The sequence below is a fragment of the Coturnix japonica genome, chromosome 10 (assembly GCF_001577835.2).
Source record: "Coturnix japonica isolate 7356 chromosome 10, Coturnix japonica 2.1, whole genome shotgun sequence".
Taxonomy (NCBI): domain Eukaryota; kingdom Metazoa; phylum Chordata; class Aves; order Galliformes; family Phasianidae; genus Coturnix; species Coturnix japonica.
Window position 1 is genome coordinate 16,048,456 of NC_029525.1, and position 1,144,929 is coordinate 17,193,384.

General features: G+C 44.7%; 33 protein-coding genes, 4 long non-coding RNA genes and 7 other non-coding genes across 93 annotated transcripts in view; 20 read left to right on the forward strand and 24 right to left on the reverse strand.

The window, feature by feature from the left end:
- Positions 1–814: 814 nt before the first annotated feature.
- On the forward strand, positions 815–12,090 carry ANKDD1A (ankyrin repeat and death domain containing 1A). 3 transcript variants are annotated; one of them, XR_001557585.2, is made up of 16 exons: positions 818–961; positions 2,531–2,634; positions 3,035–3,133; positions 3,579–3,677; positions 4,060–4,164; positions 4,765–4,863; positions 5,278–5,376; positions 6,366–6,464; positions 7,030–7,128; positions 7,373–7,471; positions 7,812–7,910; positions 8,928–9,023; positions 10,393–10,594; positions 10,735–10,866; positions 11,173–11,379; positions 11,643–12,090. XR_001557585.2 is itself a non-coding variant. In XM_015873333.2 (15 exons), the coding sequence occupies exons 1-15, from the start codon at positions 928–930 to the stop codon at positions 11,232–11,234; spliced, it is 1,524 nt and encodes a 507-aa protein (XP_015728819.1). In that variant the 5' UTR covers positions 815–927; the 3' UTR covers positions 11,235–12,090. The 3 variants fall into 3 exon arrangements, 2 of the variants coding, with proteins under 2 accessions (XP_015728819.1, XP_015728818.1); XM_015873333.2 differs by having other exon boundaries at positions 815–961; positions 7,033–7,128; positions 11,173–12,090; XM_015873332.2 differs by having other exon boundaries at positions 11,173–12,090.
- Positions 12,091–12,261: 171 nt separating this feature from the next.
- Positions 12,262–19,938, reverse strand: SPG21 (SPG21 abhydrolase domain containing, maspardin). Of its 2 annotated transcripts, none has more exons than XM_015873341.1 (9): positions 19,805–19,938; positions 18,890–18,979; positions 15,867–16,028; positions 15,677–15,757; positions 14,936–15,081; positions 14,323–14,431; positions 13,731–13,838; positions 13,195–13,335; positions 12,262–12,894 (listed from the first exon to the last, which is right to left on the reverse strand). In XM_015873341.1, the coding sequence occupies exons 2-9, from the start codon at positions 18,950–18,952 to the stop codon at positions 12,772–12,774; spliced, it is 933 nt and encodes a 310-aa protein (XP_015728827.1). In that variant the 5' UTR covers positions 18,953–18,979; positions 19,805–19,938; the 3' UTR covers positions 12,262–12,771. The 2 variants fall into 2 exon arrangements, with proteins under 2 accessions (XP_015728827.1, XP_015728828.1); XM_015873342.2 differs by lacking the exon at positions 19,805–19,938 and adding an exon at positions 19,518–19,583 and having other exon boundaries at positions 12,609–12,894.
- A 113-nt stretch (positions 19,939–20,051) lies between these two features.
- On the forward strand, positions 20,052–36,805 carry CLPX (caseinolytic mitochondrial matrix peptidase chaperone subunit X). 2 transcript variants are annotated; one of them, XM_015873330.2, is made up of 14 exons: positions 20,052–20,200; positions 22,972–23,129; positions 24,252–24,369; positions 27,658–27,812; positions 28,535–28,694; positions 29,841–29,882; positions 30,452–30,628; positions 31,330–31,494; positions 31,808–31,896; positions 32,071–32,235; positions 32,945–33,244; positions 33,527–33,619; positions 33,838–33,944; positions 34,969–36,805. In XM_015873330.2, the coding sequence occupies exons 1-14, from the start codon at positions 20,131–20,133 to the stop codon at positions 35,057–35,059; spliced, it is 1,890 nt and encodes a 629-aa protein (XP_015728816.1). In that variant the 5' UTR covers positions 20,052–20,130; the 3' UTR covers positions 35,060–36,805. The 2 variants fall into 2 exon arrangements, with proteins under 2 accessions (XP_015728816.1, XP_015728817.1); XM_015873331.2 differs by lacking the exon at positions 29,841–29,882.
- Positions 36,806–36,983: 178 nt separating this feature from the next.
- On the forward strand, positions 36,984–40,290 carry PDCD7 (programmed cell death 7). Its single transcript, XM_015873337.2, has 5 exons — positions 36,984–37,736; positions 38,428–38,566; positions 38,870–39,106; positions 39,539–39,626; positions 39,876–40,290. The coding sequence occupies exons 1-5, from the start codon at positions 37,020–37,022 to the stop codon at positions 39,991–39,993; spliced, it is 1,299 nt and encodes a 432-aa protein (XP_015728823.1). The 5' UTR covers positions 36,984–37,019; the 3' UTR covers positions 39,994–40,290.
- UBAP1L (ubiquitin associated protein 1 like) lies at positions 39,545–49,736 on the forward strand. Its single transcript, XM_015873339.2, has 6 exons — positions 39,545–39,626; positions 43,224–43,379; positions 44,775–45,494; positions 45,722–45,919; positions 48,050–48,151; positions 48,891–49,736. Exons 2-6 carry the CDS (start codon positions 43,248–43,250, stop codon positions 49,023–49,025), a joined length of 1,287 nt encoding a protein of 428 aa, XP_015728825.1. The 5' UTR covers positions 39,545–39,626; positions 43,224–43,247; the 3' UTR covers positions 49,026–49,736.
- Positions 49,737–51,508: 1,772 nt separating this feature from the next.
- Positions 51,509–54,313, reverse strand: KBTBD13 (kelch repeat and BTB domain containing 13). Its single transcript, XM_015873338.2, has one exon. It carries the CDS (start codon positions 54,182–54,184, stop codon positions 52,802–52,804), a length of 1,383 nt encoding a protein of 460 aa, XP_015728824.1. The 5' UTR covers positions 54,185–54,313; the 3' UTR covers positions 51,509–52,801.
- A 477-nt stretch (positions 54,314–54,790) lies between these two features.
- On the forward strand, positions 54,791–59,366 carry RASL12 (RAS like family 12). 5 transcript variants are annotated; one of them, XM_032446900.1, is made up of 7 exons: positions 54,791–55,148; positions 55,474–55,665; positions 55,745–55,861; positions 56,555–56,611; positions 57,773–57,846; positions 57,914–58,104; positions 58,189–59,366. In XM_032446900.1, exons 3-7 carry the CDS (start codon positions 55,753–55,755, stop codon positions 58,553–58,555), a joined length of 798 nt encoding a protein of 265 aa, XP_032302791.1. In that variant the 5' UTR covers positions 54,791–55,148; positions 55,474–55,665; positions 55,745–55,752; the 3' UTR covers positions 58,556–59,366. The 5 variants fall into 5 exon arrangements, with proteins under 5 accessions (XP_032302791.1, XP_032302790.1, XP_032302793.1 ...); XM_032446899.1 differs by having other exon boundaries at positions 55,474–55,661; XM_032446902.1 differs by lacking the exon at positions 56,555–56,611 and having other exon boundaries at positions 55,474–55,661.
- Positions 59,250–64,933, reverse strand: SLC51B (solute carrier family 51 subunit beta). 3 transcript variants are annotated; one of them, XM_015873343.2, is made up of 7 exons: positions 64,918–64,933; positions 64,704–64,826; positions 62,275–62,375; positions 61,538–61,912; positions 61,129–61,257; positions 60,592–60,682; positions 59,250–59,899 (listed from the first exon to the last, which is right to left on the reverse strand). In XM_015873343.2, exons 3-7 carry the CDS (start codon positions 62,312–62,314, stop codon positions 59,680–59,682), a joined length of 855 nt encoding a protein of 284 aa, XP_015728829.1. In that variant the 5' UTR covers positions 62,315–62,375; positions 64,704–64,826; positions 64,918–64,933; the 3' UTR covers positions 59,250–59,679. The 3 variants fall into 3 exon arrangements, with proteins under 3 accessions (XP_015728829.1, XP_032302788.1, XP_015728830.1); XM_032446897.1 differs by lacking the exon at positions 64,918–64,933 and having other exon boundaries at positions 64,704–64,882; XM_015873344.2 differs by lacking the exons at positions 64,704–64,826; positions 64,918–64,933 and adding an exon at positions 63,156–63,271.
- Positions 64,934–67,950: 3,017 nt separating this feature from the next.
- Positions 67,951–72,685, forward strand: MTFMT (mitochondrial methionyl-tRNA formyltransferase). The gene is made up of 9 exons (XM_015873278.2): positions 67,951–68,139; positions 69,071–69,283; positions 69,655–69,777; positions 70,526–70,628; positions 71,198–71,273; positions 71,415–71,506; positions 71,667–71,748; positions 71,849–71,931; positions 72,223–72,685. The coding sequence occupies exons 1-9, from the start codon at positions 67,991–67,993 to the stop codon at positions 72,421–72,423; spliced, it is 1,122 nt and encodes a 373-aa protein (XP_015728764.1). The 5' UTR covers positions 67,951–67,990; the 3' UTR covers positions 72,424–72,685.
- A 4,279-nt stretch (positions 72,686–76,964) lies between these two features.
- CILP (cartilage intermediate layer protein) lies at positions 76,965–87,134 on the reverse strand. Its single transcript, XM_015873269.2, has 9 exons — positions 86,967–87,134; positions 85,675–85,802; positions 84,963–85,046; positions 84,479–84,532; positions 83,110–83,295; positions 81,938–82,252; positions 81,741–81,849; positions 80,647–80,804; positions 76,965–80,049 (listed from the first exon to the last, which is right to left on the reverse strand). Exons 2-9 carry the CDS (start codon positions 85,742–85,744, stop codon positions 77,708–77,710), a joined length of 3,318 nt encoding a protein of 1,105 aa, XP_015728755.1. The 5' UTR covers positions 85,745–85,802; positions 86,967–87,134; the 3' UTR covers positions 76,965–77,707.
- LOC107318900 (gonadotropin-releasing hormone II receptor-like) lies at positions 83,292–97,356 on the forward strand. The gene is made up of 5 exons (XM_032446896.1): positions 83,292–83,510; positions 90,910–94,060; positions 94,924–95,426; positions 95,857–96,058; positions 96,165–97,356. The coding sequence occupies exons 2-5, from the start codon at positions 94,048–94,050 to the stop codon at positions 96,572–96,574; spliced, it is 1,128 nt and encodes a 375-aa protein (XP_032302787.1). The 5' UTR covers positions 83,292–83,510; positions 90,910–94,047; the 3' UTR covers positions 96,575–97,356.
- A 3,204-nt stretch (positions 97,357–100,560) lies between these two features.
- Positions 100,561–104,427, reverse strand: PARP16 (poly(ADP-ribose) polymerase family member 16). 2 transcript variants are annotated; one of them, XM_015873281.2, is made up of 6 exons: positions 104,221–104,427; positions 103,714–103,851; positions 103,275–103,481; positions 102,062–102,233; positions 101,257–101,398; positions 100,561–101,125 (listed from the first exon to the last, which is right to left on the reverse strand). In XM_015873281.2, exons 1-6 carry the CDS (start codon positions 104,401–104,403, stop codon positions 100,981–100,983), a joined length of 987 nt encoding a protein of 328 aa, XP_015728767.1. In that variant the 5' UTR covers positions 104,404–104,427; the 3' UTR covers positions 100,561–100,980. The 2 variants fall into 2 exon arrangements, with proteins under 2 accessions (XP_015728767.1, XP_015728768.1); XM_015873282.2 differs by lacking the exon at positions 103,275–103,481.
- Positions 104,428–116,764: 12,337 nt separating this feature from the next.
- IGDCC3 (immunoglobulin superfamily DCC subclass member 3) lies at positions 116,765–197,875 on the reverse strand. The gene is made up of 14 exons (XM_015873273.2): positions 197,584–197,875; positions 190,295–190,600; positions 154,852–154,996; positions 152,260–152,390; positions 148,451–148,588; positions 142,513–142,671; positions 136,309–136,474; positions 128,615–128,862; positions 128,128–128,292; positions 123,556–123,744; positions 123,197–123,301; positions 122,238–122,376; positions 121,652–121,853; positions 116,765–121,487 (listed from the first exon to the last, which is right to left on the reverse strand). The coding sequence occupies exons 1-14, from the start codon at positions 197,651–197,653 to the stop codon at positions 121,323–121,325; spliced, it is 2,328 nt and encodes a 775-aa protein (XP_015728759.1). The 5' UTR covers positions 197,654–197,875; the 3' UTR covers positions 116,765–121,322.
- Positions 197,876–200,482: 2,607 nt separating this feature from the next.
- IGDCC4 (immunoglobulin superfamily DCC subclass member 4) lies at positions 200,483–271,613 on the reverse strand. 2 transcript variants are annotated; one of them, XM_015873267.2, is made up of 20 exons: positions 270,404–271,613; positions 246,620–246,949; positions 241,627–241,768; positions 236,911–237,044; positions 224,972–225,106; positions 222,445–222,600; positions 221,507–221,917; positions 220,816–220,980; positions 219,639–219,776; positions 218,804–218,977; positions 218,317–218,550; positions 214,854–214,961; positions 214,290–214,473; positions 213,906–214,033; positions 213,330–213,500; positions 213,065–213,202; positions 212,477–212,582; positions 211,543–211,777; positions 205,951–206,115; positions 200,483–204,264 (listed from the first exon to the last, which is right to left on the reverse strand). In XM_015873267.2, exons 1-20 carry the CDS (start codon positions 270,498–270,500, stop codon positions 203,734–203,736), a joined length of 3,882 nt encoding a protein of 1,293 aa, XP_015728753.1. In that variant the 5' UTR covers positions 270,501–271,613; the 3' UTR covers positions 200,483–203,733. The 2 variants fall into 2 exon arrangements, with proteins under 2 accessions (XP_015728753.1, XP_015728754.1); XM_015873268.2 differs by having other exon boundaries at positions 218,804–218,974; positions 270,404–271,605.
- A 9,866-nt stretch (positions 271,614–281,479) lies between these two features.
- On the reverse strand, positions 281,480–305,246 carry DPP8 (dipeptidyl peptidase 8). Of its 5 annotated transcripts, XM_015873270.2 has the most exons (21): positions 303,507–304,535; positions 303,269–303,362; positions 302,780–303,049; positions 302,120–302,232; positions 301,044–301,217; positions 300,400–300,568; positions 299,060–299,170; positions 298,584–298,712; positions 296,739–296,800; positions 295,649–295,749; positions 294,430–294,607; positions 293,146–293,305; positions 291,664–291,743; positions 291,317–291,469; positions 290,824–290,959; positions 290,002–290,147; positions 289,650–289,796; positions 288,958–289,110; positions 286,877–287,019; positions 286,057–286,168; positions 285,088–285,419 (listed from the first exon to the last, which is right to left on the reverse strand). In XM_015873270.2, exons 3-21 carry the CDS (start codon positions 303,036–303,038, stop codon positions 285,297–285,299), a joined length of 2,649 nt encoding a protein of 882 aa, XP_015728756.1. In that variant the 5' UTR covers positions 303,039–303,049; positions 303,269–303,362; positions 303,507–304,535; the 3' UTR covers positions 285,088–285,296. The 5 variants fall into 5 exon arrangements, 4 of the variants coding, with proteins under 4 accessions (XP_015728756.1, XP_032302786.1, XP_015728758.1 ...); XR_001557578.2 differs by lacking the exons at positions 303,269–303,362; positions 303,507–304,535 and adding an exon at positions 304,670–304,749 and having other exon boundaries at positions 281,480–285,419; positions 288,974–289,110; XM_032446895.1 differs by lacking the exons at positions 303,269–303,362; positions 303,507–304,535 and adding an exon at positions 305,229–305,246.
- Positions 305,247–305,294: 48 nt separating this feature from the next.
- HACD3 (3-hydroxyacyl-CoA dehydratase 3) lies at positions 305,295–314,311 on the forward strand. Its single transcript, XM_015873280.2, has 11 exons — positions 305,295–305,427; positions 305,522–305,564; positions 306,093–306,166; positions 307,422–307,586; positions 308,406–308,457; positions 308,803–308,913; positions 309,289–309,416; positions 309,902–310,014; positions 310,569–310,675; positions 311,324–311,455; positions 312,316–314,311. Exons 1-11 carry the CDS (start codon positions 305,341–305,343, stop codon positions 312,390–312,392), a joined length of 1,089 nt encoding a protein of 362 aa, XP_015728766.1. The 5' UTR covers positions 305,295–305,340; the 3' UTR covers positions 312,393–314,311.
- LOC116653912 lies at positions 309,415–311,401 on the reverse strand. The gene is made up of 3 exons (XR_004308538.1): positions 311,291–311,401; positions 311,005–311,146; positions 309,415–309,580 (listed from the first exon to the last, which is right to left on the reverse strand). It is a non-coding gene; the product is annotated as an uncharacterized LOC116653912 (long non-coding RNA).
- A 163-nt stretch (positions 314,312–314,474) lies between the features above and the next one.
- On the reverse strand, positions 314,475–341,690 carry INTS14 (integrator complex subunit 14). Of its 2 annotated transcripts, XM_015873274.2 has the most exons (14): positions 341,603–341,690; positions 331,232–331,343; positions 330,758–330,903; positions 323,894–324,160; positions 322,894–323,001; positions 320,894–321,049; positions 319,604–319,722; positions 319,358–319,500; positions 318,864–318,956; positions 317,251–317,395; positions 316,891–317,024; positions 316,665–316,783; positions 316,256–316,321; positions 314,475–315,270 (listed from the first exon to the last, which is right to left on the reverse strand). In XM_015873274.2, exons 4-14 carry the CDS (start codon positions 324,113–324,115, stop codon positions 315,019–315,021), a joined length of 1,557 nt encoding a protein of 518 aa, XP_015728760.1. In that variant the 5' UTR covers positions 324,116–324,160; positions 330,758–330,903; positions 331,232–331,343; positions 341,603–341,690; the 3' UTR covers positions 314,475–315,018. The 2 variants fall into 2 exon arrangements, with proteins under 2 accessions (XP_015728760.1, XP_015728761.1); XM_015873275.2 differs by lacking the exons at positions 330,758–330,903; positions 331,232–331,343; positions 341,603–341,690 and adding an exon at positions 324,598–324,701.
- On the forward strand, positions 327,645–341,603 carry SLC24A1 (solute carrier family 24 member 1). Its single transcript, XM_015873284.2, has 9 exons — positions 327,645–328,640; positions 330,383–330,442; positions 331,416–331,524; positions 336,197–336,283; positions 337,530–337,636; positions 338,256–338,456; positions 338,812–338,901; positions 339,751–339,917; positions 340,637–341,603. The coding sequence occupies exons 1-9, from the start codon at positions 327,720–327,722 to the stop codon at positions 340,884–340,886; spliced, it is 1,992 nt and encodes a 663-aa protein (XP_015728770.1). The 5' UTR covers positions 327,645–327,719; the 3' UTR covers positions 340,887–341,603.
- A 451-nt stretch (positions 341,691–342,141) lies between the features above and the next one.
- Positions 342,142–400,876, reverse strand: DENND4A (DENN domain containing 4A). 9 transcript variants are annotated; one of them, XM_015873257.2, is made up of 38 exons: positions 400,767–400,876; positions 396,851–397,752; positions 395,606–395,651; positions 395,292–395,515; positions 390,847–391,059; positions 384,448–384,552; positions 376,890–376,974; positions 372,719–373,048; positions 371,866–372,115; positions 370,419–370,488; positions 369,713–369,882; positions 368,852–369,093; positions 367,921–367,987; positions 365,477–365,535; positions 364,706–364,850; positions 363,966–364,141; positions 363,050–363,147; positions 362,422–362,640; positions 362,059–362,204; positions 358,967–359,100; positions 357,984–358,119; positions 357,189–357,395; positions 356,957–357,085; positions 356,556–356,700; positions 355,706–355,825; positions 355,034–355,174; positions 353,035–354,122; positions 352,281–352,491; positions 351,160–351,254; positions 350,095–350,270; positions 349,830–349,976; positions 349,293–349,503; positions 348,819–349,073; positions 348,177–348,294; positions 347,960–347,986; positions 347,303–347,465; positions 346,127–346,191; positions 342,142–345,900 (listed from the first exon to the last, which is right to left on the reverse strand). In XM_015873257.2, the coding sequence occupies exons 8-38, from the start codon at positions 373,024–373,026 to the stop codon at positions 345,764–345,766; spliced, it is 5,655 nt and encodes a 1,884-aa protein (XP_015728743.1). In that variant the 5' UTR covers positions 373,027–373,048; positions 376,890–376,974; positions 384,448–384,552; positions 390,847–391,059; positions 395,292–395,515; positions 395,606–395,651; positions 396,851–397,752; positions 400,767–400,876; the 3' UTR covers positions 342,142–345,763. The 9 variants fall into 9 exon arrangements, 8 of the variants coding, with proteins under 8 accessions (XP_015728743.1, XP_015728747.1, XP_015728752.1 ...); XR_001557577.2 differs by lacking the exons at positions 395,292–395,515; positions 395,606–395,651; positions 396,851–397,752; positions 400,767–400,876 and having other exon boundaries at positions 342,142–343,387; positions 345,070–345,900; XM_015873261.2 differs by lacking the exons at positions 376,890–376,974; positions 395,292–395,515; positions 395,606–395,651; positions 396,851–397,752; positions 400,767–400,876.
- A 633-nt stretch (positions 400,877–401,509) lies between these two features.
- On the reverse strand, positions 401,510–401,581 carry TRNAQ-CUG. The gene has a single exon. It is a non-coding gene; the product is annotated as a tRNA-Gln (tRNA).
- A 228-nt stretch (positions 401,582–401,809) lies between these two features.
- Positions 401,810–416,208, forward strand: RAB11A (RAB11A, member RAS oncogene family). Its single transcript, XM_015873328.2, has 5 exons — positions 401,810–401,962; positions 407,690–407,885; positions 408,805–408,998; positions 409,455–409,535; positions 414,490–416,208. Exons 1-5 carry the CDS (start codon positions 401,923–401,925, stop codon positions 414,627–414,629), a joined length of 651 nt encoding a protein of 216 aa, XP_015728814.1. The 5' UTR covers positions 401,810–401,922; the 3' UTR covers positions 414,630–416,208.
- Positions 416,209–417,807: 1,599 nt separating this feature from the next.
- On the reverse strand, positions 417,808–673,236 carry MEGF11 (multiple EGF like domains 11). Of its 6 annotated transcripts, none has more exons than XM_015873314.2 (27): positions 672,881–673,233; positions 666,344–666,442; positions 602,197–602,311; positions 598,216–598,339; positions 595,696–595,797; positions 594,434–594,534; positions 578,030–578,122; positions 505,184–505,430; positions 503,786–503,906; positions 499,295–499,431; positions 493,846–494,058; positions 486,920–487,094; positions 467,825–467,945; positions 466,243–466,406; positions 465,720–465,822; positions 452,999–453,145; positions 450,446–450,580; positions 447,140–447,268; positions 444,749–444,877; positions 443,920–444,048; positions 441,736–441,864; positions 441,365–441,598; positions 435,420–435,538; positions 429,988–430,054; positions 425,531–425,587; positions 420,795–421,001; positions 417,808–420,704 (listed from the first exon to the last, which is right to left on the reverse strand). In XM_015873314.2, the coding sequence occupies exons 4-27, from the start codon at positions 598,326–598,328 to the stop codon at positions 420,544–420,546; spliced, it is 3,333 nt and encodes a 1,110-aa protein (XP_015728800.1). In that variant the 5' UTR covers positions 598,329–598,339; positions 602,197–602,311; positions 666,344–666,442; positions 672,881–673,233; the 3' UTR covers positions 417,808–420,543. The 6 variants fall into 6 exon arrangements, with proteins under 6 accessions (XP_015728800.1, XP_015728801.1, XP_015728802.1 ...); XM_015873317.2 differs by lacking the exon at positions 417,808–420,704 and adding an exon at positions 421,892–422,074 and having other exon boundaries at positions 420,897–421,001; positions 672,881–673,236; XM_015873315.2 differs by lacking the exons at positions 666,344–666,442; positions 672,881–673,233 and adding an exon at positions 658,690–658,974.
- On the forward strand, positions 458,098–462,178 carry LOC107318925. Its single transcript, XR_001557583.2, has 5 exons — positions 458,098–458,151; positions 458,242–458,361; positions 459,096–459,181; positions 460,834–460,951; positions 461,655–462,178. It is a non-coding gene; the product is annotated as an uncharacterized LOC107318925 (long non-coding RNA).
- A 121-nt stretch (positions 673,237–673,357) lies between the features above and the next one.
- On the forward strand, positions 673,358–685,844 carry DIS3L (DIS3 like exosome 3'-5' exoribonuclease). The gene is made up of 17 exons (XM_015873321.2): positions 673,358–673,553; positions 675,125–675,278; positions 675,989–676,117; positions 676,718–676,853; positions 677,347–677,523; positions 678,384–678,462; positions 679,056–679,235; positions 679,992–680,161; positions 680,900–681,061; positions 681,680–681,927; positions 682,453–682,545; positions 683,408–683,941; positions 684,034–684,188; positions 684,294–684,469; positions 684,703–684,848; positions 685,114–685,288; positions 685,364–685,844. The coding sequence occupies exons 1-17, from the start codon at positions 673,424–673,426 to the stop codon at positions 685,682–685,684; spliced, it is 3,165 nt and encodes a 1,054-aa protein (XP_015728807.1). The 5' UTR covers positions 673,358–673,423; the 3' UTR covers positions 685,685–685,844.
- Positions 685,845–686,428: 584 nt separating this feature from the next.
- TIPIN (TIMELESS interacting protein) lies at positions 686,429–692,496 on the reverse strand. Of its 4 annotated transcripts, none has more exons than XM_015873324.2 (8): positions 692,381–692,496; positions 690,955–691,115; positions 690,287–690,380; positions 689,632–689,707; positions 688,843–688,965; positions 688,378–688,441; positions 687,418–687,606; positions 686,429–687,073 (listed from the first exon to the last, which is right to left on the reverse strand). In XM_015873324.2, the coding sequence occupies exons 2-8, from the start codon at positions 691,085–691,087 to the stop codon at positions 686,916–686,918; spliced, it is 837 nt and encodes a 278-aa protein (XP_015728810.1). In that variant the 5' UTR covers positions 691,088–691,115; positions 692,381–692,496; the 3' UTR covers positions 686,429–686,915. The 4 variants fall into 4 exon arrangements, with proteins under 4 accessions (XP_015728810.1, XP_015728811.1, XP_015728812.1 ...); XM_015873325.2 differs by lacking the exon at positions 692,381–692,496 and adding an exon at positions 691,821–691,936; XM_015873326.2 differs by lacking the exon at positions 692,381–692,496 and adding an exon at positions 691,784–691,936.
- On the reverse strand, positions 687,841–687,976 carry LOC116653937. The gene has a single exon (XR_004308603.1).
- Positions 692,497–692,778: 282 nt separating the features above from the next.
- Positions 692,779–720,396, forward strand: MAP2K1 (mitogen-activated protein kinase kinase 1). Of its 2 annotated transcripts, none has more exons than XM_015873322.1 (11): positions 692,779–692,858; positions 705,012–705,222; positions 706,953–707,099; positions 709,201–709,278; positions 709,767–709,818; positions 715,188–715,312; positions 716,899–717,106; positions 717,719–717,783; positions 718,066–718,127; positions 718,507–718,552; positions 719,488–720,396. In XM_015873322.1, the coding sequence occupies exons 1-11, from the start codon at positions 692,779–692,781 to the stop codon at positions 719,599–719,601; spliced, it is 1,188 nt and encodes a 395-aa protein (XP_015728808.1). In that variant the 3' UTR covers positions 719,602–720,396. The 2 variants fall into 2 exon arrangements, with proteins under 2 accessions (XP_015728808.1, XP_015728809.1); XM_015873323.2 differs by lacking the exon at positions 692,779–692,858 and adding an exon at positions 702,155–702,321 and having other exon boundaries at positions 719,488–720,086.
- Positions 720,397–720,562: 166 nt separating this feature from the next.
- SNAPC5 (small nuclear RNA activating complex polypeptide 5) lies at positions 720,563–723,061 on the reverse strand. Its single transcript, XM_015873329.2, has 3 exons — positions 722,924–723,061; positions 722,742–722,825; positions 720,563–722,427 (listed from the first exon to the last, which is right to left on the reverse strand). The coding sequence occupies exons 1-3, from the start codon at positions 723,011–723,013 to the stop codon at positions 722,323–722,325; spliced, it is 279 nt and encodes a 92-aa protein (XP_015728815.1). The 5' UTR covers positions 723,014–723,061; the 3' UTR covers positions 720,563–722,322.
- A 336-nt stretch (positions 723,062–723,397) lies between these two features.
- RPL4 (ribosomal protein L4) lies at positions 723,398–728,715 on the reverse strand. The gene is made up of 10 exons (XM_015873455.2): positions 728,604–728,715; positions 727,433–727,604; positions 726,643–726,749; positions 726,077–726,215; positions 725,464–725,588; positions 724,947–725,076; positions 724,375–724,531; positions 724,110–724,193; positions 723,742–723,862; positions 723,398–723,655 (listed from the first exon to the last, which is right to left on the reverse strand). Exons 1-10 carry the CDS (start codon positions 728,604–728,606, stop codon positions 723,476–723,478), a joined length of 1,218 nt encoding a protein of 405 aa, XP_015728941.1. The 5' UTR covers positions 728,607–728,715; the 3' UTR covers positions 723,398–723,475.
- LOC116653938 lies at positions 724,811–724,881 on the reverse strand. The gene has a single exon (XR_004308604.1). It is a non-coding gene; the product is annotated as a small nucleolar RNA SNORD18 (small nucleolar RNA).
- Positions 725,145–725,212, reverse strand: LOC116653940. The gene has a single exon (XR_004308606.1). It is a non-coding gene; the product is annotated as a small nucleolar RNA SNORD18 (small nucleolar RNA).
- On the reverse strand, positions 726,279–726,378 carry LOC116653941. Its single transcript, XR_004308607.1, has one exon. It is a non-coding gene; the product is annotated as a small nucleolar RNA SNORD16 (small nucleolar RNA).
- On the reverse strand, positions 726,831–726,902 carry LOC116653939. Its single transcript, XR_004308605.1, has one exon. It is a non-coding gene; the product is annotated as a small nucleolar RNA SNORD18 (small nucleolar RNA).
- Positions 727,675–727,776, reverse strand: LOC116653935. The gene has a single exon (XR_004308601.1). It is a non-coding gene; the product is annotated as a small nucleolar RNA SNORD16 (small nucleolar RNA).
- A 983-nt stretch (positions 728,716–729,698) lies between the features above and the next one.
- Positions 729,699–737,738, forward strand: ZWILCH (zwilch kinetochore protein). The gene is made up of 18 exons (XM_015873474.2): positions 729,699–729,817; positions 730,028–730,079; positions 730,338–730,433; positions 730,536–730,654; positions 731,084–731,280; positions 731,627–731,706; positions 731,972–732,127; positions 732,361–732,432; positions 732,759–732,852; positions 733,068–733,123; positions 733,549–733,651; positions 734,561–734,640; positions 734,852–735,008; positions 735,687–735,715; positions 736,059–736,195; positions 736,380–736,475; positions 736,574–736,692; positions 737,349–737,738. The coding sequence occupies exons 1-18, from the start codon at positions 729,750–729,752 to the stop codon at positions 737,438–737,440; spliced, it is 1,803 nt and encodes a 600-aa protein (XP_015728960.1). The 5' UTR covers positions 729,699–729,749; the 3' UTR covers positions 737,441–737,738.
- A 4,600-nt stretch (positions 737,739–742,338) lies between these two features.
- Positions 742,339–786,514, forward strand: LOC107319000. Of its 2 annotated transcripts, none has more exons than XR_001557597.2 (6): positions 742,339–742,572; positions 745,779–745,872; positions 783,375–783,519; positions 783,596–783,685; positions 784,643–784,772; positions 785,597–786,514. It is a non-coding gene; the product is annotated as an uncharacterized LOC107319000 (long non-coding RNA). The 2 variants fall into 2 exon arrangements; XR_001557596.2 differs by having other exon boundaries at positions 783,618–783,685; positions 785,597–786,513.
- Positions 786,515–883,268: 96,754 nt separating this feature from the next.
- Positions 883,269–909,730, forward strand: SMAD6 (SMAD family member 6). Its single transcript, XM_015873400.1, has 4 exons — positions 883,269–884,184; positions 885,926–885,982; positions 887,080–887,157; positions 908,807–909,730. Exons 1-4 carry the CDS (start codon positions 883,563–883,565, stop codon positions 909,346–909,348), a joined length of 1,299 nt encoding a protein of 432 aa, XP_015728886.1. The 5' UTR covers positions 883,269–883,562; the 3' UTR covers positions 909,349–909,730.
- Positions 909,731–989,112: 79,382 nt separating this feature from the next.
- Positions 989,113–1,049,996, forward strand: SMAD3 (SMAD family member 3). 2 transcript variants are annotated; one of them, XM_015873309.2, is made up of 9 exons: positions 989,113–989,318; positions 1,032,780–1,032,973; positions 1,033,455–1,033,589; positions 1,034,245–1,034,319; positions 1,035,884–1,035,934; positions 1,039,273–1,039,485; positions 1,040,496–1,040,633; positions 1,042,594–1,042,738; positions 1,045,647–1,049,996. In XM_015873309.2, the coding sequence occupies exons 1-9, from the start codon at positions 989,113–989,115 to the stop codon at positions 1,045,768–1,045,770; spliced, it is 1,281 nt and encodes a 426-aa protein (XP_015728795.1). In that variant the 3' UTR covers positions 1,045,771–1,049,996. The 2 variants fall into 2 exon arrangements, with proteins under 2 accessions (XP_015728795.1, XP_015728796.1); XM_015873310.2 differs by lacking the exon at positions 989,113–989,318 and adding an exon at positions 1,026,405–1,026,536 and having other exon boundaries at positions 1,045,647–1,045,770.
- An 871-nt stretch (positions 1,049,997–1,050,867) lies between these two features.
- On the reverse strand, positions 1,050,868–1,065,498 carry AAGAB (alpha and gamma adaptin binding protein). 3 transcript variants are annotated; one of them, XM_015873311.2, is made up of 11 exons: positions 1,065,391–1,065,498; positions 1,062,280–1,062,470; positions 1,061,317–1,061,413; positions 1,060,707–1,060,796; positions 1,058,627–1,058,710; positions 1,055,070–1,055,152; positions 1,054,424–1,054,517; positions 1,053,534–1,053,638; positions 1,053,023–1,053,072; positions 1,052,400–1,052,491; positions 1,050,868–1,051,142 (listed from the first exon to the last, which is right to left on the reverse strand). In XM_015873311.2, the coding sequence occupies exons 1-10, from the start codon at positions 1,065,461–1,065,463 to the stop codon at positions 1,052,414–1,052,416; spliced, it is 945 nt and encodes a 314-aa protein (XP_015728797.1). In that variant the 5' UTR covers positions 1,065,464–1,065,498; the 3' UTR covers positions 1,050,868–1,051,142; positions 1,052,400–1,052,413. The 3 variants fall into 3 exon arrangements, with proteins under 3 accessions (XP_015728797.1, XP_032302758.1, XP_032302759.1); XM_032446867.1 differs by having other exon boundaries at positions 1,054,424–1,054,561; positions 1,055,063–1,055,152; XM_032446868.1 differs by lacking the exon at positions 1,065,391–1,065,498 and adding an exon at positions 1,065,080–1,065,190 and having other exon boundaries at positions 1,054,424–1,054,561; positions 1,055,063–1,055,152.
- IQCH (IQ motif containing H) lies at positions 1,055,159–1,117,343 on the forward strand. 9 transcript variants are annotated; one of them, XM_015873297.2, is made up of 21 exons: positions 1,055,159–1,057,291; positions 1,064,040–1,064,994; positions 1,066,032–1,066,129; positions 1,066,418–1,066,532; positions 1,070,135–1,070,251; positions 1,075,180–1,075,291; positions 1,075,658–1,075,786; positions 1,076,684–1,076,895; positions 1,078,167–1,078,685; positions 1,079,327–1,079,393; positions 1,083,528–1,083,611; positions 1,085,600–1,085,775; positions 1,089,325–1,089,597; positions 1,091,422–1,091,613; positions 1,102,013–1,102,133; positions 1,103,117–1,103,403; positions 1,111,871–1,112,038; positions 1,113,831–1,113,956; positions 1,114,787–1,114,848; positions 1,116,109–1,116,217; positions 1,117,049–1,117,343. In XM_015873297.2, exons 2-21 carry the CDS (start codon positions 1,064,914–1,064,916, stop codon positions 1,117,148–1,117,150), a joined length of 3,150 nt encoding a protein of 1,049 aa, XP_015728783.1. In that variant the 5' UTR covers positions 1,055,159–1,057,291; positions 1,064,040–1,064,913; the 3' UTR covers positions 1,117,151–1,117,343. The 9 variants fall into 9 exon arrangements, 8 of the variants coding, with proteins under 8 accessions (XP_015728783.1, XP_015728786.1, XP_015728787.1 ...); XM_015873300.2 differs by lacking the exon at positions 1,055,159–1,057,291 and having other exon boundaries at positions 1,062,470–1,064,994; positions 1,075,697–1,075,786; XM_015873301.2 differs by lacking the exon at positions 1,055,159–1,057,291 and having other exon boundaries at positions 1,062,470–1,064,994; positions 1,075,700–1,075,786.
- A 2,788-nt stretch (positions 1,117,344–1,120,131) lies between these two features.
- C10H15orf61 (chromosome 10 C15orf61 homolog) lies at positions 1,120,132–1,123,057 on the forward strand. The gene is made up of 2 exons (XM_015873313.2): positions 1,120,132–1,120,514; positions 1,122,360–1,123,057. Exons 1-2 carry the CDS (start codon positions 1,120,184–1,120,186, stop codon positions 1,122,485–1,122,487), a joined length of 459 nt encoding a protein of 152 aa, XP_015728799.1. The 5' UTR covers positions 1,120,132–1,120,183; the 3' UTR covers positions 1,122,488–1,123,057.
- Positions 1,123,058–1,126,573: 3,516 nt separating this feature from the next.
- Positions 1,126,574–1,130,488, reverse strand: LOC116653907. Its single transcript, XR_004308532.1, has 3 exons — positions 1,130,128–1,130,488; positions 1,128,538–1,128,979; positions 1,126,574–1,128,450 (listed from the first exon to the last, which is right to left on the reverse strand). It is a non-coding gene; the product is annotated as an uncharacterized LOC116653907 (long non-coding RNA).
- MAP2K5 (mitogen-activated protein kinase kinase 5) overlaps positions 1,129,785–1,144,929 on the forward strand; it is a 107,202-nt gene continuing 92,057 nt past the window's right edge. Inside the window, exons 1-4 of one of the 4 annotated variants that reach the window (XM_015873307.2) lie at positions 1,129,785–1,130,060; positions 1,134,129–1,134,177; positions 1,138,756–1,138,823; positions 1,143,014–1,143,083. In XM_015873307.2, the coding sequence (XP_015728793.1) occupies positions 1,129,923–1,130,060; positions 1,134,129–1,134,177; positions 1,138,756–1,138,823; positions 1,143,014–1,143,083 (325 nt within the window). In that variant the 5' untranslated portion in view covers positions 1,129,785–1,129,922. The remainder of the gene's footprint in view (positions 1,130,061–1,134,128; positions 1,134,178–1,138,755; positions 1,138,824–1,143,013; positions 1,143,084–1,144,929) is intronic. The other 3 variants (XM_015873306.2, XM_015873304.2, XM_015873308.1) reach the window with 3 other exon arrangements.

Below are 1,144,929 nucleotides of genomic sequence, written 5' to 3' on the forward strand. Positions count from 1 at the left end.
ACACGAGAAAGCATGGAAAGTGTAAGGAGATGTCAGGTAAAACAAAAGCATGTGTTGAGGGTACTTGACAGCATCTGCTCAGGCTCCTGATGCTTCAGAGCAGGGTAAGTAGGCTGGGCTGGGAGCCAAGCAGGCAGCTTTGTCATTCCTGTGTCCTCACACACTCACTGCTGCTTTGGACCCTGTTTTATCCTGCTTTTCTCAGATGGATTTGATCCTTCCTCTACCCTCAGCTCAGCCACTATCTGGTTCCTTCCTCCTAGAATTATCAGAAGAACGGTCAGAAAATGAAAGACAAAACTAGATCCTGATGCTGAAACAGGAGAATTAACTCAAACCAAGGGTAAAGAACTATCTTAACCCCATTCTGCACCTTGGCCACACGGTGAGGAAATACCAAACCCTGGACCTTATATTCAGGAATAATAAAAAAATAATAAAAAAACAACAACACAGAAACAACACAACAACCCACTACATCCCTCAAATTGATGTGGAAACAGAATTAAACCACCCGTAGCACCCTATTAGTGAGGGCACTGAAGCGGAACACCCTGAGGTGAGGGCAGCAAAGGGCTGTGGAGCATTGGCACAAAGCGCTGACTGAAATGCTGGGGTTTGCCCCCTGAAGCCATTCCACAGCGGCCTATTTTAACAAACAACAACAAAAAATAGCAAAATTAAAGAAAAAAAACCCATGGATTGATGATCCGAGGCCACCTTCCTCTCCCCTTTACGAGGAAGCGAGCTGCATGAGAATCACTAGAGAGCCCCTACAGCCGCTCTGCTTTTCAAACGGTGGCCTGAGGGGGGGGAAACGGCGGCGATATTCTATAGATCTTATTTAAAAACAGCAGCTAAAAGAGGCGTTCTGCGGCGGTGCGGCCCGCCCATGAGGTTGTGCCCGCCCTCCCGTGAGGAGGTGACATGGGGGACGAGCTGGAGGCCGAGGACGACACGCGTGAGTGGGAACATGGAGGGAGAGTTGTGAGGAGGGGGCTTGGGACGGAACGCTGTGAGGAGGGGTCTGGGCGGGAATGGAGGCAGTGCAGGCAGTGCCCCTCTCCTCGCTGTGGTTGTAAGGGCAGTAAGGATCCCTCTGCCTTTATTTAGCCCAGATTCTGCATTTCAGCCTCCAGCCACCCCTGAGTGGTCTCTCAGTGTATTTCTGTGCATGCATTTCTGCTCCTTTAGTGCTTTCTTGTATAATAAGCCACCTGCTCGTTGGTGCAGTGAGTCGCCTGTGCTGTGTGTGTTCATAGAGGGCATTTCTGCCTCAGAAATTAAGGTATTTGCTTAACTAAGGCTGAAAGTCTCCTGTTGTATGGGACAATTCCCATTTTCAGATGCTTCTCTATAGCTTGTGGTTTGTCTCTAGTTGATAGCATTTTCTCAGTAGTAATGAAGTGTCAGGCCTAAATGTTTGCAGCTGCATAGAATTAATGGCAGGTGCTCAAAACTACTTGATTTATGTTAGATAATGCTAAGGAAGAGGCTTATCCACCTCTAGGTCAGCAGTCTAGTGAGGTCTGAAAACCAGAATGGGGCAGCAGCCAAAGTGTGTGACTGAAGAATACTATGTGGACTTACATTTGGGTTAAAACACGAGCAGGTTTGGTGGACACAAGCGTGTATTCTTGAGCAGGATCCCCATCTATCCTCAAACTGCAGCCTGAGAGCTACAGAACAAAACCAGAAGAGAACAGAGCATCTGTGCCAGCTCTCCAGCAGGATGTGACAGGCTGAGGGTCTGACTCGATCACTTCTCTAAAGAAGTCTCTAAAACCATTAGGGCAGAGACTGGATCTGACAAAGGCTGGTAGCAGCTTTGCCAAAAGCCTTGAGAGCCTCCCTGTCAGGCTGCAGCAGGCCCAGTCACATTGCTCTCATTTCTTGGCAGGAGAGTTTGTTCGATTAAGGAGAAGATTGTTGAGGCAGGGCCCAACACGGAGAGTAAACAGCCTTAAATTATGCCTTGCTGTGCAGGACAAATGCTGCCATTTGTGTAAATTAATGTGCAGAACTGCCATTGTCTATTAGGAGATGCAACACTAATTGCAGATGGAGAGTGGTTGTGTGCTGCCTGGCTGGTTCACAGTGCAGGACAGGAGAACCATGTGTAAGGGCATCCTTGTAGAGCAGCAGGTAGTAAGTGGAGTGACAGAAGGAAGAGTTTGTGTCTTCTGCTCGAGTCCTCACATCAGTTCTGGGCTTGGAGGGTACTGGATGTAATGGGCCAGAAGGATTTGGGGCTAGTATAAATCCCTACAAACAGGAGATACTGAATTAGGACTGGAAAAACACTGATGAAGAGCTCAGAGAAGGGGAGATAGCGGGTGAGTGTGAATCCAGCAAACATGCCAGCGTCTGTATAGCTGGGATCCTTGCAGATCTTGCTGGGATCTTTCTGCTGTCTCCCTTCCCTGAAGTCGTGAGGGCTGGTGAGCTGAAGGGGAAGTTTGTTTGGGCACGTTGCTCCGTGCTCCATGCCAGCACTGTGTCAGTACCAGCTCTTCTGTCTCTGCTGCAGTGCTTCATTCAGAGAAGGAGTTCCACGATGCAGCGAAGCGTAACGACACGGCCAGGATGGAGGAGCTCATCAAGAGAGGGGTCAATATCAAAGCCAAAAACAATGTAAGTCCCTGGTTTTCCTGCCTCCAAGCTGCTGGAAGTGCTGAGTGTGTTTGAGAACTACAGCTCTGTTACGCTGCTCTCCTCATTAGCTGCTCAATTGGCCAGAGCTTTAAAGTACACTGCCCAGTGCCAAATAGAACCTGTGGCAACTGGGCAGTTTCACAGCACACTTGAAAGCCACAGAAATGGCGTGCTGGGCAGACTGTAAAGTTGCAAGCACTGACAAAGGGTAGTAATTTATGGTTCTGTTTGGAGCCAGTGAGGTCACTATCTGCAGAGCAAGGAGAGAGAGGCTGCGGCCAAAGAAAACTCTACACAGATTTGGGTCTTGAAGGAGGGTGATAAAAATGCACACATTCTGCATACACCAGCTTTGGTTCTCTCCTTCATTCTCTTCCAGACAGACCGAACTGCCTTGCACTGGGCTGCAGGAGCTGGGAGTGTGGATGCTGTGCGACTGCTCCTGGACCATGATGTGCCACTGGATGATGAAGACAGTGTATGAAGGCAAAAATCCCTTGCTCATCCTGCAAACGTGTGCTGCTGGGGGGTGCTGGGCTGGCAAAGGCTGCACCTTAGTTTTGAGTGGATGGCACAAGGCGCTTTGGTACCTGAGAAGCTGTGGCTTCTCTGCAAAGGTGTAGTGGCTTTTTGGAGATAGCCACATTTTAGGGTGCTTAGCTTCTTGTCATTGTGTTGGTGAGGCTTGTGGAATTGCTGTGACAGCCGTCAAGTTCTCTCTTCCTCATCACAACAGGCTAATAGACACCATTGACTAGGAGGTGGAAGTTAAGAGACACGTCTCTGCTCAGCTGTTGAGACTGTTGGTGGCAGGAATAATAGTAATTGGGCTAAATGGGAGCTTCATGGACAACTTAGCTTTACAGTGGGGGTGGTAGTGGTCTGCAGTTTAGCTGTATGTATTTTTCTTTTCCTCTGCCCAGTTTGGAATGAATGCACTTCTCCTGTCTGCTTGGTTTGGCCACCTCCATGTCCTGCATGTCCTCGTCAATGCTGGGGCGAAGATAAACTGCGTTAATAAGGTGAGTCTGATGGGGTGACCTTAAGTGAAACCATCTTCACTTCCAAGCCTAGATTTATTCCTGAAACAGATGTAATCATTGTAGCTATAGGGATGTATAAGGCTTTCTCAACCCAAGTTTCTGCAGCACTGACGTGGAAGGTGTTACAGAACTGGGAAATGGGTTTAATAAATCAGCAGCCCATGCTTTTTAAAATAACCCTTGGATGGGGAAAGGAGCATGAATATTTTGGTTGTAACTTGCCTGTCTGCAGTACATACTAATACAGCTCTGGAGATGCAGGGAGACTTCAGATGAGTCATTGCTAGCAGGAATAAGTTGTTAAAAGAGACTCCTTCAGTCTTCAGCTTTCTAAACCAACTATTTTTGATCTCCTCTCCAGAATGGCAGAAACCTGCTTCATTGTGCAGCGCAGAGGGGACACATCCGGGTGATGGAATTCATCATGGAAAACCTGGAAGATGTGTGTGTGGATCAGACGGACAAGGTGGGAATTCTCTCCCTCATTTATTTCTCTAGGACTGATCTTAGCCAGAATGTTGCCATTTGTTACAACGAAGGGTGACTCTCTCACTGCATGTTCCAGCAGCGGCTGATCTGTTCCTGAAGACAGAAAGGCACTGGAACAGATTTTTTTCTGCTCCTTGTCACTCGTGGTTCCTAGAATTATCCCCATTCTGGTCCTTGAAGGCTAAGTGAAGCAACATGAGATCTACCTTTCCCCAGAAGAGATTCTGATTTGCTTTATAACTGCTGTCTCAGATGTTATTTCTCTATTTTGTGTTATCCCTGGTTGCTATTAGTAAGCTTTTTATTCTTTATTTTTATGAATGTCTCCAGTGTTTTGTGAGACAGTTGTGAACATTAGTCCTGTAATTCTGTTCAGCTTGTGTTGTTAGTTTAACCCAAAGTACAGCGGAATACAAATCAACAGCAGAATAAAAGAGAACTATTTTAGAAGTGTGACACTTTCTGCCTGCATGGACACTAACTTTGCTGAGAACTGGGTGCTTGCAGTAGAAGATGTGATCTTCTGCCTTCTGAGCCTTGTTGGGCTGTATTATTTTTTTTCTGCTTTCTTTCAAAGATGGACAGGACAGCATTTCACCTGGCTGCAGAGCACGGCCAGCTGGAGGTGGTGGAGTTCCTAATCCGGCAGGGTTGCTCTCACAGTGCTAAAGACAAGGTATGGACATAAAACCACTCACAAGGGAGTGAGGAGTCAGACATGGGATACCAAATAAGGTCAGTGCAGGCAAGTTGTCAGCTTTTCTAACTGTGGTTGTGATATGTCAGGACTTTTCTTGCCTGTCCACCCACAAGCCATTTGCTCCTCAGTCCATGCTGGATTTCTTTCCAGAATTTTGCAGGCAGATACATCACCAAACCTGCTGGGCCATACTGAACTTTAAGATGTCTGGGTTTCTTGACTTCATGCTTCTCTTAATACAAGACTGTTTCAGACTGCTACTACTGGTTGTGGCCTCTTATTCAGTCACTGTAGGGTACACTGCAGAATTATGTTGTATAAGCACTCAGTGTTATGATATACGTATAAGCATATATTTATGTGTGCGTATGAAATGACGTTTACTTTCAGGAAAAGGATACAGCATTGCATTTAGCTGCTAAAAATGGACATCTTTCTGTGCTGCAGAAGATTGTAGACGTTGGAGTGGACCTTGATGAAAGGAACTTAGTAAGTACATTTAATAAAATGAAAATCATGAGTTTTGCTCTTTTTATCTCTAGAAGTACTCTCCTGCCCCAGTCATCAGGCTTGAATGATCACTATTCAGGTTTAGAAGATAACTGATTTTTATCTGAAATGTATGTGTTTAAAAGGAGGTCACGCTTGCAGAGTATCAGTGAAAAGCAACATCCTTCTTGGACCAATATCCAATTCTAAAGCATCTCATTTTCTTTCTGTTGTACCTCCTGACCTACCTTATCACTCTGTTATCTCCCTTTTTCTCTCTGACACTTGTACATTCAAGTGTCTAAATAGTTATTGAATGTGTTTTAAACTCAACTTCAGTGTGCTTTATGGTATTGACTTAGCCACTGAACATATGGCCCTTCTGTTTGAGATCTCTCTTTGATAGACCTGCTTCAGAAAATTCAGTGGTTAGAACACAGTTAATGACTTAGATAGCAAATATTGGCTCAGTTAAGCTAGTATTTATTCCACGGCACACTTCCAATTAAGTTTATCAGCTATTTTTTTTTAAGTCTTATTTGGTTACAGTCCCTCCAAAGTACATTTGATTGTCACTAAGATCTGAAAGAAAAAGGAAACCAGCAATTTTAATAACTGGTAGCATTTGTCACCCCCAGAATAGCTGTCCTATCTGCAAGAGCAATAATAAAACCAGATGAATTCTGCTGCTTTCCTGCAAAGGAATGAGCTGAAGCCCTCGGAAGGAACAGGCAGAAGCAGCGTGGCCCGTGGGCCAGCTGTTTCCCATGGCATAAGGGCAGAGCAGTACTCTGTTAGTGATGGGTAATTGTCTTTGTTATTTTCCTAACAATCACTTGGATGTCTCTGGCCCTCAGAATTGTTCTTTTAACATGCCATGGATTCAGAAGATATGGTTGAGATCTGCTTATTCTACTACTTCATCTTGTCCTTGCTTACAGAAGAACAGTGTGTTTCCTTTTTTGCTTCTCTCATCCTGTTTGTTCCAGGAAGGACTTACATGTTTACACCTGGCTGCAGAGGGAGGTCATAGTGACTGTGTGAAGCTGCTCTTGGAAGCAGGTGCTGATGTTAATGCCCAGACTCAGGTGAGCTCTGTGGAGGTGACTCCTTTTTCAGAAGCTTTCTCTAGTGTGGCCACTGCACCTGCACAGCTTGTGCAACCTTGTTGGTACAGCCAGCAGCTCGTGCAGGGTTCGTTTCAAACTTCTTTGGGGGGAATGGCTATGTGATGTGGTGTGATGTGATGTAGTGTAAGCGTGGAGAAGCCCTTTGTGCAATCATTTAAGTCTCTAGAGAGAGCCTCTTGATCTCAGAAGCTAGTCCTGCTCTGTAGATTCCTTTATACTCCTGTTGCTGCCATAACAGGATACCTGTAGAAAGGTCTTGGGTTCAGGCCTGCCTTATGAAAACTGGAGTTGGCAGAAGTAGAGCAGAGAGTGCAAGTGAAAGCCCATGTGGCTTTGTATGAAGAGATGTGAAGTTGCTCTGGGATCAGGGAGCTATGGAGATGGTCTGTGTGGATTTACTAGTTCTTGGGCATGGGGTTCTTGTAGGAAGGAAGCAGGGAAATCTCTGAGTAATCTGTAACAAATGTAGCTTCTTCAGATGGAAGTGCTGACTAATAACTGTATTTTCTGACGTGCCTCTCAGAAGAAAATGAACTGTCTTCATTATGCAGCGCTGCATGGCTATGAGGAGATAGCCAGGATCCTTGTGGATGCAGGAATCCACGTAGACGCTGTTAATCATGTAAGTTCCACTCATTGCTTTCATTCCATACTAGCAGGCAAAGACAACTGGTGAAGCTGTTCAAGAGCACAAAGCAACTTTGTAAAGACCAGTGCTGCTGTAGAGCCTGTGTGTATGGGGTAGTATCCCAGTACTCCCTAGTCCTAGTTGCCAATTGTCTTATTTTGGACATTGTAGGCACAATGAAGTCATTTTGATGCCTTGGAGGTGAGTGCTTTCTAAGCACAAGTTCTTTTTTGTACAGCAAAATGCATCAGCGACACACATTGCGGTGCTGCAGAACTACCCAGCACTGGTGAAGCTCCTCATTGATGCGGAGTGTGACCTTGACATTCCAGATAATGTAAGTCTGCAACTCTTTTTTTTGTTTGTTTTTTTTTAATTTGAAATGTGAACCCATTTTGTGGAAGATTCGATCACCTTGGGGACAGGGCTACAGCGGAGAGCTTTAAAATGGAGAAAAGCTGGAAGCGTAATTTAGGAAATGTGAAGCCTGTGAATTGAATACTGAGTACTAAAGTGAGGTAATCTCTTAATAGTACTCACTCATTGTGTGGGCTGTGCCATGTCCATGGGACCTGTGTACAGAGATGTGGTATAGACTCTCCCCTTTTTGCATGGAATCATGCATGCCTCATGCTTGTGCCTCTTTGAAATTTATTCCTTTCACCCTTCTTATGCAGAGGCAGCAGACTTCGCTTCACATCGCTGCAGAGCATGGCAGACAGGACATCGCTGAGATGATTCTCATTGCTGGAGTGAATCTGAAACTAATGGACAAGGTAAATGTCTCCATGGGTTGAATAAAACTGTCATTTCTTACTTTTCCTAATTTTCAAGTGCTAGGAATAAAATAGAAATCTGGATGCTTCCAGGGATAAGGACTGGAAATGTTACTGAGTAGGTTGTTTTGATGCCTTTTCCAGTAAAGAAGTGGCTGGTTCTTAGGAATATAGAAAACAGTTCACACAATGAGCAAAATTTCCTCTAAAATCTGCTCCAGTTCGTATTACTTCTGCTTGAGATACTGCGTACATTAATATCAAAGGTAGAATGGAGGAATGATAAAATAATTCAGGGATCACAACGTATGTTTTAACAGGTTTAAAGTATCTGGCACACTTTTCTGTGTGGAACTGGGTTTCTGCTCACATCTGAGACTAGAATCTTTCACGTGCCTGATGGCTGGGCTGGCTCACCTTCCTTGGTGCAACTTTCTAATCTTGTGTATGCTCTCACATGCATATACAACACTCTCCCCACTGCCCAATTGCTGTATCCAAAATTATCTTCATGTAAGGAGTGTAGTTACATTTTCATAGTCCCATCCACCTGTGCTTTTCCCAGGAGTCCATTTTTAATCACACATTATGGATCCAATAAAGTTAATGAGATTGCACAAACCACTTCAGCTCTGTGCATCAACAAACCTGCTATGCAAAAGGCTGTAAAATGCCTTGGATTGTAGAGCTGAGCTAATCTGTTGAAGATAGTGCCCATATTGCATCCTGCAATCCACTGTGATTTACAGGATACATTCCCAGATGTTGCTGCCAAACTTGACAGTTCTCCCATGGCAGCAGAGAAAATGCTGAAGATCTTGGAAAATGACTCCACAAGCCTTGCATGCAATAAGCTGAAGGTAACTCACATCTGATCATAGTTTACAGGTGGAGAATAATGATCCTCCGTCACAGCTAGGTACATTTCTCAATAGGATCAGCTGCCTGCTGTTAATGACTGCCAGGTGAGCACAGCTAGGTCATTTCCAGCTCATTTTTTTCCCCTTCTGATTTCAGCAAGGAAAAACATCTCTGGATGTTGCTGCCCGAGGCAATCACATCAACTTGGCAGACATGATTATCAAGGCTGATCGGTTTTACAAATGGGAAAAGGTGAGCAGCTCATACCACCATGCCTTGTGTTTTACAGGGCAGCTGTAGCTTTATCGTCTCCGCTGAGACTCCACATTACCAACTGTCAAAAGAAAAAGAAATGCAGGACATTCCATGACAGCCTGACCTCAGCTTCCATTTAAAAGAAAACAAAAGCCCTCAGCATGTCAACCACATCTACTTAAGGCTTTTTATTTTTTAAAAAGCCTCTGTTAGAAACTTCAGGCTGTGCTGAAGTGAACAGGGGTTTTCAAAGATTCTTTGGCATCTTTCCCAAAGCCTTATAGAAGAGAGCGGGGTATAATTATTTCTTCTTCCCAGAAGGAGAAACTGAAGCACTGAATAGGTAAATGCTTGGCTTGAGGTCAACATCTGTGACCTTGGGAGTTACAGCAGTTACTCACCTCTTACAAATATCGTTTCCTGCAAGATGAGTGATTGTTTCTTGTTGGAATAACCAAATTCCCTCTCAAACTTCCCCACAGCTGGGGCTGCTCCTTCTGTGTTTCCTAGAGTGGGGCAGCAGTGTCTCCTGTGTGTAGGGTACAGCTGCTCAACCTCAGCCCCCTCCTCCAAGTCCCAGATCTGTGCCCAACACAGTCTGAGCAGAGGGCATGTCACGAGCACAGCTGAACACTGCATTCCTTGCACCTTTGTGGACTCAGTGTATTCTCCACCGCCAGGAAATGCAATACTCTAGAAGGGAAGGAAAAGAAGGCAGAGGAACAGAAGTAATGCTGTGTCAGGCCCTTGCATGGGCTTCCCACATAGCCCTAAGTAAAGTCGTTTATCTGGCTAGCAGTCTGGCAGGCAAAGGAGGTGAGCACGTGCCTGTGTTCCAGGGGCACAAGGAAATCTGATTAATTGATTCTTCGTACAAATTCCTGTTAAAAGGTGCTATAGAAATGCAAACTGTGATTTGCATGGGCTTCCACAGCAAAGTTGCTATTAACTGTATTTGTTAACATGCACCATTAAAAGTAGAGTGAAACAAGAATAAAATAAATGTGCTGCACCAGAATGAGCTCGTAGCAACCTGCAGAGATGAGTATGTGGGAGACAGCAGAATGGCAGCTATGTAAAAAGCTTCAGTGATAGCAGGAGGGCATGTGCAGGTCTTGGCTCAGGGAGCACGATGGGGCTGATGTCAGTAATACCAACACAATAGATCATTAATGTCCCAGCTTCACTGAGGTTGTCAGCTTCATCAAGACAGACCTATTGTAGATTGACATGAGAACAAGATACGGTTTCACACTTCAATGCCAGCAGAAAAGCAGCAGGACTCACCAAATTGCATCTTATCCCACAATAGACTGATAGCAGTTCTGCAATATCCTACACTGAAACTCCTGTTCTGGCTTTGCAGGACAACCTGAACAGTGACTCCAACTCCTGGGTGACAAGGCACTTGACCTTTAAGCAAGATCACAGGGTGGAAACACAGCACATTCGCTCAGTAATGTGGAGGTTAGCTACTAAATACCTCAAACCTGGTGAATGGAAGAAGCTGGCACATTACTGGAAATTCACTGATGCACACATTAGAGCCATTGAGCAACAATGGACAGGTATAAAGCATTGCCCAACTGTTTTCTGTACTTCACTTGGACTGCATTTCCAGGATAAAGGTCTGCAGTACTACTGAAGCATGAGTAGTTTCAGTCAGGGTTATGGACTGCAAAGTGCAATTTCAGTTTCATTTCACCAGGTACTGCAAGCTACAGGGAGCACGGCCACAGGATGTTGCTCATCTGGCTACACGGTGTGATCATGGCAGGAGAAAATCCAGTCAAGGGATTGTATGAAGGTCTTGTGGGCATTGGAAGAAGAGATTTAGCAGGTAACACTTTTGTTTTCCTTCAAATAGTACACACTAAGCACTGGTTGAATTCTGTTGCTAATACAGCATATACAGAGAAAAACGTAAGTGAAACCAAGTCACAGGGGCTGGAAGGTACAGTGCCCTGTCCCACCTCTCGCCACCATTCCATGCGTCATTTCTCTTATTTGATAAATTAATGCATTCTGCCTCGTGCCTGCAGCACGAGGACAACCAGTAAACACAGATCCAAACATCCTTTAGCAAACATACTGTGTTACCAATACCCGCCCAGCCCCTTAACGTTAAGAAAATTCTCTTTTACAGAAAGCATTCGGAAAAAAGCAAACGCAGACCCTGCTTCTCCAAGGAAATGCACAGCAATGTGACACCCAAAGGGAGAAGAATCACTTGCTATGCTACTTATCAGAAAGCAGCTATAACTTCAGGGCTTGTCATGCTGCTACCTTCTTTGTCTGGAACTACAAGGATATCAGCAAATAGTAGCAGTCTAAATGCCTGCTTTATAAAGAGGTGGGATTTTATTGGCTATTCCCTATGTTCCAAATAACGTAATAAGATGTAAGTCACAGTATGGTAAGTGATGCTATCAGGAAATACTGCAGTATTTTACTGTAACTTGCTTGCATCACAATTTTGTATGTAAGTTTTTAGTTGTCAGTTTTATAAATTGGGCAGAATGCCTTTAATTTGAGAAACATTCTTTACATACCTGTTTTGTGTTTGATTCTGGTCTAATGCTTGTGTCTTAGATTTTTTCTCAACTTCCCTCTTAGCATGGGAGTTTGTTCAGAAAAGTTGAGGTGACTACATGGTCTGTGGTCTTTAAGGAGAAGACCATCGAGATTGATCGGTGTAACACATATAATTCAGGTGGGTCACTTCTTTAATCTCTGGGTTGTCACTTGAAAAGCTTAGATGGACATGGAGTTATCTGTGATCTAAGAGACAAAGAGTGAAGTTGTTAAGGTGACCTGAGGGCTGATATGTTCATGCACAGCATTGCTGCATGGATTTTACTGTTTTAACTCCAAGATGTTAGCATTGATTATTTTACACAGTCTCTCCTAAGGACAGTTTTCATAAACACAGATTTGACCCATCAGCTTTTGTATTTTTAGAGTGTTTCAAGTAGAAAAAATGGCTGTATTGCAATGAATCAGAATGTTACTGTTAAATTTGCACACTTTGTCCTAGTCAGCCTTTTCTTAAAAAACAAACAAACAAAAAAAACCACAAAGAAACAAATCCAACAACAAAACAAACCTGCATAAGAGGCAAATTCAAGTAGAAGGTTCGGCTTTTCTTAACGTCTAAAAGGTACCCGTAGAGATAAACCTAGACTACAGAAAGCAACGCTGCTGTTCTCTTGCAATCAGTAGAAGAGGCAATTGCTGAAATTGGAGTTTTATTGAAAACCATTTTTAACAGCTAGCAAGAAAGTTAAAAATTTCAAATGGAAACTAACTTGCAACACAACATACGGAGCAAAGAAGTGATGGCATCATTGGCACTTAAACAACTTTTAAATCAAATATTCAACAAAAATATATGTCAACCTGTAAGTACACAACCTGCATGTGGCAATATATACAGCTGAATGAAAATATAAAAAGAAATACTGTTCTGTTTAAGAACGTGATAGTGAAGACTTTGGTAGCAAAAATGTCTTTGTTTTTAAAACTGTAGTCTTCAAAGATACTTTCTTGAATTCAAAGACTAAAAATTAAACGGATGCCCTGTCACATTGTTGAGTGTTTATTGTCCGCGAGTAGCTCACTGACTTGATCCTGCTGGAATCACACAGTGATAATCGGCTAACACAAGGAGAAAGGCAGAGTAGGAACAGGTGATTGTACGCAGGAGGCCCAAACTGATTCCTCGTTTTCACTGGCAGTCAGAAACCTACTGCTCTTCCTGTTCACTGCTGCTATGAAGACTGATCTTTTGGACTTCCAGTTCTTCTGCGCTGACCATAGAGGGATCAATGGCTGCGTACCGGGTACCATGGAACTGCAGTAAATGAATCTGTTGGATATAGAAAATAACAGTGAAACCGGTGTAGATTAAGACACATTCCTTATGGGTAATGTTTCAGTGAGGATGAAGTTGTTGGCCTGGAATACAAGAGTACAGACAAAGGACTGAGGGAACAGGTAGCAACCAAGCCTCCAAAACCAACCCTTGATAAACCTGCAGCACAGTTCTTCTCTATCAGTGATATGGGAGTAAAAACATCAGGCAGTTAAAGAAAAAAGCAAGCTCAGAAAAAGTTTCCTGTTATTTCAGCAACACATTTGTAGATTAGGTTTGAATGCAGACACTCACTTGAATGTATAAATTGACCTCAGCGCTCCTGCAGAGATAAGGGAAATTGCCTCCTGTTTTGAGATGAGCTCTTCTGGCATTAGGATAAAGTTTATACATTTCTTCTTTCGCTTCGGTTGAGAGCGCACTCTGGTCAAACACCTATGCAACAAGTGACAACAGTTAATTCTAAGTCTAGTCAGATTTTGCTTATTAAATCAAGTTGACAGACCCTGTTTCTAGAAGCAGTTGCCAGCTTGTCTGTGGAGCAGTTTTAATGAAACAGAAAACAAGCAAACAAGTTAAGCATCAGTGACTAGAAAGCTAACACTGATAGATAAACATTTGGGTGTTCTGTGCAGTAACAGCCATTAATTCAACACAGAAGAGCCGCTGTCTTATCCAGTCAGTAGAAAAACTATTTAAATACAAAATTAGATGGTGCAAATATTTATTAAGTTGTGAACACAATATCCAGGCCCTGCTTTCCAAGAGGAGGAAATGATGTTTGGGAGAAAAAAAAAAGTATTTAAAAAATTAAGCTGAAATAAACTTACATCCATAATAGTTACGGGGATGTCTCGGATTTTATGAGGTTCCACATAAGAGTTCTGGCAATTGAGGGTAAGTCTCGAGGCAAGCTCACTCTGGCCCAGACTCTCCAGCTTTCAGTAGAGACAAATTGTGATTAATAACATATTTCACTGCAGGAAGTTAATGCAATAATAACAGCAGAGCCAAAGAGAAGACAGCTCTTTAGTTTTAAAGGGAAACATGACTGCACTTCAGATGAAGATCATAGTTCCATCTTAATATTTCGCTGCATGAGACAAATACTTAGAACGTTTAATTAATTGTTCCTGCCTCTAGAGCATAGCCTACTATCTCAGCACTTATTCCCATTTCCATCTCTTTCTTAGCCACCTCTCTTCCAATATACATAGATAAATGGAACAATAAGGTAGACAAATCACAGCACCAGTTAAATTGCAAGAGCTGTTGCAGCCAACACCTGCTGAGAATCCATCCACTGTTCACTTCTGGGTAAGTAAATGAAGAAAGCAGCAGAAATATCTACAACCTCCCATCTACTAAGTGAATATCTCACAAAGATTGACATTACAGCCATTGGAGCACACAGCCACTTACCCTGTCCACCATGAAATCAATCCCATCGGCCATTTCAGGGTCTACAGGACCAGATGCAAAATTGCCAAGGACAATTTTTTTCAGCATAAAAGCAGGCATTAACCAAAAGCTAAAACAGAAACAAGACGTAACAATCAGAATTAAGATGCTTTCTTTTAAGTCTTCCCTTTTCTTGCACTGACTTTTGTGCAAGAATTTCAAATGAAATCGTGAAGATGCTTCAAGAGCAGAGATGGAAAAACTTGCAGATATGTGACTGAAATGCTCTGGAAAGCTGCTGCATTGCAAGGGTGTATTAAAAACATTGTGAATAACACTTTCCTCACTCTAAAAAGTTTTGCTGGAAATCAAGTAGAATTCTGAAGTCTGACCACGTCCTTAAATGATCACAGGAAATAAATACAGGAGGAGTCTGTCAAATTCCACACTCCCAATTGTGAGAACTTCTGTTTCCTTTATAGTATGGTTTTAAAAGTCACATGTATTCCAGCCCTCACCATTAGGCACGCAGGCTGAAAACAAGTTAAACACATGTTGAACCAGATCAGTGTGGAATTTCATCAGAAAACACATTAATGCCACCAGTCTCATTGCTTGTCTCGGTCTTCCTTACCTGTTTGCTGTCCATGTCTGATTGAAGATGGAAGTGTCGCTAAAGGCATTACATAGAATCAGAGATTGAACTCGGGGAGATTTGTGTGTGTATTCAGCAAATTTCTGAGCCAGGAAGCCTCCTAGAGAAGCTCCAAAAAGGTGAACCTAATTCAAAAAGGAAAACCAAAACAAACAGGTCATGTTACATTTGAGAACTAAGTGACCCTTAAGGGCCACGTTACAAAAAGTCCTTCAAGTTTTACCTTGTCCTTATAGCTCATTTTTAATTGGAAAAACAAAACAAAACAAAACCAGAACAAAAAGGCCTTCAATGTAGGTTCTTTGATTTACAAGAAGAGATAAATACCAAAAAAAGGAAGCGTTTCCTGATCACGCTTCTAATTTCTGTGTGCTCATCGTGCTTAAGTAAAATGTAATCATTTCACTTTATATTCAATGTTTTTTCCAATCCAAGGTACTTTATGGTGATATTCTGTACAATGTGAGTTATGAAGGATAACTTCAGCAGGATCTCAGCAAGAAAGAAAAATGCAGTTAGCAACCCAATGTAATAAGCCTCCAACAGCAGAGAATTCAGTCAGATTTTCAAGGGAATTTCCTTTCAAAAATAAACTAGTTTCAAAAGAACACAGCCTCTTTATAGGCTGGTTTTGCATTGTGAACTTCACATTTGCTCTTAAATGAGGCCTTCAAGCATCAGGTTTTTATGGCAGCTATATATCCATCTCTGGGCACTCACTTTATCCAGCTGAAGGTGGTCTAACAGTTTTCTGAATCCATCACAGAACTCAAGGTGATCCCAGTACACCGGGTACTGCAACTGAAACAATATACAAGACACAAAAAGCCAGTCTCTAATCATCAGACGTCAACCTCCTGCTACAAAGTTACACTGATTCTCACATTCAAGGTTTCTAGATGATACTCACAGCAATAACTCTGTAACCCCATCCAGTCAGTGCCAAAATTTGCTGGAAAAACACATCTGCAGTTCCACTTACAGGAGGAAGAAATATGAGCGGGCACCGAATGCTCCTGGGTCCTGCATCGTACAGCGACCAGACTTTACTGTCATCATCATCTACTATTATCTGGAAGAAGAGGAGAAGAGAAGGGGTGAGAAACACAGGACTGAAATGAGCTTCTTCAAGCATGTTCCAGGATTGCTACTACAAAATATTTGTCATTCAGTAAATATTACGGTATCCAAAACTATTGAATAAGACCAGCTTTTATTTCTCACAACAACTTTCTTCTCTAAGGCTGTTTACTAAGCAATGATGTTTCCAAGGATGGAGCTGGAGACAGAACTACAACCGGGCACTGTCAGACCCATTTATACAGTTCCACATGAGGAGAAATATGCTTGGAGCCACTGTGCCACGGCCCAAAAGAGAACCATGGGGCCAGCTCACAGTACCCAGAACAGCAGCCTTAGGCTGGAAGAGCCTGCATTGCCCCAGGGTCTGATTTTTAACTAACTCCTATTTACTGGACAAAAGATGTTACAGGTCTGGATGTGTGTGAGTCTATTGAATTATGCTGCTAACTGCAAATTATTGATTTAAAGCAGTTACACCTGATTGCTAGGGATGTACTCAACTCCCAGAGCAGCACTGCACAGCTGACCTGGAAAGAAATAAGCACATGTCAGGAGAGCCTGGAGTCCCTACGACACAGCTGGATGAAGCAGATTATCCACCACAAGCTGCTCACAGAGGGCACGTAACATGCCAGAAGCAAGAAGTCACAGCAGAAATAGTATATTCAGAAGTATAGGAATTAGGTAACGATTGTCTGCTCCAGCCTTGCTGAAGCCTGGCTCGCTTTTACAGGGCCTGACCTACCAACAAGCTGTTGTGTGTATTTAGCATGCTGGTTTCAACCCTCATCACCCCAGCAAAAAGCATGCAGCTCATTCCAGATCAACAGTCACAAATCTAAGGAAAGCTGCATCGCACAGCAGGAGTTCATCCACGTGTCAAGATTCTGTAATTTTTTGAATAGCAGCATAGAAGCATAATTCACTTTCCCATCACAGCAATTAAGCTGCTCAGGGAGTTAGAGAACAGTGTATCATTTTTGCTTGATTAACAAATCTGCTTGTAATAAAGCCGGTATTTCAAGCTCTGGGAACATGTGAGGAATCACATGATACTGCTGTTTTGTGAGATCTCCAAGAGAAACAAAGAAAGACAGATTACATAGCAGGGCTTCCCAGACCACTGAAGCCACTAAGAAAACACATACACACAAAAACCCCCCCAGCACCCTGCACAAAAGCCCTCCTAAAGCCTCCCAAAAATCAACCCTTCACATCATCTCCAGAAATTACAGCTCTCAGCTGTTATTCTACAGTAACTTTGGAGACATTCAAGGTAGCTGTCAATGGCTACAGCAGAATCTTAAGGAGTACTTCCAGATGAGGAGCAACACCTGACTTATGAAGGGAACTGAGGCTCAGAGGTAAAGTTTCTTTCCTCAAACTCAATGAATCAGGGGGTTTGAACTGTTCTATTTGATTTCCAGCCACATCCCAGATACTACTACAGCTCAAACCCAATGCTAAGTGCTGTGGGATGGTTAACTGCTGGCTTGGGAGGGCATTAGCTTTTTTCAGGTCCACTGCTGAAGAGCATTTACAGTCAAAAGTCAAAACAGTTAATAGTTACAGTCAAAAGGGCAAAATCTGTACATCACTGAAACAAGAGGCAGAACTTCCCTTGGCTTTAGCAGAACCAGAGTGTCCTCTGCTGATGGTTTTAAAGAAGGACTGATCTAAAACAGCAAGTGGTGTATATTGAGGAGGAGATCCCTATACAGTGGTACAGCGTCTGGTCTGAATCAGCCTTAATTTGTACTCCCTTCTTCCTTCATTTTAGGCCCTAAGAAGCTGCAGTACCCACACCAACAGTACAGCAGCCATGACAAGGACCAGAGTGGCTGCAGTTCCCAGTGGAGAACCAGAATGTTTATCTGAGCTGAAATATCACATCAGGGCCACTCACATTGTGGCACTTGTTGACTTTAGGGGCCACAAATCCAAATGCAGGTTCAGAGGAAGAGCTTAAGACTTTGCCTAAAAATATTATGTTCTGCACTGTACTTCCTGTTTCTGACAAGGGCAGGAAAGGCAACGGAGCTGTGTATTTCCTGCTGCTTTTGAGAGGAGCATCTTAACATGTTTTCAAACAGTGCTGGCTCTGCTTCTTTAGGGTAACAGGCACTGATCAGGAGTAACAGTGATTGGCCATTCCTTCCTCCACAGTGCACAAGTTTTGCTTAAGCCTTTGGGAAGATAATGTAATCATAAGTACGTCCCACACCCGCCAGAAACAAGGACTATTTTACTTCTATCTTCTTCATACCCCATATTCATCGCTGTAGCATCACTTTACTTTGGAGATGGCTGGATCACTCAAGGGGGAAAGGCATTCCCTAGTCTGAAGGTCACCAGAAACCCTGTTAACAACAGCTTTGGCTTACACACGTGTTCTTATTTCTGAAATCCTGATCAGTCAGCAGTAGCTGAAGGCAGAACCATGTCATGAGGTTGATGTCTTAGAGAAAGCCAGGCACACTTAAGCATTGTTCCTTAGGTTTGGGGACACAGTTCCTTTACAGTGGCCCAAATGGAACCAACTTGTTGAAAGAAGTAGTGCTGTTCTTCCCTCTTCTGCCAGCACCATCCTGCAGCCCAAAGAGCTGCCCACATTAAAGAACAAAACCAGCTGGAAGGCAGCAACTGCGAGCATGCTGCTTGCCCAGAAGCATGTGAAAAGTAAAAGTAAGAGTGTGCTTTCATGCACTCCTAAGACATGTAGGGAAACAGTTTGTCTGGATGAACACAGCCACAACTGTTCTGCATTATCCAGAGCCAAACTGCTTGAATTCCTGTGCCATAGAGTACAAGGAGAGATGTAGCATGCAAGCTGAGGACTGCGGTACATACCTTTTTAAGAGGAACTGTGCTTCTGAACCAGTTGTAGTCAGGAGAGACTTTAATCTCTCCCATGATGGTTAGGAAAAAACTCGGGTCAGACTGAAACAAAGAAAAACAATGTTTGAAATCAAGAACACGGGGTTTCCCTTACGCAGCAGGCAAGAGCTGTGCCATGCACACAAAGCACCTGCAGGGAGCTGCTCACAGCAGCACTGCATCTGACCTGCACCATTTCCTCATCTTTTCATCACAAACCACACAACTGTGCTCCCACGAGGCAGTCACCCAACTGCCTTCATGCACTGCTCCAATTAGGAAATGACGATGCTCTTGTAACGGCACAGTCCCGGTAACAGACAACTGTTGCAGGCTAGAAGGGCCTTATAGAGCTAACAGCACTTTGTCAGAGTCTGGCAGCACATCAAACTGCAGTGAAGGTAAGAACAGCTTTTCCAGCAGCCTGCAGAGCTGCACAGACACAAAGACAACAACTTCCAATGAACTAAAGCACTCACTGCAAACAGCCCCTACACTCGCACTGCCATCACCTCCCCTCCTTCAGCCTTAAGCTGATCTGTGTGCTGTCAGCGGGCAGGATAAAGGAGCACGCAGGACACAGGTGAGCTCTGCCCTTTACCTTGGCCAGCACCCAAGTGATCCAGAGTCCAGCACCGGGGTTTCCAAGGACCTGTCACTGCTTATGGAAGGGAACCACAGGCCCAGTGCTGCTCAGTGTGTGCCCTGCCTGCAGGCCCCGCGTCCACTCCGCAACGAGGCCTGTTCCCCACCACGAGACCCCCGCCCACAGGGCCACCCTCACAACACCCACCCCTCGGCCTCAGCCCCGGCCGCCCCCAGCCCACCGGAGCCTCATAGACCCCGCAGCCCCGCTCAGTAACACTCAATAGCGGCGCCCCCACACACCTGGGCGCAGCGCTGGCGGCTCGGCCCTGCCCGGTCAGCGGGGCGCGGTGCCGCCTGCGCCGCTCTCCTCCACCACCAGCCGCTACTTCCGGGTACTACCCCGCGCCGACCACGTGACAGCAGGACGGGCCGCCATCGCTACCGAGGCGGAAGTAGAGACCCCCCCCCCGCGCGGTGCCTGCTGGGAGCGGTAGTCCGATGTGGGGGGAGTGGGGGAGGTGTGCGCGGTGACGTCACTAGGCGGCGCCGTGTGGGGGAGGGGCTGTTTTCACTCCGCCGCCGCCCAAGGCCTCGTCAGGGGGAGCGGGCCGGGCCGCGGCCGCGCCATGTCCGCCTGCCACAGCTGCGCCGCGGCCGCGCGTCTCTTGGGCTCCACGCTGCCCTCTGCGAGGAGAGGTAACGACCCCAAATATCCCAAATACCCCAAATACCCCAAACACCCCGATCCCTCGCTCCCCTCAGCCCCCCCCCCGCCGTGGCTCCTTCGTGTTGCCCCGCCGGGCCGGGCCCTGTCAGCTCCGCAGGTGCTCGGTGCTGAGGGAGCCCTGAGCCCCGCACGGTGTTTCCATCTTGGGCCGCAGTTTGAGGCTGTGGGGCTGTGCTTGGCGTCATTCCGTGCTTGGTTGGCACAGAGCGCGTCCAGCTCACGAGCAGCGCGAGGCCCCTTGGCAGCTCTCCGAGGGACTTCAGCCTTCCTTTGCTCCTGTTGCTGTGTGTCCTGTGCGCTTTGTCAGCTCACAATGCATTGCTGTGGGCAGCCCTCCCTGCTTTTCAATGGGTTTTGGGGCTCATAGGGCAGAGGGGCCGTTCGTGGTTCCCCGGGGCTGAGCTCAGCGCTGCACCCCCCTTTGTGTGGGCCATCAGCCCTCTGAAGGCTGAACGTGGCCTTCCGACCCACCCAGAACCAGGGCAACAAGGATTCTGAAAGCTGTATTTAACTCACAACTGCTGCTTTTCTCTGTGCCTTTCTAAGGAACAAACACAACTTGGGGTTTTTTTTTCCCCCTCAGATCTAAGAATTCTGATGGATTTCTTGTGTACAAGAACAAATAAGAGCAGAATATGTTTGTGGGGTAATATTGCACATCAGCTTACTTGGAACTTATCAAAGTCTTCGCTTGGCACACGGTGGTGGTTGGGGCAGATCACTTTGTGGGGCATCACTGCTGGGTGTGGTGGAGGTTGGTATTAACTCGAGGTTGTTGGGCAGCTCTGGTGGCCTCGTCTCCTGTCAGTCTCCCTGTGACACCTTTGAGTTAAAGACTCTTACAGGATACTTGAGGTTTGGCCCTAAAAGTTGGCGTTTTGTTCCTCACCTCTCAATTAACGCTTAATAAGTTGCAAAGGAGCCTTCTGTTATGTCACAGCCTGCTAAACTTAGGCAGGTTATGGAGAGGTGCTATTGCAGCTGCCACAGCCCTTATGTTTGATACGTGTTCTGATAAGTACAAAGAGTGCCCAAACCTGACTGCTGCTGTGCTGCTACATGTTTGCACCCTTATATTGCCTCCATCCTCCAGCAGGAGATGCCAACACTGGGCTGGAATTGCTATTGAAAAGTTGCCTCTGGGTTTACTTATGCAGGACAGTTGTGTTAACTTTCTTCTTCAGTCTTTATTTTTACATTGAAGTTCTTTCCATAAGAGATAATAGAGCTAAAAGTCACTCAGAGCTCTGGTTTGGCTGAACATGACAAGTTTTGTCCCAGGGCCTGAAGCTGACGTGTGGTGTGGTCAGTTTAATGTTGTACCCTACCAGCTTTTATAAGAGGGAGAAGTGATGAGCAGCACAGACACTGCTGCGGGGTGGACGGCTGCCTGGATGCATTGCCTGCAGCCCAGCAGACTCTGGGTGCAGTCACACAGCTGTGGTGGTGCTGATCGATAGGGCAGGAGCACGGTGCTTATCAGCTCAGGCACTTCTCATGTCGTTTCATAGCCCATAGTGTGGACTTTCAGGGTATTTTCTGTGTCATTCAATTAAAATTGGCCACCTTCAGTCCCTGCGTAGTGCTCAGCAGGAGTAAAGTGTTTGAGTCTCCTTATTAGGACTTTGCTCTCTGTATTTAAAACAATAAATAAAGCCAGAAACGTTCACTTCTTCCAGAGCAAACGAATTGTGCTGGTTTTTCTAGGCAACTTTTTAGGGTTTACATATAAGGAAGGCGGAAGATCAGGGTTGTGGGCTCCTTGTTTGTGCCGAGGTGTTGCAATCGCAGGGATGACATGTGTGGATTCACATCATACCTAGGCATGGAGTGTAACCTTACACGCCGCGTGGTTTCTCAATAGGTTTTTTTTTCCCCTTGTTGGCTGTAAGCCACGTCCACAGCGTTACCATTACGTTTAATAGTCACTGTGCCTCTCTGTAAAGGGTCAGTGTGTGCCAGCTGTGACGCTGCCTTTTCAGTTCCCCCTGGAACAGCTCTTTTTGTGTGTCAGACGTTATATCCAATTCCTGGAAATGACTTCTCAGTGGAGCTGACAGCGAAATCCAAATCCAGACACAAGGCTGGGCCTCTGACTCTCCTCTTTGGTAACTGCTGCATAATAAAGGGGGGGGCGTTTCAATGGTCCCTTTCTTATTTGGATGGTTTCACAAGAGCTGGATGCTGGTTGTTCCAAAGATCGCATCACACAGGGGATGTTCCCAGTCCTACATCACAATGGGTTTCTCAGCCCTCTGACATCACATTTTAGGTCATTTTTGGACTATCTAGCAACTTTTTGATGGAGTAAGCTCTAAGGTGGTGAAATGAATTCATTTGGCATAACTGAAACGTGGCTGCTCGGAGTTTTGCTGTTGGTGGCTTTGAGCTCTGTTGAACATCAATCAGCTTTGGGATTTGGTGACATCAGGGTTAGAACTGGGGTAAGTGAGGTCCAAAATGTAGGTACTTAATCTGTCAGTAAAAAAGCTGCATTTTGAACAGAGTGTGCCTGAGGAAAACACCGGGTTGGTTTAATTTTAATGATTTTCCCTATAGAGTTGGATAAAAGGATAAAACAGCGCATTGCAGCTATGCACATTCAGTAGATATCTGCACAGCCTGCATTGTAGTCAGATGCTAACAAGGCAGTTCTGTTGTCTTGTTGGCAAGGTTTTCAGTACAGTGTAATGGTTGGTGAAATTAACTGCTTTTCTTCTTTGCTTTCATGTGCTGTTAGGTATCACCTGTGGCCGTACACGCATCCCCGTCCTGGGCAAACTTGGGACTTTTGAAACCTGTTCTCTCCGGCGGATTCCTCTAAGAAACTTCTCTGAAACACCGGCGTATTTCGCTTCAAAGGATGGCACAGGCAAGGATGGCTCTGAAGGAAGCAAGGTAATGTCAGTGCACAGTGATCACAGCTGTTCTTCCAAAGCCTGCTGCTGTCGAGTGGGCTTTTACAAGTACAGTTTTCAGTGTTCCTTTTCAGAATTGCTTTGGTAGTTGTGTTTAAGTTATCACCAGGCAACTTTGTGAGGAGATCTGCTTTATTCTTGTTAGTAAATTTCAATCTGTTTTCATCCTGGGCTTTCTCTATAATTATAGTTAATCAACAGCTTCTTCAGATAAATGATTACCTGAGAATAAAATTGCTCTTTAGTCAGCAAATAAGATGTTGAGAGATTGAGTGATAACTTTTGCCTTAGCATGGTGTGAAGTCATCTGAGTGACTGTCCAAATGACACAGGTGTGTTCTGAAGCTTTGGATTAAACTTAATTAAACAACAAAGAAGGAAATCTGAATTTTTTTCTTCTTATTTTATGCTTGAGAAAGATTCTGAGGAGAAGTGGGCAAGTAAGGCTTCAAAAAGTACAGAAATACCTTAGAAGAGGGGGGAGAGAGATCTTTGGTGTTTCCTAAAATTAATGACTACCAGTTAAAATTAAACACCATTGAAAATGTAACAGGGAGGAAGAGCAGCAGGGCTCTGCCTTAGGGGTCAGAAGAGGATTTTTCCACACAGTTTCTGAGATGCTTGTTTTATGGGCATATCTGCCCTACAGCCATCTGCCAGCATAGGGACGTCTGCCAAGGACACGAGAAGAGATGTGGCATCCGGAACCTTTAGAATAAACACAGTTGTGATAATGAAATGACGCTCTGTAAGAATGAGCTGTTTTCTTCTCTGTGGTTGGTATAAACTGTGCTGAAATGTGTTATTAAAACACCCTTAACACAGTGTAGCTTGCTATTATTCTAGTGCCAATCAGGCAGTTCTAATGTAGATCTGGGGTGCTTCCGTGGGTGTCCAAAATTGGTGCAACTGGGAGATGCAGATGCTCAAATTCTTCAGGTTGTTTTTATTGTGCTGCTGAGTTATCAAAACCTTTAAAAAGTCCTGACAGCAGTTATTTCATTATACAGGCATTACAGTATTCACGTGGCTGGATTCCATAAACGTGCTGCCAAATGCCCGGTGTCACTTTGGCATTAATTGTCTGGCTATCTCTTTTCAGAAGTCTGTCAGTGAGGGGGGTGGTAAGAAGTCGAGCTCTGGAAGTTCTGGAAAAGGAGGGAACCAGCTGCGCTGCCCCAAGTGTGGAGACCTGTGCACACATGTGGAGACCTTCGTCTGTAAGTGCTGATGGATAACTTCTGTTAGAAATAGCTGGAGATGTGATTGTGTTAATGATCCAATACAGTCCCGATCGTTAAGTTTTAGTCTATGTAGAACTTCAATTAATTACACAATATGTGTGTGGGGGGGGAAAGTTTAGTTTGCCCACATTGGAGTAAGCATGTACTGTGATGCATTTGTGTAGTTGCCCACGATGTGGAGCAGAATATGATAGTGGAATTCGGTTTGCAATTCTGAATGTGCTCATTTCTAATAGCTTGTCTGTGTTCTATGCAGTCATAGAGATGCCTGTGTAAACAGTACTGCTTTAACTACTAATACATTTTTTCCGTCCATTTATAGATGTAAGTGTTGGTAATGTCTGTCCTTTGCTTACTGAATAATAGGACTAATCCTGCAAGAGCTGAAAGCAGAGTGGTTATCTAGCAGAGGAGTCAGCATGCGACAGATGGCTTACCAGATTGATTTTGCCACAAAACCCAAACTCATCATAAGTTCTAAATAGGAATCAGGAAAGTCCAAACAAAATCAAGTGTATGGGATGCTTGATGTCCAGCAGGAATAGCAGCCTTTTCAAGTACAATTCAGACTAATACCAGTTATGCTGCAGATTGACTTAGCACTAAGGAGACTGGTCTAGAAAGTAGATGTCAGAAAGCAAATACTTCCTGTCACTTGGTGGGGCTCAAGGAGGAAGTATCAAATCACAATCAGACTTCTGCAGTAAGAAGCTTTCAGACAAGGACAACATAAACTCGTTAAACCATCGTTAATGTCATAGTGAAAATGAGCAGGTATGCTTTTATTCACTGCTGCTCGTGTAAAACCTGCTATTTAATTAAATAATTAGTATTAAATGTAAACCTGCTATTTAATTAAAATGATCAGGCAGCATGAATTACAAGAGTGATTAATTTCTACTCAAATTATGGGAGAAGATAGGAGCAAGTCTGGTTGTGGGTAGCGGAGTGTATCTGCCTTTTATATCCCTGGTGTTCTACTCCAAGACTTCAGGATTGTACAGCCTGTAGAAAGTCTGTTAGGAGTTTGAACAGAGCACTGTGATGCCTGATAGTGGACTAGAATGGACTTTCTCCTTCTGAGAGCAGCGGTCTTCAGTTTTCTATTAGTTGTTAGCTGAAATCTTTGTCTTCAATTTTATTTCGTAATTGCTCTCGAGTTTCCTCTGGGTGTGTCTTTTTCTGGCTTAGTCTGTTAATTTGATCACACTGCTTCCAGCCAAACCATAGAATGTGAAGTAGCTGGAAAACCAAGGGGCTAAGTTCTAATTCTTTTAAAAACATTAAAAACAAAGAAAAAGGGGGGGAAAAATGGTCCAAAATGAACGGGTTTCAAGTTTTCTCATACAATGTAACTCTAAGTTTTCTGCTAAACCTTTGATACAGCTTAGCAAAAATGAATTCACCCAATTCTGGTTTGAATTACAGGCTGCTGGCCTTATGTACTGAAAGCCAAAAGGAAAACAAGGAATTAGCAGTCGTTTCATTTCTTTTTTCCAGTAACAAAATATTAGGAGTGAGAGATGTGCATTAGACTTATTTTCTCAGCAGTTCCAGGACTGCTTTCATTTGCCAAACTATGCAAAGAGTTCCATGATCAGCGAAACAAGATGTGAGCCCCAGAGGTGGAGTGAAATCCAATAGCTTTAAAGCTGGTTGGCCTAAGAAGCCGTAACCAGGCACTGCTTCTGCTGCCTTCAGCTGATGCCGTTATCTCTCATCCTCAAAAGCAAGACTTTGCTGCAACGTATCTCACAGGGTGGAAGCTCCCTGATGTCTTTTTACCTTAGTAGTTTGGTACCACTTTGTCTCAGCCCCATGAATGTTTTCAAGATTAACTCTTTTGCTTTGACTTCCTGCACGTATTGTAGTAACCCGGTGTTTCCCTTTATGTGGGCTTTGGAAATCTCTGTACAGACGCAGCCCCTGGCACGCTGTGCTAATATTGCCTGGATCAAAAACAACACTCAACTTGTTGCTGTTTTTTATTACATAATAAGTATTTGCAAACATCTTAATGACAGTGAGATAATTTGACCTGAAAGCTCTTCCCTGTGCTCTTGTGTATTTGCTGACTCACCACATATAAACAAGGGAAGTTACCAAATTAATCTGGGGCCCCCAACACATCAAAGCTGCTCTGTACCTATTGACCTTGTTGGTCCCACTGCAAATAGGAAAGGTCTCTAATTAACCTTCCTATCTGCTGCTTGGGGTAAGTGAGGCAAGTGTACTCTGCGCAATGATTTTTGCTTGTTGTTTAGCTTCTTTTCTTTCCCCACCATGATCTGTAAAGGGGACAAATATTGTTGTGGTTACTGCTTCCTAACCAGGCTGTTACCATTGCAGAAGGAAGGACAGCAGCCTCGTGGCTCTGCAGACATACAGGAGAGCGGGGGTCTTCTGAATGAGCATTGGGAGAGAGTATTTTCATGTGGTGCTGTGGCTCAATAAGAGTTAATACAGATGAACGTATGCGAGTGATTGCGTTCATATCAGGTAGATAAGAGGCAGCGGGAATGTTGCCAGAAGAACTTGTCAGCTGTTTTACAGATTTCCTCTGTGGTATTTATTAACTCCAGCTGTGATGATGACGGTATGACGTGCTGTTTTATTAAATGGTCTGTTGGTCTTTTTTACTCAGCTATAAGGTGCATTTAATATTAAAAACAAATGCTGATGCCAGCTCCGTGGAAGGCAAAAACAAGCTATAACTAAGCAGCCAGTGTATTGCTGGAGGCTGCTAGTAAAATCAGCTGTGCCAGACTGTACAAGCCATTTTCTGAAAGCTTTTTATGAGTTCAGAAGTTCAGCCGTAAAAGATTTTCCTGTGGTTGTCTTGCTGCATTCACCTTGTTTTTAATTTAATAAATTCACTAATATCTTTAGCTTAAACCAGCCTTATTGTGTTTAATAGAACACGGCAGTATTGTTAGACCTATTTCAGGTTATAAAGTTGTTTTTCTCTATTGCCTGTTTTAGGTTATTTCAACTCGGGTTTCTGAAAGAAGTAAAGTAGTTGTGCAAGTTCTACTTTGCAATTCTTGAAGCTGGTCTTTACACATAATGTGGCTCTTTGAGGAAAGAATTCACACAGCTGGTAGTTGGAGGGTTTGGCTTTTGGATGTTGAAAGTAAAAATTGACAGTAAAAATAAATAAGCAAAAGACTTTGCAAAGCATCCGAGCGCCTGTTGCATCCCCAGACTGTCTCTTGTTGGGATGAGAGTAATTTTTCTTACCATTTTGATTCTCTTTTTCCACAGCTTCCACCCGTTTTGTGAAGTGTGAGAAGTGTCACCATTTCTTTGTGGTACTGTCAGAGGCAGACACTAAAAAGAGCATCATTAAGGAGCCCGAGTCAGCAGCAGAAGCTGTGAAATTGGCATTCCAGCAGAAGCCGCCTCCTCCACCGAAAAAGGTACGGTTCTTATTGACACCCTGCTGGTCCTTCGTACTACAGCATGCTGGAATAGTTTACTTCTTCGTCTGCATTGTGTGTAATGATCTGCTGTGACAGAGCAGCGAAGAATAAAGATGATTAGTTCAAGATTAAACCTCTGAGAGCTTTGTGACCTGGCAGAGCACTGATAAAGAAACAGTAGATCCCATAAGAGGAGTTGAGCTTGGTTGCCTCTGGCTTTGTCTCATGACTGAGATGCAGTACCTTAATTTTCTCCATGTGACCCTGAGATAACCTCAACCTTCTACAACCATAGCATCCTTAATTTCCTGCCACGGCCTCATATTCCACACTCTAATACTGTTAGTTTCTTTCTTTAGCTGTGAAACCTTTTGTCTGACTTCTTAACTGAGAACTATGGCAAGTTCATGTGTGGCTGTAATCTGTCTACTGCAGCACTCATGTTATGTCATTTGATTTCCTTGGATAGCGAGGGAGCTCTTAGTGTGTCTCACACTTCTTAGTGGACTGCAGTGCTTTCTGAACCACAGGGTTTGCTTAATTATGAAGATTTCAGAGTGTATGTCAAAATCTTACTGTGCACAAAAAAAAAGTCCTAAAACAACACTCAAGTCTTGAGTATCATGTAAAGGCTGTCTTAACACAATGTACAACAGTACATGCTTTGGATTTCTGCAGTTATTTAGAAATGTTATTAATATTGAGTAATTTCTTTCCAGATTTATAACTACCTCGACAAATACGTTGTTGGTCAGTGTTTTGCCAAGAAGGTGCTTTCAGTTGCTGTGTATAATCATTACAAGAGGATCTACAATAATATCCCAGCTAACCTGAGACAGCAAGCTGAAGTTGAAAAGCAGACTTCTCTAACACCAAGAGGTTTGTGTGATGTTTGGTCGTCTTCTGTTCAAATAAAATTCACCATTTCAGAACACTGCTTCATATTTTCAACCTTCTAATGGTGGTAGTTGAGCTGCAGTCTGTACATGTTTGTACATTTGTTTCCCAGAGAAAGGGAAATGTCAAGGCTTCCCAAGATGACTGATGATAGACAGATCCTTATAAAGCTTACTGAAATTTTCTTCCTAATCACTTTTACTGCTTAATGGCATATCTGCTGCTTAATCAGCAGGCAGCAATGCAGATCACACAGACAATATTTTACACAGTGCATTTGATGAATAGTTACCTTCCTAAACTTGATTGCTGCTGTTGGCAGCACCTGTTGGCCACCGTAGTATTGTTCCATATCTAGCAGGTGGAGTCTGAGCTCCTCTTGGCAGAACTTCTGCTGCTGAGTAAATATGGAGCTGTGTTGATCTAAATTATTTTTAGCAGTAGGATTAAGTGGCTGTCTCTAATTCAAAGCGTACCTTGATTTTTTTTTTCTTAAGGTGTTTTGTTCTGTATTGCAATTAACAGTGTGCTAAGAAAACAAATCTTCTTTGTTTCTTAAATTTACTGTAAAAAAAGAACCAAAAAGACCCCAACAAACACAGCAACAAATCTTGAACATGCAGGAGAGATCCTTAGTAGCACTGTTTTGTACCTGGCATGTGGAAGTTCCTGATCCTCTGCAGGCAGACTGTTGTGTGCACCCAGAGAAACTGTCAGAGGATGATTGTAATTCATGAATGTGCAGCTCATAATACTTTGAAATGCATTTAATTTTCCATTCTGTCCCTCAGATACAAATGTATGAGTTTAAGGAAATCTCTTCCAAGCAGAATTGGAATATGGTGCATGTATATATATTTATATATATATATTCTACAAGTGCTTCTAAAACAAGAATCCATATAGAGCTCTTAGTGTTAATGTTTTACATAACAAATAGCCTACTGCCATTTTAAAAGCATGCAAATTGGGCCTGGGACTAAACTGGATGGTAATAAAAACTAACCTGTGGGGATTTCTTGTTAGAAGTCCTTCATACACCAACGATAAGTATTCAGAAGAGGGCAAGAGGTAGAGAAGCTATAAGATTTTATAAGTTTTCATTACTGTTTTCATCCTCTCTCTTAGAATTAGAAATCAGAAGACGGGAGGATGAGTACAGATTTACAAGTAAGTGATCTCTCTCCTCATGTCCTCCTCTGCAATATTTACCCTTTGATATTTGTGTAGATTAGTATTTAGTGACCACTGGTTAGAAGTGTTGGGTGAAAATTCTGCTCGCTTTTCCCTTCTGTTATTAAATTTAGTTGATTTCATTGAGCATTGATTGGGGGGAGGAGAGGTGTTTAGGATCTGTCTGTTTAATTTCATATGCACAGGTAAATCTAGGTAACCTGTGACAATATGGAAAGCAGCAGAGTGTAAGGAGGAATGTTTCTATATAATACACTGAGCCATTAGAGATTCTCTCCATATATGCACTTAAGCAAAAGTATAACTGAAACTTGTGTTTTTGTAGTAATTGCTTCAAACTTGCTGTGGTTCTGTCTATATTTCTGCACAAACAGATATAACTGTAGATCCATAGAACAAAACAGAAAGCTCTTGTTATGTATTGAAGGTACTGATAGACCCTGCAGTGCTCAAACAGTGTTATTATTGCTAATGGTTGGACTAGATGATCTTCTAGGTCTTTTACAACCTTGATAATCCTGTGATTCTGTGATTATTCTCTTCAGAACTGCTGCAGATTGCTGGGATTAGTCCACACGGTAACGCTTTAGGAGCATCTATGCAGCAACAAATGAACCAGCAGATACCTCAGGAAAAACGGGGAGGTGAAGTACTGGATTCGCCCAACGATGACATAAAACTTGAAAAAAGTAATATTTTGCTGCTTGGACCAACTGGATCAGGTATACAGCTGTATGGCTTTATATGTATCTTAATCCTTGTTCGCTTTCTTTTATTTTAATACCTTTTTTATGTTGACCGATTAAAAAATGTAGCTTTTGCTGCACTGAAACAAAATGCCTCTAAAGTCTGTCTACTTTTTAGGAGGCAAGTTGAGATGCAGTTTAAAGTGATGTTTCACCTCTGGGCACAGATCAGTTCCAGGTGGTTGAATGAAATGGTGTCTGTGTGTCCTTAGCAGCTGGGCTGATATGGTAATATTTTGCAGATTATTTGAGAGAGCGCTCACTAAATAATATGTTAATTCTGTTTCTCTCCAAAGAAGGAGCAGTGGAACTTTACACTGCACTTTGGGTGTCTGCAAAGGACTATTGATTGATTTAATCTGTAGTCTATTCAAGTACGTGGATTTTGTTTTATGTATGGTGTGATACTCTGTTTGTGGTACAGTATGCATTTCAAGCTGCCTCGATACAGAACTGCTCTTATTCAAAAATACAGCTTGCTTGTGAGCACTGACTTGGGATCTTTTTCTTGTATGAGCATATATGAGTATGCTAATAGCATTTTAAATGTCTAATCATAGTAATGACATGATGATAGTAATGATATTACCAATGATAGTAATTATCCTCTGATAGTTGAGTTTGTGTGCTCTAAAGAACTACCTGGCAGTTACAACATGGAGTTCTTATTTCACCAGGTAAAACCTTGCTGGCTCAGACTCTAGCTAAATGCCTGGATGTACCATTTGCTATCTGTGACTGTACTACCTTGACTCAAGCTGGCTATGTCGGTGAAGACATTGAATCTGTCATCGCAAAACTGCTGCAAGATGCCAACTACAACGTAGAAAAAGCTCAGCAAGGTAATGTTCTGTGCTAATCTTACTTAGTTACTTAGGTGCTGTGAACTTACAGATCACCAGCATTTCTGCCAACTGTATTTTTGTGGCATGTAGATGGATTTTTCTACTTCAAATCAGAAATAATAAACAGAGAGAGCTATAAAAAGATCTGCTGGTTCTTGTTTTAGCTTTGTTTATGTATTCTGGTCATACCTTTTGGCACTCTGAAATGCAGAAGTAGAACAGATTCTTAAGTTGCCTTCTTCACAGTGTGTATATTTTTGTGTGTCTGAAGAAGTAGAATCTTCCTTAAGTCCATTTCCTACCTCTGCAGGAATTGTTTTTCTGGATGAAGTGGATAAGATTGGCAGTGTTCCTGGTATCCATCAGTTACGGGATGTCGGAGGAGAAGGTGTTCAACAAGTACGTGCTTGCATGCAGTGGCTTTACGTTATAAGCAAACTGTTCATCAAGTCTGCTGTGTCAAATAGCACAGATCAGTTCCTTTGTTATTAACCCCTTAAAACTCTCACTTCTTGCCTTCTTGTGTGATGCTGCATAGTGGATTTTCTTTATTGCTTGTTCTTTCCTCCCCAGGGCCTGTTAAAATTGCTGGAAGGCACAATAGTAAACGTCCCAGAGAAGAATTCTCGTAAGCTACGTGGAGAAACAGTGCAAGTTGACACAACAAACATCCTCTTTGTAGCTTCTGGTGCTTTTAATGGCCTGGACAGAATTATCAGCAGGAGGAAAAATGAAAAAGTGAGTGCACCAGGCTGTATTGGAACTGACAAGTTATTATCTTGATTGCTGCTCACAGCGCTGGCTTCTGAAGGTCTTGCTATATTTGTAAATCTACTAAGTGTGCATAGAGCAGTGGTTTTCCATCTGTTACCTGAGGTCAAGGAGGCTTAAGAAAGGTAGCAAAGAGCAAACCTATTGTTAGTAGGCTTAAGGAGCTTGCAGTAGTCTCTGTTTCTACAGGGAGTTTTTTAGCATATGCAGTGAGAAAGGGGTTGAACACTGTTGATAGAATACTTGCTGGTACAGTTCTTAATCTGTTGTAGCACCCTGTGTTTCTTGAAGAACAGAATGAGACACACGTTGTTCTAGCAGAGATAACAGGATTTCATTCAGTGGGAGTGTGATGGGGATGAAACTGAGAAAACCTTGGTGTATCAGTAGAGTTTTGTCTTAAGGTGTCTTGAGGTGTCTTTTCTTTTTATAAAAATAACCCTATTCTTATTCCATCAAACATCTTAATACCTTACAGTGGCAATCAGGTGTTATAAGCAGTTGATTACGTGCAAGAAGTTTAATTTAGTAATAGTAATTCATTCAGCTTAAAGTAATGTGTAATGATGTAATTACTCCTTATCTTTATGGAGCTGGAACATGATTTAGTTACATAAAGAAAGTTATAACAGGCTGATAAACACATCAAGTTTTTATTTTTGTTTTTTCTTTGCAGTATTTAGGATTTGGTACACCATCTAACATGGGAAAAGGCAGGAGGGCTGCAGCAGCTGCTGATCTCGCTAATATAAGTGGAGAGTCCAACACGCATGAGGATATTGAAGAAAAGGATCGCTTGCTGCGTCACGTGGAGGCCCGAGATCTCATAGAGTTTGGAATGATTCCTGAGTTTGTGGGACGTTTGCCTGTTGTGGTTCCTCTGCATAGCCTAGATGAGAAAACCCTTGTACGGATCCTTACTGAGCCACGAAACGCTGTGGTTCCCCAGTACCAGGCATTATTCAGCATGGATAAGGTTGGAAAAAAACTCATACTGAAGGTTGAATTTAGTAGTTGTCTGCAATTGCTATTCTTGTCTTCTTGTCCCTTCAGCATTTGTAGCAGCTGTATGTAAAGGGACAGTCAGTACTGGTGACTTCCAGCTGAAACAGAAATGTAGTGGAAGTTTTATGTAGCTTAAACCTTAACTGTTCTGGTCAGTGACAAGTAAAAGACAATTACTTGCACTGTTACGCTTAATGTGCTGTTGAATTATAAAAAAAAATATTAACTGAAATTGCTCACTTTCTGTGTGTAGTGCGAATTGAACGTAACTGAAGATGCATTGAAGGCTATAGCCAGACTGGCCCTGGAGAGGAAGACTGGTGCAAGAGGTCTGCGATCTATAATGGTAAGTAAATTAAGTCTCATCTTGTGTAAATGAACCTACCCATGTTGGTGTCTGTGGCCCTTATCGTGGCAGTTTGCAGTAAATGCCTTGCTTAGAAATGTGTCCATTCAGATTTCTTCCAAGGCCTCTAGCTCTGATCATCACCTACTAACTATGTATACATATTTTTCTGTAGAGGACACTACAATGAAGTATTTGTTCTCTGTGTGTTCTTGTAGGAAAAGCTGTTGCTGGAGCCCATGTTCGAAGTGCCCAATTCTGACATCGTATGCGTGGAAGTTGACAAAGATGTTGTAGAAGGCAAAAAGGAGCCGGGATACATTAGGTAAAGCCATAATGAAGTATCAGATGAGTAACAGGCTAATGGTCTGATGTTTGTCATAGGAACAAGTGCATAAGCACATAACCATGCACACAACCAAAAAGGATCCATTATCTGTATCCTCTACACGGTTGTCTTAGTGCCTATTCTGTCCTAGAAACTTTGGGTTTGTATTGCTTTAGTTTTTAAAAAGAAGCTAAATAATAAACTTATACATGGAGTTACTTTAAATCTCGTTGTGTGTGTGTGTACCTGGAGAAATAAAGTAACTAATCAGCATCGTAAGGTAACAGTAAAAAACATGAGCTTCTAAATGTGTTTTCTAAATGCAGGGAAGATTCTGAAGCAGAATTTTTCCTCCTTGTAACTTCTACCACTCCGAGGTACTTCTAATGCAAGCTATGGGCTGCAGCAAGTTTACTCCTCTAAGGGCAGCAGAGGAGAAGAGGGTGAAAAAGGTGCATCTGTCGATTGGTTGAGCTCTCATTAAAATAACGAGAGTCATAAAGATGATATTGTGGTAGAGCACTGAAAGCACCGGACAAATCTAGGTTTAAAAAGCTGTAGTTTTAATGAGGAAGTGATGGAGTTGAGAGGGGATGGATGAGGTTAAAATAAACAGAGGTTAAAATAAACAGAGGAATGATAGTCAGGAACTTGAGCTTGGTCCACTGTGATGTGTGCTGTGCTTCTGTCTGTATGCACATCATTTCTCAAAGGAAAGGTTACCACAACTTGTTTTGCGGGGCACCAGCACTCGTGTTTGCTGAAGACTTAACATTTACCAATGAAATCAAATGACTTAACTGAACTGAATAGCCTTTTGATTGATGTTCAGTAGTAAGCTTGCTTAGTTTAAATCTGCATAGCACAGTTTTCAGATCAGAAGGTCATTAAACAGATGGAGATCTGAACATCTTTCATCAGGGCACTTTGCAGGTGGCAAATTGGCCACAAGGTATGGAAGCTGTCTCCATCTTTTTCCCCTCCATTTATATAGTGTCTGATCCATTCATTTCAATTATAGGGCTCCCACTAAAGATTCATCGGAGGAAGAATATGACTCTGGAGTTGAGGAGGACGGCTGGCCTCGACAAGCTGATGCTGCACACCATTAAACTCTGTCAGAATGCTCTCCTGCAAAAAGCGCACTTGGTTATTTCCTTAGGATTTGCCTCTGGCTTCACAAGCTGATACTAACAGCACTGGATCTATCTCGGATACGATACGTGATGAGGAACCTTATTAGATAAATCAGATCATGTATTTTACTGTAACATCACATTGATTTATTCGATGGACATTGTGTGGACTTGAATGGCATAATGTTCGACTATAAATTGTATACTACATTTGTTCAATTAAAATATATAGCAGATACAGCAACACCTGGATTGCTTTTTCTAAAAACTAAACAGCAATGCAGGTGCTGCCGATAGGTAGATTTTACAGCAATGCTACTCTACAAATGGGAAAACAAGTTTAATAATGAGTTTAATAACGATCAACTCCTCATACAACTCACATGGGGGAACGCTCGGGTCAGTGTTTGCTTTTCTGCTGGTGTTGGGAGCCAGCAGTGCTGGAGCGATTTGTTACATGGGCTGGGAGGGGAAGCCCTTGCACCAGGACTCTGAAAAGCTTGGGGACAACCCTGCAGACAGCGCTGGGAGATCATGCTAACAATGTACCGCTGGGCTGTTAGTTAAATTGGATACTGAATAATACATCCTGCTGGTCACCTCCCCATTGGGAGAAAGTTACGGTCACCTTAAGTGCTGAGGATGAAGGTGAAGACAATAACGAGCTCACTTTGCCAGAAGGGTAAATGAAATAAGGAGGGGGTGGTCAGAGTTTGGATGCCAAGTTGGCTTAAATTTTTTAAATATTAATGTTCTAATATAGTACGTTTTGTTTAACATATTGGAACGATCATGCATCAATTTTTTGGTGCCAGCTATTTGCCCAACCTATCTTATAATGTTAAGAGACGAAAAGTAAGTGTATCATATTTTTGATGTAATGGGTAGCGAGTGTTCACACGGCACTGCTTAAGTTATATGCTTGAATGCTGTAGTATTGCATCTTGTGCTTTTGTCTTTGGTTTGTAGGCTCACAGCAAAGCAAGGCCTTCTGTCCCACACCCAAATGAATTCAGTCCCTTAGGAAAGTGTTTGTAAAAGCCCCAAATGGACCTGTTACGTTTGCAGTTTGTTTCAGGAATTAAAGTTGTCGCTTACAACTCGGTTTCGTCCTTCAGATGGATTTAGGTTTTACTCAGCCCTTCTCCTAAACAATTTAACTCGTCTGGTTCTTTTCTATCCATCCTGTAGGTGTTTTAGGTAGGGGAGGGTTCTGCGGATGCTCGGCCCTTGTTTTCTGTTCGTTTTCGTCATGTAAATTTGAAGTGATAGTGGTGTAATCCTTGCCTTCTTCCATAGGACCCTGTTAGCCAGATGCATCAGGTACCGCCTTAGGATTCCACCTTCTGTTCACTCACCATCCACGGCTCGAAAGAAGCTGCTTTTAGAGCTGAGGGTGTTTCCAGGAGAAGCTCCATCGCCTCTTAGATGGGAACCTGTGGTGAGCTGTAACCTGTCCTCATTTTCCTCTTTGTAGAGTGAGAAATAGAATCGCTTTTAATTCAAGATTTCTTTAATCCAGATTGGTTTCGTTTTTTTTTTAATGGATTGCAAAAAAGAACCATTTTAGGCAGAACTGTTAACAAACAACAACTTTTAGTTTTGGAAGTTGTTTTGGGATTGTTTGCAATTATTAAGAATCAAGAACTGTTTTTAAGGAAACAAATGCTGTGTAACCTCAGTTTGTACCTTATTGCTGAATAAAACCAATGAGTCCCGGGAGATGGAGCTGTGTCATCCCTGCTGCTCCTGTTCGGCTGGGGATGGGCAGGAAAGAAGGGGGATGGCCTCCAGTTGTGTTAGGGGGGGGTCGGGTCGGATAGTGGGAGGGTCGGGTCGGATAGTGGGAGGGTTAAGGTCGGACAGTGCTGTTCTCCGCCCCCAGCCCCGTTTCCTCCCGGCCGCCAGGTGTCGCTGCTGCAGCCGCTCCTCCAAGATGGCGCAGCCCCCTCCTCCGTTCACCTCCCGCTTTACTCCGCCGCCGTTCCGCTCCTTCCCCCCTCATTCCCCCGCTCCGTTCCCTCCGCCCCCCTCTCCCTTCCCGGTCCCCGCATCCCGCCCTGCTCTCCCTCCTTTCCTCCTCCCTCCTCCATCCGAACCCGGCTCGTTTTTCCGCGGTCCCTCCGTCCCTCCGCTCTTCCCCCCGTGGCCTTCACCCGACCGTCCTCCTCCCCCGCTGCCCCCCGATGGCGATGCGGATCGGCAGCGCGATGAGCGCTGGTTGGCGCAGTTCCTCTCCCGGCGGGTCCCCCCGGTTGTGTCCCCGTTCCCTCCCTGCGGTGCCAGCCCCGAGCTCGGCCGGCAGCTGGCGGTGCGGGCGCTGCGGGCCGTGAGCCGCCTCACCGCGCTGTGCCGGGCACTGAGGAACCGTGAGGCCGAGGGTTGTGAGGAGGGATGGGAACGGGAGCGGGAGGAGGCCGAGGAGCTGCTGGAGGGACTGAGGGACACGGTGAGACCTCTGAGAGAGCCCGGCTACCTGCGGGAAATGGGCAGGAAGGCCGAGAAGGCGAGAAAGAGGAGGGAGAGGATGCAGAGGAGGAAGATGGAGGCCCGCAAAGCCAAGGAGGAGGAGGCGGCCCGAGCTGCGGAGAGGGAGGCCGAGATCGACCGATGGAGGGCAAAGTGTATCCAGGAGGTGGAGGAGAAGAACCGGGTATGGAAGAGCGGCCTCAGCCCTGTGCCTACAGCCGGGGCTCCAATTGGAGCTGTGTCATCGGCAGAGGATGGATTCCCCAGCCGTGTGCTGCATTAGGGCCCTCAATAAGAAGGATATAGGGGCAGGTGTGGAACGCTGTCCCATGAGCAGCAGCTGACTGGTGTGGGTCCATCAAAGAGCTCAGGGGACACCTCCTTGCTCTATGTAACTCATGAGAGGAGGTTGTGCAGAGGTGGGCTCAGCCTCTGCTCCCATTAACAGCGATATAATGAGAGGTGATGGCCTCCAGTTGGGTCAGGGAGGGTCTGGTTGAATATTAGGAGACATTTCTATTCAGAAAGAGCAGTGCAAACTGCTCACCTGGTGGGGATACTGTCCCTGAAGGCCCAGAGGGATACAGGCAGTGGGCAAGGTTCCAAAGCAATAAAATAACAATAAAAACCCACCCAAATTAAGCTCAATGGGAAGTGGTGTTGGCACTGCATTGGTTGCTGGGCCTATTGCTGGGGTGGCAGAGAGCAGCTGATATGCAAAGTGTTGTATCCAGACTGGCACGTTAATGGTCTGGAACTGCACAGCTGTGAAGTCAGAACAGTTTATGTTGGTAGGGGGACTCTGTTTTTGATAGTAGCTTCTCATTCTGGTCTGTGTGGGATAATTCATCCTTTTGCTTCTCTTTCCTTTGCAGGAGCGGGAGCTTAAGGCTGCTGCAGACAGCGTCTTATCTGAAGTAAGGAAGAAGCAGGCAGACACCAAGAGGATGGTGGACATCCTGGGCTCCTTGGAAAAGCTTCGGAAACTGAGGAAAGAAGCTGCTGCCAAGAAAGGTTAATTAGGGGAATTCTTCTAATGGTGCGCACGGGAAATAACGGGATGTGGAAGGTGCATTTTGAAGAAGCTGTTTCTTTATTATTGTCATTATGTTGTTCTGTAAGGATAGCTATGGGATGCAGGACAGCAGATTGGATGCAGCGACTGTTCCTATGCTTCCAAACTCTTTCTTACCAGAAGAAAACTCCTGTTGAGATATTTGTTAGCTTGTGCCTGTCTGAGATTTTGCCAGCTCTGCTTTTAAGTCTCATAACAGCTCCTTGTGAATGTTTTGTGATGTTAATTCTCCTTCTCTTTAGGCGTTTGTCCACCTCCCTCGGCAGATGAAGCCTTTGAAAATCAGGTGGAAAGTCTCAGAGCGTTGCTCCAAAATCGCACAGAGCTGTATGAGGCTGAGGAGAGAGCGCTGAGAGTGATGCTGGAAGGAGAACAGGAGGAAGAAAGGAAGAGAGAAATGGAAAAGAAAGAGAAGAAGGAAAGGGAAAAGCTTCTACAGCAGAAGCGTGACATTGATTCCAAGCTGTTTGGGGATCCAGGTAAATCCTGCCTGCCAGACTTCACCGTGTTTATTGCTTTCAACTCTTAGGCGTTGGGTTTAAAATACAGGCACAAAAGAGGCTGTAGGTTACACTGAGGTGGGAATAAACAGAATAGATTGAAGACTTCCAGCGTGCAGCAGGTGCTTCGTTCTGACAATTTGGTTAGTGCAGTCTGTGTGATATAAAACAATTCAGTGTCCATATGTTCCCATGGTGCAGAGGACAGAGACAGGGAAAAGTTTTGCTGGTCTGAGCTTTGCTCTGACAGCTTTGGGAAGGGCGAGATGTGCATAACATGAAAATAAAAGGTGAGGGTTTCAAGTTAAGCTGGGGATCAGCAAACTAGTCAGCAAATGTGGAACTTCTCAGACAGTGGGATCAAAGGACTCTCTGGTGTATTAAACAATTTCTATGTCTGTGTTTTAACAGATGAATTTCCTCTGGCCCATCTGCTGCAACCTTTCAGGGAATACTACTTACAAGCCGAGCTTTCTGTAGCAGCTCTAATCCAGATCAGGTAAAAGCAAACACAGTCTTTGTTTTGGTGTCTAAGGTGACAAGTATTGTTTGTTGAGTCGCAGTATTATAGTTCATTAACTTCCACGTATGGCGTGTGATGAACTCTTCCAGTTCCTTCTTAAATACAGAGCACGGTTTATAGTCTTGTGTCTTGGTTGGTATTAAGAAACACGTATGTGTGCATGTAATGTTACTGCTGAAGTTCTCTCGTGCTGGATGTCCTCTCAGACACCTTTCTGTGTTGAAGGCACGAATGGGATCAGTACTTGGTGCCCGCTGATCACCCCGAAGGAAGCTGCATCCCTCCTGGCTGGGTTCTTCCACCTCTCCCCACGAATGACACTTGGGCCACTGCTGTCAGATAACTCGGAAATAAATCATTTTTGCACTGGAGGAGTGTTTCATTGGCATTGGTGGTGTCAGTGATGGGGATCTAGCGAGGAGTTGTTCCCTGTGTCCTGATTGTGCTCTGGAAGCCCGTAGCCAGGGTCTGGAATGCCTTGAAAAGAACTGTGAGGGATGGTTTTGCTTTCCAGCCCTGCAAGGAGATACCTGAGTGACTGCAAGGCTGTCGGGCCTCTCATGGCACAGAATTACGGTGCTGCTGTGTGTTTTTATTAACAAATCACTGCCTCAATAAAGTAACGTTGTTGACAAGGTGATCTGTGCCAGGATCCGTGTTCTATTCTTAGTGACTTTATAAGCTGAAATCGAGATGTTGAAATCTCCAGAATTTTGTTGGTGTTTTTTTTTTTTTAAGAGCTCATTAGTCGACGTGTTTTTCTTCTCAAATGAAGCACGTCAAGCATTGCTTTCAAAATAGTTTCGGTGCTTTTTGTGCATAGAAACGAGCTATTACGAGTTCAAACAGATTCTGAAGTACAAACAAGACATCGATTTGGGAGCTCGATTAAAGCAGCTGCTGACATTGTGACTAAAACGGGGACCACAGCATGGAAAAAATTCCCTCTTGTGTGGAAATAGGTCAGCCGGCCTTATGAATAGATAGAAATCTGACTAATAAACCTGCAGGGGAAAAAAGTAATAAAAGCTGAAGTCTAACCTACGGCTATTGGTTCTGCCTTCAAAGCTATTTCTCTGTAGGAAGAGATGGTTTCTGTAGCATTTGGTTCAAGTGCAGCTCTGGTAAGTTGGTTTCTGCACAGAACGAGCAGAGAAAATTGGGTTATTTTTGAAAGGTTTTTGCTCCAACGGAGGGATTTGTTCTTGTGTTTGGCATCAGATGTGACCCGAGCTACTGGGAGAGCTGGCAGCAAGAGGTTTGTGTGCAGGAAACGCTCCCTCCTACAAGGTGACAGAGGCTCATGGCTTCAAATCCTTCTGTGTTCAGGACTATTTGATGGCCCCAGATGGTTCTGGGTTTTTGCTCTTCTACGCAGGTTGCCTTGGCTTCTTTCCAGAGCCGCAGTCATGTTCTCACTTAGCCCTAATGTGTGGGAATAGATGTGATCTTTTCCATTCCTTATCTCTTAGCATCACCATTGTGTAATTCCTGGAGGAGGCAGCACATGATTGCAGCTGATAAAGTCAGCCCTTAACTCTGGGTTTATGTCAGTAGTTCCTCAGCTGAAGGCTCCTGTTGATTTCTGTTAGAGCATATGAAGCAGTAACTTGTGATAGAGATGGAGTTTGGGTGCAGCAGTTTGCAGTTCTTGCTCCAACCCATAGCACCACAAAATATAGTTCACCACAAAGTCACCTAAATATAAAGGGTTCTGATGTGCGTGTCCATACATCCCCCCCTTCCCTGCCATGTCTTTTAGCTTCATGTCAACCCAAGTCTTTGTCTGTTGATCAGATCCTGGGAGTTTTACCTGGTAAAATGAGAGCTGTTTCAAAATGAGCACTTTCCATTCAATAAGATAAATGACCAGGGGATGCTCTGCTTCAGTAGTTAGGCTCCTTATCCCATCAGCGTGTCTGCTGAGACAGACTAACCACTTAAGCTACTATAATCTTGATATTGTCCAAGTCAGATGCTCGTCAGACGCATGGATTTAAAGGTTTAAGCAGTGGATAAGGAGGTGGTATAAAAGCAACTGTTCTCCCTGCCATGTGAGAGGAGCTACTCGACTTCATCTAAAGGTAAGGATAACTTGATGCCATTGGGAAGAATTGTAGCTGCTGGTGCATGGTCTAAGTGTAGGCCTACTTCAATCTCACAAGCTTGCTGTGGTTTATGTGCTCAACAATGGTGAGAAACAATGAAAGCTTTGCTGAAATCTGAAACGATGACATTGACAGGTGTCTCTTGGTCAGCCAGATGGGGAACCTTGTGGTGGAAGGAGATGGAATTGGTTATAAGGGGCCTTTTCCTGGGCTGTGTTTAAGCAGGGCACCCAGGGATGGACATCTCCATGCCAATGCAAGGCAGTAGGACCTCAGCGTGGCCTTGGTAGTGGACCTGTAGGTATCACAGTGTTTTGCAAACAAACCTGGGTCTTTTGGAAACTGTTACAGGTGCCGGACAGCAAAATCTGCCCTGCTTTGTGACTGCAGCTGGCACCGATGGGGGTGAACTACTGCAGGAAGGGGCTGTCCATTGCAGGCAGGGGCTGCGAGGTGATGTTAAAAAGATGGAGTAAACGGGGACAAGGCAGCTCTGCTGACGTTGCAGTGCGTTTTCTTTGTTGGCACTGACGTGGATGGTAAGCACTCTTAGCCGGGCAGCAGATGGCCCATGGCACGTTGCACGGTGTGTGTCAGTGGCCGTACATGTGTGGGGCAAAGCTGGGCCAGGGCTGCAGCACGGATTAAGGGATCCTGGTGTCAGCTCGGGGTGGGTGCTGCTGAGCCCTGCTGCACGTCACTCTTCATTTGCAGGCTAGAGGCGGTTTGTTGCATTCCTTTCCTAAGGTGAGGAGCTGCTTGTCTCAGTTTTTCCCATCATAGACCTTTATTTCATGCTACATTAATAGGTCGTATACATTCTGCTGCTTATTTTTGCTTTGCAGTGTTTATCTATTGCCATAGAAGCCGTTCTTTTCTCAGAGGGGGAAAAAAAAAAGAGGTAAAAGCACTTTTGTGTATACAGATGTCCCATAAACTACATATTACATAGTGAGCGTGGCTGGCGGGCACTGCCGTGGGACAAGCAGGCACCAGCTGCAGATTCCAGAAGTCAGAGGAAGACTTGCCATCAGACTTTGCCAGTCAACAAAGGAAACTGTTCTGCACGTTGTCATCGCTGGGGACTCGGGACTTAATGCAGCAAGTTGTGGCTTATTTTTCACTAAACTGAGTCATTAAGACAGATCTCAAGGCTACGTGATGGCAGTAATATTTTCCATTCTGTTCGTTTGAATTCTTTTCTCTCCCTGCTATTCCTAATCCAAAAAACATGGCTGTGTTTGAAATGAGCTGGTTTTTAAAAGCTCATCTCTCTCAAATGGTTCGTTCAACATCCCTCGAACACCGCGCTGTGCACCACTGTGACCCTCAGCAGTCTCTCCAAAAGATGGCATCAAATAGCTCATTTTTCTCTCCCCCTGCCCAACTTTGCTGCAGTTACTGCATCACTCCTGTGCCATTGTCGGTCTTCCCTGTTACATTTCTGTTTTCAACCCTTCTTTAGGCAGTGAGCAATCAGGCAGGGACAATGAGCTACCTGGATGGAGTGCCCTTCCGAACAGCCATGAGCCTCGAGGGAGACTCTGTGGGAGAAACCACCTTAATTGAAGCACCGACCATAGACCTTCCTGACTGCACCGACATCCTCATGAGCACCATGGTGGGTTGGCCTCTTCCAAGTCTATTTCTGGTAGGATGCTCGAAGGGATGCTCTGCTTGGGGAAGGAGAGGAAAGGAAAATCTCTCCTCCACGTTGGTGTCCTGTCTGTTGGTTGTTTCCAGTAGGAACATGAGTAGGTGAGGCTGTTGTGAGGGTGGATGACAGGAAGGGCTTTGGTTGGGGTTGTGTTTTGTTAAACCTGTCCAAGCTTGAGGATGGGATGGATGGAGGGTTGCAAGATGGTCTTTCTTAGATGGAATGTTTGATTTGTCCTTGGAAAGTGCAAGTTTCCGGCCCTGCTACAGAAAATGGAGCTGCTTGCTTTCTCACCATGCCCTGTTGCTCTGCTGAGCAGACTGCAACAGTCTCACCCATAGATGGGGTCAGTGCACTGTACAGGGAAATTCCCCCTGAGCACGCCCAGGCGTTCCTCTTCCTGTGGCTGGTTGTGCACCATCACTAAAACATGCTCCATTTTGGAGATGTTTATTTGGGATTCCTCAAAGAACACGTTTGTGGGCAGGATTCCATGCAGGTGGAGGTGTCACTGAGCTGGGTCTGTACCCGGTGTCCCACCCCAGGGACTCTGGCTCGCTCTGGATGGGGACACATCCATGCATGGTTCTGGAAGCACACGGTGGTGTTCTCCTTGGGGAGCTTGGTTTGGGTCAGGCACAGCACAGTAACAGCAGCATTCCCGTGCTGTGAATGTGCCTGCCTGCCAGGAGACCTTGTTTGGAGAGCTCTGGGACACGCATGGCTTGTTTGTTCCCAGAAAGCACTCAGATGTGAGTCAAAAACATGTTCTAAGGATTCTGAGGCAGGCAGTGTGTGACCCCTGTGCTACTTGGGCTGCTCCTCCTCTGCAATCTGCTCTTTCCTCTCAGCAGCAGCCAAACTGACACAGAACCCTTCCGTGCCTAAAGCATCTCTCGACAGGATTCCAAATACAACCGAAAGCAGTAATAATGCTGCAAACGGGTGTTTCCAAGTGAAATCCCATAGGGGATAAAGCTGGGACTGTCCAACCCCGCAGCCATGGTGCCCAATGGCAGAGACGTTAGTGATGTAGAATTTTAGGGTCAGAGAATTGGAAAATAACCAGAGCAGGAAGGGACCCACAGGGATCGTTGAGCCCAACCCCTGTCTCCACACAACCACTCACAACCCAAACCCAATGTCTTGAGAGCGATGTCTCAGTGCTCCGTGAGCTCCGTCAGCTGAGGGCTGTGCCACCACGAGGCCTCCCCTCAGCCTCCTCTGGGCTGAACAAACCCAGAACCCTCAGCTGCTTTTCACATATTTTGCCCCCTGGCCCCTTCCCATGTTTGTAGCTCCCCTTCCACAAGGATGTCAATACTGCTGTTCTCACTTGCTCTTACTGCTCTCCCGCAGCACGACTTCTCACTGGAGCGAAAGGTGCAGTACTGGCTGGAGGCTGCCTCTCAGCACCAAACCTCCCGGCACCAGCTCCACACCGACGCCGTCCCCACAGCCCCACCGTGCTGGCTGCTGCTGGTGGACCCCTGCGAGGGCAAGGAGACAGCAGGGAGCAGAGTGAAGGAGGGCACGGTGCGGCGCAGCATCAGCCTCAGTGCCGAGCAGGGCCGGGGAAGAGCCTCTGACTCAGAGAGTGAGGCTGGGTGCTCTGAGGACGATGAGTACTGGGAAGACGATGAGTATTCCTCCACCTCCTGGGAGGAAAATGACAGGGAGGAGAGCATTCTGCGGAGGAGAAACCAGCATGGCTTGCAGCAGATCCGACCAAAGACGTCACCTGGCTTGTTGGAGCCTCCTTCAGAGAATGGCTACAAGGCCGTGAGCCCAGATCCAGGCAAGCAGAGGAGGTCCATGATTTTGTTCAACAACATGAAAAATGAGCTGGAAGCAGCCAGGAGGAAGCTGGCTGCGTTGGTGCATCCTTTAAACAGAGCCACAGCTGAAAGCAAAGGGGCTCCCACACCACCAGCACTCCCCCAGCACTGCAGAAACAACAGGAGCCTCAAGTTCGGGCCAGCAGCAGATGTGTCTCACACGGGAAGCCTGGTGCCTGCTCCCCCTGCAGCACCCAACGCCTCCATGCCGCCCATCCGCAAGCACAAGCCTACAGTCCCGGTGAGCTGCCTTGTGGTGGGGGAGAGGGCAAAGCACCCAGTCCTGGGCTCCATCCAGCAGAGCAGAGCCCAAACTGGGCAATGGTGCTCAATGATAAGTGCCAGGGCGATGCTCTCCAATGCCTGCCATCACCAGTTGCTTTGGGGACTGACCATTGCACCCGGGCACCGCAATGGTGTCTCCATCCATCCCCATTGGCCAACACGAGTTTCTGTCTTGTCTTGCAGTCCCTCAGCCCCTACTCCTGCCTGCCCCCCGCACGGCCGCTGTCGTCCCACAAAGCCAAGCCAGATTCAGCAGCCGACCTGCTGTCAGCTCTGAGCCAGGAGGAGCGTGACCTCATCGAGCCCGTCATCGCCTTGGGCTACCCGGCCCGCAAAGCCATCCTCACTCTTCAGAAGACTGGAAGGCAGAGCCTGGGGCAGGTTGGTGGAGCTGGCACAGCCCAAATGGCGTGGGATGCTTTGGGGGAAGCGTTTTGGTAACAAAACGCGTATTTTTACAGTGATGTGATGTTGAGTGACTCCCTTGTGCTCGTGGTGATCTCCCTTGTTCTGCACTGAGGAAAATGAAGCTATTTTTCTTGCTTTGGTATCAGTGCGGGGTGTTGTGTTGGATCAAATGCCAGCAGTTTTGCTGCAGTGCCATCTCAGTGAGTCGCGCTCAACTTGTCAGTGAGCAGTAACAGGCGGGTGCTGCTATCTTCCCCATCTGTTGTATGGAGCACAATGTCCTGCTAGTGCAAATCTTGCCCCCGTATATGGAAATTTTCTGCACATCGTTTTTTCTCGGCTGTTGGGCTCCTGTGACCATTTTCATGGCTCATTCTGTCAGCGCAGGACTGTAGGAATATCCCAAGGATTTATCTGGTATTGTTAACAGACCTCATTTTTGGGTCACCGAATGCAACCATAGCAAGGGCCCCCATTCTCCCAATGATTAATGTGCCGAAATACAGGGTCTGCCTCATATGCCAAAATACAGGGTCTTCTCCACCAGACGTTCCCATCTTTCCTTTTCATGCCCAAGATGAAATGTAAGGCCTAGCTGTACAACTGCTACAAGCATAGAACTACCAAATTAGGCTAAGACCTTCCAGGAAAATATGTTTCAAGTTAAAAACAAAGCTGTTGATGCTCTTCATTGCTTGCCAGTGTCACATAAGCTTTCTGCATGTGATGATGACAGCTTCAGACGTGAAGACTGATTGTGGCACCAGATAGTAGCCAAAAATCGTTGCATTTCTTTATGGTATCAAATGAAGCTGGCAGAGCCCACCTTGGGGAGACAGCAAACCTTGTAAGCACCCACCTCCCCAACCAACCAGGACACAGTGCTGAGAGCAGGGACATCTGCTGCAGGGTAGCAAGGTTTTGGGTGTGTAGAAACTCGCTGCAGCCCTCCGTGCCTATTGGATGTTTCCCAATGCATTTCTGTGCTGGAAAACCAAGCATTGAGCTCACTGGCCCTTGACCACACTCCTTGTAGGGTGAGCAGGATCACCTCCTCCTCCTTCCGCAGTGAACAGTCAGCCCCGTGCTGAACCCGGGAGGTAAGCAGGTCGAAGTACATAAAAACTGGTTTTGTTTAGTCTTGAGGATAGTTTTGGGGTTTTTTTTAATGATAAAAATCATGTAGCTGACAGCAGCACGGATTTCGTGTGTGGCTTGAACAGCATGTCAGATTGCCAAGACTGGCTGCGTTCTGCCTGGAACATGGGGAGTGACTCCTTGTAGCAAGAAAATACAGCAACGATCTCGGGTTTTAGTTAGAAAGATAATGAGGAAAATCAAGCCAGGTTCTGAATGCCAACAACCAGAGCATAACTCATGTTCATGCTAATAAGCCACTCCGTAGGGCCGACATGTTCAACTCTTTCTCTGCTACAGGAGAGCTAACATTTGAGGGGCTGCTTTTGGCCTTGTGTGTTTTATGGTCTTCGCATCCCCCTCCCTGGCTACAGCAGAGCTGAGGAGGGCGGAGGTCTGAGTGCTGGTGGAGCTGGGAGATATGAGTCAGCTTCTCCCTGGATGGGGCAGGCCCAGCTTTGCAGGGACCCCCGGGCTGCTCACCATTTCTCCAGGTGGCCATTTTCATATCTCCTTTTTTTTTCCACTATGGTATAGCCCATTTATTATGGTCTGTCACATGTGTTTTTTGGACAGTGAATGATTCTCGTGGTATTCCAAAGAGACCGCTGGGAATTGTGCTGTCAGCACTCCAAGAACAATGAAGAAAGCCAAAAATAACTGTTTACTTTTAGTATTGAGAGCACACAGGCCTCCCCTGGGGATGTGGGGAGTTCGCACGGGTCCTGCGGGGGCCTGGGGCTGAGAGCTTCAAAGGGATGTTGGTCTGGATAGGGTTAGAGATCAGCACGCACCTGGCATCTCACCCAGATGGGATCTGCCAAGTGAGAAAACAACTTGTAGATCCTTTCTCTGTATTCAGACAGTTCAGGTGTTGCTCTGCTCCCATCCTCCCTTCCCGTTATTCCCATTCATCCCATCCATTTGGGAGCAGGATGCATTAACCCTCACTGTCCTCTCTTCCAGTTCCTGGGCTACCTCCGTGCCTGTGACCGGTTGCTGAAGCAGGGCTATGAGGAGGGGCAGGTGGAGGAGGCCATGGAAATGTTCCAGTACTCAGAGAAGAAGGTCAGCAGCACAGTGCAGCCTTTTGTGTTTTGTCCATTTCCACCCCCTGCCTCCCAGCGCCGCGACCCGCCAGCTCAGGCCCATCACTGCAAGAAGTGAACCCACACAGACTGCAAAGCAGGCTCAAAGCCCCAGGAGAGCATTGTGTGGCCATAAGGACTTGCAGAGGTCTGACTCGCCCCATGCTGTGTGAGCATAATGCTCTGGTGAGGGAATCCCATCCCCAGGCATGCTTGCTGCCTCCTGGCTTCCTATATCCTCATCCCATAGCAGGACTGTGGTGCTGTCCCATGCTCTGGTCCCCATCAGCAGTCCCACAGTTTGGGCTGGTGTAGGATCCTGCTCGCCCCCTGCACAAGGCTCAGCACTGGGATGTGTGAGCTGTGGTGGTGAGGCTCACCCTGAGCAATGGGAGAAAGAGGAGCAATGAATGTCAGCAATCCCCCAATCTGCTGTGACAGTTCCACAGTGCAAGCACACGAGTGCAAACTCGTATTAAATTTCATGAAGAATAAGGGAAGTTAGAGGCTGACTTTATTAACTAGAGAGAGTCTTAGTGCATAAAGACTGTTAAAAGCTAGCACTTGTCCTGGCAGCGGGATCCACGGTGCCCTTCAGCAGTAATACAACCCCGTGGGATTATCTGGCCCTGCTGTGCAGAGCCTGCTGAAATGCCATGGTGAATGTGTCCTTACAGCCCGGCGGTAACGTCGCTCCTTTCTCTCCCTCCTCCTTCCAGGCAGCTGAATTCCTGCACTTGTTAGCTCAGTTCCATGACATGGGTTTCCAGCAAAATGAAATCAAAGAAGTCCTCCTGCTCTGTGGGAACCAGAGGGACAAGGCGCTGGAAGAGCTCATGATGAAGAGGCAGTGAGTGTGGCTGACACCAAAGGGGCATCTGCACCTCCAGAGCAGGACGCATCCCTTCATGGGCCACGTTTACAAATACAGCCACGTGCGGATTCTCACACCATGATATAAATCATCTGACCTGATAGTTTTTACAGAAGCCGAGTGCTTTTTGCAGGCACGTTGGTTCTTCCTTTCTCGGGAAGATTCACAGCAGACTTTATGACATTTGAATGTTGTGATGGGAAATCTAGATGTTAGCAGCTCCTCGTCAACTAGAAACTTTGAGATAAATGCACAGCTCAATGAAGGGTACAGAGAGAACATGGACTGCAGTTGCTCTAGATAGCTGGTGTGTGATTTTGACCCAGGACAGTGCAGGATGTTTTATGCAAGGCTTTATACTCAGGAAATCTGAACAGAGAGCTGGAGGACTGGCTCACTTCTGCCTTTTATTAAGCAAATTCAAAGGGTGCTTCTCTAAATGGTGAAGACAGCGACTCAAAACCAGGTGTAGCACAAACACTGAGATCAGGAGAACGTGGGTGCCTGGGGGAGTTCCTGTGCACGGCTAAGTATGGACAGCAGGAGATTCGGGTCGCCTTAGGAGATGTTTCTCTTGTTTTGGCAGCAGAGCGATGGATGATGTTCTCATATAGAAGTACATTCTTTCCCTGTCAATTAGTTACAGATGTAATTTATCTGAGTAAAGATGCTTGGAGGGGTTCTTATAAAACCTATTAATGTCTTTTCCTATGAAAATGCCAACTGGCGCAACTTAGCAGAGACAACTCCTAATTAGTCTGACAGTATTACCATTTTCCACAGTGTCCTTCCAAGCCATGTCCTTGCCCAGTGCAGTTCAGCTGAGTTGATGCAGCGTGTTCCTGCTCCACATCTCTCTGGTCAGCTCCCAAACACCGGCACACAGATGCAGTTCTCCATGGCTGCCTTCGTCCTTGCCAAGTGCCAGAGTGGCAATGACAATCTGCATCCAGATTTTGGTATGGAAGTGACCTTTCCATACCAGTATTGTGATTGACATCTACCTTGGATGGCCAAGGGAGATCTGCACAGTGAGCACCCAGGCTCTTCTGGGAGCACCCATCTCTACTTGTCCTGCAGAGCTCTTGCTTCATTATACAAGCTTTTATTTTTGATATGGCCCTTATAAGGCAGCTACACGCAGCTTTTTGTTACATTCAGCCTTGCCAAGATGATATCACCTTCAACAGAAACTTGCAAAATGTTGAGCCATGATTAGATAGACTGCACCAGCTCTAACTGTGATCTTTGGCAGAGCATACGCCATTAGGATTGGAAGGGGCAGATAATGGTGCTGTACTTGTGCCAGCAGTGCATAACACTGAGTGCTATGTACTGGTGCAGCAGATTTGCAGCACTGTGCCCACTCACTGTGCAAAGGCTGAACAGCTTCTCACTCTGGCTCATATTATTTTCCCCCGCTTGCAGAGGCACAAACAGCCTCTTTCTGCTTCCCTTTGTGTTACAGCCTGTACCGCAGACTGGTGACACAGATGCAACCACGTTACTCCTCTTTTGGAACATCCATACCACACTCAACAGCACTTGCCAAGGCTGCCAAGTAGAAGTCAAATCTATTTGCGTTGCTGCTGGGCTACGTCGTCTCCTTCTCCATTCAAAGAGTGGTCAGGTGCTGAAATGGGCTGCCCAGGGAGGTGGTGGAGTCACCACCTGGAGGTGTTTAAGACACATTTGGATGTTGTACTGAGCAGCACGGGTTAGTGGGGAGATATTGATGGTAGGGGGACGGTTGGACTGGATGATCTTGGAGGTCACTTCCAAGCTTAGTGATTGATTCCGTGATTCTAAGACTGGATTTTTCAATGGTTCTGCAGTAAAAATCTATTTTTGGTGGCAAGATCTTTGCCAGCTTGTGAACTGTTGAAAAAACGATATCCAAAGGTAGGGTAGAAGTTGTGCTGCTTGGGGGTTTTGGAGCTGGAAGGAATGAGAGAGGCTGCCAAATCAAATGGCCTTGGGTTAGTTACAGCAGCTCGCCATAAATACTTGAGTAACAGAATTATGTGAACTTTATATTGATGGAGTCCTTAAGCTGGTTGTTCAGCTTAGCATGGTTTGAAACAGAGTTCTGCTTCCAGTTAGAAGACAGCATAAAATGTTAATGGACTTTGTCTGAGAAGGGAGCATGGATTGGACTTGATGGGATTTATGCTCGCAGTGTGCCTGGCGAGTGCTGGCAGCTCCTCTGAATTCCTCTCCGGGTAAGGCATGAGGTTACAGCAGCACCAATGGAGGCGGGTGGAAAACACAGCCCTGTTGGATGGAGCCAGTGTGGGGCTGCTCCTGAGCATCGCTGCAGGCTGGGGTTGGTGCTGAGGCTGTGGTTTCTGCATCCCTGTCCCAAGCAGGGGTTGGAGGGCAAATGGGGACAGGCACATACAATGTTTTAAATAAGGACATGGATGCAGGCTTGGGTTTTCTTGTCTGTTTTGGTTGTTTTGGTTTTTTTTTTTCCTTCTCTAATGCACTGTTTTGAAAATGCTGAGAACTTGGCGAGGGTCAGCAGTGTAAGTATTTCAGGCATCCAGCTGGTATTCCCTTCCCTCCTCATATGAGGAGCACAGCGAGCCTGGTGCATGGGAGCCCAGCCGGGCATTATTTGGGGTCTGATGGGTGCATGGCTGCCGGGTTGGCTCCTCGTCCCCATCTGCCTTGAGGGACAAGCAGCATGAAGCATTTAGGGACACAGTGGGCATGGTGGGGATGGGCTGATGGTTGGACTTGATGATTGTAGGGGTCTTTTCCAACAGTAATGACTGTGTGATTTCACCAGGGGGATGAAAGCAGCCATTCTCCAATCACCCCCTGGGCAGAGCCTGGTGCTGGTGCTGAGGACAACCTTCAGCATCATGGGGCTGAGTCCCAGCAGGACAGCTCATCTGGCTAAAGAGCTCCGTTGCCCAAGGTGACCTGGCAGCCTGGCATCTGCACAGTCTGAGTGCAGCCCTGCTGATGCTCTCTCCTCTCCTTTTATTTTTGCAACTTTGCCATGTCCTAAAAATACCCTCTGGCTCAAATGAGAGCATTTGGGTCTGTTGGGAGCTGGCAGGCAAGGTTGGAGGAGATGGCGGCTGGCTATTGCACTCATGGGCATGATGGATGGTTCCCAGGGAGGCACCTGCTCACTCTGGACCACAGCTTTCTCCTGTGTGGGTTTTTGGAGAGAAACTCCACGTGTTCTCTGCCCTCCACCCCCTCCTGTGTCCCTTTGCCCCCTCATCCCAAGCAGTTCCTCCCTGGGGAGCTCGGGACTGCCTGGGAACTGCATGAGCAGCTCTGAGCACTGCTGCAGCTGAAAACACTCAGCAGGCAGGAACAGGTCTTGATGTGGGTCCTCCATTAGGGAGATATTTTCATTCAGGAGGAGAAAAGAACACAAGAGAAGAGTAATGAAAAACACAGGGCTTTCTACAGCTTTCCTTTTAATTCCAGGATATAAATTACCATCAGAGCAGAGAGCAGGTTTTATGCTGCATGCCTTCAGAGTGCAGTCCAAATAAATACGTCTGCATCTCTCCAAAGCCTGTTCTCTGCAGAAGCCACAAAGCCCTGTGTGCCGTGGGCTCACGTTGTGGTGCTGTGACAGCAGCTCCTGCCGCCCCTTCCCTTATGGCAGGGTGCCGTGTCACCTCTGGGTCCAACCTGGAGTCTCCTTGGCAAGAGGAGGAGAGGCGAGGAGCCCAGGGGAGCTGAGGCCACGTGCAAGGAGAGCAGCCCGAGGTGGGATGGGCACAGCTACGTGGCGATGGCGTGATTGCGCCGGGGCAGCCGCAGCAGGAAAGTCTGCAGGGAGCCGCTGCGTGGGAAACCTGCCCGCTCCTTCTTGACCCTCCAGGCCTCCTCCTCCACCGAGTAGAGCTGCGTCAGCATCTTGTTGACAGTGTACACCGTGTCACCCTTGATGGTGGCAGTGAAGAGAGCTCCTTTGCTGTTCATGAACTGCCCGGGCAGAGCCGTCCACTGCCGTGACCTCAGGTTGAAGCAGTCGATGACACAACGCAAGAAGTCGTCTCCGGGGCCGTTGCGCATGACGTAGAGGTTGTCGCGGTGTGCCACCATGCAGTGCCCGTAGCTCTGGTGCCTCTTGAGCTCGGTGACGGGAACCCACGCGTCCTGCCGGCTCTCATACGCGTAGATGATGGTGGTGTCCAATGGCTTCCACAAGCAGACGAAGATCTGCCCCATGGCCTGGGCGCAGGGTGCGGCCGAGCTGGGCTGCGGCAGATCAGAGACAAATGTCCAAGTGTTGGAGGCCACGTCGTACCTCTCCACAGACTTGAGCGAGATCTTCTCGTACTCCCCGCCGATAGCATAAAGGCAGCCCTCATGGCCCACCAGCCGGACGTCGTAGCACAGCTGGTGCGGGCTGGGGAACTCACTCCAGGCATCGTTGTCAGCATCGTAGCAGAAGCTGCTCTCCACCACCTGCTTGCTGGCCCCGTAGACACCACCCACAATGTAAATCTTGTTGTCCATGGTCGCCATGCCGGCTAGGAACGTGCTGGCGCTCAGCGGCAGGCAGGAGAGCGTCCTCCACGCGTTGCTCTCCTCATCCAGGTAGCAGATGGTCCTGGACAGGTCCTCCAGGAACTCGAAGGTGGGCGTGTGGGCTCCCACCGCCACGAAGGTGCTGGGCAGCAGGGCCTGCACGTAGCCCAGCAGGTCGGCGGGCAGGCAGCCCAGGTGCTCCTCCAGCTCGGCGTAGCTGTCGCGGATGTAGAGCGCGGCGCAATGGAAGAGGTCCAGGAGGCCGAACACGGCGGCGGCGTGGTACAGCAGGAGGCAGTTGTCGGAGTCAATGGAGTGGATGAGGTACTTGGCCAAGGGCTTCACCTGCAGGAAGGCTGCACACTCCACCGCCTGGAAGGTCTCCTCGCCGCCCAGCGCGGGTCGCTCACCTGCCAGCACACGCAGCATGGCCAGGAAGCCGGCAGCGCTCAGCCCACCCAGCCCGATCTCCTCCTGCGTGCTCTCCCTCATACCCGAGCGGAACAGGGCACGGAAATACTCGCTGCTCTCCACCAGCAATGCCTTCTCCACCGAGAAGCACTGCTCCTCCACGCGGATCCTCACCCTTCCTGAGCGCCCTACCCGAGCACCTTCATCCTCCGGGCTCATCCTGCCCAGCTCTGGGGCAGCCCCTTCTTGCCGTGCCCACCCTCGGGTGTCTGCCCTGCGCCCCAGCGGCCGCTCACTTGTAACCTAAATCCCTTCAGCTAAAGATAGCCCGGCTCGTGACCGGCCCTGCGGGCAGTGTGCCCCTTCCACAGGCTGTGTCCCAAAGCACAGCGAGGTTCCCTGGTGGCTGTGGGGCTGTCGGTACCTTGGGGCATCCTCCTTCACAAGGCCATGGGCATTGCAGGGTGGGCTGTACGTGGACACCTTCCCTGCTGGGAAGTGCGCAGGGCTGTGTTATTTTTTCTCTATTTTTTCCTTTAGTTTTATGGCTGTAGGGAGGGGACGGATGTCAGCAAATCTCTGTTCCTTCAGCTCAGCTGTGGGAAAGGGGCAGAATCCATCCATCCCTGCTATATGGTCAGTAACACGGTGCTGACGCAGTGCCAGTGCAGCAGTGGGGCACCGATGGTGGCAGCGCTGTGCTCCCTTAAGGGTCCCTGTGCAGGAGGAGGGTGAAGCTTTGCTGCACCCTGTGCTGGGAAGGAGAGCTTTCCCAGCTCTGTAATGGCTCAGGGAATAAGAAAGATTTCTTTAGCATTGCTTTGGAGCACTCTCCACCTGTATCCAAAGGGGGGGGGGGTGTAGGGCAGGGGCGTGTTGCCACCCCCCAAAACTCAGTCCCCAAATGTTCGTCCTTCCTTCCCACGGGGGGTTGATCCCGTCCCCCCTTGGGGCAGTTTGCCGGGACTTCCACAGTCACAGACTATTCTGGGAGGGTTTATAAATATCCTCCACACGCTCCCGGGCGCTGATACCGCCCGCACCCCGGATGGGGGCCGCGTCCAGCCCCATCTGGGTGCCCCATCCCAGCGGCTGCCATCTCCATAACAACGCTGCCTCCAGCTCCCACCCCCTCCCCGGCTGTGGATCCCGTCGTGCTCATGGCTCGGGGCGGTCGGCAGCGGTGAGTACTGCCCGTGCTCTGCTCTCCCCATGCGTTTTGGGTGGGAAAAGGGTGGTTTTGTTCTTGCTTGTTTATTTTTTCCCCACTAACCCTGCCGGCAGCAGACGTTATCCGTGCTGAAGCGCATCTTGCATTGAAAGAGCAGGGAAGGCACAGGGAGAGATAGAAGCGCGTTGTGCCGGCAGGAGATGCACTGAGCGCACCGTCCTCAGCCGAGCAGCACGGGGGGAGCCGGGGGGGTCCGTGCCCATTGGGGGTTCCCAACAAGGCACACCGGGATCATGGAGGCAATGCCAACCATTATCCCTCTGCAAATGTGCTGCAGGGGCAGTGCAGGCAAAGGGACGGCGGTGGGGTGGCCGGGGACGCGTGTCCAGTCCGGCCCCGCGCGGCTGCTGCCTTACAAGGAGTTTGGCTGCGACCCGAGCGGTGGGAGCAGCACTCGCCTCCTCCTGCCTCATTCATCGGGAGCGGCACCGCCGTGACCCCCTTGTGCCCAGCGTCATCCCGGCGGTAGGTGGGATGCTGCTTTCTCTCTTTCTGGGGTGGGGGTGGAAATGGGATCCCCCCCCCATCGTTGCTTTGCTGTCTCGCAGGACAGAGGATGGCTTCGATGTTTGGCAAACCGAGGGTCAGCACCGAGAAGCCACCGCAGAGCCCCATGGCGGAGTGCAACGTGGCCATCCTGGGGTGCCGGGGGGCTGGAAAGTCAGGTGGGAGCAGCGCGGACTTATGGGCTTATCGGGAACCGCGGCTGCCTGCACCGCTCCTGCTTCCAGCATTGGCCCCACTGCAGCATCCCTGCCCCGGTGCCGGGCAGCATCCCTGTGACAATGGAGTTCTGTGTGTTTAGGAGAGGAAAAAGTTTCCCTGCGATTGTTCCAGAGTCCCCTGGGTCATGTGCACGGCTGTGGCTGCGTCTGCTTGTTTTGCATGCGATTCCCATGGATGTATATTTATACTGATGGCTATTTGTGGACCTTTTGGGTAGCAGCGATGTTTCCGCCTGTGCAATTTGGGGCTGGGTTCTGTGTGAGTCCTGCAGGGAACAACACGGGTCCCCAGAAGTGGGTGCCCAAAGGTGGGTGCCCAAAGGCCATCTCTGTGCCCCACTGATGGGTGAAAGCCTCTAAAAATCATCGAGTCGTAGATGTTTGACCCAGAATGGCTTTGTTTTTAGTGCAAAGAAAACAACATAGCTCTCTAAAAGGCAATCTTGGGAAAGCCATAGGACAAGTGGACAGGATTTGGGGAAGAAAAGGTGTTTTTGGGCTGGGAAAAGGGGTAGAAGGCAGATGGGAGAGGGGTGAACGGCCCCACTGCTGCTTGTGGGTGAGGTGTGGGGTGATGGGGGGAAGCAGTGGCAGCACGCTGCTCCGTGGGGTGACCATGCCATCCTCCCGCAGCGCTCACAGTGAAGTTTCTCACCAAGAGGTTCATCAGCGAGTATGACCCCAACCTGGGTAAGGTGCTTCTCCCCCCGGTTATTGTACCCCAGCTTTCCCTGCACGTCCCCAATATGCTCCTCTTCCCATCTCCCACACTTCCCATCGGCATCTAAAGGGAGGGGGGGAACAACACAACGAGACCACAAAGCAAAGCAAGCAAACAAAACCCACCAAATAAACAACCGAACCCAAAAGACACGAGAAACATCAGAAGGGCTGAATTCGACCCAAAACAGTGGTGAGAACAGGCGTGTCCCACAGGAAGCAGCGACTCCTCGCATCGCCCTGCCAGATGTCACCCCCCATTAGGTGTGACCCCCCCATCCCTCTTTGGGATGCAGGGCAGAGATGGGGAGTGCTGCACTGTGGGTGTCCCTGGGGACCGTGTGGTGCCGTGGGGTGGCTCTGGGCAGTTTCTTTTCCGATCTGTTTAAGTAATTAATAACTATTTTCCTGGGCTCGTCTCCAGTCTGCAGTGAAGAGCTGTAAATGATTTATCGGGGACATTCGGGAGATATGGAGCCCGTCCAGGAAGCGGCTCCAGCCTCTAATCGCTTGTAGGAAAGAAGGAAAAATCCTCTCTTCAGTTTCACAGCAGCTCTGTCATCTTCCCATGGCAAAACCTCCCCAAAACGCACCATCCCAGCCAAGAGGAGGCATCCCCTGATGGAGGAGCCCTCCTGGTTCCTGAGTGATGGGTGGTCAGCCCCGTGCCGAGCCCTTGGCTGGCCATGTCTCACTGGGTCGTGGCACTGAGATAAGGGCTGAGCCAGGGGGTGCCGGCCATGCTGGAGCCCATGGTGGGGGTGGAGAGCAATCAGCCTCCACTTGCAAAAATGCAGCAGATTCTGGGGATGAATCTGAAGGAGATGAGCCCTGTCGGGTTAGGGAGGCTGTGGTTAGGGTGGTGGGCTCGATTTCTTGCCAAATGGTGTCAGGAGGTGGGGAGAACAAACACACAACTCTGCTTTCTGCATGCAGTGGGAGAAAGCAGCTCCCAGCCGGGCCTGTCCCCACTGCATCTGTCCCAGTCAGCGCTGCTGGAAGGAGCACAGTGTGTCCCCCAGTGGAGGATGCTCCTTACAGGAAGCTGAGCTATTTCCATAGCACCCCAACCGGGCTTTGCCTGGCAATGGGGACACACAGCCCATCCTCACAGCCACCCTTGCCTTTCAGAGGACACCTACACCTCAGAGGAGCTGGTGGACCAGCAGCCCGTGCTGCTGAAGGTGATGGACACGGCTGACCAGGTGAGGGCCGGGCAGCGCTGTGCCCCATTGGCACAGTACGGTGCTCACCTGCTCCTCTCACCCCCAGGACGGCCCCATCAACTGCGAGCGCTACCTGCACTGGGCCAACGCCTTCCTCGTTGTGTACAGCATTGACGACAGGAGGAGCTTCGAGGGCTGCAGCCGATACCTGGATGTCCTGGCCCGGCACGCGCGGGGCTGCCAGCGCCAGAGCCCTGTGCTGCTGCTGGGCAACAAGCTGGACATGGAGCAGTACAGGTACCCACCGCCCTTATTTTCCCACTGGGAAATGGGCCAAGTGCACCAAATGAGGTTGTGCCGTTGCCCTTCTGCTCTCCCCAGGCAGGTGACCAAAGCCGAAGGGACGTCCCTGGCCACCAAGTTTGGGTGCCTGTTCTACGAGGTGTCTGCGTGCCAGGACTTCGCGGCGGTGCAGCACGTCTTCCACCAGGCCGTGCGGGAGCTGCGGCGAGAGGCAGAGCGCGGCCCAGCCCTGCGGCCCCTCTTCATCGCCGAGGAGCAGCCCTGCCTGGCCATGGCCACCCGGCACGGCCTGGCCAGCTGCACCATCAACACTCTGTCTACTGTCAACATCAAGGAGATCCCCTCGGTGGCCCAGGCCAAGCTGGTCACAGTCAAGTCATCGCGGGCTCAGAGCAAGAGAAAAGCACCCACGCTCACCTTGCTAAAAGGCTTCAAGATATTTTGAGGTGCGTCCCTCCCCCGTTCTGAAGGGGATGGTAGCACCAGGAATGGGGACCTCATCCCGCTGACCCCTGCACAGCCTGCGTGATGGATCTGTGGGTGTCGGCTCCTCCTGGAACCAAGAAGCATTGCAGGAGGGCTGCGCTGTGCATCCATGTGTGAATGGGACCACGCACCAGCAGGCAGATGGGAGCCCAGGGAGCACGAACCACTCCTTCATCAAACACAGACACGGCTGTGTCCCACGGCTCCCCTCACCAAGCAATAACTAGGAAGGATTCATTGTTTTCCTCCAGATGAGGAAGATGTGGGTAACATCACAGCTGGCCGCAGGTGCCCTAAAACTGATCCCAGTGCGCTGAGTGAGTCACACCAACACAACTGGTTTTCTAACCACCTTTTTACAGGACAATGCTCCTTTCTGAAGGTTTTTGCAAGCAGAAATGCGTCACCGACCAGAATACGTTCTTAAAAGCTTTTCCTCAAAAAAAAACTCCGTTGTCTTTTCCAAATGTCTTAAGTTATTTCACAACCTCCACGTGTGCCCTGTGCGGGCTGTGAAGCGGATCCTACCGCAGAGCGCTGTGTGCCATGAGCGGGCTCTGCCCATGTCAGGGCCACGTGTGCTCGTGTTCCTTGGGGTGAACGTTCTGCTTCTCCCCACTGCTGCAGCCATCCGCAGAGTTAAGACATCCGTGTGCGTATTTGTACATTTATTCATACAGATAAGACTAGAGTGATACACAGAGATTCAATACGGGGTTTTGATCGAGCACTTTGGAGAATATTTTAATAAAGGTAACTTTTGAAAAGAACAGACGCTCCCCTGCTTTGGTGCCAGTGGTTTCCATATCTGGAGGTGAGGCACACACCCTGGATGACTGTGAGCCCCCTCCTCTCCTTCCACCCCAGCAGCTGAGCGAGGGGGGTAAAGATCATCCCAACAGGAGGCACAGCTTTGCCTCTGAGGCCAGAGCCACCTCTGCTGACACAGCTCTGCTGCTTTCTTTGCTTTCTTTTTTCTCGTCCAGGCTAAAATGCATTTTTCAACTTTTTGATCTTTGGTTGCTGTGAATTGAGACATTCTGATGGGCTCCTATCTGCCCTAAGGTGGTTTGACATCAGCTGCTACATGGCATCCTCTGCTGTCTCTTTGTACAGGCTGGTGACGGTCCCATCCTTCCACTGAACCAGCACCTCTCCTGATCTCTCATCCTGTGGCGGCGGCTCTGGCTTCTGCAGGCTTTCTGGGCTGAATTCTGGCACTCTTAGCAGGGCTTGCTTGCTTTCCACCTCCGAATTCTGGGCAGCTTGTGCTGCTTCTTTATACATCTGGATCTTCCTTTTCCTGCAGGGAAGGCATAAAAAGGAACTAAGGAGTGAAGCAGTGAGCCAGACCCACGTTTGGGGTGTGTGCCTACCCAAGGGGACTGCACACTCCATCTCCCTGCACGCTCGACACTGGGAACGCTTCAGCTGCTTACAGGAAGCCCTGCCAGCTGCACTGTGTCATGTAAGTGGTCTCAAGTGTTTGAGTACACGCAGCCACAGTGTTTACAGTTGAAGAACACACAGCACACCACATCACTTAAAGCAAGGCAGTAACACCCAGCAAGCCGCCATTAAAGTGAGAGGATGGCAGGGCAGACCTGCAGCATCTCCGTTGCTCTTATTTCAAGATGAAAGCTCTGACGCAGGTGTAAGTTTTCTCACCCTAGAAGGCAGTGAGTTATCCCTCAGCTGCAGGACTGCTGTGCAGGGGAATGTAGATGGCTGGGAAGTCCTGCTTGTGTCCCTGAGTGCTCCTGTACTTACAGGAGAGCACCTCACATACACACATTTAATGGCATTTTCCTCCTAACACATCTCTTGGGCTGGCCAATGCTTCAACAGATGCTTTACTAAGGAGAAGTGGCTTGTTCTGAGTGACACATGGGGAGAACAAGGAGCCGTGCAAGGTTTTACAATGAACTTCCCATCTCTTTGAGGTTCTTACTGCACCACCACACCTCAAATGACCCCCAGGTTTTCCTGACTTACCTGTTTCGTGAAATGTTAATGGCCAGAAGGACGAAACCCAAAATTGTGATCACAAAGGAAAGCGCCAGGATGGAGTAATTCCATGCTGATGCTGGGGGAGAACATAAACAGGCAGTGTTGGTGTGCGTGGAGCATTGTGGCCTGCAGAGCCCAGCCAAGTTTCCCCAAGAATCCCGACACCCTGGCTGCTCCATCTCAGCTGCAGGCTGAGGGCTGAGGTGTTCAGCACCCAGAGCAGAGCCCCCAGCTCTCATTTTTGGGGATAACCTCAGCCAACCCTCCCTCACTGGGCTGGAGGCTTGCAGAATTGGTTCCTACCTGTCACAGCTCCACAAACCATATCACAGCAAAGCCTCATGCCTTGGCATCAGGCACATCCCACTTCTTTTGAAGCTGAAGCTGAGGGTTTGTATTTCTGGGATAAACATTCCCCCTTAAATAAATCTCTCAGGCACCTCAATGAGGCAGGAGGGTTCACATCCAAGGACTGTACATTTCTATGTCAACTCTCAACCCAAAAACATCGATAGGACTTACAGTCTTCTCTGCGGAAGAACCACAGCAGCTCCTCCAGCTTTTCTGGCTCCATCCCCAGCACAAGGATAGCATTGGTGTGGTCATACACGTTTGTGCTGGTAAGGGCTGCTGGTAAGTAGCTGTACTGTGCTGTTGCGGAGGAAAAGAACAGAAAGCTGTGATGGTCTTTCACTGCAGGCAAAAAGTAGCTTTTCCCAATGCTCCCGGGGTTGTCCATGACATCTCTTCAAGCAAACACAATGAAGCTCTGATGCACAACCTCATTTCATATGCTCAGAAACTCGTGAGCATCTTTGGCCAGTGCATTTCAGCAGGTCCCAACTGGGGCACCCAGGGCTGGAAAGAGCCCAGGATGCTCACTGCCCTCCCCCATTCCCCAGCAGTGCGTGTGCTCATGGGCAGCACTGACCTGCTTTCTCCTTGCACACACTACTCTCTGCAGCACTTTGCCACTGAGCCTTGAGACCTCTCACATCATCGAGTGCGACTCCTTTCTTGCTTGCCACCAGGTAGCTCTGGCTGCTGCCCAGAGGAGAGAGCAGCGAATTGGAGCAGTCCCAGCCCATGAAGCCCACACTATCACAGGGACTTGTCTGCACTCTGTTCTCTTCCACCACAGAGAGACAGCTCTGCGTGCCGTGATTCCTCAAAGAATTTCCTTGCCAAAACCAGTCCTGGAAATCTGATGCTGAATTACAGTCCGACAGCAATAAATCCCCATCCGTTGGGCTGGCTTGTAAACACTGCTTGATTTTAGCATTCTGCAGCAGGAAAGCTTCCGTGTCTGCAAAGAAATCAGAATATAAGTGTGGACACCCACCCGCAATTCGAGTGCATCACCCTCGTGACAGTCAGGTGTCTTCCTTGGTGCAAATGAAGCTGCAATACTGCTGTGAGCAAAGGCCTAGGGTGCAACCTTGCCCATGGCCAAGCCTGGCTGCTCATGGCGTATCGTGATGAAAAGAGGCCATGCAACAATGCTGGAAGCACTTGCACACATGCCTCCAGCTCCTGTGAGCCTGCCCTGCACACAATGTCAGCTGTATCCCCTGCTGAGCCTGCAGTGGGTGAGTCCATAACAAGGCACAGCCCTAGCAAATGCAACCTACTTCACCCACACTGCTGTCCTCTAAGCCAAGGCTCTACCTTGCAGCAGGAAAAATGAGATTATCCAGAGTAATTTCATATTTGTCTGCGCAGCTGGGATGGATCACGACGTTGCCAATGTTTCTTCAGTGTGCAGATGCCTGGGAAAGAGAGAAAAGCAAGAGATGAGGGTTCTGACACCAAGAGCCTTGGAAGTTACATGAGTTATTGTGCACAGGGAGTGCAGACAGTGGGCCATCGTGTTTCTCTTCTGGTGTCTACAGAAGATGAGACAAAAGGACATGTAGAAATGATGATCTTTTAAACAAATCTGTGCTCATAAGGTTATGGAGATGAGGGAGCAGAAGGTTCAGCTTCAAGAGGAATAATAACCTGCTTGCCAGGTATCTCCCATTCATCTGGAAACAGAAAGCTATTCCTTGACCTTTAGTCGCTCATTTGTCAGTGGCATTAGTCCAGGTTTTATAGCTGCTTGTCCAATTCAGTTCTTCATCCTCCCTTAGAAGGCCCTTAATCTGAGCAAAAGCCTTTCAGTCTCCCTGGCCCCATCCCCCCCAGCCTGACTTTGTCACCTCCCAGTCCACGAGGCAGCCAGAACTGTGTGAGCTTGGGCAGTTTTGTCCCATAGAAGCACAGCTTGAGTTCAGCCAGCACTATCACAGAGACAGCCTGGAGACTACTGACTGCCAAGGGAAGGAATGGAGTCGGAGGCAAGGAAAATTGTCCATTGTTAAGTTCTCTTGAGACCAGAAATGTTGAAACTATTCAGCCCACTGCTCGGCTGCAAGGCAGCAAAGATGCTGTCAATGCTCACTGGCTTTATCTGAATCATCATCCACTCATAGGTGAATGACACACTGGCCCCATGGGTGATTAATTATTATATGAAGGCTGGACTTTAGTGGCTGTCTGATACTCACAACTTTTAATTGCATTTGTAGCATAGCCAGGAGCTGTCTGAAGCTGTCCCCTGGAAGTCACTCAGAAGCACGTTCTACAGCACCAGTCATGTCAGCAACGCTCCTGCTGACTCTTTGGGCAAGCATTTGTCCTGTCGGTTATAGACCTAATGATCGCTCCTATTTCCTCCCCCCGGTCTCAATGTCTTCACAATTCAAAGTCCGCAGTTTATAGCCAATCATGCATGCAGGCTTGCTCCTTGCTGCCAGAAAATCTCCTGTTGGCGATGCTTTTAGGACAGGACTCTGAAATGTATCATGTGGTCTGCTTTGATCTTACATTTCAGAATATACAAAGAAAACTGCTTGCAGCAGTTAGGATCACCAATAGCTTCATGGTCCAGGTAAGCTGTAGCTGTTCACATAGCTCACTCCCCTGAAAGGAGGAAATGGTGCCAACGAAACCAGCCTATAAGTCTGCTACACCCTTATAAGAAATGCCACCTGAATGTGTTAAATCTTGCTGTGCAAGGCTTCTGTCTAATCATTTGCTTGAGCAGGAATATTTGACATACTTGTTGCTGATTTTCTCGTTAGGTGTTCCCCAACTCACTTTGGATCTCCTCCAAAGTCATCTCCACCTTCCCCTGAGGAGCTGTTTTGCACTGCTCTCTATGTCCCAGTTTGGATGATGCTGTGTGTGGTTGCTGAACAAGGAGTCACTCACCAACGCCATCCCAAATCCTCTTGCTCAAAACTAGGATTTCTGGAATCTGGTGGCATTTTATGAAAGAAAATGGATCTTGTTGCACATATGCTGCAGAACCACCACGTGCTTTCTATGTTGGTCCTTATCAGACCTAACACTTTGGTTGCTTATCAAGCCAGGTATGGCTTTCACCATACAAATGACAAGTCCTCAGAGGCTCACTGTAGTGATCTAAGATGGAAACAAAAAACATCTGGAAAGACCATCCCGTTCATCTCCCTGCTCAATACTCACTGGTCACATCTCAGACTCTGGAGAACAGTCTCCTCTTGTCATCCAGACCCTTTCTCTGCTGGTTGTCTTAACTGATCATGTTAAGCTGTGTCGGTTATTCCAAATATATTACCTAAGCGGGCTGCCCTGTCTTTGGGATTCATGCAGGATATACAGTGTCACACCACGAAGAAATAAATGGATGAGTTTGTATATACAAAGGTACACTGAGAGCTGGGTTCACATAAAGAACACAAGAAAAATGTTTAGTATTTAAAACATCGAGACAAGAAGGCAGACTGTACTATTTTTCAAGCTTTGAAAAGTCAAAAGGTAAAGAGCAAATCTGAGTTACAGTAGATATTTCCCTTTTAGTGCTTTCAGGGCTGTTTATATGCAGGAGTTATCCCAGCAAACCTCTCCCTTGCCATTCAGTCTCTTCTTAAATGAGACACGAAGCCTTATCTTAAAATGGTGAATCTTAGCTTTCTAAGCAGAATAAATAAACGAACTTTCAAGGAACAAGAGCTGTAAATGAACCCACAGGCGAGAGCACCAGGAATGGCAATTAACCCCAGTGAACTCACCATGTCTTCAAGCCCCACCGTGTGAAGACGTCCCCCTGAGCACCCGTCAGCTCCTTCCTACGGCGACCAGGTCCTGTCCTCTCGGAGTGCTACAGGCTGTGATTCATTCTGCTTCTGAGTCACCTGTGAAGGGAGTCCAACAGATGAGGTTCGCCCCAGCCCCTGAAAAAACACACCTCTTTAGTGGGGCCATGCACAGCACGGGGTGAATGACCTTTCCCCAAAGAATGAGCCGTCAGGAACTTCCAGTTTATTTGCTCAGGCTATTGGCATAATCAGTATTAAAAGAGCACGCAGAGTCAATGACGCTGCAATCAGTTACCCTGGGGTTAAAACAAGTGATACTGCTCGTCCTGCCTGGCTCAGCTCTGATTGCTTAGAGGAAATGTGTCCTGATAAATCAGATATTATGCTTTTTTTTTTTCCCTCCTTTTTTTCTTTTAACCAAATGGTCATTCTGAGGCTCTCAGAGCATCTTCAATACCAACTGGTTTTGCAGACAAAGAGATTGTGCCACCCTTGTTTTACAGGTACTGGCGAGTGAGTTAGCAAAGTCAGCGGGCTGCTAAGAGGCTTTGCAGCCTGGCAAGGCTGATGTGTAGCATTTCCATGCCAGTCACATCTGGGAAGGAGGATTCCTTTTCAACACAGCCTCACTGCACTGAGTGACCTATGGATGGAGCTGCATACGGCACACCAAGCTTTGTGCACACAGCCAGCACTGCTTAGCTAAAGCTTAATGGGCGATGGGCACAGTCTTCATATGCTCATCCTGTCCTGGGTGTTTTCCAGCCTGGAACAAAGCATCTTTGGCACTGCAGCCCTGTTCCAGAGTGATTAATCTTTTGAATCCCACTCCACATCCGACTGAAAGTTTCCTCTGGCTGCCCCTGTGAAACTTCATCCCTCAGACATGCATCCTCCCCAGGGGGAGATGTTCTGCTGTTCAGTGTCAGCCTGGCAGAGCTCGGGTCAGAGCTCTCACTCAGAACCGTGTTCTCTGGGAAACGAGATCTCCCCACCGCAGGGGGAGACAGGTCAGGGCAGGATGTCACACCATGCTGTAAATCATCCTCCTGTTCCTTCCCCATTTCAAGGTGGACTGTTTAAAAAATGCCATCACACTTAGCAGAGTTGTTTCCACAGCATCCCTGTGAGCCTTTCTGTATGCCAGGCACACAGTGACAGGCCAGCAAGTGGTCCCACAAGTGACACAACCAAACTCCCTTGCACACTGCCTTTGAAAAATGTGCAAGGATAGAGGTGCCCGGAAGCTCCTCTTGCACAGGAGGATGCCCTGCTGTACCGCTTCCAAACCTAACAGCCACAGTGGGGTGGGGTGGGACAGTGAAACCTATCAGCGTACCAGGAAAGCTGCTTCTGTTTCAACCCTTGTCCCCCACAAAAAGAGGCAGAATGCAGGCTCATAGCCAAGGTGCCTTTAGGACTTAGCACACTGCACATGGAAATAAAACCAGTTCCCCTATAGTTACAGCAGGCTCTTGTTCCCAGTAATCCTCTGGGGAGGCACTCAGAAGCAATCTCTTCAGCAGTGAGTGTTTTATTTCATGCTTCCCTTGACAACACTGGCACTCTAATGGGAGATATCTATTTACTTCTTGGAGACTCTTTCAGTGTCTTTGGCAAGGAAGCAAAGTGTAGATAGGACGTTGATTTGTGTTCTGCTTCCTCATTGGATTTGTCTTCACTCCTCTTAAGAAGAGCTCCTCTGACCTTGATGTTTTAATTTTGCTTATCTTTTTTGAACCCTTCTGTGTCTTTGACCTGAAGTGCCTGGTTACAGAATAACTCAGTGTTCAGGGCTATTATTGTTTTTTTTTCCATGTAAAAAAAGCAGAGTTCAGAGCAGTGAGAAGGCAAGATTTGCAAGCTGTTCTTTGTGAAGTTTTTTTCACAAAACAACCAGGTTGTTGCTTTCATTCTGCTATCAAAATTCAGTTCAAATTCATGTACACCAAGGCATAAAGTGGACCATTTGAATTACACAGTTGTGTTAGAGCTGAGGACGGATTACTTGGGAGTAAATATACTGCAATGAATTTAAGTCCACTACATAAACGTATTTCAAATGAAACATTAATTATTTCACGAGTACATCTGGCAAAATCTCAGCGTGGACTTGCAGTGTGTCCAGGAGCTTTAACTACTGTGAATATTGTGAGTAATTCTCCAGGCTTTAAGGCTCTTGATGGGCAGATGCTGAAGCTCCAGACACACACCAGATGTACCACTGACACTGTCAGTGCCAACTGTGCTGGGATCCAACAGCAAGAAACTCACACTGGGTTTGAACTGCCAGCTTCTTGGGCCATTTAAATGTGTGCAGTAAGTTCCTGGCCGTCCTGGAGGCCACAAAGAGGTGGTGATAAATACAGGGATGACCCAGGGAGCTGGCAGTCCCCTGCATGACACAGAATGTTGTATTCAGCTTGGTCCATGCAAGAGCTGAACACTGGTGAGGAGAGCAAGCTTTAGGGGTAAGTTGGCACCGCATGGCGGGTCCGTGAGCCTTCCTTCTGTGAGCTGCTCACTCTGCTTCTGGAAACCTCAAATATTCTCAGAATGGGAGATAATTTACACGGTCTGATTACAGACTGTGTGGAACACTGCTTCCTCTCCTGTGGAGCCTGATACCAGTAAGGGCCTGATAGTATTTTTTGTAATCTCAGTTATTGTGCAACAACTCATTGTTCCTTGTTTACCAGCCTCACAGTATTTACGGTCAGATTGCTACACTGCCTCTTTCCTACATGTTTTCCAAGCAGAAATACTCTGCTTGCTTTAATCTCTTCTTGAGCAGGTGCCATTCCTTCATCCTAGTTACCCCCTTGTTTATCTTTGCCACTGTTTTTCACTACTTTCTTTCACCCATCCGGGCTCAGGAGCTGGCTGGAATTGCAGAGAGGCCTAAATATGACCCAGCGTGAAAGACAACACTGGGATCTACCGTGATTGAAAGGTATAAGGGATTTTGGATGCAATATGCATTAAATGGAGTTCTGTTCTCAGCAGAATGATACCGACCCCTCACATTATCTTCGTACTGGGGCCAAGTAGACAATGCAGAGCCAGCAGGGCCGAAGAACCACCTGCCCTGCTGCACACAGACTGACAAATAGCCCCTTTTCCCCCCGCCCCCAAAATGGCGGCTCCACCCCAAATGGCGGCCCTGCCCACAAAATGGCGGCTGTGCCCCTCCTCATCCCCTACAGTGGGGGGGTGCTTCCCGCTTTCTGACGTCATCTCCTTGCGCCGGAAGTGCCGCCATGCGGGGGCGGCTGCTCCGAGCTTGGCGGGAGGGACTGAAGGCGGCGGGCGGCGGAGCGGGGCCTCGGCGGGAGCCGCCATGGCGGGTGTTGTTCTTTGGCACCGACCGCTTCGCTGTTACGACTTTACGCGCCCTGCAGGCCGCCAGGTATTGCTGGGAAGGCTGAATATTGAGTAGTGGAGGTTGGGCCGGTGTTGGAGTGGGTTTTGGAGGCTTCTGGGGGAGGGCAGGGCTCAGGGGTGAGTGTGGGTGTCGGTGTGGGAGGGGAGATGTGCTTGAGTGGGATCGTGAGTGGGTCAGTGGGGAGGGAGTAAGCTACAGAGAGCCGAGGACATTGATAATCCCTTTGGATAGATAAACCCCATCTCTCATACTGTGTCCCCCCATCTGTTGTACTGTGTCCAGGTGTGGAGCCCTCAGTACAAGAAAGACATGGAGGTTTTGGAAAGGGTCCAGAGGAGGGACAGGAAGATGATCAGGGGGCTGGAGCACCTCCCCTATGAGGACAGGCTGAGGGAGTTGGGTTTGTTCAGCCTGGAGAAGAGAAGGTTGTGGGGTGACCTCATTGCAGCCTTTCAATACCTGAAGGGAACTTACTCCCAGGAGGGGAGTAAACTCTTGGAAAGGGCTGACAATAGCAGGACACGGGGAAATGGTTTGAAGTTAAAAGAGGGAAGATTTAGGTTGGATGTCAGGGGGAAGTTCTTCACTAGGAGAGTGGTTAGGCCCTGGAACAGGCTGCCCAGGGAGGTTGTGGATGCCCCGTCCTTGGAGGTGTTCAAGGCCAGGTTGGACGGGGCCCTGGGCAACCTGATCTAGTAAAGGTGTATGTTTGGTGGCCCTGCTATGCAGGGGGGTTGGAACTACATGATCCTTGAGGTCCCTTCCAACCCAGGTCATTCTGTGATAATGGGGTCTGGGATTGAAAAGGGGTTGGGCTGAGAGTTGGAGCCATCTGGAGGACGGGGTGTGGAGAGGAAGGCGATATAGGAAGGATCACAGTGAGGGTGGGGGGTCAGCAGTCTTTGACTCTATTTAGCTCAGCCTGCAAGAGTTCTCCATTGCTTTCCCACCCCAGGGAGCCCAGCGGGGGCTCGCTGGTGTCCAGGCTGGAGGTGGTGACGCTGCCCTCCCGCCTGCCCCTGGAGCTGCCTGTGAAGAGCTGTGCCCGTGAGCTCCAGCTGCCTGTGCATGAGTGGCCGCAGACGGGGCCTGCGGGGCAGTTTGATGTTGGTGTGGTGGCATCATTTGGGCGTCTCCTGAGCGAGGAGCTCATTCTGCAGTTCCCATAGTAAGTGAATTAACATCTGCTGATGCTTTTGTAGCTAACTGGGCTCTGGTTTTGACTGCCATTGCAGTCAAGGCCTGTTACTCGTAGCTGGTGATGTGTACACCTTCCCTGAAGTTATCTGTTTATCTGAGCCCTTCTGTCATTATAAGGCTCTATCATGTTGATAGGGATCTATGCAAACATCCGGCATATCTTGTTCTTTTCTTTCCATGTTTGCTGGAAAGTTGAAGCTCACATAGTGTAATTTTCCTTTAAATGGGAATTTAAATTCAGAGGTTCTGAGCAGGCAATTCCTGAAGTAGTTCCAGTGTACTGTTGCACACACATTAATAGAAATTTCAGTTACTGTTCCTACTCAAACTTCATTTCAGTGGCATGCTGAATGTCCATCCCAGCTGCCTCCCGCGATGGCGTGGTCCTGCACCAATAGTCCACGCTGTACTTCATGGTGACAAAGTGACGGGGGTAACGGTTATGGAAATAAGACCAAAGAGGTGTGTTCCCAAAGCAATTTGCTGCTGCTCTATGTGATCATTAGTTGTTGCTGCTGCTGTTGTTGTTTTAATGCTTGTTTAATATTAGAATTTGAAGCACTTAGAATATGAGACTTGCCATAAATGTAATGTGTGTAATTTATACTCTAGACTATGTGATGATGATTTAGTTTTTTAATGTTTTAAAAACTAGTCTTTAGTGGTGGAATTATTCACTAGTCATGACAGTCAGAATGCTGCATTTTTTTTTGTATTAATTGCTCCTCGGTAGTCTTCTTTAAACATGTGATTAATACTGAAATCATTACATACAATTAAAGAATTGCAGTAATGATCCCAACCCTGTTCTTTAATTTTTAGTCTTATTACAGAGAGCAGACAGATCAAATGGTCATTGCAGATGGATTGATAGGTTTGGTGTGACAGTGCAGAAAAGAACAGGCTTTTAGTCTTCAGAGCTGTTTGCAACCTGCTGTAAGAGAGAGCAAGAAACTGCTTGACTTGAGAAAAGAGGGATAATCTATTTTAGCTTCAACAAAAGTTCTGGCTTGGATGGCTTGTGTGGAGGCACATCATAGCTTGGCCTTTTCTTTGTTAGATGTTTGTCTTGATAGCACAGCTCAAGTATGGAAAAAATTCTGAATATTTCAGGTTGTTTCTTCTGAAGTCTTATATTTCTGAACTGTAAATTGTGTTTGTCAAACCAAGGTTTTTCCTCCCATGAGTTTGTATGTTTTCTGCTTTGTAGGTTCGATGTAGGTCCAATTATAAAGCAAGAAGAGTGTCCCATTCCTCCTCGATGTACAACAAAGGAGTTGGAAGTGATATTAGCAGAGATGGGTGCAAACATGGTAAAGTCATGCCAGCTTGTATCACTTCTGATTAGTACCTTGCTGTCAACATGTGAGCTATTCTTTGTAATCTTGTTCTCAGTTGGCTACAATTGTTAGAGGGAGAATGATTGAAATTTAGTGTTGGTGAGCATTATCTCATGCTGAGAGGAAAACTTAAGTGGTGCATGATGAGCTGTTGGTGTTGGTCCCTGTGTGTTGCTATTCTGTTTGTAACCAGTGAAGAACTCACTTGCTTTGTGTGGAAACAGTGCAACTGTCTCTTTTGTTGAAGGGAATGTTTGCTTGTTGATCTTAAAAAATCAGCTTTCAGCCTGTTGTAGTGTTAACATCGTACTGCAGATCATCCAGAAAATAGTACTTGGTTTTTTTAACTGCAAGAAGTGCCTGTGCTGTGTCTGTGTATACAACACACTTAGAAGGTTTATAGTGATCACAGTTTCTAAACCCTGAGAGAAAGATTGACTGATGAACAATGAAGTGCTGCATTTATGGGTCTTGGATTTAGTCTTCCTTTCAGTAAACGTACTCAGGTTTCTCAATGTTCTTTGCTAACATTTATTTTGCAGCTGCTGTCAGTTTTGAGAAACCTGCCTGAAAGCTTGGAGAATAAAAGAGAGCAACCAAAGGAAGGAGGAACATTTGGTAGGTGCATTTTTTTTTTTTTTTATAATGCGACTTCACTTTTTCTCTTATTGTTTAGGTACCTTTTTCAGTGTTCTCTCTCTGCTTCTGCCTCTGGCTTAAAATCAGATATTAGTAATTTTCTCTTTTTTCCCCTCCTAGCTCCTAAAATATCTGTAGCTAAGAGTTGCATAAATTGGGAAGAACAAACAGCTGCACAGATAATTCAGCTGCATCGTGCCATAGGAAGCATGGTAAGAGTACATTTTCTAACTCTTTTCTGTTCTCCAGCAGGGGATATCTAGAGTAAGGGGAGGGAAAAGGAAAAAAACAAGCAAACCACGACAAGAAACCTAGATAGATGCCTAGAAATCATGAGAATTGTCCCAGTGTCTTGTCTGCTTCTGTTTCCAGTTTCCATTGCAGACACTTTGGAAGGGCAGTACTGTTAAACTTCTGGATTTTGTGGAAGTGGATAGTATCCTTGGTTCTGCTGGTATGTGCTCTTCATTCAGTAATTATATTTCAGTGACAAAAGTGTTTTAAACTTTTTCTAGTTTCGATAAAAATGCAGAGCAATCTTGTTTTGCTTCTAGATCAAGTATTAAGTGACCATGGGGCTGTTCCTGGCTCACTACTCTACCATAAAATGTCCGAAACGCTGATAGCTCGTTGCAAGGTAGGCTTCTGTTTTTGTATTCGTTGCCCTGAAGATGAGGTTTTCAGTATCTGTGTTACTTAACATCTATCTCAATTGTCCATTGTTATTCACTGACCTAGTTTAGATCAGCATCAGTCTTTTTACTTGATATGTCAAAGAACTTCTTATTTCCAGTAACAGACTTTTCACTTGCAACTGGGAATTCTGACTCATAGCATATGCTTGGTGATACAGAACACATTTAGTAGCTCAACCTAATATTTAAAATACGGAAGAAGCTTATTGCCATTCTTTGTTTTTTTTTCCTAGGAGGGCTGGGTTGGAATCAAAACGGTGGTGTTAAAGAAGAAACTTACAGCAGTTGACTTCTACAATGGATATATGCACTCTTGGTTCCAGCAGAACTCGAGAACAGTTCATCAGGAATGCAGGTTTCAAACACTCAAACTTAACACAGTGAAAAAGACTCTGAAAGAGAGGGAAGTATTGTTGCAGGATGTAAAGCGATAGATGTTTTTTTTCCACGTGTTAAAATAAATCTGTAAGTTAATATAAAATACTTCAATGCCAAACAGTAACATTGAACTTGGTTAAGAGTTTTCCTTCCCAGAATGCATGACGTTATTGTCAAGCATTCTGTTCTCATCTTGAATTTCTGATGATGATAATTTCTTTTACCCCATTAAGGAAGAGAATCTCTGCGTACTACACCAAGGGCACTGAATAAATCTGTTTCTAATGTTGGGTAATAAATCTATTTTTATAGAATGTTTTCAATTTTTTTTTCTTGGGCTTTCAGTATAACATCCTCCAAGCTTAAGCTGTGTTCAGTTGCTTCAAGCTAGAAACATTCACTTGCTTCTCTGTGATTCATATGTAGTTTCAGAAAAGCAAGACAGAAGCCTTTAATACTTTAGGGAGAGTAACAAAATAAAGACCAGGCAGGTGGTAGGAGCTGCTGTAGCATTATTTACTCAATATATTCCTTCTTTTATTCTGGGTGCTGTTGCCATAAAAGCAGAGTCACTAAAGCTATTCAGGCCTAGTGAGGCACCGTTCTGTTAGCTCCATATTTATAGCATTTGCACAGAAATTTTGCAAGCTGTAAACAAAAACAGAATAGCAAGCCACATCCTCTTCCACCTGTCCCTTTGGCTCTCCAGGGTTTTCTGACCATTGATGCCTTTTCAAGCAGTTGTGGCAGAATGTTAAAGCTAAAGTTGTGTGTTGAATGCATGATGCTTACGTCAAGGTGACAGGAACAGGACATGCTTGAGCGTGACTCACTGAATGAGAGCAAAATCTAAAAAAAATGTGTTATATAATGTGGATTCAAATAGTTCTGAAGAAGCATCTGTTAAAGCGGATACTGCAGTATTTTTCTTCCACTGCCATTGGTCCAACAATGAATCAGTCTCTGACAGGTTGTCTAGAACGCATGATCCTTCAAGAAATCCATGTCTGTGAATGCAAGGCTAAAGCTGCAAGCAACAGTAAAGTAGAAATTGGGCTTCTGTGGAGAATTCCTTTGTCTCTTCTTGCAGCCTCCACTGTGCAGTTTGTGCTGCAGGCTTTAAAACTGCTGACAGAATTCATTGGGAATTCTTTTAGCTCAGGTTCCTTTGCTTTTCTTGAGCCTATTGTGGCACTGTAGTAGCAAAAAGCTGTGTAGGGATCCCAGAGAAAGATCCTCTCAGATTACCAAAGATGCCATTCTACTCTTCTGCTCTGTTTAAAGTATTAGAGACCAAACCCCTAACTGATGTGAGCAAAACAGTGTTCCTGCTGTGTGGCATTATCACTGATAGCTGAAAGACTGACTTCCAACCAGCAGCGTCTGCATTAAATTTCAGCATCAATGAGACTCCATGAGGCAATTTGCACATCTCCTACCGACAGCTTGAGATTATGCCTTGTGTGAGATCTATTGCTGTTAGTCACTGGTGGTGGTGGTGATTTCAGTTCTGAACATAGGGTAGCAGTTTCCTTGTCTTATGTGAGCTCGAAGAGACATGCACTCAGACACCCAGTAGGTGGTGCTCACTGCATCACTTTTAGGGGAAGAACAAGGTCAGCAGCCAGATCTTGAAAAATCTGGTTCAGGATGTCTTCGGTTATTTTTAATACCAACTAATGTCTAAACTGTGCAGTGGCCAGAGTTCCTAAATCTTTTTTCAAGTTAATCTCAAAATTTCTTACTATACAAGAGCTTATAAAAAAACAGTTTGCTGTAGTTTAGCTGTTGGTTGTCCTAGCTTTGAACATGCACAGCTTTCCCCAGCTGTTTTATGGAGGAATTATGCTTAATTCATTTTTTTTGTGGAGCTATTTTTGATGTGGTGGAGAAGCTTTAAAGGGAATTGGAGTTTCCCCAGGCAGCTCTTAGCCAAAATGTTTCTTTGGAAATTTTTCCTTCACCTGACTGTATAGGGATTTAACCCAGAAGGTAATGAAAATCTGATGATTTTTGCAGATCTGGCGAAACAAAAATGGGGCATTCACTGATGAGGTGTGGAATAGCATGTCAGGATTGACTCTGGAACATAGACCTGGTGATTCAATCCCCAGGACTACTGTTTTGCTCAATCACAGCCACCCTAGCAATTGGAAAGTGATACTAGCAAAATAAAACAGCTGTCCTCTTGGAGAGAGGAAACACAGCAGAGGTATTCATAGACCCAGCATCCGCTAGGGCTCAGTTCAAGATCACTGAAGCCAAATTACTGGTAGAACTGCAGAACCTTTGGATACCAGAAGGGCTTTGGTGTTCAACAGGGATGATTTCATCCTGTATTTCAAGTAAATGTTACAGGGAGTGATATTTTCTAGTATGCTGATGACTAGCAGTTGGTTGCATCTGTTCTATTATCAAACCTTACCAGTCCCTCAGCTTCCTAGGAAAACTCATTATTCCTGTTTTCTACTGAATACAAATAAGTAGTGTAGGTGATTAATCACACAAGTACTTTAGGCTTTTAGAGTAGTTGTTTGGGGAAATGAGTGAATAATACAAAGGTTGAGTTTAGATGAGAATATCTCTACTTGTTTTTATCCTCACTGCTGACAGCCTGATAGCTTCTGGGAGGTACTATGGTTCCTTTCTTAAAAACAAGAGGAGAGATGGGTCGTGGGGGTTGGAAACCAGGTGACCTTAATGGAAGCTTCTTTGCCATTAGCCCCAAACCTACGGATGTTTGGGAGCGAGGCCTCTTGCTTCAGCCTGCTTCTCTAGGTTGGTGGTCTGAAAGCTAATGCAGAGGGAGGAGCTGAGTCACAGCCTTCCTGCATTCCTGGAGCTGAAGTTCTCCTTTGATATGTGGGAGTGTGCTTTAGGTTTCAGGTTGCAGAAGGGATGCTGCAGAACACTGACCATAAACATAGGCACTCAGGAGCTGGAAAAGTCAGCATTAATATTGAACCGTAGCATAAAACCACTGTGAAGGGTGAACTTTAGGACCCGCTTTAATTTTTCTCCTGCATAAACTTTCTTGATTTATTTGACGTGGTGACTTTATCGGTGGTGAAGAAGTGTTAGCTCTGAATGGTGGTTTTTGGCTTCTTTTCTGTTAATAGTACTTCAGTGCCCATGTTTGAAACCTCTCTGTTCTGCATTATATGCAATGTACTCTGTCAGCAGTCTCTTCTCGGGGCTCAAGGACTTAGTGAGTGCAGAGATAAGCTTGTTTCTCCAGGCTGGAGTTAAGCTGCAGTGGGGGACAGTTTGGGGAAACTTGGAGAGCTTTGTGCTGTTTCATGGATAGGCAGAATTTCAGGGCTGTCACCACTTCACTGGGTAGGAAATTCTGTTTAACAGCAAAGTAAGAGCCCTAAGCTCTGCCCTTTGGCTCTGGCAAGCCCCTTAGTAGCACAGGGATGAGATCCTGAGCCCGCTTTCCTCCCTGTAACTCCTGGATTGATCTGGAGAAGTCATTTGTGTTACTTCACTCAAAAGTGATGAAATCAGGGCCAGGATTTGGCTGTCTGTCTGCATAGAGAAGAGACATTTCTCTATAAGTCTGCAGTGCAAGCCAAGAGCTCTGTGGGAAGGTCCAAGCTAATGCTCCCTACTGGCTGCCTTGGCCTCAGCTCGTGCCAAGCCCTTGCAGCAGACTAGACACAAAAGAAAACACGCAGTCTAAATTCATTGGTATGAAGAGGTTGTGCCAGAGTATTCCACAGCTCATCTTTTCATGTTTCTCTTTGTTAATTGTCAATTTGCATGATAACAAAGACTATAAAGTTTTGTGATTGTATTTTTTTTATTATTATTTTTAGTGTAGTTCAGGCTGCATTGGCGTTTAGTTGTGCACAGATCTGCATTTAATACCAAAGATTCTCTGTGGCAGACCTGAGAACCTGTTCCAGATGTTACTAAAGGCTGTTGAAAGATCCTCATGCTCTTCATGAGCTCTAGGTAAGACAAAGACCTGTACCAGGACTGTATTCCTATCTGTAGGAGAAGGAAATGCACAGTGGAGCATGTGTTTCAAGTCAGTTTTCATTGAGGAACCCTTTTCTTGTGATCTCTGTCAATGAAGATTTGAGTGCTGTTGGTTTACCTGCTCCGAAAAAGTTTGTTGTTGCGTATGTTTGGGTGTAAACGTGGGATGTGCTCTGTGCTGGTGAAGGCCCAGATTCCTCTCTACAAGTAGCGATGCAGGAGCTGTGAGGTTTTGTAGGGTAATGTGTTTGTTGGAGTTAGGTTGCACTCTGACCCCTTCTGTGGCCATCTGTGTTTATGTGTTGCCTAGTTTTTCTGTCATCTTTGAAACACTGGTTCCCAGCCCTTTTCCACCCCAATCCTCTCACACTGTAGGAACCCTGCTGCTCCCTTCTAGATATCCCTTGCACTGACCTGCTGTCTGCATCTCCCAACACTTGCTGCCCCTCTACATCTCATGGATGTGGTTCTGCTTGCAAACTGGAGATTGATTCCCTGATGTCAGCATTCTGTGGCAAAGCCTTGGACTCAGGAGCAGCAGCAGCTACCCCCACCAGATCTCTTTCCCATACCCAGCATCAGTCTCACACTGAAAAGAGAAATTCTGTAGGTTGTTCTTTGGTCAGCTCTACACATGGTTTATTTATTTGGGCATGTCAATCACAAATGTAATACAGCATTGCCAGAATTACAAAAGGACTTTTTTTTTTGTTTTCCCATTTACCCTATTGTAGAGCATTATTTGAGAAGAAAAACCACACAAGAAGCAAGAGAAAGCTTTAATTTTATCCGTGTGGAGCCTACAAATCCACATGGCTTCTCTGTGCTGTCAAGCATGTGAGTTCTTAGAAATGCAGCCAATGGTAGTTTAGCTCGAATACAATCATTCTAAAACAAGCTAGAAATAAATAAAATACTTACATTTCAAGTACAAAACCTTGCAGTTGAATTCAGTATGGGGAAATCAGTTTACTCCTTTTTTTGTTACCAACTACTGTACAGGTACTTGGGCTGGCAAAGTCTGCAGATGCAGAATAGAAAAATATCTTATGTACATGACTTAACTGAACTGTGTGTTTAGTTTTCCCTTTAGGTTACCAGGCAAAGTTGTTTTATGTCAGATTTTTTTTGTCATTTTTAGTAAGGCAGGAGCTCACTACAAGTACTGCCTCTCAATTTTTGGCTTGTATCTTTCCTTTGTGGTGCAATTGAAAAATAAAACAAAAGGTGAGGGGGAAGGGAGTATCATGTCTCAAAAGTACTGACAAATACCTGCTTTGAATTAGGCTATTTGCAGGTAGATAATTATTTTTAATCAAATTTGAGTGACTTTACCAAGGCTTCTGCGTAGCTCTAATATGAGGAAGGACGTTGACCTCTAATCTGGATTCTGCTTTGGGTGATCTGACGGCTTCCCACTGGCCTTTGGTATGCAGGGCTCTCCCTTGGTGGTACCCGTATGGACTGCTGGCCTAAGTTCCTCTGGGCCTCAAATAAGCTTTGCTCTGCTGCACTCCTCTCCGAACAGGTGAAAGTCAGCGCAACACCGATATCGCTCTTCATGATTCTGGAGGTGCCATCTGACGTGCCATCAAAACACCTGCCCAAAGCGATTTCCTTGGCGATCCTTGGGTCCTGGTCAGTGACTGTATAGATGCCATAGTTATGCCCTAGTGGATCAAGGGGTGCCAGCATTGTGTATTCGCTGGAATCATTGTTGGTAGCCATGGGGAGGTGGTTTACTAGGTACTCATGGAGCATGCTGTTAACGCTCTCCCGGCGACAGCTGCCTTGTGGGATGACTTTCACAAGTGTGCGGTCCACGCGGTCTTGGTCAAAGAGCATGCCACTACACTTGAACTCTAGGCAGGCTGCTGACACGTCCCGCTGCTCAGGATCCCGAATGCTGCGGACATCCCTGATGCCATAGAGCTTGCCAATGGTGCGTGGATGCGTCCCACCCATGTTGCGAGACCTTATGTTTACTTCCTGGGGTCCATTAATTTTGACTTTAATGTAGCAGGCCCTAAATTCCATGGGCTTGGGCCACCAGGCCAGGTAGTCATCAGTCCAGCTCATGAGGTCATCTTCACTGAAGGGAACAGTATTGTAGTCGTACCGATCTCCTTCTATCCTGTAAAACCTGAAGTGAGCAGCGCTGTATGGAGCTTCTTCACATTCTCTCAGGTTTTCGTAGGCATAAATAGGGCCGTTGTTCTCATCTGCAGAATTTGGACTTGGCTTGGCCATATTGATTCTGAACGCAGTTTTCTTAGTGTTGGGGTCCTCATGGTCTGTTCTCCTGTAGTTGAGCTTGTTGAGATATGGCTGTGGGACCCCAATAGCGTTAGGATTGAGTTTGGGAGCAGAGGGCACAGCTTCAAGTTCTTCACCCCCCAAGCTCGCCAAAATGTAAGCTCCGTAGGCTTCTGGGTTCTGCTCATCACAGAAGGCTGGCACACAAGCACCATTGGGACCAGTGACCACACTGTCAAAACGGCCCCATGCTCTGGGGTTGGAGGAGTACCCTGGTTCTGGCTCCATGTTGATAACAGAAATCACCACCCCCTGGATCTGCTCACTTGGCAGAAATCTCTCACTTCTGTATGCTCGGACTTTGACGTAGCACCGTCTGCTCTCTGGGACGTCCAGGTTAAAAAGCCGCCTTTCCTTGATTTCCATGTTCCCAACCAAAAAAGTTCGCTCCTCTCTTCTGCGCCGTCTGCTTTTCTCCAGGTTGAAGTCCCCTTCTTCCTCCCATAAGCCTGTCTCAGGGTTCAGTGACCAAAGCTTCATTTCTTGTAGGTGCTCTGGCATCCTGACCTGAGCAGTGTCCAAGTGGACCTTCACATCCTCTGCATTAAGAGTCTCAGTGCCCTGTTCATCAGTGAAGTCCAGGGAAAACATCCCATACGTGCGGAGCGGGAACACATCTCCTTCATCATCTACAAAGTTCAGGTCACTTTGTGTCACAGGCGCTGTTGAAAGTTCTCTTGGGTCCAGAAATGTCACGCTGGCTTTCACTTTTCCTCTGTAAGGTTCTCCATTCTTCCTGTAAAACGAATCAGGAGGGATTTCTAATTCAGCAATTGGATCGTCATCTTCCTTTTCTCCCAAAGGAATTACACTGGTTTCAGTGGATTCCAGCGTAACAGGGGCTTTCTTTCGTAGTAACTTAATGTCATGAAACACAGCACCTCCATTTTCCTTGAATGGCAAAACTTTTGTTGTGTTCACAAACTTCTGCAGCCGATCAACAAAGGTTAGAACAAGTCTCTCAGTGTCTGGTGGGACGTGGACAGAGAAGGTTCCCTTGTAGCCGGTCATACTCACTCTCTTGTTCCCCATGTAGATGTGCCCAAACCTCAGTGGCTCACCGTTATCCACTGCTGTAGCTCTGCCCCGAACTGTTATTTTTGTCTCAGTGCATTTCTTGCAGCCACATTCTACGGCGACTTTAGTGGGGAGCGTGTACCCATCACACACAATCTCTCTCACTTCCATCTTGGACACCCCACAGCAGTAGGAGATGTTGTCCTTACAGCGGAGTCCCTTATCCAGCTTCCCAATGCAGGTCTTTGCTGGGCACTTGCCCACGTCGTAGTAGAATGAGTCAGTTGCTTTTTGGAAACAGTCGTGCGGAAGACGAATGAGGTGGCTTTGGGGCTGGGAGCTGCAGGCTGCCTCTTGTTTTCCTGTTGAATAGCATTTCTTAATGAGCAGCGTGAAATAATTGTACAGTCATCTGTATGCGGTCTGAAACCCTCTGAGCTAAACATTGCTTCCAATCACGGGGAGGCTTTTGCAGCAATAAAACAGATGGTTTGCAGAATTTTGGTTAGCTGGGTTCATCTGGCCTTTGTTACACTGCAGCAGGTGCTCAGCTTTAATTTAAGGCACCTGATTAAGAGCAGTGCTGTTTGCAGGAGTGTCCCAGCTCCTGCTTACCAGCTACATGCTCTGCAGCTGCCTGGCTTCTTGGCTACAAACAGACCTAAACGGGTCCCAGGATTTAAAAAAGAAACAGAAATATTCACACGCTGGGCAGTGATTACAGTGAGAAATGACTGCCCAGCGGATTAAGTTTGGCAGGTCATCTGAAATCCAGAGCTCTAGTTTGTAGCTAGTAGTAGCTGGCTGATAACCAGCACACTCAGGCTTATCTGTTAATGGGTGCATAAAATAGCACCCAGATATTTTCCCTGCACCCTTCCTTTCATGCATGTGTTGTAATTTCTGAGCACTTTCTGTGTACCTGCTGCTTGGAGCACATCACACACGTTTTCTCTTACCTATTACAGAAAGCGTGGCAGGTTGGGACTTCGCTGAACCCCCATCACTCACTGCCTTGCAGTAGTACTCTCCTGCCTGCTCTCTGTTCAGGTTCTTCAGAATCAGGTTGTTTTTGTATCTATACATAGAAGGATCCAGCAGGGAGCCATTGTGGTACCTGCCAGGAACAGGCAGATGGTTAATGGGACAGAGACCTGATGGCTTGGGCAGAGCAGTGCCCAGATGCTGGCTGTGAGGATTTTTGCCACACCTCCTGCCTCAGTTACACCACTTATATCATGGAGCAGCCACGTCCCAGGAGCTGCCCTTTCAGAGTTGCGGTCATGCTTAAAAGCATCTCCCCACTGCATTGCATGGGGTGCTAGTCAGGCTGCAAATTCTTGCAGGGGCTTCCCCTAAAACCTATTCCAGACACAGCTGTCAGTCTTGCCTGCCAAGGTTTTTCAAACTCCTATCTGGGTGTTTTTTCCATTAAGTCCCTCTGCAGATTGTATTACTGCACCTGCGAGAAATGCCAGCTCTGCAAACATGCAGGAAATGATCATTTGTAGCACTGGGTTCTCAGTGTATTTCAGCTTAAAAAATAAACAACCCTGCTTTATGATGATGGAAAGGAGGTACAAATCAAGTGTGTTCAACAGAATCTGTAGAATCACTGGAGTTGGAATGGACCCTTAGAGACCATCTAGTCCAACTCCTTTGCAATGAACATGGACACCTACAGCTCCATTGGGTGCTCAGAGCCCATCCAGCATGACCTTGGGTGTCCCAAGGGGTGAGGTACTCACCACCCCTCTGGGCAGCCTGTGCCAGTGCCTCACAGCTGTTACTGTAAACAACTTTTTCCTTATATCCAGTGTAATCCTCCCCTGTTTTAGTTTGAAAGCTTTTCCCCTTGTCCTCTCAAATCAGACCCTGATGAAGTCTATCCCCTACTTTTTATAGCCAGCTTGTATTGATAGCAGCCGTTGCTGCGACCCAGTGCAACACCTTGCCCTTGGCTTTGTTGAGCTTCATGAAGTTCCTCTGGTCCCACTTGCTCCAGCTTTCTGTCCTGCTTCCAGGTGGTGTGGGATCAAAAGAAGCTCCTTACCATAGATAGCGATCTGGGGCTGGAGTCCCCACAGCATTGCAGCAGAGTGATACACTCTGCCCCACTCTCCTCGCCTTGTCATCAGGGCTCTTGAAAACATAGGGTTTGCCTGCAGGAGGAGAAAAGTCCACCTCGTTACTCTTATTTTTGTTAATTGCTCTTAGAGGTGCTGGGTTTCCCCATCTCTCTAATTCTACCTGATCTCTTCAGCTGCACTTGGAGCGCCAGGTTCTTCCTGTTGGTCTCCGGCACGGTGATGGCTGCGGTTATGTATTTGGCTTTCTTTACTTTGAGGGTGTTTTTGCCATCGGGACAGACCCCGGGAATCCTAAATGTGCCCTTATTGTCAGCTGTTGTCAACAGCTTGAGATTGTCGGCTTGCAGGTAGACCCGGGCGTTGTCTGCAGGTGAACCATCCTCCAAGGAGACCTTTCCATGCAGGGTCACGTCCTCGCACATGCACGCATCGCAGTCAGCGTTCACGCGGCCCATGGGGCAGGTGATGTTGCAGCCTGGGGTGAGGCAGGTAGGTCAAAAAGCAGCCTGATGCCCTGCCACGCTCCTGACGCCTGCTTTCCATTTAGATGCAATAAGGCAGATAGTGCATAAGGAATAGATTGTATCCAAAATGTATTTCCAGAGATTATCAGCAGTTTTGTATTAGAAACATGGGGCTGCTGAAGTGCTGAGCCTCGTAATTAGTAGAAAGCAGCCACATGGATGTAATTACAGCTAGTAACTTTTCATTACCATCCCCAAAGGGTTGAATTTCAGAGAAGCTTGAATCCCAATGTACATGCGAGCTGAACCCTGGTAAAATCACAAATCCAAATGCCTTCAGCTTTGTAGATTCCTGTTGCCAAACTATGCCCAAACTCATTGGTTTGTCTTAAAAGCTGCCTCTCTTATTCAGCAGCATCCCGGCTTGTGCAGGACATAGGCTCGGTCCTAATAGCCTACGTGTTGAACAAGCATTATCTGGTGAGTCCAACAGATGGTCTCCCAGAGATTGATTCTGTGACATTTTCTTACCTGTAGCAGTTAATCCTACACATCCCCATTTCTTTCCATTTACAATCACTGAGCCTCCCCCTACAGCAGCCGTGTGATAATCTATTTATTTGCAGCAATAAATAGAAGAAATCAGAGAAAGCCCTATCTGGAGAAAACACAGACCGCTTTCAGAATGATTTGTTTAACAGGGGACTGTAAGAGCAATACAGTTAATTACAAGCTGCTGTAACTTCTTTCTGGGGCTGGTTGCAGCTCTCTAAACTCTGGCAAGAAGAAACGTGGTAACAAGGCTGTGAGGGGAGTAAAAAACCTGCGTGGGGGTGAGATCAGGACAGAACCGAGGTTATGTGAGCACCTGAGCAGACGTGTCCGATGCAGAGCCGCCCTTCCTCCATGACTTCATTACAGTGCACCCCCCAGAGGCGATCTGACAGGCAGGATCGGGTCCGCTTCTGCACACCGGTTTGGCCGCACTTCCCTGAGCACTCGCTCCATTTCGACCACGGAGACAAAAACTTTCTGGGATCTTGCACCACAACAGCTTGAATGACATCATTGGGGTGTCAGTGAGACACACACTCAACGCAGGGCTGCCCCAAAGCAAGCACTTGCTATACAGCTTCTACATGGCTCGGACTATTTGTTTTTGGATATTATGCACCACAGACCCAAAGCACATTGAGGGAGCTGGGAAACAAAGCATATGAAGGTGCCTGAACGCTTTGGACATCACTCCCTGAATTCGGGATGATTAAGGTAAGCCTGAGGAGCAGAGAGCAGCAGCTCATGCTTAGTCTTGAATAACTTTGTCTTAGAGGAATTCAAACTCATGATGTCAATTGAGTGCTGTCTGAAGGGCAGCGCTCGCAGGTGGTTAAATGAGAAAAGCAACAAAGAAGGGTTTTATTGTCAGCATGGTTGTGCTGGATTCCTTTAACCCTACTTCAGCATATCTTCTCTATAAGGGAAGCGTGTATCCTGTTGGGAGCACCAGCTTTTCTGTGTGCAGAAGGCTGAGATGCTACTGAGAATGCTGGGGCCCTGCTGGTGTGTCAAACAGAAAGAGGTTTATTGGGAGCTTGGCATGCGGTTGGATGTTCCAAGGAATTCCTTTAAAAGTTACTGGACGTAATTAATTTAAGCTGTTTGAATGGGTGAGATCCACCCCCAGCCTGTGGTTTGGTTTGTTTTTAAATAATGTTCTAATAACATTTACAAAGATGTGCTGGTGACTACATGCTCTAAAAATGAGATCTCTTGGAAACACACGCAGGCACCACACCATCTCCCACACCTGTACATCCACAAGGCTCACTGTATGCCAGGGCAAGTAATGTCTGCCGAGAGGCAGGCAAGGTTATGGCTGAACTGTTGGAATAGCACATCTTGAAAATGAACCCCTGGCTTCCACAAACAGGTGTTAAAAGGGGATTTTGTGGCTGGAATAGACAACTTAAATGACAGCAACAGTGCCATGTCAGGTTTGGAGTAAGTGCTTGGCTTAGCTGGGTAGGTTCTTAATCTGTTGGTATATTGACTTCTCCAGTTGAGCATCTCCATTGATACATAGACATTATTTAAATTTAAATTTACATAAATTTAAATAAAGGCAGATGGGAGGCCTATGGCTCCAGATAACACCTTGACTGTGGGAAAAGCAGAAAGTGGAGGGTAGGGAGAAGCCCAGGGGTGTGCTGGGGGTGAGGTGGGGATGCAGGACATACTGCGTCTGGTGTTGGTGAAGATCGGATCCAACCGACGGGAGCTGCTCCTTGTACCTGTAGGCAGAAGATGTGTGGTATGACCTTCCATGAGCTGAGCATGCAGTGAGGTCTTCTACACTCACTCCCAGAGGTAAAGACTGAGTTTGTGGCTCGTCACAGTGAAAGGCAGACGTCAAGTTTTCTAATTGCTATGGCCCTAACCTCAATGTTTTGCAGGGTGTAACCCACAGCACCGCCGTCCTCACCCCATGGCCCCAAGGACAAGCTGTGGTCACACAGCTGACCTTCAGCTTTCCAGGACTGGAGCCAGTGGTGTGTGTCAGTGAGAGCTCCAACCCCATCAGAGGGCGCGAGTTCAGTGCCATTTGTTCCATTGTCTCAATGTCCCATCTACTCCAGTGAACTGATTCAGTTTGAAATTAAGACTGCAAAGAATAAAAGATGTCCCAGTGAGGGGAAGCCATCGGGATGGCACAGAACTCACCATCTAGGCTGAGCAGCACTATCGGTCTGAAGGTTTTCTGTCCTATCTGGATCCTGCCAAGGCCTGGTCTCACAAGCCTTTGACCTAGGGGTTCAAGAAATTAGATTAAAATAGATTATTATTAATAATATAATTGGATGTGAGTGGTCAGGCATGGTTTGGCCGTGTTCCACGTCCCTCCTGCTGGGATTTCCCCTGGTCCCGCTGTGGTTTGGGCTTGCTGCCCTCTGTGCTGGAGCAGCTGTGACCAAAACATCTTTTTATATCTGGAGGTAAAAGATGCATCCCCCCCTCTCCCTGCATGGGGAAGGAACAAATCTGATGAGGGAATGAGCTTAGGTTAACCCATGGAGCTGAGCCCCAGGCTGCCCGATGCAGGGCAGGGGTCTGGAACCTCCCCACCAAGTTCTGACCATTCTGTGCTTATCCTCAGGCTTGTCGCCAGAGCCCTTCAGAGCAAAATTCCTCTATAGCTTCAGAAACAAGTCCAAAGAGCCTGCAGGCACCCTGCTCTGCAAAACCCATCTAAGCAAATTGGGCTCTGCTCATACTGGAGATGGGCACTCAGCCCTCACTGTGTCCTCTGATATTATAGAATCATCGAGTTGGAAATGATCTCTGAGATCATTGAGTCCAACCATCAACCTGTCCCCACTGTGCCCACTAAGCCATGTCAGAGATGTATTTGGGAACACTGGTGTTGGACCTTCACCTGAGCTGGCTGTGGCTCCCAGCAGCAGCAGCAGCAGCAGCGCCCATCCTCTTGCTGTGACCAGCATCATGTCCAGAGGTAAATGGGAGCTTCCTCAAGGACCTGGAGCCGTCCCACGTCCCCCAGACCTACGGGGACAAACCCAGCTGTGTCAAATCCTGCATACACAGGATGCTGTTCCCAGTGGGTGCCCAGCCTCCCATCCTGGTTGGTCACCCAACATCACCCCATTCCCATTGCAGAAATCTCACTCAGAGGTCACCCTATTGTGGCAGCTTCTACCCATTTGTCCCCCCAACAAATAGGAGGGGCCGTATCCTGCTGCTCTTTGCAGTGGCATCCCATCCCAGCTCCAAATCTGTTCTGCAGAGGAACGCTTTGTAATGACATCTCCATACCAAGCCCTTCTTAGGATAAGTGTTTCTGCAGAGCCTCGGCCCCCGTCCCTCTGCCCACAGCCTGGGCTCAGAGCCCCTGGGAAGGGGAAGGCTCACAGGCAAAGCTGGGAGCGTAAAACCCCGCACAGAAGCCAAGCTCTTGCTGTGATTGTCCGTGAGCAGCCAGAAATTGTCCTTTTTTTCCATCACACAGCCCTGAGGCTTTGAGCATTGGGGTACCCAATGTTGTGTTGTGCACCACAACAAATTAATCGGGGGGATAATTGGGGTGTTCAGTGATTCCATGTTGCTGTAGCTGCTCAGTGCCTCAGTTTACCCCAAGGCTGCAAGCAACAAAAGCGCTGCTGCTCGTAACTAACGAACCTCCCCAAGAACGGGTGCTATGGGAATAGGAAATACTTTGATTACAGCCCAGCGAATCCCAGTCAAGCACAAATAACGAGCAACACATGAACGGGATTTTGTGGGCTTATGGCAGGGTCACGAACTCACAGCCAGACAATAACCAGGAGAAATGCATGCAGGCGGAAAGCCCCGTTCCCACTCGGGCTATTTTAGGATCCGGCTGCGACTCATCCGGGGTTTCATACGGATGTTGGGACGTGTCCCCCCTCCCCAGGGCTCAGTCCCAAAGCGCTGCAGGACGGAGTGTAGGAACAGGGAACCGTCCCCCCCAAACCCCGCTCTGACCCCGTGCAAAACCCATTTGGTGACGCTGCAATGGGACGGCTGGGGACACCGAGCAGCCCCGCAGCAACAATTCCCATTTCACCCTCAATCACAGCCACTCGTAATTACTCTGCCTTAATTACCCAGAGAAGTTATATAACGCGTGCTGCGGAGAAAGGAAAAACTTAGCGTGTTTCTTTAGTATTATTGATTTTTTTCTCTTACCTACGAAAACCATAAAACCCCCAAGGAAGGATTGTCCCGTCCTGTTGTTGCAGGGAACTCGGGCTGGGAGCAGCCGATGGGATTCGCGGAGCCGGGTCTCGGTGCTGCCTGCGGAGTGAGCGATTCCCGCAGCCCGGAGCGGAGAGCGCTTATATAGCGCGGCGTGAGGCTCCGGGATGGCACCGAGCCACGGGCTGCAGCGGGTCGGGCGGGCGAGGAAAGCGCCGACGGAATAATCTGTCGGCGAAGTGATGGTAAACACGGGGCTGGGCTGCGGGAGTGGGGCTTTGGGACTGGGGTGGTGGCCAAGTCGGGGGCACTGAGCTGTCTGTGCCATCGGGCTGCGCTGTCGGGGATGCTCTGGGTTCCGTCCCCAAATGAATGGCTGTGGCGGTTTGTATGGGGTATCACACAGGTGCTGCAGTGAGGATGCTCTGGGGTTCCCACCTGGCTGAGATGAGGTGGTGCCCCAAGGGTTCTCCACGTTTGGGGTACACGGAGCTGTCCTGAGGACATGGGACATGGCTGGATGCTTGCTCAGACCCCATGGGGCATCAGGAGAAAGTTCTGCCTCAGAACACAGTGAGCATAGCCCTGAATTGCCAGAGTTCAAGCAGCTCAGCTCTGTAACACCTCTCTCAGGAGTAGGGTCTGGAAAGAGCTGTGCTCACTGATACAGGCTGCCCGAGGAGTGGTGGGGTCACCATCCCCAGCAGTGCTCCAGAACCATGGAGGTGTGGTGCTGAGGGATGCAGTCAGTGGGCATGGTGGGGGTCGGCTGGTGTTGGGCATCTCAGCGGTCTCTTTCAACCTTAGTGATTCTTTGGTTTTTGGGTGGTTCTGCGTGGATACAGGAGTTGGACTCAGTGGTCCCAGTGGGTTATTTCCAACTCGGGATATTCTCTGATCCTGTGGAGCAGCACAGAGCTGTAGGGATGCCGTCCTCGCTGGGACCCTCCTTGCAAGTCAGTGCACCCACATCTGCTTGAGCCATTGGGACAACCAGCAAAGCCCCCGGTGAGAGACCCCCATAGAACTGTACAAAAGGAGGTTTGGAGCCATGTGCAAGCATGTACACCTGCAGGGCCGTACCTGCAGCAGCATGGCACAACATGGAGTGTGCATTCAGCTATGGATGGGGACAGGATGGAGACAGGACAGAATAGGACAGGCTGCCCTCTTAGTAATCCCTCCTGGCCCTGCTGCCAGAGGGAGCGGTGCAGGAGGACATTGATCAGTGTCACATAAAAATTAATTGGTGGTGGCCAGTGCTGACACCCGTTTCTGTTTACGAGGGAAAAGAAGAAAACAAGCTGGGATTTGCCAAGAAGTGGTAGAATGTTTATCCAGTGGGCAAGGAGCAGCCGGGTCAGGAGTTGCCTTGGTGTGAATGCTCAGGGGGAGGCAGGATGCTGCTCATGGCCCTGGGGAAGGATGCAGCTCACATGTGTGGATGTGGTACTTAGGGACATAGTTTAGCAGGTAATATTGGTGGTATGTGGACGTTTGGACTGGATGATCTTAGAGGTCTCTTCCAACCTTAACGATTCTATGGTTATTTTATCTGCTTATCCATCATTGGCATTTCCCTACACAAAGCCAAGGGCTGGAGAGGCCACGTTCCCCTCCCACCCCACACCATGATGAGCCCTGGGAGGCTCAGCCGGCTCTTACAGACTTTTTCCATGATTTGCTCACCGATGTGTAATTAGAAAACAATAGTGTATTGATGGGAACGCTGCCATGCTGAATGCTTTCCCCCAGCCCAGTGCCAATATGCAGTAGAGTAAGAGGACCATGATACAGGCAGCGGGACCCCGCTTCCCTCTCCATGTTCCTTCATAGGACAACACTCTTCTCTTGTGCAAACAAGGGAGAAACATGGCCATGGTGATCACCCAGCTGTCTGTTCTTCCCCCGTCCCATACACCACAGGCACAGTGACTGTCACTGAAATCACAGCACTGCACTGGGTGTCAGTGGGGTTTGCACCCTATGAGGTTCACAAGAGACCAGTGGGGCCGCATTCTGCTCCTCTCTGCTCATGGCACCAGAAGGAGCTGACTCTTTTTTTCCCCTGCTCTGAGTCTCTGGGCTTGCTGCTGTTTACGGAGATTGGAGTGAAAATAACTGATTGATGACTTTGTTCCATCCCAAGCACTTTGGGGAAGGCTGTGTGTTCTCGGAGCTGGGAGCTGGGATTTCGCTAAGCGCTTGGCTCCCAGCGGTGCTCCAGTGGTGGCTGATGCAGAGCTGGAGCTGTTGTTTTTAAATCCTGTTTTGACATCCCAGGACTTGGACCAGCCCTGTTTATGGGCTGGATGAAATCTTGGAGGTGTTGTGGGTCCCTGGACTTAGCGCTGAGGTTTGAACCACCACCAGCAAACCTCTCAGCTGCCGCAATATTGTTTCGCTTAAGCCCTCCTCCACCGCTTCATCAGCACAAAAGCAAACTCCAGCTGCCTAAAAGCTCTGGGAAAGAGCCCGAAGAAGGAACTACTGGAGTTTGTTTTTATTGCACGGATGAGGATTTATGGGCTGTGGCTAGGCAAGAAGGAGCAATCTGGTGTTTCCCCCTGGAAGGATTCACTTAGGGGCTGAACCCGTGGTGCAGGCTCCACCTGCAGCATTGATAGAATACAGTCATAGAATTGTTTGTGTTGGAAGGAACCTTTAAAGGTCATCTGGTCTAACTTCTTTTGCAATGACAGGGACATCTTCAGGTCCAGGGGAGGGCCACTAAGATGATCAAAGGGCTGAAGAACCTCTCAAATGAAGAAAGCTTGGGAGCTGGGCTTGTTTAGTTTGGAAGAGAGAAGGCTCAGTGAGGGCAGATCTCATTGTGGCCTTACAGTGCTTGGAAGGAGCTTATAAGAAGGAGGAGGACAAACTTTTTACGTGGTTCGAAAGTGACAGAATAAGGGGGAATGGCTTTAAACTATTAGAGGGGAGATTTAGGTTAGATGTTAGGAAGAGATTCTTTACTCAGAGGCCAGTGAGGCCTTGGCACTGCTGTCCAGAGAAACTGTGGATGCCCCATCTCTGGAGGTGCCCAAGGCCAGGTTGGATGGGTCCTGGGCAGCCTCAGCTGGTGGGGGTACCCAGCCCATGGCAGGGGTTGGGACGTGGTGGGCTTTGGGGTTCCTTCCAAAATAAGATCTATAGCTTGATCGGGTTGCTTGGAGCCCTGAACAGCCTGACCTTGAATGTCTTCAGGCGTGGGGCATCCACCCACATCTGGTCACAGTGGTCTTGGGGTCAACAGGGTTCCCTGGTATGTCTCTCCTGATGTCATGGCCATCACTGGGCTCACTCTTTCCCCATCACACCTCCAAAGGGGCTAGATAGAGGTTGCTCAAAGAGCACCAGAAAGTCTCAATAGCAAATCCCTTTATAATTGCATTGCTGAGCATGACTCATCTCAACACCACAAGACATGGCCACTGTTTCATAGAGTCACAGGGTCATTAAGGCTGGAGAAGATCACCATGTCCAACCATTGACCCATCACCACCATGTCCACTGAACCATGGCCCTTCCAAGCCCTCTGAGTACTGCATGTCCCAGCCAGCACCTTCCTGTCCCACACCTGCAGTACAAGTGGTGCTGGACTGGTGCGATCCAGAGGTCAATGCCAGGCAGGGTGCAATGGGACCACACTTGGATGGCTCTGAATGGGGACATTTAACATGCAATAGAAGGGCAGCAGCAGAGCTCCAACCCGCAGCCCTCTGGGTGTTTGGTTTTGCTGCTTGGTGTACAAAGATCATCCTGTGTTGGCTTGAGCGATTAATTAGTCCTGAAGAAATCTGTAATTTATTGCTCTTATTTACAGGCAATTGCTTCAGGCTCAGATGCACTCAGAGCTGGAGGAAGGTGATGGGGTGGTGGCCTTTGTTTCACTCATAATTTTTCCTGCTCCATTTTTCCCATTTTTGATCAGGTCAAGGCAGGGAGGGCGGCAGCTGATTGACGCTGGCAAAGCACTGTCAGGATTTCACGAACTGGAGCATCGAGCCAAGAGCTGCTATTTGGCAACATCTGGATAACTCTCAGTGCCTTCTGGGAATAGATTTGCAGATGGCAACCCCTGAAAAAGCAGCACCACGTCCTCCCCAGAGGGACAGAGGATGCCATGGTGAGCTCTGTGGCTCAGCTCCATCCCATGGATACAGCTTTTCCCGTAAGAAATGTCAGATTTGGGTCCAAACACCCTGGGGAGCATGAGAGAAAGGAGGGTGTTTGATGTACACGGCCAGCGGGAAGAGGTCGAGAGATGACGAAAACAGAGAGTAAAAATAGGATGGATGAAAGAGGGCACGGAAGGCAAGGACAAGGAGAGCCACCAAAACCCATCCAAAACCAAGAGCAAAATTGTTCGCTTCCGTAGGTTAGTCACAATGAAAACATTTGGATTTCATCACTTCTTCCAGCTCAGGAAAAATACCCATGTCGGGCAGCAAGGTCACTGGGCAGGTCACCAAACCCATGTGCTGATGGACTACACCTCGAGGTTTGTTCTAGGGAGACCAACTCACCCCTCTCATCCATGGGGAAGGGTGGGTGTGAGGGGGGAGCATCCTCCTTGTCAGCTTGCTCACCTTCCTCCCATCCTTCCCAGCTCTCTATGGACATCATTAGGAACGACTGACCATAGCTCAGTGAGCTCAGCAGCACCAGGCTACCAAAATCCAGCCACTGCAATGAGACTAAGCATTGAGAACATGTTTTTCTCAATACTTAGAGGCACAACACACTTGAAGAAGGGTCTGAGTGCTGCAGCACCTCAAGCTGAATCCAGAAACAGGGCATTATTGCACAAAGAAACACCCCAAAGAATTCATAAAGATATCTGGGAACAGCTGTGTGCATCCCATTGGGTACAGCCCTCTTGCTCTATGGTTATGCTGCAGTCACACCCAACATATAAATTGAACCACCCCTTGCAGTGGGGCTCACAGGTGTCCTGCACCCCCCTTGCTGCTTTCTGCTCTGAATATTTCGGCAAACTGAGTGTGATGCACAGCCCCAGTGCTGTTTTTAGCGAGCAGGAGGAGAGCAGGGAGCCACGCACTGTCTGCTATGGGCTTTGGGGAAGAACAGAAGCCATTCCAGGGCTGAGCTCATCTCTAACCCCGGGAAATGACTTCATGGACACTGGTATTTACTCACAAAAACACTGCATGTCAGATGTCCCTGACTAGACTTTCTGTTTCGAGTCCAGTATGAGACAAGAATTTCCTTGGACGAGCAGCTCCGGAGACAATTCAGGGCTTGGAGGAGGAAAAAGAAGAACCAGAAGAAAAATGTCTGCATATGAGAGTCTGAAGGGTGAGGCTCTCTGAGCAAACAGGGATTCATGGGATGTGCAATGCAAAACGTGCTCCAGCTGTATTTCTGCTGCAGGTGACCCCGTGCTCCTGGTGATCCCAGGACAGCATCGCAGCACAGTGGGAGCTGTATGGGAGCAGACCAGCAGTGCTGCTTCCTGGTCCTGCTGCCCAACTATGTGATGGTTAAACCAGCACTCAGCAGGCAGCTGACCTTTAGGGAGAGGAGCAGCAACAGCAACAAAAAGAAAACACGGGATATTTATTTTGAAAAAAAAAAAAAGAAAAGAAAGAAAGAAATGGGGAAAAATAGTCATTTTAACAAGGAACCACACCCTTAATATAAATCTTATTAGTAATGCATGCCCAGGACATGGCTGTATGATGGCATGCTGCAAAAATCCTCTCTGAACAGGGACCAAAGCCTTTGTTGTGGCATGAACGAGGCGGATGGTTCCCAGGAAAAATCCTGTCCCTCTCTGGGTCTGGGAGGACATTTCCAGACAAAGGGCAGCTGGCCAGGAGGGAGGACAAACAGGGAATGCATTCCTGACCCACTATTTAATTGCCTTAGTGCAGGTGCAAAGAGCTAAGTGAAAGGAAAAATCAAGATGTGAGGCTGCATTCCTCTCTCCTTTATCCAGAGGAGAAGGCTGCTGCCAGGAGTGGGCTCCCACCCAGCTTCTGGGTGCTTTAAGTGCTTTTTTATGCCCCAGGAGCAATCTCTCCCCACGGCAATCCATGCCACATAAGGAGTCAGTGGCTTTGGGTGCTTGGTGACAAGCTTCCTCCATCCCAATGGGCTGGCATTTTGAGGGTAGCTTTGCTTTTGTCTTTCCCTTTGGATTCAGAAGTGATGCAGGGTATAGGTGGTCCCATGAAGGCTGTACATGCCCTGGATCTCAGAGCTCTGCCCCATTTTACCTTTACCCAAAGCCCCAGATAACTCTGAAACCACAGAGAGGTGAGATAAACCCCAACCTTGTGGATTTTAAGCACCCACGAGCTCTTTGTCCAATCTGGGACTTTGCGTGGTCATAGAATTGTCATAGAATCATTAAGGTTGGAAAGGACCTCTAATATCTTCTAGTCTGCCTGCCACTAAAATGCTGAAATAAACACAACAAATAATGAGATGGGAATTGGGAAAACAGGGAGTTATGAGGTTATTTATTAAAGCGACAACATTACCAAAGTTCCTCTCTGAGTTTAATCCTTCCTTATGGCATTTCCTGGCCGACACACACCTGAGCTCACCTCTGGGTTCACACAGACCCAGCCGGTGGTGGAGCATCACTGGGTGCGCACATGGCCATGTAGGCTGCAAGCTCCCTGTTGTCTGAGCAACAGGATGCTCATCACCAACCCCGGCGTAATTAACTCATTTCTCTGTATTTATAGAAAACCAGTGTGGTGCTGGCACTGGTCCCGGATGGGGCCACGTTTGGCCACAACGCCACAGACAACATCCTGAGCGCTGGCCACTTCTTGCCCTCCATCAGCTCCACTCCCACTGCTGGCTCATTAGGACTAAAAGCAGATCGCTTGTTAAGCCAGGAGGGCAGGGGTGCCCACCTCCAAGTTTGCTGCAGGGGATGTTTGCGTCGGCGTTTCCTTCTCCAGATGCCAGGGGCTGCATACATCTCTGCTAATAGCAGTGGAGCTGGCGGCGTTGCAGATACACGGATGCTCAGTGCTGGAGCTGTCTGACTTGCTGCAGGGAAGGGCAGCATTTCTCCTCGCTTCAGGGCATGTGTGTGCCAGGTACGTCCCCACCTGCTGGGATAAACCCACATGGACAGCAATGGCTTGGGACTTTGTGCTGCTGTTTCTTTTCGCCGCTTGCTTTTTGGGTGTTGGGGAGGGAAGGGATGGATGCAGTGAAAGGAATGGAGGAGGGCATCGGTGTCTGCATTGCTTGGGCACATTGGGTGGGATGGACAGGTTACCCGGGGGAACAGGTTTGGATCTCTGCAGCTCATTTCAAGGTGGGGAATGCGTTAATTGGGTATTGGCAACCAGAGGGCTCTCAGGATGCTCAGAGACCTCCTGGCAGTGGGGAGCATTAATGCTTGTGTGCATGAGAGTTCAAAGCATTTGTCCTTGAAATGCAAGCTGTCCCCAAGCTGGTGGCACTTGGGAATAAAGGGGCAATTAGATCAAGCCAGCTCATCAGCTGGGCACGGGGGAACCCAGCACCGTGGATGGAGGCAGGCCATTAATCGTTAACTTGCTAATGGGAAGCACTGTGGGGTTTTTTAAAAGGTTGGAATCTACTTGTGAAGGATGTGCCGTCCCATGGCTGCAGCCGCCGCTCCCCAGCTGCTCCACTGCCTTGCAAAGAGCTAAAAATACATCTGGGCAAGCAATTGCTATAGCTACAGGGGGCTGGGCAAGAGCTGGGGAGAGCACATGGGCAGCCAAAATGAGCATCACATGGACGGGCAGTGGAGAGCTAGGGCTGACTGCTGCCAGACTGCGCACCCCACCTTCTCCTGATCTAAGGGTGGATGTTGCACTGAGTGATGTGGTCCAAAGCACTCACAGGCAAGGGCTGATGGTTGGACTGGATGATCGTGCTAGTCTTTTCGACCTTAATAATTCTATGATCTCTCTCTAATTACCAGCTGCTTTAATTGAAGCTGAACCACCCCACCACCCCACCACGGAGGGGGACACCAACACCTCGGCTGCTCGCTGCCCTGAGCACTGGGTCGAGCCCCAGTTCACAAAGGCAGCAAAGGTGCGTGTGGCCATCACAGCAGTCTTCTTCTTGCTGGCAGTGTGCAGCAATACGGCAGTGCTGGGCAGCCTGCTGAGGAAGAGGAGGAAGTGCCACGTGCGGCCACTGATCCTCAGCCTGGTGCTGGCCGACCTGCTGGTGACGGTGGCAGTGATGCCCTTGGATGCAGCATGGAATGTGACAGTGCAGTGGTACGGCGGAGAGCTTTCCTGCAAGCTCCTCAACTTCCTCAAGCTCTTTGCCATGTACGCTGCTGCTCTGGTGCTGGTGGTCATCAGCCTGGACCGGCATGCTGCCATCCTCCAACCCTTTGCCCGTGCCCGACGCCGCAATGGGCTGCTGCTGCGTGCTGCATGGCTGGGCAGTGTGCTGCTAGCATTGCCCCAGGTAGGGCTGGGTGGCTTTCTTATGGGGTTACCGGGCTGGTTGGGTTGGAGAAGGGCTTTAGCAACAAATCCATCCCAATCCATGACTTCACCACAGCCAGCTTGGCTTTGCAACTAGTCCATCCCAGTTCATGGGTTCCACTGTGGCCGGATTGGATTTGCTGTGTTTGGTGGTTGAGATCCCTTGGTTTGTTCATCCCAGAGACAAGGAGGCTGAGGGGAGGCCTTATGGTGTCCTAGAGCCCCCTCATAGCATCCTCCAGCTTCCTCCCAATGGGAATGGAGGGGCAGGCAGTGATCTCCTCTCTCTTGTGACAGTGACGTGATCCAAGAGAACAGCATGGAGCTGCATGCATTGGCCCCAAGCACTGCCTGGATGCAGTGTCCTGCCCCAGAGCTTCTCTGAGTTGTGATTTGGTTCTTGATTTCAGCTCTTTCTCTTCCACCTGCACACGGTCCCAGGAGGGAACTTCACACAGTGCGTTACTCACGGCAGCTTCCGAGCACACTGGGAAGAAACTGTCTACAACATGTTCACCTTCACCACCCTCTATATCACCCCCCTGAGCATCATGATTGTTTGCTACGCCCGAATCATTTGGGAGATCAGTAAGCAGCTAAAGATCAACAAAAGTAAGCAGGTCCTTAGGGTTCAGCAGGATTCTGAGATTCCCACTGGTCGTTACGTTCTCCTTGTTCTCTCACACCTCCTGCTGTCCTTTTGACTCTTCCCTAACAGGTCTGGTAAGAAGTCAACATGACCACATCTCCAAGGCACGCATGAAGACTCTCAAGATGACCATTGTGATTGTTGCCACCTTCATCATCTGCTGGACCCCGTATTACCTCCTGGGCTTGTGGTACTGGTTCCAGCCAGCCATGATCCAGAGGATGCCCGAGTACATCAACCACAGCTTCTTTCTCTTTGGCTTGCTGCACACATGCACTGACCCCATCATTTACGGACTGTACACCCCCTCGTTTCGGGAGGACGTGCAGCTGTGTCTCAGGGGCATTGAAGCAGCCATTACTAGGCATGAGAGACACAAACCCATCTTAGTCTCAGAGAAGACTACCAAGGATGGGGCTGTCAATGGCCAGGTGGCATCAGGTGGCTCCAACGGGACAACCATTAACACGGTGTGCTGAAGAGATATACCCAAAAGGAGACTAGAAGCACAGAGTCAGGGGCTGCTTTGTCTGGGAGGATGATTTTGGAGACAAGTTCACTGATTGACTGTGGTGGGTGTGGGTCTATAGCCAGAAACCATGGGCATTTCTCCTGCCTGTACTCAGAGTGAATCCTCAGGTAGGAGATACACTCCCACCCAACACAAGGAAGATGCAGTAGAGAGGCTGAGCCTCATTCATTAGAGCCTGACAATCCTGAGGTCTTGTCCACTCTTCTCGTTATGGCATCCAAAGCAGTTCTGGGTCATTGCCTGACACCCTTCTCCCCTCAGGCTGCCTCCATAGGGAGGGAGGAGATGCTGTGGGGATGGAAAGGGACAAGAATGAAACAAAGAGCTGCAGTGGGCTGAGATAGGATGGGAAGGGACACAGCAGTGTCTTTTCTCATGCAGGCGTGACATGGATATGACCTTATGTAGCAACAGTGTGGGACAGAGTTAACTAGGAGTGAGTATATGGGGTAACCAAAGGGAGAGAACAAGACCTGCTGTTGATGCCTAGCCCCTCTCAACTGGCAAACCTCACACCTTGCACGTGCTAACAGAACAAAACCCACCTTTCCTCCTCCCTGCTTCCCCCTTTATCACTTGCTCATTTGCTTTGTCCTAACACCCACACCTTACTTCTGCCCCCAATCAGAGTGCATGCAGCCAGGTGCAGCTGATGGCCCTGTGCCTCCTAAGGAGGGCTGTGATGGGAAACACCTGTGAGTGGAGGGCTCATCAGCTGCTGTGGGTGCCAGCTGGGTGCTGATGGCCTTTAAATGCACAGCACAGGGAGGAGAAGCTGCTAGAAGGGTCAGGGTGGAAGAAGGAAGGAAGGAAGGAGCTGGCTGAGTTCTGGTGAGTAAAGTTGTTTATTTTTTATTAATATGCCAGAAGTTTGTGGAGTTGAAGCTCTTTGTCTTTAGGTGTGTGATGAAGATATGAGTTTATTCAGCTCTGTTGTTCTCCTCCATGCAGTTAGGGATGGTTGATTTCTTCTTTGTGATGTGCTTGTTGTTGTTAAGTGATGTTTTGTTTTTGAAGGCAGCTCTGGTTGGAGCTAAGTGGAATTCTTTGGGGTTGCTGGTTGTCTGTTTTTCTGTTGTGTGAAATCCTTGGGCAGATAAGGTGCTCTAGGTTTGTTAGGAGGCAGTTCTCTGAGAGCCTTTGTGCCCACTGTGGCTTTGAATGAGCATCTGGGCTTTGTTAGCATGAATGTATTAATAAGACTCTTGAATTGTTGTGGCTGTGCTTGGGGAAGCTGAGATCCCCCAGAAAAGCAAATACACTTTGGGGAGTCTGGAGTGGTGAGTCCCTGTTGGTCAGAGATGACCTGGACTGGTCTCCCAGTCTCACTGGGTCTTATTGGTCCTGTTATATGGCTGGAGACCCCTACAGGAAAGAAAGTGTGTTGGTTGTTTGAGCTTTGAATTAGTGGCCAAGTACCTTTAATCTCTTAAAGACATTCTTCAGTGAATTTCTGCTGAGTGGGAGAAAATGTATCTGGATTTACTCATATTTAAGGCTGCTTGTCCACTCTTGTATGGTGTTAGGAGAGCTCACAGACCTCTAAGATGTTTTTTCCCTTTTGGGAGGGACTTGTCACCTTTTATGGTCTATAGGTACAGTGAGAGAGCAGAAAGTGTTTTGGCTTTGGGATATGTGTTAAGAATTCTTTCCTATGAGGGTGGTGAGACATTGGGAGAGGGTGTACAGAGAAGCTGTGGCAGCATCCCTGGTAGTGCTCAAGGCCAGGCTGGGTGAGGCTTTGAGCAGCTGGGTCTAGTGGAAACTGTCCCTGCTTAAACTGGGGGGGTTAAACTAGATGATTTGAAAGCTCCGTTTCAACCCAAACCACTTGGTAATTCTATGAACCATGGCACAACAGGGAAATTCTTCTCCTTGGGATGCTGGGGAGGACACATACCTCAGTCCTTGGGACACGGTCCCCAAGATGCTTGTGGGCACTTTGTGCGTGCTGTGTCTTATTCCCTCTTGCTTCCTTCCCTCCCTTCTTTGGTGCTCAGGGCTGACATTTCGGCAAGCCCAGAGTGTGGGCAAGATGCCCAAAGTGACAGCTTTCATGATAGAAGGGAAATGTCACTGGGGGAGTGTGCTGCCAAGCAGTGCCCTGCTCCTCCTTGCCCTGTGTGCTTCTGCTTTCTGCCCTGGTTGCCTGTATGTAGCTTCGGCTGTGGCATTGAGGGATATGGCCCAGGGGCTGTGCTGGGGATGGGCTGATGGTTGGACTTGGTCATTCTAACCCACTGCTTCAGACACGGTGTTTCTGTTCAGGAAGAAGCTCTGATTCGTTTCCCATTAGCATTTTTATAGCACTGTGGGTGTTCAAAGAGCCACGCAGGTGGCTTAAGAGCTTAACGTGAACCTCAGGTTAATTTAGAATATTGTTGGTTACTCAGCACAACACTCGCATTAATTCAGCTGACTGCATCTCACCACGTTGGGAAGCACATGCTGAAATCAGCAGGGAGCCCAGAAAACAAGCATGAGAGTCAGGTATTAAGTATTTGCTGGCCCACTAAAGTAGAATGCATTTATTTTCCCATTGCCTTTGAGATCAGCAGTCCCAGATGGGGCTCTAGAGTTCTAGAGAACCACCAGGACACCAATCCATGGGTCCCTGCCTGCAGCCCATCTCTCCCGTGTGTCTGCTCAAGCCTGGGAGTGGAAAAAGCCACTCTTTGGTACTGCTGGTTTAAAGCCTAATAAAAGCCCAGCCAGACATTGGGAGATGGTGCTGAGTGGCCACTCAGCACTAATTCCTTCTGCTTATCCTTGAGAATTTTCCCTATGCAAAGGAGCCTTCAAACCATGCTGTTTCTTCCCATCTGTTCCTTCTGCCTGGCTGGTGGACTCCCAGGTCTGTGCCTTTCCCTGCAGCAAAGCAACCATCCATCAAATAACTGCTGCTTCACCTCCTCCTTTTCCAAAGGGTCTCAGATATCCCATCTGTTCCCAAAGATGCTTCGTTTGCAGGCACACACTGAGGCTCTTATCAACACAGTACACTCCAGACAGTACTAAATAGCTTTAGGATTTCTGCCTGGCATCCTACCTACCCTAAACCCCATGGCACATTAAAGATTGCATATTGAGATAGACCAGAAGCAAGCAAAAAAAAAATCTCAGAAACACTATACATGCTTCAGACCCCAAGTTCCTGGACTGAAATATCCAGCTATTGTAGTTGAATCTGTTGTGCAATAAATTGTTGGTTTATGTATGTTTTTAATTGCAAATCAGCACTATAATTAGCACGTATGTTTCATGGGCTGTGGCAATGCAATGTGCTGTACCAGTGAGCATTATTAATGGACTGTAAAAGGCAATGGGGAATTGGACTGTAGTGTTCTTGTTTTGCAAGTTGTATGGTGAATAAATAAACTGGTCCTGGCAGTAAAATTAACTGGAATAAACGCTTCCAGCTCCATCCACCAAGGAGAAGGGCTGCTGTAAATGTCCTCAAAACTGAGTTAGGAAACCTGATTGTCCAGCTGTTATTTCTGGCAATTAAGTACCATGTTAGAGAAGGATCTTTGGAATGTCTCATGAGTAGGGTTGGTAATCATGGACTCCTTTGCTATGGGTTGGTGATGAGGTCTTGTTTTGGTTAGCCACAACCCTAAAGAGGCTGCCAGGTGGCTGTGCATGAAACCCTTCACCCTCTTCCTTCCTGCTGTGGAAAAACAGAAGTAGGAAGCAGCCTGACAGCAAAAAGCACATTCAGTGTTGATGCTGAAGTGCCCAAGTCTGTCTAATCTTATGTGCTAACCAAGGCAAGTTGTGGCTGAGAGCACTGATCCCATGTGTGTTCTATGGGGGGAGTAGGGGCAGCAGCACTTCAGTAGAAATCATTTAGTTTCTTCCATTTTTGGTTGCTATTTTATGGGTATTTTTTTTCTTACAATATGAGAATCAATGGTCAAAATCAAAGACTGCTTTAAATGTGATCCCACCTGCATTGGTACATACTAAAACATCACTGCAAACAGTTTCTGAGAACAGGGACCCTGTCTGACATACAGAAAAATTCCCCTTTCTCCCTTGTTCAATCATTGCCAGCTCAGTCTGATAGAAAATAATGACAGCAGACTATTTCCATGCTTTGTTTTCATTAATCTTAAGTAACTTTCTCCATGGACCCTTAACGATTAGTTCATGCTAAGCTGCACCGTTGTGATCCTTTTCAGCTGTAGTGGGAGTCTTCATGAATCACAGAGTATTTCTGCATAGAAATAATAGCTGGAAAGCACCAAGCATCTCTTATTTCCAGAGCTCTGGAACAGACGCCGCATGTTGTGGGTTGGTTGTTTTTAAGGCACGTCGTGAAAGTAGCAGTTTATTATCTTAGAGGGCAATTCATCCCTCTGAGTGAAACATTCTGTGCCAGTAGTAGAGGAAGGCTGGTGAGTTGCTGGCCCCAATCACTATTAGCAGCAGCAGGTACAGCATCATTGTTATGGCAAAACGGTGGGTGGAGAACCAGGAGGACTGACCTGAAGGCCTGAAAAGGGAGAAGTGCATGGATTACATGAGAGATGCAGGTCTCTGTAGCTTGTTCCTGTTGCTCTTTTGCAAACAGGGTGTGTTTATCTGTTTCACCACGCTCATCACTCTATGTGGCTGAGCTCTTACCTCCTGTGCTGCTTCTGTGAATATACCAGCAAGTATTTAACTCTTAAGAGCTGATTGTTTGTGACAACAAAGTATTTCTGTGGCACATCACCCCCTTCGCTGTTCTTCACTCTTGCTCTTTTTCTGTCTATTTCTTCTGAATCTGCACGGGAAGGAGGAAGAAGAGAAACCAAACTTCCAAGTGACTATAAAACAAACAACCCTCACATGTATGTACACCCACAGGAGTGGGAATGAGATAATCAAAGATCTCAGCATTCCCCAGAATCCTTTAGCATCCAAGAATAGACTGAGAAGTTTGCTTGAGGCTATACCACTCCTAGTCATCCCTGGTATGGGTGGTATTCCAGCACACACCAGGGTGAGATGGAGGCGGGTCACACACAGCGCTGGGGAGCTGCTCATGTTAACAGGGAGAGAAAAATAACACTGAAGGACTGAGCCCTGCAAGCAGAAAGGATATGGACAACCTGAGCAGAGGCTTCTTAGTCTAGATATCAAAGGCAGCTCCTTGTTGCTACGTTCTGATGCGCCTGTCCCATGATCACAGGCAGCAGGGAAGATAAGTTTATTGTAAGAGAATAAATGATGCAACCAAATTAGTGCCCATCCTTCAAATGTGCATCTAAAGAGAGAACTGCAAGGCTTCTGTGTGTCTGTTGGGGAGTCAATTGGTAAAGGAGGCTGCTGAAGAATATCCATGTGCCCCATATACTGCACTGTCTGTAAGACCTTGTACGTGCCCAGGGATGAAATGCAAATGGTGCTGAATGAGGGTTTGGAGCTGTTACTGCAACAGACTCACCTTTCTTCTTCACCTGGCACTTGACATCAGGGTGGTCGATGATCTCACAGACAGCAACGCAGCTCAGGATAGAGCCCAATGTGCTTCGCTGCCAACCAAGGCCATGTGGGCTGTAGAGCAGAGCCAGGCTGAGGTCACTGGTGAGATAGGTGCCTTCACCAAACAGTGATGTCTGAAACAGAACAGAAACGTATCCTTACATCCTGCAGGGCAAGCTATTAACAGCATGCAAGTGTTCTTTACCGTCAGTCTGGCTCAGGGTGAATTAGTGTTTTTCTACCCATGTTTTGGCCTGGTACAACATCCTGCCCTCTCCCATCCCTTAGATTAGCTGCCTGGCACAGCCCTTGGTGTGGACAGATTCATGCCTTCCCGGATTTGGACTGAGCTCGCCAGTGTAAGCATTTTATATCAACATGACTGCGCTGCTGTCAGGGGCACCGCACTGATTTATTGAGGCTGCCGTCATTCAAATAATCCAGCCTTCACGTACGGACAAGGCTTCAACTCACATTTAAATCCCTGCTTTATAGGACAAGAGGGGAGTGTGTTTCGCTTGTGAATTCCTTTCGAAAATAACTGTTTCAATATCTTTGAATCAGAGGATTTGCCACGCTGACTGCAGTTATTAAGCCAGTAGATCCGGCATATCAGAGGAGCCTTGTTCACAAAGGGCATCTAGGGGGGGGTAAATGTGGTCCAGGTTGATGGGAAGGATACGCAGCTGTTGTGGCAGAGCTGCTTTACACAGAACAGAGTCCTGACTTATTTTCTGTTGAAATCAGAAGGGTTGCAAATCCTGTGGGATATTTCCCTTAGCTGGGCCACTTAGAGAGGGATCTATCTGCAAATGGCACCTGCAGCTACTTGACCTGACCCTGCAGCTGGGGGGTGAGAATTCCCTGTGTCCTTTGGGCTGCTGTTTTGTTCTATGCACAGGCACGTTCCAGCTGCAGGCTGCTATTTCCAGAGGCGTTACACCTCCTTACAAAGGAGCAAAGGATAGACAGAATTCGTCACGCTGGAGGAAACTATTTCATGCTGCTACCAGTTTTTACCCTTAGGCTGGAGCAGAAGACCAAGTGCAACTGTAGGCCAATGCTTGCATTGAAGTGAAAGCAGAAATAACTTGTCAGCGTGCTTCTCTGCATCCAGTCCAAGTGTTACTGGCTGCAGGTGACCAACAAGAGATGGTGCCCATCGGGATCCTCACCCTGTTCAGATGGCAGTGCAGGCCGTTGTGCAGGATGGAATGGAAGTTCTCCAGCCGGCTGCCGTGGAAGGCGTAGATGAGGTCCTGCTCACCCCTGGTCTCAGCAAACTTGGCATTCATTTGATCACAATATGTGACCTCAAAGAGGAAGTCCGGAGCAGGAACAGCAGCTCCAGACATCCCAGTGAGCTCCTGGATCTTCTCGTACTTGAAAACAGGAACAGGAGTGTCAGTTCAGGGCTTGGCCCATTCACTGGAAATGTTAATGCCTTGTTAATAGCAGCAGCCACTGCCAACCATCAGCTACCAACAGCACTAACTATTCCTTTTGCTCAAAAGGAAAGAAATCCTCTCTACCTACAGGAGCAACGTGGTAACTGTCAAGCAAAGCTGCCTTTAAAAATGAACTCAAACGGGCTGTATTGAGTTCACGCCTCACCTCCTGCTTCTTAACGCTTTGTATCGTGAAGGTCTTAGATGACAGAATCCAGCTGAACAAATCCCAGCTCCTTTTCTCCGCGCTCGGGGCAGCTCTCAGGACCTCCTTCAGGCTGGGCAGCGCCTCGGTATCTGCAAGCTGACAACAAGGGAGCTCAGCCCGAGCCCTCACCGCGATTAAACGGAGCCCTCTAGTGAAAACTACCGAGTATTTCAACCCAACGGGCTGCGAGCCGAGAACGGCCGCTGTTTATCGGCAGCGTGGATAGAAGGGACAGGCGGAAGGGAAGCGATCTGTATGCAGGGCTGCAGTGGGGCAAACACAGCGGGTTGGGGGGCTGGGAGAGCCCACCGTCCCAACGTCGTTTGCATGGTATAGATGTAGCAGCTCTGCATCCCGCCCCGCAGCACCGCGAGCTGTGCCACCCCCCCACCCACCCCCATCCCAATGATGGGACCCTCCCCGCCGCTCAGCTCCGCCCGTCCCGGGGGCAGCGCCGTGTCTCACCAGCGCCTCGAAGTCTTTGGAGGCGGCGTCGCTGCCACCGTATCGGCTGGGGAAGGGCCGAAGAGCCGAGTCCCGTCGGTAGCTCTGCAGCGCGGCGGCGAACAGGCTGCAACGCAGCTCGGCGCCCAGCGGGTCCCTCCGCACCGCATCCCGCACCGCAGCCACGGGACACGGCGGCCGCATCGCTCCGACATAGGGGGAGGGGATGGGACGGGATGGGAGGGCAGAACCACGGTCCTTCCGCCTCGGGGCCGCCGCTCCGCCCCGCGCCGCCTCCCGGCTCCTCCCGCAGCGCAGCACGGAGCTCACCTGATGCGGGGCGATGGGAGACCGGCCGAGCTTTACCTTCTTACCGCACTGGATGTGATTATTGTGTGGGTTTGGGGTGAAGCTTTGAAATCTCTGCCCCCTTCCAGCCACACAAAGTGTGCGATGATGGAGGTTTGTCTGAGTGACCACAACTGGTCATCCAAATGGCTTGAAATGAAGCCCAGATAGAGCTAAAGCATTGCTGGCACCGTGAGGGTTAATGGAGATTCTGAGAGCATTGATCCCAAACCGCTCCCTACCTCTGGGATTTCAAATGGACGGAGCTTCCATTACAGCGAGCTGGGGCCGTGTTGGGCAATGAGAGCTATTGATGAGATAACAAGTTTGCAGTGTTGAAGCCAGCAGAGAGAGCTATCGGCTCACATTCATCCGCCATTGGATGAAACCCTGTTTTACTGTGCTGGAGATGAAGTATGGGAAGCTTTTGGTGATGCTTTTAAGGGAGATGCATCCATGTGTGTCCTATGGCTGCAGGGCTGGTCGGGGCGCTGGCAAGCAGCTGTCCTTCTTCTCTTTCCTTTCTGAGACAAGTGGCCTTCAAACCTATTTACCTTTCCATGTGTTGTTTTTGCCAGCCAGGAAAGCTGCCCTCGGTGCTTTGCTGGTGCAAAGATGGCTTTGTAAGAGGGTCGCTGCCAGCACAGCGGATTGAATGGCAGCGCTGTTCTGCTCCTCGTGAAACCAAAGATCTGATTATTTAAAGTAAGCCGTAATAAAAATAGTTTCTGGTGTTGGCGGATGCATTTCAGCGTAGAAACGGGGCTTAAATGTCTTCATTTAATTCCAGTGTGTTTAAAATTGATCTCACAGACCGGAAAAGAGATTTTTTTTCCCCCCTCCTTAACTAGGGCCTGTGAAGGAAATTAATAGAGGGAAGGGAAAATAGAAATACAATACTACACTCAGTAAAACAAATGCTTATGGCTGAGGGGTTCGTTACTGGCTGGTAAGGCTGGAAAAGCCAGCTGTATGAGGTATGTTTTATGATAGAATTAACCTTGACCCAGGGCTCAAAGAGAAAGGTTAGCTGGAAATAAATCAGTGGTGCGCTCAGGTCACTTCAAAGAGCCTAAAGCTGAGCCTGAAGATTACACGCTGTTTGTGTGTACGCCGTTGGAAGGGAACATATGGCAAAGATAATGGAAGTAAACTATTTATCTCTCTTTTCCTCCCTCTCGTTGGGTTTAACACCTTTTTGTCCTTCAGTCTCTCTTTAGTCCTGCATTGCCAAGCTGCAGCATGGGGTGATGGTGTTTGCTGTGGGCCAGAGTCCCTCATCTGATTACAAGTGTTTGCAGTACAGCAGCACAGTGCTCTTTCAAAGCTCGCCCAGTTTACCCCTCCATGCTGTGCTTGGCAATGTGGCTTGGCCACCAATGCTCCTCCATGACTGCTGCTCCTACAGCCAGGGCAAGGAGATGCGGTGGGGGCTCAAGGAGAACCAAAGGTATTGGATCCTTCCCCACTGGCAGTCAGCCCTTAAATGAGGGCTAAGAGAGATGCAGCCATCCTCCACCCCTCCCTGTCCCACAGCCAAACTGCCTTCAAATTGCCCCCAAGGCTGTCTGGGTCCTTTCCCCAAGGGCTCAGTCAGTGGTTCAGGCTGCAGCTCAGCAGTTCCCAGCCAGGTGGTATGGTTGGGTTGTGGCTGGACTTACTGACCTTGAAGGTCTTTTCCAACCTGTGAATCCCATGGTGATTTCCTTCATGTGTTGCTTTCCAGTGCCCCTGCCCCCAAACCCAAATCTGAGCTGAGAAGGAACATGAGAGAGAAACAGAAATCAAATGGGAGAAGTGAAAAGCTCAGGGACTCTCAGTGCTGGGGAAGCCCTTTGTGTTCTTATGGTTTCAAAAATGGGGATTTTGCTGCACCTCGGCTGTGTTGGATCTGAGAGCTGGTTCTGTTTTCCCTCACATTAGAAGCAACTGCCAAGGTTTATCTTTGTGGGTTTTTGTTGCAGAAAGGGAAACAGGAGTGTGAAAGGTCCGGAAGCCTCATTTAGCTCTGGCCAAAACCACGTTGTCTGCAATAGTGGGTTAGCTGGGCCAAGGCCAAACCTCACTCTGCACCTCTCTCAACACCAGGCTGGAGCAGTGGGGATAGAGCCAAGCCCTTAGAGCCGACCCAGGCTGTCAGATGGGGGACTGCACAGCTGAAAAATGGGTTTCTGTCCCATTTGCTGGAGAGGCTCCATTGGATGCTGAAGTTCTCAACGCAGGCAGCAGCAGACTCTTACAGCACCCTGTCTGATGCCCTGCTTATCTGTGGCCCTAAAGGACACTTTCCTTGCCCCAAGCAGGATCGTGCCCCTGTGCTGGTTCTGTTTGCCGGATGATGGCAGCAATGCATCTAACCTGGAGGCAGCTGCTCTGCCTGCTCAGAACATCCCTTTCCTTCACTGCTTCCCACAAGCTTGTGTGAGATAGCTGATGTGCTGCACTTTATATATATGTATATATAACATCATGGGCCGTATTTAGCAGCTGGGCAAAGACATGGTCAGGTAGGAGCTGTCTCTTTCTCTTGCCTGGGTTTATCCTGGATTTGGGAACCTCAGCACAGCACTGGGCAGCAGCGTGCTGCAAAGCCTCGATGCTCATACAGGTCCTGTCCCACCATACTTATCCTTGCAAAGTTCACAATGGGTTTTTAAAGCATTTTGATGATGTTGCTATTTGGAGCAGGTCCCCTTTGGTGTGGGGTTGAGTCGCTTGTATCTGTGCTGCTGTGAAAGGGCAGGGAGAAAATGGGGCAAGAGGGAAAGAAATGCATGCCCTGTTCTGAGGAAGACACCTTTACATCCCCCTGAACTGCTAAAGGGAAGTGACTGCAGGCCTAAAAGGTACGTGTGCCCTTCTTTGTCACTCAATCCTCCACCAGCTTGAGGAAAACAAAGTAGAAAATCTCATTTTTTCAGGAAAAGAAAGGAATTTTTTTGTGGGTGCTGCATCCATGGGGCACATACACACCCAAGATCATTCCAACCACCAACCATCAGCTGTTTATTTAAAGAGGTAAATCCTCATCTTGTGTTTTAGCCATCAATCCCCATTAGTTTCCCTCCATGGTTGATTGAATAGTCCATCGGCTGTACTAATAAGCACCCATTAGCTGTCCCACGGAGCTTTCGTTTTATTAGAAACAATTCACGTCAGCCTCAGCCAGATGGAATGCTTTTAGCCCAGTTGTTTTGATTGCATTATTTGGAAGGTGCAATCTGAGCGCCTCGAAGGCCACAGAGGGGCAGGAGCTGTGGGGCCACAGGGAGCTGTAGGGCCATGAGACCTTCCCTTATTTCTTCTTTGGACCAAGCAAACTGAGGGACCTCAGCTGCTTCTCACATCTTTTGCCTTCTGGACCCTTTCCCCATCCTTGTAGCCCTCTTTTGGATGCTGTCTGATAGTTTTATGTCCTTGTGTTGAGGTGCTTGAGGCAATGCCTTGCTGTGGAGGGATAAGTTTCCTCCAGGGATTTGCAGCAGTTCCCATTGCCTCCCCTCTGACTTTTGGCTTTGGAAAGCCCACATCTCCGGACTCACTGTCAGTGCTCCTCATCCCATTTTGTCCTTCTTCATTCCTCAGAGCACAAGTGCAGAAATCCCCCCTTTTGCAGTGTTTCAGGTCTGGGTAAGCTGTTCCCAAGCAGTTTGGCTCGCTGCTCCGTAGGGATTGCTGCAAATCACTGCTCAGCTGCTCTTCATCACGCAGGCCTGGCTTCCATCTACCCGACAGTCCCGCTAAAAGGATAATAATGCTTTAAAAATTAAAGTCAGCCAAACAACTACTTCATAAATTCATGGCCTTGCCCTGATCCTTTCCAGAAGTTTTTCTTTCGGATGGAGCCCATATCAGAGCTTGGATTCCTTTCCTTTGGAAATGCTGCTGCTTTTCTCCTTTGAGAGAGTGCTGGGTCACCCAGCTATGCAGAGGGGGGTTACCAATTATCTGTCATTATCTCAACACAAACAAGCCTCACTTCAGAATAATCTTGTGATCTCTCCTTCAGAGAACACAGGATAATCTCTCCGTGATATTGTCTCATTGTGGGATTTTTGTCCTTGATGGATAAACCAGTCCTGAAATCCTATTAAGAGCTATTCTGCATCCCTTGAAAACAGACAAACTGGTGGGAGAGGCAAATCCCGAAGAGGCTCTTAGCTTCACCTACCTGTTTTACAGCAGCTGTTTCTATCTGAAGTGCTTCTGAAAGCAATATAGGTATGAACACAGCCCTGGCTCTGCCATGGGGCTGATGGTCCTCAGCTCTTCAGCTGGTAACCATGGCAGATGAGGCAAGGGCTTGCTCCAGGGTCAGTGGAAGGCAGCACTGAGCAGTAAGGCTGGTCTAATGGGTGATACAGCATCTTCTCCATCAGCAGCAGGTCCCCAGGTACTAAGGCCTTGGAACCCTCTGCAGGGTACATGGCTCAGAGCTGTGGGTTTCAGCCCAGGCTCCTGCCATGCTTTGGTCTTTAATGATAGTAAAAGGCTTTCTTTCTTTTAACCATTGAGGATTACCCTTAGATCCTCGGGTGGGCTCTGATTGAACACAACATGCAATTTGCTGCTGGGTGTGCCAGCAGGGGTCAGGTGCCTGTTGCATCTAAAAGAACTAAAGAATTTATTTTGGAGTAGTGAATCTGAAACAGCCTTGGCTGGATTCCCACAGCAGGTTCATGGCTTCCCATTGGCTCATAGACATAAACGTATAATAATAAATACAGAGGGTAAATTTTTGGCAATCCCTGATTACTCTTAGAATTTGGGTTCTTTATATTGTGGGGAGAATTATGGCGGTGAAAGAAGAACAAATCCATTGGCCACGGGGGGGAATTTGGAAATTAACAACAAAAATAAAACGTAGATTTGATAGGAAATATTGAGCAAAGTGTAGAAGGGAAAATCTCATCTTGTAGAAATCTGACAACTCCAGTCAAGTCAAATTGCTTCTCAAGGGATGGCAGTGGGAGGATGGAACCTACTAAAGGCTGAAATTCATTAAAAAGCAAAAGAAAAGGGGGAAAGAAAACTGTCTACTTTGCCTTAGATCTTCTGTTTTCCTGTGCTGAGTCCTACGCTGCCCACTGGTGCCACCAGCTGCTTCTCATTGGTGCAAAGAATGGGTTTGATTTTTACCTGTGGGTTTTCCAAAGGGTTTAACCATGGCGTTGTGCTTGTCCTATGGGTGCCAGGAGATGGGGCAGTGTCCTGGGCAGCACCTTGCCCAGGGATGGGTGAGCACATGGCTGGTCTTCAGAAATAAATCCATCTCAGGGGCAGAGAGTAGATGGGTATGCTGAAGGTATAAAGGACAAATTATAAAGGCTGGGTTAAAATATGCTCGTAGGGAATGACAGCTTATAAGGGCCCTGTTATCTAATTGCTTCTGTCAGTCAGAGAATTCTGGACAGCAATTAGTTTTAACCAGAGCTTTCCTGCTTCTCAGCACTTCTTAAGGACAAAGTGTGGGGCTCTGCAGGACAAACCTCTGTCTCAAAGGGTTCATTTTTCAATTCTCCACTGTCTGAAGTTGGGGTTGTTTCTTTCTTTTTTCTGGCATGGGATGAAACAGGGCACATCTGCACCCCAAAAAGCAACCAGGTGTTTGGGCTGAGGGTCCACACAACCATACAAGACCAGCTGGACATCCAGCTCCTGCATGACCTCAGATCTTCCATCATGCTGAGAAGCAGCTTCCTAACCAAATTAATTCCTCTAAACCATACAGAGAGATCCTGGGACAACATATTGTCTTACAGAGCACTTCAGTCCGAGCTCTTTGACCCATGCCTGGGGAGCTGCCCCGTTTTCTCAATGTCTTTTGAATATCAGTGGGGACGTTCATCATCCCAGGGCGTGCAGGAAGGTATTGATCACATATGATGAATTGGTGTGTGTGTCGTGCAGGAGGAGTGATTAGTTAATGGATGTACAATGGCAAAACTCGTGCTTTCATCCCTAATGGCTGCTTGTTCCCCTTCCTGAGGAGGAGGAACTTTGGTTTTTGGGGAGAGGGAAATGGTGCTGAGAAGCCAAGAGGACCAAACCCAACAGATAACACAAGGAGTCATGCTGCTCTTGGTGAAATCAACTTTTCTTCCAGCTTCCCACCAGTGCAATGGAGCCCTCCAAAGACCAGCGCTGATTCCTCCCTCTACCCCCTCATTTTTTTCCTCCTATATGAACATTTTGGAAGCAAAGCACATTATTCCAAATGCGATTAGGTCATTGGGAAGAGGATTATGGTGTTTTGGGAATAGCACCCTTTTATTCCTGAATGAGATCGGTCACACAGGGACTTAATCAGGGACTCTGCTAAGCCTGAAGCCCCGCATCAATCCCAACCTTGGCATCATAGGAAGCAGCAGCAGCCACGCACCCATGGCTTGCATCATCCCCCAACATGATTTGGTTTGTTTTTTTTCCCTTTTCATCCTTTGATGTGTATTTATTATTGAAAATTAATGGGTTTCCTAAATTTTGATTTCCAGGCTGGGACCAAACACTGCTTCAGCAGTTAGCAATGCATATTTATTTCCATCTCGAGCAGGAAAAATATAACTTCTTTCCTCGTGTTTCTGTCATTTCTTTTCTGCCCATATGCAAATTGCTGGTTTATTTGTGCGAGATTTATGCAGCTAAATGATGGGGAATTATAAAGGCAATTCAGCACTTAGAAAGGAGAGAGACAATTGCTGCAATTTGCTTGCGCCGTGCACTAATTCCTGCAGAAAATGCTTTTGCTCATTTATTTGCACCAATTTCTGCACCCCTAAGCAAGCTTGGGAAATTTTCTCCAGGGTCAGTGTGCAGCAAATGGTGTATATTTCTTTCTGCCCATGCCATCGCCTCCCCGTAATCCTTTATAGCAATTAGTAACAATAATGAAATATAGCTGTGATTTCTCGGCGTTGGCTGAAGAAACACAGCCCGTGCTGTGAATCAAGCACATTTTCTGGTCAAATTGGCCATGCGAGCTTGCTGCTCAGGAAGCTTTAAATCCTCTTCTGCATTGCTACGAGCTAAGCTCAGTGGGGGGAAAAACAGTGTTAGGAGCAGAATTGTGCCCCGTTCCTAGGCAGGACTTCATCCTTGCCAAAAACACTCCACCATGTGATGCTTGCTTCTGGGACAACGTGGCATCATAGAATCACTGAGGTTGGAAGAGAACACCAAGTCCAACCCAACCCATCCCACCTTGGCCATGGGATGGAGATGGGACATGGGGCAGAGGAACAAGGCTGGAGGTCCTGCAGGAGGACTTGCTGTGTTCAGACATCACTGGGCAGCTGGTGCCCAACTATGGGGGAAAGGGAAGTGATTTAGGTTTGACCATTACCAGAAAAACATGTGTGGAGGACGGGGCAAAGGGAAGAGCAGCCGTTTCCTATTAGGATAAGAGTAGGTCAGGTGTAGTTAAAACTGAGTAAATGGAGCAGGAAATGTGGCCGTATATTACTCACCCAAGATATATTGCACACATTAGCTCTGTTTGATCGGGCTGTGCTGAGGTGCGGGGCTGTGGGGTGGCCAAAGCCCAGCTTTGTGCTCTATTAAAATAAATATATGGCTGGTGTTTAATAACGCTGCTACGTTTGGATGTAATCGAAAGTCTGAGCGGGCTCTTCTGGAAGGCTGTGCCCATAATGAATCCGTGCCTTTTGAAGGCAGAAGGTGTGATATTAATACTGTTTACATAGCAAAATAATTTATGGATATTCACTTAACAATGTTACCGACTTCTAACACACGTCTGCTCCCGGGAGCAGTTGGGGTGTTTCTGGGAGTTGCAGCTGGGCTGGGACGAAGCTCCACTGCCTTTATTTTTGCTAGGAATTAAGAAAACAATGCACTTTTTTTGGTTAAAAAGCCACATATCAGGTGGGTGGCGTCATGGGTGAAAATACACCGAGATTCTGGTGCTTGGAGCTGGGGCGTTGAGTCTTAATGGAGAGCTGTGCTGCTTCTCAGCACAGAGCAGTGGGGCCATTGCTGTACAGGATGGCCGCTGAGGGTAGTGAGGATCCATTTGCAAAAATAATTGAAAAATAATAATAATAATTAAAAAAAAAATCCCAGCATGGACAGAAGGTGCAATAGGTTCGGGGGAAGGACGCTGTCGCCCCAGGGAGATGCCACTGTGTCCTGTGTGCATTAATGAAACACTTTCTTTCCGGTTAGGACTTGAGTGATGCTCATTGAAAATCAGGCTGCCATGGAAACCAGAGGTGTTTGGTCTTTTGGGAACGCTGTCGGACGGAGGTGTGGGGAGGGGGAGGAGGCAGCTCTGCCAAATCCCCCTCTTGCTGTTCCTGGGTCCCTATGGCCGTGGCTGGGGTGGTCAGCCTCGCCATTTTCCTTTCTCTTTGCGCTTCTGTTTCTTTCTCTGGGATTTTACGGCCACCCTTTGGAAGCACTTGGTGGTGGGGTGGGCTGGAAGGTGGCAGTTCTGTTTCTTGATGGCCAGAGCTGGTCTGTGTGCTGCACTGGAATGAATCCCAAACCTCCCAGTGCCTGTGGCTGTCCTCCCAGGGGATTTGCTTCCAAGGTTCCCCCAAACAGTGAACATCATTAGAAAAACCCTGGGAGAAAACAGAGGCTGTAAACCCAGTCTGGTGATACTACTCAGCCCCTCAACTGCAGGGATTTTTCCTCTTTTTTTTTTCTTCCTCCTCTTTTGAATCCTATAGAACCAAACCCAAAGCCCCAGCCTGAAATCACTGCGTGTTCAGAAAGTCTATCCCTAAACCCATGTGTGAGGGCTGTGTGTGCTTCTACCCTGGAGGCTTACATTCCCTTTGGGGAGAGCTGGGCTCTGCGCATCAGGAGTTGGACTTGATGACCCTTAGGGGTCCCTTCCCCCTTGGGATGTTCTGTGACTCCGTGTATCCAGAGCCACACACATCGGTATCTGTGGGCACACGTGTCCCTGCAGCTGGTTGGTCTGCATGTTGTCTGTGATTCCGTGTAGTTGTGCCATAGCAAATACAGAAATAACATGAGGGTTAGGGAAAAAAAGAACTCTGGAGGATGGCATTGTTCGAGCCGGCTAAAATCCTGTGAACAAAGCAGGCAGCGCCATTTCACTTGCAAATTGAGCAGCAAAGCAAAATACCATTTATGAAACTGTAATTTATTCTTGGAAAATCAAGCACTTACAGTGTCTGCTCATCGCAGGTTAAGTTACAGAAAGGGAAAAAATAGATTAATGATGTACGTGACAACATTTCAGGCTCGATCATCACAGCAAAACCCTGCACAGGTTGGGTTTCTCTGGCAGCATTAAGGTAGTGATTGCTTTAGGGTTGGAGGTATTGCTCCCATTCGGAGCTGAGGATGTCACTGGATAACCATTGGGCACCAAAGCCCATCACTGGGGGCAATGCAGGAGGTGCCCCCTGGTTCAATGAAGGTCACTGAGGGTCTCCCAGTGTCACACTATCCCCTCAGCAAGTGGGAGAGCCACAGATGAACTCCCACCCCTTTCATAACTCTCCTGTATGGTGTGGAACATTGCTTTGGCCAGTTAATTCAGCTGTCCTCATCCTGTTCTTCCCAACTCTTTGGGCCATTGGCCGGGAGTAATGGCCTTGGCTCCTTACAGCACTGCTTAGCAGCATCTATAAACATAAATGTGTTATCAACATTGTTCTCCTAGACCCCAAACACAACATCATACCAGGCGCTCTAGTGAAAACAATCCCATTTCAGCCAGAACAAAGACAGTGTCCCATCCCTGGAGGTGCCTCATCCCATGGATGGCGCCCTGGGCAGGCTGAGCAGGTGGGGCAACCAGACCCCAGTAGGAAATGGGGATGGGTGGGCTATGAGGTCCCTCCCACCCCAACCATTCTGATTCTCACTGCAGGTGGTGGCCACGTTCCCGATGCTCAGCCCTGATGCGAATAATGCACTCTCCTTGTACTGTAGGCTGTGACTGATGCTCCGTGTATCCCTGCTGCCTGTGATGACCATTGAGTGCCCTGAGGGCTGACCAGTGGGAGGCTCTGTGTGCAGGAACAGGGCTGGGTTTAGGCTCTGCACCCTGGGGCAGCCAGCTCAGTGCGCTTTGTAGGGTCCCACATCAGGCTCCGATGGAAGGGAGTTCGCGACCCGTGGAGCTGTTGCTGGTGTAATAGTGTGTCATGTATTAAGGGAGCGTGTTTGAAACCACATTATATTATTAAAATTCATAGGAGTGATTTATAGGGGGTTTTAAAAACAGCAGCTTGCCAATATAAATTGGCTTAGAAAAGTCAACTGTAATCCACACAGGTCCAAATAATGACATTTCCTCCAATACATCGAAAAAGCTGAAAAGCAGAAAATAATATCGAGGCTCCAGAGATAAGGCGAGTGCCCAAGGGAGAGAGGACTCTGAAATATTCATGTGGTTGTAGATTGGATGTCGGAAACGGCCGTTCCCAGTGGCTATGTTTAGGGACTGATGAATTTAGTTACTGTACCTTTATATTTATCGCTCAATAAACAAGACAAGCTCCTTTACAACTCGGAGCAAGACTAATTTAGCCGTTTTAGCGCTAAGGAAACGGCTTTCTGGACCACGCTGGGGTTTGCTAAGGAGTGAATTTCATAGGAAATTAGGTGAACTTTAATTCAGCCTGATGGGAGGCTGAGCTCTGGGATGGAGCTGTGCGTAATAGGGTGGAAAACCCCAATTTGAGGATTCTGATGGTTAAAGCAAAAGAGGTGGGAGCCAGGACCCCCCATGCCACATGTGTTGCAGTCAGGGCCCCTGGACCCCGATTTTTGTCCCCTGGGGAGCCCTGTGAGCTCGGGACCAGCCCTGCCAGATGATGCTGATGAAGATGTTCCAGCTCGTGGCTTTTAAAGGTTATTTTTTGAGGCAGAGAACAGAGCTGTAAAGGTTTTACAGCAGCTGCACCGGAATTAAGCGTCGATTCGTAAAAGTGTCACAAATGAAACTGTAATGGCTGAGCTGTATTAGTGCTAAAATGACCTTTCAGATAGAGAGGGTTTATGGGATATTATAAATCCCCAACATGCTGCAGGGTTACACCCCAGTGGCAGCAATGGGATCCGAGGCAGGAAGATGGAGGTTGGTGCCTTTGGCCAAACTGGTGTGGCCATGGGAACATTTGGGCTCCCCAAAACACCCATCCTGAGCATCTTCCTGCAGCAGAGAGCTGGGGACATTTGGGGACCTTTTTGGATAACTTCTTCTTGAGACTGCTAATCATCCCAACAGCCCCAGATCAAAGAGATTTAGAACTATTGCTTGGCTTCTTTTTATTTCTTTAGTTTCTAGGGCATGTAGATTAATATCATCGAGCTTTTTGTTATTGCTCTGAAGGCAGGGGAAGTCCTTTTTTAATGAAAGCTGAGAGCTCTGTGTAATACCCCGACTCCAAAGCCGCTATTTGAAGCCACGTATTGCACAGAACTCAACAAGAAAATCCCCAGAGTTAACCAGCTCTGATCTTTCTTCACCTCTTGTGTTGCCACTGGGAAATAAGATCAGTTTTTATGCCTGCGTTTATTAGGAAGTGTGCGTTCAGACGGCGCGTGGCAGGGCAGCAGCTTTGGGGAGCTGCGTGTGATGCAGCACGTTGCACTCACTGCTTATTGATGGGCTCTTTCCAGGAGTGTTTGGGTGAGTGGCAGGGTTGTGTTCCTGTCTCCATTGGGATCTTCTGAGCCCCAGATAACCAACGTTCAGGCCCATATCCAGGCATTTCCCAGGTGGAAGAAAGCAAAAGGCTCAGCGCGGTGTCTCTGTTGCAGCTCGCAGTGCTCAGCCCTTTCCAATGGGTCTGCAACCCGTCTGCGGTCAACGAAGCACTTTGCTTAATTGCCGAGACTTCATTAGCTGTTCTTAACCCAGTTAAAAATCATCTGCCTAGCCCGACGTGCTCTGCTCACTGCCGGCCCCCTCCCTCCCTCCTTCTCCCCTGGGACGTTTTAAGGCTGAAAATACAATTTTTCAGCAGGTAGAAGAAGGAGCTCAAAGCCTCCTCCATTGGTCATGGGGCCGCCAATGGCTTTTGTGCTTCCCACCCGGCGCCCAGCTCCAACCCTCAGCCCTTACTGACGGCCTTTAGGAAGCCATTCTCTGTCCAGAGGAGCCGACCCGGCAGCCTTCACCGCTGCCATCCCGGCACACCACGCGGTTCCCACGCTGCGGCCATTCATGTGCTGCGGCAGGAACAAAGCACGGCTCAGGCTGAATAGCTCTAGCTCATTTATTCTAGCTTTATTTTCCTTGTACAAGTAGCCACGGGCTAAAATCTAAACAGAGCAAACTACCAAAAAAAAAAATAAAAAAAAATTTTTTTTTCCTTTTTTTTAATACAGAGCTAACAATTGTAGCATCAATGGGATTTCAAATACCAAGACAGTTCAAAGTAAGAGAAGTAGAAAATCAACAGTAGAAAAAAAAAGTGCTTTGCTATTTGGGTTCTTAACATTACTCCTTAACGGTTGATTTCCAAACAGGACTGGGACAAAGGCTGAGCATCGTCTGTTTTATCACTTTCTGACATGCTCAAAGACATCACAAGTTCCGATGACGCAATGATGACCAAAGCAAAATCCCTCTTAGCCCTGTATGACTGTGACCAGAGCCCGATAAAATCCCATCTTTTCCCCTATCTCCAGGCTCTGCCCTGGCCCACCACCCTTGTACAAAATGGGGTGACCAAACACCACTTGGGGGTAACCCTGGATGCGATGCACACTGGCAGCCCATGTAACTGTTGCCAGAGGTGCTTCCCTTCCCCTTCCCCTATTTTTTATTTTTATTTTTAATTTGCCAAGGAAGGAAAATAAATCAGCCGGTGTCAGGTTGCCAGATAGGATCTTTAATCTGCCTTGAACGGCCCAGCACCGGGAGGGATCTGTTTCCAAATCCTGTTTGCACAGATGAGGGGAGTCAGTTGCTCCCCCTGTGCTGCTTGTTTTCATAGGGTTTTCATTTCCTTTTCCCCACCTTCATGGTCAGCTCGGTGAGGATCCCAACGCCTGATGGGTTCGGGGCCATTGCCGTGAGCAGGGGCAGGGATGGAGGAAAATGCTGTGGGTGTGGAGATGGGCCAAGCATGGCCACACTGCCGGCCTATAGGTTTGAGTGGTGGTGGAAGTGACTTTTCAGTAATTCCCTAATTAGCAGTGTGTTTATACATGCTTACATAGAATAAACCCATCGGTGCAATTAGGGTCTGATTTTGGGGTGGTCCCATGTGGAGCCAGGAGATGGACTCAGTGATCCCTATGGGTCCCTTCCAACTCAGGATATTTTATGACTCTATGAAATGTATTATGTTCAGCTCTGCTTTTGCAGGCCTGCACCCACCTCCCTTATGCACACACCATGCAGCTGCCACCCAAGTGACACCAAGATGTCTCAACGGAAACTCTGGCACAGCATCCCTCATCATTTATTACCAACCAAAAACCTACAGTCCCTCATTACAATCTGGGGTGGAATCTTCAAAATTCCCAAACTGGTCCAGCACTTAAAGACTTGAGCATCTTTCCAATACAAGGAAGAAGAAAGGTATGTCAGACAAATAAATACCTGAATCCAACAGCGTGAAAATACCCTGTCACAGCATCAAATTAGTCCCTGTCCAACTAAACACGACGTGGATACTATCCCTGAGGTAGCAGCCATCTCTGGTAGACTTGAGAGCTCCAAGAATAGGTTGTGCCCATTATGGGTTACAAAAAATAAACATAAGAAATAAAAATCAGCTTTTGGATACCTTAATTCCTTGCTGCAATTTCATCTCACCACAGCCAGAAAAGCGAGGGGAGGTTCTGGATGTGCCCTGAAAAGGCAGTGGGGTTGGATTAGCAGAATTACTTTCTTGGGAAAATGCTACAGGACGTGATTCCTATTCCAAAAATGTGTGGTTGCCAGCAGCTGGCTTGGGACCCAGTGCCTGCCCTTACCCACTGCTTTTGCCTTTGGATAAAACATTCTGAGCCAAGAAGAAAAGGGAAACAAAAGGGAATCTAAAAGCCGGCAAGCTTTGGGTTGAACGTTTGGGATGTGGCTGAGCACAGGAGTGGGGCTCATCTGCATCTTCTGGTGACCCAACTCCCGATGGAGAAACAAAGCCCTGGTGACACAGTGCCACCATTTGGAGGGTTTTCTGGCCCAGTCTGGCAGACTCAAGAGGCTCTGATGAGGTGGGGAAGGCTGCAACCTTCTCCTGTCCACACAGCCTCAGCCCTGCAGGGCCACCCCACCATCGGCACAAGAGCGTCAAAGAAACCCCAACAAGAGGAAGAGCTACACACCTAAGAATAGCCTTTAAGATTCACATCCATCTTCAGGTGTCTCAAACCAATCCAGAATCTGCACTGGTTTAAGCCATTACATTTCTGCATAATCATTTAAAAAGAAAAAGAAATCTACTCTCGACATACTATCGTATTCCAACTAGTCGAATGGCACAGCATTTCCCTTTAATAAAAGGAAGTAATGACAAATACTATTACAATATCACAATAATATGATATTAAATTAATAGCATATTCACAGCTCCGGGGGATCCTGAGCTGAAAGCTACTCTAAGTCATGTGTTCACTTTGGCAACAGTACTTCAATGTGAGCTTCGGCGTTCCACACAAAGACAAGGAAACAAGGAGCAGGGCCGGGAGCAGGATGGGAAGAGGTTTGGGTTCCTGGTCATGGCTCAGCACCAGCCCTGCTTTGGTGATGGATGGATGGTGATGTCCCCACGGCACACAGGAGCAGGAATAGGGCTGGTGAGGTGAGAGAGGCTGCTTGAATCTAGTCTGGAAGCACAGGGACCTGCTCACACCTTGCCCACCCCAGGATCCGGCACATGGGACAGGACTTTCCTTACCATCCCATATATTGTATTATTTACACAATTACCAGCAGCATCCCATTGTCAAATATAAAGGTGGTGGGGGATGCTTCTGACATAAGAGACTCTGCCATTGGTACCATTTAAAAAAATACAATCATTATTTCTCTTAAACTCATTTCTTTTCCTGATTCCTTTCACTTTCCTTTGCAAACATGGTGATGTTGGATTTGCCACCACCTCTACAGAGAGTTCAAATCTTCATGCTTGTCTGGTTTTAATAACCACACAGCAGGGGACCTGACGGGCAACATCAGTCACACATCAACCTGTGAGGCCAGGACAACCCCAAACAGGCTGCCCACAGAGCTGTGGGTGCCCACAGTCAGGATGGATGGGGCCCAGCAGGATGGATGGCCGGTCACCTTGGACCAAGATGATCCTGAATGTCCCTTCCAGCCCAACTGTTCTGTGATTCTAGGGCTCTATGAATCCCAAAATGGTGGCAGGTTGATGGAGGTCACAAACTTCTCTTTGGTGTTAGGAGCCCTGCTGCATCGCAGTCAGAGCTCCCACACCTCATCCAGATAGGAGCAATGAGACCTTCCAGGCCATGCATGGGCCATGGTGGTCACTTCAAGACAAGACCCTGCTCTCAGGAAACCCACTCAGGAGCATCTTGACGGGTTCTGGAAGTGCCGAGCTGCAGTTTCCATGAGCTCCTGGCCACAGAGTGCCCTGGCCTTAGCACAGGGACCAGAGCACCCATCCCACATACAGCCAGGATGGGTCAGGGCAGCCATTTGGGACCAATTGGGCTCCATGAGAGCAATGGTGCTGGCGAGCTGCAGGGCATCAACCATCACGTGGGCCACATCCGTGACAGTCCCCAGAGTCTTTAAAGTAAAAAAAACAACAAACCACGACACAAATCTCCACCAGGCGAAATCCCACCGTGCCTAAAATAAAGCTCATTAACACCAGCTGCCTGCGCCAGAGGCAGGAGGAGGGGGTGAGGACACACACACACGAAATTTCTCGCACACTTGAGGTAGAACATTGCTTTCAAGGTTTGGAAGTGCTTTACACAGGAAGGACGACAACAAAAAACGACGACGATGCGGCAGGTACAGAGCGGGGTGGCTGAGGTAGGACCAAGCTTGTACTGACCAAGTGCTATGCTACTTGTATTTGAACACGAAGGAAGACGCAGGCATTTCTGCTTCCCAGAAGACATTCATTCCGGTTGAGGTAGGTTCTGATTTCACTCGGGTTGTTTGTCCAAGTCTTTCAGGCTTCCTCTGACACGCTTTTTTTTTTTTTTCCTTTTTTTTTTTCTTTTTTTTTTTCTTCTTCATATTATATCATCAATCAGCAAAAAAAGTATCCTGAGAAATAGTGAAAGTGTACAAAATCATCCAATCCATGGAGAAATGGCCTTCCCGGGCCTCAAGTTTTGGAGTCAAATTAGAAGAACTGCTCCAAATCCAGTCTTCTCAAAATAAAAAATAGATCCAAAAAGTAATCCTAAAGCTGCTGGTCAGGAAGAAGTCTGTGATGCCAAGAGACCAAGGCACCCCTGGGCCATTGGGGACAGGAGTTTGCCAGGCTCTGCAAGGAGCCTTTTACTTAGCAGCTATGGGAAAACCAATCATGACCAGTCTTGGTAAAGCCATCGTTGAAAGAAACGCACCAAGAGGCCTGAGACAGGTCAGAAAGATAAACTTCACAGAGTTTCAAAAAGGCTGTATACACACACACACACATATATATATATACTCATATATATATATATATATATATATATAAAAATAAAGCAAAAACAAAAAAATAACAATCAGACTGTAGAAATCTTCAATTGACCTGAGATTGACGAATCATTGTAAAGACATCACCAGCTGCGGTTTTGGTTTCTGGTAACTCCTACAAGAGGGTTCAAGTCTTGGCAGTTTATCCTTCATTGGCAGGGCCATGGCGAGGAGCCGGAGCAGCGGGGCTGCCATCGTGAGGGCTGTTTGGAGGGGAGTCTGGCTGCTCCTCGATGATGCCGAACTCGTCCATTGGCAGCGTGGATATCTGCGTGTCGTCGTGGGCGGCAGGCGGGCTGTGAGCAGGCTGCAAAGAAAGAAAGTGCAGTGATGGCGGCAGGTGGCCGATGATCTTAAGCATTTCATAGAATCATAACATCATTAAGGTTGGAAAAGACCGCTGAGATCACCCAGACCATCCAGCAACCCACCCCCATCAGGTGTGCTCCCTCCTTGTGCTGTTGGACTCACCGTTACTCCCTTGTCCTGCTGCTCTGGACATGGTGATGCTGGGAACAACCTCTCCAGCTCATTCATGTCCAACTGCTTTCCGTTCAGGTCCCGCTCGTCCCTGCGGGCAGCCCCGTTCAGAAGGATCCCCGCAGTGCTCCTCTGGCTCCTCGGGATCTGCGGAGTCGACAGCTGCTCCTGCACATTTTTACACATCAGCAGCCTGAAAAACAACGAGGCAATGCCTGAAGGTGAGCAGAGCCAGTGGCTCTCCTTCCTACCTTCCCCCAGGCTTCAATCTGCCTTATTTATTTGCTATTTTCCTTCACTCCTTATATCCCTCCTATAAAGTTACATCTCTTCCACTACCTTTAAAAGGGCTTTTGGTTTACAGGGGGGAGTAGGGCTTGCCAGAGCAGAAATACTGATGTTCCCAGGAAGTAGCACGTTGTTTGGTGGGGACTGGAGCTGGCGGTGTCTCTGAAGTGTGTATTTGGAGATGCCCTTGGGGTCTGTGTGCCGGGGGGAAGGCAGGGACCACAGTACCAACATCACCTGTGTGGCATTCCCAGGGCTGTGCAATGACACTGTAGGATGCCACTCTTACCTTCCTCTGTACCCAAACATGAGGAAGAGGACACAGAATATGATACACGTGACGCCAATGTGGATCCCAATGATGATACCAGTTGCAGAGGTTTTGTTGTTCTGCTCATCCTTCATGCAGTCACACGGGGGGTTCAGCACTGACAGAGGAAAGAGGGGGAGGGGGTCAGCAGTGAAAGTTTCCTTTTTCCTGGCCCTACCTAAGCATCTCCCCTGCCCCTGGTACCCCATGGAGGCTGTATAGAGCCATCCCCATCATGCAGGCTGATGCTATCAGACTTTCCCTGGGTGAGCACAGCACCTGGCAGAAGGCAGGGAGCTGGCAGCTGCCAATGGGATCAGTATTTACTGCAGCACAGAGAGAGAAGTAATAACTCTCTCTTGGAGATATTCCCACTGGAAGGCTTAAAAGGACTATAAGAGCAGCAGGATGTTTTTTACACATAGATGAAAATGAAAGGTGTGAGCAGTTAGAGATTCCCTCTAGAGGTTTCCTCTTCTGCCTCGTCATGTAATGCTCATGCACTGCAGCCCTTCTTCTCAAAGCCACGTGGCCTTCTTTCTCACCACCAATAAAGCTCAAATGTCCGTGGGTGCTGAGCAAAGATGCTCAGTGCCCCATGTCTCACATGAGGACAGCAGTTTTTACCTAATGCTTTGAGGTGTTGGTTTGCTAAACCTAATGAAGGGCAGCTGGCAAGGGAGCCAGTTCTACCAGCACAACATGGTCCCAGCCCCACACAGTCTCATCATTGGTGAGGCTGAAAGTAACTGACTGAAAGCTGTGCTGTCTGGTGGATGTGCTGCCACTTGATTCCAAATGGTCTGATTTTTGAGTGGTCCTTTTGAGCCAGGAGTTGGACTTACTTAACGATCCTTATGGGTCCCTTCCAACTTGGGATAGCCTATGATTCTATAACCAGTTTTCATTAACTACCACTGAGAACAGCCCCATCTTACCTGTCCTCTCCACGGTTTCCCTCAAGGAGACAAAGCGGACAGTTGAGTTTCCATCCCCATGCTGGTTATAGGCAAGGAGTTTGACCTCATACACCATTGATGCATCTGTTTGGAGAAACAAGAAGGGTATTTCGGGTTTAATAACCAGTGCTGTCTCCCCAGCAATGCAGTTATTTAGGAAACACACATCACCCAACACACAGGATGCTGCAATCAGGTCAAAAGACAAACTGCAGCACCTGCAAAGTGCCCATAAACATGGGGCAGAGCTGCAGCACCCCCAGCTTAATGGCTGAGCAACACACGTGAGCCATCCTAGGGTCAGGAGGTGGTGCAGCCGGAGCAGTCAGTGCACTCACCCAGGTGGGTAATGTTGTACGCTGTGACGTTGCTGGCCAGCAGCACCGGGCCTGTGTACTGGGAGAGGTGGACTTTGCGGTAGTAGAGCTTGAAGCCTTCATGCTGGCCCAGTTTGATGGAGGGCTCCCACGTTGCCTGCACGGCCGTGCTGTTGATGACTTTAATAAAGAGGGATGGCATGGCTGGGACTGAAAGACAGAGAGAGAGAGACAGTGGGTTGTGTGCGCTCTGTAGTCTGTACAATGAGAAACTCCCCACCAGCATTTCCCTGCAGCCACTGTGACAAAGAACGTGCTAGATGAGACTGAGAAAATCAAATTAGACCAGGGCCTGGTTTAACAGCCTGGACTCTCTTTAGGGAGCTGTGTGAGCTTCCAGGGACTCCCTATGCTCAGCTCAGCCAGCACAGAGGCTACTCTGACAAGCAGCTGCAATCTGATGCTCAGCCCGGGTCAGGGCAGGAATGCAGCCACTTTGGAAATGCATTCTCAGCTTCCACTTTTCTGCCCTCACCCTGAGGGCAGTGAGGACCTTTCAGAGTGATTAATCCCCATGGGAGGAAGGAACCAGAAAGGATGGAGCCGGAGACATCCGTCTTAAAGCAGAACGTCAGGTCTGTATGCTGCTGCCTGGCTGAGCGCACTCAGTACCTGCAAGGGTTTGCAGGGTGCGCTGGGCTGCTCTCCCTGCTGGCCTTCAGAGGGACATGTGGTTCTGTGCTGGGGGAATGAGGAGGAAATGGAGGCATCTTCAGTGAGAGCCCGACCTCCCTGAGCAGCCTGAGCTCCACACACAGCTGTGGCTGGCACTTAAGTGGCTTTGAGGAGCAGGGGGATTTAGTGGGGAAGATGGCCCTGCTGCTGCACGCTGCCAGCAAGCCTTGATTCAGAGCCCCCCTGGAAGCCTTCTGCTACCATCAGTGGCACTCTGCTCAACAAACCCAAAATCCTGCCCTGGTTTTTGGGGTAACAAACAGCAAAATATCATCACCACTTTGTTCCCAGGTCCCCAAAAGCTGCCCAGCTTCATCCTGCCCCATCAGCTTGGGCTGACAGACCAAGGTTTGCAAACCACAGTCAATTTCTTTGAATCAAATAAATCAGTTTTCCAAAGCTGGTTCTGCACAAAGCTCCGTGCAGAGCAGCAGCACACAGCCCCACGTGCCCCCGAGCATCCTCCTTCCCATCTCCCTCCCTCTCTCGCACACTGAGCACATCAGTACAGAGATGTGTCTCAGCAGGACCTTTCACTGATGATTTTTTCACTTCATTTCCACACGGCTCCCCCAGGCCAGATGCTCCCATCAGCTCCTGAGCCTTTTTCAGAAGGTGGATGGATGGCAGCAGGCGCTGTGGGCTCTGCCTTGCCCACGGGCTCTGCTCCCACAAGGATTTTTTTGGGCAGGGAGCTCAGCAAAACCCAGCACAAAACTCACTAAGCAGAACAACAGCCCTGCTTGTCTGGCAGCCTTTAGCCAAGAGAAGGCCTTGGGGCAGAGCTATTTTCCAGTTCTGAGTGATTATAAGCTCAAAATACCCCTAACGTGGGAGCTGGTGGACTTGCATTGCACTGACGCTGCTTTTTATCTGGTTTTCCCCACAGGTTTCTAAATGACAAGCAGTGAAACCCAGCCCTGACACCGTCCTTTGGCACAGAGTTCAGCACAGCCATTTAGTGAGCGCTGCTGAAAAGCAGATGAAATGTGGCCACGTCAGCCTGAGACTGACAAGAGCTTCGATTTAACAGTAAAGTCAGAACAACACAGCACAACAGCTGGCCTTTTCCCAGGCACTGAGAGCCCAGGTGATCCCAACAAGGACCTTTAGGGGAAGGCAAAGAGATTTCTCCTGGTGAGTATCCCAAAAAGATGCCCTCCTTCTCTGAGCCAATGAGATAACACTCAAAAATAACAATGAGATAACACGTTTAATTACTCCCAGTTCCCATTAGGGCAAAATAAGAAATCAGATCTCCCCTCCGAGAAGCTGAACCCTTCCTCAGAGCATCATTTCCTGAATCATCAGTGAAAACACCATAGAAAGGGAAACTGCATTGGGGAGAAAGAAACACTAGCGTGGCCCATCCCGATTTGTGAAGAGTTGGCTTTATTTTATGGTAGCAGAGCCTTACATTTAATAAAAACCACAAGAATCTCTCTCCTTCGAGGTATGAAATATATAGTATTTATTCAAACTCTGAGTATATATATATATATATATGTATAATATTGATTATATGGACGTACTTGTAGGATGCACGTGCTGATTATAATGTCATTACACAAATAAGTGTATACAGATGGAGTATATCTGTGTGTGCAGCAATATATGTACACACACGAGCGTATATGTGCTTCACAGAAGTATATATAAAACATAATATGACTCTAATGTAAGTAAGGCATCTCCCTCATGCTAAGGGCTGGGATATTCGTTTTCCTCTTCTGTGCTGTTTGGAATTTTCCCCAGGTCATTTCAACTTTCTTCTTGAAGGCGTCTTTAGCCGAAGGTGACTAAAGGAACGGTCTTCATCCTAGAGAAATGTCAAAAAGTCCTGGAGAAAACCCTAAAAAGCATTAAAAGACAAGAACAGGGACTGCATGCTGCTTAATGAAGCGCACAGAGTCTGAGATATAAAATACCTTGGCATAAAGAAGCCCTGAGCTGGGCACAATAGCTCCCAGAAAAGCATTGGGTCACTGAATTGAGGAAGTCAAAGGGTTATCCATGGGGAGTGCTCCCTGTCTATCCAAATGCCAGCACCAGCACAGGATGGGTGCCAGACAGAAGGGCCAGCAGTGCTGGGGGGAGGGAGAATAGCAAGGAAGCAAGGAAGCCAGCAGCTCCAACAAGCTCCTATATAGTTGGGCTATACCCTGTAGCCAAAAGAAGCCCTCAGCTTCTTTCCAGCAGGGCAGGACAACTCTGCTCCTTTCCAAGGCTGTTTGACTGCATGGCTTCACAGCTCCCCAAATACAAAGGGTCGCTGCTCTTTGGTGTAACCTAGGAAGGCACAGTGTGACATGGCTTGGCTGTGCATGAGAAGGGGCTTATCTGCAGCCAAACCTGAATTTGGCAGCCAGAGCTGCTGGATCCTGGCTCCCTGCCCCTCTCTCAGCTCTCTGAGCAATAGTGAAGCACAGCAAAAAACCAAATTCAGAGAGAACCAGCACTGTACCCTGCACCCTGCCTGCTCACAGATCAAGCCAGAACTGGGCTTGTAAATCTCCTTTTATCATCCTGGGAGGCAAGCCCAGGTTGAGTGATCTTAACCAGGCCAGCTTGTCCATCCTGAACACGTAGCTAATTGCTGCAAGTTCATTAACACAGAATAAGACTTTTTAAGGGGGAGTAGAGCAGCACAATGATGCTTTGCAATTTCAGAGAGCCTGGAAATTTATGATCCCATTACCAGACACTTAACTATTCCTGCTGTGATTGAAGGTAATAATGACAAAACGCCCTATCTTGCTTGACCCAAACTTCAGCAGAAGCACCAGACTCTGTGAAGCATGGCTGGCTTTGAGCTGCAGTAGCTGAACTCAGAGCATCGGGTCAAGGAATTTCAAGTTGCAGCTTGGTCAGTTCCTCTGTCTCTAAATTGAAAGGAAAAACAAACTCAAAGGGTGACTGATTCCCTGTGGAGCACCAATAAAGTAAACCTGTGAGGCAAGGACCTAGCGGTGGTGCTGCTTAAATGCTGTAGTTAATGGCTGCAACAGCTGAAGATGGAGGGAGGGCTGGATTCCCCACCTGTAAGTCAGCACACTCGTTCATTTAATCCTACATCGTACCCTCATGCCCACTCTGCTGCATATTTGTAAATACTGAGTGTTCAGGAGAATGGCAGGCTCCTAGGAAATGACTCTCAGTGAGACACGCCAGGATTCAGAGGTGCTGGAGAAGCACATGAGACGATAGGAAAACATTCCCCAAATGCCAGCATCCAGATGGATGATGTCTGCAGATCACACTGAGACTGTGGTTTGTGGCTGGTGTCCATATGCAAGTGCCCTGCTCCAGAGTCCCCACTTTAACTGGGGAAGCAAACTGGTGGCCACATCTGGGGGGCCAAGGCAGGGAAAAGACCTGGAGACCTGCCTAATTTCCCACTGAAACAGAGGGCTGCTCCAGGGGAGGGTCTCAACCCAGCTCAGTGTGGTTTCTCAAAGGCAGAGCAGAACGAAGTTTACATTCAGAAAAGCATGGCACCTACCAGGTAAGAGAACCAGAGCTGCAGAAGAACTTCTCCAAGAGGAAATGTGCATTTAGCAAGCAGTTTAGGACAAGCCCACAGCTGCTGCCAGATGAATGAGAGGACTGACTTGCACTCACACTCTGCTACAGCGTGAGTGGAACGCAACATTTAAGGCGACTGGTTGAACCTCGTGTAACAACAATAAAAGAGATCTTCAAACAATACCATAGAGTGTGAGAAGAGCAGAAATCAGGTGCAACAACAACACAGGCTGCGTGCCAAGGCGCTGGGGAATGGGTATCAGGGTGAGTGGTGCTGCTGCTATGCACAGCAGGCTTCATCATCTGACGGCCCAAGCGCAAAGCGATCCTTACCTTCTCCCAGCGTGCTCACCACTGTGACTTCTGAGGCTTTGCTGGCACCCCGGGAGGTGTAAGCCTTTATATAGAAGCTATAGCTGGTTGAGGGCTCTAAATCAGTCACTAGCTGCTGGAAGGTGCTTTTGCTAACTGCCTCCTGATACTCCATCTCCATGGGATCTGAAGTGGAAAGAATAAACAGAGGTACATTAGACTTTGCAAGAGGTAAAGGGACTAAAGAGACTTTGTAAGCAGTAAGTTTGGTCCCTAATAAAGGGGGTCCCTATACCCTTCTTTTGGGTGCCTCTTTTCCTTATGTTTCTGTGTGCCTTGCCTCTCCCCACCCTTTTGCTACTGATACCACCCCTCACTGCCCAACCTGTCTTTCATGGAGGAGATGGAGTTGATGGTGGCACTGCATTGCAGATCTGGTGTATCTATTAGACCTCACTGCTATCTCTTGTGGATGCTGAGGAAGCTCTGGGCAGTGAGCAGACCATACCTGCAGCTTTCCGGATGTGTAACACGTAGCCGATGATCTCCTTGGTGTTCTGCAGAGGTTCTTCCCAGGACACTTGGATGGTGGTGGCAGACACCGTCTCGGCCCTCACGCTCTGCGGGGGTCCGGGCAGCCCTTCTGCCCACAGGACTGTCAGGCGGGCGCTGGCCTGCGTTGAGCCGGCGCTGTTCTCAGCGATGCATTGGTAGATGGCTTCATCTGCCTGGTTGATCCCATAGATGGAGAGAGTGCTGCGTGGGAACACAAGAAGGCTGAGCATAGACTCATAAAGGTTGGAAATGACCTTAGATTGCCGGGTCCAAGAATCACCACAACAAGGATTACGTGAGTTCCCAAGGATGCTCCCACCCAAATCCATGCTTAGGAGTTAAAGGCAAATCCAAGTAACTCCAGATGGCCACATATAACCCAGCCAAGCAGCATCACAAACAGCCACCAGCAATGATGCTGTTCAGGCACTGCACACGGGTGCTAAGCCAAGCCTGACTGAGTGCAGCCAGAATGCCCCTTGGTGATGCTCTAATTGTATTACAGCACATTAAAGCAGTCTTAGGGTGACAGGAGGATTAGCTGACTTATTCAGCAGGGTTACATTCTCAGCTCCTAGTTCTGTGTTCTTAAACATACAGTCACTGTGAGCCCAAAGCCAAAGCCCCTGAGTGCAGTGCAGGTTTAATGCATCTGCAAAAACCCTCAGTGCATTTTTCATGCAACAAAGACAACCATGGGCTACCCTGCTGGAAAACAACCCTAAAAGAGGGAGAAAGACACTGAAACATCTCTTCCCCAAAAGACAGTGCTCCTGAGCGCTGTGCCCATCCCTGCACCACCTCTGGGATGCTGCTGGTGGGCACACAGACAACTAGCCTGCATGTACACATGGGCACCTGAACTAATCTATTTCAGAGATAAAGTTCCTGCTTGAACCCCCAGTCCAGTTCATTTGAGCTATGGCAGAATGTCTGGGTGACCTCAATGCCTCTGAGTTTCAGCATTACCTCTTTATCTTGTGCCAAAGCTTGCATGAGATTTTTCGCTGTTTTTCTGCAAGAAATGAGCCAAATCTAACCAAATCCACACCTGCTGCTTCTAGGGAGGATGAGACCAGTTTCTTCTCCTGGGGTGAATTCCAGGTGGACTTTGGAGCTCAATGCACACAAGTAAATCATGAGCACCTCTGCTGATGTGAGGGGCACTCCATGGTTTTTGGGGAGTTGTAATCAAAGCTGCCCTTTATGCAAATAAGAGATGGTACATGGGAGCTGGCATTGATAGATAACCTGCCTGGATGACAGAATGAATGCTTCTAATTGCAGAAAAATATTGGTCTACCAGTGTTACAATTTATTATCGCTGTTGATTTAACATTCGTATTTCTGCCTTGCAAATTATCCGGACCATGGTGAGTGAGCAAATGTTTAACAGCCATCTATTTATGCCCCGTGCCTTTGTTTCCTTGGAAACATTGTAAATGGAATATCAAATGTGATGGTTTCAGCTGATATGGTGATTTTAGAGAACCAGCCCTAAGCCCCTCTCATCGCCACAGGCTCAGTCAATCTGATTAAATGGAAGGGGAGCCCCGGCGTGTGGCTCAACTCAACGGCCCGACTCCTGCGAGGACAGATGGCAGGAGGCAGGATTGTGCAGTGCAAGAGCTGCACTCGTAGCTCTGCACAAAGCAGATGTGTGCAGGGAGCAGCGGTGTTTCCTCTTGCCCAGTCAATGTGGGGATTATTTCTGCACGGCTGCCGTGCATCTGGGCACTGGGAGCAGGCAGCCCGGGCTGGCATGCACAGCAAGTGCAGTGTTAAGCACAAAGCCAGCCAGGAACAAGAAGGAGCATTTATCTGCTGCCTCCGAGTGTACTTACTTGTCTGCTTTGCATTTAAAAGACAGAGAGAGGAGGAAGATGCTTGAGATGCATTGGCAGAGCCCCGGCCATCCTCTGCGGAGTGCTAGAGGGTGCCAAGCCAGAAGGAAGAGAAATAAGACAAATTCCCCCAAAGTGGTCATGAATGTAGCTGCAAATGTGCCACAGGCTCTGAAAAGTCCATCTTCATTGTGATTCACAAGGCTGGGTTTGGCTGTACCACGCGTCACCTGGAAGGATGCACAAGCAACAGGGTCAGTACAGCTGCCAGATTTGCAGCTCTACCTACAAACCTGGGGGAGGAGCAGAAACCAAGTGAGCAGGATGCTCAGCATCTAAACACCAGCTCTGTGAAAGCGAGTTTCTCTCCCTGTACATCCCTATAACCTATGGCCAGAGCCCTACAAGGGCTGCTGAGCTGCAATACAAGGAGTTGGCAGTGGGTTATGGGAATCCCAGTGCTGTGCATCCCCCTGCATCTGAACTACTGACACGTTCTGCCTACCCCACACCACACCCCTGGGATGCAGGAGATGCTTTTTTAGTTGTTTCTGTAAGGAAGCTCCAACAAAAGGAAAAGATGCGGCTGTTGCACAAGGAGGCGCAGATCAACCATCTGAAACGCGAGGTGTCCTTTTCTTCCTTCCCAACACTGGGAAGAATCTGTCACTTTGGGGACATCTGCTGCTGGAAAACTTTCCTGTGAGCATCAGGCCGGCAGCGCCGCGAGCACGGCGAGATGCCAGAGGGCTTTGTGCTGCTCAGCAGAGCTGTGCGGGCTGCATCGCATCTCGGCACAAAGCCCTGCTGGGTGTTGATGGAGGTGGGGAGAGGAAAGGCTGCGGGTTCACACTCTGTTGAGCTGGAGTGAGGAGGGGAGTGGGAGGGCCCCGAGCTGCTATTCCCAAGCTGTCTTGCGGCTTGCAGGCAATCAGGATGACTGATCTGGTCGGGGTCAGGGGTCCGGGCCGTTGACCAGAGATCAGCTTTCCAAAGGCTCCTCTGCAAAAGTCTGAGAACTGAAGGAAGGCTCTTCATCGATTCAGCGGCACAAAGGAGGAGAGGGGCCCAGCTGGAAGGAGATCAGCATGCGCGCGCACGCACAAAGCGGGGAGTGTGATGAAATTAATGCAGCTTTGCAGAATAGCCCTGGGTACGGAGCCTGCCTTTAGTGTAGGCTGAGAATAAGGTGCAAAACATAAAGGGTGACACTCATTGGCCCGGGGGACACTATAGATCATCCCCAGCCTTCTGCACACATTCTAACGCCCCTAGGAATTACATGGCCTGCAGCCTTCTTAGGTGGAACTGAGTCTCCTGGGTCGTGCTATGCAGGACAGGAGGATGATCCCTTTCTGTGCAGCCTGCTTGGTGTCTAGAAGACACTGGCTAGGATTGTACCCAGCTCTTTTGTTACAGAGCTCACCCCAGTGCAGTCCCAAATAGGATGCATGGTGCCAGTGGGAGCCACCTCATCCACTCACCTGCAGGACAAAAGGGTCAGCCAATGCTCAGCCCTGCAAAGCTGTCAGACAGAGATGCTGCTCTTTCTTGCAGCCCTGGGAGAGGACAGCTTCCAGCAGGACGGGGACGTGGCTGTAGGATGGTTTTTCTGCTAAAGAGGATGCTGTAAAAGGCACAGAAGCAGGACCACTTCATCCTGAAATGCTCATCCTTCCTTGCTGGCTTCGGGACTCCTGGGTTTGCAATGTCACACAGCACTGAGGACACGGAGGGAAAGAGCTGCTGCCACTTGGCCTGTTTGAAACTACAGATTTAACAGAATCCTGACCCAGGCAGGGAGCAGAGAAGCTTCTACAGCTACAGAAACACAAAGCACAGAACATCTCAGAAGAAGCTCCTAGAAGGGAGGGTGGATGCCTGAGTTGGTAGCAGTAATACAGACAGTTCAGAGAGCTACTGCTGCTCAATAGAAAGCCTCCCACAGGTGTATTTTGTCCCAAGAAACACTGAAGCTCCTGAACTGCATTTCCTGAGCAGAACAGTAGCAACACAACAGCAGCCACATGAGGACAGACTGACACCCATCACCATCACCTGCCATGGGGCTGCAGTGTGACCCTGGCACAGCACTGCTGCCCATGGAAGGGGCTGCCCCATGGAGCACCGTGCTGTGTGCGTCCATGCACAGACTCACCCCCCACAAAGGCACTTAGGAGCCTGCACAGCCTCCCCACGTGTCTTCCAAACAAAGTCAAACCCATAAATTATTCTTAAATCATGAGCAGCTGGTTCGCATCCCGGTCCTCCACGTGCTTATTTGTCATGCTTCTGGGAACTGAAATATGATTTTCAACATGGTACCCTTCTCATAATCACCAAAGGTTTCAAGTTCATTGTGTGCACAACCCGCAGGCTCGCCTGCCCTCCTGCAAGGTATCCAAATCCCTACAAATTCAAGAGCTTGAAGGGATGCACAAATCCCTTCGTACCCCTCTGCACCCAGTCAACATGGATTCTGCAGCCAAATGCCTCCTTGCCAGCAGCAGGCTGTGGTTGCAATGGGTTTGGTACCCAAAAGGCTGTCCTGCCCCAGGCACATGTGGGTATTTCCTTGGACTCCATTCTCCACATCTGCAATAGGATTAAGCAACACAACTAGTCAAGAAAAGCAAAGTTGTCTTTCAATCTAGCTACAGAGGAATATATTCTGATAAGCCCAGAGCATGCACAGCCCTTGAAGTGAGTCATTCCCACAGCACTAAAACAAGGGCAACCAGTGATGAAGAATTTAAGTAGGAGACAGTTCATAAGCAAAGGTCACAAGGACAGCAAACACCACCTGAGCCTGGGTTCTAACGAATCCTTCCTCCCGTGGAACAAATTAAGGCCCTTAATTATCATTTTGTAAATAAAATCGTCTTGGAAAATCAATATTTAGAGCCTGCCTTCTCTGAAGATGTTAGCCTTTGTTCCTTGCTATTATGGCAATATAACCCCCCATTTCTGGGCTGAAAATTATCCCCCTGAACCTGACTGGGTTAGAGGAAGAAAAGCAATAAACCTCTCAGAACAGTAATTCGGGCACTATTTCAAGCTTCCTTGCAGATTTTGAAGTAATAACCTAAAAAGCATGATTTCACACAGGCTCCTGACTAATACATCCAGTAACCAGCCCTTCCTGCTGCAGCAATCCACATGCTTTAGGGCTGTGTTGGTGGTACCAGGTGGGAATGCAGCTGAAAATGCCAATTTCTCTTTCTCTTAGGCCAGAGCACCGGGATCACAATTGATCCAAATCACCCCATCAAAAATAAGGGCAGCGTGGCAGCTCTGAACCAAGGGCAGAGCAGAGCAGAGCATCCCTCTGGTATTTCTCAACCCCCAGCCCAACCTGGGGATCACATGGCAGGATCCCCCCCCATTCTCAGCCCATCCAGTGATTCTTATTCACAGCTTTTAATGGCACACCCCACAATTCCCCACACCTGAGCCTTCATGCATTTTTCATCGACAATTACCCGCTATCCCAGAACTGCTTTTGATTTTTGCTAATCATCGATTGGGTATTTTGTTCCCACGCAGCTGGCATTTGCAAAACATAACAGCCACCTCTGGAGAGGGCACAGCAGAAGGCTGATCTTTAATGCTAACGTGTCAAGAAACCATCAGCACACCAGGCAGTGAGGATTCGCATCAGAAGGACCATGAGGGAAGAGGAATGGATTGGACACAGCCGGAGGATCCATGCCTCAAAGCAGGGGCTGTGCTTGCAGAGCTTTGCCTTGAATACAGCAGGTCTGGACTGCACTCCTAGTTGGGTTCCTTTCCAAGACCAAGGCTGCTCTGAGTGCTACCCTTTGCAATCCATTTATATGTGGTACCATTTGGGATGTTATACTCTATTTTTTTTCTTTTTTTTCCCCTAAAAATCCCTTTGGGGGCACTGAGACCTTTATTGCCATATTAAGCAGAGTTTTAATCCAAATGAATTTTTCTAGGAAACCATGTAATCTAATTAACTGGCTCATGGTGCAGTTTAGTAGCTTCATTACTAGTAGATTTGTGATCCATCTTTACATGGACAAATATTTTCCATGTTCAACAGACTGATAAACCCAAAGTGTAATCACAGACTGATTCTGTCCAGAACTTGGTCGGCTCAGTCATGGCCATGAGGAAGAAACAAAGCACAACATGAAAAGGCTCAGGAACAAACAGTGGTTGATCTCTTCCCCCAATTCATGGAGCATCCAACCACACCACTGGACAAGCAAGAGCATTTTTCAGACCAACAGCTTTGGAACCTGCCAGGCACAGACGTTTTGCTGAAGCTGAGGGTTGGAGGAGAGCAAAAGTAGAGGAGAAGAAGCCAAAAGTTCAGCACTGTCAACTGTGATGGCCCCAGGGCTCTGCTTTACAACTGCACTACTAGAGCTGCAGAAGACACCATGTGTTAGCTGAGCCCAGGAACTGGCTGTGCTCCGCCAGCCTGTGACAGATGCAGTGTAATCTGATCGGTTTGCTTGCAATGGAAAAGGCTGAAGCTAAATTGCATTAAATGATTGCCATAAGAAAATGATTACAGACATGTTCACCGAGTGGCAGTTAACAGGCACGTGGAGCGCAGCTCTGGGCAACAGAACCTGGCTGGGAGTCGTGGCTGTGATTGAAGACCCTACTTTTGCCTTCCTTTAACAGGGAGGAGGAATGATTTCACAGGCAAGGCACCAAGGGAAGACCCTGATCTGGACTCTTTAATTTTTTCATGCATTTTGAAGTCTGTGGTCTCTTGTGACTCTGCCAATACAGGGGGACACCTATTTCCTTTCTCCTGTTTCTGCTCTGATCATATTCTAAGGGCAGACATGCCTCAGAAACCCAAGCAGTGAGCTAATACACCACGAGGATGGAATGAGTGGCATCTGTGTTTTGTGCATCACAAAACTCACTGAAGTTTTCTGAAACCTCCCAGCATGGAAAACCCTCCACTGATCAAGAAGATGTTATTACATTTCACACCTTATCCTTCTTGCAATTCACATCCTTCCATCCTTCACATAACAAACCTCAACAATGCCTCAACCCTGAAAACAAAAAGCTGCATCACAGGGAACCTTACAGAAATAAAACCCCTGTTCCTCCTAAGGAACATGTCCTGGTACCTACCCAGTCTGAACTGAAGGCCCTGACTTTTCATCTAGGTGGACTTGTATTTGTGAGTCACATTTATCAATACAGAGAGCAGCTACACAACCTTACAGAGTGCAAATCTCTACAGTAATTTAGGTTTACAACACAGGTATCTTTCAGCATATTGTTCAAAGCTGTTTCCATAGGAAATAAATCGTCAACTTGCAATTTTCACACTAAGTGCATCCCACCGTATCATTTCACAGTACAAACATCCCCATCCCCTCATATGGAAATGCAGTTATTTAGTACTCAGGGAAAACACTCTTCCCTGGTGAGATAAAAGGCTGCGGCTCAATGACAGCCAGATTCCACGCAAGTATCTCAAACAGGGGCAAATGCATTTGCACACCCAGGCAGATCAGTGTATGGGCTCCTCCAACATGGAGCGAGTGTGGTGTCCCAGCAGGAGGGACAACACTTGGCCCACCCTGAAATACCCAGAAGAGGATCAGGACGGTTGCTGGGTTCCGCTGGTTGAAGCCTGAGTGAGCTAACATGCTCTTTACTCAGTTTGATTCCATGTTTGTAGCTAAATAATGTGAAACAGACCTGCAGTGACAGCTATTTCTGGGCCATCAGGCAGGTGATATCAATCCTTCGTGCATGGCAGCTCCGGGCTGACACTGCCCTTCACCCTGGCACTTACCTGTTGTTATTCTTCAGCTTGATGTGGTCGCTCGTCTCCAGGATCTGCCCGTTCCTCAGCCAAGTGATCTGCGGGGGGGGCTCCCCTTGGGCCACGCACGTGAAGATGGCTGTGGTCCCCACAGGCCTGGAGATGGACTGGGGATGCTGCACGAACTCTGCTGGGGCTGCAAAAAGGAAGGAGAAGTCAGGATGATTTCAGTTTATTCTGGCACAAAAAGCAACCTTGTAGCTTGGTTTGCATCTTCTTGGGTACGTGAGGAAAGAAAGTCCTATCATTGTCAGATCTAGGGACATTTGGCCAAGCCACAGTATAAGCAGCAAATAACACATAAAATTGCATTAGCAAACTACTTGCAAATGGACAGTAAAGTACAGATATGCACATGGCAATCTGGCAGGTCCTTCTGTCCCCAGCAAATATGGGATGTGCTGCACACCCTCCCAATGGCAATAACTTGGGAGCCCTTTTTAGCCCAGATCTGCAGCCTGGGACCCTTCTGGAGCTGCTGAGCCTTGGAGGAGATTGCATAGCCTGTAACTGCTGTAACCTCATAAGCAAACGTTTTTACCTTCAGATTTGTAAACAGAAAGTGATTTCTCCCCCTCCCAGCAGCTCGGAATAGATTTAAAACCATTTATCAGAATAAAACAGCACAGCAGCCTACAGAAAGCGGGGCCTGAAAGGCGCTGCCAAATCGGTGAGTTTATTCAAGCAGTTACGCTTCAAAGGGCAAAGTGATAAATATACTCCACGCTGCTGCTGAGACCTAAAATCAGGTGGAACCAGCAGCAGCCGCAATGAAGACAAACAGATGAGAGGCATGAGCCCGTAATGAATTTACCAACCGGCGCTGCACAGCGGATGGCTGCCGTTCAATTCTTCTGACAAAAGCAAGATCACCCAGGGAGAAACACTCAGTGCCACTCGTGGGATTCTCCAGGCGTGGAGCTGGTGTGAGATGTGGGGATGGGAGGAAGGAGCAGAGAGGTCCAGCAAAATGTGCTGGCTGGGTGCAAGCTGCATGCAGAAACTGCTATGCAAGAGCAAAACCTTGTGGTTCATGGCCAAAAAAAACCCAAAACAAAAGCCGTGGGGTTTAGCTATGACAGCACAGCATGATTAAGCTCTTCCCCAGCTGCACGCATGCAAGGAAATAGCATCATTACCACTGCAGCAAGGCCAAAGAGCACCAAAAGGTGCCTCTGTCTCAGAGCAAAGTCACTGGTTACAAGTCCTGCAAGCAGAAAGACACAGAACCTCTCTGAAGAGCTCGTCTACCTTAAAGGAACTCCTTATTTCAGCTTTAATAACCAAAGGGAAGCGGAGCATGGCAGTCCTGACTTATGTTAGCAGTCAGGGGTGTCGCCCAGCAGAGTTTATTGTCAGGCACTCAGGTCTACTAATGAACCTGAGCTCCGCAACCTAATGGACACATATTTTCAGAACCTCCTGCTAAACTTCACGAGGCGCCGATCGATGCATTGTCCTTCTTTTTCCTTTCCACGTTTTTTCCCCGCTAGGCTTATAAATTAGAATAAAATTCAGGACGGGTCCAATAAAGCTGAGAGCACAGACAAATGAGGATGAAATCTCCCTTCCCTGCAGTGAACGGTTCCCTTTGTGGCATACACTGAGAGCACAGCACGTTAGGGACTTGATTTTCAAGGCTTCCTTAACCTCCTGCAGCCTGTTCGGTGCTGGCAAGGTTTTGCAGGAGTGATTACCCCATACCAACCCCATACCAAGGGGTTGGAAAAGACCTCTAAGGCAACCAAATCCAAACCCAACCCATCCCCATGGACCATGTGCCTCAGTGCCACATCTCCATGGATCCAGCCCATCCAGATGCCTCTGTAGGGCCTTCCTACCCCAGGTAGATCAGCAGTTCCTTCCAGCTTGGTGTCATCTGCAAACCTACTGAGGCTGCACTCAACCCCCTCATTGGCAAGAAAGGAGCAGCAGCACAGCCCTGCCTTATTTTCATTCATAATGAACAGAGCATCTCATCACTCAAAGCTCAGCACATTGAGGCACAGTGGCCTCAAAAGCTCACCTCCCTCCACCCTGCAGCCATAAGGCCACTGCAGGTGGTGAGGAGAAGCATCTCTCAGCCCTCCCAAGAAAATCTTAATGTAGACCTTAAGGAAGATTACTCTTCAGAACAGAGGATTCCATCCCTGCAAGGAGGAGCAGGCAGGCTCCAGCTCTTGCTTCTGTGGGATGAGGAAACCAGAATGTTGATTCTTCAAGACTTAATGGGAAAGAGGGGATCATTTGTAATGAATTTTTAATGAATATTTAAAGGGCGTGACATTGGTATCAAAAAGCAATAACGCTTAATGCCACCTTCAGAATCATTAATGAAGTGCTGCAATCGGTTTTCCTGCACACAACAAACTGTGATAGCACAAAGATGCACTGTAACAACAGGCTGTAATGGGAGAGCTGGGAGCCTCTCTACGCAGCCCCAGCCCCAGCACTGGATTGGGGTTCAGTCTTTACTGCAGTGAAATTCGAGGTGCCAGTGCCCCTTGCACCCAAACACTAAGCAGTCATTAATTCTCAATTAGCTACAGTCATAGGTGAAGGGAGGGAGGCTGGGGTGAGGAGGAGGAAGAATGATCTAGAAACAACAAAACCTCATAAATTAGGCTTCCAGAATGCACAAGAAGGGCATAAAGGAGAAGACGGGTCAGCGGGGAAGTCGGTCAAGCACAGCATCAGATGACAGAAGATAAAGAACTGCCCCTCACTTCGCCTCTTTCCACTGCCTACAGAGGACGCACAGATGCTCCTGTGAGTAACTGCATGAGCTGCAGAGCTGGTGGGACTGCTGGGGCCAAAGACAGAACTGTGGCCATGTCTGCTGGGAAGCAGGTAAAGGCCAACCAGGGAGGTGATGTGAAGCTGCAGCACAGCACGGCCTCGAGCTGCTCAGCAGTGGGAAATGTCTCTATGTCATCTACCTGGCCAAGGGTGGACACACTGGGGGCTCCAGCACCACAGCTCACTACATCATCCTAAGGGATGAGATCCGAGTTTCCTGCTCAGCTGCTTTCCTTGGGAAGACAAAACAAGCAGGCAGACAGGCTGACCCATGCAGCAGGTCACAGTGCTGGTTCTGAAGCATGAATTTCAGCCAGGGCTAAAGTGTAAACCACGTGCCACAGCGCTGAGCCTTAACAACAGCAAGTGCAGCACATCTGCTGGCAATCTCAGCCCTGCAGCAGCACCAGCACAGCACAGAGATGGAGAAAACACCAGGAAGAGCAGCAGCGGCCAGATCTGTTGGACTGAGGAGCGATGCCCTGTTCTGCCAGCAGAAAACAACACGAACAAGGCAACCTTTGTCGGCAGAGCTTCAAAACCACGTCCTTAAGATGGGCACCCATTTATGAGATGGGCTCTCATTTTTTCTGCGTAGCTTTCAGGAGGAAATGAAGCGTGGAGTGGAGAACACTGGTGACCATCTGGCCATTCACAGCCCATCAGTTTGTTATGACACCAAACACATAATAAAGCACAAAAGATTGCACAGGAGGTAGGGAGAAAGCTCTTTGATATGTTTTTCTCCCCTTGCCACTGAAGCCTGCTCTTCCCTTGCACTGCACACACACATGCCCTGCGCTTGGCCGTGCTGTGTTCGACCCTTCCACAGCTCCCCTGGGAGACATCCATTGGCAGCCCCGGCACAAAGCAATATTCAAATGGCTGCACTGGGATCTGAAGAGAAAATGGAAACTTTCTTGTGTGAGAACCTTACAAAAGAGATCAAAGGAGCCTAAATGGCCAGGGGAGGGCAAGCAGGGAGGGAGGGAGCGGGGGATTGAGGCCTTATCCTCTAAAAGGAGGAGGAATTCCCAGGAAGATAATAAGATGATCTAAAGGAGAGCCTGCAATGCGTAAAGCTGGAGGAAAAGCAGAGCCCTGTGACAAGACACCTCTGTGGCTGCTGGGATGGGGATTCTGGCATCCCACAGTGGGGCGGAGGTGGCAGCAGGAGGGCGGATGGGGTTTCAGTCCCTGCCTCCTGCCAGCTCCTCACCTTACAACAGGAAACATCGCTCTTTCTGCCTGTGTTTCCCACCTATAAAACACGCCTCCTTCAAAAGGCACAGGGCGAGTTAATTTGTGCCTGCAGGCACTTCAAGGGCTCTGCATAAAGGCAGCAAGTACCTGGCCTGGTGCTCTGAGGATGCTGGCATTGTCCCAGCCCTGTACTACCTTCCTCTCCAACCAGGCTTTTGATAGCCTGTTCTTGGCTTTTATTCTCTTTATGGATGTAATCTGCATCGCTGACATCTCAACAAAGATAAAATCAGTCTCCCACATCAGTCATTACCGGTGTTTTCTTCCCAGGCAAACCTAATGGCAATCATTTGTACCTCTCAGCTGGAAAATTCAGGCAAAATGAGATTCAGATGGAGAAGTTGCTTGCAGAAGGAGGGTGAGCAAAGCCGGGATGAGTCCAACTGCCTCAACATCGGGCACTTTATGGATGGCAACACAGCTTCGACTCTTGTACAAAGCAGCTCACGTCCATAAGTGCTGCACGAACATATTCCACACCACTGCCCACTTCTCTGCTCATCTCCAGCACAGAAGCAACTTCCTTCTATAGCGAGGCTGGATTCTGGTGGCCATTTTAGAGACAAATTCTCATCTTGGTTTTCCAGGTGAAAATCCACTGTAATCCTGCACCAAACTGCTGCTGCTCGGGGGCTGATGTTCAGCGCCCCAAAGAGACTGCTTTGCAGCACTGAGAAACTGCTACCCTTTCCCTTCCCCTCCAATTGCTAAATGGAACCATCAAGTGTATCTAATAGCCGCGTTTTTACAACATCAGAGATTTTTCAACTAATTTCTTCTGGCTCTGCCTGTCTGCTACCTAGAAATCAGCTTTGTGCTTGGGCTGCACATGCAGCATGTGCAGAGCCATCTTGCAGCAGCTCAAAATCGTTTGTGTCAGTACAGTGAGGTTTTCTCAATGCTTGGGTTGTTCTCAATGCCTGGGCTGTGTTGCTTGAAAAGAGGACTCCCAGGCCAGCTGGCAGTGCTCACTGTTCACTTAGAAATACAACAGCAAAAGAAATGGCAAGTTCTCACCTCCTGCCAGCAGCTGGGACCCAGGAGGATCACTCAGCCCCATACAAGCTCCCTTTCTGCCCTGCTCCCTGCTGCTCCCAAGGCAAAAGGGAGCAGGGATGCCAGCACATGGGGACCGCAGGTGCTGCTGGATCACCACAGCCACTCTCAGGACCTGTCAGGTGAGCATCAGGGCTTGAGCAGGGCACTTTCCCCATCACCAGCATAAAAGGTTCAATTAGCTCATTCCAGCAGGAGGTGTATAATTTCAGATTCAGGATATCATCAGTCAATAGTTAATGAGTGAACTGATGAGAGCACGCACGATGCTTTAAGTGGACTAGCCTGAAGAGGAGGTGAGTGCCTGTAATCAGGGGTGGATTACTGCCATTCAGAGCACACTGCCAGCTGGGTTTGCCTTCTGAAATACTTGCCTGGCTCCCCTCACCATGGAGACTGGTTGCACAGAGCATACGCAGAGGATTTGTTTGGTTTCTTCAGTGAACTCTACTCTGGGCTGAATCAGCCTCTCACAGTGACATTTCAGGACAGTTGCTGTTGGGAAAGGGAGCAGCCTGAGTATGAACCCAAATGGGGTTTTACTCACACTGGAGCAAGAGGCTCAGATGCAATGCTGACTGCTAAAGCAAACAGGCTCGCTGACTTTCTGCAAATGGCTCTAGCTTTATTTGTGCCATATCCACTGGTGGATATCACTGCATGAGTGATGCAATAAGAGAATGGTGCCCACATCCCTGTATCACTAAGACAGTGCAGAGGGCAAGAGACAAATCTGGCTAACCAACCCATCCTGTGCTCTCTGCTGAGATGTACAGGTAACAACAGAAGTCTGCTCAGCCATCTACTTCCAATGAGGTGCTAAGACACTGCAACTTAAAGCTGAGGCCTCAGTTCAAGGATACCAGTTACCCCTCACCTCTGTGAGATACTGAGACTTTCACCTACCTGGAAAACCATGTCTTAAAAAGAAGTGCTTTGTTTGACACCATCAGAGAAGCCCAAACCAACCCATCACGTTGCCCAGGGACACATAGAAGCTGTGCAGAGCACATGGGTACCATCACTCTGCAACTGTGTCAGCCCTGCTGTGCTCACCTTGTACAACCAGCCTGCCCTGAGCAGTCCTTCGCACCCGAGTGCCAGGTTTGTTCGCAGCACACACGTAGATGCCAGAATGCTGCACGCTGAGGTCTGAGATCATGAGATTTCCTGTCCCCAGCACCTGGATTCCCTCCACACCAATTGGGCGGCCGTCTGTAAGAAAGGAGAAAATATAAGGGTTGTACGCCGGGCCTTTGTTTGTAATTCTCCAGGGTACAGTCTTTGTTGAGGTCCAATCTAAGTTCTTGTGGAGCAGTACAATGCACTCATACTGGGATCTGCCAAGTAAAGTCAATGGGTTATAGTTGATGCTCTTAGCATGGACTATAGTCATGGAGAAGAACTGCACTCTCAGTTAAGTGTTGCCCCAAAGCCACACTTTGTGCTGCCTGGAAAACCAAGGTACCATCACAGGAAACGTGGAAGCTTTCAACACTATGTTCAGGTTAAGATGAAGTTCCCAAAATGCTTTTCAATAGTGCAATAAAACCAAATGAAATTGTACCAACTTCCACGAGCCATTGTCCAAGTTCTTACACTGGACTGACCAAGGATCCAATAGAGACATTGTGGAAAGCAAGCAAACACCCTGATGTGCTTCCCCAGCCACCAACAATTAATGACTTGTGGATCTCCTGAGCTAGAAGTGATGCTTTTGTGTCTGCTAACCCTTGGTGGATCTGTCTACTGCTTCTGAACATTGGATTTTTGATTCCTGAACTCCTGAGTACACAGAATTGCCAGGAGCCAAATTGTGAGCTGGATAGTTTGCTCAGCTGCACTGGGTTGGAAGCAACGGGAAGGGCTGCCTGCATCCTGAGTGCTGGGTCTGAAGGAAGATGGCTGGAGAGCAGCAATGGAAAGTTGCTTAACATAAAATAGTTCAGCATCAGAGAAGTCTCCTTTTTTCAACAAAGCCTGTTTTCACTGGAAACTCCCAGCCAGCTCTAATTACAACGTGTTTCATTAGTATCAGGCTATTGCTTTTTATTGTTTCATTGGGTTGTGTTTTAAGACACTGTCTGACAAAGGCAGCTCTAAATCACTCCTAGCACGTGTCAGGGTGTCTGAGCAGAGGAGCAAGGCAGGGGATTCGCCTTATTGCAGCAGCAGTTAAAGAAAGCACACCTTCCTCAGATGGGAACAGGGAATCCAGTTCCGCTCCCACCTTTGCTCATGGAGATGTTTAAGGAGCTTACAGAAAAGAAGAGAGAACCATCCTTGATGATCGCCCCATCCAAAGACCCCATGGGCTCTCCCGATGCGCGTTCTCCCCAGCAGCAGAGTCTGTACCTTGCACCTCAAAGCTATGGTTAGGAAAGGGAAACATCCATCCAAACACATTCCTCCCAGGAGCTCTGCTGGTCTGTACCATAGTCTTACCCACCTCGAGAAATTGTTGCTGGGGTCCATTAGCAACAGAGAACCTCAATCAAGTTACTTTGCAATAGTATGGTTTAGAGCTCATCTTACGCTTTGCATAATAAAGAATATTATGAGGATTGGATCCATCGGATAACTAACAGGCTCTGGAACAGACTGGGAAATCAGAAAGGCAAAACAGCACTCAGAAAGAAGGGCAAATTAACTATCAAGACATACGGATCCACTTGGCAAGGCAAGGATGGGACGGGGAGCTCATCCCTCTGACAGCAGCATTGGAGGGATCCCGTTTCAGACTGGTAGCATCAGGCTACCGGCAAAACATGGTCCAAAAGCTACCGAGCACTTGATAAACATTTCTCCTGTCAGGCTCTTTGCATTGTTTTTCAGGAAATTTTGAAGCTCCGAGGTTTCCTTGCTTCATTAGGCAGGCAATGCTAGATCACTTCATTATTTGTACTGCAAAGAAAAATGCCTGGGTCTTCTAGACAGAGAAAAACAATGTCATTAAATGATTAAATGATCACATAGCTGGCCAAGCCACTGCAGCAATAAATGACTCAGTCATAAAAGGGACAATAAAACATGACCTGTCCCACAGTTAATGAGCAATAAGAAGGAACCATTTCCTTCAAACATCATTTGAACTGAAGTGTAAAGAGGTCTGAATTAAATTCAAATTGAACTTGATTTCATCTTTTAAATTAGACCTTTTGGAAGCCCGTATTTACAATGGGTGTAAAAATCAAATCTCCCTCTTGAGGGAGGGATGGGATGAGAGAAAATGCAAAGCGGCCGTACTTGGATGCTTCACCCCATCACTGCCTTAAGAAACACCACAGAAATGTGACTTGAATGTCAGTAGATTTACTCTATTATTTATCACGTGCTACATAATTTAAGCATGACAGTCCCAGCCTGCAGCAGATACTCCACACTGCACAAATACCTGCATCGATACTTCCACAGTCGTTTCTCCGGCTCCAAGTATTAATTAGAGGTGTGATGCTCTGAAGAAACATCTCCTGTCAACCCAGCATCTTTCATCTCCCTGAGGAACAAAGCCCTTTGAGCCCTGAAGCCCCAAGAGAGCTGCTGTTTGATTCCAAGAGCACAACTGCCTCTAACAGCCATGCAGGATCCCTGTGTTGGATCAGCCTGTATGTCACTTGCTGTTTTCCAAGAAGTCCTGCAAGCTCTTAGCATAACACTTACCCACCTTCTTCTGTCCTCCTTGTTCTACTTGCTTTGAGGGTAAAGAACTAGATCCAACACTCCTGAACTCCAATTGGAGGGCTGGGACACAAGGGAGGGCCATGAAGCACCACACAGCTGTGATGGGTTTGGAGAAATGTATGGAAAGGGCTCCGGAACCCAAACCAGCTCAACCTGAGCCATCCTGAGATCAGTTAGAAGGTTTTCAGCTAATATCAGGTCTAACTTCGTAACACTGACCACATGTACAAATAACATAAAGCATTTACACAAGACACCCTTTGTACCCAGGAAGCTCAGGAGGTTGCAGAAGTGCTGTGCATTGGACTGATGTCTCACACCCACTTTGCAAAGACTGACATCTATTTTAACCTTGTTTTTCTTGCAGGGAGACTTGAACAGGCTTGGATCGAGGAATTAAGACCCTGAAAACCCACCTTCCTGGCACTGCTTCTCATCAACAAGTCACCTCTCCAGGCTTCAAACTGTTGATCATTTACCACGACCCTCCACTTATGAAGTCAAAGCAGAACATTTGAGGGCTGAAAACAAGCCAGATGAGGGGAAATGTCTGCCAGATTATCTTCGTCAATCCTTAACTGAAGACAGATGAAGGATGTGAACCTGACAACTGATGAATAAACTGGAGTGTCCTCCAAGTGGGAGATGCTCCCAGAGAATGCCTGGCTGTGGAGCACTGGAGGCTCCCATGTTCCCTGTTGGAGCAGAGGCTGGATGCACGATGCCTGGGGTTTAGGAGCCGCGTTATTTATTTTTCCAAGGTGCACACGATGCCTCCTGGAGTCCTTTCTCTGCCTGCTAAGAAGTGATTGGCACACTGGTACCAATTACGGGGACCTGTTAAAAGGTGCCAGGCGATATGAATATGCAACAACACCAACGCCTTTCTTTTATAAGTAGCAAGTAGAAAGACAGTAACAACTTTCTAATGTTGATCATTTAGGTCTTTTGTGAATTCTTTGTATCGTGCCATAGTAGCCTTCCACTTCTTAGGCACATGGGTCTCCTGCTCCAGCGGACACCGGGCACATTGGATTAGCATATTTAGAGTACATTGCAACAGTTGACTATTCAGTATGTGAAGTGGTGAAATTTACTCTATTATTTCTAAACACTTACAGGAATGGTGCTCCTGTCAACCAGTCAGCCATCTATTGCAAGCTTCTGTGTCCAATAAGTTACCAATTAATTGGCTCCTACAATTGTTGTATAGTTTACTTCTTGAATGGCTCCCTCTTCAGTAATTTCCTTCCCATTGTGTGACCCTTTCTGACAACTCCCGTATAACGCTATCAGATAATCACTGTCTTTTCTTTCTCACCTCACTTTTCTGTATCTCTCTAAATAGTGTATTATTCTGCCTTGGTACCTTTTATGGAGGCCAGCTCAGTGGCCTGTCAGTTAAAGGGTAAGGATACATTAAAATCGTCACTCATTCAAAAGGCTTTGCACTAAGTGCCCAGGATATTCATTTGTGCACACATACAGGTCCAAGCCTGAAGTGCGTAGCCCTGAAAGGAAAAGCCCTATCTTCCCTGAACAAACTCTTAATGATTTTCCATCTCTCTCAGAGCCTGCTCTCTAATGAATGTTGACATTTCACGCACTGCGACACACAGGAATTCTGTTTGTGGTCAGCAGCTACAACATATTCCCAAGGAAATTAAATTCAAAATTGATGGTGCCACAGTCAAAAACCGGCCCAGAATTTGAATGATTTCCTTCAAGCAAAACACAGCTGCCTTTCCTACTGAAAACCAGGGTGGTGTTAGCAAAGGCAAAGCAGAACGTGCTAATGTTTTTATGACTTGCTTCCCCTTGCAACATGTAGCTGTAAGAGCAAAAGTGCTTCTGAAATCACTGCAAAGAGATGATAGGCCTACAGAGCCATCAGAATGCCTATAAGCCACGTCGCTGTTGAGACTAGTGAAATGCTATGAAGACATCGTCGTCCTTTGGACACGGAACATTCACACTGAAGGGGAGGGAAAGCAATGAGCTCTCCTTCCCATTCTGCAGCTCTAAATCTGCTGCTTTGCCACAAGGGGTGTTTATTTTTGGTGGAAGGCAACGCTGAGCTCACACCATCCAGACAAACCTAGCATGAAGCTATTACATCTTCATTATTGCACTGCTCTATAGAGACAAGTGTTTTGAAGAAGGTAATAAGCACTTATAATTAAGGCAATTATAACGTAGTTTATTATAGTTTAGAGCTAACGTAGAGCTGCTCTGTGTCCAGAAGAACCAGAACAGTGCTAGAGCTTATCTGGGGAATTTTTAAACCAGCATCAATCTGATGGTTATGGCTCTGGGGGAAAAAACAGAAGCAGACAAGTTGATTTTATAATCCACCAAAGGAAGGGAGCAGGCAAGTGTGGAGAAACAGCACTGTTACTGCTGGGTACGCGTCCTTGTGCCCTCACAGATGGCCCTGAAGTGAGACTTCACTCCTCCCACAAGCCTGACTTGACCCAGAACAGACCTGAAGTCCCACATCCAGCACAGCAGCACGGGACAAGATTATCCCTGTTTGTGCTTCAGAGCCACTTGGGGTGACTCGGGGAGATTAGCTTCTAAAAACCGCACGACCTTGCAGACTGGGAGGCCTTGGGAAACACTAACTGAACCCAACCCCATAGCACTCTCAGAGAGTTACCAGCTCTAGAAGACAAATCAAAAGCCATCAGCTCTTTGCTCAGCACAGACATCTGTTGGGCATCAGAAGCATCGCTCTGCTCAAAGTATTTCCTGAGCTAGTATCCCAGTTAGAGCCTAAAATAACCCTTGCTTTCAGACCAAGAAAAACATCACATTTTGCTTGTATGATCCCATCAGACACTGGCCCTGGTTTCCATGCCGATTAAAGAATACCACTGACCTCAGCAGCAAGCATCTGTTTTTACAGAGCTTCAGACATGCTACCTTAAGCTCCCTCTGCTTTTATAGAGCTCTCTGAACAGGCAGCAAGTTTCTTTCAAGTCTGTTTTACATGGAAGTCATGTTTGTGTATGATTTTGTCTCTCTGGGGCCAACAGTGGTGATGTTTTTGATGCAGCTGAAGGAGACGCTGTCACTCGGGGAAAGATAAAATTACCACCTTTCACGATACATCTACAGGTTGAACCAGCCCACTCCTTAACAGCCAAAAACAGCATCTTGGCAGAGGGAAAAAGCAGAGTGTAGACAAGAAGATAAAAAGCACTTCAAGCCTACAATTAATCACTGTAGGAATGGAAAGAGTGAATCACTTGTTGCTGAGATAGCCAGCAGCACTGACAGCGAGGAGGCATCCCATCACCCCAAGGCTTACCCAGGCGGCTCCAGGAGACGATGGGCCGGGGGTTGCCTGTCGCGATGCACTCCAGCACTGCGGTCTGATGCACCGTCAGGGTGAGGTTCTCTGGTCCAACAAGAATCATGGGGTCCTTGTAAACGGTGGAGTGGGAGCCTGCAAGGACAGAAGCGTCATTAGAAGGCATCCGCGTGGTCTTGCAGCATCTGATTCTTTCTTGTTTGATGGAAACACAGAGGGCTCTCTTTATCCTCTACAAATGACATGGCTGGTGCCCCCTCGGTGTATTTGGGAAATACATGAAACAAAAGGGTTGCAATACTTGTGAGGCAGCTGCATTGTCCGAATGAGTTTTAAGACCAATGAGTCCATCTCCTGAATCTATATTAAAAGCTCTGGCGCAAGGACACCGGGACCAGCAGAAGCAAAGGATAAGTGACAAAAATCACACTTCACCAGGCAGGTGAGGAGGCTGGGGACAAAACCATCACCCTGTGTCACAGCTGAACCTCCTGTGAACCCCAGAAAGTGCCTTATTCCTGGGCTGAAACTCCCATCAACCTTCAGTCCCATTTCTTTGGAAGGAAGCGAGAGAGAAATTAAAGGAGGTACTCTCAGTTCTCCATCAGCAAACAAGAACACTGACAGCCACCTCATTAGTCTTCATGCTCCCCATTTCCAACAAAAGCTGTGCTGCACTCCAGAAATGCTGAGGTCAAGCGATGTTTGAGGAATTTAAACCATCTGACAGCTGCTGCTGGCAAAAATGCTCCATGAAAAACACCTGCAGAGAAAAATACATGGGCTGAGCAACCCCAAGCAGGACAGGGCACTGGGAACAGGAGCAGAGGTCTGCCATGGGCAGGGATGCAGTGCAGAGACTGTCCCCCACCAAAGAGAAAGCTTATCTGCAAGAGCTTGTCTCTGAGATTTCCTTTCTTCCTGCATTTTTTAGAGTTACCCTGTCAGGTAAATGCAGGGGCATTTCACAGCGGTCCAAAGGGCCAGCATAGATCAGAGCAGCTCATGTGTTCATCATCCCCACAGGAAAAAAGCTCCGAGCTTGTGTCTAAATGGGCAAAATGCAAGAAAAATCACCGTGTCGGTGTGACTTAAGAGCTGACTTTCTCATTGAATGCATTTCACTGCAAGCCATAAAATGTAGATTTTTTTGATGAGAACCAGAATGCACAATAAATTCATATGACCGGTTGGCTAACCCCAAGAGATGTGAAAAACAATACCTTCCCCCTCAGTATCTCAGAGTGCCTTTAAAAGCCATGTAAAATTTATTGTTCTAAATCACAATAGTAAATGTTCACGCTTAGAATAATACGATATTATCATCGTATTATATACAGACTTCGCTATTTCAAAACACTGAAAAATGAAACTAATTGTCCAAGGTCACCCAAGAATATCAGCAAATGGGAGCTGAGACCAAAGCAGAACTTATAAAATGCTCTATTTTGCCAACAACAACAAAGGAATCACACTCTTTGATTTATACCCTGAGTCCTACACATGCAATCGGGCTTCAAGGCATGGGATCAGCCCCATGAGTTTGGGCAGACTATGACCATATCCAGGATTGATGCTTCCACCACTGCCAGCTCCATTAGGTCCCCAGAGGGGACAGTTGCCCAGCAGGGACATGGCCAAACGCTGGCCATCAGGGAGGAGGCTTCCTCCTCCAACCAAGATGCAGTGTTGAGGTGAAAGGAGTGACACAATGAGCGATTCTCATCCTCGATGTTCCAGGCAATGTGAAGGGGGTTTCTTCTGGAAGGGAAAAAGCCTCTGCTGATGCTCGTGGTCTGCAGGGACTCCGCCAGCAGCAATTGCAGAGGATGGGGAGGTCCCCAGCTCCATTGGAGTGACAGGCACTTCAGCAGTGATGGCACGGGCTGTTAGATCTCTATCAAAAGGACGGCAGCAGAGAGAGATGCAGCTCATGCTGAAAAGGTGTCAGCGCCGAGAGGCAGGCAGCCCCTGGGGAGCAGCGCCGCTAAGCAGGCACTTGAAAATAATCAATCAGCAGGGCTGCAAGGCAGGGCTGCGGGCAAGAGGAAGGGATGAGCTGTGAGCAGGCAGCTTCCTCTCCTGCAGCAGCCATCCTCCTCTTTGCAAACACCCAGAGCACAAACCTGTTTCACTGAGATTTAACCCACTGCAGTGTGTTTTCAGCAGGCTCAGAGCATGCAAAGGTGCTCACGCTGCGCTGCTCATGTGTAGGAACTGAAGCACAGCCCAGGCCCTTCAGCAGACACTTAAATGCTGAGCCTGTATTCATCATCCGAGTGCTTGAAGGAAGAGAAAAACCACAAACATCGCATAGACAGGAAACCTGTAAAATATCCATCTGCAATGAGGAATGGGAAGATGACAACAGCTAACACTTTCTGTCCTATGAGAAACAATAACTCAGACCAGAAAATTGACACAAAGAACTTCAATGCGCTGATAATTTACTGTACTTTTCCCTCTCTGTGCAGCTACCATTCACATAGATCAAGAGAACAGGCAGGTAACAGGCATCAAAAGCTCCTGGGTCTTTCAGAACCAGTTAACCTGCTTTCTTTCCCCACCAGAGCTGACAAACACAGCATCACTCACTCCTCAGCTTCTCCCCATTCTGCATGCACTGTTTTTCTTACAGACTGCAGGGGCTCATCTGACACTCGGAGCAGGTATGAGCCTCCTGCTGCAGCACCAGCGGCCAGGCAGCTGGCTGGGAGGGTGAAGTCAGGCTGTTTGACTTCTAAGATGAGAGACAATAGTGTCATTCACCACTGAGGCTGGGCTGCATAATTTGACTTAATACTTTCCACTTCCTCATGCCACGAGCAGCTACTGAAACATCAACAGAGACTTTTGAATCTAAAAGTGTTTTCAGTTAGGACTGACCGGCAACGAAATTCCTTTAGCAGAAGGAGGCAATCTAAAATCAAGTTTAGAAATTGCTCCACAGGGCTCTAAGAGGTCAGCTCGAGTCCCACATGGATGGCTAATGGAAGACGGGCAATTGGCAGGGCAGTGGAGCGTGACACAGCTATGGAAACATGGTAGTATATTTGCTACCTCCTCCTTCCTGAACTGCACTCAAGCTCATCACTTCCAGGGGACAGTTTGCATAGTCTCATAAGCAGACTGAACTTCTGCACATGCAAAGTGTGGATGTGAGTTGCTTCAGTTTGAATGCACTGTTTTATCGCATCGTATCTCCAGCAGCACACAGAAGAGCAGCTGGCATATGACTTGGGTCCCTTCCCTGTGGAGGGACCATAAGGCACTGTCAGTTCTTCAGCTGGAGCTTTCAGAGGTGAAAAAACCAGTTTTCTGCCAATTGCTTCAGATCTGGATGGAGAACTAAGCCAAAACTCAGACTGAGGTGCTCAGGGCTTTTCCTTTCCATCTTCCAAATGAAAGGTTAGCTCACTCTGGCTGCAGTGTAACACTAACAGCCTACAGAACATAATTCCCCTATTAGATAAATAATTGATCACTGTGTGTGCTGCAATTACTTCCAGGGTGGGCATGTCTCATAAGGAAATGATGAGTCTTCCACATTTCCAAGAGCATGTATTTAATGTAAAGCTGCTATAACTCTTGCTCGCACTGTCCTCCCTCTCTCCAGAAACTGGCACTAATTTGAAAGCTAAGGGACAGATTTACTTGATACCAAATCCAGATACTAATCTAGAACAAGGAAAATGCTTTTGCCTGAGAACTGTCAGCCTGAAGCTCTCTTAAACGGTCCCAGTCTAGATCAGCAACAGGCAGAAAAAGAAGGAAAGGCAGCCAGGATAGCGTGTGCTGGTACTGACCTGACACAGTGAGCCTGGCCTCCCGGCTGAACTTCACATTAGCGATATTGGTGGCAACGCAGTGAAAAATCCCACTGTCTTCTGCTCTCAGTCCCGTAATCTGCAGGACCCCCTTGGGAAGCAGCGTGTATCTGCAGCAGGAGGAAAAGCAGAATCAGAACCTTGCAAGGCAGGACATGACGTCAAAGCAGGACATCACATCACGCAGGGAATGAACCCTTCTTTCATCTTCTGATGCATCCTTGGGAAAGGACGGCTTCTGATGGAAGGTTACAAAGTAGGTGTTTCCTATTTACCCCATGGAAAGCTTTGGAAGTGTGTTCCTATGTGAACACAGCTGCTGTGTGTTACCTCCCATCAGCTGAGCACAGCAACTGTGAGCAAGCACTGGGGGAAGTGTGTGCTCCACACTCCCAAATGCAACCTTAAAACCTCAAAAGCATGAAATGCGTCTTTAAAATAGATGCCATGTGGGTACACATAGAAATGTAACTATTTTGTATATATAAAACAGGTTCATTTAGAGCATGCATGTATATACACACACATATGTGTACGTACATCATAGGTTGCTTGGCAACTGTGTGTTTAAATTGGCTGTAGTATGTCATTACACCATGATGAGTTAATAATCCATTTCCGCCTGGAAGATGAAGAATATCTTCTTCTCCAGCAGCATATGGTTAAGTGCCTATAACCTGCTCCCTGTGCCACCTTCTACATGCGTGGCTCAGTGTCGGTGGCAGCGTGACAGCAATCAGTGCTACACGTCCCCAAGTTGATTGCAGTCTCTCTGGGACTTTAAAATGCCCATTGTTTTGGATGAATTATACCACAAGAAGCCTTCATTTTTGTTAACAATCTGCCCACAGCATTAGAAGATTCAATTCCAAAGCTATTATTCTGCCTTCAAAGCCTCCAAGTGCAAGACTCAGCATACAAATTCATGTACACTTTATACGCAGAAGTGCGCCAAGCGTGATTAATGCAGAAATCCAATTCAGTTAGTGAGACAACCCTCATCACCCAGGACCATTGGTGTCACAGATTAATCTACTGAGCTAACAATAAAAATCTTCCCTATAACTGTACTCCTATTAAAAGCCTGTACAAAATCAGGACACCAAGCATAGGAAACCTGCTCCTAGGCCACGTCCTGGGTAAGCTCCCTGCCCCACAGGAGAAGCAGTGGGTGCAGTTTGCTATGGTCTGCCTCTTCCTCCCCAGACTTGGAGCAAAAGAGTCCTTGTCACACCTGGATTGTGCCACAAGTCTGGCTGTCCTCGCACCAGTGACCTGAGGGGCAATGAGGGACATCACCTATCCTGCAACATCTCATCAGGGTGTACACGAGGTGTCAGGCCCAATTCTTCACCCTTCACTCCTGTTGATGCTGCCTCAGACCAGACGCTCTGCCACATCGTTAGTTCTGCACTTGTATGAGTGAGGAGCCTTCGGAGGAGATTAAATTTAACAAACCAACCATGTATCGGGCTAAAAAAAGCTCAGATGAAAAACACCAAGAAAAACACAACTTGACAGTTGCAGTTTTCCACTGCAGGGTTGAGCCTCTTGGGTCCTTCTACTGTAAGTTCACCGTACCACTGTAAAGGTCAGGTATTGTTCCACTCCTCATGTTTTCTCCTGCCTCCAAAGAACCCAACCACGCGCTGCAGCAGGGCTGACATTTCAAGAATAGAGGCTTTCAGGAAAAATATTTACAGCTTCCTGGTTTCTCCTATTCCCAATGCACGGCCATCAGCTGGCGATGGAGGTGTGCTGAGACCCATTGTGTCCCATTGCCAGCCGTGCAGATCCCAAGCTGCAGCTGGGAACGTTGGTGTGCAGCACGTGCTTCCTGCCACCTGTTGGGATTAGGGATGTTTCCGACATGAAGGGAGCAGCCTGGAAAACACAGGAAGGGAGGACGTGCCGTCCCAGGTCTAGAATGGGGGAAGGGGTTTCTCTGCAGGAAGATTGCAGGGGAAACATCAGCACTGTGGGATGCTCTGCAGAGCTTCCCTGCTGCCACCCACAAAACACTCTGAGGGAGCTCGGTCTGGTGGCTGTGGTATAACTCGGTGCTTGCAGAGGTTCAGGAGACACTTGTAAGATCGGAAATCATGACTCTAGCTTGCAAAGAGTTACACAAAATGGGGCTGTGGAGTGATGAGGGATGTCAGAGTTACTATGAGCTCTGCCAGGACTGCTGGTGGGCTCACCATGCTGGAATGTCAGTCTGGAGGAGGGCTGCCTCCATCAGGAGATTGCAATGTAAGACTATGATGTGGAAACATCAGCTAAAAGAGTTTAACTACTTCTCCTATAACACAGAATCATTTGAGTTGGAAGGGGCCTTTAAGGGTCCTCTAGTCCAACTCCCCTGCAATGAACTTGGACACCTACAGCATGCACTATTTCTGGACAGTCTTTAGCCAGAAGGTGCCCAGATAACTCAAAACATCAACTGAACTTCCCTGTCAGAAATGGCAGATAAGAGCCTCAGCCCACATCAGTCATGCTGTAGTACAACTTTGTCACCTGTTTCCACCTGCAGATAGAACAGCCTTATGTGGCTTGGATATGCCCTACCTTTCATTGTCTGTGTTGACCGGCATGCGGTTCTTCTGCCAGAGGATGACGGGCTCAGGGAGACCATGGATCTGGCACTGGAACCTTGCAACACCCCCTTCCTCCACCACCGCGTTCTGAGGGTGGATGTGGAAGTCAGACATGGCTGAAAGACACAAAGAGAGACAAAAATCAGAGAAACATAGAATGGCTTGGGTTAAAATGGACCTTAAAGACCATCTAGTTCCAATCCCTGCCATAGACTGGTTTCCCCCACCAGACCAGGCTGCCCAATGCCCCATCCAACCTGGTCTTGTGCATCTCTAGGGGCACCCACAGCAACATGTTTCAGGCAGCAGAGAGCAGGCTGCCAGGAGCTCAGCAGCTCCGCTCCCCAACATTGTTGTTGCTGAGACCACCCCACAGTGAATGGCAGAGCCCAGTGTGCCCACACAGGGTGCATGCAGACCTACCCACTGCAGCACAGCCACAGCTGTAACCATTGTGCAGAAAGACGCTGGCATGCTGTTAGAGCTACATCAATAATACAGTAATTATTACTATTAATTAATTGGAAGGTGCTGCCTGTTGACTCCGCAATAAACATATTCGAGGCTAATAAACATCCCAGTGGTTATTTAGACTGTGATTCATTGATAGTGCTGCATCTGCAGGAAGATTGCTCACATTATCATATAAAATAAACTCAGAGAGTCCCTGCTCCACCACACCAGCCAGAAAGCCCCATCCCTGTTACATGTGCTGGGCATAATGAATGTACCTCTGCTAAGGAACAAGCTGCCCATGTGTCAGGGCAGCTTAATCATTCATCTGCAAACTCCAGTTGGGCTTGGGCAGATGGGAGGTGGCCATTAGCAATCATACATTAAATATGTGTTGCATTAACCCACCCTGCTCCCCGACCCACAGCTCGCAGCAGATTTGTTAAGAGGACTGCAACGATGCACAGCAAAACCTCGACCTCGTTGTGGGGCTGAGAGGGGTTTTCAGCCACACAGGGGTGGGTTGGAGCCCCCAGCCCCACGTCAGGCTGCATACATCAGCACAAGGCAAAAGATCAGGCACTGATTATTTCCCTTCCCCAAGATGAAAGCTAATGTAAATAGCCCCTCTGGTATGGGGCAGAGCCCAATGCTCCAATGGTAATTTACCCAGTTCCTACAGGTTCAGCCTGGAAATGAGGCTGTTCATTTCCCAGCACCCCCAGCCATGTGGGAAGGAGTCCAATGGCAGCTGGGGGGTCTTGCACAGCAGCCCCCAACCCAGGCAACCCCTATCCAAAGCAGTATATGGAGGCTCTCAAGGCAGGAGGAGCTCAGGCTGGGGCAAGCATCTCGCAGTTGAAGCCAATAAACCCTTCACTGAGAAATCAACCAAGAATTAAAGAGAATGAAACAAGGCTTGTCAATAATGGAAAAAAAAAGAGCAGGGATTCAGATGCCTGCCAGAAAATTGCTTACAAATGTACAGATGCTCAGCACTGAGGTTTTTCAGTGGCTGACAGGGTTGATGAGAAGAAGGAAGTGTGAATGAGAACAGTCCCAATACAGACATTGCTCTGCTGGCTGTAGAATTCACTGCTGTTCCTTTATTTCAATAATATCACCTCTCCCAGGTAAAACTGCAGCAATAACCTCCGCTCTTAAAGACACTAGTATTAATATTTATCATGAATAAAACATGGCAAGTTATAAATAATTCAGTTATGAGGATGTTAAGTAAAATATTACTTTTCAACGACCCTATAATGTGGCTTTGAAGCACGGTTTTATGTTAAATGCCTAGGAAACACTGTGACCCTTGCCAAGACCAGCTGGTTTGCAGAAGATGCATTAAAAATTCATTCACTGAGCTGCAAAATGCTATTTTTAACACAGGTTTACGAGTTTATTTACAGTTGAAGAGACAAAGGCTTTTGTAGCATCTCCTGTAAAACAGCAACCAAACTTAAATGTGAGTGGTTGCCGCTTTCAGCCTAAAATACCTGGAATCCAGCAGCTCACATCACCCATCGCTCTGTCTCATCCTCTGCCACCTGTGTGCCAATGGAGGAACTGGTGCTGCCCCAGGTCCCTCTGTAGTGTCATCAGGCATCACATTCACCTGCTCTCTTTCACAGTTCCATTCACAATGGTGAGCACAGGGTACCCAGCAAACCATAAAGCCAGACCCAAATCCCACACGCACACTCTGCTCCATTCTGATGCTGCAAGCCATGGTGCCTCAGTGCTTCTGCTGGACTTCAGCCATGGTACACAGAGACTGACACAAAGCAGGGGGATAAAAAACCAAAATGCCACAGAATAAGGCTTGCAGAAGATGGGGAAACAAAATCACAGAATAGAAGCATAGAATCACTAAGACCACAAAGACCACCAAGACAACCCATCACCACCTTGACCACCAAACCACGTCCCTCAGTGCCAATGGTTTTAACAGCCCTTCCATGCCTCTCATGTGGGTGCACCTTCCCACCTGGGATGGATACCAGCTGAAAGTCTAAGGCTTGAGGCAAAGGAGTTACTCTTCCTCTCTTTTCATCTTGGAGGACCTGGTTTAAAATGGGGTTGGATCATGGGTAATGCTCCTCCCTAAAGAGAAGCCCTCATCCCGATGCACATCCTGTGGACATGGCTCCAAAACCACAGCGTTACGCAGGTGAGCAGCAGCTCTCATCCTCATCCATATTCACAGGGGATTTGCTCTGGCAAACAAGCATGCTGGGGCTCCTCTAATCAAAGAGCAAACACTCTCCCAGCCTATCAGCTCCCATGGAAAGGCCAATGGAATAAAACTGAAAATAGGCATCAAATGAAATTTCCTTGACTCCATAAAAAACTAAATTGAAACCATTAGTGGCCAATCCTTTTTTGCTCAGCACAGCATTAGTGCTAAGCCAGAGATTGACCTAGATTTGATATAGAAAAAGAAAACATTAACTTGGTATGTCAAAGTAAATCCCAGGCTTGCTAGAATCATTAAAACGCAAACATTATTATCAGCTGCAGACACAAAGGTAGGAAGAAAACTTACAAGGTTCAGTGCCAAACGCAGAGTTAGGAGAATACTGGGAAGTCCATCTAGATGAGGAGCTGCATTGCCTTTTGCTTCTAAATTACTCATGGGAAGCAAATACCCAGAGCTAAATGAGGATGCTGGGGAGGTGCTGAGCATCCCAAACACCAGAATGAATCCTGAGAGGCACATGGTGAGAACAAGTCACAGGCAGGTGCAGTTTTATCCTGATGCTGGTAAAGCTGCTGATTTTCATACTAATATATCCAACTTCCTAATGAAATTGAATTCCCCTTTGGGCCAGCAGAAGCCAGGGTTGTTTTTAAAACACAACAGCCCACCACGTCATTTTACCACCATTTCAACCCAGTTCTGAACTGGTCTCAGATTGGGCTCACAGCTGCAGCAGAGCCAACCCTCGGTACCTCCTGAGGCTCATTAAATACCCAGCCTGATTGGCACCACAACAAGGCACCTGCCTCAAATCACAGGATGGTTAAGATTGGAAAAGACCTCTCTCAGATCCCCAGGTCCAAGCCCAGCCCACCCCCACCATTCTCACTGACCAACCACCACATCTCCATGGTTCTTGGACACCTCCCATTCAAAAGCAAAGAGAGGAGCTTCTTCCACTGTCTCCCAGCCTAAGTCACCTTCCCACCGCCACGCTGCTTCACCCAACCTTTGAGACAAGATGTTGCGTCTTCTTTCCCTATGCTTTTTTATTTTGTAATAAAAGATGCATTTATGTACTAAAAAAACCCAGCACCACCTCAGTCCGGTGGCTGCTCCAGCTGCAGAGCTGCCCTGCGTGTCTAATGATGCCATTGTGTGAGGCTGGCGCTGCCCAGTGCGGAGCGTGAGCCGCTTTGTGCACAGCGAAGCGTGAATAGCAGCACCGCCCATTTGTCTGTTTAATTCTCCAGGAGGAGCGGCCGCCTTCCAGGCAAGAAAAATTGCCTTTCTCTTGGCTTTGGAAAGGGAAAGAAATCTTAAAGAGCAGCCGTGCTGCTCCCAGCACCAGGAAAATCCCCTCTGCCCCTGCCCGCTCATCAGGGCTGAAATCCACAATCTCTATTGTCTGTGCTGGGACTCAGATCCCAAAAGAAAACAGGCTGCAAGGCTTGGGAGTCAAGGAAGACATTGTGGTGGAGTTTAGCTCATGGAAGAGAGCCCAAAATGCCTGGGGATAGGAAAGAAGGGAAGTCCATCCTGCTCTCCGTGCCGTGCAGATGGAAGGAGGGTCACAGTGTTTGCTCACAGCCTCAGCACCAAACACTCCTCTCTGCCTGTTGCTGCCCGTTCTTCCCCGAGCTGGCCCAGGCACTCTGCCCTGCCTGCATTTTGTGTGCTCCTGTTTGCTGTTGTCACACGCTGTTGGCCTCAAGCAGACCTGAGTGCATCCGAGGTTGTGTGGATGCTCCCATTGGTCACTCTCCTCTGGCTGAGGGACAAAGTTCCCACCTGGCTTTTCTTCCCAGCCTTAAGCCCCTGGGATGGGGATGAAAGGGAGAACACAGAGTTAATGCCTAGCAGCAGCTGCCCACAGGAGGCAACATGCAACAGATACTTTGCAAGAGGGAAAAAATCCTATGTCACTTCATGTGACTCCAGTCCACCAGGAGGCAAGTTGCTGCGGATGCAATTCAATTCAGATGCACTGAGATGGTAAATCTCTGATGAGCACTGAGTGCAAGAAGAGTGAGGTTGTGCAGCTCAGTGCCACCCTTTGGATTGTGCATGGAGCATCCTCAATGCCCAGTGCCCAGGCTGCCATTGCAAAGCTCTTTCTGAAGCCCAACAAGCAGCCAAGGCTCTGTGCATCCTCTAACCTCTCCTACAACCCACCTACCTTGTTATAGAGGAGATGGGCACAAAGTGACACCCACAAGCACAGCCCAAACCTGAGGTCCATCCCTATCACGAGGCAACATTATAAATCACTCCAAAAGACACATCTGGGCAATCTGAGGGACTGAGTTCCTCCCTCCTTCCCCAGCAGTCCCACTGCATGCACCCCACCATGGCCACGTGCCTTCCTGCCCCCTGTCCTTGCGCAGGGGAATCAAGTAATAACCAGTGCCTTCAGCACTCTAAAATTGGTTTCAGGGAGAGAAGTTTCTGGAGGAGAGAGGGAGACTGGGAGAGACCTTTATCGTGCAGTGCTATTGCAGTAATTTTTCAAGACGAAATTGCTCTCTGGCTCGTGACAGCGTTTAGTGTATCCTGAGGCGACCATTTGTGAAGCCAAACCTGTGGTCCCGCTGCCCTGCTGCTGGAGGGAGGGGGGAGTATTAAATGTCATAAACAACTCTTAATTTGCTTGGGCGCGCTGCATATGGGGCCGGCGATTCTGCGGTTCAGGCGGAGGTTATCTGTCAGCATCACAGCATGCCGGCACCAAGGGTGGTGGCGGTGATGAACCACAAAGGGCTCCTGTGTTTCTGTAAGGGGATTTCTCAAGTACAGCAAACCCCAGCACTGCAGGAGGCTCCTGGACCCCAGGTAGATCCAGCATTGCAGGATGCCCCATTGCACCCACAGCTCACCGTGCTCTGGGCTACTGCAACATCTCACCGCCTCCCAGGCTTTCTCCAAAGCAGATGTTTGCTCTCTGCAAAATACCTATGTGTTATCCCCCATAGCATATCCATACCGAGGAGATGGAGGGCACGCTGCCCCACAGCCTGCAGGAGGCTGCAGGAAGCATCTCCCAGCACTGCCAGCAGGCAGCAGCCCTGCCAGCTTCCATCGTGATTTTCCCACTCTGACGCGGACAATTAAGGCCAATTACATGGTTACCATTGTGATTTGTTGCACAATCATGTTTTCCAGCCCACTCCCAAATGTTGATGGGGATGGTATAAGAGGAAGCTCCCGCACAGCTGTTTTTGGCCGCGGAGCACTTTGTTTGCAGCCAAGTGCTCCTGATAGCAAGCACAAACACTCCCACTTGTAGCAGCCCAGAGAGGCTGTGAGCCATCCCAACACTGCTCAGAAAAGCAGAACAGTTAAACAGTGCCAGGCACTCTCCTGCCCCATTGCAACACCTCTGTAGGAGCATCCCCATGTAGGCAGGTCCCCACTCAGAGCTCCTGGCTGAGCTGCACACATAGCACTGCAAACCCTACAGCCGTGCCCATCTTTGTGGGCTTGCAATGAGCTCACACTTCATCTCAGTAGCTCCAGAGGATACGGTGGAAATCAGAAAGGTGAAGGACAGGAAGCACCCCATCGCTGCTGCCCACGGAAATACCACCGGCCCCACTCACAGAATGGGAGCCGGCCTGATTTACAGGCTAATGAATTTTAGATGAGATGCATTTTTTAATGTTTTGTTGCCAGCCCTCATTTTTCTGCTAGCCATCGTTCCGAGAACAGCTTGAATTTTTCAGCATCTGTTTTTACCAGCTCTCCTGTAATTAGTTTACTAATGTATTTCAGCGCGCCTTTGTTATTTTCAGTGAATTGCCTCATTCCCAGCTATCAGAGATAGCGCACTTCAGTCTATAAGGAGTTTGGCCTTTGTTCCCTCCTGGTTATTCACAGGGGGGAAGATGGCTCGGTGAATGACAAGCCTTTCTATCACCGCACATTCTCCATTTAATGTCTTTATACCGGCTCATTAATTACCACAGAAAACTCCTTTCCGAGTGGAACCTGTGATTTATAGGAGACTTGGGCAAGGTGCCATTTTTATCAGGCCGACAGCAGCCAGCTCCGGCGCCGTTAATTCACTCTACATCTCCCTTCCTGCTGCAGGGTCGGAGGGACTTCTCCACAACGTGGGCTGCTCTCAGCTGTGTTGGACCCCCAGACATGCCAGGCTTGCAAACCTCAGGGTCAGACCAAGGAGAAGAGCTGCACAAAGACACGAGGCAAAGCTTCTGCAGAGCTAACCCAGGTTGAGAGCAGATCCCTTCCTTCCAAAGGGAGCGACCTGAACAGCGGTCCCTCTGTCCAAGAAAAATTAGCTGTAAATCCCTCCGTACACTGCTTCTTTCACCACTCCCATGCGCTGTGTTGAGCAGAACAAACGTCCTCTTTTTTTTCCCCAATAAGTAATGAAGTGGAGGCAGGAATGGTGCACATGTCGACTAAAGAAGTGATTCAAGGTGGAAAACTAATCGCCCCAGTTGTATTTCCATGGCTGTATGTGGAGGAGCCACCTCACAGCACTGCGTGGGATTATTCAGCATCCTCTGTGCAGAGGAAGGACCAGGGGGCCAAAGAACCCCAAAAGGCACAGAGTTAGCATCACAAAGCACTGCCCTAACACACCTTTTCCACTCATTTTAACACCCAATTTCTCTCAGGGTACGATTTTCCAATGCGTTCTGCTCCCATCCCTGGTGGCAAGCAATGCAATTGTGTTACGGCGTTACCTGATCCAGACCGAAGGTGATAATGATGAAGCTTTAGGAAGGATTGAGCCGCTGTGATGTCAAGAAAATACAACTTCCTCCATGCTCTGCTTTCCCTCCGAGCAGCGGCGAAGCCGTCAGCTGTCATCTCTTCCCTGTGGCTGCCTTACTTATATAAATTCCTGTTCGCTCCTCGGCAATAGCAACAGCTTCCCATTTTTCTGGCAGCCATCCAGGGAAATTCAAGCTGAATTACAGCCATTCTTCAGAAAATAGGCCAAATCCACGAAAGCGGGACACATGACCGTGTGCGTAGAGCTTGTCCTTTTTATTTCCCCCCCTCTATTTATTCGCAGCGAGGAGCCCCGGCGGCTGAAAATAGCTTATCTCTGGAAGTTCCCTTTTCCGTTCGCGGCTGCCGCTGCTGGCTGTTAGCCAGACCATTACCACCTCAAAGAGAAAGTTCATAGCCGAGGCACGTCGGCCGCGCCGTGCACTGGCTGTGTTTTGATGTTGGCCGTGATTTCTCTCGGTGAGATGGGGATTGTGTTTCTGCACAAGTGCCAATGCCTGTTAGCTCCTTTCTGCTCCTCTGCTGGGATGGCTGCGCTCCACGGGGCTGAACTCATTGCAAAGCAGGGCTTGTAGTACGTCTGTATATATGTGCGGTGTGTCACAGCTCTGGTGACAACGGGCTGGGCTCTGAGGTCCCTCCAGTGAAGTAACGGGATCCCTTCTGACACCCCAGGGTGTCTGAGAGCTGTGGCTCACCTCTGTGGGGTCCACAAGGAGCAATCACTCCATCCCAAAGCAGTTCTGTTTTGTTGTGCTGCTCCTGGCTCTCATTGCCTCCAAAATCATCACCAACACCACAATGTCCCAATATCACATTGAGGCAGGACCACGGCAAAGGTCAGAAATAGGGGATGCACAAATACACTGTGAGTGCTGAGGTCTCCATAGATACTCACACCACAGAACATTGTGCCCATCTCATGGCATAGAACTGCAGGAAGGGAGGGCCACAGCTGGCAGGGCTGCATGGAGGGGCTCTATCGATTTGCTGGGGGAGGAGGAGAGATGGGAAGAGCACATGATAGTTCCTATTGTGGAACTTGCAAATATTTTACCCAAATCTGTTTGGGGAAGCAGAAACACATGAAGAAGAATGAGCATCCCTCCAGAAATAAACCACCACTTGCTAGCTTTACATCTCAACATCTCTTTGGCAGCAAAATTCAGTGTCATGAGCAACAGACAAGAGGAGATGCTCAATGCCCAGCCCAGAGAAGGACTCAACTCCTGCCAAAGGAAAGGCAGCAGGCACAGAGGAAAGGCTGGACATGATGACCTTAGTTGGATTGCATAATCTTAGTGGTCTTTTCCAACCTCAATGTTTCTATGATGCTATGAAAGCAGCCAAGAGATCCCAGTCTGTATAAAGAAATGACATTCAAGCACCCAAGCTTCCTGTCCTCATGAGATTCCATTTTAGTTAAGGTGTGTTAAAGGTTTGGGATGTGCATGTGGGATGCTAAATAACAACACTGACAAAGCAAAATGGGTTTTGGAGAGCAGGCAGAGGTCAAATGCTGTGCCTGGCCAGTGGGGCCGCAGGGGGGTTTACTACTGTGAGCTCTGAGCTGAGCTTTAAGCTTTGGAGCACAGAGGGGAAATCAGAGCCAAAGCCCTCTCAGTTCCCTCCTGTGGGAGCTGAGTGCTCCCCATGCCTGGCAATCAGTCTTCTCCCTCCTGAAATCTGCATCTTCATTGGAAAAAAATGCTCACACCTCAACTTCTGCTATTACCCAGAGAAGGAGAATCAGTAACAGATGTGTGATTGTGGCACAGGCTGCCAGAGTGCTGAAAAACTGCTGGGACACCCGAAAGAAACAGGATGGCGATTAAGTGCATCTTAACAAAACCTCGTGGCACATAATGGCTCCCTGGGAGACTGATGGTGACATCCGAACAACTTGTTTATGTGACCAGATTGTCCAATAAGGGGTTTTGTGTATGCACAGGGCAGCACATCCCGCATGCACATTCAGGTTGGAAATAAAAGATGGGAAGCAGGAGAATCAGTAAGGTGCTGTAAGGGATGAGGCACAGGAATCTACACGGAAAACATCAGCAGCAACTTCACAGCCCTCCCAGCCACGAAATGAAACAAATAAATAGAGAGCTCCAGGAACTAGCTGCGATGGTGACAGCGCTGAAAGAAAATGAAAGCAGAAGGGGGAAAAAATAAATAAATCCAGCCAGGCTGGCTTTTGTGTCACCGCACAATGGGGCACGTCAGCCCCAGAGCCTCCGCAAGCCATCACCCGCCATCTGGCACTGGGTTGGGCTGCTAATGGGGGGCCCCGGCCCCCAGCTGACTCACAGAGCCACGGGGGAAATCAAGCTGACGAGCTACCCGCATTAAGCCATCTAAATGAAGGCAGATGCGCGGCCGCTCGCGAGAAATTTGGCTGGTGAGCTGCTTGGATGGTGTGAGATCGCTGCAGCATGGCCTGGAGCATGCACAGCACCGGGGCTGCAGCCGGGTCAGGGTATGTGCAAGTCATCCCTGCATGTTTGTAAGATGAGCTGTGTGCAAAGGGATCCCTTCTTACCGCTCCCAGCTTGGTGCAGAGATGCATGATGATCTCCACACGCAGATGTTGGGATGCAGCAGTCCAGCTGAGCACTGTCTGTGCGATGCACTGTTCTCCAAAGCAGCTTCCAACTGATGTTCTTCAGACACTTTATTAGAGCAGATCTGCTAAGAGATTGCTGTGCAATGGATGCATGCAGAGAAGGGGATGAAGGTACTGATATCAGCATTCAGTGCCAGGCCAACCCCATCGATTTTGGCAGAGTCATCACCACAGAGGAACACTCATCTCATTTCCCCACGCGCTGTGGTACTGAATAAGGGTGCCAGAGCCTGGCACTGGATCACAAGAAGAAAATCAGTACTGTTCTGGTGAGGCAAAGGGTTGGCCGAGTGCCTCGTGGTCCACACAAAGTTCGGCTCCAGTCCTCTCCCTACCAGCTGCTGCACAAGATGAGAACAAGCCACTGGGGATTAAGGATGCACAGCACTTCCTACACAGGGAAATACAATCTAGACAGCACATCTTCATCCCATGGAGCATGCACTGCTCTGAATGCAGCTTAGAGGCCAGCATTTCAGCATTGCTATGTGCACCAAAGGAACTTCTCAAGGGGCAGCAGCACCTCACAACAAACAGGTATCTGAGATCTATCACAGCTGAGCTCCTGATTACAGCACCGAGGCTAAACCCAGAGCCTTTCTGATGACTTTGGGTTTACCACCCATTCCCACAGATGGAAAATTTGATTCCCAAATGCACACAGATCCACCAGGCAGCAGCACGAGTGATTACAGTCCTGCTCTGCAGAGCTGCTATCAATCTCAGGGAGGCAGGAACACCCATATTTTACCTAATGAGGAGGGGATAGCATATGGTAAGCGTGGGTTACACTTGGCCCCAGGAGCATCGCTGCAGCTCCTTCACAGCTCACACTATCCCCAAACCACATTCCAGGTCTGTAATGTTCCACCAGAAGAGAAGCAGAGTTTTTGCTGGGGTGGGAGAATGGGAGAAAACCTCTCCGTGCAATTAATTTGCCTCCAAATGGAAGGTCGTTGAAATAATCTGTTGGTAAACACAAAACACCGCTGGGATAACAGCTGAGCAGAGGCTCGTATTAAACAAGCATCTCCAGATGAAAATATCGCTCATCTAAAAGGCATCACCATTCATTCATGCTCAATAAAACACAAAATGGTTACAGATAGAACTGACGGAAAATGAGAGCGAGAAATGGAAGTAAAGGTAAACCTGTCAGGCAGAAAACAGTATAGGAAAGGAAAAGCAGAACTGTGAAGGGGCTGACTCAGCATCCTGCTTTAGGAGCATATTCAAAAGCAGCTTTTAGTACCTGACACAACTTTCCTGCTGGCTGATGCTCTTCTCCCCACATCTCAGCATTTCCAGCATTGTCAAGTTGGTGTAGGTATTAGAGCCAAAGCCATTCAAAACGCACAGCAGGTTGTAGCTGTCCTAAGATAGAAGATGATAGTAATTTCTCTAAAAAGCATGTGGTCATCAACAAATAAACCAAATGCGTATCAATAATTTCTACTCTGTGTTTCCAGGAAGGAGACACAGAACATAAAGGGCTGTCAGAAGCTCTGGGTCGATGTCAACTGAGAAAGGAAGGGGTTGGCCATGGCAGATAATTACCGAGAAGCCTTAATTAGAAGGATGAATGGGCAACCAGGAGAAAAAAAACACCCAAGGCAAGATGGCTTAATCACACAGGAGGAGCCTCCATTCCAGTCTGTCCACACATGGATGTCTTTGAAGGCATTTAAATCCAGGAAACTGCTCCTGGCCACAAGCACAGGTCAGAAACAACAGCAAATCCTCAAACCAGGGGGCAGAAAGGAGGAGAGCAGGAAACTTATTTTTTTGTAATCACACAAATCAAAGGAGAAAGAAGACTTTGTGCCACAGAAACCCCAAGCTGAGCTACTCACACAATCACAAAGCCCAGGAAGGAGAGAGCTTTCCTTCCTTTCCGACAGGCACAACTGCTTTCTATTAGCAGCCTGCCTCTCTGATGAAGCTGAGCATCCCAGCAGGACCCATCCCCGCTCCCAGTGGCAGCTCGTGCCCCTGGACCCAAACCCGAGAGCAGCAGGGAAGCAGAGGTTGGTGTCAGGATGGTCAGGCTTCCAAGGGCTCTCCCCACTTCTCAGCAGCCCTGTGCTCCCCAGCAAGCTCCAGGTACAGCTCTGAGCTCCCTCTCCTCCCCACTTCTGACCAGCTTCCACAGATCAACAAGGATACAGCTAACAGAGATCATACCCAGCACTGCTCCTGCTTCAGCACTCCCTGGACATTGCCAAGAGCTCCGCTATTAATGCCCAATTCCAGATCCAAGTAAGCACCCTCCACCTGCCTAAATGTCCACACCATTTCCTTGGATGCTGCTCAGGTTTAGGGACATGGTTTAGTAGGCAACATAGTGATGGGTCAAGAGCTGGATGAAATGACCTTAGTGATCCTTCCTGACCTTAATGATTCCACGTTTCTATGGTTCTTGCTCTTACCCTGGACCACAAATTGCTCAGATCCTAGCTTGGTATGCAGCAAACAGCCAGGAAAAAGCTCCTGTTGGAGACAACATTATCATTCCCCTGCAGTCCTTCAGCCTACCTGATAATAAGAACTATTGGTTTCTTAAACCACAGCCTTGTTTAGAAGAGCACACATCACTTCCCTCTACATTAAAATAGCAACCTGACCTCAATAAAGTATAGAACAATTAACTTACTAATTAGTCAACAAATAACTGTTTCACCCAAGTAGATACTAAGTTGTTAGGAAATCTATTAGCATTTCCACTGTAATTTCATGCTTTGCTGATGATGAATAAAACAAGGTTGAATGGGACCTATTCACAACCTGAGCACAAGGCCCATTAGCTGTAAGGATGCTAGTGGGAAACTGCCTCCACAGCTCCACGTGGAGGGACCTGAACCTGACAGATGGCATCACCAACACCACAGCAGTCCCAAAAGCCAGTCAAACGTGTGTGTAGCCAACAGGAAGAGCGAGGAGCAAGCTCTCCCTGTGCTCCCCATGGAACATGTAGGGCAAGGTCATGCACACAAGTGGATTGGGCCAACACGATCCTATTTAAATGAACTGTTCTCGCTACCCCAGCCAGCCCCAGCAGAGGCAACAGAGATCTTACCAAAAGCAGTTGGCTTTTTGACCACCCTCCTCTTTGATAAGATCACTGTTCCATTCACAAAGCACGGCGACTACTGCACTCACCGCAGGGTCACGATGCTGGGACCATACGCAGCTCTGCCATCCAATAGCCCACCCCACTCAGCAACATACAACCCCAGAACACAGTTCCTGCTTTCCTTTTATCCCAACGTATGCCAGCACGGGAAGAATTTGCATGTTAGAACAATTAGATGTGAAACATTACATGCCTTATCTCGGTGATATTACATAATTGGATTTGCGGCGCATAGAGATAATGAAAGCCAGAGCTTCCAGCAGCCAAAAATATAAATCATACGCTGCATTTTCTGCAGTTCAAGTTTGGAATATTTAAAGAGGCCCCACCAAAGACACTGTTTACATTAAGAAATCAAATCATGTTATTAGGCCCTTCATTCATCCAGTAAAATATTTAAAAAGCTCATAAACTCGTTACTTTATTAGTTAAGACTTATTATATGTATTTGAAGCGATACTCGGAGGTATTGTTAAACTACTGCAGGCAAGGGTTATAGGTCTTATGAATTTTCCTTTTGTTAGGACCAGATGTGTAAGGGTTGGTTTGGAAGCTTTGCTCAGAGTAAACCCAAGCAAACCTCTGTGTGTTCCTGCTCAGTGAGGACCTCCAACATGCTCAGCTCAGCTTTTGGGATAACTGTTCCCCTGCTTGCCCTCCCCCAGAATGAAAGCCCACCTGTCCATGCAAGCCCAGCTGCAAACCTGCTGCTGAGGTGCTGGTGCCTGGATTCCCTGTGCTAATTAACCCAAATGTATTCTTGCTCTGTGTCACCAGAGCACCCAGTGTGTGTAGGATCCCGGTGTGACAGAGAACCATTGACACAGCGATCCATCTCCATCACCCTCTTGGATGCAGAGGTCTTATGCAAATAGATTAGTGTGTTCATTTGCATGTTTGATGAATATGCATTGTCATGCCCATAGAAGTGACAGCAAACATCCTAATTACCAGCTCACTAAGCAGAGTGTTGCCAGGACTATGTCAGTAACACCATCACTGCTTGCAGCTCTGGTAGGGGCAGGGCAAAGAGCTCTGATCCTGCAGCCTCCTGCTACCTCCCACATGTGTGCTTTGATTTCCAGCACTGCATGGGATTCTCCTGGCTGCCCTTCTCAAAGATCTGATGGCTGAGATGGGGGGAAATAAAGCCCAACCTTGCCAGGGGAACCCAGAGCATCCTCAACACCCAGAGTGCAAAGCCACAGATCCCCGGAATGAGGGGGATGTTTTCTGTTGGCAGCCTTGTTATTTTAACCAACTTCTCTGATTTTGGGGGCTTGGATCTGATTCAGAAGAAGGGTTTAGAGCCATCCACAAGCAGGATGCATGATCATAAGGACAGTGAGCCCAGCCTCCGAAGGGGGAACCCCTACAAGCCAAAACCATGCTCCCAAGTCTCCCAGACGTGCAGAACTCTGTTAAATTGCTTTGGGCAGCACTACTCTGATGGAGCTATGCTTTTTCTGCCCTACCTCTACGTCTCAGCCCTGCTACCCCAAAGCTGGCCCCACAGTATCCCTCAGGCTCAGCCCCACATCCCCCCGGGGTCCCCCCCATCCCACAGCAGCTGGGCACCAGGTGAGCAAGGAGCTGCTCAAGGGGCTCACGGTCCCCACGACCCCGCTGCTCCTCTCCCCCTTCCCCGCCACCCGCCTGCCTTTGAAGCTCGCCTAATGACAAAATGACATCCTGCCCCTTCCACCCCCCTGCCCAGCCATGGGGCCCCTCTCCTGACCTTAAGGTGTGACAGCTCATCAGGTTCAAAGCCCGGGGAGGATGCTCAGAGCCGTGGCCATTTTGCAGCCCCAGAGGCGACAGCACTAATGGACGGTGCAAACCACCATGCCTTGCCTTTCCCCGCAGCCCCCAAGCACTCAGGAAAACAGTTTTCCCTTCCTTTTTTTTTCCCCCCTTGCCAGCTGAGATATCAGCAGATTCAAACACAACATTGGGAGTTTGTCCCTGGAAATCAAGTCTTTCCCACAGAGCTCCCCGCACCACCAGAGCCTCAATACTTTATAAGGTCTAATTATCGACTCACGCTGACGGGGCACTGATCGCTGCTAAGAGAGGGATCGGATGAAAGCAGCTCTGTTTGATTTAATATGCCATTACATCAGGCTCCCCTTACCTGCTTCTCAGCTCTGACACTGTTGAGAACAGCCAAGGCTTTATCTCTTCAAGCGTCTCCTATCTCCTCTTTAAAAAACAATAATTAAAACACTTGAACAAAGCCCTCCCAAGGTTTCTGAGCAGACAGGGAAAACACTTTTAATCTCTCCCTCTGCAGTTTAATATCGGCAATCAGTTATCGTGGGCTCAGATTTATTTAATGGGACATACAGCATGAACAAGCACCCGTCTCCTATTAGAAGCTGGGGATGCAAAACTCCATCACTGGCGGCTGCAAGCGTCATAAAGGCCATTAAGGGAGCTAGTCTGCCTAAACGCACATAATCAGCAAATTTATGGCCTGTTCCTTCTGTGCAGTGAGGAATTGGTGGAGGCGACAGAGCTGAGTGATGCTCAGGAACGGCAGCTCTCTGAAACCTGCAACAGTTTGGAGCAGGAACGCACCATGTGTGCACACCGAGCGGCCCACACTGATTTAATGGATTCCCCCAAGGGCTTTGGGATGGGTTTTATAGCGCATAACTAATACTGATAAGCAGGCGTGATAAGGTAGTGTTATTACCCAACTAATGGGTCACTTCATCCACAAATACTTTCTAATTTAATTGAAAACAGCAACGTGAGCTGCCAGCAGCCAAACCTCAGCTACCATCAGCACCAGCATTCCTGGCAATGTTCTGCTTTCCCCTTCCCACCTTCAGTAGCTCCTGAACCACGGCAGATGCCTCCAGAATGTGTTTTGTGGCTACAGATCCACAGCTGAAGACCTCTGGATCCAATTCAGCCATGGAGCGAGGAAGTGCAGCTCCCAGGGACTTCAAAGGGAACTGCATCCATCACTTTCAGCGGGGCTGAATTGCCCTTTGCTTGTACCTACCTCCCTAGGTCTGCCCTGAAAAGGAAATTCCTTGAATAACTTTCATGTGCTCAACCCCTCGGAAATGGTAGGCATTAATAAAGTCCCCCCCCCCCCAGCATCCGCTCGCCCAACAGAGGTTGGAGGCCATCACAGCAGTGATGCTGGCTGGTCATTAGCAGAACAACACACCTCCGTGTTTCCATTCCGCTGGAGAGCAGCGTATTGCTCTCCTCTCCCGAGGACATTCCTGAAGAGCACAGCTCCCATTAAGCAGATTGCTCTAACGAGAGCCTGGCCTCCTTCAATAACAGCCACCAGAGCAGGAGGAGATATCAGATGAACTTCTCAGTTACTGGGTGCCTGGGGAAGACACCACAGCTTCTAATCCACAGAGAAGAAAACATTTTCTCCCTTGTCTCCCTTTCCAGTTGGCCCGGAGCTAACCCTGCTCCTCGGGGGTACTTCAGCCCATTCTACTGATCCTCTGCTCAGTGCACACTCAGAAAGCAGACCAATGTCTATTGCTGGGAATAAGAACGACTGAGGTATCACAAGTTACCTCTCCAATTTGTGCCTACAAACTCTATGAGAAGCGGTGAGCCCCCATCCTGTTTAAAATCAGAAGTTTTCTTGAATGAAACAAGGGGAAAGGCAGACCCGGGTTTCACACCTCACCCACCAGAAAGCACTGAGGTTTGCAAAGCAGCAGCACGTCTAAAGGTCTAAAGGAAAATAAAACGTTTCCCAGCTAGTCCGTGTGTGCATTTCCCTTCATTAGCACTAAGATCAACAATTTAACAGGAGGCAGCTAGGGGACAGCAAGACCAATCCAAACAGTTTTACTTAAATTCCATCTAAATGAACCCGGTTTTCTGGGCTTTTAGCAACGGAGGGATAATGTATGGCTATTAAAGAGCATGTCAAAGCCCCAGTCACACAGTCTGGGCATTCAGTTAAAGCGAAGGTCACAGATCTGTGCCCTGGGGCCAAGAGAAAAGGGCTCAGAGGAAGAGGAGTGGCCATCTGGTCCCCCACTTATGCAGAGGTCACCGCTTTCTGTCACCCCCCCCCTCCCTGTGGCCTCTGACTTCCAGGACTCAAAAAGGGGAAAAAAAAAAAGCCAGGCATGATGAAAGCGGAGCCCTGATGTGCCGAGACAACTTGCTAAAAGAGCTCTAACTAAAACCAGCCCCATGCTCCGTGTGGATAAAGGGACAACTCCCACCCGCCCGGCGCCCGCTGCGGCTTCTGCTGCGTGTTTTTCCACGCATGGAAAAAGCCTGGCACAAAACCCAAAGCGTGGCAGAAACCTGCAGCCCTCCAACAGCTGCAATGGGGCAGCAAGGACCTGGTGAGATGCGCACCAATCCAGCAGCAAGAGGTCAGGCTGGAAAGCAGGGGCAGGACAGAAGCAAAGCTTGTTTGCAAAGGTCTCTGAAGTGCCAGATCCTTGCACATGCCTGAGAGCAAGATTGATGTTATTCATGCCCAGCGTGCTCGCTTCCTGCTCAGCAATGGCATGTGCACTGAATCGAATCCACTAATTGTTCCGTCCGCATCGCCATTTGCAAACTGGATGGCTGAGGAGCCAAGAGAAAATAAATGAGGTGTTTATGAGAGGGAAGGCTGGTTTCATACTCTTTATAAAAGCTGAACAGCTCTGATTCTCTGTGCCCCAGCCCGGCTTTCTGGGTGAGATGTGACTTTGAGCTGCGAGGGGCTTTTATCCCTCCGGAGATACCCATTCAGCATTCAGAGCAGAAGGGCATTATAGCAACTCTGCCATTTATTTTCAGAGTAAACAGGTTTCTTGTTCATTAATTACATGGGTCTTCAGATAACACGCACCATTTCCCATTACCTGGGCTCCGTGCAGTTTGTTCCCCGCATGCCTGAACACTGCAGACGTTTTATCAAGCAATCCCGCTTCATTTTAATCTGTGATTTATCTGAGGGCCCAGCATCGCTGCCTGAAGGGTATTGTTTAAGTAACAATACTGATGTACACATTCCCACATCAAATGTCAAGGGAGAAGAGGGCCGCTCCGAAGGATGCACGGACTCAAAGGAAATCATTAAAAGCCACTGGCCTGAGGAAACCAAATTGGATTCCAAAAGAAAAACTAACAGCAGGCAGGAAGCCGCTGGCAATCAGGCACAGCTTAAGGGGGGAACAGCTCGCTTTCCCCTTACAAACTCTCATCACAACACAGGTTTGCTTTTTAGGCAGTGACAGTCCCATACTTCAATTCCTGGTTGCGTGTATCAGTATCATTTCAGTTTAATTCTTATTTCTCAATGTAACAAAAAGTCCCTCCAAGGGACCAGGACCCCTCATCTCCTCACACCCCAACAGCTTTGCAGCCACTGGAAATTAGTGCAGTCCCATCAGAGGCAACAACTCCAATTAAAAGCTCTTGAGAACCTTTAACACTTTACATCCCTAACACACTCCTGTTACAGCACAGCCCAAATTGAGCACAAATCGACCTCAGGGAACACAGTTCTGTGACAGTAAGAAAGGAGCCACATCGTGTTTGCTGCCTACATCGTGTTTACTTCTAGGATGCACCCTGCTCCGCAGCTGACTTAGGAGCTACTTCTAAATGAAGGAGCAGGCAAAAGGTTAATCAGTGCAGGTTGGAGTGGATGCTCTGAAGGGTAGCAGGGAGAAGAGCTGCTGGCTTTAGTTTTTGAGTAATTGTGTTATTAATGTCTCAATACTATGGAGTATCTGGGCCATACTATGAGCATGGGTGTCATCAGCTTTCCCTCCCTGAAGGCCAGCAGTGGTGGTGGTCTGCAGGAGCACAGGGCACACAGCTACAGCCAAACTCTGCAGCAGCTTCCAAGACAAAATGGCTACAGAAGTGCTCCTTCCTTTGGAAACCACTACAAAACAGAGGAAGAATGGAAGGATGCTCGAAGAACAGTAAAGCCTGCCAAGAACTGAGCTGGGCTGCGAGGTCCTAGGGATAAGCATCGCTTTCTGAGTACTGTGGGATGTGGTGATGCCAGGTCCAAAAGCAACAGCATCGCCAGAAATGCCACTTACTGCTCAATAATCAATAGACATCGTTGTATGCAGCACGGTTGCACTCTGAATTCAAACAGCAGCTCCTAGATAAGCTGGAAATGTAATGGATCTCCTCTGAAAGCAGTACAAAATACCAGTGCCTTTAGGGAAAAAAGCATTTCCAATATACTTCACAATAAGGAAGGGATAGAGGAATTAGATGCTAATTCATCTGCAAATATAATTAAAATCTGCAACACTAAGACTTTCATTGTTAATCTACTTGCATGTCCATGTCATATGTGCAACAAATCAGAAACAGGCCTATTAATTTACAACTTTACATATAATACATGCAGAACGGAGCATAAAATGGCAGGAATACAGGCAGTTCCATCTAAAACTCTGCAGTTGGTAAATTAAATCTATTTGCAGCAAAGTAAATCGAAATACATACTGAACTTATTACCGTGTCTAGTTTAATATCTACAAATGGGCTGGATTTCTCCAGGTGAATGTTAGCCATATGCAGTGGAAGAAATCTGGCTCTTTCCATCCCTGCTCATATTGCTCCCATCCTCAGGGTGCTCCCGAGCCCTGATGCTAATGGGGTTTTGGGGTGGATGGTGGGGGGAGATGCCAGCATGCAGAATTGCCAACATTTCACAGTCTTCCAAATGTTAATAGGAATACGTAATGCCTTTACAAAGCACGGGTGTGTTTTGTTGTGTCAGAGTGGAAAATGGCCAAATCTCAGTGGCTAACATTGGAAGGGGCCTTTGAGATCACCTGGTGCCACACGATAGGCAGAGCAGGGCAATGGGAAAGAGCCTTTGGAGTGACTGAGAACAGCAATGCCAGAAAATAAAACATATTTTGCTGTGGTACTTAAGGGAATAAAAGACAACACAAGATGCAGCAGTGAGGAACAGAGCTGGTTTGGAACTCTCCTGTGGAAACACTGTTTGGAAACTGCCCTGACAGAAAATGTCATGCTTTTAATTATGCAAACGAATCTAGATAAGGGCTACACTCATTAACAACCAACAGCCCCTTCTCTGGCACTGCCCCCAGTCAATCACACACTAATGCAAAGCTGTTATTCTCAACAAGGAGAAGAGTTTCACTGCTGCACCCATGAAGCTCAACTCCAGTTGAGCACCAATGCACGACGCGCTCCCTTCACCCATCCTCCTCCAGCACAGAAAGTAATGGGGAAATAATGAAAATCACAGGCAGCTCCATGATGGATATAAAGGTGTTTTAGTCCTCCACAGAAATATTTAGATGTCTTCATATCCCAGTGACCAGACACTGAGCATCCGAGCAATGCAGCCAGCCGGAGCTGGGCTATGCTCTGCTAACTTCAAGCAAAGAAAATCAGGAGCAGCGGATGAGCCTATACTCAAATTTAATTTTCAGAATAAAACTGCCCTCGTTCCACCCCCACCATCCTGCTCCTGCCTAATGGGCTTTATTTAAACACGGCACACAGCAGCCCTCCCCCCACCCCCCAAATACTTTCAATCCATAATGCCTGAAAGGCTCTTTTCCCTGGACCTTGCACGGTTTATAGGGTTAATTGAATGCACACTGATCTACTAAGTGTCCAGAAGAAGAAGAGCCATTCTTTAAGATGTCATTTGTCCCCCAGGCCCCCTCCCCGGCCCCCCAGACAATGCTGTGGGGCTGTGCCTGGCCAGCCCTGGCCCCAGCGAGGTTATTGTTCCAGGGCTGGGGGGGCCCTTCCGAAACAAAGCAAAACAAAAGAATCCCTGACATGCCTAAAAAGGAGACTTCATGCCAGAGCTAACCTTTGAAGATTTATTCCCCGCTGCCCTTGTGACCCAATTCAACCTCCATTACTCAGGAATTCCCCAGACAAGCCCCAAAAGGCAGGGATGGAATTTCGGACTTTCTAACTCATTTGTTTGTGCAGGACAGGGTGGTCTGGCAACTCTGACCAGAAAGGGGACTTGTGTGCATGAGAGGGGTGAGGTTTGCTTAGATGGACATCTGTATTTACAGGTAGTTTAGGTATTACATGTAATTATCGTGACGATTCCCTTGGCCCTCTGCTTAAAATTGCAAATCCCCACCTTGCACAATGTGACACGATTCTAATGGGCTTTTGTGTGGTTGCCTCCCTCAAGCCTTAGAAGCCGCCCACTTTTAGGGCTGATAACTGGACAGGGAAGCAGAGGGAAAAGCTCATCTACATTATAAAACTGAAGTGTGTTTCTCTTGAGAATATCTCTGGTGGGATGAGAACTTGGGAAATGCTCATTTGAGTCATCTGCTGTGAAAAACACCCCTTGTAACAAAGGCTTGGGAGAGCTGCAGGCAGCACTTAGAGCAGGGCCATGGGAAACGCCTGGAGAGATGAGTCTGTGCCTGGCAAAAAGTCAGACAAACCCTACAGGGGAGATGCGGGAGCCATGAAGTCAGACAGACCCACCCTGCTCCTGTTATCTCCGCATCGCCCTTCGTCTGCAGATGGCTCCAACAGCACCGCTGGGGGCAGTGGGAAGAATCCAATTTAAGCAATGAAAACTTGGAGGAAATAGCTTGGGAAGGAGTCATAAAAATGTCACACACTCCTGGTCTCATTAGTCCAGCAAAGGGATGTGTCCCACCCGTTATGCTGGATGCAAATTGAGCCAGAGCACGAGATCGTCCTGGTAGGATGAATGGTGCAAGGTCCTTGCAGCCCCTGGGGTCTGGGTAGTGCTGTGTGAGGTCTGTGGCACAGCACAGCACTGCCTGCTAAACTGGGCTGGGAATAACAGGGAAGCTGTGCTTGTGCTCTGGCCAGACTAATGCTGCCAGCTGCCTGAGAAGTGCTGTGCTCCCTTCAAACCATTCCTGCAAAGTAATGCAAGCAAGATTTTTAGCCAGTGTTTTGCTCTGGGTTTGCTAATCAGCCTCGGCCTCCCTCAGACCCTTGCTCCGGGATGGCAAGGGGGATTTTGCATGCCTCAGGTGCTGGGAACAATGAGGTCTCGGCTCTCTGGAGGAAGGGGAGAATTCTGTCCCTGTAGGTTAGAAGAAAAGCCTGGATGGAAAATAACTGCTCGCATCCCCAGCTGCCCATTGGCCCTGTGCTGTGTCCATGGCTTGGGTACCCCTCCAGCTCCTTCAGGTCCCCTCTGAAAAATGACAGCAATAGCATTCACCTGCTTTGCTGGCCCTGCAAGCATTCCCTCACTAATCTTGGCACCGTCCTTTGTAGTTGGAGAGCTGTTCTCAGCTTGAACTGTGCTGATATACACCAGCTGGAGATCTGTGCCATTAAAGAGTAGGTGTTACTCAAGTCTATGCTCAATACCTAGGAAACAGGCTCGGCAAATGAGGTTATGCACACAGCATGGTGCTGCACGTGAACTAGTAAAAAGAGCTTTCCTTCTGCCTTGCTGACGCAGCCCTGAGTGACTGGCTGATTACTGCACCTATATACAGTAAGGTTACACTGTAAATATGTCAGCATGGTGTCAAACAAACCTCAGAAGTGGTAAGTACAAGGTGAGAGTCTGGAATGTAGAAACGATCACACTTTTTTGCTGGTATTTGCTAAATACATTGGCTGAATGTCTGAGCTGCTGCAGGAAGGAGCTTCCAAGTCACACAGGGATGGACACAACGCAGCCTGCAGTGCTCACAAACCAGGGAGAAGTCTGCAGAATTCACCATGGGGTTACCTGAACCATTCACAAAGTTACAACAGGTTTACTAAAAGTCTCCTGGGTTTCTTCTGAAGCTTCTCTCCCTAAGGAAGTTCTCCGAGGACGTCAGCATTAAATCCCACGTAGCCACAAGCCCCCGCCCAACTCAAAGCCCCACACCCAAAATGCAGATGTGTCCTCCAACGCACACAGGGCAAGCTGCAACACCCTCACTAAGTAAAACTCAATTAATCTCCTGACCCTTCTCATTAAGATAAATGAGGTCTGACTGTCACTTTACCTTGCCACCCTTTCACTTAAAACTGAGAAGGAAGCAGATTCTTAATTAGCATCCATTACGGGTGTTCACAGGTCTCAGTGTAAGGAGGAAGCAATCTGCTATGGCTTAGCAGCCCTGGGTGACATCCTCCATCCCTGGGGGATGCCTGCCTTGTGCTGCAGTGCTACATCTCACCTCCAGCACACAAGGCAGCCAGGTGCCCACATACAAGATCAGTGTGATCTCTGCATCTCTTCACTGCGGTTAAGGCTTAAGGTTTTCTAGCTCTTGGCCAAGATAACTCATCCAACTCCAGTTAGAGCCAAAAATGCCATTCGCTGTCAGATGTGCACAAGCTCTCATTAGCAGTGGAGAGCTGGATGGTGAATGAGCAGCCCTGGCTGCCTTACAGAGAGCTTCTTTTGTTCATGCTGGAGACCTTCCTGCCACAGACTGCAAAGAGCACAGAACAGTTTCAGGAAGGATTAAAGAAAGCAGGTGGAACAGATTCAGGCTTTTTACATAGCCAGGGTTTAAGAAACTCATTCAGGAGCTGCAGCTACGAGGCCACTCTGACACAAAGCACAGGGCCCAAACAAGATCATGTGTACCCTCATATATCCCAGCTCTTTGCAGCACTGGCTGCCTCTGATCTGCTCATGGTGCCTTCTCCTGAAGCTCAGCTGTAACACTCCCGGAGCACGAATGCAAAGTGCAGTCTGCATCTCCCAGCACTTCTCACCTGCATCTCAGGGAGGAGTGGCTACAAGGAACAGTATTGAGGAATAAGAAATCCCTGGGCTGCTGAGGTTGTCTCAATGCATTGTGCAGCAAGGTTTGACCCAGGCACTCCTGCTCCACCTGATGGGACAATCAGCTCCTGGCTCCAATGAAAACACTGTGATCTCTGAATGAGGAAGAGCAACAGATCTGATCCCATAGGAAGAAAGACAAAATGCTCTGCTGGCTGTTTCAAGAATTCCTGTCTGGAGGAGGATGGGGCTGCGGTTCAGTTTTATCAGCTGCTCAATAGGTGCCTTTAATGAACTTCATCACTGCCCAGCTCTCAGCTCGGATGGGGATTAGCATTAAGCTGAGAGAAAACAAAGCAGTCTGATGGAAAAACACAACTGAGGGTGGGACACACAATGCTACAGGGCCAAACCCACAAAAAAAAAGCCCCAAATATCCCCGCATTATAAAGAAAAATAATAAATCCCCCACAATTCACCTTTCAGCAATCCTCCATTTATTCCCCCATTAAAACCTCCTGCTCGTGCAAATTGGATTCAAATGAACGTATTTACATTTTGCGGGAGGAACCCGACGTCAAGCTGTCAAAATGTCACCCTGTCACTCATGTTTTCATTGCTCCCTGTCACAACACCGAGACGTTCCCCTCCCCGACGGCCTCCTTGGACACAAGGGAATGAGTGGCAGGGGGGATGGCTGCTGGCGGGGTGTCTCGTGGGGATGCCATGGTGCACAAGTGTTGTTTGCCCGCGAATCCCGGCCCACCGGGCCCTTATTGGCATTGGCCGTCAGCCAAGCGCCGCCGGCACACAAAAAAGTCAATTTATGTGGGGATTTTCATTGACTGGCTGCCCCTTCGTTCTTCGTGTTTTTAGGGCGACTTATCACTAAAGCTGGCAGCAGCCATACGCGGAGCTCTCATGTCATGGTTTGACTCCCTTAGCAGCACCCAAGGTGGAGACAGAATTACAGATGGGGTTGTGTTTGGTGTGGAAAATATGTGCTATTAATCTAGGATAATCTACTGTATGGCAGGGAGTGTGCTGCTCCTCTTGGTTTCCTTAAAACCAAGTCTTTAGAGACACATCAGACCCATAAAATCTCTCTGTTCAATGGGAAGCTTCTGAAAGCAGGAAAAATCTCCAGAACAGAAGTAAATCCCAAGTAGGGCCAAGATTTACGTCTTGAGGCTACAGGGGGAATGGGAAGCAGCAGTAACATGGCACATGGGGTGGTTATGGGGCACATGAAACAACCAGGGACACAACCCCAAATCCAGGAGGCAATACAAAATAAAGGTAGAGATCTTTAAGCTCAGATCCCAGTTTTTATACACAGCCGCTCCCAGTGCAGAGCTGGGAGCTTACCCATGTACAAGAACACCCCACGTCTTATCCATCATATTGACTGCACCAACCAGAGCCCCAAACCACCCCCTCAGCTCTGCACTCTGAGACATTGCCTTCAAGCTCATGACCCCAAGCCTACATTGCATTGACTTAAATGCCATCACTCCGCAAACCAGCAGGAAAAGGAGAAAGAAAAAACACAAAATGAGGTTCACAATGCTCTAATGAGGAAAGAAACTTCCAGTCCTGAAGCAATTGTCAGTGTGTCTCATCCTGCTATGCTGCTCCCTTAACACACAGCAGCGATCAGCATTAGGCCTTCCTAATGTGCCTCCGAAACAATAGCAATTACAGAGTCGCCCATTCATATCTAAAGGCTTAGCAGACTCCAGCTTCCCTCAGAAGGCTAAAGACATTTCATCGAAGCAATTATATTTACGTTGCATTAAAGTACTTTCTTTAGAGCCCCACAGTCACCTTTATACATAAGAAGCGGAGCAGTAACGAGGGCCCCACTCAACCCATCCAAACTCCACCAAGCAGATATTTTTGCCTGTTTAAAGACTGCTAAAACACACACATGTCAGGGTTTCTTGCTGCCTTCTTTTTAATGTTATTGCACTCCCTTACCCACGGGATCTGACATGCAGATTGGAGCCTATTTACATGACAAGGAGCCAAAATGGAAGACACTCATCAGTTTATTCTGCTCTCCCAGCTCTTGGAATCTCATCAAGGAGCCTGTGATGTCTGGCAGTGTGGTGGGACCCCAGCTTGCAGTGTTCTGCACCCCCATCAACCTCAGCTCTCAACATGGTGAGATGCTTTCAAGCTTTTTTCTCTCCACAAATCAGGTATGACAGAAACAGGATTTTGGTATAGGAGGACAGCTGTAAGTCAACAGATAAGCAAAAGGAGCTAATAATTTGGCAGGTTTAAATACCAAGAATTCAGAACCAGGGGATAATTTTGGGAGGGGAGAGAGAGCCTGACTCAGAGCTTTTGAACAGCAGAAGCTGTCAATACTGAACCATACTCCTCCTGCAGGAAGCAAAGCATCTCTCTAGAGATATTCCACCTATGTATTTCAGAGCACGCAGCCAACAGTCATGATGTCCCAAAGTCCAGCAGCCAAAAACCCCTCCCCTCCTTTCCAGCACCCCTGGGGTTCCTGGTCCGTGCCAGCAGCACACTGGGCAGCCAGGATCCCGGGCTGAAAAGGCATCTCCTGCAAAGCAAACACTCTGGGGGAGATTTTATCGCTACAGCTCAGGGCACTAAGGAGGGAACAGCTTCCTTGTGTTCAGCCCCTGGCTCAGATCAGGGCTCCCCTCCCAAGCTCTCTGCATTGCAGGGTAAGAGCAACCACAGATCTGCACACTGGTGCTGCCCAGCTCAGAGACCCAAAGGCATTGCCCAGAGGCTGGAAACCAGCAGCCTGACTTCTGTAGCTAGCAGAACAACTTGCAGGCGTGAAACTCATCCCTGCTGCCTTGCTGGACATTGTTGGGAATGCCATGGGCTGGGCTGGCCCCTGGTTGCATTGTCATGTCACATCCAAACTGTCCTGGCCTAGGGATGAACTTGTTGCCATGGCAGGAGTCGAGGCATGTGTCGCGCTGCCGGCACAGCTTTTTGTTGCTTCGTTCCCATCCTCTTGCAGCGCTGGAGCAGCCTGGCAAAAGCCAGCTGAGCGGAAAGCCCGAGGGCTCAGCACTGCATTTCCCTGCTGCACACACTGCCTTCCCCATGGGCTGCCTCCAGCTGGCAGGACACCACAACAGGGGAGAGATGCCAAAGCTTTGAGGTAGGAGCTGTGAGCTCTGCAATGGGCTTTAAGTGACAGGAGGAAGCTCGCTCAACAAGGAGGTTGTCTCCTGCAATATCACCCTGGGCACAGCCGATGTGTTACTGCTGCGGGGATGTTTGTCACAGCTGCAGCATCTTTTAAAACTCCTCTCAGCTTTGATTAGCCTCGGTAAAACTAAGGGTCTCTCTCATTCATACATTAATGAGTAGCTGAGCTTGGTATCCCTCGTTGCTACAGGCTTTAACAAGGAGAAATGCAAAGGTGGACTTAAAATTGAAAGCACCGCTCCTTCCTGAGCAGCGGTTTCAGTGCCTCTGAGATTACAAGGCAGCGCTGCTCTGCGTGTCAGCAAGCCTTGCCAAAATAATGAGCCTGCTTCCGTCCCAAACAGCTCCTGTTGCATTGGAGAAATGAGCAGAAAGGTATTATGGGCTCACACTCACCAGATGGATGTCCTGCTTTGTTCTCCGCTTACAGAAAACCCCTACACATACAGTTTGGATTATCTTCATTGTAATTCTAATCACTGCCTCTCTGCAAGGGAGGGAGGGAAGGAGGGATCCTTGCCTCGGTCAGGAGAGCTAATTAAAAGTTGTGAGCCATCCAGGCTCCTTCGCACACTGGAATCACTCTTTGGAAGAGCAGGTAATCTCTCATTCTTGGGGGAACAGAGTTAGTGGAAGAAAAATTAAGCAGGCTTCCTTTGGGCAGGGCGCTGTGCAAGAACAAACCCTGCTTCTCCTGCAGGAGAACCACAGAGGTGCTTCAAATTATACAGAAAGGTTTGTATGTGGTCCATGGGAACTCATCCCTGGGTGCACAAATGCCTCTGAATGTGTATCCAATGCTTCCTTTTCTAAGTAGCTGCCTAGGAGCTGTAATGGGGTTGGACAGCTCCAAGCAGACACAGACCCAACCCAGACCCAACCTGCTGGGAAGGGACCAGGAAGATCAGAGCTTCCATCCCCAATTCCAGAGAGCAGATGGCTGTCAGGAGAGGTGCCCGAGGTCAATAGGATGCCATCAACAGAGCCATCTCCTTATTTTGGAGAGGGATTTTGAGCTGACCTACCTCTCCTCTCCCTGTGCATCAGGTTCACCTCTGAAAGAGGCCGTCAGGACTTCCCCTGTCACTGCAAAGAGCTCAAGACGAAGCAAAACCCTCAACCAAGGCTCAATGTCCCACAGGAGGAGGGAGGAGGCTTATGGAAAACACACACCACTGGTTCTCAGAGTTGTGTGAAAACCACAATCCCAAAGTGTGCAGGAGCCAAACCATGGGGAACTCTCCTAGCAAATAGATGCCCTGGTTAATGCTCCTACCTTTATGCCCAAAGGAAATCCAAACACAAACAGGATGCATTTCTACTACCAAAAGGATTTGCAAACTAAGTGGCACAGCTTAGACATCAGCAAACAGCTCACCCCCAAATACACATTAATTCTCGCTTTCCCATTCACGTAAACGCTTCAGAGTGACCAAAGAAACACAAGGAAGATCTTTGATGCTGGCCAAAACCATTTCTCTGTGATCCGCAATGACTTGATGTGGCAGGATTGCTGCCCCTGCCCTTCCTGGGCACAGCAGGCAGGAAAACACTTGGTTTTCCCTTGATGAATAAGCACAGAAGTATTGATCAAATGCAGCAGAGCACAGTGCTGCAGCTGAAGTATGCACACACAGTCTTTTCTGCTACGGCAACACCGCCGCTCATTTACAAACCAGCAGCCTAAAACTCTCTCTTTTGTACATCCAAATTGATCCTCACTCTTAATTAGCGCTCTCAGTTGCAGCTAAATTCCATTTGTTTCTTCCAAATGTGGCCTGATCCATTGTCCCTCTCCCGTGACCTGTGAAAATTAGTCATTGAGCTCAGTGACAGTGGTAAGTGCAAAACGCAGCATCAAAGGGACATAATGGGGGCCTCAGGACTGACAAAAAAACACCATTAATCAAGGCGTGCTCAAGAGGTGCCAACTTACAGAGGCGTGTGAGCGGTGCTGGTCCCAGGGAGGAGGGACAGAAGAGGATTCTCCATGGCTGCCAGTGTACAGGGAACATCTCTGCTCCAGGAAACATCCCAAGGGTTTGTCTGCCTGCTTTCTCAGGGATCTCCTTGGTGCAAGGAGTGGGGATGGAACTTGTCTCATGATATCACTGCTCTGCTCCAGATGCAACCTGGCCCCTACTGCTGTCAGGAGTGATGTGCGGGACACCCCATGGGATCAGGGGGGGAACGTCAGCACTTCCTGCTGTGCTTCTAGAGCTGACACAAGTGCCTGCAGGCTCCCAGAGCTGAACATGGCATCATTCAGACAGTAGAGCCCAGCAATGAGCCCTTGTGTCATCCCAGGGCTGAACCAAGGGGACGGCACAGGCAGCACCTGTGAGGCACAACATGGGATGCAGTCATCTCATGGAGCAGAGCCCTGCAATAGGACTGACACTGAAAGGTAAAGGGTCCAACTTTAGCTGGTAGGGGCAGAGGGACTTTAATTATCAGAAATCCAAAGCTAAGAGGAAAATCTCTGCAAAATTCCAACCTCCGTAGCCAAGCGGTGTGCTGAAACCCTGTCCTGCAAATCCACGTCATTAAACAGAATAACTTGGACTCGGCAAATCCAAATGACTCTCACTTTCAAGGTCCTGCATTCAGAAGCCCACAATGGAGAACAATGAGGTAGAGAAAAAAACGAGGATCTTGACGCGGCATTCAGAAGGCCATCTGGTCCAGCCGGCACAGCCAGCGCTGGGAACGGGCAGCATCGTGGGTTGAGATTTAATCTGAGCCACTTATTGAGTGACCTCAGGCGAATCGTTTGACCTCCTTTTGCCTCAGTCAACCCAACTGTAAAATTGGGTTTAAAGCAAGAACCCCTCTGAAAACCATATGCTGTGCCAAGGAGGAGTGGGAGCAGATCCCCTTCCCAGCAACAGGGCTGTGATGGTAGGCCAAGCCAAAAGTGGAGCAGAAAAGACACAATCCAGCGTCCCAACCACTGACCACTCACTGGGTTTGTCCCTCCCAGCTTCACACCGCGCTGGGGAACCACACAGCTCCCCGTGCATGGACTCATGTGAGAGGGGTCAGTGGGGGACTGCCTTTGCCCATCTTGCTTCTGCACCCCATGACCTCAAACATCCCAAATCAGAGTCCTCAAATCCCAATCTCATGGCAGGATCAGGGTGAACTACGCAGCCCTGAGATATCTTTATCTACAGCTTGCTACGTCTCTTTATTTATTAATATTTTTTGCCATTTTCAGTAATTGTGAGTCATAACTATGACCAGAGCTTCAAGGCAAAAGCAGCAGTGCTTTCCTTTAACTTGCAGATACTCGCTGTTACCCACCAGATCAAGAGCATTGATTGCCATGGTCAAACACCCTGGAAAGTCGATTCCTTCTCACAGCCTTGCCAATGAAGGGCAGCAGGAACACAGCCCCCTCTCACCTGAGCACCAGCACTGCATTGGCCTCTTGGCAGGCTTGCAGTGAAGCAAAGACAGAGATGAAACAATTCCACAGCTACCACGGGTCCCCAGCTTGCCCCCCAGGTTCTCATAGGGCTTTGCAATGGCACTGACAGGCACAGGGGTTTGCAAAGAGCAAATCACCCCGTGTTCACAGAAACCGAGGTACAGCTGGTCAGGGGGTTCAGGCTTTGTAGGATATGAGAATGAAAGCCATACCTGTGGCACCGTGCTAATATCCCAAGCAGAGCACTGGGCAGCAGCCCCACACTGCAGAGATGGTAGAATTTCGTCTGCTGTGCTCCAAGAGTTAATTGAGACAAATAACTCAACAGTGCTACCATTAATGAAATTCTTCTGATATATTTCCCCTGAGCTTTCTATAAATGACTAAGTGACACTACTGCCTGCAGTGCAAACCCCCTATATGAGAGATAACATTGCCGGAGCGAAGGTTGGCGCATCCACGTTAGAAGCCTTGCGGAGAAGTGTGAGATGATATTTAAATAACTATCACACTGCTACCAAGTGAGCAGCTGAGAGAAATATGGCCTTATAATGTGCTCGAGTCTCAGGATGAATTCTGGCTCTTAGATGCAGACATTGAAATGCGGCGGGTGGTTAAGTGACAAACTCTTTTAATCCCCCCCAAATTGACGAGAATTGCCAGCCAAATCTCCCTGCTCCCCCCAGCAGCTCCTAAATCTGTATGTTTGCTTTGCAGCACATGCGGGGCCATGGGGTAGATCTGAGAGGCAGCATCGTGTGAGCCAGTGTGCCCTGGAGAGAGCAGGAAGAGCTGATGGAGGGAAATAACCCACTCACCATCATCTCCCTCCCCTGGAAACCCCTCAGGCTTTTTGCTTCACTCCATCTTATTTTCTCCTTTTCTTTATCAACATGAAACCCTTCTGCTCAGACTCAATATCCAGCACTGGAGAAGAAAGAGCATTAAATGCAAGTGGTCACAAACAACAACTGTGTTTGTGAGCATAGGAAACCAGGTACAAAGCACTGGGTGATAAACTCTGATAAACTGCAAGTGAACAGCAACCAGAAGTTGCTGGGAGGAGCACAACCGTATCTGCAGAGCAGCAATGAGACACCAGGACACGTTCTTTCCCAGCAGCACGTGTCTCACACCCCAAAACAGACCACCACAAATGCATCCCATCCCAGCAGCAGGAACAGCCTCGCTCGGTGCAAGCACAAGTGACAGGCAGAGCTCTGCTCACACTGAAGGCACAGAAAATCCCATAGCAAACCCATGTGTTTAAGGTCTGACTTCCCAGACTCAGCCTGCATCCCAACAGCGGCACTGCCCAGGAAATACCTTGGTGACAAATTTGGTGCCACCTTATATAAACCTTAATTTAAAATGCTAACTTTATAATGAGTGGAACAAAACTGTGTAAAAACATTTCCCACTCTAAGCCTGGTTTGATCCCCCCAGTATGGCCTTCTTTTGTAATTACATCCCTTTGTGATCTCGCTCTAATGCCTTGTATTGTGACCCATAAAATAATCAGCCCCCTTTGTCTCTCCCTAATCCTTTTAGACTTCCTTCTTGTCTCTACACTCTTATAAATGCTGCCATTATTTGGGCTCAGCAGCTCTTCCCACCACCCCAGAGCCTGCAAAAGGGGCTGCAGGTTAAACCCTGAATGTATTCCGTGCAGATGAGCTGAACCGATGGGAAGATGTGGGCTGCTTGGAAAACCCCACCACTCCCAACCTCCTCCCCTCAGCAGCAGCTTAGCAGGGAAAACAACTCGTGAACATGCATATTCAGCAGACCTCCCTCTTTATATTTTCTAAATGGCCTCCAGACCTTCAGCCTGGGGGTCTGTGGGGAAGGCAGGCTGACCCCAGGCTGGGCTGAGGATGGCAGAATGGGATTCAGGGCTAGATGAAGAAGGGGTAAGGGAGCCCTATGGGCACAGGGGATACATGGTGCTAAGATGGGTGATGAGTGGTCCCCTATGGCAAGGCAAAGGAGGAGAGTGGCACTGCCCGCCTGGATCTGCCCAGAGCTGCTCTCACACCCAAGCACTCAAACACTGGGCAGGCCCATTTCAAAGAGCTTCAAGAACTGTCTCTGGATCCAAGTTGCACGATTGACTTACTTTCTCTTTTCTAATCTTTTTTTAATAGCACTGGATCAAACAGTGAAAATTGCTACTCTCGGGCTGGATGCGTGCAGAGCCTGAACCAATACCCAGTTAGATGGTGATTTCCAATTAGTGGTAACTGCTTGTTATTGAGTGATATAATCAATGGGTCTTACTCCACTGGCCGGGCTGTGATTTATGATGATGCAGAGCCAGCTCCATCAAATTACAACATTGGCAAAAGGGCTGGAAATGCCACGAGACAACACGAAGGCTGAGCTGAGCAAAGGGAGGCGCTGAGCAGGCGCAGATACAGCAGAGACAGCAGCTCCAAGCAGCGTGCAAGGCAATGGGTGGGAATGCTGAGGGCCCCTGCCTGGCTCAGCCATGCGTGCACTGCTTGCACACTCATTCAAAAGGAGGTGACAGCACAGAAATATGACCAACATGCTTCACACGCAACTTGCCGACCCACAGAACAGACAAGATCCGCTTCCCTCCGCTCAGTATCTTTGCTTCTCAAGGATGAAATACAGAAATTCCCAGAGAGTTCAGGCAATTTCACGAGCCCATTTGTAAGAGGAAGGCTTTAAGTGTTTGCCCTCCCAGTGCCAGCAGAGCTGCACGCGCCGCGGCTGCGAGCCCCATATTCTTCCACTTAAACTTCACTTCATGCCAAGTGTCAGAGCACATTTGAAACATAAAAATATGATATCCAGCCCACATTTCCTGAATGCAAATATGTACATTCCTCCGAGCCAAGATTATATTCCAAGCAATAATACAAAGCCGGGGCCTGTAATGGTGATATGAGACTAACAGCGTGCCTTTGAAGACAGCACAAAGTGCAGCAGAGCTCTCGAGGGGCTCCGCTCTGTCAGATCCCTTTTATTCCTCAGTAGCGCGGCCTTGATCAACTTTCAAGATTTTTGTTTGCAAAAGGTTTCTGTTTCTCCTTTGCTTTTGTGCTCAGATGTCAGGCTCAGAGGGAAGAAGAGCTGAGTGCTGGGATGAGGTTTTACCCACCGGCAGTGTTTACTTTGCTCTGCACAGGTCTGCTCAGCACGTGGTTTTTTCCTTCCAGGCAGCCAGCACCCATGGCTTCAATGCAACGCTCCCCTAAGATGGGGCTGACAACCCTTTGATTTAAATCTGGAGCATGGAAGATCTCTGTTACCTGCATAGAACCACCCTGATACAGAGGCTCAAGGGTGCAGCTGGGGTTTGCTCTCAGTAGGTAGAAGCCAGCCCTGTGCTCCCACCCATCACACCGGGAGCTGATTAGGACAGCGGGTTACACGTGCCCAGTTCCCCCAGTACACCCCTGTTATCAGCAGAATCTGTGGCATCGAGGCCAGGTGCCCTACGTTCTGTGATAGCCTCACCCAGTCATTTCTCAGGGCCTGAAGCCAGAACGGATCTCCTGAGCATCTTCAGTGTGATCCCATTTTTGTTTTGACTCACACGTATACGGCTACAAAAGGAAATGCTATTCGGGGACACACAGCACATCACATACATATTGATGCCGGAGCCGAGATAACAGTGTTTATTGACAATCTGCTATCCCAAAGGTAATTCCTCTGGCTCTCATGTCTCCTGTTTACAGGTCTGAGAAGTCTGACACTGTGCTTGCACGTCAACCAGCTCCCAGCTCATAAATGCCAGAGCCATTCACAAAAGCGCTCCGAGGTTTAGCACCGCGAGACTGACAAGTTTTAGATCCAGCTGCTAATCTGGCATGGACCCAAAGCCCTTGGCTCCTGGACAATGTCATGTCTTACACTACTGAAAAGCTAGGTTTGCAGATGGCCACTTCACGCACTCGGGAATTGTTATACACAAGGGCTGAAGTGTTCCCTTGGTGGGCTGCCAACGGACCCCAGCGCAGTGGGGAGTGGGACACAGCGCTTCAAAGGGCCCCCCAGGCTGGGAGCTGCCACCAGGGGATCCTGGGTCTGGCCCCATACTTTGCCATAGACTTTTCTGCTTTGCACCAGGAAAGCATGGGATAACTTGCGTATACAATGGAAGAGGTAGTAAGGGGATTACACACTAAGAATAGTGGCAGCCACCTTCCAAACAAGTTGGAAGACAATTCAATAAAGCTGAATGTAACAAATCAGCATTTGGTCAGGTCTCAGGACCTTATCATACACCCTGCGACCAGCTTTACAGAAATAACACTCAGCAGCAACTTCTCATTGCAAGCAAAAGGACCAGCAGCATTCTGAGAGCAAAGCCAGACATCCACACAAGGACAGAAGCCACAGTGAACAGCTCCTGAGCTCTGCTTTCAATCTCAGGACAAACCCACAACCAGAGCTGGTAAGGGGGAATCCACCAGCAGACACCCCAAGAGGACCACAGCCACCGCAGCATTTCTGGATGCAAGGGGCTGGATTTGCAGCCAGCCCTGTAATTCTTCCTCCCCCACCTTTAAATTTCATTCCCTTGCTGACATTTTCATCTCTCTCCTCCTCCAGGCTCACCCACCGGACTATCCATCTGGTGTTGTTAGCGTTGCCCCCAAAGGCACTGCCACGCTTGGTAGTAAATAAGACCTCGCTGCCTCCACACTGTCTGTCTTAAATAACAAAATGAGAGAAGCCATGACCTTCTGAAGGTCTTCGCCTCTGGTTTGGGAAGCACTGCCTGCTCACAGTGATTCAAAACCATTCCTCCTTATCCTATCACCGTCAGACGATGCTTCCCAGCAAAGCCAGAGCCCACAGCAGAACTACACCACGAAGCATAGATAGGATAAAGCCTGTACTTACTCGCTGCTTGGATCTTCGCCTTCCGGCTCACCACCAGCCCATAATGGTTCTGTGCCATGCAGTCGTACTCGCCCTCATCCGAGGAGCCGTCCCCTCGGACCCTCTGGAAGCGGGAGACGTACAGTGAGCCGTTGGCCAACATGAAGGCGTTCTCGCTGTCCACGATCATGGCGCCATTCTTTCTCCACGTGATGGTGATGGGCTGGATGCCTTCCACCTGGCAGTAGAGGATCAAGGGCTGCTCCTGCACCGCTATGTCATCGCTGGGCTCCACGACGAACGCCAGCTCAGAGGAGTGACCGAAATCTGAAAAGCAAGGAGAGAGAAGGGCGAATGTCAGCAATGTGTCCACAAGACGAAGCACCAGCCAAGCGCTAAGGCAGATAACACTTCAGAAGAACAAGAAACCTTTGGGCACACTCTGCATCCAAAGGTTTTGCCCTCAGAATCCCAGGGTACACTTCCCAAAGGCACATCCACAGACACAGCTCCCCAAGGCTGAGATAAGTTACTGCAGAATTTGTCCCGACAACAGGCAAACCCTCGCTTCCCATCGTACAGATACACACTCATTTACATCTTTTGCCAACAGAATGCTGTTTAAACACTGTGTTTTTGACCTGCTATGCTTCATTTGGTCCAACACACCTTTTTAGGGTATAATTTGCCATACAATCCTGATTGGACACTATGGAAGATGACAGAAATAGAGCCGTTGTTTAAAGGTTAGCCCAAAATACACGCAGACTTCTAGGAAACAGGTGTTGTATAAATATTTGAAGGGTGTAAACTCAGTGATGGAGGCAATTTTTTTTACATTTCTTTTTTTTTTTTTTAAGGGAAGAGCAATGAAGAAATTCCAGGAGAGCAAGAAAACTGCAATTTCTGAGCACAAGGACAACCATTCTGGCCCTTCTCTTGTGCAGCTCCCACAGCTCTGCCCTGACATCCAGCTTCCCCCCCTTCTCCTGGGCTCCAGGGGCCCAATGCATCCTGCAGAACCGGGATGCACGTGGGCAGCACCACCCAGCAAACAGCAGCCACTAAATGGTCTCTGTGATGCCTCTGGCAGACCCCAGCACAGCCAGGATCCCACCACGCTAAGGTCAGGTTGGGTGGAGAGCAGATCGTTAATGCATGGGAGGAGGACGGGAGATTTATCCTCAAAAAAGGAAGAAAAAAATGCCTGCCTTTTTTTTTTTTTTTTGGCTCTGCAAACCCGGTGAGATTTTTCCTTTCTTTCTGCAAATCCCCATTGCTTTCTACGGCAACTTAAATTGGATTATGGGGGATAAACATTGAGTGCAACCTGAGCCAAGGCAGATGGACGGAGCAGACAAAGAAGGCCGGGGTAGTGCAGGCAGGTCAAAGGTACTGCTGTCAAGGTATGAGTGTGTGCAGGGAATGGACAAACTCTACTTAGTGACAGACACCTAAAGCACACACTTTATTAACCCATTAAGTCTTAAAACGTCAGGCTGGCCCCAGCCATCTCAGTGATCTATCGCTCGCTGTGACTTCTCTCTTTATGAGATAGCCTTAGGGTCCTCCCTGCAAGTTACACTGCAGCCAGCACAAAGCCATCAATTACTTTATGAAAATGAAGGAATTGAGATGAATGCTCCACATTTTTCTGCAAAGCGGACACAGCCTCACCAGCACCCACCATACTGAGCAACCACCCCACGTTATGCAGGACAAGGACCCCCCTCCTGCATCCCCACTGAGCTGCTGGCTCCCTACAGACTGACCAGGAATTCAGGATTTAACCTAAAAGGCAACAAAACAAAAACAAACCCCAAAAACGACACAAACCCTAATGAATTAAACACCGCATCTTCCCCCCCCCAGCTCCCCTGTACTCTCAGATAAAATAGCTTATTATTGTACGTACAATAAAGGAAGAAAGGAAGAATCAACATAATTACATGCCCTTCCCACAATAGCTGTCATTATAATAACCATCATTAAGGCGTGTGATTGGAGATAATCGTGTTTACCTCCATAAACATTCGGTCTGCATCCGAACCGCGGGCTGCTCAAGCAGCACTGAGGGCACTCACTATGAGGACTGGTGCTGCACACCATAAGGAACAAGCATGAGAAACCCATCCACAAACTGCCCAGCCCAAGGCAGCTGCTCTGAAGAAAACCGGGCACAAGACACGGTAGGAACTGGGCACCTTACGCATTTTGCCCCCTTTGAAACATCCCCCTGCATCCACTTGGCTGTAAGCACGGTGGGAATTTCCACTCAGTGGGATTACTCACACAGAACATGGATTTCAAGAACTGGGCTCTGAACAGATGAGGCTGAGCTCTGACCTCCCAAATGGGCGCTGTGGGGACTCAAGGCAGACCCCAGACCTGGGATGAGGGACGAAGGGATGGGAGGTGAAGGCAACAGGAAGGAGGTGCTGTGGACAAGGGGCAGGCAGCTCCATTAGCAGCAATATCCAACCACAGCCAGCAGCGAGGCACAGAAACGATGGAACTGGAAGCAAATGATACTCAGAACATGCGAGGAAACAGTAAAAGTGCGACTAACTGTGAGAGAGAGAGAGGAAATCACCGGGGTCACACGTGTTCCCTGTAGTCTAAAAGACCCAACCACAGGCTGAGTCCCAAACACACCCATCCCACAGAGCATCTCCAGCCCTGCAGCCTTATGCTCTGCAGTGCCCCCGCTCCTCGAAGCAGGCATGGGGCTGGAGGTGAGGAGCCCACCCATCACATCAGAGCCCCCAGCCCTTTGCTGGGCAACCTCCTTCTCTCCTGCAGAAGGACGAAGGGAAGAAGCGTTATCAGCTCTGACATAAAGGCCACGAGAAAATTACTGGAACCCTCATCCTCCAAGTCTCCTTTTGAGCAGCATTTACCATCTCCCTGAGCTATACAATACGATATGCACAAATATTTAACCAAAACTACTGCCCCTATTGATCAAGCGGACAGGCTTACTCAGAGAAACCAATTAGCACTGGCGCTTTTGAACCAAGAGATTTATTTAGTGCTGAGAGAAAGAACTTGGAATTAATGGGAAGCTTAAAAGACACTTTGAAGTATATTTAAAAAAAAAAAAAAAAAAAGAAAAAAAGTTTAATTATTTTTCACTTGACACTGTGATTCATGCTCAGAGCTTCAAAAGGACTCGCTCATATCCAACTGCTGTCCTTTTCCATTTGGGAAACGTGGTGTTGGTTTCCTGTCCTGTTCTTTGGGAAGGTGCAGCAGCCCAGCCCACCAAGAAAGCCAACCCCATCAGAAACACCAACCCCAAAGGCTCAGCTCCCAACATCCTGCCCCATCGCTGCACTGCCCATGGCCACAGATGGGGCCTGGGCAACCCAACATGGTGAGGGCAATCAGCCCAACGCAGTGGGACTGGGTGATCTTTAAGGTCCCTCCCAACACAACCACTCCATGATCCTACAATTCACCCTCATGGGTTTGCCCTCAGCCAACACCCCCAGCCCTGAACCAGCAGCACGTCCTTGTGTGAGCAGAAAGCTCTCATCTGCCCTCCCCTGATTTACTGTGTTTGTTCCCAACGTAGCGCAGCATAAATCAGCAGCGACCCACCAGCAGCCATCACCAAGGTTATGCTCTGGTCCTGCTTCAATACAGCCAAAAGAAAGCAACCCCTCTCGCCAGCAGAGATCTGGGGCTTTTACAGGGGGCTGTAGGTTGGTTTTAGGACAAAGAACATGGGGGCAGGTTGGGATGGCCCAACAAAATACAACCGCTTACTGCTGCTGCTTTGATTTCTAAGCACTCCTGCAAATGCAAAGAGATGGAAGGAGCAGCTCTGCGCAGCTGAAAGGCGTCCTCCTGCAGATTAAAACAGGTTTCAGCTGATGAAATTGGCAACCTAAAAACCCAGCTGGTGCCTCTTAAATCTCCTCCAGGCTGACCCAGACACTAACGAGAAAAGCACTACACTGCAGTAAAGTGCAAATTGGCTCTTTAGGGCATCCAGAAAAAAAATTTACATGCAAAGAAGAGGAGAATAGGCTGCAGCATGCCCCACATCTCACTGCCAGTAAAGTTTACTAGCTCAGACTCTTTTTTATTCCCTTTCCTTTCTGACAGAGGCTACACAAAGTGATTTCTCCATCAGCTGCCCACTTGCTATGGGACTGCAGGAGGCTCTGAGGGGATAACAGCACATCTCAGCCACCTGACCCTGAGTTCAGACACACAACCAGCATCTCTGCGCTGGGTTTCAACAGAAGAAGGCGAACCCTGCACAGAGCGGCACAGAAATGGCCCCAAATAATTTTCAGATGTTTGAGAGCAGATCGGGCCAATCCCAGGAGGCTGCTCGTTAAGCACAGCGTGGAAGCAGGAAGCATTCCCAGCACAAAGGGCCCTTCCAGGACATGCTCCATGAGCCCTAAAGAAAGGGCACAGCCTGGCAGTGGAACTGGAAAGGGCAAAGACCTTTTCCACGCTAACAGCTCTACCCACGTCCCATCACATCACCCTGAACTTTGCATGGTGCTGGTGGGCAGGAGCACACGGTGCATGGGGAGAGGCAAAGTCCTTCTGGAGGCACAGAGCCTTCTGCAAGTGTTTAATGTGTTTAATACTTAAGTCTCCACCACTTCATGTTCTAAGGAAGCGCCCCACACCCTCCTCTCTCCCTTCACTTCCCTCCCCATCTGCCCCATCACCTCCCACCCCACAGCTGTGAAACCTGGGATGGAGGAAAGCACCACCTCAGCCATCTCAATGCACAGCTGAGCACTGCAGCGCTGCTCCCTTGGCTCCAAGAGCAGAGCAAAACCCAGCCACTGTTTTTGTGCTCTCAGGTTCCATCAGCAAAGCTCCTCGCACAGAAGCATTCCCACAGCAGCCACATCCTCCTGCCTTCAAGCTCCACCAACACAAACCCCACGTTCAAAGAGCCAGAAAGGCAGCAAATCCTCCATTCCAGCTTGAAGTTACTGACACAGGAGCACGTTGGCTGATAAGTGAGCAGAGGTACAACGGCACGTGATGCAGAAGCAAAGCAGAGCAGCACGCTGCCAACGTGCCTCCCTCCTCTCTTAAAGTGCGATTATTGACATGTTTGCCTCCTTAAAGCAGCAGTTTTATGTGCTCGCCAATGGCTCCTGAACATGTGTAAACAATTAGCTTTATTTTCTTGCAAAACCCAAACGTTGCATATTTCTTTTGGATACACCAAGCTCGGGTGGCTTTTCATGAGCCCCGCTCCATAATTTATTAGTTTCTAAACTCTGTAAAACTAAAAGCTCCAGTAAAGTTCAAATAAGTTTGTGATTTCAAAGTAATTCTGAGCAGACCGTTCGTGTTCCTGCCCAGCGCTATTCAGCTCATTTCAATGGGAATTCTTCATCTGCAAAGCGGGGGGGGGGGCTCAGCATTGTTCTGTTAGATCAAATAAAAGGACAATATCCGGGGTCAGAAGCCCGGGAGCTCAAAGCACGAGGAAATTACGGTGGGGGGAAGGGGGCAGGGAGGGAAAAGCATCTTCTGCCCTGGATCCGTTGATGGCTCTGGAATGAAACCGCTGGGGCAGTGAGTGGCTGCGGGGCCAGAGCAACACCGACAGCGGCTCTGTGCTGTGAAACGGGGCTTTGCAGGAGCAAGAAATCACGGGGAGAAAAGTTCAGGCAGACGGAAGGGAAGGCAGGAGGCTCCTATGTGCACACACAGGGGGATGCTTCAGCCAAATCTGGGATCGAGATACCAGAAACGACACCAGAAACGACACCAGGTCCCCTCTGACATATACTGAGAAAAAAGACAGGGGTGCTACTCCAATGTAGGAGAAGGAAATCCTTCATTGCATCCAAAACCAAAGCCACAAAGCCACGCGCAGTAGGAATTAGTGAAAGCTTACGGCTTCAATAATTCACAAGTTAAGCCTGCTTAAATATAAATGACGATGCTTAATTCCGAGGCTGTTACTGAGCACAGCCCTGGTATCCTATGCCCGCCGCCGAACGCTGGGCTCAGCAAGAACGAACAACAGCTTCTCACCAAGCAAAACAAAGAGCTCCGGGAAATTCAGCGGGAGGAAAGAAAGAAAAAGCAGCAAATCGCGTCCAAGTGCTGAACGCACCCAACAAGCCCACAGCAGCTCGGTTAGGGTTAGGGACGTTTGGGACGTTTGAGAGCCTCGAGAACCGGAGCCGGGCGAAGCATCGCGGGCAGCAGCGACTCTCGGTGCAGCACCTGAACCCATCGGCCCCATCCGTCCGTTCTGCCCCGGCCGCTGTATGGGACACACGGAACCTTAATGCTGAACACAGAGAGGATGGGAGGAAACCTCAGAGCTGGAAAACTTCTCACGTGCAGCCGAGAGACCGTGTCGGTCCTTTATAACCGTAAAGGGGCTGCACTGCTGGACCGCAGCAAAACGGGGTAACGAGAGGCAGGCAATAAACAGGGCGAGCTCAGCTCAGTAAGGTTTTGTTTGCAACGATTCTCTCCTTTTCTCCCCTCCAATAGAGGCACATATATCTGCATCACCCCACACACTGCTGCACCCCCAGGCACAGCGGCGGCTCCCATCCCATCCCATCCCTTCGCATCCTCCCGCAGGTCACTCCCGTTTCCCAACGCTGAGAACCACGTGGCGAGATCCGCGCTGTGACCAGCCCGCAGCCCATCGCGGTTCGCCCCGCATCAGAGCGGCTGTCCCGCACCCTGTGCCCACCCCGGGCTGTTCCGAGCACTTCTACACTTTGCTTTACGCGACTGCCGAGCACAAGGAAGGCACGAGAGGCGCCGCGCGTCCCGCTGCACGGCAGCACCGCAACGCAGCAGCACAGCGCGAGCACCGCGTTGTGTCAGCGGGGAACAACGCGTCCCATCCCGGGCGGTGTGTGCTGGGCTGCTCACCCGGCCGGGGAAGCTCAGCCCGGCGCTCGTACAGCCGCTAAAGCACCGCTCGGTCCCACTCCTACAGCCGCCGCTTCGGCCGGGCCCCCATCACCCAACGGGCAGCGGGGACCGGGGGGTGTCCCCTACAGCAGCCCCCAAGTCTCACCCCCACGGCCCCGTCCGTCCATCCCACACACGGACGATACCCAACGGGTGCCCGACGGAGCGGGAGCGGTGGCCGCAGATGGGGAAGGGACCGGGGGAGGAGCGGGGTCCCGGAGCGGAGCGTGGAGCTCGGGCTGAGCCCCGCTCACCGAGATGGGGGGGATGAGGAACCGACCGACGGACAGACGGACACACAGCGGCGGCGGTGCCGGCTGCAGGTACCGGCTGCAGGTACCGCGGGTCCCCCCGCCCCGCACGCCCCGACTCACCTCCGCAGCAGCCGAGCAGCAGCAGCAGCCCCAGCAGCCGGGCGGGCAGCGCGGAGCCCCGCGGGGCCATGGCATCCCGGGAGGGCGGCCCAGGACGGAGAAGAGAAGGAGAGAAGCGAGCGGAGAACAGAGAGCGACCGCCAGCAGAGGGAGGGAGAAAAAGGAAAACTAAGAAACAAAATAACAAACAAACGACCGCAAACGGGAGCGGAGGGAGCAAAAAGCGGATCGCAGCGCTGCTCCGCTCCGAGCGAACACGCCGCCGCAACGGGCGGGGGGCGGCGCTGAGCGAGAGGGGCCGGGGGGGCGGGCAGCGCCTTGCGCCATCTTGAGTGTCAGCCCGCAGCGCCGGGTGGGTCTGAGACCCCTCGGGGATGTTCCTCTTTCCTCTCTATCGTCCGCTCACAGGTCTCCATCACAGCTTCTGTGGTGGGTTTCAAACCCAGGTTATTCTGGAGGCCCACACTGTCCTCTGTCTGTCTCTGCAAACACAGCTTCCTTCAACATCATCATCACTAGTAAAGCCCCTCTCCAGTGGGGCTCCAGTGACCTCTCAAAGTGTGTTTGTCTCAGGGGGGGAAGCCAATGGGGAAATAAAACCCCAAAACAACAGCATTAGGTCTTAACTCGCTCCTCTTTGTACAACAACAACACAACAGGTCACTTAGTCCTGCCTTGCCCAGAAACTGGATGAAAACACTTTGTAAAGACAAGCAATGGATAGAGAGCTCCCTGGATGGAGCATCCCGAGCGTGGAGCCGGTTAGAATGGAAAGAAGACGTCACTGCATCTGCTCCACATTAAATGCCCGCTCATTTAGGGTAGAGCTGAGCTGTAAGAGGTTGCTTTCAGTGAGCAGGAATTTGCTCTGGGCTGAACTGGCTCCGTTGGCCTCTCAGGAACATCTGAATTCCTGCTCCGTTCTGACCTTTTGCACAATCTCTGCTCCTGCTCCCCAGCCATCCCCCTGGCTGCCACCATGCAAGTGTTTCTCTATCACTCACAGCCACTGTAGGCTCACAGCAGCTCCATGGATACTCCAGAGGCTGAGCAGCCCCGAGGATGTCTTGTCAATATCAGTAACTCCAAGGGAAAACAATAAAGCAAACCAAACCCATCTCTATGTGTTTTGTAGCGCTTCTTGCCCCCTTTGTCTGCAGTCCCCCCCAAAGGTTGCCCAGGTTATCCTCCATGAGAGCCATCTCAAAGGGCTCCGCTCCCCCCTTGCTCAGTGAGTTCCCATTGGCGCCAGCACTGCTCCTGATTCACACCAAGTAATTGCAGGCTGAGGTCCCTGAGACACCATTAGTAATTTCAGGGGATGAAGCAGGAGATTAACCTGTCTGAATTAACTCCGTTTATTATTCTGTGTGTAATTGTGGTTTCCCTGCCTGCTAACGGTCTGGGAGCTCTTCACTTCCATAAATACGTGTGGGGTTTTTGCATCTGTTTTGTGGTCTGTGTCATAGGAGAGCCAAAATCAGGGCACCCACTGGGAGGTACTGAGCTCTGCCACCCTTGGGAGCTGCTTTTCAGCATGAGAACTCTGCTCAGGGCTGTGATGGGACCAGCCCATGCTGTGTGACAGAGGGGTGATGACATGGTGTTGCTGTATGTCCTTGGTCAGACCTCTTTCCCTTGGGCATGTCTGTAATATACTGCACAGGATACAGGGGTGACAAATGCTAGCAAAGGAACAAAATGCAGACAGATGCCTTGCTCTTACCTTCACTGCTCTGTAATCCCAGCTCCCCTGTAACTGCTCTGGGAATCCCTCTGCTGTTAACTCAGTTGCTGCCTCGTTTCCAGTTGTCCCACTCGGCAGCATCACGCTGAGAAGTGGGACAAGCAGTCAACCCCCCACAAAGGTCCTTCCTCGCTCATTACCTGTCATTAAGAGAAAGACTCGTCGGAGTTACAGTTTGACAGAGTTCCCTTCAACCACCATCAGAGAACACTATGCTAAGTGCAGATTTATTACCTCTATAATGCAGATAAAATGAGATTTTATGGCCCCGTAGTCCTGGAAGCATAAAGCAATAATGGAAACTATCTACTCAAGTAGGGAAGGCATCCTAGGAAGAAAGGGAGATGCATGGGAGGTTAATAGTGTTCCTCAGGCACTGCCAGGCATCTCCTCACCAATCTGGCTGGACACAAGCCACTAAGCGTTTAGTTTAGTGCATCATCTAAGAGGAGTCTCACCACCTGTTTGCTTCTGCTTATTTTCCAAATAAAATTCCTCAACAATGTAATGGATGAAACTGGACTTTTTTTTTTCCTTTTTCTCTTTTTTCAATAGGAATCAGCTCAATAGCTGAGAAATGAGCAGGCAACAAGACAGACCTGCTGACCCCAAACTGTGCCTGAAATCCCAGAAGAGCGATGTCTAAGGAAGAAAGCACTCAGCACCATAACACCCCCAGCCTCCACGGTTACCATCTGAGGCACTGAACTGAGCACGAAGCCCCAGCCCTGCTCCCTCCAGCTGCAATACAACCTGCAGTCAGCAGACCAGACACTGGGCATCTGCCTCCATCAGTGATCTCCATCAGCTCACACGGAACAAGTCCTGCATCAGTCGGGTACTGGCTGCAGAGAGGTGGTGAAACCTACACCACCATCTTCTTGCTGTAACCAGCTGCACTCTGCCATGGAGCCTCAGGGCTGTCAGCTGTAAGGTCTTTGGATCCATCCAGATGTGAGTTCCTCAGGTAAGCATGATGAGATGTGCAAACACACATGCAGTCCCCTCACAGCACAGGGCACAGCTCTGGTCAGGCTGCAGAGATGCATCTCAAGCACTGCAATGGAATCAGCCTTTCACAGCAAGGCTTTCTCAGAGCAAGAGCTGGAACAGATGGACTCACCAGACAAACTCCACTGGTTTCTTGTTGTGTGTGTTTTTGTGAGTAGGTTTTTTTTAAGATTTTATTAATAATCCATTAGTTAAGGAATATAAGGACAATGTTTTCTTACACTTTAGCACTAAAGAGTATTTGTGGAGTAAGAACAGTCTCTGAAGAAAGAAAGTTATCATTAAGTACAGCGTGGAACCAAATACAGACACAATCTTCAAACAAGATCAAGTTCTGGTTACACATCATTATGCACTGCGTAGAAAGTTAAACAGAATTCAGATCTAAAATATTAGCATGGGAACATGAGAACAGAACTCGGTGGTAGATTTCTGCTGGACTAAACGCCTCTTTTCTAACAAGGGCATCGATCAGGAAAGACACAGAGATCCCTTCAAAAGGTCTATTTCTAATGAGATCAAAGACATACACAGCGATCCACTACAATGGGTGTTTGCTTATATGGCTGATCTCTGGGTTCTTAGCTACTACCATAACAAAGTCTCAGAGCCTGGGTTATAAGTGAGCTCGTTTGAACCACTTAAACCAGAACTTACTGTCTGTTAAGTCAGAAATCAAACCAAAAAGTCGAGATATTCAGCTTGGTCGTGTATTTAATCTAATGAGGATCTAAAAGAAGAACAGGAGTAAGAGTTGTGACTCTCACAGCAGCATGGGGAATATACAGTTGTGTAGCCCAACATTAACACTACAAAGTTATGCCAGCTGACATTGTAACGAAGTAAAACAACACACACTGGCAAAAAGGAGAATAGCAACAATCCTTAGAGTTACTGATAGGAAGAAAAAGGGGAAGGGAGCCTGATGATTAGGAACACGTATTAAGTATGATGGGTAGCTAAAGGTATCAACAGTTTGAGTGTCTGTGAGAAATTCACAAGAAAGCTACTTACTTCATGATAAAAAAATATATGCACTGGTTGTTTCAAGCTTTACACAAAACGTGTAGGATCTGCCTTCTTCCTTTCACTTCTAATCCAGTCCCACATGTGCCTAACCAGGATCGGTGGGGTCTGGGGTACAGCTGTACCAAACGAGGGCAGAGATCAGCTTTGCTGCTGCCAATCAGCACCGATCTCTTGTTTCTGAGGGACCCGCTCTGATTTCTGCAGCTGAGGTTGCTGCTTCAGGCCTGCAATCCAGGTGCACAGCACCTGAGCATCCAACACTGCCAGCTTCGTGATTCAGAAGCCTCAATGTGAGGAGGCAAAGTGTTCTGTGGTGTTTAAGGAGAGCAGTCTGCTCTCAGAGTGTGCATGGGCTTCATCCACTTTTGCACACCAAAGTTAGCAGTGCGGCTTGCCCAGGGCAAGGACTCCTCCATGAAATGACCTACCAGCTCAGGTCCAGCTACAGAAATCTGCCCCCACCCTCCTCCACAGCTGGTGCCTGATAGTCCCCAGCTGGAGGGTTTACACTCCTGCAATTGCATCCGCTCCCATATAACTGTGAATTACCCTTATTGCCTGCAATAACACTTCACCGCCTTATGGGTAACCCTACTAAGTTGTTAGTTTCAAAGTCTTGTGGCAGTGAGTTCTTGGAGGTTAATTATGCACTTCCCCTGCCCAGTTATCATAGCTTTCTAGCTTCATGCACTAACTCCTGCCTAGCACTGATTTCCCATCTCTGCTTTTCAGCCATGGTGCTTCAGAGCCCAAAACAGCATTTCTGAGACTCCTCGAGATACTAAACACCAACTGGAGCAGCTGAGCCAACTGCAACAAGTACAGATATGTACCAGAACAGGATGCGTGATGCAGGGAGAAACTGTAGGATGAGAAAAGGTGGAAGCTTCAACAACAGCTTCCCAACAGTGTGCATGGAGGCCAGAGGTTCCTGAACAGCAGTTTGACTGTCTGACAGTGTATTGCAAGGAAAAAGGTTGGTCCAGCTCAGCTCAGTGGCAGGACACACTGAGAGGGTTCTCAGAAGAGATGAGAGATTATCTCCTGTTGGTCCAGATCCTTCAGCAGGGCCTCTGCTTACAGGAGGCTGAGAGCTGCTCTCTGGAACTTGAACATCTGAGTGGTCTCCATTTGAACACAAAAGATGCCCCCAAGGTCACAAGCTCATTTTGTAACTGTTGGTTCTTTTTCCCCCTCTTTGCTATCATTAATTTCTTAAAGCAAAATGGATCAGCATCCTGCCAGCTGAAGCAGCTTCCTTTGGCCAGCTCCTGGTCAACGCGGTCCTACAAAGAAACACAACCCTCTCCAGCTTTGGGAGCAATACTTAGGAACAAAGCGAAACAGACGTCAGCTCTGCGGCACTATTAACAAAAATAGCCAACAGCCAGTGCAAACGTATTCTTTAGAAAAAGGCAGTATAAGAATAAGTTAAAACCTATCATGGACTATAACAAAAGAGTAGATCTACTGCTTTTTTTTTTTTTTCTCCAACAGACATGAGGTAGTTGTGTTGTTAGGGAGGAAAAAAAACAAAGGAAAGAGAGAAGTAGTAAAAATGCTACTCTATACCACACGCTACTCCACTTCATCAAATTAAATAATATAAAGATGCTCCGAGGAAATAAAAATACATGTCGTACATTAAAGGGACAGATGTGTACCTAAAATATTAGGTACAAGAACCTTCATCAAACAAAGCCCAGGTTGGTGAAATGACCCAGACACCAAAGAAGGTTCAATACAATACAAGTTGTTAGAGGCACTCGTAGAGTGTGTAATAAAAGGCCACTACATCAGCCTGCTAGCAATGGTTACTGTGGCAGCGTACAAAGAGAGCCTTATAATCCTTTTAACCACGGGAGGGCAGAAAAGGCTGGTGGTTAAAGCTCTGTTTGTTGTGTTGGTTCCACCCCATTGTGGGACTCTGACAAAGTCCATCCCAACACCACAAGGCAGCGGGTAGTGCCCGAGTCCCTCTGTGGACCAGCAGACAAGCTGGCTCAGCACACCCAGCCTCTTGCCAGTCGTGTAGGGGCCTACAGTGAGGTGACAGCACCAGCCCAATGCAGAAGGCTCTGCTCTAGCTGTGGTTTCATGTCAGTCTTTGGCAGACAGGTCAGCTCTGCTCCCGTGAACGTCAGGTTACTCATTAGCTTCAGCGGAAAGATGGGCCCTTATCGGTCTACCTACTGATTTCTTGAAGGCGATATGTACAGCTGACAGGTCCTAATCCTGTTCTGGTGAGATGCTGCACCTCCTCAGCTCGATCCAGTGAACTGCAGGCACACAGTACCTCAAAGGAACAGGCCCTTAGTGGTGCTTCTAGCTCTCCCATGATCAAAACCAGATTAGTTTACTCTTCAATGATTGTGGACACATGCTGTGTTCTCAGATGCTGAGGATGAACTGGTTAAACCAGAGTTACTATACAGGGGAGCCTCCTCTGGGGCCACAGACAGTGCCTGGCACTTGACTGGCTGCACATCCCCCCTGCCTTCCGGGATGGAGTCTGAATCTCCACTCTCCACTGAATCCAGACTTTCCCCATTCCTGTGGAAGCCATTGGTGAGCCCAGGGATGCAAACGGCCTCTGTTCTGTTAGTCTCCCTGGTGGCAGACAACAGCTCGTCCTGGGTCTGAACCTCCGCATTGCCCGAGCGGTCCATCAACACTTGGCAAGTGTCCTGCTGGGTGCTGGGAGAGCTGGGGAGAGCCAGGTCACCAGAGGAAAACTCTTCAGGCTCCTGTTCCTTGGTTTCTGTCTCTTGACCATCCAGGGTGTGAAGCTGGGAGTCATAGTCTCTGTCAGAGGCTGAAAAATCAGAATGAACGATGACCTCTGCTTCCACTTGGTGGATGCTGGCTGGTGGGTGACTTTTCTTTGCTTCATTCTGTTATCAAAAATGGGGAAAAAATAAAAAGCCATGTAAATTAATTGAGGCTGTGACCTAACCAAGCACTGAAATGTGTGGGGTATTTTAATTCCACAGAGTGCAATGGGATGTACACCCGCTGCTATTAAGCATTATCTTGATATGCTTCTCAGAGCTGAAGCCTTAAGAAGCAACTCAAATCATCTCAGGATCATTATTCCCATTTTACATCTGGGAAAGCAAGTCCCAGGGGAGTGATCTGCACAAGGTTCCTTGGCAGGCTGAAGCGACCACTCCTCCAAGCCTCCGTCAGACAACCATTTTCCAAACTCACCACTCCATTTCCATATGACAACCAGATTTCAAGAGCAGCACTTGAGAAAACTGGCTGCTGAAACAACTTGCGATGAAGAGCCACACCATGGCTCCCTTCTGGTTTAATCTTGGTACGTGCCACCAAAGGTTTGCTCATGACAACCCTTGTCACATCTTGCATGGGTTGGTATAAATTCAAACACTTTAAATCACAGAGATAGCAGTTGTCTTCTGCAGCATTTAAGCAGAATTCAAGTGATTGAATTCTCATTCTGCTACATTATCATTCAGTAACTTAACAGTCAAACTAGTCTGGGAGGTCCCAAAGAGCAATTCAGGCTAATCAGTGCTCAGACTTTGCACTGTGTGATTTAGGAGTAAGAAGACAATTCAAAGGATGGAAGTGAGATATCTCATGTGTAATTTGTGCCTTCTGTTGAAGCCAAGTTTTTGCATCATTTACATATTTTAACAGTTTTCCCCTTTTGTTGACAAAGTCTGATGGATAAGCTGTGCTGTAAACGGTGCCCTGTAATTGGGTTGTAAAACAACATCTCAACTCTATCCACAATGTTAATTACATCCTGTGTATAATTGATTTTCACACTACTATCTAGGAAGAAAACATAGGTGGGTTACTTAGAAGTATTTGTTGGGTGTGAGCTTTTTGAAGCAGTAATTAGATCCACCTTCTGGTATAGAGCCAACCCGAACAGGTATTGGCTTGCTTTGCTGAGATGGTACAGATGTTACGTGGCATCAATGTTAAGATTCTTGCATAAACTCAGACACAAATGGGAGTATTTATTCCAGTGAAACAATACCAGAAATAGCATTTTCTCCAGATCTATACACACACACACAAAGATGGCAAGTGGAAATTGCTCTACCCTATCTGGAGTTTCAGGAGCTAAAATCGACCCTCAACCTTTGACTCCTACTGTAGGTCAAGATGCAATTCCTTCTCCAAGTGAGCACACCAAAGATGTTAGTGATGCTGTGCTGAGCACTGCAGCTCCTAACCTATGGCCACAGAGAAGGCCCAAGGGAACCAGGGCTTCTGCAACCCTCCTGCCAGCTGAGCCGCCCAGGACCTGTGGGCATCACCAAGAGCACAAAGCCCTTTTCAGCTTTTGTTTTTCTTCCATCCCTTTTCAGCATGGGCCCCCTGAAGTCAAGGCAATGAGGGGAGAGCTGAGGCTCTTGGAAATGCACAGATTTTACTCAAATCCCATCAGTGGCACAAGCATACACTCCTATGCCTAGGAAAAAATAAAGCCTGTGATCACCTATTTCTTCCAGTGCTGCAAAAAGGAGAAAGAGAGATGAGGGAACACAAATGGAAAAAACACATCAGAATGCACAGGGCAATAAACCAAAGACACCCACCATCACAGCGTCATAAACCAGAGCCTGTAACAAAAGCTTCTGTCCTGCACTCGAAGGGAGCTTCACTGATCCGTTCACAGCAGGGAGAGGCTCTTTTGTGATACTGTCCCCATATCTGGCTATGCTGTTTGTCCAGGGCTGGTTGGCTGATTTATTCCATGAAGACTGCAGAAAAAAAAAGCAGGAGAGAGAAGAGATCCAATTACCACAGATACAGATTCTTATCCTCTTAAACCCAAAATGAGAAGCAGCTTGAGAAAGGAAAGTGCAAGTTGGGAAAAACCCAGCGGTGTCAGAAGACTGAGTTAAATGCAGGGAACACTTCTAATGGCATCAAAATAGAAATGCTTGTTACGATGGGCTGGTGCAGTCACCACATCACAACAGGGTTACAAGGTCTGATGCAGAGCCAGGGAATAAAAGTTGCCAGATGGCTCATGAGTGGACTCAGACGGCGCTTTCCACTGCTCCCTACATACTGAGGCTAACTACATCACGGCACAAGACCCCACGCTGCAGGGCCCACTGACACCAGCTCCCTGCAAAGCTGCAAACAGCCCAGAGCTGTGCCAGCCTGCTGGAAAACACTGCAAAACTGAGCAGGGACGGCGGAAGTCTGGAGCTGAGCGCTTCCGGTGTTTGCTTTGGCAAAGCAATACTCTGCAGCACGGAGAAGGGCTGTCACCTGTGAGTACTGGCATGTGGGCTCCAGTAGCAGCTGGGGACAACTGCTCTCTCTTTCCTGCTCTGAGCTTGGGCCTGGGTAAACACTCTGCTATTGCTCATCCATAAAGAGGCACAAAATTTGGGGCCTTATTTTATTGATTTATTGCAACAGACCACCAAGCAATTCTTACTTCAGCTTAAATCCCCTGGGCAACCAGTGTTACCTTGTTTGTAGATCTAATTAAATTATATGGGCTGAATGCAATTTGTTCTGGGCTCTCTCAGCTTCCCCTTCCAATAAACTGTTGAATGCACACCTCTGTGTATGGGAAATGTGTACCTTTAAGAGCTGAAGTTATTTAACAGCTCAGACTATTAGTTCACAGGCAGAAAAGTATTTTCTTTCCAGGGTCTGATTTTACTGGGCCGCCCTGAGTGTACCCGAGTTCAGCCTTGCTGCTGACACACACATACACACATACACACACATGCACACACAACACATACACCAAGAGGAGGACACGAGCCAGCCATCGCTGGGCGTGTTCCACAGATGTTACGTGTTGCCTGGATAGAAGGGAAAGAACAATATAAGGCTGAAGCCAAGAGAAAGTGAAGAGGAAATCTGGACCTGACACAACTGTGAGCATGCATGTCTGTGTGTGCATACAGAACCCCAGTGCTGTCGGCATGATGGCACATCTATCCAAACCCACCTCACACCCATTGCTTACTGTCAGGCAGGGGAAACACGGGTTTCTGCTCTGCATATGTGGCCACCACTTACACAGACCTGCTCAATTCCAGCAACAGAGAGCACAGAATGACCCAGCTGAGACAGCAAGGAGATTTCTGACATCAGCCTGACCTTGTGTGAGTCATTTGACCTCCCTGTGCCTCGGTCCATCTGGCTGGAAATTAGGTAGAAATACATGATCGGATGCTGTATGTGAGCCAGGCATTCCTAAGCCAGCTATTTAGCAAGAAGCAAATGCTACCTCATGCTGTCGGTGCTGGCAGAAGGCACAGCTAAGCAGTCACACAGAGCTGAGCACTGCATCCTGACTGCAACAGCCAGTGGCAGGCAGGGCAGTGTTACATCCCAGTGCCAACCCCAAGTCACAGCAGCTCTGCTATTGCCTCAGGATCCAGCCCCAAGAAAACAGCGAGCAAAGGGCCTTGGTTATGTGGCAGCACCCTGCAGAACAGCAACTTCCGAGCCACAGCTGTGGATGTCAGGCAGTCACTCATTTAGGCACGGATGCTGGAGGTGCCATTCCTGTCTCTACAATCCTCAGTGAGGATTACCAAGAGCATTCCCTAATTGCTCCCCTTCTAAGTGGACGATCATTAAACCACACTAACAACAAGAAATCAACCAAAGAATGGTTGCTCACACTAAGGAACATCACTAAACATGAGTTCCCTATGCATTCGATTTGCTTCTCCTGCCATCTGAAAGACTTTGTGCAGCTACAGCACTGACTGATGGGCTTCTGTGCCTTTTCCAAGGAACATACGTTACTGAGCAAATTCTGCCTGGAAACTTCAGCGTTCAACCTACACAAATATGCACACACACAAATGTGTGCGTCCTATTATAGATGCTTACATGCATATTTGCCATCAGAGAGATCTGAGCATCGCACGCATACACATACACAGACCAAACTTGAAAACCTTCTTGCAGGCATCTTGTGAATACCAAAAAACATGGAAAGAAACAGGCAGCTCTACTGCAATCCCCAAAGGACCATCTGTTAGCGGAAATGTCAATCTGCCATGTTTACATAGGTTTTGATGACTCTGGGAACAGCCTGTTCGGCTCTGGCTGAAATTGGCTGCAATGAAGAACAAACTTGTTTTGTACCACTTTGCAACTTTCAACAAACAGAAGAAACCATCAGCCACACAACATGGCCTGTATCCCACATGGTGTTCGTGCACGTTGTGTTTGAGGGGGGAAAAAAAATCAACCTCTCTCAGGGCTTAGTGTGTAAGGCTGGGTAGCTGCACTTAACTCCAGTCTGCTTTCACCACAGACCTGAAGGTCTCGTGTGCCCAAACACTTCTGCTTTTTCAGTTTTTGGCATTAAAAAAATGATACTCCTTGTTTCTACACAAGCAGAGTGAGGAATGGCTGAAGGAAGACAAGGAAATGGTCTCTTGGTTTTTACAGTAGAAGAATGAAAGCAAGGACTGTCAGCCTGATACCATTTGGAAGAGGGAAAAATCCTCTTTTCAGTTCACTGCAAAGGCAAGAATGGAAACTAATAAAAACATCTTCCAATAAGAGGTGTTTCCATTACAGCTAAATCCTTATCAAAGCAAACAAGCCACTTCATTTTAGCCTTTTTATAGAAACCCCAACCAGTAAAAATGTGCCGAGATCATGTTACCTTCGTGGCAACAAGGAATGATTTCATGCAAATGTATGAGCTGAGAATGAACATGTAGGAAATGTTGATATTGAAACCCTCCCTGTTTCACGTGGATAGTTATTCAAGCTAGCTTGAAATCCTGCACAGAACAAGGCTGGGGGTGTCTGAGATGTGCCCAGCATTTAAAGGTGTCATGGAGGAGAGAAGGGATTTGTCCCTGACCAGCAGGAGCCTGCAGGAGTGGGGAACCTCCATGCCATGCAAACATGTGGCACCCCTGCCCATAGCTGTGCCCCAAAGCATGTTGCAATGCAACAGACCTCTCCATTGCACAGAGGGGAATTTCTGTTAGCTGTCAGCAGGAGCACAGCTCTCATGGAAGACTTTTCAGAAAACATCAGGACTTTTCTTCTACAAAGAAGAACGCCAATGTGAAGATGAAAAATAACTCATGTTGCTCCAAGTTCCTGGTGCATTGCAGCTTTTGCTCTCTGAGTCCCAGGGATGCTCCATGGGAAGCACAGTCCCGTGGGCAGGAGGCCCCTAGGGAGACAGTGGGGCTGCAAGCAAGCAAGGCTCCATCCAGCCCGCAAGCAGCACAACAGCTAACATTTCCAAGCCAAAATGCTTGAGTTTGGCTCCATTCAACAAAAAGCTCAAGTTTTCCATGGGAAGCAGATGCTTCCCCCACCCCCAAATCACTTGGCCCACAAGTAGCAGTGACAGGGATGTCTGGAGCAGAGCCATTTTATCATCCTCAGTCCATCTGTCAGGGAGGCAGAGCTGCAGCACCACAGCCTGCATGCTACAGTGCCATTTATAAGGCGGCTACTGGGGGCAGCAGGCTGGGCTCGCTGCAAAGGGGAAGACACTCAAAGAGGAAAGTCACACAAGGACTTGCATACACACCCACAAGTATGACCACTGAGAAATGCACAGAGAGGAAGGACGAGGGCCTGCTCAATGGCTGCGTGCAGCCCTGAGCAACTGCAGCCAACAGCTTGGCCACAGCAGAAGTGTGGGGACTTTCTTTCCTACAGCTCTGCCACGTCCCTTGCCTTCAGTTTTCAGAACCCCAACCACACATGGGACAAGAGCACAAAAGAGATGACAACCAAAGCATGAAAGGTGGCTTTAACCTCAGACTTCTCAGCTTTGAACATACACACGTAAGTATGTTGGGTTCAGGGGGCACCTCCTGCAGGAAGGGGCAGCGGGGGCTGCTGTGTGGGAGCACATCTCCCTCCAGTGCCCACTGCCAGCAACAGCAGCCTGTTGCTCCCGGCTGCCACCCAGCTCTGTCACCTGCCAGGTCATCCTGGGTGACAGCACTGCTCTTCGGGTGGCTGCTCCTCGGTGATCCTTGCTCCTCTGCCCACATCCATCAAAAGCCAGGCCCTCTGTTCTGCTAGCAAATCTCCTTGGCAAATTTAACTCCTAGTTGCCTTTCCCCATCCAATTAGGAAGGCAGAGAAACTGCAGCCAGAATCACCCCCTCCCTGAAGCGCACATCTCTGAACATCACCCGACTGCCACCCACTTCCAGCCTCTGTGACAGCACCCAGGGCCCTGAGCTCACAGTCTAAGCCCTGAGCAGCCGGACCTTGGCACTGCCCTGAGCAGCCTCTGCTCTGCAGGCACAAAAACCTTTCAGCAAAGTTTTGTAGATAGGATTCCTTCTGCAAAAGAGACCTGGATACGCTGCCCCTAAAAAGGCCCCTCAGAGGAGGGGATTTCCCTCCGCTAGACCTGTTCTTGGGGTAAGTCACCATCACTGAAAACATTTGTTCCTTATTTAACCAAAAGATCTGTAGGAAATTCCTCACACACTTCGGCTTGGATCCAGAAAGGGAGCCACATTCCACTGACATCCATGGATGCAGCTTGGCTGCAAACTGTTTCCTTCAGCTGAGCGCTGATCCAACACAACACCCAGGGATGGTTGTAAGCATGGCTTCAGTGCACAGGACTATCAAAAGCAGCTAGAAATCTCTTATTTCCAAAAGGCCAGAGCTGCATCACTGCTAACAGTGAGCACAGGTTCACCAGGTATCCTCCTGTGACATGCAAGCCTATCGGTGCAGGCATGAAATCCCATGTGTTCACAATGCATTTGTTTTACTCAACTTCCTAATTACCTTACATGCTCTCCCCGGGTTACAAAGAGAGACATAAACAGATTAACTAAATTAGGCCAATTAAAGGTTCCCTAATGGAATGAAATGTTTCAGACAAGCTTGAGAGAGGAAATGGGCAGAGAGGAGTGAAAGACAACACAATGTCAGGCAAACCAAGTGTGGCAGGAATAGACTTCCTCAAAATAAAATGTTCACAAAAATAAATGGGTTTTACTTCTTGTACTTCTTTGAGGGTGCACCAGTAAACACAGGGCATGTGGTCAAAGCAGCTCTCACCCTAATTACAGCAGTATCTACCAGCACTTTGCAGAGCTGAGACAGAATCAGATCTGGACTTCCCAGCAGCAGAACACCACGTGGAGGTTCCTGCCTGGGGTAGGATCCATCACACACATACAAGTCGTTACCTTCCGCTTCCCATGGACAATGTCTTCAGGGAGACTTGTGTGGATGAGGCTGTGCACTTCTGTCAGTTCTGTGATGTCTCCTAGAGGTACAGGTGCATCCTCTGGCAGTGGGGACATGAGGGACTCTAGCTCATGTGTGTCTGAAGTGGCACAGGGAGCTGCCACCCCTTGTCTGCCCCGGTGGTAGTAAGTGTGGTTGCCAGTTGCTTGGGAATCCAGGCCTGGCAGAGCCTCCCTGAGGAGAAACAAGCAGGAGCTGACATCTCCAACCACCCTCACGTTCCCCTGCCCCAAATAGCAATGAGATTGCCAGGCACAGCAATCCAGCCCACGCAGCTCAGCCTGTCCCTGCAGAAGCAACTAGGCCTGAGCCCCAGCCCTGACACTCTGAAGAAGTTGCTCACTCCTAGTCCGAGCATCCCTTACCAGCCCAAAGCCCTTCTCAAGCACTCAGCTGCTTTCCTACCAAGGTCTTCCAAAAGTGGGTGGATTCAGACCCCTGGATCGGCAGGAGGCTCTGGGCTGAGTCCAATCCTATTAAACCAACCTGTCTGTCACCGGAAATCTTTCAACATCTTCCCAAGAGAAAACTAACAAATCCTTTCCAAACATCCTTAGAGTTGCCCAGCCTCAAAGCAAAGCAAAACCTGCCCAAGCACACAGGTGGTGAATAGTGCTTTTTCCCTTTTCTCGATTTTTTTTTTTCACTGCAAAAAATCTATTAGTCTAACAACAGAAAACACTGAGAAAATAAATCAGTGAGATGATACTAAATATGCTCCTTAGCTAGCTAGCCCCGTGACTCAGTCTTTACATTAAGTGATGTCACTCAGTGCATCCCAAACAGCCCACCTGAACAGAGGGAAGTTCACAGTACATTTTGTCTCTTTCCACATCAGCCTCCCCTACCACCCCAAAGGTGAGTGACACCTACCTCTGCTTGCTGTTGCGGAAGCTGGCACACATGCAGAAGAGTATGCAGAGCAGCCCCAGGCAGACTCCCACAATGATTCCCGTGACAGAGTGGATATCCAGAACATCTAGCAGGGAAGGACAGATGATGCATCACTTCAGCTGTTAGCAGAAAGAAGGCACAAAGTGTCCTACGTTCAGAGAAGCATCAGCTTTACTAAAACCAATGGGTGATGCTTCTATATACACAAAGAAAAAGAGACGTGGCAGTGATAGTTTAGAACAACTAGAAACAAACTGGCATCTATGCACATTCATTCATTTCATGCTACACAGGCCTAATAAAGGCAGTGAGATGCAGGTGGCATGTGATTTTCCACAGGGCTGAGACAGAGGAAAGAGATCAAGCTCTATTGTTGGATGGGTTCTGCAGCCACATGGGGCCTACAGAGATGCACATCTGGGGACTACCGTGATCCTCTTCACTGGCCTGTCCACAGTCACATCCCACGTTCTACAGAGTGACATTAGGCAATTCACTAGCAAAAAGACCCACGGTTTTCAGCAGAGCAACTCGCATCCTGAGCTGGGACAAAAGGGAAATTTGTACCAGAGAGCTTCTCCCGGAGGGTGTGCACATCCTTCACGTTTGAGTAGGGACCAGATCCCACGACCGTCTTTGCTCCCATCTTGAAGAAGTATCTTGTATCACTTTCCAGGCCATGCACCTCCGTGCTGAAGATATTTCCTGATCAAAAACCAAGCCAAAGGAGGTTCAAAATGTGCAGTTTCAAGCATATTCATATGGCTAGAGCAAAGCAGCAGCAGAATTCTGGTATTGTTTGCCTGTGTGCCAGTACCTCAGGAAGGCTCACCTTCTCGTGTCAGCAAGGTCCACATGTCATCAGGCTGCGTGTTGTTGGCATTGTACAGGATGAGGTACTCCACAATGATGCCATTGGGCTCAGCAGGGGGACACCAGTGCACCTGGACTGCGTAGGGGTTGAGGGGGTGCAGCCGCAGGTCAGATGGAGGAGTTGAGGGACCTGGTAGATGCAAGCAGAGGCCCAGTGTGAACAGCAGAAATGAGAAGCAGAGCATTTGAATGTTCTGTGCCTTCTATGAATCCTTTTTAGTAGTGCCATAGTCATCTTTGTTTGCATAAAACAAGGAGTGAGCCAGGTGACTAGGCCTCTCAACCCAGCAAGCTGTGTAGAGTGCGGAAGGAAGGCTCCTGAGCCCAGCACAGGGCAAGACTTGGGGCCAAACAGCCAAGGGAAATACAACAGTGCCAATACTGCTCAGTTTAAGGTTGTGCAGTGCTGATCATCTCTGAGAGAATGAGCACACACATACTCTCCTTTCTTACATCCCATTCTCCCCACAAAACTCTACTTGTACTTCAACAGAAATCCAGGAGAGGAAAGGATTTGATTTCCATAAATACTCACGGTCAGGAAGGGTGAATCGCTCCACCACGCTGCCAAAGGGCCCGTCGATACCAACACCATTGGACTGCACAGCAAACTCGTATCTGGTGTAGGGCTTCAACCCACTAATGAGAATGTCTTCATCCGAGCTGCCAAAATAGGAGGCACTCATGAGACCATGAATATTAGATGGTACGAAGGGCCATCCCAGTATCTTTACCAAATGAATGGATAAATTCTCACTGTGGAAGTCCCAGAGCCACATTTCAGCAGCTCTGAACATGTCTGTGACCAAAGCAGACATTTCCAGCATCTCAAACACCTAGAATTTTGCTCAGCATTGTGACTTCCCTTATTCCAGATATGAGTAACATATGTCAGAAGAATCCTCAGTATCCCCCTTACCTTGTGTAGTACGTAACAAGAGAGGCGTTTTTCAGGCCCCAAGGGCTGAAGCGCACAGTGTAGTTGACAATCTTGACTGTGGTGAAGTCAGGTTTCTTCCATCTGAGCCATATAGAAGTCGAGCTGTTGGACTCCGCATAGACTTGGACTGGGGGCAGTGGAGGACCCTTCTGCACAGGGGGATCTATGGTGGTGCAAGACGTAAAGAGAAAAGATATGTGGGAACATAAATGTCAGTGAGGTAAGGGACATGGACAGAAAACAGGGAAAAAAATACGCCAAGGTTGTGAAGCCTGCGCAAAGATGCCTCTGGCATAATCATGCTTAACCTGCCTGTGTATGCAGCCCGTCCATGCTTTTCTTTATGTGTGGAAATAGTCCCAGTGAGGATCCACACACACTGCTGGTGCTGTACTACTGTGGTGCACAAGAGGTCGGCCTCAAGGGCACCCACTCAACAGGCCCACAGCTAATGTCCCTCTTGAAGTTATTCTGTAACTCTACCTTTCTTTTGAAGCCACATGCCAAACAGAAGAGAGAGACAACAAACAGGGCATTCCTCACCTACTGCTGTTGCAGGAGCCTTTTCTGTTTTGCCCTTCCAAACTGCTGCATAACCATCTTCATGCTTATTGAACGCCACCAGCTTCACCTCATAGAGCCTCCCAGGAGCTAGAAAAAGAATCAGTCAGGGTTTGACTGGGGTTATGTTTGTCAGCAGCTCTCCTCATTTGGACAAGTTTTCTTAAATCTGACTCAAGAAAGCAGCTCTTGCAGAGCTGAATTCGCTAAAACAGATCAGGACACACTTCCCCTTTCACACTCAAATACTGTCTCACAATTAAAGCATTCATTATCACAGACACTCCTGAGCTCCCTAATCCCTTTTTACAGAAGTGACCAGCAGCAAATTGACTTTCTGCAGCCACTGAGGGGGCTGACCAGTGTCACAGCCTGTAGCACATTGTCCCAGGATCTCATTTTTCTCCCCTTCAAGCTAACAGATCCCCCATGGAAGTGGATGTGTTGTATTGTTTATTCTAGGAGCAAGAACATCCTTTCCTCTTTTCAAAACACACTTCTTGTTTCTACGGTCCCGATTTACTCACTGCTGGGAGGAACTTGCTCTCTGGAAGTCCTTAAGCTGCCCATCACTGAAATCACTTTGCTGTGCTAAGCAACATCCGAGGGCTTTTTTTCATGGAGACGTTCAATTGAGAAAACAGATTGGGACATCCAGAATTGTCAAATGATACTCGGCAGCTCCTCCCTTCAGCCCATCATGGAGCGCAGAAAGAGCACTCTGGACTATCTTTAGCTGGAGCGTGTTAATGAAGTTTGTTAATTTGGGACGTGCCTGTTCGTTCCTTGCCCTGATGGATCACTGCTCCCTTTGCCAGACAACATAGGCAGAACAAACCCCTTCTTATTGATGCCAATTTTATTATCACTGCACTCATTATGCTCCCAGAGGCTAATGGTACCAATTACCAAAGGCTCTCACTGCTCCACAACACATGTTCACGCTCAGAATATAAAAACAGTTCAGCCACATTTTTCTCCCTGAAAGAATCTCAAAGGCAAACAGAGTTTTGTCTGCCTCCAAAGCAATCTGATCTGCATTTCACACTCACAGGAAAACGCTCCAAACCCACACGAGGAGGAAAAGCCAAAAGGGACTTGACTTTTTAACAGTTGGGACCATAGACTTGATGGAACCAAGAACCCACAGCCCATCTCCTGCCAGCGAGAGCATCTGGCTGGGCTTCAGTGGGACACAAGCTCATCACAGATGATGAGATCCAAAATGAAGGGGAAGAGCATGCAGATGTGATGCAGCTGTGGGCAGCTCCTGTCAGGGAGTGAAGCGAAGGGAAGGAGAAGTCCCGTCTCAATCCTTGGGTAGGATCAATACAGCAGACACACACGAATCCAGAGCAGCTCTGCTACATGATCAAGCACTTCATATTCTGCAAAGAGGGGTATTTTGGGTTTCTCAGTCAGAGGTTTGGCTTCAATTTTTATACACAGGCCCCCAGATGTTCAAGCTCTTAGAACTGGCAGACGTAAAGCTCTATCAAGCTGTCAAGAAGCTAGTAGGCAGCATGAAAACAGATGTATTTCACTACATTCCATCATACATTAAATATAAGCAGAATAATCTAATCCAGATCATTTCAAATCACTAATCTGGATGACTGTGTAATATATTCAGCATGCTAAATATGCTGTTTCATTTGATTTTTCAAGGTGTTCATGTAGGCCAGATGCCATAACTTCCCCTGAGTGGGAAAACACCCTGATCTCCTGGGAGTCACTGGCAGAGGAATGCACTCTTCCTTCACAGGAATGTGGAAGACAGGATCAGATGCTTACTGTTTGTTTTTCACATCAGTGATGGCCCTGGTCGTAACACACCATTGGGCAAATCTCCCCCCCACCAGACAACACCATCCCTGATACCAAGAGATATTTCCAGGACACAATCTTGCTTCCTAACACTCCCCCTCACCCTCCACCTTTTTAACTTTTCCTTTTACTCTGAGGGATCTTAGGGGAAGTTTCCATTGCTGTGATTCCCACGTGGACATCCATGTGCTGTGAAGCCCCAGTGGCTGATTCCCATCAGCCACATGCAATAATGTGAACTGTGTCAAGTCTGCCAGTCTGTCCTGAGACCAGTATCTGTTCTTCATGCAGGATCCCCAAAGCAGATATAAATACCTGCCCTGGAGAGCTCCGTGCCTAAATCCTTCCAAATCCCAACCCCTACTCCTCCCTGCTCCATGCCCAGACCCCTGTCTTTCACAGCACAGCCAAACTCTGACCCCTTTCTGTACTGTACACATGCATGAGGGCGTCATTCAGCAGCTCAGGGGGAGAAAATAGAACATCCATGCTGGAAGAAACCCAAGACTTTCTTCCTGATACAATGCTGATACACAACAGCCAAATCATAAGGAAACCATTAGGTCTTGACGGATGCCCAAATTTAAGGAAGTAATTACAGAAGAACAAGCAGCCTTCTCAGCATCGCCATGCCAGAGCATTTGGAACCAATTCAGCCCACTCCCGAGTCCCTCTGCTCACTGATTTGCCAGTGGTTAGAGCAGCACGTGAGGATGTTCGCATGTGGTTTCCTCAGTGCAATAATTACAGACCTAAATTCTTCAGAGAAACTCGTAACTGTTAACACTCTCTCTGTGGCAGGATGACTGCTACATGACTGGAGTGCTGGAAACCTGCTCAGTGATGACACAAGCTGTTCCTCCAGGTGCTGTGGGTTGACCTTAGCACCATGCATCATACATATGCTAGACACTCGCCCCCTGGTTTCAGCAACAAGCACAGATGAAGCATGAAGTGGGCGATGGAAGAACTCTTAAGAAGCGGAACACTGCTTTAAAGATGCATCTGGTGTGATTCTTTTTCACTCTGCATCCTGTATCAATCAGCAAGTCAATTAATTAGCGCAGTGAGATGTTAAAAATGTAACATCTTATGGAAAAAAAAACCAAAGGCAATCAGCCCAGCAGGTAAACCTGACTGCTATGCAGACTTGTTCTCCAGCCACAGGCACTTTCCTGTCTCTTTTCCTTTAGGAGAGGTTGAAGAGAATTATATAGCCAAGAGAATTATATAGCCAAGAGAAGTATGTAGCCAAAGAGAGATCACTGCCCTGACTGGTGATTTTAATCTAAGCACTCTAATATTGACATAGCAATGAACGATCATTGATTCATATCCCTTCATTAGTACACGCTATGTATACTGGTATACTCCTTAGTTAAAAATACCACCTGGTTTCATCAGTTTCTTTTATACTCTGCTTAGAATATGTCCCAAAAATTTGTCCCACAAATTGTTTTGGGTGCTCTTAGAAACAAATTCAGGAAGGGTGCTCAGCTCATATGGTCGGTCATGGACCTATGCACCTGTAGGCAAGGAGAGAATCCTGGGGCTGCTATCAAGTGTGAAAGTCAGACCCCGGGTTTCCACACCTATTACTAGGGTGTAACCAGCTCACCTAGTCGAGTCAGTTCATACTGCTTCACTTTCTTCTTCAGCTTTATGGGTCCTACGTCCCAGCTTTCATCTTCAGCACCATCCAGAGGGCTTTCATCACTGGACTCCTCCTGGCCCACCTCCCGGTAGTAGAGTTTGTAGCCTGATATCTGGGCATGGTTGGCTGGGGGTTGCCATGTAATTAGGAGAGACTCCATCTTCGCTCGGACTTTTAATTCTGTTGGTGCAAATGGAACTAGAAGAACAAGAGAAAAAAAGTTCAGTTATCTCCATTACCAACTGCATATGGAAGGAGGAGAGACCCACCAGCAAGACATGCAGGGGCTGCTCAACAGAAAGTCAAAGGCAGGTGCTCTGCTCTAATCAAAACCAGTAGTTAGAATTCCCTAATGAATGCAAACATTTCTGGTTATGCCTCAAGTTCCCCATCTGAGAAATAACACCCTGAACTCCCCAGCCCCGGCCCCAAGCAATACTCAGCCTCTTACCATGTGTCTGGTTGTCCCTGTCAGGAGTCCGATGCTGGGTCCACTCAGACGGGGCCCCATAGCCCACACTGGTGCTGGCTGCAATGCGAACTTTGTACACTTTGTTGGGATGCAGCGAGTACAGAGTGATCTGCGTCTCATTTCCACCCACTTCAATGGAGTTAACCTGATCTGCTGGAACAAAGGTGATGTCAAGGAAAAAGGGTTTATCCAGTCAATGTGCAGAAACAAACCTAGCAACAATCACATGGTCCACATGCCCATTTGCTACCAGGAAAACCAAGATCTGAAGGCTGGGCAGAGCTGATATCTGGACTGACAACCCCTTTGTCACATTCAGAACTGCAGGGTGCCTTCAGCACCACTGAGCCTGCCTGAAGGCAGCTGTCAGAAACCTTGCTGCTGCTGACACAAGAGCAGAACGTGAGCACAAGCTGATGGGAGCTGATGGCACTCACTGCTGTACTTAAATCGTCACCTTAATTTGAAGAGGAACCATCCAGCAGCCTTCCTTCTGCAAAATTCACAACTTTGCCAAAGCTACACTGAGGTTTGATTGCTCCATTTTCAGCCTACCCAAATTCATAAGGGAGATAACAGGAAATTTAAACTGAGAGAGACCTGGGATTTTAGCTGTTAACAACTAATTGGTCTTGCTAGGATTCATCTTTACTGTTGGTGAATGCACAGGTCTTGCTGTTCAGGACTGTTCTGTTCCTGGCCAAAATGGGTCCCTCTGTTTTCAGTCCTGTACCTCTTCCTCTCAGCAAGCCATGCTGTTGAAGCTGCTGGAGCAAGAGACAACCTTCCTCCCTTCAAACACCGTTCTCCTCACCTTCCTTGATAGTGCAGTAGTCAATCTTGTACTTGGTTATCTTGCCGTTACTCAGCTCCGGAGGAAGAGGCAACCACGTCACACGGATGTCACCAGGAGTCATGCTTGACAGGGACAGCTGAGGAGCAGCACTAGGAACTGCGAAAATGCAAAAGAAAGTCAGCAAAGGCAGTGGTGAGACCTTGACACATCTCAGTTGGCTGGAGGCCACTGCCTGGCACTGCTGCTGGTGACAAGCTGCCATGGGGGCTACCCAACATCCTACAGTTCTCCAACAGCTCAGAGAACCAGAAAGAGTTTTCTGAGGAGGAAGGAAGGTGGGCTGCTCAGAGCCTGCTGACTACACTGCACGGCATTGCCACATCTAAGTGACCCTGTGTTCACTACAAACCAGGCTGGCTAACAGACTGGTTAATCTGCCTAATCAGTACCACAGAGCATCAAAGAGACACTAATGGACACTAAAGACACCAGGCTACAGCTTGGTGATCCCCATCTCCCTGAGAATCACAGCTCTGTGCTGCAGGCAGCTTTCATGCTTTCAACTCAGCTTTTCAAGCTTCAGACACATATGTGTGAGACCATGTATTGCTCTACATCAGGAGCATCAAAGCACACAATGCACCCCACAGCATAGCAGGGGCTTGCACAAGGTCTGCCAAGAACATTGCTTCTGTCTCTGTCCTGAAGTCTGTTGTGAGCTGCACATGCCCTCCTCTGTTGGACAGCAATCCTTCTGGCACTCAGTCTTCACTGCTCAAAAAAAATGCTATGTGATAAGTGGCAAAATCAACACAAACTACAGATTCTTAAGGTATTCAACTTCAGTGCTGCTCTCAGCTCTACAAATTGTGATGGACATCTTTCTTCAGAGCTGAAATCATGTCTGGCCTAGCAGCAAGTTTGGAGCAATACCACATCAGGTCAGTGAAAGTCCAGAGGACCTGACTGCAATGAGTCCCATTGTCAACAAGGTCACTTTCATGCTCAACATCACCCAAAACAATGATCAGACCAGGGCAGGTTTGTTTATTTCTACAAAGGATTTATAACAAAAAGCTATAGGAGCATAGGTGTAGGCTTCCAGGAGTTGATACTATTCTCTACACCATCTTCAATACTCACCATGAAATAGGAAATATCTTTTAAACACTAGTACCCATCTAATTCAACGCACCGTCCTCCAAGGTCTGAACTATTATGGAAGAGGATGTCCGGCTGGCTCCAAGCTGGGAATATGCGACCACATAGAAGACATAGTTGGTGTTGGGTTCCAGGTCCTTGACTTGCAGCTCAGTGGTATCATTATTGACAGCAAACTGGTACTCCACGTTATCTGTTCCTAGAGTCAAGGAAACACCGATCAGCAAGTCAGTGAACTGCCAGGACACTGCAAGGTGCCAGGAGCCGGAAGCAGAGGCTTTCTAGCTTTAATTAGTTCCTACAGAACTAAGTTCCCAGAAAAAGAGCCTAGCTGCCACTGCAACTGCTTCCAGGAAGAGGAGAAAAGGAGATAGTTTGGGTAGTTTCCAAAGCATCTGGATGCACTAAAGCTCTTCCAGAACTGCTGGAAGAGAAATGGGAGTACGGAAGTGGATGGAAGAGGTGTTGCAATCACTGGGCTACAGCAGCTTGAACTATCCAAACTAACACATCCAGTTCTTTGCCTGAAGCACAGTCCTGCTGAGAGTGTTAAGAACAACCCAGGGGAACTCCTGCCATTAAGAGACGCCCAATACTAAGTGCAAGGTGGGTCTCCTGTTGATTTTGGAAGGATGTTCTGTGCCCAGAATGGGGACATAGACCTTCATCCTTTATCACCACATCCTAGCAGCCACTGCCCGGTTGCACAGACAGGTAACACCTACCCACAGCTCTCTGGTAATGTAACGAGAAGCCAATGATCTGCTCGCTGTTGTATTCTGGCCGCTCCCAGGACACTAAGACTGTGGTGCTGGAGAGGGACACAGCTGAGACCTTCTTGGGAGCGCTGGGCAAACCCTCCCGCACAATCACGGAGAGCTTGGCAGTGGCGCACGCCATGCCCAGGCTGTTCTCAGCCACGCACTGGTAGTAGCCAGCATCCTCCAGCCCGATCTGATTGATCACCAAGCTGCCGCTGCTCTGCACCTTCACCCGTCCATTGGAGAGGATGGGCTCACCGTTCTTCAGCCAGTGAATGGTGGGGGCTGGCTCACCCTCTGCCTTGCAGACGAATCGAGCCGTGCTAGCTCGGGTGCGCGAAATGGTTTCAGGAGCCTGGGAGATGCTGGGCGTAGCTGGGAGGAGAGAGGACAAATTAATGCAGTAAGGAGGAGGGAAAGATAGCAGAGAAAATCCCTTCTCCTCCCCCCTCACTGCTATGTTTTATTCAGTAGCAGCTTTGCTTACAAGATAGGATTTGCCAGGCAGACTCTAGAGGCTTAATTTAGATTCTATCCAAAAGGAAAAATAAATTCCGTATCAATCATGCGCTGCATTCCCTGATCCTAGGCTGTTCTCCCTCCTGGATTCCACAATACTGAAAGTTAATTTCTGATACAGATTTCCACAGGGAAACCCTGGAGAACAGGAATAAGGCATAAAATGGTTCAGTAAATACAAGGAACTAAACCCCAAATTAAAAAGGTTACATTCCCACTGAGAGCTATCCCAGCACAGGGCCTTCTGACTCTAACCTGGCTCCCTTCCTCCCCAGCAGGGATCACAAACATAACCTCTTGGAGGGCTCCGGATGCCAGACCAGGTAATCCACAGCTACCCAGCAGCATTTCTCTCTGCAGCAGTTACTCTGCTCTCCACTCACCCAGAACCCGGAGCTCAGCTGCGGCTGTAACAAACTGCCTGGTCTGGGGTTTGTTAGCACGGCAAACGTAGACTCCAGAGTGATGGGGCTGGCTGGAAGGAATGAGGAGGTTTGTCCGACCCAGCACAATCACATCTGTAGAAACAGGCTTTCCGTCTGCAGGAAGAAACAAGCACAAATATGGGAGGAAGTTCTAAACAGAGACCCCAAATCCCAGACCCAGCCCAGAGGAATGTTACTGCTGGGCCGCTCCTCATCACATGGCTGAGCATCAATCAGCCCCAGTCAAAACTGCCTCAAGGTTTAGTTTAGCAATAATCAAAAAAGTCTAATTTCAAATCAAAATAGTCTGTAGTGTGAAGAGTGCACCTGGAATGAGATCCTCTAGGAATAGCACATTTGAGGGAATGCTATGCCATGATATACCCTTTGGAAAAACTGCTGGATCTCCTTGCTGATCCCCATGCAGAAATGCACATCTCCCCTCACATGTTAATGCAAATGTCAGAAAATACTGGACTGCGAATGACGTGGGGATCTTCCATCTTCTGGGTCCTGGAAGTGAACCCAAATTTAGGCAAGACAGCTTGTGGAGAAGAAGGAAATGTCTTGAGGATCCAGCCAGGGGCTGGAATTTGGACAAACACAGCATGGTCAAGGAGAGGCACAGCTGGGCAACTGGGAACCCACCACCAGCTCTGGCAGAAGGTACTGGATTGAGAGAGTCAGATAGTTTGTATCTGCAAACATTACTCTCATCCCTCTCCAGCTGCAGATAAATGTGCGCCTCAAGCAGCAAAACCTACATCATTCCTCTGCCCTCACAGACTCAGCTGAACCAGAGCAGCTGTGCCTGCTTAGCACCATCAGCAGGGAACACAGCTGAGATCAGATTCTCTGCCCCCTCCATTTATTTCATGGAGCTTCAGGTGGCCTCACAGTTCAGTGGCTGCATACTCACAGGAGGAGAGAATCAGCACACCCCACTCGCACAGGAACGGTTTGAAAATCCAACTCCAGATGGTAGCAATTAGCTGACCCCACCAGGGCTGGCAAGAGCCAAACTGACAACTTGGAGATACAACCCTGTGTTACCCACATGGCTAATCCTCCAGCAACCCAACCTGTTCCTTACTGCTGTCTTCTCTGCATAACACAGAATTGCTATTACAATTAACCTATCCCTTCCAACCTGAAGAGTCTGTGCTGGAAAGCAGAGGGGAGCAAGCAAACACTTGAAAATAGTGAAGAAGCACTTGAATGCATGCATGGAACTGCTTCATCAGCCAATTCATAGAATCACAGAATCCTTAGAGTTGGAAGGGACCTTTAAAGGTCATCTACTCCAACTCCACTGCAATGAACAGGGACATGAACAGCTAAATCAGGTTGCCCAGGGCTCAATCCCTTCCCTTTTCTTTCCCTCAATTAAAAAAAATAAATCACAGCAATAATTAGCTCTGATAATATCTACTCTGAGCATCAGCAGTATTCAGTATAGCAACAAGTGGTGCAGCATGGGAAAAACGGTTCTTTCTAATTGTGAAGTGCACAGGATGAAACAGAAACATTGCTGCCAGAACACGTAATCCTCGCTGATTTGATTTCCCAAGTTGTGTCCCGTGAGGCTGTTTTTGCTCCTTTTTTGAAGGGAAGAGGAAATATTTGTGTACACTAAAAATCACTGCCTGTGGACAAGTCTGGGCTGAAGACCAACCACAATGAATGGTTACAGGGGAAAGGAGTCTTAAATCATGAGTCGGATCTGTGAAAATGACTGAGAGCCTTTTCTGGGAGAGAATCAATCCCTGAGCTGCAAATGGCCTCGCTCAGAGCCTCTGAAGCGTCGGACGATGTGACACTGCTGAAGTGACACTCGTGACTCGGGCTGTCAGCCCTGGGTAACGTATGCCAGTCTGGCTCATTTGTACACCTCTAATGAGATCTGAGCATCTTCTCAGTCCTCACATTATGCCGGGGAAAACAAAAGCAGAAAAAAACAAAAGCCACTAATTTGAACACAGTAGGATTTTAGAACAAAACCTTCCCAGCAACACTCCCAGCTCACGGCTACTCCAATGATTAACAGCTCTTACCCTGTTTTATAATCCTGCAAGATAATACAAGTTCTTTCTCCAAGGCAATGGCAGATTCCAGAGTCCCCACTAAGTTGAGTCACTGGAGGAGTGGCAGAGACCCGACCCCATCTCATGACCTTTACTACTGCTCAAACTCCTACAATGAGTATGACCAGTTTAGATCCAAAGGCATCCAGACACCAAAACTTCATGTATTTCACAGGTCAAACAGATAGGAGGTGAACTGTGTGCTTTGTAACCTTCTAGATTTAATCAGTAATCTCAGTTATTGTGGACATCCTACACCATGACACTACCTGCGTCATTAGGCAGCAATGTGAAAGACCCTCATCTTGTCCCACTGACCTGTCTGCCTTCTAATAAGTTCTGAAAACGAGTGCCCCGGTTCCTCCTGCTGACAGAGGCTGCATTCCGTCCCTTGCACTCACCCTGCCGTATCCAGGAGACAAACGGGGTGGGATCAGCAGCTGCCATACACTCCATCACCACACTCTCCCCTGCCACCACCGTGGTGTTCTCCGGAGCAGCAATGATGGTGACATCTCCTCCTGCTGGCTGGGAACCTAATGCCAAAAACAAAAAGAAAAGGCTGTTGTTCCCAATGGAGAAGAGTCTAGAGAAGCAAAGAACATCAGACCCAGCCATGCTCCCCTGCTGTCTCACGTGTGTTGTCTCATGCCTAGATGGAAGAGAAAAACAAGTCTTGTTTTCACATGACAGCACTGTTTTTCCTTAGGAAATGAACACAGAGGTGCCCTAAAGATTTATTCGCATCATATCAACACCAATAGAAGTTAGTATCAGGATTTTCACGCAGATCATAAAAAGAGTTTCAGCCCAGAACTTTTATCAAGTCTTCCTAATTTGTTTGTTAATCAGATGGCACTCAGGGACACGGTTTAGCAGGGATGGTACTGATGGGTTGATGGTTAAACTTCATCATCTTCGAGGTCTTTTCCAACCTCTAATTCTAAGACACTGCTACCCTCGAGCACAGCTACTGCTCAGGACACAGCATATCTTCTGCCAAGGCACTTTAACAGTTCAGAAAGAATCTAACATCCTGGCTAAAGGAATTCTGATGCCCAGACGTGTCGTGAACTGAAACAAAGAGGTCAAGACTCAGTGCCCAGGCCTTCACCTCAGGCACAGAGACTGACTCAGTCACTCCGCATCCGGAGGAGAGCACGCTATTTAGCTGATAGGTGCAAAGACAAATGGCCAACACGTAAAGTCAAGCAACATTTACATGAAGATTTATAGGCTGCATTGCACAATTTCTTGAGAAATGGATGGGGATTTTTTGCTTGAAATGAACCTTCTGTGTCTACCACTACTGAGCAGAGGTTAAGGGAAGGTGAAGGAAATGCCTTTGCAGCAGCCAGATTTCTGTTGTCAGATTAAAACAACCGGAGCATGCTTGAGAAGACCAGACTGTTCATGACCTTTGACAGCAGCAAGGTTCTTTTACCAGCTCTCCCAGAAACATTCAGCTCTGAGGGACACTGTACTTGTCCTCAGGAAGGGAGAAATAACTGCAGAGGAGTCATGTAGCATGAGGAGCTCCTGGGCCTGCTCCAGGTGCTCCCAGGATGGAGCAGAGAAAGCTGTGGAGCAGGTCCAACACAGATACAGCAGCTTTTTGCACAGCCTGCAGTTAAGCTCACTTAGGATGCTGCAGGGTTTTAAACAATAAAGTTCAAGCACACCAGGATGGTTAAACCCAAAACGCTCACTGCAGTCCCCAGCCCAGGATGTCCCTACATCTCCAACTGTCAGACATTGAGGGAGATATCAAAGCACCATGCCTTCCTTGCCCTTTTTCTAATGTACTTCCCTTCTGAGGCTGCTGTGACTGCACACCACAGCACCCAACATGTTGTGCTCAGCACATCTCCAGCCTTGCAGCCATCCACTCAGTGCACAAGTCTTACCAGAGAGAGCTGGTATCGCTGTGATTTTCTTTCAGCCCATACAGACGTGAAAGGAACTTCCATCTGTAGTAGGATGAGTATTAAATGCAGCGAGTACAATCGCCAAGGGAGAGCAGGGAGAGCAGGAGCCTGTGCTTGACCAGCAGATGGAAGCAGAGACCAGCTGGGACCATGGCTGGGCACACCGAGCTGCACACCAACCCTGTACAAACACCAGCAAAAAGAGCTGGCTGCACTGATCAGGGCTTTGCTCTGTTGTATTGCACTTGCTATGCACATCACTCATACCTGCAGATGCTTTCAGCCTAACAGCCATCACATCCAGCTGCAGAAGGACAACATGGGGCAGGACAGGGGCAAGAAGGAGTTACTTCAAACTGTGGAGGGTTCAGGGACCTCATCACCACACAGGTCAGAGCCCCGACCTCCTGCAGCACCAGAACTGGGTTTGGTTTGGTTTGAAGAGTTCCCAAGAACAGTACTCAGTTAACCAGGAAAACCTCTGCTCAGCGCCGTCTGACAAACATCAGAGAGCAAAACCAACTGGAGTATTTGTCTCCATTGCCACTGAAATAATTTCAGGTCAAGAGGGAACATTGTTAGAACCAAAGGAAAAGGGAGCTGCAGTTTCAAGACATCTTTCACTGCCTGAACAAAACAGGTCACTGAACACATCTGCACCATGCAGTCTGTTTCCGAGTACTAAAAGCTTCCGCAGTGCTGCTATTTAAAACTTGGGGTTTGAGATTCCCCTCCGAGCCCCCAGCTTTGTCTGGTCTCTCCAAGCAGTAGGGCTGCTCTAGGCAAAAGCTCTGCACAGCCCAAGGCACAAGCCATGAATTCCCAGAAAAGTTCACCATCACCTCTGCCTTCACAGACTTGTCTCTGAATCAATTTAGCTGAATGAGCAGCGCTCTGGGCACTGGGAAATGCTGAGATGAAGGCTCTATTCCTGTACATTTTGCCACCATGTCCCCGCATTTGTGTCTGCACAGGGAGACACAAAGATGCCAACTCAGCATAAGGAACAAGACTTACTGACAACATGCAGAAATACTCCCAAGTGTCTCCTAAGTTTTCCTGTTCACAAGTGACTCAACACAGCCCATTTCTCAGCATTTATGCATTTTTCCACCTTCCCATCACAACTCAGCACACTCTGGCTGAATTCAGGTGCTCCCCTCCTTCACACCATCACTCACACAACACGGAGCGTGGCATCAGGTGCAGTGCAGAAATCAAATGGATGCAGTGAGGGGAGCACATGAGGCTCTGCACAAGCCGCCCAGTATAAGAAACAGTTCTGTAGAGTCTCAAAGAGAAGGGAAAGTGAGCAGGGATGTGAAGGGAGGCACCACGGGGAGCTGCTCAGGAAAGCACAAAATGTTTATTTGAAGTTTGAGCTGGAGTTGTAACATACAGCAGCGATCTGAAACTCACAGAGCCTACAACCCGGCTCTGCCTCCAGTGCATCCATAATTCATCAGCTCTCTTCTCCCACCTCCCTGCTCTTCTTAGTGCAGAGCATCCGCTAAGAATTCAGGCAGAGCAACAGGAGGAAAGTGGTTTCTGTTCAGCCAATTTGCGACAGTTGTTTGCAGTGACAAGAAGATGGTTCTGGCCGGGAAGTAACACGTCTTCTCCTGCTTCCATAAACACCCTGCCTCGGCAAAACTGCTGCAGGTGAAACATGACTTGAGGGGCGACACATTCAGCTCTCAGCTGTCAGCAGTTCAAGACTTGGAGACACCCAACGATCAAGCAACAATCTTCTGCTCAGAGAACTTTCTCACCCTCTCCAGAGGAGGAGCATGAAACCTTATTCACTCCTGCGAGTCTCCTCCGGGAATAGATCCTAGCACTGAGCAGCTGTTCATTAGGGAAAGTCAATGCTGTCACTGCTGTTATTCTGCAGACAATAAAGGAGCAAATTACCCATTGCAAAGCACACACCTTTGAAAATGCAGGCGCACTGTTTGCTGAGCATCACCTAATCCCAGCTCTCAGCTCACAGACCTCCTGGATCATGCAGGGAGAGTGCTGACAGCAGCAACAGAAGAGAAAAACATCCTCCACACCCATCTTCCTTCTCTGTTCACATTGTCCTGGGAAGTTAACTGTGATTTATTTCTATTTCTGTTCTATACCCAGAGCAGGAGGTTACCGGCATGCAAAATATGTAGGCAGGATGCTTGCCAGGCCGTACACTGACACGCTGATGTACCTGATTTAGGGGCAATATCAGTGACATCAGGTCTCAAAGTTGAGCATGCAAGCAAGAATTTCTTCTTGCGCAGCTGCCCTCACCTGAGCTCAGCAATGCACCACTTCACAGCAAGGAGCCAAGAGAGGACCAACCCCAGCGACATCCAGAACAGCCCCAGTACTGCTCCTCACACACCCCGGCTTCCCCAGTGTGTCATGAGCCAAGTGCTTTTCTCCTGCCCAATAACATAAAGCAGCTTGGTAAATGGGGCATGCATTGTCAAATCACCTCACACCCTCAAAACACTTTGTAAACAGTTACGAATTAGGCAGTGCAAAAATGGAATGGGAAACCTGACACAGAAGAATTTCTCTCTGCCTTTTGAACAGGGATGGAATCTGTCTTCCTCCTCAGCAAGTCAGTGCTGCCGCACACATCTCCTGCCACCTTTAAACATCATACAAAGAAACACATATAAATGATTAAAACACAGAAATCCAATCACTTTTACAGCTATTAAGAGACCTCTACACGCAGCCCTCGTGTCTCCAGCTATCACAAAATCCCCAGCCAAGTCAGCTAACAGCTCCCGAACACACAGTGCAGCCCACCTTCCACAAAACCTGCTGCCCTTACGTATGCATAAGTGAAGTGCAGAGTTTAATTACAAGATTACACTTATTTGACTTAATGTATATACTAACGAGTTTGGGCAGGGAGTGTCCATTTACTCTATTGACACAGTCCTCAGACACCAGACCAGCACATGCCATGGCTTCCACAGAGCTGAGTACAGCAGCAGGAGCTGCTCAAGGAACTGCTTTGTGCTTGGCTTGTGAGAAACAGCTTCAGAAAGGCTTTTCCCAGCTCCTGGTGCCCTGTGTGGAGCCTGGGGGCACACGGTGACAGCCCAGACAGCAGAGGGGCCAACAGGCACTCCACTTTCATTGCCCTCAACTTAATACAACTGAGAGATTTCAGCCCAGAAATTGCTTGTAACCAGATGCTCAGGAGAGGATGAGCAGTGGAAGGTTTCCAGGATCTGCCCAGCACTTTTAGGGGGCTCTCCCCCACCCAAACCACGGAGCATTCAGAGTACAGGACTTCATGCATCCAGCAGACGTTCAGCTCTGCTGCAAAGCAGCCGGAGCGTGCTTTGCCCACCACTCCTCCTCCTGTAAAGCTGTCAACATTGGCTCTCTGTTTGCGTACACGCAGTTGGAACTGCTCTTCATTACGCCAAGAGGGACTGGAGCCAGCCAGACTGCACGAGGAATTCCAGCTCGCTTCCCCAGCTTGGAAGCGCCCACGTTTCGCTGCTCCGAGCAGGAGCCAGGCAAAATAAACAGGAGCTGAGAGCCCCACGGCATGGAGCGGCTGCTGCCGACCAGCACTGGGGTTCTGCTTTCCTGCTGGAGGCCCCAGTTAGCTGAGGGGCTGGGGCCATGCGTCTGCATTCGCAGAAGCATGAAGATATGCTGCATAGAGCTTTGAGAGTCAGAAGGCAACGGCCACAAGTGTTCAAGTGTCACTGATTAGCATTGCAGATAAAAACTATCATTTAATAAGCTTTTCACCAGGCCTGGCACCTTTTCATAGATCTTCATGCAAAACTCCTTGTCAGAAAGTCCCTCAGTACACAGCAGGATTTAACCCCTAGGTCAGACAGAAGAAAGGAAAACAGCAGTGGTGCCTCGGGGTACCTGAAGCCCTTTGCAGAAGGCAGAGCAGTCCCCAACCCAGCTCCCAGCCCTAACCCACCCCACAACCCAGACAGCTTAACCCAAACAGCCCTGGGGCCCCAAGCTTGCCAGCCTCTGGGATTCAGCGGGAACATTCCCACATTTCTTTAACCATCATAACTGATTATACCAGCTCTGTGTGTAATTAAAGTGTGACAGAGGGGCTTCAGAGCAGAGCACAGGACACAAAGGCTGTCCTGTAGCTGCTTTCACCACCTAACAGAGATGCTCACAAGTATGGTTAGTTAGCTGACGACTGCTCCACGCTAGTAAAGCAGCCTGTCTCCATATTTTGGCTCTGCCTTCAGGCTAGTGTGCAGGCAAAAAACTTGCTTGTCTGCACCTGCCTGGCCAGAGCTGCAGGCAACATCACTGCTGGGTGTGAGGGGTCACCCCTGCACTGAGCACAGGGCAGACCTGTCACACACCCTGACACCAAGCAGCCCTTTCCCAGGGGGATTCTCCAGGACAACATATCCAATTTCCAGGATGCTGCAGGAAAAACTTCCCAGAAAAACAAACTGTAAGGTAGGCAAAGATATTCTGCTACCTTTCCTGCAGAAAAGAGATAGAGACACGGTCACACAGAAGGCCTTTCTGGCTCATTCACACATTCACGAGCCCTGAAACGCCTCCTTTCTCAGTCAGCCCAGCTTGTGTCAGCGCCCGGAGCCATTTCACTCCGCTAACTTCCTGCCTGTGCTCAGGGACTGACATTTCACAGGGACTGACACCTATTTCATCAGATCTATTTGCAATTCAGATCTACTTGCAACATTGGATCTATCTGCAATTCATGTAATCTGTAACTCTAGCGACAGCAGAGAGGGAACAGGCTGGAGGCCCCGGGCTGTGCAGAAGGACACAGCCTGCTTTCTTTGTCACCAAGGCTCGTGCTTTGTCCCACTCCTGCTGCCAGCCATGGGCACTCATGTTACCATCGTGCATGGCTTTGAAAAGAGAAATTACCTCGTGGTGCGGTCTCCTGATGCCAGGTACGCAGAAGGCTTCCTACAAGCTATGCTTCCAACACAAAACACACAACACACTGGGATCCTACAATAACACAGTCTGGCAGCAAACGATGACTGCCAACTTGGAAGGAAGAGCTAAAAGCAGATGGATGCATCTGCATTAACTCAGGACAATGCAAATCTGTTTTTCTAGGAAAAGTCTGGAAGGAAAGCTGGCTTTCTACGGTGAAAGATCATTAGTGAGATCCATGTTTTGTGTCAAACGGCTTCAGTTGGACACTTGCTGGAGTGCTGCAGCAATTCCCAATCTGTGTCAGGCAGTGCCTGAAGATACAGTGCTCAGTAACACCACCTGCTCCGATCCCACTGTTCTCTTCTGCTTTTCACTCTCATCCACAGGTCATGCAGCATTGCTCCTCAGCTGCACTGGACACAGAGTTGGGCAAGAGCATCTCTTGCTGATGGGACTTAGGACAGGGCCTTAGGTTTGCCCCACACCTAAAGAAATGGGAACACAAGCTTTGCTGCATCTCTGGGCACTCACAGCATTCTCACTCAAGCTGTTAGGATACCATAAGCGCTGCAGGGCATCACTAACGGCCAAGGCTCTGCAGTAACACAGGCAATTAATAATTAACAAGTGCCATCAGGAACCCAACCACATCCACCTTGCTGTCCCGAAGCCCTTTGCAAGCTGCTGACCTAATTATTATCTCTATTCTTAGCTGCCTCCCAGGCTCAGCAGGCAGGTACAGCTGTTTCACACACCCCGGGAGAGGCCAGGTGCAGTCCTGCAGTGCCACTGTGATGTGCCACAGGGATCCACCAGCACAAAAAGACTCCCAGAGGAGAGCTGGCTGCAGCCTGCAGCTCAAACACTGCTTCAGCCAGAGCCTTACCAAACACCAGCTCTTATTTCAAAAAGCCTCAGAAGTGCAGTACATGTGGATTATTAAGAGCTGCAGGTGGAGAACAAGGACGACTGCAAACCACTCCCAAATCCAGCCAGCTGCGATCTCTGGAGGCAGAGCTGCCTATAACACAACCCCAAAAACTGTGTGGGGGGGAGACCAGTTTGCCCCCAGGACCTGGAAACAGCTCACCTATTCCCCGCCTCACATCTCCTGTTGTGCTCGATTATCCTTGACACCTCTGTTGCCACTCACTTTGGTGCCAACCCTGGGTTTAGCTGTTCTGCTTAATAGGAGGTGAGGGCTCTGAGTTTTCTATCAAACCCTCTGTCACCGCGGGCTGCTGGAGCTGTCAGGAGCACAGCGTATCATAGCCCTGCAGAACTTCACAGACAGCTGATCTGAAATTCCCCCTCGGGCTCCCGGGAACAGGCTGCTGATGCTCGAGCTACAGGAAGTTCTCCCTTGGAGATCTTCATGGTGTGATGTGTGCTGGCCCCAAACTGACCCCAGCCAAGGAAAGAGCTGGGTGTTTGGGTGGGTGTCTGCTAAGTGTCTGCACCAGCTCTTCACAAGTTTCACCAAAAATCTGTGGTCTCTCAGTCCTGCTCCATGTCTGCTTGAAGTCTTCGGCATTGCGAGGCTCAGTAAAAGGGAGGCAGAATGAAAGCCTGCAGTTCATCTTAGGCAGAAGGTCACTTTGAGTTTATGGATTCATTTATTAAGCTAGAAGTGCTGTACATCTCCTCCTTCATCTTGCCATCCTCTGAATTCGCACTTACTACTATGGTTGGCTTAGCATCTTCTACCGCAAAGGAAGAATCAAGGGCGTTTTTCACAATCCAGCAGATCCAATATGTGAACATCTTCAGCTACCTGCAGAAACCTGGGCTGGGAAATGTGTGCAAACATAGTCCTCATGGGTGAGAATTTGGGATGCCAAGTGCAGAGCAATTCCCTGCTTAAGAGCCAGAGGTAGAAAAAACCAGGATGCTACATGAGAACAGAGGCAGAGGACAGTGCTCAATAGAAGAGACAAGGAACCAATAGAAGAGACAAGGAACACGGACACAGCAGTTGCAGGTCAGAGCTGGGATCCCCCCCATCTTCAGAGAAGATTCTCATCACTTGTTGGTTGAATCAACCACTCACAGCAAAGCGTTTGGTCTCCCCACACCCCCCTCACCCCGTGTTGCACGGCACCCGCATCCCAAGCTGCGAGGGGAGCAGAGCATGTCGGCAGGGCTCAGGCTGAGAGCCAACCCAGCATCCCGCTTGTCATTCACACATGCAGGGACTGAAAACCCACTTGTGGTAACAGCACGTCTGTTTCTCCGAGGTGGTGGCCAACTGCGAGTGCTGCTCACTTCATCACCACCTTCCCAGTGAGCCCCAAAGCTGGCCCCATCCTCTAGCTGTGTTCTACAGCCTCGGGGGCAGAAGCCACCCAGGTCCCAGCACCCAGAGCCTGGCTCTCCCTTAACACCCACAAATAAGCCACCGCAATAGGAACACCAAAAGAACACAAAATGCAAAGGTGTTTCACAGCTGCCTCCGAGCTCAGTCCCTGTTATCGTATTTCATACAAATACTTGACTGAAAAATACATTTCCTGGGACACCGCTGCAGCAAGCTGCTACAACTGTCAGCGTAAATGATGTTCTGCCAACGGCAATCTTGTGGTGTCATCTCTAATAACATAGTACTAAATCCCAGCTCAGGGAGGACGTGCTCATCTGTTGGAAGGCTCCTTGGGGGCCTGCGCACTGCAGCCCCCAGCCCTGCTGCATCTACACTGCAGATCTGTACTCCCCATTCCTGTGTTTATCCAAGTGCAGCCATAGGATCACGTGAGACATGGCTGTGAGACCACTGTGGCAACACTGCTGCACTGATGTCTTGTTGCCTGGGCATTTTGATTGTAGCCAGCCTGGTCTGGGACAAAGATTTTCACCCAAGTAAAATCCCTTTGGAGTTATGGGGTAAAGATAGTTTTGTTTCAAGCTCCTGTACTCTTCTCAGCCCATAGCTTTGTTATGATGTGAAGCTGTGAGGATATTTACCTTTCTGCAGGCATGCAGGCCACACTACAATAGATGTGGGGTCAAGAAACAGCACAAGGAGCCAGCACTGTGATTGGCACAGCAGGGAGAAGCGGAGCAACTGGCAAAGCAACCTGCTGAGACCACACATCATGATGATCAAACCTTTCTGCTACCCTTCCTTGAGACAGGAGCACCTGAGGGGAGGAGGGATGGCACTGCCAGATGTGCTTGGTGCTTCATCTGCTGGGAGCAGTGGTGATCCAAAGGGAAAATCCAAGTTATCCCTCTGCTCCTATTCCTACAGCAGGCTCCGTTTCAGGGCTGAATGGCAGAGTCCTGCTCTCCGGCTGCTCACAACACCAACTCCCCAGGGAACGTCTGGAAATTTACACCATGAAGTCTGCACAGCCCAAACATCTGCAGGGCTCGCAGCCCACCATGCTCTGCTCTGCCTCTGCATGGCCACAGACACACAGTGCAGCCTTCAGCATGTGTTGGGGAAGGCACACGATCAAGGGAAATCACACTTTGGGGAGGGTTTAGTGGGGTTTTAGTGTGATAGAAAGGGGTTGTGCTAATTGCTGTCTCTCCTGTGAAAAGGCCTTCAACAAAGGAGACGGAACAACTCCCATCCATCACTCAGCAACGGGGATGGGGACGGACAGAAAGAACAACTGGGCAGAAGATCTATAGGGAAACAGATTCTTCTGCTACATACAGCCGGCTCAGCCCCGCAATGCCTGGCAGAAGTAGAGGCATGAGAAGGAGTTCCCAGGCCTGAAGCCTGCCAGCCCAGTGCTTTACAAGCAGCACAGCCCTGAAGCCCACCTGGAGCACTCACACCCAGTCATCACCGCACGACACTGTTTCATTGTTCCTGCCAGCACACATGGAATAGTTTGGCCTCTGAAATGCCTCAACAAGGAACTCAAGCAACACTAAATAGCTGTACCTTGAGCTTTTCTTATTTTCTTTTCATTCTCTCACATCCCTTCTCCAGTCTCTTCCAACCAAAGGATTTCTGCCTTACAGTTCACTCCAACTACTACCAGCTACTCCTGAACAGGGAGCAAACAACTCCTCAAGCTACGTCAGGCATCCAAAAATGTGCCTCTGATGGGGACATGCTGAAACTCAAAAGGATCAATACCACGCCAGTTATTGCTGCAGGAACGCATGGCCTGCACAGGTCACTACAGTTTCCCATCTGTCTCGGAGATACTTTTCCCCAATTATAAAAATCCCCGGAGATTTAACAGGCATGTTTTTCATCACTATCAGCTCAATCTGGTGAAAAACTCAACCTCGCATATTTGTTTTTGCAGCCAGCGGGTGGTGCAGTGCTGCAGAAGCGAGATTTGGGCGAGAACTCCAGGCAGAAATCTGCTCGGCCGGCTGCTGCTCCAGAAGGAACGTTTCCCATTTAACCTCTTCCCTTGCCTCCATTTGCAAAGCAGATTAAACATTGCACAGTACAAGATGCAATTATGCTGAACAAGTTATGATGCCAAGGACAGCATATTCACCTTTGTAGCTTGATCAATATTACTTATCAATATCAAAACAGACCCAACGGCAGAGCAGTCTCTGGAATGTGGAACTGCCCATAGCAAGCGCCCTCCTTGCCTCTGAGCTTCATTAAACACACAGAGGATCTGGCAGGGGCTGACAATTAGATACAGAGCATTCAGCTGCTCATGAATTCTCTGCAGATTCCACACAGATTACCTCCATGACACAATCCATTGATCAGAGGTGTATTCTCAGGCTCCACAGTTAATTACACTCCCTGCTGATGGATGAACAGCAAAGCCATCTCTGTGAAAATACACTGGTAGCAGAATACCAAGCAAAAAAAAATCTCTAAACAAAGACAAAAGAAGCTGGGAAGCATTTCAGAGCTTTTCAAGGTGAAATCTGGCAAATAAACACACAGGGTTCAGAGCGAGCAGCAGATCAACGTGGCAGAGGGACACCATCCTGAGAGCAGGGACAGCTCAGCCAGACCTCGTCATCTCATCCACTTGCAGAATGGGGATTATACAACACTGGGAAGGATGATGGATCTGGAGACCCCCTGCATGAAGGCTCTCAGCTCTCTTCCCCTGCCCAGACTTGCCCACCACGCTCTTGGTTTACAGAGAAAAATGCTCACAGAGGCTGAGGCCCAGACAGGGAGGCGAAGGACAGCTCACGTGCAAAGCCCTGCTCAGTCTGCGTCACTTGTGGAAATCCCAGATGAGGGTGTTCCCAAATGGCACAGATATCTCTGGAGCCTCCCCACAGCTTGGCCGTGAACCAGCCACATGGACACAGTGCTAGTAGGGTGTCAGTGTGTTGCTCCTCAGGAGATAGACACAGCCCTGCTAATTATTCCATCTCCTGACCGCTTCTTTTGCTAGATTGTGCATCTTCCTTTATACATGTCATCTTCGTCTAGTCTTCCACCTTGCCATCATGTACAACTTCCCAGCATGCACACAGAATCATCACAGAATGACCTGGGTTGGAGGGGACCTTAAAGATCACATGTCCTATCCCCACCAGCTCCTTACCTTTCAGGACACTAAGAACTGCAGTGTTGCTGTAGCGCTTCCGAGCAGCATTGCTGGCCACACATTGGTACACCCCAGCATCACTCTCCTGCACGTCAACAATCTGGAGGACACCATTTGGAAGAGTTATAAACCTGAGTGAACAAAAGGAAGAGCATTAGACAGGATACGCCTTGCCTGAGTTGTTCATCAGCTCAAAGCCCTTTTATCTCTGCCTTTTCTCCTTCAGAGGTATCACTTGCAGGTCCCGGTAACCACAGCAGAGTGGGACTGAGGCATCGCAGTGGCTCAAAGAACGGGTGGTTCTTAAAAGGCAGCAGCTTCAGACCCATTCATGGTGCTGGGGCCTTCACAACCCAGCATCAGCTTCTGGCAGACCAGGGCTTTGCTGACATAAACCAAATGCACAGCAGAAAACAATGTACACACACATTCCTGCCTACAGACTTGTAGACGTCTAAGTGCACAAGTGCCTTTGCACACAGTCTGCTGTGAGCAGCCTCACCACTTACTGTTCACAAAAGGTTGGGAGCCAGAGGAAAGAAACACTGCACAGAATCTTCTTCCTGCTGCACCTCATGTACACAAACAGACCCAACTGACAGACGGACGCACCTTCACAGGCCAAAGCAGCCAGGACAATGTTTCTGCAGGGAGCAGCTGCCTGAAACTGTGCCATTCCTGGGTTGTGCTGATTACTTTTGTTCTCACAAGAGCTCCTGGCTTTCACGAGCTGGCAAACTTACACCCAGGCATTCAGCATCCCTTATTTGCCCATGGGGAGCTACTGGGGAACACCTCCAAGGAGCGCAGTGGCTACATGGCTCACAACATGAACACAATCCTTGCTGCATTATACTGAACAAAGCAGATGATTAGCAATTAGCATAAAACTAGGAGCTGGTTGTCAGCATCTCCATTTTCTGCCTGGATTCCTAGATGGCAGCCTCTTTATTCTTGAATACAAGGCGCAAAGCCTACGTGATCCTTTTTAATTATATATGAGATCCATTTTTAATTGCAAACCTCTATAAACAGAGCTGCCGAGCTTTGACAGGCAGCTCTAGGTTATCAGTCTTCATTATGAAGAGGACACATTCAAAGGCAATTGCTAAGGGGAAAGACAGCAGCTATTCCACAGCAACAGCACAAAGACAAGTTACAGCCATGAATGCCAGCCTTTCTGATATTAGTAAATGTGGTTCTCCAGGTGCTGAGCCCAGCTGGAAGGCCAGGAGCATGAAATCAAAAGGACCTTAGGAGATGATCCACCCTAAGTTTGAGTCACCAAGAGCAGCTCACCCAATCCTGCAGGGCCTTAAACCTCCAGCAATGGAAATGCTATCCCTGCCCTTAGCAGAGATGTTCCAGAGATGAATATCCCCATGCAAGTCTAGTACCCAGCCTGGACCTCAACTGCCACCGTCTGAGCTCTTCACTTCTTCGTCTTCTGCACAACAGACACAGAAGACCTAACAGAGCTCCTCCCATGACCACCCTGTCACTACGTGCACCATCCTGCAGCCTGATTTAAGAATACAGCCTCACTGAAGCTTCCCATATAAGCAAGGGCAACTGCCCCAGATCACTGCCTGCGCTGTTTCCAAGATACTTTTCTCAGGATCAGGCTCCACAGTCCCTAGGAGGAGTCATGGTACCCTGAAAACCCTTATAAGGATGCCTCATTAAGACACAAAAGGAAGAAGACAAATATTTGCATCCTCTCAGCACTGGAGGGAAAGCTTCCCACTGTGATAGTATTTATTTTTGTCGTGCATCTGCTCTTTGAGTCCATAATTAATATCGACATATTTCAAGCACTACGCAAAGCAATTCACAGCCACATGAAAGAGACTCCAATTCTGTATCACAGAATCAAGGAGCCTGGGAGGACCTCTGGAAAACCATCAGCCTTCACACCTACAGCCTTCTTCATCTGCACTAAGGCTCAGCTAGGCCAGGCTGCTCCAGTCCCTCTGTATGGCAGCCCTACAAGTTATCAGCCACTTCTGCCTGGTTTCTATCACCTGGAACTTGCTGATGGTTGGCTCTGTCCCACCATCCAGGTAATTAATGAAAATGTGGAACATAAAATGTCCAGAAGTGCCTTCAAGCTATTCTACGAGTCGATAAAGCTTCTTCAAGCTCTTTGTGATCCCACAGCTGTACTGTGCACATAGCAGAGAATATTCTAGCATTAACAGCCCGCTTCCCTTTCTTCCCTTCTCCCCACTACGCTGCTGCCAAATACTGACTGCAGATCACGCGATCTGAGGTACACGTTTACATTCATGTCCCTAAAGATCTCCATTTTTTAGCAAGTATTCATTTTGGCTTTACAGAAAACAATCAGCAATTTGGATGCCGGTGTGAAACTCAACCAGACGTACAACAGAGACGAGACGATGCCAAAGGCTGCAGCTACATCCCAAAGCAACTGCAGCCCAGCAAAATCCTGCAAGCCACCCCTCAGCAGCTGCTGCAGATAAAAGACTTTTCTTTTTTTAAACGTATTTCAGAGCCAGGATTACAAAATAATTCTGCCTTACTCCTGTGCAGAAACTGGATTCTGTCCTGAACTTCAGCAGGCTGGGAAAGGTGTTGTGAAAACAGCCCTAAACAACCCAAAAAAGCAAGGAAGTGCTCTAAGCTTTTTTTAAGCTCAGCCTTCAGCACATTCAGGTGCCACCATGTTGCATGCAAGACTGACATGAGGGGAAAACAAAAAGAAAGGTTAAAAAAGAGAAAAAAGCTATGATGAGTTTTATCAGTTTACTGTGATTGTTCTGTCATAAAAGAAACCGTGAGCACCGGTGTAAGAGCATTATCTGAAAGGCTGAATCTACAGCCCCAGAGCTGCTGTGTACGTACATCTGATGGCGCTGATTCAGAATACAGAGCCATCTCCCTGATGCCTGCATACCCAAAGGGCTGCACTTGCATGGGCTCACCAGAGGTGTGCACAGGAGGGAGTCCCCAGGCCTGGTCCTTCAGCACGGTGGGGTGAGGATAACAAGGATAACAGAGGTCTGGTCGGCAGCCAGCATTTCCTGGAATTCACTTAATTCCTTCAGAAGCCGGTTATATTAAATCCAGCAACAACAACGAGACAACAAGAAAGCAAATCCTTCTCAAAAAGCGTATTAGCTAAAACATGATTTAAAAAGCAAGATCTGCAGCCAGAGATTACGCTCTGGTTTTTACAAGGAAAACAATTTTCAGGCTGCCTGTGTTGAAAGCAATCTCCGAGCAAGTAATTTCACAACATCCATCCAGCTGTCTCATTAAAAAGCCATTGCCCTATCTACGGCACACTTCCCTCTGCCATCCCTTCTTTTGTTTTGCTTTGCTTTTTTATTAATGAATTTTCATCTCCTTACAAAGCGATAGCTTTGTATGAACCCTAGAACCCTCAGATGCTGCTCTTCAGACTCAAGGATGTAACAGAAACCATTTGTTGTTAAAATATTATTCCTAGATCTTACATCCCCGTCTCCTTCCCATCCTCTCTCCCACTCCTGGCTTAACCTTCTTGGGAAAACAGCTCCATCTCCAGAACAGAAATGAGTTTTTAGAAACTAAAGGACAACGCGGTCACTGATCCCACACAGAGCTGATGTCTACAGTTCACCTATTATCCAGCCTATGATTTATTCCCTTCCCTTGCCTGTAACTGACTCTGATTATTAAAAGCAACTTTTGTGCTGCAGGACTCTTTTACCTTTTCCCTTCAAAACAAAATTTGGGGTCTTTTACTAGATGACCCTCATACATAGGAGCAGAACAAATGGAAAGATTCCCCATGTTACTGAGCACACACAGAGCTCCAGAGGAATCACCACCACCGAGATGAATCTGGGAGGGAGAACAGTGAAGAAAATGACTGGCTCTAAAATCACTACTGAAACTAAAGCAAAATGACATCAGTGTTCTGTCAAGTACATCCAGCCCCTCGCACCAGACCCCACAGCCAGCTGGGGAAACATTCCTCAAGCAGGATCCAATGCCCCTAAAGGTTTCCACCTACTGAGCTTTGCACAAGACTGCCCCCCAGGCTGCCCCTACTGCAGTGCTCTGCTCTACACACACATGGGCTTTTACAGGGTGCACAATCTGTGCTGTAAGAACTGGGATGATCTCGAGTTTCTCCATTCACATTCAGGCTCTTTAGTACGTGTGTCTACTTCCCTTGAACTCTCTGGATGAGGAGTAAGTGGTTGATAAAAATCATGCTGAAATTGTGCATCCTTGCGTGCAGACCTTCCAGACCACCAGAGAATTGAGCTGCAGGTCTCATTTAATTACTTCGCTCATTAGCCAATTTCTACCCAATTTCATTTCAACAAAACTATTAGAGACTGAGCACTTGGTCCGTCTGGCAAAAGCTCCAGAAGAAGAAATAAGTAACAAAAAAAAGGGAATGGTTTTGCTCTTATTGCCACTTTGGGCTGTTTGGTCGGGTTTTTTTTCCAGTTAGTCGGGTGATGTTTGGGGGAAGCCTTACTTTGTTTTTGTGCTTTATCAGCTCATTTGCATGAATCCTTCCAGCAAGTGCTGCTCTTACAGCACTTAGTTTTCAGCTTGAAAACTGATTCATACCATTTCTCTCCTCATTCTACCTTCTTTATGTAAGACTTTCACATCCTAAATGGTCAGGTTTGGGATTTTTTTTTTTCTTTTTTCTTCAAACAAATGGGACAACAATCAGGGCATCACCTGGGTTCTTCTGGAACAGCCACGTGATCCTTCTCCCACGTGATGACAGGGGAAGGCAAGCCATCGATCCGGCACTCAAACCGAGCCATGCCATTTTCTTCCACTGTCTGTGACTCCGGCTGTTGGAAGAAGCGGGCCAAGGCTGGGAAAAGAAGAAAGGAAGGCAAGTTAGGAACTCCAGGTCCTGCTGAGAAATGCAAACCTGCTATGGAGCACAAGTTAAGGGAAGGCTGTATGCTATAAGTGAACCCTGAACTGCAATTCCTCCCTTTCTCATCCCATACGAGCCCCCAGCAGTCCAAGAACAGTAACTGAAACATTTCAATCTGCAAATTTGCTTCTCACCTCATTTTAACCTTGAAGGAAACAGTGTCAGAGAAGACAAGACAACTAGCTGGTCTTGCCAGTTGCTCTTCTATATCACTTCCTTGGTCTGTGCGTTTACTCCATTGAGGAACAACACACAGAATGAGAAACAGAAGAGAGGGAAGCACAGGTTCCCCCTTAGCTTATTACAGCACATGTATAGCCCAGATCAAGAATGGGCAAGAGGAAGAACAAAGCCAGATGTCAACCTTCTTGACCAAAACTCCAGCCACAGCTTGGCAACATACTCGCCCATACTTTATTGTGGTGTTAGCCTGAGGAAGCACGTTATCAAATATACTCTGCAGAGCACCTGAACGCAGAGTAATTTCCAAGAACTGCACAATCTTTTAAGCTCACGTTAATATATTTTGCTGAACCCAAGAGTTTAGAAGAAAATCCATCAAATGCAAGTGCACTTTCAGGTTGGCACCATTGAAACAACCTCCTCCTTGTACGCATAGTGCTTTTTGCTGTTGTACTCTTTTTATCCTATGAGCGTAAACGAGAGCACTTTGTCAGTCTCCAAAGGCTCAACATGCCTGGAAATGGCACAAAGGGATGCAGGGACCCCTCTAAAAAGATGAAATCTGTCAGCATCTCTGTTTCCTTTGCTTCAAGTTTACCTGAGTGCCTTAAGGTCACTCAGTAAAAATGATGGACTGCAGCTGAGGAAGTAGAGGAGCACTACAGTGCCCAGCCCCCAGCAACGTGCCAAAGCACCACACTGCGCCTTTGGGAGTGGATCTCACCACTCCCTTCCCACTCACATGCTCAGCCCAGCTGGAGCCAAGCTGTGTGCCAAGGCTGGGAGCCCAGGGGTGCCAGCAGCACAGGGAACGCTGCGGCCTCCCCATCTCCCAGCGGCACAGGAGGCCCCGAGCTTGGAAGGGCTGCCAGGCAGCAACACTACACCCAAGGCAGAAAATGCAGCCTATGCGAGGAATTCAGCCTTCTGAAATGGGCTCACTGCTCGCTCACACATTGCTTTGCCCCCCCAAGTCTCCAAATGCACATCCCCTGTCTGACTTTTGTAATTATCCCAATGTGCTTTTAAGATGGGGTTGGGGGGGGAGGCAGGGTGTGACTAAAGCCCCCACTGAGATCATATATTGCTGCCCAAACTGCTCTGAACTGCTAAGTGGGACAAGGAGGCAGCAGGGAGACTGCAGGATTTGCTGTGATTGGTGTGATTTGCCACGGTTCCACAGCGTGGAGGAGGCAGAGCCAGAGCTGCGTCTGCAGGGCCAGTTGGCAATGTAGAAGCTGCGCTGCCCAGCTTACCCTTGCAGGGCTCACTCCTACCACTGCAGAGCCACCAGTTCCCTATCCACTCCCAACAGCATCCAAAAGCATCCATCCACAGCCTGTGCATTGATCTGCTGGAAGTTCGCTGCCCTGACTGGTGGGAAGCAGAGAGACCTGGCGATGAACTCGGTGCACAAAATAAATAGCATCAAATCCATAAAGTAAATCCTTAAAAATACAACTAAATCTCTGTCCTTCAGAGACACAGCGTGGCACAGAGAGCTCTCTCTGGGGAGAGGAGCCCATGCACACACGTGCAGCTCTCCCTGCTGCAGCCTGTGCCGCCAGCTGCAGCACCAACCCTCTGCAGCGCTGCCAGCAGCCGCACGGCGCGGGCTCATTCCCTCCAGGCACAGCAAACGTTTTCATCTGACAGCTACAATTACTGTAATTTTCTAGAACCTCCCTCACACAAAATGTTTAGGCTAAATTAACAGCTTTAACAAATCTTCTCCAATGTAGTTATTAACAGGTAGAAAGCTACACCTTCCCACGACGACAATAACACCCCTGGTATTCCCACAGGGGAGCACGCAGGGCTCAGAGAAACCTGCATATCTAATCCAGCAGCCCAGACTGGCACACTTGCACCAAGAGCCATGGGATGCAGATAGTGAATGGTCTCAGGCAGCAGCACATGGGGACAAGCCTCCATCACTCCAGCCCTCAGCAGGGACACATCTGTCTGGCCCCATCAGCCTCTCCGAGTCTCCCAACTCACCTGGCAGACACTTTCCCTTCTCAGCCAGAGAGCCAGCACAGCAACACATTCAGCTTTTGAGGCTATTGGGAAGGCGTATCTAATTGTGCAGAAGCACTGAGAAAAGCAAGAGAAGCAAAATGCGTGCTTGAATGCACTGATGCTGTTAGGAAGGCAGCCTGGCAGGGCTTCTCCCAGTCCCCCCGCAACTGCCTTGGCACCAAGCTCAGCAGATGCTGGAACAACCCACAGCTCCAGTCCCACAGCTTCTTCGTGGTACTCTGCCTATATGGGGCAAGCCAGCAGTGAATGAACAAAGAAACAAGTATGAAGAACCAGAGGAGATGACTTGATGTTACGAATACTAAATGTTCTTGTCATCGCAGTGCTGTGTGGTGCACAGAGCCCTAAAGCCCATCACAGGATCTCCCCCACACCACGTATCAGGAGCACAGGCTGAGGGTAGGGCTGATATATCCTACCTGCTAAACAAGCTTCCTTCTGCCTGGTACTGATCAGCAGTGCCCAGGGCAGTCAGCACAAAGAATAACTCCATCTACACGTAAACAACTTCAGACAGACTGCTGCATTCAACCGGCAGGGAAAAAAGAGCCTGTATGATCCTCATTTGCACCAGCTGAATGCTAATGCAGCAAGCGCCTCTGCCCACCCCACAGAACAAAACACAGCCAGAGATGCATTTCATTAATAATTCCCTCTCTGCTCTCCATTCAGAAATGAATGTTACGTCAGGTGCGTTCATTTGCCACAGCAGCACCTTCCCTGCGCAGCTGGCTGTTAAGGAGGCCTATGAGTCCGTGTCAGGAGTTCACCTGGAATTCCTTGGTTCTGGGAGGAACCCACACATCACTCCTCTGGAAATATCCACAGGGAGGAAAAGGCAATCCACACCCATCTCCCTTTTTCAAGACATTTTCACTATTCTCATTCATGAAATGCAAAACAATTCACCTAAATCTGTAACAGGAGCACAAAGAGACCAGCTGGAAAGGGAATTGATCCCAGTTCAGGGTGACTGGGACCAGGGGAGGAGCTGAATAAACCACTAGGACTCATGATGCTTTTCCACTCCGAGTCTCCCAGACATCTGTATGCAGAATCCTTGATTCCAGTTTGCAAGAACCCTCGTGAGATCCTCAGTGGTCTGTGTAGCACTAGTGGTACAGCATCATCTGCACATTCACCTACCATAGCTCTGTGCAAGTTCAAAAGCATCTCAGCCCTAATTTCCCAAGACTGGGAACGTGTTTCAGGCTTGTATCTCACGGCGTGCTGTCTGGCTGCATTTGTCAACATTTACATAGGCCTGCACTAGAGAGAAGTGCTACTGTGTTTGTATTATTCTCTAACCTCTCTTGTTGGGTAGGTCAAGGAATCATTTATTGGCACTCTCATACTTAAAATAGCTTCAGTAGCTGTTTCTGAATACAAAAGAATTTTATTCTTGAACAAAGATTCAGTGGCTCAGATCTTAGAGTCTTGTTCTGAGACTGAAATGAAAAACAGCCTCAAGAGCCCTCTTTCATCCCTTCCATTATAGAGAGACATTTGCCTCACAATCAGTCCCGACACCGAGTGGAGCAACACTGTTTGACATACAGACAGACGTCTGTCCCAGCCTCAGTGAGCGCTGCCCTTCAGTGTCTGGTGCTGCCCCTGAAGCTCTGAGATCCACACTGTGCTGAGATGGGGTAAATTCTGCCTGTGGGAACACCCCACACAGATAGGGATGATGGCAGAAGGCTGCCTGGGAACACAAGTCCAAAGCCCAGTCTCTGTGGGAAGAAAGGTTCCCATTATGGGCATTTCAGGCCATGGTGATACTCAAAGATGCCCTTATCTGGGAAGCCACAAGCAGACTGTTCTCTCCTGGTGCATAATGCAGTCAGAAAGCAGGGGCTGGACACATACCTCCAAACTGGGATGTGCTCAACATCCAAGCACCATAAAACTGTTTTGGCTTAATTGCCTTCTTGCCACACCTGAAAACTGGCAGTGCTGCCTTAAGAGAGCATGCTTGGAAACTGACATTCAGGGCACCCATCCCATCCAGGACCTGGTACCTCCCTTGGCCCCATCAACCATATGGAGAGCCATGGCACCCCCTGCTTGCTGTGGCCACCAGCCTGGGCTATCAGCAGATAAGTTGAATTGCCAAAGATTAATCACCTGCTTTTCCATCACTCACAGTGCTAAAGCCAGAGCTAAGACTTCACAAAGGCCATTTGAAGAGGAGACATTCAACATCCTGTCTGTCAGAACCCCACAGTGTAGATGAAAGACCCAAAGGCCTCCCTTGGTTCATCAGGTCTTAACTGTGTTCACAGTCTATCATTTTCACAAGGCCATATTCAGACACACTAAAGCCATCAGCATCACCAGACATCACACTAAGGTCTAAGCTAGTGATGGAGAGAGAGCAGGGACAGAGAGGAACTGGGACTCGTGGCACTTACCTGGGAGTGTTGCACATGAGAATGCCACTGGATCAAGAGAGACACCACAGCTTATTTGTGAGTTGTCCCAAATCCCACATACACATCGTTAATAGAATTTCAGTTCATAGACATTAGAAAGGAAGAAACAAGACACACTTACTTGAAAATCTGACTGCAGCTGTTTGACTGGTGACAGCCCCTAGAGAGCTGTGAGACACACAGGAGTAATTACCCTCAGCATCAGCTCTCTCCGAGTATTTGCTGTCCTTTGCCACGGCCGGTGAGGAGATGAAAAGCGATCCATTTGGAAGCACGTGCAGATGTTCCTGCTCCACTAGCGGAAACCCATTCTTCTTCCATGTGATATTGATCACCTGCTCAGCAGGGGCCAGGTTACAATCCAAAACCGCAACTTGGTTTGGCTCCAATATCACCTTTGCAGGACCAGCACTACAGCTCAGCTCCACAGAATCCCCTTCCAACAACTTCCCTGCAAAGAGAAGACAGTATTTCTTCAGGGGTTGCTATGCTTGGTTAATAACATCCCAGTTGTACCCGTGTGTGGTTAGGGATAAGACATGACATTCAGCCCCATAGTACAGCCAGCACCTCCCATGACACCTGTGCATTACTTTCTCCATCATACATCTTTTGGGCTGCAAGCACAGCCTGCACCACCCCTGCTGCTCCACGCCATGCCCAGCAGCAGCTTTTTATCCACACTTACTTTTTCCATCTTGGGTTCAAGCACAGAACAACTGCAAGTAATAGATGATGCAGCACAGGCCCCAACCCCACCTTCACCTGCTGGAACTGCCCATAAGTAGCAAGGATTCCCTCCTCCCTGCCTCCTTGGAAGGATATTCCTATTGCAAGCCAACAGCCCGAGGGGCAGCCCCACATTCTCAAACCCTCTGGCAGCTGTGTGCTGCAGCCACAACACTGAGCGGCCGCTGGCTGAGCTGCACTGAGCTGAGCACGGCCGAGGCTGGCCCATATCCAAACCCCTGTACTCATAGGAGAGCTCCACCTCTGAAACAAGGCTCAGCATTTCCTAAAAGAATATTGCCATTAATAAAATGCATTTGCCGTTAGAGTTCTCCAGAGACACTAAGTCAATGTTAGCTGGCAGCGCTGCTTCCACACACCAGCAATTTCAATCTCTGCTGCACTCAAACCATCACCATCCACTCTTTTTATGGCTCTGCTCCAAATTATTTTGTCACTGCTCCAATCAGAAATGTTTCCTGCCTCTATAACAAGTTTATCAACACTGGATATGAACCACATGGCTCCCTGCCCGTCTCCTATCGCAGAAGGCTACAGATTAATTTTATAGGAATTCAAACACTCTATTAAACCTGCTACTACCTACTGCTGATAAAAGGGCTGCCTTTTAAAAGCGCGTGCGTTAAGCAAGCAATTAGGGGCAATGACACGCAAAATTACACGTGCAGGGAGATGGAAACTCCGGGTGTCCCGTAAGGAAGGGCCTTGCCCTGCCCACACTTGAGGCTCATTTGGTGCCCATCCAAGCACACAGGGACAGGTACTCATTAGGAGGCTCCAGCTTTCTCCATGCTTTGCCCCTTACGTCCTCCTTTGAAGCACCGCAGCCAGCAGCATCACGTCAAGGCATCTTGAGCATCAGGTGGCTCTTGATTCTTGCCAGGCTCTCCTGCTCATCACTCTGCAAGGCAGTCTGCATCTTCGTCCTATTTTCTACTTTCCTCAGGCTGCAATTTTAATGGTATTTTGCTGAAAATACTCCTCCTGACAGCGAGGCGCAGTGTGCGGGGACAGCTGGCAGCTCCAGCAGCCAGGAATAGAGCAGAGCTCTGCGGAGCTGCTTCCTACGCCAGCACAGGTTGGCAAGAAGCAATTATCAGCCTCTCAGGCTTCTGCCTTCTGAAAACCAACCTGCCTGCAGGCCGAGCAGACAGCACCACAGCAGAAGAAGTAAGTGGTGTTCTATTAATATGTGATGGCGCTTCTATACCTCTGAATATTGCCCAGATTTTTTCTCAGTCAAAACCCAGTAGGATCCAAGCTGCCAGCTGAAAAATGAAGCACTTCCACAACTCAGTGCCAGGCTGCAGACCCAGCTCAGGTCCATGTGCTGCATCAAGAGAGCAGAAACAGTCACTGGAGGGAAACGCATCCGAAGCTGAATGCACAGCCCAGGAACATGCTCACCAAAGCTGCCCTTCACCTCAGAAGCACCATAAGTGCTTCCAGACCAAGAAATCAAGTAAAAGCCCCAATGTGCTACAACCCATGACACCAGGCTGCTCTGAGCACAGGTTGCCCTCCGCCACCCCACCTCTTTGGCCCCCAGTACTGCAGGTATTTGGGGACAGGCCCTTGGCACGCACAGGGGTTGGGGCAGCAAGTGCCCAGGACTCAGATGTGGCACTGCAAAAGCTCCAGCTACACTTCTGATGCTCGAAGAACTGTGTAAGCACTCCCTGATTAAACAAAACATACCTTCCAGGCTCTGAAAACGTAGGAGATATGGTTCAAAACACCGCCCTAAATTAACAAGCCTAACAATGAGATAAAAATGCTTTCAAGGAAAAGGATGAGAAGAGAGTAAAAGTGAGATCAAAGATGAATGAAATCAGGAATGTTGAGTGTTTACAGAAGCTGCTGACTCTTTCCAACCTCCATTCTTCATCATTCAGTGACAGAAATAGATACAACCCTGCTTAAACACAGCCCCACACAGCCTGCTGCTCACCTTCGCCTTTTACCTGCTGGAGGTAATGGATGAGTGAATGCAGGGAAGCCACCCCACACAGCCACCAGCTTCATGCAGCAAGCACAGCAACTGCAAGGGAGAGCTGCAGCAGAACAGAGTTGGGCTGCTGAGCCAAAAAGACTTCTCATGTCTCAGCTCAGGGCAGGTGGTTCAGCTGCAGACCTGTGCTGGGGAGCTGGACAGCTTGTTCAAGCATCAAAGCCTGGCAGAAATGCAAGTTTCCAGCTCATGGATCTCCAAATTGAGGCCATGGAACCCTGTACAGCATTCCCCTATGGAGGGCAACGCAGCTTCTAAGTGGTTTGCTCCCATGAAACCACATTCTGTTCTGGCCTCAGGTGTTTTATTCTCTCCCATGTTGCCAACACCAAGGCTACACTACGCATAAAAACAGCTCAAAAGAGAAACAGTCCTTTTCTCCCCAACTATTTCATCACTTCCTCACTCCCACTACCCCCATCCATCCACCACCTCTGCTGCCTGTGCCTAGTGAAAAAAAGACAGTGTCTCCTGTCGAGCAGCAAAAAACAGCCAAAAAAGCCCCACCCACAAAGCAGGGCCTTGCAAACACAGGCTGTAGAATCTTTCTGGCACAGCCCCTGCCAGCAGCAGCCTCCATTCCAGACCCAGCACAGGCAGCTACAAACCACGTTAAAGCAGCCAGCATCTCCTTCCCAAAGCACACATCTCAACACACAGCCAAAAACAGCTCGTGTTCCTCTTTTCCTTTGCACCAAATGGAGGCAGGAGTTGTCTGACTTACTATTGAGGAAAGGGGAAAGAATCAATTCTCCTTCTTTCATGATTACAAAACTGTAAATAACCAGGTGAAGTGTGAGCTAGCTACACAGCGAGGTTTGACAGATCCCTGACATGCAATTACTTGGTCAGAGGCAGGGCCCTCGGAGCAGTGTTTTCACATCAAGAGATGCAGTTCTCCAAGCCCATAAATCTGGTGGGAGCTCGCACTCTGTGTCTGAGTCCAGCACAACACATCACTGGCCTGTGTATGCAGTTATTTCCCTGCCGCAGGGTTAACCACGCAGAGCAAGGAGGAAAGATCTACACAAGCGAGATGCTTGTCCTGGTGAAATTCTGGCTATCAGCAGCGAGCACGTCCTTGAGCTCTGTTATGTGGCACAAGCAAATAAAAGGTTACTGTTCAACAGGAGACCAGTGGCTTTGTTTGGAGATGTCCCAGCTTCAAACGTGGCTCTGCCATTAACTCACTAGACAAACCCATCCCAGCCGGGCAGCACAGCTTTTCTCTGTCTGGTCACAGCAGCTCCTCACCACGGCCACAACCTTATTCCCACCCAGCAGCCCCTCACCACAGCCACAGCCCTGTCCCTGTTGGCTCTGTAACCTACCCCAGACCATTCCTACACATGTGGGCTGGCAACTGCAAGGTTTAGACCTTCATTTCAAGTGCAGGGCGAGCATCTTCAGCAGAGCTAAGACTTAAGGCCAAAGCCATTTAAGCAGAGCTGCTGACAGCCTCCAGCACCTCTAAACAAAACCCTCAGTGCCTCTAACCCAAAACAAATAAAGTTGCACCGAGCCAGACAGGACCCGTTACAGCACAGGCTGTACAGGGAGATTAATACTTCACAGGGAGCAAAGTACAAGGGTTTCGAATCTGACACACTTCCAGAGCTGACATCACTTCTGGCTCTTGGCAGCCGGAGATTTTCCTGGGGAGCCGCTGTGCTGCAGGTCCCATGGCCTGGAGCCCGGCCAGAGCGTTTCCTATTCCACACACATCTGGCACTTTGGAACCCTTGTGCACCTTGCAGAGCTGCAGCCAAAGAAAACCTTCCCAGGAGCAAGGAAAGCAGCTCAGGCAACGTGGGCAGAGCGCTGGGAGCCGTGTGTGTTCTGTGGGATACAGGGCTGCTCCCCGTGCCCTGCATCCTGCAGGAGGTGGCAGGCATTCAAGAGGCAGTTTAAGCCTCTGTGCTGTCACCCCTCTTAATTGATGTATTTATTTTGGATGCTGAACTTGTGGAACTCAACAGCACAATTAATCTCGTTTAAGTGGGAGCGAACAGCACCAAAGGAAAAACGCAGTTATTACTTAACAAAGGGCTTTCCTAACTATCAGCGAGCCAACTACTGAGCTATTATTCTACTGCAACTTCACCTTTTGCTGATGCTCTTCAGACACTCTTAGAGTCACTGAGTGTCTTTAATTTCACATTGTCTAACTCAGAGAGCAACTGTATTTCAGTGCATTTCCCATTAAAGCAACACAAAAGCTTCTTTCTTTCTGAAATTATGCACTGGCAATTAAAAGTCACCAGCTTGCTGTCAGCTCATTTTGGGGGTAACTTCACCTGGCAATGAATAGTCCAGAAAGAAATCTGCATGGAGATCTCAGCCTGAGCACTCAGCATCTCCACACTGACTGCAGGGCCCAGGGAGCAGCGGGTTGGAGCTCCAGTCCTCCAAAGCATTTAGGCACCATGTCTGTGATTCCACCAGCCTCTGAGAGCAGCTGTGCACCTGAACCTCAGGATTCTTCCCAGGAATCTTGTTCCATCCAGCTGTAACCAGGCCTGTGAGACAGAGCAGTCGAGACCTTCCTGGTCCCTTCCCAGCGCTGCCACCAGGTGTTACTGGAACTTTCCAGCTTGCAATGCAATGCGAGCAGGGCTAAAAGTAAGAAAGCAACACCTTAAGGTTGTATTCAGCCATTATGGAACAGAAGGCTCCTAAAACCACCTTCGGGGCTGCTGGAAAGCTCATTTGATTAACACCACCTGATAACTATGTGCAGCAGAGCTATCCCAGCACTGAGCAGTCCATGCCAGCACAAAGCACACTTTCCCCTTTGCTGTATATACAGAGCCTGATGGCTTATTTAACAATGCACCACCTCCCACTGCGGAGGGGACACCCACCCAGGCAGCACTAGGGGCTCTCAGACCATCTCCAGTCACTGATGGCACGGCAGCCTTTCCCAGCAGCCCAGCACTGTGAGCAGCCTGAATGCGGCACCACAGGAGCTACAGCAACATCCCCTTCCTACAGCTCCACTTCCCTTAATTATAGACATCTTCGCATCTAACAGTTCTTTACGAGGCTCGGTGGCTTTGGGACATCGATCCTAAGCCATCCACTTCATAGTGGTCCATTATTATATTTTCACATGTATACAAAGCCCTTCCATTTAAAAGTTAAATTAATCATAATTCATCGATTTGTTGTAGCATGCTCTACATGCAGTTCTCCCTAAAGAACCGTGCTGGGCAAGAGCCCCTTGGCTTTGTTCTGTTCAAATTCCTGCTTAAAAACAAGGAAGCAGAAGGGATGGCATGAAAAAAAACCCAACACTACCTAAAACAAATGCGATGTCACATTGCTGTTTATAGGCTGTATCTGAAAAGCCTGATTTTATCTAAAGCTGTAATTAAGGTAAATAGGTTAATGCCTAGATTCACTTAGATAAAAGCAAAGGCTGCTGAAGCCCCTGGTAAATGAGTATCTTTGTGTATAAACATCACATATCAGGCATCAAAGAAATAAAGCAGCTGAAAAGGTTTCTATCTAAGTGTTTTTAAGGATGCTTCTGATGCTCCTATTGCTGAAGCCAGCTGCAGCTGCTCCTTTCAGCCACCGACCTGCAGCCTATGTCACCCTGCTGACTCTAAGGTGGCCTTAGAGTCCAACTACTGAAGGGCAGAACCAGTTTCTAGGAAGGACTAAATGCTCTCACGCTTCTGTGCAAGCATCAGGTTGGCCAAAGCATCTACAGATCACAACGACCAGCAGGGATTGAACACAAAACCAGCTCTCAGCTGAGCCTGGGTTCATCAAGATGCGTGTTATTCCAATGCATCCCCTGCAAACAGGTAGTTCAGAAAGATTAAGCAAATCGATAGCCCTAATAATTTATTCATTGCGTTGAACTGTCAATAGCAATCATAAAGCTAAAGTGCCCGACTCCTACACGAAGGTGAAGCCTTTCCATTTCCTTCCCTCTGACCCCAGAAAGGCTTTTGAAACAGCGGCTCAAGTCCCGAGCAGGCTCTGCAGAAGCCTCCACCTCCGAGCTGTCATCCTTCTCTTTTCACAAGCCAATGAGGCAGAGCTGAGATGACCTCTGCAGAAGCTGCTGCAAGCGTGGGATGCACAGCGAACCCAGGACAGAGCCTTGGGCTCACATTCATACATTTACAGTGTAGAGGCATATTAAAATTACAACCTTGAACAAACACACTGGAACAATAACACATCAGAGTCCTGTAATTGGGCCCTGAAATATACTTAGAGAAAAATACAGACCAGCTGCAATGTTGGAAATGCTCCTAATGCAATCCAAGGTAATTATTGGTAACAGACCATCAAACAAGTGCATTAATATGCTCTGATCAGAGAGAGAATCAGATGGGCAGTCTGGCACAGCAGCCTGTACCTGCAAATTATGTAAATGATTGGAAAGAGCAAAGCCCCAAAGCCCTAGAAACACTAACTGTAATGAAAGTTATTAAATGCTATTTTTGTTATCCGCTGGTGTTAACATTATAGGGCCCATTTGCCGAGGTAACTGTAATTTTGCTGCTGAGCAGCAGGCCGAGCTGAATAAGCCTGAGATTTGCCATTTTAAAGGGCTCCATCAAGCTAAAATGACTGCCTGGGATTTGCATGATTTCCTGGACAACATTTAAACACTTGCAGCACTTTCTCACCCATGTTCGAAAGGAAATCCACTCACGTTGCTTTTGTTCGAGGCAGAAGTTCCTGTTTTTATTTCACGCACCGTGTACACGTTTGATCTGCAAACATCATAGGAACGTCTGCAAGGATCTCCTGTTACAACGTTATCTATTTCTGCACTTGAACTATTTAAGTCAAGCGTATTTTTGGGACATACTTTCATCTTTCAGTGCTTGAGAAAGCCATAAACATGCAGCACGATACAATCTGCAGTAATGCCTCTTGAAAACAGTCAACTAGAAAGTAGTATTATCAAACAGAGGACACAAAGCTCTTTCACCTATGGGCTACAATTACAGCTCGAGTTGGTTTTGTGCTGTTTTCCTCAGTTAGTGATTTTACACAATCCACAATATAAATAAAAACACACTGAATGGAACAGTGACCAGAGAACGCATCAGCCCTCAGCTCTTCGCCACCCCACAGAGCAGCACTGTGCTCAATTTCAGACCTTGGGTAAAGAAACGAAGGCACAGAGGAGCAACACAACACAACACAGGGATGTGCTGCAATCAATGCAAACAGCCCCAAGAAGCAGGAGGACACCCAGCTCAGCAGCGATACCCACACACAGAGGATGCTGCAGCCCAGAGCACCACCAGCTCCCCTGAGCATTGCCACTATCTGCACCCAGCTCAGAAAATTACAATGATATTTTACGGTTAACAGTTGGAACAGGACCTGTGAAGTCCTTCCCGCAGCCCCATTTACAACACAAACACCAATGACAGAGCAGCAGATGGCCTGAAACACTCCCCCAGAATATTCAGGCGATTCTACTTGAATCCATGCCCAAATCATTTAACCTTAATGGATTCTTTCATTAACAACCAAAGAAAGGGAATCTGGTTGCCAGGACATTAAAATCACTTTTTCAATTATACCGTTATAAAATCGAACAAATTAGCTGTAATTCTTAGCCGAAGCCTAAATGAAAGCACGACTTTATGAAAGAAATGAAAATTGATTTGGATTAGTGGGCATCGAGGGCTTTTTAAAAATTAACAAGATTCTTATGACTTCATAGCATGGATGGATTAGCTGGAGGGTTTGCTGCCCTGTGTTTGGTACCTGCCAAGGCACCGCAGCTGGCCCCGCTGCATTTGTTACAGCGGGTTCTAATTGGACTAAGGGCAGAGGATGCAAAGATTGAAGCTGGAACCCAACGTGTGGAGAAGCTGGATGGTGCCCGCATTCACCTGTCAGACCGGGCCCAGCTGGGTCTTGGCAAAAAGTAGGGAAATCAGAACTCAGCTGTAGTGGGACATGGACTATCTACCAGCTGTATTACTTTGTTTGGGGTGGTCTCACTCCAGGATTAAGGCAAAAATGCATTGGATACATCACAAAGAAAACGAAAATCAAGCCCAAGATACTTGCTGCAAACAGCACACAACATTAATGCAGACTATTCAGAACACCCCCCAAAAAAAAAGAACCCACAACAAAGGCAGGTGAGGATAACCATGGAAGCACCAGAAAGTCATTCAGAATGGAAACAGGAATTATAGCACTGGGCACCAGATACAAGGAGAGTACAACGCAGAGCAATGGGATCACACTATGAAGGAAGAAAGTCAATCTTTGTACTGTATATTGCAATCTTAGTGACACACATTTGCTGATCCAACAAACCCAGGAACACTAAGGGATGATCTAGAGAGCCAGCTCTGTAATACAGCCCATAGGGCTCCACGTGCCTGTTTGCAGTTCTTGTATTTAAGAAAACATAAGAACACATTTTAATACAGAACCTATCCAGCTCCACGTGTCTGAGAAATCTCTAGTGATCTGAAAAACAGATCCAGACCCCATGGCTTTCTGATATAACAAACAGCAGGATTTGGCATAGCAGAGTAGCAACTACATGGCCAAAGACACTGCCTGCAAGCAAGAGTTCATCTTTTGCCTGGGTTTGCTGTTTGAAAAGCCTCAGGGCAGAGCGGTGTAAGAAAGGGCAGCCCTGGATGAGACTATCGCTGACCACTCTGCTAGGCAAAGCAGAATGGCTTCTCCAAACCAATGCTTTAGGCTGAAGGTGACTTAAGCAACGTTGCCTTACTTTTACACCGCTGCAATGGAACAGGAGAGTGCACTCATCAAATTACTGTGCTTCTGCTGAGAGGCAGCAAATGCCAGGGTAGGGAACAGTAATTTCCAGCTAAAAGCATTGGACCTTCCTGACCCAGGCAGCCAGCACAGATGAGAACACTCGACCACACCTGGGGAACCTGCCCTTCCAGGCTCACTGCACTGCACACACACCAGCACCTCTCCGTCCATCAGCTGGGATTTATGAGTGCCTATGGGGCCTCCTGCGCATCCATTGATTGTCTAGGAGAAGCAGCTTATTATTATAATTATTAGTAACAATTATACAACTATTATATATGTTAATATATGTCAACAGAATAAGAATATTAACATATTCTCTACAGGGTATTCCACAGAATTAATGAGATCTAGTAATGAGACTAACCTCTCTGACATCTTGCTGATGCTTATTTCTAAGCAAACAACTGAATTCAGCACGCATCTGCTCAGGGAGAGCACCAGGCTGCAGCTAACTCAGTACCTGGAGGTCAAAAGGACACGAATGCTGATGAACAGAGGTTCTGTCTCGCTTGGAGCAGCGATGGAAATGGCAGACATGCACTTGCTTCTGTTGCCCATGCTATCAAGCCAGTACCTTCTTCCACAGGATCTGGCAGACAGCTCTGAGCAACCACGTCTCAAACCACACCAGCTGTCTGCTGCAGTGAATGCCAATCAGCCCGAGAGCTCTCTGTCTTTGCCATATTAATTCAAGCATTTCACAGGTCCGTCCCTATTTGCAGACCCACTTCTGCTCCAAGACCTTCAAGCTCTGGCCAAGCTGAAGAAGACTCCAGTGCTGTCACCAGGACACAACTGCGTGAGCACTTTTAGCAGGGCCTCCCATCCTCTGACACCTTCTCATCACTGCCTGGAGCCAAGGAAAGAGAAACAAGCTCTCCCTAAAGCACTGAGATCAAGGCAGCCCTAAGTCTAGGGAAATGTTTTTGCAATAACCCCAGGAGTACACAAACAGGGCAACTGCAGCACTGTTTTGCTGCCTGCCCCCTCTGCAAGCTGGGCAGCTCTGGAACAGCAGACAGCTCACATTGTTTCAGCTGCAGACCCTAAAAGCTCCTACTCTGGTGTAGTGAAACCAGCAGCAAAATTCCTCCAGGCTGAGGATGGAGGACTCAGCCCTAGAGAAGTTCAGAACAGAAGCAGCATCTGCATCTCATCCACGAGACACACAGCACACAGTGCTGCCTCCCAGGAAACGATTTCAAAGCCACTCTCCCTGCAGCCCCCACCTCTGGGCAGGCTTTCGCTTGCTTCTGTTCTACCGTGGGTATTTGCATGGATACAAAGAGCCCCATCTCTCAGCTGAGATGATCACACTGAGAACACAGCCAGCCAGGAAAAGCCCCGGTACCCTCAAACACATGGAAGTGGGCAGAGAGTGGTCAGCAAGAGACTCAGCCTCTCCCCAAAAGCACAGTGCTTACAGCAGGTTAAGCAGCTCTCCGAGGCTCTCAGCCCTCAATCTTCCTGTGATTTTTTGGCCATTTTATAAGCACATGTCCTGGCAGGTCGGTTCTGTGGACGTCCAGCCAAAGGCTCTGGGTACCCCTCGGAGCGTGAGCCAGACAGCCCTGTCAAAGGGCAAAGAATACACTCTGCAAACAAAGCCTCTTTGTTCCTCTAATTTTGTTCCAGTTAAGTCAGTTCAGCTGTTCCATATAACCAGTCAAAAACATTCAGCATTTCCCAAAGTATTTTAAGACTTCAAAGTTGTAAGTTTTGTTTTGACACTTTTAAACTGAAAGAGCTTTTTTTTTTCTTTACAGATTTTTTTTTTGGTATTAAAAAACAAAGCTGTTTAATAAATTAAGCTTTAAAACAACCATCGCTACTCTGCTTTTATCATGGCTTCAATTAAAATATTGTTTCTTGAAGACGGCTAATGACTTCTGAAGGTAAAAAAACCACAGTGCTACACTGAGAATGGTGTCAATGATTCCATTTGTTAAACTTACAATTAAAGCCAAAGTCCAAGTGGGACAGGCTCAAAACCAGGGCACTGTAAGTTGGCCCATGTCACTCAGCTGAACTCAGCACCTGAAATAAATATATTCACCTCTTCCCACACAAACTCTCAACCATATCCACTGCTGTGATCCTTGCCACAGAGAACAGCCACCCTCTGGAAAGAGCCGTATCTGCCTTCAGGTGGGTCTGTGACCCCAAGGGAGGTGAGGAATGGCTGCTGGGGGACACACAGGTAACTGTGGGTCTGCACGGAAGGAGATGTTCACAGCTATCGAGGTTCAACAGAAGCACAAGGAGCCAACAGCTCTCCAGCATTCACCCGTGAAGAAAATGCAGGAAAAGCACCGCTGAGATGAGTGCCCGGCAGCTCGACAGACGGGAGCTGATCGGGAGCAGGCTGTTCCAGAACAAACCTTTCTGCATAACCCCAGCAACAGACCTGACCTTTTCATCTACAAAAAGCAGTCAACCACTGCTGAGCTCGTGAACGTGGGAGATGTGTCCTGCAACTTGTTTTGTTAGCAGCGCTGGGGCCAAGGCAGCACTGACAGTGATTGCCTCCTGTCAGCAAAGAGCCCAACAGCTCAGGGACCAGACCTGGGCTGAAAGCAAAGATATCCCAACTCTCCCTGTGTAACGTGAGAGCTGGTGCTGACTCTACACAAAACCAGAATTCGCTTCTTCAAAAGCAAACAAAAGAGTGTTATAAAAACTCATGAGACGCTTGTGCTTATAACAACGCTCTCCTGGAAGGCTGTAAGCATAGAGGGCACTGGGACACAAGCACACCTCTGAGCGCCTCTTACAGACAGCGCTGGGATGGAATGGGCCGGGCCAGCTTCATAGTGCCAGCAACACAGGCATTAATCCCTTCGTTCTGAGGCCAAAGCTCCGCTCACACAGTTCACAGTGCAGCCCACAGCCAGCTGTGTCAGCACAACCCGGACAGCAGGATCAAGCAGCCGTGGGGAGGGAGCTTTTAAGCCCGCGATGCTGCCAAATGCTTCATATCACAGCCCTGCCTATTTGCATTTCTGCCTTGGGCCCCATCTGTAGCTTCCCATCCATGTAAAAGCCGTCCCCAGGGAGAAGGGAGGCCACTGTCCATTTGTTCAGTGTGTCTCAGGCGCATCCAGTTTCAAATGCACTAGGTGGTGAGACTCCTATCGCTAACCTCTGCAATGCAATTCTGAGGCTCTTGTCACCTGGGGGCAGAGAAAAACCCAAACTGCAAAGCCTGGTCCATTGGCTGTGCTCAGACAGTGCCAGCAGTGCATCCCAGCACTCTGGCAAGAAGAAGCTCTGCCCCTTACCACCTCCAACGCAAGCACTCCACTCTTCTCTACTTATTGGGAAACGCTGATTTACTCTTCAGTAAATCTTGAGGTAATCTTGTAAGGTAGGTCTCCAAATGCAGCCCCACCTAAAATCAATTAGCAATAAGTACGTAAGAAATAAAACACCTTCAAAACATGGTTACATCCCACGGCAGAAGCCTTAATGGGCTGTATTTTTAGCCCTGGAACAACCTGAAAGCCAGCACTGACATACTGAAACTACGTCACTGTAAAGCTATTTCATTACAAGCCACAGCTCTCCTTGCACAGACTATTTCTTCCATGAGCCCAATTGAGTTGGTGCAAAGTTTGCCAGCACACACACGTGTACAGCAGTCAGAAATGAGCCCAGAATGCCATTTAAAATTGAGAATTGGGAAAAGGAATCCAAGAAATGCAGGCGACCGGTCCCTTTCAACACACATCTCAGCAGAGGTCACTGCAGTGACTTGGAGCTGGAGAAGGGCCAAGGCACCATGCAGGCGCCTGTCTGAGGTGGCACCCAGGCTCCACACTGGCTGCAAAAGTGGGAACTCAGGCTGAGCCCACACATCCCCCTGGGCCTCGTGGTGCTGCAGCAATAACTGCCCCTCACAAAGCACCACTGAGCTCCGCACCAGCCTTGAGCTGCACCTGAAGTCCTTTCCCCTGTCCCTTAAGGAAATGGCAATGGTCTTTGTGATTTAGTACGACGGTGTGGCTCTGACAGGCTGCAGGCTGGGTGGGAGCAGCTGAACATCTTCCTGTTCCAAAGAACTGTAGATCAAAACCACGAGCACACAGTAAGCAAGGGGTGATGTTGGTTGTGCATGGTTTACAGCAGTTGTAGGTGTGGACAGCCTGTACGCCTGGATCTCCAAAGACTTCAGTGGCTCTCAGCCTGCAGAGATAAACTGTACCGTGCTCTTTGGAAGCTGCTCACCCTGCACAGTCACGGAAGAGCTGGATTGAGAGCACCCACACAGTCCTTATCTCCTTCATTAGGAGGGAAAGAAGTTGCTCAAGGATCTAAAACTTGCTGCTCCTCTGAATGAGCTGCAAAACCACCTCGGGAAAGGTATGTTGTCTGCCAGCAGCCCAAACCACCCCTACCCGCAGGATAATAAAGCCATTAGTACAAGCAATGAGACTGTTACATTGTTGTTTTATGTGGCTATAATTTAACAGTTCCTCACTGTTTACTTTAGGAAATCTACTCTTGAAAGGTCTGTAAAATTACACACCCTTGATACAGCCTGAAAACGTTGGCATATGCAATGCAGGGATTTCTGTTCTTTAATAAATGCCATTCCCAAACTAGTAAACACCAGCTTATAGGAAACATCTTTTGTTTACTGAAACTAAATTGCATGTGGACGTTTTAAACAAAAAGAAGGTGGGAAGCTGAAGGGAACTGACAGATGATGTTTTCCACTTTCATTTTGCCTTGTGTCTAAACAAACAGTTCCTAACAGCTTTGTTTTCCAAACCAACTTTCTCCCAGCTGCTGCCTGGAGCCTCAGAAAAGGAAAGAGATGCTCCAACCCTGCAAGAGTGATTTGACTTTGCACACTCACTTCACTCAGCCCTCAGTGTGTGGATACCCCAACCAAAGGACCAACCTACTGCCTCCCACCCAGCCATGGCATACACCAGCTTGGAAGGGGGCTCTGAACCCATACAGCAACAGAATTAAGGGCAGCACAGAGACACTGACCCAAAGAAGATCCAAGAAACTGTGTTGGGGTTGAGCACATCCAATGTTTCTGTGTTTTTCTTTATCTGAAAGATCAAAGATCTTAATCATCAAAGATCTCTCTCATCCCTCTGCCTTCAGCTGCTGATCAAGGATTACATTCTTGCACTCTTCTCCCTTCTTGCTACACGGTTTAGTGTTATTTAGACTGTATCTATCTCAGGGCTCCTTGCCTACACAAGAGATGTGGCAATGCTGCTAAGGCTTTAGGACAGGAATAGCTGTTGTTTTAATAGAACTTTGACCCTCATTTCATTCAAATACCAGAAAATTCCTCAGATTTGACCATAAATGGAGATGCGTCTCCATCAGAACCCCTGAGTTGCTGTGCAAACACACGGCTCTCACAGCCCTCGTGTGCATATCACTTAAACTTGCCGCATCCAAGCTCCCACCACAGGTTACAGGCTTGTTCTGCATGTCTCAACATACTTCTAATGAGAAAGCGGGGAAATGCCTAAGCCCTCCATGCCTGGACTGCCAGTTATCAGCTTTATGGCTGCAGATGGGGGCTCAGCCCATGTGCTCCTACAAGGAACCCCAAAGCACCCACACAACCACAGAACACCACTCATGCACCAGCCCTTCCCTCCTACCCCAGCACAGCAGTTAACTCTGACAGCTCGCAGATTTCACTGCCACTCAAAGCACAAATAAGGTAATTAGGCTGAAATCTTCCAAGCCCTGCCACTGCTGTTGGTAATGAGATTCTGCATTCACCTGAAAATAAAGCAGGGATATGAAGAATGGGCTTCACCTGCTCTGCCAACAGCCTGAGCTCTGGCTGCAGAGTCATGAGCCAAACAGCCTTGTCTGGCTCTGAGGCCACTCACAGTAACTGAGAAGTCTGCATGCAAATATAAACCTTAGAAAGAAGAGCATTCATACAAAGGAACTAATGGCATGACACACTTGACAGTAAAACATAAGCTACAGGAAGACAAACTCTGATGTTCCAATCAATGGCAGCCCTTTTATCTTGCTGTGTTCCCTGCAGATCACACCTCTACTCTTACCTGAAAAGCCACCTGCCAAGAGAGAGGGCAGAGAACCCTTCTGCTGGGTGATGCTGCTCTGACACACATCCCAAGGCATCATTCCTCAAACTGAGCTTAAAACTTTCTCAGCAAACAAAATCCCCCAGGATGTATTTAGATTTATTAACTGTATGTTTTCGTTGGGGCTTTTTTGTGCATTTTTAAGTTAAGTAAAAAGTCTCTCATTTGCTCACTGTATCTTGATGGGCTGGGGTTCAATCTGGAGTCTGTTCTGGACAGGGTGTGCAGGGCTGTAACATAGTGCACATACAATGCTCCTGTCACAAACAGCTCCAGTCTTGGCTCTAGCAGGTACTGAGAAATGTGCACATTCAGCCCCATTCTCTGCTCACCCCCCCATAGCAAACCTGTCCCACAGCCCCAAGAGTTGCCATCTCAAGGAGCTGCAGCTCTCATGTGCTGCAGTTAGAAAGTCACCTACCCCAAAAAGAGAAGTCAGGCTCCTCAAACTCCTGCCAGCTCTCCTGCGTTTCCCAGGTAATTGCTCAAATCGGGAATTAACGAGAAATAATGAGCCAGCACACAGGGGAAGAGAAGACGATTCAGAACAGCAACAAAGAAAACTAATGGGAAGTGTGCTCTAATAGCTCACTACGGCTTCCAGCCTGTATCACCCCTAGAGAAGCTGCACCTCTGCACGAAGATGCAGGGGCCTCTGCATGTGCACCAGCCACAAAAGAACATGGCAGGTCTCTCGTTCCTTCTGTTGAGCAGGACTGAACCCGCTGCTTGCTCTGCCTGCAGCTCCACCACCATCCCTCTGGGAACTCACAGTCAGTCTGTGCTTCCTAGCCTGGCTGTGGCTGCACTGACACAGGCCCCTTTTCCATGTGCAGACCAAGTCTGACCTTATCTAGCCACACTCCCCTCCTTGTACTTATCACTTAACCCACAAAGGCATGTTATCTGTACAGCTAGTCAACCAACCCTATGTGGACAATAGCAGATAAGAGGGAAGGCTTGAGAAGGAGACATAAATTATATAATGTGAGGTGCTGCACTGTTAAGTCATTGGAATGGCCCCAAAAGGACAACGCCATAACCTTCCCAGGGACGTGATCATCGCAGGACTTGGCATCCCCTTAGCACAGCTTCTCACATAGATCAGCTCTAAAAGACAATCTCCAACTGTGACTTGGAAAGTCAGTTATGACTGAGAACAACATGAGCCTGTTGAGCTCAGGGACCACACCAGGAGGGACAGACAGACAGACAGACAGCCCATACCCACAGCTGCTGGGTGCACCCAGAGAGGCAGCGCAGAGCATCTCCTGAGGACTGTTAGAACCAAGAGTCAGACTGGGGGGAGACATCCCCCCCTGTTCCAAATTTAAACTTCTGTCTTAACAAGAGGAGGAAATCAAATTTCACAGCCTGTTCCCAAACCCCTCACACTTCCTTTGCTATTTACCTCTCCAACATCGACAACACATTTACCCGCTGTCAGCACGAGCTACTTTTCAGAGCATGTAAATCTCCATTTTTTCCAAAGCTGCAGCCAGTTGAAGCCTGACAGTTTGAGGACAAAGCACTGAAGGAACTGGCTCCGTTTGCAAGCACACAAGACACTCTTTCAGCTCCAGGTAGCGCATGGCACAACGCCTGGGGGCTGCCACACCACTCTGGTGTCCCTCCTCATCCACAGCATCCATCCGAGGTGACACTTCTCCCTCTGTCCCTGCACCTGTGCTTATTTCCCTTATCAAAACCAAGACGTACCTTTAGGCAGAGCCCAAATAATCCATTTTTCCCCACAGTGACGAGGTTCTGCCCCGACACCCCATACTGTTGGATAAGCACTATGGATGGAAGTTGCTGTGGACCTAGGAACACAACCTCATTTGCCAGTAAAAACAGATTTATTTCCATTAATCTAGACTAATCACTGCTGTTTCTCTCCTAATGAGGTCCTGTGTGCCTCAGCACATTGCATCAACAGAGGAGAAATCCTCTTCTTTAGAAGCAGGCAACTTTGGGGCACTTTGAATGGCACTTTCTCCTTCCTAATGAAGATAAGGATGAGGATAGTGCCCCTCCAAAGAGTCACTCACGTTCAGGCCACTAAGAGCCACACAAAACCTCTTTGATTTTATCCAACTTTCACTACTGCTGAGCAGGGATTAACATTAATTGCACCCATCCCATATTAGCCAAGGATTATTTGAGAGGCACCAGCCTATAATCACTTGTGTTTTCCAGCAGAGACCTTACGCACATCGCTGGGATAGCGAGTGGGATAATCCCAGTCACATTTCTAATGAAATCAACATTAAAACTGCACATCCACACCCTTGTCTTCCCCTTTCCAAAATACCTAATTAGTTCAGCTTAGAGAACGCCATAAAAATTAATACTGTGAAATTTCCAGTCTAACAAGTTTCTGGTGAGAAAAAATATTCCCTACAAGGGCAACATTTTTTTGTCTTTTTAAACCACAAACCTTAAAATACGCAAGTAAGTAATTAGTCCAGAGGAATTTTAATTTATAGGCCTGCATATACCATGCACACACTGTTGGGTCCAGCTCCTGGCTCCATGCAGGAGCCACACTGAAGTTTGGCACGGAGCAGGGAACCAGCTCCTGCTTCCCAAAGGCAGCAAGGTCTCACCAGAGCCTTCCTGCTTGTGATGCACCACGGCTGCTTCAGACAGACACAGGCTGCAGCAGGAGACTCTGACACCAGAAAGCAGCCGCTGTGATGTGTAGGTGATATGGCCGAGGGAAAAGGTGAAGCTCCCTGTGCTCCACCTGCACCAAAGCACAGATGGAGGATATGGCAGAGTGGTGGAAGCTGCTGCAGGACTGTTTCTCTTTGCTGGTTTAACCAGAGTGACAAACTATGAGCTGCGATCCCAGCAGTGACAGCAGCATTCCTGTTTAGAACATATATGGAAGCTGCACGATGCATCCTGTCTCCAAGTTTCCTGTAAGCAAAATTCTCCTGCAAAACCACGAGTGTGCCTCAGTGACAGGCTGCCTGAGCACCAAAGCGGCTCTTGGAGCTGAGAGTCCCTTCAGCTCTCGCTCAGCACAGCCCCAACCCAGCTGTGTGGCCAAGCTGAGGCAGTAGGTGCCCTCAGGACTTAGCAGGGCAGAATGACAAAGCCAGGCTCTGAAGTGAAGAGGCACAACATAACACTCAGCAAACACCAAGCTGCTGGGAAAAGCCAGGCTGCCCCTTGCACTGCCATCAGCTGTAGGATGGCACACAGGTGAGACCCAAGGACCCAAGTGTGGGTTAACAGGGAACTCAATCAGAGCACACACACAGACAAGCTTGCACACCAGCACATGCCTTTAATCACCGATAAAGCAGCTCGATGCATGCAAGTGCACACTGCTGAACGAGGACACCAAGTAGCTGCAATGGGCAAGCAGCCACTTCTAACAAAACAAAACACAAGTCAGAAGTGTGCTGCTCTTAACGAGATGCTCTTGCTCGAGTACCAGCAACACACCCCGACTCCCGCTGCCTGCAGAGGAACAAGGCAGCCGGACCTCACTAGCCTTAAAGCTACAGACACGTCCCAGGAGGTATTAAAAACAAAGTGCAGACTGATGTGACGGCTGAGCCTCCTGCCCTTGTGCTCAAGTGTTGCTGAAGCCTTTCACCCCGCACTTAACTCCCTCTGCTGCTAAACAGCAAATCCTGGCAGCTGCCACGGGCAGTAAGGAAATGGGAAGCGATTCTCTGGCAGCAGCTGGGAGAAACTTCCTCCTCTCCCTGCTTTGCACGTAAAGAAAAGCCCACAATAGCACTTGAGGTTCTGCTGCCCGCCAGATTTCCAGCAGCTCGCTCTCGAAGAAAGGCTGCAGACAGGGAATCTGCTTCTTCTGAAGGCGCTCTTCAAACAGATGACATTTGACTTGGGGAACTCGTCTCCAGGAAAGGCTCTTTGTTTGCAGCGCGGAGAAGGAGCACAATGGAAAAGAAAGGAAAGTTGTCTTCACTGTGACCCAGGAAAAACTGAGCTCAAGGATTCTGACCAATATTTTGATTTCTCTGTCAAAAGCTGCAATCAGCACCGACACAAACAGCGGGCAGAGAGCGGGGGGGAGTGAAGGCAGGAAGGGTCAGTTGCACCCCAGCTTCCAGACACTTCTCTTTCCATCACATCACCTGCCATTAATGGCAGCAATTTACATGGCTAATAAGCAGCACTATGTTTACAAAAATCATTATTGAGAAGAAGGACTTAAACAATTCTCTCCAAGCCAGCATAGGCGCTGCTGCTGGATCAGACACTGTTTCTTTTTTCCTCCTTTTTCTCTTCTGCACATGTTCTGCCAAGGGGCAGGCTCAGCCCAACAACAGCACCACCGCCCCAACCCTGCAGCACAGGGTACCAACCCAGCAGGAAACGATGGAGCCTGTGTGCCCAGATCCCCCAGCCCACCATTGTCACAGCCACAGGCGAGTGCCTGCATCTCACACACGAGCCTTATCTCCACTCAGCAACAGGTTCCGTCACATCCCAACCTGCTGCACATCGCCCTGAACATCTGCTGATCTCTGCCCTTTTACCCTCACCCCGCAGTGAGCTGCACGTCTCCCGAGGAGCTCGCTCAGTGCTCTGCCCACAGCCAGGCACAGCAGTGGGACGAGCAGGGCACGGACACAGCACAGCAGCCTCAGGTCAGTTTGATAAACAGGAGGGATACGTGACACATCCTGCTAAAGCAGCACCGGTATTTCCAGAAAGGTGAGAGCGTGCCGTGTCACGGGACATCTGCAGGGAGGTAACAGCACCACAGGGCACATGTTTCCCACTAAACTCCATCCTCTATTGACAGCCATTCAGGAACTCCCAAGCATGGCTAGCAAAGCAAAGAAGGGCCCGCTATGCCCCATTGTGTAGCCCTTCCTGCTCCATTCCCAAAGCCTTACACTGAACAAGGTGGGAAGCATCCCAACCCCAAAGAGAACGTGGTTCCAAGGTCTAAGTAAGAGAAAAGAGCAGGGAAGTAAGGCAGAGCAAGGGAGCAATGCAGACCCAGCATCAGTGCAATACCTTCACATAACAGACCTCAATTCTCCCATCAATTTGGAGTAAGAATAGCCCCTCAGGATGCTCACACTTCATTAATACACCTTTAATATTAACAGCTTGTCCTCAATAAACGCACACAACGAGACGTCTCGGGAAAAAGAGAAAAACCCAAACAAAGGAAACACAGAATAGAGCACGTTGTTCAATAGCTCCGTTCCATGTAACAGGGCAGTGCCAGGCAGTTCTATTCACAACTCAGGCGCAGATTTCTAAATAATTTCAGAAGATTCGGTATTAATGTTCCAGCGGAGCACAGTAATTGCTTATCGGAGCAGCCACAGAGCATGTTTATTATCCGCTGACATAATAAACTGCATCGCATTACTCTCTGCTGGACTTCTCGCAGAAAGCAGATCCCTATCACAGCAGCAGGATCCTGAGGATTAAGGGCAGAACGGGATCTGCATCACAGACAGACGCCAAAGGCAGCGGTGCCACCAGCAGAGCCCAACACCGGGGCTGTGCCCGACCTGCAGGTCCTGCTGCTGTTTGGAAGAGGGAATGCAGATGGACAGGCAGACACACAGCATGGCCACGTCAGAATCTTTGATACAAACCCCGCAGACAACAGGTCCAGTTCTGCTCCAGAAAGCAACAAAATTGCACCAGAGTTGATTTTGGCCCAATGTGCACTTGGTAAATACTGATAAGAAGGATTTACCATATCCCTTCCAGTATTACAGCTGAATATAAAGCAAACATTTGCTTCCTACTGATAACAAAATGACTACAATCGCTCTGGGTCTATAAGGTTGGGGTTTCTTCCTACACCTGGTCCTCAGTGTCCCAAGAAAATCCCCTCTGTGAAACATCAGCCTCGCTCCTCTTGCAGGTACACACTCACCTCACACAGTGATACAGCCAGGGATGGGCTCGGGATGGATTCCAACAACAAATTACAATCAGATTAAATATTAATTCCCATCTTAATTATATAACCATGACAAGGCTTAATGGCTGGGCAGTCATTTAAACAAGAGAGAAGCGTGTAAAGTGTGCAAGCAGCATCTCTTGCTCTGCAAATGCCTGAACTCCTGGGATTCTTCCCCAGGAGATGAGGCAGCCTTTGGGAAAGCAGCTGAGGGAGAAGAGTTCCAGCTTCCCAGTGAATGATACAGCACCAGAAGTCAGTTTGAACCACAAACCAGGACCCTGACAATGCAGCATCTTGCCCTCAGGGCACTTACACGCTGATGATTAGACAAGTACTGAACACTCATTGATAGATTTTATCCTCTCAACACCCTGGACACTTAAGAGAGAAGTGTGTAGCACTGTCGGTTGTGCCTAAGGATGGGCCCTGAGGATACCAGAGCAGATGAAGCAGCTGATCTAAGACAACAGTGGGCACTTTAGTACAACATCCCACATGACACCACAGTTTCCCAGTTGCACATGACCCCGGTGCACTGGGCTGCCAGCACACACAGGGACAACCTCCTCCTTTCCTCCTCAGGGAAATGCAGATTGTGAAACTTTTCCTTGTTGAATTATTGCTTACGCCACTTTGAAGCTGCTCGTGCACCATCCGCAATGCGCTCACCCCGCACCGGGCCCCCTGCGGCAGATCAAACTGTGTGCAGCTGTCAGTGGAAAGCCTTGCTGCAGAAAGTGGAAGAAACATCAGAAAACAAGCTGGTTCTGCTTCACTTTAGACTTCAAGGTAGCAAAAGGAGAGGGCATTAAAAAGAGAACAGAAAGAACTGCCTCTCCATACAGAGCGCTTTCAGAGCCTGGCTTGCACTCTGCCACCACATCCACCCAGCAGGGACGGCTCTCCATCCTGCTTCTCTCTATAGCACCCCATACCCAGCCAGCCTTGAACTTCGGATCAAACCACGTGGGCTTTGGGATCAGACGTGTGCTCTCCCCAAAGTGTTACAACCCTCTGCCAAATTCATTTCAGATTGAAACGAGAGAGTGTTTTTCTTGGGGAATCAAAGCCACCTGTTGGGAATCACACCCTCCATCCAGGCTGCGTGGACAGGAGCACAGCCCAACGTCGGACAACAAACACAAACTACATTCTCCAGCTGCCAAATTGCTGGTGGAAAAGCAGAGAAGGCTGAGCTGCAAATGGCCACAAAGCTTTTGAAGTTTGCTTGTTCAAATGGGTTTGGAAACAACGTTCCCCTTCTAACCTTCTCTGCTTGGAATTGCTGTGCTCCACCAGCAGCTCCATGACGTGCTTTGGTGGAGCAGGGGATGGATGGCACCCAGCTGCCCCTCCTCACCTTAACACACAGGGAAGCTCAGAGCTGAGGGACACACACACTGGTAACAAGGGATGCTGCCATGGACCGTTATCTGCTGCCACCAAAACGCTGCACCCTCACCAGGAGCTGCCCTAAACCACGCAACAGAAAACTACGCAATGCTCCAAAAAATAACAATAATAAAGAAACACAAACACCTCCCACCACACTGCCTTACTCCCCAGACCCTGTTGTGGTCTTTGAAACCACGAAGCTTTTACTCAGTTCAGACATTCCGTTGAATCTGAAGGCATTAGAAGAATAAAAAGGGGGAAAAAAAAACATTCAATGCCACAGGGCTGAGCTCCCAGTGCCACTTCGGCTCAGAGGGGATACACACACACACAGATACACACACACACAGCACTGGGGGCTTTAGGAGCAGCTCTGCACCCCCTTAGGGTTGTGTATCCGTTCTCACTGTGTACATGGAGCACTGCCACGCATCCCCGGGCCCCACAACCAACTCTGTCGGCCAACACGCAGCCAGTGCCCGCACCAAAACCACCGCAACGGGGCCGAGACCCGGAGCCCTGTGAGAGCCGGGCAGGCACAGCCCGGGCGATGCTCCGCACCCGGCCTGCCACAGCCAAACCCAAACCCAAACACAAACCCAAACCCCAAACCTAAACCCAACCCACACCGCCTGGCAGCGGCTCCGGAGCTCTGAAAGGGGCTCACCTCAAAAGGTGACCCCAAAATAGGGCCAAGCAAAGAGACGAGTCTCAATGGGAGGGAGGGGGGGACAGGGGAAGGGCTGAGAGCTGCGGGGCTGGAAAGGCGGCGGAGCGAGAGGAGCGGGCTGAGGGGACACTAAGGGGACACTAAAGGGACGGTCTCCCTCCCCATGGCTGAACGCTGTGGGCAGGTGGCAGCGCAGCCCCACTCGTGCCCGCCGCGACCCCTCTTTGCTCCACTCTCCCTCCTCCCTCCTCCTCACCCACCTTGCACGGCCAGCACGGCGAAGCAGACACAAAGCAGATCCTCCAGCGCCATGTAAACCCCGCCGGGCGCCGGGAGCTGGGGCCGCCTCCACCTCATTTACGAGGGGAGCGCGTTCTCCCGCCGCCCCACCGCCATCTTGTGCGAGCGCCCCGGCCCCGCGCTGCCCGCCGGGTCCGCTACCGCCGGCGGGGGGAGGAGAAGGAGGAGAAGGAGGAGGAGGAGGGGGCGGCCGGGCTGTTCTGTGCTGTGCTGTGTTGTGTTGTGCTGCTCCGCCTTTGTCAGCGAGCTGCCGAGCTGAGCCCCACGCCGCCGTTCTCTCCTCCTCCTCCCGCCCAACAGGTTGCTGGCAGCCGGGCGGCAGGTGCGGGGCTGAGGGGGGCTCGGAACCGTTGAGCTGAGCTTTGTGCTGAGCTGAGCTCCGGGTTCGGCCCAATGGATCCAACGCGGAGCTCAGGGGCTGATAGAGCAGGAGCTGCAGCTCTCACTAAACATTAACAACCCTTCTTTCTGTCCGGGTCTTTCCCACCTGTGAGAGGAGGCTTTAAAGGTGCTGTCAGGTGGATGTAATGAGGATAGAGGAATGTCTCCTCATTGTGACTGCTCTCGTTTGTTTGCACACACACCCCTGGCTCTTTTTCCCTTCTATCCTGGACATTTCTCCCTCCCTTTAAGCAAGGAAATCTTTACCTAAATTCCAAGTGCGTCCATCACGATATGAGTAATGAGAACTGCTCCCTGGCAGCCTCCTGTGCATTGGGATTCAGAGCCTGGAGGTGCAGGTCCGGAGTCAGAGAACTTAAAGCAAATTAAAGAGACAGAAGTTATGAGTTCAGGAAGATACAGCTTTAAAGCAGGATAACTACTTTAACAGTTAATCACCATGTGTGTTCTTACTCCAGGCTGAGGTTGCTTTATATTCTCTTAGTTTAACCCCTGCGCACCAAAGAGGACAGTTTCCATTAGGAATATTCACCTGCTTTCCATTCTGTGTGTGCCCTGCAGACCAGAAGCAGCTCCAGCCCAAAGCCCTGTGCTGCCAAACCACAACACCCTGGGCTCAGAGCTCACTGAAGCCTCTGTGGACATGAAAACACCTCCTCCCCCCACCCCAGTTCCAGATAAACCCTTCTGCCCCAGCCATCACACAGGAATCAGTGCTGGAGATGCTGGGAGATGCTCAGGTTGCTGCTCTCACAAGCAGGGCTGAGCAGCTCATTCTCACACAGCCCTGCCCTGGTTGCCACCTGCCTTTGGCTGCAGTCAGGTCTCCAGCACGGGGCTTTGTAATGGATGTGAGGGGTTCCCCTCACTGGAAGAGGGGTTGCTTTTTCCTTTGAGACAGCATTAGTGCTTGAATGAGCCTGGAGGTGGACAGGGGAAGGGATGGAGCTGAAAACTTGACTGGCAACAGCAATAACAACAAAACCAACCCTCTGCTCCAGCTGCTTGTGCAGTCATCCACGAGCTGGTGCCAGTGCAAGGAAAGCAATGAGAGCAAGCAGGCAGAGGCACGGAGAAGCTTTCAACGGCAACACAGATCAACTCAAACTCATTGCAAAGCTGCAGCCTCACTCATCCCAGAGCACGAATCTCTCAGGGACCTTTTCCACCAGGATCACTTCTTTGCCAGACTTTTGGTCTGGCAGCGACTCCTGCACAAGGGAGCGTTGACTTCCAGACGAGAGAAGCAACGGTAGCCTCCTGCTCTGTATGTGCAAGCAATGCCAAACAGGAGCAGCTGGTTGCACATAATAACATGCATTGTGTAAGTGAGCAACACAATAAGCAATTTGCTTGACAACCTGGGGACATCAGGACAGTTCTGTCTAACAGAGAATAAAGAAAAGAGGAAAAAAACATGTGATGACCAAACCCTAAGGGAGCCTCCGTCTAATACACATTCATTTCATTACGCTTGCTCTTATAAATATTTATTACAGCGGCTATCTCATCATTCTTCCTGGAATGGGTGCTGTGTTACTGCTGTGCCCAGGGAGGGCTTTCCCTCTTCCCTGGTTCTGCTGCAGGCAGTTGGTGCTTGTCTAAGATAGACAGGGAGCAGGAGTGTGACATAACAACAGAAAATGCCACTTACACTGGGGATCTGGGGCAGATATTGGCATTGTTAGGAGAGAAACAAATAAAAGATGAAAAGCCAGCAGGGAATGAGATTAGGAAGCCCGTATTTAAAACACGCTCACTGCAAACAAGGGGCTGGTCCTACAGCCAGAACCACGAGTGCAGAAATCTGTGTGCACCCAGGATGGGGGAGGCTGGATTCAGATGAGTGCTGGGCTGTGAAATGGCTCACAGCAAAATCAAGGCTTGTTCTGAGCAGCAGCATCACCTGTCTGCAGGTGGGAACCATCATGTTAAAGCAACCTGCAGACTTAAAACCTGTGGGGGTTCATATCACTGCCTGTTCATCCTGCATGCCCTGCTCCCAGCTGCTCACTGGGACTTGTCACCCAGGTGAGGATTTGAATGATTTGAATGTTCGAGTTAGCCTCCCTCATTTCCAGCCAAGAGTCTTTTTTGTGCCTGAGCATTGGTTAACCACCTTGTTCACTGCCAGTTACAGCCAAACACCACTCCAGCATCACTTTCCTGTAAACACACATCTATGACAAGATATATTTGCTCATAAACAACATCTGTGTGCTTCTCCCTACAGCAGCTGCCAAGTGTCAGTAAAAGGTGTGATCCCTAAATAGACCAAATTCTATCCATTGCCGCACTATCTACTAACCAAGGTTGGTTTTAGGCATAAAGAACACACGTAACATCAAGAACTGCTGCACATAAGGACTGCTGATGGAAACACCCGTCAGGCTCCCTTGTAGTGGGAAACGTGTCCCTGTGCCAAAAAGAAAGCTCTGCTCTGAAGTTTTATTACATCTCCAGCGCCGCTATAAAATGCCACACTCGGAGCAAGCAGCAGCAGCAGGCTGCGTGCTGAGCATCGTCATGCCACCCTCTGCTGGCTGAGCCGTGAAAACGGAGCAGTGAGCATCCAAGGAGACAGAACACCTGCCTGCTGTCAGGGTGTTTTTAATACCCACAGATGTGGCATTTGTGCCACCAGGTGGTTCGGTAGCACTGGGCTGTACCACCTTTCAGCCAGCATCGCTCAGATCTGGCTTCCAAGCTAAGGGGAAAGGCTTGAATGAAAACATACCTGCACTTGGGAGATGTTGGGACCTGGATCTGAGCTGAGGATTTCATTCCAGCCCGACACACTGAAGCTCTGCAGATGTTCATGGTGGGCAGATGTTAGACTGCTATGTCTCTCTCTGCTCAGGAACTGCAGCCATATACCTTCCTCTTAAGATAGCTCTAGCTACAAAGATAATACATCACACAGAGGCACAGAACCTGACAGCTTTACACACTTCTCCCCTGCACCAAGAACCTCTGCTGCCCTCCACCTTCCACCCAGCTCCACAACTGGGCACCAACAACGCTCACACCTCCCTCCAGGTGAAGACTTAACACCATTACTCAGAAATGGCCCATTGGCAGCAGAAGCAGGTGCTGGCTCTCACAGCATCCCCCACACCCTCATTGTATAACACAGGCAATTCCCATCCATCCGACAGTCCAGATGATGTATTTACTTATGGATTACTGACCGCAAGAAAGAGAAGCTTTGCACCATTGTCAACCTTACAGCATTCGGTCTGCTATAAATAATGCATCATTGTTCAGTGTTGGTTTATGGTTTAAGTTCCAGTGAGCAGCACGGAGCAGCAGAGTCAGCAAAGACGAAGGCAGCGTAGGGAGAGAAAGCATTACAAAAGCAAAGCCTCAATGTAACATTATGAGAGTTATTTTAGCATCAAGTCCTGCTTTACCTCTAAGTGAGAATCACACAAATCTGTGATTATCCTGATTTTCACTCTGCTTTCTCCCAGTTGTGAGCTAATTCGATTTCAGATAAGCACTAATTAACACGAGAGGTCACCGCCGTGGCCAGCAGGCACCGATGCAGCATGGTGTTCAAACACTCAGAGATCAAAAGAGCCTCCGACGCTTCCTTTGAACCTCCCAATTAAATCCTGCACAAATAAAGCTATTGTTTTACATCTGCTTCATCCACAGGGGAGAGAGGGCACACAGCTACAAGACTGCTGCCTCTAATTGGGCTGTTTTCCCTCTTTTCTGACAGGTTCCCTCCATGCCATTTTTCTTCCTCCAGACCTGGTGGAGGGAAGCTTGGCCACACTGTTTGCAGGGCAGCTTTTGTGCTGCGAGGCTGCAAGCAAAGCTGTGGGGAATCTGATTTCCTCCTTGTGAGCAAATAGCTTTCCTAGAAAGAAGAGAGCCCTTAAGCAGGACTCATAGAATGTGTCTCTCTCTGGCTATTTAGGCAATTCCCTTCTGCCGATGAAGGAGAATATTAGATTAATCCAACTGCTGTAATAGCATTATCTCCTGCTTTTAAAGAAAACACATTTAATGTCGTACATGCCTCGATGGAAACAACCTGTGGCTGTGCAGGGCCAGGCTGGTGCTGTGCCACTGGATGCACCACGTGCTCAGCGAGCTTCAGAGGGGATCTGTAATGTGTGAATTTCATTGTTGTGCCACCACAGGGAAAGCAAAGGGAGGGAGCACAACGGGAGCTGAGCCCCACTCTTATCCACAGGGAGCTCATTTCCTAAGCTCAGGATCTGCTCAGAGAGTGGTGAGTCACTGGCACTGCTGCCCACTGAAGCTGCGGGTGCTCCATCCGTGGGGGTGCCCCAGAGCAGCCTGAGCTGGTAGGGACAAGCAGCCCACAGCAGGGCTGGGGCTCAGCAGCTTTAAGCTCCAGTTCTCACTGTCTGCCTCTTCTGCAGCTCTGCTGTTGTGCTGCAGTTCAGCAGCCAAGACACCTGGCCCTCCACACAGGAAGATGTGTTACTCTAAAACACTCATCTTCCCCATTACTGTGCTCCTGGATGCTGCAAATAGTGCTTTTCTGGGCCCAGGATTTAATCAGATTAATTAAACTGCACTTGTATTAATTTAAATTACAAGTATCTGAGGGCTCAGCCAAATCAAGTGATTTATGGGCCATATCAATCTAATTAATGCTACCAACTCTTAAAATAAAAACCTAATAAATGAGTTTATTATACAGATGTAGGATCGACTTATTAGTTTTGGGTCTCTAGTGACACAGCCAATTTGAAGGAAGTTTTATACCCTCGCTGGGAAAAGGTCTTCTTTTCTCCCCTTCCTAATTGCTGTATTTAACAAGTACATCCTATGGGTAAGAGAGAAATGAAGCAAGCTCAGTTATCAGACCTGCAGCCAAGCTGAGAGGTCCCCTAAGGCACTGCTGTACACAAATGGCACGGGGTTGATAGCTGTAAGCACTAACAGAACAGAGTTAGGACCCCCAGAACAGCAGAATCAGAGTCATAGAATGGTTTGGGTTGGAAGGGACCTCAAATATCATCCAGTTCCAATCCCCCTGCCCTAAAGACCCTACGTCAGCCAGGGTTGGGAATTAATTCCTTCCAGAAACATTTGCTCATGGGAAGGTTTCCCCATGGGTTGAATACCACCAGCTTACACTGTACAAGAAATGGAAGGAATGTTTATTTCAGCTACAATGGAAGAACCCACACTTTCAGCCTTCTCATGGCTGTTGTACGCAGCAAGACCTCAGTGGTCGTAATTTGTAATAACACAGCAGCATTACTTGCTCTATTTAAAAATGCATGAGCTGGAAGAGAATTTGAGTTGAGAATTTGAGGCACAAATAGATTTTATTAGAAATAATTAAATCCAGGAAGAGCCAGCAGAGGTTTTATCACTGCGGCGTTGCTGCGTGTGGGCAGGGGCACGGTGACAGCTCTGCTGAATGCCAGATATCACCGAGACATTTTCAAATGAAAGCCAGAGCTCATCCAGGAACACCGTTAAAAGGTGTAAAATGGCCGGATGGCTCGGAAATGTTTAAATCTGGCCTTTGCTAAATGTTAATGGAGAAACTCTACATCATACTTCCAGCCTCCCACAGCAAAACCAGCTCTGGGCGGGAGGGGGAGGAGAGATGGAGAAGAGTTTTGTATGAAGATAAAAAATGGCTCTTACTTTGATGCGACTCCGAGCTGAGTTGGAAATAGTTGTGTTTCCTTCTTAGACAATCCATGTGAAATTATGACAGAAATGTGTATTTAGTACAAGCCTGGCAGCAAAGAAAACCAAACCATGGTGCAAGTAAGTGCACTGCAAGTACGTGCACTGCTCTTGCAGTGATGCTGTATGACTTTCAGCCACAAGTGGCGTGTTTTACAGCAGGGCCTGGGGGTTCCTGGCCACCTTGGGTGCGTTTACATGTTTATATGAAGTTGGCCCAACCACAAGGAGACAACCCAAGCTGGAAAGGCCACAGGGTGCCCTCCCAGGCTGCCTGTTGGGATGGGATCACTGGCCACGATGCTGTGCCACAGGAATGGGAATTCTTCCTGAACCAAAGTGAGCACAGCAGGGAAGAACATAATCTTCTTGATTTACAGGCTGCGGCTCTAGTTTGAAATACATTAGGCTCCAACTATTTAATTACTGGGCACTACCAAATCACGGAGACAGAGGAGTCGGTCACGTCTGCTAATGCCAACATTTATCATCCTATTTATCTGCTGCAGCTTCTGAGAGCCATATCGAATCACTTCCCTCTATTAGCTAATAACATGCGAGGTTATTCCTCGTACCTCTGGGCGGCCCTCGATGGATATTACAGCACTGCTGGCAGCACACACCTACCTGGGGATAGATAAACCAGTTTAGAGCATATAAAGAACTGTAATCACCATCCAGAACTGGCACAGCAACCCAAGCCCATTTCCCTGCCACTCTCTGCCCCAGGACGTCAATTCCCACTGGGCAGCAACCAGAGCTTTGGGTCAATGCCTCCAATTGCAGAAGCCCTGCATGGCAACACTAAGAAATCACAGGAGAGCAGCAGTGCTGCAACGAGTACCGCGTTATGGGGGAGTCACCTCTGCCTCCTCACAAAGTCCCCAGGAAGAATTCAGACCCGATGCTGTCTTAATTGATAGCCTGGCCACTTGGGGAAGCAGTATCCATAGAAACTAAGGGGCCTTCACAAGACAACAAACAACGCTGCCAGAGCCCAATAACAGCAGAAATAATGAGGTGTGGCCAGAAAAAATAAAAAAAGACAAATCCAAGCAGGAATCTCACAGGATCGAATGGGTGGGCCCAGCATAATGAAAGCATCACGGGTAGCAGCAGGAGAAGAGCATGACCAGAGGATGGAGGAGAAGAACAACCCCCCAGGAGCACCTCGAGGGCACCACAAAGCAGCTTGGAGCTCTTTCAGCATCACCCCATTGCCTTGGGGACAGCACTTTGGCCAATGGGGCCATTGGGCAGTGGGGACTCGTGTCCCAATGCTGCTCTCAATGCCACGTTCCCACGCGCCGCAACCGAGTGTCTCCCACCCGCACAGCAATGTACGGCACTGGGAGGGAGCCCTGACCTCCTTCTTAATTAGCTTAAAACCGTACAATTAAAGAAAAAGGGAAAAAATAGAAAAAAAACATAAAAAAGAAAAAACCCACCCTCGGTAAAAGCCAGTCGCAAATCAAAAGAGGCAACAGGGAGAGCAAGCAATGTGTCACCACAAGTGTCCGAGTCAATGGAAACCTTGTTAGGTGGGGAACAAGGGTCTCCACTAACAAGCTCTTATCTGTGTTTTTGTTTTCTATTGAAGGTGCATGTCATTAGGAGAAGTGTTAACAAGAGCTCTCAATAGCTTCATATGGCCAATGGCTCTGAATATTCATGAAGGTGCGAACAGAATGTGGGAAAGCCGGGGAAGAAAAGGCAAGAAAAGCAGCAAGAGGGTTCATTGTGCCCCAAAGAAAGGGCCCATTGCTCGGTGGGAAAAGGGCTCCCGAATCACTGGGACAACAGCTATTCCCCGGGCAAAACCTGACCTCCATGCTGCCAATGGGGGCTGACCAAGCCAAAGTTGGGGATTTTTTGAGTGGCACTGGCAGGAAACCAACGTCAGTCACTTCAGGTGTTCAGACGGCGACTGCTGAGATTCTGTAAAGGTGAAGGCACACATCCAGCTGCTCCTCCAGCACCTTGGTGTGAACGGGAGAAAACTGCATTGTGAGAACATACAAACACAGTGCAAAGGAAAGAGGGTCTGTGCTCTGTGCCAGCACCAGAACGTCCCAACCATATGGCCAAGGTCAGCACAAAGCGGGGTCGAGTCAAACAGCGCCGGGTCTGCTTAGACAAGGATGTGCCTGGGAGACAACAGGAGAGTTTCCAGAAGGTCCCAGCCGCCCAGTCCCAACATTTTGGCTTCCCATTTCAAATGGGTTTAAACTTCCCAACTATAACGCTGTCAAACACAAACGTGAAAGGCTTAATTCAATGCGAAAACACTCAGATTTTGCCTCTCCAGAATTTCTCTTGGCAGAACAAACCCTCTGTTTGCTTTTGATCCTTTTCAGAGCAGGAAAAAAACAACACCAAAACTGCAGATTCCCTGCGAAGTGCACAGCCTGGCTGCCGGCCAGAGCGTGGGAGGAGCGCGAGCCCCCATCTCCCAGGGACCCAACAGCAGCTCCGTGCTGCTCCGTCTGTTGGCTCAGCACGAAAAAAAGCCTTTGGGGATGAAGACGCAGCTATTTGCTCCCCTGTGCCATTTGCAGATCTGTTATTTTCTCTTGCAAGGTGTGCGGAGGGTTTATTCGGTGCATTAGTTCTTTCGGGAAAGATAAATATCTTTCATTATCCATTTCACTGCCCCAGACCAGAACTTTGAACTCCAAACATTAAAAACAGAGGACAGTTTGCTGGTGTAGGATGGGCAGGACCAGCACAGGGCAGTGCTGAACACTAGAGGGGCAATAGCCCTTAGAAAGCAGCTCTCATCATCACAAATCCCACAGCAGGACCCTTGGTGCTCTCACACAGCAGGATTCCCCTTCTTGCAGCCAGGATACCAAGGAAAAATTGGGAGGATCGGTCCACATCTGGGACATGCCAGCAGCTATAGGGGTTTGTTGGGTGCATGGAGCTCAGCAGTGTGGATGAAGCAGCGCTCTGCTGGCATGGAGGGCATTTCTGAGCTCCTGCCAGCAACAAGCAGCAGGAAGCACACCCGTACCCACCAGTTTGCCCCATTGCAAATGAAACCCCCTTCTAAACTTGTGCAGGAAAACACGCTTTGCTGCAGCCTGAAAAGGCTGTGAAGTGCCGCAGCGATGCCACGCAGGGGAAGCAATGAGTCTCCATGGGAACCACGGAATCATTCCTCCCCAGCAGCCAGGAGAGCGGACTCAGAGTGGGCTGGAGATGGGAGAAACAGGGTCCCAAAAGCCCAAAGTGTTTGCAGCCTCTATTAATGCCAGTCAATGGAGGTGCACAGGGAAGGGCAGGAGCCTGCAGCCCCCCAGTCTCCAACCTGGCCTGGAAATAAGCACCACTCAAGCTGGGATGCTCAGCATCTGTCTGCCCAGCGGGGCAGGCGCTCAACTGACAGCATGACGTGGAAACACAGGAGCCACTAATCCATCATTCCCTGAGAATCACACCTCTGCCCGCTCTGTTGCCTCGGAGATCAGATCCCAGCACAGAGCTGCAAACACCACAGCAGCTCCCATTTACAACTGCACCAAAACTCAAAGGCTCATGTCCTGCCCAGCCCAGCTCTATGCAGATTCACAGTTCAATGAGCAGGAAGCCAAGGGCAGTGCCAGTGAGCTCAGCTTGCTCTCAGTCACACAGCCAGCCCGCAGCACAGCCCGACACCTCCAGCTTCACTCTCTTCCCCAGTAGCATCCCCTTCCTCCTTGGAACACAACAGTAGAGGCTGCTTTCCAACAGCCCTACTCAGGGCACAGCTCCTGCAACACATTGGCTACGGGCTTTGCTCAATTCAGAACCAAACCCAATGCACAAATGCAGATAAATGTGCTCTCATGTTTGCAAAGCACTGAGCAAAAGCGCAGGCAGCCTCCAGCATGCAGCACACACCACAGCCAGCACAGTGACTCCTGGAAAACCTCACGGTGTCCCATCTGGGATGAGAAGTTCATTCTGCCCTGCAAACTCTTCATCTCAAGGAGCACGTACAGCCTTGCTCAGCTCAAATATCTGCAGAAAGTCTATTTTAAAGAGAAATATTTGCTTCCACTGCATACCCAGAGGTACAGTCAGCCCAAGTGGTAGCAATTAGTTAAGGAAGCAACTTCATAATTTATTCATCGTACAGATGAAAATCACCACCACCCACAAGGTTTGCAGCAGTTCATTCACCAGACACACAGCACTTGCTGTGAGGGGAATCCTTTCCCTCTGCTACCTGGTAAAGGTGAGGACGCCTGCACATCCAGCTCAGGGGCAGCAGCCAGAGACCTAGAATTGGCCCTGGGCTGGCAGGATGCCTGTGGCCCAGCTTGTGCTGTACGAGGGCTCCCAAACACTACAGAGAAAGCTTTGCCATGTTATGGAAGGGTCTACACAAACACCAGAGGAAGATGCAAAGCACCATCACACTGCTGGTCACCAGCTCCCTTCTGAGAGCCATCAGAATGGGGGACCTGGGAAACCTGAGCATGTGGGTGACAACCCTACACACAACCAGGGGTTGGGACCAGCTCTTTCTAAGGTCCATCCCAAGCCAAAGCATGCCAAGAACAGGTGGTCCTGCTCTAAGAGTGAAAAGTCATAAATAAATGAGCAAAACCAAGACACAACTTGTTGAACGTGACCACCCTACACCCTCCACCATCCATTCTGGGTCAGAATGGGCTGCTCCCAGCACTCGGGAAGGAGCAGGAGTGTGGTTATACCAAGCAAGTGCCCAAACTTCCTGTTTATATCAATTAATCACAAGAGATGGGAAAAAAAAAAATCAGGAGCTTTCAGCAAAGGCCCAACAAGTGCAGAGAATGCACATGCACATTTTCCATCACTGCTGCCCTCCGCAGCACAATGCAAGAAGATCTAATTACCCACAAACTCTACTAAATCAAGAAGAGAGACAGTTGAAAATGGGGAGGGGGGTGGGGGGGGGAAACCATTTAATTCAATTTATTTAGCAGCATCTTTATTGCCACAAAGGTTTTGTAATAAAAAGCAGCAAAACAAATGTCTCCACTTTACACGATTAAAAGCTAAGTCGCTAGAAAGGTGGGGGAGGGAGACCATAAACCCACTGGGGTGAGACATGCAGTTCTGTTAATGCAAACAGCAGGCACTTCTTCTAGAATTAAAAACCTGAACTTTGTCTGTGCAGAACATCTACGTACAAACCACACCAGGGCTCTCTGCAAAAGGACTGTCCCAAAGACCCGCGAGGGGGGCACAGAAGTCTTTGCAAGGTTCTGCTACTCAAATAAACAGGCAATTCAAGGCAGTATCCTAATCTGGGCCATTATTTCATTCACTTGTACTCTATTATTGCCACACCAGAAGCCAAATGTCATGCCAGCAGCAAAACAGCCTTGTGTATGGACACAGAAGCACAACCTGGTGCTTCTCCCATGGAAGGTGTTGGGACCCCACGGTCAGAGCTGGGCAAGCTCTGCAGTGTGAGACACATGCTGTGCTCAGGAGGAAGCAGAACCCATCTCTGCTCAAAGTATTTCCCTCTCTTTCCCCCTAACAGCACTAATAACCAGAGAATACATTTTCCATTGTGATACAATGAAGCAAATTGATTTTCAAAGCTTTACACGAGGTTTGAAATCATTATTTCATTAACGAATATTTTGAAGTTAAGAGAGCTTATAAAAACTAAGCAGCTCTGGTTAATTACCAATTATATTTTGTTCTGAATAAAAGACCATTGGAAACAAAGGGACGGGGTAGGGAGTGCAATTCCTGTGTGAAGGGTGAAACCCCATTTGGAAAAAGATCCTGAAAGCTGCTGTATGAAGGGACAAAGAACGTGCTAACACAGAAACGACACCAACAAATCCCAGCCACCACCACTGCTGGCATCACCATCCAACTTCAGCGTCACTGCTCACATCCCCACGTTTCATGTATTCTTCTAAGTATAAGAAATTTAAACATTTATCTCAAAAGATGTCAGTGCAACTGCTGGGAAGAAACCACCATCCACTGGGCAGTGAAGGCTGCATCCTGCTCAGAGCAGGTGCCTGCTGGGCACAGAGCACACTGCTGTATCCAACCCCCAGGCACCCATCTGTGCCCTGGGAGCCCTCGGCACCTCCCTACCTCAATCTCAAAGCTCACACGAGGCATCTCTGACCAGAACTGCAAAGCTGTGCTGATAAATCCTCCCAGCACTTCAGCAGGATGAGAGAGCACGGGGTTGGAAAGTGCTTGACTGCTGTAAAAAGGAAAAACTCCTGTAGGAAAGAAAGAATATGTAATTTATGTTGCAAAATAGAGTCCTTACAGTGCTTTGCACTTTAATTGCTCTCCAATAGATATATTTAAAACAAAGTAAAGATGCATTATTTTAAAGTTTATGTCAGCACTTACAATCCCGTGCTAAATCAAAATCCAGCCTGGTTTACTTGTATAACATTTAGTTCTTCAGTTGCCAAAGAAGCACTGCTTCATGAAGCCTTTTTTTCTTTTTCTTTTTTTCTTTTTTACACAAAAGGATCCATTTTGTCTTAAAAATCGTAAACATTTACATTCAAGGGTACTCACCTCTACAAAAAGAGCAGAAACGCCCCCAAAAGCAAGTTAAATATTGAACAAAATATAAACAACCTTGGAAAAGGTGATGCTATCCACGTGTAATTTTATACATATATGTATATATGAACAGATATAGATATATGTATATATCATACAGCATAAACACATCAGGAACAGAAAAGAACTCCATCGTGACGGCTTTTACCTTTCTATACTCCCTGCCACGCTGCTCTAGACCAAAAGCTTCAGCACAATTACTCATCTCTCAGCACTGACCACAGCAGACAGCTCAGGTTCAGCCACAGTTCATTACTCAAGGAGGAGATGTTAGAAGGAGCCCTTTGCATGCCGTGCCCTTTCCCCCGTCCCAGCAGTAAGGCTCTTACTGACCCACTAAGGGGATTCCAGCTCATCCACTAAAAAACACTGAGATCTGAAAAACAGCCCCCCCTTCCCCCCAACCAAACACTCCTGTGTCAAGGAAACACACACCTACTGCAGACCCATTTGCTTTGGCTATCGTTTGCATAATCCCCAAACCAGATCCTGCCCTCACATACAGACTCAGCACCCATGTAACTGCAGTGGCTCTGACAGCGTCAATGCATCTGCTCAGCAGCCTGACTGTAAAACGATGCGGTGTGATACAATACAATCAGATCGTGTTAAATCCCAGAGTCTCATGGCCAAGCTGAACAGTTCCACAGCGAGGAAATAACAAGGGCACATGTGGAGAACTAAGAGTGTGAATACTGAGAGTGATTCCACGTTTTCAAAAGATGAAAAGAAAAACCACGCTCAGCTTCTCTCTAGCACCAAAAAGGGAAGGAAAGGAAGTTCTTAGGTTTCTAAGAAAACCATTAAAACTTACGAGAGTCTCAGAGGCAGGTTCCCAAGGGGAGAATTCCCTGGATTAAAAAGAATCATTTTGCCATGGATTTCTATCTTGAACAACTTGTTGCAAGTTCAAAGTGACTTCACATAAGACACTTTTTAGCCAAACCTGCTGCTTAGTTAAAACCTCACTAACTAAAATGGGGCTTTCATATCCTTTAGGCTTAGGGGGGTTACCTTAAGCTATGCTGGAAGGGGTTCTCAAACACAGCATCACAGTCATGCTATGCAGCAGTGCTGGAAATGACCCAGGAACAGAGGACTGAGCAGAGCCTGGAAACAGTGCCTTGAATAAAGCAGGAAATCAAATGAAGCAGCTCACATTGCCCGACGTGTAGTGTTTGTAGGGTCTCTCCTCACCAAATCCTCTGCAGACCTTTGAATCAGAGCGTTGAATCTTAAAACTGTAACAGGATGCATTATATCTACATCATGCTAATGTGACAGTAAGAAAACAGTACTGCAAAAACAGCTCCAGAATGAACATCAGGGAAAAATGTTAGCGAGGAACGGGCTGCACTTTTAAGCTTCTTTTAAAATGTACAAAGTTTCTGCAATTTGCCTTAAATTAGTTTGCATCCCAGAATAAAAGATTGTTATGCTCACATCACAGTAAAACATCACCTCAGTTCCCCAGGTGAAATCAAGTACAGGCAGGACAGGTTATCAGTCTGCTGGAAGGAAAAACAGTGTGACTTATCCTGGGAAGGGAAGTAATTACTGAAAAGAACCCGGCATCAGCTGAACCGAACCCAGAACTGAAAACCTTCTCAGGGCAGCTTAAAAGTGTTTCTCCGTAAAAAACAATCAGTAGCTCGACAGGGATGAGTCTAACATGGTACCAGCTTTTCTGGAGTGAGACACGTCCCATTTATAAAGCGTAACAGCTATACAATGACATTCAAAACGTAATGTACACATTGTGACCATCCAGTTAAATTCCTGCAGTGTAGGGAGTAGATTTTCTAGTGTTATGGTACCAAGGAACACACTGTAAAAACACACTGATTAGATCAGAGTCTTTTTAAAACAACAGGATCTGGTGCTGTGGAAGTATGTTATTTTCAGTTGCAGCTCCTCCCCCAAGAGAACACCCGTGGTACTGCATCACACCACAGACACCGGATTTTATTTACACCTTAAGCTTTAAAGTCATTAGGTCACCATCCTTTAGTTCCCTACATGGCACCAAATTTACTTTAAAAAAGTGTCTCTGTGTGGATGCGTGTGTGTACATGAGGCAGGCACCAAAATGCAAAGTTCCATTCTCTTTTCTCTAGTTTCTTATCTCCTCGTGGTACAGCAGCCAGCTGAGCAGAGTTCTGCAGAGGTCACCTACATTGCCTTCAGGGCAGCAATGCGAGAGCCCAGATTCTCTTGCAGGTAATACAGTAGATGGAGTTCATAGTGCTCTCCTGACTCAGGGCCCCTTATACTGTGTCTCTCCTGAGGGTAGATCTAAAATATAAAATAAAGTCATGAATACCCACAAAAGTTTTGGGTGCCAACATTTAAACTGGTTCCAGAGTTCAAAACATGCACGTCATCCCTGTGCACCAGCTCTGCTGGCATTTCAGCATCCCCTCCTCTACTGCCCGAGCCTGGAGACAACATGCACTGCACACCCTCTGATCCAGCTTGTGCTCAGCTGGATGCAACTCCTTGCTGAACAGAGGCAGATCCTACTTGGAGCCATCACATACATCAGCGTGCTTCCAGTTCTGCAGCACAATGCAGAGTACCTGGGCTATATCTGCACAGAACCAGCAGGGTTTCATTAATTACATAAGCCTGCTCTTAGTACTACATTAATTACACAGCCTGCTCAGTACTACAGACACTGTAGAACAGCTTCCGAACTGTAGGTCTCCTTGGGAGCAGCCTTAACTGCTCATTGACCTAAAAGTTGTTTGGTTTACTCATAAAACTTCCTTCAAATTAAAAAAAAAAAAAAAAATCAACCCCAAAAAGCCAGCAGACTCAACTACAAATATTTTACTCAGGAATCCCAAGCTGCCCAGCACAGACACAAGACAAGTTTCAATTTGTACTCCGCAAAGACAACACTATTTTCACATCCTGATTCCGGCCTTACCTGCAGGTCGTATGGCTTCCCAGCTCTCACTAAAAAGCTGAGCAAAATACTAGTGTGTGCAAAGTGAACGTTCTCATCCAAGAACCCATGTAGCAGCAGCAAACGGTTCGGTCTGAAAAAAGCAAGAGACAAATATTTCCAGATAGCATCCAAGAAGCTGCCAGTCACTTCACAGCCCACAAACACTCCTTCCAAAAGAGCAAACAGTAAAAACTGCTCCACTGAAGACAGTAACTTCACTATCGTGAATTGCCCTGGATGGAGCTGCAGCTTGTCATAAACCCACCCATTCCTCCTCTACAAGCTCTTCCTATATATTCACATCATGATAAACCTTTTATCTGCACACTGTCATTATTTTCAGAAGCAATTCCTACCTCAGATAACTCAATGGCTTAACACTCGCTCAGAATCACTGCTGGTTTTCATCTCTTTGGCAAGAAAGCCTGTGGCCTCACCCTGCTCTGCAGAAAACCCTGTGCTGACAGACTGAGAGCCCACAGAACGTATGCTGATAAACTAACTTTTGTTTAGCTTACTGCAACTCCAAACTGCTAATCATGGAACTGGTTTGTCATTTCTTTAGACATAAAAATAGTCTTAATTACAGCTAGGATAAAAAAGATTACTTGGAATGGTCTGTAATTATGCAAATGTTCATTCAAGTCTATTAAGTTCATTAGTGCAGTTTTTGTTTTAATACCAGCATTTATGATTCCAAGGTTTAATTGCCAAGAACTGGGAAATAAATGTCTGTCTGTGGGGCTTTAACCATTCCTGACACAAATGGCAGAAGGAAAGTTTGCAAAACCAAACTTACTCAGAAGGAAACTTCTCAGCTTGCATGGCCACTGATCCCAGGTAGTAGCCCTGCTCGTTGTGCTCCGGGTGGCCCATGTAGCGCTCTGTGTAACCCGTGTCATAAAAGATCCACAGCGTGACGGGTGCTCCAGCGATGGCTACCTGCAGGTTCAACATGGCTCTAAGCATGAGGAAGGGAATGACAACCCTGACACCTTCACCTGGGGATGTCCCTCCCTCCCTTACAGTCCACAGTCTGCGGAACTCCCACAGCTCATGTGCATCTGCAGGCTTCAGCTATAGCCTGTGCCCAGGCAGCTGCCGAAAACCAGAAAGATCCTATGGACAAATGAGAAGCAACATTGAGCTGCATCACCTTCAGGTCCTGCTGGAGGTAAGTGGATTTTGTTCAAAACACATGGGGGTCTCTGTTGGAGTCACAGAACCTTTCATCTGGACATTTAACGGAAACTGGGCTTGAAAGCTCCCCAGCACTCAGCAGTCCCCTCTGCACAGCTACCAACAGCATGCAGAGAGGCCTGTGAAAAAAGACCAGTGAAAAACTAAACAAAACTCTTTTCCAGACAAGTATTTTTAAAAGTAAAAATATAATAACCCTTAAGGACTTGTGAAAAATCATGGTTCAAACCCCCAAGAGTACTGAGGTTGGATTTAGGCAAAGCAAGAAGAGTCGCAAAGAGCAAAGCGTGCTGAGAGCAATATTCAGCTCTCACCACATCTCTGCCTCTGACACTTGCCCAACAACAGTTTCATCATTGACTTCAGTGTTCTGTAACCAAAAGCAACTCCTTCCAGCACCTCTCCCCATGGCCAGGTCGCCCCCCAGCTGTTACAGAACACACTGCTAAAAACTGATAAGGGAATAGATCAATTCTGCAAAGCAACCATTCTCTTAGGACAGAAGGAGAGTAAAGAGGGGAGGAGGAAGAGATGGTGGTGCTGTTTCTCAGCAGGGTAATTTCCCTTGGTTGATTCACAGCACAAAGAGTTAAGCTGGCACAAAACAGGCAACAGCTGAGACTATATAAGGGACCTTCAGCAAAGGTGACCTCAGGCTGGTGAAGTTACAGCAGCACTGTTACATTACTGCATGCTCAGAAGCCAACCAGCTTAAAGCTGTTCTACACAGCTCCACAGAGGCAACACCTTCTGTGCTCAGCTGAATGGGGTGAACAGTTGATCCTCCTCACCTCAGCTCACAAGAACAGACTCTCAGTTGTTTCAAGAAAACCGGCCTACCTGAACTGCCCCACACTCCCCTCACATTACATTTCTTGGATACCCAAAAGCACCCAGCCTGCATCAATGCAAGAAGCCTCAAAGGCAGCACAGCACCTTCACATCAGGTCAGGATTATACTGAGCTCATGTGGAGCTTGAGGAACAAGCACAGTGATGGTGCAGTCAAACCACACTGCCCTGAGGATGATGGCTGCAAACTTGCACGGGGAGGTGGGAAAGAGCAGCACTTAATCTTACAAACGCAATTCAATGTTACGAGACATCTCTATTAGTATTAATTATTGGGGCTGTGCACGTAGCACTGTCTCTGTTTGGAAAGCTGAATCACCTACCTATTCCAGTACAGACTCTGTGAACCCCAGTCCCAGACACCCTTCAGAACCCAACAGTGACATCAGGCTAACAGAGGAAAAACATCTCATCCCCATGCTACAGATGGAAACACAAGTGCAGAGAACTGAATCAAGGTCACAGAGAACTAGTGACTGCTCTTGAAGTGTCCACCAAATGCTGGTATAAAACTGCACAGTGACTTGTTTGAAAGCACCAGCTTTAAAATATGAATAAATTTTAAGATCTATTTTCTGGGAAGCGTCAGAAGGTTGACCAAAGTCTGGAAGCCTAATTAGAAATACAGTAGAAGGAAGGTATTCTAAAAAAAAAAAAACCAAACAACGGTTTTCTTCTGAACTCGCCCAACTAGGAAAACTGTGAAGGAAACGGGCAGAGCACTGTGTCCTCACTTGTCTTTGTGCTGTGAATAGCTCAGGGAGGTTACGTGATTAAGGGAAAAATTCTGTCTGCACCACCAGAATAAGTACTCGATGTACGAACATACCCTGAAGATATCTGACCTCTGCATTAAAGCCATAAGAGAGAGGTAGCCTCCATAGGACCAGCCGTGAATGCCAACACGATCCAAATCAATGAAGTCATACTGGGACGCTAAGTAGTGCAGCCCTTCCACTTGGTCATCAATTTCTATTTGTCCCTGGGAAGAGAGAGAAAACCTAAATTATCAGACCCAGACAAAAGACAATTCTCGTGACTTCTGAAAATAACCTGCATTCATTTGCTGCTTCTGTTTGTACAGCACCCATCCACAAACCAGCACTCCACTGTACTGGGCATGTTACAGAAATTCCTTCTCCTTTCCTTCTTAAGACAATAAACACATGCTGAGCCACCAGATAAAAACTGTATTTCTGGTGAGAGTCAGAGATCCTAGAATAGCTTGAGTTGGAATGGACTTTTATGATCTAGTTCCCCTTACAGGTGACAAGATTGCAAACTCAAATACTGCCATTGTATGGATACACTATGGATACATTGTATGGATCCCACACTGAGGATTTTTCCTCTCTCATACTCACACTGCTCAACTACACACAGTTTCCCTCCCCAGACTAAGTAGCACTGCACAAACTATGCTGGATCTCTATGCCAGACTGGGACTTCAGGTCAGGTAACACCAGGACTCCAACCTGGCTCTGGCCAAAAATAAAGAACCAGACCCAGAGCTGCACTTACCATTTTGTATTTAAAGGCTCCTTCAAACTTCAGCCCTCGGTGGCAGGACCCTCGGTTGTCAATAACAACAACAACGTAGCCTAAAGAGGCCAAGGTGTTCAATCGGAAGTATTTGAGTCCTTTAAATCGATTGTTCACCAGCTGCACCTGGAAGAGAAGAACAATGACACAGTCACCTGTTTACCCCATTTCAGACTGTTTTTATTATCCCTCCTCCCTGCTTTAGGATTCCTTCTCCCTGCTTGTTGTCTGCTGTGAATTAAGCTCTTTCCCCTCAGTAAGAAGTCATTCTGTGTCATGGAAATGAAGGTTCCAAAGGCTCCACCCCACCACTCAGACAGACTGCACTCACCTGAGGGCCTCCATAGATGAAGATCACAGTAGGGTACTTCTTTCCAGGTTGCAGATTGTGAGGTTTGTACATCATCCCATAGAGTGTAAACCCTGTGGAGCTCTCAAAGGAGAACACTTCTGGGGGAATGTAATCAGGAAGAGGACCTGGGAAGGCACAAAGAGCTTGGATTAACAGGGAATGGATGAATACTGCAGCCCTACTCCAGCCCCATTCTGTCACCACTGTTGCTGCATCCCCAACAACACGGCTTTCCCACTCTTGCAGTGGATGTGGCCAGGACCAGGCAGAGGCTGGGAATGCCCCAGACATTTGGGAGCTTTCCTTGTCCTGTCACACACCCATTCCTCTTCTCCACTGAACAGCAGCAACAAGATGAAAAGTAACAGAACTACAACGGAAAAATTAAAGCTTAAAATAAATAAAATTAAAAGAGCTGTCTCACAAAGACACCAGCAGACAGCAACACGGAGCTGCTTAAGAAGTGTGTGGCTTTCCCCAGAGGCCCAGAAGCTCGTTAACAGGCATTTAGCTAAAAAGTAAACAAGCTCACTTAACTCCCCTCTACTGATGGTAAAACATGCTTTCTATTGGCTCTGGCAGTAGAAACTTAGCAATTTCCTCTCTAAATTCCTTCACAGCTGGTTTATCCTCATCTCTCATCAAGCTGAAAATGTCACTCCTCTACTTCCAACAACTTTCCATACAAGCATTTTCACAGAGAAGCCTAATTACTCACAGCAGCAAATGTCAGATTAGATACTGGCAAGTCTCACACGCCCTCCTGATTGTTATCCTGCAGTTTCTTAACAATTCTGTTACCTGCTGAATCTAAAATTGTAGCCCAAAATTCCTTTGTCCTTTGAGCTGCGTCACCTTCATGTCCTGTCAGCCGGTAAAGGGACACACAGTGTGGGTTCTTCTGATTGCTGTACTTGCTGATGAACATGTCACAATCCTAGAGAGGAAAACAATGTTATCTTGAACTCCTCAGTACAGAGGTACAAGCAAAAGGATCTGTTTTTTTTTCCTGTATTCATATCGTTTGGAAGATGTAAAAGCCAGGCTCAGTTTCAAACAATTCAACCTTCCTGAGCTCCTGTTTGAGCTGAGGAGCAACCTGAACTAGGAGGTCAAATCTGGTTTCCAGAGGTGGCTGCACACTCACTGTACAATACGAAGCACACAGCACAGCATAACATCTACTTTTGTTATATTGAAATACTACCTTGTCTGTTGATCGGTGAAGGACACGTTAGACAATAAAACACAACACAGCCAGCCCTGCCTACCCAGACCTCGGGCAGATGGATACCTGGCTGACACAGCAGGCATGGGAGTAACCACGTTCCGTCAGTCGCTTCACTTCTCCAGGATTCTTGTAGTTAACAACATACAAGTGATGCTCTAAAGGAGAGTCTTTCGTGCCTTGAAAATACACCAGTTTTTTGGCTTCATCTACATAGATCTGTCACAAACAAAAACAACACATCCTCAATATCCAGTTCTTGCTGAAACAAAGCCCAGGCCTTCTTTCCCCACCAAGTCTTCCCCCTCCTGCTTCTCTAATTTGGAGTCTGCAAGGAATAAACCAAATGCCAGTTGTCTCCAGCACTCCTGTGTTGCTTGCAAGATATCCATGCAGCAAGAGAAGAGACTTACATTGGACCCATGTCTGCCAAGCACTTCCCATTCCCCACTGGTAATGGCAATCTCCTCTTTGATGGGGCACTTGAAGTCACCTGCAAATACAGAGGTTTTACACTTACACATTTTACAGAACACGGTCACAATGACACTTTCTCTTTCCAAGCTTTTCTGATAGACTCAAGCTCAGATCAGTGTGGCTCTGCAGAGGAATCACCCCTCTGCCAACTCTGCAGACAAACATCAGAGCTGGTACTAAACATTCTGCGAGCTCTGTATGGAAGGATTCACAGATGCTCTCAAATTGACACCTGGATAGCTTTGCTTCTTGCTTTTTTTAATATTGTAAAGGGTGCAAAGGGAATCTCTGGTGTCAAAAATGGGGAATTCTGCTTTGGGCTGGGAAGCAGCTCTGCTTTTATAAAATGGCTTCATTTGCTTTGGAATGAGAGAGATACAGCAAGGAAAAGTAATCGGATACATTCGTAGAAATCTAATGAACCCAATATAATGTTGCTTGGAAAAAAACCCACACCAACAATTGCACAAAACGAGGACCTACAGTAAAATGAGGTGCACTTTTTTTGCATGCAGAGCTCAGCAAGAGCCTTCAGCACAAAACAAGTAAATTAAGTATCACAGCGTGAAACAGTAAATGAAAGAACACATACTGTGGAAAAAACACTCCAGGAGCTTTGTGCACAGCTCCACCATGCAAACCCTGACTGCAGCCTGGAAGCACATTGTCTTTGTGGTCCTTGCATTGAATTTTCTTGGCTTTTTTTTGGCTTGGAATTACTCTTCCTGCGCTTCCACTTGCAACAGCTGTCACTAATTTTCTCCTACTAACGTCTCTGTCTATACAGCAATACCATGACTGTTTTTAAGAGCAGATAGGAATTCTCTGAATAGTTGCCATATCACAGGTCTTGTTGCCAAGCACATGTGTTCATTTTGAAGGGACTAACAAGTGGGCCCCCTGACAGAAAGGCCCTCTGTAGACCTCTTCACAGTGCGTTCAAACTGTGCTTTCTATCAGCCTCTCTGCTACGATCTGCTTGCAAAGGCTGACAGGAATTATGTTGGTTTCACTTCCAAAACCAAGTCTTGAACCAATAAGTATCTATTAGATACACTGGACCCTCACATCAGAGATAGCCACGTGATTGCTATAATGATTAACCCACTGCAGTCAGGAAGTGAACAATCCCATCACTGTCAATTAAGTGCATTTCAAAGTACCACAGGGAAGCCCATCTGGCATCTGATTTTTTAGAAACTTTTACCTCCAGACAGCAAGGAAGAAGCAGGGTTAAAACTAAGGCACGTTGCATACAGAATAACCCCTGTGCAATTTCAAGAGGAAAGACTGTGCAGTGAAGTGCTTTTCAGAGAACAACAGGAGTTTTTAGCAGTTCCTGCCACCTGGAAAGACATTCATCTCCTCACCAGTCAGCAGCAAGCGCCCAATTAAAGCAAGAGAATAAATTCACTTACTTGGAGCAGGGAGTCCTCCGGATGATCGTTTATATTTGCTCTCCTTCAAAATGGAGACAATTTTGTATAGGTGTCTGAATCCTGTTTTACACTCAGAGGCAAAAATGAACTCTATCTCATCTTCATGGGTTTGAGGGAAAACGTAGAAGATATCATGGATCTGTGGGGTCAGAACAGCACGTTGGTGTTATCAGCAGGACTTTGGCACTGAAGTCACACTTAAGTACCTCTAACTGTCCAGCACAGGTTACACCAGCAGGCTGCAGCACAGTGTCCCTTACCGGCAGAACAAATAATGCATAAGAACCAGGAGGTGTCTGCAAACAGCAGCCACATGCTGCACAGCTCCAGGCTTGATAACCTATATCCTGGTCACAGGATGAATTAAGTTGTTTTGCACCTGCCTTTCCAGCTTGTGGGCTCAGCTCTGCAGACAGCATACAAGGGCCAACCGAAATAAGACAGGGTTTGGTGGCCACCTCTGCCCAGCGCTGCCTAGAAGCCCACAGAGGGCTATTCAGAGGAAGATAAACTGACATCATTTTCCCAGTCACAAAGATGCCAGCTCTTGCTTTGAGTGACAATTATTTGAAGCATCAGGAGCACTTGTATATGCACAGTAAGTGCTGCCGGTCAAAAACAACTCCAGACAGAAAGATCATGGAGAAAGGACAACATACTGCACCATCCTGAAACCTTGCACACTACTACTAAGCAGGATGCCACTTTGGAGATACCCATCAGCACAAGCACCAGCAGCACTCCTTTCTGCACTGTCAGCCTAGCACACAAGTGTGTAATCTCACAGAGCTCAGACCCTATAGAATACCTCCACAAATATCACACAGGAATATATCCCACCAGAATAGATGTGGTTAAGGAGAACTTTACTGACTGTTAGCAGATTCCTGAGACACGTTTCCCCACTATGGCTGATGAATACTTTACCTGCTGGGACTGCTGCTGGTGAACTGCACAAAGAAGCTGGAGGAGGACAGTGGGTAACACTGTGGGAATGGAGTTAGCTTGGAACACCAGTGTCATGGGCTCTGTTCCCAGCTCTCTGATCACTAAGTGGCCTCAAGCAAAGCAGCTCTGCTTTTACATCACACATCGTTTTGTCTTCTATGTGTTAAGAGCCTTTTACAGCAGCTCTTTGCCATAAGCACAGAACTTGGACAACAGGAATACTCTCCTAGGCAGCACAGCACAACACAGCCCAAGTGCGACACACAGGGTCTTGAACAACAAACTGTCAGACAAGGCTGAAATTCAAATTCTTACATTTATCCATATGTCTGTTGTTTCCTCATAAATAATTAAAGGTGTAACAGAATCTGGCACAGCGTCGATAAGTTTCTGTCTTTCCATTGCATCATCTTCTACTGGGATGAATAATGCAGGGGGAATCAAGACTATCTGCAGTCGAGTCTGGGAACGATCCAGTAAGATGGACCAGACGCTGTTGAGAAGACAGATATTAGAGAAAATAACATACAACAATGAACATGAGAGGCCTGAAACACCTCAAAAGAAGCACACAAGCATTAGGCATCTCGGGGGAGTCGCAAATGTTCAACTTCAGATGAAGTAAAAAAACCACATGTAAAATCTCACCCACAAAAACAAACCTCTTCCATAACTATTTCTCTTCATTACAATATTGCATAAGCATCGTTAGTTGAAAAGTTTAATTAATTCTATTCCCCCAGATTTGGATTGTGCTTTAAAGGAGAAAGAGAAGAGAAAAATCAAAGGGAATAATGAAGAACTGATGTCTCAGGATACGTGTCAATATTTATGTTTAAATCTGTACCTGGCAGAGAGTAATACTGGCACCTAAATGAACTGGCAGCAGACCCTGCCATATGATGATGACTTTACATGTAGCTCTAATAAAAACCCTGAAAAAAAGCAAGACAATGGAACAAATGTGTCCCTGCGTTTCTTCCACATTTAAAATATATATATATATATATAGGAAAGGAAAAAAGTGAAATCTTTAGAGTCAAGAGCTGGAGAAGTGTAATTATGGAGAAGCTTCTGGTGAGTTAGAAACAGCGCTACATCATCTACAGGGTTAAAAATGACATGCAAATGTAAGTAGCAGGTTTTCTGATCAGTAAGTCTGGTCAGCAAGGGTGGTCCAGTGGTTAGGGCACCAGCCTAGGGGACCTGGGCTCATTTCTGCCCTCGGCCATAGACTTCCTGTGTGACCATGGTAAGTCACTCAGCCTCTCCGGGCGATAACAGCACTGCACTCCCTTCTCACAGGGATGCTGAGAGGACACACACATCAAGGGCTGTGAGTGCCTGTTCCCAAAGCAGTAGGGCCAGGTGTCAGAGGAGAGAAGGACTGTTGGAGTTGCCTTCTTTATACAAATGTTGCAGCAATGAAAAAATGAAAGAAGGCTTAAGCTGGAGGAAGACAAAGACCACTGAATTCTGCTTCTAACTGCATTGCCCCAAACCCTCTAAGCAGAGACAGGATTAACATACGCACTATTTTCCTTCTGGCGTCCACCCAGCTCTAGCAATGTACTCTACTCCTTCAAAGAGGATCTCGAACGGCTGAACTAGCTCTTTATCCACAACATCTGCAATCTGTTGACAAAGGAGTAATTCAGTGACACTGAGATGAACCCACACAATCAGTTTTCATGCACGACGAGAGTCTGCACACAGAAGACTTCTCCTGTGCAGCTTATGCAATTTAGATTGTTCAGTCCTTTCAATACAGGGCATTCACCCCACCTGCAGCCAGACACCAGAACAGTAGCATAGCTATTCATTACCAGCAAGCACAGCAAGGGCTGGGACTTGAGGAATACAGATTCTGCTTGCAAATCCATCACATGTCTTGAATAAGTCACTTGAATGACCAGTTTCCCCATGTAAAATACAAAGGGAAGGTGATTTGTAGCAAGCTGTTTTGTAAAGTGTTTTTGTCGCTGTATGTTGAACACCCTGCACGGCATCCAGTTATCAATATGGTTCTAATTGATACGCAGCTCTGCAGCTTGTCCCTGCTGGGATAAATCACAGTGGTACCCCAAGGATCCTGACAGCTTTCCCTGACTGCTGGTTAACATCAGCATTGCTGTCCCAGCAGGTGAGTGTCGATGAGCTGAAGCAGCTCAGGAGCAGAGAGGATCCCAGCAATGTATGGAGGTTGCTGTATCTTGTCCAAAGACCTGGATTGGCCTATGGAAATTTCTGCATTTGTTCAAAATTCCTGGAGTGAAAGCAAAGCTCATCTTTCCCCATATGTTAATGCTTTTACAAGGAGATATATTCTCTTTGCAATCAATTTTTTCCATTGTCTGCATCCAACCAATCGAGACATCTATCACATAACAAAGACCAACCATTCACATCTAAAATACTCTACAGCTGCATCAAATAGTCCTTGAGAAATACTGCAGAACACACAGACATCAAGTATCTACAAGGAACGAGACAAGAGCGTTGCCTCCAGGTAAGCCATTAAGCTAACACAACAAAGAAAGATCATTTATACTGAAAAGTGATTTTTCACCACAGAGTCACAGAAATCAAATTGATTTGGGAAACAAGAGGAACATGGCACTTACTCTTCCTTCTTCATTGATCACCACTTCAGAAATCTTGAAAGTGACCTTTGGATTTGCTGTACCTATAAAAACAGAGGTTAGCAGTCAGGCACCAACTGTTTGTTTCCAAGAGGGCACGCATGAACTGTGGATCACTGGGCTGTTATACAGAACTGGAACAGGCAAAGAGCAAAATGCTCTTTGATCAAACAGCCTGCTTGCACACATCAGAGAATCAAGCAGGGAAAAAAAAGAGACTACAGACACAAAGCAGAATTGGTGGATGTAAGCCCACAAACAGCTCTGATCAAGAGCCATACTACTGTCAGTCAGTTTTCTCTCCCACAGACAAAGCATGCATGTACTACCTGGAAGTGCGTGCTCAGGAGTGATTAGGACAAAGCAAGCTTTGGCTTACTGTTCAGTTGATATTGTTGAATGAAAAGTGGAACAATACTTTAATGTGTTGGACACTGAGAATCCACCTAACTATACAAAGCCTCAACAACACAGACGTACAGCACCTGCAGTGCTAAGTGCCATGGCCTGCTGCACAGCAGAGGTGAAGTATAAAGAATCAAACTGTTGTGCGATCTAAGAAGCCCCATTTAGCAGCTTCCACATACTTTTAACATTCTCAGTGCTGTTTTCACTTCATCAGCTCATAAAAAACACACACACTGAGGTGAAATGACTTGCTTTAAGCCACAGTCCTGGCCTAGTAAAGTACTCATCTTCTCCCCGGTAACAAACCACCTCAAAGTTTGCCCTTAAAACAACCCCAAAAAAGCTACTGCCTACGTGGTTCTGACTGGAAACTGACTCCAGAGATTAAAACACAGTTGTGTTTTCAAAGGCATTTAGGCTTTGGCTGCCTGATTTTCCTACACTGCTTAGTTTCAGCACTTAATAAAAGTAAAATAAAACACCCTCACAAAATGTAAGTGTACACTAGCACTGGAAAACATGAAGTCACCTCTTGTTTTGCAGGCTAACGTGGCCTTTCCCGCTCCTTAAAAGGGAGTAAATCAGAATCATAAGCAGAAAACTTTTCCCAAAGGATTAGGGAATTTACATGATCTGATAATAAAAAAAAGACAAAATGATTTCAAGAGTAAGAAGAAAAAAATGAACTACTTTCATAATGTGATCAACATGTCCTGCAAAAACAGCGGCAAAATCTCAGAAGAGCAAAGGTCAGCTTGCTTAAACTTGTCCTGTTCACCTGGCACACCACAGTGAACTGCTCAGCAGGTCTGCATGAGTCTTATTTGCCCACTTCCAGAAGCACTTGATATGCTTTGAGTCTGCCCTTGCTCCTTTACTGTTGAAGCCTTCACATCATTCACTGTTTGAAAATGACAGCAGAGGCTCTCCCTCATAGTCTGTATACAAGCACAATTTTCCAAGTCCAAGTGCATTCATGGAGCTCAGAGTCCTTTAGAGCTACCAGGACACTGCCAGCAGTTGGCAGGATCCCTCCCTCCCCCTGAGAAAACCAAAATGTGATCATTCTGCAGCTATTCCCTCAGAGACGACAGGCTGTAACAGGAACCAGCTTCTCTGTGCCAGGACCTGAGACAGCAGCTCCAAAATAGTGACAATCAGGTAGGGTTTCTGCCAACTTCTGAGGGACTCAGACTGAGCTCTTAGTAACCTCATGGCTGGAAAAATCAACACAGGAACCAGTGACTAATCAAACCTCCAGGGCAGAAGTTTTTCCACATACATTTCCACTACCTGAACTCTAATTCAAGGACTACATGTCATGCCTACAACACCCCCCTGCTCTACCACCAGCATAAGGCACGTAGAATAAAATAAGTATCTCCCAGAAACAGAGACGCAAGGTCATCTGGGTCTCACCAGTTTTGGGGTACCGGAAGGAATCTGTTCTTCTTGTCTCCAACATGGGCGACGTGACATGGATGATTTCCACCTCTGACTCATCGTTTTCTTCATAAAGAATTCGAAGAACTTTCCCCCCATTCAGTGCTGTAAAGGAATTAACATTTCCTGATCAGAGCAACTCTTAGAATTGGTTATTGCACTCACCAGTGCTCTCCCAGGAGAACGTGCAGGTTGAAGGATGAAGGAATATCTGCGTGCACCAAGTTCTCATGCAATTCCTATCACTATTGTGAGAAGGAAAGACTCTTCACCCAGTAACCCGGACTAATGAGGGCACCTTAACATGTCCACCATTGCAGACACTTGTTGCTCTTCTTGAACTATAAGGTTCCTACCTTGGGTAAAGACAAGAAGAAATAACTTTCCCTGGACAGCACAGCATGGCAGCCACTATTTGTGCCTGTCAGGCACACTGTGTCCAACACACTTACTTGGCTCTGCCTTTGGACTCCACCAATAGCCAGTGTATCTGTCAAACTCTTCCTGCAGCACAAAAGTAGCCACGCCAGCAGATTTTGGATCTTCCTCAACATTGGCAAGTTCTCAAGAAAGAAAAAAAAAAGGCACAAAAGAATTAGTTCATGAGGCACTGCAGAATCAAATCAGTTCTGCGTTATCCCTAACACAGCCTGTGTTCAGTCTCTGCAGAACAATGACGTGATCGTAAATCTGGCTTCTCAGCAGAACTGATTTCACCCCACCCTGCTGATTTATCTGGGAAGACCTAATCCTCTCTGACACAGCAGCCTCTTCTAGGAAAGGAAAGCCTCATCCTCCTTTCTTACTCCTACCCAATTAGTCTCTCAATTTTCCATGCACTCATCCAAGAAAGTAAATGTTCTCTCTACCTGAGCTCAGCAAATGGGAACCACAAGCTTTAAGGAAATCAAAGCAAAAATATTCAGAGAACTGATACCAAAAGTACCAACAGTCAGAAAAAATGATCAGCATTTCATTCACTGTACAGACTGAAAGTAACAGACTTACATAACATCTCAACCCTACCCATAGGGCTTCAATATTTTTCCTGTTACCCTGGAGGTAACTTAGCAGCGCTCCATAAATAATTACCATCTGAGAAGGAGTCATTGCTACAGTTTATTTTTAATGTACTTACATAATATTTTAATAACTAACTTTTAAGTTAGCTCAAGTATTATTGTAAAGCTTCAAAAATGTCAATTTGGTTACAAGTTAAATGATGCCATTTCAATACAAGAAGCATGCGTCAATTACAAAATGTGCTGGATTTTAAGAAGTGGTTTACCCACAGCTGTCCGTTTTCCTTCCTCCAGGATACGTGTCTAGAGCAGATTTGGAGAGGGTAAGAAGCACAAACCTAAGCGACTGGGCATGAGGGCACCAGCAGAAGCCACAGTGCTATTCAGAAACTGTCTATATTGTCTCTAAAAAGCTGCAGCCTGACTCGGCTGGCAGAAACTTTCCTCCAGCTCTAATCCACCCACAGCTACTCCACACAAAAACGACTGTTCTAAGACATAAAAAATATGTGCTTCAGGAAAAGCCTTTCTGTATCTACTCAACAAATACCTCATTTTGCCTGATTCTGGTTTTCCCAGTGGTACTGGGAAGAGAATTATCCTACAGCATTAGCACTGGATACATACAGAACGTGACAATCAAATCCCAGATGAAATAAACAGTTGCCATCCCCTCAGATTTTAGAAGAAATCCTGGTGCCATTACTTAATTCAGTACAGCAAGAACAAGTGCAGAGGAGGTACAGAGATTTTAATTCAGGATGAATTACCATTGTGCACAAATGTTAGCCTCCTTTCTTCTCTGGTTTCTATATTAGATATCCAGATGTCATTGCTATGGATAAAGGCAATCCAATTTGGATCAGCTGGACAAAGCTTAGGATCCATCCGGATATTTGGACAACTGGTCTCCACCAGAATGGGTCTCAAAGGCTGTTGCTGATTGAAAGAAGGAAAGAAAAAAGAATAGTGAGTAATGAAACAGTCACAGAACTGGATAACCAGAAGGTCTCTACAACCACAGCAGCTTGGGAACAAAAGCTGCCTCTGATACAACTTCTGAGTACATGAAAGAGCAGAGAGCATCACAGGCTTCATGCTCCTTTATATTGATTAAAAAGAAAACAAAGAAATAAAAAATCAGAAGATCCAGTGACTTGCCTCACCACCTCAGATTCTACCATTTCTTTTTCATTCTCCATCCAAATTCCTATAACTATGGCAATGCATCCCTACAGAGGATTTCTCCACATTTCAGGGTTGGTTAAGGCCATTTGCCCCTCTAATGCAGCAATAACTTGCCATGTCAGTACAGCAACAGCAGAACCTCACATTCTGCTTTTACTTTGAAACAAAGGAGCTTCCAGCCAGGGGCAGGAAGTACTGTATAAGACAGAGAGATGAACAGACTCACAGTGAATCCATGAGGGCCTCCATCTTTTACATGATAAATTCCACTCCCAGCCTGAAACAGAAAGGTGCCACTTTCTCGATGGTAGTCATAGGAGGCAATCCCAACAGTGCCAATTCGCTTCCTCTCCCGTAGCAACTCCTCTTCCCGAGAGTACATACCATAGTCCAGGACGGCCTGAATATGGGCAGAGAAGCACAATCAACACCTCTGCTCTGCATTTGTTACAATACTGTCAGAGCATCTCTGCACGCCAAGCTTCCAAGACCAGATGGCTGCACAGACACCCTCCTCCTCCAGAATCCTGCTGACAGCCAGGAGCCCACTCCTGCTTGTGCTTTTGCTATGAGAACTTGTAGGTGCAGCCCTTGACCATATCCTACAGAACTGCAAACCTGGGAGCCTCTTCTCCCTTAGTAAGGCTGGCATTATTTCCAATGTACGATGGTAAGAGAAAGATCAGACAGAAGGTCTATTATTTGTAGAATGAGTATGACAGCCTTCACTAACTTCAGCAAAGATACACAGTGGGAGGAAAGCACAGCACGAATTTTATGTCTGGCTGACAACCTCAGGAAATAACATGGGAAAACAACACACCTAATTCCACAGAGGAAATGTCCTGCCTCCTCCAACCTGCTATGGTGCATGGGGGATGCGTGCAGCTCGCTTTGCACAGAGGTGAGAAGGGGACACACATCCTGGAGTGGAAAGGAGATGTCTTGCTTCAGCATGAGTCACAGAGCCACTGACAGGTCATCAGGGGGACTCATTGCTTTCCCCTGCAAGACAGTGATTATTGGAGACCGCAGGCTCCTTCAGCAATGCCCAGGATCTCATAGCAGAGAACATGATGCAAATTAGCACTTGCAATCTCTGCTGTCAAAGGAGGAACACAGCTTTTATGACGCACACAGGCCGTAGGTCCAGAAACCGAAGAGAAAATTACGCTTGTTTTTGAGCTGGTCACAGAGTTAACCAAATACACACATATGATTCAAGACCACAGTAATGACTTGTAGGTGCAACCTCAAAGCTCCGATGTGTTGCTAAGATGTAATAAAGCAACCTGGACCCACCGGAAAAAGATCCAAGAGAGGCTTCCAGGAAAGCAACAGGACAGCAGCTTTGTTCACGGTTTTTGGAATTTCAGAGTAGAAGAGCGTGTTCTCCCTATTCTCCCCAGACATTGCTGTTGTCAAAAAGGAAAGAAACAACGTATATTAGCCTTCTATTAATAATTCCAACACTCTCCAAAGATGCTGAGAAACAGCTTCACAGGCATTCCTACCAGAGGAACTACTGACAGTCTCCACAATGCAGCCTTGCACTGAGAAGTCCCCGCTTCTCAGAAATGCAACTCACAGAGAAGGCAGAGAACAAAGAACTACAGTCAGGCTCACCACACGCTGCTTGAGGAATAACCTTGTCTTCTTGATGGTCAGAGATCTTTTTAGTTTATAAGCTTTTAAATTCAAAAAGGTCTGTTCTGTTATTTCCCCTGGCTGGAAAACAGCACAGTGCAGCCTATGTTTCAAAGATGATGCACCTTTATGAAGGGCCGAATGCCCCCTTCCTGCTCTTCTCTCTCTGTACTACTCATTTCTGATTGCTCTTGCCAAGGCACATGGAGACCAACCCAGAGGGAATCAGGTGTGCACTGAGAAATAGTCAAATCCAAACAACCATTCACTACAGTGACTGTCTAGTCAAGGCACAGGCTACACCAGCAAACTTACCCAAATAGTAAATCCTATCAGAATGAGGTCCTTCAGGATCATTTTTCTTAACAAACGTGAAGTCATGTGGGGCTTTTGCCATCATATACCCATGATATTTCCGTGTATCCGTGAGCAGTTTCCGAAGCTGGCTCCAGGAATGTCTCTCTACATAGAAAGGTTCAGGTTTTGGCTGCTCCTCTCTCTGCAGCTGCTCCTCACAGCCCGCAGTTTCAAAGACTTCAAGGCCTGGCTGTTCAGTTTCCATGGCTGCTGCCATGTTGCATGTTTCTGGGGAAGAAAGAACACCAGAGGGTCAGCACTTTTCTCCAGCCAAAATTCACATCAGGCTCCCAAAGCACAACACAGTAAAAGGCCTATGAGAAACCCACTAGTTCACGTGGAAAACCTAGCAGGAAAAGGAGACAGATTTCTGCTATGGAAAACAGGCTGTCATTGTTCAGCCTTTCAGAACAAGGCTAATAATTTCATAGATCCACATAGACTTACTGGTGTTTGCCTCTTTATTTTAACACCCCTCAACAGCTCAGTTCATGAAGGGGACAAAACCTTCCCTGTTAAGCTCATACTTCATTCATCCACCCTGTGAAAAGCAAAGTTAGCTTGATACACTGATATCAGAATAAAGACTGATAAGGGCTGTACTGGGACAGCCAACTGCTTAGCAGATACAGGATTCAAAGTTAATTCTGAACCAACTGGCCATACACAACAGGCCATCATTCACCTGGAATTTCTCCTTTCAAAGCTGTGAAGGGTCGAGCAATACCATCACCATGATATCATCTACAAGCACACAATTACCAGCTCCGAATAGATTCTTCCAAAAGGAAGGGGACACAGTGAAACGAGCATTTCCCAAATCGATTGACCTGCAGCATCTCATCCTCCTGAGCAGGTTGTTCAATTAGAAGATATCTCCTCCTGAAGCTGGCCATGCTTTACAAAGCATATCTAAGCTTTACAAACCATATCTAAGCTAGACAAAACAGCCCAGAGATCTGGCAGTAGGAAAAACCATAAACCCAAGATCTGAGTGCAACTCCAAAAGGATCCCAGCTATAAACTCCTACACATAATTCATTAACAAAGACAGCAAGGCGTGACGATTGTCAACCCTCCAAAGCAGTTTGTTTCTTCTATATATAAAATGGAAAGGCTGCACAACTGTTTGACGTGCTGCGATAGAACAGGCTGAGCTGGCTGGTCTGAGCTTGCCAGAGATGCTAATAAGAAACAAACTGAGCACCTGCACTCAGTAAACAGGCACTAAAGGAGCGAAGAATTTCAAGGCATGGGCTCGGCCAGCACAGCCACCTGAGATAAAGCTCCTGATGGACCGGCTTCTCCTGCTGCTCCTCACTGATGAGACAAAGAGATGACTTGGATCCAGCCCATTTTAACACAAAACACTAAAAGCAGAGCAGGGCAGGTCTCAATCAGAAGCACGTTTTCAATTCTGCAAATCCAAACACAACAAGGGGAGGCAATTCTTCTGTCCTGAGACATTTACAACACAAAAACAGACCCAAATTTAAACCTTGTAAAGGCAAATCCCACACAGCGCAGTGCTCTGCTCTGACTGAGCTGAAGACAAGGCACCAGGCTTCACATCTGAACCAAAGCAACTTCCAGCTACTTCACAGGATTCCAACAAAGAAAAACCTCCTTTTTCAACCTGACCTACTTCTCACACAGCCCTCCCAACAAAAGAGACACGAAACGAAGCGCAGCCTTAAGAAACAACCCGGTACGAACAACAAGGCGCCGTGAGTCCGGGGTGAGCGCAGGGATGACCCCCCCCCTCCTGCAGGCCCTGTGCCCTGTGCCCCTCCAGCTCCGCACCGGGCGGCCCCGACCCCGCCGGCTCCGTCCGGCCCCGCTACTCACGTCGCTCCGCGGCGGCGATGCTGCCCAAACGCCCCGCCGGGCGCTTCCGCTTCCGCCAGCTGGGCCGCAGGGCTGAGCGCCCCCTGCCGGCCTGGAGGAAACGATGCAAGCAGCCCGGCAGAGGAGTGAGCGGACACAGCGCCCCCTGCTGGACGGGAGGACTTAGAGCGCACAGAGCGGCATGGAGCAGCTGAGGGCAAGGCCGCCATCATTGACAGCACCTCAGGGCCGGGGCTCAACGCTGAGCACGGCACATTTAGAGCGAGGCAGGGGGTGACACATCGCCTGAGGGCCGGCTGAGAGCTATGAGAAGGATGGACACACAGCAACACGGCTATAACCCCACAGAACACAATACAGCGCCCAGTACAGAGCCCAATACAACCCTATACAGCCCGACACAATCCTACGCAGCCCAATACAGCCCTACTCAGCCCAATACAACCCTATACACCCCAACACAACCCTATACAGCCCAACACAACCCTACACAGCCCAATACAACCCTATACATCCCAATATAACCCTATACATCCCACCTCGCCCCCCACCATCGCACCTCGGAGGTGCGGCGCACCCCGCGCATGCGCACCCACAGCTCCGCCCGTCCCGCTGAGCCCGGCGCACCCTGCGCATGCGCAGCGGAGCCCCCGCCGCCCGGTAGCGGAGCGATGGCGGGGTGCAGCCTACGGCCGCACGTGCATTGGGCGCAGCGGCACCGCGAGCTGTACCTGCGTGTGGAGCTGAGCGACGTGAAGGTACCGGGACCGGGGCCGGTGTTGGGAGTTGGGGATGGGGCTGCGCTGTCGGGATGCTGCGTTACGGTGTTTAACGCGGCTCGTCCCTTTGCAGAACCCGGACATCAGCATCGCCGACAACGTGCTGCGGTTCCGAGGTAGGGCTGCGTTCCGTGGTTTATCTCGTAGGCAAAGCGCTGCGCCCCGTATTTACATGGGGGGGACGTTTCCACAAAGCCCCGTTTGTGCCCGTTATCGCGGCCCCATTTGGAAGGTAAAGCAGCTCCTTCCCTAAAGGCCGCTCTGCCCGGCCCTGCAGCTCGCTGTGTTCTCTCTCATTTCACATTGGCCGCTCCTTCCTTCGGTCCATTTCCCCCCGTCCCGTTCAATGCCGCCTCCTTGGCGAGCCACCAGCAGCACCCGATCTGGCCGCACGTGTCCGCAGTGCGATCAGTTTCCCAGCCGGGATCCATCGGGCACAGCAGTGCAAGGTCCCCCAGCAGCGCCCAGCTGGTTCCTGCAGCTCCACGCCTCGGGGGGTTCATCTTTGAGATCCCTTCCAGCGCCGGATAGTCTGTGATTCCCTCATCTTCCCTCCCAGCGAGGCAGGGAAGGCACTAAAAACAACCCTGAGTACTTTAAAGGTGCGCAGGACTCTGTGCTGATCATCTGCTGTTGTTTTGTAGCTCAGGGTCATGGTGCCAAAGGAGACAACATCTACGAGTTTCAGATTGAATTCCTAGAACCGGTCGAGCCTAAAGTAGGTATTGGTTTTTCTTCTCACTTTTGCAGAGGAAAAAAGATCTTGGGCTTATTTGTTTGCTTTTGAAGCTTGAAAATAGAATGGCTGTGCGTGATGTCCAGTGTGCTGGCAGGTCTAACTGGTCCTGGGTTGCTGTGCTCAGCCACCATCCTGCCTTATTAATGGAGCTCATCTCACTGGCTGAGCCTCAGCAGAAGCATACATTTACCATAGCTGTTATACACTAGTTACAGTTCTTTTAGGGATTTAAAGTAGCAAGATATTGGGATGCTTGCAATGGTTTGTCCGATGCAGCTGTGCCTTGGAGAGGAAGGAGAACACCACGGTACAAAGTGTCAGCGTGGCTGCTCTTACAGCACAGCAAAATAAATTCATGAGAACAGGTGTTTCTGGCTTGTACAAATTCCTTGGCTTGCCAGTACGGACACATTGCAGCTCCTGTTGCAAAACACTCTTTTAATTGCTGGTGTCCAATAGGAGAGAGATCAGCTGGAAGAACAAACTCCTGTAGGCGGCTGTGAAGTCTGGCTTTGTTTCTCAGAACCCTTTGGGGCATGGAAGAACTCCAGGCTCTGCTCCCAGCAGAGGATTTGTGCTGCTTCCTCCTGCAGTCACACCAGGAGAAGCCACGGTTTGGCTCTGCTGCTTTAGCAAGGAGGAAGCCAGAGGGTGGCCATCAGTGGGGGACAGAGCCTGTGCCAGCAGCGGCTGTAAATTACAGCTGCAGCCTTCAGATGTCCTTTGAGCACAGGGCCAGCCTTGACAGAGAGAAGTGCTGGGGGAACATGCAGTTACAAACGCAGGTCATGGCTGTTCCTCTCACCAGAGCAGGTTTCGTGTGGGATTCCCTGTTTTGGAGCTGTACCTGTGACTGACACTAGCATTATTTTTACTGCTGGCTCGAGGAAGTGGGTGGCTCATAGCATGAAACACAAGAATGCCTAAAGCCATGGTCTGTAGGTTTTGTGTGGGATTGCTAGCACCAGGGGCTGTGCTGACTGGTAGCAATAGTGCTGTGCAGTGCAGGCAGGCCTTCCAACTGGTCATCAAATCACAAGTCCCGTAGCCATCTTTGTTGCCATCTTCACCTTGCCCTTGGTTTAGGGCATGTCTTGGGCAGCAGGGAGATATCTGTGCTGCAGCAATCCATGTCACCTCTGCTTTGTTGGTGGGGAAGGCTCAGGTATCAGCTCAGTGTCGGAGCTTGTTTCTTAGTGCTCTTGTTGATGTGTACTCTTGTGTCTGCCCCCAGCCCGTGTGCAGGGTGACTCAAAGGCAGCTCAACATCACTGTGCAGAAAAAGGAGAGTAGCTGGTGGGAGAGACTCACCAAGCAAGAGAAGCGCCCGCTCTTCCTCGCTCCGGACTTTGATCGCTGGTTAGATGAATCAGATGCTGAAATGGAACTGAAGGAGAAGGTCAGTCGTGTGGGCTCAGAGGGTTTGTGCTGCCAGTTACAAAGCAAGGATTGCTGTGTATTAGCTCAGTGCTGCATCAGCCTGCAGCTGAAGGCTTGCACCTCTTGCCCTACACCCTAGCAGTCCTGTGTGCTGATCCATAAGGGTCAGATTAATGTCAGACACCAGTCCTGGGCATCGCTTGTTTAGAAAGCAGGGACTTGTTTCCATGTGTACTGACACAGTACTGTTTCCTGAGCTGCAGGGCTGGCTCTGACTGTGCACTCCCACCATATGTTAAGTTCAAGCAGCTTAATACAGCAGGGAGGTGAAAGCCCGTCTTGGAAAGGACTTTAACAGAACAGACTACATTTCTGCTTAACTGGTTTAAAACAAATGCTGCCCTGTACTCCTCCGAGCCACTGAGGTTAGTGCAGAGGCAAAAGAGCTGCTCCAACAACAGAAGCAGCTGTGAAGGGCAGGAGGAGCCTGGACTGGATGTATTCAGTTCTCATCAGGTCCCTTGTGGGCTGTGAAACATTTTAGGGAACAGTTCTAAGAAACAGTAATAATTGCAAGCACAGAAATCAGCTGGCATCTAACTAACTGTTAGAGCACCACATACAGCGAAGGCTGTATAGCCAGTTAACACCCTCTACATTTACATTACCATTAATCGTGGGTGAGAAACGTGCTCTGTTTTATGCAGGTGAACATTTAAGCCCTCTAGCAATTGGCTGCTTAGCTGAGTTTTAAACCTACAAGCTTTGCAGGAGGGTAGTTAACAAATCAGTTGCTAATTACAGTAACACTCACTAAAACCTTATCCTTCATCTTAAGGAAGAAGAAAAGATTAACAAAATGAAAATAGAATCCAGAGTCCCAAAAGACCGTAAGTAACTGTGCCTTCCTAGCGTGGGAGATGGGGGTTCAAGAAGCTTCTGTCGCTCACATTTGTGATCTCATGGAGTGGCTCAGTGTGTGCTGGAGGATCCCTGCATTACGAGCAATTGAGAAATGTAATAAAAGCTGCCTGCAGTTTCTAAGGAGTTGAAAAGTCTGACTAATAAGGATTCTGTCCTAGTGGATGGTAAAAGCAGGCAGAACTCATAAAGCACACAGCTACTCCTTTTGCCACAATCAATAGTTTCCCTTTTTGTAAGCTGTGTTCTCACAGAAAGCTTGGAGCGTTTACTATTATAGTCTGCTCATCTGATGCATTTCTGATTGATTTCAGCTTTCAAACACCTGAAGAAAGGATACTTAATAATGTATAATCTCGTACAGTTTTTGGGATTCTCGTGGATTTTTGTGAACATGACAGTCCGACTGTTCATCTTAGGAAAAGGCAAGTAATAAGCACTACATCATCACATTTCCTAAATATCAAAGTCTAAAGGAAGACATATCTAGGAAATAAAATAATCCATCACCAAAGTGCACAACAAAAGCTGTCACATTTTCAAGGACAGGAAAATACTCTCCTTGAAATGACGGATGTGTATTCTAACAAATGATGCTTGTACTCCACCAAGATTACGTGTAAAGAAATCAGATGGAAGAAAACTTCTTGCTAACTGCAATATTGGTCTTTTTGAAAATAAGCTGGGCAGAACCTTTTGGTTTTGAAGTGAAAATCATTCATTCTTCTGAGGTATCAAAAGCTGTGCTTCCTGTATACAAAAAGCTGTTTGTCCTTAAAACAGTTTCCTGTGTCTTTCAGATTCTTTCTATGATACATTTCACACTATTGCTGACATGATGTACTTCTGTCAGACCCTGGCGTTAATGGAAATCCTGAACTCACTAATAGGACTAGTCAGATCACCACTGATTCCTGCTGTAATACAGGTAGTATTTTAAGGTTTTTCTTGCTCATCCTGTGTTTGAAGTAAACATGTATTTGACTTCTTCTAAGCGATATAATCTTACTGTCACTGAACGAGAGAATCTGTCAAGAGGCAGATATCCAGGCTTCCCATTCTCTGCTGTGGGAGGGTGTCTTCTTCTGTCAGCTAAGTAAGATAATTTGGAACAAAAGAAAGAATCAGCTGACAAAAAGTAAACGATTTTGATTTGATTCCTCCTTTGTATCTCAGTTGTGGTTGTTGGGCATAAAAGCGACGTTAAATGATTTAAGATGAGGTCCCTTGCACCAGACCTCGAAGAAAAAGGTGTGCTTAAAAATCAGAGGTGACTGCTCAGCTGCATAATTGAACACTGAGTACAGAACTGCATTGGACTAGAAAAGCAGATAATCCACATGGTTTTGAAAGCAAAGATTTGATCTTTTGATGTAGAGTGTGAGTGTTCCATAATTTGTTTTCCTTAAACAGGTATTTGGAAGAAACTTTATATTGTTTGTTGTCCTTGGAAGCTTAGAGGAAATGCAGAGCAAAGCTGTGGTGTTCTTCTTGTTTTATTTCTGGAGCATCATTGAGCTGTTCAGGTCTGTGGGATTTTTCTTTAAATGGGTGCGTGCACAACAGTGGGGCTGTTTCCAAGAACCTTTAACAAAGATTTTGATCTTTGTACCTTCTGAAAGACTGGCACAGAGATTGGCCCCAGAGAGTAAAATCCCCTTTAGACACTGGCTGTCACAGCCAACAGCTGGGACAATATGGGAGTCTAAAAGGTATTACTGCCCTGAAAAAACACATTGCTTCCTGCTGGAAAATGTGGCCCTCTAGTTGAAGTATGCTTAGACTATGATTAAGTGAGCTGCATTGTGCTCTATTTCTCTTTCCATAGAAAATATTTTGTAAAGTCTGTTCACAACAAGTCAGGCAGTCAAATTCATCCAAACGATCACAATAACAGCGTTAATTATGTAAACTGCCAGATAAGGGTGAGTCCATCAAGAGCCACACAAACAGTTTTGGATTATTCCTGTGTCACTTGGGAGTTATGTTGACTATTCTATACTGCAGATATATGCAAACTTCTGGTAGCAGCTTCTATTTTAAACAGTATCTGTTTCTTCTCACACTTAATTGGCTTCAGGTATCCCTATTACATGCTTTCATGCATGGGTATAGAATGGAAACCTCTAACTTGGCTCCGTTACACCAGCTGGATCCCTCTCTACCCTTTAGGCGGCTTGGCAGAAGGTATGCCCAAAAATGTTTAATACATGAAGTTAATTCTGGGCAAATATCTCCATTTTTTGTTTGGCTGCTGGATTAAAGACTAATAGAACAGCGCTGCATTTATCTTGTAAATCTCTAGCACAGAACAGGCAGGTGCCAGTTCTTCCTATAAAAGCATCCTAACCTGTTCTGAGACGAGCACAGTGCTTTCCCAATGGGGTTGTGCTCCCCTTCAGCTTTGAAGCCCAGGGAGAGGGCTTTATAGTGAACTTTTCTGTCTCAACATCTGATTTTTTAAAATGCCTGTCACTGCTCAGCATCTAGATACAAGAAATGTGTTGTAATCCTACCTGTCAGAGCTTGCTTCTGTGAGCCGGGAGTAGGCTGTGCATTGCTTAATTCCTAGTACAGGACAAACCATGCCTCTTTCCTTTCTGGGGGTGTTTCAACATGGTAACCACTGTTGGCACAGGCTCCACAGGCTACATGGCTCTGTACAAGAACAGTGCAAATTTACCATGCTTAGACTTCTGCAACTGAACTGCTCTACTGCCTGATGTAGCTGCTTACCATTATACTATGTTCCTTAAATAGCTTTGATTCAAACGTTAACAAGTAAAATAGTGAGCATTTTACCTGTGTTTGATAACCATGGTTTTCTGCTTTCAGCTGTCTGTCTCATTCAGTCCATTCCCATCTTCAGTGAAACAGGAAAATTTAGTCTGGGACTGCCAAATCCACTTAACGTCACAATCCAGTTTTCATTCTTGCTTCAGATGTATCTTATAGCCTTGTTTTTGGGTAAGATATTTAGCTGTATTTCTCACTGTTGAAAATGAAAGGGCAGCTTCCTCTGATTAAGTATATTTTTCCAAGAAAGATAAATTCCTGCGTCTCAGAGATCTTGACAACACAAACTTGCTCAAGGCCAAGTACCATCCTCATTGCTCACTTACACACTTGTCAGAGAGAAAGGAACACAGCTACAATTGCCCCTGGCTTGCCCCTAAGTCCTTATTAACAAGTTAGCAGCATTATCTACAGTTCATTTGAGTTAAAAGTATAATTTTTACATGTATTTCTAATCTCACTATGCTTAATTTTACCATTTTGCATTGTTTGAGCTTCAGAATGATGTAGTGGAACTCTAAACATAGCACCAAATTTAAGAAAATGTTTAACTAAACTGCATGATAACGTGACGTGTTTTTGCAGGAAACAATTATAGAAGGCTGTTTAAGTAGCATTGTATTTAGAACAATGTTGTTTCACATACTTGGTTTATTTTGTTACGCTTCCTAAACCTAAGATAACTTTGTGGTATATGCAGCCAGTATGTCTGCATATCCAGAAGTCACTGAAGTCAGGGAGGCTGAATCTTATCTATAACATTAAACTGAACTTTCATTAGATTCCCCCTTGCAGACCTTGCTTAAAGAACACTTTTGATTGAGCCTGACTGAAACACCTGTTTGATCCTTTCCCAGCTCAGCACAGACTTTTAAGTGACAAACCCACCTAACCCCACAAGAAAACAGCAGCCTTAGCTTTCAGGGCCATATGTACTATTGAACTATTGTGGGTTTTTTAATGTTTGATTTGGTACAGCCATCTAGCTCTAAAGTGATGCAGAGATGTCCTGTCTAAACATTCTTTTTCAGGGTTATTTGTAAACTTCCGATATCTCTACAAGCAAAGGAAACAGCACCTTGGACCAAAGAAGAGAAAGATGAAGTAAAGGAGGACTTCAGTGCTTTCTTATCTAACTTATCTCAATGACAAGATAAGCCTCTAATTCTTATGGTTTTATCCACTGTAAAGAATTTTGTAAAATTACATGATCATACTAGATTCATGATTTCATGGTGAATTCAGGTAACATTCCCATATGCTGTATTTTCTTCCCTTTCAATCAAATGCATGAATGACATTTACCATTGAACAGCTGCATTTAAACTTGTATCCTACTGACTACTGTATTAGGGAGAAATCCTATTATCTGCATATAATATGCTTATAAACGGTGGAGCAGCACTAAATAGAAATAGTGTTTATATTTTAATTGGATATTTGCTCTTTCAGTATTGCATGCAGATAGGGCTTCTGATGTTGGGACATACCATTAGCTGGCCCATGCTGTTCCTGGGGTGCATCCTGACAGTAAGAGGAGCACAGCCTGATGTCACTGTGTTTGGGTGTTATTAATGGTTGGGGTGAACTTGCTCAGCACCCACACCCCCTTTTCTTAGGCAGCATAATGACATTGCAGAATTAAAACTGTAAGTAGCTGGCATCAAATGAAGTACTACCGTACCAGTTTAATCTGTTTCTAGGTTAGTCTTAACAGAATAGAAGCTTTCTGTGGACCGTCCCAACACCCATGTACCTGTAGCATCAGTAGGGAGAGGAAGCTGCCGCCGTGACCCCTGGTCAGAAATGCTTTCCTGATAGATAATGTCAGCACTGAAACATAAGGAGACAAGGAAATACAGGTACCAGCTTTCTCCTGTGAACCCCAGAACTCCATCGCATTCACGCACAGTAAAAATCTGGAGCTGCCCTTGGAGTCTGAACTCTTCTGATAGTTCCTAGCAGGGCTGTAGCTCCTTTATAGCCTTGAAAAAGCAACCAAGAATGTCCTTCTACTTCATTTTATCAGCTGCACATTTAAATCATATATACGCTTTTCTTGGCTGTTCCCTGATGGGATGGAGTGGTGGGTCAAACAAATAATCTATTATTTTAATGCTGTATATCTCAGTAAGGGAGATCCCACCTAGGGTTTGAAGGGACCCTTTCCTCTGTGTCTGCCATAAACAAGAGCCATTCCCCTCACATCCCAGGTCATGTATTCTCTCACCTGGAAACTTGTTTCAGTTGACTTCATTTCCACGTGCCCTTCCTCACACCTAGTGTCCTGTAGTTGAGTCCAGACTCCTCTGGTCCCTTTAATCCAGTTTAGAAAAATTACAGTTATAAACAAGCTGCTTCACAGCTGCTGCTGTCCCCAGGATACTGCAAGCAATGCCAGCCATCCAAATCAGGCACTAAAGCTGAGATTAGCTGAAGTGTTATCTCACTACTTGTGTTATCTTTTTCTACTGTGAAATGATACAGATCCTCTCAGAAGTTATTTTCTATACTTAAAGTTAACAAACAGCTTACTATTTATGACATGGACCCAGTGATTATTACTGTAAAGAAGGGAAATAGTGTTATAAAGAGACTGTAACAAAGAACTGATACAAGCTCCACACTGCATTTCACAATCGTGTTTTGTCAACAAGAGGCATGATGCAACTTCTCTTCAGAGATACTTGAGGCTCACTTGCAGAGAAGAGTGCAGGTAACTTTCTCAAGAGCTGAGCATTATTTACACACTACTATTTCACCACAGTACGCACTGTATGTATGTTTGAAGTACATTCATGGACTGAATTAGCTGGCTTGGAACAGCAGGGATCCCTGTCACACTTTTAATTCCTTTACTGGGCATTTAAACTTCTGTTATAAAATCTGTATGTACTCATACATGATGTTTCTCAGTGAAATTGTGGTACCTAGTACAAGCTGTAATGGATCTTCAATGACTGAGTTTTAGTCCTTCAGAAAGAATGTGTTTCTATTAATAAAGATTTACAACCAAATTTTGCATCAGTTCACTTGTTTGCTCTGTACCTGAATTCAGAAAGCTGTATAATTTACTACTCAACTCTCATGATAAGCAATGAAGTTGAAACTTCACCACATTGATGTTTTAGGCATGTACGTGCCTGCGTTGCACACAGCAAAGCTGCTATGAGAATGGAACGAAACAAACTTCTGAAGAACTCCTTTTTATTAAAATGACACAAATAAAAAAAATCTGTCTCGGAAGATTAAGTTACCTTCACATGCATTAGCACTGCACTGCCTGTGGTGTTCATTACTGCCACACAGACACCTTGAAATTAACTGTATCTGATCTTGTACAGTGATTCACACACATTTTCCCTGGACTACTCAAATCCATCTGTAAAATACCAGTAGCTGCCTTTTAGGATGCTTTTACCACCAATTTCATTTATCTTTCAACCACATTTGGGGAAGGCTAAAAGCCACAGGAAGATTGAAGCCTGTGATGCCACATTCTGTCTCCTTACATGTAACTTCCACCCATCGTCCAACACAGCAATCACTATGGAACACCTTCTACAGTTGCTAGGTCTGACTGAAGTTACCATGAATTTAAGAGCACTAATGCAAGTAAAGGACCCTGTTATAATAGGAAGTTCCAGTAATTAAAGAAGCCCTAGAAAGTAAACAGGACAAGAAAAATTGAGTGACTCAAGCCTTAGTCTGGAGAAGTTCCCAAATTGGAGACTTTACATTCTTTCAGTGCTGGTAGTGGGAAAGTCTGTCTGCAGTGGAGCAATGTTATGATCATAGGCAGTGTATTCTGATGCCCCAGTACTTGCCACTTTCAGCTGCTGAGCAGCATGTGTGAGCTGAAAGGCTGCATCAGGATGAGCCGTGTCAGGCAGCAGGGTGCACTCCCGCTCCAGCATGTCAGCCACACCTTTCAAGAGGTCCAAAAAGCCAAAGGCCAGAGCTGCCTTTCTTAGACGGTTAAGTTCCTGCAGAGAACAAAAACTCCTTTACACAAAAGCTCACAGTAGCTTTAAAAAGATATACATTTACATTTCTTCTTTTTTTTTTTTTTTTTTTTTTTTAATGCAAGCTGATTCACTTAAAGGAAAATAACCTGTGCTCAGTAGAGCTGCTGCAGGATGCCTAACTTCTCATGACAAGACTACGCTTCAGGGCTGAGGATTATAGTGGCACAGGCAAACATCTAGCTTCCCCTTCATCCCTTCTTAGAAATTCCTCACTTCTTTCTGTGCATACAGCTACTGTGCATGCTTGTTTTGTTTGTGTCCCTGCTGGGAGTGGCGTCCAACTTGGGCCTCGCTGACTGCTGCCTCTAACAACAATACCCAGAAACGCATAATATGTATTTTTCTTCATTGTAAACTACTATGGGTGCCTGTGTGCATTTAGGCAGCGCATTCATTCTTCAGGTCTCTGGAGACTACAATAATAAACTGCTTCAGTACTTTGCTTACAAGAGAAACAACAATTACACCTCTGCCTACAGCCTACATTATGGATTTTTATATGGCCAAAGTGCCTGGAATTTTGTTTCTCTGCTTCTTTAGCAAAAGCAAAAACACCATAGGATATACTTTCAGGTCCAGATTGACACTTACGTTCTTACTCCTCTTTGATCCCTCAGTTTATTTCTGCCTGGACAAAAGCATAAAATCTGCACTGAAGTTCACCATCAAAGTGGCAGGGATCACAAGGGTCACCTGTAATCATGACGTGTCTGTCACTGTGGCAAAAAATATGATGGCAGGAAACCAGACTGCCCTGTCTCACTTTAACTAGTCCATAAAAAGGACCCAAGGAGTCTCTTTACAGAACAATGTGTGCTTCTGCAGAGCTCTTCAAGCACTGCACAGAATGAACACTGCAGACACAGACAGTACATACTCCTTGGTCAGAAGCACTGCTATCAAAATGGATCTAAAATTTAGGCTGGCCCGTAACAAGACTCACTTTATAGAAAGTCTGAGTTTTTTCAGGGAGTTTCCGTGCGTTTCTCAAGATCTTCTGTACGTCGGTCTGCAGAAAAAAAAGAGCTTGTCAACTGCTGGGTAACCTGCAGAAAAATGTCCACAACTACTTATTGATAAACAATCCTGACCACTGACAAGACTGCAGCTCACAACGACTGAAACAAGCAGTAATTATATTAAATCCAATAAACGAAGCCAGATGCAGCTTTCATTAAACAAGCTATGCTTTCTGATTGCATTTTAATCATCGCATTTTACAGAGGCAGTTGTTATAAAAATGAAAGGAAAGCAATAAAGCAATTACATCAAGTGGAGGAAACACAGACTCCATTTTGCTGCTGAGAATACCAGTGCTGATTAGAGTAAAGCATGAAGTCCAAAATCTATACCTGAAGGCCACTTGGTTTAATCCACACAGTAACATTCTGTGCGTAACTACGCTTGTTCTTGGGCTGCAAGGGGAAAGGACTCTTATTGTCATCATCTCCATAAGGATTTTCTTTTGCATCTGGTGGAAAAAAGGAAATAAAAAGACTTGATGAGTAAGATCTGGCAAGGTCATTCATGCAAGAAAATGCTGAATTCCAAAGTCACCCCAATGAATGTGACCAGTACCTGAAATAGGTCCAAGCTGTGCCATCTTCCCTAGCCATGGAAGGGGCTCTGGACCAGGTTCAAAGAGCGACATCATGAGGTTTGATTTCTTCTTGCTATCAGCTTGTGAATAGAGCATCCCATACCATTCTGGCCTATTGAAAAGAGCAAATCCCAAAGTCTGAACACTTTCCAACTGTCTTACAACAGAATTTGCCTTTCTTCCACTGTGTGGAGATTCACTATTTGTAATTAACACTGGCAGATACATGTCTACAGTTAAAAATCCATGGCTTTGCCTAGTGCTGCAAGTTCTGTAGAGGGTGAAGCATAAATGAGCAAAGTAAGAGAGATCTTTCAGGCAGACATCCAGCTCCATACCCCAACTGGACGACAGCCACCATGCCTTCCACTTTCAGGCTCCCATGTAACAAAACACAGAAGTTGGGAATTTTCCCAGCAATTTGATTAGCTGAATTCTCATCTTCGGTGTCATCTGTGATCCCAGGTCCCACCTCATCACCTTCTGAGGAAGGAAAGCAAACAAAGGGACAACATAAATTCAAACACACTACTTCTATTCCCACGACACTACCATCCCGTATCCTCTGCCATGAAGAACCCTCAACTCAAAGCACCATTCTGCAAAAATACTTTTAAAGTGTCTTCCTTTCTTAGGAAAGGCTGCTGTTTCCAAGCTCAAGCTACTATGAGAACTGATGGTATTGTAACATCACACTTTCTGAACACAACCACCAGTGGTTATCGCAGCAGTGGCTGAAGAGACTACCAGCATTTCCTAACCTTCCAGCCACCTGGCTGCAGCTGCCCTCTGATCCACTCACAGAGCTCTTTATACAGTCACTCCACAGCTTGTGTCAGTCGAAATACACTGTGTTAATCAAGATTCATGTTTCTATTTGTTTGGTTATTTAAGTTACCCAACCCATTTCATGAGAGGGCAGTCCCCAGCTGGATGGGACTGAATAAAAACAGCTCTATTCAACAACAAAACCTTCAATAAACACTTTTGTAGAACAAATGGCTATTAACTGTTGGGACAAAGTGACAATTTAATGTTACGTGATTATTCTACTGCACTCTGATTACAAAACTTCACACATTTAACAAATAACTCTGCAAACAAACCTTTGAGGAAACTAGAAGTGAATTGCAAAGGCACCAAGAGTGGCAATTAACAACAAAGCTGCTTCTGAACCAAAGAATCCTAAATTTCAAGTCCACCTCTCCTATGCAATTTGTGGTCATTACAAGAAATCTACTGTGTTTTAGCAATTGGAATACAGATTTGACATAACTGTTAATATCTTTTAAAATGAAAGGCCTAGCAGGATAAGATTGCTAATGCAGAGATGGAAGCACATCTGGTGCTTTCACTGTTCTTTACCAAAAGAAATCTCAGTTTCTTTTAACTCCATTCCAAGACCTTGACAAAAGGACTCGGAAAACCCTTCTTTGCAGACAAGTAGCTGCAAGCCACAAACAAGCCCAATTGTTGTTGAAGCCTACACAACTTGTTTGTAGAGACTCATACATACTAAGACTCAGTGAGCAGCAATTAATGCTGAAGAACAACTGAGCAACCTAGATGTTACTCAGATCACATTTTTCACAGCAAGAAATCATTCCCAGAACCATTTAGAAGCCAGTATTAATTATTCATCTCACACCACATACTTCATGGCCCATAAAGTATTTGTAGCTTTACATTTAATATTCTCTACTAAAAACAATGGCATAATGACACTATTCTCTCTACTAATTCACTGCTTTATATACAAATGATTTTCCCAAAGAATACACTATTCAGAAAAGTAAAGATCAAGGTTTTGTACAAGGTTTTGATCTTAATACAAACATGTAAAAGTGTCCATAGAGACGTGGCATAAAGCATAACATTTCCTTCTCAATAAAACCACCACAGCCTTTAGAGGGGAAGCTTAAAGCAGTGATTGGTAAAAGAATTTGCTTACCTCTGTTAAGTGCAATAGGCAGCACCAAGTGTCTGGATAAGACGGGAGGGCTAGAAATGTCAGCTATATCTACAAAACCAACAATTTCTAGATCTGTGGAGAGACAACAGGTTTAATTCAGCTGAATGTATTCAGAATCAATTCAACATCACTGCTTTTTACACCACTACTTTTCTCAAGTAGTGACTAAAGCAGCACAGCAGAACCCTGACCTTCACTAGGAGAGTAAAAAGACAAGTGTTCATATACATAATGTCATGACATATATCATTTCCAACACAAACACACAATTACCCATGAACCACGTTGCCAGACAAACACAGAATTGTCTGGTGCAACACATACCAAGAAACTACATCATCAGTGATTGATCTTTGCAGAAAGAAAGCAGGTGAAACAACAGCTACACAGGATAAGACATAATAGTGAAAAGGTTGAAATCAAATGTATTTAAATGTATTTAACTAAGAAGCAAAAAAAAAAAAAAAGGTTACCTGTATTAATTGCTTTAGGAATTGGATCTATTTCCTCATCTATAATGAAGGGTTCTGGTCTGGGAAATACTTGCACATCAGACGTTAAGTGGCCACACTTGAGAACAGCATGGAATGGCGTATAAGCCACATCTATTAGCTTTCTAGAACAAGGAAAGAAATGAGATCATCAGGTATCATCCATTCTTTTTACGTTACATCTGTTTTCTATACTGGAAATCTCACAGAGGGACACTGTCTACTAACCCAAACATCGACTGTACATTCTTCAGGCAAAGGGGGCCATCAATGGTAAAAATCTGCCCTTCCCCATTGTTTAAGTCTATGAGGCGTTCCAAGCAGTCCAAGGAATCCGTGCTCTGAAGCTGTACAAACAAAGCAAAATGTTTTGGTTAAGCTTTATTTTCATTTATTTTACTCTGAACCTTTCTTAACCAGAATGTTTTCAGAGAATATAAACAACACAGCAAAACATTGTTACCTTATTCCTTTCTGCATAAACCAACATCCTTTGCCTGCTAGGAAATATACTCATTATGACACATTTACATGCAGATGCAGCATTTGGAGCAGAAACATAAAATACATCACTTTATCTCATGAAGTTCTGCTTTAAAAGCGAGGTTCAAGCAACCAACAATCACAAAAACTCTCAGTCTTCAAGAGCACAGGAATGCCCTAAAATTACCAATAAAATGATGTGTTTTTTAAGTCCCCAGCTCCTTCAGGATAATGTAGTTTATGAGAGGAAAGATAAATCATTTGCTTTGAGTTCTAGAGAATGCTCATGAAAGCACCTCAAGTTCTCAGTAACAGATTTACTTCAAACACTGTACCAAGAACTGATGTGTAAACAATACTTCAACCCATTGCTTAATAGAGAGGATCAATCTCAATAGAGACCCTGAAGATGAAATAACTATTGAATCTCTAAGTAGAAAATCCATCTATATCCATGACAGCGTAGCTGTCAAGATAAAAACAAAGCTATTAATAAAACCTAAGTTAAGAAACTCTAATCTATATAAGCTTACTTTGAAACGTTTGTATTTAACAGAATTCTAACTACTGCAGATTTTTAGGGCTGGTACAGAGATTCACAAAGATATATATTCACTCAAAATGAACAGAAGTTGGCTTGAGCACTCTCTCTTGGAGACTCAGAGTTCTGCTTATTCAAATTACCAAATAATTCTGCTGTTTTCAGTGTTGAGCATCTCTGCAACCTAAGTTATGTATTCAGGAATTTAATTAGAAATTGAGTATAGATAACATAAATAAATAAATAGAAACTACCTTATATTCTCCAGGCAGACACTGATATGATTAATAAAGACAGGGAACTTTGCAAGTGCAAAACTAATCTTCAAAAAAGATACTATGATTAAATTTTACCAAATAACTTTAAATACTGAGCATCAACTAAGCATTAAGCACAAGAATATCAATGCATACTTCATGCCAATCTGATTATTAGATCAGATAAGAACAGTAATTAACCAGCATAACAAAGAAGGTACACGCTAAAGACGTCACCTCTTCGAGGTTTGCCATGCACATGACATACAGCTTGGAAGGGAAAGGGAAAGGCAGTGGAAATCGATTGCTTTCACTTCGCTGGTTGTGAGTAGCTAATGAGTGCCGCAGGGAGCCCCTGCCGATCCCCAGGCAGCCATCAGTGACAAGGACAACCTTGAAAGAGAGAGGCCAGATTAGCATTTTCAGGCAGGGACGTGTTTCTATCTGTAGAGGGCAACTACACACCGATATGTTTCAGCAGCCTTCCTAGCAATACGCACTTCTCTATTGCAAGTCCCTACTTACCGTGCAAATCCTCTGCTAAAGAACTGAGAGTAAACTTCCCAGGTACATGAATGAGAAATAACAGATGTAACCACTGCAATTAAATTACACGCATTATAAACACACATCTCACTGCATTAAGGCTTAAATTGTACTAAAGTTCAAATTCCATAGCTAGAAACACTGTGGTCTGCATGAGCATTGCCATTTTTAAGTGTGAGCTAAAAGCACGGTAATCATGCAGCCAAAAGGGTGCTGCTGGTGGACTCAGGAGCTCCAGGTTTACCTCCAGACAGAAGGCAAAGCCAACCACAACCATTTGCAGAAGCTGGAGGACAGCCCAAGTTCCACTACAGGCTGCATTAGCTGTTCAAAACATAGTATGTATTACTTTAATTCTTTGCCAACAAATACAGATGCTCATGTTTTGTAGCAGAATTTAAAAATGCACATTCTTTCATTTTACAGCTAGTGTACAATTGCTCCTTGTAGAAATCTGCCCTAGCAAGTCATATACACTGTATACATGGTCATATAAAACCATATACACTCAGCTGAGACCCAGCCATTTCCAGAGGAGTAAGCAGCTCCTCTTTCAAAACAGCACAGCAACAGCAGGCATTATTTTTTTGGCTGAGAAGTAAGAAAATTAAATCCAACTGAAGCAAGTGTGTATCTGTTACAGCCAGGTTTTTACTCTTAATGTCCCCACTAACCATCTGATGTGCTGCTCAGCAGCAATGCTTTTTACTGTTACAGAATTCTGCACAGTACATTCCCCAGTGCCTTTCCTCACCCAGTAACCTGGAGTTCCAGTACAATGAACAATGACACAAATAGGAGATGAAATTGCTGGGAACTAATCCACGCTTGGCTTTTACATCGTTCCAGTTCTTTGTGTTGAATGTCTGCTTCTCCAAGGTGCCTTTTATCCTGGTTATATTACAAAGTATTGCCCAGACAATAAACTTCCACCTCTATTTCCTAAAGGACTATTGCTTGAGAGATGTTCCCAGCCTACTGAGCTGCAAAATTACTGAATTAAATCCTGACCCTCAGAGCAACAGGCTTTTACTGCCTCAGAAAACTGAGGGCTAACACTAGATTTTACTATGAGAGATGGCACATTCAGAAAATCAAGGGCTAAAAGCAGAGGCAGCAAATTCAGAATGCTGGGAGCTGCTAAGGCTGGATGGAGCGCGCAAGCAGATGCACACCAAAATGAATCATCAGGGAGAAAAAACAGATCAAAACACACTCAGCAGTGCTCCATGCTTTTGCCTGAGATCTGGAACTGTTTCAAGCCCTAGAAATGACCAGGACAACATTTATTGCATATATAACTGTACTCCTTCCAAATGACCAGGGCTCCTGGGACAGAAGACTGCATCCAGATCAAAAGCCAAGCCTCCTAAAGAGGACTCTGGGGCCAGATTTTATAACATACAGAGAACACCACTGATACCCAGTGCCCCCAGACTCTTCTCTCTCTCTGCTACAACACATTTCCACATAGAACTATCTGAATTTTGCTGCTTAGTGTTATAATAAACACCAGTTTCTGTTAATATACCAGATACAACCAGAACAAAAATTCTTTGCCTTTCTGTGGTACCAGTGGCTGAGTGATGTGAGTACTCCAAGTTATCAAATTGCATTCACTTTTCTTTCTTCAACTTCCAGGGAACACTAAGAACATGCCAGATATTAAGAACAGTGAAAATTAGTCATACCTGGCAAGGAATTGCTGCACCCCATTCCTGCTGGACAATATTACAAACCCCAAGTAGTGCCGACTCTAAACAGGTTTTGTCATAATCGTCCATGTTACTTAGGGCTTCCTATAAAGACAAACACATGATTGATCATTGTTGAGTAAAATATTTCTAACAGGAAACTTAAAAAAGTTATCCCCATTTCTCTGGCAAGTCAGTACTTTTGCTTTGGTTTATAACACAACCACAATGCAAAACAATATAAAGTGCTACATTCTTATACATGACCTGCACAGTTAACAAAGAAACAGTGAACAATATCTTGAGAGAAATACAACAGCTGATTTTGAAGGAATTAACTGTTGTGTACACAGCTCTTAGGGTGAAAATAAAAAGCCTCAAAGATACAGGACAGTTGGAAACTGAAGCAATGCCTAACAAAGTATTTAATCCCAATTCTATTCCAACACATGAGGAACAATAACTGTTTGCATTCTGGAAGAACGTTACAATGAAAAAGCACCAAACACAATGCAAACCACCACCTTACCTCACAAAATGAGCTTTATCTCTTTTCTGCACAAAGGCCTCATTAATGAGACCATGAAGACAAGGCACTTGCATCTTTAAAGCATCTTTACCAAATCACCTGACTCATCATTTCAGATGTTCCTGTCTGCTGCCTCCTATATGGAGAGTTAATCAACAACTACAGAGAAAGACATGAACGTCACAGAACCACTGATTTATATACAAGTTTCTTCAGGCAGCCCTCTCCTCCTGGTTTTCTCCATTCCCACTTTTAACTTATGTAACTACACTTGACAAGTTACCTGCAAAGGTATAACTTGTAAGGTAGCTTTTTATTTTATCTTTATTTTAAGGATAGACGAAAGCAAATAAGGATAAAACACTCAACTTAAGACACTGTGTATAGGATTGTATGAAATCTCATTGTTTCACCGTGATTCTGAAACAACACTGACAACTTATTGCCCTCAGGTTTCACAAACCCTACCTGCAGTGTGTTGTAATCTCTGGTGAAGGGCACCATCAGCTCCCAGAGCGATGAGAACACCACCAGAGCCGTGAATTCCAGCTTGTAGTTGGTGGCCATGTGCTCAAACAACATGGTCAGGCCGTGTACTGCCAGGTGCTTCCGCTGGTACTCCTCAGAGCCCTCCACCGACACCGGCCGTGTCATGGAGAGCGACACGTCCATCACCACCACCGTCGGCATGATGAGCTGCTCCTCTCAGCTACCACAGCACAAAACAGCAATTCACTGAGAGAAGGGAGAAAGAGACCACAAACAGTTACAGGAACACAGCTGCAATAGCACATCATGCCCTGGCCCTGTAAGGATAACTCCATATCTGCCCTATAATCTGAAGAAAGGAAAGCTACAGCTGTTTTACCCCTAGAATGCAGGTTTAGGACAAATTAAACCAGAAGATGAACGGGAAGTGTGGCTGCAGGGCCTGCAACCGGTGTGCGGCCTGGGCTAATCCTGGGGGAACCGGGGGAGAAGGGGGAAGGCAGAGGGGGCACACCGGGTACAACCCCTGGCCCCCAGCAGGCCCTCTCCCCAGCGAGTCCTATTCACAGAGCCCACCCCGCTCCCAACCCTATTCCTCGGGGCTGAGGGGACAACGCGGCCTCCAGCCCGGGAGCAGCGGGAGGTGCCGGCGTTAAAGGGAACGGAGGCAGCGCGGGGCTCACCGCATCCCGCCGGGCCGCCATGGGTCCGCCGCGATAAGCGTCCCCCGGAACGACGGACCGAGGCGAGAAGGGGCCGGGCCGCGGCTGCACGGCCGCTCCGTACGGCTCACAGCCGGATCCTCGCACACATCAAGCGGTGCTGAGGGGAGCACAGACCCGGCCCGCAGCCTTCCCAGGACCAAAGAGTGGTCAGTGGGGTCTAAATCCCGCACATGCTGAGCCTGGTAACTAAGCGAGCCCACAAACACCCTCAGTGTTGATTCCAACAAACCTCGCAGCCCCGTGGTAATTCTGCTGTGTGTTAAAACGTTACCGGCCCCACTCCAGGCATGGCAAACAAAACAAGGCGTTCAATGTCCCAAGTGAGGCCTCAGTGCAACTTGCTCTGAGGAAGAACTGCAGGGTCAGCACCCAAACAGACACAGCGGGTATTGCTGTGCAGAGAGAGCGGGGACTGAACAGAAAGGTGCTTCCAGAGTTCAAACATGGTCAGAAGGAATTAAAACCAGAACGAAGTGCAGAAATCATTGCCGGTATTGAGAACTGTATCCATACATCTCCCACAAGTGCCCAAGGAACAGCCAGCACCTCCTGGTGACTTTACAGTGAACTTCAATGACCATTAGAAAGCCCTGCTGCAGCACGTTACAAGCAGCAAAATGCAGCAAAGATATGACCAAAACCTTAATGCACCCATCCAGAAGCGTTTTTCCCCTACATAAAGCCTTCATCAAATACATTGACTGCAAAAAACAAGCTGCAATAAGGACTTGTAAAGCTCATAACTGTTCTGAAAGGAAGTCAAGAGGAGCATGGAACCAGTCAGAGTGACAACAGATCATCTATAACCACTGCTTTCAGTAATCCTCTCCAAGAAGAATTTCCCAATGAACATGAATAAATAACAGGAGGAGAAGACAACCAAGGGGAAAGAAATAGCCACAGGAATGTGGCCACTGGGAGTCCTGTAAGCAACTCTGTTTCTGACATGCATCTGGTGCCTGACCTACATCAGAAACTTATGACATTTTGCACAATTGGAATGATATTATTTTCATCAGTAAATCAGGAATAAGCAGCCACTGCAGCACACAAAGGAGCAACATGAATTACCCAAGCAGTGGCCTGCTCTTGTCCGTAGCTGATGGTACATACCTTAAGAGTCGATGCTTTTATATTGTAGTTTGTAATGGAAATAAGCACCTGCCCTCAAACTGAGAATAATCTGTAGTAGCAGATGAAGATATTGGCTTCAGATATAGATCCAAATCTATACAATGCTCCTTAATCTTCTTAGAGACTGCAGGTATTAAACCTGCACTAATATGTCCTTCACACTTGACCCCTTCACCATTCTGCTAGCAGAGGCACAGTGAAAATGGGATCATTTTCATCTGCCTCCCTCTGCACCAACATCTCCCAATGTTAAGTGACAAGAAAGCTTCCAGAACTCCGCTCAACTGCTGGCATTCCTCATCTTCTTGGGCAGCATCTCTGGAAGGTAAGCCATGGAGGTCTGTAGGATTGCTTGAGGTCCTTTGACTGAGACAGTCCAACCAGTGAGAAAGGAGCTGACCCATAGGAGACAATATACTTTGAAAACAAAGTGCTTAAACCACAAGACTGATGGTCAGATATTGCTGAAAGGCTGGAGAGCTCTTAACAGTTCATCCTATCTTTTGTTATAGTCTTTGAAGAAGGTTTGAATAGGGGGATGCATTCACAAGTCTTCTGTTCTCTCTGTGTTCTTCTTTTCACTCTTTCATATTGATTATGGAAGGTTATTCTGTATCAGTGCACAATTTGTGGTGAATACTGTATTATGCAACTCTGCAATATGCATGTTAATGTAATTTTACATATCAATAGCAAAGCTTATGTGATCTATTTATCTAGATACTCCCATGACCCTTAATTACTATTGCCTTAGTGATCCTCCCAACTATTTAAAAGAAGATAACAGTGCCTGTCTTGCAAGAAATTTAGGCTGATTACTTCACTGGATGTTATGCAAGAGAGTGAGAACTGATTTGCATGAAAAGCTTTTCTGAGAATGGCTTACAAAACTGTGATTCACATCCAGCTGATGAATAACAACATTGCCACTCTAGGGAAAAATAAAATCCAGGAAGAGTGATATTCTAAGGTAAAAGAAATCCAAGCAGTGCTGAAGGGTAAATTCTGTCCAGCCCTTAGTCACTGTCTCTGTACTATCACAGATCTAGGCTCTGTCACTCTAGCATTTATGATCAGTCTCTTTCAAAATGGTGTTCAAATAATTATGCAAGATATGCTAATTATCCCCAAATAAAAGGTATGATTATAATTCCACTTTGCCAGTTCTGCTTCTACAGAAGGGCTCAAAAAGATGTAGCCATAGAAACAAAATGAATGCACAGCACCCTGAGTATTCCTAGAACCAAACCTTCCTCCTGCTCCCTTCCAACTGGAAGAGGAAAGCTCAACATTTGCTTGGTTTGTATCTGTGGGAGTGCAAGTCTGGAGAGCCAGAGAGCAGCATAACTGGGAACTAGCAAACAGTTTCTATCCTCCTGTTGAGGTTACTTAGGTGAATAACTGGTCTGTTTGGAAGGAAGCTTTACAGCATAGGCTCATCTTCAGAGCTTCTTCATTTCTGGCAATTTAGAGTACAAGTAGGCTCCTTAGCAGAAGACTTATCGTCCCTCCTGCAGAAAGTTCATCCGATTATCAGCATTACAGAATTACTAGTGATTCCACTGAAAACACTCAGAATTCTGCTCAGATTGGACCATCTCATCCAACAGTTATTAAGCTAACCCTATGTTTATTAATCAACATAGCCTTCTGTCATAAGGAAAACACAGAAGCCTGAATTTAGAGTTGAGATTACTTGAATTGAAGCTGATCTCCATTTACTGAAAATGAGAAAATCACTCCGTGAGATAATGATGGGAAGCTGCAGTACTTTCTTTTAATGCTAGATCTTCCTTTACAGGGTTCTACACTTCATATCATGCAGTTTCACTCCTGACGCTTAAGATCAGTTAGAAGCTCCAATGGTGGATATAAGGGCAAGCTGGTGATCAAGAGAAGTCTGCAGTGGCTTCTGGACACGTACCTGATTTTTGAGCCTTTAGGAAATGCATTTACCACGGAGAAGACGGCTACAACGGAACCGAATCTTTTTCTTCCTTGCTATAGTGTCACTCCTCTCTGTCTATCAGCTCCAATTCAACCCCTCTGCTGTTCCAGCACTTCTCACTGCACACCAACATGAGGACCCTGTGAAAGTGACCTCCAGGGAGCCTTCCCGCAACAAGACTTCCAAAACAGGCAATGTCACAGCAGCACCCAAAATAAGGCACTGCGTGTATATTGATCCTGAGCCAACTGTGCCCATCACTGCACCAGAGGATACAACACAGCGAGAAAATGTCAATGAAAGCTACCCAGGTGAAAAGCCGGTGTATGAATCCAAAGGAGAATATCCCGAGGACCTATTCAGTGTGGAAGAACGGAGGCAAGGGTGGGTTGTACTTCACATCTTTGGCATGATGTATGTATTTGTGGCCTTGGCCATAGTGTGTGATGAGTATTTTGTCCCTGCTTTGGGAGTGATCACAGAGAAGTTGCAGATCTCTGAAGACGTGGCTGGAGCCACTTTCATGGCAGCAGGTGGATCCGCACCAGAACTCTTCACCTCCCTCATAGGTGTCTTCATCTCACACAGCAATGTGGGCATCGGTACCATTGTGGGCTCAGCAGTGTTTAATATCCTCTTTGTCATTGGCACCTGTGCCCTCTTCTCAAGGGAGATACTACACCTGACATGGTGGCCTTTATTTAGAGACATCTCATTCTACATTGTAGACTTACTGATGCTCATCCTGTTTTTCCTAGACAGTGTCATTGATTGGTGGGAAAGCCTCCTTTTACTGACTGCCTATGCCACATATGTGTTCACTATGAAACACAACGTGTCTCTAGAACAATGGGTGAAGGAGGAGCTGAGCAAGAAGCTAAGTGCTGTGCAGGCAGCATCAGCAGAGCATTTGCGAAAGGTTGGTGTCATTGTTCAAAAGGAAAGATGGAAATAATTAATCCTATCATAAAATCTATAATCCTATCACCAAAAAAAAAACCAACAACCCCATAAAGACTGCACCTTCTTGACAACGTGCACAGTGAAACAAGACCTCAGGATGTAGGCACTGGTTAATAGCTATGATTATAAAATGAAGGAAATACAATCTAGACAGCAGAGATTCTAAGAAATTAGAGAGAACACTACTAAATACCCAATGAATTATTAATCGTGTGTTGAGATCACTTAGCATCTTTCAGAGACAGGAATGAAATTTTGCTCACTTAGTGGTTGTGAAGGAGTTAAAAAAGACATATATACACTTTCAGGAACAGATTAGTCTGGAAACAAGATTGGACAATACTCTGTTAAACATTAAAAAAAAAGGGCTTCTGTAATGGCCCATCTCCAATCTCCTACAGATGAGGGATGTTGGAAGAAACTCTCTTTTCCCATTTTGTGTTTGGGTGTGTTACATTGATGCTGGTGGTATCACCTGTTAACAGTCTGCAGCACAGAAAGGAATCTGGCAGCCTTCCACAACCATTGCCACTGCTCCTGGTCAGCATTTTGTCAGAAGATCAAAATGCCCAAATCCTGTTTCTATGTATTAACCACAGCTGTGTCAGAAACAATTCTTTATGCTACTAGTGCACAGACAAGAAGCTCTGTGGCTGTAATTACGCTCTCAAAGTTTGAGACCAGGGCCTTTCTTTTGAAGGAAGACATGACTGCCTACAAAAAGACAGCATCTGAAGGCTGTTGCCAGAGCCAGTTACCCTTTTAATCTGGCAGATCCGGCCAGGACATGCACTCCAGAACACTTGGGATCCGAGTCTGCCTGTTCAATTCCTCCCCCTCAGTCATTCCCCCCTGCTCCTTCTGCTACCTCTTAGTTCTCTTGGCCTGTGCTACTGCCAGATGTGGAGCAGACTGTTATATTTCAAGCTGTCCTCTGGCATGCTTTACCATTCAGATGTATCTCACTGGCATTCAAACATGTTTTGTCCCTTCTGGTCTTGGCACCCTCTTCATGTAATTTAAGGAAAGGAAGGAAAAGGGGTAAAGATAGTTGAAGACACACAAAACTGACAAGGTGTCTTTTTTTCCTCCTAGTAGTCTGACTTTTGGACAGGGTTCATGGCTGGGAGTCCTGAGAGCCCACAGCCAGTGCTGCATCACTGTCTATCACCAATCATAAAGAACCAAGCCCATCCCTTTAGACTCAAAGAAAAAAAGTTCTTGCCTTTTAAGATCACAAAGAATTCACAGTAGCATATAATGGCATGACATAGAGCTGCTGGAGTTAACGCTTGGGAAAAATAAAGTACTTTTATGGAAAGTAAAGTTAATCACTGGAAGAAGATGCATCTTTGTGTTCTCACTCTACCTTTGAAAGAAGATATGTCAGAATACAGATGTTTGGGGATGAAATGTGGGGCTGTGTACATCTACAAGGAACAGGAGGTAGAGAACATGTGGGTCTGTTTCTTGATACCTACATCCTCACTGAGTTGCTGCAGGCAGAATCCTGCTTCACTAAGAGGCTGGTTTAGGAAAGCACATGGTTTGGCACTTCCAGTAGTGTTCATACACAGTAATTTCTTTTGATTGTCCCACCCTCACAGGCATTAGCCTGAAGAGCCACCTATAGATCCCATAAAAGCAGATGAAGTGGTAATGGCATTCAAAAGTTTTCATTCTTTTTTTTGTACACAGAAAAGCAGTGTGGCAGTTGCAGAGGATGGAACAAAGCCAGCAGATGGGAAGAGGCTGCAGGTAGGTCTAAGCAACTTAGCCAGGATAAGAAGCCATATTTTGAACCCCTCCCTCTGTCGGGCTTTGTAAAACAGCAATGTCTTCTGTGTCAAGAAAGCTGGATTAAATCCTATTTCATGCAAAGAGCCAGCAGTTCTTGGCACAGTAGTCACAGCTTAATTAAGAGGACACCTGGCTGAGCTGGGTCCTCAAAGGAGTTTTTAAAAAACTAAGAGACAGACTGTCCAAATGGTAATTGAGTAGCAGAGTGCTGTTAGTACCTCACTTTAAACTGCGTGAAACAGACAAGAGAATTCAGATCATAGCTTTTCTTACCTGCTTTCATGGCTGATTTTCCTCCCAGGGCAGAGATAGTGTCTGTTCTTCCCCATAGCAAGTGAGCCAAGTGCTCTGCTCCTGATTGAACTCCTGCCACTTTTTCCTTCCTTGGCTGGCCAGTCACTGCATGCAGAGGCCATTGGCTACACATGTACATAACAAAACAGGTGTTAGCTTCCCCAAAGGGATGCTATTTTTTCCTTTATGCATTTAACCTACCTGTGCTAATTAATGTTCAGTCAAAAGCTCATTAGGACTGTGGTATCGACAGTAAGAACAGAGCTTGAGAGCCTTCAATTTAAGTTAGGCCATTTGAAACCACTGTAGTGCTACCTTGGAGCAGCGTACAAATTTACTGTTATCAATTATTGTTATTAATTATGACTAAAATCACTGCTTACTTTATTACAATAATAACATTGTACTGGTGCTTAGTCAGTGAAAACTCATTGTATCTAAGGACAGACTGACCTGTAGTCTCAGGAGCATGCATCTTGCTATGAGCAGCTGGTACTGACAGCTATCCTGTGAACCTGCATGCAGGGGGTGTCTGAAATCCATGCTGGGTTGGGGAGATCAGCCTCTGTATGAACCAAGAATGAAGATGCTTTGAGGAGGAAATTGCTACTGATTGTTGCATTATACCTTTCCATAGCCGACAACAGTCTTACAACGAGGCAGCAGCTCAGCCTCCCTGCACAACTCTCAAATGCGCAGCACCATCTTCCAACTCATGATCCACACTCTGGACCCCCTAGCAGGAGGTGAGTGAATTCTCCACATGCAGGGGGCTTCATCTTGCAGCCTTTATCACAGAGCAGCTTAATGGAGCCATGTCTTTTGGTGGTGGATGGCAGCATCACTGAACATAGAGCAGTGGAATCAGCTGAAGGCTTTCTATCTGACAGCCGTTTAGGAAAGGGTTGGCTCAACATATCAGCCTCATTTGTAATAGGGAAATTCACATGGTAGGAGTTGTGCAAACATCTCTTGAACGCTGACAGGCACAGGGCATCACCCACCTCTGTACGAAGCCTGTTCCAGTGTTTGGCCAAAGGTAAGTGGAAGGTATCCTTGCCCTCAGAACAGAGAATGGAACTGGATCATCTTTAAGGTCCTTTCCAACCAATTCAAGGCATTCCGTGTTTTTACTCACAGCACTTTGCAGGCAGTAGGCCTAAAGATTGGAGCTCAGGACTAAGAGATGCCTTCTAAACAGCCCAGGTTGCAGGGAAGCCACATCTCCAGACGTACAAGTGTCTTTGAACACAATTTTCTAATATTCTGCCTTGTTTCGTTTTCCAAGAAATGCTAAGAAAGTTATTAAAAATGTTTTTTTAGATTTTCCTTCCTAGCTCAGCACATGCCTTGCCCCTCCACTGCCCTACTTGTTCTAAAGAGATTATCCTTTGTCCATTCAAAGGGAGATTGAAGCTAAGCAGATAAACACCTCTCGTGTCTATCAGTGAGGTTACAAAAAGGACTCTCCAGATCAAAATCCCAGCAGCACGAACTGACTGAGGGAACTAAAAAGGCTTTATAAGGACAACAAGACAAATCAGTGTTCCCTTTGACAAATTGTTAGTAAAGGCACCCATCAAATTACTAAACACAGCCTAAAAAGAGCCAAATCCATCAGGGTTTCCTGTTCCATGCAGAATATTGTACCAACAACACATGGATAAATCCAGAATCTGTGAGAGACATGCCACTTGATTTAGCATCAGGAAGTGCCAGACCTGAAGGACCGCTGCCACTAAGTGAACTTCTGACTCCTCATCCTTCTTGAACCTCTATACACCTTTGTACAGACTGGTGCTCAGTTTGGTGAGACCCTCAACAGGAGTTTTGGGGGCCCAGGCCAAGGAGAGCACGGCAGTGCTGCCCCAGCCAGCTCAGCACAGAGCGCATGATGAGGGCTTTTCAGTGCAGCTGTAGATCACTGGCCTTGTTCAGTTACCGCTGGTGGCATTACCACAGCTTCTGGAGAATGGATAACTGTGACTGAGGAGCAGCTGGGATCTTGTCTCTGAAGGAGAGCTTCCTCTTTGCTTTTATCCAGGCAGACTTTGAGTCCCTGTCTCTGTGTGCCGCAGCCACTAGATGGGAGTGTGACCTTACACACTTAAGTCTAACGGCAACAGTGAGGATGGGTTTTGGTCTCTACAAAAGGTTGCTATTCTTTTGACTGCTATAATGATGACACACAGTTAACCTCTGCCCCGGGTGCATGCCTGTCCTACTCAGCACTGCTGGAGCTCCTTGGAAAAGATAATCATGAAGGAAATTACAACATATTTTGATATTACAACAGCACAGCACTTGAAATCAAAGACCCAGAGTTCCAGGTACTTTGTATTGTGCAGGAGACGCTCCTTGCCCTGGTAGACTCATAACTAAAGAAAAGGAAGCCTGGAGAAAAAGAATCAGTTCTGACTAAACTGAGCCACTGAAGAGCTTTGAGGATCCCTGCCAAAAAGATGAAGAGATTTCCCCAGGATAACTCTGAATAGGATGTGACCCTGCCAAGGCATTTCACAGCTGCAAGCTCAACCTCAGATTTAATATCACTGCTGCCCTTCGGTATCCTCAGGACAACTGGTTCCCACCCATAAAGTCCTTCTTTTTGCAGCACATGCAGCACTATCTGTAATTAGGCGGCACATAAAAACAATCCCAAAGCAATCTGTATCCTCAAGGGTCCTTGTTGCTTATTGCCAAAGCCTGTAGCATCAGCACTTGGAGGCTATGCTAAAGAACACTACAAAAGAAAAAGGTTGCCAACTCTCTCTCAGCAGTTCCTGACTTCACCTACTGCAGGGAGCATCTCTGGGGGGTTTCCTTCCTGATGCTGCAGTTGCCTTGTACTTGAGCCGCACAGAAGCTGCTTCAAGGCAGCCAGAACCCAGAAGTTTGTGTTAGACTGACAGCACCGGGCCTGCCAAAACAACTTACACAGTCAAAGCTCTTAGAAACGAAATCTGAAATACAAACTTTGTTTTGCTGTTCTTGGTTCAGCTTCTCTTGTGAAACAAAATTTCTGATCTTACTCTTATATGATGGCAAAGGATCCAGCAACAAGGTTGTCACAGCTGCCTACCCTCATTATGTCCCAGTTAAAGAGCTATTAATTTTGGAAATTAGACCAGAATAAATCAACAAGCAGCGCTGCAGGACAGAGCTCAGCTCCAAGACAGGATGCAGCAAGTCACATCTCTAACAATCATTTGCATTAAGAGGGAGAAAAGAGCCAAAAAAAAATCACAAGATTGATTGTACTTGCACTTTTACGATAGCAGAACCCTCATGTCCCTCAGGTTTGTGTCATATTTTAAAAAATCCTCCCCATTCCTCATAGTGTAAGTTAGCCCTGGTGGATTAAATACCAGAACCAAAGAATGAGCTAAATACAAGAGCTGTGCCCAAGGCAGAAGGTTACCTGCAACCTCGAGCACAGCCTGGATGCTGTTGCTTCTTGGGGTGGGAACTTGCCTGAGGACCATCTCTGGATGCAGCCATGCCCTGTGCAAGATGCTCTCAGACCAACTGGCAGAGTTTCCAGCAACAAAAAGGCAGCAACAAAAATGACAGCTGAGGATCCACTGGTGCAATAGTGGAGTGGACTTGGAAACACACAGTGCAGACCTCAAGGAACTCAGAAACATCCCTCTGTGCAAGTTGCTGGAAGCTGACAACACCCAGTGTTGAAGTCAGGCCAAGTGACTGCGCTGGCACACACACACACCTCACAGGACCACAGACACAGGCATCACCCTCAAAAACAAGTGCTTGGCCATGAAACAACCCATGGCTGTTACAATAGCACACTGCCCTGCTGGGCTGAGCTAATCCCCAGCACTGGCAGGGGCTGAGCTGACAGCTATCCTTCCTGCCATGCTGACCTGCAGATCTGTCAGCTTACAGCCATCTCTTCCTCCAGTCTCAATACATCCTGCACAGAATGTATGTCAGAGGCATTAACACCTTTTTAAATGAGGCTGATCTGATGAGAACTGGATGGTGCCCTGGGCCTAAGCTGTTTATCCCTAACATGGAGGGTCACAGGCTCTGCTTGGGTCGGTGCTCACAGCCCGTGCCCAGGTGAGGGCAGGAACCAGCAGCTGGGGTTTGTGTAATCAGGCTGGAACTGACCACCCTGACCCTGCTGACAGGAGCCCTAGGGGCAGCTCCTGGGAAAAGATGAATAGAGAAGGAATGCTGGCCAGCGGTTTGAGGAATGTGGGAGCAGAAAGTCACCTCATTGCCTTGTATAGGTGACAGTGCTTGTGCTTGGCAGCAGCAGGGGGAGAACAAAGCCTCACATTCACTCTATAGGCTTCAAGATTGGCAAGTAGAAGGGAGAGCTGGGCTCCTTGGTCCCAGCAGCTTTTCATAGGAGGAGAGCTCATCATTTCCCCTCTCCAGCCACTTCACGTGCTGAAAAATGCTTCCCAGATGATAACAGGAACCACAGCAGACTAGGATTCATCTCCAGAGACCTTACTGTCAGAGCCAGGGACAATTACTGGACACGTGTCTGAATTGCACTGTTTTTCACAAAGTTCAGCTTAGAACTCAACCCGCCTGCATGGCTCAGAGCCCCGGAGCTGCTATTTCAATGAGCTCAGTCTCTTGGTGATGAATAAAGTGACAGAGCCATGCCCTTGAGGCAAGTGACAACAGCACATTCTGGTTGCCCAGTCAACAGTACAGGAGATTAAGTCAGTGCGAAAAAACTTTCAAAGGAAGTTAATTTACAACCCCACGTACAAGTGAGGCAGAACACAGCCAATTTCTGGTGGCCACATCCACACACAAACCCTGTGAGGCTTTTCTCTGAGCTGGTGACTTGCTTTCAACAAGAGTAAGAGTTAAGAAATCTGAGTGCAACATCAAACTAGAGAGAATCACAGAATTGCTGGGGTTGGAAGGAACCTCTAGTGATCATTGAGTCCAACCCCCCCTGCAAAGCAGGCTCCCTACAGCAGGCTGCAATGGTAAACACAGAGACACAGAGTTATCTGTAAAACTACAATAAAGCAGCTCAGCTGAGCACAGCATTGGTTACAGCAGGAAAAGTCCTCATCAGTGCCAAAAATGCAGGGTGGGACACTGCTCTGGTGAAGACAACCAGATCCTTAACCGTAAGCTTAGATTAAGTTTCAGAGCGTCTCACTGGCAGGGAAGACGTTCTATATACTCTGAAATATCATGTAAAAGGTAGAAGGTTTTCCATTTTCCTCACAATCAGGTAACTGGCAGCAGTAAAGTAAAGGCTCTCACAGTGGCACAAGGAAGGTGCCCATTTTTAGTTTGCATGTAATCTGGCATGAACAAAACCAGCAGTGCTTTGGGAACAAAATGATATTGCATCAAATCTGCTCCTGTTCTCCCATAACTGACAGCTGCTGACAAATGCATCTTTCTCATTCACAGCAAAATTTAAAGACAGGCTTGATATCCTGAGCAATATAGCCAAGGTCAAGGCTGACTCTCCGACTGGGCAAGGAACAAAACCAGAAGGTGAGTGCAAGAAAAGTCAATACCATTTGCTTGTTTTGCACTGTAATCCCATGCATTCCCAGCACTCGGCAGTCAGGGGCTGCCAAAGAAACACTACAGTATGACACAGATTTTTCTGTTACTGCTGGTCACAGGTGGCTGCTGTAATAATGCAGCAGAAATCAATCAATATACAATAACAGTGGGCAATAAAAGCCACTGCTACAGAATCACAGAATGGCCTGGGTTGGAAGGGACCTCAAGGATTAAGAATCTCAACCCCCACCCCCACCCCGCAACAGACAGGGCCACCAACCTCCACATTTAATAGCAGACCAAACTGGAGGAAAATATTAAGAAACAAATTCTCAGTGCAGACTATCAACACCACATTGAGTTCATCACACTATGAGCTCCCATTCTTTGACACGTTCCACAAAATTATCTGGTGCATGGAAAGGGCCATGCACTATCAATATGTGCTGCCACTTTGGCTGAAGAGTATTCTGTGTCCACTCTTGTAAGGCCTTGCTCCAGAAATCCCAAACAGCTTTGAAAACACACATTTCTGAAAATCTCTAAACTCGTTCCTAACTGCAACTGAGAGACACACTGGACCAGCTCACCCAGCTCAGCATAAGATACGCTATAACTCCCCAACCAGGTACAATTCTTAGGATAATGTGATTAGCACAGGTTAACACGAGAACAGCATAGAGAACATTGCAGCTTTTTCCCCCCTGTAAGCGTCAGCACTTCTCTATTTGCATTCGAGTATGTATCAGATGACTGGGGATTAATGTCTGGTAGCACACAGCTGTCATTTCTCAGAAGCCTCAAAGTGTACCCATTCCCTGGAGAGTGCTGTGCTCTACTAGAAACAAAAGGGAGTAAAGCTTTATATTCCTTCTGGCTTTAGGGGATGGCTCTAGTAAAGGCTTCAGAATCCAGACTGAAACCAATAATCATCAGGCAGAGATCAGATAATCATCATTTCCCTGTTTTTGTGTATGTGCCTCTTAGAGCAGTTTCAGAACAATACTTTGATGTTCCTATGACTACCTGCACCAGGTGGACCAGCTTCTACCTCCTTTTAAGAACAGTGATTCACAGCAGGCACAGATGACAAACAGGAAGCATCAGCCACTAGCCTAGGTTGAACATGAAATAATATATGTTTTTGGAGCAAACTAAGTCACCTGCAGATAAAGGAGAAGGGGACCAGGCTAACATGACTAAAGCCACTGTTTCTTCTTACCGCTTTTAGCAGAAGAGGAGAAGCAGGCATCACAAAAGACCGTCCAGGTAACTCCTGCCAGTGATTCTGAACCAAGCAAAGACAAACAGAAGGAAAACACACCACAAGATGGGCAGGTATTAAATAAAGGATCATAGGCAATAAGAGCCCAGGGCTCCTGGGGTAAAACCCAACATGTTTCTCATAATTGGTAACTATAAGTAGACTACGTGTGCAGTGATGAGGTAACACAAGGAGTTATTTAGAAATCTAGGCTTATGACCGAGGACAACCTTGGTCTAACACATGATACCAGATATTCCTGTATGGTATTTTCTCCTCAGTTGACTCCTATGAGGTCAGAGGGCAACTCCAGGACAAGGAAAAGTAAGTTAGTCTGTACATTAGCATGGTTTTGTGCTTTGTTTACCTCATCCCTCCTTCCAATTATGTAATGTGATTGTTTTGATGAGGAAAGGTTGTCAAAGATGGCCAATCTTCAACTTGTGTTAAAACTCTATCTTCAAGTTCATTCTAGTTGACTTACACAAAATACTTAACATAATCACAAGACAGGCATCTGCACCAAAATAGGGTAGTCCTGGATTTTGTCCCAGAGTAACAAGATATAAGCTCTGGCTGCCCTCAGCCACTTTACAAGTCTGACCTCCACCATGGCATGGTCGTGGACAATAAATGCTGCACAGCTCCTTGTTAGAGTGAAGCATTTGGATTATTTTTTTTCCTGACCAACAGCCCCCTTCAGACAGTGATAACTCAGAAGACAGCAGCTCTGACAGTGAGGATGACAGTGATGATGACAGCACAGATGATGAAGAAAACGATGAGCCATTATCTCTTGAATGGCCAGAAACCAGGAAAAAACAAGCAATTTACCTCTTCCTCTTTCCCATCGTCTTCCCTCTGTGGAGCACTATACCCGATGTGAGAAACCCAGTAAGAATCCATTTTTCTTCCGTTACCATAGTTGTTAACCAAGTTAGACTTCTTAATAAGAATCCCCCATTCTACTTTTCCACATCAAGAGTCTTATACATTAATCACTGTTAATGCTGCAGAGAGTAGGAAAGAAGCCCCAGCTGTAGCACAGCATAGTTCCAGAGACTTAATTAAATTAATTAACAACTAGCAACAATTGGTCATCTAATGAAGTATAGATAAATACCAACGAAGACCAAGGTCTATTTCAAACAGTTGACTGCGGTGAAGCGCTCCATGTGAATAGCTCTCACTGAGGACTGTTAACCTTCCTGAAACTTCATGTTTTCATTTTCAAACTTGGTTTTAACAGGATTCAAAAAAATTCTTCGTCATCACATTTTTTGGCTCCATCATCTGGATTGCGGTGTTCTCTTACCTCATGGTGTGGTGGGCTCATCAGGTGAGGGATTTATTTTCTGTCTGCAAACAAGATCATTTATGATCACATAGATGTTAAGATAAGGAACAGATTGTCAATGTGGCATTTTATCTGACGAATTGCAGCTGCAGTCATCCATCAGAACAGCAGAAACTTTGTTTTGTCAGAATCCAAAAGGGAATTCTCAGTTTCATTCTTTTTTATTTGACAAAAGGTTCTCTTTGAAGAGCTTCTAAGGGAAGTTGTGCATCAGTGAAAGGAAAAGTGCCATCAAGATTTACCTTAATACTTTTCAATTGATGAATGCATCTGTGTGAAAGAGAATAATACCTTATCTAATTACAGTTCTAGGATAACACAGGTCCTGGAAGCTGTTAAGTGATCTCAACTCCGTCTGCCTTAATATGCACTTGGAGCCCCGGGCAACAGAAATTTGTGCCTTGTAGATTCAGACCCACACTTGATATCAAGTGGCTCATTGCACATTCATAGCATAGTTAATCAAGCCATAGATGCTAAGATTTCTCATACAGAGCTGATTGTTAAACTTGCAAAATGAAAAATGAAATACATCCAGAAGCAGCAAATGTAGAACAGAAGAATGTGTTGGGCTGTAACTGACTTTACCTTGCTTGGTCTTGGCAACACTGCGACCAGATGATCACTGTGATGTGTAGTATAGAACAAATCCGAGGTTAACAAACACTATTAAGTTTAACTTTCCATCCTGTACAACAGAAAAATACTACCACAGTTAAGGGAATGAAAAATATTTCAACTCAAAAATAGAATAAAACCTAGAAGGCAGTGAGACTACATTCTCTGTTCCAAAACAAACAGCCCTAATTTACTTTGTTGCTGTTCTATTAGGTTGGTGAAACAATTGGGATATCAGAGGAAATTATGGGGTTAACCATACTGGCAGCAGGAACATCGATCCCTGACCTTATCACCAGCGTCATTGTTGCACGGAAAGGCTTAGGTGACATGGCTGTCTCCAGTTCTGTAGGCAGCAATATCTTCGATATCACTGTTGGGTGAGTATGAGTTCAATGCTGAAAGATGCAGCTCTTCCAAAACACAAAACACAGTTTTTAAACTAAAGAAATGTCTCAGCTAACTTCATTTCATCTGCACCGAACTGAAGGACGGTCAGACCACCAGCTACACATTTATTTTTAGAAAACTTAACCAAGCCAGGAAAGATAATTTAGCAACCCAGTGCAGAATGAATATTAAGTTGCACATCATTCAGGGCACTGTTCTACAGCTTAAAAGATCATTGCGTAGCATGAAATGGCACTATCATCTTCCCTAAATTGAGTCAACAGGAAACTGATTTTCTAGGACAAAATGCAACTCATCTTAGGCCAACACTGAAGACTTACAGGCAGAACACTCATCCAGTCACTCAGAGGCATTCAGATTGTCTGCAACCAAAGCTCTGTATCTGCTCCGGTATCTTTCATTGATAAAACATCAGAACCTACTCCTTTATGAGAGTGTGCCGAGACACTGAATTCACAGTTATTATTTTGAAAACCCTTTCAGACTCTTGAATTGCATTATGATAGTACAAGCATTATCCAAATGCAATTTTTCCACACCAACAACATCAATGTTAGATTTATGCTGAGTTCTGGTGAATGCAGCTATGCGTTTCTTCCTGTAAGAATTTAGAAAAATTGCTTATTTATAACGCAGAAAATGAACTGCCTTCAAGCATTGATTTCAATTACTTTTCCTTTTCTTGCAGTTTGCCAGTTCCTTGGTTTCTTTATTCAGTCTTCAACGGATTCAGTCCTGTTGCAGTCAGTAGTAACGGTTTGTTTTGTGCAATTGTTCTGCTTTTTCTCATGCTTCTATTTGTTATCATCTCAATTGCTTTATGTAAATGGAAGATGAACAAAATCCTAGGGCTCACTATGTTTGCTCTCTACTTTGTGTTTTTGATCATCAGTGTGATGTTAGAAGACAGGATAATATCCTGCCCAGTATCTGTGTGACATCTGGGCGCTCCAAAGTATGTGAAGGTGTACATCTAAAAATCAAAAGCAGTTCAAGGTAGCTGTTGTTCTGATCAAAGCAATCCGAGTTATATCCAACTTCCTGAGGTTAAAGTATCTTTAACATACTTTAAAAAAATAAAATAATCTCAAGTGGTTTTGTCTGCTTCTACTGTTGCTGTTTTCCCTCAAGAAAAGAAAAAGACCAGGCAATGAAGTGACCAGTACCAAATACTGTGCCCCTTTAGGCATTCCTGTAATGGTACGATACAGACACATTAGGTGCTCAGCGTGGCTGACCTTAAGGTAATGAAACTGATCTTAAGCATAGAAACTTTATACACATGTTAGTAAATACTTTCATGACCACACAGATTTATGCAATTGACTGCTCAAACTCACTGAAACCAATGATCTTTACTTGGTGGGAACAGAATCACACCCCCATGGCTTGCCCTTGCAGAACTGTTCTGCTCCAAAGCTCTGTGTGGTCACATCCTCCATCTCAGAAATGAATTCCCCCAAACTGTATAAAAGCAGTAAGTGCTCCAAAGCACAACAGCTCCTGAGGTTTGTGCTGTAGCTACTTTGTCATTACTTCCTCCTGCAGAGGCCATTTTCATCCTTTCAGTCAAAGCCACTATAAAGCTGTGATAGAACAACTGATACTTTACATGTACATCCAAGAAACTGAACACAAAACATGTAATGCACACCTGAATCGGTCCTTCTTGATGGTCCTCTTAAGACTATTGGAGATGTAACACTGAGCCTTTCAAGGAACAAGCAAGCAGAAAAAGCAATTTCAGCATGCAGATGACAACAGGATTTGAGAGCTGCACATCAATCCTAAAAGAAGTCATACAGACAGCGTTCAAATTGTGGTCTCATGCAATATCAGTAAGCGCTACTAATGCAAGCATGATATTACATGGATTGACAACTAACTGTAAAGAGAATAAGTGGATCTCAGTTAGAATAGTGCCACTTGGAAAAGCTAAACCAGACATGCTACAAGAAGGCAAATAAGAGTTGACCCATCTCTGAAGTTTACACATCTTTCTTTCCAGCACTAACTCTTGCTGTTAGCACTGTCTTTATATAACCATGATGAAAAACACCACTGATGTCAACAATCAACAAACCCAAACGGTTTATCGCTAACAATGCCTCCTGTGAACAAACAATGTAGTTGAGCTGCAGACACTTTTGTCATTCTAATCCAGCTAATAAAACATTAATGAAAATAACCAGAACCATTTTAAGATTTTTATTGACTCACTGTAAAACTCTTTTGGATGAGACAAAAAAAAAAATTTTAACATTGTGAACACCGACTTGCATATTTTAAAGGAACTACAAACCAAAGCAAACATACAACATACTGTATTTTTGGTAAATAAAAATTAAACATTACATATTTACAAATCTACAACCACTCATTTAAAAGTGCTGCTTGCAGACTAACAAAGTACCATTTTCAAACTGCGGTGGGATACTACCCTTCTCTATTATTACTACTTGCATCTCCCATTGTGCATATGAAGATTTCATATGCGGGAATTGCCTTTTCCTTGGGGTACAAATTGCTTAACTGGTCAGCAGAAGTCTAATCCATCAGACTGTAAGTGTGCCAACAGCAAACTGCCTCAGAATGGGAACTAGCAGTGTCAGAGGAACAGCACCATTTCTCTTCACATTTCACTGTGTCATCTCCAATACTTATTCCAGTGGAACCATAAGTAAAGCAAAATATATATTGCACTACAAATGTAAAACCTTTGTTTAAGGTTCTGTCAGAGGCGTTATTTTGTACACAAAAGGAGAAAATTCAATTCATACAAAATTTTAAATTGAAAATATGTCTCAAATATTTATCCATCTTTGCTGTATTGGAAAATATACTCAAATTGCTTTTCTAATAAAGGACAGTGAGATCTGTAAACTGCTTCAACGTTGAACTGGATGAGGCCTAAAAATTATCCACCCATGTCCTACACTTTGAACATTATCGTGATATGAATAACTTTCCACTTGAAGTATAATACTATTCCAACTACACCTTCTTATAATGTTTCTACAGCGGACTGACTTGCAACAGACTTTATAAAGCAATTCATTCTGTATAATGGTTTCACTTAATGGAATACTATGTGATACACTAATTTAAAAGCACACCCAAATAAAGCAATGCTTTGGGAGCGTCACTGAGGATGCGAGACTGTTTTAACAACGCATATACAACTCCTTTTCATGATACAGTATATACTCTTCTGATAATACTGACCGGACTGCTGATATCTGAATGAAGTGGCAAACTCGTTGGCTTTATTAATGTTAGAGACTGTTGTAAATACTTACAACTAAGCTGGGACTAGAATGGAGGATGAGGGCCAAATGACAAGTGTTGCATCTATCCCTGCGCAGGCATACGCAGTTGCAGCATAACGTCTTGTTACATGAGGGGCTGTTAGAGACAAGGCTCAGCTGCTCCTGCCAGACTGAAATAGAAAGCATGAAGCTTGCTTCATAGCTCAGTACCTCTAACACAACACAGCAGCTCTGGAAAAGCTCTTGCCTTCCTTCATGGCTTGAAGGTCCACAGTGGCTGCCCCAAGTGGTAAATGATGGGGGAGCAGAACTGCAAAAAGCTTGGAGCACTACACTGTAAACATCACAAATACATATGAATCTATATACACTACTTTTACTTGGTAAATACAGTGTAGATACTGTTCAGAGCAGAGCATACATGCACACTAACAGGTACTTATGATGAATATGTTATAAAATAATCTGGTATTTTTCACAATAGTTAAAAAGAACGAAGCAGGTACACATTTACCCTACACTGACAGAGTTTACAGTGTACCTGGGTGAAAAAGTAGCAACAGCTTGTGCATGAGGAATATTTTACAAGTGTGACAGTATGAATGAGAGCTTCACAAGCTGTTAAAATAAATTAAACATGACAAATGTTGGTAAGTGTAACATTGCCAGCTCCACACCAGGGTGGGGGAAACTTCAAAACCCAAAAACCTCAGCTGCATAGTTAGCAGCAGAATAGAGAAGAGGAATTACCCGGTGACAGTTGTATCCAGCAAGACTTCATTTACATCAAAATGCATCTTGCTATTAGCATCAGCATATACCTGCGGCTCTAAAAACTTTAAATCCTTTATCCTTAGGACAGCATCATATTACTGTTTTACAGTGGACTGGGAAGAGGTTATGCAGAGCAGTACAGTAGCACTACTCCTCATTTAAGCCTCTAAGAGGCTCACTATCTGATTTAATAGAGTAAATGTGAGCTTTAAGGTTCATCTCCTTCCTATCCAACTAAATGTGGCTGTTTTCCTATGCTTGCAAGCTAAAGAGATTTTGTAAAAAATTCCTGCTAGTAAGCAGACAGATAAAACATATAATGTAATGGAACGAGTGAGCATTAAGGAACATTACCAAAGGAACAACAAATTAAAATCAGGGGACTGCGAAGACTAAAGAAAAAGTATTTGTTAAAGCTTTGCTTGCTTTGTTTAGGGCATTTTTTACAATTCAATGGCTCTATTCCCACCTTCACATAAGACTTCTGATGTTTTCACTGTAGCCTGCTTTCCAGTGTGGAGCTGCTATGTGACTAAGAGTACAATGTTTTTTGAACATTCTCAAACAAGAAGCTAATTCAAAAGCCATGAATCCACCACAAGGACTGACATAGTGTTGTTCTTCATAGAGAAAAGAAAAACTTGTTTCGCTATGAAACAAAGACCAGACATTCAAATTACATTTTACTATTCACAATATGCCTCAATAAGTTACACTCCCAACATATTCCCTGTAGCAAGGCTGTTTTACCTACTGTAGAAAAGTTAAAAGCTTTGGATTAGCATTATGTGCTCACCATATTTAGTGTGTTTTAAACACATCCAACCAAGATACTGCATCACTGCATTTTTATGAAGAACTTGAATGCTGTCACTTATTTTGTATAACATCTGTAATGAGGTCACGTTAGCAAACGTCAACTGTTGAGATGCACTGATGACATAAAATCATCTGTAGGACTCTTCAATATGCTACAGACTCTCTCTAAGGAGCAGGAAGTGAGGGAAATGGGAGAGAAAGATGTTCCTACAGAGCATTATACAGAGATATATCAGTGTTAGTAGAGCTTTCACCATACCTTCCTGCTGGTTGCTGTGGTTATACGCTTTCCATGTGTGCATGAGAGAAATCCTGCATCTAGCGCACTGTCTAGGTGAAGGTTTACATTTTCTACTCTGCTTTAAAAACAAATCACTCTTCAAAAGTAACTGGACAAGTTACTATAAACAGCAATGTCCTGCAAAACAAATAAGCAGTGTATTGCTTATGCAGCAAGTCCATTTAAAATTCACTCCAGTAATTTAAAAAAAATAAAAAAATATCAACTTACTATAAACAATTCAAAATATGTATAATACAACTTTGTATGCTCTTCATAACATCATGAATATTCTATGTAAACAATAGATTTTGAAGAATTTACTTCGCTCACGCTAGTTTCAGTGCATTGTTTCTGTCCACCTGTCATATATATATATATATATTTTAATAAGGGAAATGTAGTATGTTGTCCTAAGTTAGAAAATTGATTTTCTTTAGAATCTTCCTTTCTATACACTGATTTGCATAAAGGGCTAGGGACAAGGAAATACCATTTGGCCCATTTCTCACTCTGTCCATTGCCACAACTGTAGATAGGCCCCATGTTTCCAAGGCCTTCTGCCGTGGTACATTCGTACATACATTCTCAAACACTGAAGACTGAGATGTTCCTTTTGACTGAAGTGGTTATTTTACACAGGTACACGTCATAGCTTTTCACCTAAGTATATTTAAAGATATGGTTCTCCAAAGATCTTTCTGCATTCCATCACTCCAGTACTTGGTGGTCTATCACAGTTATGAGTATTCTTCACTTGATTAGCTGTCAGACGATCATAGGCCATTTTATACTCTCTGTCAAAAGCATCTGCAGAAACAGAAGAACAATCCCTACATATCTAGCTTGAAACCACAATGCACACATAATGACAATTAACAGGCTTATCAGAAGTAAATAACAATAAAAAGACTTAGTATTTACCATAAAATGACATGCATGTAAAAAAAAAGTTTTCTAAAGTTGAGAAGTACATACATACATTGGATTGGCTCAGACATTATCTGTGCTTATATGAGTAATTAATAAAACTTACCTATATCAATGTTATCTCTTCCCAAGGCAACAAGAGAAAGAAACAGTATTTCTCTATACAGGCTCCTGAAATTGTGAAAAAGTTTATTTATATGCTAGTTACTATAAAAAAAAAATTAAGTATACTAAGAATAGATTGTATCATTTAAAGATAAGAATAAGCACCTTGAACATCACCCCCTATTATCACCTCCAAAATGCCAGCACTGACCTTTGGAGGGTGCTCTGTACTCCCCAGATTTGGACATTGCTTGGGTAGGTCCTTGATACAACTTGCACCAGAGGAGGGGATGTTGTAACGGACCCCAGAATGATGCACTTAGGCACTCAACGTACCAGTGATCCAACCAAAAGAGCACCAGCTCAAGAAGAAAGTATTCATCTGCCCCTGCTTCTCAATCCTCAATAGTCTTTCCTCTTAAGAGAGGAAGACAGCACTGCAATGTTATCGTAAGCTTTTGCTTTACTTTTTTTTATCCTATTCATGAAGGAATGAAGCTATGTGATTACATCACACACTTCTCTCCCCATGGCCCACAGCTTTTATCCTTGGCCAAATTCCACAAAATGTCACAGACAGGTAAGGAGTTTGCTTTTTCATGATTACATAAAAATGCAGAAAAGCACACAATTGAGTAAACACCTTGGAAAAAATCCAGCTATTGAAAAGACTGCAGTATCTTACTATAAATAAAAATCAGTAAATCCAGGCAAGAAATACAAATTCATACAGAAATAATTTTCACTAATTCCACCACTAACAAAGAAAAGGTTCCTAAATAATACAAGACTTAACCTACCCTCTCAGTTCCCCTTATTTTTGTAATGGAGAATCAAACACCCTCCACCTCCACTAAATGAATCCTTGGAGTAAATGGAGGTGAGTATTGGCTGTTTCTTTTTTTAAAGTATAACCAATACGATCTGTAAGTATATAATGTTTAGTTGCAAAATACACAAACACACACTTGCAATTTCATCTACCGTCATTCAGATGTAAGAGAAGTAAGAAGAAAAACTGAGAAGTATTTACTAGACTGATAAACTTGAAAATACTATCAGATCGCTGATAGTTTTCTTTAAAAGAAAAATAAATAAATACTGCAAATAACATTCACATTGCATTAGCCCCACTGCTGTCCCAACTTGCTCCAAAATGGTGTGTTTGAACTCTTACCTCTGCCTTTTAATATGTGGCCATTTGTTCAGTCTTTCCAATATTTGGCTCATTGGTCCATACACATCATTCATCTTAATACTCTTCACCATACTTCTCAAGAGTTCTTGATTAAAAGAATCATCATCTTTTTGCAACAAATGGACCATTGGATACTTCTGGGCTGAAAAACATTAGAAACACTGTAAGAATAAACACATGATTTGTGTAGAAATCAGAAAGGTGCTTAAAAAATGGTGGGATGCTACAGAACTGTGAAAAAAGTTGGCATGTATGTACTGAAGAACAACAAACATTCAAACAAAACACCAACATAAAAAAAAGCATATGGAAGAAAACTCAATAGCTGTAATGGGTCATGAGGCATATTTCCAGGCACGTGATCTAACAGCGGCAACAAAATTATTTGTAAGCAACTCCAAAAATAATAATAAAAAGATGAACCATCAATGTAAGTTCAGTGCATCACTGAAATACATTCCCTTTTTTCTTCCCCTCCCAATGAAGAAAAAGCCACTTGAGATAATGGTCAATGATATGAAACAGATATGCTGCAGAACTGAAGTTGTTTAAGCAGTTTACTGCTAAATATACAACCACCTTCCCCCAAAAAACATGTCACAAACTCAAAATAGTAGCACCAAACTTAACACTCACTCTCAAACAAAAGAGTGCGATTTTGACCTGTAAGACAAAAAGTAGCATCATCAAAAATCAGTCACGTATCTCGCATGAACTATATAGAGATTTTTTTTTCAAGACACTCTTTAGTTGTGCAAAATGAAAATTGATCCACAAAGACACAATTAATAAACAAAAAACACACACTAAAGAAAAGCAAACAAGAAAGACCCCCACAAGAAACAAAGCTTACTCTGAGCATTCCACAGAATATACAGAGGCTGCCTTGGATCCTGATGCAATTTCATGTTATCCCACAGCATCTGAATAAGAACATATTTACTGTCCTCTGACATACAGTTTCGGGGAATCTGAGCAGGAAAATATATACATGAAGATATTTTATTAGGAAAAAAATGACAGAACTTCCATATTTAAGATCAAATCTACAAGCTTCATTTTATTATTATTATTTTAAATTAAAACTGCAGTAAACTCAGTTTTTTCACAGGAAAAGTCAGAACTGAACAGAATGTCAGTGACATACAGCAAGTATTTTGTGCATCCTCCTACACTCCTCAAATCATAACCTCCTTCTCCTCCTACTGCTTCATTTGCCACAAAACTGCTATAAAACCCATCAGAAATGTATCTTTTTTGCAACCAAAGATCACAAACTGCAGCATGATTGCTAAGAACTGAACACTTTACCCCACCATAAGTACTGCTGAGTGCAGGTTCTGTAGTTATGCCTGTTTTCTCTCAGCTGACACACTCTTTACCAATATAGGATTGGGCAGTGTACACTGTAAGGCATGTTCCTGAGAAGTATTTCAATAGCTAATGATTTCCTATATGGGAAAACAAACATTCCTCACAAGTCTACATTCCATACCTTTGAATTTTTATTACAGTGCTCAGAAGACAATATTAATCCTGGTAAGTTGCTAGGCAAGTCCAAGCGCCTGAAGTACCATACCAAATTCCAGAAGACAATAGGATGATGATCTACAAAGTCTGCCACTGTTATTGCATGATCTCCTTCATTTTCAAGTAAGCTCTCAAGTTCTTTCCATACTACTAGTGGACTGAGGTAAGGAACCGTTATAGGATCAGGACTTGGTAAGCGCCAGTCTAGGCCCAAAGGATCCTAAGATAAGAAAGGAAAAATGCCATTAATTGGAACATAACTATCTTTTCAGTATCTTAAAAATGCTTCTGTTTTCTTAGAGTTACAAATCTTAGCTTAAGATAAAAAAAACCTACTATTTCTGGTAATTTAGGATTGTTTTCTTAATTAATACTTTTACATTTTTGGAATCTATTGCACACTTGAAACAACAACATTTAAGGTAGAAAAACTACACACTGTTGGTCCTTGCAAAGTAGCAGGCAGGCTACCAGTAGGAATGATATGGTTGATCTTCTGGTTTTCCTTCTCATCTTCTTCCAATGGACCAAAAGTACTGATACTCCTTGCTACAGGGTGACTTGTACATTCTGACCCAGAAGTATTTTGTCTTCTTCCTGAGGGGATCTGGATACTTCTGGCACAAGCATCGTCACTCTGCTTAGAATTGCTAAGGAAAAAAAAGAAAAAAAGAGATTTTAATGTTTTCCTCCGAGTGCTTAAACAGGTACTGAAACAAGCAGAAAACCTAGAAAGCCCATGCAACAGAGCTGAGTACATAATCTCACACTGCAAATTCTACCTTGCCAGCCACTGTACTCAACTACAGAGAAAGTTTTATTCCCTTTCACACTGCTAATAGATACAATACCCTAAAAGAGTTCATAAAACCTATAGAATTACAGATGTCTGAGTGAAACAGAACACCAGGCTGAACCAAAAAGAACCCAAGTAAATGTAAATGTATGTAAATACACAAAGAATGCATGGCTTTACCTATCTGAATGTATGTCCTCTTGAACAGACATTAGAGATGTAGTAAGACCAGCAGTAGCTGCAGCATTACAGGACTTTCCACTTGAATTTGAATGAAGTGATGGTAACTGCACGTTTTCTGTAGATGGACTGGACTTCAGAAAATAGCTGCAGGGAGAGAAAAAGCATTATTTAAAAAAGCCAAAAAACAAACAAAAACCCCAAAACCAGAAATGCTGACTTCAAAATTGATCATTTAAAACTGAGAAAATTCAAACATTATTACCGTCCGGGTCGTCGAAGATCTCTAATTTCTATGCTTAAAAAAGGCAGAAATAAATTGCCACAGAAAGGACACGTGGTATTGAGATTTGAATCATCTGCTGTCCAACCCGCCATGATTTCCTCATCATGAACCAAACAGTCACAAGTTCGGCATCGTGAACAGCTTGAGATAAGGACCTGCATACAGCGGATAAAGTAAGTTTGGAGAATGCAGAATTCTGTTTCAAAGCACTTAGAACTATTTCCCAAATCCTTGCCCTTGGATAAATACTGTTTGTTGATTGCAAACAAGCCACAGATTCCCTTGCTTTAGGTTGGAACCATTGGGTTTAAATGTATGTATTTCAGAACAATTATTAACTAAAATCCAAGGTTTAACAGCGGGAAGTTGACATGGAAAATGACTGGAATTAAAGCTGAAATAAATTTGGATGGATTGGTTCAACTGTAACAAACAGACTTGGATTTGGAACAATATTCATTAAATAAATATACCTAGGGGGTCAGTTGGCTCTTTTATGGCTTCCCAGAATAATTCAGATCGGGTAACTAATTTTGTAAGTATTTTTATTAACAATAATGAATTATTTGTAATCTGTTTGCAAACATAATGTTAGAACAATATTTATGCAGCTACACAAAGTATTCTTATAATACACTTCCCCGTAGTGACTGCCAATATAATAGAAAAAAGTGAAAGTGATTGGTCATTAACTCACATTCACCGAAATGAAAAGCAAACAAGTTTGTAATAGTAACAAATGAAACTATCTTCCTCAGATCTCCAGTGGGAAATAGCTAGTTATCTACTCTGTATTTCAAAATGCACAGAACTATTTAAGGCTTGTTATTTTCCACTTTTTACAAATAGCTGTGCAAGGGATTTACATGCCTAGGCCTCAACAGTACGCAGTTCTCAAACTCTTGAGAATTGAAACCTGCTTTGTTACAGAAATACTTATCTTTCAGTGAGGGTTAGTTTTAAGATTTGAACTTTTATAGAGATATAGATAGCAGTTATATTTAAAGACATATGTCTTCATTGTACTGATAAATATTCCCGTACCTCCATGGCGTAGTTCTGAAACACACTGGTACTACTGGTACTACAAGAAGATATCAACTCAGATTTGTCAGGTAAAGGAAACTTGGAAAGAGAACCTAGGAAAAAGAATGATAATAATAAAAATGCACACCAAGTATTAATTACCCAGAATACGCAACTTCAGTGAACTGCTTTTCTGGTTAAACAATTCTGCAGTTGTAAAACACGTGATGGAAGAAGCAGTAAATCAGATACGCTCAAAGAGAAAAATGCAAAGCTGGAGCATAAGGCTACCATCTGCCCAGCACCAACACCAGTGAAAATGCAAACTACCAACACAGGATTTCCACACACTCAGTTTTCTTCTTTCACAGTTCGTAGCTTGGCAACAAGGTTTACAGATTAATTCATATCCACCTTTTCTGTCTGGAAAGAAAAATAAAGAAGGGCAACAGGTGCTGCTTGTGATTGCACACCTCCCCAAGCCTCGTCTTTGTCTCACTAAATGAGCCAGGCTTTCTCCCCTCTGCCTCGGGATGTTACTAAATCTCGCCTATCATGGCAGCCTCTGCTGCTCCTCTCCAGTTTCTTCACATGACACAGAGTAGGGAGCTAAATCTGGACATGCCTTTCTGGGAGATAAGTAGAGGAATTTAAGCAGGCAGAGCTGCTTTTCATTTTGATTATGTTTAAAACAACTTTATAGACAGATCACTAAAGAAACGGATGTAAGTCTACCTATACTACATTGCAAATTAAAAGAAAACAAAACAATTACATTTGAAGCCTCTCTGATGATCAGCCTTGATGACTTCCAAAAAATCTGATGATTACAAGAACAGGGAAGAGCCTGAAAGATCTAATTTGCACAGCTGCAGCAGCAAGAAACTTGTTCAGGGTTAGAATGTCACTCTGCCAGTTATTCCATAGGAAATACCACAGACAAGGTTCCACAATAAAAATGTCTACATGTATGCATGCCCATAGATGAGTAAGAGTTCACAAGTTGAAAAAGTGCACTTTTACTACTTAAAGGATTAATGCTTAAGATGAACCCTAACAAAAAATTATGAAATCGTGAAACATTGTAAAACTGGAATATGTTCAGATCAATAAATGCAATGCAAAGAGCTGTCTCTTACCGCACTGGTCAAATTGCTTTGATGAGCCATCGTGGGAAGCTGAGCTTTCCAGGCTTGTCCTGCTGAGGCCAATTCCCTTAATTTCTGATGTAGTATTGTCCTGAGGAGAAGCGCTCTCAAAGTCATTGCAGACATCCTCATCAGTTAACGAAGTAGACTCTGAGTCCAGAGCTCCAAGCGATGAAACACTTGCACGGTCTGAATTTTGGTCCTTAGACAAGAAAATAAATTCCACTGAGAAAAGGAAAGGAAAACAAAAGTATTCCTAAAAATAAGAGTCAGTTTTATTTGTGTCAAAGTCTGAGGTGTGAATTTATCTCCTTAGAAAGTCATTCAGTTCAGACCTGTGTTCAGAACCGACATGAAACAAGGTGTTACATGAGAAGTCTTCTGTAAAGATTCTTCTAACAAAAAGACCTAATTGACAACTTGAACATTTTAATCCTACAATGTTTTCTTGTTCTTGTTATAAAAGTTACTAGCAGTTGCAGGAACATGAATACACAAGACACCATAAACAATTTAATTACTCCCAAATAGGTTTTAACCACATCAAGAAAACACAGTAGTAACACCAAGAGCAAACTGCATCTGTGCTCATTCCTAAAATTCAGGGACGAAATGACTTTCGGTTTGAGTTGGTAGCCACATAGGATTCTGGGATTAAAGATTTACAAGTTTTTCATTTATTTAAACAAATTTCATTGTTCTATTCTCCACAAAACCTAAAACAAGGAGTAATGATGAAAATTACCTTTGAGGATGCAGCATACATTGCAAATTTTGAGTACCACTTGCTAGCTTTCTCTGCAACCCCTTTTCCAGCAGAAAACATGCTACTTTTTAGAACATCAAATTTTGGTGTTAGCAGCGTATCCAAGTTGAAGGATGGGGAAGACACAAGTGGCAGTGCACCAGCTGCCTCCTGCTCCTTTGCCGGACTGTGCGGGGAATAGGCTGGCGATGACCAAAGCCTGTCTCTTGATCTGTCTTCAGCTTTTGAGTGATAACTCTTGGATTTGATAAGACTGGACGGCCTTGGGGAGTTTGGGGGAAGGCTCGACCTCCTACAAGCTTGGATTATTGTTGGGCTCTTTTTACTAGCATTTCTGTCATCAAAAGGTTTTTGCAACTCAATGCTTGGGGCACGACTTGACAAAGGGCTGCTCATGTTGTTCATATACATGACTATTTCTTCAGCTAAATCTCGGCGTGCAGATGGAGTTGAAGCACTTCTATCATCATCCTCTTCTTCATCTTCTTTCTGCTGTTCTGTCTCAGCAACCAGAAGGGACAGTGGATCAAATCCTGTTTCAACATCCGTCTTTTCCACTGGCTTTACTGGAAAGCTGCTCCTTCTTTGCAGTCTTCTAGGTTTTTCACTGGAAGTTTTCACTGTTGTAGACGTTTCAGGCTCAGCATCCAAATCTTCCAGATCAAAGATAACTGGAGACTCTGTTTTATCAGTAAAACTGCAGTCAAAAGCTGCATCTTCATCGCTTGATTCTTTCTCCAGACTTTCTCTCTTAGATCCCAAAGAAGAAGTTCTAATATTAAGAGTTTTTGGCCTCATGCTCTTCTGTAACGCACTGGATAGGATTTTGGCATCAGCTCCTAGTTTTTCAACCATTTCCCCAGGGTTTGCTTCCTGATTTGTTCTATTGATCATGAGTCCCACTAAGCCATCTCCGCTCAGGTTCCGGTTCCTGCTCTCCCATGGCATCTGCCTTACATCAGGTTCTGCTGCACTTTTATGTCTCTTTCTTAGTGATTTACTTTTTATAACTTCTGCTTCATTGGCATCTTCAAAAGTTGACGTAAATAGCAATCCTACAGAGCTCTCTGGGAAACAGATAAACACAGTACTTTATTTCCTCCTATACAAGAAAACTAAACGCTACCAAAGAAAACAAGTTTCAATGGTTACAATACTAAGAGATAGAATTTACTGTGTATCATGGTAGTGATTGAAAAGCAGAGCTCAGCAGGGTTATGACTTCTAAAATACATTAAGTTTAAAAAAAAATAAAAAAATCTCAGTACTGCTTTTCCATCAAAGGGAAAGGTGACAAAACACATTTAAAGGGAGACAAATAACATAGTTGAAGCCTCTCTAAGTGAGAGGCACCATTAAGAAAAGCCTCAGATATATTTAAGCTCATTTTCTATAGAAGCACACTGATATTAAGAGGTCCAAAAGCTACGAGCAGCAAAGGTAAATGTCAAAAATGAAACACTTTTTAACCTGATGTATTAAAGATAGAGCCAGCAACAGGACTTACTGTCAGAGAAATCTGTTGTTTTGCCAGGACAAAATTTCAAGTCCAAATGACAGTATTACAATAATCATATTTGACATTACTAGAGACTTGAAAAGTTCCTTACAACTATACTGCACAGAAACATCTTCCGCATTCTGAAGTAATTTAATAGTTGCTAGAGGTTGCAAGAAAAAAAAGCAGTAAGAAAACAAACAGCAGACTCCTGTTTTGAAAGCAGATGTTAACCAAAGCAGAAAGGGCACACAAGAAAAAGAAACCTGGAAAAAACTACTCAGACATCTCCTTGAAAAAGCACATGCAGACTCCAACCTAAACAATCTCCCGTGAACTGTACCAGCCAATGCCATTACACCAATAAAGAACTGAAAGTTATTTGGACAAAAGGCCTCAGAGATGCTATGTTCAAGTCTTATTGAAAATGAACACATAGAAACAAACCTATAGACAAATCAAAATTTCTTTCCCACTTACCAGTGCTAGCTTCTGCTGCTGTGTTGTCAATGGTACCATTGAGCCGCACTATGCTAGAAGTGGCTTTGTCATTATTAGAGTTATGATAATTGAGTTTAGGTAGGCAGTCACCACTCCCTTTTGCACTTTCCACTTCAGACACTGTGCATAGAAAAGAACAGAGATCTTTCAAATCAAAGCAACTTAGTTTAAAACTCAAGTTTCCAATGCATACTGGACACTTTATGAAAGATTAAATGGCAGCTTGTTGTATATAACCCATAATACATAGACTGATATCAACTTGGGCAAAGACAAATAACTTAGACATGATCTCACAGATCTGCCATTCACTTCTTAAGCGATTTAGAAAGAAAACAGACTGGTAAGAGAGGCTTTCCTGTCCATTATGCCTTTAAAGCAATTGTAATTTTTTGAAACACAAAAACATTATGCTGCCATTATCATCAGGCCATTCTATTACCCTTATCACTTACTGAAACTGAGAAAATACTAAATTTAGAAGTAAAACCATCAGACATAGAGAAAACTACATTTAGATAAAAGAATTTTAGGCATAAATCAGCTTTTTCGAATGCATTCAATGTACAACAATCAACTGCTCCACTTAGCTTGGCTGAAATCCCCATTTATCCAGTATGAACTAAATATCTGTATTCATAAGATACGTACAAGAACTGGAATCACTCTCTCTCTTGTCCTCTTTTTGTTCCTGTATGTCTTGAAGACAAGTTTTCCCTTGCCTGATTTCATCTTTGAATGACGTGTTGCTGCCCAAGTCTGAAAGTCCTCCTGTCGTAACAAGACAATGCCAGAATAAAGATAATTATGCTGTTAAAAAGCTTGACATTGTTAAACAGAATAAATTGAATATCCAAAGCAATTCAAAGACCTTTTATCAAGTACATTCCAATTAACAGTGAACATTTTACCACCAAAAAAAGAAAAGTGATTGAATTTCTTTTACTGTATAAACATCAAAATGATGTTCAACACGATGAAATTAAAGGGGTAATTTGTAACATTTCTTTGAAGTTCTCTACTAAAGCACTGCTCATCATTCATTCTATTGCCTTGTTTCTCTGCTTAAAATGTCACATCCTTTCAAAAACAGAGAAATCTAAACGTGGTTTCATTTTAAAGTAAAACGTTTTTTCAAAATTCATGCAAGTAGTTCTCATAGTTTTATTCTAACAAGTAAAGAACAATAAAGATTGCAGAAGCTACCACAACTATACGCACAAAGTAAGGTCAAAAGAAAAATGACCAACACCACCCAAAAAAACCACTGCAAAAATTCAAGCAATTAACTGGTAGTTCTGGACCACACTGATCAAGCATTACTAATAATCTGACTGAACATCTTCAAGATGGAAATGTATTTCACACTAACATGGTGATTCCCATTCCAGGTTGTCCTAAAGCATGAGAACCAAATAAAGCAAATGAACAAAGATGGGAAGATTGTTCCTGAAATATGACTTTCTACCAGAGAGGATATAAAAGTACAAGAATACTGTACCAGGAGGAGCTGTATGTGATGAACTTGCCGGCAGTTTTTTCAACGCTCTTTTGAACTGTGCTACTCCTAAAACAACGTTTCTGATCTTCATCCATAGGAAATAGCCACCTCGATTGCTTGAAGGCCACGTACTTTCTAATACAGCCTATTTTGGAAATATCCAAGTGAAATAAAGTAATCTTATGGAACAGTCAATTGTGAGTCATTGACTTCATTTCAAACTAGGTTACACAAGCAGTTACGAAGCAAACTTCTAAACCCAACCAGGCAAAATTAACAATTATACTTTCTTTAATTTCTTCTAGTCATGAGAAATTCATCTCAACTGAAGTTTATTTTGTTTGCTTTTATTTGCCTGGATAAAAAAAGCATTCCTCCCTTCCTCCTTCAAAAATGCTTACCTTATTGTAGTAGCCATAAGTAATGGCATTAGGGTCAACACCAGCTTTCTGCATTTCAAAAAGCACTCTTACTGCTAGCACTGGCTGACCATACTGTCCACACAGCTGCATGAGAACTCGATAGCACACCTGAAAATACACATATTTAGTATTATACTTCTATAGTCAAAACCACACTCCATTTGTTAAAACTGAGGGTTATTTCTGAAATTGTGAGGTTGACTTGTTTTACCTCATCAGGTGGATCTATTTTCTTCGTATGCATTTTTTGCAGAACATCATATGCAGTTCTCAGGGCCCTGACTTTTGAATGGCACACTTTGACATATGCGGGAAGGCAGATAAACCAAAGACCATAGCAGTGACGTAACAAACACCTGGACCACATCTGTGGTATGGATGAGTACTTCTTGGCAATTTTATGTGCAGATTTAATTTCCTGTAAAGAGTTGAAACAATTGTTTTTGTAATTACAGACATTATACAAATTTACATGTTAAAGCTAAACACTAGTCACTACAAAGCTACCATGAACAACATCTTCAATTAAGCAGCAAAGAAAACAAGAGTACACTGAGGGACACCAAAAACACTTGCTGTGCAATATTCCCCTCCTAAGTTGCAAGTTTCCAGGAGCCCCATACAATATGATGTACATCAGAACAATAAGCACAAGTTAAAATACCCAGAAAGTCCCTGCTAGTATAGCTACCTTATCAGTGAAGAATTATAGAATCATTAAGGTTGGAAAGACCACTAAAATCATCTAGCCTAACCATCAACCCATGCCTGTGACCACTGCAGAATGTGGCCCTCAGTGTCACATCTACCCTTTTCCTGAACACCTCCAGGGACAGTGACTTCACCACCTCCTAGGCAGTCTGTGCCAATACTCCACTACTCTTTCTGAATAACCAGTTAGGCTGCAGATTCTTCCAGTCAGTCTTTGCAGCCAAGTAAAAAAGAACGAGGGCTGCCACCTGATACTTTCCAAAGCAGCTCACACTGTACGAATACCTGCAAGTACCTGTTTAGTTCTTCTGAACATTGGCGATGGGCTGTTGGGACTACTGGCTTTTGAGGACAATTTGTTGTTTGGAATTGTGAGATGTCCTTCCGGTCGTTCAAATAAATCTAATTTCAATACTGGAAACCCATTATAGCTGTAAAAGAAACATCATTTAACTCATGCAAGCCAGTTCCAAAGTAAACACACTATATGACAGCAAAAGAAATGAATTATGTGGTTGCACTAGAAGCTACACATGAAATAGAAAATACAGAAGTAAAACTTCAAAAGACGCTCTTGACAAAGTAGTTTACTAAACCATCCGCATGATTTCATGAGTGTAAGCACAAAAAAAAACCCAGTCTCAACATGTTATATCAGTGTAAACAACTAAAACTGTGAACTATATTTGCTTTAATACCATTTTCTTTAATTAATGCCAAATGTATTAGTATGGATTTCAGATAATCAAAAAATCTTTGGCTTTGTCCCTAATGAGTGTCATGTGACAGAGACTGATATTGTTTCTATTTTTAATTTAATCTCTCAGTTTTATAGATTTTAAATGTTCCTCTGAATAACTGAATTAACCAATCCACAAACTCATTTGAAGTAATTTCTAAATTACTAACACCAATTTTCAGCGATTCTCTGAGATGCACCCTTCCAAAACAGTATCTGTAGACTGTACTGTTAGCAGCAGTAGCAGTAGGTGGGCAGACTGAGTCCATTAATTACCATTCTAATTTTCACAGTTGTCAATAGCTAGGACAACATAATATGAACATACAGCCACCTTCATCAGGCATTGTTGCTTCTCTGCATCACACATGAACACATACACAGTCACTGAAACTTCAAAAGAGCTGGCACATAAGGCATTTCACATTCATGTTTTTACTCAAGCAAAGTATGAAGGAACAAGCAAAATATAGAAGCTAACAATAAAAAGGAAGTTATGAGACGCTGCAAGCTAGTATCCCATCGTGTCCTTAAGTCACCTGTATTGCAGAGGGTGCTCTTCGCCATTTGGCAGATGAGGGATCTCTGGTGGTGTTATGAAAACTGTATGTTCACTCTTGTATGACTCATCCAGCTCTATTAGCCGTGTTTCCCCAGTTTTGTCCATATCTACCTGAAAAAGTTATATTAAAAGGAGGATTTGTGAGTATTAAGGTATCTTCTGCCATTACAGCTACACAATGCAAAGTTGGTATCTGCATCAAAGGACTGCACTCAAGAAGTAAGGATGCCCTGTGAAATTATACTAAGAGTAGTAAGTATACATCTGTCAACTCCAGTATCTCCTAAGTGCTGCTTCTGCTAGTGGGATGAGACATATCCCCCCACCAAAGAGTTGATACTATCAAAAACTATTTACTTCCTAGTGTACATAACGTGTTTTTTAATTCCAATACTGACAGCCCAGTGTTCACCCCAAATATCATCCCAATTTATGTTTACAGTGGAACCCACAGATGAATGTTCTTCATCCCTTTGCAACTTAGCAACAGAAGATACATGGTTTAAAAAAAAATAAATCTACAGTTCTTTCCCCACCTTCTTTGGAGAGGTGAAAATAGAGCAAACAGTTTCAGTACAATTTTAAATATTGAAATTTTGATAAACATACAAAGAGGTGCTTCTTAATTACACATTTTACTGCATGAGACAGATGGAAAGTATTAGCAAAACTAATCAACCAAGTAACAAGAACATATGGCTCATGAAAAGTAGGAATAAGTGAAATCTCACTTGGCAATCCTTCTAAAGATGTAAAAGCCATAAGTTTCAGCAGTGAAATACAATAAAGTCAGTAGCTTAAGTATATACTGAATTGAAATTGTTTGAGTTCATGGAAAAAATGAAAATCTATGAGACAATTAAGTCTACACCTCTCAGCAGACACAATGAGTAATTAAGACTCTCCTCTGCTGCTGTCTACAGGATAAAATAACATGCATAACAGGTGACTCTTCAGCTTAAAATATTCTTGTAAGTGAATTTACACAAGGCTTTGATAATATTTTAAAGGTAACTAATTTCATGGTACATAAGATTTGTCTCAACTCAGTGGTTTATAACTACCCATGAAGAAGTATCCTATCATAATTCAATCCATGACACGACTCTCAAGAATAACTTTTCACATAATGGCTCACAGAGCGAAAGGCATTACTATGTAAGTAAATATTCACTTGAATGTGGTCATTCAATTTAAGTATCTGACCACCAAGGTGGAACATCACGGCTAACTGTCTAACTCTAGAGGACTTTTTCTCTGCTATAAGCACAGTAGCAGAAATGAGATATATAAAAGAATCAGGAAAGAAGATGAAGCAAATGTATTGTTGTTCAACCAACTCTCACACAGGAACCCCTTTCCTCATGTTAATGAAAAGCTAGTTTCACAAGCAAATTCTAAAACCATGGCAAATCCTACCTACAGTATTTCCACTTCATCACACAGCGCTGGCATAGAACTAGGTGTCCCCTTAATAAATCACAGAACTCCTCACTGACAGAAATAGAAATTGGAGAAGTGTGTTATGTAAGATTTATTCTCACAGCACTGTCATGAGCATTTCTCATACTGGAAAGAAGCTGTCCACAGCATCAACTAGCAAAACGACTGGCATTAGAACAGATGAGTCTCTGCTTCAGCTGTGCAAACACCTACTTAACCTTCTCCTAAAAGGGTGAAAGCTCCAACATATTAGCTGCAAGCTTCACAGTGCCATCATCAACCTAAGCACTGCTCTTTGAGATGACCTATTTGAATTTCAAGGCAAGGTAACTTTGGCTAATATTGACACCAATAACAACGTCCTCACAAACTACTCCACAAAATGAAACTACAATCTGACACTTTATTCATTTTGAATAGAAGTCCTGTGTAACATCAGTGAGAGACAACCTGTAACACAATGAAAACTAAGAGAAGACATAGCAAGCATTATACACTGAGAGGTTTCTACCTGAACTTCAGGTTAATCAGGGTGACTAGTACGTAAGTGTTATAATTTCAATTTACAACCTCATGCTTTAGAGCTGAAGCGCACTTTTGAAAGCTACTACTACTAAAGTATTGAAACTACAGTATATGAAGAGCACCAGATAGTATTACACCATTCTTTTATATTCAGCTCAAACTTAAATTTAACCATATTCAGATTTGTTTTTCAAATGTGAACTCATTTTAGCCCTTTTGCGCTTTATTTCCTGAGAGATAACCACCTTCAGTATTAATTCCATGGAACAAACAGCAGGTGACCTACTTTGCAGGAAATCCTAGACAACATTTGCATTACCTAAACATCAGTGCCCCAGAACAGAACGCTACCTACACAAAGCCAGCAAGGAAACAAGTAGGTGTGGAATTTCTTATTGTAGTCATAATGATTTATTTCATGCTACAAGAGAAACAAACAGAAATGAAATCATAGGTTTCAGTTCTTCTGAAAACGGATGCTGTTTTTTCTGAGGATATTCAAGTGGAAACAAAAGAGTTTTGCAGATCCTCTTTAGAAATATGGTGAATTTTCAAAAATGAATATACTTTGTAGAACATTATTTCCTCATAGTACTCAACACTATGCTATCATAGACCTTCCTAATAAACACCTCAATTCATAATAATTAAAATGTAAGGCTGACTGGTATCAGCTACTGTCCTATTCATTGTCACTAGTACTGAAGTGCTGCTTGAAACATTATACATTCTAAGAAAAATAGTCGTTCATAGTTTTATATACAGAATATAATACCCCAATTAAGAACCTTGAAGTTGCTACACAGCAGTCAGAATGCTGCCCTCCTTAGGATGGGTCTGTACTTCAAAGCTAATAAATGCGAAATTTAGCAGTGCTGATTTGTTCTCACAATATCACATTTAGACTTCAGAGAATTTTAAACAAAGCCCAACAAAAGGAAAATGGAAGGCTCCAGTAACTAGGTTAAAAATGGGAGTAATAAGGAAAAGGCAGAAATAATTTTGTATTTCAGACACCTTCTGCCATGGAGTATGTCAAATAACATAACCAAAAGAACTTAAAAATCCCACACAACTACACAAATATGAAGACACACTTACTTTATCTACGCAGTCATCAAAAAATGCAAGGCTTGCATCCTTATCACTGACAAAAGAACACTCTTCAATGAAACGAATAAACATTTGAGTTTTGGTCATTAATGTATAGAACTTCTGATGTGAGCGATCTCTACTTTTGAGGAAACCTGCAGAAGAAAGTCTGAAGATGTAAGAATGCCTAAAACAAACCAGTATACATTCTACCAGAGTGCAATAGCCTTGTAATCCCTGCCACTACTATGCAGCTTCTTCCACACTTAGAATTTCTACCATCATTCAAAATACTAACACTGAAACCGTTGTTATACTTCGAGTAAGAGAGAATCTAAGTAATATACATAAAACAGGTCTGTGATTCTTTACCTTGTAGTTCAAAGAGAGAACTCGCATCTGTGGCTGTTTCAGAGGGTGCCTCTGTTATTGGCCTCAGATAAGACCTATAACCTTTCAGTATTGAGGCCATGAAGCAAAGAAACGCTTCCTGGATCTCCAAATCCAACAGATGCAATTTCTTCCCAGAATTAAAATCATAGTCATTCATCGCTAACTCCATTAAAGCATCTTCTCTTGGTCTTTGTTGCACTGTGAACAACAGAAACATTACATTTTGTATCAATTTTTTTGCATGTTGACAAAAAACAAATAAACCTGTTTTTACTAGATTTCCTTCCTACTGAGCTATTAAAAGTTAATACAAAGCAATGGGTTCACCTTGACCCTATGCAAACTAAGGATCTCGGGATAATACTGAAAGGAAGATAAATTTACTTTTTCAGTACATTAGTTACTACAGCAACAGAGGAAACCAGTATGGACAGAGCTTAAAAAAGCCTCAAATCTGCTCATACAAACATATAAAAAATTAGGCAAGAGCTGCCTAATTAAGTTGAAGATTTTTTTTTTCTTTAACTTAAGAACACATTAAACCAGCTCTTTATCTGTTGATGGGGCCCATTTTATCCAACATTGATCTTATTCTGTATTTCCCCACCTGCCAGTTGCTGATATAAGTTATTTAAAGTGTTCATCAGATTTTTGCAAGGTTTCTTCGGCAAGATCTTCCATGCAATAGTTTTCTTATCTCCAGTTCTAGAAAAATAAGAGGAGGATGTATGAGTATACCCTGCAAGCATGTACATATGTAGGCCTATATCCAGTACACATCAGAATGCTGTGAGAGTATATACAATTTGCTCAATTAAAATAGTACTGACGAAGGCCAAAAATGAACAAATGAAGTCCAACATGATTTACAATTACAGGAATCCAACCAATGTTGCATATTTCAGCACCACCACTATGGAGCCACACTGTTCAGCATTGAAAGCATCCCACTTGGAGCTCATGAAAGATGGATTTATTGAATTGAGCAACTATGTTCACATAAGCTACCAGTATACATGCTATGTTCTAAGTTGTAGCTACTTCAACTAGGACAGAGATAATGACTGGAATGCTGATAGAATACTGAAATTAATTTTATTTGCACATAGTGCATAGAATTGCACGTAGTGCATAGAAATCAAGACACAACTATATCGTTATCACTATGAAAAACATAACATTTCTTTGTCTACAGAGGGCACCAGAAGCCTCCAGACCCTCTCAGTTAAGGCTGCAGAAAGTGTCAGCAAGTTTGACTTTTTCCTGTAAAACAGGTTAATTCTGTTGTATATAATGGAAAATCAAGGAAAAACAGCTAAAAGCAAATAGAAAAATAGAAAACAGAACACAGAACAGCTATCATTTCTAGCACTCTCACTCTAAGAAGATGATATATTAGAAAGTTCATAGGTTTAAAGCAAAGAACAACACAAATTTTGTAAAAAAGAAAAAAAGCCAGTTTTGCCCTTGAAAAGGAGTAGAAGAAAGGCAATGTGAAAGGAACGTTATTAATAAATACTTACTGAGAAATGGTATTGGTATCTAGGTCAACACAGCTAACATCTGGTGGAGGGTCATAGAGATCAAAGTATCTGGAATCAATTCCCACTATGAATGGGCATGGTGCACTTAATACATCTGCCAGTGCCAACGGACAGAGAGGAATATATGGGCAAGGCCAGTGGAAAGGAAATATCATCTGTGAAAAGATGCAAAGAGAAGAATGTAGGTTAAATACACGTAATAGTCTGTGCAAGTATGAAACACACTTGACTGATTCCCACTTCAGCATTTGATGTAGAAGATAAGAGAGCATTACTACTGTAATTATAGAAGCATTTTATTAGAGAATGTTCATCTCTCTTAAGTTTCAGTTTGTTTAATTAGTAGAAACAAACTCAGTGTAACAAGAGACTAGATCCAGTTGAGGCATTAAAACAACGCTAAGCAAGAAAGGAAAACGATGTGCACTGAACATTTTTCTACAAGACAGGATACAGAATTGTGTGGGGAAAGGCAGGAAAGTGCTGAACTTTGTGATGATCAAACATGTTCACCCACAATACTTACACATAAACACCACAACAGTTACCTTTTGTCTACTGTCTTCAAGAAATATAATTAGAGAGAAAAATTTGTGTTGCTAAAGATCTTAAATATGATTCTAATTTTTATGCAAGTCTAGCAGCTTTACTGTAGCTTTAGCTTTTATCTTACAAATATTCTTCACTTACAGGTGCCTAATTAAAACCATGTTACTTACAGAGACCAATGCCTCTGTCACACTGGTAAGGACAGAAGGTCGCAACGAATGGATGAGAATTTTATGTTCTGTCACAGCAAATACAAGTAAAGTCACTGCGTTCTCAGGGCCCAGATTCTGAAGTAGTGTAGAAAATTTGCCTCCGCTGTTAGAGAACATAAACACATGTGAATTAAAATGGACCAAGAAGAAAAAACTAACAATAATAAAATAGAGAAGACATTAGAATATGAGTTTATAAACTTAAATCTGCAAATCTTTACTTGAAATACAACCTCAAAGCAGACTACTCGGTACATTTCATTGCTTAGTGTAGAGTGGTTTCTTTCCAACAGTAACAACCACGATGCCCTGCAACTCTTCAGTCAGTTTAGACTGTTCAGGATGTGCATTTATTTTTGATATGCAAAATTTTCCTGACATGGAAGTTAAACGAGTTGCAGAACTCCTCTAATCACACTACAATACAAAGGATGTACAGTCTTGGGAGCTCAGGTTCCTATTCCTAGCGAGCAGATTTAGCTATCTATCTTCTGCATCAATAACCACTAAAATTATCTCAAAATAAAACAAACCAAAATAAGCACAGGTATTGTTGATTAAGCACGTCTCCTTGACAGGGCACACATCTAATTACCCCCAAAATTTTTAAGGCACAAAAATTACAAAAGGCACCAGTTAAGAACACTTAATTTGCACAACTGCAACAGAAAGCACGAAAACTTGAGTCAAAACATGTCTCACAATTAAAGAGAAGATGCTGCTACTTACCTCAGTGGAAGGGGTGATGATACAGGTTGGCTAAGAATTAGGTTGTCATACGGAGACAGCTGGAAAAGGATTATAAAATACATTCTTTTTATTCTGAACTTATTCATTAGGAGCTACACAATAACAGCAGAGAACACAGAAAATGTGAACTACACCAAACTTCACAAAGCTTATACATAGTACTATGAAAAGCACAGCTGAAGCTATGCATCAGCACATTTTAAGCAGGCAAAGTCTGCTTCTTCTCTCAGTCAAAACTGAGTACATTGCATATTCATTACAAAAAAAAAAAAAGGAATTTAAACTAGCTAATGCAATAAAAAAAGTAAATATATTAACTACTGAAAATGAAACCTTGTAAATCTTCAAGGACCCATAGTTCTTACCATGCTTTCAGAGAGGATTCTTTTGGGATTTACGGGGAAGGAGACAGACAAAATGCATTAAGGGGACAGATGGCAGACTATCATGAAGTTTCCTTCAGAAGATATGAGAATTAAGCTGTTAGCTGGAAGAAACTGCTCAGCTTTGATAGAGACAGAAAGTCGTACTGGTTGAAGATTCAAGATGAAGATATCAGCAATTATCATTTCTGTCTTACAGTGATGCATCAAGAGGAACCATTCATATACTCAGCATGAACAGAAAGACCCCAGAGAGAACAAGAATATGGACATGCAATCAACTTATCACAACTCAACTGACACGTTTTCAGCCATCCTAAATCCAACTTAACAAGATACCAGCTACCTTAATCCTCTTTGCAAACTAAGTGGCCACACACTGTCCACCTACTGTGTAAAAGCACAGTAACTGGTACAATTAAGCTGTAAGATTAGACATCTTTTAGTAGCATTTCATTTCTGAGTATGTTTCAGCTTAGACTCCACTGCAGGTGACTGGAGAATAGAAATTAGAAACATCACAGGAATCTGTAATACAAACACTGAAGCTAACAGTTATCTAACAGTGCCTGGATAGCCACGCAAAACATACAACACTAAAAGAAGTCTGTGATATTGCATACTGTTCTACTTCATGTAACAGAACTTTTACAGGCCAAGGCTACATTTAGCTTCAACAATAGATCAGGATGGCCACACCACTTTCCGTGCTAGATCTGTCACCATGTAAGTCACATTGTGACAATTACCATCATAACCTTGCTCACTGAAAGAATTCAAAGAACTCATTTCTTCAGCCTGAGGTAACCTATGTAAACTGCTCCCAGTAAGGAAGGCCAGCGTGATGTCCTATGGCTTTTGTGCTTCTACACTAGCAGATAAGTGTGTTTCCCTCAGGCAGAAGAGATACTTTCTACCCCCCATTCTTCAGAGGGACAACAGCATTACTCCATTCACTCCAAGTCCCCAGGCTGTGAGTACAGTCATTAGAAGAAATAGCAAAGTCAGGGTGATAAGGGGGGGCACGGAGAATGGATTCTAGCAGATCAGAAGCAGCTACCAATAACGGCAGCTGGAAATCAGCAGTCAGGAATATTCCTGAATATTTACCTTTAAAAGTAATTAGAATCAAAGTCAGGCATTCAGGCTGGTATACATGCAGTTACTAAAACACACCAAATCTCCTTTCCAGAAAGCATATAGACAAGACAAAGAAGCTCATATTCAGAAGGATTTGCCATACTAGTTACTCAACAGCAATAAAAAAGTGTTTTATACAATAAAAAATTAGACTACTATTTATCCAATGAAACAGAATCCTTAGAGCTCATACTTCTCAAACATACAAGCATTTCCCACACAACTTAGGGGGAAAATTTCTTGGATACAATCACACTCTTTTATTCAGTGCAATATCCAACAATTCAGAAGCTCCTGAAAGCAGCTTAAAGGACGTACATATCCCATCAACCACAGCTAATTGTTAAAACCTATGTATACTACATCCATACTATCAGCTACTGAAGGTGTCCTAACTTGATATATTGAGGGTTTGAAAAATAGCATGTTGTCAAGCAATCTCACATTGCTCACACAAGTCCTCCAGTTAGTTGCAGGATATACACCCAGGCAGGTTTTGATACAGTTCCCTAAACTTCACTCTATGAAAAGAAAATAATCAAATGTTTTCCTCTGAGCTCATTCACAGTTCTGAGAATGCGTGTTTAGTGTTCCCTATCATAAATATTTTACTGAAGGTGTATACACAGCAAACCAGGATGTAAACACTGTGCTTTCAATTCAACTACTAAAAGTGACACAATGTCAGACACAGGTTCAGTGCAATTGTTCTCAAACCCCTTTTTCTATAACAGTAACAGATGACAATTCTATGACAGGTCTACGAATTTAGGAAAAAATGTCCTGAGCATTTAAAAAAACCCATGTGAATATACAAATCATATTTTCCATTCACTATAATCTGTTCAACAGCTATTTTGCCTTTGCTCATACACAGCTATTAAGAAGTTTCACACTTACCTGCACCAGAATTCTTGGCCTCTGAGGAGATGGAAAAGGAACTTTATGCATGAAATGAGAAATATGTCTAGAAGAAGAAAAAACAATCTTAGAAGAAATAAGCTTAAACCATTTTACCTCAAGATAAAAATTACTATTAATAACGTAAAAATGGTCCATGCTAGTTCAGAAGACCAAAAGCTAAGGGCCTCCAAACCCCACAGAGCTAATATGACCTTCAGATCTTATCTGCCCAGTTGCAACAACCAGAATGGCAGGCTGGATTATGATTCTGACTGGAAACTTGTTAAGTGGCTGAAATATGACACAGAGCCATTTTTATAATATATTGTAAAGTAGAAATATTGAGGTTTGAGTATCAAATTCCGTTTTACAATCATGTTTAAGAGGTTTGGAGTAGCACTGTAACTCAGTGACAAGAACTGCAGTTGTTTGGAAACAAGCTGAATAACAGGGATAATCACTAACTTCACTTATTTTCTTCAGTCTGCACTTGTAAGCATGGACATGTGAATTTTGTGATTTAAAAAGCATTTAACTTTTTTCTATGTCTTACAAGGAAGTGCTTTAAAAAGTTGAATAAGTTCTGTTTTATAAATTGACTAAAGCTTAAAAAAAAAAAAGCTCCAAAAACGCAGAAAGAGTTCTATTAACACATGCTTTCAGATTAAAGGAAAGTATAAGCAGTCAGGAGAAACTCAGATGAAAATGTCTCAGATATTTGCAGGCATTTCAATCAGAAATAAAAATCTACAGCTTTTCATGATGTAAAATCTGAGGCATTTCATCAGCAAAGAAAAGGACTTGCTCTACTGCAATCATTACAATTAATGTTTGATGACTAAGATCAAAAGGATATTACAGGAAACTTTTAAGCAAGAGAAGTGCACTCATCAGAAGAAATGACTTTCTGGTTTTTGAAGTTACTTACTTCTCAATAGGTAGGACATGTGGACCAGAAATGGAGTAACGATACAGAAAGGTAAGAAACTTCTTGAAAGCATCAAAGAAAGGCCAGTGAGAGAGCAGACAAATACACTTGTTTGTTTGAACTGTTCTGCACGAGTCTGACTTTCCCTCGACAGCAGCTGCTAATCCCAACTGAGACTTTTGTTTCTCTGTAAGATTCTCTTCAGGATACGGTTCATAGAACTGAATAGCAGCACCATATACCTGTAAGCAACATAGTTGATTTGAAGTCAATGCATTTGCTTAAGTCTTCAAAGCAAACATGCAGGGAGTCAAGTTAATATTACTTTTTCAGAAGTTACATTAATGCACCAGCTCTTAAAGCAATTTATTCTGAAGTTTTCTTATGGCTGTGAAAATCCAGACTGTCTATTATTTATTTAAACTCAATGTCATACGAGAAAGATTAATTTAAGAAATGATTTAAGTGAGGAGAAGCAAATAATGATTATCCACAGGAAAACTGTTCCTACAATTGCATTTTTAAGCTATTCTAGCACACCTTAATAAGCAGCTCGAAGCTGTATTCCTCTGACATCCCATTTACTTTATAGGACAAGTACATACATTCAAGGTTGTTTACATATTTGCAATAAAAAAGCATAGTATATTTGCATGTCTGGGCAGTCAGGATTTTTATAGTTATTGGTTCAAAGGCTAATCAGATAGAAAGCCAAAGGATGGGTTTCTACACTCAACAGTCCAGCAGAGAAACAAATGCAACATTTGCTTTTAGGTCCAAAAGAATAGGTTCAAATTTGATAATGGATATTTTTGTAGATAATCTGAACAGATAAATAACCAAATTTTAAACACAAGTTACCTTCTCTGCAGAAGCTCCAGTTAGTACAAATGTAGAAAAAACTGGGAGAGGGTATTTACTGTTAGATGGCCAACATTCAATTGTTGCACCCATAGGTAGGCAGAAAAGAGGCACAGATTCTGGTAATGGGAATGATTCATAATCCTCTTCAGGATACCTGCATATTAAACCTTCAAAGACAATTGGTAAAGAGACAGACATGTAAGTAACGGTGGGAAAAAACATACAGCTCATTCCATAAAAACATGCCCACAAGCCCTGTATATATTTATAAATTTATGATGCATCTTTTTGTAATATCAAAACTGCCACTGTTAACAGAGAGCATCACCTCACAGGGATACATGTGCACTAAAGCTCCAGTGTGAATCATGCTTGTGTCACACTCAGAAGTATCTGAGGATTTAAAAAACACAATAAATTTCACCAGAGCCATATCAAAACTAGTTCTGTCACATAAATAAGGTGATACGCAATCCAAAAATACTTTAACAAGCACAATGCCACTGGCATTTAGGGCTGATTGGAAGCCTATAATATTCTTCAGAATGTTTTTAAAAAGAGTAATCATGAAAAAACATCGGGTTTTTTTGTGGTATTTTCTCACATAAATATATACACATTTATTCTTGAAAGGCATTTATCAGCAATAAAAATAGAGGTAGGAAATGAAAAGGATTAAAAAATGATAACAGTAGACACGTACCAGCTTTGTATGATATGGTGTTGGTTTTTGCCACTGACTTTTTGTAACACAGGTACACAGCTGAGCCCCACTATAAAATGAAAGAAGTTACTGGGTTACAGGGTAAAATAAAGAGTCATAACATACCAAAGAAAAGGATGCAGCAAATAATGGGAGCCTCCTTTTCCTTGTTTTAAAAGAAATCACTATCTATACATGAATGTAGAATGTTAAGATACAGAAATTTGTGACCTGTTACATTATCCTATCCAACAACAGCCAGAAAAAGGTAATGGAAAGTACTGTGCTAGCCTTGGAATAAATGGTCCATAGCAAGGCTCAGTTTGAGCTCCAAAACAAAACTAGTTCATAGATTAGAACATGAGAACTATCAACTCTTCTCCAAAACATTCATTAATGCAACTACAAACCCGTATGTTTATAAATATTTATGCCTGCATTTTAATCAAATCAATCTTCTAGACATTCCTTGTGCTATCTGTGATTTAAGACTCTAATGTCATACGTATTTTTCAACATACAGTGATTTCCTTTTCAGCTGTGATAATGTATTAAAATATTTTTAATGCTCTCAGTTTCTGGACATGAGAATAAAGTAAGCACGAAGGCCACAGATCAGGAAAAACAGGCATCCACATGTGCACACACAGCTTTTCGATACAGCAGAAAGATACAGCAATGGACACAACACAGCACTCCCATAACCCAGTCAATACAGGAGACAGTAGAACTGAAAAAAATCCATTTGTTAATGCCCACAGGTATTTATTCAAAAGCAAGTACAGATTGCTTCCACGATCCTTTCTGCATAATACTGCACACATATGCTGTCAGCGTTCTCAACAGCATGATGACTTACGAGGGCCATATGAAAATAGTGCTGCAGATTCAACTAGGAGACACTTAAATATTAAGATCTGCAAACAGAGTGCGGTGATAACTGTGTGTTTCAGAAACTCCATCTTAGGAGCCATTACAATGGTTTTAAACAAGCTTACAGCCAGCAGTATACAACGTTGTTTATAAGAAACTCCCTTCTTAGACAATGCTTGTGAAATGACAACAATGACAAAAAACAGTGCTGCAGGTAATGGGAGAGCATGAAAACAAAAGACAGGAGAGCTCTTAGTTACAGAATTCCCATCACAACAGTAAATCAGGCTGCACACTTTCCAGTTACATATACGGCAATGCAACAGGTTCTAAGGACTAATCCCATGACAGTATTTGTATGGCAGCACTAATGAAAAGACCAATTGCCCCAGGAATTCTACACAACTTTGTTTCAAGAAGGAACAAGGCAGTATAATCCTTGGATTCTTCCAAGATACGACTTATCTTTGGAGAGTGCTTATGAAAGCCAGGTACTCTGGAAACCATTGCAGATACTCCACACAAGTCACACTGTTGAATATCAAGTGTTCAAAATTCACATTTGATCTCTTACCATACTGTTATTAAGATTCTTGTCAACCTTGCAGAACGTATGTGGAGGGGTTTCTCCTTTACTTGGTATGATGATACATATATCTGTAACAGCCAACGTGTTCTGTGTCATGTTTTCAGATGCTCTTCGGAAGGTGACAAACACCCGCTGTGACGAGGCATTGCCACTAATATTAGCAGGCCGGCCATAGGGAGTAGCTTGAATTATTTCACAACCTTGCTTTACTCTTTCTTTCCCATCATATAAAACCCTAATTAAAACAGAGTGAACAAGAGTCAGAATGCACATAATTATTTCCCTTCTCCAACGTTTCAAATACTACATATAATTGTAACTGACTAGCACAAGTTTAGCAGCAGCTCATCTCACCTGATCAAAATATTTTGAGCGCAGTATATTTTAGCTCTCATCCAACATTATAACAAACTGCATTTTAACAGAAAAAACTGCGATTAATCAAGATTAGTTCTTCACCACTATAACTGCTTTGTAAAGTTCCACTGTTTACTGCACAAGTGTTATTTTCAGGCCTTTGAAAAGCTTTGTTGCCCAACCCTATGAATGCCACATGACTCTTTCTGCATTTATGAAACAGCTTAATCATTTTGTTCCACCAAAAATGTACACACTGGAAGTTATAACTTGCTTTGGAAACTCAAGATTACAGGTGTCACTAAAATGCACTCAGCATTCATCATTCCTACAGTAGCAGGTTACAGCATCCTCAAGTCAATGAGTATCTTTCAGTTCAGAGTTTCACCTCAAAGTTGTGATATTTCAATAAACCTGCATTATTTGCTCATTAGTCACAGAAAATTACCAAACTTCCTGCTGTAAGAGAATCATCACTCACCCCAAATCCGTAAGCGGGGGCTTATCCCTCCCCCGGCGGTAACAAAGGTAAATCTGTGGTCCTACAAGGCTGCCATTATTGAGATCTGCAGACAGTCCTGAGGGAGTAACATCTATGCATTTATATCCCTGAGGAACTTCCTCTCCTAGGGATTTAATAATCACCGTTACATCTGTAATAGGTTCTTTTGGTTTTGCAATTTTATGGCAAGCATCGTTGAAGTGGATTTCTTCCTCTAGTGGCTTAGAAATATCTGTTAATCCTGCGACAACAAAGTAGTCAGCAACACGAGCCCCTTTGTCTTCCATCTTCCATTACAAGGTGTTGAAGCTGGTGGGAAAGAAATACAAATCATTATTTTTAAAGGAAATTTTAAGATATCAGAGTTATTCTTAATTTTAAAATAGAAATTTCTAAATAACAAATTAAAACACAACAGGAGAATACAAAAGAGTTACACATGCATCATAAGGTCATGTAACAGTTTCCATTTGCCATCACCATCTTTCAACAATTTGGAACTAAGGCCCCAATACAAGCACTGAACATTAACATTTCAGAGCTCAGATCCTCAACACGCAACCCATCCACAGGCAGCAATACACCAAATATTTACATAAAGCATTTAAACTCAGTCAACTTCAATGTGATACAGATCACTGTGAAACAATAATACTCCAGACCACATGAAGCTTTTCATAATGACAAGAAATACATTCCTGCTGTTCCAGCCAAATTGTAATGTGAAATTACATTCTTCCTTCCTGGAACATACTGATAAAACAGTTCTTTACATAGGAATTCTTCTCGTATAGCTTTCTATTTTTTTTGGCAGCATTTTCTACAACGCCTGTACATTAATTTCAGCACAGGACAAAGTAATATTTACACGGTGAAAAAATGCCTTGCAGAAAACACAGCATACGATGCATTGATTTGTTACCTCTTTACCAGGCACTCCTGAGGATCTCTGCAAATCACTTAAATTCACTTCCTATTTATTAGCATGGTTTTGCAAATAAAGGAAATTCTTCCCACTGACACAGAGGCAAAAAATCTTCATCTAAATCAGTTAGAAATATTAAAGCCCTGATAAATAGCTTCAGGAACTTTACGGTCATCAAGACTAAAGCTCTGCAAACCAGACAAGCTATTTAAATGGCCCTTTTATTGTCTATATTTTACTTGGGTGGAAAACTTCACTGCAAGAGAAGTTGTTGCAACACAGCAGTTTCAGGAGCTTGCTAACACTCGGGAACTCCATGAACAGGAGTCAATACAGCGTTAACATCACATAATGTCAGGTATGACTACACCCTCCATGGCTGTGTATGAAAAAACACCCCAGTGAGGACAGGCTCAGTGCAAAGCAACAGAATTCAGCTAGAAATTTTTCTTTCATTCCTGTTCTCAGCACTATTTCAGTAAAGCTCCCCACCCACAGAATGATGCATAATGTCTTCATGTTAAAAAGAAAATATTTTAACTGTTTAAAAAAAACAAAGCCACAAAGTGTGAGTGTTAAAGTTGCAAGTAAGGTGTATAACTTCAGTGCATCAACACCTCAATTTCTTAAGATTCAAAAGCCAAGACAGCATCACGAGTGAACAGAACACAGTCTATATTTTAAAACTCAAGAGTAATACCTATCTCAAAATTAAAGCCTCATCATCAATTATTTCACATTAAGTTTATAGCAAATGCCTCGGATTCAAACATTAATTCCCAAAAGCACACAAGAAAAACTGGGACAAGCTCTCCTCATTTATAACCAGTTAAAATTAGAATCTCCTACATACAAACACCTGCTATCACACACATTTGCTTCCTAAGGTTATATAGCAAGTAATACCCAAGTCAGCAAGTCTTCCACAGTTTAATGCAACTCGTAAGAAATGGAAGAAAAATGCCTGGCTAGTGATGCCACGTCCCTTCAGATCTCTGCTTTCTGATACAAAGCCTCACAGCAAGAAATGGGATGAAACGCAGAAGAGATCAAACAACTCAGTGGTTCTTCATTGAAAGCCAACTTTGACTCTACTGGAACTGCTGTCATCCCTGAATTTTTAACATCTGTTTATTGTATGCAGAGATTTATGCAATCTCTATGTTAACAGGTCACAAAAAGAGAGTATGAGCTAATTCAGGGACCAATTAAGTGACAAGCAATCTCACATGAATCGCTAAATCTGAACAAAAAACTCACTGTAAAAGTATTCCAAAACAGGTTGAAACTATACAGCCATAGTACTGCAAGTCGACCTCTGAGAAAAAGAACATGAAAGAAAAGGAAAAGCCATCTGCAGGCACAGCCACACTGCACGAGTGTGCTTCCCAGAGCAGCAGTTCCTAGGTGAAATGCAACAACAGTAATGGTGACACAATGAGAAGCAGCAACTAGAGCTGCTCTGCACTGCAGTCAGCAGGGACAGCCGGGAGCAGGACAGCAACAGAAAAGCCTGCCTTAAAAAGTGCATGTAAACAAGGGGTCATGAACAGCCTCTTAGAAAAGTCCCAGCCATGTGCAGATCCCCAGCAATATGGGCTTTGAACCATTCTGTGATGGTCATATCATGCATGATCAGTGCCTATAATTTATACCATTGTAACTTACTTAAGTATCTTCACAAATAGCAAACTGAACTGTAAGAATGCATCAAAAAACACACAAACTTTGCAGGTTGTGACTAATTAAGAGAGGGAGGAAAAAAGGACTTTCTGCTGTTTCTAAAGAGATGGGAATGGGAAAAGCAGCCAGATAATTCTGCCACAGATCCACCAAACTAGCCTGCTTACCTTGCTGAAAGGCAAAGGGTAAACTCCGTTTCATTGCGCATTCAATTTAATTCATAATAACCTATTTCCCTATAAACACTCAGGAAATACTTATTAATAATTTCTGTTGCTTAACTACAGCTCTTTTAATTCCCAGCTTCTGGCATTATAGCAGCTGCATGGAAGGATTCATCTGAAAAGTTCACTTTGTGGTCTAACGCCACTGTTAAAGAGAACAAGTCCACTGCAAAGTGCAGGACAGTCCACCAGCACAAGGGATGAGCAGGAAGCTTCGAGGAGTTTAGATGAGCATTTCATGCAGATAAAACATCTCTGAGACTTCAATCTCACCACCGAACTTTGAAGGAAAAGCACACACAATAAACCACTTCATTTTCAGGAAAGCTCCTCTGATTGCTATAAGCTATTTGCAAATCTTGTTCAAAAACAAGCACAAGTTCAGAGGTGTGATTTTATACAGTGTTACCTTTTCAGATATAACAGTAAATCAGTGTCCAATGCGGATCTGTTGTCTGTTCCATCTGCTCAGCAACAGGCATAATACTTCATGAAGCACAATGTTTATTATATATACACTATGCTATTTACAAGAAGGACAAAAAATACAGGCAACTCATACAGCCTGCTCCTAGCTATAGACTTCTACAGGGTTTGGTTGTAAATGGGCTGCAGGTACCAAGAAGCTTCTTTCTGGGAGCTTTCCTAGAGAGCAGGAGCTCCCTATATGCGTGCTGTGTGTGCAGGAGGAACACAGCCCTTCAAAAGACAGCAGTAAGGGCTGCACAATTCCCTAGAAGCTCCATCTGCCCACCTCTGCCAGACAGAAACACAACAACTGCCTTGTAATCTTCCAATCTATTTTTTCAAGCATTCATCATATACTCACATTCCAAGACCTTCCTTACTTTGAAAGCATGTGAACATTACACAGACAGGCAATTGCCAACACAACCCTAACGGCTCTTCACATTACAGACTCATGGATGCACTGTAGTATTACACTGAAGAACGCTACAAACACACAGAAACGGGGGCATTAATCACACAAGAGCAAAATGAAGTCAACTGGATGAGTCAGTCCCGCTCTGGTTGCTCCAAACCACTTCTCAGCCACAACACTGCAAAATCACATTTGAGTTCAACAGTAGAAAATCTGCTAATAACATGCAATTAACCAGGGAAAAACCCTTCAGCCCTTCCCTGTGACTCTGGAATCACCTGGCAGAAGTGAGCCAAGCCCTCTATCACCGGTATTTTCCTTGTAGCAAGCACACAATCCTGTGAGCAAACAGAACAGAAGCAGCTCAAATATCACAGGAACTCTGCCAAACCAGAACAGAAGCCTGTTAAAAATAACTTTCAGTGTCTTCCCTACCTTGTCATCAAGGCATTTCTTCTACACCTTACTCTCTTGCTGTTAGCCAGGCTTTAATACAGACTTCTTGTTACAGTTTCATTCCCTATAGAAACAGTAAAAACAAAAATTAAACAATGTGCCCATTTGTTTAAATTTAAACTTACTGAACGCTCCCCTGCACCAGCAGCACTGAATGAGCGCTGGGAACTGCTGCAGAACTCAACTGCTAAGACAAGGTTACATGTTCCCACATACTAAGAAACGTATATGAAGCCTGGTTTTAAACAAATACTAAGTCCTATTCTGCAATGATATTTTAAGAATCTAAACAACATTTAATGTTTTGAGGAAATGGACAAAATAAACTGAAATCTGGTTGAGCGTTATAACTGCTTTGGATGATTACAGCTGTTCTGCTCCTTTCCAATAAATAGCATCCATGCCTTAGAGAAACAGCCACCTGGGAAACTCCTTCAGCTCAGTCTTTCCAAGTCTACTTTAAAACATCATTCCTATTTGTGGATACTACACAGAATCAATCAACACTTTCAGGTCATTAATCCCAGGGCAAGGAGTGGAGGTGGCAGCCTGGAGCACGAATCCAGCCCCTACAACAAGTCTTGCTAACCCACACTGCACCTGCATTCCACTGATCCCTATGATTTATGTAACGAAGTTCTGGGAGTATCATGAAATAAAGCAACATTAGGCATCACCTGCAGATCTCCAGCACAGCTGCAAAAAGCCTAAGAAAGAGCAGCAGCAACACAAGTAATTTCCCTGTGGACACTTTCCTAGTCAGCTATCCAGAAAAACCAAGGAGGAGCTTTGGAAACAAATCTCTTCCCCTCGTCCCCCCGCCCCATTTCTTCCTACCACAGTTAAACAAATAACAGCAATAGATAAAATCACTAACAAATATGGCTGATGCAATTCCCCAACCTACCACTCCGACATATACCTACACTCAACAGCATTAAACACCACAGTAATTAACATGAGCCCCTGGCTGCCATAGAAGTACTAGAGTTAAGAGAAATATTGGCATACGGGGAAAAAATAAACAATTAATCCATAAAGTTGTTCTGCCTTCACATCACTTGGCCAGAATCGCTATCAATCTTCTTGCAGGTCCTTTCCCAATCACCCATACCAAATCAGCACACTCTGATCCAAACAACACTACAGATAATCAAGAGTGCTGCCGAAAATCTGTTAACAGCAGCTCTCTAAGAGGTGCCTGGGAGACAGACAAGCACTGGGTAAGAGTGCAGGGACAGAGCACGAGACACGCTTTTAGGAGCAGAATGTTGCAACGCAGGCCAGAAACTGAGACAGATGCGTTCAGCAGTGCTTAGGGAAAAAGATAAATCAGTGTTAAATTAAGAGGCTAATCTAGATTCAGTGGGATTGCTGCAGTCTGCCAGCAAGAACTAACCATGTAGGGTACCAGAGCTTAAGGAGGAAGCACAGCAACTGGCAGAGAAAAGGCAAGAAGGAACAGACTTCACGCTGAGGCATTTTCTGTATCTTCTATACTCCCCGCTACCACTCACCAAGTCTTCCACTTGTTTGTTCTTCACTGCTGCTTTTACTCTCAGCTAAAACAGAGGGATAACTGAGGGCCCAAGAAACAACAGCCTGCTTAGGTGCTTATTACAGCTGTACCACAGCAAAATGCCATGGCACCCAACCAAGGCTACAAAAAATAGCAGTAAAGGGATGTCCAGGCATCCCATGAGATTCGTGACAGAGATAGCTCTTAACAGGGCTGGTTTTAAAACTTCCATTTCTCTTTCTAAATTACAGTATTTATGGCCAAAAAGCACAAACAAAGAATGGAAACAATTTCTGCAGTAAATGTGTTTGAAAGGAGAAATGTAGACAACAATATACAGTAAATGAAGGAGAAATGAAGCCAACGTAAGCAATGTGAATCACAAATATCATTTCATCCAGCACAGTTCAGGAGGGCAACCAGTCTGCTTTGTACAACCACTGTCATACAATGACTTTGAAGAAGGAGAGGTCCCCAAACAGAATGTTCTTCTTTCCTTGGCACAGCCCATAAAGGCACAGGAAAGCAGAGGATCTTCCAACATGTCACAGTATCAAGGTGTATCAACCAGTATTGTCCAAGAGCTCTGCTTTCACCCAGCCTCATTTAGACATATGGGCCAATTTCAGCTCAGCTGTGAAATCTCTCCCCACCCAAATTAAAATTCTGAATGCATGTGGGAATGGGGAGAAGGCACAAAGCTTCCCCTACCCCCAATGTGTGTGTCTGTCATCAGCAAATATGTCCTGTAGGTAGGCAGAATGGATCCAGTCATGCTGCAAAGAAGGGACACACACGGGATGACAGACATAGACTGCAATTGCCACTTGCAGATGACCTATACCAGACTGGAAAGGTTTAATGGTGAGATAACACCAACTAACACCTTTTGCATCCAGCAAATCCCCAGATCTAGTGAGCAAAACGGTCATCTTCTACCCCTTAGAAAAACGGGTGTGAATGTACAGCTACCAGCCCAGCTAGAGCACATCCATGGAGCAGCATGTGCTGCTGTGACAGGTTCCTAGCCAGGTTAGCCAGCAGCACAACAGCAGGGCAGCATTTCCCCCCAGTAATCACACTACAACAGTGGAAGAGCAGTTATATGCAAAGTAACTGCTGCATTAGGATTCCAAAGCTAGCTCAAAGCACATTCTGAACATAGAACAGATTTATCTTAAAACCCTTTGCCCACCTTTTGGGACAGAACTATTACATAAACCTTTTAAAAGAAAGGCTTAAGTGTATCGGGTCAGAGAGAGTCACCCATCTGCTAAATAGTGTGAGAAAATTACTCACAGAAGGGTTTGCCCCTTGGTGCTCTACATAATGAGTTCTTCACTGTCCTGAATAGGAGTTCAGCATCCAAGGTAACTCTAAAGCTGTACACGCTGTTAGAGGAGTGCTGCTGTACTGGGACTTAACTGACAGCACTGTGCAGAGTCTGGTTACTTCTGCACATGCAGGTCCTGAAAAGCATTAAGCTCTTGCACTGTAATTGTATAGTCAAAATACTACACAAGCAAACAGGCTGACATACAGAAGCCCCTGGAGCTGACCACGATCCTCATCTTGGTTGTACAACTGACAATAAATCTTCAGGTTCACAAGTTTCTTCTGAAGCTCAGGATGAAACCAAACCCAGAGTCCTGCCCACGACCCGTTTCTGTTTGTTTGTGTAAAGCCTTCATACACACACACAGTTCTCTGGGGACTTTTCCATTTGTGTATATGGACATAAGGTTTATACAAGGCATGTGCTGCTTGTCTACTTTAATTTCAGATGGTTAAATATAATACCTTGATCCATAAGGGTCATTTTTCACCCTCACCTAAAGAAGAAGGCAAAATTTCAAGTACAGATTAAACAGGGAGGATATGATTGGCTAACTTACTTCCTACGCTTCTATCATACTCCTCATCCCCCTCCCCATACTCCTGTCTGCTACAACATCACTTCAGCCTCTGCAGTAACCCTGTATCTAAGGCTTGAATTAATACTGCATAAAGAGAAAAAAACATCTGCCATTTAAATGAGTAGGAACCAACGCTATAGTTTCCACTTCACCTCCACAATCTCCTCCTGGTTCTGTATTTGAGCTCTTTAGGGAACCACCAATTCTGCACCGCAGACTGAAATGACGGCTATAGATCAAACAGCCTGCTCTGTGCATTTTAATTATGGCTGTACAGCCTGTGGAGGCACTTTATATACAAATATACAAGCAGAGCATTTCTAGACCAGTCAGAATCCAGATTTCCAGATCCACCATAGAATAAACCTGAACTGAAACATAAAACACCTAAAGGTGATCACACAATGTAGCAAAGAGCCTCACACCGTTCAAGAAAATACTGATTCTAAGGTGGTGATGCATTCTCTGTTTATACACATCCACCTCATACCCCTTAGCTATCTTCAAATAAAGCAAGGCACAACTTGCTTAAGCTTGCAGAGGATTTGCTGCACTCAGTGTGCCATGAAATTTGTCTCATGATTTGTGCTCACAGTAGCAAATGCTGTTTGTATAGAGAATCGATATAGAAGGGAATAGATGGAGGGGCTTCACTGTGCTCCTTCCCATCCTATGACTGCAGCAAAAGCATGAGGAACAAACGCAACTCAGCCCTCTATACCACACCTCCCCCCTTACTACTTCAACAAGCACAATCTCCTTTTCTTCAAAGGTGCAAAATCTTAAACATGATGCAATTTTAAGACACTTGGAAAAATAAACCAACCCAACACACAACACAGCAGACACCAGAATTGTTTTTATTCCTTTTTTTCTCCGTATTTATGAAGGGCTAAAGTTCTTTCCAGGAAGCTTCAGAACAAATACTCCCAACTCGCAGCCAAAGTTGTACTGAGACCTGAGCTACTGGAACTATGTCAGCCAGATACTTGGAAACCACCAGTGCCCAAAACATCACATTTGAACAAGGTTACATCAAGGTTTTCCTTTTAAACCCAATACAAGTTGTGCAACATTTCAGCCTCCAACTCTTCGGTCACGCCAGCAACAGATTTTAAAATTAAAGTCAATTCTGTGGAAAGGACAACGCATTAAAAGACTTCCTGCAAGCTTTCATTTCAACAGCTACTTCACATTCAGGGAGGTTCTGACTAAGTGACTACCGTACTCTCCACTTTCCACAACCTGCTGATGTCACATTGACCATAACTGCAAATGTTCCTCCACTCACTCTTGCAAAAAGCATTTCAATCTACTACGACTTGCAAAGCTACCTCCAATTCAGCCGCTAGGAAGTACAATGGAAACTGAAAAGGGATGCTGAATATTTTAGTGACACAGCAAATTTCTTCCTCCAATTTCAAAACCTCAAGATTAACAAAACCCATATCGTAACTCAGCTCAATCTAGACTGTCTTCCTCTAACACAGAGTCCTGTGACCCTCTTCTCCTGCTCTCACACACTCCAGCAGGAATTTACCTACAGATGAATAAATCCTTCAGTGCAATATCCTGTAGATTAAACATCAGACTCAGTTCTGAGCAGCAGCATTCCCAAGTGTTTCCTCAAGGCCATAAAGCCGGTGGTATTAAACACCTTTCTCATTCAACTCCGTTCTCCTCAGTTAAACCAAGCAGCAACTCAGCTCCACTTTCTTTCTTGCTACTTTCTCTCCTCAGTGTGATCCATCTATTTACATTGTTCCCAGTGCTTGCACAGAGATCAGCTGCACTCGCGTGAGTCCTACAGAATAAACCAGGCTCTGTCAATATTTATGCTTTCGCTAACTAATAATTAACTCCAGCTATGTAAATACAAAATAGTCGGTATTGCCATTAACACATATAGAGATTCCATTAAGCTCCATATGGGCACTACAGTGCATAGAGAGCAAGATGTTCACAAGAAACATGGGCCTGCAACCTGCAACTGCTGCAAGAAGGACCAAAACTCGAGCATATGAATGATTTTCATATGGGAAAAATAGTTTTAAGACAGCCTGTATCTTAAAAAATGGTCATAGAGCCTTTTGTCACAGCGTTCAGAGAATGAGATCTTATCTTTTTTGTGCTCGTTTTTGCTAAGAGCACAATTTACAAGAGCCCACTGGGTAAAGCGTGCTCAAAAGCAGCAGGAACTGTTTATAAACTTCATTAAAGTTCTCCATCCAGCTGGACCTTAATGTTTCTAGGATGAAATATGCACATTATGCAAGCCCTTAAGGCTGTAGAGAAGCTCAGCTTCTTACCCCCTATTTCATCTATAAAGCTCCACGCAGTTTTCCCCCTCCCCAAAAGTTAACCACAAAACCAAACGCCACGTTCTTGATAATTGAACCATTTCAATGCCAGCTCATAACGACCCCAGAAACACTCCCATGTTTCCCAGCAATTAAAATGAAAAAGCGAAACAGGAGACTCTCACAACGTGAGATAATCTGCATGACACACAAACCACAAACAATCCCTTCACTCCTCAACTACACTAACTCAATTCCTTTTCCTAAATCATCACGGATCAATATGAAACACTTGTGTCTAATCACTCAGAAAGTGAAATGATCACATACCGGAGCGTTACGTTCTTTACAGAAACCTCCAGTTGAGCAACAGTTCCAGAGAAAAATTGTGAAATGGAGTGAAAAGCTGCCCAGAATGCTCAGAGAATTCAGAAAAGCCCAAACGCAGAATGGGGTGCCGGGAACTCATTGCTAGAAATCCCCATTCTCAGGGCAACCCACGTTAAAATCCTGTTTGAAATGACTCCAGAATAACAATCGCTGCTGAGGAGTTATTAAATACTACAGCTCCTCGGCCAACCATCCCCGCTGCGTGCAGACATCATGACGGGACAGAACTGAAATGTCAGGGCTGATGTCCAGCGTGCCACGTTAATCCAGCTGGAAGTCAGCCGCGTTCTGCGAGCCGAGGCTAAAGTTACAACAAAAATACGACCGAGCAGCACCTGCCCGAGCCGGGCGGTGTGTCCTACCTGCGAACCGCGGCTGAAGGACGAGGCGGACCCCGCTCCTGCCCCGCTCCGTAACATGGCAGCGCGAGCCGAGCGGCGCGGCCCGAGGCCCGCAGGCCGGGCTGGGGGCTCCGCTGGGCCCCGGATCGCTTCAGGGGTCAGCACAGAGAGGAGAAAGTTTTCCCCCCTCTCGCCGCAGCCCAACGGAAAGTTACCGAGGCGCAGAGGGATGGGGTGGGTGTGCAAAGGGATGGGGTGTGCAAAGGGATGGGGTGTGCAAAGGGCCGCCCGCCCCTCAGCCCCCCCCGCAGCCCCGCGTTGGGGCGGCCCCCAGCTCGCGTTCCTCGGCGCGGCCCACGCCGGGCCCCTCACCCAACTCCTTCCCGCCGCCTCCGGCCCCCGCCCCAAATATCTGCTCGCAGATCCCCCGCCACTCCCCCCGGCCCTCATCTCATCTCATCTCATCTCATCTCACCTCACCTCACTCGGGGCCGCGCTCCCCGGGCCGGGGGAACGGCCGCCGGCGCTTCGTGCCCCCGGCTCCGAGCTGCGGGCGGCGAAGGGGCGCGGGGAAGGGGAATCGCGCTCGGTCCCCGCGCCCTTATCTCATCGTAGCGGAGCCCGGCTCAGCCTCCACCGCCTCCCGCCGTGTGGGCGGCTCAGGCGGGATCCCCCCTCCCCTCCGCGCCGCCTCCTGGCGCCGCCATCTTGGCTGTCACGGGGGCGGGGGGGGGGCGGTCGCCGGCTCGTGACCGCGGGAGGAGGACGGCTCCCCCCACACAGCGCCGCCCCTATGGCGGGTCCGGTGCTGGCCCGGTTCGCCTCATAACCCCGCTGAGGAGGGCGGCTGGCTGTGACAGCGCTTCCCTCCTTTCTCCCCCCGCTCAGGGCCGGCTCCATCCCTGAGCTGTGCGGCTCCATTAGACCCGCGGGTCAGCGGGACCGCTCCAGCACAGCCCGAAATACAACGCACCCCCCTGAGCTCTCGTTGCCCCTCGGTCCCACAGCTCTTTGTCACCTTTAAATTAACCAAAAACGTAGATCTGGCCCAAAGATCCCAGTCTCGCTCACCTGTGGTGCCCGTCGGTGGGTTGGGGGGGCTACCTGGAAAACAACGGGTCCTGTGGATCTTCCCGCAGGCCTGATGTAACCCACACCAGGTTGTTGCATCAAAGACTATGAAAGAAACGGAGACAAAAATAATCTTCGAAGAGCGCACAGCTAAGATTAGTGCAACGCGTCAAGATGTTGCTGAGCACAACAAAAAACCCTCTGCCTGCACTGGAACACGGCAGCGCTGCTTTCCTGGCACCCCACGTTGTACTGATGTGCTATTTTTGCAGCGATGTTTAGGGATAGGCTCCAACCATGCAATTTTGGCTTGGAGTTCAAGCTTCCCTCGGTTACAGATATTTGGCTCAGAGGGTTTTGATGTGGCTTGTTACAAAGCGAAAAGTCAGATAACAATTCTGAATTTAGGCTGTAGGTGCTTAAGTGCGTTCAGACTCACTGTATAGATTTAACTCATCCCTCTTGAAAATCTGTCTGAAAAGGATTAAATTAAAAAGTGCAAAACATTACTTCTTTCCCTTTTTAATTAATACGACCTTCTATAGCAGCAATGCTGCTCTTCCTACGCACCGGGTAGGAAACAAGAGTGGCTGACACGACCCAGGCAGAGGCACCCGTGTGTGCGAGCCTGCACACGCAGACACAGCTTTGTGCTGCCAGGTTTGATTTTTGTGTGCTGAGTCTGACTCCTGTTTGATCAGCAGCGCATCGCCTGAGGACTGTGGCAACCTCTCTCCCAGGCTGGGACTGCAAAACGTTGCCCATTTCTTGTAGTGCTGCATAATATGCGTTTATTGCCACACTCATAGGGATATTTTATCTCTCAATGATATTTGGTGGAGCAAATAAAGAAAATAAGAACCTGGTACCTTGGTACTTGCAGCAAGTTGGGCTGTATTCTGTAGAGACCTTAAATTATGCAGTGCTCTGTTAGAAAAATGTCTACATCCTAAGATCATTTTGGATGGATTCTAATCCTGGAAGTGTTTTCAAATCATTAGCAATACCAAACTCCATCCTTTAGCTCGTGTCAGTAACTTTGCTGTTCAGCATATTTTGTGCTCTTTTCCCTTGTTCATTTTTCATGCCGGTGTAACGTTTAGATCTTTGGTGTTTACACCTAAGGATGGATTTAATCTTCCATTCCAAAGTAGTCACAAACCCATCAGAGCATTGTTTCAGCCCTTGAGTATTGTTTCAGCTGCTTGTAAACTGACACGAAGGCGCTGCACTGACCATGAATAGTTCAAATAGTTTTTGGAGTTTGGGAATACTCTCATCAGTTAAAAAATGCAAACTTTAATTGTGCAGAAACACCATTCTTTAATGTTCCATGGCAGTTCTTATGCTTTTCAGATCACATGATAGGTATCTTTGATGTACGTATCTTTGATTTCCAGTTAATTTATCGCCCAACCTGTTTATTTCCCTCCACCAATTCTGTACTCTAGGGACTTATCTATATTTAATTATATTTAGTGTCAGCGTCAGCAAATTGGAGCCAGAGATGCAGACCTTGCCTTGCAACTTTTGATGTAAACACCAAACAAAATAGTTTCTCCCAATCCCACCATCACAGCTACCCACACTGCTTATCTCCATCCTGTCCTTCTTGTTCTTCCATCTCCTCCTCCTTCTCCCCCGGTTCCACCAACCCTCTTTTGCTTTCTCCCTGTGACCTACCTGCTGCTCTGTCTCCCTGTTGGCTGTGCCACACTTTCATCCCCAGGTCTCCACTAGCACAGGTGATTGTAATGTTCCATTTCATTACTGGCTTGTCAGCACCTCAATCAAACCACGTCTCCTGTCTCGTATCTAACTGCCAAGCTTTCCTCCATAGCTTGTCATCAATTTTCCACATCAAGACTCAACTAATGCCACGTGTGAAAGGGTCTATGAGCAATAATGACTATAGTGCTGTATTTGCTTCTGAATAAAGAGCAACATCGATGAATAGCCTTACTGTACAGGCAGAGACATTCACTGCATGCACAGCTCCTGCAGGCTCGCAGCACAGAGATGGGTCAAACAAAGCCTTTCCCTACAACAGTGTTCATGGGAACACTGGGGATCTCAAGGCAGAGATCTCTGAACACACATGGAGACTGACCCAGAGATCATTAAGTCAATAGGAGCGCTCCTATTAATTCCAGTCAGTGTTGAATCAGAATCTTAGTATGCATTGAAAGTCAATTAAACAAGTCAACTACCATGTGTACTGCAGGTGGGCAGAAACAGGATGCTCAATGTGGTGTTCTCTCAAGTATGGGGTGGAGAGCTGTCAGTTGGATTTAGCTTCCCAAGGGAGACTCGCAGGGTTTCTGTGGACTGGCAACCACAGAACCATTTTTTTCCCATGTTGCAACCCCCAAATTTCTAGCTTGTGGTACTGAAGTCATTTCCAAAGCATGGTTTTGTTTATTTTAAGTGCTTCTTACACATGGGTAAACTGAAGCAAGGCAGAGGACAAGCGACAGATGGTCAGGGACAGTGCCAGGAATGGAATCGAGAATTTCTCTGTCCTAGGACATGGTTTTAACAGACTGTCTCAGGACTGTGAGATCTGACTGCTTATAATTCATGAGGCTTCAAGAATGCTCAGAAAAAATAATAACAGAAAGCTATTATTATTCCACTATTTCCTGGAAGAAACCAGCTTCCATAGGCAAAACTATTTAACTTACTTCAGTAAGCAATCTAGGGCTTCATCTCCATTTTCTTACCAATTTTATTCATTTTGAACTCATTTGTCTGTGCTGTGTGCTCTGCTCATTCACATCTCCATGGAGAAAGAATGGGGCTCCAAAAGAACCCAAGAGAATGTCTTCCGAAAAGACATGGCACATCTGTAACACTGGTAAAAATAACTACAAAGATAAGGATAATGGATAAGTATAAACCGTGTAACTGGCAAAGCAACAGTCTACATTTCAGAGGTTGGACTGCCTTACCCTGCCCAGTAACCCACTTTATGATACAGTGATGGATCTACATCCAGAGGCTTATGCAATGAATTGGAGCCTTTGGCAAGCTGGAATCACACTGGAAGCAGCATTTTTAATTTATTTTTTTTTTAAATATATGCTTATTTGAAAATCTGGATTCTATCCCTTCTGACATAGAGAGACTGTCCCTGCCTGTAGTGATTAAACTCTAGGACAGATTATGAAATAATAATGTATTTAAATGTTATGATGCAGCACTACAATGATGCAGTTATCCTTCCTTTTACTGCTTCAAGTGTAGCCCTTCTGAAAAGCTTTTGCACTCCAGGGAAACGTCTGGTTATAAATTATAAAAGAAGCAATAGAATATCATGCATGTATGCAAAAAAGAAGACTCAGACTCTTCTCTAGATAAAGTACTTACTGAAGCAGATAGAAATATGGGGAAATGAAGCAAACTCGGGGCCTGATCCAAAGGCTCAGCAGAAGCACTGCAGGGAGGTTCCTTAGGCATCAGAATCATGTGTGCCGTGAACTGCAATTCACAAAATGCAGACAGAGAAATCTGTTGCATATAAGCAAGGATAAAGTCTAACTGGAGTGTGAAGGAATTCCACTTGGAGAAAATGAGCAGATTTTTCTCCAGCAGGTAGAATTTCTCAGCAAGGGTTCATTGCCAGTATTTGTGTGAGAGCTTGTGTTCCCAAAAGCTCACAAGTGCTGGGACGCAAAAAGGAAAGAAAACTTTCCCAAAGAAGAAACCGAAATGTTTCTGAGTTGTCTTCTATAAATAAAACAAAAATGATGCCAACTCATCATGGCTTCACTTTTCAGTGGTGCTTTTCTTCCGCAGAATATCAGTGTGCATCTGAAGATTTAGGACTGTGCATCATAAAGCTTTCCCCAGCAAACACTAAATCTACACACAACGCATTGTAGCAACTCTCAGATCTCAAATGATGGATGGTGGTGTTCATTGGTGAGAAAGCAGTTAACATCACGCTTTCCTGTATTGCTGCATATTGGGGTATCAAGCAAGTGATGCCACACCTCTTCTCCTGTCATTAGTAGGCAAATAAATACGTACAGCTGGGGTGTATTTTTGGTCTGGCTCTTCCTGTAGACAACAGAAGCTCTCAAACAAATATTTGCAGCAGGTTCTTAAAGAATGGAACAGCAGAAATGTTACTTGAGGATGGTCTGAGTCCTAACACACGTCCCAACAACAACAACCTGTTGTCCAGTGCAGCACTAAGTATTGTTCTCATCATTAAAGCACGGTTACAAAAGCTGCTCTTTGTGGAGTAATTGCAGGAAGGAAATTATGCGTGCAGATTTGCCAGCAAAAATAACAGTCTCAGGCTGTAAACATATGTACTGGTATTGCTGTTTGGTTGCTATTTTCAGCAGCTTCTGTACCTCAGGAGTGAGAGTTAAGACTTAATTGTTATCACTGGTGTTCATGCATCAGCCTTAGAGGTTTCCTTTGCACTCACGCTCCTTGGCCCAGCTGGAGGCAATTTCTACACATAGCAGTCTTTTCCCTGAATCAGTCTGATTCATCACCCAGAGTCACTCCATGTGATGCTGTGGGTACCTCCTCTTACACCAGATTTTAAACCACTTTTGGTCACTTCCCATCTCAGCTCCTTATTTTTTTGCACTTAGGTTTACCTTCAAGTATTGTCTAGACTAAGTAATTGTATGCCATGTACCTAAAGAGGCCCCACTGCCTACTTCAGGCCCTCGTGCAGCCCTGCTGTTTACATTGTTGGTATTTTGTTCTAAGGATCACTCATATCATGATGGGTTAAATGAAGCATATCTGCCAGTTAGCCACTTCTCAGGGGTACGATTAGCCTTAATTAATATTTGTAGAACACTATTGAGATTCTTTAGAGAAACAGCTACAGAAGAGCAAAGTATTATAATTAGTTTAAAACTATCTCATCATTGAGTAAGGGACTAACAACATGTAAGATGAGAGCCTGCAAGAAAGACTGATTTATTTGCTTCGCAGACAAATGTTCTGAAATCTCAGCTGCCATTTACTACTTCCTTCAGCACAATGTGCTTTGAATTTTATTACTCTTTCCTATCCTTTGATACATTGAAGCACATAGCTCCCTTTGGTTGAGGAAACGCTGTCTGGCATACGGAAATCACAGTAAAAAATAAAGCAAACCACCAAAATTATGAAGTTAATAAACTCAAAAACAATCCGCATCACCGTTTGCCTTTAATTTGTTACCGTAGGACCTGTAATGAATGTTACGGAATCATTTCCATATTCATTTATAAGGTACCACGGTTACATAAATACTCATTATCTGGAAATTAATCCAGATCGTTAAAATTCAGAAAACTTGACAAGTCAGATTGACATCTGTCAAGATGCACTAAAGAGATATTTTATACTCTCTGTCTGACGCTGTTCCATGAGAAAAGCTTTGCTCCTGAGCAGGCTTCAACAGTTCCCTGCTTTGGAAAAAAAAGGGCAGCGCTTCATTCAAACAACATCAGCAAACAGAGCAGCTCTTTTGTACAGTGAGCAAACATCAGGTCACTCTTCTCACTAACTGCCATGCAGAGTTTCCAGGAAAATGCATCAGTTGCATCTGCACTGAAAATCTGACCCAAATTAAAGCTGATGTTCTTGTAGCACAGCTCTACTCCTTTTACAAAACTCGACAGCCCATCAAAATGCTTCTTTCTATCAAAATACTTTCAATCCTTCCACTGCTTTCCATACTTTCAAAATGGTGCACCTAGTTCAGCATTTTATTTGCAAGCTAAAGCCATCGTTGCTGGATTATTAGCCAGAGAGTCAAGGGTATTTAAAAAATATGTCCTGGTTGACTGAAAGAATGCAGCTCAGGCCGTGCTGTCAGTGAATTTGTCATACGAGACAGAGAGCTTTCATTATTAGATCTTTATCTAGGTAGAAATAAAACCAATTTTTAAAAAGTTACAGCTAGCTCAGAACATATTAAATAATATTGCAACTGCACTATTAATTCAGACCTGTCTCTTTTTCAGCAGAAGATGCCTTGAAGGGTAAGTGCAAGCCCACCAGACTAAGGAGATACACTGCAATCTGCCCTACCTGGATAACTGTATGTGAAATTCCCAAAGAGTGGAAGCTGGCTCAAATACTGACTCACGAGGGTTTTATCTCAATATTGATATTTTTTGTATCTGTTATTTCACCTTGGGTACTTTTAAAATCCGTATCAGTGTCCAAAACCTCTCCTAATTATCTGAAATTCTTTTCTTCTGTAACTGCCTTGGAATGTTCCCATATATTAGTACAACTACTGACCTTGTTCTGTTGTACTCTAATTATACTCATCTATCCGTTCAACTAGGTAAGCAGGTACTTGCTCAAAATGTGAGCAACTGCTCAGAAACAGAGGTAAACAGAGAACAACAGTGAACCTTAGTGGTGACTCACCGAGGATATAGGTCACATCGTGCTTCTGCCCTTTTCTGAGCTCGCAAAGGGTTTGGTCCAGCATAACCCAAAGGAACCCTCAGCAGACCCCTCGTACATGCAGAACACTTGAGTCCTCATGTTTGTATCCATCTGCCATAATAGCTCTGCAACCTTCAGCCTGAACATTTAGAGGAGATAACGCTTTCTCAGCAACTGGTCCACAGCCTGGAGCTGACAAAAGAGATAAGAGTGATCATGAGTGAAAGTACCTCGAGAAAAAAAATACAGAATGTATTTGCTTAATCCACACAATTCCAACTCATCTGCTTACATCTCCACATCAGTCTGCTAACAGCAGAAGAGTGAGAGTGACACATCTGATCCTTCATACTGCGGGGAGCTCTGCATGACAGCGCCAGCAGAGGGAATTGAGCGTTCATTAGTGACTGCTTGATCACCTCCTCCAAAAAGTATGGCCAAATGTTGATGCAATGCAAATAATTCAAAGTTTGAATTTGACTCATAGTGGCAGCATTAAGCTATCTTGATATATGGCAAATTCTTTAAGTCATCATCTGTTTTGTAATGTAAAAAAAAAAGAATACTTCCAGTATAAATAATGGGGTTGGAGGAAATGTCCTTGGCAAGTCAATTTGTTCCATGCTGCTGATGGTTCCTGTTAGTGACAAGGATTATTTCAAGAAGGAGACAATGGAAAACAGATGCAAAAGCGTTTACCAGAAGGACAGGGAATGGCAGCTCTTCCAAAATGTCAAGTGCGCAGACTAGAGTCAATTTAAAAGAGAATTAATTATTTAAAGTGAATTAATTTGACCATAATGAAGCCCTGTTAAGCCATCTCATCTATCCACCTTCCCACTATGTCATCCCTTACAGTCTAAATGCTGCTCCTTATTTTTGAATGCTTCCCCTGAAAATTCACCTACCCAGTCACAGAAGCGATACCTTGCTTTCTGAGCACATTTAGTGCATCCCTTCCCAGAAGGAGGGATCACCCAAAGAACAGTGCTCACCTCCAAGTGATACAGTCAGGATATGCTGCTTTTCATTTCTTGTGTATTGGGAACAACAGGCAAAACGTGAAAGTGCCAAGACCAAACTAACATCTTCACTCTGCTGTTATACAAGGCACGTGAGCTGAGGGTGGTGAAGAATTTCACCACAGAAATGTACCCCAGCAGATACCAGTTAACTTAGTTTGAAGGTCCCTTCCAACTCTAAAGATTCCTTGATTCTGTGATACTAATTTACTTTTGTTTTAATGTAAATATTACGAACAGCATCAAGCATGGCACGCAATTATAGTTCAGCTGGTGTAACCCTCCCAGCTGGAAGGGCAGGTCTGAACTGAAAGGACCCTGAGGAAGGTCCGAGGAGCAGCAATTCAGTAATCATATTTAATTACTCTTCACGGAGCCACAATAACGTCCTATTTCTTGAATTACTTTGTGCACTGCTGCTTTCTTGTAAGAGGGCTATGACTACTGTGTGTGCAGAAAACTCTGAGGGAGTTCTTAGAAACCATAATTTTTTGCTTGATCATTCATAACCGAATACGTAAAGAGCTGTTCACGGTATCGCTCTTGCGCAGCTTGTATTAGATCTCCATAGTTACACTTGGCATAACAAGCACAAAGAAGAAGTGTCTTTGCAGGGCTGATAAGCAGACAGGAAATAAGGGAACATCTGCTACAGCTTTAGATGGTTTTGCCTTTAGCTACTGCTGAAAAACTTCAGGCTCTGCATTCCACGTTCCTTCTCCCTTGGCCTTTGACACCAGCAGCTGCTGAACAGAAGATGTAAATTGCAATACCTACAGAACAGGAAGGACGTTCTTTTCCAAAGGGATATTGGGATACTTAATGGATGTTTCTCTTCCCATGTTCTGGTCACAAGGAACACTGGGTAGCAGACGCTGCAGATAGAATTATCTCCTCAAGGTTAACCACTTCTAATTTACAATTTTTTTTATCCTAATGCTGTGTTTTCCTTTGCAAAACGGCTTTGTTTTGTTTTGCTGTTTTAAACACCAAAAACAATTGCACCGTATATTGAATAGTAATTATAATCATCAGCAGCATTGTATGATTGTAAGGAAACCATGTGCTTCCCTGAATCAGAAGTGGGGCTCCCAGCCCAGGCAATACCTTCTTGTGGATGAACAGCATTTCTACAGCACAGGCAGATCAGGAGCAGAGTCACACAGAAATAAACATCAAACAACCGCCAGCCAGCGATTCCTTTGTTTCAAGCAAGAGCTGCTGAACGCTATCTTCTAAAAACGGGCTCAGCCATACAGTGTGTATTCTCCACTTGTGCTCCAGATAGTTCAGCAGATCCACCTACATCAGATTTTTGTTTGCGTGGAAAACTACAAACAGAATAACTGACAGCGTTACATTTCTTTGAGCACTGAGGCCCATCTACTGTAAAGGCATCTTTGGTACTTCCTCAGAAATTGTACGTTTCCCAAGGAAATTACAACAGCTGTGATGAAATCACAGCCACCCGTATATGGCAGAAGCTTTGGGTATGACACGAGGAAATGAGAATGGGTTTCAGAGTGACAACCAGGAAGATGCAGACACTACTCCACAGTTCCATAAGTGTAACCAGGAGGAGAATTTTGCCCAGAAACTCTACGCTCTGCTTCGGATTTATACGCAGGTTTAACATGTTCTATTCTTAAACCGCAGATGCTGCTTTGCCAGAAAATAAATGAAATACCAGGATGACTTCAAACAGTTTCAGGAGCCATGCTGACACTCAAAATAAAGAAACATCAAGCAACTTTCCTAGTGAGATCATAAAAGCAGCAACACTGATCAAAGCACCAAAATGCAAGGCGGTTACTTCATCCCTAACACAAGATGCTGCCTCACATCCAGGACCAGGAGCTCGCTTGGCACAGATATTCAGACATTCTGCAAGTAGAGCATATCACGTAGTATATTTAAATAGTTAAACGTGGAAAAATCCACAGAGAGTCGATTTAAACCCTTGAGATTGGTGAATGACTGTCTTGCTTAACAGTAATAGTAGCAGCTTGTATTGGTACAGCCCTACCATAATCCTATGCACTCTACACACACAGAATGGCAGACTCCATCTCTTCTGAAAAGTGTACTTGTAAATTAGTAGGGAAAAACAAAATGAAACCCACACAATTAATTGGTACTAGTGGCAAGTATCTTCATAACTGTGATTTTGGAGGGGTTGGTTATATGAAAACAACAACACAAAACATAGCTGGATATGGAATAAACCTACATAAGACAGGAATGGCTGTACTATTTGCCTGATTATAATGCTACAGTTTTCTAGATTTCACAGTTTTTTCAACTGTATTCCTATTAGAATAATTAAATATCTGTCTTGAGCTGTGTGCACATTGCAGCTAACCAGCTCAGAGACATGCCAAACTGTGGAGTAATCTTTAGAAGAATTGCAGAATCAATACATCAATTCCCATTAATTCAGTGTCAGAGGAAACAAATGTGTACCTCTCCGAAGCGTGTGCATTCCCTGCAGAGACTTGCTAAAATAGGCATCTTCTGTCTGCCTGCCTTCCCTGTGCCCTCCAAACATCAGAAAGCAGAGTCACAAGGGGGGAAAATTGGTCTGTCTCCAAAATCCAATTAAGGCAGTTTTAGTAACCCTGTCTCCTGGCCAAGTCGTGCACAAACTCTTGCCCAAATCTAAGCCGTCCCACACTACCTCTCCACTGTTCTGGGTTCCTTGTTGCTCCTCAGGGCTGAGAACATCTAGGCCAGCTGTGAAGGACTTCCTTTAAATCTGTCAAAGCCTTAAGGCATAATTCTGCACAGTGATGAGAATAATCATATTAATGAATAATCATAATTGATAGCGCATTTGAAATCAGTTCCATAAAACGTGCTGTGCTCCAAACAAACATTTTGCACAGTTTGCTTTCTGCACAGCTGGCTGGTGAGAGAAATCTTGTCCCAGAAGGTTTGCTCAAGCACATGAAACACATTGTTAAGATCCCAAAGGTGCACGTACTCACAGAGCTCAGAATGCAACCTGTCTGACAGCAGCTCTCCAAAGCACAGAGCAAGAAAGAGGCAATGGGTGATGAGATCAGCCCCTGCGGAAGGAGACTCCTGCTTGGAATATCAACACATCTTTTCAGTCTCTCTCATTATGACTATTTGTGCTTTTATCGAATTTTCAGTTTGCTTCTTAAGCTACGGGACCAGATGGCTCCCATGCATAATGCACTGAATCATGGCAAGGCTCGAGGTATTTGTTATGTATAACAGCAAACACACGCGCTGGGCCAGGTTACTCTCTTTTTCACAGTCAGCATATGGTGCAGGCTGCCTATGGATGGCATTGCAGCAGGCAGCTATATATACAGGCAGGCAGAAGATGGGAGAATCTTTTCTTCTTGCAGGTTGTCAGGAAAATGACTGTCATACCTTCAAAACAAATAGCAAGAAATTGAGGCAGTAATGCAGCACATGGCACAGGACAGATGCTCAGCACTTCCCGTGATGCACAATGCCTGATGGCAAGGAATCCTGATGGGCCAAGGACACGAGGCTGTTCTTCCCCTCTGATTTCCCCTTGCAGCCTATGATTAAGCTGCTGCTGACACTTGTCTGGTGCCTGTTTGCAAAGCCAATCGCTGTGGGCAGTGTTTCTGTAAAGGAGATTAAATTCATTGTTTGAGAACGTCTTTGTCTCTGGCAGTTTTTGAATGGAAAACAAACCCGATTTTCTCTTCACATACCTTATGTAGATTTGAAGTAAACTGGAGATGTGGCACCACTCTGAACCTGGAAAGAAGGAGAGAGGAATTTGCAAATATGGCAAGCAATGGTTGGCAGAGAGCAAGCCTATGGGAATTTACATAGCCAGCGTGTGATCTGTGCTTCAGTGACAAGTCCGAGAAAATCAGCTTGTAGTCATCCCCCACCAATACATTACAAATACCCATTTCTGAGGACTGAAAGAAATGCAATGAATGATGCTTTCTATATAGCTACAGAGATGACTGCTTCAGAGAAGCTGAGATTACTGTGCTGAGGCTCATTGTGAGCAGCAGATCTTGGGGTGGCTGAGGGAGGTCCCAAGCAGCACCACTTGGTACACTGCATGTGCTGCAGGTTGTACAACAGCGACACATGTTTACAACGCACTCCACCCAAGCGGAATAAGTATTTTGTATTTTTGGGATGATTAAACTATCCTTTGGCTGCCTCACAGCTTGCTTTTCTTGGTATATATTTGCCATGCCCTCCATGTTGGAAGTGCCAGGACACCTCGTGAGTGGGTGCTGTGCTGGCCTTTGCAGCCAAGTGCAAGCGCTGGCAGGCAGCAGGACTCATCAGGGACTGGAACGGTGACCAGGAATGTCAAAATTGCAGCCTGTGCAGAGCGGCTCTGATTAAGGACACATTTTGCCATCACCTTTAAGGTCAGCGTTGGGCTCACTTTAGCAATCCTATAAATAGCAGCCCAAGGTTGATCTAGGAGAGGCTCAGATGAATCTTGGTTAACATTCCCAGGAGAGGAAGGCAGATTCTTTTCCTATTTCTTTGCAGCCTATAACCTTGAGCTGGTCTCTGTGGGAAACATCAGAGGCATTTGCCAAAAGAGCTACTGCTGCATGCCAGACATCCTGCTGTCACAAGACCCACACGTGTGTGTTACTTCAACCTGCAAACACAGACCTAATTCCACTAAAGACTCAATTTATCACTGGCAAAATCTGGACAAAAATAAATAAATAAGTAGACAGATAGGCAGATAAATAAATAAATAGAAGTTGAGCGTAGTTACTTGTCAGCAGTAGGACACCTAGTGGATTTATAGGGAATATCTATGGGATTCTGCGTAACGTTTTGTCATTTTCTTGGCAAAATCAGCTATGAACATATTTATGGAGGAATCACTGAAATATTCAGACTTCTATTAAATAAATTAATCTATCTAGCTGTTATGGTCTTCAGTTTGCCCACAGAAGTTATTGTACCTTATGAAAAAACAATGAATGTTGTGTGAATGGCATGAAAAAAAATTATGGGGAACTGGACGGTTCCCAAGGTAGGGGAGCAGGAGGAAGGGTGTTCTGCCAGATCAAAGCCATCCCAGTTGTTCCGTCTGACTGCTCTCTGATGTTGTCGATGAGCAAAGTTTTAGAGCCACAACCTGGCTCCTTGGGTAATTGCAGAGCTTCACAACGAGCATTGCCATGCTGAGCACAGCCAGCCTGCTCTGCTGGTTGTTTCAGCAGTGAATGGATCAGGCACAGAAGTCAAGCTGCCTCCTTCCTTCTCCAGGGCTGACTGTTCAAATCAGAAAATGATGAGCAATGTGACAATGACATTGAGTTTATCTGGTAGTGATGCTCATGTTAAATTTATCACCAACAAGTAAATTCTGGCCTTTGATAAGAAATAAAATCCTGTGCAGGTCTAGTAAGATTTTGAGAACGTCTCAGAAATTATATCCTGGCCAGCAGTTACTGTGGGGCTGCCAGTAATATCTTGCTAATTTGTCTCTGGAGATAACAGACACAGACTAGGAGACGCATTCCGAGTCCAAAATGGATGCAAAAAACCAGTGACTTCATTCTCACAGTCATCATAAGAAACACCAAGTCTGTTGCATTTGATCCCTCTTCCCAAAGGCTGCAGGAGATATTCCTTCCCTTCTGCTTGCTGCAGTATTGGCCTAGCAAAAAATGCCCTCAAAAGGCATTTAATTGTTCTGGAACTGCTCCATTCCCATTTTTTTTCCTCAGTGCCATGCAGATCTCTGAAACCAGGACAAGGTTTGACTATGAATACGTCCATGTTTAGCACAAGATCCTTTGTTATTCCATCTCCTGGGTGATACAGAGGAAGAATTTTTGCCCATTTCTTCTTATTTGAGCTGTAGAAGAAAAAGAACAGAGTATATGCTAGAATTCAAGTGAATAATCATCAGAAAAATTGACTCCGTGCATTTTTATTTCTACTTCATCTGTCATGGAATCACCTGAGAAATAGATCTCCTTGCACATTGTAAGCCCTTTAATTTAGTTGAAGGTTTTAGAAAGAGGGTTTGTTTTATGTTATTATTTCTGTTGATCTCTTTTATACTTAAATCTTTTTCCTCCTGACTGTCATGTCAAGCTAAGGGTAGCGAGTGCTAAGAGTTTGCTCTCCTCTAATTTAGCAGCTGGATTGGAAAGCTTGAATCATCTTTGCATAATTGCAATGATTTGTGGCTTGTTAGAAATGGCAAAGTATTGACTGGATTTTCCCCTCAGGAAATATTTCTCTGCTGATAGAACAAAGTAGACTGTGTGGGTCCGCTTTTGTCCTTCCTGCATTCTGCCCAGGGAAACTGATGGCTCCTTCCATTTGGAAAATGGGAATTTGGGTCAACAGCCATTCAAGGACAAGCTTGAGTTAATGCTACTTCCACCTCCAGATCTTTCACTGCACTTTACAAAGCGATGGACTTGCAAACTGCACATGGGAAAGAATGAGGCAGAGGAGCTGCAACCACATTATGTCCATCCTTTTTTCCCTTCTCCTTTAATGTCAAATCCAGCTGCAGAAAGACCTCAACTTGGTTGGAACGCTACAAGCAGTGAATGCTGTGGTAAAACTTCTCTTGATTTTTTTCATCCAGGATTTCTCTTGGGGTCTGAGGAGCCAGTGACAGGCAAGAAGGAGGATGAAGGAAGGGTGTGAGGAAAGAATCAGATGCACAGTACCTGGAGCTGAGCAACTCTGAGCTGAGAGTCCAATGCACATCAGTACTGCTGAGGCAAGAGCTGGAGACTGTTTGGCAGCTGCTCCATGATTTCCAGAACAGAACCATAAATACACAGTTATAAGTATGACCTCTGCTTCTTTTCCTCGCTAAATTGAACATCCAAGGGCCAGCTGAGTATTATTCCTTGTCTCTGCTCCAGTCACTTGGGATGTGCTACCTCTGCAAATGGTTGCAACCAAGCACAAACTGAAGAATTATGAGAGAGCATTAATTCAAGGTTTGCAGTGAATTTAGTGTTCCCGCAAGGATGACACTAATGGCAATTAATGCAGCAGAAATGTCAGTGCTGAATGACTTTTCTCACATTAAAAGCTGTCAGTCCCGGAGCACACACTCCTCTGTTATTTCAGGCCTGACCTCTGCCTTTCAGCCATGTTCCAGTAGTGTGGGAGGGATCCCAGGCCATCCCATAACTGCAGCAGCAGCTCTGAGAGTGGGCACAAGGAAGGATTGGAGCAGCCAAGACGGTCCTCACTGACAGTGACATTTCCTGAGGGTTTGTACAGTCTCATCCTCAGCTTACCTAAACAGGAACAAAATTAACCCAGGGCTGAACTGAATATAAGACTTAAATCCTCATCCACTGCTGCCAGCTGACTCCTCTTTAGATCCTTAGCTCTTTCTGCTGTTTCAGTTTTGCCTCTCAGCACCATGGAAAATGCGTTTAATCAAAATGATCAAATGCATTTAAACTGGCTTAGCTGGAAATAACCCCTGCTGCTGCTCACATACATAGCAGTCTGTGGGAATTTTTATGTTATGTGATTGGAAAAAAATGTCTTTGCTTCTTAATGTCTCCTTGAAGCCCAACAAGTGATAACAGTGCAGCAGTGTATGGACAGTGACTTTTGGCTCAGCCACAAGAGGTGTTGTCCTCACCTTGTGCCCCACTGTCTTACACACAGTGAGCTGGATCCAGCAGAAGAGCATCTGCAGTTTGGTACAAGAGGAAGTAACGTATGAAAAACATAAGTAAAGGTTGTTCCCAGGCTGCTAGCTGATAAACAAAACCCAAAACACAGAAACGAGAACAGCTCTTACAGGGGGAATAACTAAAAATACTTAATCCGTGTTATTTTTAATTTTTTTGAAACCAGTAGCATTTCTGGGGTGTGAAACTAGGCCTGAAGAACATCGTGTCAAAATTAACATTTTTTTTTTAAATGGCAATGTTCAAAGGAGGACTGCAAATAGGATGCGAGATGGAAGCCTTAACAATGCAGCTATAAATACACCCCAGCCCCCACATGTAGAGTATTCATTATTAATTGTAATGCACTACTCAGCGCAGTAGATCAGCTTCTGAAAGAGGCTGAAGAGAGAGGAGCAGTTACAGACTCCACATCTCATGTGTTTTGAGCTCATCTGCAGACAAAAAGGGTCAGTCCAGAGGTTCAGGCTGAGCCCAGCCCCTGATGCTCCAGCTCACCTCATCAATTGTGCTGGGGGGAATTTGGTTCTGCCCCACATCCCTTCATTATTAGCATTTTGTTTTCTTCTCTTGCAAGCTCTGAGGCAGCAGGAAGCATTTGTAAGCGGAAAGGATCAGGTTATGGCTCATTTTCCTCCCAGCAGACAGTCACTGATGCTGTGGGTGCCTGGGGGTTTCTCTCCTCACACAGAAATCATCACATTGCTGCTGAGTGCTGAGATGGCCAATATACTGAGAGCAGAGCGAGGCTTAGGGGCCTTGGTTTGAGCATCTGGACACCAGGGCTACTTTTATGCTTTTCAAATTAGGTCTCCAGCCCTAATGCAGGAGAAAGGAACTGGCCTTAGTGCCTGAGGGTGGCAGCAGGGCCTCAGTGAGTGAGGCCTTTGGAGCCCTGTTGCTGTCCTGGCACAAACCCTGAGGGCACAAACCCTCCTGGGGCTGTGCTCACCCACTTCACAGCTTCAAGTTCCCTTTTGGCAGGTCTCATTTCCCTCAGGTAAATGCAAATATGTATGCATGCATATTTTTAGCTGCTTTTGCTTCCATAGCCCTCATTCTGAGGGTAGCTTTGCTTTCTCTGTACTTTACTACACAGTTGAAATAATGCAAGTATAAGGTACAGTTGCAATAATACAAATATAGTTGGAAATAGACAGCTAGAGGGTATCCAAGGATAAGGACTCACCAGTTCTGAGGCCTTCAGTCAAGGCAGGTGCTCACCAATGTAGAGACTCACCACAAGAACTCCACAGATGAACAATCTCCAGACAAAGATGCCACCACAATGGTGGTCAGCCCTTAAATGGACTCTAGGAGAGGTGGAGTCAAGGTCTAAATTACCTTCACCTTAGTCAAGGCTAAATTACCTTCACCTGTGCTCCCACAGCTGGCTCATCACTTGCCTCAGATGGTTAATCAGAGGTTCAGGCTGTGATCAACAGTTTCCCTTACACTCTATTTTGACCCTTCTACAGACAAAGTTCCGATCTTTTCCCTTCCCCTCAGCATCTGGTCACTATTTCAGCTTTGTACCTGATGGTCCCAGATACCATTTTGTGCCTCATGAACTCAAATATCTCGCTGCTATCTCCTTCAAGAGCAGTGCCACCATTACAGAATCTCACACAATTATAGGCTTGAACACTGCTCATGTCCTGGGCTGTGGGAAGACCTGTAGGACCTGGTGGGCTTCTCCTTAACCCACCCCAAACTGAGCAGTGCTGAGAACTGTGGAACCAATGCCCTGTTTTACACTGTGGTGAGAAGGATGCCCATACCTCACACGGGATAAAATACAGCCAAAAGGATACAGGAGGTGTTACCCTGTGTGTGTGAAGGACCCTCAATGGGAAAGGGAGACAGGAGTACTATGGGCCATAGTTAGAACATATAGGGGAAAAAAAAAATACACTTAAAGTGAAAAAGTAGAGGTCTCACTGAGATTTGAACTCAGATCGCTGGATTCAGAGTCCAGAGTGCTCACCTTTACACCATGGAACCGCGGTGACAACCACCTCACCCGGCCGCCTCTAGTCCTTACTCCGCAGCACGTCGCGCTCCCACCGCGGCTCGTCCCGGGGCTGTGACTGCTCGGCGGACCCAGCGGTGCCCGGCAGAACTCGGCTGTACCGGGCCGAACTCGTAGCGTGCCCCACCGGCAGCACCGTCCCTTTAAGGCCGGGCGGGGCGGGAGGACGGAAGCAGCTCCGCGGCGCTGCCCCGGAAGGAGCTGGCCGTGGGCGGGCAGTGCGGAAGCGCTGAGGCGGCTGCAGGGAGGGGTTCAGCACCCGCTCCCGTCCCCGGCCCCGGCCCCGTCCTCGGCCTCCGCCACACCTCGCACCATGGGCAACCGCGACGACGAGTACGATTATCTCTTCAAAGGTAACGCCCGCATCTCCGTGCCCACCCGGGGGGGGTCACCAAGCGGCTCCGGCCCTGAGGGCCTTATCACAGCGGGTGGGGAGCGCGGCGAGAGCTGACGGCCCTGGGTGGGCTGAGGGCGGCGGGCGTCACCGTGTCCCGGCGGGTGGTGGCGGAGCAGGAGCTGCGGGCTGAGCTGTGTCACATCGGGGAATGATGCAGCTCATTTAACGCAGCGTTGTCTCTCGCTGTCTTTAGAGCCTCGTTCACAGCCACGAGCTGCCGAGACGCAGCGCTGGAGCTGCAGGCAGCGCCCGGGCTCCTTCTGGGAGCGCTGCTCGGCTGTTGTGCTGTTGTGCTGCCGTTTCGATGCTGCTTTTGTAGTGAGGTTCAGAAATTGGGTCTTTGAGGAGCTGTGGAAATAGCTGCTTATTGCTGTTATTACGTTGGGAAGTGGGATGTCGGATTTGGAATGTCTGCATTATAATAATGAGAGACAACAAGCTTGAGTGGTGAATCTTGGGTACTTAAAGGAGAACAATATTCTGTTCTGTATCCTTAAGCTCCAGTAATAACTTCAAGGAATTACAGTCTCATTGTCTGTATTGTCCAGTTTCCAAGTAGAAAACCTTGACCTGTAAGTCAGTCACTTGCACTGTTTAAGGTGAAGCCAGGCAGCATTAAGAAGAGCCTGTTTTCCCAGCTGGCAGCACAGGCCCTGCTGACCGCCAGCGTCATCACGTCAGCAGTTTGTTTTGGAGCCCGAGGTGTGCAGGTTATCGGAGGCGTTTTGTTACCTGTACTGACAGAACTGTGTAAATAAACTTAGAATTAATGCTTTGACAGCGGTGGGAGTATCGGCCATGCAGAGCTTCTTGATTAAACCGCAAAATAATACGGTTGGGGTTCATTTTCATAAGGGGGAGGAGAGGGAGGAAATCAAAGCTAAGTGAATTGATTGCCATTCCTAAAGCTTTTCATGTTGGAGTAACACATGGAAACTGCTGCAGTGCAGGGAGTGATAGGAAAACGGTCTTGTGGCGATGAGTGATTCAGGTCCTCCAGAGTTAAAGCAGGAACTCCATGCAGTGCTGCATAGCTGGGATTAATGTGGCAGCTGAAACAACATATCCAGAAATGCAGTGTAACCAAAAATTGTGGAAACAGTTCTGAGGACCCAGAGGAGCTGGTGTTGCCAAGTAGTCACTGCTCTGGAATGATCTTGGAATTAGTGAGTGGTTGTCTGAAATCGCTGTCTTGTTACCAGGCACTGCCCCAAAAGGCAAACAGTCGAAGTCCTTGGAAGAGGAAATGAGATGGTAGGGATCATTCCTCCGGTGTGTGAGCCCAAAACAGGAATCCCCTGGGGACTGCAGGAACATGTGGGCAGTGCAGGTGTACCAGTTTTGAAGGCAATATTGCAACTAAGAAGATGCAGGAGGACATCAAAATAATCAGTAGGTTGACCCATATTGAAGTGACGCTTTATCAAAACTAAAAGCAATAAGGAAAGAATATAAAGTCTGTATGTGGACTTCGGAGTAGTTCGTTGCTGTAGACAAAAAGCATGCATGGATTTGGAAGACTGTAGAAACTCACAGAGGAAGAGATGTGTTGGGCACCTGGGTGTGCTGCTTACAGCGCTGTGTCTGGGGGCACTGCTGCTTGAAGATGGGAGGGCTTGCTATGCAGAGGTTGGCCTGTTTGTTCTGTTTGTTGCTGTCAGACTGGTCTATCAGGATGCTCAATCCAGGCAGGCAGTTCATTGGGGTTCATGGACTCGGAGGGATGTTGTTGGTGGGACTAACTTCAGGTTTTGATGTGCTGTAAAAGAATCCAGACATATTTTCTAGCCTGGCTGTCTCTTATTGCTCTTGAATTAAACTGCTGTTAGTGTGTTTGTGTGAGGTCTCTCTTCTTGTCCTGTTAACAGCAGCTCCATGGCAAAATCTGGCTGCTGGTGGTGTTGATAGGAGCCCACTTGTGCTGCTGCAGTTTAATTGCAGTAGCTGTTGTGCTGCCCCTTCCTGGCTCCACTGCAACAGCACTTTAGTATATGCTCAAACCTAACAGGCCAGGCTTAAAACAAGTCATTTTCTGGTAACTTCTTCATGTCCAGCTATGTGTGCATGTGTGTCCTTCCATGCTAAACCAGCTGGTTTCATTGAGAGAACAGAGCTGGTATCCCCCAGCAGCATGCTGCAGGAAACCCAGGGTCTGTGAAGCCCACTCCATAGAATTCTTGCTCCAATTTTAACAGGAAGAGAATATAAGTGTTGACATGAGGCTTAAATTATTGAGTAATATCCTTACTGAAGTGCAGCAACTTTTAACTCTTTGATTAATGTATTTATGGTTAATGAGTAGGAGCCAAACCAGCCCTCACTTCTGGAATATGTCTTTGGTGTTTTTCACAGACAAAGCTCAGGAGGATTAGGTTTGTACCCTGACCATCTGGAACTTTGGATTTGAGGTCAGCTTTCTTGTTTCCGAATGCAGACCTGGCTTGTAGCGGCATTCAGCTGATTGGTGGAAAAACTCCTGTTTCAGCTATCTGCTTCCTTGTTTGCGTCATGTTTATTACTCCAGCTTTTTCCTTTGCTGAAGGAAACTGAATCTGAACAGAGCTGCTGTTTTGACTTCAGACAATGCATTTTTTTCTCGTGTTTTTGTTACAGAAGTCTGTAGGGAAATGCAGTTGAATGGCAGGTAGTGATTCTTACAGTGGTAGCAATCCCTGCTCTTAGATGTGGAGGCTCTTTTGGGCTGAACAGACCTTCTTGCTTTGCTGTTATGCTGCACTCATGTTTTGGGTGGTGTGTAGTATGTGTGGGTAACAAATAAGCCTTACCCTAAGGTGCCTTTGGAGCATATGACGCTTTGAGACAGAAAATGGATGATATAGGTGATGGGGAGACTGATGTAAGACACGATCACATTAGGTTTGTCACCAGCTGGCTAGGAGATATGGAATCAGGTCATCTAATTCTCATTCCCTTTAAATCCCAATTGAAGTAGGCTGGAAGAAGTGTTCAGTAGGGTCTTGTGGGTGTCATAATGTGTTCAGGCTCTTTGTTTATCTGCCTCTTAGTAGCAGAGCTCAGTGCAGACAGGAGTGTTCTCAGACACTGTAACCCCTGACATGTATTAAATGGTGTAATAACCTTCCTGCAGCCAGAAGCAGCTAACATTGCTAGACTTATTTTCAATCTGATTAGGATGTCAGTAGTGTATTTTATGAGCTAGTAGAAATTCTTAGAAAATATTTCAATTAGAGGTTTAACAGAAATAAAATGTGAGTGAGAGTTGGGATGTTGGTGAAAGATTAATACATCTCTAAATGGCTCTTCAAGCAAGGAAATTGAATTCTTATTTTGGTCTTCTACAGAAATAAAACTGGGATTGCAGAATGAAATTCATACAGTCGCATGGACTGCCTTATTCTTTTTGTCCACCACATGCTTTGTTGCAGTGCAAAGTGCTGTGGGCAGTAAATGCATCATTTCAAATAGCTCGTGGTCGCACACAGTGAGCTGCCACATCACTGAAGCAGCAACAGGGAGCTGCCTGTAGTCAGCTGGGTTAGGGGATCCCTCCTGCTCCTCTTGGGTTATTCTCAGGCTGTGCCAATACTGGTGCCAAGAAGGTTATGATGAAGAAGGTTATTATGAAGGATGTATTTGAGAATTCAGCTTATTTAGGTGGTAGAATGAAGCTGAGAAGATGCGGCTGCTTTCTGTAAATACATGAAACAGCATAAACACCGCTGGGAGAAGAAACTAATAAGCTAATGGGCAGTGCTGGCACACAAACACTGCTACCAGCTGACCGCTAATTTCTTCTGAAAATTAGAAGGCAATTTCTAACCATTAGAGTGAGTTTCTGGAAGAGAAGCCCAGTAAAAGCTTGTGTGCAGGAACAATTAGCTTTGATGTGGAGTTAGATACCATCATTTCCCTCTCGAACTGTTTGCCTGTGATAGTTAAGAGTTGGGCTCAGGCATTCAGAGTCATTCCTGCTGTATTCCTCTGCTGAGAATGCAATATATGGGAACGCTGTGTAGTGTGAAATATCAAACTGAGGTGGTTTGATAAGGAAAGCAAAACGACAATTAATGAAATAATCGGAGCGATGGTTAATGCTGCTTCAGTTCATCATTGCATCCAAAGAACTGGTGGAAATGCAGAAGGTGTGAGGAGCCTTAGGTACCCGCTGACACTGCAAGCTGTTCCTGTGGCCCAATTAAGTAGAGGAAATAGCCGGCTTCAAGGAGGAAAGTAAAATATTTCCTCTTTTAATTGAGACACGTTAATCTGGCACTGGAGAGCACTCAGACATAAGTGGTGTGGCACTTAGATGAGGTGAGGAAGAAACCTGGTGGAGGAACTGCCCGAACTGTCCTTGGAAATGTGCAGTGAACAGCAGAAATACTTGTGAGGGCGGTAGGTAACGGATGGGATACGGCCTCTGGGGAACACAAAGTGATGCGTGTGGACAGCTTTCCTCATCTAGACAAGTTTTCAGCCCAATGAATACATTTATCCCAATGAATATAAGCATGATGTCATCTAAAACTGCAGCCTAAACCTGCTGAAAGAGTATTGAAGATCTTATTTGCCAATGGAAGAGGAAACGTGTGTCAGTTTGCCTTGTGGTGATGATGTAATTAGGTACCCTGACCTCTGCACTGTCTTTATCACCCTTGGGCATCCTGTGTGCCAGGGAAGCTGCTCTGTTGTGTCAGGGCAGCTGACACCAAACCCTGCTGAACTGTCATGTGGGCAAACAGATCCTGTTTGCATTCAGTGTACGTGCATGCCACTCTCACTGTGGGTCCTCCTAAGAGAAGTGTTAAAGCTGTTCTTTGCTTTCTGCAGCCTCAGACGCTTGGCAGGCTGCTCGCTGAGTCAGCTGCTGGAGGGGCTGCAGTGTGTCGGTGAAGCATTCTCTGTAAGGCTGCGTGAAGCTGGTGTTCGCTGCAATTCTCATTCTGTGGAAAGAATTTAGTAGATGCTTCTCGGCTCTTACAGTGAGGGAAAGCCCCGTTTGTCACAGTTGTGCATTATGTAAATAGGGAACGGTGGCCAGAACTCTGCTGTGTGATGCAGCAAACAGTGGGAGGTTTTATGCTGCTGGCCTGTCTCGCTCCTGAGCTCAGTGGACTCATTCCTCTGTTGTACCACACAGCGTAGTTAACACTGTGCTGCAACATCTTAAAGCTGAAATGATGTTTATTACTGTACAAACACTTATTTTTTTTTCCCAAAACAAGTAGAGTTGTGCTGTTTTCTTGTCACCCATGGCTCTCCTGCAAGGATGTGAGGGGTGTAGAGTGAAGGCAGCCTGCCCCGTGTGCTGGAATTATGCTTCAGCAAAACACCTCTGTGGTTTTTCTTGTTTTAATCCTAGCGTTGTCACGAGGATGTGAAATCTAAACTGTCTCTGACTTTTGTACTTTGCCATGTGTGTTTTTCCTGGAGGAGGAATGTGATTCAGTACAAAACAAAGGAGACTGAAATGGTAACTGCTGAAAACCATGTCTGAAGTCTGTCTGAAATGCTGGTGTGACAGCACTGGTTATCTGGAAATCTCAAGGCTTGGACAACAGACCCCTGACAAGGAGGGAGGTGGTTCTGCTATTCTTGTCCTTTGGGTTTTATTCTGGAAAACAAATGTATTCATTGCAGGTGGTTGTCAGCAGATATTCTACATCTGGGATGTGATTCCAATGTCATTTCTTTCTTCTAGTTGTCCTTATTGGAGACTCTGGAGTAGGCAAGAGTAACCTCCTGTCACGCTTCACACGCAATGAGTTCAACCTGGAGAGCAAAAGCACCATTGGAGTAGAATTTGCAACAAGAAGCATTCAAGTCGATGGGAAGACAATAAAGGCTCAGATATGGGACACAGCAGGGCAGGAGCGATACCGAGCTATAACATCAGCGTAAGTGGCAGCCTGTATGGCCGGAGAGAAGCTTTTGCTGAGGAGGGTGAACTTGGGGCCCTTCTGATTCCTCAAACTGCAGAATAGGATGGTTTTATTTTCTCTTATAATATCTACATATAATATGGGGAAAGGAAGCTTGAATGTTATTCTGTCCTGAAGCTTGACATAGTATGAACAGATTTACTTCTCACTGCTCTCATGATATGTAACTGGAGGCGTTTCTGAGCTGAGAGACTTATTTAAATGCAAGTCACTGATGAAATAATAGCTGTGATGATGGAGGTTTTATCAGTGGTAACCTATGACCAGAACACCTCCTGTATCAGTAGGGAGGCACTGCTCACTTTGTGTGTTTAATGAAAAAAACAGCACAGCTAAAGCTCGATTTGAATAAAGCTGGAGGTAATTGTGGGGTGGGAAAGCACAACCTCTTTCTTTTTGAATGTGTAACTGTGCCTCTCCCTGGTCTGAGAGGAAACCAAATGGGGCATTTCATAAAGAGAACACATCAAGTTGATGGTTTTTTTTTTTTTATGATCCAGTGAGTCATTATAAAGTCTTCCTGCTGCTCCGGGCTGTGCCTGTGCTGCACCCACAATGGTGGGTGGGGAGCCTTTCAGGTGTGGGTCAGAGGCTGAAGGTGACAGTAGATCCCCCACAGATACAGTGCTTCATTTTTGAGGTGCAGGGTAACCCACCAGCCCCTGAGCTGCCCTGGCTGCTGTTGTGGTCACACGGATTAACCCTGGTCTGGATGCTGTATTTCAGCTGCTTCAAGTCCCATGTATCATGCTGTGTGTTATTATTATTTTTAATATAACTGTCTTTGCAGTAGTGGGAAACAGTTATTACTCAGTAGCTTGTCACTTTCCATCATGTTTCTTGCTGGTTCTGTAACACATCTCTTCACCCACAGGTACTATCGAGGTGCTGTAGGGGCATTACTGGTGTATGACATTGCTAAGCACCTTACTTACGAGAATGTCGAGAGATGGTTGAAAGAGCTGAGAGACCACGCAGACAGCAATATTGTAATCATGCTTGTGGGAAACAAGAGTGACTTGCGCCACCTGAGAGCAGTCCCTACAGATGAGGCCAGAGCTTTTGCAGGTTGGTGAACTCAAAAGAATTTCCTAATTCAAACTGTCCAGACTCTGCCTACCTGATGTGAAATACGTGAGTGTACAGGTAGGAGGGAAAAGACTCAGTGCCACGTACTGCTGCATGTCTTTTTTCATTCAGTTAAAATTGAAGTCCTATAGAGCCTGTATGCTGATAGACTCTCAAGAATCTGCCAGAGGCACTTGAAAACAGTTTTAAAACAGACTTAGTTCCGTGCCTATGCATTGCTTTTCTTGTAGAAGCTCTGCTGGTGGGTTTAGGTTTGTGTTTTGTGCATGGTTTCAGATCATAAAGAGGAAAACCCTACAACTTTTAATGCTTTTTTTTTTAGCACTAATGCATCTATCTCATCAGCAACACCTCGTACGTTGTCTGGTACAAAAGTTCTTTTGGATGGGAGATAAATGTTATACATCTCTAATTATAGTATTTCTGTCCACACAGAGAAGAATGGTTTGTCATTTATCGAGACATCTGCTTTAGACTCTACAAATGTGGAAGCAGCTTTCCAGACTATTCTGACAGGTGAGTCATCTAATACTTTGTGTTTGGAGGAGGAAGGGCAGAACGCTGCTCTGATACGCAGCAAATAGGCATTTATTTGCCTATAAAGTGTGTAAAATTTAGCAATTCAATCATTCCTCACAGCTGTAATATTCAGACGCTGCTTTTGAAGTGTCATAGTTGATAGACCAGCACAGGGCTTGGGAATGAGTCTGGTCTTACTCACTTTGCTCTGCCCTGGGTTTCCAGTCCGCCTGGTTTATGTGCTTCACTTTCCCATTTGTGGAACAGGGAGTGGCTGTGTGAGAGAATTGTCTGATGCCCACCTCCACACAAAATGGCTATTGTCAGAGGAGAACGCAATCTACCTTGTTTCCATCACTATTAGTGAGCATAACAGCTGCCAAGAAGTGAGCAGTACTGTAGTCTGGGACGCAGTGACTCCTGAGTGCAGGGTGGTTGCTGTCAGTGCATATAATAAACCTGGCTGGACTTCTGGCCTTTGTAGCACGTGATAGCACTGACTGGTGCTGTTTTCATGCTCAGTGGATGAGGTACTTCCTTTTTGTTTAACCCCTTTGTCTGATAGGCGTAACTTCTCGCTTCTGTGACATTGGCAGCTAGTTAGATTTTTTTTTTTTTTCTCTCTCTCTCTCTTCTTGGCAAGTAATAGATACTTTCTTACACAAACGCATCATAAAGGACTTTTTAGCCATATTGGAACATGCAGTGCGGGAGGTAGCTAGAAAATTAATAAATATACATTCTGGAGCATTTTCTTGGGTTGTTTGAAATATATTATGAGTACCCTTGCAGTGGGGGGGTGGTGAGAGAGAGATCTAACTGCCCTCAGCCCCTTCGTGGACCACTCTGTGCCATTGCAGTGATGACTGGTGTGCTCTGGGCTGCTGCCTGTCTGTGTGATGCTCAGATACAGTATACTGCTGTTGTTATGGAGAAGCAGTTTACCTGTTGGGCACGCACTAGGCTGTTTCTTTTCTCTCTCCTGGTATGCTTCCAACAGCACTTTTTTATTCCAGAAGTTATTTTGGATTCTAGTTAGTGGAGGTTTGATATGCATATATATATAATATATGTATTTTTTGTTTGTTTGTTTTTCCTGGTTTTATTTCTGGAGGATAGCAGTCTGTAATGTGAGAGCAAATGATTAAGATTAGCCCTCAGTGGACTCTGACAGAGTGTTGGGGCTGTTGCTTTCTGAGAAACGTCAGGGCTCCCTGTGTTGCTGTGACAGTGTTTTGAACTCTTGGGCATGCGGACAGAATCCTTCTTGAGGAAGGGCTGGTTCAGCTGTGCTGGAAGAAACACTTCTGTTGATTAGTGGGCACATGGTTTGCTCCAGACATCAACTCCTGTTTCAGGGAGATAAAGATGAAGTAAATAATACATTAGCAGAGGCTTGCCTCCATCTCTGCTGTAACTGGCATGCAAAGGATGAATGTTCTGCCAATAAACTTCTTGATAACACTTCACAGCTGGCTATTTGTGTTAATGATTTGCTTTGAAGGAAAGAGGTGAGCAGTCATCTGAGGAATGTGGTTTTCAGAGTGACCCTGTGGAATCATGGATAGTCTGTATGTATGTGGCTGGGTTGCCTCCAAATGTAACCCTAGATGAATACTTGCTGTCATTTGAAGAAGAAAGTTGATAAAGCCAACAGGCTTTGCCACAGGCATCGTGTGGAGGAGGCTGACAGAAGGGGCAGGGCGTGCTGCTGCACCAGCTTAGTTAATATCTTCCATGCTGGGAAGAGTGCTGCAAAGACATCTTAGGCTGCTGTCAGTGCCTCTCAGCTGCTTAGATCTTTCCTGGACAGGGATGTCTTGACTGAGATCTGGAGCAAAACTCCTTTGTTTCCCTGCCCTACGGAAGGTGATCTGGTTGGGACAGTGGTCTACACCTAGATTCTCAGATGAAGCCACCTTAGGTCGATAGCTTTGGGTGTAGGAAACATGGATCTATTATAGTTAGCACAGTCTTAAGTGAGTGTGTGGTCTGTTGTTACAGATGGTAGCAGAAGAAGAAAACTTTCCTTTTGTCTTGCTGTGTTATAGATTTGCTGGAGAAGGGCAGTGGGGGGGGCAAGGCATTAAATCTAGTACACTTCCTCTCCTGTTGTTTGTACTAGGTGAGTTTTGGGGACCTTTTCCTTCTATGGCTTAGAATAATGGTCCCTGTCCAAGCTCCTCTGTTGTAAGATGTCTAGACTTCAAGGGCTAATTCTTGTGCACACAAAGCTGCTTTGTATTATTTGGCAAATATGAGAGACTGGTGTTTTAATCTTATCCCCTGTGAGCATTCACAGCAGGATAAAGCATCCTTAAAGTAAACTGGAGTCAGCCTCCGCTCCCTGTCTCATTCAGTGCTGCCTCTGTTTCTGTACCACATTCTTCTGTGGTTTCATCTCTAAGGAATCCCATCTCCAAGGAAACAACATCACAGAGTACTGACATTAAGAACATTTCATAAGAACAGAACAAGAGGGATTTCCTCTTTTTGTTAGATCTATACACCTGAAAATGAATGAAATACTAGCCCTGGTTGAACAGACAAGGGCTGGGCAAACAGACAGCAGTTGTTTTTGTTGTTTTTTTTCCCAGCTCTTACAGCACAAGGCCTGTCTCACATGGTTACCAATTACGCAGAGAAGCATTCTGCTGACTGCGCTCTTAATAAGGTCTCTTTCAGTTACTGAGCAGAGCATGAAGTGTAGTGTCTTCATTAAAAAGTACGCATCTTCATTAGCTTGGCATTCCTCAATACAGATCAGTTCCAGTGTAGGCTTTGCCTCTGGGCATTTTGCTGCAGGAAAAGCAGGTTTAAGCTGTTCCTACCTCCTCCATCACACCAACACAACTATGTGTGGTGAAGGAGTGCAACTGTCATGTAGGGCAAAGTAGTTTTTAACCATTCAGGCTTTGATCTAGAGCAGCATCCTGCGTTTGCACAGCAGAGGAGCAAGAGGTGGCAGTGAGCAGAAGTGGAGCTGCTGCAGGTTGACTCGAGCAGTACTGCTGCTAGATGTTCTAGCAGGTCAGAGAGTGAGGATCAGATGGAAATGCACCAACCACAGCCAGAGGAGAGATCCCCTCTATCAGCAAAAAAAATTAGCACTGTTATTTTTAAGACTTTTGTTACGTGCTTTGAGATGAGGATGTTATGCAGAGGACATTGCTTATAGGGTAGGGGTGGAGGAATTGTATGACAGCTCGTGTTGGAGAACGATATGAACTTAATCAGGAAGCTGCAGGTATATGGAGCAGAGAACTTGTCCTGAAGAATGCAGCGCAGATCTCTTCCAACTGTGCTCCCTCTATCTCTGCACATGTGCCCTTTGCCTGCCATGGGGCAAAGCTGATCTTTATTTCCAGATTCCCCCATAGGCTTACAGGTGGCTTTTAAGATCTGTTGTTGTACGCTTTCCTCAGTCTTGCTAAGTTGTTTGTACGACATGGAAAGAACAGGGAACTTCACAGCTGATGAAATAAGAAAATCTTGCTTTGTGTCTATGATTTGGTTGCATCAGTGACCTGATCTTAACTGAATGTATTCAGAAGATCCAGCTTTCTGAGCAGTCTTGCTATGTGAGTTTGAGCCCTCACTCTAGAGGCCGGACAAACAGATTCTTTACAGTGCAGCTTGCAAAGGGCAAAGTTCCCTCTACAGACAATAGATACAGCACATTACCTGTGAGAAATTATCACTTGGTCAGCACTTACATGGATGTGTGCAGCCCTGCTCTTACTCTTCCTGGGGAGCACCCAGCCTGTGTTTGTGTTGGCAGCTTAAATCAACCCAAGCTTGTTGCATCAAGGGCAGGGTTTGCAGGCCTTGTTTATCAGGAACCTTTTTTAGCTCCTCAGTGCCATCGGTTCTCATCACAAACACAGGCACATAGCTGTGTGACCAGCCCTTGGCAGTGAACAGGACTTCTCTACACAAGGTTACTCGGTTTCCAGTACTGAAATGATGTCAGGATGTGCACTAAGCAGCAGCTCCTTAAAATTCTGAACTACTCAGTAATGACAAATCTCTGGTGGGAAAGAGGCATCTTGGTCTGGGGTCAGACAAGGTGCTTGGACCTTCAGTATCCAGAGACTTTAGACCTACAAAAGAATTTGAACCTTTGTGTTTCACTGAGGCTATTTGCTAGCAGTGCTCTGCTCTGCAGACGCCCTCTTCTTGTGTGACCTGAGCTTATCTGGAGTGCCCCAGCAGGCAAATGGTGCGGGCAGTGCTGTGTGCTTGGTGCCAGCACACTGCTCTGTTGTGTAAAGCAGATGTGGTGATGTCATCTCAGGGTCGGCTTTTTGCTGAAGCTGGAACACTTTTAATTGTTTTGAATTTGCAAGTGAGTTCCCAGCATTCTATTTTTGGTGTCCTTTATTTCCTTTCTGGGCGAAGTGCTACACGTCACGCTTCTCTATGCATGCTGAAGGGAGTGGCTTTGTACCTGCTCGCAGTGTAAGTACAGCACATACTATTGGTCACAGGCAAATCCCAGGGACCTGGCAAAGCTTTCAGTGCAGGCGATAGGAAAGGCAGGGCAGTTTAACCTATGCTTTCTGCTGGGATTTCTTTGTCTGTAGTCAGTCTTCTCCACAGTCCTGAAGCTGTTCTGCACTAACACCGTGTTCTGAGAGCCACGAGATCAACTGGAAGGATTTGATGGTATAACATGGTGGATTCTCCACCTGTACTGAGAATCTGGATCTGTCTTTTTTTATTGCTTGTGGTAAAGCAGTTGTGAAAGAAATGTGTTTTGCAAAGATGGTTTATATTTAATTTATAAATACAGAAGGCATCACATTTGAACTTCTTGTGAAAGCTGCTGTGCTTATCATTGCAGAAGTGTGGGAAATCTGGGGAAGCCAAGAATTGCAGAAAGCAAAGATGTTTGCTTTCTGATGTTGCTCTGCATGCACGTAACGATGGGCTCTTTCTCATCTTCCAGAGATCTATCGTATTGTTTCCCAGAAGCAAATGTCCGACAGACGTGAGAATGATATGTCTCCAAGCAACAATGTGGTTCCCATTCATGTCCCTCCAACCACCGAAAACAAACCAAAGATGCAGTGCTGTCAGAATATATAAGAATTGTTCACTCTTTCCTAAAAGGCTGTGTATATTCCCCAGGTCCAAGATTTAAATATATTTGTAATTCTTGTGGTTACTTTCTTGTGTTCTGTTACTGCTTATTCCTTTTGAATTTCTCCATGTCTTAAACACTTTGATTTCTGTGTTTATAATCTATTGCTTCTATGTGGCTGCAGTATTTTCCCAACGCTGACTTGTTGATTTTGGTTCAGTAAATAGTTTGGAGCTGAACTGATCTCTTTGCAGCGTGATGCCCGCTAGTCAGAACACAAGATACATTTAGTGAGCACTCGAAGATGTAATTCTGCTCCTTGCAAAACAATTATTGTCAGGTTAACTAGGAGAATATCTCTGGGCAGGATAATCTGTCTTTGTCTTAAGGTGTTGTATACTGCATCTAAAGCTTGATGGAACGCCTGTTGCTCTGAAGTGCAATTTTAATGTGAAGTTAAATGTCTTTGGCTACATCTTCAGACTGTCAAGAGGAGATCTTGCTATAGAATAGCCTGGGGGAGGAGGGGTTGGGGGGGAGTGAGCAAGAATTTCTCTCAAACAAGCAGCAGGGTTCTTGCTCCCAGTGAATGAGCTTTTGTGGTTTGGCACCTGCTGCAGGGGGCTGCGGTGCAGGCAGGGCTGCTGCAGGCGCTGGTGGGACTCACGTGAGCTGCCTTTGTGAAGCTGTGTGTGTCACTGAGGGTCACGGGAACATGCAGTGTGTGTTTGTGCTGCCTGAGGCTCAGCCTCCACAGTGCCAGTGCTGTCAGGGCTTGAGGATGCCTTTTTTCTTTCATGATACACAGACTTGAAGGATGCTGTCACATATTGCCTATCGCATATCAGTACGTGCCACACACATTAAGGTATTCAGATGCTCAAGTTGATCAGTCAGTAACTGCTACAACCTGGTCTTAGTTTTCAGTTCTCTTTCATCCAGTATTTTTAAATGATACCAGTGGTCTGGTACATGTTCTGTAACAACAAACATCTGGAGTAGTTACTGGATGCATTCATTTGGTGATTATCGCTCAGCCCAACTCATCTGCTCACTTAGTTCAGGGATCCATGAACTGTGCCTTCTGTCGCTGCACTCTGAAACCACTGCGTATCACACAGTACGTGCTATTCCCAGCCGCGCCATTAACGCCGAGATGTGGGGGCTACCAGCACTGCGGTTCTACTGGATTTAAAAGAACTGTCTGTATAAATGCTGGCTGTTATCTGTACAATTAGAGGAAGTAATTGGCTGTAGGGGACGTTTCTCAAACTCTGATATGACCCACTTAGAACATCCGGATTTGGGTAGGCACTACCAGCTGCATTTCTTACCCAACCTTTCTGTCTTGCGGTGCTCATGATGTGTAAGGCACACGGAAGGCATTGCTGTAGTCGGTCACTTTTTTTTTTGTTTTTAAATCCATTTCTCCTCCTAATATTAGTTCTGAAGATGCTACTTTCGATCTGTTTGTAAATTACTTTGTATTTTATGCATGTACTGTAACTTGATTCATTATTTTTTTAGATTGATTTAAAATATATTCATCCATGATTCTAATAAAGAATTACAGGGGACAACTCAGCATGGTGTTGGGTGCGCTTTTTGGGAGAAGTGGGATTTGACTTTAATGTTTTTACTTGTTAGCAACTAGTACCATTTCTTGGAACCGGGAGGACACACCAAAGTGGAAGTACTCCCAGAAGGGGAACTGGAAGGGCTACATGCTGGGACCAGGCCTGCAGCTTTTAGCATGACAATTTGGCTGCTTTGGGCTGCCTTTATGGTGTGAAGAATGAGGACTCTGTCTTACCAAATCCCTGAATAGCTTTTACAAACCTCATTTTTCCACATTACCACCAGTAAAAAAAAATAAATCCTATGGAATGACAGACTGCTGCCTTCTACAACAAACTATTTCAGCTGTTTGATCCTACCTGGTTGCCTTCTGCTGGAGGAGTGGTGCCATAGGAGCCAGCCTGCTGAGCACTGTGAGTTTTGGAAGTCACCTCAAGAGCACGTGGCAGCACTGAATCCTTCTGCCTGAACAGGCCTTTTGGGCCTCGGTATTGCCAGAGTCAAGACAAGGTATAAAGTGGGGACCGTCCTCACTGTTCTGTTCTCAGAGCACTTTGGGCAGGCAGCAGTGGATGTCACAATTAAATTCATTACTGTGGCAGCCAAGCCATAAATCTGCCAACTGGAAATGCAAGGGTGAGTTTCACTTTGCTTCCTTTTCTGATTCATTTAGCCAGCAGCCTGACTCAGCTGTCACGTCAGGCTTGGATTTCTTATAGCTTTATGCAAGAAGCTTCCTTCTGCAGTAAATCTGAATGCAGCAGAGCCTGCTGGAATGCAAGCCCCAGCTCAGCCCCACGCAGTGTCAGTGTGGGCACGCACTTCCTCCTCCACTGTGTGATGAGAAGCATTGCGTTGTGATCCTGGGCAGCTGTGCAATGGCTGAGTGTGCTCTTAGGCAATATAAGAAGTCTTAATTATTTTCATCAGAACTTTACAAGCAATAATCACGAAACAGGCCTTAGACAGGAATGCCTTGCTAAAACTGATTTTGTAATTATGAACTGCTGCAATAGGGGATCCAGAATTTTCATGCAATAGTTTGTAATGCCTTCACAAGCTGTGCTGCCTTCTACAGCAAAATCACATGGTATGCGTACAGGGCTCTAACTTCCTTGGTATTAAAGCCTTTGCCTGCTGTTCTATGCTTTATTAACACCTTTTCCTAATGGCTGCAGGGCTGTGGCTGGTCCTGAACTGTGAGACAGGGCTGGGCTCAGGAGGAACCTTGCAGGGGACTTTTGGAGAGGCAGCACAAGGCACTGGTCTGGATGCTGACCTAATGCTATCCCTCCCACTCAGCTGCTGGTTAATCATCTCTGCTGTAACTGGAGTTCATTCTGTGCTGAAGTGTCTCTTCTCTGCTAATAGGAGGTGACTGATTATAACAGATACAGCTTTTGAGCCCTGAAATGAGCTGTCTGAGTTTATGGGATCTCCTGCATAATGCTGTAAAATTGGATTTTCTCACCAAGAGCTCTTGTTCTCATTTACATATCTGAAAGTCCTGACCTTAACAATTCTGAAGCTGTTTGGTGGGTATCTGTGGTTCCTGTGCGATGGCAGTTGAAGTTCTGACACTGAAGCAGAAAGTACATGGCATTGTTCTGATGTAAAGACATTTTTATTAAGCTGGAATTACTTACTCCATCAGTTCAAACCTGATGAGTTTCCAGACTTAAATAGCTTATTGAGTGTGGCTTGTCAAATAAGAGGATTACATGCTGGGCTTTAGTTAACAAGATCTTTAGAAATATGAAGCACAAATATTGAAAAAGCTTCAGTATGCAGCTGTCTGCTGCATTGGTCCAATGTCATCAATTCCAAAGATGTTTCTGCTGCAAATTCATGCTTGTGATTTATTGATTGGGAACAGTTGGATGCTGGGATGGCTGCTGTTTGCCTGGTGCTGGGGTCACTGCTGGCCTGTGTCCTCCTGTGCCTACTAAAAGCACTGCAACCCACTGGTGTCACTGCATGCCATTGGGACATGGCTGAGAGGCATTGCGTAAACAGCAGAGAGACGTGGAGCTGTCATCACCTTGTGTCTGCCTCACCGAGGTCTCGCTCAGACCTGCTAAGGTTCAGCTGCTGCAGACAGGAGCTGCCAGAAGAGCTGGACAAAAGCTGCGTACTGTGCCAGCTGCCATTTGTTTTAAAGTTTGAGAAAGACACGCTGAGAGAAATCGGATTTATTTTGTACAAGGTAGGATACCTTTGCACAGTGAACAAATATATTACAAATCTGTCTTGCCTTAAAAAAGTATTGCCATTTTGGTGCCTATTTTCTAAGCTAATGCTAATAATATACAAGAAGGTACTTCCTTTGTTTTCTTTTTTTTCCTGTTAAGCTCTATGCACATTGTTGCATTTGGTTTGAAAATCCAGCTTTGAAAAAAAAAAACAAAAACTGAGCCTCATCTCTGCTCTCTCATCTCAATGTCGACAGCAACACACACAGACACCGGTCAGGCTGGGAGCTGTGACTGCTTGTGCTAGATGGCAAGGTAAGTCTCTAACCGGAGCATTCCTCATCAAGCTGCATTTCTCTTGGTATTTTTGAGGTAAGACTTTCCATTCATTTATGCAAAATATACCCCTCCTGGCCCTGCAAAATAAGTGCCAACTTACATCTCACATAAGGCTTCCCTGGAAAATAAAACTACTATTGCTGATCGGTCATCGCCCCCATGCACGCATGCAGCATTCATGTAAATACTTTGGAGCTGTCTTGTAACATGAAAATCTGCTTCTCTGCAAGCCTCGGGGGGAATCTCTGGGCTCAGCTCTGCTGTCTGGATCTCTTGGATTGCATGTAGGGGTTCAGAGCTGGCACCGCCATCCCAGCTGCTGCAGGGGTGCTGTGGGGCATGGTGCTGCCCTACCTGCAGTGCTCCGATACCTGCTGTCACATGGAGCTGGCTCTGAGCTGCTGTCCCCACGTCAGCAGGGTCCTCGTACCGGTCCCCTAGGCCAGCAGCTTCCATTGGCGGTCCATGTGTTGAGCAAACAGCTGGTGTTGGCTTGGTTCTCTTCTGCTTCCATCAGACTGGCGAATGTGCAACAGAATGTTTTTACCCTTGAAGAGGCAATCAACTTGCTACTTTGCGTTTGCCTAATAAAATTACATACTTAGAATCAATACTACTTCATGCTCAAAATCTACAAGGATCTGCTTAACGGCAAGGATTCTATTTCCTAGGTCAATAAAGATTACAAAAAAAAAAAAAAAAGAAATCATGGTGGCTTATTCCAAAGCTTTCCCACAGGTCAACCCCTCGATCATTGTTTCACAAACAGCCGCTGAAAAAAGAAAACCCGTTTTCAGCTCAATGTAACAACGTGTCAGGTAAAATTGTCAACAGATGAAGTTGCACTACATGGTAATGCACATCAAATTAAAGGGCGTCGTGAAGGGCTGCCAGGTGCATCGTGGTGACGTGGTTTGCCAGTGATGAAGCCAATGTAACCTAATTAGGAAACCGGACCAGGGTTGTTCTGTGCAAACCTGCAGTGTCCCAGGATGCAGGTGAAGGTGTGTCTGTTTGCACCACCCAGAAAAGCTGTGCATTTATCTAATGAAAAAGGTGTATGAGGAAAATTAAAGCGTAGCTATACCAAAATATTCCTGGCTTGTTCGAAGTGCGGTAAGCTGGGCATGAGACTCATTGCTTAAACTTAAATCGTTGACAAAGATCAATGGACATTTGCCAAGGTGTTATATTTTAAGACTGTAATAGAAGATGTCTGTGTTGATATTCCTGTACTCCAATACCCTGGTACTGAATATAAAGATGAACTGAGCACTAATTACCAAGCACAGACTGCACAGGATGCCCACGGTGATGGCAGTGAATGAAGTTTCCAGGCAGTGAAACAAGCAGCTTTCCTACTTTCATTCAGAAAAACGTCCCATTTCCATGACAGAGATGTGAAGTGTATCCCAGTGTTCCTAACGGTACAAGGTTTTCTGATGCACTTGGTAGAAATGTATGTCTGTCTCTATGTCCTCCTACTCAGCGTGTTGTGTTTTACTGTACAGCAAAGCCAGCGTTAGAATACACATGGCAGAGAGCTTTTGCCTGGAGCATGTGGACACCTCCCAGGGGTGATGTGCTCCAGTGGCACCTGGAAAAGGTTCTCATTAGTTCTTGTGACCCATATAAAAAAAAAAAAGTCTTTTTAAATAACATCATGCAGCAGCAGCTGGCCCAAGCTGATGTTTAGTTACGTTAGGTCCTTGCAGCCTAAAGTCACGTCAGCATCCTGCAGTGCAGAAAAGGATTGTCTTCTCTTTGCTTCCTCAGAGCTTGTGTTTGCAGCACAGTGAAGTCCATCCCTTTAAGACTGCTTGTCCCAAGATGGCCCGTGTGTCGGGCTGTGCCTTACAGGGAGGAGGTCGTAGTGACTAGGAATGTGACTGTTCCTAGGCAGGTCGTATGGACTTTGGAGGTAACTGGCACTCCGGGCACGGGCATCTTGGACCACGCTGATGGTGGGCTCTGGGAAAGCAAGGGAAAGTGGTTGCCGTACCCAGCAGCACTAAATAAACCCCAGCTGTTAACAGCTGTGAGGCAGAGCTTCCCACTTACCAACTTCGTAGATGTTTTTGTTGGCTGTCGATGAATTGGGCATTTCTGAATATGGGGAGTCCCTGTGACCAGGAGATTTCATTTCCACGTAGCTGCTCTCGGAGTGTTTGCATGTTAAGATGGGGGGATCTTTAATGGTGGCATATGGGTTTTCACTGCTGTTCAGAGAACAAGTGCTGGAGCTGCACACAGATTCCTTCATATAATCTGCAAAACAAGATGGGGGTGAGACTGTTAGCTTCCTTAGGTGAGCTGCAGCTCAACCAGGAGGGGCAGGGTGGGCAGAAGGGGGCAGGGGGAAGGAAGATCCTTGAAGCATCCAGCACAGACACCCGACGCTTGTGCTCTGGGTGCGTCCAAACCATTGCATCCACAATTCTCTTAGCAGGAAAGAAATAAAAACCTGCTCGAAACCAAAGGTTTTGCTGTGAAAGGTTCTAGTTGTTATTTTCTGCAATAGTTAATTTTTGGTGGCAATCTTTTTCCCTCCCTCTCCCCTTCCTAAGGAGCTCTGCTGTAACCTGCAGCCCATGCATGTGGCTGTGGGTCAGATCCACCAGCGGCTGCATCCCGGGGCTTTGGGTACATCACATGTTGTCTGTTTGAAAGTAAGACACTTCCAGCAGGTGTAGAACTGCATCAGCGCAGCATGTGCACTGTGTCCCAGGGGTTCTGTTCCTGGGGCTCTCCAGCACTAGGAGAATCTGGTTTGTTTGTATTCCCTTCTGCTGCTAAGACTGGGAGGAGGCGGCTCCCGCTAGTGGGGAACACTTGGCTTTCCACAGGGGAACAAGCCTCTGTCTGAATCTTACACTTTTCTCCCTCTTTGCTGTAGGAATCTACTGCTCTTCTCCCTGGGCTGGAAGAAGGAGATGGGGAAGGAGGAGCAGGGAGAGCAAGGCTGGCGCACAGTGGCACCACCGGTGTCCCCTGTAGGTGACCCTGGCTGGGTGTGCCAGCCTGCTGCGAGGTACAGCACCAGTCTTGCTTTACATAATAATAATTAAAAATAATTAAAAAAAAAAACCAAAAAACAAAAAACCCCACAACAAAATAAGAGAATAAATAGGTCTTAACATTGACATTTAAGAACGTGCCATTGCTGCTGTGTGCATCCTGCTGGGCAGTGCCATTAATTTAGAATTAGAGCGATGCAATGAAAGATGAGGCATTTTCTTGTGCTGGGTTACAGTACAAAGGCAGATCCTGGTATATATGAAATACTCCTGGTGAAATAGCGGGGCTTGCAAAATAGCTGCAATCCCAGTTGCCCCCGCTGTCTAATATGGGAGACAAAAAGAGAAATTCAGGTTAAGAAATAGACAGACAACAAGATATCGCTTCTCCTATAAAAACCTCATCTCTGCGCTTCTCCTCCCCGTCCTGCTCACTCACATGCCAGTCTGCATCAGCACTGTGACCTGGGGCTGTGTCTGTGTGTGTCCCTCAGTCCCCATGGGGGCTGGCAGGGAGCAGGTGCCCCAAGCAAGGGCTCAGGTTATGCCCTGCAGTGAGCTACCATATTTCTCTCCTCCAGCTTCAGCAATAGAAACCCATCTCTGGGCTCCTCAGCTCTCGGGGTCAGGGAAGCAGAGGGCTGGCAGAGGCCCTGGCACCAGTGCAGTATTTATGGAGTAATTAAAATTTAGAAGCTTGTTGTCTGACGTCAGCCTGGGTGAGATCTAACAATGCCTTCACTTCACAGTGAAGCAAGCCTGGTGCATCCCAGCAACACGCAGCCGCTGGCACAGGGCTTGGCCAGCAATCCCAGTAAAGGCAGGTTGGTGAAAGCCTGTCCTCTCCTCTTAGCAATGAAGCAACCCTGCAAGACCAAAGGCTTTTGCGCATGAATGATCTCAGAGTTACTAGCTTTTGATACATATACGAACTTAAATCAAGGTGCCATGCAGTCTAGGACCCACTAGTGTTCAAAAGCGAGGAGGCAGCAAAGACTAACAAATCCTATAATGAAATGAAAATCTTTAGGGTAAAAATACCTGTACTATATGCACTGGTCCCCACTCTTCAGTCCCTGCTGGGAAAGCTGTGCATGGAAGAACCACACACTTCCCACAGCAAACAGCCATGAGCTCCCCGAGGCGGTGCAGGCACCACCAGGACTCAGCCCAGGTATGTGATCTGGTTCCACCCAGCTCAGCTACTTTTATCTTCCTGAGCCAGAAGTGACCCTGCAGTACTGACACCGCTGCTACATCCCATGCAGACGGGACCAGCAAAACATCACGGGCTCACTGCAGTCACTTGGGCAGTCCCGAGATCTGCCTTTTCCCATAGGCAGTGCTGCCATGAACCAATGCCTGCTGACGTAAGTGGGAGCTCTGTGTCCACCCAGGGATTAGGCCCTCTGCTCAGATACAATATAATTTACAGAGCACATTGGGTAACACGCTATACACCAGGGAGCCATTAGCCCACAGGACATCGTGCACAAGATTGCAAGGGATTTAACTCTGAAGGATGTGGCAGCCTCTGACTTACTTGGCTATTGAGGTAATCTGGGGATAATTAAAGAGTCTGGCATCACTTGTCAGATCTCATTTCATGAATTAATTTAACTCATCTCAAACGTACTGAGCCATCCCCAATCCAGCTGCCCCAGGGCCATGCATAGTGCTGGGCTCTGCTGTGCCCACACCATCCCCAGCTCAGCACCCTGCCTGCTGCAGGGGGAGGGGGCTCCTTTGGTTCTCAGGTCCCATCTTTGGGTTTCCTGCATAACGATCAGACACCTTTCAAGGTGGTTTTATTTTCATCACTGGAGATTCAGCATCTACTTGTCTATCCCATAGACCCGTTTACTCAGTTCTGCTCTGAACATCCTCTGGCATAATAATGACAAGCTTCATACCTACTTTCATCTTCAAAGTGCTAAGAACATATGATGTACACAGGTAAAACACGCTCTCCTACTATTTAATCACATTCACAGCTGCTTCCATTTCCCTGGCTAACCTCACTGCTGCCAGGACAGCAATGCAGAGAAAGCTCTGCTTTGCTCTGGGTGAGCATGACACAGCTGCATTCCCATACAAGCAAACGACCCACACTAAGTGATGCCCTGAGCCTCTCCGTGCATCAGTGATCCTAACTGCTGGGGTTCCACTGGGAATCACACCAAGGGAACTTACTCCCTTAAGATGCCAGTGCCTGAGGTCACATTACCCCACCAGTGCATCCGCATTTATGATAAAATAAATGACTGAAAAGGGCTCAGCTGTAAAGAACAGCTGGAAATGGTAACACCGGGCCCACAGCACACACAGGGAAGAAACTGCTCTCAAAATGCAGTGACAGCCCAGCTGCTGTCACACCATGGCACCAGGCACAGGGTGGGCACAGCGACTCCCGGCCCTTTGCTGCCCTGAGGGGTCCCCACGCTGTGCCTGCCCTGCTGCCCTCAGAGCCCATCGGCCTTTCTGACACAGCTTCTGGTCCAGAGTTCTGAGTTCAATAAGGAGACAGACATGGAAAGAAAACGGCTCAGATCCTGGATGATAAACACAGTTTGTCACAGTAGAAATTAATTTCACAGCTCACTCCCGCTGTACTTTCCTCTGTCCCATGGATACATCCCCTCTGTGTCACTGTGCCCCGGGTGGGAAGTCTGACAGTGTTTCGAGCACCTTTCTAACCTCCTAAATACAGTCATTTAGTTCAAATTAATCTTGAAATCAATAGCCCCATGTAAAAAGAAAACTATGCTATCAAAATTATCCTTTTCTCGGAAGTAGCTGAAATGAGTGAACTGAGCTGGATATACACGTATAACCCTCTTAATATTTTAAATTTAGCTTTATCAAGAAAGACTTGACCACAGAGCAATTCAGTGTATTGTAAGGCCCCATTCTACCAAATATTACATCACCTTATTTTCTAGAGAGCATCCCCAAGGTGCTCAGTGCTCCCAGGCTGGGCTGTCATTGTCCATCACTGCCTGCACCAGCTCTGTATTCAGCAGCACCGCTATCAATACAGATACAGGCTCTGCCCTGTGGCAGCTCAGCCCCTTGGAGCAGTGAGCTGGGTCTGGCTGAGCCCAGCCGACAGCACTGGAATCAGGCAGCCAGGGCAGGACCCAACCTGAGGCACAGGGCAGGAGCCGAGGTGCTGGCAGCCCATGCTGTGCCAGGCACAGTTCACGCACAGCTGAATATTTTGAATGTAAATCTGAAGGACAACTGAAATCTAAAGTCACTGGGCCTTTCTACATGACTCACCCATGATCCCTTTTTAGAACAGCCCTAGAGTCAGAGCCCATTAATTGCTTCGTGCCAGTGTGACTGGTTAATGCACTGAGTGAGGTCTTTTCTCAGGCTCTGCTATAAATCTCTGCGAAGGCCACGTAGCAGGGTCAGCTGTTTCTCTAGACGGCTGAGAGCCTTATGGAGCTGCAGCCCAGCAGACCAACACAGCAGCCTGTCAGCAGGAATCCCTGTAGGGAGGCTGCTGGCTCCTAGAAGAGCTTCCCCTCCACCTGCACGTCCTGTCCCCGCTGCAAACCCACCTTGTTTCCTATGCTGCTTTGCCAGGGCAGGAGCCCCCATCCTGGCAAAGACTCACATCCATAACTCAGATCCCAGGCAGCCACACGTGGGCAATTGCTCTGCCCCTCTCTGCCTCTGCACGGCCGCTCGCCCAGGTCTCCTATCTCACCTCTTCTACGATACCCTTCTCAAACTCTTTGCCAGGGTGGCTGCAGGCTCTGGATACCATACCTTTGAAGCTTTTTTCCATTATGTATGTGTTCTGACGTCTATCCATCCCACAAGCACCTGCATAAAAATGATATATAATGGAAAAGAAATAAATATTTATGTAAATTGGATTGCTTTGACTACTGAGCAGCATATAGTCTTTCTTCTAAATTGTACATCAAGGCCCTCGTTTAGGGAGGCTCTTAAGCACATCCTCAGCACTAAGCACGCACTCAGCTGCAGCGGGGATTCTCTGCATGCCTAAAATTATGCATATGCTTAAGAGCTTCTCTGGAGACAGGGCCTTCCTGAAACAGGGCACTGCTCATTACCAAGAACTGCTATCCATCAGGAGCACAGGAAAAAAACCCCATATATTCATTACTGAAACACTACGTTAGATGGATAAAGGGAGCCTAAAAGAAAGTCTTTCAAACCTGAGCCTGCAAGTCACGTTGCATTACTCTGTGCCTAATTTTTGGCTTACTTTTACTTGTACAATACGTTATTTAATTCACAGTCTGAGACTCTAAGCTGAATGCCATCTTTCTATATTATTTTATATGCCTTTGGTTATAAATTTGTATGGTTTAACATCAGCTGTGACAACAGTCTTGAAGCGACAACAGCAGCCTGAAAATGCAGAACCAAGTGGAGAGCTGAAAGCAAAGACTTCTGCCTTACGTGATTCCACAAGAACTTGTTGCTGCTTGCAGAGGTAGAAGGGGATGGGAACCTTCTCTGTTTTCACGACTGACATTTATCCTCAGCATCCATCAGTTCAAAGGAAAAGCTAATGTAAGCCCTTTAATTCTTTTTAACCAGAGTCTGGTATTCCTCACTGACTAGCAAAACCAACACAGATTTGGTTGCCTTTGTGGCTGATAGAATCCCAGTCAAGCAATTCAGTTATGCTGGTAAGAGCCCTCCAAGCAGCGTGTCCCACAGGTCTCCTGTTAGCTGTCCTTGAGGGATTAATGGGAAGATACCCATGGTTAGAGCAAGGACCGTGCAGGCTGTGACTTATTCACTCCGTGTCGAGAACCACCCGATCTGAGCATCCTTATGAGATCTTTATGGACACTTTTCCTTTGCAACCACCCAGATATTGACAGATGGAGCCTCAGGGCTGTGCTGAGGAAGCAGCAGCACGGTGCTGCACTGGGATGGCTGCAGGACCCCGCCAGCCCTTCTTGGCTTCTTCCCTTTACATCTGCCTGTAATCATCGCTCATACTTCGTGTAACCCATCTTCGTGCACTCCCTGCATTCTTCAAGTGAACGATGAATACATTTTGTAAATCACAGGGGTAATGAATGTGGAAAAGACCTAAACGAACAAGGAATCTGCAATGTAGGAAGGTTTAGGATTAAGTCTGAAGCTGAACTGTGTGCTGGGCTGAAATCAGAGCCCTGTCTGGAAATGTTTTTCCACACCTCTCAGCTCAGAGAAAATGCAAAGTCAGCCCTGAATCAGATGTTGTGGCTTTGGTCCTTAGGATACATGCAGCTTCAGTCACTTCAGATGTGCAGCAAATCACACGTTCAGTGTCTGCACTGAGGGCTTCTGTTAAAAAACAACACAAAAACCATTTCTGTCCACTGCCCATTGCATCCAACACAAGAGCTAATGAGCATAACAACCTCTTCTAAGCCCGGGAGGTGTTTTAAGACTTGACTTGCTTGGAATAGGAGCTGGAAGCTGGACTCCTCATTTGCTTAATGCAGACTGGACTCTGGCAAGAGGAGATTAATTGTAGGGCAAATAATTCCAGTTCTGCAACAAGAGACAGCAAAGAGAAAATGCAGACGAGCCGCTCCTTGAAACTTGTAGGACTGGACTGCATTCAACAGCAACAACACAAAGCAGAGGTGACAGAGCTGCCTCTCCTTGGCACCACTGAGTCTCCCAGCACTGAGCTCTAAGCACACATCCATGAGAGCTGTGGGCACACAGTGAGTTAGGTCAGAAATGTGCTCATCACAAGACTCCGGCTCCACTTAACTGATAAAATTATCTCTCTGAAAAAGCCTGACAAGCTGATATTTGAAGCTCATTAACAAATGTGCCAGCAGTAAAAACACAGACTTTGGTCTGCTCCTCACATCTCCTGCCTGTAGAGGATGCAAGTCTGGCGAGTGAGGCTCTGCACAACTGAGACAGAACTGCAGACTGATGGGATCCACTGATAGGGATGTGCAGCGGATATATCTGTACAAATGTACACTTATGCATAGCATATATGCATAGACTTGCATATGCATACAAAGACTCCTGTTTCTCTACGTAGTTCGTTGCCTGTTGTGCTCTGTTGCTATCACAAGAAAACACAGAATGACTTAGGAGCAGCACTGGGTCCTCAGTTGCTCCTTTGGCCCCATGACCACTCACAACTCTCTCTCTCTTTTCCTCTGCAAATGAAATCTCAGGGGATGACCCCTCGTTCAGCAAAGGCTGAACTGCACAATCAGAAGGTATTTTCCAGAGCTGTAAAACTGCAGCCTATGAGATGGAAGAGAGCAAAGAGGGGTTAATTAAAGCACCCCCGTCCTCTTCACCTGTGTGATTGCCCTACACAGGCAAACAAAAAGCACACAGCACTTCTGGAGAGCATTCCTTTGGTCCTCTTACACACAGATATAGAAGCATTGCTTGGAAATGAGGCATTACATTGCACAGCACACAGAAAAGAGCACAACAGCACCTCTCAGCTGCTGCTGCACCAACACAGTTCCTTCCTGGCTTCTCCTGAGCAAGGCAGCAATTCCTCTTTGGGAGCAGCAGCTTCTCCTGCTCTCCCTGAGATACGAGATCAAAGCGAAGCCCAAGGTTGGATCCAGCATGGTACTGAGAAGCAAAGTTTTCCCCATCAGTGCAGTCTCTGAGTCCTTACATGCAGCACAAGCACAGCCACGTCCTTTGGAAAGTGATTGTACAAGGGAGCCCAAAATACAGGAGCTGTCATCCTGGGCTGCTCGGGGCTGCACCCAGATCTAAGCACAGTGCTTGATCAGAAATGCATTTCAGAGGTAAAAACAAAAACACCATTTTAACCAATTTCAGCAATGCACAACGCCTGCCTGCTATTCCAACATGTGGTCTGGAGCATCTGTGCAGTAAAAGCTGAAGGAGGGATGAGGTTTTGGTACATCCACACATGATGTGGCTTAAGGCTGCCAAGATCTCCTATTTGGCTTCATTAGGCTTCTCTTATATTAGGAGCTAGAGAAGCAGAATATAAGTTTTTCCGCTCTCATCTGAAAATTGCAGACGTTTCTATTGCACAGAAGCAACAGCACGAGATGAAAATGCATTATTTTACAGTTTCATGCCAAACTGGTTTTGTTGTGAACAAGAACTCAATGCTATGAAATGCAACATAAGCAAACTTTGATACTGAAAGGGGAAAATAATCTATCAATTAATGGAAAACAGACTTTTTGTGTCAAGAAAAAAATAAAATGGAAGAAAGTACATGAAAATAACGTATCTGGGTAGCAAAAAGCCATGGGGAAAAAAAAATGTGACTTTTTTTGCTGGCAAACACTTAACTGTTTATCACCTCTATGCTGTTATTACTGCAGGAGCATTTAGCATCGCATCTGCTAGTGGAAAAGCACAGGGATGTAGGCCAAACGTAGCACTCAGTGCAGGACACAGCAAGATAAAGATAAATAAAGCCAGAGAGGAAAGCGGGAAGATGGCAAAAGGAAAAGTGACTGGAGGAGCACGTGGAAGTCCTCATCACCCCCAGCTCTCCATGCTACAAACAGATAAACACAGCAGCGGTTCTGCAGACTATTAGAAAACATTCACAGCTGATAGCGATGGAAAAGGTTTTGCACTGGAGCTCAACAGCTTTGTGATTTTCCCGATGCTCTTTGGGCAGAGCACCGACATGATGTGATGAACTGATGTGAATGCCTCTGTCCTGTGAGCTGAGATAGCTGGCCTTAAAAACCCTGTAATACCATTTAAACCTGCATTTTCCCCTTATACTGTGCATTCCCAGTAAGATACTAGCAATCAGTAAAGGAGAGGGCAAGTGGTTTTTGCTTAAGACAAACTAAACTTCAAGGGTTCAGACAGGAAAACAAACATCATTGAAGGCACTGCCTTTAGATATGTTTTGGGGTAAGAGTCGCTGAAATCCCTGTTCAAAAGGGAGGGTCGGGAGAGCAAAGTCAGACAGGGCAATTGGACTTCACTCCTTAAAAACACATTTATAGAGCAGGTAGGCAGCAATTCAACCTGGGAAGGGAGATGAGAGTGAATATCGACTCTGCTTTCCCAATCCATGGTTTGTGGTAAAGAGAACAACATTCAAATCTCAGTTTTTCAGTACTGGCAATTCCAGTATTGAAATAAAGACAACACCAGTATCTCTCATTACTGTCAATGTCCTCACAAACGGCTGATTGGGTTCGGTGTTGCTCTGAAGCCAACTACAATGATTAAATGGTTTAAAAATTACTGACCTAGTTCATTCAGATAGCTGTAGGGTCTCCAGTCTGCAGTTTCTCTGTCAAGGGTTTTGTTACTCAGCTGTTCAAAAAGTATGATAATGAGTTAATGCTGAAATCAACACACAGTTCCCACCCAAGACTGATGTCACAAATCTAAACGGGAGATGGATGTTGTTCAGATCCTTATCTGTATGAAGTTCAACAGTTGCTCACGAGCATTAGGGAAAATCACAAAGGAAAGTCACTTCAGCAGGCAGTGATCACAGCATGCTGGAAAACACGGGGCCTCCTCCAGGAGCCACAAATCACACAGCTACCTGTGCACATGGAGTGACATGCGGGTGGCCCCAGAACAACAGATGGATGCACCAAACCACCAACACAAGCATGCAGACAGGCACTGGGACTGTAATACGTCTGTGTACCCAGTTACAAGAGAAAACAGCGAGCAGATTCCTCTCAATTCAAGGAAAATAACAGTGGCACAACGTGTGCCCAGCTGGCAGCCAGGCAGGATGGGCACAGCGAGGCGGTGCTGGCTGCAGGAGCTGCTGCAGGGCTCGGGATGTGTCAGTGCAGCCTCAATTTTCCTGCAGGAGTCTCACTTGAGTTCATACTTAAACACAGTGCTGAGGGCTGTAGGGTGCCTGAGTGATGGGGATTCTGTGCAGTGAGTGCTCCTGTGGGACCTCTGCAAGAGCACAGCGCTTTGGGTCATGCAAATCCCAGTAATGAGGGATTGCAAACCCCTGCAGCTGCTGAAGCTGCCGTGCTCCACCTCAAAACCTTTCCCTTGAAAGCCACCCTGTGAAACTGCAGCTCAGGAAGTGTCAATTCAAGGGCAGATCCCAGCCCTCTTCTGAAGGGCCGAAGTCACAAAGCCCTCATTGCTCTCCACAGCACTTCATTTTCCCTGATCTCTCAGGAATTTCTGCTTAGCTTTCATACCGGGCTTTAAGACCTGGGACAAAAAAAGTCCACTGATGTGTTGATATCTACAGTGAGATGCAATCCCAGCCTGCACTGAGCACCCACAGCCACCCCCAGAGCAAACATCACCCCCTGCACAGCCCTGTCTGCAGCCACCCCAGTGCAGGGTGATGTGATTTATCCTGCTGTCAGCCCCAGGATTTAGGCAGTGATATGCTGAGGACCTCCCAATAAGCTCCTCTATCAGTGCTGAGGGGCACCAGGACCAGCAGGCCCTGCTGAACCACACATCTGTCTGTGAGGTTTTGCTGAGGATGAGCCTGTAAAGCTCTGCAGCCTCTCTTTTATCACCAGGGAAAAAGCATCTGCAAATGCCCCGCTCACACCATGCGCAATATGCACCAAGTTGTGTGGGCAAAGCAGAAACCACTACAGGGACACAGGAGACAGCATGGGCAGATGGTGTGAACGCACACAGAGTGTGCTGGGTCTCTGTATGAGCAATGCACAGTGAGCTGGGAGCTATGTGAAACCATTGCAGAAATCAGTTTCATTGTCTGGAAAGCACGTAGCTGTCATTTGGGAAGCACGTAACTGCGCTGCAGGTGGGCTGCCATGCAGCCAGGACAAACCTTCAGGACACACAACGGGGTGAATACACCAACCACACACACAAAGGCAGATACCCCCCAGCCCACAGGTCACAGCAGAACCCTCTGACCTCACATCGAACAGCCCAGTACAGTAACCTGCAGCACTGCTGGTGTGCAATCACTGCCTGTAACAGCAGCCCAACCCCACTCCTGGTGCCTCCCCAGTGAGAATAAGGAACACAGCCAGGAAGGCACAGACAGCAGCAGAGCACAGGGCAGGAAGCAGCACTGCCAGCCCTGTGTTTGGATGCTGTGAAGCCCTCAGCCACAGAGCCCACAGCTTTCCCTCTGCATTTGGAAACTTGCAGCAATCACATGAATGCCGACTTTCATTCCAGCTGCACCACTTAGATCACATTTATTAAAGCCTTCCAGTTGCTATTAAAAGCCTTGTTTGCACAGGGTTTATAAATCAGCTCACAAACCCAGAATTTGGCATGAAGAGCTATGGGCTAGAATTGATTTTTTTTAATGAAATGATCTGGGGACACTTCTAAGTTTTTCAGAATGCGGTAATTATGAAGAAATGTGATTATAGCCGCCTCTTTGTGCTCCTATCAGTTCTTAGCACACTATAATTTGCTAACATTTTTTCCCAAGATGGAAGAGACTTCAATTTGTGAACCAAAATTACTTTCCTAGAGAAAAAAAAAAAAAAAAAGACAAAACCATTTCATAGTAAATTTGCCCACTAAAAACCCAAGCATATTACTTTAGCAACTTGGTTAAAACTATCTCATACCTTGCAAATCTTCCCTTAGAATAACAAGATACTCACAGGAGCAAAGCAGAGCTGCTGTCTGTGCCTCAGAGCTGGATGGGTCACAGGGAGGAGCTGAGCACAGCTCGTCCATGCTCAGGTTTTCTAAGGAATCTACAGTAATTAAGCAACTAAGTGCTGGCACTGACTCCATGGAACCCTCCCAGGAAGCAGCTGGTGAGTGCTTCCCATCAGCTGCAGCTGCCCCAATGCAGGTGTCCGCATTTCTCAGCTTCAGATGGTCCTTTCCAGCACTGTGCTTGCACTCTTCTTTCCCTGGGTGGGTTTCAGTCAGAGCTGTTTTGCATTGCTTTTGGCGGCTGAGTTCATTACCAGTTGGGTGATAACATAAGTCCATTTCCAGTGACCTCTGTTTTGCTGTTTCTAATTTTATGGGAAGTCTTTGGTAGAGTGTAGAACTTCCTTTAATAGATCTGAATCTGCTGGCTTTAAGCATTCTGCTCTGGACATCTAAATGCAATTGGTTTTTAGGATGTCTGTGGAAACCAGCAGCACCTGAGCTCTGGCTGCAATGTTATTCTCAGTGGGTAGGGAGCAAGGGTGGAATTAAGGGCTCTGTGAAGCACTGAGGTAAGCATGCCCCATCTGCTCTTGGCACAGCTGTGCAGCAGCATCATGCTCCATAGGGAGGAGTTGTTTTTGTCCCCACACGCTTTAGCAGCATTTTGCAGAAGTGAACCTCCCCTGGTGCAACTTAAGGCCCTTTTACCTCTTGTCCTGTCTGCACTGGGATGCAGGAACCTCTCCTCCTCCTCAGGCCATGACACAGCCCAGACCCTGACCATGTGTTAGGGAAGAGCTTTTGATCACTGGGCACCTGAGTCTGGCTGCCTTTCACTGCAGAGATCCTGGCACATAATTACTTAGATAACACATCAAGCTTCATTTTAACAGGTTTCTTTGTCCTCCTAGCTTTACTGGGAAGCTGTTCCAAAATCTCACTGATCTGATGTTAGAAATCTCACTCCCAACCTCGATGCATTCATGGACAGTTGATCCACATTTGTTCTTGTGCCAACTCTGCTATCTAACTTAAATAGCTCTTCTCCCTCCTACTGTTTACCCCGATGTATTTATAGATGGCAATCACACTCCCTCTCAGCATTCATTTTGCTAGATAAAAGAAGTCTCTCTTCATATGCTCCCCCTTATCCTCCCACCTGCTTTCGCCTGCATGTGTTCCAGCACAATCACTCCCCTGCATGCACTAGGAGGACTCCAACACCTCTGTGCTGCTTGTCTCAGCAGCTTTAAGTTTTACTGTAAGGACATGGGCAGCATCCCAAGCAGTGGCCAACAGCCTGCCTGGCAGAGGGGAAATGGAGGTGAGACCCTCCCAGCCTAGAAGGGCTGTGCAGGGTGCCCTCCTGCCTTGCTGAGCTGGGCAGGGCAGTAGGATGGAAAGCAGAAGGGTGGTCCTGAGAGCACAGCCAGGACTCTGCCTCAGCACTTCACAGGATTCCTCTGCCATTTTTTGTTGTCATTTTGCATCTGTGCTGGTTCCCACGTGACCTCAAGCTGGCACAGGAAAGAAATGAATCTTCCAAGTACAACTTGTGCGCATTTCCCTGCAGAAAGTGGAAATGGCACCAGACAAACTGATTAGGAAATGAAACTCGTTACTGCAGCCATTAGGGGCTTTATATGCTCTTTTGTCTTACTTGGCTGGAGAACAGCAAGACAGGAGCTGCATATTTTTGGCCATCCCCAGCTACTCAGCACTGCAAAGCTTTCTCATGAATAAGTTAGATGCTGGGGGACATAAAGGAAAAGTCAGGCCATACATTTCGATAAGTGCCCTAAAAATACCAGACCCATTTTTTCCCTTCTTTTTCAATGCCAGGACAACCTGCTGATCAACTACAAGAGGCAGCACTGCTGCAAGGCAGGCAGCTTTCACACTTGTCCAGATGCACCACTGGGTTTCATACCTCTTTGGCAGCTAAATGTATGAAGTTGCTGTGTGATCAGACAGTGCTGCAGGCTGGGAAATCGAGGTAGGTGTTCGCTTTGACCTTCTCCAACCTCACTGATATTAGTGCAGTAGGATTGGTGGTCCAACTCCACACTCACGGTGTTCATCCTCAATCTGACATCATGAGCACTCCCAACTTGGGAGCAGAACTGCACAATGTGAGGGGACCATCCACCTCAGAAAACATATTTACACACCTGTCCAACCTTTCCTCTGCAAAATCTCTAGAGCCAGGTTTGTTATTACAGTTTAATGAGATTGTTTTGTTAGAACCAAGAAATGTCCAACAGGAGCACAAGTGGAAATATTTTTGCATGCCCTGTTTCATTACATGGTGTCTTTGTGGCACCAGTTTTGTTCTCGTGGCTTCCCAGTGACCAGAGCTACGTTTGGATGAAACCAATGCAGCCAGCAAGGACCGTCATTTGTAAAGCTGGCAGCCCTAATGAAACCAATAGCATTTCTTCCTTCTTCTGCTCCCTATCCTTTGCCCCACCTTGGTTTATGAAGACTCCAATGGAAGAGCTGCCTTACTATTTACCACATCTCAGTCTAATGCTGAAGGGGTGAATTCAGTGTAGTCCAGGAGAGGTCCCATGGAATCAATAGCAACACGCATTGATCTCCTCCTGGATGTCTGAGATTTCCAATCTGAAGAGATCTGCTGAGAGCATGAAGGGACGGCACAGCTCTGAGCACCCTGGATGAAAGCACTGCTCACCCCCAGCACTTTCCTGCATCTGTCTTTGTGCCAACAACAAATTCGTGTGTCTGCTGATTTGGGAAACAACGATTTATCCAAGTTAGACTCCTGACTTAATGCTTCATTGATTTACTTTCATTATATTAATGAAGAATCACAATCATCTGCTTCTTTATCTTTTCTGAGATGCAAACATGGCCTATAGTTGCTTAGGCAGCAAGGCTTATTGACCATGGGCTGATGCTCCTGTCACAGGGTGCAGAGATTACACAGACACACACAGGGCAGGCAGACCCTGCTGTGTCCATCGGAGCCACCGTGTCAGGATCCAGCAGTCATTGCTTTGCCTTATTTCCTTGAACTGATAAGAACAGCGCTGCAGTGGGGTGGGATCATATCTACCTTACTGGAGCTGTTCCCATCCAGATTACGGGGAAAGAAGCGTGAAGTCACACCGCACGAGAGAGTGTGGTAGCTTGGGTTGGAAAAGCAATGCACACTGCTGCTACCTTGAGATACATCTGGGAAGAAAACAATCATCACAGAAGCTGTAACGACCCTTCGGAAACTGAAAACACACGAGAGACAATGGAGTTGATAAACCCAATGAGTGCCCTGTCAGCGCAGTGTGCTATATGGCATCTCCTGCAGACCATGGGGTGAAGTGTTGGAGGGTTAGCATCAAAGGTAAGACAAAAAAGCAACATCACCATTTGGCACAGTGTTGTCCTTCTGAAGAACTGAACGAAAGAAACAAGGATTCCTGACAATCCGCCTGTGCTGTGGGGAAGGGAAGAAATGCAAAGCTCAGCAAGCAGATGGCTTACAGCAGTTTCTTCCCTGGTTTAAGCACATGTAGGAGCCACTGGTGATAATAACCCTTTTAGTTATGAAATGGACCTTTTTGTTCCAGGGTGTTAAAATCAAGGTGCTACAGCGGTACCAGGAAGTCAGAAACACTTTCTGTAGCTTATTGTGCAAACACACAGACCTCCTCATCTACTTCCTTTCTTTAACTCAGCAACACGTTTACCAAACAAAGCAGTTTACCAGGAAACACATCGTATCTCCATGGGAGGTTCTAAGGAAAACATCACTGCCAGGCAGGCTTCAGAGTGACAACAAATGGACACGCATTGCAAAGCTGTGCCAGAAGGAGGAGTGAAAAACCCAAATAACTCATAAACCATGTCATCAGCACGCCCTGTAAGAAGGAAACACGCGGGTTAGTTGTAAGGAGCAGGGCTCGGATGGCAGGAGGGAGGTCAGCCCCAGCAAGGTGTGCAGAAGCAGCTGCCCATGGAGCTGGTGGGGCAAGGCGCTGCCTGCAGGAGCCGCCTCCTCCTCTGATTCAGATCCTGCATTCCTGTGGCTGGGCACTTCGCTCTGCTGACACCTGGTGGAGATCTCGGCTTAATTTACTGCCAAACATCCCGTTTCAAATAAGAGGTTTTAGCTGCAGGGTGTCTATTACATAAGTGCAGTGGCACAAAGCTGGAGGAGGAACCTCCACGTGAAGTGTGCAAACCTGACCCAGCATCTTCTTTCTGCTGGAACATGCAGTGTAATTTCTGAGGTTGCTGCAGAACCTTTTGGTCCAGTTGTATTGAGGACATTGCCAGCAAAGGCTCTCAGATCAGCACGCGCTTCCAGGACTCGAGCATTTTCATGCAGCTTCTTTCAGCTTGACACCAATTACCTCCTGCCCAGTGCAGCAGCTGGGGAGATGAGGCAGCCTGCCAGGGCTCCACCGCCTCCCTCAGCTATAACTGTGTGGTATTTGCAATAGAGTTACACACAAAAGGTTGCTGCAGGGGTCTGCAAATGAGGGCTGTGTCTGGGACCAAACACATCTGCTCATACAGCCTTCAGCTTTCCCATGAGGCGCTGACTGCTCACCGGGGAGCACAGCTCCAACCCACCTTTTTCTGCTCTGCAGGTGAGTGTTCGTGCCCGAGCTCTCAGCGCTGCCTTCCCCTTCCCTTATCTGCTGTGCCCTCTCAGCTGCAAGGATCAGCCTGAAGAGAAGGTCCGGCTCACTTCTCTGCTGCCAGATAAGAGGTGCACGCTGACACTGCCGAGGCAGCTGCTGCCTTACAAATTCACACCCAGCTTATCTGGCCATAGAGCTTGTGCACCCAAAATGAGCTGAAGGAAAAGCAGGCTGCCCTGCTACTTAGCACTGTGCTGAATTAATGAATCTGGGCTCGTACACAAGTCTGCATCACCAGAAATCTTGTCTTCCTTCATTGGATGCAGCCCCATATACTCAGAATTACTCCTTCTACACAGTTCCATTTGGCTGATACTTAAGTACCCACACAGGTTGATTTACCTTGATAGCACAGTCCATTTTCTACACATTTATTCATGAAGCTGTTACGACCGCTGCCTGAAAATACATCAAATTCAAATCTAATGCTATCCCAGGAAAAAAAAAGAAGAAAGAAAAAACCTCCTCCCAAAGATGAGAATTTCTTTCTGCTCTGAACAGCACATAGACTTAAATAGCTAAAAAGAAACAAAAAAAAAGCCAACAATTTAAATTAAAACAAAGCAAAAACAGCTCCAAAAGGTTATGTCAATGTTAGCAGGGAGAGATCTGTCCTGTGCAGGGCCCCATGAAGGCAAAGCCTGCTGTGAGCCCTGGCTGTGCAGTGCTGGAAGGCACAGATCTGGATGGGAGCCAGAATGCTCCATCCCTTGAAGGACTGTGAGCCACGGCTGTGCGGGGACACAAAGAGCAACGATCCACATCCTGCAGCAGGAGGACAGGGGGGCATGGAAACAAGGAGTGAGCGCTCTGCAGTAGATAGAACAACAGAGAGCTCAAGCTGCAAAATGGCACTGATTTCTTCTTCCTCCCAGTTGGTTTTTTTGCATGGATCTCCTCCACTCACAGGGAGTGTCAGTGTGGCGGCTGAAGGCTCAGGATGCTGTATTTGTATTGAGCTTTGCTTAGCTTTTGTCTGTCAGCATTGGATTCTCCCCTGTCATAAAGCCTGTTATGACTGAGAACAACTCCAGTGTCCCTTCAGCCCATAGCATTGCCTCTGAGCAAGTCCTGATAAGAAATCTCTGCTGCTCTCCAGCACTGCTGCATCATTTTCCCTTCTGTCCCTGTGTCCTTGAGTTAACGATCCATGCTTTAAAATCCTCTGTTGGACGCAATATATTGCTCCCATGCTGGGAGTGCTGTTTTGCTTTCAGGCTTATGGGGGACAGTCTGCTCTTAGATCCACATGCTGTGGGTCAGCTTTCCAATGTGGGCGCTTCTCCTTCCCACCAAGTTGCTTTAAGTGAGTTCTGCTGCCACACCCTTCATCCCCAAACACTGAACAGTCAGAGGGCTGCCCGGGGTTTCTCCTTTCCTATAATCTCCCTCAAATAGACCCCAAACATCCTGCAGACACAAGTTACTGATTACACCCCCAGGAGCTGCTGATCTGTACATGTGATTCTCTATGACGATGACACCACCACTCACACAGCAGCAATGGTGGACCAGGGTAACCACAGACCCGTGCAGGGCTGGATTCTGCAGTCACTGCTCAGGAGGAATTTGGGCCAAAGTCCATAGATTTGCAAAAGATTATATTCACTGCATGAGTGCATCCGCAGAGAATTCATTCCGTCCTTAACGCACACACAAGACTCCAGGCAAAAACCTCTGATACCTCCATGCAATGCTGCTACTCTCCTTCAGTGTCCTCTGCAATGCACACATGCATGTGCACGCTCACACACACATGTTGCTCTTGCCATCCAGCCACGCTATGGGTCTCCATTTCTTATCTGTGATCTTGTCTCAGTTTTCATCTGATTTTCTGCTCTATGGAAGTGTTAGGCTGAAAACAGCACCAGCAAAGCCAAAGCTGGGAGGGTGCCTGACGAAAAGGGAGTTTTTGTAGAGCCACTGGAGCAGTGTCAGGATTGGGCAAGGAGTTTGTGCAGAATTTGTACATTTCCTCCTGAAAGATGAAAACTTGAAGCAATGCTGACACCTGTAGACACGTTATAATGAGATGGAGATGCAGAATGATTTCTAACTTCTTGGTCTTCCTCTGCACAAGACACAGCAGTTTGTCATCAATTCCTGCCTCCCCCATGGCTGACTCCACTCAGCTGCAGCTTCCTGAGAGACAAAGTTTCTATTGCATGCAGCAACAGACTGCACAGAGACAAATGGGAAGGCACAGACTCAGCAAACCCATCACTGTATGTGATGAACACAATGGAAACAGTACCAGTTTCCTTCTAGAGAACCCGACACTTCAGCTCTTTCACAAACTGAGCTGATACAGAGCAGTAAAGCCACAAGAGCAAGAATTAAATGCACTGCTGTGCCCGGAGACCAGAAGAGATCCCAGGTTTGGTGGAGCTGTAGGATGTGATCCTGCAGACATTTGTGAGACATCCAGGAATTCATCCATCCCCATAGTGTTCTCTGCTTAAGTGTCGTGTGACAGAAGGAACACCTTAAGGGAACGTGAAGGACATCATATAGGAGGTACAGCGCCTACAGAGGCATAACCAGCAAGGACTGTGCTGGGCTACCAGCAGCTTCAAAGGTTTGAAGCTGAGGAGGAAAGTTGTCTGTCTACCTTCACTCTGAAAGCTAAAAACATCCTTTCACAGCATTGCCTTCCTCCAGACTTCTTGCAGAGTGTGGCACTGGGATGCCATCAGATCAATTGGGAAATCTCCATTCATGGTAAAAATATGGGGAAAAAACAACACTGTCTGGAAGGAGAAGCTCAATTACTGCAGTCAGGAACTCCCAACCTCAGCAATACGTCTCATATGCAAACTTATAAGTTGTGCCTCTTCAACACGCCGGGTTACATATCCATGGACTAGGAGAGCTCACAAATATATTCTGTGGAACAGGCTCTGTAAATAAATGGATGAAGTGTCAAAGTGAACAAAATGGATGGTTGAAAAGTCCAGAACAATTTTCCGTGCCAGCAGCTGTGATCTGCTCTCTTGGAACTTGGAGCCCTGCTGCTGCTGAGATGTGCCACAGTTCTCTTTTGAACGTTCGTGGTCTGGCTCTTCAAATGATGGAGAAAGGACAAATTTCAGGCCAAATCATGCTGGCAACCAGCTAAGGATCAGATGAGCCTTCTCTGGCACTGTTTTCATAAATTTCTTACCCAAATGGGCAGCTTAGGCACAAGCCTGCACAGCTAACATTCAAAAACAAGGCAATGAGAGGAGGTCCAAGGCTGATTTTTCCTCTCCCGTCTTGTAGCTATGAGAGGAAGGAATGTTCCAGTATAAGCCCGAGTGATCTAAAAACGAGTTTAGGCAGCAGCGTTCAGCAGACAGTAACATCTGCTTGGTGCGAGAGCCTCATTTCAGGTGCACCCAGGGCATGGAGGCACACAATGCAGCCATGCCACTCCAGAGCAGCACAGAGGGCAAACCAGAGGCAAGAGGCTGGGCCTTGTGCATCCCGGCTAGAAAGCAGGAAGAAAAAGGCAATGCAGGGCTGAGAAAGCAAAGGCGCTGGGTCAACCTCTGCCTGCTTTTGGAGCTGGTATTTACCAGGACTTACAGCTCCAGCCCTGCAGATGTCCAAAGGGAGGTGCAGCAAAGAGCAGACAGAGGACAGCAAACCCTGAGCAGATCTTCACTGGGGACAGGTTGGAGGAAACAGGAAGGAGGTAAAGCTACCTCCTACCCAGCTTCCTACCTGAGACTGGCCATTGAGGAATGAAGAATGACAGCAATGAAGAGAAGATCACATCCTCCAAAGCTTAGCCAATCTGTTAAGATAAACTGATCTCCAGAGCAGCAACAGAAGATGGAAAAAAGCCAGAAAGAAATCAGTACCACTTCCTTTTTTTTTCCAGACTTAAAGAGCCTCCCCCTCCCTTGCTCCTGCTTTTATTGGCTCCTGGGAAGAATACTGACAGCAGCTGACTCAGCAACAGGGGCTGGTCTGCACCCAGAAGGGACAACAGATACAAGGGCTCAAATGAGAAACAGCAACACAGACAAAAGCAAAACCTTAATATTAACCCAGTCAACTCCTTTCCTCACCAAAAAGTCATCATAAGGTTTCACAGAAGAAAAATAGTACTTTATATATTCCATGCAGCATATTCCACATCTACGTCTATCCACTGTCTTGCAAATAATCTTTCATAAATAAAACAGCTTCGCCCAATTTTGAGTTGTATTTGCTTTCCTGTCTCTGCTAAGTGATCATGGTATTTAGGGCAAGAACAGAAGCACCATTAATTTTGATACTCGGTAGCATGTTATACATCACAGGAGCTTAATTTCCCCAACATACAGGAATACGAGGCAGTATTTGATTAACAGAAAAAGACCCTTACCAGAAAGTGAGTAATCTGTATTAGTCATCCTCATGGCTGGAGTGTAAGATACACTTGGCATGTCATGGCCCTTCTCCTTCTGTTTCCGTCGATACCACACAAACAGTGCCAGCAAGACCATAATAATTAGAAGGAGAATAATAATTCCAATGATTGCTCCCACTGAGTGCCTCTCTGATCCAAGAGCAGGACTAATTTTAGTATAGGGGTTTAATTCTTCCATCATAAGAGCCGCTGTTGAAAGTAATTCATAACACACTGTAAATTGAATCGCGCAATTCATTTTTGAGATTTTTAAGTAAGTACATCATTGTTAACAAAAACAAAACAAGGAGGGACAGAGAGATTTTACAGATAGAATTTCACTGTACCTTGATCACATCTGATTCCTTTGAAGCCCGGACTGCAGTAGCAAGTACCTGTGACATGGTCACATGTAGCATTATTCATGCACTCACAGAGTTGTTTGCAACCATAACCAAATGTTCCTGGTGAGCACTCTGGGGAGCCAAAGAAAAGATTGGAAAGAATCCTGACTTTCTGGAGGAAGAAGGTGAGATCCTCGCCATGGAAATTCAGCACAAAAGTCACCCTTGTTTCCCTGCGATACCTCCCCAGGGTTACACTGCTGCTTTAAGCAGGAGACAGATGTATTAGTACAGAATTTGTGGTATAATGTATGAAGCTGTGACTTTCCTTCCGGAAAAGCCATCCAAGACTTCTCAAGGATGAAACCAACAATACATGCACACTTGAAAAGCCCTGGTATATATGACAGGTGTAACGAATTTAACAGGGCATGATCTCAGAAGCTGCAGAAGACATCTTGGAAGAGCATAGCATACGCACATTCCTTCCCTGCAGAGACTGCAAACAGAAGTTTTAATGTACTTTCGTATGAACACAGCAGACTTTTACCAAACAAATCCTGCATGCTTTCATATTTATCCCCAATAGTGCTTGGAGACTAATCACATTGGAGATGGACTTAAAGAACTGAGCATCTGAGCCGTTCCATTTGCTCTGTTTCTGCACTAGGATTCCTAACACAGAAGGAAATTCTATCCTGTTTTTGTATTTCTATCATAGACAAAATGAGTGAATGTCCAACTGGGAAATGCATTCATACAATTACTACGATGGACCATTACAATAACTCGGATGTTTACACTTTGGCATTTCATCCGTAGTGTTGTGCAACTGCCCATTCAGTGGGATTATGAGAAGGAAGGAGTCTTAATACATAGATATTATACTCAATACTTATTACTTTTAAACAGTAGAAAAGCAAATAAGTGAATGCATTCGTTGTTTGGATAGAAAATAAAAGCTCAGGCTTGGTAGAGCGGTCAAATTAGAAACGTTTCTTGCATAAAACCTTCTGCTGTGATTCAGTTCTACTCCTAAACTTCATACTTTCCTATTTATTCACGGGTAAAGGCGCACACGAATTCAGTCAGCTGGCTGCTCACAGAATTACAGCGGTGCCGTCCGTAATCCCCACAAGCATGCAGATTTGAGCCTGAGACACACACTTGGATGAATATTAAGTACGAGCAAATGGAAAAGATGTTCATGAATTGAGTTATATGTCCTAATGTGCTCATAAAGATCTGTGTAGTAAGCTGCAGGGAAGCTCTGAGGTAGGCCTTTGACTTGCAAAGTTAGCAGGAATGTTTAATTGCATTACCTACTGCCAAAAAAAAAAGAAGAAAAAAATATATCTGTGGAATTAATGCTATGGTAAGGTGAGATAGATTTCACCCTGTATTTAGAATCCAAGTAAGTGCGTGAGAATTTTCTTTTGATTTACTGTACTGGACAAACAAGTAATTTTTCAACTGCAGTATATACAGTTTCCACGGCCCTAAATCTCTGTCCTTTAAAGAAGCCATTTGGCACAGTGTGCTAAATATGCCAGCAAGACGCTGACAACAATTACAGTAAGATATGCGAGTACCCTTGCAAGGTAATTGAAGTTCATTGTTAAACACTTGCTCAATACTCAAGCTAACTGCAGTCCTTCCAAAAATGACAAGCAGCTTTTGTTTCCTTGATCTGTTTTCAATGCACAGATGAATCTTTATTTGACCCACACCTATAGTGTAACAACTTTGTCAGGGAAACCTCAACATTCCTTGGAAGTCAGAGAGTGTAATGGCTCTTTTTGAACTCTTCTGTCTTCCTTCATGCCTGGGGAAACCTGATGCTGTTGTTCTCAGCAGTGTTACTAAGACATGATGCAGTTTGGGATTCCTATCGATAAGGCACAAGTGAAGTGGATTGGGAAGGCTGCCTCCACTCAGTGCTGGCTGTGAGACAAGCTTTGATCTCACCTAACTTCATGCTGGGAAAGGAAAGGCCCAATCTGCAGTGGATTCACCATGCTTTACTGCCCTAAAAGACCAGCTGGCTTTCCAGAGATGCCTTCTTTTCCCTGCAGATGACGCAAGGTGCCAGGGGCTGGAGGCTGACAGACCCACAGCCCATTTTTGCAAAGGATTCTGATCTCCCCCCCACAAGAAACGGGAAAATGAAGTCATGCTGCTACTTACTTTGCTCACACTGTTTGCCTGTGAATCCCGTCCTGCATGTGCACTGCCCAGTGACATGGTCACAGTCTGCTCCGTTCTGACACTGACAGACGTTGGCACAGTTTTTTCCATAGAAAGCAGCTGGGCAACCTTTCAGGAAGAAGAGTAAGGAAAGATGAAGAAATGAGCTGAAACACACAATCGAATGTGTTAACAGCACGAAATAAATGAGCCTATAAATCTATGGATTTTCAGCCTCTGTATATCTAATAACATGTATTTGATGATCTAAATGCAGAGCTACCATGGCAGCCAATTTTCTTGCAGTAGCGTTTCCCCTACAGAATTGCCTTTTAAGCACTTAAGAAGAATAAAAACTTCACGCAAACAAACAAACTACATTTTCAAGGAGTGAAAGAAGACAGCTGGACAGAAACTCTCTAAGAGGCTGGAGATCAGTTGGTTACTTGGAAATGTAAGAGCCCTCAGAAGGCTCACCAGAATGTGATCTCCTCTTTCATGCAGAGCTGATAGTTTTGCACTGGTGAGATGAGAAATCTCAGACATTTTCCTAAAGCAGACAATGGGCTTTATGAAACAGGGAAAAGGACCGTACAGATTCTGACAACAAATCAATAACCTAAATGGTCGGACCCTCATTTTTTTAGCATGCCAAGGGTATAAAAAGCCTCGAGAAGCTTCAGGACATTTTCCTTGGAGTGACAGGAATTCATCCACAAACATGAAGCAGGTGGTACAGCAGCAAGAGTGCAATACTTGGAAGAGACACGAGGTAGCAGCACATACTTTGACAGACTCCTTGACAAAATAGCACATCTGAAAGGCTTACGCTGTGTGCAGTAGAGCCCAGTCCAACCATGAGTACATCTGCATTCTCCATCGTAAGGGCTGCACATTGCTCCATTGTGGCAGTTGCATGAATGAAAGCAATCCGTGCCCCAGAAACCTGGGGGGCAAGCTAAGAAAATAAGAAACATTTATCAGCAGTGGTATGGCTTTAGTGCTGCGGGGGAACAACATTAAGGAGAGCCTGCAGGACAGCAGCAAAGGAAGAACGTCGCATGGTGGTTCTTGGCACTGCTGCAGCTATTCCCCCACCACGACTGGTTCTCCAATGCCAACAATTGCTCTGCAAACCCAGATTGCAAAGCTACAATCTCACCCATGCTGCCAAACTCCACATTTCTTCTCCATGTAGGTCTGCTCTGTGAGCACCGAGTGCCCCCGCAATGGGGCTGAGTGCTCCAGCAGCGCTCCCTGCCTCACTGGCACTATTTCTGAAGACAGTTCAGGGTTTTAAGATATGGAGGTAATTTAATTTTCTTTTTGATATTCAGAAATTCCTGCATAATAAAGCACAGCCATTCGTGGTTTACTTTTGCTATGCAATCAACTGCTAAAATTACCACATTCATTTGAAGCGCGGAGCACTGCTCAAATTATGTAAAAGTGTAAGGGAAACTTCTTTCAGTACAAATTCCCATCCACAAAATCAGATTGCTTTTGTTGATGGGGCCAATATTAAATTAAAACCTCCAGGTCTGTTATATATTTCTACAAGTACAATATTAATACATTTTCAAAAGTTATTGTAAGCCTCCCTCCAAAACTGAATGCAGTAAGTTACAGTCATTAGTGCCAGACCGAAAGATCCAAAATGATGATAACCCTTCAATATAACAACTCTATTTTTGCTTTAAAAAGCACTTTCCATTGCTTCCTATTAAAGGCATGAATTAATAAGGCACGGTTCCCAGGAAACCTGAAAGTAGAGAAACGGTGCCTATTTCCACACATGCCATTGGCTGCCATTCTACCGATAAATGCAAGTTTCTGGCATATGACACACACAACCAAAGCCAGAATGAATAGCAAAAAAAAACCTGTCGTGACGTAAATCAAACAAAAGGTCGCCGAACTCACACAATGTACAGCTGAACAGGATTTGGCCTGAAGTGTTCGTGCTATAAGCAACCAGAAATACTTTTGAAAAGGCTTTGTAAGTTAGAGCTGTGGGGTCTGCGTGTGTCTCCAGAACTGGCTCCGGAGCCAGAGCTAAAATTGTCCCTTTTGTGGCTCCATCTCTCGGTCATCCCAGGTTAGCTGCTGCGAGGGAGGATCACTGACAGCTCAGCGCCAGGCTCCGGAGCTGCGGGCCAGGACCCCAGGAGCCGGGTGTGAGGCCAGCTCTGTGTCAGGAGGTTTACCCTTTCTTTGCAGGAAGGTAACTGAGAAAAGAACCAGGCTCCTGCTCTGCCAGTCCAGAACACCAAGCAGCCATCCCTGCATCCTCCTGACTCTAAACAAGCAGTTGTTGCTGCTCAACTGGCCTGCCTCCCTCAGGGAGAAACTCATCCTTTCTCAAGGTTAACAGAAACTAACAGTCATTTCCCAATTACATGGCTAAACATAATGAGGAATTTGTGCAGCTTTATGTCTTCTTTTTTTTCCCCTTTTTTTTTTCCTTTTTCTCTTGAGTGACAGCAATATTCTGCTTGTGGGAGACACACAATAAAAGTAAAATTACAGCCGTCTGTTTTTATCCAGTTCCTACTTTATCACTTGAAGTTTAATATATTTTATTCTGGAATGCTGTCTAATATGGTGGTTGTATCCTGAATATGAAGTAACATTTCTGAATGATAAGATATTGCTTCCCTCTGTGATCTATCTTCAGTTAAGGGTTGCTCTCCGGAAACGACACTTTGGGATCAACAAATGCCAATCTTCCATCTGGGCAACTTTTGAGAAGAAAACCCTCCATCCCACCAAGCCCACATCGACTTCTACAATTAAACTACATTTAATGGAAACATTTCAGCTGCCTGGTTTCTCAGTTCTGTGGGCTTGATACACGAAAACATCTACCAGCTAATAATTTCTAATCTAATTAATAACTGAAAGAAAATGGTTTCAAAAAATAAATAAAAGGGAATCCAGCTAGAAATTAAAAGGGAGCTTTCTTTTCTGATAAGAGCTTGTGACCTCTCTTTCCTGTAACAGAAGCCAGTTACTGCCTCTGCAAATTCCAACTGCATAAACTAATTCAAGCCAAAGCTAACTTAGATTAATTAAAAGAAATAAGCTATAAAGAGAGTAAGGCACTGGCTGCTGTAATACTTCAGGGATTTCCCTAGAAACTGCCTTTAACTTTCTGAAAACACTAAACAGGAAAACATGTTATTTCATTGCAGAGATGGAGAATTAACACTTTGCTTACACTGAGAGCAGTCCTGCCCTATCCAGCCTGGAAAACACTGGCACGATCCATCGATGGGATTGCACGTCCCGTTCTCGGTGCACTGGCAGAGCTCAGCACAGTTCTTCCCATATTTTCCACTGGGACACACTGGAAATACAGAACAGTTTAATGAAGGCCTCATAATGAATATTAGGAAGTCACAGGATTTAACAGTTAATAATTAGAGAGAAAAGTAATTATGACATTTTTATTTCCTGAAGACAAGAGGGCAAATTTTTTTTACGGATATAAGGAAAAGGCAGAAAAGAGCATTCACAGCCACCACGTTTGCTTATTTGCCAGGCACAAAAGCAATGTGAAGAAGTCATCCTGCAATCCATTTGCCTGCTGGAAAATGAATCTAACACAAAAGATTATCATTATTGAAGGGCGTTGAAAGGAGCAGGTATTGGGAGAGGAAGAGGAGAACAAAGCTGTTGGTCCCTGTAGCTAATTGCTGAAGTTGGAAGAAAAGAAACTGCCTTTCTTGCAGAAGCATCGTGTAGCAGCCCACGCACGGTGACATAAAACTCACAGACAGGTGTATCTTCAGCCTCCCACCAAATCATTGGAAATCTTTACCATTAAAGCTGATGGAAAACCCTGCTCAGTAATGAATGAAATGTTTAATTTCAGCGCCCTTATTGGCTGCATTCCCTGACAAAAACTGGTGTGTTTTCAAAACAAGATAAAATGCACAGTCCACCTCTGCAAAGAGTGTAGCAAATGGAACTGGACTTCCATCCTTACAAGCAACAGTGATGTCAAAAAAGTGATTAAGGCACTCGCTGAATTATGCAACCAGTTTACCACTCCAGCCCCTCTTTCTTGCTCACATGCAGTCTCTGCAGGTGACCTCAATCTACCCTGACTGCAAATCAGCTGCAGATTGAAATCCTGAGCTGTGATTCATTTGTTTTTGTACAACAGGCCATCATCTTCTACTCTTACTACAGCAGAAACCAAGGAGTGGTGCAGAAAACAACAGTGCGTGCAGACCTATCTGTAGGAATGGATAAAGTTGGCTTTTGAATGATGTGCTAAACAGAATAGTTCTCTGCCTGAAAAGAGATAAAACTAAACACAATACAAAGACACAATGAAAAGAACAATATACAGACACAAAGAAAAAGAAAGAAAGAAAAGGCCTCATATCACAGAAAGAGCAGAAACTAAAAAGATCTGTCAGGTTTTCATATGTGCTACACAATTATTCACTTCCAGTGCTCTACACAGAGCAGTTCAATACAATATTTTTATTGCATCTTTAAGATGGAGATAGATAACATCACTTATAGGAAGCCTGGATTTTTTTATACATATGAAAAATAGCTCTCAAAAGACTTACTTAAAATAGGAGCTGATTTACACTGCAGTGCAGAATGCTAATGAATCAGGAAGAGATTTGTGATCCAAACACTGATGCTGACAAAGGCAACAGGTCACATTTGATAAAGAAATGCTTCAGACTGGCACAGCAAGAGCCAGCAGAGGGGTTCCTACCATGTGAGCACTTCTTGTCCTAGCAAAATAGTGTGAAGCCCTCCAGGGTGGCAGCACAGAGGGATTACAAAGCCTATCCTGTGCTCTCATTAGGTTAAGTAACTGGGCTGTGGACTGACACAGTGACTCCCTTGTAAAGTTGTGAGACACAAATACAAGCACTTCTGAAAATGCTTCAAACATTTTAGATTAAGCTGTAGAGTAAGGACTAATATTGCCTTCCTCAGGACCAATCTGATTGTACGACACAGTCAGAGATGTTAATTAGCAATAAAAGCTGTGAAGTGGGACTCTGCAATTCCCCGTAGGATGTCAGCTGCGTTCTAGCAGCGATAGCGTTGTTATCAATCCATCTTGCTACATGATTGGGAAATATATTCATAAAACAGCTGCTTAGTTGTGTGCTGCTTTGAATCCGTAGTACAACCACGTTACCCCGTGCAATTTCAGAGGTTACAAAGCTCCTTGCACGCACGTGCTGCTGCTGCTGCTGGAGTCACATCCCTGCTGCCAGGAAAGAGACAGCACAAGGGGATGGAAACTCAGAAGTGAAATCTTTGTTTCACGTTTTTCTAATGGAAAACATTAATTAGCATTTTTCTTTCGACAAAATAAAGTTACATGCTAATTCATTATGACAAACTGCAACACAAATTGATTTTAATTAGGACATGAATATTTTAAAATTAATTTGCTGGGTAGATCAACATTTCAAAGTAAAACCAGAAGTGCTGAACATCTGAGCAAAAATAAAATAGAATTTTCTTAAGAGGATAATTAGCCCTGCTTACGCTTTGAAATCTGGTTAACGTTTCATATAAAATGGACAAATTCACTGAAATATGTTCATTTTAATAAATTAATTGGTATAATGTTTAGTTGACTGCACGGCACAGGGAAAAGAAAACATGGTTACATTTAATCTGTTTAATGACTTTGCCTAAGTACTGCCTGCAACTTCTAACTTCCTGAAAAGCAGGTCATTAGAAAGTGTCAGTTCAATTTTTACAGGGATGGTGACTTCACAAGGGCAGCGGCCATTAAGAATTATCTCTTTTAAATCTGCAGGCAGAAAATACCCCCAGACGTCTGCAGCAACTCAGGCTCTGCAGAACACTGTGAGGATTCTGGAAGCGGTTTTAGGATAAGACTGAAAATGGAGATTTTGGGTAGAAGTGGACCAACTTCTAGAGGTAAAGAAAAGAGCGCAGTGATGAACACAGGGAGAGCAGAGGGTACTCTTAACCTGGGAACATGAGCTCTTTTCCACCGCCCCTTGACAACATTTCCGTCTCTTTACTCCCGTGTCTGGGTGTGTGTGATTTCAGCTGTTCCCACAGTCATGCTCTGGGTGTTGTTTATAAGACCAGGGCATTAACTCAGTCTTTGGGCTGATGTACCTGAGTTGGCCTCTACCTCAAGGAACGGAGCTCCTGCTGAAAGAGCACGTGAAAGTGTCATCAACATTTAGGCTACGACTGGCTTAGCAGAAAGGAAAACGAAACCACTGGATGGCTGATGTATTTACAGCAGGTGTCTCATTCCATATTCATCTCAACACGGAGTGGCAGACCTGTTTTATTTATGAAAGCAGGATCGCATCAGATTTACAAAAGGGTGACTAAGTACCTATTTGCATTTTGCCTCTGAAATAAAGAATTTCTTGTGATCCGAACTGCTGAAACAAGGGAAAAAAGGCTGATGCATTGTGATCAGTCTTGCTGCAAAGTCACAGACACGGAGGCTTGGGAAAGGCGGGTGTGGGGATCCCAGGCTCATTACCTTGGTTGCAGAGTGCACCGAAGAATCCTGGCAGGCAGTCACAGTGCCCGGACACGTGGTGACAGGGACCATTGCTGTGCACACACTGAGGGCATGGCTGGCTGCAGTGGTGTCCATAGAAGCCAGGGGGGCAAACTGAAGACAAAACAAAACATGTTGAGTCTCCCTGGCCATCTCCAGCTAAAGACATTCACAACATGCGGCAGTACAAGATGTCTGATGCCCCATATCCCATCAGTAGCCATGGTTAATACCTGAAAACATCTTCCAAAGCTTTAAAGATAGGCAGGAAGAGAAACACTGACACATACACAAAGCACAGAAATCCACCTTACCATTTCCTTAGGGAATTAAGCTAAGAATCAAAGGAGTATTGGGAAAATCTCAATATTCTTTCTTCTTAGTAACTATGTCAAAAGCTGATAGCTCATTTCTAAACGTATTAGGTTCAAGACCTGTGCTCGTGTAGGACATTCAGTTTATACATGCCATTGCAGGAGCATCTGTCAGTGATGAACAGAATCTAAAATGGTAATTATGGGAACAGCATACAAGAGCACCTAATTTGCATCAGTAATCACACTGGTTAGCTGAGCAAACTTGTCATGAGCTATGCTTAGAACTTGGATTGAAATTACTGTGGAAGCTGTCCATAGGATACAGCACCAAGACTGGGGCCCAACGTCTCCTATAAACACGTACTGTTCCATGTAAGCACATGCAGACTGCAAAAAACATCCACTGTCCAAACGTTTACTGCTATAGATAAGCACAAAAACCTCCATGAAGTTTCATTAACAGTAAAAATGACTTCTTATATTTTTCACTCCTGTGATTTTCTATCATGTAGGTCTGTCTCAGTGGTTACTGATGTTTCAGTGAATGAGAACTCCCCCCTTGGTCCGTATGTTTGCAGCGGGTGCCAGGTTCATACATTGCTGCACATTTCCAGCTGGAACTCAGCTGACAGGTTTGTTGATGATGCACTTGCTATAAAACAACCTGGATCACTCCTGTAGACGTTTCTGCAGGCCTAAGACCGATAAACCATCCCGGTGTCTCCTGCAATGCTGACTGCACAGACAGAACTACCCAGAGGGGTACTGTGCTTCAGTGCTGCCATGTACTAAATTCTGCTTCTAAATCACTTTCCAAGAGGGAAACAGAAATGATTCTGAAAGCAAACTTAGCAGAGATGCAGGTAGACTTGGGGTTGAATCCCACAGAAAAGCTGGGGCAGGCCAAATTCCCTGGTTGTGTGTCCACAGAGGGGCATTTCAGCTACACGGAGAGCACAAGCATCCAGAGAAGCCCTTTGCATCCAGAGAAGCCCTTTGCTGTCACCCCAGAGGGATGGAGAATTTCTGCCCATTAAGTTTTCAGCAAATGTCTTCAGGGAGCAGCTTGATTATGGGAGTTTCAAGCTGGGGACATAGTTTGCCTCTTGTAGCCTGTATGCCATGAGCTGATAAAACTAAGCAGGTTTTTTTTTCATCTCAGAAAGGCCAGAAACTATTAACTTCTGGACGCTTTGCACTCTTAGGGTTTCAAATTTGTAAAACAATTTCTTCCCCAATTCCCAGAAGCTCTGAGAACCACATTTCAGCCTTAGAGAGAGGTTTTACAGTTATATAGACGTGCTGAAGCACCTGGAAATTGGGGTTTATAATGGAAATGCTTATAGGCTATTAACTACAGCAGTGCTAGAGGTCATTGTTATAATGGCTTTAAATAAAAACTGTCAGCTACAAATTATTTTTAGAGATGAGTGTGTGCTAGTGTCAAGTGTAAGCAGTGAAATCAGAAGGGATATGTGAAGTGGGTATGGAGCATATCTTACGGGAAGAACAAGGGCTGATGGAAAAAGGGAGAGAGACCCATTTCTTGTTTACGTAGGAAGAAGGTTGCATCAGTGAACACAGGTCCCTCGGGGGCAAATACAGCTTTCCAGGTAAAGTAAATGAGAGGATTTTTATCTCCTTGACACATTTTAATATGTAGCAGCAGAGCATCAGACGAGAGATATTTCTGGCTGCCGTGATTCTTTTTCTGGCATGCAAGAAAACGTCGCCTTGTTATTTTGATAGCCAACACTCATCTACTTGTCATTATGTGATGGGCTGTAGCTGACTCTGCTTAGCAGGTATCCTACAGCTTCTTGTGATATATCCAGAAACTTGATTCTACCCACATCTTGCCAAGTTAGTCATGAAAAGTTGTCGCTCCTTTCTGAAAGACATGGCTTGGTGGGCAAGGTGATGATGGCTATGGGCTGGACTGGCTGATCCTACTGATATTTTCCAACCTTAATGAGTCTACAATTCTATGGTTCTGTGATTCTTTTAGGTCTCCTGTGTCCTCTAGGTACCGTGGAAGGGCACAAGAAACAGACGGCAACACTCTACCCAGCAGAGCCTTGTCTTCTTGGCCAAAAAGCATTTTTTGAGCTAAGTCATCAGCTCATGCCACTCAGAGACTCACAGCTTTCTCTGGTGCCATAGATAACATTTCTACCTGCTTTGCTTCTGCCAACACATCCATGGGAAATCTTACTTCTTTGGCACAGGGGTCCTCTGTAGCCAGGTGCACAGTCACAGGTGCCGTCCTCCGGAGAGCAGGATCCCCCGTTCTCACAGCTGCAGGATATGGAGCAGTTTGGTCCCCAGCGGCCCTGGGTGCACATATTGTCACAGTGGATGCCTGAAGAACACAATGGCACTCATCAGGTTTTGCACAGCTTGCTCTGCTCAAAGGAACATTTGGGTGTGTTGACATCTCACAGTACATCACAGAGCAAACAAGGGAGCATGGAAAAGAAATCGCTATTCTTTTATCTGCTACATAAAGTAAAAAGTAAGAAAATGCCAAAGAGGTGAGTTCTGTAGGTGTCAGTCAGCTCCTGTGCAATCCTTAGCATCGTTTAAGGAAGCTCTGCATGTCGTCTGAGAGATGAAGGTCAGGAACTGTTTTAAAGTCACAAAGAATCTCAAATAATTGGCCTGGAAATATGCAGTTGATTGAAATCTGATTATTTAACTGTTGTGAACTGGAAGACTGGGAAGAAAAATTCAACGTTCTGGGGAAAAAAAAAAAAAAGAAAAAAAGAAAAAAGTCTAGTATTTGGTTTCTTGAACATGTGCAAATTCAGTTCAGTGCTGCACATTGCTCACTTCCTGGCTCACGGCACAGTGCTCAGGGTTATTATGCACTTACTCCACATCCACCCAGAGCTCTCTGAGTTCTGTGTTAATGAACCGAGCTCTGATCTAGCAAGCGGCCATATGTGCCATAGACTGATCATCTGCATGTTAAATGGAGACTGAGACCTGCCAATCTAGCTCCCAGTGACTCCCAGGGTTGTTGTTTGATATTTATCATCATGAAAAGCAAAGCTTGGAAACACTGAAGGAAGCAAACAGCCAGAAAGCTTAACATAAGGCTCTTGGCATCGTTTCAGCTGATTTTGTTTAAACTGGTGACTTTTAAAAACAGCCCCGTGCCATGGCTTGTCACATGGATGTAAGCTCAGGATCTGATCCAGAGCACTGCCACTTGTTCAAGAGACTCCTACTCCTCTGGGATAAGGCACCACCAAAACCTGCAATTAGCAGAGCTGTTTGCATGATCAAGGGCTCCTCGGATAGAAAAAATTCTGCAGGATCGTGAGCTAAAAGAGACATTAAGCAGAGCAGCTGCAGGGAGTGGCATTAGCAGCAGCACACCGACTTACTGATAACGACAGAAAAAATGAATCACAGACTGGCTTGAAAATTTTCCTAACAACATTAGCACACCGGGTGCTTTACAACTGCTCCACCAAGATTTGATGGCATACACATGCCCTGGCTCGACTTGCAACACGAAGATGTTCTTTATCATCCATGCACATGTCCCCACTGCATAATGGGATAAATACAGGCAAGAACCCTGAGAGCCCCAGCCGGAGGCTGGATTAGTGCATGGCTAAGGAGAAACACAATCCCAAGTCATTTCCTACACCTCTGATAACTTCATCTGGATGCTACAGGTAATGGACTGCATTTGTGAAGCTGCGATCTGTACAGTCACCAAACTTTGAGGATTATTAAATCAGCTAAAAGTCATTATAAACACACTTACAGTGCAGTTTCAAGTTGGTTTTATAAATCTCTGAAGTTAACACAGTAAGAAATACTGCAGAGCCAAAATTTCCCCTTTCTGAAGATTAATCACACAATTATAATTGTCCCTTCCTAGAAAATCTAACCAAGTCTGGCTAAAGTACAGTTGGAAATGGGGTTTCTAGTAATACATGGCCAGAGTTTTATTTATAAAGAAGCACGGTCTGTGCTATAAAGCTTAATAAAAAGCACATTAAAAGACAGTAAGAACATAATATGAGCTCAATCCCTTAATATTTAAGAAAAGATATCTGAAGACATGGAGAGCAATAAGAGAAAGAACATTTGTATTCGTAAAACCAAGAAAACCAGCAGCTTTAGCACAGCCCTCCCCACTCTGTAGGAAATCCCTGCATTATGTGAACAGTAACTGCTGTGTGCGCACCTACATAATACATCTGCAGTGCTCTGTAATTAAAAATTAATGTGGTAAATTGTAAATAAATGAATGCATTTCATACTTGTACATCTACTTATGATCATTCATCGCTTCTAAGGGCCGATCGCAAGCACCCAGAAATGAAATTCAGACGCAAAGTGGGAAAATGTGCCTCTTTTCCTCCTGGCTGCAGTATTAAAAATGCAGCTCTCTCACTGTGAATGAGCTATTTATAAACGGAGACAATTAAACAGCATTATTTCCTGTCTCTTTCAGCAAAGTTTGGGGAAGAATGACATTGACTCCTTTCTCTGGTAAGGTAGCTGAATTAGGATGCCGTGGCTGTTCCTTGCAGCAGCGAAGTCCTTCCTTTAGTAATGAATAATGAGGGATGTCTTCCCGCTCCTAACGAAGGCAATGAGTCATTGTGGAGCCGATTGTTGTAATGAAATGTAAAGGGAGGGGAAAGGAAACCTTCTAGAAGATGCTGATACCCATTACAGAACGTATTTGTTTAATAATTTTCAGAATGCAACCGAGAAGGGGCCGCAATCAATTTTATTACTTTATATTACTCCAAGTTAATTGTCATGGAAGACTTCATTTTTGGAGGCTCCTACACGCACTGAATTGCAAATGTAAATGAGAAGTTAAAACTGCATCTGGACATGCGTGTCTTAAGGAACTGTGCTAAAAAAAGAGCCCCTTAATTTTACAATTCCCAAACTTGGCAGCAGATGAAGGAGGAGTCCCTCCCCAACTACTGCACAATTGGAGGCAGCAAAGCAGCAAGCTTTCTGAACATAAAACTTTAACCTTTGCTTGGGAACTCGCTGATGAACATTTCTGATAAGCAATTAGTTTCCAATTTCCAGAAATATAAAAAATGCTGAAGTTGACACATCTCATCTTCACCTCACGTTACATTCGCACATTCCTAACTTACAAACATATTCCTTGTTTCAAAAGCATGATGTAGAGATTAGAAAGACAACTACCAGAAGAATAAGCCCCCAAAGCAGGGGGAATGCAGGAAGCAGTTCTATACATAAACTCTATTGCCTAGATACCAAGAAATTCTCTCACCGCCTGAGGCTGTGGTTCACAATTGCAGACACTAGCATGAAATTACGCTTCTGAGACCTTCTTAAACAATGTTCTGGGAGTGAAATGTAAGTGAAAATCACATGACTTATGTAAAAATTATAGTTACCCACCTTACATGGGCAATGGGCACCATGCAATAGGACAGAGCCAAGCCAAGAGCCGTATCTCCTATGGCTTTGAATCCAGCCTAGAAACAGCAGTAGTGATCCCCCCATCCCTGCGTGGACTTGTGGTACTGCAGACACTCTCAAGTAGGATTTCCAGGGCTATCCTTTCAACTGCTCTATACACAGAATTTACTCCCACCTCCCCATACCTTCTTGCTTTGCACACAATGGGCAGGAAAATTGTGCTAAGTGCCTGAATTGCTCTTGTGTATGCTGTGAAAAACACAACCTTCACCCACCACAGCCATCACAACTGCACTCTTTTAAGGGATAACCACATGGGAGAGCAGTTCCACGCTGTTTGTGCCTAAGGCTATTTCAGGATAATTTATTACCCAGTGGCCAAACAACTGCTGCCTGCGATTGGGAGTATCTTTGGTGCAGGGATGGGTACCACAGGTGGCTTATGCAGTGATCACAGAACCACAGAGGTTGGAAAAGACCTCAGAGATCCCCAAGTCCAACCCCAACCCATCCCCACCATGCCCACCCACCACGTCCCTCAGTGCCACACCTCTGTGGTTCCTGGACACCTCCAGGGATGGTGACTCCACCATTACCCTCATACCAATGCCTGACCACTCCTTATGAGAATCATTTTTTCCTACTATTCCACATGAAACGTGAAGAGGAAGATGGCAGCCTCACTGGTTGTTTGTATTAAAACATACTTGTGAAAGCTTCAGCTGCATCCATACAACCACCGTGAAGAGGAGTGAGAATGAGAAAAAGGAACAAAAAAAAGCCCACAGCCACAGCACGGGGATATACGGCATCTGTTGAAGAGCGACTTAGTATACTGCTTCCATTAATAACCCTCAATGGCTTCAATGAAAGTTTGTCAAAGTAATGCAGATTTAGTACTGCCTGTAACTATATCACACTGAAGGACTTTGGAAGGTGAATTTTTGGAAAGGCAGACATAGCAGAATTCCCTTTCTTCCCCCTCCAGCTTACTCATGCAATTGCTCTCAGGCTTGGGGATTACCTCTCTGGCTCTTAATAAAGCTTGCTATTGTTTGTCTGCCTCGTCTCTGGATAGTTGGAAACTAATGCTCCAAACACAATAGAAGAACAAAATTGGAAGGAATAAATGAGAACCCGTGCCCCAGGTTTGACCACAGCAGTCCCCATGGCAGCAGCTCCCGCAGCAGGACTGCCGCACTGCCCAGCATCACAGTGTTTTTCAGGGATGGAGGAATGTGATAAATCACAGACTGCTGGTCCCATCCCCCCACACACTTTCTATCTACCAGCGTACAACCGTAATTACTTCTCTGAATAAGATCTTCAGCTTTTTTCTTTTTTTCTCTCTTTTTTTTTCCTCCCCAATAATAGCAATCTAAAGACAGATGCAGCATCAATTAGCAGTGACAGGAATGATCTCAGCACACATCTGAATCCAACACAAACACTGTGCTCTCCTCCACCTGTCTTTCAACATGACACGAAGTCATAATAATCTCTTATCTCTGGCATCTGAATAGCTCTGGAAAGGGCAGATTTTATGAACAAATAGGCACCGGATTTTGGCAATGCTGTGGAGGCCTGAAGTTTGGTGAGTCACACCGGCTTTGATTGGGAATGCCGAGCTTACTGGTAGTTGATAGAGTATTTAGGGGGACAACCTCAACTGCAGCAACACTGCTTCAATAGCAGAAAATAGCCTGGCAGTTAGAGAGGTGATGATGATGGCAAGGCTATTTCAGCAAGGCTGGAAGCAGGGCAGCAAGCACACGATAGAAGGGGAATGGGAATGTATCCTGAATGGGATTTCCAGAATGAGCCCCTCCTTCACATAGCCCCTCCTCTCTCCATCACAAAGGCCTGTCCCTTCTGCAGACATCCTCTGGTGGCTGTGCCACACTGAGGTCCCCTGGAAGTCTTGCTTTGGTCTCCTAATTTGTACATTTATTTCCAGTAGTGACTTCTGTATTTATATGTTCACCTTTTGTTTAACCTCATTCTCTTCTCTTTCCGCAGTACTCTCATTGCTGTTACGTTTATGCTTCATCTATAAATTCTATTTAAATCAGCATCATGTTTGAGATTAGATCAGCATGCTTTCCTAAGTGAATACTTTGCTGCTTCAGTCTATAAAAGGTAAAAGAAAATTCGATAAGAACATAAGAATAAAGCTGTCTTATTAGCTCTGGATCAGTTGTTAAGAAGGTGTTATGATAGCATCCGAACACGAGTTCATAAAGAATCCTTGATGCTCTTCTATCATCTTTTGCATTATGATGTTTATTCCTACCTGAGGCAAACCTCGCAGCACAATTCTTGATAACTCAGCTTTTAAGGATGACGAAGAAGTAGAAAATAGGTTTGGGGAGGGCAGCAGATAGAAGAAAACATAAAGGGATCTCCCATAAAATTAAATGGAAACATTAAGAATTGATGGCTGCTCATCCAGTCAGCAAATAAGCTATTTTTGTTTTTATATAGCAAAACTATTCAGCAGCGGTAGCATCAGCCGCATTATGAAAGGACTTCTGTGATGTTTCCAAAACACTCTTCCAACTGTAAAGTTCTTTCAGACCTGCACTGCAGAGACCTTACAACCATACTAAGCACTGCTCACCAGTGGGCTTCAGTGGGGCAGCTCCTGTGTGGGACACCCATCAGTCTAAATGAAAGCTCGACGATCTGGCCCTAAATAATGAAGAATAAGCCCTTCCCTGAAGCTGGTGAAATATTCAGAATTGTCTCTTTTCTCATCATCACATAGGCAATTTATGCACCCATTAATGGAAGTGTTTTTCTGAAAGTAATATACTTACAGTCTAATGCACCTCCGTGGAGCACTAATCCTACCCCTGTTTTTAATTATCTAGAGAAAACTCCAGATATGAATCACCCAACTCAGGGAATTTGTGCAATAAAAGCTTCTGAGGCAAGAACCTACCTCATAAGAAATGGAGTAAGTCAAAATGTTTGCTAAAATTAAGGATCATCCGGTTCCCTTTGCTACAAGATACTCTCCTGGGTGCACTGCTGCAGGAAGAAGAGCTGCCAGGAGCAGAAAGGATCTAGGAGGAAAAGCAATGACAGGAGGAAACTCCCACCCCAGCTGCCTTCACCTCTCGCACACGTCCTTCCTGCTTCTTGCTTCTTAAACTCTGGCCGTGATGTCAGGCCAGGGAGGAGCAGGAACCTGGGGAAGATGCAAGCAGGCAATTGGGAGGGAGGAATATGGAAGTGGGAAGAAAACATATTTCCTGCCTTGTAAAGGTTCAATCCTCAGGCCATGAATGCAGCTTAGGTGTACAACTGGACGTGTGCAAGACTCCTGTGCTTAACATCGCTGTGTGAAAGTCCTCTTTTTCTCCCTTGTGTAGAAGGAGAAGGAAGAAATCCACAACATTTATCACCACAAACCCTTTTCACCGGCAGCAGACGTGTACAGCACTGCAGCTTCTTGGCTGTTTATTGAATGATCTTTCCTTCTTCTCCCTTCGCACACTGCATGCCAGCATCCAGTATTTAGTCTGGTGAAATACTCACAAATAATTTTTTCGCTGCTTCTCGCCCACATTTATTTATAGGTGAATGTATTGTACACACAGCCAAGCTTATATATAGAATGCCTCCATATTAACACGGAAAATAGCCGAATATCTCTAGCATCAAACTTCATTTTTCAGAGCCTGTTAAATTAGTACAACCCAGGATGCCACCCAAGCTCTATCTTTTCATATAAATTTAAAAGCTGTCCCTTCTTAAGTGAAAATAAAACCAAAAATAAACACAAAGCTAAATGAACTTGCATCTCTCCTTTATTTCTAAGGCTAATACCACCATCATTTGCATGCACGCTTATGTTTAGCAGTAGGCTTGCTGCAGGATCTAATTATAGTGTAAGGGTCTGATCCAACTCCCACTGAATGAGTGGCAAAAATCCAACTGATTTCATGGAAGGTGAAATATGTACTAAAACTGGCACAGGACAAACACAACCAAACCCCCCTCAGATGAGAATCTGGAGCCTCCTAGATGTCTGCCAAGGAAGGCACTGACATAATTTATGTCAGGGCATCAATGATGTCTTTGATAGAACTTCATAATTCATATTTTTTGAAAATTAGCCCTCTATCAGCAGGAGCCATACTTAAAGGTTCCTGTCAAAGAGAGAATTTTTAAGCACGGCCTGACATTAAAATCTTATCAACTCACTTGAAATTAAGTCAATGAAAAATTAAAGCTAATTTCTAATAAGCTTATGTTACATTCATAGGCTAAAGGACACTTGTCGAACCCAGAGAGTAAGCACACCTTTTCATATGGAAAAGATCTTCACTTTTCAAAGGCTGAGGCCAGAGGAGAGACTAAGCTGCCAGAAGAGAGACTAAACTGCATCATTTTAGACTGACTCTTAACATTTCTAGCTTTTTCTGCCTGTTTAAAGCTAATGTAAGGATACAGAATAATCACAGAAATAAATTATTAATTTAAAAATCTGGGATAAGACTGCCAAAAGTGATAAGTGCAAAATATGGTTTAGATAATGGGATTAGACACCTAGAAAATGCATGCTTAATAGGAAATTATTATTGCTCCGTTCTGATGTTTTAGGCTTGGTGTTACAAACCAAGGGAGCGCGAGGGAGCACGACTGCAAAACCCCCACAGAGCCAACCCACAGCACCACGGGTTGGAACACATTGCAGATCTGCTCTGCTGTGAACCTGCAGGTACATAAAAAACAGCCCTCGATTTTCTCTGGCTTTAAAAGCGTGCAGAGAAGTTAGCTACCAATTATAGGAGGGTGTGCTTGGAATGGATCTATTAATGGTGATGGAATTATTTTGGCTTCAAACTAGATCAGCTGGGGACAGGATCCGGCTTTAGAACTGTAAGCTAAATTGTGCTGGAAAAGTCATATGAATATAAACAAAATGTATTTTATGGAAAGCTACAAAGAAAGTTGTTTTTTTTTATTGTCTTGAAAGATCACCTTCATGCAGGGAACTCAGAAAAAGTGAAGTTAAAAATACCTTCGAGCTCCCCGTCAAAGTGGTCACTGTTCCTTTAAAATTCAAAAAGGCCTTCCCTTGAGTAAAGCCTTATCAGTTTTACTGAATTAATGTGTCCACAGGAGGGAAGAAACATGTTTCTGTGTTTGAGTGACAGCATAGATGTCACTCGCAGCCTGCAAATGCAGAGGCTCATTCCTCAGAGCTCCCCTTATCTGTGACCAGATGACGTTCCTGACCCCATAAGACCCTCACACAATCGCAGGTACAAATCCCTACAACCTGAGCCTACCACAGCCAGTGTACAGTGCTCCTGGACACGATAACAGACAATTAGGGCTTATGTTGTTGGCAAAGTATGGAGGTTATTGAAGATGTAAAGGACAGCGAAATATATATTCCTCTTTTGTGTATGTTGCAGCTGCTCTTTGGAGACAAGAACGAAGCCTGAAGGGGAAAATACCAACATGATAACAAGATGGTTCTTCTTCTACCACCACATTTAATGTTCACACCATCCAGATCAATTAAGGAAAATCAATGAAGAGTTCCTTTATAATTTACTATGGGATGCACAATCCTTTACCTTCTGTCCCCCGTCTACAACACCACCACATTTCCCCACGTGGTCTGGGGATGCTGACCCCTCCTGAATAAACTCGGCCATTGGGTGATCAGAAAAGCATCAGCTCAGCAGTTCAGTGGGATAATTGAGATAGCATCAGGACGACAGCTCTCCTCAGAAACCAGACAGCGATACGAAACAAGAAAGACACAACTCGGGCTCAGATAAGACAGCATTGCAGATTAAAGGAATTGAGATAAACAGGATTTTAAGTGACCCCAACATTTATGGGAACAGAACGTACCCCCCTGCAGACCGCTTCCAACTTAATCCCACTGTAATATCTCAAAGGTTAACAAAACACACGCTGCCACAATTAACTTGAAACACATCGACTTGTTTCAGGGAGGAAATGAGCTTGCTGTGAGCATCAGCTAGGCCTGAGGCTTTCCCTTCTGTAATGTCGAATAGATTCAGTTGTGGGAAGTGGTACTGCGTGAACCAGCACAAGGCTACATGGTGTGAATTGGTTTAGGAACCCATCAGAATGCCATCTGTGGTAAGGACCAGGTTAGATGTCAGGGGGAAAGGTGGTGAGGTGCTGGCACTGCTGCCCAGAGCTGTGGTGCCTGATGCCGTGGATGGACCCTGGGCAGCCCAAACTGTAGGGTGTGAGATCTACCTATTTGCTTCCAAAGGACTCCCAGGAAATGCTCCACCACACAGCTTTCCTGCACTTCCACTCCCTCTGAGGATTCAGAGAGTGCGAGATGTCTAATTAACCAAATGCAATTAACACTGAAGCACTCCGTTTTCAAGCATCTTCATTTTAACCTGAATGTACACAAAATAGCACCTCTCCTGCAAATGACTGGTAGCTTTAAGGTATGTGTGTGCACACATACACACAGCTGCGAGCACAAAAGGAGTGTCTATCTGAAATGCATGGCAGATCTGGAATGGAGAGACCCTTATTAATCTTTACAAAGCAATCACTCTCATCAGTCAAGACCTGATCCTGCTGGGGGCTACACTTCTCCTCTTTAACCTAGTGACAGACACGTACAAATCTTCTTTTGATTTCAAGGGAAGTATTTATATTCACTATGGTAAGCATGTGAAAGCTGGAGACCTCCCTCACTGCAAGGCCACAGCCTTATTTTTATCTGCATCTGACATTCCCTTCATGGGCAGTAAAAGTCAGCACTGTGCGCGCTTATTTTGGCACTGAGCTGATCTGCACAGCTTTGTAACCTCATAGATGGGACGTGACAATCTCTTCATCATCTTCCACTCTGCCAGGTATTCTCTGCACCCATAACCAGCTTTTCTGGGCTGTTAAACACAGAAGAGTGAGAGAGCAACGCCCTGAATAATGGACTCTGGATGAGTGGCAGTCATAACAGCAGACAAGGGTGGTAGAGCTATTAATTTGTATTGTACGTTACTCTTTTTATTCCTTTTTTTCTTCTTTTTCCAGCCTTCCTCTGTGCTCCAACTATCTATCAGTCTCCCAAGGTTTATACCAGCAACATCTTGGAAACTACTTTAAAGAAAATGGGCTCAATCTTCTCCTTGATCTACACGCAGAACACCGACATCAAGGCAAGGAGTCCCACATGTGGGATGAACATACAGAATATGCTGTTTCAGATGAAGTTTTGTGGCTATTAGGATCAGAAAGCCATGTGAGTTCTCTGTCTGGTGTGAGTGGGTAGGAAAACCTTCAGATGTTCCATGATGCTGAACTTTTCTGATCTTTTTCAGGCCATGCCTAATTAGTACCAAACTCCGAAAGCACAAATTTAAGGCTGAATTATTTATCACACCATATTTATAAAATATACTGCAAAACACATCATGGGCCAGTTCACAACAACTACAAGTAAGATTAATCTTTTACCAATGCCACTCTCCTTAATATGAAAACATAATTATCTAGCTGAAGAGTTTCTGAAATTACATACTTTCAAAGTAGCATGAGCAGAATTTATCCTTGTGTCTCGTGCTAAGCCAAGTGGAAAAAAACACTGAATGCAGAATTGACAAAACACATGTTGGCTCTGTCTGTCTATCAGCATTTGCAGTGCACACCTTACGTGGTCCTGTCAACAGCTCAGCTCCAACCTGGTCTCAAATGCTAATGTAGTATTTTCCCCCCAGAAACGTGATGCTGAGGAAGGGAGCTCCAGGACTGCAGGGATGTGCTGAAGGTCAAAGTGCTTAATTTGCAGCAAGTGGCCAGCGAGTTAATGTACATTCACCTCACCCAAAATAGAAACTGAAAGAGGCAACCATTCTTACCTTTAGTTGGAGTAATTTGTAACTGCACTTGCTGTACAATTACAGATATGCATGTGCTATGAAAGTGTGCAGTGTACATTCCAAATGCCTTTGAGAAGAAGCCACAAGTTCAGTCTGCAAAGTGTATTTTCTGCACTTTCCTCTGAGATTCTACCTACATTAAGATGTGCAATAAACCTCACACTAAACAAATAAATATATATTAATTTTCTGTACTTTTGAAAACCATTTTGCCCCTCTAAGAAACCCACAATGACTACAGGAAAACCTATCAACTGCTTTTCTGATGGTTATAAATAAAGCACAGTACAGTTTTAAAGTTTGACAGATGGATGTGATGGCAAAGAGGCTCAAAGAATGATGAATGCAGCCCCTGAGTGAAGAACACAAGCTGGGGTGGGCTGTAGTGAGCTTACACAATGGATTTTCTATTGGGCCCAAAGCCCTTTTCAGGGATACATGCTCATCATCTTTGAAAAGCAACTCTGCTGTAAAAAAAAACAAACAAATTTTTGCATTTTACTTAATTCTAAAAGGATGTTTTTTTTATTGTAAGTAAAAGCTTCATTTCATTCCTTTTGCCTCATGCTTCTAAGAGCTGGGCTGTACAGTGAGTGATGCTCTGTCCATCAGAAATGTAGGACGTGAGTTAGTCTAAGGCAGAACTGAAGGTGTAAGGTAACAGCACCCCTGATGCTGGCTGCCTGAGCCTGCCTTGCTCCATACATTCTTCCAACTTGTTTTTGTTTGAAAAACAATTAAATTTTCCAAATGAATGCTGTTAATACCAATGCATTTTGGCTGCCAGTGCAGCTGGTGGCTCTGTAGATATAGGCAAGAATATAAGCTTATTTCCCTCCAGGGACTCTCCGGAGAGCTAGGGGCAGATTAACTCATATTTTAGGCAGCTAAGTGTGAAATATTAGTTGGATCAATAACTTGTCCCCCACTGCTGTTTATGTCAGCTGTCAAAAGCTAGCAAAGAGACATGTCAGGATGGAGTCAAGTGCAGGGCTGTTTGTTTGAGCTCTGCAGCCTGGACTTTCAGACTTCACTCAAGATTTCTCGGTGCTTCTGTGCAATCAAGAGAATTCTTTATCAAACCCGCATTAATCTGCTCTCCATCGCTACCATTCTGTGCAACAGGAAGCATGGGAAAAGGGCATAGAGACAACAGTTTGTGACAAAACTGGTTTGTATGATGGAGCAGCTGTACTGGCTCTCAGCATCCAGACGGCACCTACCTGCATCTCGGGTACAACGGCCACAGGATTCATTACGGCACCAAAACCCCTGTGGAGAAGGTCATTCAAGGAGAAAAACACTGCAGGATTTCCATACAATCTGCATTCCTCCTGAGCATTCTTGGTACAGAAGGCTAACATCTGGCTCCAGGTTTGGAGCCATCCTCAACTCATTTGAATACAAATTTAATAAATGCCAATTTTTGTCACCATCGTGAGTGATTTAAATGTGGGTAAATTCAGCTGAGCTTGTCTCAATCTATTACCTACGAGTCTGAAGTCAGAAATTCATCTCTGTAACTGACGCATTAGCAATAAACAAAGCAACAAACAAACAGAAGTAATCCCAAGTTTTTAGAGTTGCTCATTTTACCTGTCCAGCCAGCAAGGCAGCAGCAGTAACCGGTGACAGGATCGCACCCATCTGCGTGGTTACAGTCACAACGTTCACTGCAATTAAGACCATATGTTCCATCCTTCCAAAAATATAAAATAAAAAAAAAAGACTCTCAGTAATCAGTTTGGTCGTGGGTTTTTTTTTTTGCTGTAAAATGTGCAAAATCATCTATCATGTCCCTCTTAATGCTGAGTCGCATCTTTTAAATTAACATACAGAGAAAACAGAACAACTCAGTGCCTAAAACTTCTATATAGAACCAAATGAGGAATCACTCTAAAAAATGATGTTCAAGAAAATGCAGATAATGCTGCAATAGCTCTGATAAAATACAGTGCAGAAGGTAATACATCGACTCGATTGCTCAAACCACAATCTGTCATTTATACATGATTTCCTACAGATATCCACAGACAAAATGAGATACGGAGCCTGCGTGATTAGAAGAGCTATGTGGACTATTTAAAAGGGGATGTGAGACCATTCTGGTTACACTTACAGGGCATGGCTGGTCACAGTAGTCCCCCTGCCAGCCAGGGGAGCACAGACAGAAGCCATCAGCTGGCCTGCAGGCTGCTCCATTTGTGCAATAACATGTCTGGTTACAGTTAAAACCCCAACTTCCACTTGAACATGGAATAGAGCAATCCACTCCTTGCCACCCTAAAGAAAGTCAGGAGAGAAAAAGATTTCAGCACGTTTTCACAGAAAAAATAATGTTTTATTTTTTTTACATAACAAGATTTAAAACTCCCCGCAAAGGTGTGGCATGCATGTTTCCCAGGCAGATCTAGTGCCTTTTTCCTACACAGCACAGAAAAAAGAGACAAGAAAGGCACCTTGCAAACTGTAGCTCTTTGATTCTAGGGCCAGTTTCCTCCTGATCTTGGTGTAAATTAAGACACCAACCATGGGGTCAAGGATTGGCCCTTTGATTATGACCTCTCAGCTTCCTCTGCCAACATCCACAGGTGGAGAAGGGCAGTGCAGGAATCTCTGTGTGGCTGTTTGCCAGGTTATTGTGTCTGATGTCTCTTCAGGAACTGCTCAGGCAGCAAAGAGAGCATAACAGTGTCTGCTGGAGACTTGCTGAATGCAGGACACTTGCCATTCGATGCTGTTTGTCTCTCACCTCGTATTTTTTGGGGAAGGCTTTTTAATATAAAGAGGCTATTACACCAAAAAAAAAAAAAAAAAAGAAAAAAAAAAAGAAAAAAAGACCAAGGCCATCATTTCTAACCATTAAGGCTCAAGTCTTAACGACCAGCCCCACAATGGCTTTCATTACACCGCAGCTGCATGTAATGGAGTTGAGCAGTAACTCATGGTTTATATGCCCTCATTAAATGGGGTTCTACAGTGATTCATTAATTCATGTTTGAAATGCCAGATTTTACTGCTGCTTGCCTCACTTCTGTTTTAGGGCTCACTCATGCCATACAGGACGGTTCACATTGGTGGGCTGGGGGAAGGCACCACTGCACATGGAACATCAGAGATGTCGTGTTATGGAGTGTGCGAGATCTTCCAAGTCACTACCAAGCACATATAGGAATTATGGATGTCTACGTGGTACAAAAATCAGTGCAGCCTACTGACAGTTCACTGGACCGAAGGAAGGGTGGGCAGGAGGCTGTTCCTTTGCCCGGCTGTGTTACTCATGGAATGGAGGAGCAAATGGGAATGCTGAGAACTGGAGAAACGGGGCAGTAAATGGATAGAGAAAGGCAAAAAAAAAAAAAAAAAAAAAAAAAGGAAGAAAAAAGGAAGAAGACACCCCAAAGCCCTATTTGGTGTTTGCTTCATATTTCCTTTAGAAAGGAGCCGTGTCCTTGCAGGCGCACTTCGTTTCATTCTGGGGTCTGCTCCTGCAGCACCGCGGTTAAGCCTGGCCCCCGTTCAGGGCTGAGACAAAACATACAGTCAGGCCCTTGTTGAGTTTTGCTCCTGGGGCAGAGCTCTGAATTACCAACAGGCACAAATAAATAGTGGAGTTACTGACTGCACAGCTGTGCCACTTTAGAAGGGGAGAAGCACTGATGCCAAATTGTAGGCGACTGTTAAATGTGAATTTTGTTTACCTTCTTTGCAAATGCACAGACCATCCACAGGGGAACACGCACCATCATTTTTGCAATTACAAACTGATGAGCAATTGGTGCCATAGGTTCCTGCCATGCAGGTAATGGTGCAGTCATCTCCCTGCAAGCCAGAAAAGAAACAGAGTCAGCTAAAGAGATCTGAATTCAGGAAATTCCCATCTCCGCACAGGGAGGCTTTCTCTTTCGAAACACTGAGCAGAGTGTTATGAGTTGATTGCTGAATCTTCAGCACTTTCAGCAGCCACTGCTGCTTCCCGTGATTATGATGCAATTAGTGCTTTGATTGACTTGGAGGAAAGGGACAAGTTTCTGGCGTTCATTCAGCAGGAGGTGTGTAAGTTACAAAAACAAACCTCCTAGAACAGATGTTGGATCATTAAGCAAAACATCACTTATGAAACACTAATCACAAAATATACAGTCTGAAACCGTGCTCTGCATTTCCTGGAAAATATATTCCAAGAACACAGTTGTTTAAAAGCTTAAGGATCTCCTGCGTGCTCATCTTCCACTGCCTGGCAGAGAGGAAAACTTACATGGCACATGGATGAGACCTTTGTGGTGCATAGCTGGTACATGTGTTTGTTTACAGCTAATTTGAATGAGATGATGACACTGGGAAGAATGCTGAACATGGTGTGATGCACATGAGAGAGAGAGGAGGCACACAGAGCATCAAATCAGTCTCTCTCCCATTTCTGCTTTAAGTGTGAGGCAAAGGAAGAAAAGGAGGATAAAAACTTACATGTTACTGAAATATAGAAAACATCAGCAGTGAACGATGGCACACTGTATGTGCTGATTGCCTCCTGTGGCCAAAAGCAGATGTACATTTCTCTACCAATGTCATTCATTTGATGGAACAAGGGAGTTAAAATGTGAGATGATCCCCTCAGTCCTCAGTACTGAGTCCCATCGACCGGCCAATGAATGTTAGCGTATGTAAGGGATTTTTACTCCATTTTCTTCAGTTTGTAGTCTTGAATTTCACAGCACAAATGAGCTGCTACATTTATTTCTCCAGTGAGTTAAACTGTAATAATTTAGTCCTATGTCAGAGAGAGCTACCCTGCTCCAAAGTTAAATAGTAACTACAGTGCAGAGTGTGACCTATATCATAGCTCAAGGGAAAAAATATTGGTCAAAATGTATTTTTGCAGGTGAGAGGCTTTGCTGTATGATAGGAGCGTCCATTTATCAGCAGATAAATGCACAAAATGTCAGCTTCCCTATGCCATGGAAGTATCTCCAGGAGCCTGTACATCACAGTATCAGACACTGAGATGGTAACAGGAAATAGGAGCACATTTCTGAGCATCACGAACTCATGTGCTTGTTGCAGCAGCTGTGCATGGCACCAGTCGGACTCTTCCTATTTTATACTAAAAACTTCAGTTTAGGGGGAAGTAAATGAAATGGTTAAAATACGGACTGCTCAGAAGTAAATCCTCCCAGCCCCTGATTTTTGAGTGAAAGCAGCGTTTGTAAAAGATGCTGTCTTTGACCTTGGTGGAGTAAAACAAGTTCCCCTGGAAAGGACTGGCTGTAAAAGGTGCCGTCTTGACAGCCAGAAAATCTGAAGCACGCTGCCCCTCATTACCCTGCCAGCATGCCTACAGAATGAGCTACAGGAACCCAGTGCGAGCAGGATGGCAGAGGGGCATTCAGCCTCCACGCCTAATCAATCCTAAGCCTTTCTCCTATGTGTGACAATTAGACAGCCAATTAGTGCCACTTAGAAAGCTGTATCTTGTGCGAATGGAACTCCCAACTCATTTCATGTACAGCATAGGACTGCTGGCACTGCTGTAATTTCTATGACAACTGACCTTACCTGGATTTGAACTGGCAATCTAGGAGTAAAGGAAAATGTCTTTGAAAAGGAGAACAGCTCAGAGTGATGCGGAGTGAACATGTTCCCTTGGGAGCCAGACTGACTGAGGGAGCAGATCTGGGCCATGGGATGCACAGAACCAGGGCTTCCAGCTGGCCAGTGGCTTCTGTGGCCGTGGGTGTCATAGCGTGGTGCAGGCAGGTACACCCTGGCCATGGGCATGGCAGATTCCCCTGTTTCTGTATGTTTACACTGCACAGAGGACACTCAGACACAGGTGAGATAATTCATCCATGCAGAAGAAATGGTTCCATATACAAGGTAAGTGTCAGGATGTTACTTGCCAACTCAAAACACCTTTGAGTTTTGGCACTTGCTTTAATATACTGTACTTTATGGACTATCTGAGGATGGTCATTCTGGCTGTCCACCTTATATGCCCTTAGCTTGCAAACAAACCTTAACAGACAACATAACTGGCTTAATGAGATTGCTGTCTCTGGGCTCAACATGTGAGACCCTTCAGAGCTGTCTGAGTGACAACTGCCAAACATACTTAACTTCTTAATTACATAAGAGGAAAATGCACTTGAACTATAGCACTGGCTCTAAGATTTTATTAATTATAAATGCACACCCTGCTATTAACATTTTGAACTTGATTTGGGAGAGTGACCTATGAAATTAAATGCATTCAGGTACCGTTAAAGATATGTAAATTCCACCTCTCTCTCACCACCTGCCCAAGTGAATAATGCTGCAGTATCTGTCTATCCAGCTGTTAATGAGTTATATATTCCATTAAAGTGATTTTAAACGTTGTGCACTGAATCTTCAATCTTGCAATATGGTACTTTATATTTCTATCCTATTTAGTAAAATTAATCAACAGCTGTGCTTCTTAAGTTGATTATTCATTTTTTTTTTTCTATTGAGATTGGGAGGTTAATGAGAGCAGTGCAATGTCTGGATGTGGTATCCATGATGGCAAGGAGAAGCTAATTCAATCAAACATATACCCCTGCAAATGTTAAAGCTATATTAAGAAATCCAGCTATAAATAACTTGATATTTCACATCTCTATTTTCCAAGGCAGAATGATCCATATGGACATCACAGACTTTCAAAAGTGCTTCATTTCTTTCAGCATTTTCCCTTATCATGTCCAGTTGTTCAAAATATATCTCCAATGTATATATGTATATATATACACACACACAATATATATATATATACAACATATTATCTCCTGATTTTGGTGACTAAATAAGACTCAATTTGAAGAAAAATTCCCCTTTACTGGGTGCTGGATGAGGGCAATTTCTAGGAAATAACCCCCCTCCTTTTATACAGCAGCATGCTCCTGCCCTGTCTGCATCCAAACCCATTGCACAGCATCTCAGCCCAACCAAAGACAGGGTATCCTTTACCTCCACACAATTGCTCAGATTATTAGGAGTGAACCTTTTCTTGTTGGAAATCCATATCTGATGGGAGTACCCTAACCTGGCAAAGATTCAGGTGGGGATCGGTGGTCCCAGGAACCCTAAAAAGTCAGCTTTAAATCAAAATGAATGGCACCAATAATGTAACTAATGCCACCTCTGTGACCTTTCATAGCTTTAAGTACTTCAGAAATATTAACACATTGATGCTGAAACTAAATGACAGACTTTTCTGGTATCAGGAGAGGTTTGGGCACACAATTCTTGTTATTGTTAATTCTCCCCTATGCATTGAGGGTTAGGTCCAAGGAACCAAACTCCATTAATAACACAGGCTGCCAGCTCAAATCCATCAGCATCAAATATTAATAGACTCATGAGGGCCAGAGCATACATCTTTCCGGATGGCAGTCAATAACATGTCTTGTTTCTGCTCAGGCAGAGGTGAAGATTTTCTTCCTCAGAAATTATTATTGTACAATATTAGTGGAGCTTAAAGACACACAGCTGCCTTAGGTGCTGGCTGTGTTAACAAGCCCTGGCCACTTCAGAAAGTGTTTCCACTGGATTAATGTTGCCCTAACAACATTATTGGTAAGGATCAGATTGCCTGTTTCTGTTAGACACACACTCCTGTTGCAAACAATGGCCAATTATCTTTAAAATTCTTTTCTGTTCCTCAGTAATAAGACTTGTATGTACTCCTGTACGTTTTGGATCAGGCCTTTAAACCCTTGAAATGCATTATAAAAGGAAAAGGATGGCATTTCAGGCTGTAAGAGGAGTTAATAATCCAACAGTGGTCTACAGCACCCAGCAAAGCCTGCAGCCATACCTGGTCCCTCGGAAAGTTTGACTCTTTAAGGACATTAAATTAAGAATTTCAGAAGTAGCTGCAATCTACAGGAATAAATTTGCCTTGCAGGGCTAAAAGCTGAAGTCAGAGGCAAAACAGAAAATCAATTTTTCAAGGCCTCTGCAATGCAGAAGACTAACAGGACTGCTATTGAACTTGGCGTCAAGTTTGCATGATAAAGACCTCTGCGACAGGTTGGGCTGAGCGTTCTTAAAGTTTAATCTGCAGAGGTGCTGCCAGCCCTCAGCATCTGTGCAGATTATTAGAGGGGGCTGGCAACAGCAAAGGGCAACAGTGGAACTTCTGGTAAACTGGAAAGGGACCACACCTGATCTGAGGTGTTTAATGTGGTATCTGACCTGCTCTCCCACTCGCCTTGCTCTGTGCCAGGTGAATTAGCACTGCCACCTGCAGCAGGGTGAGCTCTGTGCCTGCAGCTCGCAGTGGTGGAATGGAAAGAGCATGGGGCACAGCGGTATGTATGCACCCGTAAACAGATCAGAGAGGAAAACGATGCAGGTGCTGTTTGTACCTGATGTCTGTGTGTCCTGATAAGCTGATCGGTATGGACTCAGTACATGAAAGTACACATTTGTATGTACACACGGAACGTGGCACACCGATGTGCTGGTACAGTGTCTGTGCACTGGTGCAGTTCACAGATACATTTCTGTGTATTTACTTATTTAATTGTGACATTTACCATTAACCCAACATAACTCCACAAACATTCCCTCAAGGTAAACATATGGTATCCAGCAGCACAAACTGGCAGAACAAACTAATTTCCCTAATGGTGTTCCAAAGCAAATGAACATGTTCATCATAAGCATATCAGCAGCAGTAGGAAACTTTGTACCTTTACTGGTCTTCTCCTCTACCCTCAGCTCAAGCAATTTATTCATGACCTTACTACAGAGCATCTTTAGTTTTCCAGACATAATGATGTCCTCTGGCAGAATTCCTTTCCCCTCTGGGTGTTACTAATTACTCCCTGCAGATGCTATTATTGGTGCTAACAATATAATGCAGCAAAAAGTTTGGGGAGGGATCTTGTGCCCTGTACAAGCCAGGCTTTCAGTTTGCAGGTAATCAGCGTTACTAAGAACTGACAAATGTTCCTTTGCCCATTTCGTAACATTATATGATGTAGCGGCACTAAAATGGCACAATGAAACCACCGATGACCTTATTCAGTCTCCTTTTCCCTTCTCCCTTTTTATGGAAGAAGACAGAGTAAAGTAGAAAGGGAAGGAGCTTTTCTTGTGTTCAAAAAGTGACATTTTAAGTCACAAGCTCATGACTCATCCAAAGACCCTCTGCAGTCCTCAATGCTGAAATACTAAATTAAATCATTAAATATTTCCAATAGTCAACAGCAAAACTTTTCCCAGTCTGCACTTTGGTGGCATCCCAGCCCTCTGCGGGTACCATAAAACTTGGGATGTGTCAGGAAGGCAAAGCAGAGCCACCTTTGGCTGTGGGAAGAACTTACAGCTTTTCTTCCTAAAATCTTCCAGTGATTTACAAACATTTCTACAAATGGATGTCAGCATTTTATTTCACCTCGGAATTTGTGCTAATATGGTAATGAACACAGTAAATTTCACAGTAAATGCCAAGTTCAGAATTAGTCATGCTGATAATAACTCTTAAATTTGGTGTTTGATCAGACGTATCCAGCAAAACACGCACACGAGAAATGCTGGCTATATAGATTAGTAACTAAAAGTATTACGAATGTTTTATTCGACAGTATTAAAAAGAGAAATAAAATAAAATGCATTTTCAATCTTGCTAAGAAACACACAGAGAGCTGACATGCATACGTGCACAAATCCAGCAGATCTGAACCCAAGGTGCCAACTCCATGTCATTGGATGTGGCCAAAGCCTTTGTTCCACTGCACAGGCTGTGAGGGGAGCACAGATTACCTCAAAGGCAGCTGGGATTTGTTACTTCCCGATTTTTCTTTGCACAAAATACGGCTGAATTTGGCGGATTCCTATTTTGCAAACCCAAGAGTGTGTGCCATGGGCTTGATTCTACCACAGGTTGCTACTCTCATAACACTTACTACTAAAAAAATACCTGAGCCAGATTCTCCTTTCTGGGCTCCTAAGCCTGGTGCTCCCCCATTGTTGTTCTTCTGTTTTCCACTGCACAGCCCCAAAATTGAGCCAGGGTTCAATAATGGTAAACTGGGGTTATTTCTGCTTCAAAAATAAAGATTACCTCATCTTCCCAGGGCTGTGTGTATTTCTGAGCAACAGCTGCTATCCTGCTGCCCAGAAGGGAACACTCACCACAAGGAGCAGGCACCTGGGAAACCCTTGGACACAGCTTAGAAAAGGCTGTGATTGGGATTTAGACACCCGGAGAATAATTTGTACCCATCAAGACTAGAGAATTTGTGAAGCCTTTCAGCACAGGCACCATGTCTGCATGTGCAGAACTGGAATGCATCATGGAATCATGACAAGACCACTAAGATCACCAAGTCCAACCACTGATCCATCCCCATCGCACCCTTACAGGCATAAGAGGGCTTTTCCCTGCATGATCTACTTGCAGTAAACCCACATGGAAAAACTACCATGCTGTGTGTACTGGGTGGGTCTCATCGTGTGAGGGGGAGGGAGCACAGAACCCCACCGCCCACCTCCTCCAGCATCTCAGCTCCCCATGCTTTTATACCCAAAAGGAACCATGCCCTGCACAGTGAAATTGCTATAACACAGAACTACTCTGTAAGAACAAAGGCAGCAAATCCCACTTTCATGAGGGTTTGGGTTTTTTGTTTTGTTTTTTTTTGGTTCCATGAAATGAAGTAAAAACAAATGGAAATAAAACTTTCATTTAAAAAATGGATTTTTCCATACTAAACAGCGAGCCTGAGCTGGATTTCTGTCAGTGAGCACCGTAATCCCCCTCAGCACAAGGGAACAGTTTTCTAGTTCGCACTATAAATACGCCCAATATCAGCCAGTTATCTGCAATTAAAATTATCCATTCCTGCTGTTCGAGCCACCTAAATACAGGCATTAAAATAAGAAAGAGACTTCAATAAAGAGAGCAGGAAGACCCCCACTCTGTAAATCAGTGTAACACTTGCTGGCAAAAAGAAATCGAGACCAACTTTACAGCACTTGAATATCTGCCTGGCTCAGTACTTAGACCTTAACTGCAGAGCACTTCAGTGGCAGCGAGGCAATGAATGCAGCCTCATATAATTAAATGTATTCACAAGGAAAGTAGTGTGGAGAGTAAAAAAGATGATCATCAACCTCTGAACAAGGTTTTTTAATACAGTCAGCACTTTTCACCTAATAAAATATCACAAAACACATTTATCCATGAGGGACCTCTCCAAAAATAGAAGATTGGATTTGGACTGGGTGAAACAACTCCTACATCATTTCCTTGGGACATTTCGCCTGGTGAGATGGTGATATACCTGAGAGGACAGCCTCCCCCAGGCAGTCTGTAATGGAGTACAAGCAATAGAGCCATGCAGAGGACAAAAAACACAGTTGAGGCTAAATCAGATGGGTGCACAGAGCTCGGGCAGCCACAGCAGCTGGCTGTGTGAGGGCAAAGTGCTAAAACAACTCCTAATTCTGTTCAAGAGGAGCCAGGGAGATTGTTTATGGAACAGGTATTTCAGGGAGAAATGAAAGCATCTATAATACATGGGTTTAGGTTGAGTTAATGGGAAGATATATTATCAAGGCAGGTCAATCATGTCTGTACTGGGAGGATTACTACTATACATTATGGGGCCAGCTGGATAACCAGGTCCTGTGATAGTTAAAGCAATTTAAATCTGGAATAGGTCCATTTTAGATTTACTCAGGTGAGGCAGGATATTTTAAACTTAGCTCTGGGGAAGATATATGGAATCAAACATCTGCGGGGCTCATTGCTGCTACCATAATCAACTTTAATCAGCTGCCATTCTAAAATGCTCCAAAAAACATGGGCACATCATTAAATATCCCAAAAGGGATGACCTGGGCATAATGTGCATTATTTCAAGTTGGTGGAAAATATGAAAATGCCTGAGAAACATATACTAGATGTGCTCTTTATGGCGTACTCCACAAACTACTTGTGTCCAAGCTGTGGGACAGAACCAGCCCCTCAATACTACAGCTATAGGCAGAAAAAACCTGTTTTCTTCTGCATCTGAAAGATGGAGAAACCTGGGTAAAGGGACAGCTCTGACCTGATGCTGCCACTGTAGACCCTGCTAGAGAGGAACAACAGCTCATTTGCTCCTGTTCAGTGAAGGAGCCACAACAAGGCAGCTCAGATCCCCTCATATCACCAGTTAAGGCCAACCACCTGACAAGATTCTGACACGTGTAGTTCCATCATTTTCTTTCCCAGATGTGGGCAGAACAGATCAGTCTGGAGGCTGATCTGACTGTACAGTGGGCAACACAGCCATTTCAAAATATGGAGAGGCACTTCAGTGCAGTTCAAAGCTGGCTCATTCTGTGCCAGTTGTTCTATGGGAGTACCCTTGTCTGGAAATCAGTGATGGTTCCTGCTCTGTCTGAGTGGCATCGTCCAAGATCTGCCCTGTCGAATGACTGTGGCCTCCTGACATTTTTTGCAATAGTCAGTTTGGCTCTGGCTGACAAGTCTGAACAGCTCTGCAGAAAGGACATTAGCAAAAACAGGGAATAAAAGTTACCATTTATACTTTCAGCTTATATGACATCCTCTGGCAAGAAGATCCACAGTTTAATTATAAATACAAAGGAGAAAAATTATGTTTATTTGTTTGCTTCAAACCACTGCCTGGTTTTAATTGGGAAGCTTCTTATATAGTGATAAATGGCAAACAGGCATTCCTTCTTCCTTCTCCCTGTGATGTAAGGGACCTCTCACATATCTACCCTTGGTGACCCCTTTTCTAAGCAAAATCATCCCNATTCTCATTTTATGGGAGCCATTTCACAATTTAATTACACATTCTGTGAAAAGCACTATCTTTGTGTTCAAACCTGCTGTGCAATCATTTAATTGGTTGCCCCTTGTTCCCGTGTTATTAGAAATAGTAAATAATCATTCCTTGCTCGTGTTCTATGCACCATCCAGAGTTCCACAGATCTCTATCACATCAGGCCTCAGCCATCTGTTTTCTGAGCCCAGTTCTAGTTTATCAAGTCACAATTTGTATAGAAGCTATTCCATATAAAAGATGATCTTTGTCACCATTTGCTACTTCCATTACATCCTCTATAAGCAGCAATCAGACAAGCTGCATGCAGTCATTTCAGATTTAGATATATTATGGATTTATACAATAGCACAAAAAATGCTTTTTCTCTCCTGTTTTGTTCCCTTCCTGATCATTCCAACTATTCTGTCTGGTGCTCTGTGTTGGTTGGTTTGTTGACTGGTGATGAGCACTGATTTGAGTTATCCAGAAAACGATGCACTGTGGTTACCTGATCTTTTTCCCTGAGTGGCAGCAATTAAATCAGGTTTTCACTTTTGGTGTATTTACTTAAAATTTCTTCCCCCTTGTTTACTACTTTGTGGTTCTGAACACCAACTTTTACCTTACCCAGTTGTTCAGTAGCACCAATCTATCCTGCAGATTTACCATTAGAGTTTGGCTATCCCAACAATTCAGCACTATTTGCAAACTTTCTTTTCTAATTCTTCTATAGCTGTACTGCAACAGCAATGTCCAAGCACAGCCTTACATGTAAACTCCCATCCCACACACGCTGCCTGAACCATTCAGTGTGATCACTGGCTGAGATCTGCATCTTTCTGCAGCAAAAGCTGCTAAAGTTCAGCACATCAGTGCATGCCTGAGCTCCTGTCCACATAGACTGGATGGACCGAATCCAGGAGGAGTTAAATGTGCTGCACGCAGCAGCTATCCTCAGCTGCTCTCTGGCTAAGGGCACTGAAGTGACAGAAGCAGTGCTGCGGGTGGTGAACATGGGCTGATGATGTTGACACCCACAGCTGACATGGGCTCTAAGCTGCATCATCCACATGTGGAAGGACCAAAGCAAAAAAAAAGGAAACCATCTACATACGTGGAAAAGATGCTTTATGGCAAGAAATGAATAACACTCCTTGTCAACTTTAAGCTAATTAGGTTTGTGATACAGCTTTTGAAAAGCTGGTAAATAAACCTGGCAATCACAGACAAGCAGATGAACAGATGTCCTCTTCACACTTTCACACATTTCCTAAAACCAAAAACCAAATGCAAGAGGCCGATATCTGTCAGAAGTTCAGCTGCTCTTTGGCATAAAAAGCACAACCGGATTTTCCACTTATACATGTCTGATCTTAGAGGATAAAACTTCACTCATCCTCCCGCAGTGTAGTTAGACAGAAAATAAAATGCAAAGCAAACCAGTGACTTAAATCCTATACTTAGGTGGCTTTAATAAAGTTTGTTTGCAATTTGAACTACCAAGAGAATCAGCTACCAGCATTTCTATGCATAGATCCACAAATAGCATGGATAAGGCGATATACATTTATAAGCTTAATAGATGGAAGGAGACACCTCTATTGGCAAGCAGTTTATTCCTCTGCAAAATTCAGATCAAATGACTCAGTCTGAACAGGGTACTGAGCTCCAGTGACAATGAATGAGGCTACAGAAACAGAAATGCAATTTGACACAGCCACATTGCCAATTAAGGATAAAATACAGGAAATATGTCAGCTAATAACAAAGACAGAGACATTCCGGGTTTCTACACGAAGCTGCTTCCTTTGGACCCACTTATGAAAACTTTGGAATTATTCAGGTAAATAAAACTGCAGCAGAGCTCAGAAGTAAAAGTAAATATAAGAAGAAAGTGGAAGAGACCTGGGACTTGTTTACAGTTCTTATCAAATTATACACACTGTGTGTAACTGAATCAGTTCTCATTAGCAGAGGCAGTCACTGAGACAAATTCCACCCTTGTATATCTAGGACAATCCTATTGGAACTAGCAGCAGTGTTCAGGTAAACTTGGGCTGACAAAGGAGAATTCACAGACAATTTCTGGAGCTTACACACTGATAAGAGAGAGTGAGCAAAATGAAATGGAAGCAGTTCATAAAATGACCTCAAAAGAATCCACTGATTTCAAAGAAAGGGATGCAGTTTCCACAACTGAAGGAGACCCACTGTGCCTTGTGCCTGCAGTGACCTCGCTAAATACACCAGTACAATGGTTCAGCATACAACAAATGCCCTGAAGTGCAAGAAGACCCCTCCCTATGGCTCATGCAGCCAGCTGCTCACATGGCTGCTGTTACGGTTTAGGAAAACGCAGGCTTCTAAATGCTGCGGCTGCCACTGCTCCAGCAGAAATGTCTAATTGGTCAATAGGAGCTCCGGGGGGAGAATGCCAGCAAGCCTAATAGACAGCAAGCACCTGGTTCATTGATATAAAAATCAATAGGGGAGCGGCTTACTCTGAAAGCATGGGAATACACAGGAGGTCTCCCCATAATGACCTTCCCTGTTGGGTTCTGAGTGTAGGATATCTTCTCGTACAGCAGAGCCAGAAGAATCCATTTGTCAGCCGCTATTGAAATATTGGGTTTAGCCCACAACCAGTTCCACCACATTGTGGTGCTGCTCATTGTTTCCCAGCCCACATGCAGCAGGGCCATCTCAGCGGCGGACTGACTTTCCAGAAAGGCACCTGCCATTTCACAAAGATGCAGTACAATCTGGGCTGAATGTGGTGCTTATGAAGGGCGCCATTGTGAAATCTCAAAGCACCCGCACTTTGTCCCCTAGAAAAAGTCCTACGGGGGATTTTGAAATGGATCACGCAGTTGTGCCACTGAGCCTGACCTGAAGCAATGGTTTGTGAAGGTAAAATGGTAAAACGGCTCAGACTGCCAGCAAATTTGCCAGTCACTGCTGATAGAAATGGGGTTTGTGATGTACATACTTATCCACGGGGAGCTGGATTGAGACCAAAGTCATTTCATGCAGGCCGCTGCACAGCCAAGAGAAGATAATTTTCAATCTGTACTGACCTGGCCTGGATCAGACCTCGTACCCGAGGGATGCAAAACCCTATAGCCTGTTTTTATTCCCCGTGGTCTACAAAAATAAAAGTACAGCTATTTTATGGACATAAATACATACTGCTGTATGCATACAGAAACAGGTGGGACAACTCAGACGTCATCAACAAAAAGGGGTACACAAATTTCAGATAGGTGCAAGTGATTCCTGACCATCTATATTCATGTGAGGAATGAACCAAAACACGGGGCACGCGATGTTTTGATGTATGCTAATAAACACAGAGCTTCCAGCTGCAGCACAGCTGATAGAGAAAAACCTTCCCTACAACTAGATAGATAGTGAGAGGTCTTTCGTTTCAAGAAAAAAAAAATTCCAGCTCACCCTTAATTAGGCTGAATGGAGCACAAATGTTTTTTGCTGCCTGCTTTAGATCTGCTACTTGTTCCACAGCCACTTGTGAAGTTTTCTGTAAGCTTTAAAAATTATCAGATGAGTTTTCAGACTTTTCTTCTTCTAAAAAGGCCAACAAGCAGATGCACGTTGCAAAGAGGATATATTCCAAAAAGACTGGAACCAAGAAGGAGTCCGAGCACTCTGCCATAGTCAGTATAGGGTTTTTTTTAACAGCATTTTTGTCTTCAGACACTTTTCAAGCACCTCAATAAATACCATTTTTAGCTCAACCCAACATGGTTTTCCAGGGCACAGTTTTATCCTCCATTTTTTAACAGAATTTGATGTTATACCCTGCCTTAATATTCAGTCTTTGCTCAGGCAAATTCCATTCCTTCTTAGGGAATATGATGCACAGTATCTTTAACCTCATTATGCAGGGAGGGGATTGTGTTAATTTGGTGTCCATAAGTTCACCTGAGCAGCCTTTGCTAGCTAATGTGTCACAGGGGACAGAGACGGGTTACTGTAGCAGGAGAAGAAAAGCCAGAGGACTAAGCACATCAATCTGTGGAAACCAAGGCTTTCTTTTTTAGTTCTGCTTCATATAGGAAAACTTGTGTCATTTTTAATTACTAATTATCTCACTCCAAATTACAACCCACGCTCAAACCCACCTGCACAGTATGGATGCCTTTTCCCATACCCACTGCCAGTACAACTAGACATTCTCAATGGCTGTGAAACATTGGATTCTGAATAAAATAGGAAACCAGTGAGAAGAAAATGCATCTTCCCGGTGTGAACAGGTAATTCATGAAATGAGACTGGGCAAACTATTTTTGTTGCCTGTGATACTCCAGCTAATTGGACAACTGCTGTGCCAGAAAACCTTTTTCCCCTCCTACAGCAAGTAAAATTTATACTGGTGATTGGTAACAAGAACATCTTGATAAAATGGCTGAATTTATTTTATACCTATAAATGAAAAGAGCTCTTAACAAAGGGGGGTAACTGATATGCTCGGTAAATCAAGGATAAAAGGACACAGGTTCTATTGAAGATTTTTTCCCCTCGTCTTTTCTTTTTAAACCCTTTTGATGAGGTGCCCTGTCGCTCAGCAATGAGCTTCCACTGAAGTACATTTGGAATTATCTCAAAGAGAAACAGATCATTTAAATGAGTTAAAGCCCCCCAAACAGATTCACTATCTCCAACCTTGGGCTCACTTCTTTATGTGAAGAATTTAGTGAAATTTATAATATAACTTTATTATTGAACCGGTGACTTACAAGAGAAAGAAGCCTCGTTCATTTTTCCTGCTTCCTTCTGAAGTGGTGAGGGATGATACATTTAAAATAAAGAAGAGAGGGAATATTCTGATAAAGTTGTTTTTATCACCTTGAGTGTTTAGAAAACACCCACAGCCATTGATTCTTTAAATTCCTTCAGACCTACCTGAGACTTTGGTCCTTCAGGGAAAATTCAACCGAAGATAAGATAAGGTGCTCCATTCTATTTATTCTTTTTTATTATTATTATTCTTTTAGGCAACAGAGAGAATTTTAAAGGTGTAGGACCAGAGAGCAGGTTAAGTTTTTTTTTAATATAGGACAGACTGTTTCTTCTCTCCTGTATGCATTCTTCAAGGAACAAGAGACATCCCAGAAGGAAGCCAGTCATGGCTGGAATACTCAACAGTCTGTACCTTTAAGTTCCCTGTGACCTCCATAGGTGAAACAAAACTAAAATCTTCCTCATGTCTATGGAAAGCCAATTGGTCAGTTTACTCACTGGGTAGGCATGGGGCAGAATTAGACTGGTCTGAGACTGCATGTACTTGTACTGTCTGAGGGATAATATCTTAGAAAGTTTGCCATTCATTTGCCATGCATTTGAATGGGTTTATAGCAATGCAATATATGCCTATTTTTACTGAGTATTTGAGCAGTTGTTCATGGTTAAGTTACAGAGGCTGACCCTCAGTCCAATATGCAGGCGTGCCTGTTGGAAGTAATTTGTACTCCTGTGGCAGGGAAAGTATTACACTGAGGAACTCTGACACATAGGCAAAATTTGTATTTATAGACTCAAATTAAGCCTGTGTTTCAGTCTTTGAGTGTACAGATTCTCACTGAGCTCAGCGAGGATATATATACATAAGCACTTACATAAGGATATATTTGAAAGGCAATTTTGATGCAATGTCAACAAAAGATGCAAATGACAAGAGATGTACAGAATTGGGATTCATCTTGGGAAGTTTTAAGGAATCTGAGTGACATTCCAAAAGCTAAAAATCCAGTAAGTTTTTCTCTTTCCTGTACTTTCCATCCCTTCCTGCACCAGAGATACAGGAATCAGCTTTCATGGGATCTACCAATACAGTCAAGGAATAGAAAAATGTCAGAATGAATTCTTTCATTTCAGTGATGAAGTGCTGGTAGCTTTGCTTGCCAGCACACAGGGTTCAATAAAAGCAGACAGGTCTTCAAAAACTAGCAGCATAAATAGATGAACTCTTTAAAGTAATACCAGTTCTGTCATCCAGGTGTGAAATATAGACCTAAGTGCCCGTCAAAGTAAAGCTGACCACACATTCCACAGATAAGTGTTAAAGTTTTCTTAGTGTCCTGGGCTGAGAAATGTTTTAACTTCATATCTCCCTGCCACAATAGAATGAAAGCATTTGAAGCTAAACACATTTTTCAAAGGAAGAAAACAAAGCATCCATAAAGAAAAAAAAGGCAAATCATAGAATGAGGTCTCTCGATAGCTCCCATTTCCAACAAAGCTGAAATTAGCTGTGCAATGGAGAAGGTGAACCTAGATGTATTTCAATAGCACCTATAATGATTTTCAATAGCATCTATAATGATTTCAGTAGCTAGAAAGCTGATAGGTATGTGCAGGGGGTTGGCTGCGAGACCGAGGGTCAGGATTCCTGTGGTCTCCTGTCATACTTAATTCATATTTTCTGGCCTTCTTCAACATATTTATTGAATTACGGAAATAAAATTCAATGAACCAAAAAACAAAAGAAGAGAGGACAAGCCAAGTCCTGATTTCTTTTGCATTCTTACAGTACAACAGAATTCAGCGGACTTGTAAAAGAGCATCTGAGATCAGAATTTGGAAGGAGGGGGAGGTGCAAGTTGGCGTAACCCCTCTAACCGCCCCCATAATTGCATCCCAGGAATTTATTGCAAGGAGTGACTGTTTGTGTGTAGGAGAGAGGATCCAATTTCCACCTGTCCAGAATTTCCCTGTCTGCTTTTTAAGGGTAATCTTTGAGTCGTCCCTGTGTGTGTTTTATCAGATTCCTTTTTGAGATGGCAGCAGAATGGCTTTTCAAAACCACTTTTCAGAAAAGCATTACTGGCAATTCATCACATGAGTACTAAGAGGAAATCCTCAAATGTTTAAAACCTACAAGTTTCGGGGAAGTGCCCTATTGGCCCTATTGGTACTCTCAGCATGATGATTCCCTGCAATCATCTTAACTAAAGAGACACAACCCCTTAACCTCACAGTACAAGTGAGATGCAGTAAGTACAGTCTTTGCAACAGCATGGACTGCTCTGTCAGAGCATATGAGGAGTAGCTCCAGGTGCACTCTAAGATTTTGGGAAAGATTTTGTTGCATCTCCTTTGCTCCTGTTATCTTAGTCTCATTGTTATGTTTTATACAAGTTTGGATGGTGAGTCTGACCCAATATATTCATCAAGAAAAAAAAGAAAACATAAAAGGTTTTGAGATTCTATCCAAAACTGCAAGCTCACCAATATTTAGCTTTGGCATTTGAATTTTTGGAAATGTCAAAGCTAATAAATAATGTATTCTTTTCTGAGCTACAATGTACCTTTTCATTTTAAAACTTGAATCTGCTTAGCTTCCAAAAAATTAGATGCTCTGCACACGTACATTTCAACCTATGGGATGGCCGCTTTTCCACTTAATACATTTAATAAAGGTGACCAGATGCTTTGTGTTTTTCATGGCTTGTTCTGCATCCCAACAAAATGTCCCTGTTTTGGCTGTGATTGCAGATGATTCATTCTGAAACCCAGCCCAGCTGCCCTGACACAACGGAGGCAGGGCACTGTTAAAAGACAAGCCATCTGTGCAAGACAAGTGGGCTGGAGGAGTGCTTTGTCAGGAGGAGACTGTAATTTCTTGGTCACTTTGTTTTCTAGCCATCCAGTATCCCCAAAGTCCTATGGGTCCAATCCCTATGCCTTTGCAATTCTATTTTGCAATTGCATCCTACATTCTATTATGTCCTCTTCCTTCTCCCTTACTAAAAAACACATCACCCTGCTCTGCTTCAGAAGCTCCCGTGTTTCTATGAAATGTAAGATGCTGATCTCACTTTATGCTTTCCAAACATATGTCAAGATTTTTGACCCTGTATCTGCATCGGCCAAGCATCATGCTTTAAAAAGCAAGAGGGATTCATCTGGGGCTTTTCTGAATAATTAGCTCTGCCCAGTTCTGCATTAGCATCACTCTATTGTCAGTGCTGCCAAAAGAGACATTCTGCATTCAAGAACAAACACTGCATTTGCTTGCAGGCTAGCTGAATTCAAGGACAAAATTCTACCCACAGGCAGAGCTCCCCACTGCCTCAGCAAGAGTCAGGCATATAGACTTGAAGGCAAAGCTCAGTCTCGAGCATGTCACAGAGATAAAGCACTTCAAGCCTGGAGTGGGTGCTGACCCCATGGCACCTTTCCCACCTTCCCTGCGCTGGGCAGCAGCGCTGACGCCTTTCCCTGCCCACGCGACAAGCAGTGCAGCACAGCACGGCCGTTCTGGGGCAGGAAGGAAAGGTTCCTGTCAACTCTTCTTTACAGCCTGTGTTCCCCAGCATCTGAAAGAACTATTGCAACTCAAGTCATCTGGCATGCATACAAATGACAAATATGCTTCAGAGGCAATAAATTAGCAATTTCAAGGCTTTACTTCCCCTCATGGACTAATTGCCAGAGATTATAGTATATTATGTGAGAGCAATGATACTAATGCCTAAATATGCTTCAGTGATTATAGAGCTATCCTCAATAACCAAGCTGTTTAAATGTCAATGCAAGAAAGCTCTTTATTATGAGATTAAATATTATTTTGAAGCAATGCAATAGGAGCTTCCTTCCCAGGCTTCATGGCTGCAGTAACACTGTCTTGGAGCTGCATATACTGGACAAACAGTGTGGGTTTTTTTACATGTATCCAGTAAAGGATCCCAACATATTCTTGTGCTGCATATTGCGCACAGCATTTCTGATAAGGAAGAGGATATTGGTATCATTTTATTTTGCATTTGTTACTTACATGCTGCAGCCTCCATCCATTTCTCTATATTAATACATGTGTGTACCACTGGTGTATAGACAAGATAAATTCTTGTTTTCTATCAGAGTAAACAAGTGGGGAATCAAACCTCAAAGCTCTTTTATTCCTCTTTTTTCTTTTTTGTTTTTGGTATTTAAATAGTATTGCTGTCTTGCATAGTTTTGACAGTCCTACCCCTTGTGTCTAAATAAGTCCATTTATACCCAACACTGAGAGAACCCCTGGATGGAAACTCCAATATTCAGATTCAGATTTTGACAAGGAACAGAGAATAAAAGCGACTCTAAGCCACAACTCATATAAAAGTAAGGACACAAAATAGAGAAAGACAGCTTCTAGTGAAGTTGTGGCAGAATTCTGTCCTGAAAATAACTTTTTCCTTTAGGAAGCACTGTTTCTTAAAGATAGCCAGCAGATCTGCTCCATGGCACATTCCTGAAGTAAAGTCAAAGAAGAGGTTCATATGTGAATGTAGAGTTGTGTATGCTCTGACCAAGGTGTTTACTAGCAAGAATTGTATTAGCCCAGCTACTGCAGTACTGGACACCTGGATCCACATCCTACTACTCCGTATTAAACCTGGAAATCACTAATTTGGAATTCTATTCTATCCCTCAGGATACCTTCCTTCTGTTGTTTGATCGTGGCTGATTTCTTCAGCCATTTTATATCTCGTCTATAAAATATAATGATTGTTTACCACAGAGTGTCTGAAGCTCCTTCTGATGCTCAGGTAAAAGACACCTGCCATGTATATTCAGAAAAGACATAAATTGCTCTTTCATTTGTAACATTAAAAAAAAAATCTTCATCTATTAAAATCACAGTGTGACTGACAAGGAACATGCTGAAAGGCCAACAGAATTCTTTTGCTGCTCTTCTAGGCAGACAATAATCTGACATCTTTTTTGTTATATCTTGACTTGGAATGTAAGATAGGAAACCACATCTCTGTGCTTACAAGAGTAACAAACTTAAAATACTGATGTTAAATAAATATCCAGAAGTTATGTTGACAGTGCTCAAAGGAGTGTCATTATGTGGACTTAAAATAGAAAGGGGAAAAGTAACTTGTGTTTGGCCACTTTTTGAGTAAATATTATTTGAAATGAGATTAAAATCTTTACTTTTCTGCAGGTGTCCCATTACTCCCAGCTCTCACTTACCATGTATCCTGGTGCACACGTACACTTCCCGGTGATGCTGTCGCAATCTGCACCATTCTCACAGGAGCAGGTCAGCTGGCAGCCTTCACCGTAGTACCCGGGGGGACACGTCTCATTGCAGTACAGCCCAGCCCAGCCAGCTTTGCAGCTACATTCTCCGGACAATGGATGGCAACTAACAAAGACAGGCAGACATTAGTGAGGTGTGAATGCAGAAGGAGAAAAAAAAAAAACTGTCTATAAACTGTAGGTCCATCTCAGTAGAACATTTAAAGTGCAACGACAGCAAGAGTCTCACCAAGAGCAGAGCAAACCTGAGAACTGCTCAGGATGGTAAACATAAGCAGCTGTACAAATCAGGAAATGCAGTTGCAGAATATGGTGCTTGGAAGGGAAATGTGGCCCTTGGAAAAATACTTTTACAGCTACAGTGAACAGAACTGATCACTACCTGCTCCTGAGCAAGAATTTATTCAGGGCAGGAGTCAACAGGAGCCCTGGGACCAAACATCAGCTGTGCAGGGAAAGAGTCAGGTTCCTTTATATGGTGAATAATGAGCACTGCTGCCCACCATGAATCCTCTGGCTTCCACTTCCACTCAGACAATTCCACACTTGTGACAGCTCACAGACAGAGGAATAGAAACAAAATTCACGACCACAGGACAAGGCAATGCTGGGTCCCAGTGAAGACATCTTTGGAGGTGAAATCTTGGAACAATTGTTCCTCCTGCTACGAAACACTACTCACAGTTTCCTCTTCTGCGAGCAGAAAGAGCATCTCCCAGCTTCGCTGAGGGCACCAACTTCCCCCTGCAGCAGGAAGGGGAGGCTGGAGAAGTGCAAAGTGCTGGTGTGGGGATGTGGCTGTGTCTAAGCTGTGGGAAGGGGGAGCACGGGGTGATGTCTAGGCTGGGGAGGTGAGGAGGCTGATGAGAAGGTGGGAGAAAAGAGAAGAGGATGGAGAGTGATCTGATCTTTGGCAAAGCAACACATATTGTCTGAGGCCAGCTGGGAGTGCAAGGCTTCACTGAGAGCTCAGAATGCCCCAGGGGCTGCTGCTCTATGAGACTGCACTTCAATAGTACTGTCTGGCCCTTGGTGAGAGATGAGAAATAATACTGCCACAAGCCAGGTTTTTTCTGTCATTCTCAGAACAAGAAAGAAGAGAGTTCTGCAAAGGGGTACCTCTCTGTGGACCCGCCTCCAGCTTTTTTGCTTCACAGAATCTATTTATTTTCCTTTATGATTATTTATTGCTATAGCTTAGTATTGCGAACACGACTAAATAGGTTCCTTTACACCTATAAAATTAATATCCTATATGTTAATTTTCAAGGCAGCCTCATAAAATGTAATTTTCAAGTATGTTTCTGGCAATTACTGGTACAAGAGGTTGGTCACATACTGTTGCGGCTAAGAATGATCAAATTTTGTGAGTGTCATGTGTTCCATCATAAATGGTGTTTGACTGAGTAATTAAAACAATTCATCAGCTTAACAAACTACTATCCATGAAATTCTTCTGACAAAGCAGTCCCTGAAATTATGGCTGTTCACACAGCACCTCTTAACATTTAGATGAAAATAATAAAAGCTCTTCTTTTCCCCTTTGTGTCTATTAATCATCACCTAGTAGGAGAAGAAGCTGAACATTAAAGAAACGTTTTGGAGTGGATTTTTTTTTCTTTGTTTTCACTACTTCTGCATGTATCATATGGTTCCATGAGAACTGCATCTGTTTGCTAAATTAAATCTTTCAAATGTAATATATGACCATGGCAGTTTGAATCAGTCTATAACAATTCAATTGAAAATGCTATGCTCAGTAAGAATTTCTACTCCCAGGCTGCTTCCTTCATCCAAATGGACAGCTTTTTTTTTTTTTTTTTATTTTTTTTTTGCATGTAATGCAGGCTATTTATTAAGAACTAACAATCATCCTAACACGCATTAGAATAATCAGCATGAACCAAAGAGAGTTTGCAGAAGAATCTGTGGGAAAAAAAGGGGCATGGACTCCACAACAAGGCCCAGTAAAAGATCGTGTTCTGTCCCTTCCATGACACCTTTTACTTCTTCATAAGGCCAAGAGCTAGGAAAACCTCAATGTGTTTGTGGGTTCCTGCACTCATGTAATCTTCCCCTTGAAGAAAGGACAGTTTTACCACTTGGCAATGAAGGTGCCCAGATGCAGTGCTAACTTGAAGACAGCTGCGATTTAGATGCTCAACCAAAATTCAGAAGACAGCTGTTCTATTTCCAGCTCTGCCAGTGAATCTTGGCCACATGATTCCGTATTTCATCTTTTCCATCTGTAAAATGATGCTTTTCTTCCTTTGGAAACCCTTTTAAGCTCTGCAGTTGAAGTCACTAAATAGTAAATTTTTGTTACTAGTTTTTAATACTCTGGTTTGTGTGAAATATTCCATTAAAGTTAGCAGAGTTACGCATTAAATATGATGCAGAATAGTGTGTGAACACATGTATGAGTGAGTTTGTAATGTTTCTCTCCCACTGTATGGCTATTCTGTTAACTTTCATTCAGTGTTGTAACTATGTACTTAGACATGTAACCATAACTAGGAAACTTTAAACTACACAAATAGTGTCTTGGGAAAAGCATCTCTATGGGGATGGGCTTTTGTAAGGACCCTCAAACGCAAGCATACTAACACCTGCTTTCCAACCACTTGCTGTGAACAGAAAAGAAGCGTTCGTCTTGAAAGAGTCTGGCAGAATCATGCATTAGTATTTCACACCGACTCTTAACAATTTTTATTTCTTCAAATCTCTCAGATAACAGTAAGGAGTAGTGTAGAAAACCTAGAATGAGTGCAAGCAGCCAAGTGTTTCTCTGGTGCTAGGCCAAGCAGAGGTGGAAACTGGAAGCTGTCCACAGCACACAACATGAGAAGGAAGATGTTCCATGGCTCTTGCTGCACTTTAGAAGCTAACCATACGCTCCCTGGCTTTTGAGTCACGTTTGCAGTAACAAAAGAGTCTTCTTTTTTAAATTCACCAGCTGAACTGAAAAACAGAAACTCATTTTTGACCTTTGAATTTTTTTAAACATCTAATTTTGAGGAAACCTGTTTCCTTTCACTCCGGGGAATTTAACTTTCTTGAGGCAAATTGGGAAAAGAAACACTTTAGACAGCACAGACTGTTCCAAATTCTGCATTTGCTCTCCATGCGTCTCTCAGTCACAACAACTTCTTCCCAGTGAATTTCTCAATTTTTAGTTTACACACCAATGGAAGTCATCTCATCTTGATAAACAGCCCTAATAATCCTTATATAAGAGCATTTTCTCTCTTTTGGTGTCTCCATTGCATTCCGTCTCCCTTACAAACGCCCTCTTGCTTATCAAGAAGTAGCCACAGGGAGTCTGTAGGGTCCCTACTTCAATTCAGCACATTTACAATGCCAGCCTCATTCCAGTGCATTCTTGCTTTGGGGGCAGAACTTCTTGTTCCTTCCAAATTTTCCAACATGTAGATAATAATCAGAGCATCTGACCATTACCTCAAGTCATCAGACTTCAGCACTGCTGAGCTACAGGGAGGAAAGTGATATGGCTTAAAAGGTCATTGTTTCTTGCTTCCCTTCCTGTGTTTCTGTCCTGGGAAAGGCACCACTAAAGGCTGTGGGTCCACATGGCTGAGATCACTCAGCTATTCATGCCCTTCTCTGCTTCTCACAAAAGTCCAAGCCTATCTGTCTCTTGCAGACTGTTTCAACATGGGTTTCTTGCATTTTCACAAGTGCATCCTTCCTTGTGGAAGGACAGCCCAAGTCACCAGTGCACCCTAAACTTCCAATTCTAAAGCTGTTCAGAGATCCTGCACAATGTGCCTTTCAGTGTGCTTTGATGCAGAAATTATTGGATGATGTTCTTTGGTCACCGCTATACAGAAGATCAAACTGCACAATCAGGTTGGTCTCTTTGGACATTAAAATGGATAGATCTGTGAAAATAGAAAAGTTCATAGCGTACTTCTTAATGTTCCTCTTCAACCAGCTCCTCAAAAGCCCCAGAACTTAATGTTCCAGCTCTCCAATAACCACATCAGATGAGTCAAAACCACTGGCAGAAAAAAAACAAGCTTCCCTCACCTTTTAAAGGTTTACAAAATAAACCGGCACTCTTAGGTATCTCAACAAGTAGCCAACAGTTTAAATGGATTCTTGGAAAAATAGATGGGTGTCAGGAAATGAATCACTTTGGAAGACTGTTGTTCCCATGACGAGAATTCAGTGGAGGAGGTGGCCGGGAAGAGAAGTGTTCTGTATGGGACAGGTTAAACAATCAGTAAAAGATGTGTTTGGAATATGAAGTGCCTTTAGAGAAGGTCATATTCCATCATCTCTGACACTCCTCGGCTCAGAAATTGACGGTGCTCTGAGGAGCTCACTGAAAAGTGGAAAGCTGAAGTACCACGAATGAATGAAGGAACATTTAGAGATCTACAGCTTCCTGATATCTCTTTGTTCCATAGCAGCAGTGATAAGATGCAGGAAAAAGGGAGATTTTATCAATGGAGAGACTAGACTCATTTATTGAGGGAAGAGAGATAAAATATTAGCAGAGCATGCTGCAAGTGAAGCTGATGAACACATGATTGGACAGAAGGCATAAAAAGTATCCGCCAGACAGCAGCCAGGCACAGGTCAGGCACGTGGCATGTAGGAATAACCCCCGTACGTTGAGAAAAGAGCTGGGAAAGGACTCGATGTCCCACCTGCCTGAGTGCTCATATCCTTCAGATCTCACCTTTCTTCACAGCCAGATGGTGCCAGACTGCTCCTTCAAGGAGACCTTCTGGCAAATCCCTGGAGCAGCTCCCAGGCAGACCCCTAGCCAACCCAGGATGAACCTCAAAACCACAGTCTCCCCCACTTAAGAGACTCTTAATGAATTGAGCAGTGAGCTGAGAAACAGAAGCCAAGGTCATCCTTAACCATGGCCTGCAGTCCTTCACTCTGGGAAAACAGGCACACACACAGGCTTCTGTAAGCTATGAGAGGAGGGGTGAAGACAAACAGTGTCAGCTACTATCTGGAAGCATATTCTTACCCTACAGTACACAAGTAAGAGCTTTCAGTGAGGAGGGTTTGCAATATAATTACTGCAGGACTATGTGGTGCACGCTGGCAGAGCAGTGTGACATACAGGAGTTTAGAACTTAGCTCTGTCTTCTTGAGTCATCTCCTACCCTCAGCATAACATAACACTAACCTTTTGTGTCTAATGCTCAGCTCATGCCTCAGGGATATTATTTTTTACAGTGGTATCATGATGCACAGAATGCTCTGATGTGATAGAAGCCTGTTGTCTAGAGCTCCCTTTGAGGTGTCAAACACTTTGCATCCTTGCTGTCAAACCCAATAGAGCTGGCAGCTATCTTTCTGTAGAGGACTTGTATGATCAGAATTACAAGGCTTTTAAATAATCCATTGTGAGCTCCAACGTTCAGTGAAGCAAAGCCTCACTGCTTACAGTTGAAGTTGAATTCACAAGAAAGATCACCTGTTTATTTCTAAGGCAGAGACAAACAGAGTCTATCTCAAGCACACAAACAGATTTACCTGAAGTGTTTGTGTGTGAGTGTGTGTGCATGTGCACACAAATTAGGCAGTTTTTCTCGCATACATAATCAAGGAGGATGTTTCTGCTTCACTAAGCTACAAAATTGCAAGGTAGGTTTGTCATCATCAGCAAGACAGTCAGGACTCCAAAGGTTAAAAACTGAAGAATGTCCATACCAAGGGCATAGTTACTTGGACACCACTTTTCCCACCCTGCTCTGAAGCCAACACAATCCTGTACTGGCTGTGAATGCTTAACAGTACTGGAAAGTAACGAGGAAATCAGGTGGGAACTGAGGGGCCCAGCATCCTGCTGGCATTGAAAGGACAGGTGGGCACTGTGGGCCATCAGAAAAGCTCATGGCAGCTGCTGTTTGCATCCAGGCTCCCTTTGCTGTACGCGAGGAACCTCCAAACTGCAATTCCAACAGTCAGTAAGCAAGGGGATACAAAAGGTAGCAAACGGGATAACAAAGAAAAGCCTTAAATTCTTCCTTTTTCAAGGTTCAGGAGTTATTGAAGCCTGCAAATGGAACATAAATTCAATCTATCTCATGTTAGGTGCTCAAGTCTCTTTGTGGCTCTTAATAATGAGAACCTCAAGAATCACATCCTATAAAAAAAAACCAAAAAAACCAAAAAAACAACAACTACAAAGGGAGTAAAACACTGAGACTTGACCTTCTAAGTGAGGCTTACTCCATTTTAGGTACACTTCACCAGTATTTTTCTATCCAAACATTTCACACGTTCACACAGTGAATGAAGAACAAAACCAGGCACCCATGAGGAGAGAGGAGGTGTCTACTTTGACAACGTCAGCTTCATTACAGTTCCACAGACTGACCTGGTGATATTGATTTCAGTCTATTTATACATTGTCCTCAAGTGTTTTCAACAAGGTAATTTGCCACAAGACATAAAATGAAGCAAATTAGGCTTCATTCTGAAAGTCCCCTTGCTGTCTATAGATTTAACAAGAAAAAAAGAGATGGATTTGAGTAAACATATTTATATTTTTTGAACTTCAAGGGGACATTATCCGTATTATTCTTTAATGCTCCAGAGACTGCAGCTACAGGATAAGACCATATTTCCCACTGTCTCAGATTTTATAAAACTTGTTTAAATAGTTAATGCTCAATAGCTGGCTGGACTGACACTTATGGTTCCAAACCTGAGGTCATTTAAATCAGAAGCTGTAATACAGAGGAATTGTATATGTCCTTAATTAAATCTACAGAGAAAAGGCTGTGGGTAAAGCGAATGAATTTTTTCACCTAATGCTTCTATTTGAGCAGTCCCTGCACCAGTATGTAATACGATGTACTTACCTGAGGGTGTTGGTAATATTGCAAGGGCATCTCTTGTTGCATTTGAGGCCATAAAACCCTTCTGGACACATTCTTTCTTGACAGTGAATCCCTTTAAATCCTGGGTCACACATACATGCTCCATTCACATGGTAACACTTGGCACCATTTTGGCAGTCACATCTTTGTGTGCACTGAAAGCCAAATGTCCCAATCGGACACTCTTCTTGACACCTGCAATGAAACACATTGGACAGGATGCAAACAAATACTGCAGTCTGCTCTGCTTATGGCATTTACATGGGAATGTTTTTATTAACGAATTAAATATAAAACCACTGCTCTTTTATTTAAGTAATACACTGAGAACTGGTATCATTGGGTGATGTGATACTTTGAGCTTATAAATAGCTGTTAACAGAAAGTGAATTAACCTCTGTCCAATTATATCCTGCAAAAATTGCATTTGTTAATACTACCTGGGTTAATAAATTGCATTCTTGTTTCTTGGACCTCATTTTTTTCCATACATAAACCATAATGCATTCATATAGACTGAGACACTTCCTGAAGGAAAACATGACTTAATACTTTCTCTTCACCACAGAAGGACTGCAATACTCCTATAGTGACAATGAAGTCCAAAAGGAAATGTGGTCTGTTGAGCAACAGTAATAAAATGTAGCCCAAGCAAAGGAGAGCTTTACTTTCCCTCTGTGCTGCCATTGCACCCGCTTTACAGTAACCAGGAGAAAACACACTCCTTCATCTTTTGTCTGTATTCTGAGCAACTCCAAATTTGCTTTTCATCTCCCACTCCAGGGACACTCAGTACTATAACATCTCCAGACAAATCACTTTCATGCTCCTTAGCATCGCAGCTCCTCCAAAACTGTCAGTATTTTAAAGATTTGATAGAGAAGGAATCTGCAAATACCCAGATTGTTTTAAATTACACCCTCCATGTACCTTTTTCTGCTGTTCCCCAACTGGAGACACTGTGAATTCTGCAAGAAAATCTTCATTCTTCTACAGTTTAAGCGATCATAATATTTCATACTTTAAAAAGTCCTAAAGGAAGCTACTGATTCTCTGCCTGACATAACTCAGAGGTCTCAGAAACTTGCAGTGAGTCAGTACGACCGTTTACATGATCCACCGTGAAATGCAGATACGCCTTTTCAGTTAATAAAAAAAGAAAAAGAAGTCCAGAAAAGCCCAATTCCCTTATCGCATGGATGCCAGGTATTGGAAATTGCCTATCAGCATTAATTTAATCCTAAGCATTGATTAAAGTGTATACCGCAAACTCAGTGGATAGAGGCAATTGTTAAATGCCTTTCTGCAGGTCATTTCACAGCTGGCAGGTGAGAGTTAATATAATGATCAGTAATAAAAGATTAATGCATGATGCAAGCCAGGCAAAACTGCAATAAACACAGTCAGTATATAAGGAGAGAATTACTACAGCAGCCTTAGATTACTACATTTTACTAAAAATAAATGAACAAAGCCAAAGGCTGAGCTGGTGATTTAATTGCAGCAAGCATCAACACAGTTGCTAGTTACACAATCCAGGTTCAGGAGTTCATCAGAGACCCACAGAGAAGAGCCTGTGGCAAACAGGAAGGGAGAGAGCCCAGTGCTGGCTGCTGGCCCTGCTTCTCTCAGGGCAGTTCAGCTGCAAAGGAAACAACCAGCAAAGAATGGGTAACATCAGGACTGGAACACTTACAGCAAGTGAAATGCAATGAAGAACGTATTAAGATGCCTTATGCCTCCATTGCCATACACAGCTCTACCAGTTAGCAGGAGAGCACTGTACTCAATGAGATGAATACGTAGTCAATAGTGCACTATATCATTCTATATTTATAGCAGATGAAGCATTACCTAGCAGGGAGAAAAGCATCTGGAAATGAAATATTGACAACCTAATCCATTTACATAATTAGCCTTTTTCTACCAGCAATTTAACCAACTTATTTATTTGGAGATCAAGCAGCTACCGCTAATGAATTTTATACAAAGAATACTAATAACAACTCCTCTGGAACATAAGAATAATCACAGCAGGAATTAGCTTTCTACTTGAACATCTTTCCTTTGCAACATATCAATCTAATGTGTCCATAGCACCATTAACAACCAGATACATTGTTCAATTAAATTACAAAATGAGCTGCTAAGCCCTAGTTATGTTTCTTGTTTAATTTACATTGGTTTCTGCCTATCTGGGGAGATTCGTATTATAATATCCACTGAACTTTAATACGTACTATAATTATTTGGGTTTGGATAGGATAATATGGCTGTCACCTGCTGAATTAATGGCAGCAATTTTACAAAATATTAAACATAAGACAGCCTGCTAACAGATGAACTTAGTATAGGTACCTGCATTTTTTTTCTAGATAATTCCCTTTCGTTGAATAATGCTGTTAAGGTTTTAAGGTTCTGTTTATTTTCATAACAGCGATAGCATTTATGCAGCACAGACAAAGATTAAAAGCCAACCAAAAAGCACTAACCTGCAAATCACCATTCTGTTTATAAAAGACACAGATACAAACAGAACAACAAAAGAATAAGTCTGCTCGTGCTGTTGTAGCAAATGTGGCGTTCACTCTGTTAAGACTCACTCTTTTAGCTTTATGGCAATAAGCAAAACAAAGCTAACACAGTACGTTCACTTTTCCAGACAGCCACTGAATTCCCCATCCCCAGCTTCTCACTGTGCTTCTGCTGTTACTCCTTTCCAGTTTGCAAAGCACACATTTGCATGACACATCCCGTCATTTCAGCACAGAGCTGCCTGCAGTTATTAATAGTGACGGCAATTTACAAGATATTTAGAGTGTTGCCTCTTCCTGGAAAGCAGGTGGGGAATAAAGTGTTGCAATTACACTTACACAGACCTTTATGACCATTTCAGCACCAACGATATTAATCCAACTACACGTTATTATCCCCTGCACAAGACGACGAGCCAGTTCTCACTGACAATTAGAGAGGATAATAGTAGATAGAGTGTTTACTTTTTTATTGTGGTTATTCACTAAATCTGTTATTACTAAGAAATTCTTTTTTCAGCACCTTGTAGATTTGCAAAGAAAACATTATTTTGTTGTGCAGCGGCATCTCCTGCTGTACTTGCAATTATATTGTAACACTGCAATGGTTACGTGAGACCCAGAAAATAAAACTGACTGTAAACTAAAATGCTGCTGACTAATCCATCCCATTGTCCATGCTGAGCAAACACACAACTAAGGAAAGCAATCTAGACTTCTTTAAGACTGTGCCTGCTCCTGCCTCACTGAAATCAATGGGCAATCTCCCATCTGCAGGCTGCAGCTGCCAGCAAGGCATGTGCACGCACACCTGCTCACAACAGTCCTTACAGGCAATGCACTGTCCCAGCCCAAGTGATTGCAATGGGCCCAATGTTCACTTCCCCAAATAAAGGCTGAGACAAACATGCTTCAGGCTCCCAAGAACCCAATTGGAAGGCGGTGATTTCTAGGCTAATGTCAGCCTTAGCAAAAAAGTCTTTGCTTTACTTTCCTCTGCTCTCATTTGTCTTCCCATGTGGAAAGACAGCAGCAGAAACAGAGCCTGCATTTCCGCTTTCTGACCTCCCCCTTCACTCTATCTTTTACTCTCCCGCTGCAGGTGAGGGCAGGTGAGCTACTTCTAAGGGTTTTACCCAGGTACAGGTTCTCTGGGACAGCTTCTTGCCTTGGCTTCCAGCTGGTCGTACTTTACTTTCTGCCTCCCTGCTTTGCTCTGTTTTTCCAAGGCACACCTTGGAAAGTCTACCACTTTTCTCCAAGTCCAGATCTGGAGAGCACACATGCCCTCCTCCAGGCCCTCTCCAAGGAAGATGAAGTATAAGTACCTCTGCTTTTGGCAAGAGGCAGAACTGTGTCTTCTGCTGTTTGCCATCCCTTTCCCCAGTGTTCTTTCTCTGTTCTTTTTTATGGATTACATCTAAGCATTACAGGAAGTATGGCAACTCCATCACTGCTGTTTCCCCATGCCACACTCCTGTAACAGAGCCAGCTCTTCTGCTGCATGTCCTCCCTCGTGGTTGGAGGCTATATTGGCAGCTGAGCAAAGAAGCTGGCTCAGCTGTAAGTTGCTGGCTGGAGGCTCCTGACAGCTCTAATGCTGTCGATTCACCTATGGCCAAGAATTGATCTAAGTCTACAGCAACCAGACGAGGAGACCTCCAGCCAGAGAGCCAGGACTGAGGACGGCTTGTGACTGAAGTATGGTCAGCTGTGGAACTGTCCAGGCTGCACAGCTGCTTCTTCAAGTGGAATTATCTCCAAAAGTTGAGAAAGAGAAAGCTTTGGTTAATCACACACAGCGCTCACACAGGATATCCCAGGGATCTTGAAATCACTGCCTCCAGATGGAGGATGGGGGAAGAGATACACTGATGCCTTCTCTACTAAATTAATTTAAAATAATATTTCCACCATAATCTCCAAAGCCCCCTGCCAATTACCACCGTCAATAAAATGGAAACAAGGAGCATCCACATTTGCTGGGACAGAATGTGGCCTTGTGAACCACAGAGCATACTGAAGACTCGTCAGTTCATGTGCTGTAAATACCTGCTGATTATGCAGTGAGGCAGGAAATAAGAAATTCCTATGCTTTGCTGCACAGAAGTACAATTTTAGCAGATTTCAGCAGAGCAGTACTAGCTCATTCTAGCTAGTAAAAGAAGGGAAGATACAGGACAAAGGGCTTTAGCATAGGAAGCACTAGTGAGCTGTGCTCAGGGCCTCTGGAAACCCCAATGACACAGCTGAATCCCTAGTAAAATCTGCATGTGGAAGCTTGCTCAGTTACAGTTTCCTCACCACCATTAGCCCTACTGGCAGGATTAGCTGGAGGGCTAAACCAATACATGTCACAATCCCACCTCAACTTTGCTGTGTAGTCATTTTGCCAGACCTGTGACACCTCTGTAGAGCAACATTATCATCTTAGATTGATTTGTGGGCGAGGCCCTTCATTTATAAATGTTGAGGATTTATCACCCTTTGTTGGTGCCTGAGATGGATCGGTGCTGCAGCAGCATAGAAGGGCTGACGGAAACATTAAACTGCTGCATTGCTTACTCTTGAGGATATTAATTTGTATAAATATAGTTCATTTACATATCTTGTAAACATGTAATACTCTCTATTAAATTTATCACTGTAAATATCTAAATTAAATTTAATCCATTAAATTTTAAAAGTTATATTAAAAAAACGGTGAATGGAAGCATTGCCAATAAAAAGTAATAAGATTGCCACATTTATAATACTTGAAGTGCTGCAGAAGGATGAACCTAATAGCTGCAACAGAAGCAAAACACTGGTTTTTCAAGAGTAAGATTGCCCTAGCAGAGATAGAAACATTGCCAATTCTTGGTTAAAAGGAAAGGCTTTGAGGGTTTGATTCTTACCTGTCTCCAATATATCCAGGTGTACAGATGCACTTTCCTGTCACGGGATCACAGTGTCCTCCGTTGTGGCATGGACAGTCCTGGCTGCAATTAACTCCAAATGTCCCAGGAGGACATGGCTGTGCACACACCAGCCCCTGCAGAAAGAGCAATATTTCAGTCATTAACTCCTTTAAGAAGGTTGGATATTTGTTGTTCCTCTTGCTAAAACTACATGCATGTGCAGTGGAGATATTTTTTTCTGTTTAAGATGGTCTCAGATGGTCTCAGCTGCTGAAGTAAATGTCTGTCTACTTTCAGAGGGATTCTTCTCCCCACTGTACAGTCATTCACAGTTCCCTTCACTGCATCTCCCCTGCACACTGCGCCTGGGGCATCAGGATATACCGCACCCTTTGAATAAAGACAAGGGGCCTTAGCAAAGGTCAAAGGGAACTAGAGAAGGCTACAAAGCTGCATTTGGGCTGATGATTTTAAGTGAAATGAAGTCTGAGAAGCTGCTGGATCTACCCTGGGTAAGTGTCTCAAAGTGAATGTTTGGGAGGAGGGGGATTGTCAGAGAGGCTGCACTGAAAGTAAAGACAAGACAGTCAGTCACTCTTTGTGCACTCTGGCACTGCTCATCAGGAAAAGCTTTCAGGGCAGGCCTTTCTCCAGCTGGTTGTTCCCAACACAAAGAATGCTATCCATGGGTAGTGCCTTTGGAGCACTTATCTGCCAAATTTAGGCAGTTTTCCCCCAGGTATCCCGTAACACCCCCTGCCAAGTGTCAAGGCCTCACAAAGATTCCCCTACAGACTTTCTTAGAAGTTGTATGAATGTTGCTGTGGTTGTTGTTTTTTTTAATGCGATTGAACATAAAATCTGAGGCTGGCATCCAGCTGAGTAATTTCAGCCAAAACAATTCTGGCAGTGCAGAAATCTGAGGACAGGGTCTATAATGGAAAACTTTTGGCCACTGTAGCAAATAGAGCTGCTGCCAGTGCCATGCACAGTGCAAAGCATTGGACAGAAATGTTTTTTTTTCTCTCCCTATTATTCTGTTTTAATCTCCCAGAAGTCTTATTTCCCTAACCAAGCCTCAGGGGCTCTGAGTTTTGAAAAGAAACCCATATTAAACAAAACCCATAGAAAACATAATTCAGGAGCATTAATGGCTGCAGTCGACTGACTGCTGACAGGGCTCTCCCTCACCACAGCTTGGAAAGTTTAGCAATATCAACAGTCCCAAAGCAGATAGGCTACTCTTCAATGCAGTCATGAAGTAGATGCTTCAAGCCTTTCTCAGCCAGTGATAGGTGGCTCCTTGGCTGTAAAACAGACAGGTTGGCCTCAGTTCAAGAACACTCAGATTACAGTGTTAAAAACTTGGTGTCTCTGGGCTTAAGTAATACACACCACTATATATCTGAAAATGTAAGCATCCATTTATCTTGATAATAAATACTTTCCCTCTCACATCTCAAACGGAACAGGATTTCTATCAACAAATGATGAGAAAGCAATACTCTTTGATGCATTCCCTTGGAGCCCAGAGAATCTTTAGGCATACTTTCTGCATTAATATGTACTAAGGGAATCCAAAACATCCCTCTCTGGAGGATCAAATGTCAGACCAATATTTCCTGCTGCTTATACATCTAATCCACAAACTTCACCCCATCAGCAGCTTTTTTAAGGCCCTGATCACACCAGCTTCTGCTTTTGACACTGCATGCTGTATTATTACAATTTTTGCAGCACAGAAAAGAATTTCTTTTTCACATCTACTGTCTCTTCTTCATCCCTCTGTCCCATGTTAAAAATCAATGACAGAAAGAAAACTGGACAAAAATCCAAAGCATGGTCGCATTAAGCGCAGCTGTTTCAGGGAATGAGAAAGAAGTGATTAGCAGAACGTGTTATACATGGCAACATGATGCAGAGCCTTGAGAATGGGACCTGGGATCAAAGAGGGTGTGTTGCTAGTGATAAATGTTTTGTCACACAAGGAAAGATTGCTGCCTTCCTGAGCATGGAAATTTAGTCCTTCAAAAGTGCTTCTGAGAAGCATTGTAAAAACCTGTATTTTATTTTTCTCCCCACTTCCAGAGGGTGCTTGGAGGATTTAATACCTCAAATGAGAAATATGTATAGAATTAAGGTTGTAAATGGTTGATGAGGCCCTAAAGCAGCCACCCACCAACTCCCAGCCCCACAAATATGAGTAAGTGGAAAAACTCCATCGCTGTAGTGTGCAAGAAGCCACATTTCGTTGACTCATTCACCACCATTCTCTTGGTAAGAAACCCATGGGACAATGAAACCTCGTGGGACACAGTTCACATAACTTGCTGTGCTTCTAGGAGAGTCTGCACTGGGTGGGAGGAAGCTGGAGGAAAGGAATATTACCAGTAATGAAAGAACCAGGCTTTGAAGATGGCAGACCCAAGGAAGAGCCTAAGAGCCCCAGAACTTCATCCTGTTCACTACCTACCCTGCCATATCCCATAGCCAACCTAGTCCCTAAGGGAACTGAGCTGCTGTTAATAAATCTACCTGAGCAAAGGATAATAGCCATAGCTCTTCCAGCAGCAATAAAATCCAAGTGGATTTGCACTTCTATAAATCCAGAGAGAATTCTCTACTTCCAATATGATGGTATATTCAATACATACATGCATTCTCAAGCCTGAAAATCAGCAAGTAAAATTCCGGATGTCAAAGACTATCTGTGGTGTGAAATATAGTGAATGTTCCCATCTCTCGCTCATTTACAGCCCACTTGTGTCTCACTTCACAAACCATGCCAACCACCAAGAGTTAAAATTATAGCATGAAAAAATGTTTTTCTCTCCCTGTGTACTGAATTACCAACTTTTCATTAAAACCCTGGAGAGATACTTTATACTTAAAATCTCAACATTTACAAGCTGAGTGCTTTTACTTATAATTTCAGTTTCTTCCCCCAGAATACTTGATCTCTCTTTCCAGTTTTCAGTTAGACTTGTTTCAGACATCAATTGTTAACTCAGGGGTTTCTCTGGGGACTGAGCAGCCAACAAAACAGTTTTCAGGAGAGTCTCTCTTGGCCATTAAAAATGCAGAGGAGAAACTCCGAGCTGCAAGGAATGGGGAAGGAGTGGGCCAGAATACATGACCACTTTTGTTGTACAGCCCCAGTGCTGTGGTTCTTCTTTAGGGTCCATGCTGCATCCTAAAAGATATCTAAAAACTTCCTGCTCTACTCTGATATTCTCTAATCTTTTCAGCGATTTTGTAAATTTGCAAAAACCTAAAAATAAAACGAGCTCTGATCGTCAGAAATACCGGCATGCAGCAGATAAGGGAGGTGGGACAAATTTACCCTAAAAGTGACATTTTAATGTAAATCACTTTAGTAATTAGTCCTTAGACAAGCAGCTAGAATGGGCTGATTGGCCCCCAATTATCTGATTTGCTTACCTACTGCATTAGCTCCAGTACTCTAGGAAATAACCTTTTGTTTCCCTCCACTGAATGTCAGTTCAGGGCAAGGTGCCACTGTCTTTATTTAGTTTCTGAAAGTTCCAACTATTTCGTTATTTGAAATGCTTCTCAAGAAGCTAAATGGAGGCACATTTGCTGCACTAATCCAAAGGAACATAAACATCTCATAGTCCACAGACATTTTAATGGGTATAGGGCCCATAACAGAAGCTGCAGTGATATGATGACATCAGGATCTTCCTCATCTTAAAATAAAAAGCCATGGTACTTGCATGCATTAAAATACAGCAAGATTGCCAAGAAACTAATTGTCCGGTATGGGAAAAATGCCAAGAGACTTAGCACAGCTAAGTGGTATGTAGGCCTGTGAGACTTGGCAAACCCCGAGAGAGTTAATTATCACATTATTGATAAAGTTAAGGACTTTTAAAATGTTTGGCCTTGCTTTCTTGACATGGAGGATTAAAGGTTAGGGTAATTTGCTCTCTCCAGGGCAACCTCTGATGCAAGCAAATCTACTGCAATCAAAGGAAATTTTGCATGAGTAAGAACTGGATGCTGAACTGGTCTTTGTCTCCCTGCGTACATTCCTTCTGCTTTAAAGACTCCCTGAGCCACTGCATTCTCCTTGACTTCTCTCTCTCCCTTTCTCCTGAAAGGGAAGCAGTACGGTGCCGAAATGGGCTTTGAGCTTTCTGTCCCATGTGACCCATGTGAGGGCAGTGTCTAACAGTGAAGAGATATTTCAAAGAACTGCAGAGGCCATTTTTCCTCTCTTCTCCTCCCACACAGAAGAGCAACGAGTAGTTCTAATTTGTTTGTTTAACTCTTTGAAGGTTACCCAACAAAGGCTGGTGGCCTAAGTGCTGTGCATGCACAACAAAGGAGGCCCCAGTTTCAGAACTATGGGATCCTCATGACAAGAAATAGAATATATACACCATAAGCACACAGGGCAGGCATCTGCTGAGACAGTAAGCAATCAACTCCCCGTTCCAACCTCCAAATGAACCACCACCATACCGTCCATCCCGCAGGACAGGAGCACTCCCCGGTGATGTGGTGGCAGACCCCTCCGTTCTGACATGGGCAGCGCAATTCACACTGAGCTCCATGGCTGCCGGGAGGGCAGCGCTCCTCACAGCTTTGTGGAGAGAGAAGAAACAAAAACCAAAGGGATCATTTAAAAGAGCTTACAGGAAACAGTAAAAGAGGAAAATCCACAGCACAGGTCATAATGAGAGTGAAGCCTGAGCAAGATTTAGGTGACATTGCCAATTAGCCATCATTTCCCTTATTTCTGCTGGGGTTATTAATGCACTGGGGATCTAATGCTGTAAGGCTGATGTGTGTGTGCAACCTTTATGCATACACCAAATTCTACCTAATTCAATAAGACAACTCTCATGTATCTGACAGTACTCTATGTTTTTCCAGTAGGTGGCTGTTCTCTGACAAGGATGTTCATGCAAGTGCTCACTGCTGAGAACAGACATACTAACATCAATGGGACCAACCCTAATAGCATGCAGAACATTTAGCAGTGAGTGCTTCCAGGACTGAGGTCAGAAGGCTATGAGGAAATCAGGTACTAAATAAAATATTCAAAAAGCATATCACTTATTTATGAGGGTTAATATTGCCTGTATTTTTTTACCTTCTTCACGCTGGCCAACAACTATTATTAGACTGCAGAAATATTAAGTCACCTGTAATCGATCTCCAGCCAAATTCAGTGAGTAAATTATCTTTTCCCTTTAAATAGTTCTGAAAAGCATAATTACTTCTGAAACTACTGAAAGATCTCTAATGAGTGCTGATGTTACACTGTGGGCAATTTTAAACAAGGAACTATTTCTTGCTGTCCTAAAATTAATATGCAGATTTTGTGAATCCTACTGGTAAACTTTGTGTGGTATTTGGGGATTTAGCTACATGATTCTCGTTAAAGTTAATAGGAATCACACCGCTAAATCCCTCCTCACTACGCTAAAAATTTACCCCCTAGATAGTAAGCTCATATAGTTACCAGTAATGCATCCTCTGCTGGATAGAAAGCCAAATAATCTGGGGATGGTAAGTCCCATTTGATGCTGCACTGGATTGCTAACGAGTAGAGTGCCCATCCGCTTAAATAAACTGAACTGTAATTTGGATTGCACTCACACACTGAAATTAGGGAAATGTCATGGAGTTTTAAGTTCATTCTAGCAGTAAGTTTTGTTTTGGTATGCAGACAGGTATAATTAGCAGCAAATAACAGAGATTTCCTTTATTTAGCCTCTCTGAAATTCTGTTACCTGATTTCTCCAAAGGAAAGTGCGTAATGTACAGATTGTGCAAATTCTACTAATCACTCATTGCATTAATAGCAACCAAAGCAAAGCTGTTAAACAATGCGGGGTAAAGTACTGAACTTACAACACCCCCGTGTATCCAGGAGCGCAGTGACATTCTCCCGTCTCGTGGTCGCAGGTCGCCCCGTTGTGACACTGGCACTGGAACTGGCAGCCCTTGCCGTAGCTCCCCGGCTCACAGAGCTCCTCGCAGCGCCAGCCTTGGTACCCATCTGCGCAGACACAGGCGCCTGTGATGGGGTTGCAGAGGGCCTCGTTCTGGCACTGGCACCGGTTGCTGCAGTGCGGTCCCCAGTGATCGCTGTCACAACCTGTAAAACATTGAGCAGGATGGGTAGATGCGTGTGGCACAATCATCCCACTGCAGCCTCTTGCCCTTGGCAAGTGAGCAAAGGGACATCAGCAGAAAGCAGCATCTTTCTAAAGAGCCCTCAAACCTTCTAAACCCAGCCCCTGAGCCAGCAATGTGCTTTAGCATGCGAGGAGTCAGTAGCATCAGTTATACACCTAGATTTGAGGACTTGTTTAACACCTTTATAGGATCAGAACTTAAATCTTTTAATATCCTGTATCTTAGTGCCCTTAGATAGCTGGGAGGAATGAATTTATAGTGGAATTAGATGCAGAAGATCACATCTTGACTACAGTGCACTCAATGGCAGGTAGAATTGCCAAGCAAAACCTGTAGATTTAATAATGTCATCAAATATTGTTTCTTTGCACTGTTCCCTTGAGATAATAAATATAATCTAAAGAAGGCTATCTCCTTTGATGGAGCTGGGTTTTGTTGTATTGCTTTGTGTTTTTTTTTCTGGAGTAAAGAGATAGCAGAGCAGAAAACAACACTGGAGTCAGGATTTCTGAGCCCAGACAAAGAGATGAAGGTATGGAGTGTGTACATCAGGTAATTCTGGTGCCATTAACAGCATGTACCAGCACTAGAGAAGGGCTCCCAAGGCTAAGGTCATTGACATGGAGGGCAGATTCTCTACAGAACGCATTAAGGCACAGTGAGAACCATTCACATGGCAATCCTGCCTGATCACACCCAGGATGAGAGGGAAATCAGAAGTACAGAAGCAGCTTGATCCTGATTTGCTATAGAAACAGTAATCAGCACCTGCAAAAAACATGTGTAATATTTACGCATAGTAACAGGCAGGGGAACAGCCAGGGGTTAAAGCTTCCTCCATAAATGGTCAGAAAGAAAACAAGGATTTCTTTTTGATTCCCACCCTGCACTTCCCAGTCTGTCAGTACAGTGGTGCCTGCTGCTCACAATGCAGTTACTGGCAGAATTGCTACTAAAGACACAGTTACAGACCATGCTCCCAGTACAGCTGGGAACCAGAGCTGGCTTCAATTATATTGGCAGACACTCTCCTGCCAGTGTAAAATCCTCTGCCATGCAGGAAATGAGTGTGTAATCCCATCGACATAGCTGTCTTCACAAACTCTTTTACTTGCAAACATGTAAACTAATCCCCAGGTGACACACAGCTTCTCGGGGCTGGAGGCCATTTCTAGACTTAGCAATTCAAATATAAACACCACATAAGCCAGAAACTCCTGTCCGAGAAATTTCAGAGCCCTTTTCTTCCACAGCATGTGCTTATAAACCCACAGTGGACGCTGGTATTTCTTAGCTAATTCTGGCAAGCTTTTTGTCCCTCTTCTTCCTGAGAAGTCAGATACCCACTGGTCAGTCTGAGGATATGCAGCAGAAAAGGGATAGAAAGATATTCCACTCAACTAGCGCTGCTGATCATCAATTCACAAATCTGTGTTTCCCAAGCAACAACGTCAAAGACCAAAACAAACCCATGAGAAGACAATTTCAGAGCCTTTAGGAGGACCCACAGGGGTTTACAGGATACACATGTGGTTTTGTGTCCTGCAGAAAGCAGAGTGTGCAGAATGTTCCTGTACAAAACACTGTGCCTCATGTAAGGCAGTTTACTCCTTTGCCTCATTTCTTCCACTGCAAGGGATGATAGTTTCTTACCGACACCACTGGGAGCCAAGCAAACAAAATCTTACTCTTTATAAGTCTTAAATTATTACCATGAATCTGTGAAAGAGGCGATCTATCTTTATTTCACACAGACACTTGGTAAGACTCTGTAAGCCCTCCGGGGCAGGAAGCAAATCTGATGGAGCTGATGGGGTTTCCCTGCAATTTCCATTCCAGAAATACAGATCTGTTTTCTGCAGGACTTAAAAATCAAGGGATGCAGCTCTGTGCCTCCGCAAAGGGCAAGGACCTGGAGTTACAAGCGTAGGCAGCTTTCTTTCGTGTGTGGGGAAGTGAAGTGCAAGAATCAAAGCTGACCCTTCCTGATCCAGGAATGAGATGCTTCCCTCACCTCAGCCAGCGATTGAGCCCCGACTGCCAGGGCAGATGCTCTGGGCTGATATAACTCCAAGTGCAACTAATTGGCATAATACAAATAATAACCCTCATTAGAAGATGTGAGCTGTTTCTTTGTCTTCCATATTGCAGACAAAGGCTCCAACTATCAGACTTGTCTGCTTGGTTTGTGTTTTTCACTTTGAAAGGAAGTGAAACATTTTATAGGATGGGAAAAATATTTCCCAGCATCAGCTCAATCATCTTGCTCAGTTTTTACAGTGTCTGCCCCAGACACAACTCCATTATGTAAGCCACTTATTAAAACACTTATTTACTATTTATATTTGGTGACATGCTTGCTTTCTTACTGCATCAAGTTTCATTCCATGATCTATGCAAAAGGAAGAACAAAACATTCCAGGAAAGAGCAGAAATTCCTCAAACCGGTTGTAAAATCTTAAAAAAACAAACACAATAAAAAACAAAAAACCAAATCTGGATAAAAGAAGAAGCCTGCAGTGACCAGAAAACCAGCTGACAAACAGAATTTCCATAGGCTTCTAAGTACAAGGCACCAGTGAGCACACATTGCACCATTCAGTATGTTTAGCCCAAAGTAGCTAGCCAAAATGTTTTAATTATCTGTGAAATAAAACAGCTTGGCATACCAGATAGCTACTAAGAATGTGAATTTCATGGGGATTTATTAGTGAGAGGACATAAAATGAGGATTAAAGTACATCTGAGTGCTCATGGAAGGCAGAAAAAAACAGAACTAAAAGAAGGGGCTTTTACTGTGTCACATTTACAATGCCTGATACTGCCCTTGCAGTTGCTAGACTCGTTTTTATGTTCCTAAAATTGCAAGCACACTGACTGCAGCTCTCTGAACAGTTAAGAGACCCAAGCCATAGCACTGATGTAGAACTGGGGCTAACATCCCATTTTCTATCTAGTGATGGGATCATACCAACGCGGTGATGGGTTGCCCCTTCTAGATTTAAGCCTTTACCTCAGATGATAAAGATTTTCTGCTTTAGCTGTCAGTTCAAGCCCTGTGCAGGTCACAATGAGCAGAGCCATTTCATGCACTATCACTTAATCTACTGCTGATTAATTGCAAAAGGAAATGAGTGAAGTTTGCTGGCACCGTACTAATGCAAAATTTGCTGTAACGAAATATCATGTTCACTTGATTTTACACTGCAGTATCCTCACATGAAAATAACATCTTTGTTGCTCAAAGTTCATCAGTTTTTGGGTTTGTATTTCTTTCCTTTTTTTCCTCTCAAGTCTCATTCTGCTGTGATAGAACGTGGGGTTGCAAGTAAGTTCTTTACCCACATGATTTCACTGGGGCATTATGTGATATTTACTCTGTGCTAACACGTAGATCTGCACCATGGTAAATAAGCTTTGTACCATTCCAAAGACAGAGCTGATCCAATGCACAGAGCTGATCAGCTCCATCTCAGAACCATAATACTCAGTAGGACCACAAGACTACTCAAGTGTGTAAACAGCCGTGGCACTGAGGTCTAGTAGTTCCAGCTCGAAAATTTAAAAACAAAAGGAACCGAAAGACTTCAGTAGCTGGGACATATTTCTGCAACATACATCAGTACAGTAAATCCCAGCTGGAGTGGGATAGTGATTCCAGCTCCTGTGATACTGTGATACCAAATCACCAGCACCACCTCTCCTGTGTGCACAGGGAGACCGTGTTAAATAGAACCCAAGCCTAGCATAGTGTAATCCTACCCTTGTTGATAGCCTCTCTGTGTTACCATAATAGAGATAAATAATAATAGCAACAACATGTGAACAGAACACTGATTAAAGCTTACACAAGAGCTATGCTGTAAATGCATATGCCATTAAAAACGTCAAAATGATACAGAGACTTTAACTGTACCATCAATAAGAAAAGCAACCTGAGAATGGCGATGCCAGGAAGGTACAAATGCTCCCTTTAGACTCCATGTGTGTTTGTCAATACCAAGAGAGATGAGTCTGGAATAGCTACCGCTCTCCTGGGAGGTGCTGCATTAAAGGGAGCTGCCATATTTCAGGTCACGTGCTAACAGTGCCTGGCAAACATGCCAACTTGTTCACTTATTCTCCTTCAAAAATATGACTGGAGATTAATTGCCACCAATAAAAATGAAAATAACTCTGTAAAGGATGATGCTCGTTGCCTAAGCGTAATTACTGCTGTCTGCATAAGGCAGCGTGACAGGTGAAAGATTCATCCCTCTGAGGAAAGGTTGCTCAATACAGCACAAAGTGTTTTCCTCCTCTCCACATCTCTGCCCCCACCCCGGAGCCTCAGTGCTTGATGGAGCGAGGGCTCATTGCAGGTGGTGCTGCATGCATCCTGCTGTAGTTGTGCGTGTTACCCAGTCACCAGCTTGGTCCTTTAAAATACAGTGAGGACACACTGGATGTGCTGCATCCCTCCTGAATGACTACACTCCCCTCCAGGAATGATTAGTGAATTGCTCCACTCTGGGTCAATAGAGCTGCCCAATATTTAGGGCAGCAATGGAAGCTGAACATATGTGAAGCAAACACATGAGTTTGAAAACTTAACAGATAAATAAAATGACTTCCAAGGAAGGCATGCTGAGTATCAAGGGACTGAACCCAATGAGAGAATCAGAAGTGCTCTTCCAACACTTTTCCATCACAGCACTTTGTTTCACAGCAGCACCAGAATCTGCAGTCTTACAGCCCATGTTCTTAATGGCACAAGCCTGTATGTGTATGTTCTGGTGTGCAAAGACAGCGTTATGCTCATCAACACCATGAAGAATTCACGGCTGAAAACTTCTAATGGTTGCTTTGCTTGGTCTGAGGACTTGGGACCATATTGCCTGGTGGCCATTTTTGGTGAATCCATTCTTCAAAGGATCCTTCTGCAAATGTGCAATGAATTAAGCATACATTGTAGCTCATGGTCAGCAACCAATGCTCTGGAATATTTCCAAATTAAGTTTGAGATGTTTAAATGCTACCTTTTAAAAAAGGCAAACAATAAACAGAATGAGCTTACTAAACCTAGGAAGACGTTCTTTAAGATGGATTATATTAGAATTTCTTTGAAATCAGGGACAGAATTTCCCTTTGGTATAAATGTAATCATCATCAATGATTCTGTGAGTACAAATTAAGGTGAAATGCAGCCCAAACTCTGTTTTTCTACCTCCAACTCAGTTCCGGAATCCAACTGGGTTTAAAATGGTTGGTCTAACTAAGGCAAACCAGGAGAAGAACCAGCAAAAGCTAAAACATAGGCCTGGACGTAGTGAATAAATAATTAAAACAATCAATTAGCTTTTTATTCCCTGTACTTAGCCCAATAGGAAAATCATAGCCCCTGTATCGAGCTGATATCTATTCATGGTACAAACATGATTCATTCTGGCACAGTTCAACACCTTTGGAAACGGAAGCCAAGGCTGCCATAGGTTTGAAACGAGGCTTGTGAGAAGGGAATCTTCTCGCAGTGACAGATCACGGGGTTTGGCTCTGAGCCGCGCAATGCATCCCTTGTGCTGGCACTGCACAAAATACCCACACACTGTGAAAGGAATCTGCCAGTATATTGTAAAGTTACTCGCTGATCTGCTTGATTCTAAACCAAAAAAATGTTTATCTTGTAAGACTGTTTATCCTCAGAGTTTCCAACACATGTTTACGGACCGTGGCTGTCCTCAAAATAACCCAGATTTACAGAAATTCCATTCAAAAGTGTTTCCGCAAATGCTTAGAGACCAACATTCAAATTCTGGGTGTTTGGAAGGAGAAAACGTCCTCCATACAACAGACACACCAGTGGGTGCAGATGGATTAGGCCACACTGCTTAAGCTGCAGCTGATTTTCTTAACTGCATGAAGACACCAATAACCTGCGATGCAGCAAGGTGTCTTCCTCAGGTCTTACAGTTTTAAGTATACAATAAAGAAGGTGGATTTCTGTAAGTAAATACTGTGTTAGGTGGTAATGAAGTACGAAAAGTTTTTAATACATAACCTTGCTGCAAATGCCATTTACATCCTATGTGTGGCTCCCAACAAATTCTCTGTCTGTTAAGCAGAATTTATCGTCTCTAGGTTTGGCTGGAGGCAAAACCGATATGGGTTTAAATCAGTCAACTAAACTAGCAGTTTTTTGTGGGTTACAATTCACTTTTTTATCCTTTTCATCAACAATTTGGGACCCTGTCCATGCACAGAGCAACATGTCGGCACTTGGCAGAGCACCGTCCCATACTCAGGGATGTCCTCAATAAGAATCCACCAGTATCTGACCCAGCTATAAAAAATGCAACTTGCAGATACTCGGCACCATCTCATGATAATTCATTAGTTTTAATCCTCAAAGATTTAATCTACATTAAAAGCTATATGTAATTAAAGCTTTTGGGTACTGAGTAGGGCTTCTCTTACCATTGTTCCTAGCAGCAGCCACAGGCCACCGGCTGTTTAATCTCAGTGCAGTAAGCACAAAGCACAGTAAGGTCCACAGTCAGGATGACAGACATCTCCTGCGAGCCCATTACCCACATGTCAGAGGTTTGTTCTGGTCCATGCTGATGAACCACATGTCTAGCAGCCTCATGACACTCTTGATGGAATTTTTTGCATTTTCCATTTGCTTTCTGGGGAAAGCAAACAAACTATGGAACACCATATATAAATAAAACATTTGACTTATGAAGTTGGTGTCACAAAAAATCAGAAAATGTCAGATTAAAGGTTGGAAGGGCAGCAGTAATTCAGTGTTTGTGTCTATGAATCATGATATTGTCTTTCCCAGTGTGAGCACAGGCTACTGCTTACAAGCACTGGCACTTTCTGTTTTCTGAGCTCATATCTTTGCAGCCCTAAGGTTCCAACGTGTGGCTTTCTGTGTGATGGTGTATGCTCTGAACTCACTGGCATTTTTATCTCCAGCGCCAGACTTTCAGTCACAGCATACACTCCTGCAACAAAGGAAATACCGGGCTTGGTGTTTACATCTCTCAGACCGCCCAGAGAATTTATTTTGCATGTGTAAATAGGCATTTGTAGAACTATCAGCCCAAGTGGAAAAACCTGGAGGTTAATCTGAGGCCAGCAGAACTTGCAGACAACCCAGTTTTCCAAGTTTATATATCAGTCTTCATCAGAATGAGAGGAAAAGATGGGAAGGGAACATGAGCTGATTTTCCCCCAAAATGGATAGATTATTACTTACAGGAGGAAATTAATCTACTTTTTTTTTTTTTTTTTTTTTTTTTTACCTTAGGGACAGGAGGACGGTTTCTCATCCTTCAGGGAAGATTGTACTGATTCTCTCTGAAGTTCATTGTCTGAATCAGATAAGAACCATGTGGCTGATTTAGGTCATGATTTAATCTCCGATGATGATCACATTAGTCAGTGACTCTCCAACATGCGGTACCTAATTCAATCACACCACTTTCAAGACCCCGCAGTTTATTCAGCATCCTCTGAGGGACTGTTTTCTTTCCAAAGTGATCCTCCCTCTCAGAACACCCCCATTGCACCCTGCAGAATGGTCAGCACTGGTACCTGGCTGTACATTTTCTCTCTGGACAAATGAAAACCAAATCATTCCAAGTCCAGGAAAAGTAGAATTATCTTGATGTCTGCCTTGTCAAATCCCATAATGAACTCAATATATTTTAGAAGAAACAGCATCTTCTCCTGATAGATAGCAAAGTGTTGTTTTCGTAACTTCCAGCATGAGCTATTTTGACAGAGGCTTCAAAAGAAGTGAAAATTGGAACAAAAAAAAAAACCTCTGAGAAGACTTCCTGTTTTCTGCAGAAATTACTGCTCAGCTTAATGAGCCTTTAACTCCACTGACAGTCTCGATGTTACAAGGAATTTAGAATCATGAAACGCTTCATAAGGGAGCGACAACATTCTATACAACATTGGCTGCTTTTCATTATAATTTTTTAGAGAAGATGCTGCATTCTTTAAAACGTATTGGGTTTTTTTAGTGTCATATTAATGGGAGGCAAAGTCTGTTCTTTAATTAGAATTTTACTGTGGTGAATTAAAAAATACATGGGCAGAGTATCAGGAGTCTAATAAAACTAAATGAAGATACTATCTTTCCTCTGTATGAAACCCAGCAGTCTTTGCTCTGGCAAAACTTCCATCAATACTTATTATTGTCTAGGCTGGGCTCGTCATAATAGAATCTGCAAGGAGCTCATTTCCAAATTCTGCTTTCCGACCAGCTAAAACCTCCTCTCTCTCTTTTAATATCCACAATGGATTTGACATTTTCATTGACCATGCCATGAAATTTCCCTGTAATGCCTCTGCACAGGAGTACTATCAGCTCTGCCTGCATGAAGGGGTAGACACACATCTGGAAATGCCTAAAGCACTGCAGAACAGGTGCAGGGAAAGAGCTCAGGCATCCTTTAGTAGCCAAGTGTTGCAGGGGCAATCAGAGAGACTGCAAAAGAATTACTCTGAAGTCATTCAAAGCAAACTGCACAGAAATTGAGGGAGTAAATAAGGATCTGTGTCTGGTATGCAACAGTCGAAAGGTTTATAAAATGCTCCATGCAAGTATTAAGAAACTTGCCCTCTCTGTATGGTCTTAGCAAAGCAGAGACAGGTTCAGAAACAAACCCATTCCCTGTCTCCACTTATTAGCAGCACCTGGCTCTGCTAGAGCTTAGCACAGATCTATGGGGCCATGACGGTGGCTGCTGTGCTGGATGCCCACCAAGCTCCCTGCGTGGTGCATGGGGACAGCGTTCAGTGCCTGAGGAGCCTGCACTGCTCTGACCACTGACATCCCCTTCCCACATCCTGTGACTGCAGCCTGGAGTTGGCCACAGGCGATCAAATGGGACCAACTCCATTTAGCAAAACTCTCAGGGAGTTTTTATTGTTTTTTTTTCACAGCACATAAGCTGAACACCAGAAGGTCACCCTGCTGATGTTTTGCCAGATATGCAATATACCTTTCTTCAGTTACAGTGGTGCTTAAAGAAGAATATCTTCTTGCCACTAGATTAGCCGGAGTATGTTCCTTGTCATTCCCATCCCCACACAGGGACGCATGCGGCTCTTTGCCTTTGACTGCACAGGTCAACATGCAAATTGACATGAGCAATAAGGCTTGGCCGATGGGTGGATAAAATGGTGCTATCAAGATAAGCATAAGGGAGAAATGCAACAGCTACTGACCCAGCTCCAAATCATACCATAAAGATTCACCTTCAAGGGGACATATAAGCACATCTCTCATGCATAGCATAACACAGCACTGCCTCACCAGCCATTTTTAAGGTGGTCAATAAGCATTTTATTTGACTGCATTGATACTGAAACCCAAAGTAAACACTGTGGATTGTGATACTTGCTTTTATTTCCAGCAGTGTGGCTGTAAAGGAAAAACTGCTTCTTTCCCCACACCACAGCCCCATCCCATCCGTACTGCCTGCGCACTGCTTTCCAAATACCATCAGCTTAAAGGCTGTTCTGCCCCAGTAAGTGAACCTAGGTAAAATCTTATCTTCCCAGCGAGAATTCTGTTACCTAAGGACTTCAGGAAAGAATTAAAGAAGCAGAAGGCCTGGTGGCCTTTGAAATGTGGGTGTCTTTTATATCTGAAACAGTTCAAAGGCTCACAAAATGCTATGTGCAGGTATCCAACGCAAGCTGCTCGCTGTTCTCTTTTCTTCTAGGCATACTTGAATCTTCACATGGCTCTTTAATGTTACCTAATGTCTTCAAGATATCTTAAATGCACGGCTGTCTTTCTCTTACAATAAACCATTAATAGTAATGTCCCTTTAAGGCACATGAAAAGAAGCAGTTTTTTAAAGAAGTGTTGCCCTATGTAACCCAGTAAAAACTAGAATGTTCACTCATCAAAATCACACTGTGAGAACTGGCACAGCCTCTGAAAAATCTGTTTAATATATTTATCAACAGAACATAACAAATCGTAAACTACTGCAAGAAATATTAATGGACTGGTGACTGAAATACTGGAATGTAGCCCCTCTTTTCACTGTCTCAGGGCACCATGATTTTGGATGCTCTGAAAAGAAAGAGGTACTCAGAAAGGCAGACAAATACTGCTTAGCTTTAATACCAGGAGTCAAAGCAGAGATGGCTCTCAGTGGGCATGGATGGCAAATGACACACACCAGAGGCCCAAAGGAGCACTGCAGGTACGTGCAGTAAAATCCCAGTGTCCTGCACAGCAGTACAGGCTGCAGCACTGCTGCACTGCTTGCTCAGGATGCTAATGCTGAGCATTGAGCAGCCACAGGTCTCATAACCTGAGCCAGCAGTCTGCACCCACAGCAGAGCCACAATGCAAAAGCCCCAAGTGCAGAGCAGAAAATAAAGACTTGGTGCTGACTGCCCTTCTGCAGCTTCCCATCCATACTGTCCTGTGGCAGCACTTCAGTTTCTTTCTGGAAAGCCAAGGAGGAAGATATAGACTTTGCTCATAAATTATTGAGATCCGATATCTAAAGCTTGGTATTTTGTCTTCTGAACATGTTCAAATGCTGCTCAGAGAGGCATAAATTAATGCCAGTTTCCCAACCAGAACTTGCTCTAAACTGGGAAATGAAACTTTTTGTTATGATGTTAAACACAGACAATTCTTAAACTGTTTTACATTTTGAAAAACAGGGTAATCAAAACTGTTCATCCTCACAATCAGCTCCGGGTTTGCTGAACTGAAATGTTTTGACAAAATCACAACCATATGGAAGCCAATGCTCCAGGAACAGTTTCACCATTGCGGATTAGTGCATTAAGCAATCAAATGTCAGGCAGTCAGAAAACAGTAACTCATCATGCCACATGTGTTTTCCTCATTGTTTACAAACAACGTGCTCGTGCCTGGAGCACTATCAGTGGGTCAGCTCCCAAGGAACCTGGAAAACTCCCACAGTGGTTCCAGTGCTGCCTCTGCTGTGCGGAGCTTAGGGCTTCAGTCTCGTTTTTAGCAGTCCGAGGAACTGCCCACGTGTAACAGTTTTATCTCTGGATTAATTTAATTTTTCTCTTTCTTAGTGACAACTGTCACTGAAAAGTAAAAAGCAGAACAGACATACGTGCCTTCCTGGCTGGATGGCAGCAGGCAAGCAAACAGGATTTTGCTGGAGGAGAAGACAGCATCTGTGCATTAAGGTTTTTAATTGCCAGATTTCTTACAATGTTCAGCTCTCTCCACTTTCCTACTGGCAGCAGGGCTATATTTTAAAAAGCTAAAAGGAAAAGAAGGATTTCAGATGAGGCAATCATCAAAATTACCCACTGACCATGCTGTACAGTGCCCATCACAGGCACCGCGGGCACCATCCAGTGCCCTCTGCGGTCAAGGAATTTCCTCCTGTTGCCTGTAATGGCATTTGATTGAGGTTGGTCACAGCAAGGCCTATTAGTGCCACCTGCAAAATCACACTGATGCCGTAACTGTCCTGTTTCCTTTGCTAAGAAAGGTTCTCTGCTCACTGATGAGTAACTGAGCAAGCAGAGCAAACAGCGCACGCACACGCCAAGTATTAAATAATCAATGCGAAAGACATGACCCCAAAGCAGACCGTTTTGCTTGCTGATAAACAGGAACCACCCAGGGAAATGTCGAACGCTGCCTGGTGCTGTGTGCGTGGTGATTGTGGGGTAGGTGGTGGTTTAGGAATGCTGCTGACATCCACACGCAAATCTGATGACACAGGAAATTAGCATCCGTTCTTCTCCCCTTCGGAAGAATTTACTAAATATAGCTCACCCTTTTAATATTTAAGGATATCTGCAGAATGTTGTTGTGTTTGAAAGGGTTCTTTCCTGCCTCGATTTTCATCATCAGGCTTAGTAATCAAGTTGTTTTATTCAGAATGGATAATTATTAGTTGAATAATTAATTATTCTGAGTACGTTACTAGATAAAATTCAAAGTACGGTGATGTATAATAAAGAATATGCAACAATTTGGGTTTTAAATTGCACAATAAGATCAAAATGCGTGCAGGGCTTTTGGATGCCTAACAGAACTGCCTCTATCGACAAAGTCCCGTGCAAACACTGGCTAAATCCTCATGGTGCACTTATGAGCTAGAAAGTATATTTTATCACCTAGAATGGTCTTTTATAGAGTCAGTCAAATTACATTAAACTATAAAGCTATCCAGAAAGTAAGTGGCAGCATGGAGACAGAATAGCTCCAATTTCTGAAGTCTAAATTTATGTCCAGTTTTGAAAGTCTAAATTTATGTTACACTTCATATTTTTTCTCTACATTTATAATTCTACGCTGAATTAAACATATGAAAAACCATTTTTTTTATGTATAGAGAGATTAATTTGTAAAGTATTTTTCACCCTCTCATCAATAACTCAAGTTAACGAAGCGAACACCAGAGCAGGTAACATCACTGGATGCAGACTGAAGGTGAGGTTGGTGCAGGACTCGGACCTCCTGAGGAAGGAGCACCTGCAGCCTGGCCAGCATCGCTTCAGGCAGCCCTGGGAGGTGACAGCAAGTGACATTCAGGAGACACCTACACAGCGCTGTGACTGCGGCACGCATGATCCAGCTGGCTGGAGTCCAGCGCAGCACAAACAATGCCAGCCTCTTCTGCTGCCATCACCCTCTGATTGCAGCGGTGGATACAACCCTAATAATTGCTTATTCAGTATAATTAGACTCTAATTAAAGGTGGCTAAAGCAGTAATCACTTGTTCACTTGCTCTAAGTGCCATTCCCCAAGCTTCCCGAGCGGAGACAAATTGAGGTGGGCGGTACAGAGTGAAGGGACACTGCTGGTCTGGGGGACAGCCCCAGCTTGCATTAGGAAACCACACAACAGAAACTGAGGAAAATCTCCAAGTCCTTTATAGGTGCAGCTGATCTACAGTAATTCAGCAAAACCGTTCCAGTTTACACAATTCCCACTTCTAGCATTTCAGTTCCCAGCTCCATCACACTCCTTAAGGTACCACAGGACACTTGGACTGCATCCTTTTTCTCTGTGCTTACCTCCATCACCACAAACACTTACATGGGGTTTTACAGACCTGTGCTGATTTCCTCACTCACCTGAGCTCCAGCAAAACAAAACCCAGCCTAAGTGACACGGTATTTGCTGCAAAACTTTCCATGGGCTGCAGTGGCACCCGATGTGTTTTGTTTGTTTGACTCCATGGTCTAGAATTTTCTGCAAATTGAGGGATTCAAAAGGCAGTCAAACTTCACACAGATACTACTGGAGTTCCTACAAACGTTCCCTAATGGAAATTGCTAAGTGTAAAATTAATTAAGTTCATAATGTACCAGAAGGATTTGTCCTTACAGAGACTTTGTAGCTAGAAAAGTTTGAATATTGTTCTGTAACTCACATGTATGCAGACTCTTCTATTTGGCACATCCTTAATTTCTGTCAAACTACCAGAATACAAACATTTTCTGTCAGGGAGCTGGTGTAAATCTTGGGGGAAAAAAAAAAAAAAGAAAAAAAAAAAGCTTAAAAAACCTCCACTGTTGACTCATTTCTCTCATTCCCAGCAGATCAGAAATAAGGAAAACTTGAAAGCAACATCATGAGCCCAAGAATTATCCCTGCCTCTTGAAAGGCAGACAGAAAATTAAATTGGGGGATCTGTGTTAAGGTGGTGGAAATTACTAGGTCTGTGCACTTGAAAGATGAAGAAGGTGACTTCCCACTGAGACTCGAGAACACAGGTGCACATCGTTTTCAAAAATATGCATTTTTAACCTTTTAAATTTGCTAGCAAAGCAAGGAAGTTCTTGAGGAACTGCAGTAAACACGGCAATTCAATCAGCTTCTTCCAGACACCATTTCACAACTTCCCAGTTCTTTCACCCAAGAGGTCAGCCGACTGTGGAAGGCTCTTTGGCAGCTCACAGCACAGGAGCTGAAAGGAGTTGAAAGCAACACGGAAACTCTTTGTTGGGCAGTGCATAACCAAATCTCTTAATTCATTGCAGGGATGGCTCTGGCCACTGATGTTCATGGTCGCTGTTGAAAGCAGTGTCCTGTCCTTTGCAAGAGGATGTGCATAAATGTGCTAACTTCAAATTTTAATAGTAGTGTGAAAAATTATTTCATTTACAAATGTTTGGATATCAGGAAAAGGTTCTGCATCAGAGGTGGTGGGCATGGAACAGGCTGCTGGGGCAGCGCTCACAGCCCCAAGCTGCCAGGGCTCAACGAGCATCTGGGCAATGCTCTCAGTATGATCTCATCTTTGGGTGGTGCCAGGGTGAGCCAGGAGTTGCACTCCAAGATCCTTCTGGGTCCCTTCCAGCTCAGGATACTCTGATTCTGTGATTAAAATGCCTGGTATCACTTTTTAATTCAGGGCTCTACAATACACAGAGAAACAGGAGAAAATGCTAGTTTTTAGAAGTTTCTAAAATGTGTCAACTGAATATAGATTTCAAGGGTTTTGTTTTTTTGCTTTCTCCACTCAAGCAACTTCAGCCTATTAGACCTGCAGACTCTTAAAAGAATTATAAGCTCATAATGCAAATACTCTGAATTTCACTGAAAATCCAAACACTGTTTGACTGCCAAGCGATAATAAGCACGCTTTATGCATAAATCAACTAATTCTCTTTTCTAAGCCTCTGAAAAAATAGCAATTGTCACTCATCTACACCTCAGAAATAAACTTACAATTGATTTCTACCTGCCCTCCAATTATGAGCGAAACCCTGTGCTGCCTGTTTGCATCTCACTCATGGAAAGAGGTTCCAGCTGAGGATCAGGACAGCCATGCTGGTGGTCTTTCTTTGCACAGGACTAATATTACAGCGAAGACTTAAAAAGAAAGGATGCTAATGAAAATTGTGATCCACAGCCCATTGAAACAAAAGCAAAGACACCACTTGCTTTGCAAATGTAGCCCTAGAACTTGTTTTGTTCTCAGATTTGTTCTGGCACCAGAACTTCTAGTTCCCACCCACAAAATACTGCCAGGTTGAATCTTAGTGTAAAAGATTTGAAGCTGTCACTCCAAGTTCTTGTTTTCGCAACTCTCAATTACTGTAACATTTTCCTTGTGGGAGATCTTTGATCTGTCCCACCCAGAGCACAGCTCTGCCCATGCAGCTGCCAGCATCCCTGCTTCTGCTCCAGTACCTCCGCCTGAGCTCACTAGTTACACCAGCTCTGTGAAATGCTTTATTGATGCCAAGGTTCCACAGCCTTGTTATAAGGCACTCTACAGTTGTGCTTGAGCATATCTGAAAGATCCTCCGTGGTATCCATATGTTCTCAATTGTCAGCGAGGTCAAAGCTGACAGCTTGCTCAGCCCGCCGGAGATAGAACTGTAAGTCTTTGGATTAGGACTTTTAACAACTCTGCTTTTCCTGATGCTTGTGCAAACCACTCAATCTGTCTTGGCATTTAAACCAAAGACATTTTTATTTGCTGTTGCTTTTGACTGTTCTTAGAAATACACTTCAATGAAATAGTGTTATTGTAAAAAATCCCTTAAAAACCAGCTCAAAGTCTAGAAAAGTGACACCATCATACTAACCTTTCTCACTAACACATTTAGCAACCATACTTTGCTAATTAGCAGTGATCTAAATATTATTGCTGTTAAGTCCACAGGCCAGTTAATTTTAACTTCATGGCCCAGGAATGCTTAGCACTGTTTACCCAACAGCATTTCACCATCCCATTAAAGAAGAAAACATTTCCTCCCCTTTTCATTAAGGACGTAGCCAAATCTAATTTATAGCAATCTTAATCAAATAGCTGAGGGCTTTTGCTCCCCCTAAATATTTTAAGTTAGATGTAGTGGAACAGTTAAGATTTTTACTAGGTTTTGATCTCATATTTTGTGAAGATTGGAAGAATTAATTCTTACTCTCATGATTTTCTCAGGTTATCCAGTACTCACTGCACTCTGAGGCAGGGAAAGGTATTCTGGAGAATAATAAAGTGATTAAAAATACAATACGAAACGTGCCAGGGCAGATGGGTCAATGCCCTTCTGCAGTTCACAGCAGGCTATTCAAAAGCCCCTGTGCAACATCTGTAAAGTGCATTCTGACGTTAGGAACTACCAAAGAGCCTGATGACAGAAGACAGTAGCAGAGCTTTTCTCACACAACCATCTCTTTTAGTAATTAGGTCATACAAGTTTGATATTATCAGGAAGCTGGTTTACCACTGATGATTGGCCATTACGCTCTCCAGCACCACCATCATGAGCCACACCTCACCTAAACCAGGTCATCCTTCTGCAAGCAGATCATTCACAACTCTGAAATCCCAGTGAGAAAACATGGCAATTGGTAGAGCAAAGCACAGTAATGTGTGGGCCTTAAGTATTCCTGCACTTTGAGTCTTCTCTTATGAATGTGTGCAAACAGAATAGGAGGAGAAAGCAAAGGAAGGAGAGTATTGGATGGAGAAAAGAAAACTCAGAGCAAGAGGAGGGAAGAGAAAATGCACAGCAGGAAAAAATGAAGAGGGAAATACAGTAAAAGGCATGAAAGAAAAAAACACCCATAAATTCCAGAAATAACAGAGACATAAACAACTGAAAGGAAGGCTTTACATTCCCTTGCAAAGAGCATCACCAAGGACTCCCTGCATTAGTGCCCCACATAATATGCCCATGAAGATAACAAAGGTCACCAGCCCATGGGGGAAGTAGCCAGCAATGGGCAGCTCATTACAACAACCATAGAAACGATCAATTTGTTTATCCTTGTTAACTGAAAAAGAGAAAGCAGTGTGATAAGGGGACGGGCCTGCTCATGCTCCCCAAAACCTCCATTCCCAGCCTGCTCTGCTCCTCATGCCAGGCACAGGCTTCTTGCCTTTCACTCTTTGATAGGCAGGGAACAATGACTTCAATAAAACAAATATCTGCTTCTTGCACACACACATCTGATGTCTGACTTCCTGGGAGCTGTATTAGCCGGGTTATACCAGTCAATTTTTAAAACTTAGGACAGCATTAAAAAACTGACAAATGCCACTCGGTCACGTCCACGTTGTCACTGTTATTGAAGCCTCTGGAGAGAGTGTCAAAGAAATAAAGCAAATTTCTTTTTTTGCTTAATTTGTGTCAATTGATTTCCTATTTTTAATTAATAATTCTAATTATGATGCAGCAAAATTACCCAACAGACACAACTAGTTTAATCAGCGCGTATTGATTGTAACAGTAGAATTATCCCAGTGTTCCTGACACCATCGATTTTCTGTTGAGCGAGTATAAGAAAACACAGGCTGGACGGACTCTGCTGTCAGCTAATGGTGCTGATGATCCCTGAGCTATGAATTGGTGCTCCTGACCTCACAAATAAAAACACAGACATTATCTACTGCTTCAGCACTTCAGAGAAGCAATCTGGTGATTAAGTTATGATACAAATAAGAGCGTTTTAGCCATAGCGACAGCAGCAAGAAAATCGAGCTAGCACAAACTGACTTAAAGCAAAAAGCAACCGGTGAGGCAGCTGTCAGGAAAGAGTTCGTAAAACTTAGTGCTCTGACTCATTTGCTTTGAATTCCTAATTTATCTTCATTTCGGACAGCTCCAAAACACCTACTTAACTGCGAGCACAGGCTTAAATATGCGTGGTAAGCACTTCTTTGTTCTTTGCAAATAGCTCATCTGGTAAGATGCTCAGAGGGGCAGCAGGATGTACAGGCATTGACACAGTCCTGCATATAGCTCATGTTCACCCTAATGACGTCGCTCCCATCAGCATCTCACGTTACTTCCTCCACAAGCAGCGCTCTCAGGGTGAGAAATAATAGAGAGAATACAGAGAAAGAGTAGTGTGATCCAAGCTCCTATTTAGCCCTATTTCTAAGACACTGGGAATTCCAGCAATTCCCTGTTCACCAAGTTCCATCTTCTGCAGATACGATGGAAAAAAACACCTGGAACTGCACAGAAAAAAATTTAGCTACTTTTAATTTGAATGTTACAACTTTGAAACAGAGAAAAGCTTTGCAGCAAATCTGCTTTGTGGTATGCCTTGCACAGCCCTCCAGGGACTGCTGCCTTACTGCAATGGCACAGCAATTAAACTGGCTGCAATGAAATGGGGCCTTCCTACATGGGTGTGGAGCAACCAAGGGCTCTCCCCCGTGATTGCCTCAATAACAGTAAAGAAATCAAAAGTGTCTGAATCCCAAGGAAAACAGCAACTTCTCATAGCAATGAGAACGTCAGTGTCCACGTGCAATAACAAAGACTGTAACAGAGATGAGTTTGAAGCAAGCCACTGGAACCAAGCTGTTCCCAGCTCTGTAGGCAAATGTACAATGAGAGCTGAATGCTGGGACAAATAGCATTACAAAGTGGACACGAAAGAACAGTGCAGATGCTGCTACATAAAGGCAATGGAGAGACAGAGGTATGTCACACATTCCACAGTAGGAAATACAGGTTAGAGGATATTTCCTTACCTGAAGTGTAGGGAGGAACAGCTTGGGACTGGGACCAGTTTCTGGAAAGCAGGGCTTTTAATCTGTTTGGCTCACAGCAGAGTTAAGTACTGTCTGTCAGAAGATTATCTACCAGGTTTTCCCTTATTTGTTGTCTTTATTTTTAAGATAGTTGACAATGCAAGCAGATTTAGCAAAAAGACAACTGTGTTAGAAGTGAAATCACCAGTAACACAAAAAATACCATTATTCCTTTAGCTGTAAATTAATCTTAAACACTTTCTGCTTACTCAAACTATAATGTGTCAGTAACAAACACGATTACACTAGTTAACCTTTTGGCTAAAATATTTGGAGCAGTAAATTTGATAGATAATTACAGCAACAGTTATTTGTTCTTTGCCAAACCTGCAGCAAGGCACGCCTGCCTGCAGAGTTACGTCTTTTTAAGCACAAGAAGATAAGCAATGCACATCATACACTTTGAATAATGAGAAAGATTTCCTATGGCCAGCATTTCAGAAGTGGAAACAGACTGTGGTTTGATACAAACCATATCTATTTATGTAAAATGGTATTTTAATTGGAGTTACTTATCCCTGTGATATAAACGAGGCAATGAAAAATGATGGATGCACTCTGGTAATTATTGTTATACCACCTTGCAAGCTACAACAAAAAAATCTTTCATGTACATAATGGTTGTTTAAATTTTAATAAGATGCAGAACTGCACTTCAGCGGGCAAAATATTAATGCTACATTTTGGGCAATATTTATATTTAAATATAAACAATATTTAACTGAACAATCAGAATATATGTGAAATGCTGGGTGGATTTATTTAAATGATAAATCAATCCATTTAGGAAACACACAAAAGAAAGTGAAAAATGCATTAATGAGTTACTTATCACAGCAGGAAAGTAAAGCATGACACAGCATAAGCTCATTGTGTCCCCAAGTATAAAACGTGGTAGTATGTATGATGGCACGGATACAAACGGTCTCATAGCAGTCACTGTTGTTGCTCCTTCATTTCTGCCGAACAGCAAAGGTTAAGAGTGCAAAAACAGTTTCTGTTCATTATCATACAGAATGAATAGCAATATAAATTCTTAATAATTGTTATACCTATGGGGAAAGCGAAGCAATTCTGCTCATTTAAATGAAATGAAAGCTGAGCACCAAAGCCATCCTTCGCTTCTTCTCCAGCTACAGAACAATGCCCCCCAGAATGTACAAAGGCCCCGGTGCTCTCCATCACAGCCATTAGACTTTCTGGAAAACAGAACAGCCAATAAGGCTCACAGAGACTATTAACAGAGTGCAAGTCTTGGACAGCACAGAGATATCAAATGTAATAGTCCTATTATAGATAAATCTTCTAAAGATAGAAAAAAAAGAAAAATGCAGAAAAGTGACTGTCCATACAATCAACCAATGCATCGTTTGTCAGAAAATAAATGTCCAGCTCATCTCGAAAAAAAAGCCAAGAAGTTGCTTGTAAGAAAGGAGTGTATTGAATAAAAGACTAAAGCAATCAAGACCTTCTGTGGTTATAATCTCATTTGTGCATTGACAGTATCTCAGTCAATAGACCGTCATATACTAGCTAAGAGTTGTACTGTAAAAAGGTTTGGACCATCATAGCCAATTTCATAGCTGAGGCCATACAAGGTCAGAGAGTGGAATCATTATTCTTAATACGGTGATTGATCAAGCCATAAATCCAGCAAAATTACATTTTACTTTGGTGTCTCCTATAAAGATTTTTTTACTTTTTTTAAATGCAATTCATACATATTATTATTTCCAGCAACCAGATCACAGCATCAGAATAATCAGTAGCATACTCTGCATATAAAGCATGATCTTGGCTTTATTCAAATGAATTGCAAGCCCTCACTCTGTTGAGGGAAGCAGGGGCAAAGGCAGGGGAGCTGCCAGGTTTCTCAGGGGCAACTTCCTAATTCTCTGCAGTTCTGGATGCAGACTAGCACATCCCAAATGTTACTACTGAATAAAGCAAAAGGAGAAAAGGGACTCTCAGCAAACCTGAAACAAATGTAAGAAACCAAATGAAACCCTGAAATTACATCATTTGCTTTCAATTCATACTATGAAACAACTGCACTGTGGAACAAAGAAGAGAACAGAGCTGTTGACTGGGGAACAGTAGCAGTTGGTCCTAAGCCACAAGAGGAACTTGCTGCACTGCACAGTTCTGCATTGCATTGCAGACTTTGGGATATAATTGAACTGTTTGGCTTTGGAGTCCCTCTCCATTGTGAATGCAATACTAATGTGCCATACTGAGCTTCCCCTAACAATACCAGGGATAGGAATAAAAAAACACTGACTGCCTGAATTCTGTGCAAACCTCCCTAACTCAGCTTCATTTAGTCACCTGAAAAGAGGGAACACACTGCAAGCAGAAGGCATCAGCAAATTGTGCAACACAGATGAAGGACATTCTTCTTAAATCCCTGATCTGATCAGCTCAAGATACACCTCCCATATATCAGTAATCACCTGGATACAGGGTTTAGCAACTAACTCTCATTATAGAGATGTTAAGCAGTGATTCTTTTTAAAGTAAGAAGAGTTTTTTGACCAGGAGCCAGTGTGCTCAATCAATTAAATCATCATAACAGAAGAAGAATCAGACCAAGGGGAAAATGTGTATGCGAGGCTGATCATTAGTACAACTGAACTGTCACCTGAGCGCAGGCTGGAATGTGGCCACAGAAGTAGATTGATGGATGAATTTTGCTCAGCAGAGAGCAGCCCACAGTGAATTCCTGATAAGATCTCAAAATAAATCTTACACTATTACAACCTAAGGTGCAACTGCAGCCTCTGCAGCGTTGCTTTAGCACACAAGCTATGAAGGCCCTCCTGTGCCTCAGGGGTATGTTCCTGGGAGCTGTTTGCAGAGTGCTGGTGAAAAACTAGGAGTGAAACAAACTTAAGAAGTCCAGAAAGAGTTGGATGAGGTTCTATGACTCAGAGATGCTCACCTCCCTGTATATCTAGATGACAACTTCATGTCTGCCCGTTAGAAAGAGACTTCAAGAGAACTTTTGCAATCCAAAGCAAGAAGGAACACTCCTACTGAATTCAACAGGTGCCCACAAAGGCCTAAGGCAGCAGAGACCTCTGGCTCTCAAGGTACAGTAATGTGACTCTGAAATCAGACCTCAGTGTATAATTCATTAGAAGACACGTGAACTTCCACCACTCCTCATTCAGGAAGGAAGTTTGTGCTATAAGACATGCTGGGTTCATTCCTGACTATTACAAAACCATGGGAATAGCCTTATAAGTGAATCTAAAAATCATCATTTAACGCCTCTGGGATCTCAAAGACTCACAGATCTGCGCTGTTCTGAAGAGGTTTGAGCTGTGAGAGTTGAAAGCCGCCTTTTTGTTACTTTACTGCAAATACAGACATTTACTGGAATAAAACATTCAAACAGAGCAATTTTCTATCTAAATTGTGTCTTAGACAAGATTTATACAGGAGTGGTTTCTGTCTGGTGTGAACAAGAGCTCCCATGCTCTCCTTAGTAGAACAGCGCACTCCAAGACCTTGTGTAGTGAGTTGGATTTTTATAGCATGTAAAATCCATAACCCAAAGCCATTTTATCCAGCTGCTTACTAAACCTCACACTCCTTTAAGATGGGGTGAGAGCTAAGCACTTCCTCAAACCATCATAATATTTCTGTTCCAAGAGTTCTAATACTGGTGATGGCCAGCCTCAGAAAAGGAGGAGGAGTAGATCTTATCCAAGAAGCTTGTGCTTGTAGTAGTAGCAGAAGAAGCATGAGAGCCCTTAGAGCCCTGTGTCTCCATTAAGGGTAACAATGCCCATTCATCAGGATCCTTAAGCTGCAAGGAGAGAGAATAGTTTGTGCTATGATGTTCAAGGCAGCAAAGCCCAGTGTGAATCTCACTGAACAGATAACAATTCAGAGAATTCATGTGCATGAAACTAGTGGCAATGAGGCTCCTGTTCTTCTCCTCAAAATCATTCTGGATGCCCTTCTGAGGTCTTAGAGCATTTGTGTTTCCCCTCATGCTACATTCTCATCTCCAAGGGACATCATCAGCAGACAAGGGATCATATTTGTTCTTCATCACTTCTTCCCTTAGATAGTCTCCCATGCTGCAGCAGATGAGAAAGTTGGCAGCAGGAAGGCAGCAGGTGTGCTGAATGCTGCTCTCATCATCCCTCATGCTGACTACTGCACCTCATTAGTTATAATAACATTGGTAAACCAGCCAGGGTGGGAGCCCTATATCAGCATGTGGCTGCCCAGAACACTCAATTTCTATCAGGACTGTTAAGTCCACGTGAAACTGTGTTTCTTCAAGCAATGCCTGGGTGCCACACAGTGACTAAATTCAGTGGAAGTCTGGGTACAGCTGTTGCATCTGAGAGAATTAGATTCAAGAGCAGATTTAAGATTAAGAGAATTAGATAAAAGTTTTGGGACATGGCCAATGCTGTGCCATTTAACCTCAAGGTCAGAAAACAATTTGCCCTAATGATGTGCCAATAGTTTCTCCAGATCCTTCCATTCACCAGCCCTACCAGTTGTCTCCTGCCTTACCCAGACCTTGCAGAGCCCAGGTTAGCCAGGTGCCTACAAACAGAAGCAGAACCCTCTGCAATAACTAGAGTGGTGCATTTCATTATCACTCCAGAAATGTTAGAAACAATCTGTCAGGTGGTTTAGATCACTGTGTATGAATGCTGCACCCCTAACAATACTTGCCACTGTGCCAGTTCTTCTGTTATTCACAAAATTTAACTGCCATTATTTCATATTTACTCGTAGGTCACTCGTGTAAATATTGACAGGAGGGAGCCCAATACCAGAAGCCCACCAAAAATACATTTGATGATTGCTCCGCACTGACAGCTGCTTTTTGAGATGTGTCATTTAACTGAAGTTCAGTTTTCCATACATGCTGCTGACGATAGTACAGTGCTAATTTTTAACCAGACTATCTTCAGAACTGAATCTAATGTTATAAAAATGTATTACACCTGCACAGCTAGCCTAGTTAAACCAGGAACCAAACCTGTGATCACATGGAAGAATTAAGTCTGGTTTAAGAAGAATAACCAATTTCTTGTGAAAACCTAAACTTCACCTTAATTTATTTTTAATTATTTTTGTGTTTCATCAACTGAGTCCAATTAGCATCATAATTATGTTGCTTTTCCTCCAGGATTTAAAAACAGCTTGTCCAAAATCTTATTAAGATTGTGAAAAAATACAAGATTATTATTATTATTTTACTTATTGTTATTATTGTAAAGACATTTTCTAAAAATAGAGGATAATGTGGAAGGATAAAGATTGAGAACTTGCAACAGAGGCATCCAGAATAGCAGCTTAGTTGCTGGGCTGGCATATCAAGAGAGCCCAAGGGAAAGAAAGAATATCTGAGTCATCCTCAAAACCTCCCCTTTCCCAGGTCTCAAGCACAAATCAGAGAGCTACAGGGAATTGTTCACATGCTGTTTCTGCACAGGCAGAGATTGATTTCAAGCTGCACAGTGTTACACTTGCAGCATGGCTGGTCGGGAGGGACGGGCAGACCTCTGCTCTGAGGGCAAGTCAGAGAATTAATAGCAATGGTTACCGATGCGTGCATTAGCACCAAAGCAGCGACTGCTTTATTCCCCAGCTTACTTTCACTCCAACTTCTTTTTGCAAAGTAATAAGATTCAGATGAAAGTCATTTAGATTTATTTTTAATATTTCTTGATTAAAAGCAGAAGCTTAAATAGCACGTAAGTAGCGACTCTGATGTTAAGCACAGATAAAGAAGAATAAATAGTTCGATTTGCTTCCCATCTTTCTTGGCTTGGGATTTTGAAGCAGATGTTCATGTGCAAACATACAAAAAAAGCCATCTTCAGTCCAAGTCTGAGCCTATATCACAAGATTTGGAGAGATGTACAGTGCCCACTACAGCAACATGCTTCCTGCCTGTAGCGTCACAAGCGTGGCACAATGACTGACACAAACTGCCAATAAAATGGAAGAAGAAAGCTTTTAAAAGGAAGAAAATACTTAAATATCCTATACTCCTAAAAACATGTAAAAATGGCATTCTGAACACATCTATAGATCTAAAAAATAAGAAAAATGAAAGTGTTCATTGTACTCCTGTAACAACAGTCTTAAGAGACAAGAAAGCAAGCAATGTTTTAGATGAGCTGATTTCTGGATCAAGTGAGGAGGCCAAGGAGTAGCACATGAAAGCTTCTAATTAATTATCAGTAGGGGAAACAGATTCCTCACGCTGCCCAAATTTTGAAGGGCTGAAATTTAAGATTTTCAACAGAGTTGTGATTCTTTTCAGTCTGCATTTCCTTCCTGTTGAGGAAGGAGAAAGAGCTGAATTGTGGAAACCAAAGCCAGCCATGAGGGAGAAACCCAAGTAGCAAGGAATCAAACAGGAGGACGTATGATGTTTAAACATTCCCTTTAATGTACAATCTGAGAGAAATGGCCCAGTGTAGACAACACCAGCAAGCCTTCAGCTCTCCCAAAAGAGGCAACCACTGGCCAGCAGCATCTCCTGTGCTCCCAAACAGAGCCCAGTGCTGGCAGGGAGCTGTGGTTAAGAAGGAATAAAGCACCAGCCTCACTGCTGCCCAGGAGCAGAGCTGGCAGGCACACAGGCTGAGCACAGAGGTGCTTTCAGGGCATAACTCCTTCATCTCACCCACAACATCAACACAGGAGGACAGTATCACTGATCCTAATATTTCCTATGGGCTCATGATTTTAAAATGCTTTTTATACACTTAGTCTCATCTTCTTTTACAAGAACCACAGGGAGACCAACCCCCCCAAGGAAGGCTTGCTGACTGTTTGTGATGAGGATGGAGGAGGAAGGGGAAGCAGACTATGGGCATTAACAAGTAAAAACATTCCAAGTTTGGATATAAGTCTGGGATGCTTGCTGCCAAAGCAAGGCAGGTCCTGAGTTCCTGCTATTTAAACACCTGCTTGCTTAATTATGACTTACACGTACATATACACATCCTAATGGATTCCATGGGGACGCTGCCTAACAGTGTCTCTTTCTAACTCTATTTCTGAATGCCAACAAGTGCCACAGGAACTTTTCTGTCTCACAGACCCTAAACACACTTCATGCATCCATGTTTTTAGACATAAGAGAGGCTTATCCACAGCATTCGTCATCATTGTATGTTATAGGCCAATTACTTCTTCCACGCTTGTGTCTCAATATGTTCAGGTTTAATACGACAAACGAAAATATTCTAAAAGCTCTAAGCTTAGAGTTGTATCAGTAGGCCAGCATTTGCCATGCAATAATCAAACAGAAGCTGTGTGCAAAATATTGTCCTTTATGCAATAGGGTATTTTTCTCATAGGGCCCAAATCAGAACAAAAAAAAAAATTGCCTGAATTTAATCAGGTGTTAGCTGTCAGTGCAAGAAGTCTTTATGCAGGTATTTATCCAAGCAATAACAAGAATATTGGAGTTTACCTCTAAAAATGGCACTTTCTGACACAGATGAGGACAACAAGAAGTGGCAAGAAGGGAGAAAATGAAGTAGGTAGAGGAGTGGGCATAGATAACAAAGCACAGCAAAAGAAAGGGAAGAGATCTGTAACCAAACCCCTTCCAACAGGTGGGTGACACATACATGGAGCACACCTGTGTGCCTTGCATTGCTCTCACCTGGCCAGGCCCTCAGCAGCCACCTCAGACCAAAGCAGAAGGCACTTCAGCAGCTTTTTATGCTGTCCTTCAACAGCATTTGTAGGCAGTTGGAAATATCAACAAATCTACTGTACAAAAATTATTTTCCTCTTTCCTTTTCAATTGAAAATGCCAATCTTTACTGGAAGAAAAAACCTGAAGCTTTTGACTAAAGATTTTTATTTCTTTTCTTTTTACAATGTCAATATTTTTTAGCCAAAAGTGTCATTTTTTTTCTCCCTGAAAATTCAATTTCCACCTAAAAAGAACATTATGACAGAATTTGTAAATGGCTGCTATCGATACACGTTATGGAAAACAAGAATTGTAACTTGAAAAATGCCACTTTCTGTGCATTTTTAAAAAACACTGTATGAGCCCGTTGGAGCTGTCAAGTTAACAACAGGTGAAGGCCTGCACACTTCTCACACAGACCTGTATTTGCTTACAGAGCACACACACCTTTAATACTGCCAGGATGTCCTACTGTTATTAGCAAGGCTGTAATTTCACTAATAGTTGCAGAAGTGGTGGAAAACATTGGAAAAAAAATAATTTAGTATTTGTCCAATTCCCAATGCTTAACAGTTCTGGCACAAGCACAGGGCTTCTGTTGTGGAAGGGCCTGATTTTTTTACTCTGTAGAACTCATAAAAACCACAGGACTGGGGAATGGCTGTATTGATCCTGGATAAGATTCACTTCTGAGCAGAAATTCAGCACAAGTCTGTATATCACATAAATTTTGTCTGAGCCCTATACTGGGGAATAAAGCGGCACCCAAATCATGCATTATTGTTATAATAATCCTTTTTCCTAAATATTGCTATATAAAAGTGCTAGGAGTGCACTTCCTTAAGAGATTTGCAAAATAACACCCATTCTGCAAACAGGGAGACTGAGACAATGAAGGAGATGTGATTTGCCCAAGGTCACCCAGCAGGGAAGCAGAAGAGCTGGGATGCATCCAGATGCCAGAACAGAGATCTATCATCTGTCCATTGCCCTTATATGCAGTACAAACACACAGTCGATGACAGCTTCTGCCCCACAAAATATCTGATCTAACATCTCTCTTGCACAAGCTGCTCCCACTTTGGGAAATTTCATCCTGGCTGATGATAGAATGTATTCGTTAAAGCACGCCTTTTATTTTAATTTCAATGAAACCCGATTTAATTAAGAGCTGTATATGTTCTACACAGATGACTAGCGCTCTTTTTATTATTTGCCTACGGTTACGTATTTTACATGCTCTTTTTTCTTTTGGCAGCAGTTTTTGCTCACCCCTACATGTTCCTGTGAGAGCTGAGGACAAACTTAATTCCACTCCTGGTCTGCGGAGAGAGAACAGCTACTGAACATATCCAGCACCCGTTCCCAACACTGAAGGAAGCTGGGGTTCAAATTACTGTCATAATGTGAAGTCTAGTAACATATCTTTGCTGACGGTTTAAAACTTCCACAACAAAGATATTAAGCAAAGCTGATTGGAAATCTCAGAGGCAGATTCCAGCAGACAGCAATGCACACTCAATTCATTAACTTGCTGAGAATAAAATGCAAGCGCTACGTTTCATATGTGTCACAAATCCTTAAGTACAAAGAAAGAATTTCTTAACAGTTTTCTGGGGAAAAATAGCTACACCGAGTTGCAGTACGTGCTGCACTTCTTTGTCTCAGCAAAAGCTGCCTGCAAAATAACAGAAGTAGTGGATATGTTTTAGGGAAGTACAAGTATGCTTTAAGATCAACCCATTCCTGAACATGTACTGATGTTCAAAACAGTAATGGGAAAGCAATCCTGCTAAGGCTTCTTGCAGCAAGGATAAAAAACTGTTATCGCCAGTTAGCTCTCTTGTTTTCTGGGGAAATGAGTATATCACAGCACTGGGGACCCAGCTTTCACAGCACAGTGAGTTGATCTTTGCCATGTTGTGACAGCCAGCTTAACTCGCTGCAGCAGCAGCAGGCTCCTGCTCCATTGTTTTTTATGCAGCTTCTCAGCTGTTACTGAAGAGGAGAACTTGCAACCTAGCTTTGGAATATTGCTACGGTTCTCAGCACAGTTATATTACGAGTGCAGAAGTTGCTAGGAATCTGGATGCTGCTCGATGCATACACTTCTCAGCATCACATAACGTCTGTTCTTGGAGCATCTTTCTGTAACCGAAGAAAAGTGCTATAATACTTTCTATGACAGGTGCTATGTAAATTTCGCTTGATTATAAATATATATAGAAATGCTCTAGTTTAGCACTCAGGCAGTAATCAGTGTGCTCAGCACAGCTGTGGGCTGTTTTCTGTGTATGTCCAGTCCTGACTCTCGTAAAGAATGCTGAGATCAAACTTCTCAGTGACTCTGTAGGTCTTAAAATTGCTTTTTTAAAGTGTAAATGCTTTCCTCAACTCAGTTCAGTTGCTTCAGTACCCTTCTGGTGCCCTTTATTACGGATCTTGTCTAGAGGTCAAGCAAAGCCAGTTCTTTGGTCTTCCTGACTAACAGTGATTAAGCATCAAGGTTAAAGCTGCACTTGCTTTGTCTCCTGGATGTTTAGGTCCCTTTTTTTCAGCAGTTAGTAATACAACAAAACCAAGATGAATTTGAATGGATTCATTTCACTGCATCTATGAAAAGTAGAACACGTTTTAAAAAGAAAACATCAGATCTCTGTTGTTTGTTTTTAAGTGAAGATAAGCTCACCTGTAGACTTGGATGGTTATTTCTTTAATCTGGCCATAGAGTACTAGGGGGCCATTTAACACATAATTCCCCTCTTAACTGTATAACCAGGATAATTGATATGCATGTTGTAATTACAAGCACACATCCATTGCGCACATACAATGCAATGTGCAGTCGATTTTTACCATTCTTAGCAGTCAAAACACAAAACGTTTGAAAATACACACGAACTGTTGGATTTGATTTCACAAACTATCTGCTCCAAAGCTGAACATTCGTAAAGATACTCACCCAGGGAAAGGTGCAATTAGCTTGGTGCTGTGAACAGCTAACGCAAGCAAATCCAGACCCAGCATTGCTCTGCGTGTGTACAGAATCCCACTGGATCCCATTGTATTGTGCTCAAGACAAACGTAGCTACAAAGCTTTGAAAGTATTTTGGAATTCAAGTCAACCTAACAGCAGGTAACAGTGAGAAATGCACTTCTCTCAGTCAGATGAAGGGACAGAAATGCAAGGCATACCAAAATGAACCTATTTGTTATGAAAAGTAAAAGAGATCTGAAGCTGACATTTTATTTCCAATACCCTAAACTGGCAAAGCATTTCAAAAGCTGACATTTATTGATCTTGGAGCCTCAAAACAATGCCAGTGAAGTTCCTAAAATTGTTTTTGATAGCAGAAAGATATAATCCATTTACAGACTTGGCTTGTGTACTGTAAGCATATAGCCAATAACAGCAAGTGGGATTTTGCTACTACATGGCTTTTTCTTATGTGTCAGATCACCGCACTGAGATGCAGAGTGAATGCTGTGCCTGTTAAAGTCACGCAATCCTTAATCAAGCAGAAATCCCCGCAGCTTTGCCCACAGAAGAGTTACAGACTCAGTTCGAGGTCTTCTGGTGCAGGTTTGACCCCTGCTTCCTCCCTTCTGCAATGAAAATCTTGAGGCCTTTTGGCTCATTACTTCCACAACTTGCTAGAGGGCATGAGAGTGCAGCGTTATGGGGTTGCTTTCTTCTCCAACCAAGAGCTGAGGCATCATCCAATGACTATACTACCCAACATACAGCAAGAGAAATAATCTAAACCAGTTTCAGGCAAGGATTCCTTGTCCCAGAATGAACTGCTCCCTGCCACCTCTGTCCCCATGTGAAACACCAACTTGTAAGTCCTTGCTCAGCCGTTGTCACCATGTTTTTTTCTAAATAACAAAAAAAATAGGTTTCCTTAATGGCTTTTATAGATTATTTGGACTTTTTATTCTAAACTCTAAAATATGTATTCAATTCTTAATTTGCTTACATGTCTTTTAATCACATCAACATTGGTGTTCTGTCTTTGTAATGGTAATTGGAAGCACTGATACAAAATCAAGACAAATTAGAAAACATTCAGCAGCACGGTGACTAGAGTTGTTTTTCACAGCATTTATCATCCCAGGGCTTGTTTTTCAGAATTAAATACCCAACACAATTCTCTTTTTAACATACAGTATTAGGTGGAAATATTAAACATGTTCCCTGGCAGATGATGTCTATTTATCAGAGACAACCACAATAAAAGCCACATCCCGCTAAGTCCTCTGTCTGCAATTCACTAAATGACATTATTCAGCATCAGAAGGGAAGGAACAGACATCTGGGGGATTCTCTGCCAAAAGAATCTCAAAAAACTTTGTCACCACCTAGATGTGAACAGACAGAAGACCAAAGCAAAGCAGAGCAGATCGTGCTGGGGCGGCACACAGCATGGCGGTGGTGTCCCTCCAACCCGGTGGAGCAGCAGGCAGGGCCCAGCGAGTGAGGAGGGGAGGATATAAACACTTCTGGTCTGAACATGGATACAGTGAGCTATCCAGACAGACAGACGAGCTGAATTTGTTTCTCGCAATGAAATTATGTGTAGGCTGACACATACATAAATAAGATTATTTGTAGGTGGAAAAGGGAAGGAGACCAAGACTGGTTTTAAGGAGGAGACAGCCATTGCTGTCAAGCACAGGCAGTGAGGAGAGTGAGGGCATTCTGGGGGGGGGGGGGTTCACCAAGAGAGAAGCACTGAGCCAGACTGAAATTGTGCTGGAGAGACAGCATATGTAATTCTGTGCCATGACCAGAAGGCAGCTCTCAGATTCATGTTTGTGAAGAGGCCCAAATGTTACCAGAAATCAGAAACCTTTTCTGGAGAGAAGAGGAGCAATCCAGGAAAAGCAGAAGTAGCCACTGAATGGCACCATGGGCTTCTGGTATAGGAAATGCCTCAAAGGAAAAGTGCATAAATAAGACAATAATCTCTAGCCCATCTCTCTATCTGTACATATTTTCACAACCACAGGTAACTGAGGATGCGCAACCATGAGTACTGTCAGCTATACACACACAGGCAAATACATGCATATACAAATACACACAAATATACACAACATAAAAAAGTATATTACGTATATATATATGCATTTAAAATTAGTAGACAAATGAAGTATAAAATATATGTTCACCGTATTAATATATGGGAAATGTATATGGTCTAGTCTGACCTGAACTGTTCAGATGTACATACATTGTCAGACATAAGATATCTTCTGGAAGAAATAAACTTCCTGAAGCCTGTGCAAACATTCCTGCTATGTCAGTGGCTGTTGGATCTGATCCTCTGGGAAATTCAGCAAAGGAGTTCAAAGCACAGTTCCTCCTTTTGATCAGAATTAATAGCTTCCTTTGCATTAAGGAAACTTCAGCAGCACTTAGGCTGAGTTAAAGGCGGGCACCTCTGAGTGGGACCTGCTTGTGTACAAAGGCTGTGGTTTAGGCTGAATTTAAAATCCCTGTGAAATCAACAACATCCTTACAGGTTCTCAGAAAAAGAGGAAGCAAATGTGCAATATTACATCGGGAAACATTCATTATGAGCTAACCTAAATGCAGTTTCATCCCCCAGCCATTTGGCTTCCACCCTGAAAGTAATGGCTGCTGAGATGCGCTCCTAGGCCCAGCCAAAGGCCTCTTCCCAGATGGAGCTTCAGCCTCCCAGCCGCCTGTGGAACCACTGAGCATCGAAGCCAACCCAAAATAACTAAAATCATCCTCCACTGACATCAACATTTTGGTAATGACAAACTCCACACATTGCTGAGGCTTTTGATTTAAGGTACACTTCATGCTTTACTTATCACAATTTAATGGGCAATAATAATGGGATAATAAATGGGGAAAGATGCTTTGTGTTGTTGTTGTTCAGACTTCTCAGTGTGAGAGAGCAACATGTGTCTAATTTCTGGTATATCCTTGAACAGCCTGGAATGACAGATTGCCCATAATCTGTTATAAAATCTCAGTGCCAGAACATGACAATAGACAGCACCATGGTGTGCCTTGGTTATCTCAAAGGGAATCATCTAATGCTAACCAATAGCAGGAACGTGACCCAGTTCGGGGAGGCCTGGAGAGAGATACATTGCTGGTGGCTCCAGCCATGTGTGGCTTCATGCAGGCACAGTTAAAAGGCAGATTAATAGGCAGTCAGGTGTGAGGAAAAAAGCCAAGGAGTCCTACTGTGGAACACACGGCATTTATCCTATTTTGTAAAGCACTTTACGAATTAACCTAGACTGGTCTTTTTTAAATAGCAAGCTTCCAAAGATTCATACCAGTGTTTCTCCAGCCTGATCTGTATTCCAAAACAGTACTGCTCACATAAATCTCAGTGTTGTTTTTTACTAGAGAGTGAAAGGGAAAAAAGGAAAGCAGCCGTTAAATCAATAAGCTGCATTGCACAGTGCAGTATATGAAAGTAATAGTGCTGTGCTTATCATTTGTGCTGCCACCAACTAATTGCTGTAACTTGCCCTTCATTATCCTCTGTAACACGGTTACAGTAATAGAGAATGACAAATAAGAACAGGTATCCTTCAACTGACCAGCGCTGGCTAGCAGGACCAGTTCTCATTCAGGCAAATATATCTGGGTGAATAAGACTTACCAGATTACACATTGATTTAAAACATTTAATATAAGCAGTGATGGAGAGCTGCCTTAGGAAATATTTTTATAGGCAAGCTTTTGGGACCTAGCACAAAAAAGGCTTTATGCTGCTTTTGTACCCACCATGGCCTCCCATTGCTCTCCCTGCATTTAAGTCATCAATGCTGGCACAAAGAAAACCTGATGCCTATGAAACACTTAACATGCCTTATGTCTTCCCTGAATCAGGTCTTCCATGCATTCACACACTGGAGAGGTGGTCTGACTCTTTTTATGATAAATTAGGTATCCTAACTAATAAAGCTGCCTACTCTGATTATCAAGTTGAAACAGGAAAAGAATATGATGGGTAGGAGAAAAGACTTTGGGCTCTAGTGAGAAAGGATAAAAGTATCTGATTGTTAATGTGTGTCCTATTAAAAAAATATATCTTTTGTCATAGAAAAAAAAGAGGAGCTGTAGAAAATGAATCATCCAAGAACCTCTTGGTGTCTGCTGATGTTGAGGACCCTGAGTCCTCATCTGGTGCTTCTAAATTCTCTGAAAGAGATCAGTTTCCCTCACTGGATGTAAAAGATGTGCATAATATCAGAAGGAAGGGAGCATGGGGAAGCCATAATCGCAAAGTCTCTATTTATGCTAATGATCCTGAAAAGGGTCCCTGTTCTTATGCCACTGCATATGGACTTTATGAAACACTGTGATGAAATCTCAGATAACTGCACTTACAAATGACACTTTCAGAATCATGTGGCAGCCTCACATACAGCTGTGTCAGAAGCCAGCATTTATCCCAACATTCACAAACATTACTAATGTCTGCTACAAAACATGCTAGCAGGGAAGCATGTATATGCATATTTATAGACATCCGTAGGTGAGAAAGCATATAAAAAGCATGAAAAAGAAGCACTTGTTTTCCAAACCCTTCCAAACCAAATTTGAGCTGTGCAATACAGACCAGCACAACAGCTGTTCTAAACTAACGACTGTGAGGTGTTTCCATTCTTGCCCTATGCTGATCCATCATTTAAAATTCGTTATCTTCATTCTAGCCCTTTCTGTAGATTTTGTTTCTTCCTTTGCTTGTTTTAGGGATGCAGGATGATCCTTTTATTTTCTGCTTGGTTACAAACTAAGAGCCTGTCCTGGAAAACTACTACAGAATGGTTAATTTGCAGCAACTCTGGTAACTACGGACCACAATAGTACATAAACAAAGGTAAATCCAGCAGTGACCACAAATCAATGTCTCATTTGTGTGATTTCAAATGCTCTGCTATGTTTTGAATTGTTTTATGATTATTATAACCTATCTGATAGCTAAATCAATCAAATAATTATTGCTGCAGTTCATCAAATATATACATCTCTAGACAGATTGTACTTCTCTTACCCACTACGAAAGAAAAACATTTACTAGATACAAGATTAGTTAGTCTTAATATTCTAGAAACACAGTCAAATGATGCCTTGGAGGCAACAGATAAATATTTTGCATATACTTGAAGAGCTCCTGTTTTTCTTAGAAAGAAAACGACATGAATGATACTGCCTACAGTTACACAGTCAATGGCACGTATTGACTGCAGTGTGTTACTCCACGCTGCCTCATACCAGGCACTTACATTACTTCTAGAAAGTCATTCAGAACTTTTTTTTGTTTACAACTATATTGTACCACACTGAACGTGTTTCTGCATTTTATTAAGCTCGTCTTTCAGCAGCTTCTCTATATGTCATTGTTTGTAATTGTCTAAATATTTACACATTAGCACTGGATACCAGCTTTTCTGCAAGTATTAAAAGTAACAACCTGCTTTAGTTTTGCATTAACATTATCATATTTGATTGTTTCAATATACCACTTGCAGCTGTAATATTAGCACAGTAGAATGATTTAAATTTACTCGCTTTTGCCTCAGATCCTGATGCTGAATTACTTCTCATAGTGTATTAACAATTCCAGTAATCATCAGGAGCAACGATACAGATTTTCTTCTTCTAAATGAAGGGGTAACATCACAACTCTGCAGCTCTAAGGACAAAGGCAGTTTATTAAATTCATCACTCCTGGCTTTCAGGGAAGACTTATACCTATGTATCAATTACAAGTTTATTGTACTAATAGCTTGTAGGATTAGAGCATCTGCAAGCTGAAGTTTTATGTAGAGCTCATGATCAAGGCTTCCCTTGCAGTGATTCCCATTACTGCATAATAAAGATGAATGCAACCCAGTGTTGCTCAGAAAGACCGTTAACTAAATGAAGAAAGCAGTTCAGTGAATGTGGAATCTGTAAAGGAGCCAAACCGAACTCCCTCTTGTAACTCAGAGATGCAACATTTGGGCAGCTGCCCGAGGAAGGAAAACAAGAAAAACCTTCATTTTCCTGTATGCTGTGGTTGTAACATCTAACTAAACTCTTGATTTCTTTGTGTGCGCTGTTCCAGATGTCTTAGGCCACCTACTCTTGATGACAGGTATGTAACTGATACGCAGGACCTGTTAAATTCATTGTGATAACTTCACAGTTAGGGATATAACACGCTCCTACTAAATTCCAGTATGATGCAGTTCAAAGTGAAAACAAGATAAGAAGAATCCAGAAGAGAACTCATTGGGGTGTCATAATCCTCAGCGTATTTGTAGCTGAGAGGCACGGATCCAAATGACCTGTACAGATCTACCCAAAGTTTTTCAGAAAACTTCAATTAATTCCTGAAGTAATCAATCCATCAACACATGGGACTGCATCTCCAGCTCTCCCACTCTTCACTTCTGCTTGCAAAAGATGACTTGCATAATAAGTAGAAACTGCACTTGCAATGAACTATTTTTTGAGCCTTTAGGATGAATGCTGTTCAACTTGGCTACCTGGTGGATATATTCAATAATGAATCAAAAACGTATATGCTGTGCCTGATTCTAAGAAGAGAAACATGGACTGCTACTCTCTAAACATGAGTTTGTTACACAACCAACAAAAATGTACAGGGCAAATGCACCCTCTGCATTGTACAATCAAAGTAGAAAATCTGGCATTGGTGGTTTGTTCCAAATTTGACCCATCTCTCTAAGGAAGGTTGCCAACGGATGCTGGCATGGGATAGATAAAATGCCAAATTGGAGAATAAGCTACGTTTGGTAACCAAAAGTGAAATTTGGGTCCAATCAATTTATTACAGAGAACTCTTCTATCAATAGGGGCAACATCACAACACCACTCACTGGACTGGTACAAGGACACGCAATTGCAGATTTGTCTGTAAATTTGCCCAACAGGAGAGAAGGCATTAAACACAAACTCATACAATCCTAGGTGTGTTGTAAGCAGCAAATGAGAACAGAAAACCAGAAAGAAAGCTGCCAAGCTTCTTCAGAACCCAGTTATTAAACTAGAGAGATATTTTATGTCTTAATTTTCCAGTATAATCATTCCATACTTTAACCAGTTGATAATACTTTTCAATTATTACAGGGCTAAACTTGCAACTTTCTGAAAAATTTTATTTTAATCATAGGTCTCCAGTTCATAATAATTAGCCTGTGACATCACTGCTTATTGCTACACTGTGTAATGTAATCCAAGTGAAAAACAAACATAAAGTCAGGTTGAAGTCTGTCCTTAGATATGCTAATTCTCTCAAGTGTGATGGTTATCTCATTGCAGCTCTTACAGACCAATCTTTTCTGTGTCTCAACTGCTGCTTGGCAGTGCAGTTGAGAAAGATGTGGGTGCTCCATTCCTGTAGCTGAGATCACACCCTGCCTGCAAGTGCCTCACCAGATGGTCAGCATATTGCATTTTCCCCTTGGTAACATCCTTTTTTCTCTCTGCATCTGGAACACAAGTAGGAAAATACTTATGTTGTTTCCTATAGTGCTGAGAACAGGGAGGTATCCTCATCTATAGCGCAGACAAGCTAACTGTGTCTGTGCAGCATTGTGTCTGAAGCTGAGACGTATCTGAATTTCAGATCCTGATGTCAGCCTCTTGCAGTCTGTTGATTCACCAGTCAGGTAACTACTGCCACTTTGATCAAGAATTTCTGCAAAACAATTGCTTATTTGATCTCGGGCACTTGAAGTGTTGATTATTCTGTTCCAATGCTGCTTTGAAATGGGCTTCTAACATTCATGACTTCCACCTTAATATGTTTCTATTAGTTGATCAAAAGGATATCATGACCCTGTTTAAAGATTCTGGAGCTGCTCCTGCCTATTGTCCCTTAATTAGAATCACGGTCCACCTGAAGTCCCAAGCAGACACTGCTTTCCAGAGAGGCTTGTGTCAGAACACAAACCTTGAGTCATACGTAGCTTATTGATGGCTCTACAGCAAGTCCTGTGAAGTACCAGCACTCCACACGAGGTCACAAGTGTGAGCTGATGAGATTGCATTCACTTTATTGTTTCCTTGTACTGAGAAGCAAAGAATGTAATAGCTTTTAAAAAATCCTGTTTGCATTAACTGACAATATGTTCTGGATGGAATGGCTTTTTGATTGTAAAAATTTAGCAACAGCTTGAGAGCTTCAAAAAAGCATCATTTTGATATGCACCAAGGATGTGATTCTTCTAAATGCTTTTCAAGCATATTACAAATGGTCCTTGCAGTAATTTAGTCGAGATCTTTTCTAAGTGTTTTCCATTCCTTTAGGAAACAACATCATGGGATCACCTGATGTTCTGGAAAGTACACTACAAGGTGAGTAGTGACTTCAGATGTTAACAGTTTTTAAGTGAGCCACACCAGTGAAACTAAAGACCCTCCCAATTCACAGAAACAGAAATCTTGATGTGCAGATGACTGTGTTACTGCTTCATCTCTGTGACAAAAATAAGTTGCAGAAGAAAATCTTCTAAAGTTCTTATTTTCAGAAGTGATGCTAAGATTAAAAGCTGTAGTATTGCTGGCTTTCAATATGTCAAATGTCTGTGCTGCAACTCATTGGATGTATCTGTGCTGGTTCTGCTGAGGGTAGTGGTGGCACTGCAGGTGAGGCACCAGCAAACTCAGCATCGTCTGTCAGAGCACTCAGGGAGCAACCTGCAGAAAGCTGTGTCCTGTTTCATTCATACCACTAACCACAGCGTAGCTAAGCAGGTTAAATGTGCTTTGTTTGTGTTGGTTTGTACAGTGATCACATGCAGAGATAGAGATTTGTAATGGACTTTGAGACGTTTAGGAATTTCTCCCCCAGTTATCTTTTGTTCACGTCTCTACTTGAGGTCAGATTCCCCTTCCACTTTCACAAATTTGTAATACTTCCTTTTCTCTCCAGACCAATGTTATATTGTCTACAAAACATTAGCTTCAAGGCGTTACTCCAGAGTAATACTGAAGTGTGATCAGAATATAAACCAGAGGGAATTGCCTGTGAGCATTGCTCTCATCTGTACCATTCTACCATTCCTTCCTTTCCTCTTTTTTCCTCTCTATCTCGTCTAGTTATCCCTCCCGGGCATCTTACAAATCCCTTTACAGGGTTTAGTATTTAACAAAGAAGCAATGAACCCACAGAATTCTCCCTTCATTACTAGAGGAACTTAATAGCATTTTGCTTTGCTCATAAATACGACTTTATCACAGCATCAAAATTGTTCCTGGGGAGGAGCAGAGTGTGTATATTTTATTTATGAGTAACAGAGAATCGTTTGCAATGAATGTAACTCTTGTTTTAAGGATGTTAACACCAGCACCTCTAACTGTGTTAACTAGCACACACTTGTACTTTGAGAATGGAAAAGAAGGCAACTCCATGCCGTAAAATAAAAATTAGAATAGAAAAACAGTGATGGCCTGTTCAGTGACCTCCCCAGTACTGCCCCAAAGCTTGCAGTTTAGAAGTGCTGCCATACCTGAGGTCATCCCACAACACCACCTTCGCCCTCAAAGCAGCCTACAGACATCCCTGCCTTCATCTCTTCAGAACACCTGTGCTGGGAGAATTGGCCTTTGACCAGCAATGTCATTTCCACGTGCACTATGAATTAGAAATGTGAACCTCCTGCACTGTGGAAAGAGAAAGTGTTGATTCTCAATGGCCTGAACAACACATTAGCTTGGAGACCAGTAAACTCCTGGCTAAAAGCCATTACATCCATGATATTTTGCATATTCAACACACAACAATACCTGGAGAGCTTGATTGTTTTGAGGTGTTTAAAACTCCTCTGATCTTTATTCAGAAGGACCCTCAGCACACCTAAATAAAATTTACATTTGCATTTACCAGGATACGGAAAACTGTCTCAAGAACATGAATTTTAGCTCTGCAAAACTTAAGTAAAATATTTCTTTTCTGCAAATCTATCTGAATGAGACAATTTGGAGGTACAAGGTGAAGGGTTTACATGCATGCACTGCACATGACCTGCTTAATTCATACCTGGCTTTTCTATACCACTCTTGCTTTCACCTCAGAACCACTTCACATAAAGCCTTCAGATCATCTGCTTTATCTAGCAGGGTAGCTAAAGCCTCTTAAGGAACAATGATAAGAGTGCCATATTCCACTATCATGTTTAAAATGAATTCCCACTGAAGTCAATAGGATCACATATAAAAATCAGTGGTGGATGTGTCCCCAAGCAATGACTTCTCATCAACCACAGGTTACATTATTGGTGATGGACATGAGTTCTCACTCCTGTTGACAATTTTTACATATGTAATTAATTCCCTGAGCTCCCCATTAAAAACTCATGCAGAGTCTGGCCGCAGCCTAGAGGTGGCATTTTTGCTGGAAAAAATTCAACCTATTTGATATGCGTTCTTATCACTTTTCAATAAAATGGGAACTAATCTTGACATCTGAATCAACACACATTTCATCCAAGAAGAACAGGACAGAAGTGACAGTTTTTGATGGAATGTACTGTTTTTCTATACAGTACATGGAGTGCTTGCATGCCAAGACAGTGTCACTGTATAAAAGCAAAGCAAAATTCACTTCATGCTAATAAAGCAAGCAGGACTCCTGAAGGCTAAATGGACATGTGAGATACAGTGACACAGTTCCGTGCTACTGATGATGGTTTAGGTTGTGAATAGAACCAGAAGGCCTACTGTCTATGTCACTAGGATCTGCTGCACCCAAAAAGCAGTGCTCAGCTTGGAGATGCTCAGCAATTGTACGCACAACTGAAAGGCTTCTCCAAAGTTGATCATAACGACAGCACTTATTCCAGGCAGACGCTTACCCATATGTTTAGACTTAAACTTGCTTAAAACTATTTCTATTCAGCAGAGCATACGATTAACTTTAAGCACGTGTTTTCAGGTTTAAAACTGGGTTTAAGTTATTAGACACACTGAGCATGGAGAGCGGACATAAAAACAACCATGGAGCTGGAGCCAGACAAAATAACAGAGTCAGGTCCTCAGGGCCTGGAGGAATGGAATGCCAGCCTAGAGGAGACTGTCCCCACTAACAACACAGGCTCAGTTTTCCACAAATGGCACAACGGTAATGAAATGTTACAATCTGTTAGTTTAATGTTCTGACTTAATATGACCAGCTGCTTTTCAGGCAGCAGTTCCGTACTATAAACAGCATTGCAGGGTCAGGTCCGAAGGAGTAATAAACATGTTTCAAAATGTAAGCCTTCCTAGTTGGTGTGAATCATTGCCTAGCCCCTGCCTGTCCCTCATCCCACCTCCATGTGTCTGCTTGCTCATGAACAGTTCATCTCCGACTTCACAGAAGTGTCAGCTGAAACGGCTCTAAACACTAATTGAGGGTGTATGTACTCTCCCCACACATCCAAGGAAGGCTGTTTTTAATGCATGATAATCTTTGGCAACACCCCTGCTGGGAAGTCCAGGTGACACAGGGCCGAGTGCTGCTGAGCACTCCACAATGAACATGTTCAGTGAGTTGCTTTGTCAGCCTGTCCTAAAGATGGAGAGGGGCCAAGCCTCCAGATGCACCAGTACCAAAAGCTGCTGCAGGATGTGAGAGGCTCTGCTCTCTGCGTTCCTTCACAGGGAACAGAAAGAAGAAAGGCATAAAGTCTTTCACTCCATTGCTGGAGTTGTCACTATTGCAAAGATGAAATAGCTGGATACATGCTGGAGTCTTTTAGCAATTAACTGACATTTTAAAAAGCAATTCTTTTGCAACATTCAGGCAATTCTTTTTATGATCGAACTAATGGTAGCACTTACTGAAACTAATTTTATGTGTAATAAAACTTCTTTACTATCCTCTCCTTTAAGAGAAGGGGTGCAGAGGACAATTACAATAAGAAACACAGTTTCTTACTCTTCATCATCCATTCATGTATGTACCACAGGTAGCCAAACCATTCCGCTTTCTTTTTCTTCCCTTTCTGGCTGATCCTTGCTGCACTCTTTCATGTCAGAGGCTGCCTATCAAATTCTGCTCATATTTTTCCCAATCACAAATCGATGATGAGGACAACACAGGGTTAGATCCTTGCTACAAATAGCACTCATGTTGCTACTTGCTGATTCAAGCTCTGCTAAGTCTCTCTCAAGCAGAGACTCCTGGGCAGCCTGCTCCAAAGCAGCAGAATTAGGGGCTTTGCTGACCCCACACACTGCAGTTGAACTGTTGACCCTGCTCCTGCCCCTGGGTTCTTGCTGGCTTCTGTCAAGGAGTGGCTGGTTTTTAAGATGCAAAGAAAATGAAGGGAGAAGAGGGAGCACTGTGACAGCTAAAGGTGACAGGATGACATGGCTTTAAACTTTTTCAATCAACTGAGTTTTTCAGCTAGGCCAATTCAATTCAAGTGGGTCTGGTTTTCTATCAGTCATTGTTACTAGCTTGGCAATTGTTACATTCTGAGAGAAATAAGTGGACAGATTGATATTTTATATGGCAATGGATTTAAAAGCATAAAATTGAGATTTTATAAATCACAGATCTGCAGAGTACACAAATTATTTTCTAACAGAAATACCAAAGCGCACAACAAACCTGAGCTGGCACTCACTTAAAGAAAGTACAGGGACTTCCCCATTGGAAAAATTCCAGGCTGTATCACATCGCTGCACATTTCAGGTGCTTCTCATGGCAGTTCTGCTAGTCTCAGCTCGTAGCAAGCAATACTGCATTCTACAGAAGAGCTACAGGTGGAGAGCTACAGGTTCATGGTTTAAAAAATTATCCATTGACATCCACTGAGGGTCTGTTTGTATCACTTCTCTGTCGGCTCAAGAAAAGTTGTTGGACTGAGTGGAAATGGCACTTAATAAAACACCAGCACTTCTATCACTACAAAAGATTATCTGTACAGCGATGGTGAAGAATACTTTGTTCTCTCCTTTTTGTATTTGCTCAAGCAGGACAAGCCAAACTCAGCTGTCACTTGCAATGCTGCAAACAAAACAAGCAGGTGTAAATTGACAAAGCTCCACGTGGGGTTGAAAGTGCTCATTTACACCACTCAGGGATCTGAGCCACTGACTAATTTTACTGGTGTTGCTCAGCCACAACCCAAAGTTGGATCTTTCTCTGTATCTTGAATTTCTGTTTAAATTGAAGCAGTTTTATGAATATGTTTAACAGTGAGCGTCCCAGGGGCAGCTTGGTAAACCAAGTAAGAAAGAGAAGAAAGAATTTATAGATCTGTTTTTCAAACATTACAGTGTATGCTCAATACAGTGATCATGTCTTTATTCATACTATATCCTCACAGTGACAGGGGAATAGACACCTACATTACTACAGAAGTCAGAGGCTCTGAATGGAGCAGTCATTTAAAAAATCCTGAGGGTTGAGCCCAATTGTTTCCCACTCTTTGTAATTACCTTACCTTTCCACATCAGTTTTTCCTATGAGCAATTCACTAAGCAAATCAATCTTCTCTTTTCCTTGGAGAGATTCTAAGTTTAACTTCAGAAAAAATATGGATGTGATGGGATATTTCAGATACGTGTTGTTCACCTCAAAACAATGCATTCAATATTTCCACTGCACATACAGATTACATTTACTTCCACCTGATTTTGCATGGATGTGTATATGCGCTTTACCATATATGTCGTGGTGATATCCTTGAAAACTACAGGATGGAACTGAATAGTCCCAGCCTTTCATATGATATACAGTACTTCTTCCTATTCACACAAAGGCTTAAGATAGCAAATCTTACATAGAAAACACTGGAAAGCAACTGCAAATTATTTCAGGCAGGCATTCATTACCACCTCAGAGATCTGCACTGGTGGATTCATGACAACACCATTATCTGTAGTGATTCTACTAAGATGATACTGTGCGTCTTTGGGACATCTATGGGAGCAACTTTTTAGAAAACAACATGGAAAACAAAGCCATGGGGCAGAATGGGAGCGTGGAGGCACTCAGCTGGGGCAGTCATAGGACTGTGGATCATTCCAAGCTCACCCTGTTGAAGTCTCTTAGATCATGTCATAGGACTGGATATTCCCTCATGCTAATTCAGCATGGCCTTACAGCATTCACTTTGCTTTAATCATATGCATATGTAAACTTGGCCTAGGATGTGCTAAACACTCTTCTAAATATGGATGAACTTCTGAGTTGGAGCTTTATCACAGTCATATTCCCACCTCTGTGAAATGCAAGAAGCAGTGGGAGGTGGTTTTTGCTTTGCAGTATCATAAAAATACAATGTTAAAACTGGCTTTGTGCCTATTGTACAGGAAATGATCTGAGAGCCTAGCATTTAAAGAGAAGTGGCTGACCTGCTGTGAAAAGTGAATAATGTCCCACATTTTATGCTCCGGTCTGCCTATCAGAGGCCTGCTCTGCAATCTAAGCATTGTTTTTATATTTCTTCTGTATCTTCACATGAAAGGTGCTAATGTGCCAAACATCATTACTAACAGAAATTCACTGCATAATTGGAATACCTAAGAGCCTGATGTTATCTGAAACACATTGAGAACTGTATTAGATACACTTTACAAAGAACCTCAACAGTTATCTGGCTGAAAGGATAACATAAAAAAATAGATCTTTAATTTTAAATTAGAAATTTTAATCAAAGTGGTTGACTGTCACAGCTATACCACATCTAAATGTGTGACTCGGATCTTGGTGAGGATGCTCTTCCAACAACTGAGAGCAGTTTCAGGGAAAAACCATCCTTACAAGTATATGGACTTTCTAGTAGTCCAAACTAGAAAGGAATCTCTTGGGAATGAGAATTTAAAGCATATACTTTCCAACAAGTGGTTATTACTTTTCTTTCCTCACTTACTCCTGTTTGTTCTGGACATTTACAATACTTCTTGTGAGTGCGTTTACTCTTTATTCATTGCTCTTTTGGTTTTCTGACTCACAAAGGGGTCATTAAGTGTTTTTCCTGTATATGATTTCAGTTTTGCTTCCACCTGTGAAAATAGTGGAAGGTTGGAGGTCTTTTTCACCCTTGGTGATTCCATACAATTTTATATTGCTACAGACTATGCACTGGCTTATAAATTCAGGCCTTAAAACCTCATGGGAAGCCTTGTTGGTGGAAGGGCAAACTCTTGCCATTCTAAGTATCTACAGGCATGTTTAATTCTACACCTCAGCTTTGTGACAGGTGTAGCAACATAAGAAGCAACATCAGCAGAGCAGTGTTGAACCTCGCCAGTATAGACACAATCCAGTGCTTTCGGAAGTTAACAGAAACCCTGCAATAAATTGATATAAAAAGAGATACAGAAAATAAATCCACAATAAAGAATGAGCTTTCCTATCCCAAAAATGGGTGTACATGGCATTACCTGGTAGCATATTTTCTATTAGCCAAATGCTATGTATTTGGTGACAGGGAATAGAATTAAGCCTTCCACGAGACACAGAGTCCCCACAACACAAGACACGCAGAGGTTTCACTGTTTCCAGCACCAGACTGTATTCTTCATCCGCCCTTCTGCTTCTTCCCAACCAGCTCATTTTCTTTATTCTTTCCACAGTGTGATCAAACATTTGCTTCCATGCGCCAAAAAGAAATTATTGAGCTGCTAATTTAAAATGCCAGAGCTAAGGAGCATGAACTCTGTTGTACAGTGTATCTTTTTAACTCACACTGATGATCAGTTAGTTAATTCTATGAAGTGCTTGGAACATGAAGGCATATGGTTACACAAATGCAAGTGTCCACTGATTGCTATTACGCCATGTCAAGCAGAGGGGCGGCTAATAGAACCAAAGTTCCATTATGTGCTCCCAAACATGGAGCAGATTCACCAAAGAAAAAAACGGAATTTCTACTTAATATCTTCATTAAATCCAGTCAAAATTTATCTATGCTGGGAAACCATAGAGGACAGTGTCACAACTGGATCACTCTTTAATAGTGTCTTCTAAACGCTGACTTTAAAAATGTCATTTTTCTCCGAGCAAAACTCAGCTGATCCAAATGTTTCAACATTTATGACTGGTAGTAAAATTCATACTGTTAAAACACTGAAGATTTCTATATTATGCTAATGGAGAGAAGGTGAGCTGGTAAGAGGCATCTGCTTCTTGATAATAATTATCACAGTAATTAAGTTTTGCCATAGCTGTTAAAATAAGAATCCAGTTTTGACATTTATCAGAGTGGCATTATGAAAAGCTGAACTCAGAGTTATCTCTTTATCACACAACTAAAACAATTACAGATGTTCTATTGATGTATGCTGTGGTCCTCTTCTCAACACAATAATTATCTTTTAATGAGCTCGCATTAATGTAAATTGGATTCATCAGGAAATAAATTTCACAATGAATACGAGGCACTCTACAGGTAACCTTTCATGAAAGCAATGCAAATACTAATCTTGATCATTTGTGGACTAGAGACATCCTTTCAGGCTCAAGACAAGTAAAGAGCCCAGGCGGACCACATTGTTCCTTCACATGCTAGGCAACTCAAAGTTTTCATGGAAAATAACTGAATTGGCAAAGGTTTGCCTTTAGTAAATAGTTTGTTAATAATGCTCATTTCATTTGGTTCACAATTCCATCAGGCCCTTATTCATCTCACAGAGACTCTGTGTTATGGCACTGGGCTGAACATGATGCGCAAAGAGCTAAAATCAGCCTCTGTCACAGAAAGGGGTCTGAGGAGCTGAGGCTGAGATGCAGAGGCGTGAAGGTGACCTGCCCTAATGTACATGAGTTGGTTCCCAAGCTCTAGATGTCAATAATGTTCAGCCAGAGTTCTATGTGGGTCATGCAGCTTATCCTGAAACCTCTGCACACCAACTAAACAGAAATGTAAGATGAGAGTACATGTATATGCATACTACATCCGTGCCAACAGACTACAAATTACTTCAGGTCCATTCTGAGGACTGACATGACTTCACTGGTATACAGCCTCATGGCCTTCTGCAAATAATGATTTTCTCCTGCCTTACAATATTAAATAGAATATTTATTTAACCATGGTGACTACATCAGCGATGTTTCCCCCTGTTTAAAATGGTCCACTGAAATTTGTCAGGATATGTGTAAATTGAAACGCATGCAAATTGTGTACATACATATACATCCTCACAGATACGGCTTGAGTCTCCATTAAAAAACATTCATTTCCTTGCTGCAGAATTTGTCTGCAGATTCTAAATGTCAATATTATCCCCAGTGAGAAGAGAAAGGAGGTTGAAAGGTTGGTAGTTTTAGGCAGCTAATTGCCATCCGTAAATTGGAGTTATGAACACACATTCTTCTTGCAGCAGCCAGGCACGGGGGCACTGCAATTTTAGGTCTGACTGCACGACTCAGAATTTAACAGAGCCATGCTTTGTATTACTGTGATCATTACAGGAAATGAATTTCTGTTAATGAGAAGGTGCATCAGTAAATTAAAAGAATGTTCTTAACAGTTTATTAATAATAGACACTTTGAAAGAAAATGAAGAAAAGTCTCCATGTAAAACTGTTACAGATCATTCCGTTTTCATCAAGGATTTGACCAATAATAAATGAGTGCCCAGGACTAAAAGATAAGCTTTAAGAAAAGATGTCACAAAGTAACAGTCTGTGTGAGGCAGCAGTGATCACTGACTTGACTCCATATGGCATTTTTGTTGCACATCAGAAATGGATTCATACTAGTCAGAAACTCCCTCCCCCATCTCCAGTGCTAACCACAACTGAACGCTGAATTTTCTGGCACTAAGTGTAGTGGATGGAGCATTTTAAAGGTTATGTGTGAGTTTCCACTGATCATCAGCTGTGTGTGTGTGGACAAAACAAAGGCACATAAATACACTAGTTTGTATCCAAAATGTATATGCCATTCCCTTTAAAAACAGCTCTCTATCAAGACAGTTTCTCAGGGATATTTATTTGGAATCAATCTTGGATCTTCAATAATTTTTAATACACTGTTCCAGCTCTTTGAATTTGGCTTTCTGAGAAGACTGCCAACAAATATGTGGTCTTTTCCACCAGCAGGCTACCTGTGGAAGACAGCTTTCCATAAATGAAGGGAGAAAGGATGTGTTGACAGTCACAGACACCAAGACCATATGCAGCCTAATCTTATCTCTAGCACATACTGTGAACCTCATGAAGGCGATGTAATATTTAAATGCATCTAAACTGAGCTGTTCTAGAGCCATCAGATCTCTAGCTCCACATCTCTGCTCCATGCATATGTTCTCCTTGCTAGGTATTCTCTAATATTAAATCCTGCAGCATAAGCACTTTTTGCTGAGCAATTCCAAGGAGTTCTACCTGGAGTCTGCAGAACTACTGGGCATTCAGACAAGAACCTTAGCTGAAAAGTTGCCGAACTATAAACAATATTAATGCAAGATCTCTGGTGTAAAGTATTTCTGTTTTCTTCTTGCAGTAAGATCCATCTCCCATGCTCACTATGAACCCTTACAAACCCACTGACCAATTTTAACAGCCTTTGGCACACTGGTAGAGTATCCAGAAATTTTACAGTTTTAAGGCTTTAAGAATGAAAATGAGACAGAAAAAGATGATTTTATTCTTGTCCTGAGGAAAAGGATCTTCTTTTTAAGCATCAAAGGATTCCTATGAAGCTAATCAGTTCGAGGGAACATTTCTAAACTTGTCTCCTGATCATGGCCTAATACAATCAAGTGCTGGGTCCTGGTGGGCTGAAAAACACTACTCTAAATAGTAGTGTCAGCATCCTCTCATCTACCAGTTAGGAACATCCAGAGGTGTGGTATCATCTAATAAAGCAGCCTTTCTATAATCACAGAGGGATCACTGCTACAAGTGCAGCCCAGGCACCAAATCTGTCGTTTGCCTCTGCGGAGATTAGAGGTGTGACAAGTGTGATTTAGAGAAACGCACCATGATGTTACAATTTCATGCTCAGTTTGCCAAGCTTACCATCAAGCAACAGGGAAAAGAAGAAAAAAAGAAAAAAAAGCTCTCAACTGGTAAACGGAGTAAATTTGCTATGGAAATCGCTGAGAGAAGATAAATACAGAGTCCTACAATGTCATTTTTACAGTCAATTTTCTTTCTGTAACTGAAGTTTATATCAAAAGAAGGGAAATTACATAAATATTTCATCTGGACTGTAATAGTACTAAATTAGGTGCTCTAGAGATGATTTATGTAACGCAGATAGGCTGTCAGTGGCAAATATAAGAATTACAGTAACACTGAAACAGAATCCTCCCTAATTCATGTACAGTAGTGAGAGCTTGTGCAACATTTAAGTAAACATTTTCTACTGATATTTAAAGCAGTTTCAACCAAACCTTGTATTGATGCACTGTAGTAACCATCCCCCCCCCACACACACTTTATTTTTAGTGAACTGGGGTGCTTTAAATCATAAATGAAGTTTGTTTAGTGCTATCACTTAGGTGAGGACATGTAAGCATTGCATAGGAGACAAACTGTCTGTGGTACTTCCCCAGGTCATTGGTCCCATCTGGTGATGGGGTGGAGGGAGGCATCTGCCAGACAGGGGTTGGAGTCATTTGCTCCAACCTCCAGACTCATTCCCTCTCAAAGCAAGGCGCTGTGTTTGATGCCTTAGGATTTATGCCTTGTCCACCAAGCACACAGAAGAGAAAAGATGAGCTGTGCAGTTCATGTTTGCTTCCTTCTTGGTATTCTAAATCAGAAGCAAATGCAAAAGGTGGATTTTTCTCTTTGACTTTCTCCCACATTATACCTCTGCTGACACAATGGGAATGAAAACCTCTTCAAAGATCCTTACTACATATGTTCTGTTTGGTGAAGCCCCCAACAGATGCAAATCTTTTAAAGACAATGCTTCCAGTCCCTACAAATGGACATTCATGGAGCAGCCTATGAAGGGGCAGCAACCAAAGCCCACCTCCAAGTGACCCTCATGGGAGTTAAACACTTGCTGTGCACTGTGAACCAGGGCTCTAGAGCTGCCCACCCATCCAAAGCCTCAGAGCGGTCTGGAAGTGGCCTTTTCCCATGGATGCAGTGCCCCACGGGGCCATGCTAACGGGTGCTGTTCTGGGTACTCTCCCTCACAACTGATAACCTCCCTAGAGGAGAAGAAATCAGCTGTTAAGCCGTGTTGTTACCTCATCAGCGGACAGGACTGCAGTGTACTCAATCATTATTCAGCAGTATAAGTAACCTGTTCTGTTACCTGCAGCAAACACACAAATAGAAGCAGAAAAAGCCCTTCCTAGTGCCCATGACTCAGTAAGGCTCTTTTGTGTTCTTTTACATTCTTAAGTAATGTCTAAAATATCTTTCCCCTATTAGCTGATACAGCAGTAGTGGCAGATGCACAATAAATAATACATTATACAACAGTACTTCAAAGGCCTGAATAGTGCAAGTGCAGTATCTTTCTTAGATTCGGTTTATTTAATGTTTGCCATCAAAAGGGTGTGTGCTACTTATTTATTTATTTTTCAGCTGGGTGCTCAGACTGGTCATTGTTCTCGTTTTCATTCTATTGCTTGGTGACCTGGCTGCTCCAGTGAGTGCAAAGGCCATTTGAGAAATAAAATGGATAGAAATACAGTTATTAATCAGCACAGCTTACTGAAAATGAGCATGCTGCACAGGGCCAAGCCCCAAGGAAAGGAAAAAAGTCATGACATTTCCAGGAATGCCACCGGGAGCTTTGTGGCAAACCCTTGAATAATGAGATAAGAAGGAAAAATGAATGTGGCTTGAGTGGCCTGAGGGGTTAAAAAAATGCAGTGCCCTGTGTGCGTGGAAAACTTCCAGAGTAACTTAACTGTGTAACTTAACTGCACAGCCATGTCCTAATAGAGCTCTCACAAAACTCCATTGGTTCCGCTTGGTTTCGTCTTCTACTCAGATCTTTGCCAGAGTAACACTCTAGGACTGTGCCAGAGCCAAGAAGGCAAAACCACACAGCTTCACTAAGGAGCTGCAGGGAGGAGGCACTGACTAAGAGTGAACTGAGAAACAGGGACCTACCAGGGCTGTCAGGTCACTACCAGGGAGAGGCAGGCGACCAATGACACTTCTCAGAGCTATGGGATGGCTCAGACCCCTCTGCAGGGGATGCACTTTGTGCTATAAACGAGCCCATGATGCAAAGTCATCCAGTGACAGGACATTCAACTCATAAGCACAGAACGCGGGCTGTGACCATCTGATGCACGACTCCAGTTTTAGAACCACGGCGTGCCCTGAGTGAGACATGCAATTGCTATTGCCATCAGGTGCACATCAGTGCAGTAATTGTTTCTTCAACATCAGTCCCAAGGTGCAATATGTAACTGATGTTGGAATGCGGCCCTCGTGTTGCCTGCTGTGAGAGTACATTTCTAAACAACCGGCTGCAATTATACATGAATAACAATTTCAAATTAACAGCCAACTGACTTTACAAATCTCACCTCTACAAGACCATCACGTACTCAAAAGCTCTCAGAGGTTTATATATATACACACATGCATGCAAAAATTGATCCCAGTGCTTTAAAAGGATAATCGGTTCACAACTTCAATGCACAGTAAAATTTCTTTTACTGTATTAACCACATATTGCACTGCAGATTAAAATAAGCATGTTGGAGCATAGCTTACACCACAGGTTATAATAGATTTCTAAGTACTATATGGATATATTTGTCTTTTCTTTTATTTCCTTGTAAGTGATGCCATTATGGCTGCCATAATTCATATTTACTCAACTTCTAGGGTGCTGGCAATAGCTCAAAAATAGATTTTGAGAATTTATATCATACACGCATCATGAGAAGGCAACAAAAGAGCACAGGTAAGATTTATTTACATTTAGAGGTGCCATTCATCACATTCATTTCCATGCTAACCCTGTCTGCCCAAGCAGAGAAGTCAGTCACCGGCCTTGCAAACAAGCTGAGGACCTGCTGTTCCCATCAAGCCTAACAGGAACTGCTCTGTGACTGTCTGTATAACTTCAGACTTGGTTTTCACAAATAAATTCCCCCAGGAACACTGTTCTACTCCCAGGATATTCACTCCTGAAGCTGAATGACTGGTTTCTAACTCAAAATGCACCACAACTGGCAGAAGATCTCCTTTCTGTTTCATATACTGGAAGTTCATCTTACAGCACCTAGAGAAACCAACACTGAATTCTGCAAGGAGATCAGTGGAGACACCACTGAAGTCCTTGGAAATGCATCAGTGGATCTGGACTCCAGAACTGGAACAGCAATACTCCAAGTGACATTTCACAAAAATAACATCACAAGATACTGGCATTCTACTTGTGAAAGTGTCTTGTAAGAGTACAACTGAATTGTTATCCTTTTTGGAGAGTGCGTGCCTTCAAAGGCAAGGCCTGTTCTCACACTTGGCAGCTGAAAAATGTGCTCTCACAGCAAGCTAGTGGGAACTGCAGGTAGAATGCATGAGCTGTGAGTGCAGGCCCTACCAGCACTGAGGTCTGCAGAACTACAGTCAGCTGTACAACGTACAGACAGGGTGCAAAACCTAAACCCCGCTTCTCCTTTTGTGTGCCACCTTTGTTTGTTAAGTGACAAAGCAGAAGATATTCATTACCTTTGCATTCCAGGGTGTTTGCCTAAGACAACTTTCCTTCCACCTATTATAAATGCTCATAAATCCAGAGTGAAATATTCAATAAAAAAGGGAAGATTTGCAGTTGTAGAGAGAGCTCAAATAAAGTTCATGGCTTCTAAGTAATGCAGCTTCCAATTACCATACCCTTTTTAAACTGTGAAAGATGTAATGTTAATCAAACATGTAATTTGCAAGTGTTTTTCTTTAGTAAATGTCATGTACAAGTAGATATTTAGGATGTAATGCACAAAGTAATTGCAGATAACTTTCCATGGTAATATTTATTTACATTAGAGCAGACATGAATATTCCTGAAACGGAAAATGAATATTCTACACAAAATCCCAGCCCCAGTGAAGTCAATTCCAAAGGCCCCAGTGCCTTCCAGGATGAGGATTCCACCCTTTATCTAAGTCAGTTTATTAACTAATACATCTCCTCATTAAAATAAGAGTTAAAAATCAAATTAGCATCATGGAGTTCTATTCAAACTGCTTTACCTCACATGCAGACATCAACAGGAGAGTATCTTAATCTGAAGTGCTGACTGACATCAGTGCCTACCAAGAGAACTGGGGAACTATCAAAAAGATGAGGAACTGGATGCACCCAATGCAAAAACAGTCTTTATATTCATGGGAAGAAGCTTCATAGTGGGACATGCTGCACTGTGAACTGCAGACTTCCAAACTGCCTGCAGAGGTCAGCTCCTGGGCTGAGTTCATAGTTCAAAAGTGAGTGAAGTTCTAAATAGGGGCTTTCATCAGAACAAATATTCTTTCAGAATTCTTTTGCCAATGGCACATTTAAAACGTCTGCAACATCCTCTTAGGAAGACTGAAGAGTCTGTTGTGCCTTCTGCAGTTACATACACATACTCCTCAGCATCGCCACCTTTTGCCCTTCCCATCTATTTTCCTAGAAGGCACCTGCAGTTCATTAGCTGCAGAGCATTTATACACCGGAACATCCAAGACAGAAAACTGAACCCTTAAAGTGGGTGCTGCGGCTCATTTGAGTGCCAGTCCCACACCAAAATCACAGCTCCCCTTCTGGCATATGGTGCCCAATGCGGGACAATGGCAACACCAAGTCTTAGACCTCAAGTTGTGTTCAGCAAGCAGGAGGCAACTCAGACACTGTGCACATCATGTAGCTGAGTTCCTAGTGCATCTTACATGGTTCACATTGATATTTTCAGCAAAATAAGCAGAACATCCTTTTTTTCTTATTGCAAGCTACAGAATTTGTGGCAAGGCGAGATTTACAGTGAGCTCTCAGGCTTTTCATTCTCTTATTTCTTTCAAAACATATTCTATGATGATTATATTATCTAGAGTAGGAAAAGAGGCCTCTAGACATGCCTGCTATTTTCCACCCTTTTAAATGTAGCCACTATGCTTGCTTTTCTTCCAGTACACAATGCTGTTGCCAGGGAATGACCACCTACAATGGAAGGTGAGCACTGTGTCCTTGGTGCTGAGGGAAAACTGAGTGACCACAACCTTCACACAGGAGGCTGAACCCCTCCCAACAAAATTCATGTTGGTATTGTGATTCAGGTGTACAGAGCAATTGTTACATACTGCTAGGTGTAATTAATACAGCAAAATACATCACTCTCTTAAATTAAAATGCCATGTAACTTGAAATAACTTCAAGGAAGTGAACTCCATAGAAGGCATTAAGCCCTACACGTGGAGTTTCTGCAAGAACCTGGCCAACATATTCCGGACTCTGACAAGTCCCCCTTTCACCTTGGCAAGATTTATTAACAAATCCTCACTATCAGGCTGAATTTCATATGCTTATGTCTTAGAACACTGCTGGCAGATTATCTGATCTCTCTTACTTGAGCATACTAATGTCTTCAAATGTTGCTCAAGCCTCACTTGTGGTTGTTTCTATTACTTGTCCACACTTCGACCCCGCATTCATCACTCCCACAGAAAACTGGAATAACGACCTGTCTAGTTTTGGTGACATTGGTGTCTTACTCCATTGCCACCAAAGCGTGACTCGCCCATCTTTCTCTCCTTCTAACTACACAGCTGAAGAACCTTTCGCTATTTGTTTAAATAGTCTCTGCCAGACAAAATCTCACTTTATCCCCAAACATATCCTGACTTTTAAGACAGTTTTGTCTGTTGTGGTTCCTTTTTGCATTCCTCACAGACCTCTTCTTATTTCTACCATCTTTTCCTTTGATAACTAATACAAACTTGGTTCTCAACTTTCTAGCTACGGATTTCCAGCATTGCTGATTCCTGATAGTTTTTGCAGATCCTGGGCTTTGGGGCATCTATCACATTAGTTTCTTCAGGGTTCCAGGCCAACGTAATTTCCAAATGCATTTCCTGCGTTTTGAAGGTTAGTTTTATAGATACATGATCTTTTGCTTTTTACCTCCCTTAGTTTTAAATGAACCAAATGGTTATTATTTAGACTGAAGTTATTTGCTGTGACTTGGACATTTATTCTATCTTCATTATCTATCAGCGCTACATCTGAAATACTATTTTCCTGGCTCAGTAACCTGATGGCAGGAATATTTACTGTTTCAGTAACATGTGTTATCCAAAATATATCAGAGAAATTAAAGCTTGGAAATGCCACAAGTCCCAGAAATATTTCTCTCTATAGTAACATCTGACAGGATCTACATACAGCCAAGTCAAGTGCTAAACCTGCAAAGCAGACTCATAGCACAGAACAACTAGAAACTTTTCAGCAGCCTTTCCCACAGTGATTCTGACCTAACCAGATGTTGATGGATCTTTATTATCTTTTATTTCTCTTAAGTCGGTCATAACCCTACAGCATAATGCTACCCTGTCAGCTTAACCGTCTTTTATATATAAACTACAGCAGAGTGGCTCTATGTATTTTATAATCATAATTACAGAAGTTTGCACAAGAGCTTATGCTGCCACAGACAGTGCTTCTTTGCACTCGGCATGTGATGAAACCTTCCAAATCATCAAGCAAGAAAGAACTGAAATAGTCCTGCCTTCCTGAGAGTGACTGGAACCTCAAACAATGTCTCTGTGGAGAATCACAACCCGAGCCAATTGGTGGGGTCCTTGGGTGCAGATAAACCACCCTGACTTTTAATGCCGGGAAATTCAACTTCAGTTTTCCCACTGCAGCCCCATCCATATGGGGAGGGGCCTTCTGATTCACCCCCCATAAAGGCACGTGCCCATGCCTTGCCCTGCAGAGGAGCAGCTGGCTGCAGATCCCACCAAGCCACAGCTCTCACCTTGCACTGACTGAACGTGGCACATCCCAAAGGGGTTTTAACATTGATCCCCCAAGGACAAGATCCACAAGTATATTTTTACCCAATTGTGCGATATTTTTATGACTGCAAAGCACAACAGTTTACAGACACAGCAGGAAGGAATATTCAGTTTTTGTGAATGTAAGTAAAGCATTTCCACTATGACTCTGGGAGAGCTGCGTGCACGTGAAATACAAGATCAATCTACCAGAGAGTTTTGACATACAAGGACTTTATGTTTACACTTTGGCTGATGTTTAGCATGCTGCAGTGCAGCAAATAGAAAAGTGTAGTTGAGCTGTCATGTAAGATAATTGATTTTGACAAGACTACAAGTTAATTCATCACTATTTTGTGACTTATTTGGAAATTCTTTGCATCAGTGTCCCAGAGGACAGCATGTAATCGCTTGTAAGCTGAAATTAGGTCCAGAGTTAAATATCATTAAATCTCAGGTACAGCCAGAGCTCAGCATGTGACTACTAATGCGCTACCTTCCCTATTACATCAAGGACACAACTGTAGCAAAGGTTATGAAGATTATTGCTCAAGTTGCAAATTGCTTATAACTAGAGAATTAAGTTGAGATGCATTTCCAGGCAGCCTACAAATGGGTACAAGAGAAATTCCACTGAATGGATACCTTAAAATCATTAACATCCTCACGTACTCACATTTTCTTGTATTTCTCTTGCACATACTCCCAAAAAAAGAAAAACAGCCCCCTGCCCCCCCCCCCAAATAAAATAAGGGAAATTATTAAATCCAATCTTTTTTACTAATATAATCAAATTAAACCACCATTTATGTTAGCCACTCTAACATTCCATTATAATAGAGTATGAAGGATTGGTAGATGTTTTAATACTGCATTGCAAAGAACATACTGTTTGACAGTTTTATTTGAGACCATTAAATATTAATTGCTGAACAAAAGGACGCATAAAAAATTACACTGTACACAAATAATTCAAATCCCTGCAACTAGAAAGAATATTTGCATATTCACTTTCTTTCAAGCCACAGCCAATAAGAGCATTTTGGCTGCTAGGTTTGGGTATCTAGCTACTCATTTCTACCAGAATGGATGCACAACGGCAGCTAGCTTTCAATTTACATACTGAAGTGAAGGTAATGGGCACAGTCCAAACATCACAGACAGGTCAGGTGTTCAAGGTCCTCCACACTCCCAGGCTTTTACTCAAAGCAGGCTGCAGAAGCTACAAGCCCTTTTTAGCCGAGGGCACACAAGGAGACTTCTCCATGTCTACTCTGATCTCTGACATGCAATGTAAACTGCTTTACCAGGAGCTAAATTGAAACTTTTCACCAAAATCCATCTCAGTTTTTTGCTAGTACATTACAGTAAGAAGACCTAATATTACTAATTAGTTTTTAATGATCACAAGCAAACGAAAGACACTACTAGGAAGGTGCCATGTGCCAAGAGACTCAGCACAGTACGTGGTCAGTCAGCAACTTAATCACCCTCACCTGTTCTATAAGCCTGCCAGCACTGGAGACTGGTTTGAGCTTAATTTCTAAAGAAATGGAGACTGTTCATTTTAATTATGCTCTTGGAGCAGGGACATTTGTACTGAAAAGCTATTGGAAAGTAGGCTCAGATGGTGGCTATGATGCTTCCAAACAACAATTACAGATTTTGCAGGAACAGACCTCTGGCCATTAATAGAATTAAAGTGAATACAACTTCTCTCATGTTTCATAGGCTCTTACTCACTACATTTTAGTAAATGCCTTATGAGTCATAACACGTCTCTCTCTATTCCCCCTTCTCCTTCCTCCCCTCTGCTAAAGTTCAAACATAGAAATACATTACTCAGGTCTCCTGGGGTGTGAACTTGGCATCTTTTGCAAACACTGAATTCTCATAAATGACATTAAAGAAGTGCTTCTGATTGCCCATCTCTGTTTTCCTTCATACGATATGCAGATCCACAATTATATGGAAGGGACAACACAACGTGACACTGGTGGCACACTTGGCAGTTTCTACTTCAACATCGACTCAGCTAAGAAAAGTCAAGCACGCCGAATAGTTGGTATGTGTGCACATCCTGAAAAAGCAGGATATCACTTTGAAATGCATTATATTAATCCTTCAGTGATATCAACGCTGCTATAGACTCTGGCTACCTAAGCAGCACCAGAGCACTCTAGAGAATACCAGGCATTAAAACCCTGAACTGCTCTGCTTGAGAAACATTTAGTTGCTTTTTTGCAACATCCTACTGTAGGTAAAACAGTAGGCAGCATCTTGAAACCCACTTCACCTCCTGCCCAGCGGATAATGCAATCAGTTCACTGTGTGGAGCTGGGAGCTCAGGAGGCCTTTCAGCCTCTGGCTTCATGTGTGGAAGACTTGGGGCATGAGCAAGAGTATCTCACTCCTTTCTCCACCCAACAATTAGGTGGTGGTAAGAGCAGTTATTAAGGGAAGTAAAGAAAAATGGGATAGAAGGGAGAAGATAAAGAGACAGAAAGAACCATGGGAACAAAAGGCATTGGAGTCTTTTGATAGTGGCATAGCCTGACCAGGGCAATTTAGAAACTGGTGATATTCACCATGCCAGACTCTAAAACCCAGTTTCCTTTCCAGTTAGTTACTCAGGAAAATTCTTAGCCTGTTCTCTGGTCTGCATTTATTTGAGAGATTAAAAAGTTTTAGAAATATGACATTGTTCATTGTGACTTAGTTTCTGTAATGACATACAGGGCTGCACTCAACAGCTAAAACAAAGGGACTGATTCATGTTTAATGTGTCCAGAGAATCATCGTGTTGAAAGACTGACATAAAAGGGCGGATGAGTCAGGAGAAACCAGAAAGCCTCATTTAACATGCCATTCTATACTTATGTTAGCTATCAGATGTCCCTTTGTTAACAACAGGGGGCTGTGTAGAAAGTATTCTGGTAAAAGATTTTGGGACTTGAAAAGTCTGGCAGCACCACCACCCAGGTGCTACACAAATTGCCTCATGCATAACAAGAACCAATCCCAAATATGCTGTAGACAAGATTTTGGGATTGTATAGGTGATGCCAGTAGGAACACCACAAGCAGACAAAGGACATGCAGGAGCCCTTTACCTGGTGGATTTGAAATGGAAACCCATTACCATGTTAGGCCAGTGCTTGACACCATTTTATCAAGCAGTTATGCACTGATGTTTACATCTCTAGACAAAAGTGGAACAATTAAGTCCAACAACCCCAGTGTGACTTTCTTTGTACAATTAATTTGTTTCTGGAGTTTAAAAGCTTTCACACACTTACAGAATTCTATGAGTCTTACAATGCAGACCTGGTGGCCAAGTTTTTGTTCTTCAGATCTTACCAAAATAGTCAATATCTGCAATTCATTTCAAAAGAACAGTGCTCTGCATTAGGAAGTTAACGTACTGATTAGTTTACCTAAATACAGTAAACCAAACCTGCAACTGAGGCCAGTCTGTTCACTTACTTAAAAAGTAATTACACACAACCCCGGAACAGAATCAGCTGCTACATATCTGAGGGCTGGGTCATGATGAAATTTTAAACATTTCTTCTGGTCATGTTTCTGCTTTTCAAGTCTGTCTCTTCTGAAAAACTGGAGACTACTTTGACATTTAATTTCCATTTCTGTACTGAACCCAGGAAAATGCATGGCTCTAGAGGAAGATACCGAGAGTGAAGTAAACATGAGCTAATCAGTCATAGAGACGCTGGATGGAGATGAAAATGCTTTCTGTGTGCAGAATACGGAGCAAGTAAAGTTCAGTCTGCACAAGAGCTCACACCACATCAATTAACACCTGAAATCTCACTTGGGAGCTGGACCTGAGTCCTATTTTGAGATCTGCAATGAAAAGTAAGTGTTACAGGGACAGGGCCCTCATAATTCTCCTCACAGCAGTCTGGGTGTCACTGGAGGTGTTCAGTGTACAAACTCACATTAGCAAAGAACTTTCGCCACAAAGGTGCTGTCTCCGAGATGGAGTACTCAGAACGCGTCCCTCCCAAATCCCCTTTTAATGGAAGCATAGAAAGAAATTCTCAATGAAGAAAAATAGGATTTTGAACCTAATTCACTGTAATCCTATGCTGACTTTCCTCTCAGTCTCCTATGGAGCTGCATGACTCACATACCTGTGCTGACCATTGCGTATTTTATTAAAGAAAGGATTCAGTTTCAGGATAGAAATGTAGAAATTCTGTGTTGTGCAGCAAATGCAGGAAGCATCTTGATCAGTATTGGTACCCAGCTCGAGCACAGAGCTTTATAATTTATATTTAACATTTTATTCTGCTATCGCTATTATTGGATGTGTAAGAGTTGCAGAAAAGATAGAATTTGGACTTCTATCTTTATCAAAGCATTGAGTGACAACATTTATCTGCAAACTATGAGTGAAGCCATCCTGTAGTTTAATTTGAAGACCTGTCTGGTTAAATGACAACTGGAAGGAGTGCCTAGTCAAAAAACAATCATGTTGGGTTGGAAATAATCCATTTTTATGACTTTTGAAAGAAACAGTAACGAGCATCAAACATCAAAAATTTGTCTTCTCTAATCTTCAGCTTGAGAAAAACATTTGAAGGTAAGAAACATTTTGGTTTGCTCAAAATTCTCGTTTTCACTCAGAGCCTCATTTACTCTTGGATTAAAACAGCATAAGTTGGATATGAATAGAAGCATGCAGGATAACAAATTGCTGATAGTACAGCCTGAACATCAGGCTGGTTTGTGCACCAAGTGAGAATCAATTATCTTTGTGTCACTCTAAGTAACAAAATAAGACAATTAAACAGTCGTCTTCTGACAAATTCAGAAAGGATGAAAACCTATTCCATGCAACAATATTAAGAGAAGACATTACTTTCCATACTGGTCTCTCTCAGGGCACAGAATGATGTAGAACAGATTTTTAGTTCCTACTGAAAACATAGATGGAACTAAGATGTTATTTCAAGAATCAATTAAATTAAAGAAAGAATCAGCACTTGATTCTGAAAGTTGCCCTCGGAAATTACAAAGACAAAATGACACAAGAACAGAATAACAGTTGCACACCTAAAGCACACGTGAAAAAGTTGGAGCATTTGAATATTAATGAATCAAGTATTTATTGAAATATTGAAATCTCTATAATTTGACCTAATGATTCTTATCTTGACTTTTCCTGCTTATTTCCTCCAAAATGAGCAAAAGCAAAACTGCACAGACACATTACTGGGGTTTAGACTGAGAAGGGCTGAGTTTCTGTTGTAATCTGTAGGCATGTAACATATAAATCCAGAATAATTGTAGTTGTGTAGTTTTGCATTCATAAAACAGCAAGCTCAATGTGATCCAATGCTCTCCCAAGAAGAAACACATCCTTTACAACAAAAGAGCAAATGAAGCAAAAGTGAATGAAAAGTGAAAAAAGCACCAACTATTGATCATGCAGATACAAAACAAAGTTGGGATAAGTATTAGTGTTGATTATTTCCTTTCCATTATCCACAATGTGTTTTTCCTCGCAACAAAGAAGAAGTGGTTTAATATCATCTATCACTCATATAATGGATGAAGCGTGAAAGATGCCTTCAAGCAAGTTAGCAGCTTGGCTAATTTGTCATAGTCGTACACAAAGAAAAAATGCACCTCCTAATACATCTGAACATATTGCATCCAGGAAGAACTGCCCAACATCTGGACATCTATAATACAGTCTGCAACAACATGACTGTATGTCAAAGTAATTAATTAGCATCATTTCTTTCTGCCAGTTAGAAAACATACATTTACTATAGAACACACACAACATTTGATCTTATTAGTTAAACGGGAGAGTCTACTTCTTCTTTAGAAGTTTTCATGTAGAAAACTCAATACACCACACAAAGGAGGTCAGGATCACCATTTTGTAAAATAATGAAAGAAACACAAAGAGAGAAAGGGGGCTCAGAAACAAAGTTGGGAACAGAACGTCCTTTCTTGAATATCAATAAGAAACTCTCGTATTGAATTCGGTGGCACCTAAAATCCATCCCCTCAAGAGAATTTCCATGGCATTTCAGGATTTTGGAATAAGAATAATCACATAACTCTTTGGATAGTGTCGCCATTAATAAAGTTCTACTCCCATACACAGAGGATTCCCATTGGCCTTGGAGATACTTTGACCTGCTGCTTATGTATTCTATATTTTCTAACATAACTAGCAATTCAATAAGCTCTCTGCTCTAATTCAGAGATTGCTGAAGTTATGGGAATAAAATAATTCATGAAATCCTAGAATTGTAGAATAGTTGAGGAGGAAAGGCCCCCTGGAGATCACCCAGTCCAAACCCTCTGCTCAATGCAGGGTAAGCTGGAGCATCTTGCCAAACTGTCTCCAGCTGAATTTTGAGCATCTCCAAGGACAGACTCTGTAATCTTTCCAAGCAACCTGTTCCAGCATTTGATCACCCTCACAGTAAAAGATGGCTTTTTAATGCTTAAATGGAACTTCCTGTATTTCAGTGATCTCAGTAAGCTCTGAATCTGGGCACTCTGAAGAGGACAGGGACCCAGCTGCCGAGGACAAAAGCTAATAAGACTGTCTTACTGATCCAACAGAATGGCGGTCCCTAAGAAACCCAGAACTGGGTTGCTGCAATCAGATGCTATGAATAGCCTAAATACTAGCAACTTTTTCCCAGTACGCTTCTGAGTTAGCTGTGACTAAAGCAATTCTTCACCTGAGGATGAAATCAAATCCACCGAGCTCTGTCTTGAGACTCATAATCTAAATGTAATAATCCCACCAGTTCTGGAAGGAAGAGTTACCACCTTCCACTGTTATCCCTGAAGTAGAATCTGGGATCCATCTTTCAGTAGCTGGAATTTGTCCTAGAGGACAGACTTAGGATTCGTAGAAATGTATGCATTTTTTTAACAGCTGTCCCAATTAAACTATTAATTTATGTGATTATGGAGCACTGGTAGGCTAAGGTAGACGATGAAGCAAACCCATGTCTCTATAACTGCAAACCTCGCAATCCTTACATAAAAAATGGACCTTCCCTGTATATCTTTGTGTTTTTCTGCAAACCTGCCTCCTTCTGCAATCTGGGTTTCTAGGCCTTGATTTTTATTTAGGAAATGATCACTGCAACCTAAGTAAGACACGATTCCAGATTTTGGTCCTTGGTTAAAAACACTGCAATCCATTTGCATCATTTACTAATACAGCTGCATAGTTAGATCACTGCGGCTCAGTACAAAGGGTTCATAAAGGTGAGGTTTAAGCAGACAGTAGGGAAGGCAAGAAATCCTATTCCTATTACAAATGTCCATTGCTTCATGTTTTAGCTGATTCTGTTAAAACTTGCATTTTGCAGGGTAATTTCAACCAATCTATCCTGCATTTGACATACGTATTCTAAAGCATTCCGGACAGAATTATATCCCTAGCCGTCTCTGGCTTTTATATAAATAGGCTTTTTATGATAGGCAGGAAAGCTTCTGAAAATGATGAACTGCAGAGACTTTTCTGTTGACTGACCACCCTCCAGGATCAAAGAAGAGTGTTTTATCTCTGTTCTTTCTGGATGATGTCCACAAAAATCTTCCTGATATAAAATAGTCTGAGTAATAATACACACATCAGTCCTATCTGACATTTACTGTTGTTTCAAATGGGGCCTAAATCCATCTTGCATAACACACATCAAAGGTAGGAAAGTGGCTGAAACTTATTTTTACACAGTAGATACGGATAGGAACTTGTCCCACACGCTTTCCTTTTTTGCCTTTCTTCGGTCCCTTTAAGCATGTCTCTGTGTAGTAGTTGGTCTCATTTTATTTTACTCCACAGCCCAGAAACTCAGCATGTATTGCAATTACCTGATTTTACTCATCATTAGTATTTCTAGAGGTCTTGTTGTTACAAAGAGAGTGACACCCAAGTCTGTGACACTTGGGTCTCAGCCCAGCTTTCCCGACAAATGGCATTCATTGTGTTTTCTTGAACAAGATTCAGGTATTTTGATCTCTCATTTTAAATCCAGAACTTTCAGACATTCTGCTGGGTTAACACCAGCGGGCTTTATAAACAAAATCCTGCAGTTTTTCTGGACTAGCGTAAGTATTTTGGAGCTGTAAAGAAATAACTGGAGGATGTGCTTATTATGGACTACACATTCAAGACATTTAAATTGTATAAAGAAAGGTTAAGACTGGAGATGTATGATGTTTCCTTGAGTGCAGCAGTACAAGTGAACTTTTGACTGTAGAATTTTTCCTTCATGTGCAAAATTTCTGATATTTTGTTTAACGTTTTTGTCAGGGAAAAAAAAAACCAAAACAAAAAACAACTGTTGGTTAAAACTGCACTTTTCTTGCTTGCTCTACTTTTCCAGGCCAAGAAAAGGCAGTTTTGGCAGTTCAATGCTCCATAAGTTCCAGCAACCCACTGCAATATATCTTGTTTAAACATTAAACACTGTTTATTGAAGCTATAGTGCCTATGACTACCATAGAATAGATGTTTACATCCCTGCATAAACACTTTAATGGGTTTCTTTGCCGGTACCAAAAAGACAAATGCCACTTTAGACAGAACACTTCATCCCTAAATCTTTCTTCTGCCTTATTATTACCGCTCGTTTGCAAGCATCACATTCTTTCTCACTTCACTATTTTTTTTATTTTTTTTTTTGCATGATAAAAAACATTCCTCCAACACCTCAGTTTTTCCTGTCTGACGCAATATCTGGCACATCAGGGTTTGCCTCCCCTTCATCTTTGCCATTTCTTTTGTTCTCTCAAATTAACAGCAATTTTCACCCTTACTGGCCTGGCTGTAGCATCTTCTCTTCCACCACCATTCTATTCTCTCCTTCTACTTTAATTTCAACAAAATTTGTACTTTCTTCTTGGTAGAACGAGGCATTCACTGCTCACAAGTCTGAAATGGTTAGTGCCTCACACACAACACAGTGTTCACTTTGCACAACCACTGCATTTCACCATTCATTTTCCCAGTTCCAGTTATCTGCACCCTTCCTTTCCCCAGCTGCTTCTGCCTGTAGTCTCACCTGTTACTAGGTTTTCCCCTTCGTGCTGTGTCTATTCCATGCTCCCATATGTACCTTGCTCTTCCTGGGTTTGGTGTCAGTTCATAACAGTGTGTTTCTATGTGGTGGCTGTGCTACAACAATCCCCTCGCAGTGGCAGGTATGGTGCTAGCACACCATCTGTTCATTTTTTCCTGTGGCCACAACACATTTCCTTATTTTGCATGCTTTTCTGCACAGATAACTAAGGGCCCTCTCCATCGCTTGCCAAAGCTAGATTAACAGCAAGAGTAAAATGCTCACCTGCAAGCAGTGGTGTGAAGTCCTGCTCCCAGCCCTGCATTTACAGTCAGATAGGCTGTAGTTCAGCCCTCTGCTATTTCATTATTTCTCTCCACATCACTGAGGCAGACAAGGTACTTCAACAAACATTCATTTCACTGAGGACACAAGATATCTTCTCCCATGGCAAACTCTTTTCCTATGTTTTATAAGGATTCCAGACAAGAATCAGGGTATCTATTTGAGGGGCTTTCCACAAGTGTAATTCAGCAGAACAAGATTACTCAGAGAAACACGTTATGAAAACATTTCACTTCAGAAAACGTTATCACATCCTACAATAACATAAATGATGGATGAAAGAAAAGAAGGAAAATCCCTTCTGACTTCGATGCTTAATCACTGCCTTTAAAATAGCACTGCAACTTGGAAGAAGAGCATCTTTGGAAACATCCCAAGAACACAAAGAGGTGAAGGAGCAGTAGGGTCTTTCCCACTTGTATCACACATCTCTGGAGACAGCTACTCAGAACCCAGCAGAAGTCAGAGCAAGCCTCAGTCTCCTCTGCTGCTGATACCTCAGGGCCAGCGGTGAGCAGAGCTCTGCCCTCTCCAAGCATTCTTTGAAATACATCACTCTAGCAAGCACTGAAATAATCAGCTTACAACCATTACATTTGTTTTTCTTTTAGCAAGCAAAAACCCTGGGGATACTTCTGAATGGGTGTCTAAGCCTGAGACTTTTGCCCACACTATGGCAGAAGGAATTCTGCTCTTCTCTCCAAGTGACAGTGTTTTAGCATCCAGGCCATGAAATGATAGCAGCGGTACTTTTAAATTGATCTAAAGTCTGCTCATTTGTGTAGTGCACATTTAAAGCCACATTACTGCAAGATGCTTCAGCAGTGAAATTCAACATTAGTAATTCAGTTCATTAAAAAAGATATTTTAGTAGACTCCTTCTTTTATAGCTATTACCCTGTCCAAAGTGAAGAAAACCTCAGTCAAATTAATAAAACCAACAACTCATAACGCATATACTGCTTTTCTATAAACTCTTCTCAGTTCTCAACAATTAGGCAGCCAAAAAAAGGTGTATGTCAGCCAATTTCCCCCTTGTATTACCTCAGGAAGACCTGCACCAGAACACATTTAGCCCATTCAGCACTAGCAACCACGGTTTCCTTTACTGAAAATTCCCTTAAAGTGTAAACCTGTACTCCCATTTAGAGACAACTCATCAACACAACTGTCTTGGTCATGAACAAACCTTCAATGCAGAACCCTGCTTGCTCCCAACATTCCTACACACACACACCTTTCTCTTCTCTGAAATCTGAGCATCTGTGCATGCCCCCCTCCAAAGCCCTCAGTCTCTAATGATGGGCAGTAAGTAAGGTTTTACACCCAAAAATCTGCACATAGCCTCTCTTGCCTTTGGATTACAGCATGAACTCAGAGTTGGATTCAGAGAGCCAGTAGACTGACTTTCTAGAAGTACGAGGCATAATTGAGTCGTCTAACAGTTCAGCTACAGAGACTGCATAATCTCCATACTGATCACATACAGCTCATGAGAGGCATGAGACCATGTAAACACAAGGTGCTATGCCCAGATAGCCATCAGCTCTGGCCTGCTACCTCCTGTTTGCCCACTGTATGCCTTTAATCAATGTGTACGTATATCAATATTACAACTGTAGATCTAGGTACAAATGAGAAGCCTGGTTTTAACAGATCATCTGAGTTCTATACGAATGTTCATTCTAGCATGTAACTCATCATGGTTCATCTCTTTAACCATAGCAGACAAACAAAGAAAGAACTGGATGATTTAACAGAGGAGGTGATTGTGGTAATATTGCAATAAATACATAATTGTGCAGAATTATTCTAATAACATTTTACATTGAAATAATATTTAACAGCTGGTGGCTTGTCACACTACATACCTGTATTATTTCCCTGCCACTTCTCTGCCCTCTCACACTCGCCTATGCAGTAGGTCAAAACATCACCTCTGTATAGAGCTGACAAACATGTTCAGATCAGTGACCCATAGATTGTCCTTCTTCAGGGGATGCCCAGCATTGAGTTTGCGTTTCTCTTTCTTTTGGTGAAGCTGAGTTTGGTTTTAACACATTGAAAGAAGTAACTGTCATTGATAAGCCTGGATGATACTTAATAACTATCTTGGTCCCTAAATGAGGTCCTCATCAACCTGATTTCCCCCTCACCTCTTATGTTCCCATTCAGATAATGAGTTCAGCATTTATCTTACATAAAAAAAACATCAGTTGTTCATCAATGACTTTAGAAGTACTACTCATACACATGAAGTACATTGCTAGATCACATCTGAAGAGCAACACTGAGCAAGACAGAACTCCAGGGATGGAAGCAGAGTGAGGACAGCTCAATCAAATCTTCAAAATCATTCAAAAAAGGCAGTCTCAAAGGAGAGCTGGAACTGATGGGAGAAAATGATCTGTCACTACGTGTGCCCCAGACAAGAGCAGCTGATTCAAGGAAGTCCTTTCCCACCCTGTGACAGTGAAGATGAAGATAAAAAGCAAAAGGACACAGGGTGCTGAATTTCTATTTTTCACTCTCTTTAGTACAACTCTTAGGACAACTGGCAACTGATCTGCTCATCTTCAATGAATCACACAGCAGAGGCGCAAAAAGCAATTTCTCTCCAAAGTAAATCTTGAATCTACCTTTCCTTTTCCAGGATCAACTGTTGGCTTCTGCTCGGTCCAGTCACTCTGGGAAAAGCCAAGGTAAATATAACTCTCACACCTTTCCAAAAGCTCACAGCACCTCCAAAGCACTTAACTCTTAAAAGCTAGGAGTGCACTATCATATCTGTTACAGAGTGAGAAGGAAATACCACAGCCATGTGAGTAGCGATATTAACATCTTCGGTCAGAGAAAAAAATGTTCCCACAGAATGAAAAATGACAGATTAGTCCAGTTTAATGCAGCCAAATTATCTGTGTAAAAATATATGCGGGACATGCTGCTGTGCTAACTGCACTGAACAGCAGCTTGTGCTTATGCTCAGCTCCCTGGTTACAGGCTGTCCTGTGTAGGCTGTCCCAGGAAGTGCAGCTGTTACAGAGATGGCCTCACACAGGCAACCTGATGCATGAGCCCATGAGCGTGGGTTCCACAACCTGCAGAGGCAGAAATGAAACAGCAGCTGCTTACCTGACTGCACTAGCTCAGAGGTTGAAGGGACTGGCATGCTTAAGGAAGAACAATCTGAAAGACAGAGATCTATTCTATTTTGCAATTGATACACAAAGATCTTTGTGTGCACCACAGATCTTTAGAAATAGTACCTAAACTTAGTTTTCGCACTGACATATGAAATGCAAGGGTTCAGTGGAAATAGAAACATCTCTCCCAGTTCCATCACCTCATTCAGCACCTAGATGAAGCAGTCCTTGTGATACAAAATTGTTGCACAAACTCCTACGCAGGAAACATGGACAGTTGTCCTTCAAGGACAGGCCCTTAATCAAAGTATCTCAAGGACTGGAACTGCTGAGGACCTACACACCTGCACCTCTTCCCAGGGTGCCTTCCCAGTCAGCCCTTCTGTCCTCAAAAGCCAAGGACAAAAATTCAGCTAATGATTCCATGAGACACATCCCTGATATTAAGCTGAGTTTCATTTAATGCTTTGTACACAAGTCATGCATGTCACAGCATTCCTTTGAACTTTATGCCTTCTTCAGAAATAGTTCAAAGCATTCTGAGAAAATGGAAGCCAGAAGCAAACCTGCAGAATGCCATGGACCCATTTAAAATACTCAGTTTTTCTCCTGAGATTTCCACTGCTGCTTTCTTAGCTTGTCAAGCAACATCCCCCTTTCAGATTTAGCACAGTGTCTGCAGTTCTCATTCATCACAAGTTTCAGAACTGAAGCAATCCAGCTGCTCTAGGGCGATACCCTTAAATGTGATCTTGCTGTTAGGTTATACTTGCCTGTCGTTATGACCTTGGCTATTTTTTGACAAAAGGATAAAGATGAAATAATTTCTTACTCTTGATGATCATGCTTTCCAAAGAGAGCTATGTTCTACATATGTGTACAGCACTGAGCTGTCCAGGTCAGGCAGCAATAGCACAGCCTCCCTCCTCACACGAAGGATGGTTTGGCATTATTATTATGGCAACATCCATTTAATTACACTTTGGACAAGTACTATGTTTTCTGCTGAAACTACTAGCAGAGCAAACATGCTGAAAACCACTTTAGTTTGTCATTACAACCTCTCTGTTTACTTTGAAATTTCCCAAACTGGCACACACGATTTTGGAAGGTTCTTGCTTATAATTCAGGGCACTTGCTGTGAACTTTCCTTTTTCTACCTGTTGTCCACTGTTGTGAATCCCCTTCTTATAGAAAGATATTTGTGATCTTCCTCGCAATGAAAAATGCTTGTTAGAGTAAAAATAAGTCTTCAGTAATGCCATCTGATGAGCTCTGGCATTCTGGAAGAGAGACAACCTTATTCTCTATAGGCCTGATGTCAGAATGAGAATCTTCTCTTAGATTTCGCTGAGATATTTTTAGGCGCTCCTTCAAAATTGACTCAGCAACATCCTCAAACACCTGCTTAATTTAAAGTAGATGAAAAGTTCTGCTCGTGTGTCAACTTAAGGACATGCTTAAGTGCTTTCCTGGATTGGGGCCTAAATACTTACAAATACAGATGGTTATTATCAAGACCCAGAAAAGGCCAGGTAACCACCAACAGTCAATTATATTCCTACCAGAACTTCACGCCAGTATATCATACTGTTTGAAGTTAATTGCTTTGAAATAATTGGACAGGTGAGCAGGTAAGTTCACACAGAGCATTTGCCATTTTCCTTTGTATTAAAAAAAACAACAGAACACTGCAGGTTGCATGGACATAATGGGCATGATTTTAAACAAATCAAAACCAAGTTAAAAGAAAAGGGAAAAGGTATGTGCTTTTTTAAAGACTTTGAATTTTTAACATCATTAAAACCTTGAAAAACTTCTTATTCAAGAGCTTCTTTAGTTAATACCTCATTACTTCTATTTTTATTGTTATGGTAATCAAGCCTTAATATATTGCAGCTTTATAGCATGAAATCAAGGCTAGGCCTGCGGGCATCAACAGATGTACAACAGCATGCAGTAAAACACAGGTATAGAGGCATGCAGAGCTGAATATGGCACTTTTTATTTTTTTTATAATTGTTTAGCAATTCATCTGAACTTATTTTAACCTTGACAACAGATGAACTCTAACATGTACCATGATCAGTCACTGGAAGCTGCACAAAACTGAGATTTCTGACCACTGTTTTACAGGCTGAGCTTTATGAAAGCACGAAATGAAGACTGAACAGGATTTTAAATTGTTTGGATGACTACAGGCTGTTGCTGTAACTATTCAAACCATTTAACTGTATGTATTCTAGTCAAGGGAGAACAATAACAATAAGAAACTGGATTTAACATCAAAACCACGCTTCTCTGTAGGAAATTTATGCTCAGTGTCAGAATCCATGTGCTTTGCTAGCACAGGCACTCTTTGTAGCACACCAGAAAAAGAAAAAAACCCAAACATTTGGACCTGATGTTTGGTTTGGAAATGACACCTGGACCTTGTGCTGGAGGCTCTGCTTACATTTGAATTTGACTCATCATCAAGTAAGGTTACACATAAATTTCAGAAAATTACAGTGGTCCGGTTTGCAGCATTGAGACACCTCTTCAAGGTGGTTGAGTGTCCTCAGACCCTTTCCAGGTACACAACAATGATGCCCAGTGTCAATCAGGCTCCCTTTCTTACTGATATTTTCAGGAAACAATTAATTCTCCTGTGTGAATTTTTAAATTTAAAGAGAGCGTTTTGCCAAGCAATTGCTTTCCCAGTAAAACAGTTTCAAATTGCCAGCAGTAAAAGCAATATGCCTATGACTTCATGAAATCACTCATACTGAGGTCCACACAGCAAAGCTCAAGGGTCACACACAGAATGAGCGGCTGGGGTATAACCAACAGCTTCAGTTTATCCAGAGCGCAGCTTTACCAGCCATTCAGAAAACACCTAACAAATCACATTTACTTGTCACTGCAGGCATGTATCCTTCATGTAGCTATTCAATATTAATGAAGTAATAAGAAGGAAGTAGACACAGGTAGTACATTAGTCCAGTAAAAATGAACATACTTTTCCAAATTATTGATGGATAAATGTTAAGTCCCAGTGTGTGAATCACCATTGTATCTGAAGATCCCGGTCAGCATCAGCCAGGAAAGGGCTCTCAGCTTCCCTCATGGAAATACTCAGAACAATGATCGTAATGTATTCAGCTGATAACTGTTCTGTTCCTTTCCATTCAAACAAAGTTTCTGAACAGTAAGGAGGCCAGTCATCCAAACTTTTAGTATCAGGCATAAAAGTGAGTAACTCTCATGGCTGCAGTAAAAGCTAACTTCAGAGAGGCCATTCACTCTTATAAGCACTACATTTGACAGTGGTAAGTGCTTGTCAGATCAGACCTTAGGACAGGAATGCATGTTGCCCAGCATGTAACAAGTGGAATGAAAGACAATGGGCACAATAGTCCAGTGAACACACTAATTATATTAATAAAATGAAAGCTTAAATTTTGAAGCTAATCCTGGGCTATCATTTATAAAAGTTAACAGGGCATATTTAATTTAGGAATTGGCTACTGCTTCTCTTTCCACTCCTGAAACCTCATAAATGAAATATACTGGATTGCTGCCCAGTGCGGAAATAAAAGTTATGAATAATGTTTCTATCTCAATCTTTGTCAGTGCTTTAATATTCCTAATTACTTTAAAAAGCTAAATATTCAATATAGGAAAAACCTTTTTTTTCTTTTTATCTTCACTTGCAAGATTAGTGTAATTTAATATGAGTCACTGGCCAGTTTTAGTTCACAAGGCCCATCCGTGCTTTGTAATGCTTGTTACTCTTAGTGTGTATATGTGCATGTGTAAACAAACGTGATGTATGCCCATGTTATCACAAGGTTTTTATTATTTTCTCATTTTTGAAATTCTCTAAGTACACATGCAGTGTATATGAACCCACTGGCTGTTAGGTTGATCGTTATCTATTGCCAAAAAGAACCAAAGGATAAAATGATTGTCTGAGACACTAAATTATTTTACAATTAAAAGAATGATTTTTCTCAAGATAGCAGTATTGTTCTAGACAGGTCTTCAGGGACTAAATAAAATGTCTGTTCAGTCAGTGACTAGCAAGATCTCTGTGCATGCAGCTTTACTTACTGGCCTAACACACAAATAGAGTTCAATTAACAATCTTATTTCCGTTATGTCAGTAATCGATTGGACCTATTTTACATCCATCACTGATGTTTATACCAGAAAGAATGCTTGCTATCTCACTCTAGCGTGAACTAGTCATGTAGACTTAAACTTACCTTTATCGATTAAGAAATTTTGACATGAACATCTTTCTCCAGCTGAGAGACCTGAAAGCCTCAAGTGCAAATTAATTTTCTAGTAAACAGTATAAAACTCCCACCTCTACTGTTTTCCCACTTTGCACAGTACAGATAATTCAGGGTGTGGATTTCAAGTCAAAAGTAAGAACCTGAACTGCATGAAGAGCCAATGGTAAAACTCCCACTGGCTTCAATTGCACAAGTAGTCTGTCTAGAAAATACTCCGACTACTACACAAAATACTTAATGAAGAATGTGAAGTAGTGAAGATTAAAGAGAGAGAAAAAAAACCTGATAATAGAGGTATAATATCTACGTTGGTATTCCAATAACAGGATAGAAAGCATTAAGAGCATCCTTCACCGCATTTAACATTTCCTTATAAGAACAAGTGAAAAACTGAAAGTCACTACTGTAGGAAGGGGTAATATCACACATTAATCACTGCAAAATAACCTACTGACAAGCCTCAATTTCCATTTAAAGCATCCAATTTCTAAGGCCGCTGCTTTGTTTCCTATCCTTTTTTAAATAGCAGTATACATCTCTATTACATTTTTGTAATCTTTACTCACCACTAGAGCAATCAGTACCTCCCCATCCTGGTTCACAATGACAAGTGTCAGGAGAAACACATCTGCCATGCACACACTCCTCTGTGCAGAGTGCTGTTAAGAAGAAATAACACACAATTTTGTAAATATATTAAGCTGTTGGTAAACATACACTAAACTGTGCCTTAGAGAGCAACATTTTGTTTAAAAATATTTAACAAAGAAAACAAACAAAAAACAATTACTTGTGAGGTTTAATTAATACTAAGTGACCAAAATAAAATATAGGTCTCCAAACAGCAATAAACTCACTTGTCAGTTCAGCTCTTTGTAATGAAAAACTCTAACACCAGAAATTACTTTGGTTAGCAGTTTTGCTTCATAATAAAATTTTTAACAAACTGACACTTATGATTATTATAATTACAGAACACCAGCTTCTTTTACTGCATTCAAGTTGTTCCTGTTCATGAAAGAAAATGGAACTCCAAGGACCCAAAAACAGATCTGTACAAAATAGCTTGAGGAAAATAAATCGTTTTACTACACAAGTACGTAATCGTTTTACTACATGGAGTACGTAAGCACAGGCTTGTCTTCTCAAGGTCACCAAGTTTTCCACAACAGAAATATTTTCTATCATATTTGTCCACTTTTGGGTTATTGAAAGATCAAGATCCTGGGACTATGAAAACCTGGCTGGTGTCTCACTTGTCAGTCAACCTAGAGACAAGTATGGGAGAATCTCTTTTTCCTCTTCCCTTGTATTCCTACCAGGAGTTCATGGTTTTAAGACATTTCTCCTGTGCTGCTGGGGTGTAGAATTTACTTTCCAGTGCGCACCTATCACAGACAAACAAACTTGGACAACACTGAATACAGGTTTTAAAAGCAGGTTCTTACTTAGTACCCGATTTCCATTTCACTGCTCAGGACACTGCCAGAAGCTTTGTGTCAAAGTGATTCTCACCTGATGGTTAATTTGAAACATGATTTTCATCTAAACTAACATGTATAAGCTCTTAATGAACACGATGTAGCAGCAATTAGATCTCTGTACTGAAAGAGCTCCATTGTTTGCACATCCTGTGATTTTATATCAGATAGGAAATGTGGGTTCTGTACCTAACCAAGAACTGGCAGCAGCTGGACTATGGAAGACTTATTCCAAGACAAATATTATTTCATTTCTGTCTAAAACAAAGCCAGCTAAGCTGAGCTGGGAAGTATTTTCTTTTGTTGTTATAATGAAAACCAGGTTGAATTACCTGGATTATTTCAAATCAGCCAGTGAACCTTCATGAAGTTCCACATCCACATCACAAAAAACCTTTCATTTTCCAGGTACCCCATTGACCACATATTTTCCACCAACATCTTGAAAAATTAAGCAGTTTCTGCTGTGCTTGACATCCTATTTGGACTATAAGATTGGAGCACATTGAATCTACACTCAGCCTGGCATCAGAGCCAACAGAAACATTTTGCTGCCTATTCTATGTTTTGGTCCTTGGAGACCAAACCCAATAACATATTCCCAACAGATTTAAGTCCAACTTTAAATGATGTGTGATCCTTCAATAATCCCATTGGACAGATCTTCCTGCTCTTTATCCATCAAACCACATGTGACTAGTGATGAGGATACTGCCTTGTTACAACTGAAAGATCCGCCTAGCTTAGTCATTTCTTTTTTAGGTTCACTACATGTCAGAACTAAAATTTATTCTTATTTCATATCTTGTGTTTAGACAGTATTGCAGCGAGCATGAAATATTGATAGCTAATTCTCTAGCCACTAATTGTCCTAATCTTTTGGGCATTTATTTCACTTGAGTAAGAGTTTCTGAAGACAGTGAGGCATCCTAGTCTACAGATGTAAGATGAAATGCAAGATAGAGCATTAGAAAAGCAGCATTTTTTTCCATAAAGGAATACATGCCTTCATGCAGTCACTGAAAAATGACTGGTTACCTATGGCAAGGAGCAGTTCACACAAATGACAGCCACAAATGTATATGTTGCTATTAAAAGCATATAGTGCAGAAAGGTACATGATATGCTGGGATGTTGGCTACTTAGAAAACTGTGCTCCTCGTAGCTTCACCTCAGAATGCATTTTGTCCTGATGTAACTCTTAACACATAAGTTTTACTAGAGTTAAGGAAATCGAATCTGAGATTTTTTTCTGTTCCCCATATAGGCATTTACATTAACAAATCATTCTACCATGTAAAACGTGCAACAGGTCAGCTCTCAAGAGCACGAAAGCTGATGGTGGTCTATTACTTTTCCAAAAGGCAAAACACCTACTAATCACTGGAGTAAATTTAGTTGATTTAGGCACGCAAATGTATCACACCTTAACTTGTTAAAACAAATATGAAATAATAATAGCTAATCGAGATAATAAACTTCACTTAATTACTCGTCCATAGACAGAACTGCTGACTTCTTTAATAACGCTGCATTCTCTTGGGAAGGGTGTAATGTGAGACTTGTAAGCAGGACTCAAGATGCAGCTCCTCTTCTAAAGCAGTTCATGGTGCGTGAAATACACAATTTTTTGCATTTAAAGAGCAATTACAGAGTTAAGAAAGGTAAAGACAATCCTTGGAACTCATCTCTGCTCTGTAACTTGCTAAGCAAGCAACCATGAACATACTAGAACACATTCATATAAAACTGTGAAATTACACAGTACTAATCTTGTAAATGGGGTCACAGAAATCCCCCTTTTAAAAAAAGTAAAGCTTTTATATGTCATTTATGTGAGGAGATAAATAACCAGGCTCATGCACTGCCTGCCTCAAATCAGGCCTATAAAGGTGCACATAAAGGTCACATTTGGGTATCACTCTATATTTTACCACGGCAAATAAAATTTGAAATTTCCCATATAAAAAGGGAGTCTTGTCTTGCTCTAATCTTTAGAGTTTAAATTAATTTTTCATTCTATTAACATTCAGCATAATAGGATACAATGGTCCCCAAGGCATTCTTCATAATACACTTTGTACAGTGGCTTGCAAATGATCTTACTAGTTAATGGAACTATAAAAATTACTTGCATATAAAGGTCAAGAAAAATAAAGATAAGTATATATACTTTTTGGTACTGCCCTACTCAACATACAGCTAAAGGCCCCTGGAGTAAAGAAAACTTCTACTAATGCAAGGAATATAATTCCTTCCAGTATGAAAGCCCAAGCAGCTCATCTTTTGGAATTCCAGACTTTTTATGTCTGCATTTTCCCTTGACCAATTCTCCTGAACAAACCAGCACCTCATTGATCAATTTATTATTAGCATTCTTGGCATGAGTTTAAGATCAGTTTGTAGTTTGATTCAGCCTGGTAATAAAATGACCTACATCAAAGCCCTGCCAAAATGCCATCTTTGCAGCAATGCGTTTAGCATGAGTTATTTGACCATATTCAAGGTCACACAGCAACTGCTCCTTATCATGGAAAAAAGTCGACAAAAGGCTTCTATAACAATTCATTTGATGCTTATCACCTCCTGTATAATTATAAACAGTGTTGTTGTTGTTTTAATACATAAGGTCAATACTCAGAGAAATAGACCTAAAGATTAAACTCCTTTCAAACCTGAAATGACTACACAGATTTCTCTAACACTAGCACTTATTTTTTAATTGTTTTCCTGAATTTGGACTCTGTATATTAGATGTCTATGTCCCCAATCTGTGAAAGTACGCAGTAAGCAGTGCTAAGTGGGGCAGCCTCTTCTGCCTAGAGAAAGCTTTCATTGCAGCGCTACTTGAAGTGGCACCACAGGGAGTTTCTCCCAGACAAAAGCAGCCACAGCCCGGGGATCCAGAGCTATTCTGTCCTCTTCTGTGCTGCATTCCTTTGTGTGGACTCAACCTATGACTGAAGGGTTTAATTCTCTTGCTTAACCCTGTTTTACACACCCTGTTATGCCCTGCTCATCACTACTTCACCAACATGCTGACTTCTCATACTCAAGTAACACAGCTAACACCTGCTACAATTGTCACCTTAGGCTCTTGTCAGGAGTGGAAGTGCAGATAGATAAGAGTTTCATTGCAGTGGATGAAGTATTGAGTGTTTTAGCTTGGGTAAGTTTTGTTTTTTTTTTAGCTTGTCCAAAAATATAACTTCTGTATTTTATATTTTATATTTTTATATACCAGTTTGATGGTTGTTGGACTCCACAAAGCAGACATTTAATGGAAGAAGCGATGTTTTCCTTCACAATTTAGTATGTGTCCCAGGAACAGTTTGGGCCATTGTAGCACATTCTTCTTGTCTCTAGTGCCATTTTTAGGGGAAAGACCAATTCTGTCAGGTGAAATAGCAGTTACCTCATGGCCAGCAGTTTCAGATAATACAGAGAGGTCAAAGAAGATGAAAAAGGATGTTTGCCCCTTATCCATTACGAATCTGTTCACTCAGGGCCATTCTGGTGCTTCCACTTTAACGCACTGGCCTGAATCCAGGTTGTGTGGAGTCTAAGATATTAGCTTCATTAGATAAGCCTGTAGTCAGCTTTTGGCTGGATTCTCATAGGATGTGCTTAGAAAAGTAAGGTTTGATAGCAGAAGAAGGATGACTACAGCTAATGCATCTAGGTAGGTTTCCCTTATTTTTAGATTACTGCTTATTTGTGGAACGGAAGATTCTCTCTTCAAATCAGTGACTTTCTATCAGGAATCATGCTGATTAGATTGCTTCCTGGATAATTCTTTTTAACAAAGTGGGATAATTGTTCTCTGTATTGCTTCATGTTTATTTCTGTGGTTACCACTCAGGATTCATTTATTAATTTATCACCTTGGATAACAATTTAAGGCAGGATTAGCAACCCCAATAGACGAAGACATAAAAAGATGTCAAAACCTGCTTAGCTTTGAGGAATTTATTATTTCAGTGTATAGTAACCTCTATTTTTCATCTCCTTGGTACCTAATGACAGCGCCAATAAAAAAAATACAAAAACAAGGAGACCAATGTAAGCAAAGGAAAGATGAAATTGATGTAGATCATATAACAGCAATGGGTCATAAGATCAACTCCTTTTCCAGTAGCTGTAATGCTATTATATTTTTTGGCAGATTTGGAGTCAGAGACTACATATTTATGCAATCCAAATCGAATCTATGGTCTTTCTTGTTCAGGAGATGGGGAGGCTCTGAGCATTGCTGTAGTGAGATATCGATCTGTTCAAGAGAGCAGCTATGTTGTGTTATCCTCAGTCTGGACACTCTGCCAAAGCTTATGGAGTGCTCAGTGCCAGAGATGACTTGTGAATGGCTAAAGTAAAAGAATTGAGGACATACATTTTGAGGATTTTGTCTTCTCTCATGGGCAGAAACTGACATACGTCACTGTCATCGTTGACAAAATACCAGTAAATCTCCCCACATGAATCTGCTGGGAGGTGAAGATTTGTTAATAATCACAAAACTTACATCAGTTTCAGCCCATATTTTCTATTACTAGACAAATGGAAATCTGTGGCTCTAATGAGAAGGTTAAAACAGGGACTCTGATACTCTTGTCATGGTTGAGTGTTTCAGGCAGATGACACAAGCAAGTTTATAGATCCTGAAATAATTTCAGCCAGATTGCATATTTCAGACACTGCTACTTCACAGAAAGACTACTCACATTTTACTGATTACTGGATGACCTGGCATTGAGGAGAATTCACTTTAGTCCATGCTGCAACTATTGCCTGCAGTAGGCCTTTCTCTAGGGAGTAGCTAGGGAAGTATACTGTGAGGAGGGAAGGTCAGAGTAGAACAAAGACTGCCTCTACTTCCATGTGCCTCAAGAAAACCAAAACTAGTGGAGCACTTTTAGAACTGTAGTTTGGTTGGGCCCAAAAAACAGTGGAGCTGTAACAGAACATCCCTGGGAAAGGAATGGCATAACATCAGTGACCATAAAATAGCACCAGTGACAGTAATAGAGAAAGTTAGAGCCCTGCAAAGGGAGAGGTCAACGGGAACCACACATTTAACAGACTCTTTGTGTCATCTGGATGCCCCATAGGTTTCACTTGCTCTGATACAGAAAGGGAATGGGAGACAGTACTTACCATTTAATAATGTCTGAATGAGAACTGAAAAGTAGCCTGCTAATAGCAGCAAATGTCAGAAGAGAAGAACTGGGGTCAGTAAGCTGAACTACTTTGTATCTTTGGCCCTGCGAACAACAGAAGAGCTCTGCAACACTTGCAAGCATAAAAAGGGGGTTGTGGGAAAGCACTGCAGGACTCTAAGCTTTGAAGCGCACCTGCCCTGCTAAAGGGACAGCTTGCAAGGCTGGGTAAAAGCAACACTAATCCATAGGTCTGCAGACAAAATAACAATGAAGCACTGGAAAGTGGAATGTGGGCAAAGACACTAAGAAGTGAAGTTTAAGAACCTAACCAAATTCTGCAACGAAGGCAAAACATCTTTGGAATACGTGATCTCTAGAGGTCCCTTCCAACCCCTATAACTCTGTGATTCTGATGCCTCATTTCAACACATACATGGCTAGGGTCTAAGACAAAGGCAAGACCTCACATCGAAATGAGATATGACAGTCCACACAGAGATATTTGCTGTTCCCCCTCCTTGAGCTTCATGGGGATCAGGAGATACAAGCAACCAGGCTGGAATGGTAGGGTGAAGAGAGAAATTCTACCTTTAAGTTAACTCTTGACTGCACTAAGGTAAGTCATGCTCTCAAACTACCCACCATGTCTAGGGCTCAGTCTTTCTCACTGCCACAACAGAAATTGGACCTCAGCATATAAAGAACACCTAGGAGATCAATTAACTATTGATAATTGTTGATTATTTCAGGCCTTAGACTGATTTTATGCATTTTCTGCCACTGCTTCAACTAGAAACAATCACTGATTTCTGCCATGTTGGGGGAAAAGACTTATGCTGAGATCAATTCTTCTAATCAATATTTTAATACAATATTATTCTGTGGGATAATTTTCAGCATTTAACTTCTTCTAGTAAATGATTTCCCATTGCCTCATTGCAGGCAAAACAATCATTACCACTGGTTCAAACTGTTAATGAGGTTAAGAGAGATCCTGAATCAGCAGAGCAGGATCTATGACCCAGGAAAGCCTTTCCCTTCCTGCATTCCCTGTCCACTCCTTCCATTTTTTAGGTAAATTGACCAGTTCTTCCCAGCAATTTGTAGAAAACACATTTTCACAAGTTAATTTTCTACTGGAACTTGATTCATCCAACCAGCAAACTTCATGCAAATGTGTGCTTTTTATTGCTCAAATTGTGCTTTATATTGCACCCTCAGTAACATAACAGCACTACAGTCTTTCTCCAAGTAACGTAGAAATATTAACATCTACTCCTAGGCACTGTCTTTCATTTTCTCTCCATGATTTGGTAGACCTCACTTCACCAAAACTGAATGCAATCAAAAGGTATTTGTCCATCATTCTCCAATAACCAACTTGCCCTGAAATATGGGCCTTACGCCAAGAAAATTTCATTTTCTGTCAGTAAATGAGACAACTTCACTGCTGATTGATTTCCAGAGATGAGAATATGTGCTGTGTGTAAGACTGAGAATGGGTGCATCAAAAACATTTTTCCTAATGGATCAAAAATAGATCAAGACGTCTGGACTGTGTGATACTTCGAGCAACCTTTGCTGAGCAATACAACAACAAGTAAAAGAAAATCACACCAATCCCCCCAGATGAATGTTAGTCTATAGCACATTGAATAAACCATTGATTTTTCCACACAAATTCCTTCTTCATTCTTACTCCAAATTTCATCAAACAATCAACAAAAAATCCTTTTCTTTCTTTCTCACAAAAATAGGATGAATATGGACAAATTTCTAAAGGCAAACCTGTCATTGAGACCAGGCAGTTTTATGGCACGGGCCCTAGAGGGCCAATGCATTTCAGATTTCATTTCATATCAAGCTACACTCTGAAAATGAAGGTCACCCTGATGAAATCAAGAATAGAAGTATATTCTGTTTGAAGATCATGTTAATGTATGAGCAACGCTAACATTACCGGGCATAGAATATTTAAATGCAAACACTTTTCACTTTTTTCACATTTCAAAAGGAACCACAGTAATGTGTTTCATAGCAACTTATTGAAAGAACTGCAAAAAAAGACCCCAGGAACAAATTATTGTATAACTATGGAGACTGATTCTTCTCTGAAGCCACTAGTTCAAACTTTCTGTAAACAACCCTGGGTTGCAGGAAGTCAAGTGAGTTAGACTCAGTCCATCTTCTTAGTAATGTCTAACTGTCTAGAGAAATCTTCTAATGGGGTATGGCAAAATACACTCTCCCTTCTTGTGATTCATACTGCTGCCTGAGAATGGAAGACAGGCATAGATAATAAAAAATTCTTACCTACACAGCCAGAAGCTCTTCCGAGCTGCCCACTCTTTACTATAAGGATACTTTACTAGAAGGAGTTGTGCTTCATACACACTTCGTTATTTCTCATCCTGAAAAGGTCTCTATATTTGATTCAATTTACATACTTAAGTTGTAAGCTTTTTCAAAGAAGACTTTCTTTTAGTGATATTGCACACATTTCTAAGCATTACAGCAATACAAGTAAATCATAGTATTCCGAAAAGAAAAATCCTGACAAAAAGAAGGAAGGCTTTGGGATTAAATAGATTGAAGATGTCTCTTGACTTACTGCACCAGAGAGCAAGTTTTGCAGAAGCAAATACTTGTGTTACAAATACTGATGATAAATTATTTAAAAATGCCTCACGATCATATCTGCAATGGTCTGGAGTTTCATGAAAAAATTCCCTGAGGAGCCTTAAACACATTTATTGAAGTGAAAAGCATGTGCAACAATACACAAATATAAAGTGGGATGCTATAATCCTGTTACAGAAAGAAAAATAGATGTCTACAAATACAGTCAAAGAGTATCTGGGCACCAGAGGAAGTAGCTGTGGCTGGATCTTGGTTAGAAGAGCTCTCTCTCTCTGATAAACCATTTTGATGTTTGATTAATAATCTGGATTATGAAGTGTTATCAGATCTATCATCCAACATCATCATCTTATTTTGGTGAGAACCAGAACCAAACATTGACTTGCCAGCTGACTCTCTTGCAAACTGAACACTACCACCTAATGTGTACTTTGAGCACCCTGAGTTCACCACCAGCCCTTTCATTGTAACACTTTTATTTATTTATTTATTTCCCCATGCAGAATTTATGCTGTTTTACTTCGTTATTCACCCACTTCACTAGAATTCCTCATGCAAATGTCTCAGGAAGTTGCATTGCTGTACAAAGTTACAGAAAGAATTAGCACATCCATGTGCATCCATACAAAAGCACAACTCAGCCTGCAGATAAGCTGTTAATTCAACAGTGACAGCTGACATTTATTGTTGTTGAGGTGTTAACACTACTCAGAAATGGTGTATACCCACTCTTCTCAGCTCTAAGTTGAAGGAAACTGCATCATTCATCACCGCTGAAAGGCAGGCTCCTCATGGAAAAATACCATTTCAGTAGGAAGAAGTTACCTCTAAAGTCCCACATGTGCATAATCTGGCATCTTAATATTTTTAACACATTGGCTTTGGATGATATATGTTGCAGTCGCAAGCTTTATTTATTTATTTATTTTACCATATGTGATTACTTTCTACAACTTGTGAAGACTTTCTTCGTAACAGTACCATCAACTTGCACTAACCTACATAGTTCCTGGCCTATGTTTATAGGCTATCAGATATTCATCAGAAATGGATGCAGCTGCACAAATGCCAGGAAGTCCATGGAATATTGTATGGTTATCCTACCACGAGACACAGATCACATGCCACACATGACAAAGCTGACTGGGAACAAGGAGAACTGCAACTTCCTAATCACCCACCTAGTAAAGCCATTCCCAACATTTAAGAAACCAGCATTAATAAATTCAACTAACTTGGTATGGTTTCAAATGGTAGCTCATATAGAATTCCTAAAGTGAACATCACTTGCATTTTTAGAAGGGGCTGCGATGAAGAAACAATAGCTACAGATACTTCAAAAGTTCACGAGAGAGAGATGTACATGTTATGCACAGGAAGATTCTGAAAGCAGAACACCTAGGCCTGAGGGGCAGTTCTTGGTCCAAATTCCATCAGTGAAGTGCTTCCTGCCATCCTCATTCCTGTCATGGAGGAGATGGGGAACAGCTGAACTACAGTAACTGCACCCAGCTAGCCAAACAGTCCTTCCTGCCTTCACAGGCTGACATATTTAGGGCATCTGTGGCCAAGAGAATGGGCAAACCCCAAAGGAAGGTTTGAGCCCCTGTCGATTAGAAGCAGTGCCCTCCACACCATTCTAAGTGAGTGCAAACTAACATTAGCAACACTGAAGTTCATTAAAGCAGGAGGAGGAGGAAGGGTTTTTGAAAGGGAACAGAGACAATGAAGTAACTGAGGATGTCTGCTTCCACACAATGGATCTGTGCTGAATTTACAGCAGCTGGAGCTCAACCTGTCTTTGCTAGAAGTGGACAAATGGAAGCACAAAACTTAATGCGGCATAGTTTTTTGAATTCAACAATGAATTTGTACCTGTGATTCTTATGTCCTTTTTCTCCAATCCAGCTGAAGCTTCCAGGCATCTAAACCATTAGCATGAATACTACTGAGTAACCCAGACCCAGAGCCTCCTTCTGTATATTCCCTGCACCCTTTTATATCAATCAAACTGAGATTGCCCATAGCAGCCAGAAAACCTTTTCTACTGCTACTCTAGCAACAGTCTGGATCTTTTTCTAAGTATAATGCCTGCATAACTTTTCCTCTCATATTTATTAAGCCCCTGGAGACATTATATAGCTTCAGCACACTTTCCTTTCTGCCTTTATGCTGTTCTCATTTCCCTGCATGAACATTTTGTTTCTCCTGCCTCTACTGCATTTCTTCCAGAAGTCCTGCCCTTATTTCATTACTACGCTCCACCAGCATCTTTGCAAATCCATCAGAAGCTGACTGCAAATACAAAATGATGGATGGGAGATGAGAATTGATTTTTTCACCTTCCCATTAAAGAGGTCTTCCTGTTTTCTCTAGGCTGGATAGCAACCCAAGTGTCTCTAGGCCACAAGATGAACAGATCTACTAACATGGTGAGTCTCCCTCTTCCTCTTCACATACACCAGTCTCCCAGGATGTTCAGAATGAATAAGCAAAGGCCTCTAATGTTTGCAGAGCCATGGTACATAGCCCCTGGGTCTGCAGTATGGCAGCACATGCTGAGTGTGGACAGTTCTGCTGTATGCTCCTTCTGTTGCTTTCTAATCAACCCACCTGCTCCTTCAACAGAAAACAGGGATTCCTCCCAGCCACCACACAGTGGTAAGGCTGCTGATCCTGCTGCTACCACTACCATGACCTGGAGCTGAATCTAATAATTCCTGTGCAAATTTCCCCTCAGACAGGAACACGAGATCCAAATTTTCCCCATATTCTTCTCTGAAAAAAACCCCAAACATACAGAATCAGCTCAAATGTATATAAAAGGAGAGATTTCAGAGTGCCTCCTGCTTTCAATTCAATTTTATAATTAATAACACTATGCAGAATGGTCTTCCACACCATTTTCCCGCATTCATACATCTCAAATCAGAAAGAAGAGAGAATGTCCCCTGATACAAAGTATCTATGTACTTCCATATCATTTGCCCTTAATTTATGTTGCATTATTGATGTACAGAATGCTGTACTTGAATAATGTAGCAGTAAGGCTTTTACAGAAAGCACAAGCACCAGCTTTAATGCATCTCCATAAAGATAAGAAAAATGTATTTCTTAAGTCCAGCTGATTTCCAATAATAAATTTTCAAGTTACAGGAATGATGGCCAAAAGGAATTTAAAGGTGAGGCGAGAAGGAGAGGAGCGGGGGTGGACATTTCTTCCAAAATGTTAATGAGCCACTGCCTCATAAAGTGAAAATAACCAACAAACCTGACATGCGCACAAACATTATGAATATTCAGGAAGCTTAAGATGCTGATTCGACATTTCCTACGACTGTACAACTTTCGCACTGATCACATAAGCTATTATTTTTCTTTTCATCTTAAGTATACTTGACTGCAGTGCCGGTGTGTTGTTGCAGCATATGCATTGAATTGCAAGCATTGTAATTCATCCAGATGGCAGGAAGCTTTGGAATTGTTACTTCTATGGTACAGATGTTTAACAGCGCAGCCATATGGCTCCAACAAGGCAGCCTTTTCAGAGATCACAAAAACTACACTAGACATGCAACCTTGTAAATATGATTTGAGTCCTGAGTGAATGTGAATGTTCACATTGCTACAATATAAAGCATACGCTGTACACTGCAGACAGAAATTATGAAACGTCATCTGAAAGGGATCAGGTCCCATATTTGCATAATCCCACTAACCAGACATTACAACAACACTCTTCATTTGTTTTTGAAATTTATGAAAGGCGTCAGACATGAATTAGCTGGAAAGTTGGCCTAATAACTACAAGCAAATTTAACAACGTCCTTACACCCCTGGTCTCGGTGAACTACCACAGTAGGTGAGAAATTGAGATTCAATCACTGAGACTGAGAACTCCTCTACACAAAGATTTGTCAAAGTCAAAGAGCCCTTAATGACGGTTGTGGCAATTGTAAGGTGGAAACCTGAATGTTGAGAAACAATCTGAGATCAATAACACCTTGGTCAAGAAGGGAAAGAACCATGAAATGGTCAATTTATAACTCTACCGAATACTGTCAGCTTTGAATGACAGGTAAATGACAGCAAATGAGATTGTTAAATCACTAATCTTATATTTATTAAATCCTGTCACATCGCGTAGATTTATATACTAGAAGGAAAGAGGAAGGTCTGAGAATGACAAATAAAACTCTTAAAAATGAAAATGTATCAATCTTAAAAAAAAAAAAAAAAAAAAAAAGTGAATTCTCAACTTTCCACTTGGCGGGTGCTTTTTTCTTCCCTGTCAAAAAAAATCAGAGATTAGCAGATGCTTTTTTTCCCTTCTTCCCCATCCTCAGGTCTCTGACCTTTTGTTAGCTAGCATAAACTTCTCTTTTATATAATCTGCAGAGCAAGAATAAGATTAAATGGGGTAGACTGAAAAAAGCACTGGTCTCTCAGACAAAAAGCCATCCATTTAGTACAGAGGGGCTCTTTCCACATGACATATTCTTAAAGGGAAGTAGTCGGTTATGATCTACTCAAAGAGCAAAATCATGAAAGAGCCACGTGATATCCCTGCAGTGCTTCCTTGTGGGTTTTGTTTTCATTCTCTGAGCAGAAAAGCATTTAGAGATGTTATATCACCGATACTAATTGAGACAACATAATCCTAAAATATCTGTACAAGAGCCTTGAAGGGTAGTTGGACTCTGAGGTTGTTTTAAAAAAAGATTTTCTGCAGTTTATGCATTTGCTCTGCCAAAAGCTTACCTTAGCAAACAAAGTGTAGTAAATCACGGTTACTCTGATTTACTGCCCTCTGTGTGCTATTTGTTTTCAGGGACAGTTCAGTGGAAAGCTGTGTCATGTACAAGCACATCCATAGATATGGAATTGTTCTGCAAAACCATCGGGATGGTGGCAAGCATTCCTAAGATACCAATGGGAAAAAGCAGATGGGTGTTTTTAGTACTCGTCAGGTGACAGTTTTGAATACCATCACAGCACAAAAATATTCCAAGCCTTTTGTAGGCACAAAGAAGACAATTTCATACTGCAAGGCTCTTCACCCTAAGTAGTTCAGGATAGATGTGTAGCGTATCAGTCAAAAACTTCAACGATTTCATCTTTTGTCCAAATTCCACATTTTTGAAGGCAGAAGCATATGAAGATACAAATAAAGGCAATCATAGAGTCACAGAAAGGCCTGGGTTGGAAGAGGCCTTTAGGTATCAGCTAGTCCAGCCCTCCTGCCATGGGCAGGCACACCTCTCACTACACCAGGCTGCCCATGGCTGCATCCAACCTGGTCCTGAATGCTTCCGGGGATGAAGCATTCACACCTTCTCTGGGCATCCTACACCAGTACCTCACTATTCCTGGAGTGAATAATTCCTTCTTTGTCTCTGATCTGAATTATATTAGACCTAAGCCATTTAAAAAGTCCCAACAGGAGGACAAAGAAGAAAAAACGTATCACTAACATTCCTTTAAAAAACAGTAAATGAAAAAGGAAAAGATCAAAACTGTAGCTGAAAGCCCGCTTTAAAATCCAAGAAGGAGTCATTAATAGAGATTTAAACCCAGCCTTCAATAGTCTAAACATGTCATTGTTAATTACAAAGCTATTTAACTTCTGCAAGAAATAAGGGCTGATATTAATGAAAGAAGAACCAATTAGCCTTTAATCTACACACTGTTTTTTAATCAAAACTTTCTTTTGATCATCAGACTCACTGCGGGATGTACTCTCTTCCTCATGTTGTAGTGGCTTCCATGATTGCTAATGGAATAGATTTTAAAGAACTGACTGAGCAAGGAGAACTTTCCCTGCAGGGCTGAAGGTTCCTTTCGCTTGTCAGTGGGGCTTACTGGAAGCACTCTCAACTCCAAACCATGTTGCCCCATAACTGTAAGGGACAAGCTTATGATGTGCTTGAAACAAAGGGACGAGATGGGAAAAGGATCACTTCAGCTAAACACTATTGTGCTTTCAAACTCCTGGCTGCAGGGCCAGAAAGTCTTGAGGGTTTTTTTGTTACTGTGGCTTATTGTGGTATTAAAACAACAAGACCAAGTATTTACAACTAATCATGATGGAGATCTTCTTTTATTTCCCTCTCAGCCACACATACTGATCAGATCTTCCAGGAAGGAGAATAAATAGAGAACGTCCCTGACATGAACTCTGTCTATAAACATGAAGATAATGAAATTTAAGAATCTGATTTTTGTGCATGTGAATAACAGAGAGGATGTAGGTGTTGTCTGCACTCTAATACAAAATACCTGGTCTGATCAGAAAACTCAGTATTCTGCATTAGCAAACCCTTGGTGTCCAGTATATGCCAGCCAACAGCAGTAAAGGAACTTTTTCAGTATTATTCCTGAGGAAAAAAAAAGCTTTTAAAATTATTTTTAATATCCTGTGAGCCTTCTCAGAAAGTCTGTAGAGTTTTACTCTTGTTGGGTAGGCAATTAAAATAAATAAATAAAAATCAATCAATAGATTGCAGAGAGAAAAGTAAAAATAAATATGATCTGTGCAAGATGGGGTTTTGAGATACAAGGTTCAAGTTGGTAATAATAGTGTGTGCAATAGCTGCTGAAATGATACAGACACTTGGGAAATTTAAAGGTAAGTGCATATTTAGCAGAAGGGGGATTTCAGCAAAGGCCTTGGGCTCCTTTAAGTGTTTTATAGCAGTTGAGTCACAGTACTCTGCGTTTTGAAAGATCAAATTATTCCTCTGTCTGCAAAATAACAGTAATTCCAATGCCTTATGAATTACCAAGAACTGGTAATTTTGCACAATTCAAAGCCCCTTTTCATTAATTGATTGCCTTAACGGTAATTCAAAATGACATTAGGGCTTGTTCACGTTTTTGAGGTGCTTAATACTACCATACGAGTACAATATAAGTATCTGCTGTAGTTTCCATGGAAATAAATAGGAGGCATTACTTTTGCAGCAATCTGTTTAAGCCCATCTATAAAACTTGCATTCTGATACTTATAAAAAACTTTCGTTTTTCTTGTGTCATAATCCCCCTCTAACAAGATGAAGACAAGAGATCCCCTCCAAATCCACCCTGAATGGAAACAACATTTTTAATTAACAAAGATTCATTTTTTCTTTTGTCACTCTCAGACTGACCTAATAGACTCCAAGGTTTTTATTTACTTATGCAGTGTAATCAGAACAATGCTTTTCTGATTTTTGTGAAGCTTTGTACAGAGTAGAATTATCCTCAGGAACCATAAGAAATACCACAACTTTTAACTGCTCTTAGCTAAAGTAAGAACTTTGGAAGTTAAGAAGTGCTAACTTTTTGCCTCTTAAACCATGCAATAGTTCATCCCTCAGAGCATTCTCGGCTCTGCTAATCCTTTAACATTAGTGCATACTTAGATAAATTACTCCCCAAAGTAAGGTCTGAATCAGGAAAGCACTTAGGAATTTAAGATTAACTTTATCCCCAATGATTTCAGCAAAAAGTTTACTGAGGTGCCTGAAATGCACATAGTGGAAATGCCCTCTACCTGCAGTTCTGACTGAAACCAGTGAGACCTGAAGGTTCTGAGCAGCTCTCAAGATCAGCCCCCAGTATAACTACTGCAACACATCTGTAAGTTGTCTGCACTGCCACCAAAACAGTACTTCTAATTAACACATCTCAATCAAATCTATGTACATACGTATACAGTAGTCTCCACTTTCATAATATCCGGGACAGCACTGAGATCTGCGCCGATACATCGTTCTTAGTCCTCTTCGATACGCCGTTTTATAACTTATTCTGAATTGCAAGACAGAAAGCCATTTGACAATATTGAAAATCAATGCTCACTGTTGGAATTATATTTGTGTTAAATTATACTAAGGATAGCATTCAATAATTATTTTAAAATGCATGAGAGCTTTCAATATTAAAAGCCACAATAAAAAAAAGATCAATACTTGTTTTGAAACTTGAAATATAAGTTGTATTATAAACACAGTACTCACGACAGTCAATCACTGCAGCCTTTCCTAGGACTGCTATCTTAAAACACTGTGCCAGTACCAAATTATGGGCAAGGAGTTTCTTCAACAATAAACAATTCATTTCTGTGTATGAGCAAGGTCAGCTATCATCACAAAATCATAGAACTGCCCAGGTTGGAATAAACAGAATTTTCTAGGGAGACCACCGTGTCAGCATGCTAGACAAGAAATAATGGCAATGAAATCTGCTCTTGATTATATAAAATATGAATTTAACCCAAAATGATTTTTTTTTCTACTTTCCAATCCTTCCAAGGATTTGGTGCCCTGAAAAAAGACACTGTAATCCCAATTCAGTATTTAAAGCATGTTTTCCCTACCAGAATCTGCAATGCACAGATACTGAAAGGAGTGAAGCATTCTGTAGCTTTTCTAGAGCTACTCATAGCATCAGCAATGAAGCCTGAGAACAACACATACTGTTGTGCTAGTTTGTCTCCTAACACACTTCTTCCAAGGTGAAGCACAGTTCTGAGCTCATGGACCACACAGTGTGATCAGACAGTCATACACCACATGTTCGAAATGCAGATGTGCTATCATGACACCAAAATCACACTAAGCAGTGTAAAATAGTCTGCCTAATTCTTCAAGATTTAAGAGCTGTGCTTATTTCCTACCACACACCTAAACCTGCAGTGATGACTTGGAAAGGACAGTTATAGTTTGGTCATGTAATAGCTTTTTCCAATCATATGGCGGGGTGAGTGGCCCCAAAAAAGACCACTGATCTCCATTTCAAGCAAAAATCTCTGTACCTCAAAGAATGTTGTGGAATGCCAAAAATGGTTGTTGCACCAAATACATCTTTCAGTACACAAACATACTAGAATACCATCCAAGCTTGAGAAAATAAGTAGATCTATGAAAAGATGAAAAGTCAGAATTAAAATATCCGGGGATCAGCTCTTACCTGTGTCTAGTGCACTTGAACCAGTTCAGTATGTCAGTACATCTTGTATAATAGATCTGATCAAAAGGATGAGCATAGGATTCTTGTACTGTCACAGCATAGCTAGAAGCAAAGAAAGAAAGTGAAAGACTGTTCATTGCAACATGAAAAGCTTCAGTTCCCTGAATATGTTACTCATCTAATTCCAGTATGAGAAATAATTAAATCAATAGTCTTAGAAATTTCAGGCCTTATCCAGAACTGGGAAACGGTTTCCTTAAACCATAGCTCTCACTTAAAGCTTTGGAAATGCTTCTAACTTGGGCTCTATAAGTGAACTAGGCATGGAGATTTCAGTCTGAGTAATAAACCGCTCTCTTCTGGAAAAGAAACAAATGTTATTGAAGTCCACGTTTGTTTTAAAAGATGAAAGGGGCATTTGGTTAACTAGATAGTACATATTTTTAAAGAGAAAAGCATCATGCTTTTAAACTGTCTCAGTTGCATACCAGTCTAAGATTGTTAATTTTTGCTTGTATTAAACAGTGATAATAAGAGCTCATATTAACAAAGCACTGCTGTGTTTTACCAGCATGATGGGGCCCTTACACTTCATTTTTTTGATGAAGGAGACTCACTTCAAATGCTGGTTGCACCAGTCAAATTGGATGATTTGTAAGAGGCTCAAGAGCCTTTGAAATGCACAAATTTAATCCTTTTAATCTGTAACAGAAGTTCAGAACTAACTGAAGACCGTATGATCATGAGTTAACTGGTATCTAGATTTGAACTCTTTGAGATATGTGATTATCCATGATTGTACAAATGAACAGACATTAGCCAAAACTGGGCAAAGTGAAAAGGAATCCCAGAGCTCCAACAGTACTAAGAATTCAGCAATCTCCTTCCTCAAATGTCGCCAATTTATGCACCAGGTACTGTATTAATTAATTACTTATTTCTGGGATTGGCACATGACCTGGGAACACAAATCATCTTACTCGTTTCAGGATATTGTACTGCTCTGCAGTATGTGTGTACACTGCTTAAGGGACTCAGAATCTCAGGTTCCTATCTGAAAACAAGCTTTGCTTTATCAGATCTTTAGAGAATCACACCAAAATCTTTCTAGGCAGGTTCAAGACCCATCAGACCCCTCCAAGTCATTCACTGTATCGATCGTCTTAATCATCCAAGCGATTTCCTTCCATCAATGGGACTGCTGATGTGATTAAGCCCTGTGAGACTGTACCCTAAAGGGAATACCAGAATATTGGCTTAGAGGGTCTGACTGGTTTGAAATCAGCAACTGGGCTATTATTGCCCTGCTTGTCATGCCCTTTCTAGGCAAGCCAAGATTCAACTAGATGTTACTTTTGTCCTCTGTCACAGTATGTTGGCTTTGACACTAGAGCTTAATATGAATGCTAATGCCAAAATGTAAAATATTTATATTGTTTGTTATTAATGTAAAACACACTCAAAAATCTTGATCATTATTTTATGATCCTTTCTTTGTTATCCCACTATTGCTCTAACAGTCTTTTCCCTTTGATTTATTAACATCTAAGTAACAAAGTCATCTTGGTCAGTACAACCAATCAATTTTGGTATTTAATTTTTGTTTCTCCTTGATTGGGTCTCCAGGTTGCTGACTTTCTTCAGACAGAATCAATATTTTATTCCTGTGCTCTGAATACACTTCACCTCACAATACAGACTGCAAAATCCTACTCCTCAAAATGCATGGTCTTTACTTTGCAGCTTCATTACCTACAAACAGTTAATTCTCTAGTTAAAGCTTCTGACATCGAAACATAGAGGCATTAAAGTATGCTTCCATTTTTGCTCATGAAGGGGCTTGTTTTCACAAAGTGTACAGTAATTCACATCCACGTGGAACTAAACCACAGAACAGAACAGAAAATAAAGCAAATTGAACTTAAGAGCACAGCAACTTCAGTCTCTTCAAACAGACCCTGCATGAACATGAACCCTATCAAAGCTAGCAGGTTTCTGAGCACACATAAGAACTGTCTTGCACAGATCCACTTTTAGGATAAGGACACTAATAATAGAGATAACAGAATTACCAGAGCATTTAATTCTTGGTGCTTTCATGAAGGTGCTCTTTGATACTGGCATGAATTTGGCAGATAAAGTCACAAAGTTCAGGACATGCTGTATAAGCCTGCATGTTGCAACAGGAAGGGCTTAAAACTTAGTCAAAATCCATAACAGTTTTGCTCAGCAACAGCCAGAAAAGAAGCAGTACAGAACAAGGTCATCATTTCACTGGGTCTCTTCTAGACACATGAAAAAAGGGTTAGTGCAGTCCTGTAGCTGAAGCTATGGAAGAACAGTGTACAGTCAAGCAGATAGGCAACACAAGGATTTGCCCTAGGTATGGAATCAATTGCTGTTTCTGTCTCACAGACCCACTTTCTATGAGGCAGGGAAGTATTTAGCTCTTATTTTGACTTTTAAATGTACACATCTGAAATGCCTAGTCAAACAACACACTGCCATGTTTTAGATTACCTTTCCCAATGACTACAAACATTCGGATCATCTGGGTTTAGGGACAGAGCAGTTTTGAGCAGAAAAGACAGAAAAAACCCTTTTAGAATCCACCAGAAGAGCAATTGATCCATCACTGCTGTACCTAGACAAAGAAAAGAAAGTATGGTCATTAGAGAGAATACTGAGAAAACTCCTTTCTAAGCTATTTTGTTCTTGCTTTTGTGCAAATCCAAATACTATGTAATTTGATGATTAAGCTACCCATGTTACTGAGAGCACCCACAACTCTTCCAAAGAATATCTGATACTGATATTTTTATAGCTGTCTATCAGTACTGACAAAATAAACATCTATGGTATTAGAACAATCTATTCTCCCATCAACCTACATGCAAATAGAAGAATATCCAAATGCTCCCTTGATTTATTTAAACGTGGTTTAACATGAGCCAATATAGTAAACTAGATCTGAGACATATGCTTATTACATGACTGAAGGAAAAATTGATTCACTTTTCAACTTTTAGATGGAAGATTATTTAGAATGACAGAGGCCAAAGTACTGGGTCACATTATACAAAACATTAAACACAAAATAATAATATTTGCGTTGAAACTGGAAATAGATTGCATAAAATTCATTAAGAGCCATCTCTTCACCATGTTTCAGTTCATCTATTAAATGCAGACAAATAAACCTTCATATTCTCATCTGGGCCTTTGAAACCAAAGCAGTAGTGTACGCTCAGAGGTCTCCAGTAACATCAGTCAAAAACAAAACAAATGGGAAATAAGAAGCTGCTTTTAACTGTAACTGCATTTAGTAGATTAACCGATGATAATCTGTTAAATCAGTAACAAATATTTTTGAATATCCATTACAGGCATTTACATTGTCACATAACCCACCATACAAATCAAAAGTCCCATAAATTAGTGTTATTCCTGGCAACAAAACTGACCTAAAAATAGATTGAATCTTCATACGATCATCTAAAAACACACGGCTCATTGCTTCGTGGTCCAGAACAGCAAAAGGAATGTTAAGAGGTTTGCTCTGCATGGCACTGATATATAGCCCAGCATAAAGAAGTCGTCACAAAGCAGAATGAACTGCAGAAGGATAGCCAGGAAACCTCATATGAAATCACCTTCTGACTCAAATCCTCCTTAGCTAGTTCAAGGACACCCACTGCCTTTAGTGATTTGAAGTCAAGTTCCCAGTGGGAGTAATAGCTCATCTTTTAAATTATTCCTAGAGCTCTGCTAAACCCAAAGATAGTCTTAAGCCATATAAGTCATATTAATGTTAATTAACATGATTTAATGTTAAAGTTCCTCATGAATTAAATTTAAGCCTGTGAGTGACCATTCTCTTCATGCAAGCTGTTTCAAAGCCTCACAACATCAATGCAAAAGCTTACTCTGGAAATTATGAGGGCTGACAAGAAAAGAACATGATATATACTTCTGTTCATCAGAAAGACATTCACTACACTTGTCCTAGACTCTAATTCTCCATGGAGAAGCGTCTTGAACAGCTTACCTGCAGGTGCTCGTGGAACAAAAGTCTAATAAATCCTATGTTTAAAACCGGAGAGTTTAGAACTTATTTGAAAGTATCATTGAAGTTTCTTTTAAATTTACATGTACTAATATATGTGAACTATCAAGTATCAGGCTCAAGAAAATGACAGAGCTTTAACAAAATTATCTTAAAAAGACATAATATATTAGCTACCATTTGAATAACATCAAATTACAGAGGACAAGCTCTACTGAGTATTGTATTTATAGGTTGCAATTTACCCCCTTTGTTCATTCTTTACACTTTTGATACATGGCAACACTGAACAAATTAGTCTAATAAAAGAGAATGCTTCCAATCAGCTGTAGTGGTCAAAGGAGGAGTCAAGGCTACCTGCTTAAGGAAATGCAGTCCTTAAGAGAGGTTTTTCCTCAATCAAAAGCAAGTCCTGTGCTCATTTTGTTAACTGCTTAAGAACATCAAGGGCCCCAGTTTGACCCTCACCTAAAGGCAGAGGGACAGCCTGCCTGCTACCAAAGAAGAGCGAGCTTTTTCTTATTTAACTAAAGCAGCCTTGCATTTCAATTTTATAATTGTCAGAGATCTTAATTTTTTCTTAAGTAAATAATGCATCGGTTAAGCTTTTAAATCAAACATCCTAGGAGTGATTACTAACACTCAGGATGTGTTTAGAATGTATTTGAAAGACTTTCAGGATTGTTTTCCAAACTTTTAATGATAATGCTATTTTATTATCTGTTTATAGACAAACCACTTCATACAATTTATTTCCTAACCCTGTAAGTCAGATCATATATCAGAAACATCCAGCTCTCCAAATGCAGCAGAACCTCATTTATCTCAAGTGTCTCTTTTTCTAACTCAGATGAAATATTTCACTTTGATCACTTTTAATAGAAAAGGCCTTATGCCAAAATGGAATTGTCGCTATTACAAATTCCCAAATAAAACTCTAAAAATAGGAACACGCATTTTAAAAACTAACATCAAAAAATAATCCAGTAATGACACGTAATCTGATTTTGTTTCAGCTTTTATTGCTCGCTGTAATATAAACTACATTCCTGCACTGCATTTAAAGTTTGGAATGTATTCCCCAAGGAGGCAGCATCAGCATTCCAGAGGGACAATGCTGTAACTTCATTAAAGTTATTGCCAAATTATATGAACATTTCCAGACTCTGCTACTGCCGCTCTCTTGAGGACAGGCAGCCTCCTGAGTTGAACAAGAAAATAAATGACACGTAGGTCCTCTGTGCAGTCCTTAAACAGACTCTAACTTTTTGTCTCCCCAGGTCTGTGTATTATTTTCAGCAGTGAAATAAGTCAAAGAGGTGCAATTTGGCAAGAAAAGATGTCTTTACATCCAAAATATAATCTGGTGATTTTTCATGAGTGTCTCAGTCTCTGTTAATTATAACTGATTAGATTAGGTATCTGTTACTCATTAAGCCATTTTCACATGCCTTGCTTCTTTAGGAATGAATTTCAGTACTTCAGATACAATATTGATACAAGCCACTGGTTCCATCATCAAAGAAAGGAAACTCACTCTCCCTTCTAACCCACTAATCTTAGCTATAGAATAAAACAGTAGGTTGCAAGCCCGTGATTTATTTGTCTCTAGATTCGTTTTACAAAGACCTGCACTGGAGTCTGCAAAGAGATCAGAAGATGCAGATGCTCATTTAATTCCTAATTTGGACAAAAACAAGTTGTTATACTCTTTCTCTGCTTATGTAACACAAGTAGAGGATGATGGTACCTCACTGAACTGTGACCTAAATGCAAAGAATATAATATCAGAAGGAATCTTTGAGGGTGAAACAAACATTCCTTAAAACACCATCTTGGTAATGAGGGCCTGGCTTTGATAAGGCTCTCGTGAAAGGGGACTGGTTTATTTTAAGTGGCTGAGTGAAAATAATAATAATAATAATAATAATAATAATAATAATAATAATAATAATAATAATAATAATAATAATAATAATAATAATAATAAATAAAAGTAAAAAGAATACAGATTAAATTTCTCCTTTGCTTTTCTGGCTGAGATAAGAAAATTTAACTAAAAATGACAATTATAGTATTTCCCGTTCAGGGGAAATAGTAATGAAACATTTCATTTTGACATTTCTGTCATAAAGTATTTCATAACATGACTTGGACTTGAAATGCAAACAGAATTTCCATTCCATGATGAAGTTCTAAACTTAGTGCTTTTGTCTTAGTTTGGGACAAAAGAAGTTCTGAAAAACGTAAACAAAGACTTTGGTGTCCAGCTGTAATTGGAGAAAATCTTTACAGAAGTGCCTTTCAGTAGTACACAATATTCTTAGATCTCTTTATACTTGTGAAGATCATCCTTTACATGTCAAAATGTTTATACAGTCAGTTAACATGATGAAACAAAGCATTTAACAAACAGCCATGTTAAGAAGTCTTACCTCAAAGAGCCAAAAAATTCCTAATGGCTCCTATTTTTGCAGACTAATAGTGCACAAAATGACACATCACATAACAGGACAGCAGATGAAAGCTCTTCAGAAGTTGAGTGGCTCTCTGAGGAATCAATGAGAAAAAAAAAGAGAACAGGGTCAAAGAAAGTGAGTTTGGAAGACTGAAAACAAATCAGCTCAAATGGAAGTTTCAACACACTTATTTTCAGTGTTAGTGTCAACAATGTCCTGTGACATCTCTGATCGCAGCCATGTTCTAAATAAAACACATCCTTGCTTTTCTGCCCGCCACCTCAATTTCATTTGACAGCTTCTTCTATGTTAGAAATGATTGACTTCCAGACTTGGCTTCCAATCATTTCCAACCATAGAAGCAAACTTTTATTTACATATAGACTTTTTCTTTTCCAGATACCAACAGAGAAGTTCCACTTCTTTGAAAAGTTTTGATGACAAACTTTCCAGAGCCTGTCTAGATGTTACTGGTGCACATTTATTTACTTTAACAATTTAAGAAGCCTGTATAAAGGCACACTGACTGTTCACATTTATCAAGAGCTTCCCTAATTCTTTTCTCAATTACAACTTCTACCAAATAGAAAACCTAGGTGTACCAAAACTGAAATGTATGCTAGTATTTTTATATGAGCTATTAAAGAAAATTCAAGAGAACAGTGGAGGCAAACAACAAGAAGTTGGATTTCACTGAAGAAGCATTAAAGTGACTGAGAGTTTGCTGATTACACTATTTTTGTCTCTGACTAGTAACAAGCTTCCAACAAGCTGCCCTCTGAGGCATTCCTCCTTCTCATCCCATCTGAAATTTTCATGATAGTTTAGGCAAGGGATCATTTAAACACACACTTCATTTGGCTCTACATCAAATTTTGTTAGAAACAAGCTGTTATGAAAGCTAAATGGGGCCGTGAGTTTCAAAACTGATCAGGAATTTTTGGATGTCTCCACTTATGATTAATAACTTAAGATAACATGTAAGGGATGAATAATATGAAGTGTTCAGCATGTACACTAAGAAACAGGCTGTTACAGCATTTAGAACTAAGCCTCTCGAACCCACTAATCACCTAAAAATCATCACCATAACCAACAGAAATATTGTTGTAAGACAATGCCTTGTTTTGGTTTTAATTACAAACTGAAGTTGTTTTAAGAAGATAAACACTTCCAGGAAAGATCAGGTACTCAATATGAAAACACCAGCAATGTGATTCTTCTCATCATCCAAGCACAGAGGAATTCAAGTGGTTGAGTTGGAAGAAACATCATCCTGGGTTTGCTGGGTTCCCTTTAATGACATCTTACATGATTAATTCAGGAAGACAACAGATGAGAATCTGCCTGGGTTAACAACAGATGACATTTCAATTAGCAGGTCTATCTAAGCCTCTAGGAGTCACTGTACCGAGAACTAGGTATTATCTCTCACATGCAGTGCAGAACCATGGGCCTATATTTGTGCAACAAAAACCACGCTGTCAGTCATACACTTGGCTTTCCCATGCCTTCCTCACACACCATCCTCTTAGAGGCAGGGGTGCATCTCTGCCTGTAATGTTAAGAAGGCAGTTCAACAGCTGGAAATAGCTATGGTAGATACAGCAGTCACTACCATTCACAAATATCTTTGATACCATTTGCAGACAAAAGTCTCCTGTCACCTGGAGATAATAATGGCATGGGAAGAAACACAACTGACCAGGACAGCACAGCTGCTGTCCTTCCAGTGGGCTCCTTTCACAGCCTCCTGTGCCCAGCAATGGTACAAGCTAGAAATAGACAAGATGTAAAAAAACAATCTTTCTTGCCTTGCACTTAAGATCATACAATGAATACAGGCTTGTCACATGTTGTGACAACAAATGTAAGTAGGAACCCTAACATTTCAGCATATAACTATTCTACCCTCTCTATGAAGGTTAAACTGGAGCTGAATGAAAATTCCATGTGATGGAAACAAACTGAACAACTAAATGGTATTTTCTTTAATTAGTATGAATAAAAGCAAACTTAAAGGTTTCAGCTCTTTCTAGTAAAAGATACTAAGGGGAAGTTAAAAAAGCTGTATCCTGAGTCCCGTTTGCTCAGCCTCAGTAACACACATACTGTGCAGTGAAGAAGGGGCTATTCAGTACAAATAAGGGAACCACTTCAATATCCAAAGACAGGCTCTAACTTTAGAGCCTTTCTTTCAAGGACTGGATAAACACACCAGGCTCCTTAATTGATAAAGTGCCCTGATGAGTCTCCCTTCTATGCTTTGAATCACAGCATCTCAACTTTCCAAAAGTGCGTAGGGGGTTGATTTTAACAGCAACTGAGTATAAAGATTTCTTAATTTGCTTTAAATTTCAGAACCTCAAGGTATATCAGCATGAGTTTTAACTGCTACAGTAAACATTACTACAGTTACATGCACATCTTACAGAGTCTGAAAGTCTGCTTCATTGCTAAGCTCTCACAAGCTCACCTCCTCTTGAGTCACCAGGAGCTTGGCTAGAGAGCAAAACAGGAATAAATAAGGAAGTAAGCACTTCTTCATCTACCCAACTTTATTTTTGGAAGCTCAGGATTATTCCTGCAGTGCTCTCGGAGGAAAAGCAGGTCAAAGTACCAAGCTACCCAGGTCTAGTTTAGTTGTGGCTGATGAAATATGTTTATAAAGGAAAGGCTGGGGCATGCATTTAGGATATGGAAGACGCAAGTTCAAATCATACTGCTAAAGACTCAGGGTGAGCAAAGTAGGCTGGAATGGGGTGGCTCAAAATTCACCCAAGTTCTGCATTCAGCATCCAGTAAACTCCAAGCCTACAGAGGCGCTTCAGCTCTAAACAAAATACTCAGAAAGCTGAGGTGAAATGTAGGGCATATGAGTTCCCAAAGACAGAAGGGAACTGACCAACCTACCAGGTGCTTGATGAAAAAGCATGCTGCAAGCTGAAAAATGATTACATACTGAAGTGACGAGGTATGTTCCTACACAGCTGACACTGCCAGTCTGCTGGATCACATCAACATCAACACACAAATACTGACATTCTCTTCCATCAGGACCTACACAAATTCAATATACATGCACACTCGTGCAAAGCCCAAGCACCAAAAGCTACTGCTCATTAAAATCCTAAATTTCTTTCTCTTACATAATTGATAATCAATAGTCCAGCAGAAATACAATGAAAATATTATATTAACAACACCTAAAAACATTGCTGAAATAGTGCGCACATCCAGATAATTGCTGGCTCCTTTTCAGAGAGGTCAGTTAGGAAAAATATTGTCTGTGATTTTCTGCCCATAATTTTGTACTTGTCCTCAACAACCAGTGTAAAATTGGAAGCCGGCCCTTTGAACATTTGTCCCTTTTAGTTGTTATGCCAGACTCAAGACCACTGAAATGTCAGCGTCCCTTCTAGAGCTTAAGCCCTGTCCAAGCGCTGCCAGTCAGACAGGACTGGGAAATGGCTGATACCCTAGCAGCACCTTTTGCCAAAAGGAAACTGGCAGGCTTCAAAAGCAAATTTCAGGTATCCTGCAGTATTTCAACAGGAAAATTCCTCTTGCATGCTAAAAAATCCTGGGGCAGTCATCCCTGGGCCTCCTTAGTTAAAACAATGGTAAGCAGAAAAAGCCACTTCACATATTTGTCTTCTTATTCCCTCCTACCCTGATGTCAACGCGTGGCTGTTTCCTAAGAACAGGGCAGGGGAAGCCACTCCATGCTGCAGTGTTTTCCCATGCAGATCCTCATCTTTCTGCACAGTGGAATTTTAAAGCTGCTGAAATTGTATGGGGAGTGACATTCTCCAGTGATTTAACAGTGTATTTATATTCACTATGACATGCATATTTTGGGTATTCCTTAACATACATTACTTCTGAAGAGAAAGAGGAAAGTAAGCAGACACATCTAACAGCTGCTCTCCTGAGAACTCAGGTTGGCTTGCTTACATTTAGCCACCCACCTCAACCCAGTTCAGCACGCCAAATACTGCAGCATATGCTTCCTTAGACAATTAGAGCAACAAAGGCCTCGTGCCCCGAGAACACTCAGGATAAATGAAGCAAACTGTTACATGCATGCCCAGATGAATAATATTCTAATAGTATTTTAATAAAAAAAAAAACAACATTTCTTCCAACAGAATTTTCTTATAACATTTAAAGAATGTATATGAAGTTGATAAGAGTAACAAAAAATAAAACATAAGAATGTTCAACATATATGCGGAGAAATAAATTAAGTATGATTCTGGAAAAGTGCTGTGAAAGTAAAAAAAAATAAGAAGTGGTTTGAAAACGTAGAATATCCTCTGTGGTTATATTTTAAAGAATTATTTCTATTTGTCAAGAGCAATTGGTCCCTTCTTTTTGTCTTCATTTATCTCTGCAGAAAATAAAATGAAACAAACAGCAAAAAAGTCCCAAGAACAGTGAACAGCTGAGCCAGGCATGAATTAAGGAACGCTGATTGATGGCTGGTGATGTACAGCGCTGCTATTACATCCCAATGCTACATCTCGTATTTCATTTAAAGGCCCATCTCTTCTTTTCCAGAAACAGTGCAGTATTTATGAGAGAAGGTTGATTTGCAAGCCTTGGAGCTGCGCTGAGAATCCAGATTCAGTTTTTCCAATCTGGCTTTAAAGTTGGTGAATACCTTGAACTTTGAAGGTAGCAATCCAAATAAAATGAAACCGAACACTGGAATAAAATGAGCATTGAAACTAAACATGTATTTTCAAGACATGCTGCAGGCAGAGCAAAGCTTTTTATCTTCAGTTTCTTCATAAGACACTAAGAAAGTAATGCTTGTCTCCTCTTCATTTATACCTTTACTAACCCCACTGGTCCAACAGCATATATCTTCATCTGCTCTCCTCTGGGTTTTCCCAGTACTTTATTCTCTGTGGCATTTTCTGTTACAACAGCACTCAGATGTTCTTTTCCTCCATTCAATTTTCCTCTGAGCCTCTCGAAATCTTAATCTAAAAGTTTTTTTTAGCTTCATAGCTATTAAAAATATTGACTGGCCCACAGAGAATATAACTTTTTCTATCAAAGTCCAGTAAATATAAGATGAACATTAAATCAATTTTTAGATTTCTAATGGCATAAAAATTAGAGTGGCTACTTAAAACTTGCCAGTTTTTCTTGAAATAGGAGAGGTTTCCTCAGAAGCTGCAATAATCTTTTGTACTTCTCTCTGCTTCTTACAGGGCACAGGGAACACTATCAATACTGAAGGAATGGTATCTGGTTCAATCATGTTGAAGCTTCAAGTTAGGAGCCTACATAATTTATCTGATTTGCAGAGCTTGTGCATATCTGTTTATCTGAGAACCAGTTGATTACTTAGGTGCTTAGAAATAGCTATAAGCGTTTCCATCCAACAGGCTGAACAGGTCTGCCCCTCTGTAGGACACGATGATGTAGTGGAAGAGATCATAGTTTGAGAACAAGGGCCTTGCAATTACTACTGGTTGCTGCTACAAGGAGGCATGCTACAGTTATTGCTTCATAACCACCCTCTGGCTGGTCACATGTTAGCAAGGCACCTACTCCAAGTTCTGCTCTGCCAGTATGCCTGGAACGTAAGCCCAAGAGACATATTAAAATATAAGGTCAGGTTTATGGCCTAGCAAAGTCCTGACTCCATGCCAGATATACACCAAGCCCCTTCCCATGCCATCTAAGGTCTCATGAAGTCCATGAAGCAGAATATCTCTGCAGTCTTCACTCTGACATGCAACTGTTGACCGCCCACCAATGACTACAGATCTTCAAGATGGTCACTGTCAAAAGTCTCAATTCAGCTACACGGCAATTCCTAATTGCACACTCACGAAGTCTCACAGGTTAAGACAGGCAATAGCAGCGTCTGCAAATGGTCTCTTTCACACTATCCAAGTCTTTTCTTGGCCTGTTTAGAACAAACCCCCACAGCAGATGCAGACATTCCCCAAAATATCCCTACCTTTCCAGGAACCATCACAACATTTTTAAGAGATGCTCAAATACTCTGACTGCTAGAGTAATAACTGGAGAGATAAATGAGAAAATGACCTCAGTCTTATTTAATTTTACATCACCATGCTAAGCTCTTGACTCTGCTGCCTCCATGACCTACTTTATCTATTGTTTATTTCTTTCTTTTTTTTTTTTTTTCCAGGAAATTGTTCATTAAGGATAAGAGCACCTGGCTTACAGTAACAGGGGCACTGTGCAAAATATCTGTCATAAAACTGAAAGAGGTACATTGATTAATCCACCAGGCAACGCAAACCCATAAAGAACTGAGGGGCTGCAGAGGATTGTCTTATGCAAAGCAAATATAAGTACAGAAGTCTCTACTGGTGTAAATGGCTGAAATCCACTGAGTTCGCTGTGCCAAGATTTACCTGGAGAGAACGTGGATCTACCAGCGCAGTCATCAAATGCAGATGGTGCTGCAGTTACTCAGGTTAGAGACGGTATTTTCCTTCTGGCAGAAAAAAAGCTAGTAAAATCACTGTGGACCACAACAGATCTGAATACCTGCTGCATGGAACCAGCTCAGCTGCCTCTTTCCCCTCTGCATAAATTTGGCACTGAAAACTTATTTAACTACTTTGAGAGGAAAAAAAAAAAAAAAAGAAAAAAAAAAAAGAAAAAAAATTATAAAAGAGTGAAAATTTATGGGCTTATTTTAGGGCTTAACTTCTATCATTTTACAGCCAGAACAATTAAGTTTTCTTTTCCATGAGACAAGTAGTTTTCTCTCTGTACTCTTGCCTTATCAACATCATACATGTACCATCTGCTATGTCCTCTTACTGAGCCCCTTCTATGGCCTGCTCTTAGATGCACAGCACTCATCTGGTTAAGGAGAACACTCTCCTACGAGTGCTATATTAACCCATGTAAAACTGCACAAAAATAGGATGTTAAGAATTGCTTACACCCTGTGCTGAGATTATGTGAACGAGTATTGCTTACATGAATCCTGCTACACAAAACCAAACAGTTCTCTACTCTTAAAAACATGCATGCAACCTAATAGTTGGCAGGAAACTGAAGTGAGTTCCCCATCTTCATCTCCTCTCTTGGAAACAACCTTGGTGACTGAACCTTCTTGCCACTTGTTACAATGTTATTCAGGTGCCCATTACTCTTCCATTCTAACCACCTTTTCCACTCCCTCCTGCCTTTCATTCACAACACTGCTTCCATTCCGTGGTATTGCTGATATGGCATTGTTCCTCCTTTCAAATATGGAAAAGTTAAACCAAAGCATAACTTTTTCTCAACTAAAGCTTCACATCATTTAATATCGCTATATCTGTGACATACAAAGTGTATACGTAAACTCCCTGGGACATAATAATCATTGTCCAATTAAACAACAGCCAGCCACAAGATGAATAAAGCACCAAAATATCTCAATAAATCATTAACTGCTGTTTTACACCCTGGACTGTTCAAATAAATCATGAGTTGCTCCTTTCATTGATTCTTGGGGACTGTGTTGATAATACACCCTGCAATATCCTTTCAATTTTCAATCACATGCACTAACGGATGGGAAGATAGGCTGTGTTCTATTGCGCATCAAGATGGAATGCACAGAGCTTGAATTTCCCTAAAACACTTGTGCTTTCAGGCTTGTTCTTGCTGCCTGGTTCTGTACCCCTTGAGGAGAGTGGGCTGCAAGACAAAATATCATGTCTGCCTGGACTTCTGGCCTTCTGTTCTCTACCCTGAAATTTATTTATCTTGTTCAATCTTGCAGCACTCTTTACTTGAGTACACATTTCAAAAAGAGTCTCTCTGAAGTAAAAGGAGAAATGCAGTCTTGCAACCCAAGCATGAGAGCAAGAATCAAGAGATTAGCTCTTAGGTATTAGAGGGACAAAAGAATACAGCAGAACAGACCAAGGCAGTAGTGCGTACCAAGTCCACTTGTAAACTGCATGCCATGCATATCTTTCAACCTGTCCTTGCCTTTTTTCTACCCCCCCCCCGCCCCCAGTAAACCACTCATTACTAAGTGTCATTCAGAAAAGATCACACACACAAAACATAATGATTAACTGCATTTTAGTTATTTTCAGTGACTTGAGCTGTCCAGTCTGACCTACTGAGAAATAAAAACTTCTCATCCTTTGCCAAGCTGGATAACAGATGCCAGTGAGACATGGGCACGTGATAGGTTTTGCTTAGTTGTTTGTTTGCCTCAACTTGAATCCCACCCACCAGGCCAATTATTCATTTTTCAGACTGTTTCTTTTGATTTGCGAGCCGACAAGTCAAACATCAGGTGGGAGTAGGGATGAGTAGGAGGGAACCAGAGCAGTTAGAATTCTTCTAATGATATTAAAGTTGAAAATTGGATGTTGGTTTGAAGATTGGATGTTGATTTTAAAAAATGATAGTAAACAATTCTCTTCCTTTTTCCCCAGACACTTTAAAAAAAACCAACCCAAACTGGCAGGGTATTGGATCTGTCTGTAAGCTCCTCATCAGGGTTTGGTGACAATGGCCTTTTAATTGCATTCCAGTGAAAATAAGAACAAAAAGGCCATCTGGAAATACACAGATCACTTTAGTTCTAAAGGATGTTCACACTTTACGATTCGTACAAAATATTTACTGGTAACATATCACCTGATTAGCATGAATTAAGGATGAATTGAAATTTCGTGCAACTGAATGGGCTAATTACATACACAGACACATACTTTAAAAACCAGGCTTTTCACGTTCTTAAGTGTAAGCAATTATGAGTAAGAGTAATATTTCAAAATTACGTTACTGATCTAAATTCCTTTTCATGTTGTGATGGGAGCGCTCTGCTTACATCTGAGGTTGTTCCTGTTTCTCAAACCAGCAGCTGTTGTAACCAAATATTCACCTGCTGACTAAAAAATAAACAAAACTGCCCTTGTAAGAAATTCAAATTTGTAAGTCCTGACTGTGATTAACTTTGAAGGTCAGAAAAAAACTTTAAAATAAAAAAAAAAGTTATTGGGAGCTATGGGAGACTTGGTATTAGGCTGCCGTCCTGACTAAAATCTACTATACCATATTACTTCCACTGTTCAAATGTATTCACCTACAGATCTAAAATCTTTTCAAATTGATTAAAATCAGGAGTTAAAAACAAAAAAAAACAAAAAACAAACAAAAAAACAAAAAAACAAAAAAACCACACACACACACAATCTCTTTGCTCTTTCATCTGGAGCCACGCAGAATGTGTTTTTTCAGATTTCAAAGTCCATTAAAGTATCACCTTTAGAAGCAGAAGCACAATCAGGCCCAAAAGTGATCTTTGCAAGTGAGATACTCAGAACCGTCAATAACTCTTTATGTTCAAAGTCCCCCCAGCAGGCTCAGCTACATCCAGTCCGTATCACACATAATTAGGATTTTTCAGGCCATAAAATCAATAATATAATTAGTAAATGGCATGTTATTTCACAGAATCTTGCTACAACTTATCTGTCTTTGATCAAGCAGAGCTGACTGCTAATGACATTTAATGTTAATTAAGGAAAAGACGTGATAAGAAGTTCTTCGGAGAATTATCAAATTATGTACCATAAAAAATGAGGTATGCAATATCTGTTACATATGTTTACAACACTGTTTATTGTTTAGGAAACCCTAAGAAGACATCAGGATTACAAGTCAGCTTTGGCAATACTTCGTCCCACACTGCAGAAATACTTCCTTAGCTGGTATGTGCACAACAGCTGATGCAGTTTATTAATGAGTTATGTCCCATTTCTAATGACTACCAAAGCATGGGTAAATTCTCCCTCAGCTGTGGGACAGCACCAACAGAATGTTTTATGAAATTCACTTTTCTTTTGACAATGAATGATGGACAGCCAACCATCAGGTAACAAAGTCAATAATGGAACCTGCAGAGATTAAGCAGGGATTTCAAAGGAATTACTACAACCCTCAGAGAAAAACAGTTACACAAGGCAAAAATATTTTATAACCTCGTAGGAGTGCGACTTTTTGCTACTAATCACTTCGACTGTCTGAACCCCAAGTATTAAGGAGCATCTGTATTTAAAAATATTACAATTTGATGTAAGACATCCAAGTAATTTTTCATGATTGTCAGGCACATGGAGAAGCATGAAGGGTAATTTTTCACCACTGTGAGATTCACAAAAAACACTGTTTGATATGTCTTTCCCTAAAGTAGAAAGGAAGGGTAGAATAAACACATTAGTATTAACAGCATAGGCCAGCTACTATAGTTAATGTCACGTCAGTTAGCTCTCATTTCCCAGTACGTTTTGGATTCGATAGTAATGCTCTTGCTTAATATTAGCTATGTATAGTAAATGAACTCCCTAAGTCCTGTGAGACTCTTCTAATGCCTGAAGTTACAGAGAGAAAGAGAATAAATATTTCCAGAATCTGAGTATACATCTCAACTGCAACAACTTTGTCATTTTTGACAGACGTGTAAAAAAAAAAAACCACTCCTCACATTGTTTTACTTTTCTCTCTAAGAAGCATAACAAATAGCATAATAATATCCTGAAATCTGAAATACTCTTAGAGCAGCTCCATTAGTTCCACCTTGAACATGCCCTGTAGTTTAGTGGCCATACCCTTGTCAGCTCAAGCAGGGAACACTGGACATGCAGGCACATGGAGGGACTCACCCACCTCAATCCCTGTGCTGAACTAAGGGACACAGAAGGAAAAATCCTGCTGCATCTCTACGCAGTTTAGTTCAATTTAAAACATGAAGGGCAAAAGTGCTGAGGGCAGGATGCTGGCAAAATAGGTGCCACTTGTACTTGCCCCAGATGTGATGGAGCTGGCATGCTGTTCAATACGAAGTGATTAATGATTGCTTGCAATCAGCCCTAGAAATCAATTGGCATTGAGTGACATAATGATTCTATGACATCACATAACCTCCCATCTGATGCTTGTTCTTGGACACATTTCTCCTCACGTTGCCATTTTTGGCACTGAGTGGGCTCAAAGATGATGGGGTTTATGATGTTCGTGAATAAACAACTTTTCACATGAGAGAGGTTTCTATTTTTTTCTGCCAGATTTTACTTTTTCAGTTCACTCGTGACCCCTCCCCATCACTCCCTGGCACATCAAATTCAACTACAGGAGCACTGCACAGGAAAAGTCATGTATATAGGACTGGTTCTTTATTTCAACTAGTAATTATGATAATTACAGAAAAATCATATAAATGAGGAAGAGGAAAGGAGGCTCTACTGCTGCACTGGAAAATGATACATTTACCACACGTGGTTTGAGCCACACAAATATCTTTCTCTTAATTCCAGCTGTTCCACTGTTGCATGATCAGGCCATTACTTCGTCACTATTTTCGCTATTAGCAATAACAAGTTTTTCTAGAGGGACTGCAGTAAAATAATTAATATTTCAAAATGACCCACAATGCCCATTTTCAAATGTGGTTAAGCTGTTGTCCAAATAAAAAATAAAATAAAATAAAAAAGTGGCCACAAGAATCAAGGCATAAAGGGCAGATTCTTTAATCTCTCTTTGCACGTGATAGGTTTCTCCTTGCCTTAATTACCTTAGTGGCCTTCCCTGCATTTGTTCAAGTTTAATTTAATTTCATTTTGAATAAAGGTGACAGCAACAATGTATAACACTCTAAATGAACTCTCTGCACAAAGTATGGGCATCTTTCTGTCTGCACTTCATATTGGCAGCTCACAGACATCCAGCAACCAATAAATATAACCAGATCCCTCTTTCCTTTGTCAAATCCAAATAACAAAGCTCTAGCTTCTAACAGAGATTCACATTGTTAGTCCCTGACTGCATACCTTTGCATTGTTTTATGACATTTCATGCTGCTGCTCCAGTCCACACAATCATAGTTTTAGTGGTATTACAACCCCATCCGTCTTGGTACTGAGATGCTCATTAGCCTCCTAGATTGCAATAAGAGGTAGCATTGTAACCAAGAAAGAACAGCCAAGAACTTTGATGCCTTGTAGCTTTCCTAGATGCAAATTGCATAACAAGTGAACTAAACCTCACTGCAGTTTTTGGGAGTCCAATTCAGTCATCCAGAGGACAACATAGAACAGACCAAATCTGAAACATGGATTGTAGGTTCAAGTTACCAGATTATTCTTAATCAGAGTAGTTAGCCTTCTATCACCAAATCTTTATAACTAGAAAACAGAATCTCTGGGTTCTACATTGGTAATAATTACAGGCAAAAGACTGTGTGCTTCTTCACAAGTAATCAGATGTTCATAATTGAGTGAGTTGTGAGAGCAAGACTGATAAATCTGCTCCCTTATTATTATCTGCTTCTAATTTAGTAAAATCCTATTATTTGCAGTTTGCTTCATTATAAGGTGCATTAGTAAAAACACCAGAAAATAACTTGTGCACAAGAAACAGTTTGTGTAAATTTTCACAACCCTTTGGCTCTGTCTGTAATGTGCTGTTTTAACATGTGCATGCACAGCACTGAATGTCAGTGACCACAACACAGGCATTACCCTATAAGCTGGCATGTTCTGGAAAACAAGGCACCAGCTGACTCTTTTGAAGTAAGCAATAGCTTAAGTCTTACTACAAGACAGAGCAACATCAAAACTGTCAGAGCAATTTTCCACATCAGTAGTTTAACACCTGAACTATTGCTTATTTTTTGCAACTTGAGCTATTCCCAATTTCTGTCTGTTCTACTCTGAATCAACACCCGTTCTGAGATATGTCATAAACAGTGTTTGTCTAAAAGAGCCAAACATACCATCGAGGCAGAGACTTAATGAGGAAACAGCAGTTTCTTCAAAAGGAAAGGTTCATTTTCTGTAAACATCTGGGTTGTGAATAACTGTAGGCTTCACAGACAGCATAACGTTAGACTGCATCTGACAATGTCATAAAGACTGAGTTATGTCAGTTATGGGTGGACTGGGTGATTTTGGAGACCTTTTCCAACCTTGGTGTTTCTATGGTTCTGTGACTCTGTGATTCTAAGAAGGCTCTTTCAGAATCTAAGTGATCTGCTGTTGTAGGAAAGACAAAGTCAACTATAATTTTCTGGAAAGTAGTCTTTAAACACTTCCTAAATTCTTAGTCACACTTTTCTACTTGAAGTCTTTCTTCAGGCTATTTTGGTTCTTAACTGCATTTGCATGAAACTGTCCTTAAAGAACCAAGTGAAACCATCCTTAATGCTACCAACTCTTTGGTGCCCAGTTACAAGCAGACAAGAAAAGAGAAAAGCAGGCAGCGAGCAGCGGACATCTCACTACAAAGCCATAATGCGCAGTGGAGACCGCTTTCCATGTCCCATAAGGACAAAGACAGCTCTCCACAGCCCATAAAGAGTGCACAAATAAGAAAGAAACCCCAGCTCCAGCAAAAATTCTTGAATACTTGCAACCACAAAGCTACTTTTATTAAGGCAAAGAATGCAACTGCCAATCCACTGTCTAATAAGAAGTATTCTTACAGAGAGCCAAAGCTTTCTCATTACTGATATGGAAAACAACCTTACACAGTAACCTTGCAGCAAGTGGGCTCTGACAATGAATCCTAAGGATGCTGCGTGTCTCGATTTGTTTGCAAAATATTACGCAGACAAAGCACTGCTACAATAGCAACAACATTACTGTTTTCTTTTATCTTACTAATAAGGAATCCTGTAGAGTACTGAAGATAGCAAGCCCACATATATGAACTGCTTCTCTTTCAGATGTGGGTGGTAAGCCAAAAAGTTATTAGGCAGGAGGCCAGCAGGAGGAAACAGGGAAAGATAATGAATGAGAGTGGAGGTAATTGTAGCACTTATTTGGATTAGATGCAGATCACCAATGAACTGTTTTGCCACTTGTTTTCTCCTAAGGGAAATCTGACTTTCCTAGCTTTAATTTAATCATGGGAAAAATATGTCAAGTATTGATTATAACTGGAAACTAAAGTCTTCTACAAGCATGTACACATTAACACTATCACTCAGACACGACCTGGAAGAAAACCTCTATTTGCCTTTCTTCAGCCTGATTCCCACTTCTTCCAACAGACTGTCTTTGTACAGAACAACATGTTCAAACTTGTAAACATCAGATTTGGTGATGAAAATGTCCACAAGGGAATTTGTTAAAACCATTAAATTTATGTTGCTTGTGACACCGAGCATAACTAAAAGCCACGTCTTCCAACGATGGAAGCAGAACACAGTAATGTCTCTGAGGAGGTACTGTATATCAGCACTGATTTCAATTTATTGCAGGTTGAAATAATATTCCAGTCAAGACTAAAAGTAGAATTTGGCAGATGCACTTATGAAACCCCTGAAATGGCGCTGTTTGTTCGTGGCCTTTGAGAAGTAAAAGGAAAGAAACAAGTGTTACATCTCAAATGTATCAGATTCAAAGTATGAAAATTAAATTAATGGATCGTTAAATTCTAAAAACGTCCTTCTGGCACTTTCTCCATCCCTGCTTCAACTTGGCCATCCTCTGCCCTTTAGTCTGTTCCAGATCACATCAATATCGCATTCTGAAACTCATCAGTATTACAGAAAGGCAGGGCATAGTTTCAATTCTCAGAGACAGTTCTTTCTCAAGATTTCCAAAATGTTCCATTCTCTATCAAAATAAATTACTACTTTTTAGAGGAGAAATAATAGCAGATATTTTGCCACATACCTGTTTTATAGTATTATGTAGTGTATAATAGTCCCTATAGTAAGGGGAGAAGATCAAAACCTTGACCTAAATCAAGAAAAGAAACTTGAAACGGAGTCAGTTCCCTTCCACACATTGTCTGTCTGAACTGAACGGTCACTTTCTCCTTCTGACCGGAAATTTGCCCTTTCCAAAAACAGGTGACATGCTCTGGAGACAGATTTATATATTGGCATCTTCTGATTAAGAAAACATTATCGATGATTCATATTCATTTGTCATTATTATCATCAGCCATCTTTCATCTCTCTGATCACATCTCTACTCTGAATTCTGCTGTCTTTAATGTGATACATCCATTCACAGAACAGACTTCGATCTACATAAGTTGCCTGGTAGCTCCCTAACAAAATAGCTAATCCACTGATTTGTTTTCTTTCTACACGCTTTTCATCAGTATTGCCTTCCAATGTATAAACCTCATACAAATTATGGGTTCTTTCTTGTAAAACCATTATTTCTACAACGATCATTTTTAAATATAGAGACACCGCCATTTTGTAGATCACATCCTATGTGGATTCTTTGGTTGTTGTTTTTGCTTTTTGCTTTATCTATATCCCTGCGTATTTTCATGTCATGAAAGAATCCAGTACCAAATTTAAAGGGAATTATATTCACAGTTCCAGTTCCAGAATTGTTTTCAATGGAATAGAATGCAAACATGTGAGATCTCCTTGCTTCACTGCAGATATTCAACACCCTACCAATTCTATTTAGACTTGGTCCATTTTCTGCACACAAGTTCTCCCTAATATATTTGAATGGGGAAAAAAAAAAACAGAGATTAACATCATTATGCCTAAATCTGAGGTTGTGAACTATGATGTCCATATTCACAAGCAGATGCTTTCCATGCCTTAGCAACAGCTAAAAGGCAGAAGAGAGTTTCAGCTAAGACTGAAAATATAAACCCAAATACAAACAACCTGAAGAGTTTATGAACTCAGGCTGCAACTGCAGGCACTCTCCCTGCTGATTTCAGCTCCTACAAGATGCACGATCTGCAGACTCCCATTTTGACCACGCTGCAATCAACAGGCAGTGCCAGCACTGCCCAGAAGCACATCCCAGTCTGAGCTCACTGTCAAAAAAAAAGTGGTCTAGAATCTCTCCAGCTACTACTACAGATTCCTCAATTCTTTTATTGAGACTGAAATTCAGACACCGCACTTAGATTGGTGGTCTGCATTGACACAAATTTTATTACACAGTTCATAAATCTATGAAGTCTTTGTATCTTTTTGCCTTCTGGACAAAAACACTGCTGCCAACAGCCTGAGCAATCTGCTGCTACATTTCCTCCTCTGCTGCATGGAATTTACCTTTCTGGTTGGTCTTGGAAGGCCCAGCAATACTGGCTCTTCCCAAAGCTATTCTGAGCTTCTCATTGTGAACTCTACTCTTTTTTGAATCAAAATGTAATCTACATAGTCCTAAGAGCCTCTTTATTACCCAAGGTTGTTCTATTTTCTTATCGAGCACACTGGTTATCAAAAACAGTCCCCAAATGCTGCCCCAAGGAGACAGAATGACAAACAGCCAGAGTCATATATTCTACTTTTCCACAGGCATACACTTGCTAAAGCCTCCTGGAATAACAAACATTCTTCTTTTTTTTCCCTTGACCACCACTCCAGTCACTTACACAAGGAAAAACTACTCAAAGTTCCTGAATATTCTGCCCATGTTTTCAGTGTAAGTTACTAAGTAATGACATTGTTAGAGCGTTTAATGCTACTGCTTCACTGCTCCTCTAGCACCTGTCCAGCTAATGCCTGACAGGAGAAGATAAATACATTTATAATACACAGCAAAGTGAATAACAAAGAGTTTATACAGTTGTCTCTGACATAGCTGACAAGTCATAGCTGGCAGCTTTAATCAGCTCCCAGCTGAGCCTGGGAAATTGGAGGGAACAGAGCGCTGACCTTTCTGATGAATTTCCGAAGGGAAGGTTAAAGTTTTGTTTACTTCTTTAATACAAAGAGGTATCAAGTTCAAAGACCTCTGGGTAAAAGCAGGATTCTTATGCAAGAGAACTGCATATCACATTTAGCAAAGTAATTATTGGTTCATCTAAAACTGATTCTTCAAATAAAGAGATATGATGTGAAGGTACATAGGTGAAAATGCATAGTGCAGCAAATCACTGCCAAATGCTGGAAATGCACCAGATATGATTTTCATGTCTCCAGTGTGAAAAAAGCAAAAAAATTGCAAGTAAATGTTTCAGGTCAGTTGTTCTTAATATTCCTTCCTCCCCTCACCCCACCTCATTGCAGCACATATTCAACATGCACTTGTTTTGTATTAGAGCAGTTTCGTTTTCATTTTTGTTTGTTCAACTGGTACCAGAAAAACAAATGCAACTAATGACTAATGCTAATGATATGAACAGATATTTCAATGTAAATAATGTATAAAACATCATTTGTTTTAGGAGCTACTGAACATCTTCTACCCTCTTAAAACAATTCAAGAGAGATCCAGAAGCACTTCTTTTATATGCTTCACTGTAAGACCTGCAGCCAGTACCCAAACCATTGCCATGGGGAACTCTGGTCTTCTAAAAAGCCAAAGCTGTTTTCTGGTGGATGGCATCACAGCACAGCCATATTGTGCTCATACTGCTAGGTCAAATGTCTACTCCATACGAATGGCTGATACAGACCTTGCAAGTATCTAGGAAGATTGATGACTTTTAAATAAAGACCAAGGCAAGTTGTGCAGTAAACAAACTGCAAACCTTCTGCTTTTTATAACCCAATTTACCCATCACTCTCTGTCCACTAACTTCTGAAAAATGAACCCATAGCCTTAAATCACCACGATACATATACTCACACAGCTCCAAAGCTGTTTGCTGAACTCGTTGCTATACAAGTCATGGTGCAAATGCTCAAAATGCACTGAATGAACTTTAGTATTGATTATTGCCAGAAAACCATAGGATACACCTGAATGCTCATCGAAACACCTGCCCAAGTAAACTAGTTCCATATTCTAGTTTGTTTTTTACACACCTACTATTTAATTTCTACTTGATTCCGGTGGCAGATATTTAAATTTGATTACTAGTCTGGGCTGTCCTATTTACACTCATTGTTCCTGTAGTGTTCTATGAACAATGGATACACCTGTACACAAGTATTACATATACCTAAATATAAGCACGATGTAACCAGGTTCCTGCCAGTTCAAATCAGTGCAATTGTTCAATTGGGCCATTTGTTTATGTGGGAAGATGACAAATAAACTCATTGACATGGGATTGTTTCCACAAAATGGAAAGGTACTTGCCACCAAAACATCTTTTCTGTTCTGTGACCTATTCAGTTGAGAAAGGTTTCAAAGACGTGCATTAATGTAAGGAAACAAATTGTTCATGCTTCCCTTGGTGATAAGACTGTGCTGTAAACTTACACTGATGGGACAAGAGGACAAGGAGGTAACAGCACACACTAACTAAAGTGAAATTCCTGCTGCTCTCAGAGAAAGACACTGTTTTCTCGGCAGAAACAGCACGAGTGAAATATGTCCCTATTGCAGGCATGAGACAACCCACAGATAACTAAATAGTTTTATAAATTGTGATGGATGATAATTCTGCAGGTGCTTCCTTCCACTCCTGCACACTAGAACAACGATCAGCTCAAGAAATTAAAGGTGAATATAAAAGTTGCATTAGTAAAAACATAGACATTTCTACTACTGCTGAATTGCTGTTTTACCATTTCAGATCTATATCCTCATTTAGATGGAGTTATGTTCATGGAAATATACCAACAATACTATTAATTTTACTGTGGGATATCAAACAGTCATTTCCATCACTTAAATCATAATAAAAATCAACAGGTTGATTTTGCACCAATAAATGTTATGGCCACTATAGACACAATATTTGAGAGTTTTCTGTGAAAAAAAAATCTATTTTTAAAATAAATGTTGAAAATCCATTGAAATGCAAAGAACTATACGATGTTAATTGGATGTGAAAAGTGTTAGATCCTCTCCTAACTCAGAACGTCACATCACATCCTCCTTGCTTGTCTAAGAATGTGAGGAGATTTCTTGGATTGTTTTAAAGCTTCGGCATAATGACATGGATTCAATGAATCCAAGGGACTACACTGTGAGAACTGCACTTGAAAAACCTCTGCTGCTGCACTTGCAGAACAGTCTCATGGTCCAATACATTATTTTCACCAAATTCAGACTGGAATAACCTCACTGACTGGAAGAGAGCTTTTCTTTTCTAGTGAAATCAGAATCAGCCTCCTGAATCTGAATGTATGATGTATAAGTCACCTCATTTTTCGCATGGAGTGTGTATTATATATTTCACTCTAGTGGCAGACTCAGGGAACAAAAGCAGTATAATATTTCCTCGGGGTAACATATAGCTCCCAGGAGTCATAAAGCCTGAAGCAAAAGGTTATTTTACCCAAGACATACATTGTGTATTTTATTATTCTTGGGGGGAACACGGCAGTGTTGATCCGATATGCTGATATTCCAGTACCCAGGGCTTTACACCACCTGCCCTTACAGACCTTGGATGCAAAACGTCCTTAATGACACCAATAGGAAGAAAGGGAAGTGAAACAGAAAAGTCAGGATGCCAGTGCAGAACCATTTCATGTCTAGTGAAGCACAGTAAGGAATGATGGATCTAGATAATTACCTGCAATTTGTATCTGAGGCAATCTTTCAGACAAAACACTGCATAATGTTTCATAAAGTCCAAGGTGAGATTCTTGGCGGTAGTAATTAATAGTAGGCAAAGCAGTTGGCAGCCTGGCCCTTTGGGGAATGGAAGAGACAAGTGCTGATCAGCATTTCAGGGATATCTGTGTCACCATAAAAGGTGGATGACCTGTCCCTTAGTACGGCTTTCAACCTTCCTCAAGCAGCAACCCAAGGGCTCTTTCTGCTTGAAGAGCACAAACAGCAAAATAACAACTAACTGAGAAGAAATTTATAAAAAGATTAAGAGGATAACAACATGGAATATTAGTGAGTATAACTTGACAAGAAAATCTAAAAAGTGGATGGCAATTGTCTATAAAAACACAGCACTGTTATTAAGACTAGAAAACTCAGCAGAGGCACACACTGTCCATATAAATTCCAATAAGATAATGATTTCCTATCGCCTAAAGTGTGCATTTAGAAGTACAATAAGAATCCCAGCTGTGATGATGATCTACAGCACCAGGTACCGTGTAGGTATATACAAACAGAGGCTAATATCTATTAATTTTCCCATTAAAAAAATCACTTGGAATATTGACATGTCCTCTTGTAACATCTAAACATAACGAATTCTGACATTTGCATCTGCTTCCATTCTTTGAATATTGTGCATAGGGAATGACAGTAAATGTTTTCGAAGGGAAGCCTGAGGACTGGAGCCGAGCAGCTTGGCAAACCTGACTCATTACAGCTGGGGGACCCAATCAGGAGCACACAATTTACAGCACTGCTGACAGAGCACATTCTAACATTCCCATTGATTCCAAACTTCAGGAGAGTAAGAGGAAAACATTTACAAGCACAATTCAGGGCTCATGTTCATATACTCACCATGCTCTATAGCTTAACAGATCTCAAGGGATGTCATGATGCTTTTGTCTCATCAAAAGTAAAGAGGAAGAATCTAAGAGCTGTAACAACTTTTTCCCACTGGGGGAATTTTTTTACACAAAAATCTTTCAGGCCAGAGGAAAAAATGAAGGCTCAGATTCATCCTTGAAAGTGTCCCATTAATATATTTCCAACCTCCCCTTGTATTGAATGACTTGCATACAAATCTAACAGAACTGGATTTTGCTGCTTCTGGACACATATGCAGACTTCCCCCTCAGCCCCCCCAGGATGACCTGTGCTCACATCTTCTCATCTTACACAGCAATATTCCTCATTTTTGGGGTGCTGGATATGACAGCAGATACCCATAATTATTATTGATATGATGCAGTGCACAACACTGCACAGGGATGGAGAACTCTTGCATTGTGCAGTACTTGCAAATGCACTCACAGAGAAAATTCCTGTGTCAGATCAACATGCCTTACTCGAAATGACTAATTCTATTTACACCTAAATAGCAGAGATAAAAGACTATCTGCATTGGTGATTCTAACAGGATCACACTGTTCTTCTTTGCCTAGACCCAAGGAATGTAATTTTCAATCAGGGGGTAAAATAATTTAAAATTAAAAAGGAAAGGCAGGATGCTTCCTCAACTTGTTGCATCTGCTTTCAATAGCCAAGAGCAACTGAGGGCAGCTCAGTGCTACAGAAACAAGAACACTGATCTCTTCTGTGTGTTATTGTGAATACGAAGCACTGAAAGCAAGGACATCTTCAGCTCTCAGCGAGAGCACTTTTTTTGTTGAAATATCATTCCTCACTGTTTGGAATGAAACCCATTATTACCAATTAACCTGCTGTGAACCCATATCACTGGCTGAATTGAGCATAATTATTCATCCATAGTAATAGCTAAAGTAAATTCTGGCAATCTCGGCTAACATTGACTTCTCCTTTGGGAGAAATTTTAAAGATGCCATGTCCTTGGTTATGTTTTTAAAACCATTCTTTTTCTGTTAAGCTGCAAGTGAAAATGTATCATTATGACTCATTTCTCCTTGTTTTGTAATGTTGCTTTCCATTTTCTTGCACAAACATCTATTACTAATTCTACCATCAATTGAAAACTTATCTCTGCATGTTCAGGAACCTGATTTTTGGTGAAGAAAGTTTTAGCATTGGTTAGCCCATGTCGGTTATCTAAAAATAATTGTTTAAATTAGTTATTACTTTTCATAGCTTTTTAACCATGCAGGCTGATGAACCACAGCCCTGTGAGCAAATGCAGACATAAATCTTGGTTTGAATTTATTTCAGGTTGTCAAATGTAATTTACTAAGAGAACTTCTGCCAAAAAAGAATCCAGAGGCAAACCTAAGTTGTCATCTTAAATTAAGTGTGGTTCCTTTTTGTTAATCTTTCTACATAAAAGGTTGTAAAGTAGTGCATTAAAGATGCAGCTGTCCTCTTTCCTAATAAAAAAAACAGAGGTGGAAAAGCAGAATAAAGACAGAATGTTTCTCTAGGTGAAGGAACATGTGCTCAAGACAATTAAGCAAATGTCCCCATCTCTCTGAAAACTACAGTTTTCTGTTTAATCTTAGGCCACATACAACGTGGGAAATGAACAACCTGAATGCAGAAGATGAAGAATAGTGAAGTGTCTGCATTAGCTTAACGTTAGGGCTTTTTTTTTCCTGCAAAAATTACTTAGAAGAACAATTATTACTGACTGTGATAGCCCAAATGGCTGCTGAATACATCACATCCTCTCCAGACTGAACTGGAACTGTGGAGCTCATTTCTTTAATGACAGACTGGATTTTGGCTCTTAGTCAATAATTGTTTTACTTTCATAGTCAAGAAACTGAAGCATTACACCACCTCAAAAACTTTTGGTTCTTCATATCGGTATCCTTCTTCTCACCAAAGTAAGTCTGCTCTTGGCTTCGAGTCCTAAGACTTTTTTTTTCCTGTGGGTTACTATCTTCTCCACTTCAGCTATACCCCAGTCAGTTGCCTCATCTACTGTCACCTCTTTGTGTTTTCTGTAGAATTTCCCCCTGTATAAAACTGCCAGAACCAACCCACAAGGCTAATACGTTTCAGATCTTTCAGACCTGTTTACACTTTAAGACCAAGGCGACATGTAGTAGCAAGGAAAAACTCCTGGCATAAACTCAGAGCAGGAAGTACCGCAGCAATTACACACAAACAAGCCAACTGATCTTTGAAGTGTGAGAAACAAGCAGTGTGTGCATGGAAATGCGAGCATTGAAGTCACAGGTTTATCTGTCAGCGTATGGCAGAGCTAAGGCATTCCTCATAGGTTGGGTCAGGTATCAGTGGATTTTTAAAACAGCACCACCACAACTTCCACCAACTGATCTGTTAATGTGGCCAAAGCCCAGACATTTTTGTGAAGTAAGGCAGTGCTTGGGAACAGATTGCTCACACAAACACACCCTAAAACTTTAGGTGAGATAAATATCGCCTCTGCTTTATTTTCTGTTTCCCAACACCCAGTTTTCTCTTGCATTTTTACAATAGTGAGCATTCCACATGGCAATATCAACAGACATATTAATACATACAAACCGAAAAGCAACAAATCAGTTTGACAGTCCTCTGGTAATACATTATCACGCCCCACTGCATTCACATGATGCAAACTTAAAGAGAAATAATTACATTCTGAAGTAAGTGACTGAATATTATTTAACGTAATTTTCCTCTAATAACACCACTTTCACAGAGATGAGGATATATGACTTTTTGTTAGCCCAGCAATTAAACATATTGCTTCTCACAAAATAACTGGAAGAAAATTAGCCTTACTGGTTTAACATGGATCACATTTCCCTTTAGGCCTTTATCCTGTACCTTAGTACATTTGATTATTTTCTGTGAAGGTGAGACCTCCATTTAAGCACAACCCCAGAACACTACAGCCTCCCCCAGAAAGCTCCCAGCCCCCTAAACTAACCCAGAAAGTCCATTTTCAAATGTAGAATTTAGGGACTGTGTGCCAAAAGGGAGCATGGATAGCCTGCAGCAATGCTGCAATTTGCCATGCAAATTGGGTATGTGCATATCGTACATGACTAGTTAAAACCTAATTAATCTGTGAGCACATGTACCTCACTTGTGCATACCACTGAGGTGAATTTGTATGCAGTTGGGCTGGACGCTCCCTTATCCCCCTGTAGAGCTCATCACTGTGCTCTGTTCTCAGGTTTGGAACTGGTCTCAGAATTCCTGAGGGCTAAAGACACTTCAGAAAGGCCTGTGATTAAGAAACACCACATGGCCCATCATTTGGCTTATATTCACCTACGTCCATACCTAAACTTGAAAAAGTCTGTAAGTAACAAAACGAGCCCTTGTGATGCACTTTGTAAAGGCTTCTACCGACAAACCCAACTTTTCAACTGAAATTCATGTAATTTGTATTTTGAGATCTGTAGGTTGGGGTTTTTTTTAGTTTGTTTTTGTTTTTGTTTTTTTATTTAGTATGGTTGCAATGTCTCCTTTCCTATTCAGGCACCTCTGTTCTGTGTAGGAGCCAGGGTTTCTGTTCATCCATATAGGATCTATTTACATCCTTACTGCAGGCACAATTTTCACCAGTATCACCAGCGTGTGTGGAAAATGAAGGCAAGACTCTTCTCTCTCCAGCAGCCTAAAGGCTGGAGCCAAACAAGACAGAGACACAGGCACTCTGGTTTTAGTCAGATTTATAAGCACCTCTCCTATACCCTTGGCACTTTGCATAGATTAAAAGACAATATTCTACACAACCAATTAAGATCTTATCATATTAATTGAACTGCCATTATAACATTACCACAAGCCATCTAAGTAATCACTATATGATAACTCTTTATAACCCGGTTCATTGACCTACCAGATGCCCGCAGAAAAGGTAGGTTTGGCACTATGCCTTGAGAGCTCAGACTCTGACATATAATTCCTAAAATGAGAGCGTTTTTCCACCTAAATTGGGTGCCTCCTATTTATCTGTATCTATGTTATATTAGGAGGAATCAGATAAGTTTTTTGTTTTTGATAACACTTTGTTTAAGTAATGTCTAGAAAATGAAATGAATTACAAGAAATCAGGAAGAACAAAAAGGTAAGGATAGAGCTGCTACACTTGGTACATATGTAATTATCCATCATCTGAGATAAAGTCCGCCTTAAAGCCCAGAGATCCAGGCTTACACTTAGGAAAGGAAAAAGCCAAGTACAGGACACTGATCTGAATCAGGGCCTCCGCTTTCGATCCATCCCACTCAAGTCAAGCGCTTCAGTCACTGGGTTGGTCTTCAGCATTTTTTTTCTCATGTTAGAATATTACATTCTAGGAATCACTGTTTTCTTGTGGCACTACTCAGTTCCCAAGCTGAAAACATTCCAACATGTTAAACTTCCCTCTTTTATTCCCTTCACCTCCTCCAGCTGTAATGTATCTTTGGGCAAAAGGATGTATTTGTTCCAAGCCACTTCTATTACAGCTTATTGCCTTAGCAATCTCAAACAAAAGGGACCCTCAAATGTCACTTAATAGGGTTTGAAAAATGATAGCTGACCGAACGAGACTAAAAGTTATCAAGTATCAGGATACTGATATCAGAAGTATATCAGGTGAAATATTTTAAATCACTGATTCGTGTCCATTCTTTTGATTTTGGTGTCACCAAGTAACATCTAAAAATAAATAAATAAATAGGAGGCTTTCAAACAAACCCCAACTGATGGCTTAAAGACTGCTAGAAATTACTTACAGATGTCTTGCAAGGTACTGAGCTCCTGGGAGATTCCATGGAGCTGAGACAGTCTGAGTGCTAAGCAGCTCTCAAGACTCAACCTGTAAATTTTCTGCCAGAATTCACTGCAGCAAATGTATCAGTACCTCCTTTCAGTTCTGCCTCGACCTGACGTACCAAACGCACCATGTTTAGATTTTTTAGAATGCTGAACCAATGATGTAACTATTTGTGATAAACATGAATGTCCATCTAAAAACTTTCAGGACATCTGCACGGGACCACAACCAAACATGAACACATTTCTGAATACCACTGAGTGATAAGAAAAATGGCCGCAGTGTTTGTCTTGCTTGTTGGCTCCTCGTTATTACAATATTCATAAAATGACCACTAGCTGAATTCTTATTTATGCAGTACAGAATCTTAGGCGCTAGTCAAAAGCTGTTTCATTTACAATCTTAAGTCCAGTCCATTGATTTCAGGTCAAGTGCTCTTGCTGAATAAGCCGCTCTTTTACAGAAGTGACACATAGGAGACTTCACCAATAGCAGATGGATCTATAAAGTCACTGTAACAATGCTACACTGTGATGTTAATATCTGATTTTCTCTAATACAGAAAAGATCAAACTGCTCAGATAATCTGCTTCTTCCTACCCATTCCTAATTGTAACAGCTCCTCTGGGCTGTCTCTCCCCCTTTTTCTCCTGTTTCCCTTTTCCTTGATCTGGCACCACTTGCACAATCACCCTGTTCAACTCATTAACTCCCCTCCTGGAAAAGCAGTGGAAATCTCAGCAGTGAGGCACCACTTGTGGATTGTTTACTACTGAGCACAATGCTGACACAAAGTATTAGCAAATAACTAAAAAACATATTTTCCAAAGACTATAAATTCCAGAGAACTGAACTAAAGATTAGATATTACCTTATCTTAATAAGATCAATTCCTTTTTCTGAATAACTTGTGGTTAAAATCTACCTATAGCTAAAGATGTGCCAGCTGCCCTGCCTACAAAGAGACGTGTCCATCTGTGAACCTCCTCAATACAGACTTGTGAAAGAAGTTCTACTAATAAACTTTAAAATATATTTTTTTTGGCATCAGACATTTACATTAAGTCCATTGCACTGAGCAGAACACCATCGTCTCAGCAGTTCAGAAGGAAACACTGAGAAGACCTCTATCCTGAAAGAAAAGCACAGATTTCACATGGCTGGCTGTATTTTACTTGAAAAGGGGAACTATTCTTTTCTAGAACAGCTCTCTCTAAAAGGCAGCGTAGCACCTGTAAATCCTACAGTACAGGCTACAGACAGCAGTTAAATTCCAGTAAAGTTTGTATTTCATTACATGAAGATTCTCCTTTTACATACTGCATGCTGTCAGCAAGCGCTCTGTTTAATATGAATAGCAATTCTTCTGTGTCATTTGCTCAATAATTTCCTCCTGTCTACCAAAACACTTGAATGTGAAGTCCTAACCTTGTTCTGGGTAGTGGAAGGAGATGGGAAGCCAAGTAAATGTGTTCTCTGCTGAAGAAACCAGGCAATAAGAAGGTCCACAGAGGGAGCATAAGCTCAGTCCAGTCCAAGAGCAGAAACGCTATGTAAGTTCTGAGGGTTGCAGCCAATTCTGTGATACAGTGCATTTACTGCTGTGCTTTCACAGCTGATATTCTGGCTTATTTTTCTTAAAATAAAAGTTACGGTGCTGTAGACTTAAAGGGGTATTTTATTTCAAAAGCCAAAATATCACCCAATAGAATGTGGGTTTTTCAGTTTGAATAATCTCTCCTTCAGGAGGAAAAGATTTGACATAAAAACACCATCCAACTCTTCCATCTGAACATAGCAGATATTAGTAAACATTATTGCATCAGTAAGCTAATACTTGTGAAGATCATGCGTAAAATGTTTCAAAGCTTCACCTCAAGACTGTAGGAAGCAGCAGATAACTGCAGCGCAGAAAAAGCAGCCTACTGAGCTTGATACTTTTCCTACTAAGAAAAGCCACAATGGAATTTTACCCTTCCCCTTCTTAATTTTTTTTTTTACTCTCATAAATCAAAAGTCTTACATTAAAAAATTTGGCAAGTAATCAGTCAGAGCAGACTAATTGCTTTTGCTATTTAAAAAGAACCTAATTTTAAATGGCTAAAGTGTTGTGGTTTAAAGTAGCTATTGTACATGTGCATTAATTAATTTCCTAAGGATTTTTATTACATCTCCATGACACAGTCTAATTATCTGATAATGCTTTCTGCCATGTATATAAGAATGACATTGCTACAGCGTGTACTTTGATAGTACCCAAAGAGCCTGCAAAGAGTGAAACGAAAGGCTTCAAATCTGTCTGCTCTGGTGAACAATATACTGGGAAGCCCAACCACAAAATCTTTTCATTCCAAAGAGATACAGCAGTTAATCATCCATCAGTCATCACTGTCCAATTGCATTTTTCATGCAGAAAAAGTGACCCTAAATAAGCAACAGAAGTTTCCTCTCTGCTGTTATTCTACAATGAAATAAAATAACGGTTGGAAATTGAGGACCCACATTAGGGTTGCAGTGGGTCCCTCCTTCCTTATGACACACTAACACGAGTCTGTCCTCCATGCTACAACAGAGATAGCCCCAATGCTGAACAAACAGAAAAGCATATAGAAATTCACCACTCCTTATTTGATTTTGTTTACATGGAAGGAGAAGTCAACATCTTATCAATATAAAAATAAATATATATAAATATCAGATTGGAAAAAGGGGATAAATAAAAGCCCAGAAATCTGCTCACTGAGTAAGTCATTACAGCTGGCAGGTGAAAGACCTTGGATCTAATCACAGCAAAGGCAACAGGAAAAACAGCAAAATGAGTGATAAATACAGACCTCAGGAAAAATGAGCTTCTGTATGTTTTTCTTAATTTTCATTCTGTTTAGGAAAAACTCTTGTGAATTCAAATCTTGGCAATGACTTTGACTAACTTCAAATTAATTTAGACTAAATATACTAGATAGAGATAGTAGAAGGCTTCCCTTCTAAAGTAACAGTAATTGCTATAGCGATAAGTATGCATCTAGGTTTCAGTGGACAGTTGCTATCAATTAATAGCATCCAGTCTCATCTCAGACTTCATTTAGTTTGCCTCCTGTTAAATCATCAGCATCCTGCGTATGCAGTGAGACACAACACTGAAAGTACAATCTGCTTCTCTAGAGCAGAAAGCAAGCCACAAACAGACGACGGTTGGCCTAAGCATTACAGAGATTGCTTCAGTGAGTTTGTGAAGGTCCAAATCGAACACAGTATTGTACAACATATGGAGTATAACCTGAGGGAGGGAAAGCTGGAGAGACAGTAACCTAATTTGTGAAGACTAATCTGTGTTTGATTCATGCAAGTAACTCCCATTAATGTGAAATCGAGTAATAAAAGTGGGTAGCTGCTGCCCACTACATAGCACTCCTCTGCAGCAGCACAACCTTCTGCTGCTACTTCTGCTGAATTTCACTTATGCCAAAGACTGGCTTCAGGGTGCACTTGGCAACATTACTAGGTGAGAAATACAAACAACTATTTAGGAGCATCTTGGTCCTATTTTTCAGCTTAGAGAAGCTCTGAATCCAGCGAAAACGTCAACAAATCTTGTTCCAAGCTCAGCAATAAAGGGGCCATTTCTCCCACCCTTCAGGTCTGTGCCTGCCTTCTCCCAGCAGCCCATGCAGGGAGATGTCTGACACTGCCTTGTTCTCTGTGATTGGAAGCATGCAGCAGTGAGACAGCAGTCACATGCTGCATGCACCTGGATGGTTGCATAACCTCTTGAGGAAGATGCCTACATGTCAATACACACATTCAAACCCACTTCTCTAATTCAATAATGCTGGTTAAACAATTACTTGCAGTAAAAACAGAAACCTTTCAGACACTGAACACCCTTAGAGAAACTCTCACTCACTGGAGAGATGAAGAACTTCAGAACTTCACATCCAGAGCAGGATGTAAAATACAGGAAAAGAAAGAAGAAGAAGTGACCATCATCTGTGTATATCATCTTTCTGTTTCCTTGTACTGTGTGTGCTTGGCATGGACTTGTACCCTTTCTGGCAGGGAAAAGGCTATAGACTGAAAATGTGAGAGCAATAAAACACTGCAGCACTTGAGGGGAAACTGCAAGCAATTTCCATTCTATTGATCTTCTCTGGACATCAATGACACACTGGGTTTATTTGAAAACGAAATTCTAGAGCATGTTGCATGAAGATACTCTATTTAAGCTTGTTTGACTGACTGACTAAGCTATAATTACATTTATTATTGTGCTCTAAAATGCAGGAAGAAAATACACATTCAGCACTAAACAAGCATTTAAATTGCAACATAGAAGCACGTAGATCAAAAACTTCCACAGAAAAACCTCCTGCATTCTTTTTCAGTGGTCACAACATTAAAAATTTGTGAGAAATTATTAATAAAATTACAGCATTAAAACATTAATTTTTAGCAAAGTGAGAATTCCCCTAAATAGAAAAGATAGAGAATTTGAGCACTTAACAACTCGTGTGCCATCTTCACATGGTACAAAACTTCTTTTAAAATTCCCCCAAAGAAACAAATGGCTATTAAAAAAAAAATAACATTAATTAAGTGGAAATAGATTTTTAAACTACTGACAATAGCAGAATTCTGATATCAAATTGTTTCTTTTTCATAGTGTGCGGTGCTGCTTAAGTAATTTTTGCTGTAAACAAAGGTGCCAAGGAACTTTCCTGCAAGTTATTTTGAATGAAGACAATACTTATCTAGTTCCTCCACTTGCTTATAAATAAGGCAGCATTGGCAGACATACTGGGTGCATCAGCAATATTTGACAGAATTGCCTGGACTCCCTTGAGCGGAGAAATGTCGTTATAGGACAGGAGAAAATCATTATCTGATCCATAAATGATTATCCAGTGGTGGAATTTTGTCACTCTGTTCATCACTGTTAGCAAAATCTGGTTTAAAATATTCCCGGAGAAAGCCATCCTGACCTTCAAAGGATGAACCAGGTACCCGAATCAACCTTTCTTCCATGTACACATCTTTGTTACACACCTTACAAGTGTCAAGACTTACACTGCATCAAGTATTACAACACAGATCCCTCACTCATACAAAACTTGTTACCCAAAGCACTGTGCCAGCTGTCAGTAAGCACGGACTCATTAACTTTTGTTCTAACACATTGTTCCTGCCCTGCTGTAGATGGTTACCTGACAGTCTAGTTCTCAATCATACATTTTTAATAGTTTCTTAAGAGAATTTTCCTCCTCTGAAATCTGCTCAAAATATTTCAGTCTTCAGACTTCCTCTGAACATTGAAATTAATTCCTTTAACTTTCCATGAGTTTCTTGCTTACTCCTTTGGTATTACTGGTGAAGAACTAGCATATGTTTTAAACTAACTGTCCCATAATAACGAAATGCCTAATACAGCTACATAACCACATAATAACTGAACTTATAGGGCAATTAACTTGTCCAGCCATTAGCACAGTGTAGAAAGGCTCTTCAGTGTTTTCACAGTGGAAACAATGCATTCTGGAAGAACATACAGTGAAAGTCTGAAGAGGCAGAGTTGCACTTAGAACCCGGGCTTTTGCAAATTCTCCAACTGCCTATCATGTAATTGCTGGAATACAAGTAGACAAATGGAATTAGTGCTTCCATCCACTTGACTAAAAAAGTGGACCCACCTAAAGCTGCCTAAACTTAAATGTAGAGTTAATACTAACATAAAGATTATTAAACCGCCTTGTTCTGCCCAGTGAAAACAGTCCCCTGGAGTTGGGGGAAGTAATGTAGCCAAGTTCTTTAACTAGACCCAGGAAAAAAGCCTGTCCAGGGCCTGAAATAAGAGGAGAACATCAGTCAGCTGATAAAAGCTGCACTGAGAACCTTGTTCTTAAACAGTTCATCCAAACTGAGCCTCAACAAATGCCAGATTCCATTATATTATGGAAAGTACATAAAGACCTCCACACAGGGCAGACTGAGAGTCATTCACAGTGAGTTTCACATACTAAGTGAAAAAAAAAGCTTAATCTCCCAGTATATCATATAACACGTTTCAATTGCAAGTGATGGAAAGAGAACAAAACTGCAGTCATTAACTCTTTACTAAGAGGTATTCAGCAAAGGGGAGGATGGTATTTTCCTCTGTTGATAAAGTCTTTCTGTCCCTTCAGTGCTTCAAAGCATTCCAGCCATTAAAAGAGGGGAAATGACAACTCCAGCAACATAAATCTGGGGCTGAAATGAACTTGGCATTAAGTATGTATTCTAACTTCCTCTAGTAGGATAAAATAAATGATTTAAAGCCCCGGGACTAACACAAAGAACATGATTTTATTATTTTTTTTTCTCCCATGAAAAAATAAATTTTACTTCCCACTAAAACATCACAGTCCGAAATGAATCCTACCCTACTGTCCTCCATTCTCTCATCTGAGGCCTCTATCAAGGCATCAGCATGCTTGAATGGCCCACACAGCATGAGCTCCACTGACAGTTTATTAGTAGAATTAGGTCTCTGCTTGTACACTACTCAATAATCCAGAGCATGGGAAGCATGTGCCTTTGTTCGAGAAATGTATTCTTTCGATAGTGTTGTCTGCTTGCTTTTTATTGCCTTTACTAGTCAGCAATATGAGCTATCATATTTTAAACCCAAATAATCCAAAATCTAGCTGTATCTGAACTTGTTAATCTTTTAACTGAAAACATTACATAGATACCCAAGGAAAGACCAATGAGTAGCCCTCCGTATGGAATTTGTAAGAAACGATTTTAACATAATGTCAGATTTCACTATTTTTATTTGACTACTTTTATTAAGGGAAGCTACAAGGGTAAGTCTTCCACAAATACAAGAAGGCAACGTGACCAGAAATAATTCTGTGATTCTGTGATTCTTTTTCTTCCTTTCCTCAGTTTCCCTTATGGCTTCTTTCACTTCTTTTAAGGAAAACTCCAGCCAGCAGCTCAGTAAACACAAGACCTGCAGCACCTGGTTTAGCTCAATGTAGCAGGTTAAAACAACTACTCCAACCCAGAGCCCAGCATTTCACACCTTTTCAGACCACCTACTTGTGTCAGCAGAATTCACTGCCAACTAACTTACAACATGTAACTTCCTTAGCAAGTCTGGCTAACTGCCATGAGACATAGTCACGCGGACATAGGAACTAACAGTAAAACGCAGAGAAGACAGTTCAGGATTAATGATTGAAAAGACATTAGCCTAATAATGTCCATTTAAAAATTTAATCAAAGCATGACTTGTTTTTTAATGTACTGTTGGCTCCCATTGCAACAAAATCATACGTTTCCAATACTTACAAGTAGGGAGACAAAAAAAAAAAGGACATGATGCTGTCCTCTGTAATGGGGTGTGATGTGGGTTTCTATTAAAATACAGCAAAGTGCCACATTGATAAGAAACTTAATAGCAAGCTCTTTGTTAGGATTAATGCAGATACTCATTTTTTGCTTGCAATTTTTTTGTGTTGTCCAAGACCTGTTCTGACAGATCAGAAAACTCTTTCCTACACCACAGACATGCACAAAGCGCTCATTACTTGTGAACGCATGACATCCTATTCGGGATGTAGCTATCGTTCAAGAAGCTTGAAATACCCTGGGGTGGTGATTTATTATTATGAAAGTGAACTGTGTGACTACCTGTACATGAGGGCTGATCCTCTTAAGACGCAGAGCGCATGTGCACGTCTTTCTGCCTGCCTAAGACATACCAGATGAAAATAGGGAAGCTGTTCTCTCCATGGTCAATGCTGAAACAGAATTCACATTCCCTCCATGTACGGGAAAAGGTCAAAGAATCACAGAGGAAATAAGGCCCACTGATTGATTCATTTTGCAGGACAAGATGCAGACAGCAGCTGCAGTAAATCTGCATTTCAGCCACTGCAGAGATGTGCTTCAGGTAATCCTTCATGCAGTCAGAGCCCAATGTTAGGTCACAAATCTGCAGTCCCTGCTCCATGAGTTCTGTGCAACAGCTTACCTGCTAATTCTTTCACGAGCTTAAAACCAAAGCACATGCAGAACAAAGATTTGCTCCATACTCTACGCCTGGCAATTTAGCTGGTCATGCTGTTTCTTTTGGTGCCAAAACATTTTCTTGGACCTGTAGCAGTGTGCATGTATTGCTAATAAAATACCAGACATGCTACTCCAAACAAGATTATGGTCGTATTAGAGGAGTTTCAAGAAGCAATGAAGGTAAATTTTTTTCTATAAGGAGGAAGAAAATGAAGTTTGTGTCTTTTGCACTTAGGCAATGCTCTGTTACACCCACTAGACTGAGAGTGGAGTGGCATATTTAGAACCCAAAAAGGACTGAAGAAAACTTCCCCCATGCAGAAGTAAATCACAGACATAATCTTTTTGCTACTCAGAAAATCTATTTTAAGACACTGGCATTTAATTTAAAGAAAAACAACAAAATTTGTGAAAACAAAAGCTGCATGGGATTCATTGTTCTGTCTGCTGAGTAATGAATGCCAACATGATAATTACATCAAAATTGACTGGTTTAAAAATATCTACTTTAACTTATAATAATACTTATAGAACAGCTTCAGACAAGGTCTAACACATCACAGATTAAATGTCATCACTTAGAAGGCCAGGAGAATGGACACAACCATTCACAAAGAACAAATTCACTTTACTTCCAGCCTCTGCTATTCAGTGTGGAATCAGTTTGTGAAGGAAACTTCCCATCAGGCACTGATGTAGTTTCACATGCTTTGTGTGCTCAGCTGTTGAGCCTGGGAAGAGAAGACTGAAGATTTCATCAACATGTACAAATGCCTGGGAAGGGGAGATGTAAGGAAGATTGAGACAGAGTGCTCTGTGCCTAGTGAAAGGACAAGAGGCAATAGACATAAGCTGAAATATGAGAAACTTTATTTAAAACTAAAAAAGAAAAAAAGAAAGAAAAAAAAAAAGCAAAACCGTTGTTATAAGGGTGATAGAAAGCTTGAGCATATTGCCCAGAGAGACTGTGGTGTCTCTGCCCTTGGGTGTATTCAACACCTGGTCAGACAAGGCCCTGAAGAAGCTGCTCTGAACGACCCCAATTTATGCATGGGGTCTGGAAAAGGTGATCTCATGAGGGCACTTCCAACTTCAACTGTTACAAAATACTGTAACATCTATCAGAAACAGTTCATTTGCATCCAGCTAAGCATTCCGTGGGCAGAAAGACTGATGAGATGACCTTCTGATGTCCTTTCCACCCTACTAGCTACAGCATTGTCTGTATACAAAGCAGCATCCACAAAGAATATCATGACGTTTTCCCCCATCCTTTCCTTTTTGCTTAGATGAGAACGCAAGATACATCCCAGCTATTACAAAGTGAAGGGAAACAACCCTAGCTACTACCCTGGACATACAGTTAAGTTTGCCCTAAAATTAACCAGCTTCTAATCTCGTCATAGATGTCCTTCAGTTGTATTTGTCATTATCCTCTGTTAGCCAGGCTGATTTGTGGAATTACACGGGTAGAGCGTTTCCAGGTTTATGGCACTTTATTTCCAGGCCTCTGCGAAGTTCTCTCCAATCCTGTGTGCATGAATTAGAACCAGATAGCTATTATAGCAGATCATGGCCTTCACTTAAAGACTGCTGATGTTTGTATTTTTTAAATCACTCCAGAATGGAATTTTAAGTGAAATTTGCTGGCTGAGGATACTGAAGTGAGAAATAATTTACAGTTAGATGTTTAACATTTAGAAAGTGCTAAGCACTTGAAAATTACAGCAATTTTCCATTGCAAGCCATGTTAAAAAGTAAGTTGTCAAGCAAAAGATCCTGGCAATCCTTAGATCTCTCATGACTTAGGCCAGGTCGAAAGAGGAGGTTCCTAAAAGCAAAGCTGTTTCAAAGATCTACATATTAAAATCAATCAGATCAGTAGCATTAAAAGTCAGTGTGTAAAAGCATAAACTGGTTGAACTCTTACTTCCAAGTCTGCATGTTCTTCAATCTTAATATTATATGGAAATATTTTACATTTAATTTTCTCTTTTTTTTTTTTTTTTTTTTTTTTTTTTTTTTGTGTTTTTTTTTTTTTTTTTTTTTTTTTTCACAAGGAATGGGGGCAAAGATGAGAGATTCTCAAATCTCAGCTCATACCCTCCTCTTCTTTTTTACTCTGCCTGATGAGAAAATCTGGCTGGGGATTTTACCACTTATCCAGATTGTGGCAATGACAGCTCTTCTCCTAAGAGGTGGGAGTTTAGACACATGCATTAACTAGAGGGATGGAAAGACAGCAAATAATCAAAGCATGTTGATTTCTTAATTTTCGGATTACTCTGCCAAATAATTTAGGCCAGAATAATAAATTGTACTTTTCAAATTAGAATGGACGTACTCCAGCTGTGACTTGATCACATCGAGTTAGGTTCTTTATAAACAAACACTTAACTTTAGATTGAGTCATCTGGCCACCCATCTGAAAGGTTCATACGGTACGGTCTCCTTAACAGAGGAGATATATGCCATTCTATTCAAATACCTAGGCTGAAAAATATCAGGCAAGTGCTTTAACTATAGAAACCAGAAATATACATACATATATATAAAAATCGTAAGAGCATTTGATAATTTTTCAGATTCTTAAAATAACGTTTAGTAATCTCTGCTCAGTTTGAAAAGCTTTTCTGCACAATCCGGTGCGAGGGCACAAGAGGTTTTGTGTTTGTTTTTCTTTAAGACACAGTCAGTTCACTTTTCATCAACTGCACACAAGTTTTATTTCTTGTTTAGTTTAAAAGCAGGAAAGCATAATGCCACAAAGACCAAAAGGCCTCTGTTGGTATATAAAAACTGCTGTGCTATTGAGTAAAAGCTTGGCCTGAACGGGAGCCCATTAATAGCTATCTGTACTAGAAAGGCATTCATGTATTTTTGTTTGTTTCTGTTCTCCAGTTCCTATCCTAAAGAGAGCCAAAGGCTAAATAGTGCTGCTTCTAGTAAAGATTAAATAGCAAGCAATTCAACTTCTGGCACTATGCTTTCATGTACAAAAGGGGTTATGTCACGCAAAAAGAAAATGGTTTTCTTTGGAATTGGGCATTCCTCTTTTATGGCATATGATGAAAGGGAAGGGTTGCATCTTATAGCTCTTCAACATCACTAAAAACTTAGCTATAGTCCCATTATTTCAGTGATGCCCACTACATCCCCAAAGTTATGCAGATACTTAAAATGTCAATGAAAAAATAAGCATAAGTTGCTTGTGTCATCCAGTATATTACAATCTGTTGTAAAAACAAGGGCTCTGATCTGCCCTGTTATTTTCTGCTATTGGAAAAGAAGTCATCTTCACTCACTGGTTGTTTACTACAATGATTTACTCAAGTAAAGTACTAAATAAGTACTAGGAAGAATATGAGGCACAGCAGCATGGCAAATCAGCACACGAAATGCAATGGGCAGGTTTTTTATTTCAGTCATATTGTGGTAGATCTCAAGTCTAATAAAGTTAATTGTGTTTCTCCAGATTGGTCCTCCATTAAGCAGAGCAGGAGAACTGTGGCAGTAATTAAGCAAACAAAAAAAATACACGAAGATATTTTCACAGATGTGGCAACCCACAACTTAAGTCTTTCATTAATAATTTCTAGGCTAGGCGTTCAATGAGCATTATGATGAAACTAAGCAAGCTGCACACAGTGCAACAATCAAAATTGACACTGCAGACTGAATAGTTACATCTTTGACAGCTACGTGACTGCTTCAATTTTAATAGCTACAATCTAGTAATTAAAGTTCTCTCACTACTCACTACTAATTAACTTTATTGATCCTTGACACTAGGATTTCCACATTAAAGCAAAAGCATCCTGTTTTTTTATAATATAATATTCAGAGGAAATGGAATAAGAGAAGCTTTGTGTCAGAGAAGAGAAATATCATTTAGGCCAGGATGTCAAGTGACATCTGCTCTTAGTTTTGTTGCGTTCTTTTAAGTAATTCTACACTTTTAAAGGAAAAAAGAAACCAGTACCTACAACACAAGTATGACAAAACCAAAGTTTAACAAAAGCACTGCAAAGTTGCTATTCCAATGCACTATTATTTCACTTCACATATGCAGCCTGAAATCCCCACAAGTAACCTGCCCTTGTTATTATTGCTAACTATTACCATTGGAAATCACACTGGGCATGGCTCAGTGCATCACTGTGTGAGACGCAATAACAAGAAGCAACAACACAACACCACTGCTCTGAGAGCCATAGTGCTGGCTGTACAGCAACAAAGTAAGCGCTGACTGCTAATTCCATGAAACCACTCCTGCACAGTTGGCTGCCAGCCTAAGTGGTGCCATGCAGCAGTTTGTTGGAAGGACTAGGGTAAATAAGGCTTTTAAGTAAGGATTTAAAAAACTGTTGAGACTCTGGATCTGTCAAATCTTCGTGGGATAGTGAGAGGGAAAGATTTTGAGCAGGTTCTCTAACAGCCATCTGAAATTTAAATCATAAAATGCTTAGGAGAAAATAATGTAAGAATTGCAGTACTAATCAGGCACAAAGAATAATTCTTGGAAGATAACATAGCCAGTCAAAAAAGTGCAAACAACCAAAACGCTCACTGAAAACGTAGCAAACTCAGTGTGCACTCAGACTGTCCAGAATCTCCAAGGAAGACTCTACTTATCTTTCTAAACAGGGAACATTTAAAGAGATTGTACTGCACAGAGAATAACTCAGTGATGGTGTGGCAGCCTGAAATGTCCAGAAAGAATTACATGAAAGCCAACATACAAAGATTTTCAGGATGAAAAGCTGATCATTTGAGAAGTAAATGCCCAGTACTGTCTCCCAACTTCCTGCCGTGTGCCTCTGGATGACACAATCAACAAGGCTTCCTTTGTAGTTTAAGTTCTGCTTGATTGTACATTAATGCACTAGATAGTACTGAATCATCTGCTCTTGTCTGCAAGCAGCGCTGAGGATTTATAGCTGTACGGCAGGAAGTTACAACTGACATGTATAGGCAAAGTTAAGAAGAAAGACAAGGTCAACCCCAAACAGCAGTCCTGAAAAAGCAAGCTCAACTTGTAAATATCTATGCAAAATTAGATACTGTATCTATCAAGGTTCTGATCAAGAGTCCACTTAAATTACAACACGCTTCCCATCAAAATTAATTGTGCTAATGGTTCTAATTAGAAATAAACTCATATTTAAGTGCTTTGCTGTAGACCCACAAATTATGAAGAATTACCAGAAATCCATCCCAGGAGTCCCCTTGTTTAGAACTGACACTCCCATTTTAGTAACTCAGAGTGGAGCCCTCGCAGAACCCAGACTAATCTTGGAGCGACTTCAGAAATTGCACTCCTAAGGCTGAGAACATCTGCTGAAAAACGCAATAAAAATCCCTAACTTATGTTTCTGGTACTGCTCTTCCCTGAGCTGCTACATCAGTGTAAGTTTTCCCACCATGTAAACAAGGACCCACTAAGTCCATTTCCTCTATACTTGCTTCAGAAACTGAAAAAAAAAGCACACATGGGACACGCAATATGAAGTCTTGACCCAGTCTCAGAGATTCACACAGCAGGCTTAATCTCCTCCTAATACTATACCCACCTTGCTTTGGCTATTCTTTTGTTCTTATCAAAGGCATCTGTAGGTGGCATCCGGTATAAAAAGAATTAGAACAATGATATATCTTTGACAGACTGGAAACCAGCAGAGGGTAGCAAGAGAGGTGGCTAAACAGGAGACTCTGCCAGCTCTACAGAACACAATACATTTGCCCAAGGAAAAAAAGATGCTTAAAAACAACACAGTGCAATCTCTGTTGTGCAATGAACTGAATAAAGACCTGATATTGAATGACATTCCATCAAGAGCTGGAAAAGTAAAGGACTGACTCAGCCAGGTCACAACCACCTGGCCTTCTTAGTAGGTACCAAACGTATTACAATGATTACTGTCAGCAGAGGCATCTTTAATTCAAAATCATATGAGGCCATCAGTTGAAAATAACAGGATAGGGTTATTCTGACCTAAGCCCATACAACAATAGGTGTTATATCCTTCTAATAATCATCTGTAAATATTCTATTTACCTTTACCTGTAAAGGTTAGAAAGCACTTTGGTGCCCTCTTCAAAAACACTGAGTGCGCTGTTCACACACAGTGATAAAGACACTGACATAGATGCTATAAATATTAACCTAATGCAATTAGCAACTTCAAAGTAGCAGCTTTCAATAACATAGAGCAAAATCAACAGTTTCAAGATCACAGCACTGCTCTGTGATATACATTTGAGAAACATTCACACTTTGATCTATTTAACAAGGTCATCATGGACAAATTTACATTTGTAACAATATTCTGCTGCTTAAGACAAGCACGCATTAAAGGTCATCAGTTCCTAACTACAAAGGGGACAAAGATGTTAGAAACGTGTCCAAAACCCAGCATGCTCCTGCTGCACCCCAGCAGCAAGACTGGTTTTGCACCAGATTTGACAGGGCTCACAGTCCAAGTCTGTATTTGATGTGTATTTGCTGTTAACTTAATGCATGAACAAACCATGAACTAAAAGATTATTATTTCCATTCAGAAAAAAAGCATCCAGAAACAAAAGTTTAAAAACATTGCCAGCAACCGTCAAAACTTTTGCTGATACTCTGTCTCCTCCTGTAGACTTAGACAGCCTTTGAACCGCCTCTCAAAGGAAACAACTTCACATACATCACCCACAGTTTGCAACAAGAATTAGAAATGGTATTAAAAACACTTAGATAGTGCCTAACAATACACGAGCGCTAGTTTCATGCTTCATCAAATAAATTTACCTCACACTGATGCTACACGACACAGGAAGAGCATAGAAAAATGATGAGAGAGGCACACAAAGTTAGGGATTTCGTGCCACGTTTGCATCTATTCTAATTCCTGTTGGGTCAAAAAGTTTATGTTTTAATTACAAAACTTGTCAGTGAAAGATTCATTACAAAATTTTACACTAGTAATATTACATGTAAATTATATGTAGACAATTATTGTTAATAGCTGACTTTATGATAATCATATTAAAATTATTATTTTAATTTCCATTTGTGAAATTAAAAAGACTCTAGAAAACAAACATGTAAATCTGCTACAATAATTATTATTTTATTTCATTTTTTTAATATTCAAGATTAGACTTTGAGAGTTCCAAGGGGTATATTTTCTTCTTGATGTACTGATGCATTAAAAGGAATTATGCATATAAACTTGGCCACAGTAAGAAGAGACCTTCTGTGTTATGCTGGATTAATACGATCATTCAGAAAAGTTTGTAAAAAAATGCAAGTGTCATGGTAAAAAAAATAAATCCAAAGAAGTGCAAGACTTTCAGTAATGAAAAGTTTCCACCTGAAATCTTATGCCAAAAGCAATCTGAATGGTCAATAAACTGTGGCTCCAACTAGTTCATAAATAGAGCAGATGCATTAATGCCTGCCTTTGTTTCTTTCACCCTAGCACCAGTTCACAGGCATCTCACTCAAACGAAAGAACAAGGGTATTAGCACTGGGGGGGACTCTGATTCATCTGATCACTTAAGCTGCTGCACAGTAAATGGACACATTCATATGCTACAAAACAAATTAAGATATTGGTCCCACAACACTACTGAAATGCTACTGAGAGTATTCAAACAGCAAGAAGAATTTTGGGAAGAAAGATATGCAAGCTGAGTAAGGAACAGAGAAGGAAGAGCACAAAAAGACTGACAGAAGAAAAGTAGGAGAACAATGTACACGTAATTACATGTACTACTACACAGTTACAAGACCAGCTGTCAGATACGCAGAGCGAGCCTTGCTAAAGCTGGAGATAAATTATTAGAAAATGACTAGGAAGTAAGCTTCTGGCTTCTCAAAATGTAAGACACATTTATCATGTCTTAATTTTGCTGAAGCCTTCCTTACCTTTTGCCCTGAGTGCTCCCTTCCAGCATGTCACTGAGTAAGCCAGCAAAGCAGTAAAATCAGCAGAGCAGACCAAGACAGTATCTCCTTTGCAAAGAACCCCGTGATATCTGGGTGGGGGGTGTACATATGGGACATGAACTGCCATAGCCCTGCCAGGGAGCATGTGGAGAAAGAAGCAATGCAGGAATACATACATTTCTGGAAAATACGTAATTTTTTGGAAAAATCTCCAATTGCAGGCTGGGAATTCATATCAAGTGAACACTGCAATACAAGCCAAGAAATAGAAACACTCAGAAGGCTTTCCAAGCTTCTGCGTGGAAGTAAATTGAGAAAGGTTCCCTCTGAGTCTTAGATGAAAATTAGTGCATGTTCTGATACAAAGTCATGGTACATTATTTTAACAGTGCCACAAAACACGACCATTGTACAAAGAAGAAAATTTCCTCCAAGTGCAGTGCATTTGAATGGGGCTATTTCTGGCTATTTCTAAGCTAGAAATTATTCAGTTGAACAAAGATTTTGCATTTAACTTGAACTTGAATGGAAAATGTTATCGAGTTATCTCCAACCCAGATTGAGAATACAGCAGCAAAATCAAATAATGGGATGAGTTTCATGCTCTCTTACTGTAGTAGTTTAAATTTGTTAAAGGTAATGGTATTTTTGTTGAATTACGTCAACTTTCTAGCTGTAAAAGAAGATACCAGTATTAACTAAAATATTATCAGTATATTATCAGTAGTCTGCTTTTCAGTGCCCACAAGACCAGAAAGGAAGACTGTTGTTTTGGACAGTCTAGTATAAACCAAGCAGATTGATGCAACTAAGATGGAAATGGAGAAGGTTCTACTGCCTGCATCAACAGGGACACTGTTACAAAGGTTATTTAAATATGAAGTATGACACCATTCATTTACAGTTCAACCTTCACCAGCTTTCCTATGGTCTCACTGATCGCTAGCCTCCAAAGTGCTGCAACACTCCAATCTGACCTTCTGAACATCAAATGCCATTGAATTCCAGCAAGCAACCACTGTACCCAATCTAAAGATTCCCTGAGGTATCATTGTATGGCCTCTCACAGATAGAGATTCCTTTTCTCATCTACCAGTTCTCTGCCATTACTTAAACTTCCATGCAAGTACTTGCTAACCAACAAAGTACCGCAGCAGAGAACACCTCACAGCCCCTCACCTATTCTCACTCATTTGATCCCAATAAAACCAATGACTTCGCTCAAACTTACACAGCACAGAATTTGGCCCAACCATTTTCTTTCCTATTGTGCATGTTTTGTTACAACCAGTCACAACAAATCAGCACAGTGTGGTGTAAACTAGCTGCTCTTAATCAGAAACGCACTAAATACCCATTTGACATCTGCATACGTTGTTAGGTTCCTTCCTGCTCTGCATGCACAATTTAATTAGATGAGTAAGAAATGTATCAAATTTGTCAGTAGTGTAAAACCTTTGACTGTAGTGAATTCACATCCTTGATTTGTATTGTTCGCAGATGGCTTATTGTGGCTAACAGTGTATACTTATTTATCCTAAATAATAATAATAATCTTCTTTCATTTACATTGATTTGTCCAATTTTCCAGAGAGGAAACACAATTAACCACAAATAAGAGGAAAAAATTCAAAGTTGACTGATGAGATGCTGTTTTAAGACACTCAGTTCAATTACTCTAAAAGCATCCTCTCTTTGTTGCAACAGCAGTTCCAAAATAAAGCCTGAATTGCAATAGAAGTAATTTGAAAAACTAACCCAAAAGTCTCAGAAAGGATTCCCATATACCTTCTTCTGTTGGGTAATTAAAAGTATTATATACAGCCAACAGAAACTATTTGTTAAAATAGCTTCCTTAGTACAATAATGGAAAATATTAATAAACGATTACTAAGTACATTTTCTTAAAACTATTATTATTTTTCTTTATAAAGGGAAAAACCTAAGGTCCTGGATATTGAAATGTTTGTATAAGTCTTGATAGCAAAAAGGGAATTCACAGCAGCAGTTTTTGCTTAAGCTACAGCTTTCTGGAGTGCAAGATTCCTTGCAATAGCAAAGCAAGCTTTCTGTACTGACCAGCCACTGGAGCAGCCTTTCTGCCCCTCTATTAACTGCAGAAAGAGACCAGGAAAACAAAGGAGATTATACAGAGAGATGCTGCTGTCTGCTTGCAACCATGTGCTACGGCTGAAGACCAAATACTGGACTAGAAAAAAAAATTGATCTAAGGCAACAAAGCCATTGCTATGTTGTTTCATTTTTGTATAATGTTCCTTAGTGGGAGAATTACCTCTTCCCTATCTCCCCCGGTATCAAGTTATATACTAATATGTTTGAAAATCTGTGCTTAGGTCCTAAAACATTAATCCAAAATGCACTAACTGAACAATTCTTCTGAATTGAATTGGCTTGGAATTAGGCCCAATAAACTGCTCTACTCTCAAAATCATAATAGGGAAGAGAATTGACTAGCACCAAAGTTTATTACACAGCCAATGGACACAAATGCATTCAGTATAATCAAGTTGCTACTTCTCATATTTTAATTATAGGAGAAGCATTGTAGAAGTCAGAATTCCATTAAAAACATGCAGTTTAACAAGACCTAATAATAAAATTTTTATCAATAGGAATATTCAGAATTAACACTCTGTGTACAAATTAGATTTTAAATAGCAGGTTCATTTCTCTGGTGATCTAATTTAGCTTTTGGTATAAAACAAATGTTTCAAACACATAAAAAACTTCACATGGTAAATTTTTACCCCTAACGTTTTCCAGCTGGTCTCTAATAACTATTCCTAATTGCACTTGTTCAAAAGTGGATTTATGAATCTCAATTATACTTGTTTTACTTATCCTACAGCAATTTTCAGCACCAACCAAATCCATTTCAAGACAGAAAAAGATTTTATGTAGGTGACAGAATAATTATGAAAATAAAGAAGAAAATGCCTTTTATGCAACTTAATTTTTGTAATTTCACTTCAATAATCCAAAACAGAAAATGCGGCATGTAATAACCATTCAGGGAACTTTGCTCATTCCACGAGTTACAAGGTACTTTTATTACTAAGATATTCAACTTCACTTGAGTGTCCTACTGTGAACATTAAGATTTACATCATTCTCAGTGAATCTATTTTAATTTTCTTTCCAAACTTAATACCCTGATTCAGCAAAGCATTGAGAAACAAGCTTAATTCTAAGCACACCCTGAAAACTTAAGTCAATGTAAATTTTCCTGCATTCATGCAGGGCAGCTCCAGAGAAGTCACTGTCTGTATGCTTATCTTTAACTTCACTAAACCCTCAGCATGCACCACAGTAGCCATTTACCTCACTATTTTGTTAACCAAGGTCCTGTGTTGGGAAGAATATATTAAAATACATCCTCACCAAACACTTCCCTCCATGACTCACATGTGGTCCAAAGACCAGTTCTCACTTGACCTCATTATAAACAAACATAGGCCATGCAAAACTTTGTCACACTACAGGAAGGCTATTCTGAATTGGACCCTTCCCAACACTTCATTCGCAAGACCCATGGGAGGGCTTTGCAGTTAGGATACAGATATTGAATGGTATCAGCCACACCTTTGCACAAATCTCACCCACAATTCACACAAAGTTTATGAAGAGTGAGTAACCATGACTATGGGTCTGCTATGCTGTATTTATGGAAAATAAAAGTTTTATAGAAGAAACAAAAGTACAGATGAAAAACTATTTTAGACTTAAATATATGAATTCCTGTATACATGAATCAACTTGTACAAACACTTTTTTTTCCCCATTACGGAGCTTTCCCAAGTGGTCAGGTAGTGTCCACCCCTCAGGGGAGGTCATCGTATGCTCTACAATCAGCAAGTCATGTCTCAAATGTCTGTAAAACCAGAGCTGGAGACTAAATCCCTTACACATCAAGGCAGGATAAAAGCGTCTTCACTGGCAAATTCTGAAAGTCACAGTCATTGTATCTCATATAATCACCACTAACATTCTCTTTGTACACCACTTCTAGCCCAAACAATGAACCAGCTGACTTGTTTTTGCAAGTTTCTGTTCATACAGGCAGCATACAGACAAAAATGCTATTATTAGAACGTTACATTACAACATTGCCTTCTTGTTCCAGCCAAACATTCTGGCTTAACAAATTGGCTTTGGATATGTGTTAAGTAATGCACAATAAATTCTTATCCAAAGGAAAAAAAAGTGTTTAATTGCACGCTCTGCTCTGGATCCAAAATAGTGAACACAAACCTGCTGTCCACTCGACATTTTCCTTAAAAGCTGCTGCAAAAGAAAATAATTCAAAACTTCTCCCCAGAAGCATTATGATTGAAAGTAGCAACTTGAAAACAGTCATATTTTTATGGGCTCCTGTGAAGAGGATTCTCCAGTGCTCAGTAGGGCGAACCCAACCTTCTGAAGAATACTGATGCCATTATTCAGTTTGGGTAATTAAAATGTTTTCTAAATGATTGTTTCTCAGTAGGAAGAGATTGATTAATTTTAATGCATTATTGTATTTTAGCATGGAACAACTGTTTCTTTTTCTCCCCGCCTCTTATTCCTACCATTTCCAGATGAATTATTTAGACTTGAAGATTTGTCTGCTGTATTTGGCATGACCTTTTAGGGACCGAGTAGGAAAGCCCAAAGAGTGACTCATCATTTGCAAGTTCTATTTCTTTCTATTGTATATTGATTAGCTGGGCATGTATCTTTAAGCAGTAGGTTGGCTCAGCAATTTAAGTATCTTAGAATCTGACACTATGAGCACTATTTATAAATGTAGTGCCTCTTCAAAAACACAGACCCTAATTCAGGCTCAACTTCCAAGTCCCTTAAATCACACCCACTGACTCAGCTGACTTTGAGTTATTTAGCTATTAGCTGCTCAAACAAGTACGCTAAAAACTAAAGCTGCAGACATCTGGATAGCTGACCTCAAACACAAGTTATCAAAACCAAATCCTGTCCATCATTTTAAAGAAAGCGTTGCACGCACCTTACAATTCTATCACAGCCAACTTTTAAATAATGAAAAGTATTTTGCGCTTGCATTCATCTTTCACAGTGATTTTAATTTGTACAGAATCAATGTTGATACAGGTGACCTAACATTAAAGTGTTTCTTCAAATGGTGTTTATATCGCCTCTAACGTATATTTTTTCCCCAGTTTTTATTTTTATTTTATTTTTATTTTTAAATGAGAACTTCTACTTGATTACAGTTTAGAGAAAGGACAGTACAAAGTGATTCCAAAAAACAATAAATTTACTTATGCATCCAGTTCTGTCTTCAAGCAAACTACAGATAGCTGAGAAAGCTGACAACCAGAGCTTCTCTGAGGAAACTATTACCATCCAATTGCACAAAATATAGCAACAAACTGGAACAGAACCAACTGGCTTCGGACTTGCTACAAACCAACAGCAGTCACCTCCACAAAATTAAAAGAGAAACACGCAGACTGATCCATATCTAACACAAGACTAATTTGTCTATGGATGCATACAGTATTAATAAGGACTTTGCAAAGGATCTCGGAGTGCTCCACAAATATGCTCAGATTAAAAAACATCACAAGTATTGGTATTCTCAGAAAATATAACACATTGATATTAGAGCGAATCTTTGACAAAGCCAAGAACAAGTTTCACCTTTCCTGATTCTGTAACACATTTTTCTGGCACTAGACTTATCCAATAAACAGTAATCACTACAATTACTATTTAATATCAAATTCACAAAAGCATTTGAAGGGCCCAAACAGAATCAAAATCTATATATTGTGTAAAGACATCCAAAGAAACTGCCCTAAAAAACCTTACTGTCCTACATATCCCCAGTGAAAGCCTCATCTTCAAAAGAACAGCAAGACTTCGGTGCAGCTGAATATCCCAACTACTGACACTTTCCATCAATGTGGACTTAGCTTCTGTTCAGATCTGAAACTCAATTCTGATAGAAGTTGCAAACAATAAAAGGTGATGTCCTTCATACAGAAAAGCTACAAATGTATGTTACAACACACTAGTGAGCAACACAGGCGCTGCATTGTATTTTCAACAAATTTTGTACTGATTTAAGCTTCACTTACAATTAAAATAACAGCGTTATTATACAAACACAATGGTATGAAGATCTAATCCTATTTCCAAATATTCTAGTATCTGATGCTATTGAATAATTACTTTCAACTACACAAGTAGAATCCTTTTGTCTGTGATGAAATCCTACGTAATGAATAACAAACCATAATACTAACATGTGAAAATACTTCTAAAAGAATGCCTCATTCATATGGTTATTATAGCTTTGGTCGTTGGAAGTAGTGAAACAGCTTCCAATAAGCAACTTATAAACCAAGCAAAGTGTCATTAGGAATATCAGTAATCATACATAAGGAAAAAATAAAGATGACTCACCAGACTGGCAATGGGGTCTCCGGTTACAGAACATTCCTTCTCAGGAAGTGGCCTTCAATTGGCACACCTAGAATCCACCTGTTGATGAATTGCTTGCATGTGTGCTTCCTGGGCCAGCCACCCCCTTCACCAGGTGCTCAATCATCAGTTCAGGCCCTGACAGAACCATTTCCTTACAGACAGGTAACACTGAACAAATTTACTTACCACATACAGAGATATTCAAGAAATTAGTAAGAAAAGTCTGACTAGCAGCTGGGGTTCTAGTAGGAAATGTGTATCTGCAATCAGTGCTTCCTCTCTGAATTGATCCAGGTCTAAACTGGGATCAGATCTGATTGTAAAACCTTTCTCACTGTGCCTTAAGAATTTACCCAAAGTGGCATAACATTATAAGACTGCATTCTTCACACAGTTAACCACATCAACTAACAAGAGCAGATCTACCAACTCTCTCATGCAAAGTCAGCTTATAATGTACAGGGTGCTACATTACTACAATTTACACAGCAGCAGCACTTTTCCAAGCTCAGACTACATATTTGCCTTCTCCTTAAGTATATTCTGCACATTAGTGGGCTGTGCATGAAAGTCAGAGTCTATTTCATCCTAGACTACCTGTGCAAACACATCTTTTTCAACAGTCAACACAACTACAGGTCTATATTCTGCTTCCAGAGCACATTATTTTAACCAGAGCCGAGAATAAACCAAACAAGATGCAGAATATGTTCAAAAAGTAATAGCCTGAAGAAAATAGACTAACATTCTTTCCTTCCTTTTTTCCTTGCTATATTCCATAGTCCACACAGTTACAGCTGCAAAAATCCTTCAGAATCATTTGTCTGGACTTCTGAGAGCTTAGAATGGAGCAAAAGTACTGGGACTGTAGGCCTTCTGTTTTTTGAATACATGCATACAGAACAATGTAAACTTCGTTCTCTACTACACAGAGAACACATCATTCTGACCTCTGCTGAATGTTATGTCAAGCTGCCCTTCCAACGGAGAGCATCATCCTTAAACAAGGCCTAAAAGAATGCTAGGCAGGATAATATAAAAGAAAGACCTGCAGAGAAATAGAAGAGAAGGGAAAAAAAAACAAAAACCAAAAAATAAAAAACAGCCGATTAAAAAAAAAAAAAAAAAAAAAAAGTGAGGAGGATGCCTGGATTATCTAGAAACCATCAGCTTTAAATGCCGGACATTAATCAGCACAGAAGCATCCTGCTAACCATTTCTACTTTCCTCTCTTTCTGCCAAGCAAAAGAATTGTGCACGCCACGCACAGAACTGATTCCTCACTTCCCATTCTCATGTAATTCATATTTTTCTGAGTCTCTTGTTGTTAAATTCTATTTAGCTGTCTCGTTCCCCCCTTGTTTGTTTTCCTAATTATGGCTCTTTTTCTTGCTCTTTTCTATATATAAAAGTGACTTTCTGCATCATTTCTACCCACACAACTCTGCCTGCCAAGCTATTTTCTATTGCCTTTCTTTTAACATTGCCCCTTATTCAGAGTTCCCACATATTTTTTATTTTACAGATCAGAGCAAATGTAAAAGCTCTGTTTCCAGGCTGCATTCAGTTCATCCACAAAGAATCCCATGAAATATATTTGAAAAACAAATTTCTTGTACAAGTTTATCAGCCAAAATGACAAAATATAAGTGAGGAAGAGGGGTGAAGAAAAACAAAACAACAACAAAAAAGGTCTGTGGATTGGAATGGACGTAATACATGCCTCAACTTTTAAAAGCACCCACTGCATTCATCCCATTTGCCAGCAGATACTTTGCTATCTTCTGACCACAGACAGCAGATGGCATTTTGTCATTTGACAGATCCCAGTTTACACCAGGCACAGTTCTTGCCCTAGAGAGATTGTAATCCAGCATGAGGTGACAAGTGGCTGGATCCTCTCCTGCAATTGATATTACCATGAGAAAGAGTCTCCTTTCATCAGTAGTTTACAGATCTTTCGGTACAATTTACTACCATTATTACAAATAAGTGTTTAGTAAATATAATTCAGCGTTTTTGTAATTCCTGTGACTTAGTCCCAGTAGCCTTCACTGCAGAAACTGCACCAAATCAATCCTCAATTGCTATGCAAATATATCCTATATGGCTACTGATGTCTTTCCTTTCAAACACTTAATACATAATTAATGACAGCTATAACTGCACCAAAGACTCTAAAAGAAAAGAACTTCTTTCTATAATTTATACTTGCCACCACTAAAAAACACTGATTTGTTGGAGCACTTATTCAAGATTTTTGCAGTCTCCTGGAAAAGTGATTATTAATTCTAGTCAGTGTCTACAATGACTGTTCCTTTCTCTACCTAAGTATAATGGTTATTTCCTAACATTACCTGGAAATACCTCGGATTATACCCAAAAGTCCTCATTCTGGAAAAGCTCACAGAAACTTGAAGTTCCTAGGAAAACCATCACTCTATATTGTAAATGAGATAAAAATGTAAATGCAAAGTTTTAGGACAAAACTGTCAAAACTATGATACCTTGACCAAAGTTTGGAATTACAATCTTCAAAATTGCTCATTCATTCATTTCCAATAACTCTTTTAGCCTTCCTACCTTTCTATACAAATAAAATGAAAGAAAGGCTTTATGGTGAAAGCGCTGAGTCAAACTCACTGGATCTGACTAATTGAAAAGTTAGGTAATCTGGCCTAGTCCCCTTGAGGGATATGATTTACTTGGGAAGTATTGGTGATGGTTGGACTGGATGATCTTCTGGGTCTTCTCCAACCTTGATAATTCTGTGATTCTGTAGTCTGGTCTGTTAGTCCACTTTGAAGAGTGGCTCAGACATCATATCCAGAAGGCAACTTGTCCTAAAGATCCCTGCTACCTGCAAAAATAAGTCTTCAAATGTCTACTAAACTCTTTGCAAAGAAATACTGGTATAAAACTCATCTTTCTCTAGAGTTTTAGTGCATGATTACTCACATGACCTTTTGTAGAACGTAATGCATAATAACCACGAGAAGTAAATTTTCTGATACTTGAATTGAATCTATAAAATAACTGATTGGACCTGTTTGGTTGATAAAATGCCTACCTGAAATATGCAGAAAAAAAGAAAATTAGAAGAGGAAAAGAGATGAAGAACATTGCTGCACTGGACATTTTTACTAAGTTTGAGAAATGGTAGGTGTTGTAACTTTAATGGTTTTGATTTGCCTTATCCATTTCAACACACACAAGTTAATACAATTCCAAATTAATCAGCCAGCAATCCTTTAAAGTGATATTTACAGCTTTTACATTTAAATGAAGGCAAACAAAAGTATAATTTATGCTATAATAACGCCATATACTGTATCATTGTTTTAATTCGTTAATAGAATTAAGCTAGCTGTGGCAAGTAGATAAAAACCCTTTGAACAGTGAAACATTGCCACAGTTTGTCTTGTCAAGGCTTCTGCTTCCAAGAATATTTATGATTTTACTGTTCCTTGAGAACTATAAATGACACAGCATGTCAATGAGACAGCTTCAATCTTAGTTCTGGATGTAAATATCTATTCTGGATTATAATTCAGTCTCCATCCCCAGATAACCCTAGCAAACAATACGTTTAATACTGAACTTCCTCCCAAGAAACAAACCCTTTGCCTTGTACTAAACCCCATGAGTTCGCCAAAATTGCAAGATACGAAAATGAATGAAGCATTTCATTGTGAATTAAGAAAGCACAAATCAAACCCCAACGTACAAAGTGCAATGGCAGTTTTCTGGAATGTCTGCCTGTCAGGTAGGTACTAGACTAGGACACACAACTCATTTGACAGCGAAGTCACCTACCGACGTCCTATACTGCTACCAAAAGTGTGCTGGCTGCTAAATGACTTTACATCCTTTTTTCTTTTTTCTACTAAGCTTATTTTAGGAAGGTTGTATATCAATCTGGAAAGTGCTGTGAACACGATGTTATCATAATGGTACCATATGCCAGTCGACTACTTACAAATCATCCATGCTTCTCTCGCTTGGTAGATGTTAAAAAAATGATAAAGACCTTGATTCTCCACATGCTTACACTGACTCTGTATCAGTGCACTTCCATACATTACGCTTCTTTAAAAAATACAAACTTGTACCAAAGCCTCTGCTTTCAAAGGCTCTTAAAATGCAAGCCTCTGTCAGATGACTGCTTGTGCTATTTCAATAATCGCCTCAAAAACAGACATGGGTATTAAAGATTCAAACTATGGAAAAATAGAAAATGTTCCACAGTTATCTTACCTAGCAGTACTATCTGCACATAAGTTGAATCCTCTAAGCACCGGAGTTTTTGATTTGCTTTCTTGTTCCGACAACTTAAGGAGGCAAGTATGAATTCCGATATTGCATCTCAGCTTCTCTGTAGTTTGTTGGCAAATTTCACACGTGACTAACTTTTAAGCAATCATATTCCAGCAGTTCTCTGGTGCCTTTTTAACTCTTCAAATTACTTTTCAGAGTGACTATTATTGCTCATAAAATGTGTTGAGATGAAAACCCTAGAAAATGAAGTATATGAAGCCACGGCACGGAACTATTTTTACTTAGACTCTGCCTGGAAGAGGAGTAAGATGCAGTAGCTGTCTCTAGCAGCTAATCAGACTTTAGTCTCTTGCCCATTCATTCATTATCCTCCACAAAGTCAGTCTGTTACTAGGAGAAATTCTCAGTGCCATTTTTTATTGCAAAGGAAAAAGTTAGGCTTACCAGCACTGATCTTATTTGCAATCTGGTTCAAGTTGGATGCGCTCTTCTTTCCCGCTGTGTTTCTGCAGGCTGGCTAAGTGGTGACCTTCATCCTGCATCTCTCTCAGAAAGAAGCTTTCATACAAATTTCAGCACTTTCCCTTCTGAGCAGCAGCCAGACAGGAGAAACTGCCTGGAGGGCTTAGCACTACCATTCATATACAAGTGTTTGTAAACACACACATCTGAGAGAATTCTGGCTTAGTCTTTGAACATCCTGACTAAATACCTCAGATTCTCTGGGCTGCAGCCCACAGTTCTGCAGCTACTGACTCTCATCTTCACAACAGCATAAATAATCATTAATTCCTAAAATAAGGATCCAGTCTCATAAACTCTTGAACACAATTTCTCCTCTCTATACACATGCCCCAGTTGTACATCACTCACAGGAATCACATAGAAGTATCATGTCAGGATTCATCTGACAGTCCTTAAAACTGATTCTATTTGGGATTTGTCTCCTTTGAGAGTAGCTCTTTTAATTTTCTACAGCCTTTTTCATTTCTCTCACCTTAACACACACAACTTCCTCACAGAGTTTTCAGTCAGTTTTGTGCAAAGAAAATTACCAATTCCCCCTGCAGTACAGACAACCAGCACAGTACAGAACCATGAGGTTGAGGGTTGTTTTTTTTGTCTTTCCCATTAACATCTAAACAACCCTGGGAGTAACTCATTTATTAACAATGATAACTGCATCTATTTTCTCAATCAAAGGTTTTCCATATGTGGGCTTTAGTAATATCTGAGAAAACCAGGGAAGGATTCAGTTGCCCAAAGATGGATGCCAACTGCTGTTTAAGATGCCCTAGGAAAACCAAGATAGCTGCACAGCATACCTGATATGACAGATGCCTCATAGGACAACTGAATGCTGATGAAGCAGCAACCACAGTACCACAAAGGGTATGCTAGAAAAGGCAAGATGACAGAAGCCTGAATCCTACTGGGAACTACGACGTGGTCCAGTGTTCATCATCATCATGGAGAAACTCTCAGTGACTTCAGTTTTCCATGGAGCTAGTCTCTGACTTTTGCACTGTCTGCATGGATATGTAAGGGAAGGAAGGGCTGCGTAAGTAACCCTACATCTCCCAGCACTCCTCTTCAAGACACAGCTGGAAATGATATATTTGCATTCAATGGCAATAATAAAGAGGTGCATAAATAGGTAATTCAAAACCAAGGTGGTAAAGATGGACCACATACACTCTCTGCACCTGAAAGTACACAAAAGCCAACAGCTGACACGCAGGTTGTAGTTCTTACTATGGAAAAACTAGTGCCCTGTAATTCCATGGTCCCCCAAGCCTCCAGCCTCCATATCTGATTGTGTTTTCAGTTTTGTTTTTGTTTAAAAAAGCTTATGGCTTTTACATAAAGTACCTGGGAAGTGTATAAAGTCTGTTTAAATTCCTGCCCCAGAGATTTGCACAGCAGTGTCACTAAAAGTTGTAATTATATAGAAGCTTTTTAGTATGCAGTGGTATGCAGCACTTCTCTCTTTAAGCTTTACAGCCATAGTAGCATTATAAATATTATATTTAAATAGTAGCTCAAACCACATGGCTTTGAAAACAATAATGAAGTGCCCTCTTTGTCAGAGCGTAGAATTAGAAATGACTTCATAGACAAGGATAAAAGGGTTTCAAGAACTGTGACCACACTATAGAGAAATAGTTTACACGGGCTTTACTTGAAGGTACGTTCCCAGTTCCAGCATAATTAACTGTTTTCAGAGGTTTATAGTTTTGCTTCATGCATTTGCTTAAATATTAAATCTGCCTAACATTTACAGCACAAGGGATGATTCCAAGTGAAGATGGCTGCGTGCCCCATTCATAGTAATACACTCAGACATGCAACTTCTTAGAGGAGAGCTCTGTCTTCTAGTTGATACTTTGACTATTAATATATTTAACTGTAAAAACAAGAGATCAGACTAGTCCTTTTTCAACAAATAAGCAATAGGGGCAACACAATTTATCCTGGCATTTTGTATTCTGCCTCAGACATCTTTTTGTGTGTGTTCTGGGCTTTTCTAAACTGAAATTACAAGATTTCATCAAGTATATGACGGGTTGATTAAAAAGACAACACGGACCACTTTCAGTGCTTCATACGTTGAAACACTTTCACCATGCACCACAGAACTTCCACAGCTCCATTAGAGATTTACTTGGTTATTAACAAGAAGCAAAAATAAAACAAAGTTCAACAGCCTGAACACTGAAGAAGTCTCCAGGGGCTGATGCTGACACATAAGAACTCACGCACTTGCACTTAGATTGATTTTGCAAACACTTATTATTACCCTTAAGCACAGCTGCTTATGAGTACTTACTATCCTAATGCAAAACCAATTCAGGTGCTTCATATCATACTAACTTGAACAGACTCCACACCAATTCCAGTGAACAGAAACTTACTCTCAAGCTTTTGCAAGACCAGATTCTCAGTCTGTAAATCATCACATAAAATCAAATCCTATGATAAAACTGATTAGATTATTTGCTTTTAGTTAGCCCTACTATTGGCCAAGTACAAATCCATCCATCAGATTTTACTCTGAGAAGGAAAACATGTGGAACTTAACAACGAAGTGGACATGTAAAGAAGGTCCAAACAGAGGGGCAGAATATCTTTGGGGAACTCTAACAGAACTGGAAAGGTTCCGACTTAGACTTGGATATACCAGAAGAAACCTCCACAGAATTAATCAGCTTGGTGATGTGAAATTTAAAAACATCACATCTATTCACAAGACTGAGATTTCTATTACCCAAATACAATACTGAGTGTGACAGGAGGGATCTCTCCCGTTTGACACGATATAGAAGGTAGATAGGCTGCTACATTCTAGTTAATTCATAATTAATGTTACATATTTATGTTCTAATCCAGGAAATCATAAAGATATAAACTATAGGCTTCCTTGTAGTTAACTTTTGAGTTCCCTCTTGCTAGGGGGTGAACCACAGCCTTCACAGTATTTAGTGGTCACAGGGTTTAAATAGAATCACTAATGTTGGAAAGACTACCAAGACCATCTACTCCATCACCATTCCCACTAACCATGTCCCTCAGTGCCACATCTACCCATTCTTTGGACACAAATCTTCAACCCCTGTGATATGACAAGAGATTGGCTGCCCTGCTTTCACATTATATTGACCCTCTCTCACCTCTCAGGGCCACACAGATGCCCAGTGCTTCTAAATGAGTATTAATAGACATAAGAACTCTGTGCTGTCACCTGAGGATCTCAGCTAAACACCGGAGGGTGAGGATGTCTTCACACTCCCCAACTTCTCCCTCTATGTTTGCAACCATCTGGCAGAGTGGCAGAAGTCCCTCCTATGCAAAATAAGGGAACGTTTGGTAGCACTGAGTAGCACCAGCGAGAGTATGATTACACCAGCTCCCATCCTCAAGAAACTGAAGCTGTCACTTACACGCTGCATCCTACAACTTCTCCAACGTGCCTTTTCCCTACTCCAAAGACTCCCTTTATCACGAACCCTGTTAAGTACATGCACGGGTACCAACACGACCGCGAGCATCGAGGCATCCTCCCGAGTCCTGCCGCCCGCGCAGAGCAGCATCCCGAGGACGGGGACACGCGGGGACAAGCTGCCTCCGAAACCAGAAGAAACTTGGTGCTTACACGACACCCCGGTAAAACATACCGTGTGTGTGTGTGTGGCGGGGGGCAGCTTCCGAGAGAAGCGCTGACAGGGAGAGTCCTAATAAATCCATAAGGTCTCCCCTCGGCACGTATCTCTTAGATCAGCACTTCCAAAACCATCAGGAACCGAGAGAAGGCTCGGAGAAAGGGACAGAAGCCGATGACTGGAGAGAGATCGCCCCCTACCCTGCCCCTAACTTATCAGGGTGCCCGGGAAGCTCCAGGAGGAGCAGGGAAAGGGACTTCTTCCCTCGCAGACAGACGGTGCGAAAGGAGCTTCCTGCCCCACAGCAGCATCGCCGGGATCAAACGGGGCGTGGGGGCCGCAGCTGCGGGCGGGGGGCTCCGGCACCGCTTTCCCCGCAGCGTCCCGCACCTGTCCCGCCCCGCACCTACCTCGGCGGGACGCGGGGCCGGATCGCCGCCGTCGGGGCCGGATTCCGCGGGATGCTGCGGGCGGCGGCGGCTGCGCGGCGTTGCGGGAGGCGGCGGCGGGAGGCGGCGAGCGGCAGCCCGGGCTGATACGGCCGAGCCGGGGCCGCTCGCACGGGGGCACCGCGCTGCTACCGCTGACCAGGACGGCGAGGAGACGCTACTGCGGGGGACTCCGAGCGCCTCTTTGGCTCTGTTAGGAAAGTTACCGCTGCCACACGACCCACCTTAAACCCGCCTCCCCGCAGGACCTGGGGGAGGGAAAAGGAGGAGGAAAGAGGGAGGAGATAGGGGTGGGGGCTCGCTCCATCAGTCCCCAGCGCAGCACCAAGTCGCAGCAGCATCTCTCGGGCTGTCGCTGCGGGGCTCGGAGCAGCAGCGTGTCTCTGTCTCGCTGCAGGCGCCGGGCTCCGCTGCCCATGGATGCTCGCATATACACGCGGCACACGGGGCCAGCTTCAGAGCGCTGAAACTTTCCCCTTTCCAGTAGCGCTGATACTAATTTTTGACTTGTTCGTTTGCTCGTGGTTGGTTTGTAGTCTTGTTATTTATTTAACCGATTACCATTTGGGGGTAGTTATTCAGTGCTGAATCCTTGAGTTTTATGTATAGGTTTTTTTTTTTAACACCCGATTCAATTAAAATACTGTGAAACAGACTCAAAGGACAAAGAATCAGATTGGCACCCTGGCAACTCAGGGCTGCAACCCCACCAGCGTAGGTGGGAGAGAGGAAGGCAGCCCCTACAGCTGAGGGGGAAATACTCCGCAGAGGTAAGATAGGGGGTAAAAAAAAGGTCTCACAGCTGAAAGAATAGGATCTCGAGAGCAGACTTCTATCAGACTCCATGGATGTGCTCAGCAGGAGATCACACAAACTTCTGGAACCATTTCAAGATGCCTCAGTTTGTAAGCGCACACATGCATGCAGTTGCAGGGACATGCAGCCATAGGCAAACACATACAGTTCTCTGCCTAAAGCAGCCTTTGGATAGAGAGAAGCTGGCTAGTGCTGATGCCAGGCAAGACTGAGCAGATGCTAACAGAGTAAAGCACGATGGAAAATTTACTTCTTCTCTAGCATCCTCTACTGTCCAGATTATCTGCCCTCGTACTGTCAAATCAGCTGCACCACTTGCTGCTTTTTAGGGTGGCTCAATCAACTGGATGATGCCCAGCGATATCAAGCAGGGAATGAATCATACCCCATGGTTGTAATTTCCTTCCAGAAGTTACAAACGTATGATAAAAATCTTTAGATTCAAATGCTTATGAGAGGTGATTTTAACAGCTGCACTAACTTAGCTCACGGCCAACAATCGTATGATCGTACAGTCCTTTTAAGATGAAATGCTATTTGTGTTGTGCAGCATTACTGATTATTTTCTAATTAGAATAACATTTGCCAAGATAAGGCTTTTTTAACATCTCAGCATGTAAGGCGCGTAAGATCAAGTCCCTGTTTGATCATACAGCAAAAAGACTAATGAACATTTTGTCACTGTAGCCACGTGCTGACTCCCACATCATACTGTATTTTGCATACAGGCGAAACTGCCAAAATCCTTTGACCTGCACTGTGCGTTTCATGATAACAAACCAGTATGAGACCGCAGGTAGATGGCAGACTTTCAAAATGGACAGTGTGGGTCAGTGTTGGTGTCCTGATTCCATGAGGGGCTCACAGCAATCTCCCAGTCTCCTCACAAACCTCTCCACTCCCACCACTGCTTTTGTACCTCCAGGTCCCTGACCATTCCCCACGTGTCAGCCTGCAGCGCTCCCAGCAACGTGAGCCAGCCACCTAAACTAGGAGAAGGGGACAGTGGAGAGTGGATGCTGGCAAGGACTGCTGGCTTACCCACTTTTTTGCAGACCCAGCTCCACACTTTCTCACTAGCTCCAGAAGGCTATTTTTCTTCATTAACTATGGTTAAGGAAACCTGATCAGGATCTGCAGCAATACAAGTGCATGAGATGAATTTATCCCCATTTTTCCCTTCCTGTTTTTAATTATTTTTTACAAACATACTAATAATGAATATCAATAATAAATTAGCAATCACATTTATTTATTAAATTATTTTCAATATTTAATAAAATGGAATAGATCAAATTTGAACTAGACTTATTGACTAAAGGTAATTAGTTTTATTGTTTGTATAGGAATATTGCATACACCAGTTGCTCCGTACTGATGGCATTGTTTATGACTGTCATCAGAATCCAGTTGGGGAATTATTCAGCCTCCCTGATCTTTCTTTTTAGAAAAGAAATGTTGTATGAAATGCATGAAGACAGAACCAGTCTACTTAAAATAAAGCAGGCCAGCTAGCTGCTCTGAGCTTTTTGTACCTTTCCTTTTTGTCTTTTAAAGCTCTCTTTAGAACTTCCCAGAGAAGCCTTCTGTCAAATGACGACTGCCCTGAACATCAAAGACCAAGACAATACATTATTGCATGAATGTTTACAGATGTTCAACACAAAGTACTCATTCCTGCTGCTCGTTTTGGTGTAAATTCCCATACGGCTCAATTGTTTCATTTGGAAACAAAAGTACAGTCTTGATATTCTCTAAAATATAGTTATCTATTTAAAGGGTAGCAGACTTCAGAAACGTCAATGCATTTGGCTATGAATGTGTTTTACACCTGAGGTTGACTAATAATAAATGGATATTGTAGTCGTCTGCAACTGTCCTCTAAACACACAGGCAATAAAAATAAACACCATTAGATTGCATCACGGGGACTCTAGTTCAGTTATTTTCTTTTAAAAACGCACGACTTACAAATAAGATATTTTTGCCTTTTTCTTCTTATTAACTCAGTGATTCTAGCTTAGAATTGTAACTGTACAGACAAGCTGAAAGGCTTACCAAGATTCTTTCATAAGTCAGAAAGGCTTGCTGAAATTCTGAAGGACAAAACCATGACACCTGTTACTGGTGCACAACCTCAGTTAGGTGAGATGATCTCTTTGGTTATTCCCATGAAACTATGAAAAAAAATGGAAGAAAACCAACCTAACACAGGAAAAACCACCAGGAGTGCGCTACAAGAGTGACTCTGCAACAGAAAACTGCTTAATAATTCTGCTGATAAAGTGTGAACCAGAAAAGAATTCATTTTTCTCTCCCAGAGCTCAGCTGGGGTGACAGGACTTTAAAGTGCAGCTCTTTCACAAAGCGAAGCAGGTACGTCCTTCAGTACAGACAGACAATGGAAGTTTGAAAACCATGAACTCACTGGGACTTTGGCCATTAACTTTTTTGGGGAGGCAGAATTTTACCCTGGGAGATGTGTTGAGTAAGAAACTGCCACTTGTACATCATTTCTCTTCAAAGTCAAATCACCTTTCAAGAACACTTTGTACTGCTTTTACTTGCTTGCTCTACACGCCCAATTCAAAACCAGTTCCTACCCATCCTCACGTTTTCCATAACTTCTTTATACCCAGAGAGGGAAATGGAGCCTCAGAAAATAAGACTACAAGGAATCAGGTGATGGTTTGTAAAAACCAGTTTTCAACAATCTAAAACGATTGCACATTTAATATTAAAGCTCAAGAAATTAAATATGCATAAATTGTGTCTGAAAGTACGATTTAGTTCTGAAAATAATGCTCAAAAAAGAAAACCAAAGCTTTTCAGATGTAATGTGAATCTTAAATTGTTTTTTATAAAGCCATTCAGGGTTTTAGTTTATGAATCATCCTGTTCCCTGCAATAATATGCTGTCTGTGCAATCAGTGATGATAAATGGTACATAATTGTAAACTTGATATTGGTTTTCAATATTGAATTCATCATTCTGTCCTCTTAACACATATTAAATACCTTAAAGAATTTATATATTTGTTTGATTTATCTGTGATTTTTTTCCAATATGTAAAATTTATTAGTTTGCTGGTTTTTGAGAATCTAAAGGTAGACAACATCATTAATAATACTGAATAATACTGTTGGCCTTATTTATGCATGGCTCCCTTCTACCAATACAAAGTGTCCAAATCAGATACAAACATATTAGTTGTAGGCAATATAGAAAATACAGCCTTCGCCTGAGCCAATTCTGGACATGTTTTGTTTGACTTCCTTGATCTACCCAAATAATAATTGCAAGAATTTATTCTCATTTAGAAAGGTAATTCTGCATTCCTACAGCTCACAATTCACTTAATGCAGTGACAGAATGGTTGAGTAAGCTACCAAATTTGGAGAAATACAATAAATACTTCAGTCTAAAGAGTAAAAAAAAAACGTGGATACACCTCACAGCTTCAGTCCTTCCAGAGACCTTTATAATATATACCATGGGCCTATTGCCTTAATAGCAATAGCATGGGTCCCAATGCTCCCAAAAATGCGTAAGGAAAAAAATAATACAAACAGCATTAACTGTGGGTATCACTAGCAGAAGAACACAGATTAGTTCCAGCAATTATTCATTTAATTCAAATAGATATTTTGCATTTGGGGCCTGATTCAATCACATTAATTGTTTTTTCCATGAGCAAAGACAACTTTTGAATCTGTTTCCCAAGTAAATTGCAAAGGGCACTGAAAATGAGTTAAGAACTGGCCAATGATGTGGGAATTGGTGCAAGTTTTATCTTGTATGATATCAGACCTTGCTCTTAATCTCTCTCTGGTGTGTATGACCATCATTTTTAACCACTGCTATTTCTCTTAATGCATCTGCACTGAAGCAGGGTAAAAAATTATTCCTCATTTAGTACAATGTAGATCTAAAACATAATTTTTAAATATTTATTAAAGCTGAAGAAAATAATCATGCAGTTATGCAAATCGAAGAAATAGCGTTGATTCAACCGAACTGTAGCTGATTACTTTAGGGAGAAGTTTGATGTACTAACAAAAATCACAAATGTAAGTCACATTTATTATCCCTTTTGTTATGAAAGAAAGTGGATAAAAGACAGGTCTTCCACAACAATTCCAAGTGTTATATTATATTATCTCTCTACTTTGCCACTTTTCAGGTGGAAAAAAATATATATGTATTTCTAAGGTATGTTTGGTAAGATATGACTAAGTAACAAAATTAAAACTAGGAAATTAATAACTACATGGCATTTCAATCCCATCAACTCTAATCAAAATAAGTTTCTTCTAATTAGAACCTGCAAATCCTAAGGACACCGAACAGCCACAACAGTCACATTCTGTGCAAATGGAGAATACAAAAGTCTCTGGAAGAAATGAAAATGAAGCAGCACTAAAATAACTCCTATATTAAAAAAAAAATAAACAACAATTTTTGTCCTTCAAAATTTAAAAAGCACTTAAAAAGGTAAAGGGAGGATCTGAAGGAAGTGTGTAACTTTACAGACTGAACGAGGTTACTAAGTTTGTCACAGCCATCAATAGTACACTGATGCAAAGCATGCTCTCAACATCATGATGAATAACAAGCATCAATTAAAATAAGAATAATAGAAACGTTTGTTTCAGAGTCAGAGCATCTTAAAACTTGTCTCAGTCTTTAGGACTTGATCAACTAACAAGCCTGCTGCACATCTTAATTCAGAAATCCTTGTCTGTGCTGTATTCTATTTAATCTTGCTATTATTATTGGCATCAGCCTATAAGTATATAACTTCGGATGTAAAACACCCCTGGTTCTGGTAAACTATTCATGCTGTAGTTGAATCAATTGTACTCTTTTACTGTTGCATGGTCAGGTAAGGAAAGGGATTAGAGGGTATATATCTAAAGTACACGTCTATCTTACTTGTACATATGAAGAGTAACTAATACTGATACTTTGGGATTTAAAGAAGAGCTTAATCCAGCTCTAAATTAGCTTATTAAAAAAGGGCTCCTTTTGACTATTGGTGGTTGTTATCCACAACCAGCAGAGATTAAACAAATGTATTTGCTTGGCAGTCAGTGGTTATTACCTTGCCAATTAACTCAACAGGAAGCAAACAACCTGCTGACCTTCCTGGGCAAGCAGACTCTGAGGCAAGCAAATGTAGTAAGGGCCATAGTTCAGACAGTTGTTACTAACATATATTGTCACAAACTTATTCTACTATTGCCCTGAAATGATGTCAACAGTGCAGAAACACAGAAGTATAAGAAGGCTGAAGAGAAATAAAGACATCATCACTATGCTGTAACCAATGAAATCATAGCAAAAATTGTCCCTTCCATATGCTTTCAGTATCCTAAGGAAGTCTAGTGGTCTGTAAGAAAGTCCTGATAGATAACAATGTCTGATAGTATAGTAAGCCTATCAATCACCGATGAAACTACTGCATCAAGGAGTAAGTTATATTTGAAACACCCTCAGCAGACAGTAGCTTGTTCTTCCAAACTACCAGTGCACAAGGTTTCACATCTCTACGCAGAATTCAATACAATGTTATCATTTAGGAATATCTAATGTTAGTTGTAGTTTCATTTTCAAAACCCCAAATTGTGTCTTTTTTTCCCCCCCTTTCAATAAAATGAAATTCAGGAACAGAAAGAAAAATGGAACATCACATACTGAAACATTCAGACAGCATCGTATTGTGAAAAGCGAGAAAATAAAATTGATAGTTCTTCTCCATCCTTGCTAATTGTGATGTTTGCTAGCAGTTGTTTAGCAAAATAACTACTCCATGTTTTCAGCATGCAACAATAGTTACGGTTTGCCTTTGCTTTTAGATGGCATGCTCTGGAAGCAGTATCTGGAGCAGCAAGAGAACTTTGATGAATAATAAGGAAGGCAGTTTTAGTAAGATTCCTCAGCTATGAGCACACATATTCCTTAGCAGAAACTTTCATCTGAGTCTCCCCTGCACGTCTTCACATCGGATCAAATAAACACAGAAGCTGAAAAGTAGACTGAGATAAAAATGTGATGGGACATAGAAAGATGCTTTAATAGATAAAAAGCTACAGTCACTTTCAGAAAGGATTTTTCCACTTTGTACTCCTATTGTCTGAAATCAAGCCTGAGCAGAAGAATCTAGCTTGATAAAATACAGGGGGGAAAAAATCATAAAAGAAAATAATGAAAATGCTGTTACAGACTTTTGTGAGTATAAATAGTTTCAGAAATGAAACTGTCAAGCCCAGCATCAGAAATGCTGTGGAAATATAGTCATTGTAATGGTCAGCCTGCTGCAATCACATAAACATTCCCCAGTTCCTTTCACAGCCTTGTGTCCTGTAGTTGGTTGGTTTTTTGTTTGTTTGTTTTTATATTTGACATATGGGGAGGCATTGGTTGGAGTTTCAAGGGGACAGAATCTAACAGAGAAGCAGAAATAGATCAAGAGAAGATAAGGAGCAGAAATCACAGAGGGGAGATATTAAATTCCAAAAAGGAACTGAAGAGACAGAAGGAAAGGGGGAAAAAAAGATAATAGTGAGATAAGCTAGAAAATAGCATGCGGAACTCAATTTTAAGCAAAAAGTAATAGATCAGAATAACCCAGCACTGTCCAACCACCTTCTCACATGCTTCTGAAGGTGTAAGTTGTTGTACCTGTGAGAATACTCACATCACCTGATTCTAAGCACAGAACCAGAACCATTCCAACACAGAATTGCATTTGCTCCTTTATCTTCAATTTACTTCATCAGAAAAATTTTCTCTTACCTGTAGCTGCACTTGTGAGTTCAACAGGTGGGAACATCTCTTCACAGCCATGCCCTGCACTTCCTCAGCAGCACACATGACATACATGTGGAATCAGGACTAGAAAAAGAGGGAAAAAATATTATGGGACTGAATGCTACCTGCCTAAGATCTGCAAAAACCAGAACCAAGTCCACTATTTACAGCCAAAGGTGATGAAGCAAGAGAATGAATCTTTGGCTCAAATCCTAGCTGAGCTACTCAGTTGGCATATGTCCCCTGGAAAACCATTTGACCTTCTTTGCCTCAGTTCAAGCAGTTATAAATTTGGCTAAGCAGCAAGATCTCTCTGAACAGCTCCAGCCTTTGACCTTAAGCTGCATGAGGAAATGCATCTCAAAAACCTTGAGCTGAATGATACTGTAAATTATTTTTCAGTTATCTACCTCTAGAAACTACACAGTTAGTCACACAATAATCCAACATGAAATAATGTAATGATGACACAGCTTAAACATATATCCTACTCCTATAAACGATTGCTAAGAAGAAGGTGCCACTTAGCAGGCAGGAGCTCAGTGTAAGTAGAAAATAATCAACACGCTCAGAAAATAATCATGCTCTCACAGTTGATCCAGGCTCTTCCCATCACTAGCTAAGTATTATGTATTTCTACAACAGTAGTTTTGAGAAGGATAATTGCAGTGTTTGAGGACATGAGGAAGGACACCTTTTAGCAAAGGATGGTGATGATCTGAGTTTCTTCAACTCCTTCACACCACATCGAAACTCAGAGGTCAGTATCACAACAATTATGTATTTGCAATGGATTTGAAAAAGGAGAAGCCACACAGCAAACACTGTCACATAGCATCGCTCTAACAAAACCATTTTAGCAATCTCAAGAATGAATTTTGCATAACTGCAATATGAAGTCATAACAGAACTATCCACCATTTGTGATGAAAGCCTTAAGGACAATGACAAAGGCATCTGCTAATAAGACATTCACAAGCAGTGTATACCCAGTAGAGCTAGGCAAATACTGCAGTCCATTTCCCTTGGATATTCATTTGAATTTTTAAATGGATTTCTTTTGACTATTCACATCCCTTTTGTGCTCAATTTCCATGAATAGTAAATGAGCTCTAATAAGGTAATAATCATGAAAAACACATTTTAAGCTTGAACATTTGCCAAATGAAAACCTCAAATGGTAAGCAAGATGCATGTCAGCTTCTGAATTTCACACTGAATTCAAGATCTTCGTTGTTGGTCAGTTTTCACACTCTCAGTTAGGAAACAATATTACATACAAAACTTGGCAGCATAATTTAAATTATTGTGATATACTACAAGGAATACCTGAGTTCTTCACTAAGAATTAGATCCTGACAGTAATTATGACCAAACCACGCACTTTGGAACCTTCCTTTCTTTCTTTCTTTGAAATGAATAATATATTCTTTAAAAGTTTAGACTGTCATCTGTCTTTCCAACAAATTGAGTAGTTGTGGCTATTAAAAGAAACCAAAAACCCATATACTTTTGGTGAGTAAAATATAAAGCACCTCACGTGAGCAGTTGAACACCAAAAATGCAGTATGATGTATTTTCCTTTAGTTTCAACACGTGCCTCTGAGATATCAAGAAAAAGCTTTTATATCTCATTTGTACATTGCACATTTTAACAGCAGACTTCCCCACAGGTAAAAAGTACAGTCAAGTAAAAGCCTGTTTAATTTCTCACAATAGGAATCCATGAAGAAATTAATCACCCAGAAATGTTCTTGATTTTGAAAGTCAGGGCAAAAAAAAAAAGTCACCCTTATAACCCTGTTTTCTGTTTGCTATGGCAGAGTAAATAAACCTCAGAGCATTCTATTCTGCAGCACTGACCCAGGCTTGAGCTGGATACTGCAGGGAAAAATTCCAGTTTGATATCGAGTGCACAAAGGTGACCTGCTAGGTCTTCCCACCCCTATGTGAGACCATCCTTTGACCCATGCATAGAGTTACAGCAGAGGCTGAGACACCACAGACACCACACACTATTTCAAGGTAAAGCTTCCAATCAACTCAAATGCATTTTGATGCCAAGACTGATGTGGTGAACTCCTCCTTTGATCGAACTTATCTCAGTTACTTGCAACACAACAAACATAAACATACTTTATAGAAACAGAAAGATTGGAATCCACCAAATGTTGATCATAATCTACAAATAAATGAAAGCCCCTTAATCAGCTGCAGTTTAACACTCAAACAGTGCTTAGTAAAGGCTGTTTGCCTTTAATATTTGAAATCTCGCATCAGTGAATTTGTGGAACGAACAAGCTAAAGGTACAGAAAGTAAAATGAAACAACAGGCAGCTTCGCAGTGCAGTGATGTAATAAATGTTTGAACTGCATCCAAAGAGTAAAAGGTTGGTGGGAGGAAAATCAAACGCGTACCATAATAAAATGAGCAACTCTGACAGATCGTTGTTATGCTTCCAGGAGCTGGAAACACCGAGCAGCTCCATCCTCCTGCCATAGCTGAGGAGATGTGCAGGACAATTTGGCTGTTGGTGGTTTTTTGTTGCTGTTGTTTTTTAATTTATTTCAGAACAGCATCAGCTTCCAGTCTATTTTGGAGAAGAAATCTGTCTAGTTATGTTACAAGCAACTCAAAGCAGCTTGTTCACAGTAGCAGAAAGGTTGATTTTAGCCCATTAGACATGGTAATGGAAGTGAGCTGCAGTTCAACCGCAAATCAGTTTAATAGTGTCTCCCAGCGGTGATAACTGGTATTGAAAACTTAAACGTAAGGTGAATCATAACAGAAATCCGTGGAGAAAATTTGAATCCTAACAGTTGATGCATGAGAAAAGCAAATCACAAGAGAGGAGAAAGAGAGAGGAAGAAAATTAGCATATTCTTATGCTCTTTGTAACGACAAGTAAAATAATTATGGAGGATAAATGAAATAATCCAGGTAATTATAGGCCTGTCAGTCAAAGAGAAATCCCAGGCAACATAAAATAAAGTCCAATTGATATGAGATTCAACCAAAATAATTAAAGGAGGGTGATTTAATTAATGCTAGTTGATACAGGATCGCAGAAAATAGAGCTTGTTTAACTGTCTTGATATCTCTCTTCAATGAGATTATGGGATTTGGGGGTAAAAGCAATATTGCCTCTATAGCAAGAATATCCAATATCCAGATCCAATAGTATACAGAATATGATGGGGATTTTGAGCAACAGCAATAAATCTCAACAGAAATAAAAACATCTTGAAGAACTGTAAAACATAAAAAACAAAGAGTTTGACTTTCTTAACTTCAGAAAGGAAAAGCAAAATTGGTCATCAGGTGACGGCATAACACCATTAGAGGGAGAGAAACTTGACAGGAGAAAGCTTCCTGATTTTACAAATATCTCAAGAAGAAAATCAGTAAATTCAGACTACAGGCAGCTTTTTGTTTTTTTCCTGATGTTTTTTCTAACAACAAAAACAATTAAGCTCAGTACAGCCCCTGTAAGGCATTTTCAGTGCTGTACATTACTGACAACCAAGATAATATAAGAATTAGTGCTACATCCATTAAGCTGAGATTCACTGTCAGGCAGAACCATTCTGACTGAACGCACTAACATTCCTGCGCCTTCAGCTATGACATTCATGCACATTATATCACTTCTGCTAACAAATGGAGGGAGTTTCTATGTGCTTTCTAACAAACGAAGGCTAAGAATTTTTCCTCAGAAGTGCAATCATTTATTTAAGAGCCTCGGATACTGATCTTGATTTTCCATGGTCTTCCATTCAAATAAATATCAGCACGGTCGCTAATCAGCACTCCTCTGCAGCTGAGTGCTAAGGAGACTAACCTTTAACAAGGCAATCAGTGCTGGCACCCAGCGCACAGGTGGGTGGGGATTGTATTTTACAAGTGCAAGGATCAGCACGTTAACCCAAGACCTTTCCAGATCTGGGTACTATTTTTACACTATTTGGCTTTTCCTGAACCAGCAATCCAGGAGAAGGAATCTCTAAGAGAAAAGACAGTCATTTATTCAGCTTCATATGAATCAGAAAAAGATACTGAACTGTCCATTGCTTCAAAATTGCTTTAAGAATAGGAGAATCAGCTTCAAAGATACACTGTAAGGCAATCAAACCTTTCATCCTCAACCCCAGTGATGGAATCCTTGGACGAGAAAACAACATCTCAAAATATCCTTAAGAAAATATAAAAGAGTTCTGTTGATTCCAGAACTGTGTCAATCCAGGACTCCAGCACTGTGTCCTCAGTTTTGTTGGTTTACCATTTCTTTAGGCTGTCTACTCCAAGTACAGTCAGAGTAGCTGACCACAGGATGATTTCTGTATGTGTCTATACACATTGTTCTGTCACCAGCACAAATGTAAATATAGACCTGGCTGATGTAGCCCAACTTACCTGGCAGCCCAGCTCATAACACAGAAAAACGAGGGAATTATTATTATATTGCAACAGATCTCAAACAGATGAAGAACAAGTCCCAGTGCAAGAAAACCCAGCAATTGCTTTGTCAGGGCAGAAGTAAAGTATATCAATAGGTTTATCTGTGTGACACCAACTGACAAATACAGGTAAGCAGCCAAAACGGCATTACATTACACTGTCAACAACACATCACACCTGTACTTGAATACTTGTTCTTGCCTGGGGCATGCTCCATTTCCACATACAGATGAGGAATAACCTGTATAACGAACTACTTTATTTCTGTGTTTAAAATGAGTTTCTGAGGTCATATTGTTGTCAGCCATTTGTCAGATGAGTCATACTTCAATCTTGGGAAACCTGAGCCAAAATCCGGTATTTTCCAGTGATCTGAAATAACTGCTTTGCTGGAAACCGAGCAACCTCTAACTAAAGGAACTGCATTGAAATTCATCTCCTGATGTATTTTGCCAAGCAGAGGGGGACCTCCTCAGAGGCTCACGCTTCCCAACACAGGTGAGAACAAACATGTAATTGAACTTTAAAGAGGCTTCTCTCACTCATAAAACAAAAGCTTTCCCAGGACCTACTGGCGGTGTCCAAAGGAGCGCTGTATGAACTAAGGTATACTCTATGAAAAGAAAGAAATATTTATACCGGTTTCTTACAGTCGGTTCTGCCATGTCATGTTTTTCAAATACCGGAAGGAAAATGATACAAAGAGATCTATGTTCCAAAGGGACGCAGTTGTGCTGCATTCCACCTTCATTCTTCCCCATTCGTTGAGATCTAATTCAGATCCTTAGATCACATCATCAAATTTTATTGTAAAACAATTAAGGATGTTCCTGTTATATTGCTCATCTCAAACCTTTTGTCATGGCAATTACTAGATGAACAAAAGGTTTGTCTCTGATCTCCCTAGGACAGACCCAGCTGTTAGATGGAATGCAAACAGTTGTACACCATCGGTGAGTCAACCTTAGGCAGGTTTGGATGTCTAAGAGGTTGCTCAGCAAGACAGGAAGGGCAACTGAGAATTCTAAAGACTAAGATCTAACTATGATGTTGGAAATAAGCTCACAGCTCCTCAGCATTACCTGCAGCACATGGACTTACTCCAAAGGTCTTACATTTTAGTCTGTAAAACAGTGAACAAATTACAGCAGCGATCTCAGTCACTTTCGATTAATTAACCTTCCTTTTATCGCAGGCACAGAGTGACACAATGTAGGCACACTGATCTGTGCTCTTCACTGTGTCACAGCAGGGAGCAGCCGCTGCATTTCAAACTGAATTCTAGATATTTTCCCCCAAATGTTCTTTCTCATCCTGTCGCCAATGGTTATTCTATATTTGTTCCTACTGAACAAGAGCTCCATCACTTCGGTCTCCATTTCTCCTTTCCTCTCACTTACACAATACATCTAAAATCATCTAGACTATCAACCAAGACCACACTTAAGTCGTCTCTCACCAAGTTTTAACACCTCCTCCTCCTCATATGCTGAGAACTTGGCTTCCACAAACCAGCTCCTTACAGATGGTACTTACATTTACTGGCACCAATTGGTTACTCAGAAATATTAGTCACTGCAGACACACATTTTACAGAATATGGGAAATAGAAGCAAGTAGAATAAACAGGAACACACAGTGACACGCTGCCTTGGCTTTGTCCCAGCCTTTTTTTCTCGTAAGGGCAACTACTGGAGAGTTTGCACCACGTATTAGGTTCAAGTGCGATTATGATGTAGGCATCCTTAAGAAAGTATTAATGACTTTTTAATTGTAAAAATCATCCCCCAGTGTCATACGAGCAGCATTACAGTCTTATTTACAGCACACCGGCCAGGGCCCACAAACACCACGTTGGGTGCCACAACCTTCCCCTGCTTTTCTGTTTGATGTCGATAAATAAGTGCTGCTTCTGGGCCTCGTTCAGCCTCCCAGTGCCTCCCATACAAAACAAGCACACTCCTGCCCTTGGTAACTGCCTGAAAACAAGCGATAGACCCCGAATCTATCTTCTTACGACCAGCTCTCCACCTCACCCCACAGAGCAGCCCCTTCTTTCTCACCTTCCACGGGCACTGCAGACACTTCTCCAGCATTTTCTCCACTTCCTAACCGCTTTCACCACTCCAAAGGGAACCCGTCAGCTCTGAGCAGCACAAACCGGGGCTCTCCTTCTCCTCAGCTCCCACTCGGCACCAGCCCCTCAAGAACTCGCCCTCGGTTTCATCCCTGCTTCTTTCAGCTCGCCAACTTCTCCTCAGCTCCTTCCCACCTTCCCCTTATCTCTCTCCTACGTCTCAGAGCTGCTCCATCCTCGCTCCCTCACTCCCGTCCTTCCCTCAGAGCCGCTCTCATCCCGCTCCCGCCTTCCCCCAGCTCGTGCCCGTCCCTCAGTGCCGCTCTCATCTCGTGCTTTCACACCAGCTCGCGCCCATCCCCAGAACATCCCGCACTCCCCTTGCACGGCTCGTGCCCGCCCCTCGCTTCAGGCCCTGCCCCGTTCGGTTGCACCGCCCCTCGCTTCAGGCCCTGCCCCGTTCGGTTGCACCGCCCCTCGCGCCGCTCGCAGTCCGGCCTGGCGGTGCTCTGCTCCGCTTATCGCCGCAATGCTCCGCACGGAGAAAGTGCTGCAGCTGCGGAGCCAGCAGGGCCGCTCGGTGCGGGTGGTGAGGGAGCATTACCTCCGGAACGACGTGCTGTGCCGCAGCGCGCTGTGCCGGGCCGGCTGTGAGCGCGGTGAGACGGGAAGGGAAAGGCCGGGAGCTGGGCGGTGTGATCCGTGTTGGGCCAAAGGAGGGTGCGACCCTTCGGCCCAGCGGAGCCTGGAGGGTCGGGAGGGCTGAAAGGAACCGGTGGGAGCACAGCGGGGGGGTGGGCGGCACCGAGGAGCGGAGGTGTTAAATTCAAGACACCACCGTACGAAGTATTGAGGGAAAAAATGAAAGAGGAACCGAAGGGAGGTGATGGCTGATAAAGGATTTAGTTGTAAACAGCCCAGGGGTGGTTCTGAAAGGCCAAAGTGCGGCGGGAAACGCGCATTTCACGCCTTATTTCCCTCAAAGGTTGTCTAAAAGTGTTTATTTCTCCTTGGTGGTGATTATAGTGTGAAAGAAATCCGGTGTGTGGCTGTTCCAACCGGGCCCATGCGACATCGTGAAGCGGCTGTAATTGTGCATCAGCTGCGCTCTGTCAGCAGTTCCTGTCCCATAACGGAGCGCTCTGCTCCTGTTCTGCTCCCATTGCACACACGGGGCTTTGCTTTCTGTGACAGCTGTTGTGTACTCAGGTGCTGTTAAGTACATTGTGGATCAGCTTAAAAAGCACAGAATTTCAGTTCTTCCTCCTGAGCTGCAGCTGATGTCAGTGTTGTCACTTCAGTTCTCTGTGCCCATTGCATGGGAGGGCAGAAGGCAGCACAGCATCTTACTGCCAGCTGGATGTCAGGCTGAGTTCATCACTGCTCCCTTGTGCACAGAGACGTGCACAGCTTTTGGCTGTAAGTTACAGACACGTACCAAGATCTCAGCCCTCTGCCCATCACCAACTTCTCTTCTGGGCTTGAATGTAAATAGTGCTGTCGATGTGTGCCAGAATACACCCTTTGTAGTTATTCCAGGTAACTCAGAGGTAAGGTGAACATTAGTTTTCACTCCTGACTGCATGCTGTACTCAGCAAACTTTCCTCCTCTGCATAAATCACACCTAGAGATACTCTGATAACACACTGTGCCGACCTGCAAGTTATTCTGCTCTAATTGTATACAACTGCCCTGCCCTATGGTAACTACAGAAGTACCGGTTTTATTATATCATAATGGGTAAATCAGCAGATGCAGCAGAGTTAATGGCTACCCATCAAATCTTTAGCAATTGCTACAATTTGAGGTGATGTTTTAAGGTTTAATCAGTGCTGGGTTGGTTGTGATAATTTGATGGTGTACCCACAAGGGATGGAGTTTCTCTGGAGAAAATAGTCTAGATTTGGACCTTTCCTCTTTGAGAACGTCATCTTTTACCTGTTTCCTTTTATGTAAAGATGTAGGAGAAGAGCCTGCTCTAAATGGATAGTGTTGGATAGAGAGATTTGGGGAAGCACTACACCTATTGAATGGCTCCGTGAAAAGATTTTGTGGTCTTTCCATGTGGAAGTTGAGGGGAAGAAAAAGGAATGTTACATGCACTTACATGGCATCCCTTTCACAGTGATGTTAGATTTCTTTGCTCTAAATTCCTGGCACTTCAAGTTATTTGAGGAAGCAGTATCGCATCTAAAAGTTTCAATCTTTAATCTCTACCTTATATTTTAGATGGCAAGTTGTTATCGGACGATGTGACTCACTATGTTGTCCCAGACTGGAAGGTTGTTCAGGACTACCTTGAGATCCTTGAGTTTCCAGAGCTGAAAGGTATTATATTCATGCAAACAGCATGTCAAGCTGTGCAACACCAAAAAGGTCGCAGGTAATGATCCTATAACAACTTGTTTATTGTTTTACTACAGATTGAAGTAACTTACTGACTTTGTACAATATTTATTTCAGCAGTTACCCTGAATTAGAAAAATCCCATGCTTAAGTTATTTCTAGGTTTTTCAAAAGCATTAATTCTACAGGAGGTAAAGAAATGTGATCCTTGGTGATCCATAGGCATCAGTGCATGTAATAGTATCTGCTTGATAATGGCATCATTGAACATGTAACATCACTAATGAATTGGATGGCTTGTGACAGCAACAAAGGACACTTTGCAGTAACAATGTGGTTTATGCCACAACTAGATTTTGTGCACCTTTTTGTTCCTGCTGTACTGCAGACGGAGAGCTCATCTTTGAGGGTCAGTCAGTGCTATTACACAGCACTTACCTGAGCAGACCTATATATTGCCAAAGCATCTTCCCTCTGAAACAATAATACAATTTCCTACATGCTTATAATGTTTGAGGGGGGGTTTATCAGAAAACAAATGTGTTACAGAATATTTGTAATGCAACTAAAAAAACTTGCTTAGAGATGATTTTTTACATTTCCTCATCAATGGTGGAATTTAATAAATGCATTTCTTTGTGTGGGGCCATAGTGCTCCTTGAGTTTTTCAGCTGTATTACCAGATGAAAACAAACAGGCGTTATCAAAAGAAAGCACAAGTTGATATTTACCTTTTTTGTTTTCCAGACAGTACAACAAGTTGCGAAATCTAATAAAGGACACTCGTCATGACTGTACAGTGTTTGCCAATGAGTTCCACCAGAATTCTTACCAGCCAAGAGAGAAGGGAGAATCCATGGAGAAATGGCAGACCAGGTTTGCTTTAACATATACAGCACTGCACTGGGTAACATAATGATGCGGTATTTAGAGAGTTCACTTTGTTTTGTTCTGCATAGGCCTGTAGGAGTTCACAGTAATTGTGGAAGCCTATATTGTTATTTAGTGATTAAGAAAGTGTTAAGATTGTTTCAGTAGGATCAGTCAGTGGTTCAGGCCTGACTCAGTTCCCGTACAGGCAGCTGTTTTAACGTTTGCTTCAGCACAATAAAGAGATGGAGCATACTTCAGGTCCTGTTCGATGTAACATATCATAGCCTGTTTAACCCACAGAACCAGACATCTGGCACTTCTAACTAAACTTTTACAAGCTTTTGCTTGGGAGTAATACATTATGCTACAGCTGGGACACATGCAGATGTGCCGAGAAAGAAATGCTTTCTTTTTCTGTGTTTTCTCTGTGCTCATACATGGCAAACAATTTCTTTTTCAGATGTAAAGATTACGTAGCTTGGTGTATCTATCTCAAAAGCATGTGTGTAAATCCAGAGTCTCATTTATACAAAGTCTGCAAATGTCTTGCAAGGAGTAAATGAGATATTCCAGAAATCTTATTTCAAACTTTGGTTTTTTTAGGAGCATTTACAATGCAGCAGTTTGGTATTATAATCATTGCTTGGGTCAGATGCCTGTTGTTATGGTGACAGAAGATGAAGATGCTATCAGGCAGTACGGAAATGAAACAGAAGGAGTGTTTGTGATATCCTTTAAGGTAATGTGCCTTTGAAGGCTGCCTTTGCCATCAGAATGACCAAACAAGTTTCATTTAGGATGTTGAGTAAAACCAACAAGGTTTACTTCAAAGTTACATGGAAATGATTATATGTGTGTTTTGCTTCTATGAGACAATGGAAATTAGTTCTAATTTGGGATAGAGAATCATACAAGAAGTGTAAATATAATAGCAGGTTGCCTGTTTGATGGCATTCTATGAGCAGCATGTAGCTTAGATGGGGTAAATTGCTACTGTATTGTGAATTTCTGGTCTAGGATGTGCCCCTAACAGTCACGTCTCCTTTAGTTTTATTTACCAAATGAATCAAGTTGAATGTGGAACAGTGGGTGGTGTAGAACAGCCACTTGGAAATGCCGTTTGAGTATAGCATGAGGCAGCCCTTGTCCATTATATGTGTTCCAAATGAAGCATTATTAAAAGAGCAGTGACCTCTGAATCCTTCTATTTTTGTTCATATATGTGCATACAGAACTACCTGGATAACTTTTGGCCTGATTTAAAGGCTGCCCATGAACTCTTTGACTCGATACTTCAAGCTCGGCATGAACGGGAGGTAGAAAGTCAAGAAAACAACGGAAAAGAATATCCTGAGCATTTACCCATGGAAGTATTGGAGGCTGGGATCAAATCTGGGAGGTATATACAGGTAAATTGCTATTTAGAGATCATACATAGAACAATGCAATCCTGTGCTTTCTTCTCTTTCTTCTTTTAGTTTCCTGAATTAGACTGATTAGATGGAGAAACATGGATGTAGTGGGAAGAGGCAAATAAAGTTACTCTGAGAAGGCAAGAGTGGGGGGATGGAAGGGATTTGGATTCTCAAAGTATTTCCTGTACTTCACCTTGTGAACAGATGGAGAAGCAAAAAGGAAAATTTGTTATTGGGGATCTTCCTCTAGGTTGATTTTTGAAGTGGAGAAACCAGGTATGATAAGAAGCAACTGTATACAATTCTGAAATATAAATAGTGCTGCATATGGACAGCATTTCTTAATGAATTTCCACACAGCCTGTATTTCAGTCAGTGGAATTAATATACAGTTTTATGGCTGCTCAGGGCTTTTATTTGGGTTGTTAGTGGCTCAGTGTCCTTCTCTTAAAAAATGATCTAAAGAATTAGACGCAGTGACTTGTTCTTTGCTTGACAGTTTTGCGAGCAAGTGAAAATAGAATATGACAAAATAGAGTTTTCTTTCTTCCTTAATATTTAATCTCCAGTATTAGAGCAGGCGGTAATAGTAATCTTACACCGCCTGCGCTCTGAGTAAAAGGTCCTTCACCAGCTTAAAAATGAGATTTTTTTAAAAAGAATTTGTGCTTCTTTCATAGCAGTGAGTACTTAAAGGTCTGGGTTTTACATTCTTTCTCTGTAGGGAAAGCAATTATGTCCAAAATGACCTAAATAGCAGCCAAAACTACAAGTAACCACATTTTTGTTTTATTTCAAGTTGGCTACTTAGAGATGTGGCTCTTTCATTCTCTTTATTCATTTATTACTTCTAGGGTGCACTGAATGTCAATAAGCACAGAGCACAACTGGAAGCTTTTGTTCGACTTCAGGGATTTGGCAGCAAAGAAACAGGTGAAAAGACAAAGAAAGTGTTCAGTGACTTTTTGACACTGCATGCGCTTTTCTCATGAGTCCATGTACCCATATATATATGTATATTTATATAGCTGTTCAGTTATTAAACAAGATGAAAGCTAAGATACTTTAATGCTTGTGTTTTCATGGGCCAGAAAGGAGGATGGAAAATAATCCAGAGACTGAGCCTCCTGAGGACACAATATGCTGTATATCCCCCATTCTTAGTACCTTCTTGTCCTGCTAGCAGGTCTTCTGTAGCTTTTCTGAAGTTGAATACTGTTCAACTTCATACTTAAATACAGAATAACTGTTCTGTGTGTTTTTAAACCTGCTGCCTAAGAACAATGAAATCATCTTGGCCTCTGCTGTGTTGTATCTAAGAGGTTACATTGAGAATTACTTAATATCTCTTCTAAGAAATGAGGGAAAAGTTTTAATTTTCTTGCAATATTAACTACTTTCCAGTACTGTCTTTGGGAAGGATTCATACTGCAAATGTACTTTTCTATGAACTATTATTTCAGCAGAATGCTGCCAAGTGAAGTGAAGGAATTAGTAGTTCAATTTATTTTTTATTTTCAATGTAGAACTTCAAAGTGACATCCTTATTTATGGGACCAGAGCTCGAAATCGTGCAATCCACGGTGATGTGGTAGCAGTGGAGTTACTCCCTTCCCATGAATGGAAAGGAAGGACTGTTGCCCTTTGTGAGAATGAGACTGAGGATAAAGTACCTGCAGACACCACTGGTGATCCCATGCCCACAGGTAACGTAGATCAAATTATACAGTGTTTTATTAAGGGTACCTCACTTCCTTGGTCTGATGTGTGCTGTAGTCTTCATTATATAGTCCTTTTGCTTGGATTTCTTTCACTGACACATTTACCATACCATACCATACTAAGTTTCAAGTGCTTATGCCAAATAAAAGCATTCTAACATAGTCCTGAAATAAAGCCAATGGATTTTCTACTATGTGTGAAATTCAATTCTTTAATTTTATTTTCAGGAATAGTTTGTTTATTCTAAATAAATCCCTAAAAGTATTGAATTTTACATTTATTGAGTTTAAACATTTAATTTGATAAGGTTACAGCTGACTGACAGTAGATGTTAACACATCTGAACTCCAGAATTGCTACAGAAAACATTTGGGGTTCAGATCTCTTGAATGAGGGGGCTGACTCTAGTTGGGAAAGCTGCCAGCTAAGATGATCTTGGCCTGAAAGATTAAATATCAAATACTTTGCTACACAAACACACACTGTCATTTTTCAGAGCTCTACAAGATACTAACTGGTATGTGGATACAGCCCAATTTACAAAGTGTGTGTTCGTGTCCTGTGTGACCAACAGTGAAAGCACTTTTGATTATATAAAAGATAACATCTTTTTGATTCCTTGATTTTAAATAATAATTAATGATAAAGATTTTCTAATAATTAAGTGGAGAATCCAGCTCCCATTACAGCCCAACATTCTGTACCATGGAAACTTATTTGAAAATGTTCCTTATTAAAAGGTAAAGTTGTTGGAATCATTCAAAAGAACTGGCGGGATTATGTGGTCACTTTCCCCTCTAGAGAAGAGAGCCAGTCCCAAGGCAGAAATGCTCAGAAAATCCTTGTAACACCTTGGGACTACAGAATTCCCAAAATCCGGATCAGTACCCAGCAAGCAGAAGCACTACAGGTAATTTGGAAGAAGCATTTCTCTATTGTGTATTTGTACAAAATGGGGGGGGGGGGAGGTGTCATGTGTTCTGATGGTGTTTTTCAAGGCAAAAAGACAGGTAAAGAACTATTAGTTAAGTTTGTAAAATCAGTTCAAGTTCAATACAAAGAAGCGTGTTCAGTTCCTGACAGAACTGTGTCCCCTTCAGGTAATGAAGTATATTTGAGTTCTGAATCTGCGCCATAGTCCAGGTACTCTGGGTTGTTGGGGTTTGTTTTCTGATAATCTGAGGTGATACTTATAGCCCCCATGGTTTTCTTGGATCACTGACTGTAACTTTAGAGAAAGTACAGAGAAGGGCAATGATTGACCTGCCGCTGCTGGAGAAAAAAGAGAGATCTTTGCTTTTTGTTCATTCCTAGCTGCCTTTACTTTGTAATGCTGAGTACTTCACAGCCAAAAGCTAACAAGTAAATTCTGATTGTGAAGAATATTTATTGATGTCTTGGTTTTGCCTTTTTTTTTTCCAAATATACCTCAAGATTCTCCATACATTGACCCAAATTAATCACAGTCAGTAAAGAAATGTAGTTCTAAATATCTCTGCTTCTCATTGTGGGTTTATTTTTCCTTTCTGTAAAGATGTTTAGAGCGGTCAGTCTCTTTGGATTGCACTGTTTGCCTCTGAAAAGCGTTTATGCTGATTGCTTGGCAGGAGCAGATGACTGTTTTAACAGAATAATTGTATTGTTGCAGGATTACAGAGTTATTGTGCGCATTGATTCTTGGGAATCAACTTCTGTGTATCCAAATGGACACTTTGTGAGAGTTTTAGGAAGAATTGGAGATCTCGAAGGGGAAATAGCAGCTATTCTGGTGGAGAACAGCATTTCTGTGGCTCCCTTCTCAGAAATTCAGGTTAGTCTCTATGATGAGGTCCATTGTATGATGTGTCCATTGAAAAACAAAAACTGTTTATGGTGTATTTTTCTGGAATTACATTTGGATGGCATTGGCTTTAGGAATGCTAGAAATTCTCACATCAAGACAGATTTTAAGATAACCTGTTCATGAACAGGAGAGAATTACAGATTTTTAATTCTAATTTGATGTAAATTTTTCAGATATCGTTGTCTTTAAATGTGTTTCTACTACTGACTGTTAAGGCTGAGACTTGTTGAAATTATTGTCTTAAACCTTTTTGTTTCCAACCGGAGCAGGAACCAGCTCTCACAGAAGTGTTTCAATTGTGCCTACAGTTAATTGAAGAATAAAAGAGCATAGGAGACAGTGCACTGTGTGTGTTTGCCACAGCTGCAGTATCACTACAAGAGTATCAGTTGTAGCATACTTTCACATTTTGTTTCCCAGTCTGACTTGGAAAATATAAGGAAAAAGGAATTTGCCAGGGATTAAAAGTTTCCCAACACAAAACTATTAACAGATTAGAAAAGAAAAAGGAAATTCAATCTAATCTGTTTGCTTCTTTGTTTGGGAAGGATATAACTGTATGTCCACCAATAATATTTTGTACAGATGAATGAAATGCCTGTGAGTTCTTCAAAGAGTCCATGGAAAGTGAATCCAGAGGAGGAAAAGAAACGTCTCAACTTGAGAGATACACACTTAATATTCAGCATTGACCCAAAAGGTTGTGAAGATGTGGATGATGCACTATCTGTTAGAACGCTGCCTAATGGGAATCTAGAGCTGGGTGTCCACATTGCAGATGTAACCCATTTTGTGGCAGCAAATTCTTACACCGATGTTGAGGCAAGAGCAAGGTAATGTATTTCCTACAAGTACAAAATGCAGAGCTTGGAAGTTTGTGAGGCCACGCTATGGAAACACTGAGAAATTAATTCTTTCGAAAAAGTTCCTGCTCTCAGTATTTAATCAGGTGTTTTAATATGGCAGATACTCTTTTTTCTATTATTACTACTGCTTGGAGCTCAAACTTCTGAATCACTTTATGAGATGTATTGTCCTTTGTAGGCAGAATGAAATTTAAACTCAATATCCAAGAGAGATGTTTGCTGTCACCGTTAAATGAGTGTATTTTGTACAGCCCTACTTCTTTTGTTAATGGAAGTCGGAGATACAGAGCAAAGCAAACTTAGACTTGTACTGGAGTAATATTTAATTTGACTTCAGTACCGTACCTGCCTGTTGTGTACAAATAACCTTAAGAATAACAAACCACACTACGTGCCCTGTTTGCTGATACTGTAGTTGCACTGCAAACTGCCTGGGAGATAAATACCAGTGAGTCAGTGTGGGAAGAACAGTAAATGTGTTTTATTCTTCAGGGCCACAACTTACTATTTAGCAGATCGCCGTTACGACATGCTGCCCTCTGTGCTGAGTGCTGACGTGTGCTCTCTTCTCAGTGGAGTTGATAGGTAAGATTTTCTAATATATCTGAGGAAAGAAATTTTTGGAAGTAATTTAGTTATTACTACCAGTATTTGTTCAATAACTATATGCATGTTTTGCATTACTAAATCTTCGACTGAAAGAATAACGTATGCTTAAAAATGGCTTCCAGTGTTACATTACTTAGATGAGGTGAGCGCTTTGTAATCCTGTAGCTTGCCAAAATGCAATTTGTTTGATTGTGACAATGCAGCTGATTTTTGATGAAATTAACTACTGACAGAATAAATCTGATGCAAAACCAGGGTTTCCTACCTGTTAGCACTGTTGAGATCTTCAGACAGCAGCAGTTATGGGGAATGCTGATTCATGTTGATGACTTTCTCAGTTAACAGTAAATGTTAAGTATCCAGCTGTCATTCCTCGTTCAGTTTTATTGGGCTTAACTCAGTAGTGCTGCTAAGAACAAAGGGAATGTTTTATTCTTCTGCATCTGTGCCCCCACTCTTTGATTATCAGTGCAGCTTTTGGGCTGGCCCTACCAGTTCTGTCACCATATAAGAAACCGACTTCTCTAAAAAAAAAGGTTATTAATTTTGTTCCATAGTTAGACTATGCCTGTTTTGTGGATGCACAGAAATAAAAATGTTTCATCACGTGGCACAGAGTAACTGTGTGTGCATGGGCTCTGAATTGTTACTATTTGTAACCTAAGTAGCAGGGGGTCATAAACAGCTGAAATAAACTATTGCAGTGTAATGGTGCTTCAAAACAGATGTGGAAAGAAAATCAGCACAGAATGAAATCTGTAAGTTTGCAACAGTTGGATGTGCTCGAAATGTTGAGTCAACCAGAACTGCTTAAAGAATTGTGGGTTTTATTTTTAAGGTACGCTGTCAGCGTCTTGTGGGAACTAGAAAGAGAATCGTACAAGATACTGAAAGTCTGCTACAACAAAAGCATCATTCGGTCTGCATACAAGCTAGTCTACGAAGTAGCACAGGGGTTATTAGATGGGGACACAAGTGTTGTTGATGAGATCCTGGAACTGAAAGACTTGGATGGAAAAACAAGAGAGAAGAAATTGTCTGAGCTGGTTTGGGCGATATCAAAACTCACCGATATAGCACGACACATTCGAGCTGAGCGGGACAGCTGCGGTGCTCTGGAACTAGAAGGGGTAGAAGTCCGAGTGCAACTGGATGATAAAAAAAACATTCATGATCTCATCCCCAAGCAGCCCCTGGAAGTACACGAGACTGTAGCAGAATGTATGATCCTTGCAAACCACTGGGTGGCAAAAAAGATTTCAGAAAGCTTTCCTCATCAAGCTTTGTTACGTCAACACCCTCCACCACGGCAGGAATTTTTTACTGACCTTCAAGAATGTGCCAGCGCCAAAGGTTTCTCAATAGACACACGGTATCTTTTACTGCTTCTCTTAAGCACTTTAACACACTTTAACTGTGATCAGGGTAACATAAATCTGAATAAAATTAACACTTTTTTGACAGGTCTAACAAAGCATTGGCTGAGTCCCTGGATAAAGCGGAAGATCCATTGGATCCAATTGTAAATAAGCTGTTGCGATCTATGGCCACTCAAGCAATGTCAAATGCATTGTACTTCTCAACTGGCTCTTGTTCTGAGGAAGAGTTTCATCATTATGGTATCCTGACACTTTCATTTGTTATAAAATTCCCCTTATTCCTGAACTGCTGTGGGGCAGCTGAATGCTCTGATTGCTTTTCATCGCTTCCTTTTTTATTTGTAGGACTCGCTTTAGATAAGTACACTCATTTTACTTCTCCTATCAGAAGATACGCTGATATAGTTGTCCACAGACTCTTGATGGCAGCAACTCTGAAGGAAACTAAGGATGTTAAGGAGAAATTATTCAGTAACAAGGATCTTGAGGAATTGTGCAAACACATTAACAACAGGAACAGGGTAAGGTGGTCACTGTGTGCGTCTGTGTTTGCATGTTACCCAGGGAAAGAGGATACCGCTCTGCTGTGACTTTTGGGTACTACAGCATTGCAACACTCCTTCTAGATACAATTTGTTTTCAGCAGGTTAGGGAATAAGTAATGGAAAAAATATATATAATATCAAAGCCATACAGGCTTCTGAGAATATTTACCTGTCCTTCTGTCTTCTCTTTTTGTGGGGGGTGCCTGCAGGCAGCCCAGCATGCTCAGAAACAGTCTACTGAACTCTTCCAATGCATGTACTTCAAAGATAAAAGCCCAGAAACAGATGAGCGCTGCGTAGCAGATGGAGTTATCTACTCGATCCGAACAAATGGTGTGCTTGTTTTCGTGCCAAGGTAAGTTGATTTGAGCTTGGACTGAGACTAAAAATCAGACATTTGCTTCTGAAATGCTGCGAGGTCACCTCTGGTCCTTGAGAAATGAAGCACTGACTGATGACTGCATTTTAGATTTTCTGTAAGTCATGAACATTGTTTTTTCCATGTTTTAATTCTGAAAAGGAGACGCTATGGAGAAAGGATTGCTCAAATTAGCAAGGTAACCGAGAAGGTTTCTGAAGGATTTCTATGCTCATGCCTACACACCTGCTTTTTTTTGTAGATATGGAATCAAAGGTGCTGCTTACATGAAAAACAAGGAAGGCTTAGTCCTGTCTTGTCAAGGTGAGGGAAGCTGTGAGTGGAAGCCTGGATCACTTCAGCGGTTTCAGAATAGAATTACTTCCACTACAACCACTGGAGAGTCGGTTACATTAAGCCTCTTTGATCACATCACAGTGAGTACTTAATTTGAAGAAAGTAAAAGGAAATAGCATAGTCAGCAATAAAATGATTTTTAAATTGCTTTTAAGGTGAAGATACTCGTGCAGACTTCCCGCTGCCACGCTGACACAATCAAGCTTGAAATAATCAAGAACGCCCCATTCCAGACTTCAGCCACAGAAATTTCCAAGAAGAATTTTGGCGTGGTGAAATCTGACTTAGTCAGAGCAGTCAGTCAGTCTGCGGAAGCGCTGAGCGCCCAGGAAAAAGCAAGAAGTGCAGTAATTGAAGAACAGTGTCCGGAGTATCAGGAGTACTGCCAGACAAAGGGAGCAAGTTTGTACCAGCTGCTGGAGGAGATCAGGGACTGGGCTCTATTAGATGTCTCAGCTGATGCATGTAGTTGTTGATGCTCTGCTTACAGTTACTTTGTACAATTTGTATATTTTTAAAAATGAAGTCATTTTAATGAGATAAATTGTCTGTTTTAAATAAGATCTCTTTGTAGCTGATCATGAGCATGCGCAACAAAGATTTTTTATGTGATAAATGTTACCTTCCAGACTAAAACCCGTGTTGAGAATCCTTTTGTTTGTCGTTCAATGAAAAAAAGCCTGCTTACCCTTGTTCTCCATACATTACATTCTTAAACCTAAAGTATTGCTTTACCATCATCCTAATTAGTACAACTGGTGGTTCTTTTCCACTCTATTGAGTTTTAACTCATACCTACGTTCACACAAAATGAATTCAGTCACACTAACCCAGAACCTCCCTTATGCACAATTCCCCAGCTGCACAACTGGCATCATATACAACCCACTGACATGAACTTGTTTCACCTGCCTTATGTGCAACGTTGGGCCTCAGGTAGGGCTGAGCAAGTCTGCTCTATGCTGCTGGGTAAGGCATTCTCAGGGCTCTGGCACAGCTGTCATCCTTGAAACTACATTCATTCTACAGAGCAGAAGAGTGCACTGGACTGCTGCAGCTATCGCATAAGAGAGGAAGAAGACAGTACTGTGACAGTACAGAGCTTTAAGCCAGGAAACAGGATCAGATAAAGTGAGACTAATTCAGTCAAAGCCAAAACACAATGTGCGATGACTTGCACAAATTGGGAAGTTGAATTTAAACTGCCTCATGCAAGAATTTGTTTGACTTTTGAAATTTAATAACTTCCATTTCATAAGAAACGCACACAACTACTTGGTGAGTTAAAAAAATATCCAGGATTCCTGTTCAAGTATAACACCATTCTCTATCATGTATCCTGCATCAAAGATGTGCACGCAAACTTAACATCTCAGTCAAATTCAGTTTGACATCAACTGAAGGATGTCAGAGTAGGCCAGGAAAGCCATTTCCTAAACAATGTCAGTAAGAGAACAAAACAGTCTCATCTGCAGCTGAAGAACAGTGTTCTGCTTTCCAACATAGGGAGCGATTCATCTGCAGCTTCATGAAAACAGCTGTGACCAGCTCCCCAGACGTAACAGTTAAGGCTTTCCTGAAACCCCTGGAGTCAGACTGGAAAGAACCAGCAATGTTTCAATACAAGCGGTAGGAGTTGGCGTCCTATGAAGGACCCCCCTAGAGTTGGGGTCCTATTAAGAAAGTCCTTCAAAGCATGAGGAATGGTCACTGCTTTTCACTGGCACATTGCAATTCCTTTTCTGTGTCTTCAGTCTCTGTAACAGCAACACTGGCCGCAGTAACTTGAGTGTCTTCTAAAGCACCAATCATTTCCTGAGCAGCGGGGATGTTAAACTCCTCTTCAGGATAACTATGAGAGAGCCCTGATAAAGGAAAAACAAAATGCCTCCTGTGAGAAAATGCTGTTGCTGTGTGCCTGATGGCTGCAGTTTCCGTTGCCTGAATCACAACCTTCAGGAAAGCCAACACTAGAATCAACTAGCAAGTCAGCCTCACTTCACCAGAGACAAGCTATCACAGTTCAGCTTGTCAGCTGGGGAGAGTGGATCTCTGAGCTTTACAGGGATCTACCTACGGGACTGTAGTTTAAGATCAGGAGTTACAGTTCTCTACTCTCTAGTAAAGCAAGTACCAAGGACCTTTTCCTCAGCAGCTCAGCTGTCAGAACCTCTCAGGCTGAGCTTACACTGACACTAGAACTGCTTACCATCATGCTGGGACTGGCTGTTTAACTGCATCTTCGCTTTCCGACGTTCCAAGGCCAGCTGCCTGTTCCTCTCGATTCGCTGCTGCTGCTCTTCAGTGAGAGTTGTAACCGGGAGAGAATCGAGTTCTCCAGAGAAGGAATGTACGTCTTCGGTGGGCGCATCCAGCCCATTGCTTCCACCTCCACCACCTGGGTAAAAAGGAATGGAGGGAGAGAGCCAGAAGGAGCAGGAAGCATCACACTGAACACAGACCTTCCACTAAATATATATCAGAAAAGCATTTTAAGTAACTCCTGATTATATTCCACATTTTAAAGTTGTATTTTGAGTAGGACAGCCACGCACACTTTCCAGCTGGTGACTTACCAGCCGTACGGTTGCCAGTGCGGTTCAAGAACACACCAGCACTGTGCTGCAATACAGATGTACGGAACCATCGCACAGAACATCTGATACCTCTACAGATACTGTCGGCAGGAACCATTAACCTCACTATCTGTGGCTGCTCACGGCTGCATTCCATTTCTAGCAAATGCAGCCAACAGCAAAGACAGCCACATGTCATCAACCGCCCAAAGGCAATGCCCACAGGCAGGGCAAGGCTTTACCATCACACAGCTTGTTCATCAGAACTGAACTATAAAAAAGTGCAGATAATTGCTTCAAGAGAGACCCACAGGGAGAGAGAATATAAATATTTGCAATGGACGTTAGGAAAGACTACAAAGTTCTTATTCCTACTAAAAGTTCCTTTCAAGCCACACACTTTTAATACGTACAGGAAGCATTTTATTCTGAGTCTGGTTTTACAGCTCTAAGTCCTACATAAGCCTGGTTGTAAAGGAGGACCACTCAACAATAGCTTCTACAGCAGGAAAATGTACCACAATCATGAACTCCTCGTTAGTAAGAGGGGCAGTACAGTTTTAAGTACTGAACTGAGAGTGCAACAAACTTACCTTCATGAGCTGCGAAGTCTTCATGTAAAATAGGAAGATCGAGTCTAATTCGTTTTAGGCAGGTCTGCAAATGAGGAAAAATTAAACTAGGGATGTTTCATCTATGAAAAAATCTTGTCTTACATTGATATGTTTTTAACAGTATTCCCAGTTTTTCTTTATGCTGTACTATTCTGAAATAATATTTCTTTCATGCATCTGTTCGACCCAAAACTTAAATACCACAATCATTTTTCTAGTTCTTATTCTATCATCAGCCACATGAAGCAACATTCTTTATAAGCCTCTGAGTCCAAGTTCAAGCATAAGTAGTTCCTGCACTCTAACGCTGATTGCTTCTGTAGAGATGCCCTATTAAAGGAGATCCATATAACTTAAATCTTCTGCTGTGTGCCTGTTCTCCTAAGCCAACTCCTTATACTGCTCATTACTGCATGAAAGCAAACCGACAGGAGTAATACATACCTGAACCTCCTTTTTGTTTCCCAAAGACTCTACTTTGTCAATAAAATCATCAAACTGCAACTTTGGAAATAATCTATGAGCCCAATGCTCCATGTGTCGTAGAAGCATCTTCAGATCCTCTGCCTTGAGCATAAAACAAGAAATCCAGCTGTTAGAAGCAGATTAAATCAGCAAACTGCAGAGGGAAACATGATAGCAATGTTTCTGGAAACACAAAGTGCCCACAGTTGGAAAATCTCTTGAAAATCAAAATAATATGAATGCTTGGGTAACCTTCCATCCTGCTATCAAGTTTGTAAGTGCAATTAAAGCTGGAAGAAAACAAGCAATAAGAGCTCGGGAAAAGCATTTGCGTGCACTGTGAAACACTTGGTAGGTTTCTGAGATGCCTTTAAGCAATGCAGGTGCAATTCCCAACTAAAATTTCACAGGGCACAGCTGGTATTTATTTTGATGTATGTTTTTGTGTGTTCTGCATTCCAGATTACCTAGGAAATCCTGTAAAGCGATTCCAATTCCCAAAACCTCTTTTTGTGGGTAAAACAGGGACAGTAACCGGCATGGTTTAAGATTAAAATGTCCATTTCACAAAGCAGCCATGCAGAGTATTATTTTTCAATCTTGCAACTACAAACCACAGCAGGATGTGCCCAAATACTGTCAGAAAGCTGCTGTTTAACCAGAGTTCGGTATCAATCCTCCCCACACCAGACAGGCAGCAATCTGTTGATTTCAGCTAATCTGCCAGGAAACACCCCAGAAGTTCACCACGTCTTCACCACGTCTTACCTCGTGCCCTTTACCCTTGAACTTCACACTGTCAAACATGTGTCTTAAGGCAGGAAGTCCTCTTTCTGAAACTAACCTGTAAACATGCAATGGTAAAATTACCTGAAATCCAGCTTCCTCCTAATGAAAAAGAAACAAGCACACATTCTCCCTTATCACCCGAAGCTACAGAACTCTATTCAGGACAGATGGAGAAAACACAGGAAATAAGACTGCTGTAAGACTTGAGAGTTTCTGAAAATACACAATACATACATCCCCAGTCCAAACAGCTTTTTTATTAGGATTACACGGAAAGAAAATGGAACAGTCATTTCTGGTACCTACACTGGCCATGTAAAACTTGATACACAACCCAAGCCTTCAACAGTATGTTTAAAACAAAATGTACCTGAAGCTTAGGTACTTTCTAATGCTCGTGAGGAACTTACACCAGTTTTGGCAGTAAGAGCAAGGAAAGTACTTGCATCCTTTACAGGCAGTTTATCTACTTCAGATGCAAGTCAGGTGTCAGCATTAATTACATAACACACCTCGCAGACATCACTGTACTGAGGATTCACTCAAGTGCACTTGAAATCACAGTAACCTTAATTACCACATCACAGCCATGCACCAAGTTTATCAAGGAAAGAAACACTAAGTCCAAAAATACCTGTGAGCATCTAGTTTAGGTATCGATCTTTTAACTGCTTTCCGTGCAGCTGCAGAAGAATCCTTTGTTTCTGACTGCTGGTTTCCATCCAGATCTAACCAAGAAAATCACACACTGTAAGCATACAGCACAAATGGCTCACTCACTTTTTGATTCAGGCTAATACTCATACATTTGACTGCAATGGATACGGCACCACAATCCATCCCAGCAGTAATTACTATCACACTGATTTCTTGTTTAAGACTTTGCCAGTCTAAACATCAGACACCCAGGAGTTAGAACTCTAATTTTCGTACATCAAGAATTACGTACTTCCTGCTCCCTTGTTCCACACACAGAACATTCCATATACAATTGATAGAAAGTAACTTGAACTTTATTTTTTGCTTTCTGTCTTTGTCTTAAGATAGAAAACCAACAACCAAACTCCTACCATCTCCCTGGAATGCTGGCAGTCTTGTGTGCATGCATGCAAACATTCCCATGGCATCTACAAAGGTAAACTCACTGCACAAGTATGGATCAAGAACAACTTAACTGCTTTTTTTACTCTTGGATTATTTTTACTGAGTAAGCACAACACATTGAAGTAGAACTCCAACAAAGCTGATCTCTCAGCATTTCATTCTATACTGAAAAATCTCCAGGGTTCACAGGGTTCTCACCTCCATTAGCTTGAGCCCATTCAACATCAGCTCTTCCTGGAGACGCAGGAGGTGGGAGGGGTGGAAATGTTTCATCTTCTGTATTCTCATAATCAGGGAGATCAAACAAGTTGTTCTCCAGAGGATCTATCATGGCCACAGATTAACTTTTCTTCCTCCTCCTGTGGGAAACAAAGAGCAGATGAGAGAACTGGGATGGGGAACTCCAAAATTCCACAGTGGAGATGTGGTCAGGGGACACAGTGGGGGTGAGTTGGGATTTGGGGGGTCTTGGAAGTCTTTTCCAACCTTAACGAGCCTATGAAATATCAGAAGCATTTAAAAAGAATGCAAAAACCAACAAACCTGCCACAGAAACAAACATCAGCTACGTGAGACCCAGCCCTTCCACAGGAAGCTCTGCCAAACAGCACGTTACATAAATTAAGCAGCAGATACTATGCAGAAGGATGACACAACCCAGTATTGCCGAGCCAAGTAAATTATGGGCTTCTCACACTTGGTTACCTGGGAGTGGTGGCTGTGGGTCGTTGTAAGAACACAAGCACACAACAAAAGCATTTCAGACTAAGTGCTTTTCAAGCCAGCTGTTATCCACACAAACTAACAACTTTAGTCTCCTGAGCTGCGGGTCCCCCAACCTACAGCTTATCCCTTCAACCCACAGGCCAGGGCCGAGGTCTCTCAGGCTCATGACGGCCCCAGCTCCTCACATCCCCGCTCACCAGGCTGAGGGCTGTTGTATCTCTCCACAGCCGGGCTCACACACAGCTCGCCCCGACAGGAGCCCGCCACGACGCCCAGAGCCGCACCCTGAGGCCCCGCTCCCCTCACACCTCCAGCCCTGACGGTTTTCCCCTTCCTACCGCCTTAAGGAGCTTCTCTCCTGCTTTCAGAGCGCTGGGAGCTCCGGACGAAGACACCAAATACCGCTCAAATACCACACAAATACCACACAGCACAACACCGCACAGCACCGCACAGACACCGCCGAGCTGAGGAGGCTCCCCCGGCCGGCCGGGCTAATGCGCATGCGCAGCTGCTGCGCTCCGCCGCTGTTGGCGCCAAGTCCGTTGGGCGGAGCTGCGTGTAGCGCCGGTAACACTGAGCGGGTTGAATTAACACCGGAGTCAGAGGTTCGAATCCCCCCTGTGGCGCGAGTGGTAGAAGTGCCGCTCTGCAGCACAGACGCTCGAATCCCGGGGGTTGGACTCGATGATCTCTGAGGTCCCTTCCAACCCACACGGGACTGTGATACTATGATACACGCGTTTCCCTTCAGCCCGAGTGATTTTACCCGCGTTTAAAACGCGTATTTCTAAATAGATGAGCATCTCTTGCAGTCAGCACCACATAACGTTGTGCTGAGAGCGGTAATCGCTTGATATCCCAAATGTATTTAACAACAAGTCATGGTTTATCTTACTTTGGTCGTACTGTTTCCAAGCTCAGCTCCCGGTGCTGGCACGGCGTCGGTCCGCCTTCCCCTCCCTCACTGCGCATGCTCCCGCTGGCCGCGCTTGCGCTTCCTTGTGGCCGGTGATTGTGCGCATGCGCAGTTCCGGGGCAGGGCGCACTTGGATCCCGTGCAGTTATTTTCCGCCGTGCTGTGCGCGCTCCGCTCTGTGTGGTTCCGCTCGGTTCCGCTCGGTACCGGCTGTGTTAACGGCTGTACCGAGCCGGAGCGGCGGCGTCGTGTCCTCGGCTCCTTGTGGTGGAGGCGGCCTCACGCTCGTTGTGCGCTGAGGGGCGGCCCCGAAGTTTTGCTTCATCTCGGGAAGTCGGTCGGACCTGGCCCAAACGGGGCCGCGACCGGGGGGGAACATGCCCAAAAAGAAGCCGGGTCCGATCCAGCTGAACCCCGCTCCGGATGGATCCGCCGTCAACGGGACCAGCTCTGCAGAGTGAGTGCAGCCCGGGCTGTTCGCTGAGGGGCCGGGCGGGGCCGCTCCAGCACGGGCTGCTGAGGGGCTGCAGCTCCGCCGGGGGCCCGGTTCGGCACAACCCGGTTCCAGCGTTGTACCGGTGGTTCCGGGCCGGGACCCCTCGGGCTGAGCTGCAGCGGGGCGGGTACGTGAGGTGAACCCTGCGCCTGTGTCTGTAATGGGGTCTGTTACGTTGTTAGGTTATATAATTCCACAACGAAGGCCAAATTCTGCGCTTCTAACAGTGTATTTCATAGATGTGTATGGGAGAAATGTCATCAGGAGTCACAGATCTGTAGGGAAAGTGTGGGCTTCTTTTTTCTTTCTTTGGCTTTAAGATAAACCAGCGCTAATCTGAGTCAATCTGTCGGTAATTAGCACGTAAAGCTGGCTATGCCAAGGGGTGTGTTGGGTGAAAACGGCTTTGAGCTTTCCTGGCTGTAGCGTAGGTGAGCGCTGTGTGCTGTCAGAGAGGATGTGGGGTCTGAGGGAGCAGCCGGTGTGTTTTGTGCAGGGGAAGGGGGCAGCGAATGCCGAGTTGTTCCATTTGCTCGCAGTGCTGCTGGGTCTGCGTTACCGTGGGGCCTTAGTTTTGCAGGTGGTGTCAGAGCTGCGTAACATTCGTTACAAAAGGAGTTTCCATCAGGTTGGTAGATCTGTATTCATCACTTAGTTTATAAGCAGAGGTGATGGACTTCCTGGTGACGGAGGTGCGAGCTGTGGGTGTGTGTGTGTAAGGATGGATTCCTTCCCCTGTATGGTTCGCTCCTTGGATACCCGAGCTGCGCTCTGATGTGCTTATGTTCTGCTGTCAGGGAACACAGCGCAGAATTGCAGCGAGATGTGCACGTCTCAAGCTGAAAGTGTTCCACGTGTGCTGCTGTTGTTGCCACATTTTCAAGCAGGCTCAGATCTCACTCATCCACCTGATGGTCACAGAATACACTCAGTATCTTGCAGCTCCAGCTGTGGCACTTCTAGCGAAGTCTTTTGATGGTGAGCTGAAGGATGAGCTCTTCAATATGGCAGGGACTCACAACTGTATCCAAGAAAGAAATCTGAAATATCACTCAGGTTTTCTTCTGCATCAACAGGCAAAAAGATCTTCTTTCCATATTTATCTGTGTAGCACCTTGTAGGTGACTTTCTTCAAGGCAGTTGTGGATAAGTCAGTTTCATTTTCAGGGCTCCCTTTTGCATGTTGGTTTTTGATGCAGTAAATATGATACGCCTATCACTTTATTGTTTTGTTACCAACAGTTAATCAGAAGCCATACAGTATTAAATACTGTGGTTCTTAGGTATTTCTTCATACAGTAAGTGTTATCATGTTGAATTATTTTTACTGTCTGATACTGTTGGGTGCTTAGGGAGACTCCTGGGAGTACTGGGCTGTATTTACACTGATGGATTGTCTTGCTGCACTTTCCGCTTGGTGCTTTAATTCATCAGGTATGTGCATCTCCCGAGCTTCTGCTCTTTGTTCTGCATTAGACCTGTACCTGCTTTTGCCAAGTTTAGAGTTGTATCAAGTATTTTTAGAAGACAGTTCAGTGAAGAAGCAGCCCCAGTAACCTGTCGTCCCGTACACAGCCAGAATTAGTTTATTTCATCCTGCAGATATTACATCCTCATTGTGAAAGGCTTGAAATTACTCAGAATAATTGCTTAAGAACTTGGATATGGCTTTGGAATAAAGCTGGAAAGGTTTTGGTTTTTTACTTCTTTTAAATCTCTCAGGTGATTGATTATCTGCTCAGTAATTTTTCCTCTTGCTCAGCAGCTGAAATAAACAGTAGAGGTGTCTGAGTACCACGCGAATGCTTTGTGAAGCTTTGTTCCTGACTTAATGGAACTTTGGCCCTGAGTCTCCAGCCACTTCCAGAACACACAAACCTGTCGCTTTGGCATGAGCGATCTTGGCTGCTTGTCTGTTCCTCTCCAGAGCACAGAACCTCTTTAGGATGGAAGAATAAAAGCTCAAATTTAGTGAAGTAAAACGAAGACTGAGAGGTGAGATGGCTGTTCCGTGAAAATGAGTGAAGGAAATTTTTTGGGCCTGAAGACAGCGTTGGTACAAAACCAAATGGATATAGATTGGCCATCAGTAATCTTATGTTGCACATCAGAAACCCTCAGTCTGGAGGTTCTGCAGTGTATTCCGAAGAGATTATTGAGTAGGGGGAGATCCTTGTACCCTTGTTGGCTTTAAAATACTGAAGTTTGATATTTCTAGGATTGGGTGCTTCTGGTACTTCTGCTTCCTGGCAGAAGGGAAGTGGACAAGGCAGAAATAGGAGGAGGAGACAGTGACTCAGGGTGCTCTGCTTCCCCTGCCTCCTGTCTGTGTCTTCTTCCTTGTTTGGCATTAGGAATTCGTTGACTGGAGTGAGAAAAAGCTTGCAGTGTGAAGGGTTTGGAGTATATGCTGGGGCTTGATTCTAACTCACATGAATGTATTTTTGATTGGGAGGTTATAACTAACAAGTTGGGCTTCATAATGAGTTTGTCTTCCACTGGTCTCAGGGTTTTGCATTAGAATTCCCATGTTCAGAAGTGTTTATATATTTATACAAAAACTGTTTAAATCCATACCTTGAGATGTAAGTTGTGTTTAATGATAGATCGCGTGTATAGAATGTTTTGGCATGTATCTTAGACTTATATCAAATGTTCATTTGAAAAAAGTGAAAGATGGTCCATACATTTTTGTCACTGAACAGGAAAATCCAACAAGCCACAAAATGTGATGAAGCCTTATAGTTTCTTTTAAGTTCCTTTTTATGTTGTGGAAGTGATGAATGCTGCAGTTAAGATGTTTGTCACTGCTTACAGTCTTTAATTTCAGAAGAGACACTTTGTGATTGCTTTGCCTGCCCATCGCTTACATTTAGACCTGCCTGCCTATTGCCATAGCTACTCTGAAGCTGCGCTGTTTCCCTTTGCTGAGTAAATAAAGATGACTCCTGTCTCTGGTAATATAATTGGAACTTTCCAGAAATGCCTGGAACTTGGATTTAATAGACAAAAAGAATTGTTTTGAATTAAACGTCACTGCCTTTCCATTGTATAAGCATTTATATGGAGAAGGTAATTGCAATTGAAATACCATTTCCCCTTTTCCCCTCCCTCCCCCCCTCCCCCAGGTCTGTTTAAAGAATTCCAAATACACAACTCATGTATCCTTCTGTCAACTGATTTCTCCCCTGTCCAGACTAAGCTTTGATTCCTGCTGTAGAGGAACAACATGATGCTCATCTCAGGTGTGATGTGGTGAGTTGTCTTATGAGGTAGAGCAGCAGAGTAAGATATTCCTGTTGAGCTGTAAAAGCAGCATGAAAGAACGCTTCAATTTTAGCTATAAAAAATATATATATGGAAGGAAAGGTAGAATGTGGAGTTCACATCTTCCTTTAAGGCGCTGCAAGGAGGCAACTCTTTGAGGAGAGTGCAAGCAAATGCTGCCTGCAGGTTTGTATGACCTTAGGAACTGTGTTTTTTCACAGGATGAGACTTGAGATCAAGTCCAAAGATGTTGCAGAGTAACTTGGAAATCAGTGCCCAGCAAAATCCAGTCATAAGGGGGCACTTAAATTCTTAACACATTAGCTTTTTCTTGTTGCTTGTTCTCTTTCAGTTCATTAAGGAAGGCTCTGACTTAGCTGGCGTGACCTGGGATTACAGCTGCCTCTATTTGATAGTCAAAGAATAATTTGGGAATTATGCAGAAGTGGTTTGAACTTCAATTTGTATTGAAATTTTCTGAAGTTGTTTACTGTGCATCTTACAACATTCATGTTTGTTCAGTTTGGGCTTTGAACAAATGGGTTGAGGTGGGAAGTTGGTTTTTAATTTCTTCGGTCTTCAGACTTGCACTGAAACCTGGAGGGATGTGAGGTGAGCAGTAATTAGATGCTGTGGGGAGCAGGCCTTGTCCTGCGAGTTTCTCCTGCACGCAGTAAAGCTTTTTGCTCGCTTTTCTTGCATGTCAGTTTAGATGAAGGGAAAGGAAGGTCTTTGCCAGTTTGTTCATTGTAATGCTTGCTGTGTCACTTCTGCTTGTTGGCTTTGTATTTATTTCTGTATAGATTATGATTATTTTAAAAACAGTCTCTGCTGAAAGGCAGCCCCTGTATTGGGATTCCTTTGACTTCAAGGCATTTTCACGTGTGTGCTGGGAGGTGAGATCTGGAGGAGCTGGCAGGATTGCAGTTATGTTAAATGTGTACAGAATTACTGCAGAGCTGTAAACACTTGAGGGGGAAAAAAGTCTTCCTTACTTCCTACTGCCTGCTAATGAAGAATTAGCCAAGCTTACAAATGTGTGTGGTATGAGAACACATTTTAGGCATAATGTCATAAATGCTGGATGCTTTGAAGCAAACAACAAAACACTGTTTTCTGAGCTCTCCACATTTAGGTTAAAACATGTAATGACTTTCTTAATCTGCTTCAATCTGACATTGTCCTTCATTGACTTAGAAATAACGTTTTAATAATTAAGAAGCTAATAGAGCACATGACATGTCAGAGTAAAATAGAGTAAAAGCTTGTTTGAATGTCTTACCTCTTTACATTATTTGTGGATGCACGTGCTGAGAAAATATCTCAGTAAGCACACACAGCTAATGCACAAGTTGTAACTACCAGAAGAGGCAAATCGACCTGTGCTGTTCTTAATTGTGAACCAGAAGCTGTTTGTCAGGTGTGGATGTAGGAAATATTTCTAGGACAGTTAGCACTGATGTAAGAGTGCGGAGTCGTGTTGTGCACTTAGACTTGGGTGTTATTACCCTAATGGAAACTTACTGTCATTCCTCATGACTTTGTTGTTGTTCACAGAGCCTCAATCAGTTCAGAAGCACCAAATAAACTGTGCAGTGAAAATTAGCATTGCTGTGTTTTGCTGAGATCTGAGGTAAGGAATGTGCCAGCTGCTGGTTTGGATCCCGACTGTTTTTTCTGCCCACACCAGTTCTACAGATAGATTTACAAAGGTGGGATTTCACAATGGGACTCTTGCAAGATCCTGCTGCTCCAGAGCATCTGTCCTCCTTTTGCTCTGCCTGTGTGTTCCTGGTGCTTTCCTTGTCCCATCTCTTCCAGTGAACCATTGATCTGTATTGAACTGAGAGTTTTCCCTGCTGAAGAATCTCAGATGGGTTTGGCAGCTGGAAATAGGTGTTTTGCAGTTAAGTTTTAAGTGCCTGAGTTCTGGGTGGTTCAGGAATGAATGGCTGGGGCAGCATGGGGTAGAGCAGTCTCCTGTGGCAGGAGCCCCAGTTATTGTAGGGTTGTATGGCAGTGCCTGCGAGGGACACAGAGCTGCACTGCAATCCAGCGGTTACAATTTCTGGTCAGTACATCTTTTAATAGAATAGTCCTAGATCTTCCTCTCGAGAGGACCAGATTACTTCTGAGACCTTCCAGTGTTACTTAGTAGTTGAAAATGATCCTTTTTTATTTAAAAAGAAAAATATAAAGCTGGAGAGGAACAAGGCAACCTCCTATGCACTCAAATGATTTGTTTGGCATGACAGCAGGGCTGCTGTTGTTAGTCTGGGCAAAGGATGCTTGGTGAAGCATTGTCTGGAGGAACTAAAAAGCCTTGGATTGTAGGGAATTTTCTTGAGGCAGGAAGTTCATCAGGCAGCTGTTGGAGTGGGTGTCGGGTATTGTAACATACATGGGAGGGATGTTCAGGAATGGACAGAGGAAGGAATTATCTGTTGGATGGTCTTCACATTCCAAACATTCTCATACTAAAGCTCCCCCCGTGCTCTTCCCCACGTTACCCTCTGTGCAGCTCCTGTCCAAGGGAGCACTGTTAGCTGGCAGCGTCAGTTTTTAGCTTGCTGCATGTAGGGGGAGGCTGTTCATTCTTACTAAGAGTTTTCTTTGAAAGGAAGAAGTGAACTTTTGTTCTGAAGGCTTACTGATACATTGTTAGAAATGAGCGATGGGGTGATTTCTGGTTGATACATGTTCCGTATTATTTGCTCAGGCAGCCTCTTTTATGCTTAGGAAAGCTGCCTGCCAGTCAGCACTGCAGGAATTGAGCAACTGGGGAAGACGGAGTCACTGCTAGGAATCCCTTTGCAAACATCTGGTGAGAAGCCGTCCTTAACCTGACTCAATCCGAGCAACAGGAGAGTGAACTGCAGCAGGGCTTGTTCTGCTGACTGCTGAGGACTGGGTTCCTGCTGGCACACAGCAGGAGGAAGTGCATGAGGCATCTATTGCTGTGTGTTACATGCAAGGGCACGAGCAGGCTGCTTCACACTGCACCCTGTGTGTGAGCCCTTGCACAGATGAGCGCCTTCCTAACTGTCTACACGAAGGCTTTTAAAACAAAGCTCCCTGGCAGCTTGTCTCTTTTTCTTTGTTGTTTTTATGACTCTTTGCTGTTCCAGAACTTTTCCCGGTGTGCTGGGAAGATGAGTCAATGGCTCCAGTACAGGAATCTGATGCACAGGATGCATGTTCTAGGAGGGAAATAACACTGCTTTTTTTTTTATTATTATTTACTTATTTATTTATTTTATACAGATATTCTGCTTTTATATAGGTGTGTGTATGTGGTTATTTCTGTACATATTGTTACAGCCTGTACATGTAAAATCAAAATGATTATTTTCTGTAGTAAATGGTAATATTGGTAGTACTCTGTACTCTACTCCCAGCTATAGTTTTTCTTATGTTTCTATCTGCATGTTCCGGCACTTCTCTTTTCCCCATCCCTGATGCTCAGTTGCAGCTTTTAGCTGCGTTCCTACTCCCCTGCTCTGCCCCTGATGCTCGCAGTTGTGATCTTGGCACTGGGGGGTTGTAAGCAGATACTGTAACTTCATCTCTTTGTTACTGTAGTGTCTCTCTAAAGCTTTGTCCTTATCCATCATGGGGTTGTGAAGATACTGTAGCTGTTGCTACCTCCCTACCTTGCCCTTGGTTTTATTAACTCCTACTTGAGGGTTTGGAGACTTAAAATATTTGAAAATGAAGATTTATCAATGCACGCGTGTAGTCTGGTGATTAGAACTTTATATGATCTGTTTATCCTTTGTGTTGTTTTGAATCCCCAGCAAATTTGTGTCCATAAGGAAGCACAGATAGCCCTGTGGCTGTGCCAGTCAGTGGTGGCTGGGAATAGCAGCAATGGGTGCACAGCTGAGTGTGGCAGGAAGGTGCAGAACTTGGTGATTCAGTTCTTGGGATTTTTTTTAAAATCAAGATTGAAGAGTTAATTTGCTACAAACTTCAGTTGCAACACTACAGCAAGTCTGGAGAAAACTATTGACTGAGCAGGATACTGGTGATAAAGCTTAGTCACAGCATCGAATATGGGAAGGAGGCTGGAGCCCTGCTGGCAGCTGCTGCTGCCCAGGTCGGAGGTCTGTAACCCAAGCAGTGCCCGTGAGCAGCTGCCAAAGGCTCTGTGAGCAAAGGGAAGCTGATGTCTGTCCCGTTGTGCTACTTCTCACATCTTTATCTTTTGTGTGAGCTCTGCCTTCAGATCAGATATGTTATCTGATGCTTCTGCTCATTTGGAAAAATGATTCTGTGACATACTGGTTGGGCTTGAGCAAAACAGGAATGCCTGCCTGGTGGCTCGGCCTCTGGGGACTCTCAAGTTGTGCCAGTTGTTGGAGACCTGGAGTCACATCGCATTTTCTTTAGAACACACACCTTTCGTCCTCAGAGAAATGAGAAAATTTAAGTAAAATTAGGCTGGCAGGAAGCTTTTCAGGCAGGAAAATTGGTTGGTTTCACATACCTTTTACCAAGAAATAGATGTGATTTAGAACGATCTGCTTCTTCTCAAAATGTGCTGTACCATCTCTGCATCCTGAAAACAGAATGGTGCATTGAGGTGTTAATTTTAATGCTAGTAAAGAGCACTTATATTGGGCAATCATACGTCCCACCTAAAGGTAATGATTATTTATGCAGGACCTCTAACATGCAATATTGAAAATGAGTGGGAGTTGGAAAATGGTGCATTTATTCCATGTTGCTCTCGCAGGGTGAGCTCAGATCTTTGTGGCGCTTTACGTGCGTGTTTTCTGAGGCTGCCCTGGAGTCAGCCCAGAAGCAGAGGCACCTGTCCTGGAAGCTGTGGGCTGCTCAGATCACATTTTCCATCCTATTCTCTGTTCTTTGTTAAAGGTAAAATTAAATTGTGTTTGGTTATTTTCCCAAAAAGCCTTATTGCCCAGGTTGGGCAGCATTGTGCAAAGCAGTCTGTCTTCTCAGTGCCTCCATCTTCTTCCTATTTTATTTCATCTCCCTGGCTGAAGTTGTTCATGGAAATAACGGAGTGAACTGCCTACTTTCTCCTTTAGATTGACAGCTGAGTAGGCTTGGGGAAAGTGTTACTGTCACTGTTCTAGAAAACAGCCCCTAAGCTTGTGTCCTCATCTGACAGCAGAGCTGCAAGTGAATGTACTTCTTTATGCTTTCTCTCTTGCTAATTGTTCAGCTTGCAGATCCAATAGTGATGGCTTTAAACAGCTATTTGACAAATTGCTGTTAAATATGGCATTGGATTTCTATTTCCTCTTCCAGCTTTCTTCTTTTCTGAAGAAAACTTTGGGCTTGTGTGTAGTGTTAATGCAGACTTCAGTGTTAATGTAGGCTTTGCTAAAGTGAGCTTAAAGAAAATCTCAAGGATGTGGAGTGTTGTTAGTGTGAACTAAGAGCAAGGAGCTCTCTTCTCTTATTGCAGTGTTACATAACAGAAGACTGTGGCAGTGTTTCTCTTCCCTATCTCAGTTCAGAGAGCAGCTGTGCTCTCAGATGTCTAATGCAGCACTTCTGAAGGAGATTTCTTCAGTGCTGAGGTGGCTGCCCTGAAGAGTGTGACCTGAAGGCTCCTCTTGCCTTCTACCCATCGTGGTGCACAGAGGGAGCACACTTTGCAGAATCTATTGCTCCTCTTCACCCAATATGAGTGTGAAAACTTCTATTCAATGTGAAGTGGAAGTTTTGGTTGCTTTTGATTTATTTCCTTCATTTGGATGAGAAATCTTGCAGTAATTGCCCCTGGCGTTCAGTAGTTAAGACAACGCTTTGTGAAGTGGTGTTGTCAGCAAGCTGTACAGCATCTCCACCCATTCCTCCCCATTGATGAAGGAGGCATTTACTGAACACATCCTGTGGAATTGCACTGTGTCTTTAACCAGCGGGGAGAGCAGCGCTGACCTCCCCACTGCTTCATTCAGATGGTCACATTACAAAAGCTGGATTCTTTCCCTGGTGCGCTGTGTTAGTGTGTGCTTGGCTTTGGAACTGATAGCAATAAATTGGATGATAACCTGTTGCTTCAGAGTAGTGCTTGGAACAGGGAAGTGCTGAGGTGGTTTTGATGATTTCCTGCTTTGATGGAACCCTGGCAAAGACATTGCTTTGTGACAGTGAAAAAACAGCTCCAAGACTGCAGAAGGTAATGGTGATGAATTTTAATAGGAATCTGTCTTTTTAAGTAAGTTCTGTGTAAGATTGAGTACATCCTAGTGCTGCGTCTGGAGGCGGCTGTTGGCACACCTGCATTCTGCTGCTTTTAGAACATCCGTAGTGTCTTTGTGGGGTCCTTCTGTCGCATGGAACCGTGTGTTCCATCTGCTGTATCTGCTGTTTTGGTTTAATTTGTAAAACTTGGAGTGCAGTGATGTACCTGTTACTGACACATCTGTTCCTGTATGTTCTTTGTACTTAGGTGTTGTTCTGCCTTCATGCTGTGATGGTACAGATAATGGTCACAGCTACTGGTTGGGAGCAGAATTGCTGCAGGAGCCAGGGTTCAAATGTGCAGCTTCCTAACTGTCATTGCCCTTGCATACTGGAGCTGGATTAGTACCAGCTGTGTTTTAGTGCTAAAAATACACTTATTTAATCATTTCAGATGCCTCAAGCAAGTGACCAGAATGAGAGAGGGTTAAAAAAAAGAAAGTAACAAAGGGCAGGACAGAAGGTAACCATAAAGGTAACTGAGATGTTATGGTTGGTTACAATCTGGGCAGTAATTTGGACCATGTCTTTCTTGGGTGAATTTCTTTGAAAGTTTTCGTATTCCAGCTATGTTACAGTTAAAGAATTGGTTCTGAAAAATACAAGTGAGACCTGAGAACTTAACTGCTGTTACTGCACATCATGGCAGGTAATGGAGGCCCTGCCATTACTGCTTGGAGCACACTGCTGATTCAGGTCCTGGTTTGCTCTGTGATACTGACAGGAGTACTGAGGCTTTGCTTTTCCCCTCTAGAGAAGTGTTTTAAAAAAATAAAATAAATAAATAAATAAAATTCTAGTGTAATGCATACCTGAATAGAACAAACACAGATGACATGAGTGCAGTCTTAGCAAGTTGTTGTCTTTCATGCAAAAGCATTGGCCTGACTGAGTGTTTGTTCCCTCACACTGGCACGTTGTCTGCTCCAGGCCACGTGCACAGGCATCTTGCTGTTGTCTCCAGGCACTGAAAGGCTCTTCTGCTTCAGAGCAAAAACTCAATAGCTATTTTCTCCCATCAGAGCGAGGAAAGCGATGTCGAGTTCTGTTCCCATAGCTCTGGTTCCCCTATTGTTCCAAGTGAGCAGCCCTGCAATAAGCAGTCTGAAAAAAGACAGAGCGTTCAGCTTTCCTTCTCAGAATTTGTGCCTGAATGTAGGAGTGGCCTCTTGCCAGGGCAGGTTGGAGGAGGTTGTTTTTTTCAAAGGAAACTGAAGTTCCCTGATAAGGTCAATTGGAGGCTGTGCCGTGTTGGTCTCAGTGGGTGACCTGGAAATAAAGCACCTGGTGATATATTTGCTTCATTTTACAGTAATCAGGGTTCTCTTTTAAGCATGCATCTAGATATTACTTTTTCATCACTGTTTGCTAATCCTATGCCTGGACTGACTAAATACAAAACCCAAGTGACTGAACACAGCTCACCTTTCTATCAGAGGTCTCATTCTGTCTCCTACTTAGTTCAGCTCTTCTAAGTATTATCGCTTCCTGTGTTAGTCTTGATTGCATCCTGTCTAACGTGGTTAAACTGATAAACCAAGTGAGAGTGGGGCATCACTTAAACTTCGAATGTTCCTTTGGCAGGGAAGAGCTGTGAATGCTTGTGGGCTTTATATGATTTACATTGCCTGTACCTGGGGGTGCACTCACATCAAGGTTGTTGTCCTGTCTGGAGGTGCAGGATTCCTAATTAAGAAGTTGAGGTTTCACCCTGGGACTCTGTCCCATGGAGTCTGAGAGTTTTTTGTCCTTGTGTCTTGGGAAATCAGCCTCGTCCTCATAGCACCATCCTGGCTGCTCAGGGAATGTGCCTCTCTGCTGTGTGTTTTATCAAGTGATGAACAGAAATGGTTATCTTGGTTACTGATGGATCTTAATTGTATTTTTTAGTTGTTTTTATTTTTAATGGAGGGTGGTGTAGGCTGTAGAAGCAGATTCTCTTCCAATCTTTCATCTTGCATTCCCTGTGGATGTTGCCTTAAATTTGGCTGAATGTCAGATATTTGCTGTTTATTCCTGTGGAAACTTATTGTTTCAATTGGAAGCAGGGAATTTTAAATGGGCATTTAAGTTTTCAGATAGCTGGGATGGAGTGTTTTATAGAATCTGAAGTTAAATTATTTTAAAAATTAATTATTGACATCTAGTTGAGAAGCTTCTACATGAATTAATTGTATAATTGCATGAGAAATCAATGGATTAAACACATAGGCTCTGTAGGAAATGACAGTGTAATCCTTGAATATGTGGAACTAAAAACAGCTTGGAGAGATGCGCAGTGATTCATGAGGTCTGTGATCAGGATTGCTGCTGAGTCACTAAACCCGCTCCTGTCAATAGCTGAGCTTAACACATGTGAATTTGGCCTGTACCTCAGTGGTACGTTGCTTGCTTGTTAATGGCACTGCTCAATCTGGAATAAAATGCTGCTTTCTTAGAACAGAGATCCAATGATATGTATCTCATGGGGATGACTGTACAAGTCTGTTCCTTCTAGATAATGCACGTATAGGTGCAAAAATATAGTGTATTCAGTCTGTGAACTCAGTGATCTATTGCTCTTCCTCTTTTGGTGCTGCTGAGTAAGCTCAGCCTAACAGCCAGCTTGTTCTTTCTGTTGTGCAGGACAAACTTGGAAGCGCTTCAGAAGAAGCTGGAAGAGCTCGAGTTGGATGAACAGCAACGGAAGCGCCTCGAAGCTTTCCTTACCCAGAAACAAAAAGTTGGGGAGCTGAAGGATGATGACTTCGAGAAGATCAGTGAGCTGGGAGCAGGGAATGGTGGGGTGGTGTTCAAAGTATCTCACAAGCCTTCTGGCCTCATCATGGCAAGAAAGGTGAGTGCCTTGAAACGAGGATGTTTAGAACTATCTTTATTAAGCAGGCTTTCAAATATAATTCAGAGGAATAAGTGATGCTGACATGCAAAAAACTGCTTAGTGCCAACTTGCTGAAAAGTAGAAGTTAATCTTGCTTGTCCTGTGCTCTGATTCCTCAGAATTAGTGTCCTGTGTTAGTGATGAGAGGTTAAGAATTACTTCCCCTCTTCTCCCTTCCCTTCACTTTGACAAATGGGATCTTTTCACCTGTGTGTGTCTTTCAGAGAAAACACAGTAGCCTCACTAGTCAGTAGGAGGACTACAAAGTTACCAGAAGCTGCAGCTGGGGAAAGTAGCGATATCTTGTACTCTGGGTCAAAAGTTTAGAGGAGTGGAAAAAACATACTCTATGTAATAGCTTCCTTTACAGCTGCAGAGCAGGAAAGGGCCTCTGGAGGATACTGGAAAAAAAAGAAAGCTCAGAAAACTGAAGATGAGGGAATGTGCTGGAATACAGCAGTGTTTCCTGCTTTACAGTTTCCTTTAGGGTGGAGGTGGGTTCTGTGCAGAAAGGCACTCAACCTTCTGGGGATAGTGCATATCAATGATCCAGCTTTATGCTGCAAAACCAATAGCAGTTGTGACCCAGCTTATAAGAGAACAGAGAATTCATTCCTTAAATAGCCTGATATTTTAAACCTCATAGATGAGAGGAGCTTTTACTTTCTCTCAAAATCCCTGGGAACCAAATACAGTTATGGAGATGCGGCTGTGTCTCTATAGGATTATTTCTGTTTTGTTACCTCATGCCTCTTCCTTCTGTGAGCGATGTTCCTTGCACAGGTGGCACATCTGAAGGACCAGCAGGCCTGGGCATTCATCACTGTACCGCAGTAGGTCAGGAAGCTGGCAGGCTCACCTGCTTCATGGGGAAACAGAGCAGCCTTCCAGCATGATAAAACAGGGCATGTTCAAATGGCAGATGCCACTGTTACATTACACTGAAAATTTTCATTTTGCAGCTTGGGGATAGGAAACATCCATCCCCTTTAGAAATTGGTGTATGAAAATAGCATCCTGTTGATAAACTCAACCTACCCCCAGATCTTGCACGTGACGTTCCACAGTCCTACCAGATGCTGTTACTGATTTATCAGACCCTAACCTTTTTCAGTGTAATGGTGTTATTTACAGTGTCAGTAGTTTTAATAGACTTTCCTGTAATAGTTTTTACTCCTTAAAACTTTTAACCAAAGTAGGATTTTTATTTATATATATATATATATTTTTGCCATTTTTAATGAGAAATTCCTAAAAGATTTGGAAGTTGTCTTGCTCAGAGATGGCATGAAGACAGAATACTTGAGTAACTTGGAGAACATCTGTTGGTTTATATAATACAGTCTATTTTAGGGATAACTTCATGTTTGTGCTCTAAATCTAGTATTTCTCATGAGCAATAATACTTCAACTTCCTCATGCTGTATTATGGTGTTTTGTCTTTCCCTTTGCTACTATGAAAATAAGAATGACTTTACAGTTGAGCCATAGGATAGCTATGATGGGAAAGGGAGACTGTGAGGTTTGACCTGCTCTAAGCAAACACCTGTATGGTCAGAGTGGGCTGGGTTACAAATCTGGGCTTTGGAAACCTCTGAGGCTTGCAGCCTGCACACCCTCTGAACAAACTCTTCTTTCTGGAAGGCCGCTTGCCACTGATAAAATAATAAGAATGGATTATTTTGCAGTTGATTCATCTAGAGATCAAGCCAGCTATTAGAAACCAGATCATTCGTGAGCTGCAGGTTCTACATGAGTGCAATTCACCATACATAGTGGGCTTTTATGGAGCTTTCTACAGCGATGGGGAAATCAGCATTTGCATGGAACACATGGTAAGTACATAGTAATGAGTTGTAACTTGAAGGTATTAACAGGCTGTATGTTCAAATTTGAGTGTCAGGAGTTTAACACACAGGAGTTTATTCCTGTGTGAATAAAGAATCTGAAATCATTTCAGATTCCTAATTTCTTCTCCTGTATCCATGGTGCTTTATATAAAATTTCTCAGAATTGAAAAATATTAACCTGATCTTGCTCTTCAAATGCTTGTGCTGGGTTAGGTTTGATCTTGTGCAGTATTAAGAGCACGTGGATCAAATAACACTGATTGGTTTGACACCTGTGGGGTCTTTAGAAGCTCTGATAACAAGGAAGTAATTTCTTGTGGTTCAGCTGAATCCATGTTTTGTCTCTTTCAAATTTTACAGGAAATGCAGACAAAGATCAGTGCACAAGAAGGAAACAAATCCTTAAGGAATTTAGACAGTGTTTTAAAGATCAAAGTATTTTAGTTTCATTTTAATAGAAAAGCACTCATTTTTCTAGGCACCGTGTGGCTCCATGTGGTCATAGGAATGCGATTTTCTGTAGTTAAAGGTTTAAGAATATTTTCCTTGCTTCTTTGCAGAGAAACCTTACTTTCTCTGGGAAGTACATGTGATTGTTTTAGTGCTGCTTTGGTCTTCTCTTACAGAAATTTTTAGAAGAAATTGATGGTTGCTTAGGAACAAGTGATCACGATCCATTTTGTAAAGCATGTTCTAGCTGAATAGAAAGTGTGTGTGCTCCTAAAATACAAGTAACTATTAGGAATTATAAAGAACTTAGCTTCTCAGAATTGAAAATGGTAATGAGAAAGAAGAATAATGATAAAATATCTGGGCATTGCTTACACAGATGTTTGAATGCCACAAATGTTCGCATCTGCAAGGAATAAAATAACCAGAGCAATTGGGATTTGGAAGTTCCTAAGCAGGGAATATCTCTGGTGGATATCTTTTCAATGTAAGATAAGGCAGTATGAAATCCAATGTTTTAGTGCTGGATTAAATGGTCTAGATCCAGGATTGTATGGAAAGAAAAGTTGATTAAGGAGATACAAAACAGTGAAGGTGGATTACTTCTAGTCTTAATTAAGTGATTATGTTGTTGACGTAATACAGATCACTGGGTGGAAAGTGCATTCCTTTTGGGAAAGAGATTAGATGAATCTCCTTTCATTCAATTAGCATCAGTCGGAATTCATACTTTAGTAAAACATGTTCAAACAAATTACAGGTGGCAAAGGCCTGACGATGTTAGGGTTTGGTATTTTAGGTAAACTCAAAATGAATGCTTGGTCTTGCTTAACAGCGGGTATGTAACATGCAAAATGGTTGGAGTCTGTTCCTGAAAGATGCTGATGTTTGCAGCCAGGGCTTCCAGGCAGCTGAGTTGTATTGAGCCTCTTCCAGTATTAGAGCTGTTCCTCAGGGGGTAAGAAGAGGTTCTTTCAGATACTCAAAATACTGAACCAGTCTTCCTATTTAGAAGCCCTTAGCAACAGTGCAGTGTATCTTACATTGCTTGGGTTGTCAGTGCATGCATTTGGTTTAGCCTCTTAAAATTAGTAAGGCTGTTATTTATGGTGGAACTTTAAACAATATTTTGTCATGGTTTTATGGTTTCTCATCGATATTCCACATCATTAACTCTTTAATGCCCAGTGCACTGTGCGATGTTATGATGTGGAATACCAATGGAAAACCCATAAAACTATGAGGCACTTATTTGTGTTTTGGTGCTTTGAGAGCTTCCCTTGAAAGCTGACAATCACTACAGATGCACAGAGCTAATAAAAGTCAATTTCCTCTCCTTAGGATCTACTCTGAGGGTAAGGGGGACAGATCTAATTACAATCACAGCGCCATTAACACCTGTATATTTAAGAAGCAGTTCTATATTTTCCAGTATTTGCACCCTGTTGATGAATTGCAAAACATGGAGCAATTCCCATTAAGGAATGATATTTTTTTAGTTATGCATCACAACAGTGTTAAAATGTGAAAAGTAACATTTCCCACTTAATTCAATCTTCAGACTATAGTCTTATATTTTAACAAATATTTTAGAGCAATTTATGTAAAGCTTGACTACTGAAACATGTATTCCCAGGATGGCGGCTCGTTGGATCAAGTGCTGAAAAAGGCTGGAAGGATTCCAGAGCAGATACTGGGCAAAGTCAGCATTGCAGTAAGTGTGCTCGTTGCTCCCAAAGACTGTGGGTGGGTGTGTGTGCATCTCAGCTTGGTAATGCAGGAAGCAGCTGCTCCAGGACTGAGAGATGTGGCAGAGAGAAGTGTTCCTTAGTTTTAAAGTGTGTTTTCTTTTAAAAGAAGGCAATCTCTGTACATGTCACTATTTGGTAGCCCAGAACATGTCACACACTTCAGTGCATTTCCTTTCATTTTGTTTTGTATCAGTGGGTGCTTCTGGATAAGAGCAGAAGTAACATTTCATTAATTGATTTTTTTAATGTTGTCCTTCTGGTATTTATTGTGCAACAAGCTGTGTGTGTGCAGAGCATACACTGAGGATCCTCTTGAGTCTGGTTTTTAGCAATGTTGATGTAACAGAAGCTCCACAATGTACTTAGTGTTCAGTTAGAATCCTTGTAGAAGAAAAACATGCAATTATCTTTGGTTTCATAACTGTAAAATTCTTATTTTACTTGTTTTCAGGTAATAAAAGGACTCACGTATCTGAGAGAAAAGCATAAAATAATGCACAGAGGTGAGATACAATTTTATATTGCAAGTCTCCTTCAGTGTAATTTTTTTATCCAAGATGAAAATACTTCCATGATAAATTCCTCATGGTTCGACAGGATTTTGATTCAGAGGGTTTTTTGGGTTGGTTTTTCAGCAGTGTGAAGGAAACTTAACATTTCTTACTACAGCCGTCATCTGTCTTCAGCTTCTACTATCCAGACTGTCTCTGAATTTATGTATGCTTATATCATAGCGTGCTCAGAATTTGTCTATGGTTGAAGCTGCTTGCTGCCAGGGTTGCTTGCATAGCTGGGAGTTGTTTAAGAGCTGGGAATCTGACTTGATACAGGGAAGCTCGCTTTGCAAGCGAGACAGGAATATATTAAAGGACCTGAGTTGTTCAACAGTATTTTATATACTGACTTGTAAAAGTTGGTGTTTCTACCAGCTGTCCTGCATACCACCTGTAAACATTTGTCTTGCAGGATGATAACTTCCAGACTTCCAGACTTTCAAAACCATTTTCTTTCTGTAGTTACATCAAATTGTTATTTCTGCACTGCCAGACCTTATTTTCCCTACCTTATTTTCAGCTTATAATCACCATTTTCAAAACCCAGCTCTTCTATTAACATGACATGTTCCATGAAAGAAAAGTCTCACTTGATATGAGAAGGTAATAAATTCCATTATTCCTGACGTGTAAACTGAAGACTGGAGATGGAGTGTTTCATATCCTGGTTTGAATGGCATCACTCATTCTGTGCACTGTGTGCTGTATGCCAGCTGTTCGCTGAGTCTCGTACCATATGAGATCAATCTTGAGATTGTAAAAATATCTTGATCAGACATTAATGTGTCTGAGTATGTTTGCTAATTGCTGGCCAAGTCTGATTTATACAATCTGTTGTACAATCACCTTCTACATGAAGTAGATTGTGTTTATTATACATCACTGTTATTTTTTTTTAAGCAATCAAATATAGCTTTCTGCTGGAGAAAGGAGACTGGAGACTCCTAGAGACTTCTGATGGTAGTTGCAAAGCCACTTTTCTCTTATGAGTTCTTACATCTTCATTTTAAATTCTTAGGCTTTTTTATGACTTTATTCTTTAAGAACTCTTGGAATCGCACAGCCTTGGGTTGAGGGGCAAAGCCAAACCAAGGCCAGGTCTACAGCATAGCAATAGCACTACATTGACCTGGGAAAACCCTTCTAGTGCAGGTGAAGTTCTTTCTGATAGTTACATTTTTCCAGACTGCTTCTTTGTTGAATCCCAGCTGAAATAAATAGAACTACTAAATGCACACTTCTCTTGGTGTAACTGAGTCAGCATTATTTTGGAGACATAGCTGTAATCATTAGAGACCTGTTCTACTTTATCTGCCTTCTGTAGTGCACACTCTGTGGCTATTGTTCCTGCACTGATATGGTGTGACCAACACTCAATGTGAATGGCTTGTTCCAGGGTTGGGTTTGGTTTAACATGGATTTTGCTTTTGTGTTGTGGTGAGCGCAGGAGACTTATAAATAGATAACCTCACTAACACTAGCGTGAAAAAGAAGAGCAAGAATAAAACCCTTCTTAAATCTGGAGTGAACAAGGTCTGTGGTAATTCGTTTCCAGGGAGCGATTCAGTCCATCAGTGCATCTGGCATCATAATATCAACAATAGTTTGCAATGACCTGGTAAGAGAGTGTACTGGGAGGAGCAGAGGTAGATGATGCTATAAAGTGTCTCTTATCAGTAAGATGAAAAAAGTAAGCATACAAAAAAGGTGGTGTGGGGGAGAGCTGTTCCAAACCAAAACAGCTGTTTCATAACCAGCAGATCAGTGTGTGGTTTTCAGTGTCAGGTTTTGGTAGTGTGCAAGACTGGAAAATAAGGTTTGGAGGAGTCTTAGTGCATCCTTGGAACCTTGTATGCATCCTGCTTGTTTTCTGGTTCCTTGACTGGTCTCACTCATGGATGTTTTACGAATCAAGTGTTCATTGTCTGGGGAAGGAAAATGAGTCTAAACGAGATTGCCAGCAGCCTCAAATAATGTTTCATGTACCTTCTACCATTGAAGCGGACTGTTCAGTGGATTTAGTGCATAAAGAACAGTTTAAGGAGAACCTGTTTTTCTTGGGCTATGTAACACCATCAAAGCATTATTTTACTTTAATATAATGGGTACTTTTGAGCATGGAGTGAATGTCTGTTTTGGTGTGGTTGATGGCAATAGGGGATAGTTAGGGCAACTGAGATTTTGGCATTAGTGTGGGGCAGTAAAACAAAGGACTGCTATGATGTCATCATGGATAGGAGTTCACTTCAGGGTAAGGGTCTGGTGGCAAGATGTTAACAGCTTCTCTGTGATCATCTGCAGGAAATAGCATCCTGCATTCTGAATGTGAGAGGATGCTTTTAGACAAATAATGCTGAAAGGAAGGAATACAGTTAAAAAAATCTGCAGAACTTGTCAGTGATGCATTTTCTTGGATTGATCAAGTAGCTGTGACAATCTTAAAGGACCTGCCAGAAATGGGATGTGGTTGCTGCTCATCATGAGGCTCAGTGTAGCGTGCTCACATGCAGAGATACGGCCTGAACTAGCTGTGACTTCTGAGGCAAAGCATTCACGTGTCATTACAGGCAGCTCAAGGAAGAAGTCATTAGGGGTTATTAAGGAGGGAATGGAAAATAGTCTTTTTATAGACTGCTGGCTCACTGGGAATACCGTGCTTTGTTTGGGTTCTCTGAAAAGACAAGGTACAAATTGCCAAACTCCCAAAAGATGGACAGTGGGATACAAAGCAGGCACAGAAAAGGAAGGGGCAAGGAGCATGACCACGATAGGTTATCACAGCAACTCCTATTCTGTTCAATAAAGATAACTGTAACAGTGACTTGAATAGATGTGCTACTTCTGTGCTCTGGTTTACTTCTGTGGTTAACACTGGAAGGCAGCAAATGAGAAGGAAAAGCAGGTGTCCTGTCTCTAGTTGCAAAGTGTTTTGACAAGTTTTTAATACATACAAACTTTTTGCTGTTTTTTGTTCTGTTTTGTCCCTGAATAAATAGAAATACTATAAAGTAATCAAAGTCCTTTTTAAGCACTGTCTGAGTTATAATAATATATGGGAAGTCTCCTCTTGCACAGTGAGGTTTCTGAGCTCTGATTGCAGTCTACAGCTCCAGAGCAGGAGGTACAACACAGAGGGCTTGCTGTTAACAGTCTGTTGTGGTGAACTAGTTCCAAGGTCATTCTCACAAGATCCTGCCCTGAGAAATCACTTAAAACAGGAATAGTTGTGTGGAAAAGCTCTCAGAAGGCTCCTGGTTATATGTGTGTGATAGATATTGACTTCAGCTGCTACATCCCTTTTCATTTTCAGTGGTGATGTGTGTGATGTCCCTCCTGTCTTGGAGGTCTGGGCTGTGCCTCTGAGTGTTCAGAGGATAGTTGTACAGCTGAGAACCCATGGCAACAAGTATGTACTTTCTTGTAAATGTTTATGGGCATCTTACAATCACCAAATGTGCTCCAGGACATTCTCGAGTGCCTTGCCACTCGCCTTCCCTTCAAAAAGAATCATTACAGTAATGTCCAGGCCCTTTACTCTTTCATCCTGAACTGGCTTCTGCTCCTGTGATGCTGAGCAGGGCCCAGACAGAGCAGGCACACCTCATCAGGGTTCCATGACAGCCTATAAATCCCAGAAATTCTCTTTTGAAGAGGGAGCTGGTTAATACAAAGTGTCCCATACCCACCTGTCTGAACTGACTTAAGAGCATCTCCAGAACTGTACAGCCCTGCTGCTAAATAACCCGTAATGATGCACGAGAGGTCCTTTCATGTTCTTTGAAAGCCACGTACTTTATTTCTGTAGCACACCTGCTCTTCCTTTCTAGATTTTTCCTTTTCTTGTGTGATAGAGCTCACACTTTGAAGGATACCTTGGCATTCCTGTTTTGTTCAGCATTGCAGATCTTTTTGGTTTCCAGAGAAACTGCTTAAGGGATCATATTCTGGAGATAAAATAGCACTGCAGGCTGCATATAGAGGGCTGGAAAGACAGCAGCATTTTTAACATTGCTTTCTGATCACACTGGAGGCCTTGAGAGAAATGAAATGCTTGGGGAAGGGCAGATTTTGTATACAATGCCAGGGAGTAGTCATGACATGCTGTGCTATTGTGAGGAGGTTGTGGTGTGTAACAAAATAGAAGCTTGCAAAATGCTACAGGTAAAAAAGTCTTCAAAAGGCCAGATGGTTTCTGGAATGTGATTTTTATTTTATTTTTTCTTATTAGGTGAATGTCATCTGGTTCATTGGCAGTGAAGTTCTAATGTTATTTTTTGCCCTTTAATTATGAGCACGAAGTATTCATGTTCTGCAGAGGTAGTTGGGAATTTGTCTGTACTGAACTGAAGTGATAGAAGTGCATGGATGTGTTGCCCCACAACCAATAGGGCCTCTAGGATTTGTCCAGGCTTTGCAGTGCTTCCAGTTTATTTTGCAGACACCACTTTCTACTTTGCTTTTACACAGAACATCAGCTGAAGTCTCCCACGTAGCTGAGAGCTGCTATCTGTGCTGCCTGTTTTCCTGCACTAGCAAATATCTGCTTGTTTGGTTTCTAGTTGTTTTTTTCTTCTCCCTGCTGGGTTTTTAAACAAACAGAACAAGTTCCTAGACTGAATTCTTCCTTTTCTCAGTGAAGTGTGATTGTGGGGAGGTCTCTATGAGTAGTCAAAGCTTGTATAAAGAAGGCAGAGCTGGGAGGAGGTCCAGCTGTCTGTCTGTGAGCCTTCTGGAGCCTTGCCCTCTGTGAGGACTCCCTGCTCTGTGTCAGTTGTGTAGGACATTCTGGTTTCCTGCCTGCTAAACAGCTCCACTAAGTGCCCAGGACCCAGAAATCCAAGAAGTAAAATTCTGATACCATTAGGTTGGGGGTGCTGGTGTGACTGCTAAAGTTCACCGTGAGATTAATGTGTAGGGCTTCTTGATATTTGTGCACTAAAGAACACCGCTAAAGAGTGGTTAAGCTGGTATGGCAGCATACTTCAAATATCTGTCATTGCAAGGAGGCTGGAGATGCACAAACTTAATATTTGAAAGCTGTGAAAGTGGGTGAAATCCAAAGCTAAAGATCACAGCGTTTTTGCACTTACATTTTAAGAAGTTTAATTTCACTTATGTATATCTAAAGAGAGCCCGTGAGCTGGGCTTGGATAGGGAACCTGCTCTCTTCTCTGGGAATACTGAAGGAGGGGTGGGAATCATGGTGTAGTTAGATGCATGGTATTTCTCACCTCTCATGTGACTTTCATTGTCAAATTCCACATTTTATCTGTTATAGCTATAAAATCATCCATCCATTTTTTTTTTTTTTTTTCCAGATGTTAAACCATCTAACATCTTGGTAAACTCTAGAGGTGAGATCAAGCTTTGTGATTTTGGTGTCAGTGGACAACTGATAGATTCTATGGCAAACTCGTTTGTGGGCACACGCTCCTACATGTCTGTAAGTACAGATTTGATAGCTTTGAGCTCACTATGCATTATCTGGAGTGGAGTTATCACGACTAATCAAACACAAAACCAGCTGTTGTGGCTATTTCTACTGCTTTCATAGTTTGTTTCACTTCCTGCATTCCAGGAATATTCCAGGATGATATTACACTGAAGCTGGGGGGGAGAACTGTGGCAAGAGAAGCCAAGCATGTGGGATATTTTCATAATACTACAGAAGAGATGCAATTACATCTGCATTGCAGAATCCAGTTGGTTAATGCATTTGCGGTTACTGTTTCTGAAAAACAGTATTTATGTCTTGTTCTCCTCATTTAATTCTTGTGCTTTCCACTCCAGCTTTCTACTGCAGTCACTAGGGAGGCATGCTGCTCCCTCATTAGTGGGTCTGTTGTGTCTGCTCCTGAGAACTATGTGTGCCTCTGGTAGCAAGGAAAAGCATGGGAGTGGCTATTGTGGGCAAGGCCATGGCAGCTGCTTTGGGACTTCTTGCAGCACACTCTTTATTCGCGTTCACAAGGAGTACCTTTGAAGCTTGCTCTTCAGGAGAACTGTGCATTATGTGAAGGTCATCACTAATGGAAATAAAAGATCTCTTATTCTAATGTACTTACCTGTTCAGCATGCAACCAATTACCTCTTAAAATTGGAGCATTCAGAGTTCCTGCTGTAGAACTGAAACTGTGGGCTTGAACTTAGAGGACAAAAAGCATAATAATGCTGCTTCTGCTCAGCATGGGGCCTGCATTTCTACATCAAAGCCAGTCTACTCTTTTTTGCTGTTTAATATGGGTAACATACTTGAAATAACTGTGGCTTATGTTCCCACACACACTTAGAGGCTGTTGCTAACAGCATTAATAAAAAATCTCTTAGAGGCCTTTGGCATGCTACTGACTTTCCCTTTTTCTTCTGGTAGAAGGAATAAGAGCAGAGTGCTGCCTACCTTCAGGTTTTTTCAGTTTGCTGTTTCTAAGAGACTGAGATTCAGCTTTGCTTTGTGTCTCACTCCAAGCCGTGACTGTGGTTTTTATTCTTGTAATACTGTCTGAAGTCCCTTCTCCTGCAGTGTCTCCCTTAGTGTACTACTTAAAACTACAGCTGGAGAGTTGTTATATGCAAAAGAACAAGGTGTGTGCAATCAATAGTGCCTCACTTGAATACATTTTCTAGATTGTAAAGAAACTTTCACAACATAAATATTTAAACTTACATTCAATGAACGTTTGTGTATTTTCGTTTTGGGGCATCTTTAACCACAGCTCAGGAATCATGTGGTTTATCCAAATGGTTTCCAACCAGCTGTTTTTTCTGTTACACTTCACTACCACATCAGTGGATTGCAGAGCTATTTATTTAGAAGCTATTTGAATATGGATCTGGAACTGAAGTATGCCTGTACTTTCAATAGCCCTTGCATTAACACATTTCTTCTATAGGGACCTATGTGAAGTGTGTCCCACCCGTGTATGGGGGTTTCATCACCTGCTTTATTCAGGCTATTATAGAATGCAACTCTAAGTTTCTTTGTTACAGTACTTTACAATGTCTCCATCTTCTTTCTTTTCTTTCTGGTAGCCGGAAAGACTGCAGGGAACTCATTATTCAGTGCAGTCGGATATATGGAGTATGGGGCTGTCTCTGGTAGAAATGGCCATTGGCAGATACCCGATTCCTCCTCCTGACTCTAAGGAGCTCGAGTTGATGTTTGGCTGCCCAGTAGAGGGAGATTCTCCAGTCACAGAGACCTCACCCAGGCAAAGAACACCTGGTCGACCAATGAGCTGTAAGTTCCAATGGGAGAGGCAAGTAAAGCAATTAACAATGAAACCAGCCAGTGTGAGCCATACCAAGTAGATGGTCAAAAGATATACAAAACTAATGCTAAGATATAAAATCAGTTAGATTCTTTTCTGATATGTTTTGCTGTGAGCTTAAGTTATTGCTTATTTAGTATTGATCTGCACAATGTGGCTTTACACTTAAAGTAATTAAAGGTTGAACAGACAAGGTTGGATAGGGCACCTGCTTCAGTCTCACTATTAGGAGGTATTGGAGCTTGAAAATCACGGGCTGGATGTCCTTATGCTAATAACCATCCTATTTCTGATTGCCATTGAGATGCGTTCTGTTGGTATGGTTCATCGCCAAAGATGCAGCGATATCCAAATACAATAGGAACATTCTCAGTGAAGTTAATGATTTGGATCAGACTTGAGAATAATGATCACTGCTGGAATGAAAGTATTACTCTGCTATTCCACTTTCCCTCTTGAATTTACTGGGTGTCCTGAAACTCTGCCATGCAGGAATGAAACATATGCCTGTTAGCTTCTGGAAACAGCTCTACCACTTAAGAATGACGCTGTGTTTTCCCACTTACCTTATTTCTCCTTAGCCTATGGACCAGACAGCCGACCCCCAATGGCGATCTTTGAACTTCTGGATTACATCGTCAATGAGGTAATCAACTATCTGCACTAATTTAACTGTAAATGTGATAGAACATAGGGGTAATGTTATGCTAAGTCAGGTTATCTGATCTTTATTACTGCAGTAGGAGTCCTTGTTTGGGCTGTTCGAGTCTGCCTGATACTTGCTTCAGAGCTCAGCTCTGGAAAGATGGCATAGATAGGGTAGCATTAGGGCAGCTTTACTCAGAGGTTGGACTTAGCTGAGGCTCTGGATAGGTTGTACAGCATCATTTGTTCTGCTTTAACTGATGGACTTCTGTTTTGTTTTCAGCCACCTCCAAAACTGCCCAATGGTGTTTTTGGCTCTGAATTCCAAGATTTTGTTAACAAATGGTAAGTATTTTTTCTGCTAATGTGCCTAAGGCTCATTTAATAGACACCAGCGTGACAAACGTATGCATTCAAAGAGAACCCCAGAGCCAGGAGGTGTTAAATAAACATAAGTTGAAGACATGATCTCTGCTTCCGTGGCAACTATATGAGTACTTTCTCAGCATTGAAAACATGGCAGTACTTATAAGGACAGATCATGCAAAACTCTTCTACAAGAGGATCCATGCTTTTATGAGTGGTGTGCAGAGCATTGTGCAGAGCATTGTGCAGTGAGCACTCCATCTAGAGTGGTGTCTTCCCAGGACAAAACCAGCATACCAACACAATCTGACCTGATCTTTATTCTGAGTGTAACTTGTGTAATCCTTTGTTTTCGTAGTTTAATTAAGAATCCTGCTGAGAGAGCTGATTTGAAGCAGCTGATGGTAAGTGAAAGTTCTTAACTTGAAATGGAACGCTATTCCATACAGGTTGGGTTCCTCAGTTGAGCTGAGAGTAGGATCAGAGCGTACAGCCTAGAATGTCTCTTGTGCCTCCTGACACAGCTCAAACAGTTTTGGGGGAGGGAGTGCTTCTCTTACCCAGAGATCTAGAGGCCTCAGGCTTTTACACACCCTTAAAACAGGGACTGTGGAGGAGCCCCGTGGTGGTTTTTCAGTCTGCCATTTGTTTGATTAGCAAAATAGCTTTTACTTTAGCCAATCGTAAAGTATATAAGAGAACAGCCAAACCACATTCCACTACTAACCTTATGGACTACTTCAATGAAGTTTCAGCAGTTTCTGGGGAAGAAGCTTGCTTCTCTTCTTTCATCAGCTTGATATTGCAATATCTGTAACACTACCAGACAGAAACACACCTTTTTTTTTCTACATGAAATGACTTTCATTCTCACTGGATCTTCTCATGGCCTCAAGTTTAATGCTACAGCTTAACTTCTGTTGCAGAAAATACATTTTTCTGTGCCCTGATGCTGCTGTGTAGCAAGTAAGGCTGCAAAATACAATCAAATTCTTTCTGTTACAAAAAGCCCTTGTGTCTGACAGCAGACATTTTCCACAGCGTGTTATCTCAAGCGGCTGAGTCACATTCTTATCGCATACTGTGCTGTAAGTACCTTTCAATAGGCACTGTGTAGGCAGTATTGTTCTGGAATACTTTGCAGTGTGGGTACTTCATATGCTGATTATTTCAGTAATCCTGCAGAAGAGCTCTACTGGCCACCTTAAGCTTACTACACAATTTGGCCACAGAAACATAGAAAGTAAATCAGACTTATTGTAGCTCGTTCAAAATGATTCTTTACCTCCTCGTGTTGCCTTGCTGAGCGCTCGAGTAACTTTTATTTTCCTCTATTAAGATTCATGCTTTCATTAAGAGATCTGAAGCAGAGGAGGTGGATTTTGCAGGATGGCTTTGCTCGACCATAGGCCTTAACCAGCCGAGTACGCCCACGCATGCTGCTGGAGTCTGAACGTGGAAGAGCAAATCCTGTACCATGCACCTGTTAACAGCGCTACTTTGGTCCTGTTTCCTAAGCTTGTACCCGTTCAAACATGTATTTCACCTCTTAAGGAAGAATGTCTTTATAGCATGTGCCAAATTGTTTTAAATTTTGTCATCAACTAATTGGTATCGTATTGGGTTACATTTGTTTGCTGACCAAAATGTGAGATGTTGAAGTTACAGTGCTTGCTGATTTTAAGTGAGTATGGATATTCTTTCTTAATGACAATATCACGGAGGGGGAATTGACCCCTGGATTGTTTGAACTTTATCAAGACTCTTTGTAAACTGTTGGTACTTCAGTCATGCTTACCTAATCTCCTGTGCAAAAAAAAAAAAGGGTTAGGGATGCTCCAAAACTGTATCTGTTGAGCATGCTTTTGCTGCTGCCAAACTGTATCTTGGAAGTTAGGCCTAATGGTTCCAATTTGCTGTTGTCTAGAGATCACTCTTTCCAGGTAAAGAAGGCAAGAGCTCTGCACTCCTCGGGATGGACAGGGCAACGTTCTACTTGTAGACTTGTTCATATTTCTCTATTTATTTTTAAAATGTATCATCATTCTTGGATTTAGTGATGTCGGTCTCTCCCATTGATTTTTAAAGGTTAGCAGAATCATGACAAAGATCCGGGCAGTTTGCTTTCTTTTAACCTTCAGATTCACGATGGCTGTGTTTGGTGTCTAAAATGTATGAAGATCCTCTATTGTTTTATTCTCTCGGATGTTTAGCAATGGATTCTCTTAATAAATATATTATCAAGTAATTGAACCTTCTCTTTTAAACTCAAAAGGAAAACTTCACCAAGACCTTTGTCTTAACCAGTGCCACATTGTGTGTGCTTCATTCCCTGTCTTTCATACATGTGAGATAGGCACATTTATTACACACTGAAGAACTACAACAGAACTTACTACTTGTTAGAGGAAAGATGCAGTATGTGGATGACTTTTAATTTTTCTTCTTTGTGCCACTTACAGCAGTAATTCAAACACTGCAAGTACAGTTACATGTAGTTGGAAAGCAGCAACAGGACTTAATTGCAACATGGAGAGCAGTTTGCTGGACTTCATTTCAAAGGACCTGGTTCAGAAAAGGCAGCAGGAAGAAAGATGACACAGTACAGACATGAAAACTATTTGGTAACGTGCTGAGGCCACACAGCGTTTCTTCAAGGGTCAAAGTTTGTCTCTGGGGGTGGAACCACAGCTCCAAAGGATCCATTTGACACTCTGAACCAGAACATTTCTTGCTCAGGCTTTTTATTTTTCTCCTGTGAGCCTCAGGAAGGCTTTGCCAAACGTTTTGAACTCACATTCTAAGCTCTTTCATTAAGACATGCAGACTTGTCAAACAAACAAATAGTCTTTAGTACAGGATGAAGCTGGAATTAACATTCTAAATTTCTGTTCCTGCAGCTACTATCAAATAAGAGCCAAATAACCTCCCTTCAAACAGAGCGGAGGTTGAATCAAGCATGCTGATGACACCCAGGATACCGGGTATTTCCTAAGTTCTCTCCCTGCTCTTAAAGGCAAACTCCAGGTAATGGTTGAATTTATCTCCTCTGAGCTGTTAACGCCAGAGACAGCAATAGCACCTTTAGCTGGCTGTGCAGTGAACAACCTGGATTGCCGTGGCTACATTTTTAATAAGACAGTTGGATAAAGTGGCAAAGGATATTATTTTTACTTGCCTGCTTTTCATCAGCTCAACAGAGCTTGATTTTGCTTCAAAACAAGTCTTTAAGAACTGACCAATAACCAGCTGCTCCACAAGAAGGAAGAGCACGCTGTGTACCTACAGGAGCAGTGTGAGCTTCTCACCGTACCATTACAGACACCAAGGAAGGGACTTTGCATCACTTTCTAAGTAAGTTTTAATTTCTCATACTGCTTATATTTAACTTGAAAGTGGAGGCAGACTGGCAGTGAACTACAGATGCACTGTAAGGGAAAAAGAACTAATTTAGAAATATTAGTACCTTATTACAACTGCTACGGACTAATTCTTACCGTACAGTTTGTGGAAAAATAAAAGGCCAAATTGGCTGCTATGCTGAAAGAAAGTAAGAAAAACGTGGCTGTTACAGCAGCCTGACAGTACTTCAGAACAGCACCTGTGGGGACAAGAGCTCCCTGCTACTGCACTCAGTCTGAGTGCAGCAGTGCAGCGTCTGCTTCTGCTGAGAACAACTGCAGCTCCTATGGGTCACGCTTACAGCACCTGGATGCTGAGTTACCTGTGGAGCTTTGAGCGCTGCAGCAGGAAGCCTGGAGACAACGCAGGACACATCTTTCCTCGCTGCCTGTCCTTAAAGTCCCTGTTTAAACAAGTGAGGTTGTGATAAAATCCTTGGTTCACAACCAGCCTCTGCGGCCTGGTTTTGTTTTTCAGCAACAGCAAACAAGAATAGACGAATTATTGCTTTCACTGTGTTAAATTAGTCTGACTTAATTAACGACTCTTACCTTGTATAAAGATGTCATAAGCTACACATTAGGTTTGCAAAATGGATTATGCTACATTCTGGTGCAGCGAGTTCTCATTCGTTTAACATCTAATTCAGAATCTGCCAATCCTGGGCCCTGTGTGTCATAAACCCACACAGCACAGCACGAGGATCTGCCAGCAAGAACCAAGATGGAATTCCTGAGTCTGTGTTAAAAACCACCTTTGACTCTTCTCTCTCTCAAGAATCCGATTCCTCCTCCTCTTCCACCTCTTCATAGTCTCGAATACTCAGCTGTAACTCGGTTTGATTGATAGCGGCCTCGTTGTCCATCTGCCCGAGAATCTGTCACGGTAAGAGAGTGTAACGTGGGAGCAGCTCTGAGCTGTGTGAGATCAGAGCCGGCACTGCCCGTCACTGCCCCGCAACCTTCAGCCTCGAGAGCCCATGGAAGCGCTGAGCATCACCGCGTCATGCCAGGACTTGGGGCAGCTCGGGCTGAGCCCGCATCCCCCCAGCACGTGGTTAAGAGGCTGCGGGACATGGCAGAGCATCACACACACCACAGACCGACAGGAGCCGCCAGCCCCGAACCCAGCGCCCGGCAGTGACGTGGGGCACCAGGTGCCGCCGTTACACCGCGCCGTCCCACCCCTCACCTGCTGCGGGTCCCCCCCGCCCGGGGCGGCGGCCACGTCCTCGTCTCGGGAGCGGATCATGGACTGCAGCGCCAGCTCCTCCACCTGCGGGACGGACGGGAAGGACCCGGCTCAGTGCGGGCCGGTCACGCAGCAACGCGCCGCTCCCATCACAGCGCTGCAGCCCGGCACCGAGCACCGACCTTGAGCCGCGTGAGCTGCTCGTGCAGCGCCGCCTTCACCCTGAGCAGCGTCTCCTCCTCCCTGCGCAGCTCCTGCAGCCGGCTCAGCATCCTGCGCCCGCTGCGACGCGCCGCTCCCGACCAGCGCCGCGGCAGCGCCCACGTGACCCCGAGGGGCGGGAAGCGGAGGGCGCCGCGTGACGTCACGGCTCCGCCATTTGCGGCGCTGCCCCGGTGGCGCGGTGGTTAAGGACGCCACTTTGCGACACTGGCGGCCCTGGGTTCGAATGCCCCTGTGGCGCAAGTGGTCGAAGTGCCGCTGTGCAGCACAGAGGCTCGAATCCCGGGATTGGACTCGATGATCTCTAAGGTCCCTTCCAACCCGCACCACACTATTACTATCACTATTACTATTACCCACGTGTGCTTACAGTGCCTTTAACCCGACCCACACTCCCCACCCCCACCACAATGTCACAGAACTACACAAGCACCTCACTCTTCCAATAGAATTTATTTGCTGTAGATCCGTGGTACAGCTTTATGAGCTCAGTTGTTCCAAGCTGTCCCTGCTCACGCCTCAGCTTTGCCCTTTTCTGGGGCCTTTGCTGGGGATTTTGCTGGTGCTTTGGCCGGGCCCTTCCCTGCAGCTTTACCCGCAGCTTTGCCCTTGGTCTGCGCCTTAGCCGACAGCTTGGCCTTGGCTGTGACTTTGGCCTTGGCTTTGGCTTTCTTCTCCTCGTTGAGCTTGTGCTGCAACAGAAAGGAAAAAACAACCATTAGCACCTACAGGCTGGGTTTCATTCAATGCCTCAGATGAGGTCAGGCTCCATCCTCACGTTCTGGGCATGGCGCAGGATGGTGTTGCGGCGCATTGTTTTGGCGTATGGGTTCAGCTTGATCATGATCCTCAGGTTCTTCAGCGGGTTCTTCTTCAGGACCCTGCGGTGAATCTTCTTCCTGGAAAGAAGGGAGGTGTATCAAACCATGACTCCCTTCCACAGCTCCCTGTAAAACCCCCCTAAAACCTCATCTAAGGGAACCATAATTCCTGGTGTTTAGGGCCAGGAAGCAAAGAAACCCCAGCACTATCTGACATCTGGAGGCACAGGGATTTCTGCTCTCAATGTGACATGTTGCACTTGGCAATAATTGTAAGATAATTAGAAGAGGTTGTGCTTGGCAGTTATTAGTTACAAATTCTTACTTAGGAGCACGCAGCGCCTTCTGGATCTCCTGGCTCCTCAGGATTCTCCCAAGGTCTGTATTGGTCATCTTGTGCATCGGCAGGCTGGGAAGCAAACGTTCAGAGTGTAAGATGGAAAATAAAATACAGCTCGTCCAAGGAAAACAAGCATTCAGTAAAAATTACCCCCAGTGCTCACTTTGCACACCCAGCCTGGACAACCTGTGGCTCTGCCGGGTTATTTGCTACCCCCACATGCAGCTGGGCCTGGTTTTCCTGTGCTTACTTGTAGTCGCTCTTCAGGGTGGCGGGTTTGCGCCAGGTGCCGTACAGATCATCCAACTTGCGGAAGGCACTTTCAGTCCAAATGCAGAAACGCCCAACGTGGCCACCAGGAGCCAGTCTCAGCAGGTTCAGCTTGTTCACATCAAGGAGAGTAATTCCTATGGAAGCACAGACACACCTCCCCCGTGTGAGAAACAGACCATAAAGTACACAGAAATGGTTTTCTATTAGCTTTTACACTACAAAGTTACATACACCTATGTATAAATAAGGTGTTTAATGGACATGTTTAAAAAAACCTCAGCCTTCTCCAGCAACAGACTTAAATGCTTCATTATTGCAATCTCAAAGACAGTCTGGATGGTAACAGACACACAAACATCCTCAACAGCACCAAACCCAATTCATGGGAATAAAATTACAGCCACTTTAAGCTACGAGTCAGAACTTCCACAAAATCATGTGTTTCAGAAACACGGACCAATGAAGTGGAATCTCATCATTTTAGGCTGTCTTTATAAAAAAAAAACAAAAACAAAATAAAAGAGTAAATAAGACCCAAGTTGGAATTACCCGGAATATTGCGGAAAGCTCTGATGATGCCGTTGTCCTCGTTGTAGATGATGCAAGGCCCCCTGCGCTGGATGCGGCGGCGATTCCTCATCTTCCCCTTCCCGGCCCTCATGCGCTGAGAGGCATAAACCTATAAAAGGAGGAAAAACTTGTGAATATTTGAAGAAGTTCAAATTGGAGCAGTAAGATGAAGACAATTCAGTCAGAACTTCACGATCATCACTGATAGTCTGCAACACGGACCAGTGAGAAGTTCATCATTCTGAAGACTCAGAAGGGACACGGGCTGAGCTGTCAGCATTGCTGCTCAGCACTGAAATGAAGAGAACCGAGTACAAAGAGTAAAGCAACATAGGAAGAAACTGACTTTGACTGCTTAAAACTTTTTTTCCCCTACAACTGTTACCATAAGATTTTTCATGGCATCAAACCAATACAGAACAAACTGCAATTCTTAATTTACCAATGGCAGAACCTAATGATGAGTGCCCCCAGGAACATACCTGTAGCAACTCACCTTCTTTATGTCATTCCAAGCTTTAAGCTTCTTAAGAAGGAGAACAGCTTCCTTTGTTTTCTTGTAACTCTCAACTTTGTCCTCCACAACCAGAGGAAGTTCTGGGATCTCCTCAATGCGGTGGCCTAACGGGGGTTTTATATGGCATTAAGTTACCCACTGACCCTGGTTTATATGCACGTGTTTCAAGGTAAGGCCTTATGTGTTCAGAAGCAATACAAAATAAAATCAGGAATCTAACATGCTGGTGTCCTAAAAACAGCAGACAGGTTTCAGTGTAGTCTTATTGGCCTGCCTCAAACAAGACTCAAGTACATTAAGCATCATTGGCGGCTTCTGTGAACAGAAACTGAACTAAATTGCCATTTAATTCAAAGTTCAACCTCATTTCCCATAATCTGTTAACAAGATTGATCAGCACTGCTTAACTTCAAACACAGCGAAACCCCCAAATTACCACCCCCAGCTGTACATAAAAATACTCAACGTACTGAAGGAGGGGACTGCACCCTTAATATGAGCAGGCATTTATTATCCACAATAAACATTTCAAGTCATCTCAGAGTAACTGTTACTGCTCCGGCCACGCAAACATTCCCAGCAGAATTCCCACCTTTAGACATGACCAGCGCTGGAAGAGCTGATGCAGCCAAGGCAGAACAGATGGCGTAACGTTTCTGAGTTACGTTCACTCTGCGGTGCCAGCGTCGCCAAGTCTTGGTTGGGGCAAACATGCGGCCTCCACGACACATCTAATATCTACAGTTAAGAACAACCCTTCAGAACTATGTTCTCCAATGCGCTGCTTCAGCACTTGCTCAGCATTAACTGCTCGTCAACCATCTGTGCCAGTTCACTGACAGCAGGCAACTGTCACTGAGCACAGAGTAGGACGCAAATTACGACATCATGGCAAGATAGCGTCCCTCACGAGCCTCAACATACTGCACTTTTGCAGGGAAAAAGGATAGAGGGAATCATCCTGATCATTAAGGCAAGTCTGAATGTGCACAGCGAAGGTGCTAATCACAGTTTTCACAGTGATCTGGATCACAGATCTTAAGGACGGCCATTACCTCAAGAAGTAGGATTCCATTTCATATTAAGATAATTAAAAAAGATTTGCCTTGGATTAGTTGAGATTTACACCTGACATGAGCAGCAGATATGAAAGGATACATTTCCAAAGGCACCTTGGCCAGAGCGGTGCGTTCCACCACCTCGTACACGAGGAATACGAGCAACAGCTCTCCCAGTACCCCAGGACTCAGCACTGGTCTGATGACCTGCCACAGAAAAGAGATCAATGCACAAAGTGACAACACTGCTATTTCCCCAAAGCCACAGATATGCTGAACTTGGGACCAAGCGTCAGAACTTCCACTGTTATCACATGGGTCAGAAACACAGACCATTGAAGTGGAATCTCATCATTTCAGCACAACAAATCGTGATCAGTTAAAACAGCTCTTACAGTATTAAGGATCTGGTTAGGTCAGAATCACGTATGGTAACACAGCTTTAACACAGAGGTCTGCATTGGCACTGCTGCTCTCAGCAGGTTAATATGTTTGTGAATTGCCACCAGAATTAAATTTGAAAGCAAACACATGAATTCCTCGCAAGCAGTAGATATCTGCATCCATGAGCTTCTGAGGCAACTCCAGCTAACAGCCATTTGCACAGGGTTATTTTAAATACCACGGACGAAAGTCTCATGTAGTCAACGTGGAGCAAGGGACTAAAAAACACAGCATTTCATTCAAGTTTTTTGCCTGATAAGGTTATGTTCCACGCAACTTAAAATCAGATTGTTAACAATCAGAATAGTTTCCCCGTGTTCACTTCAAAATCCAACCAAACAGCGCTTATCTTATTTCAGCTCTCAGCTTTTTTTCCCTTCCAGCCCAGCTGCATTAAAGCCAACAGCTTCCCCAGCATTCCCCTCCATTCTGGGGACAAACCGTACCTGCGAGCTCGCTGACAGCATAGGGCTGCCTGTTGTTCTTGCGCAGGTTGGTGTGAACGAAGTTCACCACATCAGGGCGAATGGGCGCCTTGAACACCGCCGGCAGGGTGACATTCTTACCAGACGCTTCCCCTTTCTCGGAGTACACCGATATCAGCGGTCGGGCGCAAGCCTGAAAAAGAAAAGGAAAAGCTCTTAAGCACGAGTCAATTAAACTGTTATCATTCAAACCCCTCCGCTATTGCTCAGAATTAAATGTGTCTGCAGTTCAACAGTGCCAGCATGGTAACAGCAGGCAACTGTCACTGAACACTGGATAAGACGCAAATTACATCATCACAGCAATACCATTCACTGACAATAGAGCAGCATGTTCCTCCTGCTGAACACTATGGACACTACAGCTGAGGTGTGAGTCCAGGCGATATCAGAAACGCAGGGACTGTGTTAGCCTAGAGCTGCAGCTCCGGGCCTTCTGAACAGCTTTCCATCTATTTTGAAAAACAACTACACCCACAAAACCCACCTGTGTTTATCAGTTTTTCAATGCTTTGAGATTTGGGTTATGAATTAACGCTGGACTACCACAACTGCTCTAAAATTGCAACGACAGCCAAGTTAAGTCCACATCAGAGCACACTGCTAAGGGTGCCCACCCAACAGCTCTGTGTGCCCCACAGCCCCGCACCCACAGCCCTGCAAGAGTTCAGCTCACACTCTAAAGCCCCAAGACAAACGTACAGCTCAGAATCGATGGAAGGAATCCGATCGTGACTTACAGCGCATCAGACTGAAACCTTTTCCAGTTTATTTCAAGATAAGAAAAGGTACGTTTAAAAAAAAGAAAAAAATCGACCACCCCCCGAGCTATGAGGCCCATCCGTTAACAAAATCATTCTCCCAGCTCGGTGCGGCTCCTGTCGCTCGGTTTAAGGGGGATATTCGCAAACACCGCAGACCGGCCCAGCCGAGATCCTTTAATGCCGCTCCCTCAGCCCGGCTCCACGCGGCCCCAAGATGGCGGCCGCCCCCCCATCCGCTGCCCTCAGGCCGCACACGGCGCTGCCCCTTTCTCCGTTCCCGGCTCCCCCGCTCTCTCATTCCCTCTGATCCCCCCCTCGCCCCGCTCACACCGCCCGGAGCCCCCACACAACACCAGGCCCCAACTCACCATGACGGCAGCGCAGACGCCGCGTGCTGCCGCCTGCCTCCGCCGCCGTCCAACCGGAAAAGGAAGAGGCTGTGTCAGCCCCGCCGCTACCAGCACCGCCGTGTCCCTCCGCGCTCCGCCCCCTCACGCCCCGCCGCCCCCCGAGTCCCACCGCCCCCCTCAGCCCACAGCCCATAGCCCACAGCCCACAACCCACAGCCCACAACCCTCAGCCGAGATGCTCGGCTCCGCGTTCCCCTCCTCCCCTCACCTCTCCCCACAGCCCCCCGAGCGGAGGGACTATTTTTCCTGGCGGAGGGATTCGGTGTGACGAGCTGTTCCGTCACCAAAATCAAGTTTTTAAGATAGTTTTAATTTATTTTATTTAATTTATTTTTTTACGGGGGAATAAAAGCGAATAAAAGCCACTGCGAGGCGCAGGAAAGAAAAGAATAAAAGAGAAAAAAAAGCAATTGCCGCCCCTGTGTGTGGATATAGGCTCTATGTGTGGATATAGCCCCTATGTGTGGATATAGGTTCTATGTGTGGATATAGGTCCTGTGTGTGGATATAGGCTCTATGTGTGGATATAGACCCTATGTGTGGATATAGCCCCTATGTGTGGATATAGGTTCTATGTGTGGATATAGGCTCTGTGTGTGGATATAGGTTCTATGTGTGGATATAGGTTCTATGTGTGGATATAGGCTCTATGTGTGGATATAGGTTCTATGTGTGGATATAGGCTCTGTGTGTGGATATAGCCCATATGTGTGGATATAGGTTCTATGTGTGGATATAGCCCCTATGTGTGGATATAGGCTTTATATATGTGTGGATATAGCCCCTATGTGTGGATATAGGCCCTATATATGTGTGGATATAGCCCCTATATGTGTATATAGGCTCTATGTGTGGATATAGCCCCTATGTGTGGATATAAGCCCTATGTGTGGATATAGCCCCTATATGTGGATATAGGCTCTATGTGTGGATATAGGCTCTATGTGTGGATATAGCCCCTATGTGTGGATATAGCCCCTATGTGTGGATATAGGCCCTATGTGTGGATATAGGCTCTATGTGTGGATATAGGCTCTACGTGTGGATATAGCCCCTATGTGTGGATATAGGCTCTATGAGTGGATGTAGTCCCGGCGGCCGTTGATGCTGGCGGCGATGGGCGCGGAGCAGCGGCACGAGGCGGCGGTAGCGCTGTATCACCGTCTTCTGCGGTGCGGGACGGTGCGGGGCCGGGGCTGATGGTGATGGTGTGATGGTGATGGTGTGATGGTGATGATGATGGTGATGGCGGGGGCACCGCACTGAGGGGTGGCGTTTGGAGCCGTGCTTTGGAGGGTTACACCGATAAACATTGCGTTCTGCGAGGAGAAAAGCGCGGATAAAACGCGGCTGATACGCCTTTATATTAATTGTTCTTGCAGAATATATGAAGAGGGGAAGAAAAGCGGCCCTGAGTGCCCGTGTCTGTTTGAGGTAAAGCTGTGGGCTGTAATAACGCCCCAGGTCAGCGCTGTGGGCGCAGAGCGGCTTGAGGAGGGCGGCGGGAATGGCGGCTGGGCGGGAAAAACAACTGCCCCTCAGGGAACGGGCTGCAGGGCGGGGGTGAGGAAAGCAAAGGGGAAGGGACTGAAGGATGTGCCCTGTTAAAAGGGGCTGTGTGGGGGCTGCAGCCGAGCTTTGTATGTACGTAGTGTATTAATATCTTTATTTATTTGTTTATTTTTCCTCCAGGATGACGTAGAGATCTGTTTCATTGATGGTAGTTGCAAAAGTCCCGTTGAAGCGTTTTGGAATGGCAGCAGCACGCTGTATGTTCTGCAGCAAGCGGTAAGTGCGACTCTTAGACTTCTTTCAGACATCTAAACGTTAGATGAGCTGTTGGTTTTCTTCCCATCAAACATGCTCATACACTGTGTATTTCTATTGCAGTGTCACAGTGAGGACAGTGACTCGACAGGAGAACCAAGAGCGGACGATGCCCTTCTCAGCTCTCAGCTCACACCCATGGAGGGCACTAACCCAGCTGCACTCCCTGTCCGTAGAGCCAAGTGAGCGCTCACACATCTGCCTCCCTCTGCTCATTTCAATGCACTTTTCCTTCCTCTCTTTTGTCTCTTGACAATATTCAGCGCCTGCTCTGTTTTTGATCCCTCAAAGTTAAATACTCACCAGTTTTTGAGTGCTGTTCTTTCTGTAGAATGGCACCCCTGGTAGAAGTATTTCCAGCAAGGTGTTGCTGAAGTCCTGGTGCTGGAAAAGCATTTGTGAGCTGTCTTGTTGTGCTAAGGGGGCTGCTTTGCTGCAGGTGTGCACAGAAAGCCCAGCAGGACTGATCTGCCTGTCTTCTGAGGGTTCAGTTGGTGAGGCAGGGCAGACAGGAGTTGTTATTGTTACTATGCTATTATTCAATGTTTTACATAACAGATGGATTTTGTTATACTTGCTGATATCCAATTCTTTCCTGTTCCCATCCCCAGGCAGCTTATTTCCTTATACACGATGGCACAAAATCCAAACATGACCCATTTGAAGATCAGTGAACGGGTTGTGCTTCCACCTCTCTGGATACGGTGTGATGGCTCCGACCCTGAGCACACGTACTGGCTGGGAGCTGAGCCTCTCAAAGCTGGAAACAAAATCACAGGGATCAGTTTTCATATGGTTACGTGTGATGGTAAGGTTATAACACTGCATACAAAATTGAATGAGGAGGGCTTAAAAATGAGGAAAAACTAACATGGGGAGCTGCGTTTGTGTGATGTTGGCTTGAATTGCTTCTATTCCTTGTCTTTGAAAAGGTGTTTGTCCTTAACGCAGTGGTGTCTATGTAGGCCTACCTTCGCTTGGGTGCAATGACATAATAAAGATTTAAATGTGATCCTACTGAAAATAAAAGCTTAAATGCAAGAAACAGGACTCCTTTCTAGAGGACAATGTGAAGCTGAATGCAATACTCAAGAATTAATTCTACCTGCTAAATATAACTTGCATTTTTTTAAAATTCTTTTTTCTTTTTGCAGGTCCCACAGCTGATAAAACCTGCTTTGTGAGCCTAGAAGAACTCAAGACGGCACATAAAGTCAAACACCATTCATCTCTTGTAGGTCTTTTTTGTCTGGCATTGCTTCTAATTCATTTTCTATCTACGGAGCTGATTTAGGGAAGCTGTGTCCGTACTACTTAGAAAATCAGCACAATGCTGCGGTATCCAAGTCTCTTTGAAGTAACCTTTCTGCTTTCTGACTTGTATCTGTCTCTCCTTAGCCAATATTTTCTTTGTGTGAAGTGCTTCCAAAAAAGTTTTGCAGGAGTACAAAACATCACTGTGTTGTTTTTCAGAGTCTTTTAAAATCTCTTCGTTCCAGGTGACAACAAAAGGATTTGCTCAGTATGAACTTATCAGTGCTGCTGCAATGGATGACACAACTCTGGGATGTGAAAGCAGTATATCTATCGATATTACATGGCACACTGTGGATAAGATTCTGCAGGCACCGCCGCTTTGTTCCACTGCCACACTGGTCAGTAAGGAGCCCTGGCTCTTCCCTCTGCTTATGTCATAAATAGCATAGGGGATAGAAAATATGTTTGGCTCTTGCTATTTGTGTTTGTTATTTATGTAAGAAGTGCTCTACATAAGCAGCATAGTGTATTTGTAAGAAAAACTATTAATTACTCTGTATTTCCTTAGTGAAAATCTTAGGATACCTGATTCCTTAAGTTTGGATCTGACATAATCTTCCTGACCTTTCAGAATATTATGTTGGAGTCCGGGGACCCCAGGAGTCCTGTGTATCCCCTCTATAGAGAGCTGCAGTTTCTCCTTGTAAGTAAAACTGTGAAATTCCAGTTTCAGATGTGTGTGGAATGGTGATGTGTCTGTGTGAATAATTTACTCTATTTAAGACTCCATGTGGATTCTCAAAGATATTCAAAAGTGTTGAGAATACATTTTGAGTTTGGTTTCATGAATCTTAAATACTTGCAGGACAAAGCAGGAATGCCAGAGCCAGGGAATGGGAGAGGCTCCAAAATTCTTAGCTCTGTGGAGCTGTGTGGTGCCTGGGGAAGTACCTACGTTCTGAAGAGTGACATATGAAGAACCTCAAATAGTAACTGATGGGTGTTATTTTGTTTTGATGCTGCTTTTAGGCTTTGGCTGAAGGCTTGAAGACAGGTGTGACCGAGTGGCCTGAGCCCTTGGAGACCCAACCAGCTTTTGAACTGGTCCAGGAATTTCTGATGGGTAACTGTTGTTTGTTATGTGGGAAGAGAGGGATGTCACCTTTCACAGAATCAAAACAAATTCAGCATAAAACTTCCAAAGTATTAGAATTAGAGATTGTAATTTCTGTACTGTGCTAACTCGCATAAAGCGGTTGGATAACTAGTCCCAATATACATTCAGGTGTGGTTGGTCTGTTTTGTCATGATGGTGACATTTATTTTCTCCTTTCCTAGATTTGAAGAAGAAACAGGATGGCTGTTGTGTATCAGTAAGCAAGAATGAAACAGAGGTATATCCAATTTCCTACCAGTTTCTTTGTCATTTCATTCCCCTGGCAGATTATTTCAGAGTTAATTGCATCTTTTACATCACTTGTGCAGACATGTGAATACACAGATGTAGTGATGTAAAGAAGGATTGCTTGCTTTCTGCTTTTGCAGTTTAAAAGTAATAGAAAAAGCCCTGAAAGGTAAAATTAGAAGTTTTATGGTGGTTCTCTGATGGAAAGTCCACTGTAATTCTTACAGTCAAGAAAGCCTCCCTGTTCTGGACATTTTACGAGTGTCCATTGTGCTTAGTTTTGATATAGTTTTGCATTCAGTTGGCAATTGTGGAGATACTGAGACTGTTTTTGTATGCTTCTTTCCCTTCCTTTTTGTCTTTGGTTGAAGGTCTTTAAATATAAAACATCCTTTTTCACTTAAACTCTTTCAGGGTATCAAAAGTGACACTGCTGCAGTGGACAGTTCTATAAAATCAATCTTCAGTGAACGAGGAGACCTGGATTTTGCTGAACAGTTATGGTGCAAAATGAGAAGTAAGTGGAGTGTTTTGCTGTGGTGGCTTTTAGACGTTGTTATGGGTTGTTTTATTTGACCCATCCATTGTCCTTCAATTCTTCTCTGTACCTACAACACTGTATTGCTTTCTTGAGGAAATGAAAGTAAGCTGCTCTGGCTTTTAAGTACTGCTCAGCTCTTCAGAAAATTGTTACCCGTTTCTGAAGGAGCTAATTTTAGCTGTGTAAGACAATGCACTTTCTTACAACACACAAAGGCATTGCAGCATCTCGCAGGAGACACTGTATTTCTTTTGGATTATAACAGTGCTGAACAGGAGTGTGCAACCTGCTCCGTAGCTAAAAACCAGTGATGTATTGAACTGTCTTTCTAGATCTGAAAGACTTAGAGGTGATAAAGCTGCATGCTTTACCATTCTTGTAGGACTTACTTACTCCTCTATTAGTTTCTTAGATTACTAATCAACCTTTTCCATTGCTGTCAAGCATATGTGATGCTCTGCTCTTTAAATCATATACAGTTCTGTGATCTCTTCTGATTGTTGTTTCTTTAGAGTGACCATTACCAAAGTCGCAACATGACCAGCTTCACAAAAAGCAGTGCCATCTGTCATGGAATCCTTAGAGTTGGACCTTTAAAGGCCATCCAGTCCAGCTCCCCTGCAACAAACAGGGACATTTTGGCAATCTGTTTGTTTTTTTAATGAGCAGTTCAGTTTCTGCAATTACATGTGCTCAGAGATAAGATTTAGCAGGGGGTTGTTAGAGTTGGGGTGCTATGGTTAGGCTGAGGTTGGACTTGGTGATCTTTGAGGTCTTTTCCAACCTGAGTAATTCTATGATTCTATGTTGAACTGTTTTTACTCACTGAGCAGCTGAAGGGAAAGCCTGGATAGATAAATAAAATGTCGCATTGTTTTTCTGAAGGTGTCTGTTCCTATCAGGAGTTGATAGATTGTCTCACGCTGGTCATAAAATTCCTGGAGCGCGGTGAAATACAGCCATGGGTATGTAACTGCATTTCACAATCATTTTATCCTTTTCAGTTGCTTGAAGCAGAGTCCAATTCTTGTTGTTTACTTAGCCCTTATTTCCACGTTGTTTTGTTGGGGTTGTTTTTGCTTGTCACAGTTTGCATGTTCCCACGGTGTTGTTGCTAAATAACACTGTGGTGTTTTGTACACAGTTACCCCACAGGAAAACTTGTTTAATTTTCAGATCCATCAAGGGAGTAGCGGTTTGCTCAGTAAACTGATTCAGCAATCTTACCATGGCAAGGTGGAGGCCGTGTCCCTCAGTGGCATCACTCCAATCCAGATGCTCTTGGAGGTTGGTTTGGATAAGATGAAGAAGGATTATGTCAGCTTTTTCATAGGTAAGCCAGGAATCTGTTGTCGTGATTAGAGATCCATGGGAAAAGCCTGCTTTGTGCAGGAAGTCATGTCAGGATCTGGTTGCTGTGATCTCACTTCTGCCTGTCAGCTGCTGTAGTGCTGTTACTGTAAACCCAGCCTCCTCAGTATTTGTGCTCTCATGCTGTGTACGTCTTCGCAAAATTAAGAAATGAATTTGTTTCCCAAATAACTGCCCTTAGAATTGTGCATTTCTTTTTCTAACTGAAAAAAATCTCCTGGTTGAACCTACAGTAGCATAATGTCAATGCATGTAATGGGTCTGTTCTGTTTTCTTATCTGTCTGCTGTAGGTAATAAGACCTTGCTCTTTCTGCCTTTTCTTCTGTGGTCTACATGGGTTAAAGGAAATCAGGCAAGGGTGTTTATATCTAATAGCTGTGTTTATACAGTCTGTAGTATATAGATCCAAGGAGGGTGGTTGTTTCAAAGCATGAGATGGGTTTCTATGTGGTGCTTCCATGGTTGAGCAGCTCCAGCAGTATGTAAGATAGTGCCCCTACCCTGCCACTTAAGTGGGTTTGTTCCTTGTTTTGAGTTATTAATAAATAACTTCTTCCATCTTAGTGGCTGCACTTTTTTCTTTTCCCGTATTTCACCTGACAATATCTGGTAATCGTTTTTTTCCTGTTTGTTTTTCAGGCCAGGAACTTACAACATTAACCTATTTGGTGAGATTCTTTATTTTTAACTCTTAATGTCCAGCCCACTCAGTTGGTGGGGGGGGGGGGGGTTATCTTTCCCATAAGCTGAGTAACTGAATTGCAAATAAGGAGAATGCGACAGTATAGGCAGAAATGTCATTATGTTGTTTCCTTATTCATATATTATTTCCCATTTGTCTGGTATTAGCATTGTCAGGCACCAGAGTTCTTTGTTCTGATTCTGCTGGGCCATTCTTTATATCTTTACTTCTCCAAAGAACAAGAAAATGATTTTAGTGAGCAGAGAGCAGGCTGTGCATCTGTAGAAATTGAGTGTCCAGTTAAGAGCAGAAGCTGTTTGCTTTTCCAGGATTACTTCATTTCCACATCAGTAGATCTACAGGAGCAAGTCCATCGTGTTCAAAAGCTTCATCATATGTTGGAGATAATGGTCAGCTGTACAGTCTTACTTCAATTTAAACATGAGAACCTCTTCCCTTTGACACAGTAATTATTTCATTTTTACTTTATAAATAGCAGTAACAGACAGACTCTCTTTGATAGTAATAAGTAAAACTTAAGGAAAAAAAAAAAAGCAATCTGAGGATCTCTTTAATTTTGTGTTAGGTTTATGCAGTGTAACACCAGCGTTTTTCCAAGGAATGTAACTTTTTGATTCATATTACTCTAGAACTTGCCTGAAATATTATAAAGAAAACCCTTTAAATGAGAAGCAAGTGTTTCAGCTGCCGATCAGACCAGCCCTTGTCAAGAAGTTCTATCAGAAGTAAGATAATCTTCCATGTTTGTAGTGCTCAATTCAGGCTGTGAATTCAGATCTGAGCACCTGACTGAATTTGGGCATTTTTTTGGTTATTCTGTCAGTGATCACCCAGAAGTGTGGAAGGTGGATATAACCAGTGGGCACGGCCAAAAGGAGGTTAAAACTACGTGGCAAGTTAGTGCTAATCCTCCTGTTGAACATATGACATCAAGCAATATAGGTGAGGAATATTTATGGTGAAATGAAATAACAGAAGTATATTTTTTAAAAAGTTTTTATACTGGGTATACTGAGAATGTATATTTTCTTATGTATGTTCAGCAAAACTGAAGCAAAGTGGTCTTTCATTAAGAATATGAGGTGGTATTTATAGAACATAAGATTTTCATAAGGTCTGCCTTCTGCCTTCTTAATTTGGCTGAATTATGTTTTTAGAGTTAAAATGGCAGAAGATTTCTAAGTGTGACTGGATTGTTTAGTATCTTACGCAGCTTCTTAGAGCTTCTAAAATCTTTGCCTGTGAATCTGAGAACGGGTCTGAACTTATCTGTTGCTGAGTACTGTCATCTAGTCTGGTAAGCAAACAGGCACTAAGGAGAGGAGGTGTACCTCGCTTCATAAAATCAAGTGCAGAATAAGTGAAAATGCATGAAGACAGGGAAGGATGAAGCATATAGACTGCTATAGAAGTGTCTGGGGTGGGAGTGGAGGGGAGGTTTGTCAAAGGGCAATGCTTTAAAGTTTTCCCATCTTTCTCAACTTTTGTGACATTCTGTCACTAAAACTTTATTTCCAGGAACGGGTCTCAAAATTCCTACACTGTCTACATTTGCTCCTTCCAAAAACACTGGCTAATCAAATCTTTTGTCTATGCAGGTCTCTTTTGTGATTCTACGGTGAATGGAAGCAGTGAAGAAAGAATGTATTTTATTGCAACGGCTAAGTGCAGTCAGGTACATTTCACATAAACACATGTTGCTGTGCAGGCAGGAGATGAAAGGTACAGTAAAGGGGGAAGTACAGCATTATCTGTATCAGCAGCGTGCTAGAAAGATTCTGGCATTTGGAGAACAACTCATCTTACTGAGTGCTTTGCTTTAGTATGCTCATACAGTGTGACATGGAGCCCTAATTCATCTGTACCTATCCTGTTTGTTCATAAATGTGCAATTACGAATGTACAGAATAATTATATTGCTAGTATAGTACATATTTTGATACATATATTTCCAAACATTCAATAAAGTTCTACGCTTTGGGGTTTAACATTTTATTTTTACTCATTAAGGATGCACACAGACATTGTTCAAAGTTAAGTGTTTTAAGCCAACAAAACAAGCAATATTACCATGGGTGTTTTTTGCATCAAGAGATATTTCATCCTTCAGATATATTTGGAAAACCACTCATCCAGGGCATTACGGACATCTACAGTTTGGTTTTCTTCACACCTGAATTTACACTTTGGAGTCTTCCTGGCTGTTCTCATTTCTGCTGCTCAGTAAAAGCATCCCAGATACTTGGTCCTTTCCCATCTTTGTCCCAGGCCTCTTCAGTCTGGTATGCAGAACTTTCAACTCCCCACAAAAACTCTGGAGATAAAAAGAAGTGAGTTACAATTTAAACACTTGGCTGCCCCCCAGTCTTTCATAGTAACTTTGCACATGAGAAAGTAATTGATGCACCTTTGTGGCTGCAAGGCTTGCTGTGCAATGTGCACCGGTGCTTTCTGACTGAATGCCAGGCCAATGATTTCTGTGTGAAATATCACTGGTGCATAAGAAGGCACTGTGTGAAAATGAGGCATAGACTACTGGTGAATCCTTTTATGAAACACCAAGAATGTGATCTAGTTCTTTCATGCACTAAGCTGTGCTACTGTTACCTTACAGTGCTGAAGCAGTGCACTAATGGGATGGCAACAGCAGCGTGCTGTAAGAGAAAATAGTTTTCCACATTATTTCTGTGCTGCTTCTGATATTCTCAGTGATTGCAAGTTTAGATGTTAAGGTAAATAAATACAGCAGTTACGGATTTTTTTCCTTAGTATTACATAAATTCCAATTTTATTGTAAAAGGACACGATTAACCTGTTTCATAAGGTGCTTAAAAACTTGAGCACCAAACCCCATCGGTGCCTGTATCGTTAAGTTTCAGCTTTGGCTGAATGAAATACATGAGCGTGTGTAGGTATATTTTGAAGAAAGGATGAGGTTTCAGAAAGCAGAACTGAATGGTGGATTTGACACACTGAGCAGTGTGAAACAGAACCAAAGCATTTATTTCACTCATATTCTTTTCTTAAGCCAGTTGCATAACGAAGAACATTTTTAGTGTGTAGTTCTTCAGGTGTAGATAATATGTCAAAAGGGAGAGCTCTCAGGTTCGATGCGTGATACCAAAGAAAGAGAAAAAGCAGTACAAAATCATCACTATTGCAGGTGCTGTCTGCGTATTTTCCACATTGTTTTTGTTTTCTTTTTTCTGGCTTTACACAATGATAACTGATTGATATTGTGTGTCAATCAAACTCAACATGAAGAACAGCGGTGTCAAAATCAGGGTCTCTTCACTCTTTCCCCCATCAACTGCATTAAAAATAGTTTCAGCACTTGACGAATGGCTCAGGCACACTACCTGCACAATGCATTCCATACAAGAAGCACATTTTAATCAAACTTACAGTTTTGCAATGGCCAGTACTGAAGAAAATAGCTTTAGTTCACGCACAGCTCACTGTGGGGTGTTCTGTCGATAATTGTCATATGATTACATGCTTTCTGGATCTCCTTTGCTCCATTTTTCTGGCACATACCTTCAAAAATACAATAGAAGAAACAGCTATTTGTATAGTAAAAAGAAAATAATCACCTAATTTAGACTGTAAGGCTGTTAAAATATATCACCCCATTGACCCTCTTGTTCTGCAGGTGCTACATTACCTTCTATTCTGATAGATATGTTCATTTCCCCACATCTTGGCCTTACCTGGTGTTCTTCTCAATGGCTGTATCCCAACTGAGTGGTTACCAGGGCGTTCAGAGTACTTTTACTTTCCTGGAATAACTGCACAGAATAAATCCAGCTTCCACAAAAAGCTCAGGAGAAGCATCTGGTTGAAAGCAGCATTTAATTGACTTACAGCCAAAACAAAGCAGAACGATCCTTTTGTATTCATAGTGCTGCAGGAAGGGGTTTAGCTTAACCACACTAATCTTTTAGCATTGAGATCTTTTCCATTGTAGGCAGCTTTCTGGGTGATCTATACATTCCGACCTAATGGGACCTGCTCTTAAGCAAGGCATTGTTTAGATGTTTTTCTCTTGGTGTAGTTGTCTATATCCAGATGATACTTGGTGGGGAGAGTTGAATAGATAAAAGAGTTTTATTTTTACATGGAATAATTACCGACCCTGCGGCTTTCTGTGGGTGGGTGAGTCCTGACGGTGGAACCTGCTTCTCAAGGCCTTCGAAGCTTCACAGGCTGAGCGAATTCCTATTTATTCATTCACTTGGGTTTACGCTTTTTAAGCAGTACTGGTGCCCTCTCGTGGTCAGTCTCGCGAATGAGAATTAACTTTGAAAGCATTTTCTGGTAGCCTAGAATAATTTAATTCCATTGTAGTTGTTTCGCTGCCTCCGACGGCAGAAGTGAAAAGCACGTTTGAACCTCAGAGGGCATTTTGTCAGGAGCCCCTTGTTCATCCATGCTATGCTTCTTTCTGCTCAGGATGGACCATGCTCAAGGTGTTGCATGAAAACCAACCAGCTAACATGCTCTGAGAGTAACGGTGCTCATAAAGACCAGTACTGTGTACATAAATCAGCCTGTTGCTGAAGAGCTTGGAGCTTAAGGCACCTTCAGTACTTGCCATGCATTTGGTGTGTGTTCTCTCCTGCAGAAGGTGGGCAGGGCAGTGTGTACAAGTCACTGCAGCGTTGTGTGATGCTGGAGTTACTAGGCTTATTAACTCTGTGCATTATCCATTTCTTGTTATAGCACATTTACACATAAAATCATGCCAAAAATTAAGGTTCTGGCATGCCAGGAGACAGGTAGTTACTGACAGAGACAGATCACTCCTCCTAACAGGTGATGAGGAGCATCTATCAGAGCTAGAAGAGCTGAGCCCAGTCTGCTGCCTCCCTGCACAGCCCAATGCATACAAGCCAGTTTGCTTCTTTAGGGGTGTGCTCACATGTCACTGAAGTCACTTGGCAAATTGTCACTGCCTTCAGTGGTCAGAGAGCAAGCCTTCAATGTATGTGAAACTGATTCTTTCAAACTACATTTACTAATGGCTTCTAGAAGCATAGTCCTGTTCTGCTTTGTAAGCTGGGCTTACATGAGTTTTCTTCTCTTAACACAGTCTTATTCTGTGATGCTCTCTCCCAGTTTCCTGATTTAAAGCCCAACTTTACAAAAAAAAAAAAAAAAGTCCTGAGATATTTACATTGCTGCAGCTTGGTCATTTTTTCCTCGTTTCATCTTGGAAAACTTTTATTAGCAGCAGTTTTAAAATGTGCCAGAAACACATCAAGGCTATAAAACGTTTTATTTTGTTTTATTGGTGAGTAAAAAGAATGTTAAAAAAAATGTAGTCAGTGGAGTCTGTCCAAAATTGCCCTATGACTGCAGTAAAGTAACCTGGAAAGTAGGTTATGCAATTGGCTTTACTGCAGGGTGTTGTGAAGCCAGCAGAAAGTCACAGCTGACGCTCGGTTCAGGCTTATCTGCAGTTTATTGCCTGCAGCCTGGAGCGGGGCCTCGCCTGTAATGATGCAGGTATTTATGTATTGTCTGGCTGCAGACTTAGTGTGTAACCAGATCACACCAACCTTTGCAAAAGCCCCTGTCTGAAACCAACCGATCCTTGCTCTCTCAGTTGATTTTCTATCCATGCTAAACTTCATGTTGCAAAACCTCTCGACACCCAGAGACAGAGTCACCTGAAACAGTGGGTACCACTAAACTGCTCCTTGATTTTGCATTTAGCCCTAAGGTCTTTGCGTCCTGATCATAAAGTAGAAGCTGTTCATAATTCCCTGACAGCTGTTCAGACACCCAGACCAAATTATCCTTGTGCAACTGTAACTGTAACCCTCTCTCCTGATCTTTCATTCTTGCAATTGCGCTCCCTCTCCAACCTTGAAAAGGCCTTTTCTGCCTCTCAGAGAAAAATGCTTTTTATTGCAGAGCGACCAGAAAAACATGTCATTTTTCCAGTGTGTGGTCTACTGCAGCTACTCTGGAATACTGGAGATTTTTCAAAATCAAAACAAAACCCACTTACAATTGTTCTTGGAACAGGAATACTTGTATAACTGTACTCGTATTTTTTCTGTGTTACAAAACGACTTTCGTTACATTATATTAGCTGGGTTTGGAAAGTTTCTGTCCATCACTCAACTGTACTAGTGGCCTGGACTTGCTTTTCAGAGAAAAATAGAAAATTGGAAGTAATTTAAATGAGGATGTCTTGCTTTACAATCAATCACATAGCTTTGATTTGAAGCAGTTGGAGGAGCTGTTAGTCGAGATGTCCAGAACTGTTTCCTAGGGCCAAATGCATTCAAAAGACAGAAAGGAGTGTTTGGAAGTGTGGGAAATGCATTTTGTTGTCTCTACGAAATGATTAAGAGCACGATGACCAGGCTTTTTCACTAAATGCCTGGTTTTTAACTCGTATCTGTACATACAGATACGTACACATACATACCAGGCTTCCCCATTAACATTAGAATAACGATTGCCAACTTTTCCATATCTAGAACAATTTTTATTTCCATGTAAAAACTCTTAGCCAGAGTGATACACTCAATATTTGCTCTGCCTTTTACCCAGTAAAGCCTGGTGGACCTCACATTGCCATGTGCTTTTTCTCCAGCTTCTCGTAATGCCTGCTGACCTGATGTGCTGGCAATCCTGCATCCCCTCGGAGTGCCAGGAGGCTCATCACCACTCCACCAGCTCCAGGATGCCTGGGATGCAGTGTGATGGTAGCACTGGCCGAAACCATCACCAACTGCAGAGACACCATCTTTTCTTTTTGGAAGATCTTGGGTTTGAAACGTGATCCCTGAAATAAGACCATGACAGGTAACTCTTAAACTTACACCATATTTATCTAGCAGTTCCTACACTAGCTTGAAAACTAACACTATTGTATTTTATGCCCATTGGTGACTCTGAATAGCTGTTATGACAAAGCACTGGTTTTACTGGGATAATTTCTGGAAAACTTAATATATGTGAGAAACTACCATCTCTGTTATGCAAAGAAAGATTGTAAGGATTGGGCAGGATGATGTAAATCTGCAGAATCTACTGCGGTTGTACAGAACCCTCAAATTTTAAAGGCCTTCTTCCAGTTTAAAACCATTTCTCCTTGTCCTGTTGCTCCATGCCCTTATAAAAAGTCCCACCCCAGATTTCCTGTAAGCCCCCTTCAGGCGTTGGAGGGCCACTAGCCTCTGGAGCCATCTCCAGGCTGAAGAGCCCCAGCTCACTCGGTCTGTCATAAGCCCCCAAATATTATATTCTTAATAATACTTCTTGATGGATGTAGAGAGGTGCACAAACTTCTCCCTTTTGTGGAATGCTGCTCTCCGCCATGGGAAGAACTCATTAGATTTTTCACTGGTATATTCAAAGGTGCATACTGAATTTTGAATGCCCAGGCTCAGTGGATGGTTGAAAATCCCAGCCTTGGTATATAATAAATGACAGATGTTACAGATATTCCTGGGTGCAATGAGGGTTAGTGAATTTGCTTCTAAAAATCAATTTTAATTTATCTTTTCCTGCTGACAGCTTCATACTAAGAGTTGGCCTCTTTTTTATGTGAACACTGAGATGCTGCTGCAGGCCACTACTGATTGGAATTTACTTGTTTTAGTTTAATTGCATGCTCTACCATCATCTGTTTGCAATCACAAAGAGGAAGCTTCTGAAGCTTTGGAATGAGAGAAAATGAAGTGTCTTGACAACTACAAAACACTGAGAATGCTCTTGGAGTTTTTCCCGTTACTGTGATTATGAACAAAAAGTCACAGCTAAATTTTTTTTCAAGTCCATCTTTACACTGCACATATAACATAAACAGAGAAAACAACTTGGAGTAGTGATAATTAATGAAGGTCTCCAAGCGCTGAATATCTGATAATTAGTAAGAGTTCATGAATTGTTTTGTAAGAAATTGGATTAGTTCATCATTCAATTAGTTGAGTTAGCTCATTAGCAAAACCATGCAATTGTTCTCGATGGATATTCAACTTGGCTTATGAAACATTCAGGTTCTGTGCTTCTGGCTGTCCAGCTACCAGCAGCTTTTACCTTTGGTGATACTCTGGAGATTATGACATTAGTCCTTTTCACATGCAGGAGGCAGACAGAAATTGCAAGGAAGTGACACCTGAATAGCTAAAGGCAGGCTGGTTCTGCTTCTGTTCAGGTTTGGAGAGAAAAGCTGACAGCCTTGCCAAGCCTGTAGCTGAGCTCCACCGAGAGGCAGCATTGCACAGCATGGATGGTGCTGGGAGGGCCAGGGCAGTGCCAGGCACCGGTCCTCACACACCCTGCAGAGCACTGCCAGGCGTATGAGAACATACTAAATTCCTCTCCCTTAAAGGGATTAATAAGAGATGGCAATATACGCTTAAAGTGGAATATCTGTCCCAGTGCTTTGCTGTCCCACAGCCTCCCTTGTTTTGGGGACTGATCCAAAGCTAAGTCAGTGGAAAGTCTCTAGTGAATTACGGCATCACTTGGATGAGGTTCTGAAAGTTTGTGTTGCTTTGTCATGTAAAGGGTTAAAACATAGCGAGCTTTTATTTTTTCTTTGTTCCAGGCAGTGAAAAGGGTAATAATGGAAATAATTAATTGAAACACTGCTATGAATCAGAAAAGAAAAAAAAAAAGGAAAAAAAAAAAAAAAGCTGAGATTAATAAAGTTCAGAAAAGCATGAGGAGATGTAATTAGAAACTTTACAAGATTCCGGTTTTAAACTTGACCAGATGTTAGCAGCAAGATGATTCTACTCTGTAATTTGTGCATCATATAGCAGCCATGGCAAATGTTACTTCACCTGAGGCATATGGATGAAGTGACCCTGACTTCTGTTTCCCAGTGTATCAGTAAATGTCTGTGCATTCCTTTGGGTGAGCAAATCATTGGGCTCAGCTGAGAGCATCATGTGGCTCGTGGGTAGAAATGATTTCCAGGCTCACAGTCAGGCTGAGGAAATGTGTGCTTCTAAACAGAGCTAAATGCTGGTATCAGACCTATGATTTTCCGTGGTAGTGTGTTAGTTTTAGTGATAATGTCTGCAAAAATGGAGCCACAGCAACTTTCAGCTCAGTGCTCAGAGTGTGTTGGCTTTCAGAGAGAAAGCATCATTTGTTGTGTTGTGCTGCTATACTCAGTCCTCCTTGAATTTCCCGTCTATAAAATAAGTCTGAAAATACAGCCTTCCTTCCAGAGAGACCTAACTGTGAAACACCCTGCAATCCTCCTGCTAGAACAGCAAAATAGTTGCATCAATCTCTTGGAGGATGCGGTAATTTAAGTCTCCTGGCTGTGTTTATACAACACTTAGTGTTAGTGAGGTCTGTGTTTGCAGTGGAAGCTCCCTGATGCTGTTACAGTGTTGGAGATGTAGATCTAGCACTGCTGAAGAGCAGTTGTGGGTGGGGGGATGCACTGACAATTGAGGCTGTAGCATCAACTTCTGCCTTTATAACTCAGAGGCCCTGCACTAAACTCCTGGGCTGTTACAGGCAGAGAAATTACGTATTTAATTTATGACATTCTTCTAAAAACAGCAACAGAACAGTAATAGCTCTGGTTAGAGATTGTTATTATTTCTTTAAAAAAACTTTTTTTGACTTTAAAATAATTTTTCATTAAAGGAAACTTTAATTAAACAAGACAGACCGACCTCAGGTTGTAGGAGGGCCAGTTTTTCAGGTTGCTGCATCCTAAGATAATAATGGTGGTGTTTTGAAAGTTGTTGCTAAGTGATACCTGAAGTCATGTTTGTTAGCTTTCTTTTTACTACATAAAATAAAAAAATGATGTTACTTGTGGTCATCGCTGAAATACTTGAAGTGATCCAAGCTAACTTAACACATTAAAAAAAAAAAAAGTAAAAAAAAACTACATTCTTTACAACGAACCTTCTGGTTATGCCAAAAATACAAATTCCAGAATATATTTGTAATAATAATAATGCTAAAGCCTCCAGGCATGCCAAATTTCCAGACTTGTGGATATAAACTGTAAGCTTTGTGCATTTTTCTTTCAGCCGTCAGATCCTCTTCTCTGAACAGAGAATCACTGAGGAGCAGCTTGAGATAAGTGCTGCAAACAAAAGAGAGAACCCGACGGCTGTCAGATCAGTAAGTTGGTGGGCTTTTTTCCTTAAATATTTCTAACATCTGCTGTTTTCTTTAGGAGCGTAATGTAAAACAAGCAGCATGACATAGGGAATCATAAACTGATTTATCTGAATGAGAGGTGGTGCAGGTGGGATTGCAGGCTTGCATAAACTTGAAATTTGTATTTCTCAAAAGGTTTTCATACTGGTGGAACTTGAAGTGACTTTTTTTTCCTGTAGGGATAACTTCTAAAGAAGAATTATATGATTTGTAACTTTGATCCAAATCAAAAGGTTGGATGTAAATTGTCTTGTCTGCAAGAAGAGTGATTATATAATCTCTGAATTATTTATTTAAAACTTTGCTGATGGATGATTAACTGCTGGGAAAAAAGGGAAAAAAAACAACTCAAAGCATTAGTGCTGTTTTGTTCAAGCAATCCTACAAACAAAGTAGGATTTTTCCGGTATTTTTGGTAGCAGACACGATTGCTTTTTGGTTTTAGGTGTATATACATAATCACATGCACATCACTTCTAAACAAGAGGGTGAGTAAATAAAAGTAAGGATTGATTTGATTTGATTTTTCTTTAAATTAGAAATTTAAAAGTGAATCTTCCAAATTCACATTAACTACAAATGATTATATTCTAGCCCTATAGTACTACATTGCTTAGCCCCAGACTAGGCCTTGCTTGTCATTTGACAAGAGATCTTAGAAGGAAGTGCTGTAAACCACAGAAAAATGAGGTTTGGAAATGCTGTGGATGACCCTGGCAGGAAACACGCGGTTTCTCAAACACAAAACTGGTGGCAGTGGAAGTTTTGGAGCTCTCTCTCAGAAAATGGGGTTTTGTTTCCATTGGTTTGCTAAAAGCAAGAATATATTATACACTGTATTGCGATCAGATGATCTCATACTAATCAAAACAATCTTGTGGGTCCTCTGATTTTGATTAAGCACTTCTGCTAAGGGACCCATGCTACCATCCTGCCTGGTTGGCAGAGGTTTTGTCATGAGACATTTGTTAATGTTTTTGTAGCAAGTACTTCTCGATAAGTGTTATATTAAAACCCACAAGGATATGAATAATCCTGTATTCAGCGAAGAGTTTAAACTGCATGCTATAAATAAAACCAAGGCCACACATTGATTCAAAAAGGTAAAAAAAGAATTCCTGAATAGCTCTGTTCATCCTGCCCACTAAAGGGGTGAGGCCATGGGGGAAAATATATTTTAATTGTATCATGCAGGAGAAGTGAATTAGGACTGGGCAAGGCAACCTTAATTCTGGAGTTTCCAGCTTGCAAATACTTGACCTTTCAACCTTAACGTAGGTGGGTGGGGAAGCTGTTATTATTTTTGTTTTATTTGTCATTCTACAGCTAATTTGCATTTGAAAGTACTTGGTGTTTTAAAATATATTCTGCTGGTACATTCCATCTACTCAGTTTCAACTGCTAGTTCTTAAACTGAGCTAGGAATGAGAAATTCTCCCTTAAAAGGATTATTTCTCTCGTTGTGAAGTGAAGCTTTTAGCTGCCATCTTCATTTCTTTCTGGTCATAAAACTCCAGCCATCAGACAAAGATCAGTGAGTCTCTAAAAATGAATAGGCGCCCCAAGGAAAACTGAATAGCCTCCAAAGCAATTGTATCGAAGTGACATCAGCGCTCGGATATTTTCTTCTTGGCTATTCCAACAACTTTCAGTCAATAACAGGCAGTAGAGCCAGTACACGCTGACTCTCTTTATTGCACCCCCACTGGGAACATGTCTCTTTGTAAGAGATCTGCTGAAAGTGGTAGATCCAAAAACTAAACAACTTTGTCCTGTACTGAAGGACTTGCCTTCAAAGTACGTGGGACTTTGTGTTGTCCTTCAGCCAGGTCTTGCTTAGCAATGCCATGCTGAAATGCAGCCTTGTAATCCAGCAAGCTGTTGCTTCTTGTTAGCCAGTAGTCAGATTTTATCAGCTTGGATGCCACCTTCGATGGGTCTGGAAGCTTAAGATACCTTTTAAGGGTTGTATGGCCAACCTGAGAATCACTCCTGACTTTGCTACTGACACGTTTGGTGAATCTGCAGAAGTTATTACATCTGTTGTGTTCAGTATGGGGTAATCATGATCTCCACTTTATAGTGTTGTAAGACTTTGAGATGAAAAATGACCTTTAGATTTTAAGTATTTTAGCACTACGTATTACTGGTAACTCTCTAAACTCGTTCATTCCTTTGGCACCACCTAAAGGAATTCTGGCACTATAATCCCTGCTTTACAAATAGGGAGTGGATGCACTGGGCAGGGTAAGAGCTTGCTTAATGTGTTCTTAATGTATGAGAGTGGGAAAGGAACTGAGGAGCACAGTGGTGATGTTGAGCTGGGATGTTTTAGCTATGCTTTTGCTCTCCTGAATTGTGCCTTCTGGGGAGAAAGTAATTATCCCCAGCCTTCCCCCATCTCCTTACTAACGTCTTTCCGTGTAGAAATAATATTTGGAATCTGACATCGTGCCTTCTGAAGTGGTTTCCATCTTGCTGTCCTCCTAAGAGAACTTTAACCTTTTTTGAATGATCATGTTCAGCTACATAAAATCTTGAATCCATAAAAAAACAAGTCCCCTTGTATTTATATACACCACAGCAAAATGTACCATTAAGGAGAAAACATTGCTTCACTGTGACTCTCGGAATTTATTGGCTATTAGAAGCCTTATAGTATGTGGCTCGCAGTTTAGAACTCTGATTTCAAGCTTAATGTGGTCAGGAAATATAAAAATACATTTATTTATGTCATCTCCTAAAAATCTCAACCTGTGTTACTGCTGGTCTAACCAAATCTATGTTTATGTTGGAGATGAAAGATGGGTTTGTAGCTGCCTGTGTTTGTAGCCAGGCTGAATGGAATGATTCTGCAGCAGAACTGTGAGTTTTAGTTTTTTCAAATTTATTTTCCTTTTTTTTTTTCTTCTTTTTTTTTTCCCTCTCTTTTGCGTTTAATTTACTTCATTTACCAGCTACTTCCTTCCTCCCAGAGCCCACTGCCCAATTACTGCTGTCTGACTCCTATCAAGGTGTGTATGTAGAGCGATGTGATTTATTGAGTTGTTCAAGGGCATCAAAATTCAGGCAGATATTTTTTTCCTACTGATACCTGTTTGCTGTTGAAAGCTTGGATTTGATCCACTCTTCCACGTCTTCACATCAGCAACTACTTTGGCTGATGTTTGCATAAGCTTGGTTTGTTACTAATACTTAAGAAAATAGCTCTGAGTATAATTTCTGCTCGGGCATCTGACAACCACAAGTTCACACAGGGCGTGGGATCCCATTCTATCCCTCCTGCAATAGCTGGTAAAGGAAAAGCTGCCAGGAGAGCTGCCAGAGGAGAAAGATGATCAGGGATGAGACATCTTCGAGGAAGACACGGGCTTTTTGGTGTATGACGTGCTGTTGTCCTGAACTGCCTCAAAACGTTAGTGGAATGATGTACCATGAGGTACTTTTCACTTTGAAATCTAATCTCAGTCTTTAATCAGATGTAATGTCTAATATTAGATAAATTGTTATAGGAAGAAACCTTGTACAAACCTCATCTTGTAAAAAAAAAACACCCAAATAACTGCCTCATGGTCTTCCTACAGTTTTCCAGTGAAGCGGGTTATGTCTCTGCAGTAAACGATGTGCTTCTGACACTAAGCCCCTTGTCACACTGACTCCAAATCCAGCTGGTTCAGTGACCCCCAGGCTGGACAGAGCCGTCCTGCACCATGAACACCACGTGCCTTCCTATAACACGCACAAAGAGTTGTTGTATCACTTTTCCAGTCCAGGGTCCCCTAGTAAACAATTTGCTGGAGGGCATCTCCCTGTTGATCTGAAGTGACATACTTGAATATGCCATATCAGGCAACCTGCAGCAGCTTCACTTCTACTACCTTCTTTCATTGAGCTTTATTTTTGTTCTTGGTGCACTGGGACTCTTCTAGGGATGAAATAATACACACAGTGATCTCGGTTGACCTTTCATGTACCACTAGAAACAGGTCCGACTCCCCTGAGCCATGTGTGCATGGGTTTTTGATGTCATTTCCTGGAACAGGTACAGCTGAGACACTTATATTGCTGTGACTGACTGAGCAACGGGTAAACCTTTTTGGCACCGACACACTTAACCTTTTTGTTCAGTAAATTTCCCATCCTGTGTAGGTGGACAATGAATACTAATATGATGCAAATTATTTCCTTTCTAAATGTGAAGGCTCCCTGATTAAAAACATACTGCCCAGGAACTCTGGGTTTGTTGTATTCCCACTGAACACAATGCCCTTGTTGCCTTTGACTTTAGTGACTGCAGGATCAAACTCTTAGTTCCAAATAGGCTGCAATTTATACACACACACACACACACACACACACATATAATATGAAACTGTAGTTGATTTACAAACTTAGTATAGAAAGTGTACAGAATGCAGACAAAGACAAAAAACAAAACAGGAGGACCTGGGGACAAAGCACAGAGAATGGAAAATAGTGTTAAATGTCTTCCTTGAGAGAGTCCAGAACTATGCTGGAAAATTGGACACTGAGGTCAATAGATGGGTATCATGGGATTTCTTTTGATAGATGCAGGAATAGCACTGATGAAAAGCTAAAATATTGTGCCTAGGAGAATGCTGAAACTTCCATCGCTTCTTTCTTTCTTATGCTCTGAAATGCATTGTGGACCATGCAGGTATTTTCCTCGTCACTGGGGAAGCTGCTTCTTGGGATTCCTCATCCACTGAGGAAAAAATGCTTTAAGTGTCTTTCTTTGCCTTTCCTGTATGTATTGCTCTTCCCTTCATGTACAGAGACTCTTCAAACAACACTGATCTGGGTTACACAGTGGAAAATAATGAGTGGTCAGAGTTGGGCAGTTATTTTGCCAGCTGATTTTTAATTCGGGTTAGCAGGAGATTAGATAAAAAAGCAAATATTAGAGCACTCATTACTGAAATTTGGGTATACCCTTCTCCTCATTTGTATTTATTAAAAGGTATTCAGATATTAGAGCACTCATTACTGAAATCTAGGTATATTCTTCTCCTCATTTGTATTTATTAAAAGGTATTCTAAAATTACAGGAGAACACTGGTCATTCTAATAAATGTATTTGATAAATATTTTCTAATCAAGATATTTTTTAAGTGCCATTGCCCAGCAATCACATTAGACTAGTGGGGCCATAAGCATGTACAGAGCTCCCACCAATTCAATCCTGGTGACAGATTTGGAGTCTGGGTGGCTTCAAGGAACTGCTTTGTTTGCTGCAGGAATGCAGCCATCTTTGGGGTGGAACTTGCAGTTGTTTTAACAGTTTGCATCGGGGTTAGTAGTCCATTCATGTATATTTGCAGCTCCTCAGGCCATCCTCTGAATGCATATTGTGTATAAAAAAAAACCCCAAACCTCAAAACAACTAAAGAGCCAACATAAAATCAATAATTTGAATAGGACGAGGCCTTGTTTATGAGTGTGCATGAAAGCAAACAATCCGGCAGTAATGCCCACCAAGCAATCCCATTTAGAAAACTGTGGGAGTGCTGTAATACAAGGCTGTGATACCAGCAGAAGCAGAGGGTGTGTTGTTCTGAACGTGCTTTCTCTGGAGTATCCACTTTATGGAAGTTCTTTGACTTCTCTAGTGGCTGCTGTGAAGGTTAACTGTGAAGCAATTGAGGTCTCCTGAGCTCCTTTGCCTTGTCCTGCCACAGAAATCTCATCTGAGCAGCACTGGTTTGGGAAAGGAGCCATAAAAGAAAAAAAGAACAGGCTCCTTTTGTAGCTAATAACTTCCTTTAATTGGTAATTAAGCTGCCTGCTACTTATAAATGTCAATAAAGGTCAAAATATTTAGAAGCAGAATCATTTTAGTGGCTTCCCATTTCTCATTGCACAAGCTGCCTGCTCAGACCACACACACACACATTTGAAGACGGTTAAGGTTTCAGAGCCCTCATCTTCCCACCAACTTCTTATATAAAGCAGCCCAGAAGGGGACAGAGCAGCTTTAGTCAATAGGAGGGAGGATGTGAATGGAGTCTACTGGGTGAGCATTCCTCACATTTTGGAATACCACCGCAGGCGCTGGGGCTGAATCAGACGAGGAGTGGCCAGATGGTGCTCTCATTTACTCTTTAATTCAGGGAATGGGGGTTGCATCTGATCCATGTGCAAAATAATTTCAGAAGAAGCTGCCTGGTAACAGATTAAATACCAATTGCAGTTTGAAAATGAGAATTGGTATAAATCCCAGCTGTTCAGTCAAGCAAAGGAAAATAGAGGGGTCTTGGTTTTGCTTTGTCCTGAGTTAACATGTACGAATGCTTATTTTCACTGCATAATTTTGCTGATTTTGTGAGCAGATTCATCCCACTGAAGTTAATCAGTTTACAAGGGGGCAGGGGAGGGGATATGTGGCTTTGAGGAGTGCTGAGAATGCACCCCCACTGCTGGGAGCCATGCAGTGCTGCTTTGTTGAATCTGCAGGCAGAGACCAACTGACCACCTTGCTCATCAGGCAGGGTTAGGAGGGAGCAGATCCTGTGCTCTTTCCTTCCTTCCAGATGAACTGGTGATATTGATTAGGGTACAGACTGCGCCACTCATCTCAGTTCATTTCTGGGAGCTGGGGGAATGACTTGAACATTGTCTGAGTGTTGGTGCATTCATCCTGCCTGGGAAGTTCCCATTTGGCCAGGCACAGCTATAATTAGAAGTAAAGATTCTGTGCAGTCTTGCCTGTAAATAATAATGCCAGCCAGGCCCAATCTCCCTCACATTATGTATTTTCTTGGGATAGAACTATTTACTAGCTGCAGTGTGATGCGTGCTATTGGTTATCTAATAAAGCATTGCTGGCTTTACATATAAATGTGTTTATACCATAAAACCAACAGAACAGGGAAGCACAAGGCGTTCACGCTGTACATGAGACTGCTTGCTTGTTTGCTCTCTGTCACGCGTCTTCTGCAAAGATTTTAAGGAAATAATTGTGGAGAGTTATATTGCAAATCCAACTGCTGGCTTTCAAAAAGCAAAAATGCCATCCAAGTCATGAGATTGTCTGAAAGGCCATAACCTCAAAATAGATGGGTATACTTTCAAGACTTGTTGTTTGCTTTGTACGCTGAGCCGCTGGACCGGTCATACCTAATTTCCTTCAAACATTTCTCCTGTAATTGTGACAGTGAGGAATGCATTATAAAATAGAAAGCCTGAAAACAGCGCTCTGAAAATCAATTTTGTGACTTCAGAAGCTTCTAATTTGCTAGTAAAGCATACAATAAACCTAGAAGAGCAACACGTTTGACTATCTTATTAGAAAAATAATATACATTTTGCTATTGAAGACACAAACATGAATTAAATAGTATTTTGAGAGTTGTATTCAACTGATACTTCAGGTATCATCCTGTACACCTTTACTACAGCAGATCTACATCCCAAGATCTCATGGTGCAGTGTAGAGAGTCCTCCAAAACTACTTTTTCCCAAGAGGTCTGATTATATCATGGCCGTTGTGTTGGCACGAAGGCACTGAGCTTCAGCAGTGGGTGAGCAGTGCTTCCATCATGCAGAATGCCTTCAGTCACAGCACTGAGGGCCGCAGAGCTCTCAGCTGACTGTTCTTCAGTTTGTATTGCTTCCTCCATCGTTAATTCTCCCATAGTTTGTCTGGGGGTGGTATTGTGTGTGTGTGCGTCTTGTTAACAGCCAAATATATACAAATGAAGATAAACACTGAAGTAATTTAAACTTTCATTTTCATCTTACAATTTCTGTAACGCAATTAGGGTTTGTGCTGACGATGCTGATAAAGCTCCTCCCCAGGAAGATGCAGCTCTGTACCAAGCAGCCGGCGAGTGCCAGGCTACCAGACGCTACCGGGCAGTCTGTCTGTCTGCGCCTCTCCGTCTGCCCCCATCCATCCCAGTGTCCCACATCATTTCAGCTAATAGAATTTGCAGATGCTTGGAGGAGGAATAGAGGAATGGAAAGGGCGAGTTATTTCTTACATCATGATCCTGTGTTTATCTTCAGTGGGACTGGAGGGAGAAAAAAAAAGAGGGAAAGAAAGAGAAAGCAGGGAGATGAAAACACAGAGCAAAGGAAAAAATATCGGGAGGAGGGGAAAAAAAGTTCCAAAGTTTAATCTGAGTACAGTTACGATTACTCAAAAATTCTGTATATTTCTGTGTATATGTGTAAGAAGCAATGAGTAAGAAAGAATGTATGTACAGAACTTCCATCTCTATCACATTTGTTTCTTTTTTGGCTGGGATGTCCCAGGTGGAAATGTTGCATTGGCACAGGGTGTGCAGCCCGTCTCCCTACCTGGTCAGATAGGTCTGATCTGCAGCAGATGCTTTACATGTATCCCCCTACCCTGATCTGTGCGTGTCAGTGGAGCGTCGTGTGGTGTGGCTGCAGGAACCGTGCTGCTGGGTGCTTGCAGGACCCTGGCACGTGGCTGCAGCTTACATGTTCCATCCAGGCAAACCCTGTGCTCACAAAGGTAAAGGTGGCCACATTTTGCAGGACGTGCATACACCACACACCTGCCGAAGACAAGTTGAGATTGCTGCCTAGTGACATGCCAAATGCAGCACATGCTGTAGTGTCTGTAAATGTGCATTCAAAGAGTTCTGGTTTCTGCCCATTTCATCTCTTCAGTGTCTGTGAGTCTTTGACTTGTGCCAGGCAATGGAGGACAACAGAAAGAAGTTAGAAGTCACAAAGGAGGGAGCTCTCTGTGTCAAGGACTTAGAGGTATAGCGCCGAGGATGCAGCAGGCTGCCTGCCTGCCTGCCTGGGAACACCTGTGTGGACCGAACGCGTTCCCTGCTTTGTCTGCCCAAAACCATCTCCCGGCTGTGCTGTAAGGTTCTGTTTAGCCCTGGCTGTGGCAAGCCCTGTGGAAACACTTGTGATCACTCGTTAGAAATTCTTTCCACAGTTTCTTTCTCTTCTAATTCACATAAATAGTAAATCACTGCTGTCAATTATGTAACCCCGCGCATCGGCAGCGTGCTCGGCTCTCACATAACACTGAGCAGTGACAGCTACAGTCTACCAAGAAATGGTGCTGCACATTTTCCTATACAGTTTCCCAGCACCGAGTGTATGATTTAGATTCCTTAGCCTCTGAAGTACTCCTCTGGGTGTCCTTTAGTATTGCATTATATTACTCATGATGCATAGCCGATTCCATTGCTTCCATTTACTTTAGCAATGATAAATGTCAGAAACTGTACGAGAAGTTTATAAATTCGAAGTGCTTTGCAGGCAAATGTTACCCAGAGAAATTTGCAAACAGTTTGTTACTGGTGAAGTTTAAGGTCATGGAAAAAAATCACTTCCAGAAGCCTGGTTGGTAAGTTTCAGAATTGGGTAAAATGTGTGAATTCTTTATGAATAAGAAGGATATTGCTGTCAGGATTTTCCCTTCTTCAGTAAGCAATTACGCACAGTTAATGTTTAAAACCGGCCCCAAGAATTTAGCAAGACAAGAAACCGAGAATCTTCCAACTCAGCTTTTTTCCATGCATTGCTCTCACAATGAAGCGTGAAGTTCCCCAAAGCTCCCTGTTCAGTGGCAGGAGCTGGCAGTGCTGCACTGGGGGGCTTTGAGCACCCCAGCACAAATGATGTGTGCTTATCAGTACAAATTATTTAAACACTTGGACTGAAGCCATGCTTTGGTCAGGCTGGTGTTAATGCACGGCTGCGTCACCCCTTCCTTATTTTTCTAGTGTGGCAGCGCAGAGTGAGCTGCAGGCTGTGCGTTGTGGTCTGGCAGAACTTCCTTCACCAGGAGAGATGTGGACAGTTTGCTCTCTCCCACTCCCTCTGGTTGTTCATTGGCTGCGGATGAGCCACCCTGTAGGATGGAAAGAGGTCTTCTGGCCTGCTGACTCCACTGCTACAAGTGGTAAACAACAGTAGGGAAGTGGGAGGACAAAGGAAAGTGGGCAAGTAGAGAAAGCTGCGCAGAATGGGCCTGCTCTCCATTTCCTACAAGCAGTAAAGTGTTCAGTGAGTGGAATATGAGACGCTGCCTTTATTACACAGAAATATCCATCTCCGTTTGGGGATGGAACACTCTCTGCCCAGGGCTGTGCATTTCTGTTTCTTCTTTGCTGAGGAGGGCTAACTCCTGTCCTGCCATCCTCCCAGAGCACACAGCGTGTGAAATCACTGCTGTGGCAGCAGGACTTGCCCAGGCAGCAGCACTTGTTTGGGGGGTTCAACATCAGCACTTGTGTGTGAACTGGGCACCTGTGTTCACCTTTCACAGCTGCTTTTCTTTGCTTTTGAGAAAACTGCTGGTGTGGGGTTAACACCTCACCACTTGTTCTGAAGTGCCAGGCTAACAATTCCAGCTTCTCTTGAAGTTACGGGCAGCCATTGCATGGAGCTTTCTGAAGCCTGTACCCTGCAGAGGTGACTTGAGCTGGCTGTGCTCCTCATGAGGTGGGCTCCTCCTGGCCTGAATGGCAGCAGACATACAGCAAAGAACTGCTGCACAGCACAGGACCACTGAATTAGTGACCAACGAGTGCTGCAAGCATTTCTCCTGGCCTGACCCCTTCTGCTCTGATGAGCCACTTGCTTTATGGTGATGGGACCACTGTAGAGGAACTCCCAAGGTAAAGGAACATGCAGCATGTATGTGTGCTGGCACCACACATGGCTGCACCCATGCAAAGACAGCTTTAGCCCTGGGTTCTGCTGTAAGCGTGTTATTTTTATGAGGCTTTGACATTTTACTTGCCTCCACTTGGTGGTAGTGGGGAGAGGTGGGAGCTCCAGCAGTGAAATGTGGGCAAACAGAACAATGTGCAGAGGCTCACTAACAGCAAGATGCATCTGGTAGGTGTCCATGCAAAGGCTGCAAGTGCCTCAAAAGTGAATTGACGATGAGATCACAGGCTGCAATTGTCCCAGCCCTCAAAGCTGCGTCTGAAAACATGTGAATGAAAGGCAGCGTGAAGATCTTTGAAAATCTGTAGCAAAAAATCAAGCGTAGCTGCTCCTATCAGATCCATATGGCATCCGGGAGAGCCGTGCAAAAATATTCATCCAAACTTTCTGTTCCTCAGAAATTATGCTTAGATTATATACATTGTCCCTATTGTGCACTGTAGGGGATGGTTTCTTTCATGTGCCAGCATCTTATGGCTTTCATTTGTTCACAGACCTCCCACTAAGTGACTGCTGATTGAAAACTTTTCTACTTTCTTGCCAGGTTTAGCAAAAAGGGCTTGGTGTGCTTAGTGCCTTTGATCTATCTAGGATGAACATTTTCATTGAAAGAGGTGGATGAGTCATTCTATATTTGTCATGGAGCTATCTTGGAATACCTCCGGGTTTGCTTTTTCAAGCTCTTTATATTTTTCTGCATGTGGCTATAAATATTTTGCTCTGCGAGAAGCACGAAGCTCTTTTTTGGAAATGAAAGAGCCCTATTCCAAATAGGAAAAACACACTTAGCTAAGGTTTGTGCAGCGCATATTTAGTGGTGGAAGGTGCTGTGTTGGCCCTGCCTTGCTTTTCAATACAATATCCTGCAGTGTGAAATGAATGGCCATATTTAGAGGTATCTGGAAGTGATGACTGATGTTTGGAGAAGTTACAAGGCTTTTCCTTTTCCACATGAACTCTCCAACCTGGCATTTCCACAGCAGTGAAATGCTTCTGGGGCTGAGATCATCTGATTATTATTTCCTGTGTCATGTGCTGAATTTATTATTTTGTTGAATATTACAAATGTATTCGTAAGTTACCTGAGTTTTGGATTCTTCAGCAGGGTTCACTGGCATAATAGAGATATTGGACTGGCAAAAATAACTGGTTTTTTTTTTTTTTTTTCTTGGGGATTATTTAGTTGTGATTAGTGAATGAAAGCCCCAAAGAGGGGGGAGGTCCTAAAATGTAGTAGAAGCTCCTCTTTCTCCCTGCATCTGCATCTTTGTCCCTGTTGACACTAAAATGTATAAGCACTTCCTGCAAGATCAGTAACTATGAAATAAGAATATAAGTGATAGTGAGAGACTTCACATACCTGGGTAACATCATTTTAAGCTGGATACGAAAGTCTGCAGAGGTGATTCAGATGCCACACAGGTCCCTCAAGCTGCTTATGCTGCTTATACTGCTCAGAGCGAGGCTTGTTCTGATCAGGGCTCTTCTTAACTTTGTTTAAAAACAAAGAAAAGGAAAACAAAGATCTTTGACACCTGGACCCTCGTGATTCCTCTCTTTGTAACACTTGTATTTCTTCCACACTTGTTTGGGACTATTGCATGGTATTCAGGTCTTCATTAAGGGAGATTTTGACCTTTGGCTTTTCCTACACGATTACACTGTAGCCATCCATTTCCAACATCTGTGTTTATTAAAACCTTTCCAATAACTCAATGCAGAAAGGAACCATCCACATTTCCTCCAAGTTCTGCTGAAGATGCTGTTTTTCTTTGTGATGATTTGGTTACAGATGATACAGCTGAGATGTTTGCTGTTAGCTACATCTCTAAAATTACTACTCGTGGAAATGGAGGTGGGGTGGGCAGGCAATGTCTCTAGGGCACTGAGTGCACCTCTCACCTCACAAGGTCAACTTCTGGTCAGTCAGATAGCGCTGCCTTGAACTCCTGTGCTGCTGCTGCAGTGTGGTCTGTCGTGCATTTCTTACAGGCTGAATTCCCAGCTGGGTTTGCATTGCACATCCAGACAATTGTGCAGTTTCTATGGAAGACCTGCAGGAACAGCCTGTTGTCCTTCAGACATCCAGCTTCAGGATTTATCTACCACTTTTCCTCAGTGCTTTGCTTTTATTTATTATTTATTTTTGTTGGCATTGGGAGTGGGCTGGTATGAAGCCATGGGGTGTCAGAGTTGCTTTCCTTCTGCTCTCTGGGCCTGCACAGTAAGTATCTTGGGCAGACGCAAGGATGTGGCTCTCAGTACTGGGGAACTGGAACTGGTTTTGGAGATGACAATTATTTGACCCCAAAATTGCACAAAGACTTATGATTCAGGAGCTGGTCACCACGCAGTCCTGCTTAGGTCAGCTGCCATCAGATCCCAGCCTATGATTCTCCTCAGGGCTGAGAGCTCTGCACCTCCAGTTCTTCTAGCTCACACTCACCAGCAAAGGAAAGAAACAAACTTAACTACACACCCAAGCACGTCCATGTGAGCTGAGTATACAACTGTTACCTGGTATCAGGATGCCACAGGTCTGCCACTGTGTAGTCTTGAAAAATATTATCATTTGTATTCAGAACACAGCGGCAGCCACTTAAATGTGGCAGTTCACTTCCAGTGGCTGCTGTCATTTGTGAGAGCAGTGTGCAGCCAAGCACTGTAACTGGAGGTGTGTTAGCAACTCCTGCTTGCTCAGCCACTACAGGCCAGGCACCAGTACAGCTTGTGACCTGGAATTCAAGCATGGGAAGTGCAGAAGGTTTGAGGGCTTTTTGCTGGGATCAGCAGAGAATAGATTTTGATATGGGAGTGAGTGAAAGAATGGTCTTGGAGTCGGGGCACTGAGCTGTATATCAAGAGATCCAGATTCACTTTCTGACTTGTGAGCAAAGGATTTCTTCTTTCTGACAGTTATTTCCTCATCAGTGAGACTGCGTTTTGTTACTGAGGACAGAGGGGTTTCATAAAAATGAGGAAGTCTTCTGTTTTTCCCCATGCAGACTATTGAGGGCAGTATATCTTAATCTTCAGCTTTGTGAAGCTCTCATTTTCCTGAAATGAGTAGTGCTGAATTTGAAGTTTCCTGGGAATTGACAAAAACATTGTGCTCGGTTTCTCCTCTGAAGTAGAAAGAAATCAGCAGGAAAAAAGGCTCAGGCCATGCTTGGGAGGGTCGTTTAGAGATGTTATCTATCAGCTCTCTTTAAGCTCAGTTGCTGAGATTTTTATAACATTGTTTTTCCTTTCTTCTTGTTTGTGTTTTACATACAAGTCCTGGTATTTTGGTTTAGCCCACTAAATGAGGCTGCTTTGAATGCCTTAATTTTTCCTGCCTGCTGCAAACCAGGCTTTTCCCCAGCATCAATTATCCTGCAGGGAGCTGCATATGTAAAACCACACCAAAAAGTCTGAAGTCCATAGAAATGCATTTTCCTTTCCTATAAAAGACTGCATTCTTCTGTGAGTGTTGTGTTGGGGTCACCTTGTTTTTCACAGTCGCTGGTGACTAAGTGGGGCAGAGGGACTCTCCTTCGTATCATTTTCTGCCTCGTGGTAGTCATGTTGGCAGCAGTAGGAACTTTAGTGGTTGCCACTGAGAAGAGCTGCCTAGAGCTTGCATGGAGCTTCTTGTTTTTATTCATGGCATGGAAACCCAATCTGGAGTTAGAGCTATGACAAATTAAGTGTGCAGCCCACTCTTCCAATAAGCATTGCACTAACAGATTCTAGAGAGAAAATTTCTCCAGGAACACACTTCTGGTGCTCCAAAAAAAGCCTGCCTGACATTTCTGAGCAGGTTCAGCTGGGTTGGTGGAGGGCTCACCAGTTCCTGCTGCCAGCAATGGGTGCAGCTGAGGAAGGCACAGCTCCTCCTTACTGTCCTCTGTGCTGCTGGGGGCTGCACACTGGTGGATGTGTGATGAGCTCAGCCCCTCAGCCTGCCCTGCCCACTGCCAGCCGCACAGCTGGAGCTCCTCAGGTGATGACAGCTGCCAGCCAGCACTGAAGGATTTGCTTTCCCATGCTTGCCAAAGCTCCCTCTGAACGGGGCACCCATGACAGAGCATGGCAGCATCAGTCTTGGGGCCCCAGCTGCTCATACACCAGGGGTTTTAACTTCTCTCTCTGATGCACCCTTGTAATTGCATCAGTTTTTCTCTTATCCTTTGTCTTTTATTAAGCTGTTGATGGGAAGCTTTGCGAGCAGGAAGCAGGGAAAATGCAGTCAGGAAGAGGTTCAGTCCACACATACTCTGATGTTTGCATTTTTCCCCTCTAAGTGTTTGCTACTGGGAGTCACTGGAGACAGGATGCTGTTCTGTGTGGACTGCTGATCTGATGCAGGCTGACTGTTCTGGTTTTAAATACTGTAGTCCTGGGTTTGGGCCAGATCTCCTAGGGGCTATATGAAGATAACAAATCATAATGTCTTCCCCAAGGACCAAACAATTTAAGCGCAAGACAAGGAAGCAAGAAGAACAGAGACAGACTGGGGATTATTAAGAACAAGTTTAGAATGTCCAGCTATTAATGAGAAAAGGTTTTCATTTTTCATCCAGCTCTGGGGAGGACATCTGAAGAGCTTGGATTTCAGTTTCGTGGCCCGGGAAGCCATGCTGGCAGGGTTATTGTTTACCTCTCCTGAGAAACAGCGTGTTTCAAGTCGATTCTCTATCGAATAAAGGTTTTTTTAAAAAATATTTTGTTTGCTGCTTTCTCAGCTGTGCACAGCGTTTGTCTGCGTTCTTTGCTGGTATAATACTATAACAGTTTCATGTAAGTGCCGAGCCTTTACTGCTGACAGCTGCTGAGAAATGATGCTGTCATGAATCATGCTTGCAAACACAGTTCTGTGATGTGACCAGTTCTCAGCCCCCGTAATTAACAGCCAATTACTTCCTCTCAGAGAAGCCAAAACTCAAACAGATGAAAGAAATAGTGTTGTGGCAGCAGTGGGAGCAGATGTGTTGTATTGGTTCCTCTGTTCTTTGCAAACATACACAATGCTGCGGACCAAAGCGAGTGCTCATTTACATTAATGTGTAGCTTAAAAGAGTGGAAGTTCCTAATACCGTGCCTGGGTTTGGCCATCTGTGCTCAGAGTGCATGAGGAATGCGAAAGGGAAGGAGGGGGAAGGGGAAGGCTCACTTCAGTTTCAACGTGATATGGTTACAATCATAGCAGGTCACTGCTTTGGAGCCTTTTGGCTGTTCCCTCAAGGTAGCAGTCTGTATTTATTAGTGGGTGTGTGTGCACATGTGTAAACACACATATGAGAAAGCTGTGTACTACAGATGCCAAAAAACCAAACCAGAATGTTTATATTGTCTGTCTGCAGCCCTGCCTGCTCTTTTGTTTAACCGGGGCACCCAAAGTGGAGCCTTTTTCATCTGATGTTGGGTGGCAGAAACCAACATGGCTTAGAAGACAGAGTGGGGAACTGAGAGCCAGTTCCTTAACAGGCCTTGCAGACATTTAGTCATTATTTTTTCTCCCCTTTCCTTTTCTTCATTTATGTTGGTTCACTCACACTCTGTCAGGAATCACTTCCTGCAAAGAGATCACAGTCCATAAGATGTTGTCACGTTTTTTGTTTCCTGTTTCTTTTGTCATTTGGTATTTGCAGAACTTGATGGGGTAGATGAGCTGCACGATGGTGATCCTGCCATATGAATGGCTGATGGGCACTTTGTGAGTGGGAAAGAGTTAAATCTGGCTCTGTTTCAGAAGGACTCTTTGGATGTTTTAGAATGGATCCGCCACGCTGTTCCCGGTGCTGTCAACTTAAATCAATGTATTAATACCATGAGGTGCACACAGAAATAACGAGCATCTAAAAATAACAGGAGGGTTCTCTTTATTAGGTGATGGTGCTGGTCTCTTTTCCAAAAATATATTGTAGGAGTTTAAGTCTGAGAAATAAATAAATCCCCAAACCATAAGAATAAAAGTAGAGGTTTGATTCTAAGAACCGAAGCTTTAAAAGCATGCACATCTTGTGAAACATGCATTATATGATAAGGCTGTCAGAGATGCAAAGCCATGAATGTCTGAGACTTCTGCTCCTCTCTGATTGAAATCCTGACTTGGATGGAAAGCTGCTGACACAGGTCACAAAGGGTGGTGGATGCTGTTGGGTACATCTGTGTGTGCCATGAAATAAGTGTTCTTAAGCTTCTGCAATATTTTTGAGCTCTGGATCTTTTCAAATCTGCTACTGACTGTCTGGCCTTGGTGCAAGCTCCTTTTCTGCTTCTGCTTATTCTATAAAACGTGTTGAGGACATTTACAGAGAGGCTGCAGGAGTTTGTATTGCTGGAAATCTCCAACCATTAGAAAATGTAAACTGTTGGCAGCTGTAGTGCCACATGTAACTGCACAGTGATTTTTTTCCTTGTATACTGAATTTCTGAACAGTAACTCTGAGCTGCCTGCTTCTCAGCTGTGAGACATTTAAAAGTCTGCTTTGGGGAATGAGTCATACAGGCTGCGTGCCCCAGTCCCAGTTTTACCACTTCCCTCCTTGTTTTGTTGTTGTTTTCAGATCAATAGTGTTGCAAAGGGAGAGCCTGCTCCAGTCCTTATGCCAGCGAGCACCCTGCGTGCTGCTGGTTCTGTGGTTCATGCTCTGGGATCAGCAGCACTTAAAGCGGATCACAGAACAGGATCTCTCGCTTTTCAGTCTTTTGTTATGTTGTGTTGATGTTTTCCTTTGCAGTTATTAAATATCCATCTGTATCTGAAAGCGTCCACCTGCTCACCCTGTCAGTGTGACCAAAACTGAATTATAGTAATACTTTGTATTATTTTCCCCACTACTTTCCAAAGGCTCATTCATTTCCTCCTCCCTTTCCTACCTCCCCTCCTCCACAGCATTCTGAAAGTTTTATGGCGTTTCACATGGCCTCTCACCCTTTGTAGTTGCACAATGCTAATGAAATAACTAACAGATCATCAAAATTATCAAAGTGTGTTTATGGAACATATGGCATTCAAACTCAGTCTTTCTGGTTAGTGGAAAGCCCCCCTTGTCTGATGCAGAAATAGTGTTTTTCTAAGAGAGAAATGCTCTGGATGAATGTGAGAGCTTGAGGAAGCCTGGAAGGGCACTTCTGATTTTGAAGATGGCTTTGGCTTTGTGTTGGTCCTTAGCTTGCACAGACTTCTTCATCAGTCTTCAGTGAAAACAGCTCTTTGAAGCCTGTTTGTGGGAAGCTTGTACCTGCACAAGTGCCAGTGATAGCCCTAGGGCCTCCTCTCACAGCATGTCCATAAAGCAGAATTGCTGCTTGAAACCTCTGTCCCTGATCTTTTCAAAATGGTTGTAATCAATCTATTTTAGAACAAGCTCTCCAATGACATCCTGGCCATTGAACAACAACAACAAAAAAAAAAACAACAGGAAATTCTGAATGTGAGTCATGCCCTTGTCTGAGTGATTGTCAAGGATTTTTGGAATTGATTTAAAGAAAAGCAAAAGCACAAATCCTTGATGTTGACAGAAACCATCACAGAAAGTCCATGTATTGAGAAGTCACTCAACAGAAATGCTTCTGAGCTCCATGTATTTACTCCACATAAAGTCTTTCTAATTAACCGGCAGCAATCCCAAAAACTCTGAAGGGAGACTGAGGGGCATAAAGTGGCCCAGCTACTTCTCCTTTACCCAGGAGAGCTGAGTTTTATTGTCTGGTGGTAGAAGAGTTCCATGTTGCAGGACACTGCGAAAATCCCAGATGTTCTGAGTACCAGCTGCTTTAGGAACCATGTACACAGATTAATCCCATGCTCTCTTGTGGGGTTTATGGACTCCTGATGAATACATGAACAGTAGCTGCCAGCTAGCTGCATTCCGAGGCAGAAATAATCTGCTGTAGAGTAGTATGGAAAACCAGAAGCACAGAGAGGGGAACTGGGACTCTGTGAGCACTGCAGCATTCAAGGAAATCCCCATCATCTGAGTTCACGAGGTTTTCAGCATTAATTTGTGATCACATGTTTTTATCTTAATGACTTAGGACAGGGAGTCGTTCTGAGGCACACAAGAAAAACATCTGGCCTTTAACAAAAAAAGTTGTATCGAAATTGCATTTAAAATGTTTTAGTAAATTTCATCCTTTTCACGTCCTCCCCAGGACTGTCATCACAAAGCCACAGAAAGTGTGTGCTGGGATGGAGATACCCCATCCAGCCTGTAAGCTTCTTTGAAGGAAAAATAATCTTGTTTCTTGCATCAAAGCCGTGAATCCTAGCTACATTTGTAAATTTTTCTTCATAACTTGGAAAAGCAGAATGGGTTGATGGCTTTTTTTGTGCTGAGGTTCTCGTGAAACTGAAGACAATATGAGATACAAGAAGGCTTGCAGTGTGTGAGTGCAGGCAACAGTACAAAAGTGCTGCCTGTTACAAGTCCTGTGTTGGACATATGGCAAGGTAATTCCCCTCCAGCCTCAAATGCTGAGCCAGGAATCCTTAGAAGCATGAGCTAATGCACGGTCTTGCCAGAGATGAGGAAAGGGTTAACTCCTGCTGGCTCTCCCTCCCTTTGCCTGGGTGCCTGAAGCAGACTGAGATGAAGGAAGGAAATAGGTTGTGATTGCAGAGGCAAAACTGTGCAGTGTTACAGGCACTTGTGTTATTGGGCTGATGTGGGGGCATGTGTGAGCACAGACCGCAGGCTGCTGGGACTGCAGGGAGGGGGGAGGTGCCAGGAGCCCCGTTAGGGCTGGGATGTGCTCGTGCAGCACAGCAAAGGTCAAGGGGCTGAGCTGGGCTGATCTGCTGCAGCCACAGAGCAGGGCACAGTGGGTGCTGGGCAGCTTTCCCCTGAGCTCTGTGAGCTGTGACCAGGATTACCGCAGTGATGGGGGGATGGAGGGATGGGCGAGGTGGGTCTGCTACCACGCTGTGAATGAAAGCACAAAGAATGGGGACAACTGGTGGATTCAGTTCACAAAATCACTTTCACAATGGTATTGGTATACCTGGAGGTGCCTTGCATACAGACTTTACCCCTGAGTAAAGGACGTAGTTTCATCAACAGAGGAGGGTCAGGTTGGCTATTAGGAAAAAGTCCTTCTCCAAAGGAGTAGTGCTGCACCGGCGCAGAGCTGCATGGGGAGCAGTGGGGTACCTGGGCATGTTCCAGGACCGCGGGGATGTGGCACTTGGGGACATGGTTACTGGGCACGGTGGGTTGGGGAGGGATGGGGATCCCAGAGGCCTTTTCCAGCCGGAATGATTCTGTGATTCTATGCAGCAGGGCAGCAGCTGGAGGAGCAGCTCATCGTGTGCTCCCACGGAGCCGGCTGAGGTGTTGGGGCTGTGTCGGTGGCCGTGGTGCCAGCAGATGGTGCTCAAGAACACGGAATGTTCTCTAAGACCTGAGGGCTGCTGAGCTGCTCCGAACGGCCCCGAGGTGCAGCGCTGTCCCTCCCGGCCGAGGCGGGGAGGTGCACGACTTGGCCGCTCTTGTAGCATTCTCCATCGATTTGCATGAGGATTTCGGAATGACCGTGTGGATTAGCAGTCTGCAAATGATGCTTAGACAGGAGAATGTGAGATACGGACTCTTAGGGATCATTTATTCTTCTGATTGCCACCAAAAGTGGCCACACACACACAGAGCAGCAGGGCATGAATGCAGCAGGGCTTTGGTTTGTGCTACCAACACATTTCTACCAAAACATTCAGGCTGCAATTGCCTTTATGTAGTTCCCGTTGTCTCATGTATGGTACAAATCCCTATGGAACCTGTTCAAGGTAACAGTGGGAAAATATGTTGGATTAGGTCTTGTTGCTTCACAAATGGGAGTGTTTTTCCTTTAAGCCCTTACCATAGTGGTGAAAAAGGAACCCTATGCCCCAAGTCAAGTGAATTAATGTTTTGTAAAGGGAGGGTGTAATCATTTATTAGCATTGTGCTGGACAAAGTTCTTTGTCTTTGCAGATTTGGCCAAGTGCCCAGACTCAGGCAGCCTCTGACTTTTGCTTTAGTCTCTGAGATAAACGCTCAATGAAACGAGGCTGGAGTTGCACCAGCTGACATGGATCCAGGGAGCAAACCCTGTCAGGAGGAACAGCCTGGAGCTGTGCCAAACCCGTAGGAGTGGCAACACTTTTTATAGATGTTTGGGTATTTATGGGACGAGGGGAAGAAGGGCTCTGTTTGCGACACAAATCCAGGTTCTGCTCTTTAACTTAACCGGAGTTGATTTGCTCATCTCTAGGAGCAGATCTTATTAAAAGAAAGGTCACTTTCTCTCATCTGTCATTTTTTTTTTCTGTGCCGTATTGAATTTACTACTGCCTACATTTCAAAACATCCCTGGCTGGCTTTCAGCATTCGGTTCCGTATTCTGTTTCCTATGGACATGTACTCTACGACCGACTTAAGCTTTGTTTGAAAAATGTCTCTAACTTCAAGGGTAAACCCTTTCCAGCACGATTGCAGTTAATTTAGTATGAATGTCACTTTGAGCGTTTTCCCAACGTAATCTCCTTAAAGGTTAATCATAAAGTGAAAGAATGTGCTCTGGATTCTGACACAATGCCTGACAAATATTTTCAGCAAGCTACTGTTAAAGAAACCCAGGTGTGGTCTTACTCTTAATGTCTCTGAAATAGCGTTGTATCTTTGGAGAAACAAAGATAAATTGAGAGCTTAACCCATTGGCTTCTTGGCATTTAAAAAAAAATTATTTAGCTTCCACTTGTTCTGTTTTTGCTCATCCATAATTCCCTGGGGGAGATCACGTTTCAGAGAGATGAAACACTCTCCACGTCTTTGTGAAAAATGCAAACAATGTGTTACCTTTAATGATGCCTCAGACTTTCTGTCCTGTTGAATTCAGCACGGTGCTCAGAAGCCCAGCATTGCAGCACTGACAGCGTAAGCTTCAGAATGCTTTGGGCTTGAAAATGAATATCAGGAGTTTCAATGTTATTGAGATATGTTAATAATTTCTAGGATTAATCCCGATGGTTTTGTTTAGACAAATCTACCATTCAGTGCTTTTGTTTGAAAGTGAGCTGAATCAAAAGGAGCGGTTCTCCACTTGTTTTTGTTTTGCTGCAGCACGCGTGTATCTGCTTCTAGGGATTGGTGGCGTCTTGTTTTCTTCTTTCTGAAAGTGTCATAGAATCATAGAATTACCCAGGTTGGAAAAGACCTTGAAGATCATCACGTCCAACCGCAGCCTAACCAATACCCTAACTCTAAGAACACTACACTAAATCATATCCCTGAGTACCACATCCAAACAGCTCTTAAACACAACCAGGGATGGCGATTCAACCACCTCCCTGGGGTGCAACTATTTTTCCTAATAGTTACTTGCCCTTTCCTTCTCCAGACTTAGATCTTACAATTAATAGATTTTGTTTTGTTTTGTTTTGTTTGTTTCCTGAGATAGGATTGTATGGAGGGAAATGGGATGTTTTAAGTAAACGTAGGAAATCTGTCCAGCTCCTGTCCTGGTTGTGAACACAGCTTCTACCAAATTATGTAATGGTAGTGCCTGCTTCACGAATATCTGTTTCATTCTCAGATTAATGGCATTTCAGGAGTTGGTGTTCTCATGTGCAAAACCTGGCAGCATAAGAGCCCTGCATAGCTCTGATGCTGCTTCTTGCACAAGTCATCACAGAGATGAAAGAGCTCGTGGTTGTCAGTGCAAGGTGTAAGTAGGCCATCCAGACAGCAGCCGGTTTATTTGTGCAAACACTTTTTGGCTTATCTTTTTAATGATTACTTAAAGATTTCTCACCCCAGCTATTCTCCTACCCTTTCCCTCACCCTTCTGGTCAGGAGAGGAATGGGGACAGAAGGGACCAGGAGGGCTTCTCCCCTCCTCTCCCCAGCACTGTGCCTCTGAAGAGCTGAATGCTGAACAGGCTGTGAGGGAGAAGGTCTGATGGGAGGTTAAGTGATAACTCTTTGTTTCTCTATTATCCTCCAAAGAAGATACTGGTTGTCTCTGTTAAGGAGATTTCTAGTTAGGAGGGCTCAGCATTTTGAAATTTGGTCTGTCTGCTGCAGCTGTGAAAGGAAGTATGTTAAGCGAGGCTGTCTGCAGGAGGTCAGCATCTTTGATCAGCCTCTTTTCCATTAGAAGCCTAATGTTCTAAAGGCCTTCATGTCCCTGTGAGGTGATCCCGGTGCCCTCATGTCACAGGTATGACAGCAGGCCATGAAAAGATGGAGACTTGCACTGTTGCTCATAGAAAGTCCATGGCAGGGCAAGGATTTCGTCATGCTGCTGAAATCTCGGGTTGCAGCACAGACCTCCAGCCCTCCTTTTCCCCAGCTGCACTGGGAGATCTCTGGCCAACCAAACATGCACACAACAACCTGTGCAGGAATGCAGGTTTGAATGCAGTTGTTTAGTCCATTGACTTTCACTGAGGAATTCCTTCCGTGAGACACGCAGTCTAGGCCTGACATGAAAAACTGGTTAAAGTATCTGAAAATATAGAACTGTACTTTCCAGTTTCTTCAAATATCATTTCCATTTTCTGGTTTTTAAGATCTGGTCAAACTAGAATTGAGCCTTTTGGAAGTCTGACAAGAAAAAAAAATCCCCCTACTGATAGATATTCATTCAAGTCGTGCTGTAAACTGGCCATTATGATATTTCATTTGTCAGCATGTACTACAATCACTTGTTCGGGATCCCTTGGGCAGACTGCCTTTCAAATCAATATTAATTATGTACCACTAGACAGTAGCTAATCTGAAAGAAAGAGCAGGTTTCATTTAACGGATGACTGATGGTTGCTGGCCCCCCCATGAGTGTGGGTTTTGGTTTTTGTTCTGGTTTCTGTGTTTTCTTTTGAGGCATCTCCAGCCACAGTATTGGAGAGCTGGTTGTGTTACTTTGTTTTGCTTAAATCTGACATTGAATTCAGAATTATCAGCATCCACATGGCTAAGGTTCCTTAGGATCCATCAGCACTGACCTTCAACTCCAGCACCCGGTGCCTTAGAGAGCTCACCCTGGGTAACATCTTTATTCTTTTTGGCAACTGTTCAGCGCCCCACAGAGGAACCTGCCAGAAACAGCTTTGAAATGTGTGTTTATTGCATTGTCATTGTGCCAGCAGTAGCCGTTCATCTGAAATCAGTCAAAAATACTCCTCGTAATCATCTGAGCTTCTGAAGAGTGATCTGCAATAACCACGGGCAAGGGGCTCTGCTGGGATGGATGGCTGTGGATGACAGGTGTGTCTGCTGTCTGTTGACACTGGGAGTGTAAACTGAAAGATACCTGCTCTGCTGCAAATGTAATATCAAGGCAATTGGTGAAAATCATGGACTCATAGAAAGGATCCAGTTGGAAGGGACCTTAATGAACTCCTAGGAGGGTGCTGGATATATCTCGGTTGTAAAATGGCCTGGATGGATAGGAGAAAGAATCAAAGCACTGCAGAATTTTTCAAAAGTGAGTTGTTCCAGGACTTGGAATGAACAAAGTGTTACTTGATCTGGGGTGAGTGCCTCTGCTGTGTGCCTTGCTGGATCTCCTGCTTTCCCCGACGGCTGGAAGGGATGAGAATTTTGGCTCTCCTTTTTGTAGATTGCAATATCTATTAATCAACATTCTTGGGTCTTCCTTCATCGCTGTAACTCACTTGAACCCCTTAGCTAGAAGAAAACCCTGTCAACTCTCTGTGTAAACTGAGACTTCACTGCTGTGAATAGTGCTGGAATTTTATTTATTAAGTAAAGACTCTTGGATTTCTAGCTTTTGCTTTGGAGTGGCAGCAGCGAAATACTACCTCCCCTGCCTGTCCCCAGAGGAAGGAAGCCATAGCACAGCGGGCTGTGTGGGGCCAGGGGTCAATCTCATGACAGAGGTGGCCCGACCACAGCTGCATCTCAGAGGCGTGTTTGGAAGGTAGGAGTATCTGCACGGGGCTTGGCATGCACTGAGGGCATCACAGGGAGCACACAGCCCCTGTTGCACTCCTCTTGCCATGGCTGTACCCTTATCTTCACTCCACTCTTGTACCTTGGCATATGCTACATTTGAATCTTAAAACAAAAACTTAACTAATATCAGTAGTAGCTGAAGGTATGGCACAAAATCACTTTAATTTTTAGGACATAAATAATATTTGGAAACAAATAATGCTTGTGACGGCAACCTGACCAAGTTTTGGAGCACTGTGCTGAGGTCCTCTTCCCGTGCTTGTTTTGCCATCTGTGTCGGTGGGAACAAGGCTCACTGGGGGAGCGGCGGGCAGCTTTATTACTGTATATATTTCTCTGAAAATTGGGGGAAGAGAAAACAATGCAGCAAACAGTGAGTGTACCGTCACAGAGCGCTTCTCTTGTAGTTCTCAGCGCGTTATGAAATACCCTGGGGAGGCTGTGGGAGGGAGGCCTTAAAGCCTCCAGTCTGTGTGGTTGGGGAATCTGAGAATTTAGGGAAGTCTGAAATTTAAAGGAAAAAAAAAAAATCATCTGTTCCTTGTAAGTAGGCAAATCAAAACATGGCTGCAAATTACTCACTCATGTACGTTTAAAAAAACGCTTTTAAATTAATCTTTGTTATCATTTTGTGGTCTGCTTTCTCATATCTTACAGACCTCTGTTGAAAAACGCACACAATTAGGAGCACAATTGACTTCCTTTTTTGAAAGGGCTGTTGTAAAAATAAAGAAGTTATGTTTTTCCACTCATACAAGCACAGAAATAAATACAATTCAAAAACACGGGCAAGAAACAAACATTCACAGTTTGGGCTTTTTTTATTTTATTTTATTTTTAATTTTTTTTTATTAGAAAAAGTTTAAAACAAACCAGGCAATACTCCAGGAAATGATTCCCAATGCTTTAGATATATTGTTTTCAGTTTAGGCGATCCTTCAGTTTATTAAGAAGGCGGGGAATGAGGAAATGTTGCAGGTTACCTGTTTATAAATGCTGCCCACTGTTATTCCAGAAATAACTGAACTGCACAATTCACATAAGCACTATCAGAAAAGAGATCGCCTAAATCAAAGCTTAAACCTGAAATTCTTGTTTACTGTTTTAACTTATCCCCATTTACTGCGTTTCTATTCAGATGATGTAAATAAGTAAGAAAAAAGAAATTGTTGTGGGCCCTTTTCCAACACAATGCTTCATGTCCCGGCTCTGACCCTCACTGGCGCCAATGGCTGCCTGCCCTTGTGTGCACCATCACTGAACCTCCCTCGACGTTTCATACCTGCTTCTTCCCAGTGCCTGAGCACCTCACCCCACCACTTTAAAATGCTTCAGAAATCCCACTGACTTCACTGGAATTCCTTCAGGTGTTTCTTCAATATATGCTTGAATTTTCAGCCTTTGATTGTTAACTAGTTCAGGTTATAATTACTAATTCTATTTTCTTTTAGAAATAATTTTTTTATTATTATTATTTTGATTGTAGCAAAAGATTTTAACTGAATGAATAAAATGTCACCTTCAGTCCCAAGACAAATCTTCAGAGTTCATGTAAGAATATATTTTAGGTGAAGAGTGAAAAATACTTTTGTGAGCAGTGGTCTCCTGGGACAAATTGGCTTCAGCTTCTTGGAACAGGCTTCTGCTTCACCTACAGGTTTATTATCTTGTCGTGGCACGGTATGTTGCCTGTGTGGCAGATCTTCATTGTAAGGTCTTTGCGGCACAAAGCAGCGTCCTACCAGTAAGGCTTATGTGCCAGTTTCTTAAACGCTTAATTTAACACAGCTAAGAACCCAAGCTCTGAAAGAAGCACGCAGATGGTGTGTCTAATATCAGCTGAGAGCTTAGTGAAGTAACTCTTCCCAGACACTGTTAGCTGTTTTTTTTCATAGACATATGCTGCTGGAAACCTTCAACTTATTCCAGAAAATGCAAATTAAATGAAATTCTTCATCAGCCACTGAATGCTGCTGGAGCTTTGGTTTTACAGACTAGTTTCTAACAGTTCCAAACTGCCATACTGAGCCTACAGGACTGAGATAGGTGATGCAGCCTGCTGTGAAAGAGGAGTCAACTTGTTCATTTCCAGTCCACCTTCAGGTAGCTTTTCCTTTATGGGTCACCACCATCCAAGCATGTGAGTTAAAAATAGGTGCTGCAGAGTGTGTTCCAGCCAAGAAAGCCTTCTGCTGTGAGTATCTGACTGGCATGGGAACCTGAAAGACATTGATGTATGGTTTTCCTAAAGGCTGCCCAGTGGAGCTGAAAAGCTTGGTACAGGACCCTTTGGCAGCTGTTTAGGTGGGAGCATGATTTACCCCCTTGCAGAGATACTAAAGCTGTAACCTATATCTACAAACTAAAGTCAAGGATTTATGAACCTTGGAATATTTTACCCATGCCTCTAAACTGCCAAGTGTAACTATTCTGGGCTGCAACCCAAAACATAGTTTACTGAAATTCCACTGCTTTAATGATGACTTTTTTTTTCCTATAGAAAACAATATGAAACATTCTGCCATCCAAACAAAATTGCTTTCTGCATCTGGAATTTGTTGATGTTTCCTTTTGCTGCTCGTATACATTTAATTCAATGAAATGTTTAGCAAATGCCATTGTATCCTCAATCTTGGTTACTGTTGTTTGTTACATCTTTCGCATTACAAAATAGAACTATTTGATGGTGAATTCCAGCAGTCATAGTGTAGAACAATGTCCTGACCTTTCTCTCAAGAAGATTTGAAGAAGTTGGTCACTCGAGGTGAAATCTGTCTTGGGAAGAAAGATGAAACCATCCAAGTGACATTGCTCAGGATTGTATTCATCTTGTATATGCAGGCAGTGAGCTTCCTTCTGCTCTCAGCCTATAGGGGTGCCCGAATCAGAATGGAAAAGACAGGTCTGCATTTAATAGACAAAAGAGTGATCTCTTAAAACAATTGGTGCTCTCTGCACAGCAGAGAGAGGGAGAAGATGCCGCTGCCTCTTGCTTGCCCGTGCCTTCTCCGTTCCTCTGTATGAAAATGGTCTTTGTTTCAAGGCTAAGAAAGAGCTTGTTCTGCATGAGAATTAGTGTTCAATCTACAGAGGTGAGCTGCTGCTTGTTCCTTGTTTCCAGGGTTAAACATATGGTACTGTGTATCATAAGTTCTTTCATCCCCAGATGATCTATGGCAAGTGGGGAGGGTAAAAAGAGGCATGGCTGTCAGGGATAGAGGCACCAAAGCCTTCAACACGTCAGGAGATGTGTTGTGAAAAGCTCTCAGGAGGCAATGGCAAGCTTTCAGGTAACCACAAAATGAGCTCTGAAGCCGGGCTTTAGATGAGGGCAGAGGTAATCCACAATCGTGGCCCTGGTGGAGTACACAGGCAATCTGATTTACTCTGGTTCCTGCTATGGTGGGCAGAGCAAGTGGATGTTTTCCAGATGTTTGGAGAGATGTATTTCTGAAACCATGTTGTAGGAAAACAAACTACCACATGAAAGGACATGAGTGCCAGGAAAGTGAATGAGAATGGCATGCATTAACAGCATTTAATTCTTTCCTTTTTCTGTTCTTGTACTTGATCAAAAAAGCTTCTCTATACTAAGCATTCAGTGTCTCCTAAATCGCTGTGCCTTCACGTGTCATATTCTGGAGAAGTTCCATCTGATGAATTTAAAAGATTGTACACTGCAATCTTAATACATCGTCTCCACTGCTGTGGATGCCACAGAAACGCAGCTGAATTGGGAATCTGTCTGTATTTTGGTTTTGTTGCTGTTGCTGTTGGCCTCATCCCCAAAGCAGGCCCAGAAGAAGTCTTCCATGATGGAGATAGTACTGAAGCAATGCAGGAAGTGAAAGATCATCAGACAGCTCCAATTCCAACAGTCTCACAGCTGAATCTTTGAGCAACTGTTGTGTGTTTAAACAGGAGGGGAGAAAAAGGGGCAAATGTGATGTGATGCAATTCCATGGAAGATCCCTTGTCATTGCTTGCATCAGTTTTGGTAGATCTAAGCTTGCTCCAGCTCTAAAGGACTGCAAAGCCCACATAGCTACAGTGGAAATCCAGGTCTTTCAGTTGGACTGTGTGTGGATCCTCTGTGAAATGCATTGCTCTGGAATGCATTAAACCAATGTGGTCATCAGCTGAAAATGAGCAGCTCTGTGTGAGTCAGAAAAAGGGATGGCTGCTTCCTGCCTTTTGCCTTTGCAATTCAGTGGGTTTTGGGGTTTCTGTGAATGTGTCTTTCAGCATTTTACAATGAAGATCCCTTTCAATCAAGGCTTTTCTGAAAGCAATTTGGCAAAGTTTAGCTACGCGCTTCTTGCCTGAGAGCTCAGGTTCTGAATGTGCATGCTTAGCTCTGTCTGTCATCAGCAACCACTTTAACCTGGGATGAGGACGCAGGCACTGAAATCCCCCCAGGTTATATTTGTTAAAGCAAGATGGTGAAAGGTGAGGAAGGCAGATTACAATGTGTGGAATGAAACCCAAAGGAATACGTGCACCTCAAACTTCCACTGTGTTTTTACAAAACCTGGAGAGTCAACTTCATCATTACCTGCTCAGCAAGGCGTGCTGATCTGCTGGCCTTTACATCCAGTGAGTGGAAGCTTAAGAAGAGCTACCTGTCCAGGAGCAATCTCTTTAAGGAATCACAATAGGCTGCATAGAAGCAATTGAAGAAAACACAGCCTATTTTGGTAGAGCAGCATATGGTAGTTGTTACTGCTCTGTTCTTCCAGTAAACTGCTCCTAGTATGGCTTCCCTTTACTGGATGAGGTTTAGGTGTTAGGGCATCTGCAGACCCACCCCAGCTCAGCTCAGGGGAAACTGCTGAGTTTGGGGCACCTCTTAGCCTCCATCACTGTATTTGGTAATGAGGACAGTATCACATGTACAGCTCTGCTTGTAAAACTAGATGGTAACATCTGGAATATGGGCAAAGAACTTGATGATCAGCTCATTAGGCACAGGAACATGCTCACCAGCATTAGCAGCGTCCTCAATAAGTGACCAGCCCCATGGGTACAACTGTCGTGCAATCATATCTTGCTTTCTAAGAAAACCGTATCTTCTTTTTCTTTTTAGTGCTACTTTTGCAGCTCACATGAGCTCTGTTTGGAAGGGAAGGGTGCTTGAGGGACCAGGAAGCATAGTTCAGTGAAAGAGCTGAGAAAGTCCAGGCCCTGCTATCACAGGTCACTACGTCCTCTCTTCTCCTCTGTGAATTTATAAACATCCATTTTAAAACACAGTAACATTTTTGTGCAGTTTGAGTTTCTCCCTTCCTGCTGGAGGGCTGTGCCAGAATCTTTCTGCACCCTTTTCTAATTTCTAGGATAAATTTATTAATAGTTGACTTATATCCACCACTTGTACAAATGTTTCTCTTCAGATTAAATGTCCCTTCTTTCTGCTCTTTGCCCCTCCTGATGTTTTTCAGAGAGCCTGGTGCAACCCCTCTCACAACTCACTCTGTAGCATCTTAAGGTGTATTGTTGAAGTACCTGTGTGAACAGCATGGGGACCTCTGAGCTCATGGTTGCAGGTGATGTGGAGCAGTGCTGTGTCCGAGCAGCTGCCCACTCTGCTGTGCTTTGTAGCTTGGGCTCAGCCCCGTGCACCCAGAGAACTGCAGGGGAATCCCCACCCATCACAGGCACAGCCCCAGGAGTGAATGGGAGATGAAAATGTTGAGGCTGAATCCTAAATCTCCTCCCACCATCTTATCTCAGCCATCTTATCTCGGTGCTCTGAAGGAAATGGTCCCCTAGCCCTGCTCACTTCCCTGACTGCAGGCTGCTGGGTGACGTGCAGCAGTCGTATGATGTCATATTGAGACTATTCATGGAGCTCTCAGACTTTAACAAACCAGCAACATGGTGTGATGTAAAACATGGAAGTTATTAAAATGAAACAACATATCTTCCTGTTCTAACTTTTACTAGCTGTATGGGAAGTTTCCAGGGATAGCTCATACATATTGTTGTAGTGTTTGCCATTAGGGCTGTTTCAGAAGTTGGTAGGATGGTACAGCAGTCACCCAATCCTGTTTCGCGTGGAAGGCTCTTCCTTGTGTTCTTTACAAGCACTTGATGCTGAGAACAGTGTGCTCACAGCAACGACTACATGTTAATATAGGTTAATAGAAGTTCATGTGGCCGAGTCTTGAAATGCTTAGCTCTCCTCTCTGTGCTGCCTGACAGCTTTATTACCACGCAGGCGGGGGAAACCCGCTCAATATGCTAAGCGCTATCAAAAGATTTTTCTTTATGGTCTTAGGAGGGCTTATCTGTAATTCCTGGCTGCACAACCTTTGAAAACTATAATGTTACAGACAGTGATTTTTTTACACATGGTTTATTTTTAAATAAAAGCGCTCTGAGGCAGAGTGGGGTCACGTTAACTGGTTTTTTCCCCTGAGCTCTTTTGGTGCAGACCTACACAGTTGCTCTGTTTTATCAGTCTGTGGTATCATTCAGTTGGAAAAGTGGAAAGATTTCATTGTGAAATTTCCAAACCAAAGCTGCAGGTTGCAGTGGCAATTTTTGCACTTTTGGATCATTTTGAAACCAAACAAAATGCTTCAGAGCACTCCAAAACAAATACAATGTAACAAAGTCCTTTTTTTTTCTTCAAGTTTTATTTTGCCATTATTTGAAGATGATTATTTTATCTGGAGCTGTAGATATAACAACTTGCATGTGTGCAAGCTTTATAATGGATGAGGTGTATCTTCCTGTGCTGCTGTAGAGGGGAAATCCATTCCCATTTTGCTGCTGCAGCTCCATCCATGTTGCAATATAAATATTTTGTGTATGTTACCAATTATCTGCAGCACCGTTCTGCTCTTGAGCTGCATCATGAATCTCAGTACTGCTTTTTTATGCTTTTACAGCTCGACTCAGGTTTCATCCCTAGAAGAACAAAGAGCGTATGTTCTGTGTGACCACAAAAACATCCGAGTAGAACAGGAAGGCTATTAACTGAATAATGAGACTGTATGAAGAAGCTACAGCTATAAGTGTGTCTCTGGGTGCCCAAGTTTCTAACAAACCCTGGACACTGTTGGAGATTGCAGTGGGCAGCTCGGCTCTGTGCTGTCTGGAGAGGGTGGCTGCAAAGTTCTGTGTTCTCACCTCCTGAAATGCTGGGGATTCTTTCAGGCCCCCAAGCTGAGCACCTGGAAAGGGGAGCATTTGAAACCAAGCGGTCTCTGTAGTACTGTCAGGTGTGGTTTTACAAGATGACCGCCCTGATGTAAGCAAGAGCTGCTCCTGAAGGGCATGGGATAAACAGGAGGAATGTAGGGCTGGAAAACGGGTGGTACATTTTTATAATAATCCACTTTCAAGAAACATTTAAGATTATTATACTGTCAATGGTGAACAATTTTTCTGCTTCTTCATGCATTTCTGCTTCACACAGTGTATGAGGAATCCAGCCCATAGGCAGAGGAGCAGGAATGACGTGAGCCAAGAACACATAGGAACTTGTTCTGAACTTCTGCTTGCATGGAGTTAAGAGGCACAGTGAGGCAGTGGGAGCTCCACAGCACATGGAGGGGGCACTGGGAGGAAGGCGGGGAGAACAGGCTGTTCTGCTTGCTCTTTGTTTCTGTAGACCAAAGGAGTGCAACATGACCCAAAGCGTATGAACTGGGCAGTTTCTACATCTTTTACAAATTACAGAACTGAAAGTATCGAATCCTTTGTGCATTCCTCTCTTTTTAGATCTGATGAACTGAGGAGCTCTTTACAGAGAGGTGCTGAGTGCGTCGTCTCCTTCCAAGCGCAGGGTCTGCTTAGGTCTCAGCTCTGTTCCAAATTCATCATGGCCTTGGAATACATTGAAATCTTTTAAAAATAGTCCTCTAGACTTCTTGTTTTTCTCCTCTCCCAACAGCACAGGCATCGGTTCTTGGTGAGATCCGTGCTGTAGCCAAGTAAATAGGGTCTTTCTACAGCATGAGCAAGCCATGCTTTTGAGATATAGCATTCCCAGAAATGGTAGCAGTGTTTGCAGAACTCAAAACCTCTAGTTATTTTCTTTATATTTATACTCCCATGTTAACAAATGCCTTGTTTGATTACTTTTAAACGTTGTGTTTCTGGAATGAAAATAGAATGCTGGCTTTTGACTCTGGCTTCTAATTCAGTTTCCCTCATTATTCGAGCTTACGAGAAAGCTGATTTCTTTTTTTTATTATTTTTTTAAAAAGGATAGTTTGTTTTCAAACCATTGTAAAGCCAAATGTTTAAATACTGACCGCTTTAACTTCCAATGCTCCTCAGTAGTTGGTAGAACCTTTCAGTCTTTTTCTGTGACTTCCTAAGAGACCTCAGTTTGTATCACAGTCTGGAGAACTGTTAGAATGTTGTACAACAGTACAGTTTCTACTTCTGGTGGAAATATCTTCATTTGGGGATTTCTCTGATATGTTGCTTTTTAGTGTTGCGTTTTAGCCAGACTGGCTTTTCCAATGATGAAAGGCAAAAGAAAGCCATAGACAATTTACTTACCATGAAGTTGTGCAGAAATAGGATTTAGGATTTGGGTCTTTTTTGCTTAATACCCACTTTGTCTCACTAATACAAAGGACGTGGGGAGGGGAAATAGATATCAAGCATTTGTATGAAGTGGTCTGAAAAGTGCCTTGGATTTGGGTGTTTCTGTGACTTCTTGGGAAATTTTGTGGCTGTCATTTCCTTTAAATATTGTTGGTTCTGTCCACACTTCCCATATGAGGAACTGTAATGTTTGGTGAATCTGAGTGGATCCCAATCTGGCATCTGAATTCACTCACTTTCTCTTGTACAGAAAATTGCTCAGAGTTCTTCTGGAGCCACCTGGGAGGCGTGACAAGGGCAGCTCTGAGATTTACCTTCTGAGACCTGCACTAGGGAGTAAATGGAGCTTTCTCAATAGAATGAAGTCTAGGTATTAGTGTGTCCTGTTGCACAATCAGTTGTGAGAAAAATAAATGCTTTTGTGAGCATTTTTACAGCTGTTTGAAAAGCTCAAAACAAGAACAGAATGGTGAATATATGTCAGAGGGGACAGAACTTTGTTTTTCCTGTGTGCCAAAAAGAATTGTCCAAAGTTTTTAATTGGTAACTAAAATGTTTATTGTAAATTTACTGATAATTAGTATCTAAGTGTGTCAGTGCCCATTGCAGAGCTGCTGCCTCTCAGATCTGAAGCGCGTTCTGTTCTCTGTCCAGTTGGTTTCCTGCAAAGTGCTGAATTATTCTAGCTTTTGTGGGTCATTGTTAGCCATGGCAGGAAGGGTCATTGTTAAAAATGTTTTCAGTACTTTGATAACCAGTTTATCAACTGATTCACATGTTTAATCAGTTAATAGGTTTTCCTTTTCAGTGCATGGGAATTTCTTTGTTTATCTTAACTGAGTAACTGTTTCTACAGTGGAAAGAACTGTAGTTGACTGATAATCTTTTCAAATATGTGGAGTTTGCTCTTGTGATGCAAGTTGCATGGCCAGACCCTGCACCCTGGAGCCATCCACCAGAATATGGGGCAGGTTTTGCATGTGAGTGAGGCCTCAGAACGGTCCAGTGTGTTGGGAACTGAGTCTGGAGTTGCAGGGGTTGTGTAGCTTGTGATAAGGTTTTTAAAGGCACTTTGGTATTTAAAAAAAGGTAGGGAGCAGCTTTAGCAAATTTTGCTGGATTGTTTTGTGCCAAATATCCATGGTTCCTTCAATATCTGGTCAAAAATTGCTCGACAGAATAATTTCTCACCAAAAATACTGCTCTGTCTCAAGATGCACATTTAGCATGAAACACCCCCAGGAGCTGAGATCCCTGGCTCTGTGACCTGTTCCAGGACTGCACCACCCTTCTGAAAAGGATTTCCCTAATACCTGATCTGAACTTGTCGAGATGCATTTTGTGATATTGCCCCTCATTCTGGCAGTGAATCTCAAACAAGCAGTCGGGCAGTGTCACTAAACTTCCCATTCAAGCAGGGGAATTTTCTGTAGGCTGTTAGACAACCTATTGCTAGATTTCTTTCTCAGGGCAGAGCTGCCCAGGGCCCCACTCCTCCCAATGAAGCCCATTGTGCCCTTTGCCTTATTTGCTGAGAGTGCACTGTTGGCTCCTATTCAGCTTGCAGACAGTTTTGTGGTTTTTTTCTGCTTTTCCCATTGTATTAAGGCCCGTCAGCTCCTGTGTTTATAAACAAACTTTAGGCCAAGTAGAGCTATAAACTTTATTTTGCTTTTTGGAAATAAATTCGGTGATGGTATTTGCTTTCTATGTAAAGAGCATCTTGGCATGAAATACCATACAATAATAGAGTTGCAAAATTTATGTTTACATAACATTTATCTCCCTTAAAACTGCAGATAGTTAGAGAGCCCTGCTAGTCTCAATTGGGCTCATAACAGAACCGTGCTCACTCAATCACAGCAGCTTCTGGGAATTGGCATCGTATTTGCACATGTGAGAAAGAGTTAGCAGCTTGTTTTATGTGATCTGGTTTCTTTCTAGATATGCTCATTCCAGTTTCTGTATAAAGGAAATGTGCTTAGATGAACACAAGTCCAAAGCAAAAACCTAAGTTGCGCAGCAAAGCTGGACATGGGAGTTTTGTTGATATGCATTGGATTGAGGAAGACACAAACGTATCAGTAGAAAGTCAGTGCTGTTTGACAGGCCTGGCTTCACATACTGTGGCTCAGATCTAAATCATAAAGGTGTTTCTAAGTTCCTTTTCTGAGTGGCACGAGGGATAAAGGATGTATTCTGTTCTGTTGAGAGACCACTGGGGACTGCTGCTGGAGAGGGCTGGATGGAAAGTACAGCTGAGTGTGGTTATGGACCATGAAAATGTGTGTCTGGAGCCTGGAGTTTTGGGGTTGTATTAAAGCAGAGCAGCACTGTGGTACCATCAGAAAAGATCCAGAGCTTTTTCAGATGATGTGGTGGAGAATGGACAGTGAGGATGAATGTAGTGTGGTGTTTGAAGGCTGTTTGTTGTCTCTGTTGTCAGCTTTCTGTTCCATCCTACTAAAACATTCCTCTTTCTTGGGAGTCAGAAGCAAATAAGATCTTACTGAAGCTTTTTGGGATCTAAAACAATTCATTAGGTACAATGCAAGTGTGGAGCACAGGCAATTATTAGGATTTCAACAGCAAATATTGCAGCCCATGAAACATTAGAATGATTTCCTTCTTGTTTAAAACGTTGCAACGCGTTTTTCCCCGGCTGAATGTGCTCTTGAGCTTTTGTGTCAAAGTGAATCATGAGCTAATGCTCACCAGATTACATCTAAATGTTGCAGTATTTCCCTTCTAATTCTGGCTCTTCCTACTATGATAATATTATTTGTCTAGTCAGTTATGTGCAAGTGTGAATGAGGAGATGCGATTCCTACATGTATGCGAATGCACGTGGGAGCATCGCCTGAGGACATTGTGTTCAGGCTGTGCGCAGCAGCGTTTGTGTTTAAAAAAAGAAACAAGTTGGTAATTAGGCAAAGAGCATAATAAGATCCATGTCTACAAGGCCAGCGTGGCTCAGAAGGCTTTTATTTGTGTGAATTTCTGTACAAATGTGAAATACCCTGGTACTTAATTGGTCGCTGCCCGCACACTGTGCGTGTTGGGGTGAATGGCCGCGGTCTGAGCCATTCCCCTGGGGAGGCACGGAGCCGCGGGGCGGTGAGTGCACACTGTGTTGGAGCACACAGGCCCAATGAGCAGCACGGGAGCCTCTCTGCAGCCAGCCATCACTAACACTCCTGATAAAACCTGACATCTTTTCCATCCCCTCGTCCCCTCCTTGGAACTCTAATTAATTTAAATGGTTTTACCGAGGGACTGTGGCACTGCTGAAAAGGCAGAGGGCTTTGCTTGGGTAATCAGCTTAAATACCCGTCCACTTCCTGCCCTCACTGCTCCGAACTTCCCATTTGGGAGACATAAATACTGCTTTTATTTTTAAATCTTTTTTTCTCTCACTCCAATTTCCTCCAGTTTTCCTAATGCGCCTCATACGAGATTCCATTTCAAAGGGCAGGATGGTGAAGCCTGTAAACTGGATGCAGACGTGAACTTTTTGGTTCGATGTTGATTGCATTTATTGGAGGAAGGGATAATGAGGGGTTTGGCGTGGAAAAGGTACATCTCTGGCAGTCAGGAGCTGGCGATAATTAGGAAGAAATCCACAGTTTCATTTATTTTTATGCTTCTTAGATGCTACTACTTACACGAGCATTTTTCAACTCCTGCTGTACCAGCAGGGCAGTTAGTTCTGAGGTTAAAAAAGGAACAGTTTGCTGAATACATTTTTATAAGTATGTTCATCTGAAGGCATGCCAGGGTCTCTATCAGCTGTAAGACAAGCTTTGAAACGCCTCTACTACAAGGCTGTGTATGGACAGACACTATTACAGAAGCCTCTGTGAATGAAACAGGAATATATAGCACAACTTCTGCCACAATTGAATTCTTTTTGGTCGTTACTCAAGAGAATTGCCATCAAGTGGAAGAGTGCTTCACAAGGTCGGGGCTTTAGGAGGTGGAAGGCTTGAGTGTGTTTAATTTGGGGAGTGTGAATAATCCATGTAAACATTTCTCTCCTTCAAATTACACACACTTTTTTTTTCATAGATTCCTGGACAATTTCTTGTTCATCATCACCCCCATATCTAAATCCTGGCAAAATCCTGTTTTTTAGAAAGAGAGCTTGGGATCAAAGTTGCATCTTGATTTAACAGCAGCTTTCTATTTACATATTTATTATGATTATTTTTTATTTCTTATGATCAGTATTTGTCTGACTTAACCTTCTCACTTTTTCTTAAGGAGTAGCAGTAGGCCAAGAAGACAAATTGCCTTCTGGCTGCAGACAGAATAGCTGTTGTGGTGTGCCTTGGAACGCGATGTCCTCCACAGATGGCAGCCTGCAGCAAAAGTCTGATTGGACCTGCAGAGATGCAGCCCAATGACAGTGAGTTTATCACCCTCTTTCCAGTTGACAATTTCTCGGAATTTCCCTCTCAGACATTTTAGGAATCTGTCTAAAGGTGTCGTGTGTTCTTATCCTAGGGCTGCATGTGACACTATGCAGGATACAGAAAATTGTTCTTGGACACTGTGCAGATCTCTACAGGCAGGTATCTGTCACTGATAGAAGTTCAGCCTTGCTTTAGAGACAAAGGAACTATATGGCTGCTTTGGGATTTACATGCCTACATGTGGAATTTGTATGTGTCTGGCAATCTGTGCTCAGCATACAACAGAAACTCCTAACAAGTGTTCAGAAGCTACTCAGATGTTAAGAAGTTGCTCTATAGGAGGACCAAATGTTTTAGCTCACCATTATAGAAGGCCAATCTTTGTTTCAAAAGGAAGGGGCTGGGTGGGGTTGCTATTAATCATGTTAGTTGACTGGAAACAGGATTGAGCTCCAAATATGGGGTTTTCTGAGGTGTTTTGAAATGAAAATGGCTGGACTCAGCTCAGCTCCTACGAAGGCATCAAACTAAGCTGACAGACATTTGCAAGAACATTTGCTTCCAAAACTGAGCTTGAATCATTAAATGGCAATCGAATGTTCTTAAACATCAATTTGTGATGGTAATTGTTAAAGCGTCATTTTCTCTGAGGAAAAGATATTATGTTCTTTACCTCATGGCAGCAGTAAAAGCCAGTACTCCTTTCCATCCATCCCACCTGGGAGTGGATAATACCCTTCCCTGGCTGGGTTTAGCAGGAAAGACATACTCTGTTTACGGGTGTTTGGTAGTTAACAATTGCTTCTTTATATTTTATTCATGTTAGTTTACACATTTGAAAAAGAAATGCAAGCAAATGTCATCCTACTGTGCTGCTGTTTCTCCAGTGCTGTTTTTTTAGTGTTGTTTAATGATGAATCATGAATGTCAACTTCATATATATGTAATGCTTTCTATATATACATACATATTTATATAAAAATCTGGGTGGTGGCAGGGGGAAAGTTATTCTGTCTGCCTCATCTTTTGTTTTGATCTAGTTGCTATAGAAATACTAAGATCAATTTTGACAGGATAAAATACTACAAATTACATTGTTGGATTACCTCATTACAGACGGCTGGCACTTTGGATTGCAACATTACCGAAACGAAAAGCGTGAACACTACAGGAATTTCTGCTCTATGGAAAAATGTTATTTTTGGATTCTTCAGGAAGGCGTGCACATAAAACCACCGGTTCCCTGGTGAGTGAGCAGTCCTTGAGACCAGCAGAACTTTCGTCTTCATTTTTGGTTGTGGTAGGTGATGTCATAGTTGGACGTACATTGACATTAAGCTTCAACCCGCATCTTTGTGACACAAGCCTTCATGTTTTTCTGTTAAACTCTTATGACAACTGATTTCTTGCAGCAAGACTGGTGGAATTAGTCTTTTTATCCCTTTTTTTTGGTGTGTCATCTGCTACCTGTGTGTTCCCTGCATCAGTATTACATTGTTTCGGTAATTTGCCCTGCCTGATTGAACATGCCTTACAGTCTCAAATCTGGCAAATAGAAAGGACTGCCCTTTCGTTCATTAGCATTGAAGGGCAGGCTTTTAGAGCAAGCAGATTTGGGAAGTGATCTTGCTTCCAGTGGGAGGTGTCAGTATCTTGTCTGTAGTGTGTGGAGATTCCCATGAAATCTCAAGTTTCTGTGGTTTTCCTTTTCATGCTGATGGAACTTGCACATGTTTGTGTGTGGACAAGGGAGTTGTTTGAAGATGTTTTTCAGTTTGAATCAGGAAAGGTCTTGTCCTCTAACTGCTGGTAGAGCTGTACTGCTGTGTTAGTAAAAAACACCTTCATCACTAGGTTTTATTTAGGAAAACATTTATCCATCAATGTTATTTGTATACAGGGAGGCAATCTGTGTGATTTGGCAAGTGGCTTAACATTCTGTTTTTCTTATAGTCAAGAATATTACTCTTGCTATATCTAATCTAGAGTTGTAAATTGCAGTAGAGGTACAAATCCAAAACAAACATTTTGAAGAATTTGAATGGAGTAGAGCCCCAATTTCCATTTCAGCACTCTCTCTGTTGTCCGATTTGTTAAACTCAAGTGGTCCCATGTGCGAGTAGCATGACTGCCAGAAGTGCTCTGCAGCCATCTGCTTTTTTGGTAAGTCTTTGATTATTTCTTTGTCTATATTTCTGTCCGAAATTAGAACTGGCAACTCAATTGGTTGGTTACTATTGGATTTTTTATAATTTAACATTTCCAACTTATGGCTAGGAAATAGCAGCAAGGTAATAAAAAGCACAAGAAATAAACTTTCCTACAGAAGTCCTGGTGGAGCTTTTGTACTGTATTGTTTCAGCAACTGAGCAGAGAAAGTTTTACTCTTTGTAGGTAGCTGGAAGGAGCAGACTTAGCAGGATGCACTAGTTTGTTGAACTGTCCAGAAAATGTGGAGAAGAACTCCCAGGCTCCGGTAAAGGCACTTGTAATAGAGGTGAACTTGGAAGTCAGTGCTGCTTTTAGATCAGAACCAAACCACACCACAGAGGAAGAAAGTTAAAAGCAGGGGGGACTTCTTCTGAAGCTAGAGGTCTCCTATGGTAGCTAGAAACTTGTTGCCTGTGTAGGTCTGCTATGAAGGCTGTGTGCTTGCTGGCTGTACAGTTTCAAAGCCTGGGAGAGGCTCTGACTGATATCCTGCAACTGGGTGGTGTGTGCTGCCAGGTTTTTTCAATGGAAGCTTCACGAGAGGTCCTGGATTTCTTCAATGAGGACTTCAATGTGGAATCCAGGTCCTGTATCTCCTGTATCTGGAGAGAGGACAGGAGTCAGGGCTAGAGCAGACACTGTGATCACTGGCTCTGTCCTTCCACATGGAATCCATAGAGGATACCAACACACATACCCTGTAATGCTGACTTTGTGGGACATGTACAGAATAATTCATTACTGAGTGCTGTGTTTGCTTGTTTGGTTTTTTTTTTTGTGTTTGTTTTTTGGTTTTTTTGGTGGCTTTTTTTTTCCTTTTTAAATGACACACATTAGAACTTTAGTCCAATCAGCAGAGTGTTGTGAAAGTGCAACAGCTCTGCAGGGTGATGATGGAAACTCATCTGCCACATGCAGAGACTTGGTATTTCCAGTAGCTACTATGGCCTGCACTGCTGGTAGGCATGAGAAGGAGGGTGGCTTTCCTTAGTGCAAGATCACATTGTAAAATGTGCCATGTTCTGAGCACACTGTTGGTGCCCTACCACAGCTTCTCTCAATCCATTGCCCATCCTCGTCATTTCTCTTACTGTGGCAAGGGGAAAATATTTCTTTCCGATCAGAAAGGGCTCTGAAGAATGAATTCCTTTTGCTCTTTGAGAATTCCCCCTGATTCTGTGGGAGACGATGGATTTCATGGCAGTGTTATACAGAAAACCAGAAGTTCCCAGGGCTGTGGTGGCATGGGCGATGCCGCCAAGGTGGGCTGCTCTGCCTCTCTTGATTTGCAGGCTGTTAAGGGCTAGCAGTGCTCAGAGCTGTCAGACGGAGAAAAGGCAGGCACTGTTTCCAAATATACAAATGCTCGGAACATAAAAAATATTTTTGTTTTAAATTTTAATAAAGCAGAGGGAGGGAGAGGAAAGGGAAATAAAATAGCAAGTAGGGATGTGGTGGGAGCCAGCCAGGCTGGGGCTTGCTAATATCTGAACTGGGCTGTTGAAAAATGTTATAAGTCTGCCGGAAGGTCCCGAAAGCGCAGCTCTGCCCGGATTGAGTCAGTGGTGACAGGATTGGGCCCTCTGTTACTTTTTTATTTGGTGTTATAAATTACTTTCCCACATTTCCAAAGACATTAACGAATCTTTTCAAGGCATGCTGTGAAAGTCATTGCAAGTGTTGCTTGAACTACTTATCCATATGTAGGTTTGTACACTATAGGAGCTTTTCCTCTTTGTTTTGCCCTTCCAGAGCACTGGCAAACTACAAATCTTTCCTCCTCTTCCCACTTTGATTTTTTCCAGGTAAAATGATGGCAGATGTACGCAGCTCAGTTTCATATAACATATTGCTTACTGGAAGGACAAATTTAGCTCCCTGCCCTTTTACTGTAAACTTGGTTTTGTTTTTTATGTATTTGTAATTTCCTTTCGACCATTTATAAACAGGTTAGAAATACCATTTTGAGCCGTCTGACTCTATTAATAATCAGAGTTCTTTATATGGGTTCTTTAGGATCCGTGGAGTAGGAACAAACTGTATGGTAAACAAAACATCCCCAAACTCTTCCTGCTGCAAAAATATTTGCTGCATTGTTTTGCTGTTCCTTGGAGTATTCTGCCCTTACTTAGAGCACTATAGTCAGGGGTTTAGCTGCTAATTGTGTTTTCCAGGAAGAGCGTTTCATTTTATTCCTTTAGGGTACAAAAAGGAATAATTTTTGCAACAACATTCGTATCCCATTAAAAAAAATTAAAACTGTCATTGGAAAACTGTGAGAATTGAGTTTCTGATGACAGAGCCAGAAGGCTGCTGGCTGCTTTCCCTGCTTGCCTCAATGCTATGGCTGAGCCAAGGCAGTGATTCACTCTCACTGGACTGGGTGACCTCCAGAGGTCCCTTTACACCTCAGTTATTCTGTGGCACCATGAAACTGGAGGGTTCCCTTTCTACCCCGTGTCTGGTTGCACAACCTTCCACTTTCCTTGAGCAGGTACAAACAAGGCAGTGCACCTGCACAAAGCCAAGGTGGGACGGGGAAATGGAGCATGGATTTCCTTGCAGTAAGGAGTGCTGAGCAAAGGGCTGGTGGGCAATGGAACCTGCATAACAGAGGGGGCAGGCTGTGCAAAGGGGAGTGGAGGTGGAGAGGGCTGGGGGACAGAGCTTTGAGCTGCTAAGCAGTGTACCTCTAAATGGGTTATAGCAGGGGCAATTCACATCCATAGTATTGCAGTGCAAGGATATATGTGGACAGTCTTTTTTCAAGTTGTGTTCTCCATCTTGATTTCATTTACTGATTTTAACGTGATGTGAATGTACCCATATGTGATCTTGCTATCATGACAACAGAATGTGTGGCTTCACCTGGCACAAGGAGGCAGGCAGCTGTGCAAGGTGAGCTCTGCAGTCCCAGAGGTGAAGATGGATTAAGAGTTCTGTGACCATTCATTTCCATCCTGAGGAATGCTGCAATTTGCTGCTCGCTCAGTCTGCAGCTTGTCCCCTCCCTCTCTTCATCACGGTGCTCGTATTACCCTGGGAGCTGATTAGCTCCTTCCCCCTTGTTAGTGTTCAACCCATTAAGTGAGCTGAGTCAGTTCACTGCAGGGTCAGACAAGAACTGGGGCCCTCAGTGCTGGAGCAAAGGATGGGACCAGGGCTGAGGCACACCTGGCTGCGGTTCAGGTGTTCTGCTGCCGTCACTTGTGAGACTGTGGGGTACATCACCATGTTATACCTGTTGAAAGTTACCCCATCTCCTTGGGTTAGTGGTTTTAAAGTGAATCTTGTTTTTACTGTACAGATGATAAAACACAGTGATTCCCAACAGAGGGCTGGGAAGTCCTGAAAGCGACGTGCAGTGGCAGACCCTGAGAGGATTTCTGCATGCAGGCTATAGACCTTTACCCAGGTTGTGAATTATTCCTCCTTTTGTAGAGCAGTTGCTCAGGAATACTGTCAGTATTTCCAGCAAGAAATCATTGATAAACTTATTTCTGTGAGCACTAACAAACTTTGTCATTCAGTTCGCAAGATAAATACATTGGGTTAAAGGTTTCAGATGTGCAGTTAATAGCTGACTGGGAGAGTGGAAGATGGTGGTATTTGAGACCTTAACGTCTTTACTATCTGTTTGCTGTGCATCCCAAAGCAATGGATCACTTAAATATATGGTGTCACCAAAGCATTGAGCTCCTCAAAGTACAGGGGCCAGAAGCACAGCAGTGAACTTGCTTTCAGTGCTTTGTCTTCTCTAAATGTAAACTTGGGCACCTACTTTTCCACCCACTGGTGATAACCTTTCTGTGAACTGTCTGAGGCTTTATGCTTTCACCTGTTAAAATAAATGACATTTATTAGAAAAAAAACAATAACACCAAAACCACATTGTTTTAGGGCATAAATCTACCACTTCAATTGCATGAGCCTGTCAGTGAATTTCTGACACCGAGTTATGTTATTTAATGAGTGCTATTAGCTAGTTCTGTCACTTAATAGGATTGAGGGTTGGAAATGCCATGTAATATCACTTCACTGGAGAAAAAATCAACAAACAGCCCTTACTAAAAACCTCGCGTCGCCTTTGATGTCAGTGGGACCTGCTGTCACTTCAGAGGGGAGCCCGGCGCGCTGTTTGCACAGGGCTCCAGCTGCCATTTTTGGAGGAGAGGCCGCCGTTATTCTTGGCAATGTGACACGAGGGGCACCCAACAAAACAATTCTCCCACCGTCTGACCAAGAGTGAAGAAACATGGAACAGAACAGCAAAAGTCATGTCCATCAAACATCCTCTAGTTCAAGGAAAAAAACCTCTGGGCTGTACATTGTCACATGTTTTCACTTATACTGGGTTAATGCCTGAAATCCCTGCTTTGGTTCAGGGCTGTCCTATGTGGTGAGATTCACATTTTGTGCTGAAGAGTTTCTGATGGTCGTGCCATCCCCAGTGTCCCCAGGTGAACCTCTGCTTGTCCTCTGTGATGAGTGAACTCCTGGGTCATTCAGAGTAAGGGCAGCAATAACAATATGTTCCAACCAATTGTACTGATTTGTTTCTGCTGAACCTACTAGAGTTGAGGAAAGAACATAAAAACTACTGAGTGAGTGGTGGGAAAATGTATAATCAAATAGCAATTAAGGACAACAAAACCTTTACAAACATTGCTATTGCCAGCTTTGTAGGTAGGTTGTATGTGAGCGTACTGTAAGTGCTGTACATGTGTATTAAAGAAAAGGTAAATTCCAGACGTGAAATCCATCTCCCTGAAGTCCCTGACAGAAGTTTCTCTCACTTCAGAGCAGTCAGGACTTCATTGCAAATCCTGCTGAGCCCATTTCGGGCTGGATAAGCTGTATCCAGCAGGATTGAATAGGTTATGTGCAGTGTACTCCATTTTTATCAAGGGATCTGGAGGCTTGGTGGTAGGTGTTCTTCAATCCTAAGGCATACTTTTGAGGTTAAGATACACACAGTGTTTTCCTGTAACAAATCAGGTTTGTTATTACTTGAATACTTGCTGATGAAGGCCTGGGAAGAAGTTAAATCCTACACATAAGTTCATGAAATAATAGCAATGAAAATGCTTTAAAAGTGAATAAGACTGCAGTATCCTCAGTTCTTCAGTTGTGACAAATGATTTCCAAAACCTGTGGCAGATCTTGGAAATAAAACTGGATCTAAGGATTAAGGGTCCTTCCAAAACTGGACTTCTTGCATTTCATCTTAGATGTGTCAGATTTGCAGAACTTCAGGTGTGTTTTTTATTGAAATCCTTGTCTGGCTGTTAATTAGTGTGTAACTCACAGTGCTTCCAAGTGGGATTTGTGACTTGAAAAGAAAGTGGGTCGTGCAAAAAATGGCTTTGGCTTTGTCAGGGTAGTGAAAAGCGTGTGCTCCATTGCAGCTGAAGACATTCAAGCTGCGTGACAAATGTCCTTTGGGTCAAAATGATATATGCACTTAGAGAAGGAAAGGGAAGTCCCAGGGTTTGAGTCCTTGGTGAAAGAAAGGTTTATTAAGTGCAAATCTTTTTACGGACCTTGACAGCGGGATCAGAACAGGATGTGCCCCCCTAAGCTTTATGAAGTCCTGCTGGGATAGGTCATTTTGGGACTTAGTCAAATATGATGTGAGCCAACTTCTTATTCTGTTTGTAAAGCTGTACAGGTCCCTGGTTTGAAACAGGCCACTTCATCCAGCCTTACCCCTGATGGACGTGGCTGCCCCCCAGCTCAGGCTGCCCAGGGCCCATCCACAGCCTTGGGCACCACAGGGAAGGGGCACCCACAGCTCTGGGCAGCAGTGGCAGCACCTCACCATCTCTGAGAGAAGAATTTCCTCCTGCAGCTTTGGGATATGTTTCTCAGATGCAGTGCCACTAGGAGAGCTTCACGAGCAGTAGAGTAGATGCAGATGGTGGTGGTGTGTTGACAGGGAATTTGCAAAAGCACGTGATGAAGTTGAGGTACAGTCCCTTCATCCCAGAGTTAGTGTCTGCCCTCAGCAAAGAGGAAAACCAGTCCTGCATGCTTCTTGCTCCAGAGTTATTCTTCGTCATGGCAATGACCTGGATCAGAAAACACAACCAGGCTAAAATGAAAGGAAAAAAAAGAAGAGAAAAAATCACAAACTTGGAGCAAGGCCAGGTGTTCTGCAGCTCAAAGCTTGTAGGAGTAAAAGACAGCGCAGGGCAGTCACAATTTGCCCATGAAGACCTAAGGAGGGATTCAAGTGAACAAATGAATCTTCAAAAGCCAACTTCTCTCCCCAAAGGAGTCAACTCCCTGTACCAGTAACTCTGTGGGAGCTTCCCTGCTTCAGTGCATTAGCATTATTTTCCATGGGCACATGCTGAGAGAGACAGGTTTCTTCACTTTCTACTGTATCTGCATGAGAACAGCCTTCAGGAGGAACGCTGAGACACCACAGACTTCGCATGTAACAGCTTTGGTGTGGGAACTGCGATCACCGCTCCGTAAGGCTTTGGCTGCCTTCCCAGCTCGCGGGTGTTGAAGTTCTCGGGATGTCCTTGCACAGGAGTTGGAGGCGATTTATAGCTCGTGTGTTGGGAAACAGCGTTCGTGCAAATCATTTTTCTTAGATAAGTGGGAAATCTGGAGCCTTCTGGGACTTTTGGGTAGAAAGGCTTTAGCTTTTATTTTCTTTACAAGAAACAACACAGTGCTCCCACTCCTCGTATTCAAAGTAGGAAGCGTTTATGTTTTGGAAGACTTTTATCTCTGACAAACTGAATAAGAGAAACAAAAGAATTAGCCTGAACTGCTGCCTCCTCCCAGACACCCCGACCAGGCCTATTAATGGATGATTTTTGCTTTTAAAAGATAATACACCCTATCTTCTTTGTTGTCCTGCAAGGTTGAGGCCCTGGCTCCTCAAACTGCAGCAGTGCTTCCAGCGGCTGAAGCACAGCACTGACAGGCAGCAGGGAGAATTTCCGTCAGGCTGTGGCCATCAGTGTGAGGCTGCTGGGCCAGCTCCAACCAGCCTGCGTGATATTTCCTCTGGAGCTTCAGTCGGATTAGATATTCATCTTCTCTTCCTGTTCCAAACCGTTGTTTAGTGTTGATGTGTCCTCTCGTGCTGTTGCCAAGTTCCACGCAGTGGTGGTGAAGGCAGTCCTACATCTATGCTGAGATTTTTAAACTCTTGGGGAAGTTTAACCCTTTCTCTCCATCGGAGTTAGTGGGATTTATACACCTAAATCTCTTCAACTGCTTTGCAGATTCCAGTACCACAACAACCTAAAGCCCAGGCTCAGCAGCAGCAGATCCAGCCCTGCTTCCCAGGCTGGGGATGCTCAACAGAATGTTTTCCCTTCTGGTAGCAGGGCTCGCCATGCCTGGCTGCCTGCAACTTGCTTCCCTGCAGAGTCACTTCAGCCTGCACGCAGCTCATTGCATGTGGTCCTTGGATGTGGAGCTCTGCCTTCCAGACTGCACTGTGCCCTTCAATACTGTGGAGCTGTTGGCTGGCCTGTACGTCAGGAGAGCTGTTACAGCTCTTCCCATGCCCTGCTTCAAACAGGTGCGAGGCAAAATGACTGTCTAACCAGTGTACTAATGAAGGGTGCTGCAGGGAAATCTTAACGCCATGGCATTTGAACAGTTTTATTCTGGATATAGCATGTCAGTATCTTCATTTGAAGTCTGTATGCATATTTCCCCAAGCTTTCCAGTGATTCTTGAGAAGGTCATTTATCACAAGACCATGGCTCCACAAGCCAAATATCCTACATATGGCCAAGGGAAAGGCTAGGGGTGTGACACAGCTCTGGTCAGTCTTTCTGAATTGTCCTTAGTACTGCCACTATGAATTTCACAGAGACGTTAATCGTGGCTGAACAGATTAGGGAGAAGTTTAGAAGGTGCTAAGAAAGGCAAAAGCTCAATTAATGTTAAATATTATCATGCATAATCATTAAGCCTTTACACTTTTGATGGGTCACGCGCCTGGGTACAAAACGACTGCATAAAAACCTGTCTCATGTGGGATAGATGTTAATATTCCCCTGGAAATGCAAGTAGCCAAAGGTTTCCTCAGTGGCTACAGTTTTCTAAAGGAGGAAGATTTCTTTTGGTGTTTTGTGTTTGGATTTGCTGTTGTTTTGTTGCCTTTTTTTTTCTCTCTCTCTCAAATCCTTGGTGATACAATATCTGCAAGCAAATACATGCATGCAGGAGGTTCTTACATGGTACCTGTGCCATAGAACAGGGGCCAGGAGCCACATAACGAGGAGCCTAATCCATTTCTGAAATCCAGTCACAGCAGTGGTGGCTCGATGACTTAGAAAGACTTTCAAAACTCACTGTCTGGGAGTACAAGGATGAATAACTGTAATAAGCTTTGAAATGTATTTCCTTGAGAACAATGCGTTCTATTCCTTTAAGTCGAGGCCTTTGATTCATTGAAAGGGCTCTGCTGAGTGCTAAGGAGGGGAGGTAGGAGTCAGGCTGGAATTAAAGCTTTGACCTTGGTAGAGGACCTGTATCTACAAAAGCTTGTTGCAATCAAAACCCCAAGCAATCTCACAAAGCCCCTCCTCCAGATCTGCAACCCTGTGCACAGAAAAGATGTCAGCTTTTGTTATAGATGTTGTTGTGGCATTTTAATTCCAGATGGGACTGCAGACCCCTGTTACTATTGGTTGGGAAGCAATAATACGGATAAATTCTGTAGGAAAAATATAAAAGTCAGGAAAAAAATCTGTGCCAATGTACCTCCAGTGTCAGCGTGTAATAGATAAAGCTGCTTTTCTCCCTTATTTTTTCAGCCTCAGAAAGACTGTGCTCTTCTACTTCTGTCTGCATGACTCTGTAAAGACATGATCATGGAGAAGTGTTTCTGGGTGATGAATTTCACACAGAAATCAGATCCAAGGTCGCCTTCTTCTCTGGCAGGTCTGTGATTTGGGGTCAGCCTTGAGGAAATTCTGTCCCCTGCACGTGAGCACAAGTCAAGTGGTTCAGCAGGAGTCAGGATCACTTCCACTGCAGTAAATTAAAGCGTAAATTAAAGGAGCATCAAGGAGCAGCCTTGGCCTTAGCACCACCTCTGAAAGGCTCAGTGCTTGCAGACTCATAGAAAACATGGGTTTGGGAAGATCTGTAAGCATCCAGCTGAACCAGCTGCTCAGAGCTAACTTCCAGGGTAGATGGGAGCCATGCAAGGTATTACTGGCTGGGTTTGCAAAACCAAATGTTTCAGAGAAGGGAGTCCTTCTGTCTTAGGAGTGCTGTCACTTGTTGATGAGCTGAGCTTAGCTTGGGGATCTGTTGTTAATTCAGCTCCTGCCTCAAAAGCCTTCAATCACTCAGGCAAATTAAAGAAGAGATTGGTCACTCCCTCTCTCCTCTTCTCCCTTGAGCCTGTGCTAATCACTTAAATAATTCTTCTTATCTCTAAGCATCCTTTTTTGATTCTCTTCAAAGCATCCTTTGGGAAACTTACCCCTAAGACAGCTGAGAATCTGGCAGCAAATGAACTGAGTTTCAGTTCCATCCCTTTTTCCTCTGTAGATCAGGCAGCCCCATGGGAGTACCTGAGCAATGTGGGGACCTGATGGTGGGTGCCTGAGCTCAGAGCCCCTTGCCCTGGCTGAGGTTCTGGTGCAGTGAAGATTTGGCTATAATATAGTGCAGACTCTGTTCTGCAGCTTAGTCTGCTGCTCACTGCTAAATTTACAGGGAAGAAAGCTGCTGCATGCCAAAATTACATAAATTCTGCTGGTTTCCTATGGCCTAAGCCTCACATTCACTAGGTATGATTACCTCATGCTCACCTCTGCACCTGGGGAGTACACAAGGCCAACAAACAAGCCGAGCCAGAAAAAAGCTTCCTGGTTCCTGACATCACTTTGCTTATTCGGTGAAATGTGGTGCGCGAGGTCGGGGCGGGGGCACGCGGGGCTGCCGGGCACAGTGCTTGTTTGATGGGCTCAGCCCAGCCATGGTGGGCTCAGCCAGGGGAACAGGAGAGCAAACAGGAGCACGAGCTGTTCCCTGCTCACATGGGGAACGCTGCGCAGGAGGGTGAGACGTCAGCTTTTCTTCACTGGAGGGCGGCAGGTGATGGTTATGAGCAATGACCAAGGCAGGAAAACTGCCTCAGATACAGAAGTGCCTTATCAGCCCAAACATGGGGTTTCATAGACAATTTTTATTTCTTTTAGAATTTTTGTTTCCCCATGAAAACTTGATAGATTTTCCTTTCTAAATGAAAATATCTTTTCAAGGAAAACAAGGCCTCATTTAGCTTCCTCTGCATAAAGCTTGCTGTCTTCCTCAGTTGTCCCATGATCTTGTAGGTAGCAGTTGCCACACATTATATGGAACAGAAAGATGACCTACAGTAAGGACTGCTGTGTTTTCATTTGCGTGCACACCATCCTTACGTGATGTTTTGAGCTAAGTGACGCTGGAGGCAGAAGGAAGGTAGGTCAGGCTCAAGGTTTGCTGTCTTTAACTGCAGGTTTCACAATACAAAGGAGCCGCACCAATGAGGGAGGCACCGCCGATGCCTGGGCTCTGCTATGCTCTCACTTTGCCAGACACCCAGAACCTTTGTGTAAGTGAGGCACTGTAGTGTCTGAACCACAGGCTGTGTCATAAAGCAAAAACCATCCGCATTTCCTCAGTTGCAGCCTTTGGGAACTGCTGGCTTTCCCTTCACCCGTCTGTCTGCCTTCCCGGTTATTGCTCCAAAGCACTCTGCCACTCCCTCCTGCTCTATGCCCTCATCTAAGTCGTTAATTAAATCACCCAGTGAGAGCATCAAGATAGTCACGGGATGGAATGAGTGATCCCATTGCTGCCACCGTTGTCCTCCTGCTCCCTCCCCACCCACCTCTTCCATTTCGCTCCTGTTGTATCATGTCTCTGTGGAACATTAACATTTCAAGGCAGAGACTGTGCCATTGTTTTCTGAGAACCACCCAGGATAGTGAAGGGAGCTCAGTAATAATAACTATTATTAACACTGTGGTAGAGGGCGGAATTTGGCTGCCGTATCCTTTTTGTGTGCAGGGCTTTATGCTGAGATACACTGCTCCGTTTCAGTGTGTTCATGCCCTTGGAAAAAATAGACCATATGGGCTTTTCTTCAGTTCCTAACATTCCTGAAAATACTTTTGAGTCACCATATCTTGAAAATGTTCTTTGCACTGAGCTCCTCCTGTCCCCGTGCTGTGCTTGTCCCCAGATGGATGTGCAGTGCTGCAGGCCACGAGGTGCCCGTGATAACAGCTGTGATAACAGGTGAGGGGCTGGCAGGCAATGAGCAGCTCAGGAACTGTAGCTGCAGAGGTGGGTCTGTGTGTAGGTCCCACTGTTCCTCAGCTTCAAGCCTTGCCTGTTTTTTTAAAGTAATTGGCTTAATTAGCTCAATTGGATGGGGATTATACAATAAATGGAATCTGCATGCTTCTTCTGGAGTGCTGCTGTATACAGCTACTGGGGTAGCAGTGTTTCTTTAGCCCCCACCAAACTCTTGATCTGCATGGTGACTTGTAAAAGAAATGATGTCAGTAATACAACGACCACTTATTTCTGTGTTTATCAGTGGGTCTTTTCAGGATCATTTCAGTGACTGCCCTCCAGCTCAGTATTTATTTCAAACATCAGTTTCATATCTAGTAATAACCATTGACTTCTTTCTGACTATTCTGGCACCTGGTAAAGGGAGCAAAAGGGCAGAACCGTTCAGAAGCAGCTGGCACATCCAAGTCCATCCATTACTGCATTACCTCTGATCAGGTTCTTGGAGCTTTGGTCACTGTTTTTTGTTTTAATTTTTTTTTTTTTTCTGAGTTATTGAGCTTTGGAATACAAGGTGTTCTTTGATTCTTGGTACTGTTTTTTAGTACCCAAACTATTTGATGCTTCCTACAGCAAAGCGACCTCTTGCAGTTGGATCCATTACAAAATGAGGTTTGCAGGATCCTCTGAGGTAAAACAAAATTGGTGCTTCTGAGGGGAGAACTTCCTATCAGCTGGGACTAGAACTCATTCTTTGGATCTTTTTTCTTCACCATGCTTTAGGTCACTGTCTGATTCTTGTCATTTAATTAACTTTGTAGCTCTTGACGGCAAAACAAGGATGATTTTGTGTTCACTCAGGAGTGTTAAGAAGCTTAATTAGTCTGTGCTTTGAAAGTAGTTGTCTTAATTCACTGCAGAAGATAGGTTTATTCATGTATATCATATGCACTGCATTTAAGTAGGTTTATACCAAGAGCATTAGCTGAGTGTGTGCTTTGGAAGAACCTTGTGTACATCTCTGCTCATGATAGTATTTCATGTTGACTCACTTCTTTGAGTCAGAAATGTAAATGTGGTAATCAATATCTCTGTGAGCCTGGAAGGCAAAGCCCCACAATTAACAATAATGCGCAGGTGATAATTAAGCTTGTTTTACACATCCCAGTTCTGGAGGCTGATAACACAGACAGTCTGAGCTGCCTGGTCATAGCTGATCTTTGGGGACGGGCAGCAAGGAAGCTAAGATATTTTCTAAAAAGGTGATGTGGCCATGCAGGAATGCAATCATCTGAAAAGTACCTATGATAGATGGGGAAAAAATGCTTCATTCTTCCCTAACTGGATCTCTCCATTACTTCCCTGTGATCAACATAACACATGTCAGAAACTGAGTTTACGTGGACCAAGACTTGGCAGGTTGTACCAGCAAGGCATTGGCTCCTGGTGATGTGAGGTGCTGGCAAGGTGCTTGGGCCAGCAAGCAGCCCACACTAGGTGATAATTTATGGCTACCTGTAATCTCCTCTAAATAGAAACCATTCATATTCTTGCTAGGGAAGCGAGAAATGACCAGACAATGAGAGTTCAGCCAAACCAAACCTTCCTATAACTCTGTGAAAGGCAAATGCTCTCTGGTACTGACATTAGCAATGGTGTGGGCTCTTAGAAACCTTACAATTTCAGTTTTATTTATTTTAATACTGTTTGCTTGTGTAATTTCAGAAGCTGGCAGTTTATAAGAGCAGAAGCTGAGATTTTACTCTTGGATTTTGATTCAGTTTCTTTAAAGCACAAGAAAGACTGAGCAGCAGCCCAGTGCTGTGCAGCATCTGTGCCCTCCCAGTGGGTGCCGTATTGATAACCCAGAGGCGTGATACAACAGCTGTTACTCAGTGATGCTGTCGAGCACTGCAGCGGTGGAGCAGATGCTCTCCTCTCCCCACCCTGTGGTTTGGCATCACTCTGCCCTCCCTGCAAACTCCCATCTATGTGCTGGGACGTAGGGAGGGGTCTGGGGCTTGGCAGGGGCACGTGCACCAGGCCATGGCCAGTGGGAGCTGTGCTGGAGGCAGCGGGTTTGGGGAAGGTGTTGGGCTTTGAAAAAAGCTGGTAGCCTGAAGGGCAGCAGGGGTTGCTCTCAGTCCTCCTGGTTCTTGGAATGTGCTTGAGTGAAGGCTTCCAAGAATGGGCCCGAGGCCTCCTGTGGGATCAGATCACATCAGGTCTTTGGTAAAACAGAATGTAAGCTCTCCACTCACAGGCCCTCTTCTCTCTCTAAGACTTAGTATGCCCACAGTTGGCATCCAAATGCTACAATATGTGTGTAGGGATGCACTGAACTAACAGACACAGCTTGAGAATGTCAGTTTGGATCCACCTGTTCCTTGAACCTGGATTATTTATAAGCTGAGATGAAGAATTCCACATGAAATTTCCCTAATGGGTGCTGTGCTTGTTTCTGGTATGAGCTACTCTCTGCCCTGTCTGTCTGTATGTGCTTCTTATCTTTGAACATGTGCATAGCTTCGTGTTATTATTTATGAAAGTTCCTCATCATCCTCCCAAAGAGATCCCAACACTGCAAAGGGGCAGGGACTCTGTTTCTATACAACAGTAACCCAGTACAGCCTTTAGATATCACTGAAACTCAAAGCACTCATGCCTTTGAGTTTAACCAGTAAGAAGCACATTGCCTGTCTCGCACGTCTTGGAGTTTTACTGATTTCCTTTTGTGGAGCAATGACTTCACCACAATTCTTCCCTTCTCTTCTCTTTTAAACTTTTCTTTTTCTTCCTTTTTTTTTTTTTTTTTCCTTGGTAACTGTTAAGCAATTCCACCTGGAGATGTGAGAACTTCACAGTATTAAAAACATCCAAGGCAGTGGGAGCACTGCTGGAATATACTGTGTTATGCTTAGGGACGGACACAGGGATGAGGTTTGCTCAACAAAATAATCTTTATGGTTTTAGGAATGGCACAGTGAATTAATACGAATCCTATGGAATTACAGAAATTACCTTCTACAGAAACAAATTCTTCAAAATGGTAAAGTTAAAGTCATGAAAAATATCATAAAAGCAGTTACTGTGGAAGTCCTCTCCCCACAGTGATGTTTGCAAAGGGGAGACATTTACATTTCTCATGTAAATTAATGCTTGTGATACATGATAGAAATATTTATCAAAAATAGGATAATGGCAAAGACTGGAAAGATTGGTTTATGCACCCATCGTGGGGACAAGACGGCACTTGCAAATTGCATAGAAGCACGTTGATCTTACATTGAAATACACTGTGTAAGAAGCATGGGATTGTTTGTGTCTGTGTGTTTGTACAGGCGTTTGTGTCTATGTCCTTAGTAATTGTTTCTAATATTATGGCTTTGGAAATACTAGCCTGTGCAATACTAGTCCCATCCTCATATTTACGTGAAACATTTGGCATTTTTAATTGGCTTCAGTTTTTGTTAAGTTATGGCAAAAACATTCTAACTACACTTCCATGCTCCACTGTACCCTGCCATCACCACAGCCATACAGTGCGGTGTTCCTGGGCTTCTGTTTGAGACAAAGATGGAATGCAAAGCCAAGGAACAGCGTGAAGTATATCTGCAGAGTATCCCAGTCCATCACAGTCTTATATCTCCACTTGATGAGTACTGAAAACCAAAGTCTGATGTCATGTGTGTATTCTCAAAGGAACGAAGAGGAGCATGTGAGTGTGTAGTTGTGTTATTGAAACATCACCGTGTCTGTGCTGAACTGGAGGCAGCAGCATACAGAGCTTTGTGGTTCTTTCTGCCTTAAAGGAAAACCTTATAACATGTTTTCCTTCATGTTGCCATAACACTTTGTATCTTAGCAATAAATACTGGGTAGATTTAGTGTTATCGCAAGAAATTTGTGCTCCGGAGATTTACTGTTCCACTCCCACAGCACCTTTAAACCCCACATCAGTGGTAGGACAGCAATTCCTGGCCGCCGTTAGGACCAATTTACCTCATTTCCTCTGTTTCAGCAAAGTGAGATCGAAGAGGTTAGAAAAATAACAAACATAAAAACAGGAGGAAAGCTATTGCTGACCTCTGCGTATAACAGAGTCACACTTCGGAACAAGCCCGAAGGGTTCTGCTTGGCGGAGGCGAGGGGAAATCTTTGTAGTGCTGGGCTCACACTGCTGCTTGTCGCTGTTGTCATGTCTCATCTGGGTGTCTTTAACATGAAATAAAATATGACCGTGCTAAAGACCAAAAAAGTGAGAAATGCACTCATCTGTGTCCCTGCCTTGTGCCAAAGAATTTTTCATTCCTACCTCAGCTCTAATGTGAAATGTGTTAAATGAAAATATCCAGGAGAGTATCCAGAATAGATAGGCATGTTTATGTCAGCATACCATTTGGCATTGCCATGGACCTCGTCTCTAATTACTAGAGAAATAGTGAGTTAGTGAGTTAAAGTCCACAGTGACTGTGACCTAAATCATTTCCATTCTGGATAGTGGCCTGAAATAAAGAGGGCTTTTCATTAGCGTGGCACAGATTTAGTGTCGTGGGACATGGAGTTTGTGCTTCAGAGGAAGTGCGGTCAATGGGCCATTAAGTTTTGAAACAAGAGGCAGGCATCTTCTAATCTCAGTGCTGTTGACAATAAATATTGGGGAATAGCTTAATATAGATGCATGATAGCTATGACAGAGCCATTCAAGTAAGCTCAGGCTTGCAATACTATGAATGTGCATGCACTGCATTCACATAATGGAGGGATCGCTTGTAGGTCCCAAAGGAAGTCTTTCCTTTCAGCCCTGGAAGATGAGAAACCGACTGGGAAATCGAACCCGGTGTATGGATGGAGTAGCAATTACTGGTATTGTGGGGATTTGCTTTCCCCCTGTTGAAAATAAAATGTTAAAATTAGAAAACAGTTCCTGAATTTTGGCAGTTTCCCATTCAAAAACAAGTAAACAAACAAACCTCCAAACCAAGATTTACTCCTCCCAAGGCCCTTCAGGATACGTATGTATGGGCAAGCCAAGGCAACACACACCCAGCTCACTGCAGCAGGGCTGGTGCTACTGGAGGCAGAGGGGTGCAGTGGGTTCTGTAGTTATGGGCATGCTGTAAGGTTGCCACTCATTGGGCTGCTGTTTTCAGTGATTCAGCCTGAAACAGCCAGGCATTGTGTTTTTTGAATTTGTGACATTAGGCACTTTAATACAGAGTTTACCTCTATGGCTTGTGCTAGATCAGCCATCTGTTTGAGGCTGAGGCCAGCCTCCATCTTCATGAAATGCACCGCTTTGTTCACTTCAACAGAAGGGATCTCTGGGCAAGGATTTGCCTCACCGCCCCCTGGAGTCACACCATCCTACGAGCAGGTCCTGTGAAAAAATAGCACGCAATCCTGTAATTAGACTGTGTCATAATGTACACACTCAAAGAGGTCAAACAGAGGTTGAGCGGGCAGCCTTATTTGTGTCATTTCTTTGCTTTTCACCCTGCAGTCAGTAATAAATACTCTTTTCACAGTTTCTATATAACACCTGTGTTGGTCAAGTTCCTCCTGTTCTATGCTGCCCAAGCACGAGCTCTGGTGCCAGCAAGGATGCAGCGTGCCCTGCTCAGCTCAGTGATCTCTGCCTGAGGCGTGCCTGGCACGGAGGAGCCATACAAGTGTGCCACTGTGTGGGAGCTGCTGGGAAACAGCACGGGTTGGAAGAAAGGAGGCTGTGGAGATTATATCTATTAAAATGCCACTGTCTGCACTGCTGATACAGGCTCTTTGCTGCCTACATTTGGGCAGACTCATTTAAGGCCAGGGCGAAGTGTGCCCCCCCACGAAAACGTGCCTGTGTCATCCCCAGGCAACTTTCAATTTCCTGTGGTGAAGCACAAGGATCCTAAAGCTTCCCAAAGAAAGGAAGTGCTGTGACTGTTTTGACGCAAAATCAAGAAAACCTTTTCCCTATACTCCTTTTCACAGATAATTTAGGTTTAATTACTGTAAACAATTCAACCAGAAGCAGATACTTACTTGGAAATGCTTGCAACCCAAATGCTGAAAGTAACTAAGTAATAATTAGCTGGAAATAGTACCTTGCAAATCAAGCAACACTAGCGTAGGCTGCAGGGATTGCTGTGTCTAGAGCTACTCTGAACTGAAAATCACTAAAAGAATTAGGCTGTTTTAAAGTGTGTGTGTGTGCTTTGGAATAGTGTGGTCTAGTAGTTGCATGAAAATGCTGAATGGAACTGAAAAGGACTCTTGTCCTTTGCTGATTGAGAGCTTTGTGACAGCACAGTATTTGCCAATAGAGCAGGTAAGGACAATAAACAGCAACTATTGTGGGTAATGCTTGGAAGTCAATGTTAAAATATCTCTAATAAGGAACTCAAGATGCAGGACTGTGGGTTCTCCATCCAACCTCTGCCTTGCAGGAAGCACCACATGCCTAAGAAGCAGGATCCTCGTGGGATGCCCCATGCATGTCCTGCTTTTTTTGCTGCTCCTGTAGCTCTAGTGATATGTAAGAGCAGCAGGAAGCTTTATATACACGTATATATACACAAATGGATGTATATGGAGATAAATATGGGTATCAAAAGGAAAAAGAAAGCTGCAGCTTGATCAATTTATGGTTATTTCCTCTGGTTATTTAACTCCCAGAGAATGCAAAACTGCTACTCTGTTGAATTACACTAAAGTCTGGTTTTCTTCAGGGCTGGTTTTGCCTGGCAGCCTTCCCTCACAGAGGTAGGCCCTGTGGGAGGAATGTGCTCATTGCGTGTTGGAGAAGCAGCCAGTCCCACTGCTCGAGTGTGGAGACTTTTCTGTTTCTTTTATTTTAGCATCTCTTCACTGGGTGAGATCTTTTGATAAACCAAATGAGGAAAGAGCTGCGTGGAGGTTGAGCTTACCTGTGTGTGACCCAGGTAATAGCTCATAGCTCAGGGAGGAGCCTGGGGTACAGCTGAGTGGGTCAGTGAGCATGAGTGCATCCCTCCAGCTGCACTTTGCTCAGGAGCCTGAACACCATGAGTTCATCCATCCAACAACTCAAGCCTAAATGCCATTAATTCATCCAGCCAGCCACTGGAGCCTAGAAGTGGTGAGTTCCTCCATCCAGACATTCAAGAAGCTTCTGGCTGACTGCATGGTAACAAACAAAGGCAGCAAATAGCTTTTATCTGGACCCGATTCATGCGCTGTGCTCAGAAATGTCATGTCCTGGGATGGCACCTGATGTGGAGGTGTTTATTGCTTTGGCCCATGCCTGGCACGCTTGTGGCTGCTCTGGGATGTGTGTGATGGGGCTGCTCTCTGCTGCCAGCTCAGCGCAGTGAGTTGAGGACACAATGTTTCCCAGGTGCTGGATGAACAGAAGTTACCAAGGAGAGCATCTGGGTAATGGTCCACTCCTCATGGTGCCCTGTCCTTGCTCTCTTGGTGACAACCAGCCTGGCTTCAATAGCAGTCATAGTTTCTTTGCTGCCTTCTTCATGCTGCAAAATATGTCAAGGTTATTTTTATGCATGTGAACTCCTCGCTTTGTGCCACACTGTTGCAAAGAATTTTGAAAACAGAGCTGTAAGGCATTAGCTGTGCAGCTGCTTTAACAAAGTTTCCTGGACTTTGCCCATTTCACAAAATTTTTTGCTCAGGAAAACATTGATACTAATGGGAATTAAAAAGCTGAAGTCAGGAGAGTTTGTCTAAGTGAGGGCTCAATTGGCGAGAAAAGCCATAATTTGCAAGCAAAAATTTTGCTTGGCCACAACAGCATGGAACGATAACACATGGGGATGTGGCACCTGGAGTCCTGTCCTTGGAGAAGGGCGCAGCAGCAGCGGTCCCAGCCAGGCCTGCAGGATGACTCTGATGCTGGAATGGCATCACACAGCACATGGAGCGTGTGAGAGCGGCCGGTTCCAGCCCTGGGCTTTGGAAGTGGATTCACCGTGGAAATGTTTCCATGCTCAGGAGAGCTGGTCACAGGATTTTGGTTTGGTATGGATGAAAAGATGAGGTAAATGTTTTTGAGATGCATCTCCGGCCTTCCAGGCTGTCCTGGATTGTGACCCAGGAAAGAAGAAACTCAGGGAGTATCTTCCTCAGAGCTGCCCAGGGAAGAAACCTTGAGGCTGGGAGCTGCTGGGGCTGCCTGCTGCTCATCTGTGTCATGGAGCAACAAATTCACCTTCAGCATCTGAAACAGAGAGTGTGCTCTGACCTGAAGTGTTCCAGCACTCCCGTGGAAAATACTTTTGTGTGTACTGTATTGATATGTTAGGGGCTCTGTGCAAAGAGTTAAGTTATTGTATATTTTAGTTTTTTAATTGACTCCATATCTGCTGGCAGCAGAATAGACATTGATCTGTTTTTTTCCTTTGCTTTATTTAGGAAAATACAGCACATAGTGTTTACTCTGCCTCCATACAGCATTACTTTTTAGGGTGAAAGTGAGGGCGAGACCACAGTGAAGAATTCCCTCATTGTCAATTTTAAAGGCTTCATAATAAATGGTAGGCTTTTTTGGATGGGAATCAGAAATGTTTTCATGACAGTGTTTTGCTTAACTTTTTGTATTCCGTTGGGATTTTATAAACTCTTAAATTTGCTGTTTTGGTCATTTACATCTTCTGGGCACCAACTACTGGAGTACCACTGAACCTGATGTCTTTAAGGAAAGGATTTGAAAGATCAAGTTGGTGCATGCAGACTAAAATGTATCTTTAGTGGTAAGAGGCATCAGTGACAGCACCCAGATTCCATCCCAGAGGGTGAAGACGTGGGACTGGAACCATAGATCTGGATGGTGAGAGGCAGAACTCTCTGCTCCACAGTGGTTTGACTACAGCATTAAGTCCAGCCTCAGGAGGAGATGAAAATGCATGATACCCAGGATCGGTCTATTCCATGTACACCAGCAGAGGTGTCTGCTGATGGTGATTTGCATTGGGTCAGGCCCAAACCCTCCATGCGTGGCACTCAGTCCCTCTTGAATTCCATCTCTGTGCCAGTGAAGCTGGGTTCCTCCGAGGTCCTTCCAAGAGTGCATTGCTTTCATCAAGGGAGGAAAGTTTTGTGTTGCATGTGGTGCTAGCACAATGGTGCCATACTGATTAATTAGTTCCCATATTCCCCTTGGTCTCAGACAACACTGGTTTCCCCATCTCCTCACAACTCCATGTTTGGCAGCACACATGCAGTCCCATTAAGGGTTACTCTTGTCTTCCTCTGAAAACTGTCCAGGCCCTTTGTTTGTTTTTCCTCTTGCTGTTTTTCTTTTTCATAGCGCTTTGTTCTTGGAGGTCTCTGTGCCTTTTGCAGCCTTCCCTGGGAAAAGGCCTCCTTGTGTGCTGTATTCCAGCAGCTCCTGCAGCACTGCCTGTCAGCGTGCATTGGCTCGGGTCTGCCTGCTCCACACAGTACCAGCACCTGGGACCTGCCTGCTGAGGAATGTCCTGTGCAGGGAAAGCTTGGAGCAGAGGAGCCCCTTTGGAAGGCATTTGTATTTTCCTTGACTGTAGCAGCACAAAGCAAGAGGGTTTGATCTCTGTGATTGATGAGCAGCTGAGGTATTGATGCCTTTTTCCGTGAAGTCAGTCCTGAGTTCATGCATCTCCTAGAATGACCACTTGTTCTAATGCATATTTCTTTCACTTCTTTTCAAATGGCAAAACTTCCTTTGAAAAAGAAACCTTGTTACCCTTAATGCTATGCAAACCACCCACAGAGCCTCGTGGTACAATCTGAGCATCGCTGAGGCCGTGTGTTTATTTTCACCAGGATCACTAACAGTTGCGGCACTATTTTGCTTGCGCCGCTGAAAGATGTCCTGGAGATCTGTTTTATCATCCCAGCACCATAAACCGCTTTCATTCTTTCAGAACATCACGAGTGACAGGACGTGCCCTGCACAGGGGAATTTTTATTAGGCAGAACTTCACCCGGGAGGTTTATTGTGCTCCCAGTGTTACTGAACAAGGAATACTGTCACGCTCCTAATTCTCTGGCAGATTGAGCTCATCTCCCATTTATTGCATTTAATTATTAGCCTGGATTATGTTTGTGAAGATCATTGTTGCAGTTTCTCCCTGTGTGCCCGGAAAGTCAGAGGTTCTGCTTCACTGTTGCTTTTTCAGTTCCAGCTGGGTGGGTTGGTGGGGGCAGATGCCTGGTTGTCACACAGCTCACCATGGCTGGGGTTGTCTTTCCTTAAGAAGTGTTAGGGAAGAGGATGCCTAGTGGGAAGGCAGGGCACCATGGTTTTTAATGTTTTAGCTGTTTAGCTGTTTATGCCATTAGATAGGATTCTTTGTTTTGTGACTTTTCCTAGTCCCACAAGCAATGTTTTTCTCTTCTCAGTGAATGGCTGTTTTCCTCTCCCTGGCATAGAAATAATATACTCAAACATACTTCAGTACAGGAAATCCTATATCCAGTGCAGGGAGGAAAGGCCTTAATCAGTAAAAATTCCATTGTGTTTATATCAATCCTGACCCTCAGCGTAGCTCGGACAAAGCTTTTCAGCCTGGGCCCCAGGCACTGGTTGGTGCTGCCGGTTCATAGCGGTGTCACTGCGAGTCCACAAGACCCATATATGCCAAATTTCTGCTCTGTTAGTTTTCCTTTATGGAGACTGACTGGCCTTCCTATGGGAGGGGCTGAGATAAGGGGCAAGTATGCAGCCAGCTCCTCTTAATTGCAGGCTTTTCCCTGCTTTGCAGAATAGGTTAATCCCCCAGTATTTCCTGAGTATGAAGGGCTTTCAGAACAGAAAAGAGGAGAATTTAGGGGAATTTGTGATCTATTTCACAATCCTTATCCCCGTCTTGTAGCCCATGCTGCAGGCTGGATGCATCTTAATCCTACAACCCACTCCACATGTGATGGGCTGGTCTGGAGGAAAGCAGCCTGGTGGATCCTGGTCCTCCCTCAAAGTAGCAAAATATTTCTGTTTTGTGCCCAAAGCTCTATGGTGGGACTCTTTACACCAAGAGGGATATTTCCAACCTGCCTGACCCACTGGTGAGAGTTTTAAATAGAGGAATGACTCTCTTTAAGAAGGAGTCTTGCACAAACAAACATTCCAGCAGTACCCTTCCTTCTGCTTTCAATGTGTTTTTTATCAGGCTTTGAATTAAACTACTATCCAATTATTTGAAGGCATGACTTTCAGGAGTCATCCAAAATATAATTAATGGCAATTCCACTCGCTCTCTGGAAGTGGAAACTAAGAGTCTTGCTGCTATATCTTAAAGAGCCATCCCTGCAGAACATGCTTGGGTAGCACAAGTGCACTGAGGTGCTGCGGAGCATCCCATGGGCCACATCTGTACCCTGACGTGAGCCAGGGACGAGACCAAGGCACAGAACGAGTGCTGGTCACTTGCTGCCTGCCATGGGGTTGTCTCATTGCTCACCCCTTCATGGGCAGACTCTGGGAGGCAGCTGTGCCCATCCCATTCTCCTCTGTGGTTGAGATGTTCCCATACATCCCGTCCATCTGAGAACCCTCTTCCTTTGTGCAGTGTTTTCATCTCATAGGTAACAAATGGAAATAAATCACCTCACCAGCACTTTTCTGAATGCTTAATTAAAGTTGTGCATCTATGGCAGGAAATGAGAGCCAATGTTTGAACCTCTGAAATGTTTATGCATTTGATAGATAGCTTCTTCTTACCTCATCTCATGTTTGTGTATAAGATACTGTGTCAGTACATTCCCAACGCGATGCAGTTCTTAGTTGTGTGACAGATATTTAAAATAACAAACTGTTTTTTTTTAATAGTCAGGGGTATCTGCTGTAATTCTTGGACCGGGAAATGGGCTGGTCGGAATCTTTTAGATGCTGATGGCAGTAGTTCAGGTACTAGTATTATTGTTATTTTTTTGCCAAATAACCAAATTAACATTGAGTAGTTTGGCTTGATGTTGAAAAATTCACTTTTGGAAGTGAATTAGGTATGGGTGTTTTTTTTCCCAAGTCCTGGCACTACTTGCAAGGGCCTCAACGCTGGAAGAAATAGATTTGGATGATCTTCAAAGAACACTGCTGTGGTTCTGCCGTTTTTAACTTTTTACCTTGCTGTTCTTTCTCCCCACCTCTTCCCTGGGGAACTGAAGGTAAATGATTGATACTCCATCTCTCCTGCTCACTTTCTTTTTTTAAATCTTTTTTTGGCTAGACTTCTCCAATGTAGAAATATTTACCAAAAGGAAAATCACAAGGGTGGGGGATTGGGGAGAAAAAGGGAATTGAGAAATAAAACATAAACATTCGGCAGTCCAGGATGGTGACTTTGTTGGGGAAAGAGGCGGAATTGTTTGTAAAACCTAATGAGATTTAGGATTAGATTTCCTGTATCAGTGGGCAGCCGCTCGGGAAAAGTAAATTCACTGCACTTAATGTACTTGGCAAGAGAAGCATTTATCTTGTGTTGTTTGCATATGGCTATACCTAAGGGGTCCCAACCTTGGTAGGTGCCTGCCCCCAAAGAAATTCCAGTCTGAAAGACAAAGAAAAAGGAAGGACTGGTGGAGGCAACTGAAGTGGGGAGAAGTGCTGCCCATGAGGCAGTGGGACGCGGAGCATCCGTATGAGTGCTCAGCACGCGACTTCTGTGCAGAAGGCAAAGGATCTGGTGACCAGGCTCCCGAGGCAGCACGATGTACAATGCAGCTAAATGGCTCTGCTGGAAAACCCTCGTAGTTAGGGTGAAATTTCTAGTTTTGCGCTATCTTTTCCATCAGTCCAGGGGCCAAATATTTGGTCTGGCTTATAGTTGTATGGGTCCAGTTTTATGTGCCGAAAGACTGAATGCAGAATTTCAGTGCCTGGAAGATGATGCTGCAGGTACACCATTAAACTTTGCATTGTTTGGTACTTGACATTGGTCAGCCCAGACAAAGTATTCAGATTCCCACAGGTTTTTTGAAAGGACCGAAGCATTCAGGCCCAGGTGGCAGGAAATCTCACCTTGTTCATTTTTCACTTGAACTTGTCTTGTACCACATCCAGACTCCAGGTAGACTCAGTGCCCAAGAAGTATTTTTTTTCCCATCCAAACATCTTCAATGTTTGTGTTTTGTGTGAGCTTTGGGTGAAAATTTTTGGTGTTGTTTCCCATTTTTGTGGTTTGTATCAGTTGTCAGGTCAGATAATCTTTCAGAAAGTAACTTATAGGCTATTAGCCGTGTCTGCCACAGGAGAACATGCATCCCATGGTGTGGGTATGGCACTGTTCATCCTTCAGAGGCTCTGGAGGTTTGTGACCCCTAGTCTAGCCTCATCTCCCGCTGAAGTCCATCTGAGATGCCTCTGCCCGATGCCAGCAATGGGACCCTGCCATGAAATCTTAATTCTTCAGAACTATGTGGATGTTTTTTTCCACATGATGCTGGGTTTCAAGGCTTATTTGAGGCGGCCAGAGCACTTCTGTGCAAACCAGGTAGCTCTGAATTCCAGTTCTGTCGCTGTCCGCTTGAATGATTGTAGCTAATCACCTGAGTCATTCTGACTTGTTTCTTTATACTTACACAAACACATGTATTTTTTCCCCTTCCTCCTTCTAAGCCACATATCACACTCCTGCTTCTTGGCGTCAGGGAAGGTTCTGTTTTTCACATCAGCATATGAAAAAATTCTTGCAGATCAACTCTGGCAGCTGTCAGCAGCCGAAGGTGCAGGAAATTCTTCCTTTCGGGAGACCTGGCTCGATGAAATGTCGTCTTTGACATTAAGGTAGATATTCAGAATATTCGGTATAAAGAGTGGAACTTGTATGACTGTATTCATTCTGCACTGAAAGCTGAGGGTATGACCTCCTGCTCAGTGTATAGCTGGAGGGTTCAGACCTCTGGCTGAGGAGGGAGGGTAGGGAGGAAGCAGCAGCTCTGAGGCCAGGGGGTGCATCTAAGGCACAGCTTCTGGGCTAACAGAGCAGTACCCCACGCTTAACCCTGGCTAAGGACACGCATGTATTTTGATCCTCAGTTAAGTTGTACCGAGCCATTGCCATTCCATTGTACTAAAAATGTCCTCTGTGTCGTTTCTTGTTTTTAAGCTAATCTCTGTTTCCCTTTGCGATACTGATCCCTTTTCAAGCAATCCTCCCCCTCCCCCACCAAAATTCTCTTGCAGACTTAATAACATTTTTAATACATACGCGTGAAACATGTTTCCTTCCCCAACCATTTGTGTGGTTTTTCAGATCATTAAGGGAGTTTCCTCATTCTGTGATGTCAAGAGTCACCCAGATCAAAGTCTTTGCTGATATTACAATTAAGCACTCTGTGCCATTAAATTCACTTTCCACACTGTAATTTTTATAATAGGTTGGGAAGGAGCTTCATGGTTTGATTTCATTCCAGTCACGGCGCCAGATTCTGATTTCTCATTAGCTCTTACACCACGGTTTGTGAAATACTCCAGTTAACGAGGAGTCTGCATTAATACTGGACTGGCACCTGTCCAGCTGAACTGTGTTCAGTGGACGTGCAAGCATATGAGATGACAGTGAAATGATATGTTATGGTCAGAAGTAACAGCTTTGAGATAAGAACGAGGTAATCCTTCCTGCTTCCCCCAGAATGCATTCCTGGGTGAACTGAGCTGATGCATGCCACGTCCAGGCAGTTCCTTGTCTTTGTAGTTAAGGCAGAGGAACTCAAATTTTAAGAGAAAGGCAAAACAGAAATGGACTTTGCAGCAAAAAGAGGAAAAGGTGGACTGATTAAGCAGTGATTTGCATGGGGTCTTTTCCCCTTGCCTTTCTTGCAGATGGCTGGAGGGAGAGCTGAGCACTCCCCAAATGTCACTGAGCAGTGTCAGGAAATATGAACATTGTAGGTGCTTGCTTTCCTTTGTGGAGAGGGAAAAAGCACACACGTGTGCTCACATGTGCTTACCCATTGCTGTTAATGGGAGCTGCACGAGGGCAAGCATCTGGATTGTGTGTTCACTGACGCTGTGGAGCACAAGGAGTGGAGCTGTGCTGACAGTTGGTACCAGCCAGGCTGGGAATTGGCGAGGGCAGAGCGTATCGCTGGAGAGCCCGTCAGCTGGAATGCTCGCCTGCATGACTTTCTCTGCATAGCACAATAACTAACACTGGGTGGGTGTTTCTTGAAAACTATTCAAGCAAATGTCAGAAAAGCTGATCCAAAGAGAGTGTTTTCAGGCAAATATTTGGAGATACATAAGCTACACTTCTGCCTCAAGCCATAGAGACGGAGCGCTGCCGCCTGCCAGCGCTGAGGCACTGGGGTGGGAGTCATGCTGTGTAATTTGTAACAGATGACATTTATTACCTGAGTTTTTGTGGGGAGTCAAGTTTGGGGGGGGAATATCTGACCAAGTTGGGAGTCAGTGATAAATTTATCCAAACCTGCAGCACATGCCATCACCTAATCCAGTGCATTCTGCTGAGCTAGGACAAGGACTTAGTTCTGTACCAATAAGATTTACTGCCTGTGCATTCTGGGCTGTAGCTGCAGGGAGCTATGGATCCTGCATGCATTTAAAAAATTAAAGAAAAAATAGTTGTCTAATGTGTTTTTCCTGGAAAATCCCTCCAAGAGCATCCCCATCCAGATACAAGCCACCAAGAGTGGTCATTGCAGAGCCTGAGGGTTGGCTGGGGCAGTGTCACTTGTACCTGTCACCACTCTGCCCGCTGCCCAGGTCTGAACACAACTGCACATCCATCTCCAGCAGATCGAAACACATCTATTTCAGCATGGGAAATCTGGTCCCTGCTTGGGAGGCATTTGAAGCTGCCTCTGCTGCTGGGAGCTTCAGGGGCTCCATGATATTGCAAATAAAATCAGGTTTTTTATCCCTCCCGAGTTCATAAACCAGCAAAGGAGACCCAGACATGCTTCAAATGAGTTCCCTTTGGCAAACGTAATTTTCCCTCCAGAATCTGAATTTCTGCTTAGCCAGAGGCCCCAACCCGAAGTGTGTCACTGCTACTGTCCCTCTTTAATGGCAACAAACTTTCCACAAATGCTACTGAAAAGTGTCAGCAGGTTCCCTGGAAGATAGTCTTCCTGGGCAGTGGTTCTTTCAGAAGCAGTTTTTGCTGCAGTACATCTGTGTCAGACTTCTCTGCTGCCTTATCCTTTTTTATCAGGGATCACCTGGCATCTGGCTCCAATTAGAGGAGTCTCGGTTGTGTGGCTTAGCAGAGCCAGCACAGCCCGGTGATGCAGGTGATGTGAGCAGGAGCATGTGTGTCCCCTTTCCCTTTGCTTACCTTCAAGCTCAGGGCTCAAGTTTGGGATGGGGGTGTTGAGCCTCAGCAATGGGCACAAGGAGTTGAAAGGTGGTTCAGGCTGTGACCCTTACAGGGCCTATCAGTGACTGTTCTGCACCGCAGGCTCGATAGCAACACACTAACGCTTTCAAACAAAAAAGCCTTTTTTTCCTTGTCCTTTAACAGAAGTCCCCTAGAAACTACAGAACAGCCTTCTATCTTTTCTTTCCCCCTGCACATTCCTGCAAAAAGTAGGATGAAACTCCCTCTGTTTTAGGCAAAATATTTTGCAATTTTCCAATGACCTTGCCAATAAGAAAATTATTACCCGTATATCATGGGAAATGCCTGCTTTCTCACAAGGCTGTAATGTTAAACTATCACCAGTAAAAGGCTGTGCTGGCTGCAAGTTTGGCAGGAACACGGAGATCTTCTGGTATGGTACATTACATGAACTATTGACTTGAGGATGCCAAAAACTTCACCCCATTTTAAATGAGCTCCATTTTTTTAAAAAATAAATCAGCATATGAATTGGATGTGTTTATTCCAGCAAATAAGAGTATCGGCCTCTGTACCGAGTTTACATCATTGCCATTTTTATAAGGGGATTCAGTCTCGAGTTAACGGTTGAATTACTTAATCATCTCACAAAACAGTTTTGTTGAATTCTAAGGTCCAGAGGAGGGTACAGTGACCATTTTGCAGCGAAGTGTTAAAATTGTCTTGACTAAAAGTGTCCCTTTCCCTGGCTGGTTAATGGTGTGTGCGTGCCAGGAGCTATTCATTATGGATGAAGAATGGGTTTGTGGTTAAAGCACTGGACTGTGTTGTGGGAGATCTGAGTTCAGTCCCAGATTCTTCTTCAATTTCCCTGTGTGACTATGAGCAAGTCATTTAATCTTTCAGTGCTTCAATTCTCTTTAGCTAAAGTGAGAATAATCCTATTTCCCTTCTTCCAGCCTTTTCTTTTACAGTATTTGTTTTCACTCTTGCCTGTTCACTGCTTCCACAGGATGCGGAAAACAGGCCAGCAACGGGAGCGTGAAAATGCAATAAAACGGGAATAATAATTGTGTTTCACTTAATTCTTCATATTTCTATTCAAAATTGAGGAAAATAGAAAAACCTGGATGTCAGTGCTGTCTGTTTACGTGCAGTGACCCAGTCGGCCCAGCAAGCAGTATGGCCAAGAAATTGAAACAAGATCTTCTGAAGTGCCATTGCAAATAAATCTGCTCGACTTCCCTTCTGTCAAGGCATCCCATGCTAGGGAAGGCCACTGGGAGCCATTAATTGTATAATGGATGTACTTGATTCTTTCAAAGGGCCGTTTTCCCGAAGATTAAAGCAATTACGAGCAAAGTGGTTTGAAAAGAAAAAAAATAAATAAAAAAGGAAACAACTCTGAACCAAACAGCATAAAGAGGACTTTGTCAGTGTAAGCCAACCCCCCCTCCAGTGTGAAAGGGAAACAAAAGCTTCCATGAAAATATACATAGGAAAATATCCGTTTGCACTTATAAGTAAAACACTGAGCAGATAGTGGGGCTAGAAACTGTGCAAGGAGGATTGCTGCTGGAGGAAGCTTGTTAAAAGTTGATGGAAATGATAGAACAGCCACAGCAATGTGGAAAAGAGGAGAAATCCCCTGTTTGCTCTTCTGGTATTAAAAGAGAATGTGCATGATATTTTTAGAAGTTGCAGAAGCACTGAAAGGATTTATGTTCCTACACCCAAGATGCTGAGCAGCAGCTGCTTCAGCTTCAGCACAGCCAAAGCAGTTTGCTGAAGGAGTGCTGGGTCAGAGCTCCCAGTGCCCATCTTCCAGTGCCAAGTGGTCCCAGCACCCTGCAAAGCAGCACTGTGGGTCAGCAACACTGCAGGGGAGTAGGGGAAGAGTTGCAGCACTGACTGAGTTGGGTTGGCACCTCAGTACAAAGTCAGGGTGACTTTTAAACTCAGATGAGTTAAATAATGTAGGTTACATGGAGTAGGCCTTCATTTAGGTAGAAAGACCCTATTGGTCTTTCCAATATTGGCTGACCAACTTTGTCAGTAATTGCCGTCTCTGACAAGGCTGAAGCTGTTTTATTTCTCAGAGAGATTGTGTAAGTGGAACCTGCTTTGCATGTCAGGCACATTGCTTCCTAGGAAGGAGGTCTAGAAACTGGAAACTACATTCTAAGGTGCAGTGCTTTTTACTTTGTTTTTATTAATCAGTGAAGGCAGCCACCACTGTAATGTCTTACATAGGTGGGTGGTTGATTCCCTGCTGTTGACGTGCACTGCTCAAAGTTCAACTTCTTTCGTGATGGAACTTCTCATGCAGTTATGGAACTAGAAGTTACCTCAGCAATTGCTTCAGGAAGTTCTCATTTTTGCATATGTGGGAGATCAGAATGAATCTCACAGTGATTCCTTTTACCTTAAAATCTACCAGTCTGTGTGTGCTGTGTCAAGGGGACTTGTAAGCATTTGTAAGCGCCAAATGCTGTGCAAGAAGAACCACAAAAATCCCCTGTGGACTTCCTTTGTGAGCACTGGTCCCAGTTCCTCCGTGAGCTCAACGCTGGGAGTTCCCTTAGCAAGGGTTCCCATGCAGCTCAGGTCAGGTGCTGTGACAAAGCAAGAGGGCACTGTGCTGAGCACACATTCTCTTGATTTCACCAAAATTAGGAGGTGACAGCATTAACACCACCAGCTGGTTAAAGAGCACAGCACGCTGCCCTGTCCTGGCAGCTCAGTGCTGACTGCTACACATGTGCTATCAGGTAGAAAGATCACTTTGCAACAGAAACCCCAAGTGAGGGGTGACAGAGGAAAGTGACTTTCAAGATATATATTTCAGGATAGATGCTACACTTTAAGCAGTATTCCTTGCCCAACCCAAGCCCCAAAAATATCAGAGAGTGAGGGAATGGCAGCTAGAGAGCTTGACTGTGTTCTTTGAAAGACAGCAGAGAAGCTATAATTAGGTTTTTAAAAAATGTTTGAAACGAGAAGTCTTTCATCCCATCTGGGTGCCTTCAAAGGCACAGGAGTGAAACTGCTCATGTGATGGACCTGCAAGGCAAATCCAAGTGTAGATTTATAAAGGAACTCATTACAGCAGCTTCGAGTGATTGAACAACACTTAAATTGTATTTATATGGTTACTTTAATCTGGCATATGCCTGCTGTATTGCTGAAAAGGGTGGTTCTGTCCTCCCAGCCCCTGCTGTTCAGTCCCGTTCCCCTCTTTCATGCTGACGTTACCATTTTATCGGTTCAGTTCTCTTTCAGCTGGATCAGTTCCCTGATCTGGAGCACAGCTCGGCCGCAGCACCGCAGTGCTGGCACAGGGCAGAGAGCAGAGCAAGTTGGGGAGGAGGACATGGTGCCAGCAGAGATTTATGCCAGATTTAATGACCCTGTAATTGTTTTGCTACAGCTTTTCCCCACCCCTTTGTACAAGTTGAACGTGGGATGCAAGACAGAAGTTAGAAAGCAGAAGGGTTCTCTGCAGAGTTTAGTTTGGGTCCTGTATTTGAAACACCAAGTGATAAATAATGTTTGGTGCATAGGGATAAATGTTACGCTACGGCCAGATTAGGGTTCCAGCAGTCCGAATTGTTCAAAACTTTTGCTCTTTTTTTTTGTACTTCTGTACGGTTGAATTTGTAAAAGTAATAGTTGAGATGAATTTTTTATCTTGAAATGTTTCCCCACCCCTCCAGACCCCAATTGCTGCCCACTTCAGAGGTGGCCGGCTGCTGTGCCTGGCTCCTGGGGCTCCTCTGCATCCGAGGACAGTCATACTTCCCTCCTTTATTCAGAAACCATCAAAAAAGGAAAGCAGTATCAAGTGATAGCTGGCTTCTTCCCTATATCTTGCTTCAACACATGAATAGTCCATGTCTCACAGAGCTCTATGTTTGTATGTCTGAACTTTGGTGGACTTCATTGGCTCTTACATCAGTTACATCTGGTTCTGAACGTGTGCCAGCCAGCACCCGTGCTTGTGTTTTGTCACATGCAAACATGAGCTACCTTAGCTGGAGGTGGATTTTTCCCCGAAGTCATGTACTGGGATGCTCAGAAATGACCCAGTTACCCCCAGGTGACCCCTGAGCACTTGCATTGTGTTCTCTGCCTTCAGTGACAGGCTGTTGGATTTCTGAGTCTTTTTTTTTTCCCCCAACCCTTTTCCTCTGAAGTTGCTGAATCTTTTGGTTGGGGAAAAAAACCAACAACAGTAGAAATAGAAGGTTTCAGCAGAAGTGGTTGAATTTCTCGGGGTTATGGGCAGCGGTAGGAAGGGATTCTTATGGGGGAACTCGGGTAATCTTGATGAAAAGAAGGGCTGCAACCTGTGTGACAGCTAATGGCTCCCACACAACTTTTCATACCCAAATAAGAGCACGTTTGAGAGCGCTGTTTATTCAGTAAATAGGATACATTTGATTAACCGTAGAAACAATTTGGCAGTGCTGTGATTAATGTAAGAAGTTACTGAAAGTAGAACTAGATTTAAATTAAAAAGAACACATCATCACCAGGTCGAATATTTTTCTGCAGCCCAGTTTTGAAAACCATTAGTAGTAATAAACTTTCCTCCCATAAAAGTTCTACCATTTTAATTTCCAATTAGAACTTGCAAAAGATATATACGTGGCAGTAAAAGTAAAGAAATTAAGTCTCCGGCCGTGCTGCAGCCTGACACAGTGATGCCCCAATGCTCGTAAATCAGTTTCTGTTTGTTGGGAACCTCTTAAATCCACACTGGTAAGAGGTGTAGAGGTATTTGTCTCCCGTGAAAACATTCTCCCACACCCTTTGTAATTAAAAGTAATCTTAAATTTCATCTAGTTCCATGAGAAAGAGCTTTCATACAGTAATTTGAGTTGGACTCCAGAACGAAGGAATGCGAGTTGAAAGCTTAATGAATTTACTCTATAAATCTTTTTCTCTGTTTTTCTTGTCAGTTGTATCAGGGCATTACACATACTTTTCCTTACATTGCTAGCTGGGGAATTTTTTAAGAGAGCCTCAGTGCATGTTTTTTCTGTAGAACTGTGTCTGCTGAAGCCCATTTTATTAATCCTGTAGCATGATTGCTGCTCTTTGGGATCAGAGTTGAATGCCGCTCTTCTAATGAAACAAGACTGGGAAAGCTCCTCTTGCTTAAACGATTTCACGAGTGTTGTTTCAGTTTATTGGCTCAGCAGCACGATAGCACAGCTGAGCCTCAGGTATGCTTTAGCAGCACTATTTATGCAGTGGGATCTACTGAACACAGGCCTTGAGCTTTGCTCCTCCAGCTTCTAGCCTAAGAACAGCAACCTGCTAAGAAGGAGCTGCTGTGTGTGCTTATTTTTTGGTGCCACTGCTCCAGGAAGTTGTGACCTGTTGTGCTAATAGCTGAGAAGAGCCTTCTGTTCAGGACAAAACATGCACCGAGCTGCAAGCAGCACTTCCTCATCGCTCAGCCTTGCCACGTGCTCTGCTGTCAGGTCTTTGGTGTTGCTCTTTCATGTTACAGTCACATGTGCTTCCTCCCAGGTACGCTGAAATGAATAGGAAAATATAAGAAGGAGCAGCAGGGATGATGGCAGGACGGGGTGCAGAAGGGGAGCAGAGGGATGAGGGCAGGGGGAAGGTGGGAATGTTTGCTGAGGAGTTGGGCAATTTGGGCTGTGGGGTGAGCTCACCATTCCTCCCACGCAGGACAATTTTCTGAAACTAGACAGATTTATAAGGATTATGGGAAAGTTTATTTTGTGCTACCTACTGCATCTAGTTACATGGGTATACATAAACAGCACTGAAATTTCTTCGAGCTTTTTTACAACACCTGGTTCAGTGGTGTCCAGAAAGATGAAAAACAGCACAGCAGAATGTGTGAACAGGGAGAGGCTGCCAGAAGGGCAGCTGAGCAGCTAAAGCTGGGGTAGGACTTGGAGGAGGGAGCTCTCCTCCCTTTCCCTCAGCAGTGTTACAGCGCACAGATGTGAGATCAGATCCTGATGTTAAGCTGAAGAGAGAAGCTGGGATTGAGCTCTCCGTGACCTCGGATGCTTCTTGCTTTTCTTAGGATCAAAATATAACACATTAACTAATAATACATTAAGATCCTGGAGGCTGCTGGCTAAAGGTCTTTGCTTCTTTTATGTTGATAGCTTACAGAGCTAACTATGAGCTTTGCATTTTTTAATAATAAGAAATGACTGTAAATGTTCAAAAAGAAACATGCAATCATTGGGCCATAAGGGGCAATCCAGACAGACAGCCTCGCTGTTCTGCCTTGGCCTCCTGTGCTGGTGCTCTTTTTCCTTCTGCTTCATTTCTCCAAAGGAGATTCAATGGTGATTGCACCATCCCAGCACGAGTGACTGCCACAAACACTCCATTGCTTCTCCCAAGCATTTTGCCCTGTCAAGATAACTTCTCATCTGTTTTCCTCAGAGCAGGGTGGCAAATTGCCCTGAACTGCCAACACTGGCTGCTTGCTCCATTTGGCACATGGCAGTGATGTCCGCTCTGATGGCAGCGTTTGGTCTGTGGGGCTGTCCATAAATTACTTCAGCAGCACTGAGCCCAAACTCAGAACCAAGGTTTCTTTGCGGGGAAAAAAAGCAAATTGTGATGATTAATGCAGACGTCACATGGAGAGCAATGGGTATAAAGGCCTCTTCATTTTTGACAGGTGCATTGTGCGAGCTGGGCTCTCAGCCAAAGCACATTGTCATCAAATGTTAATAAAATCTGCAACTAATATACAAAGTATTAAATTGTGCTTATTCTTGGAGTAATTTGAGACATAAATTTATCAAACCGTGCTATATGTTAAGGTTCTTTACAAGGAGGAAAATCAGGATGATGGAGCAGATAAAAGATAGGAGAAGGCGACTACAGAGGGCGCTCAGTGAGCTACTGCCCCGCTTTAGGACAATGAAACATTTAAACCTCTCAGTGTTTTCCTTTAGAATTGTTCAATGTAAGCAATTAAATGCATGAGCAGAGACGAGCAGGCAGGGATAAGAACATAAGAAATTTCCCCCCCAGCTGCACCGTTAAGAAAGCAGTAGCTCTGGTGCAGTGCTGTGATATCCTCCTCAGATCCACAGTGTTATGAATGTTTGTGCCTGAGCATGGGAACTATGACAGCCTCTGAATCTTTGGACTCATGGTGTTTTCACAAGTATTAATTATTCTTTCAATTAAATGTCTTTAAGAAGTGTCAAGTGCACTTAGGAAGTATGCAGAATTAAATGTAATAGAAAAATGCAGTAATGAGTATTAAGATGCAATACAGTTCTTTGTCAAAGCACACCCAGGAATGATCTTCCTTGAAATACTTATCTGGAATATGCTTCTTTCCTGTTCATGCCAGTGGGATGGATGGATGTGTGGATGTATGGATGAATGGACGGATGGATACTACAGCATAACTGTATGTAAACGTAATTGAGAACAAAACTCTCACCCTGAAGTGCTGCACCAAGTCTAGCAGCTCTCTAAACAGCAGTGCTGTAATTCTGGTTTTACCATGTAGGGAAAAGAAGAGGGGCAGAGAACTGCACCCAGCTCCTGCCTCTGCTGAGCTGCAGCTCATGGCCACCCCTGCACCTTTCCTGCCCTGCCAGTGCCCACTGCCACAGGACAGCTCTCTTCCTGCCTGGCCTGTGCTTCTCAAAAATGGAATTGCTTTACTCTCCATCCCCTTAGCAAAGCAGAGCTACAGCCACCAAAACTTTTCCTCCTCAAGAATGTGCCTTGCCAATGGCCTTTGTCAGGGCCAGGTTGTTATCAGTATAATGCCTGATGTTTACGTTTCAGTGCCAGTAAATAAATCTCAGTCCTGCTTGACCCTTCGCTCTTCAGCCTCCCCCAAGTTGAAAAGAAAAATGCTGTTCTGGATACAATCAACCAGTTTGGTTCAAGTCCTGCTTTTCAGGATCTGAGTCTGAAACTGGTGGTCTCTGAGTCTCTTAATGCCATTAAAGCTCAGATTTCAAAGATGTGTGCCTTGGAGCTTTTGGGTTTGATTTAAAGATAAGCCACTCAAGCTATGTTGATCAAGGGAGTGTCTTTATGTGAATTTTCCTTTTCAAATAAATCCAGGCCAAGATTTATCGGATCCTTCTAAAGGCATGTGTTACTGGAAGACATTCCTGCCTGCTTCCAGCTCTTCTTTTTTCTGCCTGTAAGGAAAGATCCCGAGGAGGCCCTTTCCCTTCCCACAGTATCAGAAGCTCTAAACAAGATTGCAGTCAGTTTGCAAAGTGATGGTGTGCCCATATGAGCTGGGGGCTTTGCCTGGTTTGTGAAGTCTCCGTCACCGTTCCTCACTTTCTTGCTTCTTTTTTCTTCATTAAAATTTATGACAGTCTTTCTCCTTCCAGTAAAGCAATGAAAATAGCTGGGGAAGTGAGCAGGGCTGGTGGTAATTAAGGACTTCTCACCTACTGCCCGTAATGGGAATCTGTGTGGCTGGCAGAGCAAAATGCCACCAGTGTCGCTGCTTCTCTGCTACAGCTCAGACAATTCTGAGCACCTCCAAACCATCTCAGTTTTGCAGGAATGATCTCTGTTAGACATTCCAGACATCCATGTTCAGCTTTTTCTTGGTTTCAAAAGAAACTGCAGGTATAGACGTTAACAAGGGGTGGTGGAAAATGCTCAGCAGTGATGCTGTGCTGTTATGGACAGGGCTGAATCTATCATGCCAGCGCAGCTCTGTTTCCTTTTCTCATCATTCACTCTACACTTTTGTTCTTCTTTTTCCTTGTTTTTTTTTGTTGTTTTTTTTGTTTTCGGTTGATTTTATGCTGCTGTTTTGCATTCTTTCACATTGAAAACACTTCATAAATCCATGTAAGGGCAATTTCCCTCCCGGAGAAATTCAAGTGTTTTATATATTTTCTATATGTTTAGTAGTTACAAATTGGAAAAACAAAGCAACACCCTGTATGTTCCCCCTGACTTTGCATACTGCTGCCAGGAGCAGTCCGAGCCCACCACGGGTTAGATCTGCCCTTACACAAGTCCTGCCTCCAGGGATCCCTCTCAAAGTCATCCATTTGCTCGGCTGTAGCTGGTCAAACAAAATGAACAAAACAAAACACAACACAATGAAACAAATCTGAGTTAACATTTTAAATATGAGAAAGATGCACAGAGTCCTAAAAGTTTCTGGAGGTACAGGGAGGGAGAAGCAAGGGGCCAGGAGCAGGGCAGTGTGTATGTGTAAGTGTAGGCAGCCAGGAGCTGTGTAACCCAACCCTGCTGCTGATGCGGTGTAATGGGGTGTAATGGGGCAGTTCTTGTCTGCAGCCATGGCCATGAATCCCACAAATGATGGCACAGCATGTTCTGCCACGGAAAGCGGATTCCCTGCTATGCAGTAGGACAGCTGAGGGTCCTGGGGCTCTTTCAAGAACAACATGTTTCTGATAAGCAGTTTTACCCCATCCTTTGTGGCACTAGCACAGGTAAATGGATGATTTGGGAATTGGTTCATTAGGGCCATTGCTGTGCGATGCAGACACTTGTGATGTGTTCTGCCCTGCCTCCAGCAGGCTCTTTGGGTTCAGATGTTTAATGCCAGCCTGCATAGCACCCGTCTCCATGTCTGACATTTACATACAGGGAGGATAGATAGAGTAAGGTGAATGCTTTGCAGTGCCATGGTCTGTCATTCCTGATGCCTCCAGCAATCACCTGGGGAGGAGCTCTGTGGCTGCTTGAACATGGCACAGCTCTTCTCACCATGCAATGGTACCTGCAGACTATTTACCAACAAGTGTTTCTGCACCCCAAGAAGTCAATGAAGGGGTGTTGTCTTCCCCAAGCATTGCTGCTGGCCCTTAGCCAGCACAATGGGACACTGCCAGCCCTGAAGCCCATATAATCACCCAGCTCCATCTCCGTCCCCTTCATCCACCTCCAGCCCTGTAACCTTCCCCCAGACCCTGAATTAGAAACTGGATTTTACAAAGCTATCTGATTTCAGCATAGATTTCTGAGCAACATGCCTCATGAGAAATTGTTCCGGTATGTCATTACCCTCACAGCTAGAAGATTACATCTTAATTTAAGGTCGAATATGTCTAAGTTGCAAGTTCCAGTCATTAGATCTTATTAAGCAAGGTTGAAAAGTCCCCCACTATCAGATGCCTTTTTGAAGTTCGTCTATGTAGTAATAAAATTCTCTCTTAATTTTTGGGAGACGGTCTTTGGAGAGAGGCCTAAACATAGGAATGAGGATAACAAAACGAGGTTTAAATTGGCAGAGAAACAAAACAAAACAAAACAAAAAAAAAACCCACACACACAAAAAAACCCAACCCCAAAGCCCATCCCTTCCCTTCCCCCCAAGAACTTTAAGGAACTGAATTGAAAATGAAAGCTGGGAAATTTCAGGTTTGTGGTTGCATCCACCCACCTCCGTCTGCTCTGCAGCTGCAGGAGATAGCAGAGTTCGCCCAAGAGGTGGTTTTGAAATAAAAAGTGCAGTGTTTTTATCTCACACGTAGACCTACGGTGGGGAGAGCAGCTTTGGAGCTTGTCCTTGGTTTTGTGGGTTTCAGCTAGATCGCTAACGTTAATTTAAAATAGATCTTTGTGGTTGAATAGCTCGCCATTTGTGGTGTGGTTATCTGAAAAACACACTGTGCCTCTTTAGGAAGATAGAGAATGGGAAAATAAAGCTGTCCTGAATGGGATGCTGCCTCTCCTCGGGCTGCAGACCCGATGTGGCTCGGGATACCCCGTGGTTCTGTGGTGCATTGGGTGCAGCACTCCCACAGAGCTCTGCGCCCCAACCCAGGCTGGAAGCAGCTCAATCACTCCCCACTGCCCACTGAAGTTTCTTCCTGCAGTTTCAACTGAATGTTATTTTTTGCTTCCGCCTTTGAAAATAAACCTGTAGTTAGCATAATTGGCACAGAGGTGGTAGGGAAAGCGATCTGTGTAGCTACCAGAAGGTGTTATTTAATGTAATTAAGTGGAGCGTGGACCCGCTGCCTCCCTCCGTGGGTCCAGCTGCCAGCTCAGACCCAGGATCTGTGCTGCTCATTCCAAAGCTGGTTCCGCAGGTGCTGTGGCAGTTGGAGAAAGCGCAGGTCTGGTCCTGCAATCTGCTGAGCAGCCTCAACTCCCGTTGAGCAGAATGACGTGCTGGGAAGGTTCAGCATCTCCAGGAAGCAGGGATTTGAATGTGAAAGGAATTGAGAATATGGCTTTGGGATCAGCATTTGATTTGTGTCTCTGGGGTTAAGAGCTTAAGATAATTCTGCTCTGAACAGGCTTAGAGTATAAGCTACCTTAGAGCTACATACCTGAAGCAATGCCTTACAGCAGGCATGACAGTCATCTCCACGAGTAGAAGTTCTCTGAAATAACCATGACAGCAATTTAAGGCCAGTCCTTCCCAATGTGGGCAGTGACCCTGGGCTGGCAGTGGCAGGTCTGGTCCCACAAGGTCCCATGTGGCCACTCAGCACATTTAGTTCTCATTTTTCTTTCCCTAGTATTCCTGTGGCTGTCATTCACCTACAGTTAGCAGCAGTGACCAGAGCCCTGCTGGGATTTATACACAAGACATCCTTGGTGTCAAACCTTCAGAAAATTTGAGTTTCCATCATTTCCTCTAAATAACTTTGACTGACTAAATTGGTTAAATCGTTATATCAGTGGGTGTTTCTAAATTGATTTGTCTGTCTGGAGCAAAATCATACTGTAATGTTAGTGCTAATCCATTGGGGTGCTCCTCCTATTGATCACGCTCACCTAAGAGGCAGTGAGAGCGATACGAGTGATAGTGTTCATACGGTGACCTGGGCAGCAAACTGAAGGCACACAGGCCAGAGCCAACGTCGTTCCAAGCAGTAGAATGATCCCTGGGAGATGCCACCCACAGATCTGTACAGGGTGCGCGGTGCCGGAGGGCGAGGAGGTGCTGTTGTGATATCCATCCAAGGGCTGCTCCAGAAACAAAGCTAATAACAGTCTGCTGGGGATGGGCTTTTACTTGTGATGTCTTTGGTTCTACCTGGCATTTCACGCAGAACCAGGAAATGGAGAGAGGTGCACCAAACATCAAACAGCTTTCAACTAGGTGTTTTTGCCTAATATCCTAAGGAAATGAGTCTTGTATGATCACACCACCTCTGGGGGTGCGTGTGTGTGTCTAATAGCTTTTGAATTCACTGGCCAATTTCAACCAAATTTAGCAAAAGGGTGAAGATCCCAAATAGGGATGTGTTCCTACAAGTGCGGGGAAAACAGGTGGCAGGGGAATGAATGGGAGAGCCCCTGCTAGTACCGTGCTGAAGGAGGAGGCTCACCTTTATTTGAACATCAGAGATTCAAATGGGGAAAAGGGGGTGGAGAAGATTGAGCCAGATGAGTGGAGAATTTGTTAGTTCTGCCTGTTGGAGATGTCTTTGCCGTAATGCCAGAACCACAGAGTCGCTCACATGTGTTGTAGCGTGCACTTCTCATGTGATGGGAGCTGTGTGCAGCTGGGCCACCAAATGTCCCTTGGGCCAGCACCTCCATGGGAAGAGGTTTGCTGCAGGCTTCCTGGCTGTAGGATGTGCCATCACCAGCGTCAACATCCCAACCTGAAAACTTTCTTTCTCTTGCTGTGTGCTGCTGAAGAACTGCTGCTCACCTGGAGACCTGACAGCTGGTTGGTGGTGTCTGGTTCCTTAGAGCTTCATAGCATAGTGGTGAGAATTCAATAACTATTGAAAATGCACTACTCTATCAACCTGTACTATTACTGTTATTGGTCCAAGCAGTCTCTGTCATCCGCATGCTGTGCAAGAATAAATTTCATGTAAGATTCCCCGAATAATCATCGGGGACAGCAAAGTCAGTTGGCAGAAACTTTAAGTATAAGGTCAGTTTTCAGTTCTTGCTATGCTGCCTCCATGGACGTGCAGCCGTGTGATGGTAGGATGGCATCTGGGAATTTTAGAGGGCTCAAGGGCTTTCTGAATGATTTTTATAGAGAATGAACTCTTTGAGCACAAATATTTGATTCTAATGATCTGTCTGGCTGTACTGCTAATAAGGCTTTATGCTCAGAATTTAGTGGGGACACTTAAGCTAACACTTTTCCTGCAGGGAAAATCCAGTGGAACATTTACGGACCCTGACGAGTTTGCTTAGTCTCTCAGCTTCAGTAAATCTGGACTAAAACTGTGGGTACTCACTGCTGGGATTTACCATCTGGCAGAAGGTAGCCATGGAAAATCTTTACTGCTGTCTGGGCAACTGCCTGCTAGGACCAGAGAGCAATTAATTCCATGGATTATCTTTGGGTTTTTTCAATGTTAGGCCGGTCAATTGGTTGGTTTTGTGCTGATTGTTTTGTGGTACAAAGGCTGCAAGGACAGCTGCAGCATCCCTTGCTTCCACTGAATCACAGAATCATTAATCACTCACCATGCCCCCCCACCATGTCCTTCAGTACCACATCTACACGGTTCTTGGGCATCTCCAGGGACAGTGACTCCACAACCAGCACAATTCTGCTGGTGCCTTTACACCTTCCATGGCAGAGAATGAGAATGGGAGTGCTGGAGGGAGCTATGGTGAGCAGGGAGAGTGGCCGGGCTAGCTCAGCAATGGCACCATGCAGCCGAGCACTCACTGGGCCACCTGGGCTGGGAATGTATTCAAAGTGATGAGGAATGGAGAGGAAATCCTCTTTTTTAGCCATACCTATTCTTGGAAGTGCTCAGGTATTTCCTTGTTGGCTCTGCATACTCTTAGAGTCTTTCAAACAGGCTCAGCATGAAATAAAATCATGTAATTATAGTATATACCTGTTCCCAGTCTACTTGGGAAGAGCAGTTTCAGTCAATGGCGTAGCAGCACAGTGCTTTGTTGGAAGGGCTTTGGCCACCACAGTGTAAATCCCTTGGTAATAATATCATAGTTTTGGCAAAGTTACTCAGTTTGCATTTACTGGCTTGACTAATCCTGAGAACTGCTTTAATGAGCTTCCGTGACATTGCTGCAATGGGCAGGTTTCAGAACCTGCAGGTTCCCCAGAGGGAAAGTATTTGTTGCAGAATGTGAGGCTGGCCCATTTCTGCTAAGTCCTGTCCTGGGCTGTGCTGGAATCACACTTCAGCCGTGCAGCTCCTTTCTAGAGGCTCTTGTGTACTGTTCTGTTCTTTGTGTCTGTTCAGTTCTATGGCTCCTTTTTATTTATTTTTTAATTAAGAAGATGAATACTGAAAATGATGATTGTGACATAGTGGGTGGCATTCCGTCAGTGTAAGCATAGCAGGCAGGATGGATTTCTCCTCAGAGTCCCAGCAGATACAGCATTCACTCTTGGTAGAGTTAAAAAATGAGGAATGAATATGAACAGGACTGAAGAACGCCGTGCTGGTGCTGCTGGGCACATGCAGAGAGGGGGTTTGGGTGGTTCAGAGCCTGCAGTTCCAAGCCTTCCAGCTGCAGAGCAGTTTGGCCTTGATATGCAAAGCACTTATGTCCATAATTAATGCTAATTATCTTGTGCATTCACATTTATATCAATGGAACTGCTTGCTAGCTTAAAGTTAAGTATGGACTGAAATATTTCTCCAGGTTAGGTCAGATGGCCCTGCAGTGTGCATGGCCCTGCACTGGGGACCTCCTTAAGCAGCTCGTGGTGTCACAACGGGCACGTTCTGCAATCCCTGAGCCGGGGCAGTGATAGTTCACACTGGTGGGGTGAAGCTCTTGTTCCCCCCAGGTCCAATGCCAGGATTTTACTTTGCTCTAAAACAAGGCAACCAGGGAAATAGGAGCTGACAGGTTATGCATTTCTCATTTCAAACCTGAAGTGAGCTGAGAAATAAAATAGCAAACCTCAAGGGAGTAAAAATGCAAAGTTGTCTCTGTTCTGCTTTGCACATTTGTCAGAGGTTTTCACATCTGTTTTCTGCTGGAAATTGTGAACAATTATGGAGAGGACCTGTGAGCAGTTTCCATCTATTGGCCTAACCCTTTCTGTTTTCAACAATCAGATAATTGCAATAAGGAGACTAGTGAGAAAAGAACAACCATACAACACAAAGAAAGAGTAGAAAAATAGTCACAGGAAGTGGTGAAGTTGGCAGTTAAATACAATAGGAACAATGTCATTTATTTTTATTAAGTGCCTTTTCAAGGGGAAAACTCTTTTTGGGGAGTGCTTGAGCTGTTTGAAATAGGCCATAGTAATCCCTCCCCATACAGAGTCATGTGAAAAACATCCCTACCTCTGTATTAAACAATTTATTCCCTCTCATCCAGGAAAAAAGGGTGGAGTATAAAGAAAAAGAACGTCTATAAATCACGTCTTTGATGCCAGATTAATGAGATTTGAGCTATGAATCACGGAGTACAATGAGAAGGCTCTGACTTTCATTATCACAGCTGACCAATATCTGTGTTTTTGTTAACAATTCTCATTCCATTAACACATTTTGAATCTGAAAAAGAAAGCGGAACATCTGAAAGTATCATGCTCTGAGCTTTCCTTGAAGTACCTGTTCCAACAGGCATCGGGGGAACAAAAGGCTGAGATTTGTGCCTCTTTGCATTAAGGGGGTGATGTTAGGAGCCTGCTGGGGTCCCAGGCTGTTCTTGGTGGAGAACAGAATGGCTGAGGGAAAGGTAAAGTAAGTAAATATTTCATCTCTTTCATTTTTCATACAGGCATGCTTGGAATCCTTCCTCATCAATAGAGGTTTTGCTGGATGTTGGCAGTGTCCCTCAGGCAATGCACAAGATTAATACTACTCCCTATCTAATTACAGGTTTACTGACGGATATTACTAAGGCCCCAGCAATGTGAGTTCCTTACATTGCACTTTTCCCCCTGTCTAGAGCTTACAGAAAGAAAAAGGGGGGAAGGAAGCATAGTGAGGTATGAAGGTAATGCTCCAATTCTATTTCTGCAGTGACACATATTTTGCTCCTAAAGCGGGATGAGCTCAGGGGTGGCTTTTTTTAAAGATGAACTGTTAGGGATTGTGTGAGAGCGCCCTGCTTTGTAGTCTGGAGGTAACATCAGCACATAACAAATGGAGTTTTCTCTGGCAGTTTGTGCTCGGTGGCAAATGGCTTTGATCAGATAACGTCTGATCAGGACTGCTCGCAGGCAATATTTTAGCCCATGCTCTACCTGAAGCTTTTCTTATTCTGCTTCAGAGCTAGGTAAAGAGTTCAGGAGATAAACCTGACCATCAGTAAAACCGGATATCAAAATGAGGGGTAGGAAAACACTGTAACTTCAACCTTCATTTGTGTTCAGATTTGCAGTCGTGGCAGAACTTACAGCATCAGGTTTAATGCAGTTGTGAGACCACCTGAATGCAAAGGGTGTTGGTCCACAATGAATAATGAAGGGAAAATGATGGGAGGTGTATTATGATTTGACATTTCATCCTCGCCCACCATGATCACAGTGCCTTTCTGATGCACCATCTCTGTTATATGTCTGTGAGCACTGTGTGCTGCAGCACTAACACTGTGTCATGGTGGCAGCTGCGGAGCACTTCCCTTCCAGGTGCTGTTGGTTGGATATCTACGTTCTGTTACTTGGATAACAGTCTGTGTAGGTGCCTTTCTTTCTTTCTTTCTTTCTAGGAAACAGCTTTTTCTGACAACGTGACACAAAACAGTGACTCAAAGTTCCTTCCCTTAAAAGGGTCCTAGAGGAATTTCTAACTGTTGTGGAAACGCTGACTTAAGGTTCCAGGATGATTTCCATGGACATGTTTCGTGGAATTAACTTTTGTTTTACATATTTTCTTACATAATTAGTTAGACTGCTGTCAGGCTCTCATTCTGTGAGCATTGGGGTGCTTTCAGTGCCTGCTGCTGCTGCTCCCCATTCTCCTTATGCCCCATGGGGTGGGCAGGGCTGCAGCAGGAGCCCTGCTCCCTCACTGGCACTGCAGAAGGCTGTGGATGCAGCAGAGCTTCACCACACCGGACTTCTCACTTCTTTTTCCTCCCCTTTATGTGTGTTGTCTTCTAATAATACCTTCTCTATGAATTCATCGCCTACAGCACAGACATTAGATAAATAAAGTGAGTGTGGGCCCAGAGCCAACCTGGATTGCATAAATATACTGAAATCTTGAGTAGTTAGGATTTGCTTGCTGGGACAGTGTAAGCAGTGCTTGTTCCTGATGCAAGTCTTCCGGACAACTGGAGCAGGAGGGTGGTGAGGCGAGGCCCTATGGCTGGTGCATGTTGCTCAGGTGCTCCTGCCCAACTCCCTGTTGGGTTTTCAGCAGCTGAGTGTTGTGTTTCCTTCTCCTGAGTTATATTTGTGCTCTGCTGTGAAGTGACAGCCAGATTTTGGCTTCCAAAGGAGCAGAGAGGGCAGTAATCTGCAGGCAGAAAGCTGTGCAGTCTCCTTTCCATGGGCACTCATGCCATGGCTTCTAGAGGTGTGTCAACTGAAAGGCTGCTCCAGGATTTAGAGCAGAGCAGAGAATCACAGCCTGCAATAGCAGCCCATAGTTGTCTGAGCTGAAGATGTGGAAACCTGTTTGTCTGGCTCCATCTTTGTGTGGAAAAGGAGAGTCTGTCCCTTCGGTCAGCAGAGCCTGAGCATCACAAGTGTCCAAACATCACAGCTATCCAAACATTGCAGGTACCCAACATCACTGGTATCCAAACATCACAGGTACCTGAACACTGCAGGTACCAAAACACTGCAGGTGCCCAAACATGGGTGTCTGAGCATCACAAGTACCCAAACATTTCAGATTCACCCAAAAGTGGCTCCTTTTTGATGTTGATCTGCTTCCAGTTGAAACACGAAGGTCAGCTTGTGAACTCCCATTGGTACAAAGGATCTCCAACAACTTCTTGGAAATGTAAGAATATTAAAAACCCAAGGGTTTGGCTAAACTCCAAAGGAAGGAGATTATTTCAAAACCATCAGATTTCTCCTATGCTCAAGGGAGTTTAATATATTTTGCACTACTTTTGTTTCACGTGATTGTGACTTGTCCAGGTCACGCAGGAAATCTGCTGGGGAAAATGACTTATACCTCAGCTGTCCTGGCTTCCAGCTTCTGGCCATCTGGGGATGGGCTGAGGTTCAGAACCAGGAGTCCCCACAGCCCCAGAAGCACTGGGGTCCTCAGGGGTGTGCCTGAAGGAGACTGTGGTGGTGGGAGTGGTGGGAGCCCACATGCAGCCCCATCTGTTCTAATGGGGAATAAAGACACCCTGTTGTCCTGATCTGTCAGTCTGCTCTTGTGGAACTTGATAAACCTAATATTACTGAGGCTGCTGTTAGTGTGATCGAGGCTGACCATGCAGAGTGTGATCCTGGGAAGGCAACCAGGAGAACCTGGAGCTGTGGGCAGAGGGATGGAAGCAGTTTCTGATACATCCACCAAGGACGAAATGAGGCAGGGGGTTGGAACTTGATGATCTAAAGATCTCTTCCAACTCAAGCCATTCGGTGACTCTGTGATTCCATCTTTGACACCACTGTTTTCATATGTTCCAAGTCATACTGCTGCTGCATTTGAATCAACAAGCTTATTAAATTAAACATTTGTTGGCCTTAGAGCAGGCAAACACAGACATCCAGGGGAGATGTGCCAAAAAGTGCCCCGTGGTGTGGGACTTTACATGCAGCATCCCAGAGCATCCACAGTAGGATGGTGGCTCTGAGCTTTGTACATGAGCAGGCTTTGTTAGCAGCCCTGCTAATTGCTTTGGTTTGTAAAGTAAAACTCAGTAAAGCACTTAGCAGGAGAAGAAATGCAGATGAAAAACAGACCTTGATGAAGTGTCTCATTAACTAAAAAGGCAGTGATTTCTGGCATTAACCCACCCCACACACATATAGAAGGCTGGTTATAATGTCTTGGCAAATACGCAATAAACAGGCGATCAGAATGCACCTTGGAGCGGGTTCAGGTTTGTGCTACTCATGCTTTACAGGGGTGTGATTCCCCTGACATCAAGCTGGGGCAGAACAGCACAGGGCTGGGGCTCTGTCTCATCCTTCCCACCCCTCTGCACACTGCGCCTTTTTCTATCCATGTGCTGAGCTTACAGGGAAGCAAACAGAAATAGGGTCATCTTGAACCAGTGTGAAAAAGTAGCCCTTTCCAAGCTCATGGAGGGAGGATTGATCATCATGCAGGCATGGAGCGTGACCGCATAAATCATTGCTTCCAATCTAACTCCAGACGTTTGGTAGAACATATTCAAACTGATTAACACCGACACGTTCAGATTCCCAGTGGTGAGGGTGGATGGAGCTGACACCTAATGAAGGACACCAGGATCCTCTTTGTTTTTGCTAACAGAAGGGAAAACAGAACAGCTACATATCATCCATCTGAAAAGGATTATAACTACCGCTCCCCAGAATTATTTCTTCTTTAATGAAGTGTCTCTTTAGGCTGAACAAAGGAATTTTTAGAGTGAAGAGCATTGGAGGGTGGGATGGGGAACACAGGCAGGAACACTGCTCAATTACAGGGAGAAAAATCCTCCCGACGTTATGACGCAGTTTGTGGGAGATCTCATTAGAGACTTGGCCAGGCCAGAGCAGTGTGTACTTTTTTTATACAGAGATTCTGTATCTATTTATACTGACCCTGCCCACTGTGAACCACTATCTATAGTTTTTTGAGAGGCACGAAGGACATGCAGCTCATTCCTGCCTGCAAGATTCGAAAGGGAGCTGCTTCCTTTTCTACCAGCAAAATGCCAGATGAATTCTTGCAGTGAGGATGCTGCCAAGCCTGGGAACACCCTGCTGCATCAGGAGGGAAAATACAAGTGGATGGGTTGCTCTGACCTTAGGGAGCAGTCGGTCCTCCTGCACTCTATTAGGATAGGGATGCTGCCAGACCAAGGGAGCTGCCCTGGGGCAGGTAGGGGGGCACAAAGACCAGATCCTGGTGACAGCACAACAGTCCTGGAATCGTGCGGCTCTACCAGCTTGATGGCACACTCCTGGCAGCCAAACAGGACAGGGACTACCAATCCCCCTGCAAGGCAGACTAAAGCCAAACCCTTTCCTTTCTCACTGCTGCCTGACATGGATGTGATGAGATGAATTCCTTGAAAGACAGAAACCTTTAATTGTAGCACTGAGGTTGGATTTATAGAGATGGTTTTAGGGGGCCTATTTCATCACAGCTCATCAGCAGTCAGAAAAACAGGCAGCCTTTGGGGTACCAGATCCCTAATGAGGTTCAGGAGACTGCAATGAATAGGTAAAGCTGCGAATGCTGAACTGCCACTACCCTCAGGCCAAACTGAGAAACTGTCTGCTCCCAGGACTGTTGCATGCTGGCGATCACCCTAACATAATCAAGTAGTTAATTCTATCATGTTTTGCTAAGTTCCAACCTTCACCCGCTAGCTTACCGCCGGTCCGTGTGCTGCCTGATGTTTGTGGTATACAGGGATTTGTTTCTGCCATTCATTAATTCTTTCAAATTAAATGCACTTGGGAAGGGAAAATATTGATGGTAAAATAAATAGCAGCTTTCTCGCAGAGGGCTGCAGAGCGTTTTGCCTTGAGTCTTGATTCACACTAAGCCAAGTTTTTCTAGTCCTGTGAAGTCATAGGTTTTCCTGCTGCAAATTGATAAAACATACCTGTTTGCCTTTTAAACTGGCACCCCGGTGCAGCATGCTGCTGTGAAAAAGGCACAACATGACCTCAGCAGGACCGAGCTTCATTTTGGATGATGTCTTTCTGACATTTGTTAGCCAAAGCAAATGCAAATGACATGCTGGAATGATTAAAGTGCTCACTCTTTGCCTTAGCTGGTGTTTTGACTCTGCAAAATAGATATAACATGCACTTGGTTCTCAGTCAAAACAGTTCCTAGCAACAATCCTGGCTAGAAGATTATCCAGACTGAGTGGGAAGTGAATGTTGCTTGGGCTGCAAAGTCAATGGACCCAGTCCTTGGGGTAAAGCCCCAAAGATGACCAAGGGGGATATTTACTCAAGTGTAATTAACTTAATCAGCCACTGGGTATCAGTATTGTCTCACATCAATACACAAATAAGATTATTTGTGTGGAGCTGAACAACTTGACCATGAAAGAGGTGTTGCTGGGGGCTGAAGCCAAGCCTTGCTGATGGCTGCGTGAGCATGAGGGGCAGGGGATGATGGCTGCAGCTCCTGGGTAGCTCAGACAGAGCTTGTCCAGCTGCAGACCCTGCCAAGCTGCCCTCACTGGGCCAGGTTCACCTCTCAGGAAAGGAGCTGTGAAGTGTTTCTGTCCATGAGCTCCGTAACTGGGATCAAATGGGATTTGGAGATGTTAAGCCAAGTGTGGCCTCACTTGGACCATAAGGGATGTGCCCGTTTGTGTCAGTGCTGTGTGACGTACACTTCCTGGGGCTACACTTCCTCCTGGGGCTGTCCCCAGTTGTGCTCTGTCCCTGGGGGCAGGATTCCTCCCAGGCCAGGGATGGGGTCTGGTGGGATTTCTGCCTGACTTTCAGTTTGGTTCTGGCTCCAGGTAACAGTTGCTTCCCTTTCTGCTGCCTTACAGGCTTGTTTCCCTTGCCAAAATGCTAATTTAGCTCTTCAGCTATGTTTAAAAATAAAATAAAATAAATCCTCCACTTCTCAGGGTAATAAAAGGCCAAAAGGAATATAAAAAGTTCACCAGACTGGTCAGTTCACTCCCCGCTGTGCCTTCCCGGGGCATTGCAGCAAAACACAGGCACAAAATCCAAAGCAAACAGTGTCCTCCTGGCTGCCCGAGCCCAGCCCTGCTGCCCTGCGCCCACAGCCCCGCTACTCCTAGAGCTGCAGGAGCATCGAGAGCTGCACCCCCCATGCCTGCATTATCCCCATGCACAATTTCCCCACTGTTTGGGCACGGAGTCCCAGCAGAGAGCCCCAGCATTGAGGGTTTCTCCCCTTTAGTCCCTTCTGAAGGGAGGTATCCACCTTCTCCCTGCTGTCTTCCTCCCATTCCCTGGTGTCCCACAAACAGACCTGGCTGAACAGCGAGGCTGAAGTCCTCTGCTTGGCTTCCATCTGTTTTGGTGACAGCCGCAGCCCGCTGGATGCCACAGAGGGATATCTTTTAAAGTATAAACCAGATTGTGACAACAGGTTGGATTTGTAGAAACTGTGAGGTTGGTATAACCTGTAGGATCCCGAGAGGTATATTCATTCCTACTTAGTTCAGGTCTTACACTGTCAGACAGGAAGCTCAGCTAACTGGAGTGGTTATTTTTATGGCCAAACATTGCAGTGTTTATCGATCTGGAGTAAAGTTAAAACTAGTTCCAAGCCCATCCAAGCAAAATACTAAGTGCTCACCAGAGAACTTCCCTGCAATGATTCATTTTGTTCTGTTGGGACCAGCTCGCAGGGGATGCACATCTCCCCTCCACATCTCACTCTTTTTTGTCATTATGCCTTTTGAGACTAAGGAAAAAACCCTGCTCACATATTAGAAATGGAGGAACATCCCAAGTGATCATCCTGAGAAGCATCCCAGGAACACACCACCAAAGGCTCTCAAACAGTAACTGGTAGCAGGTGAACTGTGTGTTTCACTGAGCTGTGAAAAGTGTGAGTGCTGAGAACAGCCCAGCCCTGCTCCTATGGGATCAGCTCTGGGTGTGCAAGGCCTGGCAGCATAACTGCTGTGGGTTCCTGCTGCCTGCTGGCCTGCTTGGAAAGGTTTTTTATGCACAAGGCATTTCTGAGAGGCAGAAGGGCTTTGATTCTTTGATTGCAGTATTGTCTGTGGGCTTGTTACGTGGCTGGAGTACTTTTGTTACCTCAGGTATGCGAACACTGCTTTGAATTCTGCTACAGATAGGAGTTGGAGCTCCTGAATGGATATTTTTCTGCCTCTTTTGTTTGTTTGTTTGTTTGTTTGTTTTTTGCTTTATCTCTCCCAAAAATGAAAGATGTGCCGCAGGGAAAGGTTTTGTTTGGACTGTGTTCCGTGTTGAATTTCAGATCACTGCATGGAGAGAGCAGCAATTTGCTTTATTCAGAACAGGGTCTCAATTCTCAGAGCTGGTTGATTAAAGAGAAAAGCACTTACACATTGCTCTTGCTTCTATACAAGGCTGAGGCTGGGGGGCAATGGCAGTACCCAACCACAGGCCCAGTCATGGCCTTCCCCCAGGGCTCAGCTCTAAGCACCTGCTGCAGTTGGTGCCCTCAGCTCGCTGTTTATGGAGGAATTTAGCAAAAGCCATTTGGCTGAATCAGGAGCTGAGGGGATCAAAAGCAGAGCACTGCACAGACATCAGGGAGTGTGCCAGCTGTGCCCAGAGCTTGGGCACCATGGAGTCAACAGCCAAAGGGGGAATTGAAGAGCAGGAGGGATGCTGAAGTGAGAAAAGGGAAACAGGGCTCCTACACCTGAGCAAAAAGTGTGCGACTCTAAAGCAAAGAAACCCCTGACGTGATATGCACAGCCACCAGCATAAGCCTTGTCTGCCTTAATGCTTATCCTGTTCTCATCAGTTTTGCTTTATTTTTCACCAAGTATCTTTTTATCCTTAACAAGAAAGAGCCTAATCATTTCAGGGTGCTTGCCACCTACTATCAGTGGTTATTTTGGGGCTAGCTCGGCAAAGCTTTAAAATGTCTGAACTGCATTAAAATAAGTTGTTGGCATTCCAGCCCAAACCTCAGGAGGCAGGAATACACCGTGAGACATGGAGGGAAGCGCTGCTATAATAAAGCATGCATGTAATGAGGTTTGATGTGCCTGAAATTCAAAGTCTGGTCCACATTATGAAACATTCGCTGGTTTAACTAAATCAGTTTCAAATTGATCTAATTAAACTCCTAGACAGCCTCAGTGTAGACATCTTCATGTTGGTTTTATACTTTTCTAACCCAGTTTAGCTAAAACACATTAGGAAAACCTGGCCAGGAAATCCTTGGAGGGGGGATTGCCATTATTTGCAGATCTGAGCAAGGCTGCTGTTGAGGTCTGTTCTCAGAGATCTTGCTTCCTTGGCTTCTTGCAGCTCTCGTTTGCACCTCCTTAGCCCTGATGCTGGACAACATTGAGCAGCCCCAACTCATGGATGAAAAGTGGGATGACCATCCTGCACTGTATGGTTACCAACAAACCAGGAGCACAAATGGCATGCTACAAAACCCCTGTAAATTTTGATCTTTTCTAACAAACACAGGGCTGGAAATTGCTCAAGGCTGGACATTCAGTGTCTGAATTCCTGCACGTGGCTCTGCTGGGGCTTCCAGGCTGGGATCCACAACAGACAGAAGAGCCACAACACATGAAGAGCCACAGATCCATGAGCAGCACTTGCAAAATGTTCATACAGAAGCAGTTCTTCTGTGCTGCTCTGTAAAGGCTGTCGATGCTGTCCTGGTCTGTGTTGGGTACAGTGCATTCCTTGGGGTGAAGTGCAGCCATTCATGTCTTCAAAGTGCTGGTGGCCTTCAGAGGCAGCCCTCCCACTTGGCATAATGCTGGGCAGCCTTACACTGCCACTGTGTTGTGGGGCTGTACCAAGGGATGCAACTGAAAGAATCCCTTCTAGTGGGAAAGAGAGGCTCAGTGTTGTGCTCGTTCGATTTTTCTTTGCAGGAGAAGGAGCAATGATGCCAATTCTGAACTCAAGCATGGTCACTGCAGAGGTTAATGTACCCCTGGAGATTGTGGCACAGAACTGTCTGTCAGACAAAACTGTTTTTGGGGACAGGGAGGTGGAGGACATAAGAGTTCATTATATTCTGTTGACCATTAATTGTATAAATAAAACTCCACTAAGAATGTTTTGATATGCCACTCTGTTTTCTCATAAAATACAGGGATTCCTGAAGCTGTGTAGAAATTCCATAGTAAACAAAAAATCTGGCAAATTCTATCCATCCCGTGAAACATGGACAGATATTCACAATTCTCTGTGGAGTAACAGGATTGAGTGAGCAGGATGGGCTGCAGGGACAGAACAGCCAATGGAAAACTGCAACTCGTCAGCTGTGTGCTCATCCTGGGAAAAGAAGCTTCCATCTCCTGGGGCTGGAGACCCCTCCTGTCTTTGTGAGACAGCACAGGTGACACTTTGTGAAGGCCAGAGGTTTGTTCTGGTCCTTAAATCCCTCTAGAGAGGAGGAATTGTTGTAGTTGTTCTTGCGTATTTGGGATGGCGAAATCGGTGCTTTGTTCACGGTCATGCTCTCCAGTATTGCCTGCTGCCCAGCAACTAGGAGGCATCAATATGTTCTTTGGAAAACTTTTAAAGGCACATCTGAGTGATTCTGACAGCGGCTGCGTGCCTGTGGCTAATGAAAGGTTTTCACATTCTTTTCCATATGCTTCAAAATGCCAAAGGAAATGTCCCAGTGACTCAAATTATAGGTGTTGCTCAGGAGAAATGGCTGCATTGTTGTTGAACACTTGGAATTGGCAGCAGGCTGGAAGAAGAAGGTGCTGGGCACCCGTAGCTGCCTTAACCACCTCCAGCAGCAGGTCAGTGGGCAGCCCTGAGCTCTGCGAGCCGCAGCCTAATGAGACCAGCCCTGTCCCACTGCCACACTCTGATCTGATTCTCTCTCGAATCTGCCTGTTCCCTGTGAAAACAAAAGTGAGTTTTGTTTCAGTCTCAAAGCATTCATCCCATGAAATTAAGCCATGGATGGATTTGCAGAGGTATCTTTGCTGATATTACTGGACATTCACAAGAGGATAAAGTGTATCTGCATCCCACAGCTGGAGATGTTCTGCAGTCCCTCTGCTATTTATTTTATTTCTTTAACATCTTGACAGTAAAACTGTTGGAACCAGGTTTGCCAAAGATATTTCTTTTTCTTCCAACTTATCATCTCCTCTCAACCTGTCTAAGGAAAGCATTCTTGGCATGGCAGAGGGAGCCCTTTATCCCACTGCTTTGCCTTTGAAGTTGAGTTCTGCAACACGATTGGGATGTGGCCAAGAGAGAAAAAACGAAGCGTGGTGCTGCCAGTTGGCTGCATGTTCATTGCGCAAAGGTGGTATTGGAGGAAAAACTTCCATCTCACAGAAGAAGCAGTGGGAGGATGGTATTGTTGGTTCTGTTTACATTACTTGATGCAACACGGAAGCTACATTTGAGATTGAGGCCCAGGTGTGCTCTATACAAACTCAGGTTGGCAGCCAGCTCCTGCACTGATGGATTTCATACAAGCAACAAGTCCACAGCACAGGCAGCGTTCCGGGCTCTGCAATGCAAGGTGAGATCTGCTGTAAGCGTGTTGGCTTCCTTAGCTGCATCCCATAGCAACTCCCTGCTCCTTGTTTCATCTTAACATGCTGAAAGCATCTTTTAACAGTGATATCATACTTTGTTCATGTAATCTTGCAAAGTACATGGGGTTTGGACCAACTTGCTAATATGCATAAACCTATAGAAAGTCTTATCTACATTGGTTTACCGTGGGTAAATGAACATCTGGTACAAACAGTGATTGTAGTGAGCAGCTCTATGCTGAGCTCTGCTGAGATCTGGTCAAGGGAGAAAAGGCTTCGTTCACATCCAATGTTATTAATGTGCTGAAGGCTACACAATGAAGGTTTGCAGGCACAGCAGTGCTGCAGGCCTTGAAAACCTGCCTGGGATAAACTCTGCATTGGATCTGTTGTGAATTCAGACTTCCAGCCCCAAATGAAAAATGAGGCCTTGGGGAGATGGATTTGGGTGACATTTTGGATGGTGCTTGTGAACTAGTGGAGGCTGAATATCTGTTAAAGACCAAGAAGCTTTAATAGCCTGGATGATGATTTACTACTGTTTTATTCAGTGATTTATAGCCTGTTCCTTATCACGGAGGCAGGATCCAAATGCGGGATTTAATAAAAGCACACATTTCTTGTTTCTTTCTCAGCAGCTGATAGACAGAAAGGACATTCCGCTGCAAAGAGCAGTCTCTTCCTAGCATCTAACCAACCCCTGACACCAAAACTGGACACAGCAGCGCTGCCAGCACTGCCTGGACATCTCTGCCCATGTAATTTCCATAGCACAGCCATTCCCCCCGCCTGCACTGTGGCCTCCCTAAATACACAGCCCGAATTCCACGCTCCCATCCCCCTGTCTGCCACGGGTACCCCAAAATAACACAGCCACATCTCTCACAAGTCCCAGAGGGAAGGGCCCAGGGGTTCCTGCCTGCAGCGGGTGCTGAGGAGCTGCAGTCAGCTCAGGGAGATGACTCTCCTGTCCCAAACATCGCTGCTGCTACGTATTTCCCAAGTGCTCTCGTCTTTCCAGCTAGACTGTGATTCTTTGATTTCTCCTCCTGTCCTCGGTAATTGTTTTTCACAAGAACAAATAGCCCGAGGCGGAACTGGAAAGCAAACGGGATAAATCCATCCTCACAGCGCTTTTTTTGTGTACGCCTTTGTATCAGTAAGGTTCAAAGGAGGTATCTCCTTACTCCGCCTGTGCTGTTTAGCATTTTTTATTAACAAAGTCCTCTTTTAGGCTGCAGCCCATTGAGGTTCATTAATCAACAATTGCCATGAAGTGAAAAATTCTCAAACTTCCAAAAATCTTTTTCTTGGAGTGAGTTAATACTAACAATGAAGTTTTCCTTGGCTTACCATGCCGTGCTTTGATGTGTCTGGGTGAGAAACTGAAAGCCACAAAGGTGTTATAAACCGGGCACCGGGCACAGCCTGAGACGGGCTGGTATGTGCTCTTACCCAGTAAATATATATAGGATAGCAAGGATTAGTGTTTGTTTTATGTGAGAAAGAATTTTTGGCATCTCAGTGATTTTCTTATCAGTTTTTTCATGACTTGAACTTTATATATATACTTTTAAAGAACAGCAAGTTCCTCTCCATGTCCTGAAAATGGCACTGAAAATGGTCACCCAAAACCCATTCCTGGAGCAACGCTGGGTTACGTTATTTCTGGCACAGGGGGTAATACAGCTCTTCTCAACTCTGGGGGCGGGCTGCTATGGCAGCGTGTTCCTCTGCAGCTCTGAGAGCCTCCGAGCACCACGGGCAAAGCCTGGCACTCGCACTGCCCCGATGGAAGAGCGCACTGCTGCCCTGTGCCATGCGTGGCGTTGTGCAGCAGTGCTGCTTGTGGGAATCTTTTTTAATACAAAAACACAAGCAGAGAAAAATGTCGTGGATTAGGTTTGAGTTTTGAGAGTGTGAAGTTGCACCCCTGGGGCAAAACAGATAGGAATTCTCCCAGGACTTTGTAGGGCAGCGGATAGGGCTGAAGGACAGACAGCTCTGCGCTGCCCCGTGCTGTTCCCAACCAGCTCCGTGCTCCGGGGGTCACCGGGAGGCAGAACATTCCACAAAACCAAGATTGCAGAAGCCAGAGCACTGCCCCTCCAACGCCTACAAACCACAGACTCCAGCAGTCCTCTGCCCTCCGCGCCGAGGGAAGTTCTGTCGCTCACCGACGCGGCTTCGCCGTGACTGCTGCCATTGTTCTGAGGGATGAGGCCATTGCTTGGGTCTCTGTCTGCAGTGGTATTGTTATTTTTTAACCTACTATAAAAAGTGAGCAGCAAGGAGAGGCATTGCTCTGTCCTTCATGAATACGGTGTGTTTGCCATTGATAACAGTGACCGGGGTGCTCCTTCATCTAGAGAGCCTGAGGCGGACGGAGTCACCCATCATTGTTTCTGTTTTTGCACGCGCCTATTTCTGTCAAATGACTGTATTTTTCTAATGGTTAAAGAGCGCGTTTTGCACGCGTAGCACATTCTGCAAAACCCTCAGAAAAAAAAATTGGCAGTGTGAATTCTGTCTCCGGTGGGGTTGGAAGGATTTGAAAGTCTCATGGAGGGGAGGCGATGCCAGCTTGCTGCACACAAATCCTGAAGCAAGTGGTGGTGACCAAACAGCTCGTGTGCAAGCTTGGTGCACGCACACAGCCAGCAGCAGCCATTGGAGAAAAGCTTGCAAACAAGAGCTCATTTCTTATCTCACATCAGCTCATGTGCAAACAAATGAGATATTTCACTGCAGTCACTGTGGTCTAAAACCTGTAGGATTACAGGAGCAAGGCCTGTGGACTCAGTCTATGGGGCTTCTCTCCCATGTCTGCTTCTTTATGGCTGAGGTCCTTTGGTCATCCACAGGAATCTGCTGGGGAGACATAAGGTGCTTGTTCCCGTTACTGTCGTGTGCTTTGGTAGGGCCAGTCTGGGGAAAACCAAGTGAAAATGGACAGGAGTGACACTCATGGGCATCCCACTCTGTAATGACTTAGTGTGGAGGTCCATGCAGCTGTCAGTTAGAATTGATTCAGTAACATTTAAAACAAACCTAAGAGAAAATAGATGGAAATTCTTCCATAATTGGCAGGATAGCTCCAGCATTGTCCTTATTTTTATATCATTTTAATGAGGTTGTTTTTCCGCCCTGTTTCCACCCTCTTGGTTTGCTTTCCCTGAAGACAGTAAACAGCTCCACACAGGAAAGTGCTCCAATTTCCACTGTTAATAATTTGGGCCTTGGGTAAGTGAGAAGTGCTGTTTAAAGGGAAAAAAAAAATAAATAGATAAATATAAAAATCAGAAGCTCTGTTTGCCTTTGCAAACAAAAGTAACCCAAAAATAAACAGGCCTGCCCAGCGAGAAGAGGCGCTGGGGAGGTGGGTGCCAGCCAAAGGGGCAGATGTAAGGAGCATTTCCTATTTGGTTGAGCAACTGCAGACTTTTGTCTCCAGTCTGCATGCATTTCCTCCAGTGATTCACCATAAATGTGCATTTATAAATAAACTCCACCTTGGCCTGGCACATTGATTGCGGGCTGGTTGCTTACTTAAAAAAAAAAGCTATGCCCCCCATTTTTGAATGATACCTGTGTGGCAACATGTTTTTAGAGAACCATTTCCAGGCTGTTTGTTTTATTTGTGTTGAGGGGATGTGAAAGTGAGAGATGGGACCTGTGGGTTTCTCATTGCATCTGAATAACGATTCATTAGGAACTTATTTAGGGCAGGGTGATGTTACGACATCCATGCTGCACATGGCCGGGGCTTTGGGAGCTACTTGTGGGGCTTTGGCTGGAGGCTGCAAGGCTGGTGCTGAGCTGGAGCTGCTTGATGGTGTCCCACCCCAAGTGCTGGTTTCTGTGCATTTGTTACATGTGTTCAAAACAACATTCCCAGAGTGATATTCAAGAGAGACTCCAAGCAATGCAGGTGGTAGCACAGCCAAGCGGCATGTTATTTCTCAGTCCCCAAACTCCAGCCTTGAGCCTGGCCTTGCAGCCTCACAGCTATGGGAAGCTGATCAAAATACCATGTTTCCGAAAAAGCCATGGCAAGAAGGTGGTGTGTGCTGGGCTCATTGGTACCCAGGTCCTGGGTTGGACTGATGTCGTGCATCAGCGTAGCTGAAATGTTGGGTGGCTTGGGCTGATCTAAACCCAGATGGTCAACTCTTCATGTGCACAAATCTGCCCTGCTCTGACCTCATGGCATTGGAGCTGGGTGTAGGTTTGCCCAAAGACTTGTTGGCTTTTGAAGTCTTCTTGGAGCTTCCAATTCAATGAATGTGCCATTCCTTACTCCAGGTGCTGCTCTGAGTGCTTCTAGATGGCAGTGTATTGCAGCAGGGTGTGAGAGATCCAAGATCCCTAATGTTCTTCTAGTGTTATTACAAACGCGGGCATCACTCACACAAAAGCTACAGCTTTTCTGCTATTCAAATCTCTCTCTATCAGAAAGGAGGTGGAGGAGCACTTAAAGACATTTACATGTATTTTAGAACAAGAGCCAGTCAACAGTAAATATTTGCAGCTTTTTTCAGCGGTCTGATCCTGAAGGTGCTCCCAGCTCTCTGCAGCTCTCCCTGATTCCTGGACCCACAGCAAAATGCACAAAGCTGAGGGCTGCAGTCTGCAGAGGGCGAAAGGTGCAGAGCAGGGAAAACAAAGGCAGGGCCGTCCCGGGCTGCAAAGCACACGGCTCCCTCATGAAAGTGTTTGGCCTCCTCTCAGGAATAACATGGCCGTGCTTGTAGCTCCAAAAGAAGCCCTGAATGATATTAATACATTCATTAGAACGAGTTCAAAGAAAATCATCTTAATTAGCTTGCCTGGCTGAAACTGAGGTTCATTAATCTAAAGTAGATTAACCTGATGGTAATGCCATTAAAGCTGGCTGGGATATTAATGAAATATATGCAGTTGCAGAGCCCCGTGTCCTCCTGCCAGTCACGTACTGATAGAGCTGCCTCTGCTCTCTGCTTGCTGTGCTGTGGTTGCTTTCACCTTTTTTACCTGTTTCACAGCCACTGCCAGAGCTCTGCAATGCAGCCACAGGGCTGCTTTGGGGACGTGCTGCAGGGACAGCATCCCACGGAGAGCACAGGGAAAGCAGCTCACTGTGTGTGAACAGCTTGTTGGAGCAGAGCGTGCACGTGCATGTTTGCAGCAGGCACAGATCTGCCCATGCAGGGAGCACGCAGGCATTTTATAGGGCAAACTGTGGTGCAGTGCCTCGAAAAGGCGACCTGCTTTTTGAGTAGCTGTTGGTGCACAGTGTGCAGCAAGGATCTAAAAGCTTCCAGAAACTCAGCGAAGACCCAGAGGGCTTAAAATGGCCTTCGCCTTCTCCCCAGGCTCCAGTATTCTTAATCTCAACTCTTTTTAGTCTTTGACACATCATTAAAGTGACAGTTCAAGACCAGCTCTGAGATCAAAGCCCTGCAGAGCTTCTATCGTGTTGCAGCGCTTGCGGCAGCCCTTTCCCCAGCTCCCTCCTTCTCCCTTGCCTCTGTCCCAGGATCTTCCCCTCTTCTGGGTCACCCTGGGTCCCACGGGGCCAGGCTCAGCCCAGACACCCCAATGAGAAGTTCATGGATTGAGGGATGTGCTGCCCAACAGTGCTGGGTTCAGGCACAGTGCTATGCAAATACATACAAATGCAGGATGCAAATAGGGAAAGTTTGCAAAATCAGCTCTGATCCCAAGCGCCAGGACATGGGATGGAACATGGGGTGGGTGAGGTGGATTCCTCCCATCCCCTTCTGGAGAGTGCTGCTGCATGGAGCCCTGCCTGTCTCTGGAGGTCTCAGTTTTTGCCACGTGGGCCTTCAACTGGCACTGAGCAAAGGAAGCCCAGACAGCCCTGGTTGCCCATTTCCATACACCCCTGCCTAGCTAAATGCTAAGCATGTGTTACATCTTTATTTGTAGAAATGCATTAATATATATCTATATTTGTATTTGACACATTGACACAGAAATGGAAGGAAACCCATAGGCACGTGGCATGGCTCTTGGGACCTTCCTTGCCCTGCAGAGGCTGTGCCATGGCTCTGGTGGGAGCTGTGCCCGGCAGCGGCTCCGCTCCAGCCCAGTGCTGCCTCTCCCAGCACTGGCTGCCGGCTGACTCAGTGTCTTTCTCTCATTGCACTGTAAATCCTGGGCTGGCGCACAGTGTATTTACAAGGTAATACAGCGTGATGCATCATAAAGACACTTTTGAAGAATTTCTGTTATTAAAAACTGCCCATGGAAAGAATTAGGTCAGGTGTTTACAAGTCAAAGCTTTGGGGATAATTAGGTGGAAGGCAGCAGCCCCAGAGAAGAGGGCTATTTTCCAGCCCTCCAGAAGCCTGCAGCGATGCCTGTGGTGCCCACCTACCTTCTGCAGGGTCTGCTCCAGCTGCTGCCTGGGGATGGGGGCAGAAAGCAGAGCTCAGAAAAATCTCCAAACAATTCTGAACCCCTGAGCAAACCTGTTGGTGTCCAGGCTTCCTATGAGCGGTGTCACAGTGCTCTTAAGGGGGCTTGGTGCAAACACAGCTTCCAGCTTGCTGCTGCCACACACCAGCATGAATTCTATCCTACCTTTCAGGAAAGAAAGTTGTTTTCTTTTTTTCTTTTTTTCTTTTTTTTTTTTTAATATATATATACATATAAAAAAAAAGGCCACTTGTTCCCTGTGCTGGAGAGGAGGGCCGGGACAGGGCGCTGGCTGTTTGTGCACTTCAAGCAGAGCGACCTCCTTGAACCCACCGCGCACAATGATGCTTTCCATGGAAAGTCTGGCTCTATTACCTTTGGCAAGGGCTGAGGGAATATTTTTGGAAGCTTTAAAATCCTCTGTGGAACACGCTTCATTTTTGTTCATGTACAGTATCTCTATATTTATTCAATAAGAAAGGGTTCTGTGTTGCTGCGAGCGTCTCCTGACCTGCCAGCTCCTCTCCAGCAGTGCCCGCGGTGTCGGAAGGCGGCTGCAGGGCAAGGCTGAGCCCCAGGACATGCCGAGATCAGCCCAAGGAGACAGCCCCGGCCACATTGTGCTGGTTAAGGCTCCCTTGTTTAAAGTGGGAAGGATATAACCTGTTCACAGTGAGAGCTGGTTCCCATTTGCATGTAAGCTGTGCTAGAGGAGGGTAAAGGGGCCCTCTGCCCTAAATAGGAATCAGACCCCACATCTGTGCTTTCCAAAGTGTCCTTCCTTTCTGCCAGCAAAGCCAGGAAATGTCTCCTGAATCAGAAAAGGACATTTAAAAAAATAATACATACCAAGGTGCAAGAACGGGTGAGTGAGGGATGCTTTGCCCAGCACTCGCTGCAGGCAACGCTCATACCTATGGGATGTGCTGGGGAAGGGCAGCAGGCCGGGCGGCGTGGGCAGCGGGTCCCACCCAGCTGGGCTTGTGCCTTCCCGGCTGGGGCTGCTGCTCTGTCTAGACTGGGTGAGAACTTGGCCTCGTGCGGAGTCTGCAGCCTGGGCGATGGGCGAGTCGGGGCTGGGCTGCGGCTTGCAGCCCTGCGGGCAGGAGGCTGCGTCTCTACTGCAGAGGTCTGGGACCTCAGTGAGCTCTAATTGCTGCGAGCAGATGGCAGCGTTGCCTGGTGGTGAGAAATGCCATCCTGCTGGTGATGTGGCCCTGGTGCCATCACTGGGACAGCATCCCAGGGAACAGGGGCTGAGAGGTGTCCTCACTGCACAGCATTCCCACAGCAGGGCAGTGTGGATCCTGGCATGTGTCCCTGTGTCCTTGTGGCATCCTGCTGTGGAGATCCTACCTGGCCCTTGTCATTATTTTAAACATTGTCCTAACGTCTATCCTGAGTCATCTTCACTGGTGTTTTCCTTGTCCTTTCTATCCCAGAGGTGGAGGAGGGAGCACCCGAGCACAATGCGTGCTAGCACCTACTTTGCTGCTGTGCCACTTTTTGTTGCCAGGCTAAAATCAGCAGAGTGGCATCTTCTAAAAATGACCTAGAATGGCAGAGATCTCCTGTGCTTCACCGACTTTCAGTCCCAAAAGGATGTGTGAGGACGAGTAAAGCCCCAGAGAATTGGGATCTCTAGGAAAAACAAACACAAGCAGCCTCTTAGCTATTGCAGCTCCACTATCAAAACCCCTTTTCAGAAAATGTTTAGTTAAAGATTTTGTTTGGAACAAACATTGTTAAAGCATGACCATTGGGCTGCTTATTGGAGCCAGATGTTCGTTACAAAGACATTTGGGCCCATTCAGTGATTCTGCATGCCCTGATAGGCTGGGGTGAGCAGGAGGATTTGGAAAGCAGTGACTCAGATCCTCAACTTGCCCAAAAATGCACAACCCCACTGAAAGTGCCTCACCCTGTGCCATTAATGGGGAGATATTCCGTAATGGGCAACATCATTTTTGTCTTCGTCTCTCTTATTTTTCTATTATTTTTTTCATTTTTTTTCTGGAATGGTTGACTTCTCTTGAGTTGTCCCTCTCTATTTTTCTATTAATCCTGCATACTTGTTGAATGCTCTTTTAGGAATACTTCTCCCCAAGGGCCGACTTTCTTAACAATTACAAAACGAGTATCTGTTGACCTAATCCTGCAAGCTGCCGGGGTGTGACCATCCCATGTTAGCGGGTGGAATTGTGCCCTCGGAAGACGTGCAGAAATCCGACCCCTGTTTCCACCCTAAAGGCCACGGAGATGGAAAAAAGAAACCAAGAGCAGCCCTGCTCTCTTGGGTATTTCTTTTTAGAATTGTTTGGTTGATTTTTTTTCTGCCTGGCTGTTGATTGCTGCTCCAGCACAGGGCAGCGATGCGGCAGCCCTTCTTTCATGCAGAAGGGATTTTGATGCACAAGACCATGTATTTTTTCTGCCCTGAGCAAAAGGGGGAAATGGAGAAGGGACATGGAGAATAGCAAGGTGGATCCTCACAGCCTCTCCTGCCCTGGTGGTACATCGTGTTTCAAGAACTGTGAAGATGTGGCTCTGAGGGATGTGTTTAGTGGGCACAGTGGGGATGTGGGGGTTGGAGTAGATGATCTTGGAGGTCTTCTCCAGCCTAAATGATTCCACAGCTGTATGAGTGGGTATGGAGGGGTAGATGGGTTGATGGTTGGCCACGGTGATCTCAGAGGTCTTTTCCAGCAGTACCAGTTCTATGATTCTATGGGAAAACTAAGATGAAGGGTGAACTCTTGAAGTCTGCACCGTCACAGCAACTTGAGTTTCTTTCTAGCAGCACATTGGCTATTGAAATATTTCTTTCACCCTGCAACAGAAGTGTTTGAGATGGCTGAGGGGCTGACATTGGCTGCTGGCACCTCTGGTTCCTCAGAGGTTCATCAGCGTGGCAGCACAGCAAACTTTGCTCAGTGGGACAACTGTCTGGGCCTTGTAAGACTTTCCACTGCCTCGATTCTCAGTGACATGACTCAGAGCTGTAAACATTGGCACCAGCTGCTCTTCTCACTGAAAGCATGAACCCATTGAGGGAAATTTGTTTTCTTAAAATAATCTGATCAATGAAAGGTCTCTCTCAGACCCCCTCCCCGCCTCCCTTATAACAACTTCCTCAGCAGCTCGTTGGGTTACAGGAGGGATGCCTCTCACCAGGACCCCACTGACCCTCTCTCAGTCCTCATGTAAAGACACTGAAGTTGCAGTATAAGGCCATATGGAAAGATATTTAGAGCTCTGGGTTGACAGAGAGGTCTGGAAGCACAATAATTGCATGTTGAGGTGAGCACAGCCCTGGTTCATATGGAGGTTCCTAGATGCAGAAGATTTATAATTTCAGTGCGTTATTCATAAGAGTGATGCCTGCAGGTGCCCAGCACTGTGAGCTGGTGACACCAGGCTGGGGGCTCTCAGGTGCTCCCAGCCCGGCTCCCTGCCTGCTCTCTGGCTGTCCGGGAAGGGTCAGGCAGAGGCGGATTCTTTGGCTGATGCTGTGGAATGCCAAATATTACTGTCTGCATACTAGCAATTTTGGAAAGTCAGCAACAGTCAATCTATAATTTGCTCTTTGCTTAATAATACTCCCCACGACTCACGTTGTATTGCAAAAGGCGTTGTTCAGATCCTGCTGTGATTAGGCCATGCGAGAAGCTACTAGAGCAAAAGCGATGCTGAGCTGTGCACCAAAGTGTGTGGCACAGCTGGAAGCGCAGTGTGACTGCACAGCTCGCAGCACGATGCCGGTCTCAGGTGCCCCCGCCTTGATAAAGCTGAAGGGCAGTTGTTCTGGTTTTAATCCCAATCTCCACAGCCTTTTCTATCCTGCAGTTCCCCAAAACAAGGTTGTTGTTGCCAGGGCTGACTTTACCCTCCAGAGTTCTGTGCTGGGTATTATCCTTTACCTGTGGGTACACTGAGATGGTTTCAGAGTGATGCATGTGTGGTCCAAATGCTGTGGATGGGACATGATGGTAACAGCCATCCTCGTCTTCCTCCTTGCTCTTCCTAACGCTGTTTCCATACTCTGAATCTACCCTTAGCTGCTGCAGGATCAATATCCTTTTAAATAAATAGAAAGTGACTAGCTGGAGCCAGGATCCATGCAGCCATGTGTTGCTGGCTGCAAAGCAGTGCTATGCCACCATTGTGTTCTCCACTGTTGATTGCAATCCCACGAATGTACCTTGCTGCTGTTTTGTTACTGCTGCAGCTGACCATGTTCCCTGCAGACTGCAGATGTGACCTGTTCAATCTGGCTGTAAAATGGGCATTTTGAAACACTGAAGAACAAAGCTGCCTGCTGGAAGGAGAGCTGCCAGCAACACAGTTGAGGCTGCAGTAGAAAGAAACTCAAGATAACCTGCTGGTGCCATGGGCTGATCATTCCATGGGCAGGTTTGCAGGGCTTCCTTCAGGTTGGCATATATGAACCATCCCTGGACAGATCTCCTCACCTTGATCTGACCACATTGCCCTGTACTTTGCTACCTGAGACACTGGAAATGTATTATTTTAATCGACCTGTTCATTTTTGCCTACAGTTGGCCTATATCACTGCTACACAAAGGGTGCACTTGCCCTGTACCGTGCCTCACAGATAAGGGATTGATGCTTTGGGAAGGGGAACGGTATCTGCAGCCAAGCAGGAAGGAAGAAAAGATGGAATATGGAAAGAATAGGCAAGTTTCCAAGAGGGAGATGGGAAAGGAAGGGATGTCTGCAGGGAGAGGAGGAGCAGGAGATAGGAGCAGCCACAGGGCAATAGAGATAACCCAGCGTGAAGGGGTGATGCAACAGGGAGCCCTTTGCTGTCCCCCGGCCCATCTGCTGGGTCCTGCAATGCAGATGCCAGCGGTGTGGGTGCAGTCCCTGCACACAAAGGGACCGTTTCCATCCAAGTGTGACCATTGCCGTGGCACCGGCACTGTCTTGCTCCCAAGTCTCGCCAGAGATAATTAGTTTATTTTAAATGAGGGCTGAGATTCTTGCAGAATCAAAGCAAAGGGCTCTTAAGATAAAGTTTAAAAAAAAAAAAAAAAAAAAAAAGTTCCTAAATTAAGAAACGAGTGATCGGTGGAGACCTCTGGAAAGCTGACATAAACGCATGCTGGGGGGTTAAAAGCAGAAGGGAAACAAAAAAGAACTCAATTATTTTTAGCTTTTTAAGCTGCTGCCGCTGTTCTGCATCGCGAGTCGCAGTCGGAGCCCTTCAGCTCCCAGCCCGCCCCGCTGCCCCCGGCTGATGCCGCCGCCGATTTGGGCCGCGCTCCGCAGCGAGCAGCCTCAGCCCTTTCTTCTCTAAACATGTGTGCTTTGAAAGGGAAAAGGTTGCAGCCAGCATGTCTGACTCCTTCGTCCTGACAACATCCGACCATCCACGTTATCAGCCCTTACTGGGACCTATCAAGAGACACAGTTAAACAAGCTCGTGTTTATCTGCGGGAAGCTGTATTAATTGCGCAGTGGGATAAAGAACTGGCCGGCACCAGGCAAATCTCACTGGCATGGGAAAGGGACTGAAGCCTCCGCTTAACAATGGGCTGCAGCAAAAGAAAGTCGCTCAGTGCTGGAGGCTTTTTTTTCTCCTTTTTTTTTTTTTTTTTTTGCTTGCAGACTGCAGCATTTTGTTTAATGGCTCTTACTCCCATGTTTTGTTTGCACATTTTTTAAGTAAGAAAGCTGATAGCTGTGCTGTGTGTGCTTGGGGCTCACTCTGTGCTGAGGGCTCAGGGACAGGGCTGGGTTCGGTTTCCCATGGGGATGCTGGGGATGGGCTGCAGAGCAGTGGTGCCATGTGCTGGGCTCAGTGCTGCAGGGACCTGCAGCTCGGGGTGATGCTGGGCTTCTAGGAGAGCAGGACCTGTTGTCACCCATGTCTTGGAGCAAGTAGAAAAGGAGAGGTTTTGGCAAAAACCCATCAACTAATCAGAGATGTCCTGAATGGTTTGTGGGCTCCTGGTTAAGGGTAGTTGTTCATCAGCTACGAAGAAAATCAAGGTGGAAATGGCACTATAATGCCCTGCAAACAGCCAGGAGGCACAGGAAGGAACTGCCTAAGAGAGAACTTCTGATGGCCAAAACCCATTCAGTTTGGGCACTATTTACTTATCAGAGGGATGAAGCAAAGTGCAGGCTGCATGATAAGAGGAGAGGGAAGCCCTGGTGATGCTGGCACAGGGACCAGGACAGGCCCAAGGATTGCATCCCTGTGAAGAACAGGGCTGTGCTGATGGGCAGTTCGAAGCTGCTGGTGATGGGCAGTGTTGGGTTGATGATGCTTTGCTCATAGGAAAAGGGAAACTACCGAATGAATCACATCCCTTCTCTAATCTCATTTTCTTTTGGGGGTGGATTTGGGCATGCTCCAAAACCACAGCCTAATTTAAATCAGGAGAAAAGTGACCATAAAGAGCGGAGAAGCAAGAAAACTGGGGAAAATGGACAGAAATATTTGTCCTCCCATGAATGAATGTCTGTCCTGATGATGGGAAGCGGCCACATCTGGTGATGGAAAGCAGAGGTTTTGTTGAGACGTCGATCACTCGCTTTTTGCCTGGGATGCGTGAGCCATCCTGAAGGCCGGGCTGTGATGTGAGCGGGGGCTCCGAGGGGGCAGCTCCCCACTCCCTGTGTCTGCTGCCCTTCCTTGGGGATGCTGACAAACATCTTGGGGAGATAGCGAGCAGCTTGCAGGAAGGAGCCTCTTCAAAGCCTTCCCTCCCTTATCTCCCCGCTGGAGTTGTTTTGACAGCGGCTAGTTAGAGACAGGAGCCCTTGCTGGGATGAAGTCAAGATCGCAAGAAAAAAAACAAACCCAAGAGACTGCATCAGCAGCACACGCCATAACTCTGGCTTGGAGTGGGCAGATGGAGCCTGCGCGATTGCTGCCGGGCCAGGGAGGCTCAGCCAGTCTAAATAGTGCTAGAGGTAACGCGGAAGGTCACCGCTGTAATCAGTTCTGTGCTGCAGAAGCTCAGATCCACAGTTCTGCTCTAAAAGCCTCTGGGCTTTTTGATTTCTGTCACACAGATGGCAGCAGCTCTGTGTCCTTCCTTTGGTTTCCCTGCATCATGGTGCCCAAAGGGGATGGCAAAAAGAATTCCAATGGGCAGGAACAGGGTTTGTGCTTGTCTGGCTGCAACCAGTGGGGCCCTGCCCGGACACCCATCTGTGCAAGCATTTCTATCTATCGATGCAGTAAAACAATAACAAATCTGCACTTCTCTTTTTAAAGCTTTTGGCAATATTTTTAGACCCTCCAGCTATGTAATCACAGCTACATGACATAGAGAGATAAGCTAAGTATTTAGGAACGCAGACGGATCTGGGACAGGGCCCAGCCAACCCCATACCCTCTCTCTGACAGTAGCCAGCAGGAAATGAATCAGAAATTTTTGCAAAAAGGGCTGTGAGGATGATAAGGTCACACAGCTCCATGTCCTGCATCCAAGCGCATCCCACTGCTGCTCCCACTTCTGGGCAGGGCAGTGCTCCTGACCCCATGGAGCCCTGAACCTATGCAAGAAATCTTGTGTTGTGATATTGGATGCCTTGTGGCATTGGATGCCTTGTGGCATTGCATGCTGCAGACCACTGGAGACAGCCAGCCTCACCAGGAGAGGTGCATGCCCCCCAGACTGTGCCTTGGAGCCACCGTCCAGAGGCTTCCAGTGCAAAAGGGTCAGTGGAAGTAATTCTCTTGCACAGAGGTCATCAAGCACCCCGTGAAATGGTTGGAAAAGTTCTGTTTCCAAGATCAGAGAACTGTTTCAGTTGGAAGGGACCCTGAAAGTCCATCTGGTCCAATTCCTCTGTGATGAACAGAGACACCCACAGCAGATCAGGTGCTCAGAGCCCATCCAGCCTTGGATGTCTCCAGGGATGGAGCATCCACCACCTCTCTGGGCTTCCTATCAGGATTTCTATAAAGATCCCTGTGGCCTTTGCATGGTGCCAACATGTTGTCTGATACCAATGGAGCAGTTTTTCCTGCTGGATTATTTCATGTGTTTGTATTATGTTCAGAAAGACCTGATAGGCTCAAGCCAAACTCTGCTCAAGAATTTCCCCAAATTATTTAATGTATATGTTCTTCAGTGGGAGTTACGCCTGCTTGTAGCACCCTTACACAGAAAGCAGAGTGAGCAAACACAAACTTTGCACGCGGAAAGGAAAACACTATTCAATTTTTGGCTATTTTCAAGTAGCATTGGAGCATCCTCGACATGTCTGTAAATAAGGAATTATTATCTCAGGGAACCTTTGCATTAGTGGTTACTATGGCAATGAATCATTCGGTCTCTGCTGGTGCCAGATTGAGCATGAGTGCGCAGCGTTCATCCAAACAAGACTCAGCCGTGGTGCAGTTAGTTAAAGACTCAGCAGATGTTCTAAAGTAAATTCTGTTCAGAGCTGTGCGCCCTGGCGAGGTGCCATTTTCCAATATCTATGGTGGATATGTAAAGACTACCGAATTTCTCCATTTAGAAAAGACTTTCGTTAATTGTCTGTACCAAGCCTGTCTAATTAATTGCACGTGGATCCGCCCCGATGTGCAGGGAGAAATGTAAGTGAATCCATTCTGCCACTATTTCCAAAAGTATAATGACTGCATGTAAAAGCTGTAATCACTGCCTGTAATGGCTTCCTAGTCGCAGGCTGTTTCATAGACTATGAAAATATGCTGTGTGGAAATAAACCAGTTGTGCATTGGACAGAATTAAAACCAAATGCTTGAACTTCTAATTAAAATTTTTCTTCAAGTTGCGGAAAGGAAAGGCTTAATTACCACCAAAACGCTCTCCGTTCTTTTTCTTTCTTTCTTTCTTTCTTTTCTTTTTTTTTTTTTAATTATCTTTCTTCCCTTTTTATGCTGTTCAGCACGTAGCTGTGCCCATAGTTTTTTGCACAGCCCATGTCACTGCCCCCAAACCCAGGCTGGCTCTTCAATACCTGCCCATGTGGTCCTCATTCGCTCTGAGTTTACTGCAAACACATGGAGCGCTGCCTGCACGTTCCAGATGCTAAGCAAGCTTCAGGAGAATGAAAACGGGATGGAGAAGAGTGTGTACATGGGGGATAAAGAGAGTTAACAGAGATCCCATTCCTGGTGGAGTCCCTCATAGCTTTGCATCCTGCAGGAACAGCAGTGCTGGGCTCGGGCGGTTCTGTTCTTTCTCCCCATCTTTGCACACTGTATAACAGAGGACTTTTTTTGAACTTTAACATTTGGACTTCTTTGCAGGCTGCTCTTTAGTGTGGTTTGGGAAGGACAAAAGAAGACTTTTGTTGATTTGGCATAAATTATACAGTGGGTATTTTTGGCATCAGTGTTGGAGCTTGATGCTTTTTTGTTGGTTTGGCAAAATATACCTTGAAATCACAAAAATATGCTTCTAATTACAGAATGTATGTTGCAGTGATGTGGGACGGCGAAGTAAGGAACCTTTCAGTATTTATATTAACCGAATCAAAAAATTAACCTCTTCCTGTTGAATGTTTACAGCTGGAACATGGTCAAAGAATCTGAGGCTGGAGCTAGCAGTGTCTGATACATTCCTGCCTCAGCAGCAAAGATAAGTAATGCATTATTCGGATGCTGAGCCTTCAGTGGGCCGGTCCTTGCTGTTGGGGCTGGATTTTTGGAGGGGCAGGTAGCGTGGAACCCAGATTTAACTGTTTTCCTGGAGTTACAGCATGATTGAGTTGGAAGGGACTTTGAAGCCCACCCAGCCCCACTCCCTGCCATGGGTCGGGTGCCCCCCACCAGATGAGGCTGCCCAGGGCCCGTCTGACTTGCCTTAGGCACCTTCAGGGCTGGAGTTTTATGAAACCCTACATGAACAGAAGTCTGGCAGGGAAATAAAAAGGTAAAATGCGGTGAGAAAGGGTTCTTGTTCGAGCTGAGCCCCTTCCTGCCATGTTTGTCACTCGAGCATTTCAGCAGCTTGCTGGAGCATGACAGCAGAAAGCAAAGCTGTTCTCACTGCCCAGGTAGGGCAAAGGGCAAACAAGCAGCCCGGGCAAAGCCTGCCTCTGTCAGAGCTCTGCTGCCTGTGGCCCTCCAGCAAGAAAAAACTGAAGAAGTGCTCCATGGACTCAGAGGGGACCCAGCTCTGCAGGGGCAGTGCTACTGCTGCTTCAGTAAGGATCATCCTGCGGGAGTCAATGACCCTAATTAACAGCGTATGTAATGTTTTGCCTGAAGAGCTTCCTGCGAGTGGCTCTCCCAACATGCCTGTCTTGTTTGGAGATGCCTGCTCTGGAATTACCATTAAATCCTGGCACTGTGGAATTGCACTGAATGTCTGCAAATGGCATTTAACCCTTTGTGCTGGTGTGAGAGCCGCAGAACTCATCGAGGTGTTGGATTTGTGTGTGCTCTTCATATGGCAAGAGAGGGTTTTCTGTGTTACTAAGCCAGCTCAAAGTACTGCACAGAAATGCAAGAACAGACAATTTAGTGCACAACTGGTTGAGATCACAGTGGTTTGCTTGAGAAAGCAAGCAGCCAGAACTTGGGAATGGCACAGGGAAATCACTGTGCACCCCTGTGTCAGGCCCCTCCAACAGCAGCAGTAGGAGCCCACCTTGCCCTGCAGCATATGGGCAACACAATGCAGGAGCAGTGAGCGTGGAACCCGCTGAGGTTGTGTCTGTGCAGCCTCGACCTCAGCAAATCCTATCGGCTCTCACGTCATAAAATATAGAAAGGAATAAATGCTTTCCCCTTCCCGTTTCTGTAGGAATAGTTATACAATTCCTGTGGTAAAATCTGCTCTGCTGTGCTGGTTGCTAAGATAATCTGATCGTGTTTTGAACATGGGGGAAGCAGTCTTTTTATTACTGTATATAATGGCTTTTCCTGTTTCTTGTTCATTATATTTTAGGTCTCTATTCTTATTCTTTTCTGTTTTTTTCCCCCCACGTTTCTCAGTCCTTCTGAGACATCAGAGAATGGCCAGACTGCCTAAGGCACTAAGAACGAGAGGACACTCGGGGGACACACACAGATAGGTTGTGGCCAAAATTTGTCCCCCCAGAAGACCCAAGAAAGTTGTGGGAGTGGCAGTTTTTTTGTTACTGGTGTCTTTTTCCTACAAGGGAGGGATGCCATCAGCAGCCACCACCTGGCCCCCATTGCTGGTGTTTACCGTGGTGTTTGCTGTTGGACGACTGGTTGGGTTCTCCCAAAAACATTGCTTCCCCGTTCTCCCCATGTCTGTGTGACTGTGGGCAGGGGATGGCCGCCCTCTGGTGTGGACCCTCTGCCCACCTGGGTGGGTGAGGTGTTCTTGTTGAAATGTTTGGCATCCCACCCTTGCCATCAGCATGGGCGATGGATGGTGACACTGTGGAGGGACCTCAGCTCTCCGCTGCTTTCTCCACTTGGGATGATTTCTCATGGAGATAGGAAGAGAAAAAAGAGATGCATTTTCCATTCTTTGAAGGGAGAACTTTAACTTCCGCGGATAAAATAACGTGTAAGACAATGTTTGGGAAAACTTCCAGGGGGCTCGTTTGGGTTCTGCAAAGGAACCCTGTGCATTTGAATCTCGATGGGAAGATAAGATAATTCCCCGGCACTGTTTAGTTATCATGTGTGGTATAAACAGCACTCCCCTCTTCATCTCCTGAGAATGCGACGTATCTGGGAAATGTGACCATCAGTCGGGGCAGCTGGGATGGACTGTGTGTCCACACGGGAGCGGGGACTGTCCCCATCTCTGCCAGTGGCTGTTGGTGTTTGGGGACAGCCTTAAGGGGAAGACTTTGCACAGCACTGGGCCCTGCCTCCTACTGCAGCTCCTTACTAATAAGTTTTAAACTACTTTGCGGAGAGGTCAGAGGTATTATCCTCATCTAACGAGAGGGGAACTATGACTCATTTTGCTCTTGACATTTCTCTCCCGTTGCCCTTTTGTTATTGAGCCACCTCTCTGCAGAGAGGTCCCTTCCCCTCCAGCGTATCTGCAGGCGGGTGCAGCAGCAGCAGCAGCACCGCAGTGCGGGCTGTGGACCCGCGAGTGCAGCAGAGCAGTGGTTAAGGCAGAGCCAGAGGAATGTTTTGCCAGTTTGCCTCTGTTATTTTTTGTTTGTTTGTGTGTTCAGCAGAGCACTCTGTTATCTTCCGCCCGTCCTGACGCCATGCTTTTCCTGTTTAAAATTCCTACTTCTGATTTTTCCCTTTGGGTTTTTTTGTGGTGTTGTGTTTTTTTTTTCTTTTCTTTTTTTTGCTTCCTCGATTGTTCCAGCTTTATGTTCCCAGCTCCAATGGCCAAACGATTGCTATGGATGTGTTTGAGCTCTGGTGCCTCTGCATCCCTCAGACACTGCTTCCCTGGGAGCTGCTGTCAGCACCTAAAGGTGCTGTGAGATGGAAGGGGACAGATGGTTCAGCTGGGAGATAGGACAACGGGAAATGATTTCAAGCTAAAAGAGGGGAGATCTAGACTGGATATAAGGAAGCTTTTGCAGTAAGAGTGGTGAGGCACTGCACAGGCTGCCCAGAGATGTGGTGGGTCTCCATCTCTGGGGGCATTCTGGGTCATTCTGGATGGGTTCTGAGCACCTGGTGGAGCTGTGGGTGTTGCTGTTCATTGCGGGGGAATGGGACCAGATGGCCTTTAAGGGGCCCTTCCAACTCCAACAGTTCAGTGATTCTATGATTCACTGCACAGTGCTTCTTTTGCCTCTCCCATCTGCAAGACCCAGGCACTATTCCTGTCTTATTTAACTGTATACTACCTATCAATCCCTCTTTGCAAAGTGGGCTCACAAAGCAAATACATGGAGAACAATTTATAGCCACATACGTAGGTATATTACACTAGGCAATAGAACTGGTGCACCACTGTACTCTGTTGAAGCACAAGCAGTGCTGGGGCTCGGAGCTGTGCAGCTGTGCTGTGTGCGGTGCTGCTCAGGGATCACCTTTGTGGTGAGCAGAAACCCTCAGCAGGTCCAAACCATTCCCAGATGTCCAGTGCTGAAGGCTTTGGAGAAGCTTGAGACCATGAGATCACCGTGAAGAAGGCACACAGGAGGCTCAGGGAGGACAAGGCCCCTCTAGGTGCTGGCACACACGTGCACATCCTCATCCATTGGTGCTGGAGAGGGGCTGCCTGCAGAGAATGGGGTACAAAGAGCCATATGGGGCTCTCTACAGCCAGGGAAGGACACAGTGCATATGGGAGGGATAGAGGACTGGCTCTTTAAGGATTTTTTTAGTTGATCAGTCATTCATTTCTAATGCTGGGGTCATTGCACTCGTTTCACATATCATTTTTGTTTTCTATAGAACAAAGTTTCAGGAAGGAAATATTCCGTAAACATATTTTTGAGTTTAGGCACTATGGATTTACTAGATTCCTCAAACTACAGCACCAGCCCTGGGTACGACGTACAGCTCTCAGGGATTTGGTACAGTTTTGGCTTCCAGAGGCAGCAGTGACTTTTTGTGTCTGATGATGTCTGTGACAAGTTCGGGATGTGTCAGTGGAAACACCGTGGCACGGTTGTGTGAAAGGCTCTAAGGCTCTGCTCTCCTCACGTAAAACAAGACGTAGGCAGCATTGTTCTCCTAAGCCAGGTTCATCACAAAGATGGGCTGCCGTGGTTTGCAGCTCTGTGCCACGAATACCATCAGGAATGCCAAGGAAGCAGTTGTGCGCCACGCTCTCACACGCACACAAATACATTCCATGTTTTGCAAAGATGCTCTTTCGTCCCTCTCTGCATGGGAAAATGTGCTTTCCACCCAAACACAAATTGCTCTTCAAAAACTGCAGCTTAGAACTCAGAAGCCTGCGCTTTTAGTGGTGCGCTGTGCAGACCATTTTGGCACCAGAAATAAAAGCACCTTGGGTGAGGAGCACAGAAGCAAACAACCTGAGTTCAGTTTAATGAACTTAGAACTCCCAAATAACATTTTCATGATGGGGACTATTTTAAAATACATTCTGGGAAGAGAGAGAGATGGAGAAACATGAAAAACCCCAACAAAAACCAAATGCAACCAACGCAGGAGCAAAGATCCAGGAGCTTGTTCACAGATGGTGAATTCGTGGTGGGGAGCAGCAGTCCCAAGGAGCTGTGATCCCCTCACCCAGACAGTCCCGGGTGTTTCAGACTCCTGTTCCAGCACAGTCCCTGATTTGTGGTGTTAGGCTTTTTATAGTTTTGCTTATCCTAGCATTTAAGGTATTTTCGAACTTTCATACACTTTAATTTGTTATGCTTGGAAGGAGATGTTGGGTTTAGCACATAAAAAGGGTGTTTTTGTTGGAGATGTGAAGACCAGTTCGGTGAGGAAGAACTTCTGACCATGGCGACTGGCCATCCCGCAGGTAGGGCACAGATAACCCTGCAGAAGCCCCCTAAAGATCCTCAGGGCAGGGAACGCTGGGACCACAGGCAAAGCCCTAGGTCTGCTGTCTGCCTGGGACCCTACGTCTGGAAGGGATCAAGAAGGGACCCAGCAAATGGGAAAGAAAAAGATCGTTATCAATGACAGTGAGGTGAGCTGTAGGGCATCACCTACATAGAATGAAGGAGGAAGCCCAGGGCTCTTCTTGCAGGATAAATCTGGGAAAAGATCAAGTCCAGAGCCTGTTCCATGGAGCAAAAAGCTGACCCCAGCCAAGGACAGGAGCTGACGCAACCAGCAATGCTCTGTGATGGGATTATGGTCAAAACAAAAGGAGCAGGGCATGGTGCTTGGTGTCCTGTCAGTCTCACAGGCACCTGGCACCCATAGGATTTGCAGGAAACATGTTTCTAAATGTTTGTTTTGCCTTATTTCTATTGGATTCTGTGGTGGTTTGGAACCTGTGCTAGGGAATTCTGTCTGCTTTCTCTACCATCCTGGTTCAGTCTCCAACTGAAAGATTAAAGCTGTGATGTGGAACATCACTGTTATTTCCAAGGGACAGACCCTGAGAGGCCTTGGGAGCTGCTGCAAAAGAGCCCTGAATTACCCATCCTGCCATGAAGCACTGAAAGGTTTCCACAGAAAGTTCAACATAGAGAAGATCATCACTAAGGGGAGAGAATCCAAACGAAGCCATAAACAAAATTCATTCCACCGCTCTGCACATCTTAGGCTCCATCCCACGTTCTTTAGTCATCTCCTTGCATGGGGTGCCTGAAGTAGAAGTGCAGTTGCTCTTGGCTGCCTCTGTAGTGGAGGAATGCAGGTGAACACCTCCAGGGATTAATTAAGATCTTAGGCAGTAATTAAGGTCTTAGGCAGTGCCCACTGGTGATGCACACAGCTCTCCACTCACCGGGCAGGGAACCTGAGGTGACCAGACTCAGCCTTGTGAGACGTCTGGGTACAGAGGGTTGGATCTTGGCTTCTGTGCAGCGCGTTGTCATAACAAAAGAAAATGCATCATGCCAACGCAGCGCTCATCTTGTTTCAGTGCAGTGCAAACGTGCAGCGCACTTTGCACAGCTGTTGCAAGATGCTAAAGAAGAGATTGCTAGAGCTTCAGTATCACACTTCTTGCTGGGTTGAACAGCCTGCAGAGATCCAGAGCCAGCCAGCGGTTTGCTTCTTGCCTTACGACTCTCCAAATTCCAATTATTCAGGCTCTTTCAGCAGCTATCCTGCTGCCTCTGCATCAGGATGATTTGCACAAAGCCATCACACCTTTCCAGCAAAGCATTCATTATCGTGCCTGCTGAACACAATGACAGAGATTGCAAAAACAAATAAACAAGAAAATGAACCTTTAAAGTGGGACAGGGAGTGGTGGCTCTTGAGAAATGATCTGCCACGAGATTAAGAGGTTGCTGCATAAAGATGCACCTTCCCTACAATGCATTATAATGCGATGCACCTCGGGCCAAAGAAACAAACTGTGCAGCTATTTTAAGGAAGTGTGTTGGTTTGGGAAAGTCGCAGAGGAATTCCCTTTCTCTCTGCCCCATTACCAAAAAATTGTGTGGGTCCAGATTCCAGTTCTGAGTAAGTGCAGTGCTGTGCTGAGGTGAAAATAAGGCATTTCCCATTTCTTGATTTGAATTTTCCAGCTAGAGAGCAAGCAAATACATACAAATATATATGGGATGACCTGTATTCATGCAAATTCCTTCTGCAGGTTTCATGTAGGATCAGCCCATGAGCACATGAGGATGTTGGATCGGGGTTTGGATGGGGAACTTGCTGAACAAGCACAGTGCAGTTACAAGGCTCTGGGGACAGGAGTGAGAGACGTTCAGCCCTGCTCATGTTAGTGGAAGCTTTGCTGCAGGTTAGATGGACTATTAACACTTGAAGTTCCTTCTTTACGAAGGATTTTGCTCAATGAAGAGCTGGTTCCAGGCCAGTGCGGGACAATCACTTGCTGCATGCCAAGTGTGAAAATAGGAAACGTTCCACACAGGTGAACTGCAAGACACTTGGTTCTCCTATCTGCACAGTGTTCGCCTGTACTTCTGGTATCGTCTGAGATGAAAAGTTCTCCTTGACATTTAATTATTATCAGAATTAGTCATTAGCACTGTTGTCATTGCAAGGAGCTTTGCCACTGATGAAGTAGGATGGGACTTGGGGCCAGGGTTAGGTCAGTGTTACTGCAGGAACATGTTTGTTTCAGATTCAGCCTGTGAAAAATAGAGAGAAAAATGTATCAATCCCCAGACTTTCCTTGGTCTGCTTTCAGAATGGAGGCCAGGAGCCCGCCCTTGCTGAGTGGCTGTCACGGCTTGACCCAGGATCCAGGCTCTAAGTGTGCTGAGATAACAGAGTGGACAAATAGTCCAATACTCCATTGGGAAACATGAAGTTTAGAAAAAGGAATGCTGAAAAAACTGTGTTTTTTCCCAAATTCCTCCACATTTTCACAAGCACTCGCACACCATTTCTCTCTTATGGACTGAGATGTGTTATTCTATTGGAATGCACACGGGAGCCTCAGCCCATGGCTCCGCAGTGATTGCTGCTCCCTGGGGCTCAGCAGGAGGAGGTGCCCCGTGTGTGGCACAGCCCTGGGGATCCCTCCTGTCCCCTTCCCAGCCCCAGGCAATGTGTTCTGTGGAGCTACCGGAGATGGGATGGATCATCCATCCACTGGCTGCTTCCAGACTGCTGTTTGTTTGGGAAAATCACACTGGAGATAAGATGTCAAAACACAGATAATGGCGTTTCCTTGATAGGAGTGTAGTTCTCATAGGCTGCTTTGAGTTATGCCCTACGTGCCTCCACATGGCTTCGCTTTGGGTCTCTGCTGAAAGCGACAGGGGAGAGTCCTGCACTGTTGACATTTGCTCTATGAAAACATTTCCAGCTCTTCTTAGGGCCTTTTTCAGCCACAGAAACCAGTCCAACCACTTCCCCACCAACACCGCGTTCTTCACCAGGAGCAGATAGGGCTGGCTGCCATCGTGCCTCTCCCTTTCTCTCATTAACACCTCTTTGTCTCACAATGGGGAGACCTGGAACTTCCATCCTGAACAGAGGATGGTCCAGATGGACCAGAACCTGGTCCAGCCCAGCCCTGAAAGTCTTCAGGGATGGGGCATCGCCGCCTCTCTGGGCACAGAGTCATGTAGCTGAGGACCCAATTATGGGGGAAGAAGTCACCCTGTGCTCTGCTCTCTGCCCCTGGTTCAGGCTGAGCACAGGGACATTGCTTGGAAAAGAGGCAGCACGGCACCAGAGCTATGGACTCTGATTCATGTTAGACAGAAGCCTCCTCTGCATTGTCATTAAAAGAGAGTGTGTGTGTGAGGCTGATGGACTGTGCCATGCAGCTTTGAAATCCGAGCGGATTCCTCCAGGCTATGTTTACGCTACAGCATAATTTGTGTGTGTGAAAGAGCCTCTACTTCTATTTCAGCAACATTACAAGGATGGAAGTCATACCCTCTGACAGCCTCTTTGCTGCTCTGTGGGATGTCTGTGCAGGAGGGGACCCGGCTGAGCCACCACAGCAGAACCATGTCCTGAGTGGATGCAGAAACCATCCCAAAGAGCAGCTCCTGCCCCAGAATCACACACAAAGCCTCGCTGTGGCCACAGCCCGGCCAGAGCCTTGGGATGCAGACAGGCATCGCTCAGACACAAACCTGCATCTGCTTCCAAAACTATCAGCCCATGAGAGCTCCACATCCCATTGAAATGTTATCCTTCAGAGGGATAATGTCCTTCAGAGGGAAGAGCAGCAGCTCCATGAAGCCAAGCCAAGGTCCGGTCCCTGCATGTGATTTAATGGGGATTCAGGTGACGATGTGGAAGCACAGTGTGGACAGGCAGCCCCAAACCCTTTTAAAACTGGGAGCAGACGTGGAAGTCAGCTCAGATCCAACAGTGACTGCGCTCCCGTTCTTTTTACATTTACAGTAATGGAGCTGTGGGCTTCCAAGTGTCCTGCACTATTGATTGCAGATTTTAATGAGCTTTAAATTACCGAAGGGGTTTGTGGGTCAGATGCCTTAAGAACAGGAACTGTTCCCAGATGCTGAATCTGGGGTTCAAAAGGCCCTCCTGAAGCCACGCAAGCAGGACACCCATGGCCCTGCTGCCAAGAGCCTGAGTGCCCTTGCCTTGCCCTACTTATCTGAAGAGCCTGTCAGCATGTTCTATAACCAGTGGAAACCACTTTAGAGCCGGAGCCAGACACCGAGGTGCCGGGGTCCACATTTCATTTCTTTGCATGGGAAAGTTCTGCAGCAGAAGGGCCAGACCCTTCTCTAAGCAGCATTCTTCTGCCTATCTCGTTCTCAGCCCTGAGCTGGCATGTTTGAGGATTGACACAGGCTGTGCAGTTTGTAGATTTATTTGTATTTTTTTTTTCTAGAAAAGAGAAGAATGTGGCCATTAACAATTGTTGCAGAAGGTTAAGCTGTAGCAGTTTTTAGTGCAATGTGAGAATTATAATGGTGTGCTTGCAGGGAATTCAAGCTCCACTGTGGGAAGAGTGTCTGAGCACTCTGTAACTCAGGCTCTTCAGGATTCACCTATAGGATAAACCCACCCCTAGCACAGCCTTGCTCTTGTCATGCTGCTCCCCACATTCTGCCCCATTTCCCTCAAGTTTTTCCTTCCTGGAAAGTCAATCAGTTCTGCATTGTGCAAGCAGGACCAGCAGCGCTTCCCCACTGGGATGGATGGAGGAGGTGGACATGAGGTCTTCAGGGATATGGGAACAACAGCCCACCACTACTGCCCCTGAGCAAAGCGGTCCTACAGAAATGGCCACGGTGTCTCACCCAGAGATGGGGGAAAAGAGCTGTAACGCATGGAGTCTCTGCAACGCAGACGTTTCTTTGTCAGGAGAATGTTTTCCTAGGGACAGGTTCTGCTCCTTAAGAAACACTTCAGCTATTATTACTTTACACAGATTCCTGGTTGGGGAAAAACAGTGTTTAAAACCAGCAAGAACTGTTAAAATTTATGGTATCAAAATATATTCTGTCAAAATATTTATACCATAAACCAGCATCGTTAACTGTCCCCTCGTGCTGCTCTTGGGAAAGAGGGGAGAGGAATCTGAGACGTCTGATGTGTAAATTCCTTTGTTTATCACTATTTTATTGCCTGGCATGGCAACAAAAAAGTGGCTTTAGAGTCTGAATGAATCTGGATCTGAAGGAATTCCTGTTGTCGAACCCGTGGGCTGCAGGGGTGTTTTCTGAGTGACATATTTCCAGAGGCACCTACACACATACTTGGCATCCCAGCCCACATGCCAGCACATGTTGTTAGCCTACAATTACCCTCCAGGAGTTGAGTAAGCATGCTCCCATTGAATTGTCTGGCAGTGGGAAGGGACATGGGGCTGTGGATAAAGATAGGAGGCTGAAATATGTTTGAATGAGACCAAGATGCTGTAAGCTTCACAAATATGCCTTGAGGTTGTATAAAGTGTGTGTATAGCTGGATATGGATCCAGCACACCCCATGAGACCCCCATGCTGCTGCTGCTCCCCCACTTAATCCCACAGCCCCAGGGATCTGCCCATTGCACAGCACTGAGCTCTCTGCTACCACATTGCTCCAGGGTGAGCAAGCAGTGCTGCAGTCCGTCATAAAAATGAATTGTTCTGCTTCCTGGAATTATTACTTTCCGTCGTATCACTTCTCTATTAATTACCCGTGCTTTTGGATGAAGAGCAGCAGATAGACAGGAGCGCATTACGCGTGTGATTGAAGGCGCGGGGTTACGGCGTCGTTCTCTTTTATTATCTCACCAAAGTTTGGGTCTAATGGAGTGGCTGTTAATATTCACGTTCATTTGACTGTGAATGCCTGGAAAAAAAGCATCTACGGGTTTATTTATCTTGGCAAAGGCAGTCCAATACATACAATGCATCTTTAGTTTTTGTAACAAGTTGAGAAACGGGGTGGAAATGGGGATGTCTGCAGAGCAGGGTGAAGGGTGTCTGGGCAAGAGCCCGCACTGCAGAGGAGCCCAAGGGAGCTCCAGAGCTATCCAAAGGAGCCCAAGGAAGCCACGAGGAGACCAAAGGACTCCGAAGAAGCTCTGAAGGAGCCCAAAGGAGCTCCAAAGCTGTTCAAAGGAGCCTTGGGGAGGTGCTGCAGTGGGTTCCAGGTTGTGTTCCCTCTTCTCTGCTAACCCCATGCCCCAAGTGTGCCTTAAAACTCAACCTATGTGTGTTCCTTTGCATCATAACAAAGCAGTTCTTATTCTCTGCCTCCTCCTCTTTGTGCTATTGGCATTCCTGGGTTTTCAGCTGTTACTTGTAACCATGAGGGCTACAAAATGTCTTCTGAAAAATCTGAAAGTTGAGATTCTGGTATATTCACAGGTCTCCCAGGACAGAGGCTTTACAAAAGCCATCAAATACAAGGATACGACTGAACAAGTTGGCAATAGCAAGATTTTCATGTCCAAGTGTTTGTGTGAGTGAAAGCCCAGATTCTCATTTGTCTGAACATTATATGGTGTGATAAGGTAACAAAGTGCATGAAAGCATGGCCAAGAAAAAGCAGACTGCTGCTTCAAAGATGGGAGGAAGGCACTGTAAAAATGTGTTCCATTAAATAAATGCAAGAAGGATCTTCTGTGTCAGGCAGAGAGTGATTTCTGCAGCATAAGCGCAGGAGGAGGCACCTCTTGTAATATGGGGATGTGCAGTGGGGTTTGAAAGAGGCACCCTTCAAATAACCTGACATTTCTTAACCTTAGGTATGAGTGGGTGATCCGGGCAAACTGTTCCACACCAGTAAACGAAGAAAAAACATGAATCTGCTGTTCATTTAGAGGTCAGATGAAAACCTGCAGCTCCTCATAGGTGGCAGCAGCGGCTACACGACTCCCCAAAACCCCATCCCCACGTTGATTAACTTCAGCAATTCTTGCTGTTAGTGATCTGCAAAGCCAAGTTCTGTTGTTGCTCAGGAACGCCTGTAATGGTTTAAGCAGGCAGGGTTTGGATGTCCTCAGGCAGCAGATGTGTCAGGAGTTAGCGATGGCTCGTAACTTTCTGGCACTGCAGCAGTGCCAGAGCTTTTGTTGTGAAATCCAAACCCACGTGAACCGAGTGTCACCGGCGGCACAGGGAGGTCAGGCTCAGGGAACCGAGGGCACACGGGACAGCCCTGAGCTGCTCTGGGCCGGGCTCTGACTTGCCTGTGTTTCCGAACCGACCGGTCTCAGGCATTGGCCTCAGCCTGCTGGAAGCTGAGGCTGTGCCTAAGTTTTAAGAGGAACCATAAAATAAATAAATAGATGGATAGATAGATAGATAGATAGATAGATAGATAGATAGATAGATTTTTTTTAAAAAAAGTGAATCATGTAGAAAAGGGGATTTAGGAGCTTCTGCTCTGCTCTGTTATGGCACAGGGCATGGCGGCCATCTCCTTTGAGCTCCTTTGAGTGCTGCAGGAGATGGCTGCCATGCCCCATGCCGTAACCCTCACCCTAAGCACCCAACTGCTGGGGACATGGGTGACATCCCCAAGACCGTAGGCTCTGTCCCTGTATGGTGAGTTTGAGTCTTAAGAGGAAACCTGATCTGAAAAAGCTCTGGCTGTGGGCTGAGCTCGCATTTTTCCTACAAAGAGGCTCAGTGGGACCAAGCCAGCCCTTCACAGCCTGATGTATTTTCTGAAAGGACATTTGTGCACAGATAAGAACATTTCCAAAGCTATTTATGTCACAGCCAAAGGGCCCTACAGTGGGAGAGGACCTGCATTTTATCTCCCAGTGGGAAATGAGTAAAATTAGTTTTCCAGGGGGACAGGGTGAGACTGGATGCTGAATAGTCCATCCCCATGTTACAGATGGAGCCAGCTGGACATTGGGCTGCACTGGGCAGGCTTTGCATTCCCCCTCTCCCAACCTGCCCCACTTTGGGTGAACCAAGATCTTTAAGCAGGAAAAACCTGCCAGCCTCCAAAGGAACGCTTTCATTTTCGGAAGTGGTTCGGAGGATTTGACCATCCGCTTCCAGCTTGAAAAGCTGGGTCATGTGAATGCTGCCCAATGGATATTCTTCCATCACGAGGCTGCAGGTTTTGGTAGCAGACAGGATTCGGCCTTACCCAGTCATCCAAAATACATCTCAAGTGAAATCTAACTTGGCACCTTTTTGAAGTTTGGCCATTGCTAATTATGCCTGCAATTAATGGCCTATTGGAGGCTGCAGGAACTGATGAACTTGAGTCTGATCCAGGGTCAGGGCTTGGCTTTGAGAAATGTTTTGAGATACCGTTCTTAGGAAAGATGTTTGACTGGGCTCTTCGTTTAGGACATATCCTAATGGGTGCTTGGCTCGAGACAGATCTAACAGCTACACAGACTATTTAAGCGTGACCTGCAGATAATAGGTTGGCAGCACAAGTTAAACAAAACTACGGGCTTCTGCGATATGGAAACAAAACATAACAGTGCACCCAAACCAATGCCCTGAAACACAGCGAGACGCCGAGCCGTCAGAAAGCTGGTAGTAGTTCTTCCCTGTCCCGTTATTAAATGTGATGTTTTGCTTTAAAAAAGCTGCCTTTTGCTGGCTTGATTTTTCTAGTGTGATCTTACAAAGCATGGCCCTCCTGCTCCCCTCGGAAAAGCAGGAAGGCATATTAAGAGCGCTGATAAAAGGTAAACAAACCAGGAGACACAGAGTTTCTTGATATGCTCTAATTGAGCTCGTTTCCTTGCTTCGGCTTTGAAAAGGAACAGCCATGAGGCATTCTTGAGAGAGCCAAGTGAACTGCTGTTATCTCAAAAAGGTCTCCTTCGTGTCTCGCTCGTGGGGCTCCAAGTCTGCTCCGGCCACTGCCTGGAAGTCTAAGAAAAGAAGTCTATGGCCGCTGATAAAGCACCCATTTTTAGGCCTTGGGAAGGATGGGGTTGTTGACAGTTCATTCCTGCGAAAATTCAGTGTGCTCCAGCCCCCGATTGTAAATGGAAGGGATCTATGGCAGCACTAATGCAAAAGGTATGTGATTAGATAGTCCCGCCCGCTATCTGCCCGGCTTCCCGCCGATAGCCGGCCCTGCTGGTGCGAGATGGGAGCCATCAGCCTTGCCAGACTGACGCCAGGCCCTTCAGCAGCCGCCTCGCAGATAAGGGGAGAGGGCCGCGAGCCTCACGTAACACAATGTTTCCCCAGTGGGTGAACTTGAGCATTTCTGACTGCATCTTGCACAGACATCTTGCAGAGCCAGGGAGGGGATAAAATATCATTTCAGACTCTGAGGAGTCCAAAAGTTGGCTGTGAGAGGTCCTGTCGCGGCTGCTTGTGGCTCGCTGCTATCTCCCAAGCTTCAGCCTTCTCTTGGCTGAGACCAGAGTGATGCCAGCAGGAGCAGCACCCTCAGTTTGTGCTGGTGCTCCACGCTCATGGGATAGACTGCCTCAAAGCCTGAGCCCCTCTGGGGCAGAAACAGAAGGAAAACCTGCCCCGAAGGGATCTGGGAAGTCACAGCAAGAGGTTTCTTCCACCATGAGCTTTGCTGCATCCTTTGGGTGAGCAATTAATCCTCCTAAAGGCTTGCCCATGTGGACACTGGGACTTTTAACAGAGCATGTAAGGCCTTCATAAGATCCTCCTCAGTGAGACGTGTTGCAGTTAGGATCTCAGGTACACCAGTTCCACTCAATGGGCCAGGAAATGGTTGGGAACCACCTCCACGTTGCACCATCACATGGCAGCTGTTTCCAGGAATGTGCTGCAAGCGCTGGGTAGACCTGAGCACCACACAGACATTGTGTTTCCTTCTTAAGCCTTATCTTCTCCCACACCCTCAAAGAAACTTAGAGCTTATTCATTCATTAAAACAGAAGGGAACTTTCCTCTAATCTTTTCCTAGTGACTCACAGGCCCTGTGGCTGCCATCAGAGGTGTGACTGGGGTGTTTGTACGTTAACACAACCTGTCTCTGGTCTTTCAATTTTCACGTGCAGTGACCAGTGTTGGGAGGCAGAGTGGGCTTCCATGCTGGGAGCCGAGCACTGGGGCTAGAATGTGATTCCTGGGGCTTAAGGTGAGGATGTGTGTATGCCAAACTTTGCCCCAAGCAGCATCCTGCTCTAGGAAGCATCCCATTGCCCAGCGCCTTGTGACACTGCGGGCAGGGAGCTGGGTGGGATGCAGAGCACAACGTGTGCTCCACCAGAGCTCTGTGTGGGCTCACGTTAGTCATTGTTTGCAAGCGTCTGAGTGATGGCCAGGACTGATAGACGTGTCTGTGGAGCCTTGAAGGCTCGTAACTGTCGGCACAAAAGAGCCTCCTACTGAAAATCCTTAACCCTAAACCCTCAAAGTCAGGAGCCTTTGCTGGCAGCTGTTTGTTGCAGGTGCCTGAGCAGTCCTGAAGCTACGAGGAGTGAATGTGGAATTCATTTCAACCAAACACAGCTGCAAACAGGAGAAAAAATAGGGCGACATTTACAGCAAACGTTGCATTCAGTAAATAACAAGCCCTGGCTCCTCGCTTTGCATTTATGTGATGCTTGTTTTGCTCTTCTCTTCCTGGGTGCTTTTCTTTTTCTGGTTTTTTTTTGCAAAATCTTCTAGTATTTGTTTTTGTTCTGTTTTCCATGGAGAAACTGCACACAGCGAGATGACTGTGAGGTGTTACACAGAGTATGTGTCTGATTTCTCCCAGCTTGCCAGTCCAACAAGCTGGAGACACGTCTGAGTGGGTTCTTACAACGTACAGCTCACATGCAATGAATTAATCCTGAAAGAACCAAGCTATGAGATGGATGAGATGGATGGCATGAGCTCCGACATCCTGCTGGCTCCGGGTGCATCATCTCCTGCAGTGTCCAGGGAAGAGGAAAAAGGGAAAACCCACTTCTCCCATGGCTGCTGCTCTGTGTGAGTCCTGGTCATTACACGGTGCATTTATCTGCATGCACTCGACCAGGTTCTAGAAGCAGCTGTAGAGTTCAAATGCTTTCAGTTCTCACCTGGTAGGAGCAGGGATGTGTCTCCTAGGGGAGCTGTCCTTGGACATCCAGCCTTACAGCTGCTGGCCATCCTGCCCGGTGCTGCTGCAGCACAGCGTGGGCCACACGCTCCTGGGAGCACACTGGAAACCAAGTTTAAACACGCAGACCACTGTTTATTTCAGTGAATCATACATGCTTAGCACCTGATCCTGCTAGCTCCAGAACATCTCCTGGGAGATCTTGAGAGCTCTCAAGTCCTTACTGATAATGCAATTATCCCTTTTCAACTGAAAATGAAGGCGGCAGCTCTGTTGTTTGGGGAGTTGCAAGAGAGGGCTCCGTGGTTTGGGTTTTGCTTATGAAAACCCATTAGGGGCTAGCTCACATTGTTAATTGCCCAAGTAGCATCTTGCAACGCGCACAGATGTGTGCAAACAAGTGGTTACATGAACAACAGATGCAGTTAAACACACACCTAGCTGCACAGCAAATTGCTTCTGCTTTCTTTCTTACGGTGTGCATCTCGGGGTGGGTTTGAGGAGCAGGACCACCACGGTTTGCAGCAGCAAGAGGTGGGAGCAGCCAACATCCCATTTCTAGCCTGACACAGCTCAGGGCTCAGGGACTCTGCTGGATTCTGAATGCAGCCCTAAGCCATTGGAAGCCATTCATTGCTGCTGTTATCCTGCCAGAACAGATCTTGGTATAACCACTGGGCACCATCTGACACAACAAGTCCCATGTGGAGCAGAGCACATACCTGTACACAGAAGCTTCTCTCCTGGTGCTTCCTGGGAGTTGCTTGGCGACAAGAACAATATTATTACACACACACACATTCTATTAGGCATTACCTGCGGTTAGAATTTATTTATCGCTTTCCTCCAGCAGGCTCCAGCCCCGTGTTTTGAAGCTCCACACAGAGCGGCTGGCAGAAGGGAGGCAGCTCCCAGCATTAGGGCTGTGAGTCACATTCCTACACACTCAGCAGGATTAGACATTTCACTCCTTAATGCCTAAATGGAAGGTCATTAAAACAACCCTGTGCTTTGGGGAGGATAGCAGCTCCGTGGCCTGCTTCATTTAGTGGCAAGTGGAAGGCTTGCTTTGAACCTGAGCTGGTTCATAGAGTATGAGCTCAGAAAAGAGCAGCAGAGACATCCCTGGGACCATCTGTGATTCACTCCTGGCCCTGGCAGGGTCTGCCTGGGGCTCAGGACTCCAAGAGCATGCAGACTACAGGCTGGATGAAATATGGGATGTGGGAGACACCCATCCACCGATGCTTCAAGAAATCCTTGGTGGAAATAGTTTTCACAGCCCAGCATCCCCATGCATCTGAAATAACCCGATCCCATATGCCAGATCTTGCTTCAATCTGATGGAGCTGCAAGCAACCCATCAACCAAACTTCTGATGGAGCAGTCAGAGCCGAGGGATGGGTGATGAAATGTGCTTCTCTTTAATCTGCCTGGATTAGGTACAATTCATTGCTCACTGGGAAGGACCTGCTGCAGGATAAGCTGATCTGATAGTGCCAGAGCAAGTTCCTACAGAGCAGTCACGTGGAGATGGCTGAAGCGGAGCCCAGCTCTGTGAGGTGCCAGGGGAACACTGCCCCAGCTGATGGACATGAGCTATGTGGTCTGGAGGACAAAGGCAGGGGCAAATCAGCATGGTGAAGGCACCAGCCCTGGTCCATGGGCATACAACAGTTTAAAAACAGGGAAGGAATTGCAATGACTCACTGCAGTGCTGGTTGTGGTGTCTCCTGATGCCATTAAAAGGCAGCTGTGTTATCAAATAGAAACACTGAGGCTGGGACAGACCTCTCAGTTCACCAAGTCCAACCCCACCGCATCATGTCCACTGCTCATGTCCCTCAGTGCCACATCTCGGTTCCTGAGCACCTCTAGGGACAGTGACCCCGCCAGCCCCCAGACATCCTGTGCTGGTGCCCAACCGCCCTTTCAGAGAAGGTATCTTTCCAAATAGCCATCTTGAACTTCCCCTGGTGCAACATGAGGCCATTATTTTTCATCGTAAGTGAGGCTGTTATACCTTCTTGTTAGTGGAGATATCAGAAGAAACCAAACATATCTCTATCTGGGGACTTTGTGCAGAAGAAAGGTGTTGTTTCAGAAACGACTGATTTTTGACTGGGTCCTACTTCAAGAAGTGGGGAGGAAGGCAGGGGCTGCTTTACAGTCTGTGAGCACTTGGAGCGGAGCGCTCGGCTGGTTCTGGTTCTTGTTTCACCAAGATGCCCGTTAACTTTCTAAACTGAACCATCCCAAGCCATTCCATTTATGAACAGCCTGCTTCTGGAGCCTCAGTGACTCCACACAGGGCTGTAACCAAGCATTCAACTCGTGCTCCTTATGACACTCAGCAATGTGCCTTTCATCGGTTTTAGTTCTTTGGTTGATTTTGCCTACAGAGGAAGAATTCGCTGTGAGCATCCCTGAAAATAGGGTGCTCAATTCTGAGATGAGTTTGGGGAATGGCAGCGTTACAAAATGGCATTTCAGCAGCACAAGGTATCTGCTTAATGACATCTTCAAGATCGGCAATTCCGGTAAGGGAGTTTTTATGAAAGCATTAAATCTGGGATAAAAATGGATTATTGGCAGCTCCAGAGTTTGGGGGAAAAGGTTCGTTCTTGCTCTGAATAAAACAAATGGTTTACGATTTTTCTGGGAAATGAGGATTTGAAGAAAAATGTTGGTTTGGTTGAATGCGTGCTTGGACTTGCTGTCAAAACTTTGCAGCATTTTAAAAATAGAATGAAATGGCATTTAGAAATGGGGATTATTTTGAGTCAAAGTATCAAAATCTTTCATTTCGAAAGGCTTTGAATTTTCTCCTAATGGAAATTCAGCATCCATATTACAAGGAAGCGACCGGCCTTGGGCTGGTGCATGTCTGAGACAGCTAATTTTGTGTCTTTAGCTTAAAATCACTCATCTGGGCGGAGGAGGCGATGACCCATCGTCTGCGGAGGGCACCAGGTAGGCTGCGAGGCAAACGAACTCGTTATGCCACGGGCTCAGCGGCTGCTTTGCTCCCTTTGAACACCACAAGATTCCTAGTTGTTAGTCATCGTGCATGCAGTCAGACACAGATTCTTTCTTAAACATTCACATATTTTATGGAGTTAGAAAGGCTTTTAAGATGCACAAACCCCGATGTTTTTAATGAGTTTAACAACAACCAGGCGGAGACCAAAGCGTGCGCAGTCCCCTGGTCCGACCCGCTCCCAGTTTCCACTTTCCAAATTCTGAATCCCCCGTTTTCCCTTCCACGCAGGGCTGACAAAAGCAGCTTGCATCGAAGCTCTGCTCATATATGAAGAGTTTGGGGGTATTTGGGGTCACTCAGTGTCTGTTAACCCACAGCCCATTGGCTTGTGCAGGACCTGCTTCGCGTTGTTTTACAGGGGAACTGTTTTGCTCCAGGTCTCCTGTACAGAAACTCTCCTTCCCATGACACTGCATTTAACAGAGCAGCTAAATCCCTACTCCATGAAGCAAAAAACCATGCAGCAGAGGCGTTGCAGCTCCGCAGAGACAGGAGCTCAGAGCCCCATGCAAGGGCAGGAAGATGATTCCAACATTCATGAAATATAAGACAAATCATAAAATATTCATAAAACAACAACAACAACAACAAAGTTTGAATGTTAATTCCCACTCACACATTCTGGAGATGGGGAAATGAAACCGCAAACCCAGTAAGCACTGTGCCTGAGGCCTCGGCCATAAATCAACCCCAGCATGAGGTCTGCTCCCTGCTCCATCTCCGTGCCCCTGCCATAAGGCAAAGGGATGTTCCCAAGTGCCACCTGGGAGATGTCACTGTGGGGTGCATAGGGACATGGGGGCTGCTCATGGAGTGGTATATGGGGCTCAGCACTGCAGTGATTCCATCATGCTAACGGTTGGTTGCCCAGATGTCACACTGAGCCTTGTGTGCTTCTCCTGCTCCCAGCCCATGAGTATTTCATAGTCATATCAATGGAAACCCCCCTGAGTTGAGTTTGGTTGGGCATTCTGTGCAGTCAGTGGGAGCAGTGGTTGGTGTCAAGGGTTGAGTGCCGAAAAAGACATTTTTAATCTCTTCTTAACACCTTTTTGACTTTGCCCAGCTCTTTGGTGTTTCATACCCTGGGCAAGACCAAGCACTACATGCACACCCAATAGGCTTGGAGCCCCACTCCTCCTCCTGGACATGAACCCATCCATCTCCATTTCCCCTTTCATCCAGAGGCTCAGAACCACATCCCCTTGTGGGACCTGATCCACAGGTGACCCTGTGTACATTACCAGTTGCTTATTTCTCATGCTTCTAGCAGGCTGCTTTCTTTATCTGCCGCAAGTCCCCCCCATGCCATACCCCCAACCCCATCTTTGCTTTATCTCTGCCTGCAATGGGACCCAGCCCACCCGCGGCCCCACACCACCAGCCCTGTGCCTTCAAAGGCAGAACGAGGCTCTGTAACTTGAGTCTTTAACAACACATGGCAGAAGCTACAGGAACTGGCCTGTGTCATGTCTCTGAATGGCTTCATAAATATAACACTGAGGAATTTGGATGCTCTCGGGTGATGGATGTTTGCATTCTAAGGGATGCGCTTTCTGCCTTGCCCCAGCTCTGGAGCAGCTATAGCCATTGTGCAGCTCCTTATCCCATCCCTATTGCCCCGAAGGGCAGGATTCAGCCCGTGCCACCCATCCCCAAACCCACTGCTGTTGTTGTTGTTGACCCCGATTCCACCCACCCCGGACACAGAAGCCACAGGCAGAAAGCTCCAATGCTAGAAGAAAAAAAGGCGATGGAATGTATTTATCTGCAAACAATAGCATGTCTGGATGGAAAATCAGTGTTCTACACCAGTCATGTGGTTGCTATTACTGTTTTCCAAAACACCCAGAGGTACTCGATGTGTTAAGTATGAGCGGCCCTGTGCTGTTTTGCTTAAAAAGCAAAGTGTGTGTCTGCACCTAAAAGTGCTCTTGCGTTGATGCCCAAATGGCTGCCGGAGGAACTGCCAATTTATCTGCAGTGATGAGGCTCGGACTGGGAGCAAGATGCTACAGAGGGCATCTCCACGGCGCTTTGATGGTGTTTCCCTGTTCCTTTGCCATCCCTGGTGCAGGAGAGCACAGACGGAGCCGGAGGGCTCATTTCCTCGCGCAAACCCAAGCTGTGCCGATAGCCATTGAGCAAGGATTTCCATTTTTGGTGCGAGCTCAGCCTTAAAATAGACAGTCTTCAGCGAGGAAGAAACTCTGTTGACAGAACATAGGGAACATTCTTCCCGCGGCTCTCGCGCGGGGCTATCTCAGCTTTAATCTCAGCGCTTCCTGCAGGTCTCCCCGGCCCCACTTCCCTCCCATTGTTGTGGGGCTTGGAAGTGACCTCAGGCTGCAGACGGCAGCCCACGGGCAGTGACTAACCCGCCTGTCTCCATCCCTTGGACATGTCCCATCCACTAAATAAATGACAGGCACCGACACGTGAATAGAAACACAAACAGCCTGACAGGGAGATCTTAACTCTTTGTGGCAGGGAGATGTCCCAGCAGTGCTGGGGAGGGGATGGCAGTGCCGTGCGTGGGGCAGAGTGGTACCAGCTGCAGGGCGCTGAGCCCCCGATATTAGCTTTAATTGCTGCGGATTCTTTTCTGCAGCTTTTATCTCCTCACTGCTGTAATTAAAAGTGCGGCCGTGCGTCTGTGTGTCTGTCTGGCTTCAACATGAATAATTCTGTTGTGAGAGGTAGCACTGTGAGCATACGCTGCAGCACTGCGACCCTACAGCACACTTATAAGGATCCCCGTGAGCAGACATGGGTCAGCACACCTGGCCCCACCTATGGCACACACATCGCTGTGGGATGCATGGTCCCGTTCACCCTGTATCCACTGCTGGCAGTGATGAGGATGTTCACACATGGTGAATGTGGTGCCCCATCCCTGCAGTGCACAAGGCCGGGCTGGATGGTGCCCTGGGCAGCCTGGTTTGGTGGGAGCACACAGCCCACGGCAGGGATTGAATTGGGTGAGCTTTACAATCCTTTCCAACCCAACCATTCTGTGACTCGATGACTCCAAAGAGAATTGGTGCTGGCCACAGTCAGACATCATGACCAAACCCCAACCCCAACGTCCTTCCAGCCAAGTGAGACCAGACCGAGCCGTCCCAGCATGCTCTGCCTTTGAAATCTAACAATAGCTTCACCAATAAGAATAGAATGAGTGTTAATAAGCTACATTTGTGGATATTTTTCTTTTTGGTTGCAAAAGAAGGAAAGTATTCTCTTTAACAGAATCAAGAATCTATTTGAAATGCTGTAATTACAATAATTAATAATGATGCTTAGCAGTTATTAGCACTCGGTGCATTGTCTGCGTTAGCTAAGGTTTAATAACGAACTTCATATAAAGCCAGGAGGAGAAAATAATGATATGGGGAGTGGCTGCAGTGCTGTGGTCTGATGGCTGCTTGCTTTAATGTAAGTAACAAATAATTCCCTCTGGCTCTCAGTGTTTGTGGATAAGGCTGTAAAGAAGAAGGGGGAAAAAAAAAAAGAGAAAAAAAGGAGGAAACCTCAGCTCATAAACACGCCGCCTGTGCTTTATGGCTTCAAGAGAAACATTTGTTGTTGGGCTAATGGTGGTATCAATAATGGGCAGCAGGATGGTGCGTGCCATCCCCCGGTCCTATATGTGTAACAGTGGGGCTGTTCTTGGTGTCACTGTCACTGTCACCCAGCCCGTGTCGCAGTGAGGGGAGTTGGAGGACAGCAATGCCCCAACCTGGCTTTGGAGACCGATGGCTTTTTGTGCAATGTTGTCTGTTCTCTTTCCTCCCAGATGACTCTTGCTGGTAGATGCTGTTCGGCAGCAGCTGTCCTTTGCCCCAGGTGAAACTCAGGGCAGAGAGACACAGTCCCATGGAAAGTGAGACAATGGCTGTGGGGACCCCAGAGAGTTCTGCACCTCTGCACTCTCATCTCACCATATTTAGAGTCAGCTGGATGGGTTCTGAGCACCTGATGGAGCTGTGGGTATCCCAGTTCACTGCAGGGGAGATGGACCAGGTGGCCTTTAAAGGTCCCTTCCTACTCAAACAGCTCCGTGATTCTATGATCTGACTGGCGTAGGTTCATTGCCATTCAGTCACTAGATAATACATGGAGCTGATCCCCACCGACCCCATACACAGTTGGGTTCCATCAGGCATCACAGCCAGCCCCAGCACTTCATCTGTTTGCTTGCATCCCAGATCGTGGTAGGCTGGGCTGGTGGGGAGCTGTGGACACCTCCACCACCCCCACCCCACTGTGCTCTCCTGCACAAGCAAGTCCCAGTGCAGCCACACTCATGAGAGTTTCAGCACTAGAAGAGATGTATTTGTGCATTTCAGCAATGACCGCCTCTGGTCCAGATTCAGAGCAGAGCAGACACTCTCCCTTCTGTCCCAATGATTTTCACATCCCCATTTTGAGGCTGCAGACATCTGGGGAGGCACCAGACCGCACCGTCCCACAGACGCTCTCTGGAAGCCTTTTTGTGCCCGCGCTGCCTTCAGCCCATGACTCAGTCCCTATTTCTATTCTCTTCCCACTTCTGTTCCTCCTTCCTTAAACTTTCAGTCAGCGGCAGCAGCTTCGCTCCTGTGCTTTGTGGCTGCTCTCGCCGGGTTATTATTGGAGACGACTGTGAAATAACAGTGCTGCTCTTTAAGACGCTGCTGCATTGCTGCAGAAAACATTTCCCCGCGCCACGGTGAGCAGCCCTTTGCCGGAGTGCTGGCGTCTGCTGTGAGCAACCCAGACGCCGGTCACAGAGCTGCTGCAACAGAACAAATTGCCCAGGGCAGCAGATCCCGGGGAGGGAGAAGAGCCAGAAGCCCCGTCTGTCTGTCTGTCTGTCTGTGTGTTTTCTAAGGGAGAAAAATTATCTTTTTACAAGCCTGCCCCAGTTGGCTCCGAGTGGCTCTTCCCAGAAAACACCATCGTAAATAGAAGAGCGAACCCTCACACAAGCGGACAGGTTGCCATTTATATCTGACCTTTCTCAGATCTGCTTTGATGTCTTCCTCAACCGAGCCTTCCTCCCGTCCTGCCCGCGGCACATTTAGCTCCCGCTGCTAGGAGAGCACCGCTGGACACAACAAACCCTCCGCAGTTAATTAAAGCCATTTTGATACATATATATATATATCTCCACCTCTACTCCCTCTTTTTTGAACCGGCTCCGAATACAGTAATCCCGGTTTAATCCTCCCCTCCTGGGGAGCTTCCAGTTTGGCGTTTGCAATGGAATGGGGAGATATGGATAGGGATGGGGAGAGATCTATTTTTTAAGGGTGCTGTGCTTGGCACATCACCCTGTGACGTCGGCTGCTTTTCTTCCTTGGACAGACCCGGCTCGAAAATGGCAATTCCCCAACTCTGAGCCAAAACAACAGCACAGGGCGCTGTCAGAACTGGGCGTTATCTGCCTGGAAAGGAGTCCGGCGAGGCAGACTGTCTCCACAGGCTGCTGAACAAATGCTGATAAAAAGGCCAAACCCCTGTGTTTGTTATGGGTGGTGAGGGTTTGCGATGGATCCCCTGGTGGACGAGGGAGGCTGTAATTCCCTTCCTATTGGAACAGAGCATCTGGTTGACGTGATAGTGCCAGGCTCCCGCAGCCAGGACAGGACAGAAGTTTATGGCTGGCTCTGCTGTGCTGCCTGTGAAAAGTGAGGCCGAGGAAGATGCTTTGAGCTCCTTTGCGCTTAGAAACCCCCAAAGTGCCTTCACTGGAGGGCCTTGAGCTGTGCCCATGTCTTCAGAGAATCATAGAACTGTGAAATGGTTGGGTCAGAGGAAATCTCAAAGCCCCCAATGCCCACCCCTTGCCATGGGGGGCTGCCCCCATAGCTCAGGCTGCCAGCACCCATCCATGGCCTCAGGCACTGCAAGGATGGGGCACCTGCAGCTCCAGGCAGCCTGTCTTCATCTTCTCTGTCTCCACAACCCGTTTTATAAGGTTGTGAGTGCAAAAGTACATTGAAAATCTCCATCAATGGCATCAGGACTGACCGCGGGAGCTCTGGTCAAGTAGAAGGAATTAATGTCTGCATTTAATTGTTGAGTCCCACATGGGACCCATGTAGGAAATAAGTCCCCAGCGAAGCCAAAAGCCAATAGCTCCCATTGTCATCCACAGCTTCTCCCTGGCTGTGTGGTGCTGCACCATGATAACCCCAAATGTCTCTTTGCATGCAGCCTGCTATATACAGGAAAGATGTCCTGGTCAGGATCCAATTTAGATCATTGTGTGTTTTTCTAAGAGAGAGAAGTGTGAATGTCCATCTCTGTGCTGTCTGTGCTTCCGAGCTGCTCTTGTCCTGGTTTGTACTGACCAGGAGAGAAGATTTTGGCACTGGATTCAATGAACATGTTTTTGTTCTACACAGCGCTTGCAGATCCCAGCGCTTGCCCTGGGTTCTGTCAGGTCTGGTTTGGATTTTTTTTCCAATGAAACCAGAGGGGTAATCCCGTACTTTAAGGGCACAGACATGCAGGTTCGGTCCCTGAGCAGGACCTGACCCCGACACCTCATGTCCTGGTTGTGCCCCCCTCCCTGGGCTTCAAGTCGGGCTCTTTCCCTGAGTAGCTGCTGCTTTATTGACACACATTGGCCCAGAAGTGATTTAGAGAAATGCACCTGCAATCCCCTTGAAGTCCCAGGGTCTTCTTGACATTAGAAGCCATATCCCCATGTTCCCCCAGAATCACAAAGATTGGAAAAGACCACTGGGATCATCTAGTCCAACCATCCCCATGTCCCCATTTACTCCTGTCCCCATATCCCCTTGTCCCTGTGTCTCCATATCCTCATGTCCCCATATCTCCATGTCCTCACTGCATGCCCTGGTCCCCTCCTGGCTCCAGCAGCACTTTGGATGGTGCCATCAGGTGAGATCCTGTTGGGAAATGATTGTACCTCTGCTGCTCCAGGTTCTGCCCGGAGCCCTTCCCATTAACCCATCCCGGATACCGGCATCTTGCTGCCAAATAACCCAACAACCCCCGGTTCTGCCGAAGCCTTTTCGTGCCCCACTCACACGTGAGAACGGCCCCGGGCGCTCGGTGCCACCGCTCCCCCCCGCGGAGCGTCGCAGCGCTGGAAAGTGTGAGTCAGCGCTCCGCACCCGCGGGAGGTGCCGTGGGACGGGCCCGGGGAGTTCCCATTAACCCGTTCACGTGGATTTCTGGGCCGCGGAACGGCGGCGTTGGAGGGATTGAGGTTTTTCTCCCTCCTCCCCCCTTCCCGGTTCACTATGAAGCTGAATATGAAGCATTGTCCTCCTCCCCGCTCGGAGCAAAGCGAGCGTTCGGTTCAGCCCTAAATGTGCGTGAACAGACGCTGTTGGTGCGGTGCTGCTCTCCGGGCTGGTTCCGTGTGCACGGAGCGGACACTGCACTGCTCCATCCCTGCACGGTGCCCGGGTGGAAAAGAGCAGAAAAAAGGGGCAGGGAGCACACACGGGATCCAAACTCCAACTGCGGCGCTGGGAAACAACTTTAGCATCCTTTCTTTTGCGTCCCCTCGTATCCCAGTGCAACCTCCTCCTTCCCATTGCAACCCCTGGAGTCCGTTCACATCACGCTGCAACCGTTTGCAACTCTCGGCATCCCTGTGCATCCCGCTGAAACCCCTTGCATCCCTGTGCAACCTTTTGCATCCCATTGCATCCCATTGCAACCCATTGCATCCCTTTGCGTCACACCGCGATCCCCTGCAACCTCTGGCGTCTTTTTGCGTCCCTTTGCATCTCATTGCATCCTTAGATCCCTTTGCATCCCCATTGCAACCCTCCGTATCACTTCGCATCCCTTTGCATCTCATTGCATCCCTTTAAACCCCTTTGCATCCCCATTGCAACCCTCCGTATCACTTCGCATCCCTTTGCATCTCATTGCATCCCTTTAAACCCCTTTGCATCCCTTTGCATCCTCCCGTATCTCTTCGCATCCCTTTAACCCCCCCTCAGCCCTGCAGCCCCACACAGACGGGCACTAGGACCCAGCGCGGCGCCGCCGGGCTCCGTTCATTCACGGGCACGCCGCTCCGCGCGGAGGGGGCGGGGCCAACGCGGCCAACGAGCCAATAGGAAGCGGCGAGAGCGCGCGTCACGCGGCGGCCGACCAATGAGAGCGCTCCGGGCCTGAACTTTTGCCACGGCGGACAAGTTGATACATCGCGGGGGCGTGTCCCGCCGCGGCGTCTCCCGCGGGGGGAGCGGCATTAACCCTTTCGCCGCCGCGGCGCCGCCGTGACCTACTTTCCTCTGGCGGCCGCCGCGGGTAAAGCGTCGTCGGGGAACGCGGCGCCTTTAAGAGCCCGGCAACCCGAGCCGCTGTTTGCGCAACAATCGGTGCCGCGCGGAGCCGCCAAAGTGTCTAGACTGGCACATGATGGGCGGCAGCCAATCGCGCCGCCGCTCGCGAGGGGCCCTGCGTGCGCGCCGCGGACACACAAAAGCTGCGCGAGGGCGGGCGGCGCAGCGCGGCACGGCGGGCCCGGGGCGGGCGCGCGGCGCAGCGCAGAGAGACACAGAGAGAACAGGGAGAGCAGCGGAGTGAGCGGGACACGGCGGAGCGGAGCGGGGCTGAGCGGCGTCTCAACGGGCTTCTCCTCATTCGCCTTGTGATCCTCCTTTCCTCGGCTTCGTTTTGCTGCTCCTGTTGGGTTTTGTGTATTTTTTTTTATTTTATTTTTTAATTCGCCTTTTTCATTTTTTTTCCTTTTTATTTTCTTATTTTTTATTATTATTATTTTTGAGGATTTTTTCCCCCGCTTCTCCTCTTCCATTATTCCATTTTTCCGCCCTCATCGCCGCCTCCTTTTTAATTTTCTCCCCCGTCGTTTTCCCCCCCCCCCCCCCCTCCCGCTTTTCTTTTTCCTTCCCCCGTTTTATGCCCGGGCGCTGCCCCCCGGCCGGCCCCCCCGTCCCCATGGCTCCCTGAGCCCCCCCCTATGCCCCCCGCCTATGCCCTCCCCGCTGGGCGCTCCCCATCCCCTCCGCCGCCGCCTTCCCCCATGGTGCGGCCCCGCCGCGGGCCGGGCGCTGCGGGCGGCTCCGGGGGCGGCGGCTCCGGGGGCGGAGGCGGCGGACGGGCGATGAGGAGATAGAGGCGCGGAGCGGAGCGAGCCCCGGGCCGCCCTCGTATCGTATGTTCAGGTCCAAACGCTCAGGGCTGGTGCGGCGGCTTTGGAGGAGCCGCGTTATCCCGGAGAGGGACGGAGGAGATGGGAACGGCCAAAGCTCGGAGCGGAACGCGACGGCGGTGACGGCCGAGGGACAGCGCATGGCACAGCCCAGCCGGGCGCAGGAGGGCGAGGGCCGCCCGGTGCGCTGCTGCCTGTTCGCGGAGCGGCCCGGCCCGGAGCCGCCTCCTCCTCCTCCACCCCCTCCTCCTCCCGGCGGCGCCTCTCCCCTCGGGCCGGGCGGAGGCGAAGCGCGGTCGCGGTTGGTGCTGCTGGAGCGGGAGCTGAAGGCCGTCACCTACGCGCTGCTGAAGCGGCTCAAGGAGCGCTCCCTGCACAGCCTGCTGCAGGCGGTGGAGTCTCGCGGCGGCACCCCGGGCGGCTGCGTGCTGGTGGCCCGCGGGGAGCTGAGACTGGGGGGCGGCCAGGCGGCCCCCCCGCACCTGCTGCTGGGGAAGCTGTTCCGCTGGCCAGACCTGCAGCACCCCGCCGAGCTCAAGGCCCTGTGCGAGTGTCAGAGCTTCGGGGCGGCCGACGGCCCCACCGTGTGCTGCAATCCGTACCACTTCAGCCGGCTCTGTGGGCCAGGTGAGCGTTGGGGCGGGGGGGGGGGATGGATTCCTGTTCGTTTGGGGGTCGGGAGCGTCGCCACGTGCTTCGTTTAGGGCTGTAGGAAATGGGTTCTCCCTCCCCCCACACCCTGTTTGGGGCCGTGGGGATTGGGTTCCTCAGCCTCTCATCGGGGCTGGGGGAGATGTGGGACCCAGCATTATGGGGCCAGGAGGGTGAGGTTACCGTGTTTGGGCTTTGGGTTCGTGGGGAAGGGGATGTTCCGTTTGGGGCTGGGGGAGATAGAGGGACCTTGTTTTTCTCAGCCCCAAACTGGAGGGACCCCAGATCTGGGGACCTGCGGGAAAGGTCCCCGAGTTTGGGACGGGGTGGGTAAGGAGGGAGGATATTGCCCTGTTTGGGGTTTGGTTTGGGTAACTGGGGGAGATGAGGCTCCCCTGTTTGGGAATGTGGGGAGGAACATGGGGAGAGTTTGGGCCTGGAGGAGATGAGGTTCCCCGCTTTGGGGGCATGGAGAGCGGACCCCTCCGTGTTTGGGGCTGGGGCGGTCAGGGACGGACTCCCCACGTTTGATGTCGGAGATGCGGTCCCTGCAGTTCTGAGGGCTGAGGGGATCCCCAAACTCGGGGTGAAGGAAGCGGAATCCTGGAATCCCCGCTGCTCGGGACGATGCTCGGGGCTCGGCTGCGGTCAGGGAATGCCTTAACGCGAGCTGCGTTCCCAGCGCTACTTTTTCTTCCAGGAGGAAAAAAAAAAGAAAAAATCCTTTGTTTAGTTCTCTTTAATTTTACGTATATTTTTTCCCCTTATTTTTCCCTTCCCTTTTTCTTCCTCTCCCCCTCCCCCCCGGGTTCCCCCGCCATGCGGGGCCGCCCCCCGCCGCCTGCCCGCCGCCGGCGCCAGCCTGGCTCCCGCCTGGCTCCGCTTATCGCGCCCGGGCGGTCCCCGCCGCGCCTTAAAGCCGCAGCGCCCCGGGGCCGTGGGGCCGCAGCTCGGCCTTGCGTGGGGCTCCGCTTTTATGAACTTGTTTTTTTTCTCCCCGATCTGAACGCCCCGAACGACCTTCCTCCGCGTCCCTTCATTTTTTTTCTTTTAATTATTATTTAAAATTCCTTTTCCAACGCGCTGTCCCCTCCTGTCTTTGCATCGTTTGCTTGAAAGAAACTTCTGTGCTCCTGGAGCAGGAGTGTGTCGCTTTGATTTCGGCAGCCACCGAACTTTCCGAGCTGTTTTCCTGCAGCGGTTGTTGTGCGGTGTCCCATGCACAGCTTCTGCTGCATCCACTTTTTGGGGGGGCTGTTGAGCCCTTCAAAGCACCTTGCAGCCCGCAGGGCTCTCAGTGCACGGCCCCGGAGGAGTGCGGTGTTTTTGGGAAGCAGTAGGTGGCTGCAGAGCAGCGCGGGGGGATGCTGAGGTCGTTGTTAGGGCTGTAACTCGGAGCAGTGTGTGTGTGGGGGGGTGTTCTGAGCTGCAGCAGAGCCGCTGTGTGCACAGTGCTGGGGGTTGCACAGTGCTGGGGGTTGCACGGAGCTCAGGTGGTGCATCTCAGCAAGTTGCAGTTGTGGAAATAAAAACACTGGAGGACCTTGACCCGGTGTACAGCCCCGAGTTATGGCTGGCAGCAGCGGCCCTGCAATGCGTGGCAGCACCGCGCTGCTGAGCTGTGCAGTGGGGTGGGACACGGTGGGGGCACCTCGGGGCTCGGAGGGCTTTGCTGGTGGCCCATCCGCAGTGCTAACACACAGCTCTGTTTTCCCAGAGTCTCCGCCACCTCCCTACTCCCGGCTGTCTCCTAACGACGAGCAAAAGCCACTGGGTAAGTGCTGCGCTCCTTCCTGCCCCGCGTGGTCGGGCTGTCGGGGCTGCTCCTTGTTCCTGGGCAGGCGTCAGCTGAGGAGCTTTGTGAAATTAATGAAGGCCGTTTATCACAGCAAATTGCCGTGCCGACGCACGCACATCTTCCAAAATAAGACGCAGCGCTATTTTTAATGAAGGCGTAATGAGAGGTTGTGGCGCAGCGCCGTGTCTGCTGCCCTTCCTGCTGCAGGGCTGGGCTGGGCTGGGGGCTCTTTGCGGGCAGCGCTGGCTGAGTTGGGGAGGGTGTTTTGCTTTTGTGGGAGATGGAAGATCAGAGTGAGAGCAGTCGGGGTGGGCAGTGGCAGGGGGTGCATGCAGTGCTGTGCTCCTGCTCGGGGTGCCTGCAGCCCGGCTGCTTCCTGACCCTGCGTGCTTCTTGCTGCAGTAAATCAGGAGCAAAGGGCTCAGGGTTTGCAGTCGTCGTGTCGGGATGTGCCAGGGATACAGGAGTGCAGTAGTGGAGCGATGGCTGTTGGTTTGGTCTTGGGGGAGGGGTGGAGGAGTAGGATAAAAGGTGTGGGGGGGTAAAAGCCCTCATCCCTCCTTGCTTACCCCCTTCCTGAGTTAATTCCCTGCAGGAGTTGCTTGGGAAAGGTGGGGGGAGTGCCTCTGGCTTTGTTAAAACAACAGCCTGGGATGGCAGTGTGCTCCGCGGGGCTGGGAAAAGAATGGTTAATCTTTGAGCAAACAGTTGAGCACTTAATTAGAGGGGTGTAAGCAAGAGAGAATAACAAAGACTCTTAACTTGTTAAAACAAAGTTTCCTTCGCTTCAGCAAAGAGGAAGGAAGGAAGGAAGCAAGAATAAACAGCTTCAAGAATTTTAATGGTGATAATTAAGTATAGTAACTATGAATTGTTTAGAGGCTTAATGTAACCTTATCCAGTAAGCACCAAGTTCCTACTTGTTGGATCAGCCCGACTGCAGTTCTGTCTGTGGTTGGGGCAGTCGGGGCATTGCTGTGCGTGGTGTGGGGCTGAGGGGGGGTGCTATGGGGCCGGGGGCTGCCGAGCACAGGGAGGACTAAATGGGCCCTTTTGGGTTTGTTTCTTTGCAGATCTCTCGGATTCCACGTTGTCTTACACTGAAACGGAGGCGACAAACTCACCCAACATCACACCCGGGGAGTTCTCAGGTTGGCAGATTGCGCGCTCTGGGACTGGGGCAGGGCGGTGGGTGTTGTGTTCTTGGGGTGCTCCTTGGTGTCAATGGGGGGAAAAGGAGGGGGAGAGGTTGCTCAGAGCTCAGGTGCTGTGATGGTGCTCACGTTGGGGATGTGTGTGTGTCACTGGTGCTGTGGCAGCAGCAGATGGCACTGCTGTGGTTGTCCATGTGGTTACAGTTGGATGTGATGGTTTCCATGGTCTTTCCATCCATTATGATCCAGTGATTCCACATGGCTGTTGTGGTGTTACCTGCAGCAGCTCCCCATCACGTTGGGGAGAGCTTTGCTGGGTTGGCTCCTGCACTGTGGCACCCAGAGCTGGCTTTGTCCTCCTGCGGTGGCCTGGGGCTGTGGCTGTCAATAGTGTCTGGTGGCACTTGGGGAGATGCCAGTGCTGCTGTGTCCAGTGGGCAGCCAGGAGGGACCTGCTGTGGGGTCAGCCCCATCCCTGTGCCAGGGCCTTGGTTTGGAGCAGAGCTGAGGTGGGGATGCTCAAGCAGATGGCACTGCTGCATTGCTTTATGGAGCACCAAAGCAGTACGGTGTGGTATGACCCTACATTGTGGCACGTTTCCCATGGGGGGATTTCTCAGCATCTCCCCACAAGGGCCCCCATTGCAGTGTGTGTTGGTTGCGTGCTCGGCACAACCCGCAGCTTTTGTTGTAACCTGATCAGAGCCATTAATGACAGCGGCGCAGTTCTAAAAGCAGAAGTTCCTGGGGATGTCATGGTTTAGCTCCCATCGCGGCTGAGCTCTTTATGGGACATCTGGTGGGTTTTGGGGAGAGAGGAGAGATTTTGAACTCGACTCGAACAATGCAATGATAACATGTGACCGGGACTGTATGAAACCAGATCCCTGCTCTCCCCCGGTGTACTTCCAAGTGGTGCAACTTTTAATAAGAGTCTGGGGCTGCCTGATTTATTTGTCCCCGGTGCTCTGATGGCTGAAAGAGGATAAGAGCTGTGCTGGAGTTAACCCGTGCGTGTCGTTGCCAGAAGGAACAAAGCTGTGGGGTGCAGGCATGGTGCTGTGGTTGTGTGCTGGTTCTCCTTTGGTCAGTGTGTGCTGTGGGCACTGAGGGAACCGAAAGTGTGTTTGAACTCGGGTTCCAAAAATAAGTGAATTTTGGACCTGGCGTGAGGCTGCTGCTATTTATTGCTCCGGCTTTGATCATCAAAAAGGCTTTTCCTACAAAAACCACAGAGTTCAGTTTTGGATAACAAAGAGCCCCATTCTCTTACCTCTTTACTTGATGAACTCTGAGGCAGGAAACGTTAGCGTGAAAAAAGCTCATCTCTGTGATATGTGGAGGAATTCAAGGTGGCTCTTTTTGAAGTAGACCTTCTCAGGGCTATGAGCTGCTCTTAAAGCCTGGAGGAGCTGTCATTGAGCTGCTGGGATGGGACCGGGTGGTTCTGAGCATGGGTGGTGTCCCCAGGTGTGCCATGGTCCTCAGCTTTGAGGTCTGCCAAGCCGTGCTGGTGCTGCCGGTGCTTGGAGGTGAATCCCTGATTTCCCAGCCTTGAAGTTGGAGGTGTTGCTCCAGAGCAGTTCCAGCCCATGCCTGGGGACATTGGGGCTGATTGGGGTGTGCTCATGGGACAGACCTGCAGGAGGAATGCTGGTTTATGGAGGGGGTTCAGTGGGGCAGACTCTGGGGAGAGCAGGGCACTGCTGGTGGCAGCTCTGTGCCACTGGTGAACAATACAGACCTAAATGACCCTATTAAAGGCCATGGAATATCCCCAACGCATGGCACTGCTGTGTATTCCTAATAGGCTCAGCCCCACACATCTGTAAAGATACCAGATGTTGGCATCCTGGTCATTCATGGTGGCACTGTGCTCTGCTGCAGGCAGTGCCATGGCAGTGCTGTGGGATGCAGTCCCTGTTGGCTGCGGGGCAGGGTGGATCCTTTGGAGGCTGTGGGAGCCAATGGAAGCATTGGTGCATTGGTGTTCCTTGAGGGAAATGGGGAGAGTGGAGAGCACTGCGGGGTGGTTTGGAATCAATTTGTTCAGGCTATTGAAGAGTTTCAACCCCATGGGACAGGCTGGCAGCATCTGTAGGGTAAAGTGGGGGGGTGGGTGGCATAGACAAGAGAGAGGGAGCCAGGACAGACATCTCCTGTGCCCAAGGCTCGGTAGGATGGAGAGCTGCATGGATGGCAGTGGGAGGTGGGGCTGTCCCATGCCCCTGGCTGGCTGTGGAGGGGGCACTGCGGGGTTTTCCTGCTTCCAGCAGTGTGTAGGATGAGCTCAAGGAAACATATTTTCAAACCCACTGAATGGAGAAAGTGAACGTCTCTCATCCTCTCCCCCCAGAAATAACAGGCTGCGAGGATTTATGCTAACAAGGAAATTTATGAAGATCCCCTGTGTTAGGAGTAGGAAAGGGGAAAAAAAAAAAGCCTATAAATATGTAAGGCGGATGTGTGTGGAAACTGGGCAAACACTGCCCTTTCCAGGCAGGGGGAGGGACAGTGCCATTACCATTCAGAGAAGAGGTGATGTTTTTCCCATGGGGACGCCGGTGGGGACCAGGCACTGGGCTCAGCTCCTCCTGCCCCCATTCTAAAGGCAGATCTGGGCGTATCTGTATGGGCAGAGTAATCGCAGACAGATGTTTGTTTGGGCCAGCGGTGCTTTTGGTTTCCTTTTTCTTTCCCATTTAACTGCAGGCTCGCTGGCGTGTCTGACGCGGAGCAGTCTGTAACAATCAGGGTTTGGCTAAAAGCTTTCCTCGGCAGAGCAGCGCGCGTTGCCAAGAGCTACTTCTTTGATGCAAAAAAATACATCCTGGAGGTGCTTTGTCAGATGTTTTTATATTAAACATTTTTCCTCCATACTTTTAGTTTGCCAGTGGGAAATAAAAGCGCATCTATTTTCCAGTGTGCTTTGGAGAGGAGTTCTGGGGAGGTTTCTCCTCATGCTGCTGTGGATGCTCGGGTGCAGTGCAGCATCTTTCCCTTCATGCCAACTCCTGTGCTTCTTTCTTGCCCAGGGGGTTGGGGAGCTCAGAGAGATGCCCTTCATGGGGAGGAGATGTGAAGATCGATGGTCCCACAGCTGGGTGGGCTTCTCCCAGTGCATGATGATGGTTTTGTTTCCTCCACCCACAGAAGGGCCAAAGACATTGGAGTTTCCCAGACTCACTTTTGGAGGCTGTGGTTGACCCATTGGGAAAGCACTGAGTCTGTTCTCTACAGTGCTTGGTCCTGTGTGCCCTGCATCCCACACAGAGGGTGTGATTCCAGCTGTGGCCATATGGCCGTGGAGGGGTTTTTGAGGCAAGCAATGCCTGTCTGTAAATAGCCTTCAGGTTGCGAGCTTGTAGTGCAAGGGTTTTTGTCCTCAAACTGAGAGCTGAGCCAGGTTGGTGATGTGTGTGGGGAAATGAGTTTTGCTGGGGTTGAAGAGAGCTCAGGGGGGTTGGATGGAGGTGGGGAAAGGAACTTGAGTGCAAAGAAAGGCGGTTTGCTCAGCAAGAAAGGGTTGTTCTTGGGGAGTGCAGTGTGAGAATGCCATGGCCTCCCAAAATGTCATGGGAGGTAACTGCAGGGCTGGGAGTGATGGGGCATCACTGGGTACATGGGATGGATTGCAGAGCTGGAATCTGCCTCTTGCCTTGCTTCCCTTGGAGCAGTGTCCTTCCTCTTCTGCTGCTCCTGCTTCAGCCCTCCAGCACAGCACTTGGAAAAATATGGATTGGAGATGTGGTGACCATTCCAGATGAAGGGCATAAGAAGGGAACAACCAGAGCTGGTGCGTTGTACCATGCATGGAAGAAGGGCGGTCTCACCTGTGTTGGGCCTTGTGCATAATGCAGGGACTACGGCTGCACTGCGGATTTGTGTGCATACAACTCCCTGGGATGTTCAGAGGATTCCTTGCAGTGAAGCTAGTAGGATGCTGTGGAGTGAATGCAGCTGGGACGCTTTGGGATTGGAGGCATCCTGCATCACCCTGATCCCAGTGGGGATCTGGGGCACACTGAGATGCTGTGAGGTGAACCCAAGGGGGCTGCTCCCATCCTGCAGCAGGGAGCGGTCTGCAGGGTGACAGTGTGACCACTGGAGCAGTGTTTTGCTGGGAGCATTGCATTGGATTTTGCATTTCATGCCCCTGTTTGTAGAGGAGGGCTGGTTGCATTTCTCCTCCTGCCCTTACCTGGACTGTGCTGGCTGTGAGCTGCTGGCAGGGCCATTTCTGCATGCAAGCACTTGGAGCGAGCACAGTGCCCAGTAAAACGTGTTTTTGTCTGTGGTTCGTGAGTGGTTGTGATGTTTGGCCTTGAATCACAGAGTAATCACAGCCTTCACTTCTCCGAGCATCGTGCTTAGAGAAAAGGGGGAAAAAAGAAACATCAGGAAGTGAGCAAGTTACTTAAAAGTAAATTAGTCTAATCTTTGTAGCCAAAACACCACATTCCTGCAGCCTATTAGGAGCGGCATATGGCTTTCTAGGTAGTAAAAGTGCCTTTGATGTCGCTGGGGTTGTGTCTCTGGGCAGTGCCTATCTGATGGTACGGCTTTGTTTGAACTGTGCTGCTGTGAGGGGCTCGCAGGATCCTGGACACCGAGTATTTATGGCCTTTGAAAGCAGTGAATGTTTTGAAGGGGAATTTTGGCTGCTGATGGGGACCTGTAGAGAGAGGCGAGCATTCACAGTTACAGTCATAGGGTTTTTTTATTATTATATTTTCTTTTTTTTTTTTGCATGGCTCTTTGATGAGCAAGAGGTGTTTATAGGCTTGATTCATAACCCAGTTGCAAAGGTTTTCCATGGAAATAACTTATTAAATCCGCGGCGCTGAGCAAAGCGATTGAAGTTTGTGGGCTGTGTGTGCATCAAAGGCTGCTCCTGTCCTCTCTGCGCTCCTGCCCTGCGCTGTGCCTCCAGAGGATGCTCACAGCCAAGCAGGGGCTTGAGGTGCCTGTAATGGGGGAAGGAGGAAAAGAATTGGGGAAAACATTGAGGAAAACATCAGCCATCCTTCAGAGCTGATGGGTAGACCTGCCTTGCTGGAGTGCTGCTTGTTTATGCACTCAGAAGTGAAAAGCTGCTCCCTTCCTGCTCAAAGGCTGCAAGGTGCTGCTTGGCTGCTGCTGCCTGTTTGGCCCTTTCCAGGTTTAGAAAGCCCAGCGGCATCGGTGTGTCTGTGCTGCAGGGGCCAAAAATGCTGCAGGTCCTTTTTAGCTGGAGGTGGGAACCATCCCAGGGGTGTTCAGACCCAAATTCCCTCACAGAACAAAGTCTTCTGCCTCTGCCTTGCACATGGGTGCTGGGAGCAGCCTGGCCAAAGCGCTTTCCAAGCACTTGGTAGTGGCAAGCTGGCCCTTGCCTTGGGTGCCCACGTAGCTGCTGTTAGCTGGGATGTGGAGGCTGGAAGAGGAGCTGGAGATGTCCTGCAGAGCATCCTTGATGTTGCAGTGCCTGCATCCCATTATGGCACCCCATTGGGAACCTCATTGCTCCTTTGTGCACACAGCTGTGGGGCTCTGGTGTTGGGCAGGGTGTGGGGAGGGTTCCTTACTGCAGCACGGCATCAGTTTTTATCTTTATATCCCATTAGAAGGAGCAAAACATGCCAGCAGAAGGGCCGTTTTTTCAGCTCTTTCCATTTATTAAGGTCTCGTTTGCTGAGATTTTTCCATTCAGGGAGCCAAAGAATGTTAAAGACTTTTTTTTTTTTTCATGAAGTTTGTTTTTTAACTGCTTTACTCCACACAGAGTGATGCAATTTGCTGTTGGTCTACTCAGTAAAGAGCAAAATGCATTTGGTGGGTTGCAGGGAAGGTAGACATGGCCCTGGGGGCTGTGAGCACCCCTGGCTCTGCTGTGCCCACACTGACTGAACAGAGTTGTGTCATTGCCATGATGTCTGTGTCTGCTCCACGTGTGGAAATGAGATGTTTGTGGATGGAAGGTCAGTGGAAACCTCAGTAAAACTCTGCACGAAGGGAAATGGGGGTTTGTGCAGTGCTTTGCTTCACGCTTAGTGCTTTACTTTGACTTAAGAGTCTTCATGCTTGCAGAATGGAAGTGAATGGATAAGGGCTAGACTGGCTGCTCCCAGTCCTGTGCTCAGTACAGGTGGTGCAGCCCTGCTGGGGTTGGTCCGTGTTGGTTTGACTTGTCCAAGAAGTTATTTTTAAAGCCCTGGGGATCCATCCTTGCACCATGTCACAGCTGTTGGTGGGGAGCACTGGGTGCCTTCCCCTCCATGTGTCTCAGCAGCACTCCTTGAGATTACGTTTCTGCAGAAAATGAAAAGAGAAGTTGACAAACAAACAACAACAAAAACAACTGAACTTTATGAATTGACTGGGAAGTCGGTAAGAATTAGCAGTAACGAGCTCATTTCAGTAGGAACGGGTGGCTGCTCTGCTGGCTGCCAACCATTTCTGAGGCTGGCACGGTGCCGGCGTGCCCAGGGTCTCACATGCTGCATCCTTCCACCCTGCTGCTGCTGGAAGTAATTGTGACTTCAGACAAATAAATAATGCTCTGGTGGAGCTGCTTTTATGGTTGGGACCTAGAGCTGGGTGAGGTTAGGGATGGATGCTCAACCTGGCTGGGGGCCTTTTTGTCCATCTTATAGGTTCCTGCAGTGCAGGTGAGGATGTGCATGTGCTGCACCCATGTGTTCCATCTGCTCCCCTGCTTCATTGCAGGCAGAGCGGGGCTGCTTGGGGTGCTTGTACAAGGCTGTTGCAGTTGGCCCTCCTGGACCAGTGCAGGAATCTGATCTGAGGATGGCTATGCAGCAGTGTAGGGGTTAGTGTGGTTAGATATAGGAAGGGTCTGCCCAGGGAAGCATCCGAGACCAGGTTGGCTGGGGCTGTGGACAACCTGGTGTGGTGTGAGTTGTCCCTGCCCGTGGCAGGGGTTGGAACTGGATGGCTTTTAAGGTCCCTTCCAACCCAAACCATTCTGAGATTCTGAACTGGAGATGCTGCAACCTCTGGGGGATGTGGAGGACTGAGGGTGTTTCTTGGTGAGCTAGGTGATGATTTGCATTTAGAACCAGGCACCAGCACAGAACTTTTTATCATTCGACCCATCTTCATGTACAGCAGGAGCTTCCCAACACAGGAATCCATGCTAGAATTTCACTTGCGCTGGGCTTTATCTGGGGGCTTGTACAGCACTGCTGGAAGCTGATACCCACCATCACCCCCATGCTGCCCATTGGGAGCTGCCTGTCCCAGCTCCTTTACACCTGGCCCCAAAGGTGTGCAGCCTTACCATGCAAAAAGAGAACAGCCCAGTTCCTGCTGAGCTGCACGTCGCGTGTGACGTGAGCTGGGGGTCGGTGGAAACTTCCACTCTGGAGGAGATGAAGGAAATTCCTCTGAGTACAAAGTAAGGTAAAGATCCTATGTGCGTCGTGAGTTGCTTTTCCCCCCATTGTTGAGCTATTTTAATGAAAGGGAAATGTCAGCAAAAGTGTGTTTTGAGGAAAAAAAATAAAAAGTGCCATTCAAAGATCGCTGGGTTTGGGATAAGAGTGTTGTGAGCAGCACCTTCACTGCTGAACAGGGAAAGGCCAGGCTGGATGTGGCTCTGGGCAGCCTGGACTGGTGGTTGGTGACCTTGCACATAACAGGAGGTTGAAGCTGGATGAGCACTGTTGTCCTTTTCAACCCAGGCCATTCTGAGATTGTATGATTCTGTGAAGTGCTGCCTGCTGACTTCATTAAGACCTGCATGGAGGGAGAGATGAGCTCAGGTTTGGTATGAGGCAACTGTCTGCCCTGCACTTCTTCCTTTGGGGCAGTGGTGTCTGCAGGGGGTGATACCGAGTACTGCTGGTGCCTGGGGCTCACCAGCCTGCCCTGGGCGCAGGGGGATGCTCAGAGCCTTCATGCAGGTGGGACTTGCATACGAAACCGGGCATGTGGCGTGGAGATGAACAGGTCGTGAGGTGCTTGTGGCTGGTGGTGCCCTGCAAGTGCTTCTGCATCAATTCCCAACCCATTCCCAGCCTTCAGTTTTGTTCTTATGGCATCCTCCTGTACCACAGTCCCTGGCTGCAGCCCTTCATCCCTGCTGGGCTCATTGCAGACAGCTGCAGCCATCTTTGGCAACCCTCAGGATGGCTCTGGTCCTGAATCCATTCCCTCCTGACCCCCCTGTTTGCTATTTAGTGAGCTCTGTGCTGTTTGAGTTTGGAGCTGTTGGGTTTTGTGCTGTTGCTGGTAAATGCCGTTTCTGTAGTGGGAGCAGAACCAGCTCACATCACCACATGGTGCCATCAGCCCCTGCTTCTCAAACCAAAAAGGCTTTTGGCCATTGGTCATTTGAGCATCTAAAAGCTTCCCCAGCATCAGGATGGTGGCAGGGCACAGGTTGCCTTTGTCATTTCACAGGCATTGAAGTGCCGTGGCCAAAATCTGTGTGTCTGGACCCTTGTCTTTGATGTAATTGCATTGTTAGGAGAAATTACATGGGGAATTTAGGCTTGTTGGAGCTGTTTCGTGTTGCTGATGGCAGATGTTGAATGACCTGGGCTTCCTCTGTAGCTGGTGGGGCAGCCAGTAGCTCCTAAGGCAGATGGATGGTATGAGAGCAGCAAACAGTCTCAGCTCCGAGTTAGAGCTGTCTAAATACAACTCCGTGAAGTCCATTGAGTTACAGAGAATTTCAGGACAGTGCTTTGAGCAGACGCTGGCCACCTTGTGTGTAGTGAGGAAGAATTAACTTGGATGAAAACAGGATGGTAATGGGAGAAGTGCCTCCAATAGCAGTGGTCACTGAGGGCGCTGGGGTAGGATAAGAAATAAAAGCTAACAGTGCTTCTAGAAATGTGAGGAATGCAAAAATGTTTAAGTGATTTAATAGGAGAAAACTTTTATTTAAACACTGAATCAAAGAGCACCCTTTCATCTTTAGACCGTCAGTGTTTGAACTTGCATCCAAGTTCTTTTCTGGGCTTTCTTTGCACTTTGTCATCTGTGACGATGCGAATAAACTTCCAGGTCTCCATTTCCATTTGTTGTCATTGCCTCAGACACACCTAAATGACAGCAAAGGAGAAGTGCTGTGTGTGTTGGTTAGTTGAGAAGATCTGCATTTATTGGGAGAATGTGAGGTAGAAACCACCGTATCCAAGCAGAGCTCATAAAGCTACACCGCGTTTCCATATGGGAACCACCCTGACTGTGGATGCGTCAGTCTGCATGATGCTGTTTTTCCATCACGAGGGAACACTCACCTGTGAGAAGGCATCTCAGGTGCTGTGTGTGCAGAAGCCAATGGGCAGATATTTGGCTTTGGGTTGAAGCCAGCAGCCAGCATGCAGCTGTAAATTGTTCTGTACAGGGGATTATAATAGTGCAGTACATAGGCACCCTCTGTTTGGGGGGTGAAGGTAATTATTTCCTCCTTGCTCTGCTGCTGGGAAGACCCTGAGCTCCACAGGCCCCCTCCATCCCAGCAGCATCATGGTTGTGCCCTCCTGGCCCAGAGTCCAGTGTTAACATGGGAGATGTCCATGTTTGTGTTGCTCAAACATCCCAGCATGTGCCACACTGACGACGTGCCGTGCTCCGCTGCGGAGATTTACGCTTCCTAAGTACATTGTAAAAATCTTATAAAGTAGCTTAAATATTTACAGAACGAGCATTTAAGGAAATTCTGTTATGTCTCTGAAGGAGCTGCTGCTGCATTGGGCCCATCAGATCGTTTGCTTCTTTCTTATTTCTTTTTCTAATGGTCTGACCTCCAGGAATGTCTTCTCTTTTATTTTTTTTCACCTCACTGTTTTTAAGCAGACAAACAAATGGAAACTCATGCACAGGAACCTATAAATAATGTTAATGGCCTGGCTTGCATCCTCCAAAGCCAGGAAATGGAGAAGCATGGCGGTGGGCTGGGCTGGCTGTGGCCTGGGCTGAGAGGAGGTGGTGGATGAGGAGTGGGCATTTCAAAGGGGTTCTGTGCCCAAGGGATGGGGACGGGGGCAGCCCAGGTGGGGAACTGCACCTACAGCAGCAGCTTTGGCTGGTAGTCCTTGTGTTTGCAGGCTGCCATGGGCAGGAGGCGGTAGGGTCATGATCATCATAGGATGGCTGGGGTTGAAAAGGACAACAGTGCTCATCCAGTTTCAACCCTCTCCTGTGTGCAGGGTCACCAACCACCAGACCAGGCTGCCCAGAGTCACATCCAGCCTGGCCTTGAATGCCTGCAGGGATGGGGCACCCACAGCCTCCTTGGATGATGGAGCTGTAGGGTTGTGATAGAGCTGTAGGCTGCTGTGAGGCATCCCCTCAGCATCCTCTTCCCAGGGCTGAACAAACCAAGGGACCTGAGCTGCTCCTCACACGCCTTGCCCTCCAGATCCTTCCCTGTCTTTGTTGCTCTCCTTTGGAAGCAATCTCACAGCTTTCTGTCCTTCCTACATTGCAGCACCCAAAGCAGATGCCATGCCTTAGGCTGGGCTGCCCCAGGCAGAGCAGAGCTAGATCACACTGGGCCATGCCCTGGGGCAAGCTCTGCAGCGCTCAGCTCCCTGCCTGCTTTGCCTTGCAGTTTGCCCCATGGTGAGTGTTCCTTGTGCCATCAGTTTGCATTTTGCAGTTGAGCAGTGCTGCCTCTTTCATCCCAGCCCTGGTGCTGGCAGCCCCTCTTGGGTGCTCCCCAGCAGCACTTCCCAAGATGCACGTTTCGTTTATTTTCCTCCTGCCTGCACAGCAAACGGATGTTTAGACCCAAAAGGAAATCAGGTCGCTGCTTTCTGGGCTCTGTGTGCAGCAAACAGCCCTTCAAAATAAATCCAGCCTCACCATGCCAGGAAAAACAGCGGAGCCAAAACGTTGCAAGAAAAGAATTGTGCCTTCTGTGAAAGCTCTCCTCTTTTGCTCCAAGTCTGCCTATCGGGCCTGTTGTTCTTAGGTTTCATTTCGAGGTTTTTAGCCCCATGAGCTGATATTTCCAAAGCAAAGGGGTTCATTGAATGCCAGATTTTGCCAGCTGCGGTGATGTGTCTGGGGCGCTTCCTTGGACGCAGGAGCTTTTGGGTGGGATATGAATTTCTCCCTGTTGGTCTGGGGTCGCTGCTCGAATTGGTGCCATGCTGGGTTCACCTTGGGTGAGGTGGCCCTGGGGCACAGTGCTCCCCGGTTTGTCCCCGGTCCCCGCAGGGCTCCCTCTCACAGGGGATTTTTTTTGGCCAGAGCTGTGGGAAGAGCACAGCCTATCCCAAGTGAGTCACCCTGGGCAGGAAAGGAGCTTGGCAGGTTTGGAACAGTGGCCTGGAGGGCAGGCGATGCCCTGCCTGCTCCAGCATCCTGAACCACTGGTACCCAGCGTGGGGTGTGCACCGGCCCCAAAGGTATTGCTTAGGTGGGCAGCAGAGGCCTTTCTTTCAGATGTTGTTTTTCCCCCCCCACCCTCTTTGGAAATGCAGCCTCTTGCAGTCATGCAGTCACAGTTAAAATAAGGTTTAAATTATGGGGCTGGCTGTGGCTTTTTCCCTTTCTTTCAGAATTTTTGCCAACTTGCAATTTACTTAATGAAATCCTGCTATTTCGTTTAACGGGGATATTTTTTGCAGATGTTGATTTAACCCAGCTTTATAAAATATGTGAACTGTGCAGTTTCTTTCCTATTTTTAACAGTTTAAGGATTCGAGCACAGCAACACGACTGAATTTTTAGCGTCCATAGAGTGGTTTGTTTGTGCCGTGCAAAGGCTGAGGTTTAAGGCTGAGGCTTCCCGTGTCGCTCCTCCCCATCACAAACAGTCTGAAGCGTTGCAGTCATGAGCAAAATGATCCAAAGGAGGAAAGCATCCGGAGCTGCAAATGTGCTGCTTTGTGAGTGCATTTCTGCAAAGAATTTTTACACTCAGTCATTCTTCAGGCAGTTTTCAGCTGGGGTTTCTTTACATCCAAGTGTGTATTTTGTATAGAGGAACTCCAGGGGAATAGAAAGAGCCATGAGTCTCTTTGCAGTGGTTGACAAGCTGTGTTTTTAATGTATTTCCCCCCAAAAGCCTCACTTTATAGCTCAGTTTCCCTGGAGGGGAGAAGTATTCAGCATTCCTCCATTAGCACTAGGCTGAGTGTGGGGCGTGCATTCTTGAGCTCATTAACCAGAACGAAGCTCTGCTCTTGGTAATCTCCCTGTCTTTGATTTTACCAAGAGCCTGACCTGCTCTTTCTCTGTTTTATCCCCTAAAATGGGGCTAATGGGGCTGTCACTGATGGTGGTATCTGATGCAGCACACACCTTCCACTTCCATTGCTTCCATGGTGTTTGACCATCCAAAGGCAAGCAGGAGTGTTGGGGTGGCTGGGATTCGTGCGGCAGCACAGGATGCATCCCACTGACTTGTATGTATTTTGGTTGGTTTATTTTTTATTTTTTAAAAGAAACTGTGGTTTTCCATAACGAAAACAAGTCCTGCATGGCCAGGGAGGGTAATGAGAGTGAGTCACCTCCGCTCGCCCTGCACAAACCCTCAGTGAGGGATGGGACATCACCGGGAGATGCCTTCAGGGACTCAGGGAGGCTCTCACTGTGCTGCTGCAGGATGGCCAGTGTTGTGGGTTTCATGGAATGGGAGGCAGGAGCAGCCCCACTGCCAGGCTGCTGGGGTGAGGGACCAGCACAGAGCGCGGATCCTGAGATTCTTGAGTCATTGTTTAGTCTTTGCTTGAAGTGGGAGTGAGAGCCTATGGATGCTGGCCATGAGCGTGTTGGTGGAGCGAGCTGCTGCTGCAGGGAAGGGCTGGAATAGCCCCAGAAAATGTTTACACATCAATCCATGAAGCGGCTATCGGAAAATCTGGCTGTGTGGGTGCAGACACAACGCACGCAGCCCTCTGCACGTCCCTCCCTGCGCCGGTGTGTGGGTGAGGGAGGGCAGGAGCCGTCTGCATCGCCATGGCTTTGTGTTTATCTCCACCAGATAACAGCACCGGCACCTTCCTGGCAGGTTTTACCCCTTCAGCTCGGCACAGTGGGGGTTGTTTCCTTGCAAAATGAAGGCTCACTGGATCCTTAAATTCTGCAGCAAAAGCTCTGAGAGGAGATGAGAGCAGAGGAGGCCCGGTCTGGTGAGGCTGGCTCAGCCAGCAGGGCTGGGAGCTTTATCTGGGGAAGGATCTTGGGCTTTGGCCAGTGAGAACAAAGCCTGAATTTCCATTCCACTCTCAGCCCCTGCCTGGTTCCCATATATGTAAGGGCACTGGGAAGGAAGAAAAAAAAAAAAAAAGGAAAAACAGCAACCTATATAAAGGCTGCTGGGGGGTATTAGGAAGGTTGCAGGGAAGTGAAAAGCAGAGTCCTTTTGAGGACAGAGGGTGGTACTAAGGCTCTGGCCTGCAGATCTCAGTTTGTAGGAGTTTTGGGGATCAAGAGGTTCGATCTTGGGGAACTGTTGGGCTTTGACCTCCTGGAAAGAGCAGATTTTGGGAAGGGAAGAAGCTGAGCTGGAATATGGGGCTGGTGGGAGATGGATTTTACCTGGTGTGGCTTCTGCAGGATGGCCTGGTATAGACATCCATCAATCAGAAGGATTATCCAAAAGAATGCCCTTCTTAATATCCACTGGTTTTCTTCTTCTGTTGTAGAGTCATAGAATGGCTTAGGTTGGAAGGGACCTTAAAGATCAAAGAGCTCCAACCCTCCAGTGGGTAATGGCAGAGGGTTATGCTTCCAGCATCTCACATGGTCCTGCTGCTGTGCGGGTGCTGCAGGAATTATACCAAGTGTGGGGCTGGAGCATCCTTAGAGGCTCTCACAGCCCCAGTGCTCTCAGCACATCAGCATCCAGCTCCCCAAAGCAGCTCCATGACCCATCACCACAGCTGTTACAGGCGGAAAGCCCCTGGTTTGGTGCTGCTGGGAAGTGGGCAGCGCTCAGAACTGGTCATGGAGCTGTGGGCTCTGCCTGCGGGGCACAACAGAGCAGAACTGTTCCCATTTCTCTTCAGAGGAACCTACTAATTAGGTCTTGCTTTTAAAATGCTTTGAAGCTCTCGAGTGAAACTGCTCCACAAGCAAAAACTATTATTATTCATGAACGCCCCTTTCCAGAATCTCTACTGTGGGATGCTCTGCATTGCTGCAGTTTCCAGCTCTGGCCATAGAGTGGATGATTTTCCTCCCTAGGAGCATTGCTGGGGATCTTTGAGAGCACGGGGAGCTGCTCTGACATTGCCAACCCCAAAGCCAGCAGCAGCAAATGGGTTTGAAAGTGAGCAGGGCTCAGCAGGGCTCAGGATCTGCCAAGTTTTTAAACTGTGGTCACTTGGAGAAGATGCTCAACTCAAGAGTGAAAAAAAAGGGTTTTCTTTTCCCCAGTTCTTTGTCACAGCCTCTCAGACTCCTTTCCTACAGACGGCCCTCAGGGAATGAGGCTTTTATCCTCATTTGAGTGCATTTTGTGCCGCACCCAGCAAAAAAAAAGCCAACCCCTACTGGACAGGGGTGGGAAGACTCCTGTGGGAGTGGGAGGTTGGTCTGAGCAGCCCCTAACCCTAGGACTTCACAGGACTTGGACATACCCAAGGCTGCCTTCCAGAAGCTGGAGGGGGGGGGAACCTCAGCCAAATTTGAGCTGATGACAGGTCTGGTGCTTTTATAATTGGCAGCAACTGCAGGTGATTACGTTTTGGGCTGCTTTTGAAGAGGTATTTACATTGTTGTGCTAAGCCCTGTGTGCCAGGCACAGCACGGCCACGTGCACAGCCCAGGAGCTGAGGTTACCCTGGGAATGCTCAACCCTAAGAAATCTCCGAGATCTCCTTGAATGTTGCCTTCCAAAGTGATGCCTAAAAACGTCAGTGGGAAAGACACGAGTGGTGCTTCTAAATGGTTGGGTTCTTTTTTTGTTTGCTTTGTAGGTTTTTTTCACCTTTGGCTGAAAAGACCTTTGGAAACTGCGCAGGGGAGGTGGAAAATGAAAAAGTGAGCTGCTAAAATACCTTAAAACATAGTCTGGAGTGCATATTGAATGGATAGAGAGAGAGCATTGGAAAGAAACCACTTGAGTTTAGCTTGAAAATAACTTAACCAGTGATGCTTACAAATTCCAGGGCAGAACTAAACATGGCATGTGCTTTTCTTTGAAGGATATAAGAAATTAGCATGAGCTGATGATTTTACAGAGTGGTTTCTTTATGCAGAGAAAATTGTTTTCATCCCCATTCTTGGCGTTGGCTCCTGTCCTGTGTTGCTTTTGTTTCTCAGGCTGCCATGGAAATGTCCCCCCTTCCCCCAGCCCTCTCCACGCGCCTCATCCACTGGCTCCTTTGCCCGCCAGACCCTATTTTTTGAACTAATTTAATTAATTAACCCAGCGCAAGTGTTCTTCTGAGTTAATCATCTGCTGGGTTAACGAATTAAATAGGCTCATGAAAGAGGCTGGGGGGCACCAAAGCTGTGGTCCAAAGTAAGGGGTGCAGGAGGAGGACATCACCAGGACCTCCTGCTGGGGATGGAGGAGCTGGGACCCTTTTGGACACAATGGCAGTGACACCAGATTAATTACAATAGGAGGTCACGTTCTTGTTTAGTTATGGGTGTGAGTAAGGCTGAACCTCTGTGTCTCTGCCAGCCCTGCAAACCAGCAGCCTGGCAGAGAGCGTGGTGGTTTTAACATAGGGAAGGTGTAGAGTGCTGTCCTTGTGAGTGGCTGTGGCTGTTGGCTGGAGACCTTTCCAGGGAGTGAGTTTGTCTTGGTTAAAGCTGGGATATTCAGGCACCCTTCAGTGATTCTGGGCATGAAGGAGAAGGTAAAGGGAGAAGCTGACAGCCATCCAACCTCCTGCTGCCACCCAGCTGCCTTTTCCCATTCTGCTGCCCACTGTCCTCCTGTAGTTTCTTGACTCATCCAGAAAGGGATGGAGCTGCCCTTGTCCTCATGTGGATTTCTGCTTGGATGCCAGCACACCTCAGGTGTCACAGAACCACCATGGGATGGTCACCTCCATCTGTTTGCAGGTGGACTTTGGCCATCACCTTACATACGTACAGTAGAGCCAACGTTGGAGCTTTCCTGTGGGCTGATGAAGCAGCTGCAAGCCAAGACATGGAACATAAAAAGCTGGGAAATTGTCTTTGGAATCCCACCCCAGTGATCCCAGCAAGGGATGGATGGGCAGGACAGTTGGCACAAGGGCTGTCCCAGTCTGGGCATCCTGTTCTGCTGGCTGCAGCCTTGGGCTCCCAGGGGGCTGGGTGACACATTCCAGCTGAAACTTGTAAGGCTGAGGTATTTTAAGTATATTGGCTTAGCGAAAATGGTTTGAGCTTTGCAGGGGCAGATTGACAATTAATTTTTTTTTTTTTCCTTTGCAGGGCCATAAAAATTCCATTTATGCTGTGGAAAGTTTTAACCTCTTCCTTACCCCGGGAGCTTGTTTCTAAGGGCATTAATCAGGGCTTTGAGCTGATGGCTCCCCAGTGAGCTGTTAAAAGCTTTTTGGGAAATGTGTGTGTTCCTTGTGCCAGGCTTTTTATCTGGACCTCGTTCACAGTGAGCCATCCTGCTGCCATGTGCTGAGCTACAAACACGCTCCTGGGCTGCAGGAAAAGTAGGCTGAGTTTGTATCTAATAGGGCTCAAGGTGGGATAAAATGGTGGGAAGAGCTTGGCCATCAGGTGTGCTTGAGCCATGGGGCCATGGGAGTGAGTGAATCAAGAGTGCTGCAGAGAGGTGGGACATGAACATGGGACACAAACAGAGTCTTGGGGACATGGATTGCCCCTCTTCATCCCCTCAGCAGCCAGCTGGGATCCCTCAAGGTGCCCAGACATGCTTGGAGTCCCCATCATGTTTGGAGCTTGCTGACAGTTTTCTTTGAATGCGTTCCTCTCCTTGGGTGGCTTGACAAAGTGTCTTGAACAAGCCACAAACAAGATGGCAATGGAGGGGGGGCTGCTGTTCATGGTGGGCTCTGTTTGAAAAACCAACTTGTGTGATTCGGGGCTGTTTGATGAGGAATTGGTGCAAAAAAATCTGTGTGTTCCTCAAAGCAGTAAGTGAACAGAATACATGGTGTGCTGCTGGGGGTGGTACTTGGGGCCACTGGGGCACCACTTCATTTTTTACCCCTTTTTCCTTATTTGCAGCCATATATCACTGGGGCCCCATTGCCACCAAGGGCTGATACCAGCAGCGTTGTTGGCACGGGTCAGTGTTTCAGTGGCACACCCGATCTGCCCATGGTTCCCACCCTGCCCTTAAGAGCAGCATCACACAGCAGGCAGGGACAGCACAGCGTTGTGCTTTGGGAAAAGAGCCTGTTTTTCTCCTTTAACAAACTGCTTTGAACTGCCCCAGTGGCTTCATGTGCTGTCCAATGACAAACACCCCAAACCTCCACTTATTTTTTTTACCTCCACTCTCCATACGGAGCAAGCACAGCATTTGCTTTCTGCACACCTCCTCCTACCTGGCTCCCACTTGCCTGAGACCGTTTCCCCATGAAGTTCTGGTTTTGATTCCCCCGTCTCGCTTCCTATCTTGTTTTTTTAATCTCAGATTGTTTGAATTTCCTTCTGGATGTGCCTGCTGCAAGGCAGCGCTGCAGCAGAGGAAATGGTGACTGGGAGGAACGAGCCCATGAGTAAACAAGAGCCAGAGTTTGAGTCTGTACGTGGGATCGATGGAGGTGGCTTTGATGGGGGAGATAGCCCTGACGCCAGCCAAAATGTAGCTGTGAGTTGGAGCTGCCTACAATGATAGTTGTTAGAAATGCGGCGTGTACCATCGAGGGAGGCACGGCAGGACTGAAATGTTTTCCTTTCTTCAAAAAGGGAGGCAACAAGCACGGCTCTGTTCCAGGGAAGAAGGAAAGGGGAAAAAAAAAAGAAAAAAAGAAAAAGTGTGTTTTCTTGTCTGTGCATAAAGGGCAGCGTGGAAAAAGAGGAGGAGAAATGGGATATTTATTTAAATTGCAGGGGGCTTGCTTTTCTGCCGGCTGCCCCTGCTGTCTGCTGAGTGGTAGCGGCTAATAGCTGGAGGCGAAACTAATACTTGGCAGCGGATAAGACACAGCACAGGCCCCCTTGTATGAGGGGCTTGCTAAAGTGCTTGCTTTATGTCAGGGCTGTAAGATGAGTTCATCTTCCCAGGGTTTGTTTGAGTGCACCGGGAGATAAAAGGAGGTGAGGAACCCAGCCCGGCACCAGGAGGGTCCTTGGGGCAGGGCTTCTCCAGTGAGACCAAGTTATTTCTTCTCAGAGTGTTTTATTTGTGCACTGATAAGGCATCTCATAGTTTAGGTGCACTGAAACAAAAGATATTAAAAGTGTTTCCCTGTTTGGAGCACATGATATATCAGCATCTTTACTTAAATGTTTCCAGTTCCTGGAAAGCAGATGTGGCACTTTGGGGATGCCCAAAAGGCAGATGTTCCTGGAGCATAGGTGCTGCTTTCCTCCTGCTTTGCTCCCCCCCCCCCCAATTGGGTACCTTAACTCACAAAACACCATGGGAACCACCTGGGAGCATGGTCTAGGGAGGGATGTGTGCTGGGGCTGGGTTGAGGTTGAACCTGGTGATCTTAGCGATCGTTTCCAGCTTAAATTATCTGATAATTCTGCTCCTTCTCTCCTAATTCGTTCAACTGATGGGGAAACCTGAGTTTTGAAGTTACCTCATTCTTAAAGGAAATATAGAGACAAAATGGGAGTTTCTAAAAAGTGGGATATGAAAAAAAGAAAAAAACCTCCTTACCTGATGGGTATGTGGGGCTCCATGGAGGCTGGGAGGTTAAGCAGATGCAGAGCTCAGTAATTGCTACCAGCCTTTGGGCCCCAGATGAAAAGCTCCGAGCTCGTCTGTGGCTCCTCCAGCAACACTTGGATGGGACAGCAGCAACATTTGGCGTTTGGGAACAGTACTGGGGGCATCTCAGCTATCTTATGTTCTATCAGAAGGGTGATGGTGAGTGTTGTGATGTACCTGCTGGTGACATTCAGGTGCTCAGCACCTTTCCTGCCTGCTGTCCTGCTGTTCTTATTGGTTATGAACTCTGTCAAATGTTTCATGTCTCAAAATGTGGGATTGCTTGCTTTGACATCTGCATGGTGGTAGACCAGGGGTTGTTACTGGCTTTCACCCATGCCAAGCTCTTCATTTCAGAGGGTTGTGCAGATGTGGCCGAGGACAGTTTTGTTTCAGGAATGTTCAGCTCAGTGAGTCTGTTGGCGTCAGGTTTTTGATAATGACAAAAGTTTGGTAAATAAAGCTTTTGCAACCAGGGTCGACGTGTTGCAGAGACTCCAAAACTTTTTCTCACCAGATCTCAGTGCGTCATGTGGGCACTAGGAATCTGATGTTTTCTAATCCAGAATTAGACGTGACTCTCCTCCTCTAGACCCCCTTGTTCCCATGGCTCGTGCTTTGCAAGGCAGCATGATTTATTTTTGCAAGAGTCAGATCCCAGCCAGCATTGATGAGCATCAATTAATTGATGAGCGTGGATATGGCACCTCGATCCAGCAGTTGCCAACTATTTGGAGTGCTTTGGGTTGTTCACTTGGGCAGCCAGAGAGATCTGGAATGGAAAAGGAAATGCCAGTTGTTGTCCAAAGAGTAAAAAATGGGAAAAACCTTTGTGTTGACTGATCTTTGTTGTTAGCAAAGGGCAGTGTTTGGAGGAGCTTATTGCAGCATGGCAGTGAATAGTTTCCATCCTTTTGGGGAAATGTCATTCCCTTGTTGCTTTGCCACGTATTGTTGGTGCTTGGGTGCAACGCTTCCTCAGGGGCATTTTGTTATTGAACCTCAGTATCCCTAAATAGAGCCCACCTGAAGCATGGTCCTCCTTTATCCTGGCCATCTCTGTAGGGTTTAGCTGCAGGGCATAAGGAGGCACAGCACATCAGCTCCAGAATTAGGGGGCAGAGATGATGTTTTTCTCCTTCATGGCAGATGGACATAAATGCTGGTAAACTTTTCCCAGCAGGGCTGAAGTCTGTTACAGCTGCAGGAATTCTTTCCCAGATCTGGAGAAAATGCACATCAAAATGGGGCTCTTGGCACCCATGTGGGGCTTTATAAATAGTTGCAGCAGGCAGTGGGGAGAAAGAAGGAGATCTGGTATCTTGGGGGAGGTTTGGACAGCATGGAGGGCTTGGTTGGGGACCATGAGCGTTGCCCACAGCCAAGGGCATCCCGCCAGCTTTGCTGCCTCCTCTCTTGCTCAGCGACCCCGCCTCCCTCCCCTTAAATTTGCACAGTTACAACTCAAGTTAAACTCTAACAAAGCCGCTTAATTCAAAGATCGCTAATGGGGAGGAGAGCCCATTACCCTCCAGGGGAATTTGAGCCTGAAAAGAAATGGGGCTGCGGGGATGTGCTTGAAATCCTGCGCGTCAATGGGGTCTCTGAAGCAAAATAATGGCATCACTCCACGTGTGAGTTAATCGGAGCTGATGGCACGGATGCAGAGGGGTCAGCAGGCCACAGGCGCGTGATATATTGTCAGGGAGCTTAATGCAGGGCTGGCTCATTGCGGAGCTCCTTGTTGAAATCCAAGAGCAATTTTCTTTTAACTGGGGGTAGGAGTGAGGCTAATGTCCAGCAAGAGGTTAATTTGCCCTCTCCAGGGCTGAGGTTCCCGTGTTCCTTCCGGAGGCACCATAAACACTGCAGTAAGCTTTGAGCAAATTTCTGGCACTCTGTGCCTCCTGTCTTCATTGAATGTAATTCCTAGAAAGAGAAGATATTTCTTGTTCTGGAGAGAATTCCAATGGCTTTGTAGGATGACATATATAGTTCAGAGAAACTACTCCCCATTGGCAAGAAACGCCTTCTCCAGTTTCATGCTCCCTGTGGGAACACTCACATTGCTGTCAAAGAATATTACATGAAGGAGATACTGCCAGGTTGTTCATCTGAACACTTCATGGACATCCCCAGCGTCATGGCTCCATGAGTGTTGGCCTTTGGAAATGAGGGTGTGGCACCATGGGATGCTGAAGGAGCTTTGGGATTTGCCAGGCTCAGGGGTGACTGAGCCATGGTGCAGCTGTTGGGTTGTCATGGCACTATGGGCTTTTGGTGCTGGAAACTCAGAGGGTGGTGACACACTGCAACAGGTTGCCCAAGGAGGTTTGGATGCCCCATTCAAGGCCAGGGCTGATGTGGCTCTGGGCAGCCTGGTCTGCTGGTTGGTGACCCTGCACATACAAGGAGGATCAAAACTGGATGAGCATTGTGGTCCTTTTCAACCCAGGCCATTCCATGATTCTGTGACGGGAACAACTCTTTGAGTATGTGGGATCCTGACATACGGAGGCAGGATTGAGCAGTAAATTAGACAGAAGGAATTGTTGAGCTCCATGGGATCTGGAGAGCAGGCCACTGAATCACCAGGCTTTGCTTGAGCCTTCTTTCCTGGTGGCATTTGACACAATTTATTAAATACAAGCTTCGGGTTACGGACAAGCTTTGCGTTAGAGATGTTAGTTGATAATGAGCCTTGGGTTGATGACGAGCTTTGAGTTGAAGGACAGACCTTGAGCTGAACTTGAGTTCTGTTCTCATAAGCAGAGCTCGTGGGTGGGAATCGCCGTGCATTTGCCCTCTGTGCCTGTCTAATCAGAGGTGGTCAGAGCAAAGCTGACTTGTGCTCTTCTTTCCCCACAGATGCCAGCACGTCGCCCGATGCCGTGAAGAGGAGCCATTGGTGCAACGTGGCCTACTGGGAGCACCGGACGCGCGTCGGCCGCCTCTACACAGTGTACGAACAGTCTGTCAGTATATTTTATGACCTACCTCAAGGAAACGGCTTCTGCCTCGGACAGCTAAACCTGGAAAACAGGAGCGAGACTGTGAGAAGGACTCGAAGTAAAATCGGTTACGGGATTTTACTTAGCAAAGAACCGGACGGTGTGTGGGCTTACAATCGCAGCGAGCATCCCATCTTCGTCAACTCCCCGACACTGGACATCCCCAACTGTAGGACTTTGATAGTGCGCAAGGTGATGCCGGGCTATTCCATCAAGGTGTTTGACTACGAGAAGTCCTGCCTCTTGCAGCACACTGCAGAGCTGGATTATGCGGACGGGCCCTATGACCCCAACAGTGTGCGGATCAGCTTCGCCAAGGGCTGGGGGCCGTGTTACTCGAGACAGTTCATCACTTCTTGCCCGTGTTGGCTGGAGATCTTGCTCAGTAACAATCGATAACGGTCAGCCTCTGACGAAAGGAAAACAAAAAGAGAAAGACACAGACTATCCCAAATATCATCTACCTAGATTTAATATAAAGTTTTATATATTATATGAAAATATATATTATACTTGTAATTATGGAGTCATTTTTACAATGTAATTATTTATGTATGGTGCAATGTGTATATGGACAAAAAACAGAAAATGCACTTTGGCTTATATAATTCTTTCAATACAGATTTAAAGAAAAAAAAATTACACAGCAAAAATAGGAGAGAAAAGCCCTAATTTTGATGTATGGTTTTTTTGAAATATTATTAATACCCAGACAAAAAGCTAATACCAGTCACTCATTGATAATAAAGTATTCGCATTATAGGGGGGTTTTTTAATTGTCTAATTTTTGTTTTAATTTTTTTGGTCTTTTTTTTTCCCCCCTGACTGAAACTCAGAGCAGAGTTTGCTCAGGTGCTGTGCAGTCAGGTGGGATTTGCAGAGGGGTGACCACTGAGGGTCTCCCATCTGAGCCAGGTCCTTACAAAGCTGTCCGTCACTGTTTAACAGGCTGCAGTTGTCTCTGAGAGGAAGGAAATAAGGAAAATAAGGACGGCTTAAGAGAAGGGAGCAAGCAGAAGGTGAGAGGGAAAACTGCCATAGAAGTGCTGAGATAAAGTGTGATGGAGACATGGTAATGATGGAGACAGACATGGTGATGATGGAGTCATGATGAATAGGTGTGTGCCTGTTCATGTTTGTGCAGGTCAGTGGGTTGCGGTGCTGTTGTGAAGAGCAGAGCAGACCGTAGCCCTAAAGGCTGCCCAGTAGGACCAGTTTGTGACCTCCTCACACGCTGACTCTGGTACCTCCTGGACGCATTCAGTGGTTGAGAGTTGGGTGGATCCTCAACTGGAGGCAGCGTAGCGTGGGTGCGTTGGGCAGTGCCTGACCTCGTGTCACTAGTGAAGTTCTTTGCTGCGTTATTTATGGCCAGTGACTGGTGCTGCCAAGTCTTAAGAGTTCTGTTACAAATCCATGTATGTTTACTCTTCCTGGAGTCCAGTGACTTCAGAAGCACCTTGGCTTTTGTGATGAAGGGAATGCTTTTGTAGCCCTCATGTTCATGGAGGAAAACATGCCACGAGACCTCCGTAATGGCTCAGAACTCAGCAGATAAACCAAGACCTAAGCTTAAAGAAGATGGCTCCTGCTGTACAGCAGGGTTCCACCAGCAGCCACGAATGAGCCAGGCTTGGGAAAGGGGCCACATCCTGCAGGAAAGGCACAGACCTGGCACGGACATCGGGGAGAGGCACGAGCAGGAATGTCGCAATGATGTTTCCGCAGATCATTTCTCAAATTATAACCATACTTGATACGTAATTGGGACCACATTGGTTGAGTTCACGCAGCATCAGTGCTAATACTGACATCATTAATTTTTGTTTGTGTTTCAGCCGTTGTTGTCAGGGAATGGTGTCAAAACATGTCACCATCGTTTAAGGCCGGCTTTCAAGAGCTTTGCAGGGATTTTTTTGTATCCCGTGTGGCTTAGATTTGGTGTGCCGTGCCATAGCACCTACATCACTCACTGTGTCACTTTCATACGGCCGGGGATGGGGTTATTTCCAAATGATATTTGTTTCAGAAGGAGTTCTGTAAACACTGCTTTCATATTGACTTGGAGGAACAGTCCCAACCTGATCTGCTTTTCCCAATGCTGCTGCCTTGCTCTGTGCGTTGCTGCAACCATCGCGCCATCCTGCCTTGCATCAGTGAGAGGATGGCTCTCGTGTTGAAATGTGGAGGGTTAAGGTCGGGGTTGCTGTTGTGCAATCTTCTGATTGTGCTTAATTTTTCTTCTTTTATTACTCATGCGCTTCCCCAGGAATAAATCTTGGAGTTTTATTTCAGCTGACAGTGAGGCTTTAAAGGGAATAAAGGGGATTTGACCAAGAGGCAGCAAAGTAAGACATCAAATGTTCATTTCTGCTCCCATTTCTCCCCTTCAATACTTCATTGTAGCCATTCAAACTTCAGCCCCTTTTAGAGAAGCCTTAGCGCCACAAGCAGCATTGTCTACTGGAAATACTCCTTAAAGCGTTTCTTATAAATAAACTACTGCTAATTTTCCATACCAACCTAGGTGGGCAGGAGCAGGCATTTTTTGCAAGGAGAGCTTATTACCCTCCTGGAGCTCACAAATGCCAATGACCCAATGGATCCCAGCTGTTCTTCCCAGGTGCTGGTGCTTGCTCGTTTGCCCCAGCTCCAATAGAAAGAGGATGGCAGCCTTGGGAGCTAACGATGCTGTGGGTCCCTGCTGTGCTCCCCAGGTGTTGGTAATTGCTCATCTGCCCCAGCCCCTATAAAAATAGGTTGGCTGCACTTTTAGCATTTTTGGAAGTCTCCTGGTTGCTTCTCGGTCTCAGTCTGTGTCTTTCTACCTCCTGAGATGTTCCTGGTTTTTCTGCACCCAAGGTGAGTGATCTGTTCTTTTTGTACTTTGTGATCTTTACTGAATTTGTGTTCTTTTTATGAATGGAAGCAGCAGGGTTGTTGTGAAGTGTGTGCTTTGCTTCTGGCTGTGCTTGGAGTGAGATTCTGTTCTCCGTGGAGCCACAGAGCTTTGGGTGCTTTGTGTTGTAGCTGCCTTTGTTTTGGAAAGATTTTGGGGTCAACCATGAGGTTACTTTATCCGTGGTGCTTGGATTGTGGGGTCTCACCCTCCCAGGTTGTGGTGTGCCCCAACACTGAGCCTTTTTGTGCCCTTATCAGTATGGAGACAGCTCTTGCTTCTCTGGGTGGTACAAGAAGTGCTGTCTGACTGCCTGTGGAGTATCTGTGGAGTTGATGGGACATGGGGATGCTTTAATGTGGTGTTTGGACTGTAGGACTCCCTGACTGCTTTCAGTAGGGGGAATTGGGGGGTGGGCGGGGAGTAGCACTACTATGTGCTTGGGGTGACACTGCAGTGCTGAGAGCAGCCTGGAATCCTGAGTCCTGGATTTGTAGATCTCGGAATAGATCTGAGTCATTGTGGCCTCTGTGTATGGACTGTGTTTATAATATCCTTAATTTGGGCAACTTTGAGTCTCAAAACTGCGCAACGAGCTGGTGAGGAGCAGCTGGTAGATCCTGGGGGTGTTCGTTATCCTTAATGTTCACAGCTGTTACAATTGCAAAGTATCTGCTACTGGCCTGAGCAGAGGAGAAGTGAATGCTGGAGGAAACTGTGTTCAAATCCTCTTGTAAAGAAAGGCTGAAATGGAGTTGAACTCCATGAGCTTTGTAGGTTCTTTCTCATTGGAGGCTTGGACGCTGACTGTGCTATGGGAGTCCTGCTGTGGCTTGTTTGCTGCTGTTCTCCAGGCTCTATCAGCCTTCAGACCATCCTCCTCAGGGTTTTATCTCTGCAGTAGAAACATGGAGGATGCATGTTTTCAATGCATAATTAAAAGCTGAGTGTTTCCTCCTAGTGTAGGAGCTGGCAAAGGGAGAAAATGGGTGGCTGTTGGTGCAGAGGGGTGAGCTGAAGGTGATGCTGCTTCAATTTGTGATCTCTGTAAAGAATGGGACGTATCCAGCTGTTAGGTTGGGAGGTGCGGCATCATAGGGCTGATCCCAGTGCTGTCTGTGCAATAGAATTGGCTTCAGGAGAGCTGGAGGTGCAGCAGTGAATTGCAGAGCATGCAAAATGATTTCCTGTAAATAACTCTTTGGCTGTTCCTGGAGGTCCCGTGTTCTGTTTGGTGTGTGATGGAGCACTGCTCGGTAGATAATCCTTCCTATATGCCTAATTCATCAACGGGGTGGTGCAATGCACAAAGTGGCATCTGTGCTATACGCACTGTGGGAACAACCCGAAATTGCTCTGAAACTCGGCTGGCTTACAATTATATTGGATTCTATTAAATTAAAACACATAGCACATATATTACACAATAAACCACAGCTATTTCATGGATCAAATTAAGTTTTATTTGGGCAAATTACAACCTTTCTTACAGTTGGGCCTTTGTGAAGCCATTCCTTTTTAATAAAAGCAGGCATTTTTGGCAACAACTCTTAAAGCGTGCATTCCCAACAACTGCATATACTGTTGCTATTCTTTCTGGGATATATGTGGCTAATTATCTGCTCCTATTTAGGAGCGGCTCAAACAAGTGCTATCTTCCCTTTCCTCCTCCCCCACGCCTCCCTTCTGCAGGAGTTTCTTATTTCTGCCCATTTTTATTAGCTTGGCCGTGGAAGTCAGCAGAAAAATCTTCTCGTTAAAAGCAGGAGCCCATTTCCCGGAATTTCTGGGGGAAAATGTGACTCTTGCAGTCAGCTTTGGGGCACAGAGCACTGGGGGGGTGCTGGGCTGGAGAGGGACCCGGCTCCTTAGTGTGGAAGCTGCTGGAGAAACCAAGATTTGGGGGGAAGAATGGTGTTTCTTAAGGAATGAGGGGCTGGTGGTGCCCCAACTGCCTTGGGTGAGATTCTTCTGTTGGTTTGGAAGGATGCAGGCTCTGGTTTTAAGGTTGAGACGTCTCTTAGAGATGCTGTTTAATAAGGGGTTGGTTTTTGATGCAGCCATCCCCTGTGTGGGAGCAGTGAGGCACGTGCAGGGCGATGTGCCACAGCCCATGGAGGGTCTGGTGTGGTTTATCATCCTTGTGTTGGATTTTGTTAAAATGGAAGAAATGGCTCAAAAACGATGGGGATGGGGTGGCTCACTCCCACATTTCCTTAGGAAGCTTGGTGGGAACACAAACCTCATCACTGTTCTTCAGCTCTGAGTAGCACTGCTGGCTGTTTTTCATGCCTCCTGCTTTCTGTTGGCTGTGGGGTGGGATTCCAGCTGCTGGTATTCTCTGGGAATCGCTTTTCTCACTGTATTATCAGCCTGGACCAGGAAACAGAGGCAGTGTCCCAAATGAGGTCTTCCTTGGGTGACATCAGTGTGGCTTTGGGACCAGTGAGCCCAGGGTAACCACCACCCAACCTTCCATAATCCCAAATGCACAACACCAGAGCTCTGCAGGTTTTAAGCTGATGCTTCCTTACAGAGCAGCCCCCTATGTAGGATGTCCAATGGCTCACATAAGCAAGACAGGAACAAAAACCATGTCCTTGAGGATGTCCCAGTGGGGTTTTCCATCTCCATACCTTCTTGCAGTCCCAGTAAAACACCATAGTGTGGTGTGTTTGCTCAGCTCTGGCTTTGTTTTGTGTTTTTTTGTGCTCAGTTGGGTGTGTGGATGGTTCAGCATCACCTCGGTGTGGGGAGCTTGGTCAGATGGGGACATGGAGCGCTTCGAGCTGTCACTGTGGAAGAAGCTGTCCTAAGTGCATTGCACAAAGCTTCAAAGCTCTTTGAGTTTTCCAAGTCCTTCTGGGCACTATTGTCATAAGATCAAGAACTATTATTCAACCTCCCAAATAACATCTGATGTTGTTTAAGGAATTGTTTGGCATGACTGCATCTGTGGGAGGGGGTTAGTGCTGGGGGGAGCTGCTGCTCTGAGGCTGTGGGCTGGCAGCATCCAGCCTGTGGTCCTGGTGGAGGGGTACTTTGGGTCTGATGGTTTCACCACTGTTTTATATCTGCCATCCAGTGCTTGCTCAGAGCTTCCCTGTCTGCATATTGGTGCTGCAAGGCCAGGTTGAGTGGCAGCCCTGTGGTACGTGCAGTGGTCTGCCTACATCCTCCCCAGGAGCTGCGGGGAGCTGATAGTATGGCCTGATGCAGGCAGGTCATGGGGTTCCTTTCTAAAGAGACTTCTAGACTTGTGCTATGGCTGTGGGTGGGAAGGACACTTTTTTTGGCCTGTTCTTTCACCTCATCCTCAGTTGCCTGGGTCATTCATCCAATATCTTTGACTCCAGCATCTTCCAGTTTGAGTCATGTTTTCTTAAGCTTGATGAAGTTCCTTCCCATGCTGCTCTGAGTAGGGCTGTGGTCTCTTACTGAACCCCAATGATAATTAACACCACTTTCTAGGGGGCTGTGCCCCCTCCACGGCAGCAGGGACATGGGGTGCTGCTGTGTTGGGCTTGGGGACGCCCCTGGAACTATGGCCAATTCCTGGGGGAACATTCATGATGACTGTGATGTTCAAACTCTCAAAGGATGCCTGAGGGGAAGGGTGAGTAGAAAATCCCATCTTAACCTCTGGAAATTGCTTTCCTTCCTCTTCTCCTTCCAAAATAGCATAATTAACAGAAAGAAACATTGCAGAGCTGTTAGATTTGAAGGCTTTGTGTGCCAAGCTCCAACACGCAGAGCCTCACTGAGCAGGCGCCGAGTGCTTGGAATGGTTAATGATTACCCAAATGGTGTCTGAGCGAGTCTGAAAGGATTGAAGAATTATGAAACTGTAACGAGGGAGGCCCGTTCTTGGCAAAAGTTGAAGTGATTCAAATGCTGGGGAATTCAGTGTGTTTTTCTTTCTTCCGAGGACTTGGTGCGGCAGTCCATAGTCCTGGTTGCATGGTGGGGACTGAGCACTCCCATCAGTCTCATGCTGTAAAGACTTCTGTAGTGACAGGAGGGCTGGAGTTGTTTAAAAATAACCGAGTCTTCAATTAACTCCTTGTAATTCCCTACAACTTCCAGGCGTGGGGATTTGTGGCTGTGATGGTTTGGTGCTGGATCTAAAGGAGAAGCAGGCAGTGTTGGTGGTAGGTGGGTGGTTGGACTCTGTGAACTTGGAGGTCTCTTCCAACTAAAGGATATTGTGGTTCTGTAGTTAAAAACTCATCTCATGGCCTTGTTGGGGGTGGGGGCAGAGCCTCAATGGCCCTGCTCTCTGCATGCATCTTAAAGGAGGGAAAAAAAAAGCTATGAACACTTTGCTCCTCTTCCTTTCCTTGTCTGATTTGTCTTCATGGCTGTTTCACTTACAGCTGGTCCTGGAAAAGCTGCATGTAGGCGGTCAAAAAGGTTCTTTTTGCCTTGCTCGAAATGCATCCTAGCAGGGAAGTCCCCACTGAGTTGTATTGCTGATGCATGCAGCTGAATGCCCAGGCTTTGTATTGCTTCTGGTATATTTATATATGCAGGGTGTGTTGCTGTTGGTGTAAGTAACCCCTTAAGTCGCAGCAGTGTGTAGTAACTTGGGTAGGAAGTCTCTGTCTGAGGTGACTCTGAGTGTGCAGTGTCCTGATGGGAACTGACCTCAGTATTTATTTTCCTTTCTAGTAAAACTCGATAGCCATGTCCTTGAATTCTTCCATTAGTAAACATCTCAGGAAAAAGCTTATGCATCAAGCAAGATGCAGAAGGGGCCACGTGATGATTCCAGAGTTGGCTGTGAGGGTTGTGCTTTACTCTGAAACCAGGCAAGGGAGAAGAAGCTTCCAGAAGGTTTATAAGAGCATCAGCATAGCACTGCATAGAGTTCATGTTCTTATAGAAGAAAGCTATGAGGCAGTGTTCTTGTGTGATGCTGTGATGAGGAGGTAGGAGATCAAGTGAGATGTGAGCAGCGCTTCCTCTCCTGCTCTTAGACTCTTCTTCTCATGTCTTCAATAGTGTGCATCAGAGGAGCACAGCAGAGCTCCTGGATGTCACCTTGTAGAGCACTGGTCCTTGAGTCTTCCTGCAGTCAACTGGTGTGGGGAAGGGGAGATGAACTTTCAGAGCTCACCTCACTTCTCATATGGTTGGAAATGAAAATCCCTGCAGGTGTATTGACCAAAATGTTCCTTCACGGTTTGGGTAGAGCTGTGCTGATCCTGGTGAGGTGCTGCATGTGGTGTAAGAGCAATATTTAGTGACTGGGTGTGCCCAAGGGCTGTGATCCCACTGTCTCTTTGCTGAATGGTGATGCTCTGAGTGCCATGAAGATCCCATGGGCAAATGTAGTGCTGAGCTGGGCAGTGCAGGTCCTGGGCCTGCATCACCCCCGTGTGCTCCCACCCCAATGGGGTCATGGGTGGAGCAGGGTGAGCTGCTCGTGTTGCTTTCTCATTAGAAGATAGAGGGAGGGGAGCATCGTATTGACCCCCCTGTCCCCATGATTCCTACCGTTGTCTTGCAGCATTACAAACATCCTGGAGCTGAGGCTGTCAGTGCTGGAGGAGGATTTCTGCCAAGACACTGACCCCTGGTGGATTCTGCGAATGTCTTTTCATCTATTTTTCTCTTTAAAAGGCAAAATCTCCCCTTTCAGACCTTTGCTTGGTCCCTTGCAATCCATGTCTATCGGAAGATTTATTATTAAACGGGGGCTCTGGGGTGATTTATGAAATTGCAGCTGAGCCACATTGTGCACTGGTTACAAATTGCAAAGATATTCCATGGGACGTGAGCTCCAATGAGCCTGGGATATATTACACTGTGGGGAAAAGGGGAGCTTAAAACCAGCTGGCTGATGGCAACAGCTACAGGCACTTCTCTTTGATGGGAAGACAATATACATCTGGGCTTAATACAAAACACGATGGGCTGACACCAGCTTTTGGGATATCTTATACAAACTGGATGATTTTTCACTTGTTTTTCCAGATCTGTTGCACCGCTTTGTCCAAAGCGAGATTCCTTTTCTCCTGTCTTTGCACGTGTTAGCTTTGTCGTGTTCAGCTTCCCAAATAGCTGGGGATGGTTTCCCACTGGTTTCTAAAAGGGGAACTTCTCTGCACGCTGGTGTGATCGCCGGAGCTTGCAGGCAGTGATGCTGCAGCGTATGTGGGATCGCTGAGCTGAACTGGATGCCTATAAACACACCCCAGATGTTAGTAGGGAAAAGGAAACTGGAAAACATCAGGAAGTCTGTGGAGTAAATCCCTCCCACAGAGACCCCTCCTTGAACTGCTAATGGCTGCACTTCCCCAGGAGCCATCAGGGAGGTGGGTGTGCTCTGGGTTGTGTGATGTGTATCAAGCACAGCTCTGAAGCCTTCTGGTCAGTGGGAAATCCCTATGAGCTGAGATGCAGTGGGCTGTAAAGCTGTGTGGCTGTTCTGGAGACAAACCCTGTGGAGATGAGCTGATTGACCGTGTCTGGATGAAGAGCTTATGCCACCCACAGAGGTACATCGTGGGCAGGCATTGGTAGCCCATGAGCTGAGAGGGTTTGGTGAAGTGATGCCTCTGCTGTTCCCTTGGATCGAAGTGTTTGAAACCATTTCTGTAAGAGCCATCTTGTTGGAGCTCCTTAGTAAGTCCCAATGCTCTCATTTAACTCTCTTGATGGGGTAATGCATTGTTGAGCACTGCCTTCGTGCTTGGCCTGGGCGAGCATAGCTATTAGATCTCGGGAATGTTTAGGGATAAGTTTATAGTTGCTTGTGTTTGGGGTTTAAATGAACTGTTATGAATAACTAATCCTGGCACGTGCCTCCTTCCAGTAAACAATTCTCCAAACCTGAAGCAGGGAGTGGGTTGCATCCTTCCTGCACCACCCTGCCCTTCTGCATTGGAATGGTCCATCCTTTGGCTGGATGCCACTTCCTATGGTGAACTCCTCACCCTTGGGCTTAAATGGACTAAAATGGGGAGAACTGTCCCCACGTGCCCCCAGCTGAGGGTGTTATGCTCTATGTCCTTTGCAAACCAACCCTGGGATGGACTCCATACAGCTCCGTGGCCGATGTGACCCAGCACACCCCGGTGCTGGCTCCAGGCCAGGGCACTCTGGCTCCTGCAGTCGCCTTTTTAGGATTCTCTGGATCAAGCAGTGCTTTCACGTCTAGCAGTGCGGCCCCTGGAGCACCCTGTGGTCTGGCCTGGGAGGAGCACTGCAAGGAACCGTAAATTTCTGCAACACCGAGCAGTCCTGGCTGTGCAAGAGGGGTTGTGAAATGCCGGCATGGCTTTCTGAGATACTAATTAGGGATGGACAAACCAGAGGGAGGAAAGTAAGAAATCCCTTTGCACTGTTTCTGAGGTTAAAGAAAGTTCAGCTCACTTTCTCCTTCCCCCCTGTTATTTTTCCCGGTTGTGCAGGCTCTTCTCATCCAGGTTCCAGCAGGGTTTGGCTGGGGATGCTGTACTGTCATGGCAGGATTTCTAAAGCAGGCTGGAAGAGGCTGGGAACCTAAACATGAGCATGCCTGTGTAATTTAGAGCCATCTCCTAAACATGAACTCTTAGAGCAATCCCCATATTGCAGAGGTGCTGATTCCCCAAGGAGGATGAATGTGAAATATGCATCCAGTAATGATGTAGTGCTGCTCAGGGGAGGTGTTGGGTGTGATTCCCTCCCTTACAGATGGGAATGGTGCTCATTAGGGAGACCTGTGCTTGCTCAGTGCAGGGTTTGGCTATAGGCTGGAGATGCCCATCTCAGCTTGGCCAATTCTTGTGTCCTTCCCATGGCAGAAGTGGCTCAGACTGCTTTGATGAGAGCTACAAAGCCCCAATGTGTTTGTCTGGTAATGAAGCTCTGCATCCAGTGCAAGACTCCTTTAATGCATTAGGAAATGGTTATCATTTTTCTTTGGCGCTGCATTCTGCATTTGATAAGCAATTGCCTTTGGCTAAAAGTGATGCCAAGATTTTAGTGCTTGCTACAGAGCTAAGTATGTAGTATTGCAGCACATGTAATTGGGATAATTTAACACCCCTCTACCAGAGCATGGGCCTCTTCTCTTACTGCTTTTTGGGTTCATTTGTTTAATAACTCTTGCAGTCATTTGGGATATTTATTTAGTGGAAAATGAATGTTTTCCTCATTGGAGTCACTTATTTTTGAGCTCCGAGCAGAACCTTCTTTGAAACTATTTATTTGCAATGGGAAACCTGGAGTCAGCCGTGTCCCAGCTCGGTAACTGGGAACTTAGGGGCTGAGGTCCCTAATCCCACTTTAGTCTTCTTTGCAAGGGAGTGTCAAATGAGGATGATGCTTTGACTTCTGATCCCCACGTGGTTCTGTTGATGTCCTTTTTATCACAATCAAAGAAACATAGAACAACTTAGGTTGGAGGGGACCTTAAACACCATTTTTGTTCCATGGGTGTGGTTGCCATCCACTATGTGAGGCTGCCCAGGACCACATCCAGCCTGGCCTTGGATGCCTTCAGAGATGGGACAGCCAGTAAAGGTGGGAGAGTCATCTGGAGATGATGGTGTCAGTGATGTAGCTGTCCTCCCCTCGTGTCCAGTGGCACCAGATGCCTTGCTGTCAGGAGGAGTGCAATCCAAAGCCAGGTCTTCTGCAGCATCCTCACAAAAGCTCTTTCAGAGCAATTCAGATCTCATTAGAAGCAGGAAAGACAGGCTGCTGCCAGGGCTCCTGCTCTGTGGAAGCTGTATTTCTGGCTGAGCCTTGCTCTGGGTGATGGGACTGGATCCATTTGCATCAGAATACCTGGTTTCCTGATCTGAGCAGCATCTCCAACCTTTTGATCTTTATGAGCATATGCATGCTTGGAGACGGACTCAGCTGAGCTGTGTATGGTGTTGCACTGAATAGTTTGCAATTAAACCGCTTCATCTTGCAATGGTTAAGGTGTGTTTGGGTAAAATCTTGATTTTAGTGGGTGAGAATTCCCCAGGTGAGGCAGAAGTGAGTGGGGGTTGGCTGTTCTGCAAACCCAATGGAAGTCCAGACTGCTGGAGCACCAGCATGGCCAGGTCCTCCCTGCAGCCCTTGGATAAGGAGCAGCTCTGATTTTAGGATGATGCCAGTCAGCCCATCCCTGCTCTTGCAGTTTTCATAGAGTGACTTTGTTGCTGGAAACTTGATTTCATTCTGTCAGCATCCGGTGGGGTCTCGGGCTGGAGAGCCCCTCTTCTGGGGAGCTGAGCTGAAGGCAGACATGAGGTCCTGCCTTCCTGCCAGCCCTGCTATGCTAATTGAAGAGGCAGTTTAATTTTAGCCTTTCTGGTGATGCTGTTCCTCTCTTAATTAGATCCAGCCTGATAGGAAAGGCAAAAGTTGACTGGAAACCAGCTGGAGAGAGTTTTGCTTCAGTTTAGCAGCAGAGGGAACTGGTTTGGGTCTTGGTGTATTGTAGGGCTGCTGCTGGTTGACAGCATGGAGGCCGCAGGGAAGATCCTTGGTCTCACCCTCTGCTGGGTCTGGCTGTGCTCTGTCCAAGCCCCCTCCCACCAGTGCAGTGTGGGGCTGTCTATTGAGATGTCACTGCACTCAGAACTGGCCTGAAGCACAGTGTTGGGGTTTGGTGGCTGCTCTGGGTGCACACAACATGCTCACCCCATGTACTATGCTCAAACCATCCAATGGCTCCAGAACTGCCTGAAGTTTGGTTTCCCTGCTCCATGCCACAGAATGAGCAGTGTGGATGAGAAATAGAGCACTTAGCACAAGTTTGTCCAGTTGCTTTTGCATTTTGAAAGAAATCTTCCCTGTAGGTGACAGCTTAGAATATTTTTTCCTCCCTTCTTCCAAATGCTTTTTGATCCCCGTTGGAAAATTTTGGCCTATTCAGTATTTACAAGTAGTACATCAATATTTTAGGGCAAAAAATGGTGTGTCAATGGTTTTTAGAACTGAAATATCACATAAGATGCAAACCATTTCTTGAAGTGCTCTGTAAGGCAGATTCCCATACTCTGGCCCACCCTTGAACTGAATGTGAAGGATCAGCTGGATGAGGTGTGGAATACTTTGCTGCCCGTCTTTTGGGCTGATGGGAAATGGTTGGGGCTGTGCTATATGGGTCTTCCTGTGATGCCCAAGAACATGGGCAATGTGCTGTGGGTGCCTGTAGCTGCTCCCAGCACATCCCTCCAGCCTCCATCCAAGTACTGTAGGGTTTTGTTGCTGCCAGGAGCGCCTGCCCGACAGGTTCTGAGCCCTGGGGTAGCTGGTGACAATGCAAAATATTGTGGTCTTACTCTAAACAGGTTTAAAACAAGCCAGGCGAATCCAGCAGGATGTCTGAGTGCTCCTAACGTGGAGTATCGCCAGCACTGTGCTTGCTTTGCCCCTGGGCACTGTCCTGCTCACAGGATGGGAGCCTGGTGCAGAGTGCTGTGGCTTGTTTGATCTACAGGGCAGCTCTGCTTGCACACATCTGGAAGCTCTGTTGGTTTTCAGTTTGCATCAGAAGCACAGGCTCTCCTGGTCTGCAGAGCCTACCAAGGCTCCCATCCATGCCATTGAAAAAAGACCTTTTAAAGAGCTTGGAGGTTTTGGAGGGCTTCTTCTCTCCTGAAAGCAGAGTTGCCTGTTGGTTTTGGAGGCCCACATTCCCCTGGCATCCTTCCATATGTATATTTAGAAAGGAAGATCATACCTTCCATCCCAGAAATAACCAACCTGATGACTTAATTCAGAGGATGAAAGCTCAAAGTTTCCTCCTGAGCTCCTGCTGCTTGCCCATCAGTTGTGGGTTTCCTGTTTGACCATAGGTTTCTGCTGGCTTTGGGCCTCCCAGGCTCCATGGAGCTGGGAGTTGGAGCATGGAGCTGTGACTTTTGGGTGTCCAGCTGCCTATTGCACGTTGGCATCTCTGCATTGAAAGAGTTGGGGTACTCAGTCTCATTGGAGGTTTTGTTGCAGGCAGAGGTGGTCGCAGAGCATCCATTATGTCTTAATTTAACACTGCATTTTCTGTGGGTTTTTCTTGGGGGCACCATAAGAGTTATGTCTGTATGCTATATGAAGTTAGATTAAAACCTGTCTAACTTGCATCCCAGCAAGGCAAACCCTCTTTCAGTAGCTTCCTTTGGGTCCTTTGCTCACACCAATCTGCATTTCCTCTGGCAGTTCCTGTTCATGTGGAGTCATGAAGCCCTGAGCAGTGCGGATGCATGGGCTGCCCCTCACCCTGGCTCTGTGGGCAAGCCTAACCCAGCTGCTCCATTCCCTTATGCCCATGTTTAGAGCTTGGATAAGCCAAAAATTTAATGCTGAAATGGAGTTTCTACATTTCTTGCAAATAGAAAGTGTAATATTTAATGGCGTGGGGATGTCCAACCTCTGAGCTATTGATAAAGCACCAAGAGACCCACAGAACAAAGGTTCTGCTGCAATCACTGCTCTCCTTCCCCCGGACTGAAGCTCAGCCTCATCAACCACTGCTGATCACCCCATGCTTTCCCTTTTTTTTCCTCTTCCCCTATCAGCTCGATTATCTCAAGTGCGCTCGGAGTGATTGAAATGTTGAAAGGCCCCGGAGTTAATTGGCATTAAGAATGGTATAGCATTATTAGGTGTGCCTTAATGTAGCAATCTCCATTTTCTTGTATTGACTCTCTACTACTGAGTAAACGCAGAGATAAAAGAAGGTGGAATTAGCACTTCTCTTGCCTGCACCAAAGCCAAGTCGTGTTATTTTCTTTTCTGTGGGTTTAGGACTAAAAGTAGCTCAGGTATGTGCAAGTTTAAACAAGACGAACCAGGGCCCCATTAAAAATTACTCTCTTCTGGATAATATTCAACATGGGATTAATAGTAAAGAGGCTGATGTCATCTCAAGGCTCCTGTGACCCTTTGCACTTATTTAGCACGCTGCTGAAATGAAACGTTTGTTATGCAGAAAGCTTTTCCTGCTGGAAAATGTGATGCTGCTACCTTTCCAAAAGCAGAGGGAGGGATACTGGGAGCCATGTGCAAAGAAACCAAATTGGTTATTAAGAAACCCCTGTTCCCAGAGCTGCCTGTGTGTGGTGCATGCCATGTGCATCAAGCTTGCTGTGTGTTGCTTCCTAGGAGGCTTATCCCTCACTATTGCGCAGTGGGAACCAATGGTACGTGTGACTTTACACTGTGGCAGTGAAAGGCTTGGTGAGTGGTTCAGCAGGTGCCAGGCAAGGCTGAGCTTTGTGCCCTGCCCAGTCATTGAATGGCTGGGTTGGAAAGGACCTCAAAGATGGAAGTGGAGTTCCAACGTGCTGCTGTTGGATTTTCACCCACCAAACCAAGCTGCCCAGAGCCCATCCAGCCTGGCCTTGGACACCCCAGGGGATGGGATGTGCACGGCTTCTTTGGTCAATTAAATGCTTTGGTGTTGAGTTGCTCAGGTCTCTGCCTCTACCAGGAGTGGTGAGTGCCACCACGGTCACCTCCATGGAACTGCTTTTGATCCATGCCAAGTTATGCTTGGCTGGGAATAAAAGGACTGTGCAAGGGTTTGGTGGTTTTAGATGGTATTTAGGATGCTACGCAGTCTCAGCCTTCTTCATAGAGCGTCTCTTGCATTTTAATGTTGGTTTCATCTTCTCTGTCTAGGCTGGGCTCTGAAAGCCCAACTTGTACTCTTAGGGCTCAGTGAGTCATGTCCTGCACTGCCACCCTGCCTGGCTGCTGCTAAATCGGGCTGAAAAGAGCAGGATACAGCCTGGCGTCTGCCTGGGCTGCAGATCTCTGATAAGCAACTGGGTGTGCTAGAAAATAATGACACAGCCACTCTCATCTCCGGATCTTTACAAACATTAATTAGCAGATTTCACAAGATCAGTTAACTAGCTTTCCCCGTGCCCCTAGGGACCGGTAAATATTGCAGCTCTTCCTCGGTGTGAGTGCAGCAGATGCCATGTGATCACATTGGCGTCAGCCAGCACTACCACCCTGAGTCTCCTTGTGACCTTACCCATGCCGTGCTTATCTCCAAAAATAATGGCTACATTCAGGTTGGCCAGTTTGATCTCCTGGATTTGCAGGTAAAAATAAATACCTGATATGGGAGCATTGCCTTGGGTTAGCCCTGAGATGTGCAGTGCAATGAGTATCTGGCACTGGCAATATCCATTTTGGGTATCCCCTGTGCTGGGCTGGTTATCAGACTGGTTATCAGCCCTGTTCCATGTGAACCAACACAGCTCCACTCCATGTCCAGGACCAAATGGTGTCACAGTTTCTGTATTCTCCATTCACTGATATTGCCTTTTTCCCCAAAGAAGTCTCCTTCTTCATTTAGTCTTGAGAATCCATTGAGATGCCTTTTCTCCTTTAAAGATGCGTTTCCATGCAGAGGATGTTCCAGCTCTCTGCTGATGTGACTCACATGGTATATGGAGCCCTTTGCTCTAATGCAACATACAGAAATTGTTCTGACCATCACAGAGCAAAATGCACTGCGGTGGGTTCACCCCCAAATCCTTCCTCTATGTGTGGGGAGCCATGAGGGTGGCTGGCTGTGCTCCTGGAGTGGATCGTGCTGGTCAGTGTATCGTCAGTGGTCCATTGGGCAGTAATTCTTCTCCTCACCCGCAGCAAAGATGTGGGATGGGGATGGAGAGCAGCTCACTCTGTGCTGGGGACTGTGTGGGGATTTTCCAGAGGCGTGCCCAGCAGAAAAATGCCACGGGACAGGTTGGGCCTGTTTTTCCCAGCCATCACTCCATGCAGTGTTGTACTACTTCAGTCATTTAAAGCATTACACAGGGCTTTTAAGGCTCAGACATGGGGAGCGGTGCTCTGATCTTGCTCCTGAGCAGCAGCCGTTGCTGGGAATCCTTCACTCTTCCTCTTTGCAAACAGGATGCAGTGGCTTAGCACACGAAGTAAATACGGATGGCTTGGAGACTGGAGAGCCAGTTCACAAGGGCTTTTAAAGCAGAGCTTGAGAGAGTGCTTATCTGACCCATGCTGAACTGTGGTTCTGACCTTTTGGGCTCTTCATTGCAGTTTTGCAGTCTGAGCCATGAGCTTAGTGGAATGACTGCTCTGCAGACACAAATGGCTCTGAACATCCCAGCTTCTGTGGCTCAGCTGGAAACCCCAATATGCTGATAAGTTCACAGCTCTGTGTGCTTTTAAAGCCTAGCGAGACTCTGAGCTAGGTAGGAAACATCTTTTATGGATTCCCTTGTATGATTATTTTTTTTTAATGGACTCATGCAAGATAAATGCATTACTTGTAATGAGCCCCAGCTCTGAGAGTGTTTGGTCTGCACAGTGCTCTGCTTTCTATTGGTACAACCACTGCTGGGCAGGTGGTGAGGTGAGAATCCCATCTGAATGGTTTGCAAACCCAGTGTGGGACTGCCACGATGGCTTAGCAGGCTGGATTTCCCATGGGAAATGTGAGTTAATATCAGCTGGCAGCCCAGAGGGAGAGTTGCTTGGCTCCATTTTAGCCTGTACCCATTAAAAAACTGAAGGCTGTTCATGGAAACGATAGAACTGGAGGTGAGAAAGTTTGGAAACATTTTGCTTGTTTCCCTGTCCTGGAGGGGATCTCTGTGCACTCCAATGAGACATGGGCTCCTTGCTGCAGCCTGCTGGGATACCCCAGCATCACAGATGCACACGGAGTGGTACCCAAAAGCCAAGTGCCTGATGTCAGTACCATCCTTTCTCTTTGCTGTGAGAAAGCAGAGGCTCTGTAAGAAGTGACGAAAATCACAATGAAAAAAAAAAAAAAAATGGGCCAAAAATGCCCATCCAGATACTGCTGGTATGGGTTCGTTCAGCAGATGCATCAGTACTACAGACCAGGGTGGCAAAGTCTCCCTGCTGAAACCAGCCCTTGACCACAAGCTCTGAGTAACCGTGAGCACTTTCCCCATGTTCCTGCTCTCCTGTGAGCTTGCTGCAGGCTGGGGCTTGTGTTGTGTCTGGCACAGAACATAGAACAGCAGTGGTTTCTCACCCAGTGCAGTACTGTGAGTTGGTGTGTGGGTGCTGGGCAGAGCCCATGTCCTGGCTCTGGCTGCATCTGGGTTTGGGGTGAGGGGACTGTCCAGTCCCACAGCCAAAGATCTCTGTGTGGTGATAGTGCTGCTGGTTTCCAGTCTGGCCTACAATTGATCTATGGGTTTTATGTTCTATGGGTTTCCCTGTCAGAAGCACCCCTGTATCTCTCCTCTGCTGGTGCAAGATGTAGGTGTCCCGTGATGTAGGGGAACCTGTCGTTCTGCTGCTCTGAGGTGAGGCCAAGTGGGAGGGATCGACTCCAGGATCACACTCCAGAAGTTTTACAGCCTGATCTTCAAGCACCTTCTTGTCTCGCACTTTGCCTTGATCTAGGAGTCAAACCTCTTTTGTCTGCGTGTCATTGAGCTACAATGTGTTACCAGTCTTCCTGAGCACCAGACATGCTTTGGTTTTGGCCTTTGGCCCTGAGACCTGATATTTGCTTGTATTTACAAGCCCAGTAATTACTATCCCGAACCTGTTATCAGCGTAAATACATACAAGGGAAATTGCAAGGTTATGGTTGAAGCTTGCAGGCTTTTAGACTAACAAATATTTTAGCCTGAAGAAGTATTCAACTTTACTTTTCTTTTAAGTGGCTCTGGGTAAGATGAGAAGTTGCCTGTCAGATTTGATGGGGTCAGTAAAATTCAACCGTGTTCTACTGTAATTAACATTTGAAAAGAATTTACTTAGGAATTAGCTGTTGGCAGTGAGAAGCACCTCCTTGTATGGAAACAGAGGAAGCCCATCAGGGTCAATGCTGTCCCACACCACGAGGTGCAGGGAGGGAGAGCCGTCCATTAGCACTTATCTCCTGACAGTTCCTTGAAGATTCATGGTGGGCTGTTGGCTTGATCAGCCCCAAGTGTCAGCACTGGGTCATCGAGGTGTGCAGTGATAATAGCAGCAAGCACCGAGTTCCTGTAGCAATGAGAGGATGCGATTACAAATGCTGAAGAATGCAATGGTCTGGACGATGGGTAGTCACTTATGGCTGTGCATCCTGAGCAAACAAGTTGCTGGGAAACTGTCTCCACTTAAGTAGCACTGGAGTGGGGATTGGTCTCCAACCACTCTGCTGCTGGTGGAGGTGGGTCCAGTTCGGGCTGCAGTGTCTGAGTGGAAAGAGCTGAGCATTGATGTTGGCTGCTGAGAAGTTGGGAGCCTTAAAATTAGTCCCATGTTGTTGTTGCTTTGTGACAACCAATCCAACTTCAGATTTTTGAAGCATATGGGGGGAAAAAGATCTGTTTCATTGAAATCATGGGGAAAATGATATTTTGGCTTGTTGAGGACTCGGCTGCTTGGCTCTGTCTGCAAAACCTTTTCCTAATAAAGAACTCAACAGGACTTTTAGGGGAGCAGTGGTGTTACTTAATGGGGTTCTGTAATTGAGGCTGAAATAGTAATGGCAGACATACAGAGGCTTTTTTCAGTTAACATGGGTTAGGGCTGACTTCAGGAGGTCTGGGGCTTAGAGAGGGAAGGTGGCTTTGGATAGCCCAGCTCTGTTCCCAAAATGTTAATTGCTCACATTAGGAAAGTTTGCCTTGGTTTTGTAGCACTTGAGCAGGAAACCTCCATGCCCAGCAAGGGGCTTCGTGCTGCATTTGGCTCTGGGTGGGATGGAAGGGCTGAGCATGGGGTATTCTTGGGGTGGCAGCTCAGGGACAGGGCAGGCAGGGAGAGGTGTACAATACAAATCCATTCAGGAGCTTTATCCTTTAATGTGCCCTCATCAAGTGGGTCAAAATATTAATAATAGAAGGCTTTTTCATGATAATGCGAGCTGCAATTCAGGACACCTTTTGTACTTAGGAGCTTTATGCAGAGAAGAGCTCTGTCTTTTAATTTAGCATTCTCTTCTGCATAAAGATCCTGTCTTTTCCAGAAGCAGTGTTGGGAGCAGCAGAGAGCTGCCCTGGCAGCACTACAAAGGGCTCAACGCAGGTATGGGGTGAGGGCGATGTCCTTTGGGTGAAAGAGCTGTGGGGAGAGCACTCTGCACATGTTTGGCTTCAAAGCCAGCAGTAATTACTGCACTGAGACTGTATCAGTAGGCAGGGCTGTGAGTCAAGTGGGGCAGGAATATCACTGCTCTGCTGTTCTTGTCCCGATGTCCAAACCCCACATCAGTGTGATGCTGGGCAAGCAAGAACTCTGCCTGGAAGTGCTGTGGCTTAGAGCTGGGGGCTGCTGTGTGTAGCATCCCTGTCTTTGGTGCATTCATCCTCTGAGACCTGTGAATCTGTGAGCATGGCTAGACTGTAATTGCTTGTAATCTTTAAACCATGAAAAGAGAAAATTAGAGGTGAGGTGGGGTGGGTGGCAGCAAGATGGGGCTTGCATGGCGCTGGCAGACCAGGGCTGTCTATGCAGTGGCTCCTGGCAGGTCCCTGCTGTCCTTGGGTGCTCCTCTGGGTCTCACGTTGTGTCCTCCTGTGTCACAGTGGAGCTTTGGGACTGATTTTGTATTGGGAAACAAATGTCTCTGAGGCAAGAATTGCTTTTTCCTCGCTAGTGTATGCAAAAAGGTGATATCATAGCCAAAAAAAACAGGGAATTCACAGTAGATCTGGATGAATTGAGGTAAGGATGTGCTCATGGTACTCCTCAGAAGCAGATGAGGTGACGTATCCTGAGTCTTCATTGTGCTGGTGGCAAAGTTAAGAGAGATGTTTGGATGTACAGAATTGGAGCTACTGAGCTCCATCACCTTCCCCTGAAACATAGAATATCCCAAGTTGGAAGGGAGCCCTGAGGGTCATCAAGTCCAACTCTTGGCAACCCTAAGTAACCAAATCACAGCTTTCCTGCACATCTCATCCAACACTGCTTCCCCCTGGTGCCTCCAGTAAGGATGCTGGGTTAGGTGGTCATGGTAAATGCCTGGAGAGTGGCAGGGTTGGGTTATTGGGTAATGGAAGTTCTCTCTAGGCTTGGGGGTGATGCTGGTGTCCCTTGTGCCATAGGGCATGGCAATGTCCCCATAGCATCATTATTGAAAAGACCTTTGAGATCCATAGATCCAACCCCAATCCATCTCCACTGTGCCCACCAACATGTCCCTCTATGCCACATCCCCACAGTTCTGGAAGACATGCAGAGACAGTGACCCCACCACCTCCCTGAGCTGCCTTTGCCTGTGCCCGACCACTCTTCCAGAGAAGAAATTACTCCTAATATCGCTCCTCAGGGGGGGGGTGTTTTCCAAAATGGGTGGACTTGCAGAATGCTGAGCCCTGAGAGCATCCTGTGGCTCCAGTCTGACTGCTCAGGGACAGTGGTGGGAGGCAGACAGCAATGTGGAAAATGTCCCTTTTTGTCAGTCAGTCCTGGGTCACTTTCCCTGCTGGGGACAGCTTAAACAGAGGAGCACACAGGCAGTGTCAGACACTCCCTCAGCCGCCGTCGCCAGTTTTTATCTCAGAGTATAATAGCAATGAAGGGAAAGGGTCTAATCTCTGCAAAGGCACTCATGAGACTTTTCTCCCTAAAGAGCCCTTGTGCCCTGGAACAATAAATGCTGTGGATGTGCTGCCAGCCTGGAGATGCTGATCGTGCTCAGACCCGTGGGCATTCCTTACCCGGGGCTGCTGGGGTCACTGCCCACGTGGGGCTGTGGGGTCCAGTGTTTGGCCACGCGATGACTGTGTCTCTGGCCAACATGGCAAATAAAGGGCAATGAGATGTTGCCGGGGGAACAGGGCCTGAGGGAAAGGTCAGGGTAAGGAAACAGCAGTGCTTGTCCAGCAGACAATAAGCAGTGTGTTGTTGTGGGATGAATGAGCTGGGCGAGTGGATGCCAAATGTTTACTCTAGGTTTCCACTGGGCGGTCAGATGAGGACTGGTGGCCCAGATCCTCATTCGAGCTTTGGATGCCTCTGTAGGAGCATCCCAATGGGCTGGGGCTGTCCTGATTCTTCTCCTTCTGTCACCTTCAGGGGCACAAAGCCACTATAGCTAATGGGAAAAGGAATGTGGCACTACCCCGTGCTCTAAAAACCCATTGCCCTGTTCAAATCCTCTCTTGGGCTTCAAATAACCATTACAAACAGCTGTTATTGGTTCTAGTGTGCATCCAAGCCATGCTGAGCGCATGGAGGTTCCCATGATGTCAGTGCAGCAGCCCAGGTTGGTCTTCAGTATGGTTATGCATGTGATACAGAGACATTTTTATCTCACTCTAACTCTACAGCAGCACTTGTGCAAGCTGTACCAGGAGGCCTGCAGCCCAGGGAGTGTGACTTGTGTGCTGTGTGCTCCTCCTGCCAGCTCTGCAGCCCTATTTTCTAGACACAACTTCACAGACTTCTAATATACATTCCAGGGTTTAATTTACTTCTTGGGGAGAGATAGACAAGGTGACAAAGTGAGCTGAAATATGAAATTACTTTAATTGTGGAGGAGGGCAGTATATAGGCTTCAGGATCCAGGTAATTTATTTTAATGATCTCCTCTGCCCTCAGTGCATAATTACCATTGGCATTTAGAGCTGGTTTCAGTAGAGGTATGCAGTGAAAGCTGGTTGGACCTGTTCAGATGGCAAAACTTCTGACAGCTAATAATCTGAGATGAAAAATGAATTAAAAGCAAAATGTACTGTAATGTCAGGAACACTTCTGAAGATACTGTGTGTTTTGTTTTTTTTTATCTGTTTCCTGTGCTGTATTTAAAAGCAGCAACCCAAGGCTGCATGCCTGCATTGAGTTCACTTCCAACCCTATGCAGTCAAAGGGTTGGGGAACTCTAGCAAGTAAGATGGGCCAGTGGTAAAACTTCCCTTGGGGAGAGGAGATGGAAAGGCTTTGTCTCTGCAGTTGTTTGCATTGGGATGTTGGATGTTTGGGGTGACAATAAAAAGGGGACTTCAAGAGGAGTAGGTGCTGTGTTTCGTGTATGAATGCCTGCTTTTGGTGGGTCATATTGAAACCTGACAGATTTTCATTGTCTGTGGGATAAAACCCAGAGATACCTCCAGCTGTGCTGGGATAGGCTGGCTGGGGTTTGGTGCTGGAGCCCCACAGGACTTAGTGGGGAGAGGGATTTCAGGTTCCATGCTGGGTCTGGATTGAGATGGTGAGCTGCTCTTGAAGACATACCAGAAATAAGAAACAGTGAATTGGTTTTCCTGAGTCGCTCTGTCTTGGCTGGATTCTCCTCCAGGCCAGGAGCGCTTCATCCTGGAGAAGAAGTGTGACATTCCTTCCCAAAGTGAAATATTGCAGGTCCACCACTCCCAGTGCTCAGGCACTGCCCATGGCCTGGCTCCTGTGCCACCTCCAATGTCTTTGCTTTAAATCCTCTTTCAGAAAAGCTATGTTAAAAGGAATCTGAAGGATGCAAAGTCCAGCTCTTAAAATTGGGAAATACTGGGATAAAATTGCTTTCACAAACTTATTTCAGCCTCTGTGCAATGTCCTGCCCTGACTTCCAGCCTGCGCTCTCCTAGCTGCTGCTGGGCACAAGTGGGAGAGGTGATGGAGGAAAATTGGTCTCTGTGCTTCTTTATGCTTGGCAACACAGCAGTGCCAGCAGTGGGAGATGTGATAGGAAGCAGTCCTGCTGGACCCCATATATTTTATTGCATCTATAGCTGTGGAACTAGCACGTGGTGTGCTGCTGGGCTATTGTAGGGGAAATGCTCAGCAATGTGTATGGTGCCCTACAGCTGATGTGCATCTGCCCTAAGTGGCATCCTGAGGTTGTTGCAGCACATTGTGGTGATGATGTGGGAGCAGGAATGGGCAGAGCTGGGGGGTGCTTGGTGTGTGAGCTTGGGTACCTTCCCAAGAGGACATGACACAATGGGTCAAGCCTCCCTGTGGCAGTTTGGGGTGGGCTGCCTTGACCACAAGCCCAGCTTTGCTCCTGCATTCACCCAGTCAGTGTCAGTCTGCAATTGCCCAAATCCCAGCAGCAGCCCCTTCCCTTTGCTCCTCTTGTTGGTGCTGGCATTTGTGTACCCAAAGCAGATCTGCTATGCTCTCCAAGGGTGAAAGCAGAGGGAAGCACAGCAGTACAGACCAGGCTGGCTCTGGAGCTAATTTCCAACATAACCTCCTAGTTTTTAGGGAAAACACAATTTCATTTTCTGTTTTGACAGTCAGCTTGGGTTTTTTCTGCTTTTCCTTTGACCTCATATAACAGCAGCTCCAGACAACTCAGCCGTAGGAAGTAGGGATCGAATTGCTTTCTTAATCCTTTGTTTTTCATATGAGGGTGTGTGAACTGCAAGAAGGATCTTGTTCAGACCCTTCTTTCCAATTCATGTCTAAGCCAGCGGAGCAGGGCTTGGAACCATGATACTTCTGGAGGGAAAGAAGCAGTGGGAACACTGTGGGACTGGTGGTGCTGCTCAGCAAACAGCAAGAGGGAAAGGAGAGCTATTGCTCATTCTGTTTCCTAACTCCAAACATGACCCAAGGTTTTCATAAACTTTCTGCTCGGGTTTCAGGAAACTGCCAATGAAACTGCATTCCTCGGGGTGTTTTTTTTTTTTTTCTTTCTTTCTTTCTTTTCGTTTTGAGCTATAATAAAATATCATCACCTACAAGTATGAGGCCCCAAAAGGTGTTCTCTAGGGGGGGTGTGGGCAAGGAGTGGGGGCAGATTGACTGCTGGAATAAGGCCACTCTTCTCATTGGGGTTATCGTTTTGCTTTATTTAGGGTATAAGGTGCTCACTTGTTTCTGGTTCTTTGCTGCCAGTTCTTGCTGTCTTGTGGGCACTCTGGATCCCAAGATGCATTCATCACCCTTTGGCATGTAGGGAAGAGCTCAGTGGTGGAGGAAGCTGAGCTTCCCATCACATAGGGAAATTCAGTGTCCTTTTCCAAAATCATGGCCTTGAAGGCTTCAAGTGAGGAAAAGACACATTAAAAAAGAATATAAAACCAGCAGGAATGTGGTCTGGGTAGTGCTGGAGAGGAAGGAGGAGCAGCACTGCAGGGTTCTGCTCTCCACCAGCTCCTTTAACCCTCAGTACCAGTTCTGGGAGCAGGAAAGAAAGTCTGGATCTCCAGGCTCTGGTAGGGAAGAGCTGAGAAAGAGCCAAAGTTGGAGGCATAATCCAGCCCAGTAATGTTGGAGGATGATGCCCTGTGTCTAATTACAAGCAATTTAGGCATGGAGAATTCAGTAGGATGGGTGAACTGGTTGAGTTTGAGTGCCAGCATCTCACTCTGAAATAAAGCTATAGAGCAGCAGAAAGCCAGCACTGCCCTTCAGTGAAGGACCAGTTTTATTTCTGCTGCAGTTCTCTGGTTAGTGCTAACCTGATAGATGGAGGGATGCTATGGGTAGGGCAGTGCCTGTGGCTTCTGCTGCAGCCTTGGACGGGTTTGGGAATGGTAGGCTGGTCTGGTGGGGAGGTCAGCAAGAACTCTTTGGTAGTTTGGGTTTTTTTGCCTTGCATTCCTTTGGGATGGCTCTGGGGATGAGGTTGAGAGGTGCGTGTGTTGGGTGTGATCCAGTGTGACCACATCTCCCCACTGTGCTCTGTAGCAAATCCATCTAGGCTGGTAAACACCTCACTTGGAGAAGTCTGGAAAGCCTAATTGCTCCTAGTAAATTAATCTTCGGGGTCCTTACAAGAATAACAGAGCACATGGTATCTTACAACGTATGTGAGTGTGGAAAAGACCCTGAGATGCTGTAGGCACTCAGCATGTAGTGCCATGTACATCTGATCTGAGACTCCTGGGAGCTGTGGTTCTCTCTATGCATGAATTCAGACCTCAGGTTGTACCCTTTTTTGCCTCATTGCCACCCAATTAACACATTAATGGCAGCTCCTCACCCCCCCCAGCCCCTCTCTTGTGGAAACTGGGCAATGCTTGTGGAGGGGCTGAATTTGGGATGGGTGGAGCAGAGTTCAGCTGTGTCCAGTGGAACAGAGAGCAGTTCCTATAGGTTAGCTACCAGGGACTCAGCGTTATTGAGTGAAGGCAGTCAGAATGTTTGGTTAATTAGAGAAGACCCATTACTGGCAGCCATGGGCCATATTTATTTTTTAAAGTCTGTTACAGCGAGATCATGCCTCTGGCGAGAGATCTGAGGCTCTGACTATGTAATTCAGTTCAAAAAGGGATTTACTTTTTTCAAAACCAAACCCCAATGTCCCACCTCCTCCCAGCCAAGGAATGGGCACGATCAATGAGGCAGCGCTGAAAGGGGCGAGGGCTGTTATTTATGCAAAGTTTCCACCTCCTTCCTTCCTTCCTACCAACTCCCCATGACCCAGACCTGCCTGGTGAGGAAAATGGTTCCCCAGCCCTGCCAACAGTGGGATAAATAGGTCATCCAAAATATGCAAAAGCCAGTTCCAAGTCTTCCAACAGCTGGAAAGACCTCAGAAGACTTGAGATGAATTAAGCCCATCATAATTGTTTTCCTTCCAATCTGGGTTTTGAAGCTCCAGGTCCTCCAGGAGATGCAGACCAGGGGCACGATGCAGTAGGTGAAGAAGCAGAGCAGCAGTTCCAGTTTTAGTTTCTCATTCAGAGCTTTTCTGTAGTGATGGCATCTTGGATACAAAAATGGTGTTTTCTACTTCTTTGTAGGTAGTGGCAAACTTTCAAACAAGATAGAAAAGCATCCAGCCAAGGGTTCATCACTACTATGGTTCCCTAGTGATGTGCTCAGCCTCATAGAGTTGCCCAGTATTGCTGGAGGATTGAAAGTGATGTAGGAGAGATCCACTGAGGAAGGGAATTTGTCAAGTCTGCTCTGTGACCACAGGATGCACCTGGGGAGCAGCGGGTTGCCTTCATGAGCTGTTCAAAGCTCTGGTCTGCCCACATTCACACATCCCCGCTTCCACCCTCTCCCACTTTGATTATGGTAAAACAACCCGAAGGTCTATTGATATTGTTAGGTTTGGGAAATCTTTCTTGTACAGGGAAATTTCATCAGATGTCAGTGCCTGATGAAGCAGCAGCCTTGGGTGGGATGAATCCCTTCCACCAGCTTAATTGTATTTGCATCATTGTTTCTTAGTGTTAAAAGCAGGCTTTGTGCACATCTTTGATAACATAATGCTGTATCTTGCAGTGAATGAGATGAAAACAAAAGAAAATTATACCTAGAAATACCATTTTGGGGGTTCTCGTATTCTTTCCACCACTGCCTTTGCCTCGCTGCTGTTCACAAGAGGAGCCCTCTGCCAACCTATTCTTTGTATCTTTGCCCTCTAGTTCAATGTCACTTAGAGGAGTGACTCCTACTTAGCAGTGAGGGCATTTCCAGTCATGGAAGAGCCCCAGCGCAGCCCCAGGAGCTGCTCAGAGTGTTCCCATGAGGGCTGTGCTGCGGTCCTTTCATTGCACAGAAAGGATCTGTGTGTGACAGAGGCTGTGGGTAGCGAAAGGTGGGAAATAGAGGAAGCAAATGTTGTTAGCGAGTGCTGAGTTGGCCATCAACAACTTCCTGCCATTGTCTGTCCTCCCTCCATTCCAGCACTGCAGGCTGGAGTGCGGCCAGCTGCTGTCAGCAGGTACTGCCCTGCATCACAGCTGCATCCAGAGGTGTTCCCCAATGGGGAGTGCACAGATGCAGGCAGCGGGGTGGGCTGGGGTGAGCGCCTCTGCTCAGGCTCAGTGACTGGGAATGGTGGCTTAAAGTGCTCCTGCTATTGCCCTTCCCCCTACAGGGGAGTAGGTTCCTTTGTATGTTGATATGCAAAGGAGAGGACACCAGGCTGCTGCATAAAACTACTAAGTATCCAGATATTGGGGTATATCCCAAACTGGGATGTAATGTCTGGAAGTGTCAGTTTGGATTCTGGTGCACATGGGGAAGGACAGGTCTTGTATCTGAGAGATGACAGCAGTTTGAAAACATGCATCTCTGATTCCTTTTTATTTTCTGAGCTCTTATCTTTCTTTAAATGCTGTTTAAAGAGTAGTTTAGTGAAGAATAGGCTCTAATCCTCTCCTCAGCCTTGTTCCTATGTCTGAGTCATCCCTGGGAGACAAACAGCAGCTCCTGTGAGCAGAGTGTATTCTCCTCCACACCTGATCTGAATGGCAATACACAACATTGGGGTATCTGCCCCCAGCAAGTGGCATGGGCAGGTGGGGCCCTCCTGGGGCTGTGTCTGCTGGGGAGAAGGGCTGGGTTTGTGCCCTGGAGCCATATGCAGGATCTGCTCTGTCTTTTCTTCATAGTTTCTTTAATTAGTTTTTTATTATGGCTGATGCATGTGAGATTTTAAGCTGTTCCGTTGCTGATCTCTCATGGAAGTACCCCCAAAGCCTGTATTTGGTTGTCTCCGTGCTCAGAGTGTAATTGTGTGTGATGCCCTATTTGTTTAAGGAGGGAAAGAAAATACTGTGGCAATGACTTAGCACCAGGTTAAGGGGGAATGCTTTGAAGGGCATAAATACGCATGCAGGGAAGTGGTGTAGGTGAGGTCCTGGAAGCAAAGGTGTATTTCCCTCCTCCCTGCTTTCCCACCTGCCCTAGTTAATATTACAACCAACTTTTAATTGAGGGGTGTACACACGGTGGGGTTGCACAGAGCTTCCTGCTTTCCCTGTGCTTCAGTTCCCTCTGCCTCCTTCCCAAAACAGTGCAAAGACACAGAATTGCACAAGAAGTGAGAGCATCCATGGAGCAGCTGGCAGGCGCACTGAGCTGTATGGTACAGAGCTCCTATGGCTCCATCCCCCACAATGGGGCTGCTTTGGGATTTGGGGGATTCTGGTTCCATGGGGCTCTGGCTTGGCACTGAGACCCTTCTGGGTCTGCATGGCGCCAGTGGGGGAAGGCAGCTTTGGGGGTGGGTTCTGGCTGTAATTTGGTTTCTGGCCAGAAAAATAAATCCCTTCTTGCAACTCTGTTGCATTCAACAATGCTGCATCTAGTTCTGCTTGATGTGGGAGGGAGCAGGCTGTAAGGCAGTGTAGTTCTGCAGCATGGAGCACAGAGGGATGAAATGAGGGCTTGATGGGGGTGTTGCTGACCTGCCCTGTTGTGCTAAGTGGGTTTGTGTGACTCTATGTTCTTTAGGGGAGGAGAGTTACTTTTGTTAACCCTTGGCTGCTCGCTTCCCTTGGCAGCGAGGGGAGCTGGGATTATCCCTGTATTGATGCACGGATTTTCAGCCTTCCTAGGGCTGTTTAAACCCAAGCAGGGTGGGGAAAAGTTCAGCACCTGCAAGCAGTGTGATGCAAAGGTTGCTGTTGGACAAAGTGAGAACAGCAGCACCTGCTGCCCTGTGTCCTGCAGGGCTCCTTGCAAGCAAGCTGGCTCCTCGACCAGGCAGGTGCAATGTCTGTGTGTTCCTAGGGGCTGTAAAGCTCTGAATCAAATCTGTGATTGGAGCAAAGCATGGAGGAACTGTGCTCCTGCCTCTCTGTGTCTTGGTGCAGGGAGTGATCCTACTTAGGATTGGGAAAGGCTTTTGAGATCACCAAGCCCAACCCTAACCTGCTGCCCATATCCTCAGTGCCACATCCTTGTGGCTCTGGAACACCCCCAGGGATGGACTGTGCTGGTGCAGTGCTGCTCTTTTGGAGAATCAAGAGATCCCATGTCTAGTTGAGAGATCCCAGTGCAGGGTGACTCTGTTGGGTGCGCTTCTCATCCCTCTGCAGTGGCTGCAAAAAGGATTTAGTGCAGTTGAAGTTTGGGTACAACAAAGTTGAGCTGCAGATCAGAACCACATGCTGTAAGCGCCGCAGGCACCGAGTGAAACCTGAGCTGCCGAGGTTCCCCTTAAATCTGCACTTTCTCATTTGGCTCTCATATTAAAGCTGTATTTCAGAGCTGTCTAACCCTCTCGAAAGATGATGAATAACAATAAAAACATTCACTGGAGGACTGTCATCGTTTCCAAAGGAAGTGTAATAAATTCTTTACGACAGGACTTTTTTTTTGCTGTGTACAGCTGTAAACTAGCTTTAAGTTACAACTTATTAAGCCTCTAAACAATTAGAGCTCAGCTGTGGGTGAGGTGCTGGGTTTGCTCCTGGTGGGTTCACCTCTGTTCGGGGCTGGGGGGAACCGCTTGGCTCTCCCATGTTGGGAGTAATGGTAAAGGAGCTGCCATGTGCCAGTGCACTGCCTGTGCCTTTGTATGGTTGGACTTCTAGTTGCTGTGAGTGTTGTTGCATTGGAGGAGGCTGCAGGAAAGAGCAGCTCAAAATTTGCCACCCAGCCTTACCTGGACTGGATTGGAAGATGTGTGACAGAGGGGATCATAGCCAAGTTGTTCAAAAGGCAACCAGCAGCCCTTAGGGAGATGCAGAAGTTTGGCTGGGAGGGCAGACCCTTGTGCCCCCACAATTATCCCTGAGAATCCCCATAGAAAAAGCAAACTCTGTGGTTTAAGGGCATTTGGAAGAAGTTTTCTCAATACTGACTGTGGGAAATGCTGTTGCACAGGATGTCCTGCCCAGCTCCTTGTGAGCCTTGCATGAAAGCCTTCCTGCTGGTTCATCCTCTTTGGAGATGTTGGTGTGTACCCCTCTAAGACTTTTCCAGTTACGTTGATTCAGGTGGAAGGATGAGATAAAAGACCGTTTTATGGCTCTTCTGCACTGAAGGATCAAGATGTTTTCTTTGCATTGGGGCAGCTCTGGCTGGAATTGCCCTGGTTTTACTTGAATTGGAGCTGAGCTCTGCAGCACAAGCTGCTCATGGTGGTGTTGGGTTGGTGGTTGGGCTTGATGGTCTTTGTGGCCTTTTCCAGTCGTAATGATTCCGTATTCTGAGCTCTTTGTGGTTTTCTCATTGTGTTGAATTGTGAAACCTGCGCAGACCTGTACACCCATGGGTTTCCCTGGCACTTATGCTTTAGTTCTATGGCTGTAGTTCATTTAAGCGACACCCATTTGTTAACTGGGCTCCATGAGAGCTCTCAAACTGAACTGAAGATGAAGCTGTTGACTGGGCTTCCTCTGCTGTGGCAAGAGGATGAATTTATCTTTTACAACATGGAGATTATATTTGCTTGATGGGTTCACAATTCAAGCCCATTTTGCCTATGAGAAAGTTTGCCATTGTCTGAATGCCTATCACACACCTCCTATAGTGTGAATACTCCTCTTATCCGTATTTCATGTTCATTCTGGCTTCTGCAGAATGGCACCCTGTCATGTCCTGTTGGTGATGCTCCTGGGTGCATTCAGGGGCCTGCTGCAATCTTTCCACGTGCAGACCCGGTGGAACTGGTTCAGCCTGTGAAATGCTTATTTTGTCCTTTAAAGCTTTTCCAGGCAGACTTTGGTTTGTATTGCTGGCTCACTTTTTTATACTTTTTTTTTTTTTCTTTTCTGTAATTAATGCCACTAACATGTCTAGATGTTACTGGCAGGAGGGCTGTTAAGAAGCAAAACCAACCCCAAACCCATCTGTAACCTGAGATATTTTTGATCCAAATTATGTTATAATAAGGAGGCTTTGTACCTTGAATTCCTGGTTATGGGTCCAGAACATCTGAACACCCCTTTCTTTGGGTGCCTGTAGCCCACCTGGTGTCCTCAGATCTGTGTGGACATCTGGAGAGGTGGCTTCTGGTTCCTTTGTCTGTCCATCCATCTCATGGTGTGTGCATGAGTGCAGAGGTTGGGGCAATGCTTTGTCACTTCTAGGAAGGAGCTGGAGCCTGACTTGTTTCTGCAGATCCTTGCTCTAAGAAACCAGTTGCTAAAACCATTTGTAAAGGATGAGGATTTGTAGCACATACCAGAATTATTGCATTATTTTGTTAAGCTAATTTCCTGATGAGTGACTTTGAGACCAGCACTGATGGACAGTGTGTTTTGTTGGCTGTGTCACTATGACTTGCTTTACTGATTTTTAAATTGAGCTGAATAGCAGACTTGTTAGGAATTCACATTACTCAATATTTGTTTACTAAGCTCAAATGAGCCAATTCTTGTGCTCACTGAAATGTTATGCATAAATAATTCATGGATACGTATGCATAAAACAGCTTTTAAATGCAAGGCTGAATCCATGGCAGGATCCAAAGGATGGCTGGGCTAGATGATCTCAGTGGTCTTATCTGACTCTAAGGACCCTGTGGTGCTCCTAGTTCCTGCAAGAGGCAGGATGTGCTGGGGGAGATGCTTTGCTAAGGTTGATGTAGTTGGGCTACTGGGGCTGGGAAGAACAGGCAGATGTAATTCTGCCAGGCCTGAAGAGCTCCTTCTGTCCAGAAGGCTTTGCTCAGAGGCTGAACTGGAGCTGGGGAAGAAAAGGTAAAAAGTTTGAGGTGGAAGGGGCAGAGGAGCCTGGGGCACAGGCTTGGCCCTGGACCCATTGCCTGCAGCTGACCAGGGATGCTCTCCTGTATCTGGCATGAGGATTTGCAAACCTTCCTGCTGCTGGGACTTGCTGTTTGCATGCATTTGTGCTTGTAAAAAGGCAGACTGTTCCCCAGAATCATCTGCAGCTTTAGTATTCTCCTTTTCCATTTGCCAAGCTCAGTGCCGTAGCAGCAAAATCCTTCTTTGCTCATTGTGGAAAACAAGGAAAAGAAGAAAACTGCTCACTCTGCTGTTTTTACAAGCTTCAGTCCCACAGCACCAGCACTGCTGCACATCTTTTGTGTGTAGAAGTAGCATCAGCCCTATATCCCTGCTGTAGGTGGAGGCTGTCTGCAGTGGCTGTGGTCTCTGAGAGCACACTGCTTGGGCAATGAGTAGGCAGCTGTTGTGTAGTGATTTTTAACCATCTTTCAGCCCTCTGATTACTGTGACGTGGGTGCTTGTTGCATTGTGAAGCCACCTTGATGATGTTTTGGTGAACAAATGCTGCTTGGCTTGGTGTGAGCAGTGAGGAACCCCCATCCTCTGCTCTGATGGATACTTGGATGTGTGCCGTGCACAGGTATCCGCTTCCAAATGGATTTTCCACGACTCCATGTGGCTTTGAAATCCTTTTTCCCACACCGTTCCTGCTGGTAAAACCTGATGATGAGGATGGGGACAAAAAAAAATCCAGAGCGGTAGCAAGGAAATCGACAGCACAGGCTCAGCTGTCACCAGTTGATACAGGCATAGGATATTCCTCCAGGTTCTGCTGGGGTTAAGACGATAAAATAAAGCATTTCTCAATGGCCTGTGCCATCTAGTGGCAAAGCAGGGCTGGAGCCAGCAGGGCAGCCAGTTCGTGTGCTCAGAATGTTGGACCAAGATGGGATTTTCTCTCTGCTTGCCCTGCTGCTCTAAGGAATACCACCTGCAGACACCCAAGGTCAGGTTGGATGGGCTCTGAGCACCTGATGGAGCTGTGGGCGTCCCTGTTCATTGCAGCAGAATGGGACCAGATGGCCTTTAATTGTCCCTTCCAACTCAGACAGTTCTGTGACACATTTTGCTAAGGTGCAGTTGAGCTCATTTTTGGATGGCAGGTGAGCAGCTAAAGTGCACAGCCAGCCCTGAAAGCCAACTCACACTGGAACTAAAGCAGATTGATGAGCCTGCGACCAAAGAAGAAAAGAACCTGGAGCAAACTACCCCATTAAGCTGTGTATATACACTGCTATTTCTAAACTAATGCTCTCTGCTATTTACCAAGCTGAAACCACAATATTTTACCAAGTGCTCCAGAATCCAAGATGCATTTTTGCAACCCCAAGTCAATGGAAACTTAGCAGTTTATTTTTCCCTTTGGAAAGTAACCAGTTCCTATTTTTATCCCAGTTAAAGCCCACAGTGTAACCCACCAGACTCCAGCAAGCAAACATTTCTTCCATCCTTCACACCAAAACTGCCAGGTTTCCCAAAAAATCAAACAGTGGGTTGTTACGTGGTGACCCTGAAATAGCAATGGAAAATGCCCTGGCACCAATACAGGGATCTGTCAGTAAAGAAAAACCAGGCTAACTATTAAATGACATTTGATCTCGGGTTGCTGGGTGTAAGCCAGTCTGTCTGTCTTAGGGGGCAGGATGAAAGGCGGTGGATTATCCCATGTCGGACTGCAGTGTTGGTTTTGCACCTGACCTCAGGTCCTGTTGGTGTACCCAACGCTGATGATGTCCTATGACAGCGTGTGTGCTGTGATGTATTTTGTCATAAGGAGATGGCTCACAGGTCAGTTGGAATGGCTATGGAAGCTGGTGCTGAGTTGCTGGTACTATTGGAGAGTCTGGGCTGGGTTTTGTTGGGCCTGGGACCCCACCACTAAGGTCTGATAGGGTTTTCTGTTGCCTGAATGTTCTAAATTTGTATTAAATTCTCAGTGCAGTGTTCCTCTGCTTGCTGTCATTTTCTGCCACACTCTGTGAGACTCTGTGAGAATCACAGAAGCACAGAATAGCTAAGGTTGTAAAAGAGCTAAGATCAAGTCCTGCCACCAACGTGTTGCCACCATGCTCGCTAAGCAACAGTAAGCTAACACAGAAGGGGTTTCACTGCACAAATATTCAAGCTTTCAATGGAGTATTCCATTTATTCTAATCACTCAGGCCAGGCACCAGACCTGGTGTCCTTTTCCTCTGTTTTATTTCATGCAGTAAAAGGTTGTGTTGTCAAAATGGCAGAGGTCCCTTTGGGCATTTGGCTGGCTTTCTCACTATGCTTTGTGAACTGGCATCACCACCAGCACGTTGGAAAGCCCCCTCCTTGATACTGATGTTAAAAAAGGAAGAGTGACTAACACAGTATTAAAGTTAATTAAAGTTATTGGAAAGAAATGTTTCCAGCCAAACATTTGTGCTGTAATCACAGTCCCAACTGATGAAGCTGACATGAGCCCTGTACTCAGCCCTGTAATTAGTGATAATGTGAGTGGATCCGTGTTACTATTTCTTTATCCGTTGGGAAGCAGCCCTCCCCCAGCCAATGCTTTACAGCATCTCCATTGCTGTGTAGGGTGCTGTGCTCACCCCCCAAATGCCACTCAGCTCAGCCCTGCTTGTGCCCACAGGCAGCAGTGATGTCCCCCAGCATCCTCACGTGGTGCAGTGCAGCTCATGAGTAGGTGGAAATAAATACTGGGCTTTTCCTTTATGCACTTCATTGTGAGGAAATGGGTGATTGTTGACCATGTGTGTTCATAGAGTCCTCTCCAGTGGCTTTTAAATTTCATTTAAAGTAAGCCTGCTGGAGAAAGGATGGAGCTTGTGGTGTTTCTAGCAGTGAAAGGTGGACCTGGGGGCAGAGGAGGGGCCAGCAGAAGGAAACACTGTGTTGGGTTGACTGCATTGGGCAGGGAGAGCCATGATCCATCAGTGCCACCCACCATGGGAAAATGCACCCAGGTTGTCCCTGGATTTCTATCCAGTGATGATTATGAATGCAGGAACTGCGAAGGGAACACAAAGCTGTACATTGACACTGGGCTGAATAATGTTTGTTGGAGGAAATGGAGCAATCAAGCCATGTGTGCGTGAAACTCCTGATGCAGGAATGGATGCAGACCACCTCTGGGATCTGCCTTCTCCCCAGGCATGTGGTGAAGCGTGGGTAAACAGCTTTGTTCAAATACCCAGCCCAGGTTTCTGTGCTTTGCCACAGCTTGCTGCAACAAGTATTAGTTGCAATATTTTCTTTGATTTTTCTCACCCTGATCTCGCCTTTTTTCGTGCCTCTGGAGTAGTGCAGCTGGGGTTGACATGGGGAGATCCCAAGGATGCTCCATGCTGCCCTACTCCCATCTGGTAGAGCTGGCAATTAGTTTCTCTCAAGGGAGAGAGGTCAGTTAAGAATGCCATAGTTTGCTGTCACCAGCTTTGTAGAGTGGCCCATAGGGAATCATCCCTCATGGACTGCAAGTAAGGGGAAGCTGATGTCTCAATGGATTTTCTTCCCCCTCTGCATTCTAGATTGCAGATAAGGTTTCTTGTTGCACTGAAGACTGCGTTTTCTGGAAGATGCTCTATCACAATGCTTTCATTGGACCTGAGCACAAACACGTTGACTAAAAGCTTCACTTGCATTGTTCAAATGATTTTAATAGTGCAAAGGTAGGAGGCTGCAAGAAGTGTCTGAGCAGTGATGGCTTTGCAGCTGCCAAAGGCACAGTGCAGCAGCACACAATGTTCCAACACCGTGTGGATACAAAACGCAAACGAACCGTGGGCTTTGTTTGCTGGTTGGGCACTCCAACCCAGCACAATTATGTCAGATGTTAATTACCCGAAGCGTGTATTGCGTGGGGACTCAGCTGTTTTGGTGAACTTTTGTTGAACTGTGAGTTCCCAAGGGGCCCTGCCCTCCTTGTGCCTCAGAGCTGAGGCATTTCCAAGCATTGCATGGAGGGTCTGATGCCCATTGGTGCTCACGGCTGGTGCAGAGCCACAGTGCTCCCTGCTCCCCTCTCTTCACTACGCTATTGTGTTGTTTGCTCACAAAGTGGTTGGGATGATGGCTCCAACAGTGTGGTCCAATGTGATATTGGGGATACTTTGGGCCAGAAGGTTGGAGGAGACCTCTGAGATCCCTGAGCCATCCCACTGTGCCCGTTGGCCATGTCCCTCAGTGCCACATCTCCATGGTTTTTAACACCTTTTGGGACAGTGACCACACCACCACCCTGGGCAGCTGTGCCAGTGCACGACTGCTCTTTCAGAGAAGAAATAGTTCCTAATATCCAACCTGGAAGCGGTTGGGGTTTTTTTGAGGCACAGAAGGAGGAGAAAGGTCTTTAGTAATCTTTTTTTTCACTGCGTTCTCCTGTTGCCTCCTGTATTATTTCCGTGATAAATGGGCACAGAGAAATATTGTGAGGTTGGGTTAGGAAGCCAACCTGCACGTCTTCCCATGCAGGTGGGGAAGGCTTCTTTCCCCATCCGAGTGGATAAGCTGTTTGAGCAGATTACACCAGCAGCTTCAATTCGGCGCAGCCGCGTGTTGAGCCCCTGCAGCAACAAAGAGCGGATTCACGGCGGGGTCCCGTCCCCATGAGGTCATTTTCTGCCAAAGCTCGGCTCATTAGGCCGGTGGCTTTGTTGATACAGCCCAAAGTGAGGGTGATGAGTGTGACCGGGTTTGCTGCATTGTGCCTGCCTGGCGCGTGGAGCTCCGGCTTTGTCTGTGGCTGGGAATGGGGCTGCTAATTGCAGATGCTGCCCGACTGCTCCAGCCGCCGGTTGCTGTGAGGTCACTTCTGTCCCAGCGCGGTGCTCTGGCACCATTTTCCTGTGCCTTCCTCCTGCAGCCCCCTGGGATGCTCCAGAGGGGGACATCGGTGCTGCCCTCTGCACGCGGGGGGATCTGGGGGTGAAACTGGGATGATCCATCCCAGGGCTCACTGAATTCACCACGTTTCTCCATTGGGATTAAGGAAGAAGGCACCTGGTCTTGTTTTTAGCTGTTGTTTGAGGTGCTCAGCTCTCACAGATTACCACGTGCTGAGTGCAGAGATGCTTTACCATGGAACTGAAGCAAAAAGATGCTCGAATGGCCTTTTTGCAATTTTTAAGTTAATTATTACTTAAATCTAGCTTTTTATTTTGAAATAATTGTGGGTGAAACTCCTTGACTCATAAATGCTCCATAATTGGTTTTGTCTTAAACTAAAGCATAGTGGTGATAAGTTAATGGTTAGATTATGTGACCTTGGTCATCTTTTCAAACCTTATTGATTGTATGGACAAATGAGGGGAAGCTGTGCTTCCCTTTACTCCATGCAGACAGACTGTTCACCAAGAAGCCCTTTTGGGGGAGCTACTCATTTTCTCATCTTATAGTAATAACTGTGATACTGGAGTCCTGGGTAATGAGAACGTACAGATCTCCAAACACACTGGAAGGGAGAGAAGTTTCAGCCACAAGACAAAAAAAAAAAAAAAAGTTTATTTTAAATAAAGATTACAAAAATAACTTACTGTCTAAGATGATGTGAAAACCATTAAATAGCAATTTAACGTAATTATAATCATGGGTGAGCTAAGGGCTAGCTTACACAATTACCATCAATCTTTCTGCCGGGATGTTTTGTCTCCAGCCTTTGCTCTCCTGCCTTCAGCCCCAGCAGAAATCCTGAGCTCATAAAGTGGCTCAGTGACCACTGGGGCTGTTAGTCACCAAAAAGGAGTGACAGCCTTCAAAGGGGGATAGAGGAGCTGGGGCAGCTGCTGATGGAGCCAACTGTGCAGGCATCCACCCCTTGCAAAGAGCAGCATCAGGCACTGTGTTCACATAGCTGGACCGTGCCGTGTTTGCCTGCGTTAACTGGCTTTCATATTGCATGAAGTGAGAGTTAATGTTGGATATTAGGAAGACTTTCATCTCCATAAAAGCAGTGATGCACCAGCACAGCTGCCCAGGGAGTGCTGGGTCTCCACCTATGGAGGTGTTCCACAACTGGAGATGTGGCACTGAGGGACATGGTGGGTTTGGGGATCTCAGAGGTCTTTTTCAGCCTTAATTCTAAGAAATAATATTAGTAAGAAAAAGAGAGTAAAAGCATTTGCTAATTGGCCTGCCCAAGATCTGCCCAGGCAATGCAATGAGTGCTGAGATTTTCTTCTTGCTGCTCAGTGAAGGGAAGTAATAGGATAGTAAAAACAGTATGGTGATGCTGCAGCATGCCATCAAATAGCACTAATTATCCCTAGCTTGAATAACTTAGGGAGTGGTTTACGTGTGGGCTCTTCAGATCATGGGCATCAAACCAGTGTCATGAAGGCAGAGGTGTGAGCAGTGATCCCAGCCATGTGATAGAGCTGCCCTGCTCCTGCTGAGATCTTCTCCTTGGGGGATCATCACAGTAGGCAGATGGCTGCACCAAGGCATGAGCAGCCTTGTCCTCCTGCTTCTCCAGCCTGCAGAACCCCCTGATGCTGTCCTGTGCTGAGAGTTTTTGGGTTGATGTTCACCACAGTTTGGTCTGGCTCCAAGAAAAGCCATTGGAAAAAGAGAAGGGCAGCCAGGGAAGGGGGGGAAATGCCCAGTGTTGCTGTCAGGGAGCTCACCTCATCTGCAAGCAAAGGGGCTGGCGCTCAGCTTTGCATAAAAATTGTTCTTAGGGGGAAAATGCACTAATTAATTTGATTTTCATTGGGAAAAGGGGCAGTGATCTGAGAGCTGAAATTGTCTGATTATTGCCAGCACATAAATTTCCCCTAGAAATGTGGCTGCACTTTATCCTAATCATATTCAACTTTAGGCAATGAAAATACTTCTTGCTATTTGTTTTGGCTTCTCTTGCTGTTACAGCGTCTGCAAAAATATGTCATGCATGAAATGCTCCCCTATAGCTTGACAAGTTATTCCTTATGCTCGCTAATTTTTCATTAAGAAAAATGACAGTAACACCAGACACCCAGTAAGGTCCCCATGATAGCTGTGCACTGAGATTAAAGGCTGAGAAGTGGGGGTCTGCTGGAACTGTTTTGTCTCCATTATTCTAATGTATCTGTAGAAAGAGAAAGTCTCCTGACCCGTTCTTGCTTTGATAGCTGGAATTTTGCCTCTGTAAAACATTGCACGATAGGTTGTAATGGATAGTTTGTTCAAGGCAAATCTGCTGGCCAGCCGGAGCTGTTACACTTCTGTTCAGCCAAAATCTGCTGCTTTCTGGCTCTGGGTGCTGCTGGTGGTTGACGTGGGACAATTAGGATTGTGATAGCAGGAAGAGGTTCCAACCTAAACAAAGGGCCTGGGGCACTGGGCAGCACAGGACAAGCCAGTACCGAGATCTCAGTCCCAGAACATATTGGGGTTGATCCATAAGGTACCCAGACAGCTTGGGAGGGATGCAGAGCATCAGTTCTGGTCCTTGCCTTGTGGGTGATGCTTTCTGAAAGTTGAAGCTGAGGGTGGTGGATCCTGAAGCCTCTATTTATGTATTCTCCAAAGTCCTGCAAGATCTCATATCTATCTATATGTATATACCTACACCCCTGCCACGTTCTGCCTTGTTTTTTCCACTTCCTAAAACACGAGGAATTTAGTTACAGAGCCCACTCAATGGGATTTGATAGCAGAGGTGCAGAGCTGAGCACCATTTGGATGGCCTGAAGTCCCTGCAGTGAAGGCACAGCAGGTGAGCATGTTGGGATCTGAGAGCTCCAGCTATCCCTCTCCCTTCAGATCAGCACATGAAGCATAGAATTGAGATCAAAGATGCAGCTGTGGAGTGCCAGCTTCCCAGAGTGGCAAGGATGGGCTGAGGCTTTGTGCAGAGTCATTTGCATGGTAATTAATAGCGTCTGCGCGTATTTTTTGGCATGTGGAGGAGCAAGGATGGGAGAGTCCCCAAGGATCCGCTGTGTCCCAGCGTGCTCATGGGGAGCTTGTGCCCTCAGAGCAGGGAAGGAAGCAGAGCCCCCAAATAACTTCATTTCCTCCAGGACTTACCCCAACAGATGGGGTGAAATTGCTATTAAAAGAGAAAGGAATCCCAAGGGAGGAAAATATAATGAGCTATGGGCAAGGGGAAAAATAAATGCTGAGGGATATTTATACAGCATGGGGAGCAGATAGATCAAATCAGAAATTCCAATTAAGTCCATCATTTATTTCAACGGAAATAATAAAATTAGAGATGGGCCCAAGTGGCACAGTGCAGGTTGGGATCCCAATCCAGACAGCACGGTCTGGGTAAGGTCTGTGTCTGCTAATCCACATCGCATCATACAGGCAGCACAGACCTGCAGGTCTCCAAAAGTGAGGGTGAATCCTGGTTGGGTAAAGCAGCACGTAGGGCCGTCAGAAGGGGTAGATGGTGAAAAATGGGTGTCTTAAAAGTTGCAGAAGGAAAGGATTCATGAAGTGGGAGCAAATTGTCGGCATCCAATGGAAGGGGAGGAAGGGTTAGGTTCTGAATTCACTGATGTGAACATGAGATGGGGCAGGGCATCCCTGCTGCTCACAGGAATGGTAAGGAAAGCCTCCTTTTCTCCAGTTGGAAGTGACCCCAGTGAGCATTGTCTTGTTGTTGTGTAGTTGCGTTAAATAATGCTTCTAGGTAGAAAAGGGCAGTCTAGGTTTACAAAATGGAGAAAAGTATTTTAAACATGTAAAGTTGCACCCCAGCTTCGATGTGTCACTCCTTGGCACAGGTGATGTGTTTCACAGCCAAGCCGTGCAACCAACCTCTCTGCTTCTCTGTTTTATTGACTTTTTTTTTTTTTTTGGTATTTCAAGTGACACCAAATAACCACTTAACAAAAAGAAGTTAAGTTAACCCTTTTGGCAGCCCATTACTTCTGCTGCTATGGGTTTCCATGTGCTCATCTGCAGTGTTTTTTTGGCACAAGGACCTTTACTTGGCACCAAAAGCAGCTCCCCCTGAGTTGTCCTTCCTCAGCACAGGGATTTTGGAGGTGCAGGTTTCTTAGATGGGAAGGTCTGAATCCTCAGCCTGACGTAGCACTTGGTATCTTTGCCTGCAGCGGGGTCCTTGGCATGCAAACCCACCCCCCCCTCCTCCATCCCAGTGCTGACAGCTGCCCGTGCTTCCCAGGCTGATGCAGTCTGACAGGTCTGATGGGGGCAGGGGTTTTCATTCACACTGCATAGAACTTGGCAGCAGATGGAACCGTAAGATCAATATATAGTCCACATAATTAAGAATCGTGTTTTTAATTGTGCCTTTTCAACAAGTATTTCAAATGTTCTTTGAATCAGCCGTCTGGTTGTTGATATAGAGACTGAGTGTGACAAATACATCTCCTTTGGAGAGATGCTTTGAAACTACAAAGAGACTGATGCAAAGGAGAGGGGTGAATGTTGCCTTGCATCTGAGAGAGGAGGATCTGGGGCAGTGGGTCACTGCAAACCATCACAGCATGAACGGCTTGTGCCACACGTTTACCCAGAGGAGTGCAGAATTGGTTTGATCCGCTTCAAGGTTTTGGCCTTTATCTTGGCTTTTTATCTTTGTAAACTGAGGCTGCTTCTGGTCCCATGGATCCAGTCCCTGGGGATGAAGGAGCACCAGGGGAGCACCTGAGCTCTGCCACCTCAGCACCCTCCAGCACAAGTGGGGCCATGAGTGTTGCCCACGCATGGTTACCCTGCGCCGTAATTTATATTAAATGCGGCCGCATCATTCAAACAATCTCCACACTCCTCTGTTTGTGCAGGTAATGATGATATGGACTCATTTATGCAAGATTATCCTTTTATCACATTTCCAGACTCATTTATGAGGCTCATGTTTTCCCCCCAAGGGCATCATCAAGTGAGTTAAGTTGTACTATTTGCCTCCCGCGGTGAACTGGCAGGAGCCTACTTCATTGACTGATGAGGGCTGCTGCCTTCGCCAAATAGGGTCTGTGTGATGGATATTTTACTTGTGAATATTATAGCTGGAAATTAGCATGTTTATTGAGGTAGAATGCGTTTGTTTACATTCTGCTACCCATGGTATTACCTTTTATGACCTGAGTTATTTAGCTGAAGATAAGCATTAGTGCTCCCCATCTTGGGGAGGGGAAAGAGGAAATGGAAGAAAAAATTAATGAGCTACTAGATATAAAATTATGCCTTAACTAATGGACAGAGACCTCTCTGGGTGCTGCCTCTGCCCTCACCTGGGCTGGACCAGCTCAAGCACGGAGGGAGGAACTTCGGTTATTCTTCCTTGTTTCTACCAACCAAAAATGAGGATGGCAAAGTAGAAAGGATCCCATTCTGTCTTTAAGTTGGGAAGTAGCCAGCAGCACTCACCCTCCCACTCACCCATCATGGGGAGGGTGAGTGGGAAGCAGCCCCTTGTGCAGCCCTTTCCTCATTCTTTGAGGTCCATCTCATCGCTTCCACATAGACAGGAAGAACCAGCATGCAGACAGGCCAGAGGGTCAGGAGAGGAGTGGTTGTCCCTATATTCCCAAGGCAGCACAGCTAAATGACCTATTTTGAATTGTTTGGTCAAATTTTGATAGGAGTGATTTCTGCCTGACTTAAAAGGAAGGTGCTCCATGAGTTACCTGGTTACAAGGACAGTGCCATCTAATGCAGTGGGGTCTGGAAACCTGCACATTCCCAAATGCTACAAAATAATGCTGTGAAAGCTTCTTCAATCCATGCAGCAACTCTTTAGGAACACAGCTGCCTCCTTCTCTCTGTAGTAAGAAACGTCCAGAGCAGGGTTTGCTGGGCAAGTCCATGATTATTGAAGGGGAAGCAGGATGGAGGCAGAAGGGATCTGCTGCTTTGCAAGTAACCCTGTGCTGAGATTTGGTGTCACTGGATTGTGCCTGCCAAGCCTTAGTGCGTGTCACCAGACCAAAGCGTGTTTTCTATCAAGTCAAAGAAATACCCTGTTTTCAAAACTTGGCTCTAATTTTTGTTATTTTTAAATACACATGATCCCATGTGAGCAAGAGAGAAGGGAATGTGCACTGTGTCAGCGCTGAGCAGCCATCCCTTTGCCTTCCCTAGATGATGAATGAGGACTTGGCTCCCAACCACGTCCCCAGTGCTGCCCGTGCTCAGTGTGCAGGAGGTGACACCTCCGTAGATCCTGTCTCGCTTTGCTTACCGTGTTAATTTGCTTCTGCGTGACTCTCTGGGGTGAAATGTAGAGATATCTGACTTCACTGTTACAATAAGTAGTAATAAAAATTATGATTGCCAATATCTGGGAGGCGCGCACTTGCCAAGCGTAAGATGAAGCGAATTAACAGCTTGAAAAATTGTTGGCCCTGGTAGAAAGCAGAGCTGCAAATTTTGGGATTATTTCCCCTGTGACACTGCTGTCAGCAGGGACGTTCCTGGACAAGAAATAACTTCCTCTCATTCACAGCTCTATGCCACAGCAAAATGTGGGAGAAAAAAGGTGAATCTCCCAAAACATCAAGGTTCCCAAAGTGGGAATGATGAGCTCCCAGCAAATCTGGGCTCATCAGCAGGTATTTCATGCTGACATAACACCCTGCAGCTGATACGCTGATGTTTTTAACCCAGATACTGGTGAAATGCCATAGTTAGTCCTGGAAAAGGAGTGCAAATCTCTGGCTGGGAGTTGGATAATGAATGGCACATGTAGACTTGCTATTTGCAGGGCGTGTAAGTCTGTTTTCATGGTGCCTGTGCCTTATTTCCCCAATTACTTTTCTGGGAACAGCTGTGGGTTCATTTTACATCGGGGTGTGTGTACAAAGTGATTGATGTGTTTATAGCCGTGGCTGTAGTGCCTCAGAAAGGATTTCTCTTGAGCGAATCTTTCTTTGTCTCAAAATCATTCCTACTCCTGGTTTTCAAGTTTCATCCCAGACCTATGATTGTGGGTCATAGGTTGATAGATTCATTAGGGTTGGAAAAGATCACTAAGATCATCAAGTCCAACCATTAACCAGCCATACCATGTCCAATCATGTCCCTCCATGCCATCATGTGAGAGATGGCCACCACAGTGGTTTTGTACCCATAAATGATTTCTTTCCCAATCCATCCCCAGCCATCTGACCAAACCCTGCAGGTTTATCCTGGTCCTGTGCTTATCTGGTCTCAAAAAGAGCACTCAATGCTCTCATTCTCTGTGCTGCCATCCTACCCTATGCTTCTGGCCTTGAAGATAAGATGATGTAATAAATTCCCTGGGGCTAATCATGTGTTATGCAGCAAATATTCAAAGCAAACAGTCTGCTCAATAGGCCAAAATACATTTGCATTAAGCATTCATTAAGCAATTATGATTAACCTACAAGTTTTAAAAACTGCCTCTTTGTGGATAATTTGAATGTTTGCTGCAAAGTGCAGCATTTGTTGGATTAATGGCTCGTTACAGATATTTCACTGAGCTCTGGTGGCACTGCCTGCTGCTGCATGAAGTTTTTTCTTTCATTGCACCTGTACCATTCCAACAGCGTTGCAATGCTTCATTTTGGCAGATTACTCCTACTAGAGCAATATGAAATACAGCTGACTTGGGGGAAGGAGAGACATGCTTTAATCAAATTATCTTGCAGTTAGTCGTTGAGTGATGGGGAAGGTGCTTTATCTGCATGTGATATCTACCCACCTTGGAGGTGCACAGTGAGGAAGTTCTGGGGTTGGGAATTACAGTGTGATGAGTTGGTTAATGAGGGGAGATATGTTAAAAGCAGTCATCTAGATGTTTGTGGGTGGTGTTTCCTGATTGCTTGGGACCCATAATTGCCCTTTTGACCAACTGTGTTATTAAAAAGTAAAATAAGTGTGAAGGGGCTCTTTTTCCTTCCTTGACTACATATGCATGCAGAGAAGTCAGAGATGCGGACACCAGCATGTCCAGCTTCAGCGTTCATCTCACTTCTAACCCTTTGCTGGAGGAGGAGATGAATGGTTGAATGCTCCCAAATATGTGACTCCCCAGATGGTATTTAGCAGGGTGTGATGTTTTGTAAATGATTTATTGTCCTCTGTGTATTGGACAGACAAAAATGTGCTTGTAGTTTGTCCTGGCTGACATCAGGAAGCTGGGCTGACACACTGAGCCATCCAAGAGGGAAGGGTTTGAAGATCCCAAAAAAGCTCTTGGGAAGCAAATGTGAATTTCTTGAGCCACTGGTCTCAGTGCACATTGTTCTTTGTGCAACTCAGCACCAACTCCCATGTTCTCCCATAGTGTGTTATTTACACCTAAGCCAGGAGGGGTCTTGCACACAAGAGCTGCATCAATTTGTTTCTGGACATTGGAGTGAGTTCAAAGTCCAAAAACTCCACTTCCTTGACTTTGACAATTTGCTGGTTGAGGCTTTTATTGCAAACTGAGTTGTTCTGCCATCAAGGCATGCTCAGGGAACTTGGTGTGCATTCAGAGGCACGAGAGGTATCCTGCCTCCAGTGGAAGAGAAAGTTCAAGAGGAATATTTGCATTTTCCAGACCATTATTTTCCAATGTTTCCAATATCATTAAATCTTCAAACAGAAAACCAGCAGGAGCTGGATTTGGCACAAAGCCATCCGAAGCAAGGAAACTCAGAGGGGCAGCAGCCTTTCCTCCCGCTCCTCTTGGCAGGCCGGAGCATTACAACAAGAAGCAGTGGGATGAGGTCCCAGGTCCCTGGCACGTGGGCAGACTCATGCACAATGGTATTTCTTTGTAGCTCAGCTTTCTGTATATGCAACAACGTGACACCAGGTGTAGCTCCTAAGCAAAGCCACGGAGTAGCACATTCAGGAATGCATCTATGCATCCAATGGAGGTGGCGATGAGCAAAGAGCCTGGCTTGAGTTTAGGTTGCATAACAACTTCATCTTTACTTAAATGTAGGTGTTTTGTGTGTGGGTGCACGCGCAGATGTGTGAATGTGCACTAATAGCAATTTGTGATAGATGCCTTTGGGGCCCCCACGTTCAATAACAAAAAAGGAGTTTTTATGGGAGATAACATAACTGTTTGCAATTTGGCTATTCATTGTATCTTTGGCATTTTATGTACTGCATTAGCTGAGGCAATTTCATGCATATGGATATAATGCATTAAGTAGAAGCATTTAAATATAGTGAAACTAATTTTATGATGATTAGTTGAAGGAAAACATTGCATTCGTATCATCTATATAGGAGCCAATTTGCATGAAAATGCCCAAAGTTGCTATGCCAACATTTTCTGTGTTGTCGGTCGGGGTCGTCTCTGTGTCAAGACTTTGTATTAAAAATCGGTCTCCAGTGCCCGTGTCTTTTAATTCATTGCAAGCTGTAGGCCATTTGCTCACAAAGCGCTTGCAGTAAAACAAATGAATAGCTAAAATACTCATTTGCATGATTCCCATTTGAAAACGATTCCCCTGAAATTAAGGAAGCGTGTTACTCGGTTGTGAAGATGGATGGGCAGATGAGCCATGCAATTAATATTTTTCGGCATTCTCTTTTAAAGCCCTCCTAAGACTAAGAGCAACACATGCTGCCTTCCAGACAAATTGGGTCCCGCAACAGTTCCAGGGCTGCCATGGCAGCAGCTTGTTCCTGCTCTCTCCCCTTTATTGTCTCACTTACATTATGCAGTAATTAAAACTATTTACCATTCCTACTTATCTGCCATCTGCTGCCATTGAAGTTTCCTCTTCATTATGAAGGCATCTGAAACGGCAACGAGGAAAGTGCCTGATTCAAGGACAAGTGGGGAGGAAAAACATTCTCTGCTTTTTATTAATAGGTAGCAGACCAGGACGAGGGGTGGGCACTGCAAACGAGCGGGTACTTCTGTGCAGCGTGCTGTTTGCATCCTGGCCATTGCAGAAAGAAGAGCTGCTACTTGAGAGAATGTGGGCACGTGGTAGAGGGGAATGGATGCACCAGATGTGTGCAGGCAGTGAGGATGCTGTTGGTACTGGGTTGAATGGAAGAAGGATGTGCTGATGGCTTTGTTTGCTCCTGAGCCGTGTTGGAGCAGTGAATGAAAGGTTTGGGTTTGAACAGATGCTGGCTTAGGAGCACAGACAACTTTGAACAGGTTCTTAAGTGCTGTCTCAGATCCTGCCAGACAAAATCCTATGGGTGTTCTAGTCACAGTGTGGATAGTAGGAAGACACAGCTTGGATTCTGATCCATCAGAGCAACAGGGATAAAAATACTCAGAGATCTAGCTGTAGGTGTCCCTGTTTGCTGCAGGAGAGTTGGGCTAGGTGACTTTTAAGTGTCTGCTTCCAACTCAAATGATCGCAAGCCAAGCAAGTGTGCTCACAAGTAGCACTGTGGAAATAGGCTCTGGTGGCCCCAGCAGGGCTCAGCTCAACCTTGGCAGTAGTGGGGGATGCACCCCAGGTGCACGCAGCCCTCAGGAGCCTCTGGGCTGCTGAGCCCCAGCAGCAGATTTAGGGGGGCCAGAGGTAGCCCAGCAGTGCTGTTACACAGCCAAATGGGCCAATAAAACAGCTCCCAGCATGCTGGCAGCAATAAAAAGTGAAGAAGCCAGCAATTGGCATCGCCCTTGTGGCGTAACTCATACTCCATATTATTTACAGGGGCTCTAAAATTTAAACAATCCCTTTGGCTTCATTGCATTCCCTGCTGCTCATGATGCTTTGAGATGGCTGGGAGGTGGCAGCCAGGTCCTGCAGAGGTGTGCAGCCAACAGGGGTGCACGGCAGCAAGGCACAGGAACATCCAACATAGGCTCAGTGTTAAAACACAGCTCCAGTCGCATGTTGCCTTTATTACAACTCCGTGCTGGTGATTGAATGAGTCGCAGTGTGCAGCGCAGCGCCAGCCGTGGCACAGGACAGCCTGGCTGAGCTGGGGCTGAGGTTTTCTTTTCCTAGAAAGCCGTGGCAGTTTTGTGAATTTTCCACTGCCTGACGACAATTGATTTGTCTCACTGTGAAGTTTCAGTCCAAGCGCTGGTTCTGGATTTCACTGTCAGGGTTTTGTTGTTGTTTTTCTTTTTCCACCACCTCTCAGCCAGAGAGAGAAGCCAATGGAAGAAAGAGAAGAAGGGAAAACGTTGGTTTGGTTTTGTTTCTTGTCTTTTAGCCCCAAATCTTCAACACCATCTAGAAAAAAATAAATAAATAAAAGAATGCAGCAGCAGAGAGAATCCCAGGTCCACAGAAACACAAAACACAGCTCTGATGCTGAGCTGCTATAGCAGGCTGAAGGATCTGGCCCTTTGCTGGGTTGACGGTTGCAGTTTAAGTGAGATTCCTTTTGTTAGGTTAGGTGTGAACCAGCCTCCTGTTTTTCAGCACTTGGTGCAACTTCTCAGACATGGTGCAAAGCCGGTGCTCAAAGCTCAGCTGCTTTCCAACCCATTAAATTCCTTTGTTAATGTGCAAATAGTTTCCATTCCTTCCAAAGTACAGTAGAGCAAGCACCGGTGCACCAAATTATTTGCAGACAGAGCTGAAACCTGCAAGTATAGGGCTCTTCCTGGACTTTTTGGTAGTGGGCTTCTGCCTAAATCACATATACTTTCCATTTAGGAAGCTTGCAGCATCCCAAAGCCATCTGAGCAGGATGGGGCTGCCCTGCTCCCCCTGTTAAGGGAAGAAAGTGAGGTTTTTGCTTCTGCCATGTATGGCCTCATCTGGTGGTGGGGGGGGTCGCCTTCTTTTGGGTGCTGCATTGCCCCTTGTAGGCACCCGCTGAACAGAGCATTCTTGCTGGCACTGGGACACTGCAAACTTCCCTTTCATCCTGGGTTGAAAAACCAGCTGAGCTTTCTTTGCTCTATGCCATTACCATCCCTTTTAGTAAAGGATTTTGCATCAAAACCCTGGAAAAAAAAATTTAAAAAAAAAAAAAAAAAAATTACCATACAAATCCCATTTAAAGCAAGGGGTGGGGGAAATATATGTAAAGAGAAATATTTTAGGTAGGAGTTGAATAGCAAATGCTTTTTGGTCTCTGTGGGGAGTAATGATCCACAACAAGGACACAATTCTATATGCATGTAATATCATCACATGCTTCAAAAAGCTTTTAAATCACATAAATGCAGTTATGGACCATTGTACAAAATAAACATTCCACTTGTGTTTAGGCTGTTTTTAGTTCTTTGATCTAAAGTGATGCTTGCAGATTTTATTGCTTTGTAAATTAAAGCGGCTTTGATTTGATTGAGCTAAATTAATAAGACTCCTGCCTTGTTGCAAAATAACTGCCATAGTATATTTGGGCTGCTCTGCACACAAGCAAACTGCAGTCTGTAACAATTCCATTGAAGCTTCATGGAGGATTTCAATACCTATTTTAATTAAAACAAAAGCCTATGCAGCACTAATGTGTTCCTTAAAGAGCAAAAACTTGAAGCATCTTTTTAAATCTATTTTAATATGTCTTAAGGACTAGAAGATGGATGGCAGCAGAACTGGGCTCTGACGAGGTACTTTTTCTGTGCCTTTCCAGTTTTCATCCTGCTCTTCTAAGGCGCATCTTCTCTAAGATAACAAATCCAATGGGAACGCTGGTAGATTTGGGGTGTCCTCTTTGTGTGTGGAGGTTCTATATAAGGATGCTGAGCCCCAGCTTCATGCTCGGTAGCGTGATGCAGAAATATCCACGCTTCTTCCCTCCCCCGACAGCAGCCCTGAGCCCCCATCCTCCCTTCCTCACTCCCCTTTTCATAAATAATTTTAATATAGTACAGAGTGGCTCAAAACAGGAAACTCTGCTGTTTTAGTTTGGTCTGGAGTCAATTTTCCTAATCCCTGCGGTGGAGTTGCTAAGTTACCCTATCCCAGGGCCCAGCGCTGCTTTTTTTCATGTGGAAAAAAAAAAAAAATTAAAAAATTTAAAAAAAATCATTTCTTCACTGAAATGTTGGAGTTTGGAGGAGCCACAGTGTTGCTGTGCAAGGGGCCCTGGCTTTACCAAGGTGGAAATCACATTTACCGCTGCCGAGAGCTGGCCAGTGGAAATAGGAGTCCTGAAGGCTTTGGTGAGGTCAGGAGGGTCAGACATGAGCTGAAATGAAAGACAAACAGTGGCCATTGAAAGCTCTCCCTGCCATCCCCTCCGCTGTAATGAGCCCTGGCTGCGCGCCTGGACAGCAGCCAAGCGTTCATTTACCACAAATCTTCTGTAAATGATTACATTACCTTACATTAGTTTCTGTAGTACCCCCAACTGTTCCTTCCAAAGCAAGTTAAGCAGAAGGAAAGCTGCCACTTTCCTGTAATTATTCCTCCTCGTTGGGACCACGACGGCACTGCGCGTTCCCCACGTCCAATGGAGGCGGTGGATGGGCTCCAATGGGATGGAGATGGACATCCCATGAGGTTGGAGGCTGTAAATAAGTCCAGAAGAACTGAAACTTCCCCATGTTGCATACGGGTGGGAGTGGACACCCACTGTACCTTGGTCCCTACAGTTGTCCATGGCATGTTTTCTTCTGGAGGTTTGTGGGGTTGACAGATGGACATTAGCTAGTGTGACCTGCTATCAGGGCTGATAGTGGCATTTCTGCACCTCTGTGGTCTCAGTGGGGTGCAGAGCTGGTGCTGGGGTCAGGTAATTCTCTGATTTGCATGGTCTGAGCCTCCAGGTCTGTGGTCTGGATGTCTTAGGGAAACCCCACATCTCCCTTAGCAATTCTCTTCTTCATTCCCTGTACTTCCACTTCTGTTGGCAAACACAAAGACTAAAGCAAAGCTACCTGCCATCATTCATCACCTATGTTCACACTGAGTTCCCCAGCACATCCCTCTGGGCTTCTGGGCTTTACTTTTTGGAGTAACCCTAAACCCTAAGGTGGATGTGCATGCTCACATCGTGGGAACCAGTCCTCCAGGACAGCAGTGACAACCACACCACGATTCCTCCCCTCTCCACTGCGCCTCCAATGATGAATTCCTGCGGCTTGCAGTGTGGGGCCAGTTTGTTTATTTCTTCCAGCCCTCCATGTGCAGCCCATGCTGCAGCAAGGCAGAATGATCTTTCTCCCAACATGTTTCCATTTCTGCGAGGCACAGGAAATAGCATCTCTTTGCCGGCCAAGGCGTACGTTTACGCCGGAGGCTGGTGTTGGGGGAGCACGCTGCTAAAATAAAAAAGCAAGCCCTGAAATCTGCTGTGGAGGAGGACATAACTTGTTTGTGACACACTGTCCGTGTCCTGCTTAAGTTCCCTTTGTCCCCATCTCAGTGCTTGCTGTCACCCCAGCACCACACTCTCCCTCCCTATGTACCCCCTTTCCTTTCCCAGCTTTCTCCCAGGGTCTTCTGCAAGTCTGCCATTTGGTATTGATCCTCCTTACTCCACAGCTGTTTCTTATTAGTATTAACTCCAAGCACGGTTTTGATAGCAGTGATGGGTCTCAACAGAGTGAAGCTCTTGTTGCAGATGCTTCCATTAAGCTCACTGAGCCCATCTCAATGCATGCGTCCTTGCAGTGCTACCTAAAGGGAAGTGCTGCAGTGTGGCCAAAAGGCAGCAGCTTTCCAGCAAGTTTGGGTGTGTAATGGAGAGTGTTACTGTTCCTTATCTCACCACTCATCTCTTGTTGCTGTCTCAATGTTGAGTATTTCTGTAGGAAGGGAGAAGATGATTGCATTGCCATGAATTTTGACATAAATAAGCACAAAGCTGCCCTGCTTTGTTCTCCAGGTCCCTGCTGCCTTTGTCACCACCAAAGCTTTGTCTCCCACTGCATTAAGGCTGGCAGTTAGATTAAGGTGGAAAATCTCTCTAAGATCACCAAGCCCAGCCCCATTCTGCCCACTGACCGTGTCCCTCAGTGCCACACCTACATGCTTCTTCAATGCTTCCAGGGATGGTACCTGCACAGCTTCCCTGGGCAACCATACACAACAGAAACCCATTGCAGCTGAGACCCTCAACTAAACTCCAGATGGGGCAGCTCAGCCCCTGGTCCCCACCATTTTTGTGTGTGTCTCAGCTTTAAAACGTTGGTCTGGATTTGAGCAGGATTCAAGGAATTGGGAGCATGGGCAGCAGGATGCAAAGATGCTAAGCTATTTGGTATTTAATGGGATTTTCTGCAAAGCATGAGGGTGCTGCTTTTGTTCTATGGGATTTTTACTCTTGTCATCTCTCCCACTGGGAATAGGCAAACCCATGGAGCAGCCCGTCAAAGGTCCTTACAGGGAAGAGAGCTCAAAGCAGGAGAGGGTCTCATGCAGGGGATGCCCACTCCTGGGTACATGGAATTCTGTGGGCAGCTGTAAACTAAAGCAACCAGGTAGCAGAGGAACATGAGTCTGGATAAAACCCAACTCTTGGACATCACAAAGGGGACCCAGTTTGACCCAAAGCTTCTGCTCCCAGGAGTTTGCCTTTTGTTTGATCTATTTTGCGCATCCCTATTAAATAACTAATTATTTAACATCTTTTAAAGCTTTGCTATATTTTACAGCAGGCAGGACACAAATGGCTGCTTTTAATAATATAAAAGCCCATTAGCTTCATTTACTGTTAATGTTAAAATAAACATGAGGCAATTTAGATATACTATTCCAATTTCACGGAAACTTTGATGTTTTTCTTCCCCACTCACATAATTAAGGGAAAAAACTACTAATGATATTAAGTTTGTACAGTGTTAATGACAGAAACAAGCTGCAGTAGAAATTGCAGCCATTAATATGGAAAAATAAAATATTTAACACAGGAGATAGATGAAAGCAATTTTAATAAAGTAAAATGAAGAAAATTAATTTTAGGAACTTTCAGCATTCTTAAAATATGCTCTGTTTGTGTCACATCTGCCGTGCTCTTCTGGTTGGGGTTATTTGTAGGTGTTGGAGAACCTCTATTTGTTATTATCTGTAGCATCTACCTGTTTTCTCTTTCTGCTTCCCATTGCTTCCTCCCAAGGTCAGATTCTGCCTGGTTTGCACCCTGTAGCAGCAGCCAAAGAGTAAAAGGTCTGTGGTTAAGCTTTGCTGTTCCACTGGGACTCAGTTTTGCTTTGTTTGGGGTTTCATGGTGAACCTCAGATTCAACCCAGGATGTTTGATGGAAGCTGTGGACATGTTCATGTTGTCAGATGGACAGATTTCAAAGTTGTGTCGTGGTTCTACCTGAAAGCTTCTATGGCACAGACCCAAAAGGACAGGGAGACTCAGGTTTTGGGGGTTCCCTAAGTTCAGAGGAAGTCTCCATGCTGCCTCTTCCACCCAGCAGCAACAGCACGTCGATGCCCGGCAGCCTTCCAACAGAACCCATTTTGAGAAACGACACCGTGACTTATCTCATTCTGAATCATTTGTTTGCAGGAGGTGATTAATTAAATAAATCCTTTTCATTGCCATTAATTGTTTTGCAGACAACCCGAAGAGATAATCATCGCCCGCTGACAACCCCTCGCCATCCGTCACCCGCGTGCGGTGGCTGTCAGCAAATCCCAGCCCCTACCTGGGGGGGAAGGCGCTGCCACCGAGGCATCTCACAGCTCTGTGCAGCAGGAGGATGGCAGATAACTTCCGTCAGCTCAGGAGATTGATATGCAAGGCACAAAGGGAAGTGCATGAAGCTACTTAACTGCCTGGAAATCCAGCGTGATGAACACCCAAAGGTATATTATTGTTATTAGCTCGCTATAACTTGCCTTTATTTATTTGTGAGCATTTAGATGTTGTTCTAATCAATAGATGGGCTGAAGACCCAGGAGGTGGCAGCTGGCCAGCCATGTCCCCATAAAGTCCCCCACCCAAATGCTGTACTTTGGAGCAGGGAGTGTAAGCACCATGATGCAACGACCCAGGTACATCCCTTGTTGCTGCTTGGCAATGGACATGTCCCATTTTCCCTTACAAGCCTTCTCCCATCTAAGTCCCCATGAGCCAGGCCACCACTTTTTTTCTCCCCTTTCCCAAGCCAAAGGTTTTTGTGGGACCAGACCCATGTGCTCAGCAACATCTGAGCTTTTACATGTGCCAGAAGGACTTTAAATTGAACGTATTCAGTGCTAAGAATTATGGTATCTTTAGAACCTAAAGTGTATAATTAAATTATAGCATCTGAGATTGGAATTGCTTTTTCACTTGTAGGGAGAAGAAAAAATAAGACATTTTAATAACATGTCATAAGTTTTACAGTTATTGGATTTTCAGATTGTTTACAAAAGCAATATTGTTAAATTGCAAAAGGGTTTGTTTTTTTTTTTCCTTAAGTCTTTTGATAAAAAGAATAAACTCACACTAATGTTCCCAGGAGGTAAAACAAAATTGCATTTCACTTTTGTTATTTGTTTAATTATCCATTCAGACAGTCAGTACATAAAACTCATTTTCAGCAGATTCCTTCCGAAAGTCTCCAGCTCCAGCTGGAACTGCAAAGAGTATCCAGCGTGTATTTAACATTAATAAGCCAAGGAAAATCCCTGCAGTTTGGGTACCACCTTCCTGCAGTTCCCAAGGGGATGTGGTGGAAGGGGACGTCAGGTTGATAACTCCCGTTTTTGGAGGCTGGGAAGGAAACTGTGGGTCACAGTGTCTGGTTTATTTTAAGCAGGGAACCTTGGGGACTCCTTCCTAAAGCCAGCAGTGCCCAATGGCCTAACATCAGCATGGGTTTGGAAGCCATAATGCCAATTAAAGTTGATTCCGGAGCAGTCTGGGGGTTGGGAGCTTTCTGCCAGTGGAGGGGGGAGGGGGGTTGATGTCCAGAGGGAATTTTCCCAACTTTCTCCCCACTGTGGATAAGAAAATGGGGTCAGTGCTGCAGCAGGAGGGCTCTCGCTGCTGAAAGCTTTGTATGTAACGTGACTTGGCCCATTGTAAAGCTGCTCCCATGGCTGCTTTGCATAGTTGCATCTTGGTTTTGAGGTTTAATTGATAGATTTCTGCCTCCGTCAAAATTCCAGTAGCATTATGCATCCATCTCTATTTAAGTGTGCATTATTAGCTGTGATTGTTTCTAAATCCTTTAAGAATGTGATTTTTTTGGCAAAGTATAGCTGGAAGCCCACCACAGCACACAGCAATAGTGCTCTGTGCAGGTGCTACTGGATCAGCACGCACTGATCCACAGCTGTGGAGGTTTTCCCTCTCCTTTCAGCATCTTGTCCCAGATGCTTTCTGCTGCACTCAAAGCAGCATTGCTCCCAGCCTTACACCACAGTAGAGCTGCCGTGGGTTGGATGCTATGTACCCACCTGAGCTGGGAAATTGCCAGGAAAAAAGAGGTTATTAAGGGGCAGGAAATCTTCAGAGAAGGTACCTGCATAGAATGGCCTGGGTTGGGAGACGTGAAAGATCATCCAGTTCTAAACACCCAGCCACTGCCAACCACTCAGTCGGCCATTGACGATGGCCTGTTGGCTGTCACCTTCCAACCAACTGCTTATCTGCCAAACAGTCCACCCTTCAGACCCTTATCTCTCCAATTTAGAGATAAGGATGTGGTGTGGGACTATGTATAAGACTTGGTAGAAGTCCATGTAGATTACATCACCTCCTTCAGATCCCATTGATAGCAGGATGGATAGTAGGTGGTATCTCATTATTCTGGATGGCCAACCTGCATCCCCTGACCCAGCTATCAGCCTTTAAGTACCTATTCAGTGGTGTGAGAAGGGTTGTTAAGAGCAGTGAACGCTTTTGATAAGCTCTCAAGTCATAAAGATGCTTGACTCCTCATTTGCACCTTTCCCCCAGAATCAATCAAAGGGGAAAAGCCTGTGGAGAAAAATCAATAAGGAGTGTGTGGGCAGCGTTGTAAGGCATACAGATGCACTGGGGCAGGGCAGTCATTTGGTGTGCTAATAGACGGGAAGATGATAACTCAGAATTGATCTGGTACCTCCCAAGTCCATGTGATTCTGCAGCTCTGAAGCTGGGGGTCTCTGGGAGGGACACATGGATCAGCTGTGTGTGTCTGCTTGGCTCAGGTATTGGCAGATGTCTGCAGCCAAATGAGCCCTGCTCCAGGTTAAGCACTTAATAAAGCAGCACTGCTAATAAGTGCACTCATGCCTGCAGTAGATACTCATTGCCCACTCCATCATGTGCAGTATGGATTCAGGGGCTGTCACTGCACCAGCACATTACCCACAGCCTGCTCCTCCTCTGCAAGATGCACTGTCAGCTTATTGCAAGCTCTGCTTTGGCACTTCACATTAATTCATCCTCCCAATTGGGCCAGAATTCATTGAACCATTCAGGTTGGAGAAGACTTCTGTGATCCTCAATCCACCCCACTGTGCCTGCAGAAGATCTTGGATGGAGCTGGGGCTTGGCCAAGGGGGTAGCAGTGCTTGCAGGTGCCTGAGTACCTTGAGCTTTTTCTCTGTCCTTCAGCCAAATCAAGGCAAGGAGAAGCAAAAGTCTGGGTAACAGTTGCTTTTCCTTAACAAACACATGTTCCCTTCGAACATCCAGGATGCTGTGCTGACAGTAACGAAACAACATCTGTCCCATCAGCACACGCCTTGGCAGCTCCCAGCCTCCAAGGGAGCATTCCCTAATGCTCAGCAGAAGCACAAAGCACCTGCTGCTTGCTGCAGCCCCACAAACCACATCACCACAGGGGGCTGGTGCAAAGGCCAGGATGCAAAGCTTCAAGAAGTGTTGCTATTCTCAATATATTCTGCTATTCCTGTTCGTTTTTCTGCAGCCCCTCTCATCCCCATTGCTCTGCGCACTGAAGCCCCCCAAAAGGGATCACTCTGGGCTGTCCTCCTCCCTTAGCACTGTATGATGACACAATGTCCCTTGGAATGGAGTTGCTCCTGGTGCCCAAATCCCTCAATGTGAGGTATTGGGGCAGAGGATGGAGAAACTGAAGCCCTAATAGTCAGAAAATAGGTGATATGGAAGCCTTTAAAGGGGACCATTCAGATAGAAAAAGCTAACTTAGAAATCTATTAGGTGCAAAAAGCACGATGTATGTGATGCAATAGGAGAGAATGCAATCATTGGAGCATATGGACACCTTTCCCTCTCATTCAGCCTTTCTGGGGTTGTAGCCCCTCTTCTTGCTGGGCTGGGGGTGTTTCAGCACTGAGGGTCATCAGCTGTGTGTGCGGGAGAAGCAGAGATTGCTCAGAGGTGGGGGAGGTAGAGGCCTTTGGAAAACCAGGGAGCAGGAGGTGCTGCCTGGAATCTTACAGGGCTTCTGCAGAGGGGAACATAGCAAAGTTCAAGGCATTGAAGTGCACACAGCAGGTTGGAGGTGTTATATCATGGCTTTAGGGTCCGGGGCATGTGCCAAAGGGCTGCGTGCCATGAGCTATGCACCATGTGCTATATATTTGATGCTGCGCGGTGTGTGCTGTATATACCTTGTTCTGTGTGCCGTGTATTCTGTGCTGTGTACTTTGTGCTCCGCTCCAGGTGTATCCTTTGTGCTGAGCAACACGCGCAGCGCACCAGGTGCTGCGCAAAGAGCGCAGCGTGCTGTACGCTCTGCGCTGCTGCCTGCAACCACCAGAGAGAGCCCGCACACCGAGCACGGCCTCGGCCCGACTGCTGCGGGTCCTCTGCTGCTCCTGATTCAGTGTGTATTCCTATCAGTTAGTCCTTAGATGCCGGAGGTGCAGCTTCAGGCTGCCCGTTTTGGGTTCATGTGGTCACAGGCCGGTCAGCTCAGCTCCTTTCCAGCCATCACCTTCCTCCAGCCCGTTCTTTGCAACAAATATAAGCTAAAAGTGGGGCGCCTGGTGAGGGAGAAACAGGGCTGCAGGCCCCACCGGTCTGCAAACCTCATAGGGATGTAGCTGAGTGGGGTTGTGGGGCTGAGCCCAGCAGACCCCCATGCCTGTAAGCATAGGTGTTAGGGACAGAACACAAGGACTAATACTCCTTCTCTGGATGTAAAATGAGATTCATTACACGCATCCCACAAAAATATGCTCTAACGCTGGAGAACCAGGGAGAAGCTCTTTGGCTGCATTACTCAGCACCCAAGCACGGGGAGAAGCCCTGTATCCATGCAGCCACAAATGGGCAATGCTATGGGGACCAGGGTGACCTGCTTAGGGTGATTCGTGTACACTGCCATATCAGGCATTTCCTCAGAGCTGTGTTTTTCCCTCAATCTGCTTCACTGCTGTGTGAGTAACAGGGAACCTTGCCTCTCTGTTATTAATATGCCATCAGACCATATGTTCTCCACCTCAGCCCATATGTATTTTTGAATAGAGCCACCTGTGAGTAATTCCACCTCCTTGGAGTAGCAAGAGAAATCTGCTTTGGTGTGGGAATCTGCATGACTGTCTCTGGGTGCTCCCATGCCACCAGGCTCAGGGGTGCCCTGGTCCTTGTGCCACCAGCAGTGTGACCCGAGTGTCCCCATTCTGCAGGGAGCCAGCCCTGGGCCAGACAATGGTGTTTTTCAGAGCTCTGTTTGTCTGAGGTTATTTTAACAGCTGTCGTGAGCTGTTCATTGGGAGATGGTATTTCACCTGGTAGCGAGCCACTGCCGGTGAGTCACCGCCACCACCAAGGACAAGTGTAGGGCAGCACAGGGTGCCAAGGGCGGAAGGCAGAGCTGCTCAGGGATCGAATCGTCCAGTCATAGAACCACAGGAGCATTCAGGTTGGAACAGACCTCTGAGATCGCCCACCCGCCCCACTGTGCCCCCTGGCCGTGTCCCTCAGTGCCACATCCCCACAGCACTGGAACTCCTCCAGGGATGGTGCTCACCTCCCTGCAGTGCCTGTGCACCACGGTGCATTACCACTATTTATGAGAAGAAAGCTGCTCGGAGTGGTGCCTTTTGCTCCAACAGCAGCTTCACCTTTTCATTCAGGAGAGGCCAACACTTCTAACAGCAGCAGCAACTGTGGGCCAGTGAAAGTCAGGGAGTAGCTATTGTTTGCAGATGCAGGAGAGAATGTTTGCTAAACACTTTATGAATCAGTGTTTTAATGGATTGAAACCACATGCTCGTGTGGCTTGGTGTGTATATTTTTTTCACGGGAAAATGTTAATGAGAAACTTTTGGGCGAGCCGATTCCAGTAAGCCATATAGCCCGAGCCTGTGTGATGCTGGGAATGCAGGAGGAGGATGGGCAATATCAACTGCTCCATCAGATCCAACAGCGGTGTGTTGTACAGGAGTGGGCCAACACAATGGTGAGCTGTTCTGTATCCTCTTCATGCCCCAAACATTGAGGGCTTTGAAGCGATGCAGAAGGACTAACCTGCTGCTGAGTTTAGAAGGGAAGCTTTAGAAAGATCACTGTTGTGCATTGTAGGGTGGGTTTTTTAGAGCCATGGCTTAATTTAATCATTCAGGAAAGTATTGTTTCAGCCCGCTAAATTCCATAGGATTTCCCATGGGACTGGGGATGAGTGCAGCAGGCAGCCAGCCTATGGCCCACACTGACTCTTCCAGCTGCTGTTTTCTGTTCAAGGACTCCTTCAGTGGGAGCAATCCTAAATGTCATGCCTTGAACAAGAGACAGAGATATTTCAGGGTCTGCTCTCACAGTGATCTCATGTCTTCACCAGAGAAACCTAAATGATAAATCATAGTAACTCTGGTGGAGACGCATCATACCCAGCCCTGGTTCCCAGCCTGTCCTCCTAGTTCTTAAAGGCATACAGTCTGATTCTGCTCTTTACTGAAGGGGTTTAAGAATGGAAAGAGTCTACTGAAGTCGCTGATTAGCTGGTGTGAATCATGCCTGCTCAGTGGCCCTTCTTGGAGTGCTCACCATCCTGCTTATTCCCTCTTCTTTCATGACTTAAAGCATCCTATCTGAATGCTTTCCAATACCCAGTTTCATTTCACACTGCTGAACACATTTGATTCTTTAACCTTAGCTATCAGTCCTAGGTCACTGATCTGCCCCTATGCAAAATGCAGCTGGAGTTTCAGAGGATTGAGTGGCAGATTGAGAACCAAATTGGAGATGTATTTGTATAACTAAGATTTAAATTGTATGTTGCTTTGGCTTCTGGCCTTTGTCACACCTGCTTGATAATGCCTGGTGCTACAGGATGATTGTTATCACTAGCTAAATGAGTAACGCCAGTCTCTGCTGGGGTCACATATCTGCTCCAGTGTGTCCCTAAGGCTTTGCCTGTCCATCCATCTCTTCTGCTGCACTGAAAATTAGCCATGTCTTCTGAAAGCCTACAGAGTCAACCTCCAAAGTCCTGTTTTAGAAAAACATTAATGTTTGCATATGGTGTCAGAACAAGATAAGTGTTGATGCAATTAAGAAGCAGCTCTTGCTGGCAGCCTGCCCCAGCCAGCCCTCAACAAGGAGCAAGACAGGTAGCCTGCCTGCCTGCCTTCATCAGGCCTGGAACCCCTTTCAAACCACCCCGGCATATCCACGACATTAAAATAGAATAAGCGATTTTTATTAGCCTGTAGGAACAGCACGTTGGTTTGGGTCCAAAACATGAGATTAAGTTGTTCTAAGACATAATGCGCTGTGGCAAGAACAGCGTGTTTCCACAAACAACACCTGGCAGAGGGAATTAAACACAATGCTGACATCGTGCCAATCTAAGATTTTCTGGAGTCGATAGCGATGCGAAGTGAGGACAGGTGTGACCGTGTTTTCAGAATCGCCCCGGGCCACCCTTCAGTGTTTCAGGAACTTGGCACCAGCTCGCGGGGCCAGATTTTCTAAGGTCACCATCCAAGATATGGAGCTGACTTGAAAACCCATCCCTTACCATGGAGCAAATACATACCTTGAGGGTGTCACAAGTGTTCCCTCATTGCTTTGAATGCAAGGAGACCTGGGACCTCTTCCCAGGCCCCTGCATACAGCCCAGCAGTACTGACTACCTCTTCTGCTGCCATTTGGAGGAAAACTTTTGGGGTTTCTGACAGACTGTGGCTTGAAAGCAACAAATGCCATTTCTCAAATAAAATATGTACAATTCCTTTCTTTTTGCTTTCTCTCTGTACCTCCTCCTTCCCTTCCTTTCTTCCATCTCTTCCCTTCCTTTCTTCCCTTCCCCTCCCTCCTTTTCTTCCTTCTCTTCCCTTCCTTTCCTTCTTCTCTTCCTTTCCTTAACTTCTCTTCTCTTCCCTTCCCCTCCTCTCCTTCTTCCCTTCCTCTCCTTCTTCCCCTCCCTTCCCTTCAATGAGGAGCTGGATCTCAGCTCAGTACTTGGCCTGCTTCATACTGGGCTGAATCAAACCCAGACAAGGGACACCCATAAATTCTGGGAAAGTCTGGTTCGGAACATTGTGGCTTGGACTCCACTTTAATTACAGGTCACTGGTAAAGCTGCTTGGAAAATGTTATATATATTCACTGAAAAAAAATGGTCGTTCCGTTCAGAATTTTCACAGATTTCTTTGATGGTTGTGTCTTCCGCTGAGATGTCATAGATATTTAGTTCACAACGTTTTCCCTCAGGTTCTGGTTTTCCAATAGAGGAGCAGTTTAAATGACAGAATAAACGTAAAACCCTCGTGTGCATTTTTGTCTGAAAACTCGGAAAATTCCAACCGAAACAAAGAAGTGTTTTAGCCTCGAGACTTTTTGTCAATGAAATGTGCTGTGAAAAGCAAAATTGAAAGCAGCCGCGGTCCCAAAGGTAAGCTGGAGGCCACGGCATCCCCAAAGCACTGGGGAGAGGCTGGGGAGGATGGGAGCAGCAGCTGTTCCTGGGAAGTGAAGGGTGTGGAAAGAGAACTTCTGCAACACGTCAGTGGAAAAAGTCTGCTGAAGGCCAAGTGTCTTAAGCAATGGTGCTTCCTGCAGAGCCAAACAACAGCGAGGACAGCCACCTTTGGGAATTGATGATGTAGAAGGGCTCTTCTACCGGAGGAGGAAGCGAGGAAGTGGGAGGAAGCAAGTCAGCAAGAAAGGCCAACACTTCTGAGCAGCTTGACCCACATCCCATTGAAGTCTGCATTTTATTATTAGAGTCCTTATTATTTGTATTGCGGTCGCATCAAGTGGCCCCAACTGGAAGGCAGCTGCATTGTACGAAGCACTAAGCTAACATGGAATAGGAGACACTCCCTTCCCCATGGGATTTGCCAGCGGAGGAGACACACAGAGTTGCAGAGGACAGGAAATTATCATTTACTGGCAGTTACTATAAGCATTACGATGTTTTTGGGGGCTAATAAGGCTGACTCCCACTATCCTCCCTCCTATTTCATCCAAAACCCTGTGGGGTCAGTGGAAGTGTCACAGCACAAACCAAGACGTTTGTCACACTCCCATTCCAAGCAGCTATCCCCACAACACCCAAAAAAGCAAGGATTCTGGTTTCTAGCTACCCCCATCTGAACAGAGATGCAGCCATGAGACAGAGGAGAGGAAGGGAGATACTCTGCTCCTCCTCATGGGGCTGCTGAGTCCAGTTTTAGGTTCATCAGCCTTGACAAAGTCCTCCTAAAGACTGATGCGGGAGGGAGCAGTCAGCTCTGCAGCCACGTGGAGGCCACGCACAAGGACCACGCGTCTCCCTGTGCCCTGCAGCCTTCAGCTTTGTAAGCTGGAGATTACTGCAGCAGCTACAGGAGGGGAACTTGAGATAGACCCAAGGCTGGTGCGTCTTCTCAGATTAAGGTCACTTGTTTTGTAAATTATTTATTTCCACAATGAACATTTTCATGTCTAAGTGGATGGCAGTTGTTGCGGACACATTCAGGAAAAGACGGGCAGAAAAACATATTCTCACAGTGGGATGGAGCAGGAGACTCCTTGCATGCTCTTAAGCAGCCTGGCTGTGGTCTGATGCATAAGACTGTATATCCCCAATTCTTTTTTAGCTTCAATGTGGCACTAGGGGACCTGGCTTAGTGACAGGACTCAGTAAGTCACGTTGATCTTTGTGCTTCATAACCTTGGATGTTTTTTCCATGCTAAATGATGCCATGATTATTTTGCTGAGCCCCACAGAAAGAAAAAAAATAAGAAAGAGGTCTGTATAAACCAGCTGAAAATAAAGCCAGTGCTTCCAAACTGCTCCTGCTGCAGTGAGTGGGGGATCTGCCATTTCCCAAGAGCACAGTTGAGGTTGTTACTGATGGAGATGGACCAGAGCTGCTCAGATCTCAAGTAGAAGAAAACAAGTGGGCTGTTAGTGAACTCCAAATGGTACTGCAGTGTTGCTGATGGAGAAGCCATGACCAAAGCCATACTTGTTTATGCTGAGTACAGATCTATATCCTCACTGTCTGTGCAAGGCTGTTACTCATCTCACGCCACACAAGCCAACACACCAGCTGCTGTCCTCAGCACATAGTCCATGGTTTGGGAGACAAACGGCAGCACCATGCTGGAAAGCCCAATCCACAGCCATGGGACCATGATGGAAGGGTTCAGGGAACGGTTTTTGGCAGTCTGCTGTGTTCCTGGAGTTCCATGGGGCTATGAGCCTGTGTCCCTGCAATGGGGACACAAGACCAGACAAACAACAGCTTCTGCTGGGTCTGTGCTAGCTCTGACAGCAGGAAACTTGCTAGACAATTGTTCAGGGAGGTGTGGGTTGGAATCACTGGTGGGCAGAGACTGAAAAGTAAGAAATCTTTTCCATCCCAAAGTGACCCCTAACCCTTTTTGTTGTGCACCAAGTGTCTGCCTTCTCTTTGACTTCTTGTTTTGTTGTTGTTTTTTTACAGGAAAACCTGCTTTGTCCAAACCAAGTGCTCAAGTGATAATGGAGTCAAGTGCCTGCAAGGTGGGTAGTGTCACTAAGAAAGAAGGATGCTCAATGAGTATATGTGAACGTATACATGCCCTTGTGTTACGATGCTACCTGCTATCCTGTGACTGCACGTAATTTTCCTGGTAGGAGTCCTGTCTCTTTCCGTGTACAAACTTGCTTAGTGAACCATTATTCAACCTCTTGTTCTTCCTTGTTGTGCAATGTGTGCCCCATGCCTTATTTACTGCATGCTATTCAAATCCTGCTATGAAGACAGAATTATTCATTTCCTTACAATGTCTCCTAGGGCACTGATGACAAGCATTAGCAAATATATTTTTTCACTGTTCCCTTCTGAGATGTGGAGGTGGTATTATTCTTGGTTTATAGGTGACATTTGAGGCAGAAAGAAATCGAGTTCAAAACCGTTCACTAGTTCTGGTTCTGGAGGCGATGTGTCTGGGCCTTGGAGCTCATTAGGCCATATCTCCTTCACTTCACAGTCCTAACTCAGCCCTAAAAAGGGTCCCGCCTGCACGTTGATAGAAACTGAGAGGAAAACTAGTTACATAATTTGTAATAATTGGGTTGGTGGGGTTACAGTGGGATGCACAAACAGGTCATCAGGTCTCTGTCTCCTCTGGTTCCTCCCACAACTCCCACTACTTGCCATGTCTGGTCTCTCTCCCTGCTTTCCTTCTGCACGCATCTCCTGCTCTGCAGGATCAGGCCCTGCATGGAGAACATGAGCACACAGCATCCTGCTGAGCACTTCCAAGCTGCACTTCGTAGTTTTATCCCTGGGGCAAACACAAGTAGTTTTTCCAAATAGTTCTTTAGGGGTTAACTCCTCTTCTCTTGCCAAAATTCAGGTTGCTATTCTGACGAAGGATGTTACTCAGAGGAAAGGCTAACAGTGTTCATGTAAAAGTGGCAGATAACCTATTTTTGTCTGTACTCCCTCCAGAAGTAGACTAAAGGTTGCAGTTGATTTAATTCAAATCAAAATTGCAAGCAAAACCTGAAGGCCAACCAGACAGCAGAAATGCCTTTGACGTGAAAGTCTTCGGCCCAAGTGAGGAAAATCTGTCAAATCTTTCAGTAGCCCTTTGCATTAAGGCAGAGCTGCTGCATCCACGGTAATACATAGTGACCTCACACTGTTTTGCAACAAAAGAAAGTGAGCCGAGACAATGACATTAAAGGTGTTAAAACATCAAAAATTGCAGAGATGGTAATCTTTGGTTTGAACAGTTTGCAAACTTTTGCACTGTCCAAGAGAGATTCCTGAAGATAAGGCTGCACGCATTAGCTTGGGCATCCCCCAGCATGGAGCTCTGTCCTGTACAGAGCCTCTCTAGCTCTTTCTTTTCCTTTCTTCTGGCTACAGAAGTAGTGGTGGGCACCACACTGGTGTGAAATCAGCATTAGTGCACACCTTCCCCCACACACACTCCTTTGGACAAGCAGCAATGATGTCCAAATGCTGTTTTTAATTGCCGTCCTCTTATAGAAACTTTCACAAGAGGATATATATTGCTCATAAACTTTTCCTTTAAAAAGTCTGTTTAGAGAACAGAGCAACAATCATTCCTTAATGTAATATATTTAAACCTCATGACAAAAACCCTCTGTGGAGAATCTGACAACGCACCATTCCACCAACGTTGTAATGGATGGTTCTCTTCTTTTAAATGCCTTGTCATTAAAGTTTAACGAGCAATACTTACTTTCATTCTAAACTTATTTTTCTCCTTGACAGATTGGATACTTAGTTTGGATTTGTTAACACAGCTAGTCATAAAAACGTCTGCTTCAACAGACTGATAGATTCTCCTCAGGAAATTGGGCTTTGATGCCTTATTTGATTTCCACAGCAAAATAAGTTCATATTTTCTTGTTTGGAAGAAATGAATGCGAAGTGCCAAACAGAGCAAGCTAACAAGCTCGAGCCCCTTTTTATTTGCCTGGAGTTTCAGCTGATATGCAGCATAACAGATCGTGTGGCTCAGCAATGCCTTCGCTCAGTTTATCAACAAGGGGGTTCATTCATGTCATTTCTGATCCAGCTTCAGCTGCTTGCAGGAATTCCCACCTTCTTGCTATAAAAATATATAGTGGTACAAGGAATAACCAGAAATGAAATTGCAACCGAGGCTCACATCTTTACAGAGAGGGTAAAAACCAAACAGCTCCCTAAAAAACACTAAAAATGCTGAGCAAGGACATTCAGCATTGCTTTAGCATCACTTCCTTACAGCAGCTCCTCTCTAGAGCTGTATTACAGTAGCTACTGCTACCCTTTTCCTAGCTCAGAGGAGAGCAACAGCCTTATGAAATTTGAAGACTCCAAGATCCACTGGAAAACAAGCAACAAAAAAATAGATGGTAGAAACCCATACAACATAGCAGCAAACATTTCCTAATTTACTGCAGTGCCAGAAGATGATTCACCCAGGGTTCCTGTTGCATAATCTTCCCCGGGCTCAGGAGAGCGAAACTCGAAAAGCAAAGGTCTCTCTGGGTTTTCAGTGACATTTGTGTTTCGACTGAACTTTCAGCTAGGAAAGTGTGAGTTCTGCTCTGATAACAAAGGGAGGAACTGATAGAGCAAGGTGCTGTTTCAGAAGTGATAATCTACTGAGTGTACCTGATTGCCACCTCCTTTTGCCCTGCATAAACCCTGAGCCTGATCACAACCTTCATTCGCCACTTGTGACTTTCACTCAGGTCTGACAGCAGTGCCAACCTGGTTTGTTCTGCCTGCCTGTTCCACAGCCATACAGTCCCTGCAAACTGTGCCTCGTGGGCTTGGATGCTGGGCTGAAAGGAACCGTGGGCTCCCTGCTGAAGATCCTGCAGGAGGTGTGGAAAACCCAACACATGTCGGAGCATCATGCACAGGGTGGGACCTGCATGCAGCATCTCCCTGGCTTACAGGAAGCCCCGGGTTTCAACATAGCTGCCAAGTGTGGGCACCTGGGAAATCTCCCCCAGGTAGCTGCATGCTGGGGAGAAAAGGGACAAGGAGGGAAAGAAGGCGACAGGCAGCAAGGATTGATGCTTCTTGGTCTCTCACAGGTGTCCTATAGAGTGTGCTAGGTGTCCTAGGGGCCCAATCTACCAGTTTGTTTCTTTGTAGCAACTCAACACCCATTGAATTAGTGAGCACTGCACATCTTCAGGAGGTGTCAGGCTGCATCCTTGTTAGCCTGGGTTAGTGGTTGGGTGTTCCTCTGGGCTGCTGTAGTGGACTCAGCTTTAGAAGACCCAGTGTAAGCAGCACGTGTCCTCCGCACCTCAGCAGCTTTCTGCTTTCTGTAACAACAGCAGCAAACCAGCTTAGTTCCTCCTTCGGGGCAGCATTACTACGGGCGATGTAATTTCTTCCTCTCTGTTGAGAGCAAATAAATTTCCTTTACTCAGAGAAAAACAATGAAAAAGGTTAAACTTTCTGAGGGCGGCTTTGTCTTTTCAGCATCTCTGCTTCAGTGGGATTTCCACCATTGCCTTGTTTCCCACTGCTGTGCTTAGCATGCTCTGAATGAGCTGCACTTCCCAAATGTCGGGGCAGATAAGACATTTGCTGAGCACTGAGCACTCGTCTCAAACAGAAGCCCTTTTTGGCAGGGATGGGTGCTCTGCCACAGCCATCTCTGCAGGTGCGGGGCACTGACTCATCAGATGGAACTGTCTCTTTCCTGCAGCGGAGAAATTCTCCTGCTGGCTCCCTGCCCCACGCTCTGCCCTCTCGTCTGGGCATGCTGTCTGCGTCTGAACCTGAAATATCTATGGAGCTGGCAGTGGAGGAGGATAGAGGGAGATCCCTAGGTTAGCTGTGGCTGCTGCTAGAGGCAAGAGGAATCCCCAAACCCATAGTGTTTGAAAACCAAAGGATGGACAGAAGACAGCTCAGCCAAACAGAGAACAGTGGGAGCCTTGTGTTAGGGTTAGTGAAAGGAAGGCTCCTTGCGTTGTGCCAGCGCAGACCACAAGCCCAGCAGGGAGCTGCCTGCGGGTTCGGCTGCCTGACTCACAGCTCTGTGGGGTGAGAGCAGAGTGCTGGAGCGAGGCCTTATCTCAAGAGTAAAGCTGAAGCAGGAGCCTGAACCAAAAAGGGAACTAAAACTCATCCACTCAACCACAGCTGCGGCGAGAGAAGGGAAGATGGGGTTTCACAGGCTCCCTCCCCTTGCAGGGCTGCGTGCTGTAGGGCTCTGAAGCTTCACAGTGTGATTCCCCCATCCCACTACGATTGCTGGCCTTGGGTGTGTGATGCAGGGACAAAGAGCCCTGCCAGCAGAGAGAGATGCCAAGGTGTAGCTGCCTCCTGCATCCTTCAAGTGGTTATGTTAAATGGAAACTGAGCAGTAAGGAGATGCTGGGGGTAGTCATGGAACTACAGGTCTTACTGATGGTGAGAGCAGGGAGATAAATCTGGGCCTGAGATGGTAAATGTGGTTTGCAGAGAGCCCACAGGGCTGGAAAACCACTCTGAGGTCTTCACATGTTGGGTACAGCAGAAGGAAAGTATAAATGTTCACATATTTTAAAGATACCTGACAGCCATCATTCATATATTAATGATTAATTTGTCATGCTCTGTGCGCTCTAAGTTTAACTAAGAAATGGAGCTTTCCCCTGCTCTAATGGCAGAAAGGTGTCACACTTCAGAGGTATGAAATCATTTTGATGCACTGGCACACCCCAAAGGAATCTTTATAAGTGGAAGATATTCTGCACAAGGAATTTATAGAAATCCCAGGACTAAGGTGGAGGGAAATGTCTTCAGAACTACTGAAGGACTAATAGTTTTTGATGCCAAGTCTCAGTGTGAAGCAAATATCTGTGGACACTTATGTCCATACTTATTTATGTCTATAGGATTTCTTTTGGCTGTACTGGCACAGCCTTATCTGCAGCTCCGATGCTAATATCAGCCATGGCTGCAGAAATGGGAAACAGCCTCTTGTTTGTTCCTCATTCTGATGCACAGAGGGCATTATGTGCCTCCTGTGGAGAACCCCTTCTTCCTCTTGTATCCGCCCATTTGTAATTCTTGATATCCTGTTTTAGCTGGAAGTTAAGACTTTAGCTTCATAACGCTGCCCCACATACTAAGAGTGCAGAACTGAAGCACAGCACTGACCGCCTATTAAGCTCAAAGTCCAGCACAACAAATGCTTGTGAAGTATTCGCTCGAATCCTTCCTTATTCAGGAAAAAGTAAAATACAAAGATATTTCAGTGTTTTGATGAACAAAACCAGTTTGAAGCACGCAATTTATTTGCAAACTGCGTGTCCAAGGCCTGCTGCAGAAGTCTTGTGTGATGTTCCTTTTCACAGAAGATCTTTCCGAGAAGTCTCTTTGCAGGGTTGAATGCCATCGTTCTGTCTTCATTCATGGCAGGCTTCACGTTGCCACTTCCATCCATACAAAACCAGCCCTTCACGTCAAGCAGAAAACAGCTAAAAGTAAAAAATGGAACTGAACTCTTGCTATGAAAGGAACGTTTGGCAGTATACGTTACCAGAGAGCGGAGGTTCTGCAGTGCTTGTTTTCTATTTTATCTGTGTTAACTGCTGGAGCATTCAAGCCTTTGATATGCACTGTTCACTGGAAATGAAATTGCACTCTGTCATAACAGTCTATTAACAGCACTGAGCTTCTGCAGAATGTTACCTCTTTTCTAGAAGATAACATCTCTCTTTCCTTCCAAGGATAAAATAGCTTCCTTACTTGCAAGGGTACAAATAATGGTGCTACTGCTTGACAGGGATGTCAAGTTCCTTGACTATTAAGGAGAGGGGAAATGTCTTTGTTGCACATTTCTGTTCTCCTTTTATCCTCTTTAGAGAGGCCCCCAGCTCAATCTTAACAAAATAAAGCCAGGGCATCATTTAAAAACAAAACCATTTTGAAAACCCTTTGATCTCTTTGACTTCCTGTTAAATATACAATCCGCTGTTCCTCTACATCCTCGACCACTGAAGACCTGGTTTGCTCTGCAATTTATATTGTCCTTGGCACTGCACTAAATTAACATAGTCTTGGCTGTAAAGTTTCTTAAAGGCAAAGATATCCAGCCCCTCCTCAGCCTCACCTTTACCTTTCCTTGTCCTCTTCCTTGCAGCCCTGCCATCCACCTTTCTACATACAAGCACATTGAGAGTGGTCTGTTTGTGTTGATCAACTCTTAGTTTCCAGCTGCCCTGTACATCCATCTCAGACCATCATCCTCTTTCCCCCAGGCCTGAGAAGATCCCTTACACACGGTAGGCCTGGAAAAAACCCAAGACCTCTTCAGATAGCATCTCTTTTCCATGTCCACATACACCATTCCATTTTGCTCCTTGAGGACCTTTTCCAGCCTTGCTCCACCAAGTCACTCCATTGATTTCATCCATCTCCTCTGCAACAGCATCCTTTTCCACTCCTTCCCCAGGTTAATGTCATACTACATGTGTTGCTTAGCCCTCCCTACGCCTCTCTGCCAGCCCTGAGCCCTTCCTTCCCTCATCCCCCCCTTCTCTTCTCCTCCAACATGTCACGTAGCATCTCTGCCCTGCCCTTCTTCCCTTTCAGAATCCCAGTTTACTAGTCTATTCACAATGCATTTTTTCACGTCTCTTTCAATTAGCTTTACGCTTTTGTCCCCACTCCATTGTCATTTGAACAATTGTCGTCTTCTTTTTGTTTTTTTTTTCAGTTGGGTAAAACGGGTGGATGGCAATGAGACAGCTCGCTGTCAACTTTCTGCTCCCTAAGCTTATCTCCAAGCTATGCAGTGCCTGTCAGTTCTAGTGCGTTAATGACTCAGGCAGCATATATGAATTATTTAGGCAGAGAAGGGAGTTGTATCTGATAGAGATGAATAGGTGGTAAGGTATTTAGGTCTTACTGTATTTGTGCAAAGCACTGTGCATAATCTGTCAAGCCATACAAGTAGCAACAGGAAGTCTAATTCCCTATACTGACAAAGTGTTGAGCTGGTCTTTTCCAGATTTAATTAAATTAAAGAAAAAAAACCCCACACAAATATTGCAGCTTTAAGGACTAGCTGCTCCATTAAGAGTAACATTTTAAGCAAGAAGACTGCTCACACATAGAGGAAGGACACATAATGTTGCTCCATGTACAAATCAGATATATTGCTCTCTAGCTTCAGTGACAGCAAAGACAAAAGGCTCAGCCAGTCTCCCACTTTGCCACAGCAGCATCTGGATGGCTGACTCCAAACTTCTTCCCCTGCTTGAGGCCTCTCTGCATTCAAGCAGCAGGAGAAATAGCGTTGTTTCACACACCTCAGGTAGCACCAAAAGCAGCAAAGGCCTGAAGCAGGCAGTGGGAGTGTGATGGATGCAAGTTTTGACATGACAGTGCAAAAGTGGGAATTGACTTTGCGTGCTTCGTGGGGAAATTTACTGTCAGAATAACAGATCTCATGGGGCTCTGAGAGGCTGATCAGAGAATTATTTTGCAACTTGCTTGGTTTCCGTTCTTGCCTCAGAGGTATTTTTTAAAATGAAGCGACTATTTCACAAAATAAAGGTCCCGGAATATCAAAACAAATTGTTATGTAGCACAGTCACTCAGCTTACTGAGCACTAAGCAAATGCAAAGCAAAGGCCAAACTCTCAACTTTGTCAACAAAGATGAGCTGGCTGATTTCAAACAGATCTCCACCTCACCAAGTAATGCTTCCACCTGAAGGTATTGTTACTGATATCGGCTGGACTTTTTGCTATATAAAAACCCCTGCTTTCAGCAGTTGGACTACAGCAATCCAGACTTAGACCACAAAAAATAGAAATAAATAATGCAATATTACGAATGGTACTGAGAGGTATATGCGTTGTCCTGTGTGAAAGTACGTGAGAAACCAAGGAAAAGATGGACTTCAGATAAGAGCTGTGAAGAAGCCACGGCTCTTCAGAAATCAACCCTTGATTTCTTGCCCAGACTGGGTTTTTGGATCAGGCCTCCAAAAATAAATGAATAGTTCTCTTTTTCAGCTTTTTCTTTGCACCATAGGCATAAATGACACTTTACTTTTTCTAAATGGGGAGCTGCAAATGACTCCGCTGCCTTTGGGATATGCGGGGAGAAAAAGTATGGCTGATTCTAAATAAAAACTACTTGTCAGATCACCCCTGCTAGCAGAAATAATGAGGGTGATCGCATGGGAATATATATTCAGCTTAATCATCGCTCCATATCAGCTGCACAGATCCAGACCCGCATGACTAAGTCAAATAGATGTTAGGTAACTGAAATTAAGCTTAGTTACTTTTTATTCTCCTCTCCAGTACCCGCAGCACTTGTTCTGCTGACTTTAAATAGATGTGTTATAATGGACATAAGTTTATCTGCAAGAGATATAAGTGCTTCTGGGTAAGGAGAGGATGGAATTTTCATGACAAGTTGTTCAAGTTTAACTATGAAAGAGATTTCTAAAGGCAACAAATAGAAGCCAGGTCATCAAAATCGCATGCATTTTAAAATCTCTGTCAAGGCTGTATTCACTTTCATTAACTTCCATTATCTTCACAGGAACTCTGTAAGTGCTGAAGCATGTGATTTTCAATGCTACTCCCAACTCCTTGGGGGTGGAAGACTGTCAATATTGAAAAAACTGCTCTTTGATTCAACACAAAAAGCCTTATCACTCAGCTATGCAGCGTTTCCCTTTAAATACATACATATATATACCCAATTTTTGTATCAAAACCAACAATCTGCCTTACATGGGCAGGTTGGAGCTTTGATTTGAAGTCTTGATCCAGATTTTGTTGGTTAGCTCATTCTAAATGAAAGAATAAACAGTGTAGGAAGGACCTCAAAGTGTTCTGATGAAGCAGCATTTGAGGTTTCCTTAATTTGTTTGGTATCTCGGGTAAATGTCTAATTAATTGCACTTGCTCTGTGGCTCTGGCTTCCCTGGCAGTGTTTCTGCCTCACACAGGTGACATTTCTCATTGCCCTTAGCTCCTGAAAACAGGCAATTGCATCAGAACCTCAGCCCTCATTCCATTTCATGTCTTGTGTGGGCTGAGAGAAGGTAAGAAGCATGAATGCTCTGAGATGCATAGAAAGCAGAAAGAAAGAAGCAGCGTTTCTCATTTAATTGCTGTAATTTTAAGTCCATTTCATGATATTTCAGGTCTTGACTTGGGAGTTTAGGATGTTTGAGTTGGTAATTCTGCCTTTAGCATCCATGTGAAGTACTATGCTGTGTGCTTAAACTGAATTTGATTTGGTTAGTTTTAATTTAGGTCAGTTTGCCTGCATTGCTTTCCTCTTTCCTGACAGACTTGGCAATGCTTTAGCAGAGCCCTGAGAGCGTTACAGCCTCACCAGCACAGGGCTCTCACACCAAGTGCTTCGTTTACCCCAGAACAAATAAACAAGGAGTAAACACCCCTCCTCATACAGGCCAGGAGCACGATTCCCTTCCCCTTCTGTGCTATTCGGATTGCCAAAGTAGGAGGTGGGCTTTGTGAAGATGTTATGAAACAGGCTAAGCTGCACTGTCTTGCAATAGTGAGCACCCATGAAAGACCGAAGAAAACTAAACCCAAAGGCTTTTGTTCGCATGTGTGCACAGCTTGTGGTCTCTCTCCAGTTCAGATCCCCACATTAATGTGATGGTGCTCCCTCCAAAAGAGAAGGAAATCCCCAGCAGAAGAGAAAAGCAGGCAGATAAAGTGGTCTGAGATGTATTATTTATTTGGTCCTGAATAATGCGCTTGCTCTGGTTACGCATTAAACTGTCAGGAGGTAAAATCAACACTTGGGTTTCTACACAGAGCTTGAGAAGCTATTCCCCAAAGCATGGCCATGAAAAGTCTCTCCCATAAATCTGCAAGTTGTTTTTCTTATCTAAGTAAGCTATGTATAAATATTAACATATTATTCATGAGCAAATAACTCTATGCCACTCCTTTCTGCTGCTGCCTCAAAGAGGATCCTTGATTCAGCTGGGAATGATAGTTCCCTGTGGGGCCTCAACTGCATTTTGGGTCAAAAGAATTAAAACAAAAAAAGGGTAATGGCACTTCTTAATTAAGCAAACCTCAAAATTGAAGAAGCGAGCAGCCTTTAACTGCTGGTTAAATGTAGAGGAGCCATCACATAAAAACCACTGGCTAAACCCTGTGGTAATTGAAGTAAGTAAACTCCCACTTGACTTTGGTGAGGCAGGGCTGACATCCAAGGCATTTGTTCTCTAATGTGCGTGTGAATGGATGGATGTGTGGATGTATATGCCACCAGCAGCCTCCAGCTCTGCCTGGGTTCAGCACAAACGCTGCAGCAGGCAGATGGTGTGTGAGCTCTGCTGTCTGAACCAGGTGGGGGTCTTCCTGCAGTGTAGGTGGTCAGTTCCAGCACATTGGCTTGGGTGGTTTCAACTCCTCAAGCCTGCAGCTCAATGGTGTTTCCCTCCCCCCCAAACCACCCCAGCGGTACGACTGATATATCTATGTATGTATTTTTTGAATTAAAATGTTCCTTTAGAATTTCCTTTGTGCACAGCAAGGGAAAGTGTATAGGCAGTGTGCTCTGCCCATGGAGGATTTGACATGCCAGCAGTTGTGGACAAAGGGCCATTACAAGTGGAACATGTGAAAACAGGGGCCTATTCATAAAAATAATATATTTATATTTACTTGTTAAAAGCCTTCGCTCTGAATCTTTTTAAAGTTGAGCTGGATACAAAATGCCCACTTCAAAAGCCAAAATGAAGGCTTTAACAGATGTGCCTTGGCAAAGAAAAGGGTGTAGACACAGCAAGGAATTCAGGAGGGACAGACAGTCATATATGGACATAGGAAAAGAATCCCAAATAAAATGCTTGTGGCTGGGAGCTAGAGTTTCTTGTTACCTGCAGCCAGCCCCTGTGCTTGGGGCTATGGGGCCTGGGCCATGCTTTTCTTTCATTCTGGTTGCAGCTTTTTTACTGGTGCTTTTTACGCTGTTTTCTATGTAACCCCATCACTCCAGCAACCAGAAAAGGGAAACGTCTTACAAGGATCAGCTTTCTTCTACCAGAGGACCTGCTAGCTGTATGCAAAGTCTCAGTGGCTCTGAGCATTTGCAGGTGCTGGCTCCTTGCATAGCAGGTGTTGAAAATACCCCACTCAGTGCTGTCAGGATATCTGCACAGCTGAGTGGATGTCTATTCTAGCAGACAGTTTTATCACCCCGTTAATTGAAAGCATATTAATTTGAGGCTGTTGGCACATTTGTAAAGATCAGATCAGGCTTTATCCTAGCGATTGAGGTTCGGATGAGAGCTCAGCCTCAGGAGGCTGCTGTCTCCTTGTCTGTACCTCTCCCATCAGGAGAAGCTGCTGCAGTGTTCCAGCAGGATGTCTTTCTGTCTCTGGTGAAAGAAAACACAAACCAAAGAACTATCATCCATATTATCAACTGCCATCTCCCATCCCATACTGGGCACATGTAAACCATGCTAAGAACCACAGAATCATAGAATATCCGCAGCTGGAAGGGACAGACAAGGATTGTTGACTCCAGCTCCTGAGGGTTATTCTACGAGGTATTTTAAGATTTCAAAGCCAAGCCTCCAATGGGCATGGAAAATCAGAACTGAAGCATCTCATGGTGCCTTTGTGTGCTCCCTGTCTATGCCCCATAGCACAGCATTCTCCTGTATGTTGCCACAGGTTGATTTCAGTGTGACTTGGGTTTTTAAACACTGTGAGGACTTGGCCCCTGCCTGCTTTACACGTTCTGCTCTGCGTGTGTTTCAGAGGAGGTTTGTGAGGGCCCCGATCACCAGGACGTCCCGCTTTACTGGAGCAGAGCTCTCGGCAGCTTCCCGTGCAGCTGTGTGCTGGCTGAGCCCCCCCGGGGGACCCACCGGGCCTTGTGATAAACATACACAGCTTTGCCTCAAGTCCTCCCTTACTGCATAGGGATGTTGGTTCCAGCTTCTGGTTTTCCAGAACGTTCTCCTGTCCTTTCTCTTCTCTGTAACCTCTGTTACAGTCACCAAATGTCACAGAATGGCTAAGGCTGGAAGGGATCTCTGGGTCCATGTCCCTCCACAAGCAGGGACACCCAGAGCAGGTTGCCCAGAACCATGTCCAGGTAGCGAAGGTATTTTCCAGTTGGTAAAGAAAATAACAAAGACATCTTACAGGCAGTTTATTTTTACTGGATGCCTTCAGTTCATCTTCAGAGTGGCCCCACTCGCCGTCCACTGTGAAATGGGGACCTAATAGAGGCTACCTGTCCTACAAGGAAGGCAGAAGCAGAGAGGTCTGGGAGGTTAGGACTGGTCTGTCTGTGGCTTTGTTGCCAAAAATTGGGATGATCTGTTAGAAGAAAGATCACCATGGACATGCTGTTGCCATCCTTAGGCCAGAGGTCACAGCCTGAGACAAGGTTCTGGTCCAACTAGACCTTTGTTCAGAGGTGGTTGTTGACTTGTATTGAGCCTCTTGGATCATGCAAGTGAATAATGCATTAAGTATTTGGAACGTTCAACAAATCAACGTTTTATTGGATGCTTGTATGTTTTCTCATGTGTAGAGAAGGATAATTGCTGTACCCTGAAAGGATTTGTCTGGTCTGTATTTCACAGAGCTGAAGCTAGCTCTAAATACATTGACTTTGAATGACCTTGCTTATGTTTGTGACTCACCCCAAAAGTTACTCTCCTGTAGGTTTGTTTTGAGTGATTAAGATAGGCTGGTTTGCATATAAATGCTGTTCTACATATGTATGTGTTACCTAAACCAAGGCAAGCTCTCACATTTTCTCTTGTTTATGCACACTATATGTGACATAGAATGAAAGTTAAGTGTCAGCACTTACATACAACATATGAATATAACCTAATTCATAACTATTTCCTCACTTTCTCAGCTGGCTGTCCTAGCCTTCAGTATGGCTGCTTATGTTATTGGAACGAATGGAGCTGGGATCATGGCCCTTGTAGCTGCTCCATGAAATCTGTCTGCTGTGAACTTCATGGGTTGGCCCCAACGCCTCTCCACTGGTGAGTGTAAACTGCCCTTCCACGAACTGATAGTGTCCACTTAGGAAATTAAGCTTCACGTTTGAGTGAGTGAAAGAGATGGGGGCCGTACAGTGGAAGCTGGTTCTCAACCACTCCCTGATTCACAAGCTAGCCACAATTACAAGTTTATGCAGCCTGGGAGCTGTTGCAGCAGGCACCCTGCTCACTGAAGAGAGAACAGTGTGCCATGGCCATGCCAGCTCCAGCCTGCCTGACCCAGCCTGTCCCTGCTCAGGGGGTGCTGGGTGGTGGTAACTGGCACTGAGGGGACCAGTGTTGTCTACTCCAGATCCCTCACCCCCTTCTTGCAGATCAAGGCTTATAAAGGGAAGGTGGAATAGCATCTGTGCCTTACAAGATCTTCAGTCTCAGACACTGTCAAAACGTGTCTCTAATAAGGGTAAATACACATGAGCTTCAAAGGACACCTTGTTTCTCCGGCTAATTTTACAGCGTTCCTGCTCAAAACCCCACTTTCCTCTTAGTTAAAGTGAGATTTAAATCCTGTTCCTATTCAACAACTAATCCTATTAACAAGCATGACACGTGGAGATGATTTTTGTTAGTAATAGTTAAGATGGCTGTGTATTAGTAAAGGGTTAAGAAATGTAATAAAGTCATTAAGGGTACGTTCCTTTAAGTGTATGAACCACAGAGAGCTGGTCTGGGTTTTCTCACATTATTGCAGGCTATAACTATCCTTATTTTTCAATAAGAGTTAAGTGCAACAAGTGAAGCCCCCAGACCTGTGCTACACCACAGACGTATAAAGATAGCAATTTCTAAAAAGCAAAGTTTAAAGAAAAAAAAGACTAACGCAAACATATCCTGCCCAGAGGTGGCTTCCAAGACATCAGACATTTTGTAAACCAGAGAGCACATCCAGGCCATGCAAAATTGGGACGGTCCCGTCTTTTCCTGTCTGTTAATTTTTCCACTCTGAGAGTGTCCAAAACTCTCTGAAAGAAAGGATTACTGTCCAGGGGTTCAGAAAGCCCTATTTTCAAAGCATGGTTTAATCTGACAGGTAACCCCAGCAAGGACACAGGTTGTTCCATGCAATGTGACATCCCCAATCTCAAAACATAATTCAACATCTTGAAACCAACTGTTTATTTTTTCTTTTATTTTACCAGTGTTCACAGTGATGCCATAGCCCAGGGTTTAGATCAGTTATTGAGCTGCCTAGGCCTGCTTTACAATGCTGTAAACAAAGGAGACCTGGTTTGGTTTAGCGTGTAGGTAATTCTTTCAGTTGCAAAACATGCTGAGCCAGAAGTAGGAAAATAGAAAATGACGGCTTTAAATTTCACCACACCTAAAATCACAGTAAGGATTTATACTTCAAATGCTTTTTTCTTTTTAATACCTCCATCTGTGTTTTACTTGGTTCATGTGTTCAGGTTATTCTCTACGTTTGTGACAGATCTCTTACTTTATATATATATACTGAAAGCTCAGTTTGTTAACTGACCTCCAGCTATCTGTTACTAGGTCCCAGATAAAACATAAATGCACAGCAAAGCAATGACACCAGCCACTGTCAGTAAGAAAACTGGGCATCCTGCTCTTAGAGTTATTAGTGACAACATTTTGTTGCATTGTTTTAGAGGTGCTGAGGAACTGTTTCCCCAAGCAATGTTGGGATCCTCTATGGGGGCTCCACGTCTCTGTACTTCAGGCATCCCAATCGAAGCAGCCAAAAACTGGGTCAAGGCAATGCTCCAAAATTTTAGTGGTGAGCCTCCAAAATTCAAGACACTCGGGGAATGTGTGTTGGGAATAATATGAGAGCAATGGGGGAAAAAAATGATGGAGAAAGAGTGTTTAATTTGTACCAAATATTGATATTTCAGAAGTTGGTACTGTCAGTTTGGAACAAAGGGCACTGTCTGTTTTTAAACCCCTTGTGAAAGTCAGGCCAGTTGCCTTTGAGCATCAGACGCTGTCTGAACCCATAGGTTCCTAACTTGCCACAAGGCAATCCGTATAGCTGGCTGCTTTGAATCTGTACACACAGGGAATTTTGGATGCTGGCTTTCGAGGAGTCTCCCCACTGGGTTGTACTGGAACCTGGAACTGGAGAACGTGGGTTGGCAAGAGCTGTAGGTGTCTGGGAGCTGCCGAGCAGCCCCGGAGGCTTCCCAGATTCCGCTCCCCATCATCCCGTCTGGGAGGATGGAGGAAGCTGGGAAGCATTTCTCAACTCAAAACCTCAGAATTTGGGCCTTGAAACTTTCACCCCCTGTTCCTGGATGGCTGTTGCGTGCAGCTGGAGCGCAGAAAAGCGAACTGGCCTCGGTGGAGGCACCCGGTGACTCTGCAGGTGGCCCCAGGCTGCTGTGTGCTGCTCAGCATCGTTTTGGGGCGATTTACCACAGGATCGGAGCACTGAGGAGCTGCTGTTTGTATCTGGGTGGGCTCCCTTTCAGCATGAGGGGGCAATGCTGGAGGCCGGGCAGCGGCCCTGTCTGCCCAGCAGTGGAAAGGGAGGAGCTGGGCATTCACCTGGATGCCGTCCTGAGTTAGTGCAAAACAAGAGCCTCTCTGCAAAGCACCTAGAGCTGAACACACAGCGGCTCAATGACCAAAATGTTCCGTCTGAGAATTTCTGACCAGGTCTGGTGGTAAACAGGCTCAAACGACACACTGGAGATGATACAGGGCGAAAATTATTCGGGTCCCCAGTCTGCAGAGTGGGAGGATGAAGGAAGAGAACAGTAAATTGAAGGAGTTGAAACTGCTGATTGTCCAAGGCTGACTGAGCGGTGCTCAGCTGCGTGGAAAGACGTGCGGCACTTGTTTGTGTTATTTTTCTTCCTTTTTCCACAGAAAACAGCCAGGGCTGAGGGTCCCCACGCTGAGGGGGCCCTGAGGGTCGCGCTGTGAGGTGGGAAGGCCGCGCCGCTCAGGGGACGCCTTTCCCGGCGCCGTAGCGGGGCTGAGAGCGGAGAGCCGAGAGCCGAGGGGCCCCAGCCCCGAGCGAGGAGGGGGGAGCGGAGTTCCCGGCGGGCCGGCCGCCTCCCCGCCCTCCCCCGGCGGCGTGAGTGAGCGTGTTTGGGAGGGAAGGAGGGGGTGGAAGCCGGGCCGGGGCGGCCAGCAGGCAATTTGCATGAGAGACAGACTGGGAATGAGCTGGAGTGGGCGCCTCTCCTCGCACACAGAGCGGGGCAGGAGGGGGAGGAGGAGGGAGCTGCCGCCGCCGCCGCCGCCGGAGAGAGGCGGCGAACTCCGGGCAAAGTTTGGTGCCGCGGCCCCGAGGCGCTGAAGGCGGCGGAGCGGAGCGGAGCGGGGCCGGGCTTTGTGCTGCCCGCGGGGCCTGCGCGGCGCGGAGCGGAGCAGGGGGCGGCGGGGCGCTGCCGGCAGAGCCAGCATGTCCTCCATCCTGCCGTTCACCCCTCCCATCGTCAAACGGCTCCTGGGCTGGAAGAAAGGAGAGCAGAACGGGCAGGAGGAGAAATGGTGCGAGAAGGCGGTGAAGAGCCTGGTGAAGAAGCTGAAGAAGACGGGGCAGCTGGACGAGCTGGAGAAGGCGATCACCACGCAGAACATCAACACCAAGTGCATCACCATCCCCAGGTAGCGGCGGGGCCGACGGGCCTGGGCGCCCGCTGCGCCCATCCGAGAGAGTGCGGTTACACGGAGGAGAAAGTGGCGGCGGGTGGGAGCGCTGTGTAATAACGGGAGAGGGAGAAAGTGCGAGGGGATGAGGGCAGAAAATAGGGCTGAGATGAAGAGAAAAAGTTGTGGATAACAGCTCTGCGTGTTGTGGGTACTCGTGGTCAGAAGTTTCAGCGTGTTCTCCGGCGTTGTTAGGGGAAGATTTGTTTATTTTTGATAAACTATAAGCAAAATGGTTTGTTTGGGTCGCTTGCTTGTTTCCATGTTAGCTGGACAGACGAAGAGGTGATTGAGAGCCCTGCTGTGTGTGTGTTTTCCAATCGCTTTTTAGATTGGGAACACAAATGGCATTGCTGAAGGGGATTGTTCCAAAGGGTGAATATAACCCATGTGCATACATACTAAATGTTGTGTTAACGTAGATTTTATTTTTAGCCTTCATTTTGAGCTCTTTGAGCCCATTGTAAATCATGAAGGACGTGTGTGTAAGTATCCCATCAAAGGAAAATCCTGCCCGTAACTTTCAGATCTAGCTGGCCACAGGCGGTGCTTTATTGCTGAGGGTTTGTTGATTTCAGTGTGCGGGGCCAGATGACTGCTGGGGCTGGTATTGGTCGTTGTTTGAGGGGCACTTTTTTGGTTGTTGTTTGAAACACGGGCCAAAGTTCATTCCAAATATTTGAATGCTGCATAATTGTGTGCTTCTGCGTGAGAAGATAGCTGTGTGTGTGTATTCATGCTCCTCTCTCGCGCAAACAAATGTATGCTTTCTTGGTTGTCAGAATGATTTAATATGCAGTAGCTAATACAAAGCAGCATCTGTTGCATGAAGAAGTGAAGCAAGTAGCTTAGAAATGTGGGCATTTAGAACTCTGAAATTTTTCTTCCAGTGACTGTAGGGCTTGGGTTTTGTTTTTCTTTTTCTTTTTTCTGTTGTTCTGGCTTTTGTTTTTTTCAACAACAAAAAAGAATTCTCCTGATATTCTAGTGCTGAATGACCGTGGCTGAGATTTTACACTGATACAACCAGCCCCTCGCCTTTATTAGTTAGAGTTATTCAGGCTTCCTCTTCTAGCTGAAGAAGGGAGCTACGCGTGCAGAGCTGCCCCTGGTAACAAACGTAATATAACCTCTATTTTGAAATTCTTGGTAAGCAGTGTGGATCCCTCACAGATAGTGCCCTATCTAAACCACTTCCCTTAAATACCTCTTCGGAAGAAGAAAATGACTTGAGCAGCCCTGCTGATATGACTCTGGTACTGTGCCTCATTGCTGATGAACAGAGCATGAAGCCTGTGGATGATTCTTTTACTAGCAACAAGGTGTTGTAGCGTAAGGGAGGGAGAGTTTGGTATTTTGTGATTCAAAGGAAGCAAAGAGATGGGTGCAATAGGATGCTTCAGTTGAGCAAAATAATTGTGAAGCTGTAAAATAAGTAACAATGCGAGCAGATGTCACAAGTCGTAAATATTATCACCTCCAGAGATGGTCCTGGAAGAGCCTGCTGTGCAGAAGCTAATGCTTCTCATAGACTGTGCTCAGCTATAAGAAAACCATGCAGGAATTATAACATTTCATACCCACTTGTAATGCAGAGTCTGGATCCTGTATGTCCTAAACCTCGCTGCTTGGGGAGTATCAGCATATTTTGACACCAGCTCCTTTGGTCTTAGTACTAGATTTTTAGAGTAACACTTCCTGTGTACATTTGGTATTGTTTAATACAGGCATTACAAAGGTGCAAGTGGTGGTTGTTAAGTTACTTTGTTCTGGGCCCTCAGCAGCAGCACAGTGAGGGGTTGATACTTAGGTATCGGAGAATGGGGGTGGTGGCAAAGCTGGAGCAAGGTCTGTGACTTTGGGCTGTGTCCTCTCCTCTGGGCTGTGCTGTTTGTCCTGACGTATCTACAAATCTGGTCACCCTGTCACTCCAAATTAGCATTTTCAGGACAATTCTAGTGTGGTTTCAGTATTTTCTTTAAAGTTAATGCTTCGTATCTTGTTTTATTAGTTAGGTAAGTAAGTATGTTGAAGGGAGGCGAAAGGGGAAAAAACATCATTAAGGATTAGATCATGGTGTGCATTGTCTGTAATGCATCAGTAGGCTGAATTACGGTGGAGCCATGCCAGCGATGACTCTGGCCCAGCAGGAGTAGGGTAAGTCCAAAATTAGCTATTGTATCCATGAGACACAGCAAGTTTCAGATGTAAAAGTGCTCAAGCTTTGCAGGAACATTGCTTGTGGGACTAAGGGCTGTGCAGCAGATGAGCTGACAGCTTCAGGTTCCTGTAGCGACAAGGTGAGGCTGAATGCACAATTTAAGAAAGAACAAGGAAAATGAATACGTCATACACGAATTTTTGTTGTAGGACTGTGGAATTAGAAGGCCAAATTTGTTCCTGTTGTCACTTCTATGTGATGAATTAGTTCACAGATGGATTGGCAGACACACCTCCAAGCCCAGGTTCCAGTTGGAAGGACAAGTGGCATACAGCAGAAGGCTGGAGAGACCCTCATGGTTCTTAGCAGAGCTGTTGGCAGGATTCTTTCCTTTTTGTTTTCTTTTCCTGCTGGAGCAGGAAACAATTTCCACCTGAAAGACCTCAGACCACCGGCTTGCTTCATGTTTCCAGTGCCTGGCAAAAGGGTTTGTTAGAGGGCTGTGTGCTGGAGCACTGCTGCTCTGCGGTCCGTGCTGCTGCACATGGGAGCTGCCTGTAAACCTGTGTGTGCTGAGCTTTGGTGCTGGGAGCTGACCTAGTGAGGTGTAGCAAGCTATGTCTGCATAGCAGCGAGGTAACTCTTCATAGTTCTGCATACAGTGATAAAATCACACATTGGTTGGACTATTAAAATATATCCTTTGTAGTAGTTGCATTGATCTTGAAAGCCCAGCTCTTAGGATGGCCATTTTTACTGCTTTTTGGACAAGGCTAAGGATGGAGTTCTGTTAGTACATACCCCATCACATCCAGGTGTTTGAGTTTATGGCCTCTCTGCTTTGCTCTGTGATCAAGCTTAGATCTATTCCAGCTGCTATCAGATGTTTTGAAGTTTTGATAGCTCTCTCTGCTTCTCAGACCAGATTGTGGTGAGCTGGGAATTTGCTGGCAGCAAACCTGACAGCTGGCATTACCTGCAGAACATGAATGCATCCCTGTGGACTTCGTGCCTGGGTGAAGAGCAGTGAGTTCGTGGTGCTATTTCTGACCTGAAGAGAGGCCATGCTGTGCTCTTGGCAAACCATGAGCGTTTTTCCATAGAAATAGTGCATTAGCCTGAACTGTGAGTGTTTAACAACCTGCAAACTGTGGAAGTCAGAAACATGTGGTGAGCAGTTACTAATTTCTGAGAGCTGTGTGTTATACATAGTCTTGCATATGTGGCAGGAGGTAGCAGATGCTTTGTTTCAAGAGCATTAGTGGTACTGTACATTAAGACGTAAGCTCATGACATTCTCTAATATATTTTTCATATAGTTTTCTATTAGGCCTATCACTGTATTTATTTTTTGATATCACCAGCGTTTTTATAGGAGCCAGCATTCTTGTATGTAAGAAATACCCTCTTTTAAGTGGTGGTTTTTTTAATTTAGAAAGCAGTTTTTGAAGAGAGGTGGGTGTTATTTCTTGTGGAACTCATCTGATAAGGATAGAACGTACCAAGTGAAATGGAAATATGGCACATTTGCTTTAAAAAAAAAAAAAAAAGAAGAAAGGAAAGCTGAACAGAGTGTTCCTTAAATGATCTGCATTTCAGTGGGGAAACCAGGAATAAAGAAGTGATTTTAGGAAGATCTTCGCTGTGAACGTAATTGTGTTGAGTGCTGACTGTGCATTATTTACAAGGGTTGACCGTGATCTTAACACTGCCTTAATACCAAGAAAATAGGGAAACTGCAGATAGGGTAAGTGGCAGAGGCACTTTTCAGGGCTGTGAGCTCTGCTTTTCTTTTGAGGTTGGCATCTGTCAAGTTTCAGCACCAAGCAAAAGACCGGCCATTTTTGTGTGTTTGTGCTCACATCTCTATTTTCTATGCCAAATTTTAGCTGTCTCATTTTCAGTATAGCCTGTCAGTGTACATGGGACTTGTATACATAGCTTTACTATTGCACAGACTGCTTTCAGGCTGCCTCCTGTCAAGGTGAGCTTGGCTTGCAGTGGCACATCAGCTGTAGCTCAGTCCTGTGTGCATGCAGTCTAACTGCCTTGACATTTGCTGGCTCCCAGTTGCAGGTAATTTTACTGGCACACCACTCTGCTAACCTCTGTACTGAGCTGGCTTTATGGGCAGGTTGTTGTGGCCCTGCCCTAACCTTTATGCTGTCACTGCCTCACTGCTGCCATGTGAGTTCCTTTGCCTGTGGTGGTGGTAGCTGCAGGGTGGACGTGGCCTCCTGGTTTGTTTGTGGTTGGCTTTTGTGTTGTCAGTGTGACTTTGCAGATCAGGTATAAAGGTGAAAATACAACAAGTACATGGACTCAGCCTTCAGTCGAGTGTACTTTCTACCTGCAGTCACACTTACCCTTCAGTACCCTCCTCCTCCCTCACTCACCAAAGGCTCAGGGTGGTGCTGAAACTCCTCTTGACTTGGAAGACCACGGGGCAGTGTTTGTGTGAGATACAGATGGGCCAGTGGGGAGAAAAATAAGTGTCTCCTACCATTTGTTATATGTTCATCTCTGCCTTTTCTTCTTTTCCCTTTTTTCAGGGGACTGAAATATTTAAAGCAGCTTCTGGAAGGACTCATAAGATTCTCATTATTTTGTGTAGTAAGTGTTGAATCTTTGTGAAATAAAATGTTTAAGATGGTTGCTTAACTTTTATAGTGTTAGGAAAAGACCCTGAACATTGCAGTCATTTAAATATAATGAGAAATAAATGCAAAAAATTGATGAAATCAAGAAATGCACACTGTATGGGATTATCACATCAGGGATCCAATTAAAATGAGCTCTTCTAATAAATATTAGTTTAATAATATCAACTTGTGATCACTTTATTATTGCAGCAAAAAATAAAATTAACAAGATTTAATGGACTGAGCAGCTATTAATTTTCACTCGTTAATTTATTAGGAGCTTCTAACGCTGTTAGATGCACAATAATGCTATTATCCTGCATGAAGTGCTTTATGAAATAAATAGGGCCAAACGGTGCTTGAATTAAATTGAAATCAGATTTTATTCTCAAATTACCCGTTTCTGGTTTTTTTCCTATTATTATGATTATTTTTTCTAGCTTTCCTCTATGCAGTGCAATTAAATTTTCAGGGATGGGCTGCAGCACTCTCTTCCAGTAAGGCTTATGAACAGTACTAATTAACTTTTGTCCTTGCTTGCCTTGATGTGCTGTGCAAAAAGCTTCTTCCAGTCCAAAGCTGATTGTGCAGATTGGCAGCAGGGATGAGGGGAATAAGGACAGGGCAGAGGTTCTTGTTCAGACTCTCTCCTTCTAGTCGGCCAGCTCCACTGCACTTAGCAAATGTTTGTTAATTACGTTTTGCTACATGAGACTTGAGTCCAAAAACAAAGACAGGGAAGTTGTTAATAACTGGGCCCTTGTGCTTGTTGCTGAAGAGACAATAAGGTGCAGTTTATACTGATTTAAAGCCGCTCTGTAGCCTGACCCTCATTTTCTCCCCCATGTCCTTGCCATCCCTGTCAGAAGGTGGGACTGAAGCAAGCATGAGGTTGGGTTACTGCTGCTGCTGTGGCTCTGCAGGAGCAGAATGAGGAGCAGATCTCTCTCTTCCACTTTTGAAGGCCTGATGGTTCAGAAGCACGCATGAATGAACTGTTAGATATGATCGTAGTAATAATGGTGATATAAAGAAGTAGCCCCTATTTTCAAAAGAGCTGAGCCAGGTATGAAATAACAATATCCTGTTTTGTAGAGAATTACAGAAGAGTTGTGTGAGCTGCAGAACAAAAAATCTTCACTGACAACTAAAATGTAGCATAAACATTAACTGTTGTAGCTGTGCTGGTGTGGGTTATCCAGATGTGCTCATTTAGAGGCAAGGTAGGTTGCAGTATCCTACATGATTGTGTGTAGTGTGGGTAGACTTCAGGTTATTCGGAATTTTTGAATTACAAGGAGAGAGGAAGAAATAACAAAACACATCTGTGAGCCCCATGAGAAGGCATATCTAATAATTAAGGTCCAGTAAAACTTCTGTAATCTAGGAGAAATGAATAGATGATCATGATAACTTGTATTTGTCCCTAGACGCACCTTTTCAGCCCGCTTACTGGTCAGCACTGAGGTTATGACAGCAAACAAGTGGCACCTTTCAGGGAGTCGTGTGACCAGGCTCTGTGTGTGCCTGACCCTATGGCCAGGAGCATCTGCTTGGGGCATCCAAAGGAATGTGCTGTGTCAGCTTCCAACAGTGAGCCTGCAAATCCTGGGGAGAAGGCTGCAGGGTACAAGGAAGGTCAGTCTGGCTGCCCAGAGCCCTCACTTCTTCCAAGCTTTGGGATTCTCAGGAAGGAGAGTCTTGGTTTCAGGGTATCAGGTAGACCATCCTTAGCTCACTGCATGATTCATTGTTATCTAATCTGGAAACTTAGTAAACTTTTGCTTACAGATTGTGTCATAGAAAAGGTTGAAGATTTTCTTAGGTTTGGTGATGTTTATGAACCATAACACAATCTCTTTAGAAAAGGAAGTCAGAGCAGAAATTTCCTCCTTTGTGGTGAGGCTGCAACCAGCAGTGGATGAATGGTGGATGCTGATACTGATGTTCTTTTCTGACGATAAAAGAGGAAAAACTTTGTCCTTCCTGTTCTAGTTTCTTTAATGGGAAAGGAGAAATTTGCCTGGTCTGATTTACTTCCCAGATGTAAAGCTGTTAACGTTTACAAAAACATTGGGCATCTACATGCATGCGAATGCATCTTTGTGTCTGTGTTGCCTTTGCAACTGCTTTTATTACTTTATCTACTTAGTGGTGAGAGAACACTTATGCCAGATTTTCCTTTCCCTTTATAACTGGTTGTTGTGTGGGGCGACAAAAGACCCAACTACAAGCACCTTTAATTTTATACACATTATACACAAAAACACCAAATACGTCGGGTTTTGTTTTCATAGAGATACAAAGTCTGTGGTTTTTACACATGTGGAATTGTACAGGATTGTCCTTTTCTTACTATTTGTCGAACAAATTGCCATACCCCTTGAGTCAGATGCATAGCCAATCTGTAGCACATGTGTAAAGGTATCTGAACAACTATGCTGGTGTTTACAAAGCACTCTGTGTATAAAAGCGGTGCTGACAAGCAGCTGGAGCCTGAGTCTTTTCCCACTCTATTTGCATTTGTGTAATTATGTGGATTTCAGTAAATTTGCTTGATTTACATGCACGTGAAAGGAGAGCCAGGCCAGCAGAAGAAAGCAGTGGACTGAAAATGAAGGATAGAGGTGTTCATAGGCTGAGTATTGTAAGATTTTCCCCTTACATTCATGGCTCTTGGAGCCACTGTGTGTTCTTCTCCGCTGGGTTGGGTGCCTGCCTGGTCCCGAGGGCACCCTGTGTGTTATGGTTGCTCAAAGCTGGTGTGTTTCAGCCCTGGGCTGGAGATCCATCAGGAAGGATTTAGCTGGAAGTTTGGTAAAAATGGAACTTCTCTGCAGAGCGTTTCATTTTGAAGGAGTTCTTGCTCATGTTTCAGTGACGATTTTCCACTGGGCAATATTGTGTCTTGGCAGAGAGCCTCCATTTTGTGGCTGAGATGGCCCTGGATGAGAGTTGGTGTTGGCACTGCCTCCTGAATAAAGAAGGATTTGGCTGTGCTCACTGTGCTTTGTCTTTTTGTTTTATTGTGGTTTTTTTTCTTGCCGTTTTTCTGTTTTCAGCCAGCTCACATACTGATGGTGAAGCCATTGCAGTGTGCTTCTCCTGCAGCACCCTCACACCTCCCCTGCTACAAGCCTTGCATACAGTGGAAAAAGAATAGGAGTTTCCTTGTGCATGGCCTAGATAAAGCCCAACCACAATTCCAGGCCTTGAGCTTCAAGGAGCACAAGGTCTGCTGATAACATCTGTCCTTTCTCTCTTTCCCCATGGCCGGCTTGTTGGAAGGAAGGCCTGGAATCACTGTTGCTGTTGACCTGGAACCTGAATGCAAGGCTCTGCTCTTGGGAGCCCGGATTGATTGCATTGTGAGTTTCACAGGCTTGACACACTGAAATGCTCGTAGTTTAGCTAATGTTCCTCCATGCCTCCTTCTTGGGCCTGAATTTAACTAATTTATTGACCATAAGCTTAAAGAAGTTGGGTCTATCTTCATGCTTGCTTTTTTTTGCCTGTTTAAGTGCTGTTTTCTTTTCAGAATTGCATTGCATTGTTGTTTTTTTTCCCTTTTCCAGTGCCCAGCACAGTCTTAGCAGAGATGAGTTAGAGCAATGGGAAGTGGAAATAAGCTCATTTGAAACTAATGCATTAGAGGCAAGCTTTACAAAATAGCTGAATGTAAATTAAAAAGAAGTCAATAATCACTGCTCATCAAAGCCAGCGTTGCTCCATGACTGATGTCTTTTGCCAGTAGAAGTCTGCTGGCAGTCTGTAGGCTGTTGGGAGCACTGCTCTGAATTAGATCCCGTAAATAACTTGTGTGTAGGTAGGCAGCTGATCCCATTTTCCCAAGTCTCATGTTGTTTGTTTGGTAGAACACAAGGCTGAAAGTTCACTTTCAGGGCTGCAGTTGCATCTTTGTTTTTTTTTTTTCCAGTTGTAACTGAGTTAAGACAGGTTTTCTGTTGTGAATTACTGCCTAATGAGCGTACGCTGTGGTTAGGGAAGACTGAAAACATCACATTTTGTTCCACACCGCTGTGTACCATTAAGCAAAATACTTAACCTACTTGTACTTCACTCTTCCCTACCTAGAAAATACAGCACTTGCCTCACAAAGATGTCAGAGAATGTAATAACAGTTGTGAAAAACTCTCAGCGTTTTGAGAGGTAGACAGGGTTGCAAAACTCTGTACCTTGCTACTTTAAAAGGCTTTCTCTTGCTGCTCAGCATCTCTTTCCACACTAAGAAAGCAGTTCCAGTTTTTTTTGGAAGCTTTCTTTGAAAATATGTAGGTGCTACGTCAGTGGGGATATGAGGATTCCGTAGATGTTTAGTGGTCGGCTTTTAGTGGCTTTGCATAATATTTATCTGTTCATCACTGTGCCGTACCTCCTGTGCACATGGAATATTTTGACTGGTTGATGCACATCATACCACAGTGGTCTGCTTCTGAGCTTAGGCTGAAAGTGTTAGCACGAGTCCAGGGGAAACACTATACACGCAGCCTCATGTTTTCATTTAAGAAATATTATATAACCATATGTGAGCATAACGCCATCCAAACACAGAATGCTAAATGAAAGAAATGTGTTCGTGCAGTGATGGTGCTGTTGTTGGTAGAGCTTTAAAGCCACGACTCACAGCAACACGTGTTGGAAAAAGGGATCGCTTGTGTACCTATAACTGTGCTCTTTCACTGAGCAGTTTGGCAGCTGCTGAGTGCCGGGCAATTGTGGGCACCTATTTGCTTTAAAACTCCTTTGCATCTGAAGACTTCTGGTGAGTTGTTCTGAAAGAGATGACTGAAAGCTAATAGCTGGCCATCTGGCTGGAAACAACATTATTAATTAAGCTTTCTCTTTTTTCTTTTAAATCATTTACACGTTTGAAATAAATGCTCTTTTCAAGGGTATTGAAGCAAGTTGGATTTGAATTCTTGCTGTGGGAAGCAGTGTGTTTAATGCCTCCCTTCACTAAAGTTAAGAATCAAGAAGTAATGCTCGAGATAATGGTTATTTAGATTTCTGAAGAGCAAAACAACCTCCAGATTAGTCCTTATGTGTTTTAAACAGCTACTTTATGTGAAAGGCAACCATCAAGCTCAAAAACTATCAACAGCTCCCATTTAAAAATTAAAAAAATCTTTTCTACTTATCAAGCCTTTCTAACCACCTTTTCCATCATGGTCTTTTCACAGCCTGTTGAAGGGCTCGTGCTTGCTGGAGGGTGTTAGTGACCTCTGTTGTATTACTTGGGCCTCAGAATCCTTTGCAGTGGGAAGATTTCAGTTCCCTTTTGCAGGCTGGGATAATGAGGGCCCGAGGACTGGGCTGATTTACACTAAGGTGCGTGGGGGCAGAGGCAAAGCAACAGGTTGGGTGCAAACTGCAGCTCTCCTTACACAAGGTTGAAGTGATGTTAATTTTGAGAGAACATCTCCCCATGTTGTGGCTGTTCTTCCTGAGTAGTGCTAATAAATCGTAACGCAGTCATGATGTAGCATTCCGAATTATATTCTTCAAGCAGCATTGCGTACGTGTGACTATGCTGTAAAATATTGCTATACCAGACACAAATGAACACATACAAGCGAGTGTAGGCCATGGAAATTATGGCTTGAAATTGGGTTTTGTAAGTCACTGCTTTGCATGCCAGGCTCCACTGGTTTGAAAGCCCTGTTGAGGTGCTGCTTCTAAACAGGAATAAAAATAGACATTTGAGTGCTCTGATCTTAGAAGAAAAAAAAAATACAGGCATTTATTGGATCATGATTGGCTGATGACTTTGAAGCTGGAGACAGTTTTATGTTACAGAGCTTCTCACTCTGCTTATTCTCTCAGTTCCTGTTCTTTCCCCCTCTCCTTTTTTTTTTTCCCCCTTCTTTTTTTCCTCTTTTCTTGCTTTCTATTTTTAGGATGGCATTTCAGAGTTCCTGCCGTACTGGCAGGCCAGCTATTCCGGAAGAAAAAGAAAGAAGAAAGGTGGGAGGTAGAGCTAATAACTGTTATTAATTCGGTTCTTGAGTGTTAAATGTTCAGAGTTGGTATGTTTCCAGTTTATCAGATAGGGGATGAAAGATCTGCTTGTGCTCAGAGCCATTGATTTACGTGCATCCTGACAGTCTTTGTGCACTTCAGCAGAAGAGAGGGAAAGCAGGAGGTTTAGGACTGCAGGGAGGCTGATGGAAGTTTTAGAACAATTCTTTGTGTCCAGGTAGAAAGTGGTGTTTAGTCAACCTTTGAGTGAAGGAAGAAAGAAAGAAAACATTGGGACCAAATTAAAAGACATATTTATTAATACGCTATTAAGGTCTGAACAAAAACTGAGTAACCCTTGCTTGCTGTATACACATGTGCTTTTGTAAATGAAATTGTGGGATAATGCTTTTGCAGCCAGCTGCAATGCTTCACAGAGATTGGAGTGTAAGAGCAGGGAGAGGGAATTCTGTGCGGATGGAGTAGGGAATGCTCACGGGTGCAGAATTCCTCTGACCTTTCTGGTTTGGGGCCTGTGATGCTGTGTGGCCCTGCTAAAGCTGTTGCATGATTTATTAATGGACTCTGCTAATGTATGCCTTTGTGATCTGTGCCTTTGTGCCTTGCGTTTTCCTGGGGGTTTGCCTTGCTTTACTTTGTTTAGGGGTTGTGGTATGTTTTAGGCTGAACACTATTTTTCTTCCTGTGCTTTGCCTCAGAATCTTTAAGCACAGGGAAGGGTGGCTGCTTGGAGGGGACAGGGAAGAACAGGAGTGTTCTGTGCTTGTGAGAGCAAGAGGTGTTGCTTAATGTGACAAAGCCTAAGACAGGCCAGGGATGGTTTTGTGGTGTGAGCAGGATTTGATGTTTGCTGTGAGCTCAGTAAGTTGTGTTTTCCTCTCTGTGATTTCTGGGCCATCACTTCTGCACGTGCAGAGCAGCTCTGAGTTTCCATCATTATGAGAATAGTTGGGGAAGAGTTGCATCTTAATTTTACACGTCATGTTGTATTTCATCCTTAACTGTGGTTTACATCACTGTGCTGACTGCAGCTATGAAGAATATTTTTCTAGGTTCACTTGGGGGTGGTTTGTTGTCAAAAACTGTCTGAAGGCTGCTGCACTGTAAGTGCACATGCAATGTATTGCTACAATCTCAATCACTGAAGAATTATTTTTAGATTAGCAGGATTATTTCAAAACATAGGCCATACCATTTCTAACAGTGGTTTGGTAACTAATTTCGGTCAGTTATAGATTGCACCTCATGTTGACTTGAATCTAGCACTAACTTGTAGGGTTTTATTTCTTTTAAAGCAAGTGAAGCTGTTGCTCAAAAGTATTTCTTAGAATAGTTGGTAAGAATTCATAGATGTAGTTTGCTTTACTGTCACAGGGACTGAGTTTCATTTTCTGAGGTTTTCTCCTGGCACAGCAGGATGAAGTGGGGGAAGCAAGAGAAGGCTTTACAGTCTGCATACGTTTGTACCTACTGCAGTAGTTCCTGGGGACTGAGGAAGAGGTGACCAGCGACACTGTATGTATTGTACAACCATCTGCAGGGATGAAAATGCTCATGGAATCTTTTCTTTGGGGAAATTTTAGAAGAGTTTTCTGCAGGCTGAAGAAAGTCACAGGGAATGCAAAGAAAGTCACAGGGAATGCATGTTGCTGGCAGGCACATCCAGGCCAGCTGGTCAGAGCAAGCTGCATTATGTTGGCGAAAGCTGTGATAGCAGTAATCCCCCACACTTAGACAATATATTTTTATCTTACACTTTAACCCTAAATATTTTGTTACTGTGCCAGTAAGTGGCAGAGCAGATTTGGACAGAAGAGACATCTTGGGCTTTGTTTCTGTGTCTCATTAGCACAGTTTGCTAAGCCAAGTTCATTTCAACAAACACAACAATCCCAAGTTCTCTTGTTTCCACATGCTTTTTTTGCTGTTGTATCTCTACCTATAATGACAACAGTGACGTAATTTTGCTTATAATTTCCACTTCTCCAAGCACAGTTCCTGTTAGCTACGAACTGCTGGAGGAATATTACTCACTGAGGGAACTACTTGACTTTGAAGAATGTGACTGCAAAGAAGGGTTTTATTTTCTCAGCATCCTCTGCCAGTGACTGGTAGTTTCTTGTCTCTTTCAATACCAGGGACTATTCAGTACAGGTTTGTGGCTTTGCCAGCAAATAGGTGATTCCCTGATGACTAGCCATCTCATCCCATGCAAAGCCTTTCCAATTGGCCATTTGCTTACTGTCCTTGCAAGGTACTTCTGAAGTGAAAAGCACTGGAGATTCAGACTCCCCTGCTCCTTTAGATGCCCCCTTCGGAGATAACAACCAGCGATTCTTCACTGTGCAAGGTAAGCAACCTGTTAGAGGTCATGTCCCTTAATGAAGAACACGTGCCATCCTTAGCCTAGCACTTTTCATGAGAATTGCAAGTGTTTGTGTGCTGGAACAAGGTGTTCCTGCAGGGAGAAGTGTGGGTAGAGCTGGCTGGGTGTTGCCAGACTGCAGGGGTTTGGTGTTCTCCGTGCGGAACGTGAGCAGCCGTCTGTCTGACCCTTGTGCAACTTGTACATGAGCAGCACTTGCAATATTCCTCCATTCCTCAACCAAGTCTGGCTCCCTGCAATTTGAGCGTTTGTTAGCACACAGATAAGTTAATTATACAAAAGGTAACATTACCTTGTAATTGCCTCATCTTTCCGTGTGCAATAATTGGCCTCTGGGTATGTCGGATAATGCAGATGTGAAGCATTACAACTTCATGGGAGTTTTCTTACTGAAGCTGAGCTAGATCTCCACTGTGCGTTTTGTCAGAGGTGAACATACTCCAGAATATGGGTATGTCACTGTCAGAAATAGAGTCGGAGTGTACTGAATGGAAATACATCTTATGATACTTTCTTCTTTAACTTAAAAAGTATCTCTTGTAATTTTAATCTATTTCTTAGCCTCAGTTGATGGTGTTCAAACGCATCTCTAATGTACTTCCCTTGTTTGCCTTTTTGAAGCCCTTCATGAGATTATTCCAGCTAAACCCTCGCTTTCTCTGGCATTTGGTCTCATCCTGCATTGCACTGGCAGTGCTTAAAGCAATAGATCAGCACCTAATAAAAGCGGGATTATCTCTAAGCTGGAAGTAAGGAGAAGGAGACTACTGTGGAAGTTAGAAGGTTTGCTTGTTGTTACCAGTTTGTTTCATACTGCTTGCAGAAACTTCCAGTGCACTAATGAGGAAGGTGAGGGGTCTTCAGTGGACTTTCTCACTGTATTTTACAACTTGCAATCTATTTAGACTTTGTCTGCTCAGACAGTTCAGATGATCTCTCCCCATCATGTAAATATCACAAGCTGTTCTACTTGTTCATTTATTCTGCTGGAAAGGGAGAAGGGGAAAACAGCCTCAACTGGCTTGCACCCCAAAGGGATGCTATGCAAACCCACTCTAAGGTTTCTGTGATGGGAGCTGCGCAGTTTTATGTCCTTTTGTCTATTATCCTTCTCTCTTAGTCATCTCTTAGTGAATAATGAGTAACAGTATGCTGTGAGACATGAAATCTGGAAGTCTTTATTACAGTGTGTGTGAACCATAGCCGTCACCAGAGCTGACTTTCTCACGGGCAGCCCAGTGACTGCCAGGGGGGAGAGCCTTGCAGCTCTCTCTGCTTTGGGCACTTTGGTATTGTGGCTTCCCTGTGCACAGCAATTACCGTCCATTTTGCAATCAACACCTGTCTCTAATTTCTGCTCCCAGCAACGGACACTGCCTGCTGTATAAAACCCTTTGCTGTTTGTGTATAGAATGCTCTGCTTTTTACAGTTGAGGCTAGGAAACACCGCAAAGGCAGATGAAAGTTAAGTAAAGCAGTTGTTGCAATAGGCCTAAAACAAACATCAAATTTGGTGAGGTTTTTCCTTCCTTCCCTTCGTGGTTTATTTTTTTGTCTTTATTTTTAATATGGGGGAAGGGAGGGAAGGGGAAAACTTCTCTTGAAACCCAGAATTGTCTTGGGGCCGGTGCACGCTGTTGTTGTTGCTTGCTTGTTTTCTTTTCCCACCATCCCCTCCTTTAGGAATTTCTTTCTTCAAATCCAGCTTTCCATGATCTCAGGCCTCCAGTGAGCATCCTGCAGGCAGCACTGTGTGTGTGTGGAGCAGCAGGAAGCCCTTCTGCCCTGTGAGCACTGGGAAGAATAGCAGCAGACCCACCAAATCCACATGTGCTCAAGGCAGACGTGTTCCGAGGAGTCTTGCTTGGCTGAGCCTCATAAAGGCAGTGGAACAGTTCACAGTTCCCTTCCTAAACTCTGCAGCTGCACATGGCAGTGGTATTGCTTGAGGTGTTGTCAGATGTGTGTGTTTCTAAGGGAGCTGCTTTGCCTGCAGTAATATTTCTTTAATTTGACTTTTGACCTTTCATAGCAGATCTGCTTAGCAGCCAGGTTGCTGCTGCTTAAAAATTAAAACGTTTTGGCGAGGATTGCCTGTGAAATGATTTTTCGCTTGCAGTGGCTGCAGCAGTCTGCTTCCTAAATATGTGTTCAATGTTATTCTTTGAGTTTTCAAAGAAAAAAAGGTGCTTCACATACTTAGTTTAGGTACTTGTTTCTAGAAACGTGACTGGCAAGTAAGTGTGAAATGAAAGAGAGCATTTAGGGACCAAGTAAGCATGCAGCTCCGTGTCCTCTGATTGAGAGGACTTCATCTTATTTCTGGCCATCTCTGCCCAAGGCTGCTGCTTGCTTGTGCAGGGCTCTGTGCTGCTCAGAGCTGCACTGTGTCTTCACAGCAACAAGATCACACTCTGTGATATCCTGGAAGTTGTGCGCTTTTCAGTTGCATTTGTGGGCGGAGAGGTGACCTCTGCATTGAAATTGGTAACTTGTGTGCCTGCATCTTCTAGAAAGGCATCCTGTCTTCATTTAAAGAGATTCCACTGTTTATTTTCTTACCTGTTCTATTGATTTTCCTTATGAAGTGAGACTATGAGCTGTTGAAAAAAGATCTTGTGTGTTCTTTTCAATTTGTAATAGTTTTCAATTAAGATGCCAGTACACTTTTACAGTTTCAGGAAGGCTCTGGGAAAGGCAGATATGATGCTTCAAGTATTTCTTTTATGGGTAAGCCCAGGGCAAAACAATATCTTGTTGTTTCAATGCTTAGCAATTCTGCCCTGAGGGGAAAAATATGATTACGCAGCATATAAGGCTTGCCTGGACAAGTTGTAATGGATGTTGAATAACTGTTTGGTAGCAGTTCGCGTGCTTTTAACGTAATAAATATACATTGTGGTAGTGTTACAGAGGACCTCGAGATTATAATTATTTGAATTATGCTTTACAGGTGCTTAGCAAAGCAAACTAGTTTGAAGGCTCAGCCAGGAGCATGCGCTCAGAGGAGATGCAAGGCATTTTCCTTCACCCCGTGTGATTGAAGACATCTGCCTCTCATCTAGCACTTGACTGCTCTGCAGGGGCTGTGCAGTGCCTCTGTAGGGCTCTTTGCAATAGAACTGAAAGACGTTTAAATACTTGCCTGGGCTGGGGCTGTCATGGCAGATGTTTCAGGTAACTCAGGGATCCCAAAGCTACTGGAGACCAATGGAGCATCGAGTTGCCAGAGAAATATTGCACTGGGAATGGTGTTCCCTGCACCTGAAACACTGAAATTCCAGGTAACAGAAAGATGCACGTGGCTGATGGCATGATGTTCTTGCAACGCTGGGAGACCTGCTGAGGCAGCAGGGCTGTTCAGCTATGGGCAAAAGGAAGAGTAACTCAGCACCACTTGGAGCTGTTTTGAGGTCCAGAAGAAACCTGCTGTGCCCATTACTTCTTTACCTTCCATAAACCTTGAGTGTTCCTTTCCAGTGGCATCCGGTTGGTAACAGGAAAAGGGCTTTTACTGTTAGAAGTGCAGGAAGAAAGATGCTTTTTCATTTTGTGGAGTTTTTTCTTTGCACCGGTCTTGGTTTTAACCCAGTTCAGAGTGAACTTTGACACTCTAGGGGAATTAAAGTAGATAGGACTATTAGGAATTGCAATGGGAGTTGTCAGAAGGTGATTAATACTAGAAGCTTGTACTTTTTATTGTGTGGGCAGTCTCCAAAGCAGAGCTGCATTTTTAATTGTTGTGATGCAAGCTCTTCAGGGAAAGCTTAAAGCTGTCATATTTCTGTTTGCATGTGTCTCTGCCTAAGAAATCCCACATCTGGAGCTCTGCACACGCTCAGCAAGTTTGCAGTGTCGGCAGGGTGGTAGACCTGTTAGATGTGGGCTGCCCAGATGTTCTTAACTGCATGTGAATGGGCTCTGCAGAGAGGTGGGGACTGAGATTCTTCCTGAAGATGTGAGGGTTGCTGCGTGCATGTTTGCAGTTGTTTTTGTGCATGTGCCATGGATGCATATGGGCTTCTGGGGCCTTCTGTAGCTTTGACCAGGCTTCAGCAGGTCTGGAAAGCATGAAGAAATAAGAAAGTCCTCAAGCTCTGCCTCAGCTCTTTTTTTTTTCACATGGAAAAGAGATGCCTGGGGAAACCTGGAAAGCTGTAAGAAAGCTGCTTAAAATGGCAACGTGATTAATTTTCACTTCATTTCTTCAGCTAGAGTCAATACTTGGATAAAAGTTTCAGCCTGGGAACCAAACATTCAAATGCAGGTGAGAAGAAAGGGGATTGCTTGCATGCCTTTTGTTTCTGCTCAACACAGCACATACAAATGGACATTGGTGCCCAGCTTCTGCTGACTGAGCCCTGTGCTGTCTCTTGATGGTGGAAGGACTGCAGGGGCTGTTCCTAGGCAAACTTGTAGCCTGATGTTTTCTGGGGAAATCATAGGGTCATTTTATCCTTGTTTAGGGTCCCTCAGCCCGAGGTAAGAGCTCACCCAGGGTGTAACACAGCACGATGAGGATGAGCTCAGGCATTTTCTGGAGCTCGGGGTTTCCTGGTTGTACACATGCAGTAGCTTGTGGTAGCTCCAGTGCTTTGTGGGAGTGCACTGCTTGCTATTAATGCTCTGTACAGCACATGAGCCCGCTTCCTGCCAGCAGCCTGCTCCCCGCAGGGAAGAGCTGTGGTTTCAAAGCAGCCTGCCATTGCATTCCAGGGCAGCATTCAGCCAGCTCCCAGCTGCCCTCTTTCCCAGCCACTCTTCAGATCTAAGCAGGGGATGAGATGCAAACTGGATGCCTTTGTAGTAGGAACAGGCCATTTCCAGCCACCGTCTTGGTCACCCTTGGAGAAATTTGCTAGCGTGAAAGAAAAGGAGAGTGCTGGAGATCCAGTTTGCCCAGCTTCTTAGGTGGGCAGTACCAGGCATGCTGCCTTCCTCAAGTGATTCTCCAAGCTCATCATGTTCTGTTGCAAAATTTATGGGCTACTCAGATGTTCAGGTCCTTTTGGTTTTTGAAAGCAAGATGATCAGCTTGCAAAATATTAGATGTTGATGCCAGATGTATTTGGATGTGGTTTGCTTTGTTCTTGAACAATAGACAGTTTGAAAGAAGGAAGAGTATTGCTTTTGCCCATATGTCCCATTGTTTCCATCCTGGGTATGATCCTGGCCACAGAGTTCAGCATTATCATCCTGATTGTGTTTGCAGTGACTCAGAGCTGAACATTTGTCATGTGTTTCATTCCATCTTTGATCACTTCTTCTCTGATCAAATGTGGAATTTTCATCCAGTGCTGTAGGAACTGTGTGGTTTGTGGAGCAGTTCCCAGAGAGCAAATTCTGTCCTTGCACATCTCTTGGGTGCTGGACTGCTGGGTGTGAGTGTTGCTTTAGTTGGATGTGTTTCTGTCTGAGTTGTTCATGGCCCTGTACTTAACCTGCAGCAACTCTAAAGGGAAATAATAAGTATCTTTTTTCCTTTGATAGAGGCTAGACAGAATGGTAGTTTGAGGAGCAGGAAGCGCGCAGATGAGAATCATTTCACTTTTTCTATTTGGCAGTCTCATGTTTTCATTAATTTACCTAAGATCTCAATGAGTGTCTTTCATTTCTCTCTGAAATGCAGGACCGATGGCTGAATTTAAATAAACAGATACTGTAACACAATTTCCTGGCTGTGTAATGAAACTTGAAAAACTAAGAGTGATGAAACCATAATTGGATTAAATGTATTGCTTTACCCGTCGGGAATACGGGTAAAATTCCTGTCTCTCAATAGTTTTGTTTTGCCATGTTAGTTTAGGATCCTAAGCTCATGGCTTGTGTTACAATGGGTTGAATGGCAGATGGCAACTATGGAAGTGTAAATTAGCTAGCAGCTGACATTACTTGGGGAGCTATTGATTGTGTTGATACCATTATATGGGGATAAATGCTAGTTACTCAGTCAATAAGGATGGAATAGAATGTACTTGGAATCATTTCATTAAATTAACCCATCAAGAGTTCTTCTTTCCAATTACACTACTGTAGTATTTTGGTGTGGGTTCTTTTTTGTTAGTTTTGGTTTGTTTATTTTCCCAAAATAACTTACTTCAATGCCTGGAATCTGATTCTTCATAGGTAGAAATTCAGAGGCTTTAGAGGAGCAAAGTTATGATGTTTTTTGTTTTGTTTTAATATCTTTCCCCCATTTCCTGGACTATTCCCATTCAGCACACGAAGGTGAGGAGAGGAAGGAGGGTGAGTGGAAGAGCCCAGGGGAATCTTTGTATCTCTCAGTGATTCCTCGCTGCCTTGGGAGCAGTGGTGACAGATTTTGAAGAGGAACATCCAGCACCCCTGGGCAGCGCAGTGCTAAATGTGATGCAGGGTTTGTCAGAGGAGCAGCTGCTTGGGTACCTGCCTTGGATCAGAGCTGGTGCGTGGTGTCTCATAGGAGTCCCTCCCATAAAGATCTTTGCAAAGCCCTTAGCAAAGGGAAGCAAAGTCTCTGTGCCTTGATACAGCACTCAGCATGAGATGATTGACTTACTCAGCGATTCCAATTTTAAGTCTGTTTTTCGTGTTTGATTTGTTAGCATTGTTTGCATCCAAGACCTAGAAAAATCTGATCCAGGTAAGGCATAACATGAGGGCAGTGAGTGAAGCAGCAAACCCAGAGCTCTGGACACTTTCCCTAGCCTAGTAAATAAATAGGCATGCAGCTTGTGGTGTAACAGTGTTTGGATGATGATGCTTTACTGCATGACTCTCCCCTAGCATGGAAATGTTACATTAACACTGGTCAAAAGGAAAATAAGGGATTTAAATTCAACAGAGCTTCCTTCAAAGCCAGCTGCTGTAGGATCAGAGGCCAACCTGGGAATTAGTTGGGTGGTGCAGAACTTCTCTGACAGATCAGTAAAGAAGTACTTTTAAATATAAGTAATTTGTATGTTGTTGAGAATTTATTTGTGGCCTGATATCTTGGTTTGGAAATATTTTTGTCCTGGGGAGGGGAGCTTTACTTTCACCATCCCAAATTGCTTTTGCAGCTGCTGGAGGCTGCAAGACTTCCATGCTGTGCAGCCAGAGATGCTGTTTCTTTCTCAGGATCCCTCTCCACTTTTAGCCCTGAGCAGCTGCCCACGTTCCCTGGGGCTGCATATATCCAGCAGTGCAGGGAGGCCTCAGCAAGGCTGTGAGAAGTGGGATCTGCAGAGTGAGGTAGCTCCAGAGGTCTCGTCCTGAGCCTGGTGTGGTGTGTTGGCCTTACTTCTGGCTTGGTGTGTTGGCCTTCCTTCTAGCTGGGGGTGAAGCCAGCCTGCCTTGGGCTTGCAGTGCCTTGTAATCAATCCCTTTTTGCTGCTGAGTGATGGAGAGAGTTATGAAGAGTCCTTTCCCTGCTTGGCCAAATTGGTTGCACATCTGGCTTTCATACCCGAGTCAGAGGGATGAGTGTAGGTGGCTGTCACCCAGAGCTGCACCTTGGAGCTCTCACTGTCAGTGATGCTGAGACAGCTCAGCTGAGGGACTTGCTCATTTATACTTTTTTTCTCTTTTTAATTCAGTTTTCTGGATTTAAGTAAAAACAGAAGAGACAGTACCAGGAGCATCTCGGTTTGGAGCAGCACTTAGCAAGGAGTTTTGCTGAAAACAGAAGGTGATCCCAGTGTTGTCACTCCAACAGTGAGTGAACACCAGGGGAAGGGCTCAGAGGAGCAGGAGGAAAGCAGCACGGGCTCAAAGAGCCTCCTGTTATTCAGCGCTCAGGAATGCAGAGGCATGCTCCAGCCGGGGTGTGGGCGGCTGTTTGGTTTGTGGTTCTTGCTGGGGGGTGGGTGATTTTTAAGAGCACTTGCTGAATTCGCATTGGGTTGAATAATGACTACTTTATATACAAATGATAAATGTTAGTCAGAACGGAGCAAAGATGTTTCTTGTGCTGGTCGTGGATTTGGCATATCAAAGAAGGCAGAGGTGGGGGAAAAAAAGAAAAGTAAACCCAGGGTGTCACTGCTTCAGAACCTGCAAAATAAGAGTTGCATTTATGTTATGTGACATCTTTAAGCCTTTGGCTCCCTCAACTTAATGCCAGATAGCTAAATGGGAAGAATTTATTGCAACTGGCATATCTTTTAGAAGCCTGTCATCACAGAAAAACTGTCAGCAAACTGCCCTTGCTGGCTTGTTTCTGTTCAGTGCCTTTTTTACAGCGCTGCAGCATTAGATGAGTCATTTCTACTTTTCCTATGGCAATGCTGCAGCCAAACCTATGTGATCTTAGCTGGGTTTATGTGATTGCTGGGGCTTGTTCTTGTTTTATTCTAGACTCAAAGATTCTGGTAAACTAGATTCCTAAAGTTGCATTGCTGGATTTATACCCAAGTACCTTTGGCCAAGGAACCCTTATTTATCTTTGACCTCCTTCAGTGCTGTTGCCTCTCTTGTAGTCACACTTTGCTGACAATCTTTACAGGTTGTTTTAGTGCAGAGTGAGGATCGGACTAGATGTAAAAGAACATGTGAGAGCTAGTTTGTTTTTCCAACATTTTATTGTCCTATTGATCATTTGCAATTATTGCTTATTTGAAGAAGCAAAGCTCAGAGCTCAGCATCTGGCTGGGGTTAATCTCAGTGCAGGGCCTCACTGGTGATTCCTTGGGGATCCCTATTTCCATCCCTCCCTTCTGGCTCTGCTCACAGCCAGAGGCACAGGTGAGCCAGCTGAGTTACCTGCCTCAACTTGGTGTCACAACCCCAAAGTGACAGCAGGCAGCAGAAGCTGGGATGTGGACTCCAAGGGCCCTTGCCTTTAGGGAAAAACGGGTTCAAAACAAACTGTGTTATTGTAGCAGCTCCCAGAAGGCTGTTAAGTGGTTTAGGTTGGTACAGATTATGTTGATGTGAAGCAGAATATTACAAATCTTTGGTATTCTGGTTTGTCTCTGCTCTGCTGCTGGGCTAACACCGAGACTTATGCAAAGCTTCTATCAAGTAATGTGAAGAAGAGGATTTGAAATTACTGTGCATCCAGCACTAGGCCTTGGACCCAGAAGGATCGATTGCAGTCACTTGATGAAGCTGAGCATCGGTTTCTTGCTCTGCCAACCTGCACAGCCCTTCCAGGGAAGGTGAAGGGCAGAAATGCTGCTTTGAGTGGGGGAAGTGGGATTCCTCCTGCTGCCTTTGCTGCTGCAATTGAAGGCGAGGTTTTAATTCATCGGGTTGGAGAATCCACAAATATTTCCGTGCTTTCTGACAGATGAAAAGGGGGCTGCATATCACTTCTAACGTCAATAACGTTAATCATACAAAGCCACAAAAAGGAAATTAAACTTTAAAAGCCATGTTAAAATAACACTAAAGATTTGACTGTAGCCCACAGAGGCAAAGAAGTTCAAAGGGAAGACTGAACTTCAGCTGACCCTGCTGTGCCTAGGAATTGCAACACAGTTTCTGTGTAATATTATCCATTTTTTTTTAGGGAGCCTTTTAAGGGCAGGAAGGAGGTCAGTGGCACCCTATTGAAACTTGAAGTTGTTCTCTGTGCAGTTTGTAGGACATGAAAAAGAAAGGATTTAAAGTTGCAACCCAATACATCCAAGCTATCGAATGTGGATTTATGATATTTATCAGAAAAGAAGAAATCTCTTTAAACATACCAGTGTTTTGCTTTGCTGATTTTCCCCCCAGAGATGGTATATGAGCAGAATGTCTTTCCCTTGGGGTTAGTATCTCTTCCTCTCAACTTTCGGCCTTTTAACTTGTAAATCATTTCACTTGATATCTGCTTCTTATTAACAAATATTAACTTCTCTGCTGGTAGCTAACTGTGTATCCCCCTCACTCTTTCTTTTTTCTCTTGTTCTGCTTCTGAAATCTTGGCTTTTGTGTGGGGGGCACTTTTAATTGCTTCTTGCTCACTGGGAGTTTTGTTACAGATGTTGGTATTTTTTGGCCCGGCGCTTGAAATGCTGTCAAGAAATTAACACTTAACAAGCTGGGAAATTCTTGAGTTAATTAGTGCTGCTTTTTTTTGCAGGTGTGGCAGCTGTTTCACTTTTGGCTTCAGGAGAGGTTTTTAATCAGAGGTCTGAGTGTTTGCTTGTGCCTTGGCAACCCACAGCAGATGCAGGCCAGCTCCCTTCTCCTCAGCATGCTGGTACAAACTGTTAGTACAGAGGAGAGGTTAACTTCAGGCCATAACTTCAGTTTTACAGCCTTCTAATAAGAATGAAACTGAGCTCATGGTAGGGGATCGCTCTTGATTCTTGGCCTGATTCACTCTTGGCCCTGAGTGGGGCGGTGCTTCTATGCCAGCAGCTCTGTGCTGTGGGGTTTGTGTGTCCCTCATCTGCCCAAAGCCTCATGTCTCATTCCCTTAATCCCTGTGGTAATCATCTCCACCCTGTCCCCCTCTGGAGCTCTGTGCAATTCCCCTGCTACCACCTTTCCATATATGCCCATGTCCATTGTTGGTCCCCTCACTGGTGAATCCAACCCTGTTCTGTTTCTGTCTTGCACTCAACAAGGCATGCCCATGTCTTTGTTTCTATTTCTTTCAGCATCAGTACTGTATGCTCTTTCTTTTTCTCTCCACTTTGAGTCTGTGATGTACTGGACCCGCACAGACCCGTGGATGTTGGTTTGCTGTCAGCTTGCACTGAGCTCTGCCGATTGCTATTGGTCTGGTTTAAATTTCAGATAGGATACCTTCTAATTTTGTATCTCCTCTCTCAGTGGGAGTTCTGGTTCCATCAGGGATATGGTCTCACTAATGCTCTTAGAAGTAACAGCATCACAGCCAAATACTTGTTTAGGGAAGGGCTAGCAAGTTGTGTATACAGCCACATAAAAAAACCCCAAACCAGAGCAGCCCAAAAGATGTAGAGGTGTTTGTGGCCTGGAATGTGATTTGCAGGTGAGTAATGAGGTATAGCAGCGTGCAGCTGCTCCCGCAGACCCTTGGTATCATATTTGGGCAATGGAGTAACCCAAGCTGGAGGAGGGGAGTCCCCAGATGATCACCAAAACCATGGTGAGAAAAGGGGCAGATCCTCACTGTGTTGTGCTGCATTCGAAGATTCAGTGAACCTGTGTGATGCATTGTGGTGCAAACAACCTCTGTGCAAGGCACTGCCTGGGGGTGAAAAGGCTGCGAGCAATGGGTTTTCCCTGTCCTGTCTGCTTCATTGCTGCTGTGCAGAGCTGTGAACGCAGTTTCGGGAGTGTGGTTCAGGGTGGGTTGTCAGACCCTGTGGTTTCGGTGTGTGTGTTGCAGGGATTCCTTAGGGGGGACGTTCTGCAGTTTCTCAGTGCAACGGGGAGGTTTTTCGGTGAGGCGTGAAGGCTGTAGCCTGGGTACGTGTGCTCGGTTTTGTGTTTACTTTTTTGGAGAAACTCCAGTGAAACTCTTGTCTGAGTAAGTGCAGAGGCCTCCTGCACAGACTGAGCAAATGGAATTCCCACAACAGACGCTCCAGATCTTACTTTTATTTTTTTTAATAACCGCCACTTAATAAAGGACTGCTGCTGCATGCACTCACCCCTTACTCATTCAGAATGTATTTGATTCTACCGAACTGCAGAGCGTAGATGGCAGAAGAACATTGCGATTTGCAGTGGGGGTTTGGTATTTCATTCTTACCGTGACCTCTGAGGGACCCAGAGAGGCCAACTGCTGAAGGGCAATCCATGGGACTGAAGAAGAATTAATGATGAGGAAGCTCTGGACTGTGAGAAGGGTTTTTTTTTTTCTTTTATTAAGTTATACTAAGCAAACATGTACACAGACATGAGTGACCCACTCCAAAGCCCATCTGCGTTCACAAACCCTGGCTGAGCTCTGGATTAAGTCCCAAGTCTCAGAGGAGGATGGAGGAGCTGCTCATTGGGACTGCATGTACCTGACCCCATGGAGCTGGGCTCTGGTGATAGTGGGGCTGTGGAAGAGGCAGTGAGCAGCATGGCGTGCTCACATCCCTCCCTCTAAGCATGCACTTTCTGCAGTGTTTAGGTAGGAGCACTGCCTCAAGTAGGGAAGCTGTCAAAAATGTCTATTTTAGAATGGCAAATATAAATAGTAAATGTTGTTCTCTACTGTTATAAGTGAGTATGAGGGATGTCCTGCTGTGAGCTATGAGAAATCTCATTTTCCTTGTAGCTGTTACTTTCTGCAAAGGACATGTACATGATTTGGAAATGGTGTTAAGCATTAGACTTAGCGCGCTGGCAGACCTGTGCTCCTGTTTTCCTTCACAACTTCAGTCAGTTGTTCTCCCTTTGCTTCTCTTTCCTTGCTTGAAAATGCAGCAAGAAATTATCTGGGGGCACTGTGTCAAGTACATGAAGTGCTAGCAGGCACTTGGATGCCACAGTAATGGGGACCATGTAATTGTTTAATTGCATGGAGAACGCAGATTTCTTTTTCATGTTATGGTAGACACTTAGTTGTGTGATGATGTATGGAGGGAAATCATAGTGCTTTTCAACATCTATAGAACTTTAGCATTGTGAGCAGTGCGTACACTTGAAGATAGAATGCATTGTTTGCATTGCAGCGTTTTTTTATTAATAAAGACAGTCTGCAGGTTTGGCCCCAGTGCTGCAGGAAGGACTGCAGTAGTAGGTGAGCAGAAGTGTGACTTCTCATAACCCCTGTTTGCTATGTGACCACAGCCAGGAAAGGGAATCAGGCTACCAGTGACACTGCTGTGCTCTCATAGCCATTCCTGAGGGCTTTTGAGCTCTGCGGGGCAGTATGTTCATCTTCACTGTTTCTCTTTCCATGCCTTCACTTTTTTATGGTTAGAGAAGATGCAGATGTGGGCAAGTGTAGCTTCTTACTTGACAGTGGTTCTTCTTGAAGTGTGATTCTGTGAATGGGGTAAAGCACTCTTGAAAGTCGTCCCCCTGCCTCCTCCTGGGGAATAACAAAATGCTGGGCACAGCAGGGGGATAAACTTCATGGACCATGGAGGAAGCTGAGAACTTAATGTGGTTCCTGAAGTAGCTCTGTTAGGGTTGTTTGGTGCACAACACCTGATATCAAAAAAAGCATTGTGTTCCTCATGGGCTGCACATGAATGATGAAGCAGTTTTCAAATTAAGCCTCTCAGTGATTTAGGTGTTTCTTAAAAGAATCTAATGCCAGTTGCCAGGGAAAACGCAATCAGAAGTTGACTTGGCAAAAGTCATGAGCAGATTAGTAGAAGGAAAAGAGCCATAAGTAAACATGTCCATTGGGCAGTGTAATGTTAAAGCACATAAATTATGGTCCATGAGTTATATTTTGGAATCACGAATATTTTTAAGAATTTTATTGGTGAAACATTTGGTGATTATGATCACGGTGATTTCATTCACTTAATTGCAGTCAATTATTTTGTGCATCTCTGTTTCATGGGAGGGTCTGTTGGCACTACAGGGCTGGTCCTGAGTAACTCCTGCTTCTGGGCAGCACAGCAATGCAGCCAGCCTTAGAAATGTAACCCAGGCTGAATATTAGGCCTTGCACAGAAAGAGCTCAGTTTTATTGCAGTGGGCCATGGTAACATGTTCTGAGATAGCTAAGCAGTCTGCCAGTGGAATTTTATATCAGTTATAAGTGTTGATTAATTTATAATGGTAAGAAAAGATAACCCTTCCTGATAGAACTGCATCAACAAGAGGACTTTTAATGGAAACAAGGAGGATAGAAAGTGTTTTCTTCACTTGTTTCAAGCAGTAACACCCCGTGTGAAGCAGGGCTTGTCCTTTGGGAGTGCAGCCCCTCCTGGCTGCCCACACGGTGCCTTATCTCAGTCGGTTTCTTCTGGTACTGCTCTGTACTCAGAAACCAGAGCATGCTAGAGATAGGAATCTGTGGCTACCAATCAAGTATTCGGTGTTTAGCTTTGCCCTCTTGGCCTAGTTAATCTACTGAGAGGTGCAAATGGTTGTTACCAGCTTCTTGACAAAGATGACCTTCTTCTGGGTGCCCAGCGTGTCACTTCTGTGCTCGTGATAGAAGGCAAAGCAGTGATTCAATGGGGCTTTTTTCGGTTCAGTAGCAAACACAGCTATTTGTTTTCTGAAGCCTAATGATGGCTGTGTTCTGGAAGGTAGATTCTGGACAACCGTAGTGCTAAGATAAACACACTGCTGAAGGAAATCAGCTTGTGGTTAATTAGCAGCACAGAGAATGAATATGGATCAGTGTTCAGATGTTTGAATTGGAAGCTCTTTGTGTGACTCTATAGGCTTGCGTGCAATGGCATTTTTTTTTTTAATGCTAAATAACCACCGAAAATGTGTTTTTAAAAGCTTCTTTGAAGGCAGCACTCAGTATGAAGCTGATTGAAGTGAAGACTGGTGATGTCATTTCCCTCAAACTTTCTGCAAAACTCTCCTATAAAAGCGTAATGTTAAGAAAACCACAGCAAAATGAGAGAGGCAAAGGCGTGTGCCCAAGGAGTAATGCCAATGCAGGCGAGTAACACCACCCTCACAGGACTGGAAAGGGCCCAGGGCTTTCTCTAAGGAGATGTCTTAAATCCCCCCTTCGCCTTGAAGGCCATTTGTGCTTCGCTGACACTTTTCAGGAAGGGCATCGTGAGGATTCCTGTGATCCTGACAAGAAGAAAACAGCCTTGTTGTAAAGCAGCCTTGTAAAACAAAATGTTCTACCGAGGGCAAGCTGGCAGCAGCATGGTGTGCTTGCTTTGAAATGTGCACTGACCTCAAGCGAGGCCGTTCTGATATGCCCCGTCTGTGAGCTTCAGGATGTTTTCTTTATTTGCTTCCATTGCTTTTATTTCCAGGTGCTTGTCCTCTTTCAGGTAAGATTTGCAGCAGGCTGGAAGCTTAATGTGATCACTTTGCATGCATTAAGACCTGCAGGGGTGCTGTTCTTGGGCAGTAATGAATATGGAAAGTCCTGACATCGTTACTGTGAAAAGAACTGGAGGTACAGAGTAAGTCACACTGTGTGTGTGGGAAAGCAGTCAAGTTTAAAAAACATACGTTGGTGAATTTGCCCACACGTTGTAAACATTCTGTGCTAAAGGCAAGTCAGAGTGGTTTAGTGTTGCGGCAAATTAGAACAAAATAACTTTACAGAGGAAATGTAATAAGCATTTCTATGTAGCAGTCTCTGTTCTGCTTTTCCCTTCCCAAAATACCAGGCAGACCGTTTTTAGGATGATGGGACAGCAGTGACTTTGTCCATGTCCTGCAGCCTGCCGTGCTGAATTCCAGGCAGAGATTTCACTTGATTTTCAGTCAAGCTGAAGTATGAATTCAGGTGAGTTTGAGAAACTTGGGCTGTAAAGGAGCGTGCAATCAAATCAAGCGTCCAGCAAGTCCCACAGGGCATTTTCTCTTACCACTGCATTCCCTCTTAGTTGTGTTTGGGGATTGGTGTGGGGCTGTGTCCTTCCTTAGGAAACACCAGGCTCTACCTTCCTGGGCTTGCTTTGCATCAGTATTGACTGTGCTGTGCACAAGCCCAGCATGGGGCTGAACATCTCCTGTGTGTGTGCTGGCTGCACATGGGCTGGGCAGCACAGAGCCAAGCGAGCTGTCACTAACTCAACATCTTTGGGTTTGTCCCAAACACAGTGAGCATTCTGGATGAAGGAAGAACCAGGAGGCTGCTGGCTAAGAAATGCTTTAGAGAGCACAGTGGGTTGGAGTGCTGTTAACCTGCAGCACTGAGCAACAGAACTGGTCTCTCCCATAGGCTGGGGTAGCTTCAGCATTTATGTTTAACAGAAGGGCGTTGGATGTTCGATGTTGCCTTTTCCATTCAGTGAAGTTTGGCTTGAATCTTTTTCATCCGTTCCAAAAAAGAAAATGAAACGCTGATTTATGCACCTCTGTTAAATACTCAGAAACTGTGAAAGTGCTTATTTCATACGGGAAAGTTCTGTTTTGAATGCGATAGATTGCTTTTATAGGAAAGATAAACCTAGTCTGAAGTAACATTTCTCTAAGCCTTTTTTGGTAGAATTTGATCAGTGGTCTAAGCAACTGTAACTGATTCCAGGAACACTTCAAAGCAGGCACTTCTCATTGGCCATGTGCAAAATCACCTTCTGAGTCTGAGGCTCTGGAAATGCATTTATTCATAGAATATGTCTTGCATTGGTCCTCAGTTGGCCAATAAAATTATCTAAGGCATGTCTGAGGCAGCTATGAAAAAGCAACTCAAAAGGCATTACTGTTCTAGTGAAGATGATGCAATACACTTAGCTATTATCAGTCACAGAGTCAAATTAAATGCATTCAGATGACTTTTTGTGTTTTTTGTTTTTCCCTAAAGGAACATGAGAAATATAAAGCTTCGAACAAAAGTCACTTTGAGTAAAGGCTGGCTTTATTGTGTATGAAAGCTAAGGTAAAAGGAGAGTGCCTTTAGCTGCTGGCTGCTTGTCCTTGGTTTGCAGCAGCGAGAAGGGAGTGACACGATGTGCCACAGTGTTTGTCTTTATCTCGCAGACAAGGCCTCCAGTTGTCAGATCTTTGTAGCAGGAAGCAAACTGCTAAATGTGTTGGCTGTTATTCAGGTAGGAGCACACAAAGGGGGTGAGTACTGTTTGTAAATAAGTACACGTCATTGTGTTAGTACATGGGGTATTAGTTCTGCCTGCTAGAGCTGAGCTACTAAATGCTCACATAACAAAATATTAAAGGTTGTTTTCTTTTTGTTTGTTTTTTTATAGCAAAGATAACAGCAGTGTTTTAAGCTTTCCAAGTCTCTTGCATCTTAACTAAGAATCATATAAGCGCTTCCTCAATCCATCCCCTTTTTTCAAAGCCCTCTAGTTATATGCTTAGATTTTAGCTCAGGGTTAAAGTAATGGAACTGAAGCACAAGGTCTAGCAAATGCTTAAACGTAACCCTGATGGAGTGTTGGAGCAGCAGTCTGGGTGAGGATGTTTGCTAGGAGCCATACTTGAAGCTTTCCAAAGGTATCAGCAGGTGAGAGTGGCAGCAGTGCAGATGGGAAGCAGGTGGCTGCCCTGCTCTGTGCCCACTCGTGACAAATGGCACACTGCCTTCAAAGCTCTGGCTTCACAGTCCTCTGGAGAATGTGTCGTGGCTGTCAGAAAACAATTACGAGGTCATTATGAGGGAGTTCTTTCACCAGTCCAACACCTGATGCAGCCACCGGATGCACCTCAGCCTATGAGTCAGGAACGCAGCAGCCGCAGCCATGGCCTTGCAAGGATTCCTGCTGCTGGGATGCCCTGGCCCTCCTCTGGCCTGTTCCTTTTGTTTTAATGTTTTGTGACATCCAAAGGATTCAGCTCAGGAAAAGCCAACGCAGCCTTTGTGTGCGTGGTTTGCCCAGTATCATTGAGAAGTAAATGCCTCAGAGTGATAGATGCAGTCATACGTAAACTGTATAAACTGGCATAAACTGCTTGCAGTGCTGCTGAGTCTTAAGTGCTGTCCTGCCCACAGCTCTCCTGCTCCTCGCGGAGGATTTTTACAACCAGCATGTGCAGGCATTTTGTTATCTGTGAGTTACGACTTGCACTTATCTGCAGCATGCATCCAAGGATGCTGTGGGGGTTTAGTGCCTCTTGGAGCTGGCTGTGCTGCTGCTTGATTGCATCCCTCAGCAGTAGCTGCCTGAGCGAGCCAGAGCTTCTGCAGCCGCAGAGTTCTTCTATGTGGGAGTACGCAGCCCTCGCTGGAGTTTTGAAACCAGAGACAACCTTATCTTCCTTAAGAAAAGGAGTAATAATAAAAAGCAGATTTAAAAAATCCCTCAGAGAGATGTGATAATTTATCAAGGGTCATCTGTGGAGGAAAGCAAAAAGGACTGGTGCTCTTTGCTTGGCTGATGCACTCGTTTCCCCGCAGCCTCCTCTTCCTGATACTGCTCTCTGGTTTTGAGAAAAACGTATATTTTTAGTGCTGTGCATGTCTCTTCTTCCCCCAGATGTAAAAACGAGAATGAAAACGCTTTCCAGTTTTCTCCACCTGGACTTGAGCACACGTTTTGAAAGTAAAATCTGATTAATTGCTGGAAGAGCAACGTGTTGGAGATGCTTTTAATTTCTTTTCACACTTGAGGCATGACAGCAGCTGCTCCATCCTGTTTGTCCATTCCATTTACCTGTGGCATCCTGTTGTAAATGGAAATCGCGCTCTCTCGGGGGTCAGGGACTTTCTCTCTTTTTTTTCTTCCAGTTATGTGTTAGCCTTGATAATGCATTGGGGATTAGTGGGCACTGCCATAAAGCAATTAGTGTCCTCCAAAGCCAGTGATGTAGAGGTCTGGAATGGAATTTACTGGATTCGTTCCATGTAGCAATGAGTGGCTCTGCTCATTCCCTTCCCAAGAGGTAACCACCAGCCCTTCAGGTCTGGGTAACCTGCTTTTATTTGAATATCCTTAATGGAACAGAGCTTTCCTTTACGTAGCTCTGGGCAGCCCGTCTGAATGACATGTGTTGTTATATCCCAGGATTGTTTATGGCTTTCTGGTTTAGCGGCTGTTCCAGGCATTCAGTGCAGTTATGTGTAAAGCCTGATGTCCGTTCTTGTGGTATTGAAGCTCTGCATGAGGTTTCCAGTGTCCTTATGTGCTCCTGCGGGAGGGGACCTGTTGCTTGTGTTACATAGAAAAGCATGAAGATTGGCAGGATTATGTAAGAAATCTAAGGGGTATCTGAAGTCTTTGGGGATGTGGGTCTGATTCACCCAGAGCTAGGCAGGCCCAGAACAAGAAATCTTTCTCAGGTGGAGAACTTTGCCTCCTGTGCTGCATTTCTATTCGCATCGTGGTGTTTGCAGGGTAACAACAGGATGCGTGCTGGCCTGTAGCAGGGCATTATCTGCTCCTGTTCTATTTTTAAGCTCTTGCTTCTGTGACAGAATACTCAGTGACAGTGCATTTGCTTAGATGCCTTCGATGGTCTGGGTTTGCCTCTTGTGCAAGTTGCCATTGTTTGGGTTGAGCCAGCAATGGAGCAGCACTGCTGTGTTCTCTGTGCTGCCTTCACAGTGCTGCTAGAAATGAGCATTGCGTTGCTTTCAGCAAAGCCCCGGGTCCTGCCTTACAGAGTTTGAGTTTGTGGTGAGCTGACTGCTCATTTCTGCATGCCCGCGTTATGTTGTGAATACCATAGGATGTGTGTGCAGTGCTGTTAGTTACAATGAGCACACAGGTTGTGGAGTAGGTGCTGCAGGTCAGCCCAGGGGGAGCAGGGAAAGCCCTGTAGCATCCTCAGCTCCTTCAGCAGAGCACAGGCCGAGCTGTTGGTGCAGGCCCTGCAGCTGAAATGCGAGAAAGCTGCTCGGGGGGAGGACAGATGCTTCTGGTGTGAAGAGCTGGGCCAGAGCTGTGGAACTTTCCACCAGCACAGAGCTAATTCCCCAAGCTCAGCATATTCAAAGTCTGAATGTGAAACTCATCTTTTCCTTGAGTATTTTTTTTTTTTTTTACAAGCACAGAATGAATAAAAAGAGAACCTTAAGAACTAATCCAGTTAAGCTTTTTCTTGCTGGCTGAGAAGAAAGAGTCAGAAAGAACAAGAACCGCTTTGTTTCTCTTTTGCAATATCTGGTCAGTGGTCAGATATGGCAGAGGTGAAGAGGCCATGCAAACACAGATAATTTGGGGCTGGATATGCTGTGCTGGAGGCTGAGATTTTGGCAGGACAGGACCGGGATGGAGCCATGTGGGCACAATAGCTTGGAACGAAGGAAGACAAATCCTCTCTTTCAGGCTCATCTATAAATCAATTACCATTTGTTCCGTATTAATAATTTAGCTGCCAAGAATGCGTTTATTACTTTAGAAAGGGGGAAAAAAATACAGACTATCCCTGCGCTGAATAGCTGGCAGTCTAAAAGATGTGAGACAGTACCCATGGGACAATCTGGAGAGAACTGTAACTGTTGACTGTATTAATTACTTTAATATTTTGCACCATCCCTTCCCTATAAGCCTTTTTCTCTGCTTGCATTATGTTGATAATGTGTGGCACGCTCAATTGGACTGTTTTTCCCTAAGAAATGAGTCAGTTTGGGTCATCCTTCCATCCCATCAGGGCTGGAAATGGAAGCTGCACGAGGCAGAGAGAAGGGGTGAGGTGGGGAGGTGAAGCAAAGGGGAAGCGTGTGGTTGGGATCCAGCATGGGCATAGAGCTTTGCTGGGGAGGGAGCTGTGGAGAGCACCCCGCTGTGGGGTATAAGAAGTGCTGAGTGCCTTGAGGACAGGGCTGTAGGCTGTTCGAACTTAATACCTTGTAGGAGACAGCAAACAGATTAGGAGAGGAGTGTGGTTGATGGTTCAGAACAATCGTTTTAGAAGCTGTTTCTTTGTATGGGTTGAAGGAACAAGTCATGAAACTGTTGTGCCAGGGAGGGAGACTAGATAGCCTTCACCATAAGGCAGGTTGTATGGATCACAAAGAGGAAAAAGAAGAGGTAGATTCACATGTATTTACTTATTTTAGAGATTTAGATTAGATGTTAGGTGGAAATTCTTTATGCAGGGGGTGATGAGATGCTGGCATAGCCCGGACAGCTGTGGGTGCCCCATCCCTGGAGGTGCACAAGGCTGGGCTGGATGGGGCCCTGGGCAGCCTGGTCTGATGGGGAGCAGCCAGCCCATGGCAGGGGGTGGGGCTGGGTGGGCTGTAAGGGCCCTTCCAACACAGCCATTTTATGAGTTTATGACCTAGGAATGATCCCGGAAAGGTCATCTGAATGAATGATGCTGTTTGCAGAGATGGAGGCTTGGGAATGGGATTAGGCAAATGGAGGGCTGCTGGGCTTGCCAGCGTTTAATGTCTTACTAGGGGGGGGAGCTGGATCCTGGTGCATCCCAGGCAGACAGTCGGAACAGACTCTTGGTAAATAGACAGAGTGCTGTGAGGAGGAGGTGTGCCCAGTCATTGTCTGTGTGTATTTTAGAGCAATCACATTTGTTTCACGGAGCTGTTTTTTGAGGATGGAGTGGGTGTGTGGACCAAAGGCTTAGTCACAAGGGCAGGGAAAGAAAACTGTCTTGACTTGTGAAATCAAATATTTGTGACTTAGTCCATTGTTTTCCCATCTTTGTGTAGCTTATGTCCATAGTCACTTCTTGCTGTAGGGGTGAGCTGTGCTGTTAGATCTGTGTTGGTGCCCCTCTTTGCACCATTCAGGTGGCTGCAGATGATCACTGCTGGTTTGCACCCTTGCTTGTGTGCCCTCACACGCTCCCACCTTGGGCAGCCCTGGAAGTATTTAGGGAAGGTGTAGGTCGTGAGACATCTCCTACCCAACAAAACCTGCAGGGTGCTTAAAAATGTGTGTATGATTCACTATTGGAAGGCCCTCTGTGAGTCACCTCTGACCCAGGGACCCAGCAAGTGCACCATGCTGCTGCAGAGGAGACATAAAAAGAAGACGGTCCATAATTGCCTGCTGTTCTACGTGCCTTGTCATGTTGTTTCAGAGAGATGGGGTGGTGTTCCTGGGTCTCCTGTGTGTATTTCCCCCTGAGCAGTTACTATGGTTGACTTTTCCAGCTTCCCTTGAGCTTTGATTTGGAGCATGGGGTGGTCTTTGCACTGACCATGGGAGCACTGTGTGTTGGTGTGAGCTGCTGAGCAGTGTGTGGGTGTTACTCTCCTCGTGGCTATGTGGAGATGGACAGATCCATCTGTGTACTCGTGTAATTTTGAAAACACTTGAGGAACTGAATATTTTGTCTTCTGTGGATTCTCCTGTTGGGTCACAGCAGAGGCAAGGGGTGATCTCTGCAGTAGTTTAAGGAGCTTCCGGACTTGGTCTGGCATTATTACTCAGCACTCACAGAGATTGGTGTTAGGTGAAGTGAGGCAGGCAAGAGAGCTTGGGGGGGGGGCAAAAAGAAAACAGGGAAGAAAATGCTGCTGCTGGGTTTCCATAGTTTGGCTGATAATGTCACCATCCCTGTGAGCCGGCTGCTGTGCCCCAGGCACTCATTCCCTGCAAGGCCGAGCCCTGCCTGCGTCTGACGGAGGCGATGCAGAGTTGGCATGAAAATCAAAAGCGGCTTCAAAATGTACTCTGGCTTTTTCAAGTACAAACTAATATTTACCTGCGAGTCTACTTCCCTCCTTGCTCCCTCTCCTTGGCAAGCTCTAGGGCTGCTTCTGTTCTAAGTTTCACGCTTAAGTATGTATCCAGTGAGGTTCCCAGGGCGTGAATATTAAATATTCTTTTTATTTTGGAGAGAGGGGGGAGGTGGATGACAACAGGAAGGCTCAGTAAAATGTCTCTGTGTTGCCTAAAGGTGAGTTTTGATGCAATTGGTATTTTCAGCAGTTGGTGATGGACACCTCATGGAAAGCTTTTGGAAAACATCTCATTTAGGAACCGCTCTGTCTGCTGTGGTGGTTGAATGGGGACTTGTTTTTGTGTTGGTTGTTGTTTTCTTTTTCCTGGACTGTTCTTTAATCACTTGCCTCAAGTTTTTATTACTACTGACATTTACATAAAAATAAGGTATTTGTTTATGTTGAATGTGGCTGTTCTGGCCGCTGGCTTTTTCCTGCTCCTTTCTGTGTCATACCAGCTGGATTTCCACGTAAGGAATAGTAACAACAGAACCTTTACAGGAAAGGTACTGTGCACGCACATGCTGGAGATCCTGTTTGGATGATAAGGCTGACGTAGCACGATACGGAGACGTGCTCTGCCGAGCTGTTATTCATGCCCCTCTGCTGCGCTCCCACACATCCTGCATTAGTCAGAGCTAAGCACTGAAATTATACATCCCTGTTCCCAGCCATATCGCCACGCAGGGCTGGTGCAGCTTCAGGCAGCATGAGGGGCAGAGGGAAAACATCTGTGCTTGCACTGCTTTGCTTCAGATAGAGAGTAAAGCAGATGTCTCATGGGGAAAATGGCGCGTCCTGGGTAGAGGGAGCAGCACTGTGCACAAGTCAGGCTTGGGTGAGCAAAGGAATTCCTGGTGCCTTGCAGCGCTGAAGGAAATACTAAGATTGAGGATTGATATTGTATTTATTCATTTATTAAAAATAACCTGTAGTGTAAGGACATAGAACTGGGCTTCCATGGGCAGGATGGCTGTGTGGGCCGCAGGTGGCCGGGGCAGTGATGTTCTCTTGCTGCATGGCATAAACGCTGTGCTGTTGAGCTGCGAGTGGCAGCCTGAGCAAACCCTGTCACTGATGTGCAGATTTACTAGAAGAAAGGAAGCTCTCAGGTAGGCCACGTCCTCAACTTCCTCTTTTTGCTGTTAAGTGTTTTTGGTGGGAAAAAATAAATATTTCAGCTGAAGCATTTTCCGTCTCTCTGGCACAAATAACCCCCTTCTCTTATTGCACCAAAACAACCCACAAAATAAAACTAACAACCCCGGATCCTGTAGCACCCCCTTCTCTTGTCCCTGCCCTCCTCAGCTGTGCTGTAAAACCTGATTATGGGAGGGAGAAGTTCACAAAGCTGTTTCCCCCACATATACCTGGACTCTTGCAGAGTCACAAGCCTCTGATTTCAGTCGTAATTACAGACACAGGAGACTGTAAAATGTTAACTTTTGTGGGCTTTTAATGAGGCGTCCCATCTTAAATCTGCGCCGTTCCCCTAAGACATCCCACTCCTTAAGTCTGCTTTTTAAGCTGGATTTCTCCTGCGTTGCTGTGACTCATGATTAAGGAAGTCAGAGTTGTAAAATTAACACGGCCTCTTCCACTACCCTTTTCACCTCTCGCACGGCGCACACCTTCCCTCAGCATCTCGTGGAAACTTCAAGGCTTGTTTGGGTATAGCGGAGGCAGCTCTTTGTCACTGGGTTTGTGTGAGCAAAGAGGAAAGTCTGTGAGAATTTGCTCTGTGATGAAACGCGCCGTCTGCACATGGGAAGTGATTCATCTGCAACTGATTCATTAGCAGCTCGCAGGATGCCAGCGCGGGTCGGAGGCTGGGAAAGATTGGAGAAGAGAGGTGGCTAATGGCAGGGGAGCGCGGCGGAGGCTGCAGACGGAGTAACCCAGACTGAAGGTTGTTTTCATTGTCTTTTCAAAATCTGCATTTCTTTTCAAGTCGCTTGGCTTTAATGAAGACCAGGTCCTCACCGCAGAGCCTGTGTGTAGCTCTGTGTGTAGCTGTGCTTTGTAGCAGATCCCAAAGGATGGCCCCACGGAGGGATTGGGGCGGAAGCGTGAGCGTTTGTGGGACCGGGGCCCTTATTTGTGGCGTGCTGTTAATTAGTACTGGTTGTGCAAATAATTACAGAGCCAAGTTGTTGTTAAAGCAGCTCAAAAAGCAATATAGCAGAGAGCCAGGAGGATTAATGGGAGGCTTTAAGGGCCCATGTGATCCAAGGGACTATCAGGATGTGTGATAAACACCTGAGATGCTTTTGAAAATGGGAGATGGGCACTCCAGGCAACTTTACCCTGGATCCTGTTATCCATGTGGGGGAGGTACCAACACAGAAGTCACATCTTGAAATAGCAGCTTTTTAAATTACAGGAAAAGCAGCAACATTTTCACTATATAATAAAGAAAATAACAGCAACGAACCTCAAGTAGCCTCAGACTATTCCAAACAAGATAATTGGAGGCTGTCACGCAATATTTTTAGCTGTATCTGCTATAAAGTAAACATGTTCTTTGCCCAAGACCACCAAAAATGTTTCCATAAGAAATGTTGGCTTTGACCCAACTTGATAGAATGCACAAACATTTATCTGGAAAGTCAGTTCCGACTCCTGGTATTTATATGAAGTTCCTGTGGACGGCACTGGCAATTGCGTATGTTGTGAGGGAGAGTCCAAGCTCTTAAAACTGTCATTTCTCAGCACTCCTGACGATAATCATTCTTGCTTTTGTTAGCAGCCAGTCTATGTGGGGCAGGAGCTCTCAGTGTGAGGCTTCTATGGGAGCACTGTGCAGCGCCTTCATTTCTTTTTGCTTTCGGCAATCAAGAAGCGCATCCGGCCCGTGGTTCTTTTCCTCTGGTTTGAGTTGGGCTGGATCCACAGCTGATGCTAATTTGCAAAGCTCTCCTGGCTTCTGTGAAGCTATGAAGATTATTTTTTTTCCTTAGAAGATGCATTTTGAAGCTAAATATTAAATGTAAATCAGAGTTGCCATGAAGGTTAAAGCAGTAACTGAGTTTTACAGCGGCTTTTTTGGTTGCTAGATTGATGTAAGAACCCTGCCCCCCAGTTATTGAGTCTTTCTGGAATTGCTTTTGTTTTTAATGTGCTCTGTCTTGTGGAAGATAATCTGAATCTCTTTGGCATTTCCATCTATTTTCACGTTACGAAACTGCTCTGAACGTCCGAATACACAGAGCCACGAGAATGCCTGGAATCTCCTCACAGAAAGGAAGCTGCTGCTTGGGCTGGGCAGGAGCGTGTTGCTCTTTGGATTTCATGAGTGGAGTCAGACCCAGGGTTCTGGGAAGCAGTGACAAGCTGGTGTGATAAATGAGTTTCCAAAAAGGCACACACTCCTTTGGAGAGGCCAAGCTTCCCATGTGCGTGCTTCCTCTGCACCAGGCCCCTCCAGGCTCAAGCATAAATAAACTCTGATGAGTCTGACACAGATTTGGGCAGGCTTTGCTGGAATAAATAAAGGAACCAGGGATGCTAAGAAGAAGAAGAAGAAAAAAAAAAAAAAAATTTAGAGGGCTTATAAAAACTGTTATACAAAAGTCACATTTACTCCACAGGAGGATGCAATGGAAAGGGGCTCAGATGTGGAACTGTCAGAAACACTGGTGGCTGCAGATGCTGCTTACAGCTCTTATTCACTACCAGATTATGCTGGCAGTAATTAGTATTGGTGAATTATTACATTCTTAGCAAAGTAAAGCTTTTCCCATTTGACTCTTGCAGTGAGTGGCAGCGCATTGGGTCAGTGAATGAGCCATGTTCTGGTGGTCAGAACAAGGAGGAGATGGAAGGTGCAGGGGCATCTAATTACAGAATGGCTTAAGTAGAAGAAAGGGAGCTGGGTTTGACAGCCAGCAGCCCATGTCCTGTGGCTGTGGAATAAGCAGAAGTGGTGTAAATGAGAGGTTAATAGAAGCACAAAGGAAAAAATAGTTGGATTGTGATATTGCGTGACAAAACAAGATGCATCTCTGAAGAAATGTAAATGAAACAGAGCTTTGATCTGTGTGGCATCACAGAAGTGGCGGAGCACAGAGGAGAGAGCTGAGTGGTGCAGGACCAGCAGCAGGCGGCTCTGAAGGAGCAACAATGGGCAGACAGTTTATGGTAAACCAATAAAGCGTACTTATGTCTGAATCTGAAATTAGACTCTGCAAAATATGGTCTCAAGGCACCTGCTAAAGAGCTTAGCATTACTGGAATCTTAATAAATGACTCATGCTGTCATAATCTGATCCTGACATCAACTCTCTGTGCTGCATTTCTTCAGCTTTCAGGTGGGGGGAAGGGGAAATCTGCAAAGCCCTGGGACAGACCAAGAGCTGTAAATAGGCGGTAGGAAGCACACATGGGAGTACTGGTCATTTCTGTACTGTCAGCTGCTTTGCAAGCTCAGAACAAATGAGAGCAGAGTAGAAGAATTATGCAGTGTCAGAAGAATTGGGATTTACCATCTACCTTTAAGCCCTCCACCTGATGCTTTGGGCTGTGGCGGTCTCTGCTCAAGACCTGATGGGCAGTGGATGCATGGAGCTGTTCTGCTCACTGCCTGTGGTCCTGTGCCTGCCTGTAAGTACACCTGCAGTGCTCACCTAAAGCCTTTGCATGGCCTCCCAGCTCTGTCCATCGCTTCATCCTTTGTGCCTTTTGCTCCACTGCTGCGGATCCTGAGAGGGCCAGGAGCATCCATCTCAGTAGAGATGGATCTATAGGCACAGAGATGTGTTTCCTAACAAGTCCAAGAGAGGGAAGAGTGAGCACTCCGGGTGGGAGAGACCTGAGTGAAGTGTATCCTTTCCATGGTGATGTGTTTCAGGCTACCTGGGTGTTTGCTAATCCTTCTCAATTTCTACAAATGTAAGTGCTGAGTATTAACGGCTAGTTTGTTCTATGGTGGTGTGATAAGGTGCGTTGCAAGTCTCACTTGGATGCAGTTAACTTCTATTTCTAGAGCGTGAATGACAGTATTGTTAAAACTGCTCCAGAAATTGGAAAAGTCAGTGACGCTGAGCAAATTGAGGGGAAAGAGATGGCGAGGGATCAGCTTTTGAATTACGAATGTGCTGCATGGGTCATTTTTGTATTCAGTGTTTTTCATTTGGCCAGTATTCAGGGAAAGCTGAGGTTTTATCCAAGTTTTCAGCGAAGCCCTGTGGATATTTCAGTGCTGTATGCACAAAAGCCAGATTCTGCTACAAGAATAAGCGCTTGCTTTCCTGGTGTAGACCAGATGCAGGACCAGTAAGGAACTACTTATCATGTTTTGTGCTCGAGAGAAAATCACAGCCTGTGGCCATCATTCCTGGTGCCTTTTAGAGCGTCCTGCTAACTTATTTGTCACAGCTTTAAAAACCAGCTTCTGCTCGTGGTTTTTAATAAGAACCCCATGGAAACGCGTAACTGAAACTTTTTATTCCTGGTTGTTTTTCCTTAACCCCGTTTTGCACATGGTGCTATGTGAGCACGGAGGCGTTTTGCTCTCTTGGAAGATTAATGATGGTGATATAAAACTGATGGCTTTTGCAAACAGCAGCGTATGTATATGTGAACGGCAAGGGAAAGGGAGACAGGGGACTGGATCTCTGTTGAAGTACATTTGGAAATGTCCAATGTTGACAGAATTCCCTCCAGTATCTTATGGCTCGTATCACTTTACTCGATTTGTACTACTGCCTTCCAGTGATTTGAGCTTCACTTTTAAAGGAGAAGTACAGGGAAGGAGGTTCATTACCCGTCTGAAGGGACGATAGCTTCAAAATGCCCAGTGAGGAGAGTAACTGGTGGTGGTGGTAGTGACTGGTTTTTCTTTTCTGATTCAGGATCTCACGAATTCAATCACAGGTTCAAAAAAGAAGAAAGAAAACAAGATAATCAGGCCTAGAAATGAAATTCCTGTTGTGCAGTGTAATGCTTTCCTCTTTACTCCTCACTCTTTTTCAGACAGTTACAGTGGATTGATAAAAGGAAAAGCTTTGGTGTTTTTGTCATTCTTTTCCTTCCCTCCTCTGGTTTTGCTATTAGGAGCCATTGCAGGCTGTTGTTCTCTGAGCTGCAGTAGTCTGGGTGCTTTGGAGCAGCAGCTGGGGGTGTTTGAGTTCCCTAGCAAGTGGCTTGTGGCAGCATATAGGGATGGATCAGTCCTAAAGTGTTGGGCTCAAGGGGTTTCTGTTGGCTTCTCATGGTACTGCAGTGCTGTTCTGACTGTGCCACAGGCTGTTGTGCAAGCAATGAAATTCCCTGATTGCACTCCTGGAGTCTTGGCACTTTCCTCACTGGGTATTTATCACTGTTGCATGTAGTGCTGGGGTAACCTCCCCACTGGCTGCTCCTTGGTTGGGTTTGAACACTCCATGCTACAGCCCTCTGTGTTAGACCAGCTTCTCACCAAGCACACCTGAGCGTGGCTGTGGGTGCACAGACCCGGCTGACACCCCTGGTGCTGGAGGGACCCCTGCTCACATCAAGGCTTTGTGTGATTAGTTCCTGAATTTAGTTCTGTTATAAGTCATTGTGAGCTGGTATCAGCTCGACAGCCTGGCTACGTTCTGGCTTTGTTTCTGCATTTCCTTGCAGGATCTCATAGCCGACATGCTCCATCACTGGCGGGCAGTGCTGACTCCAGGCTGTGGATTGCACTGTTTTCTTGTTCTGTCCTGCAGGCTCAGGATATGTGCTGGTTGGGAACGTGGTGAGAGGCTGCGTCACCCACTCAGGTCTGAATGTGAGCGCTGAAATTAAGAGCTCTTCTCAGCCTTAGCTACTTAATCCCATAGTGCAGCATGGGGACACTTGATGTGTTCAGCTGCAGCTGACTGGAAGGAAGAGACAATGTCCCAAAAGAAGTGGGGCTGCAGAGAGCCCAAGGAGGAATTTCACAATCATAAAAATGTAATTGGCCTCCGGGGCTTTGGGGGAATGTCATTTCTTTTACTGTATCTCCTTATTGAGGGGAGAGGGGAGACGGGGAGGTTATTGTGATTGAAAACAAAGCATATGGCTCTGTCATTTCAATGGTCTTTTTAGATAAGATCATAAAGTGCATCTCTTTTTTTCCTTACGGAAAGCTGTGATAGCAACACTTGGGAGCTGTGCTGTGCTTTCAGGCTGGTTTTGGCTTAGTTAGGTAACTGCTTGTAGCTGTTCAGGCTGCCTTCCCCACTAGTTCCTTGTGAGTTGTGTGCCTGAAATGCTTCTTTCTTCTTGGCTGAGCTCAGAAGGAGCTTGTCATGAGAGCACACCTGGGAAACAGAGCTGATAGTGCGCTTAGAGGTAGATATTGAGAGTATTTTGGAGCTGAGATGTAATTGTGGATTTTAGTGTTTCATGCTCTGTACCAGCAATTCCCTCAGTGATGGCGTAGTTGTTCTGTATACTTCCCATGCACAACCGTGTTTCCCTGCTCCCCGCGTCAGGTGCAGCTGGGATCCACGCTGTTTCTGTTTCTCCTTCCTTGCTGTTGCAGCAGTGTTTACAAGAGATGTGCGTGTTACCAAGCTCTGGTTTTGGGAAGAGTCTCCCAGGGCAGCCAAGACCAGCACAACCACTGCTTGAATAGTTGTTTGTGTGGGTTGGGTTGGGTTGGTTTCTCTGGATTGGCTGCCAACACAAAGAACCAAGGGAAATAATTCCAAATGAAATTCAAATTTCCTTTTTCCTTGACCAAAAGTTAAAAAGAAGAAGAAGAAGAAGAAGAAATAGTGTGTTTCACCAAAACCCAGAAGTGTTTAATGTCAGTCATAATGGAAAGCGAAGGGGCTGGATTTCAAGGAGTAGAAATGGGAGTGCATGTCTGTGTGTATGTTAAAAGAGTATCTCTAACCTGGGGTACCTTTCTTCGAGCCTTCAATTTGAGCTCTTCTCAGTAAATTAATGATTCTGAAGTGAGACTGTTACATAAAATAGACATTTTTGCATTTTTCAGAGATGTGCTTTGTGTGACAGCTCGGATCCTGCAGCAGCATCTCAGTGGGTTTGGGTGGCTCTGGGGATTGTCCACAATGCGGAGCCTGGTGGGCCAGCCGTGTGCTGAGCCTGCAGCTTCACATTGCTTCCTTGGTGGGATGAGGTCGGTGATGTGTTTCAGTGCCAGCCCATGTAACTCTCCCCTCTCTCCCTGCAGGTCGCTGGATGGCCGGCTGCAGGTGTCCCACCGCAAGGGCCTCCCCCATGTGATCTACTGCCGGCTGTGGCGGTGGCCGGACCTTCATAGCCACCATGAGCTGCGGGCCATGGAGATGTGCGAGTACGCCTTCAACATGAAGAAGGACGAAGTCTGCGTGAATCCCTATCATTACCAACGAGTGGAGACCCCAGGTACTGCTGACCCCGCGTGTCCCTTCTGAGGGACGTATACATGCATTTCAGAATTGAAGAAAGCAGCAGGCGTAGGGTTTTCAAACCAAAGCGTATGTATTATTGATGATAGTCTCTTACTGAGCGCAGCAGAATAATTTATGAATCTGTGCTCAGGGGGAAAATATCATTTAAAATCGATGAAAAACAAGTTGAGCAGGCTGCCTTCTTGCCAGCTTCCTAATGTGTCCCTGTGTGCCCAGAACCAACTCACACACACAGTAGTTACAAGTGAGGACTGTGGCAGTGTTCTGCGCATCCCTCACTGCTGCTCTTGTTGGTATCTACTATCAACTATCAAATTGTGTCCCTTAATTAATGACTTTGGTGTTGTGTGTATGCGAGGGTGGTACTCCAGACTGGTTACATTTCATTTTCTGGGGTTTCAGTCATTTTATTTTAAAGCTGCTAATCCTGTTCTCTCTGTTTTCCATTTGTGCAGTGTTACCCCCAGTTCTGGTGCCTCGGCACACGGAGATCCCAGCTGAGTTCCCACCACTGGACGATTACAGTCACTCTATTCCAGAGAACACTAACTTCCCAGCAGGCATTGAGCCGCAGAGCAACTACATCCCAGGTACAGCATCTCTCCATCTAGCAAGTGGAGGGAGAAGGGTCACACTGCACAGTCAGTCGTGTCTGCGTGTGTTGAGCTGAATGAGTGGCAAGTCTTTATTTCTATTGTTGCCATGAAGCAAATGAACAGGAAAGTGTAGAGAAGCAGATGATAGCTGTAAATGTAGAATGATGGCATTGCTGTTTCAAGTTTTGTTTTCTTCAAACTCACTTCTTCCCTTCAGTAGGGCATACTCAGTTTATTGTGGAATCTAAAGCTGAATGTTCCCATAGATTTGACTGACGTTCAGCCAGTTTAATTTGAGTAAAAGTGTAGATTTCTGATGGAATTGAGCCTTTCTATTTATGCATCTTTTTTCACAAGCAATTTACACCTTATTTGTATGGGCAAACGGTGCAGCTGCACAGCAGGAAAGGAGCAATCTCTGGACAGAAAACTGTCTACATGGCTTAAAGTTTTATGGAACCAAAAATCCTGATTTTGTTGTTTCCCTCCTCTGTTATTGACTCGTATGCTCTGCTGTTGCCCTCAACAGTTGGAGGAAGAAAAATAATTAAACAAAAAAGCTTGTTGCAGATAACAAAGTAAATGTTTTTGCTGACAAATCCAGACTTTTCATCCAGTCGCAATGACTTTGATCATTTTGTGATTCTAGAGACACCTCCTCCAGGCTATTTGAGTGAGGATGGAGAAACCAGTGACCACCAGATGAACCCCAGCATGGATGCAGGTAAATCATTTTTTGCCATGTGTAGCTTTCTAGGTCATATCTAAACTTCTAAAGCTTTTCATTGGAGCTCTGAAGATCAGATGGTGGTGAGAGTTATTTTATCCCTGTAGGAGTGCAAATGTAGCCTGACATCTCATGTAAAGGACAGGACAGTGTGTTTTAGAGCTGCTGAAAGGTGCAGCATGTTCCTGTTCTCCCTGACATCCGTCGATAGATGCTGCTAAGCAGGAGCCTGAAACAGCAGACACATACCTAACAGTAGCTTACATTGTAGCGTGCTCATGCATCTGTATGCACAGGAATATGGTGCAAGTAGTTGGCACTTTCCAAAGAGGCATTTTTCTGTCTGCTGTACATACTGAAATGTCCAGTTAACTATGTTTGAAATAACCACTAGTAGATTTATTTTTAAATGGGCTTATTATTTAGTGGATGTATCCCAGTGAAGGTTATCAGGCGAGGTTTTGTCTCATTGCCAAGAAAACGGGTAGTGTTAAAGCAGATTTGGCACTTGCATAAAAACAGACATGCAGAACTTTCTCAGTGCAAATACTGCATGCAGTTATCCCGGCTTCTCTGTATGTCTTCAGCCACAGAGCATACGTGGGATTCCAAAAGGGAGATGATTGATTTGCAGTCTTGCACCGCAGTTGTACAGATGGCAGAAAGGAGTGTGGGTTTATTTGTCTACATCAAACATAAGCCTGATGACACAATGCATTTCAGTGCATATAATCATTGGTAATGCGGTTGACATTCGGAATGTATGTATGGCTTTTGGGGAGAGTGGATTGGCCTGGAAGCTGCTATAAATACTCTCAGTTCGTGTTTGAATGCGAGATCCCTTCCTTCAGATGTCATGGAGTTCATTTGTTATAAAAAACAAATTTAGAAGAAACCAGCTGAACTCAGTGTGAGAAGGAGGAATGGATGGGCTGAACCACCTGCTTGCTTCCATGTGGCATCCAGAAACTGGAAGTTGCTCTCAACGTCAGAGTGCAGATATTTGAAATACGTGCACAAAATCTGTGGGCAGAATTGGAACGATGGGCTGAAATTTCCACAATTATTTGGTCAGAGCTGTGTGGGTTGATGCAATACTCCACTGACCCAGCACCAGAAGGGTTCATTGATACACAAAGTGGTGTGTCTTCAACTGTTGACAGTGATTAGCAATGTATAGTAGAGCTCTGAAATGCTCAGCTAACTGGGCTTGAGTGTAGCTGCCATGATGGTGCCCGGAGTTTTGATAACTGCATGTGAAAGTAAAACAGGCAACTGCGTGCACAGCTCTGAAAATTAATGGGAAGAGTTTAAGTGAATTAAACTCTGTGAAGATGCTCAACAGTATTGCAGATGGAGCAAGTTGATACAGTAGGTAATAGCATTTGGAAGCTCATTTAAGTGGTAATCAACATCAGAGAAGTTGCTAATGTCACAAAATGAGACATTGCTAAGAAGTGGGATTTCCCTCCCAACAAGCCTGGGCAGCACAGAAGATTTCATGCAAGTGTTTTTCTTTGTGCAGATGCCATACTAATAATTACAATGTCTTGATTTTCAGGTTCTCCAAACTTATCACCAAATCCTATGTCTCCGGCACACAATAATCTGGGTAAGTGTGTGATCTTGAGAACTGTGTGTAATTACAGCCAGGAGTATGACCTTTTAACGATGAGGTTATTTCTTGAGGTTGGTTGGGTTTTGAGCACAATTGGTGCTTCTTTCTGCTAATAACTGAGCAATGGAGGAGGCTGGCTGGTTGGTGTGTGATTGGAGAGTTCAAATAAGTGGAAAGAGGGCAAGAACACCAGCGTATGGAGAGGCACAGATATCACAGACCTCTTTGAGCAGTAGAGGTTTTGCGGGCCTTATGCTTGTAGGAGCCTGGGGATCCTTCCCTTCTGCTTCTCTCATGGAGAGGTAGAAAGCTGTTGAACAGGACCTTTGCCTTTGAGATCCTGCTGGAGGTGTCCTGTGGCTCTCCCTGAACCTCTGCTATTTCCCAGAGTTTCTGCTCTTCATTTTCATACCTACAGGCAGGGAAGGTCTGATCTTCATCAGTCTGAGCTCTTGCTGTATTTGAAATTGCTCTCAACAGTTTCTCATAAAACACGCTCATAGCTCTGGCTTGCTGCAGGATCACTTCTCCGCATGTTCGTTAAGCCAGCAGACACAGGCCACTAGAGATTACTCTTGAATAACCATAGCCATAAAGATTACATATGCTTTTAATCCTGGCAGAGGGTACTTTGACTCTGCTCCAAAATTTGTCAGCCATTGGCTGACTTGTGGATATCTTGGGGCTGTTGAAGGGGATTTCTTTTCTCTCTTCTCTATTTACTTATTTATTTGAAAGCATGGAATATATTGCTACAATGCCACTAGACTTTTACTCATTTTAACTCTTAGAACCTCAGAGAGGAATACTATCTAGCTCTTTGGTTTTCTTTTTTCTCCCCTGTCCAAATCTGTTATGCTCAAGTGTGCAGCTGAAGAGCTGATGTGAATTTCTTGCATTTTTTTGTCAACCTAAAAATAAAAAGCCAACTATATGTAACAAAACCAACCTGGCAGGCGGACTGTGGCATCTGCCTTACATAAGGAGAAAAGTAGTTTCTAGGAAAGAGGCCCCAGCACAGATCCTTTCTAACCAGGACAGGGCTCCTAACACATGCTGCTCAGCTGATGGGCCTGCAGGATGCCTAACGTGCAGCCTGGTGACAGAGAACTAAACAGGAGCAGGTGAGGCTGGTTAACCACGAGGAATCTCTTTGTAGTTTAGGGAGCAGACATCAGAAGAGCATTGAACTCAGCAGCATTAAAAGATACCTTTGAGTTTTGCAAACCAAGTACTTACTGCTCTTAGGCAAAAGTTCCCACAAATTTAGGGACCTTTTGTCTCTTTTTAGAGTTTTATAATATTTTTTTGCTGTGAGAAAGCTGCAAAGCAATAAATAAAATGGAACATACTGAGCAACTCCCAGCAACTGTCGAATGAAGAATCTGTCATCATCTGCGCCTCACAGGCAGCACGTCTGAGATAAGGAGCTGCTCACAGCAGCAGCCCTTCGCTCCTTCAGCCCTGCAGGCCGCAGAGGGGCTGTGTGGGCTGGGAGAGCTGAGCTTGCCCTCAGCTTTGCAGATTCTCCCCCATTCAGACAGAAGCTGGTTGGTGGCCTGCAGTGCTGTTGCTTTTGCTGTGTAATTCTGTGGATGAGCGGGACGCTGCAGTGTCCAGGGCTGCACTTTGATCTGCAGAAGTTGAAGGGGGGATTTCTCTCTCTGTTTGCTAAGAAAATAAAATGTAAAATCTAAAGAATATAACGTGTATTTTTTTGAAGTTTTACTGCTAAGGAAGTAATGTCCCAGTGTTACAACTGACGGTTTATTTGAACAGAACTGCCTGAAGCTTTTAAGACAGTTTACTTTGTGTCAGCTGAACTTTGGACTTCATCCCATGGCCATATTCCAAAGAATTACAAAGACCATAAACTAGCATGAGGCAAGCTGGCTAGAACAATAGGAGCAAGGTTGGTTTGAGCTGCAATTGTGTGTATTTTGATACCAAGCTGTAATTGATGGAACCTGGGGACTTTCAGTTCATCTTTTCATCCACGGACAAAACAAGGTGTTGCACGGTAACGATTTGGGACCTTTTGTCTCCTTTCTGCTTGTGCAGTGGCTTTGCAAACATTCTGGTTTTGATTTGGACCCTTCAATTGTCAAACATAAGATGTAACTGGAAGTTGTAGGTACCCGGTGATCTCTTCTGTATCGATGAAGTTTGAACTGGGAAGAATACAGAAAGCCCCAGTGAAAGCAGAGCTGCCAGCGCTGTGTGGACACTCGGAATGAAGTCAGGGAGTTTATCCTGGCTGAGGGCCAGGCCTGAGGTTGCATGCATGTTATTTGGGAGCAAGGCAGTCCCTTGGTGCACAGGAAATCCATTGTCAGTGCTTGCTCTGCAAATGACTTGACGCAAAAGCAGTAAGTGAAATAAGCACATGCCCCGTGGGCAAATCCATCAGAAACATAAGCCTCTGTGACTCCGTGTTGAAACACTATTTTTCTAAGCAGCGCAGAGGGAAAGGAAGTGAGCACACTTATTTATCTTGTTGCTTCTGAGGGAGTTAGGAGTAACTGCAATTAGTGCAGTTAGATAACATAAATCAGTAACTTCTGATGAACAGAGTTTAACAAACACCCCAACCACAGCTGGGGTTAGAACTGTTCTTAGAGCACATCATAGAGAGTGCAGAGCCTTCCTCTGCTGAAACTGCAAGCATCACTCCTTGGATTCAGGGGGAGCAGTTGAATCACCCAGAGCCATCTGAATGCCCCACCTTTCACTTGGCTGCCTCAGTCTGTAACCCCAGTAAAAGAAACGTTACCACCTATGGGGGAAATGGCTTTTCTTTTGAAAATGTGAAATCACTTGGACTGGAAGAAATAATCTTTTGATTATTGTGAAGGCAGTTATGTACAGTGTGTCAGTGTTAAAATAGCTGCAGAGATCCTTGCAGTCAGAGAAGTGGGGCTTGCCGGCTGCTTTGCACAGCATCACTGCAGGCAGGTTTGTGCTCTGCCCTTCCTAAGCTTTTCTTCTTCTTCTCTCCTCTCCTGTTATTAGGGTACTGCCTACCTACAAGTGGTCCCGTGCTTCATAGAAAAGCTAACTTCACTTTGAGGATTTTCTCCAAGATAGTGGAGTGACACCCCACTTACTCCATGACTTATATCTTTGACTATTTTGATTGTTCCACGTGCCAAAAGAATCAGGGGTGATGTAACTTCCTCGCTGCACTCCATTGAAATCTGTCAAGTAATTAAAGCTCGGTGGTTGCATTGAGCCCGAGGAATGAAGCAGAACAATATTTCAGAACAGGCGCTTTCCTCATCCCCCCTTTTCCTAAGGGCCTGTGACTCATTTTGCTTCTTATTTGTGTGCAGATCTGCAGCCCGTTACCTACTGTGAGCCGGCGTTCTGGTGCTCCATATCCTACTATGAACTCAACCAGCGCGTGGGGGAGACGTTCCACGCCTCGCAGCCCTCCATGACTGTGGATGGTTTCACTGACCCGTCGAATTCTGAACGCTTCTGCCTTGGTCTGCTCTCTAATGTGAACAGAAACGCAGCAGTGGAGCTCACCAGGCGGCACATCGGTAACTTCTGTCTCCTTATTTTCCTTGGTGTTTTTCAGGGCGGAAGGTGGGATCTGCCCTTAGAGCCTTTTAGTTACCTAATGGCATGCAGCTCTGTCCATTTTAGGACGCCATAGGATTGCAGTATCCATGGTGATTTGGGTTAATCCACCATAAAGGAACACTAATTGTATTCTTTTATAAAAATACAATTAAAGAGGCACTGAGAAACACTCCAGTAACTGCGTTTAACAGAGATGGAGTTTGTATTCTTGCACACAGTCTAAAGAACTTCATTTGGGTGGACATTATAGATCATCTTATGTATTCCTTATATTCCCCTATATATCTTTTTCTGGACAGTAAAGGTTCTTACAGGAGGATCTTTCCTTCCTTGTAAACTGATTTGTAGCACTGAAAAATAAATACAAAGAGAACAGCAACACACTCACACAGCAAACACGAGCCAGGATTCAGAAACCAGTCCTTAATTCAGCAGGTTCCTTGTGCAGCATGGAAGAAAGAAAGCAGGGCTTTGAAATAGCCATGTAACACCACAGCTAATATTTATTTGTGTGACAGAAATGAATTCCTGGATTTATTAACTGAGGTTTTAATAATATGTGCAAACTCTTATAAGAAGGGTGTGTCTGTCCTTGTGTACAAATACAGTCTAAAGGAAAAGGCAGCTGTTTGGAAACACTGGATGTTTTAATCCCAAATCAGTAATGAAGTAAATAAACAAGCAGTTGTATGCAGCTGTGGTGATTCAGAAAAGGTTGAAAACTCTATGTTAACCAGTGGTACATTCGTATAGAAGGTATCGTGGTCGTTGCTGTTTGGGAGGTGGTGAGACTGTGCAGCCCAGTCTGGCTGGAGCCCAGGTCTGAGCTGGTTTTCATTGCCATCATTCATGGTTCAGCTGCTTTCTGAGCTGTCAGGTGTGGAGGCTGTGCCTCTTCCCACTCACCTTCCAGGTTTTGCAGGTGGCCGTTCTGAACTAACCCTGACCTGTGCTCTGTGTTTCTCAGGAAGAGGAGTGAGGCTGTACTACATCGGCGGGGAGGTGTTTGCTGAGTGCCTTAGTGACAGCGCCATTTTCGTCCAGTCTCCCAACTGCAACCAGCGCTATGGCTGGCACCCAGCAACGGTCTGCAAGATCCCACCGGGTAAGGACACGCGCGGGTAGGAAGAAACAGTGCTGCACAGTTCAAGCAGGATCTGCCGTGTATTCAGCACAGTGTGTCGATGTTGTTGTTGTCTAATAGTCCTGCTTATAACTTCATATGAAAGAAGGTAACTTTGGATTTTTTTCTCAGTTTAGATTAGCCCATAATAAACTGTTGCTGGTTTCTGTTCTGTAGTGCAGCCTTTTTTCTGTGAGCTTTATTCTAGAGAAATTAGAATAGAATCTAGAATGTCACTTGTGAGGTATGCTGAAATGTCAGAGGAGACATTATTGTGTGTATTTGGGAAAAGCTGCTATTTTTGTTAGATACACACATGAGCTGGGATGAGAAGATGCTTTTCAAAAGGCTGTTTAGCCAGGCTTCCAAAACCTGCTGCTTTTTTTTTTTTTAACATTTAAAAGTACTTATATGTTCAAAAAGTAACTTTTTCATTTAGAAATACTTGAATAAAGATCCTCTTTTTTTAGAAGAGAGATCCATACACTGCAAGTCCTGGCCCATCTAAATGGGTTTCCTTTCTCAGATGCTTAGGGAGCAGCTGCCAGTGCTACAAACATGACTTAATTCTCCAGCCACATCACAGGAGTCCACCCGGGCTGGAGTCAACATGTGAAAACATAAACAGCCCACATTTCCGCTGTAGATCCATCTCAGGCACATTTCTTGGACACCGGCTCTCCCTGCTATTGCCACAGCCCGGCTGCCTTCTCAGATTCATCTTCCATTTTTGTTGGTTTTGAAGCGGTTTCTTCATTCCGCTGTTGATGAGGCCGGGTTGTACCACTTCCTGCCAGGCACGGTCACAGGGAGACCTGCTCACATCGCTCCTGAGCTCTGAGCAGTTTGCAGTCTGATCAGACTGTTTCCTTTCCTTGCCATAGCTCGTTCCCTGTGCTCTCTCCCATCTTATTTTCCCCTCTTAGGCTGCAGTGTGCCCGGCACGGCACCCCTTAGTGCTCCACGAGGCCCGTGGCTCTTGGGCTGGGCTCTGTTATGGCCACAAAAACGGGCAGTTTTTATTTTGCAGCTGCTGAGCCATTGAATGCGGTTATGCTTTGCTGTATGTGGTTCGGCCCAAAACAGATGGCAGTGTGGGTCCAGCCCAAGGGAGCAGGCTCTGAAGGGATCTTAGAAAAATACAATTCATCACAGTCCAACTGGTTGTTTTTCAGACTTGGTCCATATGTAATTCCAAATGAGCACCAGTGGCATGCCAAGTTTCAGGGTTTAACTCATTTCTGATTATCAGGGAGAAAGCAAGAGTGAAAGTTAGGTATTTATTTACTTATTTTAACCACGGATAACGTGATTGCTTTTCACCTTTATCACCTAGGACAGCTGAACAGGTTGTTCTCTGTCTTTCAGCTGTGAGTAAACACTGAGGGGAGCACATCCCTTCTAAAGGAAAATTCTTTGGCACATCAGATTAAATGTACAGAGGTTACAGCTCTGCTACCAGCCCCCTGAACCCTGTATGTGGGCTCTGGCTGCCCAGAGCTGCTTCACTTCAGAACATTCATTCTGCTGACAGGCACCACATAAATCCAACACCAGCGAGTCCCTGTTTTTAACCCATGCATTCCTTTGTTTCAGGCTCTGTAGCAGTAGCTGTCAGTAAGTGTTACGGTCACAGGTGGGCTTTTAAATGAATACACAATGAAAATTAGTATAAATGAGGTTTCACCTGAGGATCCCAGGTCCATCATGCAGGTGGCAGCGTGATGTGTGAGTGATCTCTGTCCCATAATGTGGTTTTCAGCCCATGGGCTGTGGAAAACCCCAGCAGGCTTGTTGAAGTGCAGTCATTGAGCAGCCTGTGAATGGTGTCACATGGTCTGGGGACATGGGAAAGCAGCATTGAGTTTCTTTCCATTCCTATAAAGAAACAGATTTCTTAATGTGGCTAACACCTTGTTTTGGTCGTGTTCTTTATGCACAGGATGTAACTTGAAGATTTTTAACAACCAGGAATTCGCGGCTCTCTTGGCTCAGTCTGTGAACCAGGGCTTCGAAGCTGTGTACCAGCTGACCAGGATGTGCACCATTCGGATGAGCTTCGTCAAGGGCTGGGGAGCTGAATACAGGTCAGCCCATGTTCCGTGGTGTGTGGTGTGCTCATGCACGGCCCAGCAGTGTTCTGCACAGCTTTCTTATTCAGCCTTGAGATTGGGAGGCTTAATGGCGTATCTCTTTGGTAATGCACACCTTGTATTTGCTAAGAATGTGCTGACCTCATATCTTATTTTTCCCATTCTCTTTGTGTAAAACCTGCATCGTGGGATATATTGGAAACCCACGTGTGTTTGGTCACAGTGCTTTGCAGGCCTGGAGCCGTACCTGAAGCACATCAGACACATCTGTGTGGTTGTGTGGGAAACAGCACCTATTTTTTCTTAAACTTGGGTGTGTATTTGACAGGTTTTGGATAGTCGTAGTACGACACTGTTATCAGGACAGGATCAGTGCGAGCGCTTCCTCACAGATATGGGTTAGGTTTGGTGTTTTCTTTTATCGGTGACTAATAGAGGTTAAAGTCAAAACAACTCGGCATGAAAATGCACATATGGAAAACTATTGAGAGTTGCTGCTGCTATATCCCCTCATCCTGCTCTTAGTGCTTGTCATTGCGTGGCTACTTCAAGGTGAGTGGAGGCCATGGGACAAGCAGGGTCCCTATTAGATGTGAAAAAGGAGATGGAGTCTGGGATGGATGATGTGGTTGTTCTGACAGCACAGGGTGTGAGGACACAGAACTCTGTAATTCGTGTCACTGCTGCCCCACTGCATTAACAAACAAACATCCCTAAGAGTAGCAAAGGGAGTAAAAGTGGTGTTAGTAGTATGAGCAGGGGAGGTGAAATCTGTCAGAAAACAAATGTCATTTTATGAGAGAAAAAGCTGGCACAGACTTCAGCCAAATTCGATTTTGAAATACTTGCTTGACTGTGCACCCTTTCAGTCAGCCCCAATTGGAAGTGCAGGGCAGCCTCTGCCTCCCGGAGCAGCGCGGCTGTGCCGACGCGCCCTGCGTGCAGCTGCTGGCCGACAGGGAGGTGCCACGGCTCAGCTGCAGCCCCGTCCTGCACGGTACGCTCCCACTTTCTTCATTTCTCCAGATGTTTGGAGTCCATTTTGTTTTGAAATTGTCCTGCGCTCGGGCCAGAGCATTTCAGCCCTGGATCTCAGCCACCGCTCGTAATGAAATCCAGATGAGCGTGACTTACGGAAAGTCAACTATCTCATTAGAGTATTGTAGGCAATGAAACCCTGCGCTCACGCTGAAGCTGCTCTCCTGCTCCTTCATTTCCTTGCCACAAAATGCTCCATCTCTTCACCTTTGTCAGGGCACGTTGATTAGTTGAACTGGTGGGTATGGAGCTGTGTAGCTGTGGGAGCTGCATCCAGTGATTCTGGTTTGGCTGTGTTGCTGTTGGAGCACTGTGGGGTGTTTGGTACAGGGAGAAGCCAATTGCACGTGCAGGATGGAGGTTCTGTGTCCAGCAAGAGCCAGCTGTGAGAGCTCACCTTCAGGCAGGCTGCATTCAGTCTGCAGGTGGGAAGGCAGTGAGGTGTGCCAGGAGGGCAGGAGTGCAGCAGCCCCTCGGGCATTGGGTCCCTGCACGTTGTTGCTGGACAGTAGTTGGGCTGCTCAATGTTGACCCATTGTAGGCAGCAAATGGGAATGCTCTGTGTTAAGGGAGACTGGATCTTATGGGATCTCGGAGGTCTGTCTGTGTCAGTGCATCCCGCTGCCCTGGCAGCCTGCAGTGCTCACCGAGATGCTGTGACTGCCTGCATCCCATCAGCTCTGAGCCCTGCCCACCCGCCCACTCTGGGGCACTGCATCCCTGCCAGCGCTGCTCGGGAATGGGTGCGGTGCCTTCGGGAGCTGCTTCCTTTCTCAGCTCAAGGACAGGGGATGCAGCGCATTGCTGGGCCGCGCTCCAGCCCTCAGCCAAAGCCTCACACAGCCATACACAGCTCTGTGCCCTGCTGCAAAGGGATGGGGATGGTGCTGGGAGTGCTGGGCAGCCCCATGGGCACAGCCCCATTGCAGCAGCACTTTTTGCCCAGGCCCCACAGATTTTGGTCTCCCTCCCACAGGCAGATTCCAAGGACGGCTTCTGTGGGAAACGAGGGTGTAAACCAAGGCTGTTTGCAGGCTATTTCTCTCTCGTGGTAATCCTCCTCCTCCACAGCAGCTGTCCCTGCCTCTCTGCCTGGATCGAGAATCCCTCTGTCCCTGGGCACAGCCCCTGCCCTATATCCTGGTCCCGAGTCCCTCCCTGTCCTCCCCTTGTCACCCTGCTCTGCTGTCTGGAGGCATCTGTGGGCTCTGGCCCTCGGGAATAACAGGGCAGCAAATGGGGGATGCTGGGGGGCAGCGGGAAGTGAAGCACAGGGAGCACTGACCCTGCAGGCGTCTGATCCCCGCTGTTCTCCACCCACTGCCAGCAGCTACAGAGGTTTTTAAAGCACATCAGTTAATTCCATACTGCTGCTTTTCTGCCCTATGTGCGGCTGTAGAGTTGGGTCCATGCCTCCAGCACAGGGACAGTGGGGTCACTTCTGTCGCCTCTGATCTGGCCAAAACCCGAAGATGGGGTGAAAAGAGAACCTCACACACAGCAATCTGACATACTGTGCTTACTGACTAATCAGGAGGCACGAGGTGTGCAGAATTAAACTGGGGTGTTGCTCAGATAAGCACCTTATTCCAGAAGTCTGAGTAACAAATAGATGATATTGTGAGTTTCCCTCTGGGATGGCAGGGGATGTAAAGGGAAAGATGGGCGCTTTCAGGAAGTTGGCAGCATTGGCCAGGAGTGTATTAAAGAGGAGGGAGACTTTCCTTTGGCCCCACGTGCGGGACTGTTGTGTAAGCAGGAAAGAATGCTTCGGTAGCTGTAAAACCTCAGATCTGTAACGTTTTGCAAGTCCCATTTAAACGTTCTGTTTCCTCCCTCTCTCCCCAACCCCTTCTCCTCGCAGGCGGCAGACGGTGACCAGCACTCCCTGCTGGATTGAGCTGCACCTCAACGGCCCCCTGCAGTGGCTGGACAAGGTCCTCACACAGATGGGCTCCCCCAGCATCCGCTGCTCCAGCGTCTCCTAAGGAAGCACCTCCTGGGGGCGGGTGGGGAGCAAAGACTGCAGGATGGAATTGGCTGAACCCTTAGCAAAACACACAGAGATTCCCAGTTACTGAAGTGATGAGGAGAAACAGATCTGCGAAAATAGTGGCTTTTCTTAGTTTTGTTTCTTTTTTTTTTTAAAACTAAAGACCCATTGAAGCCACTTCCACTGAAACTGTCAGCACTTTGGTTACAGGCTGTGGGCCCTCGCAGTCAGAATGAAGCTGAAGTTTATCATGATAAAAGACGACTTTGTTTCAGTGGAGGGAAGGCAGCGCTGTGAGTGCTGTCAGTGCTGTCAGTGCTGTCAGTGCTGTACCTGCGGCCATGGCACGTCCCATCCGCCCCGTGCAGCCCCAGCATCTCCGACTGACACTGTGGGTCTGTGGGATGACTCCTGCTCATGCATTGCTGTCTCCATCCACCTGAAGACCTGATCTTCCTGGGACTGCAGCAGCAGGTGGAAAAGAAAGCATGTAAAGCATGTAAAGCACACGCAAGGACTGACTGCCCAGTATTGCTCCCAAAGGGAACAGATTTGCACGCTGTGCAGCTCGCCCAGAGGCAGCACTTTGCTTTGTGCCCGAGCTGCCGCTGTGCCCTGCGTGTCCCAGTCTGGATGTACATGAAGCAGAAGGCCAAAGTCACGGCTCCTTCTGACAGTGCTGCAGCTTTTGACTAGAGCCGCTCACGAACAGACATTGGGAATGTGAGGAGCTCTTGCTGGATAAGTTAAGCCTTCATTATTGTGCATTAACTAAAGAAAGTTTGTATTCTATTTTCTCATTGTGTTGATTGGTATCTGCCACTTCTTAAGTCATAGGGGCTTAATGAACTCGGTGCCCAGGTCTGCTCTGGAATGGCTCCTGCTGCCATTTGCTGAACACCCAGTTCTGCAGGATCCCCCCAGCTCACACCTGACTGTGCCAGAACCAGCACGTCTCAGATGCACCAGCACCACTTGGTTAGAAACGTGTTTCATCTGATGGAAATGCTCTGAGATGTGTTTTCACCTGGAGAAAGGGAGAGAGTGTGTGAACGTGTTGTAAAACGTTCCCTTTCAATGTACGTGCTCCAGACTGTCCGATATTCTTTTCCCTGCAGCAAATGTCGTGGCAAACAACTTCCACAACTGGAAAAAAAAACCCCTTAGCACTTGTTTTTATGGCTCCGGTTTATCAAATAGATCTCCGAACTTTGTCAGCACTATCTGGTGATTTGCTTCTTTACGTCTGTGTTGAGCACCATACGCTTTTGTGCCAAAATATCAGAAGGGGAGGGGAGAAAACGAGAATCAGAATTTCTTATGGAATTGTATTTTTTCCCCATCTGTGGCTCTGGGATGGACAGGCTGCGATGGACACCGAGTGCTTTGTGTGAAGGCTTCAGCCCTGCAGAGCTTTGTGCTCCCGGACACAAACACGAGCAGCCCCAGGCTCTGTGCCCTGTAACACCTTATAAACACTGCCCATGATCAGCCACGTGCCCACCTGGCTGCAGGGAGGCTCTTTGGATGCACACGTTCACTCTGTCCCTCAGCCCCAGCGCTTGGCTTGGACCCGAGGCATCAGCAGCACCTGAGGATGCAGAGCAGAGATCTGCTGAACCGGACACACAAAGGGATGCTCTGGAGGAGTTTGTTTCTGATCTCTGGGGCTGAGCTGTGGTGGTGCAGCTGTTGGACTCCGGGGCAGCTTTCCCTGCCCAGCACGGCTCGTATCGCAGCACTGGAGGTTTTCTAGGACTTTTTTTTTTACTTTTCACTTTTGCTGTGTGTCTGATTGTAGTCAAATCTCTGATTGCACGGACTTGTGCAATAGGAGCATCTGTGTAAGGGAGTGTCTGAGCTGCTTTGGTAGGGATGTCTGTCATCGTGGGCTGACGAAGCACGTGCTTTCAGGTACAGCTTTCTAACAGTAATTTATTTGGACTTCTGTGGAAATATCTGATTTCTGCTTTAGTCAGATAGGAAAAATTGTAAAATCATCCCAGGTTTCCTGTTGGAGTGTCTATAAGTCACGTTTGCTTTTTACCCATTTTCTTTATCTTCATAACCATGAGAAAGCTGGGCTCTGCTGTGTCTTGTGCACCAGCAACCGAAACAGCACCTTAAACTCAAGTGTCAGGCAGCTCATTCCCTTCTGTGTGCAGGACCCAGCCTGGCCCGGGGCACAAGGAGTAAACCCTGCCTTCATCCAGAGTCTGCATGGAATCGCCTCCGCCAAACCACGAGTTGGCCCTGGGTTCCCTCTGTGTTTAATTTGATGAAGGACAGTGAGTTGCTGATTGCAGTTGATAGATGCCTCTTTAGAAACAGGATTTGGATGATGCATAAAAACTGTTAATTCCACCTCATCATCCCTTGTGTATGACTTCCAGTGGAAAGCACAGAGCTGCTCTAGTGATGCGATTAGATAAAATGGAGAGATTTTCTTCTCTAAAGGAGTAACGTCCTCTCCTCCCCTTTGTTCGCCTCCTCACTAACACATGAAAGCCTTACAGTTTCCAGCGTTAGCTTATTAAGCCAAACGGAAGCCCTGTGCCACGCAGCAGGTGAGGAAGGGCTGTGATCCTCCTGTCTCACACAGCAGCAGTGAGTTGGACGAGTGAAAGAGAACTCTGAGATGAGCTCTGGGTCCCAGCACAGAAGGGAAGAGGCGACGCGGGGCTGCACGGCGGCGTTGGTGCCCCCAGGTACACGTGGCTTAGTGCTGCTTTTCCTTTCTGTTCTAAAACTCGATGAAAGTAGCTTTGATATGTAGCAGGGGTGTACGCCGTCAGCCTGCCCTCGTGAGATGATGCTCCTCGCTGATGGTGGCCTTGGCTTGTTTCACCAGCGTTTCATGCATTCTCCTTAATAGCAGAGTCACTAGCAGGAACTTGGACTCTCTTTGATTCGTACACAGGGGCCTGGCTGCTGGCAGATGACACTGATGGCCCCGTGGTTTTTATGTGACTGTGGAGGTTCTCTTTTTTAATTATTATTATTAATGTATTGAACTGAGTTGCAGTGTGTAGTTTGTGTTAAGCTTGTCTTAGAAGTCATCCAGTGCTATCCATGTGGTGCGGAAGCCAGAATCAGCACAAAGACAGAGGAATCTGATTCATCCCATTTCCTGAAAGCCCCAGTACAGAAAGGCTGGACGTGGCCTTTCAGACAGTGGGAAACAACTCTGTGTCCCCTCCCCACAGGATGGGCACAACTTGAACCATGCAGGACTTTACACATGAAGGATATTCAGGGCTCCAGCTTGAGGAGCAGGTGTGAGCATCCACACCTTGTGTGCTTGCTAAGGAGAAAAAGCCCAGGGAGAGAGAAGAACACGGTGCAGCGAGGGGCTTCAGCCACATCACAAAGCATTGTGAGCCTTCCTGGTTCTCCAGGGCACCAGATAGGAGGGGTGGGATATCACAGATAAGCTGGGAAGCCAGGAGGAGAAATAATTAGTTGCTCTATAGTAGCTGATGGAGAGGTATGGTTAAGAAATTCAGTATATGTTTTTTATTATGTACATGCTTGTATTTATGTTGTCTTTCTTGAATATCCAGATGAATCGAATGCATACCTTGTAGCAGAAAGGGCAATTCAGGATTCTGAGCGTTAAGTCTTTCCCGTGTCCCTCTGGTGATGGCTGATGAGGCAGTTACTGACGTGAGAACAAGAGCTGCATCTCAGAGCTGAGCAGCAGGTGCTGGCAAAGAAAGCAAAACGAGGACGTCTCCAGCAGGAGTCTGTACCTGAGCTGTCATCTTACTCCTTAGCAATGAGTCAGGTTCCCAGGTGGCCCCTTTGATTGTGCTCTTCAGTCTTTTCAGATTTATGAGGCTTCAAAAACAACAGACTGTTCTGTAAATGCTTTGGTTCATCCTCACGTTTCCTCCGGTACGTGGATACGAGAGGAGCCTGCACCGCTGCTGCTGGGGTGCATCCAGCCCTCTCCCCACGGAGGCAGCCAACCTCCCTCACTCTGATGGAACTGTCCCCTCTGGTAGATACGTATGAGCATTGTATGCAGTAGTGTTTAGGTTTTCTTAACCTGAGGTTGTACGTTAACGAGCGGTGGTGTCACCTACATGCTTTAGCTTGTTGAGCATTATGCGCCTCTGTTGTTACTACAGGCCTGTACTATGTATGCCCTCTTCTTTCATATGTGAAACTGTAAGTTCTATTTTTGACATTTTAATAAACTTTGATTTGAAAACCGAGGCTCGTGAGCAAACACTGATATTGTGAAATGCAATTTAAGGACACAAACTGAAAGCATTTGGAGCCACAGGTACTGCAGAGTCTGCAGGTACCCAATGGACGCTTCCAGCAAGGCACGTAAGATCTTACAGGTGAGGCCATCATGCTCTGAGCAATGTGTAAATGGATTTGAAGCCAGAAGTAGCTTCTCTTTAAAAATGCAATCAGATCTTTTAACTAACGGGTTTTGAAGGTGAGAATGGCACCGAAGCAGCCATTAGAGCAGAAGGCAGGTAGCAGTGCCACGTGCTGTGCTGGAAGCGAAGGCTCTGGATGTGCTGGTGTTCAGCTGGGCTCGGGGAGGGCATTCTCCAAATAGCATCACTGATGCAGCCAAGGCACGCTGTGATCTCAGTCCGTGAACTCCTGGCGTTCCTCCTCGGGTTTCACTGAAATTCAGATGTGTTTTTTTTTGTTGTTTTTCCTAACAGAGGATTTACGAGAATACTTTTTCCACCCAGTTTTCCAACAATGTGGTAATAAAATGGTTTTGTCCAAGTTTGACATCAGGGTTGCCAAAATGCAAGTGCGAGGTAGTACAGCAGAGCTGAGTTCTGCCGTCACCCGAATACATCACACAAATACATCACAGATTGCACAATCAGAGGATTCTTGTTTGCACCGATAGTGAGAAGCTGAAGCAAAATCTAAGTCTGATAATAAATGAAACCTCGAAATCTCAGCCAAAACAAAACCAACCGAGTGTCAGCACTGAGTGGAGGGGAGCAGCCCGGCACACGCAGTGATGTAAAACCACACAGGGATGTAAAACAGGCAGGAATTCCTTTGTTGCTGAACAATGCTGCAGAACACAAAGAGGAACTGAGAGAACTTTCAGGTTTGCAATTCCACTAATGCCCCTTTTATTCATTTTCATAACTGCTGCTGCGTGAAGAAATGATGCAGCCAAAGAGAAGGAAGGCTCTCCAGGAAACAAAAACCACCTCAGCACCAGCAAAGTAAACTCGGATTGAAAAACACAATACGAATAATCTTAAAGGATCATTAAAACTGCTTTCCAGTGTCCCTCAGCCACGCTTCCTCCCTCGGTGAGGCGATGTATCCGCTATCAGGACACACTCACACTGTGCCATGTCCTGGTAAGACCTGCATGAAAATGTGTACAATTTTTTTCCAGTCTTAGCAGCAATGTGGATCCCTCCCCCTGTTGTACCACTCCTCAGCTTCAATCCTGCTTTTGCTGCCCACGTGTGCCCTGAGGCCTGGGGTAGCACATCAGCTGTGGGAGTTCATCAGCTCCTACCCCGTGAGCAGGAAAAGCACCCAAACTTTTATCCTTCTATTCAGTCTAAATAAACTGTCACATTTATAACACATGTATAAAAACTGTTCTTATAAAGTATTCAAGTGCATTGTGTTCTTCGCTGCCTTCAGTTAATTTACTCTGTGCTTTCAGCACACGTCTCTATTGCACAACAAATAGAAAGGGAAAAAAACCCAAAACAACCCAACCTTCACCTACCAAGGATGAAGGAATTTTTCTAACCCTTGGTCCTACAAAGCAGCGATTTCAGACTCGTCCTCTGGCTCATTAACACACAGGAGCATAAGTGTAATAAATGCACCAGGTGACCAGGGGAGGTTTGAAATGCAATGTTTAGGTCAGAATGCAGCACGTGAAGGTCTGTGTGTTCTCCTGGTTGTTGGATGCAATGCACTGCAGAAGGTTTGAGCAGGGAAACGCACGCCTAGAACAGCAGCAGAAATCTGCCTTGCGTTTAATCCCAGCTCTCTCATGGAAACCTGGGGAGTGTGGCACAGCTCTTAGGGAAGGCCCACGTGCTTACAAACACCAGCAGAACTCAAAGCCTGTGGGCCATTTTTAATAGCTCTGGCACTCAGCGGGATTTTAACCCTGCAGCCCTGGCACAGCATCTCAAATAGGGCACAACACACCAAGTTCCTCTTCATGCCTCATAGAAATCTGGTTTGTTTTGTAAGTCAGCTATTAAGCTACAGAAAAACATCACGCAGTCCTACATCTAAATGTTGAGTTTAGAGTTAAGTAGTTGTTTAACAACCACCAGCCATATGTAGAAAGATAACTGGTAGTAAAATTGTTTGCTTAATCTCAAAAGAGGAAACTATAAAAATGTTAATTTGAAAAATGTAAACTAACCTATTATTTCCTCTAAATGCACACAGTGTCATCCAAAACTCTCTGAGGGAGAACGAACAGTCAGACAAAACCACTCTAACCATAAGGTGTTATGGATGTGCTTCTCATTACAACGACACGGTGAATCCTTGTAACCAAAGAGAGCAACTAAAGCTAAATGGGGCTGTCTGCAATTAACACTCGCTGCAGGAAAGGATCGCTCTTAGGATCGCTCTGTTGCTTACAGCTACAGAAGACCTCAGTTTTCTTCATCCGAGGAGAGACCTTCAATTTCATCTCTGTCTCCTCCAATCGCCATCCAGAACGCTTTGGCCACCTGACAGGAGAAAAAAGGATGCAAAAATAAGAACAATTCTCCTCCTATGACCAAAGCATTGAGCACGTGAGCAATGAAACCAAACTGCAGCTAAGCCTGGCAATGTTCCTGGCCTCCATGTTCATCCTCTCTGACATTCACAAATGTCATTCACACCATGCTGCAGTAATTCAGGCACACTGAGAATTTGTTGTAGGTATAAAAGTGACAGAAAACTTGGGCTAATTAAATCATAATTCAATCTTCCTCCACACCAAAGCTTTTCTACTGACTTCAGTGAGAGCTTAAACCCCCTGCGGGCGGGGACTGCGGGGCCTTTTCAGGAATTCTGGAAGGAAAAGCCTTCTCCAGAGTTCTGGAATCCCGTGTTTGTTATTCAGGTCTTGGGAGATCTGAGTCAGTCTTGTCAGGACTGCAGGGCAGTTTGTTCTCACTGCCTGAAGATGTGGGCTGTGCTGCAGGAGAGTGAACAGAGGCTCAGAAAGGAAAAACGGAGCTTTCATCACTCTGATGCTAATTTGGAAACCTCACCTTTTCTGCATGGAGTTTTCTTTGTTCATGGGGCAACGTTGCGGCTTTTTCTGCGGAAGAAAACACAACTCAGGCTGAACGTGACTCAGGAGCAAGACAGGAGACAAGACAGATCACCAACCTCCTGCAGCTGTTCTCAGGGGTCTAGTGAGAAACTTGCTGAGGATTGTGAAAAGGAAACCTATTTACTAAGTGCTGTTTTAACTCCCACAGAAACACAGCGCCTCCGAGCACACCCAACTTGTAAACAAAAGAACTCTGGTTATAGGTTTGCATATAGAAAACAGTGATGTTAATCCATGGTAGACTAAAACAACGTGATTGCCATCAGCTGAGCGGCATCTACTGCTTTCAAGAGCATCGTTAAGATGAAGGCCAAGTTAGTGTAAAGATCGGCTGCCTGTACAGAACCTCAGGCAGAACAATGGGGATGTGTACAACTTTCCCAACTCTCACACAGGGCTCCAGGCCTTCGTGGTGCAGCTCAGTGCCTCCCTCCCCAGCACGGTACCTTTCATTTCTTTCAACTTTGAAAACAGCCTTTCAAAGTTCTCCAGGTCGCCGTCTCTCGTGGTCAGGCTGGCCAGCTCTTGGATATCTGTGTCTAACACGGGATCTAAAACAAAGGCACACAGGTTTGTTTTAGGTTAAGTTATTCTGTTGTCAGCAGGCGTAACAGCCACAGTGGCAATCTGCTGGTTGGAAACAGTACCTGCTCAACGTATTGCCCTCCTATTTAACTTACGGATGGTTCAGGTAGACAACTTAAGGTGCCATTACAGCGGTAATGACTTTTGTTACATCACATTGCAATAATGTCTTTTGTGTTCAAGTTCATTTTTAGTTCCCTCAGGACTCCTTGCTTACTATAAAATCATCTGTTTAGGGACAGCCCTGGGCTCAATTAAAGAGTAATGACACCATTTAGATCACGACCTCCCCACACAACCTGTGATATGAAGTCCCACCTCCTGGCATGGTGCAATTATCCAAAGCCCTCGAGTTAAGAACAGCCACACCTCCCAGCTCTCAGCCACACGGAGCACATCTCCTGCTGAATGAGGCTGTGGGAAGTCATGTTGTGATGACTTTTCTCTCACCCAGAAAGCTTAAGGGTTTGTCTTATAAATGTGTTTCTGAATAGAAACAATACACTGGCGAGGACATGCCAGCAAAGCAGATCTGAACCTTTCCAACTGGCAGCACTGCTGGCAGATCTGACCTGCAGGGGCCCTCTCCTTTCTAAAGTTGGGCCCATTTACACACAAAGAGCCCATGATGCTACACAACTGGCCTCTCCTGGCTCTGTCCTTCCACTGAGAGAAAGCCAGTGGCTTTCTGGGCCCATTCCAGCCTGAGTTGCCCACTCCAGCACATCTGCCAAGCAGAGAACAAGCTTACCTACAACACCATCGATCTGTGGGTCATTTGTGCTGGCTGCATCTCCTCTGTCATCTAAATGGGGTTCTTCTCTGTCTGCTGCTGCTGGATTGGACTGCCAGGAAACAAAAAGATATTGACGGTATGCAGTGATGCACCCTGCAAAGCATCAGCAGCAGATCAAGCTCTTCCTTTTTTTAACATTAAAATCTTTATCATGAAGTGTTACTGCAAAAGCTGAACCACATGTATGACAAAAAGGCACTTCTGCAACGCCACACACAGCTGTGTGCCGGGACAGCTTTGTTTGCTTCTTTAACAAAACTCACAAGCGCTATTTTTCTGTTTTGCACAACAGTGTTCTTGGATTTGAATGGGAAAGCACAACACCAGGCATCCCATTGACATGGGGGGATGTGCTGAGCTCCCAGCCGTGAGGTGGCAGCTCCTGGGACAGCTCTCAGAACGGCTTTCAGGAACAACACTGAACGAGTTATCAGCCATCAGAGACTGCAAACCCATTCTGACAGCTTGTGCAGCAGCTTCAAGAGGGGAGAAAAGGATGAAAGACTCCCCCCCCCCAACACCACTACACCAAGTGTGACACAGGGGAGAGCCACGGGGACACAGAATGAGCAAAGAACAAGAAATAGGAATTACTGTTTACTTCTCTATCTTGGTTCTCTTCTGACCCAATGCTACAGTTCGCACCTGCTAACGTACTGAGAAGGCCAAAGCCCTGGGTCCTGTCTGGAAACAAAACAGCTGTTAGTGTGACAGCAAACAGCTGCAAATGACAACAGGTCATTTCTTAGGGAAGACACAGCAACACAGCACAGCAGTTTTAAATTAAACTCTATTTTTAGAATGTTACCTTTGAACAAAAATGGACAAGCAATGGGTGTCAGTGCAATGGGTGTAAGTGCAATGGGTGTAGGTGTAATGGGTGTAGGTGTAATGGGTGTAGGTGTAATGGGTGTAGGTGCAATGGGTGTAGGTGCAATGGGTGTAGGTGCAATGGGTGTCAGTGCAATGGGTGTTGTTAGTGGTTTTTGCTAAGCTGTGCTTTCTTCTGGCTCTGCCTCGAGCAGCAAATATCTGCAGTTCTGCTGGGGCTCAGGAGATTGTTCCTAAAATATCAGCATTTTAGTCAACTTAAAAAGAAACAGCATCAAGTTATCATGCTGCAAACAGCCAGGAAACAATGACCTGTGCCAGAAGAAAGATTAATGTTACTTTTTTTTCTAATACGTTCTGAATTAACATTACAGTAATGACTAAGCTCTAGATTCAAACCTTGAGATGATGTAATTTTTAGACACGGGCCAAATTTTCTTGCCATTTATACAAAATCTTAAGGAGCCGAATGTGTAACTGAAGCCATCAGCTGTGGAGAGTGCGTGTAAACACGTCTCAGTTGGACAATTACTGAGACCTCATTTCCTGCTCAATAATCTACGCTGTGCACTTTGGCTCACACGTGTCCTGTGCCAGTCCTGCTCTCCCCTCGTGCCCCTCTCCTCCCAGCAGGTATTTGTTTCCATTGGCTCTGTGCTGTGCTGTACAGTTTTACTGCCCTTACAGATCACTTGCCAGAGGTTTGGGGAGAAGTGAATCAGTCTCGCCGAATGAATCACCTTAAAAATGTTCAGTTGCAAGAAATATGAAAGCCCGTAAGTCTGCCAGCTCTATTAACAGGCAATTGAGTGATAAAAGGTTGGGACCTGCAACCCAAAACAAAGCAGCTTCCCAAAGTTTCAGCAAACTGAGCAAAGAAAAGCAAAGCTGTCCTGGGGGAAAAAGTAAGGATCGATCTTCGGCCAATTTCTGAGTCATCTGCAGCCAGACCGGCCTCTGCAGCCCAGAATGTGCTTGAGAGAGAACATTCCCACATTGGCAGAGGGGCGGATTCGGTGACCTAATCGTGTGCCTCTTTCATATCTATGATTTGAGCTCATCCCATACAGATAAGTGTCAGCAGTCCATCCCCACCACCGTCACAGGTAACCTCAGCCTGTGGATCTACAAAACACCGTCTGACCAAAAAACAGCAGCACATACAGCGAGGATGTGCAAAGGGCAGCTGCTGGTTTCTGGATGGGTGGTGAGGGAGGCGGCAGGCACAGCTCTGGGTCCCAGTCACACCCTTGAAAGAAACCTTCCTATAAACTTTTAATGGGACGTAGAAGTTATTTCAACTTGTGGGTGCAATTCAGGAAGTGGGTGACGTCTCACAGAGCGTTCCTACAGAATCAAAGCCAAACATGACCTCACTCAAATCACTGTCACAGCGGGTGGCTCCATTCTGATGCCGGCTTTGTGGGCTCACAGGTGTCATCAATATGGCAAAGCCGCAGAGAGCTGAGCTCTGAGCAGGGCTTGGAAATCCACACTGCTGCTTTTGTAGCAAAATGTTTTCCACTGTCCTTATCTAACATCCTTCCACAGTTTGAAGCTTCCATGACTTTGATACTAAAAGCAGAGTTAAAAGGTTGAAACTTCAGAATTGTTTCAACAATTAAGTTCATGTGGTCCCATTAAACCGGGCTAATTCTTTGTAAAGGAAGCCAGGCTAATGAGTGGCCCCACCCTGGGTAACTGGCTTCACCTGGGATCACTGCAGCACATATTTAAGCAGGAAGCAGCAAAGTAACCCCTCTCAGAAGACAGTAAGTTGTTTCTGTTCCTTCCACTGTGGCCAACCAGAATTCCTTTTGTAGGGACAATTAAGGACAGAACAGTGCCCCAGCTTTTTGGACTTAGGAGTGGGAGAGCTGTGAATTGAAGCGAGATTTATGTTCTTCTGCACAAGAAAGTGACCTTATTCTTATGTTGAAGAACTGGAGAACAAACAACTGCACACCCATCAGAAAGCAAACTGCCTTTCAGGTAAGGCTGCTGGTTTTCCTTGTCTACAAGATCATACTGCTCTATGTACCCACCAAGTATGTGCTATTTATTACATGATGCGAAAGTGTTTATAGTTAATTGTACTTAATACATTATGAATCAGTGTGAGCAAGAACATCCTTAATGGGTAGAGACAACTTGAGAAGGTCAAGACCTTTTCTAAGCAGTGTGCAGCCACACAGCTTCACAACTTCGGAAAACCGAGGTGCATGTGTAGGGTAGCATACTTTAAAATGATATGGCTTTAAGGCTTGTAGTTTAAAGGAGTCACTTCTTTTCAGTCTATTAATTTGAAGCTTTATGTAAGCAGCTCAACTAAGGCAATGCTGTAGTGTTGACTCTCTGGATGGTGACGCTCAACAATGCTAACAAACCTTTGCTACTACAAATGTCTGACACTTAGTATGAGAAGATCTCGTGTGAAGTATGATTCCAAATAGGGAGCAGTTAAAGGTAACTCAGCAGAAAAGCTGAGCTGTTATTTACACAGTGGCCAGCTTCCAGGGCCGGGAGGAAGCTGAAAACAAAAGATATATTACAGGTTGTAAAAAGGTTTATTTTAAGCAAAAATGAGCTCAACCATTTCCCTTTGAAATCACAGATTAGTTGCAACAGCATCCAAAAATAGCTCACTTCCTGAGGGGTTTGTTGCACCACACATCAGCACGGGGAGGTTTCTGCACAGCGGAGATAAAAGCTGGATTTTCACAGAGCCTTTACAGAATGCACCACTGATGTACAGGAATTTCCCTCAATGTGTGACTGAGTTCTGTGCTTCTATCATGTGACATCTGTCAAATGTTAAGAAAACCATTCCTGTGCTGCTAGACTAACTTTGTGCCCTCTCAAATGAATACTTCTCTATGACAGTCATATTAAACTAGAACCGATCTTAGCCTCATTTTGATATAGTATGAGAAATACTGAGAAGGCACAAGTTTAGTAGCTCTCAGTTGCCCTGAATCCCAGTAACCACCTTGAAGTTATAGGAACTAACAAAAACCTCTAAGCACACAAAATCATTATACTGTTAAAAGATATAGGAAGGAAGAAACCACAGCAGTGGAAAACTGTACCTGAGGGAGCAGGGAGACCTCAGGGGGTGGGTTTGAAAGAAAAAGTGTATGGCCAAGCGCTGCAAAAGAGTTTTATCTTCCTGCAACAGAGTGTGTAATTAAAGAGGGAATAGAAAGCTTTAAAGAAAATAGGAGCATCTATGTTTACGTTAAATCTGTGATAGTTTTGCTAAAAATATTGAGCCTTCTCAGGCTCACAGCCTTTAGAATCCATGCAGGGAGAATGTGTTTTACATACCGTTCTTCATGACCACATTTGACCAAACGTTGGCGTTCAAGGCCTGGACAATTCGTTTCACTCCTGTGGATTCTGGGAAGTCATCTAAATAAAAACATAAAGACTTTTGGTTCCTAACAATAAGACCAAAAACCATCATGTGCTTCAACATAAGGTGAAGTGTGACTGAATGTCTGTCCTATCTGACAGGAATGGAAGTAATGGCTTGTCTTATTAGGAAGGACACGTTGCTGGCCTTTGCTTCATGAAAGGCCAAACAAATTTAGACTGATGCCACACCTCTTGGTCTAGGCTTTTTATTAAGTGTGAGCACTCATTCTTCTATAGAAGGGTCTAAATACTAAGTAGAGCTTTCAGTATTTAGCCACACTGGTAATAACACAAGGAATTTAAATAATACTGACTTAAAGTCAAAAGAACTCTTTTAGCCTGAGATCATTCAGAATGCTGCACAGCACAAACAGATGCTAGAATTACTTTTCCTTCCTTCAGAAAGTGAAGAACTTCAGATAACCATTGAAAAAGGGCAGTGCTTCATAAAAAACACAATGATTGTACTGAAGCTATCTTTGTAACATCTAATGCAAAGTGTTCCAGTAATCCTGCAAGTTTACAGGGACTTCAAAGACTGGGGAAGGCATTATTTGGACTTCAGCTCACTCAGTGAATAGAACTGACACTGTCTGACACAAAGTCAGTTTTCCCACTTCCTCAGCTTAGTCAGCTTCCCATGTTTGTGCAAGTCTCACAAAGCAATTAGGAAGAAAAGCCCTTTGGAGAGGAAAATGTGATTGCTTAAAAATCAAACTTGTCTAGGGTGACTCAGGGACAGGTGTACTAACTGAAACTGCCTCTAGATATTAATTTTAAGCTGTCTAACCCCTTAGATCAAATACTGTCCTCTATGATAGTGCTGTTTAGTTTTATCTTGGTTATTATTGGGAGTCTCAGCTAAGAGTTCCTGTCCTCGGTACACAAATGATAGTGTAGTCATAGCAAGAGCTCCTGTTCATCTGTAGTGAGCTGCCATTAATGCCATAATTCCTGCACAGATATTGGCCCAGAATGTTTATTACATCTGTTTAATCTTCTGTAATTCATAGAGCATGTTTACAGGGTAAATATGTTACTCAGTACAATGAATTTCCTCTGATGCATGAGTCACAGCGAACCAACTGCCGTGTTAAAAAGTCCAGGAGAGAGAATGTATCTTAGTGATCCAAAGATTAACATCCTGAGTTGTTATTCCCATTATTTATTACCTCAATGGTAAATAGCCTGTTCTTTACAACAATTATTCAGCAGGAAAATAACTTAATGTTACTAATGTTTCCTTTCAAAACATGTTAGACTGAAATAGCCACATTCTTGTTGAGCTTGAAATGGAGAAAATGTGAGTGGGTTATTCCACTCCTGTATGGAAATGGAGTTGGTTATCTCATTTACAGCTCTGTAGTGCTAAGATGTAAACACTTGTGTATCACTGAGATGAGATAAGGCCGATGCTGATAAGGCTGTCAGGAAGTGCACAGTCACTTTTCAAGAGTGGAACATCACACCTCTGACTCTTAATTACAAGGCCAGGCAAGTGATTCTGAAACCGGCTTACTTCCTGTGTAACAGCGAATGCAGCTCTAAACTGTTGCAGTGCTCAATCCCTTTTCAGCCCATCATGTTGCTGAATAATGTCTATTCTTGGTATGTTCAGTGATTTAAGTGTTATTCAAAAAGTCAGGGGATTTTTCTGCCCTTGGGCACCTATGTGGTTCTAGTTTTGAGACTGATTTTTAAACGGAGTACAAATGCTTTTTATGTATCAATACAGCCCCAGGATTACTGCCTGAGAGGGGATCTGATATATTTATGTAGGTGCCACATAAACAGCAGCTGTATTTGGGAGGAGACCAGAGGAATGTCTTAGAGGAAATAACCACCTTTTCCTCCTGACCTTACACAGCTGAGAGTCAGCCTCACCAGCTGGGAGCGTTCCATGCCGTTACCATGAAGCACAGAAACAATGCAATGCCCCCTTGCAGTGGTGTCTTTTTGTTATAGGAATTAACACAAGTAGCAATCCTACCATCTTCATCTGGTAGCTCCTCAGGGTTAAGTTCCACCAGTTCAAAGCCATGTTTGATGCACCATTCTTGAGCTTTCTGTCTGTTAACACCTAAAATGGAGAAACCAAATGTCTCCTAAATGTACACATCTGAGATTAAGACCAGCAGTTGAACTTCCAGCCACATTTTATTCCCTCAGAGTTGTTTGCTTGTTCTGGATTACATGGGGAATGGGGAGGAGGAAATCTGTAGCAGATGGTTTGGGTCCCCCAACCACTTCCAATTGGATTCCAAAAGCCCCGAATTAAACTCCTTTAATTTGTTTTAAATATGGTACAATCAAATGGCTTTGCAGTAGATACTTCCATGGAAGTGCAAGACTGCACTGTTAAGTTACCTTGCACTGCATGCCAGTATACAAGGAGTGGGATGTGCAAAGTTCATTTTAAGCAACCTTGTAAAATTCTGATTCAGTTTTAATTATTTCTAGATGGAGACTTTTCTAGTCATGAGCACAACCGAGCTCTTCTGAATCAAAATCAAAGTCTATTCTCACTCAGATATCTTAAGGAATGACTGTGCTGAAGGCTTAATGATCTGAAGTCAGTTTGGGGCCTCAAGGTAACATACCGTGTTCAGATACTCTGTTACAGACCAGGATCATGACTTCTGGTAGCCACTCTTCTGTCAGGGGAAGCCATTCAGAAACACCATCGAGTCCAGATTTCTAAAGGGAAAAAATAAGTTCTTTGGAATACATCCTCAAATACTGCAACTCTTACTTTTGTTTCTAATCTTTAATTGTACTCCAATAAGATAAGGAAACTGGTTGTATAAAGCAACCTTCTGATTCTTGATTTACTTCACAGATGAGTTAAACCTACTTCCTTGGACCTCCCCTTCATGTTTAGTATCATTACACAACCTTAATTTACATTAGGAAGGACTTCTACTCCATGTCAATCACTCGTATCTCATTGTAAGCAGCCCTCAGGGTTAATGTTTAGCTATTCCAGCTTCCACACTGAAGCTGTTACGACAGGCAATGAACTACACTCTGCTCTGGTTTACTGTGAGGTGGTGCTGAGCGAGTCCCTTTGGGTACCTCTGCAGGATGTGTGGTGTGCATCCTCTCCCATCTGTAGCTAAAAACATTCCTTATTTAGATCAGTTTCTGTCTCAATCTTTCAGGCTTTTGCTAAAGCGCTGTTTTCACTGCCACCAGCCTTGGAGAAACAATGTCAGGTAAAACGATAGCACTGAAACTTAGAATTGTCTTCCTCAATCTTGGCTATTTTTAAGCTGCCTTTCTGAACTACCACTGGTTAAGGGTAAAGCTGGAGGAGGGCTGGCCTAACTTAGTGGCCTATTTACATCCTGCAAAACCTTGTTTCTGGCTGGAGTAAAACAGCAGAAGGGAAGGAAACGTCCCTGCTGCCACTGTTAGTGGGTATAACTGACCTTTGGTCTCCTGACCATTAACAGGACAGCCTAAAAGGAATGGGGGTCACAAGACTGAGAGAATGCAAACGTAGTTATCGCAATAAGGCAACTATATCTTACAGATAAGGCAACACAGTGCAGAAGTCTTACTATTGAGCTGTCGAAGTACACCACAAACGCCTGCACGGATTCAGCAATTGCTCCTGTAACCAGAGCTGTGTTGGGCACCACACAGAGGTGAATATCTGCCGAGTAATACTTATTATCTATCGTCCAGGGGTAGAAGCTCACTCCTCCAGTTGTTGTAGCACCCACAGTGAGGTCCTCTCTTCCTGTGATGCCTGTAGAAAAAGAATTGAGTGAGATAAGTGAAACAAACCAGCATCAAGAAAAATTCAACAGGAAATTGTACCAGAGCTTGGTATGATGCCAATACAGAGCCATCTTCCCTTGCTGCAACAAAATTAGCTGCTTTCTATTTAAAATATATATATATAAATCAAACTCCATTTCTTTTACCATGTTATTTATGACTCCCAAATGGGTTCTAGCTTTCAGAAAGAAATGTGGTACAGAAGCTGTTTTCAAGTAAGGTGCGTTTTGTTGTTTTCTCCTTGAGACATCTTTTCAAGTGCGAGCCCCAAACTCATTACCCACAAGCAGGATGGATGGAGCAAATAACTACACTTCATTCCAGCAAACCCTGCATGTTCATTCAGATGTAAAAAAGCCTGTTTGACTGTGACCAGAATCTCAAGGTAACTAATGAGAAAATAAAGCGAGTTACTGGAATTCAGTTGTAATGCCCATTAAATTCCAGGTAGGAGTTCAACAATTAAAATCCAGGGCAGTGCTTGGATAATGCAGTCTCTGCACTGCCTGCCCCTCGTGTGCTGGCAGCAACCTTTGCAGAACACTCTCGTAGCGTGACGGCCACCTGGTGGAGCTGAATTATTGGTAGCAGCAGAGCAACCCATCTGTACCTTGCTGGAAAGGACAGAACATCTTGTTCCAGATGAACAGAGTCACGGGTATCTCATAAGTAAATCATATAATCACTGAAGTCAGCTGGGATCAGAGGTGTTTAAAGGGGAAAAAAAAGGTGTTTCCAAACATTTTAAGGGTTGCACCTTAAAGGTACTGAGACAATTCCTGAAGATGCTGCCCCCCAGATAGTCTGAACTGGAATGATCTGAGTCTTACCAGCTAAAGGCAGTAAAGCCTGCTGCCAGAGCTATCACAGGTTCAGTGTTTATTGTTGTTATTACTGTTATTTTGGCAGCTAACTGCTGAGCCTGGGCAGACTGAGCAGTGCCTGAGCTCTGGCACATGAGGCAGCACAAAGGAGAGCTCAGAACCAGGTGGATTTGTGGATCTGAGGGGCAATGTGATCTCAGCAGAACATGATGGCACAGCACCTTACAAAGTGCACAGCTTTAATGTGCAGTGCAATAGAGGCACTTTGACATGAGCCAATTAAGTGCCATACTCTGCATAATATAGTTTGGTACCTTTGGTAAGCAGGATTGTATCCACTATGTGCCAACTGCTGCTAGGCCAGGAGTTGATTGTCAGTGGGTATCAGGGCCAATGGGGCTCTGGAGACTTCCACATCCCACACCTTGCAGCCCAGGCTGAGTTCATAGGGACATGTTTCATGCTAGAATGAATCCTAAGATCATATTTGCTGTGCTGGGATTCCAGGAGTTTCTTCTCAACGCGGCCTCCGCTTCAATGGAAAAAAGTAAATGCAGCCAGAATAGTTTCCCATCTAATTTTAGAGAACATTCGTCAGAATAAGCTCTATTATGTTTTATTTGGATATGGAATAAACTTCCAGAAAACTAATATGGCAAAGGGAGGTGGCTTGTCAAACTTATCTCCACTGAGTTACTCTGTTTTCATTTCAGGCTTCCCAGCCGTTGCAAGCAGCAGCGTTTTGCCATCCAAAGGGCCTGGAAAAGCACAGCAGACACTGACAGCAGCGCAGCTGGGCCCATGGGGCTGCCCCATCAGCTCACTCCTCCATGGAGCACAAACAGCTTCCTCAGCCAACAGGAATGCAGGCAGGATCCAGCTGCATCGGTATTAAGGAACTAAAAGCATGCACGGAAGAGCTTGTATTGCAAAAGAATGCGGCTTCACGTCATCCAAAGCCGTGATTTAAAACTGAAGTATTTCGTAGAGGATCTTGAACAACTAATGCTGGACCTTTATTTCACTGGCATCACCTATTGAAACTTCCACCATCCCACCAGTAACTGCTGAATGCTAATTAGGACGGAGCACAGCTGTGTCCCACATTGTGTTTAAAAGCTGTTTGGAGCAGCAGGTGCTTCCCTGGGTGGGGTGAGTCACCCCAGGCTCTGGACTCACACTTCTCATTTCATGGCCTCACATACAGACTTGGTCTTCCAAGCAGTGATTTAATTTACAAGGGAGAGGACAATGCAGAACTGCAGAACCCTTGCAATTTCTCATCTTTTTCCAAAGAGATTTAAGTACTGATTGCTCTTCTAGCTTGCTTTGGATTGAATGCACACAGGAGCCCAGCTCAGTGTTCTCCTATGGCCGAGTGCTCCCCGTCCTGCCAGCTGGTGGGTACCACATCGCTCCCATTCTGTGCCTTGAGAGCCACCTGGTGGAACACAACATAAGAAATACTCCTCCAAACTACAGCGAACTCCTCGTGCGGGCTGTGAGGAGCCTCGCAATCAGCCTGGAAGCAGCAGGGTGCAGGTTTTACAGACTTCCAGCAGAGAATCCTCCGAGCAGCTGCCCTGTATGTATCAAACAGCTCTGCCCACTGCAAGTGCCTATACAAGGAAATCCAGGAGCACGGTGGTGAAAGCAGCAATGACAAAGGTACGTTATTTGTTTCATGTTATAGATTCTGAGGTACAGCTGGGTCTGAATGGCATCTCAGGTCCAAACTGACCATCCATCTTACCACACATCCAGTGATCCGTCACAGCTCTAAACAGCCATAAGAGCAAAACCACCGCGATCCGAACAGCTTCTCCCCGGACCCTCCCTCATGTTGGCGCTACCGAACGCTTCAAGTTTCCTCTACCGGATTTTCCTCGCAATCTCAGGCCGTACAAATGGAAGCCGCGTCCCTGCTCCTGCCTTCCCTCCCTCCCTCCTGCCGCTGTGGGGCCGTTACCGGCGCACAGAACGTAACATCAGCCGACCCACATCTCCCACCACCGGTTACATCGTTACGGGGCAGCCCCACGGCACGACCCGCCGCCCACTCACGCCTGACGAGCTCCTCGGCCGCGAAGCCGCCATCACAGCTGCTGAGCAGCGCGTAAGGCCCCGCCGCCGCCATGGCGCCCGCCGCACTACGCGCCCCTTCCGCCCGCCGCTACCACAGAGCGGGGCGGGAGGGACGGAGAGCGGAGAGGAGAGTGGGGAGTGACGGCTGAGAGCTGCTAAGGGGACAGGGGACACGGTGAGAGGAGAGAGGATCGGCAACGGGGCAGGGAGCGGGAGCAGCGCTTGGCACCGACAGAACGACCGGCCGCACCGCCCGCTTCTCCCCGCCTTCCCCCCGCGGTGAGGCGGGTGGTGCGGCCCGGTCCGAGCGTCGTGTTGCCATGGGGGCGGGATGAGGGGATGGACGGCACTGAGGGACACGGACAGCGGGTAATAGCCGGGCTGAGGGTGGGTGCTGAGATGTTACGGGTGGGTGCTGGGCTGTGGGTGGGTGCTGGGCTGTTACAAGTGGGTGCTGAGATGTGGGTGGGTGCTGGGCTGTGGGTGGTTTCCTTAACTCTGGACAAATCCAGGTTGAGCCCAACAGAAGCACTACTTCTCAGTCAAGGGAAGATGGAGTTTAACTTAGTGTGTCCTTCATACGTTTATAATTGATTCCTCTTTTTTTTCTCCTCTGGCAGAAACACGCTGAGAGCTGTTCAAGTGCTCCAAACAGAGAATTATTAACTATTTCTGCTGCTGGCAGTGAAGAAGTACGTTCCAAACAGCCCCTTGAATGGTGAGTGAAACAGAGAGACTGCAGCACGAGGATCTTGTGAGGCAAATGGGGAACGTTGGTCCCAATTGGGTTATTTGGGGTTCTGTATAGGTTAAAAGCAATACAAAGGTAAATGTTGTCCTAAGCAGCTGCAGCAACCTGCTGTTAGCACTTGCGATTTTTGGCTTCACATGGGTTTAAACAAGAATGCAGTTTTTTACCATGCAACCAGATGGGAGCGATGTGCATTTAATAGGTGATACCATGGTAAGTTTTGCAAACCTCACTGCTTGTTTCTTTCTGACTCAGGGGGCTTCAATGTGGTGCCTCTGAGAAGCAGCTGGTTCTACCACCGGTGCCTGTTGAGCCCACGACTGCCCAGCCATGCAGCAGAGCAGCACTGCGCCTTTCTCCAGGTTCACAGGTCTGAAATAACACATCACTTGTTTTCCCAGAGACCGCATTAAATGGGTGGACTGGCATCTTGTTGGTACTGGTTGACACCATGAATTTATGTCCTGGCTCTGTGAGTTCAGTGTTTGTTGATACACCATCTGGTGAATGAGTGTGTTACTCACTGAGTAGAATGAGGGAGCTGAGGGGCAGGAGCCTTCTCCCTGCTTCTGGGTAACATCAAGGCTAGGAAGGACTTCAGTATCATTGTGATCCATTTGTTTCCCATGTATAATGATAAAGAATCCTGAAACCAGATGTTTATTCTGTTGTAAGGTCCCAGGTCAACAAATACCGAATGCATAGCTGCTATTCTGCAAGCGATGCCTTTGAAATAACGGGGACTGTATAGTGGAATAGCATGAGTTGGTGTTGTGTGAGAATAAAACTGGTTCTCTGGTTTGGCTTTGTGTAAGAGAGACACGGGGCTGTAGGAATGGCATTCAGTTACTAGGATTGACATGGAATTGCATGGCCAGAATGAGCAGCCTGCCACTCCTGTTGTGATTTTCTTTGTAAAAGAAGCCTCCCTGTGAAGTAATAATTCAATATTACCTGCTTTTGAAGTGATGGAAAGGTGCAGTGAGAGCTGATTTTTATTTAACTTTATCTGGTAGAACTATGGCGATGAGGTTCTGTGACTGTGGTGAAAAAGTCAGGAATCTTTATATATTCATTTAATATCTCTGTATAAGGTGCTGCTGTTACTGCTTTGAAATATTTTCATTTGTGACTGACAAAGAACGTGGACTTTGGTGTTTGTTGACTGACGTACTCCTGGCTTTCTCAGTTCTGAATGGAGAAGAATGGTGCCTGGAGGTGATTTGAAAGCAGAATGCAGTTTGCCAGAGAGAATCCCAACTCCATCCCATGTGAGCACGCTTCTGTTTGAAACAAATCAACAGAGTTCAGCCACTCTGTACAGCCCCCATTATCAATGGTTTTCCAGCTCTTCGTGTGCACCAGTGAGCTTAAATTACAGGGGAACTCATGCTGGATGCTGCCCTGCCTTTCTCTTTTCACATCCGATATCCAGGGCATCTGCTTAGAGATGCACACGCAGTGACACAGGAGCCAGCCCTCATTTCCCACGATAAAGAAAGGGGCAAACAGTGCTGTTCTACCAGCTGTTCTACGTGCCCGCCATGCCAACATAAAACACTTTTATTGTCAGATAGTTGTGAAATCCAGCTGGGAAATTACCACCTGCAGTTCCTCACTTCCTGTCTTTGCCTCACTAGCAACTATGAACAGTTTTGGTTTGATTTCAGTGTACTTTCCTGTTTTTCCAAATACTGTTCCACTGAGAAGAAAAGTTTGTGAATGAATAGATTCCCATTTGTAGGCAGTATTTCAGGTTACACAGGCTTGAGGAAATCAACTTCTCAAGTCGCAGAGGTTCTGAGGGTAATGAATCATTCACACGGTGATGTTTTTGTGCTTTGCAATCCGCAGTAGGCCACGTGAGAGTAGAAATGGAGCTCAAGTTGTGTTTGTGTTTGGCCGTCAGGATAAAATAAGGTTGGAGTCACATGAGCACAGATGCAATTTTCACACGGAATACTTGTTGTGAACAAAATAGCTCGTTCACAAGTGTCAGGATGGGCTTAAAATTACTGTTAAGTCTCATGGATGGTAACTGAGTCATAGCAGCAGCAGGGTGAGGGCAAGTGAACCCGACTCACAGGGGAGCTGGGAAGCACTGTCCCTTTTTTCTGCTCATTATGTGTTGTAATTGGGTTTCTGATGATGATGATGCCTGAGACCCGTAAAAGGTGTCTTCCTTCTGCAGTAATTGTAAAGACTCCAGGTGAATATTCTCTCATCTCTAATAGAATTAAAGATGTAAATGAAACGTTGTTTCTGGAAGGCTCTGAAATGTGGAAGTGCCACCAATAGACCTGAAAAGCGGTGTGGTTACTCATAATGTATGTCATTTCAAAGACTGGTATAATGTAAGGAGGTTAGACTCTTTGAAACCATGCACCACTTGTGCATGGGTTTGCACAGCAAAATGCTCTCAGCTCTGAAACGTTTTCTGTGTTGAAGTATAACAGGATGTGAATCTTTAACTGCACTGATCACATCCACTTGTTCGGTATATTCCTGTGTACTCTGTGCTAATAATGGAGCTCAATAATTCTCATTCTCATGGAGCATTGTATCAGCACAATAATGTGGTTTGCACTGCTGTTCTCATCTGTTTCTTAAAACATGAAGGTGGCTCAAGGTAGTTTAAGTGTAAGACACTGGGGAAGGCAGACAGAAGGAGCTGTGACACCATCCTGCAGTTTGCCATAGGTTCCAGTCTCTGCTGTGACCTTTACTGGCTGTGTTATTGTTATTTGGTTTGAGTTTTGTCTTTTAAATTCTTTCCATTCTCGTTACACTGAGCAGAATCTGCCTCTGTCTGACTGGGGAATTTGCATCGTGAGTCACCTCCTGTTTTAATTGAGAAGATACTCAGATTTTCCCAATTCTTGTTTAATAGCACAAGCAGTTTCCTTTCCGTACAGTAGTGTTATAGTAATAAAATAAATACCACAAAATCACTGATGAGGTGCAAATTGAACTTTCTGTCTCTGTGCAGCCATGTGGGTAAAAGAGTAATTGGCTTGGATAATAACTTTTGTTCTTACAAATCCAGATCTAAATGAGTGTCTTGTGCAGATAAATAAATTTGCCAGGTTTTAGTGCTTACACAAAGTTCCTTTGTAGTTCAAATATACCTCCAACGACTCTTGCACTTTTTATGGCNTAAAATAAATACCACAAAATCACTGATGAGGTGCAAATTGAACTTTCTGTCTCTGTGCAGCCATGTGGGTAAAAGAGTAATTGGCTTGGATAATACATCTGCTTGTAATTACTACCAAAATAAAGGAATATATTGTGCAGATAAATAAATTTGCCAGGTTTTAGTGCTTACACAAAGTTCCTTTGTAGTTCAAATATACCTCCAACGACTCTTGCACTTTTTATGGCATTTTTTGCTTGTCAGGAAGTACAGTTTTCATAAATTACTTGTTATGATTAAACAACAGAAGTAGCAGCAGAGAATTCTCATCTATAAGTATCTTTAGTTGGATTTCACACAGTAAGGGGGCTTTTTGCATTCCCATACCCACACACTGGGGAACAAGCACACTAGTGGCAGGGCTCTGGCTGCTCTGAATAACTTCTAGTAAATCAGTTATTACAGCACAGCTCAATGGAATCAAGAGCTGACCTGTGTTAAGCAAGTCAGTGAAACATGATTGCCTTGTGCACTTAAAATGTTACTCAAAGATGTGCAAATCTGGGACTTTCAGAACACTACAGTGAAATTAACTGAACAAATTTGGGATATGTGCAAATAGTGGCTCGATGCCTCTCTAAGTTGTTGGTCTGATCAACATGCACTTCTCAACTGTCTGCCCAGCCCTATGGGGATAAGTGAGATAACAGCAATTTTTTAGACATCGTTTTGCAAACTTGCATCATTTTGTAACATCAGTCAGTTCCTGTTTGTAAATACTTATGGCCAACTGTTTTAAGACCTTGCACGTTCCATGTTTCCATTACATGTTCCAGAAGCAGCTGGAAATGAAGATTATGCTTGACCCAGAAAACATCAATAAGAAAGCTGTTTCAAAACAACAGAGCTGTGAGACCAGGCTGCCACGTATAACTAAGAAAAAACCTGCTCCTGTAAGTAACTTTTGTTGTCCCGTGGACTTGGACATGTTGGCTCTTCATCAGTGAAGTTAATACCAATCAGACCTAACTAGAAAACAATATACGTTGTAAGGGAAAGTATCTCATGGTTTTCTATTCGCTGACATTCACATGTAAAAAAGCCTTCTGAGTGACGATACCAGGGAAAACAAATGCGCAGCATAACAGTTATGGGTAGCAAAACCCTACTCCAGTGAAAGGGTAAATGTGTGTGATGAGTAACCATGGTAAGGTTAGGAAATGAAGAGAAACTTGTGGAGTTCAGGCTGTAACCCAAAGATCAAGGAAGGGTGGACTTGTGGTTGTTTATCCCATGGCTGTTTCTTTACAAGACAGAAGCACATCCTGATTTCAGATGCCAATAGGATCATTGTGAATGAGCCTAAAACGCTTGTGCTTTGCTTTGATGCTAGGTTCAAATGACACAGTTGTAAGCTGACACTTATAAAAAAGGATTTTTGAAAGCTATTGCCCAGACTAAGGGGCGATTAGTCTAACCCTGTGATATACAGTTAATTAGAGAACAGCATCATGGCTAATAGCTTTTTAGAACCACTCTAAAGCCCTCACAGAGAGGAATGTTGTGCTGCTGCTGAGTGCTGTGTGTTTTACTGCTCTCAATGAAACATATCAGAGAAAACTTCTTAATGTTGACTGAGATTACAAACAGTGTCAATTAGTCAGACCCTCTGATTCGCACTGACAGTTGCTGTTTGTGGTAGGGAGACTGGCTGAAAAAAGCAAGGAGGTATTTCCTGTCTGTCACGTATTCATTCTATAGCTTTCCTGAAGTAGAAGCTTTTAGATGTTTTTTAGATGTTTTTTCACTGTGTGACACGATCTATGTTCTGAAATGTTCTGCTTTCACTGGGGGTGCAATTTTGCAGTTAGATTTGCCAAGTCTACTACCAGGATAGTGAACAAAGGCATCTTTGTTAAGTGTGATGTGCACAAGCACTCAGCACAATGACAGCTGGAGATCACCAGTGGTAACTGAAATAAATCTTTGTGTAGTTGCAGGTCTAAAACTACATGGCCTTTAGTTTTGGGAAGCAAAAAACAGCACGAGGAATGAAGTTAGGTACTACCTACCTTCGTTTTGCTAATCAGCCATTAGAGGGCAATATTTGTACACACGCACAGGATCACACACACGTGCAGACACGTGAGGGTACCCATGTACCTGCTCTATGAATGTACATGAATTCAGTGATTATCACCCCCCAAAAATCAGTGGCAGAAGGATTCCCAGCAATGTGAATGAGAAATAAATCACTTCATTAACTGCATTCACTTTTTTCTCCAAGAGTTCTCAGCATCTGAGTTTTCAAGCAGACCTGAGCATTTTTACATGCAGTGCAGTGGCAGGCACGATGGCTTTGCTGTAACTGAATAGATCCAAATGGAGCACACAGGCTTTTTACTATCTTGCCATTTGAGTAGCTTGAAAAATGTCTTTGTCTTTTGTTGTACAGCGATGTAGAATGTTCTGACAGAAACTACAAGCCAAGAATTGAGCCATGACTGTTGCCCTTCTGTACTTTTTTGGATAGATAAGCACTAATGCTTCATCCTCTGTAGTTATCTTAAAATGAGCAATGTAATTCTGTTGGAAACACCGTGGTCAGACCGGGCATCGCTTTATTTTGTAGGCTATATATGGATAACATGAAAAAAGACGAGTAGGCAATAATTAAGTACATGCTCTTCCCATGAGGATCCAGCAAAACAAGCAGTAATCTGAACTGCAGCAAAAATAATTCTGGCTAACTGCTGCAATGTAGAAAAGATTCACAGCTATATGTTTCATTTCCATAGGACTGCTGTTCTTTTATAGAATTATACTGGCACTTTTTGGTCCCTGTTTTCATATAAATATATATTATGCTGTAAACTTAGGAACCTCTTAGTTTATTCATGAGTTAGAATTTAATATGGTGATGATTTCTAGCCTTTATGAGTTGCATCTTACATAGTGTGGCTGTAATGGTGATGGTAGTGATTCTGTTTTGTCGGTGGGTTTTTTTTTTAGCTAACTTATTTGAATGAAACCACTGGTTATATCCTCAGTTCTTTGCGTTGTGCTAGTCACTAAGGCTTCTCAGTGAGGGTCTGTTCATTTCCAGAACTATAAATTAAGGCAGAGCTCAGCATTTCTTTTCCTTTTAGGTTAATAGAAGTTTTAGGAGAAGACCAGGTCTCTTGGTTCTCAAACTTGGATTGTTCTAAACTCGTCTATCTGGCAATAATTGCAGTCAGAGCACGGTTTAGTGTTGGTAGCAGAATGAGACCTAAACAAATGGATGCTACATGACAGTAATTCAAAATAAGCTTTGTTGCATTTGTATGATGGTATGTAATCACAATAAGCAGCATAGCGGATTAATAAAATTGTCTTGTCACTAAAATTAAACAGGAAATAATTGGTGAGATGGAGTTAACTTAACAGATGAGTAAAGTCAGCATCCTTTCAACCTAGAAATGGGAATGTGAAGGTCAGCCCCATCTCAGATGACAAACGTAGAATGTTTTGTTGGTAAACAAATTAATCTTTTGAAAGGTCACCATTTGTTTTAAGGTTTTCTCCAGTTCTTGTCATCTGGAACTGGAGATTGACTGTCATTTTGGTAGGTAGGGGTGCAGCCGAAGCTGCTTCTGTACATATCAGCATTCCTCGACAAAACTCAGTGCCTGATTGTGATGCTATGGGCTGCTGGTTTACAGCTGTCTCCGGACAAGAATGGAGGGCCACCCCTGAATTCCAATAAGATGGTCCTGCATATTCTGCCTGGTGTAAGCTGGCCCTTTGCCCGTAAGTAAAATGTATCGTAGTTCAAGCCAGCAATTATCTTTCTTACTTCCTTCTGTGCTGCTTCTGTTCCCTTTTTCAAAAAACAGATGTGAGATGCACCAAAGTTCTCCATCTATTCTCTCTTGCACCTGCTAAGGCAGGATTTTGATGGAGGTGTATTTCTGGGAGAGCTAGCAGTAGGCCATCAAAGGAGCAAGGCTTGATTTTTCCAATAGCGTGGAAAATTAATGATTCAGAGACATCTCTAATTAGTTTAAGAGCTTAAAATAGGAAAGAATAATATGTAAAACCTGTTGCTAAAGATGCCCACTTACAGCATATTGAAGGTTATAGGTTGGGCCTTCCATTTAAATTGGGAGTTTATTCTATTTAGATAAAATGTGAGAGAAATACTTATTGATACCACAGTGTTACATCTTGTGGAAACTGTATTAATCATCAGGTAGGTAGAAGGCTCTCAAGTTGTGGGGTTCTCTAATATTTACTTAGAAAATCTCATTTATCTAATCTTCCTGGTTGATAAAGTATAGTTTTGAGGCATGCTACTAATCACCATGCCTTTGTATATAGTAGTAGATGATATTCTTTTCTAGGGGAAAGACATACAGGTATTCTCAAAAAAGAGTTGTTCTGGTTAAATATTGCTGTCTAGGTAAAAAAAAGGAAAAAAAAATAAATAGGGAACTAATCAGAAAATCCCTAAAGTGTGACAACAAGTGCCCCATTTACAATAAAGCCAAAAGAAAAAATCAAGTGGGAGAGGTTTATCCACAGGAGAAAAACGCTTTAGAAAGGGTAATGGAATTGTTTTTCTCATGTCCCAGGTTAATTACACTCAGAAGTGCTTGAAATGAAAACATAGATTTTCAGCACACTCTAAGCATATTATATAGCGTAAGCTTTACTCTGCAGTACAGATGAAGTGCTCCCTTCTAGTCCTATAAAACTGTACTTTAAAAGTACCCGTGATGAATGGGCAGGCTTTGTGCTGACTTGAGAAAAATGTACTTGCTGAATCATAACCTTCATACCACATTTCCCTAGAAGACATTATTCACACGGGAAGGTGTCTGAGATTCTGGTTGCCTCGTAGCACTGCGGGTGCATTTCAACTCTTCTGTGCTCAGGTTCTGACACAGAGAAAGCAGGTGAAGTGCCGACAGCTGAGGGCTCCAGGGGGTGGGACCTTTTGTTCCAGGATGTTTGGGGTCTGCCCACACTGCAAACATAACGGTGCTATTTAGGAGCAGCCAGCTCTTGAATTTATTTCAGGTGAACCTTTCACATCTCCATATGTTTATCTTTGTCTCCGTTGTCTAGTGTCAGTCTGACAAGAGCAAGCAATATCATTTTCTGCTGGTAGTAATTCACTGTCTTTAAGTGAGAGTTCTCGGTGATGTTACTTATCTGTCTGGAAGTTACGTGTGCTGAAGCTCTGATTCTCCTCTTTAGGAGCTGGGCACAACTTGCAATCCAGGCAGGAAGCGTGGATACTGAAAATGGCAGAGAACAGGGAAAAAAAATAAAGTAGGAAGTGTGAGCTGATAATGCAGAGTTTTTGTGTTTGTAGTACTGAAGTGGCAATATGCTCTTTTCCCCATGCAATGCTTGATATGCGCACTAATGATTGTAACAGTGAGATACGAGGTATCGCTGTCCCAGAGTGATGTGTGTCACTGCTTGACTTCCTGGCACTTAGAACCAGCAGGTTCCATATTTTGAAGTACTTCCCTTTCTTTCCAGTGTGATATTGGTGCACACATTTTGTATTGCGAAGACTGTTCTATCAGGAAGCACAACGCACTCATTAATGCTGAGAAAACTTCTTGCAATCCCTTTTTGAACTAATACACTGATTTTTGCATCGCAGAAATCACAAGGCAGCAATTGGATTTTATTAACTTCATTTTAAGTTGCTGTAGTAACGACAGAAAACATTACTGTAGCATAAGTAAAAGCAGTGCTTGCACTGTTCCATTATTAGGTCTTATTCAGAGCAAAAATTATATTTATTATTATATTGAGTAGAAAAACATCTTTGCAAATCCAGGACTTCACTTTGCTGAAAGAAGATTCTGTCTCTTCCCAGACACGTAGTCAGAAGGGAGGGAAGGGTGATACCACCAACCAGCTTCGGCTTTTGCCTGCCTCTCGTCGTGTGGACTCTGCCTTACCCCTGTTAGGAGGAGATATGAAGAAAGGTGAGTCACAGAAGCCCACCTGGGCACTGCTGCTGGGCACCAGCTGTATGCCACACAAGCCACGTGGTTTGCACTGTGGCTTATAAAAGTTAATTCTCATCCATTCTGCGTATTGAATTGCCATTGTGCAAGTGCATAACTCTTCCTCAGAATCAGCACCACTATATGTTCCATGTCTTCGTCAGCTTTCATAGGCAAAGCTTACATTCCTTGGATGTCCTTATTAAAAGATTACCTACCACTTTTCTAGTTTTGTTTGGAATTTAAAGGACTTGGCAGTGCCGTTGTTTAATTCTTTATGGTTACTGATTTTTCTTCCATAACTGGAACATGTATGAATTGCTCAGTGATGTCATATTCTTGTAGATATTCTGAGCCTAACTGAACGAAGGCTTATCCCTCCAGCAGCAAAGATAACTCTCCAGATACCTCCTGTGGTATCCAAAGCAGCTCCTCTCCATGAAGTCCACAGGCAGCGCAAGAAGTCAGCTGTAGGTGAGTACAGATGATTGATGACAACCAGCACTTGCATCTCCAGCTTCACGTTCAGGCCCTTGTTTTGCTTCTGAAGGAAGCAGCTGTCTAATGAGCTCCCAGTCAAATTCTTAAAAATAATGTTTGCATAAAGATACACACAAGGAGCATCTTGTCTTTCAATTGAACAGGAATCGGATTTCTTAAGCCCTGTGAGGATTTAGTCCCTGCTCATTTCTGAAAATCCTTGTAGGTTCTTACATTCATGTTTCAGATTCTAAGTACCTGAATCCAAGATGTGACCATCAGAGCTAAAGCCAACGATAGTGTAAATCACTGTAAACGTGCCTTACAGCATCTGACCAAGCCTCTATTTTGTCATAATGGCTCCTCATACCATGTTCTGGGTGATGGAATTCTGACCTATGTCTTCTAAACTGTTGTTGCTGCAGCTCCTTGTTGCATATGACAAACCTATCAGTGATAAGAAAATGAGCATGAGCAAAATGAAGAGTGTGCTTAGAAGCTGCCCCTATAAAGCTGGAAGTTCTCCTAGTGAAAGGGAGTAGTTGAAAAGCTCAAATACCATATGGAGTGCAAGTGCTAGTATTTTGATGTGACACGCCTGGGTATGCTGCATGCTGGCATTTTAGGAGCTCTTATAAATTAAAACTATGATATGTTTTCCTTAACATGATCTCAGTTTTTGTAATTACAACTTGTTTTAGCACGGTGAAACTTAAGGCTGGTCAGTGACATTCCTAAATGGGCTTTGGTGGTATATCCTGAATACTGCAGCCCACTTGGATGTGGGAGCAAACTGGAGCATGCCAGTATCTAATGGTGGAATATCAATTTGATGCTATTGTTGCACTTATTTAGCAATGAAACCCACGATGATTTATTTGTTTGGTACAGGAGAGGTTAGTAGTAAGGTGGAACCTGGGAGCACAGACACTTCCACCTTTCCAAGCTCAAAGGAAGCAGCTGGCAGCTCATCCTCCTCTAGCAAAGGTAACACTGCACCACTGCTACCCAGCAGCTCCCTGGATTCGACCAGAAAATCAAAGCCAGCACACGGATACCCGGCTCAACAGCTGCAGTGTGAGCTGCAGGCTCCACAGACACAGGTATTTAAACAGTGAGGTAAATGAATTTGTTATCCATGGTTGTGACATTGTCTTCAGTGGAGATGGTTCAGCAAGCAACTGTGAGTTACTCAATTAGTACAGGAGGCTTTGAACCAAACCCGGTAAATAACAAATATTGAAGTAAGTAGGAAATGCTTCCTATATTGCCAGTTTCTATTTTCTCGAGTTTGTGTGTGCATTTATTGAAATTTAGAAGATCAGTCTAGAAAAGACCTGATGAGGTTACCTAGACCTCCAGGCAGAGTTACCTGTGCTTGTAATGCCGCGGACAGATGTTCTCCTAACCTGTTCAGAAAACTTCCAGTGATAGCAGCTCCACAGTCTCCCTGGGCCATCTGTTCCAGTGCTTAACTAACTATCTTTACTGTTACAAAAGGAGTTTTTTAATGTCTCATCTAAATCTACCTCACTGCAGTTAAGCAAATGTAGTGTTACCCTTTATATAGAGAGGGAACTATAGGGGAGTTTGACCTTGAGTGCTTCACGTTTGCTGGCTGTTCTTAATCCCCATGCAAATCTTTCTTTTCTTTTTTTTTGGTTTTGTCTCTTTAAGCCTAATGATTGGGTTCCATTCCGCACTGTCTGACGTTTTGGACATTCGTTCTTTTAAGGAGGTCTTTATTGGCAAGCAAAGTTGAGAAATGCAAGTTAGTGTTATTAATGTAAATAAAAAGTAATCTCTAAATACAGTTTGAAAATAGTGCATTAGATTGAAAATCTCAACTAATGAGTTTCCAGCTGAAGTTGCCATAAAATGCAGTTCTGTTAAGATGCAAGAACATCTCTGTCTCAAGTTTTACCCTGGCTGAATTTACAGGCTGGATTGTTACCCATTCTCCTGAGATAAGTGGAGGTAATCTGATTCACTGTTGAGAATTGCTATTGCAATTACCATCTGATGTAGTCCAGTGAAGTGCTGTAGAGCTTCGTTTTTATATTTGATAAATGAAGCGTGGTTCCCATTTGCAATTAATGTATTTCAATAAAAATGCTGATACCCTTTCATGACACTTGAGGTCTTGATGTGATGGTGGTTTTTATGGTAAAGACGGGATAAACTTTGTGGCCGTGATGTATAAATCAATGTAAGGAGTGTTATTTCAGATGCATAAATTCCCATAGTTAAATGATGGCTGGTAATGCAGTTGTATGAGGTGACCACACGTTTGCAATCAATGGCAGTTACTCTCACTCTGCAGCTCTTCTCTTTTTGCAGCTCCCACAAATGCCTCCCACTTCTCTCCTTACAGGATCCATCCCCTGACTGCCACATTGCTGTTTACTACGGCGCTATAGACCAGACAGCCCCAGGCTTTCTGGCATTCAAACAGCGTTATTGTTTGTCCTGGGAGAGCATTGTCTGTTTTTTGGAACACACAGAGAAGCTTCTCAAGGACTACGCTGTGCCACTGGCCACAGTAAACTGTCAGAAGTTGGTGGAAGCAGCATCGGACTTTGTGCTCAACAAGAATCCCACCAAAGGTGACATCCTGTCAGTGATAAAGAATCGATCGGCTGTGGAAGAGATTTTAAATCGACCTGGCCAAAGATACAAAGGCCAAGGAGGTCCTGAAATGGCGGCTATAAAGATCCAGGCGATGTGGAGATGTTACCAGGCCAGGAGAGCCTACGTCCGATACAGGCGGCAGCAGTGGGCATCAGGTGTGATTGCCATTTCTTGGCTCCTGCATAATCACATGGCACGTGTGAAAAAGACCCTGAAGGAATCACGTCAGAGACACCTGGAGAATTTTTACATCAGGGCCAAGGTGTGCGGTGCTACCAGCTGTTACGGCAGCTCTTCTTTTCTAAACATCTCTTGCTTCAGTGATCACAATAAGCTGTTTCCATTTTTTTTCCCCTTTAACCATACACTTGTCCGAGCATCATATTTCATCCTTCATCAGCGATTCAGCCTTTGTGGCTGTAAAATCTGTTGCAGTGTTTCTATTGGAAATGTCCCTTCGCTTTGACTTCAGCGGTTCTGTCAGAAAATCAATGTTTTAACTGCATTACCTTAGCTCCCTATATATACCTTGTGGCACTTAATTTGCTGGAAAAAAAATCCCTCTCTTGTCTACATTCCTGTCACCACTTTGTCAGAAAGTATTTAAGTTTGCAGACAGCCTCTTAATTAGTGCTCACAATTTCATTTATGTTTGCTTTCTTTTTTTTTTTTTTTTTCATTCATATTCTGTTAATTAAGTGAGCAGCCTCTAATCTTCCCCTGCCAGTAGCTTCATGTAGCCACCTAATTAAATTAATTGGGGAAGATGTTTTAAGTATGTAATTAAATCAATTAATATAATTTATGCCTGGCTTAACTGTACAGTGGAAAAACAGCTGAAGTTTGACTAGATGAATCCACTACAGCTTCCTGTCACTGATCAATGCTCTTCTTGATTTTTAGCATCTGGCAGCCAACTGGAATCGCATCAGGACCTCCAGGAGGACTATTATCCATATCCCATCATTAGGTATAACACTTTTGCCTGCAAATCTATCAGCAACCTCTATTACCCACCACATTATGACTCCTTGATTGAGTTCAAGGAAGGCCCCTTGTTTTATTCAAATTGGTCTCGGCAGGAAAATGTTCTCGACATGATGAGAGTAATAACACAGGGCCTTCGCTCGAAACGGCGTTTAATTTGGGGATTAAGCAAATAAAGTCATTATGTGGGGGCCTCTATTCAGCGGAGAGGTGATTTGCTGTAATTTGCTTTCATCTGTATGAAATGAACTAAAAAGTTGTATTTTTCCCCCTGAAATAACAGATAATGTTTCCAGCCTCCTTTAATGATAGGAAAACGCGGGCCTGCGCGCGTTGTTGCTGTTGCAGCAATAAGCCAGGATATTGCTTGTACACTGTTTTTAATCAAATGTGCAGTCAAAATGATAAGCTACATTCTCTGAAATTATTTAGTTCTAATTACGAGCAGATGGGATGCTTTATTTGCACCTAGGGCGCCTGAGCAAAAGGAAATGCTGTGTGAACAAGAATAATTAAGAAGTTGAATAGTGTTTTTTGCGCTTAAATAATCTGCAGTTTCATGTTAATTAGCACTAATGTAATTATTTAATTACATTTATGAATTGGGGAGCTTAAAAGCTGTTTTCTGCTAAGCAATGGTGAAGTGTAGGTGTTTAGAAATTAAAGAATGCGATTTCTTGGGGATTTCTAACAGGCACGGATCATCTCTTCAGACACGGCATCGTGTTGAAATGCTTGAGATTTGATTTGTGTTTTGTATTTACGTTGCAAATTAATCGACCTGAGAGATTCAGGGTTTTGTAAAGTGAGTTGGTTACGGATGGGATTAATGCAGGCTGTAAATAAGTGTGAAGCTCTTGTTTTTTGGAGCCCAGGTAAGCTTTAATTCGATGATTCTGCCGACTGCGTTTAACGCAAACATACATTCGATGAACAATTATCTTTAATTACACCTTTGTCTTAAAGTCTCGCGTGAATATGCCAGGATGTGTCTGGGTCCTATCTGAGAGCAGGACCATTTAAGATTAGTTTGTATATCCCAGTGCTCTGAACTGGGTAAAAACGTGAAGGGATGCGTTAACACAGGAAAAAGCAAGTATTAATTTAGGTGCCTGAACTCAGAAGTAGCTGCGCTGTTGTATGGCAGATGCTGTCATAAGTTATATTAAAACTATCTTGGTTTGATCAAAACAGTTTAAGCTGAAACATGAATCAGAGTGCCCATGTTTCGCCAAATCGTATCATCCCGTGGAATTACGAAAGCTTTGAATGTATTTTAACCTCTTAAGTAAATTCTAGAGATGTGGGTAAAGCCCATCCCGTTTAGCACTGGTCTGGAGCACGGTCTTGACTCTGTAATGAGCTGCAGTCTGCTGTGAATGTGGGATACAAGTAGGGTACAAGTGGAACTTTAGCCTTAGTGAGAAAGTCAGCAGCAAAGGTAACCTGAATGTGGATGTTTTCTTAGAAAATCAGGAAACCTCTTAAAGGCAAGCTTGGAAAAATTAGGTTGTCCAGTGGAGGGATTTGAAGGTATTGTTTGAAAGAGTGATTCGTGCTTCTTTATGCTAAATTAATGTTTCTTCATGCTAAATTAATTGTTGTTTCTTCAAGCTCTATCAAATGTTGAGCCCAGTTACCCAGCCCTGTTGTTTGTTTTCTACTCTTTTCCGGTGATGCTTGTGCTCAGCCATATCTTGTTGTGTTTATTTGGAAACAGAAGTGACAAAATACCCTCAGCAACCATTCTTTTCTTTGCATTCCCATTAGGAAGGCTGCCTGGGTAAGCTTCTGGGAAGCTGGGCAATTGAAACAAGGACTGTTTGTTTCAGCTTAGGACTGAATGGCAGCTGACTTCAGCTGGGCTTTCTCTGTTGTTGTTTTTAGTTTCTAATGCTGAATCTGAATAATCACAAAATGGTGTCTGAGTTACAGACACCAAGAGGCATTGTTTGACCATATGCTGCTGTTGATGGTTTCTTGTCTTCAACCCAGTAGACCAAAAAGAGCCCCAAACTCTCCACACACGTTTCCCCAACTTTGGCGTTTGGGTCAAGTTAGAATCTGATCTTTCTTGTCATGCAAGTGGAATTCCAATAGACGCAGATAGAGTCCTAACTGAATTTCTCAGCAGTTTTCATTTTAAGAATAGTTTCAGACTTCCATTTCTGGAAACAATCCAGGAACAGGGACAGCAAAGGGCTTAAATTACACTGCTGTGAGGAACAAATGTTTCCATTTATTTCCCCAAAACAAAAACTTCTGACTTTAGTGCGGCTGAAAACAGAATATCAATTTCCTTGTGTAAGGATTGGTTAGCACTCTTGTCAGCTAGCGTAATGAAAAATGAGCTGTAGGCTTCTAATCAGATTTACTCCCACACTCTAATGGATGAATACACTTCTGCAATATTTGGGATTCGAATACTTTTTCTCTTTTAACTATTTTTAAATGATTGATGGTTTTTTTTTTGTACCCAAATAGCAGCACTTCATACAGCCTGCAGTACATGCAGCAGAGCTTTCCCATGTGATCCAGGAATAGTTTCTTTAAGCACTTTCAGCTGAGCAGCAGGTGCCCTGAGTGTAGGGAGGAAAGTTAAATGTTATTTATGACACCCATTCCAGGCTCTTGGAAGCACACGGGGCTGAGCCCTGGGTCCCTCCTTCTATTCCTTCCCCTTCAGTCATCAACCTGTGGTGGCTCAAACTGTCCCCTCCTCCACTCTGCTCCTTCTCTTTCCAAAGGTGGAGTTTGAAAAGTGTTGTGGATCCTTTGCTAAGGAAGGCATTCAAAGATGAGTGAGATTTATCAAGAAAATGGCAGTTATGGGCGTGAGGTCATGGCTGAGGTTGGAAGGGGAGGTGACAGCAGGCCCCTTGCCATTAATTCCTACACCAGTTCATTTAGTACTTCTATAACTCTCTGCACAACTTAGCCCTGCATAAATTGGGAGCAGTCACTGAAATCGCTGCACATTCACTATCGTAAAACTCACGCAGAGGAGGGAGGCCCTCCTTGTCCTTTGGGCGACACTAAACTGAGAAATGAAAGTTCCTGGTTTGTGCTTTGCGAGGCTGACCCTCCCTTGGTGGGGTGCCAAGGTGCTCTGATGCTCTGTGCAATGTGGCATCGTCACCTCACTCCAGAATGTCCATTACTTATATTAATTGTCCTTGAAGTAAAAAGAAAAAAAAACCAAAAAAACAGCGTTTCCATCTTCCAGAGGTAAAGCAATGAAATATTTGGCAAATTTTTGTCCAACGAAGCTTTTTGTGGCTGATGGTGAGCAGATATGTAGCAGCATTGTAAGGGTCTTGTTAAAGGATCAGTCAATTCTGTACAGCGAATACTGAGTGCTGGGCTGAATGTCCTTATTGATTTAATCACAGCTATTCCAACCAGCGACTCATACTGTGTTGCTGTGTGTTTGGATATTCGTACTGATTCACTCAGAAACAACTTAATTTTTAAATTACAGGATTAGAGATTATAGCCACAGTGGTCATGTCATTTGCAGCAGTCCTTTTGAATGCAAATATGCAATCAGTTGGAAGTCTGACCTCCAGATAGGTAATCCTAGCTCAGACAGGCTGCCTCTCATTCATCCTCTGCAACAAAGTGATCAGGTACCAGTGAGACACCTCCTTAATGAAGTGTTTTTGTTGCCTTTTATCTGTGTGAAATACAAAACGTGCGGCTCTACTGGGATTTTTGCTTAATGATGGTGTCATTTTTTGTTTTCACAGCATTAAAAAAAAAAATAAATCCGACAGCACAGAAGATTTGAGCAAAATACTCAGATGTGGCTGCACGTTTAAATGATAAAACTATATGGGTCTGCAGCATTTTGCTATTTACTTACAATCTCATCCCACAAAAGCATGGTGTTCCATCACAGAATCATAGGGTCACCAAGGTTGGAGAAGACCTCCAAGATCATTCAGTCCAACCATGATGCAATTACCGTGTTTAGGATTTGAAATGCTTACATTACAGCTTTTAAAATATGAATCTAGAGTAGCTGATATCTCATAAATAGGTGTCAGGGGGGTTTTGTGTGTGGTTTTTTTTTTCCATACATTCCAGTGGGGGTGACTTTGTATTTGTTTTCCAGGGTATTCCCAGTGCATCCGTCAGCATATTCCTGATCTTGCTCTTCAACAGAACTTGCAGCTGGGAAGGCTGTGTGACATCCTGGGTATGTTAAGAGCTGTCGGCTGCCCCTGTTGTGATTATCTGACCATACCTGTGTGCTAAAGAATGCCGGGTGAGGAATTTCCTCTTGTATTAATATTAAATACAGAGAATGTGCCAGCTCAGAAGCAATTGTGCTGTTTGCTCCTGTCCAAGTAATCCGTAAGAACATCAAACTGATCTTTTTCTGACTATGACAATGTAAAACAGCCTCATCCCACAAGGCATGCTGAGCACCACAGACAATCCAAACTACTCGGTGTTCTACAGAGTGAGGTAGCTGATCCTGCTAGAGTTCATTCAGGCTCACACGGAGAGAAAGATGTGCTAAAAAAGAGCAAGATCTTATTTAAACCAAATTTCTTTTAATTAGCAAATGAGGCAAGAGACATACATTAAAAGTTTTTCCCTAGAACGATGGTCCTCTCTTAAGCAAAGCAAATGTAGAGTATTATTTGTCAGTGACCAACTCCATTGGCTCCCTGGAATGACATACTTTACTTGATTCATATATATTTCAGTATCATTATTATTTTATAAATGCCATTTAATAAGTTGGTAACAAAAATACATTAGATCCAGAAATTTACAGTTGCCGAAAATAATAATATAATTGCTTTTATATATTATCTAGACACTAATATTGTTTTTCCACAGTACAGTTTTATTTTTTCAATTCTTTAACATAGGTTTTTTTTGGTATCTAAAATGATAGTTAGGAACTTAAAGGTACAAAGTCAGTGTGCTATATGAGCTGTCTTAACTAAAAATCTGCAAACAGGAAAATTGCTTCCATTGTAAAATGTAAGACAGACCATGAGTAAGATGCAAACTAGCTAATTATTAAGTGAATTATTAACTATCTCAGTGCTTTACCTGTGCCTTGCAAAAGAGCATTGACATGGTGGTGTTGTTTTTTCCATACAATACCAGAGGATCTCTGCTTGGTGTGACCTCTGTTAGCTAACCTGTCTCTGGAGCCCTACAGCATCTAAAGCAGACTTGAATTATCTCTTTATAGGGCAGCACAAAGAGTGGTAAAACGTCTTACAGCATGTTATTCACCAAATTCAAGGTGAATAAGGGATATACCATGTTCCTTCACAACGTAAGGTTCAGAGTTTGCTTACTCCGATCCTTGCATTGCTTCTGGTTCGATCCCACGTTGTGGCAGTTGTCCCCGGCACTTTCAGGCTCTTGTTTCTGTGCCCAGCAAAGACAATGAATGAGTTCCTGCTGATTTCAGCAGGAGTTGGAACAAAATCTAGGAGTGTTTTTTGGCATTATATTCCATTAGTTTTACAAGGCAATTAATCCATTAAGCCATCTATTAATGTTTCAGAAGAGCACAGTAGTTAAAATCTTCCTCCAAAATGGCATATATTTAAGACTTTCTGTGCACTCGGTGCCCTTCAGATTGAGTTGTTTTACATGCAAAAAAGTAGATTTCTGCAATGTGGTATTTAAGTAGCTAATCAACACACTGACCTGCTCAGCAATAGTTATTAATGGTATCCCACCACGAGCTCTTATATGGACAGGACAAGAAAAGGAACAGGCCGTGCAAAATCCAGGCAGTGTATGAAATTGTGATTTCATCAGCTTGCTCAACTTAATAGCTCAGTTTTATAATTTACTGAAGTTAATGGGATATATTTTTAAAGCGGTGCACAATTCCCATTGATGTTAATGTGAGCTGTGCAGACAAATCCCCCCGCCACTCCTTCAAAATTCTGCCCCCAATATGTTCTGCAGATTGAATTCTGGAAACTAGCTATTTCTTTGGCTTGCTGACCTGTCTTCAGAGAAATGCTGAAGCACAGAAAAAGCAGTTAAACCGCTAAGACTGGGGAATTAGAAAAATCTCGGGTTTATTTTCAGCGCTTTTTTAGCGAGGCTGTTTGTTAGCAAATGATCAGGAATCATCAGATTGCAGTTCTGAATAGAGCCTACCTTTCTCCCAGTAATGAGCACTGTGCCCCTTTGTTTTAGATGCCAACGTGGACGTCATCTACATCTGCCCCCTTCATCTGAGTGAGGAGTTACTGCAGTATTACAATAAACTCCTGGGTCTGCAGGCAGCTGTTAGATCTGGGAACCCTGAGGACATGAGTGACCTGCAGGACAGGTTCAAAATTCTCACCCCTGAAGCTATAAACAGCTTCCCTGTGAGTTTGTCTTCTAATTACTACAGCTTGAGGGATGCAGTAAAATTAAATTGGAAATTTTATAACTTGTAACGCTCTGGTACACATCAGTGAAATATTATTGCAAGTTTAAGGGCTTTACTGATTAGACTACTAGTTAGAGCACTGGAAATAAATATCCCGGTTTAGTTTATAGACTTAGTGGAGATCGTCCTATATCGGCTATTTGCAGACAACTGTCCATTCTTACCATATGCTTGGGACTGTGAACTTGATAGATTTATATCTGTAAGCAAATCAGAGCAATAAACCATTCTTATTGCTCAAACCTTCTTCCTGGGTAGCCCAGCATCCAACCATTCATGCATTAGTAGTGTTTCTTGCAATTAAATCCACTTCGGAAAGAATGGGACTTAGAGTTGTTGAGGTCGGTTAATACAGATATTACTCTTATACCTGGCAAGTCATTTTTAAACTCATGCACTGTGCCATGATGAAAAAAAACAGACCTTAGCTATTGTGCACTCCATAGAGCATTTCTTATGGTACTGCACTACAGTTGAAAGGAATTCTATGTTGTAAATATTAATTATACAGCGTGATTGCTAACGTTTGATATCTAGAAAATTCTGATACCTGTGTGTCTCCCATATCTGTGCTCTGAGTCCTGTTCCTGGTTTCAATTTGTATACATATTGATAACCCTTTTCTAGTTATTTTGTTGAACAAATACTGGTTGTCCCATATTTAGATCAAGATTAATCAGAACATAAATAAGCTTTCTACACATAGTAAATGTGTGAGCTTTTCCAATGTAGTTCTGTAGTAGCATAACACATGTATGTCTGAACCAACTTCTGCTGAAGCAGTTTGAAACCACCCTGGGAAAAGGTGCTCGTTACTTTTCATGGTATAACAAGGGAGCGTTGGGTCAGAGCTGCTGGCTGGTTTTGCAGCAGTTAAAGTGAGTTCTGTAGGTACGGATGTGTTTTGTTTTCTCTGAAGCTGGAGGAAAGCATTAAGTTGCCATTTGTGTTTTAAGGAGCTGGGCTTTCCTTTAGTACTCATCCGTCATCTGAATGCTGCTGTGATCTGCAATCTGTAATGTGCTGGGCCAGAATTTGACCCTTCACCTTGAGAAGTAATATTGTTTGGATGGTAAATCCTTGATAAATACCAGTGGTGTGTTTTGTTCTCTTTCAATTGCACTTTGGCTACTGTACCTTTCTTTTTTATTTTCCCCTCTGGACACCAGGCTATTTTTCCAGTACTAGTTACAAAATGCTGGAAGCTTTAAAAGAACCTTTGATGTGAAACATGCTAAAAGTATCATCTAAAGCACATCATATTATGGACAAACAATGTGCCGCTCAACATGGATGTGCTGACAGGAATGAAAAATGGCTTTAATGACCAATTTTGGTCACGGTGATTAGACTGAAGTAGTTCCAATATAAAGGCAGATCATTTTCAAGCACGCATCTCTTCTGTATGGCAGTTACTCTTCCAAATTTCTGCTGAAATATCCCAAACAAACTTATTTTCCAGATAAAGAGCAAACAACTCAGTTAGCATGATTTACTGGGAACTGTTTGCATGCTTTGATATAGGGAGCTAGCCTTAGTTTCAAGGGCTATATGGTTCTTTCACGGATATGGACTGCGCTCCCCGCCCGGGTCCTGAATGCTGAGAAGTAAATTAGTGCCATCGGTAACAATAGGCAATAGGTTGAGGTATACCCGTGGCTGTTCAGCACAGTGCACCTCTTTATATGCAAAGCCCTCAAACTACCTTATTTTCACCAAGCATGTGTTTCTTTCCATCCGCTGCCTAATGTGCCCTACAAATGTATCTCTTATGTGTAGAAGAATCTGTACTTGTAACTGCTGATAATCATCCACTGGTCTCATTGACCTTGGTGTATTCAGGAAGGAGACTGGGAGAAAGGGGTGTCCCTACACCTGCATCCTCGGGCAGATGCTGGCCATTAGACTGATCTCATGGGACTCTGTGCAGCCAGGAGCAGCGTGATACGCTCTGCTGCTTCTCGGCTAGCTGCAGATTCAAAATGGGGGAGAGGCGGTTTTGCCATCTTGGTGAAGCAGATGCCAAGTTCAGCTTCCTGGGGCTTGAGAAGTTTAAAAGTTTAAAGAGCTTTGCTTTGGTTAATCCACTAACCGTTATTCCATGCAGCATTGTGCTGGAATTCTGGGCAATACTCAGCTCTCCTGGCTTTTCCTGCTTTCACTCACACTGCTATGTATCACAGCAGCCATACCACTCTCAAAACAGAAATGAACCAGGTTTTACAGCCTGTTTCCTGCACTCCTTAATTAACTGTAAAATCCATTATTGAGAGACACAAAGCAAATCTCGTCCGTACATCACTGCATCTGCCCCAGGGAGCGAGTGACCGGGGATGGATATCGATCCTGTTCTCTGTGTGGCAGAGCTGCCACGGGACCGGCAGAAAGGGCCACCTCCATGCTTTTGTAGTGGTGCTCGAGATAAAGGAAACTGAATCAGAGCATTAAGGGTCTCTCTCTTTGCCCTTGTAATTGTGACTCCCCTTTTCCTAATAGAGTTTTGGAAAGTCTGTCATTTCCCCGCTCTCCTTGCAGTCGGTTTGGTGCCTTTACAGGCAGACTTGGACGTTTCTTGGAGCTCTGTGTTTGGTACAAGCAGGTGCTGGGCAGTTGTCAAAAGAGCTCTCCTTTTGTCTACTTCCAAGGGCTTTCGTGTCTCCTTTCCCACCATCAGCCCCACTTAAGTAGTGGAATCAGTATTTCTTCTCAAGTCCATGTAAAAGAATACCTCGGTCTTTGAAGGAACATAAACTGTGTTTCTCAGTCCCGGCAATCCCTTGCAAGGCTGCCTGATGAGGGATGTTTTCCTGGCAAGGGCCTCAATTAAATCAAATGTCATTGTAAAGAAGTTTTTCCTTTTTAAATTCCTCCCCAAAATTTGAAGCTTTTCTGCTTTAAACAACAAAAAAATACTTCTCTCCCTTTGAGCGCCCTGCGGTTGCATTTACAGTAGCTATCAGAACTACTGTATAACGTGAACGTGTATCCCCGGTAATAATTTAATGTGAGCAGTGAAAGCTTTAGTAAATCAAGATGTTTTACTCTCAGAGAGTTGCTTAAAACACTGCAGAACTGTATGGTGAAAGACGTTCTCTGCTATAGGGGTTTTTCTTCATTTTTGTATTGATTTTCAGGCGCTTTAGAGTTAAACGATGCCAGCAGTGTTGCTGAGATGAATCACTATTATCCAAAGGCCACCAGCCTCTCTGCCGACTGACAGAAGGATAATTCCGCATGGATCAAATAAATACAGATGTGTAGTAATTAGTTCTATTCCCAGTGAGCCCATTTCCAGCACACTAAAGATGTGCACGATTATGGAGCCTCACCCCAACAGCTTTTATCAATTTAAACTGCTAAGCTACAGGATAGGTCATAACCCAGCCTGCTATTAATAATGTATTTATTGTGTGTAACATTATAAATTAGGTCCATGGAATTGAAAAGAACACCTTTTAACAAGAATAATGTTATCTTTATACAGAAGCATCACATGTGCCTGGCCACCCAGCTGAAGTACAGTCCCAAGACAATCCAAAGAATAAAAATCCTCATCCAGAGCAGAGATGCCTACATTATCGGAGGGGTTCCCCACAAAGATGATTTAGCAGTGGCTGACATGTTAAATGTGCCGATATTGGGCTCAGTACCAGAGGTGGCTCATCTCTATAGTACCAAGTCTGGAAGTAAACAAATTTTTGCCAGTGCTGGTGTGCCAACCCCTCCTGGAGAATCTGACATCTACAGCCACGAGCAGGTAAGCAGGACGTGCTCTGGGTTGTGTCAGTATGCAGGCACCTATTTTCACTTGATGGGATGCAAGCTTTGTGCAATTGCCATGACTGTATTGATTAGAGCCTAAGTAGGTTTGATTAAATTGTGTATGGGATTGGGCTCTTTTTGGCCGTGTCTAACCAAGTAAATGCAATTCACATCCTAGTCAGGAAGCAGTACAATTGTTCTGATATTCTTCACGTTCTTCTTGAGAATATATAAGGCCTTTTGGTTCAGTTATTTCAAACAGCTTGTGTTGCTGCTCCGTGGATGAAGTCACGGCCCTAATGAAATTAACAGGAGTTTTACCAGTGACTGAAAATAGCACAGAAAACTAAGTATTTGATGAAGGGAAAATTTCTTCCACTTAAGAAGTCAGCTCGTTCAATTTGGGTTTTACTGAGCGTATCTGCAGCTGAAGTTAGCATTGATAGATTCAACTGTCCTGCCAGCATAACAAGAAAGAGAGCAAAACGCGAACTAAGATTACAAGGCATGGGACTTTCCTGTAGTATGTTCAGTTGACACTGAACATTCATAATTAGTAATTATGTATTTAAGTATGCTTTGTAATGATTCTATTTAAAACGTTTTTGTTGTGTTGATAGAACCCAGGGAAATAATCAATAGATATTCTTACTGCTTCGAGAGGTTTTTCACATTTCTTTGCTTTTATTAATCACCTTTAACATTGAAAAGTGCCTAAGCTACTCAAATACATTGCAGCTTCTATAGTAGAAGAAATAAATATATGATCAATGATCTGTAAAACAACTATTTGATTCATTGTTAAATAACTAACTTACATGAATCCAATGCTTTGGATTCACAGTATGGTGTTATGGAAGTTCTGCAGCTGTTTGCTTGTATGAAATATTGATATTTTAGGTTAAATAATCAAAGCGAGGTGACACTATGTTAAAACACAATTCAATTTTCACTTAAAGATAGCACATAACTCTTTATGATTGCTGCAGTCCTTACAGTATTATCGATTCTTTTCATTACTGTAGGGGAGTCATCAAGAAAAACACATCTATGGGATTCTCAAAAGCAACAAATAATGGGACCTGAAACACAGATGTAATGGTATTTGAGGTTACTGAAAACTAACAGACAAAACAAAAACACAACAAAACCCCAATCACACAACAGAAGCCCCCAAAATTGCTACGAAAAATACCTTCTAGGCAATCAAAAAGATCTGGTAACACTTTTTGCGGGTTCAAAGGCATCTGCCATTCCAAAGAAGCTAATTGCATCCTACACCAGCTGGGCAGAAGGCATTTTAAAGCCATTTAAATCTGTGTACATATACAAATAAATAATTAGCATTTTAATAAAGCCCGCCTTGTATCTGCTTCATATATTTATAGCCATGTAATGTACTCTCCAGCAGGAAAATTTCACAGATGTTCGGCTGGTGTTGGAATCTGGCACAACTGTTTCTCTGACTCTGCAGACAGTGCAGCCCGCTCCAAGCTATTCCCTGTCAGAGACATTTCTTGAGATTCTGATGTGACAAAACAGCCTGGACAGGCAGATCTCTCTGCAGAATACCTCCCTCTATAGGGAGGTGCTCTGTTGCTTGCAGGTACTCTGCCCAAGTTGGCTCAATACAGCACCATAAATTCTTAATCAAAGAAGAATTCAGCTTTTGCTAATTATCTCAGTTAAGAGCAATATGAGTAGCTTTAAGAAACAGGAATTACAGTTAGGAAATGATTTTCCAAATGTTGGGGAGTGGGTTGTCTAAAGCAAGAAGCAGTGTGGCACTGTCACAGTACAGAAGTTCTTTGCTCCACAGCTGATCAGTGCTCTCAGCCAACTGATTGTGGACAACATGGAAGTGCGGCGCTGGCTGTTCAAAATGAATGATGAATCGGGAGGAAATGGCACTGCCTTCTGTGATGTCATCTTGCATTTGGAGTGCTACCACTGGGTTCTAAAGGAGCGTCAGAAGCACAGCCCTGAGACATGGAGTAAGAAGTGGGCACATGTAAGTAATAAAGGAATCTTGTTCAGTGTCCTGGCTTCATAATAGCCTACTGGGGTTGTCTCACTGTAACTCTTTAGTCTAAGCTTTTAAGACGCAGGTAAGAGTTGATGTTGCAGAGTTGACAGTAGATTGTATGAACTAGTAGGTGCCAGGAATTCAAATTAAAGCAAAGATATAGCCCCAAATACAAACAGATGTGGAACAAGTTCAGCACAAAGCATTTAGTTTACATAGGTGGTAGAGTCTTACAGTTACATAGGAAGACTGGAAGTACTGGAACGAAAGCACTGAACTAACATGGTGAACAATACTTGTGACTTTGAAACCACAAAGTGATAACTTGTGTTCTGTTTTGCTAAGAATTATTACTTTCATACATCTTTCCTCGCCAATAACTTTTAAGCCTACTAGCAATTTTCATCTGTATAAAGCAGAGCACTCGAGGTATCAGAGAAAATTAGGCTCCTGTGTATTTCATTACAGCAGGCGCTCAGGTAGAGAGAGTATATAAATACATCACTGAGGGATGTATATGAGTATAGCATGAACTCACAGACTGCAAGGTGGGTAAGAATCCACATGCTGGAATAGAGGCTGTAAGATGATGCATCTCAACCACAGAGACATTGATCTGAATTTAGAATTCATTAGTTCTGGTATTCAGAGAACTATTTGTACTTTAAATATTCATTGGTATTTAAGCGTGTTAATTTCAGTAAGCATTTAATATTTGTGTATGCAGTGCCAGATTTATGCCTCACGTAATGGTTTTAAAGCCAGAAGGAATGTGTACAGAAAGAATTGTTTAATTTACATAAACTACTCATTACGGCTCTCTTGATCTTTTCTTCTTTTAATTCAATCAAAACTGTTTTGAAATTTTTGATTGAATTACATCGTATATTAAAATTTCAAATTGGGCTGCTTACAGCTCTGTTGCATTTGACAGCTACAGAATAATTCCACATCACAAAACAGAGCTTATCCTGTAAAAATGAAGTGCTAATTTCTCCAGTGTGCTAAGGATCCTTCACTCTGTGCAAGGCAGGCAATACAAAGCAGAGCTCTGGAGAGCTGCATGGCACTGAGCAATCTGGAACATGAAGCTACCAGATCATGGCCACAAACTGGAGGGAGAGGACATGGTGAAATGCAGTTTCACAAAGCCTAGTTCTTTGCTGGTATCAATTCCCTTTGCAAGCGTTATTACCTAGAGTTGTATTAGCATTCCTAATTTTTCCATGGCTAAGTGACTCTGAATAAAGGGATGCAGTGATAACCAGCTTTCTCTGCTTTCTCTTTCATATGGTGTTTATGTTAGGATTTGATACAGCTGGGAGCCAATCTTTTAGAAGCCTTTAAATATAATAATTTGTCATATGTTGGTAACTCTATATGGAACGATGCATTTGATCTAATTTTCTAGTGCCAGCAGGAAAACTTCCATACATCCAGGCCCGTTATCAAGTGAGCTTTGGTGGAGTGAAACTTGCTGCAATTTACAGCGTCTTGTTTGAATACGCACGTTCAAGTGTTTCTGCCTTCTGAAATTAGCCCCCTTTTCTAAATTGGGAGACCCTTTTCATATATAATGAACTGCAGTCTCTGTTGTGTATTACCATTGAGAGCAGGGAATTAAAATCGTCCTTTGTTAAGGAATACCATTGTGATGATACACGTTTAAACATCAAAGCGTTAGTTTATGAGCACAGGCATCCTTTAACGTCCTATTGCAGCATGTAGACTTGCTTCTTTGGATAATGAAGACATTGTGTCATCGGCATAGGCTGCCACATACAAAACATATGCTGGCAGGTTATTAAAAAATTCAGCTTTTTGATGAAAGACTATCCTGCAGGCTAAGAGTACAGTGAAAAGACTCTCCATTCTGGTAGAATTATTAGAAATGAGGATATGACTGTAAGCACTAAATTATGTTAATACTTACAAATAGCATCGTTTGCATAGCAGTTTAAGACACGGTACCCAAATTTTCCTCATTGGTATGTAGTAGGCAAGGTATTAAAAAAATAATGTAGTTTTTGAGTTTGAATTGTGTAAAAATCGATTCCGTCTGAAAATGAGACTGATTTTAGGTTCTTCATTTCAAATACTGGCCAAGCAAAAATGTGGGGCAAGATAATTGAGGTATTTTACCTTGTTAACACATTGCAGCAGCTGAGTTATCTGAGAGATTAATTATTTTGCAGCTGCATGAGGAATAGAACTCACAAACTATGCTGGGTCTCTGCAAGGCCCTCATCCTTCTGAAGGCTGGCATACGTCTGCCAGCTGATCAAAAATGTCATAATGGGGTCCAGCTTTGAAAGGTTTTCAATATCAAGAGAACTGCTGCCACCATATATGCTCATTTGGCAGTTGGGGGCCATTTCGAAAGCTATTTGTCAGCATGAAAATCAGAATGTGACCCGGGTTACATCCAAAAAAGGTCAGAAAGTACTGAGAAACCGCATCTGTTTGAGGGGTATCTTGCAATGTGAACCATTCTTGGAGGAGGTAAATAAATTCAGCTTTGTAACCATTTAGTAAATGCATGTAAGATATCTGTGCTGTGAGATGCTCTTATGCCATTATGTCATGATTTTCCAACCTATTTTCTGTAGCAATTCAAGCTTCAGGTAGTCCATTTGTAGCATAAATAGTGGTTCTGCTCCTAGGTAGAGTAGCAGTAGAGAAGGTATTTAGGACAATTAGAAGATGGCATTTGAAATATCTACAGGAAGATAGCCCTAAAGCTTACTAGAAGATAGTATTCCAAAGCATGCTACAAAGTCAGGAATGTTTTATTTCAAGTTAAGATTTTTATTTATTTTTTTTTTTCAGTTTGGGGAAAATCTCTCCTATGTTTATATGGATCCTTGCTGTGAGACCATATAAATTCTTGAAAAAGAAAACTACTGGTTATTAAAATTGCTGCCTGTCTCTGTCTTAGGGGGGTTGTTGGATGGTGACTGGACCACCTGGACTAGAGGGAGCTGTTCCTGCCTACTGCAGGGGACTAGAGCTGGATGATCTTAAGGGACCCAAAGAATACTTGTAACTTCTTTCAACCCAAAGAAGTCCATGATTCTAAGAAAACAATACAGGACTATGCAGAGATCCCACCACGTTGTATGATTACACAAGTCTAAATAGTAGCTAATGCACAAGATTGGATTAATAGTTGAATTGATTTCAGAATTAACTTTTATTACTCTGCATCTCCTAATTAACCAGCAGGATCAGCAACGTGTTGTGAGTTTACTTAGCAGAAGCCCTAAGATGAGTAAAATCAGACTGAAAACAAAAGAAGTGTGTGGGGATGAAGAGGAAAAGAGCTGAAGTACAAAAATAGAACACAAAAACAGGCAACAAATATCTCTTGAATGAGCCATTGTAATTGGCCGTAGCTACGCAGCCATTTCAAAAGTCTCCATTAAGTATCTGTTGTAGAAGAGGAAAAGCTATTTAATGTGCTTGGGCAGCCTCCTGTTTTAAATGTTCGAGTGTTTGAATCTCGTTGTCTCCATTTGTGTCACCCTATTTTGTCACGGTTTCTTTTCCCTATAGACCATATCTTGGTTAACTCACCAAAATGCATAATAGAAAATCTAAATCTTTTCAAAAGGCGATAAATCCAGAAAATCTAACTTGTGATTTGAGTTGCATGAAGCGATTCTCAGATGCTGGTTTCAGGATTGCGCTTGGATTGCTTCTGAAAAAATACAGTTTGAAAGGCCAAGATAAAATGCTATGAAATTCTGGGCTTTTCTTTTAATTTAAGTGGTTTTGATCAATATTCACAAGCTCTGTAATAAGTGATTAGGTAAACTTCGCCTGGAAATCAGAAATAGCATTGAAGAAGCTTTTAGCTGGTTGAATGAGCTGCATTCATTGCAAAAAACCTCAGGCTTATGTCCCATATTCTCTTTCTTTACTGAAGCAAGAATTCAGAGTAAAGAGCGTGTTTATAAACAGCTCAAAATAAAACCACCCATAGTATTGTCAAAGAGACACAGAAACGTGGCTCCGTCAGCACAGTGATTTCAGACTGGTTTTGAACCATGTGGAGTAGAGGGGCTCTGAAGCAAGGCTCTGCCATGCTGCCCTTGTTTGCACACAGCTGTAGGTGTGCAGGCTTTTCCAGCCTGAAGAGGGCCAGGAGCTGTGGCAGAGATACAGGAGATATATTTGCAGGTTTCTGACAAGCTTTTCAAATTTCTTCTGCCCAATATAATATTCAATAGAAAAATAGAAATATTCCCTAACACTTCAAGGAGAACTTGATTGTTGGTGAAGCTGAGCAGTTGCTGGTTCCTCCCTTCTATGGACAGTGCTCTGCCAGCAACGTATCCTAAATCATTTGTGGACCGTGATTATTTAAGTTACCTGCAGTTCTCTTCTTACTCAGTTTATCAGTATCTCTGTGCAGCTGCCGAAGCAATATTTTGGATGATTCCTAAATCCTCTGCAAACCAAAGCATGACCATTGTAGTCCTTGCTTAAATGGAAGCCGCAACATCCATTCCTGAGAGTGGGAATAATCAGATATGCAAGCTGTTGGTGTGTATGTCCTATTGATTTAATATGCTTCTAATCAGTACATAAAGCTATAGGCCTGCAGTGTTAATTTTTCATATGCTTACAAAGTACCCTTTGATTTTCTGTCACGCGTTAATTACAGCGTTTTGCCATTAAATAGGAAGCTTTGTGTAAACTAATTACTAGGTAATCATTGTCTACCGCAAGCGTGCTGTTTGTACCTTTTATTTTATTCTAAAAATGCACAGATCTCGCAGTCTGGAACCACTATACCTTCCAGCCATTAGCTCTCACTAATTCATAGCATTATTGTGTTAAGATTGTAGGAGTTGTAATTGTTGTGGTATCAGTGCTGTTAATTACCGGAGTAAACAGTTGAAATGGTGCCAAGGTCTATTGTACAAGGCAGAGGAAAGGAGGTTTAAATGTTACTTCCACCATCTGGGGACTAGAGTAGAGGCAAATGCTGGAAAACAGCAGTGAGGCAATATCAGAACTTCAGCTCCAGGGTTTGAGGCCATATGGATCCCGAATATTTTGAATCAATTGAATTTAACTGCCAGTTTTTAGCAATAACAGCGTGGAAGGGAGAGGATAAAGCAAGAGCACTAAAGAAATCTGAAATCCGTTAATGTTCTCTCGTGCAATAAAATGCCTGCTTGGATTATTTTAAAAATGTTTATTTTGCTGAAATCCAAAGAGGAGCACAGAGGCAGCTCTAAGAAAGTTTAAGTGTGTTTTGTTTGCAAAATGCAGAGCAGGTTTTGTCTGACAATTCCTTCTGCGTTAAGGCTCCGCAATTTAGAGAACATTCCTGGTGAGTGACTGTGGATAATCTGTACGGTGCTTTTTCTTCCCGAAATGGCATTGTTTGGAATTCATTTGAATCCTTTCTTTAGAGAAGAGAGACAGAAAAAGAAAGTGAGCACATTTTTTTGAGTTCAGAACATACAAAAGAAGCTAATTCTAAAAATGTTATTAATTTGAGGGTACCTGAATTGATGGTGCATTTGCAGAGATCGATAGAAATTTGGGGAAGACGTACCCAAGAGTTGGTTATCTCGTTGTGTCTGAGGGCAGGCAACCCAGACTCCCAATTTTACAAGGCTGTGTTTGACATAAACGTGAGATTTATTTTTAAGGGCTTTTAGGACAATTGTGTCACATTTTCCTCACTCCGAAGGTACGCTCCATGGAAAAACTGAAGCCACTTTCTTGCCAAATGGACACCTTTGCACATAAAATAGCAGCGCATACAGGGTATTTTTTGGAGTAGGGGAAAAAAACAATTGAATGGAATTGTCTTTGTCTTCAATTAACGTGCTGTGCGTAAACGTGCAGAACTGTGTGATGGAGCTTTCAGGATCCTTCTTCTGCCCGATTCTTGCTGCGGTGGTTTTGTCTTTGATTTCCCTGCATACATTGTTCTCTGAGATGACATCTACAAAAGGGGATCTCGGCAGCATATTGCTGCTGCCAGTTCGGGAGCGTTCAGAGGAAATAGAAAGGATCTCTCCTTCTAAACAATCCTGGTTTATTTATCTTTTATTGGTCTGTTAGCAGATGTTGAAGTAGTTTGGGGCACAATGTAAACATGTGCTTTTCAATAGAGGTATGGTAAGTAGCAGAGTATACAATGAACCTGAAGCAATTGGGAGGGATGTTTTGGACTCGGCCAGCGTTTGTTGCTTTGTGTGCACGCGTGTGTAACTGAATTTAGAATTAAAAGAAGTGCTTGATCTTTATATATTGAAATCCTCAGCGTGCAGAGTGACAGCATGAGCCAGAAGAGAAAACCATGGCCCCATGTGGTGTGAAAAAAGGAACAGCAGTTTAAGTGCTGGAAAGTTGAAAGAGAACTAACCTTCTTGTTCTCGTCGTCAAGGAAAGTGGCTGTTTTGTGCTTTTAGATTGAAGCGTAGCATATGTGCCTCGGTTTGACAAAAAGCCTCTTGAGTCAAAGCAACCCTAGTCCTGTGTGCTGATCCAAAGCGAAGGCCGTGGTAATGAGGGACGGGCTCTCAGGAAGCAGTGAGTAGATAATACTGCATAAGTGGAGAATTCTGTGCGCTGTTTTCGCCATTCTACTTAATGCAAGTCGCAGGCACGGCGAATCGCTTGCCATACAGCTGAAATGGGCCATTAGCTATCAGGGAAAATTGTCTTTGCTACTTTCAGCAGATGGAGCAAATATTTTACAAAGCAATTTTACATACGAAAAACATTTGTGTTACTTGGTAATGATGGCTGTTTTACATGATGTTACCTTCTATCAGAACGTGCTTTTCCAGCTCATGGAAGGCAAAAATGGCACTTTTTAATTTTAAAATTTGCAGTTCAGAATTAAACACTCGGGCATTAAACCAGGTTGCAAACTTTTAAGTAGGTGGGGTAGTCGGTATGTCTCATCTGAAAACGTTTCCGTTGCAGTAAGCATTTCAGATAGTTTTGTTCAGCAGGGCCGATGGCGGTTCTGGTCAGCAGGTACCTGTATACCAATTAGAAAACATGCCAGTTTGGTTCAGTTTGCAAAACAAAAAATAATTACATGTACTTGGGTTGCAGTTCAAAAGCAGTTACTGGACCTTTCTAATATTGCCATGCTTGCTGGTGTTGCTGAGATCATAAGGATAAGCTGGGCTGCAGCAGTTCACATCAAGGCAGCCGGAATAAGTTATCACAGCTCCACTGATCACAGTATAAAGGATATGCTGTATAAATGGTGTGAATTGTCATAGCGCCGTTGGAGTGGCATAAATTGCCATAGCTTCATTGACTTCAACAAAGATCGGGCACTTTGTATTGCTGAGGATCTGTCATTTTGTTCTTCTTTGGCCCAGTCAGCTTTACTTATTTGGAGTCACTTTCTTCACTCTATTTGCTCGCAAGGTCTAAATAATTTCCTTTCCATCTGATTTTTAGCTAAAAAGCCCCAGGTTTTTCTCATGCATTCTGCTCGGCAGCCTCTTTATGTCCCTAGGTCTTTCTTCCTAGGTCTAACTTTATTTCTTCTTTCTGTTTATTTACTTATCTTCTCAACAGGCTTTTCTTTGTTGACTGATCTCTCTCAAGAAGATTTCCAATCGGTGCCTCCAACATATGCCACATTTGGTCCCATGTTTTTGTTGCAACTGCTGCTCTGAAAAAAAGCCTTTCAAAATTCAGCACGCAGAAGGGTGAGAAATTATTTTGTGTTTAGAGGGGAAAAAGGTGTCAATTTTTCATGCTTACGCATCATTATAAAAAGGTGCAAAACATATGGACGGATTTAAAGGTTTCCAAAGGATGTAAACAGTATTGGGCTGCTTTGTGTTTTCCTAAGAAATATCAGCTGAAAGATTCAAACAAATGCTCCCTGTTTACATCCAGCCTATGATTCTGAATTGTTTGGGGCCACATTGAGAAATAAAACATCGGTAAGCTCTGCTGGAGATACCGTCCCATTTAAATGAAATTAGCCTACAGTGCGCTGATCCTTTTAAAAGGTTTGCCTTCGTGAGGGAATGCTGGATCTGGGCTGGTGTTTGCCTACTAAAACTCCCTATAATCAGGATTATTGCCTTTTTAGAGCTTACCATTGCAAAAAAAACCCTTCAGCTGGAACTCCAGGTGCTGATCCTTATGAAGCGGCTGCCTGCCTCCCTTCTGTGAATACCTTGATTATCCAGGCATTCCTTGTTAAAAGCACTGCTACAGTGGGTTTGATCTTGCCTGAACGTTTCTCAGATTTCCTTGGGTTAGTTATTTCTGTAAAAGAGAAAACAGTGAGGTGGCTGGTTTGGCTGCATGCACCTTTTGCAGTCAGCTTGTCCTGATGGAGCCTGCAGCTACAGGGTGCTGCTGAGCTGGGGCCATGGGCATCCACGTGGCCCTGTCAGGCTCTGAGCTCATCCTCAGCTGGTGACCCATCAGTGCTATTTGACCTCACTGACTGAGGCTTGTGAGGCTGGACTGCAGGAGTCTTGTCTGAGGTTCATCACATGGACAGACAGCAGTGGCATTTGATGTTCCTGTACATACAGATGAAGTGAATGGTCTCTGTCTTGCCTGCAGCCTCAACGTATGAACCAGTAAAATTCATTGCACATTACCCAAAAGTATTAGGGCTCAAGTATGAGACTCAGTGTGACAGAGGTATTGCTGTACGTACATCGGTGCCGACTGATGTGTAGGTCAGGAGCTCCATGTCATTCACCATGGCTCAGATCCTCTCTCCTAAGCTGTATTTATCTTCATTGTGCAACAAACCACCTGATCTTGTGACTTCTTGGCTTAGCAATATTTCAGCATGAATGTAAAACAAGACAAGGCCAGCTGCTGCTTGCTCACTTTTCTGTTATTTCAGTCAGACGAGGTAACAAACTCCTAAACTGCTTGTTACAGATTTGTTTTTGTAAGGAAACTATTGGTGAAAAACCTGAATCTGGGTAAATTTTGAACTTGGGTCTTGCTCTTTATGTGGTCCTTTGTCTTTGCTATAAACCTATATATGCTTAGTATATTAGTATACTGACTTTAGCCATTTATTAACATTTTCCTGTGAAGTATTTAAAGTCAACAGCTTACTTTGTCTGTAGTGCATGATGGGAGCCCACATAAATCACCCATCAGTTCCTCACTGAGGAACCACATCCCCCTTTTTGTGGCTGGACAGCTCATAAGAAAGTCACCTTCCAAAGTCTCAAAGGCAGACTGCGCCCAGGAACAGGATGTATTTAGAGTCTATACCCTCGCCATTGGCACATCCTCCTCGTTCTGTTAGATAAATTGTAGCAAGATGATTATCAATTTCTATTTTTGATTGCATTATGTCATGTGTTTCATGATGAAGCCGATCTCTTTAAATTCACTGATGTGTAAGAAGGGAATGTTGCTTTTTCTTAGTTCCTAGATGTTAGCCATAAGGTTTTATCATGTCCTTCTGGAGCTCCTGATAGCATGACTGTGGCTTAGGACGGTGCCACGATCAGAGGGACAGTTGGTCATCTTCTGAAACATGGGATGCTGGAGAGAAGATGTAAAATAGAAGCAAAGAGACCCAAGGGAAGAAGGAGAATGTTTATGAAGCAGCAAGGAAAGGAGCCCAAAGCAATAGAGTCAGGGTCCCTGCACTTTATATGCTTGTGTACTTCTGGGACGGTTTTGAGCAGTAAAAGCAATGCAGTTAGTTTCTGTATTTAATGGGGTTGGTTTGCATGTGCAATAACATAGCAAAGAACTTGATACAAGGAAAAAGCTGGTTTATCACCTCTAATGTGACTGACCAAATTCTACCATAGATAAAGGCACAAATACACTTCTGAATTTGTTACAGGCTGGAGAATGCAGCATTTAAAAAACTTGTGCTTGATTTTTCCCTCATTTATTTATTTGTGTATTTATTTATTGTAACCAAAGGGTGTTTGCACTTATATAACAGCTTAAACATAAAGAGAGCCAGTAGCACTATGTCTGGCATATGTGACTATTTCAATATGCTCAGTTTCAAAATATAAACAGTGTAGAAGTTATTGACTGCAGGTATTGATCACTGAGCAGTTACCAAGTGCTTAGCATTTTCAGTTGCCAGATCAAATTATTGATATAAATTATAATGAAATAGATGCTGCACTGAAGGCAGGGGCTGGAACTGTCTTTCAGAGAAGAACAATTTGCAATAGGAGGGAAGAGTAGTAAGTAGAAAAATTTAAAAAAAAAAAAAAAAGGCTTCCTGACTGTGGGTAAACAGTAACCACATTTTTTTGGTTGTGTTTTTTTTTTTTTTTGCCTGTTGGAGGCCTGGTTTTTAATCACCCCACAAGCAGTTTTCATTTCTGTAGTAAAATTGCTTGTGGTTCTATTTAATTTGTTTCTGCAGGAGCCAGCTTTGGTGAAGATCTCCCAGGAGCTGCCGGGCCTTTTAGCACAGCACGTACAGCCAGTCAATGAGAAACGATTCCCTACATGGGAAAAATTCCTCCAAACATTTCTTAGTCAAGGTAAATAAGACTGCAAAGTCGCTGTTAAGTGTTATAAGGAGTAATTATACCATATTGTATGCCATATTCTTGTTAATCTTGGGCCCATTTAAATATTTATCTCCTTTTATTTCTCCATTACACTTCAAATGTTCATTTGTGAATGAGTTGTAGCCAACTATTCTATCAGTTGTACGTCTCGTTGAAGAATTTAACCTATTTTAATCCTGGTTTACCTTTCTCACACAATTCTGACTCATTAAGAATCAGCTTCTTAATCCTGGCTTAGTTCCAGTCTGAGAGCTGGAAGTTTCATTTGCGTGGTGCTGAGACCTCATTGGCGCTTCCTGCATTAACTTTGTCATGGCACCTTTGCAGTATCCAGCTGATGAGGAGCTCAGAAGGGAACCCAGGTTTGTCTATTACAGGCAGTGTAGGCGCAAATCCAGAATACCAAGCCAGAGCACTAATGATTTTCCTACAGACACCCATGCTAGAAGTTGTCTGCTTTTCTACATACCAAGTTCCTCATGTGGATGAACACTGAAAGGCAGACGATGCATCTCAGACCACTGTATTGATGGCAATCTCCAAGATTACTTCCTAGCAGGAGATGCCACTCACCAAACGTCCCAGTAACGTCATTTCACTGCTCTTCTGGCTGTGCTGTCAGACAGCCCAAAGGTCATTCATATTACCCAAGAGCATATTCTTCCTGTCAGATATGTGATATAGTTCAAGTTTGGAACTGCTTGCAAAGGATCTGCAGATCAGAAGCCACTGGTTGAACTGGTCAGTGCTACAGGAGATCTTTCTCTTCTCAGAGATTCATGGGTCCTAGCTACGCTGCTCCCATTACATTTATTTACTTTCTGTATCTCCATAGCAGTTTTCCCTGCAATGTCTGAGCACAATAGGAGCTGGATGGTTTCATTCTGTGCACTCTGAAGAGCATCACATGTGAATTTGATTACTAGCTTAACTGCTAATTCATTTCTTACTAGGTGGTGTGATAGAAGCTTTCCCACTCTCAGAAAATGTCACAAACCTTACGGTGGATATGCTGATAGAGCCAACGGGAGAGATAAAAGTAGTGTCGTCAGGAGACCAGCTCCATGCTGACGGACCTCTGCGATCATCTGGCACCACCATTCCACAAAGATCTGTTGATCCAGCAGTTCTTAATTCACTCTGCTTAAAAATTGGAGAAGCCTGTAAATCTAAAGGAGTGCTTGGTTACTTCTCAGCTGATTTTGTGACTTTCATCCATCCACAAACAATGGAGCAGCAGGTGAGTGGATCAGAGGCGATGCAATGCGTCATAATGTCCCTCTGAGATGGTGAAACGTCTGCTTTGAAGCTGTGAAGCCTTTGTACACATAGTATTGGGAGCCCTCAGCACAGCACAGCATGATTTCATTCCAGCCTGAGGCCATACACCACTTTCTGCTGCAGTGCCAATGTGTGTGCAGTTAGCAGTTTGCTTGCTTTAGAGTGTTTCAGAATACCTTTGTAGAAGATCAGCAAATCCAGGTATTGTGTGATGTGACAGGAAAGTCAGTTTTCCGGTAGTGTCTGACAGCATATCATGGTTTCTCCAGTCCTGAAAGCTTATCACCATGGGCACATGTTGCACTGATGTGGGAAGAGATGGGTTTTGACGGGTCTGGACTGAACAATATAGCATCTTAAATTATGATATTTCAAGGTTAGCACCTCAATTTTCCTATAAGGGAAAATGCTACTGGGAAAGCAGCGTAGTTTTGGAGTGGTGAACTACGTGACTTACAACAGGCATAACTATGCAAAATGGAAGGGATTAAGTTAATGCTTTCTCATGGAATCCTGCCCAGGAGAGTGTTCTGTGTGGATGAGTAATGGGGTCTTTTAAATGGCAGAATCAGAACCATTCAAGTGACCCTAGTACCTCCTGCCAGCATTTACAAGCCCATCAGCAAAACCTCACAGTCAGCTGTATCACAACTTTTGACAACATAAAAAATAATGTAATAAATCAAGACAGCAGAAAGGTATTGACTCCAGAACTTGCTGCTGCCTGAGGTAGACAGCAGGGAAGCAGAGGAGTGGTGGCCACTGTCCCAGCACACTCTGCTTTTGGTGCTGCAGAACAAATAGGTAAAAAAATGGATGTAAAGAAATAACTGGAATCATTATGGTTGGAAAACACCACTAGGATCATCCAGTCTGACTGTAATGCAGCCTCTGGACTGAATGCTGATGATCAGTTTTGATCACAGTTTGTACAAAATATCTTGCATGTTTCTATGCTACAGTAACCTGACATTTGTTTTATTTATAAGGTCAGATTTTCTTGCCATAATGTGATCTATTAAGTTCTTTCACAAGTCAGATGCTGGGTAAAGCAAATAAAGGGCATATTTGAATACTTCAAGTGGTTTTATTTTTAAACAGAATGAACTGAAGAACAGTGAAGCCAGGTTTCCCATAGATTCATACCTTAAATTAAGTTCCCACATGTTCTCTAGCTTATGTCACCCCACAGCCTTTCCCATTGCAAGCTCACCAGTAAGGTTTTTTTCTTTCTCCTACCCAGCTGCCTGTTTTAGGAATCTCATGGGAGATGAATACAGCCAAAAGGGCTGAATGTTAAGACAGATCTACAAAGTAAAGCATCATGCCAGACTAAAAGTAAAGGAAGATCTGGGTGAGGAGGCTGAGCTTTCAGTATTTGGGTAGTGACCTTGTGTTTGAAGACTAAAGAAAGCGAGATGATTTTTAAATCAAGTGTTTGCTGTTAGTGGTGGATAGTGGTGTTTACAAATTCAAAACTGGCACTTGCATGCAGGTTCTTATTTAAGACCTCTGCATCAAGTCTCAGTTACTTATTTTATTCCCAAAGCACCTCCTTGGTTTTTAGGTCTTTTGATATTGTTTGTGCACTCACCTACTTATCTGCACAAGTCTGTTGTCTTCTATGATCTCCAGTTAGGACCTCTACTGTTAGAAAAACTGTGTAACTGTAACAGGGAATGTGCCTCTTGTTCATGGGGCAAGCAATGCCGTATGGCTGGACTTCAAAAAGATGGCATGTCTGTATGCACTCAAACCCATTTGGGTGTCTTTTTCTCCTGGACATCTGAAAATCATGGTGTGTACGGTGTGAGAAAAGGCTTTAAACACAGGGCTTGCATTTAAAACCCAAGAGTTAGCATATGGTATTCAATGGCAAAAGCTGGCTCTTTGGCAGTGCTATGATAATTGTATTCTGTTTTAAACACAGAGAAAGCTTAAAATGGGGCTTTTGGTAACTGATTCTGCTGTAGGGTGACTGTGGTAAACCAGAGAAGCAGAATAATGTTAGCTCTGAAATACAGATTGCTGTAAAGTTTGAATGCCAAAACGTATTTACATAGGCATTGTAATTAGAACTGAGGGTGAGCCATATCATATAACTTCCATGTAAAGTTGCTTTGTAAAGATCAAGAGGTGACATCCTCTCCTACTGAAGTCAGTGGGAGTTCTGCCAATTGCTTTGCTCAAGCTTGGAGTTCACCAAAATGCAGAAATGCTTCCTGAAGTTGTGACATTTCCTGGCATGACCAAGGACGTATTAAATCACTCAGTGTTTATTGCGGTCTTTTACTATTCCTTTCTGTTTTGCCTTGGCTTTCTCCCCTTGTTTCTGATTGAATCTACCTTAATGTTTCCTGTTTGTCAGCATGTACCACAACTTTAACATTATTTAAGCACAGGTTTTTAAATTTAACTAGTTACAGAGGCAATTAATGATGCCATCTGTCTTGTGAGAGAGAGATTACACAAAAGATTGTGCTCCTGAAAGCACTATTTATTTATTTTTTTTGGCAAACAAGAAATCCTATTAGACTCTTAGAACATTGGCTCACTAATTTCAGAAGTGCTCATTTTAATGCAGTAGCTGAGAGGCTCAGATGTATTTGTGTATGTGTAGTATACTCAGGCATTCTTTCAAAGTTATGTTTTATGGAAAACATCAACTGATACACGATATTTTTCCGTAAAGCTAAAAATTAAATATATCGTTGAACATCTGTTACCAGTACAGTCTGAGTATTTAAATACTTAAAATTCCCTGAATCCTTCGTAAATTTACATGCCACATAAATATACAACTCTTTAAGGAACGTGAAGGGCCAAATAAGTGAAACTATCTTTCTTTGCAGGCTGAGCAGCTGCACGCTGCAGTACCTGTCCTCACACATGCTCACCCTGCATGCCCCCAATAAGGGGATTCTGAGCAGAAGGCAGATTAGCATGTATTTTAGTTTCAGGCTCTTCACTCTGAAAGTCTTTAAAAATCTGTACGCCGTGTAGCATAAATTTGATACGAGCAACAAGGCATTGCTTATAACATTTTAAAAGATTGCTACTGTTAGCACATTCCCTCAATGTGTTGTTTCCTTCTATGTGTTGCTGTTATGTCACTGTGTTCCCCAGGGGAAGGGACATGGATCCATGGCATTTCTGGTGTCTGAGGAAAAGCATGAGGTGTGTGACTCGGATCGAGTCACTTCTGCCTCCTGCTCCATTCTCTTGGGCTGATCTTTAAGAGCCTTGAGTCTTTGCAGTAAAGTCCTGCATGGTATTGACTGGAAGCTTCTCTGCTCCCAGCTTGTCATGGAGCTGCACCTGAATAAGTCCATTTCTTTGAGCAGGACCGCTTGAATGCACAGACTTACAGCTGTAGGTGTGTGGGCAGATAATTTGGAGAAGCGTGGTCTTGAGTCACCTTTTATAGTGGGCTGATGGATTACACAGCCCTGTACTTTTTGCAGCAATAGCAAAAGGGCACTGAGTTACATTGCTTCTCAAGGAGCAAAGGGATAGCACCGTCCCAAATGCACACAAAAGAGAAATCTTGAAAGGCCACTATGAAGTGGAAGTAACTCCGGTGAAACTGTGGGGAAGAAGATCTGATGGGATTCTGTTAGAGATGAGCTGTGCTGTCTGTGGCTCATCAGTCAGCTCTGGCTCTAGCATTTAATTAATGCTTTGAGGGACGCACACTTCTGTATTCACACACCCATCCTAAAATTACTCCCGCTGTTTTTATTCCTTTCCTCGCAGAATTCCGCGGTGTTATTTTCAAACAAGAGCCGCGGTTTTCTCCTTAACTGCCTTGGAGTCCTGAATTGAGCAGGGCAGAGTTTAGCTACTTTGGTTCCCTCGGGCAGCACCGCTCCATCCCTGCAGCAGCCACCAGGTGGCGTTGGCCTCGGGTCCTGCCCGCTACCGCTGCTGGTTCGCAATCGCACCGTGCGTTATAGAAGCGGCTAAAGGAGCTGTTTTCAACACCCCTATAGAGTTAATATTTTACTAATTGACATTTTTACAGCGTCATTCAACCTCTTCTTTAAAAATAGCAGGTGTGCTCTTTACAATAACGCAGACATCGATACTCGATGCAGATAAAAACAATTATACCAGGTAAAGAAAAGCTATAATTTAGCAACTGTTTAAGAATTTATGTTTCCTTTCTTTCTCAAGTTTATATTTTAAAGCCAAAGCGTTTTTATGGCGATTGTAAAGAATTACACCATCACTGTGACTTTAGTCACTGGAGATGACTTAACCATGAGCACGGTCTGCGTAACGGAGCCACTAAGTGCTGTAGGATGTGCTTTTAACTGCTCTTTTTAGCACAGCTTTATCTAAAACCATTTTTGAGATCTGAGGTCTTAACCCGTGCCCTCAGTATAGAAGTCAGTATGAAAGCACTAATCTGGTTACCTCTCAACTCCCACTTGTTTGAAAAGTCAAATACCACTTGTGGACTTCAGAAGCGAGCTCTTGGTTTCAGTTTCATTTCTGATCACAAAGGTGTCCTGAAAGTCCCCACGTCTCAAATTAAAGCTGTGTAAGTTATGCTGACTTGCCATGCAGCCTTGTAAGGACGCCCTTATTGTGTATATCCTGAACTAAGGAGGATAGACCCAACTATTTGATATTTGTTGAGCTGTGTGACTGCGTCACAGTTTTAGCTTTACTTATACTTGACCCCTGCACAGCCCTTTTACTAATGGCTCCAGATTTCCTGGAGGAGCTGATAATTCAGCTGGTCATTAACTGCCTGACCTCACAGGCATCACTTTCTAAACTACGGAGATATATCCATAAAGCAACAACAATCCAACAGGCAGCAATACCCCAGCTCAGACTGTCAAGTCGTTCTAGACACTTTTAGCACTTGCTTTGTGTTGCTTTGAAGACAAAGGTGCTGTAATGCAGAAGGTGGTGTTAGAGTTGAACCTAAATGAACCTTCTGCCTGCTCTGCTCAGAGGCCGCCCAGAGCTCCCTGCTCTGTCTGTCCTGCCTGCACTAGCTCTGTGGAGCTGTTGGACCACTCTGAAAACTACGTGCCACAAAGAGGGAGATGCTGACATTTCTAAGAAATGGTTTTTGTTGTTATTGCACGCTCCTATTAGCAGATTAGTCAGTTCTCTGTTACCGATAGCAATGTCTCATCCTGCTTGTTTCACAGCATTGCTCTGCCCCATCCCTACTCTAACACAGGAGGTTTTCCTCAGTTTGCCCCCAACCTGCTGCTGATGGCAGCTCTGCACTTGTGAAGCAGTGGCTATGTGTGATGTTGGCATGAGGCTGGTAACTTCTTCACAGAAAATGAGAAGTCATCAACTGTGGGGTCTACCTAATTAGAATCCTTTGGACACGGATACAAAGGATTCTGGTGCTTTTTGCTTTGTTTATTACAATTAATTTTAGGTCATTACACTCAAGGGACACCTGCTAACTTCAATATGGCCAACATGTGCTTAGTATGATATAATGAGCTACCTCTTTCCATTTGGGATTGTATATTGATCTATTATTGGTTAAAGATGCCAGACCGATGGAGCCAGCAAACAGATGTCCACTGCTAGTTCCAGAATAAGAGCACTAGAAAGCAGCTGTATAGCTCTTGTCTTCACACGGCTCCACCAGCCAGACTCAGGTCTTCCATCCTTGCTTGAGATTACCAGAAACGCTGCCTGTTATTAATTGCTGTAATTTTGCAAAGAGCACTCATGACCTTCACATACTGGAGAGGGACTTAGAAATTGTTTCACTGAAGAATTTGATCAGCTGGCTATTAATGATCTGGCTTGCATTTGAACTAATAAAATGGAAAAAAAATTATCTCGTTCCAGTCTGTGAACATAAAGTTGCCTGGACCCTGTGGCTCATGTTTTCTGTAGCTGTATAAAAACAGTTTGAAGGGTGCTTCTGGATTTCTGTGGCAAAAGGGAATCCCCTGCTAGGAAAAAGCTGGAATCTCATGCCATCTGATCCTCCTTTCTTTCTCTCTTTATTAGAGATGGTCTGGGACATATCCAGGACAGAAAGGCCATGGCTACAATACAGTGTTCTACAATACTCCCGAGCCAGCAAAAGAATCCTTGGGGGTGATCCCAGCTGGCATGCGTTAATGACCATTTGGCTGCTTTAACTTGTATTAGGGCTGGTTCAGCCTCAGGCTCAGGCCCAGAATGAAAGGAGGTGGACAGGTGGGTTGTAGCCATGTTTGCCTGCCTCCCCTCATGCTCAGGGCTGTGGAGAACTACCCCTGATTTTAAGAAAGCAAAACATGCAATGATGTCATCATTGTAAAATGCACCAAACCATAGAAGGGTTTGGGTTGGATTCTGAAGTAAGTATTAATAGCTATCCTCCTTTACAGTTGAAGGAGAGAATCACGTTGTGGGAGGGGGGGTGGAGGGAAAGACCATCTTCCTTTATTTCACATTAGGGCTGTCAGACCACTCAGGTGATGAGAGCCATTAGTTTTGCAGGCAAGGGTATAAAGCTGAGATGTCCATGTTCAGGTACTCAATGTCCACGTTAGTGACAACACAAGATTTGTTGAGTGACTTTTACAACGTGTGCTGTACGGTTTGTCTGATTCTGTCAGGGTGTAATGAATTTGTCCTGTGACAATGACTGCTTATGTTTGCTTTATCTGCTGTTAAATGCCCGGCCCATTCTCTATGCATTGTCATAACACAAGCTTTGTTCTCACCCATGCAGATGTGCTATGGTTGCACTACGTCTTCGCTTCTGTGTGTTTCCATCTCAGCCACCTTCAGTCTAATCTGTCTTCTGCCACTCTGTGCATCAGGAAAGGTTCTGCCATTGACTCTGAGCTCCTGAAGCACAGGTGTGGCATCAGGTCTGGATTCAGAGTGTCTATAGATCATTTTTCTCTGTGCAGATGAGCAGCCCTCGGATAGCAATAATCCCCTCTCTCCTCAAGAGCCTGGCCAACTCTTTTGGGGGCAAAACTGTAACTGAGAATCCCATACCCAACTCGAACAAGGTTCAAGGCATGTTTGCTACTATTGATCTGTTGATAATATTAATGGAAATGAATGGAACGTGTTTACTGTGTGCATAGTTTATAATTACCCCTTATTGAAAGTGTTAGCTCATTGAAAATGTTAGCACATACTGGAAAAGTACAAATTGATAGGAAAGCTCCTTCCTGTCCTGCAGAAGTGATGATAAAGAATAAATTATTGAAGAAAATCAAGCATTGTAATTGGTGAAAATTCCCCTTTTACTAAGTAAAGCCAGCTATTAGCATCCGATTTGCATTTTATACCGTGCAGCAGGAAATATTTAAGTTGACAAATAGGATATTTAATACAGCACCAGATACTTGGCAGTTAGTTATTAACAACTGTTACTGATGTGATTTATTCAGCATTATAAAAAGGGCATTACTATGTGAATATGATTCAGAAATTAACTCCGGTTTACCAAGAGGCCTTGACTGCCTGACCTCTTAATATCCTTATAATGATGCCATTTAACATTCAAAGGCTTATTCAAGTCATTCGCTGCTGGATTTGTTTTAAAAGGGTCCACTGTAGGGCAGATATTTGTGTGCGTTAACATTTCTCATTGGCACAGCAGGCACGAGTGTTTTTTAAAAGGGAAAAACTCTTGAGTAAAGCCACGCTCAGGTTGTTGGGGCAGAGGAGTCACAGAAAGAATTTGTGGTGCTCCCTTCTCCTACTCCCCTGCTCCCTTCTCCTACTCCCCATTAATCTTGCAGATTTCTATAGGCCTCTTGGGGGTCCTGTGAGATTTTTGCCATTGCGTGCAAGTGTGTCCTGCATGTAGCTGGGGGTGGGCTTCTCTCCCACCTTTCTTTGCTACCCACAGGCTCCAATAAACCCAAGGGGGAGCAGATGCTCCCCACCTGACAAAGGGCTTCTTTGTGGCCAGTAAGACTCAAACCCACACCATGTTGCTTATATCACAGGTTCTTGTATTGTGTTTGGGGTACTGCTCCTCACAGATTCCACTCTTCTCTACTTCTTTTACTCAGTTAAGCTTTGCCTTCCAGAACTTCCCTTTTTCTATCTAAAAGTACCTATTTGTCTGACTTTATTTAACCTTAATTATTGTTCAGTTGACAATCCAGGTGTGATATTTAGTATTTAGATAATCGTCTGTTTAACATGATGATTTTCAGAGCTGTTGAGTTGATCCATTACTTCTAATCCTTGCTAAAATCTCGGTAGCACAGGTTCCAGTTCTCACAAGGAATTAGTTTAGAAGTTTCTTGGGAGTTGTGACTGCTGCATTTTGAAGTGGTTTCCTGGGGCTGGTAACACACCAGCACAAGGGACCCATAAGTAGACATTTTCAGCATGTATGTAGGAATAGATGACAACTGCTGAATCTCACCTTTCCTGTTCTTTTTTAAATGCACCTGTCTGTGTTTGATTAGGTATGGGCAACAGACCTTGACCTCTGCTATAGTGACCAGCTGGCCTTGACTCAGCTCACGTTGTACGTGTCAGATGGAAACCTGGATTGTTGCTCTGGCCTTTCTGAAGTACCTCTTGGTTCAAGGAAACTGAAAAGCCAACGTGCTCAGCGCAAGGAGACAGAAACGGTAAGCAGCGATTTGTTCACAAATAAAGTTATTAATAGAAGTTACTGAAAAGTTAAAAATCTGCCCTGGATCACTGCTCTGACAGAGCTGAATAACAAAACTGCTGCTTTTAGACTTCAGAATGCTAATAAAATAAATGGGATGCTGTTGCATTGGAAATTAAAATAAAGGCTCTGAGTGCCTATGGATAGTTGATTATTTATCCTTTGCACTCAATAACACAACTATCTTTCACTATGGTGACCTCTTAGATTAAAATGTTGTTATTGGTGGAGAACTTAATAAAACTTCTCAACATGGAGACTGTCCCTCAGAGAGGGCAGAAAGACTTTTAGGAAAGTCAGAGATTAAAAGTGTGTGTATGTAGGTATATGTAAGAGAGGCACATGCTGCTTTATACACATTTTGACTGAAGAGTCGAAACTTCCCTTTTCCTGACAACGAGGAGGAACGCAGCACCATTCCAAAATTGCCACGGATCTACAATTCAGAGGTTAATGAGCTCTTGATCTATTGTTCTTGTCAAGTAACCACTTCTAGTTGGAGAGAAGTAAATTAGATATGATTAGTCCCAGTAGTACAAGTTTTAGAAATGAAAAGTAATCAAGTAGCAACTTTTTTAATTAAAATTCTGTCAGAATTAACATAAATCGTCACCGTATTCTTTATTTTTCTGCCTTCTTCTGAGGCTTTTATCTCCTTAAGAGTTAAAAAAGTGCTCTCTCTGAAAAGCATGTTTAGGGAAAAAAACAAACAAACAAAGAGACAAATGCTTTTACAGCACATGATCTGTAATGAATGATTAAGTAAAACGCTTTGTGTAAAATTATGATGTTAATAATGATTCTGTCCCTTTTAATTTATTGTATATTCTCGATCCTAGCAGGTTTGATTTTGATAAAATGGAGCAGCAACTCAGTTTGTGTGATGATATTATTTTTAGAAATCCTTCTTTGAAAGAACAAATTTCCTAGATACTGCTGCTACTGTAATTATGTACAAAACCAATCACTCATTATAGTTAGGATACATTATCTTCTAGACAGATGAGGCTAAATAAGCAACACATTAATAATTCATACTGCAGTTCATTATGCATGTGTATGCATGCTTTGTAGCTGAAATAAGCACCTCATCAACCTGATGCCAACCCTTAAACAATAGTTCTGTGTTATTGCAGCCACATTCAAGTTTACGCTTGTTAAACTGCTACTTGGATTATTTTATCAAGCATTCATTTATTTGTGGTCCCCTACTGCAGGGAACAGATTTTGGAAGCTCCTTTTTTAAGTTAATGACTTGAGCAATGGGTGTTATTAATTCCCAGAATATTATAAACATGATTAATTTTCAGGCAGAGATGCATTATATAAGGATTTCAACTACGTCAACTTAAATGAGTCACTGTCAAGGCAAATATTATTTTGGAGAAAATACTGTAAATTACACGCTTCAATGTGCAGCATCCCCACTCCAAACTGAGTCCAGCACTCAAAAGAACATTGCAGAAGAGCCTCGGTTTAGGAGAACATCTCTATCAAATTCTATGCAGTGCAACATTTCTATTCTCCTGGTTTAAGCGCTGATTGAGCTTGAACTCAAACGCTGTACTGACTTCCATCCATAGCACGGACCCATTGATACCAGCTGAACAGCTCCCCAGAGTCACTGAGCTTAGGCAAAGACTCACAGTAGTGCAACTAAGGCAAAAGCCCCTTTATTTAGATAGAAAAATCTCGGTTTCTGATATCAAATGATATGAAAACAGAGAAACTTGTATTGTTTTCTCCAGCCTTCTCCAGGAAGCGGCCGCTGTGCAGTAGCAAGCAGTCAGCTGAGGCACTCCAGTCTTTCAGTCATCTACTACAGTGTTCTCCTCCAGATGTGTAAAGCTCACGGCATTGGATTTGACCTCCAGGTATAAACAGTATAAACTACAAATCATGACATTCATTCTGCGTAATTTTTGCATGTAACTTCTCATATTGTGAATGCACTTAGTACAAGGTGAAAGTATATGGTTGAGCATAATATAAAGTGTTCCACTGGAGCTAGCTCTGTGTTGTGTGTTAAACTGGAGTTATGTTCAAGAGGACCTATAAGAATACATCACCATTAATCCTATTTTTAATTGTTATCACGATGCTAATCAATGGATTCTACGTTGAGTGAAAGTCTTCACCTGTTCCTGCAAAAATTACTCTAGTATTACAACCATCACCTGCTGATTTACTTTACCTGGGATATGAGTCTTGAAAAGCTGCAGTACTAAGATATCAATTGCTTTGGCTTCTGCCTGGAAGCAGCCAAGGATGAAGTGTTACCATGAGTTTAAGTTGCACACTGGGGAGTGAGACACTGCTCTCCTGGAGACTGCAGGCAGAACGTTCTCCTGGCTGGTGTATTTAAAACTATATAAAACTAAAGGAATGCAGAAGGTGTTCGGTGGGAGAGAAGAGCAGGTAAGGGATTTCAGGTCCTACATCGCAGGGAAACGCAGAGTTTTTTGTGTTTTCTCCCCAGAAATGGCACCTGCTCATGAAAACAGAGTTCTGTTGCTGAGTGTATTCTTTTTAGATGAAGTTAATATTTGTATTCTCTTCAATAATCAGAGCATTGATCGACTTAACAACACAATTTTAAGCTACTGTTTCTTAAATATGACAATCTACTTACTGTCCAATATATTTGCTACAATTATCACTATTTTAGGAATAATTAACACAGGTTTGTCTTTCTATTTCACAGCAAAAACAGGGAACGGTGTTTATACTGTATGACGATCGGAAGCGATACAGATTGGGAATGATGTAAGTAAACACTGTCAGTCACACAGACCGACAACCAGCTGGGAACGCAGCTGATCTGAAGCGAGGGGTGCTGCAGTGTGTGCTGCCTTGGGTTCTAACAACAGTCGTGCAGAAAACAAACAAGCGTAGTGACTTGGGTACTTTCACACCTCTGGGAGTTGGTGTGGCTCAGCAATTCAGCTCAAAGCTGTCTTTCGTTGGATTAATTTTCCTCGAGGCTAAAACAGAATGAGTGCAGAGACAGGTATATAGCAAGCATGGGAGTTATGTAAGATATATGTGGAGAAACTGAAGACAAGATCCCTGGTAAACTGTCCTTTTAGGAGTCTGCGGGCTGTTGGAGTGACCTGTCCCCACCTGTGTGATTTCACTTTGATTATTAGCCGTGTGCCTTGGAAAACAGAGCCCTGTGTTAAAGATGCTGCATCCTACCTACATTCTTTGTGACTCCTTTAGGATAATACCTCAGAAGTTGCTCCCCTTGGTCAGCAACACCGCCACCTCCTGGATCACCAGCTTGGGTTGCCAGTTGTATTAATAAATTAGTAGGAACCCTGTCACATATTTGTCATATATTCTGATCCTGGATTGTCTTCCACTCACTTTCCAGAGCAATTTCATTATCTTAATGTGGGATTTTCAAGGATATAATCGCTTGTTATGAAGTCACTAACATACCTAAAGCATCTGTATGATCCGTTTTGCTACACTGAGATCTGATGTCAGCTCCAGTTAGAAAACCTGGGACACTGCTCTCAGAACAATATCCTATTCCATGACTGTGTGTACTGAGAGTCTGTATGTAGCACCGAGAAACCAAACCCTCAGAAGGTAATGCTGAGACTTGTGAGCAAGCTACAGCAATCTAAGCAATGCTGACGCTGCTGAAATTGCTATTGGATGTCTCTCACAAACTGTAGGCAGAATTAACAGTCCTTCGAAACTAATCCAGGTGTTTCAAGTGTCCCGGTGTCTCACTCCTAACTCAATGACTGTCTTTTGCTTGGAATAACTGAGTAAGAATAACCTTACTGCTTACTTCTGCCGTTGATTAATAAAAATTATTTATTACACAAATCCTTTCTGCTGACAAGTTAAAATGGAGCCTCATCTTTCATATCTCCCTGAAGATTGCCACCTTGTGAGATTGAAAATCCTCATTAAATTCCATCACCAGACAGGCACAAATGAGAGGGCGATTGTTTTTAAGCATGTGAAGGGAATCATTGGTAAACTCATTTGTTTGGATATCATTAACAGAACAATCGGAGAGGATCTCCAGGGGGTCCTCATGACCTTTGCTCGCAATCTCTTCATCATCCATCAAGAAATATCAGCACCTAATATGCAAGGCGAGACCAATTTTAAGGTGAGGTGTTAATTAACTAACGATCCCGGTTAATTTCTGCACAAGGGCTGAAAATACCTCATGCTGTATCATAAACAAGTGCTAAACCATTCCTTTCTTTTATTGCTCGCGGTATGAATTTTACAGTGTCTAGGTCAGTACAGTAAGTCTCCCAAGGAACCTGTTAGTTAACTTTAAGTTTGAAACTTTTTCTTTGAGAAGAAACATACTCCAGCTTGAAGTCATTTACGATGCAGCGCTCCTGATTTTCCCTTGCAAGAAGCAAAGGAGTTACTGGTGCTGCTTTACATAGTTTGACTTATCTTAAGGAAACATCAAAGGTGGAGGGGAGCGCCCTGTTATGGATTCACACTTAAGTCACGTCACATAATTTGTCAGCCTCTTCCCAGTGTTTCCTCTGACAGTATTTTCCCCTGATAAGCAGACTGTGAAATGAGAGCTTTAGAGAAGATATGATTAAATTTCATCCTGTTACAGAAAAAACAAAATATCTATGTTTTCAATCTGAGGGAGTCAAAAGCAACCACTGACAAAAAATACCACAGGGAAATCTTCACAGTGAGTTAACAGTGATTTACATCAGTGAAATAAAGCTCCTGTCAGCTGATCAGAAATACCAAGTGCAAGGAATTACATTGTTATTCCTCCAAGTTTTGTACATACTTTCTATTATTGCAGCAGATTCAGAGCAATAGTAAATTTCCTCGCTGCATCCTCTCCTTTGTAACACTTTTTACCTTGTGGAAAGAAGCACAACCAGCTGTGCGTTTTGGCTGCTAGATTTCATTACAATGTCCATTAAATAACTTGTATTCCTTGAATCTGTTACAGACGGCAATTCAGGATATTGAAGCAATTCTGGGAGTTACAGCAGAAAACAAACTGAAATTGGAAGAAGAGCATCCTTCAAAAGCAGCTGCTCGGAGAGAATAGTTAACAGAAGATGTTTTAGTGCCGTACTCTTTATGCTTCTGGAAATGCTTTCTCATCTGTAAGAACAGGTTTGGTTTTCCTTCTGCACCAGCATGTGAATATTACCTGGGACAATACGTACCCATGATTTTTAAATGCAGTAATTACAGAAATAGTCCTTATTTCACTAAATAAACTATTCGGAAACTGAGAATCATAGTAAATGTCCCTAATATTCAAACGGTGAGTCCTGAAGTATTTGTTTTTAAAACCATATTAATAGAATCGTGAACTCTAAAGGAGAGGAGATGATCTACTCTGACCTGCAGGCTGCATATATACTTACACTTTTACCAAGCCTACAACTTAAAAATGATCTTATTGTATCTTTATGAGATATCTTCAAAGATGAGCTCATACACTGTGTGTATGTGAAGATACCATCCTGCGTTTGTCACTATATCAGATCACCAGATCATTCCTGATTGAAAACAGCCCTGGAATCCCAAATTCCCTTTTGAACCTACTGTCCACTGAAATACAGGCTTCCAACATGGGAGTAAGTCCTGGGTTCTTCTACCTGCACATCATGTACTTCATTGCCATCTTATCCAGAAGTCCGGCATCTCAGGTTCCTCTTTAGTACCACACACCTTTATTGTTACCATTCCTGTATTTTATTATCTACAAGCTTTTGCTGCAGTTCTTTTATGCCCAGTTTCAAATTATGAAAAATAATAGTAATAACGCTGGTGCAACAGTAGCTTCTGAGAATCACGTTCATACTGTAATTCCCAGTACACCGTGACTTCTGCAGACCTCTTCATCAGATATATTCTGTATTTCAGATACCACTGACTTTTTCATCAGAATTATTGTGTTGTTATATTGAGAACAACTGCTACATTCGTACAGTTACCTTTGTCCATCACATCCTCATCCCAAAAGAAAACGCATTTGAAATTATACTGCAGAATATTGGTCAATTAAAATTAAATAAAATTTAAAGAAGGAAAGAAAGAAAGAAAAAAGCAGAAACCTGGGGTAGGAGGTATGGAAGAACACATCAGTATCAGCCTAGGAGTCAGTTAGCTTCTTAAGGGTTAAGGAAAATTAAGCTTTGATCCAAGCCAGAACAACATAAGGTCTGAGAGGCTCATTAGTTCACTGGCACTTAATAGACTGCAGTGTCCTAGGAGTAAATGAAACCTGCACTCCCTTATGTCTTTGTTCTCTTCTGACAAAAGACAACTGTACCTGTTTTTGCAGAGGACGAGTGATCTGAAAGTTCCCGTGGTGAGAGAGATTTCTCAGGATGTGCAAAGTGTGAAATGTATTTCGAGGCAAAAAAAGTTTTTAATTACTATTAACACTTCTGAGCGTTGAGCTGATGGATGGATTGAAAATGCTTCACAGTCTCTCACATTCATCTCCCACGCTGCTGGTGCCAAAAATGTATTTTTTTTCTTTTTAGTAATACAACAGCTATAAACTGAAATGATCATCTTCCAAAAGGAAGTTAGAAATATAGCTATGGTTCTCCTGTTCTGACTATGGAAATACTTATTTCCACACCTTAAAGGAATGACAGAGTTCCTGAACCGTGGCAGGAATTGTAGCACTATTTAGAACACGATCTAGATTAGGAAGAAACACAGCAAGGGGGAAATGTGGGAATCAGGAGATAAAAGATGACCCAGGTATAGCTGCTCATCAGCAACTGCCAAAGAATTCTGCAGCTAATGACAGCAGAAGCCCAGGCTGGTTCCCCAGCTGCAAGGAGTGGAGGAATGCCCGTGGAAGAACAGGAGGGGCAGTGGAGCTGCACATCAGCTGCAGAAGACAGACAATTAAAATAAAGGCATCGTGTTTTCAGTGGGCAGGGGCTGCAAATGAAGGCATGCATTCAGTTGACAGCATTTCGTGGACCTCATTGGCATTTTAAAATTGTATCTGTGTTAATCATGGCTGTGCAAGAACTGATGGACTGCAGCCTATGGATTCCCCATCCCTATGGACTCCCCATCCCTATAGTTCCCCATCCCTATGGACATCCCCATCCCTATGGATTCCCCATCCCTATGGATTCCCCATCCCTATGGACTCCCCATCCCAGGTTGCTCTCCCCAGCACTATGTAAAACACACACAGCACTAACCTGACTATCTCATGGCTGTGTGAAGTCCCATCACCTCCACACACAGGGCTGTTGTTCCTGTCCTGTTGGGCATCCCTCTGACCTCAGTCATTGAGGCTGTTCGTGTCATGGCCATCCTGTGTTTCTGTGGCTCTTGCTGCTGGCTTTGATGGTATATAATACCAGCACGGCTGTGGGCTGCTTTGTAGTTTGCTTGGGCATATTCCTCTCTGTAGCAGCTCTGCCTCTTTGCACTGACTACACAAACATCTGGAGCTGGAGAGTGCACCTCAGCAAGAGGAATACAACAGATGGGAAATCTTTTCTAACGTCCCGTTTCCTTTAAGAAAGCTGGTCTTTAAAAAGTGAGTTTAGTTGAATTTGCCACCTACAATCTCAGTTAAAGTAACAAACCCCTGGAAATGTGAGTTGTAAAAATGGCACCACCTGAACTGCTGGACTGCACCAGAATTGAACATGGATAGAGACCTAAATTGTGAAGTTGAGTGTTAATTGAAGTCTGTTGAAAGCACACCGGCTTCACCTTTAATAAATGGGAATTTTGGTCCTGATTCTGGAGTACTGCTAAGCAGGCAAGGTTTTGCTATGCAATGGGAAATGTAGGTGTTCCTTCAGCCCATGTAGGGCATGTTGTCTCAGCAGGGACACAGCCGTGTTCTCGCAGCCAACGAGAAGCTGCAGTAAATAAACGGGGCGTGTTGTTGGCATTAATGGCCGGCAGTTCCAACCCGGCTGTTCCTGTGGTAATTCGTATAGCGGACACAACACAGCCGCCCCTCAGCGCCTTTTCCCGCCCAAGGCCGCAGCTCCGCCTGCACATGCGCTGTAAGCGCTCCGTCCCCGCGCACGCGCACTGGCCGTGCCCGCTGTGGTGGCGGTGCGATGCGGGCGGTGCGATGCAGGCGGTGCGGCGGCTGCACGATGCGGCCGTGGTGCTGCTGCTGTGCGGGAGGGTCCGCTCGGCCCGGCCCGACGCCTCGGAGGTGCTGAGCCAACACCTGCGGCAACGCGGCCTGCCCCATTGGACGTCGTACTGCGTCAAGTACAGCGCGGTGCGCAACGACCAGTTCGGCCTGTCGAACTTTAACTGGCTGGTGGACGGCGCCAACTACCACATCCTGCGCACCGGCTGCTTCCCGTTCGTCAAGTACCACTGCTCCAGGGCCGCCCCGCAGGACCTGGCGCTGCACAACGCCGCCTTCACCGCGCTCAAGGTGCTCAACGCCGGTGAGTGCAACACACTCGGCCCCGCGGCCTGCAATGCCCTGCAATGCCCTGCAATGCCCAGCAATGCACCACAGTGCCCTGCAATGCCCAGCAATGCCCAGCAATGCCCTGCCTTGCCCTGCAATGCCCTGCCGGCCCCCGGGGGTGACGGTGGCCCCACCGGGCTGCCGTGTGTCGCTCTGCTGTCCCGCGGTGTTGCTCATCTCGCCGCGCTGTCCCCGCCCTATGAGGACAGGCTGAGGGAGTTGGGTTTGTTCAGCCTGGAGAAGAGAAGGTTGTGGGTGAGCTCAGTGCAGCCTTTCAATACCTGAAGGGAACTTACTGCCAGGAGGGGAGTAAACTCTTGGAAAGGGCTGACAATAGCCGGACAAGGGGAAATGGTTTTAAGTTAAAAGAGGAAAGAATTATATTGGACATTAGGAGGAAGTTTTTTACTAGGAGAGTGGTGAGGCCCTGGAACAGGCTGCCCAGGGAGGTTGTGGATGCCCCGTCCTTGGAGGTGTTCAAGGCCAGGTTGGACGGGGCCATGGGCAACCTGATCTATGGGGTCTCTATGGGGATCTATGGGGTCTCTATGGGGATCTATGGGGTCTCCTGGGCAACCTGATCTAGTAAATGTGTATGTTTGGTGGCCCTGCTTGGCAGGGGGGTTGGAACTACATGATCCTTGAGGTCCCTTCCAACCTGGGTCATTCTGTGATTCTGTGTGTGTGATTCTGTGAGCAGTCAGAGCTCTGCAGCGCTGCGGTTCGGTTCGGAGGGTTCGTTTCCCTTGCAGTGGGCCGTGCAGTGTGTGTGGGCTGAGCCTCAGCAGCTCCCGCGTTTATAAATAAAGGGGCTGAATCGGTACCGCCACGTCTTTCAAAACACACCGAAAGCATTGCTTTAAAATAAGTGTCCTCAATTATACAGGTGCATATCAAAACTTTGTCTGCAGAGGCAACACTGCCAGCCTTTCAATAGCTGGCTCCATCAGTTCTGTGTTCTTATATTATATTTAAAGAGAAATTCTCCTTTGCTTTGCCTGCCCTCAGTAATTCCCTGCTCCTTGTCTTCTCCCCTTTCTACTCGACTTAATGAGAAAACAGATCTACAGAGGTTGAGTATTGTCTTTTCCTGTAATAACTTTTCATCTGATTTTATCCCCCCCCTACAGTCAGACCTTTCTCTTTGCAGCTGCTGTGTGTGCCATTGGAATGATGGCTGAGCACGGCTGGATTGTCAGCTCATCTCTATTGAGAATCTATATGAGAAGAATTTCAGTAACTGAAAGTACGTTAAAGTCAGCGCTCTGTCGTACTGAATTGGAGGCCTAAATCCATCTCCATGTTTTAATCCTGTATTAGATGAAATATTGTTGTCTGTAGCAGGCGGTAATTCAGTGCTGTTAAAAATGATGGCACTGTTTGTAGCTGTGGCTGCTGATCTCATTTTTCCTCAAACCAACTTCTCATTGATCTGTGCATTCAGTGCAGGTTCTTCCTGCTCCCACCCCCCCTCACACCTGTCAGGACTCAGCCGGTATCTGCTGGGTTTCTGTGGTTTTGTGCTTGGATTTCTCTTTAAATCAGAAGAAGGCAGACGTGGTGCACGTCACATTTCACTGCTTCCATCCCATTTTCATCTGCTGTGTGCTGCTCTTCTGAAGCTGCTGAGATTTGTTCCTTTCACACACAAGGTGTGCACACCTCTTGGAAGCGTTTCAGTAAGGGCAGAACGTTATTAGCACAGCTTTACAGGAATGCTTTTCCTCTATTTCACGTCTGAATTCTTTACTGTTAATCATCAGACTTGATTTTCCTGGCTTACTGTCTTTGTATGTAACGTGTTTTTGTCTTTTCATAGGCATCCCAACCTTACTGTATGGAATTGGCTCCTGGTTCTTTGTCAGTGTCACAGAGACTGTTCACACCAGTCACGGCCCGGTTACTATTTATTTTCTAAATAAAGAAGATGAAGGTGCGATGTACTGAGATGGTGCCCTCAAGTACTGTCGGTTGGTGGGTTTCCACGTTACAGCTGCTGCAGGCGTCTGCTCCGGCTGCCTAGAGAGAACTGAAGGCGGCTCTGTGTCTTTATACGGTGCATTATTTCCCTTAACACTGTGTCCTCAGGAAGCTTCATGGAATTTTTTGGTCGTAGGCTTGTTTTTGGAGAGGATAGTAAAGCTGACAAAGTAGAAGCTTTAGGAGAAGAACTGGTATCTGTGAGGGAGTTAGAATTTACTTAAGTCAGTGACTGGAGCTGTTGAAGAAGCGTCTGATCATTTAAAAAGGTAAATATACCAATGTGAGCAGGGAAGCTGTGAATCCATGAGACTTCTCAGGCTGCCTCTGAAAATACTGAGCTGCTTAAATCTCACCTGGGCGATGGTTTGAAATGTCTGAGTGGTTACAGTTGGGAGAGGGCCGGAATGAGTCCGTGGCACTGGCTGCTCACACTGCCAGGAGGCTTTTTGGAAAGGTACCTTGACAAGGTTTTAAGAAATGGCTTTGGTACCACGTTTCTTTGAGTGCTGCTTAAATAAACTATCTCAAATATGATTCATGGCTGGTTTGGTTTTTTATTTGGTAGTATTTCAATTCCAGGTCGCACATTGTTTTTCTCATCCTTTGGATTGTGGGCGAGTAACAGAACTAAAGTAATGAACAATATGGTCCCCAGCACTGCCTTACAAACTGCTGGTGGTTTTAATCAGTGCAGAAGAATGATAAGAACATGACCCTCATTACTCTTGAAGGCAAATGATTTCTCCAGCTGTTGGTGAGAACAGACAGAGGTAAAAGTGGGGAGACTTGAATTCAGCTGGTAACACGGGCCAAAAAAAACCCCAAAAACTTATAGGGAATTATTAAGGGAATGGAATATATGGAATTAATGGATTAAAAGTTTGAAGAGAAGCACCTGTGCAGCTGATATTACTGGCTTTAATGCTTAGTTTTAATGCCAGCGGGTAATGCTGTCTATTCCAAATTTTGAGTCCGGTGATGGAAGTCGATGATTTTGGCTTTCATAAGTAGGAAGATAAATGTGAATTGAGTAGGTGCAGCTTTTGGAGGGTAATCACTATTCCTAAATAAATAATTGCCAAGCTATGGCTACACTATAATGTAATTTAAATACTTTTTTACTTAATTCCAGATAATGGAACTGTTCCCCACTTAATGAAGCAGTACAGTTTTCTAAAAGCAACACTAAGTAATGCTTTAATCAGAGCAGCTCACACTGTTGTATTTAATCTTGGTGAATACTCTTGACACGAGTTAAATGGGTCTCGGTGATGAAGAAACAGTATTATAAGAAACCTCATTAATAATAAAAATGACTGTTAGTGCTATTCCAGAACTGCTTTTCGCTGTATTGGGGAAAGTTAAATAACTGCAGCTCGTAAGTTTAGAGTCAAATACTGCTCATTCATTGCTGCGGATCTCGTCAATATCCTGCTGTAAAGGTTTAGTCTCAACACGAGGTTGATAAAATGGTTTTTAATTACCAGACTATAAATACAGCTCTTTATTGGAGTTGCACCTCCACTCACTGCAGCTTGTTTGATTTCTGATAATGTGCACTGCTGACTTTGCTTACCTGTTTTTCAATAACTGCAGGCAACGTGACTCCTTGTCCATACGGTGATGGGCGAGTCTCCTTGGAGAACGTCTTTGACAAACTACCCTATTGATTACTGCAATTCTGTGCTGCTTGCAGCATTAAATAGAGACTTGATTTCTTGTTCAATGATCTCACTGTGTAACAATTAAGCAAATGTAATATTTTCTTGTATTACATGAAAATCAATAGACCTCTTGCTCTTATGAAGCTGATCATGCTAAAGGATGAACTAGAAGATGTCTGAGGGCAGAGTGCAAACATGGCATCGTTCATTCCTTTTGCTGAACCTCAAGGCTTCAAGGGGCCAACTTGTAGGGAGCCGGGCTTTATGAATTCCTCCCATCCAGGCTAGTTTTCTTCTTGTTTGATTTTACAAGCTTCTTTTTCTGTGCATTATGCATATGTTGTGTATGCAACATACGCTACATTTTTTTTGTGCGTAGATGATTGAACTACAAAGTGACCCTTAGAACTTGATGTGAATTTGATCCGCTCCATTTCCATTTGAAACAAAGTGTAGTTTATCTTGTAACTCTTGCCTTAATTATCTCTGCTGTACTCAAGGATGATGTTTAAATGAGTGAGAGATGACAGCAAAAGGCAGAGAGCTTTGTTTCACCGCACTTAACAACTCCTTCAGATAAATGAAACCTTACTCTAAGCCCAGAGGATCAGGTAGCTGCTTCTTGTAGCAGTCCTTTGAAACAGTAATGACTACTGGGGGCATCTTAACCTAAACGAGCGCTTAGCATTACATCTTACCTAGGTCAGTGGTTTCAGGTATCTGAGTTAAACTGCGCTACTGTAAATTAATGGAAAATGTAACTGCGCTTTGCTGAAAGATCAATGTCCAATAAAGGCTGCACAATCAAATCTTGTTGCAATGATTGAGGTCCTTAATTGCCTTTCAAAGATAAGGTGGTAATCAACATAGGTTTAACTGATCTTTTTTACCAGTTCAATTACATGCTAATGACTACGGCCAACTCAGGATCTTTAACTACTTATACTTATTAAATCTTATGTTTGTAGTGAAAAATTACTTAAGCCACACAATCGATAAAGCCCAGCTCTTAATTACTATATTTCACTTTTATACCTTTTTGTATGTTTGACAAATGTTTCACTAGAGACTGCGTAGCACTAACGATAGTACCCCAAGAAATACTGTTTTCTGATATCGGGGAATAAAATGTGTTTTCATGTTTTTTTAACAATGTTTTGTGACTACTAATGCAAACCTGGCTTTGGGCAGTTAATTGTGCTTTTGTTATGTATAATGGCATCCCTTTTCTCACAGGATGTGCTTGATAACCTTCCAGTGGACCTGTTTTCAGCTTGAAGTTTCTAGCTGCTTTTCACTCTGAGTTAATGCTGAACTTAGATACATCCACACCACGGTGATGTTCCCAGTTGTCAACTCTCTGCCGTTGTTTCAAGTAGAAGTGGTGTGTCCCCTTCCTCTGAATTGTCCTCTTTCCCTGCAGCTCTTTTCCCAGTCTTTGAGGAGCCTGAAGCCACCTGGAGCTGTCATCCAGCTGAGCAGAACGTGCGTCCCCCCATAGCTTTATTTGTGGCTGAAATGCTGCAGTTCTGAGCACACAGCAGCATCAGGTGGAACCCTTTGGGTTTGTTGCTTTGTTTTTGTATGCTTGTCCTTGCTCTCCCTGCTGAAGTTGGTGGGTTCTATGAAGCTGTTTGCCTTAGCCTGCTACTGTTGAGTTTTAAGTGTTCTCAAACCTGCTGAAGTTCCTTCTGCTGCTAATGCTTTCTTCCCATGCTCAAAAGAGAAGTGCTGCTGTGTTTTGCCACAGTCCTCGTAGTTGGTGGCAATTTAAAATTGAGGAAATAGAATTTATTGGAATCATTCTGTAGACAAAAAACAAACAAACAAAAAAGTGGAATGGACTAAGTAGTGACATTTGAGGATGGAACTCCAACATAGAGATCATTACTGTCAGAATCTCTTTGCAAACCATAACTGTAGACGCCCTTGATATTATTGAATGAAACTTGCTTATTTCTTAATAGTTGAATGCCCTTTAGGCTTCTGATTTACACCAGCTTTGCCAGAAACAAAGGAGATTCTGCTTCATGTATTATTTACTTTGGCCATTCAAATTAAATTGGCTTTTGCTGTAACTCCTTAATCATGTTCACTACGGAAGAGTAAGTTGCCTTGATTTTTTTTCCTGAGAAATACTCGGTTACAGAGGTGGATGTCAGGTATGTGCTGCTTACACCTTCAGCTTTAATGTGGCAAAAGCAAAGATGGAGGAAGGGGGGTTGAAAATAGAAACTGTCACTCATATATCCCAGGTTTATTTAAAAGATTTTTTTTTTCTACTTCTAGAAAAGAATAATAATGCTGCGCTTGCAATTAAGTCTTTTAAATAAAGCATGTGTGCAGCAGGACACCAAAATATGCATTAATGATTAGGAAAGTCAGTGTAAATTATTGACCTTTGTGAATTAGTAAGTGAATAAACGCAGCTGCAATAAAGAAGGCTCGTATATTTATTACTCAAAATATTTATGACTCCTAGATGACTGTAGTTTAACCTTAATTATTTATGCTAATACATCATGATATTCTACTAAAGGCACTGCAATATGTTTTTAGGAAGAAATGAAATCCACATAATGGGCGCGTTCTGCCGCACTGTAAGAGGTGGTGGTTTTTGTCTGAGTCCCATCTGAACCCACCCACATTATTAGCAGTTTCAGTGAGGCAGTTTTATAGGAAACCCAAATATAAATCAATTCAGCATTTAAAAAATGGAGTCGAAGCCGCCGAGCTTTGAAATGATGCAGGACTTTGTGTTATCCTTCAGCTACTCTGGAAGTGTCATGGTTGCTACTTGCTTGGTAAGGTGGATTGTGTGCGGCTTAGACTTTAATAGCACCGTTTATAAGCTTTGTACTAGTCAGTTATAAAACCAATGTCTTACTTTCAATGGTGTTAATAATGCTAATAGAATTCTAAGTGTAAAAGATGGTTCAGAGCAGTCCTTCAGCCAAAACGTCTGATCAAGGAAACTTTCAATTTTGAAATGAAGTTTCAGAATAGACGGCTTCTAAGGAACACTTGGAAATGTTAAGCAAAATTAGAAATGTATATTACAGACTCAGATCTGCTCCTCAAAGGAAGAAATGCCGTTACGTCTGATGGTTCTATGCGTAGTGATTCATGGGCCTGGTTGTAGATATGCTTTGTGATGTATGAATTATTCAGCAAGAAAAATCACAATAATTTTGTTGTTACTCAAGAATTTATAGGTTGACAGAAACAATTATGCAGCCCCTGAAGCTGGTTCGGTGGGTACAGCAATACCCTTAATGATACACAGCCACTTTGACTCCCTCCAACTGGTCCGTGCTGTAATTTTTCAGTAATTGTGCATCATGTGGCCCTTACAGAGTATGAATTTTATTTTGCATAAACCATGCCTGTGTTCTTTATTTTAAAACATGCTTATAATTTCAAGCAAGAGCTTTAAACACCAGCTTCATTGCTTTGGGTTTCTTTTTCAACTCAAGAGGAACTTTGGAGAGCAGGCTTTAAGGGATGTCCGTTGATACTTGTAGCCATCAGGCTGGTACACTTGGGTGATTCTCTCCTGGGAGATGCATTTTTAGAGAAGAAAGACGTGTTTGGAAAGGCTGGGCACTTGACCTACTTTTTTCATAAGCCTAAGGGAATTGTGCTTGCTGCATGCGCTGGCAATCTGAAGATGTGGGAAGGAGAGAGTGAATTTCACTGTGGTATGTTTACTAACATAGAAAGTTATGTATTAATCCTTTAAGAATTTAAGAAACAATATAAAAAAGCAAAGTACTAAGCCATTGACCAGGTGCCGTTTTCTTTAAGAGATGAAGGGCTGATGCTGTCTTATGTTTAATAGCTATGTAGATGCTGGTGCAGGGAATCTTAGCAGCACGAAGGATAGAATTCCCCCGATGCTCTGTGGGAGCTCTAATGAGCACACAGGACTTCCTGGCTCTGCCTCATGCTCCGCTTCCTTCCTGAGCCTCGTTTCCTTCTCCCCAGTGGTCACACACAGGAATTATTTGGGGATTCTAATCCCTGTTCTAATGTTCTTCAGCTCCTCACACAGCCTCATACACCCTGTACATTGCAACTGGCAGAATCCACCTGCTTTTATCTTCAATGGAGATCTGCAATGGGGGCATTGTAAGGGTCAGTGCAAAGCCAGCATGCAGTGTGTAGGCAAGGAAGTGCAGCATAGGAGGACCGGGTGAGCTCTGAGCGCTGTGTTACATCTGCATTGGCCCGATTCACTCCAGAGATTCAGCTCATCCATCCCTAAACCAACGGCAAGGAAAACAAGGAGAAAAAACCTGCTAGAACAGCAATATGCAAGAGTTGGGCCAGCAGTCAGCTCGCTCTTACCCTCCTCTTTTTTCTATGGAGTTTTGGTAGCAGGGCTTGAAACTTCATTATGTTGTGCCTGTTGTAGGGAAAAGATGGAAAATGAGTGTGTTAGATAACTACCTACACAGTGGGAATTAGAAAGGGAATCAAGTAATAACTTATTGCCCTACTTCTTGAGGACCTCACAAGTTACTGTGATAACCATGTTGCAGGGAATCAGTGGGGTACAGCATTATTTCCATACCGCTCACTGATGCGATTTTACTATTCTGTGTCAGCATTTTGCTTTTCCTTGAACACAGAGAAGCATTTTCTTCATGTCACCATCTCCACATCTCTGCTGTCCTTTCCACCGGCAACGGGAAGCAGCAGAGAGCAGCAGCAGACTGCTCTGAGATGGTTGCTCCTGTAGCACACACCGCCAGCCCGGGAGCTGTGGCACTGATGGAGGATGTTTCCCCTGCACAGATAAACATGGAATTTATTGAAGTCCTGGGCTGCGTGATTCTCCTGTAATTAAAGACCTGATATATTGCTCCTTTGAAGGTTTTGAATGTTATGTCATTGCGGGTAGACAATAACGTCCAATACATAATTACAAATAGGAAACCCATGTGTATGTCTCACTGACAGCGTGACAGCTGGATTTAGTGGGGAAACCAGACTGCTTTGTTTATTATTACTTTCCTGGGGCTTTCTGGAATCCTTGAACTTTTGGCATCGGAAACTTTTGAAGAAATTCTTTGGGTAAATAGTGAACTTTAAGAATCTGTGAAGACACACTGAAAAATGAGGATTCCTGCAGCACTGGGGAAACACGTTGATTTCTGTTCTCATACCTTGAATTCTGGGAGGTGACCAAGCTTAAATATTTGTTTCAATGCTGGTGGCGTTCCTTGTAATCTTGTGGATGAAGAAAACGCTTTAGGAACATTGTGGTCCTATAGAAATTCTTGGAGTCTGCACCCTACTCTTTAAAATGTAATAGGAAATGAATCTGATTGAAATGAACGTGACTGAAGGGCATAGAGGGACCGCAGGTAAAAGGCCCTTGTGAACAGAAGGTGTCTGTATTTTTATATTTAGCGCAGATCCGCTAATCCGAATTGCCGTGTCAACGCTTTTCGTCCGAAAAACTGCACGATATAGGGGCAAAAACACTCCGACAGGAGACACCGCCCCCAACATGGCACCTCCCACAACATGGCGCCGCCTCCCTCCCTTCCTTCCTCTTCATTTTTTTCCCGTTTCCCTCCTCCCCGTTCGTCCGTTTTGGTTCCGGGGCAGCGTTGCGGCCTCGATTCCTTCCTGCGGGCGGGGAGGGGCGGTGGCGGTGCAGCCCCGGCCCCGCAGGGCAGCCCCCGGCCCGCGGCCCCGCAGCATGTGAGCCCGGCGGGGCGGGGATGCTCTGGCTGCTCTGCGGCCCCTCCCGCACCATGGAGACCCACCAGGTGCTGGTGATCCGCATCAGGATCCCCGACGGCGGGGCCGTGGACTGGACCGTGCACTCGGCGCCCCAGCTGCTCTTCAGGGACGTGCTGGTGAGTGGGTGCCAACGAGGGGGGGTTGCCAGCCGCATCCTGCCCACCGGAATGGGGGAATACTCACCGGGTCAAGCTGGGTTTGGTGATGGCAGCGCTCACTGCTCTATGGGCTGGTTGAATCCTCAACCCTGAGCTGCTCGGGGGCTCTCTGAAAGCTCTTCGTGTTCTCTGGGGCTGCTGAAGCCCGTGAGCCCCCTGCCCTGCTGCTGTGGTGGGCACGGCTCGGTGGAACTGCTTTCTTTTTTAGTCTCGGTTATTTGGCACCAAAGCAGCCGTTGGTTCGTGGGCCTTATGCTGGAGCTGCTCAGCAAGTGGGGTGATAGAAAGTGCAGTTGGAGCTAAAGCAGCAGAGTCAGAGCTGCTAACGGGATGTGGCTGCTGGGCGTGGAGGGGATGGGTTGGTGCTGGTGATCTGGGAGGTCCTTCCCAACCCCAGCCATTCTGTGATTTATTTGGTTATTTGTGAGACTAGAGAGCTGTGCAGGTGTTACAGCGGTGACTTGGTGGTTAGCCAAGTGACCTGAAGGAGCCCAGCAGAGCCCTCAGCACACGAAGTGCAACTGGGCACATACAGACCTGGTGCGGCCTCTGGAGCCATCCACACCATCAGTGGTCTGCAGCCATGTAGAGCTGATGCTTCCTAATAGTGGTGGTGTGGAAAATGAGCAGGTCAGGGTTGGTGTGTCAGCAGCTCTTCAGCTCGGTGCATCCCCGGTCAGGGATGACTCCTTTCACTCTGATTTATTTGGAGAAGCAGTTACATAGGGGTCTATCAATGTGCATGGCAGATCAATGCTGAGGGACTGTGCCATACCAGGGGTCACGCAGAGCGTTCTTCCTCCTGCTGAGGGCAGTTCCTGCGGTCAGCGAGCTTCAGTTACACAAATATCCACACTCTGAAGCCAAAAACTGCAGGTGCACATAACGAATGCACTGCTGGTTTTGTTCTGCAGCACTGCTGAAGTCGTGTGAACAGGTGGCTTCTGATGCTTCCCCTCTCCATGTGTGATTTTGGTGCTCATCTTAGATGTTTGCTTGCATCCAGCTAGCAGATCTGTTGGGTATCTTGAAAACCCGTTTCTCCCCTTCTGAGCAGGCTGAGCTTCCCATTTTGCAGCCAGTGAATTGTTCATGGTTTGAAATGTGCCAAGGAAAGAGGACAGAGCCATTGGTGTTGGTGATTCTCAGTGGTCAGAGCTGGGCACAGTGGGGAGCTGTGACATCCTGCTGGCAGGAGGGAATGTGTGGTGGGTGCTGTGTCCCGGTGGGTCAGCAATGATGGTGTGTTGCCATCTCGGATGTTGATGAGGGCAAAAGTGGGACAAACCTTTTGTTGTCCTCCTACCTTTGTCAAGATTTCTCCTCACAGACTATCACTGAGGGCTTATGGAGAGCCAATTAAGGATAGTGAGGAGAATAGAGATGTTCCCTATTAAAGTAAATCATAGAGTAGCAACACTCTGGTCAGACCCCACTGCTCCCTGTGTCTCCCAGGTGTGGTAGTAAAGCACGCAGCCTGTTTGCACACCTAATAGCTGCAGGTGGGTGCAGCAGGGCTGTGCCTTGTGGTGCCTCTGCTGCTGTATTCAGGTTGGGCATTTGCTTGATTACTTTCCTGAAGTGGGTGCTAAGAACTGTTCTTCATGATGTCACTTTAAATATGTTCAGCGTGTATCAGCTTTGCGGACCTGTGAGTTACCAGTAAACAGATTTATTTTAAAGGCACCACTAAATGACTTACAATGAGCTGATTTTTCTCATCAGACTGTCTGGGTTCATTTGCCTGAGCCATCAGCAGAGCATTTAAGTGCTTGGTGTTAATTCAGGATAACTTCACGGTGTCACAGTGAGATGAGATGAGCTCTAACTGATCAGAGAATTCAGTCCATGAGCTCAGTGTTTGTGCTGTTCCTAAAGGCCGTGCTTTCACATTTGTGCTGTGCTTTCACACTTGCTGCTCCCCAAGATAAGCGCTCCTCAGTTCTGCTTGAGGACTTGATGGAATTCCTTTTGGCTGCCCTTTCCCTGATATTTCTCCTCATTGTTGGAGGCTTTTCATTTTGTAGGGTGGAACAGGAGCTGTCACATGTGATCCTATTGGAGCAATTGCTTGCGAGCCGCGGTGTTTTATTCCTTGCGATCTCTGTTGTGAGCGTAGAAAACCATTGCACACAATCTGTTGAATTTAGAGTAATCCTTTAAGCCTGGGTCACTGTGAGGGCTGGGGTGTGGATGGAGCTCATCGCACACAGTGCTCTGAGGGGTTTTCTGCTCTGTTTTCATTTCATAGCAATACTGAAAGCTGCCCGGAGCAAAGCTGTGTGCTTGGTGCTGGGGTCTTTGCCACTGTTGGTGTAAGGCTGCGAGCAGCTCTCGGGCTGTACACTGTTGTTACTCGTTTTAAAGAAGTCTCTAAATGAGGGAAAGGATATTATAAAGAATGTAATGTTGCTGTTGCGGTGCCATCACAGCTGAGGGAGTTGCAGAGCTCTCCTGGCAGACCTGGGGGCCTGTCCCTCCCCGTGCCATATTTACACACCTCTCAATGTACAAACATCCCCAGACAGCTGCTTTTCTCATACCCGATTTTACCTCCCTGTAATGCAACTCTCCGTGTGCTCCCCCACTGATGTTTTACAAGTGGCTTAAGCCTAATGCAATTAAAGAGTGTTTGCCGAGGAATTTTCAGTGTTTAACTAAACAGATTTAGAAATAATTAGTTAACAGCACAGTCTTCTCTAATTTCTTGTTAGGGACGAAGGGGTGCAGCTCATCCGGCTTTTGACCGAGTACCTATAGAGCTGTCCATCCATTTAGCCAGAAGGATTTGGGTTAATGTGGCAGCATTTGGGGTTTTGCTGTGGTCTGGTGGATTTCCAGTCTCTGTGTCTGGGATCACTGGGTGAGCTGCACTGCACAGCTTTTGTCTCTCTGCATCCAATTAATAGCTTAAATGACAGCTCATTCATTTTAGCATCTGAAACGGGGAGACAGGAGAAAGTTTTGAGAAATATTGTTTGCTTCAGTTAGCTCTGTGGAAATCTTTGTTGCTTCTCATTATATTAATTGTGTCTCTTTAACATTGCACGGAATGTTTAATTTCCTGCATTCAGATGAAGGATATGGAGAAAACAGAAGTGACAGGACAGTGATTGCTAAGGCTTTGACACGGGGAGTGCTTAGCACCCCGAGAAGCTCACAGTGCACGTACTGCAATAAATATTGCTGTGCATTAATTTCTAATCACTTTGTGACGCTGTCAGCAGAGAGGCTGCCTGACATGAGAAATCAGGCAGCAGGAAGGAGAAAACCATGCTGTGCATTTCTGCCATGCCCCGACATGACATATTGCAGCCGAGCTGACAACGGCACATGCACTGGGAGGCCGGGATGACTTCAATCCCAGCAGAATGTTTCAGTGTGTTCTGAGCGAGTGCTGGGGGTGAAGACTTCAGGGAAGGAAAAAAGAGAGGGGGGGAGAGCAGTTTGCAATATGCAACTTTAGCTGTAGAGAAAGGTTTGTGTTTGGTCCAAAGCAGGGCTGTGGATGCTGCCCCATGTTTCTGAACTATGGGATGGGGGATGGAGGTGTGCAGTGAGGTCACCCTGCAGGGCCAGAGCATGTGCAGAGCTCTCCTTGCAGCACTCAGGGCAGTGCAGGAGGACTGAGATAGAAAAACTGCTTTCTCGCTTTAAAAGCTATTCATAAAGCTCTGTTTTTATGACATCCATGAGTTAGATGTACGTTCTTCCATAACCCACGGGTAAAAATTGATCCGTTGAACTGCAGCAGCTGATGACAACTGGTTTGTTTGCAATTATGATTGAGTTATTTAAAAAGAAAAAGGTGTTCCTGGAGGTAACATGGAGCGGAGGGGGGAGAGAGCAGTGAGTGATTTGCACTGATTTGTGGTGTGCACTGATAAGTCGGTGATTTTGGGGCGGTGGTGAGGCACAGGGCTGCAGGTCTCCTGCCTGCAGCTGGGGAGCAGTTAGGATGATTTACTCTGAGTCGTCTCAGGCGTTTCCCCTTTGCTATGTGGCTAATTCTTCTTTCCATTTTAGGATGTCATCGGTCAAGTTCTGCCAGATGCAACAACAACAGCATTTGAGTGTAAGTATGACTTGTATAAAGGGGCTTCTTGGTTGCATTGTAGGGTTGTCATTTTTTAAATAAATAATGTTTATGTTCATTATATGTTACAGTTAAATATTTATGCAGTAATGCAAATTTAATGACGATACTTGACTAAGTAATATTTTATTATTTAATCACAACTTGAGTGAGCATATTTCCACAATACAGCTTTAATTACCAGCATGACCTTCCCATGCTCTTATTCCTCACTGCAATTATATTGCTTGAATTAAATGAAAAGTATAAAGTACCTGTGGGTCTGAGTTGCAGATTTCATCATCTTGTGGAAGAAATCAAAGGAGTGGTAGTTTCTACAGAAATATGGCACAACATAGAATGTTATTATCCAATATGGCAGCATGGCTGTATTTGTATTTCCAATTTCTGCTAGTAAAGGGGAATTGTTTCACTTTTTCCTTCTGCTGGGTGCAGGCTCTATATACCATCTCCCTGTTACCTCCCTTGTGTGCAAGAGGAGGAGGTGTGGATGGATAGAATAGAATCAGTAAGGTTGGAGAAGTCCTGTAAGATCATCAGGTCCAACCACCAACCTGTTGTCACAGTGCCTGCTGGTGGTGTCTCTGATACTGAGCTTCAGCTCCTGAAGGAGGTACGAGAGCTGCAGGACGTGCCAGCTGGTCAGACCTGGGAGAGGGGAGAACTTCTGAAAGGCCCCGTGAGTCTGGTTGAGAAGAACGGCTTGTGTGTGGGCTCAGAGCAAGCTGCAGGTTGGGGTTGTCCCTGCTGGCACTTATACCTCGTGTATGGAGCTGTGTTGTGCTTTTGTTGAGCTAGGAGAGCTCTCAGTGGCTGTGTTAGCGTGAATTTAGTCCAATGCTGACATACTCAACCAGCACCATTTCAGCTCTGCTCTCTGCTCTCTTCCTATTTTTGACTGGATCCCCTGGAGGACTGTCCTGTCTGAAGAGCAATAAGGTGTCAAGGAGAGTCAGGTAGCGATGCTGAAGGTGAAGGCAGACAGGACCGCATAGGGCCTGGCATTCTTGTTACTATTCTCCCTTTTTCAAGGCCTTAAGGTGAACTCCAAGCGCGGATAATCAATGAAATTGTTCTGTGAGCCTTCAAGTACTGCTTAGTGCTGTCCGTTGTTGTCTTCACCTTTGTGTTTTGCTCTCCTAAAATACCAGATACCCAAGAATGGAAACTGTCAATGTCCCCAGCCCTTGCCTTTTTCAATTTTCTTAATATGATTTGTTATTTTATTATTTTGCTGAACATCCCTCCCCCATCGCCCATTAGCTCTCTTTGAACTTCACGCACCAGTAGCAGCCAGTGCCATCAGGGCAGTAGCCCATATTAATGGTACTATGTGTAGAACTTTCCTGGAAATACTTATTTCATCGTGTCTTCCAACATCTGCTTCTGTGCTTTCAGTTCATGTCTCTAGTCTGTCATTTACATCTGCACAAAACCATTTCCCCTGCCATTTAACTGGCATCTAAAATATGTTATGTATATTGATGCCTGATTTTTCTGGTTACTTTATCCATATCGGATGCCTGGATTTTTCCAGCTTAAGCTTCGTTCTCACCTGCTTCATTGCTTCCTCAGATGTGGATAATTGCCATCCCGTGTAGCCTCCTCAGCTGTTTGTTTGGTTATTGTTATCTACAGTGCATCGCCCATTGCGGCTCATACCTGGGGCTGTGCTTCTCCTGCTATTGGACCTTTATGTGGATTTCAGCACCGTATCACACATTGCTACAAATAAAATCGCTAACAACATATGGCCTGTTATGATCCTTTTATCCAAACTCTGCCATTTTGTGTATTTGTGACACGCTGCAGATTTTGTGAAGATTGCTTCATAATATTTGTTTACCATCTGCTGCACGCTATTCGCTATCTTGCTAGGATTTCTTCCTCCATTTTAAGTGACATTAGCAAAATCCAGCCAGTACGTGGGATTTTTTGGTTCTACTTTTGCTTCCCTAATGTGCTGGAAAATCGCATTGCTGTGCTCTAGGCAAGTAGAGAAGGCTGGAAATCTTTGTGAACCGGTGCATTCTGTCTGGCTAGTTTGGGGCTGCGCCTGCTATGGTAGGGCAGCAAGGGATTCTGCACAGAAGACAGGAATCCATTCTCGTCTGGTTTTGCTCTTTTCAAACGTTGCCTGACTACTTTAGAGTTTGTTTTTCTAATGCCAGGTTACAGCTCCTGCTTTTTCATCCGCACACTTTACATTAGGTTTATTCTCTTTGCGCTTTTATCAGGACTTGTATAACTCAGAGAACTCTGCAGTTAATTTCTTATCATTTGAAAGGAGTAATATGTGATGTTTAGAAATGCTTTGGAGTTGGGCTCTATGAGTTTTCCAGTTGTTTTTTTTTTTCCTTTCAGTGGTCCCAGCTCAATTTGTTGCCTCAAAACAATCTTGTCTAGAGGCTTTTATCTCTGACGTATGTTTTCCTCTTTTGTTTTTTCCTCCAGTCCCTCGTTGTTGATGCAGTGGCTGTGCTCGCTGTACAGCAGCTCCTTCAGTTCTGCTCCTGCAGCACGGCTGTGCTTTGGGTTTTGGCCAGTGAGCGGTTCTGCAGCTCCTCCTTCTCTCTGCCTAAAATGTTTCCAGGCGAGGAAGCATTGCGTTTCAACTCGCTAACTCTTCTTAATCTTTTCATCAGTCATGGCTCGCTGCAGGCTGGTAACCTCAGCAAGTAGTTGTAGCAAGCTGGCAATCCATCAGTTAAAGTTCCACAAGGCTCTTGTAGGACACGACTGTGCCATCTAGTTCTTCATCCAGCTTTCATGTTCCAGTGGCTCGTAGCTCTTTCATGGTATGTTTTTAAAATGCAGTTCTGAGGGTTTTTTATGCTACTTTTATTTTCTCTCTTATTTGTCTCTTGTATTTTCTCCTCTGCGTTGTTTTCGCTCTTCTCTGCATCCTCAGAATGAGCTGCTTGGTTTTCAGAGCCAGAATGAACAAACTCTTTTCCTCAGGGGATTCTTAATTCGTTGACTTAGGTCTGTTCCCAGATTCTCGTGCAGGAGTGAGCTCTCATCCAGGGGGGCAGAGTCACCTTTCATGAGGTGTGTGAGGGCTGTTTGCAGGCAGCACATGTAGCAGAGCTGCAGACAGACTCCAGCCTTTGCTCATGTCCCAAAGTGAGCAGGAGCATATCTGCTCCAGTTCCAAATCCATGTCACAGGATCACAGCAATTGGAAGGGACCTCAAGAGATCACGGAGTCCAACCCCCTGCCAAACAGGTATAATTGCATTCGCTCTGTATCCTCACCTTTTGGTGTTCAGCTGGGGCCTGTAATACTTCAGGTATCCCCACTCAGGTAGGTCTGAGATTCATTACAACAGATGCTTTCTAACCAAAAAGGCTTACGGTCCAAGGGGAAAAAATGACTGTAAAACAGGGGTGCACACCAACATGCTTTGCTTTTTGATAAGTATCTAAGGCAGATATTTAGATTGCAGCAAAAATTGGAGACAGATCATTAAGCCCTCCTTTCTCCCCAAAGCTGGAGCAATAAAAAGAAATGAACGTCTTGTTGTGGGTTTGGAAGGGAGGGGTCTGTGCCCACAGCCGGTGCCTCGTGCAGCTCTTCTGGTGCTGAGCGTGTGCAAACTGAGCTGTTCTCTGGGGCTGGAGGAGAGGACAGGGCTGGTTGCTGCAGCAAGCGCAGTGTGTGCCACCAGAGCACGCTGCTGTTCCAGCTGGTGCTGGTGGGGGGGATTTATCCCACTTATCTGCCCCTGCTGGATCCTGCCCTATGTCTTTGGGATGGCTCTTCCTTTACACCTTCTTATTTACTACTCTTTCTAAACACCTTGCTCTGTTGGAGCCTCTCCAACCTTTGCTCGGATTCTGTCCATGCAGCAGAGCCTCCTCAAGGCCAGAAGTGCTTTGTCCCTGCATCCAGAGCTCTCACCGTGGAGCTGTGGTTGCCCCATGGTCAAAAACACCAACTGATGTAATTGCATTTCCCTCTATAAATGTGTGGCATTTCCCTCTATAAATGTGTAGACCTGTGCCCACTTCTAAGCTACAGTTTAAGTCAACGTCTCAGTGTTGTAGAGATAATGTAGGTGGGAGGACCTTAGGATCAAGCAGGGGGGCTGAGGTTGTTGAGGACAGCAGTGAGAGCAGAGGGCTTCTCTGGAAGGAAAACAGATCGCTATAAATTTCAACATGATCATAATTAACTTCTGCCTGAACTTGAGCCCATCTGGGTGGATCAGAACACATGAAGAAGCCTTGCTTTGTGTTTGCTGTGTTGGAATAACTGCTCAAAGGGTTTTGGTGTGGGATTCTGAGCTTCTGGTGGTAGAAGAATTCTTGGGAAGTTTTGGGTGTTTCATATGTTCTTCCCTTTTATATCTAATTGTTGTCTTTGTTAATTAATATTTGAAATCACCGTGTGTTATTATTCCCTGAGTGCTTAGTTGCCTGTGTGGTTGGCTTATGTATTCTTATTCTCATTGACTTGAATGTGTCCAGGCACAAAAAAACCAACCACCCTTGGATTTAAATATGTAGATCTCCTTCTTCTGTTGTTCACAATATACTGCATTTCTTTGTTAGATGAAGATGAGGACGGTGATCGGATTACTGTCAGAAGTGATGAAGAAATGAAGGCCATGCTGTCCTATGTAGGTACAGTATGATAAATGCGGGTGCTTTCCCTGTTTATCAGCTTCTGTCCCTGGGTTTTTGCACATATCAGGTCATTAACGTGAGCTGCAGCGTTCACAGCGTAATACTAAGCGTAGGTGTTTAAAAACTCTGTCGTGTGAGATGTACGGTCATGCTTGACTTTTTTTTTAAAAAAAAAAGGCTCGTACACTTACTGATCATATCATAAACATTAAGAATAATGCATCTTAATGACTTTTGCATTAGGTATAGTGCAGGCTAAATGGACTATCAATTTCTTGTATTTTTTATGCAGTACTTAAAGTAACGGCTCATTAAAAATGAACCCCTGGGCTCTAAAAATTTTTCAAAATCTACTTTCATCTGGAGACTGTTTCACCCCTCCTCACCGAGGAGTTTCATTGTAGCTGCAGGCTCAGTATTCATAGAGGATTTAAAGACACACTTTCTGTTTTTTAGGATGAGAAATGTGCCTGTCTGTATCTTTATGCACGTAGATATCTGTAAAATCTGTCAGGATAAATATCAAATCTGTCTACAGAAACAATGTGTTTGGTTACTTATTGAAACAGAGTAATTTCAACATAGCTTAGGTGTGTGTTTCAAGTTGCAGATGGAAGTGCAAAAAATCATTTAACCTATTCTTTCAGTTGAAATGAACAGCAAGAAAATAACAAATAAATAAGAAATGGGTCTTCTCTAAGTCAAATGGAATGGCAGTTCCTTGCAAAGTGCACTTCTGGTTACGTGAATGGCACTAACATCAAACATATCGGTGCCAGCCATGACTGCTTTGGTTGGAGCCATAAGTGCAGCTCTGATGGAGGGCCCTGGTCAGAGAGATTTGGGGTGTTGTCCCAACTTCATCCTGGGGTGGAAGAAGAAGGGCAGCATCCCAGGGCTGAGCTCTAGAACCGCTTGTGTGATTTTATCTGCAGAGGAGGTGGGACTTTGCATTGCATTAGTGCACTAATTGCATTAGTGGTCAGGTATTGAAGAGCGCTAAAACAGCTTTGGGAAAGAAAGGGAAAGGATGTTATACTTGTTTGTTGGGTTTGGTATTGTTTGCTACACATAGATCGCTGTGTGCTTCCCCAGTGGAGTTCTCTGCATTTATCACTGCTCCTCCCAAGGTGTTGGTTGCTTTGCTGTTAAACTGGAAAACTCACACCTTCCTGGCACAGCCTTACATTTAATCACACCTTTGTAAGGTCGTCTCTTTCCTGTGCTTCCAAGCATACAGGTAAAGTTTCAGAACATTACAGTTATCATTGCTCAACTCTGCTTTCCCCTACAAATGATGGGATGTCTTTAAATGACTCCTTCCCATTTCAGCAGCTCTCCTTTTCTGGAAATGTTCGTTTTGAACTGGTTGGCCACTTGGTTGCTGTTTTGCAGAGGGAAGTTTTCTTTCAGATTAAGAATGAATGCATAATTCTCTGAGATTGCAGATCAGTCTCATGTAGGTGTGACGTTATCATTGCCAGAGCTGCTCTGAGCTATGGCAAACCCTTCATCTTTGGGCTTTTGATTTTAGCATTTGACAGCAGAAATGCTTTTGGACAGTTCTGGAATTGCTTCAGAGTACCCAGCAATGCTTTGCATTGCGCCCATGCAGATGTTGTGGATGGTGAATACAGCTGCTCTTCAGTTGCGCGTTGCAGTTAATTAAAGACAGGCACTGAGCAGTGGTGGGGCTGCACTTTAGCTGTTGTCTTGTATCGCTATAAAAAGGCAGTAATTTTTTTGACAGCCTCTGATTGGAAAGTTGCTCGCAGCTTTCTGAAAGCAAGGGGTACATGCTCTGGATCAATAACTGGCAAATTTTCCATTAAAAAGAATACCTGAACAATGTTCCAAATAGCCACTGGCATCTTAATTTTCCACGGAAACCTCAAATGCTCATATGTGGAGGACAAGTCATTTTCAGACAATTTTTCCAGACTACTTGTTAACAGTTATTGCTGTCCCAAAAGGTTGACAGCTTACATGATTGATATTTCATTTACTTGTCATCACCAGTTGAGTAATGCAGACAGCCACGCTTTCCTTTCTCCCCCCCCACACCCCCCTCCTTTTTTTTTTTCCTGTAAGAAATGTAGTTTTGTGTATGTTCATTTTAGTTTATTATTCTGGAGGGTATGTAATATCTGTTTATACTGTATGTATATGTCTCGAGGTCATAGGGTGGCACCAAGGAAGTAATAGTTAAAAAGCAAACAACAGGAAAAAAACCAACTTTGTGTTTTCTTGAGCACTTATGGTGTAACTATTGGGTTCAGGTAACGTAACCATTAGGTTCAGGCAGTGTCTTTTTATAGATGGGAATGGGGGTGGGTCTGGCTCATTATTCATGACCCCCCACAATGCAAAATAAGGCTGCAGGTAGTCCTGACTGCCAGAAAAACCCCACTCATTATTTCAAAGCAATGGACTTCTGTAATGAATAACTTTGTTCTGTATAAACACAGTGAAAGCATGCATCGTGGGGTTGTTTAAGCTGTGGATTTATATGTTTACATACTACTATGAACAAGATACCCTCCTCAGAAATCTTGTGGTGAGTCTTTAATGAGGGAAATGCTTTTAGCAGCAGGCGTTGTGCTAAATGTACACACAGGAGGTGGGGCTGGACGGATATTCATGCCCACAGCAATTTTCTTCATAACGATTTTTTTGTTACAAGAGGAAATTTCTTCCTGTTTGTTAGCGTGAATTAAAAAATAAATTAAAAAAAATAGGGAAAAGAAGAGTACTGGAATATGTATTTGTGCAGAGCTTCTGATCTGTTGCAGCAGGTCGTGGCCTTTGCATTGTAAAGGAAACAGAATGAGGTTCTGTGCATCAATCGACTGCGTTGCCCATCTAAAAATCTACTTAGTACAGTTCACGTGTTTAATCCCATCATCAAAGAGTGAAACGTTTCAGTAGCTGGTCAACATCTTGCATTTTTTAAGTGCTCTAAGTAAGGAACACTTGCCTTGTAGGAGATCCTTGGTGTGAGCAAAGTACTCGTATTTCACCCAGACTTAGAATTTTTTTTCCTGTTGACATCCAGTCTTGCCAATTTGAGTAATAGTATCACACAAAGTGGTAACAGTGACATTCTGAAGTCTTAGACCACACTCAGCTGGTGAGAATTAGCATGAAAGTCAGTGGAGCCACACTGATTTATGCCATGGAGATCTGGACCACAGCCAGCGTGTTTGCTTCAAAGATGCATGGGGATTGACGAAGAAATGTGCTTTGTGATGTGCTCTCGATATTTAACACATCGTGGTGAGAGATGTGTGGTTTACAGGCACTGCCTGGGGAAAGGTTTGTCTGCAGCCCCAGGGCCGCTTTGCTTTGTCACCAGTCACACGGTTCTGTGTTCTGTTTGGTTGGTGCTCAGTGCTTTGTGAATAAGGTCTCCTTGAGAAAAGACTTTATTCCATCCAACTATTCATCTCATTGCTTAATGCCGCTGTTCATCCTCATGCCACATGAGGTATTTCATATTTTCCTAAATATTGATGTTCTCAGATGCTTTTGCATCACTCTTGTCCACTCTCAGCCTTCCTTTAGCAATGTGCTTACCCTGCAGATTGCTTCTAGTTGTCCCAGTAGAGCACAAGTGCAGTAGTCCAAGGTCTCCCAATGGCTGCAGTGGCTTTTCCATACCTTACTGTGCTTTAAATGAAAACAATAAGGGAACATGTAACTTCTCTGCCTTTGTGGCACATGGCCCCAGTTGCCCTGGCCATGCTTCAGCACTGCAGATTCTTGGATGGCTCCCAGATTCTTTTTCCCTTGGACTTTCCTTAATGTCGCTTTTTTCTTTCCCTTGGACTGTATTTACTTCCTCATTTGACTGGTTTTCCCAACTTCTCCAGGCATGGCAACTGCTGTGCTTGCTGTAAATGTTGCGTTGGCTCTGTCTGCTGCAGCGTTCCCAGGTTTCAAGTGAGCCTGAGACGTGCATCGTTGAATGAGGAGCAGATTCCTGTGCTGCTTGTTACCACCCCTTGGTTGCGTTCCTTTCATCCCACTCCGCTTTGTGAGCACTACAAGTGGTGAGGAAGCATTGTAGAGGCTGATATCTATAATGGCAGTAAAAATATGTACAGTGAATTAAACAACCCGTAAGTGCACTTACTACTGTTCGTACATTACTGAGTAATCTCTTTTTTTAATCTCTTTGCAGTATTACTCCACTGTAATGGAACAGCAAGTAAATGGACAGTTAATAGAGCCTCTCCAGATATATCCAAGAGGTAATGCTTAACAAATTCTAATCAACAATGATTATATCAGTAAACTGTTTCATCAACAGTTATGTTTTCGAGAGGTTTAAATGCACATAACATGATGTTTACCTCTTAATTTGGATACAAGAATTCATTATTGTGGGGAGTGTAGTGAAAACTACATTTATTGCATATAAAATAGCTAATTTACTGGAGTAAATTAGACTAACAAGATTCCGTTTGCATAGTACATATTTATGTACATTTAAGAAACTCATTGACGATGGTTCTGCTTGTATTCAAACCAAAGCAGATGAATAATTTAATTTTTGGGTGCTTAGAAAGATGGGATTTTTATTTTTTCTTACGATTTTGTTGTATATTTTAATATGATTAATCATCCCAGCAGACTTGGGGAATGTGACGTGTCACTGTTAAATGGGATCCTGTCTATCACAGAAGCTCCGTGAATGGCATGTTTGAGATTTGGGCTGTTAGTGCAGTGCCGTCGTGATCACAAGTGCTTTGATAGTTCTCCAGAACAGAGAAAGATGCAATCAGTTGTGAGGGCTGAGGCAGCTGAAAAATAGGTCACTTCATCCTGAATAAAAATCCATAGGCAGCTGGCCAGGATTTTGGGAACGTGCCGCACTCTCTGAACTCAAGTAACGGTTTAAAAACAGAGCTGAATCCATGACATAATTCCACTGATTCATTCAGATTCTCTCAGTATCCAGTCTTTGAATCTGGCTCTTAATTGATGAAACAGATAAGCTTTAAATTCTCCAAGTAAATCTCCCAGCAATAAATTAATTGAAATAATTAAAAATTAAACTACTCTCACTTAACTGATATTATACAAATAATCATACCATGAGTTTCCCAATTAAACGTTCTAGACTTCCATTACTTACAACTCTCTGAAGTTTGAATTGGGCAATTAACCAACACTCTTCTCAAGCACGTGCTGACAAGGTCTCCAAAGGAGGCTGGGCTTCTGAGCAAAAAGAAGTCTGGATGCAAGGGGAATGTGAAGGGGGTACAACTCAGGATCACAGGGTCTGGCTGAGGGGCACCTCTTAGTGTTACAGCAGATGACCCAAGTATGTAGGAACCCTTCCTGGGAGTGCAGAGCAGTGGAGTATCTCCTTAAGGATATTTTGCCAGGAGAAGCTCACTAGTTGGCATGGCTGTGTCTGAAAAGGGGCCATTGTAAGGTTACAAATCACGCTTAACCTTTCATGTTCTCGAGAGTTTGGGGGTAAATGGGTCGTTTCTGAAGAACCAGCGCAATGGATTCCTGATCCTTCTGCTGGCTCCTTTTTTGTTTGCTTTCCATCCAAAGGTGGTGATCTTTGACTATACAGATCCAACATTCATTGGCATGCTGATGATGGCCCTTAGCCACCACTGGCTCAACCACGCACATCTCCCTGCAGATGGCTTGCCATTACTTCTCTAAATTGCTTCAGAGCGGAGTTGCTGCTTCACCTTGACGCCTCATCAGTTACACACAGCCTTTCTGTCTGTAACTGAAGGCTCTCCCTTTCTAAGACCTTTCTTCCAAAGCCCTCTCTGCCCTTTATGCCTTCCTCTCGCTTGTGGGGTAGCCTCCAGTAGCTCCAAAAACTCGTCAGCCCTCAGCTGTTGCCCACCTACTGTTCTGTCTTGTCTTGGCTGTGCTCTTCTCAGCTAATAGTTCTAAATTCTTTCATTTGTATATTTAAATATATATATATATATGAGTATGCACACACAAATCCTGTGTATATACATATATATGTGCGTGTATATACACACTCTCACTTTGTGTTCCGTGGAAGGGATATAGAACTCTGTATGTATGTCTACATATAATAGCATATAAGATATA

Bases quoted from the DNA above. Each gene is read 5' to 3' on its own strand.
- ANKDD1A (XM_015873332.2), top strand. From the start codon at position 928: ATGGGGGACGAGCTGGAGGCCGAGGACGACACGC. The intron at 4,864-5,277 runs GTATGGACATAA...GTTTACTTTCAG, and splicing joins CTCACAGTGCTAAAGACAAG to GAAAAGGATACAGCATTGCA. The intron at 7,472-7,811 runs GTAAGTCTGCAA...CTTCTTATGCAG, and splicing joins ACCTTGACATTCCAGATAAT to AGGCAGCAGACTTCGCTTCA.
- SPG21 (XM_015873341.1), bottom strand. From the start codon at position 18,952: ATGGGAGAGATTAAAGTCTCTCCTGACTACAACTGGTTCAGAAGCACA. The intron at 15,758-15,866 runs GTGAGTATCATC...ATATTGTTTCAG, and splicing joins GGGGTTACAGAGTTATTGCT to TTGCAGTACCCGGTGTACTG. The intron at 12,895-13,194 runs GTGAGTGTCTGC...TATATCCAACAG, and splicing joins AGGTCAATTTATACATTCAA to ATTCATTTACTGCAGTTCCA.
- CLPX (XM_015873330.2), top strand. From the start codon at position 20,131: ATGTCCGCCTGCCACAGCTGCGCCGCGGCCGCGCGTCTCTTGGGCTCC. The intron at 27,813-28,534 runs GTACGGTTCTTA...ATTTCTTTCCAG, and splicing joins CGCCTCCTCCACCGAAAAAG to ATTTATAACTACCTCGACAA. The intron at 31,897-32,070 runs GTACGTGCTTGC...TTTCCTCCCCAG, and splicing joins GAGGAGAAGGTGTTCAACAA to GGCCTGTTAAAATTGCTGGA.
- PDCD7 (XM_015873337.2), top strand. From the start codon at position 37,020: ATGGCGCAGCCCCCTCCTCCGTTCACCTCCCGCTTTACTCCGCCGCCG. The intron at 38,567-38,869 runs GTTAATTAGGGG...CCTTCTCTTTAG, and splicing joins AGAAGCTGCTGCCAAGAAAG to GCGTTTGTCCACCTCCCTCG. The intron at 39,107-39,538 runs GTAAATCCTGCC...GTGTTTTAACAG, and splicing joins CAAGCTGTTTGGGGATCCAG to ATGAATTTCCTCTGGCCCAT.
- UBAP1L (XM_015873339.2), top strand. From the start codon at position 43,248: ATGAGCTACCTGGATGGAGTGCCCTTCCGAACAGCCATGAGCCTCGAG. The intron at 45,920-48,049 runs GTTGGTGGAGCT...CCTCTCTTCCAG, and splicing joins GAAGGCAGAGCCTGGGGCAG to TTCCTGGGCTACCTCCGTGC. The intron at 48,152-48,890 runs GTCAGCAGCACA...TCCTCCTTCCAG, and splicing joins TCCAGTACTCAGAGAAGAAG to GCAGCTGAATTCCTGCACTT.
- KBTBD13 (XM_015873338.2), bottom strand. From the start codon at position 54,184: ATGAGCCCGGAGGATGAAGGTGCTCGGGTAGGGCGCTCAGGAAGGGTG.
- RASL12 (XM_032446900.1), top strand. From the start codon at position 55,753: ATGGCTTCGATGTTTGGCAAACCGAGGGTCAGCACCGAGAAGCCACCG. The intron at 56,612-57,772 runs GTAAGGTGCTTC...CTTGCCTTTCAG, and splicing joins CGAGTATGACCCCAACCTGG to AGGACACCTACACCTCAGAG. The intron at 58,105-58,188 runs GTACCCACCGCC...TGCTCTCCCCAG, and splicing joins CTGGACATGGAGCAGTACAG to GCAGGTGACCAAAGCCGAAG.
- SLC51B (XM_015873343.2), bottom strand. From the start codon at position 62,314: ATGAAATTACTCTGGATAATCTCATTTTTCCTGCTGCAAG. The intron at 61,913-62,274 runs GTAGAGCCTTGG...ATTTCTTTGCAG, and splicing joins CTCATTTTTCCTGCTGCAAG to ACACGGAAGCTTTCCTGCTG. The intron at 60,683-61,128 runs GTAAGTCCTATC...GTTCTCCCCCAG, and splicing joins GTTCTTCCGCAGAGAAGACT to CATCAGCATGGAATTACTCC.
- MTFMT (XM_015873278.2), top strand. From the start codon at position 67,991: ATGCGGGGGCGGCTGCTCCGAGCTTGGCGGGAGGGACTGAAGGCGGCG. The intron at 71,749-71,848 runs GTATGTGCTCTT...TTTTGCTTCTAG, and splicing joins TAGTATCCTTGGTTCTGCTG to ATCAAGTATTAAGTGACCAT. The intron at 71,932-72,222 runs GTAGGCTTCTGT...TTTTTTTCCTAG, and splicing joins CGCTGATAGCTCGTTGCAAG to GAGGGCTGGGTTGGAATCAA.
- CILP (XM_015873269.2), bottom strand. From the start codon at position 85,744: ATGATGCTGGTCACAGCAAGAGGATGGGCGCTGCTGCTGCTGCTGCTG. The intron at 85,047-85,674 runs GTGAAGGTCCAA...TTGAACCCCTAG, and splicing joins GGGAGCCACAGCCAGCTCAG to GTCAAAGGCTTGTGAGACCA. The intron at 80,050-80,646 runs GTAAGAGAAAAC...GCTATTCAACAG, and splicing joins TGCCACGCTTTCTGTAATAG to GAAAACAAGAGGCAGCCTGC.
- LOC107318900 (XM_032446896.1), top strand. The intron at 95,427-95,856 runs GTAGGGCTGGGT...TCTTGATTTCAG, and splicing joins TGCTGCTAGCATTGCCCCAG to CTCTTTCTCTTCCACCTGCA. The intron at 96,059-96,164 runs GTAAGCAGGTCC...CTTCCCTAACAG, and splicing joins GCAGCTAAAGATCAACAAAA to GTCTGGTAAGAAGTCAACAT.
- PARP16 (XM_015873281.2), bottom strand. From the start codon at position 104,403: ATGCGGCCGCCGTGTCCCGTGGCTGCGGTGCGGGATGCGGTGCGGAGG. The intron at 103,852-104,220 runs GTGAGACACGGC...CCTTGTTGTCAG, and splicing joins CCAAAGACTTCGAGGCGCTG to CTTGCAGATACCGAGGCGCT. The intron at 103,482-103,713 runs GTGAGGCGTGAA...CCTGTTTTCAAG, and splicing joins AAAGCGTTAAGAAGCAGGAG to TACGAGAAGATCCAGGAGCT.
- IGDCC3 (XM_015873273.2), bottom strand. From the start codon at position 197,653: ATGGCCCCGCGGGGCTCCGCGCTGCCCGCCCGGCTGCTGGGGCTGCTG. The intron at 136,475-142,512 runs GTGAGCACAGCA...TCCTTTTTGCAG, and splicing joins GGGCAGGCTGGTTGTACAAG to CCCCAGCAGAGTTCGTGCAG. The intron at 123,745-128,127 runs GTAAGGATCGCT...TCTGTCTTTCAG, and splicing joins GGTGAGCACGCTGGGAGAAG to TCCCAGCCATGCCATCCCTC.
- IGDCC4 (XM_015873267.2), bottom strand. From the start codon at position 270,500: ATGAGGTGGAGGCGGCCCCAGCTCCCGGCGCCCGGCGGGGTTTACATG. The intron at 237,045-241,626 runs GTGATGCCCTGA...TTGTTCACTCAG, and splicing joins GCTGTTCCAGAAGAACCCAG to GTTTATAACTCTTCCAAATG. The intron at 220,981-221,506 runs GTAGGTGTTACC...CCTTGACTCTAG, and splicing joins ACATTACCAGAGAGCTGTGG to GAACAGATAACGTGGAGTAC.
- DPP8 (XM_032446895.1), bottom strand. From the start codon at position 303,038: ATGGCAGCAGCCATGGAAACTGAACAGCCAGGCCTTGAAGTCTTTGAA. The intron at 300,569-301,043 runs GTGAGTCTGTTC...TCTTTCAATCAG, and splicing joins GAGGCCCTCATGGATTCACT to CAACAGCCTTTGAGACCCAT. The intron at 295,750-296,738 runs GTAAGTGCCATG...CTTTGTCAACAG, and splicing joins TGATCAATGAAGAAGGAAGA to ATTGCAGATGTTGTGGATAA.
- HACD3 (XM_015873280.2), top strand. From the start codon at position 305,341: ATGGCGGGGTGCAGCCTACGGCCGCACGTGCATTGGGCGCAGCGGCAC. The intron at 308,914-309,288 runs GCAAGTAATAAG...TGTGTCTTTCAG, and splicing joins ACTGTTCATCTTAGGAAAAG to ATTCTTTCTATGATACATTT. The intron at 309,417-309,901 runs GTAGTATTTTAA...TTCCTTAAACAG, and splicing joins TGATTCCTGCTGTAATACAG to GTATTTGGAAGAAACTTTAT.
- INTS14 (XM_015873274.2), bottom strand. From the start codon at position 324,115: ATGCCGACGGTGGTGGTGATGGACGTGTCGCTCTCCATGACACGGCCG. The intron at 317,025-317,250 runs GTATGGAGCTGG...TCTTTTCAATAG, and splicing joins GTGGCTGTCGTCCAGTTGGG to GCCAGAATGGTATGGGATGC. The intron at 315,271-316,255 runs GTGAGTCTTGTT...TGTTCTCTGCAG, and splicing joins AAACTCAGACTTTCTATAAA to GAACTTAACCGTCTAAGAAA.
- SLC24A1 (XM_015873284.2), top strand. From the start codon at position 327,720: ATGCATTTACCACGGAGAAGACGGCTACAACGGAACCGAATCTTTTTC. The intron at 330,443-331,415 runs GTAGGTCTAAGC...ACCTTTCCATAG, and splicing joins CAGATGGGAAGAGGCTGCAG to CCGACAACAGTCTTACAACG. The intron at 331,525-336,196 runs GTGAGTGAATTC...TCTCATTCACAG, and splicing joins TCTGGACCCCCTAGCAGGAG to CAAAATTTAAAGACAGGCTT.
- DENND4A (XM_015873257.2), bottom strand. From the start codon at position 373,026: ATGGAAGACAAAGGGGCTCGTGTTGCTGACTACTTTGTTGTCGCAGGA. The intron at 349,977-350,094 runs GTAATAATGTTT...CTCTCCCTGCAG, and splicing joins GATCTTCGACGACCCGGACG to CTATTTTCTGAAGTCCAGTC. The intron at 345,901-346,126 runs GTAAGTTTTATT...CTGTTTCTGCAG, and splicing joins AAGAGATAACATTGATATAG to ATGCTTTTGACAGAGAGTAT.
- RAB11A (XM_015873328.2), top strand. From the start codon at position 401,923: ATGGGCAACCGCGACGACGAGTACGATTATCTCTTCAAAG. The intron at 401,963-407,689 runs GTAACGCCCGCA...TCTTTCTTCTAG, and splicing joins GTACGATTATCTCTTCAAAG to TTGTCCTTATTGGAGACTCT. The intron at 409,536-414,489 runs GTGAGTCATCTA...CTCATCTTCCAG, and splicing joins TTTCCAGACTATTCTGACAG to AGATCTATCGTATTGTTTCC.
- MEGF11 (XM_015873314.2), bottom strand. From the start codon at position 598,328: ATGGATCAATTGCTCTTCTGGTGGATTCTAAAAGGGTTTTTTCTGTCT. The intron at 466,407-467,824 runs GTAAACAAAATT...GACTTTCTTTAG, and splicing joins TCTGTGCATTTGCAAAGAAG to GGTGGCAAGGAGTGGATTGC. The intron at 441,599-441,735 runs GTACAGTGAAAT...TACTTTCAACAG, and splicing joins AGGAATCAGATGTGATCAAG to CGGCTCTTATGATGGAAGAA.
- DIS3L (XM_015873321.2), top strand. From the start codon at position 673,424: ATGCTCCGCACGGAGAAAGTGCTGCAGCTGCGGAGCCAGCAGGGCCGC. The intron at 675,279-675,988 runs GTAATGATCCTA...TTTGTTTTCCAG, and splicing joins CAACACCAAAAAGGTCGCAG to ACAGTACAACAAGTTGCGAA. The intron at 684,849-685,113 runs GTAAGTTGATTT...TTTTTTTTGTAG, and splicing joins GTGCTTGTTTTCGTGCCAAG to ATATGGAATCAAAGGTGCTG.
- TIPIN (XM_015873324.2), bottom strand. From the start codon at position 691,087: ATGATAGATCCTCTGGAGAACAACTTGTTTGATCTCCCTGATTATGAG. The intron at 689,708-690,286 runs GTATTTTTGGAC...GCATGTTTACAG, and splicing joins CCTAAACTAGATGCTCACAG to GTTAGTTTCAGAAAGAGGAC. The intron at 687,607-688,377 runs GTAAGTTTGTTG...CTTTTTACCCAG, and splicing joins AGACTTCGCAGCTCATGAAG to GTGGTGGAGGTGGAAGCAAT.
- MAP2K1 (XM_015873322.1), top strand. From the start codon at position 692,779: ATGCCCAAAAAGAAGCCGGGTCCGATCCAGCTGAACCCCGCTCCGGAT. The intron at 705,223-706,952 runs GTGAGTGCCTTG...ATTATTTTGCAG, and splicing joins GCCTCATCATGGCAAGAAAG to TTGATTCATCTAGAGATCAA. The intron at 717,107-717,718 runs GTAAGTTCCAAT...ATTTCTCCTTAG, and splicing joins ACCTGGTCGACCAATGAGCT to CCTATGGACCAGACAGCCGA.
- SNAPC5 (XM_015873329.2), bottom strand. From the start codon at position 723,013: ATGCTGAGCCGGCTGCAGGAGCTGCGCAGGGAGGAGGAGACGCTGCTC. The intron at 722,826-722,923 runs GTCGGTGCTCGG...TCCGTCCCGCAG, and splicing joins AGCAGCTCACGCGGCTCAAG to GTGGAGGAGCTGGCGCTGCA. The intron at 722,428-722,741 runs GTGAGGGGTGGG...TTACCGTGACAG, and splicing joins GCGGGGGGGACCCGCAGCAG to ATTCTCGGGCAGATGGACAA.
- RPL4 (XM_015873455.2), bottom strand. The intron at 725,077-725,463 runs GTGAGTTGCTAC...CTCCTTTTATAG, and splicing joins CTTGGAATGACATAAAGAAG to GTTTATGCCTCTCAGCGCAT. The intron at 724,194-724,374 runs GTAAGCACAGGA...TTTGCTTCCCAG, and splicing joins ACCCTGAAGAGCGACTACAA to CCTGCCGATGCACAAGATGA.
- ZWILCH (XM_015873474.2), top strand. From the start codon at position 729,750: ATGCTGGCGGCGATGGGCGCGGAGCAGCGGCACGAGGCGGCGGTAGCG. The intron at 733,124-733,548 runs GTATATCCAATT...AAACTCTTTCAG, and splicing joins TAAGCAAGAATGAAACAGAG to GGTATCAAAAGTGACACTGC. The intron at 735,009-735,686 runs GTAAGCCAGGAA...TTTGTTTTTCAG, and splicing joins TTATGTCAGCTTTTTCATAG to GCCAGGAACTTACAACATTA.
- SMAD6 (XM_015873400.1), top strand. From the start codon at position 883,563: ATGTTCAGGTCCAAACGCTCAGGGCTGGTGCGGCGGCTTTGGAGGAGC. The intron at 885,983-887,079 runs GTAAGTGCTGCG...GTTTCTTTGCAG, and splicing joins CGACGAGCAAAAGCCACTGG to ATCTCTCGGATTCCACGTTG. The intron at 887,158-908,806 runs GTTGGCAGATTG...CTTTCCCCACAG, and splicing joins CACACCCGGGGAGTTCTCAG to ATGCCAGCACGTCGCCCGAT.
- SMAD3 (XM_015873309.2), top strand. From the start codon at position 989,113: ATGTCCTCCATCCTGCCGTTCACCCCTCCCATCGTCAAACGGCTCCTG. The intron at 1,032,974-1,033,454 runs GTACTGCTGACC...CCATTTGTGCAG, and splicing joins CCAACGAGTGGAGACCCCAG to TGTTACCCCCAGTTCTGGTG. The intron at 1,034,320-1,035,883 runs GTAAATCATTTT...CTTGATTTTCAG, and splicing joins GAACCCCAGCATGGATGCAG to GTTCTCCAAACTTATCACCA.
- IQCH (XM_015873297.2), top strand. From the start codon at position 1,064,914: ATGTATCAAACAGCTCTGCCCACTGCAAGTGCCTATACAAGGAAATCC. The intron at 1,066,130-1,066,417 runs GTGAGTGAAACA...TTTCTGACTCAG, and splicing joins TCCAAACAGCCCCTTGAATG to GGGGCTTCAATGTGGTGCCT. The intron at 1,112,039-1,113,830 runs GTAAGCAGCGAT...TGTTTTCTCCAG, and splicing joins AGCGCAAGGAGACAGAAACG to CCTTCTCCAGGAAGCGGCCG.
- AAGAB (XM_032446867.1), bottom strand. From the start codon at position 1,065,463: ATGGCGGCGGCGGGGCCTTACGCGCTGCTCAGCAGCTGTGATGGCGGC. The intron at 1,062,471-1,065,390 runs GTGAGTGGGCGG...CTTTTTCTACAG, and splicing joins GGCCGAGGAGCTCGTCAGGC to GCATCACAGGAAGAGAGGAC. The intron at 1,055,153-1,058,626 runs GTATGTAAAACA...TTTTGTTTCCAG, and splicing joins AAATGTGGTCATGAAGAACG to ACAGGACCCAGGGCTTTGGC.
- C10H15orf61 (XM_015873313.2), top strand. From the start codon at position 1,120,184: ATGCAGGCGGTGCGGCGGCTGCACGATGCGGCCGTGGTGCTGCTGCTG. The intron at 1,120,515-1,122,359 runs GTGAGTGCAACA...GTCTTTTCATAG, and splicing joins GCTCAAGGTGCTCAACGCCG to GCATCCCAACCTTACTGTAT.